A 1144769-nucleotide genomic window follows, 5' to 3' on the forward strand; every position below is an offset into this window, starting at 1 on the left:
TATATAAGGCACAGCCAGTATATAATTTGCTCTAGGGCCTACTTTTTTGTCCATGTGGAAGTCCAGAGTATCTGTAGGACTCTCTCTAACACCACATTCCAAACAAATTAATTTTTTCCCCATCATCCTTCTTCACTGTCTACTTTTCACATCCATACATAGTAATTGGGAATACAAGAGTGTGGACGATCTTAGCCTTGGCTTGAATGTCACATTGTTGTTCTTGGTGATCTCTAATTCTTCCATTGCTACCCTTCTGAGTCTCAGCCTTCTCTTGGCTGCAATCTCAATTTGAATTGATGATTGAACCAAGGTAAGCAAAATCTTTACCAATTTCAATGTCTTCATTGTCTATGTGTCTTTTCTGTAGTCATGTTTTTATAGGTACCCCTAAAAGAATATTAGAGCTAGGACAACTCTTAGGAAAAAATAAAAATATTGAACCAGGGAATTCTCAGGCATACAAAAAGTGTCTTTAAAAAGGGTCACATTTGGATAAATAGAAGTAATGAACAAGAATTTACCAGAAAAGCCTACAAGATAGAATTGAGAAAGAGCTAGAGATGATTAGAGTGAGAGGGGGAGGGAGAGAGAGAGAGAGAGAGAGAGAGAGATGCAACCAACCCTCTAAGGACTCAAGTAAATCTCTAGTTCATACCCGGCTACCAAAAATTAAGCAGGAGCCAAACCAGTTTGGCTCAGTGGATAGAGCATCGGCCTGCGGACTGAAGGGTCCCAGGTTCGATTCCGGTCAAGGGTGTGTGCCTTGGTTGCGGGCACATCACTAGTGGGGAGTGTGCAGGAGGCAGCTGATCGATGCTTCTCTCTCATCGATGTTTCTGACTCTCTATCCCTCTCTTTCCCTCTCTGTAAAAAATCAATAAAAATATATTTTTAAAAAAAATTAAGCAGGAGATAAATTGGTTTTAAAAATCAGCCAGTATATAAGGCACAGCTCTTCAACTGTATTTTAAAAGGACCAACCACAATAGATCTCCATAAATCTTGAAGGACACTCTTAAAAGAAGGGAAGAATGGTACTTCCCTTTGGTTGCATGGTACTTAAGAACAGACATAAGATCATAGATGAAAGTTTCAAACTTAAATTTTATTTCCAATTAAGAATATTATAAATCATTGTTCAGAGATGGGATGGACTGCTCTCTATTTTGAGGAAGGAATAGTGCAGAGGAATGGGGGATATACTGGTTTAAGGGGCTGTAGGAGCCCTTGGGCCAGATGGTCTCTTAGTCCATTCCAACCCTGAAGTCCTGAGACTCAATGCCTTGTGGATAACTATGACACTCTCACTTTCCTTCTCTGTACCACTATTTGAACAATATGCATGGGACATGTGTGGAGTAAATATAAGTAGTACACAAACAAAATCATTGTCTCTGAAACCACAGTCTAAGGTAAAAATGGCATGTGGAAAAAATGTCCTTGTTTTGACTTTAATACATCTAACGTAATAAGTTGCAGGGTGAAAATTACAGAACTTCATTTGGAAGATTAAAAAGTCATTAAAATCTACTTATATAAAAACCCTGGGTGTAACATCACATCCCGAATCTCGACCAACCAGAAGGAAGTCAGTCCTGCAGGGGTTGTCTTGGAAACAGCTGCACCCTTCCCCAGCTGTTTCCCCGGAGGGCGAGGTTTTAGGCAGGAACCCACCCTCAGAGCGAGCGTGGAAGTACTGAGTCCTGGGTTGCCTTGCCAAGGGCTGCACCTTCCCTGAGCTGTTTCCCATGAGGCCTGAGGGAAGAACACACCCTCAGAGCGCCAGGAGCACCCAGCAGCAGTCAGTCCTGGGTTGCTGAGGCGGAGGCCACAGAGTGGTAGAACTCTGGGTCTGGCCCAACAGGAGGCATGGCCGGCCTTCAAACCAGACCCTGACAGGAGGGAGGAGGGAGCCCCATTCCTCACAGAATCAACAGGTGGCCAGCTTGCTGTCAGGGGCCTGCCAGCTAGGAATCCTATTCACCTGCGTATCTGTATAAAGTTTTAATACATTATATTAGAGGTCGTGGTGGTACTGCTTTACCCACAGCATCTACAGGAATTGCTGCAAATTTACTTCTTGGTAGAAGGACCTTTCATTCCCAATATAAATTACCGATTCCATTAAGTGAAACTTCAACTTCTAGACTCGATATAAACAGTGAAGTTGCTAAAACTATTAAAAAGGCCCAACTTCTCATTGATGAATGCACCATGGCATCCAGTCATGCTATAAAACGCCATAGACAGATTACTAAGAGAAATTATGAATTTGAATGTTGTATTTGGTGGGAAAGTTCTCCTTCTTGGAGGGGATTTTCTACAATGTCTCAGTATTGTACCGCATGCTATGTGATCGGCCATAGTACAAATGAGTTTAAAGTACTGCAATGTTTGGGAATGTTTCAGAAAGTTGTCTCTTACAACAAATATGAGAGCAGAGGTTTCTGCTTATAATGGATGGTTAGTAAAACTTGGAGATGGCAAACTTGATAGCAGTTTTCATTTAGGAATGGATATTATTGAAATCCCCTGTGAAATGATTTGTAATGGGTCTATTATTGAAGCTACCTTTGGAAATACTATATCTATAGATACTATTAAAAATATATCTAAACGTGCAATTCTTTGTCCAAAAAATGAGCATGTTCAAAAATTAAATGAATTTTGGATATACTCAATGGAGATTTTCACACATATTTGAGTGATGATTGCATTGATTCCACAGATGATGCTGAAAAGGAAAATTTTCCCATAGAATTTCTTAATAGTATTATTCCTTCGGGAATGCCGTGTCATAAATTAAAATTGAAAGTGGGTGCAATCATCATGCTATTGAGAAATCTCAGTAGTAAATGGGGTCTTTGTAGTGGTACCAGATTTATTATCAAAAGATTACAACCTAACATTATCGAAGCTGAAGTATTAACAGGATCTGCAGAGGGAGAGGTTGTTCTGATTCCAAGAATTAATTTGTCCCCATCTGACACTGGTCTCCCATTTAAATTGATTTGATGACGGTTTCCTGTGATGCCAGCATTTGTGATGACTTTTAATAAATCACAAGGACAAACTCTAGACAGAGTAGGCATATTCCTACCTGAACCCGTTTCCACACATGGTCAGTTATATGTTGCTTTCTCTCAAGTTTGAAGAGCATGTGATGTTACAGTTAAAGTTCTAAATACTTCATCACAAGGGAAATTAGTTAAGCACTCTGAAAGTGTTTTCACTCTTAATGTGGTATACAGGGAGATATTAGAATAAGTTTAATCACTTTATCAGTCATTGTTTGCATCACTGTTATTTTTATATCATGTTTTTGTTGTTTTCATATCATGTTTTTATCATTTTTATATCATGCCTCTGTTGTTTTTATATCCTTTTGTTACTGTTTCAAACCCAGGACCCTTGAGTCTGCAGGCCAATGCTCTATCCACTGAGCCAAACTGGTTAGGGCAATTAATTACCTTTTAATGTGCACAAATTTCATGCACCAGACTACTAGTATATCAATAATAGTTAATATTTGTTGAATTCTAGCATATATATGCTAAGTGAGGTTAAGTACTTTGCATGTATTGAGTCATTTAGTCCTCTTGGAGGAAGCATTTTGAGCAGTTACTTAAAAAGCAAACAAGACATCGACAAGTCAATATAGAGGGCAGGTAGAATGTAATCATTGAGTTCAAATCTTGGGTGAAGACTGTTGGTTCAGAGCAAGGTCTGAATAATGTCCTCAAATCCTCTAATTACTAGAGAATTCTAGTTTAATATTCATCAGATGAAGAGTGTTGTCTGTAGACACAAATGATGTAGATTCAGAAAACTCCTTAAGATAATTATTTATCAACATACACCTCCAGACACAATAATCAAATATGTTTTAAGTTACAGAGTATGGAGAGATATTTAGAAAACTTGGTATTAAATATTCTGTTCTATAGCTGGAGCTGTTACATCTTTAGGAATACACTTAAATAATTTTTTGTGGAGGTTGAGCATAAAAATAAATAGACTGAGTCAACTAAATTGGCAAGACTCTTCACAGTTCAACAGCTCATATCTAAGAACTACAAATACTCCAATTCACAAAGTCCTAAGAAAGTTTGAAATCTAAGACCAAAGGAGAATGGTCAATACAGTAGCTAAAAGCAAGAGGATCCTGATTTCAAAGTCCAAGTTTCACTACAAGTGTTGATAACACTTGGATACAATCTCTAATTCTCACATTCAGAAACTAAATCCAGAAACTAAAAAATTCATTCTGACTGGCTCTTGCAATGGACTTGGAAAGGCTCTTGCAATGGACTTGGAAAGACATAGCCTTCATTCCCTTCAAGGAAGGTCTTCTTGCCCAATTTCTGGAAATGCTGTTATAGGTACCTATCAGCTGTCAACCCTTCAGAAATTGCCTTGCCCAAAGTGACTTCCTTCCTGGTGTGGCATACATCCAAGAACTAGTAGGGGTTGGGCTATAAAGGCCTGGCATTGCCGTCAAAGTGAACCAACGCTAATACACCAATTTAGGTCAGATCTCTTTCTGGTGGTAGTTGAAGAAGCCACGAGGCAACTGGTTCCCCTATAGCAGGACCACTTCTCTCTGTCCTCATTCCTGTATTTGACCCCTCCTTCCCACAGTCATGGATCCCAAGACACTAATCTCTCTGTCAGCATTTGCTTCGCAGAGAACTAAACCTCTCACAGATTGCCAGTCACTGAGCTAGAGGTTACTATCTTTAATAAAACAAAGAGGTATGGAGTGATCTTGAAAAATTAGTTTACCTCTTTGGGCTTCAGTTCTTCACTTATAAAATGGGGGTACTACATATAAGGTCTCCTCTATAATATATGCAATCTACTCAGTGGCAGGCAGAACAGGAAAGCCCTACCTACACAATGTAAATTCAGAAACTAAAAAATTCATTCTGATTAAAATATTACATTTGCAATTCATCTCTCTGGTGCCTACAGTGTTTCTGCTCCATGATTTAGACTTCAGATCTGCCAATAGCTGAAATACAAGGAAGTACACATGAAATTTACACATGTATCAGTTATTTTCATAAGAATGGGTTCTGGAAAGGGCAGGTAACAAGAAAAAAAAGAAAACAAACGCTGGCACTTGCAGACAAGAAAATGGTTTAAAATGTGGAAAACAAATTTCCCTGAAACAAGTATATGTATCAGAGGACCTAAGCACATAAGGCAGGTTACTGCATGTTTAATTCTCTATTATCTAAATCCATCCTTTTCTTCATAACCAGAACCCCCTAATCTGAGGAGCATTGTGCAGCAAGTACTAGAATTCAGATATCTACTTTTGAGCCAAGAGCTACATTAGCTATTTGTGCCACTCAAGACAACTTGGGCTCTCTGAGGTACATTTATCTTATGTAAAATGAACATATTAGCAATTACTCTGCCTTCCTTTTAGGGGTACTGGGAAGATAAAGTGATGTGTGGATATAAAAACACATTGATAAATAAAATAGCAACACAGGAGGAAGCAAGATGGCGGCGATATAGGCAGACGCGTCCCAGGTCTTGTCCCGGAGCAAACGGAGTAAGCAGCTGAAACTAATAACACCCACCCCGAATTGGCAAATTTACTCAGCTGGTGAGACGGCTTGCAGCCTGGAAGGGCAGACCTCCCCTGGAAAGGTTAAAAACCAGGGATCTGGGCAGGAAAGTTTGCCAGACCTGAGCCCAGAGGGTCGGAGGGAGACCGCATGGCAGACAGCCGCGTCTCTTGGGACAGACACAGACCCTGACCAGGGTAAGGAGTTCCGCGGGTTTGCTGGCGCCAGGAGATTTGAGATTTGGATTTTGTGATTGCGGAGAACTGAGACTAAAGGGGGCATCCTGAGGAACTGATCAGACCGTGCAGTGCCCATAAGAGAGGAGCGTTTCCCAGACCATGCAGTGCTGGTAAGAAGAGCGTTTCCCAGACCGGTAAGAGGAGCGTTTCCGCGGCCGGCCGGCGTTTGTCTGTTTCTTTGTTTTCACTGAACCCTGCTCATAGGACAGTTCGGATACAGACACTCACCTGTGCTGAAGAGAGGGTGAAGGTGCAGACGAGGGGAATCTGGGGAGAGGCTGAGGAAAGAGGGGGAGCCGGAGGAGGTGGCAGCGAATTGAGTGCTGAGACCCCCCTGGGCCCAGGACTGGGGCAGCCATTCCTCCAGAGGGTGGAATTCCTCCCCCCAGCCCCCCAGGCAAGGAGCACAGCCACACCCAGATTCCACCCTGTATGAGATAAAGGACTAAAACAAGCTGATTAGTCCCTGGGAGTTACCAGGGTCTGGCCTATAGAGGGATTTTCAGTCCCACCAACAACACAGAGCAGGGTAAGGATTAAAAAAGGATAGAGAAGCTGTATAGCCTCAGAGGCCAACCCAAAAACACTGCCACCCAGAGGTTGAGCCACAAACTGACTCTTAGGGGAATACAAATTAAGGCAGACTGGATCACAAATACGGCCTGCTTTAAAATCAGGACTGTGATTTACAACACGGAGGAACAGTGTAATGCAGGCAACACTCTCCTAAATACCTGGCAGGACCAAGGCGAACCAGGCTGAAGAGTAGAAGAACCGAAAGACCATCACTACTGCAAATTTTTTCTTTTTCTTTTTCTTTTTAATTTTTTCACCTTTTTACTAAGAAACCAATTTTTTTTTCTCTTTTTCTTCTTTTTCCATCACCTGATTTTACCCTTTCAATTACCACATTTTTATTTTTAACCAGTATTATTACTCCTACCATTTTACCATTTTTTAAAGTGCCATTTTATTTTCTCTTTATTTTCTTTTGGGATTAGTGTTCTCCATTCTATTTTCATCGTTCCTTTAGCATTAATTTTCCCTATCTCAATTCCACCTCTTTGCTAAAACCCTCTTCCTTACTTTTCCCCTTTTGGTGTCCTGTTTCTCTTACCCTATTCCTGCTCCAGACCTTCCCAATTCCCTCTTTTTACCCCCTGTCTAATTCCACCCTACTTATATATCCTATTTCCAATCTACTGCTCTAAATCCTTATACACCTATTCTTTATCCTTCTTCACTTTCCAACCATTTTTTTTTCTCTCTTATCTTTCTATTGTTTTCTTGATTGTTGAATATATTGGGCTTTTTTTTTTTTTTTTTTTTTTTTTTAAATTTGTTTGTTTGTTTTGTTTTGTGTTTTTTCTTCTTTTTTAGGACTGGTTGTGAGGTTGTTTTTCTTTTTCTTTTTCTTTTTCTTTTTTTTTTCTGCTGGTTTTTCCCTTCCCTCCCCCACCCCACCCCAGCTATTTTTGTGCTTCTGTTTTCCCTTACCCCTCTGGATATTATTGGTGGTTTGTAGTTTGCATTCATCTCCAGGGATCTGTTGCTGGAATTTGTTGAGATTAGTGGCAGTTCTATTCGAGTTTGCTCCTCATACGGGGAGTCTCTTCCCCACTTCTACTTCATTCTCTTTTTTCGCTCTCTTTTTTCCCCCCTCTTTTTTCCCAATTCTATTTTTGCACTCCTTTTTTGTTTGTTTTTTTCTTATTTTTCTTTTCTGTTCTCTCTTTTATCTTCTTCTCTTCTTTCTCCCTTATCCCCTAATTCTCTTAATTCGGTTGGTCACCTTTATTTGGAGTTATTAATATTGTGAATATACTTGTGTTCAGTGCCTGGTACGTTGTGCCTTGCTCTGTTGTATTTTGTGCCTTTAAATCAACGCAGCAGATCCAAGCAACAGCAGCCCCCTGATCACCGCAGCCTCCTGATCACCACAGCCTCCTGATCACCACACCCTCTGTCTGTGGAACAGCAACTGTACGTGAAGCCTCCCCCCACCAGCCAGAAGAGCCAACACAGCTGTGAACAACACCCACCAGAGGAGCTGCTGCCAACTGGAAAGCAGCTGCTACCGCAACCGTCTGAGCAGCAACCACAACCAAGGAGCCCCTGCCACCCAGGGAGCAGCCACTGAACACCTCAACATCTACATATGTCAGCGAGATCAAACATGGGTAGGCAAAGAAACCCCCAAAGGAAAGAAAAGGAGGACTCGCCAGAAAAGCAGCTAAGTGAGACAGAGATATGCAACATGACGGAAAAAGAATTCAGAATAAGGTTCCTAGAGTACATGCACCACATGTTCAAGAAGCAAGAAGAAACAGATGAAAAACTCAACTACTTATGCAAGAAGCTAGAAGAAACAGATGAAAAAATCAACAACTTAAGTAAGTCCCAAGAAGAAATGAAGAGTGACATAGCTTCAATAAAAAACTCCATTGAAAGTATCAACAGTAGACTGGGAGAAGCGGAGGACCGAATTAGTGAATTAGAAGACAAGGAAGCAAAACACACTCAAACTGTACGGCAAATGGAGAAAAAAATTAAAAGACAGGAGGAGAGCCTAAGGGAGCTTTGGGACAACATGAAACGAAACAACATACGAATAATAGGGGTGCCAGAACAACAGAAAGATGAACATGGATTAGAAAACCTATTCGAAGAAATAATATCAGAAAACTTCCCTGAGGTGGGGAAGAAAAAAGTCACACAAGCCCAGAGAGTCCCAAACAAGGTGAACCCGAAAAGACCCACACCAAGACACATCATAATTACCATGGCAAATGTTCAGGATAAAGAGAGAATCTTACAGGCTGCAAGAGAGAGACGGAAAGTAACATACAAGGGATCTCCCATTAGATTATCAAATGATTTCTCAACAGAAACACATCAGGCCAGAAAAGAATGGACGGAAATCTACAAAGTGATGCAAAGCAAAGGACTGAATCCAAGAATACTCTATCCAGCAAGGCTATCATTCAAAATTGAAGGGGAAATAAGAAGCTTCACAGACAAAAAAGGGCTAAGGGAGTTTATCACCACCAAGCCAGCCATGCAAGAAATGCTAAAGGGACTGGTGTAAAAAGAAGAAATATCAAGCTCAGAAAGAAAACAGCCACACACACACACACAAAAAGAAATGGCTACAAACAAATACCTTTCAATAATAACTTTAAATGTAAATGGACTAAATGCTCCAACCAAAAGACATCGAGTGGCTGAATGGATAAAAAAACATGACCCATACATCTGCTGTCTACAAGAGACCCACCTCATTAGAAGGGACTCACACAGACTGAAAGTGAAGGGATGGAAAAATATCTTTCACGCAAATGGAAAGGAAAAGAAAGCTGGGGTAGCAATACTTATATCTGACAAAGTACATCTCAAAGTGAAGGCCATAACCAGAGATAAGGAAGGCCACTTCATAATACTAAAGGGATCAATACATCAAGAAGATATAACCCTGGTAAACATATATGCACCCAATGCAGGAGCACCCACATACATAAGAAAACTTCTGGAAGATATCAGGGGAGAGATCGACAACAATACAATCATAGTAGGGGACTTTAATACACCACTGACATCACTGGATAAATCCGCTAGACAAAAAGTCAGCAAAGAAACAGCAATCCTAAATGACTCACTAGATCAGATGGACTTAATTGACATCTTCAGAACACTTCACCCCACAGCTGCGGAATATACATTCCTCTCAGGTGCTCATGGGACATATTCAAAAATAGACCACATATTGGGTCACAAGCAAAGTCTCCACAAATTCAAGAAGATTGAAATCATAAAAAGCTTCTTCACAGACCACGATGGCATAATGTTAGAAATAAACTACAATAAAAACAACCCAAAATACTCAAACACTTGGAAGCTGAATAGCATGTTATTAAATATTGATTGGGTTACCGATGACATCAAAGAAGAAATTAAAAACATCCTGGACACTAATGACAATGAAAACACAACAATCCAAAACCTCTGGGACACAATGAAAGCAGTCCTGAGAGGGAAGTTTATAGCTCTACAGGCCTATCTCAAAAAACAAGAAAAAATGGTAGTCAATCATCTAACTCTACAACTCAAAGAATTAGAAAGAGAGCAACAAGAAAACCCCAGAGTGAGCAGAAGGAAGGAGATAATAAAGATTAGAGCAGAAATCAATGAAATAGAGACCAAAAAAACAATACAGAAAATCAATGAAACCAAGAGCTGGTTCTTTGAAAGGATAAACAAGATTGACAAACCCCTAGCCAGGCTCACCAAGAAGCAAAGAGAGAGGTCCCAAATAAACCAAATCAGAAATGATAGAGGCGAAATAACAACAGACCCCACAGAAATACAAATGATTGTTAAACAATACTACGAGCAACTCTACTCCAACAAACTGGACAACCTGGAGGAAATGGACAAATTCCTAGAAAAATACAACATTCCAAAACTCAATCAGGAAGAATCTAAAAACCTCAATAGGCCAATAACTATGGAAGAAATTGAAGCAGTCATCAGAAAGCTTCCAGCAAACAAAAGCCCAGGGCCAGACGGCTTCACAGGGGAGTTCTACCAAACATTCAAGGAAGAACTAAAACCTACCCTCCTCAGACTACTACAAAAAATTCAAGAGGAAGGAACGCTTCCAAGCTCATTCTATGAAGCCAGCATCACCCTAATACCAAAACCAGGTAAAGACATCACAATGAAAGAGAATTACAGGCCAATATCCCTCATGAACATAGATGCCAAAATCCTCAACAAAATCTTAGCAAATCGGATCCAGCAGTACATCAGAAGGATCATACACCATGACCAAGTAGGATTCATCCCAGAGATGCAAGGATGGTACAACATCCGTAAATCAATAAATGTGATACATCACATAAACAAATTGAAAGAAAAAAACCACATGGTCATATCAATTGATGCAGAAAAAGCATTCGACAAAATCCAACACCCATTTTTGATAAAAACTCTCAGAAAGGTGGGAATAGAAGGATCATACCTCAACATAATAAAAGCCATATATGACAGGCCCACTGCCAACATCATACTCAATGGACAAAAACTAACACCATTTCCCCTAAGAACAGGAACAAGACAGGGATGCCCACTCTCACCACTCCTGTTCAACATAGTACTGGAAGTATTAGCCATTGCAATTAGGCAAGAAGAAGGAATAAAAGGCATCCAAATTGGAAAAGAGGAAGTAAAACTGTCCTTATTTGCAGATGACATGATATTATACATACAAAACCCTAGAGACTCCATCAAAAAGCTACTAGACTTAATACATGAATTTGGCAATGTAGCAGGATACAAAATTAACCCCAAGAAATCTGAGGCATTTCTATACACCAACAGTGAACTTTCAGAAAGGGAGATCAGAAAAACAATCCCATTTACCATCGCACCAAAAAAATTAAGATACCTAGGAATAAACTTAACTAAAGAGGTTAAAGACCTCTACTCAGAAAACTACAGGACGTTGAAAAAAGAGATAGAGGAAGACATAAACAGATGGAAGAACATACCATGTTCTTGGATTGGTAGAATCAACATCATTAAAATGTCCATACTACCCAAAGCAATCTATACATTCAACGCACTTCCCATTAAAATACCAATGGCCTTCTTCAAAGATCTAGAACGAACTCTCCAAAAATTCATCTGGAATAAAAAAAGACCCCGAATAGCTGCAACGATCCTGAGAAAGAACAAAGTAGGTGGGATCTCAATGCCAGATATCAAGCTGTATTACAAAGCCACTGTTCTCAAAACTGCCTGGTACTGGCACAAGAACAGACATATAGATCAGTGGAATAGAATAGAGAGTCCAGAAATTAGCCCGAACCAATATGCTCAATTAATTTTTGACAAAGGAGGCATGAACATACAATGGAGCCAAGATAGTCTCTTCAATAAATGGTGTTGGGAAAATTGGACAGACATATGCAAGAAAATGAAACTAGACCACCAACTTACACCATACACAAGAATAAACTCAAAATGGATAAAGGACTTAAATGTACGACAGGAAACCATAAAAATTCTAGAAGAATACAAAGGCAACAAAATCTCAGACATATGCCAAAACAATTTCTTCACTGATACAGCTCCTAGGGCAGTTGAAACTAAAGAGAAACTGAACAAATGGGACTACATCAAAATAAAAAGCTTCTGCACAGCAAAAGAAACCATCAACAAAACAACAAGAAAACCCACCTCGTGGGAAAACATATTTGCCAACGTCATATCGGATAAGGGCTTAATCTCCAAAATTTATAGGGAACTCATACAACTTAACAAAAAGAAGATAAACAATCCAATCAAAAAATGGGCAAAGGATCTAAATAGACACCTTTCAAAAGAGGACATTCAGAAAGCCAAGAGACATGAAAACATGCTCAAAGTCACTAATCATCCGAGAGATGCAAATCAAAACAACAATGAGGTACCATCTCACACCTGTCAGAATGGCCATCATCAACAAATCAACAAACGACAAGTGCTGGAGAGGATGTGGAGAAAAAGGAACACTTGTGCACTGCTGGTGGGAATGCAGACTGGTGCAGCCACTATGGAAGGCAGTATGGAGGTTCCTCAAAAAATTGGAAATGGAACTCCCATTTGACCCTGTGATCCCACTACTAGGAATATATCCCAAGAAACCAGAAACACCTATCAGAAAGGATATATGCACCCAGATGTTCATAGCAGCACAATTCACCATAGCTAAGATCTGGAAACAGCCTAAGTGCCCATCAGTAGATGAATGGATTAGAAAATTGTGGTACATCTACACGATGGAATACTATGCTGCTGTTAAAAAGAAGGAACTCCTACCATTTGCAACATCATGGATGGAACTGGAGAGCATTATGCTAAGTGAAACAAGCCAGTCAATGAAGGAAAAATACCACATGATCTCACTCATTCATGGATAATAAAGACCATTACAAACTTTTGAACAATAATAGATACAGAGGCAGAGCTGCCTCAAACTGATTGTCAAACTGCAGTGGGAAGGCCAGAGAGAGTTGGGGGGCAGGAGGGAGGGGAGTAAGAGATCAACCGAAGGACTTGTATGCATGCATATAAGCATAACTAATGGACATAAGACACTGGGGGGTAAGGGAGGGTAGTGGTTTGTCAAGGGCGGGGGGGGGAAAAAGGATACTTATGTAATACCCTTTGTAATACTTTAAGAGGAAAATAAAAAAAAAAAAAAAAAAAAACAAAAAAAAAAAAAACAATAAGAACATGACATAAAAACAACATTGATAAAAAGTGACTAATAAATGCCGAAACCGGTTTGGCTCAGTGGATAGAGCGTCGGCCTGCGGACTAAAAGGTCCCAGGTTCGATTCCGGTCAAGGGCATGTACCTGGGTTGCGGGCACTTCTCCAGTAGGAGATGTGCAGGAGGCAGCTGATCGGTGTTTCTCTCTCATCGATGTTTCTAACTCTATCTCTCTCCCTTCCTCTCTGTAAAAAAATCAATAAAATATATTTAAAAAAAAAAAAAAAAAAATAGCAACACATACATGTAATATATTTTTTTGTCATTTCTGTATTTCCAATCCTCACAGTCAGAAAGGGTCCCTGGTCATTGAGCTCATCTTATCTTCAACAACTTTCAGTAAAACAAAGGTCTAATTTCCTTAAAAGAGAGAGAGGATTCTGGGAAGATAGTGCAACAGGAAGCACCAGGAATCTTTTCTCCCAGCTTAGACAATAATTGCATTGGCAGAATCTGTCTGATGTAACTATTTTGTGACTCTGAAGTCTATTGAAGGCTTGCAACTTAGAAAATGAAGTCAGCTAATTTCAGTCAATTTCAACTCTTAGCACAATAGCAGCCCACCCATCCATTACCCTCAGCCTCCTAGTAGGCAGCTATGACCATGTTTCTAGAGCAGCTTGCACATAACTTAACTCCATTGGAATCCAGGGTGGGCAAAAGGGACTCTGTGCTTTAAAGTTCTGGGATCTGTGCTCTGATCACTTATTACTTCTTCTGTCATAGTTTTGTAGGGAAAGAGGTGGATGACCATTATTGCATGCCCCTCAATGCCAGTTGAAGTGACTTTCAGAGGATTTAAAGGGCCAGTGTCTTTTTTCCATTCTCTTTATTTTTCTTTTTTTGCCCTTTTTTGTGGGGAGGGCGGGCATACATTAAAGAGTAGGATAATCAAAAATAGCTGAATATATTGGGGAAAATTTTTAAAAGACTATACATGTCTAAGAAAAGACACAGACTCAGAAAAGAACTGAGAATACCTTAAATTATACCTCATACTGATCCTTGCAATAGAAACAACTTGAAACAATAAAACATAATACAATAAACAAAAATAATAGCAAAATAAAGCAAACCCGGGGGTGGGGGAGAGAATAGAATCTGATTTTTAGAGTTACCACATTATTAGATTTGAATGTCTAGTTTACAAAAATATTATAAGAAACAGTAAAGTATGTCACATTTAAAAAAATAAAAGAAGATCTCCCTGAAAAACACTTAAGGACAGATGTACTAGATAAAGACTTATTTAAAACAAATATCTTAAAAAATCTCAAAGAACTAAATGATGATATGGAGAAGTCAATAAAATGATGTATAAATACAATAAAACTATCAATAAAGAGAAAGAAAACTTTAAAAGAAATGAAAAAGAAATTCTGGAGCTGAAAAGTATAATAATTCACATTTTTTAAAAAATCACTAGAGGGATTAACAGGAGATTTAACCAGGCAGAAAAAAAAAGAATTGGCAAACTTGAAGATAAAACAATGAATATTATTGAATCTGAAGAACTGTAAGAAATAAACTGAAAGAAAAATCAAAAGAGCCTAGCAACATACACATTGTGAAAGTCTACAAATGAGAAAAGGCAAAGGAAGTATTTGAAGAAATAATGCTTAAAAACTTTTCAAATTTGATGAAAACATGAATGTAAATATCCATGAAACTCAATAAACTCCAAGTGAGATGAACTCAAAGATTTCCACAGGGAAACACATTGTAATCAAACATTTGAAATACAAAGAAAAAGATAATATTGAAAACAGCAAGAGAGAAAAAGTTGTCAGCTAGAAGATATTTTCAATAAGATAATGATCAGAATTCTCATCAAGAATTTTTTGGAGACCAGAAGGCAGTGAACAGCCTATATACAGCCCATCCCCAACTTACAATGATTCAACTTAAGATTTTCAACTTTACAGTGGTGCAAAAGTGATAGACATTCATAATAAAATTTAATCTTGTCCTAATCTAGCACTATGCAGTAAGATATTTTCTTGTAATACTGAGCATTATAAAATAGACTTTGTGTTTGGTGATTTTTGCCCAACTATAGGCTAATGTAAGTGTTCTGAGCATATGTTTACAGTAGGCTAGGATAAGCTATAATATTCAGTAACTTAGATGTACTCAATTCATTTTTTACTTATAATATTTTCAACTTATGATATTTTTATGTGGATGTAACCCCATTTAAGTCAAGGAACATTTATACTCAAAATTCTAAAAGAAAAAATTGTCAAACAAGTGATCTATATCTGGCAAGACTCTCATTCAAAATTAAGGGAAAAATTAAGCTAATCCCAAATAAACAAAGTCCAGGGAGTTCATTATCACTTGACCTACACTAAAAAATACTCTCAGAGAAGTCCTGCATCCTATATAATAAAAAGCTAATATGCAAATCAACTGAATGGCGGAACGACCGGTTGCTATGATGTGTACTGACCATCAGGGGGCAAACGCTCAATGAAGGAGCTGCCCCCTGGTGGTTAGTGCATTCCCACAGGGGGAGCACTGCTCAGCCAGAAGCCCTGAGCCAGGGTCATGGTTGGCGAGTGCGGAGGTGGTGGTGGGAGCCTTTCCTGCCTCTGCGACAGTGCTAAGGATGTCTGACTGCCAGCTTAGGCCCATTCCCTATGGAAAGCCAGCCTAAGCCCTCAGTTGGACATCCCCTGAGGGCTCCCAAACTGCAAAAGGGCACAGGCCAGGCTGAGGGACCTCGCCCCCCAATTGCATGAATTTTGTGCACTGGACCTCTACTAGTAAAATAAAAGGATACTAGAAAATAATTCTAAGCCATATGAAAAGTAAACATCTAAGAATAACTATAAAATTAATATTATTGTAGAGATGGTTTATAACTCCTTTTTTGTTTTTATATGATTTATGAAGCTAATACATTAAAAATTATTAGTTTCCAAGCTAATGTTATTGTAACTTTGGTTCTTATTTCCACATTTTGTTTTCTACATAATTTAAAAAATATATTACTTTATGTTTTGGGACATACAATGTATAATGATGCAAGTTTAGGACATCAATAGCCAAGAGGTGAAAACTGAGATATAAAGAAGTAGAGTTCTTTATTTTTTATTGAAGTTAAACTGTTATAAACTCAAATATGAATATCATAACTTTAGGATGTGTTATATGAAATCTCCATGGTAACTAAAAAAGAAAACAGCTATAGAATATACACAAAAGTTAATAAGAAATAAATTTAAATATTTGTTATATAGTAATAATTAAACACAAAAATGTAATGCAGAAAAAGAGGGGCAGAATGTGTAAGGCATATAGAAAACATAGCAAAATTTAAAAAGTAAGTTCTTACTTATCAGTGATTAAATAAAAATAGATCAGCCGAAACCGGTTTGGCTCAGTGGATAGAGTGTCGGCCTGCGGACTGAAGGGTCCCGGGTTCGATTCTGGTCAAGGGCGTGTACCTGGGTTGCGGGCACATCCCCAGTGGGGGATGTGCAGGAGGCAGCTGATTGATGTTTCTCTCTCATCGATGTTTCTAACTCTCTATCTCTCTCCCTTCCTCTCTGTAAAAAAATCAATAAAATATATAAAAAAATAAAAAATAAAATAAAAAATAAAAATAGATCAATTCTCCAATGAAAAGATAGATACTATTAGAATAGATAAAAACACATGTTACAACTACATGCTGTCCATAGAACTCACTTTAAATTCAAAGAGACAAGCTGAAAGTGAAAGGATGGAGGGGGAAAAAAAAAAAGATGTTCCATGCAAATAGTAACCAAAAGAGATCAGGAGTGGTTATAATACACAAGACAAAGCTTTAAATCAGTAAAAGTTTACAAGAGACAAAGAAGGACTTTCTATATTAATAAAAAGTTTAATTCAGAAAGAAGATATAACAGTGATAAACATTTATGTACATATGACAGACCATAAAATATGTCATAACTGATAGAATTAAAGGAAGAAATAGAAAGATATACAGTAACAGTTAGAGACTTCAAGCTCCCACTTTAAATAATGTATAGAACAATCAAGAGATAAGAAAATAGACGACTCAACAAAATAAACTTACTAAATCTAACAGATACATATAGAACATTCAATTCAACATTAGCAGTATATACATTCTTATTAAGTGCAAAAAGAACATTTTTCAGATAGACTATGTGTTATATAAATTACTTTACTAGATTTTAAAATACAAATATCATAAAAGTCACCTATTCAAACCACAGTAGAATGAAGATGAATTTAGACATTAATAGCAGAAGTAAAAATGGAAAATCACAAATTTGTGGAAATTAACCAACAAACTCTAAAATAGCTGATAAATCAAAGAAGAAATCACAAGAAAATGAGAAAATACTTAAAAAATGAATGAAAATGAAAACACAACATATTGAAATGTATTGGACACAGTGAAAGCAGTACTAAGGGGAAATTTTATAGTTATACTACTTACATTAGAAAGTTAAGAAAGGTTTCAAATCAACAAACTAACTTTACAACTTGAGGAACTAGAAAAAGAAAAATAAACTAACCCAAAAGCTAGCAGAAAAAACGAAATAATGAAGATTAGAAGGAGATAAATGAAATAAAAAATTAAAAAACAATAAAAAATATAACAAAAACTTGACTTTTTTAAAAGGCTAAAGTAACTAGCAAACCTTTAGCTAGCTGAACTAAAAAAAGGAGAGAGAAGACTCAAATTACTAAAATCAGATATGAAAGTGGGGACATTACTATCTACTCTGCAGAAATACAAAGGATTATAAAACAGTACTATGAACAATTGCACACTAACAAATTTTATAACCTCAATGAAATGGACAAATTCTAGACACAAAATCCATCAAGACTATATTATGAAAAAATAGAAAATCTGAATAGACCTATAACAAGTAATGAGCATTAATGAGACTGAATAAAAAAAAAATCTTCCAACAAAGAAAAGCCTCAGATTGAGAGCTTCACTAATGAATTCTGTCAAACACTTAAACAGCTAATACCAATTACTCTGGAATTTTTTTCAAAATGAGGAAAAATGAGCAACACTTTCTAACTCATTTTATGAGTTTAGTGTTACCATGATACGAAAGCAAAACAAAGACAATACAAGAAAAAAAGAAACTACAGATCAATAACTCTTAATAACGCTGACATAAATATCCTCAACAAACCACTAGTGAACCAAATTCATCAGCCAATAAAAGGATTATACACCATAACCAGGTGGGTTTATTATTGGAATGCAAAGATGGTTCAATAGGTGAAAATCAATTAATATAACACACCACATTAAAAATGAAGGGGAAAAAAACGTGATTATCTCAGTTGATTCAGAAAAATCACTTGACAAAATTTGAAACCGTTTTGTAGTAAACACAGTGAAAAGGTTAAGTATGGAAGGAAACTATTTTAACATAATAAAAGTCATAAATAAACAACCCATAGTGAACATCATATTCAATGGTGAAACACTGAAAGCTTTTATTATAAGATCAGAAACAAAGCAAGGATGTCTGCTTTCACCACTTCCACTTAACACAAAACTAGACATTCTAACCAGAGCATTTAGGCAAGAGAGGGAAATAAAATGCAATCAAATTGGAAGAGAAGTAAAATAATCTCTACTTTCAGATAATCTTATATGTAGGAAACCCAAAAGATTACACACACACACACACACACACACACACACACAAATACCCTGTTAAAACTAATAAATGAAATCAACAAAGTAGCAGGATACAAAGTCAACTACAAAATCATTTGCATTTCTTTACCCTAACAATGACAAGTTCATTTACAATAGCATAAAAGAAGAATAAAATACTTAGGAATTAACTTAACCAAGGAGGCAAAAGACTTGTACAAGAAAATTACAAAACATTGCTGAAAAGAAGAGGTGATACCTTTAACAGGAAACAAAATTTCCCCCAAATTCTCTGTAAACATCTATTTACATATCCTTGACAGACTTAATTTGTGGACATTTGCTGCAAGAGAGACTAGTAAGTAAATTTGTAAAGCTACATTTTACTGCCTTTCATTAATAAAGAGAAAGGAGGAAAGTATTATGGCTATACAATTAACAGTGTTGGGTAATAAACCATTACATTTGGATTTTATGGGTGACCTAGTGCATTTGACTGTGTATAAAATAATAATGCAGATGATTTTATAAAACTGCTAGGGTATCTGGGAATTGTATATACTTAAAAATAATGAAAAATAATAAACATGGAAATTATTTACTCCAGGAAAAGCAAAAAACATTATACAAAAACTTGAACAATCATGGTTTACTACTTATCACAACAATAAACATTACTTTTATAATCATAATAATGCACATACGGAAATCTTTCTTTTCTTTTTTTAAGTATGTTTTTATTGATTTCAGAGAAAAAGGGAGATAGAAACATCATTGATGACAGAGAATCTTTGATCGGCTACCTCCTGCATGCCTCCCACTGGGGATGGAGCCTGCAACCGGGCATGTGCCCTGACCAGGAATCTAACCCTGACCTCCTGGTTCATGGGTCGACACTCAACCATTAACCACAATGGCTAGGCAATACTGAAGTCTTTTTTTTTTACTTCAAAAGAGAAGAAAAATTATTTCAAACACAGCCTTTAAAGTTTGCATGTTTCCATCCTTGCTCACTTCCTGGGTTATAGTGTATCCAGAACTTCCTGGAACAGACTAATAACAAGAGTAATATCACAGACATTCTGGGTTCAAGTGGAATTCATACCAGTCAGAACAACTGTCCAGCCTAACTTTTTCTTTTTTTTCTTTTTAAATATATTTTATTGATTTTTTACAGAGAGGAAGAGAGAGGGATAGAGAGTTAGAAACATTGATGAGAGAGAAACATCAATCAGCTGCCTCCTGCATACCTCCTACTGGGGGTGTGACCGCAACCAAGGCACATGCCCTTGACCGGCATCGAACCCGGGACCCTCCAGTCTGCAGGCCAACGCTCTATCCACTGAGCCAAACCTGTCAGGGCGAGCTTAACTTTTTCTACATTATCCCTGACAAGTGTTACTTGGCTTCTGCTTCAATATGTTCACTAACAGGGAGCTCACTCCTCCTCCAGATAGTCCATTCTACTCCTGGACAGCCAAATCATTCCCTATAATAATGTTAAGGACAGCCTACTATAACTTTATTTATCCTTTCCCATTCCCTAAAGTCCTACAGAACATATCCAATTCCTCTTTCATGAGAAAGTAACCAATTATCTGAACACTGTTATCAAGCCCCCCATTCACAAATCTCCCCATTAAAAATTCTTCTCCAGGCCCTCCAACAATTTCTAAATAATATGCTTTCACATTCCAGTGACATTTTGGACACCTCCTTTTGGATGCACTTCCTCTGGTCAATGTCCCTTTTAAAATGTGACACCAGAACAGCACATATGATTGCCAGATGGAGTGGGAAAAATACCAAAACCAAATTTCTGAATTTTACATTACAGTAGGAGGTATCTTGTAAAATGTTTCCCTTTGAGGTCCTTTTGGAAACCTTATGATAAAAGATAAAATAATTATTTTTATAAAAACGAATGAAAAACTATGCCTTCCATCCCCCAGACCTTTATCAAACACATTGGCTTCCCATGATAATAAAAAAGTGCCAAAGTCTAGGCATGAGGTAAGAAAGAATGAGGTCTTGGTGATCCATCCTCTCTTTCAGAATCAAAGTAGAATTGTAAACTAAGACTCTTTTAACAATCCTGAATATCAAATAACTCCAGGATGAGATCTTTTTTCCATTACCCTGCCCTAACCACAAGGAGAGCATGTCCCATTTTGCCAGATTCAAACAGCCAGGCTCTGTCTCTGATCTGCAGTCTCTGCCAGTGTTCTTTTACTTCATATCTGTCTACTCATTCCTCTTCTTTATACTCATTTAGAATACACTAATGGAAGTAGCCTGCCACGTGGCTTTTCTTTTTGCCACTTTTTCTCAGGAAATGTGATTAAAGAACTTGGAGTGGGCTGTTTTACGCACAAATATTCAGACAGTCTCTTAGCAATAAATGGCTGTCGCTTCTATTATCTGTCTGGCTTTGAGTTCTATTATCTGTTGTGAATTGGTACAGGGCTCTATGAAACAGTTTTTAAGCAGCCTCATTACTCCCTTCTACACCTTCTGCTCCATCTGAGAGTGCTGCTGCTGTGATTGCTGGATAATGTTTGCCATTAGACAAGGCACATAAAAGAATCAAGCTATGACTAATTCACTGGATGGCTGTGTGCCCTGTGTCATGCTCATTAACACCTCTCAACTCTGTTATTAAAGAGAATCACACAGCAGACCTCGGCAGGCTCACATTTATACTATGGGATGCTTTATTTTCCCATCTGAGCCACATTCGGATCACCAACTTGTCCTGACCACCCTTAGCTTCTACCCGAGGCCCATTCCACCCTGCCACACCTAACTAGGTTTGTCAGTGAAGAAAGGCTTATTAGAGTCTTCTGCCAAGATAGGCTCTTCACAAAAATACCACATGATCTCACTCATTCATGGATAATAAAGACCATTACAAACTTTTGAACAATAATAGATACAGAGGCAGAGCTGCCTCAAACTGATTGTCAAACTGCAGTGGGAAGGCCAGAGAGGGTTGGGGGGCAGAAGGGAGGGGAGTAATAGATCAACGGAAGGACTTGTATGCATGCATATAAGCATAACTAATGGACATAAGACACTAGGGGGTAAGGGAGGGCAGGGGATTGTCAAGGGCGGGAGGTGGGGGAAGGACACATATGTAATACACTTTGTAATACTTATTATAATATTTTTTTAAAAGAATAAAAAAAAATAGGCCCTTCAATTTTCTAAAATTTGGAGTTTATATCCTCTGAAGAATTATTCATTCGGCTTTCAGTTGAAAAAGTCATCCAGAAATGTTCCTAGTGGAAGTCCAAAGAGAAAACAGTAATAACACCTTAACATATTAAAGTATACCCAGTTCTTTTGTAACCATTATTTCACCTAAGATTTACAACAACCCTGTGTGGTAGGCTGCATACATAGTACTCTAGCATTAGTTTGGACACTAGTTTTCCAACTCAGAAGAGATACAAAAGACAAATAGGTTTTCTAAAATGCTTGGCAAAAGCAGAGAGTGGGAGAGAGGGAGAGAGGGAAAAAAGGAGAGAGGGAGAAAGGGAGAGAGGGAGAGAGAAAGAGAATATTTTTCGTTAGTACTGATTCACAGTGTTCTGATAAGAGACATAGTGGCATCAGAATTAACCATTATTATTCATTAACTCTAACTAAATAGTCATAAATCCGTATGAGCACCATTACTATTGTTCATAATTATCTAGTTATCCTCTATGTCTGAGTACATGGAAGTTAGTACTAATCCAACTCTTGAAGTTGGTAATGACCATGTGATTTTATTTGACCATGCAATGTGAATGGAAGTGCCATATTGATTTCATGTGGAAGCATTTAATTGCAGATGCATGAATCTATTGCTTGGCTTTTCCCTTGCCACAGGAATTGTAGAAAGATGAATCCATATGGATATACCTTAAGATCTATGTAGCCTAAGATGCTAAGTTGCTACATGGAGGTCAGTTGTCATGGATAAATGCCTGGACTTTGAGTAGAATTTCAGTGAATACTAAATACAATTTTGTTATGCTAAATTACTAAGATTTTGTAGTTGTTTGTTACTACAGCATAACCCAGTCTATAGCAACTGATATAGTATTTATATGTTCTAGATGTATCATAAAAAGAAATTATTCTTGGAAATGAAAAACGGATACAGAATGGTTGAATGATAAAAGAAGTAACTAAACTTAGAGTCAAAAATTCAAATCTAATCTGAGACTCTGCCAGGTACCATGTGATGGTTTTCAAGGTTTTTCACTGCCCAATGGCAATCATCTAGTAATGATAAGTGAAGTTTTAAATCTATTCCATGCTCTGTACACCACCAAGCTATGCATCCTGGTTGAGAGCTGTGCCCAGCAACAGGGTAACTTTCTCCAATTCACACAAAATTCCTTTATGTGAGAGCTAACTCCCTGAACTCAGATTTCACTTACATTTTGGATGACCTATGAAACATTACTTAACTTTTCCAAAGGTTCCAGTTTTATCTTTAAAATAGAAACATTTTTTTACCACTTTGGTTCTTAAGAGATTTAAATTGACTAAGGTATATAAAAGTGTATATGTAGTATCTACAACATAGATAAATTGCACTTAAATCTGAATCATCAACTTTGATTGTTGAAAGACTACATCAGTAAATGCACAGGTAATATTTGTGAGGAGAACAAATGACCACTTTTCAAAATAACTGGGTTTGGAAGCTTTACAAATATGAATCATATTAATAATATTGTACTTATTTCCATGTTATGATAATATATGTTTTAAAGTGACAGAAATCTGGTATGAACTAGTTGAGAGAGAGAGAGAGAGAGAGAGAGAGAGAGAGAAATTATTGTTTCACATAAACAAACACTATTGAGTAAGCAAACCATGAGAAAAAGAGTAATGAAGCAAGTTTTTGGAATAATTAGAATTAGGAACTTAAACCACACCCCTCTCTCTTTCCATGTCTTTTTATTTTTTTGTTCTTCTCTCTATGTATCATTTCCCTTTTATCTCACTACAAACAATCTTTTTCCACATAATAGGAAGCATAGTTGCCAAGAGTTCTTAAATTTTCCACCAAAAGACAAAACTAACGCTATTTCTCAATTACATTTTAAGAAATACTGGAAATAATTTTGATTAACTAATCTGGTTCATGACCCACCTTTAGAATAATAAACTGTTTACAGGGAACAAAGCACTCTGATTGGTTAAACTTGAATAATATGCCAATAAACTATGGCCAAAGATGGGATCAGATCGTGGGAAATCATGGTAGGTAAAACTAAAACCAATAGGTTGGAATGGGAGAACAGTTTCCAAAAGAAATGAGTGGTATAGATTAGACATTAATATATGTGTCTTTATCAGATGGTTAACCAGGGTGAATAAATTGAAAAAGTGATGATAACAATCATGGGTCCAGTGGCAGAATTTAGCAATGTATTTCTAACTATTTGAGTAATTTTCCAGAAAGCCAGATGGCCTGGGGCAGATGGATGTTTTCCCATTCACTATTTCTCCTCTTAGACAGGTTATTCATCAGGGAGAGTTAGATAAACCAGAACTATTCAACTACACTTCCCAGAATCCCCTTTGTTATATGAATCTAGGTTATAGAGTTTGCCAATAAGAAAAACTCACATGAGATTTTGAAAGGCAGAAGTGATTTGGGAGGTCAAAGTGGCCACATGGGTGGCCAAGAAGCAAACCACATAGCTAATCAAAGGAATTAACTGGGAACTTTCCCGAAGACTAAAGAGTTATAGTTTCCTGGTGAAATTTTTATAACTACCCACTATAGGGTTTTAGGCTGTCCCTCTGATATTGTGACTGTACCTTCCTGATCTTTCCTTTCCCAGGTGACCCCTAATTTCTCTACTAAAATGTTATGCTATGTTCTACATATTTTATATAAAAATATTATTCTTGCATTACTTAGAATGCCTCTGTTCTCCTATACTAAAAAAGACTGGTACAAGTATAGATCTAGTTAGATAGAAGTAAAGAGATTCTAGGCTGGTTGACTATGAATTACTTATAAAGAATTTGGTAAAGACAAGTAACAAGAGAGAAAGAAAATAAGGAGATTTATTGCCCAGTAAAATAATAGAACAAATCTTAATGTCCAACATAAGAGGACACATTTTTCTATAAAATGTTGTGAGTTCATTTCTTTTTCTTGTGCTATGAAGAATATAAGTGCTACAGTTAGTAGCTATAAGATTAAATAATATTTAATGTCAATTTCCTAATTTTGACAATTGTACCATGATTATTAAAATAATTTTCTTGTTTATAGGACATATACACTGAAGTTGTTGGGTTTGATACTTATTCTCAATGGTTCAAATAAATTGGAGGAAAAGAAAGAAAGAAAGAGAAAGAAAACCTCGAACTTCACCTTTAATCCAGTAGTAATCGGGAGCCCACCCCATTTTGTGCCAATGGAGGCCAAGTTTCTATTCCTACATGTCAATAATAGTGCCCTTCCCTCCCCTTGGCAAAGTAAAGTCAGAAAAAGCTAGTTAACAGAGATTTGAATAAGATTTGGTTTCTTATAACATAGTACCGAAAATATTCAGGTTTCAATTAAAAGAGCACTTATGCCACAGAACTGCAAGATCTCAAACTTCATGAAAGGAGATATCAGTAGATGCTAACACTGAGATAACAGTGATGTTGGAATTATCTGACAAATGATATAAAGCAGCCATCATAAAATGTTTCAATAAACAATTAACAACATAGTTGAGGCAAATAAAAAAAATTAAAATTTCAAAAAAAGAAACAGAAGCTCTCAGCAAAAAATAAAAAGTATTAAAATAATAAATTGAGATTTTAGAACTTAAAATACAAAAACAGATATATATATCAATGGATGTTTTTAACATTGAAATGTGAGGGAGAGAGAACATTTAGAATACTTTAAGAACAATAGAAATTACCCAATCTAAACAACAGAGAAAAATATATTGAGGCAAAAATGAGCAAAGCCTGAAGGGCCTGTGGGAATATAACAAAATATCTAAAGTTTGTGTCATTGGAATTATAGAGGATAAAAAAGGGGTTGGGGCTGAAAAAAGTTCTTGAGAAAATAATGACTGAAAACTTCCCAAATTTCACAAAACAAACACAAAAACAACACATAAACCTACAGATGCAAGAAGATGAGAAAATCTCAAATAGGAAACACCCAAAGAAATTTACACCAAGACATATTGTAGTCACAGCTCTGAAAACTGAAGACAAAGAAAACATATTGAAAGAAGCAAAGGAGAAATAAAATTATACCTATATGAAAAACTCCATTCAAATTACAATGAATTTCTCATCAGAAATCAGAGGCTAGAACAAAGGCACAACATGTTTTAACTACTTAAATAAATGTCAATACAGAATTCAATGTCCACTGAAAATATCCTTCAGGAGTGAAAGGGAAATCAAGCTATTCTCAGAAACAGGAAAACTAAGAAAATTTGCCATCAGAAAACCCAATAGAATTTCTAAAAAGTTCTCTAAACATTAAAAAAAAGATGACCTTTAAATATCAGAAAGGAAAAAGTACGTGGTAAGCAAAAACATGGATACATAAAAATAGACGTTTCTTCTCCTTTGAGTATTCTAAATTATTTTTGACAATTGAAACAAAAATTATAAAACTGTCTGATGTAAATCTAAATATATGCAGAAAAATATTTGTAAATGTTATATTTTAATTGGGGAAAGTTTAAGAAATAGAAAGGGAAGAAAGATTTGTATATTGAAGTAAAACTGGTAATATTATACCATTGAAAAGTGATGTATATGTAATATAAAACCTAAAGCAACCACTAAAACAGCTATACAAAGAGATAATGTTCAAAAGCCTGTAGAAAATCAAAATGGAATTCTAATAAATATTCATGTGGCCCAAAAGATGGCAGGAAAAAGAAAACAGAAACAAAAAACAATAGAATAAACAGAAAACAAGAATAAAATGATAACATTAAAAGTCAGATATTAATAATTATAGTACATATAAATGATCTAAATACATGAATTAGAAGACAGAGATTGGCAGAAGAATAAAGTGGTAGAAATCACTCTACCTTATATTAAGGCTTAATATATACCTACAATAATCATATAGTTTGGTATTGGAGGAGAAAAAGACACAGATCAATGGAATAGGATAATAGAAAATTCAAAAATCAATTTACAAAAATATACCTGACTGATTTAACAAAGGATCAAAAACAATTCAATTGAAGAAAGACACCATTTTCAACAAATGGTGCTGGAGTAATTGAATATCCATAAGCATAAATAAATAAATGTATAAATAAATAAATAAATAAATAAATAAATAAATAAACAAGCAAACTTCAACCTAATCCTCATATCTTATACAAAAATTAAGATATGTTTCATGGACTTAAATGTAAAATGCAAAACTTTAACACTTTTATTAAAACAATGGGAAAATGTATTTGGAATCTTGGGTTAGGCAGGAAATCTTCTAATTAACACCAAAAGCATGACCCAAGAAAGGATAAAAATGATAAAGTGAACTCTATCAAAATTACATATCTGTGCTCCAGGAAAAAAACAAAACAAAACAAAAAACAAAACAACAACAACAAAAAACTCTATTAAGGAGATGATAGAACAAGCTACAGATTGGAAGGGAATATTTGCAAAACATACATACAGCAAAGGAATATGTAGTGAATATATAGCAGTGAATATATAGAAACTCTCAAAGCTCAACAGTAAAAATAAGCAAGCAAAAAAAAATGCATGAAAGATGTCATTTGTCAGTTGCCATTAGAGAAATGTGCATCTATCTACACTAATAAAAGAGAAACATGGTAATTGGCGTACGACCGCTACCCTTCCCATTGGCTAATCAGCGTATCCTTATGCAAATTAACTGTCAGCCAAGATGGCGGCCGGCAGCCATGCACTGAAGCGAGCAGGGAGGCTTGCTTCCTCCAGGAACTGCAGACTCCAACGTTCCCCGCCTCACTTGCCGGCCTCTCAACTGCAACTCTAAGCAACTATTATTATGTTGCAAATAAGAAGCTAAACAAAACCTGCTTTTAGTCAGCCCCGGACCACAACATTGTATCCATGTTTTCAGCAGCGAGGCCTCAGAGCTAAAGCTGGCCCAGAATAAAAAAAAAGAAAAAAGAAAACAAGGAGCAGTTGGAAGCTTTTAGTCAACTGCCAGCGGGAAAACAGCCCTCAGCCCCTCAGCCAGCCTGGCCAGGCACCCCAGTGGGGACCCTCACCCTGATCCAGGACACCCTTCAGGGCAAACCAGCCGGCCCCCACCCATGCACCAGGCCTCTATTCTATATAGTAAAAGGGTAATATGCCTCCCGGCACTGGGATCAGCGTGACAGGGGGCAGCACCCAAACCCCCTGATCAGCCCTGCTCTGTGCCTGATAGGGGGGAGCTCCCCAATCCCCTGATTGCCCTGTGGCTCTGTGTGTGACAGGGTGCAGCGAACCAACCCCCTGATTGGCCCTGCTCTGTGTGTGACAGGGTGAGGCGCCCCAACCCCCCGCCCCCACGGGCCCTGCTCTGTGTGTGACAGGGTAGAACCATAACCTCTCCATCGGCCCTGCCCTGAGTGTGACAGTGGCAGTGCCCCAACCCCCTGATCGGCCCTGCTCTGTGGGTAATAGAGGGTGGCGCCCCAACCCTCCTCCACAGGCCTTGCTCTGTGTGTGACAGGGTAGAGCCATAAACTCCCCTTTGGCTCTACCCTGAGTGTGACAAGGTGCAGCGCCCCAACCCCTGATCCACCCTGCTGTGTGTGTGACAGGGGGCGGTGCCCCAGCTCCCCTATTGGCCCTACTCTGTGAGTGACAGGGGGTGGCGCCGCAACCTCCCCATTGACCCTGCCTTGAGTATAACAGGGGACGGTGCCCCAACCCCCCAATCAGTCTACCCTGAGCGTGACTGAGGGTGGCATTGCAACCTCCCGATCCGCCCTGCTCTGTGCATGATGGTGCGGCGCCCTAACTCCACAATCAGCCCTGCTCTGAGCCTGACCAGGGGCTGCACTTAGGGATTGGGCCTGCCCTCTGCCACCCGGGAGCAGGCCTAAGCCAGCAGGTCGTTATCTCCCGAGGGGTCCCAGACTGAGAGAAGGCACAGGCCGGGCTGGGGGACTCCCCCCCCCCCCCCAGAGTGCACAAATTTTTGTGCACCGGGCCTCTAGTCTACACTAATAAAAGAGAAACATGGTAATTGGCGTACGACCGCTACCCTTCCCATTGGCTAATCAGCGTATCCTTATGCAAATTAACTGTCAGCCAAGATGGCGGCCGGCAGCCAGGCAGCTGGAAGCTAACAGGAGGCTTGCTTGCTGTGGACTCCAACGTTCCCCGCCGGCCTCTGAGCTTCAGTTGGAAACATAGTAACATTTACAGAAGATAAACAAAACTCCAGAAACCTCCTGTCAGTCAGCTGGGATCTCAGAGCTGGAGTCGCAACATTGTTTCGAATACAGAAAACAAAGGCCACAAACCTGCTTTCAGCTCCAGTGACAGCCATAGAAGGTAAATTAAAAAAAAGAAAAAAAGGAGAGGTTTGGAGCTTCAGTTGCCCGCCAGCCTGAAAACGGCCCTCAGCCCCTCACCCAGACTGGCCAGGCACCCCAGTGGGGACCCCCACCCTGAAGCAACAAGATGGCGGCTAATTTGCATACTGAAGGCAGGCGGCAGCAGGCAAGACTGTCTGCGGTCTGGGACCCGGATCTGTGACCCTGCCGGGCAGGATCAGTGGAGCCTCGAGGCTTCCCGGCACCGGGATCAGCGTGACAGGGGGCAGCGCCCCAACCCCCTGATCAGCCCTGTTCTGTGGGTGATAGAGGGCGGCGCCCCAACCCCGATTGCCCTGCGGCTCTGTGTGTGACAGTGGCGGCACCCCAACCCCCCCACGGGCCCTGCTCTATGTGAGACAGGGTAGAGCCATACCTCCCCATCGGCCCTGCCCTGAGTGTGACAGGGTGTGGCGCCTCAACTACCCCCCCCCCTCCCCACGGGCCCTGCTCTGTATGTGACAGGGGGCGGTGCCCCAGCTCCCCTATTGGCCCTACTCTGTGCGTGACAGGGGGGAGCTCCTCAACCCCCTGATTGGCCCTGCTCTGTGTGTGACAGGGGGCAGCTCCCCAACCCCCTGATCAGCCTTGCTCTGTGCATAACAGGGGGGAGCTCCCAAAACCCCTGATTGACCCTGCTCTGTGCATGACAAGGGGAAGCTCCCCAAACCCCCGATGGTCCCTGCTCTGTGTGTGGCAGGGGGTGGCGCCGTAACCTCCCTATCCACCCTGCCTTGAGTGTGACAGAGGGCGGTGCCCCAACCCTCCAATCGGCCCTACCCTGAGCGTGACTAGGGGTGGCATCACAACCTCCCCATCCGCCCTGCTCTGTGCATGACAGGGGGTAGCGCCCCAACTCCCCAATCGGCCCTGCTCTGAGCCCGACCAGGGGCTGCACCTAGGGATTGGGCCTGCCCTCTGCCACCCAGGAGCAGGCCTAAGCCAGCAGGTCATTATCTCCTGAGGGGTCCCAGACTGCGAGAGGGCACAGGATGGGCTGAGAGACCCCTTCTCCCCCCCGAGTGCACAAATTTTTGTGCACTGGGCCTCTAGTATATATATATAAAAGCCTAAGCGACCATCCAACTATTCAATCGTTTGATGGGTAGCTATGATGCACACTCACCACTAAGGGGCAGACGCTCGCTCAATGTACAGGCATGGAAACATGGAACAGACTAATGAATCTCAGAGGGAAGGAGGGATGGTGGTGGGAAGAGATTAACCAAAGATCTTATATGCATACTAGAGGCCCGGTGCACAGATTCATGCACCGGTGGGGCCCCTCGGCCTGGCCTGCAGGGATCAGGCTGAAACTGGCAGTCTGACATCCCCCAAGGGGTCCCAGATTGTGAGAGGACACAGGGCCAGGCTGAGGGACCCCACCAGTGCACAAATTTGTGCACCCAGACTCTAAACCTATATAATAAAAGTGGAGTATGCAAATTGTCCCCTCGACCAAGAATTCTCCAGGAGTTCAACCAGGGGGTGGGGTGGGCCAGGGGAAGGGAGGGAGGACCCAGCTGGCAGCCGCTAGGGACCATATCAGTTAATAGTATAATGTGATATTACTACACACCTATCAGAATGGCTAAAATAAAAAATAGTTACAATACTAAGTGCTGATGAGGCTACAAAGAAACTGAATCACTCACACATGGCTGGTGGAAATGTGCAATGGTCTAATCTAGCTATTCTGGAAACCAGTTTGGTTATTTCTTTAAAAACTAAACATGCAATTACCATAAGAACCAGCAATTTTACTTCTGGGCATTTATCACAAAGAAATGAAGTCTTGTATTCATTTGAAAACTTATAGACAAATGTTTATGTCACTGTATTAGTTTGCCACTATTGTCATAAAAAAGCACCACAAACTGGGTGGTTTAAACAACAAAACTTTATTGTCTCACTAGAGGCCTAGTACATGAAATTCATGCGGGGTGGGGGGGGTCCCCTCAGCCCAGCCTTCACTCTCTCCATTCTGGGACCCCTCAGGGGATGTCCAACTACCAGTTTAGGCGAGAGCCCTGGTAGTAGGAAGCCATCTTGTGAGGGTGTGAGGGTTAATTTGCATATTATCTCTTTATTATATAGAATAGGTTTGGAGTCTTGAAGTCCAAGATCAAAGTATCAGCAGAGTTGTTTGCTTCTGAAGGCAGTGAGAGAGACTGGGTCCCATGCTTCTTGCCTAGCTTTCTGGTGGTTTTCTGGCAATATTTGGTGTTCCTTGACTTGAAGCATCACACAATCTCTGACTTCATTTTCCCATGGTGTTCTCCTGATGTGCATATCTGTCCCCACATTTACACTGTTTCTAACACCAGTCATATTGAACCAGGGGCCATCCTAATGACCTCATGTTAACTTGATTACCTCTGTAAAGACCCTCTCTGCATAGCCTATCCTATCTAATAATAGAGAAACATGGTAATTAACCATAACTTCGCTACCCTTTCCATTGGCTAATCAGCAAGATATGCAAATTAACTGCCAGCCAAGATGGCGGCCAGCAGCCAGGCAGCTGAAGCTAACAGGAGGCTTGCTTGCTCCAGTGATGGAGGAAGCCAAGGTTCCCCGCCTGCGCGGCCCAGCTCTGAACTCCAGATGAAACAATGTTGCAATTATAGAACCTAAACAAACCCCAGGTACCTGCTTTCAGCCGGCAACAGCCTCAGAGCTGGAGCCGGCTCTCAACTCCAGTGACAGCTATAGAAGGTAAATAAATCCCAGAATATAAAAAGAAAGAAAAAAGGAGAGGCTGGGAGCTTCAGTTGCCCACCAGCCTGAAAACAGCCCTCAGCCCCTCACCCAGACTGGCCAGGCATCCCAGTGGGGACCCCCACCCTGAAGGGGGTGTGACCAGCTGCAAACAGCCATCATCCCCTCATCCAGACTGGCCAGGCACCCAAGCGAGACCCCCACCCTGATCCGGGACACCATTCAGGGCAAACCAGCCGGCCCCCACGTATGCACCAGGCCTCTATCCTATATAGTAAACGGGTAATATGCAAACTGACCCTAACAGCAGAAGGACTGAGAATGACTGATCACTATGACACACACTGATCACCAGGGGGCAGATGCTCAATGCAGAAGCTGCCCTCTGGTGGTCAGGGCGCTCTCACATGGGAGGAGCTCTGCTCAGCCACAAGCCAGGCTGATGGCTGCCAGTGCAGCGGTGGTGGTGGGAGCCTCTCCTGCCTCCTCAGCAGCGCTAAGGATGTCCGACTGCAGTTTAGGCCTGCTCCCCGCTGGCAAGTGGACATCCCCGGAGGGCTGCTGGGCTGCCAGAGGGATGTCTGCCTGCCATTTTAGGCCCAATTTCCCGGGGAGCGGGCCTAAGCCAGCAGGTGGTCATCCCCTGAGGGGTTCCAGACTACAAGAGGGCACAGGCCAGGCTGAGGAACCCCCCTCCCCACCGAGTGCACAAATTTTTGTGCACCGGGCCTCTAGTAAAAGATAAAAGCCTAATATGCTAAGTGTCCGGTTGTCTGGTTGTCTGTTCAACCAATCAAAGAGTAATATGCTAATTATATGCTAAGGCCACTCAACCGCTGGCTGTGATGTGCACTGACCACTAGGGGGCAGATGCTCCGACTCGTAGGTTAGTTTGCTGCTGAGGTCCAGTTGATCAGGACCGAGTGAGATGGGCTGGACACACCCTGAAGCCCTCCCATAGTCCCTCCCCAGCTAGCCAACCTCCCATGCCACTCCCCAGCCCCAAACATGCACCAGTGTGGTCCCTCAGCCTGGCCTGCACCCTCTCGCAATCCAGGACCCATCAGGGGATGTTGGAGAGCCAGTTTCAGCCCGATCCCACAAGCCAGGCCAAGGGACCCCACTCGTTCACAAATTTGTGCACCAGGCTTCTAGTATAACATATTTTGTGTATCGCAAGTTAAGAGTTCAACATATGACCCGGCTGGGTATGACTCAGTGGTTGAACATCCACCCAGGAACCAAGAGGTCACTGGTTTGATTTTCAGTCAGGGCACAGACCAGGGTTGTGGGCTTGATCCCCAGTGAGGGGCATGCAGGAGGCAGCCAATTGATGATGTTTCTCTCTCATCATTGATGTTTCTATCTTTCTCTCCCTCTCCCTTCCTATTTCTATAAAAATCAATAAAAAAACATATTTAAAAAAAGAGTTCAACATATGAATTCTGGTGGGAGGAACACAATTCAATTCAGAGCATATTGAACACAATTGAATTCAGAATATCCATAACCATATGAATATTGAATTGGATTGTGGAATTGAATTGTGCTTACCTTTAATTGTAATATCCCATAACTGGAAACAACCCAGATGTCTTTTAATAGGTAAATATTTACCCAAATATTTATTCAGCAATAAAAAGAGAAAAAAACCTGCTGATATGCAAAAGAAGCTAGATGACTCCCTGAGAAATTATGCTAGCGTTGAGGTGGGATGGGCCAAGAGAGAAGTGGGTATAGCTAATGGGCAAATGAAAGGGGTCCTTATGATGATGGAATGTTCTGTATCTTGACTATATGAAAGTCAACATACTGATTGTGATATTGTACTATCATTTTGGATGCTGTTACCAAAAGTAGAAACTAATTAAAGGGTACACAGGATCTCTCTGTATTATTTCTTACAACTGCATGTCACTTTAAAATTATCTCAAACTTTAAGAATAAATACAATGTTTTAAAAGTCTGGGCTAGTTTTCCCAGATTATAATAATCATATATGACAAAAAGATTATCAAACTACTCATAATCTAACATTTGGTTGGACTGTTATTTCCAAAAAGATAATGATGTTACAATACATATGAAACTTAGATAACATCTGGGATCACCTTACACCTTAAAGTATAGATAAGATTGAATCAAATACATCCTTATTCTCATCTCTCTTTCAGTTTTCAATAAAAAAAATAGGAAGATATAAGGTACTGTATAAGGAATATAATCAATAATATTGTAATAACTATATATGATGTCAGATGGGTACTAGGTTTATTGGAATGATTGTCTCATCCTATATCAGTGATGGCGAACCTAAGACACACGTGTCAGAGGTGACACGCGAACTCATCTTTTTGGTTGATTTTTCTTTGTTAAATGGCATTTAAATACATAAAGTAAATATCAAAAATATAAATCTTTGTTTTACTATGGTTGCAAATATCAAAAAATTTCTATATGTGACAGGGCACCAGAGTTAAGTTAGGGTTTTTCAAAATGCTGACACACCGAGCTCAAAAGGTTTGCCATCACTGTCCTATATAATAAAAGCCTAATATGCAAATTTACCGAACAGCGGAACGACCAGTCACTATGATGTGCACTGACCACCAAGGGGCAGATACTCAATTCAGGAGCTTCCCCCAGCCCACAGGCCCCAGGCCAGCCAAGGTGGATGCCAGCAAGGGGCCCCCCAATCGCCTCGCAGAGGGAGGCGACCAGAGGTGGCAGAGGGTGGGGCCGGCCAGCGACCCAGTGGTAGCAGGCCGGCCAAAGCAGGTGCCAGCAAGGGCCCTGCGATTGCCCCGCCGTCATCCCACAGATTGGCCCTGATCGCTGGCCAGGCCTAGGGACCCTACCCATGCACAAATTTTGTGTACCGAGCCTCTAGTAAGTTATATAAATGTCCAATCACTATAATGTATATCCAAAACTAATATAATATTGTATGTCAACTATAATAAAAAATTTTAAAAATATATGTACATATATTTTTAAAAATGGAAACAATATCCCCAAATTTCTGTTCTTGCCTGGAGGTAGGTATAGGAAGAGATTACAGGTACCTATATTTCTGAAATCCTGCTTTGATTGAATCAGTTCCACTTGAGGATCATCTGCCAAATCTACTCATGACATATCCAATGCCCTTTCAGCTAAGCCCCTTCTCTAAAACTCTGTTCTCTTGAGATAAGTGTATTCTTAGTATGTCTTGCTGATTATCAAAGGAAGGTGGCCTCAGAGAAAACTACATCATACTAACAAAAATATATTTAAAGTGAACATGGGACTTCTTTGTTCTAGGAAGCCTTTGATTCACTAGATAACCACTGTCTACTTTTCTCTCAAGGTCTTTAGCCTTGTGCTACCTTCTAAGATCACATCTTTTTCCTTCTATCCTCTCACTCTTCTCTCTATACTCCTAAATTCCTGTTTGATTTATTCAAAGAAGTTTAGCCTTCTCTTGTATTAACTTGGCTCCTGCAGCCCATGACCTCTGAGTACCACTTTCCTACTAAGAAGCTTGTCAGTAATTTTTCTAAACCAAGATATCCTCTCCCTTAGAGATTTGTTAAACAAATCAATTTATTTTTCTTTTTACCACATACATGCTAAATAATATGCTCCCAATGGATATAGACTGGCCCTGTATTGAGGAACATACCTAGAGAGAGGTAATCAATTAGTCCTGATCTGTTTCTCTGAATCATTTCTAATATTGGTTTGTTCAAAACTGATTACACTTGGAGAAATGAAGGCATCTCAATAATCATTGCATTAAAAATAATAACGCCCATGGACAGCACTGTGATGATTGTGGGAGAAGGAGGGTGGAGGTAGAAGAGAGTATAGGGGGGATAAACGGTGATGAAAAAATAAAATAAAGAACCATAGGATAGAACATTAAAAAATAATAACACTAATAAGAATCCTTGAGACTTTCTTCCATCTTTCTTATTAAACAAACCCCAATGTTACCTGAGCAGTAAATAATAAACTAAACCCCGGAGGACCAATTAAGATGGCTATTATGAATTGTGTCCCCCCAGAACTCATATAATAGTGTTTTAAGCCCTATTACTTCATAATGTAAGTATATTTGGAGATATGATATTTAAAGAGGTAGTCGAGTTAAAATGAGGTCATTAGGGTAGGCCTTAATCCATTATGGCCAGTGTACTTATAAGATGCAGACAGGCATAGAGGAATGACCTTGTGAAGACACAGGTAGCAGACAGTCATCTACAAGCCAATATGAGAGGCCTCAGAGAAAAACAACCCTGCTAATACCTAGATCTTGGACTTCTAGCCTCCAGAATCATAAGAAAATAAATTTCTGCTGTTTAAGTAATCTAGTCTGTGGTACTTTGTAATGGCAGCCTCGGGAAACTAGCATAATGGGTCTAAGTCAACCAAGAAATGCTTTTACTTAGTATTTGGCACAATTATTTCTAAAAATTAGATATAATGGGAACCCTTTTTGGTCTTTCAAAAATGTCTCTTATATTGTTTTTTAGATATTATGCTATGAAGAGATAATGCGTGAAACTGTAACAGTCATCTTGAAAGCACGAAAGAAAGAAAAATTCAGGGACATTGATTTTGGCCTTTGACATTGTTGAGTTGTTAATCCAACTTAAAAACTGCAAATCTCTGGACATCTTGTTTTTTAAGTTTTATTAATAACTCTGAATTGTTTTAATTAATTTAGACAAATACTTGCTCATTTACAGCCAAAAGCATCAAAACTTACACTTACAAGCATTGCATTAACTCTTTTCATATGAAGTCAGCTTGACTCTTTGTCTGAAATCTGGAAGACTTACTGTCAGAGGTAATATTAGTGTAGCAATCACAAGAATGAATTTCATCACATCAGGAAGTTGAGGGAAGTGGATAGAGGAACACTAGGAAAATACCATTAAAATATACCTAACATCATTTGGTAGAAATGTCTCTCTAGCCTTTGCATATTAATTCTTTCATTCAAGAAACATTTACTGAGCATGACTGCTTTTACTGTGCTCTGTGCCATCTCCATTGAGATATTGGCTTGTTTATATTTTTTCTGACTACCATTCAAAATTGTTTATTGTGGCCCTGGTTGGTTTGACTCAGTCTGCGGGTTCAATTCAGGTCAAGGGTGCATACCTCCATTGCAGGATCATACCTCAGGGCATGTGCGGGAGACAACCAATCAATGTTTCTCTCTCACTCTGTCTTTCCCCCTCCCTTCCATTCTCTCTAAAAATCAATGGAAAAAATATCCTCAGGTGAGGACTAACCAAAAAAAAAAAAATTGTTTATTGTGAATATGGAGATTAAATGTTTTCCTAAGACCCATTGGGCCAACAGAACCAAATGAGTGAGGTAAAACCTGGCCTGTTGCCTTTGGCTCCAAAAAACAGCAAGACACTGTCTCTGCCCCATGCCATGATAGAGAGTCCACCTGTAATAGGAACACCATTGGTCATCCAGACAATACCTAAAGAAACATCAAAAGGCACAGACAGTTGTTAGCCACAGGGGTCTGTGCAGCTGCACGTCTCTGCTCCAGAAAGCAGCCCACTGGCACAGGCTGCAGTCCAGAGGGCAGTCCAGTTTGAAAGCCTGCTGGCGCCACTGAGTCGTGGTCAACTGCCACTCTCCCTTAAGCCTTGCTGCTCCAGAGGTGGGAGAGCCACTAGCACAATTGGTGGCAAGTTCAATCATCTTTCTGAACCGAGCAATTCATAACTGGAATGAGGAGGGAAAGGTTTTTTTTAAGCCTAGGGGTTTTTGTTTTTGTGTGTATGTGTGTGATGACAGCCAAGGACTCATTATTTTCCTGCCAGGTGCCAATAACTGAAGAGCCACTTTTGAGGGCGCCAAAGCTACCGTCTTAGTATTGTTGTTGCCCCACTGCAGGGTGGGTAGGGGCTGGCAGTGGGACAGGCTGTGTTTTAATTGGCCTCCTCCTGGAAGGGAAAGAGCCAAACATTTGCGGGATGCTTACTAGAGCCAGTTTCAGAGTAATAAAAGTGCATCTTTGATACACAGAGAGTTTATGTTCTTCATAAAAATGCTAATTGCGATCTTTGCAGAAAGGAGTGGCAAGAATGCTTTTCCCTTCAGCTTTTTAATATGAATATGGTTGTACTATGTGAATGACCTTGTAGTCACTAAAGAGGGGCAAAGCTTAAGTCCTCTCTGCAGCCTTTCAAAACCCACTTTAAGGTTCTACCACTACGAATCTGAGAGCATTCAAGCTCTTTTCATGGAAAATTGGAAAGCAAGCTATTTGTTTCTTTAAAAAAATTTTTTTTCTCAATACAAATACACAGGGGGAGCTTAGAATAATTTTTTCCTTCAGTGAGTATGTTTTTCCAAGGTCAATTTGGAGGTTCTTCCTATTTGGCTGAGAAAAACTGGAGCCCTGGTAAGCGCGTTCACAGCCCTCGCTGTGGCTTGGAAACCTTCCCCACCTACAGATGCTACAAGAAGTTGCTGATGTTTTTCCAGGGCCCCACTGTTTGCTTCTCTCCATACAGAGAAGGAAGACAGGGTGATGAGTGAGATTTTATTTGTCCTGTGGGATGACTCATTCAGCAAGAGTTTCCGACCCAGAATTCTAGTCTTGCTTTGCTCTATTCATTCCCCCTATACACAGCTATGCCCAGCCCCTTTGATTTTTTGGTCCTTGGCAGGTTTTCATTCAAAATCTCCTGTTGTCCTCTCCCTCAAATCTCAAAATAATAAAAAAAATAATAATAATAAGACTATTTTTAAAGTTAAATTTCCCTCAATTGCACTCAATTGACTCTGGGAACTAATTTAAAGGGCAGGCATTTTGAAACATGATCAACAAAATAATCAGTTCTGGGTTATATTAAAGAGCATCCTTCCAGACTGAGCCAAGCCTTAAGAGGGAAAATAACTCCTTCAATCCCTCCCACCATGAAGAAGACTCTGTCTCAAATACTTTTTATTGAATATTTCCCAAAATGACACCTTTCTTTCCAATAGGGAGAGTGTGCAGTCTTTCTCAGAACCCAGTCCCATCTTTGGTCCATCTGCAGGCAGGTGTTACTCAGCAGCTGTGGGTTGCTGTGGTGCTCACAATGTCTCCACAGCAGATGTTGTGCATTCTCAGAAAGGCACAGCATTTTTTTAAAAGTGGGGTGAGCGGGGTGCTAAAAACATAGTGGACTAACTGAAAAAAGACATCATACCATCTAACCAACTTTCATTGCAGTCATACAAATCCAGGAGAACAAATATTAATGTTTGTGTTCATAAAATCTGATTTCTAATATCTCTATCATTTCTTCTAATTTATTATAACATATACAAGATACCATTCTTTAAACCTTGTCTTTCTACATCTGCAAATCAGACAAAGAGAAAGAAGAAAGAGAGAGAAGTAATATTATTTCATGAAGATGCTGCTGCCCAGCTTTATAATGTATTGCCCTTTTATTCTAGGTCACACAATAGTCATATGGAAACTGTCTCCTCTGCATGTTTTAAATCTGGCACAAGCCAATAGTGACCAAGAATCCAAGTCTAATAGTAGCTTCTGTGGACTTCAGATTACAGGAGACAGGCTCTACCCCAGGCTACAGTGACCAAGATTGGGAGGGACCAGCCAAGTCAAAGATCATGTGCTAGTGAAAGCAAAGGTTTAAACTCAAGGAAGAGTTGCTACAAACACCAAGTTTAATTCAAGGCTAGTGTCACAGCATTAAGAGTCCACAACCAGGTTAATCAGCATTAAATGCTATGATGCTCTCATAAAAGTTTAAAAAGTGAAACTAATGAGTGGGATGAGGGAATAAGGAAGAAGCTGGTGAGCATGTTATACTTCCGTAAGGAGTGGATAGGTCTTCCTAGAAGTATTAATGATAGTATCTCTTCAATTAACCAAGTGAAGGAAGGGTGCAGTGAGCTAAAGAGAGGGTACCACAAGAAGAAGGAACCACATTAGTAAGAGTATGTTGACAATGAACTGCAAAGTGTGCATAAGAAGCACAAGAAACTATGAATGGTGAATGAATGAATGGCTTGAAATGAGTAGGTAATAGCAAAGGGCATTGATGGCATTTGAGAAGGCAAGTGACACAGTCAGATAAATGGGTATAGCAATGATCTTGAGAGAGTCAGAGGACTGAGAGATTTGAGACTTCCTCTGTTTTTTTCCTATGGTCACACTAAACATGTCATGTGATAATTAGATTTTTAATGTGTATCTTCCCCTACAAGAGCAGGCACAGATACTTTTTTGTCTTGTCCACTTCTGTATCCCAGAATCAGCTAGATGTCTGGCATTTAAAAAGTATCCAATCACCTAGCCAGCATAGCTCAGTGATTGAGCATTGTCCTATGAACCAAGAGGTCACAGTTCAATTCCCAGTCAGGGCACATGCCTGGGTTATGGGCTCAATTCCCAGTGTGGGGTGTGTAGGAAGCCACAGATGAATGATTCTCTCTCATCATTGATGTTTCTCTCTCGCTCTTCCTTCCTCTCTGAAATCAATAAAAATATTTTTAAAGTATCCAATCAATTTGTGTGCTGAATGAATGAGCATATGAATAAATGAATATGTGAAGGGTAATGAAACCTGGGGTATTATCCACTAGGATAGAAACAGAGATAGACCCATGCAAGTCTTTATGAAATGTTAAAATCAACAGCACTTGATAACATTAGATGTGAGTCAAGAAAAAGGGAAGAGTCAAAGGTGACATATTTAGGAAGCAAGTGTCTGAGAGAATAAAGCTGGTTTGGGTGGAGGTGGAAGGCCACATTCACTGGAGACAGAGTGGGACCAAATCCAAATGGAGATGAGGTTGACTTTGGCCCTATTGAGTTAGGATAGTGATAGCTATCTTGCTGAAATGTCTAGAAAAGCAGAAAATACAGCACTGGAGCTCAGAACAAAAGTCAAAGCTAAAGAGAGGTTTGATCTTACCTGTTGAGAAGCATCATTAAAGCTGTGGGCAAGGATGAACTTGTCCAGGAGCAAGGGCAGAGAAGAGAAAGCAAACCAAGGATGGTGACAAGATGAGCTGGTATGTGAAGTTTGAGAATCAGGTTGATTTCTTGATCCAGGTGTCTGATCTCTTACCAACCATGGCAACCCAGAAAACACTACAGATCCCTGTCCTGCCTAGGGAGATGATATACATGTTGCATTGCAGCCATTAACTACAATCACCAGTTCTTGCTTCAACCATTAACATCTTCAGAGCAGCTTAGAGATTGTCACTCGAGGCTTTACATTGCTAACTTATTTTTCCCTCTGATGCTATTTAGTTTCTGATGATGTTATTAAAATAAAAGGAATTTTTTAATGAGCTGGGAGGGAATCCACTTAACCAAATTATTCCTAAAAGAAATAAAACACATCAAGACTTTTTGCTTTGTGCCAATGCAGGAATATAGGATCCTGCATTGCAAGAACCTTCTTATGTAAATATTTACAAGGTGAATAAAAAAGGAAAGTGGTTTGGGAACCACCAGATGGAATACTACAAGAACAAACTTGAATACTGTCAAAATGGGCTCCACCAAACTACAAGCATCCTCTCAGAAATCCACTGTTGCCTGGGGTGAGCAATGAAGAACAGAGTTAAAGAAAAAAGCAGCTTCTGGCAGCATGTCCCTAGACTCCCATTTCAGCTCATGTCTGAAAATGGAAATTTTGTTTTTCTTAAAATCTTGAAAAACTAATTATAATAAACCCCTTAGTAATATTTATGATTCATTGTCTATCATTCCTTTATAATCACCTCTACTCTTTCCCCAAGGCCTTAAAAAAATGCTATTTGGGTGTTTAGGAGTCTGTAAGTAGGAGCGGAGCTTGCTCCTAGGTCGCCATCCCCCCTACCGAAGTCCCCATGGCCAGCCCCTTTGCATTCACTTCTGAGGTTGCAGGGTCTGTTCATGTGGCTACTCATGGGTCTATGATGCTTTTTCAGTTTCCATTTTTCCATCTCCCTTGGGTAGCTTGATTATAAGGAAAGGATCATTAGCAGATATATCAATTATATAATGTTTTTGTTACTGCTCTCCTGCCCTCCCCTCACCTCTCTCTGGGCTCTTCTATGCAATCCTCTTCCAGCTCATAGCACATTTAAAACAAACTTGGCTCACAATGCACTTTGAAAATAACCACAAAATAACTTGATTGTAAAAATGTTAGCTGCAAAAGTAATAAATAAGGAAATAAATAAGTGCATAACCACAGAGGCTTGTCTGGCTCCTCGACCTTCTGACCACGGGGGCCCTCTGATGTCTATCCTCACTAGTGGGGCAGCCAGGAAAATGGGAAGGCACCTCATCCTTGCTCAAGGTTCTCTTAGGTGAAAGTTACACAGAAATAGATTTTTTAAAATCTCATTGTAAGATAGACAATTCGGTGTCTGAGTTATCCAACAATGAAAACAATTTCACAGGGTGAGAGAGGTGGGCTGCCTGCCCAGATGCCATTTCAAATCACATAATAAAGGTCAGGCTCTGTGCTTAGATGCTTTCTTGGGACATCTCTTTAGTAAACCTGAGAATTGAATATGACTAGTCCCAATATGAAGATGAGGAAACTGACACCCATCATGGAGCAAGTAGAGCTTAGACTACAAGATTTCAGAGATGCTATGAAATCTCCTTAATGACTGAAGTGCCGTGGAGGGTTGGGTAGGGGACATAGATGAGATCTTCGTGATTACTTTTCACTTACTTTCAAGCCTGGCTGTTAAGATGTCTCCATTTTCAAAGATTTGGGGATTTAAACACCAAAGTCTAAGCTCCAGGCTTGCCAAGTTGTTTACTTATTGCTACTTTGAAATCCTGATAGCCCAGAACTCCTCTTTATCAAAAGATCTCTATGGCCAACAGATTCTGCCAAGGGTATGACCAGTTACAGTCCAATCCAACATGAAATGGGAGGCTGAAAGCTCTGCCTAGAGCTGAATAATAGACTCCCAAATGTTTAATTCAGGGCCCAGAATCCAGTATTCAACAATATTTTGTGCCCAGGACAGGGTTCAGATATTAATAGAAAAGAGGTCCACTAATGGTTAATAGTTGTAGAAACAGCAGCATGCTGGGCACTTTGGCCAGGGTCCCTGCATCACACAACCTTTGAGGCCCCTATTCACACCCTAGTCATAGGAATGGTACCTCTCCCCACTATTGTTCCCTGTCCAACAGAGCTGCAAAGCCAGTGACCATAGCCTTTTTCAGGGAGGTGCAAAAAGACCAGAACAAAATAAAAGAAAACAATAAAAACACAGCCTCAAGTCAAAGTGAACACACAAATGAGGAAGACAGAAGGGCATGCAGGTGACAACTAGGAGTAGGGCAGTTAGAAGTGCAGTGGGTGGACTGAGAATGAAACCACTGGTCAGTTTGTCAGTCTCACATCCATTAATGTCTTTGGTTTTAACAACTCCATAAATGGGAGTTATCATCCCCATTTTTCCAAGTGGATTCAAATGAAAAGTGATGATTCTAAAATCTCCAGCTCTTAGGTGGGAAGCCCAGCCCAGTGCCCAAGTCTCTGGGCCCTGCCTCAGGGATTTCCACCCCCACCCCCCACATCTGACCTCTCACTGTCATACTGGAAATGCTATGGAAGAGGGATCCACAGGTGGGAGCTGCTGAAAGACAAAGTTGAGGAGGGGGGAAAGCCTTAGGAATGAGGCACAGAGATGATAAGGAGGAGACTGGAAAAGGGGTGTAGGACATAAATTGACCCACAGTACTTTTGGATTTATTAAAATTCAAACCAAATTGCTCCTTCTCTAAGATGTAGTATTCCAAATGCTGAAGGTTTATGGTTTAAATACAATTTTTGTAACTCAATCAGAATGGAACTCTTTCTAAAATCAATTATGCATTTGTCTATACTGTAAAAGCATAAACAATATAATCTAGCCTTTGTAGGGGTGGGGAGGACAATAGGCTGCTACTGACTTCACTGAACTCTAATGTAGGATAACATTCTGGAGGACACTCCAAATTTAAAGAATTGCTTGACTTCCATGCTCAGACAGCTGTGATTTTTTTTTATTCTCTGGTACCTGTCTTGTTTTTCTGTCTCCTCTCTTTTTACCAAGACATTAGCTTTGTACTTCCCTCCATTTTCAGTAGCCTGCCTATGGCAGTCCCTTTTCCACTTCTGATTTGCTGGTTTTGGTCTCATATTTGTAGGTAACCAAATTGATTAGCAGTTTGTATAAACTAAAGTTAATCAAGCTCTGAGTGAAGGACTATAGTCCATCGTCAAACTATGTAATATTGGGCATTAAGCTTGAACCATTCGGTGGCTGTATCCACGGACATTGCTTATTTTCTAGGTTGACTTGTGTTTTTTCAGTGAGTGGCCTTCAAGACCTAACTCAAATAAAACCTCCTTCAGAAAACAGTCCATGAATCCCCCAGCACAAATTACTTCTGTTCTGAACTCCAAAACTACCAGATGTGCCTTGGCAGGGGAGGTTGGGGGTGGGCACCACTGCCTTCCTGGGGTTTGTTGTCAGTGGGGTGCTCCCTCTATTATAATGAAAGATTAAAGACAGATTTGCATTTTATTTGTCTCAATATCTTTCCCTGACAAGGGCTTTGTCCATAATTAAGTCATAAAGATTGTCTTAGAGGAGATTTTATCCTTGTAGAAGGGGCAAATGGGGGGAGGAGACAGAAGAAAAAGTTGGTGGGGAAAGAAGAAAGAGAAGGTAGTAGGGAAGGGGAGGAGAAGGAGAGGTGGGAAAACTTTAGTTCCTTAGTGTCCAGCATTTCCTGAGTCTCTTGCTAGTTTCTGTCCAGTGACTGCCGACAAATATAGCCAACTGCCACCAGAGCTAAGACTGAGGAACACAGGCACCCAAATAAGCTCCCAATCATGTGCACCAGAAAGGACATCAAAGGTCAGGAGGCCCCGCTGCCTGGAAGCTCGAGGGAGGAGGGAGCAGCCCAGCTGGCAGGAGACAATACACTGCTGTGGCTGTGGACTCTGCCCTTTCCTGCCTCTCGCCAGCCTGGCTCCATAGCTGAGCTTGTCCTGGAGTGAACTCCTCAGAGGCCCTCCTTCTCTCAGACAGGTATTCAAATGAGTAAATGTTTTATTTTAAGAAATTTTGTTTTAAAAAAAAACTGGTCTCAGAACTTTCTCTGTTCCTCTTGCTCTCATACTCACCAATGCCAGTAAAAGAAAAATAGGCTAGTTTGAAATCAACAAAATCATAGCAATTACACATTGGTTAGACTCCCAATATAAGTCCTGTGAATATGCCTGCTTTGGAACGTTTCACAACCTGTCTTCCTTTAGATTTGTGGTTGAGTGAATTGATACTATTCCTCATGCAACACAGATTCTGATTTATCATAGCATTGTCTCAAGATATGCAGCCTGGTACAACCACATAGAGCGTCTGCCCTTTTAAGATCTTGTAGCTTTGATTGAAAAGCCTGCCACGCTGACAGTGCATCTCTGTCATCTTGGCCTTTACGCACCTACTCTCAACAGCACTTCACTTTTCCTTTAGAGAGCCACCTTCCTACTCTTCATCTGGTTGTGAAGAACTGACCTTACTCCTCTAGGTTCACTTGTAGAGCAAATCCAGGCTTGGCCAATCAGTGTACCTCACCTGGCTGAGTTAGAGATGGGCACGTGCCCATGTCAGTCTATAGAGTCAATTGTGGAATTTCTGCCAAAATTACGTGGAGATAAAAACAAAAAAAAGCACTTTTGGTTAACCTTTTTAAACTGATATAAACATACAGCTGCTGAAAATCACCAAGAAAAGAAATGCCTGATAGAAAAGCTAACACAGAGAAAAGCATAGCTGATAGAAGAGAAGCATAGTTCTGATTTTCTTACTTGATACTTATAATTATTCAGCTATGCGCCCCAAAGGAGAATTTTTGAAACCTACTTTGAATTGAGTTTCTGTTAGTTTCAACCGAAAGAGTCCTGGTTAATACAAGTGCAGGCTAATGTAATATAAAATTCCTATCTTATAATGCTTAGTTGTTTATAAAGTACCATCATATGCATTATCTCGTGTGAATACCATAAAAATTCCAAACATTGGCCATTATCATGCTCCCTATTTAATACATGAGAAAATAGTGGCTTATTTGTCGAGGCACTGATAGCCAGGCAGGAATGTTGGTCTCCTGCTCTAAATCCAGTGATACCCATCCTTGTTTCAAGGAGTTTATAGCCAAGTACTGGAGACAAGCTGAGCCCATGTGTAAAGCAAAACAATACAAAACCAGACAGTCCATGCAACAGTGAAATACACCTAATGAGGCAGCATTTGCTTGTCAGTAACCCTGATGGTCCTTAGAGCATCAATGCCTTGTTTGTTGAGAGGAGACAGAGTGCTGAGGCTTGGCCACCATTAAGAGAATGTATGCAGGAAAACAGATTGCACTGTTCATTGTTAAATTTCCCTGGAGAATTTTAAGGCATCTTGGGATAACAGAACCAGAAAGGTCTTTAGAAGTCTTCTAGTCCTGTGGTCAGCAAACCGTGGCTCGCAAGCCATATGCGGCTCTTTGGCCCCTTGAGTGTGGCCACGAAGTTTCAATCACACTGTACGTGCGCGCCCGCACATGGTATTTTGTGGAAGAGCCACACTCAAGGGGCCGCAGTTTGCCAACCACTGTTCTAGTCCAATGCCATCTTCTTACAGGAAGAGAGATAGAAAGAGAGAGAGAGAGAAATAAAAAAAAAAGTCTTATTTGCCATTCATTGACTTTTAAGTTCCAGGCTCTACTTCAACCATGTCAAACTTGCGGCCCATGGCCATGTGCGGCCCACAACAAATATTTTTGTGGCCTAGCCAATATAATGGTATGTAAGAAATGTTTTAATAAAAATGTTGTAATTTAATTTTTACAATATCCTGTTATACATAATTATTAATAACGAACTACAACATTTGCTAATGACTGATTACTATAATCGTGTTGCATTCATTTCCCTTACGCGCCTTACACGCAGGCACACCATTTTTCTCCACTAATACTAGCAGCAAATATTTTAGCAGCCGATTGCCATGTCATTAGTTTTGTACTAACTTGTTTGGTGTGCGTAACAGGAAATATTTCGCTTGCGGAGAACAAGAAAAATAGGTTTATTTGCGTTATGCTTATTAATTTGTGTAGTTATTCAGTGTCTGGTAAGTTAATGTTCAAGAAAAATATTAATTTTTATTAAAATGTTCTATTATTTTATGTTAATGATTACTCATTTATTTTAGCCCTTTGTATTCAGTATGTCTCTATCGAAAAACCTACATTTCTATGAAAATTGAAGCTTTTTTTTTTTTGTATCCCACCTAAACTTAAACCTTGTTTATTTGGCCCATGTTAGCCTTTGAGTTTGACATGCTTGCTCTACTTTATCTACATTATTGCCAATGTTCCCATAAACATTGCAAGATAATTATTTAGGCATTATAGAGTTAGAAAACAAAACTCCAAGGTTCTCCTCTCCCCTTTGGTTTCTTTGTACAAATTGAGCTCTTATCTCAAATGTCCCTCCTTTTCTTATCCAAATCCAAAGTACCTACTTCTAAGATACCCCAGAAGATTCTTTCCATAGAGACATTTCTATAATTCCCCATTAATGTATTTTTCTTCCATTCAAGCCACAACCAGCCCTATCAAAGCACAAATAGTTCATTAGACGTAGAGGTCTTTGTTCCCACATTCTAGCTCCCCTCTACCAGACTGTTGGCTTCTTGAGATTAGATGCTATGCTTCATTTGTCTTTGTATACCCAGTGCTCACCACAAGCGCTTATACCAGGGCTGATGAGAGGAGAGAAAGAAGAGAAAATAGAGGACACAGGCTTAGACTTAGGGAAATGTCCAAAGTTATGAGGCTACAAAAGAACTGAAGAAGGCCAGAATGGAGGGGTAGAAGAACCAGAGTAATATTGTGTCTCAAGAAACACAGGAGAAAAGATTGCCAAAAGGATGCAATGCTGAAGAGAGATAGAAGAGAATGGGACTGGAGAAAAGGTCAGGCCCTGGGTAACCATGCTGGTTTTGCAACCTGCTGATAATTCCTTGGAGAAAATTATCAGGGGTTTCAGATTTATCGAGAGAAATGTTTTTCTCTGCCAGCAATCTGGAGGATCTATGAGGTTGAGTAATGGTGTAATTACCCTTTTATGTCTGGCTTGCTTAAATGACCTAGGTTGAAAGACCTTCAGGGCATAAGGTTTTCATCTTCTAAGCAAGGATGGGTTGTATCATCTTAGCTCTCATAGGAGAAAAAAAACAACACAGCACAGTGATGGTGAATCCCAGTGTGCCAAGGAAATTAGGATTTAAAACCAAAGTACAAGCAGACCTAATAATGAGCTTCACTGGGTTAATTAAACCCATAGGTAAGAGATTCTTAATGGATTACTATAAGAAATCTAGAAGTCTAGGAGCTACTCTCCTAATTTGGGTTGTTATGGTCAGGGAGGCAAACCAGGCTCTTCTCCAGAATGGTCTCGATGGCCACTACCAGAGACTCAGTCCTGGGGCAGACTAGCCTTGGGTCTGTTTCCAGGAGGAAGAAAAAACAATGAGCCAGAAAAGATCTAATTTTAGTGCTTCTACTTACAGATGTGTGCCAGGTGGGCAAGACATTTCCCCTCTCTGTACCTCCATGAACCTAACTGTGAAGTGGATAGTATACTAATGACTTCCCCACAGGGCTGATGAAGGAATCCAATAAGATACTGGCCTTGAAAATTATTTGTAAACTCTAAAGTGCTGTATCAATACTACAAATTTCCAGCAGTAGAAATAAAAAAATAGAAATATTTCTAAGGTTTGAAAACCTAGCCCACATAACTCAATCATTTTCCATTTTTTCCCTAATCATTAAGATTCAAGTATCTGCTGATAGGGACTTTTTTTGGTATTCTTTCATTAACCCATTCATTGTTTAGCACATAACTGTTTAGGCACTGAAGATATAAAGGAGAGAACAATGACATTAATGATAATAAATACCCAGTATTTCGTGAGCATTTTCTATGTTCCAGGTTTTATATTAAGCACTTGATATTACAGTAGCAATCCCCTCCCCCCGTTATCCATGGGAAGTGCATTCCAAGACTCCCAATGGATGCTGAAACTGTGGATAATACTCAATCCTACATATACTGTTTTGTCCTATACATACACTTTTTCACTTAAAGGAAGCACTTTATGGCTTTTCTTTGGCATATTCAAATTTTCAGCATCACTACTCTTGTGCTTTGGGGCCATTATCAAGTAAAACAAGAGTTATCTGAACGCAAGCACTGTGATACCTCTGATCACTAAGAGGGTTACTAAGTGTCCAACAGGTGGGCAATATGTAGCATTGGAGGCCCTGTGCAAAGGGAGGATTCATGTCCCTATTGGGACAAAGCAAGATTTCATCACACTATTCAGAATAACACAAATTTGAAACTTAGGAAATATTTATTTCTAAAATTTTCCATTAAATATTTTTGAATAGCAATTGATCCCAGGTAACTGAAACTGCAAAAAACAAAACCGTGGGTAAGTGGGGACAACTATATTGATTCATTTCATCTTTTTAAGGTCACTATGAGGTAGGCATATTTATTTGTTTCATGGTAGAGAAGAGAAAACTAAGACTTAAAGAGGTTCAGTAATTTGCCTTAAGTCACACAATAAGTGGCAAAGCCAGGACTAGCATTAGGACCAACCCAAGTTGCCTATCCTTAAACGCTATACATTTACCATTGTGCCAGACAGTCACAATGTGGGGGATCCTTACTCTCACAGGACTTACAGACTCACCGAAGATGCAGACAGGCCAACAGGCAACTATAATAACTGCAGCCATGGGGAAGCACCTTGGAAAAACAACCCCTCTCAGAGAATGGGAATATGTGAGTCTGTGCACCAATGCCTGGGAGCCAGGTCTGATGCACAAATTAGTACCTAGCTTTAACCATATGCTTTGAGTACTGAATATTTCCTTCTGAAATATTTATAACCTTTTAGGCCTACTCATTATACTACCCCTCACATTTTTGTAGATTTTATGATCTGTTTACAAGGTATTTTAAACTTATGATCTCATTTGATCCTTCCAACAGTAATGTGAGTTGGGAGGGCCTGGAACAATTATCCCATTTTCCATATGAGGAAACTGAGGTCCTGAGAGAGAAGGCTCCTGGGCTCAAGTCATCCACTTAGAAAGTGGCAGACCAAGGACTTTAAAGCAGATTACCAGTCTCAGGTCCAGGTCTCACTGACATCCAACTTCAAGAAAATATCATCCAGCATCTTGGTCCAGAAGCTTTGATGAACTGAATTACTTCTCTGGCCAAATCTGCAAATCTATAATAATAAAAGCATAATATGCTAATTAGATAGGACTTCCTTCTGGAGGACCTTCAGGATGAAGCCAGAGCTGGGAGGGAAGCCCAGGTCCCAAGTGCCTGTAGGCGGCCGGAGGGAAGCCCAGGTCCTGGGTGCTAGAGAGAAGCCTGTGCTGGCAGCCAGAATAAGGAAGGCCTACCCTTGCATGAATTTCATGCATGGGGCCTCTAGTGTGTTATAAGAGATCTCAGAGTAGGATGTTGAAGTCCTATTACCACAAACATATAATGTTTTAAGTAAAGCTACATTGTATTTATAGAGTGTCTTTTGTCACTTACTTGTAAACACTTACAGGCTCAGAGTTTAGAGAATTTTTCACCCTTGGGATTGCTTAGCTATTGAATTTGATCATTCCTGACTTTGTCTAATGTTATCATCTAATGTGATCATTTTGGTCATTTTAAAATATTGCTGGTATAGTACAGATCACATAGGAAGGCCTGGCACATGCAAAGCATATTAGTATCATAAATGAACCATATTTACTTCCTAGAGCAAGGCAAGCCCTCCAAGCAGAGTCTTCCATTGGGCCAGAGCTGAAGAATATCATTAGGGTAGAAAATTGATTTCAAAGCATTATGAAAAAAAGAGTCTTCAGAGACTTTTGACACATTTTCTATCTGCTGAGTATAGTCCATATAGTTTTAAATACCAGAATGAGTTTGTTTTTTAAATAATTTCTATGGCTGTTATGCTTTTATTGAAGGGAGGTACAAAATGCATCAATACAAAAGACTGTTTTCCATATTCATTATCACAGTGATCAGTGCAAATTTAGGAATACACATTGTGTTAAACCTCAAAAACTACAAAATTCCCTGCAACTTAAATAATGGAAAGGCTGTTTTACCCACCACCTTTATTAAAGTTCTAAATGGTGTCTGAGATGGCGGGGCGGGCGGGGAGGGGGGAGCACTAAAAGTAATAGAAGGCTTTTTTCAGCTGTGGTTTAAGAATTCCAATGAAGTTGTATGGCAAATGACACTGTCGGACTATAAAATTTCCCCCAAAGGCCTTTCTAGTTGACAACATCACAAACTTTAAAAGTATTTCTAATACCATATACCAAGGCACATTGAGTAGCTTAAGAGTTTTAAGGCCTGGAAAGCAGCTATATCTGAGGATTTAAAAACATTATAAATTCCATTTCTCTCCTACAGAGAAACTTTATAAACTGTAGAAGTGACTTTAAGGATATTGAGAAAAACCCGTTTTCATAAAGCTTCAATAAACACCTTAAGGCACAAATGTTCAAAACGGCCTGTTCACCAAAATGTCACTGCATTATAATTTTAGAGGTAAAGCTACACTGTGCTTGTAGTAAAAGGACATTAAATTTATCCCTAGTTAAAAGCACCAGATGCCAAGCTCAACAAAATAAGTTTCATTTCTCTCTCTCTCTCTCTCTGTCTCTCTCTCTCCTTTTCCTTCTTCACCAAAAACCACCCAGGCATGTAGCCAGGAGAAACTCCACACAGGCAGTTACGTTTATAACGATTGACACTTAGTAAGGGACAGAAATTGTTACAATTGACTCAATGTGTGTCTAAGTGGTTATGAAGGATAAGAAAGTTATGAATGATTGGGTTCTATAGGGAGGTTTGAAAACTATTAATTTAAGGCTCATTCTCTTCTAAATTTGATCCAGTGTGCTTCATATAACCAAGCACCCTTGAGTTTGATCTTGGTTGCTCCTAGATACGTCATATAGTTTCTGGGAATAACCAAACTGAACTATGGACTTCTTTTTTGGAAGTCAAGACTGAAATATATTGTGATCTGATTTATCAAGTTCAATACTTGGATATGTGATCTAAAAAGTATGAATATCTTTATTAGTGACAACAGAGCAGAAAACCAATGTAATTTGTAAAACCCTGGCATATGATGATCACCAGGAGGAGAGGGTGTGGAAAGGAAGGACCAGCCAGTCTGCAATTTGAATGCTTATCTTGAGGACTGAAGGATATCAGGGCAAGCCACTGGACCTCATAACTGTGTAAAGGAGAGCTTCTGAAACCCTTACCCTAATCCCCAATATTATCCTTTGAAAAACACAGCTCTGATCATGAAACTTAACAGTTTAAGATGCATTCCTTTCCATCTAACTCCTGAGTGGTCTGTGTTCCTCTCTCTTCCCAAGTCAATGAACATGCTATTCCATCTCCTTGTAATGCTCCTCTCAGACTTTTTCCTCCCTGGAAAACTCCTACATCCTGATACCTGGCAAGCTCACATGTTACCTTCTCTGAGAAATCTTCCCTGACTACCAGTACAGTGAGTTTCTTCTTCTGTGCTCCCTTATCACTGGGCACATGTTGCATTTCAATATTTTACAGGTCTCTCTCCTTCACTACATTAGAATAGAAATCATATATTATATACTAGAGGCCCAGTGCACAAAAATTCATGCACTGGGGGGCATCCCTCAGCCAGTCCTGCCCCCTCTCACAGTCTGGGAGCCCTCAGGGGATGTCCTACTGACAGCTGTAGGACATCTGCCAGTCTGGCCTAAGCTGCTGTCTGGCCTCCCTCTGAGGGAGGCAACCAGGCTAATCAGAGGAAGGTGCTGCCCCCATCACCCCGCTGCTGCTGCCACTGCCAGCCACGGTGGCAGTGAGGCCTGAGCCCCGGACCTTGCAGCCACCAGGATTCATGGCTGCCTGAGCCCATGGCTGCCTGAGCCCACAGCTGCCTGAGCCCTGACCTCACAGCCCCTATGGCTTTATCCAGATGGACGTCTTCCCTAATTAGCATATTATCCTTTTATTAATATAGGTTCTCAGTGTCTCATAAAATGACTGCTACATAGCAGGTACTTAAATGTTTGATGGGAAGAAAAAAGGAAGAGCAATATGGAGGAAGGAAGGAAGGGAGAGAGAGAGAGATGGGGAAGAAAGAAAAGAAGGGAGGAAGAAAGGAGGGAAGGAGGGAAGGAGAAATGGAAGGAAGGGAGAAAAGAGAATGTAGGAGTAAGGAAAAGAAAAAAGAATGCAGGAAGAAATGTAAGAAGGAATGAAAAGAACTTTGGTTTCCCAACTAATCCTACTGTGAAATAGAGATAATCTCAACCCCTCTTCACAAATATGGAGAATCTATATTTGTTTCATAGTCTCTCAATTAAGATGCTCATTTGGATCTAATAAGATATTCACTGACTTTTGGTTTTCTATTGATTCTGAAGAGGCTCCTAGGAAGATTTAATAAGTGTAGAAAAGATAAATAAGTGTACAGGTAATAAACTAGATTTCATAAGCAAAACATTACTTAATTACATTCCTATTAATATACTGACTCTGTAATGAATTTCTGAGGTATTTAATTATCAATTTGACAAGATAATCTAGGGGTAGTTAATGATTATACCAGTAAATTGTTTTTTAAAAAAATAACTGACAATTATTAAGTTTCATAACAGACATCAAATTAACTTGCTAAACTGTCTGGTTAAATAGACAGCAGTTAATTATGAGGTACTTACACATGCCTCAAATTTTAATATGCAAGTCTTTTTAATTGTGTAATGTCAAAAGTGTTGTGTAAGGGAACAGTTTACCCACAGGGAACACGCACAGTCCCTGTAATGTGGCCACTGGACAAGCAGGAGCGTGAACTGTAACACTTAGCCTGGTTTGTTTCACTTTTTATCGTGGAACAGAAAAGATAGAACTCCCCAAAAGAGACAAATAATTGTCATACATAGTCGGGTCTGTGGGGCTATTTGAGCGCTCTCTCAGAGGGAACTATGGAAAAGCAGCCAGATTGCAAAGGTTTAGGATAATGATGGTAATAATGCCACCTTATGAGCATCACCTATGGCTCAGACATGGTGCAGGTGATTTATACAAGCTTTTTATTTTCATGTTCAAAACGTAGAATAGCCCATAAATATGCAGGTTTTCCTTGTAATACTTAGTAGGAAAGGAAAAATAAGAAATCACACCCACCAGGTCACGGAGATGACGTGACTGTAGCTTAAAATGGCAGCCCAAGGCTGCTGGCCACTTCATCTGGAACCAGACAGATGCAATAGTCCCAGTGTTGAAGACACAAACCCACTCAAAGACCATTTGCTTTTCAGGGACCTAGGGTATCTGTTTTTCATTTTTTCTTTTATTTATTATTTTTAAATTTTTATTGTACTTATTGGGGTGAGTACAACTTATCACTTTAAATTTTTAAAGTACTTATTGTACTTTAAATATGTACTTATTGTACTTATTTAAATTTATAATTTCTTCATAAAATCATATAGGTTTCAGGTGTACAATTCTATAACACATAATCTGTATATTGTATTGTATGTTCACCACCCCAGATCAAGTTTCCTTCCATCATCATTTCTCCCCCCTTTGCCCTCTTCTATCTCACCCCCACCCCCGACCCCCGGCCCTTTCCCTCTGGTTATCACCATACTATTGTCTGTGTCTATGAGGTTTTTTCCCTTTGCTTAATCTTTCCACCTTTCACCTGGCCCTCCAGCCCTCCTCCACTTTGTTTTTCCACTCTCCCCCTACTACTCAAACTCTGTGGTTCCAGAAGACCCCTATCAAAACTCAAGTTTCTTGGGTCCAGCTCCTCTCTGTTAGCTCTCATGCTGCTTTGTGGAGTGACCACTGGCACAAATTAAACATTGAAGAGAATATTTCTTGAGTTGTATTGAATTGAATTGAATAGGATTGAATGGGATGCCAGGGCATAGAATAGCATGGGGTGGGTGTGATGGGATGAGATTCCATTGGATTCTATCCCATCAGATTGGACTATATTGAATTGAACCTTAGAAGGAAGGAAAACAGACTCCAGAACCTTATGTTACTTTACTACTAGGCCAAGGCACATTCAATGATTGTGAAGTAGCATGAGAACCCTGCAAAGTCCTATGTTCCAACCTCAGCACCATCACTTACCAGTTATATGATATAGGTAAGTTCCTTAACCTCCTTGTGCCTTCCTAAGTAAAGCTAGATAATGGTAGAAACTACTTTAGAGGACATTCAATTAATTAATTTGTGTAAAGTCCTTTGAGTAATTCCTGGTACATACAACTTAAAAATAAATAAATAAATAAATAAATAAATAAATAAATAAATAAAATAATTTTAAAAAATCACCACTTTGAATTGTATTCCACCTTACGTAGCCTTTTCACATATGGTAACTCAACACATGCATAGGGAGGCTTATCCCTATTATTCCCCATCTGGCCAATAAGAAAATTAAAGCTTCTAATAGCAAGTGCAGATCAAGAAGTCAAACAGGACATAAATGGTCAGAGAACTTGAGCCCAGTTCTGTCGTATTTAAGGCTATTTTCAGTTCAGTTGGTACCGTCTTCTTAATGTATCCTTACAGTTTCCATATGTAGTATTAACAACCTTGTATGCCATTGGTCACCTGATAGGCAAGAATTATGAGATGTCATTGTAATGTTGGAATAGCCTTTATGTTGCCCAGTCTTCAGCAAAGAAAAGCATTCCAGCCTGGATTAAAGTGAACCATCTGTGTTTGGTGTGATACAAATAGCCCCAGTGAGAAAGTGAGGAAATCTGAATTCTGGCCCTAGCTCAACCACTGACTTTTGTGATATTAACAACTAACATTTGTTGAGAGCTTAATCTGTGCCATGCCCTGCATTTATATCATTTAAACCACACAACAAACCATGGACACTGATACTTTTATTAATTCATTTTGCAGAAGAAGCTGCTGAGGTATAGGGTACATAAGTAACTTGTTCCGGTCCAGCTGCCAGTAAGTGCCATAATAAATGTTATTTGTAGAATGAGGAGAGCAGACCCATATGACCTCAAAGGCACTTTTCAACCGATTCCACCTATAATCGAGTGAGCTCTTGCCTAATCTTCACGCCTCTTGGGGGTAATTCTGTGGTTCTGGGAAACTCTACATAAAACCTCATACATCTCAAGGCCTCCCAGGATACCAAAGTTAGAAAATTGGTGAGTCATTGCATAATGTGGGATTTTCTAACCATTGAAAGAATAAGACATGAGAAATCGGCAAAAGATGAAAATATCAAATCTTCCCAACCCACTAGTTTCACATATACATTTATCACATTTCTAATCATGAGGCTCATTCCATTTTGCATTTTTCTTCACTTAATATACTATCATAAATATTTTTCCAATAATTATTGCTGATGTTGTTCATCATTTTCATTTCATGATTACATAAACAACCAGCCACAACTACCAAATAATATTGGGTGAAAACATCACAATGAAATGATTACTCTGTTACTAAACACTTAGGTAGTTTTGCTGTCTTTACTATTACATATAATGCTGCATGAACATTTTTGCCCAGTTCATTTTTTATCAGTCATAGTTTTTCTATAACATGAACTTCCAGGAAAAAGCTAAGGCAAAGAGCGTGTCCATGTTTGTGGCTCATACACTCTGAAAAGGGAAAGTATAATATTAATAGACCAAATATGACCCTGCAGAGTTGAAATCTTAAGACATTGAACAGTGAACCTGGGTCCAGATTTTGAATGAATGTGACTAGATTGCTAAGATGAAGAAACATTAATTTAACAGAGATTTTGAATGCTGAATTCTTGGCACCTGGATCCAAGGCGAAGCTTGCTTACTGTCAAAGAGAAAAGGGTCTGTGAGAAGCGCCTGCAAAAAGACTTCCAACAATAAAAAGAGATATTACAGGAATTTTTAAAAGCTCAAACCCTCAAGAAATTAGCACTTAGGAGACACAAATAAACCACTTTTCTTGGACCTCACTGTGATATTTTAATCTTCATCATAAAGAATCACCAATGTCAGCTAATCAGAAGAGTTGGTTCAGGCTGGGAATCATATGAATGCATATAATTAACTTGACATTCATTTGCCAGTCAGCAGGCCAAGTCCTTTTTTTAAGCACACATTTTCCAATTCCAGAGTTTCTTCTTGTTTTCCTTGACAAAACCACTCCCATAATGTACCCCCATTATTCACAGTTTAGGTTGTTTTTGTTTTATCTGTCTGTTTTTGTTTTGCTTGTCTTAATGGACGAAACTTAAAAACTTGCAGAATTCTTCTAGATTTTTTTTTTATCACTTGTCTGGATACCTCACCCACAAACTAATTTTAGAGCAACTTATCACTTTTAGCCTTTCCAAAGAAATTAACTTAGTTTTCATTGGAACAACTGTTTTTATTTCCATAGTTATACTTCTGCTGTTTGCATAATATTTAAATTATATTAAGTAATAAAAGTGACATAAATATGTTTTTGGGGAAACCAATTAACCCGTGGTAAACATACAACTCAATTAGCGGGAGAAGATGAGCACCAGGACACTCAAGAGCAGCCTATCAACCATGAGTATTTACTAGTAGTATGCTAAGCCTGTCTGTCAGAATGGAGGGCTTCTGTCAGCTAAGCAGAAGTTGAAGCTACTAAATAATCTTCAACACAAAATAGGAGAGAAGGAGAACTGGGCTCCTGTCCCCTGAGTGCAGAAGCAGTGTATATCTGCTGTTTCTATGTCAACAGGGGGCTAACACACTAAGTCTGACTCAGGAATGAGAGCTAAATGTCAGAGCTTATGTCCTTTACTTTCTTGGAAATCTTATTCCACTGTTAATTTTAACTCAGTGATTTCATAAATTTTGATGTGGTCCTAGATCCTTTGGATGAAATCTAAGGATGTTTTTCTCCAAGACAATGTGCAGATGCATTAACAACTGCATGCCTCTTCAGAGAGCTCATCAATTTTGTGGAGCCTGATCTTTCAGGGTTCCGTTGATACCAGATCCAGGATCCCTATTCTAAAAAGGAGGAGTGCTGCTGTAATGAAAACAGTTCCATCATTTGTTATGAATTCTGAGCCAAGATACAATGTGTGCTTGAAAGCCTTATACATTTGAACTAGACAATCCCTTAGAGATCATACCATTTCCCCCATTTTATTTATTTTTTTAATTCTATTTATTGTTTAAAGTATTACAAATAGTAGTACATATGTCTCCTTTTTTTCCCCATTGACCTTCCTCCTTCCTCCCTTCCCCCCCCTCCCACCCAGCACATGCCCTCACCACCACCACCCCAGTGTCTTGCATCCATTGGTTATGCTTATATGCATGCATACAAGTCCTTCAGTTAATCACTTACCCCCCACTTCCAACCCTCCTCAGCCTTCCCACTGTAGTTTGACAGTCTGTTCAATGCTTCTTTGCCTCTGTATCTATTTTTGTTCATCAGTTTATAATAGAAAGCAGCAGTTTGTCTGAGGTCTTCTATCCATGACATAGTGCTCAAAACCAAACAAATTATGTTTTTATGCTCTATTAGCTTAAGAAAATAACTTCTTTTTAATGGCTAGTGAACAGGATCACAGCTATACTTGAAGCCCAAATATCTGACCAGGATCCAGCTTCCAGATCCACTGGAGGTGAGAGACTCAGAAAGATGTAGGAATTGGACCTTGAACCTAGAGCACCAGCAAAAGGTCTTGGGTTCTACTTCAAGCTTTACTACAAAGTCACTGATGTTGGGGCATTACTTCTATTCATTTGGTCTAAGTTCTCTTGTTTGTGAAATTGGATCATTTGACTAGGAGATTTATAAGGTTCATTTCCAATTCCAGAAACAAAGTCTGGTTGTCTTCATTTTCTTCACCTTTTTCCCTTCAGCACAACCCAGAGATGGTGACCACTAGGGGTCAGACTTGCAAGAAGAAACCGAAGTCTTGATCTTTTTATTTTTTATTTTAACTAGAAGGAAACAAGAGATCTTCTAGCCTAGCAAGTGGTACCACATTTAAACAATTTCAACATGTGAAACTATTACATTTTTAAAGATTTCTAAGAAATAGAGGTTTCACAAGATTCACTTCCAAGAAAGTCCCCATTAAATTTAACCTAGACCACTCAAATAAAATTTTAATCTATCTCTTATTGTGGTATCTCAGGGAACACTGGTAATCAGTGGCTATTATCCTCTGAGTGAGATAGGCCTTCTTCTGAGCAAGCATCAGTTCATATCTCAGTTGTCATATCTGTAAAGTGGGGGTCTAGAATTATATTTACTTTTTCAATAACTGGCACCTTAGTACCTGACACTGTCCACAGGAAACACAGACATGGGCCAGACTGCAAGGAGCTTTAATGATCTCTAAGACCTCTGGAGTCAGCTCTAAAGTTCAATTATCTAGTGAGATTACATGCCATTTTTTTAATCTTTATTGTTCAGAATATTACAGACGTTCCTCTTTTTCCCCCATAGCTCCCCTCTACCCAGTTCCCACCGTACCCCAGGCCCTCGCCTCCTGCCACTGTCCTTGTCCATAGGTGTAAGATCTTTGTCCAATCTCTTCCCACACCTTCACACCCTCTCCCCGCCGAGAATTGTCAGTCTGCTCCCTTTCCATGCCCCTGATTCTATTACAATCACCAGTTTATTCTGTTCATCATATTTTTTATTCATGTGATTTTTAGATTCACTTGTTGATAGATATGTATTTGTTGTCACTTTGTTCTTCATAATTTTTTATCTTTACTTTTTTCTTCTTCTTCCTCTTCTTAAAGAATACCCTTCAGCATTTCATATAATACTGGTTTGGTGGTGAACTCCTTTAGCTTTTTCTTGTCTGTGAAGCTCTTTATCTGACCTTCAATTCTAAATGATAGCTTTGCTAGGTAGAGCAATATTGGTTATAGGTTCTTGCTATTTATCACTTTGAATATTTCTTGCCACTCCCTTCTAGCCTACATAGTTTCTGTTGAGAAATCAGCTGACAGTCATATGGGTACTCCCTTGTAGGTAACTGTTTTTCTCTTGCTGCTTTTAAGATTCTCTCTTTGTCTTTTGCCCTTGGCATTTTAATTATGGTGTATCTTGGTGTGGTCCTCCTTGGATTCCTCTTGTTTGGGGTTCTCTGTGCTTCCTACACTTGTAAGTCTATTTCTTTCATCGGGTAGGGGAAGTTTTCTGTCATTATTTCTTCAAATCGGTTTTCAATATCTTTCTCTCTCTTCTTCTGGTACCCCCATAATTCTAATGTTGGTACACTTGAAGTTGTCCCAGAGGCTCCTTACACTATCTTCATATTTTTGGCTTCTTTTTTCTTTTGAGCAAATATAAAAAAGTTGGGTGTTTTTTGCTCCCTCATATTTCAAATTTTTGACTTGATCCTTGGGATCCTCTAGTCTATTTTTGAATCTCTGTATAGTATTCTTTATTTCAGTCAGTGTATGCTTAATTTCTGACTGGTCCTTTTCCATTTTTTTGCCATTCTCACTAAGATCCTTGAAGGTCTCACTAAGTTCCTTGGAGGTTTCTAGAAGATTCTTGAGAAACCTTATAACTGTGGTTTTGAACTCTATATCCAGTATTTTGCTTTCTTCCATTTCTTTCACTTGTGACATGTTTCTTTGTCTTCGCATTTTGGATGCTTCCCTGTGTTTGTTTCTATGTATTGGGTAGCTGCTAAGTCTCCTTGAGTTGATAATGGCCTTGTGTGGTAGGTGTCCTATAGGGCCCAGTGGCTTGGCCTCCCCAATCACCTGAGGTGGACACTCTTGGTGCACCCCTTTGTGGGCTGTGTGCACAGTCTTGTTGTAGGTAAGCCTTGATTGCTGTTGGTATCACTGGGAGGAACTGACCTCCAGGCCAATTGGCTATGAGGACCAGCTGTGTTTACAATGAAAGAGCTGCTGTGCAGGAGACACCTTTATGGGGCAGGACTTGCTTCAGTAGGGCTTTGGTGCTCACTGAGTCTATGCCTTGAGTGTGTCACTTATGGATGTGAAGAGTTGTAATCTGCTATGATCCCACACTGACCACTGGGTACACTGGCTCTTGGATCTCCAAGGAGATGCAAAATCAGCCACTGCCTGGGGCCACCCAGCAGGAGCTACAGAGAGATATGCAGATTCCTCCTCTTTGTATCGGGTTTGGAAGTGCCCAGACGAGGTCCAGCTGTGAAACAAGGCAGGCTACTGCTGTCAGCTTTGGGCCTTCTTTTAATAGCTTTGGGGCTCCCTGACCCAACTGCTGCCTGTTTGACAGATTTTAGGCTAAGGAAGGACAGGCCATTCATATGCAAAAGCTGCTGTGCACAGCTTGGGTGGGGTCTCAGGGAATCACCAGGGCAGAACAAACAGCCCTGGTGATTCCAGTCAGCCCTGCACCAGAGAGGTCCCAGGGCAAGAACAATGACCTCCGCGAACACCTCCGTCTGAAAGAAAGCCACCCTCGTGTTCCTGCCCTGATGCCAGACAGTCCAGTTTCTCCCCGTATGTGTCTGGGTCCCCCAGAGTCTCGCCTGGAACTGGAGTTCAGAGCAAGTGGGAGCTTGTATCTCTTTCCCAATTAAAAAAGCAGTGCACCCGGGTGCCAGCCCATTTTGCACCTCCTACCAGTCTCAATGAGCTTTCTTCACCTCTCTGGTTGTAGTACTTCCACTCAGCCATCTTTCCCACAGTTCTGGATGATAGTTGCTATGTCTTTTAGTTGTAATTTTGATGTGGTTGTGAGAGGCAGCAAGTGCAGCTGTTTACCTATGCCACCATCTTGGTTCTCCCCCATTTTCTGAAATAGGGTCTCATTTTTCAGTTTTCAAAATAAGAGAAACATAATAAACATCCTTTAAATCCTCTCACAGATCTATGGCTGCAGGAATCCATGGCTCTGTGTTTTGAGCTATTCTAACTATATTAGTTTTCTTTCAGAATTCTTTCTTTCAACCATCTTAATTATCCTTTATACTTCTTCCCCTTAAATCCTGCCCATATTTTAAACCTCTAATGGCTCTTTCCTCTAAGTATTTCTCTCATCCAGAACTTTCCATCACCACTCATTATTTAGGCTTTTTTTTTTTTTAATCTAGTAGCACAGACCATACTTGGGCAGAGGGGAAGCCAAGAGACATGCCTGTTGGCTCAGGCAGCACAAGACCCTAGCCCTTTTATCATCCCATAGGAACTTAGTTTAATTGTTGTTTTATTTTAAAAATATTTTTATGTTTTCAATATTTTAAAAATTCTACATATGTATATAATTTTAAACAATATATTAGTGTATAATCAAGAATAAAATTCCTCATTTCCTCCTCTTGCCCTGATTGCATGTTTTAAAGGTAATACATATTATGATGGTTATCCTACCAGATTTTTTTCTGCTTATACACACACACACAAGCTTTTTTGTTTTTACCAATTCAGTGTTTTCTAGGTGGTGTGTGCACCACTCTCAAAAGATAGCTTTCTAGTGGGAACAAACAAACTGTCAGTACATATAGTTACAAGAATAAGTATTGAAAACATTATGTGAGTAAAAGAAGATTTTTGTATATGAACTTTTTTTTTATCTTGAGAGATGGGTTTTACCTTGTAAAAACTAATTTTACACTAGATAAACCCTTGGCATCTCTCAGTGTAAAAAGAAGACAAGTGTATACTATATTATTCCATTTATACAAAGTTCTAGAACAGGCCAAACTAATCTATGGTGAAAATAAATAAGAGCAGGGTTTTCCTCTAATTGAGGAAGACAGGGACTGACTGGGAGGAGAAAGGAGAGAACTTTACAGGACAATAATGAATGTTATTTATCCTAATGGATGTTTGGGATATACAGATGTATACATTTTTCAAAACTTGTTAAATATATAAGTAATACTGCATTTCATTGCATATAAATGTATATTAAAATAAAAAAAAACAGTAAACGAGTATCAAACTCTAACTAATGATATTCATGCTGAAGAATTTAAGAGGAAATATACTGATGTCTGCAAATTACCTTGAAATACTTTAAAAACTGTGGATTTATAGATGGATGAAGGAATGGATAGATAAGTGATAATACAAGTTCAGTAGATGTTAATGGTAGAACCTAAAAAGTGGGTAAATGGCTGTTATAAAATTATCTTTGAAATTTTTCACAATAAAATAGAAAAAAGAGTGTTTTGAAAACTTTTAAACACAATACATAGAATACTATTATCGACAATAACAATAAGTCCTCACATTTTTGGGCCCTTAAGAAACAGTGTGAGGGCAAGAGGCCTAATGCTCTTCCACATATCTTCGCAAATTAGTCGCTATATCATTTGGATAGGTTCTAGAAGAAGACCCTCAAGAAATAATAATAGATGGGAACACAAGTCAGTGTGCAGATGATGTTTTGTTGAGTTGTACACTTGACACCTGTATGGTTTTGTGAATCAATGGAACCCCAATAAATTCAATAAAATATATAAATAAATAAAAAGATTCTACATATAAGTGAGATCATATAGTAAAAACAGGATAATAATAGCTACAATTAATTGGACACTCTTGCATACTATTAACTTCAAATATATTATGGCACTAAATCCTTTTTCTTTGAAAACTAAGTATCAGTATCCCTATTTTAAGGAAAAGCAAGGATAAGGTTCATGGTTAAGCAACTAATTCAAAAATCATGGCCAGTGAGTAGCTGTGCCAGGATTAAAACTGGGTCTTACATAACCCCAAGCCCGTGTTCTGCTCACTGGAAAACACTGTCACTCACATTGTGCTCCTCCTGGCCTCTGCCTGCTAGTGAGAGCCCTGGACCTTGCATCAAGGAATGCAGGGGATGAGAGAAGAGGGGTCCCCAAAGTTGTTTTGGAGCAATCAGTGGAGCAGGTGCCTTGGTCATCTTCACCACCATGGTGAAGGGCTGGGGTTAGCTCCAGAAACCCTTGGCATCTCTCAGTGTAAGCTTCAAGATGAAGTGGCAAACAGCAGGCTTTAGGAAGGGAGCTAAAGACAGTAAACTCTAAGCCAGCAGTTAAAATCAAATGTGTCCTGATGTGTTGGATCAAAACATGGGAACCTCATGGGCTCCACCCTACCCCCCTCCCATCCTAACAGCTGCAAATGTTTATTTCTCTAACATCTGGCCAGCCCATGCGTAAACAGAACGAAGGGTCAGCATGTGGAAAGGATCTGAATGACCCATTTCTCAGCCTCTTACGGATTTAGTGAAATGGGACAGAGCCTGCATTAAGAAACTCTTCTTCATTTCATTGGGACTTGGGGACCAGTTTCCAAAGGCTCTTTAGGATCTTTTACCTTTGAGTTCTTTTTCATGTCATCATAGAAAGATAGTGCTGGGGAGTGGTGAGAGCTCTGGATGGAGAATAGATAACCCAGATTCCAATGTAAGCTCCTCCAGTAACTGCCCATGAACTTTTGGGAAATTTTTTTTTTTCTTTCTAGGTCTCACTTTACCATTTGAGTTATATGAGGGTATAGTTCTCTCTAAAGTTTTGTCCATTTTAATCTTCAAAATTTTGGCATAATTTGGTGGCTACCATATTATTTCTCTGTTTATTCAATAAGTATAATAAATTAAGTTTTACCTTGTTTTTCCTCCTAAAGAACATGCATGTTAGGACTAACCTCAGTGCTAAAACTAGAATTCAATCTATCAATTACTGCTTCTGTTTAAAAAGCTAATTATTTAACCAGGGTCTTTTTTCTTCAAAATTATAAGCAGATTAAGCATTATCTGAGCCAAATTTTTCATGTGAAATATATGATTTTGAATTCAAAGATATTTAATTTTTTAATACATTTTTATTTCTTAAAAACGAAATCAAAGTAAAAGTCTTGTTTAAAATAAACATGCTATTAGCCTTGATAAATGAAATGCAAATAAAATAATGCATTATGAATTTACAAATGTACCTTGAATGCTAAGGGAAAGAATGTTGACATATTTAGTAGGCACTGGATAGCTGCTGAAAGTTTTTTAACCTAGGGAATAATCAACCTGAGATTAAAAATTGAGTTATTTTAAGAAATTGTTCTTCATAATCCAGCCATTAGGCCTCAAGAAGATGGTAAAATTCATAATTTTGTTCCTATTTCACTAAACCCCATTTCCCCTATTTAAATCCTTTGTTTTTTCATCTCAAGGTGATCTTCTAGGTTGAATTAACAGAGTGAATTATTTCCCCAAATACCAATCAGCAAAATGAGACAAAGAAATAAATTGAAATGAAGAGAATGATAAATCGAGAGGAAATGGGTCCATCTTATTTTGTGCTTGTGGTTAAGTAGGAGTAACTTAGCATTTTCCTGAGTGGGAACCCATCTCTCAAGGAAACCCAATATTTTTTTCCATCCTTTCAGCGTTCCTATTGGCTCCACTTCCAAGGTATTTGAGACTGCTGAGTCCTGCTCCAACCCAGCAGAGGGCGCGCTTGGAGCAGAATTGGGGATGGTGGTGGGAACTTGGGAAGACACTCAACCTTCTGCACTGGCTGGCTGGCTTGGTGTTTGTTATCTGAGACTTCTGTGCTGACCTAAAAGACAGATCATTGATCCTTCTTGCCTTGCCTTATAGAATTCCACTCATAGTCCAGTTAAACTCTGCTGAAGACCCTGTTTCCCAGCTCTAACTTTCTTCCCACTTCCAATAAAAAAATGACTAATTGATTTATAGGACATGAGTTTCAGAAATGTGACATCCAAGCAATTGCACAGAAAAGATGCTGGGAACTGAGAAATCAGAAAAAGGTTAATCAGATAGGTGTGTATCAGAAATAGTCAAATCAGCTTGAGCAAGATCTCCTGTCTACCTCTCCCTACCTCACCATTTATAAGGAAATTCATACATATTTTAAAAAGTGGTGGCAGATATCATGGACAGAGCCCAAATAACAACATAAAATGAACTAGGAATTGGTAGCAGAAATCCACAAAGGTTTTAAGCCCAAGAATGATGTAATTAAAGCTTAGCAACTGGGTTGCCTAGAAAAAGATTTATCCTTTGCAACCCAGAGACTGAGCTTCAGCCAGTAGCAAAAAATGAGCACCAAGAAACAGGGCAGGTGTAGCCTCTAGCCTTGGCTCTGAGACTTGGCTTTGTGTCTTGGGCCAATTCCCTTGGGCAAGTCTCCTTAAGCCTCAGTTTCCTCTTCTATCAAGTGAGGAAGTTGATCTAAACAATTTGTTTCTAGCATCCTAGAATTATAGGTTAAATTTTCTTTAGGGAACCCACGTAGAGCTAGTTAGGGGTAGCTTCATTTAGTCATTATTTAGTTAACATACATGTTCTTCAGGGAGAAGAAGAGATTGTGTCAGGAACTTCCCACCATATCCCTACCCTTATCCATATAGGGCCTTCATTCATCAGCAGTCAGGGTGTGGTGTGGGGGCTATAGTTGAGGGAGAGCACATTAGGTTCTGAGCTGGTTTATGGCCCCCAAAGTGGATTAGTGGAATTTGATCAGCCAACTCTTGTAGATTCTGACTTTTAGGCAAATAGAACACCCGCACTAAAAGAAACTTCGGAGTTCAGCTGCTCTCCCTTATCATTTAGTAAATGCTGAGACACCAATCTGAGGCCACACAACAACTGGTAGAATAAACTTGGATTATAGTGTCCTTATAGGCTAATCATAACTTTCACCAAAAAAACTCAATTGCCAAGTCCATAACTCTATCAGGACTATTTAGATTTTCTCCTTCCAATTATCACTGGGTCCTTGCACTGCTTACAGATAATCACAATCCCTTCAAATCTTTTTACACAAAACCACAACTCAAATATAGGAGCACGAAGTCAATGGTTTGAGTGAAAGCTACTTTAAACCATGATGTTCTACAATTTGGATCTTTTACTTCAATTAAAGTTAGGAGGGCTTCAGTCAGTTCACTATTCATAAGTGGACTTATTTCTCCACTTCATATACTAATTTGGTCCAACTTAACCCTTATTTGTTTGTTTACTTAGTTATGTAAACCTACTTGGAAAAACTATTTGAGGAAGCTTACAATAAAATACATAGTTATCTTTAAACCCAACTATAAAACAGGAGCATACATAATTAAATTAATTATCCCTGAAACTAAGGGAACTATTGAAACCACCAAAATGAATATATATATATATGATTTTTAATGATATTTTCTTTTTGGCCATATGAGTTCACCAAGGGATTTTCTGTGTGATTTTTTACATGAGAGCCATTAAATAACTTACCAGATAATATCTTGATAGCAACTTCATAATAAAGAACCTACTATATGTCAATCTTATAGCAGACCTTGGTAAATGTCTTCTAAGGCAGAGTTCTGAAGCCCCAAGCCATGTAGTCCTGGCTGGTAGAAGGCTTCCTGGAAACCTAATATAGGATAGTGTAAGTTCTGAAGCATCTTGAGGAACAGCTGGTTAGCATGAACCTCAATGCAGTCTCCTCAAATATCACTGTCTCAGCCGGGCTAGGAAGTAGAGAGCAGACAAGTCTAGACACAGGTGGCTGAGCAGGCCCTAAAGGGCAGATATACTGTTTTGGGGTCTGAAGAAAGATCTTTGGGCTCTGGATACTTAGGGAGTCCTTCAAACCTGGCTGAGATCATGAGAGTAGTCAAGCATCCTCCCTGAAAAACAAGGCTGCTTGTCTAACAGAGCAGTTATCTCATTCCTATTTCTTCCCCTTACCCAGACACACACACACACACCCATGCAAGCTGTTTCCTCAATCTCTTTACTATACAATCAGCACGTGTTAAAGCTATTCAGGGCCATCTTACCCATTTATTTTAAAGACGGAAACTGAAACTCCGATAAAAGGGCACCACCATTTACTTAAGGCCAAACTGAAATGTGACAGACGCCAGCTCCAGAGTCTGCCTCTCCCTCTCATAGATGTGTCTCACTGGAACACACTGCAGATTCTGCCGTGCCCATGCTCAGTCATCTCCATTGATGCCCCATAACCCTCAAGAGAGAATAAAATGTCCCCACCCATCATGGAAGCCCTCCATACATTGACCCTGTTTGCTCTCTATTCTGTCTCCCTGTTCCCTTCCTGATGACTTATAGGACTCTTGCTCCCACTCAGACCAGACTCCTCCCACCTGTCTTGAGACTGATTCTCCTGCCCATTTCCAGTTTCTAAAAGGCTGTTCTCAGTGAGTTGAGGTGTCCCAGAAGCTAAAGCAGCAACATAAAATGGCCTCACATACCCTCCTTGTGTGCCTCTCTGGAGAGGCAAAAACACACAGTACATTTTTACTTTTAATGATATTATTTTGTGTAATTACCAAGGCCTCTTAAAGCCTCAGCCCCCTCCTGTGTGGTAGGGATGGCAAATACACCCATTTTATAGGGGAGATGAAGGAAGTGAGACCCAGTGCCGAGAAAGGGCATATGATTCATCCTCCAGAAAGCAAAGCAGTGAGTCAGAAGGAGAAAGAAGACCCAGGCTTCCTGACGCTATGCTCCATTCACAAGGCCAGGCATCCTGCCTGCTGTTATTTCCAAATGCTTGATATCTTTAAAAATAAGTCAACAAACACTCACCCCAATTGGCTTACTTTTCATTACTATGATGCAAAAGGGCAAGGGACTTGTCTTTCCTAACCTCTGAGCTGCACCTAGAATATTAACATAGTTTAGAACAAACTAGCTCTCAGCTTTCCAAGTTGTGACCTCCTTCTGAGGCAACTGTATAAAGGAAGGTAATTCTGAAGAGTTAGACTTGTCAAAGAAATTAGGCAGAGCCAAAAATCCAGCTGAGGTTGGATATGAGGGCTTCATCCCACAGACCAGGTGACCTTCTCTGGTGTTTGATACCTACTTCCAACAGCCAGCTGCTGTCCTGCTGCGTAGGGGCTGGAAGGATGGGAAGAGCTGAGGTCAACATTCTTGCTGGGTCAGAGCATTTTGCAATCCTGGAAAGGCCTGTCAAAAAGAAAGTGGTCTTGGGTCCTTCCGCTGTTCTTCCCCGGGGAAGAGGAAGAGGAACAAAGGGTAGCATGCCTCCAGTTTGGTGAAAAGGGGTGGGACCAAAGCCCCAGAGAACTGGGGAAGGGACAGCTCTGCTGTGTTCTTCAAAGGAGGTCATCAGATTTGCCAAGTCTCTACTCATTGTGCTAGGTCCTTGGATAGAGACCCTCAGTAAGGTGACCATATAAGTTACCATTTAAACCATAATTCTTCAGGGTGAAAGAGGGAGCTATTAATGGTGACAACCAAGACAACAGAGATAAACTGGGAAGGCAAACCAGACTATATAGTTGCCTTAACTTTCAGGGTTGAGACCAATAGCAAAGGGTCCCCTATCCACAGAGAACCCTCTACTCCATAAAGATATAATAAGCATAAAGGTGTCATAATTCCAAGGCTGGCTGGTTATTGTGAAACATTATAAAAACAGTCACAAGGAAGAGTTGAAGGAGAAAGAGATGACATCTAGAAAGGAGAGTTGGCATTTGAGCCGAGTTTTGAGGATTTCAAATGATTTCAATATGTGGCAATGAGGTATTTTTAAATCCAGGTGATTTTTTTTAAAGCCTCAGCCCAGGCCCAGTGGCAGGGGAGCATGGGGCCTCTGTGGGGCATGGTGAGGAGGCAGAACAGGTCTGATGTGGCTGCAGTGGAAGGTGTAGTGAGACCAGGCAGGGATGAGGCAGGAAGGGTGCTGATGCCACGGTTGGACTTGGTTCTGATTCTGAACACCGCCAGGAATGAACTGTCCTTTCATAATTGGGGTTTCACAGATCAACTTTCCCTGTCTTGGACTTCGGTTGAGACTCCCCAGATGTCTAGACTCATGTCGCATAGGTTGCTGTTGGTCTCACCAGGCTGACTAGCTTCCCTACCACAAGTAAATGAGTCTCATTATTTGAGGAACTAAGTACAGGACCTCTTCTAGTTTTAGTACCAAGCACTTTCTCTCTCCATCCAGCCACTGGAGGAGGGGGAAGTGTCTGTTTATCAATCCAGTGGGACTAAACTGCTTAAGGAAGGTGAATTTTAGGGGTTATCCCCTTGTGAATATTCAAACCTCAGAAGCTTCCTGGTAAGACAACCACTTGTATTCTTATTTTCCAGGAGTACATACAAGTCCAAAGAAAGTTTGGACCTGGGGGCTTTCAGAGGGGTGAAGGTCAAGGTAGGGAGATATCTCTGACACTGAGCAGAGCTTTGTAGTTTGTCAGAGTATTTGACCTGTGGGTCTCACAATTCATTGTTACTGTAGGTCAGGAAGGTGTTATTACTGAGGACATACAAGGGAATTAAAGCACAGACAAATGGGTGACTTATCCAAGGTCACACACAGCAAGTGACAGAGCTCAAGTCTCCTAGAGCCAGGACGTGTCCTGGTGTACCAACCACATAGCCTGGTCTCAGAAAGAAGGAAACTAGAGAGAGAAATGGGGGGAGAAGGAGGAAGAGGTGGCAGAGCCCAGCCAGAGGAGGGCAGGAAGAAGGGGGAGAATTGGAGGAGAGGGATGGCAAAACCTTTCACTGTAGTGTGGGGTCTAGGATGGACCTAGAACCTTTTCCCTTAATGTTTTCTTCCCCACTCCTTGTTTTTCTCCAGGACCCAGAAAATGGGCCCTAGGCTGTGCGGTATGGAAGGGCTGCTCAGTAATGACTTTCCAGAGGTGCTAGAGTGGCCCTGAGGGGTTGCTGGGCTTTCAAAGGCCACTTGTACTTTGGGACACAGCACAGGGGTGGAGGGCCCAGGCCAGGAGAAGGGGCCAGGCCTGCCTTTGGTGCCTAGAAATCAAAGCCGCCAGCCTTGGGCTTTTTCTTCCCTTCACACTGAGGCGCTTTTATTGACGAGATGAAGGGAGGCAGAGCCGGCCTACAGTCCTCGCTTTGCTTTTGGAGGTTAATGACCCAGTTAGCAGCTCTTGGCTGCATTTCCGACATTTTGCAGACATCAAGCCCCACGTCTCTGCCAAGTACATTCTGTTCCCTGGAGCTCATCCAATGCATCTCAGATTACTATGTAATGCGACAAAGAGGGAGAGGTGGCTGGGAGGGGCCGCGGGGGGAGAGGGCGGGGCGAGGGGGCAGGCCGGGAGAGGGCGGGCTGCTGGAGCTGTGGGGCGGGGTCAGGAATATGCCACTCTAAATATAGCTGCCCCCTGAAACGTGTCCCTATTTACTCCTCTGCAGTGGTCCCAAAGTGAGGGTGCAGAGGGTCCCGGTGTTCAGGCAATATTACGTGCAGGAATCCTGAAGTTGAGAGCCACCCCCTGACCCAGGGCGGTGCCGAGGATGACTCCGGGCAAGGAGGGCGGGGTAGGGGAATAACAGGGGGGAGGAGTTAGGGAACTAGGCCCCGCCCAAGGCCCTTTCCTTGCAGAGCCCGCGGCTGCTGCAGCCTACACGCTAATTATAGATGTGAATGGAAAGCCGCAGCTTTTGAATGATTGTGTTGCTCTCGCTGCCTTTGGAGGCTGAGGAGCAGGTGCTGCCCTGCTAGAAGCAAAGTGATTCATTTAAAAGCCCTCTGTCAAGCACGCACACTCACCGACGTACAGGAATCCTCTAACTCACGCCTACCTCTGCCAGTTGGATTCTAAAAATGGTTTAAGATGCTTGGGCCTGGCCAGGACAGAGACTGGGGGTGGTTGGGGGGAAGTAGGGGGATGTCCTATCTTTTTCACACCATCCTTAGAAAACTCCCTCTGAATGAGAACTCCATGCCTTTGCAACATGTTGGGAAGTAAACAATATCTTGCTTCACAAATGAAGAAACTGAGGCTAGGAGAAAAGTTGAGATGTGCCTGGGGTCACATGGTGAATCTGTGCAAAGCTGAGAGAGCCTGGTCTCCTGGCAGCATTGGAACCTGAAGCAAGTTTCACTTCAATAACAGTAATTTGCAGGCATGGATCCTTTGCCTGGGAGCAGCTCCCTCCTCTCCTGATTCAGCTCCTCCCCCATCCTCCCCTGTACCCCCTCTCCCATCCCACACAGAAAACTTGCTAATGCCAACTGATTCTCATTACTAGGCTCACCACTTCCAGGCCTGGAAAATGGGTAATGTGAAAACTGTGCCATTTTCCTGTGTTATGTGTGAGTCCATCTGGTGTGCCTCGTGAGCATAATCCTGTTGTGGGGAGGCAAGACCTAGATGTCTCTTCTTCCTCAGCATCTCACATGCACCAAGCATTCATAGTCAGCCAAGTGCTCTCATGAATATCATGACTAATCCAGGCCACACAAGCACAGTAAATGTCTTATACCCTATTTAACAAATTCCTGTAGAAATGGGGTATCAGAGGGGGAAGTGACTTGCTCACAATCATCTGATGATGAGTGGCCAAGTTGGGTGCCAAATCCAGAACTCCCACCCCATTCTGGTCTGTGTTTTGTACTTGTGCTGTGACCTGCAAGGTAGGGAGAGGGTGGAGATGGGGGTGTAAGGATCCACCTGGTCCTGGAGAGGGGTTGCTGTAAGTGACCATGGACTCCTCTCTCCATAGGCCTTGGGCCACTGCTCTCACAACCCCCCCCTCCGCCCCCCCCCATCCTAGTCCACAGTGTGAAACTGCAAATGAACAACTGCTGTCTTCTCCAAGGACAGAGTCGCCAGTCACGGCTCCTGAGTGCAAACAACTAGGCCAGTCCCACTCAACTCCTGTATCTCTCCACATCCCTTCACCTTTGGTGACCACTCAGGACTTAACTCTACCATCCTCTCAAGATCTCTGCCAGGGAAGCTTGACGCTGCTTCAAGATCTCTGCTTGAAGCAGCATTGTCGAGTAACATTCCCTCCACGTTCTGCGTGGAGTAGGGTTCGGTATCTGAAAGAGGAGCCGCACAACAGATGAGAGAAAAAGACACGAGATAATTTTGCAATATTGGGGGACCAGGCGGGCAAGTCCCGAAGGACTTCCACCCATGCTCAGGCTGCTCCAATCTTTTATTGACCTGGAGTAGCCCTTAGGGTAAGGAAGTTTCAATGACACACAGATCAGCAGACAATTTCCAGGAGTAGACAAAAGTATCTGATTAACTCATCGATAGATTTCCGAGTGTAGACAGAGTATCTGATTAACAATAATCAACAAGGATCTACATAAGTATCTAAGGAATTAAGGGAACTAAGGTGGGGATGCTTCAACTATTATTACCTAAATTAACTGAGTGGTTCCTAGATTAACTGGGTGGTGCACAGCCCTGACCTTTGCTAGGACTTTTAAGCCCTGACGTTTACTAGGACTTTCAATGGCTACTAGCTTTTGGGGGGGTCTCTGTCTAAACTCAGCTAGTGAAGACAATGAATGGACTCCGGCACAGCATCAAGCACCATGTTGAAAAAAAAGAAGGGAGAAGAAGGAATAGATGTGAAGGATAATTTAATTGTTTTTTTATTTGCCTCTTAGAAGCAAGGAATGTATATTAGTCTTTGTAAGTCCCCACCTTACCCAACATATATAGAGTCCAGTTCAATAAACTGAGCGTAGCAGACACATAGAAATGTTAAAGAATCATAAAACATTTACATGGCTGAGGAAGTGGGTATATGCGTAGGCCGGCCATTGTCACATCTCTCTGAAGACACAGATGAATGGTTCAAAACATGGGCTTTGCAGGTATAAGACTAGGCTGTGCCCTGATCAGTTACACAATATTGGCAAGTTGCTTAATCTCACTAGATTTCAGTTCTCTCATCTGTAAAATGGGCATAAATATACCCTATTGAGGCAGTACTGAGCAGTGCTGGCAGTCTGAGTCAGGAAAGAAGGGAAATGCTCACGTGTGAATGTGTGTCTCTATAGTCACGACATAGTTTGGAAGCCAAATTCAGCTATGGGACTTGGGTAAGTTTTTAACCTCCATATGCCATAATTTCCTCATGTATTAGATGAGGATAGCATGCATGACTAACTTATAGAGTTGTGTGAATTAAATGAGTTAGATATAAAGGGTTAGATATAATGCCTGAAACAGAGTAAGTACAAATGACTATTGTTTTCATTTGGAAGTGGATGGAAATGGAACGATGTAACATGTGGAAAGTTCTTATCATAATACCTAGCAGAGAGTCAGCACTCAATAAATAACTGTTATTATTACTTCATCTGTAAAGTGGGATTATACTAGTTTCTTTCAAAAAAGGGTTGTTCTGAGGATTCATTTAGATGGTATATGTGAGCATTCTCTGTAAAACTATATAGGACTATTCACATGTTTTAACTTTAACATTGGGGATTTGATTCAACAAATGTGTTAACTGTGCATGATACTATTTGAAATACAATGATAAATAATACCCATGCTTTCAAGGTGAGGATATGTAGATAAGGCCTGGGATGGATATACAAATAACTACATAACACCAGGCAGAGGGTGAAGAGCAATCGAAATAGCACAGTAAACCAAATGCCATGAGACATCAGAGGAGAGCAAGCAGATTCCCTGAGGTAGGGAAAGGAGTTCAGGAATGGCTGCAGCCAGGATAAAGGAACTTGAACAGAGCCTAGAGAAAGGAGCAGGATTTGGACGTGTGGAGATTCAATAAACTGAGCATAGCAGACACACAGAAATGTAAGAGAAAGTGAGAGAAAGGCATTCCTGCTAAAGGGAGGTAAGCTAGGATGCCAGGCAGCAGTGTCCTAGGGAGGCGGGACAAGCCCAGGAGGGCCCTGTGATCCTCCCTGATGACAGATGAGCTGGGGATAATCTCGAGATGATGATTCATGGTCAAACTGAAGAATCTCATGTAGCAGAAGTAGTGACAGAGTGGAGGACTGTTTCTCCAGGGCCAGAGCTGAAATGGCAGAAACTAGGGTGTTTTCATAACTCCTTCATAACACCTCTCAGAGTTCATAATTGTGTATTTACTTTTGTGTTTCATTCTTTACATTGACATGTAAGACCATGACAGATGGGAATGACAGTCTTTTCTTCCTTATTTATCCCTAGGGCCTGCCACAGTGATAGGAACATAGAGTAGGAACTTGATAGAAATTTGCTAAGCCAATTAGTGCTTCCTTCATCCCAAGGCCTAAAGGACTACCAAAGTGGTCAAAAGTGGCTAAAGAAATCTCCAAGAAGGTTTTTCCTATCTTTGATTTCAGAAAACAGGTGGATTCAAGGTGGTGGAAAAGAGTTTAAAATTTACTAAACAGGAGTGCTGAACTTATCTTTATGATTCCTCAAATATATCTACTTTTTAGAAAATATAATCAGAAAGAACTAAAGAACGGGAAAGGGAAAAGAAGAAACTTGGAGCAGAAATAAAATTCCTTTCTAAATCTCCATCTCTTATTTAGTTACTTTAATTAGCCATCTTCTATTTTTAGTCCACTTTTCCTAAAGGAGGAAGAGGAGGAGGAGGAGGAGGAGGAGGAGGAGGAGGAGGAGGAGGAGGAGGAGGAGGAAGAGGAGAAGAAGAAAAGAAAGAGGAAAAGGAAAAACAAGAGAAGAAAAGAAGTTACCTAAGGAAGCTATGAGTATAGGCAACTGATTTTGTTGTCTTCTAAAACCAACTGTGACCTGGATCCCTTCATAGCTCAAGGTGGGAAGGTGGGAAGCAGGAAAGAAATCCAACTGGTTTTGGCTATCAAGGATTTGGGACAAGCAGCTAGCTGATAGAAGAAGCTTTGCCTATCCTCCTATCCTAGTCTTCTTTTAAATTTCAATGCCATTGCTTTTTCTTTCTCTCTTGGGAAGGCAACTTGGTGCTATTTCTTGATCAGAGGCACATACTGCCAGGGGTAGAACAAACAGAATCTAGAAGTTACCTATCAATCCCTTTATGCTATAAATGAGAAAACCAAGGAAAAAGAGTGGGGAAATGAATTACCCAAGGTTGCCCTGCTCATTTGTGGTGGAGAACAGGACCCAAGATTTCTAGTTTCAAATTTCCAAACTCCATGACACCTCCTTTAATGGAGTAATACTTATATTATAACATATCACATCCATATTTCCTTGAACAGAGGGTAGCTCTAAGGGAAGCAGACCTGGGTTTAAATCCCAGGCCTATTCTACACTAGCTGTGTAACTTTAAGCAGGAAGCTGGATCTTCTACAGTAACGATAGCCATCATTGCTGAGCAACTATTTGGTGCCATGGAGTTGAGACTGTTTGGGGGCATTTGTAATCAGTGTTTCAGTGGAAACTCAAGCTCATCGTATTACACAAATAGATTTCTGGGCACTAAATTCTACATTTTTTCTGAGTCCCTACTGTGATCAGTACTATACCAAGTCCTGGTGACACAGAGACTAGATCTCTGTAAGAGTCATCGGTACCTCACTCATCACTGTATATCTGGTACCTACATCTGCTTCTGGAACCTACATAGTAGGTGCACGAAATACTTGTTGGTCCAATGAATGATTGAGTAAAATAAGTAACACACGGTTTTACCCAAACAGAACCCCCTGACTGGTGGATGACATAAAATGGTGCAGTTCTTCCTAATTCAGAGCTGGTGTCTATGCATGTGACCACCGAGGTGCCCAGGGTTCTGTGAGCACTGAGGAGATAGAACAGTCATTTCTGACCTTAGAAATTGGTGAGGCTCTTTCCTCCCCACCACAGGGCCCTCACATACACATTTCTCATTGCTCCTCTCGATTCATCTTCAGAGCTGTCTCTTCTAGAGGAGCCTTCCCTGATTCTGTACACGCAAGTAAATACCCCCTCTTCCCTGGGTCATTCTGCCTCATGGCATCTGTTCTTTTTCTTCCAAACACAACGCATACTTGTTATTAATATTTATTTATGTACTCATTGGTGTAAAAGTCTATTCCTGCAATAGACTGAAAGCAACAGTGTGTGTCTTATTCATGGCCATCTCCCAACATCTAACACAGCCTGAGGCCCAGGGGTGCAGAATAAATATTTTTAAATTATTCCTGAAATACATGAATAACTTTTTATAAAGGAAATAGAACTTGTGCAGAACCTTGGAAAAGATTTTGACAAAGAGAGAGAGAAGAAGAGAATCCAGGAGGCTGGAGCAACATAGCCAGAAGCAAGGAAGAAGAAAAGCGCAGACAGGAGTGATTGAAGTGGTTGCTAGGAGCAGACAAGTCTTCCCCACAAACGACATGCCAAGGGATAGCAGTAGGAACCATCAGCGGCTTTTTGAGGAAGAAAAACAAAATGACCAAACCTGGAACTTAGAAAAGAGGCTCAAGAAGCTCTATGAAGAACTGATAGGTGGAAAGAGAAACTGGAGAGAAAGAGATAAATAGGAGCCTCTTAAAGTAATCCACGGAAAAAGTGATGGGGGTCTGACCAAGGCAGTTCTAGTAGAAATGAGAAGAGCGGAGACATGACTGCAGAGTGATTGAAGAATTATATGTGAGGAGAAAAGAGAAGGAAAACTCAGCAAATTTCTCAAGTTTCTACCTGGGAACATGGGTGAAGGGACTGGAGCTGTGAGTAGAGATTGCAAATACAGCAGAAGGAGGAAGAGATTGGGGGTGAAGTAAGAGATTTGATAGGAACATCTGGTGTTTGAGGTGTTGAAGAGCCATCAGTGGGAACTATCAGCAGGAAGACGGAGGTCAGTATTAAGGTGTCATCAACACCTGCTCAGAGTGGATACTGGAGTTGGTGAGCCTTAGAGGAGAACTCCGTGGGACACTTGTCCTTTATTTTCCCTGCAAAGAAGCCCAGTCGGAGCCTCAGACAATAGCCCCAGAAGAGGGGTTTCCAGAATCCTCCAAGGCCCTAGAGCCCCATTTCTGCCTCCTTTGCTGGGTACTAGGTAGCAGAGGCACACCTGCTTGTCTTTACATTGTTGACACCAATGCAGGCATTGCTTTGGGATACGGAAAAATTGCCTTTCTCCCTTAAAGACCTACTTGACCATCTCTCCTTCTGCTGTGCACTTCAAACCAGTGCATGTAGCCGGCCTAACTCTCTCCCATCCCACACTCCTCCAAGTAGCCACAGCTAAAATCCCTGTGCCATGAAGAACCCTGTGCCTTCATCAAGGAAATGATGAACTCAAGAGGGGAAAAAAAAAATCCCACACAGAGCTGGAAAAATTTCTTTCGATAGTAGAAACATTAGCTTTGACTGACAGAAAAATTACGCTCCTAAGAGTTTCCAAACTTAAATAATAAAGAAACGCAGTTAAGTGCCAGACTGGTGTGAAGAAATTTCCCAAGGTGAGGGGTACCACACGGTTAGCTGGTCATGACAATAGACAGCACTGTTTATCACCAGTCATGCAAGGTCAGGCCTGGGGAGGGGTGCAGACATGATTTGCTCTCAAGGATTTTTTCCTTGAAAGAGAAAAAGACAAAGGCAGGATGAGAACTCAACCAGCTGCTTCCTTTAGGAGACCTGCTGAGGCAGAACAGCCCCTCACAGATCTGCCAAGAATGGAGCTTTTAAATTACTACTGACAAGGACACAGGGTCAGAAGTTCTTAGAATTGCTTCCTACTTGAGTCAAAGAAGCACTGGGGGAGGAGGGAGGTCTGCTGTAGGGGTGAGTGACTTTGAACACTGGCTTACTTTGAACCCTGGCTTACACTCTGACACTCTGACCCTTTGAGAACTGAGTCTGGAGGTAAAAGGGGGCTACTGCCTACTGACTGACAAACAACGTGAGTCATCTGTCCTTTTTGTTGTTGTTAATCATCACCCAAGGATATTCTTTTTCCAGTGATTTTTTAGAGAAAATGGAAAGGAGGGGGAGAGAGAGAGAGAATTATCAATGTGAGAGAGACACATCGATTAGTTGCTTCCTGCACATGCCTGCAATCAAGGTATGAGGTACGTGCCCTTGACCAGAATTGAACCCGGGACCTTTCAGTCCATGGGCCGACACTCTAACCACTGATCAAAACTGGCTAGGGCAAGTCATTTGTCTTTTTAATGCCCCAAAATATTTAGCTTGGGCCTTTCCCGCATACACATATTATCTTTTCTTCATAACAACCTGAGAAAACTCAGGCAAGGGTCGCCCTGCGCTGTGATGCTTGATGAAACTGTGGCCCGGGGAAAGCAAGAGGCCTGAAAGTGGCAGAGCGGGGTTTGAACTCGGGCTGTTTCCCATCAGTTTTGCTGCCTCCCTTGGGAAGGAAAAGAATATCAACATCAAAGGTGAGAGAGTTTTGAAATTGAGACAAAAATGATGGGCATTTTTTAGAAGGCACTGTTCTAGGAGTTTCACTTATATTGACTCAGTTATTCTTCTCGACAACTATTTTCAGCATCAGGTCACAGGTGAGTGAGCTGAAGCTCAGTGAGATTAACTACTGACCGGAGGTCACATAGGTCACAGGGGCAGAGTCAGCATTTAAAACGGGCAGCTTGACACTGATAGCATGGCACTTGCCACCCATGCTACAGTGCTTCCTGTGACTGTGCATATCAACTTAAAAGATTATATCTTCAGCTTGATTCTGAGATTTGATACTTAGGGGTTTTTTTTTTCCTCTTATTAATATGGAGTGGCTTTCTAGAAAATACATATTTCAATTCATTTTTTTAATATTGCAAATGTGTTTTCCTGTCATTTAGAATGATTTAGCTTCTGACAAGCTGATTAATTGAATGTTGTTTTTTCCCCTGCATGAGCTAGCTACCTTTGCGAAGTTCACACACACCATATAGTTATTTATGGTTTGAAGAAGAACATCATATGTGTAATCTGAAGAATGCTTATGAAAGTTAGAATTCACAGTGAATGATTTGATTTCACTGATTAGGTAATTGGGGAAATGAACAGGTAATTGGGTATTTACAGAAGGAGGTCAGGAGCAGTTTCTGGGAGGAGCCAGTCAGATCCATTCCAGAAACCTTAGCTCAGCCTTTGCCTCCCTAAAACCACCCCACTGATGGGCAGGAAGAAAATAACTATATCTCATTTGCTTATGGCTGATTCACCTTTGTCGGGAAAGCTGCACTCTGATCTGATCTACTCTAACACCTCCAAAGGCCCTGTTGTCTCCGGACAAAAACCAAACCTCAGCAGGCCTCAAGGGTACTCTCCCATTGCCAGGCTCCAGACCACTTCTCCAGAGCTCCCCTCCCACCACACTTCAGACCCTGCTCTTCCCCAATCCCTGTCTGAGCCCTTCCTCCCCCAGGGACTTTGCACAGGCAGGTCCCGCCACCCTTTCATTCTGCCAATGTTCTACTATATTTTCAAGACTATTTCAACTGCACTTTCCCCACATGTATGGTCAGATACCCCCAATTCAGAATTAATCTTTTCTTGCTTGAGTTTCCTACTGCACAGAATTATACCTCTAGTTTAGCATGGATCTCTGATCCCTTGCATTAAATTGTATGTGTATGTCTGCTCCTTCCACCAGATAAGTCCTTAATGTGTTTTAATATCCATGGTTCTCTGACAGCATTTCAGAGACTTATTCTCAATGTTTTCATCCAACTCCCCTGCCTTCAAGAAATAACTGATGTCCTAACTCTCTAAAACCGCTCCTCCCTGTGACCTTCACCCTGCACACAAAAAATTTTAAAAAATGTTTTATTCTTTCAAATCTTCTTGCAAAGTGAAATTGGTGATATAACTGCATTAAAAGGAGGTGTTGTTCTAAGTGAGCTAAATCCTCATCTATTCTAATAAGACATTAAATCCCAGTGCAAGCTCCCTGGTTGCCTAGAACAGAGCTTGACACACATACAAGGTGCCCGGCGCATACTTATTGTTGAATATGGAGGATAAAACAGAAAAAAATAATGTTAATAAGCATATTATTTAAAATTGTGGCGGTAATCCCAATGAAAACTAGACTAAGGATGATTAGAAGCCATTGCCTATGAGTAAAGTGATTTATGGTGAAAAAGACATGAATCAAGGCACTGTTGCCTTTATTTTATTTTATTTTTAAATATATTTTATTAACTTTTTTACAGAGAGGAAAGGAGAGGGATAGAGAGTTAGAAACATTGATGAGAGAGAAACATCAATCAGCTGCCTTCTGCACACCTCCTACTGGGGATGTGCCTGCAACCAAGGTACATGCCCTTGACCGGAATCGAACCTGGGACCTTTCAGTTCACAGGCCGATTTTCTATCCACTGAGCCAAACCGGTTAGGGCGGGTACTGTTGCCTTTATTATACGCCTTCTATATTTGAGTTCTGGAAGGGGTCAGCCTAATCAAAACTGAAGCCTTTTCTTGGCCTTTCAACCTGCAAACTGCATGCCACCCCCATCTGAAAACTGAAACTCCCCCACTGGGGAACACAGAGGCCCCAGGTCTGCACCTGTTTGAACCATGTGGCTTTGTTACTTTAATAAAAAGTCAAACATTACATATAGTTTACAAATCAGGCATTTTAGATTCTTTGTGACTTGTGGTCTTTAAGTTGCATAAACAAAGGACTTAAAGCCTCTAGCAAAAGTCCTGTCTTTCATTATCCTTCCTGCAGCCTAGAACAATGAAGCCAAATGGAAGAAATAAGCAAATGCCAGTAGGGGACCACACAGCCCTTTCTCCATGTGCCACACTGTTTCTTTCAGCTTGGGTTGCTCAACCATCTCTCCATCTATGCTCTCATGAACCTGTGTCCCAGCCACCTTCCATCTCCTGCTGTCTATGTTGAGTCTCAGGCCTGCTTAACCCTCGGCAGCACAGCTCTGGTGGAGGGCAGGGGGCGAGTCCTGCCTGCTGGTCTAACAGAAACTCTGGTTAGCCTGACTCTGGGACTGAGTGAGGATGGCATCCCATACTGGAAATGACACAACTGAAGCCAAAGATCAAAATAAATGTTTAAACCTGAAATGAAAGAACAGAGACAAAGGAAGATGTGTGCTCTGGGCAAATGTCCACTGCCAAGTGACACTGGGTCCCTGAACAAGTCACTTCTCTGAACCACAGACGGCTCCCACCGGAGATGAGGACACCATCCTACCTCATTGGGTGGCTGGGATGGTCAGAGGAGTTTTAAAAATCTGGGTTTTAAAAATCTACAAGGTGCTGCATATTTTGAAAGATTTTTGTTATACATTGGGCTGGAAGGTGGAGGAGAAATTGGTTTTCTCCCTGGCCTGGAACTTTGAGTCACAAAGCGGCTAACTCAGCAGCTTTGGGGCAGATATCAGGAGGAATTCTGGGGCAGCAGCTTTGGGGCAGACATGGGGAGGAATTCTGGCCTGTTGCCTCCTGTCCCAGTTGTTACAGCCCAGCACATTGCCCTAGAATAGAATGTATCATATAGATGCAATCTTTAAAGCAAGCTCAGAGGGGCCCACGTGCTGCTCTCCAATCCCTCAGGCAGGACCCAGGGGAGTCCTGCTGACTGTCTAAAACCTGTGTTTTCTCCCCCAGGCTTAACCTTTCAGAACCAGATGCAGAAAATAGGTATTGAGGGCCTTTGTTTCTGGGAAAGATTCAGGACATTTAGCTGAATTCCAACAACCCTGTGAGGCAAATCCTATCATCACCCCATTTTCCAAGATGAGGACTGAAGTTGAGAAAGGTCAAGTGAGTTCCTCAAGCCTACACAGATCCCAGGGCCAGATCTCTGCCTGCGCGCCTGGCCTCTGTGGTGATTAGATGCGCGGCTAGGACACCAGTCTGTCTGGCGTCGGAACCCAAGCCTCAGGCTAGATTAGGCCAAAGGTAGGTAGACAATATCACCATCCCCCTTCCCTCCCTGTGAATCATGTCCTCTCTAGGGAGGTTCTAGAGGCTTCCAGGAGGGGTGTCTCAAACTCTTTAACAACAGTGCTGCCAGCCGGGTAGGAGACTGACAGGCTATGCCTTCTCAGGTCTGTTCCTGGCTTCTCTGCTCCAGGGGCCCCTTGCAGGGGACTGTTACATGCACAACAAATCCATAGGAGGACCCTCTCTAGGTGGCACACCCATCTCAATCTTACATGGGCTGAGTAGGCATTCCCAGTAAGACATGGCCACATCTGAGAGCATCCTGGTTCCCTAGAGGTGTCTGGGGACAACTATTACAGGTTCTAGAAGGGGTTGGCTTTTGGTCTGTGGTCCAGGCAGGACTCAGGAGAGATGGTTGTCATCCTGGAGGTGGGGCAATCATTATCTTCTCTAAGGCCAGATCTCGGGAGGCCCCGAAATCTTGGTCTCAGAGTGTATTCCATCTTTCTCAGTTCTTGATGATATAGGTTCCCTTTCAAGCTTAGAGGATACTTGCTCTATGGCATCCTTAAGGCAGAAATTTCACTGACTCATTGGATCCGAAGATAGCTTTGGAGCCAAGGCTGGATGAACACAGACCTCCACTGGTGCAGGGCATGGGATCCCCCAGAGGCCTACCAAGCAGTTCTTATATCCCCCATAAGCTTTGGTTATACTGTTAAGGTTATACTTCAGGGCAGCATAGCTGCCTGCAGCTCCCACTCTGAACCACTAGGAGGAATATGGGTCTCAGGGGGCCTCCCAGCTCAGAGCCTCATCCTGCCTCTCTGACCATGGCCTGAGGCTTCCTGGTCTGGATTTAGGGAGTCAGGCTCTGTTGTTGTAGGAGCCTTATGCACATAGGCCAGCCTCATTCTGGTCCTGGGATGCAGAAAAGCACAAGACTTGGGCCCATTGCCTGCTCAGGACTGCTGTAGGGAAAGATGGGCAGATGCTACTGCTTAGGCTCCTCTGATCTCAGCCTCTTCAGGGAAGAAGCAGGTTGGCTTCCCCAGCGCCTGGCAGTGGGCTAGTTTATAATTCTGGTACCTGCATTCTGAAAGGGCAGTTGAATGAAGCTGGGGCAGGAAGGGGTCTTGGCTGGGCCTGTATATACATCCAGGAAAGGGATCTCTAGGGCTGGAAATGGGCAGGATCTCCCCCTCAGCAGAATGAAGGCTGCAGGGTTGGGCACAGTCCCAGAATTTAAGATACTTCAGAATCTGAGGGAATCTTGGTGGTTCAGAATGTATGTATTCTAGCACCCCGTGAAAGGGAAAGGACTTGGTGTTGCCTGGAACATGACTGGGCTTGGTTGGAGGGCTGCAGGAGCCTCTTTCTTCCCTGAAGCCTCTGGAAATAAGCCCCCAGGTCTCTTGCTCTGGACTTTCCTGGCACAGATGGGTTCCTTCTGGCACAAATCCAGGAACTCACAGGTGGAAGGACTAGGTGTGAGAATGTGGTTTAGAGTGGATGTCCTGGCTGACTGAGAGGGCATGAATGTTCAAGTTCAGTCAACCCCTTCCTCCTCCACATCCCAACCCTAAAGGCTATGAAAATCCAGACTTGTGGACACAAGCAACTTGTCAGGAGAATATAAGCCTAGTCAAAGAGAGAAGACTGCCAGGCCTGGTGCTAGGTTGGAAAGGTCTTAGGAGGCTCCTGAGTGACAAGCAGAACATGGGAGCATGGTTGGGGACAAGCTGTGATCAGAAATTCAGGTAGTTTTGGGGGTTGGGGGACCTGGAGCAGGTATACATTCCCACCATTCCCATGCCTGGGACAGGCTCAGGGCTAGGTCAGGTCCTGTTAGGGTGGGGAACAGAAAAAGAAGATGGGATCCATTCCAAGAGTTTCTCAAGGCAGGGCCTCAGGCAGAGGAGAAGCAGGCTTGAATCTGGGATTTAAGCACCTGCAGAGGAATGGCAACACCAGGACCCAGGGGGACCAGGACCCAGGGGGACGAGCCACCAGGCTGACCTGATCCCCATTCCCCAGAGCTCCTGACCTAGGACTTCTTAATTTCTAACTTACTTTTTTTCTTACCAGTAGTACCTGTGGTCAGCCTGAGACTTTGCCAGGCCTGTGTGGAAACTGGTACCAGTTACTGGAAGGAATCTAGAAAGTGAGGAGGAGCACTATAGAGCCCAACTCCATTGCTAAATCCCTGTTTGACTTTTAACAAATCCCATCACCTCCTTGGGCTGTATTACCCCAGGTGAGAAATGAGGGTTTAGGATTACTGCAGGAACATCCACATTGCTTCTGGGAAGCCCATGGGTCTGAGGAGAGGCCTCCCTGGCTGCCATGAGATCTGATAGAGGGAAGCTCAGAAAGGGAGACAATAATCTGCTACTCCAATTGCCTAGAGCAGTTCCATTCTTAAGTTTAACACGTTGGGTTTCCATATAAGATTTAGGTGAAGGCACAGCATATAAAGAAATGAAAAGGAAAGGACAAAGGGAATAAAGAATAGAAAAGAAAAGAAGACAAGTGAGAGTGCTGGGCTACATGATCTCCAAGCTGCCTCAGTCCTGTTGTTCTCTGACTCACCCAATGCTCTCTGCCCACATTTTCAAGAACCACTTCTGTTCCTGTCTGCATTCCTCTGATGGAAGGATCCATACATACGCCCAGAAAAAGCCCCTGGTTAGATTTCACTGCCCAGCTCTGAGGAGCGCTGGCTCAGAGATGGAAGTTGGGGGGTTGATGTGGGCTGGGAGGGAGGAGACCTGAGGCTTAGCTGTTAATCAGCATCAGAGGTTTGGGCTCCCTACTGCATTGCTCCAGATACACTTCTTCAAGCCAGAAGCCTGTACCCTCACACCCAGGCTGCCCCTGGAAGCTGGGCCCACTCTCAGGAGTTGTTTTGATTTTTCAGAAAAAAAACTGTTCAATGCCAAACTTTCCCTCCTCAAGAACAACACAGGCAGGGATTTTTGATGTGCTCGGCAGATGAAGGCTCTGGGAGGATCTTTGCCATTTCTGGCCATTGGGATCCACAGATAGCATCCACACCTGACTCAGTATGTAAGGTTCGAAATTGCTCTTTCTTTTTTTCTAAATGCTTCCCACTCTTACCAAGTCTCTGGGCTTCCTGATATTTTGTAAATGGTTTTATACTACCATTTCCCATTCTCACTGTGATGTTGTACACCTCTCAATACCCAGCTCACAAATCCAGGAATTCCATAGGGGCTTGGAGATGTGGCAAACCCAGACTGAACTGAGGATTTCCTTCATGTGCACACACACTGTGCCCTGAGAGCTCTCTGCTGCTCTCCTACACAAGAGGAGCATTACTTGAAACTATCTGAGAGTGTAGGATAGTGGACTGAGCATCAGTCTGCGGGTCAAGAGAGGAATTCCCTGGAGCAGCACCAAGTGACCCTCCCTTTGTGTGAGCAAGTGAATCACCTCCTCTTTCCAGGCCTGTTTTCTCCTCTGTGAAATGAGGGGGATCCTTCACTCACTCAACCTACATTTATCATGTGCCTGCTCTCTGGTGAAGTGGTTCTCTTTGACCAAGATCACAGCTCAAGTAATGGCATGAAAGAAAGACATATCAGAAAAAGTATCTGGAGATCACTAGGGTCTTGGATGTCTATGCCAGTTTTGCCTCTGTGAAGGACATGGATTAGACACCTTTTCATCCCTCTGAAAGCTGAAGGCGCAGTTAAGGAGAGCCCCGTGTTGAAGGACAGTCAGCAAATGCTTTGATAACAATTACCCCCCTATGGGGACACAGAAGGCATGTCCCTAGAGTGTGTCCCAGAAGAGGTGACCCCTAGGTTGAATTTTAAAGGCTGAGCCCAAGACAAAGAAGGGAAGGAAGGCAGAGGGAAGAATATGGAAAGGATAGAGTTTGGTGGGTTGGAGAATTTCAAGTAATTCCTTGATGATGAATCATTGTGGAGAGAAGGGAAGAGTAAGTAAGACATTATTAGGTAAATCACATTCCCAGGAGCCTGTGTATGTCAGACGATGGGGTTTAGTTTTTGTTTTGTTTTGTTGTTATTTTCCCCCCCTCAAGTTCAATAGGAAAACACTGAAATGCAGAGGAATAACCTAATCACATTTGTGTTTTAGCACTCTCACTCTGGCTGGATGGGTGGAGAGGAAAAGAAATGAAAGTAAGGAAGGTCACTCAAGAAGCAAAGCCAGTCCCGCCAGCATGGCTCAGTGATTGAGCGTTGACCCATGAACCAGGAGGTCATGGTTTGATTCCTGGTCAGAGCACATGCCCGGGTTGCAGATTGCAGGCTCGATCCCCAGTGGGGGGCATGCAGGAAGCAGGCAATCAATGATTCTTTCTCATCATTGATGTTTCTATCTCCCTCTCCCTCTCCCTTCTTCTCTGAAGTCAATAAAAACACGTATATTTTTTTTAAAAGAAGCAAAGCCAGAGGTGATGGTGACCCAAGCAGGATCAGGTGCCATGGGAATGAAGAAGAGGGAAGTGAAATCAAAGTATCATAAGAGCCCCGACTAGATGAGCATTTTCCATTTCTGACTTTCTAGGACTCTACAGCTAAAGAAATCTCTTTGCACGCATTTCACCTCCCTTTTTACCCACCCTCCTCCCCCTCCCACACACTCCAAAGTCTGGCTGGCCCCTCCCACTCAAGGCTGGAATAATAGGTGTGGCAGCAGGCCCAGGCGTTCCCGCCATCCTCACCAGCATGTTCTGCTGCCTGAGCAGTTGGCTGCCACCACGAGTGTTAATTGGAGAGACATCTGAAGTGACCAGACTGGTTACGCTGCCGCCATGATAGACACACTCCATCTGCTCTAACAAGTCGCATCTCACTGCACTAGGCCAGCCCGATTTGCTATGCCCAAGACTTGTTAGAAGTGAGACTCAAAGAAGTTAGATTCACAGGCTTTTGAACTGAATACTACCTCAGAGAATATTGAGTCCTCGTCCTTCGGTTGGATGAGGAGGAAAATAAGGCCCTTACCCCTGTGGGTTGAGGGTAAGGCTCCCAAGCAACACAGACCACTTCCCACCACCCTCTCCCCCAAAGGGACTGGAGTTTCTTTGTGGACTGTTTGTATTGAAACACAGTGGTGTCAAATAAAGCCCCAGCAGGGCCCTGGGCCCGTTGGTCTGAGAAAAAAAAAAAAAAACAAAAAACAAGAAACAAACAAAAAAAAACCAGGGTTACGCTCCGAGCTCATGGCTAGGTCTCCTGACCTGTCCCCTGCCCTCTGTAGGTGGGTGAGGTATGAAACACGGAACTGAGCTTCCAAAATCATCAGCTGAGGAACACAGTTCCCTGCAGAAATTTGCTCAAACCATCCACTAACCCGTAAGTGACTTAACAACTTTAGGATGGAATGTTGTGCAGTGTCAATCAATTCCTTAGAAAATTTTAATTTAACTGATTCTGTTTTTTAATTGTAGGGTACTTTAGAAATAGTCTATCCCAATGGTTTCCTCTCTAGTATTTGCTCATTTGTTCTTGTTTTGTTTTAGTAGCTAAGCTTTTCTCAGATGATGAAATGGACTCTCAGAAAGGGGAGATCTTGGACAAGATGACATAGCAAATAAGTGGCAAAGTATGATTAGAACCATGCTTGGGACCTCAAGCACATATTTCACATCCATTATTTTATTTGATCTTCACAACAGCCCCCACTGCCACCCACACCCTGTACCGTCTTGGTAGGGACGGAGAGGAGGGTTCCACAATGAATACATATCTGTCTTATTTCAAGCCCTAGAATCTTCCAGAACAGATTCATTCCATATTACCTGGTTGTTGAATGGTATTTTTTAATTATTCCCATTCACATATATAGACCCATGTTCACTGTAAAGAATGTTGTACTTATTTCGCAGAAGACAAAGAGAGATGAATTGCCACACAGTCAATAGTGGAAGGGCCAAGACCCAGCTGTCTCTGTGTTTCAATCCCATCCAGGGACCCCCAGTTCCCGTGTAGTTACCACTTGTCTGGAAAGTACCCACACTAGTCAGTTGCCTTTGTGGACTGAATGCCAGTGGTAAATAACAGAGAGCCCCTGTTGCTAAGCTGCAGGATTACAAATAACACTGCAACTTCCTGAATTGTAGTTCATCAACAAGGGAGATGGAAGTCCTTAAAGAGACTAATCTGGGACTTGTAATTAACTCGGAGCAAAAGCCTGTTGAGGAACCAGCAGCAATAGGAGGACCCAGTGAAGAATAGAGGGAAAGCTCCCTTCTGAAATTCAAACACCTTGCAGCCTCATTTGGCCTTCCCTGCTGCCCCACATGCTGAGAAGCTGTATACTTCTGGACCAGACCTACAGAAAAAACAAAGGGGAATCTCTGTCCTTGGTCCAAAGGTGTTAATGTCAGCAAGGTCTGCAGTGCAGGTAAGATTGGATGCCAAGGACCAAGGAAATGATCCTGGAAGACCTTGGTAGTCTGTGGGCCCAGAGCATATCCTCCCATCTGAGTGGGAGAGAGAGAGGGCAGGCTGCGAGAGGCTCAGAATTGGGTCAAACCCTATGCCACCAGCACTTCCATAATAGGTAAAATTTGGCTAGAGTGATCCTGAGAGGGAGAGAAAATCAGGAAAAAATGCAGCGATAGCAGGGCTATGGTTTTTTATGGAAGGGGGATTTCAAATGCATTATAATTTAGCATATTTTTGATCTTATAATGATTGAGTCACTTGGTAATGACAGCTGTCTGATTCTTGGAAGCAGCTAACAACTCTCCCATGATAATAATGATAAAAAAAATGGCAGCACTAATTATTAGTATAAATATTATATTAAATAACTACAGTTACTTTAAGGACAGCTAATAGACATAAACAGTTTTTAGTCTGCTATATTCTTTACTGTTCATATCACATTTGCTTTTCACAAAACCCATAGGAGGCAGGAATGGCAAGCACACCCATTTTACAGAAGAGAAAACCAAGGCCCAAGACTAGGAGTGGGGCTGTCCAAATTACAGGGTAAAATAGTGGCAGAGCAGCCAGGATTTTTAGGTGGAAGAGTCGGGGAGGAAAGTTTATAATTTGCACCTGCAAAGTCCCAGTGAAGCAGGTCCTGGTTTCTCTTGGGAAGAGATGCATGTTGTTCATCCTTCTGGGCAAGGTGACATTGAAAGGCTGCAGTGCTGAATGGGGAGTTAAGACTCCCAAGGATCCAGCTGAGACGTGGAATGTGACAAGAGGGATACTTTAAAACAGTGGTTCCCAAACTTATTTGGCCTACCGCCCCCTTTCCAGAAAAAATATTACTCAGCCCCTGGAAATTAATTTTTTAAAAATTTTAATAGCAGTTACTCATTGCCCCCAAATGCACCTGTGGCCATCACTGCCCCCCTAGATCGCTGCAGCGCCTACCAGGGGGCAGTAGCGCCCACTTTGGGAATCACTGCTTTAAAAGGAGAGATTCTGATCCTGGGGTCCAGCAGAGTGGACAACATTCACTGATGCCTGGGCCTCACTTATGAGACAGAAGCCATAGAACTGATGGAAAGAATTAATAAGTGGCAACATATACACACACCTCTAGCATTGTTCTTTATATATATATATATATATATGTATATATATATATATATATATATATATACATATATATATATATATTTCACAGAGGGAATCGGAGAGAGAGATAGAAACATCAATGATGAGCGAGAGTCATTGAATGGGTGCCTCCCGCAGGCTTCCTACTGAGGATCGAGTCCCTAGCCCTGGCATGTGCCCTGAACCAGAATCAAACCTGAACCTCCTGGTTCATAGGTTGACACTCAACCACTGAGCCACATTGGCCAGGCTAGCATTGCTCTTAAAGGTCACATGAATACCTCGCCCTGTCCATCCCTTCCTTGTGCCAATGTGAGCTCCTACTTATCCAGGACTTTATCTTTTTCTTCTCTAGGTCATTGGTGCCAATTTCATTGCCGGCACATAGTCCAATACATGTTAAATTCATGAACACATAAAATAATAGACAAATATATGAAGAGCCAGTGATTTTGTGATGGGGATACATGGAGTGCAATTCCTACCTGAAATAACTGGCTCCTTCCTACTCAGAACTTGGTCTGTGGTGCCTTCCCCTATTAGACCACTGACATTTATTCCCCTGGAAAGTTCAGCAAGAACAAAAACAATGTGGAGTCTGAATGACAAAAGCTTAAATAGCAGCACAAGCCCCAAGGCCCCACTGAGAGGGGCTTCTTACTAAATGCCACACATATTCCCACATTAGGCCTGGCAGCATTATTAAACCCAAGAAACCAACCACCTAAAATGATTCCCAGGTACCAGTTCCAGCCCACATGGGCTCACATGTATAGCAATTCCAATCTAGTTCTGGGACTTCACACAAAAGACCATTTGATTTAAAAATCAAAAGAGGGCATTTGATTTAAATTAAAAGGCATATTATCCACTGACCTGTGCAAAGCCCTGTGTTATATACCCAGGTGATAAGCCAATCTGATTGGTTCTTGCTTTCAAGGAATTTCTGATGGTATGAAAAACAAGATAGTAGCAGGCAAAAATCATTAATGCTAAATAGAGTATACAAGTTACTCTTTCAGCTTTAACAAATTTAGTGGCTTAAAATGACACAAACTTATTATCATACAGCCCCCAGAGGACAGAAGTTTAAAATAGATTCACAGGGTTCCTTCTCAAGGTCTAAAGGAGAATCTCTTTCCTTACCTTTTCCAGCCTCTGGAAGCCATCTTGGCGCCTGGTCTCTGTCTTCAAAGCCAGCTGTATGGCATCTTCTCTCCCCTCCAACCTCCTGCCTCTCTTTCATAAGAACCCTTGTGATTACACTGGGCCCACCTGGATAACCTGGAAAATGTTCCCATTTCAAGATCTGCAAAGTTTCTTTTGCCATGTAAGGTAACATGGTCACAGGTTCTGGGGATTACAGCATGAGCATTGTTGGGGCCACTATTTTGTTGACTACATGAAGGAACAATTAGATGCTTCAGGTGCACAAAGAAAGCCATGGTAAATTTCAAGAGGATTAGGAAGTATGTTTCAAGGAAGCAGCATTTGGATTGATCTAGGAGAATAGGTAGGATTTTATAGGACAAGCAGACAGAAAAAGGTGACAAATAATCTGGTGAGAGTGGAATATAAGATATATGTGGGAGGGAGACTAACGATGTTGTCTAGGCCAAATTGAGTTGGACTGTGGATGCTACCTGACACCATGTGTGTTCCTTATGCAAAGATAGACCTCAAACATTTTTGAGAGATGTTTTGTCCTTCTGAAAGATCATTCTAGCAATAGCATGAGGGATGTACAAGGCAGGAGGCTAAAGGCAAGGTGACCAATTTGAAGTTGTTACAGTAACCAAACCAATGGATGATGACTATAACCATTAGTCACAGGGCTGGAAAAGGGGAAGATTCAGAGACACTAAACAAATATATTTGTCAGGATTTGGTAACGAATTATATATAGAAGGTGAGAAACCTGGAAGAGACAGAGCTGAAAATGCAGTAACTTAAATTGATACCCTTGTAACCATTGTTAGTTAGGTGAACCATTAGCCAAAATGTATATGGGAAAAGGAGCAGGTGTGGGGAAGAAAGAGGATGAGTTCAGTTTAGGATAGGCTATTGAATCTAAAGTGGCTGTGGGCTTCCAGGTGGAGGTGCCAGCAGGTAGGTGGAGCTTCAGAAGGGGACCTTAACTGAGAGATCATCTGGCTGCCACCCATTTGTCATAGTTCACATACGTTTTTTAAAATGAGTCACTGGAAATTGTCATCACATGGCAGAAATTTCAGTTCTTAAAATTGCAGAAGGCATGACAAGAAGACCCACCACTAGCCTCAGGCTAGTGATTTCCAGACATGACATTTCGACATGACACAATGAAGGAGCTATTATGGGTGCTGTCTTCAGAGAAACAAGACTAGTACCCCTGTGTTCTTATGATCAAAGGCAGGCTATGTGGAGCTCAGGCCTGTGAGCCGAGGCAGATAAGTGTGGGTAAGAAGACAGAGCTCTTTAGGAAGTGGGCTTACTCCCCTCCATATACATGTACACGTTCTAACCAAACTCTCCCTCCACTTCTCCACTTCTATAACTTATTATCACTTCTGATAGTTAGATTGCTCTTTCTTCCTTTCCATCAAGGCTCAGCTCAAATGCCACTTCCTCTGGGAAGCTTTCTGTGCTTCATATTAAAGGGAGTAATGCTCTCCTCTTATCATTGGTTGTATTTCTTTTATGATCCTCTGCTTATAGTATCTATTACTTTGTATTATAATCTGTGTATTTAAGACTTCTCCTCACCCACTTTCTTGAAAGTGCAGATTCTGCCTGATCTATTTCTGTGAGTATGCTAGCACCTTACATAATGCCTTGCACTCTGTCAGTGCTCCATAAATGCAGGATGAATGGATAAAAATGGTCATTTGTGCACTTATATTATTCCCTCTTCTCTCTCCTACCCTTTAATCAATAGACCTTGTGTGACCTTCTTGTGGGCAAGGGCCAATTCTTACTAAACTTCCAAACCTCCCCTTTCATTTGACTGTGGATCTGTCAATCATTATTGGCCTCAGTTGTCTGATGACATGTGACTTTCAGCAGAGAGACTTAGAATAATGAGGTCTGGGATATGACTGTGTTGAATCAGTATGCCATGAGAGCTTAAGGATGGTTTAACGTTGGCCTAGGCTTGAGGGAAGTAAGGCATATTGGACCTGGAATAGAAGAGTATCTGGGCCAGAAGCATGTAGATTTGGTTAAGTAGGCAGATATGTGGACTCAAGATTCAGAAGGAAAACCAGCAGGGGTCAGTGAGTATAGCAAAGGAAGTCTCAAGTCCTGGATGCTTGGCCAGGGTTGATTTCTGATTAGCTCTGTAACCTTGAGCAAAATTTCCATGACTTACTTCTTCATATCCATCATATCCATCATTTAAGTTTCTACCTAAGTGTCATTTTCTCATAGAGGCCTTCACTGACCATTCAAGCTACAAAAGCAATCCCCCCCCCACACACACATACACATGTGTGCACACACATATTACCTTATTTTTTATTTGTTATAACACCAATAGAGTACATGAAATTATTCATATATTTGTTATGTGCTTACTTCCTGCTTTTCCTACTAGAATACAAGCAGGTTGAAGGCAGGAATTCTGCTGTCTGGTTCATATAAGTATCCCCATATTTAGTGTTTATATTATAGGAACTCAATATTTTTTTAGCATTTGGCTATCTATAAGATAAAGAAAGGTTTTAGCGTAAAAATAGATAATTTCTAAGAAAGTTCTGTCTCTCCTAACTATTATCTTATTTTACAAGTGAGAAAATCAAAGCTCAGGGGGATACAGTGATTTGCCCAGGGTCACGGAGCTTGGCTGTGGCAGAAATTCCAGGTGTCTTGATCCCAAGTCCTCTACTTTCCCATGAGAACTCACTATATCTTAATTAACCTGTAAAATAAATTTCTATACTGTATGAAAACCAGTTATTTGTAAGACAAATTCTGTAGTCTGCAGTTACTGACTCTTCCATGCTGGCCATACACAGGTGGCCTCACTGAGCCAATTAATTCTTCTATTTGCCAATGCAACTCAGTTTAATTGTGCCAAAACACTGGGTTGTGAGTCCCAGGAAGAAAGAGACTGTTACCATGGAAGGTAGAATAGTACATAGATAATCACCTACTTTTACCTTTTGCCAAAGAAGTGGAAAAACTGAGGCCAAAACAGGAAGTGACTTCCCAGTTCTCTTAAATTTGGATCTTTAACTCATTGTACCTTGACTACTCAGTGTCTCATGAAGACACAGAGGCAATAAAAAACTGTATTTTCTGCTTTAGCAAGGGGTGAGCCTGGTCAGCATTTGCCCCAACCTGGTGGGGAAAGTCTGACTTGATGAAGCAACAAGAAACAAGAGTCCCTTCTCTCAGGAAGTTGAGAAGTACAAACCTAGATCCCTCAGAGCAAATCCCACAGCAAAGATGCTCTCAGAGTCCAGGGAATTGGAACGTCTGTCCCTTGAGGAGTGAGTGTGACAGCCTAACGATAGCCACACGCTTTCTTTACCTGACCAGGTGGGCAGGAAACAGGCCAGGCCCATCCTTAATCTGAGTGGTGCCCCCAGGGGAGGGCCCACCTCAACAGTCTCAGATCTAGACAACTTCAAGGGGACACAAGGTACAGGATTTGATTTTCCCTAAACTCACTGAAAAAGACAAGCTCAAGTTCACCATTTTCTCCTCAGTAGAGTGTGGGAATTAAAAGTGATTTCATCTGTGATAGACAAGTGCACAGTGAAACATTACTAGTATTATGTTATCTTTACTTCTAAAGAAATGGACCACTTTATCAACAAACAAGGCAAGAAAATGGTATTTTCTTATTTTTGGTGTTAAACAGTATTTTCTCAGTGCTTCAAGCACAGTATAGACCAGTGATGGAGAACCTTTTGAGCTCGGTGTGTCAGCATTTTGAAAAACCCTAACTTAACTCTGGTGCCATGTCACATATAGAAATTTTTTGATATTTGCAACCATAGTAAAACAAAGATTTATATTTTTGATATTTATTTTATATATTTAAATGCCATGTAACAAAGAAAAATCAACCAAGAAAAATGAGTTCGCGTGTCTTAGGTTCGCCATCACTGGTATAGACAATCAGCATTTTCTAGTTTATCAAATGTTTTCATAATAATCATATCACTTCACCCTGCTAATAACTCTGTGAGGGAGGCAAACCAGGTACTCACTCATTCACCAGGGCATTACCAGGTGATTATGAAGACTTTACTCTGTGCCAGAAGCTGTGCTAGATGCAGGGAACACCTGTGCAAAATGTGACAGAAGGGGAAACTGAGGCTCAGGAAGATGAGGTGACTTTGCCAAAGAGTACAGAGCTATTCAGTGGGGGAACTGGAACTCACACCCAGCTCTGCCAGGTGGCTTGGGGCTCTTTCCTTATCTACACAACCTCACTGCCCATTTCTGCACAAAGAAATTCAAAGTGAGGATCATCCCTTTCCTGTCACTCTCTCCGTCTTCTTTTCTTCTCCTGATTTACATATTGCTAAATGATGAAATTATACAGTACATAATTCCACAGCAACTCTGCTGCTTTAAAAGAAATGGGAATGGAGTAATTAGGCAGAAAGTATTCTCAATTAGGCAGTGGATTCTGTTTCTAAAGCAGTAAATGGGGGAGAGATATTTTTTAACTGTCTCTTGAATATATTGCCACGAAATGATTGCCGCCTCAGAGAGCAGCAGGACGGTTCTGAACTGGAATCTTCTGAGATGGCTTCCAAGCCGTATTTTGTATCTCAGTTTCCTGCCTAGTTCTAGGTTTTCAGATTTCAGAGGTAACCTCACGCTTTAGGATCTCTGGCACCAAGATAGGTAGTCAAGATCACCACTTAATTCTTGGTGTCTTCTCTAGTTTTCTTTGTTTGTTTTAAGGTGGGAAATGTGAAAAGGAACATTCAGAGGTCTTGCCAGAATGCTTTAAGCTGGGCAACAGCAGAAAATTACGGCAAGTACTGGGCTTTCCAGGGCTGGTTCTGAATTCCTGACAAGCCACCTTCAAGTGGGGTGGGGCGGGGGAGGATCTGTAGAATTCCACCTCTCCGGGCTTTAGAGAGCTAATGAACATTGGGTAATTCCAACCACATACAATAATAGTGAGAATGGTGGGAGGTAATGAGAGGTGCTAGCAACAGTACAAGCTACATGGGAAGTTCATTCCCTTCCCTAGGAAACAATGTTCACTATGTTCAAATCAAGGAAGGGTTTGCCATTGGGAGAAAGGGGCAAATTCTGTGGCATCAGAGGATGTAACTGGAATCAGTGGGTAGAAAATCAAGTCAATTAGAGCTTAACATAAAACACGACTTTTTACAGAGTTGTTCAACAGTAAAGCTCATAAGAGGGTGAGTTTCTCATCACTGGAAATAATAAAGAAATGGCTCAACAATTATTTAGAAGTGGATTCCAGTTGCTGGTAAAAGTTGAACAATTTGACCTCTTAGGTCTTTTCCAAAGCTGAATTCCATCATTCCAACTGTGGTCACTTTTCTTTTGTAGCAGGAGGAAAAGACCAACACCTAGTACATTTGCAAGGGTACATCTATGCCCCAAGGAGAATGAGCCCAGGTATACTAACTTTTACAATCTTGGTCTTTCTTCTTTAGCATTACTACTATGCATTGGGTTAACACAAACAGCACCTCATTCTGTCCCTGGGCCATAATTTCCAGGAGATTGTTAAAAGGAACCACAAGTCAAATTTAGAATGAAGGGAAAGGAATGGGCCTCCTGTGTCTTTTCATGCAAAATAAAATCTGAAGGGCCCCATATAACTATCCACAGTGGAATACTGGCTTTACTGATACCTTAGTTACTTGGTTGTTTCTTGGAAGACAAATCATTTCTCAGGTGTGGACACCAATTTGGAGGCCACTACTCATTGTTACAAACACCACTCTTCTGGGTTAGACTGTGTCTTTGCCACAGTGCCCAGAAAATCTCCCAAGTGTCTTTAATGGATAACCCTCACAAAGCTAAATGGATTGTATGCCAGACTTTGAGTGAAATAGAAAGCGTAACCAACCCTCTGAAGTCGACACATCTTAATATTTGCATGAAAAGCAGAACTTTTCCTTTGAGTTTCTTGGCAAGGTTCAGTCAGACTTAAGCACATGATAGGAGAAACACCGACAAGAATAATCCTTCACGTGGGCTGTTATTTCAAAACTATGTTAATTAAAAATGTATGAATACCCCCACTTTATGGTTGGTTACAAGACTTCCCAGGAAGGGATTATAGAATCAACCTATGTAAGAACCAAGAGAATCTATGGCAGGGGTGGGGAACGTCCAGTCCTCGGGCCACATAAGGCCCACAAAATCATTTGGTCTTGCCCTGCCAAGGCATTAGGGGAGAGTTAATTAAATGTTTGACCAAATATAGCAGGCTAATTTTTAAGTTGATAATTTTGTATGGCCCATGAATAATGTTATAAATATCCAAATGGCCCTTGGCAGAAAAAAGCTTCCCCACCCCTGATCTATGGTTTTAGTTCAAATAGTTTAGAGAAATTAGCAATGTGTCTTTTATAGTGAAGTCTTATGTTAATCCCACTCTATGTAAAAAGAGGTAGATTTAGAGTTACTCTGGTGCCTGTAAGTAAGAGGCCAGATATTTGTAGTGAAGGAAGCTGAGTTAGGAAGTGACATTTGAAATCATACAATGACAGGATCAAAACTGTGACCTTTGCCTCCTTTGCTGGGGATGCATGAAGGAACTGGTGAAAATGAAAACGAAGAGGGAAAGCCCAGTCCTTAGACTCTGTGGAAGCACCTGGCTCTCCAAGTGTGTGAGGACGTAACACCGACTTCAAAATCATGGGCCCAGCATTCAAACATCTGCGTAAGAAGGAATGCAGAATGGAGCCTCAATCACCAGATTTTAAATGTTAACTTGTCTGTACTGATGAGAACTTGACAACCAGGGAAGAGCACCTCCCACAGGAAAGGAAGCAGCAACACCCTTAATACCAGGCAATCAACACATGTTCTTTAAGCACCTTCTCTAATAGCAGTAATGATACCTTACGTTTGCATTGATCTGTAGTTTTCAAAGGACTTTCACATTCACTCTTTGGTTTGATCTTCATAACAATCCTGTAAATTAGTGGGGACTGGTGTCATTATCCTCATTTTACAGGAGAAGAAACTGAAGCTTGGAGAGGTAAGTGATGTGACTGGCCAAAGTTAACAAACAGCGGCTCTTGAGTGATAACTCAGCTCTTAAACTCCCTGTGTAGTTCTCCTTCAACACCATAGTTTCCTGCTGTTAGGCCGGTATTCTGGAAACAGAAGGGAAGATGTTAAAAATTGTTCTAAACATGAGCAGAGCATATCTCTGATGTGCTGGGAAGGTTTACACCTCCCTTCATTCCTCCAAACCAGAGGCTGATGCTATTTAAAGGGTATTCATACCACCAAACACAGGCTATCATGAAAGCCATTTCTCCCCTCTTTTTCCTAAATGCTATTAAGGAGAGAATAATGGAAAGATGTCTGGCAGGGGCACTTGACAGCAGGGATTCTGTGAGGTTCATCAATTTTTAAAGTTTATGAGCTTTGGTCACATTCTTCCAAAAGGGAATAGAAGATGACATGTCTGTTCTTCCTAAAAGATCATCCAAAAGAAACATGATTCTTGGTCTGGTTGGAGGATATACACTCTGCATTCCAGAAACAATTAGGGAACACACAGATGAAAATATATATGCAAATATATCTGTGAAAAATATATATGAAAATATCATATGCGGGCAAAGCAAATCATTCTTAAAGGGAAATAATGTCTTATAGTTTTGAACAAAGTAATTAATTCACAGTGGTTATGTGTCAGTATTATAAATTTTTGTAATGTTATATATCATTTATGACTAATTATTAAATTCTAGGTACTATAGGGAAGGTTTTGAAGGTTTTAATAATAATAACAAATTCCATATTTTCCTTATACCACACTAGCCTGGCATGTCTGGGAGAGAAATGGCTGGAATTCAGATGTCAGAGGAGCACAACTCAACTCCAGAAAGATCTGAAATAAAGAGGGAAATGCCAAAACAGGAAATTGGATGCAGTATTGGAAGCAGATGGATAAGTAGGACCACACATTAGGCAAGATCACCAAATGATGTGCATTTGAGTGGAAATTGAACCAAGCCAGGAGGAAAGAGAGTGTGCACAAGCATCAAAGATCTGCAGTACAGGTAGACACATGGAGGAAGTTGAACCAACATAGCCAATAAAGCAGAAGGGGCAGCTGAGATCTCTACTGAGCCCGACAACCCTGCAGGGCTCTTTGCTGTCTAGGATTTGATGTGTGATTCCAATTTGACAATGCTCCAATTTTGGGGGGGCAACTCTGAGTAACTTGATCAAGGTCATATCGAAAAAGATTTAGGGCTATACATAGGGCCCTGGACTCCACAGATTGTCCCTGTTGTCTGAGGACTCTCAACTCTGCAAGAAGACAAGTCACAGAGAGCTCACTCTGATCTAGGATGTGGTGGGGAAGTCTAAACCAAGCCATTTGGTGTGTTGTAGCATTCCCAGCTCTGGTTTAACACAAGCTATGTGTTTCCGCTCACAAACTGGCACTGAGAGCTCATTTACATTTAAATAAGAGGCTTGTTAATGGCAGCAGGAGGACGCTGTCAATGCCAAGCCTGGCTCAGGATTCCTGCCAAGGAGTTTCTAAGAGCATCGCTCTAGGAAACTCCCCCAGAAGAGAAGCAAGCATGCCTTCTCATTAAGACAATTCCACCACAGTGACATTTGCCTCAGAGTGGCAAGCCTTTGGCTGGGCTGGAAGCAAGTTGTGGAATCTTAGAGAGTTATCTGTTGCCAACACAGTGTTTAGTTTGATTTGGCTCCACACACACTCAGAGACCACCTGGCACATGTCGGGTGACCTGGTCAGGAGGACAGCAGGCTCATTTCTGATCTCTGGGCCCTTCAGTCATTTGTGGAGGACTGGGTGTTATTAAGAAGCACATTCAGAAGACCATCTTACAACATAAAGAAAGGGAGGGCTTACTCTATTGCCAGACAACTCTTAATATTAGAAGGTTCTTTCTGGCATTAACAGGAAATATATTTGTTGGTTGCAAGGATGGTGTACTCAAATGCCTACAGATGCTAAGCAGGTAACTTAGAGGAATGGGGCAGGCAGTTTATAAACTTTCTAAAGCTGTTGGGATTCTGGTAACCTAGAGTATACCTGTTTAGTCTAATGAGGAATGCACTACTTAGCAAGAACTGATCTTGGGTTTTATGAATATGGATCTAGTCCCATGTAGCTTAAAGACTAATGGGGAAGTTAAACAATTAGACAAGAATTACAACACAGTTAATAGGTACGATCACAGGAAATAAAAAGTGCTGTTAGAGCTCATGGGGATGGTAGGCATACATTGCTCATAATTTAAAGGTCACAAAGAGGTTGATGTTTAAATTCAAACAAAAGGTGGGTGGGAGAGAGGGAAAAAGAGGTGCAAAGGCCCTAGGAAAAGAGAGAGAGAAAAGTATACTTGAGAAGTTGAGACTTTAAAATTCAAGGATGCTCTATGTAGCTTTGTTTGTAAGAGGAGTAAAAAACAACTATACATGTAATTTATGTCTCTGCTGAGTGGATATTTCTTAAGTCCTTCATCCTACTCAGGTCATTCTGCCCTGTAATATTTAAACAAGGCTGTTTCAGTTTCTCATCTCACATGCAGGCAAAAGCCTATAGCCCCAATCCCAGTACCTCTGCTGGTTCTTGTTTGTCCTAATTGCCTCTGCCTCCCAAATTGGCTTAAATGTCCATCTCCACTCTGTATTTGCACCTGCACCTGCTGCCCCATTTTTGCAATCGACCACTCTGCATAACACAATCCCTCACTCCCCCAGTGCTGTGGCCACAGGCAGTGAGTAAGTTCAAATTTTACTAAGGGTTTGACAATCAAGGGTTGATATTCAACAGACAACTACTTTTCCCAACCCCCCTCTCCATTCTAAGCCTCCTTCCATCTACTATCCCCTTTGTGTTCCAGGATCCCTCATTCTTGGCCTCTTTGGCTAACCACCTCTAAGCTATTTCTCTCCTTTATAGTTTTCAAATTCATCTGGCTATCTAGTCCTCCATTCTATGCTATCCTAACCAGAGACTCATGAATACAGTCTACTTGGTATCTTACCATGAACAGCACAGAAGAGTATTATTAACTTAAGGTTTCTCTCCTTTTCTCGCTCCCCCAATGATCTCCTTAAGCGGAAGGTTGCAGCATGAGCATTTGTTTGCCCATGTATATGCACCATGTCAATCTCTTTCCATTTTAGAAGGCTAAAGAGCCACATAATTTTGTTTTAATATTCTTTCTACACTTAGAAATAATCTCTGTGTCATGAAATTGGGGATGAAATAAACCTTGGTAAAGCCACACAGTGGAGCACAATTGAGAGGTTAAGTTGATGTAGAATAGGTATCAACAGGGTAAATGTTAAGGATCTATAGTTAAGTAAAAAATGAAAATACAAATTATTATATATTCTTAGAGATTTATTTTAAAATATGATTTTCTTGTATGTATGCAGGAATAAAGACTGGAAAATGGCTTCACTGGTTGTCTCTAGAGCTGTGATTCTCACTGGGAGCGATTTTGATCCTGGAGGGCATATAGCAGTATCTGGTCACACTTTTTGTTGCCCCAAATGTGGGGACAGTGTGCTAATGGCAACTGGTGAGTAGAGGCCAGGGATGATGTTTAACATCCTACAATGCACAGGACAGTCCTCACAACAAAAGATTCTCCAGCTCAAAATGTCATAATGCTGAGGTTGGTAAATTCTTCTCTAGATGATGTGCTTTGGATACTAAAACTTTTCTTTTGCTTGTTCATATTTTCCTCTTTTTCTACAATGAGCATGCAGTTCATGTGTAGTTATTTTTTAAAAAACACATTAGTGAAGATTTCTAAAAACAATCTGGAGCAAATGCCTATATATTTGCTATGAGATAACTCAGGTGAAAATACTTAGCACAGTGCCTCAGATTTCCTTTCCACTAACCTGCCTTTCTCTAAACCCACTCATTTAAATTGGGATGAGGAGCAGGAGACCCAATACCCCAGAAATAGTAGACAACTCTCTCCCTAGCTGGCTGTGCTTCTAGACATCTCTACATCACCCCAACCAAGCATCTCATAGTCGTTCCAGTGAAATTGCTTTATAACTTTGTCACGTATGTGGTCTCCTAAGGCATCTCGATAGAAGCAGAAGTGGAGCAGGGTCTAGCTAGAAGAGACAGGGTGTCTTGTGCAAACCCAGAGCTCCAGGCTGCTGATCCTACATTCATGGAGTCATGTCTTGGGGATGCTATTGCCTTGGAGAACCTTTGCCAGGGAATGGTTCCTGTGGTAATCAAAGAGTGTTCTCTTGGAAGTTTAATCGCTTGAAGAAGTGGTTTATTACCCCACAGACTCCTGAGCTGTGAACATCAGACCTAATTAGTAACTGAAATAGTGATGATTTAGCACAGCCTCTGCATTTGATGGCTGTGGTTTCTGGGCCACCAATCGAAGTTGAAAAGGAAAAGGCAATCATTTCTGCTATGTAATGAATCCTTCTTCCCAATTCCCAGGGACCTGAAAGACATTGCGGGGGCTGGCTTTTCCTTTGACCCTAAAACTGGTGGAAACTCAAAGGTTATAGAAATGACTCACACCATGAGAAAAGTAAATTGTGCAATTGTAAGAGGCTTTGGTCAATATATGCAGGGGCACCGTGCCTTGTCATGAATGCTTTATGCAATGAAAGAGGCAAAATCTCATGGAAGAGGAGATTCTCCTGTTTGCCCAGGGATAGCAGGCTTTCCGTGAATGTAGCCTGGGACAGTAACACCTCTGTCATGTGATTGGTTAGAGGAGAGGAGAAGCTGAGGCTGCTGTTTAGAACCAAGCCTAAAGATGGAAACTAATTGGGACCATGGGCTGGGAAGAGTTGGGTGAAGCAAGCACTGACATTTTCCCAGGTTTTGGAAAGAGAAAAAAAAACAAAAAAACAAAACAAAACAAAACAAAAACAGAGGAGATATTGGGACAGAAAGGCCTGAATTAGACAACTTTAGTTCTCCATTATCTGTTACTGATGTGGGAGAAGGGGCTCTTTGATTTTCCAAAGGCACATTTGATAGGACTCCTTTCTCTGTGTTCTCTCTTTGAAGACATTCCCAGAGCTTTGGTTCTGCTCATTTCTCCATTTGCTTTCTGAGAGAAGTCATTACCAATCTGTCTCTAGAGATCTTGTCCACATGGAACAGGCTCTGAGTCTCTTTCCATCTCTGCAAACACCACTTGTTTCCCAGACAGCAGAACTAAAAGGAATAGTCTGCAGGGAGGCAGAAGAAACTGCTGGCAACCCAAAGGTGTGAGGACTTGTTTTGGAGAAAACAAAGTTCCTTAAGAAAGAGAGTGTTTACTGTAGCCTGACTGGCTTGGAGGGGATGTCATGGTGACCTAGCAAATCTCAGGATGGGCAGGGAAATTGCTGTCTCCTCACTAGACAACAAGGTCCTTCCCAACACCAAGTTGGCTATTCTTTGTTAGTTTCATGAATAAGCCAGGACAACAAAAACAAAACAACAAAATCCAAGAACAAAAGCCCTTGCTAAACTTAAGGGAAGTCTTGTCCCTATTTCATTTTTTTTCCTCTCTCAAGTAGTTATGATGTGCAGGAAGTCATTCTGTCCAGACAGAGAAGTGTAACAACAGCCTGGAACTTTTCCATTCTACTGAGTAAAAAAAAAAAAGAAAGAAAAAAAAAGTGCTAGAGGAAGTAATATTAGTCAGTACTTAGTCACACTTGAAAACAATGGGATAGTTTAGGTTGGCTTGACATCACACATCTGCATCTGGTTATGGCCAAGATGAAGCCCTTTCAGTTGGCAAATTCTGTCCGGTGTTTGAAGGGAGTTGAGGCCTCCTTCACCCTTATATTACAGTAAAGAATACAAAACGGCTCTTTGAAGCCCCTTGAAGGGACATGGTGTTGCATACAAACTTAGAAAGACTTGGGAAGGGGAAAAAGTGGAGTGGAAAATATCTCCACAAGTAAGAACGGACAAGTCCATACTGGTCAATCTTCCTCTGCTGGAGGAGTGTAATTGCCTTCCTCCTCCTTGGCAGCCACACCTCTCAGCCTCCGTTTCCTTTAGGGGTAACTCTAGAAAGAGATCAAGTCTTAACCCTTACCATTCCACATAGAAACTCTCATTTGCTCATTTCATCCTCCACTTATTACACAGTTATTCAAGGCCTGTTACATACTGGCTCCATGCATACGGAGGTGAAGAACACATCATTTCCAACCTTCAGAGTTTAATTCAGATGGAAGTTTGATTACAAGAAAAGTACATTTTAGTTTAATATAGTAAGTATCTTAGTATATATCTGCTTAAAGTTTTATGGGCTTACATATAAGAGTGACAAAGAACATTCTGGAAGTTAAGAGAAGAAAATGTCCTCGAGGAGGTTACATGGAGGCTGGGCATTGGAATGTGAGCAGTGTCAAAGGTAAACAAAGCCAGACATTAGTTAAAGCGGATAAACATTTTATTCTGTAACTACTGACAGAAGGGAAAGATCTGAACTCTGTTTCTATTTGTGCAGGGGTGATTGGGCCTTTTAAAGGGAGAATGAAGCAACAGGGAGGGGGAGTGGACAGGGGCTCAACTAGAGTCAGGGAAGTGAAAAATTACAAAGAGCGAGTAAAAGGTTGGTCAGTGAATGTGATTACTCCAGCTGTGTCTGCTAGCTGTCAATCATGAAGTAAGGATTCTGTCCTCCCACAGAGACTGGGCCACAGAAACCCTGTCATTCCTGATGATGACAATTCAAAGGAATGGCTTTCAGGTTCTTGAGAACACTCTCCTAGCCTGTAGGAGAGACATACGTATACTAGTATAGCTCAAAGGGACAGAGGTTGGTTTTACAATTCTAAGACCTTCTTGGTAAATGCTTGAAGGAAGGGAGTCAGGGGCCTATCATCAGGTTTTGGGCCAGAACAAAAAATTCTTTTGAGAGCCTTGAGCTTTTTTAGACAGAAACTCAAAGGGGGCCTGGGTCCCAGGGATGTGATCTTGGACTGCTAGTAGCCATGAGTAGGCGTGGTTAAGTCTCTTCTTAATACAGGGGTTTGGATGGAATTAACAGCCAGAGTTCTTTTGTAGGGCTCAGTAGGTGCCAGACAGGAAGGGGAAAGGGCAGTCTAAATACAAGGAAGTGAGGACAAAGGCAGGAGAAGTGAGAAGTCATGGTCTGTTTAGCAATGCTGCATGGTTTAATGGCAGGATGTTGGAGGAGGAGTGGGAATAGATGATTCTGGAAAGATAATGCAGAGACTTTAAGGTCATGCCAAGGAATTTGAATTCAATCCTAGGGGAGATGGGGAAATAGTAATAGTTAGGATCAGGGGAGCAGTGTCCCTTCATTTGTGCCTTGGAAATAGGTGGCCACGGTGGTGCATGGTATAGAGGTGATGGTGAGGTGGCAAGTTCAGAAAAATTGAGACAGGGAGATAATGTGGATTCTGTAAAATGCTTCTCTAAAGAAATGGAAACCTGGTCAATGGCAGGGTAGACAAAGTGAGAGAGAGATGGATCAAGGAGAAGGAAGGAATAGAATGTGGGCAGTCACTAGATGAGGAAGGAGAGGGGAGAATTTGGGATAAAATTGAGGTATGGGCCTTGGGTGACCAAAGGACGTTGTTGACATGATTGCCTGGTGTTTGTGTCTTCCTTCTTCCTATATACCTGGATCTTTTTGTTTTAGAATTCTCACCTGTAATCAATTTGCATGCTTGTCTTTTTTATACAAATAATATACTGTCTTAATTACTGTAGCTTTATAGGAAGTCTCATCTGCTAAATAAAATTATTCTTCCTTGTTCAAAAATGTCTTGGGTATTTCAGCATTTGCTTTTCAAAGTACATTCTTGAATCAGCTTGTCAAAGTCCATAAAACATTCTAGTGGGATTTAGATTACAATTCCATTCAATTTATGGATCAATTTAGGGAGAATTTACATTTTTATGATATTATTTCCCTACCTTCAACTATGGTATATCTTTCCATTTATTTAGACCTACTTTAATGTATTTCAGTAAAGTTTATGATTTTCTCCATTGTCTTTTACATTTTTAAAAAAGATATTCTTAAGTACTATATATTTTTGTTAATACTATATATAGTTTATTAGAAATATAAAAGTCTTTGTGGCTCTTACACAGAAAAAAATGGAATTTTAGTATATTAATGTTATAGCTTACAAACTTGATAAACTTTTTAATGCTCATTATTTGCACATTATCTTGGGTTTTTATGTAAAGTTTTCTATAGTTATAGTATTTATGATTAATGACAGTTTGGTTTCTTATATTACATTCTTTACATATTCTTTACATATTATAACTACTGGTAAGAGAATATTTAGTGTAAACTTGAACAGAAGTGATGATAGTATTCTTCTCTTCTTTATAATGTTTTACCATTTGGGGTGATTTTTGCATAGATAGTCTTCACTCAGTAAGAAAGTTTGTTTCCATTCCTAGTCTCCTAAGGAATTGCTTGCTTTAAAAAAAAAACACCTATAAATGTTTGTATCATATTATTCAGTGCATGAAAGTTGTGCACTGGGTGGGGAGGGGGGGTCCCTCAGCCCAGCCTGCACCCTCTCGCAGTCTGGGAGCTCTCGGGGATGTCTGACTGCTGGCTTGCTCACCAACCATGAGCCCGCAGGGGGAGTGTACTAGGGGAGTGCGCTTACCACAAAGGGGCAGCTCCTGCATTGAGCGTCTGTGGTAAGTGCACATCATAGTGACCAGTTGTTCCCCGTTTCAGTTGATTTGCATATTAGCCTTTTATTACATAGGATTGAGATATTATGCTTATTAGACTTTCCTATTTTGTTCTGTGAACATGGTGAATTACATTAGTAGACTTTCTAATGTTCAGCTGCTCTTATATTCCTGGGATGAACCCAACCTATTTGGAAATGAACTACATAGTTGCCATTTTCTTTGCTTGCTCCCTGCTGCTGCATCATGGTTATTCCTTCTTAGTTTACTTTCATTCTTCCTGAAATAGATCTTCTAGAATTTCTTTTAGTTAGTGTCTATGGACATTAAGACCTCTCAGTTTTTGTTCATTTTGAAATGTCTTTATTTGTCATAGAAATGGAAATTATAAATGGAACCCTTTTCCACTCTTTTCTACATTGTTGAAGTCATTGCTATGGTAGCACTGGGCTGAGGTTGGGAACCCAGGACTCATGATACAGTTTTCTTATTAAATCATTTTGTGGCCTTGGGTAAATCCCTTCCTATGTCCAAGACTTACTAACCCCCCACAAAATCAGATAAATGCTGTCTAAGGGCCTTTCTAGCTCTGACATTCTATGAATGAAAAAAAAATGAATGAGTAGTTAAAATACAGAGAACAGAGAGGGCCAAAGAACATAAAATGAGTAATTTCAGAAAAATGGGAAAAGGGAAGGCAAGTTTATAAGTCATATTGCTTTTCTTGTGTACAACTTTCTGGCTGCTGCCCCGATCGCCCCTCAGGAGCAGGGGGGTGGGGGGATGGAGAAGCCCTCAGGGCGATCAGGGCTGGCAGCCGCCTCTCAGACCCGCTGACGGTGCCCAGTGATTGGGATTGGTGCTGGATGCTGGCTGTGGGCGCTGGCAGAGAGTGTGAGTGGGGGCCAGCGCCGGCAGCAGTTATGAGTGCCAGGCGGGACCGCAGCATGCAGGAGCAAGGAATTTTCAGTAACCACCAGAGGCTCACCCCATGACAGCAACGGGTGCTCCACCTTGGTCTGGCACCCTTGCTCACCTGTTCCACCATCCCACCACGGCCAATGCCCACCATGTTCCAGGCATGCCCCCTGGTGGTCAGCACATGTTATAGCGACCGGTTTTTCCTTTGTTCAGTTTATATGCATATTAGCTTTTTATTATATAGGATGTGAGGGTAAAATATCACAGGACTACTAAAAATATAACAAAACAGTAATAGTATTGAAAATGCTAAGTTTCTCTCCTATGTGTCTGATTCTTTCTTTTCCAGCTGTTATTTGTATCCATATCTATCAGCTCTACTAGACTATAGGGAAGCAAGAACTGTATGTCTGACTTATATCTTTCCCCTAAGGTGCCTAGCACTGAGCAGATTCTCAGTGTTTGAAAAGTACGCATAGTACAGTTGGAATAAAAGTGAAAAAGTCAGCCAGTTGTTGGTGACAAGAGTGAACACCCGTCACCCCCCATCCCTAGGGACCCATTTATTTAGCTCCAGCTTTTAAAAAGAAACATGCTTTACTTTCAAGGTTAAGACACAAAGTGGTCAAGTCATGTCAGAACACATCCAACCTTAAGATCTTCTGTGCTAACAGTAGAGGAGAGTGGGTGCCTTCATACTACTATTGGTTTCATATTTGCTTTGAGAGATATTGTTTTAGAGGACCATATGGAAAGCAAATGATACAAAGTAAGTAAAAGTAATAAGAAGTTTATTGAATTTCTAAATATAATAAAGTAGTTGCAGTTCTCTTACAGAAAAAAGAATGATTTTCATAATTATTCTTATAGAGCATTGGAAAAATATAATTGATAGAAAAAACTGATGGAAGGTAAATAGAAACATATTTTAATATAGTTTGATAATACATAAATATAACAGGAAATACCCAAATCATTTGCTTATAACAGGTTTTATTCTCTTATTTTCATAAGGAGCCACATAGGTTATTTTGGATATGTAAGTGATGGTTCATGATGTAGTGGAGAAATAACAAATGGAAACTTACATTTCAGGAATACCAGGTCTTGGTCAGTATTACACATGTGAAAAAGGCATATTCCCTATACATTTTGTGTATGGTTTTCCCTAAGTCAGGGAATGTTGGTGATCACAGAGGAGCTGTGACTGCACTTAGATGGTGGGGAGTTCTTGCTCTTAGTAGACACATTTAGCATAGAGAAAACCTGGCTTCTCCCTGCCCCCCCACACCCCCCTACACACACTTTTCCTAGATCTCTCCAGTTGTAAACACGACTTGACATTTACATAAAATTCTCTTTCATAGTCATGATCATCAGACTGAAACCTGGAGGAAAGCTATGCTCCTCCCCAGTGCATCGTGTTTCCAGGGTTGAAAACCTCTATATCCCATTGCCCCTTCTGACATTGCACAGAGATTTTTGGACAAATGTCTGGCACTAAATTCTGATTTTCTATAAAGTAGAAAATGGTTAGTGTTCAAATTGGATAAGGTAAAACAATAAAAGGAACATTAACAGAAGGGCAGGCACTGTTGGTGAATAGTATCACTCTTTCTCCAAGAAGCCAACTGGTCTCATAAAATGATGGCAATTAAAGTAGGGTGAAATCCTGAAATAGTTATCTCTTTCACCCTCATCGCTAGTTTCCAGAGTGGGGCTCCTTATATGGAAAGCAGAATGGTGGCTGCAATGGCATGGAAAGCATCTTCCACAGCCTGGACCCCTGTAATTGTATTTGGTGAAACCTGGTGGGGTAGGAGACAACTTTGTGATTAAGATGTCAAGAGCTTCCTTGGAGAAAGGCTAACTGGAGGTGTCTCACTTTCCCAAAGCAGAGGCCTATTCAAGTGAACCTGGAGCCAACTGACTTAGAAGAAAAGAGAGCGACTTGGCAAGTGTAATTTGCCAGCTGGTTGAGTCAGACGACACATTGAGAAAGATCTTTTTTGGAAGCACGTCCTCCCTTAACCCTTTTCCAAATATGGTGGAAACTGTCTACCTTGTCCTATTTACCTGGGCCCTCTCCTATTGTCGCAGCTGTGCTGCTGCTCCATCAACAAAGTCTGCAGTTACAATGTCAGGGGCGGAACTTGGAAAACAAAAGCCATTAAATAACACGTGCTACTCATTTTAGGAGGCATAGTAAAGATGCTCCGAGGATTTGGCAAGGACATTTGCCCCCCTGAGCCTCCAACCCTCACAGCCAAGACTTTTTCTTTAGTTTTTACTGATGTTAGCTTGAGAGATAGAAGGAGAAGAAATGTGCTGACATTATAAACCCACCGATGCTTAGTTTATAAAACACACATATGACACATATCCTAATACAGGCTCTGGCTCTATTCTCTTCAACAATTTCTTTTTTCCTGACTAAATGTTCCAATTGCATAAAGCATATATTCCCTTGAAGCCGAGTACAAGAAACCTCAGCAATAAGCCAGCATCCAGGAGGATATAAATATAAAGTGGCTGTATCAGCACGGAATTCTCAGGGGATGTGTTTGCAGCCCATTTCACGGTGCCACTCGTGAGGGGATATTGGAAATGAGTGACTTTCTTTCATTCGGTAAGGTTTCCTTATCTCAGCACCTACTGTTGCGGATGGTATGTTTTTGAGGCTGCACAGTAGGGCTCTGGGTATCATGTGTATTCATACATATGGAGGAATAATGTTTATATTTCTCAGAATAGGCACTTTTTGAAGGCAGTAAATCTAAAAGTAAAGTTAATAGAGCCTATATTTAGGGCTCATATTCTCACTTTGCTGATGTGTATGCTGAACAGAAGATCACAGATTTGAGTCAGTCTTGCAGAGGCCGGAGTCGGCAAATGGCTATATTCAGAGCTAGGGGAAGTCTTGCCAACTCCACTGTAGCTGTTAAAAGGCAGACTTGGAGAAGGTGCAATCATTTTTCTCAAAGGTGACAGCACAGAAGGAGAAAAGCCTGTGACGGAGCCATGAAAGAAAAGCGTGCGTGTGCGGCTCAGGGAAAATGACTGTCCTTGGGCTCTGCGTCTTCATGTGGCGTCTGCTTCATGTCACAGCGTTGCTACTTAGAAAGTTTTTCCTTTCCTTTTTTGGATGCGTATCATAATTGCACATTTTCCCACTAGAGAGAGAGAGCCCAAATCTATGACACTAATGAAAAGGTGAAGTTGCAAAAACAAAACCAAACAAAAAGTCAAAGTAAATAATTGCATAGAAGACATGGTAAAAGCTCAGTGCTACAGTCAGCTGTGAACATTTTGCATCTAAGTTTTCACTTCAGGCACATCAAATCACATGATAATCTTATTCATGTTAAAGAATCAGACAATCTAGTATTATCTTTAATTCCATTTGCTCTTTGATATGTTTCCTGAAAAAGAATGGGGGCATAATTCAGATTTTTAGGGGAAAATATTCTGACTTTGTTTAACAAGAAAATAATTTTTGGATAATTTGTTCATCAGCTTTCCCAGGAGAATAAATGGGTAGTATAAGAAAGTAGTTTAAAAATTATTTTGCAATTACTTCATAATAAACTATTGGTGACAAGATCTAGTTTCAAAATTTCTCTCATCAAGGATATACCTCACTTGAATTAGAGGCTGGCACCGTCTATACCAGTTTCAATTTGCTACCTTGTGAGGAAGGTGGAAGGCATTTTAACTCTTTTTTTTGGCAATTTCACCCTCAAATGTTGATGTACTTGATATTCATCTAAAAACTAAGCAGAGAATATACATAATTAGTAAAATGTAGACACTGCCCACATATCAATTTGTCTTTTACTACTTGAGAGTTAAAATATGAGGTCATTCCTATTGTTGATATTTAAATTGTAAACCCCCTTTTCATCTCAAAGTCTATGTACAAAGGAGTGAAACACATTAGCAAATTCATCCTAACCTGGCTTTGCTATTCTTCTACTTCTGGTTTATTATCATTACTAAGTGATCATCAACTGTCACCCAAAGAGAAAAAGAAATTGGAAGAAATTGGATTCCCCCCGCCCCCCCCCCACCCCCCTGCTTTATATATGTCCCCAAGGGGGAAAAAAAAGAAAGGAGAAAGGTATCTAAGAAAAACTAGTTCTCCTTATTTCACATTTTCTAAACTAGTTCAGAAACAGAGTTAAATAATTTGGTGGGGAAGACATACAGGCTTAATATTTACTCTCCCTTGACGGGGGAAATGGAGTCAGGAAAGCAACTATTAATCCTATGCCTCAGTGCAAAGCAAAGCAGACACTGTACAAAGTGGCAACATAGTAATTGCCCAGGAATAGTGCCTTACCCTTTCCCAACAGATAAAAATATAAAAAGTGAATCAAGCAAGAGAGAAATACCTTAGTTTCCAGCCCCATCTCAAATTGCTTTGGAATATTTTAAGAGATAATTGGATCCACACAAAATTTAAATAAATTTTCCTTTTCCTTGTTGGCAGCCACACACACACACACAAAAATGGGTCAGGTCTAGGAATTATTAATTTTCTGGCCTAAAAACCCAAGTGTTTGAAAATAAGATTTCTATTTTGAAGGATCAGCTTTCTTGGAAGACGTGTGTGTGTGTGTTCATGCACGAGCAAGGGTGTGTGTTTTAAAGAGAACACAATTATATTTTTACTAAGTACAGGGGACTGTAATGTGTAGAATGGAGGAAGGGCACTTTTTATTAATAATTTTCTTTACATTACAGAAAGATAAATCAGAGGCTGTGGCTCCTTTTTATATTTTTAAAGGGCTTCTTTTTCATATTCACTGCTTCACTGTCCTGTTATGTCATCTAATAACATGTCACAGGTTGCACCCAAGAGAGTCTCTTCTCAGGTGTACTCACCTAGATAATTCTGCAAAGTTCTCAAAATGCTTTTTCTATTAATCTACCCCTGGGTGGGAGTGCTCCGTCTACTTTACAAGAACTGTTTTCCAACCCACCAGGCACCTTCCCAAATTCTAAATGTTGCCATCTCAGCCCAGGTTACTACTCTGTTGGCCTGGCAGGCCCCGCCTGTAGTTCCCAGGTGTGAAGAGTGGAAAGAGGTTATGTAGCTTGGCTTTGTTAATCCCTAGGAATAAGCAGACAGATGATGATGCCTGCTTGAAGGATGGCAGACTCGAGGGAGGGAAAATGTCTGGAAAGCTTTTTAGACAAGATCATTTTAAAGGTTTCCTGCAGTAGATTCAACTCAGATGAAAAAGAATATCTTTCAATCAGAGTCACAGATTTTAACCGAAAGCCAAACAACTCTAAGAGAGGAATGGGATGAAATAAAAACCCAAGAGCAGACATTAAAAGGCACAGCTTCCTGAGGGATGCAGATCAAGAAGGACGGCCAGTTGTTGAACTGCCATGTAGGACAGCTTCCAGAACAACACAGAGGCTTCCCAGTGAGCATCCTGGAAACACAGTACCAAATCCCCGTGACAGCATGCACAAGTCACAAAATTACAACAGCCCTTGAAGTCCGGTCTACCCACAGCAAAGGCCAAATCTCAGGATCACAATCAGTCCCATCGTATTTGTTCACAGACGTTTGAAGGTCATGGGCTGCTTGTCTGGTTTGGAAATGCCTGGGAGAGAATGATATGCATTGTTTACCTTCAGCAGTTTTTCCCTCTGTGGGGCACACATTGTAGCCCACGGGAGAGACACTTGTCTTAAGGATCAAGTCACTTGTGCACTCCCCTGAATTCTAAACTATAGGAACTCGGCTGATGTTCTGAACCTCATAGTCCCCAAGAGCTTTTCAGTTAATGTAAAGTAAACCAACCATCTCTGGGGAAATTTGTGCAGTGTGCTTCCATGCCACAGTTGTTTGTTCTTCACGGTGGCCTTTGTTCACTGTCTCCATCACAGTCATTTCCCACAAGATGACACAATATGCTAGCTCTAAGTGGTCTCCTACAGTGCACAAATGGATTTGCCACCTGGGAGCTAAATGGTTTATGTGAATCTCCTTGGATGCCCTAGGACAGGAAGTACTTTAGTCTGTGAGAAGTATACACTGTGCCCTGGCACTTTGTGCCATGAGAGTGGCCACTGAAGAGAACACCGGACTTGCAAGCCTAGCGTTCATCCCCAAATTTGCCACTTACCAGCTGCATCGCTCTTGGCAAGTCACTGAACAATTCTGAGCCTCAGCTTTCTCTTCTAGGATAAGGCTATTAATAACCTTCCTCCCAGGGCTGTTTTATGTGCAAAAGAAGTTTGTAAGCTCTCTTAGGAATTATTATTTTAAACCTCAGAATGCCACCCCCAGGTCCTGCCCAGGAGACTGATGACAGGTTCTGCCAACAGGGCTCTCTACTTCAAAACTGGGCTGGAAGGAGCCGCAAGCCTTGTCCTTCCATAGACCAAAAAATGCTATTGAAACTAAATAGCAACCCAGGGCAATAATAAAAGAACTTATACCTTTCTACATAAAACCATAACAGAATAATCATTCTTTTGCACAGGACTGGCTAGAAGAAATGAGGTTTTACAGGACCACTGTCTTTTGCTTTTGACTTCTCCCGTGTTAAAAGTGAAGATCATGCTGACATTTCCCAACAGTTTAAGGCCAGATACCTAGAGTGTGCTGTTCATGGGACAGTTTCTGGGCAAATCCGTACAGCTATATAACAATTGACAGGAAAGTTTGTCTTTCAAATAAAGAAGTAAAGAACACAATAAAACACTCATGACCTCTAAGCCTGACCCTCATAGGATCCTTCACTATTTTTAAGAATGTTTAAATATTTTTATAAGCTTCAACTAAGATTCAAAGCTGTTTTTTTAAAAAAGTAAGATATTGCCAAAAACAAAATATATATTTTAAATTAAAATGGAGGAAGAAAGCTACATTTTTTAAAACTAAAGATGACTTCTGTGTGGCACCAAGAAAAAGATAAGCCACAAAAGCTGGTTCTGTTAGAGTCAGGGGGGAACTTGGAACAAAGTGTAAAAGAGGAAATTTAGGACCCTAGGAAGTGATGAGCTCATGGACGCAAGTGATGTTTAAGCAGAGCCTGTATTATCACTCAGCAATGAATCTGTAAGGGATTTTTAACACTAGATGGAATAGGTGGTTGTGGAGTCCTTTCTAATTGTGGACCTAAAAGCCATAGGAAAATAGGGCTGCCTTGCTCACTCTCTTGTGGGGGTCCAAAAGACAGGCATGTTTGCTGCAAGAGTGAAGTATGTAGCTATGAATCAGTTAGAATACACATTTTGTATGTTAGAATTAAAGCTTCCTGTTCGAACTGTATAGCTGTAGTACATTTTGGCAACTCATCCTATCTTTCAATTATGAAGAAGTAAAACAGCAAACAAAAAAAATTGAATTTGGCTTCCTCTATGACCTTTCCTTCCCATTGACCCTGAATATCTGGAAGACTTTTCTCATGTTAGGGAAGTTCCAGAATCCATGATACTTAAAGCAGAGGGTCTTCTCTGAATGTAGCTTCTGCTTCTCTGTTGTTTCTGGTGCCTTAACTATTCTTCCCTCAACTCTAAATCAGTTAATGCATCAATTCAAGATCTCTTACCAGATTTTACTCCTCCATGAGCCTTACTGGGGAGAATTACTCTTCCTGACTCTATCTGACACTCTATTCCTTCCTATGGAGTACCAATGGAACCTGCTGGATCTTATTGCAGTTGTCCTGAATCAAAGTTACTTAGGGGCTAATTCTCTTACAGAGATGATTCAATTAAAGAAATGAGTAAGGACAAATGTAAAGAAAGAATATGAACTCCTAAGGATAGTTGCTAATTGCTCATGTAGGAAAGCTGCTCACTTGGTCTAAAGTGCAATATCTCTGGGTATAAACACTGGAACACAGAAGAATGGAAATGAATCTCAAAACAAATCAGCCAATACATCTTTATGTTGAACCTATAAAGTATCCAGGAGTCTTTTGCATATTCAGTATGGAAACACCTTATTTTTGAGAAGACAGGAAAAAAAGGAAAGGGTTGAAGAGACATAATGAATATTTACCAAGTAGCTTGCTTCTTGTTTTCAGAGTGGCTTTGATTTTGGCAACATCAAAACCAGTACAATATATCAAGTTTTGTACATGGGAGCTCTATCTGATCTAGCATTCTCTCTCCTGGATTTGAGACCTTGGAGGAAATTTCTACATTGAGAATCAGTTTTCTTTCAGTGATTCAAATTCCATTTACTTTCAACTCTGAAGAAAGTATTTTCACCTAGCTTGAACCAAACTGATTGCTATGTTTCATTGGATATATTAAAAGAAAGTAAGAAATATCTTTTGGTCCAACTGTTCAGAGGAAAAGCAGAAAGGTAATTGGCCTTGACATCATGTCAATAAATGAGAGAAAATTGTAAGTTATTGATATCTGACCTACAGACAAAGATTTAGAGATTACACTTATTTTGCATAGCCCCAGAGCCAGATTTTTGTTCAACATAAGGGAGAACTTTTGTAGGAAAGAGTGACCCTAAAGGTAGAATGGACTGCTGTGGGTAGTCTAAGAAGATGTGGGATGTGACATATCGGGGAAAAACAAAACAAAACAAAAAAACAACAGAGGAAATTTAAATACTTAAAGGGTCATGATTCCAAGGGACATGTTGGTCTTAAGAGTCTAGGAACAACACTAGCATTTGGCGTCAGCTATAGCCCTCTGCACTGGTGTAGGATACAAGATGGCATAGTGACACCAGTCTCATTCTTGGTAGATCATTCTATTCCTGGGGTTGAGAACTGAATTAGAAGCTAAGTTCTGTGCCAACTTGATTGAAAGCATTTGTGGATCCCGAATAAGGCCTCCATTTGGGTATATTAGATAATGTCTATCAGACAAAAATGAAGTTGTCTCTTGCCCCTAAATGGATGGGAACCTTGGAAAAGTTAATAAAGACATACAGTAGGGGAATCTAATGCAAGCATCTTAAAGTTTTACAGAGGAATTAGTATAGGGTTTCCTCCTCTCTAGTGTACGTTTTCACTTATAAATATGGATTTTTATTTATAACAAAGAATGGAAATAGATATATTTATTATTGTGGTTAGAGAGTGCTGTACACTAAATAATTAGAAACAAAGAGCAAAGAGTTTAGTAATTTCTTGTAACTTCAAAGGGGGGGTGTCACTGAGTTTAGTAAAAATGCATATTCTATACAACTTTCCCTAAAATAAGCTACCTGTATGTTGTATAATTACAATCAAGTCACAAATTTTTTGGCACAAGGGGCAGGAAAGTATAATAGAGAAAGGACTAGGTGTCCCTCCTTTCTCTATTGAAGGGAAATATGCTATTTTATATTTAGTTTTCTGTGTTTACAACTAAAAAGAAAACAACTATGAATCAATTATAGTATAGTTGTTAGGCAAGACATCACAGAAAGTAGATGATATGAACAAGAGAACCACAGAAAAACTCCTACTTACTGTGCTCACTAGGTAAGTACATTGGAAAGGGATAAACATTGTGTGAATACAGAAACCTCTTCCTGCAGAGATGCTCAGCGTGTAGAGCAGTTTGCCGAAGAATATGTCAGAATATGCATCACCAGCTCTCAAAAGGAGGTGAGCTGTGCCCTCCGCTCAGAGGGGATGAGAGGTCATGCAGTATAACATTTTTGGTGTAGTGATGGCCATGCCATGGGACCTAGCAGCAGCTCTCATTTTACTCTCTTCTGACAGGGGAAAACATCTATTAGTAGTCATTGTAAGTTTTAAAAACCTCATTAACTTGGAAACATACATATTTTACCTTCTTAAACAACTGTGATTGCTGATCCCTAAAACAAGTTATTAAAATTCTCAGAATTACACTATGTAAGAACTGTGTTGCCATAGTTTTAATTGTAGACTACCTCTGCTCTCAAATCCCTCCTTCTCTTCCTGAATCCTTCTTTTCTTGGAAATAGGTTAAACAAAACCAAAACCAAAACAACAAAAAAATTGTAACTAGCAACACATACTCACTGGGACTTCTCATTATGTCTTGGCAATTTCATTTATATATTGAATTAAGTATGCATTATGTTTTACTTTCCTCATAGGTGACCCTCCCCAAAAGGAAAATCAATGCCAACCTTGTGAAAACATGTAGAAAATGGAAGTGAGGATAAAAACAAAAATTGGAAACATAGTCCTAGAATTATAAGCTTTTTTTTTCACACACACAAACAAAAGGATAAGAGGGCATACTTTTACCAGGATTCGCCAGAGTTCAAAGAATCTCAGACCTAAATTTTAACAAAATACTTCAATGTGAGACACAGTCTTGTTCTCAGATTGCTTTTATCAACAGACTAAAGGCCAGTAATATGTGTTCTAGGAACAACTCTGGTGCTGACCTACCCTAAGTAAAATATTGTGATTCAACTATTAAGATTAAATATCATTGTCATGGGCAAAATGCTGATATGTATAAAAATTCCTGAAGGATAATAGTTTTTCCTTGCCTTAAGAAAAATTATCAAGTTTCAGTGGAATAAAATAACATGCCACCACTATAAATATCATTGTTATGTTGGTCAAAAATGCTTTGGATTAAAACAAAAGAATCTTAAGCTAGTCTTAGAATGATTACTTTGCATTTACCTGAGAAAAGAAGGCCAGTCATAAATGAATTTACCAAGAATTCTATGATCTGAGTCCTTGATGAAAGCTCATTAAAATAAAAATCAAAGACTCTATTATCTCATTTTACAAATAAACACAATCTGGAAATATATGCCCTTTTAAAGAAAGGGTTTATGGATGCCACATATATGTTGTGGTAGCCCTTTTCCCTTATTATGATCATAATATCATAAGGACTATAATGCATTGATTTATTTATGAGAATCCCAAGCAGGATAGCATTAATAGGCAGGATAGAGAGGAGAGAGGCAAGATGGTAAGAGAAGAAGGACAGAAGAAAAAAGGAGAGAGAAAAAGAAGGAACAATTCACTAAGTTGCAGTTTTAATCAGATCATCTTTTAAAGGTTTGAAATTATATGCTAACCAAGCAACAGCCTCATGAGAACACTTTCATTATAGTTATCTGTGAAGTAAATAACTTAACCTGAAATGTTCATGGTTGCACTGTAATAACTCAGAACAAGGATTCTCAACTTGTGCTGTCCACTATTAAATTAAAAAACACACAAACAAACAAACAACAAAAAACTATGGCAACTTAAAAAAGTAGATATGCTGAATGGCTGTTGAAGGTCTAAGGTGGAGTCTTGTATTCATTATCTGACTAAAACCAGAGTAAGACCAAACATAATCACTAACAACATCCAATACATCACCTTGTGGTCATTAAGAATGTTTCCCCAATTTAGGAATCCATAAGGTACTTCCAAGACATAAAAGAGAAAAGAAATACTATTAGCATAGTTTAAGATGAAGAGTTCAGACCTCTCTGGATTTTGTTGGACATTTTTTATGAAGATATCTCTGAGATTTAGGGATTAATATTTATGTTATAGATGCTTCAGTGGAGTATTCCTATGTAGTGTAAAGATTCTTTAAAAATAAGGCACACATAGATGCTGTTCACTGATTGTCTCCCACGAAAGTGCACCAAAAGAGCAATCTCAGGAAAGGGACTCGAGGAACATTTCGCAGAGGTATATCTTTTTCAGCCTACTGGTTTTCTACAGATGGCTAAAGCAGGGTACGGAACATGCTGTCATATTTCATAACACACATGTACTGTAGCTCGAGGCAACAGATGGACAATCGCTTGTTTAAACTACAAATGTGAAATACTAAGGTAGTATAGCAATATTTCTAGAAATGTATATGGAAGAAAAGCCTTTCCAAGCCAAGAGGACTGGCGAGAGGCTGTGAGGTTACACCAGTGTTTCCCTGATCTCCCTAGCAGCTGCCAGCATTTCCCCAACACCCTTCAGAACTTGATAACAGAAGGATCAGGGGGCCACAGACACAGATTTGACAAGAGTAGCCCAAACCATATCACATAGAAATAACACTGTTATTCCTGGCTGGTTCACATTAACAGGATTTTTACTAACGAGGAAAACTGTGGGAAAGTTGTGTTTTCAGAGCCCTTGCTATGTTCCACAAAACCCTCTACTACAGCCCCATGGTGGAAGTGCTCTCTTTCTTCCTCTGGACCAAGATAAAAATACTTGTTTACACATAGTTAGCGTTCTATATACTTTAAGCATCACCGTAAGCGTCTCTGAAGGATCTTTCATAGTGAGAACACAGTTACAGTGTTGATAACTCCACTGCATTAATCAGCATATCCACAATGCAGTAATTTTGATCAGAGAAGTTGCTCCAACAGAAACAATTTGTTAATGAGAAGAAAAAGAACCCACATCTTTGAGCTGCAGAGATTTCCAGCATCTCAAAGCCTTGTTGCCTTATGCTGGAACAATGACTTCTTTTTACATTTTAAAGGCAATTTTGTTTGCATATGGTACTTCCACATTGAGTCAGCAGGAGCTGGGAATCAAGGCAATGAAGAAATCTGGTTTTAAAATGATGTGCACAGCCCATGACAGAGTGGGTTTTTTTCCCCCTTCTTCCATGTCTCTCATGTTACATAGAACTACCAAATATTTGTGTTCTTGACAAATTTTTAAAACCAGTATATTTTTACCAACTTTCTCTTATAGACTCCATGATATTTTTCTATTATTTTGAATTTAAATGTCAACAATTAAGACAATATATCAAAAGACAATAGAACTATAATCATTAAGGTAATATGATCTTTAAATCTCTGTGATAGGCAACAGTTCATGTAACTAAAACAGTAAGGAGTGATTTGGCATTGTTTAAACTAAAAGATTAACAGAAAAGATAAGAAAGCAATATAAATCATATATTTAAGAAATCCTGGAATAAAATATTGTAGGATCCTTTCCTTATTATACCTTGTGAAAGAAAAAGAAATCTAAATATTTCTGTTTAAGTATGTGTGCACATTCATTATTATATAAAAGTATAATAAGTCTATATTAAAAAAAGATTTACTTTTTAAAAATCTTTGGTAAAGATACTCTGAGGTTATGTGATAAAAACGCACTATAAAGATTGCAAGCAAGCAATATCCTGGCACAGCCACAGTGATGGGTCTGTGACAGTATTTTCTTATAACTTTTTTTCCTTTGTTGCTTGTAAACATTCAGTTACATAAGGACTTCAATGTAACAAACAAGTAGAATGTTATTGCAATTCATAGTATAAATATTTCATAAATTCTTCCTTTTTTGGCAAAATGTATAATAATATGACTGCTATTCAAGAGATAAAATCCATTTCTTAATAAATTGGGCTCTTTGCTTTGGGCCTAGAGACAGTTTTTCCCAAGCATATCATAGAAAACAAAGTTACTGAAGCAGTTCAAACCGATTATATTATCACCCCGATTGTCTGACAGTCAGTGCTCTTTGAGGTCAGCAGCATGGTCTGGGCTTTCATTTGGAAGACAGAAATTCAGAGATACAATCGCTATTGTCTCCATGCTACTCAAAGTGAATCCCATTGTAGTTCACATTATGAGAAGTTTAAGATCAAAGATAAGAGCAGTAAGGTAAGGAGAGGACAGTGGTCAAAAACAACTTGAAAAAGATATAATGTTGGAGGTTCTAAAACAAAACTGTTTGGTGAGCAAAGAGAATGAGCCACAAATCAACTTGGATAAACTACAGTGACCACAAGCTTAAGAATTTCTTATTGAAAAAAAAAAAGAAAAGAAAAAAGAACCATTTTTATGATTATTCTTACTAAAGTAAAATATATTTAATTGGAATTCCTGAGGCATCGGTTGCGATTTAAAACATGCAGAAATTTTTTTTCATTTCTGTCTATGTGTACAAAAAAAATCAGACTGAAAAACTGACTCTATCACTTTAAAATCATGAAAAATCTATTTGTGGAATCAGGCAAGGGTACACAGGGGAATGTAACTATATTTGTTATATTTGATTTCTTAAAGTGGGTGTTACATATACAGGGACTCATTATATTATTATTTATACTTTTGTGTATATTTAAAATACTTCATAATTTAAAAGTATATTCTTGTGGAAGATTTGAAGAAAGGTTTAAGAAATCTCAATCCAAAATATTAATCAGTTTTAAAGACGGCAACCTGCCGTTATTAAGATAGGTGTCTCTTCATGAAAGAAACAAGTTAGAACCTAATGAAGTATGGTTCCACAGTCGGCAAGCAAGCATTTCCCTGCCCAGCAGAGTTTGAATAAAGATTCCAGGCAGAGACTCTGCATATTTTTAGCACAGAAAGGCAACTATGTTTTTTCAGTGATTGTCTTTGAAAGTGTGGTGAAATGTCACATCAAAAGTCTCCTATGATATGTAATTTCAGTTGCAGAAGAATTAAGAGAATAATGAAACTGTGGTTTCACACTCTTCAAGTTTTCCTGCCTTTTTAAAGTAAACTAGACAAAACTACACAATTTTATTTTGTATGCCCTGATTAGCGATTACCAGGCAAAAGGACCTGGGCCTGGGGAGCAGGGGATTGAACAGCTCTTTAAAGCTATCTTTCACTAGAGAAAAAAATCAATTTTGGTAGTCATGTTTGAATATTAGAAAAAAAATCAAGATTTCTGATATGAAAAGTAGGACAGTACAGAAAATGTTATATTCTAGAGACAAACTAGTTTGTCTGTAATGTGTCTAGGCAGCAAAGGGGAATCTTCAGATGATATTGTGGAATAATGGGCTTTTCAAACTTAACCCCAAATGTTTTTTTCCAGCATATTCTACCTGTAATTTCTTTAGAAAAACATTGAAGTTTGGACCTCTTTTACTAATATCTGTTTTGAAATGAGCCTTGACAACTGGTCACTATAGATTTGGATTTGGATGGTTACAAATGTGGGCTTGTTTTAACCTATCTAATTTACAGCTTAAATTCTTTACAGTCTAACATATAAGTTGTATATTTCCCCCCCTCCCCTGCCAAGGGACATGACCATTTAGAGCAACAGAAAGATATGCTTTTCGATACACAAAGAGAACAACAATCATTTATGATCAGAGGCAACGTGGACATGATAGGATGGAGAGACTTCAAGCCTAAAAGCACCTGTGAGTGGGCAGACTCACCCAGGAAAATCTGTGTGACAGCAAATACCACACTAAAAAAAGCCATTCAACCAGATGAAAAGTGAGACAAACAGAGGGATTAAAGTGTACAGGAATGCAGAAATGAATGGGATGGAGCATAATCCGTGCAAAAATGTGGAAGTCCTTGGGAACAAAGGCCCATCAAGGTCCTACATAACTAAATGTGAAATGTGTAGTTGGTAAGAACGTTTTAAAAAAAATCTTATAATCTATGTGTTTCTACAGAAAGGTTCCTACTACATGAAGAAAAGAGACCATCCTATAGCTTGAATGCCTTTCTTCTATTTTCCTATTGCTTTTCTTAGTATTCTTCTTCTTCTTTTTTTTTTTTTTTTTTGGTGTTTTATTCTTCTCAGTACCACCAACTAACCAGCTGACCAGGCCACTGAACTTAAAGGTCGGTGCTAGCCTTGGCGGTCAACACTCTGATGCGGGCAGAGTTGCAGGTCTTGCAGAGGATGTGTCCATCCAAAGGGTAGCAGCCTTGGTTATCTCCTTCAGACAGGAGGCCACCACAATCCTGGGGAAATAAAGACAGATGGAAATGATGTACGTGAACATGAAAACGACATATGTGAAGATCAAGTTCTTTAGCTTACCATTCAAGGCCTCAAGAATGTGGCCACTTTTCTTCCCACTTCACATACCACCAGGCCCCTCCAATCCATCCCCAGTATACAACACAGTATGTCTTAAATAAAATTGAATTAGATATTAAAGATATATAGTAAAATAACTCTCCTAAGGTCAGTTAATAGGAAATACAGGTTCAGGAAGAGAAGGATCCAAACTTATGAGATCTCAAATGGTAGCTTTGTTCCCTAAACCAAATGACAATACAAGCACAAGAGAAAATAAAACAGATCCCTAACCACTAATTCATTGTTAACCTTTATCATCAGTGGGGGATAAGAAAATGTCTAAAAATCATTTTCTGAATGTGCTGCCCTTTGGAGACCTGGATTCTAGGGGAAAGCCTTGCTCCTCTTTGCTGTGTAAATGACTACATGTCCCTTGGGCAAGAAGCCTTCCTTGTCACTTCCAGCCTGGATCATAGCTGATTATATGATTATATATATATATGTATATATTATTCCTGTGGCACTTTGTGCATAACTCTTCTGTAGCTCTTAGCAGTCACCTGACCTGTGGTGTAAAGTGCTCAGTCAGTTCTGGCTAACTTAATGAATCTCCATGACTTTGAACATGAAGTTCCAACCCCTCTTAAAGGAATAAATTTTTATCCTCCTCCATGGGGGACAATGGCGTCTCTGCCTCACAGGAATATCAGAGCCCAAGTGAAAGATTCAGTATAGTAACAACGACAACAACAGCAATAACTTTTCCTACTCACTTAGCACTTTGTGATTGACAGTGTTCTTGAACATGCAATTTTGCATTTTAGTCACCCAGCCATGTTGCATTTTAGTCACCCAGCCATGTTTGGGAAAGATAAGAATGAGTCCTTTTAATAGGTGTGGAAATAGAGAAAGAGAGAGGTAAAGTGACTTATCCAGCATCACTAGCATTAAGTCCCCATGTCAGATCTAAAACCCAAGTCCTTTGAAGACAGGCTGTCCCAGATTGAATAATTGCTATGTTTATGAAAACCTGGCTCTAGTGGGCCTTTCAATGCCTGCCTTGCAAGATTTGAGGGTGCAGACCACAGACCTCACACCGGTAGCAGTGAACATGGAAATCACGCTCCAGAGCCACAATTCGGACAGTCTCCTCCTGGCCGGGGGCTGGCATGATAGGCTCCTTGCACACAGAACATCGAGGGGCAAATTTCCTGAAAACAAAGAGATAATTTTGGTTAGGTACTGAGCATAGACAATGACAAAGAGGTAAAACACAAAGATTAAAATAAAAGAATAAAAGGTGTAAATTGAGAGGACATCTGATCTACCGTTCTGTGACCTTAAGCAAGTCATTTTCCTTTGGTTCTGCTTCCTCAACTCTAAAATAAAGGACTTAGACTTACTGACTGTTGAGGTCCTTGTAGATCATAAATATCATGATATTGGGTGATGTGGGGGAGTGAGAGTGTTAATTGCTTTTGCATGAGAGCACCTGGGAGCTACTGGCCATTTGGTATGTGGCATGGAATTCACCTGTGAACAGATTCCAAACAACACCCTGGGCTTGGGCAAGATCACCTGAGGGGAAAACATAAGTCCTGGAGGTCCCTACTTGTCTCTGCTATTTGATTCTAGAGTTTTGCATGTGTTCCCCAGACCTGACCAAACTGTTCTGAGCTTGATAACTTTGCCTCCTTCCCAGTTATCAGAGCCTCTTCTTTGAAATGTGTCTTGAATTCTAGGAATTAAACCTCAAATGACGATTTTTCAAAATAGCAGAGGTTAGTGAGTTTAAATACTCTTTACACCAAAATTACTATGACCAAGTCTTCATTTCTTACATTTTGCTTATGTTAAACTTTTGTTCGAAAAACAAGAAAGTTATTAAGAAGAATCAGTCCTCTATTCTTAGCCTCTGGGTTGGTCTAGATCAGTGATGGTGAAACTTTTGAGCTCAGCATGTCAGCATTTTGAAAAACCTTAACTTAACTCTGGTGCCGTGTCACATATAGAAATTTTTTGATATTTTCAACCATAGTAAAACAAAGACTTATATTTTGATATTTATTTTATATATTTAAATGCCATTTAACAAAGAAAAATCAACCAAAAAAATGAGTTCGCGTGTCACCTTTGACACACGTGTCATAGGTTCACCATCACTGGTCTAGATGGTAATCTTCAGATGTCCAGTGATCTGGACAATGAAACAATTTCTTCTCAAAGTCACTTAAGGGAATGATGTATGGCCAGGCATTGATGTACAATGCCCTGATGTGGGTCCAGGTATTCATGAAGGACCGGAAAGTTCAAAAGTTTAAGTTTCCAGAATCAGTTTAACAAGTATAGAATTGCCTTAGCCAATTTGGCTCAGTGGATAGAGCGTCAACCTGTGGACTGAAAGGTCCTGGGTTCGATTCCCATCAAGGGCACATGACCCGGCTTCCGGCTTGGTCTCCAGTGGGGGGCATGCAGGAGGCAGCCAGTGATTCTCTCTCATCATTGATGTTTCTAAAGGGTGTCCCAAAATTCACGCAAGAATTAATTTTGATAGAAAACACAGGTTTCTAATGAAAAATTGTAAATTTTTTATTGATTCATAAAGAATACAGTATAGGGTTATGTATAGAATAGCATATCAGGTAAATGGCCTCCACGGCTTTGCTGGTACATACGCACTCTTTTGTTGAAATTTTCTATGACCGTTTTGCATAAATGTGGCTGAATTTCATTGATACAGCGCTCAATTTCATCCTTCAAGGTGTAGGTCGTCGTGGGCTTGTTGGCATAAACCTTAGACTTCAAAAAACCCCAAAGAAAAAAGTCCAATGGCGTTAAATCGCATGATCTGGGCAGCCAGTTCTGATCACCAAAATGGGAAATTACACGACCAGGAAATGACTCATGCAGTAATTGAATTGTTTCTCTGGTTGTATGGCATGTGGCACCATCTTGTTGAAACCACATGTCGTCCACATCCATATCTTGCAATTTAGGCACAAAAAATTGGATTATCATTTCGTGATAGTGAGCACCATTAACTGTTATTGCCTGAGCAGCCGCATTTTCTAAGAAGAATGGTCCGATGATGCCTCTAGCCCCAAATCCACACCAAACAGTGACACGTTGTGGATGCATTTGTTTCTCAACAATCACTCATGGATTTTCTGAACCCCAAATGCAACAATTTTGTCGATTAACCAAGCCATCAAGATGGAAATGAGCCTCATCGAAATTCAGCCACATTTATGCAAAACGGTCATGGAAAATTTCAACAAAAGAGTGCATATGTGCCAGCAAAGCTGTGGAGGCCATTTACCTGATATGCTATTCTATACATAACCCTATACTGTATCCTTTATGAATCAATAAAAAAGTTACAATTTTTAATTATAAACCTGTGTTTTCTATCAAAATTATTTCTTGCATGAATTTTGGGACACCCTTTATCTCCCTCTCCCTTTCCCTCTGAAATCAATCCTATATAATAAAAGGGTAATATGCAAATTGACCCTAACAGCAGAACTACTGGGAATGACTGGTCACTATGACACACACTGACCACCAGAGGTCAGATGCTCAATGCAGGAGCTGCCCCCTGGTGGTCAGTGTGCTCCCACTGGGGGAGCTCTGCTCAGCCACAAGTCAGGCTGATGGCTGCCAGCACAGCGGTGGTGGCAGGAGCCTCTCCCGCCTCCTTTGCAGCTCTAAGGATGTCCAACTGCAGCTTAGGCCTGCTCCCCGCTGGCAAGTGGACATCCCTAGAGGGCTGCCGGGCTGCCAGAGGGATGTCTGATTGCCAGCTTAGGCCTGATCTTCCGGAGAGCAGGCCTAAAGCAGGTGGACATCCCTCGAGGGGTCCCAGACTGGGAGAGGGCACAGGCTGGGCTTAGGGACTCCACCGAGTGCACAAATTTTTGTGCACTGGGCCTCTAGTAAAATTATATTTAAAAAAAAGAAAAACAAGAAAGTTAAAGATTTGTTGTTTTGTTATTCTATAATGGATTTTAGCACTTCTGAAGGGTAAGTGTACATGAACACAGAAGCACTTACACCTACATACACATATATGTACAATTTTGAGGTTAACTGTTGGTGAGGAATTTTAATATTTCTTAATATTGCTTACTTTGACCAATAGCCCTAAGAATATTTTTTTCTCATAACAGATTAATAAGAGGCAAATATCAACCATATATCCATCTGTATCTGGCATTTAGGGGTGGCATTTGTGAAGGCATGAAATGAGACATGCTTTGAAATAGGTATGAATAAGAAGTGAAAAGATAAAAAAAAGAAAAACACTGTGCAACTTTCTTTACTTGTGGTAATGGTTTTAACATTGATGATGTTAAAATTTACTTATTTGTGGTGAGACTTAAAAAGAAAAAATGATAGTAATCTATATTTTGCAGAGCACTTTATGGTTGTCGAAGCATATTTACATATATTATACTCTATATGTACATATTAATTTTCCTGGCAGCACCCATAAGGCAATCTGTATGGCTGAAATCTAAAAGACATATAAATTAAGCAGTAGATAAATTGATTGCTATGAAAGAATAATTAAAAGGATCATGGTACAACTGCAGCTGTAATCAGAGTTGTTATAATTGGTATTTTATACAAGCAGTTTATACTCAGAGGCAAAAAAAAAAAATGCTTTGGACTATCTGGTTATTTTTGAATTTGGGTCACCAATAGTGAAATGAGAAGGCTTCTAGAATCAACTGTGAAATTTCATTTCCCCAAACCCATCTGACTATAAATTCTGTAAGGCCAGAAGTATGTCTTGCCCATCACTGTATCCAGGAGCTTTACCCAATTTCCCCCAGTGGGGTTACTTACTCCTCTAGGATATCTCATTGCATAAGTTTATTATAGTAGGAATCATTTGCATATCCTTGGGGACCACTAAATTGGGACCCTCCATAAGAGAGGTTGTCTGAGTCCCCCAAGACAACCACTGTGACTGGTGCAGAGAGCAGAAATTCAGGCTATATCCGATGAAATGAAGTAGCTGCATTATTTCTCCATAAAAAAATATGTTACATGGGGCCTTTATGTTCAATCTCAAGGTCCTTCCTTTTTGGAAAAGCATAAACTGTATTCTTACTGAGTAATGATTTCTTCCTACCAATTGGCCTCATTTCCATGAAGAGAAGAAGTAAAGGCAAAAGGCAGGAAGTGGTTTCTGCAGCCCCCACTGTGTTCATTGGCCAGCGTTTCAAGGACTGTTCTAAATCCCAGGTGGTCTATTTCAAGGTTCAGCTCACTGAGCAGACAATGATAATAAAAAATATAAATTTGATAACACTTTTGATGGTTAAAATAGCTACCATTTATTGAGTGCTTATTATGTGCCAAGCCCTGTTAAGCACTTGACCTTGTTTTCTACTGACAGCAATGTTATGAGGAGCTACTTTTATCATTTCTACTTTACAGTCTTGGGAGCCAAGGCTCAGGGAGGGATGGTCTTAATCATCTTGTGTCCTGGCACATTTCTGGCAATCCACAAATGGGTGCTGAGGAAACAAACAAATGGCTCAGTGTAATATGCATGGTAAGAAAGCACCGATTGTGGAATAAAGGCTCAATACAATGAAAGGGTCAGTTAAAGAAGCCTGCTTTTCTGGGCTCACTGTGCTAGCATTGGGAGTACAGGAATAAACTGGGACTGCAGAAATAAGACTGGTGAGGGAGTTCTATCTATTTCTACTTGTTCTATTAACATATATATATATATATATATATATATATATACCCTATTATAGTGAAAAAATCATTATGGTGGTTACTATGAAAGTTTATAGATGTGTATGTCCATGCATGTGTATTTTTATCACTAGTCAGACTATGTTGAGTGTTATCTATAGCTAGTAAAGGATACAAAGTGAAATATGGGGATGGGGAGGGATTGAGATCAGATAAAACTTCTTAGGGAAATGACAATTAAGTTGTGCCATGAAAGATGGCCATTTAGGTGAAATGGGAAAGTGTGTGTGTGTGTGTGTGTGTGTGAGTGTGTGTTGGGGATGAGGTACAGTCAGTCTCCCTGGAACTGCATTTGAGCAGTCCTCCAAAATGACATATGGGAAAGAGTTTCTATCTAATAGGCTGGAGGACTTGAGCCAAACCTGACTGCAGGTGGTTATGTAGGGGATGTCCCATTAACAAGGCCTTGAAAACAGTATTTCACAAGCTTGTTACTCAAAGTGCAATCCAAGACCACCTGGATGATTGTCAGAAATGCAGAACCTTAGGGCCCACCCCCAACCTACTCAATTAGAGCCTGCAGCTAATAAGGTCCCTGAGTACCTGGAAGTTTGGGAAGCATTGGTTGTAAGCAGGCAAGATAAATCCTTTCTCATGGGCTTCCTGTATCTCACGGTAACCCCATCCCCAAGCTACAGCCAAGTAAGTCTTCCTTGAATGTAGAGAAGCCTTTCCTAACTCCATACCCTCATTTATTGCCTGGGCTGTCCCTTCTGCTAGGAATCTCCTAGCTTCTCATTAAAAACACTTTTGAAATGCTGCTTCCAGAAGTTGCTCAGAGCCCAGGGCTCAGAGAATGAATCTCTTCTGACTCTGGCTCAAGCTTTTGCCCATGCCTATCTCCTGGATGTGAGCCCTACCAGTCCAATATCACATATATTCTGTACCCTCCTCCTGACGAGCTCCATGCTGACAGAGGCTTTTCTCTATGTATCTGTGCAATTTCAACTTAGGCAATTTCTCTCCTTGAGCACTTAGTACAGGAATGAACACACAGAAACCTGTGTTTACACATTTACATTGAATTAAAATACATTTCCTAAAACCTCACAAAGAGAGACCTATTTAGAATGACCAAGAAAAAGCACCCCCTCCCCCACTATTTGCAGAAGAAGTCTGCACTGCCCTTAAACTACCCTCTACTTAGCCTTGCCGTGCCCTCTCACCGCCACTACCCCCCCCCCCCCAACTTCCTGGGTTTGATTTTTTTTGGTATATGATTTTATTGATTTTAAAGAGAGAGGAAGGGAGAGGTGAGAGAGAGAGAGAGATAGAAACACCCATGAGAGAGAAACATGGATCGGGAGGTTGAGCCCACAACCCAGGTATGTGTTCTGGCTAGGAATGGAACCAGTGACCTCTTAGTGCCTAAGTCAACACTCAAATATTGAGCCACACAGGCTGGGTGGGGTTGGACTTGTTAGCTGTCTTGTGTTCCTGTATTTTCAAGGCTCAGAAACAGAGTTCTGTATAATTTTCTCATATTTTTCTTTGAGAAACGGGGAAAAATAAAAAAGAAGCTTTCCCCCCTAAATCCTTGCTAATCATACAGACAACCTATTTTTTAAAAATAATTTGTGTTTTAACATACCACTGAATTAGGGGTGGTGGCAGGGAGACAGTTGGGGGCTTGAGATTTTTTTTTTTTTAGTTGCTCAAGTCTGCTTTTCTGGGGCATTCAGACTCACACACTTATGTCACCAGTCGCAAGTCTCTAATTATGCTCCCCACTTTCCGAAATGAAAGATAAATGCGTAGATACAAACTTCCATTTGTCAGAATTGATTTCCTGTTTTAATTGAGGGTGTAATCTATCATTCTTTTTCAAAACATGTGTGCTCTGATTATATCTACCACTCTTTCTTGGATTAAGGTAAGTCTAAGAAAGAAGAGAAGCAGTGACAGAAACATTCTCCCCATTGGTTATCTTTTCAGTTCCCTTAAATAGATGCAGGGTTTTTTTTCATGTGTAATTACAAGCTAAAAATATCAATAATGTGAAGTACAATTTATGCTGTGACTGCCCTTTCAAAGTGAGGCCTTCCTTGTCTAATTCAGGTGGAGAATTTCTGCTTTTTTTTTTTTTTAAATTTATTCAGCCTCACGTCTTTTGGTGAGGTTTTCACTTTCTTTGCTACTTGGAAAGCGGTCAGGAAATTCATTTTTAAACTATGAGTCTGAGGTCCCCCAACTGCTTGTGGCAAATACCTCTTGGTTGTTGACAATCAACAGAGCAGTGAAAATGAACCCACAAGACTGCACATCTGGAGGCCCTAGAACAGATAGCCACACTGGTGAGCCATACATACCTCATCTCTTTCAGAGCCTCAGACTGCCTGGAAAGCCACTGCCCCACAAACATAGTCCAGAAGGCCTCTGTGTCTACTGTCTACAAATCACATCTAAGCTTTCATCTGGTTCCTAAAAATATGTTAACAAATGTGACCAGCTAGTGACCCAACTAACAAAGTGGTGAAATAAAAATAAGCAAAACCTAAAACCATAGAACTTTCATGACAATCCAAGCTATCATAGAGGAAAGAGGGACCTGCAATGAAAGAATTGCGGAAGTGGGGACATATTTTTCCAGACCCATGAGTAATTGATCTTGACCTTCAGGCTCTACCTTCTAATCCTGCTCAAAAGACTGCACAGTACTGCATTCATTTGAAAATATCCTGGGAAAGAGAAGGCCTGGGTGGGAGAAGAGGTGAGGGGAGGGTATGGATGTGTTGATGGTAGCATTAAGCTGCCTTGATGTATGTGAGAGGCTTTCATTAGAAGGACTGAACTATTCTTTGTGTCTTTGCCCCATAGCTTCCTATCTGTTGAGTGGCAGGATGGAGAGAGAACCCCTGGCTCAGAGAGAATTCTGGGCTGTTACAGCTGGAGACCTTAAGATAGGGTCTGGTCTAATGACCAAACCAAAGAGCTCAGAGAAATTGAGCAATTTGTTCAAAGTCACACATGTTGTTCAGGTTTAGGCTAGGGAGGGCTAGCCCAGGGTCCTGCCCCTCTCCAATACAAATCCTCTGTAGCTGAGTGAACCCCACACAAAGATGCCAGGAACAAGCCCCAGGGACGCTGTGAAGCAGTGGACAGGCTGCCAAGACCACATGCACCACCCGATACAAATTTCTGCATTGCATGAGGAGGATCAGTAAATTCTTTTGAAGGCCCATCAAATCCTGAGATCCAATAGCTCCAAGAGAAGACTGTGTGGCTCAGGTGCCAGGAAGTGAGAACAGACTCTGAGACTGGCAGGCAGGAAGCAGGAAGGGAGATTGCCTACTTGTGGAAGTCCTCAATGCAGTGGATGAGGCCGCCAGCATCCACGGTGAATGGGATCCCATCCAGGCTACGGTGGCACATCACACAGGTGAAGCAGTGAGGATGGTAGGCCTTCCCGGTGGCTCGGAGAATCCGCTCCATGATGGGCTTGGAGCACACACTGCACTGCTCCAGGGTATTCTGGAGAGAGAAAGAACAATGCTGATGATGAGGTGGCCCTTCCACAGTGACTTACAGCACGATGGGCACTGTCACAGGACACACTGGCTTGGATGCTCACCACAGTCCGTACTTTTATAATCTCTCTTCTAGAGAGAAGGAAACACAATCAGATGGATCACATGGTTTTTCTCATGTCAAAGAGTGCAGACTTCTTCTGCAAATGTCGAATTTAAAACATGTCTTCTGACTCCTCCCCTTGCCCCTTCCCACTACAGCCAGGTTGATGGCAGACTTTTAGGTAAAGGCCCGTAGAGGACATATTTCTGGCTTTCTTTCAACAGTGCGATTTTGCCATTGTAGTGCAAAGGCAGCCATAGATGTACATAAGCAAATGGGCATCATTGTGTTTTAATAAAACTTTATATACAAAAGCAGGTGGTGCTCTGGATTTGACCCATGCTGTAATTTGTTGACCCCTGAACTATCCAACTCAGGTTTTCCACTGGAAGAATGCTTCACTATTACTTCTAACATTTGCTTCATCCATCAAAGACCTAGTGGGGTCATCAAGGACCCTAACATTTTCCAGTGTGGTCTGTCTGGTAACAGACTCCCAGAGCATGCAGGCTGCTGACCCCAGTCATAGCTCAGCACCACCAATGAGGCCAGTGATCATGAATACTTGATTCAAACATCAACTCCAGTTTAGTGCTGTAAGCTCTCAATGGAAATGTTGATTCTAGAGGGGTTCAAGTTTTGAGAGATCAATTAAGAAAGTCAATTTATCTGGCTGAAAACATATACTGGGTTTTAAAAATAAATACCCTCCCCCCAAAAAGAAGATACCCTTTATTGAGTCAGGACTCTGAAAAACTGATAAAATTAGCTGTTAACTTTTCATCCTTCCCTAGAACTTCATGTGCTCTTTCCTAACAACCATGTTTCACATGTAATATGCTATATTCCAACTGAGATGTCTGGACTGAGTCACTGAGTTTACAATCTAGAATAAACCTGGGATGGGTAGCTGATGAGAAAGATGCAGAACTAGAAGGGATATGGAAATTAAGGAGTAACTGCCCTCATGCCAGGAGAACCTTTAAATGGCCATTAGGCAAGAAGTACTTGTGGGTAGATAACAAATGTATTAACGTCTCAACTACAGCAATGGTCTCCGATGGGCTTCTTTATTTACATGTTGCTTCTTTTGTAATACTTCCCTATCCCCAAAGTGACTGCCAGTTTCCTTTCCAAACCACAGATGTAACCAAATAATTTTCCTGTTAGCAAAAACTCATATGGCTCCACAATGTAAAAAGAGCTAGTTCCATATCTGACATTCAACCTCCCTTTCTAGGCTGAGTTCCTTAATGTCCTGGACTGCTTACACACACTCACACCTATGAGAAACTTCCATACTCCTGCGCATTGGCTAATTATTTGCAATTTGCCATATTGACCTTTCGAAGTATGGGTCAGAGGGCAACTTGACAGTGAAGCTTTCCTTGATGTCTTCATTTGGAATAAACTGTTTCTTTCTCCCCCCTTCCTGAGCTTTTGTGCCCACAGGGTTCACTTGTATTAAAATTATTTGCACAGATGTCTATTTCCTCAACTAGACTGCAATTACCTTAAGGGCTGGGACTATGTCTTAAGAATGTATTTCTCTGTCCCATATTACACCTAGTATACTACCTGAAATAAAATCAGCAGGGTGAATGTGTGCTAAAAGAATGAGGGGAGGCATATTGTTTACATCTCACCTTGCAGCACACAGCATTGGCTTGACTCCCCTAACTCAGGAATCCCTCCTAAGATGAATTAGTGAATTCATCACTGTCCTCTCATCAAAGCTGTGGTTGCTGGGGTTTCTGAAATTGCTCAGTATGCCTCTGGTCATAGTCTAAACTCATGGAAACTATCAACCTACCCCCTAACTCCTCCAATTTTAAAGTGGTAAAATTAAAATAGCAGAAAAACATAAGATGAAAGTCTGGAGACAATGATGGTCTGGACAATGAAGGCCTTGCTACTTTTCTATCCTGGTGATCTGAGCTAATGTGGCTGGAAACCGTCTTCCTGAGACTTGTGTTTTGTTCCTCTTGTGGGTTTTAACTTTTTAAGTTTTTTTTAAGGGCAGCCTGTAATGGAGTTGAACAAACCAGAAAATGCTTGACCAGAAAATGTTATTGTTTGCATTGAGGCTTGGCTTTAAGTTTCAGCCAATTTACTTAAAACCATCATGACCTATAGAAGCACTGTTTAAAGGACAGGTAATCTGAACATTTCTTCTATAAAGGCAAAACTGTGTAAAATATGCCTAAAGTGAGACTATTGTGAAATGCCCACATATGAGAAATTAAAGGTTCCAAGAATGTAGCTGTTAGCCTAGACTAGCAAATGGTATTGGAGGACAAATTAACCTTGTCTATTCAGTTCCCTTTACTGTACTCATCTCCTTTTAGTCTTCAATTGGTCCACTAGGACCCTTAGACATATATTCTATTAGAGAAAGACTCTTACAATGTCAGAGAGGAGGGCACTGAGCATTCCTGTAGTCCAAGCCTCTGATTTCAGAGGTGAGAAAACAGACCTGGAGCCCTGATGTAGTTGGACCTGGGCCATGGAGTTCAATAGGGGCAGACGTCGGACTGGCATTGTTCAGAGAGGGATCGGATGAATTCATTATGTAACAATAGAGAGGGAAAGTTGCTAGATAAAAACTATGAGTTATCCTTCTGGCTTTGTCAACATGCAGCGTACAACCTTGGGTAAACAATTTCTTCTCTCTAGACCCCAGTTTTCTTGTCTGTAAAACAATGATTAATTTTAACTCAGCAATTTTATTACTCTGTGCTACATCATTGTTAACAACAATAGGAAAAGGCCAATGTTTCCAACACTAGCTATATACTAGAAACAACTGGACAACCCCTCTTCTGATATGTGAAAGGAGGGTTCATGTATTAGAATTCTACACAATGTAACATCTACTCTGTCTGGAATTTCACTTGGAATTCCAGAAATTGCTGTTGGTAGAATTTCAAGCACCATGGATGATCTTTGTGTCTTCACAAAGTAGATTAAAATGAAAAGGTTAGTAAATAATTTTTAAGAAAGTAAAACAAAAGAAGGTCTTTAAGCAAAAGAGTGGAAGAAGGATGTCACTAAGTACATCTACCCAAATCACATTTGTATGTGGAGTAATCATGCGTGATTGATCCATGGGGGAGGTAGAAGGGAAGAGCCTACTCCAGCATAAGGACCTTCAAATGCAGGAATGTGTTTCATGAGCTGACTCTGGATCAGCCTCTGCTGCTCTCCCCACAGTCTCCACCTTCCTGCTGTCATGAGCTTTCTGTCACATCTTTCATAAGCTATGTTCTACAAGCTCAGACTGATTCATACCCTTTCTTTTTTGCCTCGGGAATACCTAGTCATTCTTCAAAGTGAAGCTCAAATGTTACCTCTTCTGCACAGCCTTTCCTAATTTTCCCTCTGCTATCCTCCAAGAAAATAAGTCACTTCCTCTACACCCATAAGATTGTATAATGTTTCTCTTATGACACTGAACATAATGTACTTTATTTAATGGTATGACCAAACTGAGCCCACACCTCCCATCCCCACCCCCCCACAAGGAGTCACAGGCATAGGTTGAGTTTCCTAGGAAGCATTCTCAAACAGAGATTTGCCCATGAGAAGTTACTGAAGAGTGTCTTTGAAATCAACACCTGTGGGAGAGTGCAGGAAGTTCCTGAGTAGAGGAGTTGAACTAAGATGCAGTTACAACAAAGGATTCTGAGGGTTCCATGGAATAGTCTGGAGCTGGAATGGCCCTGCAGAATTGTTCTTCCTTGAAACTAGGGGATAGAGAACTTACATCACTGCACCTTGAGTGAAGATGAAGTTCCCTTGAGGGTAATTAGCAGAGAAAGACTCAGCTATGAACCATCAACTGCCAACAATCCCAGCATCTGGAGGAATGAGAGCCTCAGTCCTGAAGAGGGATCTGGGCAGTGTATTACAACACCCCCAACAGCAAACATGCCTTCATAGTCCATAGCACACAGTAGACAACTGGTAACCAGCTAAGACATAAATACCTTATAGTTTACTCTGAATGAAGAGTCTAAATTTTATTCTTTTTAAAATAAAATCTTGACATTATTTGAAGATTTTAAGGATTTTTATAAATTGTTTTGGGCAGCTACTCCAATGAAAGTATAGTTAAAAAGAAATGATGTTATAGAATAGCAGAAAAAAGCCAAATAAGAAATTAGCTGTTAAAATGCACGGCTTTACACTCTTTTGAGATGATGGCAATATGACTGTGATTAAAAACAAAAAAGTTAAGTAAAAATAAAATCACACAAAAAAATCTTGTACACACAACTTCCCAAAGCAACCGTTTTTAGAGATACAATCTGGTTGTATCTTTTCTATCCTTGGATATTGTATAAATAACTTTTCCAATTCACAGTCAGAAGCTGGAAGAATCATCTGAATATAAATGAAGCATATAGGTAGCATAAGCATTAGCTACTAGTAGATTATAAAGAAAATAACATTTCTATAGTTTATATATTGCATAGGTATACATGTGTTCAATGTTAAGTATTTTATTTAAAGAGATATAAGTATTTGAAGATTCAGCAAACTCTAAAGTGTTGCCATTTATAAATGTTAAATTTTTCATTTCATAAAATTAAAATGTAACCTTATATTCAATCTTTATTTTTTTAAGGTAAAAAAGCAATATTGAAACAGGAAAGACTCTTGGAAAGATAAGGGTGACATCTCACATTCTAGATAGAGTTTTGTTTTGTTTTTTGGATAAGAATTAAAAAAAAAAGCAGAGTTAAAGAATACCAAACCTTTAAAAGTCTTTAGCGATTATTCTAGGTCAGGAATTTTCAACTTCTCTCACTTGCCTGTCTTTCCTATAATCCTTTGTTCAGGGAAATAATTTATAAAGGAGGCACATACAAAAGAGCCCCAGATCACTTCTGGATGAAGAGCGTGAAAGGATGGAGCTTGTAGGGGATCCATTTTGTAAAGTTTATAAATCATGACTCTAGTCCAGAGATGGCGAACCTTTTGAGCTTGGTGTGTCAGCATTTTGAAAAACCTTAACTTAACTCTGGTGCCATGTCACATATAGAAATTATTTTTTATATTTGCAACCATAGTAAAACAAAGACTTATATTTTTGATATTTATTTTATATATTTAAATGCCATTTAACAAAGAAAAATCAACCAAAAAAATGAGTTCGCGTGTCACCTCTGACACGCGTGTCATAGGTTCGCCATCACTGCTCTATTCTAACCATCAGATTCAAGAAATGAAGAGACAGAGAAGTAAAAGAGCTAGTGACAGATTTGGGGTTAGAATATAGGTCCCCAATTCTCCATACAATGGAAAATCCTTCTCCCATATCAGGCTACCCAGAATTCATATTTCAGTAGACACAGTCCACATTGCAAATATAAGGCATTCAGATTGACTACTTGCAAGTCACATGCTTACAAATCAAGGGAGGAAACATGTCCGGATCTCAAGACAGTTTGTCTACTGTTCATTTCATTGGTTCTCACAGGAGAAGACAGAAAACTCATTGTTGGATCCCCAGCATCTATAGCAGTGCCCTTGCATAAATTTGACGATCCACATATATGGGTTTGATAATTAAGCAATAAACTCTGGATAAGTACTTTATATAAAGTAGAATTATTTATTTAACCATGAAAAAATAATTCTCGAATCCAGACCTTGCCTGTCAACTATCAGGCTAAGAAACTAACTCTAGTGCATTTCACATTTGGGGGCCAGGAAAAGCCTCATTTACTTATTCCAGTGTGCTGAACAAATGCCATCATTTTCCACATGAATCATGATGTAAAAAGGGTTGGGAAACACAGCTCCAGTGTAGGTGTTCCCACCAGAACAGCAGTGTGGTACAATGAAAAGAGAACAAGGTTATGATTCAGCAAACTTCCACTGAATTGCCAGTGCCATTATTTAAACTCAAATAATTATATCACCTAACTTAATTTTGGAATATAAATTTATTCCTCATTCTGGTCATCAAAAAGGCTACCCGATGATGGCAGTACTTTAGGGTTTTCTTTGCAGATGAAAACATCATTTTACTTTGATAGTTCTCCCATTGAGCGATGGTACAAAACCTCCTGACAGCTCTGCCTCTGAGTGAGTCATACATTTCTTATTAAAAGTTTCCTTGCACGTTCTGCCCTGGCAGGTTGTTCAGTTGGTTGGAATGTCGTCCTGTACACCAAAAGGTGGGGGTTCAGTTCCTGGTCAGGTTGCCTGTTAGGATGCATACAGGAGACAACCAATCGATGTTTCCCTCTCACATCTTTGTCTCTCCCCTCTTTCTCTTTCCCTCCTGTCTTTCTAAAAATGAATACAAAAACATATCTTTAGGTGAGAATAAAAACAAAAACTTGTTTTGCTCTTGTTCTCTCCAAGTGTCCTTCACCTACATCTAAACCTTAATGTTACTTTATACCTGTATCTGTATTTGTGTTTCAAAACAGATAAAAAATAATAACAGTAATCCTCATGTCATCCATTCCTATCATGTTCTAATTAGAATAAAAATTCTTATTCTATAGATAAAAATTCTAATTTTTAAGATAGAAAAAATTTTGAGTCAATTTATTAGGTGCCATTAAACCCTTAAAATGTGTATTCTTTTGATGACATGACCCACACAAGAAAGAATAGTTATGAAACATGTAACAAAATTCAGTAAAAAAAAACCCTTCAACTTTCTTGTTGTTTTTGTTCATTTCCACTAATGTTTTTGAGCCCATCTCTTTGCATCCAATGCTTATATTGCCTCAGCTTTTGATTAAATCCCCTTTAGAGAAATTTTTCACAGGCTTTCTGCTGAGCAGAGCTGCCTGCCCACTATATTTAGCATCGCAGAAAGCTAAGGAGTGGAACAAAGTGTTCAACATCCTGGCAGGTACCGAGGAAGAAAGGACAAAGCACCATCCCAGCCCTCTGAGGTTCCCAGTGTAGTGGGAGAAGTAGACACTGCTATAAATAACTGATCAGAGGCAAAGGGCACAACAAATTGCTGTTAGAGAGGCATGAGTAATGTATGATGGGAACACAGAGGAGAGAGTAATTACTTATGAATGGTGAGGAGCAGGCAATGTGGTAGCATATGATTCTGGGAACCTATTCTAAGTGGGATTTGAATTAGCTCTTGAAAAAAATGCATCACAACAGTCTTTGAAATTAATGTTGGGTTAGAAGAAGAGTCTTCATTACCCAAGTCCCAGAAATGCCTACATTTAAACAAAATTAATTTCACAGAAGAATATTTTAAGGAAATTAGTATATGGTGCAGCATTGGTGAAGGGGCACTCAACATTGCCAGAGATAAACATCTGTGTCGAACTAACACAAACAAAAACACATGTATGACTATTAAGATGGAATTTAGGGAAAAAAAATCCTTCTAGGATTTTGTTTTATTTGAACTAAATAAACTGAAATCAAAATTAAAACATATGTCCTAAAACCACAAGGGAAAAAAGCCAACAAAAAGGACAAAAAGATCAGGACAATTAGGTCATTTTATTTAATTTTGTAATGAGCTGCAAATCACATTCTTCACAAAGTGAATAATGTCCTGTTGTTTATTCTAAAGAATCTGAGTTGGAATTATGAGTCCAACTTTAGTAAATTTTTAAGAAATTAAATTAAATTAAAGAATTTAGTTTGTCTATACCTCAAGGCTCAGAGAGATGCTCTTTTACCTTAAAATGTATAGTCCTTGTGGTATGCTAATTCTTCTAAAACACCTCTCCTGAATATCTCCTAACCCAGAATATCTGATGGCAATGAAGGGCTGGGACTTGATGAGTGGGTCAAACCTTTGTGCCAGGAGCAAAATTGCAAGATCACAGCACTTTATTGAGACTATTATGAGAGAAAAAAAGAAAAATAAATTCCTTTCCTATTAAGCCAAGTCAGATCATAGATTTGGCTTTACAACATCTCAAGGTACAATTTGTTGGGACTTGTTAAGTTAAGAACATCTATCATATATGGCAAAAGAATTAGTGATAGATTCAAGAGACCGGGGTGTGAAAATCCAGGAATTTTCTTGACTTATCTGGCCTTGAGTTTCCTCATCTACTAAACAAGAATGAGAATGTCTACAATGCAGTATCATGAGGACTAAATAAGAGCACATATGAAAACAAATAGCTTGTGTCTGGCTGTATCACAAATGTTAGTTTTGGGTAATTCTTCTTACAGATTCAGAGGGGACTAGGACATATATTTAATTAACTTGTCATTTTACTTATCGAATTGAAATACCATATTTAAGCACTACTTTTCTAATTTTTCTATTTTTTTATTCACCATGTATCATTCTATATTTTATACCTCTATATTTTCTTTAAATGTTCTTATTGATTTTTAAAGAGAGAGGAAGGGAGAGAGAGACAGAGATACATCGATGTGAGAGGGTAACATTGATCAGCTACCTCCTGCATGTCCCTTACCAGGTATTGAGCCTGGAACCTAAGTATGTGCCCTGACAAGGATTTATCAAACCATCAACCTTTCCATGCATGGGATGATGTCCAACCAACTGAGCCACACCAGCTAGGGCCACATCTCTACTTTTAAAAAATAGATTATTTAAGGAATCCTCTTATGATACTCTGGAACAACTGGATAATGTCATAACAACATGGGCTAATGAATCCCTAGTAATTTTGTGGAAAAGCTGTTCTTAATCCTATGTAAACATTATTATACCTCAAACCCATAGATTTTTTAATTCTTCATAAAAGTAATTTACATGATGTTATACTCTCAAAACAAAAATTGACAGCTTGCTCTGTTAGAGTCTTTAAAGTTTACAAACAGGAACTCATTTAATCTCTACAACAATATTATAGTAGGTAGAAAGATAGAATTCTTATCCACTGAATGGTAGAATTCTTATGTCACATGACTCTAAACATGGTCAGGATTGAAACCTATGTCTTCTAAGTCCAAAGACAACTTGTCCTTGGACTTAGAAGACATAGGTACATTCTCCTCCACACTGTCCTCCAATTGATAGATTTTTCCTATATCTTTCTATCAAGTTCCATATAATGGCAATTACACTAAATGCAATTATTGATCTTCCGCAAACTGCTATGCCATAACTTTTCACAAATGCATAGTTTGCTTGAGTTTGAAAAGATTATTAAAATCATCTTGTCCGACTCTCTCACCTTATATACTGGGACACTGCATTCAGAGAAGTTGATTGCCTAATGTTATAAACTAGTCTAAGAGCTGAGTTCAGGACTTGGGTACTCTGGTTTCTGTATAGTGTTCGTTTCCAAACCCCATACTAGATCCTTTCTGGACCAAAACATCTCTTTGATATTTTAGCTGTGTTAGTAATAAGAATATGACAACTGATGTTGATTAGTTATTAACATAAATATTTATACCAGTGAGAAATCATTAGGCTGAGTATATTTCATTACTTGGGTTTTGGTACTGTCAAAACAAAACTGTCACAAACTGATAAATATGGAGGCCCTCTGGCCAATAATTCAGAGGAGCTAATCCTATTTTCAGCTTTACTGCATGATATCTTAGGTTCAACTTCCATAATTCCTGCCACTAGAAACTTGTAAGTAGAGGTTTTTAATAGACACTCAAACCACTGTACTGAGGTCACTTTCCAGAGTAGCTGGAATTTCACAGCATCTTGAACAAAATTCCATAATCTGAGTATCAATTTTCTCATCTACACAATGTGACACTAATTATTCAGCCCTGTCTATATCTCAGAATTGGGAAAATTAAATAAGATAAATATAAAATGCACTCTTTAATAATGTAAAGAGATTAAAGATATTGTTATAAAGTCAGTTTCTCTGGGTAAAATTACTATTTCATATGAGGATTGACCTTAATTCTTGGTTCTTGAGTCTCTGACTCATCAAATGAGCCTACTTTCCTATATTGTTATTGGAAACAGACAATATGAGATGCCCACATAGACATCCACAAGACTATGCATAGTGAGTTTGGGAAAATTTGTGTTGCTGTGTTTTTGTTTTTGTTTCTTTCCTTTTTGTTGTTTTGTTTTCAACAGATACTTTTTCTGTTATATTTTTCTTTGGTTTACATACTGGAACACCTAATAAGAGATGGAGTAGTCACATTCATTCATTTAGAGTGCATACAGAGAAGTCTCATGGAACATATAGTTTAGTGCAGAAATACTTGGCTGGGTCTATTTTCTTGACTTAACTATAATCAAGGCCCAACTAAGCATCATCTTGACAATGCTTAATCATGATATCTTCAATTAGAGTATACAGGAGGCTCCAGTGGGTAAAACGGCTTACCTTTGGGTCACACTGCTAACTTCAGCATTGTTTTAAACTAGAATTGTTGAAATAAATGTTTGTTGAGACCCTGCATGGTATAGTGACAAGGAGAAACAATCATAAGCCAAGGGTTGGTCTCTTGTCTTGTGAAGACAAGCCACTGGGAATGATGCCTGAGCAAAGCCTTTGCTTCTCTGGCCTAAATTCCTTTGCCTATACAATAAGAGACTTAAGTTAATAGACTTCTTGGTCCCTTGAAGCTCTGTGATTGACTTAGGAACAGAACAGAAGTTTGAATAGGGTGGGGCTCTTTGCCTTGTTCACTGTATCACCCCTAGAGTTCACTTATCAATGACTGGAACATAGAAGAGCTAAATAAAGATTTTATTTAAGTAAATAAATGAATGACTGGGAATGAATGGTCAAAAGAGTCACCCAAAAACACCTACTCCCATACACATACCCTAAATTTCATCATCTTCTTCAGATGGCCTGTTACCACCCTATTTAATTGGTCCCTTCTCCTGATCCAGATTCTATCTCTTTACCCTGTTATTGCTTTCATAGTCCTTATCACTATCTGATATCACCTCCTGCACTCAATTGTTGACATGTTTATTGCTTATCTCCTAACCAGTCTGTTTGAGACACTACTGCATTCACAGCCTCTGGAGCAGTGTTTAACACAAAACAGGCACTTAACAAGTATTTGTTGAATGAAAAATGCAAATGACATCCAACTGCCCAACAAAATTCCCTTCCAATTCTTGGGTTCTTTGATTCTATCACAGCAAGAGTACATTTGTCCAAATTAAAAAATGTAGTGCTACACTTTTTTTTTATCCTTACCTGAGGACATGCTTATAGATTTTAGAGAGGGGGGAAGGAAATAGAAGCAGCGATGTGAGAGAAAAACATCATACCTGCCCCTACCTGGGATCAAACCCCCAAACCTAGGTACATCCCCTGACCAGGAATTAAACCTGTAACTCTTCATTGTATTGGATGACACTCCAGCCAACTGAGTTACACCAGCCAGGGCAGTGTTACAAATTTTGCTAAATGATCTGAAGTTAATCACACAACATAGGTAGGCCAATGCTCTTCATCCAGGGGCAAAACCTAAACCAAGGGTTTAAGCAATGATGATTTAGCTACGTGTATACATAGCAATGACTGACTGCCTGCACATTTCAAATCACAATTAAATCCATTGTGAGTCATCCATTAGAATCAAGATCTGCAAGCAGAGACTAGAAATGTTCCCAACACCATTTTGCTCACACGTCGGTTCCATTCAGAGTTGTGTGAAACTCAAGCTCTGGCAAGATGTTTATTTCTACCTGGCTTTAGGAATTGCAATTATTTCCTAAATTATAGCAAGCCATGAGTGGTCTGAGCCAAACAAGTAGGGTCACAGAAGGTCTTTCCTTGTGTTTCTGGGGATGACAGAAAAGCTTGTTTGAACCAAACTTGATCCTCTTTCAGAAGAAAGGGAAAACTTTAAGCTTTTAACTCCTGGGAGTGGCAAAGAGAACAGCCAGAGGGTCATGAGTTAACTTCGATTCTATACAGATCAGTTGAACAGATTTGGCAATGACTTGGCTTCCGTTGAAAACAAGCCCTTGTAATTAAACTTCTGCCAGATGCAGACAAAAGACAGCACCAAAGCTTAGAAGTGCCATAAAGACATGCCATCATCATGCTGTCACTGTGTAGTTTTTTCTTCGGAGCACAGCACAGTTGATGTGCACAAACACTGGCTCTGGAACCCATTCACAAGACCGTAACCTTCTGCAGCACATAAAGGGAAGTAGAAGAGATTTGCTCTCCTTAGACTGTATCTTGGCTGTGAAATATTTTCTGACACTAGAAATAAAATAATTCCATGTTTTGGTTCCTCTTACCACCCCAGCATGCCCAAAGTGTTTTAAATTAAGTAGGTTTGAAAGGCACAGACAACAAGTACAGGCTTTTCCATCCTGTAGCTGCTGAAAGACAAAGGGGACAGAAAATCCAGATGTTTTCTCTTTGCTGCTGCTAAAGGGTGGTAGGACTAATTCTTTCACTGTCTCTGGAATGCAAATTTTCTGTCACAGTTTAGCAGTCTTTTTTGGATTTCAGCACAGTGAACTAACACTTTCCTGGATTCCAAGACCTCCAGAGAACCAGATGGATGATAGGATTTGGGAAAAAAAGAACCCACACTATTTGAAAAAGGTATGAATTTCTCACTCTGTATCCAGCCAAAAGCTCTGAAAAGTAGAAGAGTGAAATCACTTAGGTTTGTTCAAATGCATGCCATCCTAGCGTTGTTTGTGGTGGGTAAAAAATAAAAAAAAAATCTAAAGTGATTTGATGGTTTAGAGTCTGCGTTCAGTTTAAGCTAGGAAGCAAACTTTCACAGGATGATATGTTTACTATCAAAGGCAGGGAAGATTGTAGATGGAAAGATTACTCAAGAAGAGCATTCTATCTATATGCCTGTGTGCTAAATCCAGTGACTGCTCCCCAGTGCCAGACTCTAACTTGACACTTAAGGCTCTTCAGGATATTGCCTTACTTCCTCTTTCCACAAACCTATCCCATCATTCCCCCAACACACAGTCCTCACTCTTATCTACCCAAACAATTTAACACTTCATGCTTGTACTTGCAGGCCTTTTCTTTCACTCTTGCCTCTGCCTTGCACATTTTTTCTAAACAACTTAGATGGCTCAACTCTTTTAGGATCCAGGGCATTTGAATGTACCACCTTTATTGGTCATTTCCCTACTCTTCTGTTCTTTCACAGAACTGTCCATAGGTTCATTATAGCAGGGAGCCTGTGTATAATGTTACCTCTTTATATACTATGAGAAATGCTATGACAAAGTACATGTTCCAAGATGATATCACCTATTCCATCCCACATGCTCTTCTTCCAACGTGATCCTGACAGTCCACCAGGAAACGGGGGCCTGGGAGGATATTTGTAATGGCTGCTCAATGGAATGTGGTAGAGGGGATATTATATGATTCCTGATGCCACTTATACAATGTGATATGGTTTTCTTGAGACATATACATTTGAAGCCTTGAGTTGCCATGTTAGAAGTTGAGTTATCCTGATGCTGCCAAGATAGAGAACCTCCAAATTTTAGCTAGGTATATGGCTGCCAAGAAAAAAATATTATATGTTTCCATCTTCCCTGAAGCTAAGTTGAGCCATGAGACTGAGTTCCAGTCAAAGGGTTTAAGGTAGAATATAGGTGACCTCAGAGAAAAGGGGTTTGACCTCAGTCCACTGGAATGAAGGAGCAGCCAACTTGGACCTCTTAATAGAAGTCCCATGCTGAGCATGGCAGAGGAATACAGGAGACAGGGTCCTAGCCTACTACTCATTGCCCTGGATTTCCTACTTCCTTCAGTGAGAGAGAAATTAACATTGTCTCCTTTCATCACTATTCCAGTCCTCTGTCACTCCATCTGAACCTAAGTCTAATGAATACCCTTGTTTCGTGATTCAAGTCCAGTTATGTCCCTTCTCTGTGCCTCAGTTTTCTTACTTATGTAGCAAAGAGGTGGGATTAGGTGATACTTAAGGTCCATTTCAAGTCAGGCACTCTCTATGACTGAATGAGACATGTCACAAGGAAAAGATTCTGAATTGAAAGTAGGATCTTGAAGAGATATCTTCACTCCCATGTTCATTGCAGCGCTAATCACAATAGCCATAATATGGAAACAATCCAAGTGATAACTGGCAGGCAAATGAATAAGGAAAATGTGTATATCTACAATGGAATATAAGCTAGTCTTAAACAAATAAGGAAATCCTGCCATTCACAACAACATGGATGAAATGGGAAGACATATGCTAAGTGAAATAAGTCAGTCAGAGAAGGACAGATATTCATGATTACATAAGGTGTCTAAAATGGTCAAATTAATATAAGCAGAGACTGTAACAGTGGTTTCCAGGAACACAGGGGAGAGGGAAATGGGGACTTGCTATTAATGGGTATCAAGCTTCAGCTATGCCAGATGAGTAAGTTCTAGAGCTCTGCTCTATAACAACCACAGCTAACAATGTGGTATTGTGCACTTGAATTTTTTTAAGAGGCAGATCTCATGTTGTGTTCTTATCACAAAAACAAAACAAAACAAAAATGGACACTCTGCCCTGATCAGTTTGGCTCAGTGGATAGAGCGTCGGCCTGCGGACTGAAGGGTCCCAGGTTTGATTCCGCTCAAGGGCATGTACCTTGGTTGCGGGCACATCCCCAGTGGGGGGAGTGCAGGAGGCAGCTGATCAATGGTTCTCTCTCATTGATGTTTCTAACTCTCTATCCCTCTCCGCTCCTCTCTATGGAAAAATCAATAAAAAATATATATTTTAAAAAAAATGGACACTCTGTGAGTTTTCAGACATGTTGATTACCTTGATTGTGGTGATGGTATTGTGTGTGTTTAATGTGTACTCATCAAATGTACACATTAAATATGTGCAGTTCTTTTCATATCAATTATACCTCAATGAAACCGTTAAAGTAAAAAATTAATAATCCAGCCCTAACATTTACAAAATGAAAACAAAAACCTCCTCCTTCCATCAACGTGACACAATAATCTGCTCTTCAAAATCCATGAGTGCTACGTCAATATCAAGGGATGCTACCCCAGAGACGGATTCCTCCACACAGAATGCCAGTATAAATAGCTCTTAAGCAATTGCCTATCACTGCATATTTCAGTGATATTCCACAGGGTGCAGCACCACCTGGAAACTCATGAGACAGGGCTCGAGGCTTTGATAGTATCCACAAGTCTCAACCCAGACAGAGCGTGTTCTCCCTGTATCATCCCACAGTGGGAATATGCATAATAATTAGATAAGATTATGAATCTCAAATTATTAGTTATAAAAATGCTCATGGAATCTCATGGGACAGAGAATAACATTTTATGATTTATGATTTGTTTATTTATAAAAACTCCACATCAGGGCCAGGACTAGGGTGAGGCAAGTGAGGCCCTGAAAGAGCAACATTTAAAGAGGTGCCCACTTTCAGGATACTATAAGGGCCTGAGAATAGCCTTCTACGTGGTTCCCAGAAGCCTCACTTTTCTTATTTTAGTTCTGGGACCTGTTTCTTGTTTTGTATTAACTTTTTCCCCCCCTAAGAAATTCTACCTATTGGCTATAACTCATTTAAAACCTGCATTTTAATATGACCCATTTATTTTACATTGACTGAAATAAGAACTGTTTCTGCAGTCTCTACTGTACAATGCCACTCATGGTTATAAGCTCACAGTAGGCATGTCTTCAGTCCCTATTTTCTTACATGTTTTCTTGGTTTCAAGAACAGATATTTGCCTTATAACTTGTTAGAGTTCAAGATAAAGTATATGCAATAGACAATGAAAAAAAAACATAACACATATGACTGTCCAGGTCATAATGATAAGGTTTTACCCTTTGGCACAGCACTTTCTAACCAACTACTGGCCTACAAGTATATTTTCAACTGCCTTATCAATATTTTCCAAAGCCTTGAATGACAAAGAGACACACCAGGTACACAGACATCTTTCCAAAACCTTCTCTTCCTCCTCTGTTTCTGATTGTATGGGAATCTGACTTACTTATTATGCAAAATAAACCCCCCAGAGTCTTCTTTGACTTCCCTATCTCTCTCATTCTTTACACATCTAAGCAATCGGCAAGTCCAATCCTTGCCTTTTTCTCCATCTCCAGCTTGCAGCCTAGTTCAAGATTTCATCATTTCTGGCAGTAAAATATATGCACCAACTCCAGTGAAAGATACTTCTCATTTTTAACTGGTTGTTGCTAGGCAGAAATTATGAACTCCACTTTTTAGCAGAAACTGAAAATCTAGAATTTTGTTTGAATTCTCTGAAATTTTAAAAGTTTACAGACAATTTGAATTTTTAAAAAATCCTTTAAATATAAAACAAAACACATCCACAGGTATTTGGTCTGAGAGCATCCAGTGTGCAACTTCTTTACTTTAGTTTAGCAACTATGGTACCCTGACAGAGCATATTTCTAAAGCACAGCCAGCATCATATCTCTTCTTTGCCTGGAAACCATAAAAAGCAACCCCCTCCCCCCATGCCTACACTCCTTGGCAGCATGGCAAGAAGTTCTATAACTTTAATTCTGCTGAACACTCAGCCATTTTTCTTATGCACACTATACTCTGGCCAAATCAGATTGATTGCAGTTTCCTGAATATATCCTACACTTCTCCCCCTTGGCACCTCTCTTCATATTACTCTTCTCACTTTATCTCTAACTGGACCACTCAGATTCCAGTCATATGTGACCTATGACTTCTTCCTGAGCTAGTCCCTCTCAGGCAGAATTGATTGCTACCTTTTTGTCCATCCATAAAACAATTGTAGGAATACCCTTCTGTCATTTTTACATGGTGTCTGGTTTTGTGTACATGTTTTTTTTTTAAACTCTTTTTTAAAAAATACATTCTATTGATTTTTTACAGAGAGGAAGGGAGAGGGATAGAGAGTTAGAAACATCGATGAGAGAGAAACATCGATCAGCTGCCCCCTGCACATCTCCCACTGGGGATGTGCCCGCAACTAAGGTACATGCCCTTGACCGGAATCGAACCTGGGACCCTTGAGTCTGCAGGCCGATGCTCTATCCACTGAGCCAAACCAGTTAGGGCATTGTGTACATGTTTGTCACCCTACTTGAGCTCCTTGAGATGGGCCCAAGTCTCACCCAACTTTTGCTTCCCCTCGCGCAGTGTCTGGTACAGAATGGGAGGTGTGCAGTCAGCATTCCTTAACTAATGAATGACAAAATTAAAGCACAAATGAAGTAAGGCCTTTAAGTGGAGTCTGTTAGGGTTGACAGTGAGAGTCCTCATTGAGCATGGCTGAAACTATTAGGATTCACAGAGTAAAACTGGGTTTAGAAGACAAAGGGAATAGCCTAGAAGTTTCAGCAATGTTATAACCACTTTCCATATCTGAGGAAAGCAATCATAATAATCATGTATCATCTATCTCAGATGAGCTCTTCATTCTTTGCAGATCTTCTTCACCTTGTGAGTGAATCAACTTGTTCAAGAGTGAGAGTCAGTCTTTGGCCCAAACAACAGATGTAAGAACCCTCCATTCCCATGTCAGTGCTCTGAGTCCCAGAGCCTGACCCTCCATGGATAGTATTCTTCTTGTGAAGGGTACACGGCACATCCACAAGAGGAATATTATGGAGAAAGTTGGCTGTGAGATCTGGTTAGATGTGCTTTTCACTCATGTTTGATCAAGAAAAACAAAACACAGACACTCCAAACAGTTATCTGAAGAGAAAACCAGTCCAAAATTCTAGATAAATAATGTCCCTTGCAAGTGAAAAGGCACTTTATGGTGTGGACTGTTTTCAGAGCTCACTAATCCTCCCTCAAACCCATTGGTTGAATTTTTAATCTCTCTTAAGCTTCTCACCATCTCCTCTTGCACGTTCTAGTTATGGGGGATGATTTCCAGATTCTAGGGCTGGCTGAGCCTCAACTGTAGAATCGGGAGACACATCTCCCTACATAAAGGTCTTATCTCTGCAATGCAGCACAGAGGGTAGTCACCTGATAAACATTCTGATTATGTCCCTCTGGGTCCTTCATTGGAAAATAGCATGCACCAGGCCTTTCAAATATGATTTTCTGGATCAAATCACAATTTGGTAAGATATAAGGCAATAGTGAAAGATCTCAGAAGCTGTGAGTGTGAAAATGAAGTTTTACACTTCATTTTAGAAGTACCAAAGTTACAGTGGGAAACTTCGGGCCTTACTTTTGATGATATAAGAGACCTAATGAAAATGACATCTCCAAAGTAACTGCATTACCACCTTTATTGAGTTCATACTATATGTGTCATGAATTTTAAATGTGTTATCTAAGATCCTCAAAACAACCTTGAAAAAATATATATTATTCCCACTTTACAGAGAAGAACACTAATACAGGTCAAATGATTTTCTAAAGTTGTTCAATTAGAACATAGCTGGGTCAAGGTTAAAAAAAACAAAACTAGCCTTTCTGATTCTCTAACTCCATGTTCTTTCCTATTCCATGCGGCAAAGAATATACCCAAGAAGATGGATAATAAAAATGATAGATGCTTTGCAAATCCATTTTTGTTTAGAAATGGAATTTTCCACTATATATAGGCAAATACACCAAGCTCTAAATTCCCCTGGTATCAAAAATAATTCTATCATTGACTTAAGATAAGCTGGAAAAATATCCTCCTTCACTGATTGACTCCCTCCAGTTCATTTGATGCTAGGGACAGATACTATTTCTTAAAGTGAAGCAAAGTCTTCCCTTTAAAATAAAAAATTCATAGAAAACATTTCCCATAGTGAGAGGGATCATATTTCAAAGGCCATTTCTTCTAAGAATTGTGAAGAGAAGAAAAGGAGGTTTTAAGAAATTGAGTGCTAAAGTAAAATAGACATTGCCAAATGAATAACATTAGCCCAGGACTAGCTGAACTACACTTAGTTCAGCACTTTGACTGTCTGGTGCTTAAACTCAGATTACACAAGTACTATGACAAATCAGAAGAAAAGACCTCATGACAATAGTTTAAAAGGGAAGGTAGGGGAGGGTGGGGGTAAGGGGGAGAGATCAACCAAAGGACTTATATGCAAGCATATAGGCCTAACCAATGGACATGGACAATGGGGGGGGGGGGGGTATGAGCGGGGAGGGGGGAGGGGATAACGTGGGGATAAGGACACATATGTAATATCTTAATCAAAAAAAAAAAAAGAGAGAGAAAAAAAAAAAAAGCTACCACCAGCGACAATGATTTGGACATGAGAAGGAGACAGAACAAATTCATAATGTAGTTTTGAAGTGAGATAAAAAATATGATACACCTAATTAGAGGCCAGAGGAGGGATTTTCAAAGACTCTAGGATGTCTGCAATAAAAGACCCCAGGGATTATCTAGTCCAACCAGACCATTTCACTGATAGAGAAATGGAGGCCTGGTGATGAAGTGGCCTGTTATACTGCAGAGTGAGGGCAGAGCTACTCTTAGAACCCAAGACTTGGCTCTCAGGCCAGTGTTCCTCCCACACCCACTTAACATTCATTGAAATGACAGAAAAAACTGGAGATTACAATAAGCAAAGGCATGTGTCTAATACTTTGGGTTTGTGTCAGGAGCCCCTAGTGACAAATATCTGAGGCTCTTAGGCCTGAACAGAGATGGATTTGACACAAAGATTCAATACTCATATTTCCATGTTTTTTACTTATCTAAATTCATGATCAAATAAAAAAAGAGGAGAATAGATAAACTATCTGGGGGTATATTCATGCAATGGTATACTGCTGGATAAAAAGGAACAGATTGCTGATCCAACAGCATGAATGAATGGATGAATCTCAGAACCTGCATGTTGAATGAAAGAAGCTAGATACAAAAATAAATAGTGTATGATTCAATTTATCTGAATCAAAAGAACAGACAGAAATAATTTATGGTGATAGAAGTCAGAAAGGAGTTACCTCTAAGGGCGTCAAGTGGGAATTGGTTGAAAAAAGTCATGAGGGGACTTTCTGGAGTGATATAAACAATTGCCAAATCTTATCCTAGATGGGTGTATATCATTTAAGTGGTAACGCTGGGTTTGATACTCAGGCTCTCTGATTCAATCCTATGGCTTTCTGGCACAACTCCCTCCCCCTTTGCTGTTTATTCAAATAAATAACCCTTTTAGAAGATGTGTTGGCCCACTCTTGGCAATAATTGCCACATTTATTGCTAGTCCTAGAAGTGATGTGTAAAATGTCTGTGGAGCCTAGAACCAGTCAGTCTAAGAATAGTCACAAAACAGAGTGGTAATACATTTGTATTGAAAAAATACTTTGTCTATACACACAGTATCTTGATAAGAATTGTGCAAACTCCCAGTTCATTCGCCAACTATAAAAAATGCAAATTTGTCAGCTTCCTCATCTGTAAATGAGAAGGATTTAGAAAGCTTGAGCAGTAAGAGAGTTTAGGATTTTATGCCACATGAACACAACGTTAGGCAAGCAAGCTGACCATAAAACTCAGGAATTGAGTCACATGGACCCAATGCCATTTTGTGGGAAGGTACTGAAAAAATTAACTCTGTAACTGAAACTATTTCAATCTCTGTTCATTTGGGCTCTACTGAAAGTGAAGCAAATAATTTATTAAGTATTAAAAAGCAATAAGCAATATGTACTAATGAAATGTCTTATGAAAACCTAGGTGGTGCATGTAATAGAATCAAGCAGCTCATGGAATCAAGCTGAAAAAATCACCCATGCATTCATTCATGCATTGAACATCTATTGTGTGCAAAGCATAATTATAAGCCCTGTAGGGATAGAGTGAGGAATCCGATCATAGATGCTACCCTTGTCAGGTTGCTTACACAGAAATAAGAATGAACTCCATATAGGATTGGAGAGTTGACAAAACTGAAAAGTCATGGAACACCAAATGCTTATAGTATAAGGCTAGGGAAAATATGACGATCCTAAGACCAGCATCAATTACTGCTATAAAAATATGAACACACAGGAATGTTTTGTGTTTGCCCTCCTCCAAGCCTGTAGACCAAAGAGAATAATCTTTTATGTTATGCTTAAAGGAACAACATCAAAGAGCTGAAGTCTCAAGATGTGGGAAAGCCAAAGCTTAGACAAAGAGAAATCAAAACAGTAGTTCAGCAGTAGAAACTTTTGATACATTTTTCTTTATTCTCCCCCTTCTTTAAAGAAAATTAAAATAAACATTTCCTAGAGTTTTTAAAAACCTAACATGACCCTACAGTTGTGGACAGAAGTAATATATAAGATTTTACTAAAATAAAAGGCATATTGCCTGAAAGCATTTGTTCTAAATCCTGGCAGACAGGTGTTCACACGTTATTTAACAAAACCCTTGTTTCCTTATCAAGGATGCAAAGACACATACACAGGATAAGAAGCACACATGAGACAACTGTAATGGTTTCCCCGCAATGTAAACGATTGTCCTTGTCTGTGAAGAAAGAAAAGAAGGCTGGCCCTTGATTAAAGAACTGCCAACTACACTAACAACAAAATTTTTGAAAAAGAAATAAAGAAATTGATCCTGCCCTAGCTGGTTTGCTTAGTGGATAGAGCATCGGCCTGTGGACTAAAGGGTCCTGGGTTCAATTCTGGCCAGGGAACATGTCCAGGTTGTGGGCTCGATCCCCAGTAGGGGGTATGCAGGAGGCAGCTGATCAATGATTCTTTCTCATCATTGATGTTTCTATCTCTCTCTTCCTCTGCCTTCTGCTCTGAAATCAAGAAAAATGTTTTTTTTTTTTTTTAAAGAAGTTGATCCTACTTTCAGTAAAATCAAAAACAATACAATACTTAGGAAAACAATTTAACTAAGGAGCTGAAGATTTGTATACAAAAAAGTACAAGGTTATCATGAAAAATATCAAAGAAAACTCAAATAAATGAAAAGGTATCCACATTCATGTATAAGAAGAAATCATATTGTTAAAATGTTGAAACTACCAAAAGCCATCTATAGATTCAATGGAATCCTTTTCAAGATTCCAATGGCATATTTTACAGAAGTAGAAAGAAAACACTCCTATAATATATATGGAATCACTAAAGACCCTGAGTAGCCAAAGAAATCCCGAGAAAGAAGAACAAAGCATGTGACACCATACTTCCTGAGAGCTATATCCATCAAAACATTAAGGTTCTGGGGAAAAAATTCAGACAAATAGACCAATGGAACAGTATCAGGAGTCCAGAAATAAACCCAAATGAATGCAATCAACTAATATTTGAGAAGGGAACCAAGACTACTAAATGGAGAAAAGACAATTTCTTCAATAAAAGGTGCTAGGATAATTGGATATTTACATGCAAAAGAATGAAATTATACCCATATCTTACACCACTCACAAAAATTAACTCAAAATGGATTAAATATTAAATGTAAGACCTGAAACCATGAAACTCCTAGAAGGAAACATAGAAACAAAGCTTCTTGACATGGGTCTTGGTAATGATTTTTTAGATATGATGCCTAAAGCACAAGCAACAAAATAAAAATTAACAAGTGGGACTAAGAGGCATGGAACAGAATGATATACCTCAAGGTAGGGCTGGGGAATGATAAGAGATAAACCAAAGAACTTATATACTTATAGGCAAAGCTCATGGACATAGGCAATAGGGTAGTGAAGACATGGGGGTGGGGGTAGGGGCTGGGAGTATGGGGACAAAGGGGGAAATATCTGCAATACTATCAACAATAAAAAGTTTATTTGAAAAAGAAAAAAAAGCGGACTATAACCAATTTAAACATTTCTGCACAGCTAAAGAAACCATCAACAAAGTGATAAGATAACCTATGAAATAGGAAAAAATATTTACAAACCATAGATCTGGTAAGGAGTTAATATTATAAAATATAAAAAGAATTCACAACCCTCAATAGCAAAACAACAAATTACCCAATTTAAAAAATGGGCAAAGGACCTGAACAGACATTTTTTCAAAGAAAATATACAAAAAGCCAACAGGTACATGAAAAGATGCTTAATATCACTAGTTATTAGAAAAATGCAAATTAAAACCACAATGAGCTATCAATGCACACCTGTTAGAATGGCTAGCATAAGAACAATAGAGGTAACAAATGCTGGCATGGATGTGGAAATAAAGGAAACCTTGTGTACTGCTGGTGGGAATATAAATTGGTGCAGCCACAAAAAAATAAATCAAATAAAAACAGTATGGAGGTTCCTAAAAAGATAAAAAATAGAACTACCATATGACCTAGCAATCCCATTTCTGTGTATATACCCAAAGAAATGAAAATAAAATGTCAAAGAGATACCACATTCACTGCTGCATTATTCACAATAGCCAAGACATGGAAACAACCTAAGTGTCCATCGATGGATGAACAAATAAAAAAGTCCCATTGTATATATACAATAAAATATTATTCAGCTATTTAAAATGAGGAAATCCTACCATTTGTGACAACATAGATGGACTTGAAAGGCATTATGCTAAGTGAGATAAAATCAGACAGAGAAAGACTAATTCTGTATGATCTCACTTACATGTGGACTCTAAAACAAAACACAAACCAGAAAAAAATCAGATTTGTGATTAGCTGAGGTGAGGGGTTAGAAGGAGGGAGAATTGGAGGAAGGTGGTCCAAAGTACAAACTTTCAGTAATATGATAAATACGTACTAGGGATGTAACCTACAACATGATGACTATAGCTAACACTGCTCTATGATATATAAGAAAGGTGTTAAAAGAGTAAATCCTAAGAATTTTCATCAACAGAATTTTTTTTCCTTTCCTCTTGTCTTTTTACTGTATTTTATGAGATGATGGATGTTGGCTGAGTCTATTGTGGTAACATTTTACAATATATGTAAATCCAACCATTATGCTGCATGTGTTAAATTTATATAGTGATATATGTTGATTATTTCTCAATAAATTAAAAACAAAACAAAACAAAAACAAACCTATTACCTTATTACATACACCTGGCCCTTTAGATAAACATAGCCACAGCCACCTGCCCACATAGCACCTCCACTGATACCCTGTGGGTTAAGCTGTTCCTTACAGCCATGAATGTCTTTTCTAACCATCACTACTGATGGCTGCTGCAGCTACATCTCACTTGCCTTTAAATTATTCTCTAGCAGTGTCAGGGCATCATGAATAATCACTTGATCTAAATAACACTGGATTAAGTGTACCACCTTGTAGGCTAAAGGAGGCAACTGATTGATATATGTGTCTGTCATGACATGAGAGCAGGCAAGAAGGAAAACACACCAAGCCTTGTAGGAGTTAGTTCTTCCACAAACCCTTCCCAGGACTCTCAGCAACACAATGCCCCTCTCAGGGCTGAGTGGCCTCGTCTGGGAAACGGGCAGGCTGAAATGAATTCTGTTCAGCTCTTTAAACTGTAATACTCATTCATCTATGAACTAGTGAGTCATAATCTATCTGGATTTTGGGAGCTACCCACATGAATTTTCACTCATCATTGAAATCCTCTCACCCTGTAACCCCGGTGATATGGCAAGATCTAGAATTGCATTATCTGGTCCATGGGAAAAATGTCACCTATTAACATTCATTCATTTATGAAGTAAACAGTCATGGAACATCAGCTTTCTGCAAGGCCTAGTGCTGGGTGTGGGGGTTATAATGAACAAAAGGAGTAGTTCTCTGCACTGCAAGAGCTCACCACCTAGTGGGGGAAACCGAGGAATTAAACTGATAAATGAACATTTCAATGGTAGGTTTTATGGTTGGTTAGTGACAATTTCTCCAGGATCAAAGATGAGAAAACAGGTAACTTTCCTCATAAAGAAGGCTGGTAGCATGACTTCGGAGCCACTGCGATGATGGGCCAGAGGAACTCCAAGGAATCAGGCTCAGATATTTCACGGTAGCACTAAAATTAGCCCTGGACCTCAGGCCCAGAGTAAAACTCAAAAACTAACAAAAAACAAAAGCAAAGCAAAGTCCCCAACCTCCCAAACAAACAAAATCTAAAAACTGAAATCATGGGCAAAAACTATGGTTGATGGAGGATGAAGATACAAAATACCATGCCGACAGCACGATTTGTAGGTTCCTGCCACTTGATACATGACATGTATCATCATGCTGACAAGAGAACAGGGTGTGTACAGACATAAAAATTCAGACCATAGGTAGGAATCATTTTTGTGGGACCAAAATAAAAGGCATTTGGCTGACAGAACAATTTTTAATCTGTTTTTAAAAAGGAGGGGGTTGCGGAGGATTTTGGTTTTAATAACGATATCTCGGTCTTGTTCTTAATGTGGGCAAAACAAATATACAATAAAATAATGATGCTTTTAATAGTAATCTGAGCAGTGCAACAGAAACATAGATATGAAATATATCCTAAATATACATGTATGAGCCTATTTTACTCTTCCAAAGGAGGGGAATTGCAATATGTAAATTGTCTATATAAAAGGAATTAACAGTGCTTGCTGGGACATTATCCAATGGACAGATTAAACATTCTCATAATTTCTTGGCCTCTGGAGGATTAACTTATTTCTTCGTGGTTGGTGGTTGGAGAGAGATCTCTAACAAAAATAAATGAATTGGGGCCTGGATTTGTAAGTGAAGACATTTTGCTTAGTGAAATCTTTCATCAGATAAACTGTGAAGGTTCCAGCAGCCCTTACGGAACACAGAGACATGTTCAAACGAGTTTTGCCTGCAGACAGAGGACGTTTATTTCTCTCCCCACATTCTCTTGAACCTTCTTGCATGCAGACGCATAAAAATAGCCAAGCTGTACACTATGCTTGTGGGATCCAGCCCTCCACCTTTGGAAAGGAATTCAAGTTTCAACGCTGTCTTGCTACCACAGGTTTGCTTTGGAGCCTAATTACCAACTTGAGTTTTGATGACAAGGTAACTGGCTCCAGGGGTTTCTTGTTCTTCCCAAACAAAACAAAAACAAATTCCTGAAGCAAGACCTGAAATGTAGGAGAGTAGGAGAATGAGTGATGCAATTCCAAGCAGGCCAGTCTCCTCCTTATCTCCACATCACCAGCTTCCCTGGAGAGCCTGTCTCCACGATTGTGGACCAACTTTGACAATATTTACTGACAAGTGGCAGTTATTTTAATAATCATCCTTTGTAATCATTTGCTGATTTGCAGCCAACAACGCTCTCATAGGTGAGACCTCATTTGCTGGCCACAACTCTGAGGAAAGTATGCCGCCCAGGGCTTATTAACTTATGTTTACACTGCTGCATAGTAGTAAAACTGGGAATGAGAGATAGTGTTGGACTTGTCACATGAGTTCTTCTCAATCCGCTCTATTATTTTTTTTAAATATATATATATTTGTTGATTTCAGAGAGGAAGGGTGAGGAGGAGATAGAAACATCAATGATGAGAGTCATTGATCGGCTGCCTTCTGCACGCCCTACACTAGGGATCAACCCCACAACCAGGGCATGTGTCTTGACTGGTAATTGAACCCTGACCCCCTGGTTCATAGGTTGATGCTCATCTGCTGAGCTACACCGGCTGGGCTAGTCTTTCTTTTTATGAAGGAGGAACATGCTGGACTGTTAGCCACTTGGGGCAGTCCAAAAGCCAACAGAGCCAGGACCCTTCACCATCCTACCTGGGAATCATGGCACATCCTAGGCTGTTTCTGCAGGGTGCACTACCCTCAGGAGAGTGGAACTTGACAACATGCACACCTGTTGAACACTAAAATGGGCTGCCCTGTGAAATGGTAGCTCCTGTCACTGAAGATATTTTAGCAGAAACTTGATCATCACCACCTTGAAAACTGTAAGAGATTCCTTTATTGGGTGAGGTTTTTCTAAAGAATATCTTTTTAGAAAATAGTGAAGAGTATTGTATTAGCTTTCAGTTGCTGCCTAACAATCACAGTGGCTTAAAACAACATATTTATTAGCTTATAATTTCAGAGGGTACACACATGTCTTTGCTGGATCTTCTGCTCAGAGTCTCACAGGCTGCCATCTGGGTGCTAGCTGAGATACATTCTTATCTGGAGGCTGGACTGGGGAAGAAGCTGTTTCCAAACATATTCAGGTTCTTGGCAGAATGTGTTTCCTTTCAGCTGTATGACCCAGGACCCTGCTTGTTTGTTGGCTTTTACCTGGAGGCCACCCTTAGATCCTAGAAGTAGCCCACAGTTCCCAGGGGCCTTGTTTCATGGGTTTCTCCAATACCATTTCCTAGTTCCTCAAGCCTAGAAGAAGAGTTTTGCACTCCATTCTGCTGAAATGAACTCAGGCATAATGGACTGTAATTATGGAAGTTACTTCTCAATGCCTTTGCCATCTTCTATTGATTAGACGCCAGTTACTACCCCCTCTTTCTCCTCCCCCTCAAAAAAAAGGGAATTATACAAATAAACACCAGGAGGTGTCACCATAGAGCCCGTCCCCCACAAGAACCTATGTAGAATATCCGAGATTCTTTGTAATGTGCCTTCCAAAGTCTCAGAATAAATATCACACTTTTCCATCCACTACAAACTCATCAAAATCCAAGAGACACATATTTAACACCATGTTTATGAGACTGGCCTTTGCTGTTCTGAGGGGTGGCAGTAGTAATGCACCAGCCACACTCTGATGTCAGCCTGTGAGACTGACTAGAAGCCCCGCAGAGCCATGCACAGAACCTCTGAACCACATGATAGTAAATGTCTGTTGTTTTAAGCTACTGTTTGTTAGTATGGCCTGCAAGAAGAATGCTTCATGAAGAATTAATAGGGCCATACAGCTTGATACACTATCATAATACAAGGAGGTGCTGTTTTACTACATAGAGGGAGAGAGACTGAGAGTCAAAAGACTTGGGTTCTCATTTAGTTCTCCCATGGACTTGCTGTGTGGTCATGGGCAAGCCACATCCAAAATGTTATGATTCTATGCCCTAACCCAGCCGTGGGCAAACTATGGCCCGCGGGCCGGATCCGGCCCTTTTGAAATGAATAAAACTAAAAAAAAAAAAAAAAAAAAAAAAAAAGTACCCTTTTATGTAATGATGTTTACTTTGAATTTATATTAGTTCACACAAACACTCCATCCATGCTTTTGTTCCGGCCCTCTGGTCCAGTTTAAGAACCCATTGTGGCCCTCGAGTCAAAAAGTTTGCCCACCCCTGCAACCGGTTTGGCTCAGTGGATAGAGCGTCGGCCTGCGGACTGAAGGGTCCCGGGTTCAATTCCGGTCAAGGGCCTGTACCTTGGTTGCGGGAACATCCCCAGTAGGGGGTGTGCAAGAGGCAGCTGATCGATGTTTCTCTCTCATTGATGTTTGTAACTCTCTATCCCTCTCCCTTCCTCTCTGTAAAAAATCAATAAAATATATTTTAAAAAAAAACACAAAATGTTATGAATCTAAAATTAAGTTGAGGAAAACCAGTAAGTGCTGATAGATCTGTCTAACCTGGGTCCTTGCCTGGTCTGTGTAGTGAATATTTAATACCATACAGGAGGAGGTTGGGTGGGAGGCAGACCCACAGGGTTCTCTGCTTGGCCTCTGGGCTCCCTGCTTAGAAAGCATATCCTTGTCAGATGGTATAGAGAGGGCATGTGCCTGGCTAGAGACCAAAAATATCAGTTTAAATCCAGGCAGGTGGAACTGAGCTGAGATCTGGCTGCTCAGTTCTAAAAGAATCAGGAATCTTTAGCAGCTGTTGGGACAACTAGTACCAGGGAGCTCCCCTCTTCTCTGAAGTGTGGCCTGAACGGCTTGAGCTCTAATCCTTAACTTTGCTTTCCAGATAATGTCTAGATGACCTTATCCAGAGTACTGCATGACCCATTTACATTTTGCATGTTGTTGGTTTCAAAGCTATAAGGATGCTGACATGTCTGTGAGGATATATTGCTCATCTCTCTCCTCTCCAACCTTGTCAACTTTGGTGTTCTGGACCAAAATCCATTAAAATATGGAGCTTTTGCCCTACCCAGTTTGGCTCAGTGGATAGAGCATCGACCTACAGGCTGAAGGGTCCCTGGTTTGATTCTGGCCAAGGGCATATGCCCAAGTTGCGGGCCTGATTCCCAGTAGCGGGTGTGCAGGAGGCAGCCAATCAATGATTCTCTCTCATCATTGATGTTTCTCTGTCTCTCCGCCTCTCCCTTCCTCTCTGAAATCAATAAAGATATATTAAAAAAATATGGAGCTTTTGCCTGGCACCATCTTCTAGTAGTCCCTTGCACATTATGAGGAGCAGAACAGAATGATGATAGAGAAATCTAAGCATCCACACACATATTCTTTTCACATCCAGGCCACAGATATAGACAGTCCTCGGGTTACGTCAGACTCGATGTACATCATTTCATGGTTACGTCGCCATCTCCCATTTATTTATTTTTTTTAAAAAAAGGTTCCGTCATTTTGACATATGTACATATGTGCTTTATGTTTTTATTATTATTTATTTGCCACAAGTAAAGGTCAGGAATTGTTGTCTTTCTTTTATTTATTTTTTATTATTTCACTTCATTACTGCTGTGTATGTGCTCCAGTGAGTGACGTAGGTGCTTATGTAGGTGGGTTCCGACTTACGGCGAAAATTGCATTACATCGCACCGTAGGAACTGATCTCCGATGTAACCCGAGACCTACTGTACTTGCTACAAATACTACCCAATTTAATTTTACATAGATTTATTTAGCACCTATCATAAAAATATTTATATAAAACACTATGGAATTCCATAATCTCTATACAACATTTTTTAAAAAAATTATTATTTTTAATCCTCACCCGAGGATATTTTTTCCATTGATTTTTAGAGAGAGGGAAAGACAGAGAAATATTAATGTGAGAGAAACACATCGATTGGTTGCCTCCTGCAAAAGCCCTGACCAGGGCCCAGGTTGCGGAGGAGCCTGCAACCCAAGTACATGCCTTTGACAGTAATTGAACTCGGGATCCTTCGGTCTGCAGGCTGATGCTCTATCCACTAAGCCAAATTGGATAGGGCTCTATAAAGCTTTAATATTTCCAAGTAACCAAAGCATAGGTGATTTGTGATGCAACAATCAGTTCAACAACATTCAGAATAACCATGGGATTTGAATAGATTCCTAGACTCTGCAAGAAGCCCACAATGTTGAGCCTCTTACTATAACAAGATAGATCAACATGTCACTTAGTATCACTAAATTTTATAAGGTGATATAAAGAGACCTCTGGGGTTTGCTCTCTGCAATGAAAGAAACAACCCACTTCACTATTTGTCAAGTGTGTGTTCCTGGGGAGGGGGCTGTTTTTAAATAACATTTAGACTCTGGGGGTTGTGCATACTCTAAAAAGGCTTTTATGATCTTTACCAGCAGTGTCAATGCTTAGATATGCCTGAAAATCCTAAAGAGCTTTTGCTTTTCTGAAGTGTGTGGAAATCACAAGAAATGTTGATTTCTTTCCTTCGCATATATCAGTCATATTTTTACAGAGTTTATTCCTATTTCTGATATGTCCACATGACAATTTATACTTTCCAAAATTTCTTAACATGTCTTTTAATCTTCAAATATTGTGAGTCAGGGAGGGCACTTTAATCTTGTAGAAGTAAAAACTGAGGATTTAGGCATTTTCCAGGGTCATAGGGTGAGGAAATAATAAAACTGACATGAGGATGCAGGTCATCTAAGGGTCAAGCATGAACATTTTCAATTCAGTATTGTTGCTTCAGATAACAGGAATTCAGGTGTTGACTCTGCCATTTTTAGCCACGTGTACTTGGAGTTTCACTTCACCTCTCTGAGCTTCTGTTTCCTTATTAGAAAATAATATCTGAAGTGTGTACCTCACACAGTAGTTCTAGAGACTAAATGAGAAAATGCATAAAACTGGGTCTTCTGCTAGAAAGTGTTAAACATTTATAGAAGGGCATTATTAGTAGAGGTTTAGGGCATGTAGACAGGTTTTGGGAAGGGAGTGTGTGACTCCCACTGGACAGAAAAGGTTAAGATTGTGTGAAGGTGGAATGGAGCTACTGGAAATGGCTGGATCCATAGTAAAATGATCTATGACAAGCTTAGGTGAGGGAACAGAGGAGTGTGTGTGTCAGTAAGACAAGGACCATGAGTTTGGAATTCTGTCAGAGGTGGGGAGGAGTGGTGATTAGTAGGTAGGAAGAGGAGGTGGACAGAATGAAGCTCTTGTTCAGATGTGATACAAGAAAGATGAGAATCAGAGAAGGGTTCTAAAAATGGGCTTCAACAAAAGGTTATTGGGCTTCGAAAAGGGGCATCCCATTTGTTTCTGATTTAGCATGCAAACAGATTCTCCTGTGTGCCAGGCACTCTGGAGAACATAGTGATCAACAAGATGTGGTCCTTGCCTTCAAAAATTCAGTCTAGCAGGAGAAAGATAAAAATACAGGTATTTTGAGGAAAAAAAGGAATATTACAAGATTTATTACTATTACAAGTAATAGTATTTAAACTATTACTATATATATATAATATATCTATACATTTATTATATATGTAATATATAATACAATATAAAGCAATGTATAAATAGTAATACAAACTAACACGTGTTTATAGAGAACCAGACCCTATATTAAGCACTTTACATATATTAGCTCAATTAATGCCTATAACCACCCAAGAAGACTTAAATTTCCCTTGTGATTCTGTTTTGTTTTTAATATATTTTTTATTTATTTCACAGAGGAAAGGAGAGGGAGAGATAGAAACAACAGTGATAAGAGAGAATCATTCATCAGCTGCCTCCTGCACTCCCCTTACTTGGGATTGAGCATGCAACCTGGGAATGTGACCTGACCAGAAATCAAACTGTGACCTCATGGTTCATAGGTCGATGCTCAATCATTTAGTCACACTGGTCTGGCTCCCTTGTGATTCTTTTTTTTTTTTTTTTTTTTTTTTAATTAAATCTTTATTGTTCAGATTATTACAGTTGTTCCTCTTTTTTCCCCCCATAACTCCCCTCCACCCAGTTCCCACCCCACCCTCTACCCTTACCCGCCCCCACTGTCCTCATCCATAGGTGTACGATTTTTGTCCAGTCTCCTCTCCCACCACCCAAACCCCTTCCCCCCCTCCCGAGAATTGTCAGTCCACTCCCTTTCTATGCCCCTGATTCTATTATAATCACCAGTTTACTCTGTTCATCAGATTTTTTATTCACTTGATTTTTAGATTCACTTGTTGATAGATATGTAATTGTTGTTCATAATTTTTTTTTTAAATCTTTATTGTTCAGATTATTACATTTGTTCCTCTTTTTTCCCCCCATAACTCCCCTCCTTCCAGCTCCCACCCCACCCTCCACCCTCACTCCCCACCCACTGAGTTCATCCATAGGTGCATGATTTTTGTCCAGTCTCTTCCCGAATCTCCCATTCCCCTTTCCCCCCCAAGAATAGTCAGTCCATTCCCTTTCTATGTCCCTGATTCATTATAGTCACCAGTTCATTCTGTACATCAGGTTATTTATTCACTTGATTCTTAGATTCATTTGTTGATAGATGCATATTTGTTGTTCATAATTTGTATCTTTACCTTTTTCTTCTTCCTCTTCTTAAAGGATACCTTTCAGCATTTCATATAATACTGGTTTGGCGGTGATGAACTCCTTTAGTTTTTCCTTATCTGTGAAGCTCTTTATCTGACCTTCAATTCTGAATGATAGCTTTGCTGGATAAAGTAATCTTGGTTGTAGGTTCTTGGTATTCAGCACTTTGAATATTTCTTGCCATTCCCTTCTGGCCTGCAAAGTTTCTGTTGAGAAATCAGCTGACAGTCGTATGGGTATTCCCTTGTAGGTAATTGAGCCTCTTTCTCTTGCTGCTTTTAAGATTTTCTCTTTGTCTTTTGCTCTTGGCATTTTAATGATGATGTGTCTTGGTGTGGTCCTCTTTGGATTCCTTTTGTTTGGGGTTCTCTTCGCTTCTTGGACCTGTAAGTCCATTTCTTTCACTAGGTGGGGGAAGTTTTCTGCCATTATTTCTTGAAATAGGTTTTCAATATCTTGCTGTCTCTCATCTTCTGGGACTCCAATGACTCTGATATTAGTCCGCTTAAAGCTGTCCCAGAGGCTCCTTACGCTGTCTTCACACGTTTGGATTCTTTTTTCATTATGCTTTTCCAATTGGGTGTTTTTTGTCGAATCTTTGGTTTGATTCTTGCACTCCTCTGGTCTGCTACTGGGTATAATATTCTTTATTTCAGTCCGTGTATGCTTACTTTCTAATTTCTTTATCGTAGCATCGAGGGTCTCATTAGTTTTCGTGAGGCTCTGCACAAATTTATGGCAAGCCCTCAAAATTGCGATTCTTAGCTCCATATCCTCCATTTCTGTCATGTTTTTTTGTCTCCGCATCTTTTATGCTTTCTTGGTGCACCCCCTTGTGGTCTCTGTGCGCAGTCTTGTTCTAGCGAAGCCTTAATTGTTGTAGTTAACACTAGAGGGATTTGACCATCAGGCCGACTGGCGGTGGAAATCAGCTGTGGGAAAACTTCAGTCCTCAGGGGAGGTGCTAGTCCAGCCCTTGCCTGAGGCGGTCGGCAAATGGTTGTGCGCAGGGTTAGGGCGGGGCGGGCTCAATAGGGCGGGGGGGGGGGGGGGGGGGGGAGGGAGCAGCTATGGCCGCTCTCAGTCCGTCCCCAGGGGCTCTGCCTCTCTGTCCCAGCAATCGCTGCAAACCTCGGAGGGGCCGTAGCCAGACAGTCCCGCTTCTCCCGTTTGAGTCTGGGTCCCTAGAGACTCGCCCGGATCTGTAGCCCAGAGTCTGAGATTCGCTCCTAATTGAAAACGACAATCGCGCCCTCAGCCGCCAGCCCGCCTTGCACGCGCACCCTCACCACCGCACCGCCGTACCTTTAAATTTTCCACACTGCGCCTCCGCTGAGCGTCGGAATGCTGTTGTTCTTGCTTCTAGTTGAAGAGACTCTCCTCAGCCAGCCTTCCCGTGGTTCTGGTTGATGTCCGCTCCGACTTTTAGTTGTATTTTTGAAGTGGTTGTCCACGGCGGCAGTCTCTGGTGTTTTACCTATGCCGCCATCTTCGATTCTCCCCTTGTGATTCTTGATACACAGATGATACTGAGGCCCAGTGAGGTCTATTAACTTGCTCAAACAGCATGACTAGGAAGGATGAATTTAGGATTCCAAATCCATCTTAAGCTGTCTGACTGAACTGAGACCTATAGCTTCCCCACCACCACCCCACATCCCATTTTTCCTCCCAGCTAATTTCTCTCCCAGCATGTACTACCTTCTAATATTCTATATAACTTACCAGTTCTTTTGTTTATTGTCTCCCCATTCAAATGGAAGCTCCAAAAGGGCGGGGATTTTTGCCTATTTTACTTACTGTTGTATCCTCAACAACCAGAACGGTACCTAGGCCATAGTATGTGGTCCGTAATATTTGTTGAAGATACATGAATAAATGTTAAGCTGTCACATTATCCTATTCTGCATCTCATAGCTAGGGGGAAGTGGGGCCAGATGGAAACATTTGAAAGAAGAATGAGATACACCACAGAAAGGTAGACAAAAAAAAAAAGAGATAAGAGTATGGAAAAAGATTTGTAGGTACAGAAAGACTGAAAAGCAGGTGGTAGGGAAGCAGTTGGGAGGAACAGGGGTTGTTCGCAGGTCAGTGAGGAAAAGGATGATGAAAGAGATTTACAGTTCACATTCCAGCAGGCACTCAGCTCAGAGCACACTCAAAGAGCTGAATTCACTCACGTAATGCTCTGTTACATAGTTGGAGAAAGGAATCTTTCCCCCACCCTACCATTTGGCTCCTGCCCTCATTTCTTGCTAAAGTGTAGGACCAGCAATATTTTTTCTTCTCTCCCCATTGTGGGAATGTCAGCCAGCTCAACTCCCATTTCCTGTCATGCTGTCCATGACCAGACAGTCTGAACTTCAGTCATTAAGTCTTTTACCATGTTCAAAATTGAGTAAGACTTATCTCCTTTCCCAGCTTTCTGATTCAACTGTGCAGAATCACATAAATGATAGAAGTAGTCATGTTTCCCTTTTTGTTTGTACTATTTATATCAGCAAAAAAAATAAACGTCAGAGAAGTAGTATGTTTATGTCACTATTATTTTAGTTTTGTTTTAAAAAAAACATGCTGTGTTGGATGCTAGATATGAGTTACAAGTCCTAGGACTATTATTCTCTTACTATGTGATCTGGACCAGTCACATACCAATCTTAGTTTCCTATTTGAAAATGAATATGGTATGACATGGGAGGTAGTGGCTAGATTGTTTGAAATTTCCTGTCAACTCTAATATTCTATTCTATTAAAATTTCTCAAATCTCCTTCAATAGCCTCAGTCAGTGGAACCACTTGCATTGGCATGCATATGTTTTTTTTTTCTTTTTATTCATTCAGTAAGTATTTTTTAAACAGCTACAGTGTATGAGGAAATAAGCCTGCCCTAAACCTAATTAGGGAGGGGGCAGAAGAAGATAAGATAAAACCTGACCATCTTGAAATTCCATATCTAGTAGTAGAGATAAAGCATATTCAACTAAATAACACAGACAAAACATGATTGAATATATAAGAAAGAAGTAAAGAGATGACAATAGGAGTTCAGAGGAGAGAACTAGCACTTTCAGCCAGGACAATTAGGGCAATACCTTTTCAGGTGAAGAGGTATTTCAGTTGGGTGTTAAAGGATAGGAGATATGCTGCTGGTTGTGGAGGTAATGGTGGAGGCGGAGGAGGTGTTGGTGGTGGTGGAGGTGGTGGTGTTAGAGTAGGAGATGGAGATGGCAGAGGTGGTGGTGACAAAGTTGGAGGTTGTGGTGTTGGTGTTAGAGTTGGAGATGGAGGTGGTGGAGGTGGTGGTGGAAGAGGTAGAGGTGGTGATAGTGGTAATGGGAAAACCTATTGCTAACTGAAAAGAGTATAAAGGAGTCAGGGTAGATAGAGTTAGAAGTCAGATCATAGAGAACCCAGAACACCAGGTCAAGATATCTAGACAGCACATGATAGATATTATTCACATTGCACATTAAGCCACATTCCTATTTGTTTGCCGTCTTTGGCCTATTAAAATGTCTATCCTCAGACACACTAACTAATAGGGCAGAACTTTCCATATGAGACCTTGAACTAACTACTGATGACAGTTAATGGGACAGGAATGTCTCCAATAAGTAAATCTGTAGAAACCAGAGAATAGCCTGTTAGCCCCTCCTACCCAAACCAAACATAGATTGGATGCATTCACAAATGGCAAAAAAAAAAAAAATCAGTGTATAAGAAAGCTGTTCCCTCTCAGGGCAGCCTGTACACTGGAGAGTCTGCAAGTGCTGGCAAGTGTACTTGTTCTCTCCAGTCAGTTTTCTGGCAGCTTCTTTTGAACCCAAATAAGTGACAGGCTATAGAGTACGAGCTGTACTCCATGTAGAGTGTCACATAAAGACCAGGGTAGGGTAGAGTAGGGTGAGGGCAGAGGCTGAGGGGGGTGGAGAAAGAAAAGAAAGGCTAGGTATGATTATGTCGCCAGGTATCCTTGGTAACCACAAAACATCTTGTACATTCTGCTTGAGAGCTCAGTGGCACATGGAGAAAAAACATGCCCTATTTCTCTCAACATCAATAGCATGGGAACAGGACATCTCTATGCCCCAGTCAAGGTGAGAACAGAGATTTCCAAGGCCCTTAAGCCTCAAGCATCTGGCAAAAGAAACACAAAGCGCTGAAGTGAGTGCTTGTGTGTGTGTGTGTGTGTGTGTGTGTGTGTGTGTGTGTGTCGGGGGGGGTGGGGGGGTAGGGAGTGAGTTTGGAGTATAAAGGTGAAGAAAGTTCTCAGAGTGCAAAAGTTCAGGGGGAGATATTGTAAGGTCCCAGAGCATTGGGGTTCACTCGTTCTGAGGGCAGCATCCAATCAACCTAGTTGGGTGGATATCCTGCAGGGGAAGGGCTCAACCCAAGTGGCTTACACACTCCGGAGACAGGACATGAAGACACCTGTTATCATGCCCAGTTTGGCAGACAAACTGGTTCTGGGGGAGATGGACTTTGCATGTCTACCGATGAGCATATTAGTGTTCTAATAATTATGGCTCAGCCACAGCTAATACTATAAATAGCCAGGAATGTTACTGAGATGTAAGTATATACGTATACATGCATACATGTAAGTGAATATATGTATATGAGTATACATATAAAATGCACACACACAGTCTCATTTAATCCTTGTACTAATCCTATTATAGGAACTCTTACTATCCTCATTTTAGATAAGACAACTAAAACACAGAGAAGTAACTTTGTCGAGACGATCTAAACCAGTATGTGGGGGTTTGAATATAGTCAGTGTCAGAGTCCATGCTGGGGGGGGGGGGGGGGTTTGAAACTGCCATCTGTAAAGACAAAAAGTAGTTTCACATCCTCGTGAGCTCCAGTGTGAGTATGCACACACATACAAATACTCAAAAAAAAAAAAAGTCAGGCACCACTGCACCTATAAAGAAATGAACCTCAGCCTCAAAAGGGAGCATAGATAGATGGTCACCCTCTATGACTTTATCATAATGTAAAAGAATCATCGATGGTATTAATAATCAGTCTAACTTTGGCATATGGTTTTATAGTTCCTGAAGAACTTTCACAGTCAGACATGTACATAGAATGCGGCAGAGTAGCAAACCGTGAACAGAAGAAGCAAATGCTTTCTGCTTAATATGTAGCTGCTTCTGGTCACTTAAGATGACTTTCCGCCCATCCATAATAGCCGCATAGTTCTCAGATGTCCCCTCGCTCCTCATTCCCAGCTCTGCTTTCCCACCCCACTTCAGGCTTACGAAGCGCAGCATGGCATCATCACCTTGGCCTTCGACAGCTACATTCATGAAGGAGACTGGGAGGTTTCATTTTGGAACTCATATGAAGCCACAGACGTGCCAAAGACAACACTGGACACCGGGTGCTTAAGAATGATTCTGATGGAATTCAGAATGAGCATGCCCGCTGATACCACTTCTGCGGTGATGCAGCTGACATGCCATTCAGCACAAAGTAACCACTCCCTGGTGAATGATCTCCTTGTGGTTCAAGGCGAGACAGAGTTCTTTGAGGATTGTATTATTCCCAGCAGCTCACAGAGCAACTTAAAGAGATACCATCCACACTCAAGCAGCCATTCCCAGAACTCTGGAAGGGACTGTCATTCCAGAGCAGTGAGCTCTGACGACTCTCTGGGGTGATGAAGTGGTCCTTCTGTGCTGTCCAATATGGTAGCCACTCGTTATGTGTGACCACTGAGCATCTGAAACATAGCTACTGGGACTGAGAAGTTAAATTTTTAATTTTAAAAATGAAATTTTAAATTTTATTTAAATTAATTCAAATGAGCTGCATGTGGCTAGAGGCTACCATATTGGACAGTGCAGTTCTGGATCATCCAGACCAGCATATTCCTATAATGAGTCATCACATCTCCCCAAATGAGTCAATGCATTTTTCAGAGGACAACACTGAGGATACAGGGGATAAATTGCTTGCTCAAAATCACACAGCCATTCCACAGCACAACCAGGATTGCAATATAAACCTCCTGAGTACTCTGATTCTTCTCCCATTTAAACACATAGTTCTGAACTGAGATTATGGTACACATAAATAGATTATTGTAAGTCAAATTACAACCATTAAGCTCCTACTTTCTCCCTAAAATTAATGACTTTGGTAGTGGAGTGTACTTAAGATCTAATAGTTTTAAGGATTAGCAACAGCAACAACAAAAACACTGTCACCGAGATTGGGTAGATACACATCGAATATAAGAGTTTATGACTAACAAATAACAGAACTGGCAATTTGAAAACATAATTTGAGGACTCTATATTAAAAATTATTAATAGCATAATTTTTGGACTAGTAAAAGGCCCCATTAGAACCTTTGCCAACTAGCTACAATAATTCCCATCGTACCCTCTGTTATTCTTTGACTTTGTTTAATTTCATTTATTCTTTGCCATTCTATACTAAAACAGTTATAGATTTTCATCAAATCCAAAAGTATTTTGGAGTCATGGGAATGCAAAAAAGCCTCATCAAAACAAACTATTTTAATTTGTTTTACTTGTGTTTTATTAACATTTACAACATAGAAATTGTGTTTGTTTTTTCCTACCCCCAGCCCCCACCCAAATCTGTACCCAATAAAAAATGTTTCCAAATCAGGACGCCAAGTTTCCATTGAAATCCCAATTTATTTTATATCCCTGGGTGAACCCTCCTTAAAACAGAGATTTACACTGAAGCTTGGATGGTCTTACTGTTGCAACAGGGAGATGAAACACCCTGTGGCCATCAGACCCCTCCAAGCCTGGAGGCCCCAGGGGGTGGTGGTGGTTGCAGGGTGGGGATAGGGTGGGGGTGGGTGGGGGGGTGGGGACTGTTTTTGCAAGGCCAGTGAGGCTCTTTCTCTGGCTACTAGGGAAGGTTGCTGTGGTCCTGAACACATTTATTCTCACCCATCTCTTCTAGAAAGACTTAAAAATTGCATATCCCTTTGCCACATTATCTTACTATCCTGGCTTGCTCCTCTCTGCCTTACAGATTGGCCAAGATTCTTAACAGGACGCTGGGAAGGAAGTAATTAAGTCACAAAATGTCCAAGACAGACCTTTACAGAAAAATACATGCCATCTAACCTGTGCCCAAGACTTTGTGCAGGATTGCTTCCCTCCTAAAACAGTTATCCCAGGACAAGGTTTACAGTTTTCTGCATAAAAAAAAAAATGTATATGGAAGGGGACTTACTTTGGAGGGATTTCATATTGACATAAGAAAGAATTTCCTGTACATATGGTTCCCAATTTTAGACACAATACATTCCTGGAAATTTTATCATAAAGCAGATCACCAGAAGGGAAAGCTGTGATTGTGTGTGCTTCTTTCATTCAACAAACATCTACTGAATGCCCACTATTCCCAGGCACAATGATGAGCTCTGCCCCATTCACATGGCCTAAAAAAATGATCTATGCATCAAAACGGAGAACAGAAGTAAGTGTTCAAACTGTGTCTCAGAACTTTAAAAGTACCCAGGTAATTCTAAAATATGTTCATTTCAGCCATATTATTTACTTTAAATATACAAGTTCAAAAAATTTCATTATAATTATGTCACATTCATTAGGATTGTTGCCACTAAAATCTGAAAACGACAACAAAGAAAAACATCAAAGACTACAGAGAGGAATGAAGGAGAAAACTACCAGAAACCTAAAAAGAAAAGTTACTATAGCACAGCATTAAATTTAGCCTTGAGCTTCCTGGCAGCCAGTACAAAGAAGGACACTTAACATGAAATAAGAATAATTAATTTCTGTTAAAGAAGCCTAGAACTAAATTCTAAGAGGACATTATCTTGCACATATAAAAAATGACAGTGACATAGTGAAAAACATCTTTAACACCAGTTTCACACAAAAATACAAAGGCACCTTTTCTTATACTGACTTCCCACAAGGGCCAAAGGTAAGAAAATAAAAGCAACATTTAAATTATTAGATCTTAATTTCATAAAATCATTTCAGTGGCAAACTGAGCTAAATGGTCGGTCTGGACTTAATTATAGGTGACATTGTATTTATTTACAATACAAAAGTTATTCAAGAACATGGAAAACTAAAATGTGTATCTTTTTTCATTGAACTTCATATCTCAGTTTAATACTTTCTGATATGTAAATTGATCAGAGTTAGAAAATTTAAGTTGGAATATGACAGGGTGTGGGATGCAATGGGGAGAAGCAAACACAAAGAATGTAATAATTAGCCCTAGCCGGTTTGGCTTAGTGGATAGAGCGTCTGCCTGCGGACTGAGGGGTCCCGGGTTCGATTTCGGTCAAGGGCATGTACCTTGGTTGTGGGCACATCCCCAGTCGGGGGCGTGCAGGAGGCAGCTGAATCGATGTTTCTCTCTCATCGGTGTTTCTAACTCTCTATCCCTCTCCCTTCCTGTCTGTAAAAAATCAATAAAATATATTTTTTTTTAAAAAAAGAATGTAATAATTCATATCAGCAAATATAAAAGTAGGTTTTTGGGGAAGACTCTTCAATGTGAACTTTTGAGAACTCCTTTCAAATTTTTGCACCAATTAGTTACACAAATTCACAGAGATGTGAATAAAAAGACACACACACACACACACACACACACACACAGCATGTGCACTTTGTTATTTTTAGTGATAACTTCCAAAGTATATTTCTAAGCATTTGTGTCAAAATAACTTGATAGTTTCAACTTTGAGTCTGTTCTGGTCTCAGCTGAACACACTCATGTGCACACAACATACACACAAGTTTGCAGGACAGGAAAAACACACCAAGGGAGGTTAGTAAAGAAGTTCTAAGGAGGAAACATTTTGACCTTTAACACAGAAGCAATGATTTATTAGCCAACAGTACTTAATGTGATGGTTTTAGAAATGTGCTTACCACACTTCCTTGGGAGAATCTGCTGAAAACAAAACTGACCCTATTACACAACAGTGAATTAGCTCTCTAGTCTTGTGGAGGATGCATGAATAGTTGAAGTCACAGACACTATGTAACCTTTTGAAACCTCTAGTCTGCTTCAGGTTAGGGCAAAGCTTTCTTTTCAATAACATATAAATAATACATATATTTTTACAATTTAATGTCTTTAAGCATTTAAATGGATGGTTGGCAGAGTTAGTTGCTTAAAATACAGGTTTGTTCATGCTACTCCAGTGCTCACAAACCTTCCTGTTGACCGCCTGAGGTGAATTCATCATTCAGGGCCTCTCATGAACCAGAACTGAATGATCTTCTATCTTTATTTCTCCTTCTGTCCATTCACATTCCTGTTTCAATAGCTGAATGACCAGCACACTTGTGTTGATTTATCCCACCTCTAATTCTTGACTTGGGCTCTTCAATATTTTCCCTCCTCCCCACTCAACATTGTTGGTCCAAGATCCTACTCAGTATTTAAGACCCAGCTCCCACCTCCTTCATAAACTATTCCCTGATCACCTAGTTAGGATATATTTCTTTCTCACCCAATTTTATAATCTATATCTATGCAAATGAACTGAACAGCAGAACAACCGAACAGCCGGTCACTATGACGTGCGCTGACCACCAAGGGGCGTGTGCGGAACATGGTGGGCATCTGCAGCAGGAGGCAGAGAGTAGAACATGGCGGGCGTTGGCCGGTGGGATGGTGGAGCAGGTGAACGGGGGTGCCAGACCAAGGCGGGGAGCCGGTTGCTGTCATCAGGGTGAGCCTCTGGTGGTTACTGAAAATTCTTTGCTCCCACGCACCACAGTCCCGCAGGGCGCTCGCACCCACTGCCAGCGCTGGCCCCGCTCGCACCCACAGCCGGCGCTGGAGTTGGTGCTCACACCCGCTGCCAGTGCCCGGCACCAGTCCCTATCACTCAGCACCGTTAGTGGGTGCAAGTGGTAGCTGACGGCCCTGATTGCCCCTGAGGGTTTCTCCACCTCCCACTGATCCTGAGGGGAGATCGAGGCAGCAACCACTGCTCACACCCACTGATGGCACAGGCCCCACTTGGACGCGCTGCCGATGCTAGCCCCAATCTCTCCTCACTGTCAGCAGGTGCAAGCAGGCTGGTGCTGTCAGCACCTGGGAACAGTGACAGTGGGAGAGGGGCTGCAGGCAGACAGGGGACCAGGGGCTGTGGTGGGAGGGATTGGACGGAGGCTTGGAGGATGGGCCAAGACCCACCCCTATGTCCACTGCAGCTTCGAGGCTCACAGTTCCTTTCAAGGTGCACAAATTTATGCACTGGGCCCCTAGTCTATTATAAAACCCTACAAATTCAGCTTTTTTTATTTTCTACTTAAGTTTTTTGATTCTTCTTACAAATTCCTATAAGGCAGAGCCTTGTTGTGTGGGTCTCTGTAGCCCCCACAATGAGGCATACATTAAAAATAACAGGGATTCTAATCACCACATGTTTTTAAAAATCTATTTGGGTTTTTATGACCAGGCCAAGCAAATAGAGTCATACAGAAATAACAGACGTGGCCAAAAATTTTATAAAGTATACACATACACAAGTAACATGTGTATTGAAACTCTCTACCGATGTGGGAAAACAAAAACTTAAAGTATCATCAACTGAATTCTCTCAACAGTTATCATCAGGACAAGTTATCTTATCCTCTTCCTATACCCCAATCTGGGTTGAAAACAGATACTGACCATAAAAGGCTGGGAAGGAAGCTGGCAGGTGTTATGTGTTTACAAGGAGTCAGGTGATTCACATTTATAATCCAATAGTAACACTACAAGGGGAAGACTTTTTATTTGAAGAAACTGAGCCTCAGAAAGGTCAGAAATTTGCCCAAGGCCTCATTGCTAGAAAACAGTATATACCAGTGATGGCGAACCTATGACACGCGTGTCAGAGGTGACACGCGAACTCATTTTTTTGGGTGATTTTTCTTTGTTAAATGGCATTTAAATATATAAAATAAATATCAAAAATATAAGTCTTTGTTTTACTATGGTTGCAAATATCAAAAAAATTCTATATGTGACATGGCACCAGAGTTAAGTTAGGGTTTTTCAAAATGCTGACACGCCGAGCTCAAAAGGTTCGCCATCACTGGTATATACCATGGTCTGTAGAACCACAAAGTCTATACTCTTTCCACCACACCAAACTGCCCCTCACATGTACATAGGTAAGAACCTAGTGGAAGATTAAAAAGAGAGTAAGTCTCATACAACCCCATTTTTTTGCAGGGCTTTAGAGGAACACATGCCCAATGGACATGGAGCTACTTATTTAAAAACCCCGGCGATTGTTGGAGACAAAAGGGAAGAAAGAGCTCAAAAGACAATACAGCAATAGAAACTATCAGGGCACTCAGAAGAGTTTTAAAATCATAAATTACAAAAAGCAAAGGAATACCAGGGCATTTAAGTTCTATTCAATCTCCAGCAAGTAGATACAACGCATATTGCTATCACCTATTAAATAGTTCTGTATGATTACACAGATTTTTTTTTTTTTTTTTTTTTTTTTTTTTTTTTTTTTTTTTTTTTTTTTTAAAATTTTTATTGATTTTTTACAGAGTGGAAGGGAGAGAGACAGAGAGTTAGAAACATCGATGAGAGAGAAACATCGACCAGCTGCCTCCTGCACATCTCCCACGGGGGATGTGCCCGCAACCCAGGTACATGCCCTTGACCGGAATCGAACCCGGGACCCTTCAGTCCACAGGCTGACGCTCTATCCACTGAGCCAAACCGGTTTTGGCTGATTACACAGATTGTATGTCATTCTTCACAAAAAGCACATGTAGATGAACCAGAAAAATGAAAACAAAAATTAACTAGAAGTCATGAAATTTGGAATTCAGTACAGAAAACCATGAACTTGCAGTGGTATCCTGAGCAAGTCATTTCCTTGGCTGGGTGGTTGTTTTTGTCCATTTGTTCAATAACAGAATTGATTACATGATTTACAGTACACCCGTTAGCTGTAACATTCTATAAACCTGGGAATACCAACTGAGAGACCTACAACATCTCACTTTTACGTCAAATATGATTTGAAGGGCATCTATTTATGATGCACACCACTTTCCTACAAGTATTTATAGCTCATTGACGATCCTAAGTTAAGAATCAGAAGAAAGCCGAAACCGGTTTGGCTCAGTGGATGGAGCGTTGGCCTGCGGACTGAGGGGTCCCGGGTTCGATTCCCGTCAAGGGCATGTACCTGGGTTGCGGGCACATCCCCAGTGGGAGATGTGCAGGAGGCAGCTGATCGATGTTTCTCTCTCATCGATGTTTCTGACTCTCTATCTCTCTCCCTTCCTCTCTGTAAAATATCAATAAAATATAAAAAAAAAAAAAGAATCAGAAGAAAGAACAAAAATGTAAACTCTTAAAATAGATGTCTGAATTTGGTGATCCCCTCCCTGCTTTCCTCTGAAGTGGGCCCAGGCATCTCACTGCACTGTAGCATCTGTTTCTTCACTCCGGATTAGGATTTGGAATTTCAGATTGAAGACAAACACAGGATCTGGTTTTCCATTTTTGTTCTATATACAAAGCGAAGTTACAACCATTTCAAATGCAAGCAGAACTCCTTTCCATCCCACAGCCCACAAGAATTCTAACAGGGCTGGGTTTTGTTTTGGGGCAGGGAGTGGCAGTAGCAGCAAAAGTACTTGTAAAATCAAGAAGGTGTGATATGCTGCAGAAAAGGGAGAAACTGCCAGGAGCAGCAAGGAGGGGACAATCTGGCATCTGACTTCAAACAGCTGCCGAAGAGGCATCCAGTGTCTTATATTCAATTGTGTATCGCTACACCACAGAGATTAGTGCTTTAGCAGCCCTTTTAAAATCTGAAAATGGGTTTCCCATTCATTCAGAGCTGTGCATTGGCTCAAACTAGCTCTTGTTCAGAAAGGTCGTCTGGCAGGTCATTGCCCTTGTGCAATGGAATCTGCATGGAACGTTGATAAAGCTCTGCGAAAACAAGGTAAGTGCTGCTGGGAGGATCTGCAGAATTTCACCAGCATCTACTCCAACACAACCACTCTGGTAGCCAGTGCCCATAGTACACAGTGTTCTTACAAACACTTACAAATAATGAAGAGATGACAGGGAATGGGCCCATTTGCCCTAAAAACTTAATGTGGACTTCTGTATTAGTTTATTTCAAACTTATTTAAAAACAGGCCTGTCTTTTCAAGGAGCCAAATGTTCCCCCCTCGATTATTTCAAAGTCCCTGTTTCCCTGCAAGAATAAAAAAAGCAAAGGAATACCAGGGCACTGCTTGCTTTCCATTGCTGAATCTTGAAGGAGAAGAATAAAGAAGAAAAGTAGCTTTTCCTCTATCAGTGAAATGGTCATATCAATGTTTTACAAGTAATTTAGATTGTTGCAATATTCTGCACCCTACTGAGTACTAAGCACTATGCTAAGTGTTGGGGATTACAGAAGATTTTTATAGTATTTAGGAACACAAGATTAGTTATCTAATCTAATAAAAGAGAAACATGGTAATTAGCATACGAACGCTACCCTTCCCATTGGCTGATTAGCGAGATATTCAAATTAATCACCAGCCAAGATGGTGGTTAACTGCCAACAAATATGGCGGTTAATTTGCATATGTAGGCACAATGCAGGGAGGCAAAAGGGAAAGCATGGAAGAAGCCCCCTGGCACTGACAGTGATTGGAAACCCAGGGGGGAGCTAAGGGCCGGGGGACAGGGCAAAGGCGGCCCCCAGGGCCGTCTTTGCCCTGCCCCCCAGCCATGATCGGAGAATCCTGCGCCTTTGCCGCACTGGCCAGTGATAGTGGGAAGTAGGGGTGGAGCCAGCGATGGGAGCTGGGCAGGGGCGGAGCCCACGATTGGGGGGCAGCTGCAGCTGGGGGGGGCGGCTGCAGCTGGGGGTCCCTGCTGCCTGGGCCTAATGCCTTGGCCAGAGGCGTTAGGCCCGGGCAGGGGCGGAGCCCACGATCTCGGGGTGGCTGCAGCTGGAGGGGTCCCCTGCCCAGGCCTAACACCTCGGCCAGAGGCATTAGGCCTGGGCAGGAGTGGTGCCAGCGATCATGGGGAGCAGGGGCAGAGTCTCTGATGGTGGGAGCTTGGGGTCCCCTGCTCAGGCCTAATGCCTTGGCCACAGGCGTTAGGCCTGGGAAGGGGTGGAGCAGGAGGTCCCTTGGAGAGCTGTGGGTCCCCTGCCCAGGGCTAATGCCTGGGTGAGAGGCATTAGGGCGAAGCCGTCAATCGCAGGGAGCAGGGGCTGAGTTGGCGATGGTGGGGCCCTGGGGTCCCTTGCCCAGGCCTAATGCTTTGGCCAGAGGTGTTAGGCCTGAGCATGGGCAGAGCCAGCGATCGTGAGCAGGGGTGGCGTGGGTGATCGTAGGGAGCTGGGGGTCCCCTGCCCACCCTGATCTGGGACACCCTTCAGGGCAAACCAGCTGGCTCCCACCTGTGCACCAGGCTTCTATCCTATATAATAAAAGGGTAATGTGCACATGCAATTTTTTTTTCCAAATATATTTTATTGATTTTTTACAGAGAGGAAGGGAGAGGGATAGAGAGTTAGAAACATCGATGAGAGCGAAACTTCGATCAGCTGCCTCCTGCACACCCCCTACTGGGGATGTGTATGCAACCAGAGTACATGCCCTTGACGAGAATCGAACCTGGGACACTTCAGTCCTCAGGCCGACGCTCTATCCACTGAGCCAAACCCGTTAGGGTGGTAATGTGCAAATTGACCCTAATAGCAGAAAGACTGGGAATGACTGGTCACTATGACACACATTGACCACCAGGGGGCAGATGCTCAATGCAGGAGCTGCCCCCTGGTAGTCAGTGCACTCCCACAGGGGGAGCTCTGCACAGCCACAAGCCAGGCTGACGGCATCACAGTGGCAATGGTGGGAGCCTCTCCTGCCTCCTCAGCAGCTCTGTGGATGTTCAACTGCAGCTTTGGCCTGCTGGCAAGTGGACATCCCCCAAGGGATGTATCACTGCCAGCTTAGGCACAATCCTCCAGGGAGCAGGCCTAAGCCAGCAGGTGGACATCCCCCGAGGGGTCCCAGACTGTGAGAGGGCACAGGCTGGGCTGAGGGACACCCGAGTGCACAAATTTTTGTGCACTGGGCCTCTAGTTTCATATAACTTAGTATTGGCTTCCCAAATACATTTAAGTTCTATTCAATCTCCAGCAAGTAGATAAAAAACATTAATTTGTTTGGCACTAATTCCAAATCGCATAGGATTTCAGAGTGGGGAGTAAGTAAGAGAGATCTCAGGAAAGGTTTCATTACTGTTGATTTTAATATATATGGAATGGCCCTAGCCTGTTTTTCTCAACGGTTAGAGCATTGGCCCTCATACTGAGAGTTGGGGGGTTTGATTCCAGTTAAGGGCACATACATCAGTTGCAGATTCCATCTCTTCCCTGGTCAGAGCGCAACCAATTGATGTGTCTCTCTCACATTGATGTTTCTCTCTCTGTCTCTCCCCCGCCCTTCCACTCTCTCTAAAAATCAATGGGAAAAAAATATCCTTGGGTGAGGATTAACAACGACAAAAGAAAATTTAAAATATATGGAACAAAGTACAAGCTCTGCCTGATGTAGAAGGTGGAACAGGGAAAGCAAATCAGAAAAACTGTGCAGTATAAGAGAAGGAGACGTTTGGTTCTGGCTTAGATAAAAGGAATAAAAGCAATGACTAAGAGGCACAAAAGTATCTATGGAGCATTTTATAATTTACTAATTATAGTTTCTGAATTCCTATCAATTATGTAATTTGAAGACAAGGTCAAAAGTGGGCAGAAAATTTACTCAGTTGAAAAGAAAAAACTTTTAATAAACTAAAAAATCATATGGGCAGAATATATATATATATATATATATATATATATATATCTTTTTTTTTCTTATACAATTTACTTTTGGATTCTCCGAACGAATGAAAATGACACAAGTGATCCAGTGATGTGAAGACCTTCAGTAATGACGTACGCCCTCGTGGCTGCATAAGCTTGCCTGCAGCCCACCACTGGACCGAGGCAAAGAAAGCGGTGAGTCTACCCTGAACAGTTGCTAAGGGAACAGCCAGCATTTTATGACATTATGGTCCGATTAGGGGGAAAGAGACTGACCTGTAACAATGCCAGGAGAAGACCAGCTGCTTGGAAAATCACAATGATTATCCAAAGTCTTCTTTCAAAATATGCACACAACAACAGAAAATTGAAACCAATACATATGACCATGAAAACAATTGCTTTTTCAACAAATCTATTATGGAGTCCTGGCCTGAACATAAAAGTCAATTATTGCTTGTTCTTCTTCTTTTTTTAAAGCAATTAGAATCCCCTGTTATTTTGTCTCATTTGAAGACATAATCTTAGGCCCAAACTTCTATTATTTTAATCAACATCAGCCAGAAAGGAAAGGAGTCTGTCAAAGTGTTTTAAGAGCAAACCTATACCTGCCTCTCCGGTCCTCGGACATCTTGGCTCTCCGGTCCTCACAAAACACTCTTGGGAATAGATTTAAAGTCTAATCGTGTATGTATCACATCAGTGTGCTTATGGAAATGCCAAAAAAAAAAAATTATTGAGGTGGCCTAGGACTGGCTTGACTACAAGGGATAGGCTTGGGTTTGCAACTAAATCCAAATGGCATAATAAAGCTTTGTTATCTGTATGGTAGATATCAGTGTGAAGCGTTGGGGGCACTGAATTCTAGCTTATTGACTAAGTACTTATTTAATGACTGGATCTTCGTAGATGTTTAACACACGTTGGCTGAGGATAATAATAATTAATGTTTATTAAAGCTTTTATTATATGTGAAGTACCAAGTTGGCTGCTTGGCATGTGTTTTCTCTTCTAATTATTACAATTACCCAAAGGGAGGAGGACATATTATCATTGTCCCCATTTTACAGATATGAGCACCGAACCTTGCAGAGGGATAGAGCAACTTGCCCAATACTCCACAGCTATTCTGAGCCCTGCCTCTAACCACTCTACGACATTGCCTCTAAGGCTAAGAGACTAAAGCAATGCAAGGTCCAGCTGCCCATGGTGGGTGACAGATGAATCACATGTTGTTCCTGACAAAGAGCTTACAAAACAGTCTACGTTTAAGTCCGTACAAATGTTTGCATGATAGCAAAATTGAGGGATCGAGATACACACATGTACAGACAACACTGACCCAACCAGAAAAAACTGATTCTACAAGACAGCAAAGAGGAATATGGGGAACAACAAAGAGGAATTCTAATCCCACTTGACTTGGTGAGAGCCATTTCATTTATTCAAAGGGAAAATATGGAATCCAGGTGAGGAGGCAGCTAAATATAAGTTGAATGGCTAGAAGTGAATAGAAAAGCTGAATCCTTTACCCCAGAGCCATTTCCAGGAGTGTGGACTTTAATACTGAGAGGGTATAAAAAGAAAGGGGAGTGGAGGTGATAAATTTACTCCTGGAGTACTAACGATCTTCACCTCTACTTCTAAACTGACATATGAATTATATTGGTGAAGTAAGGGGTAAAATTGCTCCCCAGATGCTGATTACTTATTGTGGCTTGTCTTCTCAGCTACTATAACAGTGTACAGTTTTGGGCAACCTTCTCATCTATTCATGCAGAGAGCTAGACCAGATGATCTCTCAACTAAAAGTCCATAGCATCTCCTAAGATGACATTGGGATGAACTGTTCATGGTAGAGACTAAATGAGTAGTTTGTTAACCAAATTCCCTTGGTAACCTAATTCCTTTAAAATAAGCCAGATTTTGGTCAAATCTGTAACAGCATTAACCTTGTGAGGCCTGGTGGCTCCAAGGGACAGAGTGTAGCTTTTGTGTGGGATCTCGTATTACATGGCTGGGAGCTTAAAAAGGTAAGCATAGCTGATAGTTTTTCTGTAAGTTTGGCAGGATGCTCTCCTTAATGTACACAATGCTAGCTGAGTCTGTGGACACTGTACTTTTGTCATGGTGATTTATCAGCTATTTTTAAAAATATATATATATTTTATTGATTTTTCTACGGAGAGGAAGGGAGAGGGATAGAAAGTTAGAAACACCGATCAGCTGCCTCCTGCATACCCCCCACTGGAGATGTGCCTGCAACCAAGATACATGCCCTTGACCGGAATCGAACCTGGGACCCTTCAGTCCACAGGCCGATGCTCTATCCACTGAGCCAAACTGATTAGGGCTTTATCAGCTACTTTTGATAGTTGCTCTCATCTATATTAATTTTTAGTTTTTGAATAGAATATTTTAAATGGTCATACTTCAGTTAATATAAATACTTAAATTTCTGGATTTATAGAACTTTACAAAGTTAAGTATACTCAAATTACAATTGATGGGATTGTCTTACATCTTTCAAAAGTTAATTTTAAAAGAATTTTTTTCATTAATTTCTTGAGAAAAAAAATGCCAATGTTGGTTTAAAAAGTGCAACTGGAAGAAGCCTAAAACTCTGCCTCACACATAGAGTTCAAATGTACAAACCAATGAGTACTGATTAAGAATTCATGTTCTGGAGGCACTACTTGGAATTACATTCCCTACTACCTACTAGCCTTTTAACTCACCATAACCTACTTTTCTTTTTTACCATCAAGTAAACAATCTGAATGATGCCGTTTTAATAGATCACTGATACAATGAACTAAGATCAGGTGTGCAAAATGCTCAGCACAAACACTAGCACAGAACAAAGCAGGTATTAAGCGATATTACTAAAGAAACCAGAAGGACATGCATGATTGAATGTTGGCATAACTGCAATTAAGTAACTAAGGCATTTGTTAATCTCACTAGAGACCAACAAATTCATGCATGCAAGACTATATATGGAGCATATAATTTCTATTGTTCAAAGACCATTTTTTAAACCAATTCATGAAATAATATATATAATAAAGAGGTAATATGCTAATTGACCATCACACCCTCACAAGATAGCAGCACCCACAGCCACAAGATGGCAGCGCCCAGTACCCTCAGCCCTGCCAGCAGTGAATTTTCATGCAACCATTACCTTTTAAAAGAATTCTAACCCAAGTATATGATCATTTCTTTTAGATCATCTGTTCTCAAGGAGCAGGCCTAAGCCAGAAGGTGGGCATCTCCCAAGGGTCCCAGACTGTGAGAGGGCACAGGCTTGACTGAGGGACCCCCTGTGTGCATGGATTTTCAGAACTTACAGATATATATATCTGTATAGCACAAGTCTGTAAGTTCTAGATGTGACTTCTGTTGCCAGGATTGCCTCTTAGAAATTGGAGGAAACAATAAAGAACTTCAGACTGATTCATAAGCTATGGTTTCTATATGGTGACCTACCAGTTCCTCTACTCATTTGGGTTCATTCTCCTCCCCTTAACTTGCCTTCACTGATTGGTACTTTAATTTAATGAAACAACATAAAGGACATTAAAGAAGTATACTTTTATTTTGACTCAAGCTTGTGCCTGGAACATTAGATATCTGTAGTAAAATGTATTAGGTATCTTAAATAATAAAAGCCTAATATGCTAAGTGTCTTGTCATCTCGGTGCCGTTCAACCAATCAAAGCATAATATGCTAATGAGATGGTAAGGCCGCTCAACTGCTCGCTATGACGTGGACTGACCAACAGGGGGCACATAGTTGACTGGTCAACCAGTTTCTATGACATGCATTGACCACCAGGGGGCAGGTGCTCCTACCAGTAGGTTAGCTTGCTGCTGGGGTCCAGCCAATCGGGACTGAGTGAGACAGGCTGGACATGCCCAACCTCCTGCATCCCTCCCCAGCCCCGATTGTGCACCAATGGGGTCCCTCGGCCTGGCCTGAACCCTCTTGCAATCTGGGCTGAGGGGACCCCCCCTCCCCCTCCAAGTGCATGAATTTTGTGAACCAGGCCTCTAGTAATATATAAAAATAGTAAAATATAAATAGCTCCTGGGCTAAAGGGAATACAATATTAGAAATTACCTATGAATAAGGAGAAAAATGTCATTTTGGGGTTAGGCCCTTGAATTATTTAATAATTATATCTACAAAGAACACACTAATCTACCCCATCAGTGAACATTTTGGAAACTATTTGCTTGGTTTTTTTTAAGTATGATCTTAAAAAAATCTCAATATGCACAAGAGAAAGAGAAAAATAAACACAGATGCGAAAGAAACAAACTGAAATGTGCTTTTTTTAGGCCCTCCTAGTCATCTTTGCAAATTCCTTTAAAGTATGCATTTAGATCTTCTTATGTTCTGATTACATTTACCATTAAAAACATTGGGCAAAACCCCCATTGCTACCATTGTGGAAATGAAGGTTTATACTAACTGCAAGAAATAAGCTTTCAGACTTCTCTGGTTGCATAAAGAGTGCTGTTTGCCTACTGGCAGTGCAAGAACCATTAAAAGGAATTGGGAAGCATTGTGATGAAGAATTGTGTAGATGAGAACCACAGAGGAAAAGGAGTAACCACTATTCTCAAGATTTTAATTTATTTCCTGTTGTGTAGATCATCATCTGCCTAAACTACTCTTGATTTTGAAAAATAAGCATATTTACAAAATATTTATTTACAAACATGCCCACCCTTGCCCTTGAATAGGCCAGGAGGAATGTAAGATAATAGCAATTATTTCCTTATTTCCACAGAAATCCACAAAGTATATACACAGGTTTTGTGGAGAATAAAGAGAGGAGTAAGACAGTGTTCAGCCACTCAGAGTTTTAAGAGTAGCCAGGAGTTTCCAATGGTACATATCTCAGCAGAGTGTAACCCTGGGCAAGTCCCTGCTCTTTCTGAATCTCAGAATTCTCATCTGTAAGTGAGAGTTTGGGACTCAGTTATGCCTATGGTCTGCCATTCCTTACTGAAGAGTTCTAAGATTATTTCTTCCAGGGTAAAAACCAAGATACCTTCAAAAACTCAGGTAAAACCAGACTCTATGTTTCCTTCCTGGTGGGACAACTCTAAGCTGTGAAATCTCAGGAGATGACTATGAGAAAAAAATCATGTCAGATGTTGATGATGTTGGATAACATTCCTTGAGCACTTAAGATGTGCATCGTGGCACATTAGGTATGTTGATATCACAATTATTCACATTTTAGAGAAAGGAAGACTGAGTTTTACCAGCTAGATTGTGTAGAATTACAATATAAGCCCAAATCTCCAGATTCCAATTAGTTCTATTTAGCTGATATTGATACTACTTTACTTCAAAATGAAAGAGAATTACTTATTTCAGGCAAATAAAAATTAAGAGGGAACTCATTTCCAGCAGACCTATGCTGCAAGAAATGTTACAGGAAGTTCTTGAGGCAGAAGAAACATGATACCAGACAGAAATCTGGATTTACATACACAAAAAATGAAGCATTCTAGAGAAGCCTACATAAATAATCTTTTTCTTATTTTTAATTTCTCTAAAACTACTTAAGCAAAATATACTGTGTTTACAACATATCTACAAGTCAAAAAATGAGGAACACAAAGGACAGCAAGGAGATTGATAGTATACGATGGTAAGGTCCTGACACTATAAATATAGGGATATATTATTTGAAGGTAGACTCTGATTAATTAAAGATGTATATTGCAAATCAAAGGCATTAAAATTAAGAGTATAAGTAATAAGCAAATAACAATAAAATTGTGAAAATACACATTCTAGAGAAAGGCAATAAGAACAGATAGGAAAATTTTAAAAAAGATAATGAATTTTAATCCAGCTATATCAATAAGATACAGTTATAGTCAAAGGATTCTGTAATTGAGTAAGCAGGTAGAAAACCAGTAGAGAAAATTGAATATTATTATATTGAAGGAAACTTAACCTAATTAACATTTATAGAACACTCAACTCAACAACAGCATACAAATACTTTTGAAATGCATGGAACATTCACCAAGATAGACCACATTCTGGGACATAAAACAGATCTTAACAAATTTAAGAGAACTGAAGTAATTCAAAGTATGTTCATAGACCATAAGGAAATAATCTAGGAGCCATTAATAGGAAGGCATAGAAAAAGAATCCAAGTACCTGGAAATTAAACAATATACTTCTAAATAACCCATGGGTTCAAAGAAAACCACAGGGAAATTAGAAAATACCTGGAGTGAAAATCAAAGTACAACATATCAAAATATGTAGGATGCAGCTAAAGCAAGGCTTATTAATTAAATGTTTATATTAGAAAAGACAATAGAGTTCAAATCAATGATTAAAGCTATAACTTTAATGAAATAGAGAAGAGCAAATAATACCCAAAGCAAGACAGAGAATGAAATAATAGAACAGAAATCAATGAAATTGAGAGCAGAAAAGCAATAGAAAAAAACTGTGGAACCAAACGTTGAATATCTTGAGAAAAAAAACTGATAAACTGTATCAACAGTGATTAAGAAAAATTTAGATAAGATATAGATTATAAATATCATGAAAAGGAACAATATAGCAGTACCTTTCTAGGTAAGACAATAATAAAAGAATACTGTAAACCACCACTGTGCCTACAAATGCAGCCAGTTAAAATTAAATAGACCATTTTCTTGAGAGATGTAAACTGATAAAGTTCACTTAAAAATAAATTTGTAGATAAAACCCTTCTGACAAAAAAAAATCCAGGTCCAGATGGCTTCACTAGCAAAGTCTGCCAAACACTTAAAGAATAATACCAATTCTTGCAATTTTTTTCAGACTATGAGAGGAGGGAACACTTATCAACACCTTTTATGACACTAGCATTACCTTGATACCAAACCCAGACAAAGATATTATAAAAACAAAAACCCAAAAAACACACACCAAACTACAGTTGACCTTTGAATAATGCAGAGATTAGGGGCACTGGCCTTCTCCCCTCCCTGTGCAGTTGAAAATCTCCACATAACTTTTGATTCCCCCAAAACTTCAGTCCTCCTTCAACATCTACAGGGAGTAGTTCCAGGACTTTCTCCCACACCAAAATCCTCCAATGCTCAAGTCCCTGCATAATGTGATGTAGAACAATGCATACAGTTGGCTTTCTGTATCTGTGCATTCCCAACCAGGCACTGAAAATACTGTTTTATATCCTCAGTTAATTGAATTTGCAGATGTAAAACCCAGGGATGCGGAGGGCTGACTGTAAATTTATTGAAAAAAAATCTGATAAGTGGACCTGCACAGTTCAAACCCATGTTGTTTAAGGGTTAACTGCATATGCCAATAACCCTCATGAGTATAGGTGAAAAAATCCTCAACAGACTTCTAGCAAATTAAATCCAACAATACATATAATGATTAGAATCCAAGGCTAATACAACATTAAACAATCAATCTCACTCAAAATATTAACAGCCTTTAGAAGAAAAAGATCATTGCCATATCAACTGATGCAGAAAGTCATTAGACAAAATTCAACATCCTTTCATGATTAAAACTCTCATAACTAGGAGTAGAAGAGGACTTCCTCACTTGATCTACTAGTAAAATAAAACTATATTTCACATTATACTTCATGGCAAAACACTCAATGCTTTCCCCTAAGACTGGGAAAAGGCACGAATGTCCACTCTCACTACTATGCAACATATCACTGAATGTCCTAACCAGTGCAACAGGGCAAGAAACAAAAAAGGCACAGATCTGAAATAAATAAATGAAAATGTCTCCATTCACAGAGAAAAAAAACAAATAAGCAAACAAACAAAAAATACCCCTGGTATTAATAAACTAGTTTAATAAGGTCATAGGATACAGGGACAATATACAAAAAACTCATTGAGTTGTTCTATGAATGCCATTTATAACCTTTCCCCTTCTCTGTGACAATTCTTCATATACAAAATGAGGTCCAACTAGACCATTTTGGTTCCTTGCTTAAAATAAAGTGGAATAATTTCCATTTCTGTCACCAATTTTGTAAATTAGGATAAAGAGTTAAACCTCACATAATATTAGTAATATGCTCCTTAAATGGACCCTTAAAAAGGCCTACAAGGGTTCTAAAAGACCAGTGCTCTTTGCTATCAGATATCATCTACTACCACTTCCCAGCTTGCTCACTTCAATGTTACTCTGGACTCTCTGGTGTTATTCCAACTCTGAAGGAACATTCCTGACTTAGAGTCTTTAACACATGACACACTGCCTCACAGTTTTCAATTCAGTGCTCAAAGGTCATCTTCCGGAAAAGTCTACATCCCACCCAATTAAAATTGCATGGTTACATGTACTGCTTACTCTTTTTTCCACTGCACACATCACATCAAATATGTTATACTAGAGTCCTGGTGCACAAAATTTTGTGCACTCAGGGGGGTCCTCAGCCCAGCCTGTGGCCTCTCGCAGTCTGGGACCCCTCGGGGGATGACCACCTGCTGGCTTAGGCCTGCTCCCTGGGGGATTGAGCCTAAGCTGGCAGTCAGACATCCCTCTGGCAGCCCGGGAGCACTCAGGGGATGTCCACTTGCCAGCGGGGAGCAGGCCTAAGCTGTAGTTGGACATCCTTAGCACTGCTGAGGAGACGGGAAAGGCTCCCACCAACACTGCTGTACTGGCAGCTGTCAGCCTGGCTTGTGGCTGAGCAGAGATCCCCCGTGGGAGCGCACTGACCACCAGGGGGCAGCTCCTGCACTGAGCATCTGCCCCCTGGTGGTCAGTGTGTGTCATAGTGACCAGCCATTCCCAGTCTTTCTGCTGTTAGGGTCAATTTGCATATTACCCTTTTATTATATAGGAGTGCCTGGCCAGCCTGGGTGAGGGGCTGATGGCTGTTTTCAGGCTGGCCAAGCCCCCCAGCGGGGACCCTTATGCCACGAGGGAGTGGCCAGCCTTGGTGAGTGGCTAATGCCTGTTTGCAGGCTGGCCACAGCCCCTTCAGGGTGGGGGTCCCCACTGGGGTGCCTGGCCAGCCTGGGTTAGGGGCTGATGGCTGTTTGCAGGCTGGCCACAGCCCCTTCAGTGTGGAGGTCCCCACTGGGGTGCCTGGCCCAACTGGATGAGGGGCTGAGGGCCGTTTGCAGGCTGGCTACAGCCCCTTCAGGGTGGGGGGTCCTGCTGGGGTGCCTGGCCAGTCTGGGTGAGGGGCTGAGGGCTGTTTTCAGGCTGGCTAAGCCCCCCAGCAGGACCCTCACCCCATGAGGGTGTGGCCAGCCTGGGTAAGGGGCTGATGGCTCTTTGCAGGCTGGCCATGGCCCCCAGCCACCCAAGCTCCCAGTGGAGGCTGGCTGGAAGCAGGTATCTGGGATTTATTTATCTTCTATAATTGAAACTTTGTTGCCATGAGCAGAGGTCTCAGCCGACCAGGGCAGGCGGGAAGCTTGGCTTCCTCCATCACCCAGGCAACCAAGCCTCTTGTTTGCTCCAGCTCCGTGGCTGCTGGCTGCCATCTTGGTTGGGTTAATTTGCATATAGTCACTCTGATTGGCTGGTGGGCATGACTTGGGTCGTGGCAAAGGTATGGTCAATTAGCATCTTTGTCTTTTATTAGTGTAGATAATTTACTCTCATGTTAAGTTTATTATTTGTTGTATGTCTTTTCCTGCTAGAAGGTAAGCACCAGAAGGCAGGAATTTCTGCTGTTTTATTCTCTGATGCATTCAAAGACCATGGGATGTCTGCTGAAGGAATTAAATAAATAATTGTGAAAAGACTGTAGATATCTAAAATTTTTTAAAAGGAATAAAGAAGATTTTTGAGTATGCAAGTGCAAATTATCTTATAATGTAAATACCCACCACTTTCCCATTTAAAAAATCTTTTTTGAATAAGTCTGAATAAATCTGTTATAATAAGTCTTATTTAATGATTAAACTGTTACAAAAAAAGTGTCTTGTAGATAACTGCAGAGATTAGGTCCTTCTTAAAACAACAAACACAGAAGCATTCAAAAGAACGTCCTCATTGTACTACCTTTGTATTTAGAGTTATTACTCCATTCTTATTTCAGAAAGAAGGAAAGAATGAAAGCCATAGCTACACCTTCTTTTTTGAATCTGAAAAAAATTGAAACTGGAAAATATCAAGTTCATTTTAGAGGAGACTAGAGCTAAAATATCAATGCTGGTCTACATGACAAGGGAGTGTGCTAAAAATAAAATGTTTAATTACCTTAGTGGCTTTTAAAACTAGCAATTCTAGTTTTAACACCCTAATAAAGCCAACAGATACTTTCACTGTTCCTCACATTTTTATAAGGTACTATGCTATTCACAAACGGTAAGAACATTCATTATCCTACCAACTCTTCACTAGTCAGGATGACAATGCATGCAATAGTATTCTCATTGAAAGGGAGAAAAAAGTACTGAGGTTCAAAGATGTTAAGAAGATCTGTTCAAGATTTATCACTTAAGAATGTCAAAGGGGGACCCTGGCTGGGTTGCTCAGTTGCTTGGCACATTGTCCATACATCAAAGGATTGCAAGTTTGATTCCAGGTCAGGGCACATACCTAGGTTGGGGTTCTATCCCTGATCTGAGAGCATACTGGAGGCAATCCATTGATGTTTCTCTCTCATATTGATGCCTGTCTCTCTCTCTCTCTCTCTCTCTCTCTCTCTCTCTCTCTCTCTCACTCCCTCTTTCCCTAAAAAAATTAATAAAAAAAAACATATCCTTGGGTGAGAATTAAAAAAAAAAAGAATGGCAAAGTGAGAAAAGTACACTGCACTAAGAGTCAATACACCAAGAATCTGGGTACTACTCTAGTTGAGATTCACTCTCCATTTATAGATTTGAAAGCTCGATTCAAATTAGCTACCTACAACTCTGGACAACAGATTCATGCTTTGCCTTAAGTTAGCAAAGTCCTTGGATGAATGCATCATCTATAAAGTAAATAACACAATAGTTAATAAACAAATAAATAAATGAGCACCAAAATAATCTATAATAATAAAAGCATAATATGCAAATCGACCAAATGGCCGAACAGCTGAACGACTGTCTGAACGCCCTTCCAGAGGACCTTCTGGACAAAGCTGTGGCTGTGAGGGCCAAGGCAGCCACCGGGGCTGTGAAGGCCTACTCTTGCATGAATTTCCTGCATTGGGCCTCTAGTGATAAAGAAACCCTAAGCACACTTCTAGTTTCAAATATATGTTCAAGCTATTGTAAAGAATAAAACACATATTAATATTAACATATGGAATTTGTAACAATTATCTATCAACATTTTAAATATATTAACAGTATAGTTGATAGGATATAGGTATCTGTAATAAAATAGAAACTTAATATTTAATATTTAATCTCTCAGGGTTCTTTCTCCCATAAGCAGTTTTTGTTGCTGTTGTTGTTTAGTTTGTTTGTTTTTTATCTGTCTTTATTCCCAGTAGCCTTATTTAATTAAGCTCAAAGCCTGACATGAAATGCAGGTTAAGGCTGGGTACTTTGCTGAACCATGTTGTGTGTGGTTGTAGTAAGGACTGGGGGTGGGACCCTGGAGAGCTCTACCAGTCAGGTACTTCTCCCGACTCAGAGCCCTCTCCAAGGAATCCACAGGGCTCTGAGCTGTAGCTTCAAAATAACCATTGAGAAAATGTTACAACTCATACAAATTCTAATTTATTAATATGCAAAACATGAATAAGTCCACCAATGAAATGCACAAAGGATGTAAACAGGCAAGTGGCTACTAAGTATGTGAAATCATGTTAAACTCACTAAAAATTATAAAAATGTAAAAGAAAACAACGGGATCTTATACTAAGACTAGAGGCCCAGTGCATGACATCTGGTGCATGACATTCGTACACTGGGGGGTGACCTCTCAGCCCAGCCTGTGCTCTCTCGCAGGCCAAGACCCCTCAGGGGATGTCCTTAGCTCTGCCATGGAGGTGGGAGAGGCCCCAGCCACTGCAGCTGTGCTTGCAAGCTGTGAGCCCGGCTTCTGGCTGATTGGTGCTCCCCCTATGAGAGCACACTGACCACCAGGGGGAAGCTCCTGCATTGTGTGTCTGCCCCCTGGTGATCAGTGTAGGTCATAGTGACCAATCGTTCCACCATTTGGTTGATTTGCATATTAGCCTTTTATTATATAGGATATTTTTACAGAGATTTAAAAGATAAACAACTTCAAGGCTAGTGAGAATCAGAAACTCTTTCACACCTTTGAGCAGAATGAACAGGTACCCCTTCTGAATGGCTATTTCAGTAGGTATCAAAATGGTAAGATACATATACTTTTGACTCAGCAAGCTTCTTCTAAAAATATATCCTACAGAAGGTCTCAAATGGCAAAAATGGAAATAATGTAAATATCCCATCAGGAGAGAAATGACTAAGTTATGGTTCATGAGTATTATGGTATCTTTAAAAAGGCAAAAGTAAACCCATATGTGCTATCATTTCAGAAATATTCCAAGTAGCCCTAACCAGTTTGGCTCAGTGGATAGAGCATTGGCCTGTGGACTGAAAGGTCCCAAGTTCGATTCTGGTCAAGGGCATGTACTTGGTTGCAGGCACATCCCCAGTAGGGGGTGTGCAGGAGGCAGCTGATCCATATTTCTCTCTCATTGATGTTTCTAACTCTCTATGTTTCTTCCCTTCCTCTCTGTAAAAAATCAATAAAGTATATTTTAAAAAATATTCCAAGCATAACCTGTTACAGGAAAAAGTGAGATATAGAACAATATGTGTACTACTGTCTATGTGCCTACATATGCACATCTAAGTGTTTGAATTGTATAAACATTCTAGATCCTGAAAGTAGATACACAGAACTATTATCAATGGCTTTCTCCAGGGAGAGTAATTGAGGAGAATTTCAGTTTTGATTCTGTATTGTATAGCATGCTAGCTTTCTACATACAAGTTGCTTGAATGAGGAAATTTAAGCCTAAGTTACAGCTAAGTGCAATAGCATATTCTGAACTCCACTTACGTATCTGTTTGCTGATAAACCCTATAAAATGAAGGCAGAATGCACACTTTATGGGAAGTTCAGCACTTATACATTCTTAAGACAGAAAATATTAAATACTTCTAACAATGAAAAGAAAAAGGATTTCAACAATAATAAAAAAGAATTTAGTGGCATTAATAAAGAATGTACTTAAAACAGCAAGTCACTGTTAAAATAGTTAATAGAGTGAAGAGAATATAAAAATGGAAAGCAGTGGATATTGAAGCTTGGAAGTTTTCAGTGACCCCTCTTATCATGCTTCACAACTCTTGAGAAAAATATCTCTCAGAAAAAGTGGATCAGGATACAAGCTCATAAAAAGAGAGGTTTAAATTTTAAGTGGTTTTGTATCTGTTGCAAATATAAAGGTTAAACGGGAATTTCAAAAGCAATCATTCTTTCTGATTAAATTTTTATCCAAAGATAAAGTAAAATGTTCAAAATGAAGTAAAGACATTATTCACAGGAGATGATGTGAGAGTTAAACATCTGACTGGCTGAGTGGGCCCTCTCATTTATTTATTTTTCTAAGTGAAAGGTGATGTAAAATTGGACTCTTCTTGCTGTGGCAGACTGAATGAAAACCTTTTAAAAGGCAGTTGACTAATTCTGGATTATTTTTATTATTGAGAAGACTTGGCTTACACTGAAGGGAAAGAAAGCAAAACAACTACACACATGTGGTTGAACTGGCAATTAAATAATTATTCATCACAAATAGTTAATCACCCGTTTAAGGGAAGAGGGTGGAGCCCAAACTGCAGCTGTATTTTACCATAGATAGTGAACAAGAAAATTCACCACCATTTAGAGTTCATAAAATCTAAGCATGTAGAAGCTGCACAGAGGGGGAAATCTCCATTTTCTTCGGCATCATTCCCTTATTTCTGTCACATATCTTCCCAGCTTGGGCTTCCCAAGTTATTATAAGTGCTAACCCAAGTCAACAGATGGCCACCCTTAAGATCTCACTAAAGTGTTCATTGACACCAGAAAGGAACTCTATCTTCTCTTTCTCCCACTTCTCCTAGTAGTATTTCAAATCAATGATATCTTATACTTCAGAGGCACAGAAAAGAATGGGAGTCTGCGCAGGGCAGGGAGACCGAGAGAAATGCAGGGAAGCTCAGCACTTACACATTCTGAAGAGAGAAAACATTAAATGCAAACCTAAACTGCGAGGAAAGATGGAATGCACTTGGGAGGTTTGCCTTGCAGAGAAGGTAGTTTATTAGGGGAAAAACTGAGCTTTACCTTTGAATATCTGGGAGAGTAAGTAGACTTTAATTTGTCCCTAGACAGGGCTAGACTTATGAATTGCATTGTCTATCAAGTGATAATTCAACATGGACAACATATTCAGAAAGCTGTGTCCAAAGTACAGGTCCTAGCATCTGACTGCCAGAGTTCAAGTTCCATTTGCCCTGATATCTGTGCCACCTCAGATATCTGTGCCACCTGGGACAAATGTCTCAGCTGCTCTCAGTCTCAGTTTTCTCTTCTATGAAATAGGATGTATCCGAGTACCCATCTCATGGGATGAAATATACTATATATGTATTCATCGAATATTACAATTATCATTATTACTTCTAACTTTTTTGTCTTTCAAATAAACATTATATACCAACCACAGACATAGAAACATATGCAGAATATAAAGTATTTTTTTATGATTATCTACTATAAGTAAGGCCCCAGACCAGAAGTTCTCCTAAAATTGTCCTCATTTATTCCATACCCATGAGATTTTTCCATTCTGCTGGTGAAGAATATAGAATGTTAAGATAGGTTAAGAAATTTGTCCAATAGATAAATATTTTAATCATAGAACTCAATTTGAACTTCATTCTTACTGACCTCAAAACACTTATACCCTGTAGAATGAGCTCCAGGAAACAAATACAAAGATACACTATAGGCCCCTCTATCAAAAGCTGCCCTTTTAGAGAACATGAGACAGACACATATAAATGTATCATATATGTAAATAAAGATATTCCACATTATAAAGTGGACAGAAGAGGGAGTGATTACTTCTAAATGGTGAGACAAAGGGAAGCCTCCGGGATAAGGAGGAATTGGAGTTTAGACATAAAGATGTGGGGAAAGGCATTTCAATGCCTGGCACAGAGAGGCAAAGCAGAGGGTCAGAAAGAGTGGTGCTTTTGAGGGAATACAAAGCAGGTCAGGGCAGCTGCCATGAAGAATATGTGAAATCAGATGAGACTGGATAAACGGGCCGAAGGCAAAGCTTTGATCTCTCCAACTCTTCTATATCGATAAATCTAGAAGATTCCATGCTTTTAATCTGTAGGAATGAATGTCATTAGGCAGGCTGTACAGGATCAACTGGATTAACTGCACAATGCCTTACTACAATTTTAATCATGATGAATCCCAACCCTCTTGCATGGAATGTATTACTATGTACAAATTGTAATATGTGAGATGTATCTGCCCATGTATGAACAAATTGAGGATGAGCACTTAATAAGTTGACCATAGTTTTTTAGTAAATTCATAACAAAGACAGACTTCATGTCCTGTCAGTTTCTGTGTTTCCTTGCTTTAAGTCATCAAAGCCCACTGTGGTGTTTTCAAGAAAATTAGCTGAAGACAATTCCCTCAAGCAGCTTTTCTATTCAATGAGAAGAAAGTGAAATCAATCCATTTGCTGTCAGGGCAGAGTCTGTGGAGATGGGAGCCTTGATTTCCAATTTTAAAGGTAGTTCAAGTTTTAAAAAGGCAAAGAAAGATCATCTCGGTGGGGAGAAAAAAGGATGAAGAATAAAAGACCTAGCTTGGTCAGAGGAGATGTTTTTTTAAGATCACGGAGAAGGGAGAGAACTACAGTTGGATCTGCATGGAAAGCATACTGACCAAGTACTCAGAAGGCTGTAATCCAGACCCATTTCTGAAAATAACCACTGGAAAGTTGCTGATAAGATGGAATTGTCTAGCAGAGGAAAGGCCTAGAAATGTGATTCCAAATCCTACATGTCTTCCCACTAAACCATGTAGCAGAAAAGGCAGACAGGGCCCACATTTGGAGCAGGAGAAACCTTTCTCTCTCCAGCTTGTGTTCATCCCTAAGCCACGTTTCCTTCAAGCTGTTCTGCCTTTCAGCTCTAGAAAACAACGAGATCCGGAGAGATGTGGGATACATGCTGTGTGGCTCAAAACCACAACACTTAGGGAAAGGTTCTGCTATTCGCTTACTCATGATGTTGCTTCTGTATCCTCCCTATTGCCAAAGACCTTTCAGGAAAAGCCTGTGATGGATGAGTGGTGTGGGAGGTAATGAAATAGCTGGCTTTCCTTTACTTTTGGGAAAAAGGTCAAAATCCTTAGCATGGCTCAAGTCCTTCATGATCTATCTCTGAACACTCGACTCATGCTTCTCCCTCAAACTCTGAGCTCTAACCACAGGGGCCTTCTTTCAGTTCCTCTAATCAGCATGCTCCACTGTCTGCAACGTCTGAACTCCTACTCATTCCTACAGCTCAGTGAAGTAGCACTTCCTCAGGAATGCTTTCTCCACCCCTCTGTCTAGGTCAGGTTCCTTTGTTTTATTTCTTTTAAGACAATACTCTTTTCTTTGCAAACATTCTGTCCATCGGCATTAATAGAACACAAACTCCCTGAGAGCAGACTCCTTGTCTGACTTTGCTCACCTCCACTGATTAGCCAGTCACTGATGTGTGGTAGGTTCCTGACAGGATATTTACTGAGTAACTTAATAAACATTTTCTTCTACAAAAATAAGATATATCCCCCAATTGTGGACTTGGATGAATTAGAGTTTAAATTGTCTAGTTGGGGCAAATTAAATCTTATCTGTTACTCATTATGTTAAAGCAGATGATCAAGACAGAAAACATCGAGAAATAAAATATATTATATAGAAAAAGTATCTTTTACATACTTTGTTAAGTTAAGTAACCCCAAAAGTTTGATTTGGCTAATGCTAGGAAAGTACACTGACTCAAACTGAACTGTGGTGATGATAACAATGATGATGATGATAATGATGATGATGATGAAGGAATGGCAGACACTAGCCAGACACCCATAAAACCACTTCCTCTTCTTTCAGAGTATAGTTACATTTCCAAGCATTCTTTGAAACTGTAGCCAAGTGACTGAGTCCAGCCAATAGAATATGGAAGGAACACAATGCCACATTTCCAGTTTGACCCATAACCCTCCCCCTTCCACCTCATGAGATCCTTGATGCCCTTTCCTCATCTGCCCGATGCAGAGAACCCAGCACAGGACTCACAGGTTCTGTAGAATGCACCTGCCACATATCTAATTAGATTTTATCAGAGAGAAATAAACAATTGTGTCAAGTCACTGAGATTTGGGGGGTTGTTTGGGACAGAAGTTAGCATTAAGTACCCAAACAAATACATAAGGTAAGAGATTAAGAAAAATTGTATTTATTTTTAAGTTATCTTTCTTGATAAAACTCGAGGTGAGAGCCTAACGTTAGATTTGATGAATCAAAACTTCTTCTAACATGGCTTTTCTACCCAGTTTTACTGCCTCATTTTTTCAGTGGTTGTGGATTCCCAGGGCTGGGCAAGTCCCTGGGGGCCCTTTGTCCAGCTCCTACCATGCAGAGAGCTCTTTGTCATCACAGGTCATTAACAGCCTCAGCCCAAGGCCTTCCTAAGACAGAAGATAGGAGGATCCCTTGAGGTAGCTCCTCTCAGCGTGAATTAATGGTTAAAAATGTTTTCTTCTGCTGACTCCCAAATTTCCTCTATGTCCTGCTAACTATAAATTGGGAGCAAGATAAGAATGGTGGGGGTGGGGTAGGGTGACAATTACAGAGTCACAGTTATCGCTATGGTTATAGAATATGCCAGAAATTTTGAGAAAAAAGTCTAAATTCACTTGTTATACAGGTAGTTCTTGGGGACTGGGAAATTATCTTCCCTATAAGTGAGTCATTAACAGTCACACTTTTATGGGATATTTGATTATTTAATGATTTTAATATATTGCCAACGTCTGGGCCTTACTTATTTTTTAAATATATTTTTTATTGATTTCAACAAGGAAGGGAGAGGGAGAGATAGAAACATCGATGATGAGAGAGAATCATTGATAGGCTGCTCCTGTACACCCCCTATTGGGGATGGAGCCCACAACCTGGGCATGTGCACTGACCTGGAATCTCCTGGTTGATAGGTCAAAACTCAACCCCTGAGGCTAGGCTGAGCCTTACTTTTAAGGATTTTAACTTTATTGCTCTGGAGTGGGAACCTGGGCACAAGAATTAAAAAAAAATATTCTAGTGATTCTAATGTGCAGTCAGAGTTGAGAAACAGGGAAACACATCTCTACCTATCAACTATTAATATAATTATCGATATAGGAATACTCCAGGGAATCAAATATAATATTGCTTATAAAGATATCTGTCCAAAACATCCTTAAAGTCAAGCTGAATCCATTTCTTGAAGAAAAGAAAAGATTATCTCTTCTTGTCATGCGTTTTACCCACTGAGTATCCTATGATGGAGGCTGGTGAAAGTCTCGGTGAGAAATGCAGGGCTGGAGGTCAGCTAAACCAAGGGCTCGCGTCCTGATCCACTCCTCCAAAGGAATAACACCAACAAGTCACTTTATTTATTACATAGGAGGAGCCCAGAGCCCCTTTCAGACACGGGATATGTGAACTCCTTGAGGGCAGGGACCAGTGTACCTTGTTACCAGCTCTGTTCTAGCACCTGCAATATTAACCCCAGCACCATTGTACAAGTCCTCCTTAAAGGTTTGTTGAAAGATATTGAACCTGGTTGTATGGGAGACCAGAAATGCTGCCCACTTACACATATGGGAAGGGGATAGCTTCCAAGCGGCCCTGGCTACCCTTCACTAATAACAAGCCCAGTCCCCATATAAGGAGGCTTCACTTAAAGGGCAGGGTGGTGGCTACTCTGGCTTCAGAGCATCAGTGAAATTATTGCTTATAGACCTCAGTGGGGCCTCGATTTCACTCTCAGTGCCATGGGAAAGGGAGATTTGACTCCCTTAACTTTATAGTCTCCTTTCTGGATTTCTAAGTTAAAAACACCCTTCTCCGTGCCTCTGACACTGTCTGCTGGCCCTTCTGAAGCTAACAGCCACCACAGCTGAGCTCCCTGTGATGTGGACCAGTGCCCACCAGAGGGACTAGAGGCACACTCACTTGCAGTCCCGGGCCCTGACTTGTCCCCTCTAGGGAAGCTTCAAGAAGCTGCTACCCCTACTCTTCATAAAATCTTCCCTTATGCCAAAAAGTGAGGCCTTTTAAACTAAATGTATTCCCACCAGTATCGCACGCTGTCCATACAGCTGATACTCGAATGCAGTTACCTCATGTATTCCAAAGGTCTTATTCGTAGGGTGAGGTGACTGAGCAGAGAAACTCACTTTGATTTTACTTTAGTTCTGATTTCAATATAGGCTATGAGTGTGGGAAAGGAGGGACACATTAATCTGATCTAGTCTCCGTTGCCCTTTGCTATTTCTCCTCTGCCTTAGGGTAGGTTTGTTCACTCCTAGAAGGAACCTGAAGACTTTCAGATGGTTTCCACTGCCCAGTCTTGCATCAGCGAAGGTGGTCCTGCCAGAGCAACAGAATCTTTTCCGAAGAAGAGAGAAGGAGCAATGCTGAAATTCTGCCAGTGCAGACATAAATTCTGGTCACAACACTCTGAAGAAGAGGTTTTCCAACACCCTAAGCAGAAGGTCAGGATCCACGGCCCTGTTTTTTCCCAGCGGCAGAACGGGAGATGCCCTGCATAGTCTGGGGTGGAGGCAGTAAGCCTGTCCAGGTGGGAGGAAGAAACTTTACTGTGTGGTGCTGCTCCCAAAAGCCATAAATGCTGACTGATACGTGAAGAACCCACCTGACTGGAGATGAAACTAGGAAAACAACCCCCAAACCGTGAACCATTCCAGGACATGTATCCTTTTCCTGGGAAACAAAATCTTCGAGGATGTTAAATTGATAACTTCCATCCTGTCCTAAAATCTCTGGGAATAGGATATACACGATGAGGCTGCACACCACGCTTGGTTCAGGGAACAGCACCAGGGGAAGACAGTGGAAGAGAGGCTGGCAGAGAGGCAACAGAAGGGTGCTGGGCTCATCGGACCTGGGGTCTGTCTTGTCTAGAGCTCATGCATTCACTACACACTAATTCAGCATACACTGTATGTGAGGCACCAGGTGGTGGCAGGGGACATACTAGTGTCCTCAATATAAGGAAGGGCAGGAAGTCTCCCTCTCCTCCAAAAGTGGGATACAGAGATTAAACCATAGTGGCAAAAGGAATGGGTGATAGGAAGGGAGACCCACAGAGTGCTGTGAGCAGCACGGATCAGCAGGACAGTGTGGAGAGGCCAAGGAGGCTCCACGGAGCACTTGAGAAATCAGCTGAGACCTGAAGGATGGGAAGGTGTTGGCCTGGGAGAGAGTGCTCTAGGCAGAGACAGATTATGCAAAAAAGGCTGGACTGGAAAACTGAAAGTAGCCCAATATGATTACAGCCCAGAGCGAGGCGACTGGCTGTAAAGATCCCAAAGGCCTGTCTTATCTCAGCTACTTAGTCACAGGAGCTCATGCCTTCAGCACATCCATCGCCGGCCCCATGCCAATGACAAAAGGTCACATAGACAGGGCATATTAAAATATGTTAAGAAGCTTTGCTTTTATATACAGAATAACTAGGGACAGGATGCATTGGGAAGAAGAACCCATTGAAGGGTTTTAAATAGGGAAGCGACATGTGCTTTAAATTTCAGAAAGATGATTCATTCTTCATTTAATTCTTTGCTAAAAGGAGAATACTGTTTGTATATAAAATTAAGAACGTATTTTGGCAGTGCCTGGCTCCAGGTGGCAAAGGGACCCGCGGGAGCAAAGAGTGGACAGGTAGGCACTCACTCATTTCTCCTAGAGGCAGGACCCTAATCAGCAGAATAAGGATATTGTTGAGAGGTGGTGGGTAGTCTCTCAGGGTCCAGTCCATCTGAGGCCTACATTCCATGACTGTGGACAGACCGCAAGGGGCAGCAAAGGCCAAAGATTAGTTTCCTGCTTTCTATTAGGTTTCAGGGCTTACAGTGGAAATTCTTACTTGCTGAGTGAGATTATTCCTTTTTTTTTTAAAGTCATCTAAATCTAAAGCTTCTGAAGCATTTTTCTTTTCTTTAAGGTTTTTCTATTTGGGTCAATTAAAATGGACAAACCAATGAACACCACTGTAGCTCACTAGAATAAGAATAATGGTCTAAGCTAGATGATAACTTTTCAAATTTATATATCCATTTAAAAATCAAATTGGCACAGAAGAATATAAGATAAAAAGTAAAACTCTTTCCCAGAGATAATTTTCTATGCCTATATGTGTGTGTGTGTGTGTGTGTGTGTGTGTAGTTTGCACGTACACATGAACTTTGAAAATGGGTGTTTATGTGTGTGAATGTATGTGTATATGTGTTTATCTTTAAACCCAAGTGAGATTCTTTATGCACTGTTCTGAGCCTTGTTTTTTTCTTAAACTAGTTTTTCTTGGGTATCTTTTATAACACACACAGATTTACCTTATTTTTTCAAGTAGCTTCCATGTTTAATGGATAAATTTGCTGTTTTATTTATTTTGTAATTTTATTCAACTAGTCTCTTCACACTGTCACAAAAATGCCACAATGTGTATTCTTCAACAGGCATTGCTGTGCCCTTGTGCAAATTATCAAACAAAACCTTACTGTTTGAGATTAAACCATAGTGGCAAAATATGTGTAAAATTAAAATTTGAAAGATAGTGCTAAATTTTGTTTCCAAAGGTTGTATCAATTTGTACTCAAATCAAAAGCACATAGGAACAGTACGTTTTCCCACACTTTTGTCAAAACCAAATGTCACAGCCAGTCTGAGAAGGGAAAGCTGATGTTTTAAGCTGCATTTCTGTAGATAAAAGAAGGTTCATATTTTCATAGGTTTATTAGCTATTTTCTTGCCTCTTCTATGAATTGCCTATTGATGCCCTAACTCTTTTTTGTCTAATGACTGGCATTTTTACAGATAATTTTCATGAGATCTTTATATGTAATGAAAATTATTGTTTCCACTGTCTATTAATTTTGTTCACATGAACACGTCACTGAGCCTCAGTTTCCAAATGTGTCAGGAAGATGAGGTGTCAGCTGTGAAACCACACTGAGGACTGTAAAGCATCTTATAGGCAAGTCTTACGTTTTACAAAGATTTCTTCCCTGGAGTGTTTCAAATTGCTTCACATGCATAATCTGGCCACATAGTGGGACAGAATAAGTGTTTACTGCCATACAATAAAGACCCTGTAAGAGATCCTGGGTGTCTCTTTGTGATTTAAATGGACAGGCACAGTCCATTAATCACACCAGGCAGCCCCCAGTCAATGGAGTCAAGGAGGCCCAACTCTCAGACTTTCCAGTTCAATGTACTTTCCACTAAACCAGACATTATAATAACGGTCAAAACACAAAACAAAAGATTCACTGTGGGTGAGGTAACATATTAGGTTGAAATAACAACTGAGGTTAGAGGGACCACAGCGTGGGAGGATCAGCAAGGTCTTCCTGCCAGCAGAGGAGCCACTGCAAGAGACTGATGATGCCACACGTACAGTCAGCAGGTCTAGACCCTGATTCACTCTGGTCTATGCATTGTAGGAGAGAGCTTGAGACAAGAACTGAAAAGAGTACTGGCAAGATTCAGAGACAATGGCTACAGGGGTGGAAATCAGGGGCTGTGCAGCAGGGTAATGAAAACTGGGATAATTTACCCAGTACATGATCACTTACCCCATAGCCGCCCCTTCAGTGCTCATGCATATGGCTTTGCAGCCAGTGATCTCATCTTTGTTCAATTTAGTATCATCCATCAGTCAAGAAACATTTATTGAGTACTTACTGTGGTTTGCAATGAGGAACAAAATACCATCCCTGCCCTTAGGGAGAGTTTATAGCTAATGGGGTACATGAGAAATAAACAGGTAATTTAAATATAATCTTCTAAGTGTTATGATGGTGGTGGGTGGGTGGGGGGGCGAGCAGAAGATGTTATCACAGAACACAGGGGAAGACAGGTGCAAGAAGCACACTCACTCCTAAGGGGAAAGTGGTGTCTAAATTGAGGCCTGGAGGAGCAGAGTTCTTGGCTCAGCCATAGAGACAGCATTCCCAGAAGGGAAAGTATTTGCCCAGCCCCAGAGTTAAGGTGACAACCTCCCCATTTTGGAAGCAGGCGTGTATGTCCGTGTGCACATGGGCACACTCATGTGTGAGTGTGGGTAAAGTATTACATCAGAAGTTGTTGAGTGAATGGATATGAGGAGAAGGGGAAAGAAGGGTGGGAATCCAGGAACTCTTGTGCCTTTGCTGAAAGGACAACCAAGTGGTGACACTCACTGAGCAGGAACACAGAGAGGAGGAGGTTTGACATAGAGAATTGTGGGCTCTGTTTTGAAAGTGTGGAATTTGCGGGCCAGTGAGCCTGTGTATGAAGACTGTCTGATAGATACGCAATCTGGAGCTCAGAGAAAGATCTCAGCAGCAGGTCTGGGCCGCAGAGTTTTCAGCACATGGATGATATCCATAGTCAAGGGAGTAGATAAAAATCACTCAGGAGAGTGTATACAGAGTGAAATCAGAAGAAGGATGAGCGTAGACCTCAGAAAAACATGGGCTGTAAGGAATGAAGAGAAGAAAGGAAAGCTGTGGAGTTGTGAGTACAGAGGCAGGAGGAAAGCCTAGGAGTATACAGTGTCACAGAAGCCAAATGAAGAAACTGTTACAAGGAGACAGTGTGAACAGCTTTCAATGCTATAGAGGGCTCAAGAAAGAGAAGGGCTGAAAAGCCCTCAGTGCATTTAGCATCAAAGCAGCCAATGGTGATGTCGAGGAGTGCAGTGTAGTGGAAAGGTGAGGACAGAAGGCGGACTGCTGGGGGCTGAGTTGTAAGTAGGAGGTGAGAGAGCAGCAAGAACCGAGCTTCCGTGTGTGTGCGCGCACTGTGTGTGCATGCATGTATAAGCATGGACATCCACACATATTTAGCTCTTGGCAATTTACTACATGCATAGATTCATGGTCTACTACCACAGCCAAGATACAGAACACATCCCTCCTGATGCCCTTTTATAACCACATCCACTCCCACCTGTTCTTAGCCCCTCACTCTTCCCCTCAAAACTAACCCCTGACAACCTTTCATCTATCCTCCATTTTTATAAAGCCATTTCAAGAATGTTACATAAATGGAATGATACAGTATGTAACCTTTTGGGAATGGCCTTTACTACTCAGCATAATTCTCGAGATTTATCCAAGTTGCTGTGTATATCAAAAATTCATTCCTTTTTATTGCTGAATAGTAGTTCAGGGGAAGAACATACCACAATTTAGCTATTCACCTATTGAAGAACATCTGGGTTGCTTCTAATTTGGGGCCATATACAAATATAGAAGCTATAAAGAGAATTTTGAGTCGACCTGTCTACATTTCTCTTGGGTAAGTGCCCAGGGGGTCATATTTTGTAGTTGCATATTTAGTGTCTAAAGAAACTCCCAAACTGTTTTCCAGTATAGCTCTACCATTTTACATTCCTTCCATCAAAGTATGAGTGATCCAGTTTTTCCATATCCTTTCTAGCATTGACATTCAACATCATTGGCCATTAGGGAGATAGAAATTTAAAAAAATAATATATATATATATATATATATATATATATATATATATATAAATATATCATGTACTGTCAACCAGAATGGCTAATTTTTTTTAAAAAAGTAACAATAATATCCAGTTATTTATCTGAGACATGATAATACTTAAAAGTTTGGGAGGAAATGAGAGTTATTAAAGAAAGGTAACTTAGAAAAACCAGACAATTTGGGGGGTCATAAAAGAGGGAACAAATGAAACAGAGAGTTTGATTAAATAGAAAATTAGAAGTCTGGAGATGCCAATAAATTTGGGAGGAGAACTTTGTAGGATGATATGACCATCCCCTGCTGAGATACCAAGTCTCAAATGAACACCAATAGTAAACAAGGGTTTTGGAAATATGGGAGTCATAGGTTACAGATATTCTCCACCAGGGTAGTTAAGGAAGGACTGGTGCAACAGGGGGTCAAGCAGAAGAACAGACAGAATGTGAGGTAAGGAAATGGAGGCAGTATATATAATAAACAACTTTCTAACATCTAGCTGTGTGGAGAAAACAATAGCTATAGAGAACTGTGCACGTGATGGAAGGAAAATATAGGCAATGCTAGAACATAACAGCATGCAGATGAGAAGATGCCAATCAAGAGGGAGAGGTCGCCCTAGAGACTCCATCAAAAAACTACTAGACTTAATACATGAATTTGGCAATGTAGCAGGATACAAAATTAACCCCAAGAAATCCGAGGCATTTCTATACACCAATAGTGAACTTTCAGAAAGAGAGATTATAAAAACAATCCCATTTACCATCGCACCAAAAAAATTAAGCTACCTAGGAATAAACTTAACTAAAGAGGTAAAAGACCTCTACTCAGAAAACTACAGGACGTTGAAAAAAGAGATAGAGGAAGACATAAAGAGATGGAAGAACATACCATGTTCTTGGATTGGTAGAATCAACATCATTAAAATGTCCATACTACCCAAAGCAATCTATAAATTCAACGCACTTCCCATTAAAATACCAATGGCCTACTTCAAAGATCTAGAACGAACTCTCCAAAAATTCATCTGGAATAAAAAAAGACCCCGAATAGCTCCAGCGATCCTGAGAAAGAACAAAGTAGGTGGGATCTCAATGCCAGATATCAAGCTGTATTACAAAGCCACTGTTCTCAAAACTGCCTGGTACTGGCACAAGAACAGACATATAGATCAGTGGAATAGAATAGAGAGTCCAGAAATTAGCCCGAACCAATATGCTCAATTAATTTTTGACAAAGGAGGCAAGAACATACAATGGAGCCAAGATAGTCTCTTCAATAAATGGTGTTGGGAAAATTGGACAGATATATGCAAGAAAATGAAACTAGACCACCAACTTACACCATACACAAGAATAAACTCAAAATGGATAAAGGACTTAAATGTACGACAGGAAACCATAAAAATTCTAGAAAAATACAAAGGCAACAAAATCTCAGACATGTGCCAAAGCAATTTCTTCACTGATACAGCTCCTAGGGCAGTTGAAACTAAGAGAAAATGAACAAATGGGACTACATCAAAATAAAAAGCTTCTGCACAGCAAAAGAAACCATCAACAAAACAACAAGAAAACCCACTGCGTGGGAAAACATATTTGCCAACGTCATATCTGATAAGGGCCTAATCTCCAAAATTTATAGGGAACTCATACAACTTAACAAAAAGAAGATAAACAATCCAATCGAAAAATGGGCAAAGGATCTAAATAGACACCTTTCAAAAGAGGACATTCAGAAAGCCAAGAGACATATGAAAACATGCTCAAAGTCACTAATCATCCGAGAGATGCAAATCAAAACAACAATGAGGTACCATCTCACACCTGTCAGAATGGCTATCATCAACAAATCAACAAACGACAAGCGTTGGAGAGGATGTGGAGAAAAAGGAACACTCGTGCACTGCTGGTGGGAATGCAGACTGGTGCAGCCACTATGGAAGACAGTATGGAGTTTCCTCAAAAAGCTGGAAATGGAACTCCCATTTGACCCTGTGATCCCACTTCTAGGAATATATCCCAAGAAACCAGAAACACCAGTCAGAAAGGATATATGCACCCCTATGTTCATAGCAGCACAATTCACCATAGCTAAGATCTGGAAACAGCCTAAGTGCCCATCAGTAGATGAATGGATTAGAAAACTGTGGTATATCTACACGATGGAATACTATGCTGCTGTAAAAAAGAAGGAACTCTTACCATTTGCAATAGCATGGATGGAACTGGAGAGCATTATGCTAAGTGAAACAAGCCAGTCAATGAAGGAAAAATACCACATGATCTCACTCATTCATGGATAATAATGACCATTACAAACTTTTGAACAATAATAGATACAGAGGCAGAGCTGCCTCAAACTGATTGTCAAACTGCAGTGGGAAGGCCAGGGAGGGTTGGGGGACAGGAGGGAGGGGAGTAAGAGATCAACCGAAGGACTTGTATGCATCCATATAAGCATAACTAATGAACATAAGACACTGGGGGGTAAGAGAGGGCAGGGGATTGTCAAGGGCGGGGAAAAAAAAAAGGACACCTATGTAATACCCTTTGTAATACTTTTAGCAAAAAAAAAAAAAAAAGAGGGAGAGGCCGAAGATGCAGGATGAAGAACAAGTGCCCTGTGGAGTGAGGGTCCTGAGACAGGGGAGATGGGATCAGCACATTTGTGTAGACCAACTGGAATTGGATATCTGATGGGCTTTTCTGCTACTACAATAGAGAGGATGGGCACAAAGTTGATGGCAGATGCCGGAGGAGTGTCTTCTAGTGGCCCTTTTCACTGTGAAGAATGGGAAAGTTGTCCCTCGAGGAGAAGGAAGGGGGGATGGGGCACAGTCTGAAATTGGGGCCAAGTGGTAACAGTTGAGAGCAGAGTGTAAGAATGTTGGCCGTGAAGTGGGTCAAGGATGGTCACAGTTTATAATGAAGTCCATATGCCTGGCTTTGGGTCAGAGGCTGAGTTCTAGGCACTGCCTTGCAGCCTTCAGGTACACAGAAATGAGCCAAGTAGCAAGGATGGTTCTGAATGTCATGAGACACTGAGTTTAGATCTTTGCATCTTGATATTTCCTGATGTAAATTTGTATTGTAGGTGAAGTGAAGCACCCTTTAATTGCAAAAGGCATTGACTAGTATTACCATTATTTCCACCTAGGGCACGTGAATACCTATGCTATCCTCAAGGAGAGAGTATATAGCATGTGGGGATCAATGCAAGCACACCAAAGGATTCATGTACAAACTTTAGGTCCTTTTTTTTTCTTCTGTGCTCCACTTTCATGTTGAAAATACTAATACAGGTCCTTTTATCCACACCCCCATCCTTTACAGAGTCCTGTCCATCACATCTCTGTTGAGTGGTCAATCTAATCTCTGTCCATTTCCTTCTACTGACAGGATGTTCTTGTTTCTCATGACATGCCTAATCTCTTTAGATATCTCTCAAGTGTCCACCTTCTCAGTTTTTTTAAAAAATATGTTTTTATTGATTTTAGAGAGAAAGGAAGGGAGAAGAGATTGAAACATTAATGAGAGAGAGCCATCCACCTGCTGCCTCCTGTACACTCCCTACGAGGGATCTAGCCCACAACCTGTGCATGAGTCTTGACCGGGAATCGAACCTGTGACCTTTTGGTGTATGGGATGATACTCAACCAACATGGCCAGGGCATGCCCACCTTCCTTTTAATGCAGTGCACATTGCTGAGGGCTGAATATGTCTCATAAATGGCACTAGCCTCTGTCCCAAAAAGTTTTATTTGAATTCATAAAACCCTTATAAATGTTGTTATAGCCAATTCACATAAATGAAGAAACTGAAACCTAGTTTACCTCTCCCAGTGGTTTCTGCCCAATAAATGAGTACACACAGTACCAGTGCAACTGCCCTTTCATCAAAAGTTATTCAGTGTTTTCATTGTGGGTCCAGAAGGGCCTTCCAGCATCCAGATTCTTTCTTTAAATACAACTTGAAAAGAGGATTGCTCAACTCCTTTGCAAATGTAACCCATTGCCTAACAGCCGAAAGTGTCTCCTCCATTACTGGAATCGGATGCCCAGCACTGGGATTACTGGAAAGGGATGTTATGATTGAGACACTTAAATAAACTGCAAATTTTTAGGAGCATTCTGGAAGGGACAGTGGGCTACCATTTGGTAAGGACATGGATACAGCAAAAGAAGGGTGTGATGAGAAAGTGGCGGGGGGGAGGGGGGCACTATTGAGGTGGGTTGGGTTTGGAGCGAGGTCAGAGAGGCAGTGAGGATGAGGTATTTTCGCCAGAAGGGAGAAACAAATAGAAGCCTTGGACGTCTATTGCAAGTCCAGAATGAACAGAAACTTGGGCTTTTGTAGGACTGTATCCAACCAGCTAGAGAAATTCACTGGAGTCTAGAAGGCCCAAGTCTGAGCTCTTTTCCTGACTCCATAGGTGATTCATTTGGGAACATCAATGTCTTCACTGAAGCCTCATTTCTACCATCTGTACTTATGGATTTGGATACAAAATGAGCCTCTTGCTGGGAACCCTTAAAGGGGTTCCATTTGTGGCCTCAGTCCTGGCCCTCACTGACTACCCATTCTCACACAGATTTATTTTGGATAGAGAGACTGCAGTGCTCCAATGAAATGCTGAACAGTTCTTGGAAACCCAAAGGATTGCTTTCAAATTTACCAAAAGCCCTTGAATTTGAATAACACCTCTGACAAGGGTATAAACATCCAAGCACTTTCTTGCCTCAAACCATTTACAAATATATCCTATTCAGGCAGAAACCAAGGAGGTGACAGGAAACTGAGCCACTGAGGCTCTGGTCTAAATGACAGGTTAGAACCATGCCTTGCATTCAAATCCTCTGACCAGCTTTGTGTTCTCAGGCAACTCCTTAAGCGCTTGAATCTTGCTTTCCTCATATTAAAACCAAAACAAAGGACTTGACTTGTATGCATGCATATAAGCCTAACCAATGGGCACAGACACCAGGGGGATGAGGGCATGAGTGGGGGGTGGGGGGCAATGGGGAGATAAGGACACATATGTATGTAATACCTTAATCAACAAAGAAAAAAACAAACAACAACAAAAAAAACACAACAAAAACAAAAACAAAAAAACCCTGCACACCAAACTCAAATTTTGGTTGGAAATGTTTTACAAGTTGGAAAGTGTTCAATAGTTATCATTATTATTGTTCCTTAATTCAACGATTAATGGATATCACCTATAGCAAAACAGTGCTGAGGGCTAAAGGTGCAAAGAAATGAGTAAGTTATCCCTGGATAGCTATGAAACATATAGCTTAATGTAAGTTAGATAATGATAAATGTCATAAACCTCATTTCATTGCTGCTTAAAATAGAAGAGAATAAGCTCTAATATGCAACCTTACTAGAATTGGGAAATGGGTTATAAATGTTTCCTTCAACTTTAAAACATTCAACAGAACTCAGATATTGTTTTTCTGTTTGTCTTTTTTAAATTTTTATTGATTTTAGAGAGAAAAAGAAAGGGAGAGAGACAGAGGGAGAAGCAAAAATTTATTGTTCCACTTATTTATGCATTCATTGGTTGTCTCTGGTATTTGCCCTGATCAGGGATCAAACTCACAACTTTGGTGTATTGAGACAATGCTCCAACCCACCTAGCTACCTGGCCAGGGCCTTGTTCATCTTTTAAATGAGGTTCTACATTTCCTTTTAGGTCAATTTTTTTATTTAAGGAAATTGAAATTCTAAGCGCTGCACTAGAAGAATGATATCGACATAGTGGATAGATCCAGAAGAAAGTGGTCAAGATGGCAAGAGGCCTGATATCAGCACAGACAAGTGGGTGGAGGAATTAGAATTTAGCCAGGATGAGGGAAGATTCAGACAGACGAGAACTTTTTCTAAGTAACTAAAAGGCTTTGAAGTGGAAGACACATTAGCTATCTTCTCAGTGGATGGGGATGAGTAGATATTGCAAGGAAACAGACTTCTGTCCAAAATAAGAAGTAACTTTTTAACCTTTAGAGAATTCAACAATGAAAAGAGCTGCCTTGAGAGCTAGTGAATTTCCCATCATTGGAATTACCTTACTTAAAGAATACAATGCTGAATCCATTGCAAAACAATTTTGTAACATTCCATTGCAAAAACACTCCTTTTGAAAAGTGAGTAAGCACCCCTCTGTTTTTTTTCTTTACTTGGCTAGTCAGGCACAAAATGAAAGAAGACCTCCATATGCCAAGACCCACTCATAGACAGAGAACCAAAGGGCACACTTGATGAGTTTGAAGGGGCCTTTCATGTATTACTTGGTGAGCCCCTGCCACCATCAGATCTCTGTGCTCCTGCCCACATTTGATTCCTTCCTGCTTTAATGCTGTTGGTTGTACTAAATGAAATAATTCATTGCCCATAAACTCTGCTTTAAACCCAGTTTTAGTTATCAAGGGAATGTGTCTGTAATATACACTTTCTCTAACATCCCTATTTGTTGAGCACATTATCATCAGGTACATTTTCAGAAGGGGAAGTGACAAATTACTTCAAACTGCATGAATTTCTATAAGTGTAATAACATTCCTCAGTTTCTAAAGGGTATCTTTCTTTTTTTTTAAGTTGTTATTTGAATTCAAACTCTAGAAACATGCATAATAATCATAATGATCCCATTGAACAGCTTAAATTCAAATTGTGGAGCATTTGAAATACCATGCTGGCAGCACTTTCCATAAATTACCCTCAAATTCAATATATCCCTACACACACACACACACACACACACACACCAGTGCCACACTCAAAAATATTTTAAATTATAGTTTCCTTTTCTTGTTCCATTTAAATTGTTATTTGGTTGATAAATTAGTTCCATAGTGACTGCTTATAAATGTCCATATTATTTTTCAAGAACATAATTTTGTGGTAGGAATAAATTGTTATTTGCCCTCGGGATAAATGAAGCTTCGCTTTGTGGTAGGGTTCCTGGCTCTGGCTCTGGTGTGAGTCTGTGTTTGTGTTTGGATGCACACATGGGTGTGTGTCTTGGTGTTTAGCAATTCAAGTCTGATTTACTCACTCACCTTGCAATTCACTCTATACTACCACTTTTAGGAAACACTGGGAGACTGACTCCAAAGGTCACTTGGGCGAGGAACTGCTCAGCTAGAATCTTTGTAATGAGCTCCTACCTATAGCAGATTGGACTAATTACATTTTTTGAATTTAATGATTAAAGGAAGCTTTTTTAGACATATGAAAGATTTCATTTTCACTTTATTTCTAGTATCTTTGAAAATTAATATTTGTTCACACAGCTTGCCAATAAGATTTCAAAAACTAAAAATGCCTGTCAATGTGCTGTGATTTATTCTATTTGCAATAAATAGCCCAAATAAAGCAATACAGAATCCAGGCACTGTGCAGCAGAACTCCAAGCTTGTGCAATTCACAAAATTAATCACAACTTTGCTCCAAGGAAAAATGTCCCCATAATTTTGAACATATGGGTGTTCTTTGCCACTGAATTGCACTGAAATCTCTCCCCTCCAGTGGAAAACAGTTGGAGTGTTTGATATCACTTACAGCATCAATGAAAGAGTAATGACTAGCTACTTGGAAATAATTAGAAACATTTTTACTGATTAAAGGCTGTTTTGATGTGTTAACAGTCCTTAATGAAAGTCACAATTCTGTGATTTAAGAAGAGGATAGTCCATACAAGTACAACCCCTGAGACTGCAAAAGTAGGGCATTAATTGGTGAAAATAGAGTATCATTACTGTATTGAGAATGTGAGTATTGAGAAGCTATCCCATAACATTGTTTATTTTCCTTAAAAATGATTTTTGTTAAAAGGCCAACTGAAATTTCTGGATTAAAGTCTATTATACCCAAGGGACAGCAGAACTCCTCTCCAATGTTCTAGAGTTCAGAGGGAAAAATCAGCATCATTATCAACAAATATTGACTGAATGCCCTGGAAGTGTGCGGCCTGTGCAAGGAGCTTCATGGGAAGCAGGGAGACGCAGGACATGGGAAGACACTTAATGTCTACTTGAGGAGATAGGACTGTGACATGCTTCGATAAATAGCTACAAAATGTGTCCCTCAGTCTTGTGTAAGTCTTCCCCAGCCTAACCCTCAAGACAGAATCCTACCCAGTATGCACTTAACATTCTACAGATTGGTCTGTTTGTGGTGAGTTTCTCCACAGAGGATTGGGGACTGTGCCTTTTCCAACTTTGTACCCACTACAAGATTTGAAATACAGAGGTGCTCAGGAAAAACTCACTGGATGGATAAATGACTGAAGACCATTTACTAGTTGGTAGGCAACTGAGAAGCAGAGATAAGAAAACCAGACTCATAGTCAGAGAATGGATGTCAGATCCTTGTTTTAGTTTCTTAGCTCTGTGGGGGCTATCTTCTTGAGCCTCAGTTTTCTCATGTTTAATCCAGAATGACACCTGCCTTGAGGGATTGTTGTGAACATCAAATGAAAAACAACTATAAAAAAGTACTTTGGGCACATGCATTCAAGTATAAGGTATTATTATGCTAAGCAATTGGTACAGGTGGTAAATGCTAAAAGATATATAATTAACATAGTAGGGAAACAGGTAGATTATTAAGTGGAATTGCCTAATACCATCCAACGGTATCTCAGGGAATTGGAAGTTAAGTTATTCTTTTCTGAAAAAGCCTAATTAATCATTCTCTTCCATGTGAAAGTAACATAGAAAATTCACATGACTCTCTTATACATGGAAAAATTACATCTTACTGGGCTTCAGTTTACTAATCTGCCAAAGAGGGCCTGGGTTAGAGCATCAAAGTTCTTTCTAGCTTCAATGGCATCAGTACTGACTTCCACTCAATTCTCTATCAAAATGGATTTAATCTGCCTAGAGCTAAAGTACAGCTTCTTTCACAGTTTTTTCTTTTTTTTTCAGAAAAGGAAGGACAGCGACCACTATGGCTTTTTCTTTGGCTGTTATTTCTTGTGGTCCCCAGACAAAGGAATGTGACCTTCATAATGAATCCCATTAAGATGCCAGAGGAAGGTGATGAGTCCAAGATAATCTGACATGTATGCAGGAAAACCTATCAATCTGATGATATTGTTAACCTCCTCTGCTTCCAAATTTTCTGCAGAATAATACACACATATAAGAATGCCCACCCTAGTTGGTTTGGCTCAGTGGATAGAGCATCAGCCTGCAGACTGAAAGGTCCCAGGTTTGATTCCATCAAGGGCACATGCCTGGGTTGCAGGCTCAATCCCCAGTAGGGGAGGTGCAGGAGGCAGCCGATCCATGATTCTCTTTCGTCATTGATGTTTCTATCTGTCCCTTCCTCTCTGAAATAAAAATATATATTTTTAAATGCCTGATAAATACTTAGTTACCAACAAGCTGATTTCTTTTCCTTTAATCCCAGAAGTTGTAAAAGAATTCATCATGAAAAAGAAATGTTTTGAAATTGGGACTGTTCTTCCTTCTTTTCACCCTAACAAATCTATTCCACTTTCAAGGTCTGACTAAATTGCTGCATCATGACCTGGGAGGACTTTCTGGATGCTGGACACCCCCGCCCCCATCGCCAACCTTTCCTCTGAGTTCTCACCTCTGCTCAGGTCTCTCTTCCTGATAGATTTTGCCTTGTATTACAGTTGTGTGCAATGTCTGGAGCTTCTCATTCATCTAAGGGCTCTATGAGAGCATAGATTGAGTCTCATGCTCTCCTGTGTCTTGATTAGCACTGAACTTAGTCCCTTGTACACAGAAGGTGCTCATTTAATGGCTCTTACAATCAGCAAATAGTTTACTCTTCAGTGAAGAATATCCAAGAGATAAGTGTTTAAATGCTCATTTTCCCCAAGGTAATGGAGACAGTAATCACCCAGCTTCCTCAGAAACACCCTTGAGCAAAATCTGAGAGTGCATTTCACAAAAACAACCTTCTTCCTTTTATTTCACTTTGAACTTAATGAATAGTAATGCTTAACCTACCACCTCTTAATGGCATTGGCAAGTTGGCGAGGCTTATTGATCCGTGCATGAGGAGTTAATACCGACAGAGACTTTGATAGCAAGCACTTTACAGGAGAACACATCGTTACTCCAGCTTTGCTGGAATGACCTGTGGACATTGCCCAGCCAGACTCAGGCCAGTCTGGCTTTCTGCCACTTGTGCCAATTTCCTATTGATCTAGTAGGAATGCACAACAACCCTCTCAAGAACAAAGCCCTTCTCTTTCTTCTGGTCTTAAAATTGCGGTAAGATCTAGTGGGTAAAAGTGTATCCTTAAAGAAAATTGAAGCAGGGACATACAATGTGTTAAATGTGAATAAGGTCCTACAGAGTGTCTAACAAAATTCTTTAAAGCCATATGATGATCAATGCACACCTGTTAAATACCTTAACACAGCTTCTATACGTAGAAACATACGATATTCTAATTGCTACTTTATCAGTCAATGCCAATAATGCATTCACAGACCTCTGGTCAAAGGGTATAATTCATTGTTATGGACTAAATTGTGCCTGCTCCCAATTCATATATTAAAATCCTAACTCCCAATGTAATAGTATTTGCAGATTGGGCCTTTGGGAGTCAATTAGGTGTACATGAGCTTATGGGGGTGGGGTCCTCACAATGGGGATTTATGCCCTTATAAGAGAGGTACCAAAGAGCCTGCTACCTCTCTCCCCCTATCATGTGAAGGCTCTGAGAATGTGACCTTCTGCAAGTTAGAAAGAGAGCTCTCACCAGAAACCCACCATCCTCCCACCTACATTTTTCCAGGGGTCCTCAAACTTTTTAAACAGGGGGCCAGTTCACTGTCCCTCAGACCGTTGGAGGGCCGGACTATAGTTTAAAAAAAAACAAAAAACTATGAACAAATTCCTATGCACACTGCACATATCTTATTTTGAAGTAAAAAAATAAAACGGGAACAAATACAATATTTGTATTTGCATGTGGCCCGCGGGCCATAGTTTGAGGACCCCTGTTTTTGACTGTCAGCCTTCAGAACTAGGAGAAAATTTTTTTTATTATTTCAGCTACTCAGTCTATGGTATTTTGTTATAGCAGCCTGAGTTGATTATGCACTCATCAAAAAAAAAATTACTACGTACCTCCCTCCCCCGCCCGCCCCCTCCCCCCCCCCCCCCCAGGGTAAGAGATACTGCTCTGAGCACTTTAAAAAAAGATATATAGCAAGGTCTGGAGGGTGAATACAGTAAAGAACAACAGAAACAGTGAGCTTACTCCTAGGAGCTCACAGTCTATTTACAGGACAGTGAGACCATCTGCCATTGTAAGGCGGAGAGAGTAATGGGTTAAAATAAGGTGAAGGATAAAACAATGGTATAGATAAAAGCTCTGAGGATATGGAGGAGGGCATGCTTATCTTCAGTTAGAAGGACATACCTAAGGATTCTCAAAACAGTGGTAACCAAACTGGGACCTGAGGGTTCTAAAAAAAAAAAAAAAAGGCTTACTGATTAAGAAAAAGTCTTACTGATGACAGGCCATCTGTTAACCTGAATTTACTTAAGAGAAAGGTAGAGGTTGATTTAGAGTGCAAGAGCTCAACATTCTGCTCTAATCCTGGTCTAATTGCTCATTTTCCAAAGCCCTTGGCTTTCTAAGCCTCACGTCTCATTCAAAGTCATCAGAACATCAGAGAACCTCCACTCAAACTCCCTGGCAAATTTCATCTGCAAGTCAGGTCTGTGTGTTTGACCTTGAGTGCTGCCGCTGGCTTCACTTTCACATCTTGGCCTTCAATCTTTTATGTTTACTTTTCAGCAATAACTGCTCTTAGGCTCCCAGAGCCAAATTCTGTTTGCTTCTTATACACATGAGTCCCAGATCCAAGGTACATCTAAGGGCCAAGAGTCAACAACAATCTTAGGAGATACTGGGATCTAGAGTGAAACAGGGTTTTCCTCTCCAACCTCCCTTGCCCCACTCCCATAAATATTGAAGCAGCAATAGGTTCATCTATTGAAAAAAGAAAGATGTGACACACACTCCCAACCCAATACAACACCCTCTATGGGTTTCACATCAGTAAAAGAGAATGTCAAAGACTCAAATACTATAGAGGGTTAAATCCAATGAGAAGGAGAAACAAAAACCTTGCATGTTTAGGAAAGGCCACATCTATTTGCTGAAGTTCCAGGAAAACTTTTTAAGATCGGTTGAAACGGATGATCAAAAGATGGCATTGGGAAGAAGTACAAGGCAGACAGCAGCCTGGAGCACAGAGAGAGATGCTGGAAGGTATCAATGTCCAAGAGAAGAGAGTACAGTCTGGCAAGTGCTGCAAAAAACATGCGTAGGAGCGTATTTTGGGACTTCTTATGGGAGCTTGGCTGGAAGGACAGATACATGATCTCAAACCTGGGTGTGCACAAGAAACTTGCCCAAAAATCTTATGAAAGATGCAAATTTCCTGGCTCCTTGTGCAGAGGTTTCTAGGAGTGGTGCAGAACTCCACTTCTCAGATGAGGACTTTGGGATGATTCCAAAGCAGGTAACCTCCTCCATGTTTTGGGAAAACCCAAGCTTCCAGAGTCTCATGATTTGCTGCTGCCCCTCAGACTCCGAGCTCTCAAACCAACAGCGTGCAGGTAACATTCCAGAGATGGAAATGCTGACTATTAACTGTCCTGTGGTGATTCAAGTTAGACAAAATTCTCCTCTGCAGATTTTGTATGTACGTCCATGGGGCCTGGCACTGTGCAGCTACTTACTGCTCAAAGCTCACACACTTTGATTTTTGCCCATCCCCATCAGCCTCTTGGAACCCTCATTTAGCCACAGAAGTAAGACATACTATTCTCATTCTGTTTGTGAGGAAATTTAAGTTAAAAAAAAATGAGGTGAATAAAGAATAGTAGCTGGTCAAGTTGGCGACAACCAGATCTAATTTTAAGTTCCATATTTCTTCTTTAAAAATCATTCCCTGCCTCATACCAGGCTGCTTATGCTGAATATATTACCTACGACTTGAATTTATTTTCAGGTTTATTTTTATTTTATTTTTTTAAAAATATATTTTATTGATTTTTTTTACAGAGAGGAAGGGAGAGGGATAGAGAGTTAGAAACATCAATGATCGAGAAGCACCGATCAGCTGTCTCCTGCACGCCCCCTACTGGGGATGTGCCTGCAACCAAGGTACATGCCCTTGACCGGAATCGAACCTGGGACCCTTGAGTCCGCAGGCCAACGTTCTATCCACTGAGCCAAACCGGTTAGGGGTTCAGGTTTATTTTAAAGATCAGTTTTAAAGCATATTCTCTCTCTCTCCATCTCTCTCTCCCCCCCCCCTCTCTCTTTCTCTCTCCCCTCTTCCCTGCCCCAGTCATTGTTCTTATATTTGGAAATGATGTAAAGATATGTATGTTTTTCTCTTCTGAGGGTACAGAGCATTCATAAGACCCTACTAACACAGATTCCATGCTGTAACTGGGAAATTATCATTCCTTTATTCTTTAAGAGATATAAGATACATATGAAAGAAAATGAGGAACAGACTCCTTCCCTATTTTCTTTCCATCCTTTTATCTCTAAAGTAGGAAGTTTACTGAACCACTGCCAACAATTCACTCAGCCTAATGAAGTGTATAAGTAATAGGATTAAATAATCTTAAATCATTATTACAGTGGCCTGATGCTGACATTCATCCAAACTCCGGCAAACACCGAGTGGTGAGTTCATGCTTGATTTAAAAATAAACAAACTAGGGCAGTGGGAAGGTTCTAGCATAAAGTTTCAGAGGCATTTAACCTGGAAATCTGAGACTCCCCATCTTGGTTGGGGCTGAAGCAAACACTGGCCTATTTCTACACTCTCCAATGAAAATTGGTGGAATCCAACATTTGCTAGGGATGTTTTTCTGGAGCCTGGAGCCACATATGGTTAAACCTCTTCATGTCAGTCCCAAAGAAAGCAGTTCTTTGAAGGCATCATCAAGGTTTATGGTTTCTATTCCTGCCTCTGCCATTAATAAAGCATGTAACCTCAGGCTAATCAGTCAGCTTTCTTGGGCTTTAGTAAGTTTTCTCAGCTATAAATGATGTTTTTGAATTTCTAAGGTTCTTCTAAGACCTTAAAAAACATTTGAATTCCGTGACAACAGAAATTAATGTAAGTTGGAATTGGAACTGGAGGAAAAGTTCATTATGTTTATTTTCTTCCATTATGTTTTGCTTGGTCTCATTCTTGTGCTGTGCATGCTACTTACAGATGTGTGTGTCACTATCCTTACCCAGGGCCACCTTGGAGCCTGCAGGATGTGGTGAGCAGTAACTAAGATCACCAAAGTGCTGGGGGCTATTTGGGGGAAAGAGCTAAATAAAAAACATTAGCAAAGGAGAATGCAATAGCTATTCTTCCCCTACCCAAACGCTTTGCTGTTGGGTAATTATGGGGTGCTAATATGTGGAAGGGAGAGGTGCTTTCCAAAGCATATTCATAACTAAATCATTTTGCTCATGAGTTAATCATCCCTGTTAAATTTTATAGTATTCTTAGACCACTTACACTTTTAAAGGTTTACCTAGGTATTTTGTATTTTTTGCTAATTCCGTATATGTTTTTTTCCTGTTGTATTTTCTAAACCTATATTTAAATTTTTATTTTGTCAGCTTACTAAACTTTTGTTAATCTAATACTTTAGATTTTCTAGAATAATAATCATATCATCTATAAATATTTATACATCCTAATCTTGTAATACTGAGTGAAAAATTCTCAGAAAAGGGGTATGATACAATACAATTTATTTAAAATTAAGAAACATTAAATGCAAATAACACTATACATTTTTAGAAATAAGTAGAAAAATATAAATAAATGCATAGATAGAATGTAAAATTAGCATAGTGGTTACCTCTGTACAGAAATTCTGAGCTGGTGATTAAGGTAGGACCTAAACAATTTCATCTGAATTGTTAAAATTTTATTTCTTAAATAATGGATACATAAAATTTAATAATATTATGCCTTATATTTGAATCTGTGCTAGAAATATTACATAATAAATTCAAATGTATATATAAAAAGTCTATTATATAAAAATATCCATATGACTTTTGCTTCCCAATTTCCAAAAGAAAGGCTAGAATGTTCAGAACAATCTATATATATAAAAGGCTAATATGCTAACTGCCCCTCCACCAGTCTGACTGGTTGCTATGATGCAGACACTCAATACAGGAGCTTCCGAGCTGCACTGACTTGGCAGCGGTGGTTCTTGGGTGACGCACCCTGAAACCAGAGAGGAGGGATCCTGATTCCTTGCGGGGCCACATGATTCCACCTTCGGCAGTGACTTATGCTGTTGCTGGGGCACTGTTGGCCCAGAATTTGGATTACTGTACGCTTGCATTTGCGTTCCACATCCTGTATGACAGCAACTTTGCAGAGTGCCCTCTCGCACTTCGGGAACTCCTTGGGGGACGTCAGAGAGCTGGTTTTGGCCCAATCCCCTCAGGCCAGGCCGGGGGACCCAACCTGACAAAGGGACCCTGTTCACTTGCAGATACTGGGAAGGGACCACGGAAGGTTGGCTCCAGGGTGTGTCTGGACCCTCTCACCCAGTCCTGCCCCTCTGGCCACCTTCTAATTAATTTCCTTTCAATGAGCACGAATCTGTGCACCAGCTCTCTAGTATTACTATAATAGTGGTGATTCTGTGCATAACTAATAAGATTTAGGAAGAGGGCTGGCCATTAGTTTATTGAATCCTATTGAACACTTATTTTTTCTTCTATTTTAGAGTTTTTTTTGTGTGTTATTGTGATTTTTTAAAACAAGAATGCATTATAAATTTAATTAAATGCCCTAAAAACTGTCTAGTATTTTTAAAATTTGATAAATCAATACAATGAATTATGTTACAAACTCCTAATATTGTCCTAACATTGCCATCATGGAATAACTTGGGATGTTTCATTACGTGAAATTCAATTTGTTAACTTCACTTAGGATTTCTGCATTGGTGAAAGGTTAGCATAGTTATCTTTTTGGGGCAAGCTAGACTAGGTATTAATTGGGATTTATAAAATGTTTTGGGAAGCTTATCTTTTTTCCTCCTAGGCTTTGAAAGTTGAAACAACACAGGAATCAGTCCTCTAAAGAGCTAAAAAATCCTGTCAATAAAATTTCCTGGTTCTATCTCAGGTAGTATCTCTACATTTCACTCATGCTTTTGAGGTTATTCAAGTTTTCTTCTCCTGTATTTTAGATTTGTACAAAAAATAGCCACTTTTATATAAAATTTTAGGTGTAATAATTTCAAAATGTGTGAGCTACCTATGCTAAGAACTTCTTTTTTATTCCTAATTTTACCTAATTTTTGTTTCTCTTTTTCTTATTTTCATTGGATGCTTATCTTAATTGATTTTTCCAAAGAAACATTTCCTGTACCTAATAATTCTAGTATTTTTTCCATTTATCAATATGTGCCTTTATTTAACTAATTCCTTCCTCCTTTAAGTTGATTTTGTTGTCCTTTTCTATTTTTTTAGGTTAATATATTTGCACTCTTGTTGCAATTAACGACCCCAGCTTTGCTTGAAGTTCCACTTTGGCTTCACTTGCTTCTCACTGTCATGCAGAGTTACCATCATCACTACTTCTAAGAACTCTTCACCCCAGGAGTATGTTTGCTTGTTTACTCATCTATAGATGTGCGATTCTGCCAGCCAAAGTAAGAAATGTCTACCTTTCCCTTTCTGTCTGTGATATGACATATTTTTTAAATCTTCTATAGATATTAGGAGAAAAGATACAATCTCTTTGGTTATATAAATTAAATCAATCATATTATTCAACTTCTATAATTGGTTTGTCACAAAGACTGCAAGAAATGTGTTAAAGTTTTATAAAGAATATGGTTTTACCATCTTCATCTCATATTTATATATTTCAATATAATGGTATTTAATAAAGAAAAGCACGGGACTATTCTTCAGGAACTGTGACCTCTATCTAATCTAATAATAGACAAACATGGTAATTGACCACCTCTCATTGGCTAATCAGCGAGATATGCAAATTAACCACCAACAAAGATGGTGGTTAATTTGCATACGTAGGCACGAAGGGGTGGAGTGAAGACTGAAGGCGGCTCCGGCAGGAGCGAAGGCCTGGGTCCTGGGTGCCGGAGGAAAACCAGTGCCGTCAGGCAGAAGAAGGGAAGGCCTATTGCATGAATCTTTTCGTGCAACAGGCCTCTAGTAATAAAATAATGTTCTTTGTCCTAGTTGATAGTTTTTTCTTGAATTGTACTTTATTTACTATTAATATTGTAGTTAGTAGGTAATAAATATTTTCTTTTGGTCAGAATTTAATGTTACATCTTTTCCTACTTACTTATTTTTAACTATTAAAAATAAAAACTATTAGTTTTATTGGTTCATTGCTTAGTACCATTGTATTTGCTCTTGATTGTCCCCCACCAACACTTTATTTTGATTAATTTATTTGTCTGCTGGGATATTGAAGTCATTTTTTTCATAAAGGTGATATACATTATTTTTGAATGTCCATGGAATATTTAAAAGAAACTATTTCTACAGAAGGCAACACTGTTATGAAACAAAAACAAGTTACTAATTGGTACAGATGGTATGATTCCACTGTGTGTATGTAAACACATGTATAGAGATGTGTCATTATAGCTATAAACATATATCCATACTCGCATACAGTGAAATAGAAAAGGAGTGTGTGTTAAAAAATATAAACTGTTATGTTACTGAGACGGGATAGTTATGCACCTTTGGATATATTTTCAAATTTTTTTCTCCTAGGCATATAATACTTAAAAGGTTTTTGTGTGTGTGTGTGTGTGTGTGTGTGTGTGTTTGTTTTTTTGGTGTTTTTAATTTCTATTTGAAAGCAGCCCAAGTGCCCATCAGTAGATGAGTAGGTAAAAAGCTGCAGTACATTTACATATTGGAATACTACTCAGCTGTAAAAATGAAGGGAATCTTACCTTTTGCGACAGCATGGATGGACCTGTAGAGTATTATGCTAAGTGAAATAAGCCACTCAGACTACAAATCCATATGACTTCATTTATATGTGGAATCTAATGAACAAAATAAACTAACAAAGTGGAGTCAACTTATAGACAGAGAACAGACTGACAGCTGTCAGGGGGGGAGGGGGTTGGGGGCTGGGTGAGAAGGGTGAAGAGATTAATCAAAGGAAAAAAAAAGACTCATGGACACAGACAACAGCATGTTGACTACCATAAGGAAGGGGGTATTGGGGGCGGGGAGTAAAAGAGGGCATAAGGGGGATAAATTGTGAAGGAAGAAGACTTGACTTGGGGTGGTAAACACACTATACAACATATAGATGATGTACTATAGAACTATAAACCCGAAGCCCATAATTTTACTAACCAATATCACCCTAATAAATTCAATAATAATAAAAAAAGATATGAAGAGCCACTGAAGAATTTTAATCTCTGAAATAGCATTGTCAACTGAGTAGAAGAATGTCAGTAAGGAGAAATAAAATAAAAATAAAGGTTATATATCTGAATAAAGAATAAATTACTAACATATGAATGAATATTCTGAGCTCAGTATTTCTCTAATAAAAAGGCAAAAGCCACATCTATAAAATTCAGTTTGGTTTACCTATATATTTTTTTAACTTGACATTATAGAAAATAGTAATAGAGAAAAATTAATTAGGAAAGAGAAACCTAGTAATAACAAATGATATTTCCAATCACTGTTTGGATATGTGGGAAAAGCTGGAGTTGAGAACCAAAGGCCAGGGTTAAGTCTCAGATCGGGCACTCATGCTCCATGGAACTGAGCAAGCTGACCATTTCCAAAGCTCTTACTACTGGAAATGAAGGCGGTTATAATTGTATCTATTTTCTTAGGTCCTTAGAGGATGACACAAGATAAAAGAAAAGTACTTTGTAAAAGTTAAAGCACTACACAAATATTAGTTGTTATGATTATTTTTAACAAAAGAAAAATAAATAAGAGATTTTTGCCTTAAAACCTGAGGCCTTTCAGGGAAAGCCACATGTACAGGTAAATGCTCAAGAAAAGACAGGGACTGATTGCTTTTCATCAGTATAAGTTCAGCACTTCAGATACTGTAATACAGTAAGATATAATCCATGTGGTCCATCAGCTAAAAGGTTGAAAATGGAAGACTATAGTCAAAAGGGGCTATCAGAATGTGCATATTTTTAGGAAGATGAACATTAGTTTCAGGATTTTATGAACCCAGCAATAAAATTAGAAGGTCAGTTCCTAATCTTTATTTTGTCTTTTACTTTGAAACTATCAAAACCACTGCAAAATGGGAATAATACTCTCCCCTTGTCTGTTTCACAAGGTTCTAATAGGTATGATCATGTACAGTAATAGAAGCTTTGTAAACTGTAAGGAGCTATATAAATGGAAGATAAAACTATTCATAATTGTTAGCATGGTTAAATCTCTTAAAATAATAATTGACAAGTTTTCATCTTTCTTGAAGCATTCTCTCCCTGTTTCTGGGAGAGTACTTGTGGAATGATGATGTGAGATACCAAGAAGAAAATGCCTTTATACTGGTACTAGAGGCCCAGTGCACAAAATTCCTGCACTTGGAGGGGGCTGGGGGGGGGGGGCCCTCAGCCCAGCCTGCACCCTCTCACAGTCCAGGAGCCCTTGGGGAATGTCTGACTGATGGCATCCTGTGGGGAGTGGGCTAAGCCATCAATCGGACATCCTTAGTGCTGCCTTGGAGGCAGGAGAAGCTCCCCGCCACCACAGCTGCACTCGACAGCCGTGAGCCCCGGCTTCTGGCTGAGCAGTGCTCCCCCTGTGGGAGTGCACTGACCACCAGGGAGCAGCTCCTACATTGAGGGTCTGCCCCTTGGTGGTCAGTGCACATCATAGCGAGCAGTTGAGCGGCCTTAGCATACCATTTGCATATTACTCTTTGATTGGCTGAATGGCTAACTGTATGACTGGACACTTAGCATACTAGGCTTTTATTATATAGAATGTGTGCATGTGCATGTGTGTGTGGTGTGAAAGGAGAGACAGAGACTCCTTTGGAGATGAGTGAGCAGAGGTGGGCAATCAAGAAAAGAGAAGGAGGGAAGTTCATGTGGATTTTTCAGATTTTAGTCTGAACTTTCAGTTCATTTGCCAACATCCACATAAAGCCCTAGCCATAACTGCCTTTAAAACATTTTATTAGAAAAAAACTAAGCATAAAAAAGAACAACTTTCCAGAAGAGGTAGAACACCTACCTCTTAATGTAGGTGGAAAAGATCGAATACTTTAACTGTAGCCACTGAGTGACATAAGGAAGCAAAAGGCCACTAAAGTGTTGGCCACTAATGTGCCAAATTCAGGAAACTCTAAGTGTTTAGTCTCCTGTGGAGTTGGCCTCCTACTTCGTGAGGCCTTTTAATCACTTGGATCTTGACTCTAATAAAAATGTCTACACAACTTCCATTGCTGGAGAGCTAGGAGCTGGGTTCGCTCCACTCTGAGGAAGAGCCCTGGGTGAGGGGAAGACCTTGGCTGCCATTTCATAAACAGGCTTGCTGAGAATCTCTGATGTGCTGTTTGTAGGCGCGGACTCCTTGGCTATGCTAAGAACACAGAAACTGTAAATCTACACTTCTGGGTAAACCTGTCTCCTTCAGGGCAGAAGGGCACACAAGTAGGAGGCTCTATTGCTACTCTTCAGACTCATAACAACATAAAAATATTCTTAAGCAAAGCATGAAAATCTTTGTCCTTCTCATATATGTCTTCATATTTCTTCTATGGCATCTATTTATTTTGGTACTTCCACAGAAACTGCAGCTATGAAATTACCCCAAAGTTAGAGAGTTTCTAAATTGTATCAAATTTGCAGAGGGAAAAAGCAATGACAATAATGCTATTAATCAAATCAAACCCTTATATTAGTAAACAATTTCATGATGTACAAAATAAACCTGCTCATTCCTTCTCTTTGAAGACAGGAAAAAAGTTAGTATTTCCCTTTAATAAATGTAAATACTAGTACTCAGAAATTAAATGACACACCAGGAGAGCAAGGACTAGAACCAATATATTCTATCTTTATCAATTTGCTTTCCAAGGAAGCTTAGTGTTCTTAAATTTAATCCATAGGAATAATCAAAGCTAAGATTTTAAGAGATCTATCACCAAAGTAGAAAAGCATCTCATTGGTTTTGCTAATAATTCTACAAATTAAAATTAAAATAATGCACTCAATAAATTGATTCTAAATAAATATAAATACAAATTTTCAATAGTGGATAGATTATAGTTTAAAATGCAGTCTCATTACTATGATGGTTCTGTAAACTGAAAAATATTTCTGAAGAAATCTAGCAAATGTTCTCCAAATTGCCATAAACTAAGCAATATAAATTAAGAAAGTTATTAAAAATAAAATAATATAAAATTTATTTATAGGCATGCTATTAATAATACCAAGAGATTAGAAAGTATCCAATATCATTCTAGTGGCAAATGGCTTGAAAATTTAGTGTGTAAATGTATAAAACTAAACAGATAAAAAGCTAAAAATAATTATTATTAGTCATAGGAAGTGATGTGCATATTTATATGTAGTCAATCGATAGGAAATACAAAATGAAGCATGTACAGAATGATTAAAGAGAATTACAATGCTGTATAGAGTGAGGCTTGTTTCATTACATGTATGTATGTGCAAGGATTAAGGATTTAAGAGAATATAGGAAAAGATGAATAATCATTAAAACAAAGTTTCCCTCAAAATTATATAAATGTTTAACTTAAATATGATTTGAAGTTGATGAATTCAGGCAAGAGTAAATTAAATTTACATTACACTGGTCTCCCCCATAGACTCAAGAGCATCAAACATGGGTGGTCTTTACAGAGAAATGAATAAACTACTATCTTCAATGTTCTGACGCTAACAATTTAAAAAACAAGTAAAACAAACACTGACTGAGGCCTAGGGCCTGGCTCTCTCTGCTTTGTACAGGATGTCTTTCTTTCAGACATCAGTTTCCGCCAGTGGAATGAGAGGCAATTTGAATGCCATTGCAGGTGTTTGTTCTAAGGGCTTTGGTTCCAAGAGGGATACATGCACACAGCTTTCCCAGTCCCCACATTTCTAATGTGGCAGCTTATTGGACTTATGAAAGTTCAGAAGAAATTAAAATGCTAACACATCCATGAGGGGCTTGAGGCCTGGGCTGACCTCTGAAATCAATATTGAACAAGGGTCTCTGAATAAATCTTAACTGAACTCTGATAAGAATTCAATTACATTTTACAGTCACCATGGATAAATCTCATTAAAGAAAAATCACGATTAAAGTTTCTGAGGAGGGAGAGAAGTCAAAAGGATGGTAAGAATTTCCATTATTCGAATTCACCCAGGTCTTCCAAGGATGTGACTGAGTACCTCCCAGACAGTGTTCCTTGTTATAAGCATTGTATAGCATCAGGCAACCAAAGCAAACAGCTGCGGCCTGAAGAATCACCGAGTTCCTACGCCTGGAATGGGGGCAGAAATCTGAGCCTGCACACTGCAGAAACCCATAATTTAGCCAGATTGGACATTTTTTTGGTTTTATTACATACTCAGGAGAGCAAGCAAAGCATTTAAAATGCTACGTCTGACAGGTTAAAACAATTTCCTAAAGCCTGCTGAATCTCACTGCACATGTAAGGTCCTCACATTCAGACTAAATAGGCCAGAAATCCTGTCAAAATTAACCTCAGAATAGCATGTATTTCACTACCATTCCTTGAGCAAGCCATGTGTGTTTTACAAAGATTGCCTCATTTCATATCCACAAACCTTTGGGGGAAATCCAGAAAGCACCCCATTATATAGATGAGGAAACTGAGGCTTAGAAAGATCAGGTAACTCTCCCAAGGAGACAAGACATTAAGTGATAGCACCAAATTCAGACACGTATTCTTTACATCATGTTATATTGTTTCCCAATATCGTTTATATGATTCCTAGCTCATCAGGGATAAAGAAAAACTGAATGAGGCTCATTAAAGTAGCAAGAATCAACAAGGCAGTCCAAAAAGGGATGGAGAAAAGATACAAGAGCTACAAAATCACAGAAGCCTGTGCTCACTTAGTATAAGGACAAACAGCCATGCATAGCTGCTGCTCTAGGCTCTGCTGACGTCACCATCAGAGCTCACTATGACTAGCATATTTCATAATGGTGGTCCTATGTGAATGTCATTGCGAATGACAGTCTGCACAATCTAATGACAAAGGCAGGGGATTTGTAATTTTCTTTTGTCAACACAGAATTCAAAGGGTGATATTTGAAATATTCTCATTTACTACAGAGGTAAGCTTTTGTTCACTGACTTCCCCTGATATGCAATTGCTCCTTGCAGATCAACAGGACCTTACTGTGTTGGTGTTTATGTTCTGGACCAACTAAAATAGTGTGACGCCTGTAAAAATAAACAAACAAACAAACAAAAAACACGGGACTAGGAGTGCCAACAACTGAATATAGCCCTGGTTTGGACACTAATGATATAAGAAGTCACTTTATTCCTCTTTGCTTCTCTGTGTTCTCACTTCTAAAGAGAGGAGTTAGACTAATGATCTTCAAAGTTTGTTTGTTTTTTCCAGCTCCAAAATTGCGTGGCACTATAATGATGCTATATGCGTGTTTAAGTTGTCTTTGGGGAGAAAAAGGAAATAAAATGGAACCTAAAAATGCAAAACAATATTAAATCTTGTAAGATCTTTATCTCGAAGAATCTTCAGATCTGTGCTACAGACTCCAGGGCTGCAATGAGTTAGAGCCGTCAGGTTATGGGAAAGTGGCAACGAGCCAGGTTCTTCTGCAATCAACTTGAAACTTGGGGATCTACAAAGCTATTTATAACTCGCATTGTCTTGCACCAAAAGCTTCCTTTATGTTGACATTCTTGGGCACTGAGGGCCAAACCATGGCTCTTTTGGGGGTTTGCAAAAAGCACTACTTTTTCCACTAACAAGTGTTCAGCAGACATATTAAAATCATGCAGAAGGATAACAAAGACATTTTCCTTAGGTTAAAAACAAGTCTGTTCACCCATTAAATTGCTGTATCATATGATTGCTTAATGTATACATGTGAATAGCCTGGCCAAAAACTAAGATAATGTGACTACGAGTGTTTGTTAGTCACCCATCGATGTTATTAAAGTATAGTTGTCATGTTCTTCAAAAAGACAACATCAACAATAGTTAGCTCAGTCAGCATTACTTTTCATGTTTCTTTAAGGTGGGCTATAATAAAGCGTTTCTCAGTGTGCATCAATGAAAACCTCTGGGTATGATAGGTAAGAAATCTTCTGGGTAGAAAAGAGGTGATTCAAAGGACCCAGGAGTTTAAAAGTGCATTGACAAGTCCAGAGGCCCTGTAACACTTCTCAACAAATACTGACAATTCAGGGTGACAGCTAATAAGGAGGGTGTAATGTTGCCACTTGGGAAACTCTCTGATGCTACGAGGGATATCATGATAGCTAGTACATACAAGCTTGAAATCCACACGGTGACGATCTTCTCAGCAGACCACTAAATGAATGGCAGCCCCATCCCAATACACCTTTTCCACATGAACACATGGGAAAATTAAGATATGCCTATTTACATGCACACATATTGTGAAGTCTGAGCGAAGTCAAGATCTGATGGCAACATTCTATCTGAAGTGAATGGCACTTTGTCAAAGAAGATATCTTTGCTAAGTACCCAAGGACCAATTCTGAACTTACAATGTAGCAGGGCTCACAGTAGGCTTTCTTCTCCATGGCGTAGAAGGGCTGCCCTCGGAGCTTGTTGTTGCAGATGATGCACGTGAAACAATCCACATGGAAGACCTGGTCCATGGCAGTGCATCCTGTCCCTTCCCCAATAACATTTTCCCCACAGCGAGCACAGCGGCCTGAAAGAGAGAAGGGATTGACTGTTAAGAACACACAGAGGAACACTTCAGTCCTGGGATAGAAACCAACACGGGAAAGACAGCAGCTTCGTAATGTCTGCAGCAACAGCAATGGGACCACCACTATCGCCATCACCGCCATGAGCAAGATCACCAGGACAGTCACCACTATGCCCTGTAAGGCCAGCAGGATGGGGATTTTACATCCTCCTATAAAATTGAGGAGTTGACTGTCTCAGCCAAAGAGCCCACAGAAAATGATAGAGTGGAACTCAAGTCAAGGCCAGTGCCTCGACTCTACTCTCACATGGGAGTCTAAGGACAATGGCTCTCGGGATGGTAGGAATAGGTGGGGTTGACTAGAAAAGTCTTTCTTCTCAGGGAGTCTGCCTGTCTGGTTAGACTGGGAGGGAATGGGGTCCAAAAGCAAACTTCAACTCCTTTCACAAAAGCCCTGGTTGTAAAACCTTTGCATCCAGCTCTTGGTGACAGGCAGGTCAAAAGCCAGGCCCTTTCATTTCCAGACAGCTCTGACTGCCAGAAAGTTCTTCCTCATGTTGAGCTGGAATGCTTGCTCACTCTAACGGCTACCCAGTAGTTCCAGTTCTGTCTTCAGGGGATTCATGAAACAACTCTCCTCTCTTATACTTGACACTCTTTAAAATATTACACTTCAGTTAGTGTTGGCTCCAAGTCTGTTCTTGGGTTGAACATCCTTAAATCCTGCAACAGTTTCACACACTGTAGGGCTTGAGTCCCTCATGACCCAGGGTTCTGCAAATTTCCAGCATTCTTAAATGGATTCATGGGGCATCTGGACCACAGATGCACATCAGATTTAGCTTTAAAATATTCACATTAATTCTTAAATAACAATAAAACATCATTTCAGAGAAATATTTATGTCAGCGAGAGGCATTTTGCTGGTTGCAATCTGTCTCTGTATCGGGCTCCATCGTGGGAATCTTGTCAGAGGTCACATCCACATCCAGGTTCCCATCTCATTCTTTATTTCTTCTAAGTAATTACAGGTCACTGGGGATGTCTGCAAGGATCTGCAGGCATTTATAGGTAAGCTATGGCAAATCTAGTGCTTCATATGTGTCAGGCATTTTCTAGGTGCTTTTTCTAGGTTAAATCCTTTCATATTCACAACAACCTATGTGATAGGGACTGTTATTATTCCCATTTTACAGATGAGGAAACTTAGTCACAAAATGGCTAACTAACTTCAAACTCAAGCAGTCTAGTTTCAGCACTTACAGTGTTAACCACTATGTAATCTTGCTTCTGCTTGGTTCTATGAATCAGGATTGAACACAGATCTGACATTATGGAGAAATTTCTCACTGAATGAAGACTGCTTTCAGCACTCCGTCACATTGGATTGACAACCATTTCACACCTAAAAATAGGAGGGCTAAATGTTTCAACTTGGGAGAAAAGAGGAGAATATATTTCTAATCCTCTCTAGTTGCATTTGGCCCTGTAAAAAATTTCTTTATATTCTGTTGCAGGATTTGAATGTCTTTACAGTATAGTCCATTATCTCCCTCCTAGAAAATAAAAAATATCAAGTGTTTGAAGAATAGTTAAACCCTTGACAACTAAGTCATCTCCACTATTATTGACATTTGTCAAAAGGTGTGGCTTTATTTTCAAACTTCTGTTGAAGAGTAACTTGTACCTGTTTTTATTATAAAAATGTATAACCTTAGAGGGGCATGTTTAACATTATGGATGTTCATTGACTTTAGTAACCAAAGCAGGTTATTTAAAATAGCACTATTTTTTGTGATTATTCAGAACAAAACACTTAATTGGTTTACTAGAAAGTTCACTGAGCTATGTTTGAAAAAGATGCTAAAATTCTGAGAACTTCATGGTATTATCTGACAACATTTCATTACAGAAAACATATTGAGGATAACAGGCAATCCATAACATCTAATTTTTAAAGAGTCATCATCAGACTTAGTGTTTAAACTCTTCTTTTTCAACTGCTTGTGTGGAAAGAGCACATTCATCCCAGCATATACTGATTCTTTTTCTATATATATTGGAAGCCTGTTCACTAAAATTTACATTGTAATATTAATCTGAAGTAGTATTTATGGTATTATCTTTATTACTATTTTTTCCACCTTCAGTGAATCATACTTAAATCACTGACCTCCTTTGGTTGATCTGAAGAAATAAAGCAATACAATAGTAAATAATGAAAAATGTAGCTTTAACATCAGCAGAAAAAATCATACTAACGACATGAAAATATTCTGGGCTGAATGGCACTATTACTAAACATTGATTTAAAACAATTCAACAGAGGTTTTGTGGTACATGTGATATTTTTATAATGTGATGAGTATTAAAAGAACTTATATGCATATATGCATAGCCCATGCACAAAGACAATAGTGCAGTTAAGGCCAGGGGTGGAGCAGGAGCTGGATGGAGTAGGGCAAAGGGTGGAAAAATGGGAGACATTTGTAATACCCTCCACAATAAAAATAAATTTAAAAAAGAGTAAGTTGGATTCCTGAGAAAATTATTTCAAATTTAACAAATTTTAAAGTAGTTAAGTGCAGGTCAATAAAATTATTTTTAATTAATTCCCTTTTAGACATCAAACTGGATTCCCTGATAATCCATCAGGGACTACTAGTGATCTCTTGTGGAAAAAATGCTTTCAATCAGATGTTATCAACTGTTGGTCATGCTGGTCTACCAGGCTGGTAGGGGTAGCAATTATGATCTAGACCACAACCGCCCAAAGGGTAATATCTGGAGTCCAAGAGTCTGGGCCTACAGGGCTGATAGAGAGTCTGAGAACCTGGGGGAGATTTCAATCACTGATTAGATGGAAAGATCATAGCAGAGCCTTGAAGGACAAGCTGCAAAGTAAACGTTGGAATTCTCATTCTATTCAAGACATTCCCCAGGTATCTACTCTTTGCCCAGTACTATATTTGGCTTCCCTGTGACATACAACAGTGGATCAGACAATATCAGTACCTTTTACAGTCATTAGGGGACTATATAGATTCCACAATCACATGAGAACGTGTCACATGGGAAAGTGCAGTGGAATGTGGGAGGAAAATCACATCTGAGAAGGTTCAGGAAAGTTTTAGTGGGGAAAGAAGTAATTGAGCCCAACCTTAAAGGATGGAATTTTGACAGGTGGGAATGGAAGAGAAAACTGCAACACAAAAACCAAATGCTTATTGAACCCAAAAATTCTGCAGTGATTTGGTGCTGGCATAATAAGGTTTTGTCTTCTCAGCTATGAAAGCCGATGGGCTAAATTCATATGGAACAATCCTTTCTTTTATATTTTGGAGAATATTCTTTCAGAGTGGGTCAGGCAAATATGCTGGCCCCAGACATGACCAGCTCTGCTGCCTTCGGTATTTTTCCTATTCTTGGGAGAAATCAGGGACACTAGGCTCGAGGGCAGTCAGTCTGGCACCTTTAAAATCACAAGCACAGAAAAAGAGCGAAGAACAAAAATTAAAAATAGCCCTGCACATCAACAGGACAGTAAAGGTGCCCGAATGTTCCCTTTTTACATGAACAAAAACTTTAACCATGGCTTTTAGGGAGGTATTGAGAATGGAAAGAAAGTTCCTCAAGCATAGTGCATTTTTGCCCCTACAGGGGCTCATACTACACATCACTGAAATCATACCGCACTCTTAAAGCCTTTCTTTAAGACAAACATCTCAGCACTTTCAAAGGAGGAAAACCAGGGGAATTGTACAGGACTAGCAGGCATCAGAGCATCAAGGAATGATAACTGATTAGGGGCCAGTAGGAATCCCAGGGTCAAGTTCAAATGCAGGGCTGGTATGAGAAGCTTAGCACAGGAACTTAACAAATGCAAGCAACAGTCATACAGCCTGGGGAGAATTTTGTCAGTGAATTAAGTCACCTGAGCAACAACAACAAAAATGAGCTTGTTTATATATTATTGCTTATTATATATGTTGCTTTATGTCAACTGTGGAGATAGTCGTGAATTCTTCTCACCCATTACTCCTCCTTTTCCTCCCAACTATAGTAACCTCTGCAACCTCTCTGAAATGCTTCCTTCCCAACACAAGCCTGCTATGTAAATTGAGCTTCACTATTTCCCTTGGGCCATTGCAATGGCTTCCTGATTACTCCCTTATCTCTGGTTTATTTCCTCTTATAAATGGAAAGGCTTTATGGAAATCTTAGTACTTGAGCTAAGTCTGGAAGGTTACAGTTTTTGAACAAGTTGTCTTGACGAATGGCATGGGTAGAGGGTGCTTTTACAAGGCAATCAACAAAGAAGCAAGGAAGGCAGAGTAATGGGATATGTTTTCATATTTAATGGTTCCCACTTTCTCTTTTCATAATATGAATTTATTTCCTTTACACTATGAAAATAAAGTGTTATTTAGAAATGTCTCTTGGGTGATCAATACACCATTAGGCCATAGACTGTCCTTTGCAAACAATGTTGGCTTTGGAGGTGGGACCGAAAATGTCCATAGCCATTTGGAGAGTTAGTGCTATGGTGATCAGGGGTGACAGACTCCCAAACTTGTATATTATTCAATATCAAAAGTAAAACAGTAAATTTAGGCAGACATCAAGCCACGTCACATGTGTCTTCATGTCCTCCTTGCTTCTTGATTTATAATAGAAATTTTAGGCACAAGCAAAATTAATATTCTATCTTTAAATATTATAAAGAACTAAAACTTTAAATGCCAATTCTACAACATATCAGCTTTCTCATTAGATACCTTCAAAAATATATTCTGAACAAAGTCCTGCTCCAAAAGTTAAATCAATAAAGTTATATCAGGCTAGGGAAATGATGGTCATGTATACCTAGAAACAAAGCCTGCCCCAATTTATTATATATATATATATATATATATATATATATATAGCCACTGGGGTTATTGTCCTAAATCACGAACTCCATTAAGGTGGTTCACAAATTATCTTCCACTGAAGATACAAAAGTATAATAGAACAAGTTTTCTTTCTTTATGTAACAGGTCCATAATGATATTCACTGATGGTTCTAGGCTGATGGCATTTTCTAATGGCCAAAGTTTTTATTTTATAGAACCCTGCAGCCTCAGTGTATATAATAAGCAGTTTTCTTAAAACTTGCTTAAGTTCTAGGACAGTGATCTGCAATCTTGCCTGTATGTTGGAATCATCTGAAAACTTTTAAAAGAAATACTGATCTCTGGTCTGTAATCCAGAGATTCTGATTTCATTGGTCTGAGGTGGGAGATCTAGGATGAAATTTTTAAAAGCTTCCAGGTGACTCTAATGTTCAGTCAAGTCAAGTTGAGCCACTTTCCAAGAGGTGCCTATTTCTGTGCTACTTGTCAGGAAAACAGCTAACAAGTATCACCCAAATAGGTTTCATCTGCATGCAAAGCAGTGCAGAGGCAGACTGGTAACAATGAGTTGGCTGGAAAAAAAACAAATTCTGTGGCATTGTAATATACATTTCTTTTCCTCAACAAGAGTCATCTCTCTTATGTCTTAGTTTGAAGAGTTTTAAATGGCTTTCCCCCAATTGATAACTACATAAACAGAATCTGCTAAATTTTCTCATAAACTATTGCCAGTGCTGCGCCAGAGAAAAGCAGTTCATGTGTATTGATTAGAAGCACTACTATGGAACAGGCTTCTTTTGTGTCACAAATGAATTGATAATATGGCACTGCTGTGTGGCCTAAGACAATATAGAGCAGTGATGGCGAACCTATGACACGCGTATCAGAGGTGACACGCAAACTCATTTTTTTGGTTGATTTTTCTTTGTTAAATGGCATTTAAATATATAAAATAAATATCAAAAATATAAGTCTTTGTTTTACTATGGTTGAAAATATCAAAAAATTTCTATATGTGACATGGCATCAGAGTTAAGTTAGGGTTTTTCAAAATGCTGACACGCCGAGCTCAAAAGGTTCGCCATCACTAATATAGACCCTACAAGAATGTCAACTGATAGCCATGTAAGTAAGGTGTGGCGTCACAAATTACATCAAGCATCAAATTTAGTCATTACTACTTTCTTGGACTCTGTCTTTAAACAATGTAACATTATTTAGCTACCAGAAGTCAGTCCTGCAGTCAGTGCTGGGTCGCCATGGTGACCAGCACTGACTGCCACTGTTGCAGGTGCAGCGACCCAGACCCAGCACTGACTGCCAACAGGGCTGCGGATCAGGCCCAGAGGCAGCTGTTGATCAGCCCTTGCCTCTGTCTTTCTCTCCGGACCTCACCAGCAGCCCTGCCTCTCTTTCCAGGCCTCCATAGCAGCCTGGGGGATACTGATCATCCCCGCCTCTCTGATCAGGCCTGGAGATAGGCCCAGAGATGCTGACTGGCATAGAAACTGACCAATCAGAACCTAATCTGGGGGAACTGAGAAGGCAGAACCTAAGGTGGGGGCTGAGGAGGGGTTTTAAGGGCAACAGCTGTTTGGTGTAAGGTGTAAGAAAGCCGTTCAATTTTTTAATGACCAGTTTGGCAGTATAGTGCATACAGCTGGCTATCAGTCCAGGTATAGGGATTATGTATTTTTGTCTGCCAAGAGCACTCCCTCCTGCTGTAAAGGCTCCCCCCGCCCCCCCTCCCCCCCCAATTTAAGCAATCCTATCCTACATAATCTATACTAATAAAAGGGTAATATGCTAAATAGACTGGGTCAACCGGCCATCTTCTGGATGTCCGACTTCCAGACAAAGCCATGGTGGTGGGGGCCAAGGCAGAGGCTGTTAGGGGCGATCAGGCTGGCAGGGGAGGGCTGTTGGGGGTGAGATCAGGCCAGCAGGGGAGAGCAGTTGGGGGCAAGATCAGGCCAGTAGGGGAGGGCAGTTAGGGGCGATCAGGCAGGCAGGAAGAGGGGTTAGAAGCAATCAGGCAGGCAGACAGAGGCAGTTAGGGGTGATCAGGCATGCAGGCAGGTGAGTGGTTAGGAGCCAGTGGTCCCCGATTGGAGAAGGTGCAAGTTGGGCTGAGGGAACCTCCCGCCCCCCTCCCCCCATGCACACATTTTGTGCACTGGACCACTAGTATGAATATAACTGCATTCTACTACTACATTCTATTATTGCTTAGGTGGGCCATGCAGAAATGCTTAAAAACTCAATGGACATGTGGATAGCAAGGTGAAGGAAGGGGTAGATAGCTGTTCCTCTCTCTCCCTTCCCTATAGAGTACACACACACACACACACACACACACACACGCGCGCGCGTGCACACATACTTGCAGGATGACAAAAGAAAAGGAGCAATGATTGCTATGGTACTAGGACCAGTGATAGACATGTGAAACATGGTGAATGAGAAACAATCTATTGTCTCTTACTTCACTGACAAAGGAGAGACAAATAAGAGAAACATTTGAAATACAAAATAAGAAATTAAGCTAAGGTAAGACAGAAACAACATAAAACAAACCCCCAAAATGACAGAACAGTTCAGGAATGGGTAGACAAAGGCCTGGGCAACAAACCTGATGTTATTGCGGGGGGGCGGGGGGGGAGGAGGAACCTATTGTTAAAAGGAAGTCATTATGAAGTCTAACCATGAGGTGATTCATTTATAGATATATATTTGCTTAGGTTGGACCTTCAGGTAAGGAGGTGAATCGGAGGGGGAGTCCCACATAGGGTTGCAACAGCAAGTATGCTTCACTGATTTAAATATACTGCACTGTGAAGAAGTATTGCAAATATATGAAAGAAAACCACTGTACTGTTTTCTGTTCCAGGCACTGTCCTACCCACTCTTCATACATTCTTTCATTTAGCCCCATCAACCTTTATCTATTCTTATTTGATAGATAAGAAACCTGAGGTTAACTGACTTGGCCAAGGTCTCAAAGGTAGAATGAGGTGAGGCTGAGATTAGAACCAGGTCAGACTTGCAAAGACCACCTTCTTAATCAGCATGTTTTTTCCCCAATGAATATATTTTAGTATTCAATCATAACTCTGATGCTTTTAGCATTATCTAGGAGGGGGGCCCATTCCATCTCCCAGGGAAAGAAGAGCCAGCATTGCATCAGTTCTCCATCATCTTGAGAGGAGGGTCCAGAATGTGCATCTCTGGTCCTAGACATAAGGAGCTCTTCATTTTGAAGTTGTCCAACACCTGCTGTAGTTGGAGGGAGAAAGTAGAAGGACCTCTAGTAGATACTTTGTAGTTCTTACCCTCATTGAACTTCATGGACAGGTAGTCAAGACACTTTTTTCATCTGTCCTTTCTACAGAAGCTGAGAAAGGTGACTTCTGTGCAAAGTACTTGTCACAGAATAGAGAGTCAGTGTGAATTCAGGAGTGCTCAACGAACATCAGGATATGCTTAGAAGAGGAAATCATTATAGGTGAGGGTCCTTCAAAGAAGATCCTGAGCTGTTGAACCTCAAACTCTGGCTTCCCACCAGGAAAGTTTTTAAAAATACTGATGCCAATGATCCACTTGTAGGGATTCCAATTTATTTGGGGTGGGGCTCTGCAATAGTGATGTTGGTGTGCAGTGGGTTGAGAGCCATTGCTGTAAAGGGAGCTGTGTGTTTATGTGTTCCACACACTGTAGTTTGTCCTGGAATATTCTTAGACATCAATGATGGCTAGAACCAACAGCCCTGGCTATCTGAGCTACATTTTAGGAAACCACTGTTTGTTGGAACCATGTACCCTTGTCCCAAACTTCACTAAACTAATTAACACACACACACACACACACACACACACACACACACAGAAGGCAGGAAAATCACTTTCTGATGACTTCTATTCTTAGGAAAAGCAGCACAAACAAACCGCAAAACCAGACAACAAGAACAAGAACAAGAACAAAACAAAAAACAACACTGCTTTGCAGTTTGGGATAATGATAACCTTTAAACAAAGTTCTATATAACGTGGTGTAACGGCAATCAGACAGAACTGTGGGGGTGAACTCACTAGTTTTGGGAGCCTGAACAAGTTTCCTAAATTTCTGAACCTGAGGTCCCTTGTTTTCAAAACAAGGAAAGTAGACAAGTAGACTCCTGGGAGGCCCAGGTGGTCTCAGTGAGTCATTTATCTAACCATTTTGTCAACCCTTCAAACACACTGAGTCTCTATTCTGTGCCAAGTACTATGCACAGCAGTCACCTTTTCTCCGCTTCTGTAGAAAGGAGAGATGAAACAAGTGCCTTGACTACCTGTTCATGAAGTTCAATGCAGGTAACAGCTACAACGTATGAACTAGAGGCCTTTGTACTTTCTCCCTCAACTACAGCAGGTGTTGGACAACTTCAAAATGTAGAGTTCCTTATGTCTAGGACCAGAGATGTATACTCTGTCCCCTCCTCTAAAGATGATGGTCATTGTGGGATAATAGAGATAGCTGCATCTGTAAGACAGTTACGTAAGATTTATATTCACCAACATGCTACGCATTGAATTTAGTGCTAGAAATTCAGTTCCAAAGCTGAACATTTCTGTGGCCCCAGAGAGATCATAATGATCAAGGTATTCTGCACATACTATTTTCCAAGCATTGTTTTAAGTATTTGAATGTACTATCGTATAATCTTTCTAACAACCCCACGAAGTAGGTCCTTATCATTATCTCTACTGTCCTTGAAGAAATGTCAGTCTAGAGAGATTAAGTAACTTGCCCAAGGCCATAGAGTTAAAAAACTGAAGCTGGAATAGAGGCCCAGACAGTCTGGCTCTAGAGCCCTGCCCTCTAACCTGGCTTATTACTTATCAACTCCAAAAATTCCTGAAAACTCTGGTCTGGCAGGAAGCTTGTGCAAACCTTATCACGTTGGCTAAAGCAAGATTTATCTTCAAATTGATTTTTATACATGGACAATTTCATATTCCTGCACTTAATTTTGAATCTCTTCTTTTATACTTAAAATTCGTTTCATGATTGATCTGCTGACAGAGAAAAAATCAATAACTACGAGTAGTGTTACAACTGCTACTGCAATGATTATTTTTGACTTATGATTTGAATCTGGTGTGTAATATCTCACATGGGGATTTGTGTTTCCCTCAAGCTCCATGCACAGCTAAAAATCTTGACATTTGCCTGGGTACTTTTACATTTTTTGGTGGAAAATCCTAAATGTGTTCTGGTTATTTAAGAGCAAACCTAATACTGAGGTAACTCAAGAGGGTGTTTCTAAAGCCACTGTATTTCAATGCCCCACAATAGCCATGGGCTTCTCCTTATGATGCTAATAGGCACTCCTTCTATTTACACAGTGCTTTAAAATAGGCAATGTACTTTCTCACCTGACACTACCAAAAACAGCAAAATAAAAGTTATAATAACTAATATTACTTACAATAGCAATAGTGTGGTGAAGGCCTGGGGCAGGGGAGCAAGTGTGGGCTAGAAGGGGTCAATGGGGGGGGGGGGGGGATGGGGACATCTGTAATACTTTCAACAATAAAGACAAATTTAAAAAATAAATTTTTGATACATGAAGATGGAGAGCAACTGCAAGTTCATATAAAACATCATTTCCATGTTGTCATTTAAATCTTACAAGAACTAAAAGCTAGATGAGACAATTATCCTCTTTTGAAAAATGAGTTAACCTTATGAATGACTTAAAGGGTAAGTAGCAGAGTTGGAATTCAAGCTCAGTTAACCTGGTCCCAGTCTAGTGGACTTTGAGCTAGACCACATGACCTGTGCACCTGACACTGGACCCACAGATGGGTGATGTTCTCACCCATCAGAAGCTCATTAGTTTTATTTGGGTTTTGGTTTTCTATTTTATACTGAAATGGCTGTCATACATTGTTAAGAGAATTTAAAAAGTCCCAGAATTTAAGAGCATGTGGAAAACATAGACAGCATACAGTCCAATCTAATCTACAGATACAAAAGCAACAGCTCAGAGAGAGGCAGTGCCTCAAGAGCCCATTGCAAGTCAAGAGCAAATATGAGGCCTGAATTCAAGACTGCAGGCTCTCAGTGAGGTGCTCTTTCATCTGCACAGGTGTGCCACCACAAGTATTAGTTTCTTCCCACTAGTAGGCGCTGTTGCCTGGGCATGAGGAATTTCTCCCACATAAGGTAAAATTTCATTGCCAATAGGAGTATTGTGTGGAACACTGTAGTCCACAAGAATGACTTCTACATGATTCCAGAAGAAGGTTAACTCCGGCATCATCAGAACCAGGACACCCTCTTATTTCTGTCTAAAACACCCGGCATGTGCTGCATTTGTACTTCTGTCTGTTCTGAAATTCAAAGCAATGGCAGCAGAATGTGGGGTAGTGGGTTTTGAAACATACCTCAGGGCCAGAGAAGGCCAGGCTCTGGTCCCTGTTTGACCAAAAGTGGTCTGAATTTATTTGTTTTGTACATTAGAGTTACATTTAATAGTCACTTGATAGAAGGTTTCTGGCTTTATTTTGTTATTTTTAAAGAATAAAAACCCCATTGAATGGAATAAGTAGTAGATTTGTGGTTAGAAGAATTGGGTTTTAGTTCTAGCTGTACTAGATATAAGATCTGTGACTCTGGGAAAGCTACTCCATCCATCTAAGCCAGTTCTAGGTACCTCAATAGTAATACCAGCCCTAGTGAACTCAAAGAGCTACTGGGAGGATATATATTATAAAAGTCTACATAATATATTCATATGTATGGTATATAAATAATTTGTGCATATATATTATTACAAATGACAATAAAAATATAAAGAATTACATCAAGATGTATCACTGTAAACAACTTTTATTATGCATATTGATATAAATTACATGCACAATAGAGCAAAAGGTACTTATGTATCTGGGTCTCCTATCCAGAGATTACATTCTAAGGAATACCTATGCAAAATCCACAAGATGGAATGCAGTACTGAATGTGAGTAGATAGATTTTGAGGACCTAAACTCCCTGGAAATACTGGCAGTGCCATTTATCTTCTCAGAGGAGTAGGCAGTTGGATATCATCAATATTTGACAGATGATACTACCACAGACCTTATCAGGGAGACCAAGGCACAGAGCCTTAGATAGCTCAGGCCAATCCCACCCTATGTGTCTGTAAAATCCTCCTCACTAAGCTGCAGTCTGCATTGATTCCATTTCTGGCACTTGCATAGCAACACTGAGCTCTCTGAGCGCTAAAGTGACGTCTTGGGAACAGTTATTAATACACGTATGTATGCACACAGTATGTGAAAATATGCACGATTGAAAGTGACTCGTGTATTACTTTTAGGCAATACTTCCCACTGGGAGTATGCTCTGCAAAAATTTCTCTCTCTCTTAAGACGCTTGCACAGTCATCTGCTATCACTTACCAGAATGTTTGGGATAAAAATGGTGTCAATTTTAAGGAAACACACTTCTCAATTTTCTTTGTTAACATCTGAATAAAACATGAGAAGCTTTCTACTTTTCCCTTCTCCCCTTTCATTCACAGAATAAGTCTCTTCACAATCTTGTTTTGTGTGGAGAGGAAACAGTCACCCTTGTTTGCCACCTCCAAATTAGCAGAATTCACTGGGTTTGAAAGGAGAAAATTTAAATTCCACTCTAATAAGTTCCACTAGTTATCATTATTTCTGAGGTACAGCACAATGTTTTATAATAAGAACACAACAAGAAACCATGTTTCTACCTTGTAGGAGCTGATAGCCTTGTGAGATCATGAGAGGTCAGCAGAAGGCAGGCACCAGAACATTCTACAGGCAGGATTGGGCTGGGATTGAAGGTACACTTTCTGGACCATGTAAGAGTTTGGAAAAATGACATGTTTCCTTAAGAAGCCATGCACCCAGGCTGGACCTATACTTTTTATCTCCTTCTATTAAAATGAATACATTGAATCAAGTGTTTTCCTGAGCACCTTCCATTTTTCATTCTAAGATACATTTTATAAAATGAAAAGGCAACTTGAAGTTTAGATTAAGTTTCCTTGAGGGTAAGGAGAATATGCTCAATGGTGATCTTTGGAAAATCCTTTAAGACCCACGTTTTAAAAAAAACATTTTTATTGATTTCAGAGAGGAAGGGAGAGGGAGAAAGAGGTAGAAATATCAATGATAAGAGAGAATAATTGATCGAGTGCCTCCTGCATGCCTCCTACTGGGGATCGAGCCCACAACTTGGACATGTGCCCTGACTGGGAATTGAATGGTCACCTCCTCGTTCATAGGTCGATGCTCAACCACTGAGCCACACCGCTGGGCATGATCCAATTTTTTTAAAAAGACTATTAAAGTTAAGAAATATAAGCCACAAGAAAACCAAGCAATAGGCATATTCTATTTATGTCAGCAGAGCATTTCTGGGAGATTCCTCTTGTACTAATGTAGTTTCCAGTTTTAGATTATCATATTCAGTAAACACATTTAATTTTTACAGTATGACTAATACCCAAGTGTCTAGTAGCTAGTGAGATAAGTTAAGGGCTCTCCCTTCCTAAGGCTTTATAGGAGCTCCCAGAAACCGTGTATATTCACAGAAACTGCACCAAAACAGATAAGCTCAGTAATGGGTTCTTGCATCAGCTCCGGCTACGTGCTTATTTGTAGTCCTGTCTTGAGCAAGAGATAGCACACAGGGGGAATGCAAAGTTGAAGGTCTTTAACAAAAATTTGGACTGTAAACACAGCTTGGCATTATCGGCATTCTGTTAAGTTCAAAGATGAGATAGTTACAACAAATACAGCTTGCTTTATTTCTGAAACAAAACTGTGCACATATTTGTGGCCATACTACTAATTAACCTGTAGATTGTTCCTTTCATCTATCCAGTGTTTTTCTTCTCCCTGTTCCAACATGTTGGGGTTATTTTTTCCCATCTGGAACATAATCAAACTGTTCTCTTCTAGGCACTAGAGAGGAGAATTGTACAAATGATGAAGAGACTGGAGAGACTGACTTGTACAAAAAGATTAAAGGAGCTACATGTGCACATAAAATGAGGCTGAAGGATGACTAAGGAGTGCCATGAAGACGGTCTAAAAATATTTGAAAAGCGTAAATACCAAGGAATAACTTAGCTTGGTGCAGGTTATATTCAAGGAAAGGAAAGATCACTATTAAAGAAAAAATTTTAAATGTGTAAGATGTTATTCATGGGATATGAGAAAATTGTAGCAGAAGGGTAGTTGAAAAAGCAATGGAATAAGAGTCAGCAGACATGAATTCAGGGGTTGGTTTTACCAGAGATAGTTGTGTGGCCTTAGGAAGGTCATTCAACCAACACGGGCCTCAGATCACTCTTGCAAATTAGAGTGTGAACCAGGATTAGGGATTTGTAAAGTGTCCCAACAAACTGTAAGAGTTCTGAGGATTCAGCTATATTGGATTTTTAAAACAAGTGGAGGGGAGTGCCGATTGATGAGAACCCCTTTATCCATTTCATTTCTATACCATTAATTTCTTCAGAATAATCTTTCCAGAAAATGATTGACTTAAAAAAGTTAGCACAAGAAATTTACCAACTTCAAAAGTTTGAAAAAGGTATTTGAGATTGATTTTAGAGCCATTCCTGTTCAATAGACTCCCGACAAGGCAGAGAACTTATTAAAGTTATGTTTTTACAGAATGTTTACTAAATTCCTCCAAGGGGCAATGTAGCAGTAAGAGAGATATGGAGCTCAAATACAACTTTTAATACAGAATTTCCAAAAATGCATTAATGAATAGAGGAATCCTTCCTCTAGTTCCTGTAAGACTGAAAGTAATTAATCCCCTTTAACATTTACTGAGAGCATCCAACAACCAATTGTTAAGACTCATGATAAGTAATGTAGAAGATAAGTATTTAAATTAAACAGATATTGAGTGCTTACTGTATGTGAGACACTGTCTGCCAAACTAGCAATCCTCAGTTTACTTCTTAGTGACCCTCAGTCGTGTGTCTTTGTGAACAACCAGCTAACACTGCTATGGGCACAGCCTGACTCCTGCTCCAACCTGCTACCAAAGTAAGCTGTATTGTATCCCAAACCTACTCAGACCATTTGAACTTGTCATTGTAATTATGTAAATTTAAAGAGTAAAAATGTTTTGATAAAATGCTTTGGAAAAGATCCATAAATACATCTCACATAGGAAAAAAAGGATACATTGTTCAATTAGGTATAGATAAGCAATTTTAAAATATTAGGAAAATAATTTTAAAAAGCAAAGCATTCAGCATTCACATTATTCTACAGGTGTCTTTAAGTTCTTAATCTCTAAAAAAACCCCAACTGGAAATTGTAGAGGTACCATTATAATATTATGCTTTGTAACTCAAGTCAGACACAAGGACAATAACACTCACTCAAATTTGCCTTGGGCATTTTTTTAAAGTGATAAAATATATATTTTGGTGCTTAATAAAATAAACTTTATTAAGGTATGATTTATGTATAATAAATTCACCCATTTTAACTGTGAATTTTGATAAACTTTAAGAAATTCATATACCCTTGTAACTATCACCATGATCAAGTTCTACAAGTTTCTTTACCACTCCTCTCAAAAAATTTCCCTTAAACCCCATAGAGTCATATCTTTCACCTAGCCTCAGAAAACCACTGTTTTCTATAGCTATAGATTAAATTTGCCTTTTCTGAGAGTTTATAAAATGCAATTATATAATACATAGTCTTTTTTGGGTTGGGAGATGGGTCTGGGTCCTCTTACTCAGCACAACGTTTGTGAGGTTTTCCAGTGTTGCTGTCCTTGTCAGTAGTTCATTTCCTAATTACTGATGGGTAGTATTCCATTGTAAAAAATAATTTTCCTTTCACTTGTTGATGGACATTTGAGTTGTTTCCAGCTTTGGGCTATTGCAAATAAAGCAGCTATGAACTTCTGGGTAAAGGTCTTAGTGTGGAAAATTTTTCATGTCTCTTGGGTCAATATAGGAGAGTAAAAATGCTAAGTCATATGATAAATATATGTTTAACTTTTTAAGACACTATCAATCCATTTTCCAAAGTGGTTGTAGCATTTGACATCCTTACCAGCAGTGCATAACAATTCCACTTCAACCTTCCTCTAGTTAACAATTAGTAATGTCACTCTTAAATCTTAGCCATTCTAATCAATGTGCAGAGATGCCTCATGGAGTTTTAATTTGTATTTCTCTGAAGACTAAAGATTTAGAGCATTTTTCATTTGCTTACTGGTACTTGTGCATTTTATTTAGCGAAATGTCCGTTAAAATACTTTGCCTGTTTTTAAAATGAATGGTTTACCTTCTTTTTGTGTTCCAAAAGGTCTCTTTATATTCTGAACACAAGTGCATTGTCAGATTCACATATATTGCACTTATTTTCTCCCAGTATATGTCATTTAATTTTTTAAATGGTGTCTTTTAAAAAGCAGAAATTTAAAATTTTTTATATGATCCAATTTGTCTTTTTTGGGGGACTAATTTTTTTTTTAAAATCTTCTTTAGAAGACATTTGCTTTTCCCAATGTCATAAAGATTTTCCAGTATAAGTTTTCTAGGTTAGCTTTCACATTTAGACCTATGATCCAAAATATGTACAAGACCTTTATAGTGATAAATGCAAAGCATTGTTGAGATAAATTAAATAAAAATCTAAATAAAGGGCTAGACATACTAGGTTCAGGTATTGGAGCTCAATATTATTAAGTTGTCATTTCTCCCAATGTGATGTATTAAATGTTTTATTGGTATAAATTGCCAAACTGATTGTAAGATTTATATAGAAACTAGAGGCCCGGTGCATGAAATTCGTGCAAGGGGCTCAGTCCTCGCAGACCTGGCTGCCTTGACCAGCCCTCACAGCCCTGGCTTCATCCAAAAGGTCGTCTGGATGGTCATCTGAAATATCATCCAGACGGTTGTTCAGCTGTCTGGTCTAATTAGCATATTAGCTCTTTATTATATAGGATGCAAAACATTAAGTTGAAGCACTTATAGTACCTGATATCATGATTCCCCAAAGTTCATGGTGATTAGCTCATTGGGCCCAAATGCATTAAAGAAGATTCTATTGTATTTTTTCCATAAAATTTTGACATATAATGTAAAGGTTTTAGTTCAAATAACATGTTCAGGAAAACACTGTACTTTCTTTACTTATTTCCTCTATTATGACATTAAAAACCAGCATTTTTTTTTTCATGGTGCATATCAGTGAATCATACTGATGCCTTTTTATTTATTTTCTTCCTCCAGAAGGGCATTTGTACATATCTTATCAAATAAATAGATGTTTTGCCTCATATTGTTTATTTTCTAAAAACAGTAATTGTGCCTGGTCATGGAAACTAAGAAGAGGTAGAGAGAGGATATGTAGAGAGGTTTTATATTTTATCAAAAGATCAGAATTAGTACCTGGTTTTTGATGTTAAACAAACAAGAAAACCCACACACACTTTTTCTTTTTTCCCTGGCGGGGGAAGATGATAATCATTTTGCAACTCACAAGAATCAAATTTAAAAGTGTTTCATTATGATGAAGTCATCTCTCATGGATCACTACAGAAATATATAAATTTTACAACCTGCTGAGTACATCAAATAAGTGTAACTGTACAATCACAATCTGAAAAGAAAAGACTTCTAAATGGTTCTTGCCCTGTTAATTCAGGTTTTTCATTTCTTACCACTTATCACGCCTGAAATATTTAAAGTTATGAGATCCTAAGGTATAAAGCACTCCTTATAAAGGCAAGTTCTCACTAGTAAGTGAAAGTAATTTTCCTAACAGTGGAATAAAATATTCATAATGGATTAATGTGAAAGAGTAGAGACGCAATGAAATGTAATTTATCTTTATTAAAATTAATGTCAGACATTGGGCTTCAATAGGTTTCTTCTAATAGAAAACATGAATGTAGCAAAACAGAAAACATTACTTTTTTCTTGGATACCTAAAATGCAAAACATAGTCTGAAGTCCACAGGTGGACCCATTTACTCATTGTTATTATTATGAGCAAATTAAAGCACAGAGCCCATTGGACAACATAGTTCCTTTGCAAAAGCAACATGTAGTGAACTCTGGCAACAGAGTAATTGGCTTGATGATGTCTCTGTTAATGTTCACATTAGTTCTCATATACACAATCTGAAGAAAATTGCCTCACAATCTATTAGTATCTGGGGATACATTTTGACCCTGGCTGGGCATGGATACCAATGCTGATGTCTGTGGACATTCTGCCTGAGAAGCTAAAGGCACATTTTTAAATAATTCTTTAGTATCAACAAACTAAAGCCAATGATGGACACTGTATGATAGTCATTAATTATTTACCTTCTATGAGATATAGAAGACCTAACAAGAAATTTTCAGATATTATTACAAAATGGCACTGTTGTATTATTATCAAGCAAGCATAAGGATTACTCCAAATTATGAGTTTTAGCAAGAGATAAAGTCAGCATGACTACAACCCAAAGGGCTATTGCAAATTCTGGTGTTTAGCAGGCTCACAGGTAACACTGTTTCATCCATTCAGAACTGATTTATCAAGGGTATTTTGTGACCCCAAAGTAACTAAATCTCATATTTAGTTAGGAGGTAGCCCATTCTCCTGGATGGGAACCAATTTTCAAGAACTTCTAAATTTATTTTGACAATCCTCCCTCCAAAGTTTCCCCAGAATTTCATCTCCTAAGGAATTATGCATTGACATACCATTTAAGGTTTCAAGCCCTCCTATCCATCTTCTAAGAACCAGTACAGATCCTCCAGTCTTAAAGGGAATTACATGAGTTTCTTTTATGACTTGTTCCTTGAGTGCTTTAAGTTTTCCAATCTCTTTGTCTTTGCTTAAGTTACTCCTACCTTCTTGATGCCCTGCATCCCATTTACACCAATCACAATCATACATTACTGTCCAATGCCTATCTCAAATGCTGCCTTTTCCAAGAAGCCAGATAAGAAATAAGTGGTTTTCTTCTTTCGTTCCTTCTTCCCTTTCCCTCTCTCCCTCCCTCAGTCTATCCTCCTTCCTAATTCTCTCTTACTAATGAATAATACAATGTTTCCTCTTCTGTGAATTCTTGGTCCATTTTTCTATTGGGTTGTTCATGAAGCTTTTTTGTACCACCAAATCATACAAAATGCCCCTTTTTTCATATTAATGTAGAGATATTTTACTCTTTTTAGGCAAACACATTAACTCATTTTGTGCTACAGGCATTTATATATTTGCCTCATCTCCCCTGCAAGATCTTGAGGAACTTTTATTGCAAAACTATGCTTACTTATTTATGTATTCCCTGTGAATCCTAACCAATGCCTGCTATCAGAAGAACTTCAAATACATATATGCAATGGCAAGCCATCATTTTTTTAAATAATTTTTAAAAAACTTTACTTAGGACAGCAAGTCTTTGCAAGAAATGAGTTTGATATGTATGCCAGCTAATATTCTCATAGTAAGAGTTGAAAGGTACATCTTTGTCTATAGGAATTATGTCTTGCTGCTGTCAAATGAAGGAATAAAATTAATTCAAGTTTCATAACAGAAGTTAAATATATGTAGAATCAGAGATCCAACTAAACATTCAAAGTTGGATTAGGGGACACTGGAAAGTTTGGTGTAGCAACTAAGAAACTACCTTTGTGATTAACAGCAGCCCACAATCTATCAAGCTACTATGTTTGAAAATGAGGATCCATTACACCTATATAAGTATTAACACAGTAAAATAAAGAGCTTTACACTCACCACTAGGGAAGAATAACATTCCCCACATATTCTAAGCCATATTTCTATATTAAAAAGAACAACTTAGAAGTGTAGTTTCTGAAGTCATTCTTTGACTTGTACTTGGCCAAGTCACCTAACCTATCTGGGCAGAAGTCTCCTCACTGTGCAACATGGATATAATTATACCTACTTAATCAGAGTTGCTGTAGGATTATGTATATTAATGCATAAAAATAATGTTGAATAGTACCTAGCACAGCTACAAATGCTATTTTACGATAATTGTTCTAATTTTTTTACACAACCAACATAGAAATCTAATATTATTTTGCTTGTGTTTTATTCCTTGATCATAACTCCCCTTCACAACCCGTAGATAAACGTTAACCTAAATCATTGTTTAGCTTTACATATTTTGAACCTCAGAGAATTAATGTCATACTAATTTTTACTTAATGTTATATTTGCAAAATTTCTTCAAGATGATTTTATCAATGGCAGTAGTATATATCACAAAAATGTGATTATTGCTTTTGTCACAGATATACAGATTCATCATAGATCATTTGGAAACAACACTGCTGAGAACTTGTTTCCTATAAATTTTATTTTCTTATAACAACAGATCACGATAGTTGACTAAGAACATCACTGCATTCCAAGACTCTATTGAAATAAAAGCATACAGGTACCAAACACAATAGCAACAAAAAGAAAGTGAAGGAAAGAGAAAGAGAATGTATGTGGGGGAGGGAGGTCACAACAGACAAAATATTTCAATTTATGGCTGTACTGAATAAAAGCAAAGGAGAAGAGGTTAAATTAGTGGAACAGGCCACCTCTTACAATAAGGTAGGTTGGAGCTGAGAAAGCGGTAAAAAGAAGACTTATCTGTGGACCATTTAAATAACACAGATTTTTCTCAAGGAATTCCTAGACATGCTGACTGCAATTTCATTCTAAATCACAAGGTTGGAAAAGGTGGACAAAGCCTTCATCTGCCCCATACCTAGAAGGCATTGCAATATTTCCGAAGGCTACAAATCATTTCAAAAGGCCATGAGGAGGATCTGCAACAAACCAGAGCCCAAATCAGCCAAAATCACTCTGGAGCCAAGTGGTGTCTGGGTGTAGGACTGCCTAAGACCAAAAACACTGCTGAATATTTGCTTCCCCCATGTCACAGCTGAGACTAAGTGGGAAGAGGACAAATGGCAGCAGTAATTTCTCACTTCTCTTTCAGAAAAATAAAAACAGGTGATCAGTGGGGAGGAGTTCTGAAATTCATCTGCAAGAAATTTAATCTAGGCTGCTTACCTGCCTACCAGGGTTGGCAGAACCAAGAGTATATTAGGAAGAACTTTTTTGTAAAACATTGACTCATAAAATTTTTGAGGCCAAAGATGCAATTTTAACAAATCTTTCTGGGTTCTAGACTCCAGGTCCTTGACCATCAATACAGAGATCTATTTACTCACAACTTTCCCTACCTGTTCTTTTGAACATTTTGATTTTGCTAGTTAATTCTATTTCATTTTTAAAAAGTATTTCATGGTTATAAAAATAGTACATGTTCATTGTGGATAACTTAAAAATTAAGGAAAATTATGGAGAGCCCTGGCCAGTTTGGCTCAATGGATGAGCTTTGGCCTGCGGACTGAAGGGTCCCAGGTTTGACTCCAGTCAAGGGCACATGCCTGGGGTTGTGGGCTTGATCCCCAGTAGGGGGAGTCCGGAAGGCAGATGATCAATGATTTTCTCTCATCATCATTGATGTTTCTATCTCTCTCTCCCTCTCCATTCCTCTCTGAACTCAATAAAAATATATTTTTAAAAAAATATGGAGAAATAATCATAATGATCATTGAGGAAATCTATATTTTAATTGGATTACTTAAAAACTTTCTATACATATTTTTTTACATAACTTTGATTACCCTGAATGCACAAGTTTAACCTATTTTCCCCCAAAAGAGCATTTCTATAAATATAGGATGTCCCAAAAAATGTGTACACACTTTAACAGCTGATAGCTCAATTTGAAAAATGAAATGTATTTTAATAAACACTGCTTTTATAATTATTCAAAGTATGTGTATACATTTTTTTGGGATATGCTATACATTAAATTCTTCATATTTTATAGTATTTTAATAATATTTCATCACTTGAGATATTAAAACAAGTATTTCTTTATTGTCACTTAGACTATGCATTTGTCATATACATTGTTCCTCAGTAAACATTATTGCAAGTAGATGTTCAAGTTTCTATTTCATTAGGGCATGTCTCTTTATATATACATTCATCTGTCTGTTTTTCTGTCTATCTACATTGCAAAACATGAAACATTTAACGTTCTTGCACAATATTGCCAAATAATTTTCCAGAAGGGTGAGGCCAATTTACACTCCCAACAGCTGCAAATAAGAGTAGTTTCTTTTCCTAAATCTTTACTAATTTCATAGATGAAAAATTTGACTTTGGCTGTTTTAATTTTCATTTCCTACTACTAAGAATAAAATTTAATTACCCATTTGTATTTACTTGCTTACAAATTACTTACATTGTTTGTTTTTTCTTATTGGGATTTCAACAATTGCATAAAAATTTTTCATGTCATATTGACAATATTTATTGCAATCATTTATCACATTTATTGAAAATATAATCCCCATTTCTTTCTTAATTTTATCTTTAGCACTATTTACATAAAAACATATAAAATTTTGTTTACATATTTACATATAAAATTTTTGTTGTCAAATCTATTGATAATTTATTTTCTGATTTTTTTTCCTTATTGCTTTCTAAGCACAAAGAAAATCCTTCCTCAATACTAGATCGGATCAATATTTATATTTTACCCCAGGCTTATTTTTAATTAGTTAATTTTTAAAGATTAAATTATTTAATCCATCTGTATTGGGAATAGTGTGAATTAAGGAACTATCTTAATATTATTTTAAATTAGCATATAATTTTAGCAGAGGTCTGTGGCTGGTCCTGTCTACCTCTCTTAATCAGGGAGGTACTTCCTATTCTGCTCATCCAAACCAACCATGCAGGGGTACCCTAAATCATAATCCCCCTAACCCTGCTAGGATAGTTCAATGAATCTCATGTCTACCTTTGCTATCTGGCCACTTGACGCCTGTATAGACACACAATGATTTTCCAACTGTTGGTATGTAACCCCATCCTTATATCTGACATATCATTCTGAAAATATTTGGGCCATTTCTCTTTCTCCATGACTTTAAAATAAATTAGTCCAATACATACAATAGAAATTGTATCACAATAAAGGTGATTTAACTTGGTTAATTCATTTAAGCATTTTGTCTTGTACCTATACTACATTTATTGTTATGTTTTGGACAACTCTATCGAGAGATTAATCAGGCCATTTAATTGCTTGAAACAAACATAGAATAACTTCTGAAGAATCAGTCACTGGGTCAGGGAATGATGATATGGCTTAACTATAAGAATTAGACTCAACAGTATATTTAAATTTCTAGGTATAAATCAGTTGAGATATCTTTTAAAAAATAATTCTGCTGATAATCAAAGATTTTAACTATATATGCATGTAATTTTCAGGGATGGAATCACTGAAATGCTAGGTCCACATGGAGAGGATAGCATTCTTGAATTCAGGGCACAGGATGACATTGAGCGGCTCCAATTTCAAGAAGGGCTAAATACCTTCAGGCTCTTGACCATATGCTCCCCAAACCTATCAATGTTCCTCCTGGACTCTTTTCAAACTCAGCAAATGCATCCTTTCCACTGAAGTCACTGGGATGGATAACAATCTTCACAGGTCATCTAATCCATGCACCTGCCTTTAGGCAGGGCTGCTCATAAAACCACCCCAGACAGATGCTTCTTTGCTGTTCTCAAAATTCCCCAGGGAAGGTGGTTCCACAGGCTATCACAATAATACATTCCCATGTTGCCCAGTCACCCCTAGGACACTGAATCCTAAGCATTTAGTTAATAGCAGGTGGCAATGAGACAACTCTTTGTCTCTCTCTGAGGAACTGGAAGTTGGCCAAATTAGCCATGGGGCAATTGCCAAAGGGACCCCAATGCTGCTCTGAGCTTTACAAATACCAAATTAAGTGGGGGGTATTTAGTGTTCCCAGCTGTAAAAATACCAAATTCAGTAATGAGCAGGGCAAGTTTTAAAATGCTCAGTCAGGAATTTATATGTTAGTAATAAAGTTCAAGGCTTGATTTATTTTTACTTAAAGAATTAGAAAAATTAAAAAAAGCACCTTGGAAATAAATTTCTAAATAATTCTTAGATGGAAAAACAACTGAATTATAAAATATTTATAATAAATTTAAAAATATATTTCAAAACCTATGGGATACAGATGAAGTCAGAGAAACCTTTATAAATGTGCATGTTTTCATTATTAAAAATCAAGAATAAATAAACTAACATACAGATTAAGCTACTATAAAAATGAACAATTAAATAACCTAAAATAAAGTAGAAAGTAGAAATTAATAAAAGCTAAACACTAACAGTAATAAGTTAGAAAACAAATTACACACACACATAAATACCCAAGAAAACTCTTAGGAAAGTTTAGCTAAGGCCGTGGTCGGGAAACTGCGGCTCACGAGCCACATGCAGCTTTTTAGCCCCTTGAGTGTGGCTCTTCCACAAAATACCACAAAATACCACGTGTGGGGAGTGCATGTACACTGAGATTGAAACTTCGTGGCCCATGTGCAGAAGTCGGTATTTTGTGGAAGAGCCACACTCAAGGGGCCAAAGAGCCGCATGTGGCTCGTGAGCTGCAGTTTGCCAAGCCGCAGTTTGCTGACCACTGAGCTAAGGGAAAAACAGGAAGAGTAGACAAAATAAAGAGAAAGATATAAATGGAGACAAAGATATTTTTTAAAATTATAAGCGAATAATGTGCCTATGTCAACATACTAACACAATTAAAAATCTTGATGAAATGAATGATTTTCTAGCAAAATATAAACTACCCAATGGATTCATTCCACCAGAAGATAGATAGATAGATAAATAAACAATAGACAAACAAATAAATAAATAAATAAATTTCAGTGACCCAATAATCACAAAGAAATTTTAAAGTGTGCTAAATATTACTAAAAAAGATGTGGATTTTGTTGTTGTTGTTGTTAATCCAGAGGATATTTTCCCCAGATTTTTAGAGAAAGTGGGAAGGATGGAGGATAGGAGAGAGGGAGGGAGGAGGGAGGGAGGGAGAGAGAGAGAGAGAGAGAGAGAGAGAGAGAGAGAGAGATGGGGAGATTGTCTTGAGAGAGACACATTAATTGATTGGTTGCCTCTGAATTTTCCCAGGCCTGGGCCTGGGATAGACCTGAAACCAAGTTATATACCCTTGTCCAGAAATGGAACCCGTGACCCTTAGGTCCATAGGCTGATGCTATAACCACTTAGAAAAACTGCCCAAGGCTTCACTTTTATTTTATGATGAAGAAATATGAATCAGATACCTTATAAATGTTTACCTCTTCTTTTTTCAGTAGGATACTCTTCTATGATCTATATTGATTAGTCTAATGGTCATCATCAGCATTAATATTACAAGCTGCAGTCTATAGTGGTTCCTAGAAGAAGGGGCTTTTGAAATATAAATGCAAGTGTATCCTCAGAACTATTACAGCACATTGCCTCCTAGCCAGATCTTAGAATAACTTTATTCATTTCTGAATTGTATCACACCCGATTCTCACTGTTTGAAATTAATGTTTCCACTTGGGAGCCTGTTTATTTTCCAATTCTGAAAAATCTATGCTTTGATGAACACATCCTTCACCATAGTATCAGTCACAAGATTCCTCAGTTTCCTTTAGTGTCCTCCATGGAGATTTCTACCAAAACAAATTCTGAAACTCCTGTATTAATTATTTTCAGAAAACAAACTTTCATGAGACTGACTGAAATGGGGTTACAAATATAAAACCTTTCCTCCTGACCACTTCTCTTTACCCATATACTCTTTAACACATATAGTTCCCCTAATCTTTCTTCCCTCTCTCTTCTTCTTTCTTCTAGTACTTTACTATAAATAAAAAAGAAGGAAACAAGAGGAGATAGTGAGGGAGAATGGAAGGAAACTATGGAGGGAGGGAAGGAGGGAAGAAGGAAGGGAGGCAAGAAGGAAGCACTAAGTGAAGGACTGGACAAGGATGACCAATGTAGATGGAAACCAGGCTGGGTCTCTAATAACCTATAAACTGAAATGTTCCATATAAAAAGGATTAAGCTTATTTGGGAATCAGCAAATTTGTCAGAATGACCTCTCCCACAGTGGAACTATCAGCACCATAAAAGTTTTAGGCAAATCTCAAGTTTTCCTTTACTCCAATTTTATAATCAAAAGGAATAGTTGATTCTAACAATCAGGCTTGTGGGAGGCACCTCCATGAATGTCACAAGGATCAGCCTCTCACTGTTATCTCTAGAGAAACTTTGGAAATTTACCAGGAGGGCATTGTGGTTGGCAGCAAAATGATTTCCAAAAGACGATCATGTCCTAATCCCTGGAACCTGTGAATATGTATGTGACAAAAGGGACTTTTCTGATGTGTTTAAATTAAGATTGTTGAGATAGGGACATTATCTAAGATTACTCAGTTGGGTCCAATCTAATCACATGGGTGGTTAAGATCAGAGAACCTTTCCTAGCTATGGTCAGGGGGAGACTTGACCATGGAGAAATGGCCAGTGATGATGTGTTGCAGTTTTGAAGATGAAAGAAGGAAGCCAACACATAAAAGATGGGGCAGTCTCTAGAAGTTGAAAAAGGAAATAAAATGGATTATTTCTTGGAACATTCCGAAAGTAATGCAGCCCTGCCAACACCTTGATTTTTAGTCCATAGAGACCCATGCTGAAATTCTGACCTACAAAACTAAAAAAATTATAAATGTGTGTTGTTCTCAGTGACTAAGTTTTTAGTAATTTATTACAGCTGCAATAGAAAACTAATACAGGCATCATAAAGTAATATTGACAGAATAATTTATAGTTCATAAAATACTCTCATATAATATCAAACTAGTTTGAGAATGAAGAAGGGAGGAGAAGCCATAAAGTATTCTCATTTTTGCCCACCCATGCCCTACATTCTTATCCTTTTGAAAAATGATTTGAAGTATGGTTATAGATGTTACGTCCAGTCACACTTCCTTACCAAATTTCCCAAATTTACTCTTCTTATTGCTCCTAGACTAATGAGTACTAAGATATCTGTTACCTTGGGGAATTCACTCAGTTCATAACTACCATACACTTTGCAAATAAATGATGCAAAAATGAAATAAGGTTTCCTGTGATAATGGAAAGAACTAGATTTCAGCCTGAGTACTGCACTTTGGTAGTTATGATTTACACTCCCATTTCTCCATGGACATCATTTTCTTCATCAAAAAATGACAGAATTAACCTCAGCAATCCTGAGAAAGAACAAAGTTGGAGGGATATCAAGCTATATTACGAAGCCACTGTTCTCAAACTGCCTGGTACTGGTACAAGAACAGACATATAGATCAATGGAACAGAACAGAGAACCCAGAAATCAACCCAAGCCATTCTGCTCAATTAATATTTGACAAAGAAGGTAAGAGCATACAATGGAGTCAAGATAGTCTCTTCAATAAATGGTGTTGGGAAAATTGGACAGATAATGTAAAAAAATGAAACTAGACCACCAACTTACACCATTCACAAAAATAAACTCAAAATAGATAAAAGACTTATACATAAGATGGAAAACCATAAAAATATTAGAAGAATCCATAGGTAGCAAAATATCAGACATATGTCATAGCAATATTTTTACCAATATAGCTCCTAGGGCAATGGAAACTTAAGGAGAAAGTAAACAAATGGGACTACAGCAAAAGAAAACATCAGCAAAACAACAAGAAAGCCTACTGCATAGGAGAACATATTTGCCAATGTTATCACCGATAAGGGTTTAATCTCCAAAATTTATAGGGAGCTCAAACAACTTAACAAAAATAAGATAAACAATCCAATAAAAAAATGGGCAAAGGGCCTAAGTAAACACTTTTCAAAAGAGGACATATAGAAAGCCAAGAGACATATGAAAACATGCTCAGTCACTAATCATCCAAGAGATGCAAATCAAAATGACAATAAGGTACCAACTCACACCTGTCAGAATGGCTATCATCAACAAATCAACAAACGACAAGTGCTGGAGAGGATGTGGGGAAAAAGGACCCTCGTGCACTGCTGGTGGGAATGCAGACTGGTGTAACCACTATGAAAAACAGTATGGAGTTTCCTCAAAATATTAAAAATGGAACTCCCATTCGACCCAGTAATCCCACTTCTAGGAATATAACCCAAGAACCCAGAAACACTAATCAGAAAGGATATATGCACCACTGTGTTCATAGCAGCACAATTTACAATAACTAAGATTTGGAAATAGCCTAAGTGCCCATCAGTAGATGAGGGGATTAGAAAACTCTTGGTACATCTACACAGTGGAATACTACACTGCTGTAAAAAAGAGGGAACTCTTACCATTTGCAACAGCATGGATGGAACTGGAGAGCATTTTGCTAAGCAAAATAAGCCAGTTGGAGAAAGATCAGTGTCACATGATCTCACTCATTTGTGGAATATAATGAACAAAATAAACTGATAGATCCAGAGACATAGAAGCATCAAACAGACCATCCAACCTCAGGGGGAATGCAAGATGGAGGGATGCGAGGGGTACAGGGAGTGATAGATTAACCAAAGGATTTGTATGCATGCATATAAGCATAATCATGGACACAATTGTAGGGTTGGTGGTGAGGGCATGTGCTGGGGGGTTAGAAGGAGCCCGGAGAGGTCAATGGGGGAAAAAGGATTCATATGTAATACTTTAAACAATATATATATTTTTAAAAAATGACAGAATTAGGAGATGATTTCAAGGTAATTTCCTCTCTAAACACACATAAATTCTTTTTTTTTTAAATTTCATTTTGTTGTTTAAAGTATTACAAATAGTAGTATATATGTCTCTTTTTTCCCCCTATTGACATTCCCCCAGCCTCCCCTACTATCCCCAACACATGCCCTTACCCCCCCCCCCCCCCCCCCCCCCCCCGCCCAGTGTCTTGTGTCCATTGGTTATGCTTATATGCATGCATACAAGTCCTTCGGTCGATCTCTTACCCCCCTCCCCCAACACTCCCCAGCTTTCCCGCTGTAATTTGACAGTCTGTTCAGTGTTTCTATTATCCATAAATGAGTGAGATCATGTAGTATTTTTCTTTCACTGCCTGGCTTATTTCACTTAGCATAATACTCTCCAGTTCCATCCATGCTGCTGCAAATGGTAAGATTTCCTTCTTTTTTATAGCAGCATAGTATTCCATTCTATAGATATACCATAGTTTTCTAATCCATTCATCTGCTGATGGGCATATAGGCTTTTTCCAAATCTTAGCTATTGTAAATTGTGCTGATTGGTTTTTCTGTTTTTTTGGGGATATATTCCTAGAAGTGGTATTACGGGGTCAAAATTTAAAAAATGGAACTGCCATTTAACACACATAAATTTTTAAGTAAGCATGAAGAGCTTGAAAAGTTTTCTACCTGATGGTGGGACCAGGATAAACTACACACTTACATACAATGATTTTCTGAAGATCTGCTTATTTTTTTTGAAAAGAAAAAGTAATCTTTAAATCTATATATTTGCTTTGAAAATGTGGTGGATTATTGAAATGGATGGATTATTCACATAGCTGTATTCAGTAGCAGTAATGCTGATGTGCAAAATTAAAATACACAAAAAACACACCAAAAATGTAATTGACTTAACTTGCATTTCTGCATACCTAAGCACTTCCTGTTTTGAACTCAGAAAAATGACAGCAATACTTTTTTTCTCACACCATAAGTTCCTTGAATCTGTTCTCATGAAATTTCCAGCTCCATTATCCCCTGTGAAGTGGCTTTATAAAATTATCTAGGCTGTTAGTAATGTTATATGGTAATAAAAGTGGTTATCCCCTCTACTTTTTATAAACCATTAATGTGATGCTACCTCCATTTAACAATAGTCACCCATTCTCACTTTGCACAGAAAAAAATCCTTTCTATGATATATCACACCAGAGTTTTCATCATTGAATGTGATGATCTCTGCCTGCCCATGCCCCACAACTTTTTCTTCAACTCAATTTTGCTTCAGTCCCAGAGAACTTCTTTCAACATCTTACTGTTCCAAAATTCACCGGGGTTTTTTTTTTTTTGCCTCTATTCTTCTGCACATGATATTTCTTCTATACTTGGAAAAATTACCTTCTTCTTTAATGGAAAAATTCTGTTCCTTTCTGAAGATTTTACTCAGATCTCACCCCTTAATGTGGCCACTCACCCCAGGGCCCCCAGACATTCTCTCTCATAGTCATATGTACAGAGCTACTTTATAACATTTACACATGGTAAAATGATTATTATATATTTTTCCTTCCCTTAACCTCTAGTAGTCAAGAAGTTTCTTGGGAACAGAGACCTCTGAACTTAATTATTTATAGCCGCTTTCCCCCCAGAAAGGATTTATAGGAACTCTTGATTCATCCCACCTAGGTTAGTGATGGACATAAAGTAGGCTCTCAATAAATATTTGCTTACCAACCAAAATCAAATACCTTATAATGTACTGTGTCATTACTAGACATACTGACTCACTAAAGAAGAGAGATCACAGAAAACTGAGATTATTCACCTGCTGAGTTTCACTATTTCTGCTATTTGTTTAGTTATCAAAGAATCAGAAATTGAAAACAGACCAAAATGCTATGTTACCTACAAGTCTACTATTATGAACATGTGTATTCCATATTGATGAGCTGCTACTTAACTAGAAACAAGTGAATATATGTAGAGCAGCATAATGTAATGAAGGTATTCTCTCTTTACCAACTGACTTGTTATGGGATCTCAGGCAAATCAATGACTCACCTCTGACTCTTCTCCCTGCCCCCTCCCCGCTTCTAGTCCTCTAGAATGACTGAGGAGAACACAGTGCATTCCACAAAGGCAGTTTTGAGAAATAAGAAAATTGCCTAACAGTGAAAATCAGAAGATTCAGGTTCTGCATGTACATGTGTATAAATGAGCTGCGATCTTGGGGGAAGTCGTCGCCACTCTCTGGTTCTCAGTTTTTATAAAAATGATTACTAATTCTCAAACCTCCCTCCACCCCCACTCCCCCGCCCCCCCAGCCCCCAGTTAACACCTGGAGAATATGGCACATTACATCAGCTAAATTTTCTCAGAGTGATAGCAGTTTCTCAGTGGAGGTGGGACTGGGTTGTGTTAGGATCACAGTCTATGTATAAACAAGGTAGGCACACAAGGGTATGTAGGTATAGTGATAAAGCTCCCTCAGGTGTTTCTTAGGCTTCTACATGAGACATAGAAAACTCTCTCCATCGCCCCAAACCTATGATTTTATAATTCTACTAGAGGCCTGCTGCATGAAATACGTGAACGGGTAGGGTCCCTAGGCCTACCAGTGGTCGGCAAACTCATTAGTCAACAGAGCCAAATATCAACAGTACAACGATTGAAATTTCTTTTGAGAGCCAAATTTTTTAAACTTAAATTATATAGGTAGGTACATTGTTATTAACTTAATTAGGGTACTCCTAAGGCTTAGGAAGAGCAACACTCAAGGGGCCAAAGAGCCGCATGTGGCTCGTGAGCCGCAGTTTGCCGACCACGGGCCTAGCCAGCGATCAGGGCCTATCTGCGGGGCAACTGGCGGGCGATCAGGGCCTCCCCCCGCCACTGGCACCCGCCTTGACTGGCCTGGGACCTGCGGGCTGGGGGCAGCTCCTGCGTTGAGCGTCTGACCCCTGGTGGTCAGTGCGCATCATAGTGACCGGTTGTTCCAGCAGTTGTTCAGCTGTTCGGTCAATTTGCATATTAGGCGTTTTTATATAGGATGATTCAGTATTAAGAATGGCACAGAAAGGACAATAGTACAAAATGCAGACCATCTACAGAATATAGTTACTAACTGAGAAAAGTATTCTTATTAAAAACAGACATATATGCTCAGAAAACATGAACTTAAACTTAATTTAGGAGAATCTAGGCTTTGCCTTTTACTGTCTTATCTGTGTGACCATACACAAGGTCCTGAACTGCCTCTGGATTGAATTTTCTCATCTGTAAAATCCAGATAGGAATGCCTCCCTGCAGTGGGGACAAGGTGTGATCAGCTGTACAAAGCAGTCAGCATGGTGCTGGGCAGAGTCAGTATTCAATACATGGCTGTCAACAGTTGTGAGGTTAAACTAGTAAAATGTACATAAATGAAGAAGACATTCCCTGTCTTTACAGGTTAGGGTTCCACTTCTGGTTTAGAATCTCATATCACTCAGCTCAAGATTGGGCTACCAAACACTTCTGTGAATGAAATGACTATCAACATTATTTTAATGTGTTTTATATTTACTCAATAACCTCAAAAGATCTAGTTAACATTTTAACATCTTAATAAAAAATTCCAGAAGATCTTATCTGTGGCCATCATCAGTGATTGGTTTCAAGTTTATGTGTAAATAGGACAAAGCCCAGGTAACTGACATCGAGATGCTTTAATACTTTCAGTATTGTAATAATGTAGTGGACATTTTCTGAAAATTAACTGTGTAACAGGCACTGTTGTAGGTAATTTACATGTATTACCATTAACTTATTTAACCTCAAAAATACTATCATAAATACTATTATAATCATCTCTATTTTCAAATGAGAAAACTGGTACAAAGAGAGGTCAAACTTGCTCAAGGCCACTGTGGCAATGTAGAAATTTAAACACAGGAAGTCAGGTCTCAGATCCCAAACCCTGGGCCTCTCTGGTATGGTGGATAATAATATCCCTGAAAGGGCTGTAAGAATACCTGAATTCTAGACCTATCTGGGTGACCTTAAATTAGTTACTCCCTTCCTAGGCTCATGTTTTCCCTGTCTAAACAGAGGGATTTGAATTAAATCTAAGGTTCCCCAGCATTAAGAATATCAGAATTATTATCCTGATTCAAATATTGACTATATCTCTCTTTTCTATGACTCTTTAGCTCCAACCATCCTGTGATTTGAATGACAAAGATTAGCATCTGAAGTAGTCTCTAACCACTCCCTTTTTTTAATATTTACTTTTTTAGCTGTTTTTTGCTTTGTTTTGTTTTTCCTGGCATGTGTTATGTTGGCAACACAATCCATTGTGTATACATCTATGTGTTTGTAAATGTTTATGTTGTTATTGCAGTGTATTTCCCTTGTTTAGAAGAAAAAATATAATTTGTAAAACAAACACAAATAGAAAGGAAACAAAATTAGGCAGACCAGATTTCACCAATAATAGGAACCTCACGGTTGCATTTGTCACACTATTTACAGTGTTATTTCCATCCTCACCATCACTGCAGCACTCATTAGCCCTTCTCCTGCTTAATTTTCTCTGTAGGATATACCACCATCTGACATACTATATATAATTTAACTTATTTATGTGTTTGTATCTCTTTCTAGAATGGAAGCCAAATGACAGGGGCTTTTTGTCTCCTCCATTCAAGGCTGTTGCAACAATGTCTATAACTATGACTGCACACAGTAGGTGCTCAATAAGCATTAATGAAGAGGACTAAATTGCTTCTTGATATGGAAGATCTCTGGGGACTGATGGTATGTCACTATTAAACTTCTTCTGTTTTCTCACCTCACTTAATACCATCATCTACCCAAGACAAAAGCCCAAGAATGAGCCTCAAATAATCTCTCTTATTCTTGCTTGAATGTCACAACATGATTATCTTGGGTTAGGCTCTAATAGGTCCCCTTAAACTGATGCAAATGACACTCCAACTGACTTCCAGGGTCCCAAATCCTCTCCTGTTTAACACCCCAACCCCCCCAGAGTGATTTTTAATTAATATCTATCAGATCATGCTGTTACCTTGTTTAAATCCTTCATGGATCTTCAGGGCCTTCAAAATGGACTCCAGACTCTTTAATAGGAAACCAAAAGCCCCTTTGAACTAACCACTGATCTCCCTTTTAGTCTCATTTCCTCTCCTATACACTATTTTCTAGTCATATTGCACATTTTGTAATTCTCTCCTGGTCTCTTTATACCAACTGAATTGTTTGTCTAAAATGCCCTCAAATTAATGCTTTACCTGGAAAATTCCATTAACATTTAGCCCTAACATCAGTTATATTTAAAAACCCCTGTTTCCCCCAATTTGCCAATCATAGAAGCCATGCTAACTTCTTTCTTCCCATAGCACTCTTCACCTAACTGTGGAATACATTTGTCATATTAAAATTGAGTTATTTGTAAACACTGTCTCTACTTTGTAGACTAATGTTTAATGGCAATGCCTAGTGCTGTGCTTGGCCTTCAATAACTATTGAATAAAAAAGTGAAGGAACAAACAGATGCCATATATTTTTTGAAACCTAGAAATCATTATCCTTCATGTAAAACATGTTTATAAATGAAATCAGATTCCAAACCCTTGCCAACAAACACAAAATTTAGAATTCTCCTAGTCTTACCTACATAAATCTTGTGGCCTGTCTAGGGTATCTCTTTACTTCGCAAGTGATGGCAATGCTGAGGCCATTCCTTCCACAGGTCTCTTCTTATGTGATCTTCCAAAAAAATCCACCTTGGGCCTAATGTCTCAGTGAGAATGCTGCCATTACAGACAAAGTCGCAATGGCAACTGGATGCACACACCTGAGTTGTATTTCCTTGATCTGCCAGAGAAGAGCCAGAGGCAACAGTATCTCCATGTGCCTGTGACCAGAGATGTAGAGGATGAGAAGTTCCAGGAAAGTAGGATGTGGAGTAGACTGTTCCCAGGATTACTTGAGAAGCACAAGAAAAGTTTTCTTTTAAAACAGGGTGTCACAACAGCTACCTGAAGACACCACACATCCAAAATTAGGAGTGGGAACTAAGTTGAAGAAGCAGTTAATCAGTGTCTGGCTTCCTGAACCACCTTAGTGAAATAAAATGCCAAAATTCACAGATACATTGACACTCCTGCTGATGGCCTAAAATAGCATCTACTTCCGACTTAGCGAGCCAATTGCTAGCTATTGTATTTAACTCTTCTGCCTCAATAGGGTGATCTTATTTTCAAGAGGAGTTCCCTTCTCCCTTTCTCATTTCCACTTTGGCACTGAGACAAGACTTTGCTTTTTTTAAGGCTCATTAGACTAGAAGATGCCACTGTGGATGGATTTATGAAAATTAAAAGTAACTATTTCTGTGTATAAAAGAAGACACTGGATTGGGAAAGGGGGAATTCTGGAGATTAGATATGCTAAAATCCCAAGAACTAGTTCCCATTCAAGAGGGAACAGAGGAATAGAGATGTGTCTCTTAAATTTTGTTGTTAACAAAACGAGTATTGCATTCAGCTCTTGCCTTATATCACCTGGAGTGTCTCAGCTGGGCACCATTACCTTTGTAGGGGAGTCAAGAGAACATTCCTGAAGACATCTGGTGTAATGAAAACAGAGTGATGGTACACCTGGATTTCTACCTGCTGCCTGGTCAGTGATGGGACCCTTCAATTAGGGAAAACCTAATCAGATTTAAATAATTACCTAAGAGAAGCAGAGGAGAAATGAAATGGGATTTTGCGGAAGAGTAATATGATAGGCACAGACTCTGTGGGTCCAATCTGCTGCCAGGCCTAGTTAGCTGATGGTCTGCAAGCTATAATCACAGGCACAGTATATGCTGGGGTTAAGAGCCAGGCTTTGGGTTTATATTGAACTTGAAATACTTAATAGACCCTGGAAAAATTATCTGAGTTATTTTCTTTGCTTAAATTCCTCATTTGTGAAAGAACAGTGCCTATTTCATAAGGTTATACTCAAGAAATATGAATAACACATATAAAACTTATAGTATATGGTATGTGCTCCATATATACAAATCTTATTTTATACAGAACCATGTGTGGAAATGTTTAGGGTGAATTCAGACTAGAGAAAAGTCCTGGTGAAGTGCCATAGAGAGATCTAACACGTCTTCTAGCTCTGCTCCTCATTTTGCTCTTTGGGGAAGAGCTAGACAAGAAAGATATTTCTTCTCAGTGACCTTGCAATAAAATAGAGGGTATAGACATACAAACACATATTTATATGTATATCATAGAGTGTATATATACATATGTGTGTATGCATATATAGAGAAAAAATAGAAACCATACAAGTTATGAATAAAATGTACAAAAAGAATGAGAAATAATTCTGACTTAATTGCAGACTGTGTTCTAGGGTAGATTATAGTGTCTCTGTTGGTACAAAATACTTTTTTTCTTGTTTTAAGTTATACTTGTGAGTGAAGTAGATTATAGATCTGTATCTTGGACCCCAGCAGGACAACATCTTCACTTCATCATTCACATCAATAACCTGAATAAGTTAAATTCAAGGAAGCAGCAATTTCACCCTGGCCAGGGTTCTGTTGCTTTGCTGTCTTCCTACTCCCTACTGCCTGACCAAAGGACCCTGGAATCTGAGGTAGTCCCAGCTTATTCAGACTCTGATTGGCCTCTAAAGAGGTGACAGGTACATTTCTGAACGGTTTGGGCAATGATTGCATGATAGGTCTCAACCTCTCTATTGGAATGTTTTAACCAAGGGAAATAAAATGCGACAATTTCAGCAGACTACAGACAAAGAGAAAAAAAACCAAACAGGTTTTCTACTACCTACAATTATCTGCCTAGTAGTAATGCATCCTTTGTTCTTCTGAAAAACACTCTATTCTGATGATGTAGACACTGAGAGTAAAGCTCTGTGGTAGTTGGTTTTCTTTAATTTTTGTCTTTGCATTTCAGATGAGAAAGTGGGATATGATTCATCCTGCACAATCTGAGTCATTTTTGTCTCTTTTCAATTAGTTCTCCTGCATCCCACATTAAAAAGCAAGAGTAGTTTGCTCAGCAAATGAGAATATTGTGGTATGTCTTTGTGTGTTGCTTTCTCACACACAATGGCTGAAAAACATTTTTTGTATTATCTAATGATATTATCCAATAAGAAGAGAACATAATAAAAAAGTATTAATTCAAATAGAGGCAAGCACCAGAGGGGTTAGTTCTTACAGCCTAATCATAAATGGCATAAATCAAACGAGATGCTGCTCTAGGAAGTGATACTAGCATCTCTTAATTTTTTTATCTATTAAGGTTTAAGATGCATTTTAATATATATTTATTTAAATTAATTCTCACAATAAGTATATAAAATAAACAGGGATGGTAATGATCTTTTTAAATAGGTGAAATAATAGGAACTCAGGAAGATTAAGAGGTTATATATAATTGCTGGAAGTACAAGTAATTTAATTCAGAAAACCTAACTTCAGAATTTTGTTCTATCTCTTAATCTTTTCTTGGATAAACTGATTTCTCTGGCAACACGATAACTCTCATCTTAAAACTGGTAACCATAGCACATTGCAAATGTCGAATGTCACCGATGTAACACAAAGAAGATATAAGACTTACACTGGGATTTCTTGACTCCAAGTCCAGTGTTTGCGTCACTATGCTATGTAACAAAAGAAAAATTATTTATCTTTGTGGTGGTGCTGTATTATCTCCACTAAAGGCCATTGTCACATTAATGTTTACCAATATCAATATCACTATCTATGCCAAAGTACTGTTAGCAAACCACATTGTTACTGACCCAGGTAAATCCTTAAACAGTGACACTAAGTTAATCCTTATATTCTGCAATCCTATTTTATTTAATTTTATTTTTTAAATATATATAATTTATTTCAGAGAGGTAGGGAGAGGAAGAGAGAGATAGAAACATCAATGATGAGAGAGAATCATTCATTGGCTGCCTCCTGCACACACCCTACTGGGGATTGAGCCCGCAACTGGGCATGTGCCCTTGATCAGAATTGAACCCGGGACCCTTCAGTCCCCAGGCCAACACTCTACCCACTGAGCCAAACCGGCTAGGGACTATTTTATTTTTATCAACTGACACTTAAAACGCTATTTTAAATGCAAACCTTAAGAAATGAGGAACAGTACTGAACAGAGTATAAAGTGGTCTATGAAATATAATCCTTGAGTTTCTTTCTCAATTTTTCTCAGGCACTCTGAAGCAAGTACTGTTGTAATTCTGCATAAGGGAGTTGCTTTCCTATTCACCTACTCTTTGAAGAGGAAATATATATATACATGTATTTGAGGTAAATAAATTAGGCCAAAGGATCTCAGTAGATCATGAAGTCTATTTCCTGAGATGAGAGACGAGGTTCATGGAAAAGGGCTGGCCTAAGACATCACAGCAAGTCAGTGGGACAGGGTCTGGGACAGGGTCAGGCCCAGAACCTGATCTCTGAATGTTCCATACTTGACTCTTTCCACCACTGCACTGCCTCTCATATAACATGACAATAGAAATTAGCTCACTGGGTAACCTTAAAGACATCACTTTGCTATGGTGTGCATCAAATTGTCTTCTTGTTGACTTCTATCCAAATATCTCAATATTTTGCATATTAGAGTGTTCATGGATGAGTATTTTTTTAATTTAAATATGGTATTTAGTTTAATATCTTTGAGGCGGAAAGCAACAAGTGCTTCAACCTATAAAATCAAAGTATGAATATTGTTGACATGGATGAAGATAAAGTAGGTTAAAAATTAATTTATTTAAACAGAAATGTTAGGCAAATGCAAGTATAGATAGTTTACATATAGGGTAAAACTATGAAGGTGCCCTCTAATGACCAGAGAAAAGGAAGCTCTCAAACTAGAAGATTTCTGACTTTGCCATTATCCTAAGGCTGAATAGGAGAGAAAGAGAGAGGCAGTGGAGGTTAATGTTATCCATTACCACCTGCTTACTGCACCAACTTGGCCTCCCACAACAAGTCACTCTTACACAGTGTTTCTGTTCTTTCTTGCTGAATTTTAATAACTGATGCTCACTTCCAGATAGGAGTAGAGCTGGGTCCAGGACTCTCATATATTACAGGCTTGATAGAGAAACAAATGAGGACAGAGATAAGAGCTGTGCAGTGCTGTAATAAATCTGGGGGACTTAAATGCAACATGACTGACAACAGATTCATACCTAGGACGAAGATCAGGATGAGGTCATTAACTGGGACCTGTTTCTGGGACCTCCCAGTTAATTGGCATTGCATCTTTTCAGCTTGTTTTTGTTTAAGAGCACTCACTATCTTCCTTGAAAATTTTAACCATGGCCTCTTCTCTCCAGCTATGGTGTCTTCACATGGACTCCTCTGGCATTTTATGTCCCACAGGTCAGCTGGTAATAGTGGCAAAAGCCCCCGAACTTAAATGAAAAAGAATGTCTTTTCCATTGCCAGTAATGAAATCTACTTTCCATTAAAACCTTTGGTGCTAGAGGATTTAACAAATGCTTTCTCTTCTAGGTCATGATGGTAACTCATTTCTATTATCTCCCATAGTGTACACTACAATGATTGGTGTATAGTAGGCACTCAATAAATATTTGTAGATAAATGAACCCATTTAATTAAAAGAACAACAGATGCCTACCAAGTAGAACTCCACAGATGTTCAAACAATGGCTTTGCTGACAGTTAATTAAATATGCCTTCTGACAATTCTAATGTCACTTCAAAGTCTGGAAGGAGATGATTATCTGAGGGTTTTAGAGAAAGTAATGGGGAAAGTGCTGGTGGGGGTGAAAAAGAGTGGTTTGGAGGGAAAGGGAGTTGAGTTCACAGTTACCAATATTTGTATGTTTAAGATCAGAAAATGCTAATTAGTACGTGTAGGTTGCAGGTCTCAGTTCTCAGTATACAACCATAGATAACCTATGAACTAAGACTTTCTTTTTTCCATACACAATGTGTATCCTACCAGCTCTTTCTCGTCCAGAATGTCAAATTTGTTTTCACAGTTGTTAAAGGAATCTCTTCTCTATTTTTCTTTTCATTCTTTGATAAAGAGAATGATGACCCCAATATAACCGAATGAGTAGGTGTCTGCTATTTGTATTAAGACAGGATACACATCAATCCTGGGTGGTGTTTCTTTCACATCTTTGGAGAAACCTAGTGATCTTTTAGAACTGGTTGCTATGTAAAACACATTTAGCCTTGGGGAAAGGATGTTTCTTTCAATGTGATTCCCTGCTCATCTGACCCAATTAGATTAGACCAGATGAAAATTGTAGTATTGGGAACCAATGACTACAAATGAACTCTAGACTGGGGCGGGGGGGGGGGGGTGGAGGGGGAGAGGAAATGGGGTTTAGAACTTTAAAAGAAAATCTTAACTATGTAACCATCCATTGACCAATTTTAATCCTAATTTTCACAAACAATGCATACAAAAGAGACCAAATCCAAAGGTGTCCATCTAATTTTGATTTAAGTTCAATGAATATATCAAGCATGTTTTAATCTATATAGTTTCCAATACCTTTAAGTGATTAAAAAAAGGAATAAGAAATCAAAAAAAGATATATGCACCCCTATGTTCATAGCAGCACAATTTACAATAGCTAAGATTTGGAAACAGCCTAAATACCCATCAGCAGATGAGTGGATTAAAAAACTGTGGTACAGCTACACAATGGAATACTATGCTGCTGTAAAAAAAAGAAGGAACTCCTACCATTAACAATAGCATAGATGGTCATGGAGAGCATTAAGTTAACTGAAATAAGCAAGTTGGAGAAAGATAAATATCACATGATCTCACTCATTTGTGGAATATAATGAACAACATAAACTGATGAACAAAAATAGATCCAGAGACAGAGAAGCATTGAACAGAACTTCAAAACTCAGAGGGGAGGCAGGGAAGGGTTGGGGGAAGGGGTAAAGATCAACCAAAGTGCTTGTATGCATGCATATAAGCATAATCAATAGACACAGACACAAGGAGGGGGTGAGGGCATGTGCTGGGGAGGGGGGAGATGTGGGAAAAGGAGATATATGTAATACCTTAATAAAGAAGTAACTAATTTGACAAGGACAAGAAAAATATATTGGAGATCTCTTTAGTTATTTTATTAGTTATCTCTTTATTATATTCTATATAATAAAAGCCTAAGCGACTGTTATGGTGAAACAACCAGAATGACTGGTCACTGATGCGCACTGACGACCAGAGGGTAGACACTCAACACAAGAATGGCAGCATTCTCACAGGGGGAGCGCTGCTCAGCCAGAAGCCCGGCTCATGGCTGGCGAGCGCAGCAGTGATGGTGGGAGCCTCTCCCACCTCCATGGCAGTGCTAAGGAGCAGCAAGCCGAGCAGTAAGGAGCAGTGAGCAGATGGGTGGTAAGGAGCAAAGGGTCCAGGACTGTGAGAGGGATGTCCAATTGCCAGCTTAGGCCCACTCCCCATGGGGAATAGGCCTAAGCTGGCAGGCGGACATCCCCGAGGGGTCCCAGACTACGAGAGGGTGCAGGCTGTGCTGAGGAACCCCTCCCCCCCCCACACACACACACAGTGCATGAATTTCATGCACTGGGCCTCTAGCTTGAAAATAAAAGATTCAGCACAGTATGTAAACATAATTCCTAAGACGCTACTGATTTTATTTTACTCTTTTTCTAGGCAGAGTGTTCTTTGTCCAAGTTTGAATAAGGTGTATCCAGGTCTGGGTTCACCAAAATAGCTGGCCTTCACCTACTTTTTCACCTTTGTGAATAGCCCAGACATTCCTTCCTCCTAGTAGAGGGTAACTATTCTTTATTAGAGTGGAAGTTTGGCCATACAGTTCAAAACACTCCCAGCTGTGTGACCTTGAATGAGTCATTTGGGCTTTAGTTTTCAGAAAAATGAAAGGTTGTTCTAGATAGTTTCTAAGATTAAATCTTCTTTATGGTATATTATAAATCTAGGTTTCCAAATCAATGCTTACAAACACCCCATATAGCCAAATTAATTAAAAATTAACATGTGCTAAGATGGAACACATTAAAATGTTTAGGATTATTCATTTAGTGCTGTAAACATATATTTCCCTGAGCAAATGCTTTGCCAGAAATCACTACCACAAAAGGAAATATATCTAATGTGACTCATTAACTAGAAAACATTCTATTCTCATGACCCACAGATATGTTAAACAAAGAGCTGCAGAGAGACAAAACCAAGAAATCCATTTTCCCCCAAATCAATAGTCTTTTCTCTATACCACTCATTTTCTAATTTACTTCTACTGTGGTTTGGGGTTTTTTAACTAATTAGGTCATTTTTCTGTGGGGGGAAAAAAAGACCCTTAAAGGCCTCCGATTCCATCTGTACTAGAGTAAGCTGCTCACCTGGGTTCATTTCCTAGTTTGTAATTGACAGGAGCACTCTAGAAATCATTTTCTTGACATAAAATAATAAAAATAATAAAATATAAACCTCTCAGCTGAGACCCTCTAAGCATTTATCAAAGCAATCACCTTGTCCCTTATTCTGATGGAAAAGCTTCAGCACAGGCATGTCGACTGACCTTACAGTCCATGACCAATCCAGCAAGATGGTGCTAGGACAGTGCAGTGGGTGGAAAGAGACCCAGATCTGGAGTCAGTAGGCCTGAGCCTCAGTGCAATTCTGCTGTTTAGAAGACATATGCTTTGTTAGGGTGGTAGTGGCCTTGGAGCATAAGGAGTCTCTTAATCATTCAGATCCTCTGTGTCTTCACACACCAAATGGAAATAAACATACATACTGTATATTTTGTGGGTCTGCTATCTAGCTCCAATGATATAAAGAATATAAAAGTGCTTTACAAAGAATTATATAAATGTTAATTATAGTCATATAATAATAATAAAAATCTTGGAGTAGAACTGGAAATTAGGTGCAAGAGGCTGATTCCCAGGCAAGTTTAGTCATTCAAGACATTGAATATCACAATTGGGCTATGCTTCCAAAACTGAATTTCACAGTCCATAAGATGATTGCATACTGATCATCACTTCCCCAACAAGGGGTTATTGAATTATGGCCTAGACTCTTCTAAGAATTTGCTTCTGTCTGTTAAAGAAAAGTTAATTCCTTATACTGAATGGAAACTTCTCAGTGTCCCCTAGCTTGTCTTTGGTGCTAACTCTGGAAGCACAATCCATTCCTTTCTCACACAGCAGTTCTCCAACAGCCAGGGTGCCAGGTTTTCTTTTCTCCATACCTTCAACTGTACTTCAACTGGTGCTTTTCACTCTTCTTAGCATCTCAGTGAAAGTCTTCTAGACATGCTCACTTATGGACTGGTCTTATTAATACAGAAAAGAAATGATTTATCATCCCTGTTGTTTGGGGCACTCAACTTCTTTTTCATGAACATTCATTGGATCTCCATTTGCTCACAATTGCAAAGATAAACAATACCAAATATGGTGAGTTGGTTTCTCAGTAAAGTAATCAGGGAACATGTCTGTCTATGCCTTTCTTCTTTAAAGGCTTACCAATGCCAAATCCCTGCCACCTCCTATCTTTCACTTTCTGTCCAATTGTCCTCCGAGGCAGTAAAACTTCACTTGCCCTAGAACAAACTACTGGGTATATGCAAATTGTCCCAACATGTCTCACTGACAATACTCAGAGACAAACAAAAACATTATTAGGTAAATGCCAAGTTCTGTGAAGACAATTTACTTGGTGCTCCCTGAATTCTTCAAATAGCTCACTAAACAATTTTAAGACTCATACACTTTAGTTTTCTTTTTTAAAAAGGAATAAGACAACACATTGTAAACAATGCCAAGATAATTACAGCTTTCTGCTTAAAAATAAGTTGGTAGATATTTTCAGTTCATCCTCAGATATATTACACTATCCATTTCTGGAGTTACTGCATTCTAATAGTGCTGTCTTCAGTCTGAGGATCTGTACAGTCAGAAAACCATTATTTTGGAGAGAATCATGTCATGGTCACAGACATAGACATGTGGAATCTCTCACATACAAACAGGTATTCTCTTTCAAAATGTAGGAAAGCACAAAACGTAGAGGCTCTGGATATATCAATCAACATGGAAAACAGGTAAATGCAAAGAGATGTGTCAAGAATATCTAGATGATAAACTCAACCTTACTTTACATTTCACCCTCAAAATTGTCTGAAAAGTATAAGTTCCAATGCTGGCAACTAGCCCTGTAAGCCCCCCAATTTTCTAGCAATGATACCTTTCTCCCCTATTCATTTTGATAGCTAATTTAAAAATTCTCTCTCCTATGTCATGTTCTGAAATGTACCCTAACTTACAATAATTTATTGTTCATAATCCCTTGTTCTTCTTATGATTTATCACTGGAATTAAGAGTGTCCTCTAGTATTAACATACTTTTCTAACTGTCCAGAGAAACAGGTTGCCCCATGATGCGAGCACTGGAACCAAGGCATGCAATTTTGCTGCAGATGATTTGGGCTGAAGACCTTCTTCCTGGCTAATTGAACTATATGTGCATTTACTCCTAGCTGCACCTTTTTCCCATTACAGTGTGGTGTTTTGAGACCCAATCAAGGACCTCAGTGTCAATGGGAAACTGCTACAGGAAAAACTTAAGCCAAAGTCAATGGAAAACATTCAGAGCATGAGACACTTTATCCCCCCTTCAAAGGTAAGAACTCACCCATCTGCTGTATTATGGTTAATTCTTTGTAGCATTTACTTAATACTGTAGTGGAGGTCAAAATTTTTTATAAAGATGGAAGAGAAAGACTGTGGAAACACTAAAACTAGTACCTTTTGAGGAAGAAATCATTAAAAAATATAACCAGCTAAGACTTAGTTAAAGGTTCCTGCTTGTAATATTCTATGCAGAACTGACTTGAGAAAACAAGATGAACTGTAGTTATCAGTGATCTGCCTTCTCCCAAGGTCAAGAGCAGGGCTAGAATTTGATGACATGGTTGCCTGGGAGCTATTAGGAGTGCTATCTTCCTAAAGTATACATCTGGGCATGGTAAAAGCCCATGCTTAGTGCCACATCAGTTAATTCAGGAGTTATAGAGAGTTAAATTCTGATGTCAGTGACATTGAAGTCCAGGCTACAAAACTTATAGCCCTGGTCACAGGTGGTCTCTCACTTAAAGATCATGACTTCAGGAGGGAAAAGATGACATGAGGCAGGGATAACCAGCGGCAGGAACAACTGATGCCATTCTGTAATGGTCATAAACCAGAGAGAACTTGAGATTAAAAAAAAAACAAAAAAACAAAAACACACCAAAACCAAAATCTTAATCCTGACACTTGTTAGCTATATGACCATGAAAACTCACAGAGCCACTCTGAATCTCTGTTACTTCATGTGAAGAATGAAGAGATTGTCACCAGGTCGGTCAATCAGACCACGGTTGTGATTAAGCTTTGTAAATTCGTAGAGCTTCAGATATATGTAAGCTTTTGTCATCACCACCATAATAGTTATCATCTCACCATAATAATATAAAAGTTATGTGGCCTATAGAGGATTAAAAAAATAAACAAGAAAGAGTAATTTCAAAGACCCACAATAGTCATTAAAATAATCAAGTTTAAAAGGTACAGAAATATGACTCTACCTACTTCTACCATAATTCATAAATGAATTATCTTAGAAAGGAGTCTAAGATAATCCATTTATGATAGGCTTCAACACATTTTGGGGGAAAATAAGATGCCGCATGTAGCTATGTAGTAACAGCATCTCTAACTGTTTTAATGTGAAGTTCATTTTACTCTATCTATCTATCTATCTATCTATCTATCTATCTATCTATCTATCATCTACCAATCTATCATCTTGAGTGTTTCAAAGTTGTTTCAGGCATCATGACATTGCACCCTAAAACCTTGAACATGTTCCTCCTAAAAAATAAGGATATTGTCCTATCTATTCACAATGTCATTACCATAGTCAAGACATTAACATGGATGTATTGTATCACACAAAGTTCATATTCAAATTTCTCTAACCTTGACCCAAGTAATTATAGTTTTCTTTTAAAATCCAGATTCCAATCAAAACTCATGTCTTGCATTGGAATGGCATGTTGCTTTAATTTCCTTTAACCTAGCATAGTCTCCTCTAACATTGACTTTTTTTCAAGAATTTAGGAAAATTGCCTTAAAGAATGTTATAACATCTGGATTTGTATATTTCCTAATAGTTGGATTCAAGTTAAATACTTTAGCAAAACTATTACATAGGTATGTTGTATACTTCCTATTATATCATATCAACTGGCACCTGTCAATTTGTCCTAGTATCAATGATGCTAAATTTCATCATTTGAATTAAGAAGGTTTGCTCCAGACCTCTACATTGTAAAGGTATCTTCTTTGTATATAAGCCACCTGGGAGGTAATTTTTTTATATCCCTCACTTAAATTAAAAAGGGGGTGGGGCTTCATTGAAACAAAGCAACATGACCACAGGAGAACCTACTCCATTCACCCATTCACTTATATTTTGTTCCCCTTCTCTCCCAGGTGCAGCCTGTAATCTAGTAGAAGATTTTTGACAAGGAAGCACTTAATGACTGCAAATCAACTTTAGTGTCAATGAAAATTTCAGCATTAAATAGGCAAACTGGTTGAAAAAGAAAGTAGGTGATGGGGTTAGGTGGGTTAGTTCTTTTAGGGTGGTACTTGGCAATGTTATTTCTAGCCCAGAATGGAACTAAGGTAAAATTCAGATAGAGGGCAAGAGAGGACTCTTATAAATCTCTCTTGTGTCAGGCCCTTCTACAGACACAATGATATGTAGCCCTCCTTCCCACATCTCCAGGCAGACTTATGGACTTTGTCTACTCTCACATAGGCCAGGCAGACCCAACAAAGTGCTGATAATCTGCACAGACATCCTTGCCTTTCTCCTGTTCTTCCCAGGAACTCATGAACCAAGTGAGGGCAGAGATTCTCTTTGCATCTAGATGTCCCTAAACAGCCAACACATCTGCAGGCATGGAAAATTTCTAAGGAAACATTTAATGTTTAGAGTGGAACAGTAAATGATAGTTCCGTTAACTCATCCTTTGCTTTCTGCTTTTAAGAGGTAGAGCTGACATTCAAATCAAGACATTCTGGCTTTGGAACCCACATTCTTAACCACTATTGACAGAACAGTTCCCACAGCATTTGACCTCAATGGGCAAAGGTTCATTATGTAAGATAAAATCACTAGCCTTTACTCAGGCATTAAAACTCCTCTCCACAGTATGGAGGTTTTGCAATAAAAAAAAAACAAAAACAAAAAAAAACAGAACTACTTTATGACACAGCAATTCCGATTCTGGGTATATATCCAAGAAAAACTAAAACACTAATTTGAAAGAACATATGCTCCCTTATGTTCATTGCACATTATTTACAATAGATAAGATATGGAAGCAACCCAAGTGTCCATTAATAGACAAGTACACAAAGAAGATGTGGTATATATATAAATTGCAATATTACTTGGCCATAAAAATGTATGAAAGCTTACCATTTGCCACCATATGGATAGACATAAATGGTATTATACTAAGTGAAATAAGTCAGACAGCAAAAGACAAGTACTATATAATTTTACTTAGATGTGGAATCTAAAGAGCAAAATAAACAAACAAAACAGAAATAGACTCATAGATAAAGTGAACAAACTGAGGGTTTCTAGATGAAAGAGGGGTTGCAGGGTAGGTGAAAAAGTGAAGTGATTATGAAGTACAAATTGGTAGTTACAAAATAGTTAAAAGGATGTAAAGTACAGCATAAGGAATATAGTCTATAATATTATAATAACTATGTATGGTGCCAGGTGTTAGAATTATAGAGGGGATAACTTTGTAAATTATATAATTGTCTAACTACTATGATATACACCTAAAACTAATATAAATAATACTGAATGTCAACTGTAATTAAAAAATTAAATTATAAAAACAAAATAATAAAGTCCTCTCCGTATTGCTCTCAACTTATTTCTCCAATCTTATTTCCCAATGTTTATTCCTTCCAACATAGGTGATTCTCTTCACTGGTTTTAAATCCTTCATGTTAAAAATTCCCATAATCAGAAATGACCTCATTTCTATAATGTTATCACACTTGCAAATCTTTATTAGCATACTTTTAAAGACTTGATTCAAAGGCTAACTACTCCACAAAAACTTTTCCATTCTTGCCTCAGGATGTCCTTTCTTTTTTCTGAATTCTCAAAGAACTTTGAACTCACTTGTCACTTTTTATCTTGAGTTATGATTAAACAACATAACTCTGTGCCCATCCCCTTTTAGACTATAAGCACCTTTAAAGTAAGACTCATGTTTGCCTTTCTCCATATGTCTCTAACATCTAGAAGGATAACTTGCATCTAATAGGTACTTATTGTATGTTTTCCACATAAAGCAAACTTTCCTTGAATAATCCTGGCCTCGAGTCATATTTTGTTCATTCTATCTACTTAGAAGAGAATATCCTCTGTTATTTTCCATCTGTCCAAAGCTGATATTCTCCATGAAACCTTTCTAAATATCTATCCTAAACCTTTGGAGGTGCCAATATGGTCATAACCTGGATTGTGGTGATGGCAGTGGAAATGAATACATAGGTCCAAACCCACCAAATTGCATACATTAAGCATGTGCAGTTTTTTGGTATACCTCAAGAAAGCTTGGGGAAAATCTTTTAGAAATAACAAAATGTATAGACCTGGAGCCTGGATTCTAATCCAGTCACAAAACTGACTAGTTGTTGATATGGGCAGATTACTTAATATTCCTGTGTCTCAATTTCCTAATATGGAAATAGTAATAGCATTTACTTTACAGGGTTATATTTTTTCAATATGGATTAAATGAGTTAATACATATAAAGTACATAAAATAGTATTGCCATATCATAAACACTCAATAAAAGTTCATCATCATTCCACATTTTTATCATGGTTTATAAAGATCATTCGGTAATGATTATTTACCAATGCATGACATATGTTCTGTTTTTTATAGGAACCTAAATTTAAATCAAGTATTAATTAATTTTAAGGGGCATATTTTGTTTTCTTAAACTATGGGATAACTTTGATTATTGAGCATATTTTACATTACAAGAACATGGCTAAGTGCTTTCTATAAATATTTCATTCAATGTGATAACAGTATAAGCTAACAACTATTTCCATATTAAAGATAAAGCAAAACAAAAACAAATATTTAGAGAGATTAATAAGTTTTGAAGTTGTCTAAGCTAGTAAGTAGTAGACCTAGGATAGTTCTTGAAGGCAAATATAATAGTTAATTTATATGTTTCCCAAATATATTTATTTATTTATTTATTTATTTATTCATTAACATATTTTCCTTATTGCTAGGTAGTTTTTGCTATGATATTTGAAGCATATATACTTGGTATTATTATTTTTCATTTTTAATATACTTTAATACAGAGAACATACTTTTCACTTTTAACATGCTTTTTAAAAAAAGTTTATCTTATTTCAATATATATCCTTCTTTCACATCAATGACAAGAACATAATATACTTACAGTATATTTTAAAATAAGTAGAGACTTTTTTTTACTGTTCTCCATGCCTTCGTGTTAATCTATATCAACTTATATTTAGCTTTTAGCTATGTTACATTTATTTGGGTTGATGCTGTTTCCATATTATCTTACGAGTATTGAAAGAAATGCCAGAGAACCTTTTCCTCTTTGATTTATCAAAGTGGAAAATGGGGCTCAGATGGATGAGGAACATGGCAATATTGCTTAGTCAGCGAGGGGAAGAGAGGGACAGAACCTAAATTCTAAGTCCTCACTATTGTGCTTTTAGCTAAGCTATGCTACCTTCTGATTACAAATAAAAGTCATGATTTTCACATCCTAACACAGTCCACCTACCATGTGGTTTTGAACCAGTGTTTTCTGTTTATTTTTTAATACATATTCCCCAATAAGAAGCAAATGGGAAGACATGCAAATTGGAAAAACTTGAAGTACAAGCCCTGTGCATAGTGCAATTTCCCACCTCTGTGCCTTCTAATGCCCCCAAATGTCTTTTCTCCACATGTACTTAAAGCAGCACTACTGAGCCCTAACCGGTTTGGCTCAGTGGATAGAGCAAGAGCCTGCGGACTCAAGGGTCCCAGGTTTGATTCCAGTCAAGGGCATGTACCTTGGTTGTGGGCACATCCCCAATAGGGAGTGTGCAGGAGGTAGCTGATCAATGTTTCTCTCTCATCAATGTTTCTAACTCTCTATCCCTCTCCTTTCCTCTCTGTAAAAAATCAATAAAAAAATTTTAAAAAAAGCAGCACTACTGAAAATGAGGTCAATGGATGGGTGTCTGACTAAGGAATGTTTGTCACCCTGTGATGAGACAAATACAGAGAGTATTTAGAAAAAATTACAGCAATTTAGTAGAGTAATTTATCCTTGTTAAGTCTGATAATAGAAAAACGTGAGTCTTCCATTTTGTTTTTTTTTTTAAATTTCATTTTCTTAGTAACTAATTTTAATTATACTCTATAAAAATACTGATCTCCAACAGACAGGGCAGGAGTCTTTCACAACAAAAAAACCTGAGAGGTATGCTTTAGGGTCCAGGTTCAAGTGCCACCAATTCTTCCATAAAGCATTCTTAATGTTCCTGATGAACAGAGCTTTTAAAATTTTATAACATTTGACTTAAGCAAGCATCTCTTATGCCTCTTAATAATTTTAGATACATTAGTAATTATTTGTGCTTTTCTTCTCTCTTCTGAATAATCACATCCTCTTGGAAGACAAGTTATGTATCCATAACACCTCATAATTGGCATGTAATTCATAAATTCACATTAAATGAATGGACAGATGGATTAATTGTTCATAATTATTCACAGGCTTAGACAGGGGAGAAGTTAAAAAATATATAAAGGGAACATCCTTTCCTTGAACTTGGATAGAGAAAGGATTGAGAGCACAGAGTTTAGACACTGCCCAATTCCACATTTTGTATATTAATATTTAGACCTGAATACACACAAAACCCTATTTCTGCATGATAAAAAGCTAATAAATGATCAAAATTAAGTTTTAAATCAAATGTATCTCACGAAACTTTGAAGTACCCCTGAGATTTTAGTACAAGCCAAACAGATATCACATTATGGCAGTCTCACACAAAGCAACTTCCAGAACACTCAGATGTGTGCACATGGATACCAACTCCAATGCATGCAGACTCTAGTCCTTTACCACTGGAGCTGATAATACTCCTACTTACTAATTAAGGAAAATAGGACAGGACATTTACTTCAGAAGTCAGCTCTGGGACCACTCACCAAAGTATTCGTCGGCAGGTGGATTTTCCATGTCATACAGCATCTTCTTGGTCAGGTGCTCTAGTTCATCTTCAGGGCGGAATGAGGGTGGATTAGCTGGAGGCCCCTTTGATCCCATTTGTCCACTCTGTAAAGCAGAAAACACAAAGTCCTTTAAATGTAATTTAGACATCAACCAAGACAATCCAATCGTGTTCACACTGTAAAGGAAAGAGCATTGGACACGGCTGTTAGGAGACCTCGGTTTTATCAGTAGTTTTGTGTCTCACCTTGGACACAGCACTTGATTCACATGCATCATCTATCAGGCTTTAGAAATCCATGTGTACAACAGATGTTACTTCATTCAACAATTGCTAGGAGTCACTATGTATCAGTTGAATATTTATCAAAATGATAAATACATAGAGCCTCCCTCTTATGGAGCTTATAGTGAAATAAAATGAGAGATAAAGGTACATCAAAAATGAAAGATAAAGCAACTGTAGAAAGTGCACCATCAGTGTATAAATGCCACCTCTCATATAACCGGAGAGGAAGAATTCCAGAGCAGAGGTGGTGACACAGACTAGGACATATTCAGCTAAAAGAGGTTCCTCACATTAAAGTGGCATAAGGAGCTCCTGGTGCTTGTGTATTTCTGGAATATTTATAATGTTTGAAATAGAAAATGAAACACATCTATTGAATACAGGTGTCCAGAAGGTGAAGGGCCTTGTGTTCCAGTCAAGGAGTTTGAATAATGTTTTTCTTACCAGCACTGCAACCAGCTAGATATCAAACAGAGAAGTTAAATCAGTAGCATTGACACTGGGCTGGTGTTTTAATCAGTGGGTGAGCCAGGATTCTAGCAATGTAATGGAATCAAGAGCCATGTGAAAGACACTTCAGGTGACCAACCAAGAGTCCAAAGTAAGTGGAGAAAGAAGAAAGACCAGATGCCAGAGGTAAATTGCTTTGTGCTGTGTAAGTAAGAGGGCATGTATTATATTGTCCTTTGCTATATGATGACTTGGACCATTTCCAATATCACACTCCAACATCTTAAATCAAAGTGTTAAAAATGGAAAGACTGTTATAGAAGATTTAGAAATGATGATGATGATGTCTACTATGGTTAGTGGGCAGAGATGAGAGCAGGGATGTTCTTCCTTTATGTTTACAGATTCTTAAAATGGTTGGCCAAGAGTTTCTCCTGTCATGAATAGTTTATAAGAATTAGTTCAACAAAACTTGCATGTTCATTCCCCAGTTATCTTCACTGTACTGAAAGATGTACTGATGTGAAAATCCAGTAAAGTACAAACCCATGTACTAATGTTTTAATCTTACTACCAACATTTATTGCAACAACTCCAAGATGGATATTGATTATTTGTGTGATATCTAAGCTATGAAATGCCTTCTAAACATATGTAAAATTGTTAATTGCTACCTATTTGGCCTTTTTTCTTCCATTATTTATCATCCATTTTTTTAGGTTTTAAAAAATGTACAGAAAGTTGGAGTGCAGACATACAAAAGGCTGAAAATGCCAATAATTGTTTATGTTTGTTTCTATCCTTACACCTGGAGTTTCATTTCACTTTTGGACAATTTGGATTGGGGATTCAAACAGTGAATAAACTACGACATGGGGCAAGTGACAGAGACTAAAATTAAAGCTACCTGCCAGCATTTGAAGAATCATTACCTCAATTTACTCATTGTGAGGTAAGAAAATTCATATCCAAAATATTTAGGGTAGAGCTAAATATAATAAAGTCAGGATGAGAGCCCATCTTAGAATCACTCATTTATTCAATAGACAATAAATGCTAAACTTAGCGCCTCCTCTACAATGCAAATAATGCTGCCCAATATAATTGGTGTGAGAATTAAAGGAGCTAATATTAATGGTGCTGGCTATTCTAATCTAAATCAACAACTATTAAAGAAAACTTGATAATTCTTGCTTCCTGGTTTAGGGTGGACCCTCAGGGCATAGACACATTTCATCATTGTTTGAGCCTAATATCTGCTGCCCTTTAACCTAAATAAAGGCAGCAAGAATGCTGTCTGTCCTCTGTACATCTAAGCAATTCAGATTCTACCCTTAGCACTTATATTTCAAGTATAGCTCCAATTTCAGAGTACTTAACTTTACTGCTTTTCACAGATTTTAAGAAAAATCTATCATTTATTTTATTTATATAATTAAAAACTCCTTTCTATTTGCTTGTGATACTGTTTCTGAAATAACACATTTGGAAAGACTGTTTTCTTTGAGATTCTAATCTCATAAAATGCTGATCTTGGATTGCTGATATTTCTTACTAGGAAATAGAAGTAGAAGAGTGAATAGTATCAGCAGTCTATTCATTGTGGCATAATAATAATTCCTCATATTGTGTGCCCCTTTTCAAGATGCCTGTCTTCATACACATGGGATCTCAAGTGTTTATACAACAGCCCCATGTGATCTGTGGTTCCATTTTATGGATGAAAGAATTGAGGCTCAGAGAAGATAAGTGATCAACCCTGTGAGAAGTAACACCACTGAAAAACAGTGAGCCCTGGCTGAAACCAGGTGTGCTGAGTTTGTGTGTTTCTGCTACATTGTAATGCCACTCAGTGTTCCCATTATCTTCCTCTCCAGGCTCTTCTAACTTTATTATTCTGTAATAACTTGGATTTTTACCTACAGACTCAATTAAGCAAAGATATTTTCAGAGTGGAAGTTTACTGCTAAATAGTGAAACAATAGCACTTCAAAACAAATATAAACAAAGCCTCTAGCCTTTTCTATGAAAAAGACAGTCTTATAAGTATCAATATTAATCACTATTATGTGTGTACTTTGAAATGCCTAAAGGTGAAATACATTACATGACCCACAGATGAGAGTTATTGAGAAAGAGATTTTAGAGGACTCCTTTAAAATTCCTTTAACACCTTTTTCTAAGAAATTGCAAAGTGCTAAGCACTATCATTATAAAGTCAAATTATTCAGGATTCCTGCTTCTGACAACTCGCAGTTTAATAAGAAAGAGACATAAAAAAGGAAAGAGAAAAAGACATGATAATAGGTAGTTACAATAAAGTGCAAATACTAAAACACTGGTATGAATTCAGTGTTCTGAGATGGGAGAAAACTGCCAAAAAGCAGAAGTCCTCTTAGTTTGATTTTGAAGGATAAATTGGATTTCACCAGATATTAGGAAGGAAGGAAAGAAGGAAGGAAGGAAGAAAGGAAGGAAGGGAGGAAGGGAGGGAGGAAGGATATAAGCAAACATCTCAAACACCAAGGCATTGGAATGATACCTTAAAAATGCTCCAGACATCATGGTATTTATGAGTAATTTAATGGCTAATGTGCTCACCAAAGTCTGTTGCCTCTTCTTTCTGTGCACACAGCTAGACTACATTAGTGGCAGCTGTATGAGGTGCAAGTAGGAAGGTGCTGACCCTGTGAAGAGATACCAGCCACTGACCAGAGTGGCCTGCCTAAAACTGTTACTTACAGAAGGGAGACAGGACAGAAATATGTTCAAAGATTAATGGCTGAAAGTGATGGGACAGTGATTTACATCCTATTTATGTTTTTCTATGTTTTTCTTCTTCTACAATGAAGATCTTATAGGAAAATGTTCACAATCTGCAACTGGTTCTTCTCTGCCATGGTTCTTCTCTTCCTAGGGGCCCAGCTTATTATCATTCCAGGGAGGGCTTAATATGAATATTGCAGCTAATTCTGGATCTAGGTAAAAGTAACGGGTGAGAATGTGCAAAAGTGAGGAATGTTTCTGCGAGCAAAACACACATGGGCAGTGCTGCTGATTGTCAGTGCTGCTCAGCTAGAAGCTGGGCTCACGGCTGACCAGTGCAACAGCGGTGGCGGAAGCCTCTCCCACCTCCATGGCAGTCGGACATCCCCCGGGGGTCCTGGACTGTGAGAGGGTGCAGGCCAGGTTGAGAAGCCCCTACTCCCCCAGTGCACCAGGCCTCTACTCCTATATAATAAAAGAGAAACATGCAAATTAACCATCACTCCATAACTCCGTCTCTCCACTATACCCACCAGCCAATCAGAGTGACTATGCAAATTAACCCAACAAAGGTGGTGGTTAATTTGCATATGCAGGTGCAGAGTGAAGAATGAAGATGACTGAAGATGGTGGCGGCGACGGAGTTGGAGTGAGCAGGAGGCTTGGGTTGCTCCTGGTGACGGAGGAAGCCAAGCTTCCCGCCGGCCTTGGACTCCACTTAAGGAGTGGCTGGGGGCCTGGGTCGCCGGGAGCAACCCAGGCTTCCAGCCCTCCCTGGACTCCACTCAAGGAGCTGGAAAAAAAAGAAAAGGAGGGACTGGGAGCAGCCGGAGTGGAGAAGCCAAGCCTCACTGCTGCGGCCGGACCAAAGGCCTGGGTCCCGGGTGCCAGAGGAAAACCAGTGCTGGCAGCCAGGGAAGGAAGGCCTGTTGCGCGAATCTTCGTGCAAAGGGCCACTAGTATTTATATAAAACTTCTTCTTACATAGAATAAGTACACAGACCCATTTATCTCTTTAATCTTAGCTTTGCCTTCAAATTGTCCCATAATTCTGATCTATTCCCCAAACTTTATTATCTTTATACGCAAAATGATGTTTGCAAAGATTCCTTTGATTCTATTCTATCATACTTTTATGTCCATAATATGCAAGAAACATATCATTATAGATTTTTATAGTAAAATCACAGATACTAATATCATGGCCACTTTATAATCTATAAAATGTCACACTGAGTAAGTGGAAACCTCATTATTATAGAGATTTCCATTTACAAGAGGACTTGAATCACTTGTCAGCATCCTGCGAAACAATCTAGAACTTCATTCAGCATTCTGAATCTGAGTAAGCAGCTGGCAGGTCACAGGTTTCTTCAGCCTACTGAACTTTCACTACATGCAGGGGATGAGATCAAGAACATCCAAAGGTGAACTACCTTCTCCTACCACCACACTCCTTGGGTGGAGAAAGAAGAATTCCACTGCCCCAACTAAAGAGAAAAGGGAGCATGGTAGATAGCCAGCTAATGTGCAAACAGGGAACACCCCCTGGGAGAACACTCACTGCCTTAAGTCTTTGTTATCAACAATGTAACTATCCTATATAATAAAAGGCAAATTGACAGAATGGCAGTACAACCTGTCGCTAAGACGTGCACTGACTACCAGGGGGCAGAAGCTCAATGCAGGAGTTGGCCCCTGGTGGTCAATGCTCTCCCACAGGGGGAGTGCTGCTCAGCCAGAAGCCGGGCTCATGTCTGGCGAGTGTAGCAGCGATGGCAGGGACTGCTCCCACCTCTGCAGCAGCACTAAGGATGTCCAACTGATGGCTTAGGCCTGCTCCCCATAGGGCTCCTGGACTGTAAGAGGGCACAGGCTGGGCTGAGGGACCCCCTCTCCCGAGTGCATGAATTTTGTGCACCAGCCCTCTAGTTTTAATATATGTGGTAAGGAGCCATCTTATAAAATGGCTCCCCAAAAGCTCTTATGAGACTCTGATATTGACCTCAGGGTGAGTCATTTTCACTGGTAAGTCCTTATCTGCTGTTGATTTCCTCATTACATAGTGCTAGATAACTTGAGCTTACTGCAAATCTGAACCTTGTCAGAAAAGCATAGCCCAGGCAGATAAAATACCTAGAAAAGGTAGCCAAGATATTCAGAAACATTACATGATAATGAATACTCTATCTCTCTGGGTCCCAGAGCTGCTCATTTTTCCTGTCCATTTGTAATGATGTACAAGAGATTCCTCTCTTGGATGGAAATAACTTCAATTATGTGTTCTTGAAAAAAGAAACATGGAAATTATCTTCTTTCAAAAGGTAGAATTAGCCCCATTTTGGAGCTGAAAGCCTGCCAGAAAAAAATATATTTCTGATATTTTCACTCCCCCCACCTCCTATTTAACTGCGTCAAGTTTGCAGTTTGCAATTTCCTGAGGTTTCTTCTGCTTTGTCTCACTGAATTATCCCACTCTCTCCTCAGTGTCTCACTGTCTAATGGAAGGAGCACCTCCTCTGACCAAGGGGAGAAAGTTTGCTGGACATCCTTTCTGCTCCAGGTAAACAGAAGTGGGCCACAGAGAAGGGAGGGACAAGGTAAACCACCTATTAACAATTAGAAACCCATAAGGGAACATTCCCCACTGTTTCAGGGGAGTAGAATAGCATGCTCTTAGTTCTTCTAATCATAAGTTCCATTTTCTTGGAGAATAAATAGTCAGTGTACAATGAAGCCCAAAAATTTTGATTTTAAAAGTTTGATTCTGGCTTTGAAATAGATTCCAATTAGTCTTCAACTTTCAGAAGCTTGATTTTCTTATAACCTCTTTTTCATATTCCCTTTCTCATGCTAGACCTTGATGCCTCTAAATCACCTTTCGTAAGCCAAATTTGCAAGCATAGCCCAAAAGTGATGATTCTGAGTTACAGCATGGTGAAATTGCTGGGTGTTACTGCAGCCAAGGGAAAGTACTGGGTGTCCAGTAAGCGGTCTATAGTGTTTGCACACCAGGGTGCTAAAATGATGTGGGCTGAACTGAGAGAAAATGGCCCCTCTCCACACCCACTACTCTCAGTTTCCATGTGTCAAGACAGTCTCAAGAATGGTGGGCTTGGAGAATGCTTGTTTCTAGGCCTACTGTCCAGGGAACCAAAGTTCACATTTCACTGCTCCTTCTCTCTTTAATCCCAGGCAGACCCTCCTTAATGGAGAAAGCGAGTTACCTCTGTGGGATGGTAAGATTTCTCTATTTGCTCTCTTTCCATCTTATATTGTCCCAATAAGAAGCTATTTCCACAATACTATAGCTAGAAATTACATGCATTCCCCCTCCCTCCATTAATTAGGCTTTATGCATGTTAGGCATAAGTGATTTGATATCACCAAGGCAAGACAATTACAGGACATTATTTCCATTGGTAGGTTTTACCTCAACAAGACTCAAGAAAGAAAAGTTTAATGAATGGAAAAAAAAAAAATGTTGTTCAAGCCTATGTTTCCAAATTAAACCAGGTCTTGGTCTTTGCTATATTAACCAATGTTACCCCAAATAAATTTAATTTTAAAAAGTACATCTGATAATTATCATAATAATAAAAGGCCAGAGGCGTCACAATCGAAACAACCAAATGACCGGTCACCATGAGGTGCATGGGGCACCTCTCGGGCCCTCCCCCCTCCCCCCACTGAGGTGCCAGCAGCATCTGTGGAGTGTTGCTGCACACCTGCAGCATCCCCAGAGCATCGCGGGGCTCCAGCAGCATCTTCAGAGTGCGCAAGGTGTCTCGGGGCAGTAGACATGGCCCTGATGGCAGGCTAGGCCTAGGGGACCCTACACTAGTAAATGTATATAAATACACAAGGTGGAGCAAACATGGGCTCACAGTTGCGAGTATGAGAAACAGAGTTTATGCTTGTATTATTATTTTTTAATTATTCCTCACCAGTGTCTGGCAATGACTTTCTCTGAGAAGACGCTTCATATTTATTTGGTCGCCTGGAATGATGGAAAGGGGTAGTGCCTCCAACGTTGGGAAGAAAGGTTTTATCACAAGGCACTGCTTTCTATGCATTGTCCCATAGAAAAGCTATCCTTAACTAGAAGGTCTGCTTTTAATAAAGTTATATCAAGCACATATCATAGTTTCTCTTACCAGGTTCTGGTCCTAACTGTGGTTCTCATTCACTGGGTTCAAAATGGGGTTTTGCCAATTCCTTATTTCTAAATATGTTTTCACCTTTTATATCTTTTTTCAATTGCAGTTGACATTCAACATTATTTTATGTTAGCTTCAGGTGTACAGCTATTGAGATTGTCTCACAATCCTTGCCATTATTATGTTTAAAAAGGATGAAATTAAAATAATACATCCAGGAAGAAGATTTGATTTTGCGTGGTGGGAACATAATGCAATATGAAGATCATGTATCATAGAAATGTACACTTGAAATCTATAGAATTCTATCAAGCAATGTTACTCCAAATAAGATTAATTTTAAAAAGTATATCTGATAATTACAAATGTATATAAATATACAGGGTGAGGCAAACATGGCATCACAGTTATGAGTATGAGAAATAGAGTTTATGCTTGTATTATTATTTCTTAATTATTGTATTATTTTCCATATGAACAACTGTAGACTTACTTTTGCCCCACACCGTATAGGCAAGAATGCCAGTGTGTGTCTGTGTAGGAATAAAAAGCAAATACTAGAAGGAAATATACCAAAAAATAACAGCTCATGTTGACGATGGGGATTATAAATAATTTATATATTTTCTTTATAATTTTAAATGATCTAAATAAAATATAGTCACAAATGGATGACCTTTAGAATGTAACAAATATCAATAAAAGCCTAAGCATCCATTACAGCAGAAGAACCAGAACAACTGGTCGCTATGATGCGCACTGACCACCAGGGGGCAGAAATTCAATGCAGGAGCTGCCCCCTGGTGGTCAGTGTGCTCCCACAGGGGGAGCACCACAGCCAGAAGCTGGGTTCAGGGCTGGCAAGTGTAGTCACAGCAGCAGGAGCCTCTCCCGCCTCCATAGCAATGCTAAGGAGCAGAGAGCAGAAGGGAGATAAGGAGTGAGGGGTCCTGGACTGTGAGAGGCATGTGTGACTGCTGTCTTAAGCACAGGAAGCGGGCCTAAGCCAGCAGTAAGACATCCCCCAAGGGGTCCCAGACTGCGAGAGGGCACAGGCTGGGCTGAGGGAACACCCCCAAACCAGTGCACGAATGTCGTGGACCAGGCCTCTAGTCCATTATAAAACATGGGTTTTCAACCTTTTCTTTGTCATTTTCAGGTTTGAAGCCAGGAGAAAATGATGAACCTGAAGTGAGGACAATTTGATGAAAAACAAATAAACAAACAAACAAAAAACAAAAAAACAGAGGCACCTAGATTTTCAGTCTGATAGGCACAGAAACACTTTCTTACTCTATGAGCTGTTTCTATCTAGTGGGATTGGCAGGTGCTTGAACGTGACACCCCACACTGAAATAACATGCAAATTCGTTTTCGGTTTTAATATGCAAATATGATGCTTGGCACATCACTTTCCATGGCTGAGGTAAATTTCTGTTTTTGAGTTTTTCGTGGGAAATGCACACCAGCAAACAAATGGTTAACTCCCCCTATTTCACCTGACACAAGGTGGTTTTCATTTGAGTCAGAAAGGTTCTTGCTCAGAGATCCAAGTCACTTCGGATGCGAAGAGAGGGCATGTTCTTTAATAGCAATGCCACCTGTAGCAAACAAGTCCTAACTCTCACAGGTGCATTGATCACAATGGATTTCTGGGCTTTGGAGGGGAGGCAGGCAAAGTGTCTAGGTGAGAATAACAGAGAAAACGTTGTTTGCTTGACCTGTGAAAATCTAATCTAAGTGACAACATGGTGAGAAGATTAGCTTCTGGCCCAAGTCAAAGGAAAGAGGTAAAGGTCCTTGCTTCCAGAATATTCCAAAAGTGTAGAAAACTGTGTCCTCTGGTGAAATCCACATTAAATTGTCCACCAATGCTAGTAGTGAGGCCTGAAACCAGTCCTCAAGATATAAGTGAGCTATATCCAGTTCAAGGAATATATAATCCAGCCAGGAAATCAAGGCTCATGAGGGAGGAATGAAGAACAAAGCAAAAACCCTGACTGTTCATAAGTATGATGATACTCAGTGTGGCTCAGACACTTAAGAGAACAAGATCTCAGGGCGACCTGCTTGGGTTTGGATCCCACCTCTACCACGTACCAATTATGTGACTCAGGGCAAGATGTTTCATTTTACTAAGTATTAGTTGCTTAATCTATAAAATGGGGTCAATAGGATTTGACCCATGAGTTAAATGTGATGGTCACATAACCCATTTACTGTCTGCACTGACTGACAAATTACCTTTAAAGATGAATGTAACTATATGCTAGGTTGTATAAATATCATGTGAACATATCAATGGATGATAGGATACAGAACAAAGAGGATATGCAATGAACTAAAGTGTACCAAACACAGGCCAAGGGGATAAGGGGCTTGAATTAGAACTTGAAGGAAAGAGAAAACCTTTCACATATCTATGCTCCTTTATAGGCAACAAGGAGCCCTGGCACAACACTCTGACACACTAGGTTTAATTCAATACTTTCTGCAGCATGAGAGTTTTTTTTTTTTTTTTTTTTTTTTTTTTTTTTTTTAAATCAGGAAATAAATCAAGTTAGTGGTTTTGTTAAGTGACTTAGCCAAAATCACACTCATAGTAAGTGGCAGAGCCAGGAGCTAAACATGCGTCTTCTGATCCAAGCTCAGTGTTTTTCCACTAATTTACAGCTGCCTTTGTATACTCATCTAGAAATACGAAACTTACATGATTCTATCATAAAGGTTAATCAAGACAGTCAACCTCCCTGATTAAAGCATGATGCTAATTATACCAGAGGCTAGAGACCAATGTGGCCCCTTTTACTTTCAGAAACATTGATTGTGGAGAAATGGAGAAAGCGTGGGCTTCGGAAGCAGAAATGCTGGTTCAAATACCAGGTGATAGCATCAATTTTGCATAACATTTCACAAGTTTTTGAAAACTTCTCTTAGCTATAGTTTTTCCATCTGTACTGGTAAATAGGGTTGGGAGGGTAGACAGGGGAGAGGGACGGTCTCCATCTCAGGGCCATTGTGAGCAAAATCTAAGATGATACATGGAATGTGCTAATATTTAAGAGCGGCTCGTGACTTCTGTCAAATGCTAATTGTCTGTCAAAACCAAGCGAGGAACATCTTTCAAATGTGGCAGGAAGGTGGGTGAGGGAATGTGAAGAACTCCATGCCATTCCTTAGCGCTGTACCAGACAGGGAGAAAGAGCGTGCCCTGATATCAAATCTAAAGACCAGTGATATTTAATAATTCTTACTGATCATCAAACATGATTCAAATAATAGTAATTCTATTGAGGAAATAATCCTTTTCCATAAACTCTGAAAGAGTAGAAATATATGCATTCATTTCATACATTTATTGATTTATGTGTATAGACTGAAAATAAATATATACTGACTGTACAGAGGGACCAGACAATGTTCAAAATAGTTTACATTAATTGACTCATTTAATCACCACAGCGGCCCCATCAGGTGGTTACTACTTTGATTTTACCAATGAGAAAACTGAGTCACAGAGATCACCTTGGAAGTAACTAGAAACCTGGGATTTGGATCCAGTTGCCAACTCCAGAAAGTGCATGCTTAACCACCACACAAACAGCCTTAGCCTCTTCATATATTTGCAATTTTTGTCAGAGGGATTTTATTATCTATCTACTTATAGATTGCAACATTCAGGCAAATTTAATCATATATTACAAAGCCTGAGAGGAACTTTTCTGAGAGGAAAGTGCTGCTTTTTATGACATAGTATGTCCTCTGTGTAGAAAAATGGCAATTAAAGACATAGTCAGCTTTCTGGGTAATTCTGACGGAGGTGCACTGAGACAAGACTCTGTGCGCCATGGCCATGTTTGATGTCTTCACTAATAATTCAGCAAGAAAAGAAATGCTGCTCTAAAGACTACTTTCTTGCCCAGTCTCTGACACCCGTTGGAGGGTTAATACTAAATCTTATAATATTAAAAGGAAATGATAAACAGCACTGTACTTCAAGGTGGGCAAAGGGGAAAATCATGTAACATTCACTAATACTCTTTCATATAAAAAACTAAGAGGTAATGCCATTTCCCAGTCACCAAAATAATCTTGTTTTGTTTTTTTTCCTACTGGGTTATGGTCTAACCATGAATAAAATACTACGAAAGTATTCTATTCTACAAGAACTTGGGCCTCTCTAAAGTATGACAAGCAGCCGTAACTGGTTTGGCTCAGTGGATAGAGCATCGGCCTGCGGACTGAAGGGTCCCAGGTTCGATTCCGGTCAAAAGCATGTACATTGGTTGAGGGCACATCCCCAGTAGGGGGCGTGCAGGAGGCAGCTGATCAATGTTTCTCTCTCACCGATGTTTCTAACTCTCTGTCCCTCTCCCTTACACTCTGGAGATCATTCAGTGGTAGATTAAATCCCTTCACTAATGAAAAAACAAACAGAGAGTCGAGGAGGGGAACTGCGTTGTCCAAGGTCACCTAGAAAGTGCATATAGAATCAAATCAGGAAAGTAGGTCTAATTCTGAACTAGTTCAGTCCTTTTTCCAACATAAAAGATCCTCTCAAAACAGTGATGCATTCTTGATGCCCTATAAAGTATGCCCATTCTTGGCAACACATTTTGGGAGCTCTAATCTACATTTATGCAGCATTCTGAGATCCCGAGATGGAAGTTGCTATAAAGTGAAAATCATTGCTGTTATTCTTGGCGAGCCCACACAGACTGACAACAGCTGGCACAGATGCGGTCCACAGAGGATTCTGCCAGGCTGGGCTGGTGCCATCCCTGTGTAAATCTCCTTTTCCCCGACTGAGGGTATTTCTCAGTTTATGCAGACACTGTGAGTTTCTTGTTACAGGTGAGTCCAGAGTCCTCATCAAGCTGGCCTCAACCTCTCCTCTCCCCTTTTGTCTTAATCATTATTTCCTACCACTTATACGTTTCAAAGAGAAATACCTCTTTTACATGGTGATAATTTGCTTGATCCAGGGCCTTATGCAATGTCTGGGGATTACAATAATAACATTATGGAGTCACTACTCTGTACAAGTATTATCTCCTTTAACTTCTGGAATAATCCAATCACATACGTGCTTTTGCTATCCCACTTTCAGACACAGAGAAACTAAATAACTTGCTCAAAGTCACAGAGCTGGAATAAAAAAGATTTGTATCCAACCACACTGATTCTAGAAACTGATGCCCAAGTGTTAGTAACTAGAGATTAATATCCGAAAGGAAGGGGTCCACAGTGTTACTATAACCAGAATGAAATTAGTTTGATATAATTAAGTGTTATGAACACCTGAAGGGCTATTATTATTACACCACCATGAACATCATCAAAAACTCTACATGCTTCATTATCTCTATCATTCTAACTATCCTGGATATAGGTAGAAAGCAAGATATTGTTAGCCTTATTCTTTTTCTAACCAAGAAAAGTAATGTAGTGACTGACCCAAGTCATTCAGCAATGCCTCACCATTTTGATAATGCTTAACGTTATGGATTGAGCCTCCATCATTTCCTGAATATACAGAGAGTTTTTTGAAGAACAAGTAACTATATGTTACAGTACATAGAAAACATTAAGGATCACATTGTTTCACTTATGAAATGCAACCTAGCAAGCTTTCAATCAACAGAAAAACTAAACAACTGAGGAGATGACAGGAAAAATAATGCAGTTATTCAGAGTATACTTGCTGAGTACTTACTAAGCACTAAAGAAATAATTGAGACAGGATCCTGCCCTCTAGGGGGTGTAGGAAATGTTAGACATCTGGGCATATACAAAAGTACCATATCCAAAAGTATCCAAAGTAAAATCTTTTAATAATTGCCATAAGAACACAGAGAAAGAGGAAATGGCTCAAATTGGGGAGCTGAAGGGACACTCACAAGAAAAGGTGGCATTTTAATCAGGTCTTGGATGAAGGTGGAATTTAGACATCCACAGATGTAGTAAGAATAACAAGCTAGGAGAAGACCCCAAGAGGTACAAAGAGAATCAAATTGATCAGTTCTCAGCTTTCATTTTAGGTAAGAATACGTGTAACTGACCTCCAGCTCTTATGTGTCCCTCTGTGTTTCTTTGTTTGGATCACTGTCTACATTGTGTATGAAAATGCTACTGATATTTTAGTGAAAGCAAGGAAACTGTGCTGGTACAGTCAACCTGTATGTGAGGCTCCAGGAGAAGATGCCTACATAGCAGCCCAGGACCCTGGCACAGCAGGTCAGCGAGTCCAGAGTAAGTTAAACACTTCTCACTGAAATGTATGACTTTTGCTGATCTTAAAAAAAAATGAATTTTAATGAGAGGCTGAAGAAAATGAGCATCAAAGTGGCTGTGATGAATTCTGATGCTAACACCTCAATGCTTAGAAGAAGGCCAGGGTAGAGGAACATGAGTGCCCTGAGATTTTGCTGACACACAAGGAGTGAGAATCGTGATGGAAGCTGTTTTGGTTTGCTTGTTTGTTCACTTGTTTGTTTTTGCAGGTTCCATAGAGTTATGTGCAGTCTTTCCATAAAATCATGGCTGTAAGTTTCCAGGAGGCCTCTCTGTTTGCTCCTCAGGCATCTACGTTCCAGTGGGTACAAAGCCTGCACTATCATAAAAGCCAGAATGAAAAAAAAATCAATGTGTTTTACTGTCTCTGTATCTTAACCTACAATCTCAGGTAGTAAATAGGAGTCAAGGATTTATTTTCCCAACTAAGAAATATATATATATATATATATATATATATATATATATATATATATATATATTATATATAAAATATACATATTATAATATAATATATTATATGATATAATAGATATAATATAATATACATATAATATATATAATATATATATTATTAGCAGCCTGGTTGTTCTGAGTTCTAGATCATTCTTTGCCATAAATTTGCTGGGTGCTATCTATTAAGTCATTTCACTTCTTGGAGACTGGTACCCTTAAATGGATATATCTTCAATCTCCTAATATGCATATTTCTTTTGATAGACTATAAGAATAGGAGAAGTAAAAGTACTCAAGTAATTTGTGAACAGCAACATGCATAAAGGGTACACACAAATCATCATCATCATCATCATCATCCTTATCACTCTCATCATCATCACAGCTACAATTTATTAAGCCAGGCACCTATTTTAAATATTTCAAATGCTCTTCATCCTCTCAACCTTCTGTTGATAGTTATACTTATTGCCCTTATTCAATGATGAAGAAATCACAACAGAGTTTTGGGTAACGTGCTCAAAGTATTGCAGCCAGGAGTCAAACATGACTATATTTCATGGTCTTAACTGCTACACCATGTGTGGTATTATGTGTTGCATTGTGGTTATTTGTTTTTTCTTCTTTACTTTCTAAACTTTTGGCTATAGTGATATGTGCTCTCATACCTGAAATTTAAAATTGTATCTACTGTGCAGGCACAAGGTGGCAGGTACAAGGTAGTCAGGCCTTTGATTACAAAGGTGAAGTTAATTAGAAATGCAAAATACCCCATGGCACAGTAGCTTAAATTGAAGGGTAAATGTGGCTGATAAGTATATTTCTATCCATGTCTATGGAAAAGACATGGTTAGAAATATACTGAAAGGCGAAAGGAAGGGTCTTTGATGAAGATAAAAACAGTGATAGGTAACCATAATTACCAACTAAAATGTGCAGGCATTGTACTGAATGGATGTTTTTAAAATTGCATGTAATATCATTAAACCTTCCTCTGCAAATGAATAAACAGAGGCCCAGGAAAGTTAAATAGGTCTCCTAAAGTTTTGCAGGCAGTACAAAAAGAGCCAAGACTAAAATCCAGGTCTGTCTGGCTCTAGTGTTTGTGTTCTTAACTGCCAAACTACCTCTAGGAGAGGGAGAATGATGTGGAAGGAGAGAAGAATGCTTTGCCTATTCTCTTATTCTACCTAGTTCTGACTACAGAGGTTTTGATGAGCATTTATAGAACTCATATATATTTCACACTGCTATTTATCATCCCTTAAAATGTGTTATTTCTTGTGCTCAAAGGGTACATAGAAAATTTCCAACTTGAAGATGAAAAAACTTGGAATATTTTATTTTGGACATTATACCAATTAAAGGTAAAATTGGGAAATAAATTAAAATTTCTCTTTAAGCAAGTAGAGCAGTCCCTTTGGAAGAAAATAATATTTTTCACTTCAAAGACTAGCATTACAGAGGCAAACTTAGAGGCTTACTGGTATAGGTTTAGGTTTACCAAGTTTCAACTTGCAAAAAGAAAACCTAACCCACAGCAAACAGCAAGGAGGTCAAGACTGGGATGTCATTACTATAACAAACACTGGATTCAGAAGCCAGAAGATTAGGATTTAAGTCCCAATCTGCCACATACTAGTCACATGGCCTAGCATATGTCATATAATCTCACTAGACCTCACTTGCCTATTCTGGACCAAATGGTCTCTGCCTACACTTCATGAGGTAGGTTTGAAGATGACTGCCCTTGGGAGTATTATCTAAATCTTTAAGAGTTTGTCAAATGTAAATATCTTGGCTGGAAGACATGACCTATGATGGAATAGGTTTACCTGTGATTAAATGAAGGGGGAGATACACAGTGATTTCACAGGTCAGAGAAGCATATCCGTCTTAGAAATCCCATTCTAAATTTCCTCAGCTCACTCCCTGGGCCAAAACATGAGCTCAGATCTCCTGATATACCATCATGCGCTAAGCAGACAGAGAGTCCTAATATCTTTATCACTGTTTCATGTAATAGCACACCTCTTACAAACAGGTGGCACAAGAAGCTCTATGACTTTGGTGAAGTCACTTTATTCTGTGGGTCTCCATCTCTCCAGTGATTGAATGAATATGGTGAAGGGTACTAATTCCTACCAGAGAGACTTTATTAAGAAGGAGTGAGACAATAGGCTGTGAAAATGCTCTGAGAACAGTAAAAAGTCAAAGGCCAGAGACAGCTGATACCTCTTCTTCAAGCCACTGTGAGGACTTAGGCACTTGCAAAACGATTGATTACACAAGCATAGGCAAATCAACTTCTCCTGCCAAAAACATGTGTTGCCCTTGGTGAAATAATAGCATTTTGGCCAGAGAGGAAATTTCGTCATTTTCTTTGACTTTGATTCTGACTTTTGCAAGATGCTTGACTGGAATTCAGTAACTGAGCATCTAGAACCCAACACAGGCCCTGACCATAGTTCTCAGCCTACAGTAAGCAACTTAATCACTAGTGAGGGGAGAAGGGCTCTGCTAACACCTCCCGACCCTAAGGCACCAGTTCTCTATCCTGTTGGGTAGAAGAAGAGAACTGAATGCCTCCTACAAGCATGTTACTGTGTTAATAGGAGGCAGGTACTATGGGGCTTTAATGAACAGATCACTTAACTGAGGTGAACATAGTGAAAATAATAAAACTAGGATTGTAATCCAGGTTTAACTCTGAAATGTACACTTTTTGTCAGTTGAACAAAAGTGCCTGCCCTCCAGGAGCTCACAATCTAGTGGGGAAGTCAGAAAGGCAACTCAATAGACTGTGAGCTCCTTGAGGGCAAGGACCATGCTTTATTCGTTCTTGTATCTTCAGAGTCAAGCATGGTGTTTACCATGCAGAAGGTTCAAAATTAGTGTTTGTTGAATGAATGAACCATAATCTAATGTTTTCCCTCTTAAAATACTAATCCTATTATATTACTCTTTTGTGCTCATGCAACTCTGCTGGCTGCTCATTGCCAGTACTGTGAGCATTGCTCAAAGGAGTCCTTTGTAGTCCTACCTTCAGAACCTCTACTATGATTCATCCCCTTCAACATCCCCTTTGCACCAACTCCATATTCACCATCCACTATGGCATGCTGTTCAACAAATGTCTATTGAATGAACAAACAGATATGGGAAGGGAGAGGTCTGCATATATATGAGCCATGGATACAAGAATGCCTTGTAAACACCAAGGTTAGATCCATTAGGAAGTTTCACAGAAGGCAATTGATTTGGGCCATCTACATCTCAAAGACTAGATGACATTGCATCAGAAAAATTCAATCTTTTTTTTTTTTTTACTATTAATTAGACAAATGACATCAGAACAAAACATTTTTATTTAAATCAGAATATGAACTGTGCCAAATTCTATCTTCTCCTAAGGAGAAGGATATGGGTGTAGGCCAAAAGCCCATCATATGCATTATTGTTTTTCTTCTCCTAAGTACTTAGAGAAAATTAAGTCTCACTTGGCATGCAGTGGCTCTCAGCAAGGTCATGGTTCTTCTGCAGTGGTGCTGGGGCAGACAAAGTAAGAACTATATTTTCAAGAGGAAGAAACTTCAGGCATCTTTGAAAAATAAGACAACTGGTTAGCCAGGATAGCATGGGAAAATAAGGGCTTTGGTCAAGAAATCAAAGTCAGTGAAAAAGTTGGAGAAAGCTCCAAAGTCAGCCCTTCCACCCTTGAAGTCAGCAATAAGTGGACCATGGCTACTTCACGAGGAGGCAAGGGTTCTGCCTTTGTCATACTGTGAGACATGGAGCATTACGCAGTTTGCTCATCTGTAAAACGAGGCAGCTGGAATTGAACTAGATAATCACCTGCAATTTGGAAAGTGAAAATGAGAAAGCATGGAGAAAAGAGATAAGCTGTAACAAAGCATATAAATCTAAGGACTCATAAGAAAGCCCCCAAATTCCTTCACTATCTTGACAGCAAGCACAGCTAAGAAAATCTCTGTCCCTTCAGAGCCTGACATTGAGCCTCTCACATCAGAACATATATCTCCCCTCAACATATGTACACCAGGTGCTTGTGCTGTTGCCCAAGCTAAAGTCTTAATGCCCCAGCCTAGTATCTATGAAGATTAGAAGCACTTTTCACATCCTTGATGCTGAGGTCCCCCTCCTGTTTTTCTGTACTGCCTGCAAATGTCACACTGAGATAAGAGATAGAGCAGAAGCAAAGCTTCTGCTAGAGCAGCGATTTTCAACCTTTTTCATCTCATGACATACATAAATTAATTACTAAAATTCCACGGCACACACAAAAAATATTATTTTTTTCCAATCTGACAAAAACAAGAGGTATAATTTTGATTCCTTCACACAGAACCGCTATTGTTCTGTTGGCTGTTGTCATTTTTTAAATTTTACAATCTAAGGGAAAAGAAGTCAGTGCCCCTGACTAAATAGTTCTTGCCGCACACCGGTTGAAAGTCACTGACCTAGATGAACACTTGTTGAGTGTTTTACCTTGCTTCTTCTTATGGTCGCGTCCAGAATATTGCCATTTCCTTCCTCCACTTGCCTATTCTCAAAGTCATGGTTTCCCTATCCTCACTGCCCATTAGGATCACCAGGGAGCTTAAAAATTAACAATGCCCACCCTCCCGATCCCAACCCAACAACAACTAAATCAGTATCTCTGGGGCTGAAGTTCAGAAATTGGTATCGTTTAAAGGCACCCCAGATAATTCTAATGAACAAATGGGACAAGAACAAGTGCTCATTAAAACATTGGAAGTTATGCACTGTTAACTTCTCTATCTTTTTTTTAACTGACATTTCCTGAGGAATTGTCCATCTGAACTACATGCACAATGCCCATTAGGTGTCTCCCCAGACACAGCTATAAGGGTCAGAGCTGCAAGAGAGGCTGTGGGGACAAGTGAGAGCCACTCACCTTAGTTTAAAGCAGCCTGGAACTTTCTATACCTTCTCTTTATGATCACTGCCTGTAGTACAAGCCTGTGGCTACATAAAATAAAATCATTCAGAGGAAAGTCATGTACTTTGACTAACGTGATTCATCCTCAAAGCTTCTTGATATCAGTAATAACAATGGCTACATTTATTAGGCCCTTATATGCAAGACACTTCGTTAAGTATTTTACATAGACTATTGCATTTAATAACCCCAAAATCCTTAGTAGGCAATTACAGTTAATATAACCACTATACAGTGAGCACACAGGCTCAGTGAGAAGAATGCCTGGCACTCTGGCCAGGGCTACTCCAAAGCCTGTAAGAGACCCTGACCTAATCCCTATCTTCACAGAGATGGAGGAAGAATTAAGCTCTCCATATGTGAAAATTTGACTCCAAGAATAAGGAGTCAGCCTTTGGTTTTGTTTATGTGCCTGATAATACCCCTACTAAGAAAGGCCTAAATAGAAGTCACACTGTGTGGGGAAAATCAGTGTGGTGGTTAGGGGAGGCAAGAGACTTCAAAAATCTTTAGAGGAATGTCAGTTGGTTACTTACAAAAATGTTTTAAGCATCAATGCAGGTGGAGATATAAAATGTATTTAAAGGCTCAAGTAACATATGAAAAAGTGAGCTGTGCAGCTCCCAGGCAGTGGGTCTGTCTTGCTATTTACAAAGAAAGAAGAAGAGGAGCCATGGCTGTGTGAGTGATTGGAGCTGGTGTCAAGGAGTGCTAAGATGCTTTCCTGGGCACTTGGACCTTCAGTGGGCTTTTTCTTCCTGGCTATCTCTTCTCAGTGGAGACTTATTTTTATCCCAGGAGGGGAAAACCAGAAATCATTTTCTTTAAGAAGAGTAGAGAAGGTTGACCAAGGGAGTAAAAAAAGTATACACAACTCAGAATTCCTTGGTTCTCATGGCACACAAGGTTGAACTGAAGCAAATGGGTTGAATTTGGAAGGTGTCCTTCACCAACAGAGAGGTGAATACTCTAAGGGAAATGGTCCAGCTTGCTTAATGGGGTTCTCGCTCAGAACAGCAGGTTTTAGCAGCTAGTTTCTGGGCCTCAAGCAAAGAGCTGCTGTGGATGCAGGCATGCTCTTCCTGCCACGGTGGCCTCAGACCTATAACTGCCCCATCTAATCTAATGTGTCTAAACATTAGATGAGGCATATGGGCACTTTGATTGACTTTCAAAGTCCCTCATATTCTGGCAGTAAGCTTTGTTTTCCAACTTACCTTCCATTTAGCTATACTTCCTCTTCCAGACCAGTCCACTTACTATTCTCTCAATATAACCACAGAGGCCATTTTCCACTTCAAGGCCACTGCCCATATTGTGGCCACTGTTATGAATGCCAAGAATCAGACATCCCTGACCATCCTCTGAAGGGTCAGTGCAAATCCTAGTTCAGGTGCCTTGTTCCTTGATCCACTGAGCCCATAGCTATTTATTCCTCCTCTTGCCTCTCAGAGAATGGCATAGTGGTAAAGAGGACACACACCAGAGTCCATTGCCTGGACCCACTGCTATTGACTATGTGACCTTGGGCAGATTACTTACCCTCTCTGTGCCTCAGCTTCCTCAGTGCAAAGGGTGATAATCATAGTACCCACATTTCCAAGGGCTCTTTTGAATATGATGTGGGTTAATAAAATGCATAGAACAGTGCTTGACATATAAGTGCAATATAAGTAATTAAAAAACAAATTACTTCTTCTGAGGCACCAATTATTGCCTAGCCAGTTCAACACCTGATCTAGAGGAGGCAAACAGTAAATGTTCATTGAATAATTGTGTTGAACTATTGAATAACAATATTGCATTTCTATGATTCTGAGAACTGAATACAAAAAAAAGAGGCTTTGGCTAAGTTTGAGCCCCTTCATTATTCTATAGCAGGGGTGAGGAACATCTGGCCCACAGGGTATATAAGGCCTGAGAAATCATTTGGTCTGGCTTCCCAAGGCATGAGGGGGCAGGTTAAATAAATGTTTTCGAAAAGTAGCAGGTTAATTTTTAAGTTGGTAATTTTGTATGGCCCGGGGATGATGCTATAAATATCCAAATGGTCGTTGGCAGAAAAGAAGGTTTTCCACCCATGTTCTATAGGATGTTTGCAATAACACAGAGAACTAGTCAAAAGGAAATATTTTCCTCTCAGTGTTGTATAATTTTGGCCTCATATTAACATGCCTCGGGGAATAAAGTATGTATTTACAAAAAAAGTATCTGGATATGGCATCTTGAGTAGTAATTAAATGACAATAGATTTGGTCTGCTGAGGGTTTTGTTTCCAACACCAGGTGTGTGGACAGCTGCTCCCACAAACAATATATCCATGAGCCACAGTGAAGGACCTGGCTTATCCAACTTCTGGAATACATAAATATCTTAGGAATATGAAAGAACCCAGTAGGCATTAGATTCACTGATAGAATCCCACAAGTACAGTAACCATAGGTATTTCATAATGGAAGAAAGCATAGCCCTTTCTCCTCTGCCAGCTTTCTCTCCCCCCCAAAAGCTCAGCAACTAAGACCCTGGAGATGATTTTTTAAAAATATATTTTATTGATTTTTTTGCAGAGAGGAAGGGAGAGGGATAGAGAGTTAGAAACATCTATGAGAGAGAAACATTGATCAGTTGCCTCCTGCACACCCCTCACTGGGGATGTGCCCACAACCAAGGTACATGCTCTTGACAAGAATCGAACCTGGGACCCTTCAGTCTGCAGGCCAACACTCTATCCATTGAGTACAACTGGTTAGGGCTGGAGATGATTTTAGAAATTGTCTAGGTGAATGCTTCCAAATGCAGCTGCCCCTGGAGCTTGACATGTCCATATTAGAGCTTCAGGGGTTGATTTAAGCTTTTAACGAGCTTAAAATTATACAAGCATGTATCTGCTATTAGGCTGTTTCTTGTTAGATTATCATCTCAGTACGGTGATATTGATTATATCAGGCTACCCAGTTTTGATTAGTCAGTGTGTATGTGCCTTTTTCCGGTAAAAAAAAATAAAATAAAATAAAAAACAGAAAAAAAGAATGCATATTTAGTTAATAAGTACAGGTTGTTTTGCAGAATCTTCAGCACAAGAGGTCCAGATTCTAAAAATAAAATGCGGTTCTCTTGTTGATGAGAAGATTCAGGCTGAGATCCAAATGATGCAACCACTCAGATTTCCTGACTCTAAGTCTAGTGTTCCTGTAACTACGTCACAGCTGATACTTCTGACAGTAAATGTTCATTGAGTTGTGTGGAAGGCTTTGCAGGGATGTGACTGTGTCATTGTGTCTATCTTTGTATTTTATGTGTAATGTCTTCGCATCTATAGAACATGATTTCTTGACTCTCCCAATTTCACTTACATCAGCTTTCTTATTATAGTAGGTTCAACATATAGACAACTAGAAACACCCAAACACACACAAAAAAACATCTACCCACCCTCACACACAACTGTAATTTCCTAACTGACCATTCATTTTCATAAACTTTTTGTAATCAAATTTCAAGGAGCTTTCCCTCATTTTGGGCTTTCTGTCTTCCTGTCAAATTAGGAAATAATCAGGGAATATATATATATGCTAAAAAATCCAGACGGGTGAGGCAGATGGACAGAAAGCAGCAGCTTTCACAAACTGTTTCCCTAGGAAACCAGGCAAAAAACAGGATTTTGACCAAATATAGAACTGGCCATCAAGATGTGGAAATAGAAACTTTGCGTCGTGCACTGGTGGGAAACCCCAACAGCCCATCTCTGCAAACCACATACAGGAGGTGAAATCAAAGTAGAGGCATGTTTCATTAGGTGCATCCAGTAAGCTTAGAGGTTGTGCACTTTCACAGTGATGATTCCAGGAAGAGAAGCACCCGTAGTTCTCCAGTGAGTCTCCTGAGTCATTGATGAGAAAGGGAAAGGGAGAGAAATGAGTCCCACTACCACAGAGAAACCCAATCAGTGAACTACAGCCTGACTCACGGTCAAGTGCAGAATTAGATTTGTGAGTTTGGACACAAATCCCTTTGACCTCATTAATATTTGTCTGAGTGAATATGAAAAGAGACCTTGGAGTGCTTCTGGGCTACTCACTGCCATTGCCTCAGTCAGTGACAACATGTGACTTAAAATCTCCTTTGTGCAGCTTTCACTGACTCATCCCTACCCAAGCGGACTTTAGATAAAAGCAAATGTTTGTACTTTGATGTAGGATCCTATATAACTGGACAACATATTCCCCTTCAGAGTCATCCTGATTTGAGATAAAATAAAACAAATAGGTGCCTGAAAATAGAAAGGGACTGTTGCTACACCTCAATTTTGCTGCCAAGTACAACGAGGGCCCCTGGTTCCTTCCGTACATTAGGGCCATAAGGGGTGTCCTTGCCTGGCTGATATGTGTGTACCACATCTGGGGGCAAAGATAGGGAGAGACTGCATATCTATCTGCTATTTCAGTAAAAAATGATATTTCATTTGAATTTCAAGGTCATTATTGGATATTCAGGACAATTTAGTAATTTGCATGGGTGTTTACTCTGCTTGCCAAAGTTAGCTACAATTAGGGTGAATATAAACTTTTTGCAGCAACAACCCAGCATAGTCCTATTCCTGAAATGCCTGCTGTCCAGCTTCCTTCAAGTGCTTTGCACTTGCCAAAATAACCATAGCAAACCCTGCTGCAGGTTTCTATGCCTTGGCCTGACCAAGCAGCAGCCCTGACAGGCACTGAAGATGGTCAGGGCATGGAGAGCCTGCAAGAAGAATTAACAAGAGACTGGAAAAGTACAAGCTGAGAGCTGCATAGTGTGCGTGTATGTGCACTGACACATATGACAATAAAGGCAAGAGGGTTGACAAGTAAGGCATTTCCTCCAGAAAAATCACAAAATCTGTGTTACCATTGGATTAAAAAGTCAATTTCTTGTGTGCACATTATAAATTTAAATTTGGAAACAAATTTTCCTTGTGTGACATTTCTAGCTTTGCTACTAATATAGCAAATTCCCAGAAGACAAAAAGAATATGAAAATAGAAAATCTGCATTCAAGTCTTGGTTTGGCCAATAAGTAGAAATGTGACCTTGAGCAGGCTTCAAGGCCTCAGTTTTGCTACCTTCCCCAAGGAGGATATAGTATGGATATTTTGGATATTTACTTCAAAACGTTATGGTGAAGGTCAAATGAGGTAACCTTCATTCATTCATCTAACAAATATTTATTGAGCTTTCCCTCCTTGTCAGGCACTGCTCAAGGAGCCGATGATATAGTTGAGCACTACAATGTCTTTGCCTTCACATTCATGTGCATGTGAGAGTGTGTGTGGGAGGACAGGGAGAGAGAGTAAGCAATACACACACACACAATAAAAAGATACACAGGCATATACACACAATATCAGCATAGTGATCAATGCTATGGAAATAAACATGAAAAACTGTAAATAATAAAGTGGCATAAAAGACAAAAGTATTATTTAACATTATTGTATTAGGGCCTTAGACATATTTCCTTCCTTCTCCTCCCCTCCCCCTCCCCTCCCCCTCCCCCTCCCCTGCTTTAGGATATGCATTAGAGTGAAGATCCATAAGGAAGCTGATACATTAGAAGCAGATCCTGTCCTCAGGAAGCATACAAAATGGCACAAGTATAGGGCATTATATAAATGACTACTGTCTTAGGTACATCATGATAAGAGCCACAGAGAACAATAGGACTAATGCCATGAAAATGTTTCCACAGAGAGATCATTATCACTTGGGAGTAAACAGGTTTAGGAAGTGCCTCCTAGAGGTGAGTGGAAGAATATGCAGGGCTTGGAGGAGGGGGAGGGTTGTCTCAGCAGAAAGGAAGGAGTAAGCAACAGGAGAGTACCCTAACAGAGCCTGGTGACTCCTGGTGGTTCCAGGTGTACAATAGAGAAATGAACCTCGGACAACTGAGCACAGAATCGATCAGCTCCCCCACAGTGGAGAATCTGCCTACTTCATGTTTTTAGCTCCATTTACTCTGTAACAGAAAGTCCTCACTTCTGCTAAGAAACTCAGCTCTCCAGATTCCACGTTCTGTCTTAACCAGAGCAAAATAAGATCTGTGTTTCATAATGAGGTTTTCCCTAATTTTGAAGTTTCTGGTAACTCTATAGGGCAGTGATGGCGAACCTATGACATGCGTGTCAGAGGTGACACACGAACTCATTTTTTGGTTGATTTTTTCTTTGTTAAATGGCATTTAAATATATAAAATAAATATCAAAAGTACAAGTCTTTGTTTTACTATGGTTGCAAATATCAAAAATTTTCTATATGTGACACGGCACCAGAGTTAAGTTAGGGTTTTTCCAAATGCTGACATGCTGAGCTCAAAAGGTTCGCCATCACTGCTATAGGGTAACAATGGCACAAGAATCCTTTCAAGGATAATTTCAAGTATGATGATAAGTAAAGGCATCTTCCTCGATTGAGTCTGTAGCTCATCTTACTTCCTAAAGATAGGCTTTCAGGAAAGCCAAGTTTTTCCTACAAATTTAAGCAAGTGATTTTTTTTTTCTCTTTCTTTGTGCTGTTCAAGTCTGAATGCATCACTGTTATTTCCTGTTGCTGATTTGGGGATAAGGCTGGGTAGTAAGAAAATGTTCTTCCATTACTGCAGGCATCTGTAATATGAAGTAAGTTATGCTTTTTGGCTTCATTTCAAACACCCTTCTTATTATGAAGGGTGTGAACTGGAAATAAAGATGTCTTCTTTCAATTGAAAGATTATGAGTGTTCCTGCTTGATAGTCCAAATAAATGGCTGGAAGCTTCCAACAGTATGTGGCTTCAAATCAGCTTGTTCTTAGAGCCATAGGGAACTGAGACAATCTGAAATGATCCAATTTAGAAACACTCCTCTAATTGTTAGGGTTTAAGAACAAAATATTAGCAACCAATCAAGCCATACGTTTAAAAGATCATATGCCATGATCAAGTGGGATTTATCTGGGGGTGTAAGCTTGGTACAATATCCGCAAATCAATAAATGTGATATATCACATAGAAAATGAAGGATAAAAAACACATGATCATATCAATAGATGCAAAAAAGCATTTGATAAAATCCAGCACCCATTTATAATAAAAACTCTGCAACAAAATGGGAATAGAAGGGACAGAACATACCTCAATGTAATAAAGGCCATATATGACAAACCCACAACCTATATCATACTCAATGAGCAAAAAGTACAAGCATTTCCCTCAAGACTGAGATCAAGACAGGGATGTCTGCCTTTACCACTCTTATTCACCATAGCACTGGAAGTCCTAGCCACAAAATCAGAAAAGAAGAAGAAATAAAAGTCACCCAAAACGGTCATTATTCGCAGATGATATGATATCACACATAGAAAACCCTGAAGACTCCACTAAAAAGCTACTAGAACTGATAAATGAATTCAGTAAAGTAGCAGAATACAAAATAGATATCCAAAAATCAGTTGCAGTTTTCTACACCAATAATGATCTATCAAAAAGGGAAACTAAAAAACACACAATCCCATTCAAAATTGCTTTATAAAAATAAAATACATATGAATAAATTTAACTAAGGATGTAAAATACCTATATTAGAAAAATTTTAAGATACTGAAGAAATTTAAGAAGATACAAGAAAGTGGAAACATATACCGTGCTCATGGATAAGAAGACTTAACATCATTAAAATCTCCATACTATTCAAAACAATCTAGAGTCAAACAATTCCTATCAAGATACTAATGGTGTATTTCACAGAACTAGAACAAATATTCCAGAAATGTATACGAAACTACAAAAGATTCCAAATAGCAATACTAGTAGTGATCTTGAAAAAGAAGAACAAAGTTGGAGGAATCAAGTTACCTGATATTAAACTATACTGCAAAGCCATAGTAATCAAAACAGCATTGACTGGCATAAAAACAAACATATAGATCAATGTAACAGATTAGAGAGCCCAGAAATAAACCCACACTTTTATGGTAAAGATAGTCTATTAAATAAATGGTATTGGGAAATGAACATTAACTGATGAACAAAAATATATCCAGAGACAGAGAAACATCGAACAGACCTTTAAACTTCAAAGAGAAGGCAGGGGAGGGTGGGGTAGTGGGTAAGAGATCAACCAAAGGATTTATATGTATGCATATAAGCATAACCAATGGACACAGACCCTAGAGGGGTGAAGCCATGTGCTAGAGGGTGGGGGTGGCAGCAGAGAGATCAATGAGGGAAAAAGGAGACATATGTAATACTTTAAACAATAAAGAATTTTAAAAAAACACACTTAGAATTCACACTGAAAGCACTGGGAAATATGTAGAAAATAAGTTGTTCTTCATTTACATAATGGAATATTGACCATAAAAAAGAAGAAAATCTTACCTTTTGCAGCAGCATGGATAGACCTGGAGAGTATTATGCTAGGTGAAATAAGCCAATCGGAGAAAGACAAGTACCATATGATTTCATTCATGAATGGAATATAATCTATCTATATATATAAAAACCTAAGTGATCATTCAACTATTCGCCCAGTAGCTATGACACACACTGACCACCAGGGGGCAGATGCTCAATGCACAGGCATGGACACATGGAACAGACTGATGAATCTCAGAGGAAAAGGGGGAGGGCAAAAAGAGATTAACCAAAGATCTTATATGCATACTAGAGGCCTGATGCATGGATTTGTGCACTGGTGGGGTCCCTCGGCCTGGCCTGTGGGGATCGGGCCAAAACTGGCAGCCTGGCATCCCCCAAGGGGTCCTGGATTATGAGAGGGAGCAGGCCAGGTCGAGGGACCTCACCTGTGCATGAATCTGTGCACTGGGCCTCTAGTGAATGCAATAAACACAAACAAAATAGAAACAGACTCATTGATACAGAACATATTCACAGCTGTCTGAGGCAAGAGGGTTTTCAGGGCTGGGTGAAAAAGTTAAAGGGATTAATAAAAAAATCATAAACACAGACAACAGCATGGCAATTACTAATCAGAGGGGAAGGAGGTGGGGGAAAATAGAAAAAGGTATAGGAGGGATAAATTGTGATGGAATTTCATTTGAGTTGATGAACACACAATACAATATACAATTGATGTATTATAGAATTGTACACCTGAAACCTATAAAATTTTATTAACCAATGTCACTCCAATAAATTCAATTAAAATAAAATAATAAAAAAGAACAAAATTTGAGCAAAAGATAAGAAAGCATATAGTCATAGTCCAAGTTTCCAATTTCCCTGAGAGTTGGAAAGAGAAAGAAAGAAAAATGTAGATGATGAAGGAGAAGCAGCCTCAGCTCTGTGTTTGTAAAATACTGGTAAAACACACACACACACACACAGACACATACACACACAAAAGAAAAACACAAACTCCAGAATAACACAATTCTTTCCTCTGATGGATGCTCTTTTAGTGGCAATAAGGTTTCAATTCAATGCTTATTGACTCATATTCACCAACAATTCTAATGACCACTTTGCGACTTCTTCCTCATACCAGAAGAGATTAGAACCACTAAACATTAGAAGGTGGTAGAAAATACTCTGAGGCAGTGCAGTGACAGCACAAATGGCAGCTGACAGCCTGAGGGGATAGCCAAGAAAAATTACTGAATTTCAGAACAGCACAATAATACAAGAACATGCTGATGCCCTTGAGTCATCAAGAGTTTTTAAATGCTTAGAATGACTTATATGGAAGGAAAGAACTATGAAATACATTTTAATTAAGGTTTCATTCAAAGCCATTAAAATTGTTTATTATTATTATTATTATTATTATTATTAATATATTATTAATTTTGTCTCTGGTAGAGGAGAAAGCTTAAGCATTATGAAAAAGACAGGTGTAAAGTACAAAGTGACCATACAGAACATCTATATTTATGTGTACAAGAAAATTCACCAGTTCCCCAGAGAGGCCACACACACACACACACACACACACACACACATATTCAAAGTATTGGATAACTAAAGCAAGATAATGACAAAGACTACAATACTTTTTGCTTGGCTAGAGTAGTCATAGCAATACCATGATTTTAAAAATAGGTGAAAGGACACAATCTTAAAGAATGTGCCTTCCATTATACAGAATGAAGCAAAAGTAGGTTTACAGTTGTGAGTACAGGAAATAGAGTTTATTCTTTTATTTTTTAGAGTTTATTCTTGTATTATTTATTAATTATTGTATTATTTTCCATATGAACAAACTGTGACCCTACTTTGCCCAATCCTGTATTCTTGACAGTAAAAAAAAAAAAAGAGTGAAGTTTCCATAAATTTTCAAAATTTATACCCACATCTGTGTTATCAAATACATTTTTTTCCTAACCACCTTCTAAGGTAGGCCTTCCATTGATGGCCATTATCTGACTGGTCTGAGGTGTCTATGCAGTTGTTAGTTGGCCCATAATGACAAAGTTGCTGGGTGATGAGTCCTGACTCACTGATTTGCAACTCCATATACCCTCTTCTGCCAGCACTATTTCCTTTGTCAGGGGCTCCTCTGTCCAGAGATACCCAAAAGCTCATGTTGTTATTCCTCATGATGGGTTGCCAGTTAAATGCTCACTACTTTCCGTGTTTTCTAATTCAATCTTCTGAAGAAAAATTATAAGAAAGAGATTATTAACCCCTATTCTTCACATGATGAAACAGTTCCCGGAAAGGTCAAGTTACCTACTTAGATCAGCAGATTTATAATCTGCTAGAGGCCCAGTGCATGAAATTCATGAATGGGTAGGGTTCCTAGGCCTGGCCGGTGATCAGGGCCTATCTGGGCCTTCCTTTGCTCCATGCCGCTCCCAAACTCCCGAGGGGACAATTTGCACATTAGGCATATATATATATATGTATATATATATATATATATATATATATATATATATATATATATATGGATTTGTACTCATTCAGTCTGGCCTTTATTTTGTCCATCTTTCTCTTTCCTCCCACAAAACTCAGGATTTAGCCTTTGTAGTTATCTTTTTCCTTTAAAGAGAACTTGCTAGGCCCTATTCACCTACATATCACTTATTGTATTTTACACAGTACAGTACATGGGACAATAGTGGTGCAAAGAATATGTTAGCTGAATATATGTATGTGAATAATGGTAAAATTATAAAATTTGAAACCAGAAAGATTAGAATTTACATCTCTTCCCTGCCATTTATGAGCTTTGTGTACCTGGGCAATTCCTCACAACCTTCAGGTGTTCTCTGCTCACTAGTGAGGCAGAACTATATGACCTATTCTGACCAGAAAATAACTAATACTTTCCTTGTTAAGGTCTAATTGATTTCCCCACATTCTTTTGGGTGACCCTTTCAGAAATGTTTTAGGAATAGTTTCCCAAAATGCTTAACCTATAAAAAAAAATTGAAGCTATCTATAGCTATATATAATGTAATGTCCTTCAAGGAAAAAAGAGGTTTGTTTGTTATACTAATATTTAAGCATCCTCAACTGCTTGTTCATTCATGCAGAATTGAGGGAAACCCACTGTGAGACAGTCCCATCATAGAAACTGAGGCTCCAAAAAGAGAAGCACTGCTGATTCTGGAACAGAGACTAGAAATATGTGATAGAAGTTATAAAGAAAGACTTAGGAAGTGCTATTTTGTGGAACTTTCCCAATAGCTCCTGAATTCCAGTACATTGGATGAGTAAAGAATGTAGTTGAAGGATTGGCGATTTCCCACAGAATTTGCATGACCGTATGAGGGCCATGTTTAGGCCACTTCAGGGCTACAACTTGTTTCAGACTATCAGGGTCCTCTTGTCATTTCCAAATGGTCAAGCATTTGTCTTCCAGCAAACTACACCAGGGTCACCTAGGTCACAGAGGCAGTCGTGAAAGAGACATTTCTAATATTTAATGATTTTAAACTTCTCTGTGTGCTCTAATTGCCCATTGTATTACATAGACATATATTAACTACTTTAATATGGCCAGCTTGGGTATCTGTTCCACTTCTCTAACATTCTTTATGCTGAAGATTGACCTTGTCAAATGGCTGCTTTATTTGAAGACTCCTCTTAATATGATTTTTGCAAGTGAGAAAATCCTGAAAGGTAATCTCCGCATCCCATTTCCCAGCATAGGAAGTTCTGATATACCATCTATGACATAGATACAGGAAGATTTTTTAAAAAGCTCTTAAAAGAAACTCATCTTCACATTATCCAACTGTATTTGACAAGTATTTTTCAATAATTTTCAACCTTATCCATATTCCTTATAAAGTAGACTCAAGGGACATGTCCACTGAAGGGATACCAGAAACTGAGGGGCAATTTATGTCCTATATAAAGTCACAGGTAAATCAACTTTTAAAGTACCCTTAACAATTTTGAAGAGGTGGCTACAAGCCACATTCACTTAGTAATTAGTATGTAGAAAATAGGAGATGAAGAAAATGGTGGGTTCTAAAAATAACATGGGTGCATTAACTATCTGTTGCTGTATAGCAACGAAAACTTCATGGAGTAAACAACACATATTTATTACTCACAGTTTATGTGGGACATATGTATAGCCATGGCCTCACTGTATCTTCTGCTTCAGGCGGCAAGGAAGAAATAAGTCTGGGTTGTGGTCTCACTCTTAGGCTCGACTGGGGAAGAGTGTGCTTTTGAGTTTTCATGGTTGTTGGCAGCATTCAGTTTCTATAGGCTGCCCTGAACTCCTTGTTACATGGCCATCTCCATATGGCAGCTATGTAGTGTGCTTCTTCAAAGTTATCATGGGGGAGTCTTCACATAGGATGGTGTCACAATCTGATGTAATGTAATTATGTACAAGTAACCATGTACATCCCATCACCTTTGCTTTATTCTATTGGTTAGAAGCAAGTCACAGGCCCTGCCTATACTAAAGGGGAGTTCCATACACAAAGGCATACATATCAGGAGGTGGGAATAGTTGGGGCCACTTTAGAGTCTGCCTGTCTTCAATGACATTTTCTATCTTCTGTGTAAACAGCTTCTATGCGGCCACATGGTCATACATGCAAGAGAGGGGCTTTCATTTTGTGATTGGGAAAGAACTTTAGGTGTTGATATACATTTTATCCTGTCATAATTTGTTTGAAACAGGATGCATATTTTTCTCTTTGTCGAGCACAAAGAGAAGGAATGAAGAAAACTCTTTTGTTGCTGATATTATTTAAATCCTTTACAATAGAACTCCTACACAGAGTTAGAGAACTCAGGTATTTTTTTGTTTGGTTTGGTTTTTGAGATGTCTTAATCCTCTTCTCAAGTTCAACCTTCTACCAAACTTCAGGGTTAATTACCTATTGTATATCCACCTTAATACACCTAAAAAGTGAGGACACACAGGGTAGGCAATTGAAAACACTTGGGAATTAATACAACCTGCCCTTGGTCTCAAGTGTACTTGTTTCAATAATTTGATGCATCCTCTCTTACCTAGAGCATTCCACAAATAGAAAAATATACATACAATGATTGGGTTCCACCAGAATATGGTAGTGATTACTACCTATTTTTTCTCCAACATGTTACCTTTTCTAATGTTCTCCTCTCTAAAATATTATATTTCTATCTAGTCTATCTCAACATAAAATTTGAATTAGAAATGAGAAAATTTTCACTCCTATTATTCTTTCTATAATAAAAAGAGGGATTTCAATAATAAAAATTTAAATCTGGCTTCCAACTTAAGAGGGAAGAACACCACAGCAGAGAGATTAAAGTAAAAGCAGGAAAACTAAAAATTAAGAATTCTGAATACATGATTCCAGAGTGTTTTCTGTAACAAGGTCAACCTTGAGCATTTTTTGGAGAAAGAGCACACCTCTCTTGTTGCATATTCAAGTAGTTAATATGTAGGATGTCACACAAAAATGTATACATACTTTGAATAATTATTCATTCCAATGGGTTAAATTTGAGAAGAAAAGAAACATCAAATAAGCTATCAGAAAAAATGTGTATACATTTTGGGGGACACCCTGTTCATATAATGCATTGGGCAATTAGAGTATGCTAAAAACTTTAAAATCATTAAATGTTAGACCTGAAATATAACTTTATGATCATTCAGCTCAATTCCTTCTCAGGAAGACATTGGGGGCCTGAGAGGTTATATGACTTGCCTAAGTCTAGACAATAATCCGACGGTAGAGCTAGAACTAGAATTATGGTATACTGGCTTTTCACCTTAGCATAATTTACCTCTATCATTTCTTGATGTATTATACTTCATATACAAACATACATCCATGATCCAAGATATAGACTTGATGCTATTTCTACAATTTGCTTGAGCATTCTCTTACTCTCCCCCTTCCGGTCCTCCCTCCCTCCTTTTCATCCTCTTTCTTTCCTGTGTTTTTCTGTCTCTACCTTTTGAACAGATAAGAAAGTACATGAATAAATATGAAAATTCAGGCTACCTGTTCATGTCTTACCATTCTTCGGGACTGGTTAACACCACCCACTCCTTCTGTACGGCCTGTTCAGTGTACCTCAGCCCACACTGACTAGTGCACTGCCTTGCCTCTATTGATAAATTTAATGTATACCATAAGTCTGAACATTTAAGTTATTTAATTGTTTCAATCCTCCCATCATTTTATCTATCATCTGGTAGGACTAGCCTCTGCTTTTCTGTTATGCAAATAAGTAAGCCTAATGTTAAGTAAGTAACAATTGCTGAAAACTATTTCTGGATTATTCCTATGACTTCATAATAATAATGAGTTTAAGTAACTCAGGATCAGAATGGCACCAAAAGGTCATTTTGCCAATGACTTACACAATTCTAATACTTCATTCACACACCTCTAGTTGCTAAAGCAGTGTGCATGCTCTAAGGTTGTAAACTTTGAAGTAATGAATATGTCATAACCTCAGAAGGCTATGTCTTGCTCCTCTGCATGTGTTTCCAGGAGATGAAAAGAGCACAGACTTTGAACTCAGAGTTGCCTGGGCTCAAAGCTCAACTATGTCACTTATCTTTAGGCAAGGTTTTTAATATCTCTGGGCTTCAGATTCTATATTGTACAGTGGAATGGTAATCCACCTTCAGTAGAGCTATTGTGAAAATTAAATGAGGAATTGTATAAAAAGAAGCCTAGCCAAATGTCTGTTGGCACTCATTAAATATTAGTGTCCCTATATTCCTGGTACTAGGAGCATGCAGTTAATTTACCTGAGCGTGGGCACCACACTGTCAACAAAAACAAGTGAAGTTTACAAGTGAAAAGTTTCCCTATCTAAATTACACTGTGGTGTGCTAAAGTATTTATTAAATGCATTACTGTATACCCAAGGAGGGATGGAGAACAGGGAGGAAAGGCAAGCCATTCCAGCTCTGAATACACAGTGAGAAGAGAGAAGGGAAAGAAATGAAGCATAAAATAAGGAAAAATTATGCTAGGTATACATAAAAAAGAAGTTAAGAAATAAGGAGTTTAAGAATAGTAGGATAAAAGAGAATTAGGAACTTCAAAGTTGGGAGCTCCTTTGTCTAAAATTGAGAGTGTAAAAGTTTCTAACTACATTTTTTGAAAACTTCTGTATCCCCAGTGTTCCAGAATATACTATGTAAACACTATGCAAATATAACTTGTTCAAAACAGGGCAATTCAGTTCTTCCCTACACTATGCATGAATGAGATGCATATAATCTAGGCAATATATTTCACCAGTCATCTCCTGGAAGAATAAAACTATTTTGAAGCAAGAGGAAAACAAATGAAACAAAACAAACAAAAGAACAAACAAAAAACGATTAACAAAAGCAAAAAAATAAATAAATAAAATGGCTCTAATTGTCCTTAAGAGATTGGGTGTTGGCCTGGTCATATTTCAATTTACCTCTCTTCAATCACTCAATCAATAAAACCCCTCCTCCAGATACAGCAGAGCATGTTAAGGTTTCACTTATGGAGAAGGAGTAACTTGGTCCTTTTCCTCTTTGTCAAAAGGGGTAAAACAGAATCTAGAATGGTCAAGATCAGTGGGTTAAAGTAATTCTGCAAAATGGCCTCACCCATAATGTTTCAAAGAGAAAATATGAGTTTAATTATCACTGATATTGTTGATACTAACTTAAAATGGGGAAGTATAGAGAAAGTACTATGTCCATTAATTACAGAGCTGTATATTATTAAATCATTTTATAATTATTTAAAAATTTATACCAATGTTAATGTGGGTGAACACAACTTTATCTTTCATTGACTCAATTCTACAGTTTTTTTTTGTTGTTCATTTGTTTTTTCACATACAGGGCCCTCAGTCATTCAAGAGGTTATGTAAGTTGACCAAGCTCAAAGGGGCCCTTAGAATAAAAATTTGAAAAGGGGGCATTCTCTTTATATATAAAAAAAATTTATTCATTTCAGAGAAGAAGGGAGAGGGAGACAGAAACATCAATGATAGGAGAGAATCATTGATTGGCTGCCTCCTGCATGCCCCACACTGGGGATCGAGCCTTCAACGTTTGCATGTGCCCTGACCAGGAATCGAGCTGTGCGTGACCTTTTGGTTAATAGGTCGATGCTCAACCACTGAGCCACGCCGGCCAGGCAAAGGAGAGCATTCTTTATACTGAATTTGCCCAATTCAAAATGAACTTCTCCTGACTAAAAATAAGCTTTGTCTCACTTGAACCTCCCCAGGTTTTTTTAAATTTATATTTCCCTAAGTATACTCATCACTTGCAAAAATGTTATTTATATTTTATTTCCTCTACTTAAACTGATATATCATGTTGCATATTAGCATCCAAAATATGACCCCCCTCAAAGGAAGAAAAAAAGCAGTGTTTATTTTACCAAATGGGACTTACGACAGATTAGAATCCTCAGTGAATGAGCATCGAATGGAAGCAGAATGAATGAATAAATAAATAAATAAATAAATAAAGTAATTAAGCAAAAAATAAATAAAACAAAAATATTAATTAGTTTTATCCTTGAATATACAACTTTAAAGTTAAATTTTATATAATGAAATATACAGTGATTCATGTCTATGCTGACTCATTTCCTCCACTTTTTTTTACAGGGTCCAGACATTGAGAAGAGTAATCATGCTATTTATTTACCAACAGCTCTGGAACACCCCTACAATGTGTTGTCAAAACAATAGAGAGAATAAACTTTTTTTGTGTGTGGAAAGAACAAGTCATTCAAGAATAGTATAGATGCAAACCTTCAAAGGCCTGGGGTAGATGGGAGGGCAGGGAAATAGCTGCCTGCAATGTCCCCTGTTAGGGAGTAAATTGGCTGAAACAAATAGAAACCAAATGGTAAATATAAAATTACTCTCTCTTTACCCCCAACAGCACAGATACTAAATCTGAGGAAGCAGCAAAGACAAATATCTTTCATACTTCTAACACTTCCTATTGCCATACAACAACAACAACAACACAACTAATCTAGAGTTAAAACAAAACAAGATCCTAGAAGACAATGTAACCAAGTCAACAGAATGAGTCTTGGGAAGTGAATGGGGATATGGATGCCTTTCCATTTTTTCCCTTCATATGCTTTTACACTGTTTTTTTTTTAAATTTTTATAACAATTTAAAAATTAAAAACAAAATGCTCACTCTAAACAGCATTCGGAAAATGGACTGTCATTTCTTACAACCATGAAGGATTCTAATAAACCTGAGTTCTGCCTTCAAGGAATGCAAATAGCTTCCTCATTTCTACTCCTCCCAGTTCTTGCTTAAATTCTTGTACAGTCAGTTCAGACTCATTCAGTCCCTTGATACCTAAAGTTTGAGCAGGAAAGCAATCAAAATGCAAAAATGAAGATCAATGGAGTATTTTTAAGCAATTCTGTTTAAAGAATATTTTGCACAGAACATATTCTTGTTCTCTGCAGCAAAAGACCACTGAAGAATACTTATTTTTTCATAATTAGATGTCCCATAAATTCAATAAATGGTGCAAAAGAGCACAATGTTCAGGGCTGTAATTTATGATTAAATAATTAGTTAATATTGTATGTGAATGTTACCTCTGATACTACAGCCATTCTGGACCTGAGGCACTTTATACCTCCATCCAATCTGGGATACTATTACAGTTATTTGTTTAAAATAGACTCCTTGCTTTCAAGAGAGAATGGGTCAACACCTCTACACCAGTGCCATTTAAAAACGAAAATAAGAAACAGCAAAAAAGGTGGTGTTGCAAATGCCTCTTGATTGCTTCTCAATGTCATCTCCTTTATTTACCCCTCCCCACAAACATATATAAACACATGTGTGCGCACACACACACATCAGAAAAAAAAATCCTGTTTGTTATGGGCAGATCATCAAGCAACTCCTTTGAAAAAAAAAGGTGATACATGGGTATTGAAGTTAAACAACTCATTCATGAAATATTTATTGCACCTGTACATGGAAAAAACCTTATGTTATATACTACGTGGGGAATAAAAATAAGTGACACAGTGAGGTCAGAAGTGTACACATACAGGGACAAGACAAGTATATAAGCTTTAGCAAAGGGCATCTGGGTGCCATGGCTGTCTTTTAGTGGCTGGGGTTTTATGAACATGCAATGATTACTGATGTAAATAATACTAGATGTAAAATAGTAAGTAGTCTTAACAAATTTAAAAATTCTACAGAAGCTCAAAATAAGAAGGCACTATGCTAGTTGCACATAGAAACGGTGAGGTCTTTTATTCCCCTCTGTCCCTCCCACCTCACGCCCAATTCACTAGCAAATCCTGTCCACACTCCTTTTGAAACATACTCACTACCTAAGCACCTCAGTTGATACCACCTTAGTCAAAGACACAATTCAGCTCATGCTCAACCAATCTGTTGTAATAGCCTCTTAATTGTTCTGGTCCTGGCATACAGTCTATTCTCCACAGAACAGCGGGGTTATCCCTTTAACTTCACACTAATTTGAAAAAAAAGCACCCCTATGTTCACTGAAGCATTATTTACAGTAGCCAAGATATGGAAGCAACCTAGGTGTCCATCAATAGACACATGAATAAAGAAGATGTGTTATATACAGGGTAGGGCAAAAGTAGGTTTACAGTTGTTCATATGAAAAAAATATAATAATATTACAAGAATAATCTCTGTTTCATCTACTCAAAACTGTAAACCTCTTTTGCCCCACCCTGATACACACGCACACACACACACACACACACACACACACAATGGAATATTACTGATCAATAAAAGAGAATGAAATCTTGCTATTTACAATATGGATGGACCTATGGATCTAGAGGATCTATGCTAAGTGAAATAAGTCAGAATGAGAAAGACAAATACCATATAATTTCACGTATATGTGGAATATAAAAATAAAATAAACAAATAAGACAAAATAGGCTCACAGAAACAGGGATCAAAATGATGGTTGGCAGGGGAGATGCTTTAAAAAGATGAAGGAGAATATAAATAATAATGTGATCAGTTTGTACTGTGACAGGTGATTACTAGGTTTAGTGAGGTAATCACATTATAAGGTATATAAATGTTGAGTCACTATATTATACACTTGAAACTAATATAACATTGTACATCAATGTTTAAATACAACAAAACTTAAAAAGAATATAGTTCTGCTGTAAAACAAAACAAAAATTAGGTTAGCTCATGTCACGTCTCAACTCAAAACCTCCCTATGTCTTCTCAACTAATTCAACATAAAATGTGAGTACTCACAATGACTTAAAAGATCTTGCAGTTTCTGGTTCTTGGCTGCCTCTCCTATCTCATTGCCTGCCACTCCCCTCCATCAACACTCCAGGCACCTGGGCTTTCTTGGGCCTGCATATTTCAAATATGCTTGTGCCTCAGAGCCTTGCACTTCTGTTCCCTCTGCCTGTCATGCTGTTCCCCAGATCCTTCACACATCCTACAGTTCATTCAAGTCTCAATGTTAATGGCAACAGCCCTTCCACAGTCTAACCGACTATACTCCTACTCTATCATCTTGCTCTCTATTTTCCTTTTTATTATTATAACTAGAGGCCCAGTGCACAAAATTCATGCGGGGGGAGGGGTCCCTCAGTCTAGCCTGCACCCTCTCCAATCTGGGACCCCTCAGGGGATGTCCGACTGCCAGTTTAGGCCCGATCCCAGGGATTGGGCCTAAACCGGCAGTCAGACATCCCTCTCACAATCCTGGACTGCTGGCTCCTAATCACCCACCTGCCTGCCTTACTGGTCACCCCTAACCACTTTGCCTGCCTGCTTGATCATCCCTAACCACTCTGCTTGCCTGCCTGATCACCCCTAACCACTCTACCACTCTGCCTGCCTGCCTGATCACCCCTAACCGCCTCTGCCTTGGACCCGTCACCATAGCTTTGTTCTGAAGGAAGTCCGGAAGACTTCCGGTCTATCTGGTCTAATTAGCATATTACCCTTTTATTAGTATAGATCATTGAACCCAGTATGCTTATTATTACTTTTTAATTTTTATTGTCCTTACCTATTTTCTATTTCTCTTGTCAAACTTTCAATATCTACTGTCAGCTAAATAACTGTAATCCATAAAAGAGGCAGATGTTACATTTTAGGCTGAGTGGTACTTGATCTGAGACTTAAACATCTTAAAAGGTAGAGAGATAAATCCAGGAAGCACTAAATTATATAGACAAATTTCTGCAGCAGAGACAACTTATGTGCAATATATGGGGGGAAATAAAATTGGGCTATTAGGTTAGAAACCTGTAATGGCTGAGAAGTAGCATTGAAGGCCTAGGCCAAAAAGGCAACAAAAGACAATTATAGAAGGCTTCAGATAGCAATGGGAACAGCATTAGTCATGGAACTGACTAAAATAAAAAGCATGAGGCCATGGGACACAGCAGTTAAGAATCACTTTTCTTGCCCTAGCTGGTTTGGCTCAGTGGATAGAGCATTGGCCTGTGGATTGAAGGGTCCCAGGTTCAATTCCTGTCAAGGGCACATGCCTGGGTTGCGAGCTCGGTCCAATGTGCAGGAGGCAGCCGATCAATGATTTCCTCTCATCATTGATGTTTCTATCTCTCTCTTCCTCCCCCTTCCTCTCTGAGATCAATACAAATATATATATTTTGAAAAAAAGAATCCCTTTTTTTCACCTTACCTCCCCACACCCCCTTCTAGCTATCCAGGTTGGAGGCAAAGGAGGCTGCATACAAAAATAAATATAATTTTCAAGTATGTCTGTGGTCAAAACTTTAGCAACAACCACATGTGCTAAATCCAATAGCAAAAGTATAAAGGGGAAGAGGAAGGAATGTGTGTGCCAATAGGGAGGTGAGTTCAGTTCAACAGGGGATCCCTGTCTCAAAAAATGCCTTTATCTGGAAATGGTTCAAACCCCACTGGCTGGCCTGAAGTAGCCTTGGGTAACAGTGCACATGAATACAAAACTAAATGTGGAAAGAATAGTGGCTTGAATGATGAGAAATGTGGGTTCTCATCCTAGGTTTTTTATTAAGTAACTAGAGGCCCCGTACACAAATTCTTGCATGGGTGGGGTCCCTTGGGCTGGCCTGCAGGTATTGGTCTGAAACCAGCTCTCCCACATCCCCTGAGGTGTCACAGATTGCAAGAGGGCACAGGCCAGGTTGAGGGACCCCACCGGTGCACAATCAGGGTTGGGGAGGGACCATGGGAGGGCTCCAGAGCGAGTCCAGCCCTTCTTCTCCAGTCCCAATCAGCCGGACCCCAGCAGCAAGCTAACCTACCAGTTGGAGCATCTGCCCCCTGGTGGTCAGTGTGCATAATAGCGCCCGGTCAAAAGATCAAATGGACTGTCGGACACTTAGCATATTAGACTTTTATTATATAGGATGTTAAACATCTATGCTACCATTGGCAAATCCCTTCCTCAGCCAGACTCTTGCTTGTCTTATCTGTACACAAAACACTCTGGCTAGAAGATTTAGGATATGTTTTTAAGCTTCAATAATCTGAGGTCCCATGTTGAATGCTCTGAGGAGGTATGATTCTCTAACACCTCAGGGTGACATGGAATTTGAAATAGCCTCTTCTGTATCATGATCCCATTGTTTCTGCCCAGTATCAAAAAGCTCCCTACTAACCTTGTCAGCTTCCCCAAAATTACACCTCAGGCCCTCCTTCTCTACTAGTCTGTATTCCTAGTGCAGGGTGTTACAAATAGTGATCATTCATTAAATATTCATGGCAATAAAGGATGAATGAAATGTCAGAGTTTTTGAGTAATATAGCAGGTTATATTCATCAAAAAGAATTTCCACAGAAATATTAGAAGTAGTATTAACAATAAATATCAAGGAACATCACATGTTGCTGCTCCTATTTTACCTTTGGATATGTCTTTGGAAATTGTCACAGAAAGAGAAAGTAATTGTCCCATGGAAAAATAGCCAATCACTCAGCCATCTCGCACTTGTGTGCCAGATTGAGATTGCGGGCCATAGGCTTGATGGACAGATTCATGCATCAGAGAGACAAGTACAGCCCGAGGATCTAACTTCCAGTCTTGCCTCTTCTGCTCAGATACCTAGTAAGGAGGTTGATTACATTTTGTTAATTCTGGAAATGAGAGTCGTTTCGCAGTGAAAATTACTTGTTTGTAAGTGATTACATATACTGCATGATCAAGTCATTTAACAACTTCTTAATATCCAAAAAGTTACACAGTTCACAGAGAAAGCGCACCACTGCGGGCAGCACTGAGCAAAGTCATAGCGTCTGCTATAAACACCTCCCGCCACCCACTCTGCATCGCACATGGTAGGTGCAAACTAAATGACTTCCCATTGTACATTGTTCATGTCACAGGCACACAATTATAAGAGTTTCCATCTTCAGAGTCAAAAAAAGAGGAAATGGGAAAAAGGAATTTAACACATCATCTTTGAGAACAAATGAGGTTACAAATCTACATTTGGAAGAACAGAATCTAGTCCATATGTACCAGATACCATTTTTTTTTTTCAAACTCTAACTCCGGATTTCAAAATGTATACTCCCTCTCTATACTGAGGCGACAGCTTGTCAGAGAAATGTGGCACGCAGCAGCAGGGCTCGCACAGCAGATGGGTAGTATTTTTATACTGGCTTTTAAGTGATAATGTGAGTTTACATAGGGTCATCCTAAATATTGTTCAAGTGCACAGAATGACTCGAGTCACTGTCTAACCTTGAGTAGGCTGTTTTGCTTTCAGATCTTGTCTAAATTTGCTACTGTCAAGGCTTCATCGAGAGAAGACTATCTTTTCTTTGAAATAGGAGCTGCACAAATCTCAGGAACTCGTTTCAGATTTGTCTATATGTTTTAAATGGACTTTAAAAACAGGGTTAGAAAACAGCTAGGAAAACCTTCCTGGTTAACACAGTGCACTAACTCAGTCTCTGTGAAAAGGTCATAAACGATGTATGTCCCAGGAGAAAAACAATAAATATAGCACTGGATGGTGGTTGAGAGCCCTAAATTTTAATTTCAGCTCCACTACTAATTGGCTCCATAGCATCTCTGAGCCTCAATTTCCATATTTGAAAGATGTGCTTACCAGTAACTACTGTACAGTATTGTTAGGGTGGGAGGTGTTAAAGTAAATAAAGCCCCTACCAAGACTTTCAAGATTCAGGTTCTTCCCTTGATGCTTGAGCCTAGTTCACTTCATAATAAAATGGAGGTGATAGTCTTGCTGAGCTTCAATTTCAATTTCAGAAGATTTTATGGATTTAAAAAAAATCCTATGTAACCAAAACAAAATTTTCATTTTGGTTATTTACAAATAATGCACCATGTATGTGTATGTATGTGTGTGTGTGTGTGTGTGTGTGTGTATAAATTTAAATTCTTTATTGTTTAAAGTATTACATAAGTCTCCTTTTACTCCCATTGACCTCTCTGGGACCGCCCCCACACACCCCCAGCACATGCCCTCACCCTGCCCCCATCTGTGTCCATTGGTTATGCTCATAAAAAGCTTCTGCACAGCAAATGAAAACATCAACAAAACAAGAAAGCCCACTGCATGGGAGAACATATTTGCCAATGTTATATCTGATAAGGGGTTAATCTCCAAAATTTATAGGGAGCTCATTAAACTCAACAAAAGGAAGATAAACAATCCAATCAAAAAATGGGCAAAGGACCTAAATAGACACTTTCGAAAGAAGATATACAGAAGGCCAAGAGACATATGAAAACATGCTCAAAGTCACTGATCATCTGTGAGATGCAAATTAAAACGACAATGAGGTACCATCTCACAACTGTCAGAATGGCTATCATCAACAAATCAACAAAAGAACCAACAAATCAAGTGCTGGCAAGGATGCAGAGAAAAAGGAATGCTTTTGCACTGCTGGTGGGAATGCAGACTGGTGCAGCCACTGTGGAAAAAAGTAAGGCATTTCCTCAAAAAATTAAAAATGGAACTTCCATTTGACCCAGTAATCCCATTTCTAGGAATATATGGCAAGAAAACAGAAACACTAATCAGAAAGAATATATGCACCTCTGTGTTCTTAGCAGCACAATTTATAATAGCTAAGGTCTGAAAACAGCCTAAGTGTCCATCAGCAGATGAGTGGATTAGAAAACTGTGGTATATCTACACAGTGGAATACTATGCTGCGGTAAAAGAGAAGGAATTCTTTTTTTTTTTCTTTTTTTTATTCTTTTAAAAAAATATTATAATAAGTATTACAAAGGGTATTACATATGTGTCCTTCCCCCACCCCCCGCCCTTGACAATCCCCTGGCCTCCCTTACCCCCCCAGTGTCTTATGTCCATTAGTTATGCTTATATGCATGCATACAAGTCCTTCAGTTGATCTCTTACTCCCCTCCCTTCTGCCCCCCAACCCTCTCTGGCCTTCCCGCTGCAGTTTGACAATCAGTTTGAGGCAGCTCTGCCTCTGTATCTATTATTGTTCAAAAGTTTGTAATGGTCATTATTATCCATGAATGAGTGAGATCATGTGGTATTTTTCCTTCATTGACTGGCTTGTTTCACTTAGCATAATGCTCTCCAGTTCCATCCATGCTGTTGCAAATGGTAAGAGTTCCTTCTTTTTTACAGCAGCATAGTATTCCATTGTGTAGATGTACCACAGTTTTCTAATCCATTCATCTACTGATGGGCACTTAGGCTGTTTCCAGATCTTAGCTATTATAAATTGTGCTGCTATGAACATATGGGTGCACATATCTTTTCTGATTGGTGTTTCTGTTTTCTTGCCATATATTCCTAGAAATGGGATTACTGTGTCAAATGGAAGTTCCATTTTTACTTTTTTGAGGAAATGCCTTACTTTTTTCCACAGTGGCTGCACCAGTCTGCATGGATGGAACTGGAAAGCATTATGCTAAGCAAAATAAGCCAGTCAGAAAATGATGATCTCACTCATCTGTGGAATATAATGAACAGCATAAACTCATGAACATAAATAGAACCAGAGTCATAGAAGCATTGAACAGGCTGTGCAACCTAGGAGGGAAGGAAGGAGGTGAGGGGGTAAGAGATCAACCAAAGGACTTGTATGCATACATATGAACACATCAATCTTAATAAAATTTTAAGGCCAGGGCCCGCTTGGCTCTGTGGTTGAGCATTGACCTATGAACCTGGAGATAATGGTTCAATTCCTAGTTAGGGCACATGTCCTGATTGCAGGCTAGATCCCCAATGTGGGGAATTCAGAAGGCAGCTGATCTATGATTCTTTCTCATAATTGATATTTCTGTTTCTCTCCCTCTCCCTTCTTTTCTGAAATCAATAAAAAGATATTGAACACACACACACACAAACACACACAATCTTAAGAACACCCTAAGATAACTTAAATCAATGTTTTTTTTTCTCTGTAGGCATTCCTGAGGGATATAATATGCAACCAATAGAAACTGTGGCTTCCTTTAAAGCAAGACTTCTCAACTGGGGATGGGTAGGGTGAAGAGAGTAGAGTGGAAATTTTAGTATTTTATCAATGTACTAGAGGCCCGGTGAACAAAAGTTTGTGCACTCGGGGGGGAGGGAGGGTCCCTCAGCCCGGCCTGTGCCCTCTTGCAGTCTGGGAACCCTCGGGGGATGACCACCTGCTGGCTTAAGCCTGCTCCCGGGAGGATTTGGCCTAAGATGGCAGTCAGACATCCCTCTGGCAGCCTGGCAGCCCTCGGGGGATGTCCACTTGCCAGCGGGGAGCAGACCTAAGCTGCAGTTGGACATCCTTAGCACTGCTGAGGAGGCAGGAGAGGCTCCCACTACCACCGCTGTACTGGCAGCCATCAGCCTGGCTTGTGGCTGAGCAGAGCTCACCCATGTGGGAGCACACTGACCACCAGAGGGCAGCTCCTGCATTGAGCGTCTGACCCCTGGTGGTCAGTGTGTGTCATAGTGACCAGTCATTCCAGTTGTTCTGCTGTTAGGGTCAGTTTGCATATGACCCTTTTACTATATAGGATAGAGGCTTGGTGCATGGGTGGGGGCCGGATGGTTTGCCTTGAAGGGTGTCCCGGATCAGGGTGGGGGTCCCGCTTGGGTGCCTGGCCAGCCTGGGTGAGGGGCTGATGGCTGTTTGCAGTTGGTCACACCCTCTTCAGGGTGGGGGTCCCCACTGGGGTGCCTGGCCATCCTGGATGAGGGGCTGATGGCTGTTTGCAGTTGGTCACACCCCCTTCAGGGTGGGGGTCCCCACTGAAGTGCCTGGCCAGTCTGGGTGAGGGGCTGAGGGCTGTTTTCAGGCTGGCCGGGACTGAAGCTCTCAGCTTCTCCTTTTTTTCTTTCTTTTTTTTCATGGGATTTATTTACCTTCTATAATTGAAACATTGTTGCTGTCACTGGCGCTCCCAGCTCTGAGGCCGCGGCCGGCTGAAAGCAGGTATCTGGGGTTTGTTTAGCTTCTATAATTGAAACATTGTTGCTTTCAGGCTCAGAGCTGGGCCATGGCAGGCGGGGAACCTTGGCTTCCTCCATTACTCGAGCAAGCAAGCCTCATGTTCGCTTCAGCTGCATGGCTGGTGGCCACCATCTCTGTTTGCAGTTAATTTGCATATTGCCCTGATTAGCCAATGGGAAGTGTAGCAGAGGTACAGTTAATTACCCTTTTTGTCTTTAATTAGATAGGATTAGGTACTATTTTCTTTGAAAAACTGGGTCCCCAGTATAATAGTCAGAATGTAAGCCCCAAGAAGCAGGTATTTTAAAATTAAATTAAATTTTCTTGTTGACAGTATTACAGATACCCCCCAATCCTCCTCCCTTACCCCCTCCTCCAAGCTCCTACCCCACCCCAGGTCTTCACCACACTATTGTCTGTGTCCATTGGATATGCATGTATGCATATGAGTTATTTCATTAGTCTCTTCCTGCCCTCTCCTTCTTCCCTTTGAGATATGTCAGTCAGTCTGTTCCATGACTAGGAGGCAGGTATATTTTATTATTGTGCCCAATACTGTATCTCCAGTGCCTAGAAGAGTGACTAGTACATAGTAGGCATTCAAAATATTTACTGAATGGCCATTGAGTAAAGGACAGGCCCACTCAAGCATATCCCATTCATTCTTCCCTTAAAAAATCATTGTTCTAAAGCAGCCATGGGCAAACTATGGCCCGAGGGCCAGATCCGCCCATTTGAAATGAATAAAACTAAAAAAAAAAAAGATCGTACCCTTTTATGTAATGATGTTTACTTTGAATTTATATTAGTTCACACAAACACTCCATCCATGCTTTTGTTCCGGCCCTCCGGTCCAGTTTAAGAACCCATTGTGGCCCTCAAGTCAAAAAGTTTGCCCACCCCTGTTCTAAAGAGTTCTGTGAGGTATGGCCTCTCCCCGCCATAAAATATCACTGTGTTCACATTACCTAAGTATATATATCCAGAAAGTGCCTGAAGCAGGATACCACCTTGACTCACAGTGTCCTATTCTCTCTACTAAACCATATAGCCTTCAGAGGCCTTAGAGTCTGAAAGGCATGGGGATCAACTAATTTGACCCTGAACAAGGCTGTGAGTCCTCTGACCTTTCAAGGTCCACACCTGTGGTTGATGACTTAATACCTGAGAGAATCCTTGGATCAAAGGAGATCAAGTCCCACATGAGTAAATGGGGAAATGAGAATATGTTCTCAGGTCTCTTGGGTACAAATAGAAATATGTAATTTTTGCTTTGTATGTTTCAAAACACTGCAGAAACATTGACAATTAGCAACATCATAATTCTTAGTTTATAAGTTTCTTGAGTCAGGGCACTTATTCACCTCAAAACTTTTTAAAAACTGTATTAATGAACAAAATAATGTTAGCTATGTTGAGAGAGGAAACTACAATTTTCTAATAGAACAGTAACTATTCAAACAGGAATTGTAGGAACTATGATGAAATAAAATGATTTGCTACAACCTTCTTTCATTTGTCCTAAAATCCTACCCTTTGGTTACCTGGAAACTTTACCTTTTCTAGAAGTTAACAATACTCAACACAGTAAAAGGGCTATGTACGATTTACAACAATTTAACAACATTCCATTCAATTTAAATTAGATTTATACAGGTAGGTCACATAGGCCACATAACAGCAAAGTTTGATTTTTAGAGGGGTGATGGGAAAGATGAAAACAGCACAGGATGTTCAGGCATCCCTGAATCACCATCAGTCTTAGTGGATGAAAAATCTAGACAATGATTCTCAAGGGATGTGGGAGTGAGAGGATATACTTCTCCAGGGAGCTTAATGCACTGGGGTATTTTTCATTGTCACAATGGTTGTGTACATGGTGCAGTGCTACTGGCATTTAGTGGGTAGAGACCAGGGATGCCGATGCCTTGCCAATACATTGGACATTGCCCCAAACTGAACCACCCTCATTCTCTTGTCCCCATTGTGAAGAGAACCAGTTAAAAAACACCAGACTATACTCTGATTTATCCCCCAGTTTTCCATAATTTTATCCCTGGTCATCTTTCTACGTGTCAACTTGACTGGCAGTGGTCGGCAAACTCATTAGTCAACAGAGCCAAATATCAACAGTACAACGATTGAAATTTCTTTTGAGAGCCAATTTTTAAAAATTTAAACTATATAGGTAGGTACATTGTTGTTAACTTAATTAGGGTACTCCTAAGGCTTAGGAAGAGCCACACTCAAGGGGCCAAAAAGCCGCATGTGGCTCTCGAGCCGCAGTTTGCCCACCACTGGTATAGGTGGTCTTGGTGCACTGAGAGATAATCAGAAAATTATATTCTTGCAAGAGCATCTTCATAAAAGCAAATGGGATGCCCAGGTGGCTGTCAAACATTAGTTCTGGGTATGTCTGTGAGAGTGTCTTTGGAACAGATGAGTATTTGGATCATAGGCTGAGTAAAAAAGGTCTGCCCTCACCAACGTGGGTGGGCATAATCAACCCATTGAGGGCTTGAATAGGGAAAACATTTGGAGGAAAAGTGAATATACTCTCAGCTTAAGCTGTGATATTCATCTTCTCCTGCCCTGTGGCATCAGTACTCCTGGTTCTAAGGCCTCTGAATTTACTACCAACTGGCTCTCCAGCTTGCAGACAGCAGACCAGAGTGAGAAGGCTAAAAGGCTAATTCCAATGTAACCCTGATATTTGGGGGAGTGGGGACTAGCAATCTGGATCTGTGCCAGCAAGCCCAGTGTACATTCTTGATAACCTATAATTAAGTCATTGCCCCTTTCTCCACAAACTGGTCTAGCAAGACCTGTTACCTAAATGCTCACATTTCACAGAGGTCATAAACCATGACACAGCCCCCGAAGGGGGGTTATCAGAGCTGGCTCCAGGCCAGGCCCTTAGGTATGGTCTCAAGACCCCCAACACCTGGGGCTTTTTGCAAAGCCAGTGAAAGGTCCAGAAGTATAATCCATATTTGGGGGACAAAGACACCAAAATGGGATAAAAGAGGGGCTTCCACCATATTGGTTTACTCAGAATTTGAGAGGCAACCTCCTCTGAGTCCACAGGTATAATAAAGCTGTGTAACTCCATGTCTCTAAGCATTGTTTGGTTTTTCTCCAGTCTTCTACAACAGTAGAACTTCTCATAATTTCTCAGTCTCCATAATCACTTGAATCAATTCCTTTAATCAAACTTCTTTCCTTTCCCTCCTTCCTTCCTTCCTTCCTTCCTTCCTTCCTTCCTTCCTTCCTTCCTTCCTTCCTTCCTTCCTTTCTTCCTTCCTTCCTTTCTTCCTCCTTTCCTTTCTTTCTTTCTTTCTTTCTTTCTTTCTTTCTTTCTTTCTTTCTTTCTTTCTTTCTTTCTTTCTTTCTTCTTTCTTTCCTTCTTTCTTTCCTTCTTTCTTTCTTTCTCTCTTTCTTTCTTTCTGGTTATTGGTTCCATTTCCTGGAATAACCTTACTAACATGTTATTCATAAGAAAAATAAATCTTTGATTAAAAAAATCACTAACACAGAACATAAAACAGAAGATATACATATTTCTATTGTGTTAAATAACTAGAGGGCTGAGCCAATCAATCTGTCTTCTCTCTCATATGCAGAAATTCTTATTTTTTTAAATTTTCAAATGGTAAGGGTAAGTAAATTTTTTAAAAATTGTCTTGATCAGGACACTGAGTATATGAAAGTGTTAGAATACATAGAACTTGAACTTTACAGTTGTTTTAATAAAAGCAGAAGTCTTTTGATACTAAAAAGAATAGGTCAACTTGAAACACCATATGTGATTTTGTTTGTTCATTCATTCAAACATGGTTATGAGACCCCTTCTAGGTTTTAAGCGCGCAGCAGCACACTGAAATGAATCAGTAAAAACTCCCTCTCACAGAGCTTTACATCTAAGAAAGTTGCTAAGACATACAACTTCAATATGAAGCAGAAGATTAAAACTTCCATTTAAGGAGAATGATTAGGAATTCAGAGAAGGGACATTCACTTTTAGCTCAAGGATATGAAAAGGCTCACAGGCAAGATGCCACCTAAAAACAATTTTTTTTCTGCTCTACCCTCCCTGACATTCTGAGTATGGCATGTGGCAATAGGGGGCTTATAATGGATTTAATGTGCATACTAGGTAATAACGGTAAAAATACTAGAGCCAATTCATTACATACAGTACCTTACAAAATCTTTTGCCTCACATGCAGTCTTCAAAAAAATCATCGTGAAGACACAAAAGACAATTTTTTGCTTTTTGCCACTTAGGATAGCTGTTCTTATTACACTAGAAAAGTGTCATAACCTCAGGTTCTGAATATATATGTAATATTTATCATGTGAACACATGCCACATATAATAGCACCCTACTTGCTCCAGTTTTAAGAAGCAATGTTCTTGAGACTTAACTTGAAAAAATAGGAAGGGGGACAAAATAAACTTGTTTGAAAGAGTTTATCTTTAATTTATTGGGTGCAAAGAGTTTCCGAAGGCAAAATAATATAGCCTCCCATGGAAACATTTCATTTACCTAATAGCCTGAAATCTTTACTGAGGATTATTTTGTTGATGAGGCTCCCCCATTACTTTTTGAATTTGCATATTGCATTTAAAGGAAATATAAGCCTTACAGCCAGAGATGCCAGGGCCCCTTAATCATCCAGCACTGAGATGCATGCACAAGAATTTGACATCCAAACACACAGCTTCAATTTCAGACAAAGGTGCCTTCCAGTGATTTTCACCCTCCCACACCCTAATCCCCCACCAAAACACACACCTTCTCTGTTGTGAGTTTTTTCTCCCCTTTTGCTTCTTCTCCTTTCCCTTTGGTTTTTCAGGGAATTTGAACTGTCTTTTGTTCTATTTGATGACACCTTGTGACTTAGCTGCATTTGGTTCAGTTCAGAAGTTCATTAAATTCAGGTAACACACCATTCTTGCAAGCTGACTGATGTTTATTAATGTAACATGTGAAATGGCTAATTCAGCAGCGAGTGTGAGCCTTTTTTTTTTTTTTTTTTTCATCACTCAAGATACCTAGAATAATGCAGTGTGCCTGAAATTTATCAGGGGATTTATAATAGTATTTACATATTTAAAGAATTCTTGAAAATCACATGCCTTTGAGAAATTCAGGAATGTATTCATGGGGCAAAAATTAATCAGATATAGGCAACATGCTGATTCACACATCCCTAAATAGGTTTGTTTTTTTGTGCCTGTACTGTGAGAAATGGAGAAGGAAAGAAGGGGGCAGGAAGAGGCAAAAAGAAGGTCTTTATATTGGGTTTTTAACAAGTCTTAATTGATCCATCACTCACTCACTTACACACTCTCATCAGCAGGAAAGACTCCCAAGTTCAAGTGATAACATAACTGAAACTCACAGAAATGCATTGTACTACCACCTATAGGGCTCCCCCAAATCTTTATATCTTTTGTGCCAATGCAGCCATTGAGATAAAGATGGTGATAAGAAGCCTAGTGGTGCCAAAACACTTTAGAATAAATAAAGCTAGCAAGTTTAACTCAAGAAACACTTCTTAAATGCCCACTACCTGCTGGGCACTTTAGATACTAGGAGGTAAATGTCTTCCTCTTTTGGAGCTCATACTCCCTAAGGAAGAAACAAACAAATGCCATGTCTGCATAGCTGAGAAAAATTATTTAAATATTGCTACTGTTTCAGATAAGTAGAGGATTGAGCCACTGGTTCTTCCTTCTTTTCCTCTTCCTCTCCCCATCTTTCTGTGGCAACACTAATAGCAGGTGTCGAAATGTCAGCAAGTGTTTACAAGTTCATTGCAACAATAGTCAAAAGTTTTACTTAAGTGTTAATAAAAAGATTAAGCACACACTAAGCATCAAAATATTCTTCTACCTCCCAAGTCTGTCTTCTAGTACTTGAAAGAAAATAAATGAATATAAGCCTTCTCCAAGAAAAAAACAGTTGCTCTAAAGTTGATCTTTTTCACTTAATTGCAAGATACACTATGGATGAGGGAAGCTACACTGCAGTAAATATGGTTGGTCAAACACATATCTGTGTCAATAAAATGAGAAGACAAGTCACAAATACAAATATTTGCAAAAGAAATATCTAATAAAAGACCATTATCCAAAAAGAACTCATAAAACTCAACAATAAGAAAATGAACAACTTGATTAAAAATGGGAAAAGATCTGAAGGGATAAATACCTCACCCAAGAAGACATACAGATGGCAAATATGAATATGAAAATATGCTAAACATCTAATGTTATTAGGGAAATACAAATTAAAATAACAAGGAGATATACTACATATCAGAATGACCAAAATCCAAAATACTGACAACACCAAATGCTGGCAATGACGTGGAGTAACAGAAACTCTCATTCACTGCTTTGAAATGCTAAATGGAACAGCCATTTTAAGAAAACAGTTTGACAGTTTCTAACAAAAATAAACATACTCCTACCATAAGATCCAATAGTCACACTCCTTGGTATTTACCCAAATGAGTTGAAACCATGTCCACACAAAAACCTGCACATAGGTGTTTATAGCAGATTTTATTCATAATTGCCAAAACTTGGAAGCAACCAAAATGTCCTTCAGTAGTTTTCTGTTTGCATATGCAAAAAGAGAATACCATGCTGTTTCATTCATTGTGGGGAAATATAATCTTAGTAGTGGTGACAACCCTGTGATTGTTGGTCTTAGAAGCATTTTCACACATCCTGAGGACAGAGGCAAAGTAAGAAGGTTGGGGATATATATATATATATATATATATATATATATATATATATAAAATGCATGCACAAAGTTGTGCCATTCCACACTTTCATTTATTCTCACATCTTTATGCCTTAAAAGGCCTAACCAATGTGATCCAGAATAAACTCATTTCTGTTATATGTAAACTAAAAACACTTCCATAAGAGATGAAGAATGAGGGAAATGGATTAAGAAAGATAAAGATTTGAGGACTTAAAAGATTCAATAGATTGCAAAATCCTTTCTGATTCTCAGATTGTGGTGTGTGTGTGTGTGTGTGTGTGTGTGTGTGTTCCAATCCATAAACAGAATCAATAATAAACTAATATACTAATAAACAATAATCAAATATTTGTCTTTGCAATGGGTTCCATGCAATAACCTGATCTTGAGAACCCTTAACAAGCTGTAAGAGGTTAGCAAGGATCTGGAGCAATCCTCAGGGAGGGAGGAGCAAGACTGGCTATACTTCTAGACTCTACTGGGACTTATCCTGAAGCTCCCAACTTACCTGTCAGCTTGCCAGATTCTTACTAAGGGTCAATTGATCTTTGCAAAACAACAGAGGGAACACTTGTTGAATTAATTAATAAATCAAAAACAAAAAAAGAATATATTAAAGGCCACCCCAGAGTCCTTCCTTCACAAGTTGTGAGAGGCTCAGAAAACTAAATAGACCAACTTGCTTGATGGTTACACAAAAATGATTCCAGGGCAAGGAGTCCTAATCCTATTTTACAGATGCACAACCAAGGCACTGAGAGAAGATGCAACATGTGAAGATTGCCTTGCTAGAAAGCAGCCAAGTCCAGGTCTCTGGGTTTCATTAATGACATTTTGTCCTCAATCATATTATAATCATCTCTATACAACAACCGATAAGTTAGAAAAATATATCAAATATAACCAACTTAATACTGAAGGAAAATTATGCCTGATAACTAGTGGGGCATTTTATACCATAAAAAATCTATCAAAATTCACTATTTTTTTGTTAATACTTAATCTAGACTATATTTGCTAACTAAGTTGAGATGTGGATAGGATGTGGTTAGTTACTAGTATGTGGTCACTAAGCACCTTTTATTTCCTCAATGTCCAAGTCGTTCTCTCATTATTTCTCTGAATCCACTCTTGACATTTTCAAGCCTAAGTGTTGTGTGGAAATGGGGTACTAAAGAATTCTCATGGAACTCTTGGCTCAGAAGCAACCATAATCAACCTAAAAACAAGTGAGCAGGCCAGCAGTGAAACCAGCAGCAAGAAAGGGCCCTCTGTGCACTTTCCTGACTTTGGAGAAAGAAGGGCTAATGCCCCCCAAATCCAGAGGCTCTAAAAAGTCAATACACATAAGAATGGCATATCTATACCTTTTGTGTTGTTAATCCACAGGTAATGGATAAAATTCATGGATCCACACAGAGAAAACATGCCTTAAACAAAAAACAAACAAACAACAACAACAAAAAAACATGGAGCAGCGCAAATGCTAAGAAGTAGCTAAGAGTGGCTTTTGTGAAGCAGGACTGTGAGAGTGAAGAGGGTTGGGGCAGAAAAGGAATATTGTTTGTTTTATACCTATTAGTCCTATTATACTTGTTAAGCTAAGAGTATGTGTACTTAAATTAAAACACACACACACACGACTTGAGAAATATGGAACATTTATCCACATGTTTGAAGAACAAGAACATTGGTTGCTCATTGATCATCATTGTCACTGTGCTGATTAATAAAGGAATATATCAGATAACCCCAAAGAAGTCAAGGAAATCAGAATTTAGCAGGGATTTTAAGACTACACTCATGTAAGCTGCACCATTTTTATATGCCACTGTTCACTGTTCATCCATTGGGCTATAAGAGGGGTTCAATAATGTGCTGGGGCTATGCAGAGGAAGAAGTTATTTCCATCTGGGAAGGTGCCACCAAGTTAGTATCTTTGAGATTAGCTTACCTAGATTTGAAAAAAAAAAAGGTATTCTTCACAGAGCGTCAATTGGATTAAAATAGAGGAATGAATGGCAGAACTTGTATGCATAGGGTCCAGCTCTTTAGTCTGAGTAAACTGTAGGGACTGTGAATGAATATTGGGAGAAGAGACTAGAGAGGTAATAATAATAATAAAAAAAAAGTCCATGAGTATCAGTTGTACAGATTTGATTCCCTAGTAATGGGAAGCTGTTCAAAGCTAAATTAATGATAGCAAAGTGATTAAAGCAAAGTTAAAAAGCATATAGAACATATGGAAACTAGCAGTAAAGTTAAATTTATACTAGCCTGATATCAACTATATAAAATACCGAGAAAGGCCAGGTATAGCAAACAACATAAGGGCAAAAAATTCTGAATTTAAAGTTGTAATAATAGTCACACAATCTTTTGCTTTTTTATAGTGTTTCTTACCCAGGTCCAAGTTAAATAACTATTATGAGTGTCTTGTACCTTCTCTTTTGAAGTACACATTCCTTGAGAGCTTTGAGAAACTAATATATCACTATAGTATTAAGGAGAATGTGCACACTGAAGGGGAAAGAGAAGAAAATAATTGAATTCAGATATGATATCCTGGAACAACTTAAACCCCTCAAACAATTAGACAATTAATAAAAAAACTAAAAACTTGCAAAATATCCCATGGCAATGGACCAACATGGACTCTATTTGGAAAGCCCTGTGAGAAAGTAAGGATCTGGCATCTTCAAAGGATGTAACCGAATCTCTTTTTAAAGAGCTATTGAATGGATGGCTAGCTGAGAAGCAGGATCATATAGTAGAAAGAGCAAATGATATAATATTGGAAGACCTAGGTTTGAATTCTCGCTTCATGTATTACTGGTTCTGTGATCTTGAGCAAGTCTCCTCTCTAATCCCGTTTCTTCACCTGTTTCCCAGGGCTGTCATGAACCCCTCGTGATATACTTCCAGTGAATGTGCAATGTCAGTGCTAGTCATTATAAACTACTGTCTCCTCAGGTGAAGAGCTTTTTCATGGAACCTTCATTCCAAATGGAGAACATGAGCTTCATCTGCTCAATATCACAATGCTAGCCAATGAGAAAGCCCTCCGGATTTAACCACCAGAAATAGTTCACCTGTCCGTAGGACATGCTCTGATGTTATTTGCTATAATTTGGCAAAAACAGCAGCTTAGCCAGGAGTCCTTGGCAGGTGAGCAAAAAGGTTGTCACTGTTTTTCCCAACACTTGGTTTTTAAATGTAATTGTTTGTTTGCTTTTTTTTTGAGTCTACACAATCTGTTCTATGATTTGGGATTTTAAACAGTTTGTATTGCTTCATGGCTTTGAAGACCAGTTTTAAGAAATGGAACCAACGAGCTGTCACAGACTGTGAGCATTGAAGCAGCCAATATTTGCGACATTGTGAGAGGAAGGAGCACTCAGGTTTGTCTCCAGGACCCTCATCTGGAAGCCTGGCATTGCCTGAGTACTCTTGGCATGAGATGTCTTCTTATTAGTAAAATCAAAGTGTTTTCTAAATGTGACATGTTCACTGCTTACTATTTGGACAAGAAAATGTCAACATCACAGGTTGTTTCCCAAAGGGCTATGTTTTAGACCCACATTGATATTAGGTGACTAGAGTGAGTAGATATGTCAATTAAGACTATAGAAGCCCTAACTGGTTTGGCTCAGTAGATAAAGCGTCAGCCTGCAGACTGAAGGGTCCCAGGTTCGATTCCAGTCAAGGGCATGTACCTTGGTTAGGGCACATCCCCAGTAGGGGGTATGCAGGAGGCAGCTGATCGATGTTTCTCGCTCATCGATGTTTCTAACTCTCTATCCTTCTCCCCTCCTCTCTGTAAAAAAATCAATAATAATATATATATATAGTTTTTTTTTAAAAGAATCTCTCTTAAAAAAAAAGACTACAGAAATAGTAGAGCAGGCCCTTCACTGCAAAAGAAAACAGGAGTCTAAGAAAAGCTCATTTTGCATCTTCTATTTATAGTTGATTTTCTGGTGGTATACCTACCTTTACTCGATTAATAACTTGTACCACTTTATTTTATACATGTATATGTTTTTCCATAAAATTACCTGGCTTTCCCAACCCACCCCAGGGCACTTTTCTCCTTTTATAGGATGCTGGCCCAACTCCATAAAACTCTTGGATGGAAACTTACATTATTCTATTTTATGCATGTGGCTAGGATTGTCTTCCCCTTGCTGGTGTAACCAAGTGGAAACAATCTTCCTAATTCCTGACTGACTATAGGTATGGCAAGTTGAGGAGGTCTGGAAGTGACCCTGTACTTGTAAGTATGGAATTTCCTGTCCTCAACTACTTACCCAGGAAGGACTGTCTAAGCTATTAGAGACCATGCAGACACTCAGCAGGACTGAGAAATATTGATGCACTACACCACTTTGCTGAGTGCAGTGCTTAAACATACAGTTATTTTCAGAAAATTGTGGAAAATTGCTCCATTTAGTACTGTCATTGATTTGTGGAAATGGGGAGTTTGTGTGTGTGAATGTGTGTGTATACATTCACAATTCAGAAATATTTGACTGCCTGTATTTTAAGGGTTTTATGGATTTTCACCCTAAAGTATGTAGGAATCTTGAAGTGAAATGTGGCTACATTAATAAAATGTATCATTTTTAAGGCATACTAATAATCAAAGACAGGTATAATCTCCAGAATGTCTTACCTCCCTATGTTTCTTCATATCATTTCCTCTATCAGGAATGCCACTTGCCTAATGCTCCCTACCGTGCATACTGAGGTCACTAATCGACCAAGCTCTGTTTCAAGACCCAATCAACACCACTTTCCTTCTGAACCTCCTCTCAACTACCTAAGATCTTTTATTCTTCGTGGAACTTAATACACTCTGCTTTCTATACCCATTTGTGTATTAGTGCAAATCTGTTAGACTTATTTTTGCATAAATCACAATACTTTTGTTTCATGTCTATGAGAAATTCATCAGGACACCTTTCATGAATTATTTCCAAAGTATAAAATAGATGTAATGGACATTTTACAAAGCAAGCAATAGAATACTTTCGTGGAGTCTGAGCTCTCAAATGACAGGAGATACTTATATGGTCATCTCTCACTCCCTTCTACCACCAAGCAGTGATTGCAAACATGGCAAATCACTAACTGAGCTCAGTTTACAAGCCTGAGAACAGATATGACAGGATAAACAATTAAAGGTTTGTGAGTGTTACATCTAGACTTACAAGCAGATACCATCCAACTACTAACTCTCATTTCTTATTTACTAAATAAAGAAATAGACAAGGTCAAAATGCAAAGAAGCAAAAGCCAACAAGAAAAATAAATTTATAACTAAGTGACTGAGTAACTTCATAACTAAGTGACTGAGGACTGTGCACATGATCCTAATTGGTGGCATTGGGGCAGGTGTATTAGACATGCCATGAATACAAATTCAAGAGTACAGTGCATTTAGCAAAAATATTTTTGCAGACTTCCAATTATCTTTCACCATCAGGCTCCTTCTTCAAGTTGGACCATCTCTTATAGATGAGTGATTTCCAGTCAACAGTTTCTTTGTAACTCATCTCTTTGGAACGCAGAAATTCATTCTCTCATAAAAAAAAAACAGTTATAATTAGACATCAGCTTCCAAGGCTTAATCCAAAAATTCTATTAGACCAATGATTATGTTCAACATATTTTTGAACCCAAAATGGAGACATGATCTGAAAAGTTCAAGTACAAAAGAAAAATAATGATGATAATAATAATAATTAAAACTTGCCCAGTCAGGAACTATTCTAAGAACTTAACATGTGTTCATTTAATTCTGAAAACATCCACATAAGGAGATTTCAAGCCTAGAGATTTTAGGAGAGGTGGTCAAGGTCCAGGGCTATTAAGTTAAATAGCAGGACTGGAATACTGGCAGTCTCATCCCATAGACCAAGCTCTATGGTCTATTACTTCTGTCTGAGAAAAAATGTACTGAAAACTCCAACTTAATTTTTTAAGACCATTCTTGTTGGGGTAAGAATTGGCAGAAGAATCTGTCAATTAACCACGGAGGGGCAAGTGGAGAAAAAGACACTTCCAACACATATTTCCAACAGTGTTAGAAGTTTCCATGGCCCAAGACAGAGAGCTAAGAAGAAAATAGAGGTTTGGGATGGGAGATGAAGAGCCTGAATATTTGGAGTTAGGAATCTGGAGGGGAGACTGGCATCTGGAATTGTCCTTGGTAAGGGGAATGAGCATTAGGAAGGACGTCTTTGTAACTAGCATTGCTAATAATGGGACTTGGTGAATGGTAGGATTCATCTCACACATATTCCCCTTCCTCTGTCAAAAACTCCATTAATGGAGAAGGGAGCTGTGTGATGAGTGGGCACACTTGGTATAGAGGGTCTAAGAGATGATATCTGCAACAAGAACAGGGAAGGGCAGAAGGTAGAGAAATTTCTAAGGAAAGTTGAGAGTAAAAAAAGAGTTGTATGATAATCTAATGAGGGCACCCATATGTATAAAAGATGGAAGCATATGGAATCCAGACCACTATTATTTCAACTAGCAGCATGTGCAATGCCAGGTGTGCAAAGCATTTCTTGGCAATGTCTAAACTAAAGCAGGTTACTCTAGTGCAGGCAAAGTAAAGGGCCTTTTTCTCCTTTATTTCAGACCAATTACAAGTTCCAGGGAACATTTGTAGACTTAAGCCAGGGACATTTGACTCAGGGAGACAGTCCTGTGGCTTTGGAGTAAAATAAAGAAAAGGTCAGATCAGTTTTTTTGTTGTTGTTATTTATAAGCGAAGGAACCTTGAACAACAAACTTAACTGGCCTCAGTTCTTAATAAAATGTAGAAAATTATTATAAGAAACCTCTATTGTAAAGACCAATGAGATTATGGATGAGATAGCATTTCATAAACTGTGATGCAGTTATTAACATACCAAATTATTTCAAGGTAAGGAAGGTTGAAGTTTCTAGAAATAAAACATTTGTGTCTACCCTTAGTCATCTATCAAGGCTTATCCTTTCAGACACAGGGCAAATTTCAAAAACCCTGTGATTTCTCTCCCAGAATTCCAGGAAGATAGGCAACTTCTACTCTTTGCCTCTTCTCTGCATCTGAATTCTATGTGCTGTATAGCATCTATCACTGGGAGAAGTGTTTGCTGGTTTGCATGACCATCTTCACTAACAGACTGTGAGCTCAGATTGTGTTGTATTTGCTTGAATACCCAGCATTTGGCAGAAATCCTTGAAATATACAATATCCTCAGAACAAGTTGGATGAAGAAGAGGGGATATTATATTCTATAGATCATGTCCATCATCTCTTAGTCTAGTTTTATTTTTTCTTTCTTTCTTTCTTTTCAATTGTTCTCAGTTTTATTGACAGAGTTTCAAAACAAAATGTTGTATAACTGAAAAAGATAATTAGGGATACAAAATCTTTCCCCTCCCCCTCTTTCAGAGATTCATAAGTTTTTCTAGATTGGAAAAACCTCTTTTATAAAGAAGCAAGCAGTGAATATTGTAGGGTTTGTGGGCCATTTCATCTCTGTTGTGGCTACGCAACTCTGTTGTGTATAGAGAAATCTACTATAGACAACACATAAACAAATGGGCATGATGAGTTTTGAGAAACTGTATTCACAAATACTGGTAGAGGACTGGGTATAGCTTTAGTTTGCTGACATCTGTCCTTGATATATAACTCAAATCTCCTATTTCCAACAGTCCCAAGTCACATAGATGACTTAAGAAGCTATGTATTAAATGCCCTGTTGCTCTGAAGACCAATTCTAAGTTGCAACCAAGTCATTAACACTTGTCTCTCATTTTCTCACAATACCTGGTGTATGTTCATTGAAATGCAATCATAGTGACAGAAGATAATAGGAAAGACAGACTATGGAGCTAATGTGTACATCTCTGGGCTATGATGGACAAAAGCAGAGGTCCAATCATAATGAGAAGCATCAGGGTTAGAAATAATGTCTGTCATATGCCCCTACTTTATGCTAGTACAGTGTCTGACATGGAATAATGCACAGTAAGCACTCATGGAAAATATGATGAGAAAACACGATGTTCAATCAGAGGCATCATTCTCAGCAGGGACTGCCTGTTTATGATTATAATGAAATCACCTTCAAGAAGCTCTCCATGCCGCCCTAACCAGTTTGGCTCAGTGGATAGAGCGTCAGCCTGAGGACTCAAGGGTCCCAGGTTCGATTACGGTCAAGGGCATGTACCTTGGTTGCAGGCACATCCCCAATGTGGAGTGTGCAGGAGGCAGCTGATGGATGTTTCTCTCTCATCAATATTTCTAACTCTCTATCCCTCTCCCTTTCTCTCTGTAAAAAATCATAAAATATATATTTTTTAAAAATAAGCTCTCCATGCCTTTTTCTTTAACTCTTTTATAGGTCCATAACATTTTCTCAGCTGTTTTTGTCTCTATTACTAAATTACATATTACTGCCTAACTAAACTGTGAATCTTCTTCAAGATATAACATAACATCTGTCATATAGAAGGCATGAGATTTTGTAGAATGGATAGATGGGGGGATGGATGGATGAATGAATGGATGGAGGCAAAGTACCAGTCATACTGTATTTCCAAGTGAGGAATCTTGCCTGATCTGAAACATGCCATTAGGTGGGAACTTGATTCACGGATAAATAGGTAGGATAGAGAGATATTAAGAGGTAATAGAGATACAGATATTGAACAAGATGGAAGCCAAATTAATAATGATTCCTTACTAGAGGCCCAGTGCACAAATTTCTGCATGGATGGGGTCCCTCTGGGTGGCCTGCAGGGATTGGGCTGAAACCCACAGTTCAATGCCACCTTTAGCTCCTACCTGCCACTCCTGCTCATCCAGCCCCACTGTGCCTGCAGCAGGCTCAAGCCCAGTCAGTCCAGATTGGGAGAGGCTCGCGTGCCACAGCAGCTCTTGCCAGCCATGAGCCCTGTGTCTGGCGCCCTCCCAAGGGGAGTGGCCTGCAGATTTGGGCTGAAACTGGCTCTCCAACATCCCCCGAGGGGTCCCGGCTTGTGAGAGGCCAGGCTGAGGGACCCCACTGGTGCACGATCAATCGGCCGGGGAAGGACCACAGGAGAGCTCCAGGGCTGTCTGGCTCATCTCGCTCAGTCAGATCGGCCGGACCCCAGCAGCAAGCTAACCTACCGGTTGGAGCATCTGCCCCCTGGTGGTCATTGCACGTCAGAGTGAGCAGTTGAGCAGCCTTAGCATATCATTACCATATTATGCTTTGATTGGTTGTTTCGGTTGTTCTGCTGTTCGGTCTATTTGCATATTACCCTTTTATTATGTAGGATGGCCTAGGCAAATTCCCTCAGGAAAAATTCATCAAAGACTCCTATGTGCTTCCTTGGTAACCTGGTTCATTACATTTAGTTTACAACTTTGGAAATAGCTATTTACATATCTGCCTCCATTCCTCATCTTTGAGCCCCTTGAGGACAGGAATCAGTTGATTAATCTCTATCTTGCTCTGTCTCAGACCCCACTCATTGGAAGGCCCAATAGAGTGAAAGCTTCTATATTATTTGAGGACTAAAGGATTTTGCATGTCTGACAGAGGAATGAAGAGATTTTGCTATCACCTCAATGCTACTCTTTATTTAAGTCACAATCTCACCTGTGGGTATCACTTCACTGTCTGTGTTATCTCTCCCATATCTCTCCCAGAATTCCAGGAAGACAGGCAACTTCTACTCCATGCCTTCTTTCTAATCTGAATTCTATCTGCTGTATAGCATCTATCATTGGGGAAAGTGTTTGCTGATTTTCATGACCATCATCACTAACAGATTGGAGTTCTGAGTTCTCTTATGGTCAAGGCCAATCTCCTTTGGGCAGGCTGAGATGAAGGCCGGTTTGGTTGCAACTGCTGACACTAGAGAAGCATTACGTCAAAGTGCCTCAATTGTCATCCAAAACCTGGAGGCCACTCTGGCAAATAACTATATCTCCCTCTTGCAAGGACACTTCTTTTTTTTTTTTTTTTTGCATTAGTAGTTACATTGTAACAATAACCAGAGTTAAGCATCATCTTTTACCTGTAAATGGTACCGTCAGCGAGAGCAAGATGCAACTGAAAGCTTAAAGCTATTTTAACTTTAGGGTTTTGAGAAATGTAAGACTAATTAGCATCTGTTTTTTGTTTGTTTGTTTGCTTGCTTGCTTTTTTGCCTTTGAAATGTTCTTTTTTGAATTTACTTAAACTATGGAATACCTTCAGTACAAATAAAACATTCCTGCTATTAAGCTGAAAATGACCATGACGATAGCACTCTGACAACATAATAGGATGATAAAGCCATCTTGTAGCAAACATTTCATATGCCAGAATTAGAATCCAGCAAATACCCTTTTCTCATACTGAAGCATTCTGGAAGAGTGAAGACCTTGTTAGAGAGAAAGAAAACATAATGTTTGACATGTGCATCTTAGCTTGGTTATAAGAGCTAAGCAACCAACACAACCTAGCAACACATTGGCCCAAACTGACCAACAATGAAACAGGAAGGAGAGAAAATAAATCTCAGTGCCAGACCCACCTCAAGTGGAAATTTTCTTGGTGCTTGTGCACTGGAACCATCAGTAAACTCTGGAGAAATCTGTCAGCCTCAGGAATACTGGAAGCAAATACTCAAATGAGGATACCATGTAGAAAAGTATTTCAAGAAGTGTGAGTGTATAGAGAACAGCAGAGGGAATGGAGCAAGGAGAGACCAGCAAGGAGAGAATAAGGCTTTTCTTGCAATGCACTAAAGCTGGTGTCTTGATGAAAACTGAGTGAGGCCCACCAGTCTTCCTTGGTGAGCATTCACTATCTGAAAATAAGGACACCAGAGGCCAGCCATGAGTAATAACCAGGATTTAACTTCTCATCCTAATTTTGCATCACTTAAACCCCTGTGAGCTCAATGAATTCCCAAGGGCCTGGGTTCATTTTCTATAGACTGGAAATAAGGCACAGTCCTTTGGGAGCTTATGCTAGAGGTGAAAAGAACTCACCATCCTTTGTGCAGCCTGCAAATCCCACAAAAATGACACCGATAGTTCATTTTCTCCAAATAATTCTTAGGTAAAGTTTAATCTGAAATCAACTATATCAAGTGCTTAGATCAACTACCTCTATAATGCAGAGTGATGACTTATTAATGGAACATGAGGGACGTCCAATAAAAATGTTCCTACTTATATAATACTCAATTGTCCATACAAGGCTTTCTCATTGAGTCTCACATTTAAACCTCACAGAGGAAGAGTGAAAGAGACAGGTCAAATACAATCAGTCCCAAAGTCCAAATCAAAACATCAAGGCCCAGTGAGACCAAACGCCTTAATGAAGTCCTGTCTTCTGACCATGGGTCCTGTATGCTGGCCACCAAACCACACAGCTTCCTCCACTGATGTTGCCTGGTCTTTAATTAAGAAAAAGTCACACGTTTAGAGAAGGGAAAAATACGCTAGGGAAGCCAAGGCAGAGCAGAGAGATCATGTCAGGACAGCAGTGATACATTGGGGAAATGACCGGCAGTGACCCTCGGATTGAAAGAATGTGCTTGAGGTGAGCTCAAGTGCTCCTGTGGCCTCTATTAAATGCTTGTGGACAAGGTGGAGGTGGTATTTGTTCTCAAGCCCCATAATCACCAAACTCATGTGAACACAGGCTCTGTCTCACACCCACACACCTTTCATTGTCTCTTAAAGATGGCCAAGAGGACATAGACGGGATGGCCGAGAAAGGTTTCTCTTAACCTTGGAAAGGCCTCAGTACTAGCTGTGTCTTAAAGTGTAAACACACTAAATTAAACAAAAACTAAGAAAGGGCAAGAGAAAAGGAGTAAGTGAATCAAGTCTTCTCTTCTGTTTACAGTCCCTTTTGGCAAATATTTGGTTACTAATGAAAGATCCATTCATGAAGCCCTATCTCCTAATCACTTTCAATCACGCTCTGCCCCTTATTTAGATCAGGCCAGGTCTCCTGTTAAAGAAGCAGGGTGCTAGCATCCCAAGGAAGGCAGTGTCCTGCACAGTACAGGGCCTGAGCCATTATGGTGAGGGCTGGGGAGATGGAGGTACACTATGCTTCTCTCCAGGTGGTTACACAAAGAAGTCCAGAGTAGAAATGAAGAGTTCAAAACAGTAATCCCAACAGCATAAGAGGAGTCATAAGAGAACAAAAGAAAGTACATATTACAGGAGCCTTCATTATGGACCATGCACTAAGGCAGACACTGTTGGTTATCTTGCTTAATAAAAGGCAACATGCTGCTTGGCACATTTTATTCACAGTGAAGCTCAGAGAGGGGAAGCACTTTGCTAGACAGAAATACCCAGGGAATGAAAATGAGATTTGCACTGAGGTCACAATGATTCCAAAGCCTATGTTTGGTCCTTTTAGTTTCCTGATGATTTCCTGGGTTTATGCAGCTAAGCCTCAGCATAATATGATGTAAAGAGAACGAGTGTTTTATTTCCAGTTCAGAAACTTTTTGGACCTCTTCTGCCAAGTGGGGCCATCAGATCAGATGATTTCTAAGGAACATTTCATATCTGGAAATGCTCCAATTCTGTGGAACTCTAGGGGCTTTCTGCACCTAAATGTAGCAAGATAACAGTGGTTTTGAGGCAGTGCACCACAACATACCAGCTTACCCTGAGTAACCCTATTTGGATTCCTTGCGTTTATGAGCAAACATGGGCTTTAGTTGCCTCATTTATAAAACAAAAACAATAACTCTGCCTTATTGAGTTCCATACTCATTTACCTAATTGTTAAAACATTTTCCCCCTGAAAATCTTGTTTATATTCACATTCAATCTTTTGATATATATACATACATATATATATATATATATATATATATATATATATATATATTTATTTATTTATTTATATATAATTTAAATTAAATTTCAGGGACCAGCCAGCATGGCTTAGTGGTTGAGCATCGACCTATGAACTAGGAAGTCATGGTTTGATTGCCAGTCAGGGCACATGCCTAGGTTGCAGGCTCAATCCCCTATGTGGGGTGTACAGGAAGCAGCTGATCAATGATTCTTTCTCATCATTGATGTTTCAATCTCTCTTTTCCTCTCCCTTGCTCTCTGAAATCAATAAAAAATATATTTGAAAAAAATAAAAAATAAAATAAATTTCATGAATTTCCTTATCTTCTTCTTTGTTGTTGTTAAGGAATGATATTTTCCATTCAGGGCAAAGTGGACCATATAATCCTCTCAAGGAAAAGGAAGCATACAACACATTTCTTCTCACAACCCTTTATAAATATTTCCTATGAGCAAAGTAAGAAGGGCTCGGCGGGTTTCTCTAAATCTACCCTCAGTTACAAAGGACAGGACCACATGGGAAAACTGATGTTAGAAAGAAGGGCTTCAGGTTCCTACACAGTAGAAACTATTATTGGGCACCTGACATTTAATAAAAAGTGACAGTCCACTCCATTGGTGAACCTACACTGCAAAGACAGCATCTGATTTTGAGCCATACATTTCTTAACAGGATGAGGGCAATAACCTAAATATAGCTAGTCCTCAAAATCATATTAATGAAGAATTATTTAAGGACTAGTGATGGCCACCCAGATGAATAGAGTGTTGAAGGCATCTGTTAAGTGTTGTCTTCAATATACCAGCAAAAAGGCAAGTGGCCAGGAATGTCTGTTCCTTTCCTTCTCTGTATGACACACCAAGCCACAACCATGGAAAACAGATCTTTAAAACAAGGACATGGTTCAAAAGAGCTGGTTATCCTTCTTTTGAGTGAATTAATCTAAGTTATAATCAGTTTTATGCCATCTATCACCCATATTCATGACATTTCCTCCCAATTGTTTGTCCCTTGAGTTAAAGATACCAAAAGGCCATAGAGCAAGCCTCACACATGAAGCCAACATATCCCCAATCCTTAACATTAAAGGTTAATCTCCTGAATGGAGACCTCACCAAACACAGCATGAGGACATTTATTCCATTTCTTACTCTGGCACTGTGTGTGGCTGCAGGAAAGTTGTTGACTACTAAACGCTAACCAAACATCCCATTTTTAGAAGAATTTTTAGCTCCATCTTTATAGTGTCTGGACTTGTAACTACCCATTTCTTGAACATTAAGCCGAGCCGCACAAGAAAATTACTACAGTGATAGTATTTCCAGGGCACACTGAGTCACTGTCCAAGGTCTAAAATGGGAAATAAATAATTTGTGAGGATTTGTTGGCACAATGAGAAGGAGGGTACTCCACTGTTGGTGTTCTGTAGCAAGCCTCAGGGTTTAACATGGGGGAAATGCTCCATTTCCCCCAAAAGCAGGCTGTTAACTTTTTAAAAATATATATATTTAAACATACACACACACACACACACACACACACACACACACACACACACACTTCTGGCTTAGGAATAAGAAAGTAAGAGTAGGATCACAGTATCACCAATAATGATCAAGCTTAACTAATGTAAAAGCAAGGATGCGGTTTTCTTCTGATGGTAATAGGCCTCCTTGGAAGAATGAATGATCAGAGTCACTCCACCCAGCAACCTCCCAGGAGAGAGGCCAAGGATCAAAGTTTCAAATCCCAGACCACACAGAAAGAAAAGGGTTTCTATCAGAACAGGCCAAGTGTCACAACTATTGTGGGATGTTGCCTTGTTACATTCGAATTAACAGAAGCCTGTGTCTGTACTTCATGTTGGTCCAAACCCTTTCTTTGCTGCCAACTTTACTTAAAAAAAAAAGAAAAAAAGAAAAAGAAAACAACCCCAACTGATTATACAGGCAACAGTAATGTACCTGTCTTCATTATGGCCAACACTATTTTGACTAAGCCTAAGATTCTTTTAAGATCATTCTACAATAAGTACATCTCTACATTTTTTATCTTTTCATAGGTGAAAAGAAAAGAAAGAATAAAAGAAATGAACAAAACTCAAAATACCATTTACTCTCCCAGTAGAGCAGCATGGTGTAAACAAAAATAATAATTACACTTCTGGGTTCTGAACCTTCACAGTGTTGCCGTAGAAAATAATTTTAATGGTGAACCAGAGTCTTGCAAAACACATACAAAGCCATAATAAAATGAGATACTTATCCTGCTGCTCTGATTAGACCTCTTCCATTCAATAGTTGTAACTAATGACTTGTTTTTCCTTGGGTATTAGGGGCCCTGTTACTTTGTTAAACACAAAAGGTATCTCATTTTGTTTTCCTACCCATGCTTGTCTCTTTTGCTGATGACTGTAATTCAATATTTATGGAATCACATTAAAATAACCTGTAATACTCTCTATAACCCACTCTCAAATTGTATAAAATCATTCAGAGTACAATAGATTAATGTACACTCCAATGCATGTGTCCTTTCTCTACCCACTTCTAAGTCACAGTCTCTCTCTCTCACCCATGTGCACACTTTCTCTCTCTCCCTCTGTCTGGCTAGAGAACACACTGTACTTTGGAGATAATTGACTGTGGAATATGATGATGTTTATTCAAAAACAGGTCACACAGACTGCAATTTGAGAGTCTTCCTTTATCCTCTTTACTTACTATCATCCAAGGGAAATGCATAACACTGTTTCCTGCATATCAGAAATGCGGAGACTTAATTACTTCTTTAGATTTAACCTACTGAAAAAATCCACCGCAATTGTGCCCTCTCCTCCCTTTAGAATGGCAACATTTAAAAAACTAACTTCAAATTACTCATTTAGAACAAACTGGGATGAGATAGTGTGTGCATTCATATCATCTTAACAGCATGTTCTCCTATTGCAAAAAGAGCACTTTATGGTATTAGACTTTGTTTTCTCAAGAATAACACAAATGGACAGTAATTACTGGGTGGAAAGGTATGGTTGAAAAAAGTAATCTCTGGCTATCAATAATCTCTGCCATTATACAGACATGAAGCCTGGCCTCTGACATGAGGGTAGAGCTTTTTCTCCAGACTGTTGCCAGTCACTGTCATTCTGGCTGATTCCAGTAAAAAATGGTAGTTGTCCAAAAGAGATACATGGTAAGGCAATGAGAATTCTCTGACCAGAAGTGTGCCTCTGTAAATCTCTTATGCTGAAAAAGAGATACCATATTGAATGGGTTGGTTTTTCACCCTTTAAATTTAATTATGTGGAATGTCTTTAGGATCTAGTTTTCAATCAATAATACCATTCAGCATTCATTTCAAAGATCTGGGCCAGACATTAAGACAATGGGTGAAGCATGTGACTAGTAAATGTTTACTGTATACTGGCTAGGTCCTCTGAAATGTGCTAGATAATGAGCTATAAACCTGAAGTTTGGCTAAAAGAAGTTAAGGCATGACTACTAATTTATCATTTGACATATCACTGTTGATAATTCTTTTCATCGTATCACACTTATGGTAATTCTTGATTAATATTATGCATATAGATTTCATAGCATCTTTAGAGCCTTTCATTCTATTATTATTATTTTTCATATTTTTTTATTGATTTCAGAGAGAGGAGAGAGAGATAGAAACATCAAAGAGAGAGAAACATTGATTGGCTGCCTCCTGCATGCCCTCTACTGGGGATTGAGTCTGAAGCCCAGGCATATGCCCTGACTGAGAATCGAGCTCTGACTTCCTAGTTCATGGGACAAGGCTCAACCAACTGAGCCACACTGACCAGGATCTAGGGTCTTTAAAAAAAGAAAGTAGTCCAATCTCCTGTTTTACAAAATTGAGGAAGACAGATAGGTGACTTGTCTAAAATCTATGGATTATTAACTGGAGTGAGAGCCCAGCACTCTCGGCCTGGCTTGGTTCTCTAATCCTGTGTCCCCCACCACTTCATTTTTCAACAGCTTGGTCACTGAAATCCCTCCAACACTGAACTCAAATCAGGTATTACAACTCACTTAACAAACATCCATTGAGCATTCATGGGGCCATTTAAGAGATTTTAAGTTATATAATAAATCTTCATTATTCCAACACAAATACACATCATTCTTCCATACTTCAGGGCATCTCTTCATTCCTCATTGCATTACATCACAAGAAGAAGGACTTCTAGATCCTAATATGTCAGAAACAGTACATAGGATGTTGATTTATTGAGGCAGTTCCCCAACCCATGTGGACTGGAACTCCCTAGAGATTCAACCAGTGTTGTCTGCATTTCCTCTTAAGCAAATGTTCAGCTCCCACATGGTTCAGAAAACCTTCTATGAGCATGCCATACTAATCTTACAGTGCCTGTTCTCACAATATTTCTGGGGTAACTAGAACCAAGTGTACTAGTAACCTCTTTAGAGCAAGCTGTTTTGTGAGATTTACACTTGTAAACTCAAATGAAATGGCTTTAAAAATACACCCAAACTCTGAGTTTGTCTTGATGCAACTGCAGGCTTCCTATACTGCCCCCTCTCCCTCCAGTGCCCTGAAAAGCATGACCGCAAAAGGAAACCTTTCTAATAACCCAAGATGTAAGATCAGAGGCTTCTGAGAGGTCAGAAAAGTTGGAAATCTACTTTTTTCTCTTCCAGATGTCTATGGAATTAATATTGAACACAAAATATATATTTTAAGCATAAAAGTTCAACATGGAATCCATCAAGTTTGTAACAAGGAACAGAATTATTTCAGTCCAGCTATATGTTCTGTGCTATGTCCTAGGTTAAGGAGATGGAGCGGTCAAGGAGAAGCAGAAATGAATGGTGTGCAAGAGACGTTTTACTAGTCCCTATACTATGCCTATAGGAACTTCCTAGGCCTTAGTTTCCTCAACTATTTCTTCCCTCATGATATCTTTGTGAGTAGGGGTTATTTTCCATCTTGGTATACGCAATACCCAGCACATGGCCTGGCACGTGGTATGTGCCTAAGAAAGGTGTGTGGAACAAATGAAATGAATAGGGCTTGAATTAGATATTATATAAACCCCTCTCCATACTAAAGTTTAGTTTAACCAAGAAAACATCAGGGTGGTCACTTGAATGTCTGAGATAAGGGATGAAAGGACAAAATTTTTGATTCCAGTATCTGAGGCACTAAGTGCTTCATAGTACTTTCTTTTTATTAAGGTTTATGTAACTACACTTAACATGGAACATTTTCATTTGGCCTTTTGTAGATCCCCCTAAAATAAACCATGTGCAAACAGCTATACTGACTAAAGCAGGTAGTGCAATCAATTCTGGTCTCATCCAGCTATGCTGTCGATCTGAGAGTTCTATGGCAGACAGAATAAGCCACGTCTAGTACAAAACAAACATTGAAATCAGAAAGTTAAAAGCCTCCAAATTAATTCTCATGACCAAAAGCAAAAGAGTAAAAAGGAATAGCACTCTATTATACTACTAGTATATAACATATTGATGAAGCATGAAAGGTAGACCTGTGATAGTTTGAAGAATTGCTGTATGAATGATATACAGATATATTTTTCAATTACAGTACTGACATTTTACTTCTAAATATTGTTACTGTGTTATCTGACACTTGTCAGAAAAGTGATGGATTCCTTCATTGGCAGGTTTCCCTCACCCCACCTGATTTTATTTTAATATACTCATGCCATTCGATGAAATTATGGGGAGCAAAATTATGTAAGATCTAAATGTGATGGAGACAAGTATATTCATTCAATACAAGTGGAAGAGTAGTTTTATCTAGTATTTTCTATCTTTTTTTTTATTATTCCAAAAAACTCAGTATACAGATAGCCATTCCCACCAGACAGGGATATTAACGGTATTAAACCTTAAAAAACCAGGTACGTCAGCAACTGATTCATCATTATCTTTGGTCCTCAAATTACAGTAAAAACAGTACAGAATCCATGGCAAAACCAACATTTATTGAACATGTGCACTATGCAAATAATTGTGTTTCAACAGTTAAGGGGAAGCACTGGCTTCTGTTTAGCTAAGCTGATGCCTGTGTCCTACCAATCATGAAGACATTCTATATTTTACTACACAGTTCTTTGCCCTCAGACATTTCACAAAGCAGGAAATCAGTGACAAAATGCTTCTTTCACAAAGATTAAACTTACCAACAGATCTATATGACTTGGTAGAAAAATATCTCTACAGGTCCTGTCACCAGGTCACACTGAGAGATGCTGGGCCAACCACTTGCCTCAGATTGCATATGAAAGAGGCACTTTGCTAGACTTTTCTCCAAGTTCAGGATGGTGGTTACACCCAGACTGTCCTCGAGGGGAGAAAAAAAGAGTCACTGGAATAAACAAAATAAAAAAGCAAACAGGAGATGGGAAAAACAAAGACAACTAAAGAAAGTACTAAATTTCTGAGAAAGTTCAGGACTATAGAGAGAGAGAGCAAAGGAGAAAGTCATAAGTGGAGCATCAACCTTGCCACCAGATATCATTGAAATATAAAAGGCCATTTGTCCTGGGGGTTCACATATTGAAAGATGATATCTTAGTGAAAAGGTTGTCTGAAGTCTATTTCTGGGTAAAGTGGATAAAACTACTAACTTAAATCCATCAGATGTTGTCACTGAGCTACTTATGAGATCCCAGAACAAAGATGTGATCAGATGCTCAGAACCTTAAGCTATAAAGAGGCATCAAACTCTAAAGGACATTTCTCAAAAGCAATGAGGTGGCCACCAAATCAGGGGTTTCCTTGAGCTCATTTGTTTTGGCTATGTAACCAAATAAAACTTTAAATGTTATAGGCACAAAAAATGTCATGTTGAGGTATAGCTGTATGCAACATCAGCTCTCTGGAATGTCTTCCCTCTTCCCAGTATCACTAATCTCAATCCTAGCCATCTTTTAGGCCAGATCAAATGCCACTTCCTCATAAAGCTTTCCCAATCACTCAGCTGAATGTGACTCCTGAATCATCTGGATAGGTAGTAGAGTGTACCTTTAACAACTTTGGCTACCCCAAACATAATACCCTTGCTGTAGACTCTGTATGTGTCTAATTCTTCCAAATGTAGACTCTAAAATATGATGTGCACCAAATAAATGTTTGGGAAAGAGAGAGGGAAGGAAGGGCAGATAAAAAAAAGTGGGGGACAACTCTTCCCTAACAAGTACCCAGAGTAGCAGAATAACTCAAATATAGATTGACAAATGAAACTTCAGGGATCCCTACTTGCTTTGGCCCCTTCTTAGGTCTTGGGTGGGGCCCAGGCATGTGTTCACTGCTGTCTCTTGCCACTCTGACTGCTCTCTGTCACATACTCCTGGAGCAGTGTGGGAATTCTCATAGAAATTTGGGGTTTGGTTAGGGGAAGTTCAGTCAAAGACACATTTAGTTAAGTATAGAGGTGCACAAGATGGCATGTGCATAAGCCATCACCAGTTATCATTGTGTGAGAATGACTTTCTAGAAATGCCCCTGGGCCCATCACCTTCCTAGCTCTAAGAATCAGAGGTATGGAGCCAGAAGTCCTATGACATGAATATGTCCCACAACACCCAGAAAATGGATTTTGCTGGTGGAGAAGAGAAGCAGGTGTAAAATGTATATAGTCAGAAGCAAAGTCAGTTGAACAGTCTACTAATTACCAGATGTATAGAAATATACACACAAAAGATGTTTTCTCTTAGCAGGAATATGCTAAACTATGTACTAGAAGCAATTAAAAATGCACCATTGACTTGATTTTCTTTGTTTAAATATATTTTTATTATTTTTAATATATTATATTTTTAATATATTATAAGATTTCAGGGAGGAGGAGAGAGGGTGAGAGAGGTAGAAACATCAATGATAAGAGAGAATCATTGATTGGCTGTCTTCTGCATGCCCCCTACAGGGGATTGAGCCCGAAACCCAGGCATGTGCCCTTGACAGGAATTCAGGAATTGAACCTCGGACCCTTCAGTCTGCAGACCTATGCCCTATCTACTGAGCCAAACTGGCGAGGGCTTGATTTTATTTTTAAAGCAAATTTCACAAAATAGAATTTACCAATAGCTCACATATTTTTGTAACAGCTTACAAATAAATGTGAATAATTTCCCTAAATTTGATAATCATCTTAAATTTCACAGTTACCAATAAAATGTTTTGTAGATTAAATAAATTTTTTTCCAAACTTTTAATAATAATCCATTTAAATTGTGTTTTGGCCCTGGCCAGGTATGCCCTTAGTTAAAGCATCATCCTAATATACCAAGGTTGTAGGGTTCGATCTCCAGTCAGGGCACATACAAGAATCAACCAATGAATGAATAAATGAATGGAACAACAAACTAATGTTTCTCTCTCTCAAGTCAATTTTAAAAAGTAAAATAAAATTAGGTGCATTTGCTTTTATCATTTGAAATATTAATTTTCTTACTTAGTTGCTATAGGATGAATTATGTCATCTCCCAAGATTCATATGTTGAAGTACTAATTTCCAGTACCTCAGAAGGTTACTATATTTAAAGATAGGGCCTTCAACGAGACAATCAGGTTAAAATGGGATCATTAGGTTGGGCATAATCCAATATGACTGATGTTCCTATAAGACAAGGACAGAGAGATAAGGACACAGACACACATAGAGGTAAGACCCAGTGATGACACAAACAAATGATGACCATCTAACAGCTAAAAACAAAGGCCTCAGAAGAAACCAACCCCCCTAACACCTTCATCTCAGACTTCTAGCCTCCAGAACCATTAGAAAAATAAATTTCTTTTGTTTAAGACATCCAGTCAGTGGTACTTTGTTATGGCAGCCCTAGGAAACTAATGCAATAATTTTCTGGTCATAATTTTGTATTTTTTTAAAGAGGTTTCTTAAAAGTTATAAACTTCAAAACTTTAGGTTCCACATTGGAATATATCCACACACACACCCAAATACACACACAATATTCTCACTATTCACTGTTGGGTGTATTAACTATAGTAGCTAAGGGCAATGCCATTTGGCAGAAACCATTACTTTTTATACATACTTTATTTACAAACACTTTCCATCGTGAACAGTCATTTATATTGTAGTAACTACTAAATGGTGAATAGAATTGAATCATTTAACCAAAAGGTTTATTTGGCTTCTGAGGTTTGTGTAACCTTATCTCTGGCAGAGTCATCTACAGATTCATCTCAGATGGAATACTGAAGAATACCTAAAAATGACTAGATCAGCCCAACTCTTTGATGCATTGCCCTGTTTAATGAATTATCTATTTTTAATCTAAATATTTAGCAACTGCAAGGGGCATTCTTCGAACAGAAAAGCTAACAATTGCAATGTGTTTCAGTTCACATGTTTCATCCTATGGATTTTAGAGACAAGAGATACAGATTCCATGATTTATACAATGTGAAAAATTTGGGAAATGACTTGAGTTCTCTAAAATTGTGTCATCATCTGTAAAATAGAATAATTATTAATTCTCTGTCCATCTCAATAATTTTTTGAGGACCAAGTAAGGCAATAAATAAGAAAATGTATTGCATTAAAATGTTCACTGTTATTTTATAAAAGGCAATGATAAAACACTATCAAATGTAGTCAATGAATCATCCTCAACCTCCCAAATTCAGAAAATTATATTAAAGTAATACTTTTGCTGGGAGACCTTGGGCAGTCAATCTCTGGGTCTTCATTTCCTGTGAGTGGACAAGATGGTTCCTTAGAAAACCAATGGGAACACATTAACTTCATATCGGACCACTTAAAAATTTATGAACTCCCCATCACTGAGCAAATTTGTTGAGGTAATTATTAGGTTCCAGAAGACTATTGGGAAATTTTGTTTACATTTCTAGGCCTTGTTTTTTGATTTTAGAAGAGGTTAACACTCAAAATAAAAAATAAAAAAACAGACTTCTGTTTTTAATAGGGAAGGTTAACATTAAGTGTGGATAAAAACATTGAAAAAATAGGATATAAAATGGAAACCAATAACTTCTTCACCTGATAACCTCTTGGTAAAAAAGGAGGTCTTTTTAATTATTATCCATATAGTTAAAAAAAGAAAGAAAAAAAGAAAGCAGCAGCAGCACACATGTAATTGACTCCCTATTAATAGCCTGGTACTAGGACTCATAGAACTGCCACAGAAGGCTGAACAGTCCTGGGCTTTTCACATGATGAAGTTCACACTTCCATGGCTTTCCAAATAGGGATTTCCAAATAAACTTGGCTTAGGCTCACTCATTAGGAATGCAACTAGATGTTCTACCCAAAGGTTTCAAGAATGACAGTTTTAGGCATTTATTAATTTGTATAATCTTCTCAGAGAACAGGCTCATGTGGAGTCAATGGCAAATTTAATTAGAAATGGAACATTCACTTTGCCTGACTGTAAACTTAAATATAAATGGGCTGGGTTTTGCAGCATATTTTAACATTATCTTTTCCCTTCCCCTTTTCCGACCAGATCCTCATAGACATTGCAAATTATACATGCAATTACACAAAACAATGTTACTCCAGGCATTTAGTAGCAGTTCACATTTTAGGTGAAATTATATCACTCTTAGAAAGAAAAGTCAATGTTGGTTTTGCTACAAGTCTTTCCTTCTCACTGGGAGACATTAGGCTGATGCAGTACTTTGGCTCTGAGGAGGTCTTTAGCTTGCCCTGCATCTCTCAAAGCTCAGTAGTACTTTCCTCTCAGAGGTTCAGGTGATGAGTTAGAGTAGACTCTATCTCTTTGACATTCTGCTTAGCTCCATTCCACAGCCCACTGATCACAATCAGCACCCTGCAGGTTGTTTCATTAGTGCCCGGCAGGACAGAGTGATAGATGAAAAATGTAATACATACAGCTTTAAATACTTAACAGTCTCATCTATTACTTAGATTTTTAGTCCCCCTCTTTTAGCCTAAACCCTTCAAAATATAGTCATAATCTCTCATGCAGATGTGGCATTTTATAGTCAGAAAGCACCTCCACATTTGTCATCACACTCAACTCAACTTGGAGTTGGGAGCTCAAAGTCAGATTTGATTTGAATACTTTAGTCTTTCTAGAAATGTATACATTATCAAAATAGATAACACATGGTGTAAAAAGGAGGGCTGGAAAGCTAAGGTAGTGGAGGGTTGGTATGTGGGAATATAAATTTAGGGAAATCATACAAAAAGTGAATGCTATACACTGGGGAACCTCAAGGCTTTACACCCTTTCCCACATAATTGTTATTTGGATAAAAAGTTATAAGAGGAATGATTCTGTGCTCAGCACTTTATCATTCCTTTATTAACACATCTTTTCTGAGGACTTACTATTTTCCAGACACTGTGCTTTATAGCAACTAACCAAACAGAAAAATCTCTGCTTCCATGACACATTCTAGGGGGAGAGAAACGAAAAAACATCATTGAAATACATGTGAGATGTGATAAATATTACAGGGAAATTGAAGTAAAGTGGGACAAGGGTAAAAGAGCAGAGTAACAAAATGGAATGGGCCTTGGACCAGTAGCTGTGGTGAAAAGTGAATAGATTTTAAGTAGACTTCAAAGGTGAAAATGAAGGGACTGGAAGAATACAGATTCAGAAAGCCCCAGAGGGCTGGGGGGCAATGAGGAGTGACTGTTAATGGGTATGGATGGGATTTCTTTCTGAGGCCAGGAAATCCTGATGGTTGTACACTCCATAAATGTACTAAAAAAACAATTGTACATTCTACATGGGTTAATTCCATTGTAGGTGAATTATAGCTCAATAATGTTGTTACATATTTAAAATATCCAATAAGGTGCATGTTATCATAAAGAGAAAAAAAGTGCAGTAAGAAAAATTTCAGAAGGATTGGGTGAATGATCAAGCTTCTCCAATGAGTTATTAGAAATAAATCTTGTAATCCAAGAAGACTTCATATGAGTTTACCAGGCTGAGAGAAACAGTATGTATGTACCCTTCTGCAAGAAGCAGGTTCATTTTAGGTTTTGATATTTAACTCAAATTCCTACTGACTGTTGCAAAAACCTCCAGCTCACAAATCAGGATCCCCTGGAGAGAAAAAGAATAGCTGAGGAATATTCAAGCAATTTTAAGGAGAATTTGAGTTTTGCAAAGTCCTTCCCATATTTTAGATAAAGGGTGGGTAAACTTTTTCTGTAAAGGAGCATGCAGAGAATGTTTTAGGGTTTCAAAAACATACCAATTCTGTAGCAACTTCTTCACTTTATTGTTGTAGTGTGAAAGCAGCCAAAGATTATATATAAGCAAAACAGCATGGCTGTGCTTCAATAAAATATCATTGAGGAAATCAGTCTACCTTCCTGAAATCTTCTCCAGGTCCCTGCAGGGATGACCAGCTTCAGCTGTCCTAGACATTCTGCTTAACTAATGCTTTGTGTCATTTGGATGGACTGGATTACAAATGAGTTCCTCTAATAGAAATTATGAATATCTTTATAGTAACTTTGGGCAAATTAAAAAAAAATAATTGCATGTAGGCACCATGAAAATCAAGTAATACCTAACAGATCCATAGTTAAGAATGTAACTATCACACTTACACCCTCTTCTCCTACAAGTACATAAAAAAAATAAACAGGAAGGAGACCTGTTATCCTGAACTTAGATTTAGGGTATAATTGTATAATTGTAACTCCTTGACTCTTGAACTCTTGATAAAATGTTGAATAAATCTTGGGTTTCAAATAACCTATATATATAAAAAGCCAGCGACTGGAACACTGTAACGACCAGAACGACCAGTCGCTATGACACTCACTGCAGCCAGTGAACCACCCTATCTGGGGGTAGGGCCGGTGGCCAACCTCCCACGGCCCCTCCACTGATCGCCCCCTACCTCAATAGGGGGCGGGGCCAGCCAGACAAACTCCTTCAGTCCCTCACCCTGGCAGGTCCCACCCCAATCACCCATCCTACTCCAATATAGGGTGGGCCTGACTGGCCAACTTCTTGCAGCCCCTCCCCTTGCCCGGTCCCACCCCAGATCGGCCCCCTACCCTGATCAGGGGCAGGGATGGCCTTCCAACCACCCATGGTGCCTCTCCAGGCCACTGGCCCCTGCTCAGCTCCCCCACCCCATTAGGGGGAGGGGCAGGCCGGCCCACTGCCCAAAGCCCCTCCCCATGGCCAGTCCCACCCCTGATCAGCCCCCCACCACCCCTATCGGCCTGCAGCCCCTCCCCACATCCAGCTCCACCCTCGGTGGCCCCCCAACACCAATCCAGTATGGGGCCAACCGGCCCACCACCCACAGCCCCTCCCCCAACTACCCCCCAATCAGGGTCGGGCCTACAAGCCAACCTCCCACAGTCTCCTCCTCCCTATAGGCCCGGCACCTATCTGCCCTGATTGGGGCCAGGTGGCCAGACCCCATCCATGCAAGAATTCGTGCACTGGGCCTCTAGTGTTAAATATAAGTGATATCCCAGAAATTCAACTGTAATGTTATATTCTTTAAACTAGATAACTGTACAATGAACTGACACATGCAAACACAGAGAGCTATAAATGGAGGCAAGTGTCATGGAGTGGAAAGAACAGTGAGCTGGCAGTCAAAAGACCTAAGTTTTCATCCTTCTCTGGCATCTCTTATTAGTAGAACAATAGGCAAGTTGCCTCTGGACATGTTATAGAGTTGCCCAGATACATAAAAGCTTTGAGAATTTTGTAAGACATTATAAAAACGTTACATATTATTCATATATATTTAAAAATGCTACTTAGGAAGTAACCTTATGTAATCAAAACAAAACAAAAAAACTAAATTGTAATTGTATGTTTGAAGAATGTTCCCTGAATTTTGAGGATGAACTAGAACAACCATCATATTATATGCTAAGAGTATATCTAAAAGTTGGATTTTCCATAGTCCAGAAAACCAAGAAGCTAAAATAACAAGTAAATGTTTATTTTTGGGACAATGGCACTTTTGGAAAGTTAAGTATTTGACATTCACTATGAGATACTTCCTAATACTCTGTGTGTAAAATCTTTCTCCATTTTTATATTCACCATTAATCATGATACATCAACCTTCTTTGTCTGCTGGGAAAGAGAACAACTACAGTCTCTCCTCTGAAATAAGACAGTCTGAGTTTTTGTAGATGGCAAAGAAGGAAATGAGGTACTTAAAGGGACATATGCATAAGTTGGGTTGTTGTTTTGTTATAGAACTAAAAAAAAAAAAAAAAAGCAAAACACTGGTAAATTGAAGTAAGTTCTCTCTGTAAACACAAAAAGTTACATTTTGCTAGAATCATTTGTTTAGTTTTCTAGGAAAGTTAGGGACCTGGGATATTTTTAAATATATAAATCTCTGTAAATGACAAGATGAGTAAAATGAATAAATATTCACAAACATCCTAGTGTTCTAAGACATCCATCTTGATAGTAACTCTTAAATTATGAAAAGAAGAAATCATGATCTTAGACAAAATCAAATAGGCCCTAAGAACTAGTCCTTTCACAGGGACAACTGTGAAACAAAACAAGGATCATAAAATGTTGGCCTTTTCTATTATCAAGAGGCCTTACTTAGGCTAAGGGATAAGTTCCTTTTGGTAACAGTTATTACAACTTTTAAAGATTCTTTACTATTTCTGATCTCACTGGTCTTGAAGCAATGTAGAGAGGAATTGTGGTATAGGAAGAAGTCTTAATTTTCTAATCAAATCTACCACTTAATAACTATAACTCTTTAGGCCTTGGTTTTCTTATTTGTAAGTTTGAGGGTTTATAACCTAATAATTCTGAAGGTACCTTCTAGTTTCACTAGGCTGGTCTAGAGAAGTGAAGAGTTAAGGTTTATATTATTTTTTCCAATTTGCATCCTTCAAATTTGTGGGAAACGGTTTCTTCTTCAATCAAGAAGTAAATCTTCCAAAGATAGAAAGTTGATGGATAGACTTATCAATAAAGGCAATGAGCAACTGACTCAACAAGCTTTTTCAGATGAAATGATTAGGTAGAAAAGTCTAAGAATTTTTTAAAAAAGCAAAACTATTAAATTTAGTAAGTCATAAGATACAAGGTCATTATTAAAAAAATTAATTGTATTTCCATATACTAATGGTAAGCAATTGTGCAAAACTGAATTTAAAAATAGCATTTATGATACCATCCAAAATGTAAAATGTTTAGGGATCATTTAACGACATCTATTCAGAGTTACAATAAATTTTTGAGAGAAATTAATAAAGACATAAATAAAATAAGAAATATATCATGTTTATGGTTTGGAATACTTAATATCGTTAAGATATCAGCTTTTTAAAAATTGACTTACACGATTAATTAAGTCTTAATCAAAATCATAGCAGGTTATTTTGTGGAAAGTAGCAAGCTGATGCTAAAATTTATATGGAATTGGAAAGAATGTAGAATAATCAAAACACTTCAGAAAGAACAAAGATAAAAAATGGACACTGCCTGACTTCAAAACTTAGTATAAATGTCAGTGATCAAGATAATGTGACATTGGCCAAAGGACAAATAAATGAGGTAACAAAGAGAATAGAGAGAGTCCAGATAGATCCACACATATATGGTCAATTGATTTTTGTCAGAGGTGTTTAGGTAATTCAATGGGAAAAGAAGAGCCTTTTCAATAAATTTTCATGCTGAAAGAACTAGATATTCCAATGGGGAAAAGTGACCTTAAACTGAAGTGAACCATAACTCTAATTTGTAGTGTTATACAGTTAAAATAAAGCATAGAGTAAAATGTGTGTGACCATGAGGAGACAAACAGAGCTAAAGAAACAAAAAGCACAAAATATAGATGATAAAAGTGATCGAGCTTCATTAGATTAAACATGTATTCTCTTCAGAAAACATTACGAAAATGGAAATCAATTAACAGCCTAGGAAGAAATATTGGCAATGAATATATCTAAGAACTCTTATTCAAAACATACAATGTACTCTCACAACTCAATAAAAAGAAATAATCCAATTTTAACATGGGCCAAAAATATGATGACACTTCACAAAAAAAGATATAAGAATGTCCAATAAGTGGATGAATAATGAGTGTTCCAGATCATTAGTCCAGAAGAAGGATGCAACTATAAGCCATAGTGAGATAGATCTATGCAGCATGAAAGAGCTAAAATTAAGAAGAGTGACAATACCATGATTGGGTGCAAGTAGACATCTCACACACTTGCTAGTGACAATATAAACTGGTACATTTAGGAAAACAGTTTGAGAGTTTCTTAGGATGCTAAATAGTTACTATATGACCCAGCAATTCCTTTCCTAGTTATTTATCCAGGAGAAATGCAAACTATGTATGTACAAAGACATGTACCTGAATGCTCATAGCAGCTTCATTCATAACTCAAAATAGAAAAATAAAAAACACAAATCCCTCAAGTCCAGAGAATAAACAGAAAGTAGTATATCCTATATACTAAAGAGGTAATATGCAAATCGACCCTCACACCCTCACAAGATGGCTGCCTATGACCAGGTCTGCAGGGGGCGGGGGCTATTAGGAGAGTATATACTGTATGATCCCATGTAAATAAAATTCAGGAAAGGAACAAAATGACCAATATTAGAAAACAGAATGATTGCCTAGAGCTGAGGGTAAAGGGCCCTAACTACAACAGGGCACCATGTAGCTCTGGGGGTCATTGAAATGTTCTCTATCTTGATTGTGGTAGTGATTTCACAGGCACATACAGTCAAAAGTTTCCTGCCTTATATATTTAAAATGGACACGTTATTGTATATAAATTAAAACTCAAAAAAGTTGGTTAAAATAGGAATCCACAAATTCCATGAACATTTGGCAAGTGCAAAATATAAAAATGTCCCTGTGTACATACAACATACACATAAACATATGTATCCCAGAAGGAAAGTAAAATGTTAGAGCAACAGTGAACTTGAGACATTGTCTTGCTACTGTGGGTACTGAATTGCCAATGTGACAATATTTATGTTATAGAGCTCACCTTAACTGATTTGGTAAAATAGGTTTCAATTTTGGCATTTTGCTTATTTCTTATTTTAGGAGGACACAGGAAGTTTCTTCAAGCATTTTCATGTTGAATGCATTATGTACTGTGTTAGTTGTTCTGGGGAAACCAGGGTTGTTCAGATACCATCTCTAGCCCATAAATCTCCAAGTCTAATACATGCTGGGGCATAGGTTGGTGGAAGTCAGGTATACAATTGATTCTAGTATAATGAAAGGTGTGAAGACATCTATAAGAGAGGGTAAAATACAACTTGCTTTTAGGAAAATGCTTCACAAGAGAGATGGGAACTTTAGTTTAGTCTTACTGGATCACATTTGAATGTGCAAATATTTTATTTATTTTGGGGAGTTCTGGGGAGATATTCCATGAAGAGCTCCATGACCAAAATTAGAGATGAGAAACTAGTAATATAAATTCTTAGCTGGAAGCCTAGATACTTAAAAAAGTAAGATAAAACTGGAAATCCAGGCTGGGGTTTCAACTTATTCCACAAGTTGCTGGGGACTTCTGAAAATTTTTAAAAAGGCAATTAATGACCAAGGATGAGCTATGCTTAGAAATATTAATCTAGTAGCATTTGTAGAATGAATAGGTATGGGGAGAGAGTAGAGGTGGACATACCCATTAAGAATACATTTCAACAGTGCAGGTGAGAAATGAGAACTGAACTAGGATAGCCACAGGGGGATTTAGATAAGAAATAGATTTGAGATATTGTGAAATTAGAAAGAACCTTGGGACAAATTGTATATGGATGATGAGGAAGAGGAAGCGCAGCCCCAAGGCCTCAAGCCTGTGTGCCTGACAGGGATTTAATGGGTGCTTCCCCTCCAACTGTTGATCTCATACATTGCACCACAACTGCCTGAGACCGTTTAAGTGTCTGTTTGTGACGTGGGCCATGGTGAGTGATGCCCAGATCCATGGTTTTCCAGGGGGGAAGTACGAGGACAACTTTCAGAAGACCTGGCTTAGAGTTATGGCTCTCCCATAAACTTGAAATATGATCTTAGTTCGGTGACCCTCATCAGCACAAGAGAGACAGAAACGTCTGTGTTTAATGCACATAGATTTTGTGAGGTTCACAAAGCACTATGAAAACCGAGAAGCCCTGCATAAAATTACTAATATTACTGTCACCAGCTTCCTCAAGCATTCTCATCTCCACAGTACATGTCTAGATACTGTCAATTGCCCTGAGGCATATATCCACATCCATCCTTCTTGCCCTTATATCTCTTCCTTTTCTTTCTCTAATCCCAAAATTGAGAGATTTAGCACAGAAATTAACATAAAGATAGTTGTCTTCAAAGTACCACCAATTCTTTGCAATATACCATCGGGACTGGGTGAGACGAGCTGACATACCCTGGAACCTCCCCTTGGTCCCTCGCCAGCCCCAATCATGCACCGGTGGGGTTCCTTGGCCTGGCCTGCACCTTCTCGCAATCTGGGACCCCTCAGGGGATGTCAGAGGGCTGGTTTAGGCCTGATCCCGCAGGCCAGGCATAGGGACCCCACTGGTGCATGGTGCATGAATCCATGTCCCAGGCCTCTAGTGTATATATATATATATATAGTGTATATACATAGTATATATATATATTTTTTTTTTTTTCTTCTCTTTTCCACATATACACACAGAGTTAAACAATTTAATATTCCTTGAATATCTGAAATGCTACTATATCAACATTCTCAAAGATTTTCTTAATCTTAATGAATTACAGGTTTTAGGGCCTCTTCAACACTGACCCCGGGGATTTCATTACCTTGACGCTCTTCTCTGACCTATGAAGTATCCCCTGTTTCAACAAGTAAATGATGAGCAATGATCTGTTTTACGTCTGAAAGAGCTAACAACAACAACTTTGTTAGGTTTACCAAAAGGTAGTTTGTTGTTCTCCAAGGTCTCACCTTCCTGAAAGATTTTTCAAGGACATTTTAATAATAGATGATTTCAGAAGTTAACCAAATCCCCACAATAGATGGGCCTCTAGATCTTTCTGTGGTGTACAGCATCAGTGCCTTTCACACAGTATGGGGCAAATCGCTGTCTTTTTACCTGACCATAGGCTGACACAGATTAGGTTCAAGACAAGGAAGTGGGTGCCAGAGCTGCCCTGCCACTTTGGACCTAAGAGTGATGACTGCCTCAGATCCTGGCTCTGGGAATTTCATCTAACTCACTTTCTGAATATTGGAGAAAACACCCATCCCAGGAATGTGACAAGAGTTCCGTGGACCACACAACAACATGCAGGTATTAGCTTATATACTAGTAAAACAGCAAAGAGAAAAGTTTCCTCTATTTCTTTAAGAGGATTGTCAGTGAGAAGGGAACATTTCTCCCCTTTAAAGACTTGCTTATAACAATATTTTTCAAGGAACTCAGCTAAGATGGTGCAGGAAACATATTATGGTCTACTGTGGTATGCAAATTCACTGCTCAGCACACAGGAACACAAATCTAATCATGATCCCCCAAGTCTCACAGTTTCTGATTGTTTCTCCTTCCTTTCTACATTCTCTTTTTCATTTTTCTTGTCTTTGTTTCTTTTTTTTTTTCTTGCCTTTTTCCTTACCCTCCTTTTTCTCTTCTTTTAAACTGCTCTATGATGTAGGAAAATTAAAGCAGCTCAATGTCAAGAATAGGGGAGTTTTATTTCTTTCATTAAAAAAAAAATTTCTTGCCCTGACCGGTTTGGCTCAGTGGATAGAGAGTCAGCCTGTGGACTGAAGGGTCCCAGGATCAATTCCAGTCAAGGGCATGTACCTTGGTTGCGGGCACATCCCCAGTGGGGGTGTGCAGGAGGCTCTGACCAATGTTTTTCTCTCATCGATGTTTCTAACTCTCTATCCCTCTCCCTTCTCTGTAAAAAAATCAATAAAATATATTTTTAAAAAATCCTTAATGAGTTAAAGGCCAAATTCATCAGAATTGTCTCAACATAACAAAAGATCATTTTTGTAAGGCATGAAGGTAAGTTTTCCATCAGTGAGGAAAAATTGGAAAGAAAGGAAGGCCAGTGAAAAGTGAACAGTCCTCACTTGGCAATTATTCAGTCTTTGGAAATTTCCAAGCCCTCTGCAGTCATTAATTAATTAGAGAAGATGATGTTCCACTTTACCCAGGCTAGAAGCGTGACATAAAGAGGTCTAGAGGCTTTCCTCAAGCTGAAAGAGGAATGTCACGGGAGGAACTGGGATTAGACTTAGGAGCTCATTTTTCCAGCCAGTAGTCACACCACTAAGCTAAGCAGAGTCAATACTGGGACAATAAGGTCCTCTGTGCACAGGTGCCATTGAATAGGAGCAGTGTTCTGCTCAAAGACTAACTGTGAAAGAGCCCATCCCCTCTGTCACTAGTGCCCCCACAACACAGAATATATCTGTAGCCTCATCAGCCTCCTTCCCCTTTCACCAAACAAAGACAGATGGCTAAATATCAACCTCTAACCACTCTCCTTAATAATCACAGAGAAAAGTACATGATTTGATTTTCACATTTTTAAAATGCACAATGTAATGTTCAAACACATGACACTGTTGAAAAACAAATATTTAAACAAAAAATTTAAATTATGTGGGATTCACTGATATCCAGAAACCATAATAACAGATCATCCTGAATAATTACAAAAAGAAGGAAAATAAAATTTCATGCTTTCCGGTGAGTGGTTAATGAAAGTTCGCTCCATTACCCTGAGTATATTGACCAAGTACAAATGCTAGTGATGTGGCTGGACCCAGCATCTTAGATCCAGGCTGTGCATTGGGCGTTGATTCTTTTCCTGCACCACTGGATTGGTTCCAATGTTGAATGAAGAGGGGCTTTCCAGAGTGCCAGTGACATGATGGGAAAACAGGAAACTCAAAGACTAACTTACCACTTCTCACAAGATTATTCCCTCCAGCTAGACATATATCTCAAGTCTGCTTCCCCCAGGTGAGGGTGATAGGATCCTAAAACAACTTTGGGCCTATCGCTTTCCATTAGGACCATCCAAAGTCAGATTGCTTTGGATGGAGCAAAACTGCATTTAAGCTAGTTGAGCTTAAATGTTAGTGTCAATGATCCCAACCCAAAATTTTACTCTTCCATAGGGGAATTTATTGCAGTTGCACTAACATGAGATAAAGTTGAATAATGCAATTGTTTTCTGACCTGTTTGCTCTGGGAACCAGGAAGGACTAATGATAATACACTGTAATGTTAACAAAGGGCAAGGCCACCCAGGTTGACTATTTTGGACAAACTTTATTTAAAAACCAAACACACAAACAAACTTACTGACATTTATTTTTATAAAGGGATTTTAGAGAGAGAGAGAGAGAAAAAAAAGCTTTCCAAGAGCAATGTTTCCAAAACACTTAACTTGGAAACTTTAAGTTGGAAAACATCATGGCTGGACCACTTTTACATAAGGGGTATTCACATAAAGGATGCACTTTTGGGGAAGGGTTCTTTTCCTCTAAGGACCCTAGAATTCATTTTGGAGCACCGTTAGTAGAGCACATACTTTCATTTGAAAATAGTGGTTTAGTAAACACACTCCTGGAGAACAAGGACCTGACATTTTTGTTATAATGTTGAAAATGTGAATGAATATGTCTGTAAATTGACAATGTCAAATGTGCTAAGGATTAAAAATATATAGATAGTCCTTCTACCCAAGTTGCCCCCAAATTACCATTCAGCTTCTAACTATTTCTGATTTCTCACAGCTGTAAATGAAAGGAAAAGAGGCCGCTGTTCCAACCCAATGGCTAAAACCTAGCTTGGTTTATCCATCTCACTTCTTCCAAGTAATTCCCCCTTGGTTCCTCTAGTCATGGTAAAAGGACACATCATCATGCTGGTTCTAGTTATCACGGAAAATCAAATTGGTAGGTGAGTAGGTATGTGTAATATCATATCTTACATATTCAAAGGAAGAAACTTAATATGTTTACTTAAAAGACATACATGCTTGCAAGTAAATAAAACAATGAAAAAGATAACTGTCATAAAGGATTTTTTTAAATGCCTCATAGCGTTAAAGGCTAGAGAGTAAGATTCTTCTTGCAGGATCTGTAATGTGGATAGACAAGGGGTGATAAGCAAGTGCCATTATACTGCAGCAACCTCTTCCCAAAGGAAATTAGACAAGGTGTCTGCATTACCTTAGATCCCCTTGGCCTCACCTGTCTCCTGGGCTGTTGGCCACTTGTTGTGTCTTAGCAGCCACTGTGGTAGCAACTTTTCTTGAGTTCTGACCACTGTCTCATAAACTCAACCTGACAGAAGCTCACCTCATGTTTACCCTGCATACTTCTCACTTCCAGACCTGTTGATGTCCTGTCCCTGTAATGCATGAGGTGCTACAGATTTGTTTGGTGCCCAAGTAAATGCATGTCTAAGTGTGAGGAAGTGTCTGACTCACAGAGAAGCTTGGTTCCAGAGGAGACAAGATAAATCATTTTCCCCTTTTTGCCACCATAAAAAGATTACCATGAGTTTCTAGAGTTCATATGATCTTTTGGTAGATGATCTTTCAAGATTGAACAAGTAGATGCAACAGGTACTAAACAATAGCCATATTGGTAACATAAACCCATATCCCCATTGGAATCTCCTTCTTTTCCTACTTCATTCTTGCTTCCCTGGCATTGTAGTTTCTAATTAAATTAAAAGAGCACATACATTTTTTGCCTTAGCTTTCTGGGGAAGGCTAGCCAAGATAGGCAGCCCTTTATTTCTGTCACTATGCCAATGAGTATCTTACCTTTGGCTGCAGTGGTGGTGCACAGGGGGCTGGAACAGGATCTGTGATATAGGTCTTCTTGGGACCGGCAACTGGATACATGCCAGTAGGGTGCTGGTTTCCTGTCCCAGAGGGAGTGTACCCTTGTTCCCGTTTCCAGGTATTGGGATGACCTTGTTGACCATAGGCAGGATCAGAGTCATTTTTGCCTCCATACACGGGCCCTGCTGGGCTATAGGCTTCATAATAGCGACCTTGGTTAGGGCCATACCCATACCCAGGCTCAGGTTGAAGGCCTGGGGGTGGGTTATATGCATAATCCATGCCTCCCCGTGTTGGAGGAGGTGGACCTTGACCAGAAACAGGAACTGGTTGAATGTTATAGCCCTGGTGCCCTGACCCTGGGCCGTAAAATTGTCCTGATGAAGGGGCAGCCATGTAATGTGAGCTGGGCTGGGCTGACTTCACCTGCACGTTGAAGGTAGGCCTTGAAGGGGTGGATGCTGTAGTGTAGGAGGCTGGGACTGGCTGAGGCTGGGGTTTTAGTGTCCCTATTGGAGCCACAGGAATGGGCCCAGCCTGAGGTGCAGGCTGCGGTTTCAATGTAGACTTTTTGGTTGCTGTTAGAGGGGGTTGGTTTGGTATAACCATTCTCTTGTGTCCCGTGACAGGGGTGGAGACTGGAGGAGAGGCTGTTGCACTGGCAGAGCCCTGAAAAGAGAGAGAAAAGAAAAACAAAAACAAAAAATAGACATTATTGCCAATGGAAAATTTTAAAAATATATTAAAAACTTCCAATTATTATTTTTACATTAACTCCAAAAATACAAATACAGCATGGCTCTTGGTTTCTAAGAGTTCAGAGAAGAGACTAACACAAAATCAGCTGCATTTTTGTGAACTACAAATGGAAAATCCATAAAGGTAGTAAAGGAAACAATGCCATTTACAATAATAAGATAAAAATACTTAGGAATAAACTTAACCAAAGAAGTAAAAGATGTACTTTTGTATTGAAAACTATAAATTGTTGCTTAAATAAATTAAAGAAGACACAAATAAATAGAAAGCTACCTGAGTTCATGGGTTGAAAGACTTTAATAGAGTTAAAATGTTAATACTTCACAGAGTGGTCTACAGATTTATTGGTATAAATACTTTTCAAAATCCCAAAGGTGCCTTTTTTTAATAAAAAAAAATCCCTCCTGAAATTCATATGCAATCTCAAGAAACTCTGCTAGCACAACATTCTTGATAAAAGAAAACAAAATTGAAGATTTCAAACTGCTCAATCTCAAAACTTATTATACAATTATAATAATTAAAACAGTGTGGTAGTAGCATAAAGACAGATATATAAACCAATGAAATAGATAGAGAATCCAGAAATAAACCTTTGAATGCATGTTAAATTGATTTTTTACAAAAGTGCCAAGACTATAAAATGGGAAGAAAACAGTCCCTTCAATAAATAGCGTGGGGACAATTGGCTATCCACATGCAAAAGAATGAAAATGGATCCTTACTTTACACCATATACAAAAATAAACTAAAATTTTAGCACTAAACATAAGAGTGCAAACTATAATACTCATAAAAGAAAACATAGAGGGGTAGCTTCATCACATTAGATTTGGCAATGTTTTTGTTCTTATTAAATATGTATAACACCCAAAACACTAACAACAACAAAAAATATATTGAACACCATGATCTTAATCAAATTACCCCAACACTTAGTCACCATAGTGCAAAAAGAAGGTAGTAAAGAAAGAAAGCTGGAGGACTGGGCACTGGAAATCAAATTAAATAAATAAATAAATAAATAAATAAATAAATAAATAAATGCAAAGAGGGTGTTGAGAGCAACAAACACTCCGGCACAACCAAAGAGATGCTAAATTTTAGATCAAAATAATTTACCAAAGACAACTGAAATGCAGCCTCCTCCTCTTATATCTTCCTGATGTCTGTTGAATTCATTCCTTCAACTCAGAAATACTGACTATACAACTGAATATTACTCACACATAAAAAAGACTGAAATCTTACAATTTGCAAGAAGATGGGTGGATCTAGAGGGTATCATGCTAAGTGAAAGAAGTCGGTCAGAGAAAGACAAATATCATATGATTCCACTTATTGTTGGAATCTAAAGAACAAAATAAATGAATTAACAAAACAGAAACAGACTCATAGATACAGATAAAAAATTGATAGATGGCAGATGGGAGAGGGGGTGGGGTACTAGGTAAAAAAGGTGAAAGGATTAATAAGTACAAATTTGTAGTTACAAAATAGTCACGGGGATGCAAAGTACAGCCTAGAGAATAAAGTCAATACCATTGTAGCAACTATATATGGTGCCAGGTGGGTAACAAGACTTATGGGGGAAGTCACTTTGTTAAGTTATATGAATGTTTAACCACAATGCTGTATAATTGAAACTAATATAATATTCAATGTCAACTGTAATTGAAAAAATAAAATATAACCTTATGTTGTCATCATGAAATTAAAAACAAAAAGAAATACTTACTGAATGCCCTAATGACACAAAGGTGAAAATATCTTCCTTCAGAACTATGGGAGGCTAAAATTATGATGGGAGATAAGTCAAGGTTGGGAAAGCTTGGAGATCCAAACATTTGTCCTCAGGCATTAGTCTATTAGGAATCTGCAAATATGCGAATGATGCAATGTTTTAATTTTGTTCTGAGATACTAAGATTAGATTTGTTGATATAACAAATAAGTGAACGCACTCTAATCTTGTTGTTTATTAATTTCCAGGCAAATTCTAGTATGTAGAGGAAGAAAAGATGAAAGACTTAACATTACTCTATTGTCATTTACTCACACCAAACCGCAAGAGATAATAGATGCTGCTAACTGCTACCTGCTTCCTCATCATACACATTACCTTACTTCATTACTCAAGAATTTCACTTTTGTTCAGGGCAGCAATATGCCCTCTTAATATACTGCCTAATACTGCTTTGTCAGTAGAAGCTGCCATGTGACATGGTTCTGGCCAATGAGATGCGCACTAAACATTTTTGAGAAAACTAGGGTTCTCCTGACATAAGCATCAAACCTTCCTACTTTCCTCTTTTCCCCCTTCTTGCCTGGAACGTGGATGTGGGGCTGTAAATGGTGTAACTATCTTGCTCCCACCATCAAATAAAAGTCTATTGATTCAGATATTTAGTGTTTGGGGAAGAGCTTTTTGGAGATCTAGGTTGATTCAGAGATAAAGATTAAAACATTCCCACGGCCATTTGGTTAACATTTCACTTCCAGTGAGAAGGAGAAAAATAACTACTGGCCAGGGAAACTTTAGAAATGAGTCAGGGCATTTTTTTTTTTTATTTTTTTTTATTCACAGTGACTAGGGTATGCTATTATCATTAGGTGGATGGAGGACAAAACACATCATTGTCAAACCCAAGATAACAATAGTGCCCCTGTTAACATTGATAGACTCTTGGGACACGTATCGTCTGGCAAGTTGACTGTGAGTTCCCAGTTGCCAGGAAGGGTCACTGGTCCTCTCTAGAAATTACCCTCTACAACACTCTCTCTTTCCTGGTCCAAATAACTGCTCTCTGCCCTGGTCCCCTTGAGCCTAGAGGAGATGACAACTCTGACTCTGCTAACCCCAGATCATCTGTCTGTCCCTATGACTTTTCTGTGCTTCTATGTATAGGATGCCTGTATAAATTAACTCCCGAGAGAAGCTAGCTTCAATGTGCCATTATTTTTTATGGGATCCTGACTGTTACAGCTATCTTTCCCACATATTTGTCACAGTTGCTGTTTCCTAGGGCTTTTGCAAATCTAGATTTAGTTCTGTTAAGTTACAGGAGGCTGTGGAATAGAGTTATATGTTTCCCCCTTTTTAATATTAATCTTTGCAATTCACATTTGTAATTTAAGCAACCTGAATATTCTTGTCTTGGTAGAGTGAACTTTACCTTCTGCAAAAAGATGGTTGCAATAGTGCGCAATGGAAAGAGATGCAGTTTTTTATTATTATTAAAAAGCCTATTTAAACGTATATCCAGAAGGAACTCTAAAATCAATACTCATTTAAGAGGGTCAGGGTTTTTTAGTCAACCATGTCAGTCTTTAAAAAATGTCAGCATAAAAGACTTGAATGAAAGGGAAGGAATCAAGTTTTACTTTGATGACTCAAGATCAGCAGAAACTCAGAGTTCCTGTTTGGAACACTTAAAAAACCCGACTATAAATGGAGATGGTGACTGAGCAACAGGGCTAGTGACAGGCACTCTCTGCTGCAGCTGTAAGAAGTGTGCCCCCAAAACAGATGCCCCAGAAGTGACAGATTTCGAAAATGAATATCAATCACCTTCATAAAGTCAACAGTAACAACAAAGAAAGGATTTGTGTAGAACTCAAACTTTAGAAGCAACTTTTTCATAAATATCTTTTTCTCTCTTGGCAAACACATATACACTCAGTTGCACTGGAACCTGTGTGTGTGTGTGTGTGTGTGTGTGTGCTCGCGCACACGCGCGTTCTCATACACACACTATTCAAACATTCCTAAGATCTTTGAAGGAAGGCATCAGGGCACAATTTCAGGAGCCAGTGCTTTCTTCTAGGAAATATCTCACCAGGAGAATTCTCTTCTGGGCATAAGAAGTTTTCTCACAACTTGATTATGAATTCTGCTGTGTATGGCATGTTTATGAGTATTTTCTATATCATAAACTACATGTGTGAAAATAGCACATTTAGCTATATTTTTTACCTTCAATTTTATATTCTTTACCTCAATGGAGGTGGAAGCAGTAAAGAAGAGAAATCATTTTAAAGCATATTTATTTACATTCTTCATGGTTAAAGAAAGCAGTGGCAACACTTTCTGGGCCCACATAGTCAATTAAATGCATAGTGAGTTTTTTCTACTTATTGGATTAGTTGGCGCTTCCAAGTATGTATTTTTTGGCATTTCACTTCTCTTTTGTTTATGCAGGAATCCTTAAAGTCTTTATCATGATTTAACATTTCCATTTTGAAAATCAAGTACTTTTAAATATTAAACTCATATAAATACATGTCTGTGTGTATGGGTATTTTTTCTGAGACTTGAATCTATGTAGCAGTAATTTAATGGGGTTATTTTTCCATTAATTAGTTTTAAACATTTTCAACATGTAAAGGTCTGTGAAGCTACTTGGAGGAGAAGAGTATCCCAGGATCAATAGTGCGTGTCTCCCTGTCCCTCAGAAGTTTATGGAGTGGTAGAGGGGCTCATACATAATCAGTAATTGTTGAACTTGCCTTCATTACGAGGCAGAATTGGTGTGGCCATAAGACAAGAACAGACAAGGGGCTATGTGAGCATCTCTTGTGCTTACTTCTTAGAGCATGTCCTCAACTTCTTTTAAGCCCAAGTCAGGATATCATCTTATATTCATCCTTCTCCCTTACCCCTGCCCACCCATCACCTGAACTCACCTGCATAACAAAAATACACACACACACACACACACACACACACACACACACACACACACACCTAATCTAATCTAACCTAACCTAATCTATATATAACCCCTGATTATTTCTCACTTTATTTCAGCTTTGCTTCTCTCCACTAAATACGGTCCTCATTACCACTACCTGAGCTATTTATTACCAAGATCCAACCTTACTTCTCTCATCTCTCCTCCTTAATACTGCCACAATGATCTAACATGAACACCTGATTGTGGCTGGCTGATGATCCAAATTTGGCAATGACTCTGCCTTGTGTTGAACTCTTTGCTTTTTTATTTTCCACATACTTTATAAAGATTTTACAATCAAGCCCTCGCCTCACTCTCCAGCCACATCCACTTTTTCACACCACGCACTCCAGCAATATTAACCTCACATAGAGAGCAGAATAGATCATGCATGTATGTCTGTACTCATATCTGTCAGCTGGAACCTCCTTCTATAGCTTGGGATCCATTCTATACAACTCCTCCATGGTACCCCCATGCTGCTCAAACACAGCCATCCTCTTACTGACAGTTGCCTGCATATTCTCCAAGTCTCAGATCGAATAGTCCTTCTTTTGTCATGTCTTTCTTGACTCCCATGGAAGGTTGTTGAAGTTCTTTCTATGGTTCTTCACTTATACTCCCAATAGACTTTTTCCATACCTCAAGTAAAATAATCAGATGGTGTTTGAATAATTGACTCGCATGTTTTACAACTTGGGAAGAAGTCAAGAGGTAAGCGATGAAAAATCAAATTATCATGGTATTAAACAGAGATATTTATGTTTTGTAATAGAAAATCCAGGGATAGATAGTCAAGAACTACTATGTCTTCTCAACAGTGACAGCAGGACTCAGGTTCTTTCTGCTAAAAGTACTTTTCTAAACTTTCTGTAAAATTGTTACTGATGATATTAGACAACATTCTGCCCAGTGGACACTGAATAATTATACTCTTTATCTGACACAGGGCCTATTCTCTTCTCTCTATACTCATTCTAAGAACATGCCATTAACTGAAAAAAATTTCCATTAAGAAGACTCTTTTGAATTTCTATCTCCAAAATTATCTGTTTTCTGAATGCTAAGCCCAAATATTCAATTATTTTATGTGAGTACCCATATGTCTCATATTCTCTTCAGGTTCAAGATGTTAAAAACTATTCATAATATTCCTTGGATCTACTTTTCATGCTTTTGTTCTGATTTTCTCATCCAGGTATTGCTCAAATACCAAGATTAGGAGTCATTCTTGAGACTCTCCTTCATATCCCATTCAAGTACTAAATCCTGCTGAACCTATTCCCTGTACAGAGAATATTATAATCCTCATTTATGCCCACATTTCACTATTCCCACTTCTGCAACCTTATTCCAAGATACTACTACCTCTTACCAGAAATGCTCCAACATTATACAAATTGGTGTCCCAGTACCTACTCTTATTCCCCTCAGTGAATCCTTCATTCTGTAGCTAGAGTGATTACTTTCAAGTGAAAATCTGATCCCATTACTTTCCTGCTTACAAGTCTTCAAATGCTTAGTGGATAATTTAGACTCAGTCTATCTCTCCTGACTCTACTTGAGAATTATATGACTTGTCACTCTCTGACACTGACTTGCTTTCATATCCGGTGTGTCAGGCTCCCTCCCATCTCAGGGCTTTATTCAGGTGCTTCCCTACCTCTCTCTGATTTCTATGTCTAGCTAATTCCTAACAATCCCTTAGGTCTCAACCTGAGTATCAGATTCCTCAGTGAACTGTTGCTGAATCCTCTGGCATAGTGAAAATTCTTTACAACTCCCCTTCTGCACAAATCACACTTGTATATTTCTGTTTTCATAGGGTTAGAGACTGTCCTTTTATTCTGATTCCCCAGTGGCTTATTTTATAAATATATATATCTTAGAACATAGTGGAGGTGTTCAACAAATATTGTAATGCATTAATCAATGAATAACAGTTTCCCAAGAAAAATGCATTTGTCTTTTCAGATTATAAAATACAAAATATGAGCTGCTTCATTTCTCCTATTACTTGACAATCAAGAAACTCGGTGATACATTTAATGCATGCTTAATTACAGTAATCTCATTAATCTCTCCCTCTAAATAGTTTAATGATTTTATGAATGGATTAATAATCTACTCCTTAAGAATTTAAACCAAATTATTTATTCAATAAAAATATTGAAATTCTGCTATGTATTAGGCAATAAGATAGATTTTAAAAACTCAGTAAGACAAAGTTAATAAGAATCACTGCACTAGAGGGTTCTTAGTTGATTCAATTTTTGATACAAATGTGGCTTATTGAGCAAAAATGACTTCTACTTAAAAAGGAAATTTTCTAAGGTAAGAGAAGGAGAAAGTATACAAAAACTAAAGCCCTATACATAAACAGCAACATAAAACTCAGAGCCCCTTCATTACATTTTGATTTCAGCTAAATAATGACATGGAAAAATACTTAAGATGTTAAACATAAATGTCAAATACAGCATGTCAAATGAAAAATACAGACTGTGAAAGCAATCCTATATGCAATACAATTGAAATAATATTTCCATATGGAAAAGGAATAAACAAAATATGGAAAGGGAAATGGTGATTTGTTAGAAAATAGGATTATGAGTATTTCATCTTCAGGACCATTGTTTAAAGTTATTTGAACAAAATCTGATGTCCATTTTTCACTTGCAGTTATCTACTTTGTCTATGTATCCTTCGGGCAGGAAACACTAACTAAAATACCTCTCAGTGTTCAAAGAAATGTTTAATAATACCAAACATTTAAAAAACATTTACTTTGTGTAAACATTTTGTGTTTATACTTAATCCTTACAAGCATCCTTGAGACAGGAACTATAATTACCTCTATTTTTCAGATGAAGATACTTAATAATAGAGAAATTAAGTCACAGCCAAAGGTTACAGTACAAGTAATTGGCAAATCCAGGATTCAAATCCAGATAGCTGGGCTTCATTGCTTGGGTTTTGTTTGTTTGTTTGTTTGTTTGTTTTAAAATTCTCTCTCAGGTAAAGAAAGAGTGAAATAGACCACATATCAAAAAACAAAAAATAAGAGGTCTTCTCAGTTTATCTATGGTGTTCCTATTTTTAGGAGATGTGCAATCAGAATATGGCTCCAGAAAAAGAATTCTCTCCAGGAAAAAAGAAAATGGAGTGAACGGGATAACAGATCTTCCTGTCGCCACGTGGGAAACAGGAATTTCATTTGGGCATATAAACAGAGTGACAGGGACTGTGTAGAAATGTAGACTTCATACACTGTCTAAAGGCTGAAATATCAATTCAGTGTTCCTCTTCTGACTTTTGTTGCAAACACAAGGAAGCTAAACAAAGGGTTTCTGCAGGCCAAATGTGGTGTGTGAGGTGTTCTTTGAAACTTGCATTCTAAGTTAAGGACACCATAAAGCAGAAATATCACCTGGGAGGATGATCAATAAAATTGAAGGGCCATGCACTAGAATGCAGGAGAAAAAAAAATCAGGTTTGCCACTGTTTAGAGTAAAGTAACATTGAAAAAGTCACATTACTTCTCTAGATTGACTAGTCATAGGAAATACAAAGAAGCTTTAAAAGTACTGTTATTTTTTTCCTGCTCTTATAATGAAGAGTCTATCTTTTTCTTCAAATTAAAGTCTTTCTATAACCCAGATAAAAGATGAGCTTGCTGGATGACACACAGGGTTGAGAGGAGACCACCCACATGCTCCTTGTTCTTCTAACGGGTTCCTTTGTGAAAGAAGACATAATGGCATTCAAAATCCAGTGATTTCAAGAGTAAATCCTCAATATCTGCAATGAGTTTTAATGGCCAATAAGAGCTCATCCTCATCTCTAATGATTTATACCAGGCAGGTGCCTAATAATCACTGGATAAATGAATGGATAAAAACAGCTTACCTATTTAGTTGTAATGGCATGCATTTCTCATTGGATACTTGTTTTTTGCTTAATTAAAGATTAATTCATCATTTTCTGTAAGCACTTAACTGAAAAATAACTTAATGTTGCCTTCTTGAATCCCCTCACTAATCATCTTCCATAATTCAGTGTTTATTACTAATAGATCCATTTCTCACTGATTTGGGCCACTCACACTATCCACTTGATAGATGACCCCAGGAGCTAGAAAACAACCTAACAGATTAAGAGCACAATATATGAACATACTACTACACATTTAGATAAGTACTTCTCAAATCTGGGCATACCACAGAATCACTTACACTTAAGACTTTACTAATACAAATTAGCTTTCATTTAGGGCATATAAAATGCAAGTTATCTGAGACCCATCCCCTCAGAAAGTGAAATCTGGAAATTAAAAAGGTAAGGGGCAAATGTTTCTTTGTTAAAATCAGATGTGAGAAATACCTTTTAGGTGCTATTATTAAAGCAGAATAAAGAATACTACCTGGACCCTGTGGCTATGAATAATGGGAGAGGGTCACCCCAATTGTCTTCAAAGGACAATGTTTATGTAATTTAGATTTAGGAACCAAGGTAACGCTTGCATGTTTCTATAAACTCCTTATGGGAAATCTGTCTGTGGGTTAATTAAATGATATGTACATAAACATGAAAAAATCCATATATTTTACTACTAGAAATTTAGCCTAAATAAATAACCACAGATGGCATAAATATTTAGTTTTTAAAAATGTTCATGCTAACTTCACTTTTTAAAAATGAAAGACTATAAAAAATTTAAATAATTACATAGAAATTGGTTAAATAAATTATAGTGCATTCATAGAATGGAATACTATGCAACAATTAAAAACCATGTTATTAGCGTGCTTTAAAACTATCAACAACCCCACAATTACACTTCCACGTATATATCAAAAGAATTCAAAGCAGAAACTTAAACAAATGTCTATACACTCATGCTCATAGCAGCATTTTTCATAATAGCCAAAAGATAGAAGCAACCCAAATATCCCTTGACAGAGGAATGGATAACCAAAATGCTTATTTAGCTTAAAAGAAGAAAGAAATTTTGACACATGCTAAAACATGAATGAACTTTGAAACATTATGCTAACATGAAACAAGCCAGTTACAGAAGAACAGACACTGAATGTTTCCAGTTATATAAGGTTCCTGGCATGGCCGAATTCATGAAGACAGTAGAATGTAGGTACCAGAAGGGTGGAAGAAGGGAGAAATGGGGAGTAATTATTTAATGGCTATCCATTTTCATTTTCAGAAAAGAAAAGGTTTCGAAGATAAATGGTGGTGATTGTTGCACACCGATGTGAATGTACATAATGCCACTGATCTGTGTCCTAAAAATTGGTTAAGGTGGTGAATTTTGTTATGAATATTTTACCGGAAGGAAGGAAGGAAGGAAGGAAGGAAGGAAGGAAGGAAGGAAGGAAGGAAGAAAGGAAGGAAGGAAGAAAGAAATTTTAAAAATCAAGAATTTTAAATATTTTAAAATCAGTTTAGGAAATGCTGTTTTATATCTGGTAATATATGCATCTCTCTATATCTCTCATATGCACATACATAAATATATAGCTAGAAAGATTTATTCTCAAACTCATAACAGGTTATTTTAAGGAGGTGATTTTTGGATGTTCTATGTACTTTCCCTGTTTTCCAAAGTTTCTATCTCAACCATATATTACTTTTTGAATCAGAGTAAGATATACATCCTTATATATCTATACATACATATATATATGAATATATATTTAAAATAACATATGAAATATATATATTTAAAAATAGCACACACTAAAAATATCGCATTGTAGTATCCCAACTTGTATGTGTGTGTACATAGACAAAAAAGGAAAATATACTAAAACATTAAAAATAAATTTAAAATATTTCAAGAGTTTAAAAATTGCATCAGCTGAGGTAAACAGAATTTTTATTTTCAACTTAATATTTTTTGTATTTTCTACATTAAAATGTTACCTCATAAATGGTAGCAGAAAACTGGTAAATGGTTAAAATGATCTCAGCCGAAACTGGTCTGGCTCAGTGGATAGAGCGTTGGCCTGCGGACTGAAAGGTCCCGGGTTCAATTCTGGTCAAGGGCATGTACCTGGGTTGCGGGCACATCCCCAGTAGGGGGTGTGCAGGAGGCAGCTGATCGATGTTTCTCTCTCATCGATGTTTCTAACTCTCTATCTCTCTCCCTTCCTCTCTGTAAAAAATCAATAAAATATATATTTTAAAAAATGATCTCAAAGATTTACTTTTAAAATTAAAATTATAGGATTTTAATTTGTGCCACTGTTTCAAACGCTGCTGCCAACACAGGGAATTGTACTAATACACTAATTTTCCATCCTTGATGGACACCTAAATCACACACACACACACACACACACATACACACACACACACACACATTCTTGCAAGTCACACATAGAATTCTTGGGAGAGAGATACAGGCATAAATATCCAGCATCTGTGCATTGGATCAACACTTGCTCATTTCACAGTGCAGAGCTCTGCAAACATGTACTACATGCACCACTGCCAGTGAAGGGCTATTCTTAATAGCTTCAGAGGCAGAAACAGCAAAAACTGTATGATCTGGGTTGGCACTGCAGAGCAGTTTTAGTCTTAGAGGTTTTACAATTTAATTAGTTTTGACAACACTTCTGAACAGGTATATGGTATTTAGAAGACAAGCAGTTCTGAGGACTACTGAACACACCATGCCAGTATTCCCAGATAACCCCCCTCCTCCCCACCTCCCCCCGAAATAAAATCAAGTCAATTGGGAGCACCAAGATGCCACCTTTAAAGTCCTTATTTCTTGATCCCTAACTATGGAACACAGAAACAATGATCCAGGTGTAGCCCTGCACTCACATGCCCATAAAACTAGCATGTCATCGTATTAAAACATGGAAAACCAGTATTTTAAGGAGTATTGCCCCCCCTCCACCCAATAACTGTCAAATGAGATGGTATGTAATCAATTTTGAACGTGAGAGGTCTTTGAGCCTCTTGTTTATACAAATGCACATACAGCACAGTACACTTAGACCCTAGCGTGCATGTGGCTGGCACTGAGTAAAATGCCATTGCAATGAGGCTTAATTCAATTGGAGTGTGTTCTATAATCTAGGCCTGTAATGAGAAAAGAACCTATTTCTACAGCAAGTGACCTCATCCACTGAGTCATCCCCTCAAGGGCCTAGCCACTTTTCTCCAATCAGGCCAGGGTGGTAGAGAAAAGCACTGAGCTAAACCAAGTAGCTAGGAAATAATACAACACAAATCTTGATTAGATTGTGATAGTACATGTGCATTTTTACATGGCTGGTGGCAATGGAGGTGGAAATAATAATTCTGGTGAGTAAACTGGCAATGGAGAACCATTAAAATACCCATAACTTATTAATTATTATTATTTTTAAGTAGATGGTGGTTGAGGAAATCATGGGTCATTTGATCTGATGAAATGGTATACAGCTGGTGGAGATGCATTCAAGGGAAGATGCATTCAAAATTAAGTCAATAAAGAAAGGTAAAATAGGAGTGTATAGGTATATTAACAAAAATTTTGTAAACTAGTAATATTTTAAGGAAGTATCTCAAAGACTTACCATAATGTGACTGAAGGTTATAAATGTGCCCAGACCATTTTTTTTCTTTTATATTATAGAGACTGTTGATTCTACATCCTAATTACCTTCAATCTTTTCAGTTTTTACTACCAGTGCATTAGTACCTTAGTACAATCTACTATTTCCGGTGCCCTAGTTTATGGCATTTCATATACACATATGCCATGTACATATTATTCCTCTGAAGGTGCCACTACTAGCTTTCTAGTCTCTTCTCCTACTTCCCTCCCCTCCACCTTGATGTACCAGTCATCCTGTGTTTACCTTTCTGGAACACTTTCCAACCTGATTCCACCTCTCAACTACTCAATAGTATTCATCCTTCAGGTTTCAAATGAATGACACTCCTGCGAAGCCAGTCCTGGTGATTCTCTATGCCTAGGTGAAATGTCCATCACTGGTGTCTCTTGAACAGACTGTATCTCTCTTATGACAACCCATGTCCATTGTTTTGCAATTCCTCCTTTAATGTTCTCCTCCCTTCTAGTTTCATATGGATTCTTTCTTATTCAACATGGTACCCTTAGTGTCTAGCAAACAGATACTCCATAAATATTTGTTCAATGAATAAAACTTATTTTGATAATGCATTATTGACAAATTCTATGAGAGATATTTAGTAAAACAATAACTGCCATAGTGGGCTAAAGTATAACTGCCCCACACTCTTCTCCTTCACAGTTTTGAAGAGTCATATCTTTTCATATAAGAACTATTTAAGTCAGAAGGTTTTGTAATTCAATCTAATTCAATAGGATATTCTGAGCTAATTTATGTATTTTAGCTTTCTTAGTTGTAGGTAATAGGAAATGTGGTGAGCGTGATTCAGTAGTTTTGGTTGTAATAAACTACTATCATAGAACCAACTATTCTAATCTATCACTGTTATTCAGAGACTATTAATACAAGGATGGGATCATTTCTCTCAGGAAAATCCTGAATCATGGAAGGGTTTGTAATTGCTGAACACTAGTTAAAGTGTGACCATCTTTGAGACACATCCTAAAAGACTGATCTGGGCAGACAGAGGTAGGAACAAAGGAATTTTTGAAAAAGAATAACTGAAGCTGACTTATTTGTGAATAATTAAAATATATAATAGTCTTATGGAATTGTAGAGGATAAGAGATTAATGGAATCTGAAGACCAAATTTCTACCTGCTCCTCAAGGAACCAAGGGTAAGGAAAGATTCATCTAAGGACAAAGGCTTTGACAGGGTCAGAATTAGAACCCAGTTTTCCAGACTCTAAGAACAGTGTTCCTGCCATTACAGGCTTGGGAATAAGCCTACAAAAAGGCAACAGACCCAGTTTTGTTTTTTTCGACAAAAGTGAACCTCAATATATGAACATCAGGCAGCACTGCATGGAAATCACCGACAAGGATCAATGGAGACAAGTTTGGTTGCTGTTTTTTCATACTGGAGTTTCCAAAATAGTAGTGGAATTCAGTAAGGGAAGCCACAGTGTGAGCAAGTGCCTATATTTGCTTCTGTGGAAACAAACCGACCTTCGTTCACATATTTCCAAAGGAATTTGAGTGACTGAAAGCAAAGTAAAAAAGAAATAGGTGGTAGGTTACAATCCTTAGAGAATTCCATGAGCAAAATTTGCTAAGACTTATCAAATATTTCAAATAAAATATTAAGAGAAGATCATATTTGCTGCACATAAACTCATAGCAAAATCATTAAATTCTGGCTAGTTGTTTCTTTCTCGTTTTTGTTGTTGTTGTTGTTGTTGTTTGTTTGCTTGCTTTTTTCAGAAAGCATGCTCATTTTTACATGACCAGGGTATTATTAAGATTTAAATGTGCATCATCCACATTATATACGATATAGGAACAAAGTTTTTCTTCTCCTAACATACTTGTTCTCAGAAATGGAAGTTGTTTGTCCACTTATTGTAGATGGATAAAGAGGCTGAATCACAGAAGGGCATAATTTCTAAGAAGAGTGCACTTACGCCACAGAGTAGGAGGAAGGGTAGAAAATGTTTTCATAAAAAGTGACTATTAGGGACAAATAAGAGCTCTATTCACCAAACCTGTACATATCCCTTTATCCTTGTAAAACAAGCTATGAAAGCACATAATGACTAACTGCAGCAAAATTACTCACATTCTAACTTTGCATAATCGCTAAAATGGTTCTGTTTTTTTAACCCTCCCCCTTCAACAATTCTACACTCTTAATTTTTTTTTCTACCACAGCACAAATGGTTACAGCAAACGAGTGTACCAGGCACATCTGCTGTTGCAGAAAGAATTCACTTTCCTGTGCCAAATCCACGTCTATCCGAAGAAATAAAAATAAATTGTGAGCAGGTTCAGCAAATGCCCAGATAAATTCTTCAGTGACCACATGGGGTACATTCACTTCTGCTAGTGGTGTGGCCAGGGAATGGTGAGGTGCTGACGTTGATCTGGAAGCAAAGGTTTCTCTCACGCCTGTCTTTGTCAATCAATCACAGAGTACATAGTGGCGGTAGTTCCCTTCTCACTCTCTCTGGGCAACTAGTCATATAATAGGGTTGAGCTTATAACCTCAGAGGTGAAGGAAAATTTGCAAAGTGTTTTGCAATATTTGAATAGTCTGCTTTAAAAAATAGCAAAAGCAACAATAGTCAGAGTAAGAATTGTCCCCCAAACTACTCCTTGTTATTTTGTCCATTTATGATTTTGAAAGCTTTGTTGATGTGGCCCATTTAATATTTTAGAGCATGCAGTACCATAAATGTGCTAAAATTTAAAAGTAGTAAAAATGTGTTTTCTCTTTTCTAGAGAGGCACTGTCAGCTGAACATTTCAGGATAGCTTGGGGGAGAGAACACCATTATTTTGGCCATGACACATGGTGACCAAGCTCCATGGATGGAAGAGCAAGGGAATGGTGGGTAGGCAAAGAGAAGGGTATCATCAACCCTACTAAAGTACTTCAACAACAGAGAAGTACAAATGGCTGACAGAGTTCAATCATTTGGGACTCATTCCTCCAGTGGAACTTCCTTCTGAAGGTAAAATGAAGAGTTATTTTATCCTTTGTCCTTTCTTTTATAATTGCAAAATGGCAAACAATAACAGGTTCAAGATAAATATTCTTTGGGACACAATTTAAAGTTGGGACAACAAAGTTTAAAAGTCTTGAGTCAAAACAGATTCACTTGTGCTGTTCTCTGGGTCGTAATTTACTCTTTGTAAGATTAGGGGATTCAACTGGGAGAACTCAAAGATTCCTGGTAACTTAAAGTGCTAAGGAACACCTTTTTTAAAAAAATATATTTTTAATTATTTCAGAGAAGAAGGGAGAGGGAGAGAGAGCTAGGAACATCAATGATGAAAGACAATCATTGATTGGCTGCCTCCTGCATGCCCCTACTTGGGATTGAGCCTGCAACCTGGACATGTGCCCTTGATTGGAATCGAACCCAGGTCCCTTCAGTCCACAGGCCAACACTCTATCCACTAAGCCAAACTGGCTAAGACCTAAGGAATACCTTTGATCTTAGAAAAATTATGACACTTGACATCGTTTGGAATGCCATATAAAGTGACCCTTCTCATTCTGATACTACTTTCAATACTGACTTTGATAAATCTCAAAATCTATCTTATGCTATAATGTTACATGAACATAGCAGGATATAAACTTGTTCATGTAGCATGATTAGAGTCCAGTATCATAAAACATTTTTGAGTGGTTACTTTTAAGAATATAGGTATTTTGCTCTTTATTTCTTTCTTCATTTCCTTTTGAAAAATGAGCATTTACATTTATATTTAAAATAAAATAGCTTTATTTACAGAAAAAAACAATATATCCAAACATACTGCATTTTCCAAAACCATCTACAAGCAAAGAAATATGATATTAGTTGCCTCTAAATATATGACTTTAGAATTTCTTTTTGAAAAATGGTGTCATTCATACAGTCATCAGCCATTAACTGACCACCTTCTAAATACCAGGAATTTTGCCAGCTGCTGGGTAACAAGTTACCATTCCTGGCCTCAATGAATTCCACTATAGTTGAGGGAAACAGACAGAAAACCAGTGGAAACTTCTCAGATTCCCAGAAGTCTGGCAAATTCTACTTGGAATACAATGCTCTACTGCAACCCATTCATTTATTAGACATTGAGCTCAGTTCCAGCCAGCCAAAAAATACTGGCTGAAAAGGCCAAGAACCAGGGTCCTTCACTGTACTCTGTAACTACTGGATAAAGTTAGGCAAGTTCCTGTCTTCTTTGTTAGTTCCTTCCCCTTCAGAAAGGGTAAATGTTTCTCCATACCTAACATGGGTAGCAGAATTCAAACTTCTGCTAGCCTATTCTTCCCCTAATACACTGTGTAGCTCAAATAAATGCCATCATCTAGGTAATGCGCATGCACTCTCAAGTTTTGAGAACTGTTGTTCTAAACAATATAACTCTAGAGCAGGACCATGTTCTAATATTCATTTATTTCCTCTTTCATAACACTAGAACATGGTAGGACAAAGATTAAGCCACAGTAGGAGATCAAAACATCACTGAGGAATGAATGCACGTATGAATGAATATATTCAAGTATGAAGTGTCCCTCATTTTCTTAAAGTTCTTGTGTGTGTGTGCGCACGCACACGTGTGCAAGCACTTTTGATAGGCAGCATTAACTATTGTTGGTGAGAAAAAGGGAAAAATCACAGGGGGAAAAAAAGGGAAAAATATCACAAATGATCCTAGACGTAGTATTAACTTTATTGCTAGATTTCTTCACTCAAAACCCAGGGATACCACCCATTGAGGACAAGCAACAAAACTATTCAATAAGATATTTCGCTATTATAAGGAGATAATTCAACTTTGATTTTATCTATTCTTGTGCCACTCATGATTTTTTAAAATGATGTTTGAACAAAATGGTATCATTGACTGTTTCTTAGAGTAATGAATGAAAGTTCTAGGTGAGCCCTAACGTAAGATACTGTTTCTTCAAATAATAATACTCATTGTAGAAAATATGGAATATATTAACAAAATCAGAAAGAAAATAGAAAACACTCAAAATTAAAAATCTTAATAATAATTGTTAAATTTTGGTCAATTCACAAGTTTTTATTTTCTATGCATTTACATATGTGTGTTTGTGCTTTTGTGTGCACACATGGATGATCGTATGGGTATTGATGTTTAATGTGAATCCCTTTATGTGAATTTTTAAAATATTTTTTTTAATATAGCACAGATTACACGTTGTAAAATTCTTTTAAAAAGCTGATTACAGTCTGATAATCAAGTAGTCAATCTGCTTTAACAGATATGAACACTCAAACACAATAACCTACTATTTATCATACTTATTTAATTGCAAAGCCAGGCTGCAAAACATTAAGATTTCCCCACTCTACCTTCTTCATAAAGCAGTTTGTTTCTGATAACAAAGATCTGAGGAGGTGCAATGGTATATCAAAATATCAGGCACGCACTTCTAAGCAAAATGTCAACTCCCCACCTACTCACTTCTCACGAATATCAGATGATCTTTCACTCATAATCATGCAATTCAGACCCAAGCCAAAAGCCTCAATGTTAAATGCTCTGATATCGAATTCCAAAAGCCTTGTTGTCTCACGACATTTGATATTTGAGATGGAGCATCTAAGAGCATTCATTTATCATTATTGTTATCACCATTATTAACATTATGTATTATTATCACATTCTTTCTCTTTCTGTAACAGGTAGATTGTTAGTTAGGAAGCCAAATGCAGAATGAAATGAGGAAAGCTGTGTAGAGGAAATACTATTGAGGGAGAAATATGTTTTTAAAAGATATAAGTGCACTAAATAAGAAGATACTTAGACAATCAAGGCAAGAAATGGCGAAGCCCTAACAAGGGACAAAGTTTGAAAGACAAAGGACCCTAGAGCATTAACTAGAGAGTTTATACCTATACAAATCCTCACCCAACATATGTTTTCCTAGAACCTTTTTACTTTTCACAACGATGTTTCCAAATATGCACAGGTATGGAGCAAATGGCTGATTTGAAGGATACAAGAAAATATGCTAGAAACAACCATTGTGAAGACAGACACTAAAAGGGGTGTCAAAACAAAAAGAACTTTAGTCATAAAATTAGGCTATGTTAAAGTTGAAGGCCTCAAACCAAGTAATTAAAATTAAGTGACATTATTCACATTTAGTGAACTGTGGACCCTTTAAAGAAGAGGATGATTTGTTTATTTTAGGATATCCAAGTAGTAGAATAATCATGCATATGACTTAGTAGAGAGCTAAACAACTTTTGAGAAAGCACAACAGAAGTCAAAATTCAAAGATATAAGTTTGCCTCTGATTCAGAAAGTTGTCATATGGCTGTGGAGATTCCCATGTGAACCTTCAGGGGGAAGGAGGAAATTACAATAACAAAACCCCCAAATTATACTGTACTTATTTCACATACTTATTAGACTTTCTCTAAACACTTTAACTAAAATTGGGATTTGGGGTTAGAAAAGAACCACCAATTTAGCGTTGTTAAATAAAGCTCTAAACTTCCAGTGGTGCCAAATCTCACAAATTGAAGGACGTAGAAGTCGTGGGCCATTTAAATAGAACTCAGTTCCAGCAACATGGAATCTAAGTTTCTACATGCATCTTGGGTTAAATCTGCCACATTCCTCACCACACCCTAGTATTCTGCAATCAGAGGCTAGGTGTCAACCATCTCTCTCTCCTAGCTGGCATTGAGTCCTTTCCTCTAATGAAGGGTAATATGAAATACTTCTTTTGTAATAACTTGTCTGTTAAAAACAAACAAACAAACAAACAAAAATATGGAAGAACATGTAAATTATACTTAGGTGTCCTCAATGTAAAAAAAGAAGCATCTATGAAAAGAGAGAACATAACCTAAATACCATGATAAAACAAACCATGCTTTTGGTGTGCTTCGATCACTTACCTAGATCTGTGATATAGAATTGCCCTCGAATAAATACACTGTCATTCTGCACTAAAGGACCAGAGAGGCTATCTAAGTCTATATACAGAGTGCTGTGCAGAGCAACAGAAAGGCCAACAATGATGCAAAAACAAACACCGAGAATAGAAAACAAAATCAGTAAAAATGCTGCAGACAATAGCAAGGCCTTTGTATTTTCAAACGGAGCTATACAAGATAAACATTTCATATATTCAATTCAAAATTTACTGTGTTTTAATAAAGTCTACAGTATTTTAAAAGTCCAATAATAAAATATCCGCCAATAGAATTTGTGAAACTATCATGTTTTATGATTTTATTATTTGTCTTTCAAATATGATCAAGTAAATAGCTTCAAAGTATAAAAACTATTTTGAGCCTCACACAATTTTACCTGTAAAGAAATAATGCGAAATAACTTATCATGGAATCTAGAGTGTTAAAACTATTTCAGAGTATAGTATATTTAAAGATGTAACAGCATTAGAGTTTTCAGAATATAACTATTGGTTTATAACCCGCATGAATGTGACACACAAGAAATCATGCAGGTACTGAGAATTTCTTGCACAGTTTTCATAAATACAGTTTATATGCAGAAAAACTGTACAGGTGTGCAAATATTATATTTATCTGATTACTCATTGATAAAGAATGCCATTTTTATGATAGAAGTAACAGATCTGCTTTCATTTTCCTCTACATAAGGACTTTGTCATTCTTTTGCAAAACTATGGAGAGCTGAATAAGGGAAGGAAACACAAGAGGAACTCACAGATTGCTTAAATGGACTAAATGTATTTATTTTTGTTCCTCCTAATTTTCTGACCTTTGCCAATGTCCAGAAGTGATAAGGATTGCTGTAAAAAGAAAATAACCCATCATGGACAATAAAAAGTGTCTAAAATAAGAGACATTAAGAAAAACACTTCCCCATAATTAAATAAGAAGCAGGTCACAAGGAACTGAGGTCTTTGGAGTAGGGAGACATTCATCACATCAGTTCCCTGGACTCCAGGGGCTCACATATCAGCAAAAAAGACACAACACGAGTCAATGCCTACAAGGCGATAGTTGATTATACTGAGCAACACAAGTGTATTAAGGTTTATATGGAACATTCCCAGACTGGCAGGCAGAGAGGTTCCCAGAGAGGTTCTCCGAGCTGTCCTGTGGGGTGGATAGAATAGAACACAAAGGTTGCCTCCTGTGCTGTGAGCACATGTCTGTCCGCATTACAGGAGAAGTAGGTGGATTCTGCTCCAAGCACAGGATGTGAGAAGAGGCGCTGACAAAGGGTAAGGAGAACAATGAAGTTTGGGAGGCATTTAATAATAGCTGAGGGCACATTATGAGGTGGTCCTTATCCAAGTGCATTACATACAACTGAGAAAGTGGCTGTGATTGTTACCAACTTATAGATGAAGAAACTGAGGTTAGTTTACACTTAGTGAGTTTAAGTAACTGGTCCAAGGTCAGAGAATAATCTAATGTTGGTATTTAGTCTAGACTTTGTGCTTCTGAAGTTGTTTGTTACATTTCTACAGTAAAAGCAAGTACAGAAAACAAGGATGCAAAATTAGATTAGGACAGATTGTGAAGGGTAACATCTGCCTTTAATTTCAGTTGACAACTAGCCTGATAAAATTACAGGACAGACATTAGGGCAAAAGAAGGGCGGGAGAGGGACTCTGTGCTGAGAAAAAAAAAAAAATAAATAAAAATACAATATATATATATATATATATATATATATATATATATATATATATTGCAAAGAGAACAATTACTCTCTGCAGAGAAAGACTGTTTTATTAAGAGTAAGGACGCACACATCTCCAGTGCAAATTACTTCTGTTTAGCTGAGGGTGACATTTCAGTCTTGAAAAAGGCAGCTTACAGATGTTGTTTTATTAAAGCCCTTATTGTCATGGCTATACCCACTATTCTGTATCCACATATGATCGAAGTTTAGAAGATAATTTTTTTTAATATCAATTTTTCCCAATGTGTGATACCATTTAAAATCCTTTCCTCATAGGACATCCAAGGGAATTTAATTATCATGTTAACATATTGAGAAAATTAAAACAACATCACTGATGGCCACAGAACCAGAAGCATGACCTCCCCTTCATTAGAAGCCATCATAGTCCTATGTACTATATGTTTGAGATGAACAGTTTTTGTATTGCTTCGGTTTTTTAGAAGGAGTGAGAGGATGTGGGAACACAAAGTAAATAGGTGAATTGTTCCCTAAACCAGTTAAATAGTAAACCACTGAAAAGGGAAAAAAATCTATTTTATTGTAAAGGAAGCAAAATAACACTAGATCCCACAAAATTCCTTGCTAATTTATACTCCTGAGTACATTGCATCAGATAATTCTGGCCATCAATCTCTTAATTGAAATTCAAATTTAACAGGCACTAAGCACTAATAATCATCTTAAGAAAGGCTGTTTCAAACACACTGCCTTTTTATTAGTCTATTATACCAAAATCATGGTAATTTCTTAATAAAGTTATGAAAACAGGGCACATTATTAATTGTATTGCAAATATAATATTTAATTAAAGATACATTATGTTGATAAAATTTAACATATGGTGCTTGGGCTTTGCAAACCATACAGAGTAACAACATGGAAATAATAAATGCCCTCTTGTGTTCCAGTGCTCAGTAGAGTCAACTTTCTTTAGAACCTTTAAGGTCCATTAAAATGTGTGAAAAATGTCTAGGTAGGATGAGGGGAGAAACTTATCAATGACTGTCACATATGACATCACCTAGCATTCTGTGGGCCTATTTGTCTTAGTAGACATAAATAGCTTTTCTATAATCATGTGTTGGTGAAATGGGTGCTGCTCTGTGGACCCTCACACACAATAAACTATTTCTAATTTTTAAAACACACTCTGCAATGACTTCTTAGTTTAATGCTAAGTTGTTGTGTGTTTTTTAAGATAGATGTCCCAAATTTTTCCAGATCCCTTTCTAATGTCACTTAAACATAGTCAATGGTGAACTAATGAGACTTATTTAGTAGTGATTCATAATTTATTGCACTTGTACTATTCCCTGCAGAGCTTTTCTTCTCCACTAAACCACAATCATATCTCATTACGTTGCTTCATGACTGCTTTCTTGTCTAAATTTTGTCACTGGCATTTAGTTTAAAAAAAAAAAGAATTTTTCCATAGTTTCTATAGAAACTTTCCTTTTAAAAATGTCAAACCAGAGCCTCTTAACTTCAAAATACTGCTGTCAAATTAAGACAACTAACCTCAACAACAACAGTAAGACAACAATAGCAAAAGAGGGCTCTTTCTTCCAGTTTATGGTATCCTATGTTGCTATGACAAACCTGCACACAGCCACTTCTGTAGGCAGCAATGACCTTGTTTTCTACTTAGAAGTGGAATGTAAAGGATTTTTACACCTCATCCTGCCCCAAGGAGGCACCTCTAGAACTGTAATCTTTTATTATAAGATGCAGTAGGTGACAGCATCTTGAAGATGGATGAAGAAACTGTACAACCACAGTGTTAGCTAGTAATGCTGCACTTTATGTAGATTTAAATATGCATATAAGCTTGTGTGTGTGCATATGTGCGTGTGTGTGTGCAAATATTTCACACACATTTAATGAAGGGATAGAAACAATCATGGTAATTCAGATATAAAACAAGTACATTCACATATCTCTATTTTTGCCCCTATGACATGCCTATATAAATATACAGTAATAGCAGGTTTTTAATTATACGGTTCTGATATTTTCAACTTCAGAATTTTAAAATCTGGATTTATAGCTTGGGGACAAAAGTGGTGTGTATATCTAAACTTGAGGACTAAGAAGAATGCCAATTCCCCTAGGCTGGTCTGTTCAGAGAGAGGAGGAGGTCTTCTATTTTATTTCTCCTTCCTCATAGGGGGCAGTGCTATGGAGTTGTGGGGATCCTAGCTCCACTGTCCTCCCATGAATCTATTCAGTTGCCAAGGGAATGGCTCAAACTCAGAAGTCAGTCCTCAAAAATAAGGAGGAAGAAGAAAAAGACCAAAACAGTCACATAGCCTGACACACCCTAACATAAAACCATGAAACTCAAGAGTAGAACAATGGAAACAGAAGAGGGTCAAGCCAGTGTATTTTAACAACTTACGAACTTGTGATAGAAACCAGACACTAGAATTTGAAAGGCAGCAAGTTTAATAAACTTCTAACATGTTATTCTACCTATTCAAGGACTCCAAATAATCAAATGAGTCACTGGTTCTCTGTGGAATTATAAAAAAGCTAAGTTATGCCATGTGACTTATTTATTCATTTGTTCCTTTAGGTTGCCAGCTGAAATGCATGGTCCCCAAAGAAAAGTTCAATGACATGTTTATTTTCTGGAACTCAGTGGGAACTCTTTACATTTCAAAGCCATTTTTAGAAATAAATAAATATATAAATAAATAAATACATTTTTAAGCTTTTAAGGCAATGATGTTCCATTTCAAAGTTTTTAAAACTGTTATAGAAAGGTTACACGACTGGACTCTTTCAGAGAGTGAGGAATTTATATCACAGAAGAAACTAGACCATCTTTGTGAGTTTTAATGTTTAAAAAAAAAGCCCTAGCTGGTTTGGCTCGGTGGATATAGTGTCAGCCTGCGGACTGAAGGGTCCCAGGTTCAATTCCGGTCAAGGGCATGTACCTTGGCTGCGGGCACATCCCTAGTAGGCGGTGTGCAGGAGGCAGATGATCAACGATTCTCTCTCATTGATGTTTCTAACTCTCTCTATCTCTCTCCCTTCCTCTCTGTAAAAAAAAAAAATCAATAAAATATATTTTTTTTAAAAGAAGTTAGTTGAAGAGATCTGGTGGTGAGAAATAAGATGATGTGGAAAGTATTAAAAAGTAAGACCCAAAGATAGAAATATGAAAGGGGGAAAAAGCGAGGAAGCATGATGTAGAAATGAATAATTTAGATCTAAAACATGAGGAATGTACCTTGCTAATAAATAGGCTTAATTTAAATAAAAAATGTCCTATGATTGCTTGAAGTCATGACCAAATTCATACTCACACAAATAGACCAAAAGTAAAAAATACAACACATAAACCTATTTTTTCAAGCCTAAACTGGAAATAGAAGCCTTACTTTTTAAAGAAAAAAATCCCTCATTTAAGTCTTGCTCTTATCAGAGAACCTTCTTTGTCAGTTTTTAACAGCAGATTAATCACTTTCACAACCTACTGAAAAAGTTTTCTGGAAAGCATAACAGCCTGCAAGTGTAAATGACAGTTTTACTTTTCCTACAGCTCAGCTGCCTACAAATTCTCTCTCATCCATGACTCAGCAGGAGGGAAAAGGAGCTAATGAAAAGGACCATGTTTCCTCCTAAAATTTGTGAACTTTTTTCAGTGTGCAGAACTGCTGCTAAAAAAAGCATGAAAGAAAGAAAAAAATCCCCCCAAAGCTCCACAGAAAAGTAAAACAGCTCTCCATAAATGTTTGTCAGTTATAGACCTAGAAACTTCCAAGTAATGCTAGAAATAGTTCTGTTGTTTGACCCCACATCAGTGGCTTAATGTTATAATCTATTGGGGATTTAGTGTATAGACATTTCTACATTACAATTATAAGGATTTTGGAGGGAGGAAGATGAAAATGTTGCTTTGCTGAAACTAAGATTTCAAAAGGAAAAATAGAAAACATAGAACTTTGTGGTCAAGAGAAGGGACTTGTCCTGGGGCTTTCCCTCCTAGTAAAATACCACTTAATTTGATTGTGTAAACTGTTCTCTAGAAGCAGTCAGGTTCCTAAGGAGCCATTACAGAGGCAGGAGGATTATATGTCATCATACATTTTCTCCTATGGAAGGAAATATGTGAGCACTTTGTTTGAAATGTATGTGAACTAGTGAGACAGTCTCATTTAAAAACATTCATTAAATATTTTCTGAGTGCCTGGTTTTTGCTAGACAATGTGCTAGGCACTGGGCAGCAGGGACAGGGAGCTTAACAAGATGGTCGAAGTCAATAGTCAGTGTGCTCATGGAACTCACAATGCAGGGTGGTGAGTGGGTGATCAAGTGAGGAGGAAGGCTGTAAGGAAGTGAGCGTCTACAGGACAGGGTGGAAAGTGTGGAGACCAGGAAGTTCAAGAAGAAGATATGGGAGCACATAGCAAGGGCACCTAAACTAAGTAAGGGCAGAGGAGGTTGCTAAACATTTCTCAAGGGAATGGCATCTAGGTCGAGACATGGCAATACAGGGCACTGACACTGTACCTGGCAGAGAGACTAGAATGTGACTGTCAAGTGGCAGTTCAATGTCTTAAAGGATCTGAGAGAAGTCCAGTATTCCTACAGGAAGGAGCAGCAAGAGAAGCTAAAAATGCACAAAACATCTAAGAGGAAATTGCTATTACCATTCCTACTTTACTTATGGGAATAACCAACAAAAACCAAATCAAACCCAAACAAATGGCTACTTGTCCAAGACCGCATACTATGTAAGTGAGATTCAAACCCATTTCTGTTTGATTTCCAAGCACATTTTCTTAATCCCTTTGTTATACTACTGGGCTAAAGAGATAAGGTGTTAGACAAGATAGTAGTACAGTGAGATTTGCATTTTAGGATCAGTTGAGTACATAAATGAAGCAGCTGGGACAAGAGGACTGGCTGCAAGGAAATCAGTAAGGAAGGTGGTGTAATGCAAAACCAATGTGATATATGTGAGATGATGGTGATCTGAAATTGTTTACACACCGTTGAGATGGGGAGAAGTAGAAAGATTTGTGAAATATTTAGGAGGGAAATTGACAATGAGGGAAAGAAAGGAGTGAGAAATAATACCCAGCTTAGAAATACTCTGGTTTAGAAAACGGATTAGATGGTGACACCATTCAATTTAACAACACAGGAGTAGAAGAAATTCCAGGGAGAAGTTGATGAATTTATTTTGAACATGTTGAGGCTAAGCTTTCTGTGATATATACAAATGCGTCCAACCAATTAACAGAAAGATCTGGATCTGAAGTGAAAGAAAGCTGGGCAAAACAGATTTACATAACAACATTACAAGTAGTTGAGGCCACAGAAGTAAGAATCTCCACACCAAGCAAGGGAAGTAGAAGAACAGACTGTAGGATTGAGGTCCTCATCACCACCATCAAAGGAAACCAACATTGAAGGAGAGGAAGAAGAAGAGGAGCTAAGGAGATCGCATAGAGTGGAATTGTGCAGAAAAAGGTAGGAAGAAAACCAAGACATCAAGGCATGTAAAAACCTAGAAATGTTAGCAAGATGTCTGAGTATGCCACAGGTATAAACAGGACAGAAAGATTAAAGTGAAGCGCTAGACAAGTCTACTGAAAGAAAGTCAGCAGTGGGAAAAGTGAGCTGAACCACAGAATCTTAGTGGATAAAAAAAGAAATACAGATAGGGATTGATGGAAAAAGAGAAATAAAGGTAGTGGAAGGCAAAGATGCTGAGGAAGAATGAGAGCTGAAAGAATACAAGGTTATGTTCAGAGGGAGTTTTTGTTTTATTTTGCTGTTTAATTTTATGATTAATGAACCAAGCAATGATAAGATCCAGGGTATAACCCTGGGGGTGGTGGCTGCAGCTAAGATGAGAATCACAGAAGCTAAGAATTCCAGGGACTGAGAAACCAGGGAGTTGAGCACTGAAATTTCCCAATTAATATTGAAAGCCTGGACTCAGAGGGGAGACAGTGAGCCACTGCCAAGCGCTCAAGAAGTGACAGCCAGAACCAAGAGATTAGGGGATGATAGCAATGTGAAGGGAAAAAGTATTTTAGTCAAATGCTTTCCATCCTGAATATGGGTGTATTACTAAATTACAACTCAAGTTAAGAATGCAAAAGAAACCATCACCTCTGCTCTTTGTAATTTAGAACTAACACACAGATGAACTTATCTGACAAACAATAGTTCTATCCCCAAGCCAGTATGCCAGCCTCCTTAGTATATGCCTGAGGTAGAAGACTAGTTTGTCCACATTTACTATACCCTACAGCTATTATCATGTCCAGCCACCATCCCCAAAAATGATGTTGTCATTCTCACGATTCTGCTTTTCCTGTTTCTTACTTCCAAGGGCCCATGACTCCTCTACCACAGATTGATCATCTGTAGAAAAAAGCTAGCCTTTTGTGATGGTCAGTTTTCTGTCAATTTTCTAGGCTACAATCCCGTTATTCAAACACTAAACTAGTTATGACTGTGAAGGTATTTTGTGGATCTGATTACAGTCCACAATCAATTAATTTTAAGCAAGGGAGATTACCCTAGATCATCCTGGTAGGACTGATGGAAGCTGAACAGCCTTGACAGCAGAGCTCAGGCTTCTTTAAAGGAGAATAAATTTTACCTGTAGACAGTAGTGTCAGTTCCTGCAGCTAAGTTCCAGCCTGCTCTTCCTGATAGCCTACCCTATGGATGCTGGGTTGCCTAGCAAGCCCATACAACCACAGAAGCTAACCCCTTATAATAAATCTTTTAGTATTAATCTCCTATTGGTTCTGATAAAATGCTGACTGATAATATACCTTTGGTAGACAATATCAGTCACACTGGCTGATCTTTGATTTTTGGTAGAAAACAAACCATTCATAAGGACTGTTAATATTGCTGCAAGAATATACATAGACCATGCTTGCTGAATTATAATTTCCTCCCTAAACACAACTGTAAGGCTGCTCAAGAACACTAGGCATATATCCTCAAGGGCCTTTCAACAGAATGGGGACTTCCTGGGTCCCTTGGAAGGTTTCAGCAGAACCCCCCAAAAAAGGGGAAGAGCAATAACACTCTATAGAAAACCACCAAAAATACTGTAACAAGCCATGTAGGAAATAAAGTAATTAACATCATGAAGAGAGAAACAAAAGGATCAAAGTGATACATCCATATTTTGTAGGTTATATCTGCCTATAATTATAACTCAATAATAAATGTTTTGGGTCATATTTTTAAAAATTGGGAATGGAGGAATCTGTTGAGAAAAACAATTTCAGCAGTATTACTCTTATGGGAAATATGGCAAAATGGCGTTACCTTGTGGTAAAATAGCTCTTAGTACATGTCAATTGTATTGAATATTGTATTATAGTTTACATAAACCATAGTTTGAACCTGGGCTCTTAACTGAATAATGTCTTTAAAAGTATCTTTAAATTCAGAATTCTTAATAAAATGAGATCTTACCTAACTAGATGCACTATCTATATATTTTTTTTCATTTAAAAAATGTAACTGCTTTTGTTCACTTTTTAGTTTAGTGTGGTTTAGTTTTTAACACAGAGATGCACATGTGCATGTCCTTTCAGTGTTGGAATAATAGAAAGCACAGAATGTCAGTGATGAAGGATCTTGGTCTGCCATCCTTATTTTGCACATGAAAACTGAAGTTCCAAGGAAAGTAGGCAACTTTTCCATTATCACAGAGATCAGTTGGAACCAGGTCTAGAATTGCAGGTTTCTCAGCTTTTTGCCAGTGTTCTTTCCTCTACACACGGCTGGGTAAGAAAGCTTTAAAACACATCCACATACACACCTCCACATCCCTTGCTTTCTCTACCCTGAGCAAAACCCAGGGGATGCTTTTGGCAGGATTTAGAGATTGCTTTGGCAACTCTCACCACATTCCTGGAATCCATTTGCATATGCTGGTCAGCAGAGCCTGCTTCATTCCCTTTTTGGTATTACTCGGTAAAGGTTAAGTGTATGTGAATTATGATAAGTTTATTTTTATTCTCTCACCACCCCCATTTTTGGGGTAAGTGATCATTGACTACAAGGCACAGGAAATACATTTCACTGAATGATTTTCTAAAATCAAAACTCCATCTGGGCTGGAACTGAGACACACGCAGGGATGATGCTTTATAACACTAATACCAGCTTACACTATGCCTTTCAAAGATGATCAGAATGAGGAAAAGGTCTCCACATTTTTCCTGAAAGTACTTCCCTGGATGAGTCTTGCATCCCCCAGGATGGAATGTGCTGTGTGCAGCAGCAGGGCAGGCAGCTGGTGATCGCATTGTGACTCAGTGCACCATGGGAGAGGGGGCCAGATGAGGAACCAACTCAGAATCGTAGAACACAAGTCTCAACTAGCAAGTACTAAATGTGGTCTCTAAGATGGACAGATCAAATTGAAAAAGAAAAAAGTGAGAGGATAGACTGCTAAAGTCAGTCTCCCAGAAGGCCATGAGCAATAATATTTCCCCATAAAAAATCCAGAGAGACACACAAACACTTGCCCCCTTCACTCTGAATTAAATTAATATTGTAATAGCTAAAAATCAGTATGCATAACATGGACTGATGAGGAAAACATTATACAAACAAAGAGATATAAGAAGAGTGGGGGTGGGCCCAGGAAGAGAGGATATAATCCATACCCATTTCAGACGTCTGAAGAGAGAAAATAAAGTCTATAAGCTTTAGCTATTAGGACCCATACTCCTGGCTATTACAAAGCTAACCAACAAAGATCTAGCAAACAACTTAAAAGGAAAGGAAAAGAAATCATGTGGCTGCTGGGAACCATAAATTTCATTCAGATTGGAAGTGGATTACTGTAACCATCAGACTTGCATTTAAGTGTTCTGTTTTCTCTCTCAATCAGAGTGGTCAGGAAGAAGGGTCCCTCTTTTCATTAAATACTAAAATTAGTGTTAAAAATCATAGGTATACTACAGTTTTGAGATAGGTTCAAGTACCATACGGATGCATGGGTGCAAGGACAAGCCAACTCCTCTTAGTAAACTCAGGCTATTTTTCTATGGTTTCTGTTAAAGATGAAGGTTTTTTCAGTTTGTATTCTGAAAGATGGTGGGCAGTGATGAGAGAGGGTGGGGGTTTGGGGAGAAGTAGGGGAAAAAATAAGGGAGAAAAGGAAAGAAGGGGGAAAATTAAGTTTTAAAATTGTCCCTTGTAGATGTTTATTGCTAAAAGGTATTTTATTTGTCAAAATACTATGTATATGCATATATATATATCTATATCTATATCTATATATATATAGATATAGATATATATATATATAAATTGATAAAATATACACATAATAGATCTATATACATTTATAAAATAATTTATATAAATTATGATATACATGTAAAACAAAATCAAAGTAGGCTCATTAGAGAGACTTTAAAAATAGGTAGAAAAATATAAGAAATAAGTCTTATCTCCCAAAACCCCAGGGATAATTCATCCTCACTGAACAGCCCTGGAGCAAGCTATCTTTTGTATCTTTACCTTTTCCTCCTCTATAAAATGGAGCCAAAGATAGAGCTGAGTAAAAGTAACAGAGATAATAGTAATGCTCCCCGCACAGTGTGTGCTATGTGGAAGGAGCTAACAACATTCTACAATATTCCAGTTACTATCTAGGGGCGTGAGCTGACAACCAACCAGAATACAGAACGTCATTTCCTCCAGACAAAGCCCTAACTACATTCATTCCATTCTCTCTAAATACTGTGTGTGTAAAGGAAACTCACCAAGTGGTTTGAAGCAAAGCAAATACTTGGTCCATCTGAAGTCTGTAAAGGGCCAAAGAACATCAAAGCTCCATGACTTTCCCTGAACCACGCCTGAATACAACCCAGTGGCCTGGAGTAGAATAAGACCCACTCAAACAGAAGACCATGAGCCTCAGCCAGCCAGCTCAGAGCCCTAAATGCAGAGACCATTAGCGGGTGAGGATGCTTACTCAGAAGGCAGGAAGGATCCAATCAGCTTCCTTCCATGAATTCCCCAAATCCAATCAGTCACCCAAAGATGCATTTCTATTATTTTGATGGGGTACCAGAGAATGGTCCCACATGGTTCTAAGAGGCAAGAACAAAGGGTGAGAACTCATTTCTCATCATCCTTCAGTCAAGAAGCCCACTCCATCAGCAAGGCTAATTTAATAAAACTGGAGTGATGTTGCTATAATTGGACTGTCATTCTAGCTAGTGAGTTTCCAGGGTAACTATGTTTTTGCTAAGGATAAAATACACCTAGTAACACAAAAATTAAGGGTTTGGGAAGAGTCAGCATCCAAGCACAGGTCAAGAATCCAGGGTGAACAGAGCTATACCAAAAGCAAGATAGTTACAGTGGACTGGATTCAAAGTCCCATCCCTGCCACACACTCGCTGTACGATTTCAGAAACACCATTTAACTTCTCTAAGATTTGTTTCCTCACCTGTCAGATGAGAATAACCTAGGTATCTTGTCTCAGGGTTGTCACAAAAATAAAACAGGGAATTTAAAAGTCATTTTTACATCTTAAAACCTGACTACATATTTAGGGGGGGAAACAGTGCTTTGATAGTTGTCCCTATTCAGAGGTCTTGAAAACTAGAAAAATAATTGCTGTTTTCTTTTTAATTTACCACTTTGGAAGAAAGCACCCCAAAAGCTTCTGGAAGGAGCCACAAATGGCTGACACGCCACAGTGTCTCAGGGCTGTGCTCCTGTTATTCCTGCCCCCATGTCCTGATTTCTGGGAATATGCTGCCCTGTCAGAGGCAATTCTGCAAGTCTCAACTGAGAAGAGACAGACTTCAGGCCACAAATTAAGGATCGGGAAATCGTCCTTGCTTAGGGTGTAACAGCTAACTGGAATGTTTCATAGCCATAAATACAGCAGGCCCATTTAGCTGGTTTCCCCTCAGGGAAAAGACTCTGCTGCTGCAAATGTAGCAGTTATGAAGAAAAGGGGGAATTTTCCTTTTGAATAAAAATGGGCCAGAAAAGAAAAACAAGCACTTTGAAAGATGCTTTAATGTATGAATTTCAGGAGGGGGGGTCGGGGTCTTTTTGTTACTATTAGAATGGGTGCCTAAAGGTGAATACCAAGAATTACCTTCAGCTGCAAAACCCATAATGCTGCCCCCACCCCCATGGGAAATTGGGCTAGCAAAGGAGAGAGAACTATATGAATATATGCCTGTGCTCACACTTGCAAAACAACTTCCAGGCAGCAACCAGCAAAGCGGAGAGAAAGACAAAGTTTGAGAACAAGAACAGGCACACACACAAAAAGTTTCTGTGGTCCTAAGATTAAATGCTGAGGCAGGAAGAGATACTATTCTTGAATCAAGTGAGAAAAGATGGTGAAGTGCGATATTAAAATGCAGCACACTGGAATAAGTTTGCCTCTATAAAAACTGCTATGTTCTGTATGTGATTTAAATTAATGCCTATATTTGTTGGAGATAAAATTAAAATGAAGACAAACGGTGCCAACCTATAACGTGTTTGCTGGAGCGATAAATAAGGCGGTGAAAGGTACTTTACATTTCAGTCACATCTATCGGAACTAGGAGCTCACAGCATTTCAGGAACACTTGCTAATTACATACCACAGTAGCTTTGTGAGGCACCCAGACTGTCAGGATACTTGTCTGTTAAAAAGAGACAGGGAGGTTCAATGACCCAGGGCCCTCTGGACGGTGCTGACATGGACACAGGGTGATGGAGGTGGCGTGCTTTCCTCTTCTCTTCCCGGTGCCCAAGCTCAGAACATACAGCTCTCTTGTTTCTGTCCCAAACAGACCTCAAATGTCTCGATCTCTGTTTATTAAAACTACCTCAGTGGCCAGCAAGAGTGCTTTGAGCTAGAGAGAAAGGCACTAGTTTTGAAATACATTAACAACAACTCTCCTTTCCCCCTTTACCTTGCAAGAATGTCCCATGAATGATTAAAAACTGTCACATCATGTATCCTCTGCTTGAAAACTTGTCTGAAGTATTGATTAGTGATGCCCTCTCTTCAAACTGATCTCTTTAATCCAGTTCTCCAAGTGTCCGCTCTCACCCTCCCCAGCACAAGGCCACCAGCTGGTTAGGTGATTTCTGTTATGTGAGTCCTGTTCTCTGAGCCCCACTAACCCAAGGAACACAGTCTATGTTTGTCTATGTTTTTCTATGTTTAAAGCTATGCCTGATAGGCAATCAGGTTAACTCACATAAGTGAAATCAAACAAGTCTGGGTGTGCATGGATAATTGAGTATTGATAACTGATAATTGGGTTCACTTCTCCTTTTAGATATGTTTGAACTTCTCCAAAATAAAGAGTTCAAGTAAGTCAAAAGGGGGGCATTCATGGAAATGTGGGCAGCACATTTCTAGGACAATGCTCCTCCCCAGAGATGCTGTGAATATGCTGGCCAAGGAGGGCCCCTGGCTTCTGAGAATGAGACTGAAAAAGAAATACAGGGGTCACCTTTTCTGCAGGTCATTTTAGGTTGATCCAGGTGACATTTTATGAAGCCTTAGGAATCACCTAGTCCACTCCTCTCCCCCCCCCCCCCCACCACCCAGAACAGAAGAATTCACCACTATAATGTACCTTCCTTTTACATTTTAAAAAATGCATTCAAATCCATTAGAGTTTGATATACATATCATTATAATAGGTGCAAAAATCCCTGGTGCGCAGGAGGCAGAGCACATTCTACCACTCTATGCCTTGATTTCCCACTAAATGAACTTGGGCACATCATGCTGATATAGCTGCAAGTCAACTTCTCTAGGATTTTGGTAAATCCAAGGTATTCTTTCAAAGCACTCTACTCAGATTCAGTGCACCTTTGACAATGCACCTACCCCCATTAACCTCAACCCAAATGCTAATTAGAATTGCTAGCATTTACTGAGTGCTTAATGCAATCTCCCAAAAGAAAAGATGCCACTAATTAGAAAATGCATCATCAGTTATTATACCACTAGAGATAGAAAATTCTGCAATTGAAATTATAGTGCTTTGTTATCTCTTAAAATTGTATTCCAATTCAAAGAAATGTCTTTAAATTATTTAGACATAGTTTTGTTAATCATATGTCACCTCACTTCACATACATAAAAATGATAAGGAAACAAATTAAAGCATTGCTACAGCTTCTTCACATTCAGAGTTCAACCCTTAAACCAGTTTCCAACTGGAAATCATAGGAGCTCTCTTTTTCCCCTAATACTGTCCTCTGGACCATCAGGAGTTCTCTAGTCTCCACAGTTTTCATCTAAGCAAGTTTTGATGGGAAGAAAATGTCATAATTGCCATCACAGTAACAGTGATTAGAGATGTTCAGGATGTGAAATATGGGTCTCAGAGTGGACAAAATACAAATATGTGAGACACAGAGTGCTTTACAGACCAGTGCACAGTACTGATTTATTCCACATAACAACTGCATGAGGATATGCATTATATTTTCATAACCACTTTGAAATCAGGCCTGGAGAGATTATGCTGCCTGCTGAAGGTCACCCAGCTAGTCAATGAAGGACCTAGGGTTTTACATCTAAGGTAGTTGACATCTTTAGGCTAACTGCTCTCAGCAACCATGGGGTATAGCTTCTCATACTAGATCAGCTTTCTTTTTTTCTTTTTTTCTTTTATTCTTTTTTGATAGTGGAGGCACAAGAATTACAAAATATTAGAAAAGTGCTCAAACACTTTAATCTCTTACAACTTATACATTGGGCTATTTATTTTGTTTAAGGCAAACCAAAGGGAAATAGACCCTTGTATTACTGCTGACTTTTTTTTTTTAATTCTTACCTAAGGATATGTTGTTTTTTTTATTGATTTTACAGGGGAGGGGGAGAGAAATATAAGGAAGTAAGGAGGGAGGGAGCAGAGGGAAAAAGAGACATTGATTACCTGCCTCCTATACCCATCCTGACTGGGGATCAAACCCCCAACCTAGGTATATGCCCTGACCAGGAATACAACCCGAAAACTTTTGGTGCTCAGGGATGTCACTCCAACCAACTGACCCACCTGGTCAGGGCTCCTTTTTGATATAAATAAACAATTTAGCAGATTGTGCCTCCATCTTGAAAGAATTACTGGAAAATCTTCACATGGGCCTATATCTATTGAAAATACTATGATATATGTGCAGTGAACACAGGAATATAACATCTATATCTACACGTACATACATGTGATAGATCTTATAACACATTTTTATCACTTTTAGTTTTATGAGTGTCTATGTCTCTAAATTGATTTTAACTCTGGAAAGGCAAAGAGTCACCATTATTAACTATTTGAAGACCAAATGTGTGCCTGATCTTATTTTCATGGAGCATGAAATTAGACTTAATCTATGCCCAGAGAGGAAATCCATACTGAACAGGTATAACAATTGCTTTTTTTTTTTTTTTTTCAGCAGCGCTTTATCTCTTCTCCTTTTTTAAGGACAGCTAGCGCTGAACAATTATTTAGGAGGTACAATGCAAACCTTTAAGTGCAGCTCTTTTATACATCAAATGAGTATTATAATTTGCTATAATTCTCTCACCTGATTACATACAGTAGCTATTTCATTCTAGAAGTAATATCTTATACTTTTTTTAGAAGTTGCTTAAATTGCTTAGGAGGAGAATAGTGGGCTCAGTTTCTTTGAAGAGTAATACAGTGGGAGTGACTGTATAATTTTCTCTACTGGGCTCTCACCCACTATACAATGTTGTCTACCATACCTATTGCTATCCTGTCGAGAGCTCCGGTTAGTCCTACTAACCAGCACATAGAAAAATGAGGCAGGAGGATGTTATTTTTAACTTGGGATGGAGAGAAGAAGAGAAAGAAATACTAAGGTTGATCAAATCTGGTGCATTTGCAAGTTTTATTTTCAGTCATTTTAGATATATGTGCTATCAAATACGTCCAGTGATTCAGACATTACCCTTACTTGTGTGACAGTATCCTGTATGATACTTTCTGCGTGAGACAAATTGTCCTTTAAGCTACTCCACAGCTGGGCTATTTTATGCTTGGCAATTACTAGTCTATTCTGGATAGGAAATTTTATTTCATTTAACATTTATGTAGATTTTATTTTCAAAATGCCAAGCATTCCAAATGCTTCATATATACTAGATTTTTATAAACAATTCAATGGCCTCCAGCAGAAAGAAATTTAATACAAGTCTTCAACACATACATCAGGATTTCTAGAATTACATTGTCCAAACTTGTTTAATAATGTGTCTGTTTATGTGTCTGCTTCTCCAAAACACCGATGGGGAACTCAAGGGTGAGGCCTGCGGCAGTCTTACTCATGTGCATATGACCAATGACTGACATAGAGCCTGGCACTTTTACCCACTCTGCCCCAAATTATGAATAGAGAACATTAATTGCATGCAGATGTTAGAAATTGGAATTTCAAATTAATCTTTAAAGACTGATTACCACTAAAGTGTACTCAAAGTTACTTAGAATTGGAGGTGACGCCGAAACCGGTTTGGCTCAGTGGATAGAGCGTTGGCCTGCGAACTGAAAGGTCCCAGGTTTGATTCTGGTCAAAGGCATGAACCTGGGTTGCGGGCACATCCCCAGTGGGAGATGTGCAGGAGGCAGCTGGTCGATGTTTCTCTTTCATCGATGTTTCTAACTCTCTATCTCTCTCCCTTCCTCTCTGTAAAAAATCAATAAAATATATTTTAAAAAAAAAGAATTGGAGGTGAGACTGGAGCAACTACAAATGGGTATAAGATTTCTTTTTGGAGTGCAAGAAATGTTCTAAAATAAGATTGGGATAATGGTTGCAAAATCAATGAATCATTATGTTGTAAAAAAACAAAACAAAAAACTGTCTGCCCCAAATATCTCTCTTCACCCACCCAATTACTAACTAGCATTTTTTATTGCATTGTCAGCTATCAATTCACATATTTAGGGTTAGGAGCTAGACTGTCTTGACTCAAATGCCAGCTCTGCCTAGCTCCAAGTTATACCTCTCTGAACAATAATCTCTTAATCTGCAAAATGGGGGTGGTGGTGGGGGGAGATGACAGGCAACCTCGCTGGGCTGCTGTGAGGATCAAGTAAATGAAGAAATAAAACTGACAGTGTACTCAATAAATGTTAGTTATCTTTCCATATATTTTATCAGATTATAATTTCTTAATATTAAAAATGATTGACCATTGCTGTAAAGGTTTTTGAAAAGTAGAATTGTATATAAAAATACTGATAAGTATTTAGATAAGTACTATCCTAAACAATATAGATGACATATCCCTAAGTTTGACTCACCACCCAGGGCTCCTCCAATTCAAGTATATCCAGAGTTATCTTTTCTAAAACTTTCAATGCTCTAGTCTTCTCCCAAACTGCTGCCCCCACTATCCCTGGCTGCCTACGGGAAGAAGAGCACAATACATAAATTCATTACATTGTACAGAATCTGTTTATAAGCTGCCCTTCCAACCCTCACCTATGTATTCTTTTAAAAAATATATATTTTTATTGATTTCAGAGGGGAAGGGAGAGGGAGACAGAGATAGAAACATCAATGATGAGAGGGAATCATTGGTCGGCTGCCTCTTGCACACCCCACACTGGGGATCAAGCCCGCAACCCGGGCATGTGCCCTGACCTAGAATCGAACTGTGACCTCCTGGTTCATAGGCTGATGCTCAAAACACTGAGCCATGCAGGCCAGGCTCACCTATGTATTCTTTTTGTTATATTCCGTCTCTGTTTCACTTAGCTCATCTGACAAGTACTTCAAATGCCTTACTCAGTTGAAAACACCATCTTTTCCGCCTATTTATTTTATGTTAACATGCTGTTTATGTTTTTATTTATTTATTTTTTATTGTTTAAAGTTTTACATATGTCTCCTTTTTCCTGATTTACCCCCGCCCCCGCCACTCTCACCCCCCAGGGGAAGCCCCCATCGCCCCAGTGTCTGTGTCCATTGGTTATGCTAATATGCATGTATACAAGTCTTTGGTTGATCTCTAACCTCCCCCCTCTCCTTCCATTTGTCTCTGGATCTATTTTTGTTCATTAGTTTATGTTGATCATTATATCCCACAAATGAGTGAGATTATGTGATATTTATCTTTCTCCAACTGGATTATTTCAATTAGCATAATGCTCTCCAGTTCCAACCATGCTATTGCAAATGGTAAAAGTTCCTTCTTTTTTATGGTGGCGTAGTATTCCATTGTGTTATTTTAATCCACACAGTTTTTTAATCCACTCATCTGCTGATGGGCACTTAGGCTGTTTCCAAATCTTAGCTATTGTAAAATGTGCTGCTATGAACATAGGGGTGCATGTATCCTTTCTGATTGGTGTTCCTGGTTTCTTGGGATCCACCCATTTAGTTCTGTAATTGCAGTTTCTTCTACCTGGATTAACTGTAGTCTGCCTCAAAAAGAACTTCCTAAACATCCTTTGTGCCAAACTCAAATGTCACATCCTGCAGGCCTCATTCTCATTTGTGATTTCATAGGAAGACATACGCATCTCTCCGAAAGGACATATTGACAGTCTCTGTTCTTCAAGCCCAGGAGAAACTGTCCTTTGCACACTAGCCCCCATGCTTTAACCCTGCATGTGGTTTACATGTCTCACCTGTGCCTTGGCACATTTTCTTTCCTCTTCCCTAAACACTCTTTCCTCTGTTTTCCCAATGCAATCAACTTAGCAAACTCCCTATAGGTTTCAAAGACCTCTGAATAGAGATGGCCACTTCTCACCTCTCCAAAGACTGAGTATGTTTTGTGGGCCTGATGTGTTCCCTGAATACTACTGTTGATCTTGAATCTTAATGCACATTGTGTAAGAGGATAGATTTTGTAAAAATGTTGTCAATCTCTATAACCCCAGCACCTAGAAAGTTCCTGATACATGGCAAATGTTCATAAAGTAGTTATTGAATAAAAGTATTAATGATTCATTTAAAAATAATTTGAGCCAATAAATTATGTGGTAAGTGAATTATACCTCAAAAAAGATCTGAGTTGCCAATCTATGCTTTTCACTGTAGTTTGACCTCTCAGTTGTTGGACAAAGGTCTTACATATTTGCATCCTATTTTGGATCCCAGTACATATAAGATGCTCAGTTATATTAGCTGAGATTTAATAAAAATGGGATGTTATACTAGATTCTAAGCCATTGAACCACTTTCTACAATTGACAAATTTATGTGATGCTCCTCAGTAGGTAAATTGATAGTGATATCATAAAACACACAGCTGGAAAATGCATTTATTTCAACATCTACATTTTATTAATAAGGAATAAGGCTCAGTAAAAGAAGTAAATAACCTAAGCTCATGTAGACCCCAAAAGAATGCTTTCTTCCAAATCAATATAATTAATTATGTTTGATTGAGAGATTAATCATCACTAAAATCAGACTTAGTGTTATGAGTATGGACCATGCGAGCACCAAATACTGGTGCTAAAAGCTATATTTGGAAATAAGCACATCATCAGTTTCTTTTCCCCCCAATATTATCAGATTAAACAGGTGTTGATAATCATAAAAAGAGGAATATAAAAACTCTTGGCTTGATACAAGTTATTATTTGATGGACTATTTCAAGCCAGAATTGAAATTTCTAAACAGTTGATACCAAGCGAGGCAATACCAAAGAACGACAGAGGTGGAAAAATCACTAACGATTTCTTTTATGGGGCAATTCCATAGACTGAAAAGTTACCACTTAAAGATTCATAGTACTGGAAATTTCCACTTGGAAGATTCTAAGATTTTAGAAACCCTCCAAATTTGACCAAGAGTAAGTCTGTGACTTAACCAGATTATCATTAGCACTATACAACATTAGAAAAATAAATAAGAACATTGATTTCATATCCTTGTTCATCAGCATGTTCATCTAGAACAAAAGGATAAAATGATCCATGCTCACATTTCTTTCCAGAATGCAAAAACTTCTCTAAAGCACCAAAAAAACATAAGCTTATAAGGTGTGGTAAAGAATACAGAAATCCTTTGCTCCTGAGAGACAAAACTCAGCATCTGTTACCTGAAACCTAAATCCACAGCTATTTCCCTTCCTCTTTTAAGGCCATTGGCATCTATTCACCTGGCCCACCCTGGCTCATTCCAGTACCGTAAATAATCTAAGTCAGTCTTGGTGCCAGGCACATGCATTCTTCTGCAAGTACAAATTATCAACTTGATATTGAGGTGGTGCTTCAAAAGTCAATTCCTCAGAGAAGTATTGCCTGACTTCTCAGCAAACATCATTCCAGATACTCCCACCTGCACTTCTTGTCCTGTTTAACTACCTAGGTTTGTTTACTGGCATATTGTTTATATCTTTAAATTCCCCTAACCTCTCTTCAGCATGTGAGGGCAGACAAAGAAAGAATCTCATCTGCCTTAATTATTATCCCTCATCCCCAGTACCCAGAGTTCATACAACATTGTAGGACTAAATAACATTTGCAATGGTTAAGACCTGGAAGCAGTGCAAGTGCCCATCAACAAATGAGTGAATAAAAATGCCATGGTGCGTTTACACAATGGAATGCTCGGCTGTAAAAAAGAAGGAAATCTTACCCCTTGCCATAGCATGGATGGACATGGAGAGCATTATGCTAAGTGAAATAAGCCAGTCAGAGAAAGACAAGGACCATATGATTTCACTTATATGTGGAATCTAATGAACAAAATAGAGATAGACTCATAAATAGAGCAGGCTGAAGCTGTCAGGGGTGGGGGGCTGAGAAGGGGGACTGGAGGGATTGAGCAAAAAGAAAAACAAACGAAAAAACTCGTGGGTATGGAGAACAGTGTAGTGATTGCGAGGGGGGGGTGGCGTGTGGGAGGACATAGGGAAGATAAATAGTTATGGAGGAAGACTTGACTAGGGGTGGTGAACACACAATACAGTGTACCGATGATGTGTTGTAGAATTGTGCACCTGAAACCTATATTTATTAACCATTGTCACCCCAATTAATTCAATAAAATTTTAAATAAATAAATAAATAAATAAATAAGAGTTAGGTTTGCTTATTTAAGTGATACAGTTGAACCAGTAGGTTTCCTCACTGAAGTAAGTGTATGGTGTTCTGAGTTCTAAAAATTCAAATGGAAAATAAAAGTAGAAAGCAGTTTTAAATACTGAACTTCAAGTTTTCTTAATTTTTATCTTCATTGCATTTACATATGCAGTTTTTACCCTACCTATTTGCACTCATTTAGTTTTGCCTTTACTTTTTCTTAATCCTTTCATTTATCAGTCTTCTGTTATACATAATGACACTGGAAGCTATTCTGGGGTGATAGTGTATTTGTGTTTAGATCTACTTTCAGCCATTCCCCACTCTTTACTCTCCTTGCTCTGAGCTTAGTAGGCATTAAATAAAAGTTCCTGACTAATTAAAAGCATAAAAGATATCCGATTTGGCATCATATCGCACAGCATGATATAAACACACACACACACACAGAAAAGAAGCATATAGTATTGTTAGCATCTTGAAAATAATTAGCAGCAATCTTGGTATAATTTACATAAAGAAAGAATGTGGCTTTTTGAACTAAGCAGAAATATCCATAGGCTCTGGTAGGGAGTGGAAGAGAAGGCTTCCAGAAACAACACATAATACTTTCAGAGATGCGACTGTAATAATACCAAGACTTGTTCATTGAATAGCATGCTTAGATTGATCATAGTTGAGATTAAAACAAATTTTTAAAAATCTGAATTATTTGGTGAGATTATAAGAAACTATAATGAAATTAACATATGAAATATGGCACAGAATAAATTAAGCACAGTCCTCATCAATGCTGATTTTCAAAAGAATATTCCTTTATGTATTAATACCTTAAAGTACAGAACATTTATTTGTAGAGTCTCACTTCCACATATGCAAGTCAAGATGGGATATTCAAAATCAGCTGTGTTAGGTAGGCTGAGGGTTCAGTCTCTGGTCTGGGCCCATATGGGAGTTAGCTGAATGATTGATATTATACTCTCTTTCTTTCTCTCCTCTCTCTCTCTCTCTCTTCCTCTCTCTCTCTCTCTCTCTCTCATCAATAAGCATATCCTCCTATGAGGATTGAAAAATCAGCTGTGAAATTCTGACACACTTAATTAGAAAAAGCAATCAAGGTATAAGTCCTTTTATGTTATCTTATCATATAAGAGAAAATTAAAAAGAAATACACTTGTATAGTTTTCTAATTGTCCCTTATAAAGATCTTGGCTAGTTGAGAACATAAAATTAAATCTTATTCACCCATTTCTCTATCATATAACAAGTTCTATTAACTACACTAAAACTTCCTTCCTCACATACTGGTTAAGTGTTAGAGGATGTCCCAAAATCCCTTTGTCTTTACACCCTAAGTGACAGTATCCAACCCCCCACTCACATCATCTCTTAGTGGCAGGTAGAGATGACTAGCATATTCTGACAAAGAGCTTTTTGTGTCCTTGTGTGCAAAAGTTTGAAAGTTTTGTGAGTAAAGACATTTGTATACAATTTCCAATAATACATGTTTATAAAAATAACTTTAATGCATAGTAAAAGTCCCTTTGAGTCATCAAATATTGAATGCTTTGAATTATTTTAATATTAAGTATGTTTTATCTAATATGTTTTTTAAAGTTTTTCCCCACAATATGCACATGAAACTATATTTATGAACAAATAAAAATCCTACCCAGGATTTTTTTAAGTACTACTAGAAATATTAGTTTTAAAAGGATAGAAATAGTCGCCTAGTGTGGTTCAGTGGTTGAGCATCAACCTATGAACCAGGAGGTTGTGGTTCGATTTCCAGTCAGGGCACATGACTGGGTTGCAGGCTCAATCCCAGGTAGGGCGCATGCAGGAGTCACCCAATCAATGATTGTCTCTCCCTCTCCTTCCTCTCTGAAATCAAGAAATAGAATAAAATATTTTAAAAGTTATCAAACAGCAAACTAATATCTCACAATTGCCTTTTAACGAGCTCATTGCTGTATTAATTCTGCTTAACAGAAATTTGTAAAGTGTTTGTGTGTGTTGTTGCTAATTTGTCCTTTTCAAGAACTATTGGCACTTTGAAGGAATGTTTACTCAGACAAGCATTTATTTGACCTACACTCATAGGCATGTTTGTGTATGAAAGGACATGCTCTGTGAGGAACTCAGCATTAGACAGGACATGATGGAGTAAATAATGTAGAAGTGTCAAGGGAGCCAGTGTCTCTTGCAAGGATTTTATTCTATGAGCTTTGACTAAACTTCTATGGCTGCTAGTTTTATCATCTGTAAAAAAAAAAAATAAAGCAAATACAAAAAGTTGTTCTTGTACACCTTGAAGAGTCATTAATGTGAACATTACTTGAAACATAAACCATTAGTAATGACAAGAAGTCCCGTTATTAATCATGCTCTTATGGGAAGATTTCCATTTTAGATGCTAACTAAATTTCACCAAGACTACACATCAAAACCTAAGCGTTCCTTTTAATGTCTGGATCAGACGAAATGATTATTCTACAAACTCATTTTGAAAATCTGTCAAATAGGTACATGTTCTTGCAGATATGTGAACTAGGATATGAAGTGATACTACTATTGGAGGCAAGCCCACAGGAGCTTTTGTATAAATTTGACATTAGGAACAGTCATATGGTCCACACTGCCTTTCAGCTAACATGAAACTGGTGAGAGAACTGCCCAACTGAGTTATGGATCAGCAGTTTTTGAAACCACAGTGAAAACTAAGTACTAGTAGAATATGGACCTAGAGTCCAAGGCAGAGGTAGTAGGAAAATGAGAGAAGAACTCTAAATTACAGAATTTGTCAACTTGCAAGTACAGGGGGAGAAATCCCATGTCAGACACCCAGCTCACTCTGAGTTTATAACTTCTACCCCAGTTATGTTTCATGTCCACTCAGAAATATCCACCACCCAGCTACATTCCAGTCTTCTCCTCCACTTACCACCATACCACCTCCTGAACATGTTCCCTTATTAATCATATCTCCTTTAGCCATGTGGAGTCTCTTTGTCTTACAAGACATCAAATCCCTCCATCTGTATCTAAGCCCTGAAACCCTGTTTGGGTATAGCAGCTCGAGACTAGACTCCCCTCTGATCAACACCTTGACATGAAGGGGGAAAGTTCATTCTCTACTCTGAGTTTTCCATGTGGAAGAATCTTCCATGGAGAAACATTTCTAGCATGTCTACGCCTCACTCATTCTTCTCCTGAGGAGGAGCAGTGATTTTATATTGTGGACTTTGAGGAAAGAAACTGGCAGAAGGATTCAGCCCCTTTCAGAGTTTCACTCATAACCTACTGCCTGTAAACTCACACTTTTTTCTACTTTTTCAGACTCTAATTGTTGGTGGGCAACCCTATTTTGGGAAAAGCCTGTAGGTGACCAGTGTGGATCACTATCAGGAGATAAATCTGTCTCTTCAAGGGTAAAACAGTAGCATTTTCCCTTGACCTCAGGTTAATGTCAATCATCTAAGGTGATTAGCCATAAGGCTGACATTTTGGTGCTCATCTGTCTGATGCCTCTATTTATCAATGGGTTCTGATGCGGGTAGAACCCATTTGTATTGTGACCTTCCTTAAGGTCACAATTAATACTCAATTAGCCTTGTTCCCTGTTTGTTGTTGTTGTTTTTTGGTTTTTTGGTTTTTTACCAAGCCTTTGGCTAACTTTTGATGAGCAGTCAATTATATTGTCTTTTTCTTTTTTATTTATTGTTTGGTAGCTGTGAGGTTATGCAGATTCCTGAGAAAGCCAAGAAACAGTGCAGACTGGATCCTGAGATTTTAAGTGGGCCTCAGTGCCATACCATGACCTTTTCATGGATCTCTTTATGTTTATGCCATATCCCAAGTAGCCCATCTAAATGTCCTTAGCTTCACACACTTCCATGCCTCCTTCTCCACTCATTACTTTCCTTCCTACCTTTGAGAAGAGTGACACCATGAAGCATAAAGTTTCTCCTTTAGATACTCTCTTATGATCAACCTATTTGTTTGTATAAATGTGTTCTTCCATCCCTGCAGGGACAGAGACAATCTGTGTGCTAAGCCAATCTTTCTCATCATGTTCTTGGTTCCGGTCCCTGCTGTCTTCTCTAGAACTTTATTCCCTCAGTCATTCTTGTTTCACATTCATCAATATCATCCATGGCTCCCACTTTACAAGTGCCTTCAATGCAGCATTGTAACACAGATCTCACTTTTACTTGGGGTTGGGGAATAGTGGGCACTTAACTGTAGTCCTCCTCTTCTCTTAAGCCATCCTTCCCCCTTTTATATAGCAAATTTCGTGAAAAGATAGGAAAACTGAAGCTTGGAGATGCAATCTAAACTCAAAGAAACTTCCTCTGCTGGTTAGAGTAATGTCAGGACCAGAAACTAAGTCTCCTGAATGTTTCCTGAGCATGTGGATTTGAAAACTGCATCTTTAGAACCTTTCATTTGGCTGAATTCAAAACTCACTATGAGCCCTGGTCCAGTGACTCAGTTGGTTGAGCATTGTCCCATACACCAAAAAGTTCCAGGTTTGATTCTTAGTCATGGCATATACTCAGGTTTCAGTTTTGATCCATGCCAAGAGTGTCCGGGAGGCAGCCTATTGATGCTTCTCTCTCTCCCTCCCTCGCTCTAAAATAAATTAAGTTTTGTTTTTTGTGTGTGTGTTTTTAAAACTCACTATGATAGAGGAGTGCTTAAGAAGAGAACTTCACACAGTTGTTTGTTTTTAATAAATACATTAGCACAATTTTGTAACTGGTAATTCTGAATTTTTACCACAACTAATTGGATCAGCAATTGAACCAAAAATCAGATCCATGAAACGTGTTGGAGAAAGAATTCCTTCCCAATTTGTAATGGAGCAGAACCAGCAAAAATAATGAATTCTATTGCGTTGAGCATTACAGTGCAAGGTATATAGAGAAAGAGCAGCTGGTAGCAGAAATAGAATCGAACAAAAAAGCAAGAGATATAAAGAAGCCCTGAAATAGGAGAGGACATTTTCTAGTGAAAATTATGGTGTCCAGAAGAGGACTAAATGAAATCACTGACAAGAGGAGCAATAGGAACCAGAAAAAAGAAAAAACAAAGATAACTGAGACAAATGAAGTCCTAAGAATGAAGACCAACTGGACAAGGAAACACTGGGTGTTTACTTCTGAGGGGTGACAAATTCAGGTAATATTGTTGTGTCCTCAATAGTACTATAACTTTCCATGAGGCTGGGTTGTCTGGCCAATGACATGGCTTCTTGAACTTCTTTCCTCCTCTTTGTGTCCTCATCATAAATTCTCACCATGTAAAGTCCGTTAAGGTTAACATTAAATCCATCTTAGCTTTCTAGGACCTGAAAGGGCCTAATGACAACAGACCTGAGAAACAATGTCTTTATCCTAAAAGGAATTAGACAAATACAATTCTGACCCATGCTGGTATATCATGAATTTAAAAAATAACTAAGCCTTTTAACAGATTAAAAAGAAAATAGTAAGATGGGGACGGATTTTATTTTGTGTCTCTCTGCTTACAACAAATTCTCCATGATTTGGGAAATAGCTGTGAGAATGCTCTTCTGCAACCTAAATGCCATACAAGCTGTCCAGATGAGCTCTATTCTCTTTCAACCCATATTTTAAAATTTTAGTCCTTAGTAATTACTTTTATATAAATACAGAGCAACTGGGAAATGTGGAAAGAGGCAGGATAGCCTGGGAGATAGAATTGACCCTCTGGGCCTTCACATCATATATTCAATTCAGAAAGTTTAATGATATTTTCTTAAAAACCTGACTGTGTGAAAATACTTGTTTCTTAACAAAGAATAAGCTAAAGGTATTTTTAGTGCATTGTATCATTTGCATTTTTAATTATGACAGGTATTTTTAGTGCATTAAGTACCTTATTCTATCCAAGTAAAAAGCATGGTTATTTTAAGTAAACAAAACTGTCACAAGAATCCCCTACTCTTCTTCCCAGTGAGTGCCTCTATCCAAACCACGATGCCATGGAAAAAAACCTCCCAACATTTACTCTCCTGGCCACAGTGTCTGTTTAGAAAAGTGTCTGGATTAGTCCGAATAACAGATCCCAAAACAACTAAGTAGAAGTTCAGGTCAATAACATGAGCTAATACATGAAAATTCTAACATTTGGAATGGTGGCTGAAACTGACTTTGACAAACCTCAGAATAAAGAAGCAATTCCAATTCTGGACTTTTAATTCTGGATTCAGAAAAACACGAAGATACATGTGCAAGGAAGCTCATCCTATATAATAAAAGCCTAATATGCAAATTGACTGAACTGTAGAAGGACCAGCAGAACGACCTGTCACTATGACATGCACTGACCACCAGAGGGCAGACGCTCAATGCAGGAGCTGCCCCCAGCTGGCAGGCCCCAGGCCAGCAAAGGTAGGTGCCAGCAGGGGCTTCCTGATCGTCCCACAGGTTGCAGGTTGCTCCACAGAGGGAGGCTACCAGCAGCAGGGGGCAGGGCCAGTGAGTGGGTGGCACCAGGCCGGCCAAGGCGGGTGCCAGCAGGCCCCCCCACCTCCCGGTCGCCCCACCAGTGGCCCCACAGATTGGCCCTGATCACCAGCCAGGCCTAGGGACCTTACCCGTGCATGAATTTTGTGCACTGGGCCTCTAGTTTTAACATAATAAAGAAAAGCTGGAGCTTAGTCTTAATACCCATAAGTGTAGAAGAGGTTCCATGAAGGTGCACTCATACTATGGAGCACTGGATAAGTGTTAAAAACACTATGACCAATAATCAATACTACTGTAAGAACTATGTATCGGGTCTATTGAGTACTAGACTTTGTAAGTTCCATAAATGTTTAATCACCATGTTTTATACCTAAAATTAATATAATACTATATATGAACTATAATTGAAAATATATTTTTTTAAAAATTAAAAAACCATATGGCAAAGTCCTGTTTACTGAAATAAAAATGTAGTACAAAGGGTACATCTGTAATACTTTCAACAATAAAGATAATTATTTTTAAGAGGAAAGAGCAAGTTTGGGATAACAGATAATATTTTACCATGTATATGTAAAATAATTGTTGCCTGTATAACCAACCATAACCATATATATATGGTAAAAGAATGGAATGATGCACAACAAACAGACAAGTTAGTAATAACTTTATGAAAAAATATGGAGTTGGAATGGGGGGAATAGAGTGGGTAGTGAGGGAGGGCTTTTAAGTTCTATTTTACATACTTCTGATACTGAGACACGTTGTGATAAGATTTTTTAAAATTTTAATGTTTTTATTTATTTTAGAGAGAAAGGAAGGGAGAAAGAGATAGAAATATCAATGGAAGATAATCAACATAGATTGGCTATCTCCTGCACACCCCTCACTGGGGATTGAGCCCAAAACCCAAGCATGTGCCCTGACCAGGAATCAAACCAGTGACCTCTTGGTGCATGGGTCCACACTCAACCACTGAGCTACGCCTGCAGGGCGAGAATTTATTCACATACTCCATGCACTTATATGTTTCAATAAAGTTAAGAAACAGGATGTCTCCAATATACTGCAGACATATTTGACTGCTGGGACCAGCATAGAATAGTGGAGGAACCACAGGATTCAAAATCCACAGGACCAAGCATGAGGCCCAGCACTATCATTTTAAAAGTCAAATTTGGGTCAACTCATTCAAGGTTGTATGTAATGCTTAGAAAATAGTTTCTGGCCAGGCACACTCACAGACTTGATGTGAGGGTGGAATGAGATATGAACATGGAGTCACTCTACAAATCAACTACTAGTGTTATTATTGTTTGAATTGTTTGCTCTCCCTGATTTCCCTGGAGAGAAACGGATGTTTGTGATAATTTGTTTCTAAACTCCTCCATTGTTTTTTCCTCTCTGACTCCCTTCACTAAGGCCTGAAATTTAAACAAACATGAAATGAGGCCGTAGGATTTTATTTTATCTGTCACATGCTGCTGTCACTAAACACACTTGAGATGAGTGGGCTTAGTTCAAACAAAACTGCTTCTTTCCCAAACTCAACAAACACGGAGTGGGGAGGAAAGGAAGCCTGCACTTGAATCGTGCTCAGAGCACCGCACGTTCCATTTCAAGAAGCAGCCCCATCTGGCAGCTGACACAGTAATAAGTTCTTTTAATTGTCAGGTCAGGCAGAGTACAGATCCAGGCTGTCAATTCTTTGTTGCAGTTTCATTTTGTTACTGCTCACACATTTTTTAAAAAGTTATTTTCTTTATTATTCTATACTAGGGGCCCAGTGCATGAATTTGTGCACCTTGAAAGGAACTGTGGGCTGAGAGGCTGCAGTGGGCACAGGGGCGGGTCTTGGCCCATCCTCTGTGCCCCGCCCGGCCCTTCCCCCCACGACCACCTTTTCCTTGTGTGCTGGCAGCCCAGCTCCCACAGCTGCCACTGCCACTTCCACGCACTGACTACACCAGCCCTGCTAATGGGCTCACTCTCACTCGCTGATTGTGTAGAGCGATTTGGGCCAGCACCAGCAGTGGGTGCAAGCAGAGCCAGCACTGTCAGTGAGTGTGAGTGGCAGCTGCTACAGCTCTGATCCCCCCTCAGGAGCAGGGGGAGGTGGAGAAGCCCTCAGGGGCGATCGGGGCAAGCAGCTACAGTGTGTACCTGCTGACGGTGCTGAGCGATTGGGGCTGGTGCCAGGCACCGGCAGCGGGTGCTAAAGGTGGCTCCGGCACTAGCAGTGGGGGCAAGTGGGGCCGGCACCGGCAGCAGGTGCGAGCGCTGGGCGGGACCACAGCATGCGGGAGCAAAGAATTTTCAGTAACCACCAGAGGTTCGCCCCCATGACAACAATCAGCACCCTGCCTTGGTCTAGTGCCCCCGCTCACCTGCTCCATCATCCTGCAGCGGCCGATGCCCACCATGTTCCCCGCTCTGCCACCTGCTGCTGACGTGCACCATGTTCTGAGCACGCCCCCTGGTGGTCAGTGCACATCATAGTGATCAGTTGTTTGGCTATTCCACAGTTCGGTCTGTTTGCATATTAACCTTTTATTATATAGGACTAGAGACCTGGTGCACAAAATTCGTGCAGTGGGGAGTTGTCCCTCAGCTTGGCCTGAACCCTTTCCAATCTGGGACCCCTTGGGGGATGTCCAACTGTCGGTTTAGGCCCAATTCAACTGCCCTCCCCTGCAGGCCTGATCACCCCCAACTGCTCTCCCCTCCAGGCCTGATCACCTATAACTGCCCTTCCCTGCAGGCCTGATTGCCCCCAACTGCCCTCTCCTGTAGGCTGGTCGCCCCCAACTACCCTCCCTTACCAGCCTGATCACCCACAACTGTCCTCCTCTGCCGGCCATCTTGTAGCAGCCATCTTGTGATGACATGAGGGCAGCCATCTTGTGGTGGCCATCTTGTGGTGGCCATCTGGTGATGATGTCGCATGTGGCGCCAACTAGGCTTTTATTATATAGGATAAGAAAACCTATCTTCCTTCCTGTCTCAGAATCTGAGCAGGCAACAAGTCAGTGCAACCAGAATTTACTACTGAGAGCAACACTATTATGAAACTGCTTGCTGTTGGAAATTCAGGAAAGAATGTATAATAAATCCTGTTCTACAGGAAGTTAAAGCCAACAGAGGGGGTAACTCTTATAAGCCAAAATAACACTAGTATTGATCAAAGGTGCTGGCAAAATTGATTTCCCCCCATCTTTTTAAAAACATTTTTATTATTGATTTCAGAGAGAGGTAGGGAGGGAGAGAGAGACAGACAGAGAGAAAGAGAAGGAGAGAGAGAGAGAAAGGGAGAGAGGGAGAGAGGGGGCGAGAGAGAGAGAGAGAGAGAGAGAGACGTGGATTTGTGGTTCCACTTATTTATGAATTTCTATCTTTTTCATAGAAGTTCCTTCTAAAATGTACATATCTACTCAATCTTGACTGTTTATTTGGTTGCTAAAGTAAAAACAGCAACATGTAGAAGATCCTGAAAGGGGCTGTGTGTGTGTGTGTGCATGTGTGTGCGTGTGTGTGTGTGTGTAGATTCTCCAAACTGAGGCCAAACTAACCTTCCTTGCAACTATCTATAACCACACACCTCCCTGCACCATAGATTATCAGTGACGCCCTGATCTCATCAGAACTTGCAGTTTCAAGGTGCCACATCTTGACTCATGCAGTTTCTACTTTTGAATGTCTTCCTCCTCCAAATGTCAATTATATTTTAAATATATTTTCTTTTTTTAAATATATTTTATTGATTTTTTACAGAATGGAAGGGAGAGGGATAGAGAGTTGGAAACATCGATCGGCCGCCTCCTGCAGACCTCCTACTGGGGATGTGTCCACAACCAAGGTACATGCCCTTGACCAGAATCGAACCTGGGACCCTTCAGTCCACAGGCCGACACTCTATCCACTGAGCCAAATTGGCCAGGGCTAAAAATATTTTCAATAAATAGCTGTGGAATAAGTAAAGCCTCCTAATTTTGTATGCAACTCGCATTTCCTTGCAAAATAAAAAATAAATAAAAAGGAAATGAAGGACAGTATTTCATTAAATGAGGGAGGAGAATAACATGCTAGAGATTTTACCGAGCATTAGAGTGAAAAGAACCTTAGAAATGGCCCAGTTCAATGCTTTATTAAAGATGAACTAGTTGCTCTGAAAAGCGAAGTGATTTTTCAGTCAAATAATTAGTGGACGATGAGGGTCTGGAATCTGCTCTTCTGCCTTTTTAGCCCAGTGCTCTTTCTACACCATGCTCTTCACTTACATTTTTTACTAATGGCAGGGCATGTACTGACAAGCTCAGTGGATTAGTAAGTATGGGATGGCATTCCATTAGAGAGAGGAAAGAAAAATCAGGGTGCTTATTAAAACAAGTGTGCCTTCTTTGAAACGACTGCCTCTCAGGACAATAACCAAGACAATGTGAATTCAAGCATCAAGTGGACCTCTCTTCCTGACCACAATGAAAAAATGTGTATGACTAAGCTCTGCAGAGCCCAACGGAACAGTGAATTCAAACACGGGAGCGAAATGTTCTCTGAGATTAACAAGGAATTTTAGGTTAGGAATGTATTAGTAAAGGAAGGAAATGTAGGCCTATAAACTTACGAACATACTTGAAAGTTTCATTTCCTTCTCATTTAAGGAAAGGCAGGTTGGTTTGTTTGTTTATTTATTTATTTATTCATTTATTCATTTATTTATTTATTGACTAATAAATAAATAATGTCTGAGCAAACAGACATTCTAACTTGAGTCGGGAGTCCCATTCACACTCGAACCAAGTCCATGGCATTGGTGTGGAAGGAGCAGGATGCTGCTTACAGTCTAGCCCTATAGGACTCCTGAGCAAATAAATCATTTCATCTCTCAGCCTGCTTCCTCATGTCTAAAATCTGGATAAGAATACCCATCTTCAGGAGTTATTGTGAGAGATCAATAACAAATAAGTAATGATACTCTGTAAATGCTAAAATTTCAGATGAAAATGTTGAATTATCATCACCAAGGAAGGAAGATCAGTCCTCAGAGGGACTCTAGGTCAGCCAGGCTGAGAAATGCTACCTGTGACTATTTCAGGGCTAACAGTGGGAACATATTAACTCTGAAGCCCAAGAAAGGGAAGGAAACACAGAAGAGGATGACCCTCAATCCTTCCGTATCCAGTAAATACAAGCATAAATAAATGATCCCGAACGATTTACGTAGCTCTGGAGAGACCTAAGGGCTGTCATTTAAATTTGTAGAAGGAAATGACTTGGGTCAAAGATCAGGTTAATCTGAGAGTTAGGACCAAAATTCAGGTCTGCTGAATCCTACATTAGATTATGTAGGAGAACATGAAACAAGATAAGCCTGAGAAACACATAAGAAAATCTGGGTAGTGATTTGAGGCCCTGTTAAATGGGATGGGATCTTGAGAGATGATTCTAGGTCCTTTCCCCTCCTTTTTTAGGGCAATGGATGACCCCTTCAGAACAGCATAATGCAAAGGAAAACTGGGTGGAACAATGGAGACTAGGGCCTTCTACATGCGAGAAAGGTGTCAGTTTCTGGGTTGAATTCTCTCTGGTAATTCTAGCCATGTCAAAAAAGGAAATATAATTTATCCTCTCTTGTTGATGAGGAAATTAGGATCCGGAATGGTTAAATATCCTTCCAGTATTCATCGAGCTGTTAAGTGTTAAACTGAAAGTCTAGGTCACAAACACCAGCATTGACCCCAGGAACTCTCTCTGCTTTGCCAGGTGAATGGCCTGTCCACCCCATCATAACCCAGCAGGTGGAAGGGTGTGAGCTGCTGGAAGGAGGAGGTCAGGAGAATTGGCATTCAAAGGAGAAAGGGATTTTTGGGAACAGTGTTACATTTATATTTTTCTGAAATAAGTTTCTGTGAGGTGTTTTTATTTTTTCTAATGAGAGATGAAGGGGTTATGGGTACCTTTTGCAAAGTACCTTTTTCAAAGTAAAACTATTTCTCTTTCTGGCACTGGAATGGTAAGAGAATAACAAAATATATATGCGCAAATATAAATGGAGCAGGCCTGGGTGAGGAGTCCGAATGACTTGGCCAATGGATAACTTTGTTAATGAGTTTGAGTGAAACAGTTGAGCCTGTGAACAGAAATACAAGAATGGAAACAACACACTCTCCTTAGTTTTCCTTACTCCACTCAGTACTCCACACTCCAACTCTGGGCTTCCTATAACCAGAGCTCTTATTAGGCCATCACCTATAACGCATAAAAAATCAAATTGTATTACTCCCTTTTCATAATGTTCTAAGTCTTTCTTGCTTGGTGCATATTTCACATATCATTTTACACTCTAATGAGATCCTGAATAGGTTACATCACATATACATTTGATAGAATATTTAGGACTCAATTTTCACCATCATTGAACAGCTCTATGCAATTCATATATTCAAAACTGTGTGAATAATCAGGTACTTGTGATCATGATGGTGGGCCAATTAAGATCTGAAGGTTGGGCCATATGTCATTGGAAAAAATTACTCCACAACCCCAACCAGGAATTTCAGGCTGGTGTGCTATGGCTAGAAGAGACACCGATAATTAACTCCTTCAGCTGCCTCCTGTTTCATCTGGGGAGATGAAGGCCTAGAGTGGGGCAGGGAAATATTGAATGAAGGTCACATAGATAGACAGTGGTAGAAGCAGAGAACATACTAGACCAGATATTTTGTTCCCTAATCTCGATAATACCTTCTTCTCTCCCACTTGAGACAATACGCCGAGATCTTTGTTTTCTCAATAACTCCTCTTTCCCCCATGAATTCAGAATAGAAAAAAGGCACTGCTGCTTGGAGAAAAGCAATCATGTACACATGTCTCTCAGTAGACAGAAAGTTTATCAAACACAATCAGTGTAACCCATTGTCCTTTAAATCATTACATTAATTTTTGACCTTCAGGAAACCTGTGGTTTTGCTGTAGCTTTTATTTAGAACAGCAAGTGGGAGGTAAAAATGGCAAAATAACTACGACCTAGCAGTCATGGTAACTCTATTCACTGAATTGTTTTCAAGAATGTTGAGGGTTTGATTCCCACCCCACCCCCCATCTGTCGTCATTTGTTCTGCAAACATCCACTGAATACCTAACCCATACCAAGTACTAATGCTTTCGATACAATGTAAAACCCAGAATGGAAGCACACAAACATCCTTCACAAGTTTCCAGGCTAGTCAGAGAGCAGAATGCATACAGCTGACCATAACTATGATATAGTCCAGAATATGACACATTCCGGAAGAAATGTGTGCATCAAGTTCAATGGGAAGGGAGGCGAGTGCAAGGTAAAGGGTAAAGAATGAGAGTGGCAGGTCGATAATGATTAGTGGCACTACAGGTAGAAAACACTAATGGAGAAAAGACCAGGAGTTGGAAAATTACAGCCTACAAGAGAGGTGTGCAACAAGAGAGAGAGTATGAACTAAATAAATGACAGCACTATGAAGTAGGAGGATAAGGTATGGTGTTTTTAATAGTTTACCCCAAATTGATTTCGATTTAAGGGAAAGACTTTTGTTTCTGTGGGAGCACAAAAAAAACTGAGAAACAAACAAGGGACTTACTGGCCAGGACTGGAGATAATATTTTCTCTATGTAGCAGTACACAAGCATGTGTGCACACACAGTTGCTGCTCTCTGCTCAAGAATATTGATGATATCTATTCCACATTGATAGGTGGGATCTTATACAAGTCAGTTTATTTCTCTGCACCTGTTTGATTTATGACATAAAGTGCTGAAACTGGCCCCTTTAAACTCCCATGTCCTCTGATTTTTGCTTATCGTGTCGTTATAATACTAGAAAAGGGAATACCAGAAAATTCATTCATAAGCACATACTATGGAATTTCTAATATCTAAAAATTATGGCATTAGCAACAATAGGATTTGACTTCCACAACCCATGGCTTCCTCCAGGTGCCTCTTGACTCTTACTCTGACATGGGAAAATATGATCGCCAATGTCCTGTGGCCATGGCATAGGCTGCACAGTGTTCTGAGGAAGAACAGGCCAGTGGGAAGAGTGAACACAGCTTCCTCACTAGAAACTTATTCTCAGGAAGCAAACTGAGGAGCTAAAGGTATTACCTTTACCAACTAGATTACACCTATGAGAGAAAAGTAAGAAACAGCTGTTGCCATTTTTTTGAACTAGTAAATGAAAGCACAGGAATCGGAGCAGATATGTGCTCATGCTATCTCATTCTATCCATAGACACAGCTCTTAAAACACAGCACTCACTGCTGGAGTTGGTGCTTAGTGCATTCCTCCTGGCCCAGTGTTGATTTAGATTTGAAGACCTACTTTAATGACCCAATAAACACAGTTTTGCTATATGTCAGAGTTGCCTTTTTCCTATATTTCAAAGAAGAGAAAGGAAACAAATGTCTCTCTCTCTTTTTCTAATTCATGAAAGTACTTCTGAAACTGTTAAAGGTATCATTATTTGAGCTTCTGGAACTATGAATGACTGGCAATAATTCAAAATGAGGGTTTATTTTAAGTTCTAGGTATAAAAAAAAGTATATTAGCTATAGAAATACCTACCAAAGGTCAACTGTTCTGGAAAATAGTTCAGGACTCCTTAGAGGGTTGAGAAAATTACAAGGGTTTATTTGTAAAGTAATGTATAGAGGAAGGGGATGACTGACTTAAAGAATTATTTTAGAAATTAAAACATCAATTTCTAAAAAGTTCCTGTAATTAAGAGTCTACCCCAGCATTATTATATTGAGTATCAGAACAATCCTTCAGGTGACATCCTGGTCAATCACTAGGGCATTCAGATCACTTTAATTTCAAGTCTGAAGTGCCCAAAGTGTCAAGCCCTATGTTAAGGTCTAAGATAAGTGCAGGATATGACTTCTCAGGGAGTACAAGACCTAAAGGGGAGAACTTTGTGGAAGTAACTAGATTGCAATGTGGTCATTTCATTCCATGATGAGAAAATGCACACACACACACACACACACACACACACAACAAACAAAAAACCCCCACAAAAACAGAAGATATAAAATACACAACCAATTAAGACTCAACTCTAGAGAGGTATTATATTATTTTAGGATAAGAACAAATTGTAAAGCAAGCTTATTTTTATTGATTTTACTGATAGTTTTATTCTTGATCATTAGAGCTAACATTCATTGGTCATTTACTATGTGACAATTACTGTACTAAGTGTTTATCTCATTCAATCTTTCCATTAACCTGATAATGTGGATATTATTTCCTCCTAGGCAGTGTAACTCCAGAGTCCTTGTATTTAACCACTAGAGGCCTGGTGCACAAAATTCGTGCACTTGGGGGGAGTCCCTCTGTCCGGCCTGCGCCCTCTCGCAGTCCAGGAGCCCTCAGGGATGCCCGAGTGTTGTGGAGGAGGGAGAGGCTCCTGCCACCGCCACTGTGCTCGCCAGCCGTGAGCCCGGCTTCTGGCTGAGAGGTGCTCCCCCTGTGGGAGCACACTGACCACCAGAGGGCAGCTCCTGCATTGAGCGTCTGCCCCCTGGTGGTCAGTGTGCTTCATAGCAACCGGTCGTTCGGCTGTTTGGTCGATTTGCATATTCACCTTTTATTATATAAGTTTATTTAGTGTGGGCCCCACCTGGACAAAAGAAATGTAAAGAAAATGTGAGCCGAGAGCTCAGAAAAATGGTGAGAGCCATTTTTGTCACTATATCTCCCACCAAAGATCTAAATCCAGGGTTCCATTTTTTAATCATCATGGCATTTGACCAAACAGTGCAGATAACGTGCTCACTCACTTATTCTTGAAACAGTCTTTCTACTTTATTTCTAAACTGTGAATCCTTTGATTTTCTTCTGGACCCTGTTCATGACATCCTTAAATGGTTCCTCTGTGTTTCCCAGACATCAAAATATTAGTCTCAGGGCTTAATCCATCACTTTAGATCAGCAGTTCTCAACCTGTGGGCTGCGACCTCTTTGGGGGTCAAATGACCCTTTCACAGGGGTCACCTAAGACCATCGGAAAACACATATATAATTACATATTGTTTTTGTGATTAATCACTATGCTTTAATTATGTTCAATTTGTAACAATGAAAATACATCCTGCATATCAGATATTTACATTACGATTCATAACAGTAGCAAAATGACAGTTATGAAGTAGCAACAGAAATAATTTAAAGATTGGGGGTCACCACAACATGAGGAACTGTATTAAAGGGTCATGGCATTAGGAAGGTTGAGAACCACTGCTTTAGATGATGTGACTCTCACTTAAGATTTTACATTTATATCTGCTAACATCTAAATCTCTATCAATCCAAGACTTTGCCCTCGAACCCTATACTCAAGTATACACCTGTTTATTGAACCACACTTGGAAGTATTACAGATAGCACAAATTTATCATATCCAAAACCAAATTCCTGATCATGTTTTCTGCCCCCCGCCCCCCCTAAAAAACAAAAGCAAAGACAAAATTAAATATCTTGCTGTCCTAACATCTCAGTACATGGCTCCTCAGGATTAAAACCTAGCAGTCATTCTGGAATCTTCCTTTGCTCTCATATTCTATATCTAATTTGTCAAAAATCTTGTTGATGCTACCATTAAAATGTATCCAGAACCAACTACTTCTTAGCGTCTGTCATACCTACTATCATTTCTGGTTTGGTTTATTACTATAGCCTACATTCTATTCTCCACAAAACAGCCAAAGTCATCCTTAACATAAGTCTGATCACATGACTTTAAATGTTCCCCATCTCACCCAGAGTAAAAGCCAAAGGCCATATAACAGCCTGGAAGGCCCTTTGTGATTATCAGGGTCTCTGCTCCCTCCTGGACATCTTTTATCACTCCCCTTAAGATTACTCAGCTCACCCAGCTGGTGTTGCTCAGTGGTTGAGCATGAACCCACGAACCAGAAGGTCATGGTTCGATTCCCAGTCAGGACACATGAACAGGTTGCAGGCTGGATCCCCAGTAGAGGGTGTCTAGGGAGGCAGCCAATCAATGATTCTCTCTCATCATTGATATTTCTATCTCTCTCTCCCTCTCCCTTCCTCTCTCTGAAATCAATAAAAACATATTTTAAAAAGAAAAAGCCCTTACCTGCCTGAGATTTCTCCTCAAATATCACCTCCTTTCCAGATCTGCCTTATGTATAGTAGCAACTAGCAGTCCACACAATCCAAAGTACTCTCTCCTCCTTACCATGCTTAATTTTTCTACAGCACTTAACTCCATCAGATGTAAAAGTTTACTTGTTTACCTGGTTATTATTCTTCTTTACAGAGGAATGTGAACTGTTTGAGGAAATACACTTTGTTTTATTCATAGCTATACCCTCACCCTCTACAAGAGAGCTTGTCACTCGACAAGTGTTCACTAAATATTTGTCATAAAATGAATAAATGGCTCCTCTGCTTACTCTTATTGGAGCTCTAGAAATAAGACTCAACTTGAAGGACCTGATAGTGTAAAAAGTAATGCAGCAGCGTAAGCACTTCTAAAAGCGGCCTGTTGATTTAGAATCAAAGTAAAATATTATATGTCACCATAGATTTGGACTGTGAGTCATAGACTATTAAACTTGGGAGGCAGCTGTGCTGGACTAGAAACACAGTAACTGGGAGCCAGGAGATGATGGCTCAGTGCTGGCAGTGCCACTGACCTACTGCATGACCTCAGACAAGCAGCTTCATCCTATAGGCTCTCTTATTCATATAAATAAAGAAAATTCACCTCAAATTTTAAATGTTCTATGGTTTGATGTGAATATAACTACCACCCATTCAAAAGACACTCTTTCTGAGTTTTCATAGAGCACATCATTTCACTGTTGTCAACTCTACTTGTAAGATAGGAAAGAAGTCACATTTGAGATTGTGTGCCTTTTCTGAAAAATTATCTCACATTTTCAACATCCAAAGTGGGAGATAGAAGGTTCTTCTTCCCATAGCACCACAGTGGATGTTAGATATTATCAACTACAAAATAGAAGAAACAAGTATTCAGGATGCTAAACTCTTCCAGAAAATAAATAAATAAAATTCACACTTGCAAATCAACTTGCAGTTTTCCTTGGAATGTTCTCAGCTCCCATTCTTGACATGCAATCTCACAGACAGATGTATGGTGATGTGTTTTCTCTTAAGTAGTACAAATGACCTTTAAAAATACACCTCCCTCTTTATTCCCCAGCCTGCAATCCCATGCAGATCAAATCTCACTTGCTATTTTGCATTAACATTGCTGTGGTTCAGATATAATGTGGGCACCTTGATTCTATTTGTGTTAAGAAATCTTCATACAGTGATTCACTCTGTAGAATCCCAGGCACTAAGGCACTGAACACTTCTCTGACACCATCTCCTTTGAGACTGACTCCCCTGTAGTGATGTTATAAGACAACATCCTGTGTAGTTGCTTTACCCTGCAACATAGCAGTGTAATTGGAACTGACTGAAAAATAAACCTCAATTTCCCTGTTCTATCAGGAGAATCTTTCAATTTAAGAGGCATCTTTTATTCACCAGCTCCTACTCTGGGGGGGGAGGGAGGGCTTTGAGGGGGGCTAAAAGGAATTAATGGGGGGGAAATGGGACTTATGTAATACTTTCAACAATAAAGATTTTTTAATAAAATAATTAATGTTAAAAAAAATCATTCTTGAACAAGCACACAAGTTAACTTCCCACTCTTACACTAAAGGGGCAGGTAATCAGTGTTGACACTTCCATTAGACTTCCTAGGTCCGTTCCTAAGAGATCCAGAGAAAACCAGGAGTTGCTCCTGGGGTGATTATATACGAAGAAGCCACCCATCTCCTCACTCCGCTATGTCAGCTCCAAGAGGCATGGATTCAATGTGCTGTTGTTCCAAGAAACAGGCATCTCTTTGTCTTCCTAAGTGCCCCTTGCTGTTACCAAGTTCCAGTTTCCAAAATCAGAGGCAATTGTGCCCAATGAAAGTCTTCCTGAACTCTTACCCAACAGGTCATAGACCCTAAATGGCATTCCCTCAGGCTCCAGGAAAGCCGAGCAGGGAGAGAGGGCAGAAAAGACCATGGTAAAAAGGAATGTGAACATTAATGATATGTACATGGCGTGATAATGTGTCCCAAGTATGCAGAGTCAAAAAAATAGATTAAAAAACAGACAATTTTCCCATAGAAATAAATGTGAAGGTATGTTGGGCACAGAGTTACTTATTTCAATAGCTGAGCCTCATTATAGATTAAATATCTCTGTGCTAAAAAGAATGGTATGATTCCCTAGTGCCATAGGATAACTTCAGAAGTCTTTTTTTAAAGCATAAAACACACTTCCTGATGTGGCTACTTTGTCTCTCCTCACTTATAATCTCAGTTTCTATGCAAAACAATGTGAAATTATTTATATTCCCATAAAACAAACTGTGGCCAGTGGATTAATGGGCCCCCACAGATCTCCACACCCTTAATTGCTGGAAGCTGTGAATATGTTAATATACTTAGCAAAAATTAACTTTGCAGTTGTAAGGTTAATTCCTGAAGTGGAGAGATTATCCTGTATTATCTAGGTAGCCCTAACCTGATCATAGGATTTCTTAAAAGTAGAGAATCCAGAATCTTTCCCAGCTCTGATGAGAGGAGGCAGGACCCCTACACTCACTGCTTCCTAATAGAGTGTATTCTCTCCAACCTGAGTGGGCAAGTCAGTCCCTGCTCAGCCCTTGCTGTCCTCAGTAGACTGAGGGACTGGATCCAGAAGTTCTCCAAGGACACGTCTCATACTGAAGTGTTGAATAGAGGGAAGCGGAGTCATGCTGCCTTTTACAAAGGGCTCTGCCATCAATATTGTCTGTGCCTCTCCTGCTTTCTACATGACATTTTTCCTACTTTTTAAATTTGAATCAAACTATCCTGATTCTTCTAGAACAAAAGACAAAGTGGCTGCCAATTTTCCTATACCTAGCCCTCCTTTTCTCTCTTTCCTCTCCCTCTTCAACCCAAGAATTTCCTCATTCATTATCCTCATATTCAAGGCAGCAAAACAAGGCAGGCAGAAAAAGTTTAATAAAATGTGTGAACCCAATGGACAAATTCATGGATTAAAAAGTGAGCAAGGCCCTAGTGGGTTTGGCTCAGTGGAAAGAGTGTTGGCCTGCGGGCTGAAGGGTCCTGGGTTTGATTCCTATTCAGGGGACATACCCAGGCTGGAGGCTTGATCCCCAGTAGGGGGCATGTAGGGGGCAGCCAATCAATGATTGTCTCTCATCATTGATGTTACTATCTCTCTCTCCCTCTCCCTTCCTCTCTGAAATTATATATATATATATATATATACATATATATATATATATATATGTATATATATATATAAAATGAGTAAGCACTTGAATTCCTGCATGATGATTGATGATAACTCTCCAATTTACTAGGTCAGGCTCCCTCTATCCATTAAATAGAACACTTTCAAGACATCTACCATAGGAGCCTGGAGGAGTGTTTTGATACACTGGGGTAGATCCTCCTTCTGAGGTCCTAGGTGGCATAAGCTATATGTTTTCCTCAGGGAATGACAGCCTCATGGAATGTTTTATATCAGTACCAAAGTAAGCTGAAGCCCAAGTCCTTACTTGGTGAACTGAATGTAACACAAGGGTAATGGCTTCCCTGATAAAAATCACACAGCAAGTTAGGAGTACAATTAGGATAAGTGTTTATGTGCTCTGTCTACTGTGCCACATTGCTTTCATCATCTTTGGGTTATTTTATCTAGTCCATTATGCTCTCATGGGCTAGGCTTTGATCTACAGGAACACATAGTTACTATGTCATAGTAGGACCAGTGGGGAATAGTGTGGCTAATACAACATGACAGTGCCTCTCTTCCCACACTAGTCGCACCCTAGGCAGCAAAATGATCATTAGATCTTTCCTAAGAGCTCCAAGGTAGGACAGGAATAATTAACAGTGTAACATGCTGCTTTTCACACTAGAGATGAAGACACCTCAGAGTGACCTCTGGAGTGAGCAAGATGATGCTCAGCAAGGCGCTAGAGCCCCAACATCATTTTCCCAAGCAGATCTGTTTCACTTTAGCCATGTTATATATCAAGTAAGGGCTCATTTGACCAGAGTTCCCAGGTATGGAGTTCCACTGATGTACTAGAAATATGTTGGGAATTGTACACAGAAGACATACGTTTAAACACAGAATGGCCTTTTTGTGTGTACGCGTGAAAATTAAGGCAAGTCATTTCACATTCCTGGTCCTCAATTTTGTCATATATCAGATAGGTTGACAACTAATTGATATGTGCTAAATAATACAAGGGACAAAGTTCTATAAATGTGCTTTGTGTGCAGTAAAACACTTCCAAATCATGAGTGTTAGCACATGATGCTGTTACAGACAGGCCCAGCAGCTTTAAAAAAGAATGCTGGAGGATTGCCCTAGCTGGTTTGGCTCAGTGGCTAGAGCGTCAGCCTGTGGACTGAAGGGACCTGGGTTTGACTCCAGACAAGGGCACATGCCCAGTTGCAGGCTCAATCCTCAGTAGAGGGTGTGCAGGAGGCAGCCTAACAATGATTCCTTCCCATCATTGATGTTTCTCTCTCTCTCTCTCTCTCTCTCTCTCTCTCTCTCTCTCTCCCTTCCTCTCTGAAATCAATATATATATATTTAAAAAAGGATTCTGGAGGAAAGAAGACTGGCCCTAATATTCCTAGTGACTATGATTGGTGTGATTTTACTCTTATAAGACACAGGACTTTCTAGCCTCCAACTGGACAGTTTTCAGATGAGTTACTAGCATTGAGGTGTTTGCACTGAGGACAGAGTGATACAGGGATCGCAGAGAAATGTAATATTGTGTTTGTTGGTTATATGTTGCCTGAGATGCCTGGTATTGAGTCATAACTATGTATAAGGCAGACAGAAACACAGAAGGAGGGAATGAATTTGCAGAAACTTATTTACTTGCCTTCCTTTCCAAGCTTGTTTCACAACACTTGCCCTACATACCCTGAGGTCCAACCAGTCCCTTAATATATCTACTTAAATACCAGCACTGAAAAGCCTCCTTTGACCTCTACAGAAGGGGAGTGAAGCATCTTCCTCTATGAATCCATAGCATCTTGTTCAGACATTCATCACTGCATTCATCATGCACTCCTGTCATCTGTTTACACATCTGTTTCCTACATAAGAAGTTCCTTGTGTGATGGGGAAAGGTAGAAACTACACTCCCCTTGATTTTAATCTGTCGTATTTGCATTCATTACAGTCCAAACAATTGCTGGTTGAATAAAGGATATGATTCAATGAATGAATAAATTGAAAAAAATTAACACAATCTAGCACATAATTGACTATGATTTCATTATTTCACTATAGAAGATTTTTCTTTAAGAATGAGTTGGAGTCAATGGGAGGCATCATGTGTAACCAGAGGGAAGTATCTGAACATGGAGTGATCAGGTCTCTGTTTGTTGAGATGATGAGCTGACATGTTGGAGAGGTCCACAAGATGGAAAGCTGAGGACAGTACCCTGCCAACAGCTAGCTGGAAACTAAGGTGCTCAGTCCAACAACCCAGGAGAAACTGAACCTTTCCAACAACAAACACCTGGGCTTAGAAGTAGAGCATTCTCCAATAAAACCTTCGGATGAGATGGTAGACTTTGGACCAATGTACCCTGTTTGCAGACTTGTGAGAGACTGTGGAGCAGATGGTCCAGCTGAGCTCTGCCTAGATTCCTGGCCCACAAAAAGTGACAAAGTGTGTGTATTTTTAACAGGCTTTAAGCTATTAGGTTTTTAAGCAATTTGTTGCACAGCAATAAAGAACTAATACTTCTTACTATGCATTAATAAGGAAGAGCCCCTGAATATTACAAAAAGGAGAAATTCACTATGAATAGGAGAGCCTTGTCCCTGTCCCCACTACCCGACATCTCTAACCCAGAGGATCAGAAATAGGACATTGTCTTCTTACATTTCCATTCATACCAACCGAAACGCAATCCAGAGGGCCCTGATAGGAACCTGGAGAAAAGTTGTGGAGGAATTTTCCTGAATCAACATGAAATCCAAACAACAGACAGACATGGAAGGGGAAGAATCTCTCTAAAATAGACTCAGGCCAATGTGGGCTCTCTGTAATTGTTGCCCTATAAGTCAAATATCATTGACACTGAGAATAAGAACCAGCCTCATTTACAAATGGGGACCTGAGGCTTATCTAGAGGAACTGGCTGACTTTAGTTGGCCTTTTAATTGCAGAACTGGGAGGAAAATCATTTCTCTTGGCTCAACCAAGATCTTTCCAAAGCAAATGCAAAATAAATAAATAAATAAATAAATTCATTTTAAGCAAAATAGAAAATCATTTATTTCATTCTTAATAAGTGTGACTTGTAGGGTATCTTAAAAGTACACATAAAAGTACACTGAAATTTTGCAAAACAATGTATCTATGTATATATATATACACACACACATATGTATTCTGATGCATAAATATCTAAAATAGAAGTTCTAATTGCTTATTTTTTTAAAAGCAGACTAGGACTAGGAGAGAAATCAATGCAGGAAGGGAATGAAAGGATTCTATGCAACAAGTGACAAGTTTATAATGTACTACTTGCTCCTGAAAATAGTGAGAAAAGTCAATATTACCTTAGATGAGTGGAGGAAGGATGTAATTATCAAAAATACTTTATGTTTAATGTGACATTGCATCTGATAACTGGGATGAGTTTGAAAACCACTTGAATAGTGTTTCAACGTTTACAAAGTGATTTAATGCAGAGTATGTCATTTATTTTTCACAAAATCATATATGCCAAGCAGAGGATGTAATCATATCGTGAATTAAGAAAATGAGGTTTGTAGAAATAAAACAACTAACATTAACACTTCCAAATATGGCTGAGATAGAATAGGAATTCTAGTTTTCAACATTTAAATGCTTAGTCCAAGAACTGCAGATGCAAATCAATCTCAATTGAACTAAAACCTTACAGATTCTGTCAATTTTCTATGTAACCAGGGGAAGACACTTCTCTAAGTTAGGGCTTCCTAATCCAGAAAATGAAATCATTAGACTAGTGTTAGTGGCGCTGGCTCAAGCCTTGAGAGTACACAGCTGTAGTGATAAGAGAAAGGACAAAGAGGGGGTAGCTTACAAAACATTTGACTAGCAGCTTTGAAAGATTCCTAAAGTGTGGTCCCAAAATCAGCACATCTAGGAACTTCTTAGCAATACAAATTCTTGAGCTCCACTGCAGACCTACTGAATCAGAAACTCAAGGAGTGGAGCCCATCATTCTCTGCATAGTAAGCTGTCCAGGGCATTATGAACACTCAATTGAACCAACTGTAACAGAATCATAACTTATGAGTCTCGATTTTTTTTAAAGCCAACTTAATTCAGCTATCAGAGTAATTACCTTGTAAACCACAGAAATAGGTGCTGACGAATCATGTGTGTGTCAAGACTGGTTATCACTCTAGCTTTGGTTTTAGAGTCCGTGCATTAGAAGCCATTGCCATAGCCAAAAGGACTAGGCAAAAGCTCAGAAACAGCTAGACCCATACATTTTGAAGTAGTGTAAGAATGATGCGCAGTTTATATGAACTAGATAATCTGTTTCAGAGATTGCACAGCTATCACAGACCAAATTTATATGTCAATCTTATAACAAAAACAGTAACTCACAATTTAAGAATAAGCATCCACCTCCCAAAAATAAAATCTGCTAATGCAAGTAGTGCTAACGATATGCCAAACACTGTTCTAAGTGCTTCACACACGGTAACTTATTTATTCCTCATTACAATCCTATGAGGTAGACACCATAATTATCTTCATTATAAAGATGAAAAATCACAGGTATAAAAAGTTTTAAGTGACTGATTCCAGGTTACACAGTTAGAAAGTAGTACAATAGGAACTTGAACCCAAGGCAATCTGTTCTTCGAATGTATCATTTTAATCACTACAATATACTTTATTTTAAATAATCTTAAACTCCATGAGGTTGGTTCCAAATCATCCTGGGCACCATAGATGTAAGTGCAAATTATCTTTGGTGACTCCCATCAACTTCAACACATTCTTAAAGAAAAATCTTCTATAGTGAAATAATATAAGCACAGAAAGAAAAATCAATATAGATTTCTTTTAAGAGCCAACGCCATACCAACTCAAAACTCAAATCACCAAGATCATCATCTCAGCCCTCAAGTCCACTTTACAGATATTGAAATAGACACAGATCGGTAGTGACTATCCACAAGACATCTTGGCCAGTCATGGAAATTCTGGACCTCTTAAAACATCTTAAATAATTGTTCCTAGAATTCTCATCAAGTTATTTCACTTGCTTGTTTTTAAGAGACAACATGTTTTTGCAAGGCAGAAGGAGTAAAGTAGCCTCCTGCTTGACCCTCACACTGTTTCACATATAATCCATCTCAGTGTTCACTCATAGTTCTACTGATATTCATAAAGACCATTTTCTAAGGTCATTGGAGTTGTCAATAACAATCTTAATAAATAAAACATATATATCAGCTATCATGGATAAGAGCACTGAGTACTCTGAGGCTGAGTAGTTTGCCTTAGGAACAGAGAGAGTCAATTTAGGGATCTGGAATGAAATCAAGGTCTTTGTTATGTACTTCCAAGTTTTATATTAGAGAACAGAAAACTCCAAGACCTATAACCAAGAATGAGAGTACCATGGAATCCTAGCATCATTCAAATGAATTCTCCCATCTCTTGTCTGAATTCTGTTCCCAGCATTATTGCAAAAATTCATTTGTAATGATGATACTGGTGAAAGTAATAGTAGTTATTGTGTTATCATGTGCAAGATAGTGTATTCACACATTATACACACACTCATTATTTCATGTGGTCCTCATATCAACTCTGAGATGTGTTATTAACTTAGGTTAATAACTGAGGTTTAGAGAGTTTAAATCACTCACTTGGTAAATGCCAGAGTGTAATTTCAAATGCCTACAATAAAGGCACACTTGCCATCTTCTAAGGCAACCTACATTGAACTTCAACTGCTCTTACTGTTAGAAAGAGTCTTTATAGTATATTACTGACTGCCTTTCTCAGCTTCTAAATACTAGACTTTCTTCTGCTCTCTGAAGCTGCATAGAAGTCTTATCCTAGCTCTAAAGATTTCCTATACAAACAATGACAGGCAGAACAAACAGCCTCTATGACATCCAGGCAAATTTCTACCTCTGCCTCTTCAAGCAACATTCTATATGTTCTTCTTCCCTAGGATGTATATTCTGTGTGGTAACTATCAGTTTGTATTCTCCCAATTGGCTGTAAGCTTCTATAGGGCAGGAGCCATGTACAATTTTATGTATTTCAGGCACACCACTCAATGCAAGCTTTTCTTTTATTTGAGCTATAATTCACCTATCATAAAAATTCACCCTTTAAAATGTATAACCAGTGCTCCTCAGTATATTCAAGGAATTGTCAAATCCATATTACCATATAATTCCAGAATATTTTAATTATTTCCAAAATAACTCCTTTATCCATTGGTAGTCACTCCTTATTCTCCCCAACATCCAGCCACTTGAAACTACTAATATTTCTATATCTATGGTTTTGATTATTCATATAAATGAAATCATACAATATTGTGTCTAGTTTCTTTCATAAAGCATAAGGTTTTTTAAGGTTAATCCATGTTATATCATGTATTAGTATTTTACTCCATATTATGGCTAAATAATAATCAATATTATGAATATAATAGATTCTTTTTATTCATCCATGAAGAGATAGATATTTAGAATGTTCTCCTTTTTGGATATCATGAATAATGCTGGTATACACATTCATGTCCAAGTGTGGACATATGTTTTAATTCTCTTAGGGATAATAGAAATATAATTGGTTGGTCATGTAATAACTCTATCCAAAGTGGCTGCACCATTTTACAACCAACCAGCAAAGAATGACAGTTCCTGCTTCACTGCATTCTTACCAACACATTTTCTTGTCTTTTTTTTTTTTTTTTTTTTGTCTTTCGTTTTTATTATAACCATCTTAGTGTGTGTGAACGAGTAACTCATTGCACTTTTGATTTGGCCATTTCTGAGATAAGAAATAATGACAGGCATCTTTTTCTATGCATATTATCCTCTTGCATATCTTGGGAGAAATGTCTATTCAGATCCTTTGTCCATTTTTAAATTGGATTATTTGTCTTTCTCTTATTGAGTTATGAGTCTTAATATATTCTAGATACAAATCCCTTATCAGATATATGATCTGCAATTCAATCTCCCAATCCCTAGGTTGCTTTTTCACTTTCTTGATGTCATTTGAAACATGGAAGTGTTTAATTTTGAAGTCCTATGTACTTTTTTTCCCCTTCAAATGTTTGTTCTGATGCCATACCACACGGCTTGATTCTTCAAGCTTTGTAATACGTTTTAAAATCGAGAAGTATGAATATTTGGTTTTATTTTTCAAGATTGTTTTGGTTATTATGGGTCCTTTAATTTTCCATATGAATTTTAGGATTCACTTGAAAATTTCTACAAAGAAAAAAGTTGAAATTCTGATAGGGATTGCTTTTGATCTGTAGATCAATTTGAGGAGCATGTCATCTTAATAATACAATTGACCTCTGAATAACAAGAGGGATAGGGGTGCTAAACACACAGTAAAAAAATCTATATATAACTTATGACTCACTAAACATTTACTAATAGCCTACTGTTGATTAGAATATTTACTGATAACAAAAACAGTCTATTAAAAAACAAACAACAAACAATCTATTGGCACATATTTTTTACATGTATTAAACTAAAGAAATGTTACTAAGACAATCATATGGAAGAGAAAATACATTGACAGTATTTATTTTTTTAAATGTGTGTATAAGTGAACCCACACAGTTCAGACCTTGTTATTCACCGTTATTTTTCCATTTATTTAAGTCATTATATCTTTTAAAAACTCAACAGAGATTTCATGTTCAACTAATAGTCAAATAATAAATAAATAAATAAACAAACTAACTAACTAACTAACTAACTAACCAATGACTGAGAGAATCCAAACACCTCTTGGAAAAACAGACACAATGATCATATTCTTGAATCCAATGCTCATCACAGAAAGCCACCCTTAACCAGTTTTGATGATACATTGCAATCTTTTTCTCACATTTTCAGCCCTAAGTTCTATTGTTCTGTCTCTTTTGACCATACAATATGATGGACAATGGCAGAGCGGTGATGGCCTGATTAACAAATTTCCATTCATACCTTTCTTTCTCCAGGAAACTTATTGTAACTCAGCTACAAACAGACCACCCTTATTCACCCTCTTACTTCTCCCCTTGCTGGTTAGAAGGTCTGATTTATAAGTGGACTTCCCATAAACAAAGTTAAACATCAGAACTTTTAGCCATAATAGGCTGACCGGTGAGAAAATGAGCCCTAAACTTTAATTGCATAGAATATTAAATCATGCAGAATGCTGTTTATAAAAAAGTATTTCCTAGCTTTGACTATCTTGGTAAGAGTCAATGCAATATATCGGCCATTTGGGAAATAAAAGTTCACTTTGTGTAGGTGGGGTGGCCAAGAAAACCCAGGAGATTCCATATTCTAAGAAGCTTAGCATCTCTAACAGTACCTAAGAAGCATCACTTTTCAGTATTATCATGTAAGTAGTACAATATCAAGATGTAATTAGAAAAAGAATTAAAGACACCTCAGGTAAGGATTTGTGCATCTGACTACTAGTACTTCAAGCTTTCTGAAATACCACATTTCTTAAAAGGAACAAATGAATATTCTCTTTAGCCACTTTAAGGCTTATATTTTATTTATATCACTTAATATGTTGCTTTAATGGATCCATTGTTTACCATCAATATAAACAAAGAATCCATTTAGAATTAAATTCTCTCTTTAAAGAAAAAGTCTTAAGTTTACATAGTTCAAAGGATGTTCAAAGGCACATATGCATGGAAAGTTTATTTCCATTTTAAAAAGCATAAAGTTAGATTTAGGTAATTAGTTTTGAAATGGCTTATAATTGGCATATACTTATGACATGAAATACCAAGTCAGGAGGCATCAAAAAACCATGTGGTAAAGGAATGAAGACGTGAATCATAAAAACTCAAAGAGTCAGATGATAATTTTGCAGACTTTTTTCTTTCTGAAAAAAGGAAGCATATATCAGTTCCTCAGTCAGGTAACTGTCTCCTATCATTGAATCCAATACTTTATCACATTGATCTTTATATTAGAAAACACTAAAAAACATAAATGGCCCTCTCCTTTCAGCTAATGTAGAGGATACAGAAAATAACTTGGTGTTTACTTTTATATTATCCCAATAATATAATGATGCATGGAATTATATCCCAAGAAAACAACTCAACCAAGTATACTGCTTTCAAGTGATGTAAGGTAATGCAGACATAAAGATGGAAATTTTAGCTGAATCGGCAGCTACCAGTAAGTTATCCTTACAAAAATTCATCTGCTTCAGCTGCACTTATTTTTTACTGGTGCAAATACATATTAATTATGAAAAATCAGAAAGCAGGTATCCGTTGTCATTCATTAACTCAGTGCCTATCCAAACTGGATTCCTTAGCAGATTCTAAGGTGTGGATACTTACATAATTACTGGATTTGCATGACAACATTTACCTGTTTATTCAGCAAATATAAATTTGCATGTCTCTTGTATGTCAGGAAAGATAACCTTGCCTTCAGAACTTGAGTCTTGTGTTTATCACAATTCCTTCTTTGCTGTTGAAGCTTAAAGCATTACGTACTTTTATAATGTCTCTAGAAGGTATAGTCTGTGAGGTAAAATTATTAGAATTTTTGCTGTACATTTGAGTCATTTGTGAGTCAGAACAACAAAACACTATCCAATTCCCTTCAGTCTTGAACCCCAATAGGATAGCATAGGTGCACCTTGGAGTTAGAGCCCAGGGACCAAAGAGAAACAAATTCTAACATTTACTGGTACATGAGGCCCTATCTGCACCTACAACGAAAAACAGCACCTGCTGGCTCCACAGCAGGATGTGCCCAATTTATAACTTTCATTTCAACTGAAGTCCAGTTTACAGTTTTATAAGGAATATGTGGGCTCAGATTATGAAACATAATGCATAAAGGATTCATATTTATAATTAATATATTCACTGAAAGGAGTGTATATGGCTTTCCTGGTCATTTTGACACTGTGAAAAGAACCATAGCAGTCATATGTCAATGTGATATTTGATGCGGAGGACAGACTAGTTACTCACCATGACAAATGGTGATATGTAGGACTGGTTATTAACCACCTCCAACCTTCTGTCTAGAGAGACCTTTGTTATCATCATTATATTTTAATTTGGCTATAAAGCATATCAAAGAAATTGGTGTTGAAATGAATAAAACAGTGAATATCTTATCTGAGATATGGCTTTTTTCCTTTAAAACACAATACTCCTATGTATTTTCCATGGTAAAGTGCAAAAAAAAAAAAAACAGCTAGATTTGTATTTTGTAGTTTATTTGCTTCTTAAATTAAAAAAGGGGGGACCATAGGGTTTCAGACCAAGGCTGCTACCAAAATAGATATTTCAACAGTGGGAGAGGAAGAAAGAAATAGGGAAACCAGTCCTGACAAGAAAGCTCTCTAATTTTGCAAATGTGATGTGTGCTTCTGCATGGACATAGAGCTAATTATTTCCACTAAGATGCTGCTGTAAAATGGAGAAACTCAACAGGCAGCTTTGTGCATTTCTTTTTAAACCAATGCCTGAAGCAAATGATTCAGTGCAAGGTAACAGTCATCTCTGAGCCAAGGTCTTGCAAACATATCACAGCTAAAGGCTACCACATGGACCATGGCCAGAGTACCACAGAAGACTCCCCCACCCCTCTCCAAGCTTTAGCACAGCTGGCTTCTTTGTGGTAGTCAGCAGCAGCTGCCTGCTCAGCTTCCTTCCATGTTACTGCTAGGATCTCACCTACACCACAAACACAGAGCACACTCTTAGATTGGGGCATGTAACATGGACATTTTTGTACCAAACTTTTGTAAAGGTCCAATCCAAGGTAGATTTTAGCTTAAATTTCCACTCTGAAAATTTTACATTCAAAACAAAGGTTTAAAGTTATGACACCACATATGACAAACATCATCTTCTAAAAATGGACGGGTATAAATGTTATTGCAGTGCAATTATATAGAATCTGAAAATTAATTGCCCTTCATCAAACTCATGGCATGCAACTCTGAGTCAGCTAACCACTCCTCCACCCCCATCTCATTGTTATTTAACTGCTGAAGTTTTTTTGGCAGGTCCAGACTAGTTCAGAATCACCCATATCCTCTAAACAGGAGCACTGAACGAATTAGATCTTTTTTTCTTTGAAAATGTTACCTTTGCAAATTTTATTTTACTGTACTCAGTTGGTATCTTAGATGTGAGGTTTCTACAATGTTTCAACTTTTACCATGGCTCTGGAAGAAAGCTATTAGTAAGCAGAATACATAGACACATTGGCAAATCCATTTTTCCCCAGCAAATCACAATATGCTGCTACATTTTTCCCAGGAAGATACAGGAAGAGGAAGATGACACTATTATCTCTTCAACAACCTAAGTCCCAGTTCCTATCTCATTTAGCAAAAACCCAAATAAAGCCAGCAAGATTCAAATCTGCAGGGAGAGTCACATGCATCTCATCACAGTACCCACATGTAGGGGCTTTTACCTCCCAGTTGCTTCTTGTTTGGGTTGCACTGAATAATATGAAATATTAAAAAAATTATTAATTAATCTCCCGTGTAGTTGCTCATGACTTTTACAAGCTAGAACAGGGAGCACAAGAGAATAGAAGATCCATGGCACCACAGGACTCCACCCTGATTATGCTGCCTGCAAGCCCTCAGGCCATGTGAATTCCTAATAAAAAGCCTTCCATACAGTACACACACAACTGAAATAATGTCTCTGGTTGCTTCATAGGTTATTGCTCTGTGAAAGAAACTCAGTGTGGGAGCCCTGGGATTGCAGCTAAAGACATGTACATGTGACCATTTATGTACCCAGTTTCCAAACAGACTGAAAAGTGACAATACTTTTTAAGTGCTTTAAATGAGGAAGAAAAATATTGCACTTAGGAAGTAACCAGCATTCAGGAAAGATAAGCCCCCAGGCCTTCAAAGACCTGAAGCTTTAAAGCAAGCTCCAGACTCAACCTAATAATCCCAAAACAAAATGGGAAGGATTGAGTGAACTATTGCTTAGAGCCAACATCTTATTTCTTGAAACTCTAAAACGATATAGTATTTCTGCCAAGGGAAATGATTGTAGTGACCATGCCCATTTTAGAAATAAAGGAAAGGGAGCTCAGATTGGTGTGGCATGTAGTTCACACGAATGGAGCTCTTCATAGAGAGGTAATCCCACAGAAGTGAGAAGACAGCACTCTTCTTACTGGTAGACTTGGAATCTAGGCTATTGGACTATGCCCAACCTGATCCTTATCCCTGAATCTCTCTAAATGTTTTCATACTAGTCTAATGAGGATAGTGAAATTGCATGTGACCAATTCAAAAGCAGCTTGATTAAAATATTACTAAATTTCCAGAAACACTGAAATAGTGGTATAAAATATCTGAAAGTTTGTCCAGGGGCACCAGCTCTGACCCTACCAACTCACTGCAGGGAAGAAAAGGAAGCTCTGTACTAGTATCAGAAGACCAGAACTCTAGCCCTGGCTCTGCCAAGAAAAGAAAAAACAAAAATAAATGCATGGATTTATCCACTGTCTTCTAAGAAATCAAAAGAATTTCAATCTGATCCCTGTGTAACTCTTCCAGAAAATCTAAGCTGAACTTCTAATAACAGATGATGCCACTGGATGGGGTCTAGATATACACTGACTCAAAGACACTATACTGTCAAAAATTTTCTTTATAATTTTGAATTATGATTTGAATTATCTATGTTTTTAAAATTTATTATACTCTTTCATTATGATTCTAAGACATAATTTAGAGAATGTACCACAAAAGAGAAACATTTTGGAATAAACTAATTGAAATGCTAAAAAGACCCCTTCTATGCCTCGGTTGCTGTTATCATCCACAGAGAAGCAGTACGTCTTGTTTCAGGAAAAAAGGGAAATAAGCAGTACTCTTGCTCCTCATTGAGTAGTGCATTCTTTCTCTGAGCAAAAACTTTTCTTCCCTAAATATTTGGCTGCATGACCTCAAAGGCCTATCTAAGCTCTCACACTCTATGATCATATTCAGTCTGCAACTCATCCCACAACCACCTACAAACTTCTCACATCTGCTCTTCTAAAAGTACTTCCTAATACACATATTTTAAAATGGGTAGCTCTTTTAGTTTCAAACACTAAGCTATTTTATTTTTTTTTAAATATATTTTATTGATTTTTTACAGAGAGGAAGGGAGAGAGATAGAGAGTTAGAAACATCGATGATAGAGAAACATTGATCAGCTGCCTCCTGCACATCTCCTACTGGGGATGTGCCCGCAACCCAGGTACATGCCCTTGACCGGAATCGAACCTGGGACCCTTCAGTCCGCAAGCCGACGCTCCATCCACTGAGCCAAACCAGTTTCGGCAAACACTAAGCTATTTTAATTACATAGCTCTGTGTAATGATGCAGGTGTATATTTTTATATTTCATTTAAAATTTGCTACAGTCGTTACCCCCCAAACCCACTGCAGCCAGAAATACTATCACCGCTAAATTCCTCCTCTTGTATGGGAGTTCTTGGGCATCAAGAGTGCTACATAGGTACTAAGTGCATGTGATTTTATCTGCCTATCCCCTTTGCACATACCCAATACAGCATTTGAACTAACATGTCCTTCAAACAAGACATTCACTTTCAACATTCCTTGATTTTCTCATTACTGTTAGTCTCGCACCTTGAATCCCAAGCCTTTCCCATGACATAGGCTTTTGTACCCATAAACTCAAAGGCTCTCTGCAGTCTTCCCAGACACTTCCCTAGAACAGTACACAGTATAACGCTAATATTCCTATTATTTTTTATTTTCCAACAATTTCAACATCTGGTGAGTCACATAACAGCTTAAAGTAGCACATTGAAGCCCTTCTTTAGTGGCTTTTGAATTGATTATGTGCTTGTTTCCTCTGTTAAGAGTACAAATTACTAGACCAAGGACATGGATTCCCCCATAAAGGGATCTCAATAAATGTTAGGTGAATGACTGAAAAAGTGAAATTAAGCCACATTTCCCAAGTAAAAATATGAATAAATAAGTGAACAGAACTAAAGCTGGGAAATCTCAGAGTAGAAAATGCTCCTTTGGAAAAAGGAGCAAAAGGTTCCATAAAATCTATCTTCAAGTACTCAGACATTTCTCAAAGTTGTTATGTGAATAGAGCTCCTTTGAACCTCTACTGGTACATTCTACATAGAATAGGATTTTCCCTAGATCGAGCAGTCAAAGTGGCCTTAATAAGGAAGTTCAGAAGTGGGTTCAGGAACACACATAACGCATGCTTAAATAATGAGAAATCACAGACCTATTAGCCTACTTTAAGTAGCCAGGTGATTCAATGGGTTTTATAATTTGCTTTGGATCAAAAATAAAAACATCAAAGTTGGGCATTAACATTCTACAGTTCTAGGACTTTGCAAGTACCTTTTAATTACAACACAATAGACATCATCTTCTTTTAGCACCTATTTTTAATATTTTAGGTGTGTGATTATCACTCTCACAGCATATAATTATGTTAACTAATAAATACTAACATATCTAATTCAGTTCCACCAGAGTTAAGATAACACAAAAGAATGAGTTGTAACTCCCAATTAAATCTTGCTTTCCTAAAGTAGAATGATAAAAATGTTAGACGGGATCACTCTTTAATTTCTGAATGAAATAGACTCATCAAAAGTAGATTTTTACCTCAATTATCCACTTATTCTACTTAAAGATTATCATTATTAATTTTTCTAAACCTTCTGAATGTTTTTCTTTTTATAAGAAAGCCTCTAAGGACATTGTTACTCATATGATTATTTCATAGATTTTTGTCATTGATAAAAATGGTTTTAAAATGCTGACATCCCCAATCTGGTTTTAGAACTTAAAACCAAACACAGGTGTAAATTCAGAGTCCAGCTGTGCCCACAGTGTAGTCCTATGTCCTAAGACAGGTCACTTATCTTCTAAGTCTTAGGTTCCTCCACTCCAGATCAGCATATCATTAATATCAGAGTTTCAGTCTTACTCAAGTGAGAATATATGCTTTACAATCAGTGAAGCACTGTCCAAATATCAGTGATTATTAGTTTGTGTGCACAGTAAGATTGTGCAAACAAAAATGGAACTTGTAAATAACCCATTAAAATGCAGTGGTTTATGGGAGGTGTATGTTGACACAGCCTTAAGGAATGAAGGCTATATTAAGTAGAAGCTCCACAGTATATATTAAGAATTTAGGGGGGGGGGGGGGGGGGGGATTGAGCAAAAACCCTATTTTTAAAAAGGAGGGGATCATGGACAGGTGACTCCAGTGGAAAACTCAGTGGTCTTGCTGTTCTGAGAAATTGAGCTTGAGGCATGTGCCTGAGTGGAATAGGAAAAATGCTTAACATCAAACACTGGTCCATCAAAGGCTTGCTGGAGAATGTCTCAGATCTGGCCCATTCTCCAGCATCTTTCAAGAACACAGCTTGTTTCCTATGTTCCTTTATAGAAATGAAATCTGGCTTTTTCCTGATTGAGAACCTTCCACTATTCCCCATCTATATAAAAGCCTAAGCAACCATTATGACCAGTCGACCGCTCAACCAGTTGCTATGATGCACACTGACCACTAGAGGGCAGATGCTCAATGCAGGAGCTGCCCCTTGATGGTCAGTGTGCTCCCACAGCAGGAGCGCTGCTCAGATGACCTTTCTCCTCAATGGCTGAGGCTGTTCTCCATTATTGTCTCCATTATTACTAGTCCACCCACCCATCAATCTGAACACACAAGCCTTCTCATAAATCTTCTCAGATTCTGCCCCCTTCAAAAGTATGTATCACTCTCTTCTTTTTGTTGCTACAATATCCACCATAGTTTATTATTATGGGCCCCTGGGCAATGATAATGGGGTCCTATTTATTTCTCATTCCACAATCCACTTTTCTTCTCCTAACAGTTTTCCTAAAAGACCACAGTATATGCTACAGACCTGCATCTCAAGATGTTTATAGAAATTAAGTGTATTTCCACTACCAACAGATCTGGTGGGGCCAAGAGTAATGATAGCAAAGGAAAAGCTAAGTTCTACTCTAGTGTGTTTTGCTGACCGTCCCATTATATGTCTAGGAAAAGTAATGGGAATATATCTAAAGAAGAAAGCACTGCCACCTTATGTACAGCCCTGACAGCTGAGAAGCAGGGCTAGATTTTAATTTATGAAAGGAACCATTGTGAACACAGGAGCTGCTGTTCAAGAACTGGAGTAAACTCAACATGCCATATGCACGGTCACTTAGTCAAGCAAGCATCTCACAAGTCAAACATGCAGTGACAATTGTGCCAGTCCAGTGTGTGCATCTAGAGTTCCATTGGCTGTCTTCTGAGGACATGGAAGCCCTGACATAGATTTCCCACTACCATCTCAAGACCTGAGATTGACAGGAATGATCACTAGCAATGGAAGTTGTTTCTGAATGCAGATAGCAAAGTACAATGCAGAAAAAGAGCCAAGCTAAAAAAAACAACAAAAAACCCAAACAAACAAATAAATAAATGAACTGATAACAAGGAGCACCATCTACCTTTTAAAAATAGAGATTAATGGCTATCACCAAATTCTGGTGAACGTGAGGAGACACTGGTATATTCTAACTGCCAACACAAGCTATTCACAACTTTTGGAAAGATAAATAAAGAAAGTGGTCAGACTCCTTAATGTAGAAATCCTAATATTAGGAATCTAAGACAGGGAAATAGCTCCAAAGAAAATACTCATGGATATGTCCTTCATAGCATTACATACAACAACCAAAAAACAGAAGCTACCTTACAGGTACAACATAAGGAATTTCCTTATAGAAGACGTAGCCCTCACTTTAACATAATTGTGCTAAATTCTATTCGTTAAGACTATAAAAATGTATACAAAATACCCACATACTCAAAGCCAGAAAATGAAAAGGACAATGGAGTAAGAAGAATTCTAATTTTCAGAAGTTTTTTGTATAATGTTGTTGTATTTTAAAGACAATACTAATTAAATTAAATTTTAAGGATTATGCCTGTTAGAAAACATATGTTGATATTAAATATAAAGACGACTTAGTCTTAGACCGTTGACTGTGAGAAGATTAAAAAAAAAAAAAGGAAGGGCCATGAACAGCAGCTTGTATTTTCAGATCATCATAGACCATTTGTAGCTGGCCATATGGAGACATTCCCGGACAGCTCTTACCTGTGGAGGCCGAGGTTTGTAGGGGGAGCTGCACTCAAGGTCAGCCAAGATGCTAGTCAATGAGTCAATCTCAGCATCCAGGCTGGAGCGTCTCTCCTCAATGGTCTTGCCTCCCGGATTTCCCTGCCAGAAGCAACACAGACATGTTCAAAAAGGAAATTTCCAGTTTCCATTGATATCTGACTGAATTCAAATTTTCCAAGTTATAGTGTAGCTTTGTCCAAAATGTTCTGAATCTACCCCCGTGCCCCCAACCCTTATAACATTTCAGTGGTGGCCTGAAGTAGAATGATCCCTTTTTGACAAATAAGAACACTGAGAGGTGTAAGGTTATTTTTCTAAGGTCACACACATTTTTTGATGAGTATAAAAGTAAAAATAAGTAAACGTCTCCATCCTGTACTCAAGAAGCATATCCAACTAGGAAGATAATGCAAATTCTTTGTGTTCAGAAACCACTGCTTAGAATGATGACATTTTAGTTGGAACAAGAAGGGCAAGGGTGAGAGACTTACAGTCCAGGAAGAGGAATCAGCAGGGGATCCATGTCTGTGTGACAGAGATGGCAAGCCCCAATCAATGAGTCTAAAAAATGAACTAGCATGAGACTGTTCAGGGTTCAGGCCAAGGGGCTGCAGAGGATGCATGTGGCAGTGGCCACTGATCTGAAGTAGGAGCTTTATGGATTTCATATGTCAATGCCCTATGTTAACAGAAGTACCAACTTCTACCTGCACTCAGAATCAATAAGAGGTGAGTAGTAGACAATAAAACTACCACAAGGCAGCCCCAGGCATTGTGGGAAGGTTCTGGCAGGTAGATTGCTTAGAGCTTAAGGGAAAAATATAGAAAGTGAGGTGGCTTTAGAATTTGAAAATATGAAGTGAGGTGGCTCTTTCACAAGGTAATTATGATCATGGATTTTCTGGGAGCATCCTTAAGGCTCCACCAAAAAAACAAAATGCATCAGCAGCAAGACCCAATAGAAATAAATTAATAGGAAGTTTTTGTAAACTAATCAACTTTATCAAACTTGTCTAAGGCAGTTAAATATCAGGATAGTGTCTGAAAAGGCATAGAAAAAGCATTAGCCAAGAAACCAGAATATCCTCAGCAACAACAAAATATAGGATACCCTCACAAGCTAGCATTAAACCTTACAGTCCTCCAAGTAAGTTTATCTTTCTAGTAAATATGCTGCATTGGGCAATAATAGCATAATAGAATTGTCTATGAACACAACTAGTTTCTTTCCTTCTGGTAGCTTGCTCACCAAACCATCTTCCATGAGTGCTAAAACTTAAGTATCTGCATTAGGCAGCCCTTAGGGGATCTGATACATTAGTCTCTTGTGAATTTAGGCAGCATGAGTTAATCCTTGTGGACTTGATCTAACCCAGGCATACTGACAACACCAAAGTCTATGAAGCTGTGTCCCAGACCCTTTGGAACCAAACCTGATGACTGCTGCCTGCCCCAGGGGCAGCTGGCATCTCTCCCTCCGAGCCCTCTTTAACTATGGCTATGTTTTATCACATTGTTGAAAGCAAGTTTCTCTACATTTACTTCTTCTGGATGTATTTGCTTGACTTCTCTATGGCACTCTTATTCCTCACCTGTTTTATTTTTCTCATAGTATCTATCATGATCTAACATTACCTTTTATGTACAAATGTCTATCATCAGTTTCCCCTAGGACAGTGGTCGGCAAACTGCGGCTCGCGAACTACATGCAGCTCTTTGGCCCGTTGAGTGTGGCTCTTCCACAAAATACCAACTTCTGCGCATGGGCCACAAAGTTTCAATCGCACTGTACATGCGCGCCTGCATGTGGTATTTTGTGGTATTTTGTGGAAGAGCCACACTCAAGGGGCCAAAGAACCGCATGTGGCTCGCGAGCCGCAGTTTGCCGACCACGGCCCTAGGAGAACGTAAGCTTCATGGCAGAAAGGACTTCACCTCTCCTTGATGATTCCTCAGAATCTTGCTGAGGGCCTAATCCACAGAAATGTTCAATAAAGATGTTTAAGTAAATAAATAAATAGGTAATGACAGATGCTGGCATAGGTCCAGTCAGTAATCCTTTCCATATCAATATTTTTGGGGGGTAAAAACAGCTAAAGGTACAATGAAAGCAGTGGATGCTCTAGTATAGAGAGTATATATTATATTATAAAAAAAAAATAACCAAATGGCTCAATGTGCATGTGTGTGCATATCTGTGTGTATGTCTGTGTATTTCACACTATATGGCTCAGATACAAAGGTTGCCCTTGAGAAAAATTGGAGATTTTCCTCAGCTCTCTTCCACAGTCAAAAATGAAAAAAAAAGAACAAGAAAAGGTAAATAAATAAGTGAAATGCCAGGTTGACGATGTTTTCTCAGAGCCTACATTCTGGGTTTGACCTAACACTATAAGGCCAGAGGGTTCTTTTGAAAGTGCTAATCCCTCTATCAGAAGCAATCTCATCGTTATCCCACTGAGTATTAATAACTATGAAATAGTTATTGTGGTATTATTCAGAAGAAAATCTTTTACACATTCTTGTGAATATTCTGACACTGGGTCCTGGTACAAAAAGAAAAGGGAGGATATTATTGTTAAGGAAGACAACTGAGAAATGTATGAAGCTGTTCTCTTACATGTAAATAAAAAAAATTATGATAAGTACAAAATTGATAAATGTATTTCCATATACTCATAGATAGCACAATATATTGGTAAGGGCAGTGGATTGCAGCCTGGTTAAATTCTTTCCTGAGCCCTAGTTTCCTCATCTATAAAACAAAAAGAGTATCACCTGACATACCTAAGACAGAGGGATATTAAAATATTCAGATAAAATTAGATGAGAAAATACTTTGTAAATTATAAAGTGCTATAATTATAATTTTCATAACTAGCACTAATTACAGCAACCAGTAACTATAAATTAATATGAATAATAATGCTATTGTTAATTATTCTTCTCCTTAAGGGAAGCATCATTCATTAAGTGTTCCCTGGGGGTATCAGTAAAAAGACAGCATTTAATAAGGTCTACAACATCTGTACTGTAGCACAAAGTACATCAACTGCCCATGTCCCAAGTCACTGGGATATCTAACCACAGAGACTCAAAATCACAGAATTACCCTGAGCAATACAATGGAACAAGTAATTATAGTGTACAACTAGCCTATGCACGCAATTGGTATTCAGCTTCTTTATTCTACCATTCCTCTGAGTTGAAACTACTCCCCATTTTTAGTTCCTCACATTAGGTTGATGCAATTTAATAAGTCCAGCCTAATGCTGTGAGATTTTTTACCAATAACCTCTTGTTGCCTTACTTGACCTTCTGAGAAGTGCTTTGCTCCTACATTTATTTCGATCCCCATTATGGATAAGAAGAGGCCTCCTTATCACTATACAGTCTCTATTTTAGGTCTCAGTTCAAATAACAGATGTCCTCCCAAGTCCCACCAACAGCCCTTCTCTGGAATGCTCATTTAATCTCACAGCACCTCTAGATTCAGGGACTATAACATAGCTACTCCCAATACTTTATACTAGATACCAGAGGCCACAGTTTTATAACCAGCTAACAGAATCCTACACACACATAGTAATGTATCTTTTCCTTAACTCCTCATCCCTGTAGCTTTACCATTTACCTAAAGGCTAAATGACCTGCTGGAGGCCAAATAACAAGAAGGAAGGTTCTGCTGACTCTTCGCCTAATGCTTTTTCTAGACACCACATAAACTCTTATAAAGTGGTTATTGTAACAACAATTTTCATTTTTTCAACCAAAACTAGAGAGATACCACTGTCTTGGTCCAGGTTCTGCCAAAAATCAAAGCCTCATGTGAAGACATGCATGTCGGTCCCAGGAAGCATGACTGAAGGACTAGAAAAATTAAGCAGGGGAAGAGTGAAAGCCAATTCAAATGTGCTGTATTGAACTGGTCAGCCACATAGGTAAGTAGGTCTCTATTCTCCTCAGAGTCCTGTGAAATGTGCCTCAGATCTTCCCACTAAGGGGTGAAAGAATAGATTATCCCTGGGCTCCAGTTCTCCATGAACATGTGCTGCCTATGGGATTATAAATTCCCTCATACTTATCCCAAGAAGTGGAGTGGTGGCAGAGACGCCCCAGGGCAGAAAGAGAGAGAAAGGTACTGCAGCTGAGGCAAGGTGCCACCAGATTATACCTACACAGGGGTGGTTGCTGTAGCAAAGGCTGGTGCATGAAGGTAAGACCAGAGGATAAATGGTGAGGCACAAAAAGTGTCTTTTACTCACAGCCAGAAACCCAACATGAATAAGGCATTCATAAGATATTTTTTAGAATATAATTATTTTCATTCATTCATTCAATAAATATGTATATGACTAAAGCTCACCAAACCACAATTGGGGCTTCTTATAACTTGGAAAGTTATAAGCACTGTAAGTGCCACTAGTAGAATTATTGGGTGATGGCATCCCCATTTGTAAATTCACAGGAACAGAGTTTAAACCAGAGTATAGAACCAAAATGTATAGTCTGTGAGGCTATTTCCAAGAGTCTGACTTTAGATGGGTCATGTTTTAGCCCACATATTGCTAACCCACTAATTACATGTGACAGTCAAGAACCAGTTGTTTATCCATGTTTTAAATCCAAATATCTTGTTTAAAAAGAAATTTAACTCACAGAAAAGTTGTACAAGTAGTAAAATGAACTCTACCCACAAACCCTATACCCAGATTCATCAATGGCCAACATTCTGTTCTCTCTCTCTCTCTCTCTCTCACCCTCTCTCTCTCTCTCTCTCTCTCGTCTCCACCCCTCCCATTCTCTCTCTTAATTTTTTTCTTAAATAACAATCAGAAGATAGGTATGACCACTCAGAGGAGTTTATTCATTTATCCATTTGTAAGGCTATGGGAAAATTCTACAGCTTATATGTAAAAGATTCATTTACTATGGTAAGGTTAAAAAGTTAGAAATAACTACCCTTCAATAAAAGAAACTGAAGTAAGGTGATTTAAGTCAAGCAGCAAGAGATCTTTTCTAACCTGACTCAGATGCAAAGGGACAGAAATGTGGCAAAAAGGGAAAGGGGGCTGTGTTTATAATAGCAAAATCTACCCTTTATCAATATATTTAAGGGTATATATTCTGTTTGTTAAAGCACTGAAAACATTTGAAAGAAGTTACAGAAACTTCCCTTCCATATACTTCAGCTTGCATCACCTAAGAACACCTAATGCTTTGATATCATTCACACATCCAAGAAATTTAACATGGTGCAGCATTATTTCATATGCGCACATGCTCACATTTCACCTGCAGTCTAAGTAATGTCCTTTTATCTATTATTATTAATTCTCATCAAGAAGCCAATCAAAGATCACACATTGAGATGACATGTATTTTTGTTCTCTTTTAACGTTAGTCTTTCATGAAACCGACCTAAAAATATTTATTTAGGCCAAGTGTCTTATAAAAAGTTCAATAATCTGGCTTTCCCTGATGATTAGATTCAGATTGAACAAGTATGGCAGGGATATCACAATGCATGATGCTGTGTCTTTGCCACTGCACTCTATCTTGAAGCCCATGATAACAGTTTGGCCCAGTTAGGTGATGTCAACTGTGATGACTTGATTAATGAAGAATCCACTGCATTTCTCCATTGTGAATGTGCCCTCCTCCCTTTTACCTCAACAAATTGTCTGTGAGACTCTACCAATATTCTTCGTATCAAGAACCTCTCACCCAATCGTTTTTGCATCCATAGATAATCCTTGCCTGAACTGAATATTGCATTGGTGGTTGAAAAGTTGTGAGAGTACCCACTATTAATGAATGGAAATACATGGATCCTGCTTAGTATAACATTTTGTGGTATTTTGTTGTTGTTGTTGTTGTTGTTAATAATAATTAATTTCCATTTTGAGGACAGGAAATAGAACTAACTGCAAAGTCTTCTGCTATAAAAAAACACACATTAAGAACCTAATGATCAAATCAACCTTGTTAAAAAGTGAGTTCTTGTTCAGGCTATTAAGAAAAACCGTCAAGGGGAATGATCTAATTAATTAAGAACTAATCTCTGCCCTATGAAACTCACATCCAAGAAGTAGAGCCAATACCCTGAGTCACATTCAAAATATGTATGACCCTGACCTCATCATCAAAAACTTTGATGAGGTCAAGTAATCACAATAACACAGCACAGGAGGGGATTTGAAGAGCCAAAATTTGTATGTGACCGCTCAAACCATACCGGAGAAAAAGACCAACTAATCAGAGTGAAAACATGATGTAAGAAGGATTTTTAAACTGTGTTTCACAAAGTTCAAAAATTTCCTCCAGATCCCATGTGTGACACCAAGGGACTACAGGCTTCTACCCAGTCTCTGGCTTCCTTTTGTGATTTCTTATAGGAAAGAAACTTCCCCTGATTGCTTAGGAGTATAAAACTATCTCATCTTAGAGAAGCCTAGAAAGTTACTACCCAAAAGAGTACATTTTTTTTACATATAATTTTTATTTTTTTCAAAGTTATTATTTAAGCATTCATTAACACAACATGAACTTTGTTTCATTTTTATTTTTTTTATGGTCAAGAAAGTTCATTATTCTATTTTACCTAATATTAGTTTTAAAGAAACAAAGTTGGTGATAACAAAAAGGATACCAAAAAAACATTACCTATAAGCAAAAAACTAAGTAGGCATATATTTGTCATTTATCTATTGTCTTTCTATTCTTGAAGAAGCTAGGGAAATAATCAACAAATTTCTTTGTCATAATTTTTATTAAGTTGTCCACCTAAAGCACACTTAACACAAAAAGAATAGTGGTAAATGTCCAGGAGTCAGACTTAGAGGGGTTTAAAACCTGGATATGACAGTCACTTGTTTTGTGACCTTATGCCATTTACCTAAGCTCTCTGAGTCTCAGATCTGCACACAGTTGTTGAATTATTACACAAATTCATACATGTCAAGTACTGTCCACATAATAAGTACTCAATAAATGTTAGCTACGCAATTATTGCCATGACCACAGTCTCAAAAGAACTGCTTTGGCTGATATAGTAAGTTCACTGAGTATATAACCTTTAAAAATATTTTGATTCAAAGTAAAATTCTGAAGCTGTAGGCTTCAGTTACATGGACTTCTTGTGCTTCTTAACACAGGTAATGGTGCTAAAAAATTAACTGTGAAGAACATAATTCTAATCAGTGGTTGTTAAACTTTAGCCTCCATGTAAACATCTGGACAAAATGTTAAGACACAGATTACTGGACCCCACCAAGTGTTTCTGATTCCATAACCAGGGGTTGGGAACCTTATTTCTGCCAAGGGTCATTTGGATATTTATAACGTCATTTGCTTAATATAATTCACTTAATATAAACTTATATTGCATGAATAAAGCTCTGAGATTTATTGAATTTCAAATCCCACCTGCAGTTGCCTTGGCAGGGCCAAACTAAATAATTTAGAGGGCCTTATATAGCCCATGAGCCAGACATTCCCCACCCCTGCCTAGATCTGATATTTCTAACAAGTTCCCCGGTAATGCTGATAGTGCTGGTCTGAGGATTACACAGAGAGAACCACTGCTTGAAGTAGATTTCTAACACAGTGCACATTTAAGAGGGTAAAGGTGTGCGCACATCTATGTATGGATGTATATGTGAACAGAAGTGAATTTATGAATTTTTTTATCTTAAAAACAACCTATGTTACATGGTTAATGATGCTATGAAAATACCAGTAGATAATATGCATCATGGATACGAAAGGTATGAATAAAAATAAACATGAAAAGAGTAGCATGGCTATTTAATAAAAACCCCATGCTATATAATAATAATATGAGCACCTTCATCACACTAATTCAGGCAATGTCGAGTTGAGATAGGTAACATTTGGTAGTGAGAATTATAGACAGTGTGGCCTTTTTAGCCTAGAAGAAATGTAACTTTATGGAATGAGACTCAATATGTTGGATGAGAAAAACATGTTTTAGTTCCTGCTGACTTGTGCACTCTCTTTCCCGCTCATTTAGTTGAAGGATTTACCTTTCCAAAACCCACTTATCTATATTATCACATGCACTCTCTCCCAAGGAGGCATTACTGATAACCCAACTGATTTGGTAGCTGAGTACAGTGGGGCCTTGACTTACGAGTTTAATTCGTTCCGTGATGGAGCTCGTAACTCAAATTACTCATATGTCAAATCAAAAAGTGAATGAGTGAGACACGTGATGCTGGGCTGATGTTGTGGCGTTCACTGTGACGTTCGCTGCGCCAACTAGCGGTGGGGTATCTGAAGCTGGCTCGTAACCCGAATTTTAGCTTGAAACTCAAAACAAAAAATCAGCCGAGAGACAGCTCGTATCTTGAAAAACTCATTAGTCGGGACACTCGTAAGTCAAGGCCCCACTGTACTCTTTGTCTATTTCTTTATGATAGCAAAGTTCATAGAGAAACTCTCTCCTTGGTTTGTGTGAGCGGCTTTTTCCCATGCTGCTGTATGAAATAGTTTGTGCTAAGTAGTAGGCAGCCTAAAGTAAGCATGATCCCCAACCTCAAGGAATTTACAGTTTACTGGATAATACTGCTTTCACATCTGCCTAGTGATATCAAATACACCAAGTTCTTTAGACTCTTTGTAATACCATGTGGAGGATACAGAGATTTAAGCACAAAAAACAACCCTTTCCCTAAGAAGCTTATAATCTAACTAGAGGCCCGGTGCACAAAAATTTGTGCACTCGGGGGAGAAGGGTGGGTCCCTCAGCTCGGCCTGTGCCCTCTCGCAGTCTGGGACCCCTCGGGAGATAACGACCTGCTGGCTTAGGCCTGCTCCTGGGTGGCAGAGGGCAGGCCCAATCCCTAGGTGCAGCCCCTGGTTGGGCTCAGAGCAGGGCTGATTGGGGAGTTGGGGCGCCGCCCCCTGTCATGCACAGAGCAGGGCGGATTGGGAGGTTGTGATGCCACCCTCAGTCATGCTCAGGGTAGGGCTGATTGGGGGGTTGGGGCACCGCCCCCTATCACACTCAAGGCAGGGTCAATGGGGAGGTTGCGGCACCACCCCCTGTGATGCACAGAGCAGGGCCAATCAGGGGGTTGGGGCGCTGCCCCCTGTCACTCACAGAGCAGGTCCAATCAGGGGGTTGGGGCACTGCCCCCCGCCCCCCCCCGTCACGCACAGAGCAGGGCCCATCTGAGGGTTGCGGAGCTCCCCCCTCTCACGCACAGAGCAGGGCCCATCAGGGGGTTGGGGAGCTCCCCCGTCACGCACAGAGTAGGGCCGATAGGGGAGTTAGGGCACCGCCCCCTGTCACACACAGAGCAGGGTGGATCAGGGGGTTGGGGCGCCACCACTGTCACACTCAGGGCAGGGCCGATGGGGAGGTTATGGCTCTACCCCGTCACAGACAGAGCAGGGCCTGTGGAGGGGGGGGGGGGGGGGTTGGGGCGCCACCCCCTGTCACACACAGAGCAGGGCCGATCAGGGGTTGGGATGCCACACCCTGTCACACACAGAGCCGCAGGGCGATCAGGGGGTTTGGGCGCTGCACCCTGTCATGCTGATCTGGTGCCAGGAGACCTCTTGGCTCCGCTGATCCCAGTGCTGGGAGGCATATTACCCTCTTACTATATAGGATAGAGGCCTGGGGGCCGGCTGGTTTGCCCTGAAGGGTGTCCTGGATCAGGGTGGGGGTCCCCACCGGGGTGCCTGGCCAGCCTGGATGAGGGGATGATGGCTGTTTGCAGCTGGTCACACACCCTTCAGGGTGGGGGTCCCCACTGGGGTGCCTGGCCAGTCTGGGTGAGGGGCTGAGGGCTGCTTTCAGGCTGACTGAAGTTCCCAACCACTCCTTTTTTTCTTTTTTTTTTTTTTTCTTCTGGGCCAGCTTTAGCTCTGGCTCTAGCTCTGAGGCTTCCGCTGCTGGTTTGTTTGCCGTTCTATAATCGAAACAATGTATAACTTCAGCTCTGAGATCCCAGCCAGCTATATTTGTTAGAATGTTTCAAACTGCCAGCTCAGAGGCCTGCAAGTCAGGTGGGGAACGTTGCAGTCTGCAGTCACGGGAGCAAGCAAGCCTCATGTTCGCTTCCAGCTGCCTGGCTGCCGGCCGCCATCTTGGCTGACAGTTAATTTACATAAGGATATGCTGATTAGCCAATGGGAAGGGTAGCGGTCGTACGCCAATTACCATTTTGCTCTTTTATTAGTGTAGATAGCTGACAGAAATACAATTACACGTTTTCAATATGCAAAAAAATGGGCTAAAACTCCAGGCTCACTGTTGTCTAAGAAGATTCGTTTACCCCACAGGTTATGGGCAATGGAGAAAGGTGCCTCAAAAAGTCATCTTTGGACCAAACACTAGCATTATAAATAGAGATAATGTGTTCACACTTTGAAGTGGGATAATAGCTTGACAACTGGGAATACAGCATTGAATAAACAGAAAATAAGGTAACAACAGGAGACGAAGGGAGTTTTTCATGGTTCTAGTATACTTAAAGAAAAAAAAAAGAACATAAAGGTAAAACCTAAACACTGGGCTTAACTTATGCCTCAGTATTTTTCCTTCACATTCCCTATCATTCATTCTTTTCAGCCTCATACATAGTCCTCAAGTTTGACCATCCCACATCTCTTTAAAGGAAATGGTCCTACCCCCAGCCCTTGTTGCCAAAAAACAAAAAAACAAAACAAAAACAAAAAAACACATGTTTTGGACCATGTGCTCCTACTTCAAAACACTGTGACCCACAGAGAAAGGCTGGACACCTGAGGTATGTTCGCCTGTAACAAAAAGATACACTAGGCAAATAAACCTCCTCTCCTAAAACTGAACTAAGAAACATGTAACAGAACAGTCATGAGGGTGAAACTACAATCAGGATAAACCAAAAGGATCATGTTCAAGGTCAATTATTAATAACCAAAACATATAAAGAGATAAGTAGCCAATTATTGGAAAGAGGAGAATAATGGACAAACAAACAATAGAGAATTCGGGGATCGGAGAAGGAGGAGAAGAAGGGTGGAAGAAAAAGGGAATGAGAAGGAAAGAGAGATGGCCTTGTCCCTGAACCTTCTGCTGCCAGATCACATCCACATGGATCCTTATGATAAACTCCTTCACACTGAGCTGCTCAAGGAGCCTCTGTTCCAGTCCTCTTATTCTAGCATAGGCCCCTCTCATTCACAGAGATGTCAGCACAAAGCCTGGTCTATGGGACACCATCAGGCAGTGCATGTCCTTTCTGAACCTCAACTGTTACTTCTATAAAATGAGGTATATGAAGCTGCCAAGTCTCCTTTTATATTTTAAGTCTTCATATTGTATGAGTCTATAATTGTATTTCACAACTTGCCTTAAATCAGACACAAACTCACTAGAGTTACAAAGAGTCAGAGTTTAAGCCAACTCCATGGTAAGTAAGGTCAGGTCATAGTTAACATGGTGCTTGAGTACACACAAGCAGCCCCATTGTTCATTGTTATAGTCATATAGGAAAGCAAAAAACAACCACAAAAGAAGAAAAAATTTTCCCTTTTTACTGTGTTTGCTTACCTATTCATTGAAGTACTTCTACTAAATTCTAATCTTTATAAAAAAAACAACACACCTATATTGTTAAGGTAGCCTCACACAACAAAAACAAAGGTCAATTTGCATAAAAACAGCTACAAAATAGCATGTAATAATACATATATCATTTATCTATCCATCAATAAGAACCTTAAGATTAACCACAAAAAAATTAGTGATCGAACAGTAAAATAGACATTTTTAACTAGCAGAACTCTCTGGTTAAAAAAACATCATACATGAAACCCCAATATTTAAAAAAGATAAAAACAGCCAGTCTGGTTCAAGTACAATCCAGCAGAAGCCTAGTATTCCACCTCCCCATTGCCTCCAATAATGTTCCCTGAAGAGTTCTATAAAAGATCATTTGAAAATCACTAACTAATATTATATGAAGCTTAAAGGATTTCTTATTAATGTGGATGGCGATTTTTTTTCAGTTACAGCCACTAACTAGAACCGAAATACTATTTCTATCTAGTTAGAGTGATACTTTGGTAGTTGAAAATACAGAAGATATAGAACAGATACTAACAATATAAAATCTGAAATACCTATTTCAAATATAATCACTGATAATGACTTTATAGAGTAGGTTACATTCAGTTATATTGTTTTGAGCGTCACAAGCTGATTAATGGAAATGAAAAAAGATAGGTGAGAGTGGCAACATCCTAGCAAGAAGGCAGGAGGTGAAAAGACAAAAAAAAAAAAAAAATTGGGTCCTGCCGAACCGGTTTGGCTCAGTGGATAGAGCGTCGGCCTGCGGACTCAAGGGTCCCAGGTTCGATTCCGGTCAAGGGCATGTACCTTGGTTGCGGGCGCATCCCCACTGGGGGGTGTGCAGGAGGCAGCTGATCGATGTTTCTCTCTCATCGATGTTTCTAGCTCTCTATCCCTCTCCCTTCTTCTCTGTAAAAAATCAATAAATATATTAAAAAAAAAAAATTGGGTCCTATCTCAAAGTCTAAGAAAAGATGAGATATGAAGAAACTACATAAAATGGCAGGCATCATATATTCTAACAATAAAAGATGCATCATCTCCTTAATAATATGAAAAATTGTTCATCGTCTTCTCTTGCTCAAAATTTCTGTTCCAAGACAGTTCTGGGAAATACCCTATGAGCCAGTTACTCCACCCACTGTACACAGCCTGGGACCCATTACCTCTGGGAACATGGGAAAAGGAAATCATAGTTTTCTCTGCACTGCCATTATCAACAGAACAGGGCCTAAGTTCAGAGAAGCACTTTCTTAAATACATCTCATTGGATTCTCTCAGCAATCCTAGATATCAGTAGGTATTATTATTTCTATTTTATAAAAGAGAATAGCAAGGGTCAAAGAAAAAGAGACTTTTCCAAGTCACTCAGGATTGGAATTTAGGACTCAAACATTTTGCTGCAACTTTCTAGCTCTTGAACTTTCCATGACACCAGACTGGACATGCAAAAAGGAAAGGCCTTGCTGTCAAGCCTCAAATGCGATCATACAAGCCAATCAGGTTAACGTGAATCAGGTCATGGATGTAACTACAGATAAAAGTCAAATTTCAATCCTCCCTTTTGCCTTCTCTCTCCCCGTTTAGCAGTTTTCATTCATTGTCACATAAATGTGATCAAATATTCAGGACACATTGATATGAAGGATAGGAATTGGTAAAAAGAAGGTTAGTTTCTCCACAAATAACCATATTACAGGGCTGACTACAGGCAGGTAAGTGCTAAAGTCTATGAAACACAAGATGTAATCGCTAGCACATGAGAGAGAGAGAGAGAGAGAGAGAAGAGAGTGAAGCGGGTAGTTAAGTAGAAAAATCAGAGAGAACTCCATAGATGCAGTGAGAATCAAGAAAATCTCAGATGGAGAAAAATATATTTAAGCTATTTATCACTTGAGCATAAAGATATAGGAGGAAAAATGCAATGGGCACTAACACTTGGTAAATAACAAGTGTCCTTTTAGGTAAAAATAAAGGAAGATCAGGCTCAAAGAGTCAGCTGTGCTGGATTACGCAGGTGTACACACCCCTAGGCCTAGAAGGAGCCTGGCTGGTATCCAGGGTACAGATATCTAAGGGATAAACACAGTCCCCATGACGAAGGAGAGAGTGGGCAGGAGTAATTGTATCTTAGGACTTAGTGTTGAATGTAGGAACAAACACATGGTATGAATCACATATATTTTCAGCAGTGCACAGATCATTTACATTAAGAACATTTCTAGCAGGGACTCCTATTTTTATGAAAAAGGTTGCCATTGATAAAAAGTGAGTACAGGACCATATCAGAAAGTAATTGATCTCACCTTCATCAGGAATACCAGTAAATGTGAATCTACAAGACAAACACTTCTGCCTTCTATCTTGGGAATACAAATTAATAGTGTGCTTTGAAAAGAGTATTCTTTCCATAGGTAAAGGCTGAAAAAAATCTAAAGGAGGAAAGAAATGATGCTGTCACAAGCCTGCCTATTGCCTCAACTTAAAAAGCCTTTTTCTATTCCAGAATTCTATTCATGCCTCATTATGGGATTTCCTTAGAAATGTTTCCTTTTCCATGGAACATTCAAAGTCAAGTGATAAATCAAATGACTACTATTTACTTAGCCATAGTTTAATACCTAGTCTGTATTAAAGAACCAAGACAAATAACCAAGCAAGAATTAAAACCTGACCTGGTCTTTCTAGCTTTCCTTCCCCCCAACTCCCTATTCCAAGGTGAACTTTGTTCTTTATGATGAATTTTCACTGAAACCAGTTCTAGAGGCTCTGTACCCATCTGTGGTTCAAACTTAAAGTAGGATCTGGTCCCTACCTGGATTTAAATTAAAAGGATTTAAAACAGTGAGATGTTTGGCCAAATCATACCCTCTCTCTAGGTTTTATTAACCTCCCATGATAGAGGGGAGTGAAAATATAAACCCCACAGGGGCAATGTGGAAACCAGGTGGCATAAGGTCTTGGGAGCCACATGTCCAGACAGAATGCTAAGTGTACAATAAATCTTTTATAAATGTTGGCTAGCAGTATGTTCTGTAAATGAGAGGTGCATTAGATTTCATACAACGTGAGTTCTAAGACACCCCACAGATATTAAACAAAAAGTCTTGGTCTCAGACTGAGGCTATATTTGGGTGGCTGAAGACAGATCTACAATTTCTAAGGGAAGCTGAGCCTCCTCTGAGGACAGAAGACCTCTGATACCCATTCAAAGGGAAAATTATTTTCTTTATTAAATCATCACCTAACAATAAGTTTATTGACTTTAGAGGGAGAGAAACCGATTAATTGCCTCCTGTATATGCTCAGATCAGTGATGGAACCCTAGACCTAGACATGTGTCCTTCCTTGGACTCAAAGCTGCAACTTTTTGGTGTATGGGACAATGCTCCAATCAACTAAGCCACCTGGCCAGGGTTTAAAAGGAAAATTCTTAGTCCTCCTCCCAGATTTACCAAATCTGAAACTTTGGAAGCAGGGCCTAATAATTGGCATTTAACAAGTCTTTGGTCTCTCTCCCAATTCTTTTCTAGACTCAACTTGAAATTTGCTGGCCTAGAATTTGGTTGCCTGGTGTTAATGCAAGTGCTAACAATAACTGGAACAATTTAATTAAAATCCCACAACTCCAAAAGCAAGAAGAAGAATTCTTTACTAATGTATTCTAACCCAGTTCCAGGGGACAGGGAAAATACTTTTCTCCTATTCAACAGTTCTGTGTTCTCACCCACAGTGCCAACAGAGCAAACACAATCTACTTCACTTCTCCTTTGTAGAAATGGCAACGTTTACCACCTCAAAGGGGTGCTGAGAGTTTCCGTTATTGGTGTTTATAAATTCTTCTGAGTGTTCTGAAAAATCAACTATAAGTTGGCATTATTCATAGCACCCTGTTGGAGCTTAATACATATTCAATTAAAAACAATGACAATAATACAGCAATATCCACAAATTAGCATTAATTATAGCAATGTATCATTCTCACCCTGAACCACAATTTTATCTAGGCAGAACTGTTTATGTCTGAAGACTGTATAGTCTCTCCCAGAAATAAGGTGCTATCTTTGCTTAGTGGTATAAACATTTTCTCCAGGGAAAATTCACATCGCCCTTGGCTCAGAGTTCTGATTTTTTAGAGAATCTTCTTATTTGGCACACACCAGGACAGAAAGCAAATACCTCTCCCCAGAAGAAAGTCAGAATCCTGAACAGCATCCTGGACTCCTTCATTTCCCATAGTCCCCCTTCACATGGCCATGGCCATTGTCATGGGTTGTTATTGTTCCCTAATGATAACTAATATAGTGTCAGACTAAGAAAATCCCAAAACTGTCATTGAAACTACTAAGCGCAGTAATGTATGTATTTGAATTGGGGGGTTGGCTGTAAGACACTCAGAGAAACTTTTCCCATAGACAGAGAGCAGAGAGAGACACTCAGGCAGAAGAAACATCTTAAGCAAAGAACTGTAATGCTCTGTGGCTCTCTACATATGTAGTTCAGGTTCTGCTTCCTCCAGGGGGCAATAATCTGATCGTTAGCCAAGCCATCCACTGACCAAGGAATGTCATAGTTCCTACCCCTGCTTTCTCTGCCCTGACTCTCTCAGCCACCAGAACACATCTTCTGGACTGCATTTTGCTGACTCTGCATGAGCCTTTGACATGCATAGTTGAGGTTCAGGAATCTGTGCCTAGTGGGTTTGAGGTTTCATCAAGAGAAAAAGAAGGAACTTGTGTGATTTCACTGAGTAACTATTTTCACTACAAAAAAATTCCCATATTTATTTTTCCCCTTTTTGAAATGGCACTGAGGAAACACATGCCAGACTGCTATGAACAGAGCTGTACTTTTCAAACAGTAGCAAGGACTAAATATAGAAAAGCGTGATTTGTTCATGATGTGTATAACTTTCTTTCCCATTTCCTTTCCCCACTACCCTGAGCCAGTGCACAGAAGTGGTGCATGTTGAACCCTTTTCACATTACAACAGCATCAAAAGAGTGTTAAGCCCATGTATAATACACACTCCACAGATTTTCCAGAGAATTCCTATTGCCAAGACCAAAAAAAAAAAAGATCGATCAATAAATCAATCCACAAATAAGACCTTACTAGTAATATCCCTCAATGAGTTAAAGACTATAAGTGATAAAGGAATATGACCTGTGATCCAGCCTTCAGAGAGTTTCTAAAAGGGGAATGAAGAAGAGGATAATAGAATGAATGCAGACATTAGTCCTAAAATGCCCAGTTGGGGTTGGGCCAGCTCTTCCACTAATTGTGTCACCTTGGGTAATTCACTTAAGAAATCTGCTCCCCTCCCCCATTTCCTCACCACAAGAAAGATGAGCGGGATTAGGATCCTTTCAGATACAAAGCACTATGATTTGTGATGTTAAATGATTTCCACAGGTCTCCCCATGTCACATTATGACTCTGGCTTTATGATAGATAGTTTGGAGGCAATATTAACTTGGAGTGCGGGTGAATTTCCCGCCAAAATATAAGATGGCTCTGTCTTTTGGTTTTGTTCCATCCACCAAAAGGGTGGATTACAAACAAATATTTGGTAATACGCAGTTACAATCGGCCCGAGTTTACACGTTTCCCGCACTCCACCGCAAATCTATATGAACCGAGTTAAAGACGGCTCCCGCGGAGTACGCGCAATTCACGCGAGCTGACTTAACTCGTTTCCCGCACTCCAAGTGTTAAGTACATGATATAATTACATCAGTCCACCAAAATACATCTATTAAGTGACAGGAAAATGAAGCATCATTACCTGATTTACCACTAACTGACTCATGGTAGCCTTTACTATGAGCCAGATACTACTGGATACTCCATACTCTTCTATCTTAATCAATCCTCAGATTAACTTCCTAAACTATTCCCATTTTTTGCACGTGAAGATAAGTAGTGCAACTGGTGAGCAATAGAGCAGGCTTACTGGCACTAAACCATAGGCTCAGGTCACTGCACCACACTACCCAGTTAATAGAGTCAGGATGCAGAGAAGTTGGGATGAGATGGTAGTATCAGAGGCTCTGAGGACGAAAGTAGATCTCAGTTAGGCTTTTAAAAATGGGAAGGATTTTTGATCCCTTGAGAAATGGGGATACTCCAGGTAACAAAAAAGACACAAGGAATATAATATAGGCAGGCTCAAAGAGCTTGGCATGATGGGAAGCTAAGAGTGAGAACATCAGCTCCACAGGAGACTGCAAAGAGCACAGTGGGAGAGAAGGTATGCTTTAAAGGGAGCCAAGGTCATGACGTACTCTAAAAATCATCCAAGAGAGGAAACTTAATGGGGTAGGCAATTAAAAGCTATAGGAAGAAAATAACATTTTTTTGAAGACTAATTGCTTAAAAACATGCAACTGGATTGTGAAAAAACAAAAAAGCAGAATCAAAGCAATGAGACTATTGTGATATGGAGAAGAAAGTAGCTAGGACAATGAATGGGAAAATGAAGAGACTAAAGAAAACCTGAGAGCCATTCTTGAACTAAAAAATGTCAGATCTTGGCAACAGATATATTGAAATAGCAAGACAATGACCACAGTGTTTAGAATCTAAAAGACTAGACAATACAGTGGTACCTCTAACAGAATGGAAGCCTTAGGGGAATGTGACGAGTAAAATTTGGAACATATTAAATGTGAAGAAACAGAAGGTTTTCCCTGTGGAAAGATCCTATGGAAATGCAACCTAAGTTGTCAAAGGAAAACATGGTGCCAAAAGTCATATGAGTTCAAGGTTTTAATAAAGAGATAAAAGTTGCCTCTGTAAGAGTTGTGGCTTCTACTAAGAGAAGACAGAAGGTCAAAAAGAAGAATACTGAGTGGACACCTAAATTTAGGGTCAGAAGAAAAAGAAAGAAGAAGAAAGGGGATCTGATAAATAAGAGAGAAAAGAAATGGCTACAGATATAGCACAGGGACCAAGGAAGTTCTGGTAAGTAAAAATTGAAGGAGGAAGTGAGGAGGCTCAAATCATCAAGAGTGTTACCCCCTGAAAGACACAGAAGAGCACGGCTGAAAATATAATAGTCATTAGGTAATCGGAGGAAGTGGTAAACAGGTGCAAGTGCCATTTCAGGGGAGTTGAAATGAGTTAAGTTCATGTTAGGACTGTGGTTTAAATCCCAGTATACAGAGAGAAATGTGGTGGAGCAGGGGGTTTCCTCGTTTCATGAGTCTGTAACTCTATGAAAATTTTTCTCTATAGTTGCCATAGCCCACAACTGGTTTTTATTCTCACTCAGTCAGAAGATAATTTCAACAAGCTAAAAAAAAAAAAAGAAAACAACCCTCTTACAAAATGGCTTGATGTAAAATAATAATTAAAATGATGAAGTCTCCTGAATGTGTACAGTGGTTTGCCATATTATTTTTATTCTATTGTTTGATCACCTCTTCATGGAATACCTAAGTTTGAGCCTACCAGGTACTCTATGAAGTTCTGAGACAGGTTTTCAGAATTCAAGACTCTGATTCAGAAGTGTACATACTGTAGTAAGCTATGGCTTATATCAGTACATCTCTATTCAGGGGGTAGTTTGTTATTCTCTTTCCAATACACACAATGCCAGCAAATATAACATTTAGTAGCCATGCAATTATTCATTGCTCTACATATGGGGGAGAGATGATTTTTATAAACAGAATTAAAGCTCAGGAATGTTGAAATAATATTACAAAAATTATTTTTAAGGTAAATCCTTTACTTACTGAGTTAGAAAGTGTTTTGAAATGGGTTTTCACTTGATCATTAAACAAACAAACAAAAAACACAGAAGAAAATAATTGGATTGTCATACTAGCTCTATGAGAGAAAAAAATGAGATTTGGTTCTTAAGGAAGATCTGCCCCAGATCACATATCATCTCCATGTGTTATGTATAGTTCAAAGCAGAAGGTAAGGTTGTAGGACAGGCAGAGACTACTTTAAGCAACAAAGGAGATGGGATGAATGATGGGAAAAGAAGGGAATTTATGAGCTCCTGCTATGTTTCTTTCTTTCTTATTTCTTCAGGGTGTGAAAATAAATCCTTTAGTTAAAAAAAACAGTAAAATTACACTTCTTATAATATGAATCCTCTCGTTCCTTTGTCACCTGGTCCCTTTTCTAAAAAACTGCCATAGAAACATTTTTTTTTTCAGCAGGTACCAGCCATTTTACTTTTTTCTGCAATAATAAAAACTGACATCTTTATTAAAGTTTATTGGTAAAATAAATATAAAAACAAGCAAAAATTATATGAAGAATTCCAGGTTAAAGATCTTAATGAACTTTCTTATATTTTAAAGCCAAAGTACATCCTTCCAATCTATAAAAATAAAGATAATTAAAAAAATAAAACTGAGGGAAATATTGCAATAGAGGATTCTACAACAGAACCCATCAAGAGAGCCCAAAAAATAAAAGTACTTGGAGACTCCTTGGCTTGATGGCTCACTTGGTTGAAATGTCATCCTGTACACCAAAAGTTTTTGGGCTAAAATACTATTTAGGGCCCATACCCAGGTTAAGGGTTTGATCCCTGGTTGGGGTGTATGTCTGAGGCAACCAATAGATATTTCTCTCTCACATGGATGTTTATCTCTCTCTCTCTCTCTCTCTCTCTCTCTCTCTCTCTCTCTTCCTCTGTCTCTAAAAATCAATAAAAACATGTCCTTGGCTGAGAATTAAAAAAAAAAATACTTGGAGAAGACAGTGACAGATGGTATTTTGTGTCGTTCACTGAAACAGAATATAAAGGCAGCATAACAATAAAGCCATGGTGGCTGAAGAGAAAGAAATGAAATAGCATGACTCAGAAAAAATATGGTTTCATCCCGCCGAAACCAGTTTGGCTCAGTGGATAGAGCATTGGCCTGCGGACTGGAGGGTCCCGGGTTCGATTCCGGTCAAGGGCATGTACTTTGGTTGCGGGCATATCCCAGTGGGAGATGTGCAGGAGGCAGCTGATCGATGTTTCTCTCTCATCGATGTTTCTAGCTCTCTATCTCTCTCCCTTCCTCTCTGTGAAGGATCAATAAAATATATTTTAAAAAAATATATATGGTTTCATCCCTTTATGAGATGCTTAATACCATGGAAACAAAGAATATTACTTAACCTCTCAGTTTCATTACCTTCACTAGGACAAGAGGGAAAATTATCACTACCCTTCTCTGTTCATAAGTTATTTAAAAGCTCAAATGAGATAAAGTAGATGAAAGTCTTTTTTTTTAAAATCAATTTTGGAATTCATGGAATTTACAGTGTAAGAGCCTTGGACAAGTCAAATTCACAAAAGCTAATGATACAATAATGGTGTAATATCTAAAAGATTGGTATATGTATCACATGAACAAGTATTATTTTATCTATTAGGGGTGCATAAATATTTGATTTTTGAATGGATCGAGCAAATTCAGTTATGTCCAGAAAATCTCTCTAAAAATTTGAGGTTCAAAAATAAAATATGAGTTAAATCCTTAGATTTTTGGTCTTGGCATCTTCTACTCCCTCTTTTACCCTTCTTTCAGAGCAAGTTGTTTTGTGCCCTTATTGAGTGGATTGTGTAAATTACAAAGAAACTCCAAGATCCATGAGCCCAACAGGGCATACCAAAGCCATGGCATGATGTGAGAGGGGACTGGCAAAGACTATGCTGGAGGTCAGTAGAAGATGAGCTCCTTTCCACTGAAGAATTACAAAGAAATCTATCAATGGCCCCTGGCCACTAGCCATGAACACATACTGTTGATGACTTTGGCTGCTTTATGAGAACTTAAAGTCATCTGCCTTTTCTCATTTATAAGGGAATTGATACTAAGCCAAGAGACTTAAAAGTCCCCAAAATGCATTTTGTGTTTGTTTTGGTCCGTTTAAAAATAAATCACTGCTTGCCTGACATTTGTTGTGAAAGCTAAACAAGTTGCCTTGACTCTTTGGGCCTTAACTTTTTTTATTTGTTAAATTACATTTGTGCTTTTCTTATGTGTGAAGATCAAATAAAATACAAAGGATTTTACAATTTATGAATCAATATAAAATTATAAAGAGGTAATATTTTATTACCATGGCATTGCATTTTAAAGCTATAAGAGCTCTAAAAGATGATTTAATTAAATCATTCATTTTGCACAGTAGATTGTGAGAGTATTTCTTTAGCAAAAAGACTTAAAGTCCCCAAGCACACATGAGCAAGTAATGGGATGACTCGTGAACTTTGGGAAGGCATGGTGCAAACCAAACAACAGCGATGACTGTGGCAGAGCTCAGCACAGAGACCAGCTAGTCCAACAGCAATAGCATCAATAGTAAATATTTACTAAGCCTTAGAATATGTCAGGGACACACACTGTTCTCTATGTGCATTATCTCTTTGAAACCTCAAAGAGCTAGGTACAATAATTATGCCCATTTTACAGATAAGCAAACTGGGGCATGGAAAATTTAATAAGATGGCCACAATCTTGTAGCTAATGAGTGGGGAGCCAGGTATGAACCCAGGCAGTCTAGATCCAGCATGTATAGTGTTAGCCATCATATTCGGCTGTCCCTGAAGCTTGACTTGGCTTACATAATGCAACCATGGAGGACTTTTCTATGGTGGAGCCCTCAAGGGTAACAGAGTGAGCTTGAGATAAATAGCAAAGGGTAGATATACCTGAGCTGACTGCAAGCTGCTACAACAGAAAGGGTGAGGGTCTCGGGAGTCTCTTTGGAAAAGATGTGTGGGATATAACATGAAAGCCAGCCAAAACAGTAGTGAAGTCACTTAATGACTTCATCCTTTCTAATAAAAATGACTTTGCCATATTTCCTGACACTCCTGGTGACAAAATCATTAGAGGTAGGGATAGGGAAATAGTGAGGGAGATTCAACCACAGAGGGCTAGCTACGGCCTGCTGCTGCCCTTACTTGGCATAGGTGCATGGCATGAAAAATACAGGCTTTGCTGCCTGCCTGTGGATCCTCACAACTAGTAAATAGCCTTGAGGGATGGAGTAAAGCTTGCTGGTCTGCTCTTGGCATGTGTATCCAAGAGAAACCCCTTAACTGGCCTGCCTCCACTAATTACACACAGGGTGAAGACTGCATGCAGATACCTTGAAGCTGCCCTGTATTTAAAGGGCTATATCATCTTGAACCAGGTAAAAGATAAAGTGTGGAGTGCAACCTAACTAGGACTACAGGAAGAGCAGATCTAGAGCCATTGTCAACCACATTTTCTCCAAAAACTCAGGTGGATATTGATTTATAAGTCAAGAGCAGACCATTGCCACAAAAATGCAAACTAAAGAAAAACATTTAATAGGATTCTTCCATAAGATAGAACTATTGAAAAAGAATACTAATATGAAAGAGAAAAAATCCAAAATAGGAGTCCCATAAGGAAGAAATAAGAAAATAGAAGATTAAATTGCTTCTTCCAAATAACACAAAAAATTGCTTCTTAGCTAAATAAAAATCTGACTTCTCAGCTCAAATTCATGGAATGCTGAGTAGAAATACTGGTTTGAAGGTAAAGGAACCTGGATCTAGCTACATTGTAGTCAAATTGCTGAATCCCACAAATAAAGCTTACAGGTCAAACAAGAAAAAGATACTAAATTAGAGGAACAAACTGAACTAATAAGCAAAATAGAGATAAATCAGAGAGCAGGCAAACAGCTCTGGTGAGGAGAGGTGGGTAGGGCTGGGGAGGGATTGAGCAAAGAAGAAGAAAAAAGAAAAAACTCAAGGACATGGACAACAGTGTGGTGATTGATGGGGGGAGGGAGAGAATGGAGGTGGAAGAGGGTATGGGGGATAAAGGTGATGGGGAAAAATAAAATAAAATGAAGAAAATAAAAATTAAAAAGTATACCTCACAAAAAAAAAAAAAGAATCAGACTGTCATCTGATTTCTCATGTGGAACACTAAATACTAACTAACGGTATAGACATCTTTGTAGAATATTGATGTAAATTGTAAAGGAACTTTGACCCTAAAATTCTAATTGCAGCCAAACTTATACTTAAATATGAAGGCAAAAATAAGATATACAAGGTGTCAGGGAATATATTACCACATGATAAAAACATTACTAGATGAAAGGCTGTGGAATAAAACAAAAAACAAAGTGAAGAATGAGGATGATGAATTTAAGAAAAAGAAATATTAAACAAGAAAATGCAATAAACAAGTAAAAGTTATAGTTCATTAATAATACAATGATACAATTTAGTGTGAGGGATTATTCTTTAAAAAGAAGTGTCATAATGTTTAAAATATTACAACACATTCACCAAATTGTTTTACTTTATTTTTTACTTTTTTAAATATATGTTTTATTGATTTCAGAGAGGAAGGGAGGAGAGAGAGAGACAGAAACATAATGAGAGAGAATCATTGATCTGCTGCCTCCTACACACCCTACACTGGGGATCGAGCCCACAGCTTGGGCATATGTCCTGACCCAGAATTGAACCAGACCTCCTGGCCCATAGACCAATGCTCAAACACTAAGCCACATTGGCCAGGCTCAACAAATTGCTTTCAATACCACTTTTGATGGCCCAGGAGGGAGAATGTTCAAGTTCTATATAGAATACATATTGGAGGTGGGATATATATTCATATCATAATTTTTCCTTGATAGAGGAAATATGTTTCAAAGCATTCAATCTATATTATTTGATTTATTTACATTACTAGAAAAAAACATGAATTATTTTAAACATGGAAAATAATATATGTCAGCTTTGAAGAAATCACTAAGATTCTTGATGGGAGAGGCAAAATGGGATAAAACCTTCCACTGACTTGGGAGACCCAACTGCAGTTTCACTTAACTTTGGGCAAAGAAAATTTTCTGAAATATACAAATATTATTAATCACCCTGATTAAGAAATGGGGATAATTCAAGAGCTAAAGCAAAGCTAACTTTATTGGTTCTCTCTACATATAGCAGAACTGACCACAACCGGTTTTCCCATGAGACTGATTGCCCAGAAATTAACCAATCTTTCCCCTATAGTCAGTGAGCATGCGTCCTAGATTATCTCATGGTGGCAGCATCAATGGTAGTTGAGTTGATAAGGTTGAGTGGGTGTGTGTATGTGTGCTACTTCACTATCAATCCCCCCCCCCAAAAAAGGTTTATCTCTTTAAATAAAGGTTTAAAAAATAAGGAAGAGAAACTCTGGTGTTCCATTAAAACGGTTCCAGTTACTAAATAAAACACTGGAATAGTCCCTGTCAGCTCTAAGCCTGCTACTTTCAAAGAAGTTTTTATATGTCTAGACACCAAAAATACCCCTTTCTTCTCCACTGAATACCCAATCAGACGATGATTCAGAGTGAAAGACAAACAGGAAAACTTTGACATTCGCTTCTAGAAAGTCACATTGACCAGAACCAGCTACATGCCCACGAACCCACCAGCCCTGTTAAACATACTCTGACCTACATATGTGAACCATAAAAGGAGGAGATAATGGCAAATCAAGCTGCTGCTACTGCTGCTGTTGCCAGGGTCACAAACAACCCCACAAAGTAACTAGGGCTCACTAACCCATCGCCCAAGGGAACAAGGCAAAGGGCCAGGGAGAAACAAGCATCTCCTTTGATATATTTCATGTATCAAGATATTCTTATATTCTGCCTGCACAGAAAGGACAATCCTTTCAGAGTGGAGTCAAGCTTTCACTGAGCATTTCCATTTTTCTCTGGCAATATTTCACACTACCTCTGTTCTTAGCCTTTGGAGCCTGGGCATGCTTCTGTTTTACCCAGCCTCCTCCTTCCTCACCCACTACAAGGTGCAGAAGGGATGACCTCTTTAATAGGATATGTAGACACCATTAAGCAAGTCTTGTTGGCTCTTTCTGTGTCCTCACGACTGTGGCCCTGAGTTCTCTAAGCCTAAAAGTAAAATTCTATCATTCAATACCTGTGACCAGAGTAGTACTAGACTAAGGGTCATATGTCACACAACACAGATTCCAATGCCAGTTCTCCTAGAATTTAAATAGATTTTTAAGTTATCATTAACAAATGAACCATTAAATGGCTAAGAGGATAAATGATGACCATCCACCATCCACCCTACACATATATAAGCTTTGAAATTATTTCACAAGAATAGAAATGAGTAAAGAGAGTAGCCAAAGAACATATATGCATAGCCCATGGGCACAGAAAACAGAGTGGTGAAGGTGAGGGGAAGGGATGTAGAGCCTGGATGGAGGTGGGCAAAAGTGGGGAAAATGGGGGACATCTGTAATAGTATCGATAATAAAAACAATAGTAAAAAAATTTAAAAAAAAGAATAGAAATGAGTGGGCTTACAAATTTTTGGAGATTGACTTTAAGCGAGACCATAAGTGATTTCAGAATTTTCTCTTCTCTCTTCTCCTTTCAACCAACTTTGGGCATTTCCCCAAGTTCAGTACACAGTTCACAACAGTTCACATTACACTGTTCTCACTCTCTCCTCAGAAAAGTCACCTCTCTCAGTAGCTTTATTGATCAACTGCTTGGGGACAGACATCAGCTAACTCTCCTAGCTGGATGTACATTCATATGTGCATTCTTTCCTAAGAGGTTAAGAAGAAAATCTGCGTGAGGAAATCATAAAGGGATAAATTTCTGTTCAATAAAAGAAAATAAATTATCATTTGGAGTAACTAGTTATGAATTGACAAAACAATCTGTTTTATCAGGTAAAGGGACTGGAGTTATAGTAGCACATATGGCCATCCGGCCTGAATGAATAGAAGAGAAGACATAAACACTGAAGGTATAAAACCACTGGATACTAGGCAAGTAAAAGTAAGCCACAGTACTGAGTCACAATGGGAGAGGCAAAGTTAAACATTGTCAATTAGAGGTCATGAAAAAAATAGTGAAGTAGAAATGTAAAAAGAGGAAGTTAAATATGGGGCACCTGAGCCCAAAGCCATCAGGTATCAGCAGATAAGTCCCCAAGGAGCTCAAGGAAGTGGACCAGACAATCAGAGCTGTCTGCATGGGGTTTCCCACAAGTCAACGCATTTTGCCTTATGGTGTGTTAAAAACACCTCTTGGCAACCAACACAGACCTGGGGATGTCATCCTTATATTTAAAATAGTAACAAAGACCTCAAAAAAATGGTCAATTATTCCAGAATAAAGGACAAATTCCACAGCCAGAGATGCAGACTTATCACACTTACTTTGTGTTTCCCCCCTTTGTATTGTTACTCTTATTACATCATTACTGAACATTCCAAACACCCATCTGAAATTAAGGTCCTATCCAGCCATCAAAGTTCAGTTCAATTGAAATTATTTCCAAAATTCCTTCCTGTTTGTCTCTAGTCAGAGTTAATTTATGTCTCTGACCCTCAACCACAACATAAGACTTAGATTATGCTTTTGATCAAAGCATGATGACTAAGGCATAATTTACCATGAAACACCTTAATTTAGAAATATATATATACATATATCCCCAAACTTGATTCAGAGGTGGTAACTGATCCATCTCATCCTTCAATATTGCCTTACCTATAATAGTCACCCATAAGCATTTTACAAAATTGATGAAAAATAATAGGAGATTCTAACAACAGAAAGGGACTTGAGTTATGGCCTCTAATTCTCTTGCAAATCTGAAATTTTATGACACATTGCCCCCCGCTTTGAAACTATTCTAAACAATGCTATTACCTGCCAATTGTTGCTGAAATAGAAAGAAATTATCCTAAAGTCATATAGCTCCCTTTGTTCTGTGGCATCAGCTCAGAACAAAGCTAACAGGCCCACAATTGAAACTCTAGATCCATGATGCCAAGTTCTAAGATTATGATCTCTAATATATGTCCCTGAGTCAGAGAAGGTATTCAATTTATTGCAAATCAATGAAGAACAGTGAATGAATGAAGTGACTGCTAAATGCACACTCTAGACCTTACAGGCACAGAGGTCAAATTGATCCTGACAGAAACAACCAGAAAATGTCCCATTTGTTTTCCAAGACTCATCTTTTTCCATAAAAATGAGAACTGTCAAAACAATAATTATTGATGCTAACTATTTATTTGCCCTTTTCAAAGAAAAAGAAAGTTTACAGCAAACATGAGACATTCAGTGAGTCAAGCAGAACTCCATCAGCACCTGGTCATTCCAAACAGCAGCAGGAAACCCCTTCATCTGAACCTCAGAGCCAGACAGAGGACTGAAGCAAAACCATGGGCCCAGTGAGAAGAAGGACAAATCCAAGAGTCACGATTTCTCAGATTCATTAAAGAGTTCAGTCAGTGCCGAAACCGGTTTGGCTCAGTGGATAGAGCGTTGGCCTGCGGACTGAAAGGTCCCAGGTTCGATTCCGGTCAAGGGCATGTACCTGGGTTGTGGGCACATCCCCAGTAGGAGATGTGCAGGAGGCAGCTGATCGATGTTTCTCTCTCATCGATGTTTCTGACTCTCTATCTCTCTCCCTTCCTCTCTGTAAAAAATCAATAAATTATATTTAAAAAAAAAAAAAGAGTTCCGTCGGAAACTACATGATCTACACCTTCTTGGTCTCAGTTTTTCCAGTTGTACAGAGAGGGAGTCAGTTAGCAAGGGCTAGTACTGCAAAAGGCCTTAGCTAGATGGCTGGTGCAGGGATGCACTAAATTATCTCTTAGGTCCCTTCCAGCTCTGAAAATCTTTTCATTCTTATCGTCACACTTAGTTGACATTCGTTTGGCTCCAACCTGAAAATTCGGCTGGAAACATAAACAGACTTCTACAGGAAAACACACATCTACCAGCTATAATTTGGACTTGGCAACAGGAGGTTTCACCATACAGTGAGAGAAAAAATATAAAATTGTCTCTGGGGGCTATATGACTTTAGGGTACATCATAGCTCCTATCTAAAGGGGGATACAGATAGAGCCAGAGTGGGTCCAAGTCACTATCCTGTCCTGTCACTAAACCACAGAAAAGTGCACACCCATTTCCTTTCTAACGCACCTACATCCTTTCATATATTCAAGAATTTGCAGGCCGCTCCCTACCAGATTTGTCCTTTTCCATTTGGCAAACTCAATTTTATTTTTTTTTCATTCGTCCTTCTGTTTTGCAGAGAACATAAGCCAACATGGCAACAGGCTTTTTGTTTATTTCCTTCCTTTTTAAAAACAAAGTTGTGGTTTCGGAACAGATATCAGGACAAGGTCCCTACAGAAGAAGACTTTTTATAATTTCAGGACTTTTCGAATTTCTCATAATGGAGCACTTTAACAAGGCTTTATTACTATTATTCTTGCTGTCATTATTTTTATATAGTAATAATTATGGCATCAGAATATCTGTAAAGCCACTAGTTTAGAAATTCAAGTCCATCTGTATTTCATTTAAGTATTAGATGTCGATAGGTTTGCCTTATTTTTAATTATGAAGAAACTGGGACTCAGTGTGACCGGCTCAAAATAGCATAACTGGAATAAGATGCTCAACTATTATTCAAACACAAATCTTCTGTCACAAAATCAAACAAACTTTTTAGAAATAAAGATTGTAAACACAAAAAAAAGTTTCCATAATGATTCAACAGAGAAGATTGACTAAGTGAAGCTTTTAATTGAGTAAATTAAATTTGCAAAAAACTAACGTCCACAAAATAAGACCAAAAATATACAAAAGCCAAACTTTAAAGCTTTTTTTTTCATTTTAATAAAAATGACTACAAAAAGAAAAAGGGAAATTGATCATTTTGTTTCTATTTGCAAGGGATCTCTCTGATGCATAAAATAAATATAAACTTTGTCAGACTCCTGTCCATTACTTGAATATGATCTATTTTTACCAGCTTAAAATAAGATAAGGTATAGGAGTTTGTAACATATATATCTGAGAAAAATTTTTTAATTTGTTTTATTGACTTTTTAGAGAGAGATGAAGGGAGAGGGAGAGAAGATAGAAATATCAATGACAGAGAAACATCAATTGGTTGCCTCCTGCACACCCCCAACTGGGATTGAGCTCACAACCCAGACATATGCCCTGATCCAGAATGGAAACAGCAACCTCTTGTTGCATGGGATGAAGCTCAATCCACTGTGCCATGCCAGCTGGGCAGAGAAAAAAATGTTAAGAGTCTTTTGAGATCTAGCCTCCAAACTGAATTGAAGCTTACTGGTTATAACTGGAACTCTTAATTTCAACTGATCAATTAAAAAAAAAAAGCATCTTCTAGTTCCTAAGATCTAGTATATGAAAAATAAACGCCCCCCAGAAAGAAAGAAAGAAAGAAAGAAAGAAAGAAAGAAAGAAAGAAAGAAAGAAAGAAAGAAAGGAAGGAAGGAAGGAAGGAAGGAAGGAAGGAAGGAAGGAAGGAAGGAAGGAAGGAAGAGAGAGAGAGAGAGAAAGAAAGAAAGAAAGAAAGAAAGAAAGAAAGAAAGAAAGAAAGAAAGAAAGAAAGAGAAAGAAATCCAATGGCTCGTTCTTGCCTCTCCTACTCTAAGTCCTTCTTTAGGTGTCACCTTACCAGTGAGGTCTTTTTGACCATGTCCGCCCTGGTAGGTTTTATCCCATATCCTTTCCTCAACCCATAGAATAGATCCGAATCAAATGTACTTTGTATTGTATGTATTTTATTTACTTCTACCTAGTTTTACTAACGTAAAGTGTCATGAAAGCAGAACCCTATCTTTTTTGCTGTAGAATTCGAACTACTTCTAATATTGCTTCCTACTCTAGCCAGATGCAATCCATAGTCTCTGGAGCACAACAGTTGTATATAACCAATACATTGTGTATTGTGCATCGTGAACCTCACTCAGAAGAGAAAATCCTAAAGACATTTGCTGCTGCTTTTGCTAGAAAGATACTGCTGACCAATTAGGACCTAGTGACCAACCAGAGCCTTAAAATATCAGCCTTACTCACGTAGAATGCAATGTTTGTGAATAAAGAAAAAAAGGCAATAAAAATATATGGTTGTGTGTCCCCAGGATAATAAGAACATGTGAACTGCTCAAATGACATTTCTAAAACATGACTTTCAGTTTTGAAACAAATGAGTAGGTGAAAGGATTTCTAAGGCTTAGGAGTGCAAGCTCTGAGAAGCTTGAGTTGGGTGTTTTGCATTAAGGTGCCTTAGCTTGTTATGTCATAAAGCTCTCTGTGGGCTCTGGATAAATGTATACCTGCCACAAAAATAATCACTGAATTCATGAGCTTCCTAGTGTGGCTTATAAACATGACTTCAACCACAGATCTTACCTGTGCCCTGAAAGAACCTTCATCAAGGGGTGGTGGAGGAGGGAAGTTTCCAGAGACAGATGGAAGAGTACCAGGATCATCTAGAGGTGGAGGTGGAGGTGGAAAAAAATCACCTACAGAAAGAAAACACAAACATGAAGTTACTATAGATGCAATTTTATAAGCACTCTTCAAAACACACATTAGCTGGCATTTTCTGCTTGTAATTGGCATGTCAATTGGCATGATCTTTTGCCTTGCATAACAATTATTCCCTATCCTACTTCTTCTCACTTTAATTAGTAGCCTTAACTTTCTGAAGATTGAGGACCAGATTTGATACTTTTAAGTGACATCAAAACTACTCTATAGGGGTCAGGTACATTTAACCAGAACAAGGAAGGTCATTGGGGTGGTGGATTATTGACGTATATAAGACTTGATTCTTACTCACAACAAATTTTCTCTCAAGTAAAGAAGGAAAAAAATAAGTACTCAAGTAAGGATAATAAAAGATGAAATTTATTAAGATGTAAAAACAAACTCTCTGGGAAGCTAAGATGAAGGAAAGCTTGTGTCCAGGTGGAGAAATGCAGGTTTTTACCGAGCATTTAAATTGTTCCTGAAAATTATGATGTAGAAAATAAGTCCACTCTATACAGAGAGAGGAATAAAGAAATAGGGATTTAAAAAAAAAAAAACACACATTTAGAGCCTAGAGAACAAAGAGCAAGTAACAATACAGCATAGAGAAAGGTAAAATAAACTAGTATGTTACAAAAATTAGAACAGTGACAAAATAAGCTTTTAAGTGTGTTGTACAACCAGCAAAGAACTTGAATTCTATCATGTATGCAATGAGGATCCATCCAAGATTTCTGAAAAGAAAATACTTGGTTGCAATATGATTTACTAAAGACTAATCTAAAAAGTACATGCAGGGCAGATTTTGAAAAACTTGGGATAAAAAATATTGATTTGGAAATCTATATGCAGTCCAGGTAGGAAGTAATGAGGCTTTAGGACACTAAGAAACTCCAACATTGTGACCAACAAGCACAGCACATAGAGTTGTTGGAAGAATATACCTAGTCTCTAAGCTTTGAGGTGTCAATATATATCCAAGAACTCTGTGGATTCATGGTATAGAATCTTTTTATTAAATACTCTGCAAGAAATTCTAGTAGGAAAAGACAATGCCCATTAAAATTGTTTTATTTTATTTGTCCTTTTCCTTTATATTAAATTTATTGGGGTGACATTGGTTAACATATTTCAGGTGTATAACTCCACAACACATCATCTGTATACTGTTATATGTTCACCCAAGTCAAGACTCCTTCCATCAAAATTTATTCCCCCCTACCCCCTGCTCCATCTTTTAAAAATAATATTTTAATGCGCCGGTAGGTGTAGATAGAAGGAGAGAGATATGCACAGTAGGCATAGTCCTAGGAGTCGAATGTGTGAATAGGGTTTGAAGGTCAGGATGGCTGAGTGCATTCATTCATTTGTTCATTCTACACACATTTATGAGACACCTGCTGCATGCAGACCGTGAAAGTCCTGGCCCCTCAGGGTGTACCATCCAGTGAGGACAGCAGACACATCAGGCAAGGAGCTCTGGGCATATGGGAGCCATGATGATGCAGAGGAGAGGTCCCCAGCCACCCTGGAGGAGTCCAGATGCTTCCTGGGGGAGAAGATGTCTGAGTTGAATTTTGAAGTTCAGAGGAGGGAGCATTAGTATAGAAGAAGAGGGGAGATCTCTGTTGGTTCTCAAGCCTAGAGTGATGACAAAGAAAGCAAGAGGTGGGAGTGGGGCAGTGGAGGCAAGAGGCCACAGCCGGGGATGGGGACACAAGGAGGGATTGACCCAGACCTGGGCAGGGAGCTAGGTACTCTGGAGGGAGGAGACTCTTAAAAAGGGGATATTCCCTTAGAATATTACAAAAGAAATGCATGCATATGGTGACAAATAATATGTGCCTAAAGAAAGTAGATGACTACAAACACTTAAACCTCATGTAAAAAAATCACATCAACAGAGCCACTTTAAAATGGAGCCAGAGCTGCCATCCAGGAGGAACTGTCTGGCAGGTCCTATGCCACAAATTTTCAGAATGTTAAAACAGGGCAAAATAACCTCTGCGCTGTGCCTAAAGCAATGCTGTGTCCCAAAGAACTGTTCTCAATGATAACAAGAAAGCAGATATTATGACCACATACTGATAAGTAGGGCACTGAAAATTTTAAATTGTTTAGAATTAGCATCACTATGTTATGTTATCTGCATCAATAGAAACACATTCCTTCCATTGATGTAATTGTTTCCCTTCCCTTTCTCATAAATACCATTGCCTTTGTCTCCTAATTGAAACATTATTTAGGCTTCTGCCTAAAATATGCTTCCTGAATATCTCAAATAAATACCTGTTGCCATAAATAAATAAATAAATAAATAAATAAATAAATAACAATATTTAGATGTGATGGGAAAATTCTTTACTCTATTTATAGATAAGTAGCTTTTCCTTATATTTTAGCAATTTAACACTTAGTCCTGGGGTAGCAGTTGCTATCACTCAGTGGGTTGCTTTTGGATAGTACCAAAGCATTACAACTTAGATCTTTAGAAAAAGGAAAGTCGAAATTGAACAGTGGAAAGATGGTAACTTGGACTGGTTGGTCTGACACATTTTTCAAATGGTTCATGTGGGCTCCATTTACCCTTTAAATAACAGTAGCTCTAGTTTCCCACCATAATCAGACTACCAAGCAGTCAAACACTATCTTTATAATACTCTGCTTCTTGATCTCTTGCTATGCACAACATGCTAAGATGTTCATCCACTACCTCTCACTCTTACAAAACTCTCTGATGGTCCTCAAACTTTAGGGTTCATTGGGATCTCTGGAAACTCTTATTCAAACATAGATTACTGGGTCCCACCCCCAGACTTTCTAATTCAGTAGGTCTGGGGTAGGACCCAATAATTTGCATTTCTAAGAACTTCCCAGGTGATGTTGATGCTAATGGTCATGGGACCACACTTTGAGAAACACTGCATTAGGCAAAAGTAACACATTGTTATTTCTACTTTAAACCCCATAGGATTAGTAAAGTTCAAGGATATGTGTCATAAAGAAACATTTCTACTTCTCTTACCCTTCTGAGTGTACTCATTTCAAGAAATACTTTGTTCATAGCCTTATTAGGATTATAAGTCTCATAAATCTTTCTTAATGCCACCCCGTAGTTCTAAACATTGCCTACAAACTAGAGTTAACATGAAAGCTTTTCTATAGACACTGAAGCCAAAACTCCATCTCACCCAATTCAATTAGGATCTTGGGGGGAGGGGAGGGGAGTGGGGAGGAAGAGTCAGATGCTTGTATTCCTTTAAAACTCAGGTGATTCTAGTGTACAACCAGGACCAAGAAACTCACTTCACCTTCATTTGGCCAAACACTGCACTAAAAAAAATATTATAAAATCTATAAAATTGTTACCAACTCCTTTGAAAAGTCATAATAATGTATGAGAAGAATGCACACAATGAGATCTTAAGTGATCAGCAAAGGAGATCAAAGTTGATGGAGACATGACAACCAAATTCTAGTTCACAGCCTAATTTTCAGGTTCAAATGTCCTATCCAGACCTATGTCTCCTTTATACTCAACATTAAAAAAGATTTCTGAGCATTTTCTTCAACTTCAACAAATCCTATTATGTCACAGAGAACTGTCAGCATTAAACAGGACCAGAACCTAATGACTCTTGGCGGTCATATTACAAAGGTAGAAACAGAGACCCACAAAATCCACATGAGCACTCCAAATTTTCACAGAAAATTAGTCTATGCATACAACAAACTGCCTATCTCTGAGGTTCCTTCCAATTATATCCTTCTTGCCTACGATTCTGTCATAGAATTAAACAGTGAGGTGAGGTTGATGACTCTCCTGGGAGGGTGAAAAGGAACAGAAAAAAAAAGGAATATATATATTTAAATAAGTAATTTGTAAACAACATAAATCTAGACTATATATTCTAGGAAAAATTAGGCAGATTTTTAAAAGTTCTACTGATAACTCCATACTGATAATCTGCTTTATTTTGTTCAGTTATAAATTTTGACCAAAGTGTTCAGTTCTCCAAGTTTTTGTTTGTTTGTTTGTTTTTTAAACAATCAAAGAGCATCTGTCTTAGATGCTTAGGTGGTAACTCTCCCAGAAAAAAAGCAGCTAAATAGAATCAGCTGCAGTACCTTCCAACTAACAATGCTAAACTATAGGTCTTCAGGTTAGTGCACTAACCTAAAATGGAACTCCCAGACCCTGCGTATCACAGGAGCATGAACAAAACAAACAGGCCAGCCAAAAGAACACCGCATCAGGCAACTGGAGCAGTGCAGTGATACATAACATCTGAGATAGAAACATTTGGTTTTAGAAGAAGCAGTGTAATCACAGACAGATGTCTACAAACCTGGCTTCCTCTTTACCCTTTTCCTCACCACTAAAAGCCTACCACATGCAAAATACATTTATTCATCAATTACCAGGTTAAATGGTTTACTCAAAGTTACACAGCTAGTGAAATACAGAGTTGGAAACGGATCCTTCCTCTGCTTTGGTGAAAAGCTAGAAAGGACCATGCTTAATTTCCTCCAGATCATCCCATATCACTCATCTATGTTTAATTTATTATTATTATTATTATTATTATTATTATTATCATTGGTGCCAGAGGAAGCACCACTAGGCAGTTAAAAGGTGAGTTGGGCAAATAAAGTATTATATCCCTGATTCCCAAATGCTACTTTATGTCAATTCACTTCAAAAATAGCCTGTTATGCATACCATTAACTTGAAAAGGGAGTTAGGAAAAAGTCCTGATAACCCAACCTATTTTTCCAAGCTACTCTCTTTAGTGCAGAGGTAAAATGTGAGTGACCCTGAGAAGCAGATGTGGCTCCCTGGTAGTGCTGAGTTATCACCCACTGCAGTTATCTTAGTAACGTGGATTGGGCATACATGAAGGGCACATGAGTACAGAGCTTTCTATCCCTTCATGAATAAGAGCCCCATGAGAGGAAGAAAGAAATTATAAGAATTTACCAGCAAAGAAGATGGTACGGTACTGGTTCTGTGTGATTGAAGTGGAAAAACGTAAGAGAGCAATTAAGCTCAAATCAACTAAAGTCTAGCTGCATTTACTATGGTAAAAAGAAAAAAAAAGCATCATTCTCTTTCTTCTTCATTCAAACATCCACGAAAACCTATACATATACTCAAGAATTTAGATGGCAGCTCCTTTTCTGCCACATAATACAGCTCTCCCATAGCATCTCTAAAACTTGACTGCATTTATGGGCTTATGACCACTCTATCCTGGTTAGAATTGAAGCTTCTAACAAGTAGGACCTGAATGTTCAAATCACCAAGGGGATCTGTATGACTTGCAGACTCTGATTCAGGAGGTCTGGAGTGGGCCTTAGTGTTGGCATTTCTAACATGCTCTCAATGAGGTGGACGTGGATCCATGCACTTCACTGGGAGCAGCAAGACTCTAGGGCTCTCCTGGTTGGTTCTCTAACTTTCTTAAGTGGAGAATTTTTGGTTGTTTAAGAAAAATCTAAACTTTAAGGTAAATGTAAGTGAAATCACTTAGGGGCTCTTCAAATTAAGAATTTATGAGTGCACATGAGATTGGGTTGGAACACACACACAAAAATGAAAAAAAAATTATGGTGAGCAAGTAGTAAACTTTAAATAAAGCCAATTTTTTAAAAATATATTTCTTTATTGATTTCAGAGAGGAAGGGAGAGGGAGAGAGAGATAGAAACACCAATCATGAAAGAGAATCATTGATCAGCTGCCTCCTGCACATCCCACACTGGGGATGGAACCCGCAACCCAGGCATGTGCCCTTGGCCTGAATTGAACCTGGGATCCTTCATTCCACAGGCTGATGCTCTATCCACTGAGCCAAGCTGGCTAGGGCTAATTTTTCATTTCCATCAATAATGACTAAAAGAGAAAGGAAATATATTCAAACAAAATGAGTACAAAATTTCAAGCCCCAGAATTTAAGATACAAAATCCCAGTTCTTTCCTTAGGAAAAGGCAATGCCACCATCTCAGGTTCAATTTCCTCACCTATTAAATGAGGATAACGATGTTCACTTCATGGAGTCACTCTATGGATCAAAGCAGTTAAAACAGTGACTTTGAACCTTTTTAACCCCAAAACCATGATAATCTCCCTAAGGTGATTGGTTTATGTCACAGTTAAAGCATTTTTCTCATAGATTAGAGGCTATTCATTATAAAATCAAGTAATTGAAGACTTTATTTACAACTAGAGGCCCAGTGCGCAAAATTGAGCGAGACCCCAGACCCACAGCACTGCAGCAGAAGCGGGACCCCCAGACTCTGCTGTGCCACTGCAGGAGCAGGACCCCCTGACTCTGCTGTACCACTGCAGGACCCCAGACCCGCTGCACCACAAGACCCATCAATGAACCTCTGGGTGACTTGTGGTTTGGTCGTTATGGCATTATGGTGTTATGGCCACAGGCCTTTTATAATATAAACTAGAGGCCTGGTGCATGAAAATTCTTGCACTGGAGGGGGCGTCCCTCAGCCCGGCCTTCCCTCTCTCACAGTCCAGGATCCCTCAGGGGTGGGAGGCAACCCAGCGATCAGGGGAAGGTGACGCCCCATCACACCTCTGCTGCTGCCACTGCTGGCAGTGCAAGCCTTGGCCTGCCCTGGTTACCTGCACCTCGGGCCAGCCCTGGGTGGCTGGGCAGCTGCCATCCGAGGTTTGCCTGCACCTTGGGCTGGCCCTAGGTGGCTGGGGGCTGAGGGGACTGGGGACTCCAGAGGCAGGCGCAGAGTGGCTAGGCCCACCCCCAGGTGCGCCTGCCACCCAGGTGGGGCTGAGGGGACTGAGCACCACCATCTTGTGACTGTGGGTGCTGCCATATTTGAGGGTGGGACAGTCAATTAGCATATGCCCTCCTTATTGGCTGTGGGTGCCACCATCTTTTGTGATGTGTGAGGGTCAATTAGCATATTTCCTCTTTATTAGATAGGATTTCACCCTCAAATCTATTTTCAGTTTGCATTAAAACATAAAGGCCACCAAGAAAACTACACCAGAAAGTACATTGAATAAAATATCTTAAAATGAAGCATTCAAAGACATATATACATATATTTTGTATCATCATGGAGTATCTTTTAGATGGATTACCAATAAACTATTAACAGCAAGTTGCCTGTAAGAAAAGTATAACTGTGCAATTGGGAAACAAGAATAGCAGAGAAACTTACTTTTCTTTACTTACATCAATTTTTAATCTATGGCTATTTTACATATTTATAATTTTAAAATAACACATACACACAAAACAAAAGAGAAATTTTCAGTACCTAGAAATGTGTCATCTATAAATGTTAAATATAACAAGGTTTTCAAAACCACCAGGAAACACTGGAATATGACAAAGGTCAATAAACCACTGAGGATAAGTCCCATTTAGTGCATGACCTCTGAGTCTTTGCAACCTATTTATTATGCATTGGCTATACCTAAAAATATAAAAAGAATTTCCCTGGTTTACTCAACATGTTTTTCGTATTAGAGATAGGGTAAAGTGCTTCCTTATGCATACAGCCAAAGCCTATACACCATCTCAGTATGAACACAGACCTCTGTCCTAGAGAAGAACTAAACACTATTAATACAGCAGCTCCTGGATTCCCATTTTATTCCTGTTTCCTGAGTGTGCAGCCCCTTTGAGAACTCTGGGAAAAGTAACAATTATCAGGGTAAGGCTGGGCATTCCCGGTTTACTGTCTTCACTGTCATCAAAATAGCAACAGCACATCCTCCCTTAAATGGCACATCTTCATCTGTAAATGAGAAGACATGTGATCCTGACCAAGGAACTTGAATTATTTAGTTCTCACACTAGACATTTTTGGAGTTCAGGTTTTTATTACACATAATTATATATTAGAAAATGAACCTTTCTATTTTTATTTTTTGCTGCTTAGCTAAAAAAACAAATTGTTGATTCTGATAATACTTAATTTTCTGAGCAATGGCATTTAAATGAAAGGGCTAAGATTATAAATAGTGACAAAACACCATATTGATGCCCTAACCTGTTTGGCTCAGTGGATAGAGCGTCAGCCTGCAGACTGAAAGGTCCAAGGTTCGGTTCTAGCCAAGGGCATGTACCTTGGTTGTGGGCACATCCCCAGTAGAAGGTGTGCAGGAGGCAGCTGATCGATGTTTCTCTCACATCGATGTTTCCAATTCTCTATCCCTCTCCCTTCCTCTCTGTAAAAAATCAATAAAATATATTAAAAAAACAAAACACACCATATTGATGATGGCACAGGAAAATCAGCAGATTATATATATATATATAGTGTCCCCAAAACAATGTTAACACACTTAACAGCTGATAGCTCAATAGAAGTTTCTTTCTTTTTAGATTTAACCCATTGGAGTTAATAAATTTCAAAGTGTGTATACATTTTTGGGACACCAGGAATATAGGAGTGTTAAAGATAAAACTTTTCTCAAGAAAAATTGGCAACAGGTATCTAATGTCTTAAAAATATGTATACATTTCTATACAATACCACTTTTAATAAATTATCCTATTAAAGAAGTAATTGAAAAGTACACAGAGAAACATGTCAAAGCATCTTTACCATAATAAATATAATCAAAATAATCAGAATGTCCCATTGACTAAGTATTGATTATAAATCAATTGCAGTCAGTCAAACACTAGAAAATCGTGCAGTCATTAAAATGATGACATTGATCTAGATCTGACATCTATTTCTTCACTGACTGAGTGCTTTCTACATGTCAGGCATTATTCTAGACACTAAGGAGAAGTCAAAGTAATTAACTAAATAAAATAAATAAAACAAAAAGTGCTCCTAGAATTTATACTCTATCAGGATAAGAAGAATACTTAAAAGTAAATTAAAGATACTTAATATAGGTGATACACACTATATAGAAATACAAAGAGGAAGAGCCTGCGAGAGTGGTAGTGGATGCTGCAATTTTAAGGAGAAAGATTGGGAGGTGCCTCACCAGGGTGGCACTGTATTTGAACAAAGACTTCACTCTAGTGAGGGGATGGATCATAGAGTACCTGGAAGCAGAACATGAAAAACTTTCTTATATATTATCATGTGAGGAAAAAGGTGGGCTACTGAATGGTGTTTATAATATGGTCCTTTTTTAAAAAAATATAAACCTCTATGCTGACAGTGGTTGTCTACAGCTTATGCAGTGAGGAGTTGATTTTTTTTTATTCCTTCTCTTTTGGGTTTAATTGTTATACAACGAATGTGAAATACAGGCATGCATTTATTAAAAAATCAAAAGGAAGATGCTTTGAAATGAAGGATAGAATCTACCCAAAACTAGTGTTTAATTTTAATGCACCACTGTATTTATCCAAGCCAAAATGTAATGTCTTCATCATCTTTCTAAAAAACATAGCTTAAAATACTCTGAAATTCTCAAATTAAGAGCAAGAAGAATTACTATCCTAAAGTAGATAAAATCTCCCTGATTTTCAAATGGACAATTTCACTCTACATTAGCTAATGCAGAATACCTTGGATCTTCATTGAGTTCAACAATCCTCATGTTTAACCACAAATTATGAGTCCGTATCAAGGCGAAACACCTTAGTACATTACATCTAACCATACTCTACTTCTTTATCACACAGTGGTTTCCATTTGCTGAAAAACAAATTCTATTCCTCAGTCAAAAACATTGAAGGATGTTCAAATAATATACATTTAGGACAGTCTGGTTCTACAAATGGACTAAAACCAAATAGTATTTATGAATCCACTAAGTGTCATTTGTCTTACAAAAACATGGTAATTGCTACCCAAAAAACAAACCACATCATTGACTACCAAGTACGGGCATTCAAAATAAATAAAGCAATGAGTTAAGCCTAAGCATAAATCTTCTACCAGCTATTGAGATATCTTCAGCCTAAATACCAAAAAGTGAAATTCTTTTCGTTTAAAATGAAATATTTAAAAAAAAATCCATGATATGGACAGAGAATGAGGCAATAGTCCATAGTAACAAAAAATCTTAAATCTACCATTGAAAAAGAAGCTGGCAAACAAGTATCAATGTATTGAGAGACTTCCAAAAATACCTCATTATTGGGGGGGGGGGGGGGGAATGGCTGGGGAGAGGTCAATGGGGGAAATAGGAGACATATGTAATACTTTAAATAATAAAGAATTTTTTTAAAAAAACTCATTATTTTAGAGATTGGGCATGGCCTTGGGGTGGCTATTAAACCAGAAGATTATCTTCTGTCCAAAGATGGTGATGAAGCTTGAGGGAGTGTGATTTTACAATAAAACTTCTTTAAGTAGCTCATTTTACTTATTTCATCACTGCTATAACTAGACAGAGTGAACCATCCTCTGAGGTCTTAACAGTATTTATTTCCTACAAGTTATCTTAGAAATTCCTTCATACCCTCCATGAATTTTAGAGAGTACGATCTTCTCCCATTAAGGAGAGATGGGAATGGAGGAGGAACAAGAAAATGAAAAAGGGGAAGAAGAGATGGCACATACACAAAATCTCAACATGTTACTCCTTGTATTGCTGAAACATATCTGATTTTTAACTGAGGGTGTGCATCAAAATCTCATGGGGGCACTTTCTACTACTGTATACAATCAAGCCTCACTGTACAATTCTTAAATCAGAATATTTGGAGTTGAGACATGGACACAAGCATCTTGACAAGCTTCCTGGATGATTCTGATGAGTAGCCCTGGTTGAGCATCACTGACCTCCATGACAAACAAAGACTGAGGAACTATTCTAGATTAAAGAAGAGAAGGACACACAGCAACTAAAAGCAACCTGTGAGTCAGGATAGGAACCTAGATCAGAAAATGGATATGAGTAGGAAAACTGATAGAATCTGAATGAAATCTATATATTAGCAAGTAGTTTTGTGTCAGTATTAATTACCTGGTTTTGGTAATTGTATTGTGATTATGTAAGACATCAACATTTAGTAAACTAGATAAATACTAAATGAGAAGCATTTTTTCAACATTTGTGTAAAGTTTTAAATTATTCCAGGATGAAAAGTCAAATTTTTTAAATTTTATTTTAAGAAAAAACCTCATTGACCAAGCCCAATAACTTTATTTTATAGATGGGGACATTTTCATTGTGGTAAATCTAAACAGTCAAAGAATATAGAGCCATACCAGGAATCCCAAATCTTCTAGCTGAGGACACAGTTACCATAGTCCATGGCAGATTCAGTGTGATAAACTGAGACCTCTCAGGAAAGAGGAGGAAATGTGTTCGGCCACTACAACTTCAGAAGACTATGAAGAAGAGAAGAGGTTCTTACTAAGTAGAAGACTTGAAATAGATGATCAGGAGCACATGGTGCATCTTCAACAAAATCCAGGCTGAATGCATCATGGATTGGCCAGTAGTCTTAGCCTGAGGAGTAGCAGCAGTGAAATCCCCCAAAGCTTCCTTTCCCCCACTGCTGGAACCTGCTCCCCTGCCTCAGGAAACTCTTGAGGAAGAGTATGGCTATATGGGACCAGGGACCTTCTGTGATTTCTCCAGTCTTCATCTTTTAGGCACAAATGCCTTCAAATTCCTATCACTGCAAAATTCTTGTTACTATTTATACAAAATGATGCCAACCATTACTCATTCTCCTTCAACCTTGCCATTTCATGGAGTCTGAGGCTTAGTAAATGCACAAATGCTTTAAAAATAATCAGACACTCATTTCATTTTCAAGGTGGTTGTTTTTTGGCATGTACTTTTTTTTTTTCAAAGGAATACTGGAGCTGACAGGTACTTGCTCTAAAAATTTACTTCACCACCTGCTAGCTGAAATATTGCTTTCATGGATTTATATTGTATTAAAAGGTCACTGGCTGTTTAAGTCTTAAACTGTTTTAATCATTCTAAAAGTCTCTTAACAGTAAGAAAAGGAAGCTCAGAACAAACAGCAGCAGGGACTCTAATTAAAAGGACCAATTCATCTAATTTTATTTGGGGTTAATTATTCAGGATTCACTCTTTGATGTGTAAGGAATAGCAATTAGTAATTTTAGTGATTTGAGAATCAGTGGAGGTGTAATCAGTTAAAATGAGTGAGTGTTTACAACACAAGTTGGTGAATTAGTCTCTCTCAGCTGGAGAACAGGAACATTAGGCTCCAAGAGATCAAGGCTAAGGATTTCAGACCCTAGTAATAACAGTAATTTCAAAATAAAACACATGTCAGCAGCATTGAGCATTCTGTTTACTCTTAGCTATGGCAAGGCACAGGAGTTTCATGAAATTACCTTTAATCATATCTCCATCTTTTGCCACTGTCTCCAATCACTTCCCTCTATTTGGCTCTTGCCACCATGGTAACCATAAATGCATCACATTAAAAGAAGCAAGTCTAAATGAACATACCATTTATAAGCAACTTAATATCCAGAATAATCATGGTACTCACTTATTTCATGTCTACATCTCTGATTGATGGTGGGGCATCTCCACCTGCGCCTCTATCTGGGTTTGTGCTCAAAAATGAATTTAGATACCCTAACCCACAGACCTGCTTACCTCGTCTTGCATCCTCTATTTTTCTGTTTACTTCATTATAATTTTCCCAATCACAAAAGGTTGGGAGAAAATCCTTTTCTCTGTTTTTGTACCACCCATTGACATAGAGTAGAGCAAGCTATGTTAACTTACACCAAACTATTCAAATCCATTGACTGCTCAATCCATCTCTGCTGCCACCAAAATACTTAATGTCTATATATCTCTTATCTACACTTAAGAAAAATCCTAAAACGTTTCCAGTCTTACTAATCTAGCCCTTTCCAACTAATTTCATACATTGTTGCCAGATTGAAAACTCCCATTGGCCACCAAATAGCCACAACAATCTTGAAAAAGAAGGGCTCTGTTGGAGGACTCTCCCCTTCCTGATTTCAAAACTCACCACAAATCAAAACATTGTGGTGCTGGCAAAAGGACAGATACATAGACAAACGAAATAGGATAGAGAGCCCAGAAATGAAACCTCATGCACATGGTCAATTGATTCTATGGCAACAGTGCTGGAGTCATAGAGAAAGATGGTTTGCAAATACTAGCCCTTTGATAAAAAAAACAAAAAAACAAAAAAAAAAACAAAACCCTTCTCCAGGCTTCCCAAGATGTACCAGGACCTCATGCTACATAGGCAGAATCCTGCAACAGGATGGGTCTCCTATGTGGAAGTGAAGAACAACTCCACAAGCTCAGTTCACCCTCCTGGAATGTTCCACTTCCTACATTCTTTGGGATTACTGCTGCAAACAGCAACACTGGGAGGTTTGCACTTCAGAGTACTTGCTTTTGCTAAGCCACCTACCCAGTAGTCTGCCTGACTAGCTTCCTTGACTCCAAGAATTTGCTCCCTGACCTTTTGCTTCCCTGACTCTAAGAATTTGCTCTGTCAGGACTTTCCTCTCATTTCTTCATATCGGAACCCAAGCTATTCTTGGAGGCCCAGGTAACCTGCCAACTCTACACAGTGTTCCTTGGCTGCCCTTTGACAAAGGCATTTCCATACCTCTGACCCTCTGTAGCATTTTTAGAGTACATTCATAGTGTATCTTGTTGAGAATACAAGAGCCATTTGCCTTACTGTACCCTGTATTCCTGGAGGGCACATATCATATATGATTCATCACTCTAGCCCAACAGCACCTCTTCAATGCCTCATAGGACTGAGAAGGAGAAGAGTTAAGAAAATATTTGCCAAGTGGCTATATTTATGAAGTATTGACAACTGAAAGTTGAATCCCTGCCCAATAAATGATTCTTTGAAGGAAGAAACTGAGAAAAGAAGTAGATATAAATTTCAAACTATGTGTATATATATGGTGTGTGTGTGTGTGAGAGAGAGAGAGAGAGAGAGAGAGAGAGAGAGAGAGAGACAGGGAAGGGAGAGAAAGAAAATGGAAGGCTGAAAAAGAGAGACTCAATTGAATTGAATGAACATCCCCATGAGATAAAATCTACAAACAAAACACACTCTTGACTTGAATAGTGACTCAGTTAGGTAACTTAGATGTATAAAAGAAATTGCACTCAGGTATTAAAATACATCACTTCCAGTCACACCTGAACCATTTACTAGCTGTGTGAACTTGGGCAAATCATGAAAATTCTGAACCTTATTTTTTTTTTCTTTGTAGAGGAGAGTAACAGCACTTGTCTTTATATTGCCCAGGGTAAATTTAAGAATACTTTTTAAAAACACAATGTCCTACATAAAGTATTTTTATTGTGAGATGATTCTCTATGCGACTTAACCATAAACCTTTCTTCACTTTTAGAAACTCAAATACAAAATGTAATCATTCACTGAGCATATGCTATAGTCTTAATATGGCTCTTCACATAAAGTGGTTCCAAAGAGTTGGGGTAAAGACAAAGAGAGACAAAAAACATAAGAGTATAATAAAACAATAGCAAATGAAGTCCTAGCCAAATAAATAAATATTGTGCTCTCCCCAGAATGTTTAGAAATCTTGGAAAGAAACCACAGAAGGAGCCCTGGGGTGGCACTAACTTGGCACATCAAGTGCTTCTGCAACTGATTAACCCGACATTTCCTTGGGTCTGGGAGTATTACTGGGTCACTTTTTCTTTAATGGACAAACTGTTCTTGAACACTTTGCAAGACATAAACAAGCTATTGTGAATGAATCAATCAAAGAGGACAGTTTTGTCCTCAAAATCCAGTGAATTTGCCAAGTCAAAACAACCACCACCACAACGAGGCAGTCAGACAAACAAGAACATCCCAAAATCCCAATGCCCTTGCTCAGCTCTGGATTTGCTTTGCCAATGCTACTCTATAAATCCACACCCCCACATCTACAATGGGCAAATCCCACTCAGTAGCAACTTTCAAAAGGCCTCCAAAATCTATTGGATGCTTATCTTCCATCAACTGATATTTTCTGAATTAGAAGAGAGAATTCAACAAGTAATCTCTTAAAAATCAAGTTCTGTCTCTAGGGAAGCACTCCAAGAAAAACCTCATTCTTTGTATTTCATTCACTTCACTTTCTCTACTCCCTCAGATTAGGAAGTCACGTGATTGAAGACAGTCCCAAACGCAAAGTTTCTGACATGTTCTGGGCAGAAGTTCAGGCACCTTGTTATTTTAGCAGACCTGATCTGGCTGCCCAAAGACATAATTTAGCTGAGTGAGGAACTCGTCCCCTCCCCCTGCTTCATTTGGCCAGCTGCCTGGGAAGGTCTTTCACTCCAAGGCAATGGATTTATTGCTCCCTTTTATTTCTCCAACAGTAGTTCCAGTCCTCTGAATTTCAAGTTCAGTGAGCTCAGCCTTGGCATCCAAGGATCTCATGTCTCATCCTTAAGAGCATTTGTCCCAGGTCTGTTTGCCAAGGACATGGTGGCAGTTCCTTTCCTGGCTCATGAATCTGCAAAATTATGCTTCTTCTTAAAAACAGACACATCCCATCACTTGCGTTACCACTCCAAGTCCTATAGGGACTGTCATGGCTTAACTGGCACTAATGATAAACTCACAAAATTATCAGATTAGAAGGGAATTAGAATGGAATAAGGAGCTGTGCTAGACTTCACGTCAGCAAACAATGGCCAAATTGTCAAATCCATCCCATTTCCTGTTTTTGTAAACAAAGTTTTATTGGAACATAACTACAGTCATTAAAATATTATAATCCATGGCTGCTTTTGTGTTCTGTTGGCAGAATTGAGACTTTCTGACCAGCAAAACCTAAAATACTTTCTGTTGGGACTTACAAAAGTTTGTCAAATCTGATCTAGTCTATAAATTCATTTTATATATAGAAGAATGTTCAGATTTAGTCTGATTAAACAATGTTCCTATGGAATAAGTACAATTTTCAAAGCACAGTAACTAGGGCAGTGCTGGGGATATGGTACATATATACACACTAAATTCTTGTTATCTCCAGTGTCTGACAATAAATTTTATGTTCCTTCAAAATGGAATAGTGCTAAAATTATTTTTTAAGACAACATTGTTGCTCTTGAGAATCCATTGTCTAGAGGAGAGAAATATAAACAGATAATTTCAACATAGTATTTTCTGCATTAGTTTTCTATTGTTGCTGCAACAAATTACCATACACAATTATTTAAAGCAACACAAATTTAATATCTTACAGTTCTATAAATAATAAGGCTTTCATGGGTATCAATGGGCTAAGATCAAGGTGTAGGCAGGGTTGCAATCTTTGCAGGAGACGCTAAGGAGAATGCATTTTCTTGCTTTTTAAATTTCTGCCATCACTCCTTGGCTTATGCCCACCTTGTTCCATCTTCAAGACCATCAAAGTTATTGAGTTCCTTTTCACATCACATTGCCTCAAAGTCTTCTTCTTTCTCCACTGTTCACTTCTAAGGACCCTTGTGATAACGTTGTGCCCACACAGATACTCCAGGATAATTTCCCTATCTTAACGTGAACTGATTTAGCAAACTTAATTCAATCTGCAACCTAATTCCCCTTTGCTGTGAAACCAACATATTCACAAGTTCTGGAGACTAAGGCAAGGACATCTTGGAGGTGGGGGAGGCATTAGGGACTACTGTGCTCACCACAGGTGCCATAAAGAAGGGAAGTGTGCACAGTGCTGTAAACCTCAAAGGACAATTCATCAGTACAGAGGCATGGCTAAACAAGAGCAAGAGCTCTTTTACAGTACAAATTTTCTGGAGTTTCCCATAATTTTCTAAAAATCCCATCATATTTCAGCATATTTTTTTAATTTAAATATAAAGGAAGACTAGCAACCTGCCCACACAGAACACAGCCACGGCCTAGAGAAAGTTACTTCATCTCTCTTAAGTTCATAAACAGGATGAAATGTGTTAGTGCAACATTTTTGTGATGGTTTATGTGCCAATGCATTAAAAAGTGGGGAAGGGATATTAAAATTTATTTGAGAAAAATAAATGTTATGAGTTCTTCAAAAAATGGGAGCATTAGATAGCATATACCTGAGATGATGAAAACATTTAATTTCAATTGTATTTAGCTCTTCAGACAAAAATATAACTGAGACTAAATGGCATAAAACTATGAGCTTTCATAGCTTTTATGATGTAGAAAACAAATGTTTATTTGGGAAAAAACATGAAATGCTTCACAGGAAAATTAATAAATAGAGAGAGAGATAGTGCAATTGCACTTGTAAATCCTGAGTCACAACAGTGAAAAGTATATTGCCTGGCTTGAGAATGTGTGCATGCCCTATAAGTGGAATTATGCATGTAGAGGCAAGAAGACTACTTCACATGAATATCATAACAGAGATATAAGCTTCATTAATTCCAGAAACACAGAAAATGGATTGTAAGGGCCCTTTCAATACTGATAGTTTATGATTCAAAGTACAAGGGCCAATTACTGACAATAAGAAACTCAGGTTTCTTTTTAATGGGTATACTCAGAACCCCCACAGCATGCCATGAAGGGACAGTTATCCTAACAGCAAATAGGTGCTTCCCAAGGACAGGATGTAAAAATATTCTCTAGGCAAGATCAGGCAAAAAACAACTTGCAATGTGGATAATACCTCTGTCTGACCTAAACTCCCATGTCTCACTGCCCCATTAAAAATGAAGCTTTTTATATCCAGAATGTCCCCAAAAGCTCTATTCTTTCCACTCTCAGGCCATAGTTATTCAGAGAACAAAATGGGTGCTCACCTAGGGGTATGAAGGGGAGCACCTAGGCTGTCAATTCTTGCAAAACCTACCCTCTCCTATATCTGTAAACTTGCTTAATGGAATAGCCTATTCCCTTTGACTTAATAGGTGTAAAGATCTAGTAGAAAGGTTTCAAAATATGTGAGAACTTCCCAACCTGGCCCTTGTTAACTGAGATGGAGGTGATGCAACAATATTTCTTAAATTAAGGTGTACACATTTCTACCCTTTACAATAAAAATCAAGTAAAATACCAAATTACCAAGACGGAAAATTCCCACCGTAAACAACTAGAGCTACCCAGGAGAGAAAAACAAGACATCCAGTCACAAGAGCTAAATGCCCTCCTGTTAAGAGAAAATATTCACACATTCCCACGCAGAACTCTTTCCTTGTGAATAGAGCTAAAGGTTAAGGAAATAGTTTGATAGAGACATTATATTACCTAGACAAAACTGAACCAGATTATGTTTGTTTATTAGATTGTGGCTTTAGACACATTGTTCATTACTAAGAGCTCTTGACATGAGCAGACACACACATTCTTTGGAAAGAAGGCTTTTGTGAGAGTATTTTATGGTACTTAGACTCCTGAAAAGACTTATAAAAGCTGTCACACCAGAGGATTAAACTCAATCTTTGGGGCCACCACATTAGGAGGGTCCAGATCACTTCACACAGCCTTAACTAGGACATGTGAGCTTTCTTGGACATAACAGCAAGTGGTTCCAACTCATTCTTTGTGGAATTTCTCATGTTACTCCCACCCACAAAGCAAACACCAAATCCTGAGTGCCAATGGATGGAAATGAGAACAGAGAACTCTAGAAATGGAATTCAACTACAGCTCATTTCAAATGTCACTGAAGGGGAAATATACTCTTGGCTTTATTTTTATTTAAATTTCAGTCAGGAGCATTTGTAAAATAATAAATGAATTTCCATTCTGATTCCATATTTTCCTAACAGAATAAAAGATCACAGCATCCACTTGGGTTCTTGTTTGTTTTCATTTGTTTGTTTTCAGTGTAAGGGCTTTTGAAGCCTTGATTTGAATCTGAAATTAAACCAGTGTGTGGAATTCAGTCTCATTTTAAGCTTTCTTAACATTTAAGGACACTGAATGGCAATTCATCTACAACCAACAGATGTATAAACATGAGAAGGCCACATGTTCCTAGAAACAGAAAAACTTCCAACACTTCATTCAAACACCTGCACCCTTTTTTCTCTAATGTTTAAGGTGTTGGGCTGTGGCATGCCTCTTTATCCCATCATTTATAAAATAGGTATAATAAGTATTGATCTATCCTTGTAGTCAATGATTTCTCTACTTTGCTGCTCGAATATTGTCAATGAAATCATTTGTAATCATGATATCACAATGTTTACTCAATCATCATTATCTTTTAAAGATTGTTTGCATTAAAACTTACAGGCACTAATAAACGATACCTCAATACTTGTCTTTCCATTTTCCTAAATCTTTAATTTGTAGAATCAAGTAGATCAACGTTGTACAATGGAACTTTTTACAATTTTGGAAATGTTCTCTATTGTGTCAATATCCGCATGTGTAGCTATCAAATGCCTGTTTTTTTTAAGTTTAATTAATTTAGATTCCAATTCAAATTTGTGACTATAGCATTAGACCTCGAAGATTTAGACATATTAAACTAAAATGGTTTGTTCAACTCCCATCCCCCCTAAAAGAAGTAACTACTAAAAAAAAAAAATCCAACTTGCCTATCTGATTCAAGATTTCAATAAGTAACTTAGACCATGTCAAAGATTTTAGAGTAAGACCTAAAAACATGAATACACACGTGCATTTCCATTTACATAAATAGAGCAGTACTTTGGGAAGAAGAATTATGCCTCACTGCCCCTCAAAACTCCAAATCGGATATGTGTCAAACACTTACAAATGGGCAATTGTGAATGGGAACAGTTTTCTTAGCATGTGCTGGTATAATGTAAAGTAAAAGGCAGCACAGTGAAAAGCCCCAGTTGCGTGCTGGCTCTGCCATGGACTTGCTGCAAACCTGGGACAAATCAGTCCACAAGACAGTCCTCATGCTTCATAAGGATGTTATGATGACCAAGTTACAGAAAGAATGTAAAAGTTTCTTATGAAAGCCTAGTATAGAACAGGCAATAAACAGAAACTGAATAAAGTTTCCTCTCCATCTCACCATAAGGTTAGATGAGCAAGTGGGTTGCACAGCTGCTAAAGTTTCTACTCAGGTCCTATCCTAGCTATGACTAGTTCGCACTCGACTCATGTCCTATGGCACAGAGGAGGAAATTTAATAAAATTAAGTTGAGGAGAACTGGATTCTTGAGAGTCCTTTTTCTTTTTAAAGATATGGTAAAGATGGTTAAAGAAAACTAAAATAAAATTAGCAGTGGAATCGTGTTTATATGAGAATAGACAGAAATGAATGGAACAAAACATTCATGCATACACACTAAATATATAGTAAGAGATAGAAAAATTAATAAATAAAGGTACACTTGGAACAAAAATGAAAATAAACACCCAATAAGGTAATACATACATTCACTTATATAGAAAGCTCACACAAATTGTCTAAATACACTAATACAACAACATGGAATTTTTTTAAAAATCAAGTCAATAAAAAGGACACACATGTGATAGAATACACTGCTAGAAACCCTGACAGTGATTTTTCTGAGGACCCCTTACCATTGACTTTTGAAGCTGCATTAACAACTTCTTTCAACAGTTCTTCATAAGATAGGGTGTCAAATACTCTCTCCCTAATCTGGCTGGTTTTCTCTGGATGACAGAGAAAACTATATTACAGTGAAGTGCTCAGAATTAAATACCTCGTCTCCCAGTTGAAGTGTGGTTGGGGGAGAGTAAACTTAGACTTAAAGGGAACTCCATACCATTAATGGGCACCCCTTGCTCTGTATTGCTCATTCACATCAAGTTTGAGAAGGGGCACACTCCATGTCAGGCATCACCAAGTGGCTCTTAATCGTCTTAATCATACTCTGGGTTTTCAACACATTATCAATGTTCTTTTCAAAATAAAAGTTTAGAAATAAAACTTACATATATGGTTTTAGAAACTAAAAACATGGTTTCTTGAAATTTTACCATGGTTTATAAATAATAAATTGAAGAATCTGGAATGGTCTATTCCCCCACAGTAGGAATAAAATCAATGCTGATTTGGGGCAAAGGATTAAGGAGAATGTTGTTCCAATGATAACTGGATGTGGAACAAGTAAAATTTTCTGCAATGAGCAAAGCCAAGTTTTCAAGTCTTACTCTCTCCAGGAGGAAATGTTTAATATGGAGATCAATCATTTGAAGTCTTCAAAGGCTAAAGCAGAGAAAATACTTAAAGGGTTATCTTGTCCTATGGATGATACTGAATCAATCATAGAGGGGTCCTTCTCAAGGGCAGATGGATGACTTGTGAGGAGAGTGTTAAGTAGCTATGATAACTGCATTCCAACCCCAGTCAAGTCTAAGAACTATGTACCTTTTGTTTATGAATTTTATGCAGATGCAAAAATAGGAAAGGCAGACATACAAAAGAAAGTTGGTGTTAGCATTAGTGAATAGAAAGATGTCTTCAAATGAATGAAGCAATCATTTATTTTCCAAGAATTTTCATCACACTGCAGACAAAACTACAGCTGAATTTTCATGATTAATAATTTATTCACTGTGCAGAAGTGATTTCATCAAACTTGCTAAGAAATTGTCAACCATCTCTCCAACCATCTTTCCTTGGATGTAGACATTTCAATTTTAAGCAAAAGCTTCATGAACATAAGAAAGTAAAAACTGTTGAAAAAGGCAAAATGTGGACATGTAACTGGGGCATTCTTTTGATCTCAAAATGAAGGATCCCAAATGAATAATCAACATATGTTAGTAAGAGGAAAATAAGCATGCACACAATCTAACTCTATTGATAATAATCAGATATTAAAATTAAGAACTAGGTATGGTGGGAAATATTATTAAACTCTATCTATCCCTTGAGACTAAAAATGGCCCATAATAATGGATTCCTAAAATTTCCTTTTCCAGGGTTTTTATTTAAAAAGTAACTATACTTATGAGAACTGTTTTGGGAAAATAGAGCTAATTGAGTAGGTTTTAAGAAAGTCAACACCAAACAGAAAACATAGACATTGAAAAAGGGAATTGGGAACCAGTGCATACATTTTTCTCCCTTCCTCCTATTGATGGACTATTCTGTGAAACCAAGCAATCAGTTGAACTAGTTAGGAAGTTGTGGCCAGTTTGGTTAAGTACCATATTGCATTTGCCCTCTCTCCTTTTGTGTCCCATTCTTATTTTCCTCCATCTCTGTGTCCCTGGGTCTGCTTCTCCTTCCAATCAAGGGCATAGCTTTTGCATCAGGCTCTGTTTTCTCAGTAATCTAGTCTAAAGCAAACAATTTACATTGTACCATACTTGGTTAACAACAACAACAACAAAACAACACTTCCATTTCTTGTGGGGTTGGGACAAATCACTGTAATAAAAGTATCAGCCCTAACCAGTTTGGCTCAGTGGATAGAGCGTCGGCCTGCGGACTCAAGGGTCGCAGGTTTGATTCTAGTCAAGGGCATGTACCTTGGTTATGGGCATATTCCCAGTAGGGGGTGTGCAGGAGGCAGCTGATCTATGTTTCTCTCTCAGTGATGTTTCTAACTCTCTATCCCTCTCCCTTCCTCTCTGTAAAAAAATCAATAAAATATATTTTTTTAAAAAAGTATCAGAGTGTGCTCTTAACCTGAGCTGATTTCAGGACCTTTACTTACAGTAATTTATAAAATAAGAGCACAACTTTGCTATAAATAAAATACTAAATGATATTTTAGATAATTAAAGCATGTTAGTTGTTTGAGCTCAGTGCAAAAGGATCACTAATATTATCATAGTTTAGATAAACTCAGACTCATCTGTGATGTCTACCAACCAAATATACTTTTTAGAGTTTAAACCTTGAAACAATAGCACTTCTACATCCTTACCCCCAAACTAAGCCTACCTCTAAAAATTAGAGAAGTAGGGAAAGCAAAAGATTGCATTTTTAAATCCCCTCTTCCATAAAACAGTATCCACTCTCATGATCATGCAAAAACCACAGGATCAATTTCTTTCAACAGAAGCCTTCTAGCATGTTATTCATGGTTGAGAGAAGTCTTTTAGACACAACAATTAAGATTAAAATTTATAATAGCAGTTAAATGATATGATATCTGCGATTAGTTTCAAAATAATCTTAGATGAGTGAAATGAACAGATATAAAGATGAAACAAGAAAGTCCATAAGTCAAATCATTGATGAAGCTATATAATATATAAATGGTGGTTCATTATAGAATTCTTTTTACTTCTGTATATATTTGAATTCTTATTCTAAGGTTAAGAAAGATTATGTTCACTTCATTTCTTAAATGAGGCACTGCCCTCATTTTGTTTTATAAAATAAAAAAGTAGACAACTCTACAAAATTAAGATAAAGCCCCCCTTCAAGCTAGACTCAGCCAGTATGTTTAATGTTTCATGTGGCTTGGACATGCCTTAAATCCCAGGTGAATATATTATACACATACACAATTTAACCCATATCCAAGTTCTTCAATTATCTCTTTAAAAACTGAAAAAGGTGCCTAGTGGATGCAAAACTAATAGTAGCACTTGGTTCAGGTTTATTGGAAACTGTTCATACTGGAAATCTAACTTGTGAATGCCTGAGGTAACTGCACAAGTACAATATTTGCATTTGCCTAAGGTAATGAACTAAAAATACAATATCTACTGCTCTGAATATCAGCTCATAGCTGAATACCGATATGCTACACATCAATGATGCCATTATTAATTGTATAGCACCAATCAAGTGACCTTAAAGGACAAAGGGAATACTACTAGATTTTAATTCTCAAATCATCCCCAAGGAGTGCCAAGTGTTGGGAGAAGTGGCACTCAAACAATGTGATTCCAAACCTGGGAACAATTCACATGCTCAGACTCATCTTAGTGAAGAGCTGGGTTTAACCCTCAGTGGAAAACTCTACCTAGGGAAATTCTAGCATTTTAATGCATTTTTCTCCCTTTAAAAAAGAAGATGTAATTGAAATTAGATTGGCACCCAAAGTCCCAGGATCCTAGTACATGTTTCCTGTGTACTGGAAAATCTATAGAACAAGATGGTGAGTTTAGAGGGGGGACGTGGTAGAGTAGGAAAGATCTTAATGCCATGTCACCAAACTATGACCTTACTGAAATATCTTTTCTCCCAGATCTCCCATGAACAGTGTTGTCCAGACTCAGTGCAGTCTTCAGCATCTCCTGAGGAGCCCTGCTCCATTGTTTAACAGGATCAAATTCTGGGAAGATTCCATTACTCCAAACCTACCACCCACATGCATTCTGAATGTTCACAGAGAAAATGGAGTGCCCCTTTCTAATGGTTGTCAAATGAGTCTCTTCCAAATGAAAAATTCTGTGATGCCTGTAAATGTCTGCTTTGGATACCAAAATCTGCTGCCAGAGTTTCTAAAGAATTAAAGCAAATGAAAGAACTGCCTCCTTTTCTGCAAGGAGTAACTCCAACTCTGGCTAGTTACCTCTTGCTCTTTCCTCAAAGGATTCAGTAGCTAACTGACTGCTGCATCTTCCATACAGGCAATCTTAACAGTAATTATAGACTATTATCATGTCACTCCACACACTTTTCTTTCTTCAAATTAGCTCTTTTTCTTATAAATCAACAGGCATTTCCTACGTGCCAGCTCCATTTCTTCAGGTTACTTATTTGCTCAATTTCTTGTTAAATTCAGAAGCCAAAGTTGACTCTACCAAGGACATTGCATCTGTGGAATATCATGGAATATTTTCACACCTATTAGCATATTGACACACACAAATCTCCATCCTGACTCCCATAAACAAAACCCCATTTAGAATTAACCAATTTTTTAAGTCCAGCACCAAAGTTATGAATCAGCACCATTAAGTCTTGCTGATTTTTTTTCCATTCAGTGTATGTTTTTATTCCTTTCTCATAGTAGACACCTGTGTCTCCCTTATGATGTGACCACTTTCTATCTTATAAATGTATCTAAATCTACTTACCTGTAAGCTTCCTGCTCAAGAAAACTATGATTTCTTTACACGTCCCATACAACAGTTTCTTAGATATTTTTGACCATGGTCCAGAATGAAAAATACATTTTAAAATGAGATCAAATATGGACATAAGTACATGAACACATACAGACACACATGCATGAATAACTGAAACAAATGTTTTCCCAAACAATACTGACTCCAACTACATATGAAGTGTTTATGGTAAAGCCAGCTCTCTCTGTAAAATGCTGGTCATATCACAACCCATTAATTTGATTTATGACCTACTCTGTAACCCACTTTGGCAACACTCTCAGAGTACATGGTATAGGATTTCTTACATAGTGTCACTAAATGCCAAATGAGCCAGCCTATAAAAAGAGATTTACTTTTTCACAACAATATTCGTCAACTGCAATTCTCTTTGCTCCCTTAATGAAAAGATTTTCTGTAAAACGTTGGACAAAACTAATATTATCTTTATAGATAAAGCCTGGAGAGCTGTGTTTACCATCTCCAGAGTGGATCACATTCATTTTTTGTCCCCAAAAATTCATCGACATTGTCCTTCTCCAGTCAGTATATTATAATAAATATTTCACTTTAATCCTCATTTTCAAATCAAGTTCACCTATCTACAGTTTACAGCCACAGCTATGTCTTACATAGAGCAGGTGATTGATAAAATTTCACTGACTTAAATCTCATACATGATGTCAATTATTTCACCAATAAAGGAAACCAAGGATTTGAACACTCTTCCTCTGTGTTTTATTTATTTCAAACATTAATTGAGCCTACTATCAGGAATGTATAAGCATAGTGTTCAGCTTCAGGAAAATCACATTCTCCTGGGTTTGTGTAGATTTAATTGTACATAAACCATTTAAGAATTTTTCCAGGAATAGAAATCCAACAATATCAGGTCAATTACTGTTCTTTTCCCTTCTTATCGGTTTCTGTCATGGTAGCACTTTACTCATCCCCGATGTTATTATTAACATTCACTTGAGATTTTATCAGGCTCACAAGTAAAATTTAGTCTATATCAACTGCCCTGAAACCATCCAACTTGATGAATTAACCTATGCTATCTACTAAACTGTCTTCCATTCTGTCTGGCCCTGGAACTCTGATTCTATTCTAGCTCAGGTCTTATAAAGACAAATATAAAAACAGGGTACCAATAATTTATGTCATCTCAGTTGTGTAAAGGATGCTTCTTCTCCAGATGCTCATGACTTGGAGTTGTTTTTTCCAAAAACATATTGTGAAAACCTTCTAGAGTATAAGATAAGCAGTTAGCTCACCTTTGTGGGCAATACCTAAAATTGGAATTGTTTTCAAATAATACAAATAAATATTTTATAGAGGAATTATTTCTAGGTAAGAAAGCGTTAGCAATTTGTTTATCTCAAAGTATAAATTTCAGATGTCCACAACTGAGAAATCTTTGAAAAGATTAAAGTCTTGAAACACAAATCAAAGAGATATGTTGGTTTTCCACTGAGAAAAGTTACTGAAAATTATCATAGCCCACATTTCTTAAATATTATTAACTGAGAATGTCAGTGGCTTTAGGCTTCTATCTATAACAATGATGGCGAACCTATGACATCATTTTTTGGTTGATATTTCTTTGTTAAATGGCATTTAAATATATAAAATAAATATCAAAATTATAAATCTTTGTTTTACTATGGTTGCAAATATCAAAAAATTTCTATATGTGACACGGCACCAGAGTTAAGTTGGGGTTTTTCAAAATGCTGACACGCCAAGCTCAAAAGGTTCGCCATCACTGATCTATAACATTGAATAGTATGAGCACTAAAGGATCTCCAATCTACTCTTCTCTGCGGTACAGGCTCAGGAATTCTCCCCACCACCCGAGACCACATTATACAACTTGATACACCAAATGAGAGTAAATGGTAGTAAATGCTGTAGAAGCTGCAGTGTTTCCACTTTTGCTTTGAATCTTATTTTCTCCCTGCAACATCAGGTGCAGAGACGAACTCAGTGATACTCAAAGCTGGTTTCACAGAATGATATGGGAAACTTTTATAAAGTACTAATGTGCAGAATAATTAGATTCGATTCTCTGGAGGTTGATTCCTGATATATGTATTTTTTTAAAAAAGGAGACATATGTAATACTCTTTGTAATACTTTAAGCAATAAAAAAATAAAATACAAATCTCTAATCCTGATTCTGCAGGATAGCCAGGGCTGATGGCCCAGATGAACTTTGGGGTTTTTCTTGACACTTTCTAAGGTTCTCAACCAAAGAGAATCAAGGAGTTAGACCACTCAGGCCACAACTCTCACAAGCTCCCACACTTCAGGAAACCTCTCTAATGCCAACGACTGGAAGAAGAGACACCAAGTCCTCTTCTAATTGGCATGTGGTCACCAGCATCTGAAGTTTAGAAAACAACTTTGCAATAGCAGTTCACCCATGCCATCGGCAACATAGCATTTCTAGAATGCCTAGAAATTAGAATTAGAGTTGAAAACATGAAAACAATAAACAAAACATGAAGTCAAAAAAACAATAAAAACTCTCCAACCCTACTCTAGACAACTCTACCTCACTGTCATTTTAAAACACATACATTTTAGCAGGCAAAGGTTTTTGAAGAATGTAGAAGGTGAGCTTGTATGTGGAGAATGGCTTAGAATGCAATGCACCAAAGAAAAGTTGACAAATTTTGGAATGAGCATAGTATTTTAATCAGTCAGTGAGAATTTAAGGAAACTTGGGGAAATGCAGTTAGAAAAGTAGAGTGGGTCTAGATTATTTTAAAAAATAAAAATAACAAATAAAAACAGAAAAAATAAAAACCAAAAAAACCCACATAAGTTTTAGGATGGCATTGTAAAAGCAGTCATTTCAGGAGTTAAAGACAGAGAAGTTAAATACCATCCATAGTAACCAACAGGTTACAAAGAATCTTTTACAAAGAGCTGAAATGATCTATGGTCCATTTCATGAGGTGTTGACCCTGACTGCCCACTGGCACAAAGCCTGGAGAGTAGCAGAAAGAGACATATTTGAGAAAAACTAAAAGTGAAAGGCCACCTGCTACTTTCACTGGTTCATAAAGGCCATGTGAGATTTGAGTGGCAAAAGGAAGCCGAACCTGCAAGCTCACTTCAAATCATGAGACAAGTTCATTGTGCTTACTAAAGAGAGCTGTTCCTAGTCATTTCAGTGGTGCCCCAGAAGCCTTTTTAAAGTGAGTATTGTGGACAGGACTCTCCTGAGATTATTAAGTACAAAGCATGTGTGCAAGGCCACTACCTTAAAGCAAAGTATGAGAGAGTTGTTTTTACTGAAAAATAAAAGCATTGGGTGCAAAAGTGGCAGACAACTCCCACTCTCCACCAGATGGGACATGGAAGAAGCAAATGAAATAATTCAGTATAAAAAGAGAAGACGTAAGGATGATGGAACTGACAGCAAATAATCTATTCTGTAACATAAATGGCTGAGGAATTCTTTATCCTCTTACCCTGATGCATGCACTTCTGTGTATATGTACTATTTTAGGCATTATATATGTATTTTTAATAATTTATTCTCTTCTGTTTTAATACATAAAATTCAGAAGTATGAGGACTTTGTTCAGTGCTAATTCCCAGTCCCAGTCCTAAAACAGTATCTGGCACATGATGGGTTCTCAAACATTGCATGAATGAATGAACGAACTACTGTCTTTTTTTCTTTTCTAGCATAAATATATGTTTGCATATTTTCTTTCACAAAATCCTGAGAACAATCTAATTCAGGTATAACAGACATGGTTTCATGATTAATCCTAATATATAAAAAGCCAGGGATCGTCACGACCGAAACAACTGGATGGACAACCAAACAGCAGGCTGCATCAGGTGATCAGGCCAGCAGGAGGGTTAGTGAGGGGCAACTAAATGACTGAACAGCAGGCTGTGTGGGGCAACCAGGCCGGCGGGGGGGAGGTGGGGGGAGGGCAGTAAGGGGAGACCAGGCCAACAGAGGGAAGCAGTTGGGGGCAACCAGGTCGGCAGAGGGGGGCAGTTGGGGGCAATCAGGCAGGTGAGCAGTTAGGAGCCAGCAGTCCCGGATTGTGAGAGGGATGTCTGACTGCCGGTTTAGGCCCGATCCCTGGGATCGGTCCTAAACCGGCAGTTGGACATCCCCCGAGGGGTCCAGGATTAGAGAGGGTGCAGGCTGGGCTGAGGGACACCCCCCACACACACAAATTTCATGCACCAGGCCTCTAGTATGTAATAAATAAAGCAGACACAACCTACTAATGTCAACTGTAGAATTTAGATGCATAGCTAAAGCTATGACTATTTTGTCTATAAATGTGTTTTAATTTCTCAAAACTTACCATATACCTCTTAGCTTTTCAAAAAAAATTATATATTATATATATATATATAATATGCAAATAAAAATAGATATGAAAAGACTGTATTAGAAGAAGGATACAGCTCAACCATATCAGTGCTGTTCTGGATAAAAATAAGTCACCCTTGTAGCTCAAAGTATTGAAATTGTTTAGTGGTTCTCTTCGCAAGAAGTGAAAAGTGTTCCAATTCCCAAAGATGAAATTTCCAGGTTGGAACATTTTAATGAAGAGAGGAGGAAAAATACAGATTCTGAACAGGTTTGAGGCAGATCTAAAGGCGTATCTGAAAATTATGCACAGTATCTTCAGGGTGACGAATCTCTACTTAAAGTGCATTCTTTATACACACACTGACAAAATTAAGGGCAAACCATCCTTTGCTGAATGAGAGCTTATTAGAAGTGCTAGTGTGTGGGCCAGTGCCTTTTGTTCCCTGGTGAAAGCTAAAGCTTGAAAAATACTTTGTTAATGAATCATCTTAGGCTTGCAAAGTTAAAATTTAAGTCAGTAAGATTGATAAATTAAGGTTCTGATGGCAACATGACTCTTTCCTGTCATGCACATGGTAGAGCTATAACAGGAACACATGTTTCCATCTTAAGGGCTGGGGAGGACTGATACCGGCTGAGACTCTGCATTGCCAATTACGGATGTCAGCAAAAGAATTTCTGAAGCTCTCTGTGCTGCTGGAGACAACTTAGCAGAGAAAGGTTCATAAAACTCATGCTACCATTTTCTCCTAAGCCAGGGGTAAAATAATAACAGCCCTTCATATCTGTTCAGCAATTACAATTTGCAATTGACTTTTACAAACAATATGTCCTTTGAAGTAGAAGTGTCGGCCAATACTGTTTATCCCCATTTGACAAATGGAGAAACCGAGTTCAATAGGATAAGTGAACTCTCCATGTCACTTCCTGAAAGTGATGAAGACAGACATAAAAAACCAGGCCAGTGTTTTGTTTCTGTATACAATACAGCACTAAACTGCAGGTGCATAGGCAAGGACTGGTCTTCAGCTCTCTCACTTTGTTTATATAATTTTCAATAACAAACAGGGATTTATATTTTTACTAAAGGCCCAGTGCACTGATTTGTGCACCAGTGGGGTCCCTCGGCCTGGCCTGTGGGGATCAGGCTTAAACTCGCTCTCTGACATCCCCCGAGGAGGCCTGGATTGCAAGAAGGCACAGGCCAGGCCGAGGGACCCCACCGGTCCACGAATCCATGCACCGCACCTCTAGTATGCATATAATATCTTTAGTTAATCTTTTTCCGCCCACCCCACCCATCCTTTTGAGATTCATCAGTCTGTTCCATGTTTCCATGCCTGTGCAATGAGTGTATAGATAGATAGATAGATAGATAGATAGATAGATAGATAGATAGAATAGAGGTCCATTGCACGAAATTCATGCAAAAGTAGACATTCCTTCCCCCAGCTGCCAGCACCGGCTTCCATCCAGAACCCAGGACCCGGGCTTCCCTCACAGCCCTGGCTTCATCCAGAGGTTGTCCAGAAGGATGTCTGGTCTAATTAGCATATTACGCTTTTATTATTATAGATTGTTAGGATACTGGTAAATGAATGAAACATTAAGTGGAGCTGAGTTATAGAAATTGCCTTTTCTCCTCATAGCAATTACTATGGGTTCCTTTGTGTGTATGTGAGTCAGTCATAAAAGCATGGAAAATGAAGTTCACGTAATGAAAATCAACTTCAAGTTTGGAGAGGACAGATCACATTGCCTTGTCCATCTGCCTCTATCCTGCCTTTGAAACAGAAAAAAAAATTTAATTTCTTAGAATGCATTTGTATTCTCCAAAATGGTCTTACAAATAGACACATAAACCCTTACTAAATGTTCTTGAGCAAGGACACCCTGGGAGCCAATCAGAGCTCCTCTGGGTTACCTAGGAGCTCTACTGCTTTGTAAAACCAATTCACATTCTCAGGACAAAACAGTAAAAAAGAAGAGGCAGGTTGGCAGAACAGTTTCTGTAAAAGGGGGGTTATATAAAAATGCATACACAGAACTTGATTCTTAAGTTTAGAAAATTCCCCACAGTGAAAGCATGAATTGAAGTCATGGCCACACAACAATCTGAACAAGAAAAGCAAAAGAAACCTACTTCAGGAAGCACCTCCCTTGGCCTCATGCAACAGATTACAGACAGCACGGTGCTGCCAAGGCTCCCCATCCATCACATTAATATATGAACAATGTCAGGTTTTGCAACAAACTATTCACTATCTAAGCATCAGATTCTGGCCAGAAAGACAGAGAGATAGAAGAGTAAGGGAGAGTGGCAGCATGGATAGTTCAGAGACAGGGTAAAGAAACACAATAATTAGTGGGAAAGGAGAAGAAACAAGAGACACATTTAATTTCACACAGTCACTCTGAGCCCTGACATCAGTGCTCGCAACTCCCACTGTCTTTCCATTATGACCCAGTGATTCATGCCCATTACCCATTCACTAAATATACGGTTATTTCCTAAGATCATTCCCATTAAAGAAAAAATCTACTCTCCAAGATCCAGATGCAATACAGCTCTAAGAAGCTTTGCCTAATATCCTGATCAGAAGTAATATCTATCTCTCTTCCATTCCCAAAAAGCTTTGCCCAGTGGTCTGTTATAATTCATTTCACATATTTTAAGTGCCCTCTCATTAAATTATTAGGTTTTGATTATGAAAATTATGTCTTGTTTCTTGAAGAAACTCCAAAGCATCTGGTTGGAATAGAGATTTTTAGTAATATTTCATTAAGTGGAATGCAAATACTAAAAGGCTCCGTCTAGCACTGACATTCTGGATTTAGATGTTTGTGTCTATCTCACTTAATCATTTATTCATCCATTCATTAAGGAATCATTTACTAATTGCCTTCCACATATTGTGCATAGACCCATAAGATACCATTGTGCTCCGTGGCGTTAATAGTTGAATATGAGAGAAAGGCCGTGATCAAATAAGCACACTCATATGCAATAAGAAACTGTAATAGTATTGCAGTGGATCAAGGAGATCTGAGACCATCCATTCAATTCTCACACTGTACCTTTCAGGGACCAGTTATCAGAACACAGAGCAACTGTGATAAAAACATAAAGAAGAGTGTGAAGGTCCCTAAAGAATGACAAAAGAAGCTTCGTTGTAGTTTTATTAGGAACATAAGCAACATTAAAAAGAAGTGAATGTTCAACTTCAACCTATATGCATGCTTCTAAATTATCTTCTGATATATTCTGATATACATCATGTTGAAAGTTCATGTCTGTCTTGGGATTCAGTCCTTGCTCTAGAACAAATGGAGACCATAATCTCTGGTGTAACAACTGGACAAGGTTGGTGTGTAAGAATTCAATTACAGTGGAAGCATGAGCACATTTTGAAAAGTACATATTGTTAGTACACAAAAATATGTCAAACCAAAAGCCTGATATATAAACATATGTGCACATATTCATATATGTATGTATGGAGGGCAGTATATATGCAGTTGTGTTTTTCATTATGTTACAATTTTTTCATCACAGCAATTTTTAGTCATTCTATTGCCCTTCTTTGCACATTTTCTCTGCCAGCAAAAGATGGGATGAGGAGGTGAGAGGATATCAAGGATAAAGAAAGAACAAATAACCAAGGACCTGATGATAATGACACTGGTTAATAGAACCTTTGGTGAAATTAGTGTAAGCAATAAGGATAAGGGAAATTCAGACTTAACAATACCATGAATTGACATCGAGCGGGAAATGGTAGCATCATAACTGTACTTAATGTTTAGTCAGCAATCACACAAGAATATGACATGTAAACAACTGAAACAGCATATTTACATCTAGTTTCCTGTAGAAAGAAGGCTGATGTGAAATCCTAGACTGCATGTCTCTTCTCTATCAATCACAACGAACTCTGAGAAAATCCTAGAAGGAAATGCTACCGCTTCATGAGCATCAGTAAACTCATTTATTAATGATAACATTCAGTAAATGCTTACTAAGTACCAGACACTATGAAAAGAACTTTCAATATAATACCTAACCTTCACAATAATCTAGGAAGTAGGAAATATTATCCGCTTTTTTACAGAAGAGAGCACTGAGTCTCAGAGAAGTTTACTAAATTGTCTAAGATTACACAGCTAGCATTGACTGAACATACTGAACAGCTACTATTTATCTGGCAACGTGTTAGGAGGCCAGAAGAAGTGGGGGAAGGGCACATCAAAGGGAGACACCCCTGATCCAGAAATAAGACATACACTGGTTCTACCCAAAGAATTTGCAGAGAAGCGAAGACATAGACATGAATTACTATAATCCAAGATAGAAAAAAAATTTAAGTGCCACAAAAAGTGCACAGTTAAGTTCCATATCAATATTTATGTGTACGTGGGAATGGTGGGTGGGGTAGAGGGAGGGAGCATATGAGATGAATTCCATGCAAAAAAAAAAAACTGAATTAACATGAATAATTTTATTCTTCACAACATTACAAATGTCAGTTGGGTTTGATTCCCTTAGGTAAAGCCAAAGGGCTATGCATTCTCTGAGTTTGTTTCCCTTCAGGGTGGGTAATTCAATAATACAGTCAAAGTAAATAGACTGGAAGCTTTCTAAGAGCAAGTACCCTGTCTGTACTATACCTTCAGTGCCTAAGATTGTGTCTAATACATGGAGTTGCTCAAGACATGTGGAATTAGGCATTGAAAGAATGAATGTGTAAGTTTAAAAGTGAAAAAAAATGAATGAATACAGAAACATAAAGCCAAGTGTACACTACTAAGAAGTATAGACCTCACTGGAGTTCATGAACCCCAGTTCCCTGACTGCTACAGCACCATCCCCAGGGGAAACTGCAAAGATGTGTGCCAGTGCCCTAGACAGCAGGTGGGAGTTCTCAAAACAGAGAGCCCACACTGGTGACCTAATTGGTCAGTGATTTCAAGAATATCAAGAAGCAAAACATGAACTTTTATTTTATTCACCATGGTGGCAGGAAGTACAGACAGAACCACAAAAGCTGTATTATCTAGAACTTTCTTGAGAGCTATAAAATAACTCATTTGCAGAAGTCGTTGATTTTGTACATTGGGACTGTTTGGTGAGATTGAGGAAGCAAATGCTGGTTGACTTCCTGGAGTGAGTCACAGCTGTAACCCCCTTTGATAGTATTAATAGAACTAGGGAAAATTTCCAGGAAACATCAATTACCACAACTACCAAAATAGAAAAGGCAGCCAGTGATTTAATCACTAATCATTAGGGGAGACTACTCCCTTTCTTTATCAGAAAAAGACAACAATAAATCAAACTAATGCATTTTGAAACTAGTTAACAGCATCCTTTCACAGTCTGCAGAGTTATCTTTTAATCCTTCACAAGATTTTGTTTTAGCAAAACCACCATACATACTCAGGGCTATTTACAGCTGAACCAAGGTTCTGAGGTCCAGATTAGAGCTCCAGGAAATAGACATGTGCATTAAGTGATTTATTCATCCATCCATTACTTCCTTCAAACCTTAAGTTAATAGGCATGTATTGGGCATCTATACTATGTTCCAGATTCATCTTCCCTAAGAATCAAAGAACTAAATAAAAAAGGCAATAGCTACAATAAATGGCTTGACCTCTGCTACTCTTGTGGCTAAATATCTTTGCATTGTTTGTAGGTTATACTGACATTGATATTAGGGCTAAGAGATGAGTTCTGTTCTGTAGTTCCAGAAAGTTCTAGGAACCTTGGGGTTAATCAAATAGGACTAACAGCCTGAGGAATTGTAATACTACTCTAACAGCAAGCCACATCTGCCTTCATAGCTTCATCACCTCACAACCTGACAGCATAGTGCAGTGGCTATATATTCAAGCTCTGGGACCAGATTGCCTGTGTTCAAAGCCTAATTATACTATTTAATAACTATATGGCTCAGAGCAACTTATTTTTCTTCTCTTTGCCTCAGTTTCCTCATCCATCAAATGGAAACAAATAATAGCACTATTTCACAAATTATGAGAATTAATTAAATTTGTATACAAGAAAATTTAATTAAGAGATATATACATATAATTATTGAAATAGTATCTGAGATATAATTAATACTCAGAAACCGTTACTGTTATTCTCACTATTATTATCACCACAGTTAGTCTGAGATCAGAGATTTCCATTACTCTTCAAAAGAAGAGAATCTGCTCCCCTCAGTTGCACAGCCATGACCCTGATCATGTACGCCAACTGATCTCCATCGGCTAGCTCAGATATGATCCATCACCATGCTCTGCTGCCCTGACTGTAACAAAACTATACAATCCAGCCCCAAAGAATATTTTAATATTCTAATTGGACTACTTCTCCCTCATTGCAGTTGACTTGCTTCCATTGCCTATTTAAATTCAAGAAGTGTGACCTCCAAGTACTTCACTGCAGCTGTTGTAATTAGTGAAGTCTGAAATTTAATTAAAAAGATATTTGGCAAGTACTAGTAATAAGCTGGTAATAAACATTCCAATTTCTTCAACATACTATCTCCTCAAAAAGCTATTCCTGTGAAGAACTTCACTATGCTCTCTACCAGAAACACACTGGAAGTTACCCATCTGACCAGCAATATGGTAATAGTTAAATAAATTCTGGGACATCTACTCCATGAACTATAATGCCATTACTAAATATGATGGGAAAATTCTTATTCTATCACAATAAATTTTAAAAACACAAAATTAAGGTTACACATCAAAACTATAGGTGCATATTGCTGGAGACTAATTATACATAGAAAATTGGGTTGATGTGTTACGGTGACAAGATTGTGGGTATATTTTTTAAATGAATTTGTTTTCTTGTTCTTATAAAATAGATTGTGCACAAGATTAAACGTATGGAAATTTTCATATTTACCTAAGTTCAAACACACACAAATATCTAAGGACTGTATAATTGAAATATATTAGAAAATTTCAAGTGTGTAACAAATCTTTCTAAGAGCAGGAACTTTCCTTCTGAAGGACACACAAGCACTCCCCAGATGACAGCCAAGCATTACCTAGCATGTCACTCAAATGCAGACACTTTGGGACAGGAGCTCTCATATGCCCCTAGTTAGGCCTAACGCCTACAGAAGAAGAAACATCCCGAGGTCTCCTTCATCAGCAGCATCAAGTGCTATTTTGGAAGGTTGCTCACAGAGCAACATCTTAATTTCTAATCATTATCATGTGAGCAGCTATATAAATGACTGACTGAGATGTGGTTGCTAATTCCAAGATTACATCCATAACTCACAGTATGGATCTGGGCTCCAGGCTTCCTGAAAGTGTGGCAGGGTCCTTACCTTTTCCTCTTCTTTGGTCACTCCTTGTATACCTAGGAGACTTGTGGACTATGAACCTCATTCCATGCTCCCATCATAGTCACATATCTCGATTCCTGGGGAACCACCCCACCCCAACACTGTCTGCTTATCACCCACCATCCCATCATTCACCCCTTAGCGAATTTGTACCTATCCAACCTTCAGAACCCAGGAATTTTTGACTATCCAGACCTAAAAATAAACATTATTACTCAAAATTCCTACTGAACTTAAAGTCTGGATTATTTTCTAATTGGTTTATTATTTTTAACATAAAAATAAAAACACTTTGAGCCAGATCTTATTTTTTATTGTTTTTTCCTTAGGCAATTAATAGTACTGGACAAATATTGGGTCCTAAGTTAATGTGTGCTTAAAAGAACATTAATAATGCATAGAAGATATCAAAAATCCACAGGAGTTATTTATGAAATACCTGCACTGTACAATACTATGGTCAGAACAGGGGATCTGGGAGTGTTAAATCTGTGAGATACTATGTTAAACACATGAGATAGAGAATCGACATCTGCTTCTGTGTACTAAGCCCTGAAATACTAGTAACTCCATGCCTTTCAGCCTCAGTTTCTTCATCTAAAATGAAAAGTATTCAAACAGATTGTCTGAATGGTACATGAGCAGTGAACTCCCATGATCCACCTGATCTCCCTTGGGTCAGGGGTCAGGAGCCCTATTATTTAGGTCTTGGCAGCCAGACTTTAAAGGTGAGTAACACTAGGTGACATCAGTGTCACTCACCTTTAAAGATACTTCAGCTTAGTCATCTTAAAAAATGGGACTAGTAACCCTGCCATTTACCTATCAAAAAAGAGTTCTGAGGGTCCAATGAAATAACTGTGAATGTGTACTATGAACATAAAATACCATGTAATATTAAGGAATTATATTTACTTTTATCATTGCTAATATTAGGTTTGAAACAGAGGAAGTACTGGGAGTACAATCTGTGGGATCACTGTTCTAGAAGAGGCCTATGGAGTGAAAGCAAGTCAGTAAATGAACTTCAAGAGAGCACTACATCTTTCTGTCTCATAATGCCAATAGGAAGGCTTTAGAGAATTGGATGGATGAGGAAGATGTGGGAGAGCCCGGAGTCTACTCAAGGTAAGGCCCAAAATGGAAGCGAAATTACAAACACAAACCTCTCAAAATCACTCTGGTTTTTGCATTAATTTTCCTTAACTGACTTAATAACCAAATCAGTCTTGTCCAAAAAATGACATCACTGATAACATTATTTTCAATATTTCCAATAATTCAAAATATTTCTATGGTTTATAAACTACTAAAAGGTCAAACTAAATTAGTCCTTCTTAAAGGAAAAATAAAGAAAAAATATCCAAGCACTTTTGTTATGAAAATATCATGGGTATTCATTTGTGTTTCCTTATTTACTTATTTCTGATTTGGAATAATACCTTGTATTTATATAAGCATGTGTCTCCTAGCAGCAGGGAGTAATGTACAGGTATTATTTCATCAAACTTCACCTTATCACTAGGCAGTGGGAAATAGATTATTATTAAGGGGTCATGTTAGTTGGGAAGGAAAAGAAAACTCATAAAATATAAAAAACTTCAGAAAGGAAAAAAGTCAAGCATATGAATTCAGTGAGATTAGAAAACCCAAGTCAGAGGAGGCAATTAAAACTCCATTCTTCCACTACTGAGAACGTTTTGTCTACCTTGGATGTCCAGACATCATCAACCTCTCCATTGGATGAACCTCTTGTTTCCCTCAGAGGCCAGCCCAAAGCTTCCTCCTCCTAAGCTAGTGTAGCCTTCAGCCTTTATCTTCCCAGTCACATTATAGAATGCTGCTTCTGCATTTTTGTTTTAATTCTGCTCTAACTGTAGTGTTTAACAAATTGGATATTATTTTGAAATAACTTCGGATATACATGTCTTTACTTCTATACCAAAGTGAGATATCTGAAATGAGGACCTAGGATTCAATATGCGGGGTAAACTTTTATTTTTCATTGAATTTATTCGGGTGACATTGGTTAATAAAAGTATATAGGTTTCAGGTGTACAATTCTAGAATACATCAACTATCTGTATTTTGTATTGTGTGCTCACCACTCACAGTCAAGTCTTCTTCCCTCAACATTCTTCCTAATGCAGAGCCTTGAAGGAAATAGGGAAGTTCTTTTTCTAGAATTAAATCTTATAAATAAAGGGACTAAACTGGGTGATTTCTGGGGTCCCTTCCAGCTGTAAATGTCAAGATATTATAGTCAGAAGGAAGTTATGACATTATCTAACTTAATCCCATTACTAAGCCAGGGGCTCCAAGTGAGAAAAGGATGTGTCCAGGTGGAAGCAAGTCTCCTGAGTCTAGCCCAGTGCTCCTTGACCACTTTTGGGCACCTTTTTAAACTGCTGACAGGCCAAGAGGAATTGCCTCAGGTTTATTCCTAAATTTGAAGTCAATATTTTAGAATTTATCTACTTGATAGATGACAAGAAAATATTTCACTTAAGTAGCCATTATTCTGAACATCATGATGCTGGCCAAGGGCTTTTCACCATGACTGATCTTGCAGCTTGGAATCATTTTAAAAAAATTAAAATGGAATGTAAATGCTGACCCTAGACTAGTGTTTTCCAAACTATGGAAAGAAACTCATTAATGGGTAATAAAATCAATGTACTGGATCTCCAAAATTAATTACTGAAACTGAGATAAAATAGAAAACATCATTGTACATCATGTAAAGTAAGAGAATATACTGTTAAGTAAAATTTTCTTTCGTGTGTGTGTGTGTGTGTGTGTGTGTGTGTGTGTGAATGTGGCTGTCTGTGTGTATATGGAATTTCATCAACGAAAAATTTATTTCTTACTGAAATTTGTGTCAAAAAAGTTTGAAAGCCACTACTTGGGACCAAAGTCTGTAGTGATAAATATTATACCCATTTTATTGAGTTTTTTAATCATAAACAGATGTTGTATCTCATCAAATGCTTTTTTTCGGCATCTATTGATAAGATCACATGGTTTTTATCATTTGCTTTGTTAATATGTTGTATTACATTGATCAGTTCTGTGTGTTGAACCACCCTTGTGCCCCTGGAATGAACCTCATTTGATTGTGATATATAATTTTTTTAATACTAGTATGTTATTGTATTTGATTTTTAAGTATCTTGTTTAGGATTTTTGTATCTGAATTCATCACAGATACCGGTCTGTAGTTTTCTTCTTTAGTGTTATCCTTGCCAAGTTTTTATATCAGGGTTATTTTGGCCTCATAAAATATGTTAGTAAGTATTATCTATTTTTCTAATGCTTGGAAGAGTTTGAAAAGGCTAAGTACCAAATCTTCTTTGGATGTTTGCTAGAATTCACTAGTGAAGCCATCTGGTCCTGGACTTTTATTTTGGGGGATGTTTTTGATGGTTGTTTCAATTCCCTTGTAGTGATAAATATTAATAGCTAAATGCTAAACAGTTAACAAGCAGGGTGGGTAAAAGCTAGTGTATGATACTAATAATACCAGCTCTAGATTTCACATTCTTGTTCCCTGGGAGAGCAATCTGGACTTCAGTTGAAAGTACTGGGCACAGTTAAGTGACACTACCTCCCTCCCCCCACATCCTCTTATACTTTGGACTACCAAGTTCCTGTTTTAGAAAACAAGGATTCTTTGGTCCCTGGCTATAATCTCTCTCTCTCTCTCTCTCTCTCTCTCTCTCTCTCTCTCTCTCCCTCCCCCTCCCCCCCAAGGGAAACACAAATCAGTCTATAGCAGCTATAAAAAAATAAAAAATAAAAAAAACACTCATGTCCCTGAACACTTTCAGAATATTTTTTATTTCTACTTCCCTGGCTTGATGGCTGGGTTTGAGTAATTTTCTCTTTCTCCAGGGGTTGGTTGCTAAGAGACACTCTATTACTTCTCTTTCTCTTATGACCCTATTACTATGATCAGCAAAGACGGACAGTGTGCAGACAACATCCTGACATGGCTTATACAAAATCGTTGGGCCTCGTTACAAAACGATGGACTTTCTTAACTCTCTCACAACCGTTAGACCAAGATTTCCAAATTTATTTTTTTCTTTTACAAGGGTCTGAGTATTTCCCATATTCTTTTTAATGGTGGTCATGATGGATCAACTTTAACCATCATTATAGCAGCCAAGATTCATGTTAAAATACAGATCAAGGTTCTATGCCACCTCCTTACTAGTATTTATAATATTGTTTATTTTTTTATTTCACAGGTAAATACCAAAAGAAAAAATGTTCTGGGTGCATCTCTAGCTTGAATAAGGACAAGGATACAAGAAAACTTTTACGTAGCTCCTTAGCCAGAGTCCTCCAGTCTCCCCTCCTTTTTCTGAAGAACACAGCCAAAGTAAGGTTCACAGCTTGATTATTTCTAATTCTACACAGATCTTGGCTGAACACCTAAATGCTCTAGATGCTCAATGGATGTTTGCTGCACAAATAAATAAAAATGATAGTTCAAATTAAGCTCTTTTTCTCATCCCTTTAGGCTCCAACTCCCCCAACACACACACACACACACACACACATTTCAGAAAAAGGAAAAATATATAGTAGCAATTCCTTTTTAAAGGTTTGATGCTCTCAAAATAAACTATAAATTTAAAGATGAGTAAATGGAAGAAAGTAGCAAAAATTTTGGATCTCTAGCCACTATGTCATCCCTTATTATACCTGGAAGATTCAAATAGTTAGCCTGCCATTCACACATGTATTTATTTTACTCTCCTCCTCACCACAAAGTTAGGTTGGAAGAACTTTCATTGTGACACTCTTCTTACCAGAAGGCCATGTGCATATATAATCTACTGCAAGTAACCAAGACACCATGACCCCAGATACTTCCCCTAATTGATATCTAAATGTTTATCATTAGAATGTCATGCTTTCAGCTTAAGACTCTGGTTTCTATTAAAAATAGAAGTTCTTCTGGCAAGGTTCCACTTTGTCATACTCTCAAAGATGTAGACCTCTCTCTTAGATAGATGGTTAGATAGCATATAAATTAGCATATAAATATCATGAAATTTGGATTAAGTGACAGCTGGATTCAAATCAAACATTCATTATTTATTAACCATGAAATATCACACAACTTATCTATTATCTTTCTGACCCTCAATTTCATTATTTGAATACTGAAAATATTAATGCCAAATTTCAAATAAAGAAGACATACCTGGCATATAGTAGAAACATATAAAATGTTAGGTTCCTCATGAACTATATATAGTGAAGAACATGAACTTACATTTTGCTCTGGTGTAGGGAGCAGATTAGCCTAGAATGGAAGAGGTGAGAGGACATAGAGGTGGCAGAAAATGCACTAAAGGCATATAGAATGGAAAGTCTCTGGCCCATTTCACAGCCTAACTAAATCCATGATATTCTATGGGGACAATGTTACTCTATGCCTTTCAGGAGTAACCAATTTTATGCAATTCCTGTGGCTGAATCACACTTTCCTACAATTTTAGAGTAAGAAGGAAGTGAAGAGATAATATTGTTCAATCGCATTGTTTTACAATTGGGGAGACCAACCCAGGGTGGTTGGGTGATGTATATGAACCATGAGTGTGCAGGAGAGAAGAGTCCATTCTGCTGGGCCACATCCCTCATTTAGCTCATGCCATGTACAGGCGTTGCCTTTTTGATTGGTTGCCACCTCTTTTTCAGTGTAGCTAAGGTAAAAATGTCCTTTTGTTCTCCCCTTTCAGTTAAATACCCATGCACACTTCTGAAACTGTATTCAGAACAAAAAGTCAAACTTTGTGATAGATCCTAGCTATTAACTAGGAATCATATCTTTATATTGTGTCGGGGAAGAAATAACAGGTGCTAGGAGGGTTGGGTTTATTTCTGAAAACAGGATGTTTGAGTAGCACCTCAAGCATGATGCTCAGATTCTAAGGACAAGCCTTTTGCCCAGAGAGTCTCTGTGACTCTAGCTTTTTCCTTCCTCTTCTTCCAGGAATGCATTGGTCTACTACCAGCAAGTGTCCTGGCAGCTGTTCCAGAGAATGAAAATTCCTTGGTAGTCTCCAAAAGGGCACAAGTCCTAAGATGCCTCCTTCCTCAACCTTGTACTGACACTCTTCTCGAAGAGAAGAGGAAATGTTCCCAATGACAAGTTCAGGTTAGAATTGACAATATTTTCATACAGGTTGACTTTTATCCGGGCTATTATCAAATATAGAGGAAATGGCATGAGATAGACTGCTTAGGAATGCCACCAGTTCACCACTAGCAAAATATGATGCCTCAAGGGAACTATGGCTATAGTTCTTTGAAACAAGAAAACTATTTAAAATCCAAGAAACCTAAAAGGAAAAAAGAAAAACAAATAACATTTATATAACAAAAACAAAAAATATAAATTGGAAAAGGGGTGGAGTCAGAGGGCTCAAAATTATCAGAGATAGTATAAAATAAGTCTTTTTAATTTTATTGACCTTATCTACTGGGCTATGAATTGTGCCAAAGTCTTTTCTTATTGCCACAGAAAGATTTTTAGAAGTTCCAGGAGATGATCTTGCAGTGTTTCCTCTCCAGATGTCTATGGGTATCAAATAATCTACCTTTATTACACTATGTATTCTTTACATGTTAAATAAACTCAAGGAATAATAACTCACAAAGGCAAGTATAATTGTGGAATGACTGTTGCTACTTCATCACCTTAATTACATATATTTCACTTTAAGAATTGTGTTCACTTTTCCAGTTAACCCATCCTCTAAGCCAGTGGTTCTCAACCTTGGCTGCACATTAGAATCACCTGGGAATCTTTTTAAAATCCTGATTTCTGGGCCTCATCCTCCAGAAATTCTCTTTCTCTGTTATGGGGTGGGGCCACAACATTAGTAACAAAGAAACAGAATTTCCGGAGGATGAGGCCCAGAAATCAGGATTTTAAAAAGATTCCCAGGTGATTTTAATGTGCAGCCAAGGTTGAGAACCACTGCTCTAAGCAATTTACAACCAGGTAGTGGTGGCAGGTAAGTGCAACATCCAAATTACAAATCACCAGTATAGTCAGAGGTAAAGTAGCACATTATCCTTACTTAGAATTAAATTAAATTAAGTTAAAATTAAATAGCTATAAAACAACTTAGACTTATGAACAAGATAAGCCAGGAAAAGCAATTGCAAAAAATAACCACATAAGTGATTCTGATTTTTTAATAATGTAAGGTTTGACTTCACAATTATTCATTCTGAACTCTAGTGTTTCTCATTTGTTTCTTCAAAATTTAGACTTGCTTGGGTTCCAAGAACTCCAATTTAGTTATGCAACTATAAATTTGGTTTAGCTACTTAATCTAATCACAGAAAAGCTCTAAAATTCATTTGTTGATCTTACAACCCCCAAGACTGTATTCTTTTCCACTTATAGTAAAGGGGAAAAAGGTATTTTCAAAACAACATAGATTATTTTTTTGAAGTCAGCCATTATAATACTATCTAGAACAGTCCTATAAGTGAATGTGATAATCTGTTCTGACATTGGAAAGGCAATTCTTGGTACTTACACCTTTGTTCAGGAAAAGAAATTCTCTTAGAGAAGTGTGCCATTCTTTATGTGCACTCAGTAATGGCCTTATGTTCAGCTCTAGGCCTTAAAAATGAGGCTTTCCAGGACAGACTGAATAAAATAATTAAAAGTCTTAAGAACCCTGCAATGGAACAGTTCAGATTGAAGGAGAGATGGTGACCCAGGTGAGGAGCTTCTTGGGAGGCAAAAAGGCCTCACGCAGGGAGAGGACTTGTTCTCTGTAATCTGCAAGGGCAGAACCAGGACCAAAGGTAGAGTTGGGGAGCAGCAAGTGTTGCCTAAGTATGGGGAAATTACCTTTTAATCCAAAAGGGACATGAGTAACCCTACAAATAAAACATACCCCCATCTCAACCATATATTCAAGTGAAAGCACACTTAAGATTATCTACAAGTACGTACCTGTACCAAGGGGATGGTTACTACATCCTATGTCCCACCAGCAAACTTGAGGGTTGTTACTTTGGTTTTGTTGGTGTTGTATAGATAGAGAACCCTCATACCTTTTATTAAATTGTGCCTACATATTTTAAGCTTGACTCCTTGAGCCAAAGGAACCTTTTCCCAATATGTTTTGCTAAGTTTCATTACATGTAAAACTATCAGTTTTTTACTATTAAATTTAAACTGAGACACTTTAATAGGCTTCATAATTACTATTTTTTCAATAAATATTTATAGAATGCTTCCTCCGTGCTTCAATCATATTAGGCAATGTGAATTTAATGGTGACAAGCAAAGGGTTGCTGCTTTTAAGGCCAAATTATGTAGTTGACAAGGTAACTCTGATGTTGCCTCACTAGAGTAAATGCCTGTTTTATCTGTCTGCTTGCTCTCTACCACTCCTTTCCCAGAGTTTATAACTCAAAAGTGGTGAAGGCAGCGCTCCCATTCAATGAGGACTGGGTCCCAAGTATGGAAATATGATCACATAATTACAGTGTTTGTGTTGTGTTGTTTCTTCTTTTCCCTTTTTGGAGGGCAGATGCTTACAACTAAACTTCGAGGCTAGAGATTATAAATTTATAAGACTAAGAGACATGCCCATATTTTAAGCTGATGTCAAATCATAACAAAGACAAACTTTCCCCCCAAAAAATCAAAGTTACCCAAAGATAGAAAGGGCAGTTTCAGTTTCCTGCACTAGAAATAGTAAAGAAAAGCTTGACACAACCTTGTGAGAGATGGTATGAACTCAGGTATCAGGTGAGAGATTGGCCTACCTCAGTAGTTACAAAACTTGGGAAGTGTTTAAAAAACAATGGTGCCCATCTCAGAACAATTATATTAGAACTAGAGACCCAGTGCACAAATTCGTGCATGGGTGGGGTGCAGCTGGCCCACCCTTATGGGGGCCCATTGGGCTGGGCAGTGGTAGGGAGGCAGTGGGAGGAATGCATTGGTGCCCAGATCAGGCTGGTTGGCTGTTGCAGTGAACATCATAGCCACCGGTCATTCTGGTCATACTGCCATTCTGGTCGCTGGATATATATATATATTCTGAGGGTGAGGCCCAAATCTTGGAGTTTATTTTAAGCTCCCTGGGAATTATGGTTATATTCTAGAAAGTTGGTAGACTTTAAGACCTAAAGCAGTGATGGCGAACCTTTTGAGCTCGGCGTGTCAGCATTTTGAAAAACCCTAACTTAACTCTGGTGCCGTGTCACATATAGAAATTTTTTGATATTTGCAACCATAGTAAAACAAAGACTTATATTTTTGATATTTTTTTATATATTTAAATGCCATTTAACAAAGAAAAATCAACCAAAAAATGAGTTTGCGTGTCACCTCTGACACGCGTGTCATAGGTTCGCCATCACTGACCTAAAGTAAAAGGAAAATGTGATAAGAGACATTGGCATAACCTTTTCCACTTTAGCACATCATCAAAGAAATAAGCAAATAGGATAGAACACTGGTTCTACTAAATGAGCCCAAGTTCTAAGGTATGCTCATGAGGAAGAAAGGCCAGGATTATCAATAATGCCCTGGATGCAGACAGAGAAAAAGGGGGGGAACACACATTTTGAAATCACTAAAAACTTATTCTACCTGGCTCTGCTCTATTGAGTAAGATATGCATTTTAGGTTTTAGATACGCTTATTCTTTTTTTTTCTTTTTAACCAGAAAACTAGTCATAATCTCACCTCTTCCAAAACTGCATTGAGGTTATGAGATGTTTGCAAAATTCACTGGGACTTGGGAAAGACTGACAGGAGAGACTACTTAGTGAAATTTTACACCGAGACAAAAGCTATGGCTTTGGTACTGAACACACTTCTACCAAAAAAAAAGGGGGGGGGGGGGAGCTGTGAAATAAGTTCATAGAATGTCTATAATTTCCAAGTACCATAACATGCTAACACTAGAAAACAGCCTATATTTAGTACACCAGGTTGTTTTTTAAGATCACCATGTCAATGAATCTTGTTTTTTTTGTTGTTGTTGCTGTTGTTTTTTTTTTCCCCTTTCTACTACATCTTTTACATTCCTTCCCAATTACTGATGCTTATTGACCAAGACCTTACAACCAATGGGGACAGTGGTTACAGGTTGGCAGAACCTGGGAAAACAAAGGTCCACGTGTACCCATCAGTGGCCTAGAGGAAGAGAAAGGTAAATGGGGAATAGAAAGGTAAATGCATTGGTCAAGGCCAGAGTGAAAGCTGGCATTGGCCCCAAGAGAAAAATGCAGAAGTTCTGTCTCTCAGCCCTTATTGCAAACCACCAGCCATTCTCACTTCCCCTGCCATCAGAGTTGACTTTTGCTAGTGAAGGAAGAAATAGTTTCACAAACAATTAACACAATAAAAAAAACAAGGGTGGAGTACTAAGGGATCATAACCAGGGTGGACTGCTTGTTGACTACAAAACCATGACCAGGTTTTAAAAAGAAATTGATGTGTTCCTTCAACATGTTAAAAGATTAGTTTCCAATAAAATCAAATAGGTAATTATTAATGGCATTGATGTAGTTGAACCTTTTGTCCAGGAGTACCAAAAGCTTCAGAGGATGGAGAGAGGCAAGCATCATATGAAGAGTTAACTTTCACAATATTAAAGCTGCCAATAAGGTCGGACAGAAAAACAAAAGGGAATTTTTCTACAGCCATTAACTGCCATATTAGTATTATTACCATTATATAACACAGTAGCATATGGGGAGCATTAAATGGTGTACTTTCCAAAGAGACTCTGGCCAACTGGGTTAGGCAATGGCCTCCTTGAATCAAAACCTATTGCTCCTGAGGCTTGCCTTATTAAACACAGCGGCAGGCTCCAGTTGAAGAGATGATTCTTCTTTTTTGAAGGGAGGTAGAACAGAGTAATTGCCAGATGTTTGCAATTTTAGCTATAAAAAGATGGCTGCTTTCCATTCCTGAGTATGTTGATTTTTTTTTCCTTTCTATCCAAGCTATTGTGGTCCACTAAAATAGGCCACTGCACTGATGAATCATCATTCAAAACTGCAATAATGGAAGCAGAACAAATATGACATTTTAAATTCACATATAAGATAAATAAGTAAAAAATATATCAGGGATTGTTATATTCTAAGCAACAGAAAGCATGGTGCAGTATAAAGAACTTGAGAATCTCCTCTTAAGTACTTTCTCCCTGTAGACCCATCTAAGTCATCTCATCACCAAGACTCCATCTGCTCAACTATCAAATGGGGTGAGATCCGGCATAGCTCCACCCCCTTAAAGGAAAGAATCTACACTGTATCCATCTCACCTTGCATATGCACTGGCGAGGGTTGATAGCATGTTTTCACTCCTCTCCAGAGAAGATGCGCAAATATATATGAAGGTGTATCAAAATCACATATAATGATACAATAGACTATACACAATATACATTGTATATGCATTATATTTTCTTATATAATTATTAGAACCCTAACTGCCATCACTACCAAGTACCCAGTTATCTCTTCAGAAATTGCCTCTTAAATTTGGTGACAAGAAAATATAAAACTGGCTTTATTTAAGCATTAATATAACTGTTATGGGAGATTGGTGACCTCTTATGCAGGGGATGCTATCTTTCTTAATGAGTGAATTAAGCATCTATTTGAGGGTTTGATGGCATATAGGCCCTTTCCCTCTAAAAGACATACATATGGACCAAGTTTAAACACAATTTCAGGAAACTGGCTAAATCCCAAGTATGAAGCCCGGAGATGAATGGGACCCCAGATGAAATTCCTAATTTAATTATTTTCCTGCGAAGGTATAATTAATAACATCTCTAAAATTCCTCTGCCATATTTCATACTTTGGAAAATAAAATATTTTTAAATTAATAAAATCACTAGTTTTCTCTATACAGTTTGCTCTACATAATGTTCATTAACATTATCTGTAATAATTAAGTAATAAAAATGCTCCTTCATATAGAGAAACTATAAACGTGAATGTTTTATTTTTTCCTCATTGATATAGTTTATGTGAAGTGTCCTTGTGAGAAAGGCATCGTTATGCAAACTCAAAAAAGGATATACCAACACATCATAATTCTAGCAGGGACAAATGTAAGACAACTCAATTCTAAAGTGTCAATTAGTAAAATGCTACCATAAAACAAAAAAGGATAAAACTAAGGTTGTTTTAAAAAATGGCCAGCATGAGTTATATTTGAACAATTTTGATTTAAAACCTATGGATGAAAAAACTATGGATTTTGATTCCCTGAGCTATTGTCCACTCTTTAGTGTTAATAATAGCAATAGAATAATGGCAGCTTCCAATGGTTTAGACGTTATTTTGTGCCAGATACTGTGCCAATTTATCCACTCAACTTTAAAAACACCTCTGAGGTACATGTATCTCTATTTTGGCATAAGAACAAATTGAGAGAGCTAAAGTAGCTACTTAACCAAGTTAGTCCAAGTTCCTAGAGAATAAGAGGTAAAATCCAAACTTGAACCCAGATCTATCTCATTGCTAGATAGAGTCCACATGCTTAACCACCAAGTCCCTGGAACCTTCTCTCTTTTATCCTATCAACCTTGTCCTGGCCCCATATAAACTCTGTTCTGAATCCTCTGATGAGTTAAAAATAGAATCGCTTCACAAACAATTTATAGCTTTATATTGTTAGTTAACTGGTCATTTTCACATGTCACCTTTCTAAATGAAATATAAACTATTTAAAGGGTAGCATGTATTTTTACTCTTGTCCTATTTATTATAGAGTCCTGTCCAATAAAAAGGGCATTTGCATGTATCTGAATTGGTCCTAGCAGAGGAAGTAAAGGCAGAGGGTGAGATATGGAAAAGTAAAATTAATCTACCAGGGGCTACAATGAGTGGGCACATATGACATTTCAAGGTCACCTCAAATGATATTTCTAGATAGACTTTATATAACTCAGAGATTTCTTCCCCAGTACATAATTTTTATGAAAGAAACACTTAATAATACTAAGTTATTATCACAAAAATGAACAGTTCAATAAGAAAATTACCGGCCAATTTAAATGTCATTTTGCCCGGCCCGCATGGCTCAGTGGCTGAGCATCAACCTATGAACCAGGAGGTCACGATTCGATTCCTGGTGAGAGCACATGCCTGGGTTTTGGGCTCGATACCCAGTGTGGGGTGTGCAGGCAGCAGCCCATAAATGATTATCTCTCATCATTGATGTTTCTATCTCTCTTTCCCTCTCCCTTCCTCTATGAAATCAATATCAATATTTTTTATAAAATGTCTTTTAATTTCATCTTAATGCCAATAAATCAAGTTTAAAGAAGATGGCATAATTCACCTGGATTAATGGCTACTTCAAATGGTTATTCCAAAGCTTACTGAAACAATGTCTTCTTGGTAATGACTTCTAGAGGTTACTTTGGCTATCTTATATGTTAGTCCACCATCCCATACACATCATATATAGATTATTCTAAGTAATTTTCACATGTCACTTGGAGAAAGTCAATTTTTAAATACTTCTGAATGGTAATGATTGGGGAAAATAGTAGTGAGAATTATGTCTTCTTTTAATAAAAAAAAATAATAGCATTAACATGACATGCAGTGTAGTACTGAGGAAAAGCGCCAGATATGGAGTTATGAGGCCAAAGTGCAAATCCCAGCTTTGCCCTGTGCTGGTTGTTTCACTCTGGATTATATTCTCTGCAGACTTAGGGTGAGGACATGGGTCTTTTATAGCGTTGCTGAAAATTTAGGTTAACAGTAACTTCAGATGAAATAAATGAATAAATTCATTAAAAAGCTAATCATAACCTTACAACAATGTTCTGCCAGAAAAACTGTTTTAATAATAGTAATGTCAATAATTAATATTCAGGGATTATTCTATATTCTATATTCACTTAAGGAAAAACATTAAAATTTGTTCAAATGTGACTTCTATATTTATAAGCCTCACCTCAGGTCACCTAAATGTCATATTTTTTATTTGTCTCTAGGAACTATAATAATGTAGGAACTGTAATGTTACAGGATATTGTGGCGATTAAATTAGATATTATGTGGGAAAGTGCTTTGAAATCTATTCTCACACACACACACATCTTTGTTTCATAATAAAGTCCTTCTTTCATTGCTTCCTGTTTCTCAGGATCACCCCAAACTGGAGAGAAGTTAAGAAAGCAAAACAGAACCAACAAACAAAAATTTCCAGTTGGCTCAAATCTCACATTCTTAAGGGGGTGTGTTTGATTAGGTAAGAAGGCTGCTTTGACCTAGTTTTGGGAGAATTGCTTTTTTGAGCTTCTGTTTTTGTCTTAGCATCTGCATATACAGAAACATTTCATTTCAAGCATTATAGATGCTTGGGGGGAAAAGGCATGCTCCTTCTGGCCAGGACCACCACCCAGAAGGCGCTGCTTGCCACTGGTGGGATAGATTGGTATGTGCTTGCTTTTTGGTGCTTCCTCCCTGTAGCTACCCAACTTCCTGGAGCTATTCTAGAGCTATCTTTCAGAGTACACTGGATGTTTGAGTCCACTCATGGTGAAGTTACTCAGCTCACATTGCAAAGCTACTCCCAGGAGTCCAGTTGCCTAAGGACATCAACAAAGGGCTGCCAAAATAACAAGGGTCAGAACAGGCACCTTTCCCTACTTTTGCACATGCTATTTCCTTTGCTTGGTATGTCATGGTGTCCACCGCCCTTTCCTGCCTGGCTAACACTAATTCATTCTCCAAACTCAGCTCAGATGTCTCCTCCTCTGTGCAGCTTTTCCCAATTCCTTCCCCATCACTTACTTCATTTTCTTTTATGGCACCTAATTTACAGAATGGGACTTTATAGGGTATGGTGGCTATTATATTTCTAACTTGACTAGCAGGCTGTCATTTCTGTTTAGAAACAGCAACATACAGAACAATGTAAAGAATGGATAATAAGCCAAGACTGGTTTGGCTCGGTGGATAGAGCGTCGGCCTGTGGACTGAAGGGTCCCAGGTTCGATTCTGGTCAAGGGCATGTACCTTGGTTGCGGGCACATCCCCAGTGGGGAGTGTGCAGGAGGCAGCTGGTCGATGTTTCTCTCTCATCGATGTTTCTAACTCTCTATCCCTCTCCCTTCCTCTCTGTAAAAAATCAATAAAAAAATATATTTAAAAAAAAAAAAAAAAAGAATGGATAATAAGAGAGAATGCTGTAATGTCAAAGTGCTAGGAGGCTGGAGGTGTCACGTCTCAGGGACCTGTGCCGGGTGCTTTGCTCAGCTGTCCAGTTTCTGACTACAGAAAATTTAAGGAAGGATGATAAAAATATAATACCATGATTTTTTTTTTCTTTTGCAGCTCCTAAGGTCAACCATTGTTCCAGGGTATGATTTCTTTATATGGTATATTTGCCCAAAGGCTCAGGTGTCAGATTTATTTTTATAATATCCATAATGAATCCATTTATAGATGATTTACATAGGCCTGCCATGACCCAAAATCAGCTGAGATTTCAGGCATCGCTACCTGAAGTTACACAATAGCAAGTGCTCTAAAATGCAGAGGCATTCTAGAATAATCTTTAAAAAGCACACACATCTACTTCTGCTTTTGGATGCTAATTAAAATTCCTTGGGACAACATGCACAGAAAACTGGTGTTTATGATGAAAGCACAGAGGAAAAGCATAGCAACATGAAGGACGATTTCAGTCCCTGAATCTCTACATTGTTTATAGGATAAAAGATGTATAAGACTTTCAAAGCATAGTTAATAACTAAGCAGAGAGTGTGTACCCATAGGACTTGGAGAAGAAGGTTCTAGGGCATTAAAACACTGGATACTGGAGTTATTGAAATAAACAAATGATTCCTGAGCCTTTGTTAATCATCAATCAGAATGATATGGGACTTTTATTTTAGTGCAGGTTCCTAGGGCCATGTCCTGATTCTGATTCTGTACAACAAAGAGGAACCCTAGAAATTGTTGTTGTTGTTTTTCTTTTTTAAATGAATGTTCCCCTAATTTTTCTGATGAGTGGCCAGCTTTGAAAACTGCTGGTATAAATCATACATTAATAGTGATATTCAGAACATTATAAAGTGATGAACAAAAATAGACACAGAGGCAAAGAAGCATCAAACAGAACAGACTGTCAAACTACAGCAGGAAGGCTGGGGAGGGTTGGCAGGGGTGGGGGTGGGGATGAGGGCATGTGCTATGTGCCGGGGGTAGAGGAGGCCAGAGGAAGGTCAATGGGGTAAAAAAGGAGACATATGTACTATTATTTGTAATACTTTAAACAATAAAATATTTTTTTTTAAAAAAATAGTGATCTTCAAAGTATAGTGTAGGAAATTTGGTGTGCATGCAAGATGGCATGTTGGGACAGAGAAGAAATCATTAGGAAATCTATATGATGTATTGATCTTATTATTATTCAACTTTTTATTTTAAAATACAGACTAACCGGAAATTGTAAAAATAGTACGAAGACTCCCATGTACTGCTCACTCAGCTTCTCCCAATAGCAACATCTGATACAGATATAACACAATATCAAAGCCAGAAAACTGACATTGCTATATTACTGATAACTAGCCCTTGTTTGGTTTTCATTTTTAACCTGCATTCATTTGAGGGTGTTTATAGTTCTTTGCAATTTTATTTCATGTATAGATTCATGTAGCTACCACTACAACCAAGATAGAGAACTGTTCCACCACCACAAAAAGACTCCCTGTGGCTTTTTCTTGGTTTGAACACCCACTCCCTATCCCTCTCCATTCCCCATTCCTGTCCCCTAGCAACCACTAATCTGTTCTCCCTCTCTAGAGTTTTGTCATTTCAAGAATGTCTTATAAATGGAATCATACAGTATATGTAACCTTTAGATTGACTTATTCTTTTTATTAAGCATAAGCCCATGAAGTCAAACCAGGCTGTTGCATGCATTAATAATTCATTCATTTTTATTGATGAATAGTAATATTCCATTATATGGATGTACCAGAATTTGTTTAAACATTTATCCATTGAAGGTCATTTAGATTTTTTTTCTAATATTTTGCCATTAAAAAAAAGTTGCTATGAACATTCACGTACAGGTTCATGTGTGAACATAACATTTCATATCTCTGGATTAAAGATCCAGAAGTATAACTGCTGAATCATATGCTTAGTACATATTTATTTTGGTAAAAAACTACCAAAGAGTTTTTCAGAATGGTTATCCCATTTTACACATTCCTGCCACAATATATGAGTGATCCAGTTTCTCCATATCCTCTCAAAGCGTGTTTTATGATTTTTTTTTCCTGTTCTCATAGGTGTATGGAGATACCTTATTGTGGTTCTATATTTATTTTTATTCTCAAAAAATTAAACTTGATCAGATTTAAAATATTAGGCAACAACAGTATTGCACATTATCTACATATATAAAAGCCTAAGTGACCATTACAACCAGTCAACCGCTCGACTGGTCAACCAGTCACTGTGACACTCACTGACCACCAGGGGACAGACGCTCAATGCAGGAGCTGCCCTCTGGTGGTCAGTGCACTCCCACAGACAACCTCCCGTGGCCAGCCAATCTCCCACGGTCCCTCTCGCTGGCCAGCTGGCCCTGATCAGCCCCAATTCAGCCCTGATTGTCAGCCGACCAAGAGACCCCACCCATGTACAAATTTGTGCACCAGGCCTCTAATATGATTTAAAAATAAAGAAGACCAAAGAGCACTTCACCACACAATATTGCATTATTCACAGTTTCTGAAGTCAGATAAAGATGAGGAATCCACCATCTTATCAATCAATTCACTTCAGCAATTAATTAAGCTGGCAGATGAAAGAGATTTTCTCAACAATACATAAACTACTTTTTGTTCTAAAATATCTTATCTACTTTGTTACACATACTAATTCTATCATTGCCACTTCTAAAAAAGTCAGCCAAAACACATCAGTGACACAGAACTGTGGCAACCATGGAAGGAACCCACAGGATCAAGGCTCAGCTTTGCCACTTACAGTTCTGTAATACTGAATAAGCAACCTGACCATTCTGAGCCTCCAAAACTGAGGTAATAACCCCTACATGTATTCAACAATTTTGACTTGTTATTTACAGCATTACAAGGGCCTGTAACGTTTAGAAAATATTAGTGAATTAACTAGTCTTATCTAGTAAATAAATGGTTGCATTAGATTTTTTTCTATCCTCACCTGAGAATATGGATATGTTTTTTAGAGAGAGAAGAAGGGAGAGATAAAGAGAAACATTAATCAATTGCCTCCCATAAGTGCCCCAACCAGGGATCAAACTGCAACCTAGGTATGTGCCCTAACTGGGGATTGAACCAGCAACCTTTTTGGTGTATGGGACAATGCTTCAACCAACTGAGCCAACAGGCCAGGGTGGTTTATAAAATATTTCACACTCACTGTTATATCTGATCCTCAAAATATCTTATAAGGTAATTAAGGAGATTAAAAATTGTGGCAGAGTAGGAGGATGCGACACTGACATGCTCCCAGGAACAAGCTGGAATTACAACTGAAATATGGAAAGGCTTCCTGAATAATCAATGTAAAACTCACAGGAGAGAACCCTGATACCCAAGGACTGAAGGTGGAGACCACAGAGACTGATAGGAGGGGTGGATGTGCAAAAGGGCTGGTGGGGCACCCACAGATGGCAACTGAAGTACCAGAGAGATTTCTCAGCTGGGGGAGGAGGGGGTTCCACTGAGACCTCTGGGATCTAATCCCAAAGCTTGGCTCCCCAGCAGAGAGCACCAAACTGAGGAGGTTACCCACATAACATCTAGCTGTGAAAAGCACCAGGATGCTGTCTGCCAGAGAGTACCAGCCGAAAGTTTGGGCACCCTCTTAAAGGACCAATGCACAAAAATTCCCTGTGGAGTTACCCACCTTGTGCTCTGGCAGAGGGAGGATGAAATGGACTGGAGCTGTGAGAGCAAAACCCAGGACTAGGCACTCGGGGGGATAGAGCTCAGAAGGCAGACACCCCAAATTTCCTGGGCTGAGTCATCCCCTCACACAGTGGAGAACATCTTTCCCACATAGACATCTGCCTTGCCTGGGGGGAAGACAGTGGACACACCCTATTGGAAAACACCTTGCCCTGAGGCCACTTAAGAGATTAAAAGAAACAATTAGACTCCAGGCAGAAGCAACTGCCCCACCCTGTTGAAAAAACTCCTGCCACACCTGAGTATGATTCTGAGGGGCTGAGAGGGGCAATTCAAGTCTTAATCCTATTAGTCTGCAGACAGAGGTGGTCTCTGGTGGTTTTGAGTCTTAGCCTGATCCAATTAGTCAGAAACAGTCTTTAACATTATCCTGAACTAGAGATTGAGAGGTATAGAGCAGTGGTCAGCAAACCCATTTGTCAACAGAGCCAAATATCAACAGTACAATGATTGAAATTTCTTTTGAGAGCCAAATTTTTTAAACTTAAACTATATAGGTAGGTACATTGTTATTAACTTAATTAGGGTACTCCTAAGCTGGCCTTTGCTAAAAACATCCTCAATCTGATTGAGGTACGTTTGCTGAGGTCGACCCCTTCCAACTCTCCCATCCACACCTCAGCAAGGTACCTCAAAACAATGTACTTCCCCCGCGCTGCGTATCCCGTGGCCAGCCTGTGCCGCGTCTCCCATTGCCCAACCTACTGACAGCCCCCACTTCTTCTAACACCACTTCTTCAAAATAGACTCGCCCAGGCTAAAAACCGACTTCTGCACATGGGCCAGGAAGTTTCAATTGCACTGTACATGCGTGCCTGCATGTGGTATTTTGTGTAAGAGCCACACTCAAGGGGCCAAAGAGCCGCATGTGGCTTGCGAGCCGCGGTTTGCCGATCACTGCTGTAAGAGATTGCTGAGAAGAAGAAAAAGAGAAACCTAGCCATACAGAATTAAAATGGCTATAAATAAATACCTCTCAATAACCCTAAATGTAAATAAATTAAATGCTCCAATTAAAAGGTATAGGGTAGTGGAATGGATACAAAAATATGATCCAACTATGTGCTGTCTATAAGAGACCCATCTCAAAACAAAAGACACACACAGGATGAAAGTGAAGGAATGGAAAAAAAATTTCCATGCAAATGAAAAAGAAATAAAAAAGCTGGAGTAGCAATACTTACATCTGACAAAATAGACTTTAAAATCATCATGCTAAGTGAAATGACCCAGTTGGGGAAAGATAAATATCATCTGATCTCACTTATTTGTGGCATATAATGAACAACATAAACTGATGAACAAAAATAGAGCCAGAGGGGGGAAAATATACTAGAATATAATACAAGTAATCTTATTATTTGCAGATTTTTAATATGTTAGCACAGTTTTGGTAATATTATTATACTTAAAATCCTCTTATTCTTGAAATATTAATGTTTATGGTATGTAATATTATACATAAGATCATTTTTCTTGAATAATTGGCGTTTATGGCATGAAACATCATATTTAAAATCGTTTTTTCTTGAGATATTATTGTTTATTGCATGTAACATTATTATATTTACAATCGTTTTTCTTGAAATATTAAGGTTTATTGCATGTAACTTTATATTTAAAATCATTTTTCTTGAAATTAAAAAAAATATAATTAATACTACTAATTTTATAAATGAAGGTTTTGTGGAATTGTAAAGTGTCATGCCCAAAGCAAATGGTTGAAACTGAGGCTTGAATGTAAATGCCCTATTAAATCAGTGCTGAACTTTGGCCCTTTTGAGTATTAATAAGTCCTATGAATATTTGGTAATCTCTGATGTCACCCAAAGAAACACAAGTTCTTTTCTCTTCAGGAATATGCAATATTAATTCATACAATTAATACCTGACCCTTTAATGAATCAACAGCTAGTCCTTTTGCCCTCTTGAGGCTCTGCAAGTTAAAACTCATGTGCTGCATACCACAGCGATAGATGAGGCTCACGATGCTTACCCTGAACAAAAAACGGGGCAGCCACTCAAGTTCAAGTCCCATTAGAGTTCCCGATGTTTCAATGACTATGTGACTGTCCTCATGACAGTCCATGCATAATTAAAACAAACATCTGAGAAACTTCAATTGTTCTTCTGTGATTGCTGCCAATGTAACAGAACTGTCAGGACACATAAAGAAGACATCTCCCATTTGTTCCTCCAAAGTCATGGTCCAGATTCCCTTTCATGGCAGGGAACAGAGGCTGGGACTCCAAACACTGGAGAGCACACAGCAGGTCTAAATATTTAGGTATCACTGTTCTGAGTTTACAGTTCTCATACATTTTCAACCACCAATTACTCCAGTTTAAAAAAAGAAAAAAAAAAAAAGCTTTACTAACTATAAGTAGAGAAGCAGCACCAAATTGGCCTGTATGCTCAACATTAAAAATGGTAGGGGAAGTCCATTCCAAATAATGTCATTAATTACATTGCCAGAGGTGGCCATCCATTTCCCTCATGTTTTAGCTATCTGTTGAGAAAACACATGCCCTGTCTAACCAGATTACATTACTACACATCACTAATGGCTAGTTTCCCACCAAGTATCAATGATCCAGGATTCATTAATCCCTAGGAACCAAGCCTCAATCTTGCCTCATCCATGTGAGAGAGAAGAGATACAGTGGAATGAACACATTTAGGAAAGTTGGGGTCTAGGCCCAGTTCAGTCCCAAGCTCTTGGGTAACTTTGGGAAGCCATTCTCTTCCCTTCCCTACTGAGTTTCCATGTCCAGCAAGTGAAAGAACTGGACTAGATAGCCTTCAAACTCTTTCCTAGTTCTTCTGCTCAAAGTTTTGGTTCTGAAGACATGGAAAATGGCCATGCCATGAATGCAGAAAGGAAATAAGCTTGGCTGCCACCTCCATCATAGGAGACTCAGTTGTTTACACTGGTATTTTGTTCTAGCTACTATTCCTACTCCAAATCAGCAATGGCTAGCACCTTCCATTCCATGGAATGGATTAATAACATTAGGGTAGCAAAAATGCACAGAGATCTGGTAAAAAATCCCCTTCATTGCCCAAGCCAGTTTCTCAGTGGTTAGAGCATCAAGCCAAGGACTGAAGGCAAGGGTTCCATTCTGGGCAAGGACATGTATCTTGATTGCAGGCGTGATCCCCGGCCCCTGGGGTCAGTGCACATGTGGGAGGCAACCAACAGATGTGTCTCTCTCACATAGATGTTTCTCTCTCTCTGTCTCTCCCCCTCTCTTCCACTCTCTTAAAAAAAAAAATCAATGGAAAACATATCCTCAGGTAAGGATTAACAACAAAAATAATGATAATAAAGTAATATCTCCTTCATTTAATAGAAGTCATTCCTCCATTCTCATCTGACTTTACAGATCTAGGTGAAGCAATGTGGGCAGAAATTGAAAATGGGTGCCTTATTTATATTATATAGTTATGTAGAAGTTAATATATATAGGAATAGCATGTGGAAAGAGCAATCATTTTAAAATTAATTTCAAAAAAAAGAATCTTGGAATCATAACATAATGGAATGAAAATGAACAAGGCAATCTAGCCCAATCTCTAATAAATGGAACCCTTTAAAATCATCAAGAGTCCTAGATATGAAGAGCAGAGCTTAGCTCTACTATTTTACCAGCTATGTGATTACTGAATAAGTTATTTCATTCTGGTAGATTATCACTCAGTAATATGGCAGTAACATGTATTCCACCTAATTCAGAGAGCTGGAGTAAGAATTTTCTTTTGAGAAATGAACGATATCACTATGTAAGCACAGTATGAACTATAAAGAATTGTACACATACAAAAGTATTATGCTGAAAGGGTCAAATTGAGTCTGTACCCTGCCGATTTACTTTTTCAAAAATCTTAGATTTAGATTTATTTTAAAAATTTAGAGATTGGAAAAAGTCAACTCCAGGCCACAAGACAACTCCAACTTTACAAACATGCAAACTTTACAAATCCTTCTAAATGGTAATCTATTGTAATAAAGGATAAAAAATGACAGGTAAATTTCAAAATCCTCAAGAAAATAATGTATAATTAAAGTAGGAAATCTCACTTTGTTTGGTAAGAAAGATCTAGGCCCTGTTTTGCCATCAAAGGCTTTGTTTTGGGGATTTTTTTTTTTGTTTGTTTGTTTGTTTGCAAATTTGAGGTAGAGATGGCAGAGATTCAGATTATAGAATAAAGAACACTACTGACTAGTACCTTGAAGACCAAAAGAAAAATCACATCATCCTGTTGCCCTCATTAGCCTACAATAGAAGGTGATGAAACAAAACCATACATACATACCCAAACCATCCCATAAAAATGACAAGGACACTTAACATGGAAAAATCTGTATGAAGACAAAACTTTATATATATTTTCATAAGCACATAGTAGAGGACACAAAAAGGCATTTGGAAATGCAGGGGCATTCCAAACAGGGAAGGAGACACAAATTGTTAAAAAAAAAAAAAAAAAAAAATCAATGAAAAGTATGCATAAAATAGAAGAACCCTAAGGCCTAAAAAGCTACTAACTGGGGAGAAAAATCACACCCCACTCTTAAGTGTGCCAAAGCCCTTTAGAGAAAGATTATACGCAGAATATTTTATAAAAGAAAATTATAACATATGGTATATAAATATAAGTTGATGTGGAAAAATGTGGGTACTTTTCCACTTTCACAGTCAGAATTAAAAAATGAGAAAGCAAACTCCAGAGATGACAGATATAATAACCAAGGTGAGAAATGTAATTGGTAACTTCAAGGTAGCAGTGAAGCAACTCCTGGGCTAAAAAGCTCCAGGAATGAGTAAAGGAGGCTAAAAGTAACTCTAACACTTAGGTTGAGCTGCAGAACCATAAAGCTTAGTAAGTATTTGAGAAGCTAGAACCTGTGCCTGGATAAGCAGCTTTATGTTTCTGTGGCTTAACTATCATCTCAAACATATTTGAGTACCTAATATGTGTCAGGCACATTGCTTGGTGCTGTTGGGAGTAAGCCCTGAGTCTGCTAAAGCAGATAGGTTCATACCCAAGTAAGTCAATTAGAAGACACATGATAAGAATGGCAGGAGATGCATAAAGAGGTTGTGGCATGGTGAAAAAGAGACCTCACTAGAATATAATACAAGGTCCTGGTAATGCTGGGCTCAGAGAGTACCTGAGGTCTAGTGCCAACTCAGCCCTGAGCAGGCTGTGCATTTCAGAGCAAATCATGTGTACTCTGCACTACCGCTCTCACATTTACACCAGGAAAAGGTGGACCATGTGACTTCTATTAGTCCTATCCTTTTATATTTTCTATTTCGTTCTTGGAGGTCAATCTCTGCATTAAGCTATAAATAAAAAGACTTTATGAGACAGAAATTCAGGAGTATGTAAATTAACAGCAAAAGATGGTGAGAGCTGAGGCACAAGACCATGGCACAATCCATTCACCCTGTAAATAAAAACTGTTACCTGCTCTCTGGGGATTTCACTAATGGCACAGAACATTCTAAATGGACAGAAATGAAAAAGAAAATGGATATAAATTTCAAACGTATAAAATTTTAAGCAAAAATAACATGAATTATGAAAATGTTTTGAGTAGCAAAGAATGCACTAACATTTAAATTAAATATAAAGTAAAGCAAATCTTGTACTTCTAACAAATATTATGTCATAATATACAGCAGATGAAGAGATGTAGCTGCATTTTAAAAAGTCTGAATATCCATAAACCTTTCCCCACATTTGTCTTTAAAATGTATGTATGCAAGGGAAATGTTTTTTTTCTTCACGTATTAAAAAAAGGTTATATTAAAAAGAGAGAGAGAGATTGGCAGAATTGCAAGAAAGAATCAAACCTTCAGAAATTAAATGCGACTGAGCTGCTTCGCATGAGGATCCCATATTCCAAACTGTTTATTGTAGGAAAAGAATCACTGAGTGCTGTCTTCATCCATCCAGCCATCCGCCATCCGCCACCCATCCAAATATATACATACATAAGAACATACAGACATACATTTGACCATACACAATCGTTCCTACTAAAAACACAGTAGCATAATAAGAGCCAAGAGGAACATAAGGACGAGTGAGAAACCATGTCTTGTTGCTTAAATGGGGAAACAAAGCTTGCATTCTCACAAGGAAACAGGAAAGAATCTCTGTCATATGGGGCCCCAGTGCCACATTTGCCATGAATAGGATAAGCAGTATAGCACGCTGGGTAAGGACAATGGCCTCCTTTCAAAAACTTAGTAGCCACGAAACCATACAGAATGACATCTCTCCTCTCTAAGCTTACATTTCTGTATGCGAAAAGACACTTACTACATAGGGTTAAAAAGAAGGCAATGGAATGATAATGAAAAAGCACAGTGCCTTACAGACTACATTTTCGATGTCTGACAGAGTAAGAGCAGGAGAAATAACCAAAGTAGAAATTTGATAGTCAGAGTAAGACGTATGTGGGAACCCAGGGAAGGAAGTGATGATTACTTCTGATCTAGGCCAGGCCTAGACACTTTGGAGAAGGTGATTCAAGTAAGATTTTGATAGGTGATAAAAGGTGTGGAATCGCATGTTCAGAAAAAGCAAAGAGCTGAGCTAAGAGAGACAGAGTATCAGAGATTACACAAGTGTCCCTAGAGAACAAGAGAGACAGTACTTGAACCTCACACAGTGCAGTAAAGAAGGTGGAGCAGCTCAAGGCAGGGAGAGTCACCCAAGAGCTAACTCACCGCAATTCATAACATTCAGAGTGAAGAAGGCTAAGGAAGACCATTATATGCAGCTCTCCTCCCTCTCCTGCATGCCATTTATTAGCTGACACTTAATATAGGACCTGCCCCCTATATTGGTTGTGCATCGAATGTCATACCCATACCCACTAAGACTTCCTCACACATTTGTCTTCTACTCGATAAGGGACCCTGTCTTTATTCCTTTCATATTAGAGGGAGGTCCATTTTAGTTTTCCCCAAAAGCTAGTAGACAAAATAGCAATCCCCCTGGTGAGCAGAACAGGGCAAACATTGAGAAAAATAATAATAAGAAGAAAGCCAACATATGGCTCTTCTTGTCCTTGGGAGGAGGGATTCTCTTCCAGATCCCATTCCTGAGTTCTGCAATCACTGAAGAACAATGAGGCAAAGAAAACTAGTTCCAGGGAGTCCTGATTAACTGCAAAGCTGCAACCTCCTGCAAGGTCAATGTAACTTCAGGCACTTTGGTGGGGAATAGCAGAGCGCCAAGGGCATTGTTTATTGTTTTTCCACAGAAGCTCTCTGATGGTCTGGACATTGCACTTTCTGGAGAAAAGATGCCGAAAGACCCACAGCCACAGCTCACATATGCATGTGGGTGACTGATCTCCCCATCATCTGCCTAAGCACCCAGCCCCCATTATACAGCTAGTCATCTGGGCCAGGCTTCTGATTTCAGTCCTAAAATACTAATAGACTAGTAAAGTGTTGACTGGGGACAGGGAGAGGACTAGAATGAGAAAAGAGAGGGTGAACTCTATCACAGAGTGTGAAAGATTTCACGCAAATTTGCTGTAACAAAAATACTAATATCATCCAAGAAGGAAGTAGAAACATCCTGGAGAGAATACAGTAATTTTTTTTTTTTTTTTTTTTTTGAAAAAGCAGGATGAGGGGAGAGAGGAAAAAATAGAGAAAGGGGGGCTGAATCTTCTTTCACTGCCGCTTCTGTCTCAGCAACCAGAAGTCTAATGTTCTTCTGTTTGTTAGTTATAACACATTCTTTCATGAGTTTGGGTGAACTGCTGACATTGATTAGCTAAATGTGGCCTCACTTCATCCAAACAATATGGCATTCTTTGTGCTTCCTATGGGGTTTAGCAGGTTGAATGTGCACATACATATATGCCTAGGATGCTAAGCTCATGCAGATCTCCAAACTCCACTTGATGTTAACTGAATGTACTGCTATTAAAACCCCTAACACAAGGCTTCACTCACATTGCTCAGTGCGTTTCTACACATACAGATCTCACAGAGCTCTCCAGATAACTTTATCCTACAGCAGCTTAGAGGAGGAAAAAAATAGCCAGAGAAGTCAAACCAATTTTAGGTGTCTTATTAGGTTCACTTCATGTGGGTTTCTCTTTAGAGTACATGGCAGCAGTTTGAGACACTTGTCCAATGGAAAGGGGGAGAGTCCACTGGGAGGTAGACACATTTCTGCAGGACAATGTGAGGAAGTAGAGAATAATGCAACAGGACAGTGAGTTACAAATGAAGAAAGCAGGGTCCTAGTTTTGGCTCTAGCCTTTACTCATTGTGTAACCATAGCCATATAAGAGGTCTCATTCTCTTTACCCTAAAAGAAGAGTTGGCTTAGATGGTTCCTAGGTGTTCTTAGATGTCAACCAACTATAAGAAACACATTACAAATTTTTGAGCTACCTTTATCCAACTCATTGTGCTGTCAATCACTTTTATTATATTGAGCTCTCCCTCCCACTTTGGCTGCCCAACTCTGAAATACCTACACTTACCTTCACCTCCAGGTTGCTTGTATGGGTTGTACTTGGGCTTTGGAGCAACTACTGGTGCAAACTTTTTGGGTGGCTGTTGTGTAGACACTGAAATGCTGGGGGTCCCAAAGGAATGCGTGGTCTCCATCCGTGCAGGAACATGGCCTAGGGGCTCACCAGTACTTTTGGGTGGCAGCCAAGATGGGTGAGACATTGTTGGAATCTGAAATTTTAAAAAAAATGCAGTTATTTTTATGGAAGCATGAAAACGAGGCAACATAGCTTAATTCATTGTTATTTCATTTTAATCTATACTCAATAAAATCTTGAAAAAGCTCTCTGACAAGAAAAAAGAAGAGAGAAGATGAAAGAGGGGAAGAAGAGAAGAAAAATTGAGCACTCCGATGAACTAATCTTAAATACCTCTCTTCTAACAGGTACCTATGTTAGTGCCCAGCACTCCTCAGACAATAGCTATAAATAAGAAATAATCCCTAACCTGAAGGAGTTTCTATGGTAAGAGAATCTTATACCAATAAGGTTGAAGAAAGCTTCATTTGTATTAATGATCTATTCAAATAATTATCACACCAATTAAATGGTGATATGTACCTAAATGAGGTGATAAGTTATCTAAGTGAGGATTAAAAAAAGTGTTGCTGCAGAAAAAAATAAGATCACTCCTTGCTAGCAACAGAAGACCTCATTGACTCAGTGGCCTTCAGACAGAGCCCAAGTGCTGAGTAGAGGGTGGGCCTGAACAATGTTAGCAAAGTTACATGTACACAGGACTTACATTCAGTGTGGGTAGAGGAGGAATAAGAAAAATTAGCTAGTAAAAGCTAAAATGTGGAAAGGAACCAGAGCACAGTCAGCTTTGCCTGCAAGCTTGAGGAGCTTAAACTTATTGAGGCATTAAGGAACCTCCGAAAGTTTATTCTTAAAACAGGGCATTAAAAAGTACTTGGCAAGATACTTTAAAATGGTCCCTCTGGCAGGTGCAATTCTGCCCCCCACCAAGGGGCACTTGGAACTTGGAGGATGAGAACACCGTTTGCCACTATGCCTAGGGTAGTTACTAGCACTTAGTGGCCAGGGGCCAGAATATTCAATACCTGTAATGCACTGGTCAGCTCCACATGACAAAGAAATGCCCCATGAAGAACTATGCTGAAGTGATACCACACTGGACCTTTAAGAAAAACTTAACTAGGAGGGGGACAGACCAGCCTAGACCAGGTACTGTCGAGTGTGTTTCCTTCCACGTCCCGCGTGGAGTAGGGTTCGGTATCTGAAAGAGGAGCCGCACACAAGTGAAAGAAAAAGACACGAGATAATTTTGCAATATTGGGGGACCAGGCGGGCAAGTCCAACTCAAGGAGAGGGACTTCCACTGATGCTCAGGCCACTCCAAGCTTTTATTTGATCTTGGGTAGCCCTAGGGTAAGGAGGTTTGTCTGGGGTAGCCTTAGGGTAAGGAGGTTTGTCTGGGGTAGCCTTAAGGTAAGGAGGTTTGAATGACAATTTCCAGAAATAGGCAGAATATCTGATCAACAATAATCAACAAGGATCTACACAAGTATCTAAGGAATTAAGGGAACTAAGGTGGGGATGCTTCAGCTATTATTACCTAAATTAACTGGGTGGTTCCTAGATTAACTGGGTGGTGCAGTTCTGACCTTTTGCTAGGACTTCAAAGGTTACTAGCTTTTGGGGGTCTGTCTAAACTCAGCTAGTGAAGACAATGAATGGACTCCGGCAAGGTACTGTTCTAATCAGATTAAAATTCACAATGTGAGGAAAGAAAAATGATGCCTCTTGTGTCAGAGTGAGCCAATCACCCCTGCAGGCAGCCTGAAAGCTGTGGCTGAGCTCAGCTCAGTGACTGCTATTGGGGAAGGCTCTCCAAACCTGATTGCAAGAGCTCTCCAGCCTAGGGAGGCCCGGAAGGCACCCTCACCCGCCCCAATCCCAAATCCACCCAGTAATTTATTAATTGAGCTGAATTAATTGAGAGGGCTACATGATTACCTCCAGATGTCTGTAAAGACAACGAGAACTAGAAATGCAGAAAAAAATAAACGCCTCAGCACATAGCATGGAAATGGAGAGATGGGGTAAATGTGAAAGAAGAGGTACGGTGTTGCCTGGGTGTTAGCATCAGCTCACAAGGGATAAGTGACAAGATCTTGAGCAGCCTCCATGCCTTATCAGGTGCCTGAGATACTTCCATGCCCTCAAAATTAAGATAAAATCTCTGTCCTCCTCAACTCCTTATCCAAGTTTTTATGGCAATAAAAAAAAGATAACAATATTAAAGTGTTTTATATATTGTAAAGTGCTATTTAGAGGGAAGAGAGCAAACTGTTGGAGGTATAGTTTTTTCAATTAAAAAAAATATAACATTGACCTGGCTGGGTGGCTCAGTTGGTTGGAACATCCATCAACCCATACACCAAAAAAGTTGTTGGTTCAATTTCAGGTCAGGGCACCAAGCTAGGTTGAAGGTTTGATTCCTGGTAGGGGCGCATACAAGAGGCAACTGATCGATGACATGCATCAATATCTCTCTCTCTCTCTTCCTCTCTCTAAAATCAATAAAAAACATATCCTCAGGTGAGGATTTTAAAAAAAGAAAATAACATTAATATCAATGAAAAGGACTTTAAATTGACAATCAAGAGGGTTTTGTTACTGAAGCCAGACACTAGCTTTTCAGTATGGTTACAGGGCCTTTCTTCCCCACCTCTACCCCGCCCCCTTGTATCCTATGCACACGCTGTGCACATATACATTTACTAAATGGTGAGTCCCTGAAAAGGGCAGGGAGCATATTTTACTAATTCCTAAATCATCATTGCAAGGCCTAGCACAAAACCAATGTAGAAAAACATCTTTGAACAGCTGGCTTACTCATGGTTGTTAAACCTAGATGCATATTTAGAATTATTTGAGATTAAAAAAAAAGAAAAGAAAAAGGAAAAGAGACCAAAACCACATCCATCTCTCAGGGTTGAGAAACACTAATTTTGGTTTTTATTTATTTTAATTTTCAAGTTGATTCTCGGTCTTCTACTAAAAAGGGATAAAAGAGTCTGTTCTGCTTTCAACATGACTCAAGTGAGTATAAGTGGGGAACAAGTAGAGTAAAATAAAGGTTTGAAAATTTTAATGCACGGTGCACTTTTGTAGTATAAATTTTATTTGTACATTTTTAATGGGTTAATATTATCCTTGCCACTTCTCTGTAACTCTAAAGTTATTTCAAAATGGAAACTTTTAAAAAACGGGTTAATATAGGATGCAGTGATTTTGAAAGCAAAGAAGCACATTTCCAGAGCAATCCCACATTGCCAGCTGACTGTGGAATCCTTCTGGGAGAGTGTGAACAATATAAACTTAAGCATCTATATGGAAACCACTGACTCCACCATCTTTTCTGCCTTCCACAGCACCATCTATTACCCCCACACTGCCCTCCCCATGGAGGCTCCACCTCCTCTGAATGCCAGGGTCTGGCCAAGTCTCTGTTGCAGATGATCTTCAGAGCATCTTCTATCATTCTTCAGAATGTCAATAGTGGCCCAGTGACACCATTCCCAGGATTTATAATGAATATTCATGACCCTGAACTTTGCTCATGCTGTGCTCACTGCTACAATGTCATTTCAAAGCCTTTATTTTCTACTGAGCCTTTTTTTTTTAAAAATCTTGACCCAGCTCAAACATCTCTGATGCTATAAAAATTTATCCCCAAAATGAGTAGCTTAATTCTAGGGTCTTCTAGTATTTGTTTCATACTTATAACAGTCCACACAGAAGCTATTTTTTCACCTGCTGATCTGCTTTAATAAGCTGGAAGCTCCTGAGTGGTCTCACTATACCAGGGCTGCCTAGTTAGGAAGCTCTTATAAAAATATGCAATGCATGAATGGCTGAGTGAATGAATGCTTATCTCCTTTGTTACTCATCCCTTTCTATAACCTATCTCCTTCCTTAACATCCACTAATATATTATCTCTTTTTTCCTCCCTTAATTTAGCAATATAATGAATCATGTTGCTAGATTTCCAGAAATTGAACCAGCTTTGCACTTCTAGAAAAAAGTCCTATTCAATCTCAGTTGCAGTGTTTTGATGTGTCAATGAATTAAAAGGATATCTTTTACAGATTTTCTGTACATATAATCATAAGATTGTTCTGTAATGTCTTTCTCTACTTGCTTTACTTATCATTACTAAGTTTAGATATGAGGGTTCTTCACCCTTTTCTACTCTTTATATTAGTTTAATGATGAGAATGAAATTATGTGATCTTTAAAGGTTTACCAGATTTCATTGTAAAGTCATCTAGATATAACAATTTCTTAAATAATAGATCTTAGTCATATTTCCAATCACTTCTATAATTGTATAGGTGTTATGGTTCTTTTAAGGTCATTTCTCAGCATTTATATTCTGCTGGAAATTCTGCTAAATCTTTGGGTTTTATCTCTGTTCCCTTTCAACCAAGCTAACTCCCTATTAAAATCGATGTCTATCTATGATGCATCATTTAGATCCTGAGCATCATTTCTTATTAGTACTTAAAGACATAATCCCTGTTCTCTATCCTCCAGTTCAAGTTACACACCCTTTTACTCCACTCCCATGGCACCTGGAATACCACACTGTCCCCATACTCATCACACATCACTCTGCCTCTCTGTTCCTCTGTATCTCAAACTAAACTATTGAATCCTTGAGAGAAGAAGTAATTATTATTCTCCAATCCCAGGGCCTAATACATGATAGGTACTCAAAAACAAATGTCTGTTAATTTAATAAATGAATACATTTATGTGTCTGGCACTAGAGCTTGAGATAAATCAGATTTTCATCCTGTATTCAGGTGAATCAAATTCCATCCTGTTTCTCAAGAAGCTTAAAGCCTAGCTGAGGGAGATATATTTATATATGTGACAAGAGAAAGACAAAAAACACAAAGCATACAAAAAAATCAGGGTATTTGAAAGCTGGATGGTTCTAAAAGGTAAATGGAGCAACAAGGATAACGCCTGGAAATACAGTGAACTCAAGGAAGAAACAAGGCATTTCTGTGAAGCAAGGAGCAGCCCACTTGTACTAAAATGAGGGGCTCATGGAGAATACTTAGGGAAAAGGTTTGGAAGATAAAATAAGCTTGTGCATGAAAGGTCTTATATAGAGAAATAAGAAGCTAGAACTTTTATCTTTGAACAGGAATGTAATAAGAGTGAAAAATGAAGGTAAGGAAAGTTAATCCATGCAGGATGGATCCAAGGAAGACAACAAATAGGATAGAGTCTTTATGGCCCCAGTTCCAGTCTCAGCTCTGCCAGCATAACCCTCAGTAAGAAACGATACTCATTTGCAAAATGAATGTAAGTAAAGTCCCAATCAGCTCTAATATTTTATAGTGTTTTCCTTCTCTGAAATCTTCATTACAGCCCTTCACTTTGACAAATGGGTTTGAGGGAGCCTCACAAGTTTGGTGAAGGAATAAACTAGAACATGTCAGTTGGGGTTTCTTAGCTTCTCAAAGAGATACCCAATGTAAATACAAAGAAGCTGTGGTGAGAGCTAGTCTTGCTGGACCAAAACTTACCCTGCTCTTACTTCCTCTGGTTCTAGATCAGTTTCACTCTAAGTTTGTAATCATCATGAAAGCAAGAAGTGAAAGGGAAGATCTCCACAGAAGCTCTGAAAATACACAAACATGAGACGAGAACAAGAGAGATAGTAGTTCGCTCAGCAAAATGCCTGCTACTTAAGGGAGTCAAGGAGCTGGAGCACCCAACCACTGGTCTTTTAGGAACTGTAGTCAAATGCAAATACATTAAGAAGAACTGAAGAAGTTTCCATTACTACCCTCTCTATTGCTTGTCTGTCTCTTCCTAGTTGTTCAGCAGGTACAAGAACACCACAGACTGACAATAAATAGCAAGTGTTTACTAAGCACTTACTATAGGCTTAGCAATTTTCCAATGGCCACATAATCTTCATAGCCATTATATTATATCATTATCCACATTTATCAGATCTGGAAACTAAGGCTTTAAGAATTAATGTGCTCAAATATCAAAACTAAAGCTTGGGCATAGGTCTTCAACCACAAATCCGTGGTCTTTTACCATGGTCCCACTCTTCTATTTGAAAAACACCACAATCCAAAGGAAGCCATTAGAAACAGACTTTGTTCTTATCTCTATTACTAGCTCCTGAATCTTACTGCAATAATGTCTTCTTTATTCTAATCCATCAAACTTACACCATCATGAGCCACAGGATCACAAACTGATGAAGCCAATAGTTTAACCATAAAAAATCAAGGCACAAAAGACTACAAAAGGCCACATGGTAAACAAGACCCTTCCTCTACAGGTGGGAAAATGCCGGGCCACAGGTAAAGTGACATTAAATACTAACAAGCTACTAAACCTCTCTAGAGATACCAAATAACTGTCCTCATTGTTAGGCACATAAATAGAACTAACTAGTATTGGCTCAAGTTTTCCTTCTTTCCTAAAATCAATATTGTACTCTTCTTTAAACATTTACTTAGTTCATCAAAGTTTAAAAACAACCAACCATTACGTGGTATCATCTAACACCAAGTGCTATAAGCTTGAAATAGCGGTTTTCAAAACTGTCCGTATATTAGTCTCACCTGGGGATCTTTATGTATATATTTCAAGGGCTGAGAATAACTGAATTTGAGCATGCATAATAATCTTTAAATCATGTTGTGTTATCCCCTAAATTTCCATTGGCAATTAAACCAAGACCTGACTCTTGGTCAGTGTTTGCTGAATAAATGAATGATACTGAAGAAAGACACAGGTATTAATATCACTATTAGTGATAAAAGAAATTAGGGGCTGAGGTATTATATGACTTAAACATCAGAGCTAGTTGATGGCAGACTGAAGTTTAGGATTCATTTCCCTTAGCAACGATTTCATTTAAATAAGCAATTAAGATTTAAATAGCACTTTCCTATAACTTTGATTTTTTTTCACTATCTTTCCACTTTATAGCAAACTATTACCTTCCTAGAATTCCAAAACTGTCCTCTTAACAATCTATTAATATGATACAATGTGTTTCCCTATGTAGGCTACAGCTATCCATCCTTTGCTACATCTTGGTATTCAGCTAAAGGATGCCTGATCTTCCGAATTCAGACTCAGCTTACAGTCTTAGATATGCCATGAGGTCAGAGTTCAACCTTTGTTCTCTATGGTCATAGTGTCCTCCCCTGAAAAGAACACAACACTGAAAATGAAGTGGTGGGTTTAGATGAGTATAATGGCATCTCTACTCACACACTCTTATGATTCCATGAAAGATCCTGACTATAAAACAAGGCTCCCCCCCGCCCCCCCCGCCCAATAAAAACAAAAGACATCCATGGAGGTTCCAAATCCTCTCTACTTTTCTTACCTCTTCAGTGAGGAAGCACGGCCTTTTGTTTTTCCTTTTTCTTTATTTTTTGTCACCAGTTTCCCTGACTTTTTAATCTGCCCCATTGTGGGAGGGAGTTTAAGATTGATCTCAGAGAGATTACCAAGGTATCACTCAAGATTTATTATGCAGGAGTAAATAAGTACTTTAGGCAAATCTTTTCCAAACGATGTAGGTAAGTCCCTACCAGTGTAATTACAAAGCAAATATGCCCTGGCATGTGATGGAAGCGTGGGAAGATAACGTTAAAGAATAAGGCAGGCTGAAAATTACACACAATTGTTATTTGAACAGCAAATGTAATCATTCCTGCACTGATGCACCAGGTCAGATGAGAGAGCCAGAAGGGCACACCAGAACCTGCCATGGGCTGAAAATGTCAATGTATTCACTCAATTTCTCTTTCCAGGCAGCTTTGTCCCAGCACTGGCTAAGTGCCCCACTCTCTGCATGGACAGCTGGCATTACTCAGAAGGGGTGACTAGAGAACAACTCTACAGAAATGCCAACCCTTTATATAGACTATCGGAGAGACATTTGGAAATACTGGAAAAAGCCCTGGACTTAGATGCAATAAACTTCGGTGCAATTTCTAGCTCAGTCACTAGTTGGCTCTATGATTTTATCCCCTAGACTTTCTTGAACCTCAGTATCTCTTCCTATCTGTAAACTAAACATTAGATGCCTGCTACCATTCCTTCCAACTCCCATACTCTATGATTCCTCCTACCACTCTGAAAGTTGAGTGAGCTGAGGTTTCTTACAAAAATACCTTACCTTCTAGGAGTCCCACTGACCATGGAGTGTACAGTGTACAGTGTAGAGTGTAGAATAAGAATCTGCCTTGCACAAAGTAAATATGAATGCAAGTTAAAGCTAAAGGCACAATCCTCAATAGTGGCAACACTGTTGGTTGCCAACTGCATTTGAAGATCCCAGGTAAACTAAGAAGCATCAAGGGAGAGAAGCATCAGTCCAGACAACTAAACTATTGTCTCTGATAAAGAAGAGAGGCAAAATTAGAGCCATAGCTCCACACTGCACTTTCACCTCAGATTCAGAATGTCACATGAAAAGGGAACAATCAGCTCTGACAGGGAAACAATACCAAAAAGACCAGGACTCTCAGGAGAAGGTAAAGGAGAGAATGAAACTAAACCAACAACTAACCAATTGGTCTGTGTGGCCACAGCTCCCATCAGTCACGGAAGAAAAAAGACATGATGCCAACAGCCAGGACAGGATATTCAATGCCAGGAGGTCATAGAGTCCCAGCTGGGAGAAATCTTAGGAAGTAATTTGTTCCTTCTAATTTGAATATTCAAAAATCAAGATTTAGAGAAGCTAAAGTGGCTTATCAAAGTTATCATAGCAGCTAGTACATATCAGAGGCAGGATTCAAACACAGTTTTTCTTCTAAAAAGTGTTAGCAGTGGAAAAAGTTTCACTAAAAAAGCTAGTAATTGTTTTGATTGTTGGACAACAACTAAAAAGAGGGGGTAAAAGTCACTGAAATGAACAAGGAGTAAAAGTTTCCCTCCCAAAAGAGTCAGCACCCATGTCATTAAAAATAAGCACAGAAACCATGTGACCCCCAACCTTGCACTCTGGGTCACATGTAACAACAATGTTTCTACTTGGCTGAGTGACCAAGAAAATGTTTACCCTCTCTAGACCTCAGTTTCGCCAGCTCTAAACTAATATGCATTAAGAGGATGATCTCTAACATCCTTCTTGCAACAACATTTATGCTCCACAGTGGTATGGCTAGTCTGTAGGATGTGCTATGCTTTCAAAATATGTATTCTGAAGAAGGCTTCTTCTATGTCTCTGATTCTAACAACAGATAATTTCTGTAGGAAGCTGAGAAAAAGGGGCAAACAATACCTTGAGCCCTTTGAGCTCAGCACAACTACTTCTCAAAGTGGAAGTCTGGATTTATAAAGACAAGGTTCCTATTCATAAGGGTTTTAAACTCCTGGTTTATATATCACCCATCCACTGGGATGAAAATGTGACAGTGGGGAAAGTCACCAATGTAATCTCTGATGAGGCCTGGTAATCTCTTTGGTAATATCTAGAATTTTCTCATTCCAAACCCACCGCAAAGAGGGTAAGTCCACAAGGTAATTGCTGCTTGCTTGTCTGCATTCCCCTGACAGCTTGTTCAAACTTGTACTAAAACACACAAACACTGAATTTTAGTTATCTGTTTGCAAGTCTGTTGTGCCCATTATGGCCATAATATTTCATTAGCACATGAGGGATGTTTTAATAGATTTTAATTTTTAATTTGTTTATATTTTCCTTTATTGTAAATTCATGTTGGTAACCCAGTAAAAGTAAACAAAATAGCAGAAAAATAATTCTATTTTAGATATAAGTTGCAAAAGTAGAAATAGTTAATTTTGTCTTCAATGAATAAGTCCATGTTTTCTTTTTTATCCTCACATGAGGACATTTTTCCATTGATTCTCTTTTTTATTTATTTTTCCTTTATTTTTTAAATCTTTATTTTTGAGAGTATTACAGATGCCCTCCTTATTCTCCCCATTGCTCCCCTCCACCTGGTTCCTACCCCACGCCAGGCTTCCATCACTATACTGTCTGTGCCCATAGGTAAGACCTTTGGTTAATCTCTTTCCACTCCCCACACCCCTTCCCTCTGAGATTCGCCAGTCTGTTCCATGTGTCCATGCCTCTGATTCTATTTTATTTATCACTTTATTTTGTTCATTAGATTTCTTGCTTGATTATTTTGATTTTTAGATTAAATTGTTGATAGATATGTATTTATTACCATTTTATTGTTCATAATTTTTATCTTTATTTTTTCTTCTTCTTCTTCCTCTTCTTAAAGAATACCCTTCAACATTTCATGTAATACTGGTTTGGTAGTGATAGTTAAAGACAAAGAGAATCTTTAAAGCATCAAGAGAAAAGTAGTTAGTTATATACAAGGGAGTGCCCATAGGACTGTCAGCTGATTTCTCAACAGAAATTTTGCAGGCCAGAAAGGTGTGGCAAGAAATAGTCAAAGTGGTGAATAGCAGGAACCTATAACCAAGATTACTCTACCAGCAAAGCTCTAATTTAGAATTGAGGGTCAGGTAAAGAGCTTCCATTAACTCTTAGAAAGACTGGAAGGGAGAGAGAGGGAGAGAGAGACAAAATCACCAATGTGAGAGAGACACATCTATTGGTTGCCTCACAAATGCTCCTGTACCTGGGTGGAGAAGGAGACTGTGATGGAGATATGAGCCCTTGCCCATAATCAAACCCAGGACCCTTCAGTCCATGGGCTGATGCTCCATCCACTGAGTCAAACTGGCTAGAGCAAATGAGTCCACTTTTGACAAATCTCAGGCCATATTGATATCTGACAATACTATATGTGATTCTGCGAAGCAATGTTTATTCAGGCTACATAAATTGCTAAGAGCAATCAGAACAACAATACATAGAGCTAACTATTATACTTCAGCCTTCTGAACATCATATTGTGCATAAGACTGTCACCTGTCAACTGTGCTGTTTGTACTCTATTGTCACAACAACTGGTCATAAACTAGCTTACAGCCTATGCATAGAGTTTGGACACTGTAATTTGAATTAATGTTATTGAATTTATGTAATGATATTATTATAAAGTTTCCAATTTAATCTTTGTTTTTCTAATACTTAACTGTCATATTAAATTTCTGTTAAACCCAAAATTTTCTTCATCCTAAGGTTAAAGTATAATGACATTGTTAAATAAAAATGCCCAAATATTAGAAAAATAAAAAGAGAGAAGAGAGACAAATTTTCAACCTTCATGACCATGAGAATACTGGTTTAGAAAACAAAGAGATTCCACTTCATGCATTATACGTTCTAAAACAAAAAATAATGCTTTAACACCAATCCAAGAGCCTGAGAAATTTCTCAGTATCTGAAATGGTATTAAAAAACAGACAAGCTTCTCATAAGAATGTGTTATAAATTCAAATTATGTAAGAGAAGCTAGTTTTGCAATTTCACATTTAATAGCAAAACAATTGAAACCATTTTTAATGGGTGACCCTTTTCTTAAGTCATATTGGAAGTTGTTCCCTTTTATTTCAAGATTTTGAAACAGAGACAAAAACTATTTGCAATGACCAATGGCAGTTGCATGAAAGCAAGCCAGGCAGTTTCAGATGAGTTTCAGAATGACATCAGTGAATGTTATTCCCTTTTAAATTTATCTCGATGAGAGTTTGGGTGTTGTACCTTCTGCATTTTTATCAATTATTGACCACCATGCAAAAAAAAAAAAAACCCAACACAATATGTGAAGAATGTACTGAATTGGCTAATATTCTTGGGAAACAAAACATACACTTACTGTAGACATTTTTAAGGTAGTAGCTAAAGACATCACAGTTACCAATAGAGAAGTTTAATATCCAAATTGTTAATGAAGGTTTTTCTTCTAATGTGGAGCTTAAGTTGACATTTAACCACCATCTATAAGTTTGCTTGTACATATCCAATGACCAGGAGCTCATAACTTCATAAGACAGGCCCTTCCATGGCAGAAAAGTTGCAGCTGCTAGAAAGTTATGTGTAGCTGAAACCTGTATTCCCATGAGAAGCAGCCTCTGTAATCATAATCCCTCATGTAGAGCTGCTCTCCAGGTATTTAAAATGATTTTTAGTTTCCTATTCAGTTTATTTTCCTGTGTTCTAAGTTTAAAAAATCCAATTTTTCCTTCTCTTTAACTAGTCTTAGAGCTTTAAGACAATAACATAAAATTTAAAATCTCAAACCAATCGTTTTCAAATATTGCTTTAGTACAAAACTGTTTCTTCATGCCAAATCTTCCCCAAAATCCCAAGAATAAAACAGATGAATTGATAAAACAGTTCCTCAGACTTTATTTAAATTTTCATACATTGGCAGACTACTTTTCACTTGTAGGGTATGTGCATTACCGTCATCCTAAGGGGATTGATTCCAGGACGCCCCTCAGATACCAAAATCCACAGATGCTCAAGTCCCTTATATAAAAAGGCATAGTATCTGCATATAACCTATGAGCATCCTCCTGTATACTTTAAATAGTCTCTGGATTACTTATAATACCTTATATAATGTAAATAATATGTAAGCTTTTGGTATACGTATTGTTTAGGGAATCACGACAAAAATAGTCTGTACATTGTGCAGTACAGGCACAACCTTTGTCAGCCTACCTACAAAGGTGCACATCAGCAGCAGCACAACCTTTTTTAAAATATCTTCCATCTGCCATTGATTGAAAGGGCGGATTGTACTCCCCTTGTCTTCCTATGCTGTCTATGCTATGAGCCAGGTTGAACATCAGCTGCTCTAAAATGTCACAGAAGTGATTTTAAGTAAATAAAGAACAAAGATGGTGTCTTTTTTAATTTCCTAGTGCCTACCTAAAGCATGGTCTATCTTATCTTAAATGCCTAGCAAGTGATTATTAGATAAAAGAGAAGGTAAACTCAAGGATTTGGAATACAAAAAAGGTAGACTCTGCTTCTGAATCATTTTCGTTCCCATTTCAAATGTGTTCGCTACAGTTCCTTATAATTAAGGTGACCACACATCCAATTTATGCCTGCTGTTTCAGTATGATTATTAACAGTGCCTCTTCTCACTCTCAGAAGTGTCCCAGTTTAGATTATAATATATATAGTCACTTTACTTATAACACTGTAATAATGAGGTGTTGGTCACTGAATCCAAGAGAATCTTTGCTATGTTCAGGTCCTCTCCCAAAGCCTCCGTGTGGCCAAAGATCTCCGGCACATTGAGTTGATAAGGCATTCCCTAGCTAGTTTAGCTCAGTGGATAGAGCATCAGCCTGCGGACTGAAGGGTCCTAGGTTCGATTCCAGTCAAGGGTACATGCCTGGGTTATGAGCTTGATCTCCAGTAGGGGATGTGCAGAAGGCAGCCAATCAATGATTCTCTCTCATCATTGATGTTTCTATATCGCCTTCCCTCTCTGAAATCAATAAAGATATATTAAAAAAACAAAAACAAACAAACAAAACAATAAATACTACTGCAGTTGCTCAGAGGGCAGTGCACTGTGCAGTGGGAAGTAGAGGCTTTGGAGGCGTCCCTGCTCCAGAAGCATATGCTGCCCATGGAGCAGGGATGAATGATTCCACAGGAGAAGAAGGATACAAGACACAAAAGAAATTAAGCAGAAGCTAGTAGCAACTACTCTACATACTCAGTCTCTTTCTCCTGAAGCAGAGAATATTGACTTTTCTAAGAAAATAAGATTGTTTACTTCAAGTATGTTTTTGCCACCTATCCACTCCTGTCTCCTACCTCCATCGGTATCACCAGTGATTGTGTCATGTCTACTTGGTTCCAAGTAGAAGGATAACAGGTTTTGTCTGATTCTTTATTTGGAACAGAAAAATAAGAGAGCGGACAAGAAACAGAAATAAATTGTGTCCCGCTTTTTTCACTATGGTACCAGAGTAAAGGTGGAGAGAACTTACTTATAATTGATTTTCATTTCCAAATAAGGGTTACCAAAGAGTTAAGGGAGCTGAAGTAAAAATAACTCAATACAGGCCCACAGGCTATATGTCTATTTAACTTATTTTAATTAAACTATTTTACATTTATTTCTACTGAAAATTCTAAATATTTACCCCACAGTGGCTCGGTGGGGGTGGGAGGAGAGCACACAAGATGGAAAGTTGACAGCTCTTGCCAAAGATGGAACTCTCAACAGCACTCATAATATTGCATGTCTCCTTCTTGTACTTTCCAAGATGTTTGAAACCAAAACAGTTTAGAATACTCTCCCAGCTCAGGATCTTCCCTCCTTATGGCATTTTTACTGATAAATAGGAATTCCCCTTAGGGATTCCCTAAAGTAAAGCCGTTGCATTCCCTTCTATTATGTAATTAATTGCACCGACAAATAGAGATCTAATAGAACAAAATTGTAAATCCGCCCTCAATTTAGTATCTACTACACACAGAGCCTTTTTGTAAGACATGTCCAAAATATGAAAACCATAACCCTTACTGGGTTGGATATGGTGGATCAGCACTCAAACTGCCATATTGCAGAAGCTGCCTTGCCGGTAGCGTTTGATTGCAGAAGAGATTCTGCCAAAATAAATGTGCTGACTTGAGATTTGGGAGACAAAAGTAAGATGGAGGCCTTGTTCCCACTACTTGGGTTGTTTTCTGCTGGAAGAATGGCCATGGAGAATGGGGATTGTTCTGTATCCACATTCCCACATTCAGTATTCAGCCATGTGGTTGTCAAGAAGTAGCTGCGGTAGAGGGAGCAGCTAGATTCATGTCTCATGGTCCAGTTACTACTTTTCCAATTGTGGCTTCTTTATCTCTGGTTCACAAGTACAGTGCTGTATTCACCTGTGTCTTAGCCTCATGATTTCCTGCTGTGCTGATTGGGGAAAAGGTAGTAACTGTGTGATTCTGGGATTCATTACTGAAATCTCAGCCTTAAACCTGCTCTATACACTCCTTCCTTTTTTTTTTTTTTTTTAATTACCTAACATTGTGTATTAAATCCTTTCTGACAAAACTAAAGTGGTTTGTTTTTCATAGCAAAACTATGTCAACATCCTTAAAATATATTTTGCCATGTTATCAACAAGATACAGGTTCAAATAATTCCTTGTGCAAGCAAACCCTAAGTGCCTATGCATCTGATCGTCATTAGGGATTAGAGCCATGCACAGAGACAATGCAGGGCCACCTTCTCAGAGCCCCAAGTCTTGTGGGAAGAGGCAGGCTATGACAGCACAGTACTAAATGTGAGGGAGCAGGCCAGGAAGAAGCCTCATCATCTGATCTCAACATTCTAGCCTCAGCTCTATCACTAACTGGCCACACTTTCTTATCAAGAAAACTAGATGGCCCTTCAGTGGTTCTCAACCTTCCTAATGCCACGACCCTTTAAACCAGTTCCTCATGTTGTGGTGACCCCCAACCATAAAATTATTTTCGTTGCTACTTCATAACTGTAATTTTGCTACTGTTATGAATCGTAATGTAAAGATCTGATATGCAGGATGTATTTAGGCAACCCCTGTGAAAGGGTTATTCAACCACCACAGGTTGAGAACCGCTGTGCCTAGCTGCTTTAGCTTAGTGGACAGACTGAAGGGTCCAGTATTCAATTCCAGTCAAGGGAACATACCTCAGTTGCAGGCTCAATCCCTGGCCCTGGTTGGGCACATGCAGGGGGCATCCAGTCAATATGTCTCTCTCACATCAATGTTTCTCTCTCTCTGCCTCAATAGAATGATTCTCTATAATCATTGATGAGTCTATCTCTCCCTATCCCTTCCTCTATGAAATCAATAAAAATGTTTTGTTTTTCTTAAAAGAAGGCTAGATGGATAAAAGTCCCATCAAGCTCTAACATTCCACAACACTATGAGTATTTGTACTCAGGAGGGAATTTACTTGGATTCAAGTCCTAACAAAACTTCTTAAAGTTGCAGTTCCCTAAATAAGAAGGTCAGAACCCAAAGGTCACAAAATACACAAACCTCACATAGTTTAAAATAGGAACAGGAATCAGTGACCCCAAAATGTTATGCACTGTGGCAGACTAGAGCTGGATTTTGGAGGGAAATCCAAAATCCAGCAGTCATCACGAACACCAGAGAACAAACACAGTTTCTCCAGGATCTCTGACATTGAAAATGTCTGCCTCATTATCTGATGATAAGGGGAATAGTTATATATACTGTCTTCTCTGAGAGTACTTAGACCCAGGCCTTTCAGACCTCAACTGGGCCTTAATTTCCTCATTCATAAAACGGAGACAATATCTGCTTTGTTTACCTCATAAGTGCTTATGAGGATCTAGTGAAATACCGGACACAAGAGCCTTCTGTAAACAGCAGATGATCTAGATCTAGACTAAATAAATAAATATATATGTATATATGCAAAAAAGGAAGATTATTAATAAAGTAATTTTAAAGGAAAGCTATGAAGGGTACTTCTCATAGCCCAGCAGCGAAAGGAAATATAAATATAGCAGTGATTTTACAATTTCATAATCTAGGGGAAGAAATTGTGATCAGAATTGTAACAAAAAATGATGTCCAAAAGAGAAGAGAAACCAGCCTGGCTCTGTCATAACCATCTCAGTTCCTGTAGCCTACACAACAATGGAAAGATTGCAGGGCGGGGCCAGAGCAGCCTTGGTGACCGTGGAACACCAGGGACCTGGAGACACTGGACCAAAAAGAGGACATTTCCACCTCAGTAATTATAATCATCCCATAGCATGTGTTCTCTAAGAATTTTTGTGTGACTTCATCACTTTCTCAGTAATATCGCTTGGAAAACAGAAATAATGACCATAACTCAGAAGTGAAACATTACTGATAGTTCTTTGAAGTAATGCACTTGGAAGGTATGAAAGCCAGCCCTAGGTTTGCTCACCTGAATGAACAAAAATACAAAGGCATTTCCAGCCGGCATGGCTCAGTGGTTAAGTGTCGACCTATGAGCCAGGAGGTTACAGTTCAATTCCTGGTCCGGGCATATGCCAGGATTGTGAACTTGATCCCCATTGTGGGGCATGCAGGAAGCAGCCAATCAATGATTCTCCTTCATCATTGATGTTTCTGTTTCTCTCTCCCTCTCCCTTCCTCTCTGAAATCAATACAAATATATTTCAAAAAATATAAATATAAAGGGGGATCATGCTCAGATCTGGATTGTACGACCCAAAGGGTATAGACAGACTCAGGTGGTAGTCAGGCAACAACTAACTCTAACAGAGGTGGAGGCAACCTAAGCAGTAGGTGATCACAGCCAAAACCACCTAACACTGAAGCACCCTCAGTCTACTGGCAAGCATCCAGGCTAGGAAGCAGGTAAGATAGAAGCTGAAAATCCAGTCCCAGGCCCCTGGGCACAAAGTCCCAGGAAGGGTTACAAGTCAGAAAGCAAAATAGAACCCTCTTGGTCTGCACTGGGTGGGAGTTACCACAGAGGTCTCTAGGGCCTTGAGATATTAGGTAAAAAAGAGAAGAAATAAGCTAGATAAATCAACCCTACCTGTAATTCACTGAAGAGAAGAACTCAGTGGCAAACAAAGATAACAAAAAAATAAAAACAAAACACACATGAACAACTGCAATAGCAGTCAGTGAAATGCAGATTAAAACAGCAATGAAATACTACTTGTCACACAGATTGGCAAAATGCTAAAAAATTCATCAAACTCACTTTTGGGTTGGATGTTCAGGGAACCTGACACTCACAATAGTGTGTTTTTCCTTCATAAACAGACATGCTCTCCATTTATTTATTAGACATATGACTTGTCTATGGCTAGTTTATGCAAAGTAACAGAGTTGAGTGGTTGTGACAGAGACCACCTGGCCTTCAAAGCCTAAAATATTCACTACCTGTTCTTTTACTGAAAAATTCTGCACCCTCCAATTCTAAACTAAAAAAAAAATGTTATTACTTTCCATTGTTACAGATATAATAAATCTGTTCTTTTTTCTTATGCCCTTTGCTAGATTGTTATTTTTTATAACAGGACCTTTCATTCCTATCAGCGTCTATTTTGATACATATTCATGACATAACTCTTTTTCAATAGTGCCTACCAGTTATCCCACAGCCATTAGAATAGTGCTGCCTTTCAGAATGTTTCCCTTTGGTCCCTTTTCTCATATTCAATTCTGCACCCAGTTGCTCTGTTTTGGGGTGGGTTGTGTTACTGCAATGGTCTCCATTTAGTCCATCACCATCACTTCACCATTTCAATGAAGACTGCTTTATAATGTGCTTGAGCATCTGGCCAGCTGGTCCCTGTTCCTCATTACTCTTGTTTTTCAAATTTCTCTTAGCTATTTTGCCTGTTTTTTATCCAAACAATTTTGGATTTTTTTGCTGTTAATATTCAATAACAATTGTCTTGAGATTACATAAAATGTAGGGAAAAATAACTACTTAACAACCTTTATATTTTCATTTAGGAAAAAGATGTGTCTTCCAGTTTATTCAAGGGATGACTCAAAAAGTTCTAGAACCTCTTTATAGAAGCCATACACAATTCTCATTAAAACATTAATTCTTTGTTTTGCTGTGAATAACTTCCCAATGATTGCAAAATATTCATTTTCCAAGGCCATATATAAAATATAATTAGAAATGAGACATTAAGAGACATGTTTATCTTCACAATAACCAAAGAGATGCTAATACCACCACCTCCCCCCCAAAAAAGTATCTAATGCTGGCACAATTGGAAGATAATGACTCATACCTTCTTGCTGCAGAACAAAAGAAATATCTCTTTTAGAACACAAGTCATCAGCAGGTTTGGATAACCACAAAATGTTAACCTTTGACCCTGATATTTCAACCCACCAACATCATGTTCAAGACTTTTAATGGATTAAGTTGCATCTATACATAACAACATTAATTATAATAGCAATGTATAAAAATGATGAAATAATCAAGATATGATATAATATATGAAATATTACAGATATTTGAATTGTAATCACTGAAGAATATGCAGCAATATAGAAAATGTTTAATGTATGATGCCAAGTGATACATAGCACCATGGTAACTTATGCTAATAGCTCAAGTTTGGAAGAGAATACTACACAAAAAATGATAGCTTGCCCCTATATCGAGGAGGTAGAATTATTGGTGACATTTTTTTCTACTAAAGGAGCTTAACACAATGCTGCAACATTATTTATACTTTTTTTTTAAAGCAGAGACCAATTTTTAGGTGCCTTGCAGACCTATAATTTGCAATTCTTTTGCTGTTAAATGGGGAGGAAATGAGGTTCAGGCACATGAATTGATTTTTCAAAGGCCTATATATTGAGTCTTGGGCAGCACTGGGACTAGAACCCAAGTCTCTAGATTTGAGAGGCAGTATTCTTTCCTACAAGACATTCTGTATTGTCATTTTTCTAAGGGCTAACAGACTCTGGGATCATTGTAATATTTTTATATATTATAAATAAGTACATGAAAATAACAATGTTCAATTACTGCCCTAAGGGAGCCATGGCTTTAAAAATCCTATGAAATGCTTTGATGTGCTGGAACTAAACTTCTCATAAAGTCATAAAACCATATATATATATGGTCCCAGCAGTCAGACATCCACCGAGGGGATATATATATATATATATATATATATATATATATATATGCCTAATATGCAAATTGTCCACTCTGGAGTTCGACCAGGGTGTTTTGTTGCTTGCTATGAAATGCACTGACCACCAGGGGACAGTGCAAAAAGAAGGAAGGCCCTGGCCAGCAGCCGGAAGGCCCTGATTGGCCCTGATCGTTGGGCAGGCCTAGTGACCCTACCCATGCAAGAATTTCATGCACCAAGCCTATAGTTTTCTCATAAAGTCATAAAGCAAATTTAGTTCTAAGAATTAACTTAATATAAAGGTAAACTTTGGCATTGCACATTTACTTTAGAACCTACAAAATCTCAACTTGCAGTGTTATAATTCTAGGGGGAAAAACTCCTTCAAAATTCAAAGCTAATGAGAACTATTTCCTTGACTTTTCCCACTGAAGCCCGACAAGAAATTTGGCAGAAGAGGTGTTTAGATACCTATGTACACAATGGATAACCATAATTAGTTCCTGATATTCTATAATGCCTAAAGATAGATAACATTTGGAGTCTACATGTATTCTAATGGCTTTTGAATTTTGAGGGCTTCTAATTAGATCCCAGTGGAGGTAATAGTTAGAAAAGAACAAGGTAAAAGAAATCACCCAATAAAAGAAAGTCAAGAATAAATGGTTAACAAGGAAGACAGACAGTGTGTGTATACATATGGTGATGGAAGAACATTTAACTCCAGGTGGTAGGCACACAATGCAATATACAGATGTTGCATTGTACACTTGCGACTTATATAATTTTATTAATCAATGTCATCCCAATAGATTTAGAAATTTTTTATACAAAAAAGAAGACTCGCCTTAGCAGAAAGTCGGAATTTGGGCGTTACAAATACAATGAAAAAATGAGTATACTGGCAACTTTCTGAGAGTCTCTACTCAAGCTTAATCTTTTCTTCTCACAAACTCCTAATATATACTTTTGTAGCTTTAATGTTGACAGTGTCTTAGCCCAACTAGTGCTAGAATTTTCCTGTGAAGATGTCTGTCTCCTCTACCAGATGCAAAGCTCCTTGAGGGTGGGAACTAGTCTTTAATCATCATTTTAAGACAAAGCATCTTACACAGTGCCTGCTGAAGAAAATACATATTAAATAAAATGTGTATCTTTTTGTAGCAAACATTGCTAAGGAGGTGAAGCTAATATAGAGAAAATTGAGAATAATTATTACCCAAAAAATTAATTAAAATGGGTTCTATGTGTTCATGCTGTCAAAATTCATCACGATAAAACAAACATACTAAAATTTATACTTATACATGGCAAAATATCTTCTATGTCTGGTATCATTCCTGATTATGTCTAGGAATAGGTGCACCACAATAGGATGGGGGAAAAAAAGTGTAATTTGAGCCATAAGAGAATGGATTTAAATTCAAAAATAGAATCCTCATCAAATGTTAATGTGTCAAAATTCAGTAATTTCATTCTAAAGACTAATAACAATCCTATATAATACAGGTAATATGTAAATTGACCATAATGCCCTCGCACAAAATGGCCACCCCCATGTGAGCACAAGATGGCCACCAGAAGATGGCCAGCTGGGGAGGGCAGTTGTGGGGGACCAGGCCTGCAGGGGAGGGCAGTTAGGGGTGACCAGGCCAGCAGGAGAAGGCAGTTGGGGGGACCAGGCCTACAGGGGAGGGCAGTTGGGGGTGACCGGGCTGGCAGGAGAGGGCAGTTAGGGGGACCAGGCCTACAGAGAAGGGCAGTTAGGGGGGACTGGGTTGGCAGGGGAGGGCAGTTGGGGGCAATTGGGCTGGCAGGGGAGCATTTAGGCATCAATCAGGCTGTCAGGGGAGTGGTTAGGGGGTGATCAGGCTGGCAGGAAAAAGCAGTTAGGGGCAATTAGACAGGCAGGCATGCAAGTGGTTGGGAGCCAGTAGTCCTGGATTGTGAGAGGGATGTACGACTGCCGTGCCTAAACCAGCAGTCAGATATCCACCGAGGGGTCCCAGATTGGAGAGGGTGCAGGCTGGACTGAGGGACAGCCCCCCGCCCCTAGTGCAAAAATTTCATGCACCAGGCCTCTAGTAACAATAATCATAATAAATAGCAAGAAGATACTAAATACCAGTAAGCATCATTGGAAATATGGGCATTTTTCATGAACAAGCATCCAAACTAACTTGAACCAAATATACATGAACCCTCTCTGAGCCTTAGTGTTCTCTAAGGCAGTTGAACTCTATGTACCTATAGGATTTGAGTGTCAGTAATAACACTAATGTCATCATTGCCAGTGAAGAGTAATAGTATCAGGAGACTGTTACACGGTGGAGGACTGCACATGTGCAGAGTAAGACACAACAGAGGGGACCAGGAAAGGCAAAAAATAAACTCTTTAAGAAGTTAACATTCCACTAACTTCCAAGAAAAACTCTTTAAAAAATGCTAAAGCAATAACAACAATCCATCCCCCAAAACAAAGCAGAGGAAGAGAAAAAATAAGACCTTAATTAAAATCATGTATGAACATCTAATATACATAACATGCATTGTTTTAGGTACTAAGGAAGCTACAGAAGAAGTGTATATAAACTCAGAGGATCTTCCAGTTTATTTGGAGAGTGAAAACAACCATTACTCTATGTAAATGTGGGAAAAGATGGATTTCTTTAAAGAGTCCTTTTAAAAAGCTTTCACATCCAATATCATACTCAAAAAGTAAACACTAACTCTTGAGACAGTCAAGGTAGACAATATTACTAACTTCATTTTACAGGCTTGGAATATTATGTAGAGAGAAAATCAATCAATCAATCAATCAATCAATCACACAAATAGCCAATCACCAAGTCCATATTCAAAAAGATCTACTAATTTATAAATAAATATAAGTTCCATATATTTTGCCACCACTCTTCCAGCGTTAGAAAATATCCATGTGACGTGGATGAACACATAATTAAATGACAAAAGGAGATTTATAATGCAGACTAGTGGATGCTGCCTAAGTTAGGATCAATTAGCAAGGGTAATCTGGTCAAATAAAACTTGAGGGCGCTGCCACACCCTAGAAGAAAAGGAAAAATAAAGGTTTTCTCTCTCTTCAAAAGTTCCTTGTGCCATCTCACCTACTGCTATGTTTTCATTATATTTTGATAGTTCCCAACTCTAGTCCTGACCTTTCTTCTAAAATCCATCCTCGAACATCCAGCAATTCATTTGCAAAATTCTCAACTCTGAAAAGTTACCTAAAATAATTCCCATTTTATTCCATACACACACACATAAAAGTGGAGCTTCCTTCAGTTGCCTATTTGAAAGAATGGTACCACAAATTGAATATTAGGATCATGCTCTGTACCAAGGAATGACATTGGCTTCTGGTACTTTGCTTTCCCTCAACACTGTTTCATATGTGACAGCTCGGCTGAGAACCTACTAGGATAAAGAGGTGTTGTTGGTCACAGAGGAATAGAATATTCACCAGGTCACCTGACCATAAAACCACTTTAGGAACATTAAAACACTCCATTACTAATAATTACATTTTAGCTCTAAATGAGGTAAGTGTTCAATAACACTTGCTGAAGCAAGAAAGGAAAGGGAGAGAAGAAATAATAGGAAGAGGGAAGAATAAAAGGAGACAAGAAAAAAGGGAGGAAAGAAGAGCATCAGTGGTAGAACCAATGGTAAAAAAAAAAAAAGGATTTTTCATTTAATTCAGTTTATTTTTATCTTTTACTATATGATTTAAACATTTATATTATTTTTATTTGGGGTGACATTGGTTAATAAAATTATATAGATTTCAAGTATAATTTAACTTTTAAAATTGTGTGAAAGTCTCATGATTTGACTTTGGTTTTGTTTGTGTTATTGTCACATGTTGACAGCTGTGTCTTTAATCAGTATTATCTTGGGCACTTTTCACTACTCTCTGGGCTTCCACTATATATTTATTATAAAAGGGTCAATCAATCCCAGAGTGTAGAAAAGGTAGAACAGAATAATGCAAAGGTCACGAAGTTAAGAATGCAAAACTGTGAAGAGCACGGGCTCTGGCATCAGGCTGCAGGGTGTGAATCTAGGTTCTGTCACCAACTAGCTCTGTGATGTTGGGCAAGATGACTAAACTGCCCTAGAATTGAGCCTCCAAATCTGTGAGGATCAGTTATAAAGGTTGATTGATATATTTTTTAAAAAGTTCATTATTACATAATTGTCTCTTCTTCTTTGGAGGAACATAAACCACTTGAGAATTTTATGCATGTGGTAATGAGGAGGGAATATATTTCCACACAAATATAGAAAATTGTGCAAACAATTTCAGAAAGCTCACAGGCGAGTAATCCTTAATTTAATAGTCCTTGAACCAGATGGCCATTAAAGTCCTTCTTCTTGCAAAAGCCTGTGACATGAGCAGTTCAGAAAGAGGCAATCAGGGATTAATATAGGCTTCATAGGTCAACTACACTTGGGATACTTATGACTTTCATTTGATTGTCAGGAATCTGTCAAATGAATATAAGGAACACATTCAAAGCCATGAGTTGAAAGGAAGCCTAAACAAACTAAGATTCTGCTATGGATTAAATTATGTCCCGCCCACTGAAACCAGTTTGGCTCAGTGGATAGAGCGTCGGCCTGCGGACTGAAAGGTCCCAGGTTCGGTTCAGGTCAAGGGCATGTACCTGGGTTGCAGGCACATCCCCAGTAGGGGGTGTGCAGGAGGCAGCTGATCGATGTTTCTCTCTCATCGATGTTTCTAACTCTCTATCTCTCTCCCTTCCTCTCTGTAAAAAATCAATAAAATATATTTAAAAAAATAAATAAATAAATTATGCCCCCCCTAAAATTCATACATTAAAGCCTAACCTCCAATGTAAAGATAGAGATGGGGTCTTTGGGAAGTAATGTGGTTTTGGTGAGTTCTGAGGGTAGGGCCCTGATGATGAAATTAGTGCCCATATAAGAAAAGACACCAGAGAGTTGACTCTCTCCCCTTGCCACATGAGCACATAGTGAGATTGTGGCCTTCTACAAGCCAAGAAGAGAGATCTCACCAGAACCTGACTACACTGGCACCCTGATTTCAGACTTCCAGTCTCCAAAACTATAAAAAAAAAAAAATAGATTTCTGTTGTGCAAGCCACACGATATTAGTATTTTGTTGCGGCAACCCAAACTGACTAATACACACTCTATATGCAAAACAGCACATTAGAGGGTCCTGCAAAGGAAACCAAATGGGCCAAAGTGGCCTATTTCTTCAAGATGTAATAAAATATACATAATGGTCACTATCATGAAAAGGCTGCCTCATCTTAAGTACTGAAAGAATAGCATTTCTAACTATAAACTATAGAAGTTTACTTTTCATATGTTTCTAATAGTTTAAAAATAATTGTAACAGATAAAAAACATCACCTGTGATTTTTCTACTTGCTCCACCTAACAAATATAAAAAGGAAGAAGCCATGGAATATGAGGAAATAGTATTTGAAAGTTTTGTGTTCTCAATTTCACATCCTGCTCTCCACTACCAATCTGGGTGACCTTACAGTTTTAATTATCAATTTTTTTTTCAAATTATACAAATTGAGTTATATTACTTTCCTTTCAAAAACATCTATATCCTAAAAAAATGTTCAAATTATTACTAATTCCATAATCTGCTACCAAATTATATTTCCAACTACTTTTCCCATAACATCCCCAAAGGTCCTACTCTGAAAAGCCATAAAAATGCAGCCCATACTTTCTAAGGAAGGTTATTTTCTTAGCTCACGCTAATGCATCATTTCGGGGTAAACTTCCTTGCATTCTCCAGCAATCAAAAACTTACTGATCATGCCACAGCATGGATTAAACTAGAAAATGTTATGGTGAGTGTAACCAGTCACAAAGGAGCACATATTGTATGATTCCATTATATAAAACTAAAGGCTCAGTGCACAAAAATTCATGCACTTGGGGGGTGGGGGGTCCCTCAGCCCGGCCTGCACCCTCTCACAATCTGGGACCCCTTGGGTAGGGTCCCTAGGCCCGTCCTGAGATCAGGGCCTATCGGGGCTTTCCTTCCCCCAGCTGCAGGCAGCTGGCCCCACCCCCACCACTGCCACTGCTTGCCTTCTGTGCAGCGCTGCTCCCCTCCTCTGCCATTGGTGGCCTCCCCCGGAAGGCGACAGGCATGGGGTGTGATGGCTTGGCTGTCCTGGGCTTCCCTCTTTCTTTGCTGGGGGGGGAGGACAGGGCCAGCCCTGTGAGGGGCCATCTGCCTACCTGATCACCCCTAATTCTGGCCTGCCTACCTGATCACCCCTAACCACTCTGCCTGCCTGCCTGATCACTCCTAACTGCTTGCTGGGGGCAGAGCCAGCCCTGCGAGGGGCTGTCTGCCTACGTGATTGCCCCTAACCACTGGTCTGCCTGCCTGATCACCCCTAACCACTCTGCCTGCCTGCCTGATCACTCATAATCACTTTCTTGGGGGCAGAGCCATCCAGCAAGGGGCTGTCTGCCTAGTTGATCACCCTTAACCACTTGTCTGCCTACCTGATCACCCCTAACCACTCTCCTTGCCTGCCTGATCGCCCCTAACTGCTTGCTTGGGGGTGGGACCAAGCCTGCAAGGAGCCATCTGCCTACCTGATCACCCCTAACCACTGGTCTGCCTACCTGATTGCCCCTAACCACTCTGCCTGCCGGCCTGATCGCCCCTAACGGTTTGCTTGGGGGTGGGGCCAGCCCGGCAAGGGGCCATGCTGTTTCTGGTCTCTGGTTGTTCCAGTCATTATGCTTATGGTGGCTGGCCTTTTATTATATAGGATGTCCAGAATAGGCAACTCTAAAGAGCAGAAAGTAGATTTGTGGCTGCTTGAAAGGAGGTAGGGGGAAAAGAGGACTGAATGCCAGTGGGTACAGGGTTTGTTTATGAGGTGACAAAAATGTTCCAAAATTGATTTTGGTGACAGTTGTGCAACACTGTGAACATATTAAAACCCATAGGATTATAAACTTTATAAGCGTTAATTGTAGGATATATGAATTAGATCTCAATAAAGGTATTATTTTTAAAAAAGGAAAAAAAAAGAAACCTTATCCATCAAACTAAGTTCTTCAACTGGGCTATATAAATTTATCCTCTGCTCTATCAGTTAAAATCCTTCAATTGAGCCCCATCAGAATGTTATTTGTACCTCTGGTTAATATTTCATTCTGGCTGGCAACATAATTATGTTTAGTTATTCCTCTGTCTCCCTCCCACACAAAAGTATGAGTGCTTTCAGAGAAAAACAAACCTGTGTCAGACATTTCCAAGCCTGGAACTCTCTAACCATTTGGTTCTTTTGTGCACAGTAGAAAAATCTGCCCAGTCTTGTCTTAGTGAGTGGAGGGAGGAGAGAACTTAATCCCTCTTGCCCTCCTACCCTTGAGGAGGCAGTAAGTAGCAGCTCTGCCTACATCCTTCTTCTCACCTCTGACAATTCAGTAAAATAATCCATGAGAGGCACAACCATGAATATACAAATACACAAAGAACAAAAAGAATACATCTGCTACCATTTGTTACAACCAGACACTCCCCGATTTCAGCAGAAAGCTCAAGGCATTCATATTAGAGTTTTTCTTCACCAGTTGTTTCTTTGTGTGTTCCATAACAACGACATGAAAAAATGTTTTTCTAACTAATTAGATCCAAGGACTTTAGATGTACAATGAAATATACTGAAATTATTTTAATACATTTAGGTAGTAAGGAAAAACAGAAGTTTTTTTCTTAAGTCTGTTTTTTTCTTACAATTACAAAAAACAGGTCATGATACTATGAAATGCACCATTTACAGAGGGATAGCAAGAAAATATACTGAATGGAGTTTTATCATCAAGCCCATTTTGAAAGTTCTTCTTTCTCAGCTTCCACAACAATTGAGCTGAGCACTGATCATTTTCTACCTATTATGAGAGGGGTCTGTGTTCAAGCCCACTCCCCTGTGCCCGTCGTCACCTGGCTAACTCCACTTCTATCAGAAAATGTACCTTGCCCCACAAACTAGGCCAGAAAAAGGAAGAAAAGAAGTGGTTTAATATTCTCACAATGCCTTGTATTTTTCTTTGTGGCACCTCTCACAACCATAATTACATAATTATCTGTGAAATTATGGGTGGTGGTTGTCACTCCTAGACCAGAGCCCTGTGTACAATGAGAGGGTTTGTATGTGCCTGGTATCCACACTTCTGGTTAAGGGATTGATACCTGGCCATAGCAGGCACTCATAGTTGTTGATTCAGTTAATGAATTCCCCTCACCAAATTGCCTGATAGTATTAAGTCCTTGACAGCAGGGAGTATGTCTAATTCATTTTGGTATTTCTATTGTGCCTGGCTCAGCAACTGATAGGTTATATCAAATAATTCATATGTAGATAAATGAATAAATGAACTTAATAGTGGATGGGTTATGGGGATTGGAGAGGCTATTCGTGGTGCATTAATGGTAATAGAAGCACCCTGAGTGGATTAGGATTTAAAGGCAACCCTCCAAGAAAGCTGGTCCCAATAAGAGATCTTGGAACAGCACCACACAAAGAAGGAAGACAGTCAGAGATGAAAGATGTCCCTGGATTTATGTCAATTTCCTTGGGCTCCAAGAGTCAATTTTCACCCAATTTCAATGGGTGTGACTCTTTCCCAGATGCAACCGGGTTACAAATCTCATGTTGTATCCAAGCAGAGCCCAAGAAAACCAGGCCTTTAGAAAAATAAATCATGGAAAAGCAAAAAAAAAAAAAACAGAGCCAAAACAGCCAGAAGACTCTTAGAACTCAGCGGCCCTAAGAAAGTCAGAGTGAACATGCCCTACAGAAAACAAAAGGGCTGCAACATGAAACTTGTCTCCCCTGCAAAGACTTGTCTAGAGTTGCACCATGGCAGCCTCCTCAAGGGGTTTTTGATGTGAAAAGGTCATTTTGCCAAGCAGAGTTTTGGTAGATGCCAACAGTAGACCTCCTGAGGCGATCAGAGAATCTAAAGTTTAGGCAGGAAACAAACTGTGCACATATAGGAGGACACTACCATGTACCAAACCCTGCTTAAGAAACTGGAAATACACATTCCAGTACTGAAAATTTGCAACCAAGAACACAGAAAATTTAACTGTGGAGTTAAATGTCAAGACCACTAAAACCTAAACAGCTAAATGATAATTATTGATACTGATTCGATGGGGAGTCTGACAATATGACACACCTGGGATCATTGAGGAGATCTCCAAATCTACCTAACTGCCATCATTGTGGGGCACTAGGGCAGGTTTTGAATCCTGGCTCCTCCACCACTCTCTCACTGTGCAGCCTTGTGGAAGTTATAGGAACTCTCTGTGCATATGTGTGCACTCATCTGTAAAATGAAGATCATGATAGTCCTCAGTTAAATGTGAGCTCTAATTAATAATCAGTGGCTAAACCTGTGAGGGGGGAAAAAAAAACAAAAAAACAAAAAACAGCCCTACACAAATGCCAGAACAGAAGGCCCTTACATTCAACTGGAATCCGGTGCTTCTTTTACAAAGGGTACCACTCAGACCCAGGGAAGGGACAGCACCAGAGAGTAAACCACCAGCTGACCCAGGAGAACAGCCAGGCTGGGTGACTCACGCTGACCAGGGCTATTCACTAACACATGGAGCTGTTGTCAGAATTACGTGAGCTAATTGGATGTCCTGTGCCTAAAAACGTACCTGGCTCAAAGGCAGCAGTGTCTATCTGTTTGCTATGATTATTGATAATAATAATACCTGGCACATATTTATAGGGTATTTTGTAGTTTCTAAAGCCTTTTTATACCAACTATCTCATTTATTCCACATGACAACACCAGGATCATGATTGTGCAAGGCCCAATGAAGGAACTGGGTCAAATGAGGCTCAGTGAGGTCCCTTCATTTTCCCAAGATTCCAGTTAATGAATTCCCCTCACCAAATTGCCTGATAGTATTAAGTCCTTGACAGCAGGGAGTATGTCTAACTCTAGACAAGTGGGCATAAAAGTGCAGCTCAGAACCTATAGTTTCTGTCACTGAGGCTACTGCATTTCCCTTCACAAGATACTGCACCACAGACACAGCTAGCACCAGACTGCAGATTCTGTAGCATCTTTTTCTTTTTCTTTTTCAGCATATATCCTTTGATGGCCAGGATATGTTAATCTGGCACTATAATTCTCTCCCTATAAATATTAAGCTGTTATAATTTTTGCATTAGCATTTATTTTTTTAATTTTTTTCTTTATTGATTAAGGTATTACATATGTATACTTATCCCTCCATTGCCCCCCACACCCCTCACTCATGCCTTCACCCCCCTAGTGTCTGTGTTCACTGGTTAGACTTCTATGCATGCATACAAGTCCTTTGGTTGATCTCTCCTCCTTACCCCCAACCTTCCCTACCTTCCCCCTCTGAGGTTTGACTGTCTGATCGATGCTTCTCTATCTCTGGATCTGTTTTTGTTCATCAGTTTATGTTGTTTATTATATTCCACAAATGAGTGAGATCATGTGATATTTATCTTTCTCCAACTGGCTTATTTCACTTAGCATAATGCTCTCCATGTCCATCCATGCTGTTGCAAATGGTAAGAATTCCTTCTTTTTTTACTGCAGCATAGTATTCCATTGTGTAGATGTACCACTATTTTTTAATCCACACATCTACTGATGGGCACTTAGGCTGTTTCCAAACTTTAGCTATGGTAAATTGTGCTGCTATGAACATAGGGGTGCATATATCCTTTCTGATTGGTGTTTCTGATTTCTTGGGATATATTCCTAGAAATGGAATCACTGGGTCAAATGGGAGTTCCATTTTTAATTTTTTGAGGAAACTCCATGCTGTTCTCCACAGTGGCTGCACCAGTCTGCATTCCCACCAGCAGTGTATGAGGGTTCCTTTTTCTCCGAATCCTCGTCAGCACTTGTTGTTTGTTGATTTGTTGATGATAGCCATTCTGACAGGTGTGAGATGGTACTGCATTGTCATTTTGATTTGCATCTCTTGGATAATTAGTGACTTTGAGCATGTTTTCATATGTCTCTTGGCCTTCCTTATGTCCTCTTTCGAAAAGTATCTATTTAGGTCTGTTGCCCATTTTTTGATTGGGTTGTTTATCTTCCTTTTGTTAAGTTGTATGAGTTCCCTCTAAATGTTGGAGATTAAACCCTTATTGTGTAGCATCTTTTAATGGGGAATTTCCCATGATCTGTAACCTATCAAACACTTCTACCTAAAGGAAAAAACTCAGAGGCATAAGAATTTTATTTCGCTTTTGTTACAACAAAACCTGGCAGAAGGAATTTCTTCCTTAGATCTGAGCTTTCTTTCCTGTCTAGGGAGAGATAACCCCCCTGCTAAAGACACAAAAACAGAGAAAAAAGAGAGGCTGAGGCTGGGAAGAAAGGGGTGGGAAAGAGGAGAAAATAACCACACAATGATAAATAATAAGCCACATCCCTCAAACTCCTGGTGATAAGCCAGTTCTTCCGATATAGAAAACTTAACACCTTCCTGCTGTAGTGAACCTCTCAACCTTCCTGAAATAAGACAGAGTGATAAGGGGACCAACCCTCTCTTTCCAACATATCTTTTAAGTGAATAAGTTTCTCTCTTTTTTTAAAAAAATTTTTTATAGATTTCAGAGAGAAAGGGGGAGAAGGATAGAGAGAGAGAGAAAGAGAGAGAAGGAGACATCAACGATGAGAAAGAATCATTGATCAACAGTCTCCTGCATGCCCTACACTGGGGATCGAGCCAGCAACCCAAGCATATGCTGCATATGCCTCAGCCTGGAATCAAACCATGACCTCCTAGTTCATAGATCAGCGCTCAACCACTGACCCACACCAGCTGGGCTGTGAATAAGTTTCTCAATTGAACAGCATCAAAAGACTGGCCTGAGGTGGGCCAAGTCCTTCTGGAAAGGAGAGAGCTGAGGACCTGAGGAGGGTCTCTTTACCTTGAGGGTAAAAGAGTTCATAATTATGTATTTTTCCTATTGTCTATATATGTATGTATATATGAGTATATGCATAGATGTAGCTATCTTCCCTGTGACATAATCAAGAGAAGCAATTAACTCCTTTCTTTTTAACAGCATGTACAATAAAAGAAAGAAAGAAAGAAAGAAAGAAAGAAAGAAAGAAAGAAAGAAAGGGAAAAAAAGAAAGAAAGAAAGAGAAAAGTACTGAACAGGTAAGTAAAAGACATTGGTTTTAGTTCTGGTTTTGTCACTAGCAGAGAGACGTGGAAAGGTTACTAAAGCTTTCCTCGCCTCTATTTTCCCATCTGTCCAGTATGGGCTTGACAAGACGGACAAGGACTCTTCCTGCTTAAAAGAAAAAAAAGCAAATATCCTAAATAAACAGAAAAAAATGACATGATGGTCAAGCCAACTATTTCACAAAAGTTAAAGTAAGGGTTTGTTTCCTCTACAAGCATTGGTTTTGAATGCAAGAACCATGTCACAGTTTAAAATCACCCATATTCATGGCCTCAATGGTGAAAAAGTCTGCCACCAAAAGCCAACAAAGTTTTGCTTAAAAACAAGTTATTTTCAGGAACAGCTCTCTGAGTTAAAGCCCTAATTCAGAATATTGGGTTTGGCTGGTATAACACTGTCTTCTTTCTGCAATTAATAAGCTCTAAAATTTGAGTGTGTGTGTGTGTGTGTGTGTGTTTCTCCCAAAATCATTTCATTTCAAAAGTGTTTGATCCTGAAATAAACCTGCAATTTTTCCTATGGAGAAGGGAGGGCAGATGAAGGTCTATAGTTCAGCCCAAATGGTTTTATATTTCACACAAGATTATTATAAGATGATAGATGTGAACCTTACGAATTTTAAAGTCATGCTATGGAAAGAATGTTCATACAACACAGTCTGGGAAATCATCCATAAAACGGTTCCATAATAAAACAAATTTAACAGAACAGAAAAGAATGTTGTGGTTATTGGTTTACCTATAGGACTTCTGAGAGTTAATCTGGATAAAGATTCATGGAGAATCTTCAAAATGCTGTAATCGCAACTCATTCCCAAACTGACTTGACCATTTGTGAAGCTCGTGTTCTGTGGAGCTTACTTTAGAAAATGCTGCCACGAAAATGGCAACAATTTATGACAAGGACATACCTTTATCCATGACGGCATCCCTGCCCCTGAAAACTAAGTTTTACGATCCACTTAGGAACTTGCATGTTTAACTCTATTTTTATCTATACCAGATTTTATAATACAACCATATCCAACTAAAAACTTTGACACTCAAAGCAATTTCTATTTCTTGAGACTTTCTTATGATACAGGAGCCTCACCCCAGGAGGGCTGCCCTATCCTTATGCTATAAACATTGTGATATTAGGCAAAGCTAAGGGGAACTTTTTACTCTTTATCATTTTCTCTCTTTTTATTTCTCCAATTCAGAATCAATTATATTTAAGGCAGAGAGACAATGAAAAGAGAGTGGGCCGAGAGCTGACAAGGTAATTGAGAATGGATGCTGCCCTGATCCGAGGGAAAGAATGCTGTCTGTATACATCAATATTTGTCCTGGGCCTCTGTTTTCTCACATTCAGAATGAGCTAGGTGGGTTTCATGGTCACGTATCACATGATTCTATGATTTTCGGGGGTTACTCATTGTTATTTCTGAAGGCAATTCCAAGGGTATATCGAGCAAAGGTAGCAACTTAGGAGCCAGTGTTCCTTATGCCAAATGGCACCCCACAAATAGCACTTCTTAGGTAACTCTACTACTTGCAAGTTAATGTTCCAGGGTGTTGGTTAAGACTCCACTTTGCAGCTATGCCATGTAAAATTTGGCCAGCAACCTGCACATGATGGTGTCTCATCAAGACACTTGCTAAAAGGACAGGACATTTAAAAACACCTTGACATGGCAGGGAGCTGAGGCAGGGCAGTCACAGTGTTGAAACACACTGGACAAACCACCACAGGGCTGCTGGTAGCATCTTGAGTTATAATGACCCTCTCCTACAATAAAGGTGTTTAAACATTCAGATCTATTGACTAGAACACAATGCATTCCAGGAAATACTCTCTTGCCTAACTTCCACCCAGGTTCATTTTTTAGGACAGAGAACAAAAGTGATTTCAATACTGGGTCCTAAGAAAAAGAAGAGATACAAAGAGAAAAGCGTCACTTTGACAATAATTTTTAAAAGGCAAAAGCACTTATATCACCTGTTAAAGTGATCTGAGGGTAGAAATAAAGAGCACTCAATAGCCTTCATTATAACCCCTCCACAAACATCCAATAGTTGCTGCCTTTGTCACTCCTATTCTTCCTCTCTCATACCCACATATAAAAACAAAACCCCTCTACAAGACATTTATTAGAATGCACCAGGGGGCTGGCTCTTCTCTCCATTTTTTTATACACAGACCTGAAGACTCTGAAAGCCTTACTCACACACTCCCTGGCTTTCCAACTGAGGTCCCACCTGCAATAACAGTGCTCCAAAGGGCCTGGATGGCAGCCCAAGGGCAGCACGAGGGAAATGTGGAAAAATTAAGTGCAGCTCACACTCTTCACTTAGCCTGGGAAGCCTCTTCCCCTTTCTACCAGTCAAATTCTACCCTGCATTTAGGTTCCAGATCAAAGCCCTCCTCCTCCAGGAAGACTTCCTTCATTTTCTCCACACTTGCTTCTAATCCAACCAAAAATAATGTCTTTCTCCTCTAATGACCACAAATCCCTTAACTACCCCTCTGAATATTTAGAAATACTACCTAATTAGCTTAACTTTTATGGAGATGTCTCTAGTGTATTAACTTTCACCAAACTCACTCTCCCACCCCCCAAAATAATCCCTTGAGGGCAGCAACTGGATCTGGTTGATGTCTAAGGAAAGAATTCAGACAAATATACAAATACTTATCATATAGAAGAGACTCTACTAAAGACAAGAAGACAGGAATAGACTAAGGAGTCCAGGCTGGACATTAAGCAACTCCATATTGAAAGTGTAACCAAGATCTTCACACACAGAACAGTACCTTGCCTTAAAAAAAAATGGTGGCAGTTAACATTAACTGAGCATAAACTGAGAGTCAATCAGAGCCTTAAGTATTGTCCAGGTATTAACTCTTGAAATACCCAAAGTAACCTTTGAGGTAATACTGTTTTTACGTCCATTAGATAAAAGGATGAGACAAATGAATTGCAGAGAGCTCATGTAATTTCCTGAAGCAAATAGAAGAGCTGTCTTCAAAATTTAGCCAAAAGACTCTAGCTAATGTGCCTGCCCATCATGCTCTACTGCTTCTAGCGAAGACTGCTAACATCCTGCAAAAAACAAAGAGGGGTGTGGTACTATCTAGAACCCACTCAAAGGAGGGTATTTGCAAAAGGACTCAAGACATGACATCATACAAGTTAAGGAAAATGTAAAGACAAACATCACATTCTATAGGTCTGCACCTGCATTCAAGGAAAGGTGAAACTCTGAGACTTTGAAAAGGAAAGACTAAAGCTGTAATCTTTTCCAGTTTACCTGACTTCTGCAATTTAGAACTTTTGCTTTGCTGAGAGCAGTGAGGCTGAACTTCCAGTTGCACTGTTATTTTGTGAGTGACAAATGTGGGTGTTACCTTGACTATTAACATTAGAAATGCTTCATGATGATTTAGCCAGCATTCTCCTTCCAGAAAAGGTTAAAGACCTTTCAGCAAAGAAATGGATGTGAAAAGTCAAACTTAAATGGTCAAAGAGAGCATCTTGTGGCCAATCTTAATGATACTTAACTCTCAGTTGAGGAATTCTGTTGTAAACAAACTCTTGAGTCTGTGCAAAACATATTTAATTTCATGCCCTGCTAATCACACAGCTGTTAAATTCCCTTTCCCATCAGTTGTGAAAAAAAATAAATAGATAATAATTGTAATAATAATTTAAGAAACAGTTGGCCCTCAAACAAAATTTGAGCCTGAATGAATTTTCCCATCTGGGATTAGTAATGGAGTGGATGGTGAAATTGCCTGGATTCCATTGATGTAAACTTACATTACATTTTTTTAAGTGTCAAAATTTAAGGGTTTGAACATCAAAAGATTCTCACATGCCTGTCACAGAATGTAAAGTCTACACTGCATTTTCAGACAAGCCTGGCACCTGATGTTTCATTCCAGCAGATTTTAACAACCTGCTTCCTTTCACTATGACCATATCTCCTCTCAGTCACGATAGGCACTATATGCACGTAAATACGGACTGAACTTGGCATCTAGAGCCAGGAGAAGAGAAGATCAGTATCTTCATTTTGCAAACATGTTGCTCTAATCAATTCAGGGATGTGAAAAAGAAGCTATTGTTAATGCTGCAAGTCAAAACAAGGCCAAGGAGTAAAGGATGGAGGAGGATTTTAAATATTTGGGGGCAAGAGGAAGAGGAGGTCTAAAGGAGAATGGTAGTGAGGGTGGGCCAGCTTTTCAGAAAAGAAAAGCTAATGACCAGGAAAGAAAATTTGAAAGTGGGAGTGGAAAAAAGAAATATCTTCTAAAGAAGGAGGGTACAAATGTACTAAAGGAAATAAAATAAGCAGAGTCAGATGGACCAGAATATCAGCAGGAGAGCTTCAAAGGAGATATTCTCATAATAATTTGTATTGATATTTTTTTCCATAACCCCAACTAGAAAACACTATAGGAAATGCCTGGAGTACTAACATACTGTCTCTGCATGCGGCAAGTTCCTATCCAAAGTTCATTTGCTGAAATCCTGGCCATTCTCAAACACCACCTACTTGAGGGAGCCCCTCCCCCATTTTGGCCCACACTGAAACCCTCCTCCAGTTCCCACAGCATGCTGTCTATACCTCTCCTTTGTCTAGTTATTTTTTTATTGAATTTATTACGGTCACATTGGTTAACAAAATTATCTAGGTTTCAGGGGTACAATTAAATAAGATATCATCTATGTATTGGATTGTGTGTTCATCACCCAAAGTCAAGTCACCTTCCATCACCAATGATCCCCATTTACCTTCTCCTACCTCCCCCTCACCCCTCTTTCCCTCTGGTAACCACCATACTGCTGTCTGTCTATGAGGTGCAAAACAGCTATTTAGTGTTTGTGTCTCCCATTGAACTATAAACCCCATAAAGAAGAAATTACATTTAATCATCTTTTTATTCCTCAGTGCTAGAGCTAGGCTTTGCATAGTAGGCACTGAAGGAGTGGATATGTTATCTTACAAAAACCTAGAAGAGAACACTTCCTTCTGTAGTTATTCTTGTTATAGGAAACAGAATTTTAAGGATTTATAAATTTACCCACTAGCAAACACCTACTAATGACAAGCACTATTAATATTTCATTGCTCTTCTCAAGTATACATCAGAAATTCAGAATATGAGCACAATTTTTATAATCATTATCATAGTCTACCTGAAAAAACAGTACACTATAAATATAACATTGCTTTTCTGACCTGAGCACAGGCTCATGACTGTTGGTGTGAAAATCATTTCCAGGAACCTAAAAGAGCTTTCCTGAAATCGCAGCATCCTTCAGCCCCACCCTTCACTCCACATCTCATTAAAAACCAACAGCACTTCCTTCATGCCTCATCATTAATGATAAAGTGAATGAGTCAACTATAAAAAAAAATTAAAAAATAATATACTAGGAACATCATTGTATTTTTATAGTGCTTTATATATCTACTATCTCATTTGCTCTTCCATGAGCTTCTGCCATAAGAGGAAGTAAAATAATTACGTTAGGGATAAGGAAACAACTCCACAAGATGTGATTTGCCCCAAGACACACAGTTCATAAGGGGCTCTGACAAGATGCATACTCAGGATTCGGCATTCTCCATATGTTCATTTAAACAAAGTTGCCTTCCTTATCTAAAGTGTTTAACCAGGCATAAGAAGTAGACAATGGAGCTGCATAAAGGAAAAGACATCTGATGAAAGAAAGAAAGAAAGAAAGAAAGAAAGAAAGAAAGAAAGAAAGAAAGAAAGAAAGAAAGAAAGAAAGAAAGAAAGAAAGAAAGAGGGAGGGAGGGAGGGAGGGAGGGAGGGAGGGAGGGAGGGAGGGAGGAAGGAAGGAAGGAAGGAAGGAAGGAAGGAAGGGAGGAAGGAAGGAAGGGAAAGAAAGAAAGAAAGAAAGAAAGAAAGAAAGAAAGAAAGAAAGAAAGAAAGAAAGAAAGAAAGAAAGAAAGAAAATGAAAAAAGATGGTTAAATTTCCTGAAAAACAAGGGTCCTGAACTATACTTTAAAGCTGTACTCATCAAAGTGAGACCACAAACTGACAGTTTCAGAATCATCTAAGAGTTTGTTAGAAGTACAAATTCTCCCACACTATGTTCTCAGACCTAGTGGACCATAATTTCTGAGAGTAAGGTTCCCCAGATGGTTTCAATGCATGTCAAGTTTAAAGAGTGTTGTTTGTAAGTTCAGGGAGGACCTGGCAAAAAAATAAGAAAGTAATTGGTACATTCTAGGAGGTGGGAAATTACATTAAAAATAAGTGGCTCAGAATCCAGGAAACTCAAAATGTGTCAGCAAAGAAGGTCTAGAACAATGGGAAACAGAGGAGGTACCCTGTTAGTTAAAGGTCTAGTTCTAAAGGTTACCAGGAAGTCACACTGTAGAGCATGCTGAATGCAGACAGAGCAGTGCAACATAAGCACTTGGACTCCAGAGTCACTAAGACCCAAGTTTTGAATATTAAGGAGAGAGAGCATTTATATAATAAAAGTCTAATATGCAAATCGACCAAATGGTGGAATGACCAGTCGCTATGATGCACACTGAACACCAGGGGGAAGATGCTTAACGCATGGCTGGCAAGTGCAGCAGCGGTGGTGGGAGCCTCTCCAGCCTTCACAGCAGTGCTAAGGATGTCCGACTGCCAGCTTAGACCCACTCCCCCTGGGGAACTATTAGTCAGACATAACCTGAGGGGTCCCAGACTGTGAGAGGGCACAGGCCGGGCTGAGGGACAAACCCCCCCCCCCCCCCCCCCAGTGCACAAATCTCATGCACTGGGCCTCTAGTACAGAGATAAAGAACACAATCATCATGCAATTCAGGATTAGAGATCCCATGGGATTCAGGGGAGAATCTCTTTTATCACCTGGAAGAAGATGAGCTCACCAGACAGGTGGGAAAAGGAACATGGCAGAGGTCCTAGAGGTAAAACACGATCTACTCTGACCAGTGAGGTACCCTGGGAGTCAGCATCCTCATTTACAAAATGCAACTCCCATTTGACCCAGTAATCCCACTGCTAGGAATATATCCTAAGAAATCAGAAACACCAATTAGAAAGGCTATATGCACCCCTATGTTCATAGCAGCACAATTTACAATAGCTAAGATTTGGAAACAGCCTAAGTGCCCATCAGCAGATGAGTGGATTAAAAACCTGTGGTACATCTACACAATGAAATACTATGCTTCTGAAAAAAACAAAAACAAAAACAAAAACAACTCTTACCATTCACAACAGCATGGATGGACATGGAGAGCATTATGCTAAGTGAAATAAGCCAGTTGGAGAAAGATAAATATCACATGATCTCACTCATTTGTGGAATATAATGAACAACATAAACTGATGAACAAAAATAGATCCAGAGACAGAGAAGCATCAAGCAGACTGTCAAACCTTAGAGGGAAGGCAGCGGGGAGCAGGGAGGAAGGGCTAAGTAATCAACCAAAGGACTTGTATGAATGTATATAAGCATAACCAATGGACACAGACAATAGGGGGGTGAGGGCATGTGCTGAAGGATGAGGCAGTAGTCGGGGGGTGGGGGGGGCTTAGGGTAAAAACGAAACATATGGTAATACTTTAAACCAGAGGTTCTCAACCTGTGGGTCGCGACCCCTTTGGTGGTCAAACGACCCTTTCACAGGGGTCGCCTAAGACCATCCTGCATATCAGATATTTACATTACGATTCATAACAGTAGAAACATTACAGTTATGAAGTAGCAACGAAAATAATTTTATGGTTGGGTCACAACATGAGGAACTGTATTTAAAGGGCCAGAAGGTTGAGAACCACTGCTTTAAACAATAAAGAATTAAAAAATAACAACACACATACTGAGTACCCACATAGCTTACAAAATATGCTAGCATTTGATTATGACTTAATATAATGTGATTACACATTTTAAAAATGAAAGAAAATAAAAATCCTGACCTAGTCAGTTTATAAGGGGACTTAGTGATGCCTCCTAATACAGTACCCAACCTGGAGGTCAGACACTCAATACAATCCACGGGGTTTCTTTTCCATTCAGGCCAAGGCAGGGTAAAAGAAGGAAATAGGCATTATGCCCTCTCAGGCGCTAGCTGGTAAGCTGCTGACTTAAACAATGTTTTATCATAAAATGTTCACAGGGCAGCCTGATAAAGGAGTTCCTGTGGTTGGTAACTCTCACACTTAGACACATTCCATTTCAAGACCTAAGCCCTTCACTTCCTGCTTCTCACTCTTACTTTTTCAGAGGGTCTGCAGGTTCTCAAGTTTATCTTGGGCACAGCTTTCTTTCTAAATGACACATAACAATTTCCACAGGCAAAAGTACTCTAACTTCTTCTTTCATAACAGGGCTTTTGGTTGCCCTGAGAATGGATCCAGTTCTACTCTTAGATGATCTGTTGGAAAGTGGACACAAATCAGTCCAGCTGGTTTGCTGGAGGTCTAAGGAATTTTGTCTTTTAAGATATGTTAACTAGGGTTGCTCAAAGGAAAACAAAGACCCAGAGTCAAATGAAAGCAAGCTGATGGCTTTCCCACCAAGCTTCCTAAAAGACATAGCATGCTAATGTACATTGTCAATACCTCAGAGGGTGTCAGAACATGCAGCACTTTCCAGGCTTATATGACCACTCTTTTCAGAGCAGTATCTCCTTGGATTATTATTCATGAAAAAAATGAAAGGTCAAAGTATGATATAGGTAACCATCTATTACCCTAGAATCAACTCCTAGAAAGATAGTAAAGATGGTAAAGAATTTTTGGTATGCTTTTTCACTACCCTACTCACTGTTATCTCCCTTTCCTCTACAAGCCCCTTTTCCTCACCACTCCTCAACACACACTGTTTTGTAAAGAATTTGCTAAACTAATCAGCACTCAATGAACTAACACTTTATTTTTCAGCACCCTGCATATTAGTAAATCTAATCCATCATCATTCCATTTGTGCATCTCCTTTTATCCTAATCCCACTCATTCAAGGCAAGTCAAATGTCACTTTTCCCACAAAGACTTCCTTGATCCCCTCCCCTCCATTCCAGTTGAAAATGATCATTCTTTTTACTTCTCTGAACTTTCTCAGCATAAAGTTTCTACTTCCTATTTTATAGTTAGTTGTGTGCTGTCTTGCCTTCCCCAGTTGGTTCACCCTCTCCCCTAATGCTTGCACACCTATCATCTTGTTTCAGCCTTACAACATGCTGGGAGGTAGAGAAAGCAGGAATAATTATGCTCATTATCCAGAGACAATGTCACTTACTGGTTAAGAGAGAAGTTGGAGCCAGATTACCTGAGTCCAAGTCCTGGCTTTACCTTTTATGAACCAGGTAATCTCAAGCAAGTTGTATAATGTCTCTAGTTCTCAATTTTTCATCTATGAAATGGTTGTAATAACAGTACCATCCTCAGAAGATGGTTGTGAGGATTAAGTGAGTTAATGATGCAAAATGCTCAGAATACTATCTAACTCAATAAGCATTTAGTAAAAGTCCCAGGAAGTTTAGAAGTGGCCAGGCCAGAATGTTCAGATTTAGGTCATATTTCTTTCCTCAAGAATGTTACATTTCCATATCACTCATCTATTCAATACATATTTTTGAGCTCATAAATCAGCCAGGTGTGACTCTAGGTAACTGGGAAACAAACATGACTGGACAACTGGGAAACAAAGAAGACAGACAAAGCTCTGAACTTATACACTAGCAAGGAGGAACCGGAGGCAGGAGGAATTCCTTGCTAAAGTAAGATAACTAAACAAACAAGATCACAAAGTGTTTGTTTGTTTGTTTATTTTGGTTTGTCCTCCTGTCATCCTCTCCATCCCAAGGATCCATTATCCCATTCTACTTTGACCAAAACTATACATAGAATGCTTCCTGGTTGACTTAAAGGTGTACTTCTAGAGTTCAACATTTGTTTAAAACCAATTTCTCCAGGGAATGAGCCAGAAAGCATTCCTGGATTTTTTGTAATTATCCTACACGTGTATTTTGGGCCCTCCTTCCTCTACCTCAAAACCCAGGTGCTTCCTCAGTGGCTGACATGTGACTCAATAAAAGAATATTTTGTCTTGGCATTCAACAACCACGTCTAGACTTGCAACATGTTTTTATGTGATTTATTACCAGAGAGACATGTCACTACAAGAAAGTGTCATGCACAAAACTGTTGACCATTCTCTCCCTTCATAATTTCAGCTATTAAAGGGGTTATATAAAATTAATTCCATAATTTAATTCCTGAGGAACTTTGCAAATGATGCTTCTGCATCTACGTAAATAGTCATTCATCCTCTCTTCCATCTTTAAGACACTTTTTTTTTTTTAGCTATGAGAAACATTTTCTCTAATTTGATTTTACTATATTCAAACTTAAAGGCTTTTCATGTTACTTGATCATTTGTCATGCATACAATCTCTACCTAGATTTGTAATTCACCTGTTTATCTTCCTACCCACCATTCTGGGGAATACACACAGAGCTGTGCCCTGCATGGTGAATGAAGGTGGTAATGGTTGTGGGTGTCTGAGATGGCGGGAAGCAGAAAGGGATGCAATAACGAATATTCCAAGTGGTGGGTGTCCACCCTCCTTCCCAAACTGGCTGAAACTCTCTAGCTTAAGCAATAGCACTCATCCTTAACCAAAAGCACCTGAAATATCTGCCAAAGCTTCTATACCTCCCTATATCGGTACTTGTTTGTTTGTTTTTTTTAATATTTTATGCCGAACCGGTTTGGCTCAGTGGATAGAGTGTCGGCCTGTGGACTCAAGGGTCCCGGGTTCGATTCCGGTCAAGGGCATGTACCTTGGCTGCGGGCACATCCCCACTGGGGGGCGTGCAAGAAGCAGCTGATCGATCTCTCTCATCGATGTTTCTGGCTTTCTATCCCTCTCCCTTCTTCTCTGTAAAAAATCAATAAAATATATATTAAAAAATATATATATTTTTAATTGATTTCAGAGAGGAAGGGAGAGAAAGAGAAAGATAGAAACATCAATGATGAGAGAGAATCATTGATCAGCTGCCTCCTGCATGTCCCACTTGGGGTTTCAGCCCACTACCCAGGCATGTGCCCTGACCAGAAATCCAACCATCACCTCCTGGTTCATAGGTCAATGCTCAACCCCTGAGTCACACTGGCCAGGCTGTACTTTTTCTAAATAATGGTCTTTGCTGACCTGCAATCTATTAAATTGGAAAGTTGATTAAGACTAAAAAGATGCAAAAATTAAAATCAGACCTAGATGTGATCTAAGCTGGTGGTACTGCCCTCAGCTCTTATTCTGGAGAATCCTTTGCCACTAAAACAACTTCCATGGAGGCCTCACAAAAGCACAGATAGAACCTGAGGCTGGATTAGCCAAGATCTGTTGCCATGGCATAAATAAGCCACCAAGTCGGAGAATGCTGACTCTAGATCGTCCAGTAGAGTGGTTGTCAATAGGTAGGTAAGTTGGTTGTTTAAGCAGTGGAATCATTTATTTAAATGAAATAGTATATAAAACTAAATTAAAAGAAATGCAAGAGTGGAGTTACTCAGGTGGAAGGTCCCAGAGTTCTCAGGGTTTGCTTTGCACCCCATCATCTGAGACTGTACATCCACCCAAAACCTTGGGGATCCTTGAAGCCTAAGTTTAAAATCACTGATCTAATCGAAGTTCAACATTGACAATTCTTCAGAGGAAACTAAGGCCCAAAGATCAACAGTGGTCCATGGACACAGAGACAGTATCAGAGCCATATACATGGTTCCTGTAAAAAACCATGGTGCTTTTTCCAAAATATAAAATATTTATGTTCTATGATCCTGCACTTTTAGTAGGATGAAGAAGTTGGTAGAACCAATATGCTAAGCAAAATGTTTAAATGCATCCAAGGTTAAGGAGTGGGCAATGGCAAATAAGGCCATGTGAATTATACCTTGGGAAACCCCACCTGGAGAAATACAAACATCCACTCTATATGTGAAAAGTTTCAAGTGATGGTTATGTAGTCAAAATAACAAAACTACATAGGAGAATTGTTTTTAGTTGTCATACATAAATGTGTCAGGCACAAAATCAAACCACTCTAAAATGATGTGAAACCCATTCAATTCTAAGTACAGAAAAACACAGCAGCATTTATGTAAGGTGTGGGAGACATGTAACCCAAATGTGTTTCTTGGGTTAGTAACTCGAAGTAGAAATTCACTAAAAAAGTGTGAGAAGCCTACAAGAAAGAGCATTGAGCAAAAAAACATTGTGAGACACATTTGATATAATAGTCATATGATTAACAAACTGTCACATCAAACTTTCCCACAACGTGGGAATACTTTGACACTTCATATTTTTAAAACTGACATTTTGATTCATTACTGTAAATAGCACGTTGGGTAAAATATTGTGACAAGGAACAGATCATATATATACATATATATGCACTCTATATATTACATGTGAATATTTTCCCTAGCTCTGTAAGACTTTAGAATACAGGAAACTTTTTCTTACAGTGACAGTTTGGGCCAATATGTAAACAGGCTATTGCACTCCTAAACTACCCATTTCTCTTGTAAGTAGGCAGATGGACAATGTTTCCTCATTCCACAGAAAGCCTATGAAGCAGAGGGATCTCAAAAGTGATAGAATGACTTCTAACAAGATTTAGAATATGCCTGCCAAATCAAGTGAAAGATGTTATAAAACTTGTTTTAATTGAAATTACCTGAGTTCACAAAATTCATTGCCACCAACATACGTAAAACATTTCTCGTGTCTTCAGGGGGCTCCCAGTCTACTCAGAGAAGCAGAGACACACATATACAATTCTAAAGTAAGGCCGACTGCTTCAAACACACAACAAGGGTACAAAATGCTGCTATTTTTCCTTTTTCTTTTTTTTCCTTTCCTTTAGTGTGTATGGGCATTGCTTATAATGAATAACATGATTTCTAAATCATTGTTCAGAGCAAACTGATTCAATTGAATTAAACAAAGTGTGGGCATCAAAGGGGAATGAAAAAAATTAGAAAGCTTGCAAGAATACCCAGATCCCCAAGACAAACTTTGTTCTTAAAGAATATATAAAGATAGTGTTTGTTCCCCATCTAATGCCAAACAGTACAATTTTCCAACTTTTCACTTCACCTACAGCTATAAAACAAAATATAAAATGTCCATCCTCCTGAATATCCAAGTTCTATTTCAATTTTTTTAGGTAATTCTAAAATTATTATGTACTTTCAAAGTATAGACAACTTTATAAACACACACATACACACACACACACACACACACACACACACACCACGAGAAATAGATTTACAAGCATATTTATCTTATGTGTTTTCTCTCTGGGCATTATGTCATTATTATTCAACTCATTCTCTTTAAACACCTGGAAAGTTAGATACTGAAAGGAAACAGAAGATCTATATATATCAAGATATTGTATTCACTACAAATAAGCTTTGCTTCTGTACTAAAATTTAAATTAGGTAATGATGTTCTTCCTCAGAATATAATTTAAAAGGAAAAAAAAAAAAAAGACTGCTCCACATTTGTGGTTTTCTAGAAAGGATGCAGAAATATTATCAATCAAACTCCTCCAAATCACATAGAAGTTAGAAAACTGTAATAGATATTATTTAATGAATATGACAAATCTTGAGGAAAACCTACAAAACATCAATATCAACCAAAATCTAGGCTTTAGCTACAGCACTAAAAAAAATATTGCATCCTTCTTTGTAATTAAAAAAAAAAGGGGGTCACATTTTTTTTCTTAGCTAGATGAGTCAATTCATTTAGGGTAGAAGGCTTTGCTCCCGATATGCTGAATGTATTCAGATTCATTTAAAGTTAAAAGAGTCTTATACACTATTCTGAAGTCCATTTCAAACTAAATAATATAGCAAATAAGCAAATTAAAGGATACAGCAGTTTTCCCCCTGACTTACTGGTGGGGGGGCGGGGGGGGGGGGGCGGAGAATCAGCACGGCGTTGTTCAAAACATTAGAATAAGTCACTGTGGGAAACTGAGTCCTCATAATTAATTTTCTAAACTCTGAAGGGGTAGTTTATAACCTTAAAAGATTGGAGACTCCTCAATAGAAGCTGAGCCACTGTTATGAAACCACCCTTCCTTAAGTACTGGGAAGGAGTGGAAGTAACATCATAACATTTGAAGACGGAAGACCCAGATGCAAATAAATCTCCACCATCTATTACTTGAAGTGAATTCGGGCAGCTCACATGACTTTAATTTCTTCATTGTAAAATGAAGATAATACTAGACAGCAAACTGAGTTTTATATAAAAATTAACTACGATTCTATAAGAAATCTGACGGAATCCAAATTGGTGAGAACACTGTTCCCCAAAATCAAAATTTGCCCATTTTTTATTATCAATTAATAAAAAATTTTAAGAGATCACCTGAATTCAACTCAGTTCAGCTCAATAAAAATGTACTCAATGTTTATCATATGTGAATTAAGACTATGCCAGGTGCCATGATTGAAAGATGGGAGAGGGTGTATGAGGGGAAGTGAAGAAGGGAGCAAGAAAGGAATGGAATATGGTCACAATTTCTGCCCCAGGACCCCATAATCTTGTGGATGAGAAAGCATTTCATATATGAACTACCTGAAGAATACGTAATACTGTAAATAAATAAATAAATAAATAAATAACCAAAAAGTGGCGCTGACAATGGCTCTTATGATAGTTTAATGCCCAGTCTTACTTAAGATCAAAAGGGAGCAATAAACATGATTTTGTTTTCCCCTGCTCCTATGAGCATCTACTTCTCAGTGACCAATCTGGAATCTGACAGAAAAGACTCTCTGCAGATGGGCACTGCTGAGTGGCACCCCGGGCATTTACCCTGGACATCAATCACCCCCACACTATCCAGAACATCCCCTCCTCTGCACTCAGGTCCTCTCCCTCTCTTCACCTCCTCTGCCCATTCCTAGGGACAGCAATGTTCCCAGGCCTGGTTCATCTCCATCCATAGCCTTCCAGGCTGAAAAGGGCCCTTAGGCAGGAATAAGTGTGACAAAGTCTTAACATTTGAGGGCTGGGAATCAGGAGACCTGAAATCCTGCCTCAGCCTTGTCCCCACTTCACTCTGTGACCTTGAGCAAGTCACTTCCACTCAATGAACTTCAGCAGCTTCACCCATGAAACGAGAGCAGAGGATATTTAAAAGCCCTTCTTGGTCCTAAACATTCAATGCCGGTGCCCTCACCTACAGCTTCCAACAGTCTTCAAGTGACAACTGAGGGCTCGCCAGTCACACAGCTCCCACAGAGGCACTGACATGACCACATCAATGGTTTCTATTGTGGGGAAGGTCAGGGACTCCTTCAGAAAATAGCTGATCTAAACAGAGCCCAAGGAGTGTCATGGCAACACTGCTCGCAAGCTGCCAGAGGTAGGGAGGAAACGCAGCCAATCTGCGTGTGCAGCTGCCACATTTCAGAACAGCACTCAAACCTCGTTAATATCATCTTGCTTAATACCGAGTCCCATAGATCATAAGCTATTTTTACTGTGTATTTAACAGATTTGTGTGTCGCCTTCCCTGCCAGCATTTTCACAGTCTGGGACAGAGGACTCTGCCATCAGAGAGCCTTCAGGACCGAAGGCCACCCAGGGTTAACTCAGGAGAAGGAGGGAAGGGGAGAAGAAAGATGAATAGAAGGAAGAAAAACATACTCAGTGGTGTTGGAGGCTCAGAGGATGAGGGCATAAGATGTAATAAAGGTGAGAACAAGCCAATACTACAAACACTCTAGTGTGAGGTCCTCAAGTCCCAGCTCTCCAAAGACTCAGTGCTGAATGTGTAGAGAGAGAGTGGGAGACCTGAGTCCTCTCTTGTACTTGGGTCAATACATGCCCTGCCACCTCAGTTTTGATCACAGCCTCTGCTTGCTTTCCCTGGCATTCACAATCTTAGAGTCATCACATGGGCTGCTTTGCAGAGCCCTATGCCCACATTTTAGGAGGTAAGTGCATATCCACTACTGTGTGCTCTTCAGAGCGTATAGGGAAGGGCTTGTGCTAAATGTCCTGCATACAACCTGGCTTCCCTCATGTAGGAATGGGAATTCTACCTATAACAACTGATCAAGCTAATCAATGTGAAAGCACCCGTCACATAGTAGATACCCAATAATCTTCTGCTGCTTTCCATCTGTTTCATACAGCAGTAGAGCCATGTGTACCAACCTCATCCTCAATGGTCTTCATAGACAGGAGCAACCCAGCCAAGGCCTGCTAAGTGGTGAGCAGGAGCTCAGGCCCCAACCATCCCTTTACTAATTGGTCAGATAGGGGCACCAGTCTCAGATCTGCTGCTATCTGGGCAAGAAAAGTAGGGTAAGTCATTTCTTTCCTTGGAGGGGGTCTCAACTAAACAGATGATTTTCATGTTCCTTTCTAGCTCTGATAGTCTATAAGCCTGTAAGTCTCATATACATCTTAAAAACAAGCAACAAGCAAAGGGTGAGGGGAAACACCGAAGAACACAGTTATGTGCTTCTTTATTGAGCATGATGTCCAGGGCACTATGCCAGGAGCTAAAGAAAATTCAGAGAAGCAGAGAGTAGTCCTAAGATTCAGAAACCTAATATGTGTATGCAGGAGACAGGGGGAGAGAGGAGGAGAGCAAACATGGAAAGATGGCAATATAAAATAGAGTTTAATTATAAAACAACGTCCCATGCTAATGCTAAGATTATACTTCAGAGCCCAGGGGTAGAGAGAGAAGACTTCCCTGGGAGGAAGCACATGTGCTAGTCCTCCAGGCAGAAAGTCAAGGCCCACACAGGCAGAAATGAAGCAAGGTGGCATTTCATCAGAGCCAGTCCTCTCCAGTGGAAGATCATCAGTAACTAAGATGATTAAATGTCTTATTTGTTTTATGTCTTAGATCATTTTAGAATTATGTTTCATACATTAAAGGCTAATAATAATGACCATTACAGTAATAACGGTCACCCCAGCCACCCATCATCATAACGCTATGTGGGGCAGTAGGGAGAGCACTGGAATAGGGAACAGGACATTGGGTTCTGGGCCCCGTGCCATTGACACCATCAGCTGCCAGGGTTCAGCCAAATGGCTCACTGGCTGTGGAATAAGAGAGCTTGTAGAATTCCAGTTGGAGCTCTTGAGGCTCCTTGAGAACCAAATTGCTAAAGCTCATGTTTTGCAGATAAAGAGACCAAGGATCACCAGAATATAAGTGATTTCTCTCAAATACACATTTCTGTCATCTATGCCCAGTTCTCTGGATAGAGCTGGTATTCGCCTGCTTCTGGGTCTCAACTCAAGCTGATCCTTACCTGCCAGAGATTTCCACTCAAGTCCCTGTAATAGGACATCAAAGTCCATGTAATCATTTCTCAAAGCCAACTCCAGTCTCTGCTTTGTAATATAGCCCCAGGTATAAAGAGTCCCCCAAATTCTCTCACTCACATAGTATAATTACTGAGCTCACATATCACACTGACTATTGGCTGGCCTGAATCAAATTAACCTCTCACACCTGCCAGCTCCCCCCTTCAATTTCTTAGCAAGCCACCTTGCTTGGTAGGAGCTAAGCAAATGCTTTATTAAGTCAGGTTGTTCTGGAACCTTAGTTTTCTGACACTCAGCCAAGTATCTTAATTTTCTGACACTCGGCCGCCTCCGATCATCACAAGCCAAAGTGTGTGCAATCCCCAGAGCAGCCAAAATAGTTTCAACTACCTCCAAATCCATCAAGCTATTTATCAGACTGACAAAACGTGTAGCAAGAAAGAAGAGACGTAAAGGAAAGGAGACTAGGAGCAAAGGGCATGTGCTACAAATAGAGTAACAGGAGCACTGGTATTATCATTCCAATTTTATAGGAAAGAAATGTCCAGCGCAGAGAGTCAATGGCTGGCCCAGGGTCTACTACAGAGCCCCAGTGGGACAAGGAGGTTCAGTTCTGCAGTTAAAAGGGCACTGATTTTCCCCCTTGCAGTAAACTGGCAGGTGGAAGTCTCAACACTTAACCATCAGCTGGGCAGGCCCATCCGGTCTACTGCAGAGGGTGAAAGACATCTGCAAAGGAAGAGCATAGCAGCCATCTATAGCAGTGATGGTGAACCTTTTGAGCTCGGCGTGTCAGCATTTTGAAAAACCCTAACTTAACTCTGGTGCCGTGTCACATATAGAAATTTTTTGATATTTGCATCCATAGTAAAACAAAGACTTATATTTTTGATATTTATTTTATATATTTAAATGCCATTTAACAAAGAAAAATCAACCAAAAAAATGACTTCGCGTGTCACCTCTGATGTGCATGTCATAGGTTCGCCATCACTGATCTATAGCAAAGATTTTATACTGAAGGACACTCAGCCAGTAATGTTGGAGTGAAAGCAGTCAGAAAGATTTAGGAGGCAGACCTGTGTAATTCCAGCGGCAACCCAAAGCACATATCATATGGGAATTAAAAAAAAAAACTTTTAACCCATGAGAACTCAGATGCCAGCACATGCAGCGATGGCCCCAGCCAGACAGCAAAGGCATATTGGCACCACGGTAATTTGTCCATTCACCAATATGCTTCCCAAAAAAACACCCATATGCTTTCTTTTAGCTTCCATATGCTTTTTTAGCAAGGAAACTAAAACATTTCATTAGTTTTCAGTAATTAATAATTACTTATTTCACAATAGTCACCCTCATTAAAAAACGAAAATAACTGATTAAGCTGCAGGATCCTGGCTTTCAACTCAAGCTTTTATATATTTTTTTTAAAAAAAATTCTCCCCCTCTAGGAATTGAGTAATAGAGTAAAACAGCCAGTGTGGAAATATTCACACTACGGAGAATGAAGAGTTATCATACACACAGCCCAGCATTCCTCTCGACTGAGACATCACGGTTTAATGAAAAGAACATGGATTCAGAGCAGAAAGACTTGGGATCCAATCCCAGTTTGACCCCTGGTGAATAGTACTTCTGAGGAAACATAGGGCGTTGAAAATATAAAGCCCGCTGCATGCCTTCAACCAGCCTTCAAGTATTCCCAGGGAGCAACTTCACAGGATTTCTTCCCACTATTGCAAAGCATGGGTAAGGCATGCCCAGAATGCTGGCAGCATGCCCATCATTGTCAGCAGGCCATAGCCAATAGCCTTGAAATTGATCTGGGGCCTGCAACATTCCTTTTCATACTCTAATGAGCATATGAACTACCTGGGGAACTTGTCAAAATGCAGATTGAGATTCAGGAGGTTGGGAGTGTGGCCTAAGATCTGCATTTCTAAGGAGCTCCCAGTGAGGTGGATATTCCTGGTCTTCAAACCAAATGTTGAGAAGCAAGGATCTAAAAAGTATCAAGATAAAGTTAGGAAATGGCATCTATAAAAACAGCACAGCAGTGCCTGTCTCACTATGATGAGGATCATTAATTATATTGCCAACAGTGCTTCTGAGTATTGAACAGCACAAAAGTATTTCACTTATCATAACAACAGTCCTGTCAGTCAAGTATGATTTCCATTTTACAGAAAATAAAACTGAGGTCCAAAGAAACCAAGTAATGCATGCAAGGTCATGCAACTTCATATGCTGTTTTCCCAATTCAGGTATATATGCCTGTCTGTGTGAGTATAAGTCAAGAAAGATAGAAAATCAAAACAGTAGATATGATAGTAGAGTGCTGGAATGAAGTCTGGTTCTTGTTCTGCCTCCGTGTCCCCATCTGCAAGATGAAGGTGTTGCCCTGACCATCTCTGAGGCCTCTTCCATCTCTGACACCAACTTGGCTCCCATGTCTCCCACATATACTCACAGTGGGTCGTTAAGCACTGAGCATTAACTTCACACATGTGGCAGTCATTACATCTTGGCACGATCCAATTTCTAGCTGCTCACATCTGCATTTGTGCTGATTTATGCATGGTCAGAAGTCTATCTCTGTTAAAATCCCACGCTCAATATAACAGAGAGAAAACAACAAATGGATTCCCCAAGGAATTAAAATTCCAATTCAGCTGATAACTCACCTTATGATCAGGGTACTTTGACCCTTATCACTCTTTGTCGCCTCCATCTCTCACTTACAAAAATGGAGGAACTGAAACCACTAACCTGAGAGGAGTTTTTTAAAAAGGAAAAAAATGAGTTATTTATAACACAGTTTATACAATTATCCAACATTTCTGATTCTACATTAAGGTACCAGATAAGCATTTAATTAATTACCTGTCATATAATTGATTTCTAAGGGTTATAGTATTGTTTCATTGTTCCTATTTGTATTCAGTATTATCTCTGCAGATACTCACATATTTGGGAGCAAATCTAGATTTAAATCCAGACTGTGCTATTTATTAGCTGTATTACTTTGGGCAAATTACTCAACCTCTCTGATCTTAATTGCTGCATATGAAAAATGGGGAAAATAATTTCTACTTTATGAGATTAAATGAAATAATATATTAAAATGGCTAACATTTAGGATATTGTATGATATAAGTAATTTTAACGAGTGAATGAATGAATGAAGCAAGCAGGATAGAATTTTCAATAGTAAAACATCACTCATCAGTTTGACACAAGTAAAAGGCCAGAGTCATGCTCATAAATAAGGCTGAGACTCAGAGTAGAAAAATATGTGAATTATGGGAAAAATCCCACACCAAAAGGAAGTGTATGTTACTCAAATGTCACCTCTGACTTCCCACTCTAAAATTATCTTTTGCTTAACCTAGAACCTAAGTATGGCCTTCAAAAGGTCTACAAAATTGAAAGTATAGACAACATTTTCTAACCTTTTTATAGATTCATATATGAGCTTCCAAATATTCCATAACCCTCTCCCCTACTCCCAAGCACACACACACTCACACATATATGCTTGTGCACGCCCACAGACACACACACACACACACACGAAGAACAACGGTATTAGGCAAATACCTTTACAGAAAGGGTAAACTGTCAACTGAGCAAGAAATAATAACTTCCAATTCAGAGAGAGGGGAGCTGAATTCAAGACCAGACTTGGGGGCAAACTTGCTATGGGACTGAGGGCAAAACAGAGATTCATGAAAACCAGGGCTGGGGGAGGGAAACTTTGTTCTCAGCTGTTTTACCCTCCTCCTTCTCCCATCTCATTCATGAAGAAAGTAAGGTTCAAAGGAAGATCATCCCTTCACCAAAGTCATATCCAATAAATTATATACAGAATTTGAACCTTAGACTCAATGAAATGATTTCCACAGTCTATATCTCAGTATTAGGAGGACCATGATTAGTGTTTATATCCAGAGGCTTCTACATTATCTTCTAATTAATAGATAATTACTATTCTCTTCTCTGGACCTAGAAATGTCATGAAAACATGAATTTGGTTTTGGCAAAGTTCATTCCAGCTGCTTCTCAGTCCCAGCCCAGTCCCACAAGAGTAAGGCAGAGAGAAAGCCCGAAAGTGAGAGATGCTGTTATTAATCTTGTGTAGCACAGCAACTGGGAATTGCAGGCCTTGAGCTATATTTCTCTCTGTTGGCTATTATTCTCCTGTTCTCTTGATTATTATTCCTTCATCTGTCTTCTCTTTATTGATGTTCCCAACTATGCACAGCAAACAGTCAGCTAAGAGCTCATCCTCAGCTTCCTATCATTCATTGGATCAGAAAACAGGTGGAGGAAAGAGATCAGGTTATGGAGTAGAGAAACATGGGGAAAGATGATTTATTTTTATTTTTCTAACCAGAAACTTGATGTTACTGGAGGTAGTGGATGACCAACACATAAATGCCCAATCAATTCAAATGTATAATTACAAGCTCTTTTAGTATGTAAAAGATTCAAAAGCTAAATAGAAAAATAACTACTTTCACACAGGGTCTCTCGTAGAGTCATAGAATTTTCCTATGACTTTGGAAAAGTAGCAGCAGAAGGGAGAAAGAAGGGGCTAGGAAATAACATCGCAGATAATAAGACATTTGACTAGAAGCAATGCCTTGATCAACTGGTCCTACTCCATCTGTTGTGAGATGTTGAAGTGGGCCCAGGAGAGAAAAAGTGACTTGCCTAAGGGACATGGCCTGAGCTGGGATTAGAATTCAATTCTCATGACTTCTGGTTCATATACCATAAGATAAAACATACTGCTTCACTCCCCAAAACAATGCTATCCTATCCAGGTAACTACAAAAGATAATTTAATTTAAAACTACTGCCTCTATACCCACCTCAGAAAACAATAACTGATGAATTCGATTTAAGGCAGACTAGGGTTGTTCCATCAAATTGTAATAAACAAGTCACTTTAGCAATATAAACAAGTCCATGAAAATTAATTGGGTATTATTCATCCTTGCTAATAAATCAGACTGTGGAAAACAGGAATAATCAACGGTGTTCAGGAGGCCAGAAGCCGGTTCTTGTTCAAGTACAGATCTTGCCTATTAAAGAACATTGGGTATCAGCTCAAAATAGTAAACAGGGTATACAGTTTCAGATTCCATAAAGTGCAGCTTTAAATAGTCTTGGTTTGGAAATGGGACAGGGAACACACCACAGTCAGTGGATCAACGTTAAGAGCAGAGAAAAACAATGATTACACTCATTAAGTGGGTACCTGTTGACACATCTACTGTCAAGTCTAATTATTTATTTAAACTGTTATTCTCTCTTCATTACTGCCACTGATACCAATTCTTACCACAAGATTATTTTAAATTCTATAGCAGGTCCCCCAGATATTTCCTTCTCCATTTTCCAAAGGTTATTTGGAAAGTTTTTATCCTCCTCTCCCCACCAGCACCTACCTCCAAAATTCAGAAGGTATAAAGAGATGGATAAATGATAGATAGATGATAGATAGATAGATAGATAGATAGAGTAAGATAGATAGATAGGAAATCCCTCTTTCTTATGAGCAATTTTTCCAGGCTTGATTAAACCCCTATTTGTAGTTTTAATATGGGTTTCAGTGGAAAGGAGGATGGCAGTTTACCATTTTTCAAAGCTTATTCTATTAATATTTAACAATTAGCACTTGGAGAAAAGTTAATATAATGTTTGCAGTTTCTAAATGAGTAAGTTAGATCTCTAACAGAGCTATCAAAATCTATTATTACATGTCTACAGTCATTCTTTTTTGATATATTTATCCATGAAAATACATGAAATACATGAGAAAGACAAGTTTTTCAGGGGTATTTTATGGACTATAGAGGGACCGAATGATGGGCAGGAGCCATTCTTGTATTTTTAGCCACTACCATTTCTTGTAACCCTCTCTTTGCAGTCATGAGAATAAAATCTAACTAACACAAATGGCTGCTACATCTGATCTAATTATAGAGGAGTTTAGCCACCCATATACCACCCGCCTTATTTGCACATGACATGTTTTTTATTCAATTTTATGGTGAATATTAGCTTTGAAAATCATATTAATGTAACACCATAATTTCCACTTAATTCTAAATCACTAACTCCTACAAATATGGAGCCATGTCAATAAACTTCAATTTTTTTCAATGTCTATTTAACTAAAGTCATGTTACAAGATCATGCAAGATCATGAAAATAACATAACAAAGAAATAAAAATATTAAGCAGAAGCATTTACATTATTTTTATGTTGATACTGATACCAATCCTGCAGGTAGGAATACCATATTAACTACTACCCCTCTTTTTGCCTAAGACTTCTAAATGATGTAATGATGTCATAGAACTCGGCAGAGAGAACCTGGAAGTGCAGATATCAGCTAGTTAAGAGGTAGGAAAAAATTCACATTCTGAAACTTTTAAAACTATCATGCTTCTTTCAATTTTTTTTCTGGAATCCATTTTCTGGACAAACTTGAGAAGAATGTATTCCTCAGGTCCATGCAGATATTATGGGTCCTGGATTTCAAGACTCTAACTCATTTTATTATTCCTAGGAATTGTGGTTGTTGTAACCTTGGATTATATATTTTTGAGATGTTTTGGGGATCAGATAAGAGATGGTGATGGAACTAAATAGAAAAGTTTGGTCCCTTCAGAGCCAGGTAAAACTGGCAGCAAAATGGAATGAAAAATGTACTCAAAAAAGGGGCCAGGAGCCTGGCTGGCATGGCTCAGTGGTTGAGCATTGACCTAAGAATCAGGAGGTCATGGTTGAATTCCTAGTCAGTGCACATGCCTGGTTTCAGGCTCTATTCCCAGTGTGGGGTGTGCAGGAGACAGCCGATCAATGATTCTCTCTCATCATTGATGTTTCTATCTCTCTCTCTCTTCCTCTCTCAAACAACAAAAATATATTTTTTTTAAAAAAATAGGGACCAGGAAACTGGAGAGAAAGTCCTCCTGTCACATGGTATTGAAGCATATAAGATGACAATAGATAAGAACATTGTAGTACATAGCATATTATAAACACTTAAATACTTATTAAATCAAAATCTTTTGCATGGCCCAGATTTTTGAGCTTTTGGTATTAAACCTTAAGGAGTAAGAATGGAAAGGGAAAATTAAGTCAAGGAGACATAAAAGGAGGGCAGTTCACTGTCTTGATCATTCTTCAGTTTGGGTGCTCATGAAAGACCTTTGTGTTTCTTCTGTTGGGAGTGAAATCAACTTTAAACATTATTGCCTAAGATGCCTATTAGCATTTCATAAGCACGAAGCCAATCCTCTCTTACCTCGTAGGATGGTCAGTGGACACAAGCTTCAGCAAACTTCAACACTAGTCTGTAAATGAAAGATTGGGTAAAAATTAATCTTAGGTACAAAGCCATATTTATTTCTAAATAATCGTAAACTCTTATATCTACATAGTGGTTTCTTGTTTTGCAAAACATTTTCACATTTGTACTCGCATTTCACCCCACACCAACCTGATGAAGAAGCAGGAAGAGATTATTCTACTGACTTCATAGGTGGGGAAACAAAAGCTCACTGAGGGATAGAGAAGATGAGAAGGGAACCAACATCTCTCTCACAATAAACTGCACAAATACCATGTGAAGTGGGTATTATCGTCTTCATTTTATAGATGTGAAAACTGAGTTCAGGAAAGGTAAGTAACTTGCCAAAACTACATAGTACAGTATAGGGCAGGGTATGATTTTGGACCCTCTGGTCTAGTGGTCTTTTTCCTTATACCTCAGTTTCTCCTAATAAATGAGGTTGGGAAAACACAAAGACTTAACAGCTCATTGACTTGATCTACTAGGCTTGGTGAAAGGGGGAATAATAAGATAAAACTAACTATTTGACTGACATGAGGAAGTAGGACACACACACACATGGGATTTAGAGCTAGTCAAACTTGTCTTCCTCTCACCAATGGCCTTAGGCAAGTTACTATCTGAGTGTCAATTTCCTTATATGTAAATGAAGATTATAATATCTGCTTTATAGCCAAAGCTCACTTAAACATTATTTGGGAAATTTTCCTCCATTATTTCATAACAATATATATGGACAGTGGTGATACACACAACTATAATATTTCTTTCTATGAGCCTGTTTCTATGATAAAACAATGATGTTATAAGCATGATGCTAGAAAATAGCTTTGGGCTGGGTATTCTGTGCCCCTAAAATACTGCAATATTTATCTATGTCAATCTCACATAGCCTCACCTAACAACAACACAAAGAACTTCTGTTCTAAAAGGCAAAGCCTCAAAATAAAAAAAAAAATCAAGTGACTCCTCAGCCCCTAAACTAAGTCAAAGACTGCAGGCATATCTCAAGTCCTTTTAAAGTTTGTGCTTATATAGTGCCTTAGGTTCAGAGAGATGGTGCTTCTAATAAGACTGCAATGAAAGCATTTGCTTTAATACAATGGATAGATTTACTGAGAATTTTAAGACCTCTAGAAAGTTTTTGTAATATATCTCATTTTCATATAAGACTCAAATCAGATTAAGAACAGAACATGGGCCTGGCCAGTGTCTCTCAGTGGTTGAGCATTGGCCTATGCACCAGGAGGTCACTGGTCAGGGCACATGCCCAGGCTGCAGGCTCCATCCCTGGCATGGGACATGCAGGAGGCAGCTGGTAGGTGTTGATGTTTCTCTTTCTTAGATGTTTCTATCTCTCCCTCTCTTTTCCTCTCTCTCTAAAATTCAATAAAACATTTTTTTTTAAAAAGAATAGAACATGATAGATAACATGCACTACAAAAACTTCTTGTCATATGCCACCAAAATCAAAACATTAATCACGTGGAAAATATTGCATGACTTTTTTTGTTTTTCTTAAGGATTTTTAAATTAATTTTTAGAGAAAGAGGAAGGGAGAGGGAGGGAGAGAGGGAGAGAGAGAGAGAGAGAGAGAGAGAGATCAATGTGAAAGGGAGACATTGATCAATTGCCTCCTGCATGTCCCCTATAGGGGACAGAGACTGCAACCTGGGTATGTGCACCAACCAGGAATCGAACTAGCAACCCATCCATTGCATAGGATGATGCCCAACCAACCAAGCCCCACCTGCCAGGGCCTGCATGACTGTCTTATCTCAAATAATTGTCATTATAACCCCAATTTTACCAACAAGGAAACCAAATATCAATGATTACATGGTTAATATAAAACAGATAAAAAAAAAATAACCATGTGCCTTGACACCGAAACCAGTAAGGACCCTCCCACTCACAATGCAGCCTCCCATTAGGGAGTGCTCTACTTGTAGGGAAGGGGAAATTGAGTCTCTACCATAGAAAAGTCCATTGTCAAGGCACCAAAACACATTCAGTATTGAGTCCTGCTTCACTGGCAAGTGAAAGGAGAGAGAAAACTTCACATCTGTGGTCTAACCAGAAGGTAACACATTACTGAGCTGATGCAGAAGGAGTGTTAGATGCAGGGTTACAATGAACACTTTCTCAGCTCTTGCCAGTGAGGTTTCAAAGATGCAACATCCTTGAGCAAGCTCTCAAAACACAAGCCACAGAAACAACAGAAGTTGACACCATGAAATTTTCAAAAAGGGGACTTCATCAGTAAGTCTCAAGCAGTAGAAAAGCTGAAGCCTTCCAGCTAAGAAGGGTTCACCAGCCCTCATCACATGATTTTAGTATCATGTGTCCTCAGGAACTCTTGATTGTTTCCTGATGCAATGGAGTTCTCCACTAGACCCAGAAAGGGATCTGGGACAACTGACAAATCCCATTCTAGCATCTTGGTAATGAAGCCAGTATCCTTTGCTGCCTCTGTGTATTTCATGACTGCTGAACCAGAACCTGGCATGTCTGCATCCTTTGTCAAACCACCCATCCTTTCCCAAGAAAAAATGTTCTCATCTCCAAAAGCAATTTCAAGCAAAAAAAGAACCTGTACAATCAACCTCTAACTTACAAAACTTCAACTTATTAATTAGAATTATGCAAAAGCGTAACTCACCAAACCTAGTTGGGACTAATATCAAATAATTGATCATTTCTACTACATTTTGGGGGAAATAGGAGGGAATAACTAAAACCAGAGGGGACATGAGAGTGGAAAGAACAAGGATGGAGAATAAAGGGAAAAAAGCAGAAAAGAATAGAAGAACATGAGAAAAGAAAAGCACAGAAAGACCTGTTTCAACAAGTTTTTCAGAAACCATGATACCTCTTGAATCGACCACTGTATCCTAGATAATTTTTAAGCAATATTACCCTAGGATGATGATTCTAACATTACGAACAAAAATTCCAACCATTTGGCACTAGATTTGCTGAGACCAATGTAAAGGTGCCTCTTTATACTTGCTACTTTATGAGTGCTATATTTCCAATATGAAATATGAGAGAACCTTTAAAACACTCACTAATCCCAAAAATGGATAGCTCCTCAGCAGTGTGGTCCCAGATGTTCTTTCTGAATAGGGGATGTTATCTTGAAAACAACACTTGCATGAAGATTGAGGACCTGAGTTCTGCTCTTAGCCCTATAATTCCAAAATATTTTTTAATTAAAATTTGCATGAAACATATATTTTTCTGTTTATCTTTTCACAGGTCTTGACCATGCTTATCCCTAAACCACTGTGAAAAGGCCAGAAATTATTTTGTCTAGACTCTGTGCATTTTGGTAAGTTTTATGTAGTTATAAAGGTGGTGGTGAAAGGATGACTTATACAAAGACTTGTTAATTAAACAATGTCATAATCTTAAGCATGATTATTAGGACATCTGTCCCCAAGAGCAATTGAAATGCTAGATTAGGACAAAGGCATTAGATGACAAACATGGAATGTCATCTACTGCCATCATCAAACCCTCTATGAAGAATATATTTAAATGTACTCTCTCACCCGCCACCCTCAGGTAATTATCATGAATACAACATACTCCATGGCTTATGAATGATTTGGTTGTCTCATTAAAGTAATGTTTGCCAGTATTTAATTGCTTCCCTACCTAATTTTAATTTCCTCACCTGTCAGCATCTATCAGAGGCACTGACATCTTCTGACATCCTTGCTGATTGTGTTGAAATTAATCAGATTTTTGAAACATAAATTGCTTTGGTCTAAAGGTAATGCTCAACTTCTTCATGTGATATTAATAAGGATTCTATCAAAAGAACTTATAATCTGTAAATTAAGTAAGAGGTTTGGGGAATCCTAAATAAAAATGTCAGTAGTACCTTAAAAAATAAATAACTCAACAAGTGCTATTGAACATACAGCACTTGCCAGCAATCACTTTGGGGTAAACAGAAGAGAGGAAACATGAAGCTATCGTAGAAATTTTGGAGAAACAGGTAAAAAATAATTAAGCTGAATTCACCTGGACTTAAGTAGCTGACAATCTGGTCACTCAAAAGGTACATAATGTATTACCAATTGTGACTAGTTATACACATTATGTTCTCACACAGATTAATGATTTTACTTCCACCTCAATCTAGTAAGGTAAAATCGGTGTTATTGTTAGTAATAGTAGCAATATTCCCATTTGATAAGTGACAAAGCTGACGAAAAGAGTGGTAAAAAGACTCTTCCCTAGACACCTGTTTTGGGGATCTAAATAAATTCAGAAAACACAGCATGATTACTTTGGAATAAAGAGAGAAAAATTATTTGCAAATCCTTCATACATAATTATTCAGTGCTAATTCTTGTGCTAATATCTATCAGTAAGAGTGCTTAAAACACTCAGGAAACCAAAAAGCACTAAACTGTTCTATAAGAAGTAAATGAAATAATGGATAAAAAGGACTTTGTAATGTGTCCTAACATCATGAGATCATTTTATCTATATACATATTATTATTTCTACTTTGGAATAAGGATATATGCATTCATGCAGTAATCACATCCCAAAAGTGAGTCTATAATATCATCACACCTGTTTTTTAGTTATTCTGTTGATTTAAGGCCCTAAACTAAACAGAAAAATAAAAAATGTTGCATGCATGCAACTGTGGGGAGGTTGGGGCGGCAAAGGTAACACATGGAACTTGAGAACCTAGAGGTCAATTTTCACAAAAATGACTTCATAATCAAATGTAACCAAGCTCAGTACAGGTCTTATTTTTCTAGTGGACTCTCTAAGACCCTACTTAACATTTAAGCATCTCCCCTGCTGTGAAGGTTTTCCTGATCCAAAAAGATTTGGTGAAGCAGTCTTTTAGAAAACTATCACAATGCCTTGTTCCATATCTAGATCACTAAAATTACCACACTGTGTTATCACTTTTATTTGTTTGTATGTTGAAGAGAGAAACCTTGTCTAACTCAGTTTCTTAAATCCAAACCCAAAATCTAGAACATGGTCATTAGTAGGTACTTAAGAAAAAGTCTATTAAATGAATGCATGAACAAATTTTTAAAAAAGCATTCTGTGTAATTCCTCTAGCATCTAGATCAATATGTTGGCAGTGGTAAAACAAAATTGGCAGTGCCAAAAAGGTGATAGACTGGTAGAGTCAGACTTGACCTCTGTTCAACAACCACGGTACTTGAGTTCTGGCTAAGAAAGAATTCAGAGCCAAGACTCAAACTATAAGATAAAGTTTATTTGAAAAGTCATAGAGGTAGGAGATGTGAGTAGTAGAAGAAATGGTCTCAGGAAACCAGAGGTAAAAGCAGGGCCCTTGGTGCTTAGAAGAAAGAAAGAGGCAAGGAAAATGACGGGAGGGAGAGCCACACTGGGTCCTATATCATGAGGATATCTATCTTGAGGTCTCAAAGGAGGATTCCAATAGAATATCCATCATCTTTCCAGTTGTGTCCTTTCAGGGTCTTGGTCTCTGCTGATTGGTCAGCACAAGGGCAGGCAGTCATTACTCAATACATCTGGTCCTGATCAGCCCTGGTATCACTTGTCCGGTTTTGCTGCTTTCCTGGCCCTAGAGCTGAAACATGACTGAGGTCTACCGGTATTTAATGAGGGTCAGAACCTCATTGTCCTGGGGGCTTAATGATTAAGGACTATTCTCTGTCTCTGGTCCCCTTGTCCATTCCCCCTCTAAGGGGTCTAACTGTCATGACTGGCAACATTCCAGGGGAAGAAAGATCAGGGAGTGTCCAAATTCCATGACCAGAGATATGAAAGGTCAGGGGATCTAAATTGCATGACCAGAATATGCCAGGGGAAGAAAGATTACCTTAGGGGTAAGATCCTTGGTTTCCCAGTTTTGCCCATTGCTAGACACCAAGGGCTTTCTGCCCAGGTGATCTTCTGTACCTGGCCCATCGTCCTTGCTCTGCTCACGTCTGTCTAACTGCCTATCACAAATGCATCTCATATAAGAGGTGCTTGGTAAATGTTGGTTGGGTTGAAATTAATTGAACATTTAATTTTCAAAATGTACTGCTCAACTAAATGATTCTAAAAGCTACTTAGTGAGTGGTTCATTGAGGAGTTAAGTAATCTGTAATATCTAGTCATCCTTAACCCATTAAAGGGTGAAAAATATTTTTCACAGTAATAATAATATAGGCTGAACTCATGATTTGAAATGGAGACAGGAGTTGAGAAAATTTATGCCGAGAAAAACATTACTTGTAAAGAAAACCATGTTAAGTTTGCATCTGAGAAATCAAGGCTTAGAAGACTAAGTAATCAGATCGAGTTCACACACCTCGTAAGTTATTGTGCTAGAATTTATATCACAGCTTTTAGACCCACAAACTCATACTGTTCTCAGTAACTAACAGAGAAAAAAAAGTGGGCTTGAATGAGGACTTACAGTTTGGATGGCATGATGGCAATCTAGAGAGTGATGTGGGAATAGGGAAGGCATAAAAAACATAAGCATACAAACCTTTTTAATTCCTGGGATGTAAATATCAAGAAAAATATTGAAAGATGAAGATAATGGAGGAATTATAGCTATCTTCAAGTATCTAAGGATATGTCATGTATAAGCCATATTACACATTTGCAAAATATGCAAGCTAGACTATTAGGATCGAGACCATGGAAACTCTAGTTTCAGAGCAAAGTAAAGGAAAACTTTAAATCAGAAGCTACCCAGCAGTAGGAAAATTGCTTCACAAAGAACTGGAAGTGTTCAAGTAGAGGCTAAATGGCCATCTGTCGGGGAAGGCATGTGTGACATCCTGGCAGCAGGAGCAAGTCTGCATTAAAAGACGGACTATCACAGTTGTGTGTTTCAGAGATTTAGCTGCCGGATCTTGAGAGATACACAACAGCTCAGATCTCTAGACAAGAACTTGAAGAACACCCTTTGAAGAAGAGACCTTGGGTAAGCATCACCTTCGTTCAATACATCCATGGAGCGCCTACAATGCACCAAGCACAGGACAAGCCCCATGCTGCAGTAGCTGAGACGAGGAGGCACAAAACACATTTTGAAGCGTTAAAACAGAACTGCCGCTAGACAATCTGTGGACACAATAAACAATGAGGAAAAATCATAACTATAAGTCTAAGAAAGAAAAAAAGAAATACTAAATGGTTTGCAAATAACTAAAGCCAGGAAACATCAGTTTTGTGGAAAGAAATAGAAGTCACCAAAGGCCTGAGTTTAGGGAAAAGCTAATGCACAGGGAAGATCAAAGGTCAAGTCGGAGCTCACTTTTGGGAAACCAAGACAGACATGAGGAAAGAATCAGAAAAATGTTAGAAAATAGAGTTTAACTCGAAAAGCTCACAGGTGAAAGAAAGCAATCAAATGGTGGATGAGAAAAAAAATTAATGTGATATTGCAAGAGAACATGCAACTTATTTGAAAATAAGAAAACAATACATTTGATATCCTACAAGCCTACTCTCATGGTTTGCCATATGTAGTCACTTCCACACATCGCAGCCCCTCTCAAGACCCAACCCCCCCAAACCTACTCTAAAATAGAAGACAGGTATTAAAGAAAAAATGTAATATCTGGGTCTAGTTCTATTGCTCTTCTCAGCATTCTTTATTATGATTTCACAGTCTGACCAAGTTTTACTGAAGAAAACAGATCACTTAAAATATTAATATCCAAAAGCAAAATTAAGAGCAATTTTTATTGGTCAGTCTCCCTCCCTCTCGTGAGGAAGAAAAAAGGGAAAGGGAGAGAGAAGCTTTAATAGAGAATTGGGGTTAGGGTGTAGTTGGCCAGTAACTTGTAGTTATATGAAAGATAATGTCTGTGTGTACAATTCCATTCCTGTGACTTCTAACTATTCTAGGTGAAGAAGAAAGCAGCTCCTTCAACACAAACCACTGATTTTACACACACACACACATACAGCTGGAATTCTATTCCAAAAAAAAAAATGAACAAGCAGTCAATTCCTCTGTCCATTTCTTAGTCTTGGCTGAGACAAAGCATTTTCTGTGTAAAAAGGCAGCAGTGGTCACTACTAAAAACAGAAGAGAGAGCAGTGGTGCCATGGTAAGTACAGAGTAGGGAAAATATGCAAAGGCTTTAATATGCAAAAAAAATATGGAACTCGTTCCAAATAAGTTCAATTTTCACACAAAAAAGTTCAAAAACATCTACCTTAAAATTCTTAAAACTGAAGCAGAAAATCAAATGGAAAAATAAAAGAAAGAGGAATGCAATAACAAGTGGATTATTGTCCCTGCTAACCCACTAACTATTTTACGTGTCTTGGGTAGGTCTCCTCCAGCTCTCCTCCCCCATGAAAGGTAAATACTGATTACATCAGTAGTTCTCAATGTCCACAAACATGTGGGGCAGAATGGGAAGGGGTACTCTAAACTTTTCAAGGGTCTGCAAGTTCACGATACTACTAACGTATGATGAGCCTGTTTCAATGTGTTGACATTTACACCAATGGTGCAAAAGCAATAGTAGAAAAAAATGGTTCGAGTTTTAATATACACTGAGTGGCCAGATTATTATGACCACCCCATCAGTACTTCATTGAGCCACCTTTTGCCTTCAATACTGCAGCAATTCTTCTTGGCATTGACTCCACGAGATGTTGAAAGGTGATGCAAGGAATCTGACACCATGCCTGAGGAATAGCACTGTCCAGTTCTGTGAGATTTGATGGTTGTGGAACCAGCTGCCTGATGGCTCTTTTAACTTCATCCCACAAATGCTCAATTGGATTGAGATCTGGTGATTGTGGGGGCCACATAAGCAAGGTAAAGTCTACCTCATGTTCTTGAAACCACTCCTGCACAATACGAGCACTGTGGCATGGCACATTGTCTTGTTGGAAGAAGCCATTTCCATTGAGATATGCCATCAACATGATAGGATGAACTTGATCAACAATGATAATTAGGTATGTTGTGCTATTCAGACGTTTATAATGGTCTGGCCCTCTAGCAACTTCAGTGCGAAATTATAGCTAATTTGCCTACAAACGTCAGGTGATCATTATAATCCGGCCACTCAGTGTATATCAAGTCAGTGGCACCAAAAATTACTGATAGTAATTGCATTTTTCATCACCAGGCACCCACAGAAAGGTGAGAGCACAAGCTAGTTTCTTAAGACTGTCCTTCAGGCATTAAAAATTATTAGTTTTATTAAATCTCAGTTCTTGAGTACACATCTTTTTAATATTCCATGTGATGAAATAGAAAGTATGCATGAAACACTCCTGCTGAATCCCAAACTGCAATGATTATCTCCAAGAAATGCACTTGGATGATTGTTTGAATTAAGAGCTGAGCTATTGCCTTGGCCTGCATGGCTCAGTGGTTAAAGCATTGGCCCATGCACTGACGGGTACATAGGTTAGATTCCTAGTCAAGGGCACATATCTGTGTTGCAGGTTTGATCCCAGGCCCAGGGCGGGGCATGTGCAGGAGGCAACCAAGGATTGTCTCTCTCTCTCTCTCTCTCTCTCTCTCTCTCTCTCTCTCTCTCTCTCTCCTCCCTCTCTCTCCTTTTCCCCTTCCCTTTCACTCTCTCTAAAAGTCAATAGAAAAAATATCCTCCTGTGCTGATTAACAACAACAACTACAAAAAGAGCTTAGCTATCAGCTCTTTGCATGGAACACCATTTTTGTTTGAAAGAATGACTGACAAAACATGGTCATTCAGACTTTGGTTTTGCTGGATATTTTCTCAAAAATAAAACAAGAGAGCCCATTATTTCAAGGATCATTTTTGATGCCAAGTTTTAAAGTGAAAATTAAAAATTTAAAAATCTTGCATCTACTATTATACATTTCACATCTTCCTGAAACTTAACATACTTTCTTGATGAAATTAGTAGTCATATCAATTTATATTATTTTCCTATGTTAGAGAATAAAACATGTGAACATTTGGAAGATCTGCATAACTTGATATTTTCCAAATGACCAATGCATGATGTTACAAAATCATAGGTGGAAATCCATTCAAAGTAATCATTAGACCACTAGATTGTAATAAAAGAGTATACATTGTTTATTGATTTCAGATTTCAGATTTTAACTTAACGTTAGAAAACTACCATTTGTTAAGTTTTGGTATAGTATCACAGAAAAAAATACAGAATTACTTCCTTTTTCCTTACTTTTCCAATCCTTTTTGAAAACCCTTTCTGAATTTTCTTCATAAACTTTAATCAAAACACATATCACAACAAATTGAAAGCAGAAGTGAGAATCCAGTTGCCTCTTTTCTCAATAACTTTTTGGGGGTTTATTTTGGAAAATGTACTATTTTTATTCAAATATTATGCATTTCAAAATATCTTTTAAATTTCTGTTTTAATTTCTAACATGCTAAATACCAATAGCTATAATTTATATAAATAAAATTCCATGTTTAAGAATGTAAAGAGATCCTGAGATGGAAACACAGGACTAGATGGACTTGTGCATGTCCCCTTCCTGTCTAGTACTAATGTCCTTTGGTGGTTCTAAACCATAGGAAAGACAGAGTGTCTCTACTTTCAAATCCTGCTACCCATTTACCTTTATGTAGTTGCAACTTCAGTGAGCATTTGGAAACACTGAGACATCTCTATGATGTCACCATGGAGTAGGTCATTAGTTAGTCAACAAATATTGTGTGCCTTCTATGGGGCAGGCATTTATTCTTAGGGCACCTGGAGCAGAAGCCAGACTCTGCTACTACTCAAGGTATACTCTTAAGAAAGATACAAAGTCTCTCTAACCCAGTTTCTTTAGTATAAAGTGAGAATAGCAGTGGGACCTACTTATAAGATTATTGTGTAGCTCCAGCAAAATAATCCATTAAAGAGCTTACTATATACACAGTGTCTAGCAGGTACTAAACACTCTTGCTCATTGTTATTAAAACTAGGATGTCGCTTACCATTGTTTGCAATGTACATGAAAGAATTAGATAATTTAACCATATGATCAAGGGCTCAAAATCCATCCCAGATGCCAAAGCACTCAGCTCTGTATAAACTCCAGAGTATTTGTTTCTCACTTCAAGAGAAGAGAATCTGTCTTATCCAACCTCTGAACAAGTTCCCAAACTTTCTGTACTCAAATAAGTTAGCAGTTCATACTCAACATCATTCTCTCAGCACTATGGTGACAGGACAAAGATCCACAGGGAAGTGAAAAATCCAAACCAAGTTTCTGATTAGACAAGAGAGAAGACTTTTCCTTTTCCTTAGTTTGGGGAAAATCTCTTTATACCACTTCATTTAAAACCCAGACAGAATGAGGTTGGAGAAAAATAAGGATGCTTATTAATACAAAGGACAAAAAAAAGGGCCTCATACTGTTAAGAATAGATTACAAGTAGGGGAGAGATGGTCCTTGATAAATTCTTTGGATTAAATCTAGTATAATATTGAGGAATAGATGCATGTACCCTTAACTACAATTTCTTTATGAAAATATAAGTGAATTAATCTTTAAACTAGTTATATTGGTAAGGCCAAATTTCATTTTTAAAGAAAAAAACATGATGCTACTTTTATTTCATGTTAATTCATCAAATGTAAGTACAACTATTTCAAGTGCCAATATCTTACTATCCGGAAAAAACTTTTACTGGTGATCTAATAGAATGATGTAAGTTATGCTTCCAGAATAATGTATAGAAATGATCATGCCCCCTTAACAGCACTCGGATCTTCAATCAGGAAATTCAATTTTAGCTGCAAAACTATGTTTTGGCAAAAGTGCAATTGAACTCAGTGTACTTGTCACATTTCTAAATATACTCCAGTCACTATGACAACAAGGGAGACTGATGGATCGCTTAAAAGCGTACGGTATATTTAATTGTCAGCATTTTAAAGTGACTCAAAAAATAATGCTGTGTGATAGGTCTACTCACCATGGTTACTGCAGCTAAGTCCATAATATTAAAAGGTTCAAATACGCACAATGACAATGTGCGTAAGAGAACGTAGTCAGAGGCCTTGTATTTTCAAACACACCAAATGCCAAACTTAAGGCTTTAGAAAGGACTTGTTCTCATTAAAGTGCCACATAACCTCTCTTCCACACCTTCAGGATCTGCATCTGTACCCAAGGTCACTAGAGCAGACCCTTCCTCACATTCCAAAGTCTATTGCTCTCATAGATGAAAGATAAAGATGAACATTCTCCTGGAACATATCTGGAATAGGGAACAAGAGAGACTGTTCTTTTCCTCCATGTAGACTAATTCTCAAATTATAATCTTCTAGGATCCATTCATTCCCTAAACAGCCATTTCCTGAGCAAGCACCTCTCCTATCGGGGCAATCGTCTACAAGCTAGGAATATAGTGGCAATAATCAGACATGGTCCCCACCTTTAGAAAACTAACATCCGAAGACAAGAGGAAGATAAAGATACAAATAAATAATCCATTAAAGAGAACAAAATAATCCAGTAAACTCCATTAGAGTTTACTACTTACAGTGCCTAGCATAAACACTCAGCAAATCTTCATCATGATTATTATATCTAAGATATCTCTCAGCAAAAGTGTTTGCAATGGCCCTAGCCAATTTGGCTCGGTGGATACAGCATCAGCCTGCGGGCTGAAGGGTCCCAGGTTCAATTCCTGTCAAAGGCACATGCCCAGGTTGCTGGCTTGATTCCCAGTAGGGGGCGTGAAGGAGTCAGCCAATCAATGATTCTTTCTTATCATTGATGTTTCTATCCCTCTCTCCCTCTCCCTGCCTATCTGAAATTAATAAAAATATGTTTTTTTTATTTTAAACAAGTGTTTGAAATGTACATAAAGAAAACAAAGGTATATTAACCATTCTCTCAGAGAACCATAAAACAAGATAATAGAAAAAAGTGATGGGGAAGTGAGAGGTATCCTACTTTACCTAGAGATTAAGAAAGATTTCTCTGAGATGACATATGTACTAAGCCTTAGATGATGATTGCAAGGTAGCCATATAGATAATCAAAGGAAAGTCAGGTAGAAAAAAACTTGGCTTAGATACAAAACAAAAGAAAGGCCATTGTGTCTGTCACTTACTGAGTGAAGTGGTTAGAGGTGGGAGGTAAAGGAGAAGACATGACCCATCTGACAGAGCCTTGCAGGCCACAAAAAGGTCTTTCAAATTTTCTAGATACCATGGAAACCACTGTATGGTGGGGGTTTGATATGATCCAACTAACATCCTTAGACCTTTCCATGTGGTATCGAGAAGGATCACAAGAAAAAAGCATAAAAGTATAGACACCATTTCAGATAGTCTATTGCCAAGTCAAGGTACTGGATGGTGAATTGTATTGATTTACTGTACTCTTACTCCAGTGCTCTTCATGGCCCCTCACCCTTCAACTGCCTCTTGCAAAAGAGGTAATGAGAGCAATCAGAATCAGGAAATATTCTGGAGGCAGAACATATACACACTGGCCAAGCATAGACTATAAGCAAGGGTGGTAGCATCACACCTAGGCACACAGCATGATGGGAAACATACACACAGCATGATTCCAAAAGTCTGGGCGGGACTTGAGATGCTACATTTCCACAAGCTATGAGGCTTAATGGTGGTGTTGCTGCTCCATGAACCACACTTTGAGAATTCTACGAGAGTCTGGAGGCAAGAACACCAGTATAGCAGGAGGCAATGAGAGCTTGGGGTAATAACAGGTGAAATAGAGAAAACAGGAAAAATCCAAATGTTGGAGCAAAAAAGAAACTATTCGAGACTTGAAGACAATCTATAAGTAACAACTAAAAGAAGAAAGGAGTTAATTTTAAGCTTTCTTTAATGACATTATTCATTACATAAATAGTTTCTATCTAGTGCAAAGCATTTTCATGAGTACTATTTCCTGTATCCACAGTTTATCCCTATAAGATAGGGCAAAGTAAAAGTATTGTGGTTATCTACAATACTAATAAAATACTAATAAAAGAGAAACATGGTAATTAGCATACGACCGCTACCCTTCCCATTGGCTAATCAGCATATCCTTATGTAAATTAACTGTCAGCCAAGATGGCGGCCGGCAGCCAGGCAGCTGGAAGCAAACATGAGGCTTGCTTGCTCCAGTGACTGCAGACTCCAACATTCCCCGCCTGACTTGCCAGCCTCTGAGCTGCAACTCTAAGAAACATTGTAACAAATATAGAAGCTAAACAAAACCCCAGAAACCAGCTTTCAGCCAGCCGGGATCTCAGAGCTGGAGTTGAAACAGTGTTTCGATTATAGAACCGAAACAAACCAGATACCTGCTCTCAGCAGTGGAAGCCTCAGAGATAGAGCCAGAGCTAAAGCTGGCCCAGAATAAAAAAAAAAGAAAAAAGAAAAAAGGAGTGATTGGGAGCTTCAGTCCACTGCCAGCCTAAAAGCAGCCCTCAGCTCCTCATCCAGGCTGGCCAGGCACCCCAGTGGGGACCCCCACCCTGATCCAGGACACCCTTCAGGGCAAACCAGCCAGCCCCCAGGCCTCTATCCTATATAGTAAAAGGGTAATATGCCTCCCAGCCCCGGGATCAGCGGAGCCGCGAGGCCTCCTGGCACCGGATCAGTGTGACAGGGGGCAGCGCCCAAACCCCCTGATCGCCCTGTGGCTCTGTGTATGACAGGGTGCGGCCCCCCAACCCCCCCCCACACACACACACACGCGCGCCCTGCTCTGTGTGTGATGGGGTAGAGCCCTAACCTCCCCATCAGCCCTGCCCTGAGTATGAGAGTGGGGGCGCCCCAACCCCCTGATCGGCCCTGCTCTGTGGGTGATAGAGGGCAGCGCCCCAACCCCCTGATCCACCCTGCTGTGTGTGTGACAGGGGGCGGTGCCCTAACTCCCCTATCGGTCCTACTCTGTGAGTGACAGGGGGTGCTCCTCAACCCCCTGATCGGCCCTGCTCTGTGCGTGACAGGGGGCAGCGCCCCAACCCCCTGATTGGCCCTGCTCTGTGCATCACAGGGGGTGGCGCTGCAACCTCCCCATTGACCCTGCCTTGAGTGTGATAGGGGGCGGTGCCCCAACCCCCCAATCAGCCCTACCCTCAGTGGCATCACAACCTCCCAATCCGCCCTGCTCTGTGCATGACAGGTGGCGGCACCCCAACTCCCCAATCAGCCCTGCTCTGAGCCCAACCAGGGGCTGCACCTAGGGATTGGGCCTGCCCTCTGCCACCCAGGAGCAGGCCTAAGCCAGGAGGTTGTTATCTCCCGAGGGGTCCCAGACTGTGAGAGGGCACAGGCCGGGCTGAGGGACCCCCCTTCCCCCCCTAGTGCACAAATTTTTGTACACCGGGCCTCTAGTAGATAATAAAAACAATAATGTCAATCATTTACTAGGAGCTTATTCTGTACCAGGCACATTACAACATATTACTGTTCACAATTCTGACAACAATCCTATTCCTGTTTCACAGATGACAAAACTGATATTCAGAGACATTATGTAGCTCACCCAAAACACCCCTACTTCAACTAGATGCAAACCCAGAGATGAACCCAAAAGTCCATGATCCTCACCTCCATTCCACCTGAGAAGTTGAATCTGTAGAATTAGATGCCCACATGGGACATTCATCCTCAAGTCAGGGTTTCCTTAGGGTCTAACTAAGCTTCAAGACTGCAAGTGTAAAAACTTGATCCATGGACTCTAGTAGCATTGGCGTGAAGTCCCCAAGGTCATGTGGCCAGTCTGTAGCAGAACTGTGACTCATCCCCATACCCTCACAAAACAAACATGGTGAGTTTCTATGATTATGCTCAGAATCATGTCCACTCCAGTGTTCTGCCATGGCCCCATGCTTACCCTCTTAACTTTATTCTGCTTTTACTTTACAACTTTTTCTGCCAGGAAAGCAACTGGCTCTCTACACAGGGATGCATTTAGAGTGAGGATGTGAGAAAGAGGCCCTTGTTTGTGAAGATGCATGGTGAACGGTAGTGGATATTGACAAGGCATCAGTAGATAAGAAAGATGAGCTTAGACATTTCCCCAGCCCAGGAAGTGGGTAAGAAATAAGCCACAAGCTCTTCCTTCTAGTCACCCACACTGTGCTTTCCCAGGATGATTCACAGGTATGGCTCCACGGACCTGACAAAAAGGACCATCATCAGAAAGATAAAAGGATGTTTTTATGCCTGCTCTCTTTTTTTTTATTTGTTCCTTCTTGAGTAATAACTATTAATTGTGCTATGTGGGCAGTACAGAGATGAGTCTACCGGGAAGCCAGCACAAATCCATCAAGTGCTTTTAGTCCGAGCTTTTTAGAAGCAATTGCTTACCACATTTTCCCTGCTCTTTTTCTCACAGCTAGAATTAAAGTGGATTTTACCACACAATACCCCATTGCCTCCCTCCTCCACCTCCAAAATGAAGACAGAAGATGGCTATTGGTCTATAACTAGCAAAATCACAAGATGTGTGAGAACACCACTTCATTCAGCATTTATAAAGCCCAAGTCTCAGTCTCTGCATAGGTACTCAACTCACATTAACATATGACAACCTTGTGAAGTAGATGTTGTCTAATTTGGGCAGATAAAGAAATTAATGCTCAGAGATGATATGTTACTTGTCTAGAATCCACAGCTAGAAAATACGAAAACCAAGAAGCAAACACAGGTCTTCTGACTCGAAGGCCAACCCTTTTTCCACTTATTACAACTGCCCACTTCCAAGTGTTTCCACAATTTCTGTTCTGTCCTGCAGAAATAATCAAAGCTTCAAATATTTCTTAGAAATAAGGATACATATAACCAAAAGGCCTCTTTCAAAAGGCATTTTCTAAAAATAGTAAGCAATAAAGCCATCATAGATTCTATAAGACTTGCCTCTGACCAATCCAACATGTTCTCTACCATAGTTGGTGTCAGGGATCAGTTATAGTCTATGCCATGCCTAACCTGGAATCATAAAGGCTCTTGAATTTCCAGCACAGGGCTTTGACCAAATAACATCATCCTACAAAGCCTGCTCCCTCAGCCAGCCCTGGGTATTGTGATAAAGAAGGAAGAATCAGGAGAGTTAGGAGTAATAGAAGACTGAGAACCTGTAAGTCACGTGTTCAAGTTTTACAATAGTTATCAAAGAGGAAAAATGGCTCCATCCCATATTTAAGTATCTGGATCAATAGGAAGCAGATAAAATAAAAGACCCAAATGGGAAGTTAATATAAGTAAGCTTAAACTCATCTTTCATTATGAATCTACACCCTCCCTAGTATAGATAGATCTTGGAAAAAATCAAACAAGAGAACAATAAGAATAATCCAGTCTTCAGGTTCTTAAATATCATATATAAACAAGGTGAGGTGAGAATTAAAATGTGCAAGCAGCATCCTTCCTGGTCTCCCCTCACCAAGAGGTGGTGAGGTTAAGCATTTGGAGAATATTTTTTATCATAAGCAGAACTGACAGGGACACCTGATGAGAATGGTAATTAAATCTAGAAGTAAATAAACATTTGGATCAATGTTCTTTACTTTTGGTGGCTGACTTAAGAAAAAGGGATGCCTTATGAAGGTGGATATTTCTCTCTCCCAACCATAAATACAGGGTAGCTTCACAGGCTTTCACTTTTTTTAAAGTTATTTTGTTTCTCAACAAATGCCAGCTAACCACCTTCTATGTGCTACTTAGTGTGTGGTTTTGAGGAAAGGATGGTAGAAAGAGAAAAGGACACAACCCCTATTTTCAAAGAGCTCAAGTCTGGTACCTATGGCCAAACACAAAATGTTGTGATTTTTTTTTAAGTCAGCAAGTTATGTTCTCAATTATGAAAATACCAAATGTCAGATTCCTCTCCAGTCCAAGCAATAATGAAAAATGAGCCAATTCTTCTGAATCAGACTTTTTTTAATGAAAATTATGACTTTTGAAGCTTTTCTCCTTAATGCCAACATTATTAGAACTCAGAGGAAAACACAAGGTCAATTTATTGTGCTCTATATTCTTCCCAGATGCTAACCACTGTCCCATAGAAATATAAATGTGAGCCACATATGCAAGTTTAAATTTTCTAGTCACCACATTTAAACAGAATATTAAAAGAAATGTATTTTACAAATATATGCAAAGTATTACCCTTTCAACATGCAGCACTAGCCACATTGCAAGCACTCAATGGTCACATGTGGCTAGTGGCTACCATATGAACAGCACATCTCCAATGTTTCCTCAACCTTCATCTCCCAGTAAATGAACACGGCATAACATTTCTTGAAGAAGGGAGACAAGTTTTATAATAGTTAGCAAAATAAATGAACCCCCACCGGTATTTCTCTCAAATCTGTAGCTCAAGACCAAGATATAGCAGGACATGGTGATGGCAAATGCCAAAGAGGAAACATGGCTCCATCCCATATATAAAAGATCAGGAAAAACAAATAGGGTCAAGGATTACTATCAAGAAAATGGCAACTTAGACACTCTATCCATTGGGATACTGATATCATCATATATAGGACCTGAGATTCTTCCCTCAACTCTTTAATGGCTTGAATCAAGGTTGGTTTTCCAACTCTAGTCATTAGTACTTCCCTTTCCAACCCCACTATGCATCCTCTGAGTATAATACAGGTAGGTAAAACTTCAGTGAATGTGTAATGCATCAATACATAAAGCTACTAAAAAAAAAAGAGGTGAGAAAATCTTTACCTTTTCAAACTTTTTGGTATTGATCCATGTAGATATGGAAAATTCTGTGTCCTGTCAAATAATAAAGAGCTAGCTCTCCCTCCATCATTCTCCCTCACTTCTTCCTCCAGGATAGGAGGCAATGATATGGATGACATTCATTAAGCCATTAATCCTTCAAAGGGAAGGATTATCTCCTGAAATCATCTGGAAGGATGGGTGAAGTCTATCACTCACTCCTTCCTGTGTTCCCTAGTGTTCCATTTCTGTTGGAGATTTGGTTTCTAAAGTAAGCCCCAATTCCTGTGTTTTACACTGGGTAAAAAATACATAAAACTAGCACGGTCACTCAACTCTTTCTTTCAGGCAAACCCAGGGTTAGGACTGGAGGTCAGATCAGAACAAGCCTCAAAATGGGCTTCAAATCCAAAGAACATTTTCTAACTGAGCTTTGGGAGCCACCTGCTTTTGGAGTTATGGCCTTACATTAGAATGGGGCCTGTAGTTTGAAGCCTAGTCCATGATTGTCATAACTAATTTGCAAAGGTGTTAGAGTATCAACAGTCCCAGACAACAAGTATTTAGACAAAACTTAAAAGTGATCAGCAGTAATGTTGATATCCCAGTAATAGGTTGTGTCGATCCCAAGTACTTCCTGATATGAAGCCATGAGAAGGGCTTCGCCTCTATGGTGATCTTCCCAAAAAGCCACAACCCCATTCCAATCATGAGAAAACATCAGATAAATTCAAATTCTGGGTCATTAGATACACTTAAAAAATACTTGCTTGATACACATAAAAAATGTCAAGTTCATAAAACAAGGAAAGGCTGAGAAACCCACAGAAGGAGATTAAGCAGATATGATAACTAAATGCAGAGTAGTGTCCAGAACTGGACTACGGAACAGACAAAGGCATTAGTGGAAAAACTGAGGAAATCTAAAAAAAGTGTGTTTGAATTAATTTTGTTGTACTGATGATAATTTCTTAGATTTGATAAATGTACTTTGGTTATGTAAAATATTAACATTAGAGAAAGCTGGGCAAAGTATATAAAAAAGCTCTACTATTTTTGTAATTCACCCGTGGATAAAGATTATAGGGAATTGAGCACCCTCAGGCTGCTTCCAGCCAAACCAAAACTCGATCAGGAAAAGAGCTGACAACATTGAACTACAAGAAAAGATACTAAAGTGACTTTTCCCTTTTTGCTGTTCTTATAATAAATTAAAATGCATTTAAATGCATTTGATTAGTTAAAAGTTTCACTGGAAGCTAGAAATTAGCTGAATTAAGCAGACTTTTGAAAACTAAAATAAAAAAAAATAAAGGAACAGAATGAGAAAGGCCTATTTTGCCAAAGAAGAAATCAGTAATTGCAAAATTTACATTTTTTATAATTATTGAAAATGTTTATTTTGTAGTTGGACTTATAGTATAAGAGAATCATCTTCCCAAACTATGTTTGAAGTTTTCAAAGATTAAACTGGCTCAGTTTTCCAAAAAAAAAAAAAGAGAGAGAGAAAAAAAAAGTCTCTCTCCATCTGTGCTAGGAAGAAAAAGAAGCTTAGCCAACACATTCACAGAGTTTTCAGAGACTCAGCCTATCCAGACCTTTTAGTCCCATCCCAATTGCCTGTGAAACCATAGAAGCTAGCCTAGAAATTTCCTTTTCAAAGAGTCATGTTACTTTTTTTTTTCAATTTTTCTTTCAGAAACCAGTTTTCCTTCAACTCAGCTTACCCGATTCACCAAACCAAGCAAAGACTAAAAAAAAAAAATAAAAGAAATTAAATTCTGCCATCTTCCATAGATAGGTAGATAGATGGATGCATGGATGGATGAATGCATCGATGGATGAATGGATGGATGGACAGATAGATAGGCACCAGGTATAAAGGCTGAAATTACCTGAGCCCAGTGTGCCAACTGAAGTCTTCTGCTAAAGGAAAATTACTTTTGGAAACATCTTACTCCTTCTCAAACACACCTCTGTAACCAAAATATCAACATATTCACTGAGTATTTTTGTAATCACAGTTTTAGAAAACATGTTTTCCCTTCAACAATAGTGAATGTTACAGAAATCAGATCATAACACCCAACACTTTCTAGAATCTAGATGAAGAAACAGTGAATTCAAAAGAGAAACAGAATTATCCAACTTAGCTTTTTCCTCTCAGAACCCCTCCTAAAAATTCCTTCAGATATTCAAACTTTAAATTTAAAAAGGCCCCAAACACTTTTATTTTTTAAAATATCTTTTCATTGATTTCAGAGAGGAAAGAAGAGGGAAAGAGAGAGACAGAAATATCAATGATGAGAGAGAATCATTGATCGGCTGCCTCCTGCACACCTCCTACTGGGGATCAAGTTTGCAACCCAGGCATGTACCCTGACTGGGAATCAAACTGTGACCTCCTGGTTCATAGATCGATGCTCAACCACTGAGCCACACAAGCCAAGAAGCCCAAAACAATTTTTAAAAAGCAAAGAAACAAAAAGGAGTTCTGTGAACAAAGTGTCATGTAAATAGCAGGATGTGGAGACAAATAAGACAAGGCTCTTCCTGGCCCTAAGGAGCTTGCTTTGGAACGGCCTCTACCCTCCATGGAGAGTATCTGAAGGGAATCTGGAGGGCTTTTTTGGAGATGGCTCTTCCCTGAAGATGTTGTTTTCCCTGCAGCCTATTTGTGTCTGCTTGACATCCTACACTCCAGATATACAGGGTCCAAAGCCAGTGCCAGCATTTTTCTAATTGCCTCTTGTGGCCTCTCCATCACTACTCCACTGCCACACACCCTGACTCAAGCCTCATATTCTCTCGCCCGTGATGTTTATTTTCACTTCTCGATTAAAACTTCCAGATCCTGAGATCCTCTCCTTTTTTCCGTATGCTGTCCCCTCATGGCAGTGTTATTTTCCTGGTTCAAGGTAGAGCCCATACACAACAGCGATTCAGGCATTATCTTGGTCATTCTTCTGCCCTAACCCTCCCAGTGTTCTCAGCTCTCACACCTACAGTGTTTGATTGTACTCCACTAAATAGAACTTGAAGAGGCTAAGCTATCATCAATGCAAAAATAACTTCAATAATAATGCTCTCAATTTATAGTGGAGAGTTAATGAAGTGTTTCCTTATTCATTACCTCGTTTGAGTCCCACCACCCTAGTAAATTAGGGAAAACAGAATTGGATATCCCTTTAACAGAAGAAGAAGAAGCAGAGTTGCAGAGATGGGAAATAACCTCTATCAAGGGCTCACAGGGAACTTTTGGCACTACCCAAATCTCATTCCTGGCCCAGTCTTGCATTACCCCATGCACTCAAGGTTCTAGGATCTCCTGCATGAAAAAAAAAGAAAGAAAGAAAGAAAGAAAGAAAGAAAGAAAGAAAGAAAGAAAGAAAGAAAGAAAAAAAGAAAGAAAGAAAGAAAGAGAGAGAAAGAAAGAAAGAGAAAGAAAGAAAAGTTACATACCAGAATGGCAAGGAAAAGTCTTTAACTTACACCAGAATGAGACCAGCATTGCTAGTTGACTTAGAAAAGGGAATTAAAAAAAAACTATATATAAAAAATAAAAAAGCTATCCAACTGATTCTGGTAGAGACGATTAGCAGAAATATCTTGCAAAGAATGTGGGTGTCCTGGAAGATTCATTGTCATCATCATTATAATTTCTAATCATGCTGTGTGGGCAGGTGTCCGTGTAGCAGAAACATCATTGGAACCCAGATTCACAGTTTCATCAGGAGACTAGAAACTAAGTCTGCAATTCTTAAACCCCAGAGCCTGAATCACAACTTTCCCCTCAGCGATCAGCAAATATGCAGACTGTGCCTACGCCAAGGGGGGCCTGCATAGGGAGGCCATCAAATATCAGGTCCAACCAAAAGTGCTCATGGAAACAAGGTACAGGAGGCTTTCTGGGAGCCTGGAAATACCATCAGATGCAGACAGAAGGCCGCAATTGCAGTCCCACATTATGCCTCTAATTTGCTGAGTAACTTTGAATGAATCATTTGCCTTCTTTGCATTTTTGTTTCCATTCCCATTTAAAAATTGAAGGGTTTTTTTTTTAATTTAAACTACTGGTTTTCCAATGAAAATATGGGAGGAGGTCAGGAGGAAAGGCAAACCAGCAGCAGGGTTTTGGGCTTCCCCTGGCTCTGTGCCTTCCCCCCACCAGAGCAGGTCTGTTTTTATCATTTCACATTCTGGACTTGGCCCCTCTACAAGATTTAGTTTTAACAAAGTGTCCAAGTCCACAAAGATTATGGACATGATCTCTGCTAACATTCTGATTCTACGCAAATATGTCTTCCCAGAGTAATCTTTACAAAAATTCCTTCACCTAATGTACTTGATTTAGAGAAAATTGTATTGGTAGAATTGTAATGTGAAGCATGTCAATCTTTTCTTATGCCTCCACATTGGTGGGTACCTAGAGAGAGTGTGCAAGCATGGCAAAGATGATCCAGAGCACCAGGAGGAAATCCACTGCAAATCCCATAATTATGTCACAGAGATTTATTTATTCATACAAAAATATTGACTAAGCACCTGCCCTGTGATAAGTACTATGGGAGCCTTGAAATGAATAAACAAACACGGCTCTTGTCCCCACGAGGCTTACATTATAGCGAGTCTGGCGTTTTCTAAAACTGCACATACTGAAATAACTAAATCGAAATCACTACTAACAAATATGTGGCATACAGCTAAAGCAATCCTTAAAGGAAAATTTACACTTTGTTTATATAAATTAAAAAGCAGAAATGAAAATTTGTGAATTAAGAGTCAAGTTCTGATAATCAGAAAACAAAATAAACCTAGGCAAAGCACAAGAAATGTATTGTTGAATATTTTTAAAAGGGAATAAAGAAAGACAAGCTAATAAATAAGTAATAAGCCTTTTGCTTTTTTAAATAAATAATAAACCTTTTGCTAAACTAATCAAAAAAGAAGGATAAAAATAAAGCACAAAACTTTAAACAATGTGAAAATAACCAGAAACAGAGGAAATAAAAATTAGTCAACTCCTTACAAATCAATTTGAAATAGACTATCTTAAAAATAAGAAAAGTATGCACAGAAGAGATATAGAAGCAAATTAGCCCAATTACAAAGAAATAATATGTTGTTAAAGAGCAAATACCTCCACCCCTCCAAAAAAGGCATCAGGTCAAGGTAGTTTCATAGGGGAATTCTTTCACATTTTTTAAGGAATAAATCATATAGATACTATTCAAACTATTCCCAACAAGAAAGCTTCCAAATTATTTGTAGGATTTAAGCAAAACCTAACACTAGAACCTGACAATGCATGTACACACAACTTTCAAATAATCTCATTTATGATCATTGATGAAAAATTGTTAATAAATCACTGACTTCTAGATTCCAACAACACTAAACAAATAATGCACAAACTATGACCAAGTAGATATTATTTCAGCAACACTAGAATGATTTCATGTCTGAAAAATATATTTATATATTTCTCCAAATTTATAGAACTAAAGAGAAAAATCTAAGATTTTTTTTAAAAAGAAAGAAAAAGAAACAATGTATGATTATTTCAATAGTTTCCAGAAAGTTATTACATAAACACTTAACAGCCAGTCTCTACTCAAATAAAAATAAGAAAACACTCTCAGAATGGAGATTGATAGTTTTTAAGACAATGTATTTCTCAAACCAAAACCCAGAAAGCTTCCCATTAAAGTCAAGGAAAAGAGGACACTCACTCTATCACTGCTGCTTAATATTTACTCTTCTAGAGGTAATAAAAACTACAATTACAAGAAAGTTGCAGGAGTTATAAAAACTAGAAAGAAAAAGCTAAAGTGCAGCTGCAGATGAAATGATTACTTAACTAGAGGCGAAAAAAATTAATCTTAAAATTATTCAAATAATGAGAGAATTCAGTAAAGTGGTAGAGTAGAAAATCAATAAGCTGAAATCAATAAAACACACAATCCAATTAGTTAGATGTAATGTCAGGTGAACGGAACATAAGGTTCCAAAAGTGATGCAAATTCCTAAGTATTAAATATTTAAGCAGTTAAGCATTAAGGATTTAATATATAATAAAGGTGTCTTTTCAAGTCAGTGTGGGAAAGATAGACTAGTCAATAAATAGTGTTTGGATAGGATGATCTGGAAAATAGCAAAAAAGATCCCTACCTCACATTATTTGCCAAAATATCTATAATAATGGAAGCATAATATGCTAATTAGACCAGATGTCCTTCTGGATGACCTTCCAGACGAAGCCCGGGCTGCGAGGGAAGCCTGGGTCCTGGGTGCCAGAGGGAAGCCAATGCCAGCAGCCAGGGGAAGGGAGGCCTACTCTTGCACGAATTCCGTGCATCAGGCCTCTAATAATAAATAATTTCAATGGATCAGTGCTGAGAGAGAGAGAGATAGAGAGAGAGAAAACAGATGAAGTAACTAAAAGGAAAACGGGGGGGGGGGGGGAATTTTAATATTCACGAAGTAGAGAAGACATTTCTAAGTGTTACATAAAACCCCATAACCATAACATCAAAAGACTGAATTGACTATATAAATTATTTTATTTTAATCTGCAAGTTCAAAAGACAAATGCAAAATAGGGGGTTATTGCATCTCCTATCATAGACTAAGGGTTATTTTTTTTAAAACTGCAATAAAACACTATGGAAAAATCCAACAATCCAATAGAAAAGAAGGCAAAGGGTAATTCACAGAAAGGAAATACAAATGAGTAAAGCTTATTTAAAATGATGTTCAAAGTCACTAATGACAACAGAAATGAAAATTAAAACTATGATAGCAAGGTTCTGAAACAGAAATAATCATCTAGATATATGAGAAAAGCAGGATGCAAAATAATGTGTGCAGAATGCTACCCTTCAGGTAAATATTCAACATACACTGGAACATAAAGGAATATAATACATACACATGCTTGTTTATATCCAGTTTCTTTCCAGAAAGAGTTATAAGGAACTGATATATCCTCTGGGTGGGAAAAGTTAAATGATGAGACATTGATGGGAGAAAGATTTAGTTTTCATTACACGTCTCTTTGAAACTTTTAAATTTTGTACTATATTTTATGTGGATTATTCAAATTAATTTTTAATTTTCTTTAAAGAAAGGCTAGACAAAGCATCTGTGAGAATGTCAAATGCAGGGGAAGGGAACCAGCTAGACGGCCCATGACTTTCCAACTCTTTAATTTATTATGGCTTATCAGATTGAGAATGACCAAGATACCCAGATTTGAGGTCTAATGCAGCTACCTATTAGCTTTAACTTTGGGGAAGTTCTTTATTCTTGCAATGTCTCAGTTTTCATAGCTGTGGAACAGAAAGCTAAAATTTACACCTCAACAGATTGTTGTAAAAATTCAATAACATAACATATATAAAGTGACTAGTTCAAGGTCTAGCAAGGGATATACAGGGGTGGGCAAAAGTAGGTTTACACCTGTTCGCATGAAAACTAATGATTAATAAATAATAATACAAGAATAAACTCTGTTTCACGTACTCACAACTGTAAACCTACTTTTTCCCACCCCTCTATGTTCAGTAAATGTTAGCTCCCTCTAGTTATGACTCTTCCTAATAATAATTGCTGTTTCTAGTATTACTATTTATTATTGTTGTTGTTGTTATTATTATTATTATTCTGTACTGCTTAACCACATACATTCAACCCAACACTCACTCCCAACAGCTCTGGCTTCAACTTCCTGTAGCACTGCCACCACATCCTAAGTCCCTATGAAGCAAAAGTTGAATAAGTCATTACCAATTCTAAACACCAGTCAGGAGAATAACTGGAAAACATCTATTTCAACTCCCACATTTCACTGAAAAATGAGCAGAAGGCAGCTATAGTTCAGTGGCTGCCCAAAGGGATGGAAACTCAAGTCAACTGCCTCCGTTCCACAAACTTCGCCATATCTCATATGTTGGCAAAGAATGGGCCTCTTTCCCTGAACTTCACTGGCTTCGTACTTTAACGGTCACCTGGCTTTACTTCCAGAGAGCACATCCCTCAATCAGGCATCCCTGGCCTCACCGCCCTGTGAACAAGAATAGTCCTGGTACACACAAATTCATTGCTTAGGGTTCTCACACACAGCAGATGACAAAATCACCCTTCATGCAGTATGACAAAATGCCAACTCCTTCAATCTTCCAAATAATGAAGACTCTATCCTGATAGAAACACGGATCCCTTTGTCTAGAACCTGAGACTTAAAAATGGGTGGCTAGAGACAATGCGACCTTAGCATTGGGCTTTGTTAGTGGTGAAGGTGGGGTGAGGTTTCTGTGTGTTTGTTTTATTTTTCTTTATTTCTGTGTTCAGTCTTTGAGAAAGATTCTATTATGGTTGCTATCAATTCTCATTTAAAGAAATAAGGACAATGGTATTAATAATGAAACAAAAGTACTCCTGTTTTACTCTCTGTGGTCTGCAAGCAGTTTCACATTTCATTCAGATCAGAACTCCATGTCTTACTGATGTGAAAGTGTGTGGTTTTTGCGATAGCCAAGTTCTTCTAATATTCAACTTTCTGCTGTTTCTTACTTGTAACTTACAGTAAACGTATCCCAATCTTTCCCCTTTGTCAAAATCAGCCCATTTTCAAAGCAACCAGGCCACCTCCAACATGGCACTTTTCATGAATATCAGACAGGCATGAGCCTATTTAGACCCAGTTCATTGTGTTAAACAGTCTGCCCAAACTATGAAACAGATTGCCCAAATTTGATCTTTGGACTCCACAGGATATAACTATTCTGGAGGAGCACAAGTCCTGCCTTTGCTTAACTCCTCTTCCCCCCGATGTCCTCTCAACCTTCATTTTTTACTATATTTGACCAGAGAAATCAGGGATGGTTAATGTATAACTGTCTCGAGAAAAAACATAATTTGTCACCATTCCCTTAATTAATAATAATCCTTACATGGGATGATGATTAATTTTGAAAAGTCCCTTTATAGGTGCTTAACTATTCTATCAAACCTTGGAAATAAAAAGTTACAAAATTATTCTCCCCAACTATGTATTAGAAGAAACTTAGGCTCAGAAAGGGCAAGTGAATTGCCCAGGAACCACAGCAATAAGTGGTAAGAACAGGTCCTCAACCCAAGTTTATCATTCTATAAGAAAGGTGTTTTCCATTCTGCTCTGCCTGGAGCTTGTCTGAATCCTCTGCACATTGCAGGCTCTTAACTGTTTCTTGATGATCCCATCAGCAAGGCTCCCCATCAGCTCGTACTTGATGGGGTGTGTTTTGATTGTTCAATGCCTGGGCCTAGCAGTGGCTGAGCATTTTCACTATCACCAGGGTCCACCAACTGTCAGATGTGTCACAAGTAATTTATTACCTGTCATTGTTATAGTCCAAAAGTTCCAAATGATTTGTTATTTAGAAGATAGCACTCCTTCAAGATTATCCCTATGATACTATCATTCACACCCCCATTTAAGTGGGAGAACAAGAGGCAGTTATGGGTCTCCAGTTATTCCTCTTAACCTCAGCCTGCCTCCCCTCAGTCACAGCCCAGAGTGTGCTGTTTTATTAACATTATCCATCGTAAGAGTCTTTGATAAATAAAGGCTGAGAAATACTGCTATAGATGGAAGGGGCAGCATCACTTACAGAAGTTGGCTTTCCTAGAAAGAGAAGAGAATATCTGAATTCCCTGTAGGCTGGTTAAACCTCTACCATCAGTCCTGAATTGGTTCTATGGGCCTTTGTTTGGGTAACAAAACTCAGAATGCCTTGCATATATCCTGATCAACCTCACTAAAAAAGTATGCCCAAACAGAGATAACATGAGTGTGTCACCTATTACTCAATTTACACACACACACACACACACACACACACACCAGAGTCCAGAAAGGATCCAGTCTAGTACTGCAGATGACCAAAAGTGTCCCACAGTCCATTTAGTACATGTCAAGACAATTTAACCTAACATCTAAGAGATAAACAGCAGTATTCTAAGTTTTAATGAAGTCAGCTTGACCATCACTGTTATCAGCTTATCTCATTGGACCAAAATATGCATTATCTGTGTCCCGAACTACACTGTAAGTTCCTTGTAGTGAAGGATCAATTATTCATTCAAATAAATATTTACTGAGTATATACATGTCAGACACTAATCTAGATGGTAGGAATACAGCAAGAAACCAAAAAGACTAAATTCCTACACTCATGGGAGTATATAACCTGTGGTGAAGGCAGAAAATTCACAAACAGGCAACCGAACAGAGAGAAAGAAAAAAAATAAAATAAAATGGGGTAAAGGAGATAGGGAGAGGGGTTTTTATCTCTATTACTTCTACTCATTGATTTGGAGCTATTAAAAAAAAAAAAAAAAAAAAAAAAAAAACATGCCTAGCACCCAACCCAGATATTCTGATTTGTTTAGTTTGGAGCTTTACTTGGGCAACAGTATTTTTAAGGGTAGTCCAGTGATTCTAACATAGCATCAGGGTTGAGAACCACAGATATGCTTGGTTTTGAAGGTGAACAGTCCTGGATTTGAAACCTATCCATTACATATCTTCTGTGGGATCTCAGGAAACATACTTAATCTCTCTGAGCCTCAGTGACCTTATCTGCAAAATGGGATAACAGCAGTAATGCATACCTCTTTGGATTATTAAGAATTAAATGATATATGTAAAATCCATAGCAGAGTGCAGAGCTCATGGAAAGGACTTAGCAAGTGATGGCCATCACCTGCCGTTACTTTATCACTTTAAAATATGTATGCACAGGAGGTACGAACTGGAGAGCTGCAGGTCAAATCGGGTTCTGTTTTCCATGTACAGTGTGGACTATATATATATATATATATATATATATATATATAGTATTGATTTCAGAGAGGAAGGGAAAGGGAGAGAGAGAGATAGAAATATCAGTGATGGGAGAGAATCATTGATTGGCTGCCTCCTGCATGTCCCACATACTGGGCTGTGCCTAGACCAGGAATTGAACCTGCGACCTCCTGGTCCACAAGTTGATGCTCAACCACTGAACCATGCCAGCTGGGCTACAGTATGACTTTTTAATTGCTTTTTTGTTGCTTTGAGCCAAAGTGGATATTACTGAGATCATAAGTTCAATTTTTCTTCTTCCCTGAAGAAATACCTCTTACAGCATTTTTAAAATATTGTAATGACCCAAGATTTACAAATTAAAGATTTCACATAAAAATATGACAACGAATTCCCATGTGGCAATAATTGATTAGCACCAGACAAGCTTCCCCCTCTTTCAGTGAGAGCTCTCTCAAGCTTTCCATGGCCTGCACCACACCCTGCAGCTCTCTCCCCAAAACAGACGCGGAGACTGTGGCTGAAGACAAGTCCCATTTCATCAGTTCAACTGCACTGTTATCTTTTCCATAGTAAAGAGGAAAACAAAATTTTTCCTGTATCTAAGACTCAAAAGTGAAAAAAGAAAAGCTAGATAAATGGACTTTGTATTTTTTTTTAAAAAAAAAGCAATAGAAGAATTTATTTGTTGAAGTCAAGGATATTTCTGTGTATTAACTTTGCAAATGCAGTGTGTTCACACTTTTACATAATTCACATGGATGGCCCTGTGGATGGATGACGTATCATGTCCTGGGCATTGAAATAGGACCTTAGCAAATATTAGCTCCTTTTATCCCACAACTCTGTGAGGTACTTTCCATTATCACCATTCTCGAGGATGAGGAAACCGAACCTTGAAAAGGATAAGCAATGGTCTTGGGTCACATGAATAATAAATGGCCAAGTTAGGTATGGAACCAAAGCTGTCTGACATCAAAGTTGAAATTTGTTCCATCACACTATGCTCCCTCCACCCAGAGACCTAGTTAATTTAATTTAACTATTGAAGAGAACAACAACTAGATGGGAAAATTCTTGGAAAGAATACCATTAGTTTAAAACAGTATAGGACAAGCCCTCAAATAACACTGATTCCTTCAATGCCATTTCCTTATAACCTTGATATGTTGTAGGAATTTAATTCTTGCTTATATCAATTAGCCTATGGTAAAATTGGTTTCATTATATGTTGTTTTGCTTAAAACCACAGTACTTATCGATGACAAGTAAGTGGGGACTTACTGTATATATATCTCTCTCTGGCCAATGTACCTGCTGACCATTACACAAATAATGAAGGACCTATCCCAATAACTTCTGGCAGCTGTGTTTTTCAGACTTTATGAAACCTGCTCCTCTTTTCCTTTTGTCCCATGTAAAGATAGCTCTACTCTTAAAGCTATAGTCAAACAGGTTGCGCAAAGAAGAAAACATTACTGTGTACATGTGTGCATGTGTGTTGTAATGTGTTGACAAAGATGAAAACCAATAGCTGAAATGGAAGATCAAGACATATTCAGGCTCATCTCAAACATGTCTCTTTGCTGAAAGATGTCTCTTTCATCTTGTCAGAATTAACCTGCCTCTGGAGTCTAATACAGGTTATTTGTATCTATCTTAGATTTCTCCATCACATTATGCTTATGTGTTGTGTGTCAACACCCCAACCAAAGTAGAATTCCCTGTAAGAACTATCTTGCATTCGTTCTTATATGCTCACCCCAATGCTAAGCACAAAACAAGGCATAAAGTCAGAGGCAAAATAAGAGTAAATTAAGTGAATAAGAGAAGATAAGATTAACCATTTTCTAGCCATGTTTCTTTAAACAAATGTATATTTAGTATTAGTACTAACAGAGCAAGGCTTTGTGGGGATACAGAGATTAAATTTTTTAAAGCTTTGATTCAAGCTGCTCACCATCTACTGAAAGAAACAAATGCACACATAAAACCATAACACAGGAGAAATAAAAATTAAGCCTCCTAAGAGAAATAAAGAAAAAAGTCTGGTAATGAGAAAAATGTGCCAGATATGAAATTTCTCAGGATTTTGCTATAATCTTTATTTTAAGTCAGGGGTCCTCAAACTTTTTAAACAGGGGGCCAGTTCACTGTCCCTCAGACCGTTGGAGGGCCGGACTATAGTTTAAAAAAAAAACAAACTATGAACAAATTCCTATGCACACTGCACATATCTTATTTTGAAGTAAAAAAACAAAACGGGAACAAATACAATATTCATATTTGCATGTGGCCCGCGGGCCGTAGTTTGAGGACCCCTGTTTTAAGTGGTTAGTTAAAATACATCTACCCAAATACATATGCAATTTCTTTGATAATTTACTGACATTTCTTTTTTGAAGTTGCTGACATTTAACAATCAAAAGAGCTGTTAAGAAAGGTCTCAGTCATAATGGGGAATGCAACTATTTTTTTTTTTTATTTAAGGGAGTGTAAGAGAAAGCATCTTTGTCTTTCAGCAATTTGGGAAAAGCTTGACTTTTCTGACAATGTAACTATAAAGAAACCTGAGTCAAACGCATAAGAAAGCACAAAATGCTCAAGATATTTTAAGTCTGCAATTATTTGCTGAACACATGCTAACTGCCAGGAAATATGTTAAGCTCTCCAGGGAAACAGAGCTCAGTCTTTATTTGGGGTAACAGTGGGGAACTTGTTCAGAAGATATTAGGATATAATTTCATGATAAGCAGCATAGAAAAGGTATAGGCAAAGATTATGAGATTCAAGGAAAGAAATTATGTAAATTAGAAACTTTATTGATAAATGAGGCATGGCACTATGCAATGAAAACTAAAAACTAAATTGAGTACCTTGGCATTTGCAATATATTCCTAGTTCTGCCAATAATTTGGTGACAGAACTTAAGCAAGTCACTGCTTACAATTCAGATTTGTTTTCTTCGTCCTTAAAAAGGAGACATATGGACCAGCCAGCGTGGCTCAGTGGTTGAAGGTCGACCTCTGAACCAGGAGGTCATGGTTTTGATTCCAGGTCAGGGCACATGCCTGGGTTGCAGGCTTGATCTCCAGTGTGGGGTGTGCAGGAGGCAGCCAATCAATGATCCTCTCATTGATGTTTCTATTTCTCTATCCCTCTCCCTTCCTCTCTGAAATAAAAAAATATATATTTTTAAAAATATTTTACACATGGCCTTACCAGTGGTCAGTCTATAAATCCACTACCTTCTGACTGGACTTGCAGCAAGAGAAAGCAAGTTTTCTACTGTGTCATTTCAATCCATTTGCCCTCTTAGATGTTTGTCAACTGAGAGATCCAAAAGCAATAAATCTAGTAGCTACACACAATGTGATATTTTCATCATAATTTACACAACTGACTAACATGCCATTTCATCACAAAGGCTAAAGTACTCCTACAGGGGACATAGAAAGGCAGGCTGATGAGTAGGGTGGATTTCCATCAGGGCTCCCTGTCCATTCTGTGTCATACAGAATATGGGGCATTTTTAGGACCAGCTGCCATAGCCAATACTGGTTCTGTTGGGTAAGTACTTTATTTCTCATCAGAAATTACCCTAGTATATCTTTCCAGTGTCATCTCTCACTACTACTTCCTTTCAAATCTTTATTTTATAAACTAGTATTAGCCAAACTATCTTTCCTGAAACAGAACCTCCACAGAGGGTGCTGGAAATCTGTATTATTAACAGCAAGTGTTTTCAATAATCAGACAAGTCAGGGAAATCCTACTACAGAACAACTGAACTAAGCATTATTCACCGGAAATGTCCTGCTTCTTGTCTCTTTTATGTGTGTCTTCTGACTGCATTATGTTTCTTCCATCTCTGGCTGGTGACATTCACTTACCTATCTCTCAGCATCCAGTTAAAATGCCACCTGACTTCACTCTCAAACATATATTTCTTATCTTCTCTATAGGATTATGAGATCTCAGAGAGCACTGAAGGAGTCTGATTCATTAGTTCATTGATTCAACAAATACGTATGGAGTATCTACCCTATGCCAGGCAGTGCTGTAGGCATTGGTTACATAGCAATGAACAAAACTAAGTTCACCACTTTCATGAACATTCTAGTACAGGTGTTGGCAAATTGTGGCTCACAGATCAAATCTTGCTCAATGCATGTGTTTGTAAAAAAATTACTGAAACATAGACACAATCAATTGTTTACATATTGTCTATGACAGAGTTGAGTATTTTACATATTGTCTCAGAGAATGACAGCTGTGACAGAGACAACATGGACCACAAAGGCAAAATGTTTACCACTTATCCCTTTACAGAAGAGTTTGCCTACCCCTGTTCTTATATACCCTCCCCACATAACACAGTGCCTGGTAGACAATAGGCAGTTAATATATACTTAAAGCCCGGATGGTGTAGCTGAGCATCAATCTATGAACTAGGAGGTCATGGTTCGATTCCCGGTCAGGGCACTGGGCTCGATCCCCAGTGTGGGGACTGCAGGAGGAAGGAGGCAGCCGATCCATGATTCTCTTTCCTCATTGATGTTTCTATCTCTCTCTCCCTCTCTCTTACTCTCTGAAATCAATACATATATATTTTTAAAAGAAAAATATATACATAAAGAATAAAATAAAGATGGAAATTAAGAATAGAATCACATAAAGCAAGTCCCATGGCAGAACCTCATTTACCCAGTCTCCATCTTTGGCATCTAATTATGCCAAAACTAATTTCCACCCAGGATAACACATTATTAGCAATGCTACAGTTTACAACAATAAAAAGGGAGGTTGTGGCAAGCTTTCAAACCTATGGAAAAGTTAAGAACTAAATAAATTACTGTGTATTCAAAAGTCATTACTATTTCAGGCTCATTTGTGATCCTAACAGCTGGCCTGGCAAAACATATTACAATAGCTGTCTTTTCTGGCTTTCAGAGCTTACAAACGTTCGGAGAGAGTTGTTATGTATTTCACTGGTTTGTTTACCTTCATAAGATGCATCTAGTGGAGGGGACCTTTGCGTCATTTGGATCAAGCTGACTAATGAGACTCAGGTTAAGTCAAACACAAATACACAGTTGCACAGGAGGAAAAGCTCTTTCTGTCAAATACCAAAGTCCAGCTCATAGATTCAAAGTAATATCCATAGCCTAAGAACTGTCTTCTTTATCAAGGCCACGTGCAAACCCTCTCATCTTTCGAGAAAAGGACTGATAACTGCGCTCTTTGCAGGATCCTTTTCAGAATCTGAGTAACTATAAAATTCAAAGTGGAGAAGAGAGACCCAGTTGAGGTTTTACAAGCCCTGTGCACAGTGTCAGTATGGTTTACTGCAAAGAGTAACCATTTTAGAGTCAAACAAGTCTTGATTCCACAAGAGCTGTTCCACTCTTTAACCATGTAAACATGGGCAAGTCGCTTAGCTTCTCTGGGCCTCTGCCTCCTATCTGCAGAAAGTGAATAATATAAGACACCTCAAAGAATCAGAATTCGTTCTCAGAATCAGAAGAAAAGAGGTTTTCAGTAACAGTTAGTTTCATTCCTTCCATTTTATCCAAAAACAAGTGCAACACAGGTCCCCACATCTCAAAAATACCTTCGTATGATATATCTGAATTCCCTGAAAATGTTACAGTATATTTTTAAGTCAATAAATTTAGAAAGATTTCATTTGTACATCTTTGATTCTTCCTTAGCCCAAACTGAAGAAAATTATTTCGCTTCTCAATTTACTACTCAGAAGCTATATAATAGCTCTTGTTTATTCTATCTCCAGGTGGTTGATTTCTAAGAAAACATTGGTTGAAACAAAAGTCCTCAAAATGCATTATATTCAGAACATCCTAAAGAGGCATCATAGAATGGAAAGTCAGGCTGGTTCTAAACATCCCTCTTGGTTTCAAAGTGAAACAAAAATGGTCAAGTTCCAGTCATTTTCACTTTCTCGTTCTTGTGCCCTTGGGCACTATGATTCCCTTTTTAAAATGCAATAAAGAAACTAATATGCTCCCATTAAAATAGTCTTCATTCACTTTACAGGTAGATTGGATAGATGAAGATTTAGAGAGGTAAATGAGAAGGGTAGGTAAGAATGGCCAGAGGAGGATGACTAGAGAGATGGGTGGAAGGATAGATGGGTGAAAGTATGAACAAATAGAGGCATGGGACCTAAGCAAATGTAGCTGACAAGATGCTAAGCAGACATGCAGAAATGCATAGAGAGGCAAAAACATAAATCCATGATGAAAAGATCAACCTCAGGACTGAAATACTAGCACAATTCCCTCTCCTAAATTACTGTTCCTTAAATCTCCATTTTTAAAAAATGCCCAAAGGTCTCTCTTCATCATTATGTCAACACATCCAAATATGTGGTAACTACAGTATTATGTATGTCCCCAGCAATGGAAAAGACCCTTTGGGCAAAACAACTTTACCACATCCTCCTAATAAGAGAAAATTAAAAGCTTTCCAGAAGGCATAAGGCAACTTATCTAATGCAGTACAGTCATGAGACTACCCATACTATTTTTCAATGTTTCTCTAATTAGTGTTATGTTAATTAAGAGAACTTGGCCCAATGTATTTTTTACAGTCAGAATTTTCTCTAAATTAACAATTCTATAGGACTAACTTTACCTTAGATCTGAGAAGTTAACTGAAAGTGCTACATTCCAGTCTAATACATATTAATTCAAATGAAATAAAATGTCAAATTCCTCTACTACAAAAACAATGTCAAGTGCCCCTTTTTTGTGTGAAAGCAAGATCCCTTCTAGATAAACAGCACTTAATAATGAAAACAATGGTCAAATATATCACAATGCATCCAAATACATCACATAATGCAACATTATGCAGTGATTAAAATGTATACTTTCAAATAATGTTTAATAACATGGAAAATAATTACAATATAATACTATGTAAAAAAATGTAAAACTAAATTTGTATAAGGACCACACAGTCCCCTTCTAAAAAAGAATAAAGTGGTTATATGTGTAAAATTGCAACAGTGTTTATCTCTGGATGATGGGTTATGGGTGTTTTAATTTGCCTCTTCGTTTTTTGTGTTTTTTTTTGTTTGATTGTTTTTGCATTTTAACTCTCTGAAATAGATGTACATAACTTTTATAATTGAAAAACAAAGTTTTATTTTAGGAAAAAGACTAAGACCTGTGTTAAGACAATAAATATGAAGAGTTTTTGTTTTGTTTTTCCATGTATAGAATATTTTCATATACAGTAACTCATCTGATCCATTCAACAACTCAGAGAGATGGGTTCGAGGACCCCCACCGACAGCCAAGCAGTCAAGATCCTACAGCAAAATAGGATAGAGAGGCCCTGACTCAAGGTTTCCTGGTACCCTACTGTCTTCCCTACAATGTCCATTCATTCATCTCAGGAAAAAAATTTTGTTTTTTTAGATGTGTGTGTGTGTGTGTGTGTGTGTGTGTTTTCCCTAAAGGGGTTCAAAAACTCTTTTGCTTTCTTTCCACCTCAAAGTACCAACAACACACATTTTTAGAAAAAAAAAAAAAAAAAAAAAAAAAAGCCTTCACATATAAGCCTACCTGGGCCCCTTGACACCTCGCCCACAGTGGGAGGGGAAGACTCTGTTCAAGAATAACATTTCCTATGGTTGCTATTTCCATAAAAGTATAAAGCCAATTATCCTACGGGACCAGTTGAATCTATTAAGGGGATGTCCAGGCACAACTTAAAAAAAGACACAGTCTGATCTAGATAAGGAAATCAGAGATTAAGATTCGAAAGCTGCTTAAGATGGCAGAATGCGGAGGGAGGTTTAGAGTCAGCATAGATGAAGCACCACAGCTCAAAGGCAGCTGGTCTTGGGATGAGTCACCAGTGCTGCCCTGTGCCTCCCTCCCCAGCCATCAGACAGGTTTTTCCATCAGACTTTACTGATGACATGCTCCCCAGTAAGGTGGTAAGATCAATTCCGCAGTTTTAAAATAGGAAAGATATGACTGAGAAGTCATAACACTGATTCCACAGAGTACACTCAAAAAAGCCCAGGGAGAGTTGCAATGACGGTAGAAGGAACACGCCTCCATTTCACCTCTGCCAGTGAGCAAACTGTCGCAGTCTGTATGTTCTAACTTTTTACAAAAGCGTGAACTGCCTGACAACATGTGGTTCATTACCAAAGGTATAAGACATAGTCATTATGTAGGGAATATATACAGGAAAAGTGTGGACCTGCTTAGGGTCTGGGGGCAAGAAGAGATGTTGGGTCTTTGTGGAAAGGTTGGAACCTACTGAATAAGATAGAACCTGATAACAGACCTAAACTTTAGTGGGGCTGAGTTAAGAACCCCTGCACTTACTCTCTCTCCTGTAGAAACTTCTAGAACAGAACCTACAGCATGTATGTGTAGGAACAACAAAAGTATTGCTGGGCAAAATAAACACTCATTATAGGAATGAGCCTGGGGCATAAAAAAAAAAAGCAGATGGTAAGGACACTGAGCTTTTGTTCCCTCATAGCATCATCCAGCTTCCTCTCCAACTGAGACCACACCCTTCTGAGACCTACTCACTCTCTTTTCATACCCTGGGTGTGTCTTTTTCATCCAGGAATCAACGGATTAAATGTCTTTTTTGAAAAGTCTTTAAGTACCACAAACCATAAGTAAACTGATACCAGTAGATTTTTAAGCAGGGGCGTCCATCATAATTACCTACAAAGGTTTTCAAGATGCAAAAGCCCAGGCCCACAACCAAAGATTTAGGGATGCAGACTGAAATCTGAATTCTGGTACAACAATTGCTGTTTGAAGCCATCATCAACATGGGTAATCAAAAGAATCAAAGAAAAGAAAAGCAATGAAGTATCTGGGCTAGTGTTTCCAGGAGGATCAAGAGGGCAGTAAGTAACCTGTGTTCATGGTAGACAACAGGAACAGAAGACCAGAGAATGACCAGGGTAACAGAGAGGTGTTTCCAAGGCAACAAGAAAAGAGCAGTGTGATCGGTCAAAGGTCTCCAGAAAAGACAAACTACTTAGAGACCCTGGAGTATGGTAAACAGAGAAATTCTGGCAAGATTTGGGTTTACAGAGATGGACTTGCACAATGTATTCACCTTAAGAAAGCTAATTAATCAATCTATACAATATATTCAGCTTATTATCTTGAAAAGATGACACTAAGTGAAAGTAGATGAGCATGCCCTCTGCATATTGTTGAAAGAACAATAGGCTCTGGAGAAACCCTGAATTGGAAGGAATTTGTGAAAGGCCCCAAATAAAAGATGTATGGTGCCTCACGGCTACTATAGTTCTATTTCAAATCTTTAAGCCAAAACAAGGAAGTGCACATCCCTGATTCCTTTGAATGTCAAAATCAAGTCCAATTCAGTTATCTTGTGAAAACCCATAAGCAAATCTTACTCACTTCAATATGAAATCCCCAATATAAAATGAAAGATTAAGCTGGCTAATCAAAGTGTCTTTGGATAATGATCTTAAAGTTTGTTACTGTTTCTTATTCTATAAAATGGGAATAACAGACTTTCCTCAGCCATATCTAATAATAAATAATATTCTGGGAAGTTGTTAAGTAGTGAAATACCTAGTTCTAATTGCTAAGTGAACTACTGACTAACATTTTTTTTAAAAATATATTTCTTTATTGATTTCAGAGAGGAAGGAGAGGGAGGGAGAGAGAAACATCAATGATGAGAGAGAATCATTGATCAGCTGCCTCCTGCACACCCCCTACTGGGGATCGAGTCTACAACCTTGGCATGTGCCCTTGGCCAGAATCAAACCGGGACCCTTCAGTCCATAGGCCAACACTGTATCCATTGAGCCAAATAGGCTAGGGCCTAACTAACATTTTTGAAATCTAACATATATTCCTTTGTTTTCTGTAAGCAACATATAGTTCCTAACTACATCGTTAGTCTATTCCAGTGATCGGCAAACTGCAGCTCGCAAGCCACATTCGGCTCTTTGGCTCCTTGAGTGTGGCCACGAAGTTTCAATCGCACTGTACGTGCGCACCTGCACGTGGTATTTTGTGGAAGAGCCACGCTCAAGGGGCCGCAGTTTGCCGACCACTGGTCTATTCAATTCCTGATTTGCAAGAATTTCTTCTGGTTTATCCAAAATTCAAAAGATGAAATTTATTCAACTGGACTCTCCCACCTCTGCTATCACTATGGAACTCATGACTTTACACCACGGACTTCTTTATCCTGTTGCATTCTCTAGACAGAAGTCTGGGAGAGAAGCAGAGTCTGAAATTCACGTGAGATGTCCGAACCCCTCAGTGTTCAACTGTGAAATGGAGACTGATTCTTGCACCACAGTCCTTAACAGGCCCTGTTTACTCCAGTTGGAATTATTTAGTGTGTCCCTCAATTGGTATTTCCTAAGTGGATTAACCAGCCTGAATGAATTACATCCTTCCCTGCTCAGCACACTGTCCCTCACTTCCACAATATGGCCCTGTTCTACCTTCCGGCCTCCTATTTTTTTCCCTAAAGGAACCCTGTTGGGATCTGAGTGAGAAATGGGGGCAAGGCTCCTCATAGTGGCAGACATTTCCTTTCTACCTTGCTTTCTGCCTTTTCATCTTGCTCTCCCTCCATCTATCTCATCCATAGAGGAGGAGGAGGTGAGTTACCCAATTATTGAATTTGGAGAAGGAACTAGGCCTGTGCAACACAGCCCTTTCCTTCCAGCCTTGGGAGTTACTTAGGCTGAATGCATATATGCCCTGCTGCTCACTGTAAGGAGTTTTACAGGCACAGTCTCCTATGAGGAAGTTGTCACAAGTAGAGTAAATGACTATTCAGGAATGCTGTGTTAGCAAGCCCACTGAGCTAACAGATTTAAAGTCCACTCCCACACCCGGGAGCAGGCTGGAAGAGGTTAATGGAGGGAAAAGGAGGACCTATGTAATACTTTCAAAAAACAATAATACTTTGAACTTAAAAATAAGTAAGTAAATAAATAAACAAACAAACACATACATAAATAAAATGAAGTCCATTCTATCACCTACCTTTACCTCCACCTGCCTGGCTGTAGTGTAACTTTCAACTGATTTCTAGATGGGTACCATGGAATGGAAGGCAGAGCTGCAAACAGAGCTAAGACTGCAGTCTGGGAGCCAAGGCAGAGGCTAAGTTCAGTCACAATTAGCCCTTCAAGCCCAGACATTGTCTACTCTAACCACACTAAAAGTACCTACCTTGTGCATGGGTATGTGTGGACCTTTGCCTTCACCCTCAAGTTACTTTCCCAAACCCTTAGCTCATTCCCCCTACCCTGACTTCCCTAGCCAAGATCACCCAGCCTTCCCAGATGCCTCCAACACAGGGATCTCTACATTCCCTGGATCCTCACAGCTCATTCTCTCTTCCAAGCTTTTGGTCCTTATCATTCTGTAATTACAGACATTTTTTTAAGTATAAGACAAATATCTAGGAGAGTCTAAGTTCCTTTGTTGTCAAGGACTGAGCCCCATTCATCCCCAAACTCTCCTCCCAGCCCTCCTCCATGGGCACAAGTTAACTGACATTGACTGGGAATGTCTATGCTCCAGGCAAGAAACTATCTTGTTTAATCCTCCCTAGGAAGTAGGTACAGTTATCACCCTCTGAAAGGAACAGGGTCTGTCTTCAGAAAGGCTCTCCATTCCAAGATCTTGTTGTCTCTGGCGTAACAATGGGGATGCTTGTGGACTTGAGGCAAAGAGCAGATGAGGATGGGAAGCGAGACTCAGGAGAGTTAAGTTTAGTTCAAAACGGAGGGTTCCACCTTCACTGCCTTGACCTTCACTTACACTGCCCCTGGGTTTAAGGAGAAAAAGAATTCCCACTTTAAAAAAAAAAAAAAAGGAAGATGAAGAAAATAAAAGTCCACATGGGCACTGCTCCATGAAAGGCCTAATTACTCAATATGAACAAGTCTCCCCATTCCCAATCCTTGCTCTGAAAACAAGGACCTGGATAACTGTGGTTTTGTCAGCAGATGAATAATAAGCCCCGAGGATTGCTAGAATTACAAGGCCCAGACCAGATCCACTCAAATATAGCTGGAAGCTTTCTAGTAACTCTAACCGTGCATGGGGAATGAGCTGCTCAGAGAAGTGAGTCACTTACTGGAATCCGCGCTGCCTGCATTACTCAGCTGATATTAATACACCCACTTGTTCATTAAAGTTTAATTGGAGTTCATGTGAATTGGTTTCACCGGATACTTAATCAAAGAGAAATGTTTGTGTAGGAACTGTTCACATAAAAAGCTCAAAAGCACGACATTCCTTCAGCCTCTACACACTTCCACACAAGTTAGTCAAAGAGGGTGGGACAATGATCATGAAGGAGGAGGGGGAAAGCTGTCCAGAAAAACACAAAACAGGAGAAAATGAAAAATCCTGTGTGCAGCACTAGCCCCGGTTCCCTAATTCATCAGCTATAGCCTAAAATCAGCCAGGACTCCAAAGCCAACTCCTAAATAGGAACTTGTTCCTCTCTGGGGTTCGCTAGCAAAGCTGCAGGCCTCCTTTTGCCCTGGGCACCTGTCTTCCAGACGTACATCTTTATTTTTAAAATGGGTGGATAAAGAAATTAACCGTCATTCAACATAATCACACATTCCTCTTGTATTGACAAGCAAACCAGGAACATAACTTTAAGCGCCTATTTACACAATCAGGGCTGTCAGTACCCTGTTATTTCTTATTGAGTATCTCACTGATCAACATTTCTGGAAGTACAAATTTTGAAGCTCTTGAAAATAACTGTGCATGAAGTTGGGAGGAAATAGATGTCAAGTTTGGTAGCTCTGGTTGTGTTATCAGGTTTTCCTTAGGCCTGGTCATCATTGTTAAGTACGCATGACTTCTTGGCCCAAAACAAGCCAAATGAATTATGTTAGAAACTGTTTGACCCCTCAAAGCTTATAGACTGAAATGCACTCACTTTTAACTAGCTTTATTAAGATAAAACTATACAACATACAATTCACCCATATGAAGTCTAAAATTTAGTCATAGTATATTCACAGAGTTGTGCAAATATTGCCACAATCTAATGTACTAGCAAGAACTTTTTATCATATCCAGAAGAAACCCATACCTTTAGCAGTCAGTCCCTATTACCCACCTCAGCCCTACCAGCAACCACAAATCCACTTTTGTCTCTATAGACGTATGGATTTGCCTACTGTGGACATTTCATATAAATGGAATCATATAAGATGTTGTCTTTTGTGACAGGCTTCTTTCACTTACATAATATGTTAAAGATTCATTCATGTGGTAGCATATATCAGTACTTTATTCCTTTTTATCGCTGAATAATATTCTTTGTGGGGGTGTCACATTTTCCTTATCTGCCTTTTAAAAGGCAGCAATCTGCCTTTTAAAAATACATAGACTCCCATCTACCAAAGAATAGCAAAGCACTTTGCATTCAGCTCCACAGACAATTTGCTACACTCAATGGTCCATTCATGACTATCCCATTACAATTGTGAAGAAAGTGAGGCAATGATAGGGAATTTTCAAATGTGAGAAGAGGGAGCAGAGCCTGTGGTTTGAAGCTATTCTAAAGTCAAATCCCATCAGGATGATCCATGCATGCCTTATTTCACAGTATATGCAGTGCTCTCCCTGACATGATATAGCTGAACTGTGGCTGCCCAAGGAAGGAGCTGTGGTGTCTCATCTCTGACTTCCCAAGGTGCCAAGCATGCTGGGAATGCACTGAAGAAGCAACCCTTGCAGCCATCTCTCTCTCAAGGAAAACCATCTCTTTATGCTTCTTGAGAAATGATCCAACTACTTATTTAAAAGCACCTACTATATACCAGGCACCATCATGGTGATTAATAAGATAGGATGCCTGCTCTACAGGAGTTCAAATGTAGCAGAAGACACCAAACCAACACACACAAGACACACCAATGCCAGAAAAAAAAGAATTAAGAATGTGACAGAAACTCAGAGAAGGGACTCTTCAGCCATGCTAGTGATTTCATTCTGGCCTTGTTTGTAGGGTGAATGCTAATTATTACATGGGAAACGTAGAGGGAACATGGACATAGCTATCTGTGTCCTGAAAAGGTACAAGCTGATCTGTATCTGGGGCATAAATCAGGGCCAATTTCAGCACCCAAGTCAATAATATCACCAGATGATGTAGATCGAAAAAGAAACCATCAAAGATGGAAAGTCAAGGAGGTCATCTGTCCAAACCAAAACACTTTCTGCCTCCTTCTAAAGCAGCCTGTTCAAGACACTGTCAGCAAACTGGTGATTCACTCAAAAGGAGTCATCTAAGAAACCATGTGGTGCGAATAAAAGAAATAGACTTCCAAAACACATGTGACCTAACCCACATGCCAGTACATTAAGCTAATAATACATCAGTAGGCTTATTTGGTGCCGTGTGACTAAGGGGTTCCAAGACATTTGCCCAAGAGAACTCAGTCCTTCCCACCTCCAGCAAGCACAGTGTTGACTCTCAGTCATAAGAAGCTCAAGAGCATCTTCCATTCCTCTGTTCTGTATTCTGAGGACACTCCCGAGCTTCCAGATAAGGGCACCTTGCAATCAGAATTAGAGGTCCAACTCATGCTTCTGGTTGTTGAAGTGTAAGGACGTATAACCCCCCCTTGGATCCAACTCATGGAACAGATTCGTTTTTCATGCAAACCAATTGACACACTAAATGAGAACTTCTTTCACTTAAAATCTCTACCAGCATGAAACCCTCTGTAATATACTCATCTAGCCTGCACATCAGTACAAGTGTTCCTCTTCAGATTTCTACAGCAAGTTCGCACATCCTGTTTCCTAATGACCTCATGCAAAAAAGGAATTTTATGTTCACCTTTCTTATTCATTAAAGCAAGTTTCAGGAAATACTTTGACATTTAATGTTGAAAAACACAATCTGGGTTAACAGAAAGCCCTAGACATTCATTGCTGTTTATACTGGGGAGAGCAAAGGGGAAGGAACAAGTTTATATCAAATTATAGTTAACTTTTTAACCTGTGGAAAGTAAAGGTAAGTGTCTTTGAGATTTATTACAACTTTATGTAACCTGGGTAGTGCTTGGTAAGAATGAGCTCATTACACTCAAATCAGGTGGCAAAGCAGAAAGCACCCCAGAGTTAAAGGTTCAGGGTCTGCAACCATCATTGCTTTAAGAAACTCACTCTATCTCTCTGAACCTCAGTTACATAGTCTCTAAAAGAGAAATAATAAGCTCTGCCTTGACTACCTCATTGGGAGAGCATAAGATGCACATAAAAAAAAAGTGTATTTAAGTGCTTTGAAACCACCAAGCCCTATGTACAATGTAAGGTATTATCGTAAAGTCTTTTCCTATAAAGACATGTTCACATGACATGAACAAACACTTTACCTTTCTGTTTCTATTTTGAATAAGCCAAAGAAACACCCTCAAAATCAACACTACCAATTCCAGGAAGCTACACACACACACACACACACACACACACACACACACACCATGCCTTGTAAAGATAATTGTTGTTTGTGACAATAAGCCCAAGATCTTGAAAAATATTCCAGCTTATCCTCAGCAGCACAACTTTAAAATTAAATATCTCTGAGTGCATTCTTCTTTGTAGAAAGTGTGTGAAATATATGTTAGAGTATATCACCTTTCACATAATGGTATGCCAAGTGCCCACCCACCTCCTTCTGATGCAGGGGAAACAGTCCCAGGCAGAGATGGCCCCAGTGTACCAAAGCCTTCTAGAGAGAAGGAATATTGGAGACAGATCTGAGGAGAGGACCCAGGCACATGCAGACTGAGGAGACAAACAAGGATGGTACAAAAAATTACAGCCTACAGGACAACTTTGACCAGCAAACTCACCCTCAGTAGCCACCTGGCACCTCACTATGAACAAGCTCATCAAGGATGTGGATGCCTTCCCCTCCCCAAACACACCCCATCCTCTGCAGTTCACTCTCTCACTATTCCCTGAAGATGAGTAAGGGTCAAGGATGGAGAAGCCAGGAACGTTTCCAAGGTCATCAGTGGCTGTGTAAATGCAACTTTCATGTGCAAGGCTAAACTGGTTCTCTGTCCTCGAATGAACAGGCCAGCATCCTATATCAGTCCTGCCTGTTCACTTTCTATCTGCTCCCCTTCCTCACTGTAGTACACAGAACAATGAGAGCTAACACACTGCTGTTGGGCACTGTTACTAGTAAATGTGCTGTACATACACTTTTAACATAACTTATCTTTTCACAAATTTTACCCTTACAATGACCCTATGAGATAAGTCCATTTTATAGATGAGGAAATTGAGGCAGGAAAAGTGAAGTTTGCCCAAAGTCTGGCTTCCATGCCTGTTCCTAACCACTACCCAAAACTGCCTGTTCACGGGTTACTTCTGACACTGACCGAACACCCACCATGAACCAGGCACTTTTGGAGAGTCTCACATACATTTTCTGATTTATTCTCACAATGACAACGAGAGACAGATTTTATTATCCCTAATTCAAAGAAGGCCCTGAGATTATGAGATCACTTAACTGAGGTTTTTATAAACATAAGAAATGTGAGGATTTGGGCCCCTATCGAATTTTAAGTTTAGTGCTCTTTGTAAACATCCACCAGCTCTTTATCAAGAAATTACACAGTCCTCTACCTGGCCAGTGTCACTCAGTTGGTTGAACATCATCCCATGTACTGGGAGGTCACTGGTTACATTCTCAGTCAGGGCACATGCCAGGGTTGCAGGCTCGATCCCGAGTAGAAGCTTGCAGGAGGCAGTCAATCAACGTTTCTCTCTCTCTCTCCCTCTCCCTTCCTCTCTATGAAATCAATAAAAACATATCAATCTACTCATCATTAGCATTGTCCACCTACCCACCTATCTATTAATTCATTTTTTGCTAAGTGGTGCAGTAGGAAGAACAGGAGACAGGAAGACCAGAGCGGTTCCATCACTTCCTAGCTGTAAGACTTGGGCAAGTTAGCCTCTCTGTATGCTTGTTTCCTCAGCTAACCAATGAGAACAAAGATCATAGTACCTGTTACAATCACATAGTATTCCTATAAAAATTATGTGAAGATGAAACATGTGAAATACTGACAATGACTGGTACATAATAAGTGCTCAATAAAAATTAATTCCATGACTAAGTAAGAGAAACATTGAGATTAAATGGCATAATCTAAGAAAAATTACTACTAGCATTTCTGTCAGATAAAAGCTGCTCAAAGACAAAAATTATGTTCATTTATTGTCAATATCCTCTCTAACAGTCTGAACACGTCTTGAGTCAGAGCCCTGTTTGATCTAGTTTGTAAACCACACAGTGGCCAGCACACCACCTTACATATTAGAGAAGCTCAGAGGCAATGAGCATTTACCAAGGGAAGAAAATCTAAGGTGCTAATAAATATAACTTTCCTGAAAGCTTAGGGGCTTCAGTTGTACATTCTCGTCCCAAATTTTACCTTTAATTTGGAAATAATCACCCATAATTACACACTAAAAAGCTTCAATTTAATGTTCTTATTTATTTCTAATACATTTCTCAAGAAATAAAGAAAGAGATTTACCAATCTCCTTCCACACTTTTAAATCTTATCTCTGTCTTATCTAAAGATTGCCACATTACTCGTGAGACCATGTATTTTGCACTAGGCCCTTCACATATGGTAATCACAAGTGCTTTTCTGAGTCAGGAGAGAGAGAAAGAGAGAGAGTGAGAGATTGTAAGTGCAAGAAATGGAAGACATTTGATAGTAAGAAAAAAATTATATTGCAGAATTACTTCAATGAGGACATCAAAAGAAAACCAGCTGCAAGAGTTCATCATTAAATTTGAGGGGGGGAAATGCATGTCTGTGTGTACAATGTGTGTGCACACATGTGCATGTGCACACCCATATATGAGAAAGAGCTAGGATGAAAACCAACACAGGGCAGGAGAAAGTACCCACACTAGGATTTGGGGGTGACTGTGTGAAGGGTCACAACGTAGCCACAGGCCTGTGGGCTGGAAGAGCAGATCTCACAGCTGGGCTCTGCCTCATCCTGAAAAAGTCATTTCAACTCAGTCTGCTGTTCTCAGAATGGAGCTCTCACTGGACCGGTGTGAGACTTAAGCAACAAAGGGATGCGAAAGTGTTTTTGGAAACATCTGTACAAATATAAATGGGCATTACTACCGGTTTATTCCAATGCAGTGCAGAGGGACTTTTGTCTGAGCAACAGCCTCACGAGTGAAATCTATTCCAATCATAGGCTGCTTTCGACAAAGGAAGAAGGGATGCGGACAATTTTGCAGAGAGGCAGTGATTTTTAATTTCTCTATTATTTCCAAAACAAAAAAGCAAAAATTTTCCCCCACCTTTTGTTTTTCAAAATGAAAATAAATTATAACCCTAACATGCCAATAAATACAGGATAGAACTGTCCTTAAGTAAAAGCTTTTGACAACAAATTGCCTGCACTAACTGCTATTTTACTGCTGAATTTTTTATTGTTGCTTAAGCACAGCAATTATGCTAATAAGCCTAGGAGGATGGTACACCAGTATTGAATCTGACAGATAAAATACTCAATAAAATGCTAATCTCACCTGAAAATTGGAATCAGACAGCCTTATTAGAATTTATGGATATGGCATCTAAAACACGTGTGTGTGTTTTTTTAAGATGAATATATATGAAATCAATGTTGTCTCCTAATACAACCTGCCATTTCTAGGCCTCTATGTGCTTCAAATTCAAGGTGACAATTGCTCATTGCCCTCGAGTTGTTTCCTGACACAAAAACAGGAGCTCATTGGTCACCTCTGCCACATAAAGAATCGGGCAATAAAGTGTTTTCCTTCCTTCATTCACCTCCCTCCCTCTCTGCCCAACCCTCCCAATCTCCCCAGAAAGGGAAGGTAAGAGCTGTCTGTCTGAACAGAAAGGGAAGGCAGATTTGACAGCAACAAGAACCATTTGTCAAACCATCTGGCTTCTCTCTTCACCTGACAGGAGGAAAGAGGAATGTGTCAGAAAGAACAGGGAATTGAGGATCCAAAGAGCTGGCTTCTCATCTCGATTTTTGCCCTTTCCTCAATGTGCATAAGCATGTGTGCATGAGCATAGATTAGCAATAGGACTTACCCAAGGCCAAAGAGCTAGAAAACATCTTTCATTTGCTATCCTGCAAAGAACTGCAGCTTCCTAAGTAAGGACCTTCTAAACCCCAATGATCAAGTCTCCTTGAGAAGCAAGTCTCCACGTGTTACATTAAAAAATGGGGCCCAAGCCGCAGTGTCTGAAGAATCAAATGTGATAAGCCAAGGCAGATATGTCAGGTAGGAATCTAAGATTCTGGAAAATGAGCTTCATTTGCCTGGCCCCTCCTTCCTGTGTATCCCCAATAGATCTCTGAAATGGTCCAGGCTTCAGTACAAAGACATTAAATAAGAAAAGACTGGACTGTTCACCACTGTCCTGAGGAATTTGACTGGTTTCCTTTTTTTGCATCAATACATTTTCTCTGGGAGGGAGCAAAAAAAAAGAGAAATCAGCTTCCTGCTTTAAGTAGCAGGAACTAAGGATATCTGAATACTGCAATATCATTTACAAAAAAAAAAAATCTCTCTTCTGATCTCCAGATCAACCCCATGAAGTAGAAGAGAAAAAATCCTACTCTCTAGAACAGCGGTTCTCAACCTGTGGGTCGAGACCCCTTTGGCAGTTGAACGACCCTTTCACAGGGGTCACCTAAGACTATCCTGCATATCAGATATTTACATTACGATTCATAACAGTAGCAACATTACAGTTATGAAGTAGCAACGAAAATAATTTTATGGTTGGGTCACAACATGAGGAACTGTATCTAAAGGGCCAGAAGGTTGAGAACCACTGCTCTAGAAGTTGCCGTAAGCAGGGCAACTGAGGATCAGAGAGGACTTTCTCTTCTGTCCAGAGGACACAGTTTCTGGGGTCGAGAGAGCAGTTTTGCCCTCTGACTCATTCCAGCCACTGCCAAGCACCACAGGTCCTCTGGGTCACGGGCCTGTTGACTTACCCAAAACCCAAATACCCAAGTAACTAGTCACTGCTGGACACAAGGCGCCGTGAACAGGAATCTCAACACCAGCAGCAGCCACCACACCAAAGACTTTTCCAACCCCTCCAAGGCTTCAAAGAGCGACACCCTTCCAGAAGTTTCTGTCTCCCCCTGGGTAGGTCTCAGTCATGGACAAATCAGGCTTGCACTGAATGGTGGTATTTGACAAAACTGGACATGACCCCAGAACTCTAATTCACTCTGGAGCCTTGGAAAGTCACTCTCCTCTCCAAACCCGTTTCTTCCCCTGTCTCAGTTCATCTTTTCAAGACCAAAGATGTCCTTTGGAGATTAACAGAAGGGAAAAGAGAGCGAAAAGGAGCTCCCAAAATACAAAGAGTTCAACAGAACTTACAAAAAGGCTTCACGTCCCTTTCTTCCAGCTGATCCTCATAATGCAGGCAAAGCTGAGCTGATTAGTACCCCCATTTTGCAGATGAAGAAATGGCAGCTTGTAAATTCAGAAATTCTCCCAAAATAATAAAGGAGCTACAAGATCTTTATCCCATCCCAGGTTCGATTCCGGTCAAGGGCATGTACCTGGGTTGCGGGCACATCCCCAGTAGGAGATGTGCAGGAGGCAGCTGGTCGATGTTTCTCTCTCATCGATGTTTCTAACTCTCTATCTCTCTCCCTTCCTCTCTGTAAAAAATCAATAAAATATATTTAAAAAAAAAAAAAAAAAAAAAAAAGATCTTTATCCCATAGCTGGGGCGGGGGAGAGGGAGTAAGGAATGCTAGGAATGGTGGTTAGCACAGGGCAGGGTAGAACCAAGCAATCAGTAGATTCCACAGTCATTTAACCAAATATTCCAAGACCACAGCCCGTAAAAGCAGGTGCTAGTATTTCCATTATATAGCGATCGCACCACCCACAGGTGCTGACTGATTCACCACCGCCTTCTTCTGCTTCACACACATAGAAAATACTGAGTCTGGACTCTGTTTTATCATTATTGTGCTATGACCAACACTGCAATTTGCAAAACGCTACCAAAAGAAGTTTACCAAATGAGAATCATGATCCCCCAATTGTTAGGAGAATAAGTGGAGGCACCAAGGAGTAGATTCTCTTGCCCAATTCTCATAGGTCTCTAATGGCAGGGCCCTTAACCCTGAAGGCCCTGTTCTTTCCTCTTGACTGGGCCACCTCTGAATTACCAGTGCCACTGTTTCTACAGTAAATAACCAGAGAAGAAAGTCAGCTCTGAACTGAGACATCTCCCAACAGAGTAATGATTCGAGTCATACTTCGAGGAATAATTTCTGGGAAAGCAGAGGAGGTGATGCTATCAAACAGTGAAACTTAAAACTCCTACTCATTACCTGCCTAGGAGGGAGCAGGAAATGGGGCCAAGGCCCTTTCCCTACATGCTCCCCCTGCCCAGTTCTGTCACTCACAGTCATTACTAAACTCAGTACTTCAAGCAAATGAAAGATGTTTTCTAGCTCTTTGGCCTTGGGTAAGTCCCCGGCTTCTTTGGTCCTATTACTTATACACGCTCGTGCACCCATGCACATGCACATACATAGATACACATACATACACACCTAGGGTCATCCCTTCATTTACCTAGTGGGATGGTGACAATAGAAAGCTTCTATCTTTCCTATCCTGCAAAGAACTGCAGTTATACCCTAGTTATTCATGTAGTGTCTTCAGCCTCTGTACCCAACACTTGAACCAGAACGCTCCACCTCTGCTATGGGCCTTCTAGTTCCCACCTCTCTTCCTCCCTCTCCTCAGGCCTCCCTGCCAGACCCCCTTCCCCATCCTCACCTGCCACTGTCCTGGGTTAGGGCAGCTCACCTCCACCCAAGACAAGCTAACTCATCTCTCCATCCCTAATCCCAACCTTCCCCTTCCACTCCAGATTCATCTTTCTCTGGGTGAAACACTGCCAACTCTTCAAAAGCTCTTCATAGAAAAGCTGTAAAAGCCCCCTTCTCCATGCTGGCTGCACTTCTCCAAACATGCCATGTATGGTCTTGTGTCCAAAATGCAGCATCTCCTAAACTAGGTCTGTTCCACGGGTCTGGTTCCTAGAGAGAAAGGTTTTGTGCCCAGGATACAGGAAGAAACTGTGGTCATAGAGGGAAGATCCCGTCAGCACCCCCCAGAGCACGCCACCACCCCAGAGAAGCTGGGCAGTGGTGAGTGTGGATCCCTGGGCCAGATGCTGAGACACACCACTGTGCTGGGCCTATTACAAACATCCTCTCATCTTTACAACTTACGTGCAAGCTATATTTAATCCCAAATAAAATCCACTTAAACTGAGACTCAGGTGTAATAACTCAGCCTCAGTGAATTTATGTAAATCATCTCTAACAGCTATGGGAACTGGGCTCCTAACCAAGGCTATGCAACTTTGCTGGGATACACCAGTGCTGAAAAGTGTCAGGTGTGCTATCACATGCTTTACCTAAATAATCTCAGTGAACTTATACACAACCTTCCTAATAATTACTAGTGTCCCCATCTTACAGGCCTGGGAACGAAGGCTCCATGTCCTCCAAAATGCCTCTTGCTCTTTTTCTCTTTCCTCTGCATCAGGCATACCCTTTCCAGTTTTTCTGGGCATGAGTCCCTGAAAGCAACCTTCAGCTGCGCATACAGAATCTGAGCTGCGAGTCAAGAGAAGGTGTTTCACAAGCAGCAATTGAGTTAAGATCCCAACATGATAGTGGAAAGTGGATTTACCGAGCACAACGTGTAAGCACAGCCTGACCCTGGACTATTCCCAAAGGTCAGAGTCACAAAATGTGCTCGAATTTCACTCAGTTTCACAAACGCAGCACCTTGGCATGCCCGCCTTCCTTGCAACAGGAAGCATTGCAATTTCTTCTTCAAGAAGGTTACTATCAGAGTCAGAAATTCAGAGGTCATCGTGTAAACCACTTCCTCCTCGTCAAAAGCTAAGCTCTTCTGATAGAAAGAGGATTGATGCTCTGAGACCTGGAGAGCTGGGAAAGAGATGGTACATGCCGACCTACTCTCACCAGGAATGTCTCCAGCATCTTAAACAGACACCACCTTTCCCTCTCCGCAGAGGCATAGGATTAAGGGGCCCAGGGGAAAAGATGATAGCTGCTCATAAAAGCTGTATGCTCCAAAACCAGTTCCCAGTGGCCCTTCTAGTTCCTTCAGTTGACTGTAGTTAACCTCCCAACCCCTCAAGCCTCCCGAGTAATTCAATTTAACTCGCATTCACAGGGTGCCTATAAATACCAGCCACTAAGCTAGGCTCCCAGGCTCAGAGATGCCTGCACTCAGAGGATCAGAGCTCCGAAATAGATACCACTCATTAAAATACAAGGTGGTCTATGAACAAGTTTCTAAAAATGCCAACCATGGAAGAGGGAATGTAGGAGGGGAGAATCTGATTTCAAATGGAGAAGATGATGTGTCTGAGAAGATGGAATCTGAGCTGCATGTGGAAGGACATTGCCTGAAAGAGCTGGCCAGGAACAATGGCTTTCCACATGGGATGAAGAGTATGAGGATAGGGTGGGTAGGAGGAGTCAGGGAGCGGATGGAAAAGGAGCCTGAAGTTCAATCATGAGGGCACTGGACAGGGTTATCACTTATGACAGTGTTACTGGGAAACCAAGAAAACACACCACAAGGCCCTAACAGAGTCTCTGAGCTCACTGCTCTCAGAACACCCCACCAAAATTAAAGGTGCCCCTCCATAAGCTCAAGGAATGTGCACATGTATGCAAGCCAGTCTCCTATCACCCTGTATACAGGGCAGGGAACCATAGAGAGAGGGCATGTATCACTCAGGCCCACCCAACACGGCCTCCTGAGGCTGGACAATAGTATCACAATGTCCAGGGTTAAAACAGAAGACCAAGAAAGTATAGTGGTTAAGATTAACAATTCAGAGCTGGAACTCAGAGGCTGAAGCCTGCTTCTCCAAGGGCCTATAACATCATTGTAAATGCCCCATCACTGAGACCCTTTTAAACCAAGGACAAGAGATTTAAAAAATAATAAAGGAAGGAATAAGAACAGGGAGGTAGACTGCAAGAGAGGGAAGAAGGGAAGGGAAGGGAAGGGAAGGGAAGGGAAGGGAAGGGAAGGGAAGGGAAGGGGAGGGGAGGGGTGGGAAGGGAAAGGGGAAGGGAGGAGAGGGGAGGGGAAGGGAGGGGATAATAAAAGTAGAAAGGAAACAAAAAAGAAATGTCTCCCAAAGGCCACAGTAAGAAGGGAGAACGAAAGGCACCACTCTTCCTATGGATGTAAGGACAATCAAGTATATGTCAAACATGCCACTATAGTTCCAAGTGACAGTTTCAATTTTGATAGTCCTGATATTTTTCTGAACAAAGAATGTAAACTTGTACAAATAACTTTTGAGTTTTTATTAACCAACAAATATATATATATATATATATATATATATATATATATGATAAGACTAGATACATAAATTGTTAGTGATTATCAATTCTTGAAAGAAAAAAGGATGGGGGAGTGGCAAGAGGCATGGTAAGTTGCAAAAGTGGAACTCTCCCCCTCCCTGACTCCTCACCCTTGCAATGTCACTTTGAAGTTTCTCCCATCAAGAGGGATTCTTTTCTTCACCACTTTCTCGGGGCCATAGATTTGTCCATTTCTTATTCCATAGTCCACCTTACATGTCTCCATTTTATCTATAAACATGTAAATTTTTAAATGCTTTACTAAATCCAAAGTTCTCCCTACTAAGAGTAATGATAGCAACATTCATTGAATGCTTAATACTTGGAAAGTGTTGTTTTAAGCACTTCGTATGCATTATTTAATTTAGTCTTAACGGCATCCTTTTTCAGTCCTATAATTAACCCCATTTCATAGAAGAGGAAGCTGAGTCACAGAAATTAAGCAATTTGCCAGAGGTCATGGGCCTGCTAAGCAAGGAACCCTGGATTTAAACCAAGACCTTCTAATTCCAAAACAGGCACTGTCTACACTGTGTCCTGATGTCACTCCAAGCCAACAGCTGGTTAACCCAGACAAAAAGGGAAATAGCCTAGTGACCCTTTTCTGGCTCTTGGTGAACACAGCTTCCTTTCAAAGACCCATAAACCACCCATAAGCCAGTCTGGAACTATACCAGGAATCACAACAAAGTCAGCAGATTCTAGACTCCGGATACCTGGTTTTTTGATAACTAATATCTATTTCCTCATCTCTCACTTCTGGCATTTCTGCTGATTTCCAGGTTTCCTCAAAATTACTGGCAGCAGTTCCACAGTCACCATCAGAAGTGTTCCTTTGTATCCTGAGCTGCAGGATGTGTGGCTCACAAAGTCTGCAATCATTCAGTAGCATTAACTACTCTCTCATAACCTCCTCATCTGTTGTGGGCATCAATTTCATCTTTATGATGTTGACTCTATCCTTGCTAGTTTAAAGACACTCCCCCTTCCATGATGGAGATGACTGACAGAGGCAGAAAACAGACATTTTGTCTTCCTAACCTGGGACATGACATCACCATCCCCTGGTAACAGAAATGCTAGGCATCCCTGCAAATACCTCCCTATCTGGAGCCCATTCTAATCCCACCACTGCCCAGGAGGTAACTGACAGTAAAAGGGCATGATTGGTTGCCAATTGCGTCATTGCTCTATAACCTGATTAAATTCTTAATTAATTGAATGCTATTTTCCTTCTATACCAAACTCCATGGGCAAATAAATAACCACAAAGAGAACAACACAAGGTCAAGGCAGTAATAAACTATAGCTCCTGGCTCGGGCAGGAAAAAGGAATCATGTGCTGGGGTTACCTGTCATTAAGAACGATTTGGTCACCAGGTGGGGACATACAGTTCCCTATATCAAATTAGAGGAATGATTCAAAGGGGACCAGCTTCAGCTGACAAGAGCAAAAAGAAAATCAATTTCAGGTTGCCAGGACAACTAGACTTTTTCTGCAAGAATAAATTTGATACAGCCTTAAAATCTGACAACTAAATGTTGCCTGGCATTACATCACATCTCTAAAACGTGTGTTGAACCAGTGAGATAATCAAGCCTGCTAATGACTTTCTACAGCACTCATAAGATACAGGATTGATGGGCCTGGCTCCAGCCTGACTCTCCTCTAGCAGCTCCACTCACTTTCTCAGTTCTACAGAGAACAAGGAGTATGTGCTTTTAAAATGAATCTGAAGGCATATTGTCATCAGTTAGTCCTTGGATCCTGGAAAAAAGAAGGTGAGTAGCCTTTTAATACATATCCCCTAATGGTTTAGATCAGTGGTTCTCAACCTTGGCTGCACATTAGAATCACCTGGGAATCTTTTTAAAATCCTGATTTCTGGGCCCCATCCTCCAGAAATTCTGTTTCTTTGTTACTAATGTTGTAGCCCCACCCCATAACAAAGAAACAGAATTTCTGGAGGATGAGGCCCAGAAATCAGGATTTTAAAAAAATTCCCAGGTGATTCTAATGTGCAGCCAAGGTTGAGAACCACTGATTTAGATCTATCCCCATATTCTCTGTTCTATAATTCATAGGCTACCCCCTCCAGTGAAAGGGCACAAAGTCATAGAATTATATATAACAAAATATTCAAGGTCATTACAGCTGGTTGAATGCAGAGTTGGGACTGGAATCCAGGCCTTTTGATAATGGCTTTTATGCAGTTTCCTTAAATAGCTGTCACCATTCCACCTCTGCCTTACAAACTCTGGGAGCTAAAGTTAAGTCCACTTGATCTCCTAGTAATCCTCACAAGGCAATGGTCCCAAATGGCCCTATCCCAAGGGCTCATAGTCCTGACCCCCAATCCAATAATATCTGATGAGATGAGCCTTCTCTATGCATTTATGTTCTCAGAAGGCTAAATATCAACTTACCTCCAGGGGCTATTAAAAAAAAAAAAGAACAGCTAATAAATCACTGGAAAGCACTTTGCAAATGTAAAGTAAAACAAAAATGCTACGCACCAATAATATAAGTGCCCCAGGCTGAGGTTCCCTGGCAAGTGTGATGATGTCAGTGGCTTTGTAGTGCTACCATTATCCATCAGTAGAGGTAAAGGCCATGCTTCTCCCCAAGCATCACTCTTCTCTCTTAGACTACTCCTAAAGTCAAGTAAGCCTCTAGATCTTATTATAACTTTCTGTATTATGATGGGCACACAGAAACACACTTGCTATCAATTCATATGGTCATAGGGTCTTTGCTAAGTGTGGAGAAACACTGAGAGGAGATCTGAATCCAACAGACAAATGCGAACTGTCAAGCTGTCCCTAGCTGGTGATAAACCAAGTACCATGAAATACAATGAACCCATTAGAAGGTGCTTGTCAGCAAATTCAGTCTTGAGAACCAATTTAGTATCTGGTCAGAGGTCAGAAGAGTACAGCACACACTTAGGTTCTGGCTACAGGTGCCAATGGGAGAAATAGGTCAAGACAGAACACTCCTTCCAGCCACCTGCATGGTCCTTGGTTCTCATATGCAGAACAAGCAAGGTAAGCAGAGAAGAGCAGGAGAGGAAACCAGGGGTGAGGAGAGTAACTCAGAAATCAGAACTGCTGTCTGAGATATTTGGCTTCTAACTCTGATATTTCCATTACAAGTTGTAAGACATTGGCTTAGTTCCTTACATTTTTTTAAGCTTCAGTTTCCTTATCCATCTAATAGAAATAATATGCAGAAGTACTGCCCAGGCTGGCTTTGAGGGTTAAATGAAATGAGGTATGGAAAGTAATTTACTCAGTGCCTGACATTTTAGTATGTGTGCAGTAAATGTGAGTTATCATGGTAACCATGCATGATCTAAAGAGAGGCTGGGGGGCTATCCAAGCACAAAAAAAGAAGTAAAACCTGAAATTGGAGAACTAGATCATGGGGTGGGGGAAGAAAAGATCTATCCCACAAGCTCTGCTTTGTATCTACTAAGGAGCTATCACTGGTCCCATTCCTAAATGTCTAGTTTACGGGTGGATGACACTAGTCCATGGGTGGCCAAGCACCTGCAAACCTCAGGCTGGAGTGGAAATCCGCAGCACTTAGAAATTCAACAACTTGGTCACTGATTTTAATGGCACTTGAACCACTAAATTCTAGGATTGAGTATGAAGCGTGGCTCTAAGATCCTCATCCAAAAGCAAGGAACTGGTTTTCATAGGAGGAAAATGCTCACCAAATTTGAATCAGACTGACCCACACCCAGAACAAAGGAAAGACAGGCCATTCCCTGGATGAATCCTCAAAGGGGAAAGCAGGAACTCTCTGTGAAAACAGAGGGTATCTGGGGAAATGCAGTGTACACAGCCAAATGATGTTTTACTCTGAAACTGATGGTTCAAAGCCAGGAAGGGCCCTGGCTGTTCCACTGTCTCCTTTGGAAAAAGGTGCCAGTTTCCACCTCTTGAGAATACCATGTGCCCTGGAACTAAAATAAAGATGACTACAGACTCCTTAAAAGAAATAACAGTTGAAGAAGAAGACAGGAGCTAGAAAGGACTGGATTTAAGCACCGAATAAAAGGACTGAATTAAAGTCTTGCCTAGAAGACATGCCTATCAGTTTTCATGGTGTCCATTCAGTCCCTCTCCTAATGAAATTTGGAAGGATTAATTTAGAAAGTAAACTTTGTCCATAATGAGGATTGCACAGTGACTTGGAGATTAAAGTGCTAATTATAAAATGATGAAAGGCATCAATGTTAACCATTTCACTCTTCCACTGTAAGATCTACCAGAAGTTTCTAGAGCCTGCAAGGTTGGCATTTCTTTCTCTGTCTTTGCCTAATCTTGAGAGACCATTATTATTTATGACACATGAAGCACTTTCCATCTGCAAAGTGCTTTAGAATCGTTTTTATTAGTTACTCAGCATTCTTAAAGCTAAGCACGGCTAAAGGCCTAGAGGAGGGCAGCAAACCCCATGATCTACATATCCATCACACTCATAGGATCTACACATCTCCTCCCAAAGACTGGACAAGTTGAGTCGGGGCAGAGAAAGCACTAAAAATGAAAGATTCAATTCAACTAACACTCACTTATTGAGGCCATGTGGCACTGAGCTAGGTGTTTGGAGTTGCAGCAAGAGGAGGCACAGAAATAAATCTGACACAGCTCTTGACCTCAAGGAATTTTTAGTCTAGGGCTATTTGAGAGACCATTATGATCATTTCCAACTTGAAGATTTTGTGGTTCTATGAAAGTATAAACAGGTTTCAAATATCATGTACAGGAACATGTTCCTACATGACTCAAAATTTCAGCAATTATATAGATATAATTCTAGTCCGAAAACATGGAATCAAAGGGGAAAAGTACAACATGGGCTTATTTCCGCAATTTTCAATTTCCAAAATCAAGACAGAAGAAATTTTAGGACAAATGAAAATTAGTAATCTCTCTGGAGAGCAAATAGCCAACCAAAGAAACCTACTCTAAGAACAAAATATAAATTTAAAAGAAGGGTTTAGTTTTCATAAAAGCACTTAATGGATGCAGAAATAACCATGGGTTAAACTCACACATAGTTGGTGTGTATCTTTAAATATTAAAGGTCACAGTTTTTAGGACAAATATCCTCTGCTATAAGATATCACAGAAATTAATCAAGTACAGTTGGAGTTATCACCTGGCAAGAGTATCAGAGAAATGACTAAAGGATGAGGGAAGATGGGTACTCTACACAAATTTTAAAGTCCTTTCCAAAGCTTGATTTATAGTTCACTTCTATTGATCAGCAGCTAGCTCAAAGTCTGGCAAATATTAAATGTTCAATAATTATAAATTCTTGGTTGCCTTAAAGAAATGAAAGCACACATGCAAGGATGAACAGTCAGAAACTAGAAACCCTCAATTCTGTTCTCCGTCGTGGTGTCCTAGTTGATAATTCAGCTGTGAAAGTGAACTGGCTGACACATCACCCCACTATCGTCAGGACTGATTCACCAAATATTATGGCTCACATGATTCACTACTAATTAAAAAACATCCTCTGGGGGGAGAGGGTGCATGTGTGTGTCTATCCTGTTTCACTGGCTGCTGAAGCTTCAAAAGGCAGGAAAAAAAGGCCACCAGAAGAGCACTAGACAAGTCTTTGCTGTGCCATCTCTGTACCACATGACACTGGGCAACATCTTCACGTAAGCTGAACATCACTTTGTTCTTTAGTAAAATGGGGATAATATTCCAAAGCCTTCATGGACCTGCTGTGGGAATCTGGGTATGAAAAGGGTTAGTTCACTGCAAAGCTTTGTATAAACTTACATCACATATCATTCTCCCCAAATAATCAGTCATGGTCAACAAATTATTACTGTCTAGATGTGGTCTTCTCATAATAGCACCAAGCATTTGCAACCATTAAAATGTATGCTTTTACAAAAGTATAAGACACACTGTGTTCAGTTTCCCTAAATCTTCCTTATCTATTGGTAGAGGCTATCACAAAACCCCAGAATCCTTCTTCATTTCTTTTCACTTGCACTCCTGACCCAGTAACACTGCCATGCCATAAGATGTGCAGCTTCCTCTTTTTACATGTACACCTACCTCCATGGTACCAAAGAGCTCACAGAGAGCTAAAAGTCAAGATGAGTGCCACACATGGGATGAAAGGCTTCTGCAGCCCCCATCCCCTAAAACTGGAACCACCAGTTAGAACTAGACTGCGAAGGAGTTGAGTGCTGTTCTAAAGAATTTGGTGGTGGCATTATGGTGAGCAGAGCTCTGTACAAGTTAATGAGCTTCGACTCTAAGCCTTAGAGTTACTGGAGATACCAACTCAGGGACATATGAGACATGAAGAGACAGTCTAGAGATATATTCAATGTGTGGTTTAAGAGCTAGAAGAGACTTTCGAGGCCCACTACCACTCCACTGTCCAGATGGAGAAATGAAAATCCAGAGACTTAAAGTATCTGGACCAAGTCACAAGGAAAGCTCATGGCACAGCTGCCATCAGAACCTATGCCTTTTAGATTCTCCTCTTCCTGGAGCAGTTGCTTTCTCCTTTATTACTACTTCCCTGCTTCCTTCTTCTCTTCCCAGAACCTGGAGGCTGTGTGGTAGACAGCTCCCAGCAAGGGGCATTGCAGCAAGGAAAGGCACAGTACGGAGTCCTGCGTAGTTCTTCAGCCTCACAGGGAAGAAGGAGACTCCTCTGGGCACCTATGGAACCACAGTGACATTCCCAGAGCAATATCTTTCCATAGTTGCTCAGTGTGCCGGCAGATACAGGCTGCCATCAAGGCATTAAAGCCCAAGGGTTGGAATATTTTGTCAAGGAACAAAGAACCCTCCCTTTAGCTCAGCTGAGAAACTAAAGCCATGCTTTTAGAAAGGAGAGGGAAGGGGTCGACTTTTGGAAGGAGCAGAAAAATTACCAACTTCTCCAATAAGACTCACGTTGTCTGTCAACAATAGACTCCAGAACTCATGAGGATTAAGAATATTAGGAAGTATGCCTGGTCTCATAAAGTAGAAATAACTGCAGTCCTCTCCAGGGCCAGAATTTTGCATTTCAATTTCCTCTTAACCTTCTTAACATCAGTGACAGGCAAGTGACTCACCCAATTACTAACTGGAAAGCCAACACTTCAGTTTCACATCCCTCGTTCCATTTCCTAAGGTGTGAGGAAGCTGTCGGACCTGCCTCCTGCTGGTCCCACTTCTCCCACAGAGAAGGTGGAATTTTTAAGAGAAACAGACAATTAACCAGGTCATTACTAGGCTGCCTTTGCTAGGTGCACACCTGTTCCTACAACTCTCCTGGGCATAGCCCCGTGTTTTCTCCAACAACAAAAGGGATAAGCAGAAGGGGAGACCATGAAGATGCAATAAAAGCATTCATCTCCATCCTGAGCAAGAAGTTATCTGCTAAGTGAAGGCTAATAATGTGCCCCAAACATAGTTAAGGAAATCACAAAGACAAATGCAAGACCAGGGTTTTATTTTGTCTTTTTTTTTAAGTTCAAACCACAGAAAGAATGTGGAAGAATTAAAAACTACTTTCTGCGGGGAATTCCACAGGAACTGGAAAATCGAAGGCAAAATTAGAACCAAAAAAAAACCAAAAAACAGAAATAGTCAAGATCTTGACAATCATCAAATCCGGCCCTGCCACTTTGATACTGAAAAACACAGTCCAGAAAGTTTCACAGCTGGATGGTGGCCGAATTGGGCTGAGAACCCACATATGCTGACTCCAAGAATAATTTCTTAGTCCTCATTCCATGCTAAGAAATTGAGTTGAACATTGACTGCAGATTAAACCTACATGCAACTGAAAAGAAAAGGGAAAATAAACTGTTCCCTGTGGCAGATGCTGGGAACACTGGCTTCCTTCTCAAAACTTCACAGTTCATGTTCTGCGGAAGATGGAAACCAAAAGAGTTCTGTTTTGTCAGTAACGAATGCACATTTCTTAGGAATGCTTTCTATGTCTGGTATTCTCCCTCAACTCCCTCTCCCTGTCTCTCTTTTTGCCATATATGGAACTAAACTCCAAGGTCTGGGTCACAGAGCTCAGTCCTGGGGTATGAATGCAATCTGGTTTCTGAGTTGTTTGTCTTTACTGGAAATTCAATTAATACATCTAGGAAACATTTACTAAAATGCAAAAGGCAGGGAGAATTGATTCACACCCTGAACTTGGCACAGAGAAAATGATTTTTCTTTCGCTCACCCAAAGGTATGCTAACCAGATTCTGTGGAGAAAGTGACAAGTTTAGCAAATGTGGGAGGTTTTCTTTCTCAAGAATTTTATATGTGCAAGCTCACACACTCACACAGGTATTGGGAGGTGAGGAGGAGGAGAATTGATCTAACATAAGAGTTACAAAATTGACACAGAAAAAGCAAGACACTGCCAGCTAGCCAATCAGAACATATATTAGGCATTCATCTTTCTTGCTGTGACTTATTATTTCTTCCTGTGGTGTCTGAATTTCAAACTTTTTCAAACTGCATTGCAGAAGCAGAAAACCTCTTTGAAAACAGGAATAATCTGTAATTGTCATTCCAATTTAAAACAAGTGCATGTCATAGTGCCCGGTTGACCAGCTGTTTCAGTTGTTCTGTTCATTCGATCATAACAGTCACTTAGGCTTTTATATATATAGGTAATTCAATAAACACACTATCTAACATGTAAAACTTCAAAGGATAGGATACAAGAATGACAGGGGGAAATCAAGACCCCAGAAATAGAAATGACTCGCCCAATGGCAGACAGTTCAGTATGATGGAGAACTCATTGTTTCAATGAGAAGCACACAAATCTTAAGAGAATGTAGAATGGACTTCAGAAAGACATTGTGGCTTCCAAGAGTGAAGAAAGAAAACAGCTACCTGTTAGCCCTCCACAGTTTGCTGCACTCACTGTAGCATGTGGTCATCCACACACTAGTTTTGTTATTTCCAAGAGTGAATTTTTGTCTCCTTGGGCAGACAAAAGGATGGACAGTATCTGGTACTGGAAAATCCTCTGGAGGCAGACAATCCTGGTTAGACTTTAAGATCTATCAAGTTTGTGAAGTAGAATTTTGAGTAAGTTATCTATCATCTCAATATCTTAAGTAATTCATCTGTAAACTGGACATAATGTCTACCTTATACGGTAGTGGAAAAGATTAAGTGGGTTTTTTACATAGTGTATACCTCACAGTGTTTGACATATAAGTAAGCACTTAATAAACAGTGCCTATTAATAGTGTGCTCACTCATAATTCCTGCTACAAAAAGAATGAATGATTTGGTGCAAAAGCATGAGTCAGGGAACTGAAAGTTCCAAATGCCGAAAATTCTTCTCAACCTGTGAACTGTGAGCCTACCTGTGATTTACATGTATAAGCTCATTGCTGTCCTTTGCCCCAGAGTTGTCAGAAGGTTCAAATGAGATCTTATCTGGGAACAGCTCTTTAAAAACTGTCTTGCCATGTGAAAATGTAAAGTATGATTATAAAGGTCAGAACCTTCTTTGGGGAAGAGCAGAGTGTCATATAAATGTAGATGTTGCATAAATATCAGTGGAAGAATAAGAGAATAAGAATATGATTATTTTATATACTAGAGGCCCAATGCATGAAAATTCATGCACTGGAGGGGGAGTCTGTCAGCCCGGCCTGCCCCCTCTCACAGTCTGGGAGGTCTCAGGGATGGGAGGCAACCCGGTGATCAGGGGAAGATGACGCCCCATCACACCTCTGCTGCTGCCACTGCCAGCAGCGCAAGCCTCAGCCGGCCCTGGTTACCTGCACCTCAGGGCCAGCCCTGGGTGGCTGGGCAGCCACCATCTGAGACTTGCCTGCACCTTGGGCTGCCATCCGAGGCTTGCCTGCACCTCAGGCCATCTCTGGGCACCTGGGGGACTGAGGGGACTGGGGGACTCCGGTGGCAGGCCTTGCTGTGAGCCTGCCGCCCCAGCAGGGCTAAGAGGACTGGGCGCCACCATCTTGTGGCTGTGGGCGCTGCCATCTTTGAGGGTGGGGCAGTCAATTAGCATATTCCCTCTTTATTGGCTGTAGGTGCTGCCATCTTTGTGATGGCGTGAGGGTCAATTAGCATATCCCCTCTTTATTAGATAGGATTGGGATTTCACATCACTTTTCATGAGGGATGATTTCCACAAAGGAAAAAGATTTGAAAACTCCAGGGCCCAAAAGGTCTCTCTGTCAAAAGCCATACAGCCAGCTAATGCCTGGAGCACACAAAAGTGTCTCAGAGGAAAGCCTGGGAGTGAAGGGATAAAGAAAAACAATCAGTGAATGTTAAGCAAGCTCCAGAGAGCATGTGATGCAATTAGAGAGGTCAGCCCTGCCCCTCAAAAGGCTGGAAATCTTTAGAAAGATTTGAAAAGCAAGAAGTGAAGGATCATGGCCGCCAGAAGGAGCAGGTGTCTCAGGAGTGGAAGACCTTCAGCTTCTCTCCAGGCTCACCTCTGGGTCTTCACGTCAGGGCACTGCCCTCAGGAAGGGTCCCCTGGTTGGTGGGAGGACCCTGTGGGAAACAGCTGGAAAAAGGAAAGCACACTTTTATTCTTCTCCTGACCTTTGAGGTGGTGCATTGGCACCTCAGCTAAAAAGCCTTCATGGGCAACAGTGGACTTCAGCTCTTCATCCCTCCATCTTTCCAATGCCAAATAGGGATAAGGAGATCCGCACCAACACTCGAGTATTCTGGTGAGCGCGCAGGGAGGACGCTTCAATCTGCTTAGTAACGGCACCAGAAAGTGCCAAATAAGTGAGTCAAGAAATATTTCTGGAAGAGCTATTCAATTGGAATGCTTGGAGAGCCACCCGCATTGCAATAACTCGATCTGTCCTCATCTTTTAGAGCACACATGAGCCCAGGATAAAACAGGACTTCACAGCTCCACAGGCAGCCAAATAAATAAATAAACACATAGAAATCTCTCAGTGGCTTACAGAAGTTATTAGTGAGAAAGTTATATGCTCAATGAGGACGCAATTTCATCTCTCTCTCTATCTCTTTCTCCCTCCTCCACCCCTTGCTCCCTGGCTCTCTTGCTCTCTCATTTCACATCTTTTCCCCAACCACTTTTGGTAGTGAGCAGTTTGTCATGTTTCCAAGGGAAGCAATGCAGTCTCCTGCGTGGCCGATCCATCTAAAAAACATATCATCTGTCTGTGCGGCAGAAAGCCCAGTTGGAATAAGCAAGTTCTGTGCGTTCAACTAGAAAACACTTCTTGTTCTCACTGTCAAAATAATTCTGTATTAAACTTCTGGGATGTGTGACTAATGTGCTTAGAACCTTTTGGAGTGACTGGTTTATTTATTTTAGGGAGGGGAGTGCTGCTGCTGCTGCTGCGGGTGGTGATAGAGAAAGAGGAGGAGGTGGAGGAGAAAAGAAGGGAGAAAGGATGGGAAACAGTGAAGAACAGGCCAAGAGTCCACTCAGAGACCTCACATCAGCCCCCAGGAGCCAGTGATTCCACACTTCATTATCAGAAGCCTGAGGAGGAACAAAGTCAGGCCGGAAGAGAAAAGACAAGACATATAAAGACAGGCAGTACACATTTCCCAGAGTTACCAGTAAGGTTGCCTCACAGTTCCTAAAAAGACTAGGAAAATTAAAAGTAAAAGCAAAACAACACACACACACATACACACACACACACACACACACACACACACACACACGAGTCATCTTATCACAGCTCTTTCTAAACCCATAGCAGCTCCCTGTTTTCTGACCAAAAGCCCCAAATGTGATGGGGGTCATGTAACACATCTATGATATGGTACAGATGCCTCCCTTCCACGCACCATCCACATACAGCCTGCGGGTCCACATTCTCTACACATTCTCATGCCTCTGCCATTCCCTTTGTCTTGAAGATTCATCTTCCCTTTCTTGCTGATTAAAATCTATCTATCTTTCAAAACCTAGAGCACCACCACCTCCATCTCCACCCATCACATCTGAGAAACCTTCCTCAGTGGCAGCAAACAGAACACCTTGCCCTCCGAGGTGCTCACTGATTACTTTACAGCAAGCATGTCAAACTTGCAGCCCATGGGCCGCATGCAGCCCACAACGAATATTTTTGCAGCCCAGCCAATATAACGGCATATAAGAAAGGTTTTAATAAAAATTTCATAACTTAACTTTTATAATATCCTGTTATACATAATTATTAATAATGAACTACAACGTTCGCTAATGACTTATTACTATAATGGTGTTGCATTCATTTCTCTTATGCACCTTACGCGCAGGCGCACCATTTCTCTCCACTAATACTAGCAACGAATATTTTAGCAGCCGATTGCCACGTCATTAGTCTTGGACTGACTTGTTTGGTGTGCACAACAGGAAATATTTCGCTTTTGGAGAACAAGAAGAATAGGTTTATTTGCGTTACATTTATTAATTTGTGCAGTTATTCAGCATCTGGTATGTTAATGTTCAAGAAAAAATATTAATTTTTATTAAAATGTTCTATTATTTTATGTTAACGATTACTCATTTATTTCAGACCTTTGTATTCAGCATGACTCTATCGAAATAAACCTAGACTTCTATGAAAATTGAAGCTTTTGTTTTTTGCGGCCCACATAAACTTAAACCTTGTATATTTGGCCCGTGTTAGCCTTTAAGTTTGACACGCTTGCTCTACAGCCTGCCTCCAGGCACATCTATCTGCCTATTCTCTGGCCTACCTTCTCTCCCTAGAAACCAGGCCTCCCATAGCACTTATAGTGTGTACAGATGTACACACACACACACACACACACAGCCCTCTGCAATCAAAGGTCCCCTTTTTTTTTTCTCTCTGGGCATCTCCTATAGTAGTGTCCTATAGTAGTGTGAGGCCTGCAAACACCAAGCTCTCAGTCGATGCACAGCCACCATTGAACCTTTGTGCCTGTCACAGCAGTAAACTCCAGAAGGAAAATCCTCAGAAGGAAAAGGCCAGGAATTTGTTTATGCTAAACAGCTAGAGCCAGCACTTACAAGCTACCCATCTCCCTTCTCAACCCAGTTGTTCAAATCCCCTCTCCTGCTTTTGAGTCAGAGAGTGGGTGAAGGCCAGGACACTAGATGAGGAGGGATGGCAGGAGGGGAGAGTCAAAAAGTGGGTGAAGGCCAGGAGACCAGATGAGGAGCAGTGCCAGGAGGGGAGGCTTCCTAGGGAAAACAGATGAGGTGACCACATTAAAAATCTAAAACACATCATTTATAACCTGGCAAATAACTGTAGGTTGAAATCATCTGTTTACATTATATTTTGTATTATTTTTCATAAAATAACACAAAAGCTTCTAATCTGTAATACTTATATGAAGAAAGAGAGAGAAGGAAGGAAAAGGAGAGGGGAGGAGAGGGGAGAAGGGAGGGGAGGGGAAGGGAGGGGAGGGGAGGGGAGGGGAGGGGAGGGGAGGGGAAGAGAGGGAGGGAGGGAAAGAAGGAAGGAAGGAAGGAAGGAAGGAAGGAAGGAAGGAAGGAAGGAAGGAAGGAAGGAAGGAAGGAATTAACAGAGGTGTTTACAGGTGGATGAGAGTGATGGGAGAGTGACCAGGACAATGACAAAAGAAAGAGTGTATGCTGCTGGTGAGCTTTGGCAGGCACTTTGTCTAAACATCTCTGCAGAGAGTTCTTTGGCAAATGGAGCTTTAGAAAACAATTTTCACTTTCCTTCTCCAAACCCCACCTCTCTCCCCAACCTCAGCTCCTACCTCCTAAAGAGGAAAAGGGAAAGTGAGACCCAACTCACTTCACATTTTATACCGCTTAAGGAAAACCATTTCTTGGAGCAAATGCTTTATGGTCCAGAGAATAATCTACTCTCTCATTCCATGTTTCCCTACTTCTGCAGCTCTCCTCTCCCCCCGGTCTTCTTGCCTTTCTTCAACTTGAAAGTGGTCCTCTATCCTCAGAACCATCCCTTCTTTCCATTAAAAGTAATAAATACCCACAACAGCTACCTCTTTATTCATTTGATTATTCATTTTAAATAAAGCTTAATAAGCACCTACTAGCAAACAACTCTTCTCAAATATTCTAGTAGAGGAGACCACACAAACCCACCATAAACTGTGAGGCAAGGTTAGTAATGGATGTCACAAGAGAGGCATAGGTGGTGGACTCCTCTAGCCCGGGAAACCATGGAAGCCTCTCTAGATAATGCACTTGGCACACAGCAGACCCTCTATAAAAATCTGTTAAAGGAATGAATGAATATGTTAATGAATAACGAAAGAAATGGATGAAGATGCATTTGAGCCCGGCCTTAAATGAATACGTAAGATTTAGACAGTCAGAAATGAGAGCATGAACATTTTAAAAGTGAAGGTCACAGCGGTACAGAGGCAGGAAAATTAGGGACCATCTCAGAAATTACCAGAAGGCCAGTGCAAAGGGAAATGCTCTCAGTGGAGGAGCTGGAAAGGTATCTATTCAATAAACAAATATAGCACTTCCTATGTAATGGGTTATAACCTAGTCACCAGAACACCTTTACAAATCCTAACTCACTGAATCCCCATAACAACCATAATCCCATTTCACACATGAGGAAATAAGCATAGAGAGATTCAATAACTTGCCCAGGTAAGAGTGCCCAGGTGGTGGAGTAGCCTGGCTGCAAAGTCTGGCTCTTAACTGCTATGTAATAACATCACCATATTCTGTCAGTATCGGGGGACAGATCATAGAGGGTCTTAAATGCTAGACAGAGTCTATGCTCTGTTCTGTGTGCAAAAAGAAACAACTGGAGGTTTTGAGAGCTAAAATAACAGGGTCACATTTAAGGAGATTGAATGGCTTGCATTTGTGTATAAGACTTATCAGAGCTCATGAATGGATCAGAGACTAACAGATGAATCAACGCCAACCTCACCCCCTGTCCCTTCCCAGCAGTCACACAGGCATAAATCATTGTTTCATTGTTATGTGCATAGGCCAACAGAATGTGCCGTAATTTTTTTCTCCGTACACTCAGACCCGGAATTTGATTTTTATATTAGAATGGTCTGTTCCCATCTAGTTTCCGGGCCAAGGATTCTGTGGAGCCAGCCACAGAGGGACAGCATGCCTGCAGTCGGCCATGAATGGCCTCTCAGTCCAGCCGGAACGCTCCGAGAGGCGGCACTGCACACGTACTGAATAGTCACCAAAATAGCTCAGCTAAAGGACACGGGAGAAAAACGCACTCCTCAGAACTGACGTGTTTTCCTTTTTTCTCCCAACCACTGCTTCTCTGACCTAGTAAGGAGGTATTACTACAGAGTACAAAAAACACTGGACCAGAATTCAGGAGACCTGGTCTGAGTGCTCATTGCCACTTTTTTTATGAACAAGTTCTAGGCCTCAGTTTTTGTATCTGTAAAATAAGAACTTGATGCTCAACTAGAGTGACTGTTCCCGTGTGTGTGTGTGTGTGTGTGTGTGCGCACGCGCGTGCAAGGCAAGTGCATTCTGGTTGTCGGGGGATTTTTTTTTTTTAATCTTGAAGCTTTTATTTATTTATTTTTCTATTTTTGTGGGGTTTTTTTTTGTTTTTTCTTCTTTTCTATTTTAAAATCTTGAATCTTTTAAAGATGTTACATAAAGTGGAGCTGAGAACTTGATTGGGGAGGGTGAGGGCAGATAGAAATCCTGGGGTCACAGCACCAGGCTTCTACAAATAAAAGGTTCTAGTTGTTACCCATAGAGGGGAAATTACAGATGATCTTCATACTTTCCTGTACATTCTAACTTTCTGGCATGAGCACATATTGTTTGTACCGGTGGGGAAAAAATGCTATTTTTGATGTTAATTGTATTATTAATTAATTTTAATAACACCCAGACTCATGCTTGCGGGAAATATCGGAGCATCAAGCAGCTCGATAGCAATGTGAGAAGCAGCCTTCTCATTACCGTAAATGAACAGAATGGAGACTGTCATCACCATCTCTGCACTTGGGGGCCCTCCCCACAGCACAAGCCACAAGCAGTGCGCTTCCCAGCAGGCTGAGCCCAGAGCCCAGAAGCAGCGTCTTCTGCTCTTATGAATCCTGTCACCTAGCACAGTGTCTGCCCCACTCCAACTGCAGTAGTTTCTGAATTTACAAACAACTGTGCTGAGAACTACACAGTAGTAAAAGCAGATAATACCCAAATATAGCCAAAGAACTGATTTTTTTCAATCATGAAGCCACACACACACACACACACACACACACACAAACACTAAGTATACATATATATGTACAAAGATTTTAAGTATTACCACCAGTCTTTTAGAAATTACACTTTATGAGTCTGAGAGATCTATATTTATTAGTATAAATTTTAAGCAGGTTGTTGAAAAAGGCACATAATAGGAAAGCCTGCAATTATTTGTGTGATTATAAATGCAGTCAACCATGTAAATAGTATGTGTGCCCATGCATCTATACACACACACACACGTACATTTATACATATCTACAGTATACATATGCAGAGAGGGACATTATAAGGTGTTTTTTACAATGATTATCACTGAGTGCATTGGGAGGGGTTTTTTAATTCTCTTTTTAGTACTTTATTCAGTGTTCAAATTCTCTTCAGTACTTTTTTTAATAAAAAAATACTTTAAAAAATAAAACACAAGAGGAGAAACCAAGATGGCGGCATAGGGAAACACTGGAAATTGCTGCCTCGCACAACCACTTCAAAAATACAACTAAAAGGCAAAACGGACATCATACAGAACCACAGGAAGGCTGGCTGAGTGAAAAATCTACAAGTAGAAGGAAAGAGAAAAGCACACTGAGACTCAGAGGAGGTGCGGCAGTAAAGTGCAGAGGTATGGAGGTGCACTCAGAAAGGGCTGGAAACTGAGGACATGTTTTTCAATTGGGAGGGAGTCTCAAGCTCCCGACTGCTCTGAACTCCAGTTCCAGGCAAGTCTCTGGGGACCCAGACTCATATGGGGTGAAACTGGACTGTTTGGCATTGGTCGGAACTCGAGGGTGGCTTTCTCTCAGAGGTGCTTGCAGCGATTACCGGGACTCTGAGACTCAGGGCCTCTTAGGGTAGGACTGAGGATCAGCCATAGCTGTTTGCTCCACCCTGTTGATTCCCTGAGACCCCGCCCCACCCAAGCTGTGCGCAGAGACTTTTGCATATGAAAGGCCTGGCCCTTTGCAATCTGAAAATTACCTAACAAACTGCAGCTGGGTCAGAGAGACCCAGAACATCCAAAAGAAGGCCCAAGGCCCCACAGCAGCTTGCATTGCTTCACAGCTGGGCCTCATCTAGGCACCTCCAAACCCCAAACAAAGAAGAGGAATCTGCAAATCTCTCCATAACTCCTCCTGGGTAGCCTCAGGCAGAGGCTAAATTAGCACCTCCTTAGAGATCTAAGTGCCAGTGTACCCAGTGGTCAGAGTGGGACCACCCAGATTACAACTCCTCAGATCCAGAAGGGACACACTCAGGGGGCAGACTCAGTGAGCACCAAAGCCCCACTGAAGCAAGTCTTGCCCCAGAAGGGTGTCTCCAGCACAGAAGTTCTCCCACTGTAGACACAGCTGATTCTCACAGCCAATTGGCCTGGAGGTCAATTCCTCCCAGTGATACCTACAACAATCAAGGCTTAACTACAACAAGACTGTGCACAAAGCCCACAAAGGGGTGCACCAAAAGTGTCCACCTCAGGTAATTGGGGAGGCTGAGCCACTGGACCCTATAGGACACCTAGCACAGAAAATCACTCTATCAACACAGGGAAGCATAAAAAATGTGGAGACAAAGAAACAGGTCACAAATGACAGAAATGGAGGAAAGCAAACTACAGGATATAGAGTTCAAAACCACACTTATAAGGTTTTTCAACAATTTTCTAGAAACGGCCGATAAATTTAGTGAGACCCTCAAGAAATCTAGTGAGACCCTTGAGGTTATGAAAAAGGACAAACTAGAAATTAAGCACATACTGACTAAAATAAAGAATATTATACAGAGTTCCAGCAGCAGACTAGAGGATTGCAAAAATCAAGTCAAAATTTTGAAATATGAAGAAGCAAAAAACACCCAACCACAAAAACAAAAAGAAAAAAGAATACAAAAATATGAAGATAGTGTAAGGAGTCTCTGGGACAACTTCAAGCATACCAACATCAGAATTATGGGGGTGCCAGAAGAAGAGAGAGAGCAAGATATTGAAAACCCATTTGAAGAAATAATGACAGAAAACTTCCCCTACCTGGTGAAAGAAGTAGACTTACAAGTCCAGGAAGTGCAGAGAACCCCAAACAAAAGGAATCCAAAGAGGACCACACCAAGACACATCATCATTAAAATGCCAAGAGCAAAAGACAAAGAGAGAATCTTAAAAGCAACAAGAGAAAGACAGTCAGTTACCTACAAGGGAGTACCCATACGACTGTCAGCTGATTTCTCAACAGAAACTATGCAGGCCAGAAGGGAGTGGCAAGAAATATTCAAAGTGATGAATAGCAAGAACCTACAACCAAGATTACCTTACCCAGCAAAGCTATCATTCAGAATTGAAGGTCAGATAAAGAGCAGCACAGATAAGAAAAAGCTATAGGAGTTCATCACCACCAAACCAGTATTATATGAAATGCTGAAAGGTATCCTTTAAGAAGAGGAAGAAGAAGAAAAAGGTAAAGATACAAATTATGAACAACAAATACACATCTATCAACAAGTGAATCTAAAAATCAAGGGAATAAATAATCTGATGAACAGAATAAACTGGTGAATATAATAGAATCAGGGGCATAGAAAGGGAATGGACTGACTATTCTCAGGGGGAAAGGGGTGTGGGGGTGCAGGAAGAGACTGGACAAAAATCGTACACCTATGGATGAGGACAGTGGGGGGTGGGGTAAGGGCAGAGGGTGGGGTGGGAATCGGGTGGGGGGGAAAAAGAGGAACAACTGTAATAATCTGAACAATAAAGATTTAATTTTTAAAAAAAATAATAAAAATAAAAGACAAGATAAAACCTAAAAAGAAGAGATAATAAAATAAAAATGTACCCAACTGCCCCACGCATTTGCCCAAAAGTTTTCTAAACACAAATCTCACTGCCTGCCCCATCCATATCCAATGTACACATGTCACACTGTGGGAGGGAGTCCCTCTTTCATTTCTGTCAATTAGCTGAAATGTATAACTCCGTATTAAAAAGGACTGTGAGGGCAGTGGGCGCATAGACATGAGGGACTGCTGCTGGCTCAGGACACCTCCCTATAGTAGCAAGCACCCGAGGGGCCTTTCCCAGCAGGTGTTCCCACTCCCACTGCCGTGGTCAGGCCTCCCACCGGACGCCTCCCAGCCTGCAGCCCAGAACACCACCACCATACACCAGAAACACTGTCTTTCTCAACACTGGCTCCTCCAATTTCATCTGCAATGTGGCTTCTTCCCTCACACGGCTGTTGTTGATGCACGGTTACTGAAAAAAGCCTCTAATAGAAGCACTTTGTAAATACAAGGTGCTTAATCACAGCACAGCCCATGCAGTCCTTCTTGCAGCTATAGCAATGGTAACATGCCTATTTTGGTCAGGCTTCAGAGACAATATTGATGATGATAATAACAACAACTATAATGAAAACAGCCCACCCACCGGACATCCTGGCCCTGCCACCAGTTATTAAAAATACAAAGAAGCAAATTCTTTTCTCCAAGCACAAGACACCCTACACCAGTGGTTGGCAAACTGCAGCTCAGCAAACTGCAGCTCGCAAGCCACATGCAGCTCTTTGGCCCCTTGAGTGTGGCTCTTCCACAAAATACCGACTTCTGCGCATGGGCCATGAAGTTTCAATCGCACTGTATGTGCGTGCCCACACATGGTATTTTGTGGAAGAGCCACACTCAAGGGGCCAAAGAGCTGCATGTGGCTCGCGAGCCGCAGTTTGCCAACCACTGCCCTGCACTATCATCCCCTGTTAAAATAGGACAGGTTTTATTAGTGTTAGATAGCTGGAGGTACTAAAGCTTTTTATTTTCTTCTTTAGCCCTCTGTAATTTTCTGATTTTTCTACGTGAGAATGCATTGCTTTTACACTTCAGAAGGAAAACAGGGAGAGTCACTTTAAAAGACATGGAAACAGCCACTAGGGTAAAGAAGCCAGGCTCTCCTGCCACAAAGTTAGACAGAAGCCTTCCTCATGCAGGGGATCTTCTGCAAGTAGGTCACCAATTCCTCTCCAAATGTTCAACAAAGCTACCAATACCTCATGGTTAATGTCAGACAATGGCTGAACGGAACTACTAGTAAAGGGAACAAATTTACTCAAAAACACTAGTTGGGGAATGCCTCTAATTCTTCTGGCTCTGCAGGAGACACCAAAATTAAGAAGCTTCCTCGCCCTCCCGAAGCCGACAGAAGGAGAACAATTATACACACTCATAAATAAGAACAGTGTGAGGTGCAATGTAATAAGTTCTAAAAGTGCTCCTGCTTGAAGCAGTGCAGAGTTCTAGGAAAGGAAATGTTATTTCTAGCTGCTGGATGAGAGATGACTTCAGGACAGAGGTAACTTTTCAGCAGGATGAGACCAGGAACAGAGGCAGGAATGGGTGGATCCTGGTCCAGGGCACAGGTTAGCTGGCTGAAGTTGGCAGAGGGACAATGAAGAGTGGCCTTAATTCTGGAGAGAAAGGTTGGCATCAGAGAGTGGAGAGGATGCCGACTGCCAGGTGGGGAGCCTGGGTGTACTTCCACTGGAGCAAGGGAGTGTCTGTGTATGCAAAGTGCATGCCAACTTGAGTATTCCCATTGAGCCATTCTTTTACATGCAGCAGCAAATTAAATTAGTAAACAAAAGGCAAAGAGGCTACAAACAAATACCCTAGCGTACATAAGCCACAATATGTTCCAGAGTAAAACCGTTGGAAGTGATTATGAATAACACCCCCAAACTAGAAAACACATCCCTTCCAGGCTGAAAATTGGGTGGGGATGAGGAGGATGAATTACAAGGGAGGAGGCAAAAGCCATGGCTGTGTCATATGGTCGTTCCCAGTGATCTAATCCACAGTGGCTCATTCCTCTCCTCTGGGGCCACTGCAGTCAGCATCTGTGTGCATTCCTGTGACACTCTGTCTACGGCCTACACTGCCTCAAAAAGCATGAATGCTCCTGGTGAGTAAATTCTAAATTCCAACTCCCAATGGAATGACAACATCAAAAGATTGAGAGCTCAATGCAATCAGAAAAAAAGGATACCATATCAACAAAAGAGTGAAGAGAGAGATTTTCTGCCCCTGAAGCATTCCCTGGCTGGATATTAGAATCCCTGAAATACTTTTTTTTTTTTTTTTTTAAAGCTGATTCCCAGGGCCCTACTCCAGCCCATTCTAACGAGAATGTCTAGAGCAGTGATGGCGAATCTTTTGAGCTCGGCGTGCCAGCATTTTGAAAAACCCTAACTTAGCTCTGTTGCCGTGTCACATATAGAAATTTTTTATATTTTCAACCATAGTAAAACAAAGACTTATATTTTTGATATTTATTTTATATATTTAAATGCCATTTAACCAAGAAAAATCAACCAAAAAAAATGAGTTCGCGTGTCACCTCTGACATGCTTGTCATAGGTTCGCCATCACTAGTCTAGAGGGAGCACCCAAGCATAATAATTTAAAAGCTCCCAGGTTCATTTTAACACCCACCCAGGATTGAGAGTCACTGCTGGAATATTGGATAAAATGCTCAAAGGAAAGTGAGATGCCAAATAAGTGAGAACTGACTTACTATAGTACTCAAGCATCACAGTAATACCTTATCACACACAGGTTCCTTTTCAAGGTCTCTTTCCCTCTGGTTGGAGAGTCTAGGGTAGCGGTTCTCAACCTGTGGGTTGCGACCCCTTTGGCGGTCGAATGACCCTTTCACAGGGGTTGCCTAAGATCATCCTGCATATCAGATATTTACATTACAATTCATAACAGTAGCAACATCACAGTTATGAAGTAGCAATGAAAATAATTTTATGGTTGGGTCACAATATGAGGAACTGTATTTAAAGGACCAGAAGGTTGAGAACCACTGGTAGGGGAAGCTCTTCCTATGGGGGTGTCAGGTTCTGCTGGGCTTGTGAGAAGATGTCAAGTCATCCCGCTTCAGAACACAAGTCCAGGACACCTGGGCAGTAGGAGCCAGCACTGGCCCATGCAAGGTTCCATTTACCACTGCAGTTGGACAGGTGGGAAGAGGAGAATGTAGTCTCATTTTCCAAACTTCAATGCCATTGCAGTGTGGGGGTGTATGTAGGATATAGGCTCTGCCATCAGGCAAATGCTGGCTCTGCCAATTTCTAAGTGAAATTAAGCAAGTCCTTTAATTTCTCTGAACCTAAATTTTCTGGTTTGCAAAGTAGAAATTAGAATACATGCCTAGCATGTTGTTTTTCTTTTAAGATTAGGAATGACGTGTGTACATAGTTTGGCAGGTGCTCCAGAAATGGCGTGAATACATTATTATTATTATTATTATTATCTTTTAATTTAAATTCTTTATTGTTTAAAGTATTACATATGTCTCCTCCCCCCGCCCTTGACTTCTCTCCGCCCATCCCCACCCCCAGCACATGCCCTCACCTCCCCTTCCCCACCCCCGATCTGTGTCCATTGGTTATTATTATTGTTGAGCAAATAAACCAACCTGAAAGTGTCTTCAAAATTGCATTCCATGACCAAACTGCAAACTGAAGACAGGAATGAAAACTACCTGGGGTAGACAACCAATTTCTTATCTCATAAACCAAAAAGAAGTATTATTTACACTTTCAATGTCAACTAAATCCAGCCTGTTCAAACCAAGATGCCAATTTATCTCCCTCAGCCATGCCTCTCAGGAAATATATGCTGGCTCAGACTTCAACAGTTGCTAAGCCTTGCCCTTCCTCTTGCACCCCTTACCACAGGCCAGAATAGCAAAGCTGTGCAGGAAAGAGAGGAAACCCAGGATTGCTAGGGCTACTTGGTGCATCAGGAGCACAGCCATCCTCAAGAAGACTGTCGATATTAGTTACACTCAGAAGTCATTAGCAGTCAGAATACAACTACAATAAATGCAGTCCTAATAGGAGTTTAGCAACAATTCTTCTCATGTGGCAGGCAGTATGGAAATTAAACATCTTAAGCTATGTGTGCCCGGAATCGCTCTAGAGTCAGGCCTGAAAGCCAGGGGTGGAGATGTGGTCAATTGCTCAGGCTGCACCATCACCTGTAACCTCAGACAGCGAATGCCCTTCACTTCTCCGAACCATACATTCCCTGTCTTTAATGACATGATCACTTTAGAATCACTGAAGAATTAATGAATGGTGATTATGGAAACCATTTGTAAACAAATTAATGGCACATAAATGTGAGGGATTTATTCCAGTCTGACCTTGACACATCTACATGTTGGCTCCTGGTTTTAAAAAGCATAAAAATCCACCAGTAGATAATGTGTACCCATTACCCATTTTGGGCAAATGCCAAATAGCTGAGTGTTCAAATTAATGTTAAGCTGAAATCTTGTAATGCCAAGGCTGAAATCTATTACTATCACCATCTGAACTTCCTTAACATAACGATAAATATAAAATTTTTCTGTTTTGAAGATATTTTATCATCAATGTTGCTGTCCATGATTTTGGAAGTTTCATTGATCATGAAATGTTGAGGAGACAAAGTTGGCATTCCCTTTTATCTTCAAAAATGAGAAAAATTCTTAAATAGACATTTTCTGGAAAGATTCATGGCCTTGAGTATACTAAAATAACTGAAACTTAAAAACAGTTCTTAATGATTATTCTTGTTAATATTATAGATGTACTACCAATCAATCCTATAATAATTAGAATTATTATTTAATCTAATCTTATAATAATGCCTCTATTATAAGTATGTCTTTATAAACACTGTTAACCAAAAAAGAATATGATGTTCTTCCTAAAGTTACCTAGCTAATGTGTTTTATTAACTAAGATCAAACTAATCTAATACTAATATTATCAATGTATTTCCCTAATTATTTAACTACTCAAAAGTTCTTAATTGTTTTAACTATAACATAAATAGCTTCACAGTCACCATTAGATATTATTGCATTTTACTCTTACAATATATCCCTTTACATTTCAGCTGATTTATAGAATTTCAAAGTATAAAGCATTTTAAGAAGATTCTTCACTAACCCAGCTCATGTAGCTCATGTAGCTCATTGACCTATGAACTAGGAGGTCATGGTTCAATTCCCGGTCAGGGCACATTCCTGGATTGCAGGCTCAATCCCCAGTGTGGGGCCTGCAGGAGGCAGGAGGCAGCCGATCCATGATTCTCTCTCCTCATTGATGTTTCTATTTCTCTCTCCCTCTCCCTTCCTCTCTAAAATCAATAAAAATATATTTTTAAAAATTTTTTTAAAAATAAGATTCTTCACTACAAGTTACATGTAAAAAGATCATCTATGTTTTAAAGTAAATACCTGAAAATTAATTTAATTTTCCAGATATTAACAAAAAATAATATATGAATCTGCATGACAAATCTGAAATACACATTTGGTTATATTACTAACTAGAGGCCTGGTGAATGAAATTTGTGCACTGGGGGGTAGGAGTCCCTCAGCCCAGCCTGCACCCTCTCTAATCTGGGACCCCTCGGGAGATGTCTGACTGCTGGTTTAGGACATCCCATTGCCTGTGGGATCAGAAATCCCTCTCACAATCCAGAACCGCTGGCTCCTAACCAGTCACCTACCTGCCTGCCTAATTGCCTCTAACTGCTTCTGCCTGCCAGCCTGATCACCCCCTAACTGCTCCCCTGCCGGCCCGATTGCCCTTAACTGCCCTCCCCTTCTGGCCCGATTGCCACTAACTACCCTCCCCTGCAGGCCTGGTCGCCCCCAACTGCCCTCCCCTGCCATCCATCTTGTGATAACATGGGGGTGGCCATCTTGTGATTACATGGGGGTGGCCATCTTGTGATGATATGGGGGGTGACCATCTTGTGATGCAAGGGCATGAGGGTCAATTTGCATATTACCTCTTTATTATATAGGACGGTTTTATGCTAATATGACAGTAGCCTATGTGATGTTAGCATCATTGATCATGCACTCAATCACTTCCAGCACAACATCAGAGATGCCTGAAATGCTAAGGAAGTAGGCATCTGGCTCTCTTACCCTTCCAAAGGCTGAGCAGAGATCTAAGCTGAAGAGCAGCTTTAAGGCAAACATTAAAGCCAAAGTCCAAGTCAGTGCATCCTTTATAGGTAACTGAGGCACTTCTAGATCTTAAGTGCCTTAGCATGGGAACACAACATAGGGCAAAAACTAGAAATGTGAACTCTTAGGTATCAAAACTCTCCATGAATCAGATGCCATACTAAGTAAGAACTCACATCCTGCACTGGAGACAAGTATGTGCACAGCTAACCACTATGGTGTTCACAGAGGTCCATACTCAGGTGTGCATGGGGCGGGAGGGTGGGGTGTCAGGAAAGACTTCACAGAATAGTACATCCAAGCCCCAAATGATGTCTGCATGCCCAGAATCTATGAATGAGAGAAGAAAGAGTGATGCTCTGAAATGATGTGTCAGGCAGCACAATGTGCCAGAGAAAACACAGCTCTCATGGCTTTCCAGACCCAGTTTTGAGTCGCAGTCCTTTTACTACCTCTGTGACCTGGGAGGGTAACATAAAGGCTCTGATCCTCAGTTTCCTCACCTGTAAAGTGAGGCAGCATCTATATGTTGAGTGGGTATTGGAAAGACTGTAGGAGGTATCTAGTGAAAGCACCCAGCATGTCCCCCTCTGTGGATATGGCATTCCACAACCTCTGTGCTTCTTTTCTAGTATAAACCCACACATTCAGTAGACGCATGCAACCAACTAGAGAAAAACCCTGCCCTACGAAACAGTTCACAGCCTCTTTGCTGAAGCAACCAAGAGACTGTCCACATCCCCATCAAAACAGAGAGTACTTTCCCAAGAAGCCAGGACAGGAGTAATACTTGAGTAAGTCATGTAAACATTGTGTAACTTCAAGGTAAGAGTGAGTTGGCATGTGGAGGTTTAATCAGAGCTTATCCTCCATGACACAGACGAGACATGTGCTGTGACTCGTGAGTATGACTGAGAAAAACAAGGCCTTTGGGGGTCTGAATATTTAGGGATCTTTTTCTGTGAGAGGTCCTGTGGGGAGGTTACACTGCAGGAAAGGCAGGATCCTTAGACAACTGTTGCCCTGGGCGATATTTGATCATTCAGCCACACAAGCCACAACTTTCATCTGAGGAAAGGTGTTGAAGGAATTCCACCCACTCTGTCTGATGGGCATGAGTTTTTTGGTGCCCAAAGAGGAAAATGCCTGTGGAGCAGAGCATAATCCCCTTTCAATCCTATAAACTCTTTGCCCTGATTCTTCCTGCACCATGCAATGCCTCTAACAACAATCCCATTTCCACAGCTTTAGAAACACAGCACAGACCTTGGCAAGCCAATTACTGCAAAGCTCTTGCTCCCAGCCATGTACAAAAGTGAAATTACATTGATCCTGAGCTGCCTTGAGCAGCTCACTAATGTTATCCAATTTCTTCCCCATCCCACCACTGAACCCCAATTTGCTATTTCAAATAAGGGGATGGGGAGTTCCAGGCCCAAAAGATGAGAACCAGATGCAAACTGTGCAACCACACAGTAAAGTAAGGCCCTGTCTCATAACTGGCAGAAACTTCCAAATGATCATAGATAACACCTACTGAACTAGTAAAATTTCCTAAAACTCTTCCTGCCCTTATAAGGGCAGCTTCCACTGTTTTGGCTTTCGCCTTCTTTTGTAGATTTGGAATGCATCATTTGTAGAGTTTAGCTTCTTAAAAACAGGAGGGCAGATCCAGTTCTAGTGTAATGTCTAGTCACTTAAATTCATCATGCTTGTACTGAGAAAAAATCATGTGCACAGAGGGCCCTGAGCAAGAACCTGGAAGTACAAAGGTGAATTAAGGTACATGATGAAGCACAATGATTTACCTTGTAGTCACTAAGTAAAGGTTAACTGTTGAGTATTGCCATATATAATTATACATATTAATTTTAATGTCAAAAGTACAGGATGTATTTAACAATGGAGGACTACTTTATAAAGCAAGACCCAGAACAGCAGCCTGCAGTATGCACACATACACACACACAATGGAAACATTATTCACTACTAGAGGCCTGGTGCACAAAATTAGTGCACGAGAGGGGAGGTCCCTCAGCCCGGCCTGCACCCTCTCCAATCCGGGATCCCTCTTGTAATCCAGGACTGCTGGCTCCTAACTGCTCACCTGCCTACCTGCCTGATCACCCCTAACCCTTCTGTTTGTCTGCCTGATCGCCCCTAATTGCCTCTGCCTATCTGCCTGATCACCTCTAACTGCCTCTGCCTGCCTGCCTGATGACCCTAACTGCTCTCCCCTGCCAGCCTGATTGCCCCTAACCACTTCTGACTGCCGGCCTGATCGCCCCTAACCACTCTGCCTTGTCCCCTGCCACCGTGGCTTTGTCCTGAAGGATGTTCGGAAGAACATCCAGTCTGTCTGGTCTAATTAGCATATTATCCTTTTATTAGTATAGATAATGTATTCTGGGGTAATAGAATTATAGGCACTCTTGCAAGGTTTTGTTCCTCATATGTCTTTGTGTTCTCCAAATTTTCAACAATAAAAATTAATTACTTGTATACTCAAAAAGGGCACCAATAAAATGTTGAAAATAAACAAAGAATACTAATAGCCTCAGATTCCTTAGCTCCCAAAGAGCTCCTGTATTAAACCTAGATATTTGACTTCCAATCCTCACTGAGATGTGTGTGTGTGTTTAACTGTGTCTGTACACACACAAACACATGCACAGCCACCTAAGTCCACATGTATGGTTAATAATAAGTAGCCTAAAAGATAGGATCCTGCCCTGGCCAGTGTTGCTCAGTGGTTAGAGTGTTTGCCCAAAGGGTCACAGGTTTGATTCCTGGTCAAGGGCACATCCATCATTTGCAGGTTTGATCCCCAGTCATGGAAAGTGTGGGAGGCAACAAATCATCTCTCATATTGATGCTTCTCTCTCTCTCTCTCTCTCTCTCTCTCTCTCTCTCTCTCTTTCTCTCTCTCTGTTCCCTCCCTCCCTTCCACTCTCTCTAAAAAGCAATGGAAAAAATATCCTTGGGTGAGGATTAACAAAAATAGTTAAATTCCAGGATCCTTTGTGGGAGCCTAGTTAGGATGAAATGGGGAACAGGGAGGATTGGACAAGTTCCAGGAGATAGGCCATCCTATTTCAGAACAGCTCAAATTGGAATTCATCAGAGCAATTACTGATCAGAACAACTACTCAAAAACAGAAGAAGCTTAGGACAGAGAAAACCAACAGTGGTTTCCAGTACAAGTCCTAAACTGAAAAAGCAGGCAGGTAGAGCTCCCAACTGCAGGCATGGGCTTGTGAATGAGCTGCTTTGCCCAGCGGCAATTCCATGTGCCCGTTCCTGGGCAACAAGCTGCCAATGATTAAATTATGTATTCGATCATGATTCATGATGAAGCCTCACACCTCTAGAGAGGCCAGAAAGTATATATATAATTCTTGGCAAATATGTTTATCTGATTGTTTAGACTAAAAAGAAAGAAGAAACTGCTGTTAAATATATACATTTGTAAGGGGAACCAAACCAGAAATACTGCAACAAGCTAAGTGAGAGTTAACAACTTCAAGCTCAGAAATATTTAATGAGCACCTACTATATGCCAGTCATTGTGCTATTTGTGCTAAAGTAATGAATAAAACAGGCATAGTTCCTGCCTTCACAGAGCTTAACTTTAGAAGAATTTAGGAGAAAACAATAAAACCAAAAAGTATAGATGTGGAATCCTAGTACTATATGATACAATATCACAGCCCTATAAAGTGGACTGTGCAGATCAAAGTGTCAAAGCTATTCATGGGTATAGGAATTGGAGAGAGATAGGTGTTTGTTCCTGGTCAAATAAATTTGACAAATTCACACTGAGAGCTCTGAAGTCCTACAGCAAGGAAACATCTAACTTTGCTTAAGCTGGCATTTCCCCAACATGTCTGACCACAAAAACTCCCCTCTGCATGAAATACCTATCAACAGATCAGAGAAAACTCAGCTTGCAAAATGCACAATAATGGCTGTGCCATCAATATTAAATTATCATCAATTGAGTTCTTTTTAAGAAGAGAGAAAAGTTTATTATGCTTTCTATAAAAATTAACAAATGTTTAAGTATCTACTCTCAAAGGTAGAAAAACTTATTTATTTGAAATTCTTCATTCCCCAAAATATAGGAGAAAAAGACTTTGGTATATTTCCCAACTTGGCAGAGAATGATGGACCTGTAAAGCCAGCCCCCCTAAACCCAAAAACCTCTGGAGTCCTCTTTTCACCCAATGCAGCAATGGGCTGCAAGTAAAAGCACCTTCGCAGTAAGGGCATTTGGCAGAGGGGGCACAGTGAGTACCCAGCATGTGACCAGGTGCTAGAGACAAGAGACACAGTCACAGGTGCTCATCAAAAAGGATGCAGCCAAGTTCTCATCATCTGTTTCAGGGTGAAGGAGTGGTTACAGATAAGCCTAAACCCTTCCTTTGTTTTAAACACCTTTTCTGTTAAAAATGTTAATCAATTTGAGAAATGGAGGTTGATTTGCAAAAGGAAAAGAGTTCTCAGTTGAAAGTTAGGAGACAGGTTCTAATTTGTTTTAAGTCATTATCTAGTCAGTACTTCTTTTTCCTCTAATCACCCTGGTCCACCGTTTCCCATCATTCATTTCCTTCACACCTATAGTCAGGGTGTAGGTTAAAAAGTAACTTACAATCTCAAACCACTAAGGCAAAGAATTTTCTTATTACATACATCGTGTCAGGACACTAGATAACCATTAGAAAAAGATAAAGTTAGATCCATTCATCACAGCAAACACAAGAATAAATTACAAATGATTCAGAGATCTAAACGTGAAAAATGAAACTATGCAGGTAGTAGAACATAATAGGAGTGAACATGGTGTTGGGAAATGCTTTTTAACTATAACCAAAGTCTAGAAATAATACAAGATTGTTAAATTCATCAATATAAATATGAAAACTTTTGAATGCAACTTACTCTCAAAAACTGTAGAAAAAATTACATATATTTTATAAACATTTATTTAAAATTATATATAAACATAATATACAGAGAATGCAAATGAGATAAAATGTTAATAATAAATGAATCTGGATAAAAGCATATGGATATTATTTGGACTATTCTTATTCTTGCAACTTTTTTTATGTTTGAAATCATTTATAATAAAAAAATAAAGGAAAAAAACACACCGAGAAAGAGAAAGGAAAATAAAAAACGTAGTAACTAAGAATTAGTTCCATTGTTTAAAAGTATTTTAAAATAATAAATTAAGCCCAAGCTACTTCATTCTATATAATATTATGTGTACATATATTCCATAGCTACACAAAAAACGTTGTATATTTTAATTTCACAACATGAAAAAATATTCCATGAACAACACCTAAGATGCTCAAGGCCACAGTGGATCTGTAACCAGGGCTACAATTACAAAATTTGTAGGTCAGTTTGAACCTCTGAAATTACAGTTCACCACAGTTGCAATCTGAGTACTATTCCCCTTTTAGAAGAGCAAGTTTAAAGTCAGAAGATGAACTATATCTAACAAGGTTATAGGTAGCATCAATTTTTAAAACTTTATCTTCAGTGGCCTTTGAGGTTAAATATCACCAACAGGATGGAGGTGGGGACCAGGGAGCACTCTAGTCAGAATATGGTTTCGGTCACATAGGTTGCCTTCAACTAAACACCTGAACTTTCCAGCAGAAGGAAAAATTAGAGAGCCAGTGAATCCGGCCTTGAAGTTTCCTTCCTGGAAAAGTTTGGAGAGGGAATATAAAAAGAGATATGAAGGTTAGACATTATCAGGTCAAGAACCATCAACCCAATGGAACTTGATGTTTAAACTGAAACAGGTAAAATGCTCAGCCCTGTGATTCCAAAACAGACTCTGCTGACTAGAAAAAAGAAAAAAAAGAAATATATATATATATATATATATATATATATATATATATAATTTAAAATTATACTGCAGCTGAATACTAAGTATTGTTCTCTTCCCAAAAGCATTAAAATATAAAGGTCAGTTAGCTTAAATGGTATTTTATTGCACATACTTTTAAAAGGCCCTGAACAATTAAAGCAATGAAATATATTCCCTGCTATCATTTTTAAACATTCTCAGAAGCATAAAAAGAAGGCAAGTCTCAACATAAAAAGATTAACTCCTTCTCTTCCTTACACGATATTTATTTCATGGCCCCACAGAAATTAGGAGCCTTTTCAGTACAGTGCCCAGTGAATTCATGTCATTTAGGTGAAATTCTTGGTTGTCCAGCAGTTTTCACTCAGGTGTCAAGGAGATGAAAGCCCAGAGGACAGCCCAAGGAGTCAGATGCAACCAAGATTCCATCAAAAATCTAGATTAGATCAGTGGTTCTCCCAGAAGCTTTAAAATAAAACTGAAGCTCTGGCCTCACCCAAAGACACTGTGATTCAGGTGATTTTAATAGGTGGACAAGTTTGCAAACCACTAGACTAGAAGATTCTTAACTCCTTTGCAGCTCCTAATTTCTAGAAAAAGCTTCAGCCATCTGCTGTTTCACAGTGTCCTTAGACTGACACTGATAACATCATTTTATTTCTCTCCCTGATTCAGTTTTCACAACAACAACAAAAATGCCAAACCAATTTCAGCAGTCTATAAAAAAACTAAGAAATTTTAAAGCACTTTACATATGTGAACATCAGTTTTTATCACCTTTCCTATATAATATGTAACACTATTCCTTAGCTTTACAAAGATATTTATCTCTTACAAACTAGTCGATAAATAGTTTAAGGCTCTAAAAATAGCCCCAACCTTTTTTAACCCACCAAAGTACCTGGCAACTAGTACCTTTGTTGTGGGTTTTAGTTGCTCACAGAATCATAAAACCCAGGATAGAAAGACCTCTCCAGAGGTCGTCTGGACAACCTATATGCAGAAAAGAGGTCATTACCCCATTTCACAGATGGGTCAAGAGAGGTTTTTCTGCTCAAGTGATTTGAGCTTAGTCACACTCAGGTCTCAGCACTCCACACGAACATGCCTCTCCAATTTCTGATGATCAGAGGCTTTCTTGCTGGGCCATCAAATATAGGCTGAATAAAGTTCCCATTCTAGTTCATCTGGGTGACTTGAGATAGCCAGAGTTCCCTCTCCTGGGCTTAGTCCACTGTCTCTAGCAAAGGAAGCTGAGATGCCATAACTTCATACCTGAGGCTGTAAAAAGTTCATGAAAAGCCTTAGATGTCAGTAAATGTGTTAAGAACTCTGAGCAAGATACTTAGTGCAAGAGGGAAAGAATTCCCTATAATAAAATTTCAAAACCTGAGTTTGGGAAGTGAGAAGGGGCAGAGGATGTTAATCACAAACAAATTAGTGCAATGAATTGCAGGGAGTCTGCTTCCTTGCAGGGTGGAAGGCTGAAAGTTACCAAGGCTTATGGTTATAGAGATTTATGGGTCATCGTTCCCATTCAAAGGGCAAGAAAATAAAGTAGATGCCTAGAAATATCTGCCTTTCCCAAAGCCCTCAGGTACCATGGAGTTAATGTTAATAAAAAAAATAAAAAAGAGTTGTGGAGATCATCTTGTTCTACAATCTCACTTTGGAAATGAGATTACAGGGGACAAAGAACTTGCTCAAGATGACGAAACGATTAAGAAGCACTTAGATCATCCAAGGGACATTCTAATAGAAACCCTCTCTTCCTGTCAGACTACTTTATGGTATCAGGCAAAAAATAAAATGGAAAATTCTGAAAATTTATTTAAACTATTATAGTCAAGAAATGGTAATCTTTTTGTTTTCCTGCTATAGTAAGAAGCTTTCATGGACAACGAAGAGTAGTAAGGGTAGCATGATATGTTTACCATTATATAATTTTTAAAAAAGCAGGCACACCCAAAAACAAAGTTATTTTGATCCACACACACAAAAATGTGGCAGTTGGAGAAGGAAACATGCTGTGTTATTTGATTAGTAAGTTTACTTTGCAGTATTCATTGTTCGGGTAGCATTATTACCAAGCTGGATGAAAGGCAGCAAGGAGGCCAAAGGCAGTGGAATGAAATTCAAGTCCATAGACATGTACTGAGCATTTTTTCTGTAGATGGCTCTGGGCCAGAACCCTGTAGAACACAATAATTATGAGAAAACACTAGCCCTGCCTACAAACTGTTTAAGATCAAATGAGACAGATATGCAAACAATTTATACTAATTCAAGCCTTGAATGATGAACTCAAAGAAAAGGGGAAAAAATGACACTAGCAACAGACCAAGGATGAGAGATAAACAATCACTAACACAGCCAAGGAAAGGGATCTGTATATGACAGACAGAGAGGCATTCAAGAGGAGCAATTACCCACCCACCCCCCCTGGTGCTCCATCACAGACCCACAAGAGCTCTATGACCTCTGTCAGCTGGGTTTTCCAAAGATACCCAATGTGACCAACCTAAACGATTTATATCTAAATGTGCCTTCCCTGCTCCAGATCCATCTCCACTTCTCTTCAAAACAATTCAACAAACAGCAGTTGATTGCACACTGCATCCAAAACCTTGGGCTGGGCAATTGGTGAAAGGAAGAAACTCAATAGACAAGGTGCATGACCTCAAGGAACTCAGGACCTGGTGAGGAAATAGAGAATCATCCATCCACCATGCATTCACTCAACTGACATTTATTGGACATATACTATATATCAGGTACCAATGAACATGCTGAGGCTTCAAAAATAAGCAGGACACAGCTGAGTCCACAATCCAGGGCAGAAGACAAATCTAATACCCAGAAGGTGTTGTGCAGTGTGGTTAGGCCAAAGGAAAGGAATGTACACCTGAAGCTTCAAAAGAAGGACGTGGGGTTTCATGAATGACATGGAAAGGTCACTTCTACAACTAATAATTATACTTCTAACCTCAAGAAAGAAGGAATTAGGTGTCTAACAAAATGCCTCCCTGTCTGTCACATACTGAGCCCTTTGGTTGACTACACACGTGCAACACACCATGAGAGGGCCTCCTAGGAGTATTCTGGGCCTTGCGGGCAGAGTAGAATGTTTTCTCAATGCTTTGATGACTCACAAACCAACCAGTGAATCAGAGCTGGAGAAACCTTAAAGAAGATCCCACATGGTGAGGAGCAGAAGGAAATAGGACTGGAACCCAGAACTCCAGACCCTTAGAGCTGCTTCTCCCCAAGCCCACCCTGCATCCTGTAGGGCTGTGAATGAACTGGCCACCCCAGGATGGCTACCAGTGGGGAGAGGAACAATTTCAGCAGGAGGCTGACAGAATGGTTAAGAGGTTCTCGCCTCGGCAACGTGGACTTTTTGTTATTGCTGTCTGGAGGAGGCATGTTTGTTTGTAAACATAACACTCCTAAATGAAAAGCCATCACCAGACTGCCTACAGCTATATATAAAAAGATATGGACCTGAGCTCAGATTAGTGTCCGAATGAACATTCTGGTTAACTTCCTTTTTCCAGTGGAAAAAAAACGAAGGCCCAGGGAGACTGAGGTCGCTCTGCCCAGTCACACCACAGTTAGATGGTAGCACCTGAAGGACAGTCAAGCACTAAAATGCTCCCAGCTTCGTGGCCTATGACTCATTCTCACAGCCCACATTTTCGGTCCACTCAAGAGAGACAGGCACCAGGAGGACAAGGATCGTGCCAAAAGGATACATTGTGTAGTGCAGAGACAGATCATAAGAAACTAAGAAATAAAGGAAGAGAGAGGCAGAAACTACTTCACAACTCTTTTCTCAAAAGTTTCTCAAAGGTCCTACCCTCATCCTGCCTTCTGCAACACCACCCGGGTCCCTCGATGTTTGCTCTCTACTTAAACTGCCCCAAGTCGCACCGTTTCTCTATCATCATCCACCAGCAAAAGTGGGAAAGGACTTCCAATTTCTTATGAATCCTTGAGATTTTCTTTATGAGTCATAGAAAACTGAAATAACTTGGGGGGGCCGGGGCGACTTTAGAAAGAAACATAATTTTAAATCAGTTCCCACTGATTTGTTCCTCTGTCTGGTATAACTCCTGAAGACAGGAAAAATTACATTTCTAGAGCTGCCACAAAAATGGGAGTTTGTGTTAGGTTGTGTCAGTTGTCACCATGGCATTTCTTGTTAGGATTTTTCTTCCTGTCATTTTTTTTTGTTATATTAATTACAGTTTGATCAGTGTAGGAGTTATTATGAATCCATGGGACTTTCCTAACCAGATTGTTTTGGCATTTTAAAGTCACTCACATTTGGGACCTAAACAATATGGCAAGTATCTCTTTTTCTCTCTCTTTTAAACTTAAATTCACAACAAAGGAGCCATCTGTTCTCTCTCTGAAAACATCGGCCTTGTTTTCATTTTTCCGTTAATAATAATGTCTCAGACTTATAGCATGTCTCTCTCCAACTTGCTTATTAAAGCATTTTGTAGATATTGCCTCATTCATCGTCAACATTACCCCCATAAACTGGGAGAAAAGTGAAGTGTTTGCCAATTTTCAATGAGATAAGTGACTACTGGATGTTTAACAAATTTGGCACAAATGAGTGCATAATGATGAAGGGGCCTGGCATCATCTAGCCTGGCTTAAGGTTTCACATACAGATGTAAAAGGGGGACCTGGGAAGGAGAAGCCACTCGTGTTCTATTGGTGAAGTCAGGTCTCCACCCCTGCCTGTAAACCGTGAAGGTAAGAACCGCATCTTACACATTTCTGTATCTTTGGGACCTGATATGTAAAAAGAGCTCATTGAAACATTTGTTGAATAAATGCAAATGCCTGTGATAGTTCCACAGGTGGTGTGGCAGAGCTGGGGTCAGAGCTTAGCTCTCTTGCCCTCTTATTTTATGTGCTATTTTTTAAAATATAGTTTTATTGACTTTAGAGAAAGGAAGTAAAAGGAAGAGAGAGATAGAAACATCAATGATGAGAGAGATCATTGATCGGCTGCCTTTTGCATGCCCCCTTACTGGGGACTGAGCCTCCAACCTGGGCATGTGCCTTGACCGGGAATTCAACCGTGACCTCCTGGTTCATAGGTGAATGCTCAACCACTGAGCCACGCCAGCCGGGCTCATGTGCTATTTTTAATAACACTATATATTCCTGAAAGCAAGAAGAATAGAGACACCCTGAAAATGGGGTTGGGAGTGTCTCTAAGCAGACATTTGTGGAAAAAATCCAGCAGGAATCCCTGAGTGTGGCCACCGGCCATGCTGAAACTTGACCCAGGTTGAGGCTGACTCTCTAAAAGCTCTGCATTCCTCATGTGTTCCGTGTATTTGGGGATTGGGTGGAGCAGTTCCTTATTGTTACCTGACTTGAAGAAATGATGTGTCTTAATCCCGAAGAATGGCATATCTCCATAACACCCCAGAGCCCAATAAGAGAGCATCCACTACTCTGCAATGTACCCTCATTACTCAACTGTAACTAGAGAGCACACACTAGTCTGGAGATCATGAAATCCACCAGCCCTGAGTTTTCCAATGAGCAGAAAGGTCACTGAAATAAACACTTTTTTTCCATGTGCCTAGCTGGAAATCAGCAAACCATTTGGCATGTTTTTCCTATTTTCAGAATATCCTATACCCTACTACTAGTCCTTGAAGCTAAAGGAAAAATAAATTGTTGCTAGAAAAGCAAGTTAAGTGTGGGATTCTGTCATCTGAATTGCTTCTCTAGTAGTAGTTACAACTAAGTCAATAACTCCCTAAAAGTTCTTCAAAAATAGGTTGTGTACACAAGAAGGCTGGAGGTCCGAAGAGAGAAAGATAGTACTTTTTTAAGAAAAAAAAATCATAGAGCCAAAGAGAACTCAAGTACATTATAATGCATTTTCCCATAAAGTATATTAATTACATATATGAACAGGAAACAAACTAGTTACAAAATACAATTTAAAAAATCAGCACAAAATGGACATTCAGACCATCCTGATTATTTTGTTTTTTCAAAGGGGGAGGTGGGTGAGGATGATGTAAAAGTAGAAGAAAACATGAGGAACAAGTCGGGCGACACATAAACTCCTAACATGCTGTCTATGGACACAGAGGCTGCCACTGGTGTCTGGGATTGTCAGCACATGGTGGGAAGCACTTACATCAAGCCGTGTGCATAAACAGGAGAAACAGACAGCATGTACTCAGGGCACACACCTGCAGGGAGGCCCCCTGCACAGAGAGCAGACGCACAGGCTGAGTTCATACAAGATCCACACTCCTTTCCTCATTCCCCACTCCCTGCTCCCAGCGGCCTTCAGAATCAAGGCTGTCCAGGACCATAGTGGCCACTGCTCAGAATGGTAACCCTCTCCCAATATGTTCCTGACCAAAGTTTACCCTCTTCATACATATGGATTTTCCTGTTGTCAGGCTACCTCCAAAAATGTCACCTTGGACTCTGCATGCCCTATCATTCAGCACCTTAATGTTTCACACTTAAAAGTGAAAGGGTCCTACATTTACGAACATATAAAAGAAACACAAGATGTTACTTAACTGGCCTTGCTTTCCAAACCTCACTTCTTCAGAGGATCATTTGTAAGCTAGCTATTGGGGGCAGTCTGTTAACTAAGTGTTCACTTGATGTCTGGTTATGTGTCTGTCATGTCTGCAAGGACACAGAAGCCCTGGCCATGATCCTCCTGACAAAACAGGTCTGAGGAAGGAACTCCAAAGAAGGCAGACACTCCATCTCACCAGCAGACACTCCATCTCACCAGAGCAGCCCTGCCAGCTAAGTAGGACATACGATTTGATAGTGATGACTGGTACTTCTCCAAATAAAAGTTTCTTTCAAAGGATATTGCCGGTCTAAAAATCTAACTACTCAAAGTTGAGTGATTTGGGGCTAGGCTCTCAAACACTCTGAACATCAGTTTCTCTTTCTACAAAATAGAGCAGTCAGTTCAGTAAGTTGTAGACTTCCTACTGGCTCAAAAATGCTGTGTCTAATTATGAAGTTCCTACTGCCAAGTGATCTGCCCCTCTCTCTCTTAGTTTGTTCATCTCCATTCCTCTCTCTCTCTCTCTCTCTCTCTCTCTCTCTCTCTCTTTCACACACACACACACACACACACACACACACACACTCACCTTCTCCAGACCACCACCTTGGAAGGCAAGCTGCAAGCAATCCCTATCCACATTCCCCATCACTGCTTCTCTGCTTGAGATTTGACACCAATTTTTTTAAAATTAGTTTATGAGATAAAAATGAGATATACAAACACCACTTATACACAGACCTCACCTTGAGATTAGATCCTCTCTGCATTCCAGCAGCCTCTCCATTGTCCAGGCCACAGAGGCAGGCATCTGCCAGGGTCCCAGCTGCTCAAGTCCAATGGCCACCTCTTACTCCCTGAGTCCTTGAACAAGTCATTTTACCTCTCTGGACCTCAGTTTCCCTAACCATAAAATAAAGTGTTTGAGATAAAATAAATGCCAAAGTATCCACCAATTAAGACTTCTCACTCTAGAGCTCTGAAATGTCATTAGAAACCAAAGCAAAAAGTTACCTAAGCCCTCTATCTCCTATTGGTGTTTACCTACAGGGTCCCAGATAAATGGAAGTAACCTTTTGCATGATCTTGTACAACAAATAATAAAAGCACATTAATAGGGGCAAATACTTCTAATTTGTATTTGTTTATTTGTTTATTTCCAGGCTAAAGAAGTTGCAGGCAGCACCTGCCAGTTGTTCTGGAGAGTCCATGATGCACCCCCCCCCCCCAATCTTTTTTTTCACAATGGGCCAGAAGTTCAGAAACTATAAAGATGAAAGTCGGAAACCACACAGTAGAAATATGGAGCCTGAAATATTGAGAAAATAATTTACGGAAATAATATCCCTCTTTAAAACTATTAAGATATTAAGAAGGGCTCACATAAAGTAAAAATTAAATTGAGCACAGAAAAGACTGATTTGCCTAGGATCCCTTTCAGCCGTGTCATCATGTTTCTATTTGTTGCCCTCAACTGACATGGTTGGTCATTTGTTTTGTTTTAAATAAAATGGGGAAGCAACAAATATATTAAATTCATCTGCAAAAAACCCCCATATTTGCATGTGGAAAACAAATAAGTGGGTGCCTGAATGGGTGGTTAGGCATGCAATTGCCCATCTGCACCCAGGGCTCCAGCCTCCCTGCAGGTGTGCGATCTCCATTATGGAAGGCAGGCGACACACAGGAGGGAAAACAGTACCCTCCAAAACTGGACCTGCTTTGAGCTGACCCCCAATACTGTCCCAGCCTCCCATCTACTGCCCCTGTATCTTAAAGCTAAAATCAAGAAATACTTTATGTCACCCTTTTGTCAAACTTCTGGGGATTCTTTAAGTCACAAAGGCTTCTTTTTTTTCTGAGCATCTTCAATGTATACTCGGCAAATATTTACTGCTGCAACTATTTTTATGAGCATGGGTAACCTCCTCTCCAATACCATTTACCATGGCCACTGCATTCCCACCACACTGGCCACTTCACTTTTCTGGAATATACCCAGCATGCTTCTGCCTCGGGGCCTTTGCAATATTTTTCTCTCAGCCTAAAACATCCTCCCTCCTCTTATCTCAGGTTCACTGCCTCATGTCATCCAGGTTCCTGCTCAAGTGCACTCTTCTCAGTAAGACCTTCTCAGACCAATGAATTTAAATCTGTGTCCTCCCTATCCTCTGTGGCTTTAACCTGCTTTGTTCTTCTGAAAATAGGTTACAACCTAAACATTATATATTTACTCATATATATGAAGGTTTGCTTGATTCTGTTCAAGATTCTATTCCCACAGTAGGTGCTCAATAAACAGTTGTTAATGAGTCATCATCATTTGCAAACCACTACACTAGGCACCCAGGGTCCTCTTACGGAATAAGATAGGCTTAATGCTCTTAAGAAGCTTCTACAATCTAGTGGAAGAGGAAGACTAAAAGTCTGCTTATACAGCAGAGCACAGTGACAGGAATGTTCTAGGACGCATACACAAAGCACTCGGATGGTAGAGAAAAAGCAAATCGTTGACTATAGAATAGTCGTTGACTATAGGATTGAGGGCAGCAAACAGACAGAATTCTCTGGAAGTATCTTTTTAAAAAGCACAGAAACCATCCTCAAAAATACATCCAGTACAAAGATATCCTCAGCTAGCCTCCTTTCCTTCATCAATAATGCTAAATGGGACAAAAGATTGCCCAAGATAAGTCAGCATTTATGTGTGCCAAGACCATGGAGAAAGGAAGAGTCACTTTCATCCATAAAGCCTTCATTTAAAAAAGGAAATTATTTAAATGCACACAGAATGTCCCTTCTGAGAATTTCAGACGCTGCAGACAGGAAGGACCTTAAAGGACAAGCAGCCCAACTTCTTATTCCCTCTACAAGAAAACGTCAGTATCAGCCTCTACCTGCGAAGACAGAGTCTGTGTCCCCTTCCATGGCAGAGTCCTACTCTGCTCCTGCCTCCTCCATCCTCTTTCTCTCTTCTCCACTCTAACCACCTCCAGTTTATTTTTCATCACTCAAAGTGCTGTCTACCATCCTAGACTACTGCCCTCTTCCTTCCTCTCCTCTGTCTGTCTCTTCCACTATTCTAGGACTTTTCTTATTTTCTGTTTTTCAGCTGTGCTCTGCTGAGAACTAAGCCTTTTGTCTGGGTTAGGGGAGGAGCACAGAGTATCCAAAGATTCATGCGTTAACTCCATGAGCCCTAACCCAATAACACCCTGGTAGAGTCAACTAACTTCAAGACCTTGACTTTAAAATGCCATCCTTGACATAAATTAGAACAGTGCAAACATTATAACTCTTTGGAAACAAAGAAGACAAAGAGGTGAAAGGCATCTCCCGACCCCACTCCACCTCAAAAACATACAAAATTTGGGGAGCCTTGTGTATCCAATAGACCATGACCCCTTTAGTACTATTAGTATTTCCCAGCTTTTCAACTCCCATAGCCAGGCTGCATGAATAAATGTGAAATTAGAATATGTAGTTTTTAACCATCTCTATACCTGAGAATTGGATTCTAGCCACTACTTGCTATGTGACCTTGGGCAAGACATTTAAAGTCAGCAAATCAAAGCATCCCAAAAAATAAAGAAAAAAGACATCTCTAAATATCTAATCCAAAAATAGCCAAGAGACCTCTTGTATGCCTCCACTCTCTCTTCCCTTCCCCACCCACAGCCATTATAAATATTGCTAAATGATCATCGACTCTTTCCTACTCAGTCAGGATACAGCTTCAGAATCCTCAACACAGCACCTCAAGGAGTCACTACTAAGATGGGCCATTATCTCCTCATATCTCAGTGTTAGGAGCAGAACCAGAGCTACAAAGGCCCTTTCCCCTTAGTCTCCTAAGTTAGTCTCCTCTTCTAATGCTGATGTTCTGTGACTATTCTTTGGAGTGGGGAAAGGGAGCTTGCTATTATATGAAGTTGTAAGAAATACAGATAAAATGTTCCTAAGTAGAGGCAGAAGCTTAAAAAAAGATGTGGAGGTAGACTAGAGGAACATTGGAGCTGGCCTGAAGAATTTTGTTATCTGTAGGAACCAGAGCACTGTAACCATTTTTAGCAGAAGAAAATTCAGGATCAGGGAAGCATTTCCAGTAGAAGGAACAGCATGAGCAAAGGAATGGTGAGGACTGCCATGTGCTGAGAGGACCCTATAGACTGCTGAGCAGAGAGCAGTGGCCATCACAGAGGCCATAGACAGAGGGGGGGGAAAGGGAATGAAGATGATAAGATAAGATTAGAAGAATCAACCAAAGTCTTTGTGGTGTTTTAAATACTGATTTTTTTTAAATTGATTTAAAACCCTCAAGACTCATAAATGGGAAAAAAAGGTAAGAGAGAAGTGGAGGAAAAGTAAAAAAAAATATATCTCCATTCTCAATGGGAAGAAAAAAAAATATTTGCTATAAAATGTATTACAGGAACACTTTCATTATGTAAAAGCCTATTTTGTTTTCATGTCATTCTTAGATTACATCATAAAGTGGCTACAGCCGTCTTGTACCGTATAATAAATAAATCACTAGCTTAATTCTAGAACGAGCCAGAGCCCTAGACTTAAGAGGAAAATATTAGATCATTTTTAATAACTGATATAACTCAAGCCAGTCACCATTGAAGTAGAGTGAGATGATGTCATCCTAAAGAAGTCCAAAGAGAAGCCAAGGAGGGTCAGCCCTGGCCAGGTCTCAGAGAAGCTTCCACTTAGAAAAGAACAGGAGGCTGGTGGCAGTATACTAGACCATTTTATCATGAAAACCAACACTTACTTTTCAAGTAGAAATGCCCAAGAGGCCTTCCTCATGAAACATCATGCGTGAATATTTTATTCCCAGAAGTACTATTTTTTTTAAATACCAGAAAATGTGAGCATATTATGTCTGTATTCATGTCTTAGGAGCAAAACTGTAAATGTTAAGGCTTTTAGTTACTCAGGAAAACATGAAATCAGGGTGACATATGCAAATGCTACAGGTCTGATCCAAGCCAAGGGGACAATGTAGAGTGGGGACTTGGATATAATGACCTAACAGAGAAAAGAACTGAAGGGATTTTTAGCAGGTACAGATATGAAGGAGACCAAAAACTTAACATTTAATGGCCACCAACTACATACTTAGTACCCTCTGAGGGTACTATATATATAATGATGCTTTGTGAGCAAAAAAGGATCCTGAAGAAAGTGCTATTTGCCCCATATTTTAAGTATGGAAGCCTGTTTTAAAAAATAATTAAGTGACTTAAGTGAGATTACACAGTTAACACATGATAGTCTTCCTACTCCAAATTTTGCTTTACCCTCTTGTCTTCAACCAACTAAAACTATGTACAATGGACTTTCAATAAAAATCAAAAAAATTGATAAGAAACACCTTGAAAGCACTAAAACTATAAAAAAATATTGAAAGGGGTCATGGAAAGGGAAATAGTATTACATTCTGGCCAGTGACCATCTCAATAACCAAAGCTGGCTTTCCTTATGTTGGCAGTAAGGCTCCTAATGAGCTTGATCACCATTTTAAGTCTCCATTGCCATTGATTTTTTTAGGAATGTTAAGGTGGACTCTAAGGGAGCCTGTCATCTTATATAAAATGTACTGCCAATCTTGGTTTGATAAAAACTATTTTGGTAGGGGAAAGAGATGGATATTCTGGAAAAGAACTTTCTGCCATACAGAAGGTATTGGTTGAGGTTTTATATCCTACTCTGTCAGTCTCAGAGTAATAATGTTGTGTATTGGCTCACTGTTCTCAATACAAATGTTTTTCATAACTGCAGAGACATGCTATCAGAGCCAGGTAATACTGATTTATGCAACTTTTCAGGACACAGCAAGACCCAATAGGAGATGTAGACCCTGAAATTTACCTAGCTGGAAAACCTGAAGGCTCAAGACTCCGAATTTTGACCTGTTTTCCCCAATTTCTTTCTGGGACAGGATGGAGGTTGCAAAACACAGAGAAAGCATGCCTGGAAGTTATATGGACTGATAATGAAGCATAGACTGTGCGGAGAGGTAGAAGAGAAGCATTGGGCCAGAGTCAGAGGAGCCTTTGATGGTTGCTCCATGGCTACTAATGCTCTGTGGCCCAAGAAGAGGGTGTCCCCTCTCCAGGTCTTGGTGTCTCACTTGTACAGTAAAGACCTCAAGCGAGAACATTCAAAAATTTTTACCAAAGAAGCTCTAACTGTGAAGAAAAGTGAAAATGTAGAGGTATGGGAGCATAGCATTACTAGTAATTGAAAACTTGTGTTTTTCCTCTGAAAACCATGCCTATTTTGTACTCTATATATCAATGTTTCTATTAGGATTTTAAATGGAGTTTCATCCAAAAGTCTTCAAGTGCAATTGATTCGCAGAGGTGTGCTGAGTTCATTCAGTGGTTCCATGGAACTCCTACACTCACCTTAGCGCATGACCGTAACCTAGGCAGCTCCTAAGCTGGCCCCATATAAATGCACACCTGCTACTCATACCCTTGTGCAATCACTCTCCTTGAGTGTGGGTGGGCTGGATTGACTGACTTGCTTCTAGCAAATAGAATGAGGCACAGGGAACAATGTGTCACTTCCAGGATTAGATTACAAAAGGCTTTGGCTTGCATGCCTTGCTCACTCACTCTGAGGGAAGCCAGCTGCCATGTTGAAAGCTGCCCTATGGGGAGGCCCACATGGCAAGAAACTGAAGGTGGCCTCCAGCTAACTATCAGTGAATGAGGCCCGAAGTCCAACAACCAGTGAGTAACTGAATCTTGCCCACAGCCCTGTCAGTTTGGTATGCATCCCTCCACCCCCTTCCTCATTGAGCCTTCGAAAGAGACTGTAAGTCCAGCAGACACCCAGACTGCAACCTCTGAGAGACACCTTGAGGCACCCATCTAAGCTGCTCCAATTCCTGAGACAGAAACTGTGAGATAATAAGTGTTGTGTTTTTTGTTTGTTTTAAGGTGCTAAATTTGGGGTGATTTGTTATGCATCAATAGATAATAAAGACAGTATCCAAGTTTGAGATTATTTTAATGGCCCTACCAACTCTACCACTTCTCATGAGGCCTGGGCAGTAGACTATAAAAGATTCACTGTCAAAACTCTCAAAAAGGGACCTTTGTGCCCCATAATGCAGAGATGCTGTCTAGTTTAGAAACGCAGATGCAAGCATGCTCTGGCCATGTGGAGGTGGCCATGGAAATGTCAGTGCAGTTCAAAGTCAACAGACACATCCAGCTACAGTCCATTGGTCAGAATGAACTAGAGCCAGAACCACACATGCAAGATGAGAGACTCCTTCCTGCCCAGCTGTATTCTGCTATCCAATAAATCCACCCTTAGAATCTGCTCAGCCCTAGTGAGCCAAACTATAGGCACAGGCCCAACCTGCCAACCCCTGGGCTTATGTCATAAGGCTCCATGGCTCACTGAGAACTTCTGAGAGCAGATTCTCTCCTCCTGAAAACCTTTCCCAATGGTCTCAATTATTTCGACTCTCCCAACCTTTCACATAAGCCTCACGAGATCCGAGCCTATAAATCACTTACCTTGATTTTCCAAGCACCTAATGTGAGACCTGAAACATACGTGGTGATTCCTGAATGTGTGTTATAAACAATACTTCTCTAAGGTATATTTCACTGTCTTTCTCTCTAACTAGACTGTAAGCTTCTTGAGGTCAGGGACTGTGCCTATTTCACTGTGATGTCCTGAGGTTCACTGACTTCCAGACAAACACGGAGATCAGGGCAGAGAACAAGCATACTTGCTGTGAACATGGGTAGATACTTGGCAGCAATCTACAAAGGACTCTTGAGGCTCTCCATCCATTCAGCATCAGACCCTTTCTATTGTACAGTAACCTAATGAAAATTCCTCTGACCTCCACAGCCCTCCTCAAAGTACAGGTGTCTGCACTCTCCTCAGGTCAGGAAATAGAAGAATGTGAAATTAAAAGGCAGAAAGCAAGAAAGAGAGAAAGAGAGCTCTTCCTTTTACTTTCATGGACAGCAAACACCTCATACAAGACATCCCTGGGCTAGAGAAGAACAAAAAGTCTCAGGAGGCTGAATGGTTCCCTGCTCAGACCCAGCAAGTCCTTTTGCAATTTTTGAAGCAATAACATAGAAGCAGCGAAAGGTGACCAAGCAGATGGTCACACATGCCCAAAAACCACCTGACCAAGTAATTGTAGGAAGTCAAGACATTCACCTCTCAAAGTCAAGTGGAAGTGACCAATGTTTTGCTTCCAGCAGAGACTACTACCTGATTATTCTGAGAACCAAAGAGGAAATATTAAAACTGAAAGCCCTTGGCTACCGTCAACAATTATACACTAGTATCAACAGAGGAAAATAATTTCCTTCCTGACTCCCACTGGGCCAGTCACGCCTGGAGCAGAAGGTGTGATTAGCTAATCAAACAAAGAAAGAGCCAACCGGTTAGACTGTAGTTTCTAGGGTTTTTCTCAAGCACTGATGCTTCATCTCTGATCTACCTTGTTCCACCTCCTACTGTCTAGAACAAAAATAAATATGGAAAGTAATAATAATACACTATTTCATGTCAATATCAACCTCCATCATTGAGCAAGATTGCAGATCTAACTCCTTTCCAATACTGAGAACACATCAGTGCCTATCTAACCTTGGTGATGATGGTGGTGCAGGGTTAGACAAAAGAACATACATTGAGCATGTCCTATGTACCAGGTAGGGCACTGAGGGCTACACGTTAGATCATCTTATTTTTCTATATGTTCAAGAGGAGTCTTTAAACTAAAGAATGAAACAAATGTAATAACCTGTCGTGTATGGGCCACACTTTATAGTTTGCAAAACAGGTTAGCATCTATCGACCCATTTGATCTAAACAAACATGAGAGGTAGACAGGACAATGATTATTATTCCTAATTCTCAGATCAGGGAAACGAAGGCAGAGGGACCTTGTTCTTTTAGGGTTGCACATCTAATCATTGTAAGACCTTCTGATACCCCATCCCATCATATTTGTTGCCTTTTTATGAACTCACAAACTTTTTTAAGCCATACTGGTCCCAAAAGCCTTTTTCTGTCCAGTCATTTCTTCACCCTCATAAAACCATGCAGTCCAGCCTCATCTGTGCTAGAACTCCTAAAATACTCCCACAGAGAACTTGCCAGTGCCTGAGGGACCACCCATAGGGAAAGGAACACTCACTGCCTTTGGATTTCTTCTTTCTCTCCATGAAAATGCATTGTGCACCGACCATGTGCCAGACATCCCACGAGACTCTGGGGAAAACTCATGAACAAGAGATGCTGTCTCTCGTTTGACTGGGTTTTCTAGCCTGAAAGCCATAAAGTTCTCCAGGCTCTCATTCCTGTAACAGTTCCTGGTGGGATATCACTTCCGGTCCTCTCAGCATCCTCGTGAGGATGGTCCCGTTGGCTCAAGTCCCTTTCAGAGGATGAGGTGAGGACTAAAGTCTGACACTCTAGGGAAGCTCTGAATAGAGGTTGATAGTGACTCACATAGCTTTAGTCCTCTCTCCCCTTCCTAATAGCATCCAGATGTTCTTTTGAGGGACCATCACATCGCACTGTGTAGCTGCCATGAGGTCGGGGAGGTATTGTTTTAATATTCAGAGCAGAGCCTCAGGTCATACATGCCAATTAGCACAGTGTCCTCCTTGTGGCCTCAGTGACTGGTGCAGAGGTATGCAGTTACCCAAGTCTATGGGGATATGGCAAACAGGGCTCTCTTTCCCCAAATGGCAAGTGAGCAGCCATCTCCTGACCATGAGATGAAACATCCTGACAATGAAGCCAACACATAGAAGAGGGCAGAACAAGGAGCACAGCATAGATACAACTGTGCCTGCTCAAACTAGGCCTGATGCCCACATCACCTCTAAACTTGCTGGTTTCCAGCAGGGAACCCTCCCCCCCGCCACTTGAATCTAGATAACACTCTGTTCAATGCAGCTTAAGGCTGCATCAGTGAGGACAAAAGCCACTGTTGGCTCATAAATTAGCTTACAGACAACAAAAATTCCTTTTGTCTCTTTCAGCTCACTCCTGTTTAGGTACTCTCTCCCACTCTACCATTGCAAACTAGATTTTTTTTTTTATCCAAATGCAAGGCTTCATATTCATCACAATTTATTTCTAACATTGAAAAAAAATTCAGAAAATAGAACAGGTAACAAAGATCCACATTGGATGCTTAAAAAGTATGCTTGGGATAAAGCATTCAAAATCATGCTTGAAATTTTAACAGGCTACACTCTTTAAAAGTCACAGCCATGGTTTCCAGCCTTTTATCTTATGCAGATCCATAGGTGTAGAAAGTCTGTTGTTCTTTTAAGATACATTAATGAAGAAAAAAAGGGCAATGAAATGTAACTGTAAACTGAGCCACACTTTTAAATAAAGTTAGGTTTTATCAATCACAACAGTATCTGCTTTGTTTGGAAAAACTACATCATAAGCATGGTAAGCCATATTATGTAGTCAGTATAAAGTCAGTGGTTGGGGCACAGACAGACTGGCCCTCAAGATGGAGACCACAGATCTAGAATTCTAAATAGAACCCTGTCCCAGAATTCCCCAGCTACTTGCCTCAAGTCTCCCCACAGCCCAGGGTAGCCCACAGTATTAATTCTTCCTACTACCCCTCTTTTCTAGAACATGATGTTCTATTCTACCCTCTAAACACAGAGGAATTCCAAAACACAAGGGAAATCTTACTTTACCTGGTCGGTCACCAGTACCCTTTCTGAATGTGCAACAGGATTCAAACTCAGACCCTTTAACACAGTGTTCAACCTTTTGCTTAAGCAAAGTTAGCCTCCCCTACCTGAATGGATTGTTGTGAAAATAAGATGAAATCACAGAAGAAGCACCATATAAAGGGGTTTAAAAAAACACTCAATAATATTACTTTCTTTCATCACAGATGTCCATAAAACTGGTCATTGACATTTTCATTTTGGTCTTTCAATTTCAAGAACACTTTCCTCCATGCCAAAGGAGAAAGAAGGAAGCAATACAATTATCAGCCACCGGAAATCATCATTTCTCCAAATTTTCTTCCAGTCTCTCTTCAAGCCAACTTCTAAGAGCTGAGTCCTGCCTTTTCTTTGCCACACATTTTATTAGCATTATTATATTCCATCCATTGCCAATGAAATTAGCTTAAGAAAAAAAGAAAGAACATTTTGGTTCTCCTCTAGTTCTTCGTCCATGTTAATTATTAGTGTCATGCTTTCCTTAAATGGAAAACACTGAGTTTTAAAACATGCACATTGACTATAAAAAGGAAAAGTCTTCTTTTCTGCATAGGACTTACCAATTGAAAAAGAAATCTCTTCCCTCCAATGAGTGTTCAGTTTAGGAAAAGCCCTAAACTGAGAATCAGATGAATGGATTCTGTCTTCAGTTCTGTTGCTGAGCCTCAGTGATCCCACCTATGGAAAACTGGAAAAGAAGGTTGCTCATGAATTTCTAGTATCTTAGCAGCTTTAGAACTTCCGGGTTTATGAACTCACTGACCAGGCAATAGTGAGAAGGATGCCAGGCTTGAAACCCACAAATCTAGTGGTTCACCTCTATTCCTCCTAAGCTCCTGGCACTTGTATTTCACTAATTTGTCTCAGAAAGGTGGAGAAAGAGAATGCCAGTCCCCCAGTGTTCATCCTCAGCTGTCCTAGGAAAATAGCTTCATGGTAATATCACAGATGAAAGAGACAGATCAATTAGTTAGATACATGTTAGGTAGGCAAGAAAAAAAGTTAATAGCAAAATCTGAACTACAACAAATAAAAAGAAACAAGGGATATAAGTTTGGAGACACATTTCTAACTATAGGAGCAAGCAAGCCCTCTGAACCTTGCCTGAAAAGTAAGAGCAAGTGAATAGCAGAGAGCTAGACAATCTTGACACTTGCCAGGAAATCCTCATTACAGGTTTCATTTAATTAAGAGCTATTACTATTTGCTAAGAATGATGTAATATATATTCCAATACACACAGATGCCGAAGCAGCTGGCTGCTTTAAATGTGTCTTTTATATGCAGGAGAGATCCACATACTAGAAAAACTACTAATCCCATTTTCATTGTCATCATTTTAGATATTATTAAATCAATCATACAATTGTTTCATGTATATTTTCTCATTCAGTCTTCAAATATCCATATAAGATCAAAGTTGCAGGATCTAAATAAAATAACCCACATCAGCTCTCCCACTGACAGGAGGAGAAGCTGGGGCCAGAGCAAGGAGGTGGCCACTACAGGACCCCACCATGAGTGCCAGACAATCCAGGGCTCCAGTCCAGGGTTTGTCCACTAGACCCAGTGACTGCCACTTTGACAGAGGGTAGGAGACTCATTGGGCAAAGGGACTGTCCATTGGTCACATAATAGGCTTTGGAGCACAATCCCAAGTCCCATACTCAAGTCTCTGAACACCTGCTTCAAAGCTCTCAGAGTACAGCCCTACAGCAGAAAGAATTAAGTTAGACAACAGCATACTAGTAATCAAGATGAGCCCAACAGAGCAATGAGTTTCCTGAGAACTAGTGGTTTTCAAGAACATTAGAATTCTCAAAGCCATTCCACTGAAATGAGAGAAAGGCATAATTTCAAACTTGCTGAGGAATGAAGAATGAGGAGGCCAGTACTGGACCTGTGGACAGCATGGTCATACAGAAAAAAGACAGCCTCCACTGGCAAGGCCCAGGAAACCTAAGCTTCTCCTTGCAGAGGGAGATTTAAATCAGAGCAGTTTCTACAACTGCCACAGCGGGTGTCTGACTTCCCAGATTTCTATTCCCTGAAAGGCAAGGCTCTCCAACCTTGGCCCTCAGGCAACCTTTCACACACTTGCCAGCTTCCCTCAAATGCACAAATGAAAGTGGCCTCACTTTTCCATAGTCAACTTCTCTTTTAATATTTTTTTTCCATAATGAGAACAAGTAGCTTTGCTGAAGAAGGGCTGTGAAATGATTGAAGTTCTCATGCAAACAAACCATTAACAGAGTTCAAATGCAATTTAAATTACCAGTTGTTAAAGAGCTCCTCAATTTCGTGGTAAGTTTCCAAGGAGAATTACATGCTATATACTATTTAATTGGTTGTTTTCTATTTTTTAACATCCATTTATCCCCACCACCACCCTTATATTTCAGAAGTGTCTATAAAAGCTTCCCTTTAAAAAATTATATATTGTTGAATAGATTAAATCTAAAGATTGAAAAGTATCAAAGAAACAGCTGCAGAATTAGGCCGCTCAGCAAAATTGATGGTTTTGACACCATAAATCATGCAGAAATTTTAAATCTTAGGAGTCATCTTGTAGTACCGTCATTTTCACAGATGAAGACACTGAGACCCCTAACAGGAAAAGGAAGGGTTGACTCAAAGTTCTCTCACTGGTCAGTGACAGAATCAAGATGAGAACCATGGCTCTTAACTCCCAACCCTGTGCCTTCTCTTCCCACCACCAAATGGTTGGAGGAGATGATGGGAAATATTCAATGAATTTTCCACCCATAAAAGAAAATACAAAGTCTTCTTCAAACAATCCTGACCTCAAAAGCAGAGGTGGAGAAAGGCAAATATCTTCTAAAAAAAAAGGAGAAAAAAGAAGTAAAGGCTGATGAATGAGTGCAATCCAAGGAGTTCAAAATGAGCAGATTCTTTGAAGGAAAAGTCAAGACACTCATCTAGCTTCACTAATCAAGTATGAGACATTGAGACTGCCAATGTCCACTGCTTTATCCAGTCTGGAATGAGGGCCTGCCCCTGAAGTGAGAGGATAAAGGATAAACAAAGTCAAGCAGGACTTGTCACATCTGTAGATAGAAAGGATTTCTGGAGGTCATTGTAAGTTCAGGATGAAGTTCAAAGCTTGATATTGGATTTATGTAAGTTCTACTTTCTCTAAGCTTGAGCTTCCCTGTCTGTAAAACGGGGCTATTAGCCATCAGGGAGATTGTAATCATGTCCTGGGATTCCATATCCAGCATGCACAGCACGGAGCCGGCACAAAGTCTGCATTAGAACCTTGACTGCTAAAGTTTTTATAATGTCTCAAAGCATGTTTCTGCCATTCTAATTATATGAACTATATCTGAGTCTTACAAGCCATGTATGTTCCCTAAGTGTGTTAGAGGCCATATATCCCCTGACTCTAAATTAATTTCTTTTTCATTCAAGAAAATAAAATAAAACAAGTGCATGAAAACAAACATCCAAGCATTTTCCTTCAAAGAAAAACCTTGGGGAACTATTTTAAAATGGCCTTCAAACGCAGTTTATGAACTGTACAGCAGAAAAAAAATTCCAATTTAATGTCCAGAACCTCATTTAACCTGCCCACCAACCTTACAAAAAAGATTTCCCAATTATCCCTTGGGGAAACTAAGGTCAGGGAGATTAGGCAAGGTTTCAGGACTAGGGAACATGAAAGCCAGTACTTGAACCCTAGTCTTTGAAGAGTAAGAAATGGTAAAGCCAGTACTTGAACCCTGGTCTTCTAAATAAAGCTCCATGACACAGGTTTTATTACTTTGCACTTACAACCTTACTATGTACAGCTATTCTACTACATATACCTAAAAAACAAAAAACAAAAAAACTCTTCTGCTATTTTTACATTTCGAGGAGGAGCTTTGGGATAAAGAAGTAAAAGCTTAACTTTCAAACCAAAAAAAAAAGTTAATATTAGAAGCAGATAGATCCCTCCTGAATTCTACCTTCCTGTTATGTTCTTAAATGAAGTAAGCTCAGAGCCCTGGCTCTAAGCAGACATCTGCTCAGTATATGGGAAAACAGGCCTGAGAAAGGTTACCAATGAGTTGATATCAGGCCAATTCAAAGAAGGAATTCAAATAACTGGGCTCACAATGAAACAAATCACCAATAACTATATAGTATGTGCTTCTGAACACCACTCAGATGCAAGTGTTAGCTAATAGGATGTCATGTGCCCCGCATTCAGAGGTGCACAAAAGAGACGCCTGCTAGCACCTCTTGTCCTTAGGAAGGCACAGTGCATGGACCTAGCAGGTGTAGGCACTTAGGCATGCTTTGCACTCTCAAAGAGCTCATAACCTGACTGGAGACATGCTTGAATACACACAACAAAAAGAAGTGTGCAAAGCACAAGTACATGCAACGTTGTTTGGAGGGTCTGGAAGAGCTCTGCAGATGACTTCTAAACTGAGCCTGAACACCCAAGAGGATTTCCACGTATGAGGGGGAGGAAATAGGCCCAGAGAACACGATGTGCTAAGGCCTTAAGGAGGACAAGTTCAGGGAGTTCTTGGGGAAAGTGACTAATCTGATGAGGCCAGTGGCAGCGCACATGGAGGGATGCAGCAGGACATGAGGATGGAAAAGAATGTTGCGGCCAGAACATGGAGGACCTGTGTGCCAGGCTAAAATACTTGGATCTTGAGACTCACGGATATGGCACTTTGAGAAATGACTCAAGAGAAAGTTAAATGGTAGTACTATCTTTTTAAGAATGGAATCGCCTTTCCATGGTCAGCGCTCAAGCATAGCAATGGCGGAACTTTTTAAAGGAGCTTCCTCTGAAAGGCCCCACCCACAGAGAAGTCAGAAGAGTAAGTGGCTCTCAGAGTTATCCCAAGTGTCCCAAACCCGCAACTCCATGGACCCTTTCCTCTCATCTAGAAGTCTCACCCATGGAAGACCCAGGAAAGAAACTAAGTATCATGTTCCAAGCAGGATTTCCACTCTACCTTGAGGCTTAGGGAAATGCCAGCACTGCCCAACTTGGCAATGGGAAGAACCAGCTGAACATAGGCTCTAGTCTAGCCTCTTTCCTGTCACTGAAGTGGCAGGAGCCAGAGGCCTATCCAGCAAGTACTGCATGTGTCCAAAGCTCCATACCTCAAAGCTTCCAGCCAGGCCTGGCACTGTGTGACTGGAACCTTCCACTAGGAACGAGCCTGCACTCATGTCACCAGTTAAATTGTGTGGAATCCCTTCCCTTAAAGGAGCTTTTGCAGCAGATCCCATATGTCAAAGACACAGGCAAGATGTGATTCCCTTCCTGCCTTTCAGGAACTCCCAGTCTGGAAGGAGATAAAATATCAACAGAGTAGGAGATGGCAAGTGCCTTAGAGGAAGCACAGATAACAATACAATCCTCATTATAATCCTATTACTTGGTGTGATTATTTATACCCATTTGACAGATGAGAAAACTTAGGCTCAATCAGGTTAACTACCTTGATAGATCACATAGCTTGGAAGTATCACAGCCAAAATTTGAATCCAGATGCTATGCTCATAAGCACCATAGAGATTCTCTATTGCCTCAGAACCCATTGTGCAGTGAGTTAGCAGAAGAGAGAACCGACAGATCACTTCCAGTGTGGGGGATTGTGGATGGTGGGGAGTATGGACAGTGAGGAGCAGATGATCAGACATTACTTCAGTCAGAAAGTATGATCTGTGCAGAAGTGTATAGGAGCAGCTGGGTGTCTATCATTTAGGTGGGAGAGGTCCTCTCTGGCTAAAGGAACAGCATGAGCTAAAGCATGACGGTGAGAAAATACAGGGTATTGGGAGGAAGGGCAGGGAATGTGGCTGACTTAGGGATGAGTGAGCAAGAGCATCAAGGAAGTTCACAGTCTAGATATGATGGGCTCTGGATTCTAGGGTCAGGAGTTACTATTTAATGCAAAAAATACTAGGAAAATTTATAAATCACAAAATAAATGTAGAGTCAGAGTGTACAGCTAAATATATTAGGAAAATAATAAATGTCTCAAAGCAGAAATATGGTGTGGTTTCAGCTTGGGATTCTGGGCCCCTGTGTTAAGACCATGTAGTAACTTTTCAGAACCTGGGCCAAAATCAAGAATAGCAGGCCTTCAGATCCCTCCAGGTCAAAGGACAGAGGGACACTGTTCGCTGGCAATGACTTTGGGAGTTAGGACTTCTATACCTATTTTGTAGATCCTGATCTTCTTGAGAAGAGTCCCTACAGGTCACTAAAGGAATCCCATGCCCTGGCTGGAGCATAAGTACCCCTCGTTGGTAAGCAGAGCATAGAGAACAGGACGGGAGTTGTAGAATCAAAAGACCTGCACTTGATTCTTGGAATCTCCACAAATTAACTAGAAAATCCTTTTAATAAATGCACAGTTTCCTCATTTGTAAAACGAAAATGATCAAACGTATATAGCTAGATTCTTATGAGGACTAACAATTTACTCATGAGATCAAATATAAAAATTTGTGTTTCTACATGCAGGCTGACATGTTAAGAATAGGTGCTCCCCCTGAAAGCCACTGTGTTGATAGGGGTAAGAGAAGACTGGCCTCATCCTCCTGGTGAAAATCTAAATCTGGAGTTGTCGACAATTTTTCCCCCTGTTGAAAATTGAGCTGTATTCCCCAGGCAAGTCATTACATCTTTTGTGCCAAATTGTTTTCATCTTTTAAATGACCCAGTAATCCCACTTTGGGCAATATACAACAGGGAATAATCCAAAAGGAAAAAAAGAAGGCAATTTGTTCGTAGATGTTATTCATGGTGCTATTTCTAGCTCTTTATATATCCCTCTATTACAGCACTTATCTCTCTGTGCTGTAATTATCCACTCCCCTTCCAAATGCCTCCAAATTATCTTTGAATCAATCCCCAGCACCTAGCACAATGACTGGCATACAGTAAGAACTCAATAAATGTTTGTTGACTAAATGAATGAAAGAAAAATTTTAAAGAAATTCAAATGAGCAAAAACAAAACACTGTTTTTAAGAGATGAAATGAAGAATCTTTAAAAAACTGGTATCTATAGATGGCAAACTATTTGAAGAGGAGTTAGTGAAGAAGCCTCAGGAGTGAATTTCAGATGATTTAATTTACAATCTCTGAGCATCTCCAGGCTTAGGCTGAGTGTAGTACAAGATTAACAAGAGACACCCAGGGGCATGAGGTTACATGGTGGCCAGAACACAGGGCTCTATCTTAAATTCTCACTACCTTACGTTGACTGAATCGCCTAACTTCTTTGAGACCAGTTTATCCACTGAAAGGGAGAGCATTTACTGGAAAGCCCAGCACATTAAAAGGAACTACATGGAGCTGGCAGGGGCCAGCAAGTGTAAATTCACTTGTAAATGAAAGAGGAGGTCTGGGAGGTGCCCTTGGATGGGGGTCCTCAAGCCAAGGTGGGGCTTTGAAGCCCTAGTTCTTCTGGGCACCTACTAAGCCTTCCAGGCCCATCTTACAGGTTGGTTGGTCCAAGGCTCCTCACCAGGGAGTTCACTGGAGGCAGGAAATCTCTACAAGAACAGACGACACATCAAGGAAAAACACTAAGTTAAATATGGCCCATAAAGTCAACATCTCTCTGAATGTCCCGTATTCTTGGTGGGAAAGAATGCTTTGTACAAATATCCAAGGAGAGCAAAGGAAGCGGCCTGTTCTACTGGGCTTATTTTCGGGCATTCCAGCTGCTCTCAGCCAGGAAGTCAGAGGCAGGAAGCCACTGCCCTCCATTCATTGGCCAGACGGTCCAGGTTAGAAACCAAAGCAGGGAGCACAGACTCCTTAGTCCGGATCAGCTTCAAGTCTGTGCGGCCCTCACTGCACATGTTTTCACCTCCATCAGGGTCTCCCAGAACCCTGCTCATTGAGCTTGACACTTCCCAGAAGGATACTGTACTTGACATCTTGAAGACAATCCCCCCAAAACATGACATGAACTCATCCCCTTCTCTCTGACCCCACTTCTACCACCCTAATAAAAATAACTGGGTGATTGCAAGAGTCTCCTCCTAACTTTGTTTCTTCTACTCTTGCCCCCACCGTGAAATCCATTTCCCCTTACAGCAGCCAGAACGATGCTGGTAAAACATAATTAGATGCTTCCAACACACTTAAACACAGGTCCCAACCTCCATTCTAGCTTACTAACACCTACCAGCCCCTCTTTGTTTTTATCTCAGCTTTTTCCTCCTGTAGCCCACTATCTCCTAGCTCACTGGGCTCCTCGGTTCCTCAAACACAAAACCATTCTCACTCCGCAATCTTTGCACTGACCATGCCCTTTGCCTACAATGCTGTTTCCCTGACTTTTATTGATCTGGCTCCTTGTCATTCAGATCTCAACTTAAACAATCACCTCCCAGAGCCCTTCCTCCACTCCCTCAGTCAAAGCACCCAGGGTGAATCCTCCTAAGTGTTCCTTATCATTCCCTCCTATTTATGTGTTTGTTTATTATCTGCCTCCTCCACATACCCCTACTGGAATGCAACCGCCCAGGATCAGTGTTTCTAGTGTCTTTTTCTTCACTCTAAACTCAGTGCTGGATCAGTGCCCAGAACAGTACAGGCACACAAGTGGGAATCCAATAGAGATTTAATAAAACTAGACAAATGCATGCCACGAATGAAAGAAATCTTACAAACTGCTGAAGGGCAAGGAGCCCAGGCCTGTGGCTAACACCTTGGGCTAGGAGTCAGGCATGGATAATGAATGCTTGCACTCTGTAGCTGTAGGCATGTGGGCAAGTTTGCCCACTTCTCTAGACCTTACGTTTCTCAAGCAAAATGGGGATGACAGCACCTGTCTTGTGGGAGTGCTGGAAGAATTGAAAGAGATAAATCATGTAGAGTGCCCAGCACAGAGCTTAGCACAGAAGAACTGTTCACTGTCATTGCCAACAATCCCACCTTCCAGGTAGCAAAACTGAGACTCAGAAAGGACCAAGCATCACCGCTGGAGTTAGACACTGAGTGAGCAGCAGAGCCAGGTCAGAAACGCACATCTTCGGTCTTTGTCCACAGATCAGCTGTTCCTCTGACATAATTACAAAACTTCTTGATATCATGTTACTGGTTTACATATTTCACCTCGTTTCAGAAAGTATCTAAAGTACCTGACAAAAGATACACATAGTCCATGTCTTTTTTTTTTTTTTTTTATTGCTTAAAGCATTACAAAGGGTATTACATATGTGTCCTTTTTTTTTTCCCCCGCCCTTGACCATGTCTTTTTTTTAAGTGAAAAAAACTATGGGATGAGAGAAGCAGATCGAAAAATAAGGTGAAGAAAGGGGACAAAAAATAGAAGCCATAAGTCTCATACTATTTGTTACAAGCAGGTTTCAGATTTGGTCCTCAGATTCCCAGAAGCCAATACAAAACCAGAAAATACCTGGGGAGATTCCTTTAGAACACCTGGCTATTGAAATGACACAGCAATGTGTGAAAAGGTGCCACTCTCCAGTTGAGAACCCATTATCTGCTTCCTCCTGACCACACTGCTGGGTTCAAATCCCAGTTCCACTACTGAGGGCATGACCTTGGGCAATCTACTTAACTCCTTGAAGCCTCGGGTTCTTCTTTCATAAATGGAGGTTAAAAAAATACCGTACCGCTCTAACCAGTTTGGCTCAGTGGATAGAGAGTCGGCCTGAGGACTGAAGGGTCACAGGTTCGATTCCGGTCAAAGGCATGTACCTTGGTTGCGGGCACATCCCCAGTAGGGAGTGTGCAGGAGGCAGCTGATCGATGTTTCTCTCTCATTGATGTTTCTAACTCTCTATCCCTCTCCCTTCCTCTCTGTAAAAAATCAATAAAATATATTTTTTTAAAAATACCGTACCTAAGTGTATAAAAAATGAGGTATATACATACAAGGGAATATCATCTGTCCTTTAAAAAGAAGGAAATTCTGATACATGCTATAATATGAACATCGAGGAGATTATTCTGAGTGAAGTAAGCCATTTCACTAAAAGATCAGCACTATATGATTCCACTTATATGAGATACCTAGTGTAGTCAAACTCTGAGAAAGAGAAGGTAGAAGAGTGGTTGTCAGGAGGTGGCAGGAGGAGAGAATGAGGAGTTAATGTTTCAATGGGTACAGAGTCTCAATTTTGCAAGATGAAAAGTGCTCTGGAGATATTGGTTGCATAACATGTGACAGTACTTAACACTACTGAGCTGTACACTTCAAATGGTTAAGATGTAAATGCTATGTGTATGTTACCAAAATTAAAAATAATTTTTTGTAAAGTATATACTCATAGGTAGCTGTAGTAGTGACTATATGATTTAGGTCAAGTGCTTAGCACCAAGCTTGACACCAGGAAGAAAGCAATTTATATCAGTTCCTATTAATAGGAGTAGCATTCACATCAGTACTACTGACTCTAACCTTGTAGTACCCCTGTCCATCAGCACCACAGCAGGAAAACATCCCAAGCCTTCATGCTTTAAGGCAGCTTCCTTCCACATGTGAGCAAGGCCACCAATCCCCACCCAGCCACAGGCTATGGAGAAGAAGACAGAATTCATATAGGTACCTGGGGGATCTGCTCAAGTCCTGCCTCCCCAGGACTTCAGAGCAGCTTAGAGAATTGCTTTCCCTATTTTCAACACTGACCAGAACAAACGGAGGTCTCAGAGCACTTTCCTTGCTCTATTAAAATCTGCCACACAATGCCACTAGCATCAAAGTGCTTCCCCAAAACACATCTCCATCATCTTCCCTGCATTTGAGCAAGCCCCCACCCCCACCCTAAGTTGATCGGAAACTGAACTGACCACAAAGAGTTGCTCATTATGGCATCTGGTGCACTGTATTGGGGCGGTGCCCTCTTGGTCTGTTGAATGCTGCCACTGCACCAAAGGCTAAAAGTCTGTGTGTGTGTGTGTGTGTGTGCGCTTAAAATCTATTCAGAATCAGAGCTCACTTTTGAATGTGAGGGAATAACACTCCAGAATTCTTGCAGCTTCAAGAATAGTAATAGAGGCTTAGATAGAAAGCCTTGCTCGACTTCTTTCAAGGCCCGTTCACAATTTCCACTGACACAGATAAAACTGAAATAAAGGGCTCCAATATTTAGTTCTGCCTTTTGGAAAAGCTATCATCCCCTTTCAGAAAAGAAAAAGATATAGGCAGCAAAGCAGATCAGAAGGTAGCAGCTCACACTCAAACAGCATTCACATGATCAAAAGCAGGGAAAGATAAGTAGAAACCAAAGAGGTGGGAGAGGGGAGTAAAATAAAAAAAATAAAAAACAAATGCTGGTATCTAAGTACATGCAACATGATTGTAAGATATCTGAACTGGGAGAATGTGGTCTATTTCTCACCAATTAGATCAGTAAATGTGGGCAATTCTGGCATCTCTGCATCTCAATATTCTCATCTGCAAAATGGGCATGTTCTCCGCCTTTGCCTGAAGGAAGAGCTTACGTGCAGTGGAAGGAAGAATGAACAGAGTGAGAAGATCTGTGTTCTAATCCTACCTAATTAGCCATGTACCTGCACAGCAAAAGAGCTGCTCACTTTGGGCCTCCATGACCATTGTCCTGCTATAAAATGAGACAGATCAACTAAATAATCTCTAAGTGTCCTTCCATCTCTGACAGTCCAACAAAAAACACACAAATGGACCGAGCTGGTTTGGCTCAGTGGATAGAGCGTCAGCCTGTGGACTGAAGGATCCCAGGTTCTATTCTGGTCAAGGGCACATGCCCTGGTTGTGGGCTTGATCCCCAGTAGGGGGCAGGCAGGAGGCAGCCCATCAATGATACTCTCTCATCATTGATGTTTCTATCTCTCTCTCCCACTCCCTTCCTCTCTGAAATCAATAAAAATATATACTAAATAAAAAACACAAATGTCCTGCAAACCAGATATTTTTCCAGACTGTGGATGCTGTGCAGATGCAACTAGTACATACTAGTAAGTCCAACCATAGCCCTGCTTTTCAAGCTAAAACTATCCCCAAACATCCCTTCTGGCTTGTTGCTTTAGCCCTAGCAATCAGACAGACATCACTCCCAAATTATCTTTCTACCCAATTCAAGCTAGGCCTCAGGTGGGAAAAAATATCTCTAAATTTTCTATACACAAATAGAATTTTTTCTCAAGCAGAGCCTCGTTCTAAATTCCACTGTGAGGAGTACTCCCCTGGGAAAGCAGCTGTCCACACCCCAAATTAAAGCAACAGTGCTCCCAGTAACAAGTCCCATCACCGGGCAAGCGAGCCAGCTGTCAGGGCTATAAACCCAGGGTCTGGGAGCAGAAATGCCATTTGCTCTGGCAATAATGATGTACTCACGCGATGTCAGGCAGCTGGCCCTCCGCTGGCTCTCACTCCCTCTCACACACCCGGAGTCCTATTGCAAGGAGGTGATCCCAAGGCCAGAGGGGAACAGCACTGAGACATTCTCTTCTCTGCTTCCAGAACAAGGGGCAAAGGAATGGAGGGGAGGGATGGGGGGGAGTGGGGGAGGGGAGAGACTTGGTTTCTGGAAACAAGAATTCAAATCCTGCTTCTCCTAAACCCTGAGTCACCTCCTTCTCTTCCAATAGATCAGTGTGGTGGGTAAACATTTCCATATATGGGGAAGCAGGCTGGAGGATGTCAGAAAAATCACCCTTCTGTCCTCTGGCACTTGAAGAACATGCCCCACTTAAGACAGAATTCCTTACTCGGAGTAAATGTTTAACCCCAAAAGAAGTGGAGTCTAAACTGTCCCCCATGCTCCACCACCCAAACAAGGGAGGAACTAGTTTGAAAGTCTATAAGCTCACCTTAGGAATGGGGTCATGGGAGAATACAACTACATTTATGAAGTCACTCTATTAATTCAGGGTAAGGGGAGGTATCTGGCGGGATTCACCTGAAGAGGTCACCAAGAATCCATCTGCAGTTTTTTTTAATGACAAGTGAGTCTAAAACAATCCCCACTCTTGGAGCCCAACCCCTGACTCTCTTGGGCAGAGAATTCTCCTGGGAACTTAGTTTTGCATGAGTTTTTCATAGGATGGATACCAGGTGGGAAGACCCAGAACAAAACCAGACTTTCAGGGTTTGGGGGATGGGGACTTCGAAATAGGAGTGTGGAATGCCCCATTTAACTTGTAAGGTTAATTCCAATCTGAAGTTCCTGAGTAGTGTTCAATGACTAAATTGGACCAGTGAAGTCAGTCAGGAATGAATGTGGTCTAAAATAACTCCAGACTAATTTAGAGGAGGAGAAAGGAGAGAGAAAAGAGATGCTGAGGAAAATAGCGGGATGGGTAAAGAGGGGTCTGCTCAGCAAAAGGAATCCATATCTTGGCTTCCTGGTGATTCTATTTCTTAGCATGATTTTGTTCTGCTATTGGCTGTAAAGGCTTTTGTAGGTCAGATGAGCCATTTTTCAGAATTACCACCCACTTCCTAGCTTTTGGGCCTGCACCATGAAGCTACTTGTTCTCATCCCAAGAGAATCTTCTAGCAATAAACAACACTGGTCAGGGAGCAAGAGGACCCAAACCCTAAATCCAGATCAGTCACTCCTTAAAACCTGGGACAAATCAGTTCTCCTCTTGTAGCTTATATGGTTTCACCTACAAACTGGGTAGCTATCCCAGGATTGTCCAACTATGAGTTCTGAAAGTAGCTTCTACTTGGTCTAGACAAATAGTCTTGACACATTTATGTTGATTACTTGTTTTTGCAAGGATGCCTCAAGCGCCTGAAAATTTGCAGACATTTCTTATTTGTTACCATGTTGAATAAATGGACACAAACACAAGTGACTATTAAATGATAAGGAAAGGATCAGAGAACCTTCCACCACATGCCAGAACCAGAACTCAGCACAGAAATCTCACCACTGCCATACTCCCAGGAGGTCCCAGAGGCAGGCCTGAAGAGGGTAAAGAGATGGTCATTTGTTGCTAGACCAGCCATCAGACCCAGTGGTTCTTATAGAAAGACTAGAGGCCCTGTGCACAAAAATTTGTGCACTCGGGAGGGGGGGGGGGCGGTCCCTCAGCCTGGCCTGTGCCCTCTCGCAGTCTGGGACCCCTAGTGGGATGACCACCTGCTGGCTTAGGCCCTCTCCCCAGAGGATTGGGCCTAAGCTGGCAGTCAGACATCCCTCTGGCAGCCCAGCAGCCCTCAGGGGATGTCCACTTGCCAGCAGGGACCAGACCTAAGCTGCAGCTGGACATCCTTAGCGCTGCTGAGGAGGTGGGAGAGGCTCCCACCACCACCACTGTACTGGCAGCCATCAGCCTGGCTTGTGGCTGAGCAGAGCTCCCCCTGTGGGAGCGCACTGACCACCAGAGGGCAGCTCCTGCATTGAGCGTCTGCCCCCTGGTGGTCAGTGTGTGTCATAGTGACCAGTCATTCCCAGTCGTTCTGCTGTTAGGGTCAATTTGCATATCACCCTTTTATTTATAGGATAGAGGCCTGGTACATGGGTGGGGGCTGGCTGGTTTGCCCTGAAGGGTGTCCCGGATCAGGGTGGAGGTCCCGCTGGGGTGCCTGGCCAGCCTGGGTGAGGGGATGAGGGCCGTTTTCAGGCTGGCCACAGCCCCTTCAGGGTGGGGGTCCCCGCTGGGGTGCCTGGCCAGCCTGGGTGAGGGGCTGATGGCTGTTTGCAGGCTGGCTACAGCACCTTCAGTGTGGGGGTCCCCGCTGGGGTGCCTGACCATCCTGGGTGAGGGGCTGATGGCTGTTTGCAGGCTGACCACAGCCCCTTCAGGGTGGAGGGGGGGGGTCCTGCTGGGGTGCCTGGCCAGTCTGGGTGAGGGGCTGAGGGCCGTTTTCAGGCTGGCCACACCCCCCAGCGGGGACCCTCACCCCATGAGGGTGTGGCCATCTGGGTGAGGGGCTGATGGCTGTTTGCAGGCTGGCCACAACCCCCAGCCACCCAAGCTCCCAGTGGAGGCTGACAGGAAGCAGGTATCTGGGATTTATTTATCTTCTATAATTGAACATTTGTTGCCTTGAGCGCAGGCCACAGCCCGCAAGGGCAGACAGGAAGCTTGGCTTCCTCCATTGCTGGAGCAACCAAGCCTCCTGCTTGCCCCAGCTGCGTGGCTGCTGGCCGCTATCTTGTTTGGGTTAATGTGCATATAGTCACTCTGATTGGCTGGTGGGCGTGGCTTGTGGCATAGTGGAGGTGCGGTCAATTTGCATGTTTCTCTTTTATTAGATTAGATTATCATCCTGTGAGGATCTCAAAGTCCCTTCCAATATTGCCACAGGAACATTTTAGCAGATGAAAGAGATAGTCCATGAAAAATAGCTTCCCATGGATGGCCTGGGAATTCTAAAAACCAAGGACCAAGGAGAGAGCTACAGGGATAGGTATGAAAACCAGAATGATAGCGTCTCTACCATCCATTTTGTAAATAGCATTTAGAGATCAGTTTCCACATCCACAAAGGGGTCCTTCATCCCTTAATGCATGTGTGCCTCTATTCCTCTTATGTCTTGACCACTGACAACCAGTGGACCTTGGATCTCAAAGAAGAAGACCATAAAGGCCATTGAGCCGATGCCCTTCTCCCCCATTCATGAATCCCTGTGGTCTCTCGTGAGGTGGAGAACATCTACACAACACCTCCTGCAGCTGCAAATTCTGTCTTTCCAATAAAAAGTTCTTCCTTATATAGAAACAAAATCTAGCTCCCTATGAAGCTATCCCAGGCCTCATCCCTCAGTTACTCTGGCTGTTTCCTGATCATATCACACTGCTAGCTTCTAATGCATCTGTTGCCAACTTGAAATCCATCCTTTTGGGGTTTTCCAGTGAGTGTTACTGTTCTACATATATACTGTTGGCCTTATGGATTCACAAGATGTACTCTACTAAATCCCAGTCATTGAGAAATGGGAGAAGTTAGGTCTTCCAGGCCAGTTCCTCATCTACCTCTACCTCATCACCATGCCACATTCCTGTCCTCCATGGACAAAGCTCGGGTTCCCATTCCCAGCTCCCCACTCCTGCTCTCCAGTCCTGCCAGATGTAAAACTGTCTCTAAGATGCAAGACTGTTCCAAGGAACATGAAGAGAGAGCGCTCTGTAGAAAAAATAGAGTCTTCCCAACTCAAGTGCTCTCGTGGCCTGCAGGCAGGACAGTAGGGACAGTCTTGTCCATCGCGGGGCTGGGAGTTTGTTCGTGACCCCTGACAACCCCAGCATCATTCTAGAACATGTTGTCTTCACAAAAAGTGGTAAGATTTCTTTTTTGTCACAGTTCATGGCACTACTTGGATTTCAGGTACAAGTAGCGACAATGCCTCACATTAGAAGCACGCTTTATGGGTTAGTAACTGCTTTCCCAGATAGTTTCATTTAATCCCTCTAGCAGTTACCCCTGGAGGGAGTCTTCTACCTAATTTAGTTATAGGGAAACTGTTGAGCAGAGGTGTTAAGTATATTCCCAAGGTCACAGCCAGAGTAAGTACCCAAAAGAACACTGGTTTAGTAGTTAGACTGTTCAAGATTCCAGGTGCACTTCTGGTAGCTGTACGATCTCTAAATAACAGTTTAAGCTTTCGCAAACCTTGATTTCTACACCTGAAAATTGGATATTAACACAGACCCTCTGTCTACCTCTCAGGGCAGTTATGAGGATCAAATGAGATAATGCGAGTGAAAGCCCTCTGGAGAACGGGAAGGCAGTACAAAGTGTAAGGGATCATTGTGTGATTACTTGTAAATGACTGTGCATTCCATTATAAATTCAAAAAGCAGTGAGGTCATTCTCAAGACAAAGACACATTAAGGCTCTGGAATTACAGGGCAATAATCTGATGTTCTACAGGTTATGTCTATATACTACTCCCTCTTGCAGTTGAAGATCAGCAGTAACTGTCAAGTTTCCAACTGCCAAGTCACACAAGTTTACAGGAATGCTCAAGACAAACGCTCCCTTTTCAGCTACAAGCAAATACCAGGCCCAAAGGAGATAATAGAGATGGACGTTTGGGAGACCCCTGAGATTCTCAGTTCTGGAAACGTGACCTGCAGTGTTTTCCTTGGAGAAGTTGTTAGAAACACAGGCTCCAGTTTCTCTGCAATACGCCCATGGGGAAATAAGCATGCAGTAAGGAGCTACTGACCAGAGAGCACTGAGGGTGCTCCCAAGCACAAATTCAGGGGAACAGGATATTTCAAGTTGCAGATACAAAAGATAAATTTCAACCCATTAAAAACCTCCCCAGCCCAGCTGGTGTTGCACAGTGGTTGAGGATCGACCTATGAACTGGGGAGTCGAGGTTCAATTCCCAGGCCACGGCACATCCCAGGTTTTGGGCTAGACCCCCAGGAGAGGGCAGCTGATCAATGATTCTCTCTCATCATTAATGTTTCTACCTCTCTCTTCCTTCCCCCTCTGAAATCAACAAAAATATTAAATAAATAAATAAGCAAATAAATAAATTAATTAATAAAAACCTCCCAGCCACTCCTTAAGATCTGAGACAAAATTTTAAGGCAGGGAAGAGGCCCATTTACATACCAGAGGTCCTGCTGCAGGTCACCTGGGAGCCAGAGGGCACCCAAGAAGATCTGAGAGTGCAGCGACTGGTCTGGCTTCCTTCAGTCCTCTCCCAACACGCTAGTCACCAGGATTCTCTTCAATTTCTGCAAAGATCCAAGTCATCAATGTCATTATGGAGGGGCCGGATTTTCCCCAGAAAGCCATTCCCAAGGCAGTTGAACACACAGCTCAATGATGATTGTTTTCTGCTTTGCATTTTGTCATCTGTTTCCTGTGCTCAACACTGGAGAGAAGCACTGACTAAATTAATTTGTGACACAGATGTGTGAGCACTAGTGGCAGAGGTAGACAGTCGGGTGCAAACAGAGATAACTCAGAAAGGTCAACTGAAGCCCATACCATAATTGTTGCAGGCCCAGGTGTTACAGTCTTTTTTTTGTTTTGTTTTTAACACTATTAGAGTGTATTTCTAAAAGTAGAGTGGTTTTATTTGAGACGCAAAATTCCAATTACACCATTAATGGGTTTAAAAAATAGTATTTTTGGCTCCTCACTGCCAAATACTAATAATAACAATAACCACTAAAATTGAATGAGTGTTTGTTCTGGGCTGAGCATTGTACTAAGCAGGTTGCATACATTATGCCATTTAATCCCATCAAAAACCCAGTGAGCTGATCAGTCTCATTCCCATATTACAGATGAGAAAGGAAGACTTAAAGGAAAAGTAAACTGGCCAATTCCAGAGAGAGTACGTGGAAAGGCCAGAATTAACTAACTCACAGGGCAAGCAACCCCTAACTTTTCCCATTGTCCAGCCTCTCTCTCTATTCTATTTATTGGAGATGATATCATCCTCGTGTAACTATCACACATGATGATCATATATAACAAACATAACCATGTCCAAAAAAAATTTGACAAACGTCCTTATTTGTTTCTGTCTCCTGACCAGACACGTGACATCAGAAACCCTGCCTGTGTTCCCGGCACTGTGTACACAGTGAACACTCAATAATCACAGGTATTCAGTTAGACAATGTGTCTGAAGGTTGGGCCAGGAAACTAATCTCAGTGAGGTTCCCAAGGTCTAAAGGGGAGACATAGCAAGCTGAAAGATACAGGTCAAGTATCCTGCACATGGGGTAACCTGAATCTTCTGACGGAAGCTTCTCAGAGGCTGCCTGACCCTTGAAACTGCAGCCAGGTGCTCTGGAGGCCTCAGAGTGAGGTGCACAAAAAGCACATCTCCTTGAAAAAGGGGAAAAGTTCCAAGACCCCTGGCAACTATGACTTTTACCAAGCCACTTTCGTTGTAGTAAAAAGACGAACTAAGCTAGAACAATGAGTTTCAAACTTTCCTTTCCCTAACAACAGAGCTTTTTTTTTCAATGATATGCTTTGCAAATGCTCAGCTTGTAAATAACAGCAGGACTGCCCAGCCTGGGCTCCAGAAGTCCCCTTCCCTGCTATTCTCTCATCATTTGTCATCTCACCCACCCATCACCCAGCCGAACCCCAAAGCTACTCCTGGAGTCTCCCAGGCTCGAGGAGCAGAGCTTGAAAACCTCCAGCCTTCTGAGGTCTTCATAGCACCTTCCGGCTCTGATTCCTATAACCTCCAAGGTCTGAGACATACCTCTGTAATAAGCAGCTCTGCATTTAATCCGTGAGATGGGCAATATGTAGTGTAACAGGGAAGAAAGAATTCTCAAACTAGAAAACTTGGATTATAGTCTATTTAGGACCTGTGTTCTCACAAGCGAGTTATTTAAATCTCGCTAAACCTCAGTTTTTCTTGTCTATAAAATGGGAAATAATAATGCTATCAACCAAATTAGGTTTTTATGAGAATTAACTTATTGAATATGTATATATACAAGTTGCTTAACAGAATATTACAGTAAATACTGTGTTATAATCGCCCCATCTATAAATATATCTAAGTCCACAGATGGAAAAGTATGTAGCACTGTGTCCATGGCGAAGGAGATGCTCAATAAGTGACAGAGGCCCATCTCGTTCCTTCCGTGCTCTCATGGACATTTTCAACTTGAACAAACCTAGACAGCTATAAAGAGCCAGAAGGACGAACACCTTTTGTGTCCCAAATTACCTATAGTTCATCTTTAAAATCTTACAGCTTGTCTCTAGGACCTTTGACATTCATGGCCATTTGGGCTTTCAAGAATGTCAGCCAACACAGTCAAGGGTGTATAGAGGTACAGAAAGTGAGTTTGAGAAAACCACTGATCCAGATAATTGGCACCGGAGAGAGTATTAATTGTGACATCCTCCCAGCTTCCACATCGACCAGCTAAGCAGCCTGAGAAATTCCACCTGTTCTCTGAGTCTTGATTTCTCTATTTGTGAAATAGGGGTAAGAACTCTATCTTCCATCTCCCCATGATGCTGAGCAAAACCAAGGAGTTGATGGGTGTGAAAACTCTTGAAAACTTTCCAGCTCTATACTAATATAAAATATTATCATTTTTATTATAACCTTAAGTAAAAAGTTGAACCATTACAAAAAAAAAACAAAACAAAAAACACTTAGGATGTGCCAAAAACTTCGGAATCAGCCTATTTTGAGGCCTTTGCTCCAACTGCAAGATTCCTTGTTTCTTGCCTGACTTTTACCCCAGGCTTCCCGCACATCCTGAAGGTGCTGCAAGGTTGACCCCATTTCATCACAGCTTTCCCAGCAGACTTCTCACCAGTGCTCTGAACTGCACAAAAAATAATGTGCAGCTGTGTTCGGGCCAGCACTCAGGGGCTCCAGGAGGAGCCCCACCCCATCTTCCCAGCAAACTCTCCCATCATATTGCTACATGAGTCCCTGGCTTCAGGCAAGAGTATATCCCCAACTCCTCACAACTCCAAGGTTTGACCATGTTTTCCCTCAGGGCTGTACCTCCAAATCTGAGCACAAAATCTCCTCACTGTGCAGTGGGGAAGTGGACTCTTCAGAAGGGTTCTGTGATTGGGGTGAACTCAGCAGTGTCTTCAGTGCTCCAATCTTTTTCTAAAGATGGTCCCAATGATTACTGGTCCATAAAAGTGAACATCAGGAATAAAAGGAAATATTTCTGTATTTCTTTGTGGTCAACAAAGCTCTCATTGTCCCACCTTTTGGGATGCTTAATACCACATCTGACGAGGACAGCCATTCTACAGATGAGAAACCTGAGGGTTCATGGCAGAGTAAGAAGCTGAGCCAGTAGCCCAGTGTACATGACACACTTCATCAGCAGCAGAATACCCTGAAAACCTGCCGTAGGAGGTGCCCTGGGCAAGTCACTGTCCTTCTCTGAGACATACAATGAGGACTCTGGGGCGATCCCACAAGCCTACACACCTCTTTCTCTCTCCTGAAAGATTGCAGAAATGAAACCTTAGAAAGGAACTAACAAGGAAATGTTTGCATTTGTGTTTGGTCAGTTCCAACCCAAGCTTTCCTTCCCAACCTCCAAAGCCCATCCCATCAGAAGGACGAGGCACTGACCCCAATGCCAAAAAGCCACCAAGACTCTACAGGCTGACACAGGGGATGCTGCGGTGTGATAGCATCACCATGCAGAACAGCAAGCTGCTCCCTCAGAATAACTGCAGTCACGGTCACAGCGCATGAACCTTGTCAGCAAATTGCTGGTTTGATTGGCAATTTTTAATAAGCTCATGAGGCAAGGGCATTAATGCGGACGGGACAGTATGCACCTGACATGCCTTGTGGCCTGTGGGCTCCACGAGGGAGGACAATAAAAGAAACCCTCTTTTCTTCAAGATCCTTGAGACAGTAGCTTCTCTCTTTACAGTGAAGGCAACTAGGACTGCTGCCTGACCACAGCACTTTCATTTGGATGTGGAGACAGTATCTGCATAGCAGGCTGCCAAGCCCTCTCCTGGAATTCTCCTTAAGTCTAAGTGTTTCAGGCTAGGTTATCCCAGGACCACAGGATTCCCACCTGGCAAAACTCAGGTACCAACTAGTCCACTTGCTGTAAACAACTTGCTTGGGGCATTCATTCATTCAGAAAGCACCCGAAGTCCACTGATGCACAGTGAGAAGATAAGGCTGGGTTTCTGCTTCCAAGGACCCTGCACCAATATCTTAAAGTGGCTTCCCAGTGGCAACACAGTAAGTCCAAGTGCTTAATCTAATATCTCAAGTTTCTGAATAACACAGAGTCTGTTCCTATAAACTCCTTCCCACTGCCACTCAGCATACATCCTTTGCATATTCAGACTAAACTCTTAGCTCCCATGTTCTCTTACTTGACCTACTTCCCCTCCCCATCCTGAGACCCCAGACAGATATCCTATACATCCTTCCAGGCCATTGGCAGTTCTCAACAGGAACAAAATTGCTCTTTGAAGAAAGACAGTTATTTCATGTGTTACAGGATGTCTAGCATCTCTGGCCCTGAGTACTGCATGGTAATGGTGGTTTGGCCTCCAGCATTGAGACAAAAACAAAAAACACACTCCACCACATTTGTAAATACCTGTTAAAGAGATGTTAGTGCCTCCAATGGTGAATTACCTGACCACTGTCACTCAGCATGAGACCTCCCTTGCTTCTCAGTCCAGTCAGAATAATCTCCCTTCTCTGAATTTGCTTAGCCTGCTGTCTAGGACACCAATAATGACCTTCCTTGTACTATTCTTACGATGAACTTGACTTATTCCCTTCTCCAGTGAGGGCTCCCAGTGGAAGAACCCATGACTGACCTTTGCCCAAAGTGCCAAATCTAGACCCGAGTCAGGCTTACAGTAAGCGTTTAAGAAACATTTGTGACCAAATTATATAAACAGAACAACTGTCCAAGTCATAACTCCCTGTAGAAGATTAAACTGAACTAAAAAACTACAAGTCAACCACTGTTGTCAAAACTTAAAAAATAAATAGGGGGTGGGGGGGGTGGGGAATGAGAGAGTAGGAGATATCTATAATACTATCAACAATAAAAAATACATTTTTAAAAAACATCAAAAACAAATTTGGATAAATGGCCTGCTTTTTCAGAATACCGAGTATATTAATGTTATATATTTTATGTAAATAAAAAAATATTAAGTAGACTATCATACCTAACTAGTGGCCCAGTGCACAGATTCATGCACATTCACAGGAAATTAGAAGAAATACTTTAATATCGCTATTCGCCCTTTCTCTGTAATAGAAGTGTCAACCAAATTCACGATTGAAACACACACATGAGATTGTCACCAGTGAGAGCTTTATATGTATCGTGCATGCGCGAGTCAATGTTTATTTTTAAATTGCCAGTGCACATCATATGTACTGGCCGGTCAGTCGGACAGATGGGCGAACATATGGTCAGTCACTTAGCCATATATATATATTAGATTAAAGTATTATAATTAACTAGAGGCCCGGTGCACAAAAATCTGTGCACTCGGGGGGGGGGGGGGGGAGAGGGAGGTCCCTCAGCCTGGCCTGTGCCCTCTCGCAGTCTGGGACCCCTCGGGAGATAATGACCTGCTGGCTTAGGCCTGCTCCCAGGTGGCAGAGGGCAGGCCCAATCCCTAGGTGCAGCCCCTGGTCTGGCTCAGAGCAGGGCCGATTGGGGAGTTGGGGCGCCGCCCCCTGTCATGCACAGAGCAGGGCGGATCGGGAGGTTGCGATGCCACCCCTAGTCACGTTCAGGGTAGGGCCGATTGGGGGGTTGGGGCACCGCCCCGTCACACTCAAGGCAGGGTCGATGGGGAGGTTGTGGCGCCACACCCTGCCACGCAAAGAGCAGGGCCGATCAGGGGGTTGGGGCGCTGCCCCCTGTCACACACAGAGCAGGGACCATCAGGGGGGTTGGGGCTCCGTACCCTGTCACACACAGAGCAGGGTCAATCAGGGGTTTGGGAAGCTCCCCCCTGTCACACACAGAGCAGGGCCGATCAGGGGTTTGGGGAGCTCCCCCCTGTCACGCACAGAGCAGGGCCAATAGGGGAGTTAGGGCACCACCCCCTGTCACACACAGAGCAGGGTCCATGGGGGGGGGGGGGAGTTGGGGCGCCACACCCTGTCACACACAGAGCAGGGCCGATCAGGAGGTTGGGGCGCCGCCACTGTCACACTCAGGGCAGGGCCGATGGGGAGGTATGGCTCTACCCTGTCTCACATAGAGCAGGGCCCGTGGGGGGGGGGGGGTTGGGGTGCTGCCCCCTGTTACACACAGAGCCGCAGGGCAATCAGGGCGTTTGGGCGCTGCCCCTTGTCACGCTGATCCCGGTGCCGGGAAGCCTTGAGGCTCCGCTGATCCCGCCCGGCAGGGTCACAGATCCGGGTCCCAGACCGCAGACAGCCTTGCCTGCTGCCGCCTGCCTTCAGTATGCAAATTAGCCGCCATCTTGTTGCTTCAGGGTGGGGGTCCCCACTGGGGTGCCTGGCCAGTCTGGGTGAGGGGCTGAGGACTGTTTTCAGGCTGGCGGGCAACTGAAGCTCCAAACCTCTCCTTTTTTTCTTTTTTTTTTATTCTGGCATTTATTTACCTTCTATGGCTGTCACTGGAGCTGAGAGCCGGCTTTCTCTCTGAGGCTCGGCTGAAAGCAGGTTTCTGGCCTTTGTTTTCTGTATTCGAAACAATGTTGCGACTCCAGCTCTGAGATCCTGGCTGACTGGCAGGAGGTTTCTGGGCTTTTGTTTATCTTCTATAAATGTTACTATGTTTCCAACTGAAGCTCAGAGGCCGGCAGGGAACGTTGGAGTCCTCTGTCACTGAAGGAAGCAAGCCTCCCTGTTCGCATCAGCTGCCTGGCTGCCGGCCGCCATCTTGGCTGACAGTTACTTTGTATATACTCACTGATCAGCCAATGGGAAGGGTAGCGGTCGTACGCCAATTACCATGTTTCTCTTTTATTAGTGTAGATGGTGCATATTAAGTATTTTGGAGTAATTTTGGACACATTCTCTCAATTGGCTCAATGAGAGCTCCTTTCCCCCTCTAAAGTGCCCTACTGCATGGCAGAAGTAGACTGCTAAAAACTACATTTCCCATGCTCCCTCGAAACTAGTAAATCAGATTCCAGCAATTAGATGTACTCAAGTGAGACTTAGAAGGTGAATGTGGAGCTAATTCACCCTGCTGCTATTCCTAGTGGCAACCAACTTTGTGGAACCCTAAGAGTCAAAATGCCGCTCTACTGGATAACACAGTGTTCCGCCACCAACTCTGAGGATGCTGAGAAAAAGTTTGAGAGGCCTCCACAGTGGCTTCCTAATGTCTTTATCCCTGGTTGTGGCTTTGGAACAAATTCTTCAACTCAATAGTTCCAGATGTAGCCTCCTGGCTCCCAGGGCTCCATCCCTCCCAACAATGTTGTTGGTATCTTTCCCCTGATTTAATCCATTTCCACTTAAATTGTGTGAGACGTCTTTCCTGCACTTAATCCTGATAGATGGAAGAGAGAAAATAAAAGACAATAGATCGATTAACTGATCATCCATTCCTCCACTGATTGATCTCCTCAAGTAAAGACCTGCATCCGTTTATACCTAGGACCCTCCCATGCCTCTGTGAAGGGAAAGTATTTCACTTTACAATAATGGGCCACACAAACCTAAGAGACCATAAGGGACCAGTGGTATGTGTCGTAAGCTAAGCAGAACTACACAAACTAGCTTGTGGTCAACGTAAATTCTAAAGCATGTAACAAAATCTGGGTATAGCGCAAATATTAGCTCTTTCCTGAGAATTTCTTGCTTGACCTCTTTCTTTTCCAGATTTGCCCCTGAACACTTCAGTACCTCAAAAGCATGCCGGCTGCACACCTAGCCCATCTGCTCTGCGCAGCCCCACAGAGTCAGCCTCCAGAAATGCCTGCTCCTGTCCTTATTTCCTTGTTTGTAAAACAGTGTTAGCAATAGTACCTTCTTCATAGGTTTGTTTAAAAGATTAGATGAATCATCATGAATAAAGCAGCCACAGCAGTGACTGGCACAGAGTGAGTGCTTGCTAAGTGTCACCTAGTGTGTAAACCAAGGAGCAATCTTAGGGCACAGGCATATGCACTATTTTACAAATGAGGAAACTGAGACTCGGAGAATTTATATAACTTGCCCAAGGTCAGCTGCCTAGTAAGCAAGGGGTGGAGACAGGATCCAAATCCAGCTCCATTGCCTGCCTTCCACAAAACCCGAAGCTCTTTGCTCTTCAGCATCCTGCCTGCTGATATGCACACCTAATGGAAAAATATATTAAACTGGAGGAGAAAAACAGCCCAGACAGAATGGGGCTGTACCTTGGGAGCTCTCTGGGCATCACAGGATGATAAGGCCAATGTCATAAGCCCTGCCCTTCAGCACAGTCAGCTCCTGTGGGTAAAATTAGCTCAGCTCTGCTCCAGTCCCGCCTGGAGCCCCAGGCAAAACTCACCCTGGGCACAGCATAACCTCATCTGACCTCAGTCCCAGGAAGGGTCCCTCATGAACCTCATTAGGGCCTGAGATGACTCATTTTGCTCCTTTCTGTCTCTGGCTGCTGAGGTCACCTCTCTGCTATCCAGAAAGGCAGCTCCAAAGGAGAAGTAAAGATGAAAATACAAGCAACATTCTGAATTCCTTTCCTCTAGGACCATTCATCAGGAAGGATGGGGAGCCTACTGCCATGCCAGCTGTGTACGGGGGAAGCAGGCTTCTCTGAATTAGATAACCCAGCTCAAGACCACAGACAGGCACCAGTACAATGGACGCCTGAGCTTTCCCTCCTTATTTTACTCTGGGGATGATGGTACTCTGTGTCCTGTAGAGCTAGCACACTGGTGATGACCACCAGGGTCTTCTCCACATCCTTAGAACCAGATTTGAAGGGGAGCTCAAATGCCATTTCTCCTGGAACTACCTACCATCCCTACCTAGCTAGAATTTCCACCCCAAATTCCAAAATGCCTTATCTCTACCCCTTATTATTTGTCATTTATTTGCTCAACAAATATCTCTTGCACACCTATTTTGGACTTGAGGATACAGAAATGGAAGGGTTGACTGTTGCCCTCAGGAAATGGAAACAACTTCAATAAATAGCTGAAAATGAGAGGGGAGTTTTAGGGGTCAGAGGTGTATTCTAAGCAGAGGTAATGTCAGAGAAAAACATATTGAAAGGCACCTGGGAGCTATCCTGATAAGATTGGGAAAGGAGCAATGTTTCAAAAAGGGAAGAATATGTCATGGAAGCTACAGAGAATGGATTTTACTATGGGTGAGGAAATTCTTGACCTATGAACCAGGAGGTCACGGTTCGATTCCCGGTCAGGACACATGCCCGGATTTCGGACTCCATCCCTAGTAGGGGGCATGCAGGAGGCAGCCAAATCAATGATTCTCTGTCATCATTGATGTTTCTATTCCTCTCTGCCTTTCCCTCCCTCTCTGGAATCAATAAGAACATATTTTTAAATTTTTTTAATAAATTAAAATCTTCTCCACTCCATACAATGGTAATGATTATTTAGTTTCATTCCACTTTTTGAGCAGGATACACAGAAATATTTGGGGGATTAGGAAGGTGTGAAGCTGAAATAAGAATTCCTAGGGGCACAATTGCCAAGTGGAGAGAAAAAATTAAGATGATCAATTCGTTTCTTTTGCTGATCAGAATCACTACAAATATATCTGATTTTTAAAAACCTCTTTCAAAACTGCAGCTAACATACCAGAGATAAATATGAGCTCATATCACCATTCAGCACCCTAATTTTGGCAAGGAAGAAACAAAAAGAATAAGAAGAGTATGTGGATGCCCAGAGATTGGTGGCCAGCATCCTTGCCCACGGGGATATGATACATGAGTGGTACAGCAGAGCTTTAAACCCTGTTAGTCAGAAACCAAATCTTTGGTTGTTTCTTTTTATGTGAGCCAAATTAAAACCAAATTAAAAAGTATCCACCTACTGACCCAACCAGATAAAACTATGGATACAGAGGCTGCAGGCTACAACACCAGGAAGAAATTTAAAAATAGATAAACTCAGCTGCAAATTTTCTTTACTCCAAACCCTGTGGAGGTTGTTTGTTTTTCAGAGATGAAGGGAGAGAGAGAGATAGAAACATCAATGATGAAAGAGAATCATTGATTGGCTGCTTCCTGCATGCCCCACACTGGGGATAGAACCCACAACCCAGGCATGTGCCCTGACCAGGAATCAAACCATGACCTCCTGGTTCACAAGTCAATACTCAAACACTTAATCATGCTGGCCGGGTCATCTCTGTTCTTCTAGCAAAAGATAAGTTATTGCTGCACTTGGTATTCCTGAGCCGCATATTTTCCAGAGTGAAGTTCATGTGTCAAAGTAGGCATCACGACCAGTCTCCACCAGACCAAGCACGTGAACATGTCACCCCTCAGTGCCTCACCACACACAGCAGAAGTCAGACTAACTAACCAGAATGCTCTAACATATGACAGTATGTAATATCTTAAATGGCAGCAGAAGGCAGGGCCAGTGTAGAAAATGTTGCTGTTGCTGTTTAGCAAACACTCATAGGGCACTTGTTATATGCTCAGCAATTTTCTAAGCACTTTACAAATATTAATTCATTTAACCTTTCCAACAGTGCTTATGAAATAGGTACATTTATCATTATCCCCTATTGCAGATGAGGAAACTGAGGCACAAATAAACACAGAGCTAGACAGTGGCAGAGCCAGGAATTGAATCTAGGCAATCTGGCTCAAGGTCTGTGCTCTTGACTACCATGCTACACTGCCTCTCACTTGATTTTGTTTGTCTTCCCTGTGTTTATTGTTGGGGGAGGAGAACCAAAACACAAACATTCACGTCCAGTAAGAAATAGGAAGGGCACACAGACACTCTGTCCTCGGCATGACTGACACAGTCTCTCCCTAAAGTCAAGTTACATGAGAAGCCAAAGCACAATGGGAACCATGGTATTGACTTACTCTGAGAAAGTCCTGTCACAAACCAGAAATACCCAGCATCCATGTGATCAGCACATTCTCTGTTACCACCAGGATTGTCTCACGAGACTGAAAGTGAAGTCAAAGGCTCAGGACAGACCGACTGAAGCAGCCACCTCCCCACGTATAGCCTTGCTGAAGGGCCTGGAAGGCACTGAAGCTTCCTGAGTCCTGCCAACACGTGGAGCAAGGACTCTGGTCCCCATTTTGCAGAAAAGTATACTGATGCCTCCTGTTTTTGTTACAAGCTGCACTGCTGTGCAAAGAAAGCACCCTACTCCTCATGGTTGTAACTAAATTCATGGGATGTGGAGGGGACATAGTATAGATATGGAATGTTTAGGCCTTGCCGTCAGACAAACTCGAGATCAAATCCTGTCCCCGCCATTGTGTGACACTGTGCAAGTCACATCCTGAGTTCTGATGTCTTCATCTGCAGGGAGAGGGAAGAATACAACTCCCTACCTCATGGGGTTACTGGGAGATTAGAGACAATACTAACAAACTGCCTAACACCTGGCACATTGCAGTTATTTAAAATAAAAGTAAAAGTTGCCTGCTTGCTCCACTCAGGATCTTTTCCCTTCCCTTGTGGGATGGGTAATATGGATGTGATCTCCCTTTCTCCTCTGCTCTTTCAATGGTACCATTGTGCTCACAGTCCCCTGAGCACAAAAATCCCTTCACCCCAACCAAGTCAAATTCTGTGATATTTCACATATTAATGCTCTTAGCCAGGTCTCCCTTTTTTTCTAGAAAGTGCTTTACCAAACTCCTATTTATCTTACAAAACCCCACTCAAGCAGCACTGACCCCATGATGCCTTTCCAATCATTGCCTCCTTTGTGCCTCATGTGCACATCAGTTATTACACTAAGGACACAGAAAGATAAATGAATAACCACATGCAAGGTTCATATATACCAGTACACAGAGGTATGAAACAGGGATTGCTAAAATACTTAAATATGCCCTTGCCCATTGGTAAACAGCTTCTCTCCCAAGGCCCCAAGTGTCTTCACACCACCCCAATTTTCCAAACTCCTCCATTAGGACCCCCTGAACTTCCCTACAATCCAACAATGAAAAGGTTCTCCCTGGCAAAGCTGGTGTCCCTTCAGTACAGGGTATTATACACATTTAAATATCACCTGTCTACATGAATAATTGATATGCATACTTTTTGGAACAGGACAGATATTCATTACTGAATAGGATGCTCTTTGAGGGTCAGAACACACAGCTTCTCAGCATCCCAGTCTCTCCACCCAGGGCAAGCTCACGGCAAATGCTGAATTGATTCACAGTGTCTCCTATCCTTCTCCCTTCTCAGCCATGACCTGGCACATAATAGGCCTTCAATAAGTATTTGCTGACCAACAGCCCCACTGTGTGCAAATGTAAAGTCAAACCCAGTTTGACTCCCACCTTCTCCGGCTACTCAATCCATCTTTCTGACCCCAGCAGCTGCTCCTCTAGTCCATCCTCACCCCCTTCCAATGACAGGACCTAGAGGTGAGCCCTTTGCTCCACACACCCAATGTTCTCTCAATGCTGACAAGTGCAATCCAAATTCTCCAGAGATTGTTATGGAAGGGGGAGGGGGGGCACACAGGGAGGTCCTCATTGTGGTCTAAGAATATGGAAAGATGTTTCCTCAAAGCACACAAAATGCAGTAAATATAAAAACTTATCCTTTTAAAAGTTAACCAAAGCTGTTAAAATGAAAAAGCTTCTTGTATTTTTATAACCTACTGAGGCTTTAAAAACAGCTGCACACCCAAATGATTCACTCCCTCTTCCCTCCCCATCCATTGAAGTGGGAAGGATAGCGTTTACTTTCCTGGATATTAATGATGGGGAGGTGACTACTCCCAGTAGCACAGTTGGTTTACATCATGGCCAGGCCTAAATTCTAGGCCTTGAGAATCTGGTGTCCTCGAGTCAGCTCACCTCATTTACACACCAGCGTATGGACTAGGATGTAAAACACACCGTGTAACCCTGTCACTCCCTATTCCCTGATGCTGCTGTCTTCGCCAGGGTAGCACTTTCCACCCTCTGAGAGTGTGGGTTTGTTTACTTTGTTCTCTGTCTCGCTCTTTCGTAGACTGCGAGCAATATGAGGTCCTGACTTTACCTGTCTCCTTCATCTCCACATCCCCAGCACCCAGAACACAGCACACATAATTAACTTTGGAAAGAAAAGGGGATTTGGAGTCAGACCCAACATTGACTCCTTCCATCCTTAGCTACCAGCAGCCTAACCAAGGACAAAATAACTAACCCTCTCTAATTAATTTATTCATTCTTAAAATCCAAATAATAACACCTATTTTTAATGTGTTTTGGAGAAATTAAAAAGAATAATACTTGTCCATACAAAATAAGCAGCCAATAAATGCCTGCTTGTTCCTTTTTCTACCAGTTCCCAGCTGTGTTTCCTTCACCAGCCACCCACCCCCAAATGGCTTCTTCTTCTATCAATCACCTCTCCTTGCCTGCAGCACTTGGGACCACAAATATGCCCTTCTCCTTCTCTGACTGTCAACCCTCCCACAGACCCCTTCCGAGACAGGTGTCTACAACTGGGACTCATGCAGAGCGCCCACCTGAAGTCAACCACATTCTCATGTCTGCCCAGCTTTGCCCTACTTCCCAGCAAGAACAAAGCAGGTGACGCAGGTAGTGACTCAGCAAGGTCTTCCTTTTTTTTTTTTCCAAGTCATCTTAAACATGGGACATAAGCTAAAATCATGAACTCACAGAGTTCAGTTCTGAACAGTCTACAAAGCCCAGTTCATCACGCCCAGCTTTCTGTTTTGATAGATATGGAATCTGTGTTCTCGAGACTGGCAATGTCTTAGCCAAAAACAAACTCCCACATATTCCCCAAAGATCAGAAACAGCAGCATGATTCCAATTATATCCTAAGAAAGGGCACTGGCTTGCCTATCACTTTCCCTCATCTCAGAAATGACTCCTTATGTCTCAGAACTTAAATTATTTCTGATTCCATTCCAGGCTAATATATTCTCCCCATTACTAAATATTCTGTATCATTCTATATTACAGAAAATTTCTGCAAGTTCAATGAAGTACAATTTACACACTAGAAATAAATTTGCAAATGTTTTAAATTATAAGGGACGAAATAAGAAAAGAGCAATGGACTAGAAGCGAGGAGTTATGGAGTCTAGACTTGGTTCTCCCACTAACTACTAATGTGACCTTGAGTGAATCCTTCTCCCCTCCAGGTCCCCTTTTTCTCAGAGTAAAAAATGGGGCTGTTGGACCAGAGTCTCTCCAAGTTGCAATAAGCTGTGTCTATGTGTCTCATCATCACCTTCAATACAATATTATCACCCACTATCCAAAATAATTAGACTGTGAATCATAAAGCTCATAATTTTCCCATAGTGCAGATGGGTATATATCCTTTAGCATGGGATTAGTGTCCATCAATGAATTGCAACGATTTTCAGAGACAAGGGTCCCATTTATGCAATCATGTCACACAGACTTTGTAAAGAGCATAGAGTAAATGTTGCCAGACTGATGAAGTTTTATAGTAATGCAATGCTATATAGGGTGACAATAGGACAGTGTTTTCATTATATCAAAATGTAGACTTCCCACTTCGGTGGATTTCTTCACAGTGATCCTTTTGTTCTAATAATCCTTCCAACCCTCAAACCCCTGCCTTATAAATTATGTGTAGAATTAGTCGTAGATCTTACAGGATATTCTTAATGGGAATACCTTTTTAATAATTTTAGAATAATTCTGATTTTTCCAACAATCCCTGAGAGACAAATCCAGTGAACAAGAGAGGTGATCCAGTTGGAAGTGATCATGTAGAAAATAATTGGCAAAAAAAAAATTATTATATAAAATTTCGGGGTGAGCATAAGTTGCAGAGCCTCGGCTGACCCCAGAGGCTCACTTAACAAGAGGTATAGTCAATGGATTTCTAGACAGTACCAGGTTTGCAGTAAGTCACACTATCACTTCCTAAAGCTGCCAAGAAAACTCAAGGTGTGGATTCTCCTGTTTCCTACTGCTCCTTTTAAAAAAAAAATAATTAATAAAAAATGTCAGGCAATCCAAGCACAGTCATTGGAATATATCTTCAAAGAAGATAACACAGGTTTTCCCGTTTTCTTTCCCTAGAAAGCACTCATAAAATAAATTAATTTAAAAGACCTTGTGCAGTAAAATGTTCATAACAGTGTTATTTATAAGAGCAGATAATTGATTATCCATTCTCAAATTTTAAAAATAGTATTCCACACAATGGAATATGTGAGTGGCCATTAAAAATATGACAATTATAAAATAATCTGGAATTGTTTATGAATATTCAATGGAAAAAAAAGAGCAAACAAAACTGCCTAGTAAAAATATGCATAAGGAAAGATTGGTGAACAACATCTTAAATATATACCTTCTTTTGAATAATGATGATAGCCAACAGCTTAACAGCATGACTCAGGACTCCTCCATGAGAGTCTGGAAATATCTGTGGAACTATGATAACAATAAAGTGGTTTAAATAGAATAAGGCAATCAGAAACTCCAGAAAAAACAAAGACTGTATGAGAAAGCAGGAACCAAATTTAAAACCAGTCCAAAATAAAAGTTTGATGGAACTTCAATAAGAAATATACATTACAAACAGGCAATAGAACAATTAGAAAGACAGGTTATAGTAGAAAATACTTAATTTTCTTGTCCCAACCAAAAGGAAAAAATACAACCTTAAACTCTAATATAGATATATATATATACATACACACACACACACATAGAGATGTTATTTAGTTATTATAGAACTAAAACAAACAAAACCTATGATAATTTTGTACAATTAGAGGAGAATCAGAAAGATCTGTTACATTGCAATTCTAAGGGAAAGTTCAGTCCCCTGTAAATGGCTTAAAGGTGGTGACCTCAGAGGCCTAGAAAGGAAATGAAACCACAGCACATGAGTTAGCCCAGTATTGAGCAATATTTACCTAGAAATCATCATGTAAATGTTGATTGTTTTCAGCTTTTAAAATCAACCCACTGAGCAGAATACTCAGTTATGGTTACAAAAGGTTATACAACTGCATGTATACATGTATTTATTATAAACACTGGAGGTGCAAAACTTAACTTAAAATATAACTGACAAACTGTAAGAGAAGCAGTGGGAGAGGAACCCCAACCCCTTCCCTCAGAAAAAGATGAGTGAAGAGATACTGCCAAAGTTTACATAACAAAAAAAAAAAATGGAGATTTGTGCACACTGTGTTAACTTATAAAAGAAACTAACAGAGTAAATCAATCATGTAACTGTCAAAAATTGGGAAGGGGGATGAGAAATACCTGTGGGTGTGAAGACCTAGTCTTTGGCTATCATAAAAGTCAACACACATCTATAAAGCTAACAACTCAAAAACTAAAGATATAAGGGCATTATTAGAAATACAATAATAACCACTCGAAGAATTAAAAACAAAAAGCCATTACAAGTGGGGAATGGGACTGGGGTGGGGAGAGATGGGACATGAACTTCTTGGTGTGTGTTTTTTGTAAATACTTTTTTGAATTTTTTATTTTATTTTTATTATAAGCATTTCTTTTAACATTCTTTAAAATTTAAAAGAAAATAATATTTCCAAGGAAAATGGAATAGTTGCAAATAGCATGATGGAGAGGTCACAAAAGTCAAATATGAACAGGCTTTCTTGGGAAAACCATCACAAAATGTCACTCTCACGAGGGTCCCCTTTTAAGTTACTTTGTCCCTTTTTAAAAACTCCCCTCTTCTGCTTATCTCCCCACTCAAGCTCTTTAACTCTCTCCTGACAGCTTCCTATAAAATCTTGAACATTCTATGCCCCTCAACTCTCTCCGCTGCCTTCCAAATAAAGAGCAGTCCCTAATGAAAACTCGGAAATATAAAGAATCCCTGAGGAAACCCTAAAATCAACAGACAGCTCAGGCTGCAGTCCTGTGGCCCAGAAGCGCACCCAGGCAGGAGGCTGGAGCTATAATTAGCTGCTTCTGGGCAGACAACAAGGACTCCTGTTCCCTGGAAAGGAGGTAATTAAAGGAGGCAGTTTTAGGCCTGAGGTGGTAAGTCTCAAGGAACTGTGGCTCCAGGCGATCCCAACCTGCACCCTGAATGAGGAAATAGGAACCCGCAGGCCTGACCCTCCATTCCTGAACCGTTTCTAATTCTCCTCTCTGGTTTCTAAAGCCAGGGGAATGCCAGTCCTCGCCCAATCACTTCTTTCTTCAGTCCCCTAGGACCCTTTACTGGGCAGCCGCTGTGTACCAGGCATTGTGCTTGGTGCCACAAGGACAGAGGAGAATCAGACTGAACCCTGCCCTCATGAAGCTGACAGGCTAGACGGGCGTATAGAGAACTCCCAGCTACCAGCTCCCAGCACAGGGAAGAAGTGACCCGCATCAGGAAAGAAGGGAAGGAGGCAGCTGTCTGCTGGGAGGCCTGGGAGCACCTCCTGGAAGGTATGCAGAGGTGGACCCTGAGCATAGAACTGATATGAACATGTGAAGGTGAGGTGGCTTTCTAGAAGGTAGAAATGACAAGAGCGAAGTCAGCAAACTGGGTGTGCGTGAAAGGAAAGGAGCGTCGCCCACTGTGGATGAACAAGGGCAGGTAAAGATCATTTTTCATGACCCTCCTTTACAGATGCCTCCCACAAGCCATCAAAAACTCTTTTTTTTTTTTTTTTTTTTACAAACTCATATTAGACACACTCTCCAATCCCTACAACCACTCTATAGGGTAAGAATACCCCCTACCCCCCATTTGACAGATGAAGAATCTAAAGCACAGCCCAGAGAAACAGCATTCCCAAGGTCACAGAGCCATCAAGTAACTGCACCAACTCAAAGTCAGGCCTTTTGGGCTCTAAACGCCCCCCCCCCCCCCCCCCCCGCCCCGTTTTTTTAAAAATATATCTGTATTGATTTCAGAGAGGGAAGGAGAGGGAGAGAAAGATAGAAACATCAATGCTGAGAGAGAATCATTGTTCAGCTGCCTCCCACACACCCCACACTGGGGATCGAGCCTGCAACTGGGCATGTGCCCTGACCAGGAATCGAACCATAACCTCCTGGTTCAGAGGTCAACACTCAACCACTGAGCCACACGGTCCAGGCTCAATCCTTCTTGGAGACACATGAAGTCCTGGCCCTTAACTTGGACATCATGGCATCTGAACCAAGATTAGTACTGGGATTCACTACTTAAATATAGCTGTGCACTGCATGCCTTGGCCCATGTTTGTAAGTTTGTGACACATTAGTAAGTGTTCACCTGACTACCAGCTACCCAGATACTCCCATGAGAATTTTCCATGAATTCTTCAAAACTTTCCAGCTCATGAATGTAAGGGTACTTGTCAGGCATGCTCACACCCATCCTTAGCAGCCTCATACCGTCATAAGAAGTAACTTACACTAGGAATAAGCATTTGAAGGCAGACGAGAGAAGTCCTTCACTCATACATCTGGCAAATATTGTATTGAGCAATTAGCTGGCATAGGCACCATGCTGGGTTAAGTGCCTGGAGATAGAACTGAATAACAACTGCGGGTTGCCCTCAAAATATTCAGCCTATGCCCGAGTAATATTCCATTGTGCAAATGGACAGCAGTGTTTTTATCCACTTGTCTATTGATGGGCACTTGGGTTGCTTCCATAGCTTGGCTATTGTAAATTAACGCTGCCATGAACATTCTTTCAAATTTGTGTTTTGGGTTTCTTCGGGTATACGCCCAGAAGTGGAACCTCTGGGTGATAAAGCAAAATCTTACCATTTGCGAAAGCATGGATGGATATTATTCTAAGCCAAAAAAGTCAATAAGAGGAAGGTAAGTACCCTATGATTTCACTTATATGAGGAATCCAAAAAGCAATATAAATGAATGAACAAAAACTGAAACAGACACAGAGGACAGACTGATGGTTACCAGAAGGGAGAGGGACTGGGGAACTGGGTGAAAAAGGTGAAGGGATTGAGAAGTGCAGATTGGTAGTTACAAATATTCATGGTGATATAAAGTACAGCATAGGGAATATAGTCAATAATATTGTAATAACTTTGTATAGTTCCAGTTGGGTACTGAAAATACCAGGGGGGATACTTTGTAAAGTATATGATTGTCTAACCACTATGCTATATACCTGAAACTAATACAAAACAAACTTGAATGTAAACTGTAACTGAAAAAAATGTTTAAATTAAAAGAAATATTTGGCCTATTAAGAGGGCATGGACCAGCAAATTATTAAACAAATATTAGAACACTAAAGCCATGCCACGCAGTCCTCATTCCCAGTCTCCTCACCAGCAGCCATGTGTATTTCCCATAAGCCAGCATTCCTGGGCTGCTGTGATATAATACTGAAACTCTTCAATTTTCTCAGCACTGCGACCAGCTGGAAGTGGTGGGAGGAAGATAAAGTACCTGATAAGTTAGTAATACGCAGTGGAATCTATTTCATGCTGAAGGAGGGGACAAAAGATAGAGATAAAAGGGAACTTTTTTCCAAGAGCTTCGAGTCACTACTCTTCCTAAGCTTCCAATTACTAGAAGGTACCAGACGGAGCAACGGAGACCAAAGTACTGGGAATTTCCCAGCACTTTCTGGCTCCACACACCAAGGCACTGAATCCAGTTCTGCCAGCTTTGTCAAGATCAAGGAGAGCAAAGAGATAGGCGGACCTTCCCCATCTCAAGCCTAGAGATAACCAAATCTCATCCGTGCCTTTATCTACACAGTTTCCTCTTCCTGGCAGACCCCTTGCCCACACCTCCCAGCTCACTTCTGCTTCTCCTTAGAGGTCAGCTCTGCTAGCTCCAGCCACAGTAGCCACACAGCAAATGCTTATGGAATTAGACAAGGCATCCCTGCTTTCTCCACCACTCTGCAAAAAATAAATAAAAAATAAATGGTGTACCAGCTTCCTATTAACTTTTAAGAAGTCCAAGAGACTCACTCCAACTCCTTATCATCCACAGTCCTGCACAGTAGGGCCCGGCCTGCCTTCCCAGCGCACTGCCCAGTGCGCTCAACCTGAGGGAGTCAATCATCCTTCAAAGCTCAGTTTAAGTCCAACATTTTAAATGCACAATTCCCTGCTCAGAGAACACTGCCCCCCTTCTTCTAAGCTCCCAAGGCACACTCCTGTCACTTTGATAGTTTACCTTTTCATGGGCACATGTCCTCCCACCTATTGGATGGGGAGCTCCCTATGGGCAAGTCCTCATGCCTAGGACACCTCCAGAGCCTAACAGTCATGGCACACCAGTTGCTCAGAAACCATGGAAGTACAGTTCTCATGGCTGGAAGTAGGCCATACAAAATAAAAAACCAGAGCCTCGCCAGTGCCCAGTCCATACTTTTTTTTTTTACCTAATGTGTTTTTTATTGTTTTGTGACCAGCTCCTCCAGTTAGATTCACATCTTGGCCAGTCAGATCCCCATCTGACAGTCTCCCACCAAGAGGTATAGGATCTCTCTTTGAACACCTTCAATGACCAGAAATCTTCCACCACTTGATGCAATCTACCTGATTTTTGGATATCTCTTATCATATATTCTTAAATACTGAGTTCACTCTATCTCCATGGGCTTTTTGGTTAAATCTCTAGGAGTGGCAGGTGAGTGGGGGTGAGCACAGGGTCAGCTGGGGAAGTAGTGGAGCACACAGCTGAGATCTCAACTTCAAAATCAAGCAGAACTGGGTTCACACACCAGCCTTCCATTTTGGAAAAGGCATCAAATCTCCCTAGGGATCTCCTGGCTATAGAGGAGGAACAGAAATATAAGTCAGGCAGAGTGTCTGGCACTTTGAGCACTCAATAAATGGTAGCTATCATGGTAATTAGTTCTATTCCTGTCCCCCATTCCAGCTTGCCACGTAATCAGAGTGCTGATCACACCCCTGGCCTCTCCCTGATATCCGTACACCCCGTCCATAGGATGTTTTTGCAGAGCCTCAGCCAACATCCCATTCTATTTGCTGCCGGTTGGCAAGACTGGAAGCAAGGGCTAACCAGGCTTCCCATCCAAAGCCCTGGCACTGAGGGGACAGTGGAAAAACAGAGAAGTGCAGATTCTTTGGCTACTGCCTGCAAGGGTGCTGTCCACCACTCTGCCAAGGTGACGGAGGACACCAGATGCCCCGGCAGCTGCCTCAATCACTGGGAGCTGTCGACATGGCTCAAGCCTCTCCAATCACAGCCCCAAAAACAGACAACAGGAAGGAGGGCAAAGGTGGGGAGGGAAAGAAAGACATAGCGCGTGATGCGGTGCTGCTCTCTACAGCCAGGCTGCCAAGTCACTCGCCACACTGTGACACGTCTGCCTCAGAGCACCAAGGACAGGGGTGCAGCCTCTTCACCCAGTTCCACTTCCTACCCATCACTGCAGGTTGCAAGCAGCTCTGGGTGCTAGAAGTCTGTCCTTGGGCAAAAGACCTGGGATCCAGCCCTGGCTGTGCATGAAACCTCTGTGACCTTGGGGGGTTGAATGACCTCTTGGAGCCTGGCTTTCTTCATCTGTACAACAAGATTCTGGCCTAGACTGCAGGATCTTTCACCAGGGATGCCTGTCAGCAATTTTTTTCTAAGTACTTGTGACCAGTCCTATCTCTCAGAGATTCTGAATCAGAACTGGGGGCAGTGGGGCATGCATATATTTTTTTTTAAATTATCTGGCTGTTTCTGAAGGTTACGAATCATCAGACTTAAGGACTCCTGTGCCCCTTCAGTTGAGGCCACTATGCTTAACCTTAGAGCAGTGGTTCTCAACCTGTGGGTCGCGACCCCTGTGGGGGTCAAACGACCCTTTCACAGGGGTCACCTAAATACATCCTGCATAACAGATATTTACATTACGATTCATAACAGTAGCAAAATTACAGTTATGAAGTAGCAACGAAAATAATTTTATGGTTGGGGGTCACCACAGCATGAGGAACTGTATTAAAGGGTCGTGGCATTAGGAAGGTTGAGAACCGCTGCCTTAGAGCCTGGCACACAACAGGTACTAAATAAATGTTTGCAGAGATTAATAAGACTCGAAAAAGAGACATCTCAGCATATGTTCACAATGAAACGTGCTTTAAATTCTGTATCAGAGGCATAGCCCACGGTCCATGAGCATCTCAGCAAGAAGCCATTTATAATACTTGGACAGCATGAAGCAGAAAACGAAGAGGAACAGTGAGGAGGTAGATACCCTGTGGAGGAGAAAAATTACAAAATAGGATGTATGGCTTGGTCCCACTTGGAGGCTATGACAGGTCAGCAAATTACATATGTGTGACCCACTAGCCAGGATGTTGTTTATATCTATGAGTTTAAAAAGAAAAAGAATATGTGATAGAGACCGTATGAGATCTGCAAAGCCCAAAATATTTACTATCTGGACTTTACAAAAAAATGTTTGCTGATCCCTGGGCTAGAAAGATAGAGAGGTGCACAGATACCATTATACACCAAATTTCATGTGGGTTATTGCAAGTGGCTACAAGTGGTTTTTATTTTCTTCTCTGCTTTTCTGTATGTTCCTAATTTTCTTCAGTGACCATGAGTTCTTTATAAATTAAGATTGCAAAAATGGTCTTTCCCTTTGAGCAAGCCATTTCATGTCCAAATAATCTATCTTAGAAATAATCAGAGATGCAAATAAATAATTTGGTAAAAAGATGTTCATCACAGTGCAATTTACAATGATGAAAAATTAGAAACTCAAATGTCAGCTATTAAAGTAGATGATTAAAAATTATTGTATATTCTTTTTTTTTAAATACATAGTATTTTATTTTTTTAAAATATTTTATTGATTTTTTACAGAGAAGAAAGGAGAGAGATAGAGAGTTAGAAACATGGATGAGAGAGAAACATCGATTAGCTGCCTCCTGCACACCTCCTACTGGGGATGTGCCCACAACCAAGGTTCATACCCTTGGCCGGAATCGAACCTGGGACCTTTCAGTCCACAGGCCAATGCTCTATCCACTGAGCCAAACCAGTTAGGGCTATTGTATATTCTTAAGATGGAATAATATAGTCATCAAAAACTACATGTATGGCCCTCTCTGGTGTGGCTCAATGGGTTGGAGTGTCATTTCATACACCAAAAAGTGGCAGGTTCAATTCCCGGTTAGGGCACATACCCAGGTTGCATGTTCAATCCTTGGTCAGGGCATGTGTGGGAAGCAACCAATGGATGTTTTTCTCTCACATTGATGTGTGTGTTTTTTTTCTCTCTTCTCCCCGCGCCCCCCTCACTCCCTTTTTCCTTCCCTCCATCCCTTCCTTTTCTAAGATCAATTTTTAAAAAAGCTACATGTATGAAGAATTCTCAATGCCATGAGAAGGTGCTCCTGTTCTACTGTTTGGTGAAATGGCAACACACAAAAAACTGTATATACAGAAAGACAACAAGTCAGTAAAATGTAAATGCACCAAAAAGTAATGAAAGAAACTACTCAAGAATATTAAAATTATAAACAGTGTTTGTATCTAAATAGTAGATTTATGACTGATTCTCATTTCCTTCTTTATTTGGTTCTGTGTATTTGAAATATTTTATTATGAGCATGTACTACTCTTAGAATAGCACACATACTGTAATAAAATTTGGGTTTGTTTTTGCTTTCACTTCTTCCTGAGGGATTGAGAGGAAGTTCAAGAGGAGGAGACAACTGTGCTGTATTTTGAGGGATGAACAGGCTTTAGCCAGAGAAAAACAAAGGACCCTCGGGCCAACAGGAAATCACGTGCTAAGACTCACAGGCGAGCAAGATGATCTGACTAGTAAAACACTCAGGGTAGCTGAAGCATAGAGTGTGAATGGCAGGGAGATGATGGCAGGGTGACGGTGTACATGGGAAACGATTTTACCCTTTCCCATGGGAGATGGTGGGGAAGAAGGCAGGAGGAGAGATACTGCCTTTAAAGCAGAATCAGGGATCGTGCTGAACAAGAGAACAGATAAATGTCTTCCACTCAGTTCCACACACAAAACAGTTTTCTTTTTCTCTTAACAGAGTTATATGTATATTTGTGCCTAGAAATTTGATTAATTGGGAAATAAAGTCAACACATTCTTATTGCCCCAGGCATTACTAGAGAGCCATTCTGACCTCCTCCTAAAACTGGACGCAACAATCCCCTATGTTGCTTCACAGGTTACTTCTGATCATCAGGCATGAGTGTCAGGCAAAGGGGAGCAAGGCCTGATGGACCCAAGACAGGATGAGGCTGAGTATAAGAGGAAGAAAGGGAAGAAAGCCTCACACATGGGGGACAGGGGGATGAGGTAAGACAGAGCCAGGATGGTGACTTCTCCAGCGGGAGGTCATGATCTTGGAGGAGAGAAGAGGATGCAGAGAGGCTGTGCTGAAGTCCCCTTCAAGCTGGATTCCTGGCAGAATGAGAATGTGCTTCCTGTAAATCAGGAGGAATGCTGCTGGCAGGAGGCACTCAGACCTGCTCAAGAGGACTTTAAATGGAAATATGAGAGCAAGCGAGAAACCTCTAAGTGCTGAACAATGCATCGGGCAAACAAATATGTCCCAGATACAGGCACTACAGAAGGGCTGGGGCTCTGGAATCGCAAGAGAAACCAAGAGAGAGGCCAGCCTGGATAGCCCTTAAAGTCCCCAGTGGCCCTGGAACCAAAACAGAAAATGAGCTGCAGAGCTGAGGCCAGAGCCTGGGAGGAGATCACAGTGCTACCATGGAGGAGTGCCTGTCAGAGGTTATGCATAAGCTGGAGAGGGAGGTTCCCTCTGAAGGTAGAAGCAACCTAGAAAGAGGCTGTCATGGAGGGTTCAGCACAGGCTTCATTGGTGGCCACGTCAAGAGCATGGGGATCAGCATGCTTCCATGATTCACAGGGAATGGAGAGAATTGAAGCTGATAAGGGCCCACATCAAGGCTTGCAAAAATGTCTCTCTTTTTCTTTCTTGGTGGCCAAACATATCTGTATGTCTAGAAAGCCAGCAAGCTGCAGCCCTGCTAGTGGGACACTTCCTCTGCATATTGTGCATACACACCTTTACAACAATACTTCACCCGCTGTCCAATTTGGTCTGCATGTCTATTTCCTGTGCAGACCACAACCTCCTAGATGCTGACATAGTACCCTATTCAACTTATTCTCCCAGTCCCTGAAATGATAAGCGATGAACATGAAGACCACAAATGTCCATGCTGCGTAAGTCAGGTACAACTCTCTTTCTGCAAAAGGAAAAGCGTCTAACAAACTCTCAGTAACTTACCAACAGTGTGGCCCACAGTTACGGGACCCATATAGATAAGTGATTATGAGGGGTTTAATTCTAACCAAAGAAGAGCAATTGGATGCAGGGGCAGAAGACAAGCACTGGAAGATTGACACTATTGTTTTTAGTTATGATCTAAAGAAAGGGAGATTCTGGGACGTTGGAAAAGGAAACAGTAGGCAGCAACCAGAAAGGTACTCAGAGTAGACCCTGGGTAGCAGAGGAAAGAGATCAATGAAAGTGTGTGGAAAAAAACATGAGTGATAGGCCTACCTAAGGTACAGCATGAGCAGGGGAGCTAGTACTGCCAGAGAGAGGGGAGGAGGAGCTGAAGAAAGGGGGCTGTGGGACTCACTGGGGACAGACTTCCCAATGTGTCTCTTTCTTCCCATCTGTGAAATGAGCCAAATCCCTGAGTCTCTCCAACCACACACAGGCTGGAAGTGAGGAGAGCGCCTGGACACCCTGGGAGCTCCATCCACCGACCTGACACTTCTGCCCAAATGAGACCACAGGAGCCTGGCTCTCCTCACAATGGTGATCTAAGGGTGCTGCTGTGTCCACCCCATTGGAGCTCCCAGGGCCACCCGTGGGAGCCCAGAGAACATGAAAGGAAAAGACTGCACTGAATTGACCCTGCTCAGCAACATTTTCATGGACTCTTATACACTATGCACTTGTCACACAGTCCCATCCTCCCAGCATCCTTGACCCTCCTCAGGCAGCAGACCTCACAGTCTTCCCCAGGATGACTTCCCTGACTCCTGTGGCCAGCTTCACTATCCCTCATTCTTCTCCAGCTCTTTGATGCTTCCCTGTAATGTGAACTCCATGCACTTCTCTGATATTTCGTAATGAGGAAGTGCCTTCCCAGCAACCAGCAAGGTGTGCTGGTACTTCAATCCTTATTAGATAACATCAGCATTCTCACTTTACAGATGAGAAAACTGAGGCTTGTGGAAGACCTTATCTCCATCTTCCCCAGGACCACCCCAACATGTAGCCAGGCCTCTCCCAGTTCCTGAACCAATCAAGAAAGATACAGCAATCATATCCAGTCTTTTCTAATCTAATGTCTTTGCTGCTGAATAAACCTGGTAACCAAGGTGCCAAGGGCGATCCTAGGTTTTCATCATATCACTGTCTTTCACCCTCTTGTTCTGGTCCAGAGTGCAGAACCATGAATGTGTCCCAAGGCTTCAGTCCAAAGCAGATGCCATCACCTTGGCCAGACTACTCAGCCATATAACAATGCTAGCACCCACCTCACTTTAACCAGCCTTCCCTCCCAGGTCAGGAGGCTCTCTAGTGGTGGGGACTACGAGTTCTCACCTGCACTATAAGCATGACCCTCTCTGGGCTGGCTGACCCAGTCAACCATCACTGGTCTACCCCCAGGCCTGCTACCCCTTCCAACACCAAGCTTTGGGCCACCCAGCCCCTTCTACTGGCCTCCTCTTCAGATCCATTCCCTGTCAACCCCAAACTTGCACCTGGTAAACAGGTTTGCCCCTTTTCCCAACTTCCATCCTTCCATGTATTCGTTATGTTCTTCTATTACTAGACAAGTTGATCTGCTTCAAATGATACCTCAGAGAGGTCAGGTGACTTGCCTAAGACCACACAACTAATAAGTGGCAGAGCTGGGTCTGGAACCCAGCTTTCCTAATTCCAAGCCATGTGTTTGTTCCACTAATTCCCAATTTCTTTCCACTGCAAACTCGGGAAGCCACCTATGCATGCGAGGGTGGGGACCACATCCTATTCTCTTTAGTAATTATTACAACAAGGGCTAACAATCAGGAAGTAAGCACTGAGACCAGGTACATACTAAGCACTTTATCTTCAGCCTTAGGAGGTGTTACTGTCCTCATTTTCAGGTGAGAAAATGAAAAAGTAATTTACTCAAGGTCTGACTAACTAAAGCCCATGCTTGCAGACTACCACAGTGCTACAACACCTCTAGTTCAAATGCAATTCCAAGTGCACGCAGTGATCAAAATTATGGGTTAACTGAATAAAAAAATGTAGTTGGAGACAACCAAATGCAAGGTGCTGGAAAATAACTTTGAGACCAGATCAGGTAAAGCTGATGAATGCTAGCGATCACTCTGCAGTAAAACTAAAAGTAATATTGTTCTTAGACAATCTCCAGTAACAGTGAGCAACAAATTGTAAGTCAGAATTCCTGCTTTGACTCTAGTTTTGCTCCTGACAGCTGTGTGACTCTGGGCAAGTCCTTCCCACTGTCCTTGATTTCATTTCCCTATCTGTAACAAACAAGCAAACCAGCAGCTGCACTAGATCGTGGTTCTCATGAATACTGACACCACCAATGAGCTTGTCAGAAATTCAAATTCATGATCAGAATCTCTGAGAAGGGGCCCAGAAAACCCTCCAGGGTGACTCTGGTACTCCTCCAAGCTTGAGAAACACTAGATTAGATGATCTCTATGATCCTATAAGCTCTGTCCCTCTGAGAACCTTAAGTTTCCTCAGCGTAGCATCATCAAACTCCTCCCAGCTTTGCTCCTCTGATATTGATCGAGCATGAACTTCTGGCTCTCTCATCTGGCCATGTCTGACACTTCCTCCTGTGATTAATATAGAAGGCCCCAAGGAACAAACAGTCTATTCTACTGCACTACTTTTTTCCATTTACTACCTCAGCGGTAAGCATTCTGTCACTATATTAAAAAATAAAATAAAGACATTAACAAGGAAGTCACACCATGAGCACTGTAGCATCCTGGCACCATCTTTAAAAAAAGAAAATAAAAGAGGGTTTATCCTGGAGGCAAGTCAGTAAGGAACTGCCATATAATATAAGACGGTACCTTTCCAAGCCCAGCTACCTCTTTAGTACAAACCAGCTGAAAGAACAAGAGAGCATTTGCTTTGTACTCCAATGACATGTTTAAATGAAACAAACCATTTTATCCTTAGTCCTTGTATGTCCAAAAAAAAATTCCAGATAAACCTTGTAAGTATGAAAACTCATCCCAAAGAATACTATTTTCTCTGTGCAGACTATCAACAAATAGTTCATTGCTGCAAACCTGAAGTAGTGCCTGAAAGTCTAGTGTGGAATATGAAAGAATTAATGAGCAAATGAATAAATGAATGAATGGGCACCTTCCCAGTGCTGCTACAAGGATGTGTATAGATGAGCAAGTTAAAATCCTATTCTAAAGGAACTAAGTTTGAGGTTAGTGTGGGCGATGTCAAAACTGTCCACCCATCCATGCATCCAAGCAACTGCCCATTCATTCAACAAGTGTTCACTGTGCATCTGCCAGATTCCAGGCAGGAATGAGTGTCTTAAAGAAGTTAAAAGCCCACAATAAGAAAGGCACATAGATAGCTATATAAGGTGGAAAGTGCTCAGTGCCATGCAAGCACTACAGATAAAGGGCCATTAATTATTTCCTGCTAAGGGGCAAAGTGTGGAAATCAAGGTCAGCTTCGTGGAGGAGGTGCTGTGAACCTTGAAGATCAATTTGGATTTAAACAGGTGATGGTGGCAGGGAACAGCAATCAAAATGAGGAAATGTGACTAAGGCAGGAATGAGAGAAGACAATGAAAATGAGGTTCCAAAAGTCAGCTGGTCCCATGAATGGCAAGATAAAAGCGATAATACGAGGAGACAGTAAATAGATCAGTGGTTGCCAGGGGTTGGAGTGGAGGAGGGAGGCATGAACGGGCGAATGACAGAGGATTTTTAGGACAGTGGAAATACTCTGTATGACATGATGATAAATATATGTCATTATACATTCGTCCAAACCCACAGACTGTACAACACCGAAAGTGAACCCTAGTGTAAACTATGGATTTTGGATGATAATAATCAAATGTGACAAATGTACCATTCTGGTAGGAGATGTTGATAATGGAGGAGGCTCGGCACGTTCAGGGGCAGAAAGTATATGAGAAATCTCTACACCTGTCTCTCAGTTTTGCTGTGAACCTAAAACTATTCTTAAAAAAATAAAGTCTTTAAAATTAACAAATAATTTTAAAGAATATACAGAGTTTACTTCTCTGGGGTTCTGCCACTGTCTTCACTGCCCTCAGCTTCTTCCTTCCAAACAGAGAGGGCTCCCTCCATCTCCTGGCACTGCACCCCACGCTGTGCACCTGCTTGCTGTATCTGGCTCCCCAGCTCCCATGCCTTCTCAGCTGCTCCTCCACGTCTTCCTTCTGGTGTCAGTGCCTGCCACAGGCTTAACTGTACTTACTATGCCACATCTTTACTGTTTTCTGTAATTTATAAAACACAAACTGCCCACAAGTTTATATTTTTAATTTCTTAAGAAGTTTTGGGATCCAATCTGTGTGAAAATTGGTATTGTATGATAAAAACCTCCCTGAGTAAACACAGGGTATATCCTGATTATTAGAAACGCAAACACTGGTTCCTTTCCTGAGCCTCACAGATTTCATCATGAATGATTGTTCTTGGTTTTGCATCAGATCATCCCAGTCTTGAAATAAGTTCTAAGGATAAGTTTCCCAATATCCAAGGCTTCTTTTTTCAAACCTTTACTGAGAACCTATGCTATGCTCAAATTAAGCACCTTGGCTCACTTAACTTCCCCCAAAACTGTGGTGCTTTGTGAGCAATGGGTACTGTGAGGTATCACTGACCACTGAACTCACTTTACAGGTAAGAAAAACTGATAAGGAGAATAGCAGAAGAGCCAGAAGCCAAACCCAGTTCTTTCAGAGTTCCTGACTGCTGCCAGGCATCCACTCAACAATAAGAACAGGATCAGGACACTTCCACCATTGAATTCTATATATACTAGTGGCCCAGTGCACAGATTCGTGCACATTGAAAGGAAATTAATTAGAAGAAATATTTTAATATTGCTATTCACCCTTTCTCTATTATAGAAGTGTCAGAGATGAAAGAAAATTAATAAAGTGTATATGAAAATATATAAATTGATTAATAAACAATAACAACATGATATAACAACAAAAAATACATGATATAAAAACAAAAATATGATATAAAAAATTGATAAAAACAATGACTGATAAATTGATTAAACTTATTCTAATATCTCCCTGTATACCACATTAAGAGTAAAAACACTTTCAGAGTGTTTAATTTCCCTTGTGATGAAGTATTTACAGCTTTAACTTTAATGTCACACACTCTTTGAACTCAAGAGAAAGCAATATATAACTGACCATGTCCGAAAACGGGTTCATGTAGAAATATTCCTATTCTGTTTAGAGTTTGTCCTTGTGATTTATTAATAGTCATCACAAATGCTGGCATCACAGGAAACTGTCTTCGAATTAATTTAAATGGGAGGCCAGTGTCAGACGGGGACAAATCAATTCTTGGAATCAGAACAACCTCTCCTTCTGCAGATCCTGTTAATACTTCAGCTTTGATTATGTTAATATTATCATAATCTTGTGATAATAAATCTAGTACCATTACAAAGACCCCATTTACTATTAAGATTTCTCAGTAGTATGATGATTGAACCTACTTTCAATTTTAATTTATGACACAGCATTCCCGAAGGAGTAATACTATTAAGAAATTCGATGGAAAAATTTTCCTTGTTGGCATTATCCATGGAATCAATGAAACCATCAATTCACGAGTCATTGTTTATTTTTAAATTGCCAGTGCAAGTCATATGTACTGGCCAGTAGGTTGGTTCAATGATAGGAGAGATGTACAGTCAATCACTTAGCCTTTTATATATATACTAGAGGCCTGATGCACAAAATTCGTGCATGGGGGGTGTCCCTCAGCCCGGCCTGCACCCTCTCCAAACCGGGGCCCCTCAAGGGAGGTCCGACTGCCAGTTTAGGCCTGATCCCTGTGTCTGGCAGTAGGACATCCTTCTCACAATCCAGGACGGCTGGCTCCTAACAGCTCACCTGCCTGCCTGCCTGATCACCCCTAACCACTCTGCCTGCCTGCCTGATGCCCTGAACTTCTCCCCTGCCTGCCTGATCGCCCCTAACCACCTCTGCCTGCCAGCGTGATCGCCACTAACTGCCCTCCCCTGCTGGCCTGGTTGACCCTAACTGCCCACTCCTGCTGGCCTGGTCACTCCTAACCACCTCTGCCTCAGCCCTCATCACTGTGGCTATGTCTGGAAGGACCTCCAGATAAATGTCTGGAAGATGTCTGGTCTAATTAGCATATCACTCTTTTATTAGTATAGACTAGTGGCCTGGTGCATGAAATGTGTGCACATTAAAAGGGAATTAAATTCCCTAGCTGATTTGGCTCAGTAGATAGAGCATCGGCCTGAAGACTGAAGGGTCCCAGGTTCGATTCCGGTCCAGGGCACATACTCGGGTTGTGGGCTTGATCCTCACTAGGGGGCATGCAGGAGGAGGCCCATCAATGATTCTCCCTTATCATTGATGTTTCTAGCTCTCTCTCCCTCTCCCTTCCTCTCTGAAATCAATAAAGAAATATATATATACATATATATATATATATACATTTTTTTAAAAGGGAATTAATTAGAGGAAATATTTTAATATTGCTATTTGCCCTTTCTCTATAATAGAAGTGTCAGAGATGAAAGAAAACTAGTGAAATGTATATGAAAATCTCCCTCCTGTCAGAGTCTGGGGCACGCCACTGGACTCAGAGTCAAGTCCCTGCCCACCTGCGTGCACCTCGAAATTGCGAGAGACAGACCCAGCCGGCGCCACTCCCGTCAAGCCCTGCAGGGTGGGGGGCGCAGCCTCAGGTCCCCTGGCCTGGGCGCAATGGCGCGAGGGCGCGAGGGCATGATGACCATTTGCATATTAGCTCTTTATTATATAGGATATATATACACTGAGTGGCCAGATTATTATGACCACCTGACATTTGTAGGCAAATTAGCTATAATTTGGTGCTGAAGTTGCTAGAGGGCCAACCATTATAAATAGGGAAGCAGGTTGTTTACCACAACAGTAGAAGTGATTTTTTTCTTAAGATATGTGTAAACAATGTGATTTAACAGCCTTTGAACGTGGGATATATATATATATACACATACATACACACACACACACACACACACACATACACACTGAGTAGCCAGATCATTATGACCACCTGACCACCAAATCATGCCAGGAAAACATGCCCCAAACCATAACACTGCCCCGTTATGGTTCCCATGGTGCACCCCAGACTCTGACAGGAGGGAGATTTTCATATACATTTCACTAATTTTCTTTCATCTCTGACACTTCTATTATAGAGAAAGGGCAAATAGCAATATTAAAATATTTCCTCTAATTAATTCCCTTTAAAAAAAAAAAAAATATATATATATATATATATATATATATATATATATATTTCTTTATTGATTTCAGAGAGGAAGGGAGAGGGAGAAAGAGATAGAAATATTAATGATGAAAGAAAGTCATTGATCAGCTGCTTCCTTCACGCCCCCTACTGGGAATTGAGCCTGCAACCCGAGCTTCTGCTGTGACTGGGAATTGAACCATAATCTCTTGGTTCATAGGTTGATGCTCAACCACTTAGCCACACTGGCCAGGCCCATTCTATTCTTTTTTTTACCTTCTCTGGGCTTCCAGCTTCACCCAGCATTGTGATTCTCCACTTGAGAGCCTCATTCTTCTCCCCAGAAAACAAAGAGGCTGGATTGCAGTGATTTTTAAGCCCTGCTTTGCCAGAGCCCCTTCCAAAAAAAAAGAAAAAGCAGAGAAGTTCAAGAAAAGTGAGTCCTGTCCTGTCCCACTTCATCCACAGCCACTTCAGCTTATTCATTTTACATTATAGATTGTAACAGGCTTCTCTATAAAGAATCCTTCCCCAGCTATTACAAAAATGAGAGTTTTAAAGTCATGGAAATATAATAACTAAATTTTATTCTCATTCAACAAATATTTATAGAGCGCCTATTCCGTACCAGGTGCTGTGCTGGGAGATGAGGATACAGTGAGAACAAGGCATGCATGGCCCCTGAATTCAGGGAGCTCCTATTCTTGTGAGGGAGACAGACTGTAGAATTACAATGTGGTAAGTGCTAGTAAAATGGAGAGTACTAGAGAGACACAATGGAGGAGAAACAAGCCAGCTTTGGGGTAGGGATCTGGGGTGGAGGGGAAGAGGCTGCCAAGTTTTAAGGCTGACTAGAAGCAATCCGTCAGAGGAACCAATGTGGAACCCTGGACTGGATCCTGGAAAAGAAAGAGGACGTTAATGGAAAAACTGATGAAACCCAAAGAGAGTTTAGATGACAGCAATGTACCAATGTCAGTTTCTTAGTTTTCACAAATGTACCATGGTAATATAAGATGTCAAGAATGAAGGAAACTGGGTGAGGGGTGTACGAAAATTCTCTGTACAATCTTTACCAACTTTTCTGTAAATCTAAAATTATTCCGAAATTAAAAGTTTCTTCAGAGATGACCAAAAGAGCACACTCATCTCCAGGATCTTTTCACAATGTTCTGACTCTATGAGGATAGCACATAATAACAGCAGCTAATATTTAATATGGCTTATCATGTATCAGGCTTGGTTCTAAGGGCTTGCTATGTATTAATTCATCTAATCCTCATAACAAGGAGATAGGTAATTTTCTTATCCCCATTTCACGAAGAAGGCAATAGGGGTCTAAAGAGATTAACAAGCTGAGGTATTAAATGATAGAGCCAGGATGCAATCTAGCTCCAGAGCCCAGGTTCTTAAGAACTATATGTTTAGATCAAAGCTTTCAAAATGTGTCTGGATTTTTCAGGCAGGCATATGTAACTGGGGAAATCCAAAGGATTAATCACAAAGGCTGAAAGGCATTATGTTTAATACAAAGAAAAAGAAACAAAAGGACTCTCAAGGTAAATTCCTAACTTTTGAAAATCTTAACTGGAGTGGAACCAAACCTCAATACCAATGGCCCCTCCGCATGTGGACAGTATCTCTGGGCTGGGCTGTGTCCTGTGCTCTCTGCCACATCACTCTTGAAGAGTTGTACCACCAGCCCATATTATGCCCTCTGGTCTGCCCTGTAGCCAGGATGCCTGCTGATATCTTCATCCCTGAATTGTCTGTCCAAGTATATGATGAAAAGAAGCACATTGGCTGCCTTTTCAAGATCTTCAAAATAAGCTTAAGTTTTCCAGTGACTAATGTTCCCAGGTGCTCTAGAATCCATGCAGAGAACCTAGCAAAATCCTTCTCTCTGATGTATCATGTTCCTCACTGACTGCAGTTCCCACCATGTCAAAGAGAAGTCAGAAAGCTTCTCACCTCCAATATGGAGTCGTTAAGGGCAAGACTTGGCCTCATTCATTGAATAATATTTATTCTATAAAGAAATAGTTCTGAAGAACATACAGTCTCCTAAAAAGATGTGCAATTAACCAGCACAGACACTCCCTGTTCTGTACCAACATTCTAGCCATTTATCTTCAGAAGGCTCCAGAGTACACACCCTCCATAGGCAGGGCCAAAAGGGAAAAAGGAATCCTCAAGAGATAGGGGAATGGGAAAGAAAAATTTACAGTAGGAAGAGTGTAAGCAAAGAGATAAGCTTGAGTGGCAGAGGAGATGGAGATATGACCAAAAATAACAGACAATATAAAGAAAATGAGTCCAAAAGGAGGCTGGGTACAGAAGAACCAGTTTTCATTAAATGTCCACTATGCATGGACATGGTGTTTTGCTCATTGCACACTTCTTCATATTGCCAGGCTCAAAGCTATGTGGCTGATCAAACAATCCTGATTGAATCCAGCTTATGTTGACTTAGCAAATGTTAACACTCAACATTTTTAGTTGAAAGGTCCCTAAGAGTACATAGCCTACACCTAACATTCCATAAATAGACCAGCTCAGACAGGGGAAAAACTTGTGTCCAGAAAGAGAACCAAGATCTCCCCATTCCTTGCCTGTGCTCTTTTCTGCACAGAAATGGATAACAAGGTGGATACTGAAAGAACACAGCCTGGGGTCATAATTCCTATGGTATGGTAGACCAGATATATAGATTATCCTCCATTTCACCTAATATGTTCCTCTGCTGATTACTGCTAAAGAGGAGAAAACTAGTAACACTATTTTAAGTAAAGTAAATGACTTTTCAGGAAGACTATAAAAGGGTAGTCTGCCTTACATGAAAAGGTTGATACAGGTGGATAAGAATGATTTATCAGAAAATGTGAAGGCAGGGAAGGAGGAAAGGTGGAGAAAATGGTGTGTTATGGAGTAAATAGAAACTAGACCTGCTAGAATTAAGCCATTCACCAAGGAGCCAAGACCCACTCTGAAAAGAGATTGTGATTGACAAGGCCTGAGGCCTTGCCCCAGACGAGTCAGAATGCCTTACAGAAGTGAGTCCGTCAGCAGATGGGCAGCCACTCAGTTGGAACAAGGCCTAAAGCAGAGTTCTGCACCAAAAAGCCTGCCACCTCTTACCTATCCAGATTTAGGCTAAAATGAAAATTGGTCTAAGTTGTATCCATGTGTTATGGTATCTCAACCCAATCAGTCATGTCAAAAGTTCACGGTTGTTTTATTCCCAGTGACTCTTTGGCAATCCTCCAGGCCTCTCTCATACAAACTCTCTCACATATAGACCCAGCTCTCTTCCTTGAGGAAAGCCGGCTCTGATTCCACACACTCAACCCCAGGCAGAAGTTTCTATGTCTGAAATCACTCATTTCATCTGTATACCTCTCATACCAATTAGAACTTCCAACCCTGAAACAGTCACTAAGGTGCATGCCTGAGTACCCCTCCGAGGCTGAGATGCTGGTAGACTGGACCCATGGTTCACAGAAGCTTCTCCTAAAGTACATGGGAACATTAAGCCCAATAAATGTCCTGGGGAGGAGGGTGTGTCGGGGGTGGGGAGAAGTCTATGATCAAATGACTTTGGGAAATAAACCTCTTAGAAGGTCACAATGTGCATTTGTTTACTGAAGGCTCAGAAAAATCCAATGTTAAAAATACCCATTTAAGTTTTGAAGATGGCAGTATAGGTAAACACCTGTACTCACCCACAACCACATCAAACTTACAACTAAAATCCAGAAAAACCATCATCCAGAACCACTGGAAAGCTGGCTGAATGGAAGTCCTACAACAAAAGAAGTAGAAAAGAAAGCACACTAAGACTGGTAGGAGGTGCGGAGGAGTGGAACGGGCTGGTCCAGCACCCATTTGTGCCCAGAGACCCCCAGCCCAGAGTCCCAGAACTGGGAAAAAGTGCCCCTACGCACAGTAAGAACTATGAGCTGTAAAAACCAGTGTAGATAGGGGCTCGGTAACACAGAAGCTGCTGGAGACCCAGCTGTTCCTCTTAAAAGGCCAGCACCATGAACTGAACTTACAATGCCCTGCTTCCTCTGAGCTCCAGCACCAGAGCGAAGCTTTGGGGGACACAGACACATATGGGGAAGAACTAGATTGTCTGGCATCAGGGCAGGAACTCAAGGGCAGCTTTCTCCCAGACGGAGGTGCTTGCAGGGATCATTGTTCCTATGCTGGGACCTCCCAGTCTCAGGGCTGACTGACAGCCATTTCTGTTTGCTCCGCCCTGGTGATTCCCTAAGAGCCTGCCTTATCCAGTTTATAACCCCACCCAAGCTGTGTGCAGCAGCTTTTGCAAACAAACTCCAGCTGGGTCAGGGAGCCCCAAACCTATCAACAAAAGGCCCAAGATCCGGCACCTGCACCAACCTGCCTTGCTTCACATCTGGGCCTCATCTGGGCACTTCCAAACCTGATAAAAAGAGGAGGAATCTGGCACCTGCACCAGCCTGCCTTGCTTCACAGCTGGGCCTCATCTGGGCACTTCCAAACCTGATACAAAGAGGAGGAATCTGCAGATCCCTCTGTAGCTCTTGCTGGGTGGCCCCAGGCAGTGGCTGACTTTGCACCTCCCTGGAGACCCAAGAGCCAGTGTATCCAGTGGTCAACGTCAGACACAAACAGATAACAACTCTACACATCTATAAGTAACACTCAAAGGGCAGATTCAGTGAGCACCAAAGCCACACTGAAGCAAGTCCTGCTCCATAGGGGTGTCTCCTGCACAGCAGCTCTCCCACAGTAGTCACAGCTGGTCCTCACAGCCAATTGGCCTGGAGGTCAATTCCTCCCAGTGACACCAACAGCAATCAACTCGCAACTACAACAAGATTGTGCTCACAGCCCACAAAAGGGTGCACCTAGAGCTATCAGCTCAGGTGACTGGGGAGGCTGAGCCACTGGGCCCTATAGAACACCTACTACACTCTACCAACCTTCACTCTACCAACTCAAGGAGACATAGCAGCTCTACCCAATACATAGAAACAAACACAGGGAAGCAGCCAAAATGTGGAAACAAAGAAACATGTCACAAAGTTTAAAAATGGAAGAAAGCAAACTACTGCATATAGAGTTCAAAACCATGGTTATAAGGTTACTCAAGAATCTTCTAGAAACCTCAAAAAAAAATGGAAAAGGACCAGTCAGAAATTAAGCATACACTGACTGAAATAAAGAATAATATACAGGGATTGAATGGTAGAGTAGACAATTCTGAGAATCAAATCAACAATTTGAATATGAGGAAGCAAAAAACACCCCACCAGAAAAAACAAAAAGAAAAGAGAATCCAAAACTATGAAGATAGTGTAAGGAGCCTCTAGGGCAACTTAAAGTGTACCAACATTCACATTATGTGTGTGTGTGGGGGGGGGGGGGGGGGGGGGAAGGGGCGGGCAGAAGAAGAGGGAGAACAAGATATTGAAAACCTATTTGAAGAAATGGTGACAGAAAACTTCTCCTACCTGGTGAAAGAAATAGAGTTATAAGTCCAGGAAGCACAGAGAGCACCAAACAAGAGGAACCCAACAGGAACCACACCAAAACACATCATAATTAAAATACCAAGGGCTAAAGACAAATAGAGAATCTTAAAAAACAGCAAGAGAAAAGCAGTTAGTTACCTACAAGGGAATACCCGTCAGCTGATTTCTCAACAAAAACTATGCAGGCCAGAAGAGAATGGCAAGAAATATTCAAAGTGATGAATAGCAAGGACCTACAGCCAAGATTACTCTACCCAGCAAAGCTATCATTTAAAATTGAAGGTCAGATAAAGAGCTTCACAGACAAGAAAAAGCTAAAGGAGTTCATCACCACCAAATCAGTATTATATGAAATGTTGATGGATATTCTTTAATAAGAGGAAGGAGAAGAAAAAAGATTTTAAAAAATGGCAACATACTATTAACAATTGAATCTAAAAATCAAAATAAACAAATAAATCTAATGAACAGAATAAACTGGTGAATAAAATAGAATCAGAGGCATAGAAATGGAAAAGACTGATGATTCTCAGAGGGAAGAGGAGTGGGGGGTGTGCAGGAAGAGATTAAACAAAGTTCTTATATGCATATATGCATTACCAATAGACAGAGACAGTAAGGTGACAAAGGCCTGGGGTGGGGCAGGAACCAGGTGGAGGGGGACAATGAGTGGAAAAAAGAGGGACATCTGTAATAATCTCAACAATAAAGATTTTTTTAAAAGCCCATTTAATTTTGTTTAACTTGAACTTTTCCAAACTCACTTGGCTATAGGACCTTTTGCCATAGGACATTTCTAACATTTTGGAAAACACTATCTTAAGAATCACAGCATTTAAGGAACTTTAGTGCTCCTACAGCTGTACCTTATCCAATATTGCTACTACCGTACCTCTCATACTTGTCTTCCATAAGAGCAAGGATCTTTGTCCAAATCATGATGGTATCCCTGGCACTCAGCAAAATACCTTACAAACTTTAGTCCAATAAATGTGTTAGGTGAATGAATTAATTCAATCTTTTCATATCTTAAGATGAAAGAATAATGATAAATGTGTCAGCATGACCTCCTCTATATATTCTTAAGTGTTTAAAAGAATGTCTTACACAAAAAAATGTGCTCAATAATTCTTGAAGAATGGAATGCAATGCAATGGAACAGAAATTTCTCAGTTATGCCCAAAGCCAGAAGCTCCCATAACACTATGAACTCCTGCCTCTTCAACTCCTTCACCCAAGTTGAGTGTCAACCAGAAGAAAATGAAGATGACAAATCAGAAGAGTAAAGCCAAGAGAAAACCTAAGGCCCTTTGGGGTGGTGCTTGCAAACTGATAGCAATAAACAAGACCTGTCTGCATCGTATTTAGACTTAATAAGATAGTTTGCTGACTGTTAATTAAATACTCAGTGGTTGTTACCAACTGTGGTGATTAACTTAATTTTGAATTAAATAAGCAATAAATGCTTAACTGAAGTTCTATTAAATTTTACCCAGCATGTAAGAAATATGAGGCTCCTAATTGACTTTAAACTAGTTATGGCAAGTTAGTTGAATTTTTATTACCTGAGGATAACTGCCGTATTAAATCTAAATTGACTATTTTATTTGATAAGAGAAATGTGTCTTCTGTTCTTCCCATTTACCAAAAACGTGTCCAAGAAGGTTCACAGTTGGATCAGAATTGTTTTGTTTTCTAGTCCTGTTTTAAAAATAAGTTTATTCATTTAAGAATGAATAAATGTAAGAGGCAAAGAGGTCTAGGAAGGAGTTCTCTATGAGACTAAAAACCAGATAATTGCCCTGGGTGGTTTGGCTCAGTGATAGAGCATTGGCCTATAGACTGAAGGGTCCCAGGTTTGATTTGGTCAAAGGCACATGCCTGGGTTGCATGCGTGATCCCCAGTTGGGGGCGTGTAGGAGACATCCTATCAATGATTCTCTCTCATCATCATTGATGCTTCTATCTCTCTCTCCCTCTCCCTTCCTCTCTGAAATCAATAAAAAATATGGTTTTTTTTTAAAAAGGTAGTCATATTTTCTAAATCAGGACTATGCTTTCTCAATATAGATATGGGTTGGAGATGTTGTTTAGACATCACTGTTCAGAACTTCCCAGGATGTTTCCCATGGTTTAAAAGGCTACTAATACTAAACATTTTAAATCATAGTTACTGTCTAAATAAATGGTTGGTTCTGCTACAAAACAAGCTGTATGACCCTAGTCCGTGGTCGGCAAACTGCGGCTCGCGAGCCACATGTGGCTCTTTGGCCACTTGAGTGTGGCTCTTCCACAAAATACCGACTTCTGCATATGGGCCATGAAGTTTCAATCACACTGTACATGCGCGCCCGCACGTGGTATTTTGTGGAAGAGCCACACTCAAGGGGCCAAAGAGCCGCATATGGCTCGTGAGCTGCAGTTTGCCGACCACTGCCCTAGGTAATTAACCTCATTCTTCCAGGTCTCAGCTACCACCCATGTTAAATGAGGAGGTTGAACTGGAGATCCCTGACTTTATTCATTTTTTCTTTGTAGTATGTATGACCCCTGGAATATTAGCTGGCACACATAATCAGTGCTCAATAAACAATGACCAAACAAATGAGTTAATACATAAATAAAGTTTAGGCAACTCAGAACACTAAGCATGTTTAGTCCTTTCATAACAAGCTTCCCCAGGCCAGACCATTTTTAAATACTGCCACTTGACAATTCACACAAGGGGAAACAAACCTAAACCATTTCTTGGGAATTACTTTTAGTAATTAAAGAATGTAAATTTAAACTATAATGAAATAGAATTGCTTACATATTAATTTAACAAAGACAACTACAAGTCATAAAGTTAAGTCCTGGGGAAGTCACAGAGGAAAAAGTAGACTCACTCATTGCGAATGACTGCAAATCAGAAGTCTTTCTGGAGTATGTATGGCAACTGGTATGAAAAGTAATAGAAATATCTGATATCTTTGAGCCTACAATTCTCCTTTGAAAGAACTTACAACTTACTTAACCTACCAATAAACATTGACTTAAGGTCTACTATTTGTCATACTCTATGGCAAAATACAAGGACAAGGATGTGATTGTATTATCTGGTGGGTTGACAAAGAGCAAAGAGGACAGAGATAACATTTTTTAGCAGAACCACACGGAAGGCACTATGATCCCCTTTTACACATGATGAATTGGAGATTCCAAGAGGTTAAGTAATCATATACAAATGCAAAGTTATTACACATGTTTAACTGTAAAGCACTAACAAGTGGCAGAGCCATGATTTGAACCTAAACCTGTCTGACCCGCCAAACCATATGCATTTTCTACTACATCCTGAGGAAATTAATATACATATTCAGATAACCACATAATACAAAGGATAAAGTGATAGCCACTGTTTGGAAAAGTGAAAGTGCCAAAGAAATAATTGTCTTTAGAAAATAATTAAGAAGGAAGAAAAAGGTATTTGTCCCCTCATATTTATCATTGCATTTTTTTAACATGTTGAAATCCTATTTAATTATTTTAAAAAATAAAAACTATCCTAGAATGCACATGGGTAAAGTTTAAAGCAGGATTTATCAATTTCAAAAAGTATTTAGTTATGTAAAAAATAAATATAAAATCCTAACAGCTTTTTTGAAGTAATATCAAGTAGAAGGAAACATCATACACAGAAAAGCAGACATGCACTTTTGGGGATGAATTCAAGTAAGGGGTATTCAAGTAAAAGAGTGTTTCTTTGTTTGCTTGTTCATTTGCTTAATGAAGTTGAGTAAATATATTCTAAGTAAGTCCTTTCCTGTAGTGTTTTGATAAGAGACTGATTAATGTTCAGAGGAGTTCATTTAGGATTTCTCATTACTAAAGATATTCTTAAAACTAAAGATGTCATTTATTACTTCACTTATAGTATTCATTCATATGTTTACTCAACATATGAATTTAGCATTTATTAAATATGTAAGAACATATCAGGATCCACAGTGAATTTTAAGGATATGAATCTGAACAAAAGTGAGGTCCCGTCTTGGGGATCTTTCCAGGCTCATAAAAGAGGAATATGAAATTGTGCTAATAGAAAACTCAAGTTGAAGTCCTGGGCAAGTCACTTAATCTTTCTCAGTCTCACATTCCTGATCAGTAAAACTTGGACAATATTAATCAGTACTCACAGGACTATTGTGAGGATTTACCTGTATGTGTAGGAAAACACGTGATCAATTGTAAAGCACTATAAAAATGGCAACTGGCAGAAAGTGCCATGACTATATTGTTGAATTCCATGTTGAGCAGGTCCATGCAGGCTGACCTAGACCACATGATCTAGGTCACCAAAATAGTGGCTTCACACAATTCCACATGAACTTTAGTTCACCATTCTTAGTACCTAATCATCCATTTTTAACACTCTCTGCCTTTTGCCCAATTTTGCTATGGACTTTGCATGTGTCACTGCTCAGAATCTGGGGTCACTCTTGTTTAAATGAGAATAGGTGACCTCTAATCTACCTCTGAAATGCCCCCCATATCCATTTCCTCATCCCTAATTTAGCTTCGCTTTATCTCTTGGCTGAGCTACAGTACATCTCACCATCTCCCATACCCTCCCCTCAATCCATCCAGCATACTATAACCAGTTATTTTCCTAAAGCATAGATCCAATCACCCCACTTCCCTACTTGATGCTTCTTTCATAGTTCAGGCTCAACTCCTCAATGCAGCAATCAAAGGCCTTTATCAGTCTAAGTCCCACCCACAACTCCAAGGCCTCAATACTAGGCAGTCATCCCCATGGACTCCAACTTTCCAAACCACCATGCACTTTCTCTCCTCTGTGTCTCTGTCCATGGTATTTCCTACCTTATCTTCTTCTGACCCACCAAATTCCCACTCTTCCTTCAAGATTCAATGACAGTCATTTCATTTGTGAAGTTTCTCCCAGATTCCTAGTTAGTCACCGTTCAATTAGAGTCAACAGATATTTGCACATATACCTTTTTTATTTTTATTTCTATGAGTTTATTTGAGCCAAACTGTCATTTCCAGAATGCGAAATGTCAACGAATTGAGAAAATGCTCCAGAGGATGGCAGTTTTATGTATTTTATACATTAGAATCAAAGGAAGAGACATAAGGAGAGATTACATGAAATTCATTGGTGGTAGATTAGGGAGGCAGGATAAAGCAAAGCAGGGAAATCTCTGAGATTGGATAAAGATTAAAATGGAGAGCCCAGCCAGCATGGCTCAGTGGTTGAGCATTGACCTATGGACCAGGAGCTCACAGTTCGATTCCTGGTCAGACATATGCCCAGGTTGCAGGCTCGATCCCACCTGTGGGGTATGCAGGAGGCAGTGAATCAATGATTCTCTCATCATTGATGTTTCTATTTCTCTCTCCTTCTCCCTTCTTCTCTAAAATCAATAAAAATATAAAAATAAATAAAATAAAATAAGATAAAATGGAGAGACACATACTTCTTTTTCATTGGTGGGTATAGGATAGCACGTACTTTTACAAACTATATTGATTTAAAAGATCACCTGAAGGTAGGAATCGCATGCCCCAAACCCAGACTAGATTTCCACTCAATCATTCACAAGTACCCATGGTACATGGTGTTGTATAAATAAGCACAGGATTCTGTCAAATAGATGGACAAATGTATCTTTAGGGTTCTGTTCAGCTGCCATTACTGGAACCCTATTCTCCAAGTAAAGCTGCTAGGCTGTGGCCAAGAAGACAGATTTCCAGGTTGGAAATGAGCAGACTACTAGAAAACTGACCTAACTTTCACCTCGTTCTAAGAAAAGGTGCTGCTTACCCTCCCGGTCACTGCAGAATTTGCCTTTCCCATGAGTCAAGGCACACCCCACCCTCTGGGTGGCAACTCCCTACTGCAGTTCCTAAAAATGATTATTATTCATACCAAACAAAACAGAAGTTCCAGGTGCCTTTGTTTTGTTTGTTTTTTTTCTTCCTGGGAACTAAACAAGTACCATATTCAGTGGAAATTCAGGAAGAGTGAGATTATTCTGTGACCTCTTGGCACAGAATTTGATACCACATTGGGGTATTACAGTTAGAGATCTTTATCAACATAGGCCACTGATGGAAAACAATAAATTCAAAAATCCAGCTAATATACACACATGGACAGAAACTCAATCTTATTTCTTTTTTTTTAAATATATTTTATTGATTTTTTACAGAGAGGAAGGGAGAAGGATAGAGAGTTAGAAACATCGATGAGAGAGGAACATCAATCAGCTGCCTCCTGCACACCCACCACCGGGGATGTGCCCACAACCAAGGTACATGCCCTTGACCGGAATCGAACCCGGGACCCTTCAGTCCGTAGGCCAACGCTCTATCCACTGAGCCAAACAGGTCAGGGCTCAATCTTATTTCTTAACTCTTAATAGCCAGAACAATTTTAGCTGCCCCAGTGCATCTTGGACTAAACCTTCCTGTCCTTCAGTGTCCAACCCATGGCCCAGCACTTCCAACAAGCTTCTGCACATGTTCCAGTGGACTTACCCACTCCAGAAATCCTTCATTTATACTACTCTGGTGGCACTTTCTTATATTTTAAACATTATTAGCATGTTTTATCAAATCTAATAAACGCTAAGTGCCTACAGCCTAGACATCCATTTCAAACATCCTCAAAGTTTACCTTTATGAATGTAGTTCATTGAACAAACATTTCTTGAGCGCCTAACATCTCCTCTAACAAAAACAGTATATGTGTGCTGGGTCCTTATCTTAGGCCTGGCCTTAAGTATATTACTTACACTACCTTACTCAATATTCACCTACAAGTAAGGTGACCATATAATTTATCCTCCAAATCATAACAACTCTGAGGATAAAAGGGGACAGACACTATCAATACTATACCAGGACACAGGCAGAAACCAGGGCTGTCCTGGGAAAACCAGAAAGAACAGTTCCTCTACTTCTTAAGCACATAGTGTTGCTACAGCCATTTTTATGGATAAGGAAAGGAAGGCTAATATTGAGGAGAGGAATCCCTTAACATGCAAATGTGGCTTCCTAAATATGCCAACAAACTCACAGTATGTTCGCTCAGCCATGTTCTCCTAATAGGGAAGGTCCTCTATGTCCCAGAGCCTCTGCTACGTGGGGGCTGAGCTGCTGGTTCATGACCTGAGTAACTAAGGAATGCTGACAATGACTATGGTAGACAAGGTGCCCATACTGGAGTGAAAGGAGGCCAAACCACAGTTCTTAAAGGTCAGTAAAATAGCCCTGTCCTGTCCAGACCCTTTGCTTAGGTGCCCAATGAAAGCTTCCCACACACATTTCTGAAGAAGACCTGACACCACTCCTCAGAACCAGTGTCCCATTTGAACTACAAGGGGATTTGATGTGAGGCCATGACACAAGCAATTGCTGTAGTAGAAGCAAACCCCGCAGACTGGAAAACACAACACAAACAAAATCCAAGAGAGTGGGATGGTGCCAGTGGGAGAAGGGACACAGCACAGCCACTCACTGGTGATGGACGATCTCTGCACAGACAAGAATGCCTATGAACGCCTGTGCACACACCTCATATTCTCAACAGTAGTGCCATCATTAATGAGAGGTCTTACTAAGAATTAGTAAGTCAGTAAACCAAATCTTGCCTGTGACCAGCCCAGGGAGCACAGCTAGGATACGAACTTGGACCTGTCTGGGTCTAGATCCCAGGATATCCACCAGAAGGGTAAGGTGCCATCACTGTGTGATAGGCACCATGCCAGGCACCAGGAATTGCCACATTATGCACTGCATTACCTTTTAAAAAGCCCCTTGATGCATATGTCTCTGGTTCTCACAAATACACTGTGATGTACCATATGACCTCTGTGTGAAGGGAACTGAAACTCAGGATTATTCTGGAATTTGCTTAAGATCACAGGACTACTGGGTGGCTCAAACACAGGTCTTTGTTTTTCCTATACCAAAAACCATTGGTGATGATATTGGTAGAGAAAACAGCATAAGCAAATGATAGCATGGTAAAGCCCAGACCCTCAGGATTCTGGAGTCTCCAAAACAATTCTCCGTTTTCTTCCAAAGTCACAGACACAGGCAGCTAACGTTACTAATTAGCACATAAAAACCAGGGCTGTCCGGGGAAAACCAGAAAGAACAGTCCCTCTATCTCTTAAGCATGTACTGTGCTACAGTCATTTTTATAGACAAGAAAAAGGAGGTTAGCCCTGACTGGTTTGGCTCAGTGGATAGAGCGTCAGCCTATGGACTCAAGGGTCCCAGGTTCGATTCCGGTCAAGGGCATTGTACATACCCAGTAGGGAGTATGCAGGAGGCAGCTGATCGATGTTTCTCTCTAATCGATGTTTCTAACTCTCTATCCATCTCCCTTCCTCTCTGTAAAAAAATCAATAAAATATATTTTTTAAAAAAAGAAAGAAAAGAAAAGGGAGGTTAACATTGAGGAGAGGAATCCCTTAATATCCAAATGTGTTCTCCTAAAAATGCCCACAAGGTAAAATAACAACAATGGTTTTTCCCTGTGTATGGGGCTTGCTGAGGACTTTCACATCCATTTCTCATGCTCACTTATGGAAGAAATGAAGACACAGGACAGGCGCTTTTGAGACACGAGTCTGATTTTCCCTCTGCCACTTCAGGCCAGGCACCTTGTGGGAAGGCTTCTTCTCCCCTGAATGCTTGCCCACACTCAGAGACAAGACTGATCCTGCTGACACATCTCCTGGATTGCAGCTGGGAACTGGATAATAAAAAACGATTGTAAAATGTATTCGCCACATAAAAAGTGCTATGAAGGCTATGAAATACTAATGGGTTCTGTGAGATGGGTTGTGATGGGCAGGTTTAAGAGGGAAGGGAAAAAAACAGGAGGATCGGGTCCTATACTGTCAAGTAAAAAATACTTAGAAGTAAAAGGAGAAAAAGGAAAGTGCCAGGGGTGGGGAAGCAAGGAGCCTGGGAGTTATCAAGGAATCAGAAGCTTGGTTCTTGCAAGCAAGCCACAGGCATAAATGGAAGTAAAAGAAACAGATTCCCAAACCGCACATAAACTCAAACTGAACCATCTTAATCACTTTGTTTTCCAAGTGCAAAAGCACAGGGTTCAAGCCCAGTAACAATGATCTCTTAAGTCAGCGGTTCTCAACGTGTGGGTCGAGACCCCTTTGGGGGTCGAACGACCCTTTCACAGGGGTCACCTAAATACATCCTGCATATCAGATATTTACATTACGATTCATAACAGTAGCAACATTATGGTTATGAAGTAGCAACGAAAATAATTTTAGGGTTGGGGGTCACCACAACATGAGGAACTGTGTTAAAGGGCCGCGGCATTAGGAAGGTTGAGAACCACTGTCTTAAGTTTTATCCCCTCCCAAGTTCTCCTAGGCAAAGCTCCTGGGGTGGGGGTGGGTGGAGAAGGAATGTGTCAGGCCAGGATCAGCAGAAACAGAATCAAAAACACCTTTGAAAGAGAGCTGGCCACAGCCCAATTCCAGCTCAGCTGTCAAAGATGTAACAGAGCAAGTCTGTCCCTTTCCCTGGGGCCTCAGTTTCCTCTCCACTGCAGGTCTCTCTGGCCACCACGACCCAGCCTGCACTTCTAAGGCAGAAACTGGCGGCCAGCTTGCTGGTTCTCCTACTGCCTACAACCTTTGGTCACATAAAACAGTTTTCCCAGCCAAGACTGATAAGCTAGCAAATAATTAGAAGGACAAGAGTAAGAGCTAAGCTGCCTAATATGATTCTAATAGCAAACAGCTTCCAGAATCCCTTTCTGCTCTGCTGAGCTGATACAAGTCCAGTATCTCCTGCCCTGGAACATTTCAGCAGCCTTCTGAGCAGGCCCCTGCCTGGGGTTTTAACCTGCTACCATTTTGTCACCAGACCTCTCTGAAGCTCAGGGGCAGCAAGGCCCTCCTTTGCTGTAACAGTAACAATAGCCCTCCTTAAACCCCTGCCATCATCCTTAGCTATCCGATCGGCCTTTATAATCTAATCCTCGGGGCCATCTTTCACAGTGATCTCCAAGCACACCCTTCTATTCTGCAAGCACCCTTAGGCCTCAGGGTTATGCATGTATATCAAGGCCTCTATGCCTGGAATGCTCTTCCACCCCATTCACCATATGAACTCCTACTCTCTCTTCAAAACCCTTCCAGATGCAGGTCACTCCATTCTTAGTGCTCCCGTTAGCCCTTTCTTCATCACTCTATTTCAATCTCTCAACATATGCTGGAATCAAAACCCTTGAAAACAGACCCTTATCTTTGTAAGCCAGTATTCAGCATTTCTGACTAGCATATGGTGATCACTCAGTACACATGTGTGGAAATAAATACAAGAGGTTGAGCTAGATGAATGGTAGAAGGGGCAGAAAGTCCAGGAATGGCTTCATGGCATGAAGTGGGTTTGGGCTTTGAATTTAATGGATCATAGGTTTACAACAAGCAGAGAGAATGGACAGGCCAGAAACTACAGGGACTAGGCTGGTGATGAAATAATATGAAACTATGGCTTTCCAACATAGTTTGGATAAATAATATGATTATGGGCACTGGAAAACAGCATAGGCAAAGGCATGGATAAGAAAACAGAGGAATGTTCAAAGACAACAGAACCACCTGTCTGTGTGAGAGAAAAGTGAAAGAGCAGTTTCAATTGAAATTTCTCGTAGGATAACTAGTTTAAAGACCCAACACAGAACTCCTAACCTTGACCCTGACAGTGGGACTGCCCAATGCCATCTGTGGCAGGCAGGTATAGCATAGGTCAGTGATGGCGAACCTGTGACATGCGTGTCAGAGGTGACACACGAACTCATTTTTTTGGTTGATTTTTCTTTGTTAAATGGCATTTAAATATATAAAATAAATATCAAAAATATAAGTCTTTATTTTACTATGGTTGCAAATATCAAAAAATTTCTATATGTGACACAGCACCAGAGTTAAGTTAGGGTTTTTCAAAATGCTGACACGTCGAGCTCAAAAGGTTCGCCATCACTGGCATAGCCCTGTGCCCACAAGCCCAAACTTTAGGGTCAATAAAAACAGTTCCTTCCCCCAACATTGCCATTTATGTTTGCAGAGAACATAATCAATCCCTTTCTCCACCTAACAAATATTTCCAGAATGCCTAACATGTGCCAGGCACTCTTCTGGGTACTGGGAACATGACCATTAACAAAGGTATCTTTGGGATCCTCATGAAAATTATTTTAAAATGGAGTGGAGACAAAAAACAAGCAAACATATAAGGTCAAGTGATAATTCATGCTTACACTGTTTCAGTTCATTTATTTCACAAAAATATACTAAACATCTTCAGAGCACCAGAAAGGATAAGGATTCAAAGATGAGAAAATCAAGTAAGTAAACTTTGCTAGATGACATTCTTGGGGTCTCTCCCCAGAAAATACCTGCATCTGTGAATCTTTAAAATGCAAATGACCCACCTGAGGCAGGTAGGCCACAGGGAAGCATTTGAGTCCTGAACCTGCTTTTCTTGGAAGAAGAGGTCAGCATGACATAGGGAGGGCAGGATCCAACAAGAGCTATTTGGCTCAACTCCAGAGGACATCTAGCATTTTCTAAGGAAATATAGGTCATAGGCAATGTCTGAGGTCAAGACACTCCATCAAATCCTTATCACCTAAGTACTATAGTTAATACTATGTACTATAGTTAATAATTCTATGATATATATGAAAGTTAGAGTAAATCCCAAGAGTTCTCATTACAAAGAAAATTTTTCTTTTTCCGCTTTTTATTTATTTTGTATCTATATGAGATGATGAATGCTAACTAAACTTACAGTGGTAATCATTTCACAACATATGTAAGTCAAACCATTATGCTGTACACCTTAAACTTATACTAGTACAGTGATGTATGTCAATTATATCATTAAAATTGAAGGGGGGGTACGGAATCCTTGTCACCACAGAAGAACAGAGAGGAGAAGAAAGGAGAGGAGAGGAGAGGAGAGGAGAAGAGAGGAGAGGAGAGGAGAGGAGAGGAGAGGAGAGGAGAGGAGAGGAGAGGAGAGGAGAGAAGAAGAGAGGGGAGGAGAGGAGAGGGGAGGGGAGGGGAGGGGAGGAGAGGAGAGGAAAGAGGGGAAGAGAGGGGAAGAGACCAGAAGAGAGAAGAAGAGAGAAGAGAGAAGAGAGAAGAGAGAAGAGAGAAGAGAGAAGAGAAAAGAGAGAAGAGAGGGGGTAATATTGGGGAGGGGGGGTGCAGATAATTTTCTAGAGAGGCTCTAACTTCTCCAGTTAGGTTTGGGGAGAGAATACATTCAAAGGGTAGAGGGAAAGGTAGCATCTTAAGAGAGGGAATGGTGGAGGACTAGTGTGGAATTGAGAAGACTGCTCACCCTTGATCATAAACCCTCGATTATGATCCCACCAGCGCTCAATAGATGTATACTGAATTAAATTCCAAGGAAGAACACTGAAAATCAATGTTGATTTGAATGTTTCATTCTGTGGAGACATAAAAGCGTGGTGACGAGTCTACAGATCAGGCAAAGGTTGGAAACTGGGCCATTTCACTTAGTAGTGGTGTAACCTTATTTAACCGGACTCATCATCTCATCTGCGAAATGAAACTAAAATCATAAAACCAACTTTAATAAATCGGCAATAGAATTACGTAAGCACATGTCAAGCACTCAAAAGATTTTCAAAGTTATATTTTTATTACTATTATGATTAAGAAAAAACAATAGGAGGATTAACATTTTCTAGCCTCAATTCTGTGGTTTAAATGCTTCCAAGCATGAATCCCATTGACACTCTAGCTACCCACTCACCCTATTGGTGGAAAGTCAGAAGAGATGAAGGCCTCAAGGATACAGCTGTGTCCTTTCTCATTAGGAAAGCACTGGCCATTTTCTCCACACGTCCAGGTGACCTAGAGACAACCCACAACACACTTCCCTTCCCTCTTCCCTTCCTCTCACCCTCAGGTTCTCTGTCTCACACACACCTTCAAGCCCCAGATTTCCACCTGGATAGGAGCTTCCTCCATACAGCAAACTTTACCTTCCCTTCCTCACCTCAGTTTCTTCCAGCAAGGCACAGCCTTCCAAGCCTTGTTCCAAGAAGAGTCCCCACCCACCAATGCACACACAGAGCTAAGACTCCTAATTACTGCCCAAGGTCAAAGTCTCAGGTTCACTCAACCAATTACTTAAATGTGTTACTATGCTTCCTGCATTACTATCCAAATACCTCTTCCCAGAGATGGTTTCAGAGGTCCTGCCCAGGCTTGTTCTCATGTGAATCTCTAGAGTGCCGGTTAAGGGCCCCTACAGCCTACAAGGTAAAGTTAAATCTACTTAGAAAAAAATAAAAGTCCCCCGCTTTCTCCAATTCCCACAGCCCACTTCATGTTAGCTGTATTCAAAATACAGCCTCAAGAATAAACGTTCCCAATCCACCTCACAGATTGAGGCTTACCTGTCCTTCCTCCACTTGGACAACTCTTCGGACACCACTCCCTCTGTGCTGGCTTCCCTTAAATGGACCCTCCTCAGTGCAGAGCAGCCAAAACATACCCGGAAAACAGCATGCGCATGCGCATGTACACCCGTGGTCTTCAAGAAATCCTGTCCTCCTCATCTTTATACTCCCAGGGCCAGGCAGTTCCTGGTTTGTGGTGGGTAGGCTCCTGAATGTGTGTGCTTCCTGCACTGTTTATCTCCTTTATGTAAAATAGCCGTGTGTTCCATCCTCTGGTTTTACCATGTTACCTGGCACCTTCTATCCCTCTGTCCATTTTCCATTAAATGCAACAAATTTCAGGGCTAAAGGGGCTTCCCAGTACATTCCAGTGAGTTACACCTTCCCAGTGAGTTACACTCTGCCCTTGGCCAAAAACTCATCATCATTCCAGCATTTGAAACCATAGTTCTGAAATCATATCTGATCCGACTATTCCACAGTTCTCCCAATAATCCATGTGAGTTCCACAGCAGGGTAAAGTCACACATTAACACCAAGAGTCAAAGTTCTGGGTTGTCATTTTGAGCACATTTCTAATTAGCTGTGTGACCTTGGACAAGAGTTACCATGGAGATGACAGTGTCACCAGGCCCAGTTCTCAGGGGATTTTTGAGATGCAAATGGAATATCTGATGGGAAAGTGTTTTATATAAAGTGCCAAACACTGTACATTCATACAGGATATGCTTAACAACTTTTATCAAATCTAAACCATTGACTGTAAGATGTACCATCCTCAACTTAGAATGAAAAAATTGCTCAACTATGACACATCTGTGATTATAAGACAGCCCAATTTCAGGGATATTAAAATTTGAAAAAAATGTACCTTAGAACTGATGAAATACAACTTATTTGTCTCTAAAATACAGGCACTTGCTATAAAATCTTCATATTTGCCAATGGCACATAATAGGTTCTCAGTAATATATGTCAAGTAAGTGAGTGAACACCCAATGATAATATTCATAGGCCAAATTATTGCCTCTCTCTAGAAATGGGCAGCAGAAGGCTTCCCAGTGCCAGTACCTCCCCTCTCAATCATGTCCCAACCTGCTCAAAACCCTCAAATGATGACTTCAAGTCATATCCAAACTCCCAAGCCTGGCATTTTTAAGGCCCTTCATAATCAAGCCTCCTTTCCCACCAACCACCGGCTGGAACTCTGCCCCAGAGTGATGACCTCGCCACCAGAATATGTCACTCCAAGGGTCCTAATCAGTCCCAGCCATAGTAACAAGCTCAGCAGCTCAGCTGCTCAGCTTCTCCTCCCTCTACCCATCCCCAAAGCCAACTCTAGGCTGGCCAACTGCTTACAGTGAGCATGACCCTGCGGGACTGCCTAACCCAGCGGTTCTCAACCTGTGGGTCGAGACCCCTTTGGTGGTCGAACGACCCTTTCACAGGGGTTGCCTAAGACCATCCTGCATATCAGATATTTACATTACGATTCATAACAGTAGCAACATTACAGTTATGAAGTAGCAACGAAAATAATTTTATGGTTGGGTCACAACATGAGGAACTGTATTTAAAGGGCCAGAAGGTTGAGAACCACTGGTAACCCAAAGGTTCCAGGCCTACACCCTACCATTCAAGCAGCTAACCCCAACTGCTTCTCTTTCACCTAGAGTGTACATTCCAGACTGTAAAGGCCTGGGCATTAGTGTTGAGGGGCAGTCCTACAAAGATTCAACGCAAGACACACTTCCTTTTAACAGTCCCCAGTGCTAGCAGGAACCCTGGAAGGAGAAATGCTGGTCATGGAGTAGAGTAAACCCTATTGGAGATTTTGCCCCCCCCCTCCCCCATCATCCACCATTATTCATTGTAGCACCCACCTTCTCTGGCCCTTCATTTTTATTTCCCCATCTGTAAGAGTGAGGGAGGGTGAGGATTGGGAAGGGGGAAAGGGAGTTAGTAGCGTCCCTTCACTCCACTTAAAGGCTTTCTTAAAATGCACAAGTGCTGAGAGAGGTAAGCCATTAAGTCAGTGACACCTTAGTAAGAACAAGTTTTACTGGAAGGCAAGCAATTTAGAAAAGGGGGAGGGGGTAGAAGGAGAAAGAGGATTGGAGATAAAGTTAAGTGAGTCTGGTATTAGAAAAGTAACTCAGAGATGACCCTAAATTTTTGCATTTTGTGTTGAGGGCTGGGAGGCAGTGGATCCCTGGGGAGGGAAGCCTGGGAGATATCTTTCTGGTCTCCATAGCACACCAAAGTCCCAAAGACATTACTTTGTCAGAGTACCTGGGCACAAGTCTACCCATCTCGAGTACTCTCCCTCGAACCCCATGCCCTCAACACAGTAACATTTACAGTTTCACCTCTACTCTCCACATTTTATTTAGTATTCTCTGGTCTACAGCCCACCCCCACCCGCCCCCAACATCCCACCAGCCCCAGCCCCACCCCCCACCCCACCCCCACTTCTGGGCAAATGCCCTCCCTCCATGTCACTGGCTAGCTTCAGAAAACTCCCATCCTTCTAAAAGCCCTGATCAAAGGGCCATCACTGTCCGCTCTCCAGGGACCAGGAAATCAAACTCCTTTTCCTGAGCCCATTAAATGGTTATCCACGCCTTTCCCCCAGCACTCAGCACTTTCTGTCTAGGGTCAGGTTCGGCTCCTCGGTGGTCTGAACGCTCTCTGAGGGCAAGAACTGGGCCTTATCTGCCTCTCCGACCTAAAAACCCGCCAATGCCCCCTGGCACACAGTGGCCCTGGAGAAATGCTGGAGAACGGAAATTAGGAATTGGGAGCCATTTATTTTCATTACAGTCGGCCTTTAGTGACTGACTTCTGGGGAGGCCCTCCTTCTCCCTGGACCTCAGTTGCCCCAACTGTAAAATGGGGGCTTGGATAACTGGATTCCTAGGCCCCTTCCACGGTGACAACTGGGATTCCGCGAAAGCTCTAAGCAGCTGGGTGTGGCCCCGCCCCCTGCGCGCCCAGAAAGGCCCAGGCTGGGGTCACACAGGGAAGGGTTCCGACCCCGCCCAGACCGCGATCTGAGCTTCCCGAAAAACTCGGGGTCTCCCTTCAATGGCGTGTACCCCGTGATTGCACCGCGGCTGGCACTTCCGCACCGCGGGCCCTTCGGCCGGGGCAGGGCGCACACTCCACACCCTGCGCCCGCGCGGCTGCCACCCCAGAGGCGCTCGCGCCCGGGGAGGCTGGGGGTTCCCGAGGCACCGGCGGGCGGAGGGTGGGGGGGAAGGAAGGAGGATTTGCAACAATACCTCTGGGAGGAGGCAGCCGGGGCAGCGGCGGTGGCGGCGGCGGCTGGAGGCGGAGGCTAAGGCGTAGGAGGAGGTGCCCAGGCACTCCCCCTCCCATTGTCCCCAGCCCCGGACAGGCCCGGCCCCGCGCCCCGCAGCGTGTCCCGCGCCCCGGATCGTGCTACCAGCCCTTACCTTGCAGCGCCCGGCTGTCCCCCTGCTCGCTAAAGCTACTTATCCCGGGAAAGCTCGCGCGGGGCCCGGGAGCGAACCCACAGACAAAAAGTGAAACTTCGGCAGGGCTGGAGCGACTGCTGGTTGGTGCCTTTCCCCCTCCTTCCTTCCCACCGTCCCCACCCCCTCCCCTCGGTCTCCCGTGCGGTGCCCTGAGAGCTGGAAGCTGACGTCAGGGGCCTGAATTCCTGACTTTGCCTGCACGCATTTGTCCATGTAAGGTATGGGAAGGCGGGTGCCCGGGAGCCGCGCGGCGCTGCCTGCTGGGGGAGGGGGAGCCCGCGGCGGGCAGGGGCTGTGCCAAAAGGTGGGCGCACAGCGGACATTTTATTTCCTGGAAATGAGAGGAGGGGACCTAGGGATGCAGGGAGCTCGCAGAGGAGGAAGAGAAAGGAGATGTGGAGGCTTTGCCTGCACTGGAGGAAGAGGAAGAAGATGTAGAAGGAGGAAGCGGCCGAGTCGAGGGGCTGTTTGAGAAATGGGAGAACCTGCATCTGCCCTTAAAGGCGCCAACTTAGGGCGCTGAGTCTGAGCAGCAGAGATCCTGCTCAGATTCCTTCCGAGATCAGGGTCCTGAGCCTCTCCCTGGATTCCCAACAGGACTCCTAACGTACAGGAGGTCGGAGCTGGCTAAGACCAACATCCAATCCGTCCACTTCCCACGTGAGAAAACTGACGCTCTCCGAAGAGAAATGACTTGTACAGAGTCACACACGCCACCGACCCAGGCGCGGGACCTGGATGTTCAAACTCACAATCCCAGTTCCCTCCTCCAGTCAGAGCCCTGACTCCCTCCTTCCCACAGAGAGAGAACCAGGTTAGATGTCAGCGGGCCACGCAGACCACCCAGTGAAGAGAATTCCAACTTCCTTTGGCCCGGAATCAGTTCCTGGAAGGTCTGATTGACAACCCTGAAGGACAATGACGTTGCTTCCAGGCCACTTCCTCTGTCCTAGACTCAAATAAACCAACCCCTGGAGTTTAGCGTTTATTTTACAGCCTGGTCCTGAAGCCCGGAAACTTTTTTCTGTGCTTATATCTCCAAAAAGAAATCAGCGAACTGGGTGAACTGATTTGAATAAAAGCAAGCCTGTTCTTGGAAAGTTAGAGTTGAATTTTCCCCTCTGACATTTGTGAATGTGTGCACTCATGGAAACCACCATTTACTATGCCAAGGAGTTATAATGTGCAGCAGCCATTGCCTGGGAGGTGGTCCAAGGCCGGGGACTTTGTTTCCTTGTATTTCTATCCTATTGATATCTACAATAATAATCCCTCACTTTGGCACATCATTAAAGCAGTTTATCAAAGCTTCATGTTAGATAGGACAAAGCAGAGTCCCCCTTTTACATTTGAGTGAAAAGGTAAAGTGACTTGCCCAACACAAGCACCTAAACTCACCTCTACCCATCCAAGTCACCTGACTAATCCCAGGATATTTCCACAGAACAGGAAGCCCTGACCTCCAGCAGGACTTAATTCCCATTCATGAATGTTGAGAGTACACTGAGTTGCCTATACATGAAACTTCCAAAACTTGGTTCTAATGGGATTTGGTGGAATTTTTTGACCAAGAATTAAAGAAATAAATGTAGAAACTTATATTATTGCACTTAATGTTTATTTAACGCCTTCCTTATGCAAGCTCTTTGAATTCCTGGGTTCAAATTGCTTAATCTCTCTTCCTCTCAAATTCTCACCTACACGTACAAAAATAGGAAGATAGTAGCAGAGAGATAAGGTCAAGAGTATCTAGTCCATGCAATAATGAAATAGTTTTCTTTTTGCAACTAACATAGTTTGAAATTAAAAAAATAAAAATGAACTCTTAAAGGAGATTTTGTTAAATCTCCTAAAAAGATCATAACTTATTCCAACACAATTCTACCTTCAACATTTCAGCAAACCCATATTCTAAGGGGTAGTGTTTAGTATGAAAAACACCTGGTATCACACAAAGTAAGAATGGATTTACCCAAAGCTCATTGGATAAAACAGGACTTGACCAGCATTTCTTTTTATTTCCCCCATTAACCCACTTATAAAGAATAATAGGGTTCTAATGAGGATTAATAAGATTTAATAAGGTATAATTAGAGTCATTCATTTCCTCCATCATACACATTATAAGAGTGCTGTGTTGGATCCAGAAATGCTACTAATTATGTTGAAACTGTTATATGGCTGTGTTGGGGAAGATCACTATGTTTCTCCTCCTGAAATATTTATGAATTACCCAGGTGGGCATGGTGTTAGCATAAGAATTATATAAAGTTAATCACAAAAGATGATTTCAACTCATGAAGCACTCACCAGGAGGATAAGAGGTAAAGTCATAAATTGGATGCTTGGCAAACTACATGCAGGGTTGTCATCAATGCAAGATCAAATCAAAAGGCTCATTGTCATTTGCTGATCTGGTTTCTTTTGGATTCTCACTTTTCTCAGCATCCCTATTAAAACCTGCTGTGTGCAGGGGCTTGGGAAAGAAGGGAAGGGTGTGTAAACTTGCAGGCTCAATGCTAAAAAAAAATACAGATTTACAAATTGGAAGACTAAAAGAAGCACAGAATTTCAGGTAGGGCAGAGATTATGTATTCTGACGATTACACATGGCAGCCTAAAGGCCTACAGAAGCATTCTGACTGGTCCACTGATAGCACACAAAACTCTGAGGAAGGCCTGGCTGTGGTCCCACCATTCCCTTCCATCCATTATAGCCCCTTACCCAAAGGCCCTTGTGTAGCTCAAGTCAATCTTTTCTTTGTGTCTCTGATATGCCAGGCAATATTCTAAAGATTGTTCATATGCTTTTCATTTAATCCTCACAAAGCCCTTCTGAGGTTGGCATTATCACTTTCTCTATTTTGTCCATGAGGAAAGTAAAGCCCAGAGAGGTTAAGTGGCTTACTCTTACGCCAGAGCTAGTAAATGGGTAAGCTGAGATTCCCCCTGAGCCCAGGCAGCCTGGTGCTTTGCTCACTCACTGCTGAGTGACCATCTGGTCTCAGTTGGAACACTCTGATGTGCAGAACTCATAATCTCCAACAGCTGACCAAGAAGAAAAGATATGAAGGGCTACTGGAGAAAAAAGGACAAGGTTATGGAAGATAAACACCAACATGATGTTGCCTCTCCATGCTTAACACCCATCAGGCCAAACTCTTTAATGTGGTTTGCACAGCCCTTCAGATTGTCTGCCAGTCCTTTACATGTACTCACCCTCCAGCCAAATGAAGTTCTAGTGGTTTCCGAAACACATCTTACCTGTTCATGCTTATCTGCCTTTACACAGGTTCTTCTTTCTCCCAGGAGCCCTCTTCCTTCTCTCTCTACCAGGCAACCCTTACCTAACCTCTTCAGATTCCCCTTAAATAAGGCCTCCGTTGAGAGGCCTTCTAGCCCCTACCGACACCTCCAGTGGACAGATTACCCCTACAGAGTGCTACCATTACTCTGCTTATCTCAATCTATATGACTCTGACTAGTGTCATTGGTTACCTGGTCTTTCTCTGCTACTGGACTGAGAATCTAATTTATCTCTTAGTCCTTAACACAGGGCTTGCCTTGATCATTGCAGGCACTCAATTGTTTCTCCTCCTTCTCCTCCTCCCACACCTCCTCCTCCTCCTCCTCCTCCTCCTCCTTCTCCACCTTTTAAATCTTTATTGTTGAAAGTATTACATTTGTCTTCTCCTTTTTCTGACCTTCTCCTTCTTCCCCTCCTCCTCTTCTTCCTCCTCCTCCTTCTCCTCCTCCTCCTACTTCCCCTCCTCCTTCTCTTAAACCTCCTCCCTCTTCTTCCTGTCAAAGGCTGAGGAAGATGCAGAAAGTATAAGGCCCAGGCATTTAAATAAAATCACATAACTTCTTCAAGAGATGAGTCCTAGATGTAATAAGACCAATGGGAAGGAAAAAGAAGAGTCAGAGGGGCCCAACCATTTGGAATTAGAACCAGGATTGGCATGGGGAGACAAAGGAGAGGAAGGTTTGTAGTCCTTTCCTTGCCCTAAAACTGCTGTGTGAACTCGTGGCAAGTCACCTCCTCTCTGATCTCAGTTTCTTTATCCATAGAATTAGGTTTTTAGATTTGATATTCTCCAACACTTTCCCAGCTCTTTGATTTGATGCTTCTTTCATCCTGTTGACCAAATTCATCTTCCTAAAAAATAGCATTCCACATTATGTTCTGTTCTAGGCCTTCTCACATTTATAAATTTTATAAATTATCTAAGGATATAATCTACACTAATAAAAGACAAACATGCAAATTGACCATACCTTCACTATACCTTAAGACATGCCCACCAGCCAATCAGAGCGACTATATGCAAATTAACCCAACCAAGATGGCGGCCGGCAGCCACGGAGCTGGAGCAAGCAGGAGACTTGGTTGCCAATGATGGAGGAAGCCAAGCTTCCCACCTGCCATGACTAGCTCTGAGCTCTAATCAAGGTAACAAAGTTTCAATTATAGAAGATAAATAAACCCCAGATACCTGCTTTCAGCCGGCCATGGCCATGGAGCTGGAGCAAGCAGGAGGCTTGGGTTTCCCCTGGCGATGGAGGAAGCCAAGCTTCCTGCCCTGCCCTGGCCGGCTCTGAGCTCCACTCAAGGCTACAAAGTTTCAATTATAGAAGGTAAATAAATCCCAGAATAAAAAAAGAAAAGAAAAAAGGAGAGGCTGGGAGCTTCTGTCGCCAAAGGGCTTAGCCAGCCTGAAAACGGCCCTCAGCCCATCACCCAGACTGGCCAGGCACCCCAGTGAGGACCCCCCACCCTAAAGGGAGTGTGGCCAGCCTGAAAACAGCCATCAGCCCCTCACCCAGGCTGGCCAGGCACCCCAGCGGGACCCTCACCCTGATCTGGGACACCCTTCAGGGCAAACCAGCCAGCCCCCACCCATGCACCAGGCCTCTATCCTATATAAGAAAAGGGTAATATGCAAATGGACCCTAACAGCATAACAACTGGGAATGACTGGTCACTATGACACACACTGACCACCAGGGAGCAGATGCTCAACGCAGGAGCTGTCCCTTGGTGATCAGTGCGCTCCCACAGGGGGAGCTCTGCTCAGCCACAAGCCAGACTGATGGCTGCCAGCACAGCGGTGGTGGCGGGAACCTCTCCCGCCTCCTCAGCAGCAATAAGGATGTCCGACTGCAGCTTAGGTCTGCTCCCTGCTAGCAAGTGGACATCCCCCGAGGGCTGCCGGGCTGCCAGAGGGATGTCTGACTGCCAGCGTGGGCCAGATCCCCCAGGGAGCGGGCCTAAGCCAGCAGGTGGACATCCTCCAAGGGGTCCCAGACTGCAAGAGGGTATAGGCCTGGCTGAGGGACCCACCTGAGTGCACAAATTTTTGTGCACAGGGCCTCTAGTTCTTCTATAAAAGTCGACACAAAATTAAACCAATGGTTATTTTGCAGTTTTATATTAAATAAATTCTTTAAAAAAAAATACCCAGGATTATTTTTCGGGAAGAACTAAGCACAGGTGACAGTTTTAATATTTGATGTGCCCTTCTCTATAGTTGAGCTTATTTCTCTTCCCAAGATTATTGTACTAGTTTGTGATGCAAACATGACCTCTGGCCTAGTCAGATAAGCATCAATCTTTTGTAAAGACAGGAAAACTTAATATGATAAACACTAGTGGTAGAATTTTAGTAAATGCAGCATTAAAAATAATGAAGCAGTTTGCAAAAGGTGTATTTACTCTCTGTTCTGCACAACTCATTGTACCACAGGGAAAAGATGATCTCAACATAAAAAGAACACATTAGCATTCTTCCCAAATGAATATTTTCTCTCTTTTTTGAATACTAAGTCTTTTCTTGAGGGGAAAATGGTGTCACAAGCTACTTTCTTTATCACTTTATAGGAATTAAACCAATGGGGATATATGATAACTTGTATCTGCCTCTGGGTTTCTGCACAATGTTACCAAGTTTTTAAACCTAGTTTTCAGCCAGTGGCTGTAAAGTCATCACTGTTTGCATTTTGACTTATCACAGAATCAGGTGATCTGAATGTACTAGTATTTTGGCCTTTCCCAACTCAGCCACCTGTACAAGTCTGCTGACTTTTGACCTCAGGTAAGCCCAAACAAAGAAGAGCTGTGACTGTGCTTGGAAGCCAATGAACTTTCACAGGTCAGGCAGTTCAGTCTAACCAAGGGCAAGTCTTTGGTATCAGAAATGTTGATGGATGGAGCTTTAACCCTTCTTGGGTCGACTACCAATAAAAAGTTTCAGAGAGGCTCAAACACAAAGGGAGACAATTTATACACCCTTTTTATTTTAACAACAAGTATCAATAATGTACCTAGTAATGGTATTAGGCCTAGGAATACAGTGTTGAGAAAAGTACAAGTACCTATCTACTTGCTAACACAAAGATAGTAGTTGACCCTTGAACAATACAGGTGCTAACCCTCACATGGTGGAAAACCCATGTGTAACTTTTGACTAAACCAAAACTTAACTACTAATAGCCTACTATTGACCAGAAGCATTACAATAAAATAAACAGTAGATTAACACATATTTTGTATGTCATATGTATTATATACTGTATTCTTACAGAAAGTAAGCTAGAGAGAAAATACTATTAAGAAAATTATAAGAAAGAGAAAATGCTTTTATAATATTGTACTTACTTATTGAGAACAATCCATGTATAAATGGACCCACATAGTTCAAACCCATGTTGTCCAAGGGTCAACTTTACATTGTTAAATAGAAACAACAGATTCAAAATGGAGTCACTTGTAGTAAACCTCACTGAGACTTAACACATAACTTAATTGCAGTTGCAGTCTCTCCCAGTAGTGGAATTTTATTTATTTTAAATATTTTTTTTTATTTTTAAATTAGTAGACATACATTATTATATTAGTTTCAGATGTATACCCAGTGATTAGACTTTACATAACTTAGCAAGTGATCACCCTGATAAATCTCACACCCATCTGACACTATACATAATTATTAGAGTATTATTAACTATATTCCCTATGTTATACTTTACATCCCCATGACTATTCTGTAGTAACCAATTTTTACCTCTTAAACCTGTCATCTCTTTCACACATACTCCCAAATCCCCTCTCATCCGGCAACTGTCAAAATGTTCTCTGTATCTTTGAGTCTGTTTCTGTTCTGATTGTTCATTTATTTTGTTTTATAGATTCAATTATTGGTAGATATGTATTTATTGCCATTTTATTGTTCATATTTAATTTAGTTTTTTAACCCTCACCTGAGGATAAGGTTTTATTGTTTGAGAGAGAAAGAGAGAGAAACATCAATTGGTTGCCTCCCGTACACACAGGGACAGGAGATTAAACCTGCAACATAGGTATGTGTCTTGACCAGGAATCAAACCCACAACCTTTTGGGGTATGGAACAACGCTCCAACCAACTGAGCCACATGACTTACGGGTCATATTTTTGATCGTTTGATCTTTTAGTTTTCTTCCTTCTTTTTAAAGAAGACCCTTTATTTAATATTTTATACAATACTGGTTTGGTGGTGATGAACTCCTTTAGCTTTTTCTTATCTGGGAAGCTCTTTACCTGTCCTTCAATTCTAAATGATAGCTTTGCTGGGTAGAGTAATCTTGGTTATAACTCTTTGCTTTGCATTACTTTGAATATTTCATGCCAATCCCTTTTGGCCTGCAAAGTTTCTGTTGAGAAACCAGCTGATAGTCTTATAGGAGCTCCCTTATAGGTAAATAACTGCTTTCTCTTTCTGATTTTAAGATTTTCTCTGTGTCTTTAACCTCTTGCATTTGATTATGATGTATTTTGGTATGGCCCTCTTTGTTTTCATCTTGTTTGGGCCTCTCTGTGCTTCCTAGGCTTGTATGTCTATTTTCTTTACCAGGTTAGGGAACTTTTCTGTCATTATTTTTTCTTCTCTCTCTTCCCCTTCTGGCACCCCCATGATGTGAATGTTGGTACACTTGAAGTTTTCCCAAGGTTCCTTACATTATCCTAATTTTTTGGATTTTTTTAAATATATAAATTTATTGATTTTAGAGGGGAAAGGAGAGGGACAGAGAGAGAGAAACATCAATGATGAGAGAGAATCATTGATTGTTTGCCTCTTGTATGCCCCACACTGGGGATTGAGCCCACAACCCAGGCAAGTGCCCTGACTGGGAAGCAAATTGTGACCTCCTGGTTCATAAGTCAATGCTCAACCACTGAGCCATGCTGGCCAGGCTTGGATTCTTTTTTTTATTTTTGCTCTTCTGATTGGGTGTTTTTTGCTTCCTTATATTCCAAATGGCTGATTTGATTATTAGCTTCATCTACTCTACTGTTGATTCCCTTCCTGTAAATTTTTCTTCAATTCACTTAGTGTATTCTTCATTTCTGACTAGTCCCTTTTTTATGCTGTTAGGGTAATCACTAAATTTACTGAGTATCTTTATAATCCTTATAACCAGTGTTTGAACCTGCATCTAGTAGATTGCTTGTCTCCATTTTTTAATTTTTTTTTTTGAAATTTTGTTCTGTTCTTTCATTTGGGATGTGATTCTTTGTCTCCTCATTTTTGCAGACTCCCTGTGTTTGTTTTTATGTATTAGGTAGAGCTGCAACATCCCCCAGGCTTTGTAGAGTGTCCTAATAAAGTAGGTGTTCTGTAGGGTCCAGTGGCCTAGCTTCCCCAAATACCCAAGTGGGGCACTGGAGGTGTGCTCCCTATGTGGGCTATGTATACCATCCTGTTGTAGTTGAGCCTTGATTGCTGTTAGCACATCAATGGCAGAGATTTACTCCCAGGCCAATCAGCTTGCAAGGACTAGCTGTGATCAGCAACCAACAACAACCATGGTAGAGGAGCAGCTGTGCATAGGCCCACACCACAGAGTAGGTCTTACTTCATTGGGCCTCTCGTGCCCAATGAGTGTGTCACTTCCCTTTGAGTGTGTCACTTGTGGAGGTGGTTGGGTGGTGATATTTTGACATGATTTGAAGCTGTCCACTGGGTTTGCTAGCTCTGGGGTCTCTCAAGAGGTGCAGCCCAAGGTCAGCCACTACCTGTGTTCTGCCTGGGGCCACCCAGTGTGAGCTACAAAATGATTTGCAGATGGCTGCTACTTGTGCTCAGCTTGAAGGTGCCCAGGTGAGGCCAAACTGTTATCCTAGGCCAACTACTGCTAGTTCTGGGCCTGAGGCCACTTAGCAAGAGGTATGGGGCACACTGAAGCCAGATGCTGCTTGTTTGAGATATTTTTGGGAAATCTGAAGAATGAGGCAAAACAGGACATTTACTCATATGGAAAAGCCACTGGAAACAGCATGGGTGGGCCTGAAAGTTGGGTGGCTTGGAGTTTTAGAGAATCACCAGGGTGGGCAAATGGTGTGAGCCAGGTTGATGGAGTTTCAGTTTAGGGCACCTACGTGCTGGCTCTGTGCTGGGAGAACTCATCAAAGGAATCATGGCCTCACCCAGCACTTTTGTTTGGGAGAAAGCTTCCCCATCCCCCAGCTCTCATCCCCAAAGCCAGACAATTCAAATCCTCTCCATATGTCTCTGGTGGTTTTCAAGCTACTTCCCCAGCACTGGAGCTCAGAAGGTGTGAGTTGGAGTAGGTCTGTGTGCAGGCCTTTTAAGAGGAATTGTGTGGGACTCCAGCAGCCCTCTGTCTCACTCTACCTCAATCCTTGTTGGTTTTATTAGCCCGAAGTTATAGGGAATTGCCTTCCTGGCACTGGAACCATGAGCTGGGGGGCCTGGTATGGAGCTGGAACCCTTTGCTCCTCGGTAGTCAAGACATCCCTCCTGATTTTTATCTGCCACATGTGGGTGTGGGACCAGCCTGTTCCATGTCTTTGCCCCTCCTACCAGTCTTGATGTTGCTTCTTCTTTCATTCCCTAGTCTTAGGACTTCCATTCAGCCATATTTCAGGTGGTCTGAATGATGGTTCTGTAGTTTGTAATTTGGATGTGGTTGTCAGATGAAGTGAGTACTGTGTCTACCTAAGCCACCATCTTGACCTGAAGTTCCCAAGAGTGGAATTTTAAGCCACTCAGTCTGGAATTTCCTCAACATTAGTGAGGTAATCTGCCTGATAAGACCTCCTGCCTTCCCCTAAGCCTTCGGAAGGTGACCTTGTCTCAAATAACCTACTTCTTTAACTTCCTTGTCCTGCTCTCCTTCTGCCAAAATAACCTTCCATTTTGTATAACACCTTGGAGCTCCCTTCTATTTATTAGATGGGATGCTGCTTGATTTATGAATTATTTAATAAAGCCAACTAGAGGCCTGGTGCACGAAATTCATGCACGGGAGCAGGGAGTTCCTCAGCCTGGCCTGCACCCTCTCCAATCCGGGACCCCTCAGGGCTGCTGGCACCTAACTGCTCACCTGCCTGCTGGCCTGATCCCCCTAACTGCTCTCCCCTGCCATCCTGATCCTCCTAACTGCTCTCCCCTGCCTGCCTGATCACCTCTAACCACCTCTGCCTCAGCCCTGCCACCATGGCTTTGTCCGGAAGGACATCCGGATGGTCGTCTGGAAGATGTTCAGTCTAATTAGCATATTACCTTTTTATTAGTAGAGATGCCTAAAAATGCAGGTTGTTAACAGGTTTTCCTATCATGGAAGGAGAGCCCGCAGTAGCATCCTGGGTTCTGACCAAGGATTATACACTCATGGTTTATCTCAGCAGATGAGATTCCTAGAAGACTCTTGGATATACCTTGAACATTTCTATCGATTTTGCCAAATCATCCTCCAAAAATGTTGAACCACTTTAAACTCCCACCAGCAACCATGCATGTGCCCTCTGTCCTACTTTGATGCCAGTATCATTGATTTCCCTCTAGAAGCTTCCCTCCCCTCAGCTGGGACTGCTTGACACTTGAGCCAAACTCACTGTTCAGCCCAGGACTTGATTTCCTGAGATAGAATTATGGAGGAGGAAAAATAGTTTTCCTCTATCCTTCTGAGCTCTTAGCGGAGGCCCTTGTAATGAAAGACAGATTACCAAGAGAAAAACTAAAGTTCGTTAACATGTGTACCTCGTGTATATGTGGGAGATCCCAGGGAAAAATGAATAACTTCCCAAAGTGGCTTAGAATCCAGATTTAAATACCTTCTTTCTAGGGAAAGGGGACGGGATATGTAGGCCTCTTAGAGGAGAGTACATGATTTTTAGGAAAGATGAATGGGGGTGGGGGAGATAGTTTGTAACAAAGTTTGGATGTGATGTCAACTTCTAGTCTCTTGTCCTGTGACAGGAGTCAGTCTTCACTGGCTGATGACACTTTTCCCATCAAGGGAACCTTTCGGGGGGTCCGATTTTAGGCGGAGAAGGAGACTTCAGTGAAAACCTCCTTGCATTTGCTGTTTTTCAAGCATCTGCAGGTCAAGATCGTCAATATAACAACATGGCATATGTTGGGGTGGTCTGTTCTCTGACCTTCAGAATAAACCCAACAAAAGCTTGTTTCCTCTCTTAGGTGATTTGCCACAGTAGTGTTATTCCCTGGAAACAGTATTCTGACCAGTATTCTGATCACTTCCTGGGAGTAATGATAACATACCCTGTGCTTATAGAAAGGTATGGGCCATATCACTAAATAAATCAGGGTCAGTTTTCTCATCTTGTGGAAAGGGAGATAAAGTTATGATAGTTTATCTCCCTTTCCACAGATTTCCTGCTGGTTTGTGTCTCTGCTGCAGCCCCAGTGGCCCCAGCGTCTCTGCGGCCTTGGGGTTAGGGGCTGCTGGGTGCCGGGCCCCGCTGCAGGCTTGTGTCTCTGCTCCTCTGGCCCCAGCATCCCCAGCAGCCCCAGCGGTCCCAGCAGCCCCAGAGCCTCCTTGGCCACAGGGCTTGGGGCTGCTGGGTGCTACCCCTGCTGCAGGATGTGTCTCTGCTCCTCTGACCCCAGCGCTGAGGCGGGGCTTGAGGCTGCTGGGTGCTTGCCCCCCTGTGGGCTCTGTCTCTGCTCCTCTGACCCCAGCGGCTCCAGCCCTGCCGTGGCTGTGGGGCTTGGGGCTGCTGGGTGCCGGCCCCCCTGCAGGCTGTGTCTGTGCTCCTCTGACCCCAGTGCCACTGCGGCTGTGGGGCTTGGGGCTGCTGGGTGCAGTCCACCCTGAGGGCTGTGTTTCTGCTCCTCCAACCCCAGCACTGAGGCGGGGCTTGGGGCAGCTGGGTGCCGGACCCCCTGCAGGCTGTGTCTCTGCTCCTCTGACCCCAGCACCAAGGCAGGGCTTGGGGCCACTGGCTGCCGGGACCCCTGAGGGCTGTGTTTCTGTTCCTCCAACCCCAGTGTTGAGGCGGGGCTTGGGACGGCTGGGTGCTGGTCCCCCTGTGGGCTGTGTCTCTGCTACTCTGACCCTAGCGGCCCCAGCGCCTCCAGGGCCATGGGGCTTGGGGTTGCTGCTGCCCGCCCCCTTGCAGGCTGTGTCTCTGCTCCTCCATGCCCCCCGCCCCCCCAGCAGCACTGACCAAGCAGGCCCAGAGGCCCTCCACCAGCGGGTTGGGGCAGAACACCTGAGTTGTCACCAGGCTTCGCTCCACCACTTGGAGCCTACACATGCAAATTATCCACCATCTTTGTTGGTGGTTAATTTGCATATCGCGCTGATTAGCCAATGGGAAGGGTAGCAAAGTTATGGTTAATTACCATGTTTCTCTATTATTAGATAGGATTAGATTTTCAAATTTACTTGCTTAAATTTTTTGTTCTTTAACAATAGCAAACTAACTCCAAGGGAAAGGGTTTGTAAGATATAGCTTGGCTAAGGCCTCTCAAAAGACCACTGGGTGGACTAGATCAACTACTTCAGCTGCAAACCTCCTTTGATGGTTATGGAGCAGCAACAGTGAGCCTGGAAATACACCCCAGGGCCAGATGGAGAAACACAAGCATGGAACAGAGTTTTTGTTTTCACACAATAGCAGCAGGTGATAAAGGATGATGTGCAAGGGATCAATGTCTGCCTTGGTCATGCTGACCTTACTGGCTCCTTTAGGAAGCTGTTCAGAGTTGTGTGACTGCTGAGGAAGGTCTGCTAGGTCTTGGTAATTTAGGCATCTGGGGGTAGGCTTTAGGATGTGCTTTGTTCATTTATGGCTGCAATGCACAGCCTCACCCACTCCTGAACTATTACAGCAGATATCAGGACAAAAGAGGGTATCTCTGCCCAACGATAGAGATTTGATTAGATTTATACAGGATAGGGCAAAAGTAGTTTTACAGTTGTGAATACATGAAACAGCTTATTCTTGTATTATTACTTATTAATTATTGAATTATTTTTCCATACAAACATCTGTAACACTACTTTTGCTCCACTCTGTGTTTCCAACTACAGTTTTAGGTGAATGAAAAGACATCCATAATATATATTTTGACAGCTTAATTGAAATATAATTTACTAGAGGCCCAGTGCACAAAAATTTGTGCACTGAGTGGGGGGGTCCCCCAGCCCGGCCTGTGCCCTCTCACAGTCTGGGACCCCTCAGGAGATAACGACCTGCTGGCTTAGGCCTGGTCCCGGGTGGCAGAGGGCAGGCCCAATCCCTAGGTGCAGCCCCTGGTCAGGCTCAGAGCAGGGCCGATTGGGGAGTTGGGGCACTGCCCTGTCACGCACAGAGCAGGGCGGATTGGGAGGTTGGGATGCCACCCTCAGTCACGCTCAGGGTAGGGCCGATTTGGGGGTTGGGGCACTGCCCCCTGTCACACTCAAGGCAGGGTCGATGGGGAGGTTGTGGCGCCACCTCCTGTCACGCACAGAGCAGGGCCGATCAGGGGGTTGGGGCATTGCCCCCTGTCACTCACAGAGCAGGGCCCATCAGGGGGGTTGGGGCTCCATACCCTGTCACACACAGAGCAGGGCCGATCAGGGGGTTGAGGAGCTCCCCCCTGTCACTCACAGAGTAGGGCCGATAGGGGAGCTGGGGCATTGCCCCCTGTCACACACAGAGCAGGGCGGATCAGGGGGTTGGGGCGCTGCACCCTGTCACACTCAGGGCAGGGCCAATGGGGAAGTTATGGCTCTCCCCTGTCACACACAGAGCAAAGGCCCGTGGAGGGGGGTTTGGGGCGCCACCCTCTATCACCCACAGAGCAGGGCCGATCAGGGGGTTGGTGTGCCACACCTTATCAAACACAGAGCCGCAGGGCAATCAGGGGATTGGGGAGCTCCCCCCTATCAGGTACAGAGCAGGGCGCCTTCCCCTGTCATGAACAGAGCAGGGCGGATAGGGAGGTTGTGGCCCCACCCCCTGTCACACACAGAGCCGCAGGGCGATCAGGGGATTGGGGAGCTCCCCCCTATCAGGCACAGCGCAGGGCTGATCAGGGGGTTTGGGCGGTGCCCCCTGTCAGGCACAGAGCAGGGCTGATCAGGGGGTTGGGGCACCTTCCCCTGTCACGAACAGAGCAGGGCGGATAGGGAGGTTGTGGCCCCACCCCCTGTCACACACAGAGCCACAGAGCCGCAGGGCGATCAGGGGATTGGGGAGCTCCCCCCTATCCAGCACAGCGCAGGGCTGATCAGGGGGTTTGGGCGGTGCCCCCTGTCAAGCTGATCCCGGTGCCGGGAGGCATATTACCCTTTTACTATATAGGATAGAGGCCTGGTGCACAGGTGGGGGCCAGCTGGTTTACCCTGAAGGGTGTCCTGGATCAGGGTGGGGGTCCCCACTGGGGTGCCTGGCCAGTCTGGGTGAGGGGCTGAGGGCTGTTTTCCGGCTGGTGGGTGACTGAAGCTCCCAACTGCTCCTTTTTTTCTTTTTTTCTTTTTTCTATTCTGGGCCAGCTTTAGCTCTGAGGCCTCAGCTCTGGCCTTTACCTTCTGTATTTGATACAATGTTGCGGTCCGGCTGGCTGACTGAAAGCCGGTTTCTGGGGTTTTGTTTAGCTTCTATATTTGCAACATAGTACATAGTTGCTTAGAGTTGCAGCTGAGAGGCCGGCAGCGGCAGGTGGGGAACATTGGAGTCCGCAGTCACTGGAGCAAGCAAGCCTCCCTGCTCGCTTCAGTGCGTGGCTGCTAGCCGCCATCTTGGCTGACAGTTAATTTGCATAAGGATATGCTGATCAGCCAATGGGAAGGGTAGCGGTCGTATGCTAATTACCATGTTTCTCTTTTATTAGTGTATATATGCCACAAAATTTATTCATTTTAAGCAAATATGTGATTTTTAATAAATTTATAGAATTGCATTGTCATCACTGCATTCTAATATTAGAAAAGTTCCATCATCCCAAAAGAAATCTTGTTCCCATTTACATTTAGTCATTCCTCATTCTTAGCTGCAGCTCCAGGCAACCACTAATCTATTTTCTGTTTCTAGATTTGCATATTCAGGACATTTCATATAAATGGAATCCTACTATGTGTGATCTTTTGCATCTGACTTTTTTTCACTTCAGATAATGTTTTCAGGGATCATCCATGTTGTAGTATGCTATTTTTATGGTCAAATAACATTTGATTATATGGATATACTGTTTTTCTGTTTATCCAGTCATCAATTATTGATTATTTGGATTATTTGAACTTTGGAGTTAAATGGTTTGTGGTAGGATATATTTTGAAATATTTCATGAGATTTTTACCCTTACTTCTAATGTGTAGCCCTTTCCTCACCCTATTAGCTTAAGACATACTGTGTTCCTGCATTCCCAGAGAAAGGACGGGGTAGATGTCAAGTTGAATGTGATTAGGTTTCTCCTACTTTGCAGAATAAATTTAATATTAATTGGAAATTTCCAATTATAGATAATTTTCAAATTTTTACTTATTGTTTTTGAGTTGTGAACTAAAATCAGTATCCTCTATAGGTTATCCAGCCTTTATTTGAGAACCCTTATATTCAAAATGACTCTAAATTTAACATGCCTCAGTCCTCCATTCTCTACACCTTCCTGCTTCCACCAACTTCCTGGTCCCAACCCAGGGTCATTTTTGACTTCTCTCTCTCCCCAATTCCTCTCTTCACTCAGTTGTCAAATCTGGCCAATATTGCCCTAAAAAGTCATTAAAGTGCAGTTCCATCATTTTATGCATATAATATTCACAAATTCAGCGTGAGTGCAGAGAGAAGAGAGAGGTGACAATGTAAGTGCCACCAGTGTTCCTCTCCACCAGGGTTCTATGAGCAGGACACAGAAAATGTGAACCTTCTGGTGGAGTGGGCACAACTAGAATCATAGTGATTCTCCCAATCTCTGCCTGCATTCTATAGTGTGCTCTGTCACCCCCCTGATTCTGTCATTTAAAGATACCCCCTTTAAAAAAAAATTCAGGATGGCCCCCAGTTAAAAGCTAGCTGCTTCTTTTGGTGCTCAAGCAATAAACATCAATTAGTCCCAAGCTGGAGGAAAAATGGGCTGTGCTTGGCTCCAACATAAGTATCTTTCTAAGATAATTTCAAGTAAAAATTACCATTATTGTATATACTTTTATTTTAATCACTAACACTAACATTAGATGGGGTTCCACTGGTCACCAGGAAAATTCAAATGCATTTTGAATGTACAATATTAGCACAATTCTACAAAAATAAACTTGAATAAAAATGGATATACATAGAGAACCATAGTTCATGCTTGCAATCCTAAGATGATTTTTTAAACCAAAGGGGCTGGTGCTTTCACCTTCCATTTGAAACTTGCCGAGTCCCAGTCAGGCATCTGGTATTATCTCATCTGTCAGGTTGACTTATAGAGTACCGCACAACCTTAACAGCACACCTAAGATCTTGATCCCCTCTAGTTCCAGATCCCTATGTGGATGCAGCTGTGTAACTTGAGGATCAGACACCTGCAGGGCACAGAGAAGGCTCTGGCTAAATATTCAACTTCCTTTTAGCAGGCTAGTTTTTTTTTATAAGACTAGTTTCTCTGTGCCTACAACACATGGCATAACAGCCAGGCAGGGAAAAACTTCAGGATATCCTGAGCAGAAATAAAAGCAATGTGAATGGCTTTGGTGGCATTTGCAAATTCCAAGTGAGATAGGACACATTTCTTTAGGTCCCCAATACCATACACAGATGAAGCACAGCAGAGGATGCTCAGGCTAGGAGTTAAGAGACTTGAGTCATTATACCAACTCTGTTAATAAAGGTATGATTCTGAGCAACTCATTTACTCTGCCAGGGCTCCAGTCAGTCATTCATTCACCTACTGAATAGAGATTTACTGTCTCACATTTCTCTGTATCTTTATGGTATAGATTCAATAAAATAATGAATGTAAAAGCACATTGCAAACTGTAAATACTATGGAACTGTTGTTATTGGGGTTTATAATTCTAACACTGTTTTTTCCTACTTCCTCTCAACCTTTTCAACACCACTTTCAAAGTTAGCCTCCAGTGTTTTCTCATGCTCTATTTGGCCCTTAATTTGTCAATATTTTTTAAATATATTTTTATTGATTTCAGAGAGAAAGGGAGAGAGAGATAGAAACATCAATGATGAGAATCAATAATTGCCTGCCTCCTGCATGCCCCCTATTGGGAATCAAGCCTGCAACCCGGACTTGTGCCCTGACCTGGAATCAAGCCATGACCTCCTGGTTCATAGGTCAATGCTCAACCACTGCGCCATACAGGCAGGGCTTAATTTGTCAATATTGATAACAGTGGATGTACTAAACCACAAACTGACTCAAATGTAATATATATTGAACTTTGATTTCCCTAAATAGAGAGTGGATAAAAGGACATTCCAGGATCAAACTCTTAATCTTCCATTACTCAACTGATGTCTAAATACTCTAAGTGGTTCTCTTTAAGGAAAAAAAGAAGTGGTTGCTGTATTGTGATGATGGCTGAATCTCCAATTAAATTATTTAAGGCACATGATATTGACATTTTATTCCTACCTCTGATTACAATTAAAGGATTATGCTTGATCACCATGGCAGAGGTAGGAGGAAGAAACAGATTTGATTTTGTTTCCTTCTATTTTATTTTTTAAATCTTTATTATTGAAAGTATTATACATTCCCCCTTTTTCCCCACTGACCCCTTCTAGCATGCCCCCACCCCCTGCCCCAGGCCTTCACCATCCTATTGTCTGTGTCCTTGGGTTATGCATATATGCATACAAGTTCTTTGATCTCTTCCCATCCATCCACTCACCCCACCTTCCCTCTGAGATTGGACAGTCTATTCCATGCTTCTATGTCTCTGATGTTTCCTTCTATTTTAAAATGATTAATTATCACAGTACAAAAATCATCTCAATCGCAATGTCTCCCATTGCATGTGCCTACTCAACCAAAAGGCAAGTAGCATTTGTTGGGGTAATGAATAAAGAGGATCAAAATTTCTGGGCAGTTTATCTGTCCCTGTCACTAATTCACTGCTTACTGTTTGACTATGAGATGATAATCTTTCATACTCAGTTTGTCCTTCTAGGGAATGGGATAATACCAGAAGCTTTCCCTGACCCACAACTTCCTATCTGAAATCAAAGTGTACAAAAAAACTATTAGTGATCTGGCAAAGGGGTGTTGCTAGGTAAGTAGGATGCTTGTATGTTCCACTTGTCCTGGACAAAGTTCAATATGCTGTATACAAATATTTTACACAAAGTTGAAAGTCTCTTTTAAAGTGTGAGCATGTTCAGGATTGGGAAGAAATTATTTATAATTATTCTTGTATTCTTTCATAAATATTTTTCAAGTACCTACTACAAGGCAAGTATTAGGGATACAACAGAGAATAAGACATAGACAAAGGGGTTACTAGAGGCTAGTTGGGGTTCTAATCAAGGGAGCACATAGGAGGGGCACAAAGGTTTTGGGTTGGAGAAGGACAGAGGAAGATTTGCTGAAAGAAACAATAGGTAAGATGAGATCTGAGAGAAGAGTAGGCAATGTAGGGCAAAAAGGAGTGTTCTAAGGAAAGGATCCAGCATAAGCAAAGACTGAGAATTGTGAGATCATGGTAGGATCAGGGTATTAAAAATAGTTCATTATGGCTTGAGAATGGAATGTGGGGAGAATAAGAATAGATGAGCATATAAGGGAGGAAGCAATGGAGCTAGCAAAACTTAGACCAATGTGGAGAGGGGCCATAATTGGGAGAAAGGAATGGAAAAGCATTAGGGTATAGCAGAGCAGCAGGCAATCTATCCTAGACATTGATGACTTTATCCAAAGTCCATAGAGACATTTTGAGCAAGGGATGGGCTGCCCAGAGCTGTGCTCAGGATGGTTGTTCTAAGCTGTGGGGCTGGGAGTGTGCAAGTTCACTGGTCCCTCTTAGCCTGCCTCATCACCTGTGTGTTAACCTGCATGTGTATACAAGTGTATGCATTTAGAAATCACTGAATCCCATCCTCCAACTTAATATGTGAGGAAACTGAACCTCTGGGCAAGGTTTGTACCCTACAGAGTACTTCGTAGCTATCTCTTTCCCCATCAGACCTTTATTTCTACTTTCTCAGAGCTAGGAAATCCCAGCCCAATGAACAGACCTGCATAGAATGAAAGCCTGAAGACACCAAGGGTTAGGCCATAAATGGAGGGTGACATCCAGCTCTCTTCTTGGATTGGGTGTGATGAGGACCCAGGTAGACAGAGAAGAATCAAGGGTCTACAATACCAGATGACCACTCATATGAAGAATGATATGCAGACATTAAGACCACTGGGGAGCTATTTAAAAGATATTCATTGTATCATACAGCATTTTTAGTTGTAAGAAGTGAATTAGACTCTGACAATAAAAACCAAAAACTACATTTATTAAACAGATGTTGAGGAGCTTCTACAGTCTACTTTGAGAACAAATAATAGGTTCAAAAGCTATACAATCACGAGTGATGCTATTTAATCTTTCCCACGGTGAATGCCAAAGCCACAACTGGCCTGTATCACTGGATCCCCAGTACTAGCTGCTGGCGTTAGAACTGCCACCATGTTGCCTCTGGGGCCTGGAATTGGCCAGTCTGCTCTGCTTCCTTGAATCACTATGTAGTCCATGACTGGTGCAAATACATGGAACTGGCAGAGCCTACTCCAAGTTCTAATTGTAAGGAGGAGTGAGAAATTAAGTCTCTGTCATTTTTAGCTTTTATATGGAAGACAAACTTTGCTTCATAAAATGGGAGATTGACCAAGGGTGAAGGAGAAGATTCAGATGCTGAGACACAAAAAGAATAACAAATGTTCATTACACTACAAAGCAAGGGACATGAGAACATTATCTTGGAAATGCAAAGGAAAAACAACCTCCTGGATGTGATTTACCTGAGGAAACAGAAGAAAATGTTAAGAAGTTTTTGGCATTCTCTAAAAGTTTAAAGGCAATGCCTTTTTGAAACAAAAATATAAGTAACAAAGAGAGAATCCAATATGAAAAGACAATAGAATAACTATCATGGGAAATGGGCAAAATAGGAAATATTTAAAAGAAATTTAGAAAGTGCAGTAGCAGAATTATCATGCACATTGGGGGCAAGAAGTGAGAGCAGAAATAACCTGGAAAAATCCAGTCTATGATATAGAGGATAAACTTGAACCTCTTCTAGATTACAGAGAAAAGCCTAAAGAGATTAAAATAAAAAGAGAAAATTATCTATGTAAGACAGGGGTCAGAAACAGATTCTTAGGTAATTCCTATGCAATGTTACCATCTGAAAAACATTGATTGAACACATACTCTACAGACCAAAAACAGAACTAATCTAAGAACTCAAGAAAGTCAAGTGATGGCTTCAATGATGGACAGAATGCTCTGTGAACTGTTAATGGAACCCCCACCTTGTTGGAAGGTCCCTGAGGAGAATGGTTAAGATCACCATGATTGAACAGGTGTGACATGCTTCTGTAAGAACATGGAGGTTGGTGCCCTCTGGCAGCAGCATCTGGATCAAAGGTTCCCTTTATCCCTTTCACTGTGGCCTTTTCTCTTATGAGATTAACTAGAGGCCCCATGCACAAAAATTTGTGTGTGTGTGTGTGTGGGGGGGAGGCATCCCTCAGCCTGGCCTGCCCCCCTCACAGTCCAGGAGTGCTCAGGGGATGTCCTTCTGACAGCTTAGGCCTGCTCCCTGCTCCCTCTGCGGGAGATGTCAGAGATCAGAGGAAGGCACCACCCCCATCACCCCACTGCTGCTGCCACTGCCAACCCTCGGCCCTTGCTTCTTAGCGCTGGCCCCACCCCACCCCCACAGGTGGGTGGGGGGCAATCTGGGGCCAGGCTGGCTGTGGGAAGGGCTGTGGGAGGTTGAGGCACATCAGGTCGCACCCTGTCCAGCCTCTGTGGAGGCATGGCACTGGGACCGGCTCAAGCTGTGCCTCTGTGGTTGCTTCTGTGGAAGGGGCAGCACTGGAACCAGGATCGTGCAGCCCACTCCCCCACTGCCTCTGCAGAAAGGGCCACAGTGCTGGACCAGCTGGCGCCACGGCCTCTCTGGCACCGAGGTCTCTCCTGTGCCACCTCTGCAGAAGGAGCCGCAGTGCTGGACCAGCCTGCATGGAGGACTCTCCCGTGCCAACTCTGGGAAAGTGGCATGGCCCTGCCCTCTCGTGCGGTCCTGCCCTCTCCCATGGTGCTGGGCTCTCTCACAGCCTTTGTGAAAGGGGCCTCGGCCCTGGACCGGCCTGCTCCACAGCCTCTCCTGCACCACCAGCCCTCGCAACTGCTGTGGCTTTGTCTGGAAGGATGTCTGGAAGATGTCCAGCCTACTTAGCATATTACCCTTTTATTAGTATAGATACTATACTTGAACATAAGAATTTATCTTGTAGGACTAATTTCTCACATGAGACTTAATACTAGAGGCCCATTGCATGAAATTCGTGCAAGGAGCTCGGCCCTCAGAGCCATGGTGGCTTGCCTCAACCCTCGCAGCCCTGGCTTTGTCCAGAAGGTCGTCCAGAAGGACGTCTGGTCTTATTAGCATATTATGCTTTTATTATTATAGATTACTGAGATAACTAGTAATTAAGTATGATTAGAACAATGTTTCTTTTAAAAATCAAAATAGCTATGTCTGTTAAAAATATGTAGCACATTACTACATGATAGAAAGTATTTCTTTTTAAATTTTTTAAAAAATCTTTATATTGTTTAAGTTTTCTTGAATGAGTGATAAACATAGATTTCTAAAGATAAACTTTAACAAAATCTTTTCTATCATCATGAGGGTACCCAAACAGCAAAGCAAATCATAATTTATATGTGAAATTATCCCCAAGCCTTCCTTTCCAGCATTATCTCTCACTGTTCCCTTCCTACACCCTGTGGTCTAACAAACCTACCTCATGCTTTTCTATCTCAGTGCCTTTGCTCACTAAGAAATTCACCTCCCCCAGCCTACCGAAAAGATCTGTAGTTGTAAATTTAATATCTCCTCAAAACTAGTTCAGGAGATACCTTCTCCAGGAAGACTTTCCTGATAGAACCATTGGTATTATAACCTTCCTTCAACTCTCTGGCTATCTCTCGGGTGTTTAACACTTTATATCTCATCTATATATATATAAAAAGGCAGTGACCATGATGACTGAAATGACCGTTCGACCGGTTACCATGCGGTGCTATCTTAGATGCATAGACACAGGTAAAGTCTATGAGTGAACTAAGAATGAACAAGACAAATGTTTGCTTTCAAGGAGCTCACACTGTAAGGTTAGGTCAGGGATAAGAATTCAAAATTGCCACCAGCACAGACCTGAGGTGCTGCTTCTCAGAGCAGCCAAAGATACACCCAGTAGCTGACTGGGGGTGTGACTGAAGGGCTGGAGCTGACGTGAAGGCAGGGCCATTCTGGATTTCCCAGAGGAGCCAATGGCTGCCTAGGAAGCAGAGCTTTTGATGCTGACTGGCATAGAAACTGACCAATCAGAACTTAATCTGGGTGAACTGCGAATGCAGAACCTAAGGTGGGGGCTGAGGAGGGGTTTTAAGGGCAATAGCTGTTTGGTGTAAGATGTAAGAAAGTGGTTCCATTTTTCAACAATCAGTTTGGCAGTATAGTGCATACAGCTGGCTATCAGTCCAGATATAGGTGTTATGTATTTTTGTCTGCAAAGAGCATCTCCTCCTGATGAAAAAAGCTCCCCCGCCCCATTTAAGCAATCCTATCCTATATAATCTATCTATACTAATAAAAGGGTAATATGCTAATTAGACCAGGTCGACTGGCCATCTTCCAGACTTCCAACTTCCTTCCTGGACAAAGCCATGGTGGTGCGGGCTGAGGCAGAGGCAGTTAGGGACAATCAGGCCAGCAGGGGAGGATAGTTGGAGGCAAGATCAGGCCAGCAGGGGAGGGCAGTTGGGGGCAACCAGGCCAGCAGGGGAGGGCCATTGGGGGCATTAGGCAGGCAGGCAGGTGAGTGGTTAGGAGCCAGTGGTCCTGGATTGCTAGAGGGATGTCCGCAGGGATAGGGCCTAAACCAGCAGTTGGACATCCCCTGAGGGGTCCCAGATTGGAGAGGGTGCAGGCAGGGCTGAGGGACACCCCCTCTGTGCACGAATTTAGTGCACCGGGCCTCTAGTATTGTTTTATTAGTAGTAATAATAGTAGTGACAGTAGCAGTAATATTCTAATGTCTTTGTTGTACTGTGAGCATTTGAGTCCTTTTGGAAGTTTAAAAATACCTTGATTAGAGTTAAGTATCAGTAGGTGATTGTTTAGTGCAGTGATGGCGAACCTATGACATGCGTGTCAGAGGTGACACGCGAATTCATTTTTTTGGTTGATTTTTCTTTGTTAAATGGCATTTAAATATATAAAATAAATATCAAAAATATAAGTCTTTGTTTTACTATGGTTGCAAATATCAAAAAATTTCTATATGTGACACGGCACCAGAGTTAAGTTAGGGTTTTTCAAAATGCTGACATGCCGAGCTCAAAAGGTTCACCATCACTAGTTTAGTGAATGATTAACAATTTGTCCTAACAGTTGAAACAGATCCAAAAGATTGTGCAAACATTATGCCATTTCTTCTCTGATTTTTTTACCAGCTATGTAGCAATGCTTTGAATTTGGTTAGTAGAGCAACCCAATTTAAGTATCAATAGCTTTTTAAGCTTGACAAATAGAACCAAGAAAATACTTAAGTGTTCCCTTTTGAAAAACACCAAAAAAACATGGTATCTTTATTTAGAACAACTTACTATCTTACCTTGGGCAACTGCTTCCTGGGCTCCAGAGGAAGTTGGCTCTAAAATTAGAAGAAATGAGTTTGAATTAAGACCTCTCTAAGGCCCCTTTCAAATTTAGCCTTCTCTAATCCTAAAATGATTGGCTTTTAGGGACTTCAGTTGCTATGTTCAATCCGATGCCTTCTTGATACTCACATCATCTATTCTCTGCTATTGTATTATTTTTTTCTTTCCAGAAATACCTAAAACCAAAGGCTTTCTCCCTGATGGTTTGCTTTCTCAAGTGGAGACATGCTTTCCGCAAGCTGTCCCAATTGACCTTTCTCCTAGCTGCCAGGCCCCCATGACTCAGCAATCCCAGCCTCTGAAGGAGCCTGTCATCGTGACAATCAACAATAAAATTTCCTCACACACTAGTTCTAAGTTAGGCAAGTACCATTTCCTTTACAATATATATCTCCAGCTCCAGCTAAATAACCACATTTTAATACATTCAGTGGAAATGTTATTGATAATCTACTTTGTACACTGTTATACCTGGTAAACTTTGGATTATGCATAACACACAATCTACCATAATCTAGACAACTAACATTTCTTTCCAATTTTATGTTTATGGGTGGTTTCCACATATCTGTATAATATATTGTCCCCTAGAATGCATAACAGTGATTGTTGAATTGACTTTCAAATGTGTTGTAGTTAAGAAGTATCAAGAGAGCCTGCTTTGTTGTGGCCAACACCGAGCAGGGTCCAATAGCCTGCACGGCTGCATGGATAGAGATGGGGCCATTCCACTTTGCTATTCAATCATAGGTGATCAGTCAGTATATCCATACAGCATCTCAAACACCCAAGTTCTAATCAAAATTTTCTCTCTATCCAGTCTTTCTAGATTTCTACCTTCCTAGCCAGAAATGTCTTCCCCCTTCTGAATACCCATAAAGACTTTTCCTATATATTATCTATTACATTTTAATTTTTATTATATTTTTAAATTTGTCATTATATTTTTTTCTTGCTCTTCATGTTTTATATGTGATATTACTCTGTAATTATAAAAAGCCCCATGGTTCATACCAGTATGTGGAGCCAGGGACATCTGTGTTAAGGGCAGGAACTGTATGCATAAGTCACATGCCCCTTGAAACACAGTAGACCATAGTGGATAGGATCCCAGGTGCTGGCATGTCAGGCTTCCCAGGTTCACATTCCAGCTCTGCCACTTACAAGGTAGGCCTTTGGCAAGTCACCTAACCACTGTGAACGTAATGCACAAATGGGGATGGAACAGTACCTGTCTCCTAGGCTTATTATGAGCTTAAATGAGTCGACATGTATAAGTACTAAGAGTGCCTGGAACTTGGTATGTGCTCTGTGTGTCAGCTGTTATCTCCTATGACACTCTGTGCCCAGGAGCTGCTTTGTGACTGAATATGTAAAACCATCCACAAACAATCCTATTGCTGTGTAGCACACCACATGCATAGTCAATAACATATTTCTCAGGGACTTTAGGGGAATGAATTGATTTAGTCTAATAAATCCGAGCCCTCTGTGATCTTTCCAAATCATATATACTAGTACATACATTATTTCATTTTTATGTTTTTACAGCAATTAACCACTTTCTTCTCTCTGTGACAAAGTTCATTCATGGACCATGTCATTGTTGTCAGCAGGCAATAAGCACAGGGCATTTCTGAAGGCTTCATGGGTTCAACCATGCCATGGGTTGAGAGTCCCCCAGCAGAGGAACTTTCACAGCTTATTTTCCAGTGACATGCGATAAATTGGAATCCTAACAGATGCCTCAGTGAGTGAGGTGAGTGAGTGCACAGGCCAGACATGAGAAGCTGTGGGCAAGTTAGGCTTTATGGCAATAGAGACAAATGAAGGACTTGGATTAATTTTTATTTTCTCTACAGCTTGTATGTATTCTGGTTCCCAAACTGCATTTTTCACACACCATACCTTGTTTAAATATCAGAGACTAAGAAATCCAAATGTAATATCTTTAAGCAAAAACCAGCATTGGTTAGCATGGTTGCAAAGATGGCCACAATAATCTCACCTATCCCTTTATGCACATGCCTTTGCACTGTCACTTTGTCATTCTTCCATGGCAAGGTAGAATCCACTTATCTATCATTTGAATCCAGGCTAGCCTTGTGATTTTGACCAATAGAAGAATACAACAGAAATAATATTCTGCAACTTCTGAACCTAGTGTTCAAGAAGACATGCAGCATCAGCTGCACATGAAAAAGCCTGAGCTAGCCTGCAAGGTGCTGGAGACCCACAGCCTGACTAACAGCCAGCACTAATCAGCTCCAGGTGGACCTTCCAATGGACTGTAGCTGCATGAGTATAACCAGGCAAGTTCATCAGAATGATCACCCCGCTAAGCCCAGTCCAAATTACTAACCATGAGAATTGTGAGCTAATAAATGACTATTTTAGGCCACTAAATATTGAACTGGTTTGTCACACAGCAAAGACTAACTGACACATAATAGCACATGTCATTGAAAGAAAAATCTGCACTTTAGTTTAGTGAAGATATTTGGACTTTTGGCAAGTCTCCTGGACATTTTAAAAGGAGTCTGAAATGAATCTGACCATAATAAGAGGATAGGCACAAGCTCACTACAGAGAAAAAAAGTAAGTAATGGGTGGTTCCAAGGGATAGAGTTTTCACCACAGAAGCTATGTTTTTCTGGTGGGGATGAGTTAAGTACATACTGAATTTATAATGAATTGGCTGTTCAAAATGATTCAGAATAATCTTTACATTTAGAATCCAGTTTATAGGTTATCAAATATTTTCAACTATAATATGTTTTATGGCTTGGAATAAAAAACTTGTTAAAGCTTTCTAGGGCCATACATTCAGGGGTTTTCAAACTTGACATCACCAAGGTAGAAGTGACCTGGGGGCTGTCATCTAAACCTTCCCTTTTATCATTGTTAAATATTATTGGCCCAACTGAGATTTGATTTGAAGAAAGAATTCAGTGGCTACAAATGAGTGTAATGACACTCACGTAGCACAAACATCTCACAGACAGAAACTAAAGTGAATAATCAGTCACACCCACCCACCTAAACACACATGAACTCCTATCTCCAGACTTCTTTACCACAGATTTTACAGCTCCAATGTAATCTCCATTTTCCACAGATGAGGGACTTGGGCTCAGAACTTGCTTGAGACCCTTGAGACTGGGCAAGGCTCTACAGGGGTGGGCAAACTTTTTGACTCGAGGGCCACAATGGGTTCTTAAACTGGACCGGAGGGCCGGAACAAAAGCATGGATGGAGTGTTTGTGTGAACTAATATAAATTCAAAGTAAACATCATTACATAAAAGGGTACGGTCTTTTTTTTTTTTTTTTAGTTTTATTCATTTCAAACTGGCCGGATCCGGCCCGCGGGCCGTAGTTTGCCCACGGCTGTGAGTCTAACACAACTTCACTGTGTCTAAACCCAGATCTTTCACCCTTGCCAATAATGTTTGGGAACTGGTAACTCTGTTGGGCTAAAGCTCAACCACAGGAAAATTATACACTATATAGTATGTATAATTGCCCACCTGTTATGGTCACCAGAAACCAAGATTTATGATTAATTTTTAGAGAATGAACTAGCCTATATTTTAACATTTTTGTAGAAACCCTTTGCCCTAATGTTAGAAAAGCAATGGCTCTCTTCCTTCAGCAATCCACAGAAGAGGAACAAACTTGTCCTTGTGACCCCAGAGATATAGAAGTAGAATCAAAGTTGGAAGTAGCAGGAGGTAGGTTGTAGCTTACAGTTTTAAAAAAAATGCTTTAACAAAAACAAAACAAAATAACCTAATTGCTGTGACAAAATTGGCAGCTCTGGTCCCTAAGGTGTCCAGAATGGTGCCGATGGGACTCCAGGGCTAGTTAGGAGGCTGGATAATCTGACATCTAAGATTCCTATAAGGAAGTTTATGAAAGCTATGGTCCTTGCTCTTCAGTAATGAGGATTACTGCTTTTATTGACTCTTTGAAAAATCTTGTTTCCAAAGTAGAGGCTTACTGCATCTGTTTTTCTAAACATTGAGGAGCCCTTTATTCAGGACTCTTTGAGAACATAAAGAACATTTGTTCTGCCCAGTTGCCAGCGTGGCTCAGTGTTTGAGCGTCGACCTATGAAGCAGGAGGTCATGGTTCGATCCCTAGTCAGGGCACATTCCCAGGTTGAGGGCTCAATCCCCAGTGTGGGGCATGTAAAAGGCAGCCGATCAATGATTCTCTATCCTATTGATATTGCTATTTCTCTCTTCCTCTCCCTCTCTGAAATCAATTACATATATATATATATATATATATATATATATATATATATATGACATTTGTTCTGACTAGTTAGTCTGGCACCTGAAATTCACCAGTCCTTCAGATGGGCACATTGCTTTCCCAAAAAATATTTATAGTAGGGTCTGCAAGGGTCTCGAATATCCCCGGCCAAATATCTTTCGTATTGGGGAGACAGGCTTCTACAAGAGGAAAAGTCTCCTTGTGATTTTTGTCTATTTCACTTCTCTCATACATGCCAAAGTAGGAAGAAGTGAGGTGGAGAGGAGACAGAAAAGGAAGGAAACTTGTACTGATCCTTCAGGGAACACTAGGCACTGGGCTAGGGGCTTTGTAAACGTTATCTTCTTTAATCTTCTTGATAACCATAGAGACAGTGAGTTCTATTCTGTCTATTTTGAAGACAGGTAATTCAAAGCTCTGAGAGGCTAACTTGTCCACAGTCAGATTGCTAAAAGGGATAAGCTGGCTCTAAAAGCCCAATTTTCACCCCAGCAGCCCCATAGGAAGGTTTGGGTGAGAATAGTGCAATTTCTTTACTGGAGTTCAAAAGAATGATGCATTAGTAATCTTTAGCCACTTAATCTGTGTCATACACACAAACCCTCACCACTTCAGGAAGTCCCAAGGAAGGGAAAACTGTTCTAATTCAGTGGAAAGCCCACTGGGTTGACCAAATGCCCTTCTCCACTCTGAGTCTGCCCACTTGTAAATGGGATTTGGACTATTTGCTTTCTTAGGTCCTATTTCTAGCTCTGAAAAATTTTCCATGGGCTCAGTCAAAGAAAGTATTACCTGAGTAATATGTGTTAAGGAAATTCTTTCAATTGCAGAGAATCCCTATCTCTGCAAGTTTTAATTTTAAACTCTTTTTTTTTTCACATGCCTACTTGGTAAGAGTAGAAGGTGTTAGAATGAGAACCTTTATTTATTCCCAGGGTGTTTTGGCATAAACAGGACCTGCAGTGAGAGCTTCCTCCACTCAGGAGCCTCGAAGACACCTCTTCAAGGGGCAGGAACAGAGTCCTACTCAGCCTTTGCTGAGAAGGTAGCACCTGCTAGGTAGAACCGGAGGTGACAAGGAATGGGGTGGGAGACAGCTGGGAAGAGCACAATATTAAACATCAAGAGATGCTGTTCTAGCGTGGGACCCAACTCAAAGTGTGATGTTGGGCAGGACACGGTTCTTTCAGGCCTCCAGTTTCTCAGGTCTAAAAGGAGGTACTCAGGCTGAAAGATGGTTAAGGAACCTACTAGATGGTCTGTGCATAATTGTGTAACTTTATTCACTGGTTCTAAACTTTAGTCCTTTAGAGTTAGATTTGAAAATATGACTTTTGGACCCTCTTTCAGCTTTACAGATCATTGTGAGCTAGTCTAGTCCACCTAGGAGTTAGCTGCCCTGTGGATTATCTGATTCAAGATTCAAACTCTAGGAACAGAATCACATTTTGTTCTTTATAGAGGAAAAAGGCATTATTGAGAACTAGAGGCCCAGTACACAAAATTCATGCACTGGGGGGGGGGGGGTGTCCCTCAGCCCAGCCTGCACCATCTCCAATCTGGAACCCCTTGGGGGATGTCCAGCTGCCAGTTTAGGGATCGGGCCTAAACTGGCAGTCGGACATCCCTCTCACAATCCAGGACTGCTGGCTCCCAATTGCTCGCCTGCCTGCCTGATGGCCCCCTAACCACTCCCCTGCCAGCCTGATCAATACCTAACTACTCCCTTGCCAGCCCGATTGCCCCCAACTGCCCTCCCCTGCCAGCCCAGTCACCCCCAACTGCTCTCTTCTGCTGGCCTGTTTGCCCTCAACAGCCCTTCCCTGCTGGCCTAATTGCCCACAACTGCCCTCCCCTGCCAGCCATCTTGTGACCACATGGGCATGGCCATCTTGTGACCACATGGGGGTGGCCATTTTGTGCAAGGGTGTGACAGTCAATTTGCATATTACCTCTTTATTATATAGGATATGTGAAGAACCAACTGGAAAGCACCTAGAATTAGACAAGAATAGCTCTGAGGAGATTACCCATTGATCACGGAGGGGCTCACTGCCCCTCACACACATTCTAGATTGATCTAGATGTAACTGAGTCTTAAGAAGACCAGAGAAAGCTGCTCCCTTCTCGCAGTCCTTCCCTTTGGTGCTCAGCCCAAGTCCTGAGTTTCCCAGCCTGAGAGCCTTCAGTGGGTCACAGCCAGCTGAGAGGCACAGCTGGACAGGACCAGAGGTCTCTAGCACTTGGAAAGCATTTTCATTCAACCTGTTATGAGGTTGTAGTCCATTTTCCTGCCAAGTCTAAGAATCCTTCCAGAGTGTCCCTGACAAATGGTTGCTCCCTTTTTGTTTCAACTTTTCCAGCAACTAGAAACACATTGCTTCAAATGTGGCAGCTGGTCCCATTCTCAGACAGCAATTAGTTGGAAAGCAATACCACGATAGCAGTATCTCCATAACTGGGTAAAGGATGTCATTCTATCTCATTCACTTGTATCAAGCTCCCTAAGGAAGGATTTAATTAAGAACTTCAGAATAAATGAAAATTGTTGGCTGCAAGTAACATAAACAGACTGGTTATCTCATGTGAAAGGACACTATATTGAAGGGATATTAGAGAATTACAAACTAAGTGGGAAGCTAAAAGAATGAGCCTGGGCAATATGCAAGATGTATAGTCAAGGTGGTAAGTCAGAACAGTTTAGTCCACATGTAGGTGCTTTTATCTGCCTGACCTACAAATGTTTCCTCCATCTGCTCCTCATTCACTAAAGATTCAACGTTCTGGGTGAAAGTAGGTGATTGGCTAACTTCAAGTCATGTGGTTCAGACTTAGGGAATTTATGTCAGCCCTTCTTCTAAAGAGGTGACCATAAAGCTTTTGCCATTGAACTCTCTGAGCACATATATGTATACTAGAGGCCTGATGCACAAAGTTTCGTGCAAGAATGAATGGGCCTTCCTTCCCCTGGCTGCCAGCACCCCCTTTGCTCTGACCTTCTGCCTTCGCTCTGGCCCGGAGCCACCTTTCTGCCTTCGTTCAGGCCTGGAGCCACCTTTCCGCTTTTCCACACTGCCCAGAGGCCTGGAGCGACTGGGGCGGTGCGGAATGCCTGCATCATTGCCATGGCAACAATGCCTGCTCTGAGCCTGTGTATGCAAATTAACCTGCCTTCTTTGTTGGGTTAATTTGCATACTTACTTCTGATTGGCCTGATTGAGCATCATGAAGGTATGGTCAATTTGCATCTTTCTCTTTTATTAGTGTAGATGCCTTACCTTTTTGTAACCTAATTGTGCCTTGTGCTGATGAAGTGCTCACCACCTGTCTCCATAGAGATACATAGTCCTCCTCCAAAAAACTATTTTGGAAAGGTGAAGAAATGAATTCTGCCACCAAATCCAGTTGTACCTTGCAGCTTATTAATGCCATATAGAACTTTACCTTTCTATTACCTGCACTAAAACACACCAGTATTACTTAATGAACTTTTAAATTGGCTCTTTAAAATAGTAATGCAATCAGACTCCTCATTTGATTCATGCACAAAAACTGGCAGAAAGGCTGAAAGGAAAAATGTGAATCACAGTTTAAGTAGATGCTTTTCAACTACTCTATAAGACAAACAGATCTATTAATTAACACATACTTTAGGGCATGATTTTTACTTAAATGAAGGAAGGAGAACAGAATATCATCTCACCTGAAGCAATAAGAAAGATTTGAACTCTGACCCCAGAAACAAAATGTCATCTTGTTTTCAAAAATGCCTGATTCTTAGAACAATGAATCAGGGTCTTAGAGTGGGCTCTGAAGGCCTGAATAGGCTGGAGAAATTATCTCTGGATTTATGTAACAAGGAAGCTGTTGTCTAAGAGGCATAGAAGAAGTACACTACAGCCTTAGTAATGTGGGGGAAAGCCTTGAAACACAGATACATCTGAATAAATCCAGTAGTCATAGAGCTAAGACATTTTAAAAGGTCTTTAGAAACACAAGTGTGCTCTTATGTGGCCAGAACCTAAGTATAATAAGATTTAGACTGAGGGTAGAGGTGAAATTCTGGGTGTACATGGTATTATGTTAAGTGTTATGGAGATACTAGAAATGACAGGGTCAAAAAAAAAAAAAAGACAGGGTCTCTGTCTTGAAGATTTGAAGGGATCACACAGACACAGGCATAAATTTTATGTAGCACTAGAGGCCTGGTTGGGGGTCCCTCAGCCTGCACCCTCTCGCAGTCCGGGAACACTCAGGGAATGTTGGACTGATAGCTTAGGCCTGGAGGGAGCGGGCCTAAGCCGTCAGTCAGACATCCTTAGCACTGCCATGGAGGTGGGAGAGGCTCCCACCACCACCACTGCACTCGCCAGCCATAAGCCTGGCTTCTGGCTGAGCGGCACACACCCTGTGGGAAGGCACTGACCACCAGGAGGCAGCACTTGCATTGAGTGTCTGCCCCCTGGTGGTCAGTGCTCATCACAGCGACTGGTCATTCTGCCATTTGGTCAATTTGCATATTAGCCTTTTATTATATAAGATCTTTTCTCATTATGGTAAATCAGTGTGTGTATTTTCTTTTTAAATATTTGTGTTCCCTATCAATGCGGGAGACATGCTAATTTTATATGTTTATTGATTTTTAGAGAGAGAGGAAAGGAAAGGGAAAGAGAGAGAGAGAAACATCAATGTGAGAATGAAACATCGATCAGCTGCCTCCTGCACATTCCCTACCTGGGATCAAGTGTGCAACTCAGGCATATACCCTGAACAGGAACTGAACAGGCAACCTCTTGGTGCCAGGAATATACCCAACCAACTGAGCCACCCCACCCAGGGCTGGTGTTTTATTTTCACTAAAGGAAGAGAAGAACACTTTTCCTTAGAATGATGATCATGTAGCACTTTCTTCCTAAATTTCTTTGGCATCCAGCCCCACCCATCTTGGGTAATTATTTGTAGGTAGATCTTATCTTATTGGACTTGGGCATGAGAAAAAGACTATGTCCCATTCCTTTCTTTTTCTTTTCCCCACAATGCTTGCCTAGCACAAAGAGGATTTTCAGTGAGTGTATGCTGAATGAATGAATCATGAAACAAAATAAAGAAGACATAGGGCTTCTTGTAGTCTAGGAAGAATTCTACCAGATCACTCTAGACAAGCTGTGTGAACCTCGAAGGTAAATTCATGTCTCTGGGGCTTTCCTATAAAATGAACAGGAAACGTGTTGGCTAGATTGGGGATGGTAAATAAGTTTCACTTTACATACCTGCTTAGATTGGTAGTGGCTGAATTGAACTCTGATTTGAGAAGAATTTAAAGGCCACATCTGGGCTTTGCCAAGAAGAGACCTGTGATTGATTAGCCGTGCCTCATGGGCACTGGAGTAGCAAGTGGTTGCAAGTGTTATCTCTCAGTCACAAGATGTGTGCATCTAGGATCTTTTCACTGTTACTCAAATCGGGAGCTTCAATGCGAAAGTAAGATAGACATGACCAAGGAGACAGTCAACTTCTCTGGGCTCTTAGATTGGAGGCTCTTTTTGGCCAGATTACACACTTCTTTCATGGGCTGCAGGTTGTTGCAAAACATTTTGAATCTTCTATGCATCTGATAACCCATATGCCCTGCTCACCTCTAGGTTGTTGTATTTGCTTTGCTTTAGAGAATGAGGAAGTAATTAATTTGTAAAAGAACAACATTAACATAATGTCAAAGGTAAGGGGGGAGTCATTCCCAGCCCTTCCATGTAAATATGCTCTAACCCTCCAGGCAGTTCCCTCAGAAACTCATGTTTATCAAGTACGCAAGTGAAACTGAGCAGGGAGGACTATGAGATTGTCTGGATTTCCAAATGCAGACTGATGAATCCTGATGTGCCTACTAACAACCACATCACATGCCTGTTTTAGATATAGCTCTCAAGGTTTTACCCTAGAAAAAAATGAGTCAAAATCTTGATTCAGGAGGAATATTTATGCTAAAAAATTTCCAAGACGATTCTGACAGGAAGCCAGGATTGGAAAGCACTGTTTTTGATGGCTGAATCATAGTCTAAAAGTCTCTGTAAACGGTGAACAAACAAGATAAAGTGTCAGAAACAAAAGTAAATTCCTCAACTTTACATAACAAGAACTGGAAAAACCTAAGCTGACCAACATGTGTAATAAATCTCTGGTATTTGTGTGAATGTAAGCTCAGGATGAACTAACTCTGAGACATAGCCTCCCAAAATGGTCACAGTGATATTAGGCTGAATGCATACCCATGGGAGATCCAAAGCAGGATAGAAGATTAACCTTTCTTAGTTTGTACTCTCAGAAGACAACTGGATTATGTTCTTGATTTAATAGTAACAAATGTTACACTTAGTAGTAGTATTTAGTAGCAGTAATATTTTTTTATGGAGCACTTCATCATTTACAGGCTTTCTGTGTCCATTTTAAATATATTTTTATTGATTTCAGAGAGGAAGGGAGACAGACAGAGAGATAAAAACATCAATGATGAGAGAGAATCATTGATTAGATGCCTCCTGCAAGCCCCACACTGGTTATCTAGTCTGCAACCAGGGCATGTGCCCTTACCGGGAATTGAACCGTGGCCTTTGGGTTTACAGGTCGGTGCTCAACCACTGAGCCATGCCAGCCAGGCCTGTGTCCATTTTATTTATTCTAAATAAAAAGTTCAGTCCAGCTGTGTGGATGGAATATAGTCATTGGTGGATATACAACTCAAACCTACGTCTTTTATCAACAATTTCCATGTTATCATTGACAATTTGAAGAATTTACAGACCAGGAGACTAAGATAGATGAAAACCATTCTCATTAGAAGAAAGAGCTAAGGCCTTTCCCGTTGCCTCCAAAGTCTGGTGGGTTTCCATGGGGAAAGAGAGAACAGACTTGCCATAGGAGGCCTCAGAGGACAGACCTGGCCAGTGGTAGAAGTCACAGGGAGACAGACCCAATATATTTATTTTTTTCAAAGTTCTCTAAGATGCAATATGCTGTCTTCAGGCAGAGGCTGGAAAACTCTTTATCAGGAATGTCCAGGTAAGAAGTTGGGACTTGGTGACTTCAGAGGTCCTAGAAGGGACCCGGGGTTGGTGTGAAACCCAGGACCATCCAATTTTTTGATGATCAAGGTTATAAGAACAGCTCATCTGGAGGTAGAAATTATGAGGGAGAATGGTTACCTCACTCGTGGAAGCTTCCACTCTGTGCCCAATTGGCCAAGAATCTCCCCCCTTTGCCATTTGACCTATATTGGAGAACCCCATGTGTTAGGCTGAGCTGAAACACTGAGGGCAGCCTGATTTCCCATATGCTTTAGGCAACCACAGCCTCTTTCCTTTTACAGCTGTTTGATGACTGTGATTTAGTTCTTGAATCACGAATCCCCAGAGCTAGAAGACACTTAGAGGCCATTTGGTCCAACCTGCTTACCTTGTAGATGGGAAAGCAGAAAATGAAATATGTGACTTGAATCACAAATACCATTACATATTAGGGTTGGAAGAGAATCTTAGAAAACCTCTGATCATGCCCCTTAATTTTCCAGAGACCTGAGAAGGGGAGTGATTGCCTATGATCACAAAGTCAGTTAAGACATGGTTATGGCAGTCCCTTATCTCTCAACATGGTGCTCTTGTTGGTTACACATCCCACCTCTTGCTTTTCAATGAGGATCTGTTCTTCCTTGTGGGGAGCCGATATAGGATTAAGCCATGGACTGACCTGTTGGCAAAGTCACAAACAAGTCCCAGCTTAGAGGGCACAGTCCTCTTAAGCATAATTAGGCTTGACCTTATGATGCTCCCTAGATCTCATCTGGGAAGCTAATGGGCTGAGGGAAGTGCAGCAAGAACAAGAACAAAAACAAGTGAAACTCATAAGAACAAAAACAAGTGAAACTCAAAAGAACAGTGTAACTATGGTCAAAACAAGTGAAAACTCACAAGAACATTGTAACTATGGAAACCACTACCTTGTTTACCTCTGACTATAAAATAAAGGCTCAGCTTGCCTCGGGATCTTTCTCTGTGGCCTCAGCCAGGCACAGGAAGATCCACGGAGACTAAAGAGAGCTAGAGAGTTCTGAACGCTGTCTCTGTGTAAAAGATTCTTCACCGACTCCGTCCACACCTTTGGGAACCCCTGGACCCCCAGGGCTGGACTCCGGCACTTCCTATCTGTCCCACTAGAGGCAATGCCTTCAACCATAGGATGGCAAGTGGCTAGAGCTGCTATCCCTATCATGCACAGCACCACCTTCACTCCATGCTGGGCCTTGGGAAGGTGTGCAACGTTAGCATGGCTACAGGCAGAGTTCTCTAAGCATGCAGGAAAGTAGTATAAGTGTTTTATAAGCTGTCACATCACTGAGGTTTCAAATAAACAGACTACATATTTTGGGGTAATTCTATCTACTAATCCTTCCCTGGTTTAGTTTTGTGTGTATTTGGGTATTGGAGACAAGAGTTGGTATTATGGGTGGAACATAGAACTTGGAATAGAATAGAATTTATCCTTATAATAGCTGAGAATTTTTTAATGAAGTGAGTAGAGAAATAGCATTTGGCAATTTTCTCCTCCCCCGCCCCCACCCCCACTCCTTCCCTCTCTTTCTTCTTTTCTTCCTTTCTTCCCTTCATCTTCCAACTCTGGGCTGCAGGTGTTTATCAAATGAGCAATGAGTGTCCTCACTCTAAGAGCTAGTATCTCTCTAATGTAAGGATGCTCTGTTCTGCCTTTCAGCCTCTTCGCCCATCCAAGAACACAACTCTAGAGAATACAATGCAGACACTTTACTTTGGGAAAGTCTATACCCAAGGCCAGAGCAAAATCCCTCTTAAGTATAACTAGCAAACTCATTTTTTTCCTGAAGTTATTGTTGCTGCAAGGCTTAACATTTGTAGTAACAAATACCAGAGGTTACCAAACGCCTGTCCTGTCTGTTTCAAAATTCCTCTTTGCAATTGTTCACTGCTCTGAGAAATTTTCCTTCCTCCACTGGAATTTTCCATTGAGTACTCTACCTAAAGGTGAATTTTTCTAGTGAGGAAATTCGAATATTCCATTTGTAGGTTATTTTTTCTTTTTAATTATGACTATGTTTGCCATTTTTAGCTGGAAAAAAATTCCCAAACCAGAAGACCCAACTCTCTCACATCTAAGTGACCATCTACGGAAAAAAAAACATACAAAAAACACAGGTTTTCCCAAATGTACTCAAGAAAGAAGTGTTTGTCACCTGCTGAGAGAATGGAATGAATGTAAAAAAGCAGGGCCTCCTTTTGATGGAGGACCTGGGCTCATCCGCTATTTCTCCTCTTTATAACCTAGATTGCCATCTACAAGCTGTGTAGCCTTGAGTAAGTGACTTAACCTCTCTGTAACTCACTTATGGATAAGACTTCTGCAGACTGCATACTAGTACATCTTGTGAGGAATAAATGAGTTGCTGGATCTAAAGCATAATGAGAAGGTTTCCCTGGTAACAGAAGAGTGAAGCAGCGGCCTGGAGACTGGAGTGAGGTGTGTGTGTGTGTGAGAGAGACAGGGTAAGGAGAAGAGAGGGCATCTGATCTTGATCTGACCAGGCTATAAAGAACAGGTAGGCAGGAGGAGGTCAGGCTTGGCCAGACCTGCTTGGGAACATCAAGCTTAACTGAGGCTGCATCGGAAAGCTGGACTCCCTCTTCTCAAATGAAAAGTGAAATTCACAACTGGGAGTAGGGGATGGGGTCAATTAAAATTTTAGAAATTAAACCATATAACAAATTACCAGAATTCAAAAGAGCATTAGCCTGGAAGATAGGAGATCTCGACTTTGTCTCAGCATGCTAGTAACTACTATTTAACTGCAGGGAGGTAACAATTTTTATATGGCTTAATTTCCCTGTTGCTCAATAAAAGAAGAGGGGCTAGATTGCTAGAATATCTCTGGTTTCTGATTTGTGAGCATTCTCCTTAGTGCTTAATAAGAAGAGAAAAGAATTATGCTGAATTGTAATAAAAGAAAGGTAGATTGAAAGAAAGAAAGAAAGCCTTAAGATTTGATAGAGCTAATGAACTCTGCACTATTTCTAGCAATTCCTGGCAAATGTTTCATAACAGTAGCAGCTTGCTTACCCCTTATGAAATATTTGTAGGAAAGGAGGTACAGATTGTAAGCAGGAAGACACTCAAGATGTTGAATATCTTTGAATGTCTGATAAGAAAAGGAAAATGGGGAAATGGCATTTGATGTTAATTTATTCACTCAGTAAACACATGTCAAGTGCACACTATAGCCTGTGCACCAGCCCACATGAATATCACTTGCTTTTGGGTCTTCAAGAAGTCACAATTTAGAATAGGAGACAGACATGTAATAAAAACAATCCACTCTATAGACTTAGTAAAACAGGAGCTGAAGAAAGAATTTATTCTAACTGGGAGATTAGGAAAGGTTTCATACCAGGTGACATTGAACCAGGCCTTAAACAATGAGTAAGGTTGTGATAGATTTTGAATGACAAAAAGGGGGCATTCCAGGCTGAGTTAATGACATGAATAAAGGATTGCAAATGGGAAAGTCTGGGTTGTTTTTTGTTTGTTTGTTTGTTTTAGGGCATGGAGCTAGCCCATGTTGCTGAAACACAGAAGCCTGGGAGATCTGAGAGAAGGGACTAAGAAGGTAGAATTTGTCTGTTTTGTTTTTGTTTTCATTGTAATTGACTTTCCTAATGGTTCTTATTAGAGGATTTTACCAAACATTCCTTTGAGGGACAAAGAACCATTAATAAGATGCTTGGGAAGATGATGTTAATGTTTAGTAACCCAGCTAATGTGTGATCTGCATGTTTGGAGTACAGAGGCACATGGAAATTGCTGATATTCTTAAGAAATAGATCTTGGTTTTTATTCTTTGGCTTGTTATTAATAGTAAGAAGTCTAGTATGCTCAGAATGACAGATTGGGAATTCAGTGATTGTGGTTTGGGCATTTGGAGAAGTCAATTTATATTTCTAGGTCTCATTACATGGCCTCACCTAGAGTGAGTTAAGGGGTAATTTTTAAAAATAAAGATTCTGTGACCACATATTCAAAGCTCTTTTTACTCACAAACCAACTCTGTGACCTTAGGCCCAATCAACTGATCTTTGTTTTCTTAGCTTCTTCCTCAGAAAACTGTGGGGGTGCTACAGTGCACTGAGTCACTGTGGGAGGCCCATGGTAGAGGTATGAGGAGCAAAGGTGCAGAAGTCATGCGCCAGGGTTTCAGGGAGATGCTTCAGATAACTCAGGTAGATCTTATGCTTGCATAGACCTGCATATAGGCCTGCTCTCCTCACTCTAAGAGTAGCTATAGTACTGTCTGTGCATAGCAGAGAAATTAAATGAGGTCATCAACATGTAATAAAAACTATAATAAGACTATAAAAATGTGAGTATATGTGATTATTTTAAAATTAGCTAACAAGCACACACATGGAATATATATAATAAAAATACAAGTTTAGCTCTGCCTGGTTTGGCTCAGTGGATAGAGCGTCGGCCTGCAGACTGAGGGGTCCCGGGTTCAGTTCTGGTCAAGGGCATGTACCTTGGTTGCAGGCACATCCCTAGTAGGGGGTGTGCAGGAAGCGGCTGATCGATGTTTCTCTCTCATCGATGTTTCTGACTCTCTATCCCTCTCCCTTCCTTTCTGTAAAAAATCAATAAAATATATATTTTTTAAAAAATACAAGTTTACTAGCCAAAACACATATATTTAGTACAAAATTCACCTATAGTGCAACAATCAGAAAAATCTAGGACGGGAGATCAGAAGGAGTATAAAACTTTTCTTGAATTATTTAAGATGCAAAAGCATTTGCTCAAGTCTAGTTTAAGACCTAGGTTGGACAACACTTTAGAAACTGTCCCTTCCACATGAAGACTGAGCACAGAGCAAGCCAGGCTTCTGGGAAGATCCACTCTCCCTTAGAGCAGTTCTAAAGTTTGAAAGGTTTTTTCCTTGACTATTGAAATTTCAGAAATTCAGAAATGGAAGAACCCTTGCAGTTCACTTAAGTTCACCCCATAGAATGCAGAAACACATTCTACAACCCAGCTCCTTGCCTGGGGGTCTCCTGGTCTCTACCAGATTAATTTCCCTTATCGATTTCTCAGCACTCCAGAAGAAACCCATGCTATTAGTGAACAGGTCTACTTGTTAAAAAAGATAGGACTCTTTTTTGGCTGTGGTCCTGGTTCTCTGAGATCACTATTGAATCTGTGGCCTGAGGCCCAATTAATCAATATTTGAAATCTTAACATTACAAAGCAAGTCTGATCTGCCTTTGATTTGTTTATCCTTCAAACACATGGAATGCCAGAATTATCTGCTTTGTTTTCCAGCTAATTATCCCCAGTTGTTTTAGGCATTCTGCAGTTCACCCTCTTCTCAAAATCTTTCTTCGTGTTGGGTCATATTCTCTTGTCATTGACCTACATTTCGAGGAGTGTTGAATTTATCATTCACCTTTAACTTGAGATATATATAAAATTCTCTATGGATAAGCCTTGGCTAATTATGCTACTTGATATGTACATCTATGGTAGGGGTATCAGAAGGGGAGAATCATTGCCTGAATTACTATGATAAGAATTTAGGTGGGATACTGACATTCTGTGAGAGGTCATATGTTTCTATGAGTACAAAGCAGAAGACATAGATATCAGCAAATAGATAATCTTGGGTCTGCTACTTAACCTTCCTGTGCCTTGTTTTATTTCAACTCTTAAGATATGAATAATATCATCCTCAAGATAGGACTGTTTTGAGGGTCAGATAAGGTACTATGTGACAGTGCCTTATGGAAACTGTTCCATAAACATTAGATGAAGTCAAGTAAAGTAGAATTGAAATTCAGTATGACCCTTAAATTACAGAAGTTGACATGAATGTGCAGGATTAATGTACTTCATTGAGGGAAAACGAATTCTCCGACAGAAGAGTAAATAACTATTACACAAGATGGGGGGAAGACTGTTTATGCTCTAAATAAATATCAGAGTACCATACAAATATCAGAAGGCATTATGTAGAGAAAGCAAAAATTAAAAATCAGCATAAGTTAAATACTATTTACTGATACATTATTATCAAAATTCCGTAGGGCTTGTTTACAATTCTTTGTCTCAACTGTGTAACTTAAGCAAGACCATATACCCAGAGCCTCAGTCTTCTAGTGTGCAAAATCTAGATGTTTGGAAGAAGTTATCTCTAGTACCCCATCCAGCTCTAAAATTCTCAGACTCTAGCATTTTTAACTCAATGTAGAAACTCTTGGATTAAAAAACAACAACAAAGAACCCCAAACCCACTGCATTTATGTGCAATGAGCATTAGGAAATGCTACGGAAGAGCTATCGCAATATGGGTCACTAGGCATCAGAAAGGATATTACTCTAAGGGTGGGGTGCAGGGATGTGGGGGGTGTGAATAGCTTTTTTCAATTCCCATTGAAGACAAAAGCAAGTGCACTTAAATTACATAAGGGAGGTCTTTCCATATACCTGGGATGTGTAACCCAAAAATAGTTACCAAAGAGAGCTTGGGAAATCAGGTCCTTAGAAACAGCCGAGCAAAGGGTTTCAGCAAATGGCTCTGTGAAGGTCTTTCCAACCCATCGGCTCTCAGGCACACCTATATGCTAGGTGGGCTGTCGGGCCCCTCGCAGCTCTGTATCCTGACCTGGTTCTGGTTCCCCTCATTTCCATTCAATGTTACTAGGGAGTGTGACTCAGAGCTGAAGGGGTGTGCTAGATTCCTAGTTGCTCAATGTTTTATTACTAGCAATTAGGTGACATTGTGTGCTGCTAATGTGCTTTACAATGAGTTTTATTAGCTGCTTCTTGTAATTATTTTGAAGCACATTTGCTATTTCACCATTTTTTTAAGATGGGAATGTTGACACCCAGAAAGATGAGAATACATTCAGAGATGGCACTGAAATGCATAACCTCCCAGGCTTGAGCCTTTAACTTGGTCTTATATCCATGTTACATAGTAAGTCCTATTAAGTCCTAATAGTTCCCCATTTAACAAACATGAGAACTGAAGCATGAGGGTATGAGCGGCAGGAAGTGGATAATCTGCATACCAGGGGACTTTCCCTTGCATATCCCAGAGATAGAAAGGGAATATAGGCAGTCCAACCGAATGCTGTGAACATTTAGTGTCATCAGAATCATTGTGATAGAGGTAAACATGGTCTTTGGCCTGTGCCCAGGTATGTGAGCTGGGTGTCTAGGACCATGGAACTGTGGGAATATGTTCAACACACCCTTCCTTGACAAACCCAGAGTGGCTAAGGAAAAGATGTCATGCAGGACTGGTATTCAGAGAACCTGGGCTTCAGTCCTAGCAATGCTGTTAAACTTGCTGTGGGAATTTGGGCAAGTCCCTTCCTTTCTCTGTGCTGAGGCAAGTCTGCCTACAGGTGTTGGGGAGCAGGAGTTGTGGTCAGTTCTTTGGTGAACAGCCTCTTTCTGCTCCCATGGCACTGAGTGATGTGTGGATGCTTCTATGGCCAGTTGCTGTTGCAAGGTGGGTCTCACAGCATCTGAAGGATCATGAATATCAGCATCATTCAGGGTTGTCTGAGCACATCCGGCACCACCAGGCCTGGCAATGACATGTACAGAGTGGGTATTCAGCAAATGTCTGTTATAGGAATGCATTGGGTTCAGCTATGGGCAACAGAACCTGAAAAACAATGGTTTGGGCAGGATAGAAGTTTATTGCTCTACCACTGTGGTACAGAATAATGGCCTCACAAAAAATGTCCATGTCCTAACTCAATCCTGAACCTATGAATATTTTAGGTTGCTTGGAAAAGGGGCATTGAGGAGGCAGGTGGGGTTAAGCTTGCTAATAAACTGACATTAAAATCTGGAGGTAATCCTGTATTAGCGAGGTGGGACTAGAGTAATCTCAAGGATCCTTAAAGGAGGAAGAGAGGATCTGAAGAAAGAATCAGAGTCATGGCAGCATGAGAAGGATTGGTACAACTTTATTGGCTTTAAACGTAGAAGAGACCGTGATCCAAGGAATGTGGGCAGCTTCTAGAAACTGGCAAAGACAGGGAAACATATTTTCCCTTAAGCCTCCACAAGAGGATCTACCCTGCAGATATTCTGATCTTAGGCCAGTGAGATCCCTGTCAGAATTCTGATTTACAGGACTGTAAGATATATAAAAAAAATTGTGCCATTTTAAGCCATTAAGTTAGTGATAATTTGTTAAAGCAGCAATTAGAAACTAATACAAATTACCTAAAAAACATCTGAGTTAGGCAGCCTGAGATAGGGAGCTAGAGTCCCACGGATCAGAGACATAGATTCCTTCTCTCTTGTTGCTCTACTGATTTGCCTTCATGTGCAAGGTCACTCAAAGGACTAAGATGGCTGCTGTGGGAGCTCTAACCATTACATCTGCAGTCTGAGTATGAGAAAGGATGAAAAGAGGAAAAGTGTTCCCCCTAAGCAGAGTTTCTGGAAGTCACACATATATCTGCTGACTTCTCACTGATGAGGACTTAGTCATAAAGGCACACTAAGCTGCAGCAGAGGCTGGGAAATTCAGATGACTGATTTTGTGCCCTGTCAGAAACCAGGGTAGTTATTAAATAGGAGACACTGGGTACATAATAATGGCAGTCTCTCTCTCTCTCTCTCTCTCTCTCTCTCTCTCTCTTTCTCTCTCTCAAACAGGTTTGTTTGTTTTTTATAATTTTTTAAAATATATATTTTTATTGATTTCAGAGAGGAAGGGAGGAGGGAGAGAGAGATAGAAACATCAATGATGAGAGAAAATCATTGATCAGCTGCCTCCTGCACAGCCCCTACTGGGATTGCCTGCAACCCAGGCATATGCCCTGACTGGGAATTGCACCTGGGGCCCTTCAGTCCACAGGCTGATGCTCTATCTACTGAGTCAAATCAGATAGGGCTAAAACAGGTTTGTTAAGGATCTGAGTTCTACTCTCAAAACCTGACTTGATGCACAGTGAAAAAGCACGTTATGGCCAGTGTGTCATTTACCTGTCTCCAAACCTTTCTTCTTGTCCTAACACAAACTCTTCAGCACTCCTCTCCACTTAGCTGCCTTTGAGAGCTTATCACTCTCTACCTTGACTGCCCCTGTCTTTGTTCAGGCAGCGGCACAGCACCTCTTGTCTGGATTTCCTCTAAAGCATAAGGCGCTCTGTTGAGATAGATGAAGGAGGTATAATTATTCCCAACAAAGAATGAATCAGAATCATTCTGAATAAGAAGTTCAAGTGTGTGTGTCTGTGGGGAGTTCAACACATTTTGGTAAAGCTACTAAAGTGATTCTAATAAGAACCAGAGGAGAAAGAACAAAGTAGGTGGGATCTCAATGCCAGATATCAAGCTGTATTACAAAGCTACTGTTCTCAAAACTGCCTGGTACTGGCACAAGAACAGACATATAGATCAGTGGAATAGAATAGAGAGTCCAGAAATTAGCCCGAACCAATATGCTCAATTAATTTTTGACAAAGGAGGCATGAACATACAATGGAGCCAAGATAGTCTCTTCAGTAAATGGTGTTGGGAAAATTGGACAGATATATGTAAGAAAATGAAACTAGACCACCAACTTACACCATACACAAGAATAAACTCAAAATGGATAAAGGACTTAAATGTACGACAGGAAACCATAAAAATTCTAGAAGAATACAAAGGCAACAAAATCTCAGACATATGCCAAAACAATTTCTTCACTGATACAGCTCCTAGGGCAGTTGAAACTAAAGAGAAACTGAACAAATGGGACTACATCAAAATAAAAAGCTTCTGCACAGCAAAAGAAACCACCAACAAAACAACAAGAAAACCCACTGCGTGGGAAAACATATTTGCCAACGTCATATCTGATAAGGGCTTAATCTCCAAAATTTATAGGGAACTCATACAACTTAACAAAAAGAAGATAAACAATCCAATCAAAAAATGGGCAAAGGATCTAAATAGACACCTTTCAAAAGAGGACATTCAGAAAGCCAAGAGACATATGAAAACATGCTGAAAGTCACTAATCATCCGAGAGATGCAAATCAAAACAACAATGAGGTACCATCTCACACCTGTCAGAATGGCCATCATCAACAAATCAACAAACGACAAGTGCTGGAGAGGATGTGGAGAAAAAGGAACACTTGTGCACTGCTGGTGGGAATGCAGACTGGTGCAGCAACTATGGAAGGCAGTATGGAGGTTCCTCAAAAAATTGGAAATGGAACTCCCATTTGACCCTGTGATCCCACTTCTAGGAATATATCCCAAGAAACCAGAAACACCAATCAGAAAGGATATATGTACCCAGATGTTCATAGCAGCACAATTCACCATAGCTAAGATCTGGAAACAGCCTAAGTGCCCATCAGTAGATGAACGGATTAGAAAACTGTGGTACATCTACACGATGGAATACTATGCTGCTGTTAAAAAGAAGGAACTCCTACCATTTGCAACAGCATGGATGGAACTGGAGAGCATTATGCTAAGTGAAACAAGCCAGTCAATGAAGGAAAAATACCACATGATCTCACTCTTTCATGGATAATTAAGACCATTACAAACTTTTGAACAATAATAAATACAGTGGCAGAGCTGCCTCAAACTGATCGGACTGCAGTGGGAAGGCCAGGGAGGGTTGGGGGACAGGAGGGAGGGGAGTAAGAGATCAACCGAAGGACTTGTATACACCCATATAACCATAATTAATGGACATAAGACACTGGGGGGTAAGGGAGGGCAGGGGCTTGTCAAGGGCGGGGGGGGAAAGGACACTTATGTAATACCCTTTGTAATACTTTAAGCGAAAAATAAAAAAAATTAAAAAAAAAAAAAGAACCAGAGGTCTGGTGCATGAAATTCATGCACGGGGGTGGGGGGGGGGTAGGGGGGTGGGGGGGGGGGTGTCCCTCAGCCCAGCCTGCACCCTCTCCAATCTGGGACCACCCCGGGATGTCCGACTGCCTGATTAGGCCCGATAAACTGGCAGTCAGACATCCCTCTCACAATCCAGAATGCTGGCTCCCAACCACTCACCTGCCTGCCTGCCTGCCTGATTGCCCCTAACCACTTCTGCCTGCTAGCCTGATCACCCCCTAGCCACTCCCCTGCCAGCCTGATCAATGCCTAACTGCTCCCCTGCCAGCCCAATTGCCCCCAATTGCCCTCCCCTGCAGGACTGGTTGCCCCTAACTGCCCTCCCCTGCTGGCCTGGTCACCCCCTACTGCCTTTCCCTGCAGGCCTAGTTGCCCCCAACTGCTCTCCCCTGCTGACCAGATCCCCTTATCTGTGCTCCCTGCAGTCCTGGTTGCTTCCAACTACCCTCCCCTGCTGGCCTGGTCCCCCTAACTGTCCTCCCTGCAGGCCTGGTCACCCCTAACTGCCCTCCCCTGCTGGCCTGGTCCCCCTAACTGTCCTCCCTGCAGGCCTGGTTGCTCCCAACTGCCCTCCCCTGGAGGCCTTGTTACCCCTAACAGCTCCCCTGCCAGCCTGATTGCCCCAACTTCCTTCCCCTGCTGGCCTGGTCTCCCCCAACTGCCCTCCCCTGCAGGCCTGGTCACTCCCAACTGCCCTCCCCTGCAGGCCTGGTCACTCCCAACTGCCCTCCCCTGCAGGCCTGGTCACTCCCAACTGCCCTCCCCTGCAGGCCTGGTCGCCCCCAACTGCCCTCCCCTGCTTGCCCACTTGCCCCTAACTGCCCTCCCCTGCAGGCCTGGTCACCCCTAACAGCTCTCCTGCCAGCCTAGTTGCCCCTACTTCCAGCCCCTGCTGGCCTGGTCTCCCCAAATACCCTCCCCTGCCAGCCTAGTTGCTTCCAACTGCCCTCCCCTGCAGGCCTGGTCCCCCTAACTGTCCTCCCCTGCAGGCCTGGTCCCCCCCACCTGCCTCCCTCCCCTGCTGGCCTGATCACCCACAACTGCCCTCCCTTGCTGGCCATCTTGTGGCAGCCATCTTTGCCCACATGGTGGCAGCCATCTTGTTTGAGGGTGTGATGGTCAATTTGCATATTACCTCTTTATTATATAGGATGCCTTCTTACCCCCATCTTCTGCCCCTGCTCCCCATGAGAGATAGAACAGTTACTTTTGATCTTGTGTACAAGTTATTTGTGTGTGTGCCTTTCTCTGCCCTCCTAGGCTAAACCCTTAGAGTACTGGATTGTGTCTAACTCCTCTCTGTACTTCTAGCCTCTGGCAACTTGGACATGTCTCACATTCAAGAAGTGAAAGACAGACGAATGAGATGCTAGGACGGAGTGCATGCTGTAAATTAGGAAACATTGTTTTCTTCTTTTGCCCAGAGCCAAGGAATATTTAGAAAGCCCAACCTCTTGCCTCTGTGAGAGAGTGCACTTTTGATAAAGAGAATGCTTGCTTATATATATTTTTTAAAGTTTCAGAGCAAAGGCCAAATGTTTCATAAAGCGAGCAGATGGGCCCTGCAGGTAGGGTTCACAGACTGCCTGGGATGCTTTCAACTGCCTGCACTCAAATTGGTGCTAGGGGCTAATGTCTCACTCATCTTGCCTCATTAGAAGGGCTTTCTCTTTCTAAGATGTGCTTCAGGAAAAGAAGAGAGAGAAATGAAGGGGAGAAAAAAGGACAGCTGCTAATTCGCCACTGGAGGGACATGGGTCTAAAGATGAAGACTGTCGCTGAAGAACTGACAGATCCATCTGACCTTTTATCTCTCTTTATGACTACTCCACACTCCCCTGTTAAGCTTCATTTCCTAGTAGGATCCTTCCAGAGAAAGGAGCTTGCCTTTCTTTCGCCTTCCCTAAGCTTGCAAAGGCATTTCTGATCTCTTTAGTTCCATGTAGCTGAGCAGGGCCATGACCTCTCTCTTTCCTGCTGCTCTGAGGAAGAACTGAAAGCAGAGAAGGTGACAGGCAGGTGAACCTACCATACAGTGGAAGTGGAGAGTGCTTTGTCCAGATTAGCATCCCAGAGAGTTGCAGGCTCTCCTCCCTGATTCTGGCCTCACTCTGGTTCACAGAGACAGCCTGAATCAGATGCAGTGGGCGTGCAGGGAAGGGAGGGAGAAATAGTATTGTAGTAGAGTTACCATTCCACACACTGAGAGGGCAGAGGAAGGGTGGCAACACTAAAAGTAACAATAAATAGTGGATAATCCCAAATCTGCATACATAAACATTTTTGGAAGCCGTGCACAGAACTGGCTGGGACTCTGAAAGAAACTGGCTTGGGAAAAAACATTGTTACCGATTTTCCCCAAAGTGGGTGAGTAAAAATTTACCCAGTTGTTTGGAAAATATAATTGTGTCATTGTAATATTCTTTCTACTTCCTGCTGCTGAAAGAATACTTAATTTGAGGTTGTTTGGCTGTTGGTGCATTGGTTTTAAACTCAATTTCCTCCATCTCTCCACCCCGCAGGGAATAACACAGTTAAAAGGCAGCTCAAAGCAAGCCAAAAGGAGCTGTGATCTGCTCCAGGAGCTCTGGCCACACCATGAATTATTGGGCACCCTGGACCTTTCTCTTTTGAGTCATTAACAAGTGGAGGAAATGTCTAGTTTTTAAAACTGTAGCTTAGACTCTGGCCAGTGCAAATGTGTAGGCAATGTCAAATTAACAACAAAATCATCCCCTCCTCATGGGGATATGATGAGGTGGCAAAAGTAGGACTTTCCTAGAGAAATGACTCAACAGTGGCATTTGGCCAGGGAGATGTATATGCACCACACAGACACCGCTCCTCCAGCAAAGGTTGTTAGAGGTGTGCTCTAACAGAAACATAGGACTCTCAGAAGAACCTACAAGAAACCCTCTATCCTGTCTATGGACATACACCAAGCCTGGAGTGACTTTTCATTAGGTGATGAGGGATGAGAAAAAGCCTCAATATGGGCTCTTTTAAAAAATTCTATTATGCAAAAGAAGGAAAGCATTGCACTCATGATGCAGAAAGAAGACACACATTTGGAAAGACTTACGGTGGCACACAAGTCTGAAGTCGTTCCTGATATGCAGCCTTCTTTTTTCTTTTTTTAAAAAATAGATTTTTATTGATTTCAGACAGGAAGGGAGAGGGAGAGAGAGATAGAAACATCAATGATGGTGATAGAGCCTGCAACCTGGGCATGTGCCCTGACCAGGAATTGAATTGTGACCTCCTGATTCATAGGTCAATGCTCAATCACTGAGCCACACTGGCTGGGCAGATATGCAACCTTCTTGCACATAGCTGCAAAATCTGGAGCCAGCCCCTGCAGAGAGTAAAATCACGTGAGTTGGAATGGACAAGCGCCTTGCTCTTGAAGCTGTAGGTGCCCTTCATCTTCAGTCTTGCCTCTGCCATCCCTGGAGCACGGACCCAATATTCATGGTCCAAGATGGTGGCCAGAATTCCAACCATCATGTTAATGTACCAGAAAACATAAAAATGGTTACTGAGCTGGTCATTACTAAGTGATACTGATTGCTCAATAAGTGGGACCACACATCTAAGCAGCCTTAGAAACTGTGTTTAAAGCTAATCCATTCATGGGGGGAGAAAAGAGTTCATTTCCTGGCTTATGTTGCCCATTGGTTAGAAGATTACTCCGCAGAATGTTTAATCCCCTGCACTTCTAGCCTGTGCATGCATATTTTGGTATACTGACCTGGTCCTGCAGCAGTGTTAATAAGAAAGCGCTGGGATAGGAGGTAGGCAGTGTTCAGTGTGAACAAGAGATTGTCAATTTGAACCTACGTAGTTCACCAGAATCTACATAAAACTGAAACAAGAAACATGTGAGTCCAAGGGGATCTGCCCTGGTACAAGGGGTGGACTGTATTAGACATCTGCTATGCACTCCCTGCATATCTGTTCTTTGTCTTTATCTTCTTCCCATACTACAATAGGACATAATCTTTGTAAGAAATAGATGTTCTCAGTTTTGTTTTGTTTTTCTTTTTATGAGGGGAGATAAATTTCAAGCAGTCAGATCTTCTTCAGGATGATCTTGAAGCCATAATTGAGACTTATTATATTTCTCTTTAACTAGTCTTTCTGAATTTTTCTCTCCTTGGCCAGTACTTCAGCTGGTCTGGTTTGTATGCCTGGTGGAGTGACCAGTTACATATCTCACTTTAATGTCACAATATAATCTCCGGCCACACTCATGCTACCACTGGCTTAGTTCAGATTTGCTTCTTCTCTTTTTTTTTTTTTTTAGCTATAGCAATGAGCTTTTAACTGATCTCTTAGGCTTTGATCTCTTCAACTCTCCATTTCATATACACATCTAATACTAGGTGAAAATTTTACAAAACTACAGCCTGTTCTATATGGTCACACACACACACACACACACACACACACACACACAAATGGCTCCCTCTTGTATCTGACTTTTTTAGTTGCACACTTAAGACCCTTGTTAATTATGATCTGACCCCTACCGGATTCCCCAGCACTACGTCCTCTTTCAGCACTCTATCTAATCCTATCTTCTCTAATCCCAGGCACCTACTCTGATTCTATGCTTTCCTGCTATCATGCCCTTTCTCATGCTGTTCTTATCACACGTGTGCATATTCAAACTCTAGTTATCTTCCAAAACCCAACACAATGAAGACGCTTACTAAAGTGGGGACTGAAGGATAGAGTCAGTTAGAAATTGAGAAGAAGACATCCAGGGCCATCCCAAGGCAAGAAGGGAGGTTGGTCAATAGCCAGTTTAGGCATCCCTTGCTGGGCATCCTACTCTCTCTAACACCTTAATCATAGTGCTCTTCTTTTGAATTTTTTTTAACACGCTTCTCTGGTTTTGATACATCATTCATTACTTAGGTCAAAGTCTTCAGAAGGATCCACAGATTTAATGCTACAATTAAGTATGCAGTATTTTAGACTAACAGGATAAAAATAATTTCTGTGAATTCTTTGATTTGTAAGGGAAATCACACAATTAGACTCTCAAGCTTAATTGACTATATCACCTTTGTTCTATTTTTTTGATAGACCAACTCAATAGAGATATTTGAAAGGCTTTACATACATTTGAGAGACTTTATTAGAATTTTTCATGAGAGCATATTCAACAAACTAGCAACAATTAGATTAGCTAGTATATTCTAGGCACTGTAACAGTGGTTAATAAGACACACACTTTGCCACTAAGGGCATAAACAGTAGTCAATAAAATAGACAAGTGAGTAGGAAGTTAAAAATAAGAGGAAAAATTGTTCTATGGGACTATTTAGGTGGCCAGCAAGGGGATGGGAATGTGTGACACCTGGATAGGGAATTAGAAATAATGACAGGCAAGTTGTGTCAGCCTAAAAGTAGGACTCCGTGCCAATCATTTTTTTCCTTTCTTTCTTTAGTCATCATTCAGTCATTCACTTTTGTTTCTTTGTATTGCACACCTGTGGCAGAATAGGAACTGTGGCAGGTGATTCAACTTTCATTTCCAAACCTTTTATTCCTAATCACCTTCAAACAACGGTGGCCATTTGACCCAGTTCTAGCCAATAAGGTAAGAGTAAAATTGCTGTAGGGGGTCCCAAAATATTTTTATTCCCTCACATAGATGCCAACATTTTCCTTTCCTCATTCTTTTCACTGGGTTACATGTATGATGGTTGTAGCTTCAGCAGCCAGTATGTAACCATGAGGAAAAAGCCCAGGCAATTTCAACTTAATAGAACTGTAGTGACTTTATCAAGCCACTAATGACATGAACATCAATTACTTCTGTATATTTTATGTGAGAAAAATAAACTTCCATTTGTTTAAGTCATTGTAGTTAAATTTTCTGTTACTTGCAACTGAAAGCATTCTTAACAAAGTTAGGTGTGTGCTTTGGGCCAGGCCTTTTGTTGGTGAGATCTTAATAAAGTCGCCTGTTGCAAACAGTTTAAAAGTTGAGACCCCACCACAAAGGAGCAGGTGATGTCATCTCTTCAGTTGCTCCTCTTGGTGAATGAGGCAGAAAGATTTATAATTGGGAGACTGGGACAAGAGTTATAGGTGTCTGCTTCCCCTGTCTTAGCGCTGCCGTATATTTCTTTAATGAAGTGTGAGACCAGAACTCCATAAATTCACATAGTAACAGCAGTGGGCAGCAGCTCGTCAGAGGAGCTATTCAGGGAGCACAGCATCACTCTTTGCGTATTGGAGAAGTTCACAGCTGGTTAAAAATAGGCTTGGAGAGAAGTCGCTTTTAGACCACAGCTCATTTTGGATTTCTCTGGAGCCCCATTCTGGGCCACAGTGTATTTCCTTTTTCTTTTCGGTCGAGTAAAAGCGCCCAGGTGGTTCAGAGACAATACATGAATGGTTATCTTTAGGTCTGTTGTGCACTGAAAGCAGAACTAGGGAGAAATAACAGGACCCCCTGGGGACATGGAGCGTTACAGCTTCAAGTGCCAACACCGAATGAGCCTTTACTATGGGCCAGGCTTTGGGCTTTAAATCCTCAGAACAACCCTATGAGAAAAATACTAGTAATCACCTCGTTTCTCTGATGAGGAACAGGAGGTTCAGAGCAGATCAGCAATTTATTTCAGGTCTCACAGCTAGGAAGTAGCAGGACCAGGTCTGTCGGATTTCATTCAGAGCCTGTGCTCTTAGCCTCCACTCATGCTGGTTAGGCAGGCTTTCTGCATCACTTCATTTGGATCCCTCAGAGCAGCCTTGTGAAGAAGACAGGGCAGGGAGACAACCCATTTTACAGAGGAGAAAACTGATGGCCAGTGAAATGATTTGCCCAGGTCAAGCAATGCATGCACAGTAAAACTAGCACTGGAACCACACTTTCTGACTCTTGAGTTCTCTGCTCTTCCAGTACAAGGTGAGTGCTCAAGGCACTTAGTTCTGAGAGAACGTTCTGCATTTTTGTGGGTTGACTTTTGAGAGTAAAAAGCAGACCCTATATCAAGAAACCAAATATCCTGATTTATTCAGTCTCTTGATAAGGTCCTCTCTTGTATTATATTTGGTACTGACATTTAAAATTCCAAATATAATATTGTTTTCACTGTTAATTTAACAGCCCTTCAAAATAATGGGAGGAGAGTGAGCTGGAAGGGCCAGACTCTTTAATAAGGGACTGCTAATTTTACTGATAGAGCTAGCAAAATATCTCTTTGAACATTCAAATTATTCAGTGAGAAGGAAGCTGAGAATTAGCTGATAAGGGGCAGGAATATGTATTGTACATGTGAATATTATTTTAAACACCTGAGTTTTGAAAAATAAAAGTGGTCTGCCCACATGTTCAAGCACAGTGGTAATCAAAAAAGAGCTCCATGGAGGTAATAATAACTTGCATTTAAATGTGGCTTGTCTCTGAAGAGCTCCAAGCACTCTATAATCATTTCCTGATTATGTTTTTCAAAACGTCCTGATTCAAAAAGTTACAAAGTTTATATCTTAGCAGTCTGGCCTCAGTTTCCTCTGGGAATTTGACATGAAAAAGCAGGCTCTTGTCTAAATTCAGTGCCCAAACCTTCCCCATTCTCTCCACCCACTCCTTCCCTTCTCCCCAGGCACCTGTCCTTGTCTTTCTACTACCCTGCTAGCCTTTTTTTTTTCTTTCTAGATCTAACTGGTTGCTCTCACAGCATAGAACCATACAATATTTTAATTAGAAGAGTTTTACTCCAGTGAGCTGGAGGCAGAGCAAATAGTTGCAGGTGAGGTTGGGGGAGGGTCCCTTTAGTCAGAGTGGTTCCATTTTTATCTGCTTTTATACATTGGAGATCTGCATGAGATTTTATCTTTAAAAAGGATTCTTGCTGGGGTTTTGTTTGTTTGTTTTGTTTTGTTTTGTTTTTAATTGAATCTGCCAGTCCAGTCTAACCCCTTCATTTTGCTGATGGAAAAACTGATGCCCTGAGCAGGGGAGGAACTTGTTCAAGGTGCCACTCCAGCTGTTTGGTGGCCCATCTGTCCTTGAGCCCTGGTCTCCGGGTGCCAGTCTGGGGCACATGGCAGACCACCAAATTGCTTCACCCACAGCTGTCATTTTCACTGACATCGCCCCAGTCCCACGTATTGACCCACAGCTTTGTGCTCACACCTAGTGTGGTTTGAATGTTCCTGACAGAACAAAATCTATTTCTTTCTTAGAGTTAAAGGGACTCATTTTACTGGGGAACATCAGACTGGACTGTGCAGGAAGGAGCAGGTAGAATTAGTATGTGCCATTTTCACCTAGTCCCAAAATGCTTCTCCACCTCAACTAGGTCATGAAGAAAAAAAGTGCAAGTACAAACTCACATATATTTATATAGCTACTGCCTTCCAGTGAGCGCAAAGCGTGCACACACACACACACACACACACACACACACATACACACACACACACATGCACACTTTATTCCATATCAGTTCTCCTAGGGCGAAAGAAGGGCAGTTGTTACCAATCTCATTTTGTAGTAAGAAAATCAAGGCACAGAATAAACTGATCTTAACTCAGATCATGGCCTGAATTGGAGGTCTTGGCATGAGAATGTCTAAACATTTTTTCTGTTCTATTGTGCTTGAGAAGCAGTGTATGGGAAGTTGAGGACTCAAGCTCTAGACCTGTGTTGGGCTGTGACCTTGGGCAAGTGCTTCACCCTCAGAGCCTCATATGGCAAATAGATAGAAGAGTGGGTGTTGGCTCTTTCCTCTCTATGACTTCTTTCCTTATACTGAAAGTTATGTGTGGAGAGGTTAAAAGGAGCAGGGCTGAGTCTGGAGCAGCTCACCTGGATGGGATGTGGCTGCCCCTGGCATCCCTAAGCCTGGGTATTCAGCCTTTGTGTGTAGTGGGCATTCTGTGGTGTAGTTTTCTTGGGGCCTGGTTCAGATAATAAACCAAGGGTTGGGGCTGCTCCATAAAGGAAATCCAAGTCTCAGATGCTGCTACATAATCCTGGGGCTGACAGTGAGAATGGGGTGTGTTTATGTGTGTTGGGAGGAGTAGGGTTGGGGAGGAGTGTTCAGTGGGTGGTGTGTAATGGGCCCAAACTCTAGGGCATGAAGTTGTCTGAGTGATTCTGCTGATAGAGGCTTGTCACCCTGGCTTCAAGGAGGTGAGCCAGGAGCAGTATGAGGGACCCCACCCAGAAGTGCCCTGGGAGATAGTAATTTTGAGCTACTCTTAGTTTACTTCCCTCTCACTATCCCCAGAATATTAGCTACCCTGACCCTACTCCAAAGAAGATATAAAAGTAACCAATAAACACAAGAGAAGGTGCTCAATATCACTAAATAAGAAAATGCAAATACAAAGTGATAGCACTTCCCACTCACCATAATGGCTATAATTCTAAAAAATGAAAAATACAAGTGTTGGCAAGGATGAGGAGAAATGGAATCCTCATATGTAGCTGGTGGAAATGTAAAATGGTGCAGCAACCATGCAAAACAGTCTGATGATTTCTCAACAAGTTAAACAGAATTCATATGATCCAACAATTCCACTCTTAGGTATATACCCAAGATAGTTGAATACAGGGACTCAGATACTTGTACAACAATTTTCATAGCTGCATTATTGACAATAGTCAAAATATAGAAAAACCAAATGTCCATCAATAGATAAATGAATAAACAAGTTGTAGTGTATACCTACAATAGAGTATTATTCAGCCATAAAAAAGAAAGAACTACTGTAGCTTTAGAATCATGCATTAGATAACATCAGATTAGATTAGGATTAGAATTAGAAAGAGAGCCCTAGCTTGTTTGGTTCAGTGGATAGAGTGTCAGCCTTCGGACTGAGGGTTCAGGGTTCAATCCATGTTAAGGGCACATGCCTGGGTTGCGGGCTCAATCCCCACTGGGGGGCAGCCGATCAATGATTCTCTCTCATTGTTGATGTTTCTATCTCTCTTCCCATCCCTTCCTCTCTGAAATCAATAACACACACACACACACACACACACACACACACACACACGAAGAGAGAGAATAACACCTGACCCTAACATTTGTAAAGTCCAAGGTTAGTGTACAAAACATGAAGCCCTTGGCTTGTAGCTTGTCTTTTCCTTTTCCCACCCCTGCTTGCTAATGTCTTGTAAGTGCCTGACATGTATGCATGTGGCTCCAGCCTCATGACAAAGATCCATCCACACCCAATCAATCCCTACCCCAGCTCATGTCTGCACCCTGCACACAGCTGCCCCTTGGCCCAGGGCTATCCATACTAGCATCAGGGTTTTTCCTCCGTCGGACAGACCTGGGGAAGCAAGGTCCTAGAGGTGGGTTTAGGGCCATGTGGGCAGTGAATTCTGGAATTCTGGGTTCAGAGAGGGTAGCCTAGAAGCTGAAGATGTCTCTGAGTGGGCATGTCTCCTAGGCACTTTGGAGAGGAGAACACCTGAGCCTAGGGGCTCAAAAGTGCGAGGTCCCACTGGTCAGGGGCCTGGGTGCTCTAGTCTAGAGCAGGACCAAAAGGAACTACGATTTATCAAGCCAGGCCATGGAAGGCACTTCTTGTTTATTATTTGATTCTTATCACAATCTGAGAAAGTATTACTTGCCTCATTTTACAGATGGGACCCAGGAAAGTAAAGTGAGTTATTTAAGGCCACACAGTGAGTAAGAGGCAGTGATTCCACCATCTGTGCTCTTTTTGAGAACTGTGTTTTTCAAAAGGTGTGTTTTCCACAGGACAACTGAAGAAGGCACCAGAAAATTCTAAGAATGCTTTCTAGATAGAGGTGGTATTTTTTGCCATCAGAAGCCAGGCCATACCGAATGCTAGTTAGGCTCTTGTCCACATATTTGCTTCGAGTGTCTTTTTAAAAAATTCTTATCTGAGGATATGTTTTTAATAATTTTTAAAAAGAAGAACAGGGAGAGAAACATCGATGTGAAAAAGAAACATCGATTGTTTGCCTCATATGCTCCTCGACCAGGAATCGAACCCGCAAACTTTTGGTGCATGGGACGATGCTCCAACTAAGACGCCAGGCCAAGGCTCGCTTGCAGTGTCTGCTTGCTGGCCCTCCCCGCCCCCCCCCCCCCCCCAGCAGTCCAGGTTGACAGTCTGACAGTGAGTTGCGGCACAGCCACATCTGTCTGGGACCACACAGCCTTCTGTCTAAACACTCACACTCAGCACAGCTGTGCAAAAGTCACCCTTGAGTTCTCTGGTAAACAATGCAGGGTGGTTGCCTTGGTATTTTTCCATCCCTCTTGGTCTCTTAGGAGATTATCCACATCATAGTCCAGAGCTGAGAAACCTCTGAGCAGCACAGTGAGATGAACTAAACCAGAACTTCCCTTGTTCCTTATAAGAAGAATTTCCCATTCTCTTAGGTGCCTTGGTTTCCTTGTTTGGAAACAGGGCAGGTAGGTACTAACATCATATGCTGAAGTGCTTTAAAATGTCTTCTTGTTGTTGCTGTTTAAATAATCAGAGCTGTTCAAGTTTGGAAGGGGAGAATGGTTTACCTGGGAGGTAGTGAGTTCCCCCAAACTGTGGATTTTTAAACAGATGACAAAAGACTTGGCAATGGTGTGTGGAAGATCTAAGAACTAACTGACCTCTTAAGTATTTTTTAAGCTTTATGACTAAATTATAAATATTCTTCATTAGGAAAGAAGAGAAATTGTGTTAAGTACCACGAAGAGGCACAAGTTGGGTCCTTATAAAGAAATCATGTAGAAAAGAGGTTGTTTCTGACTTGGGGAGTGGGAGTAGGCTTTATGGAAGGGATGTCATCTGAATCTGGCCTGGGAAATGGCTAGAAGTTGATGAGAAAAACAGTAGGACTAAAGGTGTGAGGGGTGGGGCAGCAATGCATGAGGACCATTTGTATAGTTAAATGCAGTTAGTTTATTCTTTTGGAAATGTGATGTAGAAAGTGGAAAATATTGCTGATTTAGTAACTTGAAGTTAAATGAGAAGATGGAAGGTCTTTTAGTGTAAGACAGTTTTACTTTATTCTGAAAAACAGGGGAAATTATCAGTTTATTTTCTTGCTGGATTTTTAAGCAAAAGAGCAATATAATAGTCCTTAATGCTATTCACTGAATATTTCTGGGTCCACACCTTCTGAATACATTATAGGATCACAGGTCCTGGCCACCTGTGGGTGGGGCCATGAAATCAGTTCTGCCTAATGAGCTATGAGCTTTTGCCACCTCCAGGCAAGCACTTAATTATCCATGTGAGACCATAGACTCTCCTCTCTTCTACAGCTTCAATGATGCTTCTGACTATGGCTGGTCCATCAGCCTGGGTCTCAGAGTGGAGAAAATAATGATATAAAGCTGAATTCTCAGGTGCCAAAGATGAACTTGTAGCGAGAGTGAGAAATAAGCCTTTGCTGTTTAAATCCCAGGAATGTTGGGTTTCTCTGTTGCTGTAGCATAGCCTAACCCAGTGGTCGGCAAACTGCGACTCACGAGCTACTTGCGGCTCTTTGGCCCCTTGAGTGTGGCTCTTCCACAAAATACCACGTGCGGGCACGCATGTACAGTGTGATTGAAACTTCGTGGCCCATGCGCAGAAGTCGGTATTTTGTGGAAGAGCCACACTCAAGGGGCCAAAGAGCCACATGTGGTTCGCAAGCCGCAGTTTGCCGACCACTGGCCTAACCTATCCTGGCTGATACAAGTAACAAGGTCAGGCTTGTATTTTAGGAGTATTAAGCTTGCTGTGGTATGCAAGATAGATTGTCTTTAGGAATGATTGGAGGCAGGAAGAAAAGTTAGGGGAGAGTGCAATAGGCCAAACAAGGGATCATGAACATGTGAGAGAGGCCAGTGGGGCGTGGCCAGGGAGATGGAGGGGAAGGCGACTTTGAAAACAGAGTAGTCACAGGACCTGGCAAACAATTAGATTTATCGGCAGACAGATTTTTTTGTAATAATAATAGTACGGTTTATTTTTTTATTTTTTTAAAATATTTTATTGATTTTTTACAGAGAGGAAGGGAGAGAGATAGAGAGTTAGAAACATCGATGAGAGAGAAACATCGACCAGCTGCCTCCTGCACATCTCCCACTGGGGATGTGCCCGCAACCCAGGTACATGCCCTTGACCGGAATCGAACCTGGGACCTTTCAGTTCGCAGGCCAACGCTCTATCCACTGAGCCAAACCGGTTTCGGCAATAGTACGGTTTATTAAGCTGGGTCTTAGTACAGGTGCTGGGGCTTGCCCATGATGCTCTTGATGTACAAAGCTCTAACATTCTGTCAGTTGTTTTTGAGCAATGACACCAAGAAATTGACAGTTAGGTGGATGTTGTACACAGCTCATCATCTGTCATCTTCACATGGCCAACAGCAATTGCCAGACACAGCACCCTCTTCACCTGGAACTTGATTGTGGATTTCACCTCATTGACTTTGGCCACCATTTTCTCACTGTGGGTCAACAAGGAAGGGAGCTTGCCTGCCTTATTCAGGCCTAGGCCCAGGTTTATGGGATCTGCTTGATCAGAGACTCTGAAGCCAAAAAGGCATAGTATTTCTTGGCCAGCTTCTTGACCAGTTTCTTATTCTTGTTGAGTTTCTTCAGCCTCTCGATGTCCATGTGGGAGATGTCCATGGCCTTGGCCTCATCACAGTGCTGCTGGGCCCCCAGAACACATACAGAGAACTTGGGCTGGAGAGTGGACTTAAGCTTGACAGTACATTTGTCCTTGTGAAGGTCATAGTTCTTCAGGCTGATCTGCAGCTCCACCATCTTCAAAAGCTTCCAGTGCTGTGCTGGTTCCCATGCAGGACCTCCTGCACCACCTTGTACAGGGTGTTATGGGAGACTTTGCTACTCATGGTTCTTCACGCTGCAACAACCAGAAAAGACTCTGCAGACAGATTTTTGATTACTTTCAGTGTCCCACTCGGGTACAACAAGCAGGATTGCCTAAAAACATCCCTGGAATCCATTCTGGATTGCCTGGATAATTAATTATTTGGGACCAGAGGCTCCCACTTCTCCCAGCAGGAGGAGCTGCACCCAAATTCAGCTTCTGATGGGACTTGGCATAGGTTTCCTCTTTCAGGTAGGGGGGTCTGCTTCTGAACCCAACTTCCTGTGGTCTCTAGGATTCACAGGCACATTAGAGAGTAAGCTTTCTTAGGTAGCTCCTATAATTATCAAAATTCAGTGGCATATAAAAGCCAGAAAGTCGGGCACCCATGCAATCCACAGTCTCCTCTACCCCCAATGCATGCTCTCAAGTGTGACCTTTAAAAGGAAACAGGCAGCTATGCCAGATCTAGCAGGGTGTCCTCACCCATAAAAATGTAAGAGATTGGTCCACATGCCTTCTGCTGCTGTCCTTTACTTTGTCAGCTTTTCTAGGACACCTTGCTCTGTAACCCACAGCATGTCCTGAGCCCTGTTGCATGTTGACAACAAAGGGACTCATCATGCATAGCCACCACAGTACAGGTTCACTGTACAGCTCCTCAGACTAGGGAGATGGGAGAACAGCCATGCAGAGGGCCTGGCAGATGTGCCCTGGGCCCCAAGTCAAACAGGAAGATGGTGAAACCCCAGATCAGAGTGAAACACAGTGCCTCAAGTGCAAAGGTAGCGGTCCTCTGAGATGTATATTCCACTCCACGCTGGTAAAAAATTGTTTGATTGAGTTTAATAAATAACAATTTTTTTGAAAAGTGGGTCAATATTGTTCATTTACTTCCATTTTCCACTCCATCAAAGAGCTCCTGGAGGGATTCTCTAAGATCACAAAGACCTGTGAGCTGGTCTTCGGGGCTCAGAGCAGGCTTATTGGATAATGCTTGAAATGGTAAGCAAAGTCCCAGCCCATGTCTCTAAAATCTCTGGGCCCTGTCATATAATTGAAGCATAGTGTATTTATGTTAAAAACAGTAACACACTTGAGTCATTTAAAATATGAGGTGGTATTTTTGTTTGAGTTTAAGGTGGCACATGGGTACTTAAAGAAAACATAAGATGAAGGTATTGATAAAGCACTTTTGCAGAATTTCTCAAAGTAATTTGTAGGTATTTTCAAGAACTTCAAGATTCTTTGTAATGCTAATTTCACTGCAAAATGAGAGTCTTCCTCTGCCTTTCACTTGAGTTTTCATTATCACTATACTTAGGGCTGTCAGTCTGAGAAAGTGGTTTAGGGCTCATGCCAGAGTTGATGAAGGAGAAAGAAGGAAGAAGAGAGATTTTCCTATGGCAAATGGGAGAGAGCTGGAGACCAGACAGGAGGAAAGGGACAGAGAGGCTGTATTTGCACAAGTAACAGAGAAATGGCTTGAGGTTTGTTACCTCAGTGGTAAGTGATGAAAAGGGAAGGCTTGGTAAATGCAAGATCCTTTGAGGGGGGAAAAAGCCTTGTGGGAAAGTCAGCCTCATCCAGCCACAAAATGTCCTCCACTAGAGAGTGGGACAAACCAAAGCCTGCGTGTGGCTGTGTGCCACAGCTGGCATGTATATGGTAGCTGATACACTAGAGTGTGTATCTTGGTAACCACAGTAGCAGCAGCGTGTAAGAGGTTAAAAATCAGGACAGCTACGTTCTTGCCCTGACTTTTACAGTAATTCACTAAATGCACAATGGGTGCCTGCTGTGAGGCAGGCCCCATGATAGGTGCTGGAGGATGGAGAGTGAGGCCAACATCTTGAGGAGCTTGGGTCTGATGAGGAAGCCAGCTGCCCCACCTGCTGTGTTCTGTGGTTGTGTCACTAACCTCTCTGGAGAGTGTGGCTTATGTCTCTAGGGAAGTGGACTCCCTAACACTTAACCCAGGATTGTGTTAACTTATTTATCCTGCCACCAGAGGTGCTGGACCTTTAGAGGCCTCTCCCATGTCCAAGGCCTTGATTGCTAGGTTTACACTGAGCCAAGATCAGGCTTGAAAGGGGAGGAAGTGGACAGGTGCACAGGTCGTGGCCCTACTTCCAAAATAGCCCATTAGAGAAGTCACTTTGGTTCTCTCACACCAGGGAGGGGTGCAGAGAGTCCAGGGGTATCCCACTGAAGGAGCCATCAGAATGGAAAGTAGAGAAAAGGTCTTCCCCGCCCAACAGACATATGGTAGGGCCACTTATTCTAGCCCACCACTGTCTTATCAATTCCCACGTGGATAATAGTCCTCTAAACTGGATAGAAAATGAGACCATAACACACAAACAGTGATGAATGCACCCCAATCTCAACACATTCCAGTGGGAAAGAAATAATTAAATGCTAACTGAAAGATTGCTCTAGTACCTACCTGGTCTCAGATTATTATAAACATATATAAATGATATTTGCTAACTTAATTGAAAAGGTAATAGATTATCTGTTTGCATGTCCAGTTCTAATTATTTTTGCTTATAATAAAACTGAGCACCAAAGTTCCTCTAAGCTGAAATAGATGGAAGCTTTGACATGATCAATAAAAGAAACTTAGCCACAAAATGTCCTCAAGCTGTTGGAGCATAAACCTCAACTGATATTGTGTGTCAGTTATAATTTGCTTCTACTTATCCATCAGTATCTTCTCCAACTAAATATAAGTGTGTGTGAAGAATAGTTGCAGGTACAGGCAGGCAGTGGGGTCTCTAGCATTATTGAGAATCACTGACCTGTGCAATATCTGTTCAAAAGTTTTGATTTCTCCCATGAGGTACTTTTCATATCTTATTTTGATCTCTGAATGCAAATGAGCCTCAGTAAATCCTTCCTCACCTGTGTTCTTTGCATGGTGTTGCAACTGTGTCTGTTTATTACAGATTATTAACAAATACACAGCCCAGTTTAGATTTATACAAATCAACTGCATTAGGGCAGTTACCCCTGAAAAAATATTTGAAGGTAAAACCAAGCCCATTTTTTAATTGTAGCTCTGTTAATTTTTGGCTTTCTATAATTATTACGATGGTAACAATGTGTAGTTCAATGGTAAGAACACCAATCTGAGAATGGAGTTTGTGTCCAGGCTGTACCTCTTATTAACGCTTGGATCTGGGCAGTCACTTCCTCTGTCTGACCTTAGGGAACTTGGGATAAGCATCTTTTCCAGGCCTATCTTTCTGGCCTACTGAGGGGCTTAGAGGACAAAAGAGATGTAGTAGTTCTTGATGAGATCATCCAAATTTGAGAGGAGGAACATGACTCTGCTTAGAAGAGTCAGGGAGAACAAGGGGGACACACTTGGCCTGTCCTAGGACATGCACAGACCCTGAAAGCTCTTAGGGAAAATTACTTTGGCTGTTGTTTCAGAATGTTGTCTCATTGTTTGGTTATATAATGATCATATACTAGTATAATGGCAATCCCCCCTTGACTTATTAGGTGCCTCATACTTCTTGACTATATTTAATTCAACAAGCACTGATTAAGTGCCATCCACCAGTGCCACCATTAAGTACCACCAGATACTGTTGTAAGGGACACAGGATTGGGGAAGAAACGTTCTTACAGCACACAGTAATTCTAATGAAGGGCAGAGGGCCAATAGGCTCTTAGAGCAGCACAGTCTCTTCATTGAAGGAAAGCTCAATTCCCCTGGTGGTGGTGGTGGGTTAGAGGGATGCTGGTGGAAAAAGTGGGATTTAAGCAGTCCTTAAAGGGTCTGACACAAGTGTCTAGTAGTCCATACTTCCCTGGGGAAATGGACAAAAGAATCACTTTCAGCAGCATGGTTAGCTAAACCAGCCCTGGCTAGCAAACTTCCTGTCGTCTTCTTTCCTCTTCTTCATGTTTGAATGCCCAGGGTTCCTCAGAGGACCAGCACATATGGGCACTGAGAAAATGCCACGGAGGAAATTACTGAGCAAAATCATATTGTGTTTGGGGTGTATTTGGGTGGGTCAGATGCAAAAGAAAGGGAGTTCACCTTGTTCCAAGATTTGGCCAGTTCACTTTCCTTCTTTTCTCATCAGGAACCTGGAGAGGCACATCTGATATGCTTTATAGGCTTGTGAGCAGGTTGCTGCCTAGGAGGGAGGTCTCTGGAATTGACTGACAATAAGCAGCCAAGAATAAAGAAACTTCTTGGAAGCATGCTGGGGATGATAATGACTATCATAAGGGAGAATGGGGAGAGCCTCATAGGGAACAGCTATCACTATTCTTTCAGGAGACTAACCTGAACACTAATACTAGAATAAAAGAAAAAGGTGATTAACAGGAGTAATTGTCTACTGTGTTGAGGAAAGCTTCCTAGGGCACTTTTCTATAACAAGGTTAATTATCTTCATAGATAACTAGAATATTAAGGTTATTGGGGGGGGGGGGGCTGCTGATGGCATGTTAATGAGTTGATTGGCCCAAAGGCTCAATGTGGAATAACAGAAGGTGGGTTTAGCCAATCCTTGAGTTACTGCCCTGCAATTATCAGGTGGTCCGTGCTTTTTGTTTTAGCAGAGACAGTGTCTGAGAAGCAGGCAGAGGTTTGCAGGCACAATGATCGTTCTTTTGGGGGAGTCTCTGAAAGGTGTCGACAATGATGTAAAAAAAGTAGCCTATGCCTATATCCTCACCCACCTGCAGGACTAATTTTGTCTTTGTTTTGGCTGCTAGTAGAGTCTTTCAGCTGCAAGTCTCTCTTGCATAAAGTGTGATGTTTTATAAGTCTGTGAAACACTTCTGTATATTTGGATTAGTTCTGTCCAGTTTGCAAGAGTTAGAGGAAATGTGGGTTTTTTTTTTTTTTTAATTTGTTTGTTTGTTTTTATCTAAGGTTTTGGGAGTTGAATGGAATGGAGAAATTAAGAGCAAAACCTCTTCGTGGCTGTGCAGTTGGGCCTCAGGCTGTAGAAAAAGTTTGCTGCTATTCTACAAACAACCATCATAACTTCTGGCCATGCCGTAATCTACGGAGGACCATCAAGTCACTCTGATTCCTATGCCTCAGCTTGTCCTTGTTCCCAGTACTTCCTCTGCAGTGGCCACTGACCTCTTCACTCTACTTTTTCCCTATGTCATGGCTTCTCTGTCTGGTGTGTCTGCTCATTCCTAGGTCTCTGACAGTCTCCTGCACCAATTTATGGTCCCCACTTGTGTTTGTACTTCTCTGCGACCCACAGGATCTCTGTTGGCAGGATTGGCTTCACGGGTGTGCAAACTGTGCAGTGCAGTCCCACAGCACAATGCCCTGTGCTCAGAAGAGTCCAGTACTTGGTTTAGTTTTCTCCTCTGGAATGACTCTTAGCAGTATTACACCTTCGAAAAAGCGTGCATTACATGGTAATTTGTTATCTGCTTGTTTGTCTGTCTTGTCTAATACACTGTTAGCTACTGGAGAGCAAGAAAAAAATCTTGTTCATCTCTATGTCCTTGGCACATAGCACAATGTCTAGCATATAGTAGGTGCTCACTAAATATCTATGGAATTAAAAAAAAAGCCCACAGTTGGTTGGTAGCCCTGCAACTATAAACAAAGACTCCCATCTCTCCATCTTGGGCTTACATAACTGTGCCAAAATATGCAAATGAGTTTTCAATTGGCAGCTCTTATAGAGACTATTATCTGTAATGTCATTTTGGAAGTGGGTTTCTAAACTAGCAAAATTACACCTGCTGCTCACCTCTTTCTTCTGCATTTCCAGCTGGACAGACACTGCCCATAGGGTGATGAGGGCTCAAAAGCATTCAGTGGTTTAGTATGGACCCTGCTGGGGCATAAGTTGCAATCAAAGAAAAAACAAAACAAAATAAAGACAATTCCAGTTTGGGAAGGCTGGAAAAGGAAATAAAGTTGTGGAATATAGAAAGTGGTCATTCTTCTCTTTCTCCAGGTTTCTTGGTTTCTATCATAGTGTGACTTAGAGCAGTTTACATAACTGCAATGGAATTTATCAATAAAATAATAAAATTAATCAGTAAAATTTCTATTCTCCACCTTGTGGTGTCTTAATCGGCACAAATTTGGAAGTTCTTATAAAAATTATTTGTAAGACCTAATCGGTTTGGCTCAGTGGATAGAGCGTCGGCCAGCGGACTCAAGGGTCCCAGGTTTGATTCTGGTCAAGGGCATGTACCTTGGTTGCGGGCACATCCCCAGTTGGGGGTGTGTAGGAGGCAGCTGATAGATGTTTCTAACTCTCTATCCCTCTCTCTTCCTCTCTGTAAAAAATCAATAAAATATATTTAAAAAAATTATTTGTAAAATTTGTAAAGCTTGATGCTCAGATAAAGGTCTGTTATTACCAGATATACTTATCACACACATGACTTTCCATGAAGCTTCTTCGCTAAATTTTAGCCAGCTTGACTATCCCAACTGAACATTGGTTCCTAAAGTAAAAGTAAAGATTTTTGGCCATCACAAAAACCCAGAAGTGCCTTTATTCACATGAAAATGTGGATTGTAGGCAGGCCTTTTGTCTTTGAGGAGCACAAGTGTTATCAATTTTGGTTCTTGCACCTTGTAGAAGTTGTCTGCTGCTCTGACTTCCTCACCAACCCCACTTCACATAAAATTAAAACAGATTTACTTATGATCTCATGCTATGTACCAGACATAAGGGATAATGTAAGATATCCTTATCTGAAATTTTAAGAGAAAAACCAACACCAACATAAATAATTATAGCTTAAGACAGAGCACAAAAGAAGTAACAACAATGGCCCTCTACAACTTTGAAGAGGAGGAATGACATCCCATTGGAAGGCTGAGGAATGATTCATGGAGTCTATCTCCAAGTCCTATGGTTCTTGGGTACAGTCCCTTTATTAAGAGAAAAGTCCTCCAATGTTCTTATGGAGCTTGTGGACCAGTACGGAGAATGCTTCTTCAGGACTCTTTCTCTCTCTGAACCTGGCAATAGCACTGTCAGATTGTCTCAGTGGCACTCTCCCTGTGAGGCCCAGAGCTGTGTACAGCTGAAGTTTGAAATGCTTGGCCTTCTAGAATCTTGGTTGGGGAGCCCTAGGCAAGCCCCTTAGACTCACCTGGAAAATGGACATAGTCATACTTACTTCAAAGGAATGTTGCAACATTTAATTGTTATTTGCAAAATCTTCTGAGATTTATAGATGAAAGACCTTGGAGAAGAACACAACCTAATTATTATACAGGAATTAATCCCTTCATGAGCCTTTGGGAGTTCTTTGTTTAATCTGTATCCTCATTGGGGGTCACTGGACTGTATTTCCAGCAAAACATTCTTAAAGGAAGAAGCAAGTAGTTCTTGGTTTTCTGGTCACTCTCTGAGATTTTCTCAGTTCAACATCATCTCTAGACCACCACCTTCTCTCTTCTTTTTCCCCCACTGTATGGCAAAGGTCTCGCTCCTTCACCCCACATCAGTGGTCAGCATGCTGTGAGTGAGAAGAAGCTGACTCATTAGTAGTAAGTTTGTTAACTTCAAAGACTCAGTGTTTTCTGCTTTTTGAGCTTTGGAAAAACTGTCATGCCCAGTCTGGGATATCAATGACAGCTTTTTAGCCCCTAGGAAAATAAATCTCCCTTGTCTGGAATCTGATACTCTTCATCTCTTCATTCTGAAAATGAGATGGATGTTTTTGTTGGCCTGTGATTTCATAGTGGGAAGAGTGGGACCCCACTGAAGTCTGAGGGTTTCCTTTGATTTCGTCACTGATTTGTTTCTCTCAGCCTTTCCTTTCTTTAGATTCCACAACTATAAAATGAATATAATAATTCTGCTATTGATATTATCAAATATTCATCCTGAGGAGTTAATGAGATCAGGTAATTGAAAGCACTTTGCAAACTGTAAAGGATGTGTAGATACACAGAAGTGAGGCAGAGTATTACATGATCTGTAATACAGACATCAGTGGATAGAGCCAATGCTCATAGAAACAGATTTGGAATGAGAAGTAAAGTCATTAATATCAGCCCATGGCTCCAAGATTGCTGAAAGAATCTCCTCTACAAACTCTCTGTCTCTTGATTATTTGGCCTCTGAACATCTCCAGTAATGGGGAGCTCACTACCTAATGATGCATTCTAATTCACACTTGGAAACTTCTCACTGTTAGAAAATTCTTTCTCTAGCTGAAATGACATCAACCTGTCATTTTCAGAACTGGCTTGTAATTCAGTTCCTGGCTTCACATAAAAAAAACCCAACCCTCCTTCCCTATAATGGCCCTTCAGATTTGTGAAATCAAGGATCCTGTAGCTTCTGGGTCCTTTCATTACCAATTAAAAGTCTCTAGTTTCTTTAATTTTCCTCATGACACTGTTTCCTGGCTTTTCACCATTTCAGAGGTAGGATTGGTGAATTGCCCAACAAATGTGGGGAACAGAGCCCTAGAACCAGCAGTAGAGCAGGGTGGGAATGGTTGGATCCTTGTGTATTTAATTTTACAAGGAACAACATGGCAAGGACATTTTTATCACAGACTACAGCTCTGTATTTCAGCACCCCAAACTCTCAGTGCCTTGCACACAGTCAAAGCTAATGAATAAATAGTGTGATTGAATACAGGCAGTGAAAGCTTTGTTGTCCATCATAGATATGCATATTTATTCCTCCAGAATATTGTGAGTCTTTTATATCATGAAGGAGGAACAGGACAGCTTTTAATATCTTTTTCAATCCTGAGCTATACTGAATCTCTCCAAAGCTCTATCTTGGGTCTCATACTTAAATGCACTGACAAAATGACATATGAGGACAAATGGGAGAGTAGTTCAGATAGGGTGCCATCCTAAGATCTCTCCTACTGCTATTTGTAGCTTTTTCCCATACTGTCTTGTAGTGACAAAACCTTGGGGCTAGAACAGAAATTAGTTCCCAAAACATTCATGAAAAAGTGGGGACTGAGTCACAAATCCAAGTGGAAAAGACATCGGATGTCAGCCAATCCAATGCAGCATCTGATGATTGATCTCCTTTACAGCATCAGATTCCAACTTGGTTACTATTTACTGAGCAGCTTCAATGTGCCAGGCACTTTGCTAAATGCCTTTACATATAATCTCTCACTTAACCCTACCTTCTATGTGATGAGAAAGGTGTTACACTTTCCCAGAGAGAGAGGTGACATCAACAACAGTGACCTGCAGTGAGTTTTCTCCTGGTCTTCCAAGAGAGAATATTTCATTCATTCATCAAGAAACATCTATGAAGCCATCAGCAGTGGTTCCACAAATCTGGATTCTTTTAAGCCTATGGAGTCATTATAAGAGAATCTCTGAACCCATATGTGTGCTCAAAATTGTTTACAAACAGCAAAGTACAGGCATATTTTACTCACATGTACTTGCATTTCTTAAGTGTATGTGGGTGTTGCTATGATTAATAAAATATAATTTAAAAACCATGCTGTTTTTGTCATATATTTTATCAGTCATCAGAATTTTTTATTTATATACATTATGTTTTGAGCAATTTTAGGTTTACAGGAAAGTTGATGGAAAGTACAGCAAGTTCCCATACACTCTTTGCCTTCTTCTCCCTAAGTTTCCCTATTATTAGCTTCTTGCATTAATGTGGCATATTTGTTATAGTTAATGAGCCAATAGAGATACATTATTGTTAACTAAAGCCCATAGTTCACTTTAGGGTTTACTCTTTGTGCTGTACATTTTGTGGGTTTTGACAAATGTATAATGACATTTATCCATCATTATAGTATCATATAGCATAATTTTACTGCCCTAAAAATCCCCTGTGCTCCACCAATTCATACCTTTTTTCCTCTCCCTGATCCACTGACCATTTTATTATTTCTACTAGAGGCCTGGTGCATGAAAATTTGTGCACTTACGGCGGGGGATCTCTCAGCCCAGCCTGCCCCCTCTCACAGTCTGGGAGCCCTCAGGGGATGTCCTACTGACGCCTTAGCGCCCCCCCCCCCCCCCCGGGTGGGTGAGGGGAGCGAGCCTAAGCCCCAGTCTGGCCTCCCTCTGCAAGAGGCCACCAGGCTGATCAGGGGAAGGTGCCTCCCCCCATTATCCGGCTGCTGCTGCCACTGCCGGCCATGGTGGCTGTGAGGCCTGAGCCCTGGGCCTTGCAGCCACCTGGGCTCACGGCTGCCTGAGCCCACAGCTGCCTGAGCCCCAGTCCTCACAGCAGCTGTGGCTTTGTCCGAATGGATGTCCAGATTGACGTCAGGAAGACGTCTGCCCTAATTAGCATATTACCCTGTTATTAGTATAGATATTTTTGGCTATTCCAAAATGGCATACAGTTGGAATCATGTAATATGTTGCCTTTCAGATTGACTTCTTTCACTTAGCAATATGCATTTAAGGTTCCTCTGTTTTTTGTCTGTCTGTTTGTTTGTTTTTTCCATGGCTTGATAGCTCATGTCTTTTTTTTATCACAAAAGTATTTCATTGTATGAATATACCATAGTTTGTTGATCTATTTTCCTATTGAAGGAGATTTTGGTTGCTTCCAGGTTTTAGCAATTATGAAAAAGGTTGCTGTAAACATCCACATACAGATGTTTGTATAGACATAAGTTTTCAACCCATCTGAGAAAATACCAAGATGTGATTGCTTGCTTGTGTAGTAAAAGGATATCTGTTTTTGTCAGAAATCATCAAACTCTCTTCCAAAGTGGCTGTACCTTTTTGCATTTCTACCACAATGGATTTTGTGGTTCTTCTTTATATCCTCATCAGCATTTGGTGTTCTCAGTGCTCTAGATTTTGGCCATTCTAATAGGTGTATTGTTTTTTTAATTTGAAATTTTCTACCTACATATGTTGTTAAACATCTTTTCATGTGCTTATTTACCATATATGTAGCTTCTTTGGTAATAAAAATGTACAGTAATCAAGATAGTGTGGCACTGGCAAAAGAATAGACAAATAGTTGACTATATTTGTATGAGTCTATTTCTGGGCTCTCTCTTCTATTCCATTAGTCTAATGATCTATTTGCACATCTTTTCATGTGCTTTTTACCATATATGTAGCTTCTTCTGAGGTGTTTGTTCAGATTATTTGCCCATTTTTAAATAAAATTTTTTGTTAGTTCTAATTGTTGGGTTTTAAGAGTCTTTTATCAGACATATGTTAATTGAACATTTCATCCCAGTGTATGGCTTATCTTTTCATTCTCTTAACAGTGTCCTTTACAAAATAGAAGTTTTTAATTTTAATAAAGTCCCACTTATCAAATGTTTTTCTTTCATGGAATGTGCTTTCTGTTGTTGTTTTTAGTCATCACCAAACCCAAGGTCACTAATATTTTCCCCTATGTTATCTTCTAGTAGTTTGGTGTTATATTTAGGTCTATGACCCAGAATTGAGTTAATTTTTTGTAAGATATAAAATCTGTCTAGATTCACTATTTTTTTTTTTTTTTTGCATGTGAATGTCAGGTGTACCAGCACCATTTGTTGAAGACTATCTTTTTTCATTGAATTGTCCTTGCTTCTTTGTCAAAGATCAGTTGGCTATATTTGTGTGAACTATTTCTGGGCTCTGTCTTCTATTCCATTGGTCTATTTGACTATTCTTTTGCCAGTGCCACACTGACTTGATTACTGTAAGTTTATATATAGTATGCCTAGCAGCTGAGTAGTGTCAGTCTTCCAACTTTGTTCTTCTTTAATATTGTGTTGATAACTCTGGTTCTTTCATCTCCCCATATGAACTTTAGAATCACTTTGTTGATATTCACAAAGTAACTTGTTGAAATGAATAATCCCTTACTTGAGATTGCATTGACTTGATAGAACAAGTTGAGAACAACTGATATCTTGACAATATTTTCTAATTCATGTACATGAAATATCTCTCCATTTATTTAGATCTTCTTTAATTTCTTTCATCAGAGTTCTGTAGTTTTTCTCATATAGAGCTCATATATACTTTGTGAAATTTATACCTAAATATTTCAGGTTTTTGATGCTAATGTAAATGGTGTCATTAAATTTTAAAAGTTTAACTAGTATTAATTTGGAGGTCTGTGATATTTTTCAGGTTAAAATGTGGTCTGCATAACCCAAAAGATGAAAAACTGCTGGCATACATGATGTAGGACATGAAGTAACTAACACTAGGGCTCTGAGCTCCTGCTGTTAGAAGGGTGTCTAATGGTATTACTGTGGCAATGTCACGGTACACTGGAAAAAGAAATCTTATTTGCCACTCAGACTTTAAGAATGAAATAACTTTTTCTATCCCAAAAAAAGTTTAAAACTCTTATCCCTTGCCATAGACCCTATAAAGAGAAAAAGGACAATAAGTAGCTTGTATAGAGGGTACAGGTTAGAGGAATGAGAGCTGTGGCATCACCCAACTACATATCTTTTTAAACTAGCAGAGTAAATAGCTCACATTGCTCATAGGATAAAGGTAAAAATTCTTACCATAGCCTACAAGCCTATAATGGCCTGACCTCTATCAACCTCTTAAACCCATATTATCCCTTCTCTACTCGACCACTCTGGCCTTACATGTCCTTTTCTTTGCCACACTTCTTCCATGGGGCCTTTGCATATGCTTTTTTTCCCCCTCTTTAGCAAGGTCAGGTAACAATCACTTCCTTCTTCCTCCCAGGACAGGCCTCTGCAAGCACTGCACTCCTCTGAGCACTTCCACAGAGTGAGGTTACATCTATGTATGTGATTAGATGATTACAAGACTGTAAGTTCCATGAGAAAAGGCACTGTGTCTGTTTTGCTCACCATTAAGGTGTCAATGTTGTCGAGTGAATGGATGAATGATAGGATAGCTACAGAATCATGAACTATATATGTTTCTCATCTGATTATATGGGACCACTCAATGAATCATTTTATTGTCCTATATGGCTTTTCTAGGTCAGATGGCACATATAGATACCTGGTATGAATGGTTTCCTACCCAAACACCATAATCAATATTCTGGTTCCTAGAGCAGTGGACATTGAGTCAATAGCCATCTTTACAGAGTGTTTGCTTATTGAAGCTTATAGTGGTTTGAATAAACATTGATTAGATTTTATAAAAATGTTTATTTAGCAAACATTTATTAAATACTCACTTCTGCCACGCACCGTGTTAAATGAGAGCCATGTGTGGCACTATTCAGCCATGGTCTCCATTCTGGAAGACTGGTGTTACAATGTGGGCAGTATGCTCATCAATTCCATGTCACACTGAGTGGTTGGGGTTTAGTCATAATGGGGCTGTAAACTGTTGGCTGTAAGTCAGTCTGCATGGTTGTTTTGGCTGTACATACTTTCTGAAATTTTTGGATCCGAAGGCACAGGTCCTGTATGTTTTGTTCCCTACTGTCTCATACCTGGCTTGGAATTTCTTGTGTTTCCACTACCTGTTTGGTCCTTAGGTACATATTGTTTGTGACCCCAGGTTGAATTCATTCCTTCTCTGGGATCAGTGGTTGGCCAGAAAGAAGGTCTGCTTTTCACATTCCTATTTTGTACAAGGAACTGTGGGAGCCACACAGCTGGATCACACAGGCCTTGATGAAGAACTCACAGTCCCGGTCAAGGAAGTGACATAAAATCCCAGAGTGTTTACAAAAGCAGCTGTGAGGAGACCAGTGACTGGAACACATGCTTCTGACCTGTGTGTTTGGGGTCCTGTGCCTAGCATCTTGGAGTGTGGGAGAAGGTAAGGCAAAAGCAACTATAAGCACACTTATCTTGTCCTCAGTGAATTTAGGATTTGTTGCTGTGTGATCCTCGGCAAGTTACTTCCACTTCACATCTTTGAGTCTCAATTACTGTAACTATAAATGTGACGTGATATTAGGTTGCAAAAGGGTTGTTGTGAGGTTTAAGAAAGAATGCATATAAAACTGCTTAGCTTAATGCTTTATATAGAAGAGACAATCAATGATTGCTGCATCTGAATCCTGTTTCACTGGAACCTCTACACAGACTATTGCAGAATATATTTTGGCAACTCTTGGGCCCACCTTTCATCAGAAGCCTCAGAAGGGGATCAGGCAATCCTCTTCCTTGCCCAGCCGTCGGCTGCATAGAACATCCTGTGCTGGCCTCAGGCCTGACCATGTGACCTCTTCTCCTTCTTGGCTGTTCCCACTGGCAAGCCATGAATAGCGAGAGAGGCACCCTTCATGGTGCTGAGAGCTTTTCCAAAAGAGCCCAGAGGGAAAAATGTTCTGTGTTTTTGCAAAGCCTGACCCTCTTCTGCAGCCAATTCTGGTGGAGATACAGAGAACCTGATTGTTTTATGTTCTTCAGGTCCCCTCCATTGGTGGCCATTTAAACCCTTCTTTGACACCATGAATGAAATTCTTCAAAGAGTCAGTATCCGACAACCTCAGCTCCCAGTGGTCACAGGAGCAGAAAGAGTTTCAGGTTTATAGATTCAGAATGTCAGAGTAGGAAGGTGTCCCAAGCTTATTTGTCCAACTCTCACAGTTTGCAGCTATGGAAATTGAGGCTCCAAAAGACATAGCTAGTGAGAGACCTCGCTCTCCTGCCTTCCAGGCTTGGGCTTCCCCCATGACACCATGCTGCCTTCCAGGTATGGAAAGGAGCACTGGGCTTGGATGTGAGTGTGTGGGTCCACTAGTACCAGTTATTACAAATGATCAAACAACAAAGGTAACACCAAAAAAAATATGTGTAGGAGGGACTTTTAAACTTGTGTAACTGAGACTTCCAGGAGAACATCTGGTTTGGCAATGTTCTTGTGATCTGGTTTTGCTCTCTCCATCTCACAGGTGCTCTCCTTTTTTATATTACCTTCCTTGTAAGACTCTCTTTTCCCTCCAGAAGTATGTCAGAAGTTTCCAGGGCTGAATCCTTTCAGGATCATGTACTCTGAGAAAATATGAAAGTTCTCTGTCCCAGCTTTCTCTGCAAAAAATGTCAAGGTTCACTCTGATTGAGTTTCTTGTATCATGTGCCCTGCTGTAAACCAATCAGTGGGACTGGAGTCTGCAATGAGCTAATTGACATAAGACTGGGCTATGGGCTCCATCCGATGGCTGGGAGTGGGGCCCACTCCGACCCTGTGGGTTGAGAGTGGAGTGCTACTACAAAAGGGAAGTAAAGCTCATTAGCCCCTAAATGAAAAATCCTCCGTGCCTCAACAGTGTTCTCATGGCTGACATTAAACTTAATTGTTTCTTAGGTTTATCAAATCTTCCATCTCCTCAATTTAGAGAGTGTTTTGCTCTCTAGCAAATAGTGCAGTTGTGACAGTAGAAATTAACTCAGAAGATACTACAGAATTTCCCTGGTGAAGTTGAGGTCTGGGGTTTAGGTAACATAACATTCTACTGTTGATCAACTAACCCAGATCTTGTTATGCTCATGCTTTTATTAAATAAAAAATGAGACAAGCAAACAAATATAAACTAAAACCAACCAACCAACAAACAAAAACTCAAAGCCTAATCTTTCAAATTGCAGAGAAAGTCCAACTAAACATATTTCAACATAAGGTCGGGACTATTGTAGCTATATGAGATTTTTTAGTGCTTGGGAATATGTAGCCCACTTCACTGAGCATCAGGTTATTCATCTTTTTTCTTTCTTGATTAAGGTATTACATATGTGTCCTTATTCCTCCATTACCCCCCACCCCCCATTGCCCCCCCCCCCCACCCTCCACCCCCACTCATACCCTCACCCCCCTGGTGTCTGTGTCCATTGGTTAGGCTTATATGCATGCATACAAGTCCTTTGGTTGATCTCTCCCCCTTACCCCCACCCTCCCCTACCTTCCCTCTGAGGTTTGATGGTCTGATTGATGTTTCTCTGTCTCTGAATCTGTTTTAGTTAATCAGTTTATATTGTTCATTATATTCCACAAATGAGTGAGATCATGTGATATTTATCTTTCTCTGACTGGCTTATTTTGCTTAGCATAATGCTCTGGAGAGCATTCCATCCATGCTGAAAAGAATTCCTTCTTTTTTACCGCAGCGTACTATTCCATTGTGTAGATGTACCACAGGTTTTTTTTGTTTTTGTTTTAATTAAATCTTTATTGTTCAGATTATTACAATTGTTCCTCTTTTTTCCCCCCCATAGCTCCCCTCCACCCGGTTTCCACCCCACCCTCTGCCCTTACTACCCCCGCACTGTCCTCATCCATAGGTGTACGATTTTTGTCCAGTCTCTTCCCTCACCTCCCACACCCCTTTCCCACCCCCCCGAGAATAGTCAGTCCATTCCCTTTCTATGCCCCTGATTCTATTATATTCACCTGTTTATTCTGTTTGTCAGATTATTTATTCATTTGATTTTTAGATTCACTTGTTGATAGATGTGTATTTGTTGTTCATAATTTATACCTTACCTTTTTCTTCTTCTTCCTCTTCTTAAAGGATACCTTTCACCATTTCATATAATACTGGTTTGGTGGTGATGAATTCCTTTAGCTTTTTCTTATCTGTGAAGCTCTTTATCTGACCTTCAACTCTGAATGATAGCTTTGCTGGGTAAAGTAATCTTGGTTGTAGGTTCGTTGCTATTCATCACTTTGAATATTTCTTGCCACTCCCTTCTGGTCTGCATAGTTTCTGTTGAGAAATCAGCTGACAATCGTATGGGTACTCCCTTGTAGGTAACTAGCTATTTTTCTCTTGCTGCTTTTAAGATTCTCTCTTTGTCTTTTGCTCTTGGCATTTTAATTATGATGTGTCTTGGTGTGGTCCTCTTTGGATTCCTTTTGTTTGGGGTTCTCTGCACTTCCTGGACTTGTAAGTCTATTTCTTTCACCAGGTCGGGGAAGTTTTCTGTCATTATTTCTTCAAATAGGTTTTCAATATCTCGCTCTCTCTCTTCTTCTGGCACCTCCATAATTCGGATGTTGGTACGCTTGAAATTGTCCCAGAGGCTCCTTACACTATCTTCATATTTTTGTATTCTTTTTTCTTTTTGTTTTTCTGGTTGGGTGTTTTTTGCTTCTTTATATTTCAAAACTTTGACTTGATTCTTGCGATCTTCTAGTCTGCTGTTGGAACTCTGTATAATATTCTTTATTTCAGTCAGTGTAAGCTTAATTTCTAGTTGGTCCTTTTTCATATCCTTGAGGGTCTCACTAGATTTCTTGAGGACTCACTAAATTTATCAGCGGTTTCTAGAAAATTCTTGAAAAACCTTATAACCATGGTTTTGAACTCTATATCCAATAGTTTGCTTTCCTGCATTTCTGTCATTTGTGACCTGTTTCTTTGTCTCCACATTTTTTATGCTTCCCTGTGTTGATAGAGTGATTTTCTGTGCTAGTTGTCCTATAGGGCCCAGTGGCTCAGCCTCCCCAATTACCTCATGTGGACACTCTTGGTGCACCCCTTTGTGGGCTGGGTGCACAGTCTTGTTGTAGTTAAGCCTTCATTGTTGTAGGTATCACTGGGAGGAATTGACCTCCAGGCCAATTGGCTGTGAGGATCAGCTGTGTCTACAGTGGGAGAACTTCTGTGCTGGACACACCATTCTGGGGCAAGGCTTGCTTCAGTGGGGCTTTGGTGCTCACTGAGTCTGCCCCCTGAGTGTGTCCCTTATGGATCTGAGGAGTTGTAATCTGGATGGTCCCACTCTGACCACTGGGTACACTGGCTGTTGGATCTCTAAGGAGGTGCTAATTTAGCCTCTGCCTGAGGCTACCCAGCAGGAGCTATGGAGAGATCTGCAGATTTCTCTTCCTTGTTTGGGGTTTGGAGGTGCCTAGATGAGGCCCAGCTGTGAAGCAATGCAAGCTGCTGTGGGGCTTTGGGCCTCCTTTTGGAAGTTCTGGGTCTCTCTGACCCAGCTGCAGTTTGTTAGGTAATTGTAGGTTGCAAAGGGCCAGGTAATTTATATGCAAAAGCCTCTGCCACAGCTTCGGTGGGGAGGGGTCTCAGGGAATCAACAGGGCGGAGCAAGCAGCTATGGCTGATCCTCAGTCCTGCCCTAATAAGTCCAGGGTCTCAGTGTCCCAGTAATCGCTGCAAGCACCTCTGAGAGAAAGCTGCCCTCAAGTTCTGACCAATGCCAGACAGTCCAGTTTCACCCCATATGAGTCTGGGTCCCCAGAGACTCACTCAAAACTGGAGTTCAGAGCAGTCGGGAGCTTGAGACTCCCTCCCGATTGAAAAAGACAACCATGTCCTCAGTTGCCAGCTGTTTCTGCGTGTGCCTCCATACCTCTGCACTTTACTTCCGTACCTCTTCTGAGTCTCAGTGTGCTTTTCTCTTCCTTTCTAGTTGTATACTTTCCACTCAGCCAGCCTTCCTGTGTTTCTGGATGATGTCCGTTTTGCCTTTTAGTTGTAGTTTTGAAGTGGTTGTGCGAGGCAGCAATTTCCGGTGTTTACCTATGCCGCCATCTTGGTTTCTCTCCTGTACCACGGTTTTTTAATCCACCCATCTACTGATGGGCACTTAGGCTGTTTCTAAATCTTAGCTATGGCAAATTGTGCTGCTATGAACATAGGGGTGCATATGTCATTTCTGATTCAGCTGCCTCTTGCATGCCCCCCACTGGGGATTGAGCCCGCAACCCAGGCATATGCCCTTGACTGGAACCAAACCCGGGACCCTTCAGTCCGCAGGCAGATGCTCTATCCACTGAGCCAAACCAACGAGGGCTTTATCATCATTATTATCAATCCTCACCTGAGAGAGGGAAGGAAAGGGGGAGAGAGAGAGAGAGAGAGAGAGAGAAAGAGAGAGAAACATTAATGTGATAAAGAAACATCAATCAGTTGCCTTCTGCTGGTGCCATAACCTTTTGGTGCACAGGATAACACTCAACAAACTGAGCTACTCTGGCTGGGCATTATGAAATACTTTTATAACAACTATTTCATAAATGGGACAAAGGCAAAGTACTGCCTATCCTCATTCTACAGAAAGGAAAGTGAGGCTCAGAGAGGTTAGGCAACCTGTAGATGCCATTCAGCTTGTCAGTGATAGGTCTAAGGTGCCAAACCAGATCCTTTGACCACAGAGGTCTTTATTTTTCAATAATTTTAAAGGGAAATATATTTGAAATGCAAATTAACATCAACAATGCATATTATTTTTAGTATCAGATTGGGGGGATATTAAAAGGACTGATGACATCACAGGTATAAGAAAATAGGACTTTCCATAAACTATTGGTTGGTATACAAATCAGTACAATATCTTTAGGGTCAAATCTGGCACTTACCATTTTGAATTCCCATACAACATTTTGCATGTGAGTCTGTGTGTGTGTGTGTGTGTGTGTGTGTTGTGTGTTTCTAAAGAGGTACATAAAAAATGTTCATTGCAGCAATATTTGTAACAGAGAAAAGATAGTCGTTTGCAGGAGAATGGTATAATTGTGGTGTAGCAATAAGATGAAATGTCAAGGAAAACAGTACATTGAGGGCAGCTAACATGGCTAAATCTGCACGTTAAGTTAAAAATATTGTAGCACAATATATAAAACATTAGACCGTTTATATAAGGTACAAACTGTAAAACAAATCAAGGTGTTTCCATATGTATATATCATTAGTTGCATAGAGTGAAGGGCTAAAATAATACTGATAAACAGACAGTGGGAGTGAAGTGTGTGGACAAGGAAGCAAAGGATTGTGTGTTAGCAGGGAGTAGGAATTGGGATCAGGAGGGGATCCAACAGATATTTGCTTTTAGATATTTGAAATTTTTTGCAGTAAAAATATATTTATGTTCTACTTGTAAAATGTATAATATTCAAATATAAAATGACGTGAGTTTCTTATGAAAAGATAGTAATTTAAATTAAGAAATGTTTTATTGGTAGCTGAGTTTAGAGGGGAAAATTGCTAACTCCTTTCCAAGTTTTCTGATCATAACAAAAACCTTATCAAAAACCTTCTCAGTACCAGGTAGCCTTCAACCCTTTGATACATTTGCAGGTCTATAGAACTTTAATGCTAAAAAGTACTTAGAGATCACTGATGTTCATCTACAGAGAAGCATGACATTGGGGCCTAGCGTACAGTTACTTTCCTAGTGCTTTTCCAGATGACCCTTCGGGGAGTCAGGTCAGGGTCACATGCCTGGGACTCTCAAAGCCTCAGGTTTTCCCTCTAGTAGAGAGCTTCCTTCTCTGCGTTCTTATAAAGATTAAATCAACCAATGACTATGAAATTACTAGGGAGCTGTCAATCATAATAAAAATGTTAGAGAGTGATGTCATTGCTCTTGTTTCCATTTTTCTGAGCCTCAAAGTTAAAACGATTTGCCCAAGGACATGTGGCTGCAGGACAATTTTAGCTCAGTCTTTGTCACAGTCCTGGTGGTGCTTTGCAATAATGCTCATATCACCTTGTCCACAAATGGTGCCTGTGCCTATTTTTCCTATTAGGTGTAGTGCTCTGTGAAGTCAAAGACAAGATCCCAGTCGTTTTCCTTTTTAACATCTAATATCTAGCAGGAATGTGAGTTATGCGCAATACTTTCTGGACTCAGCTTCTCTTTCTCTAAATGAAGAGTGTGGGCTAAATTGCTAATATTCTTTTCAGCTGCGGAGGTTTGTGACTTTAGGATCTAAGTCTTCCTTTTCAACAACATTCCTTCTCTTTAACCAGATGGTCAACTCCCCTGACATCCTCCAAAGCTTGGGAATTTCAGCTGGATGAGATGCTACAGGATCAGCCAGTCCTTCCATGCGTAGGAAGAGAGGAGGTTTCTGTAGGAACCTTAACTGTGGTATCCTTGGCTGATGCGGACTTGGAAGTAATAATACCTTGTGTTTACATAGCCTCTTGCTTCTGAGGAGCTCAAAGGGCTTCCCAGACATTATCTCACTGTTTCTAATTATCATATCCTGGCAACACCTGGCACCAATGGGTTAAGTGGTTTTTCCCACAACCATCTGGTGGCAAAATTAGGATTAGGACTCAGGTCTCCAGACCTCTGGCCTTCCAGCCTCCTCATTGCATAATGCAGCTTTCAGGATCAGTGATCTGTCTCCTGGGGAAAAAAACGATTTACCATCATGGTTGAAAGGGTTTGAGACACCTGCTGGGGAGTCCTGGGAGAAAGGACTCTTTTTTCCTGCTCCAGGCTCATGATGCTGATGACACATAAACTGATTATAGAGAAAAATTTGAGCATGGTATGACTCATTATCCTCTGGAAGAATCTGTCAATCCATCAGGAGACATTTATCAATGCCAGAGTGAAATATCTGAGGACACTGGCAGCCTGGTGCTGTGGCCTCATAGACTCAGTAGGCATAGTGCTTTAGTCACAGAACATCAGAAATCTTAGCTGGAAATCCAATCCATCTTTTAATTATTTACTAAATGCTGAAATTAACATTATGGAGGTGGGAAAAAAGATGTGGCCGTATAGTCAGGAGATCAGGATTTCATTCAAGTATTGTATATTATTATTATGTATTATATATGCCATGTGCTACTGGGAAAATTACTAAATCTCTCTGCTTTTCACTTTCCCATTCATGAAAATGGGTAACAACTGCTTCATCATTTTGTTAAAAAAAGAACAAATAAGAGACAATCTAGCCAGTCATGGTTTTCTAAACATCTGGGATATTTGATCATGTCAGGGAATATTCAAAGCCGTAGTGATATCAACTTTAACAAAGATTTGGGGAAAAGTACTTTTATATTAAAATAAGCAAAAATGTATTATAAAACAGCAAGGTAAAATCGAATAGATTTAAAAAATAAATTTCACCTTGCCCCAGAGGTGGAGGGGGCATGGTTGGTCCTGTACCTCCAAATCCCACAGGGTAGAATTTCACTTTCTCTGCCATTGGGTGCTGTTAGGAATACTTGGTGGAGAAGGTTGAGAAGTGTTGGTCTAAATGGTCAATTCCTTTGATTTTTCTGAGTTATAGTTTTACATCAATTTTGGTCAGTTAGGTGGTATTGCAGCGGTTCTCAACCTGTGGGTCGCGGCCCCTTTGGTGGTCGAACAACCCTTTCACAGGGGTTGCCTAAGACCATCCTGCATATCAGATATTTACATTACGATTCATAACAGTAGCAACATTACAGTTATGAAGTAGCAACGAAAATAATTTTATGGTTGGGTCACAACAGGAGGAACTGTATTTAAAGGGCCAGAAGGTTGAGAACCACTGGCTTAGGGACTTGTAGCAATAACTTCACAACTTTTAAAAAATATTGTGTCCTCAGATTGTATCAAGTGTCAATATAATAAATGGCTTTGTGAAGAATGATTCTGTATTGCCTGAAAAATCGCTGTTGAAGATATGGTTCGTTGTGTTACATAGTGTCTCCTATATAGGAATGCGGGTGATAAAACTCTCCCTCAACTTTTCTGCCAAGTAGAAGATTGTCTCCTCTGAAGAATAGGTGTTTGTACTTTTGATCACATAATAAAAGGCAAGTAACTCACCACTCTTCTATTTTAGCTTTGGCAATCAGGAGACTGGGTGCTGTGTTATTCTCATATTTAGTAGAAATCGTATCTGAGATTCCTGGCATGATTATCTCCTTTCTTTCACACAGTGGCAGGTCTGTATATTTAGCCATCTGGTGTTTTTACTATAAGCCTTCTCCGGTTTTTTGTTTTTGTTTTTGTAGAAAGAGCTAGGGTATCAATGATAAGGAAGCCAATTCTGAGATAGCTTTATTTGGAGCAAGTGGAAGAAGTGCTAAGATTCACATTTAAAATATAAAATCAAACTCCTCCAGAGGGGAGGCCTGAGGCAAGCTTGGGAAGGAGCCTGGGTTTGCCTGGAGGCTTTTGCAGTGACAGCTCCTTCTTAGGAAGAGCATCACCACTTAGGGGCCCACTCTTCTTCCCAAGTATTCTGGAAGGTGGGGAGGAGTGGGATATGGAGGCAGAACATCAATTCTACCTCCCACCTCTGGACCAAGCCCCAGTCCTAGGGTGTGCACCCTGGGACTATGATCTGCTCTGATACACAAGTTAATGGGCCCCATGGACTTCTTGCTTTGTGGGGAAGGCAGGGGGTGGGCCCACTAAGGCCTAGGCCCAGAGCAGCAGTGATGGTTGCTTGGGTCAACTATTATCTGGCAACCCTTGGGCTTAGAAAGACTGCCCTTGTCATCAAAACCAACCTCCTCTGTGTCCCTTTAGTCATGGGATCCTGGAGTATTGAAGCTAGAAGTGATTATGAGAACCAACTGCCCAACTTCTCATTTTAAAGATGGAAATATGGAGGACTAGAGAGGCAATTAACTGGCTCAAGTTCTTTTAATTGTATTCTAAATATCTGTACTAAGTCCTCCAAGGATGGGGGTAGAGTAAGGAGGTGGAGAGAGATTTACAATATTACATAACGGTGATAGCATAGCCAGATCCACTGGGTTTAATACATCTGCGATTATAAATTCTTAGAGGTTAGTGGATAAACAAGGTGTGAGAGCCCTAACTGGTTTAGCTCAGTGGATAGAGTGTCAGCCTCTGGACTGAAAGGTCCCAGGTTCGATTCCAGTCAATGGCATGTACCTTGGTTGCGGGCACATCCCCAGTAGGGGGTATGCAGGAGGCAGCTGATTGATGTTTCTAACTCTCAATCCCTCTTCCTTCCTCTCTGTAAAAGATCAATAAAATATATTACAAACAAACAAACAATAACAACAAAAACAAGGTGTGAGAAATGAAAGGTGGGAGGAGAAAAAAAAATTGTATTTAACTTCCACCGCCAGAAAAAGTATTTTTCTCCCTTGGACATATTGTCTTTACTCAAATGCGCTATTGCACAGCAGAGATAAAAAAATTAATAGCTTTGTTTCCTGTGATCTCTTTATCAGCCAAAGTACAGGACTATGGCTCTCAGTTATTTTAATGGAAAAATGGAGGTTGTATTATCAGGTGATATGGCTGTGTGAGGCATTATTTTATTCTTTTATCTTCCTTGTTAAAAGTGAGGCATTCTAGCACCAATTAATGAATAGAGCTACCATGACTGTGATGTTCCCTGTGCCTGATCTCACTCCACCTCCCTTCCCCACCCCACATAATTTCTTTTTTAAAAAAATATTTTTATTGATTTCAGAGAGGAGGGGAGAGGGAGAAAGATAGAAACATCAATGATGAGAGAGAACCATGGATCAGCTGCCTCCAGCATGCCGCCTACTGGGGATCAAGCCTTCAACCCAGGCATGTGCCCCTGACTGGAATCAAACCCAGGACCCTTCAGTCCATAGACTGATGCTCTATTCACTGACCCAAACCAGCTAGGGACTCACTCCACCTTTTAAGATAACTGTGGCAGGTGAGAGAGGCAGCTGATACTGAGCACAGATCCCAGGGAAGGCTATGATGGCTGGGGTCCTTGTCCTCCAGGTAGCTTGAGGGCTTTGCAGACTCAATCACATGGCCCAAGTAACCAGCATTGCAGAATCTTTTATGACTTCTTCAGGAAAATTTATTCAGCAAGCACTAACTGGTGATTTCTGATGTTCCCAGTGTAATATTTGATAGGAAGGGAAAAATGAGTCATGCCGGTTCCTGCTGCCCTAGGGAAGCTCATGCTGACAGAGGGTTGCAAGTTTGATCACTCGGGAAGGACACTTAGTCACATCCTCCTCCTCTGGGATTCCAAAGTACATCCACCTATCTGTATCCGGGCTTTTGTCACGTTGTGTGGTCATTTATTTGTCTGCATGTCTGTTTTTTCCTCTGTTAGAATGTGTGTTCCTCTGGGGCAGAGACCAAATCTTATACATGGTCTCAGGTTCATCTTTAGTGCCCAGCTGAAACAATCAGTATTTGTACACTAAACTAATGTGTGAGCAAATTCATTGATTCATTCATTCATTTATTCTCCAATGTCTATTGTTAATTTTTATTATATAACACTATCTGTAGTCAGGCCTGTTACTAATATCAGAGGTTTTTTAAAAGGAGTAGCTTTGCTATGAGTGTCAAGTATGGCTTATGAAAAGGACAAAGGAACCATCTGCCTCAGCTCTCCTGTCACTCTTGCAAAGACCCTTGACTTTTCATCCTCCATGAGCCCTAACAGTGATTCAGAACTGGTGGTGGACAAGAGAGACTCCTTGGATATTGTAAAATGAATGCTGACCACCAGTGGGGCAGGCTGGGTTCTCTGCCCCAGTTTTGCCACTCTTAGAATGGTAACTGAGTCTCAATTACTTCATCTGAGAAATGGTGATAGTATAACACTGTCTCATCTTCTTCACAAGGTTTTTGCAAGAGTCACATGAAAATGGTTGTGAATGGTAAAATTACACCAGAGAAAGCAAAAAATATTTAAAAAATAAAGCAGCTCTCTCTTCACCTACCCTAAGACCCTTCATGTGCTTTGGAAAAAGCTCTCCCTATTGCATACCCTATGCCATCCTTTGCATTTATGGAAAATATTTCTTCCATTTATTATGATAAAGAGACTCTGGTGGAGTGGTTTTGCAAGCACTGGGACCACATCCCCAAACTGCCATCATATGACAGCATCCACATTCCACTAGGTGCTCACAGGTAGCTCAAGGAAGAGTGCATCCCCAGCAAGGGCTTTCTTCAGGGATTTTACAGTTACTCACTAAAAGTTCAATGAAACAATTGCCATTGGCTAAAAAGCCAATGAAAATCCTCCAGGCTTGCATGACTCAGACCCAGGAGAGGCTCAGTTTATGTTAAAATCAAGGGATATGCTGAATGAAGCAAGGCAAGAGGTAAAAACAGCATTTATCAAAATGCAATTCTAGACTCCTCCTCTCACTCCTATGGAGAGAGAATTGAAATACTGATGATGTTTCCTTTCATCTGGTTGGAGTCCTAAATCCCTGGGTCCTGAGAATGACTCTGCAAGGATGATCTTGGACAAGTCCTTGATATATTCAGTTTTCCAGGCTCTTACCTTTCAAATGAGGAGGTTGATTAATGCCCAAGGTCCCAGCTCACTTTGACATTTTGCGATTCTATGATCTCCAACTGTTTTATGATTTCTGGATATTCGAAAGTAAATTTATAAGCATGTGGTTCTTGTCTTATGATTCTTCCAATGTACCTCTCTGGGTGGCCTGAGCTCCTGTCTCCATATGAGGCCCCACATATCCATTAGCAGGGCCTGGGGGACCAACAGCAGCAGCTCTACTCCTCCAGGGCCTGACACCACATTAGTCCTGTCCCCTGTTGGACCAGGAGACAGAAATTGGGTTCTAGTCTAAAACAACTGTGACTCACTTAATCCCTTCAAGGCCTGTCTCTGGGAACTCTCTTTTATGAAGCTTTCTTTTATATGAAGTTTCTTTCAGAAGATTCTGTCCTTCCTCCGCCCTCCTTTTTGTGGTCCTATCAGTCTGTGACAGTGGTGGGAGCTGGCAAAGCCATTTGGCTTCCCGTAGATCCCAGGAGAGTTTTGTACATAGCAGGTACTCAATAAATGTGAATCAGAGCCCTAAGAAATTTAAAACTAGATTTGAGTTACATAAAAGTTTGAATGGTACTGATGCAACACATACATTTCTATGATTTCTGTGGTGCTTGGTTAATGATTCCCAACCAGGAATCTGTGGAGATCTGTTAAGGTAGCAATGAGGGTGAGGGCAGAGTAGATAGAATTATTTGGTTGCAAGTAACAAAAGTCCAACTCATATTGGCTAAAACAAAAAAGGGGTATTACTGGGAGTAAAGCTGACTTCTGGTTTGACAACCAAGGTTCTTGAGCTGTTGTTAGCTTCTGCTCTCCAACTCTCACTTTTGCTTCTTTCTGTGTTGGTCCTATGCTCAGGCACACTCCTTGTGGTGGCAATATGGCTGGTAGCAACCCAGGGAAAATGGAAACCCACTTATTCCACAACATTTTCAAAAGAGTGCTGGGCTATCTCTCAAAGGTCATTGTAGTTAACAATCCCTGGAGCTGGAGGAGGGTGTACCTAAAGGACAAGTGGGCAGCACTGTGAACAGAAGGGAATTGATGCTCAGGGCAAAACTGACAAAGTTCATCTTCAAAATTCTTCAGTGTTTTAAAAAGCCTAACAGAAATAGTCCATTTACTAATGTTAAGGACATAGAAGCTAATGAACATATCATTGTTTTGCCTTTGTCTCAATTTATGTCAGTTCAGTTTGGAACACTGGATATCTCTTGTTGACCAGAAGCTCTTTGCCTCATAAACAATTCAAAGGGAAATTAATATCTTGTCTATCCCATTTAACAGTGCTGATTCACGTTAATCCTAATTTCTATGAAATTATTTCTTTAAAATATATCTTTTTCATATACAACATCTCATAAATATTTCCACTTGGTATTGGAGGGCTAGTGTATGGTCTCAGCCAATAGGAACTGAATAAACTTGAATGTACTCATTCAGCCAATAATCATTACTGACCTACACCGCAGGTGGCTCTTAGTCAACGGGCATGCCAACTGTGTTTTTGAGAAATGAGGAAATTAAAGGTCTTTGGTAACCTGTGTTTTCCCTGCTGGGACCCTCTTTTCTTGCCATATATGTTGTGTCTGGAAAGCAGCTTTACCACCTACACCTGAAAGGGTATGGGAGTACAATTTCTGAAGGAAGATGAAGAAACAAAGTTGAGTAACTCACTGAAGCTTTAAATGCAAAACTTAAGAGGCCTTCAGAGAAAGGGTCCAGAGTCAAGATGTGGAGCAATTAGGCCATTGCGGAAGTCTTTTGACTTCAGGGAAACTTGGTGAGTACACTTGAGCCCAAAGGGGAAGAACTCATAATTATAGGTAGGAGAAGCCAGGGCCAGAACAAGTCATAGATTGTGGGCATTGGGAAATCTAGTGCCCCGGGGAACCAGAGGCTGGGATCAAGCTCTATTGGGCCAACCTACAGCAGTTGGCTCTCCAATTTTGAGGATTTGCAATTGTTAAAGAAAAATTGTAATTGCTTTATGTAATCATTAGACAATGTAAAAGGAAAAAAAGAAGGACCATTTCTGCTGCTTTGCATCCCTTATCTTTTAAGGAACTCACTCTCTTTTTAGGTTTTGTTCATTCTATGAAGTTCAATTTAATTAATCTGGAGCATCATCCTGGGCATGTGATGGGTTCCAGGTCTGAGGCAGGAATAGGGTCTAATGAACCAGGCACTTCCTAGACATTCCTGCCCCAGACAGACAGTGGGTTGGGACCTGCATTTGAGAAGAGGAAAGTAAGTCACAGAGAGCACACTGTGGATGTGGGGAGGAATGGCAGGGAGTCCCTGATCCCCTCCACGCTTCACACTGAGCTCTGAGTGAATGAGCTCCTGTATTTCAGTTAAATGCTGAAGCATGTGGCTCCTGTGGGCTACTGAAGTAATCCTGAGCAAGGCAGGGACTCAGGCCATACCAAGTGATAAAATCTCTATTGTTTGAATTGGGAAGGGATCTCAGAGATGATCCTTGTCAAATGTCCTCATTCCAGGCACAGGGAAATTGAGGCCCAAAGAAAAGAGAAAGATTTGCCTACAGCTGCCAGGGTTTTGGAATGTTTTTTTTACCATCAGGACCAACCAGGAGTGCTGGTTAAAATGCTGACTCTTAGGCGCCATCCCAGACCTATGAGGTAGATGCTTTTGAAATGGCCCCAGGAATCTACATTTTAGGAAGTTATCCAGATGATTCCTAGACTCTGCAAGTTTGAGAAGCACTGGTCTAAGGATGCAAAACTGGCTTGTGATCAGCTTTGCAGTAGGGTTTCTGAGTCCAGACTCCAGGCTTTCTCTCTGACACTGGAGGACTGGAGGAGATGGTGACTGTGGAGAAAGTCAGAACCAGGAGGGTGAATGGAGAGCTAGGAAGGGTGAGGTTTTATTTCTAATTCCTTCTGCAGTTTGTGTAAGCATCTTTTCAGACTAGATGTTAAGACATTGAACAAATGATTCTGTGTACCTGTCAGGCATCATGATGTTTAAGTGTATGTGCCTTGAATCCCTATTACTTTCTCAACTCCAGCTGATCAATTGACAGATGAAGAACCTTACACAAATTTCTCTCTCTGTTTTTAAAAGTTAATAGCCTCTCTCCAGTCTCCAATCCTTTGCATGTAACAGATGAGCAGATTGGCATGCATCCTTCTATGGCTTTCACATCTCAGACAAACTTAAGTTGCTAAAAACCGCAAGAGATGATCTCTAAATCTTAAATACAAAGATGAAATGAGAAGAATCAGTTCTTTTTGCTTGTTTTAAAATGACTTAGTCTCTACTTTGCATTAAAATGTCATTTACCTCTTGTTATAAATCGGTGTGTATTGTCTTATATTTCATTATGTGAAGACTTTTAGCATTTTAAGCCAGGATTCCTTTGGGATGTCCTAGGACCCCAATATAACTACAGGCTAGTTACTAAAATTTTATTTTTTTAATTATAAAAAGTCAGTAAATAGTTCATGAAGTTACTAATAAAGACTAAACAAAGGAATAAAATGGGTATTCTCTTTAAAAACTCAGCTTGCACATAATATATGTTTCTATAGAACATTTGACTGAGCTCTAAGACAGGGAGCTGATAGTGGCCCTGCTCTAAATATGCTGTGTGAACTTGAACAAAGCACCACCCTTTTCTGGACCTCAGTTTCCCTCTGCATACAACAAGAGGGTCAGACAGGTGATTTCAGAAGACTTTTTCAGCTCTGAAAGTTTCAGGGTAAAGTAACAAGGGGTTATGAAATGTCCCACAGTGTGGGAGGGAACAAATATGTCATGATTTTGTTCCAGTATAATCTGTTTCACATTTAGTATAGTCCAACCTGTGATGGGTCCTCTGTGGAACACAGATGACTCACTTCCTGTCCTAAATGGATCTTCTCTGAAGGGTGGAACAGATCCTTCCTTCAGATATCAAGCCAGCCAAGGGGGGTCGAGTCTATGGGCCTTTGGCCAAATTCTGCATGTTCTTGATCTATATCAAATTAAACCTGATATTTGAGCACACACGTGCGTACACACACACACACACACACACACACATACACAGAGTTAAGAACACAGCAGTTTAGAAGGTAGATGTTCCTGAAAAGTGTGCTCATCAAGTTTTCATAAACACAATCACATTTGACATTAAGTAGAGTAGTTGGCAACTGAAATGAAGATTAGGGTGAAAATTTTTATAAGGTGACAGATCTTTTTTGTGTAATTCAGAACACTGGAGAAGCCTAGTATATTTCCACTTCTTCCAGGGAGTCGCCCCAGACTACTGCTGACTGTTGGTGCCTTCATTTATCTGTCTCTCCACTGAATTCTACTCTACTTTAAGAACTGGACCAACATAAGAAGGTATAAAAATACACTCTTAAAGCCACAAACTCCTAAAATGTTAGAGACCAAAGGACTCTTTGAAATGTCATCTTCTCATGTCACCTTTATCATTTTCTCATTCATTCATTCAACAAATATTTATTTAATGTTTACTATGTGTTAAGCACTGTGCTAGGTTAAAGATATAGGGCAAAAACAAGGCATAAAAGATTTCTACACTCATGGAATTTATATTTTGTGTGTGTGAGGAGGGGCAAACCATAAATAAGTAAACAAGGTGTGACAATTGGCAGGTTGAAGGAATGGGGAATTACTGGTCAGGTAGGGAGATTTACTTTAGACAGGATAGGCAGAGAAGATTTCTGTAAAGATGTAACATTTAAACAAGTATCTGAAGAATGAGAAGGAGCTAATCATGGCAAATGTGTAGGGCTGGAGACAAGAAATAACTGGTAGAAACTGATGGTGAGGAAGATCTGAGAGATTTAGAGACCAGGCAGGGGGAGAGGAAGTAAAAGGGGCTGGACTAGGGTTATTGTAACAGGAGGCTAGAATTTGGATAAGTTAAGATAAATTTTGAAGGTGAATAAACAAGACTTGTTTCTGGATTTAAAAAGGGGGTTGAGCCAGTGTGACTCAGTGGTTGAACATCAACCTATGAACCAGGAGGTCACAGTTTGATTCCTGGTCAGGCACATGCCCAGGTTGTAGGCTCGATTCCCATGATTCTCTCTCATCATTGATGTTTCTCTCTCTCTCTTTCTCTCTCTCTCTCTCTTATTTCCTTTCTGAAATCAATAAAATCATATTTAAAAAAGGGGGCGGTGAGAAATAGGAAGGAATCAAGAGTGACTCCTCCTCTAACATGAGAAATGGGTGAAAAGTTATTTATTGAGATGGGAAGATTGGGGAAATACAATATAGTTTTGGAAGGAAATCCAATAAATTTATTTTAGATGTAGTGAATTTGGTATTTTTATTGGACATTCAAGCAGAGATTTTGAATAAGGTACTGATTCTTCTTGAAAGGCCCTCTAATTATTTCAAAAGTGTTAGCTTTATCTCTTATCTCTTGACCTAGACCAAAATGCCTCTGAAGGTAGGCATGGCTTATATTTTATATTTATTCTGTCTTCTCCATAGGAATCAAAGTGAGAGAAAAGTAGCAAAATCTTTATATTCCCGCATTCTAGAATTAGATAGACCTGCTATGTTGAGTCTGCTTGTACTGGCTCACAAGACCCAATTGCTAAAATTTCAGAAATGTCATGAGAAGTTGTTAAACCACCCTTGCGTTTATTTATGGTGGGAGTATTTACACAGTGAATTTGGCAAACTCTACAAATCAAGACTTCTTTCTGTAGAGAGTCTGGTTACCAGTACATCAAAGTAAGACCCAGAGTCACCAACTCAAATGACCTGTGGAGAAATGAAGATAACATTATAAGTGATTTGTCTAGGTCTAGAAGCATTTCTCCTAATCAAATATCAAAGCATGCTGGTCCCTGTCTTGCCTAAAATGAATTCTTAATTAAATCCAGAAACTTAAAGTTCTCAATCTAAAATATATATATTCAGGTTATTACAAAACATTCATTTCCCCTCTCATCCTCTCTCATAAATGTTTTTAAATGTGCATGATAAAAAAAAAACACTTTCACAAAGTTTCACTGGGCCCAAGGGCCACCAGTGTGCAACTCAATATGAAGTTCTTGTTCATGAATTCAAGCTCAGTGGTTGAGCATCAACCTATGAACCAGGAGGCCACAGTTTGATTCCTGGTCAGGCACATGCCCAGGTTGTAGGCTCGATTCCCATGATTCTCTCTCATCATTGATGTTTGAATTCATATAGTCTGCCTCAATATGAACCCAAGTGTTCACCTCTAATTATGGAGACATGTATCCCCTCTAAAATAGTTAAGTTCTAAGATGTCAGTTGTCATTCATAATTCCAGTCCAGTTTTCTTAGATCTTATGCTATTTCAAGAGAAGCCAGGAATCTGGGTTTTAATGAGAAACTTCCCAGCTGTTGAAAGTTGAGTTAAAGTTTTAAAAAAAGCACCATGAGCCAAACAAAACACTTTCACAAAGTTTCACTGGGCCCAAGGGCCACCAGTGTGCAACTCAATATGAAGTTCTTGTTCATGGTCATTCATCTGGGGGTGAGAGAGGGCCTTCAGAATATGCCAGATATCAACTTTCTTGTCAACCCTGCATGTGGAAGCCACATCACATTTATTTTTATCAAGAAACATTGTTTAAGTGACATATGTTATACTCTAGCATGGTGAAGCAAATCCATCACAGGTATATTTGTTTCTCTGGCTTGGTCATGGGTTCCTCTAGATGCACCAAGACTGCATCTTTTTATCTTCCAATAACGTAACACTAAAAACACAAATAGGAGCTTGCTATGCAAGGAGCCATGGAGACATTTTGCCCAGTCTATTGAAGAAACTGGTGCCCAAAGAGAAATCACTTGACCTAGTTCTCAATAGTGATTTAGTGACGAGTTGGGACTAGAACTCCCAGATATTTAAATGACAGATCCTAGGGCTTAAAAGGACCTATGGTATTCACTGAATTAATGAGTACATGAAACAATAATGTAAGAATGAATGTGTGAATGAGTAAGCACAATCTGAAATGATCAACTGGTTTATGGAACACAATTTAAAGTAAGAATCATGTGAATTGGGACTTGGTTTTAGTTCTTCCACTAACTACCATGTTACCTTCAGCATGTCTTTTATCCTCTTTGGTCCTTAACTTACTTATCTATAAGTTGTCTTGTCTCTCAGTGTTGTTTAAAAAATCATAAACTAGTAGTAACAGTCAAAAATTATTGAGTATTATATTCCAACCATTGGTCTAAATACATGAGTTTTGAGAATACTTATAATAGTTCTATAAAGTGAGCACTATTTTTACCACCTCTATTTTGTAGATGAAGAAACTGATGCACAATATTATAACTAATCTGGCCAAGTTCATACAGTTTGCAAGAAAACAGTGAATGACATTTGAAGCTAGGCATTTTATTCTGGAATTATAATAGCAATAAAAGTGCAACAAAAATAAGAGGATGGCACGAATGTATGAACACAACACTTTTGGGAAGCTCAGGGCTGTGGCACTCCTACGGCTCTTAAAAAATGATGCTCAAAGTTGAGACTTTTTTCCCCTCTGTTTGACACTGTAGGATTGATGTTAAAATAACTTTGAGAATTGGATTAAGTGACCTCTGAAGGACTATTTATTTATTTATTTATTTGAGAGAGAGAGAAACATCAATTTGTTGTTCCACTTATTTATGCATTCATTGGTTGATTCTTGTATGTGTCTTGACTGGGGATCAAAGCCCCAAACTTGGTGTATTAGAGACAACACTCTAACCAACTGAGCTACTTGACCATGGCCTGAAGGACCTTTTAGATTAATTTAGAAATCTGCCTTCTAGTTCTGTAACTTCTTTGGGTAACCTTGACAGATCCTCTCTATGTATACAATGGAGTTGAACACATTAAAAGTTCTTGCAACTCTGATAGTCAAAGGTTCTATGGAGACTTTAATAAGAAGCTAACAAGAGTCAGGATTCTTTTTAATTGCATATTACAAAAACATAACTCAAACTAACCTAAACCAAAGAGGGAATATATTAGCTCAGTAACAGAAAAGCTGAATTGTAGCCTTGCTTTATACATGGCTTTATCCAGGGTCTCAGATAACATAGGTTTTTTCTTTCCAGTTCTCTCCATGTATGAGTAGGATAGTCACCTAAGACTTGCACTCTATCAACTAAGTAAACCCAATGGGGAAAAATAATTCTCTAAAACCAGAAAATTCATGGTGAGGAATTGGATTGACTTGCTTTGGTATAATATTCACCTTCATTCTGGCCTTCATCTTCATATGGGGACCAGACCCAAGACATAGGTTTGCCTCTTTGGTTATGTAGGAAGAGTCTATCTTATGCATAATACTTGGATGGGTTTTCCACTGAATAAGAACTTTCGTATGAGAAGAAAGAGAGAGCGTGTGGGTAAGCAGAAACACAGCAGTCAACTCCAACCAGCTGCACTTCCCACATAAAAGGAAGACTGACAGAATGGGTATCCTGTGTCTGAACCTTCAGCTCAGAATCACAAATTGTGCTATTGGTCCTCCGTATTAGGAATGAGTCATTGCTACATATTTCTTTTCCTCCATCTTCTGGGCCATTTGGACTCAAACAGTGACATCAATGCATATCATGGAATTGTTCTTTTGTCTTGTAGTTAGAGTTCATTAGAAAAATATATGCAATGATGATCTCAGCACAGGCAATAAATTAGGAAATAAATGATTAGGCTTTGAGCAATGTTTTCCAGAACTGTATTAGATTGTGAGGATTCAGCCAATTAGGCAACTTGGCTAATGCCTCTAATCTAACTCAACACCCCTAGTGTGTACTGGAGAGGGTAACCAGACCTTTGCTTCTTTTGGCTGGCACAAGTAGTTACTTGTGCTAATCAGCAGGAGGGAAACAGGAAGAAGGCAAAGGGATAGGAAATATCTACCAGCAAGATGTGAAGACAAAACCTCTCCTGGGCAGTGACTCCTATGAGACTAATGAACAGAAAAGAATTTGATCAGCCCTCCACTCAAACACATCTACACCTACACTTTGTATACTCACAGCTTGTTAGAGCTGGAAGGATGTTTAGACGTGACCTAATCCAACTCTTTTATTTCAGAGATAAAAAAATAAAACACAGAGGCCCAGATTGAGGAAATAACTTGGTCAAGGTAATGCCGCAAAGGAGTAGCTGAACCTGAACTTAACCCTAAGTTAAGTTCATTATAGATTTTCCAAGTGCTCATTCCTGTGTGGCAAGCTCCCTTTGACTGTGCCCTCAGGGCTCTGGTAGACATTTGGAATTACGGAAGCTTTGCTGATGAAGAAACTGAATTTAATTTAATCTACACTGGAAGTTCAAGGAAGAGAAATAACAAATGGCCATTGCAATGCCTTAGACTTAAATATTTTCCACTTTTACTTCTCTAAGTTAAAGAAAGGAAGTAATAGCTTGAGGCTTCTCAATGTTAGAAAATAAAAAAGTAATTCATGAATCTTTGAAAGGTGGTGAATGGATATATGTTATGTATGATTGTGTTTAGTGAATATTGAAAGAGTGCTAAAGGAGAAATTTGGGGATCTAAATTCTACTTGGATGTGGGTTTTAATGGGTAATCTTGGAAAACTCATTCTATCTGGGTATTGGTTTCCTCATCTGATTTTTAAGTTTCTGGTCAAGCTTTAGGGGGGTCCAAAAATTTTTTTTGACATGCTTTGAATGTCATTGTTATGGATAGAAAAGAAACTTTTTGGATGAAAGGTGGCTGGCCTAAAGCCAGTCTTTGCAAAATAAGTTCCCTTGTTACTAATCTGGCCCAATGAAATAAGCACAGGGCTAAGAGTCTAGGACAGTGATGGTGAACCTTTTGAGCTCGGCGTGTCAGCATTTTGAAAAACCCTAACTTAACTCTGGTGCCGTGTCACATATAGAAATTTTTTGATATTTGCAACCATAATAAAACAAAGATTTATATTTTTGATATTTATTTTATATATTTAAATGCCATTTAACAAAGAAAAATCAACTAAAAAAATGAGTTCGCATGTCACCTCTGACACGTGTGTCATAGATTCGCCATCACTGGTCTAGGACATGGCTTTGTTTCTCTTGGCTCCATGACTTTGGGCAAGTCCTTGACTTTTTCTAGGTCTTTAAAAAAGTCTCTAAAATGGGATTTACACCTTTGCATGCTTGCCTCACAGGGCTATTACATGGAGATAAAGGATGTAGAAATGCTTTATGATATGCAGGCTCTTTTATATACAAGGGAAGGGCAAAAGTAGGTTTACAGCTGCATTGTGGCATTCTTTTGAGTTAACAGAGCTATTATAATAATCATAACCTGCATGTCTTTTCCATACGAACAACTGCAAACCTACTTTTTCTCTTGGTGAATGAGAATAATGTAGAAACAACCTGTAGAACCAAAATTCAATGTGGCCAAGATGACACTGAAGGAGCTGTAATTTATTTTTCACAGGGTCATTTTGTTTTCCTACTAATAGTGCAAGTTGAAACAGAGCTAAATAAAATGCCCATACTTTCATTTTGCCTGAAACAGGCCATGATCATCCTGGTGCAATTACTAATAATACATGTTATCACGTTCAAAAGTATTTCTTTTTGGCAATAAATTAAATTGTTATCCCTAAACTTAAATATCACTATATTCAACCTCTTCATTTTTCATATTAGGAAATAGAGGCTCAGAGAAGAGAAATGACTTCCTAATTCACACAGAGCTTTCTCAAACTCTGGACTTGGCAAACACTTCTTTCTACCTGAAAAGAAAAGGTAGGAGAATATGGGGTAAGAGAATCTCTCCCTTTATCCATTCTCCAGCTTCTTGAAGCAATTGCTTAACAAGACCAGCCCCACCTTTTCCTTGGTTTCCTGGAAAGTGATCAGCCATAGTGCGTCTGCCAGTGGCCATGGGAGATGGAGCAAACATTATAGGACCCTGGAAACGAAAGGTTTTTTCTTTTTCTTCTTCTGTACCCAGAAGAAAAACCCCAATGGAAGAACCTCTGTCTATTAATAGTTATCCCTTATTCAGACACATTTTATTATCACTCATAAATCACTTTCATATCCATCATCTCAATTGATCTAATTCTTACTGACTTTGGAAATGGTTTTGGAGGCACCTTATTCCCATTTTGTAGCTGAGAAAAACAAAATCTACAAAGATAGGTGACTTGCTTTTGGTTTCATAGTAAGTTGAGCCAGAGTTGGGAACGGAGTTTAATCTCAGATCCCCTATCCCAGGATTCCTTCTACTTATTATCCTAGCTTCCTACAGGGTCTGCCCTTAGGCATTTTCTAGGAGAAAAATCATTATAATAAGGCCTTTTTGGTATTCAAGTAACTAAATCTTCTTGGATGGAGCCCAAAGCAGACCCATTTTATATCTTGAATTTGACTCTGTGGCAAATAGTGTTAGAACATGATTCATGATCAACTGTGAGCTTTGTTCTACAATAATTTCTGAGAAGATGAGTATGTAGATCAAAAACAGGGTATTTCATTCTGGAGTAAGATTTTTCTGTTTTAAAATTGTTGCTAGGATCATGGGGAATAGAGTTTCACAACAGTAACTAACTGTGCTGTGCTTGCAAATCAGTGACCCAATAATTTGCAAAAATCCCCATTTCAGAGAGATTTGTTCTGGTGGAGACTGAAATTCTTTATTTGGAACTTGACACATCCCAGACCCATAAGAAGTCAGCTTGACAAGAGATGCTGCTATATCCATCATCCCTCTGCCTTAGGGAGGCAACTATGTGGGTGTGAGTGCTTTGATGGCAAGAATCAGGGACTTAGCCATGATCCTGATTCTGTGTGTGACTCATGTGATATTAAAAAGCCACTTTTCATTTTTTTGGTTATTGGAAACTTCTTCCCAGTTGATCTAATAGGCAGACCAGGATTTAAATCCTATGTTCTCTACTGATTAGCTGTGTGATTTGAAGAAGTTAGTTGAGCTCACTGAGCCCCATTTTCCTCAAAAGGGGATAAAAATAGTCCTGCTTTAACTAATAGAAACATAGAACTCAGAGTCCAAAGGGATGGTTGCCAGGTGGGATAGGGTGGAGGAAGGGTGAAAAAGTGAAGGGGAATATAGTCAATAATCTTGTGATAAGTTTGCCTGGTAACAGATGGTCACTAGAATTAGCGGAATGATCACATTGTAAGGTGTTAAAATGTCAAATCACTATATCGTACACCCAAAACTAATATAACCCATATAGAATTGTATACCAACTATCCATATTATAAAAGGCCAGTGCCCGTAATGCCATAATGACCAAACAACCAGTCACCAGGAGGTGCATTAATGGGTCTCGCGGTGCGGTGGGTCTGGGGTCCTGCGTGGCGTGGCGGGTCTGTCTCATGTGATTTCGTGTGTTGGGCCTCTAGTACTTAAATATATATATATTTTTTTTAAGGAAAGAAAGCCACTTTTCATTTAGGGAGCCCAGTTTCTTCAACTGTCAGATGTTGAGATTGGATTAATCAGCATGCTTCTAACTTCTAAAGTTATTGGATTTTTTTTTCTGAGAATGATGTGGAAACCTAGAATGTATAAATGAGTCAAAGAGGTGGGGATATGGACTGGGAGCCCATTCATTCAATCCTCTTGTGTGACCATGTGATATGTGTATGGAAGGGGTCAGTATGGAAATAATTGATAATGTCCAAAAATGATTTTATCCCCCACCACTGGCATTCTAAAGACCAGTAATACCGTTTTTTAAAATTTATAAACATGGCTATTTATTTAGAGAATATAATAGAATTTTAAAAGCTGATAAAATCAAAAACATCATAACATCTAAAAACTATTATATGTGTATTAATTAAGTGCTTGCCATACTTCTCCAGTCTTTTTTTAAAAACATATAAGGGGTTTGGGGCATTGCTGATGTCAGAAGAGTTACATTTTTTTATTTTCATTGAATTTATTGGTGTGACATTGGTCAGTATAAATATATAGCTTTCAGATATACAAATTTATAATAAATCATCTATATATTGTATTGTATGTTCACTACCCCAAGTAAAGTCTCCTTCCATCTCCATTTCCCTCCCTTTACTCTCTTCTAATTCCTCCCACCCCCTTTCCCTCTGGTAATCACCATTCTGTTGTCTGTGTCTCTGAGTTTCTACTTTACACTTAAAGGAACTAGAAAAAACAACCAACAAAACCCAGAGTGAATAGAAGAAAGGAAATTAATAAAGATCAGAGCTGAAATAAACCAAATAGAGTCTAAAATAAGTACAAAATATTAATGAAACCAAGAGCTGGTTCTTTGAAAAGATAAACAAGATTGACAAACCTTTAACCAGATTCATCAACAACAAAAAAATAGAGAGTACACTAATAAATAAAATCAGAAATGAAAGAAGAGAAATAACAACTGACACTAAAGAAATATAAAGAATTATAAGAAAATATTAGAAACAACTATATGCCAATAAAGTGGACAATATGGATGAAATGGACAAATTCCTAGAAACATACAAACTTCCAAAACTGAATCAGGAAGAATCAGAAAACCTGAATAGACATATTGCAACTAATGAAATTAAAACAATAATAATAAAAAAACTTCCAACAAACAAAAGTCTTGGACCAAATGGCTTCACAGGTGAATTTTACCAAACATTCAAAGAACTAACACTTATCTTTCTCAAACTATCCAAAAAAATTCAAGAGGAAAAACTGCCAAATTGATTTTATGACTCCAGCATTATCCTAATTCAAAACCAGATAAAGACACTTTGAATAAAGAATATTATAGGCCAATATTCATGATGAACATAGATGTTAAAACCCTCAAAAAATATTAGCAAACTGAATCCATATATACATTAAAAAGATCATATACCATGATAAAGTAGGATTTATTCTAAAGATGCAATGTAGGTACAATATGTGCAAATCAAGAAATATGATACACCACATAAACAAAATGAAGGATAAAAACCACACAATCATATTAATAGATGCAGATAAAACATTTTATAAAATCCCATACCCACTTATGATAAAAACTCTCAGCAAAATAGGAATAGAGGAAACACATCTTAATGTAACAAAGGCCATATATAACAAACCCACAGAAAACATCATACTCAATGGGCAAAAACTACAAGCATTTTCCTTAAGATTAGGAACAAGACAGGGATATCTGCTTTCACCACTCTTATTCAACACTACAGGCCCGGTGCATGAAAATTCATGCACTGGAGAGGGGGGTCCCTCAGCCCAGCCTGCCCACTCTCACAGTCCGGGAGCCCTCAGGGGCGGGAGGCGACCCAGAGATCAGGGGAAGGCGACATCCCCATCACACCTCTGCTGCTGCCACTACTGGCAGCACAAGCCTCAGCTGGCCCTGGTTACCTGCACTTCAGGCTGGCCCTGTGCCTCAAGCTGGCCCTGAGTGGCTGGGCAGCTGCCATCCACAGCTTGCCTGAACCTCAGTCAGTAGGGGGTTCAGGAGGACCTGAGGCCCCGGAAGAGCTGAGGGGACTCTGGTGGCAGGCGTGCGGAGCAGCCAGCCCTGCCCCCACTGTGGGTGCTGCCATCTGGTGATGGTGTGACAGTTAATTTGCATAATACCACTTTAATATATAGGTCTAGAGGCCTGGTGCATGAAATTCATGCACTCAGGGAGGTCCCTCAGCCTGGCCTGCACCCTCTCACAGTCTGGGAGCCCTCAGAGGATGTCTAATTGAAGGGGAGCAGGCCTATGACATCAGTTGGACATCCTTAGCACTGCCGCAAAGGCAGGAGAGGCTCCCGCCACCACTGCTGCCCTAGCCAGCCGTGAGCCTGGTTTCTGGCTGAGCGGTGCTCCCCCTGTGGGAACACACTGACCACCAGGGGGCAGCTCCTGCATTGAGCATCTGCCCCCTGGTGGTCAGTGCGCATCATAGAGACAGGTCGTTCCACCATTTGGTCAATTTGCATATTGGCTTTTATTATATAGGATAATACTGGAAGTCCTAGCAACAACAATCAGACAAGAATAAAAGATAAAAGGCATTCAAATTGGAAAGAAAGAAGTAAAACTGTCATTATTTGCAGATGACATGATACTGTATATAGATAACCCTAAAGTTTACACCAAAAAACTACTAGAACTGATAAATGAATTCAGTAAAGTAGCAGGATACAAAATAAATATCAAAATATCAATTGCATTTTTATACACTAATAATAAATTATTAGAAAGGGAAACTAAGAAAACAATCCCATTCACAATTACATAAAAAATAACAATAAAAAACCCACATAGGAATAAATTAAACCAAGGATGTAAAAGACCTCTAATTAGAAAATTATAAGACATTAAAGAAAGAAATTGAAGAAGATGCAAATAAGTGGAAGCATAAACACCATGTTCATAAATAGGAAGAATTAACATCATTAAAATACCCATACTATTCAAAGGAATCTATAGATTCAATGCAACTCTTATCAAGATATCAATGGCATATTTCACAGAACTAGAACCAATACTCCAAAAAATTATTTGGAACTACAAAAGACCCTGACTAGCCACAACAATCTTGAGGAAGAAGAATAAAGTTGGAGGAATCATGCTACCTGCTATTAAAAAATGCTACAAGGCCACAGTTATCAAAACAGCATGGTACTAGCAGTAAAACTGACATAAAGATCAATGGAACAAAATACAGAACCCAGAAATAATCCTATATAATAAAAGACTAATATGCAAATTGTCCCCTCGACCAGTAGTTCAACTGGGAGTTCAACCAGGGGTGGGGACAGCCAGCCAACTGCCTGGGGCCCCTTCCCCCGACTGCCCCCACCCCCGATCAGCCACACCCCCCGACCCTGATCAGGGGCTGGACCAGCCCACCAACCATCCACGACTCTTCCCCTGGCCAGCCTGGCCCAATTAGCCCAGATCAGGCAGGCTGGCTGGACCCCACGCATGCACGAATTTGTGCACTGGGCCTCTAGTCAATTAATATTTGACAAAGGAGGCAAAAACATGCAATGAGGTAAAAATAGTCTATTCAATAAATGGTGTTGGGAAAATTGGACAGATACATGCAAAAAAAAAAAAAAAAAAAGGAAAAGAAAGAAAGAAAGTAGACCACATTCTTACACCATGCACAAGAATACACTCAAGCCTGACGGGCATGGCTCAGTGGTTGAGCATCAACCTATGAACCAGGAGGTCATGTTTTGATTCCCAGACAGGGCACATGCCCAAGTTGCAGGCTTGATTCCCTGCCCGGTCCATCCTTGCTGCTTGACACAGTCGCTGCAGGAAAGAAACATCTGCACAGCATATGTTTCAAGGGACCTGGCGTATATAGCATATTGTTCTTAATATGTTTGCTCCCTTTAGCGCCAAGTGTCTTAACCAAGGTCACCTCTCCGAGAAAGGTTGTTTCCCCAGGTGGGGATTTTTCCCTGAGGTTAGGGAGGGGATACAACCCCTTAATTAAGTGCCAGGCGGGTAGTTAAGCTACATAATCTTTACTCCCTGGAATGGAGATAAGAAACGCCCTAACCTTTGTAATAGAAATTGACAGGATTAAAATCGGCTGGTATAAATATAGATGTAACAAGACAATAAACATCAGATCCTCATCAGATCCTCGTCAGATCCTAGTCAGATCCTAACCAGAACCTAGCCAGAGAACATGGCAAAAGATCCTGGACAGAACCTCGCTACAGAACTTCACTGGAGAACCTAGACAGAACATGGCAAAAGAACCTGGATAGAACCTGGCTAAAGAACCTGGTGACTGAACCTGGCTGGAGAACCTGGAGAACCTAGCGAGAGAACATGGCACCAGAACTTGGTTGGAGATCCTGACCAGAACTTCGCTGGAGATCCTGGAGGGAGAACCTCGCTATGCTGATGAACTGAAACCAGTTTTCGTGTCATTCATTCTTCGCCGACTCCGTCCACACCTTTGGGGATCCCTGGACCCGTTGGGGTTGGACCCCAACAATTCCCAGTGTGGGATGTGGGGGGGGAGGCATGTAGGAGGCAGATGATCAATGATTCTCATCATTGATGTTTTTATCTCTCTCTCTCCCTCTCCTTTCCTTACTGAAATCAATAAAAATATTTTTAAAAGAATACATTAAAATGGATTAAAGACATAAATGTTAGGCTTGAAACCATAAAAGTCTTAGAAGAAAATGTAGGCAGTGAAATCTCAGACATTTCTTGTAGCAATATTTTTTTCTAAAATATTGCCTCAGGCAAGGGAAACAAAAAGAATAAACAAATGGAACTACATAAAAAATAAATAGTTTTGCACAGCAAATGAAACCATCAACAAAATGAAAACACCCCCACTGAATGGGAGAATATATTTGCCAGTGATACATCTGATAAGAGATTAATATCCAAAATTTATAAAGAAATTATACAACTCAACACCAAAAACAAGCAATCTAATTGAAAAATGGACAAAGAACCTGAAGAGAGCCTTCTCCAAAGAAGACATACAGATGGCCAACAGACATTGAAAATATGCACAATATTATTAGTCATCAGAGAAATGCAAATGAAAACCCCATGAGATATCACCTCAAGCCTGTCAGAATATCTATCATCAATAAATCAACAAATAACGAGTGTTGGGTAGGTTGTGGAGTAAAAAAAACCCTTGTGCACTGTTGGTGGAAATGCAGATTGGTGCAGCCACTGTGGAAAGCAGTATGCAGTTCCCTCAAAAAATAAAACTGCCTTATAACCCCTCTATTCCACTTCTGGGAATATATCAAAAGAAACCCAAAACACTACTTTGAAAGAATATATGCACCACTATATTCATTGCAGAGTTATTTACAATAGCCAAGATTTGGAAGCAGCCCAAATGCCCATCAGTAGATGAGTAATAAAAAAGCTATGGTACATTTACACAATGGAATACTTTTCACCTGTAAAAAAGAAAGAAATCTTACCTTTTCCACAGCATGAATGTACCTAAAGAATATTATCCTAAGTGTAATAAGCCTGTCAAAGAAAAACAACTATCACATTATTTTACTTTATGTGGAATCTAATGAACAAAATAAACAGGCAAAATAGAAACAGACTCATAAGTACAGAGAATAGACTGGTAGCTGTCAGAAGGGAGAGGGGTGGAGGGCTGGTGAAAAAGGTAAAGGGCTTAAGTAAAAAAAAAAAAAAAAAAAAAAAAAAAAAAATGAACAGTAATATCTTAGTGATAGATGTTAAGCACTTGAGGGGTAGCAATGAGCCCAAAATTCAGGATACTGAACTTGGCAGACAGGAAAAGGCGTTATGATAACATACAAAGGGTAGAATTAGGGGTGGAGGGCAGCATGATATGATTGTTGCCCTTTACAAGTGCACAGCACTTTATAGTTTACACAATGTTTGCTGATCAGTTGTCTCTTTTGAGCTTGCCCAGTACTGTACATTCAGGCATTTCATGAAGCACTGATTCTGTGCTGGTTCTGTGGTAGAGCTCAGGAATATAAAAAGGAAGAGAGACCATTTGATCCTCAAGGGGACCACTCAATATCTGATAAAGGAAAAGGCTTGTACACAAATCATTGCAATTGCAAAACAGAAAGGCTCTAGGAGAGGTGCATGCGAATGAAGAGGAGAGAAGAGAGAGGGGATTCCTTTTCCCTGGGGGGAGGAAAGAAGGCATATTTAGGGTAAGGGGGCCCTGCAGGCATTTCACGGGGTCATTCCACATGCACAGCCCTGGCAGCCTAAGAAAGAAAGCATGAGTGAGGGGAAGGGTTTAGGAAACCGACCATGGGGTAGCAAATAGAGGTAAGGCTGTGAAAGGAACCAGACTAGGAAGGGCTTTGAATGCAATGCAAAGAATTTGGACCTCTTGGCAATTAGATCTCTGTTTTCCAGGTGGGGAAACAGGCTCATAGAAGATGGGAACTTCGCTGAACCTTCATGCACAGGTAAAGCAATTGCAAGGCTGGTGAACCCTGCATCCTGCTGCTCTTTCTGCTACCCTGTGCTGCCTCCAGCAGGCCTGAGCAGAACCAGGCCCTCCCTGGGAGAGGCCTCTGGGCTGTTTATCCTGCTCAGTGGGGCTGGCTCTGGCAGGGACTGGAAGTGGGTGGGGTGGGGGCCCTGGAAGAGAGGAGGGGCCTGACAACAAGGGCTACATTCAAGGCCTGCACTGGAGCTGGGCGAGGAGAATGGAAAGCTACAGTCTGTCGGAGCGTCCAGCCTTGGCAAGGCCATCGGGGCCTTATAAGGAAATGTTGTTCTCTCCCAGCCAGTGGGGCTGGGACAGAGTCCTGTGCCCACAGGACAGAGCTGCCCTTGTGGTGGTAGGCTGGGGTGCCACCGCCCCTCTGCTGTGAGCAGGAATCTCAATGGGCCACTTCTGCAGGCTCAGCATTCCTTCTCAGCCCCAGTATGCCTGCAGCCCCCACCCCTTGATGCCCTCAGGCTCCCCAATGGCTTGGGATGATTGGAGGAGAGGAAAAACACAAAACAAAACAACGATTTGGCAAGATTCCAAGCCTTGCTGCTGTCTGATGCCAAATTACCCAGAAAACAGGCTCCAGTCAAATTCTCCCTTTTCCCTGAAGGGTGCATGAGTAAAGAGATCTCTCTTTGCCACCCTTTCCTACCCTGCACCCTTGTCTTCTGGTGATCATAGCGATCCCAGCCTGGGCCCTGTGTGCTACAGGCAGGCAGCACATGAGACAGTAGGGAGGAGGAAACCTTGTGCTGGTGTCCGAGGGAGGGGCCACTGGAGCACTCCCAGGAGAAGAACGCCTCTGTTCAGAGGCCTTACCTGTGCCAGGCAGGCCAGAGGAGCTGAGAGGCTCCAGAGTACAGAGGAAAAACACAGCCTGCCCAGAAGGCAGCAGACAGCGCTCCCTGGGAAAGGCTGGGCAGCATTAGTCAGCTCCTGGAAGGAGTGCCCTTCCACTGCATGCCATGAGTGTGATTTAAAGCACTGATCCCCGAGGGATCTCCTTGAACCTGAGATTGGGGGTAGGAGCAGAAAAGATGCTTAGTGTGGACTTTTTGCTTTGCCTATTCATAGACTCCTAGACGCATAAAACCCTGGAGCTACAAGAAAACAGGTCAGCCAGCCCAGCTCTGCACCTAAAGCAAACTTGGCAGCCAGCAGCCAGCCCGTGCTTTCCCAGTGACCATGAACTCTGTCCCTCACTTCAGTCCTTCCAATACCCACAGGTGACCCCCTGTGTGTCAGCCATTGTGAACCATCCTGAGGGTACCATCCAGAACAAAGCTATGAGAAGCACAAATGAACAAAATATGAAGGAGAAAGTCGTGAACCCCAAGAAAATCACAGAAGAAATGCTCTAAGAGATGAGATAGAGAAATTCCTCTTGACTAGGTGTGCAGAGCAAAGGACAAGTGATGGTGTTGTTAAAAAGATGACATTGGGGTGAAAAAAAGCCAAGAGTTCAAAAATGACATTTTGAGAGCTTGGAAAATGGGGAACTGTTTCTGGGGGGAGGGACTGGCATGAGCAGGGGCGGAAAGCAGCATGGGGCTTGCTTAGTCCCTACTCATGGCTAGATATGCACAGTTGGGAAAGAGGAAGACGGGGTTGGACATGGGTTAGCACTGGATTTTGGAAGCACTGAATGCCAGAGAGAAGAGGAGATTCAAGTAAAAGACAGCTAGAGCCACCGTAAGGTTTTGCGTGTCCGAGAGAGATGATCACTGCTGTGATCTGGAAGCAGGTGCAGGAAGAATTAAAAAAAGAGGCATCCTTCCTCCATGTCAGTGACATTAAGAAAGTGTTCCTTCCCTAAGGAGCTCTGGTGGGTTCTACCCCACTTCCCAGGGTCTATAAGCTTAGCTCTCCACATGGCCACCTTGACCCCAGGATTTCAGTGCCACTGGGTCTTGGAGATGCTTTTTGAACAACCAGCGACTGTCCCTTAAGAATTTGAATAACCAGCAACTGTCCCTTAGGAAATGATCAAGATTGGGTGCTTTTCTTTGCACCTCGAGGCTTTTTGTACACAATTCATTCTGTTCAGATGGGCTAAAGAAACCCAATCTTCAGTCTTTTTAGCAGAAGGTTATCAAAAAGCACCCGGGGTTGAAAGGCAAAGACAGAGTGATGCCATCTCAGTTGAGGGAGCCTGTCCTTTGTTAGGCATCCACGGTTCACACACCTGCGCTTGCCCCTTGCTGTTAGCAGACCCATAACCTCCTCCTTGGTTTTTTCCTCTACTGCTTCCTTCCCCTTTTTCCAAAGCTTGCTCCCATTGTGGTACCACCATGCCAGGGGCACGAGGCCTTTGCAGAGTGCCTTGGCAGGAGCGCAGGAACACCCAAGGCGCTCTCCGGCATAGCAGGTGTTCTGGTCCTGTTTCCCATCAGTCAGGCTAAACTTGGTCCACTGCCCAGCATGGCTGTCTCTGCAGCAAGATCCTGAGGGACTTGAGCTTGATCCTCACCTGGTTCCTGCCTCATGGCCATGAGGGAGGAACCCGAGGAGCCTCCCACCAACTTTTTTTTCCTCCACAGTGCAAACCCTGACCCTTCAAGCCACAAAGGTACAATCTTGGGCATGGAGGAACTGGTGACTCCCTTGCCCCTCCAATAGTTAGGATTCATTTTGGATTTGGAGGAGATAAAAATGAATTTCTTTATTTTCTTTGAAGGCATATGCGAGCATGTTTATGGTGAGACATTATCTTCAGTCTGAAGAGTGAATTTCAAATAGCAAACTCATGATGGCTGGGGTCCTGTTCTGTGAAGCAGGAGTTGTCTTGGTGCCCCTTAATTTTTACCACCACCTAATTGTCTACTAGCCTCAGTCTCCAATTCAGAGAAATATCATTAGCAAATCTCTGCAGATTTTCAATGTATTTAATTTTACATAACTGTTCAGTCATTATTCACCCATTTATTTGGTTTGGTAATGAGTGGTTCAAAAAAAAAAATAATAGAAAAGTAGAAAGGGAAAGCAGTAAAAAACTTCCTCTTCCTCTTTTCCCATTTATCTTGTTGTCCTCCCCAAAACAGCCTCTGCTCCCATTTTCTTGTGGATCCTTCTCTGTGATGCTTTTATGGAAATAATTACTAAGGGCTTTCCTCATCTAGTAGACATAGCTCATTCAGAAGAATGAAAATGTGTTCAGACAAAATTCTTTAGGTCAGTTGCTCTCCCAGGTTCGCCTACTCAGGATGCTGAAACCTGATTCCAGATGTCAGGTAGCACTCACCTGATCCAGGTGTCTATGGAGCAATCCCGTTTGTCCTTCAGCCCAGCCCTTTATGCCGACATGCTGAGGACACCTGAACACCCTCTCCAGAATGAGATTTCAATGCCATCCTCTGCATGGCTGTATAGAAAATGAATTTTGCTGAGACTCTACTGTGAGCTCTAGTGCCAAATTAGGAAGGATCTGGGTATCTGGCATCCACGTGGGTAGGACTAAGGGAAGAGTCCCTGTGGTGTTAGCATCCTTTTCTCTGGGCTATATTCCTCTGGTTCTTCATGGCCTTATCTGCACTGAAATGCCCACCACTTGTTCTAGACCTCTAGCTACTGATCACAGAGAAATTATAGCTTGTGCTTGCTCACCCTGGGACCTGGGCCCCACTGGCCCTCCTGCTCACTGCTCCCACTGGAGCACTGTCTTGTACACCGAGGTTGCTGTGGCTGCTTTTCTTCAGTGAGGATCAGGATTCATCAGTCCTGGCAGCTCTGGACTCTGCATGCTGACTGCTGGGAAGGGTTTTAAAGTCTTTGGGTGGGAAGAATCTCTTCCTGATCAGAGTCCAAACTGAAAATGAATCCTCCATTTGCAATCACAGTGATATCTCCAGTGCAGTGTCATTAAACGTCTCCCAAACCACAGCAGTCTGGGACTTCTAGTCCCATGTCATGTGAGGTTTCCTTACAGAAAGATCTACATGGTAAGGGAGGTAGGAACAAGTCAGCACAAACAGAACTATAAATATCTTTATAGAGACAGATGCATGAAATCTAACTGGGTGGGGGAAACAGATGTAGATGAACAGCTGGATAAGACTACAGGTTTAAACCTATTGAAATACTAGGAAGGTGATATAAAAGATAATATTAAAGAAAAAGTTTCTCATGGTTCTTTTATCTTTTGCAGCATTTTTTATTTTTTCGTAGGCCCTTCAATCTTCTTGTTCATATACAAAGCACATTTTAACATAGCTGCAATCTTGTCACAAATGCAATTCACAGTTCTTGCTTAATATTGTAAGCACTTGCCATATTGCTCCAATCTTTATTTTATGGCTGCAGAAATGTCATTTTGGTGATTCACAAGATAATTGCAACCTATTGTTGCAAGTTTATGTCTCCAGCTGCTTAGTGTTATGGATAATTTTGTAAGGAACATATCTGGATGTTTAGCTTTGTGATTCTGTTGATTTCCTTAGGATCAAATTCAAGAAGGGAGGTGAGTTGGCCAAGGGGTGCAGAGCCCCTTATGAGGAGCAGCATTCCCTCTGGTACAAAGCTACATGTGTCTAAGCCTAATACTGATCTTGTTAGCTTGGTGCTCTAAGTCAGTAAATAGCACGTCACCTGGCAACTGAGCAGAAGAGCCGAGGTTTTATTAGGCCCCGAGAGAGACCTGTTACTCTACAAGTTTTCTACTTTGCAGCAGAATTTTCATGGGTGCCTTTCTCAGGTCTTCCTCTGAGCAAAGATTGTTCATTTGCGGCTGCCATATAAAGGCCTCTGGACCAACAGTCAAAAGGAGCAACAGTGAACCAGTGTGGAGATCCCAGTTCTTCTACTGTGGCTGCAAGGGTGAGGGTTGCATGGGGTAAAGGCATGCAAGTCACTGTATTCTTGCTGTGAGAACACTGTGACTCTCATCAGTGGCACAACCCTTGTGGCACATGTCCAGTTATGTGAAACCCAGATGTCAGTCGAGGCCCTTGGAGATCTGATTAAAGTTGACCCACGCCCCAATGCCAAGCCTTGTGAGAGCCTTGAATCCACAGTCCAGTTTCCATGAATGTGTGGGTCATCACGCCTCACTCAGCCTCATGCCCTTTTGTCTCAGTGTGCTGCCTGGTTCTGCCCCACATCAATTCAAGGAGCAAAGCTCCATTCCTTCCTCAGTTGTCACAGAAATTCACCTGCATCCAAGCTTCTTTGAGTTTGGTAACTTTACTGAAGATGGAGGTTCTCAAGGAGGAATCTCACCATAGACTGGGCAGCCTTTGGTTTGTTTCACTGTAATATGGTTCATTTTATGTTATGTGGCTTTCACTTCAATTTTTTAAAAAGAAAAGTCAATCCAACAAACACCACCAGGTGTGAATTTACTCTCCCTGCCCTTGCTCTATCCATCCTTTCCTGGCTGTGGGCCATGATGCTCCCTCACTGTACCCAGAATGAAAATGTGCAGGCTCAGTTCTCAATTCTGTCCTGTACTAGCTGTGTGGCCTTATGTGGTTTATGCCTCTCTCTGGACCTCAACTTCCAAATCTGCAAGATGAAGCAATTGTTTCAGATTTTATCTAAATTCCCTCCTGGGTTGGCCCTCAGGGATCCTGAGGGCAGAAAGGGGATGAAATTCAATGAGAAAAAGGAGGCATTCTCTGTTTCCTTTGAACCTTTCTCTTCTGGGCTAGTGGATGGCAGTGGCTTTTAATTTCCTCTGTCTCCAGGCATGAGGGAAATAGTAACCCAGAAACAGCTTTGGCTCTTGACCTGGCTGGCACCGCTGGGCTCCCACCGTGCTTCACTGAGCAACGTGAGCCCCTTGGTAATTCTGTTAAGCAGCCAGGGCAGTGAGTCATTCAATACCACCCAAACACCTCCCTACCGTGTCCTGGCCAGGAGTTGAGCCCAAGCACTGAGACTTGACCTGCAGCAACATTCTAAACATAAACTGGAGCTTTCAACTGGGTTGTGACTTGGAGACCCAACATGCCTAAATCAGTGTCCAGTCATGCTCAACTTGTGCTCATTCATTCACTTGTTACACCTTTACTGAACCCCTGTGACATCTCGGGCAGTGTGTTGAGCCTCAGGGAGATGTGGACATATCATAGCCTCTGTCTTCAAGGAACTCAACGTCCCCTGGGAGAGATAGACTTGTAAACAGGAGGAAAATGGAGTGAAATAAAGGTGTGAAACAAGACAATAAGCACTCCCGAGGAGAGCAGCATCACCTCTTCGATGGAGAATGTAGGGCTTGGGTGGAGGGTCAAGGAACAAATGACTTTACCAATGAAGTGGCACCTGAACTAGGTTGAAGGCTAACAGGGCTCCGTGTTCCAGTGGTGCTCCAAGAAAGTGTGACTTTTAAAGTGGAATGCCTGAGTGAGAAGTGTTTATCACTGTCAATGTTTAGAATTGCCAGAGCAAGGTGACAATAAAAAGAAAGTCACATTGTAGTTTTATTACTGATTTAAAATTCCTACAAACTATGCATCCCCTTATTGTCTAGACCAGTGGTGGGCAAACTCATTAGTCAACAGAGCCAAATATCAACAGTACAACGATTGGAATTTCTTTTGAGAGCCAAATTTTTTAAACTTAAACTATATAGGTAGGTACATTGTTATTAACTTAATTAGGGTACTCCTAAGGCTTAGGAAGAGCCACACTCAAGGGGCCAAAGAGCCGCATGTGGCTCATGAGCCGCAGTTTGCCAACCATGGGTCTCTAGACTGTACTAGATTAGCGTCTCTCCACTACTGCCCAAGCACACAAGGTGGGAAATGGCATTCGAAGCAGCAGGTGCAGCATGTGCCCAAAGCACGGAAGTATGAGACTTCAGATGCATTAATGGAATGGCAAGCAATTTGATACGATGGGGCATGGGATATTTGGGGAAATAGAGTTGGGGAAGAACAGAAAATAGAATCTAATTTCTCGAGGGCCCACTTCTTTTATTTTTTCTTAATATGTTTTTATTGATTTTAGAGAGAGAGGAAGGGAAAGGGAGAGAGAGATAGAAATATTGATCAGCTGCCTCCTGCATGCCCCCCACCAGGGATCAAGCCTACAACCTGGGCATGTGCCCTGACTGGGAATCAAACCAGTGACCTCTAGATGCATGGGACAATGTTCAATCCATGAGCCACACAGGCTGGGAAATGGCCCATTTCTTGAGTATGAAGTCTGGGTTCATTCTAGAAGGCATTGGGGAGCCATCGAGGGTGGTAAGCAGGAGCATGTAGTTAATTCTGTTGTTGATTGAGCACTTATACAACTGATGAAGGATAGGATGGGGAGGAGTTTGGAGGAAGGATACTGGTCAGGAGGCCCTGTCATCTGGGAGAGAGAGGATAGAAATTATACCAAAGCTGAGTCATGAGGGTGGAAAGCAGAGGGTGGCTTAGAGTCTGGTTGGAGAAAGGGATGGGAGAAGGAAGATTAAATGATGATACCTACTTCCTGTCTCCTGCAAATGTCAGCATTGGAGGGATGTTTAGGGCCACCTGCTCAACTGTCTTTGTGGTCCAGAGAAATGCACATGCTTGTGAGTTGGTGGCAGAGTCAGCACAGAGTCCCAGTTTCTTAAATCCCCAGCCAGTTAGGGCTTTATCTTCTACTGTGGCCACCCTTCTTTGGCCTCAACTCTACCCTCCAACCCATCTCTGCCCGCTGATCATTGCGCTGGGCAGAGGAGGCCTTCATTCCTGCCTTAGAACTGTCCACCCCCTCACCCCCCAACAGAGTGACTTTGAGGAAGACCTTCTCTTCTTTGAGTCTCTGTCTTCTGATCCCTAAATCAAAGGCTTGCAAATGTAGGGCTTCTCCATTTTTTTTTCTCTTGCTTTCTGGATTTGACTTTTTATTTTGCTACAGTCCATTGCCACTTCCTCTTGCCTTACATTAGGCACATTTCACTCATTTATACTAGTACATATCTACCTGGAACGGAGGGCATTGGTGCCTCTGTACACCTGGCCTACATCTCCTCCGAAGCCTCTTTGTCTTGTCTCCAGCAGTCTGGCCTTGTCTGTGACGAGGAGACCCTCTTTCAGAGGTGCACTCCTGGGGCAGGGCCACTGCCCCCTCTCTGGCTCAGAAAGGCTGCCCTTTCTCTTCCCTTGCTCCCCCGTCATTCTCTGCCTGTAGAGCAAACTCACTGAACACAGGTGGGTACTATGGATCTCTCATTGTAGTTGCTGGACCCAGGTGCAGCTCTGAGCATGCTCTTTCAGTAGGAAACAGCTCTGGGCCTGTGATCTGTGTGCACAGGGTACTCTGCATGGAAGAGCCCACCCTATTTGCTCTCTGGGGCATGGCAGTCTCTTGGGTCTGGTACTTTACGGGAAGCTCTCAAGGACACAAAGTGGTTCAGTTGATTTTCCCCATCCCACCATTCCCCTTCCCATCCTGTTCTCCTTTCCCAAGTAGCAGGAGATTAGAGAAACTCAGAATTGCAGGGGAGGGGTGGGGCCACCCGTACAGCCAATGTAGAATCCCCCCGTCCTAGCCTTCATTTGAACACCTCATACACTTCATGTTCCACTGTGCAGGGAAGCTTGCCCTGTCCTAGTTTAGAACTGTCTCCCCAATAATGATGAAAACTACCTTCCTTGTGACAGCATGGATGGATCAGGGTATTGTGCTAAGTGAAATAAGTCAGTCAGAGAAAGACAAATACCATGTGATTTTACTTATGTGTGGAATCTAAAGAACAACATAAATGAACAAACTCAATAGAAACAGACTAATAGATATGGAAAACAGACTGATGGTTGCTAGAGGGGAGGGGTTGGAGGGTTTCGGTGGGTGAAAAAGGATTAAGAAGTACAAATTGGTAGTTATAAAATAGTCACAGGGATGTAAAGTACAGCATAGGGAACAAAGTCAGTAATGTTGTAATAACTATGTACAGTGCCAGATGGGTAATGGAAATATAGGGGAAAACACTTTGTAATGCATGTGCTTGTCTAACAATATTCTGAAACTAATACAAAATAATATTGAATGTAAACTGTAATTGAAAAAAAAATTCCTTCTTACAATTCCTGATGATTGATCCCCTCAGAACATAGCAAATCCCTCTCTGGAAAGATAATCTTCTTGAGTGTATGAAAAAAGTAATATATTCTACTCCCATTCAACTTCTTTCTTTTTTGCATGTTATCACACCTCTACGTCATTTAGTTGCCATATTCTTAGGATGTGGTGCCTCGGATATACAAAAATATCAGGTATGGGTTGATTAACTTTTGCAACAAACAAGCCAGAAATGTCAGTGACCTAACACGAAGGAAGTTAATTTCTTCCTTACGTGACCGGTCCCAGGTTCCTTCTAACTTGGATCTCCACCATCTCCACGCAGTGGGGTCGGGAGGGCGGGGGGGTGGAGGGGCTCTCCCTCCTGCTGGCCAATGGAGAAGAGAGGGAAGAGAAAGCACAGAGAGCTGTGCCTGGAAGAGACATGTGCCCTCCACTCTCTTTCCACTGGTGAGAACCAGTGATATGGTCTCATCTCACACTAACCTGAACTGGGAAATATAGTGCCTAGCTGGACTGTTGACCCTTGAAAACACTATGCGGTCCGGCTGGGTCCATCTGGAGGGCAGCAGGCCATCTCTGCTGCACCAGAGTAACTCTTCCATCTCTCACTGCTTGAGCTGCCAGCCTGGGGACATGGCAGAGGCTGAGACTGAAGACTCCTATTGCTTCTAACTGGTAAGCAGTGTTTCCCAAAATTTCAGTTCTGTAAACACCACTTTTGAGATGTTGGCTTTATCTGCATAACACCTGTACTATAATTGACTTAATACTCTTTAAATTGATTCACTCTTTAACTTAGTTTCACCTGAATAAATAATATCTGGGAAATTATGGCTTTAATGTCTAATTATATTTTTCTTAATATTATCCAAAATAAATGGATAATTATTCCAATAAAAATATTGGCATATATAGCACCCCAAATATTTGCACACACACGAGTGATATGCATTGCACAGTTTGGGAAATACTATGATTGAACCTGTATCAAGCACTCCATCATCTGGCTCCTGCCTTTCTCTCTGAACTCATGTTTTACCCCTTTCATAGGCCTTTTTGTTTCTCAAAACTGCCAAGCACATTCCCACCCCAGGCACTTGCACTGGCTGCCAGAAACACTTCCCCCACATCTTGACATGTCTGGCTCTTTATAAACGTTAACATCTTAGCTCAGATGGCTCCTCCACAGGGAACCACCTAGTCTAGCTTCTCCTAGACACCCCACTTCATAGCACCCTGCAAGTCACTCCTCACTTTAGCCCCTTCAAAGTACTTCACAAGATCTGACATGGTCTGTTTGTTTGCTGATCTATCTATTGTTTCTCTGTGCTCAGTAAAATGTAAACTCTGCAGAAGCAAGAATCTTAATCTATTCTCTTTACTCCACTTTCCCAGGACTTTGCACAGGGCCTGGCATATATACATGCTCCATAAATACTTGTTAAATAAATAAAATAGACACATAGGTCACTAGTCAAATGAAGATTAAAATAAAATATCAGCTGCTTGGTAATCCCTCATATGCATCTGGTCAACTGCTGGAGAAGGCAGCTGGCGGTGAGGCACTTTGGGGCTTCCAACTCTATTTCTGTACTTCACAGGTACACAGGCCACCTGCCTTAGTCACCCAGTCACTGATAGAGAAGCTGGACAAGGGAAAGCTGGAAGGCAAGACCCACTTCTAGAAGACACTTGCAGCAAGGAGGCAAGAGGTGAGGAGAGAACAGGCCAAGGAGCAACCATTCGTGCTTGGACTCACAAGCAGCTATGGTGGCTGAGAGCCCACCCACAGGGAGCACGTGGTCCAGAGGCTGTCAGCCTCTACCAGATTGGCTCCTGCTCTTCCTCACTGAGAGGTCATGAGGGCTGGAGATGGGGTGGAGTAAAAGTAAGGGATATTGAAAAACCTGAGAGTATCCAATTTATACCTTGAAGTGGGAAATGAAAACTGGGAAGATGAGTGTGGTCCCTTATTTATGAAGAAGGTGGACATGGTTTTCCTCACAAAAGGAATCTCTCCATAAAGGAAACCCAAAATGAGAGAAAAGATGAATATTCTCCATCTCCCATTCTCTCCAGAAAGAAATTTTTCAGGGTGCTATGATGTACCTCCCTGACCCCCTCCAGAACTGAGGCTGTCATTACTGCCACTGGGATCATCACTGAGACTCTTCTCAGAAATTGTCCTAGGCTAAAGTGATCTGCCTTACTCAAGGTAACAGCCCCACCCTAGGGATGGTTCATCTTCAATGTCTAGACTATGTGGCACACAAAGGCCTCACCCCTTTTGTCCTCTATTAAGGACAATTCTGAAGGGCAATGCCTGCTCAAGACCAACCTTGTCTGCTATGCAGCCCTGCTTCCTTCACATTCCCAATGAGCCCAGTGCCTACAAAGTCCTATCTTGGAGTCTGTTTTTCAGGGAACCCTAGGACAACATATGTAAGATCCTAATTGGCTGTATCCTCCACAATCAGTTGCCATATTGCCTAGGTGAGAACCAATTGCTCATCAAAACCTTTTATTAGATTTGCTTCCAGTACTTGAAGTTGAGACTAGCCATATTCAATTAAATGACATGCTGATGTACTTGAAAGAATTGTGGGTCCTCTGTTAAAACTATTCAAAACAATAATGGTTAAAATTAAAGGAAGGCAATAAAAATAGTTAAAGTAATATTTGTATAGCAGTTGACATTTTCCAAATCTATTTCACATGAAGGACTGGGCCCTGTTTGTGCTTCTCTATTTGCTCAGCTCCACCTGTTCCCCTGAGTCCTCAATATGCTCCAGGGAGGGCTCCTGACTCTCCTACCACTGCCAGTTTTCTCAGATATCACCAACCTCTATCACACCAGGGTTTGGCTCCAACATGGCCTCTACCACGCTCAATGCATGGGAGCCACACTGTAGCAACTCCAGTGTCTAGGACCAACCAGACAGGACCATGCAAGCTTGTCTCTACTGTTTCAAGATTCAGATTATGAGTCAGCTCTTGAATCCCCAGGGGCTGCCCAGAGGAGCAGGGTGATACCACCTGGAAGTCCAGGGAAGTTCATTCTCCATGGGGTGAAGTTGGATCATTGAGAGACAGGAATTGGAAGGAAAGTGACATGATTGTTACACCCTCACTGTTCCTCACTTCACTTTAGCCAGTGAAGACAGATCCCCTCCATGACCCAATAATGAACACAGAGCACAGGTTTCATCAGGTCTATCTAAAGACATCTCACAAAATGAAGCACTGGTTGAATTTTCTGAAAATACTGTGGCCAGTATGGTGCTCACTTTTTTTTTTTTTTTACTTCTCCCCAATCCTTTCTGCCTCCCTTCCCTTTCCCACTCACTCCTGCAACCTTGAGATTACACTCATCCAAGAAAGCAACAGCATGTAAGCTTTATGTAAAGTTTGCTTCATGTGATTTTTCCTAGACAATCCAGATGAAGACACAGCCATTAGCTTATTTGGCTGAATTTCACAAGAAGTCATTCTCTGGGGGTAGGAATTAGTAATACTGTCATTTTTCAATCGAGTAAACTAGAGATAAAATGAACTACCCCGGACCAAAGCTACAGTGAAGGTCATAGATCATCACTCAGTCTACTTGTTCTGGCTCCAATGTGGACGGATTGTTTTTTGTTTTTTTGTTTTTACAGTTGAATATAAAATTTCATCAAGAGTTATATCAAGAAATTAATTATTTCTTTTTCTGGTACCTGGAGGTGGGAGTGGGGGTAGAAATTGCTAGAAAGGAGATTGAAAACTTCCTGAAAGGAGGCAGATGAATTGAGATGAGAGGCCCATTGACTCCTGCAAACTTTCACTTTCCACAATTTCACAATCAAATGTGTACTGTTAGGACAAAGGAGATCAAAGAGAAGATTATTTTCAGGTATATTCTTTTCCTAGGGGTGCCTTAACAAATTACCACCAACTGGATGTCTTAAAACAACAGAAATATATTCTTTCACAGTTCTGATGCTAAATTCTCTAATCAAGGTGCTGGATGAGCCATGCTCCTCCTGGAGGCTACAAGGGAAAACCTGACCGGTATTTCTTCCAGTTTCTGGTGGTTGCCTGCAATCTTTGATTTCTTGGTCACATCTCTCCCTGCCCAGTCTTCATACAGCCTTTTCTCTGTGTATCTGTGTTATCTTCCTTCCCCTTTCTCTTATGAGGACACTTGTGATGGCATTTAGGGCCCTCTTGGAAAATCCAGGGCAATCTCTTCATCTCAATATGCTTAATTTAATTACATTTGCAAAGACTTTTTCCCCCCAAAAGGAAGCATTTATAAATTCCAGGCATTAGGACTTGATATATTTGGGTTGCTATTATTGAATCCACCACACTACTAGTATATAATAAGCTTCTTTGCCTGGAGACATTTGAGTGTCCTCAAACATGCTTAGGAACAGTTCTGAGTGTTCCTTTACATTACACTATCTGTCTTATCAGCTGATGCCCAGGGGGAGTAGTCTGGGTAGTAGAGGTAGCTCAAGCCAAGCTTTCTGTTTATCCAGCAGTCAGCTAGAAGGGGCCCTAGGGGGGAATTTGCTTCACCCACCCACCCAGCCTCAGGTATGGGAGGTCTCTTACATGTTGTCAGATGGGACATGATTTCCCCATTGCTGGGACCACAGAGGACACTGGACTGCATTGCCTGTGTTTGAATTTTCAGTTGCCATGAATCGCCCTGATCCAATATTTATATTTTGCAGAACTATCTCATGGCAAGTTTTGGAGGAAAGAATCCTCCTAATCACAAATATTTGCCGTGCTTGACCTTGTTGCACTTTGGCCAGTGATGTTGAAAAACGGATCATGTGTACCACTGTGGTACCCTATGGACATGCCTGCGTGAACAGTTTACTGATTGCTATTTTCTCAGGCCCTTATGAAGATTACAGAAGTGCTGAAGGGAAGACAGATCAAGCTGTGACTGACTGAGGGTCAGATGCCATGCCAAGATGTCTTAGCAAATACCATCTTTCTTCTCCTGTTTATTCTTAGGCAGCTTCCTCTCTCCATTTTCTTCAGAAGCTTCACCTAATTTTATTAATTACCTTTCTTCAAGTTTCCTACCAAGTTCCCAAGTCCTTGCTTCTGGCAGGCAATATCACTTCCAGTTTCTAAAAAAATTGAGTCAACTCAATTTTTTCTCTATACCCATCCCTCACCCAACATCTGCAAGCCTACCTTCATACCCACCCTTTCTGTTTTCTCTCTGTCTTAGGGCCATTCAAAGTTAGGTCTTCCAGTGACATGAGGTTTACTCTTTTTTATATCCTACAGGCCTTCTTTCCATCAATTGGTCCTCCCCACCCCTTTAATAACAGTTATTTTAAGCTACAATTTACATATTTCAAACTTCCCCCTGTAAAGTATAAAATTTGTTAATATACTGATACATTTTTACATTAATCACCACTATCTAATTATAGAATATTTTCATCATCACAAAATAAACCTCACACTCATTAGCAATCTATCCTTATTCCCATTCTCATTATTTCTGGATTATCCACTTTATTCCATTGAGCTATATGTCTAGTTGATGTCAGTACACACTATCTTAATTACTGTAGCCTTATAGTAAGTTTTGAAATCGGGACATGTGAGTTCTTCAACTTAGTTCTTTTTCAAGATTGTTTTGGTTATTCTGGGTCTTTTGCATTTCCGTATGGACATTGGGATGAACTGCTAGTTTCTGTAAAATACAAAGCTGAAATATTGACAGGGGTTTGTGGGTTAGTTTGGGGAGGATTATCTTAAAATTCAGTCCTTTGATCTATGAACATGGGATGTTTTCCATTTATTTATATCTACTTTACTTTCTTTTAACAATGTTTTGAGGTTTTTAATAAGAAAACAAATCTTGTACTTTTTTGTTAAATTTATGCCTACGTATTTCAACCTTTTAATAGCATTGTAAATGCAATTGTTTTTTATTTCATTTTTAGATTTTTCGTTACTAGTGTATAAAATACATAATTGATTTTTGTGTATTGATTTTATACCCTGCATCTTGCTGAATGTATTAGTTATAATAGTATTTTTGTAGGTTACTTAGAGTTTTCTATATACAAGACCATATCATCTCTGACTAGAGGTAATATTACATCTTCTTTTTAGTCTGAACATGTTTCTTTTTCTTGCCTGATCGATCTGGCTAAAATCTCTAATATGACAACACTGAATACAAGTTGGTAGTGGATGTTCTTATCTTATTCCTCATGTTAAGAAGGAAGCTTTCCGTCTTTGACCATTAAGTATAATGCTGGCTGTGGGTTTCCATAGATGTCCTTTACCAGGTTAAGGAAGTTCCCTTTTATTCCTAACTTGTTGACTGTTGGTGTGTTGTTGTTTTTTTAATCATGATATGGTGTTGGATTCTGTCAAATGCTTTTTTGTGTATATTGAAATGATCATTTGCTTTTTTTTTCTTTAGTCTATTAATATGGTGCATTGATTTTCATGTTGGACCAAATTTCCATACCTAAGATAAATCCCATTTGTTCATGTTGTATAATCCTTGTTGTATGTTTTAGAGTTCCTCTTTCTTTCATATTTTCTCTATTGATTTATTTTCTTTATTTCATAAACATGCTCAAATATCTTTTATAATAGCAGAGAGAACCAAACAAACTTACCTCATGGGCCCTATGCCCCATCTTTCTTCTAACATTCAAGCTTTTGAAAGGGTTGTTCTCTTTTTAGCTCAATAACAATTAATAACTTTATCAAATGAAACTGCTTTCATTAAAATCATGAAGGAATTTCTAAGTGTTCTGTGAACACTTTTTAGTCCTTACTTTAAGGGACTTATATAGTATTCTACAGTTTTCTGCCTCCTTCCTCTTTGAAACTTTCACATTCATAGTTTTCTTTTTTATCATAGCCTCTATGATGAAGTGTCTATTCAAATCTCTTGTCTCTTTTTAAAAATTGGATGTGGGTTTTCTTATGGTTGAATTTTGAAAATTCCTTATATGTTCTAGAACAAGCCCTTTGTCAGATATGTGATTTGAAACTATATTTTTCCAGTCTTAATACCTTATCTTTTATTCTCTTAACAGTATCATTCATAGAGAAAAGGTTTTAAAATTTGTATGACGTCTAATCAATTTTTTTCTTTTATGTATAATGTTTTTAGTATCATGATTAAGAAATTTATGCCTAAATGTAAGTTATGAAAGTATTTCCCTTCCAAAAGTTTTGTATTTTATATTTATACTAGAGGCCTAGTGCACGAATTCATGCACAGGTGGGGTCCCTCGGCCTGACCGGCAATCGGAGTGATTGGGGCTGTCTCGCCCAGTCACCATCAGTGTGATAGGGCTGGCCGGGTTCGGGGAGGGACCATGGGAGGTTGGCTGGCCGCGGGAGGTTGACTGTGGGAGCTCACTGATCACCAAGGGGCAGCTCCTGCATTGAGCATCTTCCCCCTGGTGGTCAGTGCATGTCATAGCTACCAGTCATTTGGTCATTCGGTTGCTTAGGCTTTTATATATATAGATCTGTGGTTCATTTTAAATAAATTATTTTCTATAAGGTGTGTGATTTAGGTTGAAGTTGTCCATATATGTGCATATAGATGTTCAATGGTTTCAACATAATTTTTTGAAAAATCAATTGATCAGAGATGTGTGAGTCTATTTATATTCTCTGTTCCAATGTTCTATGTGTCTACCCTTTTGCCAGTATCATACTGAATACTTTACAGTGGGTCTGGAAATCAGGAAGAGTAAATCCTTCACTTTATTCTTCTTTTTTAAGTTTGTTTTGTTTATTCTAATTTCTTTGCCTTTCCATGTAAACGTTGGAATCAGTTTCTTTATATCTACAAAAACCAAAGAACCAAAAAAAATCCTTGATGGGATTTTGACTGGAATTTAATTATTTCTATATATAAGTTCATAAAGAAGTGACACTGTAACTGTATTGAGTCTTCCAACACATGAGCATGGTGTATATCTTTGTTTGCACTGAAATGGTAATAAAAATTTATGGTAGAATTACGATGTTTTCTTTTTGCTTATTTGCATCCTTTGAAAGTGTCATACTTTTAAAATGTTTGTTATCTTTTATTTAAAAATGGAAAGGCCTTTTATTAGGCATTAGGCAGAGCAGATCAGGAGAAGAGTAAAACTGAAGATTAGAGATGCCCATCATAGTGAGCTGGGGGTAGACCCAACTGCCAGTGGGGTGAGGAGTTCCTGTAGACAGACATGGCATCTGGTGAGTATGGTGAGAAGTGGCTATTGTTCAGGATCAGGAGTTATCAGGGAGAGGTGGAGGTTCCAGCAGAAAGTCAGCCAGTGGTGACCATGGTCACATGCCTCAGGGTCTGAGCATCATAAGAGGTCAGGAATCAGGGTCCTAGTTACTAGGATTCATGAGGGGGGGAAAATCAGTCTCTAGTGGGAGTGGAGGTAGTTAGTAAGAGACCTGGGTTGGGTAGCAAGTGCTCCAGATACTATAATTGAAGTGCACACAGGGATCTGTGGAAGAAAATCAAAGTGTGATCCAAGTGTAGATTCAGTATCACTGTGAGAGGATTGGCCAGGTGTGTTAATTCTGAGTCTTTTGAGAATCTGGACTAAGGTCTCTAAAATTTTAACTGACAAAGTCCTAAAGTGGTCTTAGTAATGGTACAGTATTGATCCTGAAGGTGAAATTCAAGTGGCCTCAGTTGTGAGAAGAAGAGGAATGTTGGGGTAGGAAGCCAGGTGGAGCATTGCTTAGTCACCCAACATCCACAACATGAAAGGCATTCTTACTGTTATTGCCACAGTCCACAGTAATGCTGTCTACTTCTGGAATGAGCAGATAGTATGCCTACACACGCTTGAACATACCCACCCATTCACACATGCATGTGCTCATGTACACATGCATGGGTGGTTGCACAGGAGGAATGGTGAGCACTGGCCAACTGCCAGCTGGGAAACCCACGGTAATACTGAGCCTCGGGCACTGGGAGCCCCATGGATCAGTTCACAAGGCAGCCGCTAAACATCAAAGAGTGTCGGAATTGTTCCAGAACTGGGGCAAAGGGTAGCTGTAACCCTGAGGTCTTGTGACACCAGAGAATAAATTGATGCATTTCCTTGGGATTGAAAGAAACTCTAGGTGGCGTTTGAACAACTGAGCCTAAGGACACAATGAATTGGCCAATGAGGGGAAGGGGAATAATAAAAAAATATATAATAGGTAATGCTTGATTTAGATAGCAACATGAGTGCAGTTACGTTTTTTCAAAAGGACTGGGGATCAGCACCTTCTTTTCAGCATCTAAGAGCAAAGAGACAGCCAATTTCTTGAATTTGAACTTGCTTATTATAATCCCTTATCATAAACCATCACTCTCTGTGTATTGATTTCTAGCCAACGATTAACCAGATGTGAACTTAGAGCCTTGATAATCGCCAGGGAACTCATTCCACGGAGAGATGCCTGCTAATTTATGATCAAAGCAGGTATTTACAGACCCCTTCAGCCTCAGGTGAGTACTTTTCCATCCAGGTGGCAAAAGAAGTCACAAAACAGAGCTCCGATGGGCCCTGAACGTGAGCTTGTGAGCTTGTGCTGACCATCTGGAAGGGTGAGAAGGTCGAGACCTGATGGGAGATGATTCAATGCCAAAATTGTGAGAACAGCCACCTGCTTTGGAGGGTTGAATTCAATGCCTATGTCCCCACATAATAGGATTTTTATTTCCATTCATTGATGTATACATTATACTTTAAAATTTTTTATATCCATTAACATGACAACTTTTTCTGTATGATTATATGTTTATAAAGTTGAAATATGCACTAAACTATATGGTTTAGAGGTGCAAGCTTAAGTAGTAAAACTATATAGGAAATGAAGGAGATTATAATAATGTCAGGAGAATGGTGACTGGGGAGGAGGCAGAAGTGTGATTGGGAAGGGGAATATACAGACCTTCTGGGATGCTGGCCATGTTCTATTTCTTCACTTGGGTGGAGCTGACACAGAAATTCACTTTGCAATAATTTGAGCTGTATATTTACTACTTAAGCACGTTGTGCATGAGTGTATGTTTTATTTTACACACATCAAATGAGCAACAACAAAAAAAGAAAAGAAAATCAATTCCTTCTTTTGTGTTATTCCAACCATGATTGGTTGTTAGTTATGGAAATTCTAGGCAACAGATGGCTAACACTACGCAATAAATAATGTGTGACTGCCTTGGAGGTATTTAAAATAAATTGACCTTTCATATCTTTTATTTAAAAAAAAAAAAAAAAAAAAAAAATATATATATATATATATATATATATATATATATATATATATATATATTTCCAGTCTGAGAGTTCCACCAAAGGAATAAGGGACTTGCTCAAGGTCATCAACTAAAGTCACAGTTAGAACTTGATCTCAGGTGTTCTGGCTCCACACCTAATGCTCTTGAGTGATGATACTAATATTCCATTCCCAGCTTTAAAAATTCCACAAATGTCTTTACTTCAAATGCAATTGTAGAACTGTCCATTGATGATCAAACTTGCTTTAAAAGATGAATAATTGGTGCTGAACTAGTTAGAAATGTCAAAGAAAGTGTCACTTAGCTTTGTTGAGTTAAGTCAGTAGGAAAGATGTGCCTGATTTCCTAGTAACAACAGCATCTTGAAAAGCAAAATATTTTACATGTAAGATTTAATTTCATTATAATGTTTTTGTACACCTAATATATAATGCTCATTGTTAAACATTTAGAAAAATTCAGGAGAGATGAGGAAGGAAATAAAATATACCCACAATCCCAGCTTTCTCAGATGTTAAATTTCTTATGTCTCTAATCTATGTTTCCTTATATGTATTTGCAAAATTAGTGTCTTAAAAATACAGATTTGATTTGAGGTGAAACTTGCTTTAAAAAAATCTTAACAATAGATTGTGAATATTTTTTCATATTCAAAATTTTTCTGTAACATATTGTTAAGGCCTATGTAATATAGCATGGTATAAATGAATGTGTAATGTTTTTAAAAATGTACCTTTTTTGTTGGCTATTTGTTTTTTCCCCAATTATGGCTATTATAAATACTGTCATAATAAGCTCTTTTTTTGGTAAATAAATCTTTACACATACCCAGTATTATTTCCTTAGAATAAATTCCTAGAAGTGAAGTTATTGGGGCTGGGTCCAAGGGTATGCACATTTTAAAGGCTTTTGCTATATTTTCCAAATTGCCTTTCAGATAAATTGTCTCAATTTATGCTCCCACAGGAGAATATAAAAGAGTTTCTCCAAGCCATGCTAATGTTAGATATTCTAATTTGAAGTGTAATTAAAAAAAAATGATTTTGTTTACTAGTAAGTTTTCATTTTTATGTGGTTTTTTTTAGCCCTCATGTTGATTAGATTCCATTAGTCCTTCAAGTAAAATTGTATGTTACCTCTCCTATAGGAGTCCTGATAATCAAACATTAATTACAGAACTGAGATACCTCACATGTACGTACACATTTAAAAACTTCCACTTAAAACATGAAGGGAATCAATTGTTAAGGAAAAGGGGAACTGAATCACTTATTTACCTAACTAAACACATTCACATATTGTTAAATACCTAATGATTATTCGAAGAAATGGGAAGTCAAAACAAGCTCAGTGTATCAATTTACCAAATTCAACAAACTCATTGGCAATGTGCTTACAAGACCCTATGGGGGACAGCAATCATGAATAGGTTAGACAGCCCATTAGCTTATGAAAAGAGTTGTCAATGCAATCATAATCTATTTGCCTGAATTTCACTGGCATTTTTTCTGAGTTTATGGTGATAGAAAGCTATTTCCACATTCCTACACAGGCACTCAGCAGAACAATGGACAGGTTAAATCCTAATAAAACAAATATTGCTATGATGCAAATCTTTCTCTAACTGAAAGAATGTTGGGTGCCAGGTGGAATTCCATTTATTTGAAATATTTTTTCATATAATAAAATCCAAACACAGCAAAATAATCAGAACAATGCACTGGCCTACATTCTATGGGGATTTGACATTAGTGATAGCTTGATTAACAAGGCTTTTGGAAAGAAATCTCCTTTGATTAAAACATCAGCCTGGAGGAGAGCAGTATCCTTTGTTATTTCAGAACTCTTGAGGGTGGAACTAAGGTCAATGGGTGAAGTGACAGAGAATCTGATTATAAATATAATAAGGAATAGATTTCTAACCATCAGATTTGCACCAAGAAAGGTTGCTTTTTGGGGCAGAAAATGCCTTTTTCCCCTTTAAGTTCCACCCTTCCCACTGGAGAAGTAGATAAGAATGTAGAAGAGGTGTTTCCTTTATTGTGAGGCCCAAAGTCTGGGTTGTTAGAGGGGATCCCATAGACATAGTTGGGGTGGGTTGCTCTACCAATAGCTGTTTACTAGGCAACAAAAAACATGAGAAATTCCAAGTTAATATTTTTCAAGTGACTTATTATTATTTTGAAAGTATATTAATCAAATACAAATTGCATAGGTGAGGGCCATCATCAGTGAGTTAGGACAAGTGTCAGATTAGATGATTTACCCAAATCTCAAAAGCATATATTTCTGTCTCACAGAAGCTTCATTGAGAGCCATATGATTCTCCAAGGCAGCTCCCTTTCAATCTGGACTTAAAGATTCACCCACTTTAATGTACCTCCTCAGTCTCAATATATGACTTATAGGGTCTCTATGGCAAGGAAAGAGAAAGCATGGACAACTCACATACACTCTTCTAGGCCTCTACATATGTCACTTCTGGGCATTGTCTATTGGTCAGAACTAGTCACATGGTCCATTTTAGCTGCAAAGGAGAGTGGGAAATACAGTATTCCTGTGTCCTTAGAAAAAGAAGTGAAATGTGTCTTGGGAACTTATAGCATTACCTTTTGCCAAGGTGTTCACTGGTTTTCTTTACTTTTATATCCTACCTTGAAAATATGTGAAGTTTGTTCCATCATAGAACAAACTATACATGACTTTTGCCTTACCAGATAAATAACTGATTTCATGTAGTTTTAGTTTTGATTTCATGTAGTTTCTTCACAGTTGCAAAAAAGGTTTGTCTTGTCTGAGAACTTGGGGGTATGTATTCACTATATCCTCTCTCCCTCTTTTTTAAAAAATATATTTTTAATGATTTCAGAGAGGAAGGGAGAGGGGAGAGAGATAGAAACATCAATGATAAGAGAGAATCATTGATCGGCTGCCTCATGCATGCCCCCTACTAGGGATGGGATCAAGCCCGCAACCCAGGCATGTGCCCTTGACCAGAATCGAACTTTGCACCCTTCAGTCCGCAGGCTGATGTTCTATTCACTTAGTCAAACTCACTAGGACTCTATACCTTCTCTCTTGATGCTGTATTCATTTGGAGTAGGATTATTAAATATGGTTTCTGAGCCTCTAATATAGTTCTAACATTTTTCTGACTTTAAGCTCTGGATTCCTTAGTAGTGGGCCTCCTAAAGAGAAGTATAGTAGTTTAGTAATTTGCTAGGGCTGTGGTAACAAAGTGCCACAAACTGGGTAGCTTAAATAGCAGAAATGTATTGTCTCACAGTTCTGGAGGCTAGAAGTCCAAGATTAAAGTGGTCCTTGTGAGGGCTAAGGGGAAGAATTGGTTCCATACCTCTCTATTAGATTCTGGTGATTTGTTGGTAGTCTTTGGTGTTCCTTGGCTTGAAGAAGCATCTCCCTAATCTATGCCTTTATCCTCATATGGACTTCTGCTTGCTTGTGTGTCTTTCTCAGTGTCCAAATTTCTCCTTTCCTAAAAGGACACCAGTCATATTTTGTTAAGGGCCACTCTCATTTTAACTTGATAACCTCTGAAGAGACCCTATAAATTCACATTTTGAGGCAAGAGACCTGAGTTTAGATCCATTTTTTTTTTGAGTCTTTGTGTTTTAATCTGTAAGAAGAGGGAGGTGGGCTGGTGAATTTTGAAGTTCTAGCCTATGCTCTGAGCCTCTGTTATACATCTGGCAACGCTATCTACACTAATAAAAGAGAAACATGCAAATTAACCATCACTCCATCACTCTGCCATTCCCCTACACCCACCAGCCAATCAGAGCAACTATGCAAATTAACCCAACAAAGATGGTGGATAATTTGCATACACAGGCACGGAGCGAAGACTGAGGATGACTGAAGATGGCTGTGGCCATGGAGCTGGAGCAAGCAGGAGGCTTGGGTTGCTCCTGGTGATGGAGGAAGCCAAGCTTCCCGAGGCCTTGTACTCTGCTCAAGGAGTGCCTGGGGGCCTGAGTCGCCAGGGGCAACCCAGGCTTTCAGTCGGCCCTGGGCTCCACTGGAGGAGCTGGAAAAAAAAAAAAAAAAAGGAGGGGCTGAAAGCACCGGGAGCGAAGAAGCCAAGCCTTGCTGCTGAGGCCAGACCAAAGGCCTGGGTCCCAGGTGCCAGAGGAAAACCGGTGCCAGGAGCCAGGAGAAGGAAGGCCTATTGCACGAATCTTTGTGCAATGGGCCACTAGTAAGATATAAAGTCATCATGATGGAAGAACTCTTGAGTAGAAGAAACTATGGCCTTTCTGGATTCCTAATCTCCTACCACAGCACAACATAAATACAGGGGAAAGAGGCCTCACATTGTGGTTCCTGTGCTGTGGGTCTCATCCTGGCAGACAGGCTTGAATGCAGGCTTCCTCTCTATCTCCCTCACACACATATACATATATGCATTCAGCTTGATTTTTAGCTAGGGGAGGGAGATACTTTTAATAGCAGAGTGGTTTTTTTTTATCTCCTCTTTTTGTTTTCCTGGAAAAAGATGAAATCATCCATTTATTTTGGACCAATTACAAGCACTAGAAAGCACAGGAGGAACAGAAAGCTTGGTCACAAATAAATATACACTGGGGGCAGGGAGGGGGATGGAGGAAACTGTTATTGATTGGCCTTGTAAAATCTACTGCTGAATCAATAGCAATTTCTGGAAATGCCAGACATTTATTTTGTGTGGCTTGAGCAGCAGAGATAATAATAAACATACTTATGAAGTGGATCTCTTGACACTATTTCCTTGAGCCCCTTATAATAACACATATACATACTGGGGATGATAGCCATACAAGACATAGTGAGTTGCCCACCACCAACCTCTCCTCTGTGTTGGACATGGCATTGGAACACATTTCTATTAAAGAAACAGAGATGATCCATACACATGAAGAGATGAAAGATGTATCCTCATCAGCTATGCAAAGGTAGGCCTGGGTCTGTTCTGATGTTCAGGGAAGAAAATCAAATGCTGAAACTGCTGGACCCTCCCTGGTCATTCTGAATTTCTAGACCTGTTCTCTCACCCATACTTCTCACATTGTCTCTCAGAGCTCCATTCATTGTTTCTTTCTAACAATGGGCAGCTTAATATGAGTGGATGGTCCCTCACCCCCACCCTTCATTCTCAGCTAGTACCTCTCCTTATTCCCTGTGCAAGGGCATTTGATAACCTTGCTAGGGCTGTTAGGCATGAGAAAAAACTCAGGAGTGTTTCAGGAATAGGGAAGTTGCTCAGTCAGTGTGCTTCAGTATAGTAAAAATAGCCACCATTTATTGAGTACTTATGTGCTGTGTACTTGAACCATGACCTCATTTATTTTTCACAAAAGCCTTTAAGTTATTACTATTCTTTAAAAAAAAATTTGGTGGGTAAACTGAGGTTCATTAAGGTTAGATAAGTTACCCAAAATAAAGACTGAGCTAGATTTGGACTCAGATTTTATATTCTATATTCTATATTTCATATTCTATATTCTAGATCCTATATTCTATATTCTTTCTAATTTGTTTTTTGCCAGCTTGATTTGTAACTGGGATTGTGAGAGGTGAAGTCATAATATGCAGAGGGCCTTGTATTCCTGTTGAAGGCATGTCAACAGTATTCCTGTGCAATAGGCAATGTATGAAGGTTTCTTTGAAAATATAGTGCAATCAGAGTTACATTTTTTAAATGTTTTTATTGATTTTTAGAGAGAGAGGACAGGAGAGGGATAGAGAGATAGAAACATCAATGATGAGAGAGAATCACTGATCAGCTGCCTCCTGCACTCATCCCTAGTGGGGATTGAGCCTGCAACCCACGCACGTACCCTGACTGGGAATTGAATTGTGACCTCCTGGTTCCTGGGTCAGCGCTCAACTGCCGAGCCACATTAGCAGGGCCAGAGTTACATTTTAGGGAGATCATTTTAATGCTTGAATTTAAGATGGATTGTTGTAGGGAAACACACAGGCTTGGAAGCCATATAAAAGGATACAGCAGCACACATGGTAGGAGGCAAGAGGCTCAGACTAGAAGAAGAAAAATGGAATCACCAAGAGGTGGCTCTTGACTGTCACAAGAGTGGAAAATGTTTCTCCTTCTTCCCACTTTATCTCCATCTATGCCTCCCTTCCTAGCCACTCTACCTTCTCTTATTTTCAGATAGTGGGAAGATTCTCTAGAGAATATTTATTCCCAGATTGGCCTCAAAGTCAATCTCAATGATATTGTTGGATACAAATGCCTGCTGAGCTGGGAATAGATGGAGATCACTTTTCCATCCTGTTTCCTTAATATATCTCCATTTAGTATGGTGCTGCTAAGGAGAATTTGAACTACCAGTTTAGATGATGGGAGAAGGTGTTTTTTCTGTAAATTGTTAAATTTCCAGAACCCTGGCTGTGTCCCATCTTTTCATAATGAACCTGTGGTTTTGTGAGAGTCTTATGGCTCTGAAAGCCACAGTATGTTTTTCCTTTGAGATCTGACTTGGTGCTGAGATTGACTCTTTCCCTCCAACTACTCAGCTATCTTCAGAGGCTAAGTCAATCCCCAGTTCAAGATCAGGTCCTGGAAAATAGCTTCCTAACTACCCGAAGATAGAAGATCAAGGGACGTCTTGGATAGAATATTATGTGAGGAGCCCTGTGAGTTCATTTTTCAGATGTTCTTCATGCAGGTATTTTGTGCCATACCCTGTGCTAGGGCCTAGGAAGGTAGTCAAGAAAAATCATACAGATTTAATTTCTCAAAAAGCTCACAGTCCAGTTGTACCATAAGTTCAAGTTCACAAATAACCTCTATACAAGGTAGTATTCAGTACATACCATGGAACTGCTACAGACAGTGTAGGCCAGGTGAGCTCAAAGGGAAATGGAAAAGATAGCAGTTTTTGAGTGGCCCTTGAATGAGAAATAAAACATTTTTGAAACTTTGGGGTATTCAGGAGGATGAAAATAGCAATATGAGGCAGTGAGAAAGCACAGTGTGCAAAGAATCCCAGAGAGGAATCCAATTCACTGAGATCCCAGTTCACTGGGATTCACTGAGCCTGTTGAAGGGAGAAGAGATTGAAGAGGTGGGTTAGAGTTAGAAAAGACCTTAAACACTAGACCGATGCAACAACTCTACACACAATAATTTGACACCCAGAATGAAATGAAGCAATTTCTAAAAACTATCACAACTTATATATAATTTGAATGTCTCTATAATTACTAAGAAAAATGCATTCATAGTTTTTAAAAATTTTCGAAAAGAAATCTCCAGGCCCAGATGGTTTCACTGAAGAAAACTTTCAAACATTTAAGAAAGAATTCACACCATTTTTACACAACCCCCAGAAGACAGAAGAGGAAACAATACTCAATTCATTTTATGAAGATAGTATTATCCTGATAATAAAACTAGACAAAGTATGAATAGAGAACACTATAAACTAGACTAACATCCCTCATGAATATGGAAGCAAAATCTTAAAAAGAATAGAATGGAACAAAATAGAACAAAATATAAAATAGAATTTAACAATTATGAAAATAATTATGCACTATGACAAAGTAGGGTTTATTTCAAAGATGCAAGGTTAGTTCAATATTAAAAAATTAATTAATGCTAATCTACCATATTCAATGCTAAAGAAGAAAAACCACATAGTCATATCAGTCAATGCAGAAAAAGTGCTTGGCAAAATTCAACACTCATTTATGATAAAAACTCTCAGAAATCTAGGATTACAGGAAAATTTCCTCAACTTGATAAAGACCATCTACAAAAACCCTATAGCTACTATTATATTTAACTAGAGGCCCAGTGCACAGATTCGTGCTTGGCATGGGGCGGGGGGGCGTCGCTCAGTATGGCCTATGGGGATCTGGCTGAAATCAGCATCCAACATGCCCTGAGGGCTATAGTAGTGCATGAAGTGGCAGGCAGCTGGGGAGGAGCCACTCCTACTCATCCTGGCCTCACTCATCTCAGTTAGCTGAGCATCCCCCCCCTCCACCCCCCTACCCCCCCGCCCCCGCTGCATCTTCCACCGCTGTCCCTTATATCTCCTGGTCTGCTGTACCCAGCTATGGAGAAGTGAGCCCCTAGGGTGGAGTTACTGCAGCCTCGTTTGGGGTGCAATCTGAGGCTCGGAGAAGTGGGGTGAGTGCCTGGCCCAGGACAGACCAAGGAGTTGCAGTAGCTGAGCAGCAAGGCTGCCCACTTCACGCACCATCCTGCAAGTCCTTGGGTGGCTACGGTCTGATAGAGGAGGCGGGCACTAGGGACAGAGTTTGTGGTCTCTTTTTTTCTCTGTCCATCCCTCAGTTTTCAAGTTCCTGGGGAGGATGTGGCTGAAGGGGTTGATGGGGGTCAGGGGTGCCACACCTCTGGAGCAATGTCTGGGGAGCAGTGGGATTTGGGCCAATGGCCCGGCCTCCCAATACAAACTGCAGCTCAGCTCCACCCACTTGTGATCTTTTATAGACTCAATCGCCTGGTTCTCTTTTTGTCTGTCCAGGTTGACTACCCCCTGGTGGTCAGTGCACATCATAGCAACTGGTCAACTTGCTTAGGCTTTTTATATATAGACTAGAGGCCCGGTGCACAAAATTCATGCACTGGGGTGGAGGGGAGGGTGTCCCTCAGCCCAGCCTGCACCCTCTCCAATCTGGGACCCCTATGGGGATGTCTGACTGCCGGTTTAGGCCTGATCACTGTGGGATCAGGCTTAAACCGCCAGTTGGACATCCCTCTCACAATCCAGACTGCTGGCTCCCAACTACTCACCTGCCTGACTGCCTGATTGCCCCAACCACTTCTACCTGACAGCCTGATCACCCCTTAACCAGCCCCCTGCCAGCCTGATCAATGCCTAACTGCTCCCCTGCCAGCCTGGTCCCCCTCAACTGCCCTCCCTTACAGGCCTGGTCCCCTCAACTGCCCTCCCCTGTAGGCGTGGTCCCCCAACTGTCCTCCCCTCCAGGCCTGGTCCCCCCCAACTGCCCTCCCCTGTCGGCCATCTTGTGGCAGCCATCTTGTGACCACATGAGGGTGGCCATCTTGTGTGAGTGTGTGAGAGTCAATTTACATATTACCTCTTTATTATATAGGATGGTGACAGACTGAATTCTTTTCCCTCACATCAAGAATGAGGCAAGGATGTCTACTCTCACCTCTTTTATTCTTTTTTTTTTTTAATATATTTTATTGATTTTTTACAGAGAGGAAGGGAGAGAGATAGAGAGTTAGAAACATCGATGAGAGAGAAACATCGACCAGCTGCCTCCTGCACATCTCCCACTGGGGATGTGCCCGCAACCCAGGTACATGCCCTTGACCGGAATCGAACCTGGGACCTTTCAGTCCGCAGGCCGATGCTCTATCCACTGAGCCAAACCGGTTTCGGCTCACCTCTTTTATTCTTAAAGTTGGAACTTCTAGTCAATATAAGTCAAGAAAAGGAAATAAAAATAATAAAAATCAGAAATAAAGTTGTTCCTATTTATAAATAAAATTATTATCTACATAGAAAATTATAAGAAATCTAAAAAACACACAACCTCTTGGCACTAATAAATCAGTTCAGCAAAGTTACAGGATACAAAATAAACACACAGAAATTTATTGTATTTCTAGGTACGTAGACATAAAAAATGCCACTTCCTGCTCAAAAAATTTAAATGTTTAAATGTCGATGCAACAAAAACGTGTGCAGGATTTGTACCTAAAAACAACAAAATGTTAAGGAAAGAAATCAATGAGATCTAAATAAATGGAGAGATGTAGCATTTTTGTTCATTGATTGAAAGACTGAACATAGTTGTAATTTCCCTATTTCTGCTTTAAAAAATTACCACAGACTTAGTGGCTTACACTAAATGAAAATCTAATTTTTGGCAGTTCTATATTTCTAAAGTCTGATATGGAATTTAAGAAGATAAAATCCAAGTGTTTCTGGTTCTTTCTGGATACTCTGAGAGGAGAATCTACTTCCTAGCCTTTTCAGCTTTTAGAAGCCACCTGCATTCCTTGATATATGGACCCTTCTCTATTTCAAAGCCAGCAGTGTAGTACCTTTCAATCTTATTCTGACGTCTGCTTACATAGTCGTATGTCCCTTTCTCTGACTCTGACCCTCCTACCTCCTTTGCATAAAGACCTTGTGGTTACATTGGATCCACCTGGATAATTTGCAAGAACCTTCCCTTTTCCAGGTCCTTAGCTTAATCACATTGGCAAAGTCACTTTGGTCAGATAAAGTAACTTTTCCACAGTTTCCAGGGATTAGGATGTAGAAATCTTTGAGGGCCCATTATTCTGTCTATCACGTTAGTAAAGCTATCAACTTGCCCTAAACTGATGTACAGATTTATCACAATTCCTCTCAAAAGTCACAGTAGATTTTTGGTAGGCATCAACAAGATTATTCTAAAATTTATATGGAAGGGCAAAGAAACTCGAATAGCTAAAACAATTTTGAAAAAGAAGAATAAAGTAGGAGGAACTTGTCTACCTGATTTCAAAACATATTATACAGCTACAACAAGCAAGACTGTAGTATTTGCAGAGAAATATACTCATAAATCAATACAACAGAATAAAGAGCCCAGAAATAGACACACACAACAAAGATTTCCATCTGTTTTGGACAAAGGTGCAAAAGCCCTTGGGGTGATGGAAATATTCTCTATCTTGACTGTATTAACATCAATATGTTGATTATATATTATACTATCATTTTACAAGATGTTAACACTGGATAAAGAGTACACAGGCTCTCTCTGTGTTATTTCTTACAACTACATATGAATCTACAAATACCTAAAAGTAAAAAAGTTTAATAAAAAAGTAGTTCAGAGGAGATTCAAACTAGGATGGTGATAGTGGTGGTAGGGGTGTTTTCAAGGGGAGGTGGTGGAGAAAGGCATGAATGAGAGAAACAATGTAAAAAGCTTTTAGCTATTCTTATTCCCCAACCTTGGTCATGATATGTCTAGTTTGACTGGGTTGTTCACTTGTCACTGAGTGACAGAGCATCTCTTGTTTGCTCACTTACTTGATAAAAAGAATGGCGAGGGACTTCTCCACCTAGTGTCCATTGTTGACTTGGAGTATGTCCTGCTCTGATCTATTTCAGTGACTTCTGGAGACAAATCAAGGAGACAGTCATTGAAGGCTTTGAAGGGCCGAACTATCTCTCATTGGTTCCACTATCAATGCTTAGAGAAACCACACAAGAAATTTTCTGAAACTCTCCAAGGCAGCGGGGAAGTGGTAGTGGAAGCAGGATGGGCATGAATCGTATAATACAAGCATGCCTGTTAAGCCCATAGCATTAATACAATGAAAGAACAAAAAGTGAAGGAACACTGACTTCTAGAATGAGTGTGAGGTTATTCTGTCCACTCTCCTTCATATCATGTCTGTGTCCACACGCATACTCCACCCTCTTGGATGAGTCAGGGTCAAAACATGGGTATTATAGACCCCTGAACTAGGGAAGGAGCTTTTGCAGAGTTGAGCTGATAGCTTGATGTTCAGTTCCTGGGAAGGCTTGGAGGACAAAGGTTCTGGAGGGTTTTATCCTGCTTTCAACCTGTAGCCTAAGCAAAAGGAGGCCTGATGAATCTTAGTGGCCCAGCTCACAGGAATCTGACTGAGGTCTGGGGCCCAGGCCCAAGCTTGTGATGGTAAGCGGCTCCTCTGCCTGACTTTGCTGTTCCACGGCTCCCTCAGGAAGCAGCATGATGTTGACTTGAGGGTTTGGATCCTGGATCCAGATTCCTGATAGGGAAGGAGGGTGTTATCAGCCTTAACCCCATTTAAATGCTTTTTTATTGTTTTGTTTTATTTTGAATTTTACCCCTTTGTTTTGCTTTATTTTAGTTTTGTCTTTGATTGTTTGTTTGGTTTGGTTTTGGTTTTGAGTAAGTGACAGCAGATTCTCTAAGTCAATTCCAAGTGTTTATAATGGTCTATATGCTCTAACCCCAAACTCTACCCCTAATATCTTCCCCCTTTCTCCCTCTAGTCCAGCCACACCTGACTCCTTACTGTTCTTTCCACATAGCAGGAAAGTACTACCTCAGAGCTTGTTTCTTTTGCTGGCTCCCCCCATCCCATATATCCATGTGGCTTGTTTGCTCACTTCCGCAGGTCTTGACTTAAATGTCACACTTTAGGGGGATTGTCACTGAACATCCTATGTAAAATTGTATCACTCTCCCCTCAACACTTCTTACAACCTTCTCTGTGTTTTTTTTCTATTCTTCAAGGCACTTGTAGCCATGTAACTCTCTAATATATACTGTATGTTAATGTCTGAGTTCCTCAATGAGAATGTAGGCTTTCTGAAGGCAGAGCTCTTTGTCTGTTTTGTTCACTAATAAATGTATCTAGAACAGAGCCTGGCATACAGTAGGCAGTTAATAAATATTTAATAAATGAATGAATGGAATGAGGGAGTGAATAAAATTCTTCCTGGTGCTATGTAGGACATATGTGTATATATAATTTTAATATATTAAATATACTATTATTGTAATGATTATTAAATATAGCAATATTTATGTTTCTATTTATTATTTATTAAAATCTATAGTTTTGAAAAGAACCTTGAACTGGAGTTTGAAGAGTTGGAGTCACTTCTGGCTTCTTCAAAACCGATCTAATGGGAAAAGCATTTCCTCTCCTTGCCTTGATATCAACATGTGTGAAATAGGTGTAATATTTCCTGTGTACCTCATAGGATTATCATGAGAATCTAATAAACTATTAGACAGTGATGTGTAAAATGAAAAGCAAGTCCCACATAAACTCAAACCTCTGCAAGGTTAAAACACTTATATATTAATGTTTAGTTATCATGTAATGAAAGAATTCAGAAAGTGACCTTACTTCTCCGAATGGTGATAGAAGTGCATAATATGACCGGAGTATTCTGTAGGACTTACTCTTCCCAAGACACTGTGAGGTTCTCTGAGAAACTTATCTTTTGAAACCTGAGTGTTATTTGGGAGCTTATCAGGAGTGTTTCATGAGGGAAAAGGAGAGCAGAGCACAGCGTGTCATGGAATATTCCTCCCTTTCTTCCATTCCCTCAAGCCCTGTGCTGTTGCATTTCTTGCTGTGTATTATTGACAGAGGAAATGCTGATTCATGGGTCTGAGTTACAGGAAACCTTGTTTCCTGGTGAAGAAACAAGCCGGGTGTTGCTGCCAGCAGGCTTCTCTGCCAGTTTCTGCCACATGCCCTTCTCCCGGGCCTGCACCCAGACCGCCTGAGAAGGGGTAGAGCCAACGTGGGCTTAACCAGTGAGGTCACCTTCTCTTGGAACTGAATTAAGCAAAGGCTCCACACTGTGCTTCTCGAGGCCCTTCGGCTGTGACCCCACGATACCTTTCCAGCTCATTTCCCACCACTCCCTTCTTGCACCCTGTGTTGTGGCCACACATGACCACACCCAGTTCTTTTTGAACACCTTGTATTTTCCAATCTCCATGCCTTGGCTGATGACGTGCCCTGCCTGGAATGGCCCCTGACCCAGTGTCGGCTCATTGAAATCCTACCCATGCTTCAATTCTGCTCAGCTGCTACCTGCTCTGTGTAACCTGAATTCCTTCCACTTATTTTTATTCTTTTTAGTAGGAGTGCTTTCAAATATGCACAAAAGTAGATGAGCTATATGATAATCTGCTATGTGCCCACCTCCCAGCTTCAACAATTACTTGAGTTCTCTTAAATAACACTTAATGCCTCCTTCTTTGAGCTCTACAATAGCTGTTATGTTTTTGCTTAACCCATATTTACTAAATTGAATGGGAAGAAAGTGAATTAGTGGATTTAGAATGCTCTGTTTACTCACCTCTCACACTGAGGAAACTGAGGCCCAGAGAAGCTAATTGATTGCTAAATGTCAAAAGACAGGTCATGACAAGCTGAGACCAGATACTTCTGAAGAGCCTCACAGTCTAATTGGGAGGCATGGATAATACACTCATAACAAGTACATACTACTGGGTCTTGAGTACTATAGGAGTTCAGGTTAAGTGGTTAGTAAGTGTGTGTTGAATGAAGAAATTGATCTTCTCTCCAATTGATTAATAAAGATGGCATCTCAAGCTTGGCACCGAGCAGCCTCCTGGTCTTCTCCATTTTATAATCTGATGTCAACATGCTAAGGATATTGGAGGTACAGAATATATATATATATATATATATATATATATATATATATATAATGTCACCTAATCTATAATAATAAAAGTGTAATATGCAAATTGACCGAATGACTGAACAGCAGAACAACCGTCCAGACAACCTTCGGTTTGACCACCCTATGACACGCACTGGTGCCAGGCCAGCCAAGGCAGGTGCAATGCAATTGGTTGGAAGGCCTTGCTATCACCCCACAGTCGCACCACAGAGGTAATCAATTGGGGGGGGGGGGGGCGGGGCTCCATGATAGATTGCTCCACAGAGGGAGGCCCAGGCCAGCCAAGCAATCACACCCCACACTTGTCACCCACAGAGGGAGGCAACCAGTGGTGGGGGAGGGGAGACAGTGCTGCACAGATGGCAAGCAGTGGCAGCGGTGGGGGTGGGGCCAGCTGCCGGCAGCTAAGGGAAGGAAAGCCCTGATAGGCCCTGATCACTAGCCAGGCCTAAGAACCCTACTCAAGGGGTCTGGATTGGATGAGGGTGCAGGCCAGGCTGAGGGACATCCCCCACCCCTATGCACAAATTTTGTGCACCGGGCCTCTAGTTAATTATAATGGCCAATAATAAGAGTTAGTGAAAAGTTAAACTGATAAATATTTTATAGTGAATTTTGTGCTATTTCTAAATGGAAGAGAGAGTAGGTATTCTGTATGTGAAGATCCTAACTGCTCCTGAGTTATCTTGAACTAGAAGGCAAAAAGAAAAAATGATGGAGTCTTAAGTTGGGTGATTTGGAATACTTGTGCATTAGATAATTTGGGAGGAAGGCATGAAGAGAAAGTGTGAAAAGATGAAACAAAAAATAAAAGCCTTTAGGGGAATAATGACAAATTTTCAGGTTGATCCAGAACTGCCTCAAATCTAGATTTTGGAAGTACAGCAAGAGGTTAGCTAGTTGTCTAGTCCAAGGTGCCTGGATTTACTATATCAAATAAAAGGAGGGATCTGGTCATCAGCTAAGAAGCTATTGCCAGAGAGGTGGAGAATAGAAAATGTGTATGGGTTTTCTTCATAAAATAGAGTAAAAACATAATTTGAGATCTTTTCCTTGAAAAAATATATTTTGAATCATATTTTTTTCTCAGGGTCACATATAATCAGTGCCTAACCACTGTATTTCCTTGATTTGGTGACATGGGTCGAGGAGAGAGATGCAGGGGATCCAAACAGGTGTCTACCAGGCACTTTGTCTGCACTGTCTCATTGGCCAGTTAAAATGCTGGAAGTCACACCAACACTGAGGTCACAAGGAGGTTCTGAGGTTCACTAAAGTGCTGGGCAGAATGTGATTTGAAAGCTGTGAAGTTTCTCATTAAAATCGTGACATCTACTATTGCTGGAAGCACAGTCGTAGTAGCCCGATGATAGGAGATGTTGCCCTGAAGGCAAAAAGGGAGAATAAGAAGGAGACAGAGAAGGGTTTTTTAGAATGATGGGCTCACATTTCACATTTTAGTGTGGGTCAAAGACCTGGGTAAGGAGAATGTAGGGGAGAATTCTGGAACTTCAGCCCCCTCCCTGCATTTGTCACTCTTCATGTCTCTGCGAAGACTATCACTAAAGGTGTAAAAATAAAAACCTATGGCCTGTCTGACTGTTTTAGAGATGGCAATTCAAGGGGTGGGTATATGGGAGGAAGTGGGGTAGTGAGAAATGCTTTACATTCTGTACGTAGTCTGAAATTGTGAAGAGGGGGAAATGCGTAGACTTAATGGATCCTGTGGAGAAGAAAGAGGATTTAAGGTTTAGCAGGCAGAAGAATGGGGTATTTCCATCTGGGCTATGGGAGTACTTTCAAATACAGGCAAGAATAAAGAACTGCTAAAAGGGGACCCATGATAGGCACCACAATAGACAGGATTCCCTCATAGCAGGTGGTGATCTGCCTTCTAAAATCCATGGGAACACATTTCCTCATAAGGAAAAATATTCCTCCCTCCACCGCACCACACACAGTCTCACCCACCTGTTTATTTACTTGATGAGTCTTTTTTCCAGGGGTTATAAAGCTAAGTGTGGCCCTAAGTCAACATTACAAACTTCAAATGTGGTCCTTGGTACAGCAAATCTGAATTTAACACCATTGAGGGGCAGGCCACTTGCTCAGGCCTCTGATGTAGACACATTGGAACAGTATTCGAATTGCTTACCCCTCAGCAACCTTGTGTGGTTTAGAGCCTTCACAGAAAATAAGGAAAGGCAGGGCTTCCTTTTTCTCCTGTAAAGGAGTCATCTTCTTCCATACCCTCTTTGCTAGTGGATCACAGTATTTCCAAGACAGAAGCAGGAGTGGTGTGAAAGGCATAGTCATGTAGATCCTCAGATTTCCATCAGAGAGCTCAGGTGAAGGCCTGGACCCCTGGAGCCTACATCACCAGGAGAGCCCAGCAGGAAGAAAAGGTTTTGGCTGGGCTGAGCAGACCTCATTAGTGATGGGGTTAATCTTGAGGTTAATGTATATTCATTAGATGTATTTTTTTTCCTGGTGTCATGTTTCCATTCCTGAGCTGAGAGTTGTTCTGTAGACTTTGGTGTGGATTTAGCTGCATTTTCATTGAAATGCAAGGCCAATCTGTGTACATGAAAACATTCTGAGGTCTTCTCTTTAAAGGGCTTCACTTGAGTGTTTGGGTCAGATGATCAGGCACAGAGAAGGTTCAGAAAGAATGAAAGGTCCGCACTGATGTGCCTGTAAATGTTTAACAAACAACGTTCCAGGGGAAGGAGCCCTACCGTAGGGTTTGCTGATCTCTATGGTGTAAATGTCCGACTGTGGCTGATTTCAAGCTACCAACATGATGGTCTCTGAGTGTGGAGGTGGGAAGATATGCCAAGGACCAGCTTGTATGAGATGGTAGGAGTTGGTCCAGCATTCCCCCAGCCAGCAGTCAGAACAGACATAGCAGAGCTTCCCCAGAGGAGCAGGAGGAATTGGAATTCGGAGACCAGATGAGGCCATTAGGCGGGTGTCAGTGTGGGCAGTGACAGCAATGCATGAAGACAAGCAGGAGGTGACAGGCCAGGTGGTAGTCAGCATCAAGCCAGCCATAATAAATGACTACCTAAAGAAAAAGAGCTATTGTTCACTGAGCAATAGTATGTGACAAACTCTGTCTGCATTGTCACTCACAGCACCTCTGTCAGGATCTTTTTATCCCTAATTTACAGATGAGGAAATTGGGGCACAGAGAGAGAAAATGTTGGCCATGTAAGAAGTGGTGGATTGAGAATTCAAATCTCATGTCTATTTCTTTTATACCATCCAACGGGAGGGAGGCTGGGAGCAAGCCCGACAGGTTATGTGGCTGCTGGTGGCTAACTCTGATTCCTGAGAGGGCTGACAGCTTTGTAGAAATAAGGGCAATATTAGATTATGAAACCAGAAATTCAGTACCAAGGACAAGATGAGTCACTGGACTTAGTGTGCAAGGTCAGAAAGGGTCAGAAAGGGATAGATTTGATAGTAGGACACAGCAAAAGCCTTCATCCCTGGAGTGGAGCTGAACATTAAATTGGGAATTCTCTGCATGTCAGCCAATGAGGGTATCAAGCACAAAGTCCTTATCTGGGCTTCTGAGGAAGGACCCTAGGGAGGGTGACTGTGGACATCTGGTTTATATCAATATGCCACCTACAGTACTTAAAAATTGTAACACAGTCTATGGAAGCTAACTTGCTAGAACCATCTTATGAGGTATATTCTATTATTATTCTCATTTTAAGTCATGGAGAAGATAGGTCACCCTTCTAATAAGTGTCAGAAGCAAGATTTGAACCTCAGACACTCTTCAGAGCTGAAATTTCCGTTATTAGAGCAAACCACATAAAATGGTCTTCCTTTTAGGCCTTTTAGGTTGAATATTGGTAATTTCAAATCATGTTATTTTGACCCTCTAGTACTGAGAATGTCTTAGAAATAAACAGATCTTGCTGCTCCAGTGAGCAGACCCAGTGATCTATCTCAACTGCATTGTGGTGTCCTGTCTATTTGTCATATGTGATAACAGCAGTGATTTTTTCAGAAGCAAAAAGGGGATACATGTGTGAGATGTTCAAACCTACAGAAGTTACCTGGTTTCCTTTCAGGTAATGGACACTGGAGAGGATTTAGGAAGGTATTGCCCACACCGGTGAGCGGCGTATAGGAAACCAGCATGGTTCTGGGACATGGTGTTGAATCAATGGTGAACAAAGATCTGATGCTTGTGTAAGATTTCACACAGATTACAAAATAATCTGGTTCTCTCCTGGTGCATATACCAATCACCAATTCAACCTCTTGACAGAGGGTTAACATTTTGGATTAGAGTAAATGTTGGCAGAGCAAATGGTGCTGAGGTGAAAAAGTCAGCCTTTGCCCCAATTGTTCCTCCACTGGCTGAGCCAGATGACTTCAGGAACACCGCTTACACCTCCGGGGCCTCTACTCAGCGGGAAGGCTTACTAGTATTCTTCCCAGCTTTCTCTCTAGATAGTTAAAAGGATTTTAACACCTCAGAGAAAGCAAGTCTTTGTGAGCTGAGTTAGAAAGAAAAAAAAAAATCAAAACATCCCACATTGTTTGAGGTAGGAAACAAAAGGTTTAATCTGGTAGGAAAAAGAGGGAGGCAACATGGTGACTAGTTTGGAGGCCTGGAAAGGTTCACTATCAGTGAGATAGTGGGTGGCTCAAAGGGGAGAGTGACAAAGCACTCCTGACACTCTGCCCAAATCTGGCACAGTGCCTGAATTTCTGCCAAAGCCGCATCCTAGGGCCTCTGCTCTCTGACTCAGGGCCGGCACCTGCTGCTCAGGGTGATTACTGCTAGTGGCCACCACCACAGCTGTGGGCTTCCTGCCCCTGCCTGCCCCGGGCCTCTCACAGCCTCATTCCTCCCGGCCTCCTCCCCTGTCCTCTTATTGGAACAACTGTGTATAATCCCCTCTCCCCTTACTTCCCCCTTCCCCAGCACACCCACCTGCCCCTCCTGATTCTGTGCCAGCAGCTGGTCACTGCACAGTGCCAAATCAAACAGATGTGGGTGGTATTGGCCAGCACGTGTAAGCGGACTCTCTGACAACCCTGACCCTGACCAGGGCTCTCTCTCAACTGGTTGAAGGCTGGACGGGCTCTGTACAGACAAGTGGTCAGATTCCATCGCCGTTGACTCTCTGTGTTCCCTCCTTGTCCTCCAGACATTCTTTTTATTTCTCTCTGTTCAGCAACTCTTTCACTTCTTTGTTGCTTGTTTGTGTGTGTGTGTAATGTTTTGTTTTAATTCTTCCTCATTAATCAACCTTTTAAGGATAACATTGAAAAAAGAAGACAAAACATGGCCTTTTAAAATAGGTTTTAAAGTTCAAGTTCTCCAGATTCATAAAAGACATCACAACAGGCCAGAAATTAGCTGGTAAAAGAATAACAGCTGGTCCCCTTCACCGCAGCCCAAGCCCAGGATCTTAAAGATGTCACTTCCTTCCTTCCTTTCTTAGTCAGTGGCATACAAAATGCAAGGTAATTCTCAGAAGTAGGTGCCCTTGCAAGCAAGTGTCTTTGATTTTTGTGTTCAATTGGCTAATTCTACTCCCTCCTGCCTACCTGTCTAAGTGGGGATGACTTGAGAACAACAGCAATTAAGCTCTGAAAATAAAATCAGCAGGTCTAGTATCATAACACAGAGATTGCTCAGTGTTTTTTATTTCTTTAAATATATTTTTTTATTGATTTCAGGTGAGGAAGGGAGAGGGAGAGAGAGATAGAAACATCAATGATGAGAATCATTGATCTGCTGCCTTCTGCACGCACCCTCTGGGGATCGAGCCCACAACTGGGACATATGCCCTTGACTGGAATCGAACCTGGGAGACCTTCAGTACACAGGCTGACGCTCTATCCACTGGGAGATTGCTCCGTGTTTTTTTTCTTTTCTTTTTTTTATTGCTTAAAGTATTACAAAGAGTATTACATATATCTTCTTCTTTCCGCCCCCCTTGACATTCCCCCGGCCTCCCCTACCCCTCAGTGTCTTATGTCCATTGGTTATGCTTATATGCATGCATACAAGTCCTTCGGTTGATCTCTTACCCCCCCTTCCCGCCCCCAACCCTTCCCAGCCTTCCCGCTGTAGTTTGACAGTCTATTTGATGCTGCTCTGCCTCTGTATCTATTTTTTTCATCAGTTTATAATGGTCTTTAGTATCCATAAAGGAGTGGGATCATGTGGTATTTTTCTTTCATTGACTGGCTTATTTCACTTAGTATAATGCTCTCCAGTTCCATCCATGCTGTTGCAAATGGTAAGAATTCTTTCTTTTTTACAGCAGCATAGTATCCCATTGTGTATATGTACCACAGTTTTCTAATCAATTCATCTGCTGATGGGCACTAAGGCTGTTTCCAGATCTTCGCTATGGTAAATTGTGCTGCTATGAACATAGGGATGCATATATCCTTTCTGATTGGTGTTTCTGGTTTCTTGGGATATATATTCCTAGAAGTGGGATCACTGGGTCAAATGGGAGTTGCATTTTTAACTTTTTGAGGAAACTCCATACTGTCTTCCATAGTGGCTGCACCAGTCTGCATTCCCACCAGCAGTGCACGAGTGTTCCCTTTTCTCCTTATCTTCTCCAGCACTTGTCGTTTGTTGATTTGTTGATGATAGCCATTCTGACAGGTGTGAGATGGTACCTCATTGCTGTTTTGATTTGCATCTCTCGGATGACTAGTGACTTTAAGCATATTTTCATGTGTCTCTTGGCTTTCTGTATGTCTTCTTTTGAAAAGTGTCTATTGAGGTCCTTTGCCCATTTTTTGATTGGATTGTTTATCTTCCTTTTGTTAAGTCGTATGAGTTGCCGATAAATGTTGGAGATTAAACCCTTATCGGAGATAACATTGGCAAATATGCTCTCCCATGCAGTGGGCTTTCTTGTTGTTTTGTTGATGGTTTATTTTGCTGTGCAGAAGCTTTTTATTTTGATGTAGTCCCATTTGTTTATTTTCTCTTTAGTTTCCAATGCCCTAGGAGCTGTATCAGTGAAGAAATTGCTTCAGCATACGTCTGAGATTTTGTTGCCTTTGGATTCCTCTAGTATTTTTATGGTTTCCTGTCTTACAGATAAGTCCTTTATCCATTTTGAGTTTATTTTTGTAACACCAAGAAATCTATGGCATTTCTATACACCAATAGTGAACTTACAGAAAGAGAGACAAAAAAAAGCAATCCCATTTACCATCACACCAAAAAAATTAAGATATCTAGGAATAAATCTAACTAAAGAGGTAAAAAACCTCTACTCAGAAAACTATAGGACATTGAAAAAAGAGATAGAGGAAGACATAAACAGATGGAAGAACATTCCATGTTCATGGATTGGTAGAATCAACATCATTAAAATGTCCATACTACCCAAAGCAATCTATAAATTCAATGTACTTCCCATTAAAATACCAACAGCATATTTCACAGACCTAGAACAAACTCTTCAAAAATTCATCTGGAATAAAAAAGACCCCGAATAGCTGCAGCGATCCTGAAAAAGAACAAAGTAGGTGGCATCTCAATACCAGATATCAAGCTGTATTACAAAGCCACTGTTCTCAAAACTGCCTGGTACTGGCACAAAAACAGACATATAGATCAATGGAATAGAATAGACAATCCAGAAATCGACCCGAACCAATATGCTCCATTAATATTTGACAAAGGAGGCAAGAACATACAATAGAGTCAAGACAGTGTCTTCAATAAATGGTGTTGGGAAAATTGGACAGATACATGCTCCGTGTTTTAATGTACATTTTTTTCTTATATGTATAAGAAGAGAAACAGCTTGCATTCTACATAGCTTCTAGCAAAAAACAAACAAAACAAAACAAAAACCCACAGTAACAACACAAAAAAACAAAAAGCAAAACCTCTCCCAACAGAAAGAAAAAACAACAAAGTAAATGTAATAATTTATACAGATTATTTTTTTCAAAATAATGGTCTTAAATGTTGATAATGGTTAGTATCTACCTGAATGTCCCAAAATTTCCCAGACATACATGCCTTTCACATTTGTCAATTGAATAGAAAATGCAAGATTACTGAATCAGCCCTTGGGTAGGTTTCTGTATATGGCTTAGGAGGATGTCGACATTTAAGAAATATTAAATTATAGTAATGTGTTTCTCATTTTGCCCAGACTTCCAGGAAACTCTGAGATGAATCTGATGCTTAACCCAACGATTATATTAGCTCTTGCCATTTCTTTGCTTAAGTGTAAATTTATGGTTCTCTTTTTATACCTTAGTGTACATTCTTTTATTTGATAAATAGTCCAAAATTCTTTTTGAGAAAAAGGATAGTATACCATGAAAGGGGAACCCATAAAAATGACTTATACTGATGATGATTCATGCCATTTCACTTTCTACCTTTAATTAGTTATTTATGTACTTAGTGTAAGGGCCTCATTAGACTGCAAATTTCCTGAGGGTAGAGCCAGGCCTTCTGTGTCCCTGTGTCTCCCAGGGAGTGGGTGTTTAGTAAGATTCAGTTGAATAAATACAGCCTCAGGGTTAATTTTAGAGGCAATAGGATGAGGTTCCTTCCCCACTTTTTCATTCCTTTCCTTGTATGCCTTCCTCAGAGTAGAATCTATTGATGTAATCTTTGCACTCAGGCAGCTCTGAGGTAATATATGGGGCCACTTCTACGGTGCTGGATGAGAAATCATTTTCTCCTCTTTTCCCTCTGAAGCCCATCATAAATATTTTTTCTTTCTCTACAGTGTTCTCTCCCTGTTCCTGCATAATACCCAGTAATGTTCTCCTACATAAATAATAACCACTTATATTTACATAAGCATGGGTAACATTGGCACATTCTTTCCCAAAAGGATTTGAGATGGACATCTTAGAGGATTTTTAAATTTTACAGTGCACTCTCAGATGCCGTTGCCGTTGTTATCATGTAATATTTATTGCGTACTTACCAGGTGTCAGACTCTAGGCAAAGGCTTTTTGTACACTATCTCATTTAGTCCTTACAGTAATCCTAGGGCAGAGCTACTGATAGCTCTTTCAATCTGAGGAAGCTGCAAGGCTCTGGAATTTGCCCAAGGAGGCACAGGCAGGAGGGAGCAGGACTGGGATTTGAACCTTGAGCTCCAGCTATCAAACCCAGACTCCTAGCCTCTAAATACAGATAATCCCTTTGGGTCATGATTTCAACCTAGTGAGACAGGCAACGTGGGGGTAATGAACTCTGCTGCACACGTGAGAGGAAAGAGGAAGCACAATGCTGATTGAATGCTGGAGACGTTCGGGGCAGTATGCTTTACTCAAAGTGACCCGTTCTGTCCCTCCAGTCATCCTACTGTATTCTACAGTATCTGTATCTCAGATGTGGGGACAGGAGATGTGAGTGTTCAGTTAACTTGCACAGGCACTGGAACCAGAAGGCAGGATTTCACCCTGGGTCTGTTTGGCTCTAAAATCCTTCTTTTTCTCACTGTACACGTGGATAACTGGCTCAAATTCACATGGTGGGTTACGGAAAAACAACACTGAGTTGATATTCCAACCAGAGTTTGTTCAACTGCTCTTTTTAGGTTCTAATGTCCTTCTTGGGTCAAAAAGTGCAGTGTCTGCCTTGCTCTTGCGGGCGGGGGAAGGATATCTTATTATGACTTGACAAGGCGAGAATGCAATTGAATTTCTATCTCATTCAGAGCAGAGAGAGAATAGCTTTGGGAATGAGGCTAGTTTGAAACAAGGGTTCCCGAGGCTAATTAAAAACTAGGCTGGAGCTGTGCTTTTCATTCCTTAAGAATGTTCGACCTCATTAAATAGAAAAAAAGCAAGTGGAATTTTCTGATTTTTTTCCAGGTTCTGCATGGGGCAGGGACTCTAAGGGCATGAGACATATATCTATGGCTTCCAGTCCACATGTGCTATAAACAACATTGCTGTGGTAATAAAGACCTAACCTTCTCAGGTGCTGATCACCATGGCAGGATTGTAACTTGGTAAAGTAGACACACAAGAACATCATGCCCCCTGGTTCAGGCTCCCAGGCCCCTGCACAGCCTCCTCCTGTTGCCACAGGATGTGGAGACAGTAGGCAAATGGTTGGTCTTCATAAAGTCCTCCCTTGGGCTCTTTCATAGACACCTGGAGCGACCTGGGCACAGGGGTCCAGCCAGAGGAAACAGAAAATTTCACACTTTCCTTATGGCCTGTGGATGAAACAGAAGAGTCTGAAACATTGTTCTAGTGCTCAGACTTAGAGTGCACACTGGCCTGCAGACTTAGTGTGCACAGTGCCCCACAGTGAGCCCGGGGCCACCTGCTCAAGCCACAAAAAGTCCTGGGACTGCGGAGACAAAAGAGCGGGCTGGCAGAGGCTTTCAACTGGAAAGCTTCAGGTTTTGAATTAAAACCCTCCATGTACAGGGCCTCCTGGGTGCCAGGCACTGCGCTAATAGCTTTGCATATATTATATCTAATCTTTCCAGCCACCTTCCAAGTTGATTACTCCACTCATTCTAGAACTGAAGAAGCAGAGGCTCCAGCTGTGATCTTTTTCTTCATGGTTCTTGGTTCTGGCTTAGTTCATTGAGCACAAGCAAAGGAATCCTAGTTTTGCAAAGCACAGAACTGGAAGGGATGTTAGAGGTCATGGTCTACCTTCTGAGGATAATGATGAAAAAATAAATCCAAAGCCAGAAACGTAAATTAATTTGCTCAAACATACACAGCAGAGTGGATGCCTCTCCACCGGGTCTCTGGAATTGCAGTAGGACCCATCTTTTCTTCTCCATTTAGCAGCAGGAAAACACAGAGATGAAATTGCTGTCTGAATGAATGGAACAGATGTCAAGGCCTGCTTCAGTTCTGTCCCTAAGCAATGATCACTGTAGACATGGCAGTTTTCAAAGGGCTTTTCACTTGATCACCTCAACGTCTCTTAAAAATGAGGGAAAGGGAAGTTATGCAGTTCTGGAAGAAAAAGTAACTTGCCAATGATGAGCATAGACATATATGTCTAAAATGGTTTAAGCCCTTCAGATAAAAGGTGCAGTGGGAAGTAAACTGCTTCTGTATTTTCTTCTTTTCACTGTCCTGTGATCCTACGTGTCACACACACCGTTAAATCTTCCCTTCAACATTCTGATGGGTTTGCTTCTCTTGCTTCTTGATTTTTCTCAAAATTCCTTGGAGTTCCAGTAGAAAACTCCTTTAGAAAAGTCCCTGTCTTATCTCACAAAGTCTCTAGGGAGTGTGTAGTCTATCTTTACTGTCATAAACACCACTCTCTTTGAGCCACACACAGAATTGTCCAGACTCTAGCATCTTGGAACTGAGAAGGGGTTCTAAGTGCTGGGATCTGGTGTTGCACCAGGTACAGGATAGTTAAGAAGCAGTAGGGCTGAAAGAGATCATAGAGGCTATTTCAAACTCTTGTTTCCTGAGTCAAATCATACCTGTTCTTCATTTGACCAATGACCTTCAGAAATTCTCAGACAGTAAACCTGCTAGTAGAGTGATGGGGACATCTGCCAGGGCACAGAATAAGTAGTTTAGATGTTTGGTTCTACCTTTTACTTGGAATGTTCTTTATGAGTCAGTTTTATTTATCTGTTCAGTGAATAAAATAATGGATGAACCCATGTTTTTAAATTGAATGAAATACAAAATTTACACACATTCGAGGGATCTCTCCAAGCTAGTCTTAGTCATTCTCCCTACATGTCAACCACTGAATGGCTTGCTGGGGCCTGAATATGTCATGATATTGCCCACTTAAAATTATGTTAACTTTTTCAATTTGCTATCAGTGCTTTACACTCTTATAAAAAAGGTTGTAAACTTTGAAGTTAAACCTTCACATGTAGTTTCCCACTTACATTCAAAACCCCACTATAAGTTAAATGGGAAAGGGATCTTTATTCCCATTTTGCAGGTGAGGGAACGTAGGCAAATGCAGGTGATGTTACCAGCTCATGGTGACATTAGTGTCTTAGACACAGGGAATAATGGGTCTCCTGAATTCCAGTGCAGAATTCCTTCCTCTATACTATATAGGATAAGTGCCCAAACTCTCCCAGATTTGGAATGTATGTTTAGCCACTAATGCTTTCTCTCAAGATGAAAAACAAAACAAAAACAATAATACCTGGCTGTTGCTTGCCACACCAAGGTAAGGACCCCATACCTCAAGTGCACCCCTTCCTCCCTGCCTTGATTCATTCTGTTCCTTCTGCTGGGAATGCCCTTTCCTCCCTTCTCCCAATAACCAAGTCCTCCTAATTTTGTTTAAGGCCAATTCAAATCATACATACTCTACACACATTCTCCAATTAACTTCTTTTTCTGTATCTCCTTTGCTACAGCACGCTAGTGGGCACTATGTCATAGCCAAGTGTTTCTCATGAAATCACAGAGGAAAGAGAACTTGGTGACCAACTAGACATAAAGCTTGTTGAAATCTAGAATAAAGTCTTTGATTTTATATATTTATCAGTTAACGCAGTGCCTGGAATATAGCAATTGTAAAGGGGCTGAAAATTAGGCTAGTCCTAAAAAGAAACAAGGTGACAGGAAAAGAGTAATGTAGTAAAAATGGAAACCAGGATCCCATCCTTCAGATTTCCAAGTGGACTATGGATAACTTCCCCCAGTTCTGTGTATCTATACTAATAATAGAGGAATATACAAATTGTCCAGGACGCCGTCACAGTAACAGTAACGACCAAACAGCAGGCTGCATGGGATGACCAGGTTAGCAGGGGGGTTAGTGAGGGACAACCAAACGACTAAACAGCAGGCTGCTTAGGGTGACCAGGCCAGCAGGGGGGTTAGTGAGGGATGACCAAATGACTGAACAAGCAGGCTGCGTGGGGCATCCAGGCCAGCAGGGGGACAGTTGGGGGTGACCAGGCTGGCAGGGGGGGCAGTTAGGGGTAACCAGGCTGGCAGAGTGGGGAAGGTGGGGGCAACCAGGCCAGCAGAGGGGAAGTTGGGGGTGACCAGGCTGGTGGGGTCGCAGTAAGGGGTGACCAGGCTGGCAGAAGGGGCAGTTGGGGGCAACCAGGCCAGCAGGGGGGGAATTGGGGGTGACCAGGCTGGCAGAGGGCGCAGTAAGTGGCAACCAGGCTGGCAGGGGGCAGTAAGGGGTGACCAGGCTGGCAGGGGGGCAGTTGGGGGCGACCAGGCTGCTGGGGGGGCAGTAAGGGGTGACCAGGCCAATGGGAGGGCAGTTAGGGGTGACCAGGCTGGCAGGGGGGACAGTTAGGGGCAATCAGGCAGACAGGCAGGTGAACAGTTAGGAGCCAGCAGTCCCGGATTGTGAGAGAGATGTCTGACTTCTGGTTTAGGCCCGATCACTGGGATTGGGCCTAAACCAGCAGTTGGACATCCCCCTAGGGGTCCCGGATTGAAGAGAGTGCAGGCTGGGCTGAGGGGACACCCCTTGCATGAATTTTGTGCACTGGGCCTCTAGTCTAATCATAAATGCTTCTGAGGCTGAGGGACTCTTGGAACTCCTTTTGAGATGGGTTTACCAGCAGTTCTTATTCTGAGTGAGCGTGACCTCCCATAACTAATGCCTTGAGAGTGGAATGCTGGTGTCCCACCTACTGCTGCCTTAGCCCAGAGCTTTCCTTCTAAGTGTCAAAACAACTTTAGATGGAAAAAATGAATTGACTGGGGGTTGGAAATCCATGAGTTCCAGAATAACATCAGTTTAGTAATGATTTATCTTATTTCATTGTTAATTTTGCAAGAGTACTTTATATGCCTGAATGGCCCATGGATTGTATCTTAATCAAATTAATGTGTCTATAACATAAAATGGATTCAGTGTGCAACTATTCGAATGATAAATGATGCAAAGCCCAAGTTTTCTGTCTCCTTTCTCTCTCCTCTCCCCACAAAACCCTCCAACACAAAAGGTCAACTGCCTGAGAGCCTGTTGTTTTGATAACTGCCAAGAGATTCTATTGGTTAGAAATGTGAGAAGGCTGGCTACCTCCCCTCAACCCACTTCAAACCAACTGTATGTGTGTGTGACAGTGTGTGTGCAAGTTTGGATGAAAAAAAAAAATGTGGTTAATTCTTCTTGTTGTGCACTTCCTGCCACTGACATTTGTTGCTGCTGCTGTGTAATGAGGTTGAGGCTGAGTAGGAGAATGGGATGCAGATGACCTATATATTTATTCCTCAATTATGACTACCTTTCTCAACTACTATTCTCAGAAAACCTGGAAAGTAGAAGAAGGTGGTCAGGGAAACTAGCTAGACTTTGCATTTCCCTGAAGCAAACCCCTAGGACTGTAGGGCATCTTAGTGGATAAGAAAAATTTAAAAGTATGATTTTGCTTAATAAAAGGACATGCATTTTTAGATTACAAATCAGAAATAATGATTTTAAAAAAAGTATTTGTGGTTTGAGTCAAAGATTAGGACTTAAGTTTTTCTGGACTCTATTAATCAACTTCTATAGGGACTTCAGCAATAGTTTTTAAACTTATTCAATCCATTTTTCACAATGAGTGGGGTAATTTTTTTAAAAGTTAATCAGAACACATGTCTTCCCTGTTTAAAACCCTTCAATGACTTCCCATTGCACTTAGCACTTAGAATAAAGCTCAAAGTTCTTGCCATGGTTTAGAAGACCCTACATAATAATGCTCCCTGCCTGGGCCTCTGGACTTCCCCTTTACCCTTCCCTCCTTGCTACATTGGCTGCTTGCTTTCCAGCCTCAGGGCCTTTACACAGGTTGTTCCTGCTGCCTGCTTGCCCCTCTACTTCTTTCCTGGCAGACAGCATAATATCACCTCTTTTAGACAGGACTTCCCTGACCCACTGATATAAATTATGCCACTTCTTCTGCTATGTTTCCTCATACTTCCCTATGATTTGCCTCTCATTGTTGTATCACAAGTTGTAATTTTATATTTTTCTGTACATAATTTTATTTGATGTCCGTTTACTCATTAGCCTGTAGCTTTACATCTGCTTTGTTTGCCACTATACCTAGTACTTGGCATATAATGGAGCCTAATTAATAATCATTGAAAGAGTGGATAACCTATTAACTTTCTTAATACTTAAAATTCTTTAACCACAAAATGGCAATAGTCATCTATATTCATTTTTATAATTGTTTTACACTGAAATTTCAGATGTGAGGATACTGGTTGGACATGGAAGGAATGTGAAACCAGGTGTTTTAATTTTTGTTTTTTTCCTTTGGCTCATGTAGTAGGGATTAGATACAGCCCTGATTTTTCAACCCATACCACACAAGAGTAGCCACACCATTGCCTCATCTTCTTTGGTCATTGTCTCTGCCTTTAACAAGCCAGGTAAATCAGAGGCAACAAGTTAAGTCAACAGTTCAAGACTCACTTCTTACTTCTCACCACTTGCCCTTTCTTTGTTGTTGTTGTTCTGTTTTTTACCACTCATACTTTCTATAGGAGTTTCTTGTTTTCTGAATAACCTCAGAGACCTTTAAAAGAGATGTTCAAAAGCTGTTGAAGACAGTAAGTGCAAAATGCCACTGTTCCCCGAATTTTTTCTCAGAAAGCTCTATGTCCAGCCCCTCTGCTTTGGCCTCCCTCTCCCTTCATCCCTCTAGTCCTGAGATGCCAGATCCTGGATTGTCTCCAGTGTGTCCCCACAGAACCTATGGCTCTGATTTCCTTCTAGCCCCCAAATTTCCTCCAGGGGAGGAACAGGAACTTGAGAGAAGGTAAGAATAAAAGGAATCAAAAGGAACTACATATCTTCAGGAACTCCAGTGAATAGTTCTGAACTTCAATTTATCTATAAAATGTGGTTTTAAAATATCAACCTTTCAGGGCATTTAAAACTAAATTAAATTGCATATGTAACAGCATTTTTACAATGTCTGATGCTCTATGCTCAATAAATGTCAACTGATCATTAATTTATCACGTTCACTTCTTCCTGTTCTATTTTGGCCACTCCAGAAACCATGGGATTCCTACAGCCCAGGATGGTAGGACAATATCATTACAATTTGTTCACCTGGTTGTTAAGAGAGTGGGAAAGTGAGTTGAGTGTAGAAAATTAATTAGTTAGGAACATAAACCTCACATTGAATTTTCCAACACAGCTCTGTATTTGTGTTAGATTTCAGCTTCTAAAATTCAACTATGTGGAATTCAATCTCCCCCACTCATTAATAACTACCAATCCAGTGAACAAAGCCAAGTAAATGGCAACTTGGAAAGATGCTTAAAGAAAATCAAGGATCTACCTTGGCCAATATGATGCCCATCTGGAAGACACGACTAGGCTGGCAACATTTAGAAGGGGTTTCCAGCTGTTTCTCTCCCATGCCATGTGCCTTCTAATAGAACTGGTTTTTGGCTCTGCTGTCTTTTATTCCCTGTGTCTGCTCTGCATAACTCTGCTAAGGTTCTCAGGCTAGGAGAGAGCTTCTATATTTCTGTCAGACTCATCTTCTGGGATTTCTACTCCTTGAAAGGTGCAAACTTATAATCAAAGAGTTGGCCAATTTGAGTTGGAAGATCTAAATTCATGTGCCAGCTATTCCATTTACAGTAGTGTGCCCACTACCAGTCACTTTTCCTGTCTGTGCCAGGTAAATGAAGGAAAATGGCATCTACCTCACAGAGTTATTAGAAGAAATTGTGTAAGGCATTGAAGAGTGCCTGGTGCTTGGTCAACAATGAAGGCCAGCTATCTCCCTATCTTACTCTGGCTCCCCATACCACCAAGTCCTGTGTTGTCCAAGGAGCCTGGCAAACATCAGGGATTATGAAGAAGATAAAGGGGGGAGAGTTCAGGTGGAAATGGTCTCAGGGACTTTAAGAGGAAGGTAAGGAGCTCTCTTTATCAGGTTGATTTTGTACATGGAGGAATTTTATCTTTAGAACGTGAACCAAAGTTTGTGCAGGATTGGGGTCTAGAAATAAAATTAAAGCTCTAGACAACTTTTCTAGTCTGGATTTATGGTGCTTTTCCAAAATACACCTGAAATTTCAGAGGAAGAATTCCATTTCAAGAACACACACACACACACACACACACACACACACACACACCTTGCCTCTTGCTAAAGGTGGTTTTTTCAGCAAAGGAACAGGAGCATTAAGGTTTATCAGTTAAAAGACTCATGTTATGTTCATATTAGAGCAAATAAGAGAAATGCCCAGTCTATTGCTGTTAACTTTCAACAGAGTTGACAGAACATTAAATAAGTAATATCAATAAATTGAGCAAGTGCTCTCAGGGAGGTAGCACATGGTGTCCTGAGAATACATAGCAGGTGCGTTTAGCCTAGTTTGGTGGTGGGGTTGTGAGAGTAGAAGAAGTGTGGTCAGGGAAGGCTTCCCGGAGGAGTGACACTTAAATTGAGATCTGAAGCTGAGTAGAGGAAATCCACATACAGAGAGTCAGAAGTGTTCCAGGTAGAGAAACCAGTATATGCAAAGGCCCCAGGGGAAGGAGCATTAAGCAAGGTAGAGGACTGAAGGAAGTTTGGATGGAATGGAGTAGAGGGTAGGAGGTGGGGATTAGTGAGAGAAGGAGGCAGGATCCAGCTCATGAACATACTGGGAAGTCAAGAATGTGCTTTGCTCTAAGAGTGATCATAACCAGCAATACTGGCAGGAAGGTGGGGAATTTGTAGACACATGTCAAGCAAGAGCTGAAGGTGGCCTGGACTCAGGCAATGATGATGGGAAAAGTAGAGACAAGGAAGGACCAAGAGATGGACTTGACAATGGGTTGGATATGGGGAGCTCAAGGAGAGAGGAGGTATCAAAGATGCTATCCAGGAATTCAGCTCTGGGTGAGGTTCAGTGCAAAGGTAATTCAGAGCAAGTGACAGGTATTGGCAAAGAAGGGTTCAGTTTCATGTGTGAGCTAGGTTGGGAGATTTAGTTTGTAGACAAGAGCTAAGATAGAGATCAAGATTTGGGGTTATTTGCATGTAGATCATTGTTTTTCAAATTACATTCTGGATACCATCTGCATCAGACATACCTGCAGCATTGGATGGACAGAGATTACTGGAGAAGCTGGGATAACTGCTAGAGAGTTAAATACAGAGCTAAGCAAAAGTAAACTTACAGTTGTGAGCACATGAAACAGTTTATTCTTGTATTATTATTTATTAATTATTGTATTATTTTCCATACAAATAACTGTACACCTACTTTTGTCCACCTCTGTATTTTGCCAGTGAAATAAAAACAGAGAATAAAGATTTGACCATTCTTTTCAAATAAGTGGCACTTGAAGTAATGGTGTCTGTATATTCCTGGTGTTGGGGTGATGGCAAAACTTCTGGAGAAGTGGGAAGGGTTTCTTTTATTTTTTCCTTTTCTCTCCTCTTCTTACCATCCATTCCCCACTCCTTTGCCCCCAGCATACACTAATTTTTTTGGGGGGGTGGGGGTGGGGAAGGAGAAATGGTACAAATAAGGCCCAGACCCCCACTTTTTTCTTTCTTTTATTCTTCTTTTTTAGTCTAATTCAGAACAGAAAAAAACTTTCATCAAAAGAACGGATGTCATCTGCTTTGTCTTTTGTGGTGGTTTTATTTTATTTTATTTTAAATAAATTCTCCTGCAGATGAGGCTCATTTAAACATAATGACGAGGCAACAAAAGAGCTCGCACAGAGGCGCTTCACATTGGCCTGGACTCAGGGGAGGGAGGCCAAACAAGGAGCTGTCCTGTCCATTTGGCTCCCCCCTGGATGGCCCCAGCAGCTGCATTTCAGATGCAAGTGGGAGATGAGGGTGGAAGACTGGGGAGGGGAGTGGAAATGCCCAGGAAGCTGACGTGCAGGTGTTGAGGATTCCAGACATCGCTGCCACCACAGGCACTGAAAACACAGTCCTCAGAGACAGAGTGGGCTTGAGAGCGCTTGCGCAGAGGGCTTAAGTGGCCCCGCAGCTGCACCGGACAATCCTTTTCATAGCCATCAATAGGCCCTGTATTGAAAATATGAGAGCCAGCAAATGGCGCATTCAGGGAAAGGAAACGCTTTGGAAATGGAACAAACACCAGGCTAAAGGGGCTTCCCCGTGGCTGCACTCATTATTTAAATCCACGTACATGCATAACACAGATATTCGATAACGTAACACCAGCATTTTGAAGCTGGAAGGAATCCACGAATCGTCAAGTCCATCCCTTTCATTCTGTAGATGAGAAAATGTGTGCAGGGGGCTCGGTGATTTGCCTTAGGTCCCACTGCAGGTGAGTGGGACAATTAGAACACAGAACAGAGGCTGGCAGTGACATCTATTGAGCCTTCTCTGTGCTAGAGATTTCAATATTTTATGGGCAAAGTTTCATTTAATTTTCACAACAGACCTAGGAGAGAGTTTTTATTATTTCCATTTTTAATATGGGGAAATTAAGGCTTCAGTGAATTCAAAACTTGTCCCAGTAAAAAAAACAAAAAAACAACAACTATTAAGTCATAGTCAGGATTTGAATCTATGAATGCATGTCTTATTCTAAAACTCATGCTTTCTCTTTTTTTTCCCATTACACTTTATTCTTGACTCCTGGGCAAGTATTTTTTTTTCCTAAACATGCAGACACACACATACACATGTCTGCACATATGCAAATATTGTTTCTATTCCCATGTACTATGTAAAATGCATGAATATGCATATATACTAGAACTTCAAACATGAAACATTTGACTTCAGACATATGAATATTAAGTTACAGTGTTATGTATTCGATACATAACACCAGCATTTTAAAGCTGGAAGGAATCCACGAATCGTCAAGTCCATCCCTTTCGTTCTATAGATGAGAAAATATGTACAGGGGGCTCTGTGATTTGCCCTAGGCCCCACAGCAGGTGAATTTAGCTATGCAATAGTTTTGCTTAAGGTTGATGACAATCTCTTGCACTATGTCTGGCCCATAGGATGCACTCAATACATATATGGATTTCAATAGTCCCTTTATATTTGAAAACATATTTGAAAATATATTCTTTTTTCCTGAGAGACAGAATCTGGTGTCTGCCAATTATCCCAACTATGAATCCTACATGTTTGCCTTGTGTCTGTGTTTATGAGGCACATTCATGTGCATTATTAGCTCATTACATCTTGGTAATCCCCATGTAAGAAAGGTAAGCAGGGCCACTAGTCCCATTTAGTAGATGAAAAAACTGAGGCTCAGGGAGATCAAATAAATTTACCAGAGAGAACTGGAAGATGAATTCAGGTCTGCTCATGCCAGTATACTGGCAGGAGCTGTTCAGCGAGGGGCAGGATGATGATGGAGGTCAGAGGAGCACCTGCCTCCCCTGCTCAAAGATGCTGTGGTTTGCTGCATAAGTCTCCAGATTTGCAGACAGACGACTCAACACTCTGTGGGTGTGTGAGTGCATGGGTGGTGCTGGGAGGTACGGGGATCATGGAGACAGTGACATGGGGGAGGTGAGATTGTGTGGGTGGCTTCCTTTGCACAGATGTGTCACCCTCTGTGCCTGCTAGGGGACTGTGACAATGCCTGAGAGTGCTCATAAATAAGTACCAATGTGGGTGGCAATATCCATGACTGTGCTGGGACATGGCCAGAGTCCTGGCCTGATGTGGCAAGGGTCCTGGGTTTCTGGACCCTTATGTAGAACACTGTCTTCGAGCAGTTCTGTTAATAGTTCATCAGAACTATTGAGATCAGCCATTTTGCAGTGTGGGTGAACCCACCATCCAACTCCATCCTTGGGAGGGATAACTCAGCAATATCTCCTACTAATGAGTGGGCCTGGAGTGTGAGCTGTATATTGGAAGGATATATATAGTATCTGAGGCTGGTAGAGTTGTAAGGTACCTGGATCAGATACTTATTTATGGATGAAAACACTGAGGATCAGGGAACAAAAGTGGTTATTTATTACTTCATGTTTGTCTTTGACATTTTATTTATTCAAAGAATATCTGTTGAGTAGGTATTCTATTGAAGGACTTGCCTTCAAAGGTCTCCCAGTCCAGTGAAGAGAGACATCTATAAACAAGAAGACACAATGTCAATGGGTGCTTAATAAGAGGGACCATGTTTCAAGAAAACTCAGAGAAGGAGCTACTAACTAATTTCTGGGTGTCTGAGAAGACCACACATCAGATATGATAATTGAACTGAATCTGGGAAAATAAACACTTTTTTTCCAAAGGCAGAGAAGTGCTTGCCTGTGTGATGTTCACAGACCCAGAGGTGGAAAGAGTGAGGGCTGGCTGGAATCTAGGGTGTATCTCTGTACATATGAGTTTGTGGGGCAAGGTTAGCAGGTGAAAACAGAAGGTGAGTGGGCCCTGGATCATAAAGGGGTCTGGACTATTTCCTGGAGGAACTGGGAAAGCATTGAAATATGTTAAGCAGGATGATAAAAAGATTTAGAAATGAGGTTTGAACATATCATTCTGCAGACAGTCTGAAAAATGGACTGGAGAGAGACTAGAGACAAGGAGACCAGTTAGAAGATGCCCAAAATTCATAGTAAAAGATAATGAGGCCTGGCCAGTCAGCTACAGAGAGGAAGGAGAGAAGGAACTCAATGTGAGAAATTAAGGAACAGGAATTGACATGGATAACAGAGTGATGGGGACTCCAGGTGAAGCAGGGGCCCAAATGTGTCAGGTCCTAGGTTGAGTGATTGGGTAGATGGTAGTACAGTCCATCAAAACAACTAAGGGAGGCAGGTAGGGAGGGCATTATGTGTTCAGTTTTGAACTTGTTGCATGTGCAATATTTGGGGATGTCAAATTGGTGGTGTGGGTTAAGCAGACAGTCTGGAGCCCAGGAGAGAGGCCAAGGTTGGAAATCAGGTGGCTATAAGGATTAGAACCCATGCACACTGATTTCGGTAATGTGGAATACTTTTGAAACAAGTTCATCCAAAGTGATATTCAAGTATGTTTCAGTAGTTGGGCTGAAAGCCTGTGGAAGGCAAAAGGATGACCAACAATTACTTTGAAAGGTCACCCTCGCCTGGCAGAGAGTTCATCATGAAGCAAGGTGGAGGATGTCCTGGGAAAGCCCTCAGGCCCCTGCTGGTCTGCAGCATGTCAGGGCCAGGAACCCACCAGGGCTAAATCCATTTATCTTGGAGCCATTCTTCATCAGTTATAGTGTTCACTCATTTCCTCTCCAGCCCCCATGCCTTTCCCACCACCACCTCTTCACCTTAGTCATTAGAGCTGAGTCATCTTTTGAGCTTATTTGTCACCTCCCCTTCATCAAAATAGAAAGGCTTGGGGCAGGAGGCACTGGGCATAGGTATTGCCATCTTCTGGCCAAATGGAAACAAGGGAAGGGTCCAAGACTTTGGGTTCCAATCCCTTTACCATTGTTTGCTTCCCAGGGTGTGAAGGAGTGAGGGGAGCCAGTCTCTGTGACTCCTGGAAGGAAGAGAGAGAAAAGTAACTGAAATGGATGGAGCATCTCCACAATGCCAGGCAAATGCCAGATGTGTTGACATTCACTCCCCATCAGAATGGCCTTAGAGCAATGGCATTATTGTCAGATGGGGAACATAAGGCTCATGAGGCTGAGTCAATTTACACAAGGTCACATAGCAGATATGTATGAATTATTTCAAAGCTCACACTATTTCCACTACATTGCTTGCATCCTTACATAATTTCTGGGGGAGGATGGCATTCAGTCAAATCATGGTTGAGTAACCCGCTATATGCAAAACACAGTGCCAGAAGTAGTTAATAAAAGCATCCTGCTCTGGAGAGGCTCAACATCTTATGTTGGAAACCCTTGATCCTTTGATTCATCCACTCAATATTATCTGAGCACCACCTGTGAACTGCACCTACCCAGGGACTATGGAGACAGATGACCAAGGGTCTCAGTCCTGGTATGTGGTCACACTGACCATAGGATATAGGGATAACACAGAGGAAGAAGATATTTCATATTCTGTAAAGAGTTCAAGGGAAGCTTCTCACAGTTACTTTTAAACTGACATTGAAGGTTGAGGCTGTCATAAACAAAAAATCTGGGAAAGGGAAGCCAGGGCTGTAGGATCTGTAAGTACAAGGCATTGAAAAAGTACAGGAAATGTCAAGGGAGAGTAGCAAAAGTTGGCAGATGGGTGGGCAGCTGTTGGGAGGTGGAAACAAACTTTTAAAGACTGACTAACAAGAGATTTGAGCCTGTGTGTATTCTTCTGTTGACCCATCAGCTCATTATTGCATTTACTCCTTTATTGCTTCCTTTGTACCAGATGCTGGGCTCAGGGTTTGGGGGTACAATGGATAGTATAAAGCAGGGACAGTCCCTGTCAACAAGGAGGATAGAGACTCATATCCGATGGTCACAATTCAATGGATGTTTGCAAATGTGTTAAAAAGAAGAAGAAATTGGTGTGAGAGAATATGGAATAAGAAGACATGTTGGGGCAGAGGGTGAGGGTGGTAAGGAAGGGCCTTTTTGAAGAAATAGTAGTTAAGCTGAATCTGAAAAAATGAATAGGAGTAATTGGACAGTGCATGGGCGCACGTGTATGTATGTGTGTGTGTATGAGTGGGTATGTGTTGAGTGAGTGGTAGAGATGGGGGCAAGAAATACTGTCCAAGAAGGATGGCATTAACAAAGAGGAGACAGATGACATATCAGGCATTCTAGCAAAATGACAATGCAGGATGGTCTGGAAACCTGGTGGCACCTCGTTGGGGTTACTGTAGTCACACCCTTGTGGGCATCCTGGGAAACAGCAGCTGAGTCTTGGATCTTCAGGATTTCCACTCCTGGGTTTTGCTCTGTAGTAACAGGGCCTTCATGTCTCAGCATCTTCATCTATAGAGTAGAATAGAACACACCTATGTACCTTTCAGAATACTACTACTACTAAGAAATGACAAAATACAAGTTGTTTATAGACATTCATTCAAGGATGAACACTTTGGAGTTGATGCAAAAAGTCAGAAAAGAGCTCCAGAGTGTTAATTAAATATGCACATGCACACACATCCCGGGTCTTACTCCCATCAGCCTCTCATAGACAAGTATGGTTTTCACTTCCACATCTACTTACCTCTAAATGAAAAGGAGGACTTTGCAGAAATGCACAGCACTGATACCACCACTGTGCTTTTGGGATGCTCCTGAAAATGGAAAGTTGCTTTCATTTTCCTTTATTTCTAGTACTTTTTTTTTCTTTCTGGGCTACAAAGGGACTTCAGTTTGGAGCTAGAGCACGTGAGACACAAGAATTTGTGTCTGAGCTGGGAGAAGAATCCATATTTCCATAGCACCAAACTGCCATATTCTAGGAGCTGAAGCCCTGGCAGAATTTTCCAGTTTGTTATACAAGAGCCTAAGAATGCTTAGACTATGCAACCTTCAGAGATAAATTAGACGATGTGTGTATGTTATTCAATAAGTTCCCTTTCCTGAGAGCTTGAAGGGCAGTGACAATCCTCAGAATGCCAGTGGGCATTGGCCTCCAGCCTCTGTTCTGCCACATATTGGCTGTGTGACCTTGGACATAGTCACTTCCCCAAGCTGAGGCCTTGATTTTCCCATCTCCAAAACAAGGTGGTAAGTCCAGGAGTTCTGAGTCTTTTGGGGAGGAGCATGGGGGGTGGGAGGACTTGAATCCCTCAAAGAAAGACACTGAGTAGTATTTAACCTGTTTTTATATCACTGATTATCTATGTTTGTTGTTTGGAAGGGCCCTCTCTTCTTCATGATGCTGTCTGGTCCCCTAAACCCAAGCTGCAAATAAGTTTTCTCCAAAACACCTTCAATACCCTCATGATATGGATGACTTCTACATAATTTCAAGATTTTCTGTTGATGAGGGCCCAGTGAGTCTGTAGTGATGACAAATTAAGTTTGATTTATAATGCAGGCAGTGCGGTGATCCATCAGGGTAAGCCAAGGGAAAGGTGATGGATGGCATGATTAGGAATAGGTGGGGTAGGGATGGGCACATTGGTTTGATCCAAACAACCAGAATTAAAGCCTTCCCCTTCACCCTATCATCCAATGCTCTCCTTCCTGGTTCCTAACTGAGAATGAACTTCTCTGAAAGTTAACCGTTTGCTTGTTAAACTTGATAACGTAAAAAAAATATCTAGAATTATATATGTGCCTACACATACACACATACCTAAATTCATATCCTATTATTTGATTCCTATATATCTCCTGATTTTGGTATATCTTTGATTCCTGGGGAAGGTGCAGACCAGAAAAAGAAAGTGGCAGAAACTGTAATATTATAAGAAAACCCATTATTTTGGAGTTTTATTATCTCCCCTATACCAAGGACTTGTAGAAAATAAGAAAGTAGACTTTATTCTCTCAACTTGATCAGGACAACCCCAAACTCATATTTGTCTTTGGATGCTCATGATAATCCTGTGATGTGTATAAGCCTGGGAGGCTTGGAAGTTCACCCAGCTAGCATGTTTCAACACAAGAACTCAAATGCTGCCTTAAAAAAAGTAATGTATAATTGCATAGCTCTCTAATTATGCACATATTAATCTGATTGTGTAGATGAGGATACGGGCTCCATAGCTAATCTCAAAGTATCCTCTGGTTTGTGATTGATTTGATCTGGCTCTACGGAGGACTTGGACAGGTTTCCATCACATAGTGGTGCTTCTTTTTGCTCCATTATGAGGGTCACCACTCTGGTGAGATAGTTTTAGTCACAGCTTGCATGTCTGTCATTCTTTGTCCCTTTGAAAACCCATTTCATGGTCCAGTAGAGCAGAGTTTCAACCAATAGCACTTTGACTTGGTGGCTTCAAAGGGTGTTGCTACTCTCGTGCCCTTTTCAGGTTGGGTTGGGGCAGTAATGCTTAACAGTCTGGTAGCTAAATTAAAAACAACAAAAACACAACATTCAGGTTTGGCCCAACACACTAACCATTCCCCAGCCTCATGCTGTGAGTGGAATAGGTGGAAGGGGATGGATGGGTTTGCAATTCTTCCATGGAATTCCTACCTTGTTCTTCTATAGCCAGACAGGGCAAGAAAACCCATTTAGCCATGGACTGAAATAATAACATATGATTAAAAACTTGTGATTTGTAGACCACCTTTCAAAGCTCAATGCTGACAGGCTAGAAATATACTAAAGTAATTAATTCTAAAATTATCCCCAAAGACAAACCTTTTCCCCAAAGGTTTGGGTTGGCTTAATGTCTAGAGTGTGTGCTATTTGAGTTTTTCTTCCAAACATTAATGAAGTTATACATCTGACTCTAACCTCTAGAGTACAGTGTCCTCAGAAATTGAGTATCCTAACTTGCGTCTGTCCCCTTTCCAGGTTAGCCCTTGCATGAGTGCCCCACTGTGACAAGGCAGTGGACTTTCAGAGTTCTGTACCCACAGATGCTCCAACCAGAGCAGCATGGTTTGCGGTTCACCTCAGGACAATGCAAATTGAGCTATGCATTTACTGTAATTCTAATCAGATGACTCTAAAATTGGAAGAACACCAGTGGCATTCTGTCTTTGGAGTCTTCTCCATTAAGCAACTGAATAAGGGCCAGGGACCTTTGCTTGTCCCAAATGCAGGTCCTGATAGAGACTTTGGGATCTGGATTCTATGTTCCATTCTGTAATAAGGTCAAGTTCTTTCTTCTCGGCAAGGTTCTAAATTAGTCTGGAATGGGCAATCATTTCCCCTCTATTCTCAGTAAATTCTGGCCCACTGCTCTTCTAATAGTGAAGAACAAATGAAAAAAACAACTTAGGAGTTCGTGTATGTGTGTGTGGAAGTTGTCAGTTAATATGCTTGACAACAGTTACTGAATATTTTAGATAAACATTTCCAAGTCTAGATCATAATCCTATGTGATATTGGTTGTCTAAAATAGCAAGAACAATAATCCGAATTTCTTAGTCTCTCTGGTTACCTCAATTAGTGACAGAAAAAAAAAACACACATTAAAGACAGAAGTTTTGAGAAACCAGTTTGTGGTAGGAACTTTGCAAAGTATTGTGTGGCTTTCGGAAATGTAGAAATGAATCAGACCTAGACCTTGACCTTGAAGGACTCAAAATTTAGAGCAAATCAGGTAAATCAGGCTCTTAAAAATCATAACCCAAGCTAGAAAGTGCAGGGCCTATGGCATTGGGATTTTGAGGAAGGAAAGATCATTCTTTGGTGGGAAGATCTGGCCTGGCTTCTTGGAGGAGGTGAATTTTGAGCCAAACTTCAAAGAATGGGAGGGATTTGGTTCAGGGAAAAACCAGGGTGAGGGGAAGAGATCATTGCAGGAGCAAAGGTGAGAGGGAAAGTGTCAGGGTAAGTTTTGTCTTCAGGAATCTAGCATAAGGACTTTACTACCAGGGTCAAGAATCTGGGTCATATTCTTTGTATCAATGTTTCTCAAAGTTTATGTGCAGATTCCTGGGGATCTTATTATAATACATTTTCTGATGCAATAAGTTTGAGGTGGGGGCCTGAAATTCTGCATTTCTAATAAACTCCCAGGTGCTGCTGATACTGCTGGTCTGTGGACCATTTTGAGCAACAAGGACTCACTGAGGATTTCATTTTATTTTTTGTTAATCCTCACCCAAGAATATTTTTCCATTCATTTTTAGACAGAGTGGAAGAGAGGGAGGGAGGGAGGGACCTTCTCGCATACACCCCGAACAGGGCCAGGGATCGATCCTGCAACCTAGGTATGTGCCCTTGACTGGAATTTTACCTGGGACCCTTCAGTCCACAGACCACCACTCTATCCACTGAGTCAAGCTAGATAGAGCTCACTAAGGATTTTAAACAGTAGGGAGGGAGTTACAGCTATAACCAGCAGTATGCGTCCCTTTGATATTCTGAGGTTGCACACATACACGCACACACGACTGGTACAGCAAGTGGAATTCATGTAAGCATTGCTTTATAGCTTGCTTTCCTTGGTTGTACTGACTCACATAAAAAATCTAGTTCCTGGGAAAAAGTGGACAAGGGACAGAAAGATGGTGAAGACCTGGATTCTAGAAATCAGATACAACACAAACCACAATGTAAATACTGTTTTGGTTTCAGAAATGGTTTCTTCATTTAAATTGCTTATTTAAGGGCAGCTGATGAGAGCTTTTGTATTTGAAAGTGATTTCAATACTGTGCCTCTGACTTGGTCATTAACGTAATGTTATAAGATGATAATACTTTAATTGTACTATGGAGGAAGAACCAGAATTAGAATTAGAAGATCCGACTGTAAGTCCTGCAACCTTTCTAGGCCTCACATGAACTTCCTCATCTAGAACAAGAGAGAATAACCCTTTCACTGGCTAACTCTCAGTTCTTCATAACAATAAAGATGAGCTAATGGTTATGAAAGTGCTTTGTAGACTGAGAAGGGCCATGTCAGTGAAGTACCTTGCAGGTAAAGTGCCTTGCAGGTGTAATGGCCAACTCTTATTACTGCTGACAATAGTCTTTTTTTCTGCTCCTGGATATTGCTGATGGAATGACTGAGCAACTATAGGGAGGAGCTTGTTTCAGCCTCAGGAGCAAGGTCCCAGGTAATGTGGTGTGAGAGATCCTACTGTGGCTGTTACTTCCCCTCAGCAGGATGCACCTGGGGCCGGTGGGTCAGACTCACCCTTGCATCTGGCTGTGCAGCTTCCTGTAATCTCTGGGGAGGTATGACAGCAGCAGCATTGTCGTGCAAAGCACCCTTTGCTAGTGACCTGTGGGGCCAGACTTAGGTGCCTGTGAGCTGTTTCCTGAGTTATGTCCTGCGTTCTCTGCTGCCCTATCTCCAGAGTGGGTAATGATTAATAGCAGTTAGCAATAGCTGTTAGGTAAGGGAAGAGTCCAGAGCATTAGGGCATCAGGGTTTAACAGGAAAGAGGCAGGACTCTAAAACAGTCTTTTGGTAAGATAGAGAGGAGGGTAAACAGGTGGCAGTCAGGGTGTGTGGGAGACAAGAAGATAACTCCTGAGAGCCAAATCTGCATAGTCAGTAACCTGGACCACAAAGCACACTTTTAGGAGGAATCTCCTGCATTTCACACTTGGAAGCATTGCGTGTTCTTAAAACAAGTATTAGAAATAACCAAGTGCACATGAGGAAACTGAGGTATTTTGTGGTAAGGGGCTTGCCCTGGTCACTCCGAGTGAATAAAAGACCCTAGGGTGAATGCCAGGTCTCCTCATTCCCTCTCTAGGTTGTGGGAGAAGGGCCATCCTTCTTGCCTTTTCTGGCCTCAGTTTCTTACTTTGGAAGATGAGGAGCCTGAAAGGGCTATATTCTCCTTCCTATACTCACCCAGATCATATATGTGATGAGTCCCAAGGACCCAGGTTTCCGTCTGGGCCCAGAGTGTCCCCCCATCCTGGTCACACTCCTGGGAATCTGCAACGATGCTCTATCCCCCTTCCGGATGCACTTTCACAAGAGGAAATCAATAGATTCTTCAAGCTGTGGGACCACAGGATGATGTCTGGGCCTATTTTGTCAACCTGGTGGCTCTGGTGAGGGAAGTTGCATGAGTCATTGTTGGCCAGAAATGTAAATTTGGCCTGAGGCTTTCCTTGCAGCAAAATTTAGGTCATTAATAACAGTGAATGTCTGGACAGCACGTTACAGTTACAAAGCACTTTACATACTTCATTTGTTTATCACAACTATTCAGAGATGTGTTATTGTTATGCCTATTTTACACATGAGGAAAATAGACTGTGCAGGTATGCTCACTTGCCCACGGGGACAGGAAGTGTGAATGGCAGACCTGGGACTTAGTTCACTCTAATCCATGCTCTCTGCACCACTTCTCTTTGTATTAAGCTTCTTATTTCCTACTCAGCTTCTGGAAGGAAACAAAAGCAAGAAAGTTCAATGTGCTCAGGGTCATTTATATGAAGGTCCTGTTCTGAAGAAGGGATAATTGCAGCATCAGTGGGGATATGACAGTCTTGGTGACGGGTCCTGGAAAAGACTTATGGGCTCACCACCATTGTCTACCACCTTGCCTCTTTCACCTTCTGTTCCTCAGACAGAAGCCCAAGCTGCTGATTCCCAAACCACACAATTGTCGTAGCAAATAAGGTCATTTTTTTTTCTATTTTGTAAATTATGAAACATAATCCAAATGTGTAAAAAAAGGATGGTGAGGGCTATGACAAATACCCATTGTGTTAAACTTCCTTGCTGTTAGCCAAATATTTCCAATTCTTTCTACTTCTGAACTCATGGTAAAAGTATACTTCTAGATCCCTTGAGCAGGGTAGACCACATGACTAGTCTGGGCAATTAGTTGAGAGAGGAGGTGACTTGTGCAACTTCTAGGCTGGAGCGTGTAATTTCTCTTTCCCTCTGGTACAGCCAACAGCACAGAGGTGGTGGCTGCTCTCTCAGCCTTGGTCCCTGAGTGACAACAAGAAGCAAAGCCCCTCTGCTGACCCACCACTTATGACTAAAAAAACAAACCTTTGTTGTTTGAAGTCACTGAGATTCATGGTGTTTGTTACTGCAGCAAAACCTAACCTGTTCTGACCATTACATTCATATTCCCACCACCCTGACTTTTAAGGTTAACATTTCCTTATACCTGCTTCAGCTTTTTAAAGAAATACACTTTACCAAAAACAACTGAGACACTTTGTAGCTCCCCTCTTTCCTTTTTCTCCAGAATGACTACCACCCCAAAGATGGCATGCCTCTGTCCTGTCCATATTTAGTTATAAGTATGTGTCCAAAATAATACACAGTGTTGTTTCATGTTTCTAAAATTGGCATGAGTGATATAATATTGATTCATTCTGCAAATTGTTTTTCTCATCAATATTGTTTTTGATGTAATGATATTGTTACATTAGTTTTAGTTTATTCACATTAACTTCTATGTCATATACTTTTTAATGAAGGTGTCACAATTTATTAAGCATTTCTCTACCATTGGGTTTTTACATTTCTTTTCCCTCTTATAAACAATGATGCACTGAATATCCTTGTATAAAGCTGTTTGTGCACAGATTTTGCTCAGTTGTATACCTGTGAATAGGATTTTTGTGATATAAGGTCTGGGTATCTTCAAATTTAGTAGATATTGCCAAATTTATCTCCAAAGCGGTTGAACCCATCTGCAGTCCTATCATTAGAGTGTTTGTGCTTTGCTATTGCTCCATATCTTCATATAAACATTTCATATTGTCAGACTTTACACATTTTTGCCAATCTGACAGGTATGAAATGGAATCTCTTAGTGTTAAAACTTGCATCTCGTTGATTATTAGTGAAGTTGAGCAGCTTTCCATATGCCAAGGGTCATTTCCTTTTCTATGATTGGCATGCTCATATACTCTGCCAATGTCTTTCTATTGCTTTTTCTTCTTATGGAGGCGTAGGATCCCGTCTCCATGTATTCTGGGCATTAATCATTTGCCAGTTACATAACTTGTACTGCTTCTGTGACTTGCTTTTAACTTTGTTCATTGCTCTGTTCTCATTCACTTGCAAGCCACTGGCTGCTGGCTTTTGCACACACTTGATTTTCAGATCGCAGCAACGACATGGTGAAAAGGCTTGGGGGGTATATTTTGAAAATCTGATGGGAATGTATGTTCCCTGACTCTATCTATAGTGGGCAAGAAATGTGTTCTTACAAGAGACTCTGAGAAGCACCTATTTTGCTTACTCAAGTATCTCATTTGCTAATATAATTATGTGGTGAGAGCAACAGAACCAGGTGTAAGTGGAAAAAACCTTAGTCACTAAGGGTTGTTTGGGCTGCTCCCTGCTGAACATCAGGGGTGACTGGTTTCTCTCTGCCATGGTGGATTCTGGTGTGATGTGCCTGGCTGTTTTGACATTTGTAGACACAACATATGTGGGAGGACACCTGAGAGCAATTTTGTAATCCAATGGTCTCTTCTCTCCTTACACACACCTCAGAGAGTCTTCACAGAGTGTGATGATGGGAAGGCAGGGACATATTCACTGGAAGGTAGGAAAAAACAGTATCTTGAAAATGCTTTTAGGTTTCCGATGGGGAGAGTCACATAAAAGCTTTGTTTACTCTCGGTGCCTCAGCTAACCCCAAGAGAAAAACCTTAGCTTAGGACAGGAAGCTCAGAACACCCTAAAGGATGACTGCATGGCTTAGGACTATTTGTGTCTTCCTCTTACATTTCCCTCCATGGTATCCCCCAGAGGGCCAGGCTGTGCTGATGCTCTCAGGGAGCCTATAGCTACCATTACTCCCTAGGAAATCAACAAGTCTGGCAGAAACTGAGCTCTGGGATCAATTATGCTGATAAAATTACAAAGGAAAGGGGTGAATCAGAAGTGTCATGGCTTAGGAACTACTTGCTAAAGAAATACTTGATGTTCTCAAGTGGAACCCAGTGGCCCCAGGGGAGGTGACCCTGGATGTCTGGTTGACCACCCAAAGCTGGGCCTGAGGAGCCAGGACACACCTTCCGTTCCAGTTGACTCCCTTGAATGGCACGTTTTTTTCTCACTCACAATCCTCTTCCCTTCAAAGAGAATTCATTAAACCCCACAATGCATGGGCACTGAGGCAGGTGTTGTACTGGCCCATTAGGTGGACACAGGCCACTACCCCAGGGAGCATGCTAAATGAGGTGGAGGATGGCAGCTGAGACCTGTTGACATCTCTCATGATTATTCTGAAGCACTGTCTATAAACCCTTCAGCCATTTCAGACTATTTGTTTGTGGTTCCAACACATCCCCTTGCTTTAGTTTACTCTGTTCCCTTTGCCTGGAATGCTTTTACACTTTGCTCAATACACTAAAATTGAAACCCAGGCAGAACTGACCGTTCTGAATTCCATGTGTCCCCATAGCACTTTGTATCATTGTTAATATTGAACATACCACTTTATATCAGAACCATCTGCTTATGTGTTTATCACCCCTTAGGGACTCTGGCTTACTCACCTTTGTGTCCCCAGAAAGAATTTAACAGGTGCCCAGAAAATGTGTGCCAGAGTAATGCAGCAAGGGACACATTTATCTGATTCTACCTTGTGGCATGACTAGATGCAGTCACATCTCTTTGAGTTTTGAGTTTCCTTCTCTATAAAATGGGAGGTGGGAGGACACATGAAAAAAAGTAGTCTTTAAGAGTTTTTCTGGCTGGCTCTGTTGCCTGTGATTTTAAACTATGGTCTTCCAGTAAAAAGCTAAGAGTTCCTCATAACTGTCTAAAAGACCAGGGTGATGTTTTTATTTGCATGTATTAAAGGGCCTAGTATTTCCTTCCTACCTCTAGTCTGTCACCTTTTAAAAATGTTTTTGTTGACTTTAGAGAGAGAGGAAAGGAGAGGGAGAGAGAGAGAGAGAGAGAGAGAGAGAGAGAGAGAAACATCAATGATGAGAGAGAATCATTGACTGGCTTTCTCCTGAACACCTGCTACTGGAGATTGAGTCCACAACCCCAGCATGTGCCCTGACCCAAAATCGAACCATGACCTCCTGGTTCAGGGTCAATGCTCAACCACTGAACCACACCGGCCGAGCTAGTCTGTCACCTTAAAAAAAGTATATTATTTAGCATTTTGAAAATTCTCTGACTAAAGTTTCAAGAGTTTTATGGAATTCCTTCATTATAAGAAGTGTGTAAATTTTATCTTCCCTGGGGAATAAAATTGTTGAACTAATTGATTCTTTGAAAGGAATTGCTGACTGTATTTTCTGATGCCCTTGGCCAGTCTGGAAGTGTATGGAAGAGGGTCATTGTGTAGCTGTGTGTGTTACCCAGCATCTCTCTTCTCACTGACATGGGACGTCCCACACATACTGTGCCCAGTGGCACCTGCCCCATGAGTCCCATGTTTTTACATCACTGTTATATCACTGCCCCTGGAGTTACAGGTTTGGGATTTCCTGCCTGGGTATAATTGAGTTTCCCTCATATTCTGAGAACACATTTACAAGATGTTAATAATGCATAACTGTGATCTTCATAACCAGCCTGTAATGTGAGGAACAACAGAGGTCATGATTGACCTATTTTGAACATTGCACTAAGACTCAGAGAGGTGAAGTGACTTGCACAAGGCCACATGGCTAAGATCTTCGGAGACTAGAGAGCCCTATTTGTTCTCCACTATTCTAAATTTCATTGATGCCTTTGAAAATGGTTCAGGTTGCTGCTTTAAGGACTGGCTGATCTGAAGCCTATTATCTGGTGAAACCAGAAGCAGGCAAATTCTATAAGAAAGATGGAGATCTAGCCCTCTACTAATTTTGTGGAACCAAGTGGCTGCATTCATTAGTAAAGAGGGAAGTCAGATTAGTTAGAACTGTCTATATGGTGGTTTCAATCATTAGCATCTCACAATGCCAGTAAGTGAGTTGTTGAAGCCTGAATAGGGCCTCCCTCTGAAAGCTTGAGGAGTCCAAGATGCAGGGCACAGTGTGTGTGTGTGTGTGTGTGTGTGTGTGTGTGTGTGTGAAATGGAGGGGGTGAGAGGGCATCCCAGAGCACAGGGTCAGAGTGCCCTCCCTTTAATTCTCCAAACCCAGCTCAGAGGAAGCACAGCTTATTAGTGCACCTCTCTGAGGCTCAGCTTCTGTATCTATGGAGATGATAACTCCTCCTCAGGTACCTCACGGGATGCTTGTGAGGGTCACATATTATGATGGCCAAGACAGTGCTCTGGAAATAAAAAGTGCTGGTGAAAATAAGGCAGTATCATTTTTACTCTTGTTATTACCCTTCTTTAGCTATGAGTGGTCTCAGTGGAAGGAAGGAAGGAAGGAAGGAAGGAAGGAAGGAAGGAAGGAAGGAAGGAAGGAAGGAAGGAAGCCCAGCACCTTGTTCTTTTCCTAAGCGTGGCTCTCAGAAACATTATGCAAGAGAACACTGAGCTGCCACGTGTGAATAAGCATGGTTCCTGCCCTACCTATGTGTCGGAACGCTGATCAGGATTAAATAATGATGTAAGGACTTTCAAAATTATAATAATGCTTTTATTATGACATATTCTTCTCCCTCAGAGGTTAAAGGCACCTCTAAATAAGCTGAAAGAAATTTACCCAAATGCTGTGTGATGCTATTTATGTTGGGGCCTTGCCTCATCTTGGGAGTGAAGAGTTCCCCTTGGCTGCGAAGTAGGAAAGGGGCTTGGTTGCAACTGGTCCCTCATACATTTTGGATGCTCTGTTTGAGTGAATGGCTCTAGCTTTCTATAACCACCTATAAGCTTCCGGCCCCCTTGGCTCCAACTGGGCCCTGAGGATCAATTCCCATTCTGAAGAGGGATTGTTGTTGTTTTCTCTTTTGTACCTGGAGAAAAATAGTTACTATCATAGATTGCAAAGAAAACCTCCAATTCAGGAGCCTAGAATTGTTTAAGTGGATAGGGCTCAACCTTAAATTAATAATGTCAAGTGAAAACATATACTTTTTGTTTCCAAAGAAAAGTAGAGGCAGTTTATAATATGGAACATACACTGAAGATATTAAATTGTAAATCAACAATTAGAGCCAAAAGATGGCAAGAAAGCAATATGCTAGTTAAAAGGCTTAGTATAGTTATTGTAACTGAGCATTAAATATAACTCTGAGCTTCCTGGCAGGCAGGGCAAAAAAGTAAATATGGTGACTTACATTATTTTCTTTTTCTGATTAAAGGGAGTGTCCTTATGCTTCAGGGGTTTTTTTGGTACTAAATTTTAAAAGGAATTTATTACTGAGTAACTTCAAAGGTAATGCATATGTCTTTAGCAAGAATTTTATATCCAACACAGGAAATTTCTTGTATTACCATCTTGTTCTCCTTTTTGAACTCCAGGCTCATATTAACAACTGACTAAATTTCTTCACCTAGATATTTCAGACTCACTTCAAACTTAACATATTCCAAACTGAACTTGTTAATTTCTTTCTGAAATTACTTCATCCCCCTGTGTTCATTATCTCATTTACAGCCTCACATATACCAGCTGCCAGAAAAAAAAAAAATCTCAGGTTGTTCCGGTGATTTTCCCCCCTACTTCCAACCCATACTCAATCAATTCTGAAGACTCTGTCTCTTTGATTTTGTTTAAATCCCTCTTCTCCTCTCCACCTTCATTACCACTATCTTTAGTCAAGGCCTCATCATCCCGCACCTGGGCTATTGCAAGGGCTTCCTAACTTGCCTTCACATTCTTTCAACCTGTTCTCCACACTTCCTCTCTGATCTCTAAAAAATTGCAAATCCAATCTTTCTGAAAACCTCCCAAAGGCTACTCATCGCCTTTATGGTGAAATCTAAACTCCTGACTTAGCAAAGTGAGATGTTTCACCTGCTTATTTTGCAGCCTTGTCTGCTGACATACCTCTTACAGACTTTCTAACACAAGCACACATCATTGTTCCTGCCTTTATGCTTCTCACAGTTTATTTCTTCGGCCTCAAAACCCTTTCTCCTTTGCAAACCTGGTGTCCTTCATTCTGGGAAGCTTTTCTCTTTTCTCATCTTTTAACACCCACCACAGTTAGGTTCTTCCCTCCTGTATCCCTTGGCTCCTGGGTATGTCTCAGTTATACTTATTACATGGTGCTGTAACTATTTTCTTAGTTTCTGTCTCCTCCAAGAATATTAACTCTTTAGAGACAGAAACGGAATCTCACTCATTCTAGGTATCCAGCTCTACACATGTGCCGGACACTGTTGGAGTCTGATAAGTATTTGTTGCTAAATGAGGTGATGAAAAGACAGAACACTGTTTACACGGCCCAGTGAGATCTAGCATAGGATGTGCTGACTTGTGGTAAAGGGATGGACAGAACTTTCCCTTTAAGATATCTGGAGGTGTGGGATGGGTAGAGAGTGCTTTAGATAAACCTCTCTGAAATCATCATTCTGATAGCAGACAGCAAATGGTTTTGCTCTTTACAAAGACTTCAGTGGCTGACTTTCTGTTCGCCTGGCCAGGCAAATCTGTATACTTTGACCATCTGTGTGTGGGCAGATGGGTACAGGCAATAGTATTAGATTAAAAGAAGGAAGAAGCCCAGCCCAGGAAGTGTATTATAAGGGTATTTCCCTGCACACCCAGGGTTTCCCTCAATAAGTATTGCTTTTATCAAGGACCTGGCATAACATCAATAAAGAATCCCTTTGGGGTCAATGGGGGGGGGGGGCATATATAATACTTTCAACAATAAAGATAAAAAAGAATCCTTTTCTTGCTCCACTCCACCAAGTTTCTCAACATATAAAGTTTTTGTCAAGTGTGTCTGAATTAACTAGGGCACTAATTTAAAAGGCAGATTTCCCAAGTCACCCCTGCCTCCAAGGTTGCCTCAGCATTGGCTGGAGATATTTTTCAGGCCCCATTTCCTAGTCCTACAGTGGCACTATTACAGCTCTAGATTGACAGAGCTCAGGCTCGATTTTGTTTTTATCCTTTATGGGCCATTTGGTGTAAAGGTTTGTGAGCACAAGCAATTTTCAATGCCCCCAGGCCCAGTACCATGGAGCTACATTGCCCCACAGGCCCTGGAGGCCATTCTCTTCATGTCACACAGGCTCCGCCTGAAGGCAGTTCTACTTGCATTCCAGCGAGAAGATAGGAGCTCCTGTGCAGGCTTGGCCCGTGCTGCATAGATTGATCAGTATTATGAATAATAGTATCCAGTAATCAATTTTTGAAGTAAATATTAACCAATCAAAGCCAAATAAAACTTTGCTGTTCTCAAAAGTCTTGCACTTGCATTCCTTCTTTGATCTTACAATAGCCCTGTGAGGCACACAAACATGCTGTTCCCATTTTATAGATGTAGAAACGGAGACTCGGAGAAGACAGGTGATTTCTGTAAGTTCACATAGATGGATTGCTGACAGTCGAGCCCAGGTTTTCTGGCTCCATTTTCATGCTGTGTTCCATTCCACCTTGCTTGCTCATCTCTGGTGTCAGCAGAAGTGGAAACTGAGAGAGGAACATTACGAGGATGATTACTAGGGCTCAACCATGTCCATGAAGATATTTGCAATTATGATTTTCTATACAAATGCTAAATACAAGTTTAAGTAAGAGTTCCCATTTCTGAATTATTGGAGTACAGACACTGTGGCTGTATGTGAAAGCTCCAGTCCCATGTATCATGGAGGTTTCTGAAGTCTTTTATACCAACCTCAGCCTTTAGCAGCATTTCTGAGGAGTGCTGTAGCTGGCTCACACTCATTAGTGAGAGCCAGTTGTGGGCATCTTTTCCTCACTTTCTGTGTTAGTGATGTCACATTGGTAGCTTAAAATCGGACATGGTATAAGAATTTACACCATGTAAATCAGCAAATGCTACAGTTCAGGGCTCTTTTGTCCCAGAGAACCAGTGCACTACTGCTTACAGCTAACAGTGACTGGCACAAACTAAGAGTTGAGAAGTCCTCCTGTGTCATCTGCATGGGACCATCTTCAGTGTTGATTTTGCCTCTAACCACAAGTCATACCCCATTCACGGGGCCATGCCATTCCTTAAATAGGACACTCTTTTCATCAGAGCTTGCAAAATCAGATGGATGGGTTTCTACTAATAGCCTCTCATATCTGTGTAGTTTGCAAAGTGTTTTCACACCCCTCATCATTTTGAGCTATGTGTAGTCTGTGGGGGCAGATCTCTTCCCCTCTTGATAGAAGATCTGAGAAGTGATATGACCATTCCCAGGGTCACAAGCCTAACAAGTGGCAGACAGGGGATTGGACTGGGTCTTCCACATCCTTGTTCTGTGTTCCTTCCCCTTGTAGCAGGCCCCCTCCTTCACTTAGGACAAATGTAATACCTGCAGTTCTGGTTACTGTCTGAGCATAGAGAAGGGACACCTACTAGTAGTATTTGTCTTAGTCTGACAGAAAAGGTCAGACATGTTAACTTAGGTGTATCTCCAAAAAACTGTTAGCCCCACTTTACTGATCCCCTGCATGGAAAGGAGTCTACTTTCACTCCCTCACTGTCCTTGGTCGTCTCTTTGATTCCTTTAAAAACTTTTAGGGGGATGTTGTGTCTTTGGGTCCTGCTGTATGTCCTTCCCTGAGCAGGAATTCGGAGCCTCCTGAGCAACCCACATTAATGTCCAGCTTCCCCTCTTGCACAATTCCTAGCTTCTCTATAGCCCAGCAATGGTATTATTGATTGTAAGCATTTCACAACACATTTTCAAAACATGCCGAAGGTCAAGAACTAGTGACTCATGGTCAGTCACATTTCTTTCTGCCTTGGCCCCTCAGTTACATTGGTGAAGTTGGTTACTGGAAGTCATTGAAGAAAAGGAGGTAAAAGTTAACTGTCAACCCTGGCCAGCAGGATTATTCAGTGACTTGAAAATATGACTTAATCTTCTATCTAGTGATTGATCTGCTGAATGACTTTGGTTTTTAATACCGAGTCTCTTGAAAAATAAGATGCTAATGAAAGGATTTCAGTGCTGATTTTGCCACCAACTTGTCCCAGAGTCCCAGAGTCCCTGAGAGGTACTCAAGTGAAAAAAAAAAAAAAAAAAAAAAAAAAAAAGCTTAGGTGATATCTGGGGGGAACTTTGCTTCTCTGAAAGCCTGTGATCCTATGTCAGTCCTTTAGACAATGAATACATTACCCCCATTCCAGTATTGTAGGTAATTATTTACTTCTCTGCTGAAGCCAGCGAGAGCGCCCTGAGGGTCAGTGTGAGAAAATGCCTCAGAGTACAGTATCAGAGAGAGTTCCAGACCAGGAGGCAAGGGTTCTGGGTAAACTTGAAACTTTACTACCTATGCTTTGAATGCACTAAAAAATTGCTAGGGCCTGTTAGAGCCTCAGTTTCCTTATCTGTAAAATGTAGACAGTGACAAATACTTTCTTTTAGAAGGATGTTTCAAAGATTAAATGAACTTCATGTGTGTAATTTTTTTTTTTTTTAGTACAAACATTAATGCATGGAAATTCCCACAGTATGCTTCTACATGGGCTAGTTGAAAGTTCTGGGGAAAAAGAATATTAAAGTGATATATATTTTTTCCTGAAATAATTTTTTCTCATCCCACCAAATAATCTAAATTATATTATTAAAGTTTCCTGCTGCCTTTTAAGGAAAAATCATGGAACTGGAAATTTCTTAATAGTTCTTTTGTAGGTTTTTATACTTTACCCTAAAGGTCATTTAATTGTAGTACAATATAATCACAGAAATAAGAAGTGTGACGACAACCAAGTGATCAGAGGTGTCTGCACCTCCTTTACTCACCAGCATAGCCCCCTCCGCACATCTGTACTGCATATTCACCCTCCCCAAGCTGGTGTGGGCAGCACTGCTCCCCTTACTCCTGGCTAGAAAAGGAGCCAGTGAAAAAGGAAGCAAATTCAGGTTTGTAAAGCACATCTGGGTAAGGAAAGGCAAGCACATGTTTCAGCTTGACAAAAATTGCTTTTGTCCCTTCCCCACTTTGTCCTCTCATCAGTACATGTCAGAACGTATAGATACTTTGGCAGTCACTGCTCTCATCTCTTCACTCTACAAAAGAACAACCAAAGTCTGAGAGCTGAGAAATGACTTAGCCAGAGTCCCACAGGCAGCTTGGGCAGAATCAGAAATCAAGCATTGGTCTCTTGACTTCTCCTGTCTTCTCTATCCATTGCGCTGGATGTGGAGAGAACCCAAAGAACCTAGTTGAATATCTTGGGCTTCTGGTTTTCAAGGACAGTTTTATGATTAGCAGAAATAATGCCTCAAAGGCTGTGGTAGCTAGCTTGACAGAACTCATAAAATAAACATTTATCACAGAACACATGTCACCAAACACCTGCAAGATCTGAGCATTGGCACCAAAGCTGCTTTCATTGTCAAAGAAAAGAGTGGAGATGGGGGAAGAACTTGGATGAACAAAGCTGGCAGACTTTTTACTAAGAAATTCAGAGGTAATTTCTGGAGGAACAAGAACACATTTCTAAAGGATTTAATTTTTTTTTTTAATGTGATCAGGTGAGTTTAGTAGTTAAAGAAGTGAAGGGCATCGAGTATTGCCTGGTGCATAAGGCCTTCTCCAGACAGGTCCTTTCTATCTCCCTTGGTCACAGAGTCCTGAAAGCCTCAAGTTGGGCAGGCTCAGTGGTTACCCAGAGCAATGCCTGAAGTTGCTGGTTTCCAGCTAGACTCCCATATAAACATACCAAAGCACTTGTGGTTCTCACTGGAATCTCTTCTCATTAGTAGAACACCATCAAAGTCAAAGAGACACGGGCCATTTGTTTTTCAATCTGAGTCCATTCATTCAAAGTGGATTTTTTGGCCTATTTTGTAGGTCAATGTACATCAACAAAATGGTACAGTTGCCAAATACATGGTCACTTCCCTTTGGCTACCCATAATTTTTAAACTATGAGATCTGTTCATTTATTTATTCACTAGTGGCCTGGTACACAAAATTCGTGCATGGGGCGGGTTGTACCTCAGTTTGGCCTGCACCCTCTCCAATCTGGGACCCCTTGGGGGATGTCCAACTGCTGGTTTAGGCCCAATCCCACCATGGGGATCAGGCCTAACTGGCAGTTGGACATCCCTCTCGTAATCCAGGACTGTTGGCTCCTAACCACTTGCCTGCCTGCCTGCCTGATCACCCCTAACCACCTCTGCCTGCCAGCCTGCTCACCCCCAACTCCCCTCCCCTCTTGCTGGCCTGATCGCTCCCAACTGCCCTCCCCTGCCGGCCCGGTTGGCCCTAACTACCTTCCCCTGCCAGCCTGGTTGCCCCTAACTGCCCTCCCCTGGAGGCCTGATCACCCCCAACTTCTCCCCCCCCCCACAGGCCTGATCACCCCCAACTTCCCGCCCCCCCCCTGCCCGCCAGCCTGCTCGCCCCCAACTGCCCAAACCCTGCTCGCCTGCTCACCCCCAACTGCCCCTGCCCACCAGCCTGCTCACCCCCAACTGCCCTCCCCTGCCGGTGCTTCAGCCCCACCACCATGGCTTTGTTTGGAAGGATGTCCAGAAGGTCTCCTGGAAGGCCTCTAGGTCTAATTAGCATATTACCCTTTTATTAGTATAGATTTAATAATTGTTATTGGGAGAGCATTGGACTAAAAACCTGTTGCACTTGCAGGTGTAACAAGCTTTCTGAACCTCAGTTTCTTCACTTGTAAGATACTATTTATTTTCTGCTTTGCAGACCTCACCTGCTTGTTGTGAGCATCAAATGAATAAAACACTGTTTAAACTCTAAAGCCTGTAAGCGTGTGAAAGATTGTTGCTACTGCTTTGTGCCCAACAGTGTGCTAAGCACAGATGGGTTACAAAAAAATTGGAGAGTTGGTCCCTACACTCCGGGAACTTATAGCCCTGTGTTGGGAAACCAAGACACACCCAAATGAAACAGATATGTAGCACCTTGAGGCTGTGTCTACTATTTACATGATGGGTAAAGACTGAGAACTCTAGTAGTACAGAGAAAGGGGAGATCATTAACAGGCTGGAGAAGTGAGGAATGGCTCCTGAAGGAGGTAAGGGTTGAGTTGGTAATGAAGTAGAGATTATAAAGTAGGTTTTTATGGGTGTGGCATAGCTGAGTCAAGTAGTGGATGATTTTCTTGGTAGATAATCTACTTGTCAAACTGGAGTTATGGATTTAAGAATTTGAGGAGAAATATAAGAAAGAAAATGTCAGAGCAGTTTTTAGGCCAATGATAGGTTTTGATGAAATGATTTGGAAGGACTCATATATAGGATGTACTGAGATGTAGGAGGAAAAGGGGCTGCTGCGGAGGAGTCCAAGCTGGGGGTAATGTGGTCCTGGACCAGACCAATGGGAAAGATAAGGGAAAAAAATACATGCAAGTGAAAGATAGTTCTGTTTGTAGGGGGTGAACAAGTTTTATTAACCCTTGATCCACTATTGGTGTCTAAACTTTGAAATTTAAGTTAAATTGAGCAACGAAGCACAAAAATAGGGGTCATCTTTCTATGCACATTGAAGCATTTGAGAAAACCCAAATTGATCTCACAGAGTCTATTTTTCAATAAAAAAGGAATTGAAGTTGCTGGCTGACCCATAAAATGAGGGTTTTCAGAGTAGGACAAAACCATAAAGGTTACCTGGTCACATGAATGAGCAATTTCAGAATTTCTGCTCCAATATGCCCACCAAGTGCTCATCCATCCTCTTTAGCCTCTCTAGTGATGAGAGCTCACTATCACTGGAGGAAGGCTATCCCTTGGTTATATATCTTGATAGTGTCACCATTTTTATTTTCACTTTTTGTAAATCTTAAACTCCTCTTACACTTCTTTATTCAGCCATTTAATTAAAGATGCAGGTCCTGTCTTCCTGAGTTTTCCTTAACACCCTCACTTATAAATTCCCTTTTACATTGAGTAAATAAAGTGCAAAATAAAGTTTCATCATTTCCATTTTTATTTATCACTTGACCCAAAGACAAGAGAGTTCAATTCTAAACCTTACAGAAAAAAATAAAATGAAATAAAAGAAATACACACACACACACACACACACACACACACAAAACCAGAAAAGACTTGTGGGATTCTTATACTTTGTCTTTATTTCAACCAGGGATTTTTTTGCCCTTTGACAAAAGTCAGGTCTCATTAACCTGTGAAATAGGTTTTTTCATCTTTTTCTTTTTTTTAACTGATCAGCTGAATATCTTTCCAGGGATTTGGTGTCTGAAAGCAAATTCAGTGGGAAAGTTTGACTAGATTCAGAATGGTCCTGCCAAATAGCCAAGAAGAGTAGGAGAAATCATGTCATCCAGAGAGGCAGCAAAAATAAGGCTTATAGGTATGTACTGTACATTTGGACAGGGGAAGTTTCAGTCTAAATTTTAAGCATTTCATTTCATCAGTCAGTAGCAGTTGATTTAAAACAAATAAAAACAAAATATATTAATAATAATAATAATAATAATAATAGACAACCAGGAAATCCTGAAACTTCTTAATTGATTCAGAAGGACGGATATTTTTATACACACCATTGTAGTAGGATGGTCTTTTATTATTGCCTATGCAAATTATATAACCATGTCTGTTCCAGGCTGTATTGCAGAAAAACTTTAGCACTTTAAACGTTTAGGGTAGAAAGGATAATCTTTAACAGATCATAGAAAATGCTCCATCAGATCAAAACAAACAAGCAAACAAATAGAAGCAGGTCAGTTTTCCCTTTTTGGCACTGTGCAGGACCATATGCTACCAGAGTAGAGAATTTAAAAATAGCCTGTCACACAGCTCACAGAGTAGCCCTGGGACATGGTGGGGGTGGGAAGGATTGCCTCACACTTAATAATAGTGACACTTCACATTTATACCAACCTCTTCTCAAAGAGTATTTTTCAGTTATTTTATTTTCCTTTTTTTAAAAAAATCAAATCTTCCTGATGTCTCTGTTAGTTGAGCAGGAGGTGGTACAATTCTTCCCACTTTACAGAGATGACTGAGGCATTGAAAGGTAAAGTCACTAACTCAGGATTACAGAGTGACTCAGGGATCCATCCTGTGCTGTTCAAAACACAGTGGGCTGCCAAGTGCAGCAATATCCTGGGGCTGTGAGAGCCACGAGTTCATAGGATGTTGCACAAAAAAGAAAAAGTTGCTTCCCATCATTTCTGTTTTGAAATGCACTTGCCTCTTTCATTTTAAGCATTTCATAGGTTTCTAATTTTAAGGCCAATTTGTTAGAAGCCACGGTGACCTATATTTGCAGACTATGTTCCATAGTCACAATAACAAGGTAATTTTTCACATCTCCATAACTCCTTATACCTGAGATGGTTTTACAATCTGCTGTCTCACAAGATCTAGGTAACAAGCTGTCATTTAGGCAGGGCCAGAGTTATGATGCGAGGGAACAAAAGCTCAGGGTGTGAGGGAACTTTCTCACCTGGTTGGTAAAACAGACACTGACCAAAACCCATCTCTTCTCTCTGCAGGTCTGGGCTGTTTTCCTGCTATCTCCTAGGTCTCCTAGGTCTAAGCAATGTGGTGCTACTTGATGCAGAGTGTCTGCTACTAGGAAAAATGTCTTCTCTGTGCTCGGGGGAGACTCTTCCACCAACAGCTTCTAATTAGTTGCATAACCGGAAGGGTGAATTCTATATGTGGCAAAAACCAGGAGAAGTCAGTAATAAGTTCCTTTTTCAGGGGAACAAAAAAACTCTTGGCATACAGATGGTCCAGGTGGACAATTTGGAGATGTGTGGCGCCTCTGAGGTGTTGCTGGCTAGCCTTAACTCCTGTTCTGACCCAAACTCCCTCTGCTCTGTACCATACCCACTCTTCTTCCAACACCCTGAATTCCTGTGCTTTTGTATTCATTGGGCAAAACCCCCATCCTGGTGAATGATCCTCTCTCACCTCAATTGTTTGCACCTGAGCAGAAGAATGCTGTTAAGGTCGCAGACCATGCTGACCGTTCACTTTAAATTTATGACTACAACCCTCAAATGAACACTGCCAGAGAGCCCTGCAACACTTCTAGAAAACCTGATTTTTCAATCTCTGGATCTTTCACTCCTTCACCTCCCCCCTCAATGCTTTATCCTCTTATATCCCCCAGGATGACGACCCTCCTTCCTTACAATCAGAGGAAAATAATTCCATCTTTCCAACACCGGCTCCTTTACTCCCCTGCATCTGTGCCCCATACGCTGCCTCCTTCCTGTTACAGTGGATGCAGTTTCATGGTTTCTAAGACTGACCTTTCCAATTGTCCTCCAGAGTCTCTCCTTTCACTTACTTCTCTTTTGCAGCATCATTTTCTCTTGTTCCGTTACATGCATCCGATCAGCATTCAAGTATGCCTTTATAACAACCAGTAAAATACAACTCTCCCTTAATCCTACACATCCTTTCAGCTGCCACCCCTTTCTTTCATGCCTTCATAAAAATCTGCAAAAGTAAGATCTACATTGCTGTCCTCTGCTTCTTCAGTCCCATCAACTCTGCTTCACTTTTCTTTGGATCCTATCCCTTCACTTAAACAGCCCTTTATTAATGATGTCCATGTTTTCAGAGCAAAGTGTACTCAATTTAATGGACTATTATTTAGTAGAATTCAGCATGGTTTATCTTTCCTACTTTTTTAAATGTTTTTTTCTCTTGCCCTCTATGATTCCACACTAACCCGGTTTACTCTTGCCTTCCTGTCTCCTTGTCTGACTTTTTCTCCTCTTTGTCAGATTTTGGAGGTTCTTGTCTTTATTTTTTTTTTTTTTGCACTCTTCCTAGGTGAATTCATTGAGTTCCATAGCTTTCCTATACCATTTATATGCAGACTAGAGGCCCGGTGCACGAATTCGTGCATGGGTGGGGTCCCTCTGGGTGGCCTGTAGGGATTGAGCCGAAACCCACAGTCCAATGCCGCATGCAGCTCCTACCTACGCCTGCAGCTCCTACCTACCTGCTGCTTCCGCTCATCCCGGCCCACTGTGCCTACTGTGAGCTCGTGCCCAATCAGTCCTGATCGGGAGAGGCTCGCGTTGCCGCAGCAGCACTCACCAGCCATAAGCCCTGCATCTGGTGCCCTCCCAAGGGGAGTGGCCTGTGGGATTGGGCTGAAACTGGCTCTCTGACATCCCCTGAGGTGTCCCAGATTGCGAAAGGGCGCAGCCCAGGCCTAGGAACCCTACCAGTGCACAATTGAGGCTGGGGAGGACTTCGGGAGGGCTCCAGAGCATGTCTGGCCCATCTCACTCAGTCCTGATTGTCAGGACCCCAGCAGCAAGCTAACCTATGGGTAGAAGCATCTGCCCCCTGGTAGTCAGTGCATCTCATAGTGAGCAGTTGAGCAGCCTTAGCATATCATTAGCATATTATGATTTGATTGGTTGTTTGGTTGTTCTGCCATTCGGTCTATTTGTATATTACCCTTTTATTATTTAGGATAACTCCATATCTCTACCTCCATCTGATCTCTCCCTTGAGCTCCAGAGTTGATAACTCTAATTATGTGTGAAATATCTAATGGTCATTTCACACAAGCCATGACCCAAACCAAACAATTGATTTAGCCCTACCACACCACCTATTTCTCCTCTCTAAGTCTTTCCTGTCATGATAAGTGGTACTGAGCCTTTTAGTTATTTGTTCATAGCAAATAACTAAGTGATTCTGTGTGTGTTTTTTCATTTCCCTCAAACCACATGTTTGAACATATGTCAACTTAGAATATTTTTCATCATCTCCACTGCTGAACATCTTATTCCAACTATCATCATGTTCTTCCTGTCCAGACTTTTGCCCCCATAGTCAGCTTTTCATGCAGTAGCCAGTATGATGCTTCTAAAATCATAAATTATAATGTCACTTCTAGGCTGAATAATCTTACCATGAACTATAAAACTCTGCAGGGCTTGGCCCCTGACTACCTGTCCAACATCATCTCCCTCTACTTTCAGCCTTGTCCACAAAGTTCACTGGTCTTTTAATCCCTCAAACTTGCAGATACTTTCCAATCAGAGGACCTTTGCACTTGCTTTCCTGTTTGGATATTCTTCCAGATTTCTAATAGTGTTTCATCTTGTCAATCAGGCCTCAGAACAAATGTCATATCCTTAGAACAAATTCACCTGGCCAATGTTGCTAAGATATTCTTTTCCAAGATCAAATAGATATCACATCTCCACCCACCCCCATGGACAAGTGTTTTTCCTTAGTTTTATTTTGGTGAATTATACCCTCAACTTTTATAGTGAGTCAGTATAAAAATGGACATTGAAATGTGTGGCTACACTGTCTCTTGTGGTTTCTGAGGACATTATTTGCCATGTCACTCAATAACCTTTTCTGTAAAGCCCCAAATGAGAAATTCTTTTAGGTCTAAGTGCTAGAAAAGCTTTGCTTCCCTTGAGGAACTGATAATGACACAATTGACTTTGTTTTGTTTTTCTTCACTTCTTTTCTTCCTCTCTCTCTCTCTCTCTCTCTCTCTCCCGCTCTCTCTCTCTCGATTTACTAACACAAATATCAGAGTTAAAATTTTGGCTGAAGTATTGCAAATCTGTGGGACAATAATTACCTGTCTACTAGATAGCTTGTCTAATAGAACTTCCTACAGTTATGGAAATATTCTGTATCTGCAATGTCTTATAAGTAGCCACTAGCCACATGTGGCTACTGAATACTTAAAATGTGGCTAGTGAATCTGAAGAACTAATTTTTAAATTATATTTAACTAGTGGCCCGGTGCACGAAATTCGTTCATGGGGGGAGCGGGGGGTGTTCCCTCAGCCCAGCCTGCACCCTCTCCAATTGGGGACCCCTTGGGGGATGTCTGCCTGCCTTCCTGATCACCCCTAACTGCCTCTGCCTGCCTGCCTGCCTGATTGCCCCTAACCTCTCTGCCTGCCTGATTACCCCTAACTGCCCTCCTCTGCTGGCCTGGTTGCCTCCAACTGCCCTCCCCTGCTGGCCTGATCTTGCCCCCAACTGCTCTCCCCTGCTGTCCTGATCTCACCCCCAATGGCCCTTCCCTGCCGGCCTGATCTCACCCCCAACTGCCATCTCTGCCTCAGCCCCCACCACCATGGCTTTGTCCGGAAGGAAGTCGGACATCCGGAAGATGGCTGGTTGACCTCGTCTAATTAGCATATTACCCTTTTATTAGTATAGATAGATTATATAGGGGGAGGGAGCTATTTTCAGCAGGAGGAGATGCTCTTGGCAGACAAAAATACATAATCCTGAAGAAACCAAGATGGTGGCATAGGAAAACACCTGAAATTGCTGCATCGCACAACCACTTCAAAAATACAACTAAAAGACAAAACAGACATCATCCAGAACCACAGGAAGGCTGGCTGAGTGGAAAGTCTACAACTAGAAGGAAAGAGAAAAGCACACGGAAACTCAGAGGAGGTCCGGAAGTAAAGTGCAGAAGTACAGAGGTGCACGTGGAAAAGGCTGGCAACTGAGGACATGGTTGTCTTTTTCAATCGGGAGGGAGACACAAGCTCCCGACTTCTCTGAACTCCAGTTCTGGGCAAGTCTCTGGGGACCCAGACTCATACGGGGAGAAACTGGACTGTCTGGCAACTCGAGGGCGGCTTTCTCTCAGAGGTGCTTGCAGCGATTACCGCGGGACACTGAGACCCGGGACCTCTTAGGGCAGGACTGAGGATCAGCCATAGCTGTTTGCTCCACACTGTTGATTCCCTGAGACCCCACCCCACCCAAGCTGTGGCAGAGGCTTTTGCATATAAATGACCTGGCCCTTTGCAATCTACAATTACCTAACAAACTGCAGCTGGGTCAGAGAGACCCAGAACTTCCAAAAGAAGGCCCAAGGCCCCACAGCAGCTTGCATTGCTTCAGAGCTGGGCCTTATCTGGGCACCTCCAAATCCCAAACAAAGAAGAGAAATCTGCAGATCTCTCCATAGCTCCTGCTGGGTAGCCTCAGGCAGAGGCTAAATTAGCACCTCCTTAGAGACCCAAGTGCCAGTGTACCCAGTAGTCAGAGTGGGACCATCCAGATTACAACTCCTCAGATCCATAAGGGACACACTCAGAGAGAAGACTCAGTGAGCACCAAAGCCCCACTGAAGCACGCCTTGCCCCAGAAGGGTGTCTCCAGCACAGAAGTTCTCCCACCGTAGACACAGCTGATTCTCACAGCCAATTGACCTGGAGGTTAATTCCTCCCAGCGATACCAACAACAATCAAGGCTTAACTACAACAAGACTGTGCACAAAGCCCACAAAGGGGTGCACCAAGAGTGTTCACCTCAGGTAATTGGGGAGGCTGAGCCACTGGGCCCTATAGGACACCTAGCACAGAAAGTCATTCTATCACCACAGGCAAGCAGCCAAAATGGGGAGACAAAAAACAGGTCGCAAATGAAAGAAATGGAGGAAAGCAAACTACTGGATATAGAGTTCAAAATCACGGTTATAAGGTTTTTCAATAATTTTCTAGAAACCACCAATAAATTTAGTGAGACCCTCAATAAGTCTAGTGAGACCCTCAAGGATATGAAAAAAGACCAACTAGAAATTAAGCATACACTGACTGAAATAAAGAATATTATACAGAGATCCAACAGCAGACTAGAGGATCAAAAGAATCAAGTCAAAGATTTGAAGTACAAAGAAGTAAAAAACACCCAACCGGAAAAGCAAAAAGAAAAAAAGAATCCAAAATTATGAAGATAGTGTAAGGAGCCTCTGGGACAACTTCAAGCGAACCAATATCCAAATTATGGGGGTGCCAGAAGAAGAGAGAAAGCAAGATATTGAAAACCTATTTGAAGAAATAATAACAGAAACCTTCCCTGACCTGGTGAAAGAAATAGACTTACAGGTCCAGGAAGCGCAGAGAACCCCAAACAAAAGGAATCCAAAGAGGACCACACCAAGACACATCATAATTAAAATGCCAAGAGCAAAAGACAAAGAGAGAATCTTAAAAGCAGCAAGTGAAAAACAGCTAGTTACCTACAAGGGAGTAACCATACAATTGTCAGCTGATTTCTCAACAGAAACTATGCAGGCTAGAAGGGAATGGCAAGAAATATTCAAAGTGATGAATAGCAAGAACCTACAACCAAGATTACTTTACCAAGCAAAGCTATCATTCAGAATTGAAGGTCAGATAAAGAACTTTACAGATAAGGAAAAGCTAAAGGAGTTCATCACCACCAAACCAGTATTATATGAAATGCTGAAAGGTATTCTTTAAGAAGAGGAAGAAGAAGAAAAAGGTAAAGATAAAAATTATGAACAACAAATACATATCTATCAACAAGTGAATCTAAAAATCAAGTGAATAAAAAAATCTGATGAACAGAATAAACTGGTGAATATAATAGGATCAGGGGCATAGAAAGGGAGTGGACTGACAATCCTTGGGGGGAAAGGGGTGTGGGGGGTGCGGGAAGAGACTGGACAAAAATCGTACACCTATGGATGAGGACAGTGGGGGGTGGGGTAAGGGCAGAAGGTGGGGTGGGAACCCAGTGGAGGGGAGCTATGGGGGGTAAAAAGAGGAACAACTGTAATAATCTGAACAATAAAGATTTCAAAAAAATACATAATCCCTATATCTGTACTGATAGCCAACCATATGCACTATTATGCCAAACCAGTCATTAAAAAATTGAACTGCTTTCTTACACCTTATACCAAATAGCTGTTGCCCTTAAAACCCCTCCTCAGCCCCCACCTTAGGTTCTGCCTTCGGAGTTCACCTAGATTAGGTTCTGATTGGTTGGTTTCTATGCCGGTCAGCATCTCTGCACCTATCTCTGGGCCTGTTCAGAGAGGCGGGGCTGATCAGCAGTCCCCGTGAAGGCCCGGAGAGTAACAGGCGCAGCTGCTGCTGAAGCCCGGAGAGAAAGAGAGAGGCAACAGCTGATCTACAGCTGCCATGGAGGCTGCGGATCAGACCTTGCCTCTCTCTTCGGACCTCTCTCCGGACCTGATCCACAGCCCCCTCAGCAGTCAGTGCTGGGCCACAGCAACCCAGCACTGACTGCATGACTGACTTCTGGTTGGTCGAGGCTTCAGTCGTTAGGGACCCTTGGTTTTTACATATTGGGATTATAAATAACCTACATTTAAGCCTAGTGGCTACCACACTGGCCAAATGTGTAGCCACTGTACCTAATCTCTCACCTTCTAAAGCCAAGGAAGTTGGCCCTATGCTGCCTACTTGGAATCTGAGGCAAACCTTCAGGAGGTCACCTCCTTCATGACCATGCCTGAGAGGGTAACTGGTAAACCAATTGAAAACGTAGAGGAATAGTTCTATCTTCAATACATCATCAGGAAAGGATGGTCTACCCTAAATATTGATGATCTAGGTGTTACTATTTTTTTAAATACAGAATGAAGTGTTTTTCCTTGTATTATATAAAAGCACAGGACTGAAATGAGAGGACTTGAGTTCTTAGTCCCAGCTCAGTTACTAAGTAGCTGTGTGACTTTGATCAAGTCAAAGGTTCCTCTTCTCTCAAATGAGAGGATTGGACCAAATGACCTTTGATTTTTTGCCTCACACTAGCCATGATAATAATAGCAAACATTTACTGAGTCCTTAGAATGTGCTGAGGTACAATATTGTATTTAGTTCTATGGAGGTTGAGGATATTGCTTCCATTTTTTAAAACAGAAGACACTGAGCTTTCATGTTTCCCAAGGACACAGAGTTGGCAAATGGTGGACTCTCTGTCTGAATCTCTTTCTTCTGGTGTCAGGACCCACCTTTTTACCTGTTCTGCCCTCTCTAGAATGTTTTTTACATAGGCCAGAAAACCACTGTTTTTCTGCTCAAGAAGTTGTTTTAATTGTTTCAACCAAAACTTCCCAGCAGGCTCAAATATTATCTCTCCAGCTCTTAAAGGGCCAGGAAGGGCCCAGTATAGTCAGAATGAATAGGTTGGTTGCCACCAGGCAAGAGCAACCTTGTTTATTTGTCCAGTATGCCATATAAATAGTATCACTTTCTAAGTATGCTATGATATGAAAGATGCTGGAAGCATGTGGGCTTAGACATATTGTCATGACTCACTAGCCGGGTTTATCTTGGACTTTTCACAAGTTACACCACACATATTTCAAAAGATTCTATCCTGAGGGGATGCTTTATCCCACAAATCTCAATCCTCATTCCCTGAGAGTGGGGTATCTCAGTCATCCTTAGATCTCCAAAATGTCCATCTCCGCAACGGGCCCTGAGCTAATCTTCAATAAAGAAGTTATTTTGTTATACACCAGTGTCCCTATGTTGGTTAGAATCCTAGGAAGCTAGAGCCAGAAAGAGCTTTAGAAATTGTAAGTACAACCCAAAGACTATAAAGGATCTTATCAAGGTCAATATCAAAGTTGGAAGTAAAACTCTGGTCTCTCTCATGCCCAGTCCAGGGCCTCCCTCATCTCCCCTTTCTGCTTGTCCCCCACACATGCCCTCCATGCCCCACCCAACTGATAGTCAGACTACTGCTTTGGAAGATGAGGCAAAGAAAACATAACTGAAATTTCATCTCACTTCTGCAGATATCAGAAGCCATGGAGCCCTAGTAGTACCTCCCCTGGCTCCATCAAAGGCCACAGACCCATCAGAACCATCCAGCCTAGCCTGAACCACCCAGAGAGCCACATGCCTAAAGGCTGCAGCAGCGCTTAGGAAAGTGAGAGGAAGTGGAAACGTGTGAGCAGAGGGCTCAAAGCAATGGGTTCACCACCGGAAAAAAAAATAAAAATAAACATGCTCAGAAATAGTGTAACTGATATGCAAAGAAGATCAAAACAAGGGTTTTAAAATATCTTGTCTGCTTTAGAGGAGGTGAGGGTGGTAAATGAAGCAAGATTACAAAAGTATGTTGGGGAGGTGGGGGTTGGAGGGATGGTTCTCTGCAGCCTGCCAGGCCATGGGAGCTTGGGACCAAAGGGTATTTCAAATGAAAATGTGGAAGGGGGAAATTTTCATGGGTAGTTCAGAGGCAGACATAGATTCAGGAGCAAGAACCCCAGAGTCTCTCAGCTCCAAAGTCCTCCATGCCTATCCCTCTTACTATTCCCTGAGATTCTGCCCCATTTGGACATTTGTCCTGGGGCAGGGCATTACAGATCAGACAAGCCAGCAGTGGAAGCACTCAGGAATCCACCCAACTGGCTACACTTCAAGACTCAAGTAGTAGTTTGGAACCAATGTTCCAGGGTTAAGGGCAGCGGCTTAGCAAACTCATGGAAGAGAAATTACCCAGTTTTGTAAAGTGCAATTCCCTTTCCTTTCAGTGTGTTTTGAACAATTTCAGAAATGCTCTCTCTTTAAAAGAACAGTTTTCTTTTGAAACTTGTTCCTGAAATGGGAAACCAAAGGCTAGTGATGACCATGCTGACTGTTTTTAGCCTCCTCCTGCCAATTTAACCATCCCTAATAATAGCTCAAGGATCATGGGACATTCCCAGCATCAGAGGACCATCAGTCAACAGCATATATACAAAAGGGAGCATTCACTCCTCTATGGATCTAGAGGATCTCATGGATTTTAGCAGAGAAAGAATAGAGGTGGAAAGGTGTGAGTGACCTGGGATTTGGAAATTAACCATCCCCCAACTGGTCCAGCATTTACACTTACAAATCACATTTACATTTATTATCCAGTGAGATAGACTAGGCAGGGGCAATTATTCACATTTTCCAGCTGAGAAAACTGAGGCTCCGGTATAAGATGGTACAGGGACACCTCCGCTAGTGACCCAAAGTGTTGGCACTCTACTCCCAGTACTGCATGCTCACAATAGGGTCCGAGGAGCCAGATATGGGTATCAGGCCCCTTTGCTTTGAACTGGAGTCATCCCTCTCCACCCCGTTCTCCTCCTCTCCACTCTCCTCTTCCTGTAAATGAAGGAGGGCACATTTAATAGTTTAATGGCAAAATAGACATTTTTCACTTTTGATCCAACATGTTTTGATGGTTTCTTGGTTAGGCATGATAAGGCAAATCTTATACCACACTCTTCTTGAACCTGACATCGTAGAAAAACACCAATAGTTGCATATGATGACCATTTCCTGACATGCAAAGCCAGCCCTGGAGTGAGATGGGAAACTGCAGGTAGAGTCTGCCTTCAATTCCTGCTGATGCAGGTTTGCTCTCTAGGCTCAGAGAGTAGTGTGCTTGACAGGCTGTGGAATTTCACAGGGGAGAATTCACTGTGGGCTGAAGGTATCCAGGGGAGACTTTACTGAAGCTGCATCTTGAAGGGTAAATAGGGGTTGAAGTGTGGGGAGGTCTAGGGAAGCAACAGGATGAAGGCCTAAAAGTTTAAAAAAATGCATGGGAAATTGTAGGAAATTCACATAGACCCATCAGGCTGAAGCCATGGAAATAATTTTGGGGAAACACTTTGGAGTCACACTGAGAGATCCTTCAAAGACCAGCTGAATCACTGGAATTGTACTCTGCAGGCATTTAGGAGTCTCCAAAGCTTTGTGAATGCAAATAGTCTCAAAAGAAGGATGTTCTAGAAAGCTCCATTTAGCTGGGTATGCAAGATGGATAATAAGGAGAGCTGGGAGAAGGAAGATCATAAGAAGCACTGGACTTGGAGTGCTTTCTAACTATACAAACTCGATCAGATCAGTCCCAGATAGATGCATAAACATATATAATTATCTCCTCTTTAATGTGAACACCTGCTCTGCCTATCCTTCAGGGAGGTCTTGGACATCACATGCAGTGAAGTTAAAATGCTTTGTAAACTATAAAACTGCAGAACAAACATGAGAGATAATAACCCAGGCTGGCGAGATGCCATGGAAGCATGAGTTGGTTGGTGGCCCTGAGGATGAGTGGTATGGGGGGAGGTTGAGTGAATAGTAAGCCTCCATTTGGCGGCATCTTCTCTCTGGGGAGATATCTTGTTTTTTCTCTGGTACTTGCTGTGTCACCTGGCACAGACTGGGGCTAGCAGAAGACGAAGACATGTCGAGCTGGTAGTAAGAGGTCAAAGAAATCCCCCAGGTCTCTAGTAAGTTTCTCAAGGGAAAGAAAAAACACACACAAAGCTAGCTTTTCAATCTTGAACTAGAAATAAAAATAAACACTTGAGATACTGTTTTGGAGAGTTGCTGAGTAATTGTGAAGGACAAGGAAGAGTCAGTTTGCACAAGGTGATAGCTCAATGGCAAGATCTTGCCAGTGGAGGTGTCTGGGAAGGTGCAAGCAGAAGTCAGCTCTGCTGTTCTCAGGGGCTGCTCATTGGAAGGCAGGCCTTGATATCTTGGATAAGAAGAGTTAATACAAATGAGTAGGGTGAAAATTGCTGATACTGATACTAGGTTAGGAGGGTTGGGAGAGAACCATCTGGGCTTGCAGCCAACCCTGAGCTTCTAGTAGAAACATTTCATAACCTCCTTCTTTCTTCATTGGTTATGTCCTTGGATTAAATAGCCAGTGGGGGCATTTTGGGGCCATGGACAGTGTACTGGACTGAGAGCCAGGCCTGGCTCTAACACTGTCCAGTCATGTGACCCTTCCTCTGGGGCCAGGTTAGATAAGAATGCATGATTCCTGGGGCTCCCTGTAGATCTAGACTTCTGAGAAGTAGGGGACAGGCCAGGTTGTCTTTTTAGGTTAGAATTCAGAGAGGACAGCTACTGTGAGTGAAATGACCTACAGCCTAGAGTGTCTGCGTCCTGTGACCAAGCTTCAGCTCTGGCCACGACAGCAACGTGGGAATTTCAAAAGAGTTCAGCTTGGGGCAGAGACAAACTATGCGCTTGCCAATTAAGGCTTGTGTCTCAGATAAACCAGAAAGCTGGGACCCCTCTGAGTTCATCTTTATCAAGCTGTGGAGTTCCATGTAACTTGGAGGAGAATGCCCCCTAATCAATTCCATATACAGGGACAGCATCTTCTCTTTGAGCCCGGGAGAGCATAAGCCACAGGTTATTCCACTCCCACTCCCATTTTTCTTCCCCAGGTCTCAGGAAACAGGATCTATTTCTTTCCATTCTCCCATTTCCCAAGTAGATTCTCAGTGATAAGTGATAAGTGCAGCTCTCTCTCTCTCTCTCCCTCTTTCTCTCTCTCTCTCACTTCCCATGTTCTTTCTGGTGACTAAGAATAGCTTTGGGAAGTAGGGTGTTGGGGTACGAAGGCAAAGTTCATAGAGCTGACCAGTTGGTCCCTCTGGCTGCCCAGACTGTGCTGTGCCCACAGTGAGCAGCTCTGTCTCATCTCTGAAGAGGGATCCATTGTTCCTGAGTAGCTCAGAGTCACCACCTATGTTCTCTGGCCTTCCCTAGAGCGTCCACAGGAGCATCCAAATGAAATAAACCTTTAGTGAGCACCTACTAAATGCCAGGATCCATTTTTGAATGAGACAAAAGATTCAGAGGTGGGTCTGTCACAGCCTCTGCTATCAATGAGGAAGACAGGATAAGTGGGAAAACCACTACAATAACATGAAGAATATGGGAGTGCCCACAAGTACAGGGAGACTTCAAAAAAAGAAGAAAGGGAGCTGTGTGGAAGAGATAACTTGAGATAGAACAATCATCATTATCATCATTATTATGGTTATTATTATAGCTAACTTTCATTGAGCCCCTGTGTAGTATCTTAGTTTCTCTTTAGGAAAGTCCTTCCCTTTTAGATAGCATCATTTAGTAAAGAATATGAGGCTCAGAGAGGTTAAGTAACTTTCTCAAGGCCACCCAGCTAGTAAATGAGTAGAGCCCATGGTTTCCATGGAGGTATGGATGTGAGGACAGCTTGGAGTAGAAAAGCAGAGCTCAATTTTGATGGAGTAGGGGAGCTGTGGGCAATAAGACCAGTGTGACCAGAGGGTTAGTGAGGAGTTTGACTTTGTCCTAGAGGCTGCAGGGAGACTTGGGAGTGTTGGAGCAAGGCAATGGTATAATGAGAAACTGGCTTTTGGAGTGGTCCTTTAGCAGTGAGTGCACATGGACTGCATGGAGGACTGAAGGCAGGGGGATGGGATAAGAGACTGGAGTAGAAAATGTTAGTGGTGAAGGCTTGAGTTATCATGATAAGGGGAAAGAGAGAAGCAACCTTAGTCTGACTACCTGCCCCCCTGCCCTTAGCATCAAAAGTACAGCAAACAGAGAATGAGGTGTAAAACGACAGCCTGTACTCTGGTTCCATGGGTGTCTGGGGAGCTTTCCTGTCACCCAAGTCTTACATCTGGCACCAGTGAGGGGCTGGCACCCTCCTCATCTTTAGCAAGCAGTGTATCCTTTTAATTAGAACTCTTTGTACATGTCCATTTCATACCCTTTCTCCATCATTCTTCTCCCCAAAGCAGTAGAACCAAATTAATTAGAGTTATTTTAATGGAATCAGGATCTGAAAGAGAATACCTGGGTGGAAGCAAAGAGAGAGTCTCTGAGTCTTCAGGCACCTTCAAGAGATCCAACAGGAGGTGGATCAGAGAGAGACAGAGAGGGAGAGGAAGAGATGGAGGCGTGCACAGCGATGCCTCAGTGCAGTGATGTCTGACAGAAGCCCAAGGACACTGCCAGTGGGCACACTCTCTATTTCCAAGTTCCCAAGGAGCCTCCTGCAATGACTTCGGCTGAGACCACAGCATACAGGAGAGCTGCAAAGGTTTCTGCCTCAGTTAAGTTTAACTGCTGTGATCAAGCTCTTGATACTTCCAAAGAGCTGCTTTGATGTCTCAGAGAGCAGCACAGGGTGGCATTTCCAGACCTAACTTTCCCAGTAAGGAATGCCAACACCATGATAGTGGAATAAAGGGCCCCTAGAAACCATTTAATGCAATCTGTGGATGCCCAGAATAGGCATGTAACTAACTGAGACTCACACAGTCTCCTCTCTTCTTGGTTTATTTACTTTAAAATAGTGTTTGTTGCCTGGCTGGTGTGGCTCAGTGGTTGAGCGTCGACCTATGAACCAGGAAGTCATGGTTGGGTTCCCAGTCAGGGCACATGCCCGGGTTGTGGGCTCGATCCCTAGTGGAGGGTGTGCAGGAGGCAGCTGATCAATGAGATCAATGATTCTCTCTCATTATTGATATTTCTATCTCTCTCTCCCTCTCCCTTACTCTCTGAAATAAATAAAAATATATTTAAAAGTAAATAAAATAAAATAGTGCTTGTTATGTGCCAGGTACTGTTGTAAGCACTTTGTAATTTATTAACTTACTAGAGGCCCAGTGCACAAAAATTTGTGCACTGGCGGGGGGGTGTGTCTCTCAGCCCCACTTGTGCCCTCTCACAGTCTGGGACCCCTCGGGAGATAATGACCTGCTGGCTTAGGGCTGCTTCCGGGTGGCAGAGGGCAGGCCCAATCCCTAGGTGCCTGCCCTGCAGCCCCTGGTCGGGCTCAGAGCAGGGCCGATTGGGGAGTTGGGGCGCCGCCCCCTGTCATGCACAGAGCAGGGCAGGCGGATCAGGAGGTTGTGATGCCACCCCCAGTCACACTCAAGGCAGGGCCAATGAGGAGGTTGTGGCACCACCCCCTGTCACGCTCAGGGCAGGGTTGATGGGGGGGCGGGTTGTGGCACCACCCCTTGTCACACACAGAGCCTGCCAATCAGGGGGTTGGGGCGCTGCATAGAGCAGGGCCGATGAGGGAGGGGGGGTTGGGGCAACACCTCCTGTCACTCACAGAGCAGGACAAATCGGAGGGTTGGGGCACTGCCCCCTGTAATGCACAGAGCCAGCCGATCTGGGGGGTGGGGTGCTGCCCCCTGTCACACACAGAGTAGGGCCCATCTGGGAGTTGGGGCGCTGCCCCCTGACACGCTCAGGGCAGGGCCGATCAGGGGGTTGGGGCACCGCCCCCTGACATGCACAGAGCAGCGTGGATCAGGAGGTTGGGGCACCGCCCCCTGTCATGCACAGAGCAGGGCGGATCAGGGGGTTGGGGCGCTGCCCCCTGTCATGCACAGAGCAAAGCGGATCTGGGGGTTGGGGTGCCACCACCTGTCATGCTGATCCCAGTGCCAGGAGGCCTCGAGGCTCCGCTGATCCCGAGGCGTGAGGCCTTGCTGCTCCGTTGATCCCGGGGTATGAGGCGTGGCTCCACTTGACGCCTGTGCTGGGAGGCCTCACGGCTCCACTGATCCCGGGGCTGGGAGGCCTCTCAGCTCTGTGGCTTCGGGGCTGTTTGGCTTTGCTCCACCGCTCGGAGCCTGCGTATGCAAATTAACCTCCATCTTTGTTGGTGGTTAATTTGCATATTGCCCTGATTAGCCAATGGGAAGCATAGCGGGGGTATGGTTAATTACCCTTTTTGTCTTTTATTAGATAGGATTCAATCTCAGAACAATCATTATAAGGTATCTTTACCCCATTTTACTGATAAGGAAACTGAGGCACAGTGACTTGAAGTAAGTTGACCAAGGCTTAGGGTAATTGGTAGAAATAGGATTGAGCCCAGGCAGTTTGGCTACAGGGTCCAAACTCTGAACCCCTACACTCTGTTACTCTTTATTCTACAAAAAAAAAAAAAAAAAAAAGGAGATGAGAGCAAATCATTTCTAAAGTTACACCAAGCTCTAACACTTTGTGATTCAGTGGAATCAGTAAGTGGGTAGGGATTAGGCTGTGAGTAATCAGTGGGCTGTTAAATATGCTCTGGTGTGACACAAATACTTGGTGCCTGTTAATTTCACTGAGCCCCAGTATTGGCATGCCACCACCCCAGCTGTGAATTGGTGGGTGTGCTGACCCATTATGGAGCCCCAGATCTTCACATCAGGAACCCACATATTCAGCACCTATTTGTAAACCTATAGCCAATGAGATTATAAAAGTAATGCTCAATCCACGCAAAGAAGTAAGATGAGGAAGTAACTGTCAAGATTTGAGCTGCGGGGGTACAGTGATTCAGCAAAATAAGGACAAGAGGGTATACTTGATCTTAAGTACTGGCTGTGGAGGTAGGCCAGAAGCTTCAGTTTCCTCAGCAAGGAGGTGAGGAAGATGATTGGTTGTTGGCAATGGGGTTACTTGAGTGGAAGAAATATAACCTTTCTAGTGGCCCAAATGAGAAAGCCTCTGTATGGTAATACAATCTCAAATTTCCTAGTTTGTTTAAACATTCAAATGGGATATAGCTAAATTCACATTGTGGATTTCCCAGTGGGAAGGTAGCAGTAGCATGGAAAGAACATTGGCCGGGTACTGAGACATCTAAGTTCCCACCCTGGATTGGCTCCCAACTAGGTAAGAGGCAGTAGATGAATCACATCCCACCTTGGCCTCAGTGTATCTATAATAACAGTGACTATTTGTTGAGCACTTGGTATGCTGGGAACAGTTCTCAGAGTTTGACATGTATAACCCTATCTTATTCTTATAGTGGGCCCATGAGGGAGGCACTATGATTATTGCTGTGACCTTGAGGAAGAAAAGGAGGATCAGAGAAGTGAAAGAAATTTACCCAAGGTCACACACTAAGCAGTGGAGCTGGGATTGCTCCCACATTGCCTAACTACCTTCAATGTTCTGAGACACAATATTGTACTCTCTGTGTCTTTATAGAGAGAGGGTTGGGCTCTCTGGATGTGCTGCGTACAATCTTATTAAGGATATTTGTGGTGAAGATGGTCCTGTCAAAAGCAGTAAATGGTTTTGCTCAGCGATGGGCTCTGGATTGAGCCAGTCTTTGCTAACACATTTGTTTTCAGTGATGTAGCTTCCATCCACCTCCTCTGGAAAGTCAGCTCTATCTTCCTAGTGATAAGCACTGTGCCCGACATGTAGTCGGTACTCAATGTATTTGTTGAACAAATGTATGGAAAACCAATTGAAATTGGCAGAGCAGAGGAGCAGCTGAAGTGATGGGAAATACAAGAGAAGCAGAACAGAATTAGCTCAGTGGAATGTGAGCTGGTCCAGGTTGGCTGAAAGCTAAAGATCTTTAGCTTTTAAGTGTTGAGATTTTTGCTTTCCAATCCAAAGCTGCAATGTGGCATGTGATCTCCTTATTAAAAAAACTCTTTGTTGAGGAGCCCACGTATAGAAATGTCTGCTGAAGTCTACCCCATAGGGTCTGGCTGCTAAAGAAGGGCCTGGAAAGCAGAGGGTCCAATTCCACCAGCTCTCAGAGAAGCCTTGGCAAGCCTGTCAGCCTCCTTTGGCGGGGTTTCCCTCCTGTATCCAATTCATTCCCAACGCTTTATATCCTCACCCAAGCTTTCTTTCCTTCATAGGGAGCATATAAAGCTCTGGTCTTTCCTGCCACCACCTGTCTATCACAACTTACCTGTCCTGTGTCCCGTGCCCTCAGGATCCTGTCCTCTGCTAAGTGACATTTATCCTGTTAACATAAAAATAAAAAGACCTTTCAAAGTAAGAGGTAAATAAGCATTTATTTGAGATCAATACTAGTAAGTATAGCTACTTGGGAATCATTAATTCAGACAGAGCCCAAATAATGTTCCGATTTAAAGACAAATGCAATGGGTATTTATGAGAAGGGGCTGGGGAACAATCACATCTCTAGAAAGAAGGCATTTCCATTGATGCAGACAACATAACATAGTGATGCTAATTCTAAACAATGTTTTAATTTTTAGTCCAGTAGTCATTAGTTCAGTCATCATAATGACTGCTTTCTTGTTATCTTTCCAAACAATTCTTCTGTTAGGCACAAGGTTGCTTAGGCTGTGTTTTAACGTTCCAGAGATTTGAGGTACAAGACATGCAAGGCAGTTCTTCTGGCATGGCAGCTCCAGCTCTATTTTTTTTTAATTGATTTCAGGGAGGAAGGAAGAGGGAGAGAGAGATAGAGACATCAATGATGAGAGAGAATAATTAATGGGCTGCCTCCTGCACTCCCCACACTGGGGATCAAGCCTGAAACCCAGGCATGTGCCTTAACCAGGAATCAAACCATGACCTCCTGGTTCAATGCTCAACACTTGAGCCACACCAGCCGGGCTCCAACTCCATTTCTAAGTGGCTCCATTTATATTATTTTTGCAATCTTCAGCTACTCTGATGAACACATCTGCTGGAGAACTGTTGGGTATTTATGTGCTTTACCCTGACAAAATATTCACACTGTACCATGCCCTTGACATCATAGTTAATGATGGAACTTTTCAGCACTGCAATAGGTTTATGGGGGGAAATTTTTATTGATTATAAGCACGATAGCCACTAATACAATGGACAAAACACTTCATTGTCTTCCATTTCATTGGACTGTCATGTGCAAAGGCAGGTAAGGGGCTCTATGGGACTGTGAGAGAAAACTTGTGTGGCCCCAGCTCTGCCACTACTGTGGGTTTTCTCAGTTTCTTCTTTTTACATGAGAGAGGTTGATGAGATAAGAATAGAGCATCTTTGACTTTAAACTTTCTCAAATCTAGGTATTAGGAACTGTGTTTTACAGAGAGCAAATGAGATTTATTTGGTTCGGCCTATCTGGAATTCACAGCCTTCTTACATGGCTTCCTTATGTGGCATTTCTACGTGGCTCCCCAGTGTAAAAGTGCCACCTGTCTTGAAGCAGGCAGTACAGGGGTTATTATTATACTCATTTCACAGACAATGACATAGAGCAAGCATGTCAAACTCGTGGCCCATGGGCCACATGCAGCCCACAATGTATATTTTTGTGGCCCAGCCAATATAATGATATGTAAGAAATGTTTTAATAAAAATTTCATAACTTAATTTTTACAATATGCTGTTACACATAATTATTAATAACAAACTAGAACATTCACTAATGACTGATTACTATAATCGTGTTGCATTCATTTCCCTTACTCGCCTTACGCACAGGCGCACCATTTCTCTCCACTAATACTAGCAGCGAATATTTTAGCAGCGATTGCCACATCATTGGACTGACTTATTTGGTATGCACAACAGGAAATATTACACTTTCAGAGAACAAGAAAAATAGTTTTATTTTGTGTTACTTTTATTAATTTGTGCAATTATTTGGTGTCTGGTAAGTTAATGTTCAAGAAAAAATATTAATTTTTATTAAAATGTTCTATTATTTTATGTTAATGATTACTCATTTATTTCAGTCCTTTGTATTCAGCATGTCTCTATTGAAATAAACCGACATTTCTATGAAAATTGAAGCCTTTGTTTTTTGCAGCCCACATAAACTTAAACCTGGTTTATTTGGCCCGTGTTAGCCTTTGAGTTTGACATGCTTGACATAAAGACTCAGAGGAGCCAAATAGGTTAGGATGAGAGAGATTAAATGAATTGCCCAAGGTCACACAAAGCAAGATGGAGGGAACTGGGATTTAAACCCAGACTCCAGGATGGCCAATCTTGCCTTTGGGGTTAGCAGGTTTTTCCTGAGACCTGGGACCAAATTGGCTCCCAGAGAGCTGCAGCTGGGCTCTGGGGTGACTCCACTCTTGAGAGAACAGGGCTACTACTTACTTACCCCTCAAATTCTGGCCCCTCAGACTCAATGCCATGCCATCTTCCACCAACTTCTTGGTTATTGTAGCTACGAGTAGCTATGTGCTGGGTGTTCTCTGTTTGACCCTTCAAGTCCACTATTCCTCCTTCTCTTCTTTTCTCTCCAGAAGGTTGACCTTAATGGAGACCAGTAGGTTCCCTGCCCTCTGGCTTCTGGTTGGATTCAACCTGGCACTGGTAGGTGATTGGAGGGTTGGAGAATGAAAGAGTGAGGATATTTCTTCTTGTAGTACCCTCTCTACTGGCTTTAGGTTAGCCCTCTTCTAGTTTATAGTTACCAGGTTTTGGAATCTGCCTCTCCCTTTGCCCTTTTAGGCCCAGGACTGATAATAGTTCTCAGCTGTTGTTAGCCTTAGGGTGCATCACCATCTCTTTTATTTTAAAATATGCTTTTATTGATTTGAGGGAGAGAGAGATAGAAACAGTAATGATGAGAGAGAATAATTGATTGGCTGCCTCTTGCATGCCCCCTACTGGGGATCAAGCCCACAACCCAGACATGTGCCCTGACTGGGAATCAAACTGTTACCTCCTGGTTCATGGGTCAACACTCAACCAAATGAGCCACACTGGCTGGGCATCACCATCTCTTGGTTTTCCTTAACCCTGCCCAAGCTTTTGTAAATTATCCTTTAGTTAATCTCTCTTTGGTCACTCTCTTTTGAGTGTGTCCTCTGCTTTCTCCGATAATCATGACTGGTCTGTGCTGTCTCATTCTTCTTCATCTCTAGTCTTCTAGTTCTTAAAAGCATCTATAGTCCCAGGACTTTTATCATGAAGATTTATAGATATCTTGCAATGTTTAACCAAAACAATAAAACCAAGCCTGAGGAAGAAGCAAAAGGTTGGGGTTACATGGGAGTGTGGTAAAAGACATGAAGTTTGAACCTAGAGAGAGAAGACCCAAGTTTGACACTTAGTAGCTCTGTCATCTTACCAAGCCACCTGGCCCTTCCATTAAATAGAAATAAGAATACTTTTTTGCCTTACCTTTCTCATGAACCTCTTGGGAAAATCAAATGAGGCAATGTCAGTGGAAGTACTCTATAAATGATGAAGCATTTTCTGAGCATTAGGTGTTAACTGTTGTTTTTATCATGCAGGGCAACTGGATAAAATCCTCAAAAGGCCATGTGCTACATTTTCCAGTGCACTCAGATTTCCCTGTCACTTCTATGCCTCTTGGATTAGAAGACCTGGCATTTGTGGAATCCAAGATTAACATCCAGGATGGCTTGGCCAAGCATGGGACACATGAGCATAGCTAAAAATACCTTTGACCTCAATGAGAGCATCTCAATCCTGAAGGGGGTGGGTCTGAGGGACAGGGAGCTTGTGTGAGGAAAATTACTTCCATCCTTCATCATCAGGGGTTAGGAGAGGGCAGGGAGAAGATGGCTGTCACAGGGCCATCTTTTATAAGAACTAGTAGGAGCATAGTCTCTCTCTCTCTCTCTCTCTTCTGTGTGTTTGGGTGGCAGATGGGGTGGGGAGGACTTTTCTAAACCTCTTGTACTTTTCTGTTAGAATGAGACTATTCCTTAAACCTCTTCTTTATGGCCAAGCCTCTTAGGAATTTTCCCAGACTGCCCTGTGGAGATAATAGACAGCTACAGCCAGAGGGAGGTAAGAAGGAGGTAATCCTAGATCTTGGTGTGGAGTTGAATGCAGAAGTTGACCTCAATTCAGAAGAGGATAATCTAATCCAGGAGCCTTGGTTCAATATCTCCAGATAGGGAGTGGTGAGGCTCATAGTTTCTCTATCCAAAGAGTCAATGGTTTTCAAACATAATCTTAGAGCTCTAGACCCTTGCTACTTAGTGTGGTCCATGGATTATCAGCATGGATTCAATAGCAACCAGAAGATTGTTAGATATGCAGAATTTCAGGACCTACCCAGACTTCTAATAAATCAGAATCTGCATTTTTACCAGACTTACTATGCACATCAAAGTTTCATTAACACTGTTATAGAATCCCTCCAAAGTACCTGAGAGGTCACTAAAAGTGCTCTCCATAAGGGGTGCCCCATAAAGCATGACATTTGAAAAAAAAGTTCCATTTCCATTAAAAGATCAGTTCATTAAAAAATCAAACAGAAAAACAATTGAAAGCAAAGTGGTCTTTCCCTTCCTTTGTTAGAAAAAATGTTTTCCTGATGTTAGGACCCTGCTCCCTGTCTCTCCTTGGGGGCCAGGCCCCCCACTGTCTTTTTCTATCAGCTCTGCTATGATGCGCAGCATGCGCCTGGAACAGGGGAAGCTCCATAAAAGAGGGGCTGTGTCAGGAGACTAGTGGAACATCAGGCTGATTTCCCAGCCCTCTCAGAGGGTCTAGACTTGACAAGGCTGTCTGGTGAGGCACTGATGACAAAAAAAGAAGCTTGTCATAACCTGGGAATTTAGGACTCAGCATGGTTCTTTGAAAGGGGAGGGCAGAATGGTGTGGAGGTTCCTTCTCTGTAGGTGGGATTATGCAAGGAGCTTGGTGTTTGTTGTATGAAGAACAGCCTGGCAGGAGCTGAGAAGAGATAAGTCCGCTTCCAGCTGGGATCTGGGCACAGCCCCATGGCAGCAGGTTTTCAGGATTTCCAGAGGGAGTGCTTGGCGGCCTGGCCCGCAGAAATATCTTTTCAGTCTCAGTTTGTTACAACTATAAATATCGGTGATTTGCATTCTCATCACATCCTACCTTGAAGGAGCTCAACACAGTCTGCTATTAATTCCCTCTGCTCCATCCCCACACAAGACTCATATAGGCAATGTCCATGGCTTCCATTTTATAGAAGGGGAAACTAAGGCTCTAAGAAGCCACACAAGGGCACCACCTACATCTGGGCTGATTTGGCACTGGCACTCTGGGAAGAAATAAGTGCGTTAGCGCAGCCTCAAAGTCCTTCGAACATCAGCCCCAGACTTTCTGGCCTGAGTTCCAGCCCCTTCTCATCCTGCATCCTACCTTCAGCTTAGATCCTGCTTGCCTCTCCTGAATGCACTGGCCTTCTAGTTGTGCGGACATGTTTCCTACTCCACTCTGCCACCTCGACACCTCCAGACACACCTCTGTGGCTCTCTCTGGTAGCATGACTGTCTTCCTTTGATGGGAGCTAGCTGGCAATGTGTCTCCCACCACCCCACGCCTCAACTAGCCTTCAAAATCCTGATGGCAGGGATGTGTTTCAGCTGTTGGTGCTAGCACAATGCCCTCCTCAGAAATGCTTGTGTAATAATGAATGAACCAAAAGACAGAAACATACGCACAGAGAGTCTGTACTTCATAAATTCTTCTGGGTGAAAAGAACACACCATTGGACAGTTCTGACTCTTTGCAGGGGCCCATGCAGAAAACATTTGGAGCAGAAGCTCTTCCTCCCTAATTAAAAATCTCCCTGGGCTTTAGAGAGGTGTTAGGCACAAACCTGCCATGAGCTTGTGGCTCAACATACTTGAGTTATCTGAGTCTTGGGTTTTTGTTTGTTTGGTTTTTAACCTGAAAATGAGGATACCGAGATTATTTACAATTAGGGTTGTTACGAAGATCAAATAAGGAGAGGCACATGTAAAATGTTTAATGGAGCATTGGAACTTCAAAGCCCTTGATACTTGTCAGCTACTGACTAATAGGAAAAAGCTTTCCTCCTTCTCCTATTCTGGAGCCCTCTTATGCCTGAGGAAGGAGAAAGAAGTTTGATAGGCAATCCCCAATTTGGAACTGAGTCTTTCTTTTCAGGACATGAATGCTCTGGGTCTTAGAAAAATGCTTATCTAGGATTCTAAACACAGTGTTTCAAAGAAATAGAATATGATCCAGCCCACATTAAGTTCTCCCTTAGTTTCAATTATCTAACTCTTCACCAACAATTCAGGAAGTAAATAAGTTCAGCTTCTGGGCTTGTGTCTCCATTCTGGCTTCAGTTTGGAGAGCTAGGAATATAGGGCAGAAAAAGAACTGGCATGGGATCGTCAGGACCTGGGTTTGTCCTCTGAACTCACCTTGTGACCACCGACCATCTCTTCCCTCTATTTGTGCCTCAGTTTCCTCATCTGTCAAATAAGGAGACTGGATTAGAAGCTTCATACCACCAATCACCTTACTAGTTGATCTATTGTGGAAAACAGGGACCCCTCACAGCCTCTGTTCATTAGGCATCTACATTCCTCTTTCTTCTATGCATATCTACCTATCCTAATGAGTGGGGTCTGAGTTAAATGAGAATAAGCCTATGAAATTGTGTTTTACATATTCAAAGTAGGTACATACTCACCCTATTCTAGGTTTGCAGCTCAATGGAGGCAGATAAGCTGGATGTCATAATCCTTATTTTATAGACCTCAAAACTGAGGCCCAGAGAGAGAAAGAAGGCCGAGATCACTTTGCTCAGTAGAGGCAAAGCCAGCAGGCCTTCGTAATCTCATTTCTGATTTTCTCTGCCAATGACTCCTAGGACTGGTGATGGTTATACTACTGGGCTGGTTAGATCCCCGGATCCCTTCCTGGTAGCTCCCCATTTCCCCAGCCTATGCTGTCTTCACTTCACTTTCCAGTAAGAGAGGGACATGGTGGAACTGAGGCAAGTGTGCATACACAGGATGAAGTCAGATGAGGGCTCCATTCTACCCCTCTGCCACTTCCTCCCCCATCCTGTGCTAACATCCTTGCCCAGGTTTCACCTTTTGACTGAACTGTGTTGTAAGGGTACAGGAGATTTAGAGCTGTTGTTCTCCGAGTACATAGATGAAGATTGCTGAGGACAGAGACAGCGCAAGGGAGCAACGGAGGCCACGTGTGACAGTGAGACTTTCGAGCTGCATGGTTGAGTTGCTCTGATGGGTTGACGACAATTAATTGGGCAGAAAGTCATGCACCTGTAAGATAAAAAGATAAGCTTCCAAAGTGAGGGCAGGGAATGTAGTATGATGCCTGCAATGAAAATGGTTATATGAATTTTTGAGGAGAATTAGTCAAGGAGATTTGAAGGAATTTAGGCAACTCTGTTGAAATATTTCTCATACCCATTCCTTCCTCCCATTTTCACTGCTACCACCCTCTCACTTCTCACTCAGAAGGTTGAAAATGCCTCTCAACTGGTCATCCTGCTTCAGTCCCCTCCTGGTATGGTCCATCTCCACATGGATGTCAACCTAACTTTTGAGCCATATTCCTCAGTGCTTCATCTGAGCATGCAGCCCTGCAGCCCAGTGAACTATTCACTCTTTCTAGTCCTGTACTTTTCCACCTCTGGGCATTGCTATAGTTTTTTTCCTTCTGCCTAACTGTCCCTGTGAGTGCAAATCCAGCTTCATTCTTTCTGATCCACTGCAATTCCACCTGCCCTCTGACATCTTTCCTGGTCCTGCCTCTCCTCTCTCCAGGGGGACTGAGCTCTCACACCTCTGAGAATATTTAATACCTAGTGGTTCTATCTCCTCTTTAGGGCTTTTATTGCCATCTCCCTGGTATTGTAGTGATTTCTGTGCATGTCTTATCTCCCTTACTAGACTGGGATCACCTTGCAGTCAGGAAAGCGATTGATTTCAAGTTTGTGTCCCTTAGTGTCTTGGTTGCTATTTAGTTATTTGGTCAATTAGTAAAAACATAAGTAAATGAGTACTTGTTGGAACAGGAGACAGAAGAGCTCTTGCACTTGAGCTTCAAGTAAAACCAAAATTAAACTGAAGATGCCATTTTGAGACATGTTTAAATGGAAATGCAAATAAATACATTCAAAGGAAGGTGGGTCAAAAAGAAAAGAGCCTTGGCACAGGAATGCAACCCAGGGGACCAAGAAGGTAGGTATGAGGGAAAAGATAGTGTTTGTCTTATGCCTGGTAATAGGAACAGTCAACAGAAGCTGGAAAAAGCTTCTTAGGGTGGGACCAGATGAATCATAGGGCCTCCACTTAACCTTTAAATGGCCCCAAATGTTTTCCCCATAGTAGAAACCATAGAAAAGAGTGCCTGGCAGAATCATGGGCATCAAGAAGTATTGAATTCATTCATATTTAGTATTTACCTTGAGTCAGGTAAATATCAGCATGGGCAAGACTCAGTCATTGCTCCCAAAGAGTTTGATCCATTTGGAAAAAGATGATGTGGTTCCAAATCATGGAGACAAAGTGTTCTGTCAAAAGTCTGTGTACGAATGCATGAAACACGTGCCATGGAATGATGGAAGAGGCAACAAGTGAAGGAGGGAGGGGCAGAGACAAAAATGAGGGAGGACATATGGAGAACATGTCGAGAAACAGGCTTTAAGAATGGGCCTGATTTCCACCAGTCTCCAGGAGTTGTCTGTGAAGAGGCATCACTGTATAAGATAAAGTTGTCTAAGGAAGGCAAACCTGCCTGGGTCAGTGCACATGGGAGACTATAGTTCCCAGTTAGGCAGCAAAGCTGGCATATTTTTTCCCTAAGACCAAAGGGTATTGACTGACCAGTGTTTATATAGTAGAATGACTTAAAAAGGCCACACTGTTTTATGTGTGTCTCTCTGTGTGTATGTATACATATGGCAAATACAAACACTAAACAGAACTATAAAATAGAAAACCTTACTGATAAGTAAAAAGCAATTTCTCCTTATCCAAATCTAGTCTTACCTGTGCACAAGAAATGTGGGATTGAGTCCCTAAGCCAGGAAGGTTTGGAAAGAAAGCTGCATATTGACTGCTCTTGCCTTAGGGAAAGCGAAAGGCTTAAAAGAACGTGAAGAAGGAGGACCTTTTCACTTTTTTATTCATATCCTCATCTGCATAGGTAAATAGGAGTGGTCAGTAGTGCAGGACGAGGCAGCTGTGGCTGCACAGCTGCATGGAGAGGCTCCGAGAGGCAGTGGTGGGGAGTCCCCGGGGCCAGTCTGGGCTCCATGGCCCTCTCTGTTTGGGGCTGGGTGGAAGAAAAGAGGGAATAATGCAAGGAGATTGTCAGAGAGGAAAAGGGCCCTGGTGCCATTTTGACTAATTCCTCTATTTTACACATAGGGTAACTGAAGTCAAGAGGGCCAATGTGCTGGTCCACGGTCCCCTAGTCAGTGACTTTTGGGACCTTGGCTAGAACTCACATCTCCTGACTTGAGAGCTAGTGCTTGCTGTCTCCTGTCCCTTTGCAAGACTGGGGTGGAGAAGGGGAACAGACAAGAAAAATGACTAGGGCTAAAGAGCCCCTGGCTCCCCCACAACACACTGGCACTCACTTCCCACCAGCTGTTCTCCGCAAGTCAGCTGCCTTTATTCCACTCATGTTCCAAGCCACCATCCTCCCAGGGCCACAAGAAATTCAGGGGGACTATGTCTTCCATAAGAAAGACATTCACAATGCTCATGGAATTTACAAGCTGTTTTTAAGTTTAGTGGAGTCCTTTTAAATCTCTTGAATGGTGCTTTCGTGGGCAGAAAATTTAGTCACCAATTATATCTGCAGATTTTGAATGGCAAAAAGATGAGCAATAAATTTATATTTGTTTAACAAATTTTGTTTTATGTTTCAAAGAGATTAAACCCAATTTTATTTTAGATTTTCAAGGTAATTAAGCTGAGAGTCAGCTGTGCTCTGCTGAGAAGAGTACCAACCTTGACAGCAGAAAACCTGGCCACAAACAACTTTGCTGTTTCCTCACCTTCCTTTTTCTTTTCTTTTCTTTTTTTTTTTTACTTTTTTCCCTTTATTGAATAAGATATTACAAATGTGTTCTTATCCCCCCAATGTCCCCTCATCCCCCCAATCCTGCCCTCACCCTGACCCCCTGTTGTCCACATCCATCACTTACGCTTATATGCATGCATACAAGTCCTTTGGTTGATCTTTCCCCCTCACCCCCACCCTCCCCTGCCTTCCCTCTGAGTTTTGAGCATCTGATCCATGCTTCTCTGACTCTACATCTGTTTTTGTTCATTGGTTTATGTTGTTCATTTTAATCCACAAATGAGTGGGAGCATGTGATATTTATCTTTCTCTGACTGACTTATTTCACTTAGTATAATGCTCTCCAGCTCCATCCATGCTGTTGCAAATGGTAGGAGTTCCTTTCTTTTTACAGCTGCATAGTATTCCATTGTGTAGATGTGCCACTGTTTTTTAATCCATTCATCTACTGATGGGCACTTAGGCTGATTCCAAATCTTAGCAATTGTAAATTGTGCTGCTATGAACATAGGGATGCATATATCTTTCTGATTGGTATTTCTGGCTTCTTGGGATATATTCCTAGAAGTGGGATCACTGGGTCAAATGGAAGTTCCATTTTTAGTTTTTTGAGGAAACTCCATACTGTTCTCCACAGTGGCTGCACCAGTTTGCATTCCCACCAGCAGTGAACAAGGGTTCCTTTTTCTCCGAATCCTTGCCAGTATTTGTCATTTATTGATTTGTTGATGATAGCCGTTCTGACAGGTGTGAGATGGTACCTCATTGTCGTTTTGATTTGCATCTCTCGGATGATTAGTGACTTTGAGCATGTTTTCATATGTCTCTCAGCTTTATGTATGTCCTCTTTCAAAAAGTGTCTATTTAGGTCCTTTGCCCATTCCTCACCTTTCTTTTACTTTTGTAAAGTCAGTTTATCTCTCTGAGCCTCAATATTCTCATTCTTAAAGTGGGCATAGTAATAACTTAGTAATATTCACAATCTTAATAGTAATAATTTATTTAAATTCATTTAACTTGTAGATATTGAGCCCCTGTTATGTGCCAGGTGATGTTCTGGAGACAGAATCATAATACAGCTGAAATCCTTGCTTCCTCAGAGTTTATATTATAGGAGCAATTAAAGGTGATAACATGTATTACTGAGTTTAGTTTAGCACTGTCCCCGGCATGTAGTGGCTGCTTAATAAATTATAAAGTTCGAAATTTCACAGCACTGGGTGCTGGGAGAGCTGTTCTAGTTTTAGTTGTGCCATTAAGCAGCTGGGAGACTTCAGGAATCTCTGGACACCTGAGTGCACTGCCCTTTGTCTAGTGTGACTTTCTTCAGCCCAAATGCTTGGGGACCCTCCTATGTTCATAGTTCTCATAGGGTTTTCACAGACAGAAAATGCCTTTGCTCACGTAACTCTCATTCATGTAGGGATAAGACCAGCTCATTGTCCCTACACTTGTCTATCAAATGGTCCTTGTGTCAGTTTCAAGATCTGAAACTACATTTCTAAATGTTCTTTTTGTTAGTTGCTTGCTTTCTACTTGTTAACTTTTCTCTGGCTATTAGTAAGCATTTCTCTGGCTATTAGTAGCTGAAAACGAACAAGACTCTGATGAAATCTTCTCTGTTCTAAGATGAACCTGCTATCATAAGGGAATAGGGGTAGAGGAGTTAGTGACCAATAATCATCGTCAATGAAATTTTCTCCTAGTTGTTCTGGTCCATCTTAAGGGACTAGTGAATCACCTTTCAGGGATGGTGTATCGAAGGGAGTTTCCGAAGTGGATATGGATCTCAGAACCACCACTGGTTAACTAAGTCCAAGCCAGAAAATCAAGGACAGAAGGGAGAATAAACATTATTTTGTTCTACCTCTTTATCTTGCAGCTAAGATAAATGTGGTTTATTATTCACAATAGCTAGACACGGAAAAACATCCTTAATGTCCATCAATGAATGCATGGAAAAAAAAGATGTAATGTATATACACATACACACAAACACACTGGTATATTTTTCAGTCATAACAAAGAAGAAATCATTCCATTTGTGATGAAATGGATGGATCTTGAGAGAATTAGACTAAGTGAAGTAAGTCAGTCAGAGAAAGACAAATACTATATAATCTCACTTATATGTAGAATTTTAAAAAGCCAATCTCGTAAAAGCAGACTAGAATGTGGTTACCAGGGATCAGAGTGTTGGTAAGAGAGGAGAGGTTGGTCAAAGAGTACAAGCTTCTAGTTATAAGGTGAACAAGTTCTGAAGATATAATGTACAGCATAGTGATTATCTACACTAATAAAAGAGAAACATGCAAATTGACCATCCCTCTGCTATGCCCACAAGCCAATCAGGGTGATATGCAAATTAACCCAACAAAGATGGCGGCTTATTTGCATACTCAGGCGTGGAGCAAAGACTGAAGACAGTGTAAAAGGAAGCCAAGCGCTGCAGAAGGGAGTGAAGCGGAGGAGAAGGGAATGGAGCCGAGGCAGGGAGACGGGAGCAGATCTGAGGCAGCAGAGGGGGAAGGAGCAAAGCAGTGGAGATGGGAGGGAGCGAGGGAGTGGAGGTGGGAGGGAGCCAAGGCAGCGGAGAAGGGAGGGAGCGAGGCGGCAGAGAAGAGAGGGAGCGAAGCGGCAGACACCTTCTCTGCTTCGCTCCAGCCTCAGGAAGCCCTACTCTTACAGAAATAGGCCTGAGGAAGCCCTATTCTTGCAGGAATCTTCCTGCAATGGGCCTCTAGTAGTTAATAATACTGTATTATATAGTTGAAAGTTGCTAAGAGCATAAATCTTTAATGTTCTCATCACAAAAAAAGGAGTGGTAATTATGTGACATGATACAGGTATTAGTTTATGCTATGGTGGTAATAATTTTGCAGCGTATAAGTGTATCAAATAAAACAAAAAGGAGTGTATGTGGGGTGGAGGGTGAATTTAGTATGGGGCATTCTGACTATAAATTGCTTTATGGACATGAAAATAAAGATATCCAAAGTCAATTGGAAAATTATTCTGAAGTTTAAGCTGAATGGATGTGTAAAAAATAAACAAACCCAGAAACTGTGGTCCAGAAATGTGAGGGCCCTGCCCTCTAATATCTATTTGCTGATTAGTGGCAGATACAGTGGATTTCATATAAAAATTCATAGAACCTAATAGAATAGGTCTCTTGATTTCCAGTCAAATACTTATTTCATTAGCCCTCTCAAAGCGGGAAATGCTACATTATACTCCTCTTTTAAAATTTGGAAAGTCCACCTATGCAATTTCTGTCTAAATATGATTCTGTTCATGATATCAACTTCAGTAAACAGGAGTGATAGGATTTAAATATCTGATGGGATATAGAAAGGAAATCTTCAGATTTGTTGTGTGGAATCTCAAAGGTAGATATAGAGCCAAAATTGATGTACTAAATGGAAATAAGTTTTGTTTAAACCTAAGAAAAAAACTTTCTGATGTGCAGAGATAAGTGGAATGATCTACCTTGGGAAAGTGAGCTTTTTGCCAATGGAGGTGACCAAATAGATGCCATAAGGGAGTAGTTTGGGCCAGGTGACCTTTAAGGCCCCACATATCTTTTAATAAACCCACTTAGAATTTATGAGTATTTATGGCATTTAAATAATCAATTTTTAAACCCATTTGTGCATCTGCACTCTCAGGCAGTTACTATGGCTAGGGCTTATTAAGTTTACTATCTACTATGTAAAGTATTACTTCCTTTCATTTGCGACCTTCGGGGTAAGGGGAGGTTGGGATAGTTTTGTTTTTCTGAGACTTGCTGATTAAGTACACAGTTCCATTCTAGCAAACATTGTCATATCTCCTTTCAGCTCTCTCTCTTTTTATTGAGGAAATCTAATTTTGTTAAGTCTATCTTTATACCAACAAGCTCCATCATATCGGTGATTTGAATAGTTCTCTGTCACTCCCCATGTCCCCAGCACTTCTGATTTCTTCTTGAAGTTCCATGAATAGAACTACCACACTTTTTCCAAAGCCCTGCTTTCATTTGAATATGGGATAATGCTTTTCATCTGTTGAAACCCAGTGTTCTCATGAGTGTCTAACCTTAAGCAGCTACTGGAGTTCAGATTTGTCAGAGCTGATTTCAGTTTTTGCCCTGCCACTTATTAGCTGTGTTACCTTGGACAAGTCACTCATTTTCCTTTGTAAAATGGGAAAAACAGTCGTTAAGAGACTCAAAGAAGAGAAGGTCCATGCAAGTGGCCTGCATGGTACCTGTTATAGAGTCTATGCTCAATGCCTCTTTATGGAAGTGAAATAAAATAAATTTAAATGCATTTCCTGAGTTGTGACATATTAGACTCCATCTATATATTTAAAAGCCTAAGTGACCTTTCCAGGCTGGTCCCTCCCCCAGCCGGTCAGCCAACCTCCTGCAGTCTCTCCCCTCATCCCTCCCCCCGGCCAGCAGGCCCCCATCGGCCCAGCCCCAATCAGGACTGGGCAAGACGGCCCCAAATTCATGCACTGGGCCTCTAGTTGTTTACAAATAGAGATAAGGTATAGTTGTTTACAAATAGAGATAAGGTATAAAGTACATGATCCCACTCCTTATATTTACTTCAAGAGTATTGCTTTATATTTGCCCAAACTGAAGCTCAGTTGTTACATGTCTCCACTCATTCTCCTGACATTTAAAGTCAAAGGACTCCAGCTTGAATCCTTTCTCTGTGATTATTGATTCTATGATTTTGGTTCTTAATATCTTTAATTCCATTTCCTCAGTGATGACATTGAAATAATAGAAATACTTGATGTAGAAACACAGGCTTTGAACCCAAGTAGACTCAAGATTCATATCCTAGCTCCATCAAATTGCAGCTTTGTGACCCTGAGCAAGTTGCTTAACCTTGCTCAGTTACCTAGTGTATACAGAAAGAAAAAGGAACACCCCCATTAGACAGTAATTGTCATAATTCGTGAGACATCTATGCACAGCATCTAATACAACTCCTGTTCTACAGCATCTAATACAGCTCCTGGTCACACACAGCAGGTTCTCAACAATTAGTTGTGTTCCACCCTATGTCAGGGAGTTGTCCAGATTCATTGTAATTTCTGAAGAGGTGTGAAGATAGAAGTTATTGTTTTTTGTAGTATATCTTTATCCAGAAGCAATGTTGTGTTGTGCAAAGAGCATTGGAATTGGAGTTCAACTAGGATTCAAGTGATATAAACACTGGAAAGAAATTCTGCTCCCAAAAGTGTAGGTACCTCATCTCAAACAAGAATGATAAACCTGTCTCTGCTTACTTCCCAGGCGCACCTTGCACATCTGATGAAATACTAATGGTGAAACCATTAAGATCGTTTTAAAGTGAAGCACCATGATGAGTAGAAATGTTCAGTGACATTTGCAAAATAGAGGTTTCACTACTTTTTATTTCTTCTATGTCTTTTATTAAAATTCTGGGTGCTTTCTGATTTCTGGAGATCTCTTTGTTAACATTCTCTTTTTGAGGGAGCTGGAACAATATTATCATATTATTTCCATGATCCTTGTGAAAGATAACATGGTACCATGCCAACCAATTCTGATTCAAGCTGTTCTTTGATGTAAAACTCCAGTCTTGAATCAACGAAAATTTGAAAGTATCATGTTTCAATAGTAACCTACTTAGACCTTAGCCCTAGCCTCTTAGAGAACATTGACTTGTTAAAATCCTTCTGGTTTTTCTCCCTTAATAGGTTATGTTTGTTACATATCCATGATCCCACTCCTTATTATGACTTCCAGACATGGCAGTGAGATTTAGTAGCTTATACTTCCCAGGTAGCCCTTCACATGGGTGGAAAACCCATTGACAGTGTGACATTCCCTCTGGTGCAGTGATCATTTATAATGACAGGATGTTCCATCTGGACAAGAGCATCACATTTCTACACATGACTTACTCCAGGATTCTGGGGTAAATGCCATCTGGTTCAGGTGATTTATTTGTTTAAGTGTGTCCATTCCATCTAGTTGAGGAAGGGGTGGGAGTACATTGCATGGAGCCCTGATTTGGGTAGCAGGAGATATAACCTTTTGCCCAGAATATGCTACTAATTGGCTGGATAAACATGAGCAAGTAATTTATTTATATGGCTCATCACCCCCATCAGAGTCTTACAGGGGTTGGATGAGATGGTCTCTAATGTCTCCTCCAGGTTTGTCATTTTGCGATTCTAAAATATGCTGTCATTCATAGTTCTTCCTGGCAAGGTACGTGAGGGGCAAAGCTGAAGTAGCTGAAACATCTAATAACACATCTCCCTTGTCTTACCAGCACTCCAAAGTTTCCTTTCAAGTAAACTCTAGGTGAATTGAACATTCCTAATGAAGCACACTAGGCTCTGTGGAACTCAGCAACTAGAATGGCAACTTAGGTCATACAAGAGCCCAAAGGAGATAGTGGAAAATCATTTGTACTGATTTTCTATTAGTCAAGTGAATTGCAAAAATACCCATAGATGCAATTTAGAGAAAAAAATAAAAAGGGGAAAGGATTGCCCTGCTTACCATAGTGCTGGCATTGGAAGAACATCTTCATTAGGACCTTGTGCATAAGAAAGGAACTTGAATTAGGCAGTCTACTAAGTTCTAGCCTAGCCTGATTGAATTCTCTGGCTTTGTGACCTTGAGCAGGTATATCTTTCTTTGAGTCTTTAGTTCCTCCACCTGATAATGAGCGTCTGGGGCTAAGGTGCTTCTCAAAGCATAACACCGGTGTAAATCATCTAGCGATCCTACTAACATGCAGATCTGATTTTGTAAGTCTGGATTTTGTGAGCCCTCAGATTCTGCAGTTCTACCAAGCTCCTCAAAGCTGTTGCTGCTGCTGATGGTCCTTTACTCATTGAGAAGCAGGGGGACCAGATAATTTTTAAGGTCCTTTTAGGCTATGAACACTTCATGATTCAAATAGTCCCCAATACTAGGTTGGAAACAGAACAGGAAGACTTGTCTAGATGGTATTCCATCTATATTAAAACTCTTTTTTGTTTTTGAAAGGTTTAAGAATAGAATTCCTAAGTCTAGGCTTAAGCAAGAAGATGGGAACTGATGGAGCTATTTGCTCTGAAGCCTGAGACAGTCTGAACAGGTGTTGATGCTTGAAAGGAAGGGAGCGGTACGAGGCAGAACGTTTGCTTGAGGCAGGTAGCAAAGTCAGGGAACAACCATCCACAGAAACCACAGGTGATGAGTTGGAGATGGTTATAGAAATGTAATAAAGAGCTTAATGCTAATTCCATAACAACGCATGATTGGCCCTGTGTTTTATAGATATAAACTCCTGTACCTCACAGCATTCCTGCAGAGTTGCAGGGGGACAGTAGAGCTCTCCCCAATCAGCAAAAGCAACTAGGTGAAGAGAAAGAAGGGGCCTAGGCTGAGAACACGGAGAGAGGGGCACCTCTGGGATCCAGTAGGGAGCCTTGACTCTGACATCCCATTGAGGAGCCTGGAGCCTAGCGCAAGTCTGCATACGTGTGGGAATAACCTGCTGAGGCTTTCCCCATATCACCTCTTTGGAGCCGCCAGTGGGCAGGGGAGTGGGGGAAGGAAAGTGCCTCAGCAGAATCTGTTTCACTTCCTGCCTGGAACAGAGTCATTATATAAATATCAACCTCAGCAGCTGCTACTCTCACCCCTCTTCTCGCTATTACTCCTGAGTCCCAGCTCATGGGCAGGGCGCCTGCAGCCTCTCACTTTCCCCTGGTCACAGAGCCTTTGCACCAGGCTGGCCAGGTGGGTGCCTGGGGCAGAAATGAATCACAACCTCTCTCTGGCCCTCCAGCCAGCCATGTCCAGTGGCCCTTGCCTCACTGAGCAGGGGAGGTTGTCCTGACCAGTGGGCCACATTAATCAAATTAAACCTCATTTACAGACGTGTCAGGCAGCCAGCCCATCTATAGAGGCCACAGAATGCACTGTCAGCCCTCGTGCTGAGGGACATGGGGCATGTTAATGCATGTATATTTTCTTCTGTGAAATGAACTAAAAGCATCAACACTTTCAAAAGTGTTGTAAGTCAGGAAAGCAGTGTACTATGGTATAAAGAACAGTCTCAAATAAAAGATCAAAAAGGGGTTCATGTCTCCACTCCACTATAAATGGATAAAACCTTCTATTAATCTTCAGACATAAGAAACTCCCCTTTGAACATTGGCTCATTTTTGCTTACTTATTTTATTTCTGAAGATAACATTTAAAAATAAATAAATATAAAAATCTCAGACATGTACATGGAATCTCCATGGCCCTCAATTTTTAAAATGATGACCTGTGCCCTGCTTCTCTTCCAGGGTTATTAGAAGGGACATACAAGATGTGTGATATGTATGTGAGATATGTGAGGTGGGTGAAACACACATGTAATAGTGTGTGCCCATGTGCATGTGTATGTATCTGTCTGTGTGTATAACAAAGGTTAGCAAATTAAATCTTTTTATATCAAACTATTTTAATTGCTCATCTCTTAACAATGTTATAGCCATAGCCATCTTAGAGACAGAAAATCTTGATAGGCAAAGCCTGGTGAAATGGCTTCGCTGGGCCCTCAGAACAGTCAATGTAAAGCAGTGCTTGGAATCTCAACATCAAATGTCATAAAATTATGCTCATTCTTGATCTACTTGACCTACTTTTGACCTGACTAGATATTTGTGTTTTATTATTAAATGACAAAAACAGGTTACTAAGCATTTGTTCAGTATGAATCCATTAAACAAGAAAAAACTTTAAAAAATGAAATGAAATTTCACTAAAATGTTAACTACTGGTAATCTCTAGATGGTGATTATTTGTGTGGCTTAAATTTCTCTGTGTTTTTAGAATTATTTTTATTTTTGAATCATCCATGTTTGATGTAATAAGCATTAGAGAAATTGCCCCCTTAAACAACATAAAGGTTCATTATTCCTCTTCCCTTAAACACACCTCGGAGGTGTCAAATGAAGGGAAATCAAAGGTGAGAGAGCTGAAGCAGGTTGCCATGTGCCTAAGCAGATTGAGAGTGTAGAGTTACTTTTTTACAAAAAAAATCCATTTCCCAACAGTGATTCGTTGATTCCCATGTTTGTCAATCTTTCATTCATTTTTCCAGCCCATCATCATTTATTCACTTGGTTATCAAATGGTGATTGGATTAGTTGTACAGCATAGAGGAAAGCATAATCTAGCTATCAGAACACTGAGGTTCAAGATCTGCTACCAACTCCATAGCACTGAGTAGGAAATGAATTTCTGTGAAGTCAAAACGCTATGTCATCAATGCAAGAAATACAGGTAAGTCATCTAGAACCTGTCTTCTGGAGAAGTTTCACTCAGTAGTTGGCTGGCTTAATGCCAAGTCTGGCATGGAAAGAATCTCTGATAACCAGAACCCATGAAGCCTGGGTTCTAGGGGAGTCTGAGCTGCTGGCATGCTGTGACTATGAGCCTCTCAATTTCACACTCTGACCCTTGTTCTTTATATCTATCCAATTAGGAATTATTAAGCTTGATTATCTCCAAGTCACCCTCCCGCTTGGGCATTCTATGAAATGACTGAAATAAGGAAAAATTTGAAACATGTTAAGATATCCATCATGAATCAGTATGCATCATGTACCGGTTTCTGTTTGTATAGCAAGAGCATGACAACATTTAGGCAGGTGATTGGCATCCCGCAGAGCAGGTCCTGGGTCTGTCCAGGTGGGTCTTATGCTGGATCTCTGCTTCCATCACTTCAGGAGAGAGACAGAGAGTGAACTATTCTACAAGATGACTGGGAACCCAGTCATGATGGGCATTAACTATCTGCAACACCCTTTGGTCATGTTTGTGAGCTATTACGCAAAACTTAATAGGAAATGAATCTGAATTGGGGAGGGAGAAAGTATGAGCAGTGAGGAGTCCCAGTTTGGTAATCTGGATTCCAGGGTCTAGGGCCAGCTAGGGTAGAGACTGGGCAGTGCCATTCATTTATTTATTCATTCATTTATTCAGGAAGCATTTATAGAGCACCTACTATGTCTGTTAGGCATTGGGCTAGACATTTGAGAAAGTAAGATGAGAGGACATAGGTTACTAGATTCTGTGTTTCCTGAAAGCAAGTGACTTGTCCATATTTCTCCAGAACCTGATCATGACCCGCGTGAGAGACACATAAATGAGTGGGATCTTTGGACAAGTAATTTCCTTTCCTGAACTCAGTGTTCTCATTTGTAAAATGGTTTTGGAGGATTGGACTTAATGATCTTCAAAATCCCTTCTAAGTTGGGTGTGCTATTCTGTTGTTACATGACCAGGTGTCCTGCAGTGTGAAAGCTTTGCATACAGCGATGGAGCAAAGGTTACAGAACAATCTGCAGCAGAGGTGAAATGAAACCGCAAAGCCTCAGGGGAGTGTGAGAGGCCAGCACTGCAAATCCCTTTCACCCAAGATGACTGTGAGATGAAGCCTGGTCCAGAAATACTAGTAGGTGTGCTTAGGCACTGCAGGAACAACAGCCAGGCTCTGGGGTTCTGTGGGCTCTCCCCTTGGAGCAGGGATGACACTTATCTGGCAACATGCTGGATAGTGTCACAGCCAGCCCAGGAATCCAGACTGGGAGCCACATGTTGTAGCTGAACACATTCTAGACACAGAACTAGAATCTCTGAGTTTCTGTCACAGTCCCCCCTTCCCCTGCTTTTACCTGTGTCACCAAAAGTGTCCGGGAATGGCAATACCTACCTTGCATATTACTGCAGTGATTCAATGTGAAAATACATATGAAAGGTCTTCAGAAACTCTAAAGTGCTTTAGACATGGAAAATAGTGTTAATAATTGTGGAGGAGGGAGAAACAAAAGGGCGCCTTAAAGAATGAATAGGCACCACCTAAGTGCCAGGCACTGAAATAAGCACTTCATAAAAACCAACTCATTTAAATCTCATGACATGAGGGAGGGGCTATTATTTTTCTCAGTCTACAGATGAGGAAACCGAGTCCCTGGGAGTTTAAGTAACTTGGTCAGGACCACCTCACTAATAAGTGACAAAACCAGGACTCACACCAAAGGAGGTGGGCTACAGAATCTGTGCTCTAACCAGTGTACCCTTCTGCCTCCCTGCAAGAGAAAAAGTTTCCTAATCCAAGGTAACTTCAGCCAATAAACATAGCCTGAGAGCCAGACAGGATTCTGTGCACATGATGATAGAGACACATCGCTCAAGCAAATAAGGAAATACTCAAAAGAATAAGAAAATAAATACCACAGATATGGCTGGAATGGAATAAAGACAAATGTGGAGATGGAAAAGGTGAGGAGGGTTCCGGAGGCCCTGCAATGAACAGTCCAGGCAACTAGGCAGTGGATAAAGTGTAGTTCAAGGTGAAACTGAAAGGTGAGGCATCAGAGCCTGATGATGAAGGATCTTGAGCGCCAGGCAAAAGTGATGGGGGCTTAGCCTGGAGTTGATAGAGAACTATGAAGAGTTTAGAGCAGGTGAGTAGTGCACCAAAAGTGGAATTTTAAGAGAGTTAAACTAATAAAGTAGAAGAAAAGCCATTCACTTTGGACCAGCTCTATTACTACCATAACCTGTGGTCTGGTAAAAATAAAGTTAAATGAAAGTTAATTTTTCCTTGTCATGGAAAAAAGTGAAGACATTTCAGGGATTTAATATATCATTGATTCTCAAAGTGGTAAAAAATGGAAAGGTAGTTCCAGAAGATTGAGTTGAAGAGATCTCAGGATTGTCGTGTCCCCATCCCATGCCTGACTCTCCCCACTTCATTGTTGGGGTGCTGGCCTTGCCTCTGGTGGATGCCTCAGTGATAGAGAATGCTCACGCCTGTAGCAGCCTGCCATCCTCGAACAGCTGTTATTGCTAGAATGAGTGTTTGTTCTTTCCTTTCCTTTCTTTTTTAACTAGAAGTGTTTAGCACTGTTTTACTCCAATCTAAGAATGTCTGTATTTCAGTGTACCATGTTGGTAACCCACAGGCCTGAAACTTGTCCCAGCTGTCAGCAAGTGAACTTTGTGGGGGTCCAAAATGACTGGATCCAGGAGGCTTAGGACCCTCAGAAGAGACAGACTTAGCTAGGTTAGGGAAGGCAGTTTAGCCAGGTGGGTGAGACACAGGGCTAAGCGGTGTGAGTGAAGAAGAACCTACTTTCTCTGTGGCCTCTTCAGCCAAAGGCCAAGAGCAGGGCTTCAGGAAACAGTTTTCTAGTCAAGAAATTGGCAAAGTGCCCAAAATGAATCTGAACTCTCATTTCTTTTAAGAAGCCTCTACTTCTTTTAAATGAATGACTGGGAATCCTCACAGATTGTTCCTGCAACCAATGCCTACTGAGCACTCAGACTCGAAAGTTAGCACAAGGAGCAGCTGACATTAGAGGGGTATGTGAACCTGTGAACTTTTGGCTTAAAAGTAAGAGTTCAACTCTCCCCAGTTCTCTCTGGTGTTGCAATGTTGGCCAAGGGTGGCTGCTGCGCTCTGCTTACGACCGGAAACCCCAAATTGGGTTTTTGTCTATCTGGTTGAGGAACCTTCCCCAGCTCCACCTCCAGATGTTCCATGGGGGTTTGAGGTGTAGTGGAGGAGTTAACGGAGCTTGGTGTCTGACAGAGGTGAGTAGGTGCCCCCGGGGCAGGCCTGAGCATGCACGAGAGAGCTGGTGGTGGGAGTGTCCCAGCCCACTTCTGTAACGGGGTGCCGCAGACAGCTACAGGTCACTTTAGACAGAGGGAAAATGCTACTGTCATCACAAGATAGAGGTTTCCCCATCTCTCTGAGAAAGTTTGGAGGCTGTTTCTTTTTCAGCAAACTGCCAAGTTTTCCCCCACATCAGTAATATTTCAATGACTTTTACTAACTTGCTTGTCTGCTTTTTAATAAGCAGGGTTTTGCATTGATGGTACATGTGCAAGGTCTGACCTTTTCATAGGAAAAAACATTCATAACCAAAGCCTATATATAGAAGCTTAAGACTGGAGCAGATAAAGATATAGGTCATATGACTTTTTTTTGTGTGAAGCATAATGCAAGAGGGATGCAATAGACAATTCAAACTCATGAAATACAGCCACTGACACGAGCCTTCCTAGTATTTATCAAAGTCTTTAAATAATGACTTTGTTTTCTACTGGGAATTATAATGCCACCTTCTATCCCTGAACACTTGATTCTCCCCTTACCCCCCACAAGGGAAATTTACTTAGTTTAAAAATGCATTTTTCTATCTAGTTAACTTTTAATTATTCTTATTAAAGCAAAGAATAGTTGCCATAAAAATTATTCAATAAGCACATATTTTAAATAATATGTTAACTAATCAAAAATCTGATATGTGTCACTAACAGAGGAAAACATTTTCCCAGGCTTATCATTACCTAGGTGAACATGAACCAGATTCCTCAGCATTCAAGGCTAACATGACCTGGACATTGCCTGCCTGTCCAACAATTCCTCAGCACCTGTTTTTTATACATTTTGTTCCATCAAATTCATACACTTATACCTCCATGTTCCTTTATCTTTGCATTTTCCCTGTACTCTCTCATCTTGGGGAAACCCTTTCCTGGACACCTCTGCATGTCCAAGTCTATTTTGAAATATATGGCACCATGCAAATCACCTCCATGAATCCCTCCCTTGTCTGCCCTTCCTAAACTCTGTCTTTTTATGAGCTGATCACACTTGTTCTGGTCTTGTATCCCATTCTGCCAGACCATGAACTCTTTGAAAGCAGGGCAAGAGTAATGTTTGAGGCAATCTGTGTCCTCATCCCATAGTACCTAACACCAGAGACAACATACAATAGGAAACAACTACAAATACATTCCTGCAAAATGTTTGAGTGAATGAATTTGACTTTTAAATGTACTAACAGTGGGTTGTTGATGCACTAATAGTTAAATGCACTAACTATTAACTGCTAAGCATTAGCTCATTTAAGTATCACTAATAAACCATGAAGTTTTTATTGCATCACCTTCAACAGCTGGAAAAAAAACTGACACTTGAAACAGTTTAAAATCTTACCCCATGCCACACAGAAAGGGCATAGGAAGAATGACAGGACAGAACTCAAACTCAGATCTGTTTGTCCCCAGGGTTGGCTGGGAGCTGATTTGTTCCAGCTTAAAATAACTGATTATTAATATATCACGAATTTTGTAAACTTTCAAAAGTACAGCTATTATTAAAAATCAAATCATGTAAATATATAAATAAGTTATATTTAAAATGGTAATACACATTCAAAACTGACCTCTTGATTTATAGGCCAACACACTCAACCACTGAGCCACACCAGCTGGGCTACTCCTCCCCTTTAAACCCAGTTGCTAAACATTTACCAGCATACCACTAGTCTGGCCCTAAAGCCAGGCAGTATTTCAATAGGTTAAGGCTTTGGATTCAAGACACACACAGGCTCCTTTATTTCTAGACTTAACTTTTACTAAATAGAATCTAGCTTTGGACCATCACAGATAAGTTGTTCTCTGATGATAGAAAATGGACTTTTACAAGGTTCCTTTGGCCTTCAGGGTTGGAGTGAAAGTAATGCTTAGTAGTTATTTTATGCTTATGCACATATATCCTAAACCTCAAATTTAAATATGCTCTTCATCACATCTTATACATAGGAATATATGATGAATATATTGTAGAATAAAATGGGAATTCCAAAACATGGATATAAATTTATTTCCCCAAATTTACATTAATATAATAACCTTTTGTTATATCTACAAACTCTCAGAACCTGGATTTCATGCCCACACTATGTATCCTATATGTGGTCTCATGAAATGAGGCCTGAACTTTGAATCAGAGGTTATGGGTTTCAGTGCTAGTTCTTTACCCCAAGAGCAGGCAAGTTAACATTGCTGCGCCTCAGTTTCCTCATCTTTCCATTGAGGAGTTTGGCCTACTTCTACTTCTAAATGACACCACATGATGCTTCTCTTCTCTAGGACTCAGTTTATACTCCTGTAAATAGCATCTGGTGTTGGGGTGGAGTTAAATCACACCTGATGTCCTTGGCAGCTCCATGTGCAAAGCCACATTTTCTACCTTATGTGTCATTCCTATCAGATGCCATCATCATGCTTTACCCCCGGAAAAATGCCAGGTAACCTGCTGAAGGCCAGGAACTCAGGTGCCAAGAGAGGATTTGAAACTGGAGGAGCTTTTCTGGCCTGGAGCTCTAACTGCCACAAGGCCAGGCTGCCACAGCCCTCAAAACAAAGGGAAATGCGTGGGTGGAAGGAGCGCCTCTGCTGTTTTCTTTAAATGGTCTAGAAGACTAAAGAAGTGAAGGTGAAATATCTGCACCGAAGTTTTGATTTGACACTCCAGCTGGGTCTGCAGTGAGGAGGGAGGGGGGAAAGAAGGTGCAAGACCTAAGACAGGTGATACCTTCCATTGGACTGAGGAGACAGAGGAGTGGTATAGGTAAGTAAGGAAAGGATTTCGCAGGGAAGTCTGATGTAAGTCTCAGGGTGGGCAGAACACAGGTGCTCAGTTAAAACATCTCCCTCCGACCCTTATCTGTTGATCCAGAAACTGTAGCTCATTTATATCTTTATGGAAAATCAAAAAGTGTTAACTCCTCATCTATATCTTCATCCTCAGCCACACAAGCCCACAGGCTTTTCAGGTTACACATACTTTGGCATCCATTGTCTCATTTGACCCACAAAACAACTTTGTGAAATGGGAATTAATTACTACTTGGATTTTTCAGTGGAACAATAGGAGGTTCAAAAAGGGAACCACCATTGTTCCAGACCCCTTGGTGTAGAGCTGAGACTGGAACTGAGCTCATTCTTTTGACTCTAAGATTGGTGCACTTACCAGCACCCAAATGACCTTTACTTGAAGACGTCAAGACTATTCGCTGAAATGAAAAGTTTCTGAGCTGCCACTCATTCAAGGACTCACAGAACCACACTAGAGAAAGAAGGAGTGAGTAGTACATGCATAGCCTCAGTAAATGTTAGAAATGGAGGGGACCTTGGAAGTGGCCAGGACATCTTCTAGCCCATCCCTTTAATTGTCAAGTGGGGGAAATGTCTAAAGCCATGTACAGAGTCAGGATCAAAGCTGGAACTTTGCCTGCCTGCCACTGCCATCTGCTCAGACACTGTTTGCTTTTGCTGGCTTTTTAGCCACAAGCAACATGAAGAGATCATAACTACTGTAAAACCCTTGACTATCACTCTGAGGACAATGTAACATTTGCTACCAGCATGGATAGGGACTGAGAAACCCTGGATAGAGAGAGGCCAATGTGCTTCAATCTCAGCTGTCATTCTGCATTTGATCCATCCTGTGCCAGCGATTGGATTTATGGCTGGTGAGAACAGTGATTCATACTCATCTGACGCCAACCAGCTAATTTATCCTGCCATGGCTTAGTAGGTAGAAATGTTTAGTATGTGATCAAAAATAGAGACCCCCTGTCATCCACTTTCTTACAGTCAGTTTTGCCTAAGCCTGAGGACTTTCTCAAACCCAAGTCAGACTTACCCAAAATGTAACCAGATAGGCTTCATTTTAGGAATCACTGACTTGTAACCCCATCATAAAGGCTAGTGAAATATAACAGGAAAAGGTGTCTCATTTAGGAGTCTGTTACCACTTGTTTTATCAAGTTGATTTGTCAACTCATCTCCTCTCTCTGAGCCACATTGTCCCCTTCTGCCAAATGAGAGGGTCAAAGCAAGTAATCTCTGGAGCATTGTCTGTTTTAATGGGCTCCTTATAAGTTCACATCTTTATCAGAGGCATCTTGCTACCTCCCAGTTTGTTTTGTTGTTGTTGTTGTTTTTGTTTGTTTGTTTTTTTGGTATGGTCTTGCTTGATTTCGGGGTGAGGTTTGGCTCATATTCTCTTAGGTATCCACTCTGTTTCTAAAAGGATGAACTCCTTGAAAGTTAAGATTAACTCTATCAACATGACTTAAGCTTTCTCTCAGCATTACAAGTATTTCTTTTGAAACTTACTTTCCAGGCCAGATGGAGAGGCCACCCATCATAACCATTCAATAGGTGAGGATGAATTTAGAGAAAAAACCTGCAGGACTAAAAACAAATGTGATGTTTTATTTTGAAAGTCACACATAGTTGTCTAAAGATTCAGCTGACTTTGACCCTGGAAATCTGGCTGTAAAGACTTTTCTAACATGACTGTGAAAACCCAAGTCTGAATCTTGAATCTTTTCATTCATTTGCTTAAGTGCCTATGCAGACCTGGCACTTGCTTTGGCTATAGAAAAACAAGGATAATTTTAATACCACTCATAAGGAACTTAGAGTCTTACAGAGATGACTTGGCACATGCACGGATTACTATAGTTTAAAACAGTGGCTTTAATACCGTGAGAAAGTTCTGGGCTGTTAGAGGACAGTGAGATTCCAGCTCAGTGAAAGTGTTGCCCAGAGGAAACACTTCAGTCTTGATGGCATCTTTAGTCTTTGATGGTGGTCAGGCAGGATTTTAATTCAGTGTTAATGAGCCAGAGATTGGGGAGTTTACTTCTCTGTGATTAGGTTTTGTTTTCTTCATCTATGGAATGAGATAATCATAGTGTCAACCTCATAGACTTGCTGTGAGTAATATGTGAATTCCTATGTATTAAAGCTTTTAGGAAAGTTCCTGGGACATTCTAACTGCTCAAAAATATCAATGACTGTTTATTCTTAACATCAGAATGAAATGAACCCAAAGTTTCTTGCAGTCTTTAAAGAGAGATCCGTGGAGGGAAGACCCATACTCACAGAATTTCTTTGTATGGAACAGGGAAATCTACTCAAGGCTTCACAGGTGTCCGTGCTGTGTAGCTCACAAGTGTGCTCTCACTTTCTCTCCCTTTCCCTCACAATTTGTCTTTCTCTGTCTCTCAATCTCAAACACACACACACACACACACACACACACACACACACACACACGTTTCTCTCCATAGAAGCTGGACTGTTTATCAAAAACCCCAGGTGTAGGAGTATTTCAAATGATTTTTGGAAGTGAAAATAATTTCAGAGATAATAGGCATCAAGTCTGTGGGTGTGAAATACAAACATTAAGCAAGCTCATATAGATATCTTTACATTTAAAAGAGGTGGGTTTTCATTTGTGTTGCTTTTTTTCCCAAAAGCATCATCTTTTATGTGGTTTGAAAATGATCTTTCCCCTGGAAATTAAACATCACAACATACAACACAGAGATATAGCTGATTAATTGTATGAAGGGCTCCATCTCTTTTGAGCGAGGTTTCATCCTCTTTCAGGCATGGTAGCCTACAGAATAAATTTGCTTTGAGTCATATATTTTACATAAACCAAAGAGGTTACCCCTAAGATGAACCATCTGGCTTATTGTTCTCCACCCCCACCGCGTCCCACACACCATTATAGGAAGGCATCAGCAGTTTCAAAACTTGAACTTTCTCTCCAAATGTCTTTACTTGAACCAAGCAGGATTTCTACATTAAAATATAATCTAATTGTCACTGTGTCATTTCTAATGAATAATTATGGTATGTTGTCTTTTTAGATGTAAAGGTAATGTGATGATATTTCTCATTACCATGAGTGTGGCAAATAGTGAAGAAAAGTTTGATCTATTGGATCCTGTTGTGATTTTTGTCTCTCTCTGTTCATATTGTGAATAAGCACAAGTATTTGCAAGATGCTGAACAAGATTAGGGGTTTTGGAGCTCATCTATTTAACTCAAAAGCTCTTCCATTTTACAGATGGAGGAAGTGAGGGCCAAAGAGACAAAGTGACTTGCCTAAGGTCATGCAGGGGCTAGAACCCAGGACTTCTGAGTTACAGTCCAGGATTCTAACAATAGAACAAAAGATTAAGATGCTAGCAGCTAGCCCATAACCACAGCCTCAAAAACACCAGCACTCTCATAAATTGTAATGACATGATACAATGATATCTGACCTGAAATGGTTGGTATAGATCTAAATGAGATAATGACTGTGAAACATTCATACAAAAATCTTAAAGCACTAGCTAGATGGTTGACAAAGGCTATAGGACATTTATTCCCTTTAATAAAAAAAATTAGAATTATTATTTTTGAAATGTTGTTCTTGCAAATAAAATAAAATTCCTGAGGCCATTTGAAATGTTTATCTGCATGCCTTCTTTAAGCCTGAAGTTTCCTTTGCATGGTTCAGTACTAGGATTTTTCCTGTCATTCCAGAATGAGAAATACTTTGTCTCAGTCCAATGTAGCACTAGCAATCTTCAACCAAGCACAAATGGGACTGGGATCAAAAGCAGAAACACTACACTAAAGTTTAAGATGGTATATGCTGACTCAAACTAGGGTAGGAAGCGTAATCTCTGAGTAGAGGATGTCCAATCAAATAAGAAAATAATATATTTGGCACCAAAAAACCTTCCCCTCTAGAGCTGACTGGAAGACTGGAAGAGATGACTGGAGGTTAAGTCACAAGGTATGTTGGCCTCAAGAATGGCAGTACACGCTGCTAATGGAACTTTTCAGATATGGATTTAAGACAAGTAGGGTCACCATTGAGATTGGCAGTCATATTTCATGCTTTGGAAGCAGGATCAGGCTTGTTTGGAGCCAACCTCAGTAGGAAGTTCCCACGAAACAGAGTGTAGCTCAGAACTTTCTTACCATCTAAACTGTTAGGACATGGATCCAGGCTGCCTATGAGATAGTGAGCTCCTCTCCCCAGATGTTGTTAGATAGAGACTGTGGAAGGTATGCTAGTGGGGGAAGAATCAAGCTCAGAAGAACTGGAGACTGAATAAAGTCCCCTGTGGTCTGCCACCCTCCTGAGAGTCTCTCTGAGAGTCTAGACTTCCTTTCTCAAAAAAGGAGAGATCCTGGTAGAGCCATGAGAGTCAGAATGACAATAAGCAGAATGGAAAATCCTTGGGTGGCCTCACCTTTCTTCTCCCATAAGAGGAGGAGGATAGAATCCTGCCCTCAGAGAAATGAAAGGGCAGCACAGCCCTAGCTGGTTTGGCTCAGTTGATAGAGTATGGGTTTGCAGACTGAAGGGTCCCAGGTTTGATTCCTGTCAATGGCACATGCCTGGGTTGCGGACTCCGTCCCCAGTAGAGGGCATGCAGGAGGCAGCCAATCAATGATTCTCTCTCATCATTGATGTTTCTATCTCTCTCTCCCTCTCCCTTCCTCTCTGAAATCAATTAAAAGAAAAGAGTTAATTGAAAAGAAAAGGCAGCACATTTTCAAGGCAATAAAAGGAGCTGCCCCTGTCCAGTGATGGCAAACCTATGACACGTGTGTGAGAAGTGACACGCAAACTCATTTTTTGGTTGATTTTTCTTTGTTAAATGGCATTTAAATATATAAAATAAATATCAAAGATATAAGACTTTGTTTCACTATGGTTGCAAATATCCAAAAATTTCTATATGTGACATGGCACCAGAGTTAAGTTAGGGTTTTTCAAAATGCTGACAAGCCAAGCTCAGAAGGTTCACCATCACTGCTCTAGTCCTATATTCAGGCAACATGCAGAAATCATTGCTTTCAGACACACGGTGGGTTTTTTTTGTTTGTTTGTTTTGGGCACAAAGGCTTTGTGGCTGAAGTACTGTGATCTGGACTGTGTGGCATAATTGCACAGTGCTAGGAGGTGCTGGGTTGGGAGGACCAACCTCCATGGCTCAGCAAACTCAGCACTGGCACGGGGTGCGATGGAGGGGTGGTGCTGACATCTATGCTACTGTGTTGAGACACCAAGGGGATCATCAGAGAGGACCCCACTGTTTATCAAAATGGGCTTCATGGAATACTGATTGCTTGAGGTGCATGTTCTAGGGCCAACTTAGAGGAATGTGGCACATCCACAGTCCTCTCCCCTTGTCGATTTGCATGCAAAACTATGAGAAGGGCTAGAGCAAAGCAACCTGTTTCATTTTGAATAATTCTGTTCTGCTCTCACTTTTGGCCATAGTAACCATTTTTACCTAATACTACTGCCATCCTGGAGGCTGATGTTCCACAATAAATCCTTTGGGTGACATTTTTGGGTAAATCCCATGGATGACTAATATTCACTTACACAGGGACCCAAAGAATGTCAGAACTGAAAGCAACACCGAATTTAATGTCATTCCTCTATTTTTTTAAAATCTATTTTTATTGATTTCAGAGAGGAAGGGAGAGGGAGAGAGAGAGAGAGAGAGAAATATCAATGATGAGAAAGAATTATTGATTGCCTGTCTCCTGCATGTCCCACACTGGGGATTGAGCCTGCAACCCAGGCATGTGCCCTTGACTGAAATCGAACCCAGGACCCTTCCATCCATAGGCTGACGCTCTATCCACTGAGCCAAACCAGCTAGGGCATCATTTCTCTATTTTTAAAATAAAGAATGCAGAGGTGTGGAAGGGTTGTACAAAAGTATTGACCAACAGCCATTAACCCTGACCTAAAGAACATGAAATTTTAACATATCAGCAAATGAATGTGTAATATTTAGTCATAGATTCTGATGTAATATTATATTACCTATAAGGTTGTATTGGAGTTACACAAAATCTGAGACTTGGAATCAATAGAACTGGCTTCTAACCTGAGGTGTCTGGCTTTTCCGTGATCATTGCTTGGGTCCATCATCCCACTTTTATTAGCACTGGTGCTCCTTTGTCAGCTGGGGAGAATAATGCTTGTCTGGCTGATTGCACAAGTTCTGGGGAGAGTCAAGGGAGAGAAAGGATGTGACTGTGGTTTATAAATTGTAAGGTACTATATAAATGATAGAGATCTTTGTTCCTCGTAGTATGTGATGCTACGGCTGGCATCAGAGGATGTGTGTATTTTCCAGTGTTTCGTGAGGGTGGTTTGCATGAATCTCTCCACAGTCTATCTTTTAACCACTTTGGCTGGGTGAGTTAACCTGTTATCTCAATATGGAAGCTCTCTGAAAAGTCAATTGGCTCCTGAATGGGGACATTGAATTGATGACCTTATACTCACGTGGCCAAGCAGACTCGAAAGGGAAGGAAGAAATTTATGGGTAGGGGCAAACCCTCGGGGGAATTTGGGATATTTGTCTCCTCATTCTCATGTACACTCCTGAAAAAACACACACACACACAAAAACAAAAAACAAAGGCCTTCCAATTCTGTGTTGTCAGGGAGAGAGAGAGAGAGAGAGAGAGAGAGAGAGAGAGGATAACATCATCACCAAAAGAAAGGAGAGTGAAAGAGAGAATGATTCAGAGGATGAAGCTTTATCTGTGGAATGTTATTGATGATCTGAGTGCAGTGTGAGAGCTTAAGTGAAATGAATTGGTGGTTTCAGTTCCGGATATGGTATGCAAAGACGAAAATCACTCTTTGAAATTCAGAGCTTCCTCGGCTGGCTGTGCTTCAGGAAGCCACACGCCTAAAGCTGAGCGTGGAAACCAACTAATTTCTAGCCCTTTCAGATTGGCCTCTCCAGCCCCCAGACTGTGGGCAGGATCTGAGGCCTAATGGGAAACCAGAATTGGGTCTGGCCAAGCCCGGAGAAGGAGATCAGAGAGAAGGTTGTCAGATGCACGTCTCTTTTAGGGTGCTTGGCCTCCACAAAGTACCACAGGCAATGGACCTTCTGGTCAAATTATGCCCGAAGCTTTTCAGCTTGAAGTTGGTGGTAGGTAGGTGGCCTGAAATAGGAGAAAACAAATTCAGTGCTTACCTTATTTTCAGAGTCACATTAAAGCAGGTTGGCTGACTGACCCACTTGGGGGAAAAACATCACCCTGAGGCTCTGAGTATAAAAGTATGTGTGTTCACACCAACAAGCCCTTGAAGCAGTGAACAGCTCTTCTTGACTGTCCACCAATCTGTGGATTTGGTATCCTTTGTGTCACTCGGGTATTAAAGAGCCCTAGGAAAGATATTTTAAATAATTTAGAAGAAAAAATATGTTAGAGATCACATTTTCCCCTTACACTTCAAACAGAGTTACCCTTGATGTGTCAGTTAAACTGAGGCATAGCACCCCATGACAGGAAGGAGCCTGGATCTTCTAAAAGTGACCATTTCTAAGCTTGACCCAACCCTAAATTAGTGGTCTGCAGACTTTCTGCAGACCATCTCAGCAACTACTAAGATGTCCTTTTGCTTCAATTTTATGAACACATTAAAAATAAACAACCTGTTTAAGGATAATGAGAATGTTAGATTAAATGAGAATTCAGTGAGAGACAAGATAGTATTAGGGGGTTGGGGACCAACAAAAGATTTGGCTTAGGCTCACAAGATCTGAATTCACTAACTCTATGACCTCTGGCAAGACACTTAATCTCTCTAAACCTCACTTTGCTCATCTGTAAAGTATGAACAGTGATTACAAAAGAAGAGCACATATTTAAAAGCATTTACCTTATAAATGGTAAGGACTATGCAAAGGTTCAGAGTTATTACTCCATATAAGCTTTTAGTATTAATCTTCCAAATTTTTCATCTGGAGAGCACTAATGAAACATATTAGCCAACATTATTAATTTTTTTGCATGTAACTTTCAAAAAGTATTCAAAGAAACTTAGAGAGATAACAGCATCATTAAAAAAGGAGACATATATAATACTCTTTGTAATACTTTAAGCAATAAAACAAAACTTAAAAAAAAAACACAGATAAAAGATTAAGACCCAGTCATGAAAAATAAGGACAGTGAGGAGGAATATAACTCAGAATCAGAATACTTTTAATAAAACCTATAGTCTGATTTGAACTTCCCAGCAGTTTAGTCAAAAAGGGAAATGCCTTTATAGCACAGTCTTCTTCATCTAGCAAAGGAAGAGTAGCTATTGTATGGATCTGGAGTTGGGGGAAGTGGGTTCCAAATTCTTCCTGTGTTTAAACTCCAAGAGAGATGTCACATGGGCATCTTTATTTATGGGATATCAAAAAATAAAATGGGCAGGGTCTTTAAGAGGAGATGTAGCAAAGTTAGGGTTCCAGTCTAACCACTAGGCAATATTTCCCACTGTGAATCAGTGCCTGTCTTCCAAAAACAAACAAATAACAAGATGATTAATAGAAGGAGCAGGCTGCCTTTAAAAATTAGGGCAGTGAAATCACAGTTTTTGCCGCTGGCTGGGGTGTGCCGCTGTCTGGGTACTCACGCAGGCAGTCACCATTTATTAGGGAAGCCAAGCAGGCAAGGTAATCTGCAAGGTGCCTTGCACAAGGTCAGTTGGTGTCTCTGAAACCGAGTCTGCATTCTGAGTTCCTTAATATGATTTTTTAGGTCACAATGTTCTAGGCAAAACTCCCTGTTGATGTACATCGCTCATGCAAGATTTAGATCACCTCTTTTCGGGCAGAGCTCCATGGAAACACCGCCCATGATTTCTGAAATGGAATCTGATTGGGTCCCCATAATGCCTAGCTATAGTGGACAGTGATCTCTGTAGTTGACACATTGTTGGACAGTTAGCAAACCTGTGACTACTAGGATCTAGTCATTGTAAGCTATTATTCCTTTAATGCTACAGTAAATTCCTGTTTACCTAAAATGGCTAGGGAATGGGATATTCTGGGCAATGGAAAATTCTGGTTTGTCTGGTTATTATCTATATCATTTGCTCATTCTTGGCTTCCAAATAAATACATTACAACACACTTTGCTAAACACTAAAATCATACACTGGTATGACTGAAGCTTCCTTTGATAATTCATAAGATACTTCAGGATCTATTAGCATTCAATCCTGTCATTGAGAAAGTCCCCTTATTTTCTGGGATCCTGGGTGGAAATGCAGAAGTTGTGGAAACTTGGACCACATCTGTAGTAACTCCCACCGGGGCTATTGGAATTGCTGTTGCAGTTTAGTTGAATTATTTCATCCTGGATATCAGTTTATTGGCAAGTGAAATAATAAACATATCAGCATAGAATCTGGTAAGTTATTGTTTTACCATCAACACCCCCCACCCCTAAGAACATCGGAATGAAAAGGAAAGAAACCAATTCACTTAATTGGCTAGTTTAATATCTGAAAAAATTCAATGCATAGTCCAATTCATTAGTTTTGGCAAGGACCACAGAAATAACATGCCTAATTCCATATATATATATATATATATATATATATATATATATATATATTAAAAAAAAAACTGAGGCCGGGAGAGGGAGTGCAACTCTGCTATGTCTTGTGGCTGTGATGGGTTAGAATTGGTGTCTCCTGGGGCCAAGGTCAAGGCTCTTCTTAGCTGTCTCAGTCCCACATATGCAATTCTGCATAGCAGGGAGTGAACAGAAAGATGGAGGACAAATGTTCCCTCCTAGCAGGGACTCTAGGAACTCACCATTATCACTACTGCTTGAAGGTAATCAAAATCCCCTTCTGTAGAAGAGCCTTGGTCAGCCTCTGAAACTGTTCTTGATGTAAAGGACTAATGAAGTCCCCAGGATCCAGTCAAAATGAAAACTTTTCAAAAAATAGCGAGTAGCCATACAACTCCCCACTCCTGTAAGATTAACTTTATAAAAAGCCACCAGATGGGATTAAATTCCTAGCATCTTTCTTTGTGTTTGCCTATGTTTTGAAGCTTGATTCATTCCTATCTCTGCCTTTTGGGTACATTCAAAGGTAAGTCTGTACTCACTTAACTTCCAAATTAATTTATGGTCAACTCCTCCCTGTGTAGAAAGGGGAAGAAGGAAATGAATGGTTTTAATGCTGACTGCATTTTTAAAAGGCAGGACTCAGTCTCCTAAAATTGAGTTGCTTTGTTGGTTTAGAAGAATTTTCTTTTTCTTAGCTTCAAATTCTGACTTGTCTCTTTTCTTTTTCCCATTCTCTGGGCTCTTACTCTTGCCTTTGATCATGGGTCTGGAAACTTGCTGTTTCCACATGAGAAACTTCAGAGGGCTGAAATCTCTACTGCCTTCCAGAGAGAAGGAGGAAATCTCCCATGGGACCAACCCAAGGGTCTGAGGGGCTCAACTCCTATTAGTTACTGTTGCCAGAAAGATATTTTTGCTATCTGGCTTTCTATATCACAGGAAACTTCTTAGAGACTTCTTTCTCTCTCTCTCCATATTATTCTAATATTTTTTGTAAAAGCCTTATGTTGATTATAGGTAGATAACTGATCACAGAATCTCCTAGAAAGGGGTTATAGAGGTCATGTGTCCAACCCTCTAAAAAGCTTGAGAGACATCACTACCAAGCCCATTCTGACAGTGGACATGTAGATAAGAAAGGGAAGGAGTCAGAGTAAAGCTCTCCATGGTGTCTACCTCATTCCCTCCCAGGATCCTCCAGTGAGCTCCATTGCCTACAGGATGCATTCTAAACCTTGGCACTCACAGGTAGGGACAAAGCCTGGAAAAAATTGACACTGGGGCCTGACTGGTGTTGCTCAGTAGTTGAACATCAACCCATGAGAGCAGGAGATCATGGTTCAATTCCTGGTCAGGTCAAATGCCTGGGTTTTGGTCTCAATCCCCAGTAGTGAGGGTGTAGGAGGCAGTAGATCAATGATTCTCTCCCATCATTGATGTTTCTGTCTCTCTCTTCCTCTCCCTTCTTCTCTCTGAAATGAATAAAAACATATTTTTAAAAAATTGACATTGTATAAATGTTGTTCAAATAAATAATGAGAAAGGTCTCTAAGACCTAGCTGACCCCTCTGTCCCAGCTCTTCCAAAGTGGCGAGAAATCCCCCTTCCTTCTATTTACACCCTCTACTGTAGTCAAACACACTGCCTGCCTTCTCCCACTGCCCTATACCTCACCCCTCTACGCCCTCATTCAAGATCTTTTCCTACTGACACGGTCAGTGCTATTTCTGTTAGTTGAATACACTGCATGGTGAAGTGCTCCCTCCTTCCTCCTCCAATCTACCAACCTTCATCCAGTTGGACCTTCCTCGTTGTTCCATGAGGAACTCAACTCTATCATCTGAGTATATTACTAATCTCTCTCACTAGATTCTGAACTCCTTGAGACCAAGATCCATTCCATGCTTCTCTGGATTCTCCATAGCACCTAACAGGGAGCAGAACATGTGGCCGGCATCAGAATAGGCCCTCTGGCTTTAATTCACTCTCAGGTCACCTTCTTCTGGAAGCTGATAGAAAGGGAATGGTGTAGCCTCACTCTTTTCTCCTCCATCAAAGGCTGAGTTAGGACTTTTAGAGTTAGGACTTATTTCCACTCTAACCTCTGACTTAAATCTACACAAGTCTATCCTGAAAAACCACACCTGCAGATTATGCAGTAAGCAAAAGTGGCCACTGGAGCTATGTAACATAGCGGTACATTCATGCCTGTCCAGGTCCTCACAGGACCCTGGAAATTTACAGGAATGTATAGCTGTGCTGTTACTGAACCGGCTGGAAACCTGTTTTGCTTGAGGCTTCTTCTCTCAGCAGGTACGTTGGGGTATTGTGAGTGTTGCCAACTGGGACAGGAGGACAGCAATCCATGCCCAGGTTTTATTTATCCCAGTGCAGCAGGGCTCCACGGGTTTTTTGATTCTTAATCATGAACCTGAGAGCCCTTTAGTTCTCTCAAGCAGTCAAGCCAAGAAGGCTCTCTGATTCCAATGGCAATAACCATTCGTGATTTATGTACTCCCAGAACCTGGACCATCAGAGATAGAGGTAACATTAAAAATCACCCTGTCTCATTCTTCATTTTACAAATGACAAACCAGATCAGGGTTGCCTTGCTTTTATTTATTTATTTTTTTAAATATATTTTATTGATTTTTACAGAGAGGAAGGGAGAGGGATAGAGAGTCAGAAACATCAATGAGAGAGAAACATCGACCAGCTGCCTCCTGCACACCCCCCACTGGGGATGTGCCTGCAACCAAGGTACATGCCCTTGACCAGAATCAAACCTGGGACCCTTCAGTCCGCAGGCCGACACTCTATCCACTGAGCCAAACTGGTTAGGGCTATTTTTATTTTTTAAAAATATATTTTTATTGATTTCAGAGAGGAAGGGAGAGGGAGAGAGAGAGAGAGAGAGAGAGAGAGAGAGAGAGAGAGAGAGAAACAGCAATGATGAGAGAATCATTGATCAGCTACCTCCTGCACACACCCTGCTAGGCATTGAGCTGCAACCCAGGCATGTACCCTGACTGGGAATCAAACCATGACCTCTTGGTTCCTGGGTCAATGCTCCACCGCTGAGCCACACCCAGCTGGGCTGGATTGCCTTGCTTTTAAAATGAGGGGGTAGACTGTATACATTCATTGAGTAACCCACCCATCCTTTCATCCAGTGATCTATCAACTAATTCATTTACTAAATATTCACTAACAGTAGGCTTCCAGCCTGTGCTTGGCTCTGGATATAGAAACATGACTAAGACATGGTCCCTGCTTGCTACACACACAAACGCACACATCTATCTATGATTCAATATGATGTATTGAATGCAAGTGTGAAAAAAGCATGTTATGAGCACCTAGAAGGCAGTAACTAAGCTGCTCTGCTTGGAAGAGTGAGAGAAAGATTTAAGAAGAGGTGACAGTCACACAAAACTTTAAAGGAAGGAAAAGAGCTCAATAAACAAAGAGGGAGTGAGGGGATCAAAGAGAGAGGGTGGCCTCAGGAGAGTGTGCAGCATGCCTGAGAGCAGTGAGCCTCCAGCAGACTCTGGAGAAGGCTGGGTGGGGGGAGGTGTGGGACATGTGCTATGGCTGGGGTGAAGGTGGTGTAGAAGCTTGTTGTATATGTCTCAATAGCTGTGCCAAGTACTTGAGCTCTACTGTGAGGCAACAAGGAGCTTTACGAAGATTTCCAAGTAGAGCAGTGTCACATCAAATTTACATTTCCTTAAGCTTTCTTTAGCCACAGTAAGAGATAGAGCCTGCTGCTGAGGGGGGCTGATGCAATACTTCTACAATAATAAAGGCAGCCAGTGAACTGTCAAACATATAAATCAGATCATGTTGCAACTTTGCTTACGACCCTCCATCCTTATCCCCACCTGTTTACTCATCACAAATTCCTGTTGTTTTTTTTATAATAGTACTCATTACTGTATTAAATCACCTTATTTATTTATTTGCCTGTGCTCATCTGTCTCCAATCTTAAATTAATGAGTGCACCATTAGAGCTGAAGCTATGCATGTCTTACGCACACCATTGTATATCCAGGCTCAGTACAGCACCTGGGACATAACAGGTGCCCACAAAGAGCTTCCAGAATGATTGATGAGACCTTGACCTTCGGAAGTGATAATGAGGATGTAGAGGAAATGGCCTTTAAAGGCAGAAAAACAGAGCCTCTCTTCCAAGGTTCATTATGTAATTAATGAGTGAATGGTAGCTGGTCTTCGGAGGATGAGGTTATACTCTTAACTGACTGAATTTATTACCCACATCTGAGAATTTTTATGACAGTCAACCTTGTCTTTTCCCTTGCCTTCTTCACTTCATGTGTTTCCACAAATTACTCATCTCCAGAATGTAAACTTCCCGGCTCTTCTAGTTTGTACTTCTATCTTCGAGCTCCAGTTCTGCCACCAGCTGGTTATGGGGCCAACAGGTCACTTTTTTCAGAGCCTCAGTTTCCTTCACTGTAAAATGAGCATGTTAGCCCTGGACCTAAAGATGCTTTCTAACTTACATGCTAGGAATCTCAAATTTCCCTAGCTAGGCCAAGAGTTCTCTGTTTTCATTTTTTTTAAAGAACACAACAATAATTTTACACAAAAAAGCCCATAAAAGCAATTTTTATGATTCTCTGTTGTCCCTTTCAATTTCTAGCCCTAAGTATTTTTAGAGCCATAATCAGAGCACATGTACAATTTTGCGTTCCCCTTTTATCCTTGAACATCATTTGTTATGTGCCTTTCATGTTGCCACAGTCTTTCCATTTATCATTTTAATGGCTACATAATTTTCCATGGAGTTAATATATCATAAATTATTTAACCATTCCCAAATTGTTGGGAATTTGGATTCTTTCCAGGTTTTGATATTTTAAAGAACATTGAACATACAGTTTTTTTTCTTCTTTTTAAGAGTTATTTTCCTTAGGGTAAATCTCTAGGTGTGGGATTATTAGATGAGTTTTATGGCTCTTGAAAAGTATTGCCAAATGTCTCTCCAAAAGGATCATTTCAATTTGTATTCAATTTGCATTCAGTGCACTAGTGTGCCAGTTTCACAGAATCCTTGCCAGTCTGTTTTTAAAAATCAATATCCTCTATTTTCTCAAGTTCAACTTGTATGACATGAGGCTTCCTGGTTGTTGCTGTACTGAAATTATCCTCAGTCAGGCTACAGTTTTAATCCAGCTCTTGGCAAATAGAGGCACTCAATAGCCAGTATTGTTATTATTATAGAAAGGGAGCTCTCAGGAGGGCCTAGCATGCTTGTCCTACCCTCTCATTCAACTTTTTTCTACTATTGTCTTCAGTTCAACTTACTGTGTAGATACTTACCATTCCCTGCAATGTTTCCTCCAATTAAAGTGCCAACAAGCATCCTCTATTTCTAAGTGGCCAACGTTCCTTAGGCTTAGAAGCTGTGGGCCAAGCTCCCTCCCTTGTTGATGCTCTCCTCTCTTCTATTTCTCTGTCAAGAGAAGGTCCTCACTCGATTCCCATGCCAATGTCCTTTCCCAAAGCTGCTGTTTTGTTCATCTGAAGTCTTACTCCACATAATTCATTTCCCTTATTCCTCATCTTCACCTAGGTAGCCCTTCGGTTATCTGAAAATATTGATCATTTCCCTGGTGGGTATTTATGTCTCCAAGTTAGATATCTCATTTTAAAGATATCCTATTCAAGTTTTAAATTTCTCACTCTCCTCTGAGTGAGTTACAGCCTGCAAAGTTCTCCCTGTAAGCGCTGAGCCTATTTATTTATTAAAACTTACTGAACATCTTCCAAGTGACAAGAGGAATATGAAGAGGAATAAGACCTCAATTCTTGCCCTCTACATGCGCAGAGCCCAGTGGGTCATAGAGGAGCACAAGCCTCCCAGGTTTTAACCTTAGAGAACTCTTAGGCCACAGCCTGGTGAGTTGGTCAGGTATGGCACCGTTAAGAAAATCTGATGGTCCTTTGTATAACCAACCTTGCATATGCTTCATTGGTAAAATGAGGACTGATCTGCTAAGAAGAGGCTACCATATCACATTTGGTAGAAATGTCATAGCTTTTCAGAGCCTAATCTCTGAAGCTTAGACCATGAGAAGAGTTTTAAGAATTTTAGTGGATTATCACCCACCAAGCAGAGCTGATCAAGGGCCATGCCTATGATGGAAGTTAAAACACCTAGACATCTGCCTAAGTAGTCTGCTGGCTATTCAGGAAGGTGATGGAAGTCTAAGGAAAGCCAGTTTCCTAGGTAGGAAGAAAGAAAGCCTACTATTAGCCAGCAGAGAGATGATCTGAGAAAATTCCAGTGCTGTTCTGCCACTGTTGGGTGACTGGGCTGTTACTTAACTTCTCAGTTTCTTCAGCTATAGAAATGGGTAGGGCTGGACTATTTGATTTGTAATATCCCTTCCAACTCTGATAATCTGTGATCCACAGAACAGCAGATCCTGATTTTTCCCTCTCAATGACTTTCCTCATCCTCCCTCACCCATCCCAGAAAAGCTCAGGAAAAAAAGGTGACCTCATCGGTCACTGGACAAATGTTGGAGAGTCTGTTGGGATTCCATGACCTCTGCAGCTACTATGGTGATCATGCCCAGTTGCAGCTAAGATTTGTTGCTGGCAGGATTTGTACCTCACTTAGCAAGCCTGGTGCTGTAGCTGCTGCCTCTTACTTCCTCTCATTAAGGCAAACTACCATCTTATTTTGTTTTGTTTTCTCCGCATGTTTTGAGTTTGCTGCTTCCCAGCTCTTGTTATTAGAACAGACATAATTAATAACTCCTGGCACACAGAGCAGCCAGATTGGACAATCTGCCTTTTGCTTTCTCGAACTGTCTTCTGAGCAATCTGCGAATCTGAATTTATAACCTGGACTCCATACAATGGATTGTTTTGTAATTCCCAGAAAGAATCAGGAACTCACCACATTGCCAACTTGAAAAAATAAACTTCTCTTTGTAGTTCATAGTGGAAGTTGTATCCAACCTCTTCAGTTAAGAACCGAAAACAACATGTGGTCTTATTCTTTCTTAAACCTCTCTTGGGAAGATGATTCTTTAAATTTCTTTTGGTCATCATTCCAGAAATTCCCATGCTGGGTCATAGGGAATGGGTTCATAAGTTCTAACTAACTCACTCAACTTCTGTGGCAGCCTAGACCCATTTCCTTAGTAGATATTATGAACAAAGATTCACCATTCTCTTTTGAATTTTCTTGTAATTGCAGAAAATTGTTAAGGACCTTATGAGTGTCCTCTATTTTTACCTTAAGCAATCACAATTCCTTGGAGTTTTCCACTTCAGCAAACATCCAAAAACATCAGGAGTTTCTATTCCTGTCATTTGAACTCTTGTTAATTTGTCCATGTTTGTTTAAATTGATAGGATATAATTTGGACAAATGTGATCATGTAATGATAGTCAATGAGCTTATACTTTTTTTCTTGGTATTGTGTCTTGGGAGACACAAATTTGAATAAAATAAGATTTCTGCTCTCAAGCATCTTACAGTTCATTATCATGGTAATTATATGCAGGGATGACATTTGTTGAATTATAACAGTAGACTAAATTTGCCTGCACATGGAATCTTCTGGGGGAGCTTGAGGAACTATTGATGGCTATATCCCATCCCCAGAGATTTGGAATGTGTTCTTGGCTTTGGAAGCTTAAAAGGTCCCCAGGTAATTCTAATGTATAAACCTTTTGGGGACCCCTGGTATAAACAAAGGACTGGGAAACACAAAAAAGAAAAAAAGACATTTTATTAGAGAAATTAAGGAAGTTTTCATGGGAGAGTTTAGTAGTTTACTATGAAATTGTATTGAAGATTCGATTGAACAGTGAGAACTGTGTCATTGGCTTTAAGGGTATGCAGATTGGAATTTGAACCTCAGCCCTGTCTCTTAGTGGCTGTGTGTTGGGTGAATTACTTACTCTTTCAGAGAGACTGTATGAGCAAGAGCACAGAGAATCTAGAGGAATGTAGGACACAAAAAAGTAGTGGGAAGTAAAGAGAGAGTGGGGGAGGGGTAGATTTCCCTGCTGTGAGAAGGTGGGGATTTGCAAGAGGGCAGGCTCAGAAAAGACAGAAAGAAAGTAGTGGATGAAGTAGATATCATAGAGGATAGACTTTTTCTAATGCCCCAAATATCTCTCTTCTCCATCCAACTCTCTCATCCAAATCAAAGCCAGTTCAATTGAGTTTCTGTTATGACCTAGAATACAAACCAAGAAGATGTGGCGAAAGAGTCAAGCCATCATAATCTTATGAACAACTGATTCTCATGAGCAGAGTATATATAGTAGCCTCTTCATCGGCTGCTTCTAATGATCTCTGTTCCTCAAGCCTTTTGATATTCCCGATGAGAAGAAAAAGAAATTACATAAAAAATCCTATCAAATATATGATGATAAAATGTTGACAGAATTAGAAATTGAGAACGAAGAACAGAAAGCTGAAAATAAAATACCTTCACTTTGAATAAACCCAGATCTGCCCAAGTTAGCATTAATTGTTTTTATGGTTTCATTGTAAGGTTTGTTTAAATAACAAGTGGTTATTACAATGAGAATGGTAGTTCCCTAAATTCTGTCATGAGGCCCAAGACAGGACTGAAAGAAAATAAACGTACATTTTCAAATGAAGAACTAGTTTTGTTAGAGTATACTGATGAATCTCAATGAGAATGTCTTATGCACTGCAAATGATTGGAGAAGGAAGCTGTAGACATTTTGCAAAATAGAATCAAGTCATTGAAAACACAACTAGAAATGGCTTTGAAGTTCATCTTGTCCAACTTTCCAGGTGTACAGGGGAGATGGAGGTCCAGAGTGATACGGTAGGTTGTATAAGTTCACACAGGCAAGTGACTGATGAGAAGGGAAGGGAAATCAGAAATTTTGCCTCCAAGAGGTAAATGTACCATAAGAAAAAAAAAATTTTTTTGGCTTTTCAAAAAGTTGTTGTTTTTGTTTGTTTTTTGAGTGACAGTTTATTTTACAACCACTGAACCTTGATGCACACTTATATTATGGCCACAGGGTTCGGAGTACATTTTGCAAATGAACCTGATTCTTGAATCTAACCTACTCTATCACTACAACTTTCTTTTATCTGTTTTTCTTTTTAATTTATTGCAGCAATTTTATTTTGGTATATTAGAAGCGTTAGTACACACTGTCTTAATTCCTTTGTGGGACAAGGTAGAGTAAAAAGATGCGTATCTTCATTCCATTTGTACCATTTCTAACATAGAAGAGAAATTGTATTTATTGACATCCACTATGTGTTTACATACATTATTTTATTTTAATTCTCTCAAAATCACCATGAGGTATTATCTTCATTTTATGTGGAGAAACTGAGTCCCATAGAATTGGTTAAATCCAGGCTGACTGACTTCACTGCTCATGTTCTTTTGCCTACATTGGGTAAACCTCTGAATATATTTATTGTCCTGGAGTGGGACAGCTGCCCAAGGTCCACTAAATGGCCTGAATGCACTGTTTTCCCATAATGCTTTGCTGCCTTATTCTTTAGAAGTGCCTAATTATTTCACTCAGCAAAACTTCAAGTCTTACTCAAACAACTGGCTTCCAAAGAATTGGACATTTTTTCCTGTTTTTAATGTTGAGGAAAGAAACCCAACCAGCTATTATTCGTTTCTACTTTACAAGAACAAAAATAATCATATTAAGATGTCAAAAATAAATTTTAAAAGTGCAAATGTAGGAGAAAGGCACTTCCTGTCTGGGATAATCCAAAGAAATGTAAATAGACTCGTGTATTCTTTGTGTGAAATGTAGTGGCTACAATTCAAATCAAGATGTCAACAGGACATTTATAAGAATGAGCTGGGGATAAACACGGATTGTGAAATAAGTGCACAAATTCATTTAAGTGAGAAGCACACTCTGTGGTTGAGAATCTGCAATACCCTGTTCCTACCAACAGTGCTGACCCTGTAGGGACTCCCTCTCACCACTACTTCTATTGAGCAGATTGGAGTACCTTCCCTGCACCCAGCCCTGCACCAGATGTTACAAAAGAGCAAGGGCACTAGTTTTGTCCTTAGGGAACACCAGTACGGTTTGTGAATATGACTTTGATTTTAGTGAGCAAAGCTTATACCCAAGAGACTACTAGAGCTTATTTACCAGGCAGACTAAGTTTCTGGGCTGAATAAAGTGACACTGTGAATTTGGACTACAGTAAATTCTCACTGATGGAGCTTGAGGGACCTCAGACACATTAATCTAAACCTTCATTTTATATAGAGAGTTTCCAGGGAGGCTTAGGGAGAGGAGAGGCTGGCCCAGGGCAATACACTTAATTTATGGTAATAATCTTGACTATTTGTTTCACACCAGATCCTGTGCTACACACTTTGCATATCTAATTTCTTAAGTAATCTATGACAATGCTGTGAGCCAGTTATTAATTCCATTTAGAGTTAAGAAAACTAAGGTATTGAGTTGGAGGCTATTTGCCTGAGATCACACAGTGAGTGTAGTAGAGGTAGATTTGAATGCCAGTACATCTCCCTGCAAAGTCCATCTTCCTTTTAACCATTGAACACAGAACTGGGACTGGTGTCCACAGCCCAGTTTACTTTGGCGTGATGCTTCCTTTAGCATATAGAATCTTTTTTTTTTTTTTAATTTTTTTTTTCGCTAAAAGTATTACAAAGGGTATTACATAAGTGTCCTTTTTTCCCCCCCGCCCTTGACAAACCCCTGCCCTCCCTTACCCCCCAATGTCTTATGTCCATTAGTTATGCTTATATGGATGCATACAAGTCCTTCGGTTGATCTCTTGCTCCCCTCCCTCCTGTCCCCCACCCCTCCCTGGCCTTCCCACTGCAGTTTGACAATCAGTTTGAGGCAGCTCTGCCTCTGTAGAATCTTTGACTATATTCAATGATTCATTTGCTATTTATTTTTCTGAGGGCCCACTATGACCTAGACCCTGGGGGATATAAAAATTTAATAAGTGCAGGCTCTTAACCTTCTGGATCTTAAAGTATAATAGAGTGACTAACACTAGAAAAGGAAAATTACAGTGGTGAGTGTTATTATGGAGATATAAACAAGTGCTGTGGGAGCTCAGGTACAGCAAATAGTTCTGCCTGGAAGGAATAAGGGCCTCTTGGAGATGGTGAAATGTGAGCTGGGTCATGAAATATAACTGAGTTTTACAATCAGAGAAGGGAAGAAGTACATGCCAGAAAAGGGGAATAGCATGTGCGAAAGCCCATAGCTGTGAAAGACATTTGTTTGGGGTAAGAAGTTTAGGATGATCATGTGGGTTGAAGAGGTTGAAGACAAAGCTTGGGATCAGATTGTGAAGGGTGTGCCTCCATCAAGGAATTTTGTCTCAATCCTATAGGCAATGGATCATTGATAGGATTCCTAAGCAAGAGGCAGTCTTATTTAGATTGCTTTTAAAGCAGATAACCAAAGGAGACATGAAGGACAGAGAACAAATTTGTCGTTCTGCTGAAAATGAATGAGAACTTGAGCCAAGGCATTGTGGATGGTGAGGCATGGTGGATGAGAAGTATTTGTTTCTAAAGTAAAGCTCCTAAGGTTTGATGACTGGCATGTGGAGGGGGAAGAAAGTGTTAGGAAATGACCTGGTGATTTCTAGCTTTGGAAATGTGGATGTGAATGCTATTAACCAGGGCTGAACACAAAGGAAATGGAGCAGGTTTAGTAAAGCTAGGATAACAGGTGTGGGGAAATGAATTCTCTTTTGAGCATGTTGTTTTAAGCTTCTGCAAAAACACACCACTAGAGATATGAGGTGTGAATGCAAATGTGATTGGGAGAAGAGTAGGGCCTGGAGATGGAGATTCAGGAGACTTCGGGATATTTATGGTACTTAAAACTCTAGAAACAAGTATACCCCAGGGAGATGTGCAAGGTAGGTATAAATGAAGATGCAAGGTGAGACGTGAGCATACACTATGGGCCCTTTTCAGATCCAGAGCCCCTTATACAGACAAGGCCCTCAGAGCAAGTTCTCATTGATATCACCCTCGAGTGGGACGTGGACAAATAGGTCATTGCATACTTACTGCAAAGTCTCTAATTTCAAAAACATTTCTAAAAGTATTAACCCATTTTCCATTTATTGAAAGCATAGTGCCTGGTAGCGCATGGAGCGATAAGTCAGACACAGTCTCTGTCGTCAAGGAGTTTCTGTCTAATACGTGGGGCAGCTTAACAGCAAATTAAACAGCAAGTGTGAAAGTGCTTAGGAGGGTACCTGATTTAATAGGTAAGAATGTATTTTCATTTAAAAAAATGATATACATAAGTAACTGAGAGAAGGCATAAAGGTGGTTCTGAGGAAGAGGAGATTCCCAGATTTAGTTAGAGACAAAAGTAAGGCTTCTTAGAAGAGGTGGAGTATAGGCATGAAGCATGGGTAGGACTCGAGCAGGCAGAGGTGGCAGCTGTTGGAGATGGGGCCACATTTTAGATGGAGACAATTTACCTGATAAGCAATTGTGTTTACAGGTGGAACCAACTATTAAGGGCAGTTCAGTGTCTCATGCCCTATAGCAAGAACTGAGATTCATGTCAAACATTAGATTCCCAGGGCTGAGTGACCATAAGCAGGGCTAGCTCCCAAGCAGGGTCAGAGGACTCTGGGCACCTCTTCCCCCCCCCTCCCCCCCCCCTCCCCCCCGATCATGACTCATTATGGGACCAAACTGTTTTAGTGCTTCATTTCACTTGGTCAAACCAAGACGATTTGAATACACCTGCCCGATGAGGGTGGCCGTTGTGATGGGCAGGGAGCGCTTCCTAATTGTGGTCCTGTGGCCTAAGCCCCACGTGAAGGCTCTTGGCGGTCTCACTCAAATGAGGTGGGGGCCGGCTGACTGCTCAGCCACACTTGGAGGATGCCTTGCTTATTCATTCTCAGTAGTCATCTGGTCTGTTTTAGAAGTTGTAGATTTCAGAAGGTTGCTGCTTCTCTTTTTAAAAGGTGAAGGGAGAGGGGGGTGCGGTGAAGTGGAGTGCCACCTGCCACTCTCCCATCCCTAAGAACTACCTCCAACCACTTCTCTTCACCAAATTTGATGCATTTGAAATGCAGAGCAAATGGCCTCATCCAAAGGAAGAAGACAGGAGAAACAAAAACAGTAAGAGCTATAAAATATCATGTACCCGGATGGGTCAGTGTCCTTTCACACAAAGTGAATTTCTTGAAACTACTACTTGATAGAGCAAAGGGCTGCCTTTTTGATCAGCAAGGGCACAGCTTTGAACTTGGCCTCTCCATTCAGGGCTCTGTTCTTACCAACCACACCTGCAGGGTGGTCAAGAAACCACAGAACGCTGAGAAGTGTTATAATGACATTGTCCCCAGAGACTGTGAGACAGGTGGGGTCAGTGTTTTAAATACAACAATTAGAGGTGTGGACCAGTTTGAATTCTTTTGGTCTCAGGGCAGCTGATGAAGATGATGATGATGATGATGATGATGAATGTCATCAATAACTTTTTGTAGTAGTGAGTCATACTGCTACAAAGCACTTTCACCTTTATTGACTCATTTTCTCTAAAAAACACACTGGAGATCCCAGTTACCTTCAGAGTCTCCCCCAAAGATAAACTACCACCTCTAGTAAAATGGACTCAAGTGTAGATTCATTATTTAGAGCTGCACGTGGTGGAATTTTTGGGATTTGCATGTGGTCTTGCCCTTACCAGCTGGGTGACCTTGGACAAATCATTTCAAACCTCCTAGACTTAGCTTCTTCATATGTAAAATGTGTTAATAATAACTGTCTCGGAGGGTTATTGTACGGATTTCAATGGCTTCATGTAAATAAAAAAGAACAGTATAAACTCTAAAGCATTATGCAAATATTAATTACCACCTATACAAGGGTAAGCTATTTGCAAAAATGAATGCAAATATAGTTTTGAGATGGGGCTATGATGTGCCTGACAGAGCACTTTGCTTGGAATCAGAAGATAGAAGTTCTATTTTGGCTCTTACAGGTCAAGTGGTAGTGAATGTGGCTTTCAGATAGGCAAACACAGCCATGCAAGTGATACATTTACCAGTAAAAAACGGCTGCCATCATCCACCTGTCACCTTGTCACCTGTATTAGCTGAGCGAAGGCCCCAAACAAAGGTATCCATATCCAAATTTCAGAAACTGCGAATATGTTGCCTTACATGGTAAGGGACCTTGTCGATGTGATTAAGTTAAGGATCTTGAGACAGGAAAATTATCCTGTATTATCTGGATGTGCCCAATGTAATCACAGAGGTCTTTATAATAGGGGTGAGGGAGAGTCAGGGTCAGAGTGATGGCTATGTGACAATGGAAGCAGACATTGGAGTGATGCTCTTTGAAGATAGATGAAGCGACCACAATTCAAAGAACACAAGAGTAGCCTTTAGAAGCTGAAAAAAGCAAGGAAACAAATTCCCCTTTAGAGCCTCCAGATGAAGCCTCCCTGTTGACATCTTGACTTTAAAGCCCAGAAAAACTAAACTTTGAATTTCTGCCTTCCAGAACTGTAAGAGAATAGTTTTGTGTTGTTTAAAGCCATCCATTTTGTGATAATTTGTTACAGCCGCAATAGAAAAATCATATATCATCTCTACTTTAAGCTCCCCAGCCCCTAATCACTTGGTTTCCTGTTTTTCCCTTCCAACCTGTACCCAACTTCTGAGCAGGCTAGTGGGCTCTGCTCAAGTCTCCCTCCACCTCTTCCTTTCTTCAGCAAGCCAGCCTGCAGGTCACCCATTACAGGGATTTATAATGAATCAGTTCATCTGTTCCATGCCTGGAGTTCACTGGAGGTCTTCTTGAGGCACTCTGGCTCAGGAAATGCAGCTTAAATTTGAGCGAGTTACTGAAAACTCCACAGAGTCTCTATTTTCTTATCTGTCATTTGTGAATAAAATTTATTTCCATGTCTACCTTGAAGGGTGGTTGGAGGACTTAAGAGAAATGATAGCAATGAAAGCTCTTTGCCACCTATAAAATGCTCCAGTGTGAACTCCTGTTATGACCAGCATCATTATTTTAGAAACAGAATTTCTAGCTCAATCTCTTCTTTACTCAACATATATGTTGTGGTGAGTGACAAACACTTTGATTCTAGACAAAGGAAAAAGTATTTGTAAGGGGAATATCCAGTTGAACATTGGATTTTGGACATCTGGATTATCCATGAACATGGATTTCTCACTTTCAATGCAGACATAAAATATTCTTTTTAAAATCCAGATGTTGTGAGGACATTAAATAATCAGTCAATAATATTACCCATTTGGAGGTGGTGAAGTGGGACACATTTCATTTGCCTTTCTCTTTGTGGAACTAAAAATAGAAATGACACTTTAATACTCAGTAACAGGGTCATCTGAAAACAGGAGCTTTTAAGACATCTTTTGGCCACAAGGTTGTCAGAAGCAGAAGAGCTCCGCATTACTGCAAACCCTTGCTGGTTGCATCTTGCCACTGAGAAATGGAAATCCCCAATAGCATGGGCTTTTTCTCAAACATTAAAACCACAATTTATCTAAAACTCACCTTTCACACTTAGAATGGTTTATGCAACATAACCTCACTAACCTTCTGTAACTTCATTTGGATCAGAGAGCATCAAGCAACCGTCTGGTAAATCTGATCCGAAGAGCAGAGAATATTAAAATGCAAGGGGTAGAAGTTAATGGAAAGTAAATAACGTTTATCAACTATTTACTTGAAGATGTAAGACTATACCTTTCCATACATACTCTCTAATTTATTTCCATTTTAAAGATGTGGAGGCTGGGGATTAGCAAGATTGACTTTCCAGAACATCATAGTAGAACATGGTAGAGCTGGCTTTCCACACCACTCCTTGTTCAATCCTTTACAAATGAAGAAAAGTGAGAGGATTCAATTGCTCCAAAGTCACATATTTACTTAGTGCCCCTGTTACTTCTAAAATTCACTGAATAATTGGTCTGGATTCTCCCCTTTGAAACAGCCCCAAAGCTCTCAAAGTCCTCGCAAACCCAAGAGATATTCCAAGGTGTTCTTTCATGGTTCCCAGATTTAGTATTTCTCAGGTATATAACCTGGGGTTCTGCGTGTTGAGGCCCATGGCTTTCCCATGGAAGGTTGAAGTCCATTCCTAAACTCTTTGCCAGGTTCCTCTTCCATGATGACCAGCACCCACTGGCAGTAGTAAGCAGAGCTTTTGTAAAATTTTCCCTCATGCCCAATGCAAAGGGTAAAACAAATATTGTCTTTGAAGCCACAATATTGGAGGTGAAGACTCATCTTGGTTATTACCTCATTTTGCACTTGTGGGTAAATCAGGAGTGGGATAGATACCCACAAAGGTCTGGATTTTTCACTTTCAGGACATCAGTTTAATGGGGTTGGTTAAAATCTTCAATATAGGAGGTTAGTAAAGGAAAGTTCTAAGTCAAAGTGGATTCAAAACAATTCAGCACCTCTTCCTGAGAGGGTTACCTCATGTTCCTTTGAGAGTGATGATACAAGGATGTAATAGTCTGAACCTCTAACATATTGGGAGAGATAAAGATAGAGGGGCAGTAGGAGAAATGGAGCACTCTCTTACGAAATAAAGATGGGCTGTAAGTGGAGAGAAAAATAAAGCAGATTAACCCAAATATTTCATGGGATTGTACAGACAAGGGCCAGGTTCCAAAAAGCTGATCTGGACTCTGTTTCTAACTGAATAAGGTGCTCCTTGGGCCTACTAAGTCATCCAAGCTCTCTGGGTATCAGTTTTCTCAACTGGACAAAAATCTTCACAGCTGCCTCACAAAGTTGTTGTAAAGATTAAAATGAGACAGCGCATGTGAACATCTTCAAGAAGACGTGAAGTGCTGTACAATGATCTGTAGAGACCTTACAGATTGTCTTATTGGTGATAATTTTAATTCCCCCTTTCCTATGGTAGGAAACCAGGTCTGAGATGTCATGATCTTCCTAAGAGTATCCATATTATAGGTGAGAGCTAGGGTATATGGCTATTAACAAACAGCAGAAGAAAAGAGCATACTTGAGTGTTTTCCCCATACTAGAGATTCCCCACATGTGTCTGTGCTGTTGTAACCAGACTGACAGCAGAGTAGGGAAAGGGGCATGTTTTAGTTGCTGTTTCTAGAAACAAAGCACCCGCAAACTTGGTGGTTTTAACTGTGGATCAGGAGTTTGGGAGGGGCTAGACTGGGCATTTCTGGGTCAGGGGCCTCTTGTGTGGTTGCAAACAGTGGCTGGAACTGAAAGAGTGGGGAAGGGGTACTGGAGTAGCTGGGAGCCAGCAGGGAATCTCTGAGGGTCCTCCCATGGGACCCCTTTGTGTGGACCACTTTGGGTTTCCTCACAGCATGGCAGCCTCAGGGTCAGTGGACTGCTTACTTGATAGCTCAGGGCTCCATGTTAACAAGGAGAAACCTGTATCATGACCCTTTGTAATGTAGCTTCAGAAATCACACAGCCTCATTTGCACTGCATTGAAATGATTACAAGGGAGTCACAACTTCACTCAGATTCAAAAGGAAACCTAGACCCCACCTTCCCATGGGAGGAGTGGTGAGTTTCTAGAAGAGCGTGTGATATGGGAAGAGACTCTTGCAGTCATCCTCAAAATATGCAGTTTTCCCAGGAAGAAAAGCTGCCATATTATCTAAAGGAAGATCAAGGGTCTCAAACCCTGGAAAGAGGGGACAGTTATTTCTGTACCAGTATGTTAGTTATGAAACACAGTCTTTAATTGACAGATGTCCCCTGCAGAAAAAAGCCTGACAAAATTACCAGCACCAACCAATCCTTTTACAAAGGAGTGGCCTAAACTGGCATGGGATGGGGGCATATTGGAGAAAGATCCAAAATTATCATCTGGAAGATCGATCAGTTTGGTGAAAAGCTAACAGAAAAAAAATGTTTGTAAATGCAAGCAGAAAGAGAGTCATCTTGTCTGAAAACCTTCACAAGCTCAGGTTTAGTTATCTTGGAAAGTCCCTATCCTCCCCTGAAAATTGGCAGATTCTGAATAGAAATGAAAGACCCATTCCTACTCAATTATCCCTCAATAAAGCTATTTTAAAAAAGGAATATTAATTTATCAGGTTGCACTTTATTTTTTGAAATTTATTGATTTTAACTGACATGTACCTTATGCAAACATATTTTCTGAGGCAAACAACCACGAGGAGAGTGCCAACAAGCAAGAGCCACACATTCAACAAAAAAAGGACTGAATAGGGTGGGAAAGGGTTATCAAGTGTGGCCTAGGACTAGAGCCCTGGGCCCAAGTTTCTGGATTATAGGGTTGGAGGTACTGTGTGAGAGATCATGCTTAAATCCTGCTGTGTATATGACCTGGTTTAAACCTTGCTCCAAGTATATGGTTATTGGTGAGAGGCTGCCTTGGGTCTTTTCAGGAAGTAAAAGAAATGATGTATGTGAAGAACTTGGCATGTGATGAACATTCAGAAAAGTGCATTATTGATGTTAGCAGGTTGTGTTTTATTATAATTTAATATTAACATTAAAGTACAGATAATGACTTCCTGTTTACAAATCACTTTGATATTTTCATAACATTTAATTATCATAATAAATTTACACAACGTAATTATGGTGCTCCTCCCCCCGCCCCCCCCCCAAAAAGAAACTTATAGATTAGGAGGTTGACTTACTTACCTGGAATCTCTTAAATAATAAATTGCAGATTTGGGATTTGGAACTAGATTACCAGCCCAAAGCTACCCCTTTCCACCCTACCATGTTGTTTCTTTATTAAATTGCCAAGTGACTTTGTGCAAGCATTCCACGTCCCGTCCCCTATCTGGCCTCTGATTTCTACATCTGCAAAGTGAGAAGAATTAAATCATGCCTAAGGTCCCATCCAGGTCCCAGTGTCTCTGATTAAAAGCGTATGTTCAGGAATAATGGTGCCTGCTTGCTGCCGAGCTCCTTGTACATACTGGAGCCCGGGCTCAGAGGGGGCCCAGAGCCTGGAGCTGCGCCTAAATCTCAGGCCTGGCTTGGCGTTCATCACAGTATCTGACTGCCAAAAGGACAGAATTCTCTAGAGGACCTGAGTCAAAACTGGCCAGCTTCAGATAGCCTTAAATTATCCTTTGACCTCGAACTTCTGATTATCTGAATCTTATTTTTTTAAAGGCTTAGAAATGACCATTCTATCTCTCTGGAGACCCACTTTTCTTACTTTCATTATGTTCCTCCAGCAACAGGGAATGGGAACAGGGAGACAGGCAATCCTTATGTAATTTTTGCCTCTGCTGCTGTCTTGCTAGTGACCCTGGGCGAGTCCCATCAAAACTAGAGTGATCAATAAGGGCTCTCCTGTCCCAAGGCTTTGTGAAGTCATGTGGCTTCCTCTTGAAGAAATGGAAGATCTAGATTCTATGTGTTTTTAAGATAAGAAACCTATTGGATTTTCTAATAACAATGTCTGATATTCAGGGCTGGTCCACTTCAATTGCCCTTTTAAAAACAGCTCTTCTACTATGTGGCAAAGGGAATAAGTGAGGAAAATACTTTCTGTATCTGGCCCCAAGAGAAGCTGTAAGTCTGGAAGGTAATGTTAGGTTTAAAGCATAATTCTTTTTTGTTCGGCATACCTCCTTCCCCATTTTAGCTGGAATTTGAAGTGACTCAAAAGTCACTGAGAAAGTAAGTTTCCAAGCTATGTTGGAGGGAGTCTTTCTGCACGTTGACTCTGCGTTGCTTTTCCTGGGTCAAGTGCCTTGTTCAGTTCTCACGCATCATGTACCTTCATTCTGCAGACAGAGACTCAGGGAAGAGATCCACCTGCCCAAGAGAAGGGCTTTCATACTCAGGGCATGTTGTGCTGGGCTCTGCAGAAGCACAGGCTGAGGGGCAACCTCTCCTCTAGCCTCTCTGCCCCCAAAGTTAAGGAGTTTAATTTTGGTTTCATTTTGCCAGAGAGAGGGAAGAAAGAGCTGATTTGACCCTTGCCTGATGCACTACCAGAGCAGAGACTCGCAGTCCCTTTTCCAGTAGTCTTCTGCATGCTGCCAGCAGTCCCAGAGGATAATGAAAAAGGCAATTTCGATAGCATTGGGACAGCAATTGCACAATTCACCACAAGGTCACAGGGGAGCTTGGAAGGGGAGATTCTATCCATGTGGGGCAATAGATAAAATGCTGGCCTAGGTTCTGGTCACCACTGTGCCATCAACACAATGGGTGACCTTAGGCAAGTTGTTGAACCTCTCTGTAAGCCTCCTTTATCTCACCTGTAAAAAAAAGGAAATGGGACGCTTTATAGAATAAAAAGTATCAAATTTTAAAAGTACCTTTGATATCATCTAATCCAACCTATTCATTTTATATACTTGGAAACTGAGGACTAGAGGTAGAGAGTAACTTGTCTAATGTGACATGGCAGGTAAATACCAGGGTCATTTCTAGAAGACAAGACCCCATCTTCCTCTTCTAGATGACCTCCAAGGTTCTCCCCAGCTTCAGGAGTCTATCACTCTAAGATAATAGTCCCCAGAAGCTCTGGCTGCTATCTTTGGGCCTAGTCTCGTATTGCTCACTATCTGCTTCCTTTAGGACTCTTGATGACACATTGTGTCCAGCTACTTTACTCATTATAGAGTTCTTCAAATTCATGTAAAGCCAGGAAAATTATATGCTCAGCAAAGATCCTGGCAGGCGTGTTGTAATGCTTGTATTAGTCTGGGCTCATTTTAGGCAAACCTTCAGACAAGGTATTGGGCAAGGGTATAGTCAGCTTGGCAATTTTCACTTGTATATAGACCAAGACATTGCAGTAATCACCAAGAGAACCAATATTCTAAGTCAGCTTGGCCCCTGAATCACTTTGTGACCATGGACATGCTTCATCTCCTTCTCAAGCCTCAGTTTCTCCATATTTAAAACAAGTTGATTGAACTTCATAATCCCTAAGGTACCTTTGAGCTCTGACATTTCATAGAATATTGCCCAATCTTTTTATTCCTTAAGGAATTTTGCTTAGGAACTAGGAAGATGATCTTTGCCACAGGAAGTTTGGGAATGCTTGAAGGCCTTAGGATTATAAAGCAAATATTAGAAAATAAACATAAGAATATTACATTGTTCTGTGCTTTTGGATCACATTTTCAAAGTTTTATATCAAATTTTCATAGCCTAACCACATTTTAATTTTCATGTGCAGAAAGACAAAAGGGGAGATAGGAATAACATTGCTATGAAGATTAGCCATATCCTATCAAAATATTGTTGTACTTGATTATATTTGGTGGGGACATGATTGGATCTTCAGCTTCATAGACATGTATTTTGCCTTTACAGTGCATGCCCACCAGGGAGTTCAGACATGAATATAAATACAAACACAAAGTATGATATGTTAAATTCAATAGAAAATACCTTAGAGGGGTAAGAGATCATGAACTATTTGAAGGTATTAGGAAAGTCTTCATGGAGGAGTTTGCATTTGAGGTTGGTTTGGGGAAAGAAATAGTGATGAGAAGCAAGAGGAGGCCAATCAGAAGAAATGCTATGAACAAAGGAAAGACAATGAAGTTTGGTAACTAGTGAATAGGTAGTGTGTTTGGCAAGAGTACAGGCTATGAAATAGTGGGAAAGAAAACTAGTTATATTTAAATGTTACTCTGGCTAGTACGTTAATTATTTTTTTAAAAAAACTTATCTTTATTGTTGAAAGTATTACAGATATCCCCCTTTTTCTCCATCAACCACCTCCACCCTGCACTCACCTCCCCCTCCCAGACCTTCTTCAGACTATTGTCTGTGTCTATGGATTATGCATATATGCATATAAGTTCTTTAGTTCACCTCTTCTTGTCCCCCCTCTCCCCTTCCCTCTGAGATTCCTCAGTCTGTTTCATGCTTCTATGTTTCTGGATCTATTTTGTTCATCAGTTTATTTTGTTTATTGGATTTCACATATGAGTGAGAACATGTGTAACTTGTCTTTCTCTGACTGGTTTATTACATTAATTCTTTAAGGATAAAAATTCTTTGTTCAAATCATCTTTGTATCCCTATCAAAAGTGACACATAATCATCTGTCCAAAATTGTTTAATGAAAAAAATAAATTATATTATATGGTACTTTTTCCTCAAAACCATCAATATACTGTGTAGATATAACTATGTCTTAGAATCTCAAAAGTCAAGTTGAACACGATACTTATCCTCTTGACTGTCATCAATATGAAGTGCCATCCCTTGGTCCTGTAAATGTAAGTAGGTGATTTCACCTGGGGAAGGAAGGTCATATTTATCAACTTCTAACAGTTAAAATGTGATGTGTATAGGACATGTACAAAATACTGAATTCTGCAATTCAGATGCAGAAATAATGCTGTCAACCATCGCCTTCTGCAATGGCTTATGGAGCTGCTTCTAGGGACAATAGAGCAAAGGAGATCCTAAAAAACACCTGTGAGTTGTAATAAATGAAATCTCCTAAGAAAATGCATTAATAAATATTCATTGAGTGTTTGTCACTTAGTAATGTAGTATCCAGACTGCTTCAGAAAGTATTTTTAAAAATCTGGACTTTTCTATATCTTGACTATGGTAGTTGATAACAAGCTCACACATGTGATAACAATGTACAGAACTAAATATATTCACAAATGGGAGATATAACTAAGGAGAATTGTATCAATGTCAAATCTTGGTTGTGACATTGTACTATGGTTTTGAAAGATGTTATCATTGGGTGAAATTGGGTAAAGGGCACACAAGATCTCTCTGTATTATTTCTTATTCCTTCATGTGAATCTATAAATATCTCAGTAATTTTTTAATTTATAAAAATTGGGCTCAGGTAAGTTCAATGGTGAATTCTACAACACATTTAAAGAAGAAATTGTATCAATTTTCTACAATCTCTCCCAGGAGATTGAAGCAGAAGGGATATTTCTTAACTCACTCTATGAGGCCAACTTCACCTCAATATCAAAACCAATATCAATGACAAAGAAAAGGCAAACTATGACCAATAATAGCTTTAACAAACATAGATGCAAAGAACTTCAACAAAATATTTGTAAATCAACTTCAACAATGTATAAAAAGAATGATATACATTAACCAAGTGGTATTTATTTCAGGTGTGCAAGACTTGTTCAATATTCAAAAATAAATTAATGTAATTCAACATAATAAAAGGCTAAATTCAACACCCATTCATGATCAAAACTCTCAGCAATCTAGGAATAGAGGGGAACTTCCTTAACTTGACAAACAATGTCTACAAACATCTACAGCTAACATCATACTTTGTGAAGAGAAACACAAAGTCTTACCACTAAGATTAGGAACAAACCTGAAACACTCATCAGAAAGAATATATGCACCCCTATGTTTATAGAAGCACAATTTACAATAGCTAAGATTTGGAAACAGCCCAAGTGCCCATCAGCAGATGAGTGGATAAAAAAGCTGTGGTATATTTATACAATGGAATACTATGTGGCAGTTAAAAAGAAGGAACTCTTTTATTATTTGCAGCAGCATGAATGGACCTGGAGAGTATTATGCTAAGTAAAATAAACCAGTAAGAGAAAGGTAAGTATCATACGATCTTACTCATTTGTGGACTCTAATGAACAATATAATGTGATGAACAAAAATAGATTCAGAGGCATAGAATCATAGAACAGGCTGACAAATTTCAGAGGAAGGTGGGGATGGGGGTGGGTGGGGAAAGATTAGCCAGGGAACTTATATGCATACTAGGGGCCCACTGCCCGGTGGGGTCCCTCGGCCTGGCTTAGGAGAGATGGTGCAGGGTGGAGGGGATCATGAGAATAAAAAAAAATAAAGGGAACATCTGTAATACTTTTAACAGTAAAGATAAATTTTTAATAAAGAACAAATGGGGGAAAATGGCTATAAGTTTTTAAAGTTTATTTTAAATTAAAAGGTTATTGCATTTTTATGTGTTTAAAATAAATTTTAAAAAAGATTAGGAACAAAGCAAGGATGTACTTTCTTACCACTGCTTTTCAATATCATACTGGAAGTCCTTGCTAATGCAGTAAGACATGAGAGTAAATAAAATGTATACAGATTGGTAAGAAAGACATAAAACTCTCTTTGTTCTCAGTTGACATTATTGTCTATGTAGAAGTTTTGAAAAAATCATTAACAATAAGAAAAAAGTCTTGTAACTAATAAGTAATTATAGGAAAGTTGCTGATACAAGATTAATTGACAACTCAATCACTTCTCTATATGCCAGTAATGAACAAGTAAAATTTGAAGTTAAAAACACTATTATTTACATTGGCATTCCAAAAAACATGAAATGCTTAGGCATAAACCTAAAAAATATGTACAAGATCTATATGAACAAAACAACAAAACTCTAATGTAAGATATTTAGATAGTCAATGTTTATGGGCAGTAAGACCCAATATTATCAAGATGTTCAATCTTCCCAATTTGATCTACAGATTCTATATAACCCCAATCAAATTTGCAGCAAGTTATTTTGTGGATATTGATAAACCAATTCCAACATTTATATGGAGGAGCAAAAGGCTCAGAATATCCAACTCATATTAAAGGAGAAGAACTGATACTAGCCAACTTCAAGACTTACTCTAAAACTATGGTAATTGAGATAATGTGGTATTGGTAAAAGAATAGACACATAGATCAATAGAAGAGAATAAAAAGCCCAGAAATAGATCCTCATAACTATACTCAGTAGATTTTTTGCAAAGTAGCAAAGGCAATACAATGGAGCAAAGATAGTCTTTTCAACAAATGGTGCTGGGAAAAATGGACATCCATATGCAAAAATAATGAATATAGATACAGACTTTATACCATTCATAAATTTTAACTCAAAATGGACCATAGGCCTAAATGTAAAGTGTAAAACTCTAAGAAAATAATATAGGAGAAAATTCAAATGACCTTGGGTATCTCGATGACTTTTTAGATACAACAAAAAATGATCAACCAAAGACATGATCAGTGAAAAAAAATAATTGAAGTTGGACTTCATGTATATTAAAAACATCTGCTCTGTGAAAGACAATGTCAAGAGAATGAGAAGACAAGTCACAGACTGAAAGAAAATATTCACAAAAGACATATCTTTGATAAAGCATTGCTATCCAAAATATACCAAAAAAACCCTCAAAAATAAGAAAACAAACTAATAAATTAAAAAATGGACAAAAGACCTGAACAAACCCTTTGCCAAAGAAGATACACAAAATGGCAAGTAAGTATATGAAAAATTGCTTCACATCATATGTCATCAGGGAATTGAAAGATAAAACAATAAACTCCCACTACATACCCTAATAGAATGGCTGAAATTCAAAACACTGACAACAAATGCTAATGAGGATGTAGAACAAGCATGTCAAACTCATGGCCCACATGAATATTTTTGCAACTCAGCCAATATAATGGTATATAAGAAACATTTTAATAAAAATTTCGTAACTTAATTTTTACAATATCCTATTATACGTAATTGTTAATAACAAACTACAATGTTCACTAATGACTGATTATTTTAATCGTGTTACATTCATTTCCTTTACATGTCTTGAGTGCAGGTGCACCATTTTTCTCCACTAATACTAGCAGCAAACATTTTAGCAGCCGATTGCTACGTCATTAGTCTTGTACTGACTTGTTTGGTGTGACAACAGGAAATATTTTGCTTTCAGAGAACAAGAAAAATAGGTTTATTTGCATTGCACTTATTAACATATGCAGTTATTCAGTGTCTGGTAAATTAATGTTCAAGAAAAAATATTAATTTTTATTAAAATTATCTATTATTTTATGTTAATGATTACTCATTTATTTCAGCCCTTTGTATTCAGCATGTCTCTATCGAAATCAACTTATGATTCTATGAAAATTGAAGCTTTTGTTTTTTTGCAGCTCATATAAACTTAAACCTTGTTTATTTGGCCCGTGTTAGCCTTTGAGTTTGACATGCTTGATGCAGAACGAAAGGAATTCTCATTCTTTATTGGTGGAAATGTAAAATGGCAGAGCCTCTTTGGAAGATAATTTGGCAGTTTTTTATAATCCACTAGATCTAATATATAAAAATGTATTAGAACTTCTATTTTTGTAACTTTAGAGATAATTATAGATTCACTGGAAGTTGCAGAAACAAAATTAAAGGAGACCCCATTGTGGCCTTCACTGACTGTTAGAATCTTGTATAACTATACTTCAGTAACAAAAGAAAGAAATCAACATTGGTATAGTCCATAGAACTTGTTCATATTTTCCCAATTTTTACTTACACTTATTTGTGTGTTTGTATATATATGCAACTTTTTTACATGTGTAGATTTGTGTAACCACCAAGAACTTCTATTTTTATATTTTAAATCTAAAAAAGAAAGAAAATGTTACCAATGTTTAATAAGTGGATGGCACTGCTACCCACATTGGTGTCTATATATCCATGAGACAATTGCATCCTTGTTACATACCTGAGATGTCCTGAAGAGAGGAAGGGGAGCTGAATGACTGGGCAATCACATTCATTCTTTCTTAGGCTGTCAGTGTATTGTGACATTCTTAAGTTTACATGCATCCCATCAAGTGTATCGATGGAATATATTATTCAGTTTCAATAAACTAGCCTTTTCAGAGTGAACTTAAATGTTAAGTTAAAATGATTTCTCCCTTAAAAGATTTCGACAAGCAGTAGATTGAAGAAAATACCTATTCTGAAAGCACAACCAAACAAGGAAATGGAAGAACTTACCCTTCTACTCCTTGTAAAAAAAAAAAAAAAAAAAAAAAAAAAAAAAAAAAAAAAAAAACTCTCTCGTAGTGACATTTCAAGGAACATGCAGTAAGTAAACAACTAACCTGAGCTGATAGAAAGTCAACAAAAAATAATTGAAATGATCAAAAATATATATTTTTAAATGGATTTTAAAATATCTTTCCATTTCTTGTTCACAATGTGCATGTATATTGTGTCATGAGATTTACATTGTATCAATGATGGAATGAGTCATTATGATGTGGAAGAAATCTTGAACATTATGGCCAACCTTTATAATACTTTTAATGATGTTCAAAATCACGTGACACTCAAGACGAGACAAAATACTCGCCATTAAAGAAACACTTATTATTCCTCCTACAATGTAGCAGCAAACTAAAGTGCAATCCTTTGCTCACTTATTGTCTGTGAGACCTTAGGTTTAACATTATGTCTCCCCACAGAGCTCTGTTGGGGAACCAAGGAAGGAAAAGATGTGAAGGTGCTCTATAAATGCTAAAGCTCTGTGCTAATAAGATATTATGAGTATTAATTATTTTACCATAAAACTTCAGAAGAAAATTAATTGTACAGAAATGTTATTATTTAATAGGCAACATTTTAATCTCAGATGAGGACTTTTTTGGTATACTGCTTGGAGAAATAATTCTTTGAGGCCGAAATGTATATTCAAAAGTAGTAACATGATGGAGATTCTCCAGACCTGGATTTCAGTGCTGACTTACTACTGTTGTGACCTTGGTTCAGATACTTAATCTCCCCAAGCACCTATTTTCTCACTTTTAAAGGCAACTAATAAATATCCCATCTCATAAAACTCATTGTGAGAATTGAAGGAAAGACAATATACACTGAGTGGCCAGATTATTATGACCACCTGACGTTTGTAGGCAAATTAGCCGTACACTGCATTGTATGGGATATGGAAGCCACGGGCCTGTTCGAACACCTTTGCTGTCTACAGTTACCAAGATAAAACATCTCCAATTCACACAGGAACACAAGGATTGGACAGTCGAGCATTGGAAAAAAGTCATGTGGTCCAATGAATGATGTTTCCAGTTGCATCATGCAGATGGCAGAGTGAGAATTTGGCGGAAACAGCATGAAAGCATGCACCCCACATCCACAGAAATGGACAGTGCTATTCATCAGGAATGGTGTCAGATTCCTCACATCACCTTTAAACATCTGGAGTCAATGCCAAGAAGAATCACCATAGTATTGAAGGCAAAAGGTGGCTCAACGAAGTACTGATGGGGTGGTCATAATAATCTGGCCACTCAGTGTGTGTGTGTGTGTGTGTGTGTGTGTATCCCACGTTCAAAGGCTGTTAAATTGCATTGTTTACCCATATCTTTAGAAAAAAATCACTTCTACTGTCGTGGTAAACAACCTGCTTCCCTATTTATAATGGTCTGGCCCTTTAGCAACTTCAGCACGAAATTATAGCTAATTTGCCTACAAACGTCAGGTGGTCATAATAACCTGGCCACTCAGTGTATGTAAAGAACATGGCACAGTACCTGGCAAAATGCAGGCTCTCAAACCTGATCCCTCCTCCCTCACTTTTAGGCCACTCCTGAAAAACATATTCTTGCAGAAAGCCTCTGTGTTCCTGGCATTATGTTTATTTCTTCTTCTTGTAGCTCTCCAGAATTTTCTTAGAGGACTCAATTGAATACCCGAACTTCTTCAGAAAACTTCCAACATTTAACAGTTTTCTGCTTGTAGTAGATACTTAATAAGAGCTTATTGGATGAGTGGTTGAAGTTAATGATCTCTAACAGGGAGCAAATTTGAGGCCTCCGGCCAAGGAGCTTTGATCTAAGGATTTCAGACACTGGCTGCCACTGAAGCATCATTAGAGTACCCTCCTCTCCTGAGCCTTTAGTGTAAGAATTCCTTTGATGTGTGGAGAGCCCTACAGTTTCCAAAGCACTTTCACGTGTATCATCCTATTTGATCCACACAACAAACTTTTCAGTTACTGAGGCAGGTATTCCTAAAGAGAAGCCTGAGGCCCAAATAGAGCGTTCTATTTGGCCAGCAGAGGACATGATAGTGGTACCACTTACCATTTTCTGAGCCCATGCTTTGTATCAGGCACTTTATGCAAATTATTTTATGCAGTCCTCAGAGAAATCTTTGACTCCATTCTTATTGCTGCTTTAAAAACAATCCCGAAACTTAGTGGCATAAAACAGTTTTTAGCATGAGCATGGATTCTATGGGTTAGAGATTCAGAAAGGTCACAAGAGACAGCTTGTTTCTTCTCCATGATGTCTGGGACCTTGGCTGGAAGATGCAAAGGCAGAGGGGCTCAACAGCCGGGGACTGAAAGCATCTGGAGACATCACCAGTCACATGTCTGGCAGTGGCTACGGTCTGTCTACTGGGATGCGAAGACCTACATGTGGCCTCTATTTGTGACCTGAGCTTCCTCATGGTGGTCTCGGGTATTTGAATTTTTTATTTGAAGGCTCAGTGCTCCAAAATCAATTGTTCCATAAAAATAAAAGTAGAAGCTAGGTCACCTTTTTTGACCTAGATCTGAAGTCATATTGTTTTTTGGTGGTTTTTTTTTCTTGCTTCACTCTATTCATTTAGCAAGTCACCAGTCCACCCATATTCCAGGGAAGGGACACAGATCCACTTTTTGAGGGAAGAGAGCACAGATGGGAGGGCAGATGTTGCTGTGACCACCTTTGAAAAATACAACCTGCTACACTCCTCAAAGTATTTAGGAAGGAAATAAAAACTCTGTGAGATTGAGAGGCTTGTCCGAAGTCCAATAGCTCATACGCATCTCACCCAGGAGTTAGGATTTCAAAATCTAAGGTAAACACTGATCACAGTCATAACTACCTTGCAAGTCCTTTAATTTGTTGGTAAAGTACAGTATATGTGGTTTGGCGTAAGCAACAGATTCTGGTATATCATCTCAAGTTCACTGGAGTGCATCCACTAACTTAATGAAATTATGGGCAGAATCATGCACCATTCAAATTGTTCTCTCATTTTTCAGTGTTAACATTTAAAACCCCATAGTTCTGATGCATTTTAAAGGGTACATCCAAGACTGATTCAAGTCAGTCTGACTTTAGAGCCCAAGCTCTTCCACAGCACCACCCCTAGAAATCACCTCTGAGAGATGGGGAAAGAGAGCAGTTCCAGGCCCATCCAGGCTGGCCCTACTCACACAGAATCAGGACTGTTGCAATCCGGATTTGATTTGCAGGCTCTGTCACTGACTTTACCTGTCTAAACTATTCCCTGTTAAAGCTACAGTTATTCCTGAGCATCTGGATAATCACACTCTCCCTGCCCACTGATCTCTCCCTCCAGGCCTTCAGAGAATAGGAAGAAGGGGAACTAAGATTTGGTAATGAGTGAAATGTCAACAGTTACGGATATAAAGGCACTGCAGATAGACTGAGCAGCACGAGCAGACAGGGGGGTGTGAGACTGCAGGAAGTATTAAGGGATTAGAAAATATGTGGAGCTGTTTTGCCAGGGAAAGATCACTGAGGTCTGATAATACCCAGGCACAGACTTAATTCTAAAGATAATGAAGTAGGGAAAGTAATCTGGTCAGCATTGCAATTTAGCAGTAACATTCTGGAGGCAGTATGGAGAACAGCAGAGGAGGGTGGAGCTTAGGTAAGGAGGCTGGTGAGGAAACTACTGCTGCACCGAGAAGCCAATGCCTGCCTCTGGCTAAGGTTATGGTGTCTGAGCATGGAAATTTAGGGTCTTTGCCCATGATCTTTATAAGTGGTTTGGTACCAGTTTTTTTGTTGTTAATCCTCACCCAAGGATATTTTTTCATTGATTTTTAGAGAGAGTAGAAAAGAGGGGAGAGACAGAAAGAGAAATATCAATATGAGAAAGACACATCGACGATTAGTTGCCTCCCGCAGGCGCCCCAAGCAGGGCCAAGGATCAAGCCTGCAACCGAGGTAGGTGCCCTTGACCAGAATCAAACCTGGGACCCTTCAGTTCGTAGGCAATGCTCTACCCACTGAGACAACTGGCTAGGGCTAATACCAATATTTAAGGAACTAGGCAGACCTCCGGGGCTAATGGAGCAAATGGCCACTAAAATGCACGACTCAAACATCTTGTGCTCAGAGAAATCTCCACTTCCAGGGTCTCAGTGCCTGAAGTCTCCCATTTGAATTATGTCTCTTAGATCTCAGGGACTTAGCACTAGATAAATCATAATCCTTGTTTCATGTGTGGCAGTATTGTATCTATATACTTAGTTGATCTAATGTAATAAGCATTCATGAGTGACATTCAATGTGAAAACAAGGACTTAAAGAGTAACTTGGCCACATCTATGGCTGTGGTCTTCCCCTACTCCACCCCTGGTACCCCAACCCAAAGGAACCACCATCATAAATCTTGTATTCATTATTCCTTAGCTTTCCTCTTTAAATAGTTTTAGCTCATCTATATGTATTCCTTAAAAGTATATTTTATTAATATTTTAATATCATAAAAAGAATATGGTGCACAAATAACTTTGATATTTATACTTTTTAATTAATACTATATTGTGAAGACTTGTCCATATTGTTTATTGTAGTTGTCATTTATTTAACTTGAATATGCCATAGTTAATTTATCAACTTCCCTATTAATAGGAATTTTGTTTGTTGATATGTATAGTAGTACTATAAACATTCTTATCTGCATTTTCTTTTTTTTAAATATATATATATTTTTTAATATATTTTATTGATTTTTTACAGAGAGGAAGGGAGAGGGATAGAAAGTTAGAAACATCGATGAAGGAGAAACATCAATCAGCTGCCTCCTGCGCACACCTCACTGGGGATGTGCCCGCAACCAAAGTACATGCCCTTGACCAGAATCGAACCTGGGACCTTCAGTCCGCAGGCCGACTCTCTATCCACTGAGCCAAACTGGTTAGGGCTAAAATATATTTTTATTGATTGCAGAGAGGAAGGGAGAGGGAGAAAGAGAGAAACATCAATTATTAGAGAGAATCATTGATCAGTTGCCTCCTGCATGCCCCACACTGGGGATTGAGCCTACAACCCGGGCATATGCCCTGACCAGGAATCAAACTATGACCTCCTGGTTCATAGGTCAACACTCAGTCACTGAGCCACGTGGGCCAGGCTGCAATTTCTGGTATACATATGCGAAAGTTTTTCTTAAACATAATCATAGGAATAGACTTGCTTATAGGGTCCATAAAGTTTAATTTTACAAGAGAATATCAAGCTGTTTTTCTAAGAGGTTTTATAAACTCCTGTTCCAGCCATGACTAACCTCACCAAAAACAACTATAAAAGTCGGTCAAAGAAATCACATCATCTTAAAATAATGGTAATTTTATTTCTTTATTTTCAATTCTTAAGCCTCTAATTTCTTTCTCTTTTCCTATTGTATTATCAATATTTAGCTTATATAGTGGATTATGCTTATAGATTTTCTAATGTTAAAATTATCCTCAGATACCTGGGGAAAGCCCAGTGTGATATATGATCATTTTGATGCACTACCGGATTGGGTTTACTAAAGCTCTCTTTAGGATTTTCACATCTATAGCAGTAAGTGGCATAGTATGCAATTTTTTTTCTTACAGCTCTTTGCTAGTTTTGTTATTAAGGTTGTGATCTTCATATTATCTGAAAATACTATGTTGAGACCTGCTTTATTTTGTTCCACTTGCCTGATTAACCATTTTTCATCCTTTTATTTTCATCTTGTGCATGTATGTTGCTTTAGTATTTGTCTAGAGAATAGCAAATATCTGGTTATTATTTTTTATTTGGTAAGTTAGCTCATTTTTATCTATAGTAGTTATTCACGTATTAGGACTTTCTTCTACTCTATTAGTTTATTATTTCAATTTATCATATTGTTTCTTTGTTTTTTATTCCTCTGTTTATTATTTCAATTTAATTTATTTTTATATATTTTTAGTCCTCACCCAAGGATATTTTTCCACTAATTTTTAGAGGGAGTGGAAGAGAGAGGGAAAAACAGAGAGAAATATTGATGTGAGAGAAACATATCATTGATTGGTTGCCTCCTGCATGAGGCCCGACCAGGGCCCAGGCTGGGAAGGATCCTGCAACCGAGGTATGTGCTCTTGATCATAATCAAACTTGGGACCCTTTGGTCTGCAGGCTGATGCTTTAACTACTGAGCCAAACCAGCTAGGGCTTCTGTTTATTGTTTTAAAGTTGACTATGTCTTCTCACATGTAAGACAAAGACATTAATATTATCTGATGTCCCCTGGCCTTCCTCTGTTTCATCATAGACTTCAAATCTTGTTTTTATGTATAGTCTTTTGCTTTCTCTTTTCTTTGGTCTCAGTTATTTTTTAATAAAACAACAACTTTACAAAGATATTTTATCACTTTTACTTCATATATTTCTTCCATCATCTCTTAGATTTGTTTCTTATATATGAGTATGTTATTAAAACATTTTTTTATATATGGATCTTTGCATGGCAAATATTCTGAAAGTTGGATCTCTTAAGAGTATTTTAATATGTCTTTAATTTGAATGAAAGTTTAGCTGGATATGAAATACTATACTGTAAAATTTTGAAAATACTTCTCTTTCTGTCTTACATTCTTGAATACTGCTGAAAAATTTGATATCAATATTATTTGTATTCCTTTGTAAGTGAGCTTCTTTCTTTCTCTCTGCAAATTTTTAATGTCTTACCTTATTCTCGATATTCTTAAATTTCAACATACTGTACATTTAGGAGTATGATTTCTCTTATCTTTTCTTTTTGGCTGTCTATGATTCCTTTTGATCTGAAGCATTCTATCTTTCATTAATTCTGTAGTAATTACCTCCATTATTTCTTCAAATATTTCCTTCTCTCCATTTCTATCTATCTTTATTTTTTTTCTGGGACTATTTTTGCCTTTTATACCTTAAATTCCATAATTTTTTTTTTATTTTTAAACTAACTTTCTGCTAAGAATTCCTCAGTCTGATTCCCCAGTTCACTGTGCATTCCTCAGGCAAATTGTTTCTACTAATTACTATCTATTGTGTTTATTATCTCAACTATTACAGTTTCATATTTAACATTTTTACTTGATTCCTTTTATGGTTTCTTGTTTTCAATTTATATTGCTAATATCATTCCTCATTTTTAAGTAAAAAAAAATTAAATTAATTCTTTAAAATAAATGTAAGTCTTTGATCTGTCAGTTCTAATACTTCTGGTTCCATGGAATTGTAACTCAGTTTGTTGTTTTTCTTTGAAAATATTAGTGATTCCATTTTTACCCATGAGTTTCCATTCCTCTGAGGTTATGGTTAGTCTGTACAGCAGTGCTGATGGTGTAAGGACTGAAGGCCAGATCTCGATCTGCATTGACACCAGCATGTTCAAATGAGGATGGAGGATGAAACTCTAGTGGAAGGTTCTAGGCATCAGGAAACCAGAGTTAATCACTCCTCACCACACCTAATTTGAATATGCCTAACAGCTCCTCAAATGTGTTCTTTACTTTAGGATGAATTAGTATCTATAAGAGGAGATTGTGATCCACCAACCCTGGGGGTTTAGAAGGAAAAAGTAGGCCAGTGACCACCTTAGACCAATCCATCTTTGTGTACTTTCCCCACCTCCACTTAGGCGCAGGGCTTCTGCACTGCCTTAGTTCTACACTTGAGATGCATTTTGTTCAAGAGATGTAAGCTCTGGCCCTGTCTGTTCTAAGGCAGTGGGGGTGGGAATGGAGGTGAAGATAAAGACCCTAAGAAGCAACAGCTCCTGGTTTTATCCTGACACAGCAGCCTGGATACCTTCTGCCTTAACTGGGCCATTCCAGTCACACGTACATGCCAGAGAAAAACAGCTTCTGTCCCTCCAAGGAGGTCTCATAGCTTTCTCTGTAACTTAATATTTTTCCCCTGTAGGTCCTCTGAGTTGATCTCAGGGGAAGAAACCGGTATGTCAGGCTAGTTCAGCATCTTCTTAGGAACCCTACTTGATTTTTCCTTCTTACAGGTCATATACTGTCTTTCTGTCTTCCTTTAACACACAGATATCTTTGGGGTGGTAGCACACAGTACTGGTTGAGTAGGTGGACTGGGTCAGTGCTTCCCCTGGGCTGGGAGAAGGGGCAGTATGTAGAGAGTGGAAGCATACTGAGCAGGAATCAGGACTGGACTGTGTTCCCTTTCAGTCATTGATTGCTGTGTTGCCTTCCACAAGTCTTTTCACTTCCCTGGTCTCAGTGTCCTCTTCTAAAAAGTGAAGTTAATAATAACACTGACGTCACTGGGCTGACACAAGACTCAAGTGAGAAATTGGATGTGAAAGGGCTCTTTGTAAATTGTAACGTGAGGTGATTTTATTGATCATCTGGAGACAGGGAAAGAAGTCTTGGGCTAGGCAAAAACTCACTTTGCCAACCTCAGAATTTTACTAAATGTTGGCCCTGCTAAAAAAGCCTGATGCAACTGAACATTCTCTTATTATAGAAAATGACGAATCTGTGTTTGATGCCAGAGTTGTCACATTCTTCCAAGAGTGCAGAATTTTATGGGCCCCTGGAAACTCTGCCGGGGACTATTTCTGAGGATGGGAACATTGTGCCTTGTTGGCAAAAGTTATTAAACCGAGGCCACTTGTGGTCATTGAAGAATCTGGGTCTGCCTTTGCAACAGTGGGGGCACAGTATCAGATCTTGTCCTCTGATGTTTGCTGATTTGGATACACAGCTTCTGTTAAACTTGGTGCCTTTAGCTTCCTTGTTTGGTAAGGGCCTTTCTCCAGTCTAGTGAGGTGAGTGAGAAGTGAGAGAAGAGGATGGAGCAGGTCCAAATCAAAGACAAGTAGCAAAGGTAGACATAAATAAGAATAGTGTGTTCTCTCTGGGAATTTATACAAGGACAAGGCTAATGAGACTTTGTTTTCAATTACTTAAAATGTAGTCTGTCATTGAAAAGATGATGTAATGGCTTTAAAACAAGCCAGAATCCTACACCATATTCAATTCTTTGGTGTTAGCTTTTCTTTCTTCTTCTTCTTCTTTTTTTTTTTTTACTTACATTCTTGTCTATTTCTTGTCTTCCTCATCATGCATGCATAATGCACATTTCATTTTGTGGCCTGATTTTTTTTTTTTTTTTACTTAACATTATATAATAAACATTTTCTTTTTAAAGTTTGTATTTTAATGACTAGATAATATAATTTTTGACAATGTTTTATAATTAATAAAATTATTCCTCTATTTGAGACATTTGAATTGTCTTTGATATTTTTGGTTTGTTTGATTGCTTTTTGCTAGTATATTGAGTGGCATTGTGTACATTTTGCATATTTTTCTTATTGTTTTTGTTATCGTTAAATTGTTACTTTGTATAAATTCTAAAATTCCTATGAATGGGATGACTGGGGAAATATGCCTGGGCAGCTTTATGACTCTTGCATACTATTGTGTATTTTGTGTGTGTGTGTGTGTTATTTTAAAATGCCATTATCCCTTTTAACCACAACTCTTTCAAGCATTGACTATTTGCTAAAGTCTTTTTTTACTTTTATAAAAACCATGCTTCAAATTTGTTTTCATTTGTACTTCTCTGCTTAACAGCAAAGTTTAATGCTTTCATGTGTTTTTGTCTAGATCATGGTATTAAAATTAAAACTAAGCTGTCATAAATTTTCAGAAATTTTTGAAACCCTCCCAAAATGTTCCCCCAAAGAAATTCAAACTTCCAAACTAATCAAATATATATATATATATATATATATATATATATATATATATATAGTGGCCCAAGCAAAGAGAAGTGTTAAGTTAATTTGTCTTTGGTTTATTGATTGAGTGCCTCTCTTGTGTAAGTCAAGTCCTGTCAGGAAAGTTTTAAGGAATATTGAAAGTAAGACATGGACATTACCCGCCCCCACAAAACATTTACATTCCAGTAGAGCTATGACCATATGACTGACCACGATTAAAAAATTGCTAAATGTTGTAACAAAAGAACAGAACCAGAGCTACAGGGATTCTGAGAATAGAGATATTATTTCTAATTTGAGTGAAGGAATGTGAGGAGTCAGAAAAGGCTTCTGAGGAAATTCCAGTTGAGTTGAATGAATGGGATCTGAGGTAGGGCCTATTTCAGGGCAGTGAGAGAAGTGAGTTGTAGTGACATTTTGCCTATTTTACATGAGAGATCCTTAGATTTGTAACCAAGTCTTCTAAGTTATAACCATTCTTCTCCAGGTGGCAAATGAAGTGAGGCAGGGATGATCAACTCATGGTCACCAAGTCACATGGAAGAGAAAGGTTTCCACATACATATAATAATAATAATAAGTATAATTAATAATAATAATAAAGGTTTCCACGTAAGTATAATAATAATAATTAATAATAATTAATTAATATAAGTAATAATTATTTATAATAATAAATAATTTTGTTTTTATGAAGAAAACAAAAAGCGGCCAATCTCAACTGTCTCCACAATATTAAAATTATACTGTGCATTTTGAAAGGCCTAAAATTTATAATGAAGCTCAGTGCTTCCTAAACCCTTCCATGACATAGCACACAAAGAAACTAATAATATCTCTTTATTATACTGCCATGCATCCCTTAATGACTAGGATACGTTCTGAGAAAGTTTGTCATTGTGTGAATGCTTAGGGATGATGGTGAACAAAACAACATGAGATTAAATCAAGCACAAGAGAAATGATACAATCAAGAGATGCAGTAACATGAGATGTATGAGGCTGCTGCCAGTGTAACAGGCATACTGTTACATAGCAAAAAAAAAATTGTAAGTAGAAAGAATACACTATAAAATGTGATGAAAAGTATAGTATGCTGAATACATAAACCAGTAACATGTTTATGATCATTGTCAACTATTATACACTGTACATAATTGTATGTGCTATATTTCTATATGACTGGCAACACAGTAGGTTTGTTTACACCAGCATCACCACAGACACATGAGTAATGCATTGTACTATGATGTTAGGACAGCTACCAGGTGGTAGGAATTTTTCAGCTCCTTTATAACCTATGGGACACCATTGTATATGTGGTTCGTTGCTGACCAAAACATCATTATGTAGCACATTACTGTACTGGGGTAAAGATGCAATGCTGCATATTATTAGAGGCAACTGGCCCAGAACTCCGTCTGTCCCAAGTCCAGAAGTCTGAAAGGTTCAATTTCTGGGCATTCTTGGAATCTATTGGGCAAACACCAGGTGAAAAGTTTTGCAGGCAAATAAAGATGATTAATAAGCATAGTTACTAGATTGATCCTGCATGATAAGTAATCAATGCATTGGGCATTGAGATTGGTAAAGAAAAAAAGAAGAAATAAAATTTATTATGTTTTTTTATTGATCCTACCTTGACCAGGCTTTCTACTATGAGAAAGAGAAATTTTTATTATTGCACAGAAAGTAACATAATAGAACCATGGAATTCTAGTCATAGTAGTCCAATTATGAAAGCATCCAGAGTCAGGAAATTTGCTATGATATACATTATGGGACTGGCTGATGAGCATAATATTTTGCATTAATCCAGTGAGCTCATTCCAAGCAGGTAGAAAGGTAGCCAGTAGATTTTTTAGGATTTTCATTCAATAAATACAGTAATGCAGTCTAAGTATTTGTTCTAAAAATGGTTTCAACTAGTCAGGTACATTAATCACACAAGGATTCAATAGTTTAAAGGTTGAAAGTTTAGAAAACAATTTAAAAGAAAGTTTTGAATAATAGGAAAAAGTAGATTTCCATGAATACTTTTTTAAAAAGTTACACAATTGAGTGCAGAACCCTTGTGGAAAAATTCCTGAAAACATTTATTGCACCAGCATACTTATTATTGTATTAAAAATTCTAGCAGCTGTGCTTTTCTTCTAAATTAAGAAAATTTAGAAAGCAATATCATGAGCTAATGCTACATCTAAGTGGCATGTTTCAACACTTCAATGTCATGTGTTGCCAGAATCAAGTTTTCCAGGAGACCTGGCTCAGCCCACTCCTCTTGGAGGCAGATGTTAGAGTGGTCACTCCAGGCCAGAGAAGTCAGCATTTCTTGGTTCTCCTTCCAGATTGTGGTGAGGCCCTGGATGCCCTTTATCCCACCTCAGTTTCTCTGGTGAGGCCCTTTGCCATGTGAAGGGGTTGTGGTCAAATGGAAATATTTGAAAGGTTGCCACATGGAAGAGGGATTTAGGCCTATTCTGCATGGTCCCAGAGGATAGAACTAGGATTAAAGAGATGGTAGCTGCTGCAGAGAGGTGGATTTGGATGCTAAGTAGAGTTTGAACTGAAAGGAAAATTAGGTCTCCTTACAACTACCTCTTCCTAGGACAACCACTTCATCTAAACTATTTAATTTACTTATTCAATTTGCCAACTCATGATGTAAATATTATTAAATTTTCAAACTAGGAGACTGAGATTCAGAGAGAGTAACTAACACCACTACTGAGGATGCCTAAATTAGACGTGGATCACGGTGAGACTTAAACCTGATCAAGTGTATGAAATTAGTGTATGGAATTAACCACTGAGTTGCACTCTCTGAAAGAAAATGGAGTGTGACGGGGGGAGGAATCTCAAAATCAAACATTATTTAAAATGTAACAAGTTACTATGGAATTTTTGAATGGTCAAGATAAGCCTAAAATGTAAAGGCAAAATTTAGGACTGGAGGTGGGAACACCAGCCTAGACAACACACCCACACATATGACCTGTGTGGAAGGATACTCCTCCTGGGGAAAACCCAACCATTTGGCTGGAGACAGATCCCAAAGAAATAGCTGGTGAGCTGACCACCAGCATTGAGGTTGGTTTTAAATCAAGAAGCTGTCATCTTTCCTTTGAAAATCTTCCTAATAAATAGAACTGTCCCAGACAGAACTGGCAGCTTTGGAAGATGGTGAGACCTTTGCTCTTGGGGCTGTTCAGACATAGCCTGGATGTGTATATGTGGAGATGGAGAAAGATCAAGATGTGAAGACCCTGAGGTCTCTTCCAATCTCTTCCAAGTTATCTGACCTAAAATATTAATGAAAGGAAGGAAAAGGAGACATGTTTGAAAAAATTAGAAGAGATCAAGGTCTATAAGAGACTCAGGTTTCTATACATTTCTGTACATGCAGAGTCAGGACTAAGGCCATGGCCTGCTCAAAAAGTCTGCAGATAACAAGCAATGTTAGCCATGACACTCATGTTTTAAAGAAAGAATCCCTGGCAATAGGAGAAGGAATCTTCCTGCTCAACCCCTGTCAAGGAAGAGACCTTCCTTACACGACATTGTAGAAGAATGGACATTTATGACTTAAAACCAATAAGGTCCAGAGAAAGGACATAATTTTCCCAGTGTCAGTCCTCCAGCAAAGTCAGCCTCTGCAGAGGAACGCAGGTCTCCCAACTCCCAAGTTTAGGGAGGTTCTTTCCACTGAGCAGCACTGCCTTTTCATCTCTATTCTTTTTTATATTTTATTAAATTTATTGAGGTAACATTGGTTAATAAGTTTATATAGGTTTCCAGTGCACAATTCTTTAACACATCATCTGTATATTGCATTGTGTGCTCACTACCCAAAGTCAAGTCTTCCTTCACCATGTATTTGACCCCCTTTATCCTATCCTATCTCTTCCCAACTCCCTTTACCTCTGGCAAACATCATACTGTTGTCTGTCTATGAGTCTTTGTTGCTTTCTGTTTTATATCCCACACATGAGTGAAATCATATGCTTCTTGACTTATTCCATCTGACTTATTACACTTGAGAATATCATCTCCATTCTTGGTGAGGATGTTACTTTGCCCCAGGCTGTGAGCTCTGTGAGGGCAGGACTTATCTCTCACACCTCTCTCATTTATAACTGCCTCACACCCCCACACTCTCAATGGGAGGTTCTTCATCAATCTTTGGGATCCCTACTTTCCTAATTCTATTTTCATTATTCTCATTTACCAACCTAAGGTACTCAACTTTCCTAAACATACAAGTTGAAATAGAAATATAAATCGTCTGAGAGATCATCACGGCTTCACAGGGGAGTTCTACCAAACATTCAAGGAAGAACTAAAACCTACCCTCCTCAGACTACTACAAAAAATTCAAGAGGAAGGAACACTTCCAAGCTCATTCTATGAAGCCAGCATCACCCTAATACCAAAACCAGGTAAAGACATCACAATGAAAGAGAATTACAGGCCAATATCCCTCATGAACATAGATGCCAAAATCCTCAACAAAATCTTAGCAAATCAGATCCAGCAGTACATCAGAAGGATCATACACCATGACCAAGTAGGATTTATCCCAGAGATGCAAGGATGGTACAACATCCGTAAATCAATAAATGTGATACATCACATAAACAAATTGAAAGAAAAAAACCACATGGTCATATCAATTGATGCAGAAAAAGCATTCGACAAAATCCAACACCCATTTTTGATAAAAACTCTCAGAAAGGTGGGAATAGAAGGATCATACCTCAACATAATAAAAGCCATATATGACAGGCCCACAGCCAACATCATACTCAATGGTCAAAAACTAACACCATTTCCCCTAAGAACAGGAACAAGACAGGGATGCCCACTCTCACCACTCCTGTTCAACATAGTACTGGAAGTATTAGCCATTGCAATTAGGCAAGAAAAAGAAATAAAAGGCATCCAAATTGGAAAAGAGGAAGTAAAACTGTCCTTATTTGCAGATGACATGATATTATACATACAAAACCCTAGAGACTCCATCAAAAAGCTACTAGACTTAATACATGAATTTGGCAATGTAGCAGGATACAAAATTAACCCCAAGAAATCTGAGGCATTTCTATACACCAATAGTGAACTTTCAGAAAGAGAGATTAGAAAAACAATCCCATTTACCATCGCACCAAAAAATTAAGATACCTAGGAATAAACTTAACTAAAGAGGTTAAAGACCTCTACTCAGAAAACTACAGGACGTTGAAAAAAGAGATAGAGGAAGACATAAACAGATGGAAGAACATACCATGTTCTTGGATTGGTAGAATCAACATCATTAAAATGTCCATACTACCCAAAGCAATCTATAAATTCAACGCACTTCCCATTAAAATACCAATGGCCTTCTTCAAAGATCTAGAACGAACTCTCCAAAAATTCATCTGGAATAAAAAAAGACCCCGAATAGCTGCAGCGATCCTGAGAAAGAACAAAGTAGGTGGGATCTCAATGCCAGATATCAAACTGTATTACAAAGCCACTGTTCTCAAAACTGCCTGGTACTGGCACAAGAACAGACATATAGACCAGTGGAATAGAATAGAGAGTCCAGAAATTAGCCCGAACCAATATGCTCAATTAATTTTTGACAAAGGAGGCATGAACATACAATGGAGCCAAGATAGTCTCTTCAATAAATGGTGTTGGGAAAATTGGACAGATATATGCAAGAAAATGAAACTAGACCACCAACTTACACCACACACAAGAATAAACTCAAAATGGATAAAGGACTTAAATGTACAACAGGAAACCATAAAAATTCTAGAAGAATACAAAGGCAACAAAATCTCAGACTTATGCCAAAACAATTTCTTCACTGATACAGCTCCTAGGGCAGTTGAAACTAAAGAGAAACTGAACAAATGGGACTACATCAAAATAAAAAGCTTCTGCACAGCAAAAGAAACCACCAACAAAACAACAAGAAAACCCACTGTGTGGGAAAACATATTTGCCAACGTCATATCTGATAAGGGCTTAATCTCCAAAATTTATAGGGAACTCATACAACTTAACAAAAAGAAGATAAACAATCCAATCAAAAAATGGGCAAAGGATCTAAATAGACACCTTTCAAAGAGGACATTCAGAAAGCCAAGAGACATATGAAAACATGCTCAAAGTCACTAATCATCCGAGAGATGCAAATCAAAACAACAATGAGGTACCATCTCACACCTGTCAGAATGGCCATCATCAACAAATCAACAAATGACAAGTGCTGGAGAGGATGTGGAGAAAAAGGAACACTTGTGCACTGCTGGTGGGAATGCAGACTGGTGCAGCCACTATGGAAGGCAGTATGGAGGTTCCTCAAAAAATTGGAAATGGAACTCCCATTTGACCCTGTGATCCCACTACTAGGAATATATCCCAAGAAACCAGAAACACCTATCAGAAAGGATATATGTAACCAGATGTTCATAGCAGCACAATTCACCATAGCTAAGATCTGGAAACAGCCTAAGTGCCCATCAGTAGATGAATGGATTAGAAAACTGTGGTACATCTACACGATGGAATACTATGCTGCTGTTAAAAAGAAGGAACTCCTACCATTTGCAACATCATGGATGGAACTGGAGAGCATTATGCTAAGTGAAACAAGCCAGTCAATGAAGGAAAAATACCACATGATCTCACTCATTCATGGATAATAAAGACCATTACAAACTTTTGAACAATAATAGATACAGAGGCAGAGCTGCCTCAAACTGATTGTCAAACTGCAGTGGGAAGGCCAGAGAGAGTTGGGGGGCAGGAGGGAGGGGAGTAAGAGATCAACCGAAGGACTTGTATGCATGCATATAAGCATAACTAATGGACATAAGACACTGGGGGGGAAGGGAGGGTAGGGGTTTGTCAAGGGCGGGGGGGAAAAAAGGACACTTATGTAATACCCTTTGTAATACTTTAAGCGAAAAATAAAAAAATAATAATAATAAAATAAAAAAAAAATAAAAAAAATAAATCGTCTGAGAGATCATCTAATTTTAACCCCGGCATTTCATAGACAAGAAAACAGGAACTCAGACAGAAGTAAGTTGGTGTCTTAGACACTGATCAACATTGTGCAAAATGCCTATTAATGTGTACTAGCCTATGAAAACCTGGTCACAAAGCATGGAGTATGGAGGGCCTGGTGGCTGAGCATGAGAAACAGGAGCTGAGACTGGATTCCTGGGTTCTGGTGATTTATCATACTGATTCACAGGCAGATGTTGAGTCATTTCTGGGCTTCGGTTTCTCTAGTGATACGAGGGGGTGAGTGTTGTGCACATTTCTTCTCTTGGGATTGGTGTGGTGATAGCAGGCCAGCACTTGGGGAACTTTGGAGAGCCCTTCCCCCACGCCTCAGGAGCTGGAGGCAATGGGGCATGTTTGGTACAGCCCTGCAGAATGTTCTGCCTATGAGCTCAGAGAAACTGAGGGGTGAAGGTGGGGGAAACACCATGCTCCCACTGTTTATAGGTTTGATGTTGTAGTAATCAAAACAGATTTGGTCTGGCAGGTGCCATATTTAAGTGACATTCCCTGAGTGAGTCACCTCCTTTCGGGAAACTCCCTTTGCCTGAACTTTCTCCTGGAGGCCAGGGACCTCAATTAGCTGTTCTGGATACAGTGCCCAGCTTCCCCCAGGCACTTACCCATGCTGTTTGTGTTGTGTGTTTTCCTCCCACAGGGGCATTTTATGGTAAGGACAGACCATGGGTGGTTTCATTTTCTCAGGTTACATGTATCATCATCCACTCCGTTTGCAAAGGATTTGAGTCTATTCTGAAGGTTAGTGAGGCAGCTGCAACTTCTCTGCTGCAACAAGGAGAATCCCAGACCATGAGGCAGTAGGAAGACTATTTAACCAGGAGTCAGGATGCTTAATCTGAGTCCTGGGTCTGTCCTGGGAGGTGAGTCATGGACATCTGTAGCACTTTAGGGTTTAAAAATTATGCACATACATGATTTTATATAGGCTTTATGATAGCCTTCAGCACATGGCATTGTATCACCATTCAATACCATTTTGTGGAGAAAGTGAATCTCGTGAAGTTTAAGAGACTTCTGGGTCCCAGGCATACGGGGCAGATCTGGACATTGATGTCTTGTCAACATCAGAGCTTCTTCCCATAAATGTTTGCTTTATAGCCCAGGGTCCAGGTTTCCTCTCTACAAACAAAGGTATTGAAAGATCTCTACCATCCTGTCAAATTCTGACATTCTGTGGTTCTGTGGATTGGGTCATGTGCATCTTCTCTCTAATACTATATCCTTAGCACCTGAGTTTAAAATAATATTGCTATGCTGTGAGACAGAGAGAGATATCAGGGGGAAACGTGACATGATCACCTTCAGAGGGTGGAGTCATAGAGTGAGAAGAAAATTGGTTTGGAGCCAGAGAAAGGCAGCATGAAATCTTGTCTCTTCTATTTATTAGCAGTGAGACATTGAACAGACAACTAAACCTCTCTGAGCCTCTGCTTCCTCCCCACAGTTTTCAAATGAGGGCAATGGCACTGATTTTTCAGGTGGATGGTTGTAAAGATCACATGAAATCCTATATAATAAAAGCATAGTATGCAAATTGTCCCCTCGACCGGGAGTTAGTCGGGGAGTTCAACCAAGGGGTGGGGCCAGCCGGGGGAAGGGAGAGAGGCCCTGGCCAGTGGCGATGGCAGTGGCAGGTGACTGGGAGAAGGGAGGGAGGCCCCAGCAGCAGCATGTGGCTGGAGGAAGGGAAGGAGACCACAGCTGGCAGCCAGCAGTCACTAGGGACCCTACAGTGCATGAATTTAATGCACTGAGCCTCTAGTTGTTTTATAAAAGCTGATCCACTTATTACCGCTAGGCAGGTAGTAGTACTTATTAAAAGTTAGTTTCCATCCCTTACTTTTGACTGGTGGATATGAATGTCCAACTTGTCAACAACAATTATCTGCTTAATTCCAGGTGCTTGTGACAGTATAGGTTGTACCTGCTGAAAAGGTGTTTAAGACCCCTGGCACAACTAATCACTGGACTGTGCCCAGGGGCAAAGTACACTAAATACGCATTATTTGATTGGAAGTGAGAGTGGATGGACACAACTAGAAGTGATCTGTATATTAAAAATAATTTTAAGAACCCTTGTTTACCTTACATCATGTAAACTATGCTTATTGGTCCATAAAATAGCCATGTTTACTTTTGATATTAAAACTGCTTAAAACAGTACCTGAAATGTAACAAGTGCTCAATAAATATTTAGTGGGCAAGTGAATTAACTTGTGAATGAAAAATAATGTTTTAAAGTGTTTGCCATCAGGCAAAATGAATGTTCAGGGAAGATCTATCATACTTAACAGTAGCCTCCAGGATCTTGCTGTATAACCCTGAATCCTCACTCCAAGGGACATGAACCCCACAGAGATTTATCCTTCTATTCTACAGTTGATACATCTAGTAAAGTAATAAATGTAATAATGTAAAGTAATAAATGCTGAGTTTGTCTAAAACCCAGGTGTCCTGAGCCCCACCCCAGGCTCATATCACTGCAACCCACTGCTTTGCCCTCAAGTTTCTGCATCGTCATGCTTTTAGCTTCTCTACAATGTCTGCTTCTTTGGTTCCTCCATCTACAATACTAAAGGTTAGAATTAAACTTTCCTTGGGCAATGCTTTGCTAGGGCTGTGTTACCCAATTTTGACAAATACTCTGACCATGGCTGTTTTCAGTATCCTGCTTGAATGGTCCTATTTGTGAAGGACTTTATGACTGTTTGGTTCTTTCTCTTATTTTGTCTCTAGAGTGTTTAAGAAGCATTTGGGGGTTTTCCAGGTAAACTTCAAATCTGGCCTTGTTTCTAAAGAAAGGAAAGTGAGTTCTAGAGTGAAGAATGTCTCTGTCAGATGTAGTCCCTAGAATGACAACCTGAGCTCTCTAATTTTGCTCCTTTCAGGGACCTGTAAGCATACCTGTTTGCCTGCTTAGGCATGTCTCCTTAAAGACCAATCTGAGAAATCTTTCAGACAGAGACATCCAGTTTTGCTAACCTGGCTGCTACCTTTCCCAAGGTATTCTCTTCTCACTGTAGCAAACATTCCCTCTTTCTTCCTTTCACCACCCTTCCCACCCTCCCCTGGAACTCTTCTTCTGCCCAACATTTTCCTGGCTGTCAGAACTTGCTTCCTGTCAGTTGTATCTGCCTAAGCCTAGGTACACCCCAGTGCAGTATCCTGACAAAACAATGTGTTGTGGTGATGCAACAGCCCAAAGTGTCAAAATAATTAGGTAATTAAAACAGGGGAAGGTCAGGGTTTCCTCTGTCTGGAACGACAAACACACTCACAAAGAGAAAAGCTAAACATGGAAGCCAAATGTACATCCCCCTGACTCCATTGATCCCAAAGCCTGGTACCTACAATGGATCTTTTAAGGAAACCAGAATGAAAACCCAACTGATTTAGAAGGTGTGGCAAGTTTGAACACCAAGGAATAGAACATTTTTAAGGTTTCAACACACTCCTTGTCTTCCTTGTTTGTTTTTACACCAACCCCACCCTAAGTTCCTGCTGGTGCAATGGCCCCAGATAGTGGCTCAATGCCATGGATGGGACATTGCTCAAAGTGGGCTGTGGATGCTGAGGGCAAGTCTCTTCCCAGGAAACCAAGTCCTCAGGATCATCCTCCCTTGTCTTTAATTTGTTCATTCATCAACACTCAAGACTTATTAAGAGTCTGCTATATCTTGGGCATTGTGCTTGGTGCTTGGTTGGGGGTTAAGGGCAGAGAAAATTCAAAGATTAATAGGAAATGACCTCTGTTCCACTGGAGCTTACTCTCTAGTGAGAAAGGTGGACATATAGAATAACATCATAGTCTGCTGTGATGATGAGGCTCTAACTTAGGGATGAAGGAAGTTCTAGAGGCCCAGAGAAAGCTGTGACCAACCCCATGTGGGGAATCTAGGAACAAGTCACTAAGGAGGTGACATTTGAATTCTAACCTGAAGGATGACTAAGGCTTCTCCAGACAGGTAGGAGGAAACTGCATTCTAGTTAGAGGAACAGTACATTCAAAGTGGGAGGGATGAAATATCATATTGTTTTCTGAGAATATGGAGTTCATAGAAGCTAAACTTAAAGCTATGTTGGAGGAAGGCATGGCACTTTTGTCATTCAGGATCCGGTACTCAGAGCTGGCATAGCCAGACCTATGACCAAAACTATCTGCCCTCAGATCTTCATATATTTTGCCCTATGTCCTTGAAACAAAAGACAACTGTGTCTGGATGCTGTGAAAGTTTGGGGTGTGCTCCACTACCAACTTTGCAGGTGGAAACTGCATCAGAGAACAGGGAGGATTTCAATGATTAAGGCACTTAGGAAAAAGAAATTAAACAACTTGTCAAATCCTTTCTCTCAGTTAACATAAATGTCATAGATCCTTGATAAGAAAGTAGTGCTAAGTGTCCATTTTCTTTGTTCTAATTAATGACTCTCCAGCTTGTTCTGAATTAACAAGGATTTCCAACAGTTATACATGGCAGCACTGTTGAACACTTTTGCAAAATTAAACAATTTATTTTACTCTTAAATTTGTATATATGTAGGCTGAGACATAATCCGTATGACCAGGGTGATACAGATTCATAACATTTTCAGCTAAGTGAGCATTAAAAACTGGCATCATAAATAGTTTAACTTTTTAAAAAAATGAATAAGATTTCATTAAATTTTAAATAGTATTTACTTAAAATTTTGTAACTATTAATTATAACTTATTTTCAGTTCCCTTTTAAATTTTAATTAATAATCTTTGCTATCCAAAATATTTTGAAGCAATATTTTTAAAATTATATCGAAAGTAGTTTAAATTTTTGAATTTTTATATTTGTTTTCATTTACATTTTAATGAAAATATGTTCCAATTTTATACATGTTGAATACAGTTAACTATTTGTTTTATAATCCTTCAGATCAGCACTGTCCAGTAGAACTTTCTGCTGGGATGGAAATGTTCTACGTCTGTGCTGCCAATGGTAATCACTGGGCATGCAGATACTGAGCTTGTGAAATATGGCTACTGCGACTGAGGAACTTTTATTTTATTTTTTATTAAACTTTGATTGATTTAAATTTAACTATACACATGTGGCTACTGGCTATTCTATTGGGTGGCACATTTTTAGATTACTGAAAATAACAATCTAGATAATAATATAAATAGAATTTCTTTCTGAGAACTAGAGAAATAGGATTCCTGAAAGATATAAACTGTGTCTTTAAGGATAGAGAAGGGGTGCTTTTGTTGTGATGATTCCCTTCTTATTGTTGACTTTCATACTTATTGAGAACACAGATTGCTAATATTCTGTCAGTTCAAATATGTCTAGGTTTTCCAATTGTTAAGATGTTTAGTGGGCTAACTCCCTGGACTAATTGACAAAGGAAACCTGGGAAAGACAGGTGGATCTGGGTGTCTTGAAAACATTGGAAAACAAGACCAAGAGTTTTCCTTACTTGGATCCCTTAAACATAGTCTCCCTGAATTTTAAGCTCTCGTAGATTTTTGAAGGGCATTTAAATCCACATATTCATAATCTTTCCACTCTTCATATATAGGCATCTCTTTTGCATCAGGTGTCTGATGAAGGAAAGGACTCAAAAGGTCTACCTGTCAAGGGAAATTACATCTCCATCCATATCCATATCCATATCTGTAGCTACTTGCCCAAAGTCTTTCTGACTTTCAAATATGTAATTTAAAACTTGTTATCAGTGAAAAAATCTAAACTGGACCTATCTTTGAAGGTGAGGACATATAAAGGAGCAAATCAAATGTTCAGTATCTCTGAAATGACTGCTGGGTGCAACATACCATTTGTTAAGGTGTTTTTCTTTTAGTTATCTGATTAACATAAAATTTTATATTATAAAAGAACATAATACCATGATTATGGAATAAAAAACCACCCACAAGTTTAGTATCTTTATAAATCATGTATTTCCATTTTTTCCTGTCTTTTCCAAAAATGTGTATTTCTCACAGTATTAGACATGCAGCACAAATATAACTTTGCATTCTAGTGTTTTTCATAAGCATCACACAATGAGCAATTCCAATGTAGTCTTTATAATGACATAGCTAAATGGCTTCAAAATAGTACATTTGTGAATATATTGTCATTTATATCAGCATCTCAAAATTACATTATATCTAATTCACTTTTTTATCAGCATTCCAAATTTACGTTATATCCAGTTTACTCTTTCTTTGGCTACTTTTCTGTTGTTCCTTTTCCTAGTCTTGGACTATTTTCTTAGAATAAATTTCCAATAGTGGAATTGTTAGTTCAGAAGAGATGAGAACTTGGTAAAATTGTGAGATATTATCCTCTCTAATTTATTTACTTTTAACCACATTTAAATCCCTTATTTAAGCAAACTAACTTATTAGTTCACCAACTCACTAACTAGCTCAATGTCCCAGTTTCCTGATTTGTTGTTTTCTTCACATCCAACTGGTTCACAGAGTTGTTCCTTCCTGACAATAAACCTTATAATTGTTCCTTCCTGTCAATGAACCTCTAGTTCACGCTTCTTTAAACAAATAAGTTGCAGTGATAATTTTTGCCCTGAGGCGTGATCACTTCAGAGAGCTTTTGTCTAGCTTTAAGGAATTCCCCATCTGCAAAAGTGTCCATGAGACACAGTTTCAGTGATTGTGAAAGGAACTTACTGATAAGCCAGGTAAAGACTGGGATCCTGGCCATCTGCTCTTTCTGTTTCTTACCAATTAAATCTCTGCCAAGACACCTTGGGCTCTGCCACCAACCTGTCCTACCAGCTCTTGCCAAAGTGCAGACAACCATGTGAACATGGGCATGGGCATTCACAGTACACCCACTCTGGCTAGAACTGGCCTAGATCCCATAAGGAGACTCCTTGGACACTAAGATGCAATCTTTACCCTCAAGAACCTAGTAGACTGAAAAGATAAGATCTATATACTTTAAGAATATGGCTGAGGTTCTATGATTCTATAGAAGTTTAGAAAATATGGATAATATCATAGCCCCTAAGTTGGGCCTGAAGGACAGGTAGAATAGAAAGGGCATAAAGGAGTATAGAGGACATTTAGTTTGGAGACATTAATTTCTTCATCATTCAGTTGATAATCATCTATTACATACCAGGCCCTGAGCTTGGTTCTGAGGAAACAGATGAGTTAAATAACATCCCAGTTCTTCAGGAGATCACAATACTGTGGGAGACACACTCATAACAAAATCATCACTATGGTGTAATGCACACTATCACAGAGGAATTGATAAAGCAATGTTAATGCAATGGCCATATCTGCCTGTCTCACAGAGGAAACTTCCATCCAACCAAAGGGATCTGTCATATTTTATGAAGATCACATGAATAAAATGGGAGATAGCTGTAGCAAAGTGGAAAGAAGAATCTGCTTAAAAGATCTTGGTGTTTATTTGACTCTGCTACTTTCCACCTATGTTATTGTGACCAGGTTCCTCAAAAGCTCTGGGCCTCTGTTTTGTCATGTGTAAAATGGAGAACATAATACTTCTGCAGGGACTGAAAGAAGATTGAAAGAGAAAGAAGTTAATAAAGGGCCAAGTAAAAGAAGTTATCATCATCATCATCATCAACAACACTGATAACACATATGAAAGCACTTTGGAAACTCTCTAGCCCAGTATAAATGAGCAAAGTTATTGGTGTGATGACTTAATTGTTACCACAATTTACCTGTCCTCATCTTCCAAGCTCTTGGTTACATCTAGACACAAAAGGATGTGGCTATAAATAAACTGGGTTTACTCCTGGCACTCACCACATCTTTTTTCTTTGGGTAAATCCCACCCTGGAAAGCCTCAGAATGTTAACTTTGCATTTTTAAGTCCTCCTGGACATGGTTATGAACATTTTCTTTTCTTTAAGGAAATTAAATCATGTAGAGTCCACTAAACCTAAGACTGTTTAAAATGCATGGAGAGTTGGCCACATGCCTGGGGTTCACCTATTCATCCAGGCATTACTATACAGGCCATTTATTTCATAATTTCTCACGAGAAGCTGTGGCAATAGCCAGAGATGACACAGGTGACAGATGAGTCAAAGAGACAGGGTGACTCAGAGATAATCATCTCAGCCCCACCCCCAGCCCCCAACTGTCATTCTTAAGCTTTCTGGATTCCATAGAGATTTATACTTTTGTTTGGATATTGCTTCAAGGAGATTAAAGGATCTGTATCCCTGGAAGCCTCCTTTTCTGTTTCTTTCCTAGGGCTCTTCAGACCATGCTCCAATTCATTCCTTTGCAATGAGAACAACTCAGATTCCTTGAGAATTTATTCTATGCCAAGAATTGTACTCTGTCTTTTACACTCATCATCTAATTTACTCCTCATATTATCACACAGGTACAATAGTCATCCACTCTTTACAGATGAAGAAACTGTGGAATAAAGAAAGTAAGTAATGAGCTAAGGTAAGTCCAATAATACCTGGTAGAGCTGAAACTAGATTGTCTAACTCCAGAGCCCATGCCTTTGACCATTCTATAATTTTGCCTTCATCAGATAGGAAAGCCTAGAACCACCAAGCTGTCACCTCAATTGTGAATCAACGTTGAGTACTGTCTTAGGGTGGGCTTCTTGTAAAACAAGAACTGTGGGGGAGAAGAAATCAGCTGAAGGATGTTCTAGGCAGCCTTCTTCCTTTGTGGGCAGTTGAGAACACCTGGCTCAGGGAACATGTCCTACATAGCTCCTGCTGGCGGTTTGAGAAGGTCTGTGGTTTACCTTAGTAGGAAGAGAGAACAACATTTTTGGAAGAAGAAGAGCCAAGCTGTTCAATGAGTCGCTTCCAGACTCCACCAGCCTGTATTCCTTGCACCACACTTAATTTCACCTTGAGAAAAATGTGAGGAAGTTTATCATCACACACATAGTTCTGATCATGTCTTTCACCGCTGAAAAGCCTCCAATATAATTTGGAATGGTCCCAATCAGCAGTCTCCCAACTTCTCTGAATATGATGCCCCACAGGTATAAAAGATTTGCCTGGGCACCCAAATAGATATATAATACGTGTGTGTAAAACCATGCTATTATGAACATTATAAAAATAAATAAAAAATAGAAATTATAAGAGAAAAGATAAATATAAAATAAAGAATACTTCAAAATGTTTGCTAATCTTCATAACAGCATACTATCTTTTCTACCACCTCAAGACATAGTCAACACTCTTACCAAAGTTTATCATTAATAATAGTGAATGTAAACCCATATTTCAAGCATTCTTCCTGAGAAATATTTTTGTTGTACTGCTTGTTATATCTGATTAGGTCATCATTGGCTTTAGCCCCTGAAATGTAGCCAGTGGAAAGCCAGGAATAGGAGAAAAGTCAGCTCTGCCTTTTTCTTGTTTGTTTGTATTTGTTATAAGTATTATTCTCAATCCACAGGTTCTTTGAAGGAATATTTTAAAACTACTTGTCTATTCTGTGAGGCTTTATTTACTTAAATCTAAGTAACCAATCCATAAATCCAAGACACTAACTAAATGAGAAAGGCAGTCTAGGTACCTCATGGACTCTCTGGGGCAACGAATCCTCTCCACTCCTTCAGAATAACCTCAGTTGGAGATGTGGCATGAAATTATTGGATATGGGGATCCAAGCAATGAGGGATAGAATTTATACATGAATTAATAGGAGTGTATATAATAAATAATAGGAATTTTAAAAAATGTTTTATGTAAGTAAAAGTAAATGTAAATAAAGAGTCTAGTATGATTTGCACACCATCCTGAGAGAATGCACTTTTGGGGGGAAACCCCTTCTCTACCAAGATTTGATTCCTTCACCTCCTAAGATCAGTGACCTACTTCTTTAGCCATACCTCCAACCATCAACAACCCCTCCCACTCTCATGATTACCCATACAATGCACTATGCAAACAAACACATAGGGTTGGTCAGATTTCTCTGAAAACTTTCTTCGCTTGGGCCTTTGTTCATTCTGTTCCCTCTGCTTGAAACACTCATGCTTTTCATTGTTATCTTTTGACAATTTTGCTCTTCATTGAGGCTCACCTCAGGCTCAATCTCCTGAGTGAAATAATAACAATATCAACTAACATTTATTGACCTCCTACTACCTGAGGGATTCAGTATTATCTTCACAACAATTCTAGGGGATCTGTACTATTATAAGAAAGCTGGGGGAAAGAGAACTGCCCAAAGCCACACAGTTTCGGGGAGACAGGGAACCAAACCCATGAAGACCTGAAATTCCTACACTCTATCACTGTATGTGTTTTTCAATTTAATGTTATTTGTTTGAACTAGTAAAACCTTCACTAAAGCCTCCCTCTCTTCCTTTTAGTAAGGAGATGGAATTAGTTACTCCCTTCTTGAGTTTCCACAGAAGCTTGTTTGTCAATTTCATGTAGTACTTTTTTTCATTCTGACATATATTGCTATTATATGTGCACATCTCTCATATCCCAACTATACTGTGAGCTCTTCAGACAAGGGACTACTTTGCATTCTTCATAGCACATAGCAGAGAATGTGTAAATATGGTCATCAAATGAATGAATTAAAGGTCCTAGGTTGGATATAATTTTTTAAATTTATTGTTGAAAGTACTATACATATCTCCCTTGTTTTTCCCATTGACCTCCTCGTCCCAACTCTTGCCTCTTCCCCAGGCTTTCACCGAACTATTGTCTGTGTCCATGGCTTAACTTGTTATTTTCCTTGTGGTCTGAGATGCAAACTACAAAGGTATATGGGTGTGGGTCTATGCTATATTACAAAGATTGCAATATTTATAAAAATACTGGAGTTATACTCTTTAATATATATTGACTGGTTGATAGAGACTCAAACTTATATTTATGTAATCTAAATTTTTAAAAAAAACTGAGACCAATAAAAAGCCATCACCTTACAAACTACCATTGAACATCTTAGATTACTAGAGAAGGATATGGGGGCAGGTCATTTTGAAGTTGACAATAGTTAATGCAGTTTAGAGAAGAAACTTTAGCTCATTTAATCCTGAAAATAACATACGCACAACACACAGCAGTTTAAGAATTTTTCATTTTTTCATTTTACTGATTCAGAAATTGAGACTTATAGCCAAGAAATGGCAGAGCCCATGCACAAACCCAGACTTTTGGACTCAGATACTTTAATCTTTTGTCACTCTTCTCCTCAACACAAAATGAATCCTAGAATGTCAGACATTTGAGCTATCAGAAACTCTTTACCTTGGGCCTAGAATAAATAGCCTCATTTTGGTGTTTTTGAAATTCTGCTCTGGAGAAGCCTGCTGTCTTGAGGATTGTGCATGGCAGGGAGGGATTAGGTGATTCTAATCCCTGGATGACTAAACAGAATCCCAGTCCATCTGTGATAAATATCCCTTCCAAGGGCCACAGGTGTGTACAACAGAGTGCATGTCTTTCTTTTCCACCTCAGTGCTAAAACCATCATAGAAGCCTTTCATCTTTTGCTCAATTAATCCTTCATTTTTTATTTTCTTATTAATGTTTTACTCTGTCCTTCTGTGGAGTAAAACAGCAGCACTCTGATAAGCTGTATAGTAAAATGGACTGGCTTTATGTGCCTACTGGAGGCAAGGAAGCCAGACCAAGGGCTTCTTTCCTTGTCCTCAAAGACTGGAGGAAACAAAAGCAAAACCCAATGACTGAACGCCACCTATACCACCTTCCTTGAACATGGTATCAATACCTGGACAGCAGCAACTATAGGGTTCCTTGAAGAGAAGGCCATGGAAGCCACCTTCAAGTACATCCTATTTTTAAAAAGGGGTGTAAGTGAGGAGGTGTAAGCTACGTTTACTTTGGTGAGTCCCTGAAAGAGAAATTAAAAGCAACCAGCTACCTATTCCTTATAAGGCTGAGCTTTCTGATAGAAACGTACAGCAAAAAAAAATGTGCTACCTTCTGGAAATATTCAGAATGGCATTTTGTGTTCCTCTAAATATTTCACATTTGAATGCCTTAGGACAGTGGTTAGCAAACTGCGGCCCCTTTAATGTGGCTCTTCTACAAAATACCACGTGCAGATGCGCACGTACAGTGCGATTGAAACTTCATGGCCACACTTAAGGGGCCAAAGAGCCGCATGTGGCTCATGAGTCGCAGTCATTGGAAATATTCAAGCAGAGGCTGGACCATCCCTCCTTGAGAGTATTATATAGAGCAGGGGTGGGCAAACTTTTTGACTCGAGGGCCACAATGGGTTCTTAAACTGGACCGGAGGGCTGGAACAAAAGCATGGATGGAGTGTTTGTGTGAACTAATATAAATTCAAAGTAAACATCATTACATAAAAGGGTACGGTCTTTTTTTTTTTTTTTTTTTTTTTTAGTTTTATTCATTTCAAATGGGCCGGATCCGGCCTGCGGGCTGTAGTTTGCTCATGGCTGATATAGAGCATATATTTAGAGAGTAGATGGTTTAGCTAGATAAATGCTAAAATACCCCTCCGAGCAATGGCATTTTGTGTTCCTCTAAATATTTCACATTTGAATGCCTTAGGACAGTGGTTAGCAAACTGCGGCCCCTTGAATGTGGCTCTTCTACAAAATACCACGTGCAGATGCGCACGTACAGTGCGATTGAAACTTCATGGCCACACTCAAGGGGCCAAAGAGCCGCATGTGGCTCATGAGTCGCAGTTTGCCAACCACTGCCTTAGGAGATGGATTCAGACAAAGCTCATCTGTTCTGTAATGCTTGGCTACAGTACAACGCCTGCTGCCTGGTCACAAAGCATTTCATAGGCAGCTGTTACCACCCCTATTTCAGAAATGTGGTGAAAAGGGAATTCAGAGACAGGTGAGGGGCCTGCCACCACATGAGCAGGTGGGAAGAGGCCCCCAGCTCCGGAGCTGTCTAATGCCTGAGCCTGCACACTTCTCAACTGGATCTTAAATCAGTGGTTGTCAACCATGTGCAGTGATCCCACCACCCCTGGGAACTCCTAGAGTTTTCCCCTTCTAGTTTATAAAGTCACACAATTCCAGTGTTTGAATCTTTGAAGTCACAGAGTCAAGCTCTCTGGGATCCATAGGAAAGCAATGTTTCCCACTGGTTCTAATTGAGAACTAGAAAATGGAAATGAGCTCCATGGAATCCTAAAGAATTCTGTCTGGGCCCTGAGAGAAACAGGGCAAAGGTCACAACCACATCTTCTGCCAGCTTTTCCTGAAGAAGCCAGTCTTCATGGAGGGAAAGGGCTGAGTTCCAGGAGTAGGAAAAACAATATAGTTTGTTAAGATTGCAAGCACTTGGAGCAACAATAAACAATAATGGCACAATTTTAGGAATCTTTCTCTGGAAAGGTCTCTGTATTTCACAGATGGGGAAGCAACAGGATCTATGAGAAAGCAATGAACTGGTAATCAGAAAATCTGTGCCACCACTGTCTTGCTGTGTGACCTCAGCATAACACTTAACCTCTCTGAGTCCTGGTTTCCTAACAAGGATGACAATTTGCACCTAGGCTTGATTAGAGGGTCAGATGATATCATGAATGTGAAGCACTTTGTAGCTGGTAGAATTAGACAAATGGGAAGTGTTCATATGATTGTGCCTGCTTTATATACTTTTCCTGAAGTGAGTTGATGTTATTGTTACAGTATCCTCTATTTCCAGGAAATCAAGAGACGGAGATGTGAAGTGACTTGGGTGCCTGGACTAAAAGATGAAGTCTCCTTACTTTACCATGCCTGACCATGGCCTGGTACTTTCTCTCCTTCTGAGAATGATACTATTACATAACTGTTTGGGGAAGCCCCCAGACCAAGGACACTTCCTTCTGCCCAGCTGTGTGAGACATTCTTGGGTGGAATCGGGAAGATGGCCACTTTCACATCAACTGGGGAGGCCCAAGACCTACCTTTCTTCTCCCCACACTCCCACTGCCCACACCCTGCTCTTCGAGTGGTCTCTGCTATTGAGCAAAGGGTGAATGAGGGAAGTAATCTCTGGTCTCTCTCTGGTTCTCTGCCTCAAAGAATGTCCCAGCCATCATCTACCCTACACCCTGTCCCCAAAGCACTCTTCCTTTTGCTTCTCCATCAGTGTGGCCTCTTCTGTGAACTTCTCTAACCATGGGTTTCCCCAACACCTCCTCTCTATCCACAGGCTGCCCCTCATCATCATCTTCATCTCAGAAAATGAGACAAAAAAGACATTCAAGTGACTCATCAGTCCACATAGCAGGAGCAGAAGCAGAGAGAGTGAATCTGTAGGTCCAGATGAGGATTTCTGCAGGCCTCTTGACTGTTTCACAAGATCTGCTGAGATTCATGACAGATAAGATTTAAAAAGCTGAGTGGTGCCATGTTGTCTCCAACAGCAGCCAGTATGAAAGTTAAGTGTGATTGCCACCTCCCCAAAATGCAGGGCAGCTCCTGCCTCTTGTGCTCAGCTGTGGCTCAGTGGCTGGCTAGCCAGTCTCAGGACAGTGGTCTACACAGTCAGCACCACTGAGCCTCAGCCACTTTCCTGGCCCAGGGCCCCTCCAGGCCTCCAAGCCACTCTCCATGGGTCTGATGCCCACTCCATTCAAGCACCTGGATATACAACTGTGTCTGAGCAAGGAGACAACAAGGGGGTCCCAGCCCACCGGCAGCACTGGGCTTGGAAATTCTCAAACTCAATGCTCTTGGGCTACCTGGAGGCCTGATAGACAAAAGGTTCTTCCCAATGGAGTGTGCATAATGAGGGAGAGTCAATGGGTGGGCCTGACCCTTCAATCCACCAGAGGCTCTGCTCTAATCCACTTTGCATATGGGCTTCTGTTTGAGGTTTCAGTGGGGGATGGCAGGGGGGGGCGGGGCGGGGATCAGAGTTCACTTCAATTACAAACAAAAGAGCAAAACAACTTTGAAAGCCCCCATTGATCTAGCCCAGTGTTTCTCAAACTTGAGCATGCCTCAGATCTCTGGAGGGCTAGAAAAAACATGTATGGCTGGGCCCCTCCCCAGAGTTGCTGATTCAGCATTTCAGACTGGGGCTGGTATTCTGTATTTCTAGTCCCAAGGGATCCTAGTGTTGCTGTTCTGGGGACAAATTTTAAGAACCACTGATCTAACTCAAATTTTCCCTTCAGAGCAAAGGAAGGTGATTTTTCCAAGGGACCTTGGCAAGTTAGAGATGAACTAGACTAGAACCCCAGTATCTGGCAGCCCCTCTCCCCACTTCCCACCCTAGCCCTGCCCTGTCCAGGGCTTTTCCATCACACCTGGTCACCTGCTCCAGGCCTTCCCTGAGCTTGTAAGTTAGATAGCATGTAGCCCATTTTCATCCACGGGTTATTTGGATTTTTCTGGTTGATGGACTGGCCTAGCCCACATCCTCCCGTGTCCCATCCTGCCAGACCTCCCTGCAGGAACTACCTCCACACAATGAGTTCTTCCCATTTGTCCAGTAAACACACACACACACACACACACACACACACATACACACACACACAAGCAAACGGGCCCCCACTGAAATACAGCTGTGAGATGATGGGAAGCTGAGAGCCTGGCAGAGAGGTCACTCAGGCCTGGGCTCTTGGGCTTTATCCCAGGGACAGTGAAAAAAGGAGAGAATTCCAGAGCCCAAGCTCAGTCAAACAGTCTCTCATTTTGGGAAGTTGCATTGTACCCCCAGGTTATCAGGATGCTTGCTTCCTATAACCTCACTTCAGTCATTATTAAGCCTTCCACAATCTCATTCTTTTATTTTATTTTATTTTATCCAATACTTCCTGATTGAGTCCTAGATCCCAGAATACAGAAAGATAGGTTCTAGCCTGCCTTCAAGGACTTCACAGTCAGGGAGGAAAATAAGCCCAGACAAGTTACCACCTTGTGATGGAAAAAGAAGGGAGTGCCTCAGAAGGTGAGCAGTGAAAGAGAAGAATGGGGAGGGTTTCATCAGGTAGATAGGAAGATGTTAACTGACAAGGAGCATGGGCTTGGGGCAGGGAGGACATAGTCAGTGTAAGGATTAAATAATAAGAAACATCTATTGACTATTCACTGTACACAAATTGCTTTCCATACTTCTTTTGTCTTTACAACCAACCTTACAGGAGGTACCATTATTAAATCCTCACTTACAAATGAAGAAACTGAAGCTCAGAGAAGTTATTCAACTTACCCAAGGCAACACAGCTACCAAACTTATATTTTCTGATCTTAGAACCTGGTCTCTTAACTACTTAACCATCTTACTGCTCTCAGCTAGTGTCTGTTTGGAGGGCAGTGAGAAGTAAGTTTACTGAAGCACTTGACAGGTGTGGGAGTAGTAGGAATGCAGTGGGAAAGATAGGGTGGGGCTTTGTTTGTTCAGGGGCTTGACTGCCAGGTTGAGTCATTTGAACCTAAGTCAGGAGGCTTTGGGGACTACTGAAGGGTTTGAGCAAGAGAGGGACACATGGCACAACTGTGTTTTAGGGAAATTCCTCTGACAGCAGTGAGCAGATTGGGTTGGAGAGGGAAGCCATTTGTGATCAGAGACCACACTGGAGGCTACTGCAAAATTTCAGAAGCAAGAAAATGAGGGCCTGGCTTAGAGCAGAGTGGCAGGTAGGGTGACCCAAAGGCAGATGCTCTTCTCACCACTGACATTGCAAATATTTTCTGATCACTGACCACATGCTTTACTTATATTAACTTATTTAATTCATTGAATCTTAAGAGTGGCTTTTACATCAGATTCCTTCCCTTTTGACATTTCCCCCCCTCCTTTATCTTGACTGATGGGTCCCGGAGCCTGGCAGTTTTCCAGTTTGCTGACCAGAACCTAAAACTTCTTCCTTGAATATTGATGAATCATGGGCTGAGACAATTCAGGGTTAAGAAAGCATGATCAGTCCAGCCAGTGTGCTCAGTGGTTAGCATCAACCCATGAACCAAGAGGTTACTGGTTCAATTCCTGTTCAAGCCACAAGCCTGGTTTTCAGGCTTGAACCCCAATAGGGTGCATGCAGGAGGCAGCCAATCAGTGATGTTTCTTTCTCATCAATGTTTCTATCTCTTTATCCTTTCCCCTTCCCCTCTCTCTAAAAATCAATAAAAACATATATTTTAAAAAAATAAATTATGATTAATCTCAGAACTATTTATTTTCCCCATTTGATAGCTAAGGAAGCTGAGAACTGGAGAGGATAAGTAATTTGTCCTCTCTAGGCAGCCACAGAAGTTGGACCAGAAAAGGAACATCTTTTCTCTGCCTACACCATGCTCCTGCCCTCCTGCTTCTGGGCCAGGCTGGAGGCCCTGCAGCTGTGGTGGCTGCCAGATGGCATCTCAGTCACCAGGCTGGAGGGCGCCTGAGGACGCTGTGGTCAGCCCCAGGTGGGCAGCCCATCTACCACACTGACACTGTGGGCACGGAGCAGAGGGCCTGAGTGAAGAGAGCACGTGCGGTGGAAAGGGCAAGAATGTTGGTGACTCACGCACTTTTTAGTGTTCACAGCTGCTCAGGGGGCATCCCAGCTTGGACCAGGCAGCTGCCATCTCCGCTTTGTCAGAGAGTCATGCTTGGCCCAAGCAGCCATCACAGTAAGAGCAGAAGAGAGAAAATTGGGCTGTAAACGGGTAGCACTGGGCAGAAGAGATAGTAGCTAGTTGTGCGTTAGAAAATCTCAGCTCCACTCCCAGCTCTGCTCTTGCTCTTTCCAATGGTAGCACCTTAGGCATGCTGTCACCTGAAGCTGATGAGCCTCACTCTTCTTATCTGTTTGTGGTACTATAATCTTTGCCTGCCCTATCTTGCAGATATGGAGAGTGACCAGTAGCCTAATGAATTAAAAAAAAAAACCTTTTTGCAAGTCTAGAGGGTTCTACACATATATATGTATACTAGTGGCCCGTTGCACGAAGCCTTCTTCACTTTCTGCCCTAACTGCTGTGCAGTGTTACCGTGGGCTAATGGCTGCCACCTTCCACCCCACACCTGGATGACATCCAACGGCAGATAAAAATATTCCTTCCTTCAACAAATGGTCAGAGGAGCCTCTGGAAGGAACATGAAGTGTGCAGCATCACTGAGGCCCACTTGCCCTGCCATTGCCTTGTTTTTGGAATTGGTCACCATCTTGGCTCTTCTTCCTTCAACTGCCCCTTTCTATGCTTCCCAATACGGTCTGTTGATGGACTGGGAGTTCTGGTCTAGAATCACAGAAGAGCACAGCATTTCAGCTGAAGGAAATTCAAAAATCACCCCTTTTTTTCTAAGCAGTAGAACCTTCTCTCTCCTTCTCCCCGCAAACAAACCTGACCTAGATTCCCAGTATATCAGGTAGACAATGCAAAGTACCTTTGGTTGAAGAAGAGTTAGGGGGCTTAGTTTAGTTTCCCCTTCCTCCTCACTCTCAGTGGTGTGGAGGCCAAGCTACCAATCCCATAAACCCCTAATTTATTTAAGCCTTTTCATTTTAAAAGTGATGGTTGTTGAAACCTAGAGGCTTATCCCAATTCACTCAGTGAGTCAAAAGAAGAGGCCAGTTTAGGACCATGGTTTCCTGATATTCAGTTCAGGATGTATCTAGTATCCATATCCAAATTCCCCAAAGCTTACAGCATGGGTGAGATACACAGTAAATACTCAGAAAATCCATGTTAAATGTCATTGACCTCAATTAAAAGAGGTTCTGGTGCTCTTAGGCTCCAATTTAACTGCTGGCCTCTGCATCATTGGTTGGCATTAGATGCTTTGAGGCCTCCTTTTTTTGTAATGCTTTTGTACCACAGACCAACAAAGTGATGATAGAGAGGATTGGTAGGAGGACTTCAGGATTCTCCCCTTTCTGTTGATTGTAATTGGGAAAGTAAGTCAGACAATTTGGTTCAAACCTTAACCCTACTAAATCAAACATCTATTATAGTGTGTGACCACTTACTAACCATCTCTGAACTTTATTTTTCTTATCTGAAAAATGGGGACAAATATTACTTAGCTCACTCAATAGCTCATTCATTTGTTCTTTCAACCAACATCATAGGAGGTACCTTATGTGTTCAAAGTTCATTGCAGTGAAGAGAGATATGGCCCCTGTCCTCATGAAGCTCACCCTTAACAAGGAAAACTATTCCAGTCTAATGTTATACCCTGTGATAATGCAGGGTAGAGGAAGTGCTGGGTACTGAAGAGACATGGGCTAGGAAAACATAGGCCTGGGCTGAATCTTGAAGGAGAAGAGTTTTCCAGGTGAAGAATGGACTAAGAATGTGCAAATGTTGAGAGAACATAAGGAATCCAAAAAATGTTTCATCATGTGGATTCCTTTGTCTAAAGACTTGCATAGAAGAAAGCATGTGGTGAGGATTTACTAGTATAAAATAATGAGATAGTATATGTAGAAAAATGTATCACATAAGTGCCTGGCACATAGTAGGTGCTCAGGAAATGCCACTTGTCCCCCACTGTTTTTTTTTTTTAACACATATACTATAGATTTTATTTTCTCAAATCTTAGACCAGAGATGTAGGCATAGTATTGAAAAGTATAGCTCTAAATTTACTGAAATCCATGTTCTCATTTATGATCTTCTAAACAAGGCATAGTTATTTATCAGGAAGGCATAGGTTTAATTTTTCAAATACATGGAAAAAATTATTATAAATATATTTATGTGCACGTATTTTTTTAAAATTTTCTTGTATGAAACAACCACCTTTTCTTGTCTAAAAGAAGAATTTATTACCTTCTGACTTCAGATTTTAGTGAACACAAATGTCAGTGTTTGTTCTATAACTTCTAATTATCTCCATACACCTTCTACTCTTTGGTCATTGCAGGCTTTTCACATCAGAATTCTTGGCTCACCTGGAAACTAGACTTCAGAAGCTTTAATAAGAAGCAACTACAGAAAACTCACTTGGGTTATTCTGTTAAAAACAAGAATGAGAGCAACAACCTCCAATGCATGTGCTTTCATTTTTCTTGGAGTTTTCAAAATTATACATGTACCAACAGAAAATACATCCCTTCCTTGTTTAAGCCATGATGGCTTATATTGCACATCTTAACTGATTCATTGTCTGGTAGCAGGATACCAATGTAAACAGAGATAAGAGGGTGTAGAAAAATCAGAAAAGAATGTAATTGTCATTTAATATTTTCTCAAGATGTACATATCTGCAATGAATACATTCTGAATTTCTTTCCTTTTTTGAAATATAACATCTTCCTAATAATAACTTCTATTTGTCCAGTACTTTGCCAATTAAAATGGCCATCCTTATTTTTTCTTCACAGCATACTATAAGGACAGTAGTTCTTATTTTTATCATCATTTTCATTTTGCTATGACACCTACTCATCCAAGGTTGTATAGGTTGTGAGTGACTGACTAAATCAATACTCCAAATTCTGGCTTTAATTTGTCACCCCATGTTTCTTTGCCCATTATCTTCACCCAGACAGTCTCTAAGGTCTCTTCCAGCTCTGAAAGAATAAAGTAAAAGCTTCATGAGGAGATAGAAAGCCCCTTTGGTTCAGCATTCTATCCCCATTATTATGTGCATGTCTGCAAAGTCCAAGGTGCTTAGTTTTTGTTGTTGTTTTTCATTTGCAACAACATGGATGGGTCTTGAGAGTATTATGCTAAGTGAAATAAGTCAGGTGGAAAATGACAAAAAAGTATCATATTTATCACTCATGTATGATATAAAACAAGAAGCAACAAACAAATAAAATAAAATAAAATAAACTCATAGATACAGACTACATATTGGTGGTTACCAAGGGGCAAGGAAGTGGGGAAAGATGAAGTGGATAAAGGGGGTCAAATATACATGGAAGGAGACTAGGCCTCAGGTGGGTTTGGGACCTTGCCTTATATTAAATTGAAGTTTATGTCCTAAATCTCTTTTATAGCCTCAGGAGTGAATGCTGAAGTGAATAATTATTGAGTGGTACTAAGCAACTGCTACCCATGAAGATGATAAACTAAACCCATTATGAGACCCAAGGATATACTATGACATATAGCTGTGCCACTGCCACAAATAGCACTCATGGATAGGGTGCAGATTATATCACATGCAAACATCACCATTGCTGGTGATGGGAGGAGGGGGAAGAAGGCAAGTGGGATATCCCCTGACTTCCATTTGTGTATCTTCCTTTCCCTAAAGGCATCACTACCGGATGCTGGAACTCTGAAGGTTTCCTATAATTTGGTCTGAAAAATTCACTGGGTTTTTCCAATCTGTTAGTACTTCCTCTTTAAAGCTTAGCTTCTCAAATTGGTAAGCATTTAATTTCAGTTACAAAATTAGTTAATTATTGGTATGACATATTAAGCTGATAATTTACCAATGAACAACCAGTTATAATTTGCACAACATTTTTCACAAGACAACTATTTTTATAGAGGAGGAAGGAAGATCAAGAGAGCTAAGTGTTTTGCCTTAGATCACACAGAAAATAATGTATAATGTTAAATTCAGGCCTTCTAACTCAAGATATTCAAGTCATTCCATTATGACACTTCCAATGTAACACAGATACTATCTACTAAACAATGAATTAGAAAATGGGTTACAAAACAAAACAAAACAACAACAACAAAAAACAAGGAAGCCTATTTGCTCCTACTCAGGATCCTTCCTTTATTCATGATGAATTTCTTTTTTTTTTTTTTAATATATTTTATTGATTTTTTACAGAGAGGAAGAGAGAGAGATAGAGAGCCAGAAACATCGATGAGAGAGAAACATCGATCAGCTGCCTCCTGCACATCTCCTACTGGGGATGTGCCCGCAACCCACGTACATGCCCTTGACCGGAATCGAACCTGGGACCCTTCAGTCCACAGACTGATGCTCTATCCACTGAGCCAAACCGGTTTCGGCATTCATGATGAATTTCATCAACACGACCCACTTTTCCCCACTATGCCTTCAGGAATTCTTCCTTTCTAGGGCTGCAGTAGCCAGTGGTGGTAGTAGTGATATCTGTGAATTCTCAGGGTGGAGTCAGAGGACCTCTCTTTTGAGAATTTTGCCTTCTTGTCATCTTCATGAGAATGTTCTTTAGACTTGTACCCTCAGCACATAAAAAAATTCAGCTCAGCATATTCTCTCCAAACTTCTCTTTCTTCTATGTCAGCTCTGTTTTGTCATGCTCATCCACTTAGATGCCTACTTTAGTAACCCAGACATCATCCTAAGCTCCTTTCCCTTTTTCACCATGTATTCCTTAAGACCTGGTTGATTTTTTTTCTCTGAAGTCTTTCTTCAGTCTGTGTCTACTTTATGACCCTAATGCCACTTTTAAGTCCCCATCATATCCCATTTGGGTATCTGCAATGATCTTCTAACTGGTCTTCCACTGTTACCTCTATAACGTGAAAAGTTTAATGTTTGACTCTGCTCCATACAGAGTGGAAGGAACAGGCCAGGGCCCATGTAAAATGCTCTACCACCCTTTCCAAGAACAGGCAAGTAGACAATGCCAGTGTGTGTATTTGTCTTCACTTGCCAACTTCCTCTCCACCCTGCTCTGTTCACATTTTTCTTCAGAGAAACCACACTGCTGAACAACAGATGGACATTCTAAACTAGGACTCTGTGCCTGGTCAATAGATAACGGCATTCTGGCCTAGACCAGAGGAAAGATCACAGAAGGCAGCACCTAAGAGGAAGTGGACATGACCTCAAAACACACATTACAACTCCCTGCTCAGCAGAGGCTGGGGCTCTCCCTGGGCAGTTCTCAGCAGATATGCACAAAACATTTGCCTGCAGCTCTCTTAGGGAGCTCACGGTCTGCTCCGAATCTTTGCTTTTCTTGCTCGGTTCACAGTCTCCTGCTCTTTGGGAGCCAGTACATAGCAGAGACAAGGTGACAGCCAAAAGACTCCCGATGACCATGGCTAACTGTCTTTATTTCTTGGAGTCTTTTCCCACCTGTTAAATGAGGATAGTGACCCACACCAAACTTACCTTTTGGTCACAGTGAGAAATGAGAATCTCACAACATACTGAGGTTGATGCTTGAGAGGGCTGAGGATATTGGTTTTGGATTCAGAAAAACTGGGGTTAGGTCCAAGCTGAGCTACTTTCTGTCAAATCCAGGCTCAGCCAGTAAGCCTCTCTGAATGTTAGCATCTTCATCTTGGCTCATGCAGGCAAGACAATCCCTGTGAATCATAAAGCACAATGTATATATAGCATGATAATATTTTTATAGTGTATATGGAGCACTTTCTGGAGTTTTATGTCACTCCAGGGTTCCCTTAACAGCCCTCCTTGTCTATTCATAGGTACTCACTGGGAGTCTACTGTTTGGGACTCACCACACTAAGCCGCTTGACCCCACCTGCTGGGGAAGAGCATGTGCCTGGGGTGCATGTTACGCAGGCTGAAAACTCCCAGTGGAAGGGATTCTGGCTTGTGTGGAAATATTCTCTTGCTGTAGATAGTCTGATACAAACAACAGTTAAGTATAAATCATGCAGGGACCACAAGATGAAACAGGTCCTTCCAGGGCAGAATCACTTAATAGTATACCTGGGATTGCCTGTTTTTATGTGAGTATCCTCACATGTGTGTTTCAGTGTGTGTGTGTGTTTGGAGATCAGACAGTAATGACTTATCTTTGAGACATTTAGGCTCTTCAGCCAAGTCAACTGTGTCTTCAATGTAGGTAGGGGTGAGTAGGAAGAATACTGTGCTGCCATCATAAGGCCTGGGCTTCATCCTGACCCTACTAATCTGGGCCCAGTCACATCACTTACCTCATTTTCTCCTTCTGGAGAGCTCAACCCACCTCACAGAAGTCTGCATGGTTCACAGTGAGTGTTAAGGAGCAGATATCCCTCTGTGAAACAGGGAGAGTCCCCTCTTGCTACACGGATGCTGCAGCACAAGGAAGGCTGTATTCCCAAAAGCCAGGATTCATTTCTGCTCATGGTACCCCTGGCAGCAGCTGCTATGGGAAAGATTTGCTTCCACAACTTTTAGTAAGTGTGCCACACAGAGGCTCACTGAATATAGGAGGTGGTATGACTAAGACTCTTGAATGTTTATGGATCAAAACTAACGACACGTTTAAGAAAACTGTTTTAAAATTGTTGATATTATAACAAACAAAAACAAACAAACAAACAAAGACAAAAATGAATGCCAAGGAGTCAAGCTTTACCTAGTTATGAGGATAAACCAGAAGAAATAATGCTAGACCTGGGTTTAGGGAGCCTGTGATCTCTCCCACTCTCCCCAGTTTGGCTTGTAAACTCCCTGAGAACCAGGTCATGTTTTGCTCATAATTGTATCTCACTGTGCCTGGCACATACAAGGGTGCTGTTTGAAGTATGCGCTTGTTGGCGTATTGATGTGACAACATGTTCACAATATATCATAGTGGGTTAAAAAAACATTATGAACAATATGTATATATTTCCATGGTAAAAAGGTTGGAAAGATATTAGTATTGTTATAATAACAGCTTTATCTTTGCATATATTACATGTTACTTTCATTTTCTTTTTAAAATTTTCATTCCATAACTTTCTACATATATTAGATGTAGAATGTATAATAAAAAAGCTTATAATGTATATATAAATAAATATATAACTATATTTTAAATATCTCTAGTTTTACAGTAAACTACAAAAATAGAGATTTGAGGGTTTGAGAAAAAATAAAGTGTTAATTCATACAAAAATAAAAATGTTTGCAAAAATTGGCATCCAGAAGCAATAATAATGGAGGCTATTTTTGTTCCCAGTAGTGCGCAAAGCTCAGTTCAGTGTAAGATACTAACACATAGCAGGAATTAGAAAAGCCTTCATACTTTCTACCTGTTCATTGCAATCAAGTTGAAAACAACTCAAATTCTCAAAAATAGAGATCTGGATCACCAAACCACAGGATATCTACACTTTGGATCATTAAAGTGCTTTAAAACATTTTTTAGTTTTAAAAGTTCAAGTATGTACATTATGGTATTTTATAGAAATATTTATGTAAAGAATGCTAACTTGCCTATAAATACTTATAATTCTGAGAAAACTCATGTTTATTAAGACTAAAATCCAAACAATGTAAAATAGAATTGTCCTTTATTTTTTGTAGAATTCCCTCGTTTTATAATTTTTATAAATACAAAGTAGGAAATAGTGAATACCTATACAACAGTAATTAAAATGATTTCTAAAGGTCTTTGGAATTCCAGAAAATTATAAGCAAAATGTAATAGGTTAACAAGTATCCGTATACTACACTGTGGCTAAGAGTGTAAATAGACCTAAGTTTTCTGAAGCATGACTTGGAAATATATATGTCAAATTTTAAAAGTGTCATTTCCTTAGTTCTACCAGTTTCATTTTAAGAATTTAACCCAGGAATAATCAGAGACCCAGAGAATTCATCTCACTATTATTTGTGATGGGGGAGGGGGACAGGGAAAGAGGAGTTACCAAAATGTCCAACAGTAAGAAATGGGTTGAATGGATATACCAATGAATGTAATAATTAGGCAGCCATTAAAAACATCTCATGGAGGAGTATTTAGTATTACAAAAAAAGTTTTATTAGATAGGACATGCCATATAATAACATTTAAAAAAAAAAAAGACATGGAAGAATATAAACCAAAACATTGACAAAGGTTGTTTCTGGGGCACATTTACTCTGGGCTTCTTTTCAAGTTGGCTATTATCAGGGGACAATTGGAGGATATATTTTCTCAGAGCCTCACTTTACTCATATGTAAAATGAAAAGTTAGACTAGATCAATTCAGAGGTCCCCTCCAAGTCTGGTCCTGAATGCAAGCCCTGAATTCAAATATTATAAACATGTCTTGTGGTTTGGTTCATGCGGAACATGTACATAATATCAATATGGACATTCATGATGCATTGGACATGTCATGAGGTTTTTTCCTCTTGTGTGGATAGTGGAACTCTTCAAGTTGCACAGATTCTAATCTAAACCTTTACCTGCCTCCTCCCATGCCCTAGAACCGTGGTCGGCAAACTGCGGCTCGCGAGCCACATGCAGCTGTTTGGCCCCTTGAGTGTGGCTCTTCCTAAGCCTTAGGAGTACCCTAATTAAGTTAATAGCAATGTACCTACCTATATAGTTTAAGTTTAAAAAATTTGGCTCTCAAAAGAAATTTCAATCATTGTACTGTTGATATTTGGCTCTGTTGACTAATGAGTTTGCCGACCACTGCCCTAGAAGAGCAATAAAGGCAATTGAACTAACAGTGTAGCAATTAATTTTTGTTTCTTTCCATTTTTTCTACAGATTTTAATTTCTTTTTCAATTTTTCTTTCTTTTGTGTGTGTATGTGTGTGTGTGTGTGTGTGTGTGTGTGTGTGTGTGTGTGTCACACACAAGATAGAAGCCATAAATTCCCCTATATCCCTCAGGATAAGGGAATAAAAAACACCCAACTTCACATTGAACACCATACTCTACTGCCCAAGATACTCTAGTTTGAAATCCAAACTTGAATTTTTATTCTAGTTTAATATCTAAAAATTGACAACAAAATTAAAAATTAAATGAGTTCAAGTTTATATTTATGACATATAAAAGGAAAGTTTTGAGATCAAATTTCATTGTTACATATAAAGAGTGAAATGTTAAACACTAATTGCATGCCTGGCACCTGTGTGGGAATTCTGCCCTCCAGCCAGGCTCAACCCCTAAATTCAGAGAGACTCATGGGATAGAGAGGACTCGAACCAGGGTGGGGTATCAGCTGGGCTGGGGAGATAAGCAGGCTCATCCTGTGGTGCTGCATCATAGTGTTTATTGCTCTCAGAGAGGATGCTGATGGTTTTCAGGTGATGCATACTTGGTGAGCAAGCAGGTCTCTTGTCCACTATCAAGGCCTTGACTATGGACTATTTATAATCTTACCTTGCAGTCCTGGAAGAATGACATGCAAGAGACAATAGGATCCTAGGTACCAAATCTTCATCAACCCTTCATCAACTTTGTAGAAAACTCATTTTCTTCTCAGATGAACCAGATGAATCATTCATTCATTCATTCATTCATTCCAGTGCCAGGATTTGGTCACAGATGAGACCTGCTCTTTGGAGAACTCATTGCAGGGAGGACCAGAGTGGTGGCTCTGGACCAGGCTGCCTGGTTTTTCCCTTCCTAGTTGTGAAAGCATGGACAAAATCAGTTAACCTTTCTTGTCCCCAGTTGCCTTGTCTATGAAATGGAAATAATCACAACACAAATGAGTGCTGCCTGGCCCAAAGTAAGCAGGCACATTAATCATTAAAATACAGCACAGGTGTTTTGCATGCTTTAACAGAAGTATATGGCCACAAATGATTAATGCTGGGGAGTTACAAAGGATTCCTGATCAGTTAGGGTTCCATCAAAGAAGCAGCACCACTACATAGGATATAAAATCAGAGATTCAGCCCTAACCGGTTTGACTCAGTGGATAGAGCGTCGGTGTGCGGACTCAAGGGTCCCAGGTTTGATTCCGGTCAAGGGCATGTACCTTGGTTTTGGGCACATCCCCAGTAGGAGGTGTGCAGGAGGCAGCTGGTCGATGTTTCTCTCTCATTGATGTTTCTAACTCTCTATCCCTCTCCCTTCCTCTCTGTAAAAAATAAAAATAAAAATATCAGAGATTCATCATGGGGGCTCAGTCCTCACAATTGTAGGCATTAGCTAATTAGTCTATGTGAGACTTGCCTCAGAGCTTGGTGCTGGACTTGGAGTCAGAGGGGCAGGGAATTGGGAAGGAAATAGGCATGGCCAAACTGAAGCCCATTTCTGACTATCACTGCTCCCAAGTGAGAGTGTTAGTGACCTGAAGGCATTCCCCTTGCTGGTTAAGGATTCAGAGAAAATGCAAGGGGAGATCTGGTAGAAACTAGAGGAGCTGAGGGCTCCAAAACAGGTAGATCGGGAACAACAAAGGTAAGACACCACAGCACACTATGTCCCACACCAATCTCTAAATCTTAAAACATAGTGGCTTTACTTCCATATTCCAAATATTGTGAAAAATGTCTCTTGTGGCCAGCACTACTCTGCAGGGAAGGGGAGTCTGGGAAACATAGTTCTAGCTTACCTAAATTGACCTGGAACAAATCCACTATAGTTCTACAGAGGAAATGTTGAAATTGGTTCTGAAAGAGTATTTGCCACAAGAAGAAAGGGAAAGGATATTCCAGACCCAACGAAAATACTGTGCAGAAAATAAAAGGTCTGGTGTGTTCAGGACATCCATAGTGGTTGCAGCATAAGGTGTTTTTGTTACAAAGCCACAGAATCAGTCCAATATAATCATGAGCCACTGTAGTTTGAAGTACCGATCTGTCTATTTATTGGGTCTAATTTTTCACTTTTAAAAAAAGAGACTTCTTTTTCTAATGTCTTTACCACTATCTAGGCAATTAGACAACAGCATTGAAAGGAAATGAACCTGGGTTTTGTCTCAGCCTTGCCCCACACTCTATGGGTGACCTTGGACAATCCTTTCACCCTCTAACCTCAGTAACCTCATCTCTAGGGATCTGAATTGAAGTGATAGCCAAGTCTCTAGAGTCACTTTAAACTTTAACATTCTCTGGGTTTGTTTTTTTTTTTTTGGTTTGGGGGCTTTTGGGGGGGGCGGGTGTTGGTTTTTTTGTTGTTTGGAAATTACTAGGAGAATAAAAGGGCACAGCAATTTTCACTGTGATTAAAGCCCAAACAGAAAATGTAGGGCCCTTTGCCATATCACTTGACTTTTAGCTCTAGGTTCTGGAGGCAGGCAGCCTCTTGTGGTTGTTCCTGGAGTCTAAACCTGATCTACGTTATGTGTCCAAGGCCAGGTCAAGGCTAAATTATATTTGTCTTAGTAGCAATAGCCTTGCAGTGTGCTGGAAGCATCTAAAGCTGTCAACAAATGTTGCATGAATGAACTTGTGGTATCTGGTCCCAAATGTTCCATAGGTTTGGGGTCAGTGTATGCGCCACTTTGAGGAGACCCTACCAGCGGTTCTCAACCTGTGGGTCGAGACCATCGGAAAACACATATAACATATCAGATATTTACATTACGATTCATAACAGTAGCAAAATTACAGTTATGAAGTAGCAATGAAAATAATTTTATGGTTGGGGGTCACCACAACATGAGGAACTGTATTAAATGGTCGCGCCATTAGGAAAGTTGAGAACCACTGCCCCTCTTAAAATTCTGTTTCTTTGTTTCTTTGTTATGGGGTGGGGCCACAACATTAGTAACAAAGAAACAGAATTTCCGGAGGATGAGGCCCAGAAATCAGGATTTTCAAAAGATTCTCAGGTGATTCTAATGTGCAGCCAAGGTTGAGAACCACTGAAGGGAGACTCTGAATTAGAAACAGGTTCTTCAAATTCTCTGTAATCTTGTCCCATGTCCCCGGGAGGATTACAGGATAGAATAACTAGGGAGGGAGCCAGGACAAAACCCTGCTACATGTTTAAAGTAACATGAATTCTAAACAAAGAAACATCCAGCTGGCCTTTACACCTGTGCATATATTAATAAATAGCTCTGATTGGAATATTTCTAGATGTAGGTATACCGTCTCTCAAAATTATTGGGGAAAGTCAGATATTGCCCCACATTCTTTGCCTATTTTCAGAGATGTTCAAATGCTGATGCCCAAGGAAGACAAAGTGCTGTTCTTTTTGGAACCAAATAAAATGCTGATATATTTCATTTCTGTCCATTATGGAAACACAATGTTGCTAAAATACAATAGGTCTGTATTCTATGGATGCAACTTGAAACTGTGGAAAATGTGGACTTTGGAGCCAGGAAACATAGCTTCAAATCTGGGCATTCCTGATTAACAGTTTCATATACTAAGTAAATTATTTCATCTCTGAGCCTCAGTGCTTTATTTTGATAAAAGGGAATGAAGATATTAATTTATTAAAGATCTCAAGTAAAAATAGTATATATAACCAGTGGTGAGTGTTCAATAAATATTATTTATTTTCCTTATATACCTCAAAAAGTAAAAATATCTTATTTCTGAGTTTTCCTAATGCTATTTGTCTGTTATTAGTTTATTTGTTGGGTTGCATGCTTGCCCTTGCAAGCAGACAAGTGATAACAGGCACAATTTCTTAAGGAAAAATAAACTTTGGGAAAATAAAACTGAATACATTATTTTTTTTTGCACAGGAGTCAATTTCTGGCTTCATACAATCACGTTCTATGCAGGAAAGGACTCTGAGCCTTGTTTTCTAGACCCATAGGCCATGAAAGCTGAAAGGTTCTTAGAGGTTGGCAAAGCCATTCCATGGATGGGAAAACTGAGGCTCAGAAAGGGGAGTGAGTTGCCCAAGATCTTGTTCAGGGTAAGAAATAGTGTGAGAAAGGGAATTGAAGTCTTCTGATTCCTCGTCCAGTAATAGCATATTGCCTCAGAGTCTTCTCTGATTCATCACTGGAACCTTGGAAAATTTCCTGTTCTCTGTCTACCAGTCTTTCCACAAAACAAAAGGCGGCAAAGATAACTCACAATCCATACCTCACAGAGAAGGCTCAGGCTGCAATGAGTTCAGCTCCCTGGAGTTGGGCATGGCCATTAATTATTCATAAAAAACACCTAAATATTACAAGGGAGCTGCTTTGTAATTGTCAGATGGAAGGACCCATTTTCCATGGGGATGGGAGAATTGATGGTTGAGTCCATTGATGTGCTGAATCACCTGGAAAAAATCACTTACCCTCTCTCAGCTCCATTACACTTAGCTGTAAACTAAGGAATATGGTCCAAAGTCTAACTAAGCTTCCTTCTAGCCCTACTAGTCTAACTTTCTATCAGTTACTTCATATAAAGACCCAACCATGGGATGACTAACTACACTTCCCAATGCAGGGACCTAGAGCAACTTAGAATCACCACTAGGAAAATAAAAAAGCTAATGAGATTTAAATTAAAAGTAGGAAAAGAATATACATTTCTTTTTAAGCACTGTTTATCTGGTCTATAATCCTAATTATGTAAGGACACACCAAGACCTCTTAATCTTTAATAAGATTTCTAAGCAATGTTTCAGAAGTATTTCAGGCTTCTCCTTTCTCTTCTTTCTCTGGGCAAACGTGGACTTAATCTAAGGGCATGTATTGATAGGCAGTGATTTAAAAACAACAACAACAAGAAAAAAACAGGGTAAGTGGATCCAGACCAGAACTTGGGACCAGGTTTTTACTTTATTTAATTTCCTCTTGCATTATTAAAGGATGGAGAGAGCCACCAGCCCTGTTCAGAGAATTGGGGGGGGGGGGCTGGAATGGGGGGGTTGTCACTGGCCAGCTAGGAAAGCCTTGGCCTTGCTTATTCCACTTTGAGCCTCGGTTTCCTTCTGTATAAGAAAAGGGGGTTGAATTAGATGCTCTCTAAACTTCATTTAAGAGCTAAAATATTAGGCTTGCCTGGGTTTTCAGGGCAGAGTCGCCAAATTAAGCTTCTCTTTGTCTCACAGTCCAAAGATCTCCATTTCTTCTCCCTAAAGGACCCCAGTACAGGGATTCTGTTTAATTCATTTACAGCTGAAATCTGTTTCCTTGCAGTGAGTATATGCATTTTCATAATTTTATAAAAGCTTTCAATCAATAAAGCCAAAGGTATTCCTCAAGGAGCTGCAATTAAAGAAGCAAAAATGGTAGGGATTGGTGATAGAAAGGGAGTCGGGGGAGGTGGGGACTGTGGTTTCCCTTGAAATCTTACCAAGCACAAGCAGCCATGGCTCTGGTACCCTGAAACTGCTGAGTTGACAATGCCTTAATGACACCTGTTCTCTCTAGCTTCAGTTTTGTATGTTCTTACAAGGAATCCTTCGTCTGTGAAGACAGTTACAAATTGATGTATCAATAGAGAGTTCTTTTAAATATAAGCCTAATGAGTTCACTCTCATTTTAGATGGCTTGGGAAGTAATCTGTGGATGAAAGAGTTAAAATTTCACTGGCTTGAGCTGTGTATCAGGCAAACCTTCCCTGACCATTTGAGGAGTGAACATGCAAACAGAGATGGGCAAAATTCTTTAGGTTCAAAGGCTTATTTGGGAAAAGAACCCAAAATGTTGAGATGCTTAAAAGCTGAAGCTTATCTGACTTATTTGGGCTGGGAATAGGAGAAGGCGGAGGCATTCATGGAGATGACAGAACGTGATATGTGTTCTCACTTCACCGTTGTTCTCACTTTGCCTTTGCTTTAATGCTTATGTGTATTTTGATGGGAAATGTAATACACATATTTTGAATCCTTTGCACTTAAACCTATGGAGGTGCTGGTTGGTGAGAATGGCCCATATGACCAGGTGGCTGCTAAAGAGTTGGAAATCCTTGAAGCAGAATTTCATCAAAGCATATAGATCAGTCCTCTCCCCAAGTGCAGGCAGAGAATGAGACAAAAATAGGGAGGCAAGCAAAGTGACCTGGCGAGACATGGTCTGTGACCCCATATAGAGGTTGGAGGACTGTACAGGAAATCCTGAAGTTGGGATTAGAAAACTAGAGCTTGAATCTCTTTAGCAACCATAGTTTCCTCCCTTTTAAAGTGGACATTTTGATCAACAATTCTCACTCTTTGTGGTTGTGAAAATTAAATGAAATAATGCTTATGAAAGTTCATGGTTCTGCCCTTGGCACAAAGTAGGACACCGGATAAATATTTTATTATTGCTTTTAATGTTTTCTGTATGTGTTTCCAGAACTGGTTTACCCTGTCTCCCACCCACAAACCCTAGTGTCACCCGGAAAGCGGCAAGAAGTGCTCTCTCTCTGGAAAACAATATAAATTGGCTCACATATTTTTTTTCATACTAACAGCATGATTTCAAAACACTTGAAAAAACCAGAGCCAAAGCAAATTCCTTCTCCTCGCCAACCCCACACAAACTTTTTAAACCTTGGAAATCAGACAAGAGAGAGAGAGAGCAAAGAGAAAAAGCCCGGCCTTCCATTGCTTCACATCATATATATCGAGTTCATTTCACAAACACAAGGTGCACAGTCAGAAGTGCCTTGGGCAAAGTTTGTACCTTCTTGAATTCTGACTTTTGTTTACCAAGGTAATAAACCAGTTCTCTGCTGCCCCAGGTGTAAAGCTATTATGAAAAGGCATATTTGTATTTCACCCCGCCTCAGAGGTACGGTATGTGGGACATCCTGCACTGTAAGAGCAGCCGGGATTTAGTATTTACAGAGAGAGGCACCTGAGTGCGGAGGGCAGTGTTGTCTGTCCAGTTGGGAAAGGCTGAGCCCCAGCAGACCTGGCCATCTCACCTTCCTCTTCCTCTTCATCCACCTGCCTCTTGGACACCAGCGCTCACCCTCTTTGCCTTGGCAAATAGCCCAGCCTGCAGGCGACCCTCTGGGCAGACTTTCCTGCTTCTATTTAGACAAGTTACATCCTCTTCTCTGGCTTTTTGTCCTAAGTTTTCCTACCAACACAATGCTGATACACTTTGTACAGCCAGAATAGAGTAGATAAATACCGCAGCTGCAGAAACTTTTGCTCCAATCCCGGGTCTGGAAATATCCATGGCCTTTCTTCCCCTTCCTTCACATAGTCTGTCACACCCCGATGGGTAATCTGAGGCCTGGGATGGGTGGGAGGAAACTTTCACCCAAATCTCTGACTGAGCTAAATGGCCTGGAACCCACTCTAAATCATCTACTGAAATCTTGGCACGGGAAGGAGGAAAGAATGTATGGAAAAGGGCAGACTGAGAACTCCGGGGCTGTTAGCATGGGCCAGTGGGAGAACTGCTGGGGTGACTATGCCTCTGGGCAAGTCTGGCAGACCAGCCAGAAACTTGCACTAAGATACTCGGCAGCATGACACAGGCAATTCTCTCAGTCATTATCAGACCTTGGCTAGAAGTGGTGCCTCCCTTTTATCTTCTGGAAGATGATTCTAGTTTCTTCATTTTCTTCAGAACTTTGGGTTCCCATATGTCCTGAGCCCCTACTAGATGCAGCAGCTTGAGCCAGCAGCTAAGGCAGCATAGGCACTCCATAAATACTTTTGAACAATCTATTAATTCCAGCTTTGTTGCTTGACAAAGATCTTGAGCAAAATAACTTCTATGAACTCAGATTCATCATCTGTAAAATGGGAATCATAAGAGTAATTTCCTTTCAGAGTTTTTATAAGGATCAGGTGAAGAGCCCTGTGTAAACTCTAAATTGTTGCACAAACATTGCTACTTACAGCAATGTCGAACTCCTCCTTAGACCCACGCTTCTAGACCATGCTTTGTCAATCACTGTCTCCCTCATGCTGCCTGGAAACTCAGTATGAAACACACCCACTGAATCTACAAAGGTTTAGGGTCAATGGAAGGCAATGAGAGCACAGAGATTAATATAACCCTTTCCTTAGGGAGCTTAGTAGGAGAATGAGGATAAGAAACAAATATCCCATCATTGAAGGCATAATTACTGAGAGCTTAATATTTAATCATTCAATAACTATTGAGGACCAATTATGGACAAGGCATTGGGAATTCTTGGCTGAGAATTATTTCAGTTAGGGTAGGCTAATATCATGACTCAACACAAAACATATTTATTTTTCATTCACATAAGAGTGCAAGATAGGTATGTAGGTTGCTGGGGCAACTCTCCTTCATGTAGTCATTCAAGAGCCCAGGTTCCTTTTGTCTTGTGCCTCTATCATCCCCGAGGGCCTTGTCATCATCTGGCAGGAAGAAGAAAGCATGCAGCAGTGTGCATGGGAGGTGTTCACAACCAGGCCTGGAAGCAACACTAGGGATTTCCACTTGTGTGCCATTAGGCAAAGCTCTGTCACACCCAACTACAAAGGAATATGGAATGAGCCTTATTGTGTTTCCAAGAAGAAGAAACAGATTTTGGTGGACATATAGCCAACTTTACAATAATATAACAAGTAACAAGACAGGATCCCTACCTTCAAGGAGCTTAGAGTTCTAGGAAGGTTATGATAAACAAACACACAATGAAGATAATTTCAGCTAATAGCAGGTTCTCTGAAGAAAATAAAACAGGGGAATGTGATGGTGGCTCCGGGTGAGAGGGCCTATTTTAGATGGGAGATAGGATTATCTGAGCAAATGACAGTTGATCTGAGACTGAAATGAAAAAAAAAAAAGTGATCAGGGAGGGGAGAGGCAAGGGATGGAGAGTCCAGTAGAGGCTACAAAATACAAGTGCCCCAAGATGGGACTTGCCTGTCAAGGTGAGAACAGGGCAAAGGCCACGGTGGTGGGGTGCTGTGAATAATGGGGAGAACGTTATGAATAAGGCCAGAGAAGTTGGGAATGGGCTTCAAAGCCATGGTAAAAAAACAATTGGGTAAACAAGTTTTAAGATTCATGGTGATTGATGTAGAAAGGAGATATCTGCAGATCTTCGGCTCACACTTCCTCAAATCCATTCACTGCTTTCCCCCAGCTCTGTTCTGTTCTGTACTGTAGGAGGGCTGACCCTGTGTATCTCAAGATCCTATGTCAGCTGTCTTCCAGCTGGTAACAGCCAATAGGAGGCACTGGCAGAAGATTGGAAGGTAGGAGAAAGGGAGGAGCAAGGTATCTCTCTCTCTCTTTCCCTTTCTTCCTCAGGCAGCTTCTACAATAGGGCTCTGTCCCTTCATGGCTCCAGCTCCTACTATACAGGCCCTTCAAGGTCTAGGTTCCATTTGGTGACCTTCTCTCTTTGTCCCTCTAGTTCAGCCTGGTAGCAACCCTTGCTATTGCTAATGGTTGGACTGGCTTCCCAATTTCAATCACCTGTGTGGCCAATAACCTGAATTAGATTTCCTGTATTTAGACACTTAGAGTGGCTTCCATTTCCCTGGTTGGACCCTGATGATGATGGATAGGTACAAGGTACAAACCACATACCATGGGAATGTTCCCTCAGTCCCTGGTACCAGGCCTGGCATATGGCAAGTCCACAGTGTCTGTCTTGTTTTTGTTTTGTTTTTTTAGAGAAGGAGAGAGAGTGTGTGGAAGGAAAGGGAGAGACAGAGAAACAGGAACAGAGAAACATCTATGTGAGAGAGACACATCGATTGGTTGCCTCCTGCCCGCTCCCTGACTAGGGCTAGGGATTGAGCCTGCAACCGAGATACATTCCCTTGACTGAAGTCAAACCTGGGACCCTTCAGTCCACAGGTTGATGCTCCATGAACTGAGCCAAACCAGCTTGTTCTCGAGGTTAGAGTTCAAATGTGTCCTGCTGGCCTAAAACCAAGGAATCTCTAGGAAAGATCTGGTTTCATGCCTTTTCCAGATTGTAGAGACTGCCCACATTCCTTGGTTCATGCCCTCTTCCTCCATCTTCAAAGCCACCAATGGCAGATCAAGTTTCTCACAATGCCACCACTCTGGTTCTGTCTCTTCTGCTTCTCTTTTCCCTATTTCAGACATTTGTGATTACACTGCGGCCACAGGGTAACCTAGGTGGCTAATCTCTATTTTTTTCAAGGTCAGCTGATTAGCCAGCTTAATTCCATCTGCAATCTTAACTCCCCCTGCCCCACAGGATATAATATATTCACAGGTTCTGAGGATTAGCATGTGGACATCCTTGGGGAGTCACTATTCTGCTTGCAGCAGTGACTAACAGAGCACATGCGTCAAAATGGGGAGAGGGCGGTTATAGAGACTTGCTACAGAAAACAGTAGCTTGGGGCATTCTACTGAACACAGTAAGAACTCCATGTCTGTGAACTAAAATGAGGGGCTATCGTACTCTGGGGAGAACATTTTAGTCCTCTGGTTCTGGGAGTCTCTCCAGAGAAGCTTGAAGCATGGCTTGCTGTTGGAAACCCCTCTGAGTGTGCTCTTGCCTGCCATGTCTGGGATGCAATGCTGGGATGCAGCTCCTGTTAATCTCTCACCCAGGATGGCACGTAGGTTTCTTGTTTTCTCAGAGAAAGGTTCATTTCAGAGTGGGGAGTGGGTGAAGGCAAACTGTTGGATGAAGCACATGAGGCCCATCAGTTCCAATTCAGCGACAACTGGAGTTGATGCAGGCATGCCATCCAAATATAATCAAACGCCTCCTGTTGCCAGACGACATGCTATTCAGTGGGGGATGGTGGGGGCTGTTGTGAATCCGAAATGCCTTCTGTAACTTTATCAGATGGGTACTGGGAGTAAAGAGAGGGAAATTCACTTTACTGGTAAATAAACTTCCAAACTGTAGCAAATTCCACAATAAGCGGGGGGGGGCTGGGGGGGGGGGGGGATGCATGCTCAGAGTGGCAGGATTTGTGACAGTATAAACCCATGGGCAGCACACAGCACCAGATCCCAAGGAAAATCTTGGGATCCACTCCCCCACTTGTGTGTGTGTGGAGTGGGTGGGGTAGAGAAATGAGTCTGAAGAGGATAGAGTTTAGGTAAGTAGAGAAAAGCTTTCTCTCTTTTGAACTACATTTTATGGAAATGACTTTCTTTAACTGCTTCATTGGAACTGGAGTTCCACCACCCACTCTTCCCACCTCCTAGACCAGCACCCAAGGGCAGAACAAGGTGAGAAAGACTGCCAGGCCTGATCTGGGAAGAGGAAGGAGCCTGCCTTTAGGGGCATTGGTCTGGGGTTAATGTCTTAGTCACTACAACCCAAAGGCATGCAGACTCTGATTTCAAGTTCTGAGCTTCTTGAACCACTGTGGGGTACTGAGAACATCTCAGGGAAATATTTTGGACAGTAACTTGTTATGGGATTGCATCTTAGTTGAGTCCTTCCAACTACCTTTGTCATTTGGGAATGCTGTGTCATTCTGGTTATGTAACTTGGATAGAGGTAGTATAATTGTATATTTTATCAGCACAGAGATGTTACATTAGGGACATGTTTCATTCTTGTAGACAATTTTTGGTTCCTGAGAACCTTGAAGGATTAATGGCTATTAACTCACTCAAAAAATGTTTAGCAGTAGGCATAGGACTCCTCTCCAAGGATATATGGGAGGCAAGAGCTGGAGAGAAGCTGACTTTGATGCTTTCAAACTTTGTACCTTATGTATCTGTTATTTATTCGAAAAATAAATATATTATAAAATATACAGAATCATTATGATCTCAACTATATACAATCAGCAGGTGGAACAAGGGGACTACAATAAAATTTAATAGCACTCGACTTGCTCTGATGATATTATTTGTCTTACTTATGATACCTCTGCATATCTTCTATGCCAGTGATGGCGAACCTTTTGAGCTTGGCGTGTCAGCATTTTGAAAAACCCTAACTTAACTCTGGTGCTGTGTCACATATAGAAATTTTTTGATATCTGCAACCATAGTAAAACAAAGATGTATATTTTTGATATTTATTTTATATATTTAAATGCCATTTAACAAAGAAAAATCAACCAAAAAAAATGAGTTCGTGTGTCACCTCTGACACGCATATCATAGGTTCGCCATCACTGTTCTATGCCTTCCTCAATGAGCAATATAAAAGATATTTTCTGGGAGTGTGTCCATGCAGCATCCACTTACTCCACTGCCATCTTATTACTCAAAGATATTTTCAATGATTTAAAAAGTTGCATTTTTTAAACAATCAAGGAAGCAGTATTTCTTATGCCACTGCTACATTAATCTAGCTGATAAGATAGTCCCCGCCCCTATGCCTTTTCCAGTTTCTTTTCAGTTTGCCAGTGAGTGGGCTGCATCTCTAAGTCTGATTCGTGGATCTCCTGTTGTTCACTCAGTCATAGTGAAACGTTGTGCGTATGTCACCCTTCGTGACTGCTGGGTTTCGGTTCAGTTAACCTCCCTGTTATCACTGTCATCTCCACCGTCATTCAGCACTGTCTCACACTGTCAGCCAGCAAGCATTTCTCAGTTCAGTGCCATAGGAGTTTTTAAGCACTTGCAACCTTTGACCATGTACTGTGGGGGTGTGGAGGTGAATCCAAACTGTTCTGCTCCCTGAGATATTTCCTCTCTTGAAGGGAGAGCGTATATATGGAGTTAGCTTGGTCTGGAGCTAGAAAGCCGTGAGGGCTGTAAAAGCTATCATGACATATTATGACTGTCAGATGGGAGAAACAGGAAATGAGTGCTTCAAGGAGGAAACCTTTCTTCCTTCCTTCGATCCTCCTGAGTTCTTCGCTTGTGCTTTCTCTCTGGTCTTTATCACAGTCTGCAGTGTGTCATGTACTTATCTCAGTCTTTTTTATTGCCTACTGTGGCCTGGGTGAGTGCCATAGTGCAACAGAGATACCAAGAAAATGCTACAGAGCTTGGAGGAAGCTGAGATTAATTTCATTCTGGAGGCAGAATTTGTAGAGGAGCTAACATTTGATCAGACGTAAGGGATTGATGACATTTAGATGGCAGAGACAGAAGACAGAATAACTTAGAGGAAGAGCAGGGCAATGAGGATGGGGTTGCTGTGTAGGGATGAACTTATCTAGACTTTAGAGGCCACTTCTGTAATGTGAAGTGGACTCTGAGGCTCAGAGAGGTTAAGCAGTATGATGAAGGTCACACAGCTTGTCAGAGGTTGCTGCCAACGTCAAGTAGCACCTGGAATAGTAGAGCTAATGTTTATATAGCACCCACTGGGTGCCCATGCTCACACAGCTAGTAAGGAGTAGAGCCAGGATACATGCTCAGGGCTCAGAAGTGAAAGCCTTAGCCACTATTCTATATCACCCTCAAAGGATAAGAAAAATGGCCCATATACCAAAGCATTCCATTATTCCTTATAACTTGAACCTGTCCCTCAAACCCCAAATGTTGTTGATCTTAAATTCTAGGTTGTTTCTGAGCTAATTAAGCTTCCCAGATAATCACCAGCCTGTTGACCTGGTACCTAGTCTGCTTGCTAAGATGTTACTCTAGGGGTGAACTTTCCCACAACTGGAGAATTTAGTTCAAACCCTGGACCCAGCTTGATTTGGCTTGGCCTAAGGCATTGGGAGAGCTGCCTACTCTAGGCCTGACTGTGGCTGTAAGCAGAGCTCCTTGACTCCAGGCAGCATGCAAAAGCCTCTCTCAGTTCTGAAGTTCTACGATGGGGAAAGACATGAGCCACATAGGCATCTTCCAGGTTGATAACCTTGTTGAAGAAAGAATCAGCGTAGGGCCAAGTTACTGCCAGGTATGTGAACAGCCAAATGGGACATTCTTGCCATTGCCCAATACCATGATGCCTTTTTTTTTCAGGAGACCTTTCATTATTACTGGAAAAATGCTAACTCGTGGCCTAATAGAAATCAAGTCTTGGAACTGGCACTGTGGCAGTGTTCCCTGAGAATATTCTCCATTATTTATTTTCATTACTGCCGTGGTGGTACCTTCAATGTCACCATTACTGCTCTTGACAGAAAAATGATCTAGGAATAAAGTTCCTTTCTATGCTCTCCCAGGGAAAAAAAATAAACACTTTAGAGTGATAACATGCTATTTGTTTGTGTGTTTTAGTTCACAGTACTTTCACATATTGCACTTTCAGTCTTCCTAACAAACTTTTGGTTGTGTGTGTGGAGGTGGGATGATGGGAGGAAGGTTCATGGAGGAGAAGCATTACTTTCTTTGGATTCATGGGGACTCTGAGGCTCAGAGAGGTTAAGCAATATGATGAACATCACACAGCTTGTCAGGGATAATATAGGGACACAGATGCCAGTTTCCTTCCTCCAGACCCTGTGCACTTCTGACATTTCTGAACCCCCAGAAACATGGTCCTTAGAATTGGAGGGAAGTCTCTTAGCCTGATTTCCACACCCTCCCAAGTTCACCCTTAGCTATATTATTCTAAGCAAGCATGTCAAACTCGCGGCCCACGGGCCTCATGTAGCCCACAATGAATATTTTTGCAGCCCAGACAATATAACAGTATGTTAGAAATATTTTAATAAAAAAAGAAATTTTTAACTTAATATTTATAATATCCTGTTATACGTAATTATTAATAACGACATAATTTCGCTAATGACTGATTACTATAATCATGTTTCATTCATTTCCCTTATGGACCTTACAGGCAGGCACACCATTTCTCTCCACTAATACTAGCAGCGAATATTTTAGCAGCCAATTGCCATGTCATTAGTCTTGGACTGACTTGTTTAGTGTGCACAACAGGAAATATTTTGCTTTCAGAGAACAAGAAAAATAGGTTTATTTGCGTTAAGCTTATTAATTTGTGCAGTTATTCAGTGTCTGGTAAGTTAATGTTCAAGAAAAAATATTAATTTTTATTAAAATGTTCTATTATTTTATGTTAATGATTTCTCATTTAGTTTAGCCCTTTGTATTCAGCATGTCTCTATCGAAATAAACTTATGTTTCTATAAAAATTAAAGCTTCTGTTTTTTTGTGGCCCACGTAAACCTTGTTTATTTGGCCCTTTACCTTTGAGTTTGACATGCTTGTTCTAAGGAATTTGTCAGTTTCTGTTGGGAATGCAACTCAGGGCTCAGACTCCACAGGGGGTAAATTTTGCCCCCAGAGAACAAACAATTAGCAATGTCTGGAGACATTTTAGATTGTTACAACTAGGGAGAGGGAAGTGGATGGTACCTGCATCTAGTTTGTAGAAATCAGAGATGGTGGAAAACATCCTATAATGCACAGGAGAGCCCACTACTACAAAGAATTACCCAGCCTAAGACATTAACAGGGCCGAGGGTGGGAAGCCCTGGATTTGATTAAAGGAAAAAAAATCTCTTCAATTCCCAGATTCCCATGAACATAGAGGGTTTTCCATGAATGTCTTCTTTTTCAAAACAATTATAGACAAAATGCATGCATTTTTCTCCTCTGACCATAATGATGGTCTGCCAAATATGTCAGAACTCAAAGGGGAAATGAGGCCCAGAAAAAAAGAGGTAACTGCTCAGGGTCACCCAGCTAATGTGTGATAGGGAAGGAACAGCCGGTTCTCCTGCCCCACCTTGAAAGCATTTTCTATTTCATGATGCTACATTCCCCTGCTCACCAGCTCTGCTTTGAGCCATTTTCTGACTCACTGACTTAACAAATGTTGTGATCTGAATATGCTCACTAACACAGACCTGCTTACTGAGTATTCTAATACAGAATGAGGAGGCGTGAAACAACCTAATGGGTCTGAGAAGAACCTCCTTGATTCTGCCTCATTTCTCTTTCAGTCCTCAGGGTCCTCAGACCCAGGCCCTTAGCACAGATGCTGGGCAAAGGGGCTTGTCCTCTCTCCTTAGGAGACAGAAGCTCAAAGATCTCTCCTGGTAACGAAACTGATACCATCTATACCCTCAGATTTCCTTGCAGGAGGTATATTACTGAAAATACCTAGGTTTCTTGGAACTGATAGGTTTTCTTTCTCTTGATTTTTCATAGCTGGTTCTGTTTGTTTTTCACTCAGCCAGTCAGTGAAACTGGGTTGGTCAGTGAAACTTTCTAAGGACTGTAGGTTTCACTTTCAGGGTCTGAAAGTTTAGGTTTGGGCTTTCAAAAGCCTTCACAAAGACAATTAGGGTGTTCAGCATTCTAGGCCAAGAGTGAATTTAAAACTGCAGGAACACAAAAAAGGCTTAGTTTTTATTGAGTAGATTGATTTATACAAAATGTTTATTTAACACGTGCTCTGTATTAGACTCTGCAATGGCAACAGAGATACAGCCCCAAGCAAGACCAAATGTTTCCTTCCCTTGATTCCTTACAGCCTGGCTGGGAAAGTTAGTCAGTAAATAGCTCCCTTCTCCCCACTGCCGCATCCCCTCCTCCAAAAAAACAAAAACAAGCAAACCAAAAAAAAAAACAAAACAGCCGTTATTTATTCTCTTATGAAAATACTCTCAGCTTTTTTTCTTTGTCAAATTTCTTTTCAGTCTTCAAGGGTAAAATCAAATGCCAATCCATTAAAAAAAAAAAACAAACAACTTTTAGAGCCCTAACCGGTTTGGCTCAGTGGATAGAGCGTCGGCCTGCGGACTGAAAGGTCCTAGGTTCGATTCCGGTAAAGGGCTGTGGGCCTGTGATGTTTCTCTCTCATCGGTGTTTCTAACTCTTTATCTCTCTCCCTTACTCTCTGTAAAAAATCAATAAAATATATTTAAAAAAAACTTTTAGATATCTCCCTAGGCAATCAGGAAATGCTTGTTAAGTATATCTTCAACCTCTTCTCCAAATGGCTACAAAACCGTTCAGCATTTATTGTGGCTTCTTGTAGGGAAGCAATGTAGTCTGGCTATTAAGAGATACCTGTGTTCAAATCTAAATTATATTATGTACCTACTGGTGCCTTGGGCAGATTACTTAGCCTCTCTCTGAGCCCAGTTTCCTGGTCTGCTGTGAGGACATCATAAAGCCTCCACAGTACCTGTCATGTGGCAACTGCTCAGTATGGATGAGCCTAACTGCCAGACACTAGGCTCTGTAATATGGAGGATCCAAAAACCCAAGTGACATGGGCACTTCTTCCTAGGAGGTCATAATATGAGGGTAGACAGCAAGGTCACAAAATGTCTGCAGAAGAGAGTTCACAAATTTACTATAAGAAGTATTTGAGAGCAGGCAAAAATTAATTTTGAATAAGTGAACCTGATTCTATGCAAAGTTCTTTGAATGAATAGAATTTAAACTAGACTTTGAAGAGAGGACAGGGTCCTCCAGGCAAATCCTGGCAGGCAGGGGAGTAGGGAAAAATGTGTGTTGGGTATTCTCAGAAGAGGATGTGGCTTACCCAAAAGCAGTGAGTATAAGAGTATTGGGTATGGTCAGGCGGTTGTGTACCTAAAGAGTGGGGTTCTAGAGGTTAAGTGAGGGGTGAGAGTAAGAAGTTTTGCAATTGAAATTAGATGGAATAAGGGGTGATTAGCAGAGTTAATTGGAAAAGTAGACCCAAATTCTTAAAGGCTTTGAATGCCTAATATAAAGATTTGGACTTTCCCTTGAAGGCAAAAGGCTCCCAAGGTTTCTTTCCTACTTAGAGGGATGGCGCAAGCCAATCAGATCCCTGCCATCAAGAAGCTCACAGTCTATTCAATGAGAGACAAGTGGAGAATGATTGCTAAAACGATGTAATGAATGAGATGCAAGAACCATGAAAAAATAAAGTGCTATGAGGTGCAGAAGAAAAAACATCTAAGGAGGAAGCCTTTGTGAGAAGAAAGGAAGAAATCTAATACTGAGTGTTCCCCCACCATTGCAGTCCCACACTGTATTATACTTACCCTTTAATTTTGTATCTCTTCCTCTCTGGACTGTTAGTTCCTAAGGGTCCAGATACAGTGAGTATCTACATTCAACAAACTTTCAAAAATGTTGCTTAAAATGAAATATTGGCGATAACTCTAGGCATAGCATGTACAGTGGATTGGGAGGGAAGACTATTGAGGCTGGAAAACCACTTGGGGAGTTTCTACATTTGCTCAACTGAGAGTTGGTGAGGCTGGAAAAAGAGCAGTGTAGTGGGCATGGAAGGGATGAGATGGACCAGAGATAGACACAGAGGAATAAAAAGACATCAGGAACTGATTGAAGATAAAATGGATGAGAGAAGAGGTAGGGTCAGAATGTATACAAGATGTAGAATCAAGGTTCTCCGAAGAATAATTATGCCATCAGCCTATCAACCCAGAGCAGAAGAGCTCAAATCACATGGACACAATATAAGTGGGAATTCAATGAATACTTGTGGAAAGAATGGATGGATGGATGGATGGATGGATGGATGGGTCTTCAACATTAATCCGGGAATTATGGACTCGTTTATTATTAAAAATGAAGGGGAGTTTATTTATCATCAACCTTCTCATTTTATATATGAGTGAAATGAGGTAAGATGGGGGAACCAAGTGCTTTTGATCACACAGCTCCTAAGTGATAAATTTAGGGCATGAAATTAAATATCTGGATGCCTAGGCTAGTGTTCTTTCCAGTATGTTATATTTTCTTCAATTCTTAAAAAGAATTTCGGAGGAAATGGTATGCATGAATATCATATCCCACTTGTAATTTTTTAAAACTAAAAGCGACATTGGAATTTCATTTCCGTTTCGCTGATTAAAATAGGAATTCTGAAAGTCATGAATATTGATCAAGGATTCCTTGCCTTTGGGGCCAAATTCTTCCAGTGGCTGTTACCTTCTACAATCCCGTCTCCCCAGACATTCTTCTCTGGCCCACTCAGATCCACAACTTGCAGCTGAAAAATATGGGGTGTTCCCTGGTGAACATGTGTGGTAAAAAGGCTAGCACCATTCTGAAGGCACTTCCAAGAGTACCTTCATCACTTTGCAAATGTGATAATGAATTTTAGATAGCTACCTGGTAATTTAATCAATCAATATCTATGAGGCACAACTCTAAAACTGCTACAGTTTTCCTTAAATCACAACAAAAAAATCCTATTTGTTTTCCCCATTTTTATGTATTGAGTGCCTCTGGTGTGCTCCTCAACACATTAGTTGTCATGGAGGAAGAGATGATAAAAGAAGTTTAAGATATGATCCCTTTTTTAATGGGTGTGAGGAGACTCATGAGGAGAGAATACTCATATGAAAGAAAAAAATCACAATAATTTATGCTGTAATAACTGTCTCTCCTTGGTAACTTTCAGGCATTAAACAACTAATAGAGTGAGAGAATCACAAACTCAGAAGCTCAACACTTCACATTTCTTTTAGGAATTTAAGGATGATTACAGCATCCTAGCCTATATAGGTTATCAGTCTCTGATGTCAGAGAATTACCTTCTCACTTTCTTGTCTCCCAGGGACAGTATTATGGTGGACTAATGAATCAACTAATAAATTTAATGTTGTGAAGCTGAGTTCTAGGAGAAGGGACACTACACCTAGCCTGGGAAGAGCTATCCAGAGCCTCCTTACCTGTGTTCTCTCTTCTCTCTAATTCCTCTCCCACACTGAACCAGTTGTTCAAAGCTACACTCACATCATGCCAGGCATCGTCCTTAATATTTTCCTTAATAATGCATTACCTTATTGTCTAGTGACAACAGATTTGGAATCTTGGTGCCAGCATTGCCAACACTGAAGTGTGTTATTAGACAACTGATCATTCTCTCTGTGCCCTTTCTTCATCTCTGTAAACGATGAGACAGTTCCAGAGGGAGAGCAGGTGTGGAAGAGGCACTCCCATGTCAATGGCCTGTTACAGTGTGAACTAACCTTTATAAAAGAAGTGATATAGCCCTAGCCAGTTTGGCTCAGTGGATAGAGCATTGGCCTGGGGGCTGAAAGATCCCGGGTTCGATTCTGGTCAAGGGCATATGCCAGGTTGCAGTCTCGATCCCCAATAGGAGCCATGCAGGAGGCAACCAATCAATGATTCTCTCTCATCATTGATGTTTCTATCTCCCTTTCCCTCTCCCTCTCCCTTCCTCTCTAAAATAAATAAAAATATATATATATTTTTAAAAAGAAGTGATGTAATTCCCAGTAAGATTTATAATGTGCATAGTCTTTGATTTAACAACCTAACTCTAGGAATCTAGCCTATAGAAATAATAACAAGAGTACAGAAGGGTGCATGTGCAAGGATGTCTGCGGCAGCATCATTTGTAAAAGCACACAGGTGAAATCATCATAAATGGCTATCAACAGAAAAATAGCTAGAAATTTATGTTATATCTGGTCTATGGACTAGAATGCATATGAGGTATGAAGTTGGAAGTTTTTTCACAATATATTTTTAAATAAAAAACAGATCAGTATGTAAGGCATAATTTCTTTTCCATAAATATGTGTGTGAGTGTACATGTATATCTATGTAGAGAGAGATATATTTGATTTAACTTAGGAAACTAAGTTGACTGATAAATGCTAACAGACTAAATGAAGAAACTTTAACTTCATTATATAATTTTTTAAAAACTTCATAAGGGCAATGTTTAATTTTTTGTCCTTTTAGAACTTTTTAAATACAAACTCACATCTGCCTTCTAGGGAGGAGGATCTGGGTAAACAGGAGGCCCTTTCCTTCTTGGATTGCTTACCATCACCAAGAGGAGGCCTAACAGCAAATCTACTGTGCCGGGGGCAGTCAGTCTAGAGGGATGAAGACTTAAGATGAGGAGAAAGACAGAGAAAACCTACTGAGAAGATAGGAGGTTTGGGCCACCACAGGAGGTAAATAAATCAATGAAAATATCCTAGTAGGTCTCTTAAGAGAAAAGGACTAACATATTTGGTTCGAAATTATTGGAGTTGCTGTCATGTCCTTTCCTCTGTGTCCAACCCCAGGCATCCTCCAACAAACATACACTCACATACAAAATTTAAAAAATAAAATAATGACAAAGATGGCTTTCATCATCTCTAAGCTCCCTTCTGACTAAAATGCTGGTGACTTTGTACCTTTATAGTGGCTGTCCTCACCTGGCCCACCTCCACCCCACCCTCATTTCTCCCAGGCTGCCTGTCCCACCATTCATCCTCCAGATGAGCCCTGCATTCCTACACCTTCCAGCTCTTCTCTGTGCCTCTCTTGGTCTAGGATCCCTCTACTTTCTCTGCCTCAAGGACCCTAGACAACCATTAAAGCTATGCTCAAATGTGCCCTTCCTAAAAATCTTGCTTGTCCTCAAAGCAGAATTAACATTCCCCTCTGAGCTCCTTCTGTTACATTGGGTAGAGGAAATAGTGTTGCCATCACTCTCCCCTCACAGCCCAAATGTGTTTGCTTATCTCCATGTCCTCAGCTTCTAACACAGTGTCCCATACATTGTAGATGCTCAAAAATTATTGGTAAATACTGAATTGATGAATGAATGAATCCAGCTTTTGTCTAGCTTTGATTTCAAAGTCCTTCCTGGCACTGAAGCTGAAATCTTTCTCCCTATAAAATGCATCCAGTGGTCCAAGATCTATGGGAACATTCTGCTCTAGATGCCTCTTGCTCTACCCACAAACATGTCTCAGGGTCATTCCATCAGTTGTATATACCAGGCTGTGCTGGTCCCTGGAGTGTTCTTGAAGCCTGTTCAGATTCTTAAGGTCCAGTTTTTCCAGGCTGAGGGGTGACATCTAACTGAGTTTGCACCAGGGCCTGCCAGAGAGGTGGTATCTGGGCCAGGGGAGGTGACACTGGCACAGAAAGAGGGTTTTTCTCCAAGTAAAAGGCTGATTTTGCCCTGCGGGTGATGGACCTTTAATAGCATAAGGATCTTGTGAAAGTCCTTGGCCTGGCCTGGCTGGGCACTGAGAACTGGCAGTGCCAGTCCTGGCAAAGAAAAGCCCCACCCAGGTTCATTGATCTGTTTCTATCCTCCGACAGACCCTGGGCAGGAGTCAGCACATTTCCTCTGTGTACAGATCTTCCCTGTGCCAGACTCACAAAGACAGTTACCTGAGCTGAGCAGGTCAGGCAGACTTTGAGTTGTCCATGTCTTGTGTGTGTACCCACATGCCTTCATTGTTACCCCACTTCTCTTTTCTCTCTCCAAATGTTTCTCTTATTTTCTTTCTAGTTCTGATTTTCTTTCTTGATGTCTATGTCTTTCTCTTTGTCTCATTTCAACCTTCCTTCTTTCCTTCCTCCCTTCCATCTTTCCTTCCTTCCTTCCTTCCTTCCTTCCTTCCTTCCTTCCTTCCTTCCTTCCTTCCTCTCTTGCTTCCTATGTTTATTTCTTCTCAGTCTTTCTTAACTTCTGTCTCTCATTCTTACACCCTGAGTTTAGACTCTTCCTCATTGTCCTGTCCACAAGGACTTCCTTTCCCTCCTCATCCTCATGTCATCTCCTCTTCACCAGCATTGCAGAAGCCTCCCCTTTGCTCTCCTGCCTGCACTGTTGGAAGGAAATCAGATGACTTTTTGTATTATCTCCCCCACCTTCTCCTCCAAGGCTCTGAGCAAAGAGGCCACACAGTCTCCCACTCTACTCAAAAATTGTTTCAGGTACCACCCCTGGCCCCTGATCCTTACCAGGATTCTCTCCCAAGGGTCAGGTTGACCAATGCTGATACACAAAGAACAAACCTGGGCCCCTGGCCAAGCCAGAGGGAGGTTGGCTCTAGGATGCCCTCAAGCTGAGAAGGGCAACCCAAAGAGCGGTTCTTACTATTTCCCCCCATTTTCTAAGTCTGGGCAGGGTATCTCTGGGTACTCTGGCCACCTCTGGGTGGTCATGAATAAGTGCTATGAATTTACAGCCATAAAGATGTAAGGAGATCTGCCCATTCTATAGCCTTTCCTGATTCCTCATAAAAGTTGAAATGAAGGCCCCTGCTAAGCTTATCGCCACTCTGAGGGGCTTCTAGAACAAGTGTGGATACAGATGAAGTGTCTCTTTCTTCCATTAATTTATTCAATTAACGTAATTGAGCAGTAGCATCTCTGGGTTTGGGAACTGACATACAAAATGTTTCTAATTCTCAAAGACATTATGACTTAACAGAAGACATGGATCAGTATACAGGCAAATTAGAAAAGCTTGGATAATTGCTAAGGACAGTATGGATAAGGTGTTGGAATATAAACAGACTAGCATATGTAAAGATACAGAAGAAGACATTTGAGTCCTTAATTTTTGCAGAAAACAACAATAAAAGAACATTTGTGTACAGTAGTCTCCCCCCTTAACTGTAGGAGTTACATTCCAAAACACCCAATGACAGTACTGAACCAATATATACCATGGGTTTCCCTATACATGCATACCTATGATAAAGTTTAATTTATAAATTAAAGTAGGAAATTTCACAGTTAGATTTGTTCTTACCATAAATCTTGGACCTAACATACATTTTTTTCTTTCTTTATTAACTTGAGAACTTTCACCTTTTCACTGAAAGGAAGCACTTTACAGCTTCTCTTTGGCATATCTGACTTGCCAGCATCATTACTCTATTGTTTGGGGGCCATTATTAAGTAAAATAGGGGTTACCTAAACACAAGAACTGGGATATCATGATAGTCAATCTGATAACCAAGATGGCTACTGAGTGACTAATGGATGGGCAGTGTATGCATCATGGAGACACCGGACAAAGGAATGTTTCACACACCAAACAGGACTGAGCGGGACAGAGGGAAATTTTATCATGCTATTCAGAACAACATGCAATTTAAACTTTATGAATTGTTTACTTGTGAAATTTTCCACTTAATATTTTCGGACTGAAGTTGACCACAGGTAACTGAAACTATGGAAAGCAAAACTGTGAATAAAGGGGGACTGACTACTGTATATGCAAAATGCTCAGGAGAACTGTTACTAATTATAATGGGGGGGGGAGTATGAAAAAAATGAGTGAAGTCTTAACAAAAACTAATGGTCAAAGATTTGACTTGCTTTCTACCTCCACAAAACTCTACTGATATTTTTATTTGAAGTTGATATATGTTCATCAGTTTTTAAGTCCTGATTCCCCTTAAGCCCTGATTCCAGATCAGACATACTGTAGACAGAAGAAGAAAGACATGGTAGAAAGAGGATTTAGAACCAAGAGGTTGAATCATAGTTGTCTTTAACATGTCAATTTGAACAAATCCCTTCTCTGTTAGCCTTTATTCCAAGACTCCATCAACATTAAAAGTGATGTTGTTTCCCAGACTGATAGCCAACTGGTGGGTTCTGTCATGACCTTGCAACTGAATCTTCTGTGTCCTCCGTTATCATTCCTGAGTTCCTAAAGCAACAGTCTTTTGGGGAAGAAAGTGTGGGGTATATTTTCACACATTTTATAAATGAGGAATAGAAAAATATTTGAGTCCTACACCTCACCCCCAACATACCATTCACCACATCTTTCCAGTCAAGTAGATGGAAAGAGGCAGATAAAAGACTTGAGTTATATCTTAAAAACAAACAAACAAACAAAAACTGTATGGAATGAAGCAGGAAGATAAGCCAGTTCAGCTCCTAATTTTAAGATTGGGGAAAATTAAGCCCAGAAAGAAGAGTGGCTTAGCCAAGTTCACATAGCAAGTTAGTGATACAGCTATAACTCAGAGCCCCGTGGAGCCAGCTGCCAGTGCTCTGTATTACACTCAATGTGTCCACATCTCTGCCTCAGTTCCCCAGGTGCCCCATGACCAGTTTCTCTCCCCATTCTGATACCTGTTGCCCACAGTGAGGCTCCATCCTTCACAGAGATAGCCCATATCCTACAGAGCACATCAGGGCCACTTCAAAGTGTGTCTTGGTGAGTTCGTGAGATCTGTCACCCTTCTTCCAGGGGGGTCATTGAGACTTTCTGCAATAGGCAGGTGTCCCTTTGGCAAACGCCAACATTGCTTCATGGAAGTGGGTTTCTGCTGACAGTCTTGAGCCATAGCAAATTCTCTTCTTGCCTAGACAGAGAATGGGTGAGATACAATATAGAGGTAGGGTAGAGGAGATGGAGACCTACTTATTTCTTTGCTAGAGGACATACACACTTCCAATTTCAACCAGAACAACATGTATAGAATCACAATCCTCCCTCCTAACCCTCAGGAAAGAAAACTGATTCTTTATCCATAGAAATAACATGACTGACATCAGGAAGGGTGAGAGAAAGTCAGCTTTGTGGGCATTTATATAAATAATAATTTTCCACTGGGAGCTGTGAACTCTCCTTGTCTTTTCTATTTTTAAATGTTAATTGCTTCTAATTTTGTTTACATAGGCGGAGCTAATGAGAACATAACCATTGAACTTAACATTTCTGCTTTTGGACACTTGTGATTTATTTTTGCACACATGCACCAAATTAATGCTAATTATTTTAAAGGATCAGGGTTTCTATTCCAAGAGGGATGACGACAGAATGTCAGTTTGCAGTCTCTAAGCATAATGTCCCAATTATCAATGCATTCCAGACCAGAATGGACTTGGCACCTTCTGGAAGGGATTTGGCTGCACTTTTATCAGCAAGTCTATGGATGTAGTTTTATTAAAACTTGCTTTCTAGTAACTGCTGAGTATGCCTATACTTTCCTCTGTCTCAAGGGCCCTTTAGTGCCATATCAGAATTCCAAATACCCACCTTTCCATATCCAGGTACAATACTTCTCTCTTAGAGTGTTTTTTTTATCTTTTTGGTGGAAGATAAATGTTACTTCTGTGAAATTCCTAGAGTTTGTTGCTAATTCTTTCCTCAAAGCACTTTCTACATTGTATTGAAATTATTTATTCACCTCTTATCTCCTTTGTGCTTATAAGCCTCTTTGTGACAATATCTTATCTGAGTTACCTTTGTCCCCACTGCATGTTAAACTTCTCCTGTGGCTTGTATATATTATTAAGTGCTTTGTGCATTGATTCAATTGAGGATTTTTATACCTAATATTCTACCTGCCCCAATAAGATTTTAAGGAAGGTTTAAATAAATGTATATGAAACAAAAGAATAAATACATCTACACACAAAAAATGACCAAAGTCTATAATAAATTATATTAATAATCTGACTTATCTGAATAAGCCAAAGTTTAACTCATACCTAGAAAAAAACCCAAAGGTCTGTGCTGTGAGAGATGGTTGGAGAATAGTGACAAAGGATTTAAAACTTGACCCTTCCACCAAAGGAACAAAACTTCACATACGATATTTCCTCAACACAAATGTTAAGATGAGCACAGCAGATGAAAACCACCCCACTGGTGGAAAGGGGTCACTGACTACATTGAATGAATGTGGAGTATGTAGTGGCCAAGGAGATATGGCCACAGAAGAAAACCAGTAAACAGGTCCATCATAATTTGTTCTTATACCATTCACTTATTCACCCAACAAACTTTTATTGAGAAGCTTGATGTCAAGCACTATGGAAAGGTGAAAATGAACTCTTTAGACCAGAGGTCAGCAAACTAATCCAATGGGCCAAATCTAGCTCACCATCTGTTTTTATGAATGAAGTCTTATTAGAACACAATCATGCCCATTCATTTATATGTTGTCTATGGTTATTTTTTTTCTCTACAACTTAAGAGTTGAGTAGTTCTGACAGAGACTCAATGTCCTACAAAGAGTCAGAGAGAGGGAGGAGCTAACAATGATAAGATTTATCTTGAGAAACTGGGTAGAAAGTAGAGCTACTCTCTGGTATTGTGATCCCTCCAACTTTGTTCTTCTTTCTCAGGATTGCTGTGGCTATTACGGGTCTTTTTTTCCAGATGAAATTTTGGAGAGTTTTTTCTAAACCTTTGAAGTATGCGATTGGTATTTTAATGGCGACTGCATTGAATATGTAGATTGCTTTGGGTAGTATGGAAATTTTAACGATGTTGATTCTACAAACCCATGGACATGGTATGTTCTTCCATTTGTTTATGTCTTCCTCTATCTCTTTTTTCAATGTCTTGTAGTTTTCTGAGTACAGGTCTTCTATGTCCTTAGTTAAGTTTATTCCTAGGTATCTTAAATTTTTTGGTGCAATGCTAAATGGGGTCAGTTTTTGTTTTTTGTTTTTTCTCTTTCTGTGAGTTCATTATTGGTGTACAAAAAGGCCATAGACTTCTGGGTGTTGATTTTGTATCCTGCTACATTGCCGAATTCATTTATTAAGTCTAGTAGTTTTTTGATGGAGTCTTTGCGTTTTCTATGTATAGAATCATGTCATCTGTGAATAAGGACAGTTTTACTTCTTCTTTTCCAATTTGGATGCCTTTTATTTCTACTTCTTGTCTGATTGCAATGGCTAGCACTTCCAGTAATATATCAAACAGGAGTAGTGAAAGTGGGCATCCCTGTCTTGTTCCTGTTCTTAGGGGAAATGAGTTTGGTTTTTGCCCATTGAGTATGATGTTGGTACTAGGTTTGCCATATAAGGCTTTTATTATGTTGAGGTATGATCCCTCTATTCACACTTTGCTGAGAGTTTTTATCAAGAAAGGGTGTTGCGTTTTGTCAAATGCTTTTTCTGCATCGATTGATATGATTATGTGATTTTTGTCTCTCAGTTTGTTTATGTGATGTATCACATTTATTGATTTGTGGATATTGTACCATCCTTGCATCCCCAGAATAAATCCCACTTGGTCATGGTGTTTGATCTTTCTATGTAATGCTGAATCCAATTTGCTAAATTTTGTTGAGGGTTTTAGCATCTATGTTCATCAAAGATATTGGCCTATAGTTATCTTGTTTGTGTGGTGTCTTTATCTGGTTAAAGGGATAAGGGTAATGCTGGCTTCATAGAAGGAGCTTGGAAGTGTGCCTTCCTCTTGAATTTTTTGGAATAGTCTGAGGAAGATAGGTTTTAGTTTTTCTTTGAATGCTTTGTAGAACTCCCCTGTAAAGCCTTCTGGACCAGGACTTTTGTTTGCTGGAAGATTTTTTATCACTGCTTAACTTCTTCAGTAGTTATTGGCATATTCAGATTTTTTATTCTTCTTGATTGAGTTTTGGGAGCTTGTATTTTTCTAAGAAGATGTCCATTTCATTTAGGTTGTCCATTTTGTTGGAATAAAGTTGTTCATAGTATTTTTCATAATCGTTTGTATTTCTGTGGGATCAATTGTTACTTCACCTTTTTCATTTCTGATTTTGTTTATTTGGGTTCTCTCTCTTTGCTTCCTGGTGAGCCTGGCTAGAGGTATATCAATCTTGTTTATCCTTTCAAAGACCCAGCTCTTGGTTTTGTTGATCTGTTATTGGTTGTTTTTTTTTTTTTTTTTTTGGTCCCTATGTCATTTATCTCCACTCTGATCTTTATTGTTTTCTTCCTTCTGCTTATGATGGGATTTTCTTGTTGCTCTCTTTCTAACTCTTTGAGTTACAGGGTTAGATAATTTACTACCATTTATTTCTTGTTTTTTTGAAGTAGGCCTGCAGAGCTATTAACTTCCCTCTCAAGACTGCTTTCACTGTGTCCCATAGATTTTTGATTGTTGTGTTTTCATTGTTGTCTGTTGCCATGATGCTTTTTATTTCTTCTTTGATCTCTTTGGTAACCCAATCATTATTTAATAGCACGCTATTTAGCCTCCAGATGTTTGATTTTTTTCATTGTTTTTATTGTAGTTGATCTCTAGTTTTATGCCATTGTGATCTGAGAAGATTCTTGATATGATTTCTATCTTCTTGAATTTGAAGAGACTTTGCCTGTGTCCTAATATGTGGTCTATCTTTGAAAATGACCCATGTGGACTTGAGAAGAATGTATATTCTGTGGCTTTGGTGTGAAATGTTCTGAAGATGTCAATTAATTCCATCTGATCTAGTGAGGCATTTAGGATTGATGTTTCTTTGCTTATTTTTTGTTTAGAGGATTTATCCAGTGGTCTTAGTGGGTATTAAAATCCCCTACTATGACTGTATTGCTGTCAATATTTCCCTTGATAGCCTCCAGAACTTTTTTTATGTATTTGGGTGTTCCTGTATTGGGTGCATATATGTTTACCAGAGCTAATATCTTCTTGTTGAATTGCTCCCTTTAGTATTATGAAGTGGTCTTCCTTACCTCTTGTCAAGGCCTTCACTTTGAGGTCTAATTTGTCAGATATAAGTATTGCTACCCCAGCTTTTTTTTCATTTGCATTTGCCTGAAAAACCTTTTCCATCCCTTCCCCATCAATCTGTGTGAGTCCTTTGTTCAGAGGTGGGTTTCCTGTAGACAGCAGATATATGGGTCATGTTTTCTTATCCACTCAGCTAACCTATGTCTTTTGATTGGGGCATTTAATCCATTTACATTTAAAGTTATTATTGATAGGTACTTGTTTGTTGCCATTTTAATTCTTTATGCCTGTGTTCCATCTTTGCTTCCTATTTCTTCTTTTTAAAGAAGACCCTTTAGCATTTCTTGCATTGCTGGTTTGGTGGTCATAAACTTCCTTAGTCCTTTTTTGTCTGTGAAACTCCTGACTTCACCCTCAACTTTGATTGATAGCCTTGCTGGGTACAGTATTCTTGGATTCAGACCCTTGCTTTGCATCACTTTGTATATTTTATTCCATTCCCTTCTGGCCTGATGTATTTTTGCTGAGAAATCAGTGGATAGTCTGATGGGAGATTCTTTGTAGGTAAGTTTCTGTGTCTTTCTCTGGCAGCCTTTAAGATTCTTACTTTGTCATTGGTGTTTGACAATTTAATTATAATGTGTCTTGATGTTGGTCTTTTTGGGTTGATCTTGTTTGGGACTCTGTGAGCTTCTTGGACTGGTGTGCATTTTTTCTTCTTCCCAATATCAGGGAATTTTTCTGTCATTATTTCTTCAAACAGGTTTTCTATGCCTTGCTCAGTTTCCTCTCTTTCTGGAACCCCTATTATTTGAATGTTGTTTCATTTCGTGTTGTCCCAAAGTTCCCTTAGGCTCTCCTCCTGTTTTTTTTTTTTTAAATATATTTTATTGATTTTTTACAGAGAGGAAGAGAGAGGGATAGAGAGTTAAAAACATCGATGAGAGAGAAGCATCAATCAGCTGCCTCCTGCACATTCCCTACTGGGTATATGCCTGCAAGCAAGGTTCATGCCCTTGACCGGAATCAAACCTGGGACCCTTCAGTCGCAGGCCGACACTCTATCCAGTGAGCCAAACCAGCTAGGCTCTCCTCCTGTTTTTTAAGCTATACTACCAAGCCATCGTTCTCAAAACTGTCTGGTACTGGCACAAGAACAGACATATAGACCTATGGAACAGAACAGACAACCCAGAAATCGACCCAAGCCATTATGCTCAATTAATATTTGACAAAGGAGGCAAGAGCATACACTGGAGTCAAGATAGTCTCTCAATAAATGGTACTGGGAAATTTGGTCAAATACATGCAAAAAAATGAAACTAGATCACCAACTTACACCATACACAAAAACAAACTCAAAATGGCTAAAGGACTCAAATGTAAGATGGGAAACCATAAAAAATCTTACAAGATTCCATAGGCAGCAAAATAACAGACATATGTCATAGAAATATCTTTACAGACACAGCTCCTAAGGCAATGGAGACTAAGGAGAAAATAAACAAATGGGACTACATCAAAATAAATAGTGTCTTCATAGCAAAAGAAACAATCAACAAAATAGTATGCATGTGGAAACATATTTGCCAATGATATTTCAGGTAAGGGTTTAATCTGCAAAATTTACAGAGAACTCATACAACTTAACAAAAGGAAGATAAACGATCCAATCAAAAAATGGGCAAAGGACCTAAATAGACACTTTTTGAAAGAGGACATTCAGAAAGCCCAGGGTCATATGAAAACATGCTCAAAGTCACTAATAAACCAAGAGATGCAAATCAAAACAACAATGAAATACTATCTCACACCTGTCAGAATCGCTATCATCAAAAAATCAACAAATGACAACTTTTGAGAAAAAGGAACCCTCTTTCACTGCTGGTGGGAATGCAGACTGGTGCAGCCACTGTGGAAGACAGTATGGAGTTTCCTCAAGTTAAAAAAGGAACTCCCATTTGACCCCGTGATCCCACTTCTAGGAATATAGCCCAAGAATCCAGAAACACCAATCAGAAAGGATATATGCACCCCTATGTTCATAGCAGCACAATTTATAATAGCTAAGATTTGGAAACAGCCTAAGTGCCCATCAGCAGATGAATGCATTAAAAAACTGTGGTATGTCTACAAAATGGAATACTACGTCACTATAAAAAAGAAGGAATTTTTACCATTTGCAGCAGCATGGATGGAACTGGAGAGCATTATGCTAAGCAAAATAAGCCAGTCGGAGAAAGATAAATATCACATGATCTCACTCATATGTGGGATATAATGATCAACATAAAACTGATGAACAAAAATAGATCCAGAGACAAGGGGCAGAGAAGTGGGGGTTAGAGAGCAACCAAAGGACTGTTATGCATGCATATTAGCATAACCAATGGACACAGACATTGGGGTGGTGGGGGCTGGGAATGGCTGGGGCGGAGGGGGTGTGGCAAGCAGGGAAAAAGGAGACATATGTAAAACTTCAGACAATAAATTTTTTAAAATTCCAAAAAAAAAGAGGAAGAAAGTAAAGCTCATCTCTGAGATGGAAAACACATAAGAAATAAACGCTTTAGAAGAAGGAAAAATATTCGCTCAATTTGGGACATGCTGAATTTGAGGTGCATATGAGAGACTTTACAAGGAAGTTAAATATGTGGGTTTGAATCTTGGGTGGGTAATCCAGTCTAACAATCTGATAGTGGGAGTCATTAGAATCCAGAGAGTAATTAAAACCACTAGAATAAGTAAAATTTCTGAGGGAGAGTATGTAAAGTGAGAAAAGAAAAGTGTCAAAGGAAAAAAGTAAAAAGCCTGATGAATGCCAGCACTTAATAGAAGAACAGAGCTCAGGTACTCCTTGAAAGAGACTGAGAAAGAACATCCAGGAAGATAGGAAGAAAACCAGCACAGTTCAATGTCACAGAGCCAAGGGACATGATCTAGCAAGGGTAAGAATTTCAAATAATTAGGAAATGTCTATTGCAATAAAGATTAAAGCAGAGATATAGCTAGGGCAAATTTACTATTGATTTCATGACAGCAGCTCCAGTAGAATGGTGAGAGCAGGAATAAGACTGCAGTGAGCTGAACCAGGAATGGGAGGTGAGGAAGTAGAGACCTACAGAGCATATGTGAAGGAACTTGGGTAGGTCAGACAGCTGCTGATAGTCATTAGAGGGAGGTTCTTTTCTTTTCTGTCTTTGTCATTTCTTTTAAATGAGGAGAGATTTGATCATGCTTAAATATTAGTTAGGAGGAAACAAAGATCACATTTGAATAAGTCACCAGGAAAACTTTGTTTCTGGAGAAGACTTCACAAGTTTGTCCCCTTAGAAAGAGAAAATCCAGTAACCCAGTGTGTTCTCTTTTTGTATTTAGTTTCCAAGAAGCTTAGAATCGAATTCAGTTCCCCTTAGATGTCTGGTAGTATTTACAGCCACTTCCTTCATCTGCTTTCTGTTCTGTTTTAAATCTCAATATCTTATTTTTTAAGGAATAATTACCATGAGCAGTTTATAAGGCACTTTCATACTTGAGAACTCACAGCATCCATCCTCTGTTCAGCACAAATTTAATGAGTGCCTGCTATGACCATACACTTTGCACCATGCAATAGACACAATGATGAGTAGGGCAACACAGTTGCTACTTTTACAATCTAGTTCAGGAGACTAGACATTAATGGAACTATTATACTGATAATTACAACTGTGGTAAGTGGAGCAAAAGAAAGTACTGGAAGCCTCAAGAATCTGAGGGGTCAGGAAAAGTATCCTTGAGACTGAAGGATAAAAGAGACTCAGAGATGGCTAGGGTAGCATCCAGTCAGAATAAAATCTGCTCTGTGGAAACTCTGTAAATCAAGCATGTCAAACTCTCAACCTGTGGGCTGCATGCAGCCCACAACAAATATTTTTGTGGCCCAGCCAATATAACATTATGTAAGCAACATTTTAATAAAAATTTCGTAAATTAATTTTACAACATCCTGGTATACATAGTTATTGATAACGAACTACAACGTTCGCTAATGACTGATTACTATAATCGTGTTCCATTCATTTCCTTTACATGCCTTGCATGCAGGCACACCATTTCTCTCCACTAATACTAGCAGCGAAAATTTTAGCAGCCGATTGCCATGTCATTAGTCTTGGACTGACTTGTTTGATGTGCACAACAGGAAATATTTTGCTTTCAGAGAACAAGAAAAATAGGTTTATTTGCATTACACTTACTAATTTGTGCAGTTATTCAGTGTCTGGTAAATTAATGTTCAAGAAAAAATATTAATTTTTATTAAAATGTTCAATTATTTTATGTTAACAATTACTCATTTATTTCAGCCCTTGTAATCAGCATTTCTCTATCAAAATCAACCTATGTTTCTATGAAAATTGAAGCTTTTTTTTGCGACCCACATAAACTTAAACCTCGTTTATTTGGCCTGTGTTAGCCTATGAGTTTGACATACTTGCTGTAAGTGATCATTCAGCTCCTGCCTGGACACTTGCAGAGATGGGAACCAGTGCTGCATTTTTGAACAGTGATAAAAGTCAAAATAGAGCAGAATTTGGCTCATATAGCTTCTGCCAAGAGTTCTGTACCTTGAGTCTACACAGATAAGCTTAATTCTCTCTACCATGGCTTTTCACAGCTGGAAGATAGCAGCCATAAGCTCCCCATACACATGTTTATAGATAGATCTGTTCTCTCACAGTTAAAAACAGGTTTTCCAATTTTTTTGTTGTTGCCCAATGATGTCACATTTAAAGAGACTTCTACTTGTTTGCAAATACTCATTCTTAGCTTCTTCTAAAGAAATACAACTCCTTGCTCTCTTGTACAGAATTGTTATCTAGATACCTGACTGTCCAGAAAGGGAAACACACACACACACACACACACACACACCTACATTTTTCAGCTTCTATTGCAGCTAGGTGCAGCAGATTACAATGTTTAACAATAAGCTCTCATAAAAGGGGGGAGGGGCGGGGGGAAGCTCTGATTTGTAAAATTTCCCGATGTCTGTGGTGTTAATTCGCCCATGGCTGATTTCAAGCTACCAACATGATTCACTGAATGTGGAGTTGGGAGGCAATGTACAGAGTGGGCTCTCACATGCCTTAGGAGTGGACTCCAGCACACCACTGGCAAGGGGGAACCATAAGATTAAGTTCTCAATGGGATGTGAGTGGAAGCAATGTGTATAACTGCCCGATTGTGCCTTAAGTGGAAGTGGGGACTTCCACTTTCCCTTTTCCTCCTTCCAGTGGTCTAGAATACAGACCGGATGGAGAATCCATTTATACCATGTAGATAGGGCATCATTCAGAGACGGTGGAGCAACAAGATAGGATGAGCCTGGCTTCTAAATATTTTAGAGATGCCTTACTAGCCCTAGTTTCCTTGTGGGTGGTATTTTTTTATATAAACAAGAAAGAAATTTCTAACTTGTTTCAGACATTATTATTTTGAGTCTCTGTTAGAACAACTGAAATTGTATTCCAGCTGATAGAGTCATCCATCACAAAATGGCCATCAGACCACTGCTCTAACATCGTGCAAAATGCTGCTAATTTCAAGCTACAGTGTGAATAGATGAACTACTGGACACCCTCCCTGCTCTAGAGATCACAGCCCAGACCAAAGCTGCATGTAATCAATTTGCTATCAGGCAAGTAAGAGGTCATGAGTGTTCTAAGCAATGCAGATGGTCAACTACACAGATTTAAAGGAGGGGATGGTGATGATGATGATGATGATGATGATATAGAAAAAGAAGGATAAGGAGGAGGAGGCAATATATGAACTCAACCTTCAAAGATGGTTAGAATTTTGACAGGTAGAGCTTTTCAGGAAGAGTGATTGTACTTTTCATTCAGATTTTAGATTCCAATCATTCTAAAAATGTGATCCTGCAGAAAATCTCTACACTGCTATTTTTCTTCTTTAATAGAATGAATTAATATTGTAAAACTATGACAAAAATGTTTTAAATATTTAAGAGAATCAATTGTTTTCTGAGACTCTGATCCCCCATTTACAAAGAAGCCCTTGATGTGCTCATTTCAAAGCTTTTGGTGGATTAATTAAAGCATTCCTCTAAGTGCTTTCCTAAGCAGTGCTTTCTGGGTTTATTTTGAATTGCTAAAGGTGCATAAAGACACTAAAACTTCATTCCTTTAAAAAAAGATCTGTGATTCAAACTTTTCATTAATACAAACAGACCTCTCTTCCCATTAACTTTACTTAAGGAGAGGAATGAAGTCTTGTGTTTCCTTTTTATTACTTCACAGTGCCCAGTATAGCAGTGAGCACAAGAGAAGCTCTCAGTAAATATTTATCAGTCTGAATGGGAGTCACAGAATTTGAGACAATGGAGGAGAATGTTGGGAAAGTGGAGTGAGGAAGGGACTGCTTAAATGGCCTAGAGATGTAAAGGAAATGTCTTCCATGTGCATGGTAAAGACTTAGGAATGAGCCAGCAGATCCTAACAGCAAAGCCCCATTCTCCTCTTCCCTTCATTTCACAGGTTAGAAAATAGAGGCCCTATAGAAAAATGGCCTTGACTCCTGGAATTGGGTCTAGTTCATCCTTGTTTCCAATTTTTTTTTCAAAGTTGTATTATAAATGTAATACAAAGAATACTATGCATTTTTTGACATTCAATTTCACACTGTGTCTCTTCCTCAGAAAATGAATGCATGCATACACATAAATAGGAACAAAGTCACATATTGAAATTCCAAGGCTTAAAAATGTAATTTCTTTTTGTAAAGGAACAAAAACATTAAAGATTGGGGGTTCTCCTAACCCATCAGAACATCCAGGTGTTCTCTGCTTAGCTTATCCCTCTCTTTAGAGTTAGATAAACTATAAAGTTTAGAGTTGGACACAAGCCAGGGAGGCAGATTCCTATAGAAAAAGCAGTCAGAACAGAAGAGCTAGAATTCCCAAGGGGCTGTGTGAGGCTAGAGAAAGGGGATCAAGGAACCAAGATGGTACAGTCAGGCAGCATGGAGAACAGCCCGTTCTTCTTAGCTGCTGAGAGAAGACTGGGTGGGGTTCCTCATAGGAGCAGCCACAATGATATATTGGAGCCCCTCTAACATATCAGCAACAAATTATATTTATAATGGAAAACTTATTATGGAGGAGGCAGGACTGAGACTTATTATGCTGGTCTAAGCTTAGTAAATTTTATGTAATTTGGACATTTTATCTCCCTTTTGAGTCTCTGTCTCTACATCAACACAGTGGGATCTCTTCCATGTCTAGAAACCTGTGCTGCTTTCATATGTAAAAATAACAATATTCATTCTGAGAGAATTTCAACTTTTCTGATAGAACTATATTCTACTTTACCATTAACTACTATAAAGCCTTCAGAATTATTTTATTTTGCTTCTATTGTTTAACAATTGGCAAAATTATTCAACTTTCAACCTTTTTAATCATTCAAGTCATATACAAACCAAGTGAAGTGATATAGAATACTGCTTTATTTTTAACAGTTGGAAGAAAAATTTGTCAATAATTACTTGCATTATTCTAGAGAGGTAGAAACAGTCACCTAACTTTGCATTGAGTTCACATTTTCCTAAACTCTCTCATAATTCAAGACTTTAAAGATAAGTTGTCCTTAAATTTGGCCTAGAGAATTATCTTTATTTGGAGCAAACAGTACAGACAATTATGGTCCAAGCCACAATCATTTTAGGCTTAAACTCTTGGAATAGCCTATTAATCCACCTCCCTTCATCTTTTCACCCACACCCCTTCTCTCTGCCCACCCACCAAGTCTACTCCCACCTCACAACCATGGTGATCCATTCAAAACCTGAGTCAGATCATGTGACACACTCTGCTCAGAAAAATGTTCCAGTGACTATTAGTCTCACTCAGAGTCAGAGCCATGGTTTCATTAAGTCCCTGTAGGACCCAACAGGCTCTCCTGCATCCTTGCAGACCTCATCTCCTACTGTTTCCCCTCATGAACTCTGCTCCAGTCACCGGACCTCCTTGCTTTTCCCAGTATACCCAAGCATCTCCCACAACAAGTCCTATTCAAATGATGCTCCATCTGGAACACTCTTCCTCCAATTGGCAACACCATGCCTTCCTTCCTTCAGATCATGGCTCAAATCTCATTTATACTAAATAGTAACCTTCTACCCTTATTGCTCTTTATCCTCTTTCTTCTAATGTAGTCTTCTGTATAGTGTTTTGCACCCTGTTATATTTTCTAACTGTGTCTTTCTTGACTCTTTCTTCCCACTAGACTGTAAATTCACTGGATTCAGAGATTTTTTTTTCTGTTGTATTCATTCATTCTTATAATTGTAGTGCTTATAATTGAGGTAGAATACAGTAGGCATTCAATAAATACTTATTAAATGAATATTCATAATGAGCTACTTTTTTCATATGTTCAGTATTTTGTTTTATTGAGCAATGTGTACTCTCTCTAAAAGAACAATTCATATTAAGTAAAAATTATTTTTTCTGAGATATAAAAACAATGTCCACAAAAAATATCTAAGTCCCTCTGAGATCATTACCAAGAATGGCAAATTTCAGTGTACTATGGAAAAACAAAGTGAGCAGTCAACTAAAAAAAGTTCAGGAGTCTTGAAGACGCAGAACTTCTATCCTGTCATACATTATGGGGCCATTTCTACCAAGTTGTGGAGCATGTACAAGTAAACAACGTTTTCCTTATGTCTTGGGAAACTTAACTTTATAGGTGCTATGCAACTATGTCCTCTATGACAATGACTATACTGATGTGAAGATCTTTCTGTAGATTGTAAATCCATCATACCTTGATTCTATGCGTGTTAACCTGATCAGATGGCTTAGGCTCGGGCAGACAGTATTCCTGTTAAGCAGACTGAGCCTTCAGGAAGTACCAGAGATACACACAGAGAAAGAGTGCCTGGAACAGGGCCCAAATCCTCCATAGAAAATTTCAAATCTGAGTTCAACTGCTCCACACTGGGTGGATTAACAAAATCCAGTTAACTTCCACAGATCATAGTTTTTTCTTCTGCAAAATATTAACCACAAACAATGCCTGTTTTACCATCTCATGGCATGAAATAAGCAGGGTGAGAATTTCTCAAAGTATATAGGACTCCATGCAGACTGCTCAATGGATGACTAAATGCCATTACCTGGGACCTCTGGCTGATTCCTGGAAAGTTGGTTGGGCATGTTTAGGTAAACAAGAAGATGAGTGGATTAAAAAAACTGTGGTACATCTACACAATGCAATACTATGCCACTATAAAAAAGAAGGAATTTTTACCATTTGTAACAGCATGGATGGAACTGGAGAGCATTATGCTAAGTCAAACAAGCCAGTCGGAGAAAGATGACTATCACATGATCTCACTCATATGTGGGATATAATGATCAACATAATTTGATGAACAAGAATAAATCCAGAGACAAATGGCAGGGGAGGGGAAGAGGGTTAGAGAGCAACCAAAGGACTTGTTATGCATCCATATTATCATAACCAATGGACACAGACACTGGGGCAGTGGGGACTTGCCCGGGGTAGGAATGGCTGGGGGAAGGGGGCCAATCGGGGAAAAAGGACACATATATAAAACTTTAGACAATAAAAAAAATATAAAAAACAAACAAACAAACACACAATTGCACCTTAGTCCTGCCCATCACCAAGACACTGAAACTAGGGAAGGGAGAAATCCAGTTTTGCGGTATCTGATTTTAGGTGCTATTCTTAGGAATTTGTTCATTCATCCAACAACACATCTATTGAAAACCTACTCTGATGTAAGGAATTGAACCTCAGATTTTGTGGGATAATAGATTTGAATGTAATCCAACTCTTGTCCTTAAGGAGCTCACACAGAATAATGGAGAAGACCACATACACATACCCAAAAAACCTCTAATGGACATAGAAAGGAATTTGTCAAAAGAAAGACCTCTGGAATGAAATCCATTCACATGGCCTTTGGCAGTCATTCCAGTTCTCTGGGCTTTAGTTTCCTTCTCCGCAAAGTATAATAATCACAGGGTGATTGTCAGAATCAAGATGGGCTATTATTTTGTTTAGGTGCTTTGTAAATGTGAATTGCCATCCAAGAGTCATTCCTTCTTTTCTGTCTCCTTCTTACTTCCTTCTCTCCCTCCTCTTTCTTCTTCTTCTTTTTTAATCATATATGTGTATTTATTCCAATTCTGCCAGCAGTATGGGAGAGCAGCAGGTCATCCACAAAAATCTGCTCTGCAGCCCCCCATAAGCCAGCTGCTTATATAGGGTAGGACAAGGATTACATGAGGAAGTAGGAAGGTGGGACTCCATTGTTTTGGCAACAAGGTTGTTAATATTTCCATGATAATAAGCAGTTCTTAAATGAGAATGGTTCCAAGGTTGATTCCCATGTCCAAGGTTGACTCCCAGGTCTTGGAGACATGCAACTCCTAGCCAAGAATGGCAAATCCTAGCCAGGTCAGAATATCCTTTCTTTAACCAACACAAGGCAATCATGGTTAACAGAGCATGATTAATATTTCCCATAATCATAGATAGTCCCCAATATTCTATTTTTGCCCCTAATATTTCCCCACTGTTATTTCTATCATCTCATATCTATGAGATTAGTTTTAGATGAAAAGTCTCATCCTGCTGGACTGCATCTGCTTCTGCCTTGAAAACAGTTCCCAGGGATGGAATGCAGGATGGATTATACCAAATGCAGGATCATGGATATATGTTCTATCAACCAAGAATTGTCAGAAAGATTAAAACAGCACATTCCTTTAAATTCCTCACAACCATGGTTATGCTGCAACAGCAAATAATCTATTGCTGCCCGATTTTCTAGAACTGCCTCCCTGACCTGGCTCAGCTCTTGATTTTCCCCACTTATAGCCCTGGAGGTGGCATTCAGGGCTTTTACCATGCTACAAGCCAGCCAGGTCACTTCTACATCAAGAGAGCCTATCATTACCAGCATAACAAAAATGGTCAAAGCGATATATTCAGCAGGTGGAGATCGTCACTGAAGTCCAGTGCCACAGCCTTGAGAAAGTCTCTTTTGGTTCAGACCCTGTAATGTTTCTGAGGCAAAAAGACATTTAGTCATCATAAGGATTCTGTTAGCAGGTACCCCCAATGCTGTTAGCAGGGATAAATAGTTACCCCACATATCAGAAGCCAACCAGCCAGAAGCTTAGTATGTCCATTACTATAAGGGAAGGTGAAATTATCAGAACAATTCATATTGCAGTTAGTAGATAATGAAAGACAATAACTAGAACATTCAGTAACGTCAGACACTTGCCACAGGGAATTACTGCAGTAACTTTTAGAGGAAACATCCCTGCATCCTTTTCCCAGACAGTGGGTCCCAACATATAAAGGTCCCTGTATATGACTTCCCAAAATGAATGGAATAATTCTATATATTATCAATAGGTGTCCCAACTCCTACTCAGCAAAATTGAAAGGTCAATTCTACACAGGTTCCTCCACTGCCAGCTTCAGAGCAATTGGAGTGATGGGAAGCATGTCTCAGCATCCCATCCATTTTTCCTCTGGTTGGCCCATCATCCTTACTCTGATCAGGTCTAGCTGCCTACCACATCCCCTCAAGGATCTTGGCTCTGAATTCTTTCAGAAAAAAGGGGTGCAGAGTCTCTTCTGTAACCTCTTCATGCTGAGGAGGGACAAAGTTTTTCCTTCAGAGCCAAGAGATCCTTGCTCTCTGTCAGAGGGATGATAAGGCCTAGTCATGGAAGAAGGGAGAAATGGTGTCTTGAGGTGGTATTCCCTGAATGTGAGTAGGCCTTGTAACCTGCTAGAGACAAACTGTTATAAAATTTAGTATTATTGGGCAAAAGTTAGAACAGCAAGAATGATAAATGGCTGGTGGAAGGAAATGACATTTCATTTCCAATAATTTCCTATTGAAACACAATTTTTCTCCCCCAAATCACCCTCATTTTTATTAAGGACAATTTGGCCTGATTGTTTACATGAACACAATAGGAATAACATTTGATCAAATAGGCTATTTTTTAAAAATATGCTTTGCTAGACTTTCATGATCAAGCTTTAATTAATCCTGCAGGGCAAAGAAGCTGAGCCACCAAGCTGCCATCAGGTGTGCCTACAATACTTATAGATAGGAGAATTACTCAAGTTGAGGTCTCCAATGATGTCTTGAGATTCCTTCCTTGCCATCTCTCAGGAAAGCAACCTTTGTTCCTTACCTAGAAAGACTGCCATGAACCATGTGACCAAGCAAAGTACCAGACTATTTCTCCAAGCACTCATATTGGCTCCAAAATTAGCTTTCATTCCTTAAAGCTTCCTTGTGACATCCAGCGTGTGGGTATGTCTCTCTCATACATGACATTCCAGTCAGTCTTGGTTAATATAGACACAATTGGAAACAAGTCTTATTGAATTCATGCAAAGAAACGTATTGCCACTTATTAAGAATTGTCAAATTCTGGAGGGACAGGTAGGAAGAAAAATACATAATTTACTAAATTGTTTTAAAATGCTTCCTTATATCTGAAAAACAAAAGTTTAAGAATCATCAATACTTTCAACAAAAGTAACAAAAACTATATAATTATTTTCCATTCATTCAGCCCCATAATCAAATTTTTGTTTCTCCTAATTTTTCCTGCCAGTCCTTCTATAAATCCAGATACTTTATAGAGTAATGCAAATGACATGGAATCTTGTCCTTTCTGCAAAACACAATATTCCAGGATAACAATTAGAGCTATAAATGAAAGCATAATATAGTTGTCATTATTATTTGACAAGGCTTCCCATGTACCTTAAGCAGAAAATGTTCCTTCATGAGAGAAAAAACAAATACTTGAAGCATTCCAGGACCTATTGGAATTACCTAAAGCCAATTCTAGGTCAAGAACAGTTTCTTAAAATTCAGACCCTGGGAAGGTTGTCAAACTTCTTTTACCAAAAGTTCATATATCATTATTATTATGCATTCCAAGTGACAAAAAAGTATTAAACACAAACATAGGCTAGCAATCTTCAGTTCCCATGATTAAAAAGATGGCTTTTTAAAAAAAAATCAAGTGTCTGATTAATATAACATAATTATTTCAATAACTTATAAAACTTTTGCTTTCTGGGCAAAAACAGGAAAGACTTTTTCCCTTTAAATAGACTATAAAGGGACTAACCAAAATGATGCTTAGTCTCTTAACTTTATTTGTCCTTGGGTGTGGTCAAGCAAATGACACTAATTGGATTTCTGCTATCTGTCTCCCTACTCTTCCCCTTTCTTTTTCTTCCCCTCTCCCCCTTCTCCTGTTTCCAAATTTATTCTTCTCCTTTCCCCTATTCTCTCTTTGCTTTTAAAATATATTTATTTGTATTGATTTCAGAGAGGAAGGGAGAGAGAAACATCAATGATCAGAGGAAATCATTGATCAGCTGCCTCCTGCATGCCATACACTGGGGATTAAGCCCGAAATCCAGGCATGTGCCCTGACAGGAAATCCAGCCAATGAACTCCTGGTTTATAGGTCAACGCTTAACCACTGAGCCACACTATGGTGCTCTCTTTGCTTTGGTAAGACCCACTCTCCATCACATTCTCAATTAGCTGAGTCTAGCTTGAACATTAAAGTAACAGCTAGGTTGGAAATATTTTGATCCAACCAATTTCGTCATTGTATCACATGGTGGTTAAGAGTTTCAGTGGAAAATCCAAGATGGCTGCTGATGGGACGGGAGGCTGCAAGATCGTGTGTGAGTGAGAGAACAAAAGGAGAGTGTGTAGACATGTGGGGAGTGTCTGTATTTGTGAGAGAGGGATAGCTATATTCCACAGGACTGTTGGGGACTGGCGGATTGGGCTCCCCTAGCCAGGCAACGTCTTTTGCTGCTGAAATCTCTCCCAGAGCAGCCGGCTCTGCCACAGAGACCATGCCATCTTGAAGGGGAGACTGGCTGTTATTGGAAACCCAGCCTTACCTTCAACCAGGGAGAACTTGGATACCTCCTGGGACCCTAAAACCAAAATGCCCAGGGACCAGCTGCCTCAGTTGTGAACCTATGAACATGGGGACTCCAGCCTCCTGGACCTCAGGCACCTAAAAAGTCTGTCCAGGGGGAGACAAAGCAGTGCTGAATACATGGTTGGGCTCTGTGCCTTCTCACAGAGCAGATAGAAGGAACAGCTGAATTGAACAACACTCACCTGGAATTGGCAAATTAAACACAGCTGGTGAGGCAATCCATAGACAAAAAGGTCAGATATTGCCAAGAGAAAGTGTTGTATTTGGTGCCTTTAAGTCAACAAAGGAGAAAGAGATCTACATAACCAGAAACCCTGAGAGGAGCTATAATGGGAGGACAAAGAAAGAGCCCACATACGAAAAAAAAAAAAAAAAAAAGGAGGAATCACCAGAAAAGGAAGTAAACAAAATGGAGTCAAGCAATATGTCTGAGAAAGAATGCAGAGCAATGGTCATAAGGACGCTAAAATGGATGGAAGACAAATTTAACAATATGTGTAAGAACCAAAAGGAAATGAAGAAGAACCAAGAAGTAATGAAAAATGACATCACTGCAATAAAGTACTCAATAGAAAACATCAACAGTAGACTAGAAGAAGCAGAGGACCACATCAGTGACCTAGAAGACAAGATAGGAAAAAATACCCAAGCAGAGCAGCATCTAGAAAAAAAAAAAAAACTTGAAAAACAGGAGGAGAGCCTAAGACAACTTTGGGACAACACGAAATGAAACAACATCCACATAATAGAGGTGCTAGGAGGAGAGGAAACTGAGCAAGGCATAGAAAATCTGTTTGAAGAAATAATGACAGAAAAATTCCCTGATATTGGGAAAAAGAAAAAACTCGCACAAGTCCAAGAAGCTCACAGAGTCCCAAACAAGATCAACCCAAAAAGACTGACACCAAGACACATTATAATTAAATTGTCAAACACCAATGACAAAGTAAGAATCTTAAAGGTTGCCAGAGAGGGACAGAAATTTACCTACAAAGAATCTCCCATCAGACTATCCACTGATTTCTCAACAAAAACACATCAGGCCAGAAGGGAGTGGAATGAAATATACAAAGCAAGGGTCTGAATCCAAGAATACTGTACCCAGCAAGGCTATCAATCAAAGTTGAGGGTGAAGTCAGGAGTTTCACAGACAAAAAAGGACTAAGGAAGTTTATGACCACCAAACCAGCAATGCAAGAAATGCTAAAGGGTCTGCTATAAAAAGAAGAAATAGGAAGCAAAGAAGAAACACAGGCATAAAGAATAAAAATGGCAACAAACAAGTACCTATCAATAATAACTTTAAATGTAAATGGATTAAATGCCCCAATCAAAAGACATAGGTTAGCTGAGTGGATAAGAAAACATGACCCATATATCTGCTGTCTACAGGAAACCCACCTCTGAACAAAGGACTCACACAGATTGATGGGGAAGGGATGGAAAAAATGTTTTTCAGGCAAATGCAAATGAAAAAAAAAAGCTGGGGTAGCAATACTTATATCTGACAAATTAGACTTCAGAGTGAAGGCCATGACAAGAGATAAGAAAGGCCACTTCATAATACTAAAGGGAGCAATTCAACAAGAAGATATTAACTCTGGTAAACATATATGCACCCAATACAGGAAAACCCAAATACATAAAAAAAAGTTCTGGAGGCTATCAAGGGAAATATTGACAGCAATACAGTCATAGTAGGGGACTTTAATACCCACTAACACCACTGGATAAATCCTCTAAACAATCAATCCTAAATGACTCACTAGATCAGATGGAATTAATTGACATCTTCAGAACATTTCACACCAAAGCCACAGAATATACATTCTTCTCAAGTGCACATGGGTCATTTTCAAAGATAGACCACATATTGGGACACAGGCAAAGTCTCTTCAAATTCAAGAAGATAGAAATCATATCAAGCATTTTCTCAGATCACAATGGCATAAAACTAGAGATCAACTACAATAAAAACAATGAAAAAATCAAACATCTGGAGGCTAAATAGCATGTTATTAAACAATGATTGGGTTACCAAAGAGATCAAAGAAGAAATAAAAAGCATCATGGCAACAGACAACAATGAAAACACAACAATCAAAAATCTATGGGACACAGTGAAAGCAGTCTTGAGAGGGAAGTTCATAGCTCTAAAGGCCTACTTTATCTAACCCAAAAAGTTAGAAAGAGAGCAACAAGAAAATCCCATCATAAGCAGAAGGAAGAAAATAATAAAGATCAGAGTGGAGATAAATGACATAGAGACAAAAAAAAAAAAAAAAAAAAAAAAAAAAAAAAAAACCAATACAACAGATCAACAAAACCAAGAGCTGGGTCTTTGAAAGGATAAACAAGATTGATATACCTCTAGCCAGGCTCACCAAGAAGCAAAGAGAGAGAACCCAAATAAACAAAATCAGAAATGAAAAAGGTGAAGTAACAACTGATCCCACAGAAATACAAACGATTATGAAAAATACTATGAACAACTTTATTCCAACAAAATGGACAACCTAAACGAAATAGACATCTTCTTAGAAAAATACAAGCTCCCAAAACTCAATCAAGAAGAATAAAAAATCTGAATATGCCAATAACTACTGAAGAAGTTAAGCAGTGATAAAAAATCTTCCAGCAAACAAAAGCCCTGGTCCAGAAGGCTTTACAGGGGAGTTCTACTAAGCATTCAAAGGAGGACTAAAACCTATCCTCCTCAGAATATTCCAAAAAATTCAAGAGGAAGGCACACTTCCAAGCTCTTTCTATGAAGCCAGCATTACCCTAATCCCTTTAACCAGATAAAGACACCACACAAACAAGATAACTACAGGCCAATATCTTTGATGAACATAGATGCTAAAACCCTCAACAAAATTTAGCAAATTGGATTCAGCATTACATAGAAAGATCATACACTATGACCAAGTGGGATTTATTCTGGGGATGCAAGGATGGTACAATATCCACAAATCAATAAATGTGATACATCATATAAACAAACTGAGAGACAAAAATCACATAATCATATCAATCGATGCAGAAAAAGCATTTGACAAAACGCAACACCCTTTCTTGATAAAAACTCTCAGCAAAGTGTGAATAGAGGGATCATACCTCAACATAATAAAAGCCTTATATGGCAAACCTACAACCAACATCATACTCAATGCGGAAAAACCAAATTCATTTCCCCTAAAAACAGGAACAAGACAGGGGTGCCCATTTTCACTACTCCTGTTCAATATAGTACTGGAAGTGCTAGTCATAGTGATCAGACAAGTAGAAGAAATAAAAGGCATCCAAATTGGAAAAGAAGAAGTAAAACTGTCCTTATTCACAGATGACATGATTCTATACATAGAAAACCCCAAAGACTCCACAAAAAAACTACTAGACCTAGTAAATGAATTTGGTAATGTAGCAGGATACAAAATTAACACCCAGAAATCTATGGCATTTTTATATACCAATAATGAATTCATAGAATCAGAAACAAACAAAAAAATTCCATTTACCATTGCACCAAAAAAAATTAAGTTACCTAGGAATAAACTTAACTAAGTATGTATGAGACCTGTACTCGGAAAACTACAGGACATTGAAAAAAGAGATAGTGGAAGACATAAACAAATGGAAGAACATACCATGTTCATGGATTTGTAGAATCAACATCATTAAAATGTCCATGTTACCCAAAGCAATCTACAGATTCAATGCAATCCCTATTAAAATACCAACAGTATATTTCAAATGTCTAGAACAAACTCTCCAAAAATTCATCTGGAATAAAAAAAGAACCCGAATAGCCACAGCAATCCTGAGAAAGAAGAACAAAGTTGGAGAGATCACAAAACCAGATATCAAGCTATATTACAAAACCACAATTCTCAAAACTGCCTGGTACTGGCACAAGAACAGAATATAGACCAATGGAGTAGAACAGACAACCCAGAAATCAACCCAAGCCATTATGCTCAATTAATTTTTGACAAAGGAGGCAAGAGCATACACTGGAGTCAAGACAGTCTCTTCAATAAATGGTGCTCGTAAATTTGATCATATACATGCAAAAAATGAAACTAGCTCACCAACTTACTCCATACACAGAAACAAACTCAAAATGGCTAAAGGACTTAAATGTAAGATGGGAAATCATAAAAATCCTACAAGACTCCATAGGCAGCAAAATAGCAGACATATGTTATAGCAATATCTTTATAGACACAGCTCCTAGGGCAATGGAGACTAAGGAAAAAGTAAACAAATGGAACTACATCAAAATAAAAAGCTTCTGTACAGAAAAAGAAACCATCAACAAAAAACAAGAAAGCCCACTGCATGGGAGAACATATTTGCCAATATTATCTCCGATAAGGGTTTAATCTCCAACACTTATAGGGAACTCTTACAACTTAACAAAAGGAAGATAAATAATCCAATCAAAAATGGGCAAAGGACCTAAATAGACACTTTCTGAAAGTTGACATTCAGAAACCCGAGACATATGAAAACATGCTCAAAGTCACTAATCATCTGAGGGATGCAAATCAAAACAACAATGAGGTACGACCTCACACCTGTCAGAATGGCTATCATCAACAAATCAACAAACGACAAGTGCTGGTGAGGATGTGGACAAAAAGGAACTCTTGTGCACTGCTGGTGGGAATGCAGACTGGTGCAGCGACTGTGGAAAACAGTGTGGGGTTTCCTCAAAAATTTAAAAATGGAACTGCCATTTGACCCAGTAATACCACTTCTAGGAATATACCCCGAGAAAACAGAAATACCAATCAGAAAGGATATATGCACCCCCTATGTTCATAGCAGCACAATTCACAATAGTTGAGATTTGGAAATAGCCTAAATGCCCATCAGCAGATGAATGGATTAGAAAACTGTGGTACATCAACACAATGGAATACTACGCTGCCGTAAAAAAGAAAGAACTCCTATCATTTGCAGCAGCATGGATGGAACTGGAGAGCATTATGCTAAGTGAAATAAGCTAGTCAGTGAAAGAAAAATACCACATGATATCACTTATTTATGGATAATAAAGAACATTATAACCTGATGAACAAAAAGATAGATACAGAGGCAGAGAAGCATCAAACAAACTGTCAAATTACAGCAGGAAGGCTGGGGAGGGTCGGGGGGAGAGGTAAGAGTTCAACCAAGGGACTTGTATGCATGCATATGAGCATAACCAATGGACGCAAGACACTGGGGGTTGGTGGTGAGGGCATGTGCTGGGTGGTAGGAGAGGCTGGGGGAAGGCCAATGGGGAAAAAAGGAGACATATGTACTACTATTTGTAATACTTTAAACAATAAAAAATAAAAGAATAGATCCAGAGACAAATTGTAGGGGAGGGTGGGGGGTTAGAGAGCAACCAAAGGATTTGTATATGTGCTTGCTCAGGGTGGGAAAGGCTAAGGGGGAGGGGGGCGGAGGGATCAACTGGGGGAAAAAGAAACATATGTAAAATTTTAGACAATGAAAAAAAAGATTTTTAGTGGATTTAACCCTTGCCTGACTGGAAATACTTTTTTTCTAGTTTGTTGATATACATAAGATGTAGAGTACAATTAAAGTGAATAATGACCTTTATTTCCTAAGGGTTTACATATAATGAGAAAGGGGATGAAATTGTTTAGATATAAAATGTAAAGTGCTCAATATTTCAAATCAATTAGCATTTAAGAACCATATAAACATACCTACAATTTCTGGTTTCATCCATTTCATATTCTCTTTCTCCAGCCAAACTTAATTCCCTGGAATTTATAATAGACTTAAACAAATCTTAGCCATCAGATTATTTGATGACTTTCTTTTGTTTTGTTTGTTTGTTTGTTTCTCAGATGGTGAATTGAGGCTCAGCAAGGAGAGGAATCTGACCAAGGTCATGCTATTTAATTAGCAACAAAAGAATCTAGAACTCAGATTTCCTGGTTCACATTCCATCCCCCACCCCCTCACCCACCCCCTTTGTGCCAGACTGAAGGTTCAATGGGCTGGGTAGCTACAGGCTCTTATTCTTTCTATAAGCTCTCCCCTTTTCTCTTTACCTTGGTTAGAACATCCTCACTCTTCCTCCTCACCCACCCCACAAAAACTGACTTTCTGCACCTCTGACAACCAAGACTCTTAAACCTTCAAAATCACAAAGCCAAAGCAGGACTCATGAATAGCTGGGCATCATGCTCCCTGTGCTCCATGCTTATGTCCCCTCAGTAAGGACCATCTTACTTAATCTTTATAAAAAATCAAAGAGGTGTCATTATTCAGTTGGCTAATCTTACAGACTAGCCAACTGAATCCTCAAAGCACTGTTTCACTTACCCCCAGGTCACAGCTAGAAAGTAGTAGGGCCAGGATTTACATCTGATCCAGTGTCAGAGCAGCTGATTATTGCTTTATTGCCCCTGACCTTGGAAAAGAGAACCCAATGGTTTAACTGAATACCCAGAAGGCAATTGAATCCTACCTCTTCAACTAGAGGAGAAGGCACTGTGATCCTGGATTGTTGAACATTTCTGAATCCTTAACCACACACTGTGCAGTGAGAACTAGGGCAAGTAACTTTACTGCCACTCAGGTAGGATAGGTAATAAAACACTGTTGTCTTCTTAACAAATATTACAGAATACATATTATGTGCCAGAGACTGGTCTAAATACACTCTATTCTCCATCATCTCATTCAATTATCAAGAAGTATGTACCTTCATTATCTCCATTTTATAGATGAGGAAACTAAACCTTAAAGCATCTAAGTAACTTGACTGAGGTCACACACCTGTTAAGTAAAAGAGGCAAGTTTTTATAAGTGTACATGGTGTATCTGATATTACTTTATACCACATCTGTCAAAATAAAACTTTTAAAAACTCTTGAGTGGCCTGCAGTCAAGGTATCCAGTACAGTAGAACATAGGCAACATGTTAAAAGCTCACCAGTGTGTGTGTGTGTGTGTGTGTGTGTGTGTGAGAGAGAGAGAGAGAGAGAGAGAGAGAGGATTGGAAATAGACAGAAAAGCATAAGAAAACTTAAGCTAAAGAAATCCACTGTAATTGACCATAAAAGGTACCTCTGTACTTCCTTACACAGAGACTTATAGGCTTACCAGCTAATTCATTGACCAATAAATAATTGAGCACTTACTGTGTGCAAGGACAAGTGTTCAAGTCTAGAGAGTGCAGAAAACATAGTCGCAGAGCCTCCTTCATGGACCTCACAAACTCCTGGATACATTGTCAGATAAATGCACTTAAAATGTGTGTGTGTGTGTGTGTGTGTGTGTGTGTGTGTGTGTGTGTACCACTTAAGTAAATTTCCTCAAGGGTGTGCTGAAAATCGCCCTTTTATACACTGCTTAAGGAAATAAATAAGAGCGTCTAACTTCATGAAATATGAGAATAGGTTTTGGAGAAGAAGAGGTGAGTTACTTAAATTGGTCAAGACATTGAGAAATAAGATACTTTTATCTTTAGTGGAACTTTGAGCTCTTTGCAAAATATTTTTTTAAAAAATCCAATGTCCTGAAAGCTAAATAAAGCAAACTGTGCCTTTAATTCCCCAAGGTTCAGATTAAGAGCCCAACTCTTCCATGGAGGACAAGAGAGACTGGATTTCCATTATAAATAACCCCAGAGTTCAGTCAATAACAATTTCTTTTGAAGCCCTTTAAGAAACCTGGGATGAAGCCAGAAGAAAGGTACCCACTAGGCCAGGCCAAGAGAACAGGAAAAAAATCTATAGCTGATTTCATTTTACAGAACACTTATTGCTGTAAGTCACAGCAAAAGAAAGTGGTCAGCAGGGGCAAAAGTAACCCCTGACTTGAAGCCCCTGTCTTCAAAATTTCTCTTTCCCGCCACTCAGCATGGCTTTGACTTCCCATTTGCATCTTTGCATTCTTCTACCTCAGAGAGCAGAAATTCTTTGAATGAGAAGCTATGCTATTCACATCCCAGTCCATCCAATTAACAGCTCTTGCCACTGGGAGGTTATCTTATGTCCATGTAGTTGCTTCATCTCCTCATGTGGCCTACTTCATAGGGCTACTCAGAGGACATGACAGATGTTAAAGTATATCGGGAGGTAATCTAATTTCCCAGACATGAAGGAATAAATAACTTAAAATCTCAAAGGTCTGAATATATGTCCCTATACTCACCCACTGTTAAAAACAAAAATGAAACCAGTGAATGATGCACATACATCCACAAATACCCACCTGTGTACATAGAGTAGAATCCAAACTCCATGGTTTTCAAGGTCCTCCCCAAGATATTTCCAATCTTTTCTCTAGGATAGAGAGACTCTATCCTTCTTATGTCTTTCGTAATTCTGATAAATTATTTGTCCAATGACTCAAGAGCCCATTATATGGGCTTGTTCTTTAATACCTCCATTTACTTATTGGGCTATTTCAACCTTCTGGAAAGTCTCTCCAAACCTGCTTAATGCAGCCTCCTCCAGGAAGGATGCTTTCTCTGATTTTTTCTGTTTTAAGTCATCTCTACAAAATCTGAGCACCCCTAGCATTTTTATTTGTACCTCATATTTGAATAATATATATTCTCATGAGTTTATTGGTTCCTTGAGAAGAATGATCATGTCTAATTCCTCTTTGTTTCACTTACCATGGAAATAATAATAGTTAATTAGTGAGATTTATTGAGCACTTAATATATATGATCTTCTTGAATCCTCATAGCTAAGGATATTAATACAGATACTTTTTCTCATTTTGTAGATTAAGAACCAGGGGCCCAGAGATATTTAGAAAGTTCCCCAAGCTATTAAGTGGCAAAGTCAATTTAGAAACCAGAGATTTCCACTTTAAATCTATGGTTTTTAACATCCATGCCTCCACTTATTATATGTTCTTAGCATAGAAAGTACTCAAAAAATGCTTTCTACTGAATGAACAAATTTATGAATGAAGAAAGTTTAAGTCTTCAAGCATGAATATTCCCATCCCATGCACAGAACTTCACATTCCCTCAGGCAGTAGCCACTCAATGAATATTTGCTTAGTTAATGACTAGAGGGATTAGTACTAGAACAGACTCAGAGATTGCTGAGTCTAGAATGCTCTCAAAGGAGAGCCATTCACTCATTCTTTCAACATTTACTCATCATTCATTCATTTATTCTTTCAACACATATTAAAAGGCTGCTATGTACTGAAGAGATGGTATAGAAATAAAAAATAAACCAGACATGAGACCTAGTTTTTTGGAGCTTACATTTCGGTAAGAGGAGAATTGGTGTTTTTTAAGTCTAAGGAAGAGCAGACATTGGCAGAGTGAAGATAATTCAAACTCAGGGACTGGCCAACAAAACAGTCAGAGGTGAGAAGTAAGATAACCCTGATGCTGAACATAAAGAAGGCTCCCCTTAAAGAGGAAATTAACTCAGCAAGAATAACTGGATGACTCACCCATCAAAATAGGAAGCTCTGTCTGGTAAGGAAGATGGTGGCATTGAGGTGGCAGAAACCACGGAGATCCTGCTCAAACACTTACCACAGTAGACTTCACCCTTGCTGCTTGGGTTACTGTCTGTGTGGAGGCGAGGGGCGGGGAGAACCTGCTCACTGGCCTGGGCTCAATAGAGACAGTGCAGCATTGCAGTGGAAGATCCCTTGCTCTTGGAGTCACTGCCTCATTCTGAGCAAAGGCTCCCTCCCCCAGCAGCTCTGCAAACCTGGGCATATAAAAATGTGAATAACAATTTCTCTTTACTGAGTTGTGAAGGTCAAAGAGTTAATACCTGTAAGTGCAGAGAACAATGCCTAGCTTATAGGAAGCACTCACTAAAGGTTAGCTATTTTTATTGTGCTTCTATCATTGACTCTAATTGTATGTTTGAACTGAAGAATCCCCAGTGAATTTTAGAAGAGAGAATGCTTACATTTCACTTGGCTAAGAAATAGGAGTATAAATCATACGTCTTGCATCTTATAACAACTTTACTTATAAGATGACAGTTCTTCCATCAATTTGGGGACTGACTTCTCTAAACTGCCATATAATTGTCCTCTGCAGCAGAACTGCCAAGTGGATCATGATGTTCCATGTTTGTGGACTTTCATCCAAGTCTTGGGGCAGCAATAAAATGATTCTGCTAAAATCACAGTCACATTTTCTTTCACTTTACCAGACCATTGCACCTAAAAATAATCCATGATCTATTTTGGATATATATATATATATATATATATATATATATATGCTACTGTAACCTAGAATGTAGCTGTTTCTTTATTATGGCAAATACTGTTTTAATCCATCTATTTATTTTCTATTTAAAACATAGAACTGTACATCTTTAAAATATATATATATATATATATATATATTAGAGAAGAATTTATTTATGCAAGAGTTTATAACCAGATGCTGGATCTACCTCTATTGCAAAAAAAAGTTCTGATTTTTAATTTTGCAGATAGTTTTTAACATAAATATGTTTTAATACAAACAGTTTTAAAAAATATGACTAATGAATAAATATTCTCAAAATGTTGTATTTATTTATTTATTTATTTATTTATGTTTACATATCAAACATTGCAAGTTACCACAAGATGCTAGGATCTTACTTTGCCTTGTTTTCTGTAAAATGCATTAAATATGACAAACACACCAATAAATGGGGGAGATACTTCCCAAAATTACTGTGACTAAATTGAATAGTCAAGGAATTTCAAAAGAAATATCTAGTTTATTATACACCAGCATCAATTATCTAAAATGTTTAGGGCTTGATGGGCAGGACATGGAATAAGTTTGAGATCATCTAGAGAAGGTGGTGGCTGTGAGGAAAATAACATAAGGTTTGGAGCCAGAAGATCGGGCTCCACACTGACCATGTGTCTTGTGAGCCTCACTTTATTGCCCTAAAAGACAATCATAATAACACTAATCTCATAGAGTTGTTGGAAGGATTAGAGATAATAAGGTATGTAAAATGCCTGGAACACAGTAGATGCTCAATAACTTTCCGTTCTTATGATAGGAATTATTTTTATATATTTGCATACAGATATAATCAGATAGTGTTTGTCATGTATTTATTTGTTGTGTATTGATATTTTAAAAGGCATGTTAGCAATCCTCACTAGCAGCATCATGAGGTTGCTGCATGGGAAGGCAGGAGAGACTGGGTCATTCCTCTATTCCATAAAAGTTTCTATAGATCCTTTATAGAACATCACTCTCTTCCATACTCATCATATCATCATTAATAATGAAGAGTAGCACACTCCTAGTAGTATGGAGACCTATGATTTAGTCCTGACTCCATCTCAAAAGGGCTCTGTGACCTTGGATCAGTTGTTCCTTCTCTCTGCACTTTAGTTTTTAACTTTTAAGATGAGGAAATCAGAAAAGAGTTTCTCTGGAAATCTTTCAGTTCTAAAATTATATTAAGTACACAAATTTATAATTTTTTTACTTAGGCATAGGTTCAAGAAAAAGAAAATTTGTAGAAATCATTAAAATGATGGGAGAAATTAACTGTCCATTTTGTGTCTGATAAGGAGTGACAGTGACCTGATTTTCACATGTTCTCTTAAAAGCTAAAATCAAAGTAAATCAGATCAAGTTCCTTTTCCTGTGACGAAGCCTCATCATCAGTATTTAAGATTGTCATTTGTAAATATTTCTCTAGTCCTGACAATAGATGTATACTATATACAGCATACAATTTTTTTTCTGTTTGCTCTACTGACAAAGGACTTACATATAGGTTGAGATTTAGTGTATAGTCTGTGGTTATGGACTCTGTTTGCATTCAGTGAGGTCACCAACCACACATAGTCCCAAATATTTTTGGTAAGTGCTATTTTGCCATAAAATATCCCTTCCTATCTTTGAATCAATAAATAAGTTCAAGTTTAGATCATCCAACTTCTAAATCTGATCAATCATGGAATGGGCCACTGGGAGGCAGAGAGTTTCTACCCTTGGAGATATCTAAAAAGGAGTTTGATGGACACTTTTTAGGGCTGTTATGTCAGAGGTTCAGATATGAAGTAATCTCTAAAGTCCTTCTGAACCCAACACTTTTATAATTTTCTGGTTCTACCTATTTTTACAAGGACAACTCTGAAAATGCAGGTGATTGGTTTTATCTTTATCTTTAAAAAATAAGTTGTTCAACTCTGTTGAAGAAGAGAAAGGAGCCAACTCTTCAAATGGGCTTATTGACTCTTAATATTAAAGATAACCAATATTACAGGATTCTAAGCCATTGGGTTCTGGGTAATGCATTTCAGTGGAATATGAATGGTAACATTATGAAAAATAGTTCAGTAGAGGTAATGGACATTCCCAGACCTGGGCTTTGGCAAACAGGAGGGGGCAAGATGAAGTTTCTGGTATTTGCTGTTGGTACTTGAAAATTCTTTTCCTGCCTACTTCTTTTGGATCCTCTGAGAATCCCTGGACTTGGCTTGGTTTGTGCCCATGGTTCAAAGGATTGTCTAAAGTTTCATACAGTTTTTCTCTTGGCATGCTGCCTGGCAGCCTGTTCCAACTCAGAAGTTAAAAGTTTGCACTTCCTTAAAATGTAGTATTTCCCAACTGAACCTGCATCAATCAACCGAGTAGTGTAATTACTCATGCACTGCTCAAAGCTCAACACTGGCTAATGATCGCTAACTTTGTCCAATACCAGGCTTATTGATCCTGATAAATCTGAGAATTGAACACTTGAAAGGAGGTGCACAGGAAGATCTAAAATGCAACAGGGAGAACACCGTGTCAAATTGCCATAGTCGTGCAAGAGACAGCGTTTGCAGAATCTGTCCAGATCTGGTAAGTTGGTTGAATCTCGGTTTGAACTGTGGGGTGTGGAGGGTGACTTGGGAATTAAAGAATGTCATGGCAAAGGAACTATTAAAGAGGATTCCTGCCCTAATTCTCTTACTGGGCTCTTTAAAAGGCCTATTCACCCCCACTCCACCATACCCCCTGCCTCAGTTTTCTGATTCCCACTATTCATCTTGGTATTGTGTTGGTTTGCTGATGGGATTAAGGAAAACCCTATCCAATGCTGGTAGGCATGACTGCTTGCTCTGTGGGTCAAGAAGGGTTTAGAAACTACAGGAGTCACCCTGGCTTCAGGTGGAACCCTAGAGTGAGAAGAGGGGCCTATCCCTGAAGGATTGTTAATGTAAGGTAGGGTCTCAAGGCCTGCCCCCCTCACTCTAGGATATCTTTTAGAAGCCACAAGTGGGTGGTAACACCACTATTTGGAGTACAGGACTCATGTTTCTGCTCCTGCCTGCTCCCTATCAAAGGGTCTTTAACCTTCTGTATTTTAATAAAACTATTTGGCTCTAAACTAAAATGTAAGTCTCATTAACCATCCTCTATCCAAAGAATACAGCAGTATCTCTGTCTTCATATGCTTTCTTTTCTTCTTTCCTCACTGTCTTCCTTTTTGATTGTTTAGGTTATAGCACATGTTCAAACAGGGAATTTAAGGGTTTTGAATGTGTTGGTGAAAAAAGGGAATTGATACTGGCCATTGGGTGAATGGCGACATCAAAGAGAAGCCCACGTTCTGTTCCCTGTAGTGTGGCTGGGATTTTTTACTCCAAGAAGAGGATTAAACAACAGAGCTTTCCAGGAAAAGATTGACCTTTGTGTTTTTTTTCTCTTTCTATCTTCCTTCCCAATCCATTCAGAAATATAAGCATTTGATACCTGGAAACCAATTTCATTTTGTGGAGAGGACTAATGCTATTGAGAAGTAATTATAAAATTGTAATTCATAAAAATAATAATATCCAAATGTTTTTATACCCTTGGTGTTGATCCTCTGAACAACACAGCAGGGCTGAAAGTTCAAATATAAACATTATCCCAGTTTTTTCATGGAGTAAACGAGGGCCAGAAAGTGAAGTGCTTTACCCAGGGTCATGGACTGGTTAGACAGAAGCATCAAAACATAGCCACTTTTCTGACTTTAGGCCTAGTCTATGTTTTTTAATTCCTTGCTGCCTCTTCCTACACAATAATCTCTTAAGATTACAGTTAGAGTTGGGTTCATGGAGTTACTAAGGGGACTAAGATAAATGGAGCTTTAAAATTGTCATATTCTCATGTTTCTCTGTGCACTGTCTGAGTATCAAAGAAAAGAATTCTTTTTTAAAAATAATATTAAAATTGTTTGAAAATTTACTGGTCCATGATTACTTGATCAATGCCAGCCAGACCCCCAAAAAAAATCCTGATATTAAAACCCACTTTTTTTTTTTCATTTTTTTCTTGGTTCATTACTTGTCTTAGCTGGGTGGCCAGCTATGTGCAAATTTACTGGTAGGACGATTTTCTGGGAGCAATGACCGGTGATGAGGGTTCTGTTGAGATCCAGGAAGCAACTCTAGAAAGGTACCTATCTGTTATCACTGACAAGGATGAAATATAGAGCACAGGCCAGACTGGTCAGCATTGCCCAAGAGATTTGTGTAGCTGAGTCTTGACTGCTTGATCACCACCAGCATCACAGGACTAGTGGAAAGAGAAGTAATGATTGTTGATCAGAGGTGGGATCTGCTGCCATGAGAAGTCCAGGGTCTTGAAAATAACTAACCAATTTGGGAAACATTTTCCAGTTCCTACTAAATGAGGGTAAGATTAAAGGGCCCATTCTCCCCTTCTCTCCTCCACTCTCAAGCTTCATGAAATCAGCCATGGGAGGGACCTTGTAGAGATGAGGTCTGGTGGTGACTACGCTCAGCTAGGATATGAAATCCCTGCTTCTCTCCAGGCTCTGTGTGGTCTTAGATAAGCCATTTGACTTTGTGGGTTTTAGTGTCCCCGTTTATCAAATGGGGAGTTGGACTACATGGCTTTCGAGATTCCCAGGCCTGACATTCTTTGATTCTATCTAGAATATCAGATTCCAGTTTGACTGTGCTTAACCAAGAATGCCAAATGATGCCCAGCCTTCTTGTCTCTGGTTTGCCTTTCTCACCAAGGTTGCCAGGGTGACAGTGGGCAGGAACAGTCCATCTTTCCCCATGGGATTAGAGGCCTCACTCTGATCACCTAGCTTCTAGGTCCTAGCATATCCCCATGCCACCCGCCCCAATTCTTCCCTCTGCCAATGACCCGAGGCTCTGACAAATAAAACACATACTAGTAGACACAATAGGAAACCCCTTATTGGAAGGGTTCTCACTTTAGAGAGAAGACAAGAGAGACGCTGGGGGTGTGGGACCCAGTCACTTCCTGAGTTGGGCCTGGATGCCAGCTCAGGAATCCTGACACCCTAGTTGAGGGCTTATTCTACAGCAGGATCAGACTGGATGTTTCTTTCTGTAAGCTCTCACATGGATAAGATAGGATCTTCTGTTCATGACTTTCAGAATCCAGAAAATTAAATCTCCTAACGTTAATCAAGTGATTATCTATACTGAACTACTATTCTAACCCCTTCTACCTTGTCTCTTCCCTATAAATAGTTTTATAACTACAAGTGCTTTCAAAACATTATCTTAAGTTTTTATAGAGGAAAAAAAGGGGTTAGGTCAAGTAAGAAATAAGTAAGACCAAACCTTAACAATAAGTAAGAACAATGAAATAATTTCTAATTTGATACCTGTTTAGTGTACAAAATTAGAAAGCCAGTAAATGAAAGTAAAAATAAAACCTGTCATTATCCCATCATTCAGAAATGTCCACTGTGAACATTTGGTTTCTTTCATATATATACATATTTACTATTAGTGCTTTTTCATTGGAATTTCAAATGGGTTATGAGGACTCATCATTGCATACCTTTGGTCTTTTATTAGTTGTGTATATCTAATTCCTATTATTTCATATCACTTAAGTGGTTTTCTTCCTAGTTGAATCCTGATTGATAGAGAGCATGTTGCTGAAACTCCTAAAGACATGTCAGTTCTGGATTTTGGTATCGGGTTCCCCTCCAGGACATATTCCAGAAAAGACTTTTGAAGCATTGGACAGTATGCTCCAAAACAGCTCTAGGGTTTTAAAAAAGTCAGCCATTGACTATTACATTTTAACATTTATTGAACATATGCTACACGTGTCAGACATTGTGCTAGCGATAGTGCATGTATTTTATTACTTAATCCTAACTCCCTGGGGTAAGCATGTCATTGTTCCCATAATACAGATAAGGGAAAGTTGGCCTTTAGGGAAGTTACATGGCCCAAAGTTGCATAACTAATAAGTGGTCCAGTCATGATTCAAATCCAGGCAGTTTGGTTTCAGAGTCTACAACCTGGATTCAAAGTTGTCACTTGCTAACACACCGAGCTGGAGAGTACTCACTTCTTGGTAGGAGGGCAGGGTCTTAGGGCAGTCACTTGTACTGTGGAAATAAATAATCCTGTGGGATGAGTCCTGCTGAAAAAGACAGCAGTTGTGCTGGAATGAGCACTGGTCTCGGAGTCAAACAGACAGGCTCCAGTCCTCCTGTGCCGGCACGCTAGCCATGTGAGCCTGGACATGTCACTTCCCAGTCTGAGCATTATGCTCTCATCTATGAAAGGGGAATAGTAGCATCAGTCTTAGAGGTCATTGTGAGGATGAAGAATGATAACATGTAAATGTACCTGGCATGTTTCCAGGCTTATAGTAGATGCTAATAATAGAGTTTAGTTGAATCTGAACCTGAGCAGAAGGTTTCAAATTGAAACCTGGTTTTGAGTTTGGGATCGAGCACTTGGCATGTGATTTTGAACAAGATACTGGGGCCTTTCTAGGCCCAAGTTCCTCATCTTTCCTGGAGGTAGTTGGGCTAGAATCTCTACAATCCTGTCTCAAATTCTGGGCCTTCAGCTGGTCTCAAGAGGAAGGAATGTGGCAGGTAGTAGCTTCTCCTCTCAAATCACTCTGAAAATGGTCAAAATTATCAGAATGCAGTGTTTTGCCTTGTCTCCTCTGCCCCGTGGAGGTTCTTGACTAGATATAAGCACTGGAGCCTTCTGAAATGTCTAGGTGTGATTATGAAAATCACAAATATTTCTTAGAAAAAGGGGGTGAGGCCTTTCAGTGGCAGGTGCTGTTGCTTTTATTAGCTCTTCTAGGAAAGGAGGGGTCACAGCTACATAGGTTTCCCAACAATGAAAGAAAATAAGTCCTTGACTTGCTCCAAAGAATCCAATTGGGAAATCACAAAGCCAGATGATTTCTTGGGTCCCTCATGCTCACTTACATTGTGATTCAGCTGTAAGACACCTGTTGTGTTTTAACTGAAGGGCTCCTAGATGCTAAGACCTGTGGGGAGTGGAGAGTGACTTGATTCTCACTCTAAAGGTGCCTCTAGTCTGCCTCCATCAAGGAAACATAAACCCAGGGTTGAAGGGGATAGACAAGTTTTGTTAGAATTTCACAGAAAGGATAATCAAGGTTTTCTCCTTTGTCCCTGGCCATTCCTCATTCACCTGGCTGGGGCTTTCTCCTCTCCAAACCTCTAACCCAGAGAGGCCCAAGGCTCCGCCATTGGACCACTTCTCATCCCATGCTCACTTCCCTGGGGATCTTCCTCAGTTTCACAGTTTCAATAAAATCTTAACACTGACAACTCTTACATTTCTGTCTTCAGTTTAGATTTCTCTCTGTAATGCCAGACCCAGAAACCCAGCTGACTGCTCAGTTGTCTCCCTTTGACTGTTGGCTTCTCTAACTGAACACTTCTAAATTAGAGTTCCTAAGGTGCCCTCAACTCCTTCAAATCGGCTTCGCCGGCAGCCTTTCCTTTTGGACAAATAACAATACCATGAGTTATAGTTGCTCAAGCCTAAGAACTTGGAACCATGCTTGACTCCTGTTTCTCCACAACCTACATCTAAACTACTAGGCCCTGCCTTAAAAATATAGAGACTCTGAACACTACTCACCATTTCTGAGTCCAAGCTACCATCATGTCTCTCCAGAATTATTATAATAGCTTCCTAAATAGTGTCTATGCTCCCGCATTGCCCATCTCAACAGAGCAGTCAGAGGGATTCTGTGAAAATAAATTTTCGATCCTGTCCAAACTCTCAATGGTTTTCCATCTCATCCAGAGTAATAACAAGTTCATCCATTGACCAATGTGGTGTATACAATGCACTCCGCTTTCCCCTCCATCCTCTCCCACTGCTCTGCCCTCCTTCACTCCATGCTAACCACACCAACCTCCTCACTTCTCCTCAAACACACCAGGCATGCTCTGGCTCAGGGTCCTGGTGTGTATAGTTCCCTCTGTCCGGTTCTCCAACCCAGGAAATCCAA

At 40.2% G+C, this 1144769-nt stretch overlaps 1 protein-coding gene and 1 pseudogene across 6 annotated transcripts; both read right to left on the reverse strand.

The window, feature by feature from the left end:
- Window positions 1-108929: 108929 nt before the first annotated feature.
- Window positions 108930-778293, reverse strand: LPP (LIM domain containing preferred translocation partner in lipoma). Of its 6 annotated transcripts, none has more exons than XM_070406588.1 (13): window positions 778150-778293; window positions 723134-723258; window positions 706165-706292; window positions 602957-603005; window positions 546342-546543; window positions 482032-482144; window positions 451167-451289; window positions 371193-371882; window positions 282389-282515; window positions 231161-231330; window positions 132942-133120; window positions 124962-125082; window positions 108930-123810 (listed from the first exon to the last, which is right to left on the reverse strand). In XM_070406588.1, the coding sequence occupies exons 5-13, from the start codon at window positions 546532-546534 to the stop codon at window positions 123682-123684; spliced, it is 1845 nt and encodes a 614-aa protein (XP_070262689.1). In that variant the 5' UTR covers window positions 546535-546543; window positions 602957-603005; window positions 706165-706292; window positions 723134-723258; window positions 778150-778293; the 3' UTR covers window positions 108930-123681. The 6 variants fall into 6 exon arrangements, with proteins under 6 accessions (XP_070262689.1, XP_070262691.1, XP_070262690.1 ...); XM_070406590.1 differs by lacking the exon at window positions 778150-778293 and adding an exon at window positions 777976-778039; XM_070406589.1 differs by lacking the exon at window positions 778150-778293 and adding an exon at window positions 738500-738582.
- A 59543-nt stretch (window positions 778294-837836) lies between these two features.
- LOC139002221 (large ribosomal subunit protein uL1 pseudogene) lies at window positions 837837-838478 on the reverse strand (annotated as a pseudogene).
- Between the last annotated feature and the right edge of the window lie 306291 nt (window positions 838479-1144769).

This window comes from Myotis yumanensis, unplaced genomic scaffold (assembly GCF_028538775.1).
Source record: "Myotis yumanensis isolate MYYU_CA2020_CCGP unplaced genomic scaffold, mMyoYum1.0.hap1 SCAF_2, whole genome shotgun sequence".
Classification (NCBI taxonomy): Eukaryota; Metazoa; Chordata; class Mammalia; order Chiroptera; family Vespertilionidae; genus Myotis; species Myotis yumanensis.

Coding starts and splice junctions, on each gene's coding strand:
- LPP (XM_070406593.1), bottom strand. CDS start 546,534: ATGTCTCACCCATCTTGGCTGCCACCCAAAAGTACTGGTGAGCCCCTA. Junction 371,883..451,166: donor ACAAACCTCGGCCTCCACAG/GTAAGAGCTGTC, acceptor CTCTCTTTTCAG/GGCTCTGCCAGTGCAACAGC. Junction 125,083..132,941: donor TGCATTGAGGACTTCCACAA/GTAGGCAATCTC, acceptor CTTTGTTTTCAG/GAAATTTGCCCCTCGATGTT.